General features: G+C 38.3%; 3 protein-coding genes and 1 non-coding gene across 10 annotated transcripts; 2 read left to right on the top strand and 2 right to left on the bottom strand.

Moving 5' to 3' along the window:
• Positions 1-238,654: 238,654 nt before the first annotated feature.
• Positions 238,655-548,418, bottom strand: Nalcn (sodium leak channel, non-selective). 5 transcript variants are annotated; one of them, XM_028868291.2, is made up of 45 exons: positions 547,798-548,417; positions 524,398-524,544; positions 520,909-521,091; positions 516,253-516,336; positions 514,626-514,765; positions 514,408-514,536; positions 498,674-498,828; positions 456,702-456,844; positions 456,457-456,561; positions 447,499-447,585; positions 429,155-429,286; positions 401,691-401,858; positions 389,902-390,093; positions 362,321-362,458; positions 345,979-346,053; positions 320,533-320,669; positions 319,055-319,196; positions 303,582-303,655; positions 289,406-289,507; positions 288,920-288,989; positions 287,440-287,531; positions 287,230-287,352; positions 282,742-282,798; positions 281,261-281,381; positions 281,035-281,166; positions 279,608-279,775; positions 277,913-278,017; positions 268,429-268,535; positions 263,270-263,390; positions 263,089-263,187; positions 260,143-260,236; positions 259,523-259,629; positions 259,255-259,329; positions 258,435-258,554; positions 255,705-255,773; positions 254,677-254,825; positions 253,645-253,738; positions 251,956-252,088; positions 251,190-251,305; positions 248,561-248,718; positions 245,930-246,080; positions 244,110-244,259; positions 241,810-241,927; positions 241,141-241,236; positions 238,655-239,419 (listed from the first exon to the last, which is right to left on the bottom strand). In XM_028868291.2, the coding sequence occupies exons 2-45, from the start codon at positions 524,503-524,505 to the stop codon at positions 239,226-239,228; spliced, it is 5,313 nt and encodes a 1,770-aa protein (XP_028724124.1). In that variant the 5' UTR covers positions 524,506-524,544; positions 547,798-548,417; the 3' UTR covers positions 238,655-239,225. The 5 variants fall into 5 exon arrangements, with proteins under 5 accessions (XP_028724124.1, XP_028724125.1, XP_028724126.1 ...); XM_028868292.1 differs by lacking the exon at positions 547,798-548,417 and adding an exon at positions 547,641-547,769; XM_028868293.2 differs by lacking the exon at positions 345,979-346,053 and having other exon boundaries at positions 547,798-548,418.
• On the top strand, positions 509,749-509,859 carry LOC114692516. Its single transcript, XR_003734435.1, has one exon. It is a non-coding gene; the product is annotated as a U6 spliceosomal RNA (small nuclear RNA).
• Positions 548,419-622,469: 74,051 nt separating the features above from the next.
• Positions 622,470-867,809, top strand: Itgbl1 (integrin subunit beta like 1). Its single transcript, XM_028868297.2, has 11 exons — positions 622,470-622,798; positions 623,689-623,906; positions 734,583-734,729; positions 741,585-741,707; positions 745,839-745,979; positions 748,503-748,643; positions 758,665-758,811; positions 842,583-842,699; positions 859,430-859,576; positions 864,566-864,679; positions 865,787-867,809. The coding sequence occupies exons 1-11, from the start codon at positions 622,701-622,703 to the stop codon at positions 865,876-865,878; spliced, it is 1,485 nt and encodes a 494-aa protein (XP_028724130.1). The 5' UTR covers positions 622,470-622,700; the 3' UTR covers positions 865,879-867,809.
• A 441-nt stretch (positions 867,810-868,250) lies between these two features.
• Fgf14 (fibroblast growth factor 14) lies at positions 868,251-1,100,265 on the bottom strand. 3 transcript variants are annotated; one of them, XM_028868301.1, is made up of 6 exons: positions 1,099,210-1,100,265; positions 1,095,869-1,096,038; positions 1,037,533-1,037,643; positions 1,033,893-1,033,996; positions 876,159-876,357; positions 868,251-872,901 (listed from the first exon to the last, which is right to left on the bottom strand). In XM_028868301.1, exons 2-6 carry the CDS (start codon positions 1,095,885-1,095,887, stop codon positions 872,765-872,767), a joined length of 570 nt encoding a protein of 189 aa, XP_028724134.1. In that variant the 5' UTR covers positions 1,095,888-1,096,038; positions 1,099,210-1,100,265; the 3' UTR covers positions 868,251-872,764. The 3 variants fall into 3 exon arrangements, with proteins under 3 accessions (XP_028724134.1, XP_028724135.1, XP_028724132.1); XM_028868302.2 differs by lacking the exon at positions 1,099,210-1,100,265 and having other exon boundaries at positions 1,095,894-1,096,493; XM_028868299.2 differs by lacking the exons at positions 1,095,869-1,096,038; positions 1,099,210-1,100,265 and adding an exon at positions 1,079,139-1,080,848.
• Positions 1,100,266-1,153,433: the final 53,168 nt, after the last annotated feature.

The raw sequence follows: 1,153,433 nt of genomic DNA, 5'->3' as shown, positions 1-1,153,433 counted from the left end.
GAGACACGGAGAGAGAGACACACATGGAGAGAGACACACATGGAGAGAGACACACACGGAGAGAGACACACACGGAGAGAGAGACACGGAGAGAGAGACACAGAGAGAGAGACACAGAGAGAGAGACACAGAGAGAGAGACACAGAGAGAGAGACACACACACAGAGAGAGAGACACACACACACACAGACACACACAGAGAGAGACACACAGAGAGAGACACACAGAGAGAGACACACAGAGAGACACACAGAGAGACACACAGAGAGACAGAGAGAAACACAGAGAGAGACACAGAGAGAGACACAGAGAGAGACACAGAGAGAGAGACACACACACAGAGACACACACACACAGAGACACACACACACAGAGACACACACACAGAGAGACACACACACACAGAGACACACACACACAGAGACACACACACAGAGACACACACACAGACACACACACACACACAGACACACACACACACAGACACACACACACAGACACAAACACAGACAGACACAAACACAGACAGACACACACACAGACAGACACACACACAGACAGACACACACACAGACAGACACACACACAGACACACACACACACACACACACACACAGACACACACACAGACACACACACACACACACACAGACACACACACAGACACACACACAGACACACACACAGACACACACACACAGACACACACACACACAGACACACACAGACACAGACACACACACAGACACAGACACACACAGACACACACAGACACAGACACACACAGACACAGACACACACAGACACAGACACACACAGACACAGACACACACAGACACACACAGACACACACAGACACACACAGACACAGACACACACAGACACAGACACACACAGACACAGACACAGACACACACACATACACAGACACACACATACACAGACACACACAGAGAGACACACACAGACACACAGAGAGAGACACACACAGACACACAGAGAGACACACACACACAGAGAGGGAGATGGGAGGAGAGAGAGAGAAAGAGACTGGGCCTGGCATGGGCATTTGAAACCTCAAAGCCTACCCCTGTAGGCAGAGTTTTCCTGTCCCAACTGCCTGTTCCCAAATAACCAGCACAGAGGTTTAATATTAATTATAAATGCTCAGTCGATAGCTCAACCTTGTTACTTCCTAATTCTTACATTTCAATTAACCCTTATTTCCTTTCTTCTTCTTTTTTCTTGGTTTTTTGAGACAGGGTTTCTCTGTGTAGCTTTGCGCCTTTGCTGGAACTCACTCTGTAGACCAGGCTGGCCTTGAGCTCATAGAGATCCACCTGTCTTTGCCTCCCGAGTGCTGGGATTAAAGGTGTGTGCCACCACCACCCAGCTTAACCATGGCTCATGGCTTGTTACCTCATTTTCAGCACGTCCTGCTTCATCCGCTGATGGCTGGCTGGCATCTCCTTTGACTCCTCCCTTCTTCCCATCATTCTCCTAGTTTGGCTACTAGCCAGTTGCTTTTTATTAAACCAATCAGAGTGACAAATCTTCACAGTGTACAAAAGGATTATTCCACAGCATACCCCATGACACAATTCCTCCAACAAGGCCACACCTCCTACCACTTCTCAAATAGTGCCACTCCCTGGTGACTATGAATTCAAATATATGAGCTTATTGGGGCCATTCTTATTCAAACCACTACACTTGGCCTACTACAATGTGAACCAGACACTACCATACACTCCCACCACCATAACTGAGTGTTTCTTCCCTGCCATGGCCAACTACCTTAGAGTTCTCTTTATATGAAGTGTGGTGATACTTTGTATATGCTCTAACAAATAAAGCTTGCCTGAAGACCAGAGGGCAAAGCCAGTCACTAGTTAACCATAGAGGCTAGGCAGTGGTGGCACACACCTTTAATCCCAGCACTTGGGAGGAGGAAGCAGGAAGATCAGGAGTTCAAGGCCACCCTGAGCTACACAAGATTGATTCAGTCTAAAAGAGAAACAGAGGCAGGCAGTAGTGGTGGTGGCAGTGCACATCTTTAATCCTAGCACTAGGGAGGTGGAGACAAGAATATAAGGTGGGTGGAGACAGGATCTCAGCCCTTTCAGTCTGAGGATTCCTAGAGGTAGGAAGTCTTTCCAGTGGCTGGCTGCTCTGTCTCTCTGTTCTTTAAGCTTTCACCCTGATATCTGACTCCAGGTTTTTATTATTTGTGCTACAGTGAAGAGACACCATGACCAAGGAAACCCTTATAAAAAAAGCATTTAATTGGGGACTTGCTTGTAGTTTCAGAGGTTTAGTCCTTTGTCATCATGGTAGGAAGCATGGTGGCATGCAGGAAGACATAGTGCTGGAGAAGGAGCTAAGAACTCTACATCTTGATTTGAAGGCAGCAAGAAGAGAATGATTAGGCCTGTTGTGGGCTTTTGAAACCTCAAAGCTCACCCCCAGTGACACACTTTTCTGTAGGATACTTTAACACTGCAATGTCAAAATAATTAACACATGCAATTTCTTCTAAATTAAAAGTCTACCTTGATGGGAGCTGCTTTAAAACTCAAGAAGTAAGCAAAATTTTGAAGACCCAGGCAGTAAACAGCTCACAAGTCTCAGAAAGTTTATGAAACTTATGGGATTCACAAAGCCCCTCCCCAAGGTTATTTAAGCACTAACAACCCCTGGAAAGAGGAGACGCTGGTCTGTGGATCTGCACAGGGAGCTCTAAAGATGCAGCTTGTGTGAGTCATCACTTACGCTTTTCAGTGATGTAGTTGCCTCTGAGTCACTCATGCTATTGTAAATAACATCAGTAAATTTTCAGGTTTTATATGTTAATCTTGAGTGGACTTGTTTCTTTGGACTCTTCTCAGTGTCCCATCTGGGGTGAACACACATTTGGTAACATGTCATCAGGAACTACCCAACAGGAGCCACCTTACTCCTCGCTGAAGCACCATGATAGCAGAGGACCACATGTCGTCTTGAAGGGAGCACCTCCAAGCATCCCTAGAGATCTTTCTCTTTGGTCTCGTTATAAGCCTCTAACTCCTCCTTTCCTGTGCTAGAACCTCAATCTTCCCAGAGGGGATGATATCTGAGCTCTGTTCTCTTCATGAACAATCATAGCTCCAGTCTAGAAGGATGTGGCCTAGTCCTGTGGTCTCAGCACACACACCAAATCATAGTACAGCTTCATGAAAGTGTAGACATGAGCAGAGGTGTTTCTTTACATCCTTCTAAACTTTACTACCCATCAGTATCTCTTCTATTGATTCTGAATAAAATCCAAGCTCCATGGCTTTCACATCTCTGCAAGAGGCTACTCAACACATGGTCCATTCTGTAGCCATGTAGAAACACTTGCTGTTTCTGCTTTTGTTCCTTACCCTTGCTGTTCTCTCTGCCTTGAATTTTGCTCACTTGGACAACTCTTAATTTTCCCTCATGGCACATCACAGGCATCTCGTCTCACCTCTATTAATCTGTTTCTGGCCTTCTTTCACCTCATTTCTTCAAAGGAATAAGCACTCCCTCCTTTCTGCTTTTTAATCTGTATGTAGATCTCTGTAGGGGAGGAAAAATGCTTTTCCTCTGCTTTCTCAGATTCCATGACTAGAAACCTGTGAACTATACTAACAGATGTAGCTGGAGAGCTTCTCTCTAGGTCCCACCAAGCCCCGGCAGTCTGACAGCCCACTTATAAAATAAACACTTACTTACAAACTGTATGGCTGTGGCAGGCTTCTTGCTAACTGTTCTTATAGCTTAAATTAATCCATTTCCATAAATCTATACCTTGCTACGTGGCTTGTGGCTTACTGGTGTCTTCACATGGTGCTTGTCATGGCAGCGGCTGGCAGTGTCTCCTTCCAACTTCCTGTTCTCTCCATTTTCCTGTTTGTCCCGCCTATACTTCCTGCCTGGCCACTGACCAATCAGTATTTTACTTATTGACCAATCAGAGCAATTTGACATACAGACCATCCCACAGCAAACAGATGACAAGTTAATAGGAGGAAAGGCATCTGCTTCCTCAATGATGTTTATATTTTTATGTGTATAGTGGCTTCACAGGTAAGAGGGGGATAATCCAAAGAAATAGTGACAGTGGAAGTTCATAAATCGTTTTAACAAAGGGTTGTAAATTCTGGAGCAGTGAGTAGACAAAGGAAGCAGGTGTTAAAGCCTTTCAGAGTGGTAAATTGTGGGGAGATAAGTATATGGGGAACTAATGGAAGGTGAGCGTTATTTTCATAGCGTTTGTTTCTGCAGCTCATCTCAGCCGGCCTTTCATCTCTGCGGCTGTAACTCCTGGGGAGAAGGAATTTATAGAAGTCTTCATTTCTCCCAAGTGTCTGCTGTCGGTCAGATAAGGAAATCTTTGGGAAGGCTTTTTTCCATATCTGTTGATTCTCTATGCTGTCAGGTAGAAACAAGAAAAGCCAACACAGCACATTTTGGGGCAGCGTATTCTCATCTTCTTCAAGAGGAGTGCCATCATATCATTAGCCTGCCTGTTCTGTGAATGTGCCTGGGACAGAGACTGCCAATCATTTATTGTTGCATCCAGATTTTGAGGCTTAGACTTCACATGCACAGATTGTTGTGACAATGAGGTAGGTGTTGCCTGGGCACAGGGTACTTAGAAGTACTTAAGTGATTCTGGCCTGCAAACAAGTTGGAGAACAATTGCTTTGGGCCAATGTTGAAATCACAATATTTTCCCAGGATTCTTCCAGACTCTTTGGGGGCAACTTTGTCAATGGGTGTCAGTGATGGCTCTTGCTTTTCTGTGGTGGGAGAGTATGTTTGAGGGAGAAGTTGGGGCAGCCTTCGGTAAGTCCTAAGATTTGGTAGGTGTCATAATGGACCAGTTCCACAATGAGAATGAATATGAAGCCCTAGATTAGACTGTCAGTATGAGAACGAAGTACTCTAGGGTGCTTTCCACTGAGAAATAATTAGATTATATATAAAATTACCTTTTTGATAAACTGCTTAGTATGAAGAACATGGATTTCTCCCAAGCCTCTTCAGTGAAGTTCCCTGTAAACAGACTCTGAGCAGTAAGACAGCCAGCGGAGGAGTGATCCTTGTAGCAGTGGCCAATAGCAACATTTTGACATTCAAGTAGGTGCTGAGGTGAGTGCCAGCAGCAAGAGGGCAGCTGGATCAGACTCACAGAGCCGGTGCTTTTTTTGATAAGACGCACACACAAGTGAATGACAGTAACAGACAGAATCAGATTCTACAAGGAAGACTTGGACTTTGGGTTTGAGAAAGGTTAGGATGTGGCAGAATTTTGACTCTAGTACTGCTGTGCAAACCAGGTTTCAGGGATGAGGCATGCAGCTCATGCCGGGCATGGCCACAGGGCTGTGGGACAAGCATCGCTGTCACAGCTTAAGTGGTATCCATCACCTTAAACTCTGAACCATGACTAGTTCCCATAAAGCTTTGAGGCTGGCTAAGACTTTTCTAGAAAGCCAACCTTCTGGGTTTCCATCTTGGAAAAGATTATGTTTACCACTCGGAGCAGGATGGAGTCATTTTGACAAGCAAGCATGGAAGCTATCAGACCTGGCTGAGAGAATTCAGACAAAAACAAAATGAAACTTCTAAAAATAAAACTACAGTTGTTGTAATTAAAATAAAAAAAATCCTCAGTACTGCTGATAAACAGCGAGTTAGACTGAGAGAATTATTAGATAGTGGATCTGAAATAAATACCTAGGAGGCAGACAGAGAAGAAAGACAAAAAACGTGCCACAAAATTTGAAAGCATAGAAAGAGAAGGTTTAAAGTTCTTGTCATATAGGTCCTTCACTTGCTTAGTTAGAGTTACCCCAAGGTATTTTATTTGTGGCTATTGTAAAGGGTTATGTTTCTCTGATTCCTTTCTCAGCCCATTTGTCATTTGTATATAGGAGGGCTACTGATTTTTTTGAGTTAATCTTGTATCTACCACTTTATTGAAGGTGTTTATCAGCTGTAAGAGTTCCTTGGTCAATTTTTTGGGGTCACTTTTATATCATATCATCTACAAATAGTTTGACTTCTTCCTTTCCAATTTGTATCTCCTTGATCTCCTTTTGTTGTCTTATTGTTTTAGCTAGAACTTCAAGTACTATATTGAATAAATATGGGGAGAGTGGACAATCTTGTCTTGTTCCTGATTTTAGTGGAATCGCTTTGAGTTTCTCTCCATTTAATTTGATGTTGGCTTTTGGTTTGCTGTAAATTGCCTTTATTATGTTTAGGTATGTTCCCTGTATTCCTGATCTCTCCAAGACCTTTATTATGAAGGGGTGTTAGATTTTGTCAAAGGCCTTTTCAGCATCTAATGAAATGATCATGTGTTTTTTTTTCCTTTGAGTTTGTTTATATGGTGTATTACATTGACAGACTTTTGCATGTTGAACCAACCTTGCATCTCTAGGATGAAGCCTACTTGATCATGGTGGATAATGTTTTTGATATGTTCTTAGAGTCTGTTTGCCATTTTTTTTTTTCTGGAGCTGAGGACTGAACCCAGGGCCTTGCGCTTGCCAAGCAAGTGTTCTACCACTGAGCTAATTCCCCAACCCAGCCAAAATTTTATTGAGTATTTTTACATCAATGTTCATGAGGGAGATTGGTCTGTAATTCTTTCTTTGTTGCATCTTTGTTTGGCTTAGGAATCAGAGTAACTGTAGCCTCATAAAAGGAGTTTGGTAATGTTCCTTCTGTTTCTATTGTGTGGAACAATTTAAAGAGTATTGGTATTACCTCTTTGAAGATCTGGTAGAATTCTGTGTTGAAACCATCTGGTCTTGGGCTTTTTTTGGTTGGGAGACTTTTAATGGCTGTTTCTATTTCCTTAGGAGTTATTGGTCTATTTAAACAGTTTATCTGGTCTTGATTTAACTTAGGTATGTGGTACCTATTCAGAAAATTGTCCTTTTTTTTTTTTTTTTTTTTAAAGATTTTCTACCATAGACTACTGGCAATGGTCGAGAGGGTGCCTGAGCTGACCTACTCTGGTGATTGGATGGCCGAACACCCTAACTGTCATCATAGAACCCTCATCCAGTGACTGATGGAAGCAGATGCAGAGATCCACAGTCAAGTCCCAGGCAGAGCTCCAGGAGTCCAATCGACAAGAGAGAGGAGGGATTCTATGAGCAAGAGATATTGAGACCATGATGGGAAAATGTACAGAGACGACCAGCCAAACTAGGAGAAATGCATGAACTGTGGACCAATAGCTGAGGAACCCCCATGGTACTGGACTAGGCCCTCTGGATAAGTGAGACAGTTATTTATCTTGAACTGTTTAGGGGGCCCCCAGGCAGTGGTACCGGGACCTGTCCCTAGTGCATGAGCCAACTTCTTGGAACCTAGTGCCTATGGTGAGATACTTTGCACAGCCTTGGTGCAGGGAGGAGGGGCTTGGACCTGCCTCAACTGAATGTACCAGGCTCTGCTGATTCCCCATGGGAGACTTTGCCTTGGAGGAAGTGGTAATGTGGGGTGGGTTGGGGGGGGAGGCTGTGAGGTTGGAGGAGGGAAGACAGGGGAATCTGAAGTTGATATATAAAATGAATAGAAAATCTCTTAATAAAAAGAAAAGAGGTTTGTGAAAGCATAAGCAATTTTCTAAAGGAGGGCCCAGTGAACCCGCAAGGCAATATTCAAAGAGATGATTGCTGAGAATTCTCCATCTCTCCATCACATTGGAAGAGACAAGTATATTTATTCTGTACCCAGATATAGTATACTGAAACTTCACAATACTAACGTGAGGCTTTAAAGTTGCCTCTGTGCGTGTGTGTGTGTGTGTGTGTGTGTGTGTGTGAGAGAGAGAGAGAGAGAGAGAGAGAGAGAGAGAGAGAGAGAGAGAGAGAGAGAGAGAGAAAGAGAAGCCAGATCATCTATGAAACAGGACAGGGAATAAACTTCTCAAAGGAACATAGAACATGGAAGACAGTAGAATAATATCTTCATGAGAGGAAAAAATGTCATCTTAGAATCTTACACCAATGACAGGGCTTTTAATAAAAGCTAGAAGAATAGACATTTTTAGATAAAATTTGTATAGGTGCCACCACCACCAAGCCACTTTAAAAAGCCCTCTGAAGGAGGAGGAAAAAAAACCAATTTTAGAAGGAAAATCTGAGTCGTACAAAAGGAAAGTCATGTGAAAAATGGGAAAAGATGAATACATAAAATTTAAACAAAGAATTTCTAGATAAGAGAATGTTTTATTTTTGTCTTTAAAAAGACCCAGGATTGGAACATTCAGCTGTCAATTGTATCAGAGGGATAATGGTTCTGTGAAAGGACCCAGAAGTCCTTGTATTTTTGGAAAAGAAATGAAACTATATTTTGTTAAGTTACATGTGCATAGTATAATTTCAAAGGCACTAAAATACTGCTTTAATTTCAAAGCCAGTAAAGGGAATAAATGGATCAGCAGTGTGAGAACAAACTAAAATTCTTGGTTAACTCCATAAAATCAAAAGAAAAGGTAGAATAAAGAATGAGGGATATAGAAGATGTGGGAAATTACATTAAAGGTCAGATGTGAACAAGTTCAAGTACACCATTAACATCCATGAGCTGAATTTATAGCATAAGAGATTATGGGAAAAATAGATTTAGGGGGAACTCTCCCAGAGACCTAATTCTGAGCTATTTCTGGGAAATACAATTTAAAGACAGAAAGGATGAAAGACAATAGAAAAATATCTGCCTATTAGATGAATTACTTTTCTTGATGCTGTAAGCAGATACATGACAAGACAGCTTAAGAAAGGAAGGGTGCATAGCCAAGGTGGGTGGAAGACATCACAGGCCCACCTGGGTCCTCATGACATAGGATGGCTCAAGATATCCATAGGCCTGCCTGGTGCTTTGCCATACTGCCCTGGGTATGTGCCATTATGATGAGCAAATATATGGTGGAGAAATGGGAGAGAAAGAGTAGCGGACCAGTCCATGTGTATGAAAAGAGGCAGAATTGAAGAAGCAAAGGTGGTGAGGAAGAGGCTGATGTGGGTGGCCTGTTTGCCACCCAGGACCATGATGACATCCAGGCCTGGGCTACTGCTGAGCTACTACTGTGTTGGTGTTTGTGGCCTGTGTTGCCAGTATAAAGCCACATGGATGCCTGAGGCTGGGCTGCCACCTGTGGCCATGTTGGTATCCGAGAGCTATGCTGCTGCTGGGGCTATGCTGATCTGAATGGCCTGGGCTGCCATCAGGGGTCATGGTGACAACCAGCTTGAGCTGCTGCTGAGGGCCGTGTCTGGTTCTGTGGCCCTACACCAGCCAGGGTCTGAGTTGGTGTCTATGGCTCCTATTTCCACCAAGGGCTGTGTGAATACCTGGAGTTCTGGTCTACCACCTGAGATCATGTTGCCGCCTGGGTAGCCGTCACTGCCATCAGAGCCATGGTGATGTCTGGGCCCATGCTGCTGCTGAGGGTCATGCCTGGGTCTGTGGTTCTACTGCAGCTGGGGTCTGTGTTGATCTCCATGGCCCATGTTCCCAGAGGGATCATGGGAATCATAAGTGTTGAAATCCAAGGGCTATGCTGACCCAGCATCACCCTTCATTGGCCTTGGGAAAGCTGGCGCTGACTCCTGCTGGCCACTGCAGCAGAAGAACTGGCCCCACCCCTTATGGGAGAACTGGCTCCACGCTTAGGGGAGGTACGAGCCCCTGCCTCATCACGGGCATAGGAGAGCTGCCTGATAGCATGGGTGTAGAAGAGCTGGCTCCACCCCTCACTTGAAGGGGATGGTCTCTGTGGCCCAGACTGACAAAATCAGGTACCACCCAGGCCCACAGCCAAGGCTTTGAGTTGGCCCACCCCAACATCTAACGCCATCTAAGATTTCTGGAGTGTGTGAAGGGAATGGTCCTGTGGAAACAACTGCAGGATCTCCATGACTCGGGCAACAGCAGGACATCTGAGAGTTGTTGTGGTGAGGCTCCTGTACTGATGGTGTGCCAGGGGCCAGAGGCCTTGAACCAGAGTAACAACTCATAGCGATGAACATTTGCAAGTAAGGCTGAGTGGACAAAAGGGTGTACTGTGTGACACACCGCAGCTCCCAATGCCATTAAGACAAATGAAGAGGTGATGGAGAGGCAGGAAAGACGGAGGAGTGAAGTGGTTTCTTTTTGTTTTGTTTTGGTTTAATTAATATATTTTTTTAAAATTTTCTTTTGGGGGAGACACATGTGGAAGGATTGGAAAGTGAGTGGGATTGGGGTGCATGATGTGAAATTCCCAGAGTCAATAAGAAAATTATGTTAAAAGGAAAGGAAGGGTGTTTATGGCTCACATTTTGAAGGTACAGCCCACCAGGCAGGGAAGGGATGGTGGTGAGAGCCTCCTCAGCCGTGGCAGCAAAAACATGAGGCAGCTTGTCATGTGTCTACAGACCTGAAGCAGGGAGAAGAGTCCAGGTCATCAGAAATCCTGGATTTCTCCTTTCATTCAGTCTAGGACCCCAGCACATGTGGTGGTTTGCTCACATTAAAGGTGGGTCTTCCCTGTGCAGTTCTCTGCAAATGCCCTCACAGATATGTTGAAAGGTGTGTCTCCTAGGCAATCCTAAATCGACAATGAAAAGTAACCATCACATCTGTGAAACATGAAATAGAAAGCTGGAGCAGCCAAATTATTATCAGACAAAAATAGTCTTTAAGAATAAAAGCATTATTAAGGAGAGTTTTTTTTTTAAATTTAAAATTCTTATGATCTTTATTCAGTAGATTTTCTTCTTTCAGTTTTGAGATTTTTTTCCCTTTTATTCAAAATAGATTCTGTAGTGGGTAGCCATTCCAACCTTGATCTGGAAGTTCCAGCCCCATTGAGGCTTCGGTAACTGTCATGCCTACAAGGTGGGGCCAAGAGAGGACCCTGACGACCCGAGATCAGGATGCACCATGCTCTCTTGGTTCCTGGGCCCTGGAACTGGAGGTAGACCAAGCAGAGTTCTCCAGAGAACACCACTGGACTGCGCTACGTCTTCCCCAGACCCTGCAACCTACCTATCCCTTCATTTGTAAGTTACGCCACTAAATAAACCTCCCTTTTAACTATGTGGAGTGGTCTTAATAATTTCACCAATAAGATTCTTTTCTCATATATTACATCCTGATTATGGTTTCCCCTCCCTCTACTCCTCTCAGTTTCTCCCACCTCCCTCACATCCAGATCTACTCCCTTTCTATCTCTCATTAGAAAAGAGTGGGTTTCTAAGAGTTAATGATAAAATATAACAAAATAAAATACAATAAAAGTTGGACAGGACAAACCAACAGAAGAAAAAGAGCCCCAAAGTGTCATTTTATCACCGCACTTTTTTCTGTACCAAAGACACTAGAACGTATGGAAAGAGGCTCTGTGTGGGCACCAGCTTGAATTATTCATGTTCAGTGGGCTATGTAGGTGTTGTCTTCAGCAATGAGGCCTTGCCATCTGTTTGTAAAGAGCAACCTAGAGTCTTGGCAACAGCCTGGCTTGTTTGGGGATTCCCACGGGACCCCTTTGACCAACAACTCCAATAGATATAACCTAATCCTGGTATTAGAAACTTCAGTAACAAGATATGGCCAGTTGGGACTCTGTCTCCACCATGATTTGGTGATTTCACTTAGATTGCCTTCATATACATAAATGTTTTAGAAGTTTTCACTGTACTGAATTTCTATACTACCCCTCAAATGCCCTTCAATTTTAGCTGTTTCTCTCCATATTCCCTTATTCAACTCCTTTCCTTCTCCCTCTCCCAACCTGATCCTCCCATTCCATGCCCCCAAATCCATCTATAATTGTCCATTCTATTTTCCTTTCCTAGTGAGATCTAGCTATCCCCTTTGATCCCTTACTCTACACCTACCCTTTGTGATTCTATAGATTATAGATTGGTTATCATTGACTTAACAGCTAATACCCACATATAAGTGAATACATATTATATTTTTCTTTCTGGGTCTGGAATACCTCACTCTGGATGATTTTTTTTTTCTAATTTCATCCATTTGTCTGCGAATTTTATGATGGCATTTGTTTTTAACATCTAAGTAATATACTCCATTGTGCAAATGTATCAGATTATAATATAATTATACTGTTTCCTTCTTCCCTTTCTTCCTTTTAAAACATTCTATATACCCCTTCTTGCTCTCTTTTAAATTCATTGGTTCCTTTTTCATTAATTTTTACATACACACACAGGCACACACACATGTATATCTATGTATATCTATTACATAGATACAACCTGCTCAGTCTGTATAATGTTACTTATATGTGAAAGTTTTCAGGGTTTTCCATTTTGTACTGGATAACCAATTGGTGTGCTCTTTCCTGGGGAAGACTATTTCTCCCCTCTCAGCATTCCTTAGTGTGGGGGTGGTGGATAACCCCACCCACCTTAATTGCCTGTGGTTCTTTATATAGGGTTGAGGCCATATGGGTTTTCCCCATCTGTGTTAGCATGCCTACTGCTGTGGTCCTTGTTCAGCTCAGCTGGTATTTAGACAGTAACGTTGGTGAGATTTTATGGGGATGGCTTCTGACATGACTAGAACACACAGTCTTACAGCAAACTCTCTGGTCTTCTGGCTCTTACACTGTTTCCCACCCTTCTTCTGCAGTTTCCTGAGCCTTGGGTGCATGGGTTGTGTTGTAGTTGTATCCACTAGCACAGGGCTCTGCATTTTGATTGGTTGTGGTTTTCTATAGTAGTCTCCATCTGTTGCAAAGAGAAGTGATTTAGTAAAGTGATGATTGTAGGTTCTTCTCCAAGATCCAAGACTTCACTAGCCCTCCAGTACCAGGGATGATTTCCCTCTTTTGACTGTTCTTAAGTCCAATTAGAGAGTTGTTGGTTACCACGGAGGTATTTGTACCACTACTTAGGGTTATTTTGGCATATTGGTTGTTCTTGTTGTGGTTCATAGGTATGGGTAGGACTATCAGTTTCTTCCTTCTTTGGAACTTTGCATGGTACTTGAAAGGGTTACTTCTTTATGATATAATTACAATTTGCCAGGAGGTTTAAGAAAATATATTTAAAACATATAAAAACAAAGTTGTTAAAAACTGAAGAACTGCCATGCGATGGTGGTGTGCTGTGGGATGGTCTGTACGTCAAATTGCTCTGATTGGTCAATAAATAAAACACTGATTGGCCAGTGGCCAGGCAGGAAGTATAGGCGGGACTAACAGAGAGGAGAATTGAGAGAATGGGAAGGCAGAAGGAGACACTGCCAGCTGTCGCCATGACAAGCAGCATGTGAAGATGCCGGTAAGCCACGAGCCATGTGGCAAGGTATAGATTTATGGAAATGGATTAATTTAAGCTATAACAACAGTTAGCAAGAAGCCTGCCACGGCCATACAGTTTGTAAGCAATATAGGTCTCTGTGTTTACTTGGTTGGGTCTGAGCAGCTGTGGGACTGGTGGGTGACAAATATTTGTCCTGACTGTGGGCAAGGCAGGAAAACTCTACCTACAGTGGTACACACCTTTAATCCCAGCACTCGGGAGGCAGAGACAGGCTGATCTCTGTGAGTTTGAGGCTGGCCTGGACTACAGAGTTCCAGGAAAGGTGCAAAGTTACACAGAGAAACCCTGTTTCAAAAAACCAAAACCAAAACCAAACCAAACCAAAACAAAAAAAACCCCAAACAACAACAACAACAACAACAAAATAAAAAAAAAAACCACAAAAAACAAACAAAACAAAACAAAACAAACATGAAGAACTAATGGAGTTCTATGGTTCACCACTGTAATGGAAGATTCTAATACATCTCTACCAATCATTTACTTATAAAAAGGACAAAATTGATGAAGAGAATTTGCATAATATGGTTATCATGTTTGATTTATTCAAGATACAGAGAACTCTGCCTCAGTGTCCATTCTTCACAGACATATTTACAAAAGGGGCCCAGAAAGGAAGACACAGGCAAGTATCAATTATCTTCAAAGAATTAGGGATATGCAGACCAAATTTTCTCACCATAATTCAGTTAAATTAGGATCAATAGGGTGGATATTAAATTGAAGAAAAAAATAAAAACATGCTTGAGGTTTGTAGAAATTAAAAACCACCAATCTCAAAGATGAAACTATAATGTAAAAACAAAAAAAAGATGATCAATGACCAGGAAGCATCCTATTCAGTGTTTATGTCCTTGGCTAAGGGACCTGGTGGGAGGGGGACCTTGAGGGCCTAGCAATGACTATAGGCAATTCAGCAGAAAGACTGATTATGAAGCAATTAAGGCAAAAAGCAACCAAATTTCTGACCCGAGGAGACTGCATTTCTCTATATTGATTAGTCCAGTGTTTTAAATTCCCTTGCTCAGGTCACTTATTCAGTGAAGGATACAAACATTTCTGTTGTGTTGGAAAGTGACAAGAAAAGTGACTTGTAGATGAATGCTCTGACCTGCTTTCAGAGATGCCTCCTGCATATGACTCCCAAGTAGCCACCATATTGTGTTATGAGGCTCCTACACATGCAGGCAAGGGCTCTGGGAACCACAGGGAAAGATATTTGATGTCCATAGGCATTGGCTGCAGTTTTATTTCCAGGTAGTTCATCTCAGCCAGGTGTGCAGACTCACCTGTGGCATCTAAGAACCAGGAGGGCTCAGGAGAGCCCATGCCCTAACTTCCCTTACTCCCCTTCCAAACATCACTGCATCCCTCTACTTCTGGATTTTTAGCACAGAGAGGACAAAATGGAAGGAGTCCACATTGTTCTCCTTCCTTAACAAGATTGCAAGGGACAAGGACATGTCTGTACCAAGTGGTGCACAGCCGCTTTCAGTATGTTGACCCAAAAGCTTTCTCATCTGAATTTTGAGGCACATCTGTATTTCCTTGCCCATTATGGAATGAATTTACAGGCAATCAAATTACATGTATTACCAAATCTTGCAACCACATTAAGGTAAATGTACCTCTCTAATCACTTCATGAAAAGTCTCAAGGGCAATCAAAGAGGCATCTTTCTCCTCTTAAGAAGCAGTTTCCAAAAATGAATTGATTTGAATAATATATCTGAACTGAAAATAAGGAAGTTGGATGTGTTGCCACACACCCAAAAAAGCAGTCTCTAGGAAACGGAGACAGGAGGATCCCTGGAGCTTGAGGTCAGCTTGAGTTACATGGTGAGTTTGAGGCCATCCTGAGATACACAATGAAACCTCGTTTGAAAATGAAGCAAACCTCAGAGCTGAATTAACATAAGGAAGAGCTACGGGAGCTGGAGAGGTGATTCAGTGGTTGAGAGGAAGCAGTTCCTAGCATGCATGTCAGGTGTCTTTAACTCCATTTTCAAGGGATCCTGCCTCCTACCCACAGGCTACTGCACTTGTGTTCATATACCCACACACAGGCACACAAGCACATTAAAAAATAAAAATAAATCTAAAAAATAAAAAAAAAAACCAACTACAGCTCATCTTAAAAGGTACTTTGTCTTATTCAAGAAGTATGAGGTTCTAGAATAAGGAGGGGAAAAAAGGAAAAAAAAAAGTATATTCCTTGAGGCAAGAAAGTTACCTGGACTGACTCTTACCCCTGGCAAAATTGATATTATTTCTCCTTCTGGCTCCCCACTTACTCCCAGCCAATACTATAATTAAAAGGCCTTTCTCCAAGGTTCTTAAAGCACTTTAGAGACATTGCCTAATTAATCCCTTTCACATGCCTGGATGTCTACAAGCTTAGGACCCTGCCTCTGCCTGGGAGTGCCAGGCAGCTCAGCTCGGGGTCTGTGGCAGCTCTTATGGATAGGACTATGGAAAGTGACACCAGCTGTTGGAACAGGCTTTGCCTTCCCAAAGCTGTGAACACAGCCTCTTCTCTGAGACAGGGCAGCACTCTGCCTGAGAGCCAGAAAAGCCTCCTGGTAGGCACAGTCTGCAGACATATTCTCCCACAGGAAGCCTCTTGCTTTGGTTATGGCCTGAGCTCAGCCTCAGAAGGGGAAGGAGAGGAGTTCAAATCCCTTTTCTTTGGCCTTTGACGCCCCTCCATTCTTCCTGTGACAGTCACTTGCTATTCTTTGCCTCTCTTCCAGTTTTGTCTTCTGTGAAGTGGGACACATATGTTTGTGTTGTCCGTATTGTGGAATATTTAGGGCTCTATCTTCTATGGATCTCTGATCCAGATAGAGCAGAACATCCTTTTAACCCAGACAACATGTTGTGCAAATAGCACTCAGTAGCATTATCCACTGGTAGTGCTGTCTGTCCATCTGCACATGTGTCTTGCCAGATGTGAGTCTCCCAGATGGTTATGCATCTCCTTAGGTACTCTCTACTCTCCACATGTCTCTATTTCCTCTGTGCATGTGATCATCCACATTCTAGGAGGGAAGTGAGACCTGGGGACATCCTTCCACTGAAAGGTTGTCCAGCCACTGTTTTAAAATTCCTTAAGAACACATTTAATTTATTTTTTCTTGTACCTGATAGCCACAAAGCACTTTGATATATCAGTATGATCATTAAAATAATATTCTGACTGAAATCTGATGGTGAGTGCTAGGCCTAGGTCAAGTCATGACACCTGGAGCTCAGAGACTGAATATAGTTTTCACTGTCATACAGACTAAAGTCAGACTCTGACTTAACAATATCGGTTTTCTTTCTACTGTCTTCTTCAGTATTCATTCTCTTTGCACCACTCTCTGTCACTTTTTTTTTTTTTTTAAACCAGACATTGTGCCAGGGCCCAGATATACAAAGATGATCAGGACACTGTTTTAACTGAACTACTCTGGGAGTGGGAGGTTTCTTTCTAACAGAGAAAAGATCATGGGAAAAGGTTGATGAAATAGTGTATGATTGAGATTCTAATCATGCGGTATGGACAAGGTAAAGGAAACTCCTGAATTAGAAACAGAATGATGTTCAGAGAAGGGAACAGTCCATGCAAAGACCCTGACCTATGGGCATGGAGTCAAATAGCTGAGAGTGTCTCAGTTTGCCTGGGGTGTGTTGAGAAGCAACAGCAGGGTAAGGTGGAGAGGCCATAAGTGCTGCATCTGTAGGAGCCCTTCTGTCTTTCCAGGGAGTCTGGGCTTTTCTCAACACCATGAGAAGTCATTACATTCTCCAGTGAGAGAAATAAAACCAGAGAGTTGCTTTTACAAAGCTCTATCTGTGTCTTCTTTGAGTATGTCAGACTGGCGAAGATAGAGGAAAAGAAAATATGCTTAATATTGGAGAGAATGTGCTGGTGTGGACATTAGTACCAAATATAGAACTTTGAAAATAGCTATTAAGAGATGTAAAAATATTGTTCTGTTTGACTTAGTGATTCTGCTATCATTGAAGATACATTTTAAGGAAGTGATCTCAAATAAAATGAATACTCCAGAGCAAAATTACTTTTCAGGTGACTATTTTTTAAAGTAGTAAGCTACTAGGAATAACCTAAACTGTCTAACCATGAAGTAACAGATAAGAAACTAATGTATCCAGGAGTTTATGGTGGAAGGTTTAAAATAAAGTGGGTGTAAGGGACCAACTCCACAAGGCTTTGCTGCTCAATGTCATTTTGATATTAGAATTTTGTCCCCTGTCTGGTTCCAAGGTGAGAATGTGTATTCTGGGTTTCAGCTTATCTACCCTGGCCTTAGGGATGGGATGGTCATGCAATCTAAGCCCACCCTCTCAAGAACAATTCTGAAAAATGCCAGGACAAAGATATCTTGATGGATGTAGACAAGTTGAAAATTTGTTAATGCTTATAACAGAAACCTAATTAAATAGAAAGGTGGGAGCAGTCTTCAGCCAGACTCCTAGAAGATACCATTTTATTGTGGAGTCCATCAGAATTTGGAAACACGTGATGAGACTTCAACTCTCTTTATACTTCTTTGCCTTTTGAAGAAATGTCAGCTCAGCACTCTCCATATGAATGGAAGGGACGAATACAGAAAATACTACATTGGGGTGTTTTCTTCTTGCCTTAAAAATAGCTTTACGGGCCAGGCAGTGGTGGCGCACGCCTTTAATCCCAGCACTTGGGAATCAGAGGCAGGTGGATCTCTGTGAGTTCGAGGCCAGCCTGGACTACCAAGTGAGTTCCAGCAAAGGCGCAAAGCTACACAGAGAAACCCTGTCTCGAAAAACCAAAAAAAAAAAAAAAAAAAAAAAAAAAGCTTTACAATATACAACAACATGATGATCCTAAAATAAAATATTAAAACATCCCCAAAGATTCAAAGTTAACCCACCTTCATACTATAGAGTACCTTTTGTTAATAAAACAGAAAAAAATTTTTCTCTGACACTTGCTGAGCTTCAATGACCAAAACCGCAGGAATGCAGCATGTGGAACAGACATCAAAAAGTGGCCTGAGAATACGGACTTGGAACTTTGGTGACTGTCAGCAAAGTCTTTGGGAGTTACATCCAAAGGCAAGGGTGGTTTCTAAACCAGAATCACCTTGCTTTGGGTGAATATTATAGGGGTTGGAGAGAGGGCTCAGTGGTTAAGAGTGCTCTCTGCTCTTGAAGATGCGGTCCAGGTTTCAACACCCCTCTGCTGGCTCACAACCATGTGCAACTCTAGTTCCAAGAGATCCCACATCCTCTTTGGGCCTCTGTGAGTACTTCCACTCATGTATACATACCCTTCTCCTTCCGCACAGGTGGACACATTGTTTAAAAGTTTTAAAAAAGAAAGGAGCACTCTAGAGCAATTTTTCTCCCTGAATGTGGGCTTTAATCTGTATTCGTGTTGGGAATATTTCAAGAAGCATTTCAGCCATTTGTGGATATTAAGGTTGAAGGTGACTGGTGTCACTCAAAGTCACTGCTGTTTCCTGCAAAACACAATAAAAGCTCAGAGACCGAAGGCTGTATGAGAAAATGAAGTATTGATTGAGTAGATACGAAGTTGTGCAATATCGTTATCAGACTCAATTCAGGGCTGTTAATTTGAGGTTTCACCCATTTGTGGAATATTACACCAGTTAGCAAAACATTATTGAAGTCTGGGGAGCTTACATCATTGGCACCCCTTTTTTTCTTAGCTGAAGACTACTATGCCCAATCAATAGGCTTTTATAGAATACAGCTTCTTAAAAGCACATGGCTTACAAATGATCACTTCCAGGGCTTTATGATACTTGGCGAAGCCAATGTTCCCCCATGTGCTCCCTCTTCCTGTATTTTTAGTTTAATCACCACCCCATTCCTACTTCCCACCAATTATCATGGGACTTATGAGATGCCCAAGGAAAGAAATTCCTCCTTGTGATTTTGGTGCTCCTCTCTAAACATAAAAGCACTCATGGCAGGCTCACATCCAGTGAGCCTAGAGCAGATAAGACCTTGATCTTGGGGAAGGGTTGGAAATATCTGTAACTCAAAACAGCAGAAGGGTGAAAAAAAAAATTCTCCATAAGACCTTAGAACTGGAAGGGGCCCTGAAAGCTACCTAGTCAAATCCTTCCATTTTATACATGAGAGGAAACCCAAGCTTGACACACCTGTGACATTCTCAGGCTTTAGAACTGTTTAGTGGCAGAACTGGGGAAGACTCTGAATGTCATTCCTCTTGCTGTGTATTTTATCTACATTGTTGCCGTAGCTATAGACCCAAGGAGTATCTGAGTCAGCAGTCCCTTTATGAACATTTATATTTATAAGGCTTTAAATCTTTACTGGATATCTTTCCTTTGGTCCTAAAATGTCATGTGCAGCTGTAATACAGAAAGCCTTGCCCATGACTTTATAGCCTTGTCTCATGATTCTGTATTATACAGTCAAAAGTTTTTAATTATATCCATTTTACTGGTAACAAAATTCAGAGTCTCAAAAACACAAAGCTTGTCTCAAATATCAAAGCCATCCACCCTGGCCATGCATCTACCTGAGTCTGTGCCTCTGCTCTTAGCATTCATTCTTTCTGTGATCCCCTTGCAGTCTCTTCTGTGCTCTCAACAAATTGTCTTTCTATACAACCAAGGCACCTAACATTTCACATGTCTTGCTGTTGCCTTCCCTTCAGGCCACATGCGCTGGCAGAGCCAGGTGCTCTCACTTCATGCCCAACTTTAAAAACAAGGAGACACTTCCAATACTACTTCTAGCTTCTCTGGCCATGGTAAACCATGCATCAATCACTTTCCTTATTGTCTGTGTTCTTTTTCATCATGGCTTACAAGGACAAACACAGTATGTCATATAGGAACCAGTCTCTCTGAATTTGCATTTGGCAGCATTCATCCCAAACTGCATAGGCAAGCATCTGTACCCATCTTGTTATCACAGGCATCTATCAAGATCTGGTCCCTCCTGAACCATCCACTGTAACCAGCTCTTTTCCTCAACTGACTTGCTCTGGTTGACAATGACATTTTCTGTTGATGCTTACTCCTAGGCGACTGTGGTTTTTCTTTCCTAATCAAAATAGGAACAATTTGTATCTCCTTGCACTTCCTGAGCTACCATAAATTGGATAATAGATTTGTCAACGCCTAATGAGATAATTGTGTTGGAGAAGAGTAAAGCGAACACTGGGGGTCATGGATGTAATGCCCTCGTTTCCCCACTCCTTGTACTTTTAGAACAACTTAGAAAGTGACTGGAGGAAGCAGCTTTGATCCCTCACGCTAAATTAGCTCTGAGGTGCTTCTGGGAAAAGACTGCCTTCCCAACTCTTTTCTGACAGTGGAAACATTTACGGTACAACATAACAAAGTGTAAGTCTCCAGTTGCCCCAACATGGAAGCACTAATATTGCAATTCCGGTTATAGTGGTATCTCCAATTACTGAAATGTGAAGTCATTCTCTTCAGAAAATGACTTCACTTTGAGGAAATGAATGCTGGCTAAGGGTTATAACAAACGCTCCAGGGGCTTTAAATCCTCTCTTTGGTGTTACTGCTGACCCTGAGCAGGCAAATTAGATCTCCCCTGATTTCTTCTCTGGAATCAACAGTGCTTACCAACAAGCCGTGTCCTGAGGTGAAAGTGACAGCTACAAAGCGCCACCAGTCAAGAGACTCTTCATGAAAGCATCAAGCATAGCTGGAGAATTTTTGCAGCAGGCAGTAGTTGGTAGTGTGTAGTTTTCAAACATCAGAACTGTCACCTGTATGTGGAAATGTCCTGGCTGCCTCTAATTCTTGAAGGAGCAAAGGGAACGGCTGTCATGGGCCTGCTGGATGCTTTGTTATTTAGTGGGTGGACTCATTCATTATTCATTGGGATGGATATTTATCTAGTACTTACTATGTTCTAGGTGCTAGACTAGGTATTGAGAATTCCATAGTAATGATGGATGATGAGGGCATTTCTCAATAGGATAGTAAAGTAATGGTTGAGTCTTGTTGTTTGAGGTGACTTATATCAAGTCATAGCCAACACTAATTAGTGAACACCAGGCCATTGGAAATACAGGGCTTGGTTCCTATCAATCTCTAGCCATATTTTCATCAGCTCATCAATATATAACTTTGTATTATGTGCATGTGTGTATATGTAGAGCAGGTACTTACTCATATGTAGCAGGAATCTTAAAAGTTCTTATTAATAAAATCAAACCCGAGGCCAGTTTTTGGGGTGAATACTGGAAGGTCAGAGAGACAGAACAAGCCACAGCTGTCTCGCCTCACCGGATCCTCAGCTGGTCTTGTCTCCTCAGACTGGAGGCCTCTGATCCTCATCCAGAATGAATCCCAGCTGAACTGCTGCTCGAAAGCCTGAACTTAATCAGCCAAATGCTTAACCAGCCACATGCTTAACCAGCCAAATGCTTCTAGTTTCTGGTCCTCATGCTTTATATACCTTTCTGCTTTCTACCATCACTCCCTAGGATTAAAGGCGCGTGTCACCATGATTGGCTGTTTCCAGTGTGGCCTTGAACTCACAGAGATCCAGAGAGATTTCTACCTCTGAAATGCTAGGATTAAAGGCATGTGCGATCACTGCCTAACTAGTGGCTTTTCTGTTCTCTGACCCCAGGTAAGTTTATTAAGGTACACAATATTTTGGGGAACACAATACCACCACACTCATGTGCCATGGTAGACATGTAGAAGCCATGAGGATAACAAGCACCCTCAACTGCTAAGCCATCTCATTGGCCCTTAAAGACACTATTTAAATAGATGTCTTTGCTTCATTAATATTGAGCTCAGAACCAAGCTATGACTGTGACAAGTTTTTTTTTTTTTTTTTTTTTGACAAATGGCATTTTGCTTACAACCATTCAGTTTGTATATAGTCATTTTCAAGAGTTTGTGACAATTAGCAAAGTCAACTTTTGTATCATAACCTTCCCACCTTTAGGCACACTGGACAGCATTTGAGCACTGGATTTGGAGGGCATTTCAACTAGGGAACTTACTAGAAAAAACACAAAATGTGTGAGGAGCACCACCAATCAGACCCACAAAGACATATGAACCAAGGTTGTTCAACCTCATCTGTGAATATTGGTGCAGAGAGACTCAGCTTTCGATGCTCTGTACAAGCATGAAGACAACCCAGGAAATGCTGCAACATTGCTAGCAAGCAGCTGTATTTGCAAATCTAGAATCTTTGAAAGATGTGAAGTAGCTTTAGTTGCTTGGCTATCAATGCTGTAAATTCCATGATCTTAAAGGTAGGACCACCCAGCCTTTACCTAGAGGTCCTGATTCACCCACCCAAGAAACTTCCTGTACATAAGGAGTAGAGGGGTTCTTGGTCAGAAGGTCACCGGCACTGCTTTTGAGGAAGTCTTAGAGGAGCTGAGGATTTAGTAAATAGTATCTCAGTATCAAGTAGTACAATGGCAATAAAGGAAATTAGTGTGATGGGAGTAGTTTGCATTTAGCTAAGGGTGTATTAGTTTTCTGTTGCTGTGATAGAATACCTCATCAGAAAGCAACTTACAGGAGAAAGGGGTTTATTTTAGCTTATAGTTCTAGACGGGATACAGTCCATCATAGTGGGCAAGGTATGGCAGTGGGAGAATGAGGCTGGCAGGCAGGGACAGAGAGGTCACATTTCATATGTACCCAGGAAGGAGAGGGAGAGAGGGCATGAAATGAATCAGGATATAAAACCTCAAAGTCTGTCCCCAATGACATATGTCTTCCAGCAAGGCCCCAAGTCCTGTAACCTTTCAAAAAGTATCACCAGCTAGAGATGCAGTGTATATATCTGCATACTTGGTATGCAGATACATGAGCCTATGGGGGACATTTCTCATTCAGATCACAGTGAAGAGTAACTTATCCAAGTGGAACATCATCAGTTTAAATTCTTAATATTTTGGGGCCATAGTATAACTTAAAAATTCAGAGACTTAAAAAATGGTTGTGATGGAAGTGTGCCTTTGCTTTTAAAGCTAAGGTACTGCAAGAATTGAAAACTGAACATCAAGTCTGGTCTGAGAAGTTGCTGAAATAAGCAACAACAAGACAAAGAACAGGCATCAGGTGCCAGGTGTGCTTTCAGATGATGTACAAGGCAGTAAAGAAAGTGAAAGCGCCACTTTTACTGAGTGCTGACCACAACAGCAGGACCAGAGTACAATGTGCTGGATGAAGTTTATCATGGGTCCAGTTGTGCACCCCACAGATTCTTATGTGGAAGTCATAACTAACCCAAGTGTCTGAGAATGTGATCTGGTGTGCAAAAGGAGTTGATGATCTAATAGGTTAAGAGAGGTCCTTGGGGCAGGACCCTATCCCATGTCACTGGGAATTTGGAGACAGACATATACTCAGAGGATAGCATTGTAAAGATAGAGGCAGAAGCGGGCATACTTCTATGCTAAGGAGATCAAGAGAGTCAGCCACCACCAGAAGTCAGTGGAGGTGCCTGGAATGATTGCTCCTTACAGCTATCAGAGGGAACCTATCCTGCTGGTACTCTGACCCCAGACTTCTAATCCTAAGAGCTGTGAGTCAGCACATCTGTCTTAAAACACCTTATTGGTGGCACTTTGGTAAGGCAGCTCAAGCAAATCAATACTGAGAATAAGTACAAGCCTTGGACAGATGCATAGACTTCTGTCTACACTTTGTGGCTCTCATCAGCAATTCCAGTGGTCTTTAAGAGGTTCATGCTTCACTTAGCTCTCACCAGTGACAAGTGTCCACCTTGCTGGCCCCAAGACTTTTGTGTATTCCATGTGCTGGGAAGAAGGTGAATAGTGCCTCTATAGCCAACTGGCTGCATTGTTCTTCCACCATGGACTGGGCAGTGATTCATCTTCGGTGTAATAAATTCTCATTCTGGATTTGTATTTGCTCTGTAGTCCTTCTGAATGGGTTCAAATACTCTGTCACTTACCATCTATGATATGCTGGGAAATTACACCATCTTTTCATGTCTGTCTTCTCATTTTTAGAATGAAGATAAAAATAATTGTGTTTCTCAGCATCATTGTAATACATTGCCATAAGTGAATGACTTACCACAAAATAAATTTATTTTTTTTCCGCTGTTGTAGAAAAATCTGAAATCAGGGATTGGCAGGGCCATAGTTCTTGCAAAGGATCTAGGGAAGAATCCTCCAAGGTCTTTCAGTTTCTAGAGGCTGCTGGCATCCCTAGGCTAGTGTCCTCATTCTACAGTCTCTGCCTTCTTTTCTTGTGTATAGGTATGTTAAATTTCTCTCAGCCCCTCTCTTTAAAAGTCTATGATTGGATTGAGGGTAATCCATTAGTCTTAGCTAGGACACTAGCCAAAAGTCTTAATTTTACCACATCTACACAAAAACTGCTTGATTCCTCTCAGAGGAAGATGTATAGGTTCTATGGATTAGGAGTTTTAGAGTGTATCTCTGGGTGGCCATTATTTATTCTTCATCATTTTACATAGTCATGAGAGTGCAATTAGTTTGTATAAAGCTTTGGGGGAGTAACATATGATAAGCAAAGAGGTCACTATGAAGAAGCATTTGACAATGGTCTTAGAGAAGTTCAGGATGGTGACCCCATGAGTTTGTGTCAGGGTTGTCTGGTGGTGCTGATCTTACACCAGAGATCACTTCTGCAACAAATATTTGCCTGTGACTAATAATCCAGACTGACACCAGCAACGTGGGCATTATCAAGGTGTTACAGCTATACAAACAACCTGCCACTGAGATGGAAATTTCCTTTTTAGTGTACCTGGCCAATGCCTTTAAAAATGAGAGGATGATGCCTATTCCTGAGAAATGACCAAGTCATTTTTAGATTGATTTTCCTCTAGGGAACCACACATACTTATTTTAAGTGGGAAACTGAATGCTCTCTGTGAAGCTGAAATTAAGGTATATATTCATTGATCAACAATACACTGCCTTTTCCATGTCACTTGGCACTTCAGTAAGATATTTAGCATTAATTACTTAGAAAATCTATAATACTTTATAAACTATTTATAAAAACCATTTCTTATATCCTTCTCACTGACACTTAATAAAGCCAATGCTGTTAGGACAAAATTTCAATAAACACTGCAAGAAAGAAAACAATGCTAGACAAGGTGAAAAATTAAAACTAAAGGAGAGAAGGTACAACATTGTAGAATTCTGAAAGGATGGGGGCATGTGCCTCTGAGGTCTTGATTTTATCTCTAATTCTTAGTCTCTGAAGTCAATGTCTTACTTGTCTGTTACATGCCCTACAGACACCGACCTTGCCATTACTGTGGTGCAGAGGAGAATTTGTATTTATTCATGTAGCATAAAAACATTATTTTGGTTGTCCTTATTATTTTACTATGCCCATTTTTGAACAGGATGAATCTTTATTTTCTCTAACCATTTGCAAATACCCTTCTCACATATTCTGAAAACAGCCTTATGCATGTATGATGTAATCCCAAGTCTTGCCTATGATGTGAAGGGGTATTCCCTGTGATTTCTACTGGGGTGGTGTAGAGAAATGTCTACTTAACACATGGAAAGCACTGACAAAACAGAAGTGATTCATCCAATGAGTTTATTGGGGTTACTTACAGAAGCATGCGTGAGGGGTACTCACATAAGCATGGGTGAAGGGTTACCCACAGGAGCATGGGTGAAGGATTGTTTACAGAACCGTGAGTGAGCAACTATTTATGAGATGATTCTTGTCAGTGCTATCACTGAAAAGTCCACCCTAGCCTAGATGAAAACTCCCAAAAGCTGCACCACTATAGCAATCTATCCATCACCCAATATTCCTCTTGTGTATCTAGTACCCTCAAGACTCAGTGCAGCTAGGGTTATTAGAATCTCAGGTGAAGGTTGGCTACTTCTAGGAGGAGGGAATATTGATATTCTCATTACTGCTAAAGACCTAGTTGTCCTTGTGTTCTGCATATTTCAGTATGATGACAGTAGGTCACCATATCAATTGCTTCATGATGGTCAACAATAACCTCTCAACTCAGGGTGTAGCCACTCTACAGCAGTGCAGTGCAGTGGGGAAGTTACTGTACAAATTATTCCTCCATTGCAGCTCTAGCCTTTTTGAAAAGCTAGCTCAAGCTAGAATCAAATTATAACGCGTAGTGTTCTTGTTTTAACACTTAATTTTCAGCACTAAAGCTACACTCTCATGTTTATATGATATGGATACTTTCATAATTAAGTCTAAGATTGAACCATTTAGAAACATTCTGCAATATTACATATGACTCTCAAAGGCCTCATCATGATGAGTAGAGTTTGAAGGAAGGGTCACTGTGTGGACTACTAGTGTTTAAATTTGTGTGCTTCTAGATATGAAGGTATTACTTGTCTTAAGGAAAACATTTAGGTTATAACTTGTAGAATATTATTTTAAGGTGTGTTGCTTTTGTTTATGTTGCATTTGTTTAACTCTGTGAAGTTGTGTTACTTTGCCTGTCTAGAACCCTTGATGGTCTAATAAGGAGATGAACGGCCAATAGCAAGGCAGGAGAAAGGATAGGTGGGGCTGGCAGGCAGAGAGAATAAATAGAAAGAGAAATCTGGGAGGGGAAGAAGAGCAAGAGAACAAGGAGAGGAGAATGCTAGGGGCCAGCTACACAGCCACCCAGCCACACAGCTACCCATGGAGTAAGAGTGAAAGTAAGATATACAGAAGTAAAAAAAAAAAAAAAAAAGGAAAAAGCCTAGGGCAAAAGATAGATGGGGATAATTTAAGTCAAGAAAAGCTGGCTAGCAACAAGCCAAGCTTAGGCTGGGCATTCATAAGAAAGAATAAGCCTCCATGTGTGATTTATTTGGTAGCTGGGTAGCAGCCCCCCCCCCCAAAAAAAAGAGAAAGACCAAAACCAATCAACAACAATAACTTTTACAGATTTTTTTCAAGAGATATTAGTAACTCCCAGAGATACCTTTCATATCTTAAGAAGTTTTTACTCTTTAGGATGATGGGGAAAAGTCTCAGAAAAAGAAAACAACCTATGACTTATAATATCTGATGTTATTTGGAGGGTTGGAATGTGGCAGGCCCAGAGCCAAAGCATCTTGGGATTTCTTTAGCCTCCTTAATTACTATTCATTGACCACCTCTTTGTATTATCTAACCTCTTCGTCACCATTTTGGGACATACTGACAAAACCCTAGCCTTCACCAACTCAAAGGCTAAGCATGTCCCTAGATAGCATCTGAGGTCAATAACAGAAATCTCCTCATTTGTTGCAGCCCACCTACCTGATATTTCCACCATAAATTTGAAGAGTGCCATGGTTTGCCCCTTTTCTCTGTAACTATAGAAGCTTCATGAAACTATCTCTAAACTGGAATATAACATTTAGGGCAACTCAAACCCGTGTTCCTGGAACATAACTATTCATGTTTGGCTCCAGAATTAACTATCTCTTATTCTCTTTGAGATGAGAGCTGTGGGTTTTTTTTTTTTTTTTTTTTTTTTTTTTTCCCCACGGACACCTTAACAGTGGCTGAGACTGGATTTCCATCTAGCACTCACAGGTTGTTCAAGTTGTATTCTACTTAAGGCTCCCCCCAATAAAAATGTAATGTCTTATACTTTGCTTTTATCATGTGTATTGTGGTATGTGTGCATGACTCTTCTCATGTGTAGATGCATGTATTTGGGTGGGTATGTGCATGTACATGTGTGTGGAGGTCCAAGACTGATGCTGGGAGTCTTTCTTGACCATTGTCTTTCTTCCTCACTCTTTGAGGCAGGGTCTCTCAATTGAATCCAGAGCTCACCCATTCAGCCAGTCTAATAGCCAGCGTCATGAGGACGTCCCTTGTCTCTATCTCCTGAGAGCTGGGGCTATAGGTGGACTTTTATCTGGCATTTATGTGGGTCCTAGGGATTTGAACTCTGGTCCTTAACACTTGTATGATAAGGGATTCTTTTTATTACCATATTTAAAATTTTTTTTCTATGTGTCTTTTACATCATGTATCTTATCTCGATCCCATTCATTTCCTTGTCCCTTCGCATTTGCCCTTTGCCCCTGCACTCCTGCAAAAGAAAATTTAAGAGAAAAAAGAAAAAATTAAAAAGGGAAAAAATTTAAAATCTCATTATGGAAGCTGCAGTGTGACACAGTGAGTCATGCAGTAAACCCTTTGTCCAAACACCTTTGCTTGCAAGTGTTCATTGCAGTCATTGGTCTGGTTCCAGGCCTCTGGTTCCTACTACACCATTGGGCCCTCACTAGGACTCCTCCTGGACATCCTGCTGTTGCCCTGTGTTGTGGAGATCCTGCAGCTTTGGGTCTATGGAGCAGGTTCCTTCATACAAGGGCTTTTGCCCACTGACCCATCTCCACACGCCCATTTCATGTACTTTGATGTAAAGCAAACTCATTCTGGCCCTTGAGTGAATTAAACAGCATCATGATTTCTTTCTTTGGATGATTGTTTGTAATTTTAGAACAAAGATCATTTCTTGTATCACATTCTTTGAGGAGAATAAGGAAATGACTAGCCTTATTTTTTTTTTTTTTTAATTTTTGGTTGTGAGCCTAGCCTGGACCCTAGGCTTTAGTGGCTTTCCTGTCAGCTAGCAGGGCCAGGACAGTGGCTCAGGGTGACTTTTCTTAGAGCCTAACACATAGTTTGTCAGCCCACATTGGCAGATGTGGTTTTGTTAATGCAACCAACTTACTTTCCAAAAAATAAAGAGATAATCAGTTCTGCTTTCCAAAAAAGAAAAAAAAAATTTTTAAATACACCTATTCATTCCCGTAAGAGGAAATTTTCAGTTGGTTGATAGTTTTGTTTTTTTAAGTTATAGGAAATTATATACAACTAATTAAGTATTTTAACCATTTTGAAGTTTATGATTTAGTGTGTTATATTCATCCTTACTGTAAAACTATCACCACTGTCCATTTCTATAATGTGTGTGTTCATCTTCCAGCACTGAACCTATATGCTTTATGATGTAATAACTTGACATCATTCTTCCCCTTTGGCTTTGGTGACCTCTATATCATGTTCTGTCTCTATTTAATTGCCTATTCTAGGTAGCTCACGAATATTTGTGCTTTTGTGTCTATTTTATTTCATTTACTGTAATGTTTGTATCCATGTTGTAGCATGTTTCAGAATTTTATTCCTTTTTTAAGGGTGGATAATATTTCACTGGTGGCATGCACTGTATTTTGGTTATTTGTCCCTGTTATATTTCCTTTTAGGTTATGACTTCTGGCTGGAAGAGGTCATGTATAGTATATCTTCATGCTCCCAATACCTAGTATGGGGAAAAGGAGAAAAGACAAGTAATCTATTGGAAACTTAATGACTCACAAGAAGTTACAATATGTCAGTGACTTAGGGGCTCATGAACTTCACCCTAGACCTGTTGTCTATCCCTGAAAAGTGAGGCCACCATTTCAGCTAGGAAAGTCCCCTGAGACACTCATCCTCACTCCTGCCTCTTGAAGAAAGCCCGCACAGATGGGCTTGATTCTGGGACCAAGGAGAGGAGGCTGAGTTGGACAGCATAGTTGGACAGCCTGAGACTTACTGCATCACTCTGTTGACAAAATGTAAGTGCAGCAATGTGTTCTGAAGGTGAATTTAATTGCTTCCTTATCTGGTATTTTGCAATACTTTCCTTTAGCTTGGATAATCAAAATAGCTTTTAAAGCAGATTCAATATCAAATGGAATTAAATAAAAGTTGATCCAGTCAACTTAGTCAAAGGCAGCCTAGTAAATGATCTGCCTCAGACTTTAAAAACAACCTAGGAAGTTTCTACAAATAGGGAAACAGCTAAGCTGTGGTGCCCCTGACAGCAGGAGATATCCTCTCTGTCCTATGATTGATTGACTTGGCATTTTTTTTCTGTCTGGGGCTCTTAGGTACATTTATTTCAGGTTTAACTCTAGTCAGATATAGCTTCATTAATTTCCAGAGAGAGGAGATCCAGCGCCGAGGATTAGAATGTATACAGATGGTCAGATAATTGCAATAGGTGAAGGCCGCAGTGAAAGGGCTCAGAGCCCTTCAGACGGCCGTGGGGCGAAGACAGAGAGATGACTTTAACATCTGCAGGTAGTCGGAACTAGGTTTGATTTCCTAATGTTCATGTTTTAGTTTGTTACAATTTTTTGCCCTGACAGTGATGGAATCCAGGGTCTGTGACTATTAGGCAAGTTCTCTACCACCAAGCTACAAACCCAGCCTTCAGTCTCCGCTTTGTTAGCTGAGTGACAATAGGCAAATTGTGCTCTGAGACTGACTTTCTTCTTGTGAAGATTCTTAGAGGATTAATATATATTCATGTAGAATTAATGTATTAGTGTCTGTGGTGGTTTGAAAGAAAATGCCCCCAAGGGGAGTGGCACTGTCAGGAGGTGTGGCTTTGTTGGAGTAGGTGTGGTCTTGTTGGAGGGTCACTGTGAAGGTGAAGGAGGTCTCATATATGCTCAAGATACTTCCCAGTGTCTGAGACCACTTCCTGTTGCCTATGCAAGATGAAGAACTCTCAGCTACTTTGCCAGTACCATGTCGTCCTGCACACCACCATATCCTGCCACATACTCAGTTCTCAGATTATTTTTTTTTAACCTTCAAGTACCAACAAATATATCACCTCATAATAAGTTGTCTTGCCATAGGGTTCCCTTACTTTTCATAGTACTACAACTGCTCATCCTCCAGACTGCTGGCCCTAAGCTACATACTCAGTGCAGTAAACTGTGACTTTGGGAGGACATGGAGGGTGTGGAGGGCAAAGAGACTTCTGTCTTGGCCTCAGTTTTGTCCCAGATAGGGCAGTTTGTATGCTTGAGATTATCTTGGGTAATCCCTCAAGCATTCCTGTCTGTAAAGTATGTGCGTATGCGTGTACGTGTACGTGTGCGCGTGCGCGTGCGCGTGCGCGTGCGCGTGTGTGTGTGTGTGTGTGTGTGTGTGTGTGTGTGTGTGTATTTTAATGAGATTCAGTCAGAAAATGTTTACAGAGTATTTAGTACAAGGTCTGGGATTCAGTATTCCATGAAATGGTGACTGTCACAAATTTCAAGGCCTTCCTCTGCCTAGCCCTCTGCTTCTATGTATGTCTACCTGAATTGGATACCGTGTCCTCCTTGTATCCGCCTCTGCTGTCACATTTATCTCACAGAGCTCACTGTTATTTACTTGAATGTCTCCCTGCTCTATCCTAAGCACCTTGGAGTCAGTCATCATGGCTTTTTGTGATTATGTTTCCTGGTATTATGTGTGGTACCTGCCTAAAAAATGCGACCACAAACAAAACGATAAAACAGGGCACTAGAGGGATGGCACAGAGGTCAAGAGCACTTAATTTCACTTTCAGAAGTCCTCAGTCCCATTCTCAGTGTCCCTGTGGATCACAGTGACCTGCAACTCCAGCTCCAGGGCATCGGATGCCCTCTGGGCCTCAGCAGGCACCTGTACCCATGTGCACAGATTCCCCCATAATTAAAGATTAAAAAACTTAAAGAAGAGGGGAAAAAGCTAATGTTTATTGTGTGCACTATGTGCCCCTGATTAGTGCATTCACACGAACTGTTTCATGTTATCCTAGTGGCATATCTAAGAACTATGAAGAAACACTTCCATTTCAAAAGTGGAAAAAGTTACCACGCTTCCAGAATTTTAATTTATTTTCTCCATTTGGTTTTCATCTAGTTGGCAGGTTGTTTTTCTCTTTTGGACAGATCATGCTTTGGCTGCAGAATTTTTAGGGAGAAATGTAAGGGTGAGGTGGGATGAGAGCAGAAGCCGGGGAGTCAAATATAAATGGTCTGGGGGCCCATATTGGGTTTTCTTTATTATCCTGTTACTTAAAACTGTCTGTTGAATGAATAAATGAATAACTTGCATACTGCATAGAAACAAACCAAGCCAAACAACTGAGCAAATAAAAGCAAATCATGGGCTTAGAATCCTTAAGCCTCAGGAAATAGCCTGTTTGAATAGGCCTCATTTGAAAATAAAGAACCGGTAGGGGAAGTTACCTAGTGTTCATTGTTTAAATTCAGCTTGGTCTTTCAAGCTCAGCTAACAGATGGTGACTGCTAACTCATTTCCTATTGACTTTGAGGGCTTTGTTTTCCAGGTAGGCAAAAATGATCCTCGGTGGGATAGGAAGGGACCATGCTTACTCCAATTTCCATAATCTCTCCAAAAGTCTCTTTCAGTATCAACAGCTTTACATTACAGGTAAATTTAACTGGAAATTTGTTGTCTTGCTTCTGTTTCTATTCTAGTCAAGATTAGGTATTTACTGTGCAAACATTCCTACAGATAGACGATATCTGAAGGTGGAGCTGACAGCTTCCAGGTTAGCCTGGAAATGATTATTACTCTGGAATTCCCTATCAGGCATGTACCATACTCATTTAAGAGGGATAGAGGGGCACCTACTGTAACTTAATGTGGGATTTGTTTTCAAATGAACACTGGGATTTGAAGCATTTATTACCCTCTGTTATCGACAGAGAATGAGGTCTTTATAGTTTCAAACATGGAGACAATTCTAGAAAGAGGCATAGTCCTTCCCAAGGGTACTGTTTCTACTGTTGTGAAGAGACACCACAACCATGGCAACTCTTATAAAGGGAAACATTTAATTGGTTTACAGTTCAGAGGTTTAGTCAATTATTGTCATGGTGGGAAGCATGGCAGCATGCAGGCAGACGTGGTAGCTGAGAGTCTTACGTTTGGATTGGCAGGCAGCAGGAAGAGAGACTGGGTCTGACTCAAGCATCTGAAACCTCATAGCCTTCCCCCAGTGACACATTTCCTCCCACAAGGCCACACCTTCCAATACTGCCACCCCCTATGAGCCTATGTGGGCCATTTTCATTCAAATCACCACATTCCACTCCCTGGCCCCCATAGGCTTGTACCCATAGCATAATGCAAGAAACATTCAAATGTCCCTATAACCTGTCACTTTCAACCATGTTTAAAAGTCCAAAGTTCAAAGTTCTTCTGAGACTTGTGGCAATCTCTTAATTGTAATCCCCGATAAAATAAAAAAGTAGATCACATATTCCCAACATATAATAGCACAGGATATACATTACTGTTCCAAAATGGAGGAAAGGGAGCTTAGTAAGGAAATACTGAGCCAAAACAAGAACAAAAACCAGCTGGACAAACTCAAAACTCTGCATCTCCATTTCTGATGTCAAAGTGCTCTTCACATCTCCAACTTGCTTCAGCTTTGTTGACTGCAACACACTTCTCTCTCTCTCTTGGGCTGGTTCCACTCACTGTTAGCAGCTTTCCTTGGCAGGTATCCCATGGCTCTGGCATCTCCAACATCTTGGAGTCTCCTAGGCAATCCAGGCTTCACCTTCACAGCTTCACACAATGGCCTCTCTGGGCCTCCATGCAGGGACACTGTGGTGATATTATGTCACCCAATATATTGTGCACCCTAATAAATTTATCTGGGGTCAGAGAACAGAACAGCCACTAGACAGACATAGAGGCAAGAGAATGGTAGCACACACCTTTAATCCTAGCCTTCTGGAGGCAGAGATCCATCGGGATCTATGTGAGTTCAAAGCCACACTGGAAACAGCCAGGCATGGTGATTCATGTCTTTAATCCCAGGGAGTGATGGCAGGAAGCAGGAAGGTATATAAGGCACGAGGACCAGGAATTAGAGTCTTGTTAATCTTTCAGGCTTTTGAGCAGCAGCAGTTCAGCTGAGATCCATTCGGATGAGGACACAGAGGCTTCCAGTTTGAGGAAACAAGATCAGCTGAGGAATTGGTGAGGTGAGGTTGGCCGTGGCTTGTTCTGCTTCTCTGATCTTTCAGCATTCACCCAAATACCTGGCTCCAGGTTTGTTTTTATTAATAAGACCTTTTAAGATTCATGTTACATTACACCTCTGACACATGCCTGGCCTCAGAGCCTTTCCTTAGTCATGAAGGGAGATTCCATACCTCCTTTCTTCTATTCTTGACTCTAAATCTAGAACCACGAGGCTGAAGATGCCAATTTCTGCTGCTTGCTGAGACTGGAACATGGCCTTTCATCCAAACACATTTTTACTAGCTTTCTGTTTTTGATTGTTTCCTTTACTGCCTAAGCATGACTATCCTGGAACTTGATCTATAGATCAGGCTGGCCTTGAACTCTGAGATTTGCCAGCCTCTGCCTTCTAAGTACAGGGATTAAAGGTGTGTACCCCCATACCTGCCCCTAAGCTTTTCTTTATTTCCTTTTCACAAGCTAGAGGCTTAGCTTACTGGGGTCTTGCCCTGAGGTCACCACTCCCTCTATTTCACTTAGCATCATCGTTTGCTTTAATCTTTTTACACTTCCTGGTGCTCCTTTTTTCCTCAAATTGTACATTTGGTAATTTTTTTCTTGCTTAACTTGCTCCTTTTCATTATAGATCTGCATAAGACTGGCCACTAATAATCACATGGCAGAGTCAACACTGGGCTGTTTTGAAATCTCCTCTGCAAATGCAATTAATGCAAAATTTCTCAATTTAGCTTCAAGGATGTAAAGGGAAGTTTCTCTGTGTCCCGCCTGGTCCAGTGTCAGGGCAAATCTCTCTCACCTTCCAGCCTGCAGCTGCTTATAAAATAATCACTCAGAGGCTTATATTAATTGCAAACTCTATGGCCTATGGCTTCAGCTTCTTGGTAGCTAGCTCTTTAATCTTAAATTAACCCATTTCTATAAATCTATACGTTGCCACATGGCTGTGGCTTATGGGTCTGCTGACATCTTGTTGCTCCTTCTGCAGGGAGCTGGTGTCTCCCCGACTCCGCCCTTCTTCTCTCTGTATCTCTGCCTGGATTTCCTGCCTGGATGTAAACTTCTTGCCATAGGCCAAAACAGCTTTATTTATTACCCAGTGGGAGCCACACATATTCACAGCATATAGAAAGTCACCACAAAGCACAGGGAAGCTTTTTGGACAAGGGCAAAAAGCAGTCACATTCTTCATCAAAATATCCCAAGGATGATCTCTGGGCCATATACCTAGAGATCATAATACCCTAATCCCCAGTACCAACTTCTGTCTTAGTTAGGGTTTCTATTGCTCTGAAAAGACACCATGACCATGGCAACTCTAATAAAAGAAAATTTTTAATTGGGGCTGACTTATAGTTCAGAGGTTCAGTCCAGTATTGTCATGGCAGGAAGCATGGTGTCATGTAGGTAGACACGGTATGGAAAGGTAGCTGAGAGTTCTATATTTAGATTGGCAGGCAGCAGGAAGAGAGAGAGATTGGGCCTGGCTAGAACATCTGAAACTTCAAAGCCCACCCCAATGACACATTTCCTCCAACAAGGCCACACCTTCCTACAGTACCACTCACTCCCTTTGAGACTATGGGGGCCATTTCACTGAAACCACCACAGGTACAAACTAGTTGATAGAAGCTAGCCAGGCTCTATAACTGGAGTTTTCTCTAGTCCTGCCCGGGCCCACAGCCGCTCAGACCCAAACAAACACACAGACGCTTATTTTAATTAAAACTGCTTGGCCATTAGCTCAGGCTTAATACTGACTAGCTCTTACACTTAAATTAACCCATAATTCTTATCTATATTTAGCCATGTATCTTGGTACCTTTTCTCAGTTCTGCCTTGTCGTCTTGCTTCCTCTGTGTCTGGCTGGCGACTCCTGACTCCCTTCCTCTTCCCAGTATTCTAGGCTGCTCTTCCTGCCTATACTTCCTGCCTCTACTGGCCAATCAGCATTTTATTTATCAACCAAATCAGAGCAACACATTAACAGCATACAGAGCGATATCTACAGCACCTCCCCTTTTCTTTTTTTCAAAAAGGAAGGTTTTAACTTTAATATAGTAAAATTACATATAACAAAACAATTATCAAGCAAGAATTATAGTTATAATATCTAGTCAATTTGTATTTGGCAAAATTAAAGAAGATATTCTATCTATCCTATATTTGTGAGTCTAAGTTTTTATATCTAACTTATCTTTTATCATAACTAAGGAAATTATAACTACCTAGTCTTCAACTACATCAAAGACCTCAGAAGGATATACTATTACCTAAGAAATGGGAGAAGGATGCAAGCAACTTTCGGGAGTCTTGCAGGGTAGACAGAGACAGCTTGCAGCCTGGACAGTCACCTAATGTTCCTTTGTAAAGTTGAGGCATCTGTCTTCAGCTCACAGGCCTAGAGTCTCTTGGTCACTTTTCTCAGTGTCTTATAGAATGTCTGGCATTTTCCTCTGCGAAGCAGGAACCTGAAGGACCATTGTGCCAAGCAAAGTTCAGTGGTCACCTTCCTATGGGTCCTGCATGTTCAGTTGATCAAGCAGTCCAGGCAAGAACAGTTTCTTGCCCAAATGGTTATTTTTGCCAAGAAGAAGATAAACTCCATGTGGAGTGTCTTCAATGCCCATCCTCCTCTCTGAAGTAAATTGGTGCTGCCAGAAGCAGACATGTCTCACTGTCCAGAAAGTCTAAATTTTTAAAACATTTTAAATGCCATATTCTATAGGTCTTTGAAGTGTTTGAAGATTACGTACCTAATTGACTTATATCTATATATACCTAGAAAACTTAACATGACTATAAGTTTGACTATCATAGTAGACTAATTATTAATCTGTATTTTTTAATATCCATTGCAATCTAAATGAGTTACATAAACATAACACCTCAAACAAGAGTAGAAATATATATAGTATAACAAAATTAAGTTTAAACTTGTATCAATAAAATAAAATCCATAGCAATGTAAAAGATTTCTAAACAAGTTGTTGCTCTTTAAAAGTAGATTCATTAATCTACCCTTTCATCATATTATATCTATAAGGCTCCCTTCAGTTTTCCTGTGACTAATGTCTGATACACAAGGGGAATTACACTTCATTTTCAAAGCAGGAGGAATGGACTATTTTAAATTGTTGCACTTGGTTTCAGATAGGAAATGCTGTATACTATTGACCTTACCCTTTCTCCCCTGGGTATCTCTTAGGTTCTAGTTAGAAGAATTTAATTGAGGCAGTGTATAGAGCTATGGTCATGCACTAAGCATGGGAACTCTGGCTCAGAGATGCCTGCAAAAGTTGGTTTTCAATTGGAGATAACACAATGAAAGGTATTTTTGAACACATATCTATAAACCTATGATGGGCTCAAAACAAGAATCACACAATGATTTAAATCTTCTGTAAGATGACTTGGTGCTGCACAGCTATATTCCCAGCATTCAGAGGCTGAGGCATGAGTTTAAAGCCAAGCTGAGCTAGGCAGTGAATTCCGAGCCAGCCTGTGAAATGAAAGAAAGGGACAAAGGAAGCAAGAAAGAAAGGAAAACAAAGAGAGAGAAAGAAAATAAAATCTTGGGCAAAGTATTTATAAATAAAAATTTACTATTATTTATAAGACAAGACCACAGGAGAAATTAACACTGAGAAAGTTAACTACAAGGTGTCTTGCCTATCACAGAAGACGTAGCAAAGGCAAGAACAGAGTTACCTTGAAAAGAACAAATGGTCAATTACCTTGAGGCAAGGAACGCATGCTTGTGTGTGAAAATCAAAATCATTTTTTTTCTGTACCTGACACTGGCTAAGATTTTAAAAATGTCGCACTACCCAGCATGCCACAGTGAGGGGAGGACCAGCCTAGCTGCCACCCATGGAGGCTGGTGTAGGCCTCCTCTGCTTGACTTTTGGGAAGAATTATCAGTAGGTACCAAAACCATAGCAAAGGAGCCACTGTGTCCCACAGGCCTAAGAGTGGATTCTCCTTTAATGTAAGCAATGGAAGTTTAAAAGAGCATTAAAAGGCATACATATCCACTGCAGTGGTGCTTCAATCAGAGAAATTTTTGAGAAACTGAGTAAATCCATTAATCTAGGATGATGTAAACAACTGATGATGTTATGCCTGCTAGTGTTCAGGGTGGTCCAAAGGGCTGGTTAAAATATTGTATGTTTGGGGTCAAGAGGCAAGATGCGATGTGATGTAGGCAATATGTAATTTAAAAATGCAGTGACTTAAACATGTAGAATTTGTGTTTGGAGAGATGGACCAGTGATTAAGAGCACTGGTTGCTCTTGCAAAGAATTCAGGTTCAGTTCCCAGCACTCACATGATAGCTTAGTTCCAGTTTCAGGGACTCTGATGCCCTCTTCTGACCTCCATAGATAACCAGGCATGCATGTATACATATATACATAAAATAAAATACATACATAAAATTAAATCTAAAAATATTTTTAAATATTTATAATTTAGTTTTAGCTTGTGAACCATCCAAATAAGCAGGGGGTCTTAAATTGTTAAGCAAGTCTGTCAATTACCCTCCTGTGTGGTGGAATAATGTAAAGCTGCTGTAGACCATGCCAAGATCTTTAATTACCAGTATAGATTAGTATAGTGAGCTGATAAGGGTAGAAAGGCAAGCTATAAAACTGCATGTACTAAATGACAATGACTTTTCTCTAAAAGTCAATTTTGTGTGTGATTATACAAGTATCCAATACCAAAAAGACCACACAAACCCCATACCAATTGTGCTTAACTTGGGGTTGTGGATTGAGCCAAACCTTATTTTCTTCTTTGAATAATTTTATAGTCTCTGATTTAGAGCAAGCAATGAGTCTTAACTCTTTTATATTCCTTAAAAAAATTTATATTTATTTATTTTTTATGTGGGGTGTGTGTGTGTGTATGGTGTGTGTATGGTGTGTGTGTGTGTGTGTGTGTGTGTGTGTGTGTGTGTGTGTATACCTACCATAGCTTGTAGACGAATTTCTAAATAGTCTTATTAAATAAGAAACACAGAGCCAAATACAGGGGTGAAAGCTGTGGAGATCAGAGTGATAGTGATAGCCACCAAACTAACCTTAGCTCACCACACTGCAGTACCTTCCCAAGAGAGCCTCTTCCTGTCTAACCTGTGCCTTTTTTGCCTTGCTGTCCTGCCTTCTCATTGGCTCTAAGCCCAGCCACCTCACTTCCTCATCACTGCCTGTCTATACAGACCTCCAGGTCTCTATGGTACTAGGATTAAAGGCCTGTGTCACCACGCTTGGCTGTGTCCTTGAACACACAGAGACTCTGCCTGCCATGTGATCGGATTAAGTACCACCACTGCCTGACTTCTGTTTATGGCTGGCTATGACCTCTGATCTTCAGGCAAACTTTTTTATTAACATACAAATAAAACACCACCACAATAGCTAATGTGTAAAAGTCAGAAGACAGTTTGTGTAAGTTGGTTCTCTCTTTTCAGCATGTGAATCCTAGGGATTGAACTCTGGTTTTTATGCTTGGCAGCTAGAACATTTAACAATTGAGTCATCTGTCTGGTTCCTACTTCCATGTTTCTAAAATAATGTAAAAAGTGAAAAACTGCACAAATACCTCTAAAATCAAAACATACATAACTAACAAAGCATTAATATACAGAATACTATGCATTGCTAAATGTAGCTTCGCCACTTGACATTTCCCATTATTTTTCAGATAAAAGATTTAAGATCATAGCTGACACTAAAGGTTGAGGTAGAATTCTTGAACACCGCAAGCACCTGTTTCCAAAACACTGTAAATGCAAACATGAAGACAGGAAATGGTCTAATAAAACCTTCAATGTTCTACCCGAACACCTATCATTACTGTTATGTGTGTATTAAATGTGTGTTAGACACACATTTTAGAATCCACATTAAAATAAAAATCTTGTTAGTCAACCTTGGTGGGAATAGAAAATACTGTTGATATTGTCTGCCATAATGAAAATGGAAAAAATGCAAGTTTAGTCACAGCTCTCAGCTTTAAAATAAGAACATTTTAAACTCAAGTAAGTATAGTCAGGAAGCCTGACCCAGACTGTGAATGGAAAGAAACACAGGAATGAAGCCGTTTCTCTAAAGTCAATAAATAACTAATTGTAAGTTCAAAAGAATTAGTTACTTAACACTTTCAAAATAGTCCTCTTGGTTGCATTCCATAAAACCAGCTATTTAGGTTTCTGTCACAACCATCAGTAGAAATTCTGGCTGTGAGTTGAATTTTCACATTGTCAATTATCCACAATGACAGCAACTTGCTTATGGCAGAGAATGTGGATGTGTAAACAGACCCTCTCAAAATTCTTTTACCAATACAAACATGTTGAATGAATAGTGATCTATAATTTGTAGATGTCTTAATGTGGAAGGGAAATGGATATTTAAATGTATTAACTGGAGTAGTTATGTTTATATATCGAGGCCAAAGTGTAAAAATAATGACACTGCTAAAAGTTTTTGTTTATTAATTATCTAGTAGGCTAGCACAATGCTAGATAACAGGCTGATAGGATGTAGGTATTACTATACCTATGTTAAGATATAGAGTTAAAGTTCAGAGAAATTGAATAATAATGATAATTATTATTATAGAGATGGGGATTGAACCCATAGCTTCTTGAATGCTAGCCAAGCACTATGCCAGCAAGCTTCACGTCTGATACTAAACAATTCTTTGGAGGGCTTTGGTTAATCTTCACTGTCAATTTGGCTGCATCTGGAATGCACCTGTGGTGTGTCTATGAGGGAATCTCTAAAGAGGTTTAAAAGAGAAGGGAAGACCCATACTAAATTTGGACTTGGATCTTTGACTTGTGAATGACAAGGAGAGCACTCTTATCTCTGTTTCCTGACTGCCAGTGCAGTGAGACCAGTTACTTCCAGCTGCCATGCCTTCTCCATCACGATGGACTATGTTCTCCAGTCATGAGCTACAATAAACCCCTTCTTTCTTTTGTCACAGCCATGAGAAAAAGAATGCAAGGTCTAATGACTTCTTGGTTGTAAGAGGTAAGATTCAAGCACAGATGTGTTTCATTTTTGGACTTTGGACTTTCACTATGGGAGACTGTTTGACAATGCAAATATAAATGACATTGGGGTTATCTATTAGTCTGTTCTCTCCATAATTATGAGTTGATTGCTTCTGCAAAACCATTCCTAACAGGAATAATACAAATCTTGACAAGTCCTTTGGTTTAGAGGCACACTCTCAAGGACAGCCACTGTAATCATTGACTTAGTGAGAATCTGCTTCTCTCTGTTTAGTTTTCTTTCTCATAGAAATAAGCTCTTGGCATCGTGCATCCTTGTTGATAGTGTCTCACTGTTTCTTACCATAGGTGACCTCTGTGATATATGCTGTGGTCTCTGGCCTCAGGGAGGTCATGTGCTTTCATTTCATGCATTTTTTTGTTGAAATCTATGTTGTTGCTTGATTAATGGATAATTTCTTTTGTAGAAAATAATGTACTGAAGAGAGACAGAAATTTGCACATGCAATTTCATAGTCGGAGGGCAGACAGAACTCCAAAAGCAAACAAGCAGACAGGAAGCCAAGGAAACCAGATAGTAGAATAACTTTTAATTCTTTGCACATAAGCTCTGAAACATATTCTAAATTTAATCCTCAAGTTTTCCCCTAAACCACTGTTTACCTTCCATATCTCCTTGATACATTTCTTAAAAAGAATTTTTTAAATTCATTTCACATACCAACCATGGTTCCCCCTCCCAACCCTCCTCCTGTCCTCCCTTCCCTAGCCCTGGTCTCCCCCCCCCACTCCCATCCACTCCTCCAAAAGGGTAAGGCCTCCCATGGGAAGTCAACAGAGCCTGGTACATTCAGTGGGCAGGACCAAGCTCCTCCCCGACTGCATCAAGGCTGAGCAAGGCATCCCACCATAGGAAATGGGCTCCAAAAAGCCAGCTCATGCACCAGGGATAGATCCTGGTCCCACTGTCAGGGGCTCCTCAAACAGACCAAGCTATACAACTGTCACCCACATGCAGAGGGCCTAGGTCAGTCCCATGCAGGTTCTAGAGCTGTCGGTCTAGAGTTCGTGAGTTCCCACGAGTTTGGTTCAGTTGTCTCTGTAGATTTCCCCATCATGACCTTGATCCCCCGCCTTACTCATATAATCTCTCCTACCTCTCTTCAACTGGGCTCCCAGAGCTCAACTGGAGCTCAGTCTGGTGTTTGGCTGTGGATCTCTGCATCTGCTTCCATCAGTTACTGGATGAAGACTCTATGATGATAGGGTATTCACCAGTCTGATTATAGGGGAAGGCCAGTTCAGGAATCCCCTCCACTATTGCTAGTAGTCTTAGCTGGGGTCATCCTTGTGGATTCCTGGGAATTTCCCTAGCACCAAGTTTCTCTCTAACCCCATAATGGCTCCTTCTGTCAAGATATCTCTTTCATTGCTCTCCCACTCTGTCCCTCCCCCAGCTTGACCATTCCATTTCCTCATGTTCTCATCCACTATCCCTTCCCCTCTACCACCCCTCAGCACCCCAATTTACCCAGGAGATCTCATCTATTTTCCATTCCCAGGATGATCCCTGTGTCCCTCTTAGGGTCCTCCTTGTTACCTAACTTCTCTGGAGTTGGGGGTTGTAGTCTAGTTATCCTTTGCTTTACATCTAGTATCCACTTATGAATGAGTACATACCATATTTGTCTTTCTGAGTCTGGGTTACCTCACTCAGGATGATTTTTTCTAGTTCCATCCATTTGCCTGCAAATTTCATGATGTCATTTTTTTTAACAGCAGAATAATACTCCATTGTGTAAATGTACCACATTTTCTTTATCCGTTCTTCAGTTGACAGGCATCTAGGTTGTTTCCAGGTTCTGGCTATTATGAAGAATGCTGCTATGAAAATAGTTGAACAAGTCTCCCTGTGGTATGATTAAGCATCCTTTGGGTATATGCCCAAGAGTGGTATCATTGAGTCTTGAGGTAGATTGATTCCCAATTTTCTGAGAAGTAGCTATACTAATTTCCAAAGTGGCTGTACCAGTTTGTACTCCCACCAACAGTGGAGGAGTGTTCCCCTTGCTCCACATCCTCTCTAACATAAGCTGTCTTCAGTATTTTTGATCTTAGTAATTCTGACAGGTGTAAGATGGTATCTCAGAATCGTTTTGATTTGCATTTCCCTGATGACTGAGGATGCTGAGTGATTCCTTAAATGTCTTTTGGCCATTTGAGATTCTTTTTAAAAGCAGTCTTTGCTCATTCCCTTGTACCTTTCTGTATTCCTTACTTGTTCATGCCTTCTATTATCACTTTAGTTCCTGCCAGATATCATCCTCAGTATAGGAGCTGTAGATCAATTTGGGTTATCAACTCGACTGACTAAATAAACACCAAGGGCATTACTGTGGCATTTATTGTGTCCATTAGGGTGTTTCCAGAAAGGATCAATGGAAGAAGACATGTGCATGTCAGTGACATTATCACATTGCCCAGGGTCCAGGCCTGAGTGCAGAAAAGAGAAAGTGAGCAGAATGCCAGCACTTCAGCTCTCTGCTCTTAGATCCTCCCAGATAGGAAGAGTCTCAGCTGTATGCTCTCACTGTCCTCAAATTCTCCATGCCTTTCCTGCTAACCTGGAGTGCACCCTCTTAAGTCATGAGCCTTTCTTCATTTAAATTGATTCTGGTAGGTATTTTGACATAAAAATAAAAAAATTAACTAATATAGGGCACAAAGCTAAAGGAAAAGGGGTCCCTGCCATCCAGGAGATTTTGACTTCTTCTTGTACAAACATGTCATTTACATTATGACCACAAGACAGCATACTGTGGGTGAAGAGTGGAAGTAAAAATAAAGGATAGCTCTCACTGCAGGGACACTGTGTAGAGTACCACTCCCAAACTCAGTGACTTCAAGCAATAGCCCTTTCCCAATCATCACACTGTGGGTTGAATAGTCAATTAGTCTGTCAGGGAGAATAAAATACTATAGACTAGGTTGCTTTAAGCAAAACAACAAGCTGTTTTATTGCAGTTGGGGGGCGGTTAGAAGTCCCAGATGAGCTGTTGTGTTCTTGGAGGGTGTCTCTCCATGACTTGCAGATGGCTGTCTTCTTTCTGTGTCTTCATGGAGTTTTTCTCTCGTGTACAGACACTTCCACACTTCAATCCCCTCTTCTAGGCTACTAGTCATACTGCAGCCTGTCTAGGCTATATGGGCTCATTTGATCTTAATTACTTTAAGGCCATAACTCCAACCACTGTCACTTGGAGCAATCATGAGGACTTAGGGCCTAGGGGTTAGCACTTAAGCATATGAAGTTTTTTTGAGGAGCATAATTGAATCCATATCGGAGGGCTTGGTTAAGCTGGTCTTTAGCAGCTATGGCAGTCTCACATATCACAGTCTGCTGGGATGTGGGGTGTATTCTTTTCATGGCAAAAGTTGGAAGTTTCCAGAAAGGTGAGCAGAAATAAAATGTTTCTTAAAGCCTTGCCTCAGAATTTTTATACTTATGCCTAAATTTCATGGACCCAAACAATTCCAATGTACAAACCAACTTTAATAGAACAAGGAGTAAACCTAGGCTTTAGTAAGAGGACATACAGAGTCATAGACAAGTCATGTAGACACAGGGAGGGGTGGCATACTAGGATTAATAGTGTCCTCACCCCCCAGTTGAAACACATTGCTTTAGGATAGATTTCTCCTACTGGAAATGAGCTGCATATGTAGTTTGATTCTGAAAATTTAGTATTGGATAGTTTCAATCAAATTATAAAATGTATGGCTAGCATGTGCTTTGGTCTATGTTTGTAATCCCTGAAATTCATATGTTGAAAATTGTTACCAATGAACAGTATTACAGATTGCTTTAGGGGATAATTAAGTCATGAGGGAAGGCCACTCATGAGTGGATCATGAAAGAACCCAAAGCTTGATTGTCTTTACTACTATCTGAAGAAACAGCAAGGAGGTACCATGTATGAAGCAAAGATTAAGCCTTTATCAGATAGTGACTATGTGGGTACCTCAATCTTAGACTTTCTGTCCCTCAGAACTTGGGCAATAAATTAATATTATTTGTAGTTGCCTTAGTCTAAGATATTTTGTTATTGTAGTCCAATGGATTAAGGCCATATGCTTGTACAATAGCATAAAAATTATTTCCTGTAATAACTACATCAACTGTCACAGTAGTTGAATACAAGGAATTCCAATTTAGTGTCTAGTTGAACCCAGTATCAGCAGAAGGGGCTCAATACAATGCAGCTTCCCACCTACAGAGCCTCTCAGAAGATTCTATCTGGAGTGGGAGATGAGGAAGGCCCAGCAGTCACCACTGTATTGTTGGGGAGAAAATTTCAAAGCATATGTCTCCCAATAAGGGGTGAGTATATTTAGAAAAATATGATTTGGTAATAATGTAGTATAAGTCATTTAAATGACTTGTAAGCAACTGAAGTGGAAGGGGCACTGGGCAGAAAGGAAGCACTGTCAGCGCATTTGCTGAGAGAGAAAATTGGAACGGTGCCCCTCTGGTTACTTGGTAGGCAGCCCTTGGCTCAATCCACACCTGTCTCATCCAGGTGGCCAGGTTCCACCAGAGATAAGGAGGACAGGATCCGTATGTGGGAGATGAATATCTGTGGGATTTGCTCTCAGATAAGAAAGGGGAGAGAAACAGATCAGACACCTTAGGGGGAGGAAGGAAATTTACGGGAACAAAATAATTACAGCAATTGAAGTAGAGGAAAAAAGAAAGCAGAAAAATGAGCAAAAGCCAGATGAAAATTTCCCCAGTTGGATTTTCTGCCTCCTGTAGGCTGTATCTATATTCCCCAAGGTCCATAAACTTTATGAGACTTTGCCATTTTTGTATTTTCACTTCTCTTTATGTGATGACCAGCTAAAGAAAAATTAATCAAAGGATATGCAGTGTGATTCAGATGACCAACTTTTAACTGGATACTGTTAGGCAATTGTAAACTATGTATTCACTTGGATGTTACACTGTATTTGGGCAGACTAGAAACCTAAGGACATTCTTTAGCACTCTGTGAAAAATGGTTCATTATAGTTCAAATATGATAAACATGGAGGTTAAGTAACATATAGCATATAGCTAGACAGTTAACACGAAAGAGCCTGAATTGGTGGAGGCTATTCTTGAACTCATTGTGTACGTCTATCTGTCTGTCTGTCTATCTCTACCTATCATATATACATATACACATACATACATACATACATACATACATATATATGTACAGAGAGATGGGAGGATCTCATGTAGCCCATAATGACCTTGAACTCCTTGACCCTCCTACCTGTTTTTCTTGTGCTGGGGACTGAACTCAGAGCTTCAGGCATGCTAGGCAAGCATTCTACTAACTGAGTCACATTCTAAGGCCCTTTATAATACTTTAATAGATTCATAGTATTAAATAAGAAATTACAAGTTTTTCATTTTGATTTTATAAAATATTTTGGAATTTTGTTTTTGAACAGACAACTGTGTTGTGTGGTCCATTAGTGAAATGAATCAGAGCTAAATTTCAGGTTAAGATTGAAAGGGAAAATACAAGCAGAGATCATGGGAGCTTCCTGGGTGATGTGTCTTGCTTAAAAATCAATGGTAGAAAGTGAACAAGCAAAACCAGAAGATGTGTATAACCCTCTCTTCAATCAAACTCAATGAGAATGATTTGCTCTCTGTAAAAGCAAACACATCCATGATTTAAAAAACTCTTTTTGGGTTGAAGTTGCAGCTCAATTGGTAGAGTACTTGCCTAACATGAATGAGGTCCTGGGTTCAATCCCCATCACTTCATAAAAAGGAAAATGTGATGTGATGGCATATGATTGAAATCTCAGAACTTTGGCAATGAGGTCAGGAGGGTCAGGAGTTCAAGGTCATCTTTGGCTACCTAGCAAGTTTGAGGTCAGCCTAGACTATAAGAAACTCCGTGTTAGCTGGGCATGGAGGCACACACCTTTAATGCCAGCACTCAGGAGGCAGAGCCAGGCAGATCTCTGTAACTTTGAGACCAGCTAGGGCTACATAGTGAGACCTTGTTTTGAAACAAGCAAAGAAATGAACAAACAGAAACCCTGTCTCAAAAAAAAAAAAAAAAAAAAAGTGAAAGACAATATGGCACTATGATTATACCTTTGTTTTTGTTTCCTTTTTAAATTTTTTTAAATTTTTTTTAAAATTTTATAATTTAATTTAATTTTATATATCAGCCACGGATTCCTTGTTCTCCCCCTCCCGCCCCCACCCTCATCTTCCCCCAGCCCATCCCCCATTCCCATCTCCTCCAGGGCAAAGACTCCCCAGAGGATTGAGTTCAACCTGATAGACTCAGTCCAGGCAGGTCCAGTCCCCTCCTCTCAGGTTGAGCCAAGTGTCCCTGTATAAGCCCCAGGTTTCAAACAGCCAACTCATGTACTGAGTACAGGACCTGGTCCCACTGCCTGGATGCCTCCCAAACAGATCAAGCTAATCAACTGTCTCACCCATTCAGAGGGCCTGATCTAGTTGGGGGCTCCTCAGCTATTGGTTCATAGTTCATGTGTTTCCATTCATTTAGCTATTTGTCCCTGTGCTTTATCCAACCTTGGTCTCAACAATTCTTGCTCATATAAACCCTCCTCTTTCTCGCCAATGGGACTCCTGGAGCTCCACCTGGGGACAGTTGCTGTAGGGTTAGAGAACTGCCTCAGCACTATGCATTAAGAGGTTTTTGTTTAGTTAAATGTTTTTGTTTTATAGATGTCATAATAGAAATGAGAATTTCTTTTCTCTATAGAAATAGAGTAGAATCAGAGCCATGGGCTCTGCATCCTTGAATTCAGCCAATCACAGACTAAGGGTATTTTCTCAAAATTCATCTATATGGAACATGTACAGCAATACAATACAAAACAGAACAACACCGATTTACACAGCACTTGCTTTGCATGTTAGGTATACATGATCAGGAGATGATTTTTCAGTGTATAGAGGGATGCCTGTAGGTTGTAAGCAAATACTGTGACATTTATATAAGAGACTTGAGCATCATTTGGTTTTTGTATTGGCAGGTGGTCCAGGAGTTGGTCTCCCATGGATACCGAGGGATGGCTATAAATTGTTCATAGGGTTGATGAAAACAGGAGGTGCTGGGAGGGAGGTGGTAAAGATTTTCTGGAAGGACAGCTTCTGATGGCTACTCTAACAAATTAACATAAATGGAGCATCCTCAAAACAGCTCAGCTCTCTTCCTTTACAGGGATGGGAGCCAGAAAAACCAGATCTGTCTTACTAACTGCACATAAGACTGGCTCTTTCTGGATGCCTTGTGGAAGAATCTGTTGCCTTATTGTTGCACCCCAACCCCTATAATCTTCTGGAGGCCCCTGCACTCTGGGGCGTGTGACCCTTTACTGCTACCCCTCTAACCTCCATGTGCCATTGTCACTGTTAACCTCTTAAAAATACCACTGGGGCTATGTTTAGAGCCCATTTATTAATCCAAGATAACCTTCCAATTTCCAGATCCTTAAGCATACCTGCAAAATCTTGTTTGCTATGCAAGGTAATATCAAAATGGTTCAGGTGTTAGGGTATAGAAATCTTAGGAATCAATATTCAGTTTACTTCTGAGGGACAAAGCTGTGTTATGGTCCAGGTTTGAAGAAAGGATATGAAGTAGAGTTGGGGCAGGAACAGTGAGTAATTCTACATAAGAAAATGCATTCATTTGGAGATGTGATTGCTTGGTATACACTTGTTAGAAAGAAATAATGAACATAAGAGAAACTCAGGACATGAAATTTTTGAAAAAGGAAAAATGAGGACATTGTTATTCTCTTAAATGTAGAAAGGGATGTGAATGCTGATAATCAGTCATTCTTGTAGCCACAGTGGGATGTTAGTAACCAGCTATTGTTCACATAATGACAGCCACATTGATTTAAATCTCATAGAAAGCCTCTCTGGGTTCTTGATTGAAGTCATTAACTACTGGGAAAGTGTTGTATGTGGAAAGCTTGCATTGTTCCCAAAAAACATTTAAAGCCCCAGTGGTCTTATGAGGTAGGGCCTTAGGTCATGAGGATGGGTCCTCAAGAATAGGATTAGTACATCATAGGGTCTGGAGAAGCCAGAATTCTCTTGTTCCACCAAGAGAGATGATAATCTTACGTTGGTGGAAAGAAGTTAGTCCTTACCAGGCAGTGGGTCTCTTGGCTCTTCTTGAGTTCCCAGGCTCCAGAAATGTAAACAGTTATTTCTATTATCTATAAGATACAGATGTGTGCTCTTTGGTTACAGCAACCCAAATAATAGAGACAAAAGATTTTAGCAAACATTTTGGAATCTTCTGAAAAGATTAAAGAGTTAGTACATTACCTCTGAATATAGTGGTAGAGCCTTAGGAGAGGCATGCTCACTGTAGATATTAGAAGTTGACCACACACACACATACAATGAGTCATAATTGGTCAATTTTGTGGGTTTGTTCTTGGGCTTTTATCTCATTCGGCTGACTTTCAAAACATTTCTGGTCAGAGAAGAGTGGTCTTGTGTGGTATTGTGTTCCCCCAAATATTGTGCATGCTAATAAATTTATCTGGGGTCAGAGAACAGACAGCCACTAGATACAAAGGCTAGAAAATGGTGGCACTCACACCTTTAATCCTAGCACTTCAGAGGTAGAAATCCCTCTGGATCTCTGTGAGTTCAAGGCCACATTGGAAAGAGCCAGGCATGGTGACACACGCCTTTAATCCCAGGGAGTGAGCCTTTAATCCTAGGGAGTGATGGTAGAAAGCATAAATGTATATAAGGCGTGAGGACCAGAAACTAGAAGCATTTGGCTGGTCAAGCATTTGGCTGGTTAAGCTTTCAGGCTTCTAGCAGCACAGTTCAGCTGAGAGCCATTCAGATATGAGGACACAGAGGCTTCCAGTCTGAGGAAACAAGACCAGCTGAGAAGTTGGCCAGGTTAGGTTAGCTGTGGCTTGTTCTGTCTCTCTGACCTTCCAGTGTTCACCCCAATAACTGGCCCCGGATTTGATTTTATTAATAAGAACTTTTAAGATTCATGCTACATGTGGTGCCCAACGTTCGTGGTATGAATTCATGAAAAAGCTGTTTGCCTGTGGCCTTGAGGGCCCCAGCCTCAGACCTGAGCTACACTCGGCCAGTAGGATTTACTGAAGGAGGCAGAGGCAGGAGGATCCCAAGTTTGAGGCCAGCCTAGGAGGCTTGGAAGAAGCTTCGGCCCGGACTGAACCACAAACAGTGGCAGTGGAACTATGGAGGCAGCGGCTGCTGCTCTGAGTTGCCAGGTTCTTCTCATCGTGTTGGTGACTGCAGTGATGCTGCTACCTGGGATGAAGGGTTTACTACTCCTTGTTCAGAGAAGAATTGCCAGGACCATCGTGTTACAAGAAAGCAATGGCAAAGGTCAGTTTGGAAAAGTTTGGCAAGACAAATGGTGGGGAAAAACTGCTATGAAGATTTTCTCTTCTAGGGAAGAATGTTCATGGTTCCGAGAGACAGACATTTATCAGATTGTGATTACTCTGAATCACAGAGGAGGCAAAAAAAAAAAAAAAAATTCTGCAGTGAACCAAGACCACGTGTAACAGCAACTTTGAAATCTTCAAAAGGAAGATGGGACTGGACTATGGTAAAGCCATTAAGCTGATTAACATCACCAAAATATCGACTTTGGACTACAAACTACTCAGGACAATTTCAAGATGACTAGCTGAGATGATCCAGCCTGACAGACTACTCGAGCAAGGACTTGTGACAAGCCCTGAACTTTCCTATTATTCAGTGACTGGACAAATGATACAGGACTTGACAATTAACTCAAAAATTTTCTTTTCAAGATGCCCTAAAGATATCTTCACCCCTAGAAAGCAAAAAAAAAAAAAAAATAGATCATTGAATCTACTCTGAGAAAAAAGAAAGAAATAATAGGATAAATAGGTAGATCACTGAATCTATACTGAAGAAAAAGGGGAAGATATAAAAATGGCAAAAGGTAGACTACTGAATCTATTATGAAAAGAAAAAAGAGAATATGGATATGATAAGATAAAAAGGGAGATTATGGAATCTACTTTTAAAAAGGAACTACTTGTTTTAAATAAGATAAATAATGAAATTTTTTTGGTCTGAGTTTATCAGATGTTACTGGACTGGACATTGTTAATATATATAATGGAGTTTTTATCTGAATCTGTCAAATGTTAATGGACTAGACATCGTTAATGTAATCTTGACTGTGTATATTGTATATACTTACTGGATATAATTTTTCTTGTATTAATTATAAGCTTTTTTAAATTTTAGAAAAAAGAGAGGAAATGTGGTATTGTATTCCCCAAAATATTGTGCACGCTAATAAATTTATCTGGGGTCAGAGAACAGACAGCCACTAGATACAAAGGCTAGAAAATGGTGGCACTCACACCTTTAATCCTAGCACTCCAGAGGTAGAAATCCCTCTGGATCTCTGTGAGTTCAAGGCCACATTAGAAAGAGCCAGGCATGGTGACATTAATCCCAGGGAGTGAGCCTTTAATCCTAGGGAGTGATGGTAGAAGGCAGAAAGATATATAAGGCGTGAGGACCAAGAACTGGAAGCATTTGGCCTGGTTAAGCATTTGGCTGGTTAAGCTTTCAGGCTTTGGAGCAACACAATTCAGCTGAGATTCATTCTGGATGAGGACTCAGAGGCTTCCAGTCTGAGGAAACAGGATCAGCTGAGGAATTGGCAAGGTGAGATAGCTATAGCTTGTTCTGTCTCTCTGACCTACCAGCATTGACCCAATAACTGGCCTCAGGCTTGATTTTATTAATAAGAACTTTTAAGATTCCTGCTACAGTCATGTGCTCTAGGAGGCTGAGTGATGCAGCATTGCCGAGGCAGGCAACACAGGGAGGAACTTAGTAGCCAAGACTATTTGGTTTGTGTTGTGAACACCTCCCCCTTCTAATAAGTCACTTAATAATAATAATAATAATAATAATAATAACAACAACAACAATTTATTATTAAGGTGTCCTGGCTTGCACATCCTATGCCCACATACCCCTCTCACAACAATGAATCCAGCAAACTTCAGACCCCCTCCTCCACTGGGCTACTCACAAATCCATCTCTGAACAATGAAATAGGTTTCTCCTCCACTGACAAAAATCAAACTTGGGCAGTTTCTATTCAAGTATATTCCCAATGTATTTGTGTATGAAGAATGGAAAGGCCAATCTAGCCTAAACTGGCTTTGGGTGCATGGAAAGAAAAGCAAAATTGTATACTTAGGTAAAGTTTTAGGGAGAATCTTCCGTTTACTATCTTATACCTATGCATAAATAACATGAATGTGATTAAAATCAGATGCATTATGGGGTGGGTCATGCACAGTAGAGAAATGATTGTATGACCTAATCTATCATTTAAAATAGAGAATTGCCTATCTATTCCCTTTAGTAACCAAATTCCTTCCTCTCTTTAACCCCACAAGAGGAAGTTCCAAACAGTAATGGGGACCCTTGAGTGCTTGAATCTAAGGAGTTCCAGTTCTCATTTACAATCACATAGCAAGGTGGGGGTGCTGAACTCCTTTTTTACCCTCAGTGGTTGCAAACCTATGCACAACCATGTAGTTTCCAGACAAGATGAATTTCCCCTTGGCAATGAAACAACACCTTCTGTATTGTGTTTCACGCTCTGCTCTTGTCATCCTGAAATTCTTCATTGTAAACAAGGCAACTGCATTCTCATTTTGCATTGGACCATCAAAATTTTGTAACTTATCCTGTCCACATAATCTTAAGGAGCGCCCCTGCCACTTGCTTCAGTTTGGTCAAGCCTGTCTGAACTTAAAAACAATGCATGCCTCTGCAAATTATTTCATAAGAGTGGTAGAATAATCACAATGTGCTGAAGAGCAACAATCTTCTTCTACTGAATTATGGCAGGCTTGTGTAGGCATCACTTTCCTTTCTACTGTAGCAACCTGATACAGTCCATGTTGTGCTATAGAACTGGAAATCAAGCCTTTGCTAGAGGAAGCTTGCTCAGATTGTTATTGAGCAGGTAGATGGCAGAACCAGAAATCACTCTGTGCTTCAAAGCTCATGGTTCACCGAACTTCAGTGCACTCTCCCCACATCCCTGACAAGTACTGTATTTTAGGAAGAATAATTGCTTTCTTGGCCATTTTTACACACAAAAATCTTGGTTTCGTTTTAAGCATGTGCAACTGCAATAAGGTTAGTACTCATCCTGGAACATAAAGAAAGTTTTGTTTATAGCTACATTTGTCAAGTCACTGTTTAAATACCTATATACAAAATGTTTGGCAGCAGTCTAAATAGCCTCCAGTATGTGAGTGATTAGTGAAATGAATGTACATGTACAAAGTAGACTGATACAGAACTGTGAAAATCATATGTGTGAAGATCTACAATATAGAAAATAATTGTTATAATGTAAATTAACTATGACATAAAGTTATTTCACCATGGGAAAACACACAGAAAAAAAGACTTGAAGGAAGTTTTTTTTTTTTTTTTAATGTTTTTCTATGTTTTCCAAATTTTATACATTTTCTATTCTTAGGGTAGAGATGAAAAATACAGCATCTGTTCAATAAGTATTTACTGAGCATATATTATATGTTAGTCACTGTTCCTTATTTTGTTTTATGTAGGGGTAGTGGTCATAGTGTTATTGTGATAACATGGGCCAAATCTAGGGTTTTTCATATGCTAGACAAGTGCTCTACACTGAGCCATAGTCCCAGTCCTACAGACACTGTTTTGACACTGGTAGTAGTTTAAAGCTTTTGCCCTTTGTTTATATTGTATTGTTTTTATTTTAATGAATTTTTTTTTTATTCTTTAGTCTTCATGCCAAGCTGAAGGGTACCACCATCAGACTCACAGACAACAACTTAAAAACAAACAAAAACCCAATATATAAGAAAGTCCATCTTCTTGAAGAACTGAGTTTTTCACTTAATAGGCTCGGTCTTTAGGATGTTTTTTTTTAGGAGTTTTACTTCTGGAAGTGTGTAGGAGTTGTTTCTTTACATCTGAGATGTTTGTAAATTATCCAAGCACATTTCCTCCAGTTCCATTAAGACTGATGATAGACACATTGCCAGAGCAAGACTATGCTTGGGGCTTCAGGCTCTACCTTGAAGCCTTTCATTCAAGTACCTGATGTTTATTTTTCTTTTAAAGATTTATTTATGTGTATGTGTGTTCAGCTACATGAGTTTATGTATACCATATGCATGTAGTGTTCATGGAGGCCCAAAGTGGGCGATGGATCCCCTGGAACTGGAGTTACAAGCAGTTGTGAGCCATCATGTGGGTGCTAGGAAGTGAGCCTGATTCCTTTGCAAGAACTACAAGTGCTCTTAACCACTGATATTTGAATGAACTCAGTATTACTAATCAAAGAGCAATTTCACCAATTGTATTATCTCAACTGCTTTTCTTGTCACTTGGATCAAATACCTGACAAGGAACGATTAAGGCAGAAAGGATTTATTTTGGCTCAAGGTTTGAGGGACCATTGTGGGGGAAATGTATGACAGCAGGATAAGCTTCAGCTATAGTGTTAAATATATGAGGCTGCCTGTTCACACCTGAGCAGGTCAGGAAGCAGAGAGAAGTCTGGGAGTGGGATGAGGTCAGACTCTAAACCTCAAGATCTGCTCCTGAGTGGTCTACTTCTTCCCAGTTATTCTTCACTTCCTAAAGTTTCTCAAATCTCCCCAAACAGCACCAACAGCTGGACAAGTTTGGACAAGTGTCCAAACACATGATGAACCTTGGGGAACATTTTACATCCAAAACATGCATGAAAGATTTATCCCCAAACTTTATTGGTATGTTTTTTATACTTGTCAATATTTATCGTTAAAGGCTGAGACAGATTCTGATCATCATTATTGACTCAGTTCAGCAATTCTATCAAAGCAGATTAAGTCAGGTGGCATGCCTATGTCTGACATATCACTTCTTGGGCATATCCCACTCACTGCTAGTTCTCAGAGTTCAGTGCCTGCATGCAAAGCAGTTTCTGAATGCCTACATGCCGTCTGTGAAATAATGCCTTCTTGCATTTCCCTGGCGAATAATATCAAGATCATGTGGCTAGGGACAGCAATTTGCTTTTCTGTAAATCAGAACAATATTTCCCCATAATGCTTGCTGTACTGAATAGAGAATCACAAATACCTTGATAGGTGGTCCTTGATATGGAAAAATAGTCTCTAATCCTGGCCAGCCTAAAGACCATGGACATGCATTGGCCTTGTCTCTGTTGTCCTGAGGGCCCTTAGAGAGAGGTGAACTCTGTTAATTAAACACCATCCATCTAAAATAAAGCTTACCAGCCCAGAGAGATCTCAGAAGCACCATAAATGTGAATTTTATTTTGCATTTAAAAAGCCATGCTTTACACAATTGACATGCTGGAGAAAAGATTGATGGGGGGAGAACTGTTTAAGAATAGGAGAAGGGCTGGAAATTTGCATATTAATTTATGTACCCAAAATGAATGCAGACAGCCATAAAATGCACTTGTAATAATTATACTACCATTGAACTGTGGGCTTTTAATTAAATGGAATGTTTTTATCTTGTGTTTTTCACGTTAGCCACGTTGCTATGGATGTCAAGCTGTTCCTGCAAATCAAAGCATTGGAGATGCCTGAGCTGGGCTTTCATCACTGTGGCAGGCAGTGGCCTGCATTCCAGGAGTGTGGCAGCTGAGTCTTGGTGCCCTGGGCCAGCTTTGGGCGCCTCAGCTTTATGCATGCTTTAAAGGAGAGTGTTGGAGATACAGCTCAGTCAGGGGACAGGCATGCCAAACCCGGGCTTTGGAAATAAAGGAATGATGTGTATAAGCCATCAGCCTTTTCAGTAAACCAGAAAACCAACTCTGGCTTTTTCTTCTTGAGACATGCTTGCAGCATTTATTTTGATCATTTTCTGCATAGTGGACCTCAGTGTTCCAGACAGAAATCGTGCCATAGAAACGACCATTGTCACACTTTCCAGTGTAGCAACAAGAACACCCTCCCTTTCCTTCCATTTTATTTCTTCTTCAAAAAGCTGTTAAACAGCATCACTTGTGATTGATATAAATGATTGCTATTATATTTTGATGGTCTGGTTTGGACATGCTGAGCCTGTTGTTTTTCATATGAATTCTACAGTCTGTTCTCCAGCTGTTATTTTCAAGGACTGGGCATATCCAAGTAAGTCAATGGGAACCAGCCCCAACAGAGGCTTAAGGCACTAAGATTGTGGTTGGGAAGTATTTTTGTTGATATCAAATGATTAACATTTAATTACTGTTTGTATATCCAAGGGAGTTAATAGATAGACTGATATCACAGACAGGCAAGGTAGTATTAGTCATTTAGTCTTTGCTACCACACAGGTGCCTAGTTACTTTTACGATGGCTCTGTAGTAGACGATTTTTATTTTGGTTATGAGTAATATGAATAACTTAATAAAAAGGGAGGATTTATCATAGAGACTCAAGTAGGCAAGTCTCACAGGTATCCAGAGCTAGAAGGGTGGAGTAAATTCTGTAAAAATTGAGAACTTGGCAAAAATCAAAGGAAGGGTCTGTCCATCTATTAGTCTCTGTTTATCTTTTATTGTTGCTGTTGTTTGTTCTTGAGCTTCATTCTTTGTTTTTGGCAGCCTGGCTTTCCTTGCAGTTCTGCCTACAGCGCAGGCAGAACTAGTCATTAAGACCCCCTTAGTACTGTCCTAGCCTCAAAGCAGGTCTCTGTCTGTCACTTTTATTCAATTCTGGGTGCCCAGGGAAAGGATCCTGGCCTGGTTTAGCTCTATTGCCAAAATCCATTAATCAGTTGTATGGTGGTGTGCTCGTGTGCATGTGTTAGAGAGGGTGCATGTGAGCAGGTCATGCTGACCAATGTGACTGTGGACTGGAGAGGACAGTTACTATCAAACCAGGCATCCTTATGTCCTTGTCTCTATGTTCTGTTCTTTGTGGCATGTTCACTGATTTGTCTAGGAGTTTTTCTAATGAGAAGACCATGAAAACAGGATTCCTGGCGGTATGATCTTGGCAGTTCTTATCCTTTTATAGCTAGGGGAATTCTAAACATATCATTGTTCTTCACACAGGTCACTTGGGAGATTGCTGGTGTGACCACAGGTTAGTGACTAGAATTGACAAGCTGGAAGGTAGTAGAACACAGTGATCTCTCCAGCTGAGTTCTAGGTGTTTCTGAGAGAACAATGCCAGCTCACCATTTCTCCCTACAAGAAAGAAGACTCCTATTGTGAACATGCTGAAATCATATCCATTGCACATTGAGTGGCCCATACAGACAGTCCTGAGTGTAGCTATGCAAAGATTCTGGAAGCAGGACTGATGTTTTATTGATGACTCTCCAACCTCCTAAATTCTAGTTTGTCTTGCCATTTCAACAATTCCCTTTCCTTGTTGACAGCCCCAATTTATTGCAATAAAGTTCCATGTTCTGTAGCTTTTACATCTTTTTCTGAACTTCTCAAAGGATATAAACATTTTTAAAATAAAAAATTAAAAGCTAAAGAATAGAAAGGCTGCAACTGTAAAATTCTAATTTCCTAAAACGACAATCCTTTGACAATAAAAAACACACATACATGCACATGTCTGTGAACAGCACACACACACACACACACACACACACACACACACACACACACACACACACACACACAGTTGTTGCTATTATGGCATGAACTATCAGCAAACAGTCAAAACACATATTTCTGTCTATTCTGAGAAACAAGGCAAAATGAGAAGCCATAGTGGTGCCAGATTCAACCAAAGAACTTGAAGTTTTCTTATCACAATGTGTTATAAATCCTGAGTGACATCATAGTGGGAGGTATAGAGACCTCACCAAGGGAATGCATATGGCATTTGACTTCTTTGTAAAATTGTGGCTTCCCCTCAGTCTAACAGTCCCGTGGGCTTTCTACATCTTGAAGCAACAAAGTGTGGTGTGTTAACAGCTGTAGACTTATGCCGTACTTTCCTTGATAGAGTGTATAAGGTCTTGAAGGCAAGGAATTCAAAGAATGGTTTAATTTGTTGCTATATAATCAGATGTTGGTTCTTGTCTCTATTTAGACTGTGTTGGAATCTTTCAGAGGATACCACTATATATTCTCTTCTGCATCTAACTTTCATTTGTGTAAAACAGAAACAGTTTGCAACAGAAAAATTGACCCTCTCCCTACTACCTGCCCTTGTCACTGATAAAGGCTGATGTGGCTTGAATCAGAAATGTCCTTAAGAGGCTCATATTTTGAAGTCTTGTTTCCTGGGTCAGGGAGCTATTTTTGGAGACTTTGGAATCCTTAGGAGACAAGGCCTCACTGGGGGAAAATTGGTCATCTAGGGCTGGCTTTTGAAGGTTATACCTGGTCTGACTTCCAGCTTCATCTCTCTACTTCCTGGTCTGCTGTGATGTAAACAGCCTCTGCTACATGCTTCTCCCATTATACACTGAACCACTCTGTCATACCTTTCCTGGAATTATAGACTGAAACTTTGAGGCCAAGAACTAAAACACACCTTTCTCCCTTTAAATTGTCTACATCAAGTAAGTTGGTCACAGTGACATGAAGATAACGTAAGTGGATTGGAGGACTTCAAAATGCAGATGGATGTATGAGTCAGTTAGTGTTTATGTGTAGCCTCTTTCTTTTCCTTAGCAGACATGAAAAAGGACTCTCTGGAAGCGTGCCCAGATAAGCAGGTGTCTATACTTAACCAAAGGGCCATTTCCCTGCTCTAAGCACAGATGAGGAAGATGGAGTTGAGAGTATGTGATTAGTTCTACACAATGGAGTCTTGGGCCAAACCAATTGGGGAAATAATTCCACCTGCATAAGCAAAAGTCAATTATGAGGAGGCCAGAGGGGCTTGGGTTGCATTTTTTTTTTTTTTTAAGATACCAGAAGCAGAAAACACGAATCCCTATAGAGTGTGAGCTCCACAGTACAAACCTTTAGCATTTGGTCCTCATTTGCAGTTAGCACAGGTCCCAGTGCTGAGACTCAGGTAGATCCAATAGACCCTGTGAAAAGGATGGAGCAGCCCTCAAGTCCCAGACTCAACGAACAACAGAGACATACACTTTGAATCATTGTGTGCTTTAAGCGACAACTGAATGCTAAAGAGAAGGGATTGTAAAGGATCATAATTAATAATATAATATGACTTGGGGCACATTCTATATTATTTCACAACTTTGAAGAATGATGACCTACAGAATCTTTCAGCCAGGCAGGGGAACATATATTTGGATCTGTAAGATTTTGAATCTGATTGTAGCTTGCAAGAGCCAGGTAGTTTGTGGGTCCTGAGGTCTGTGTGGGTCTGTCTGGTGACTGTCTGCCATCACAGGATCCAATGTTGCTGAAATGTAAGAACTAGTAATAGTGAAAGAGTTTTCTGGGCTTCCTGACATTCTTCTCCAGTCCCCAACTCTTCCTTAATAACAGATAAACTTGCCCTCATTGGCTATTGCTGTTGGTGCAGGGAGATAATGAACCTTGCCCTGAGTACCCAAAGTATATTGTATATTCTCAGGTTATTTTGAATAGGACAGGGATTTACTACATTTAGTTGGCTTCAGTTTGGTACTTGGTGGTATGATTAAAGATCACTTGGGTTTTTAATGCAGGTTATTTGACTATATAATAGCTTTTCTTTGTGTATAATAGCAAGTCAGTGTACTGGTTAGACTTCCACATTTGTAAAAGTTATACATGCATATGGATCTACACATGATATTTCTAGAAATGTAAATTTTGGCAGATCACATTGTCTTCCATTCTCAGCCCATGGACAAATGAGCTCTATTGGTCAAATGAGGTGATGTAGCAGCTTAGATTAAGGTCCAGTTTGCTGTAGTCAGGGCTGGCGCTGATCATCCAAGTCCTGTTTGTTTTGGGCCTCTGCCATGTATTTGAGAGTTGGGACCACAGTGGCTGTCCTATTGATAGGGCAGTTTGTTGCTTGCTGCTCTACTTCATCTTACTGAGGATGTTTACAGTCATCAGTTGTGGACTGAATTGTGTCCCCCAAAGGCACACTAAAGCCCTATTCCCTGATATCTTAGAATGTAACCTTACTTGAACCTGGGGTAGTTGAAGATGTAATTGGTTAAGAAGAGATCATCTTGGGTGGGAATGTCTTAATCCTTATGAGACGATTACCATAGGAACACACACACAAATTCTACCCCAGTGGACAGTGTAGGCAGAGATGCAGGTGATGTAGCTTCAAACCAAAGGCTACCAGGGGTTATCAGTTGCCACCAAAAGCAAGGAGGAGGTAAGGAAGGGCTCGGCCCAGAGTTACAGAGGAGGTTCAGTCTTTCTGGCCTCTTGTTTTTTGACTTTCCATCCCAAAGTGATGAGAGAATGAATTTTCATGGCTGTTAGCCACACTATTTGTTATAGCAGCAACCTTTGGAAAGGAATAGAGAAATGGTCAAACTGAAAAACTACTTCAACAGCCTTTCCCTTGAGGTTCTGATGAGTCTAGATTGTGAGAGCCACAGGATCTCATGGAAGAGGCTGTAGAGTTCCTGCTATGGCTTGGAGGTTTCAGTATAGGTTGGACAAGGTTGTCTGAAGTGTGAACCTAGAGTCTTATCAATAAAAACCAGGAGTCAAATATTGGGCAATAACCTGAAAGATCAGAGAAGCAGAGAAGCAGCTATTAGTGACTTGTTACCTCTCCAGATCATCAGACTGAAAAGACGAGATCCTGTCTCTGCCCTGCCTTATCACTTCCTCTCTCTGCCTCCCAAGTGCTGGGATTAAAGGCATGAGCCTCCAAAGTGCTGGGATTAAAGGCATGAGCCTCCAAAGTGCTGGGATTAAAGGCATGAGCCACCACTGCCTGGTCTCTATGGTTAACTAGTGGCTAGCTCCACTCTCTCTCTGATTTCCAGGCAAGCTTTATTTATCAGAACACAAACAAAATATCACATAACAGTTGTCAGAACTATTGATTAAGCAAGGTGGATAGTATACCAGAAGGTGCTTATCATTCTTGTGGTGGGAAGTTGAAGACCAAGGTGTGAGAAGTGCCCCCACCCCCACCCCAGACTCTTTTCTTGTCATGGAGATCACAGGCTTCTTGTGTGATCCCTCTCTATGAGGGTCTGAGTTGTAATTTCTCCTTAAGAGAACTCTGATCTTATTGGACCAGGGTCAGTCCACATGGTCTCATTTTATCTTAGTTACCTCTTTAATACTCCTATCTGAAAATATAGTCACATTCTTAGGAGTAACATAGAGTTAGAGTGTTCACATACGAATCAGAAAAATATTCAGGTACTAGTTTCACCAACCTGGCTGGATTTCTTTATTAGAGCACTCAGAATCCTTCCTTTATGCAGTGTGATACCTCCAGAGCCTAAGATGGAAACTGGCCCAAAGTCATCACTTGAAATGTCAAATAAATGAATGTGCTCAAAATGAAACAAAACCAAAACATTAAGAACTCAGGCTTTTGCTTCTGTATTTTGCTGCATGTAGTCAACAACCTCCCATTGAAATCCAGTCCATGATGAAGATGAGTGTGCAGGAAGAGGTTAAACAGGCAGACATGCCAGATGGGAAAAGGTACATTGGTGTGGAGCAGAACTAGCAATGCCATATGGCTTTTGTTGTTATGCTCAGTATAGTTCTCTTAACTATATTAGAGGTGCAAAATGGAAATATGCCCATGTATGTATTAAGATTCTTGTTTCATAATCAAGACTATGAGGTGTTAGAAAACAAAGGGAGAAGACACTGCCCCCACATGTGAGCTCCCAGCATCACCAGGTGCCCAGAGGTGCTGATTGACTCAGAGTAGGGCCTGAGCACAGCTCTCTTGCTCTCTTCTGCATATCCCGATGGCTGACCGTCCCCTGCTGTACTGAAATGGTGATCCTGTATGTGGCTATTCCTCTCTTAAAATAGCAAGGTACTTGACATTTAAATTCACTTTCCCTCAATGGTAAGAAGTAGGTGTTCTAGCATAATTTATGAAAATATGTCCATGCTTACACGAAAGAGGTTAATATTTTTTTCTTTCATTTGTACATGCAACACACTAAGAGTCCGTTCCATGACAGATCTGGAGTTAGACACTTGTACAGCTAGATTTGTCCTTCTCCTGGCCTTTACTGAAGTATTACATCCCAAAGCAGGTCTTTTAAATGCTAAGTCAATGCTGCTCAAGCTTTTCTCTGATTTGCTTTGGTCGTTTATTAAAATGTAGAGTGTTTATTATTCCCAGAGGGCCTGAGTTAATAGTTTGTTGTGGAACTTTGAAGTCTGAATTTTTATTTTTAAAAATATTTATTTATTTATTTAGTATATGCATATGTGTTGCATGTACATGGATGCACAGGTGTGTGAACCTACAACTGTGCACATGGAGACCAGAACAAGACATTGGGTGATTTCTATTGCTCTTTGCTGTGTTTCCTTGAGGCTAAGACTCTCACTGAGTCAGAAGCACATCATTTGGGTTAGGCCAGCTGGCAGATGAGTTCTCAGCATCCACCTGTCTCTGCCTTCCAAATGCATAACCATGCCTGGTTTTTCATGTAGGTGCTGGGGAATAAGGGCATCTCCCCAGACCCAGGAATCTGAGTTTTCCAGGAGATTCCCATGCAGCTGGTCCCTGGGTGATGAGATGAGGAGGTGGTCCTCACTGCAGCTTTCAAACTTAGGCAAAGTGTGTTTGTGTGGGATCTCTGGGGTGTGTCCCTGGGGTGATATATGCTTGCAAGGGCCTTCCATGCTTTTGTTCTACCTGAGAAGTTTGGCTTCCAACAGCCATGCGGTAAGAGGTAAGATTCGTTCTTCCCTGGTTTTACTTGAGTCACCCTGGCTCACCAGAGTTCAGATGTAAATCGTTTTCTTTAGTAATGACATGTGATTTCAGCTTGTGAAAATATAATCATGTTGCATGGCCTTTTGACTTGGGCTCTACGGCGGCTCCTTGCACGTTTAGACTAACCTGTCAGTGCTGAGATTCAAGCTGCACCTGGAATTCCCAGGAAGGGTGTTCCTTTGCTGCTCCGAGAAGCAGTCATTTTCACACCCATTATTTCCAGCTTAATTTCAAATGTTTGTTGCTGAGGGAAATAGTCTTATGCTGGGGAGGCCTTTTGCTGAGACCTGAGATGTCTACGTTTACAGAATGAATATTCTAGCTTAGAAAAACAGTTATTTTCCCCATAGTCTTATGTTGAAGACTAAATGAGAAAGAGACCACGAAAACCAATAGGCACCCACACCACCTATGGCAGTTCATTTCAGCATATACATTTGTTTTTCTTTTACCTTCAACATAAACATTCTTTGCAAGTCTCTCTTGGTATTATCCAAAATTGCACATCTGATCTTTTATGCACCAATCACTCCTGAAGACACCCCTGCAATTTCAGTGCTACTGGGAGCAGTTGCTGTCCACATTCTGGGTAAAGGACTAATGGAAGAAGAGGAATAAATATTATGAAAATTATGACTACATACTCTCATTTTAAGTAGCAAAGCCCAAGATTTCTGTGGAGAGAGGAGTACATCAAACTGTATTTTTTATGGTCACATCTAAACTGGGCAATAACAGCATATCAATAAACTTCAATTACACTCAAGAAAATACTGAAAGTGAACCTCTGGCGATGCTCAATAAAATCCACCGACACATTAGAGTTATAGAGAGCAGTGACATCCATCTGGTATTTTTCAGTGACTTCTAGTCAATTACTGCATTTCATCCCGTGTAATCCTCTTTTATCTGCAGTTCCTGCTGGTGTGGTAATTCTCACTCTGCTACATCTGTGGCTTTACTGTGAATTTTTATCGCCTATGAGTCAGGGCATCCCTTCTTGCCCCTGGATGTTGCTGAACTGTATCTGTTGAAGATTTAATTGCATTGTGGTATAAAATATGGATTTAGAGATGCACAGAAAACAAGAAAAGTGGTGGGCAACATACTAAAATGTGGGCATGCTCAGAAATAAAATATAAAACTTCCAATATGGATTCCTTGTGAACATTGGATGTAGACTTCACAATGTTAGTTTTAGAGAATGAAACATGAAAAAGAGAAAACCAAGTCAAAGAAATGAAAGCAACTTCATTTGATGGTGATCTTCTAGACAGTAAATGTTATACATATTCCCTGCAGAGAATTGCATTTGCACAAGTGTTCAGTTTATATGAAAATGTATATGTATGCATGTTATATGTGGAGCTTGTATATTTGTATAATGCTATAAAATGTATTTTGTGTTTTGAAGAGTTGTATAGACATTTTAAGAACAGTTTTAGATTCACAGCAAAATTGGAAGGAGGATATAGAGATTTTTCATATATCTTCTGCCCTTACTTGCCTCACAAACTCTCCAACTATTCATCATCTCCCCAACTCCAGAGTGGTCCTTTTGTTACAATTGGCATTTCCTCACTAACACATCATCATCATCCAAAGTCCATAATTTCTATGAGGGTTCATTCTTGGTCCTGTACATTCTGCAGACTGGAAAATGTGTAACGATATGTGTCTGCCCTTATAGTGTCCTAATGAGATCCTCTGTGTTCCATCTACCCATCCCTGCCTCCCCCAAACCCTGCAGCACTGATCATTTTGCAGTCACCAAACCCCTCTCTTCTCTCTCTTTCAGAATGACATACAGTGGGAATCAGAGAATTTGTAGCATTTTTTCCAGCTCAACTTTGTTTATTTAGTGAAGTGATATATCCTCCATCTTTTCATGCTAGTTATTGGCTGTACTTACAGGATAACTAGTGAGTGGTAAAACTGAATGCACTAGATTGGTTTTGGTGAAGCCTTTAATTAATCAAGCAGAAGTGGCTGGCAACTGTGAGGCAGACACAGCTGCATGCACCTGCACCCTTCTTACTCCTCTACCGTAAACAAACACAGCAATCCCTTACAAGTCTCCTTTCCCTCTCTCTTGGTTCCCTCAGTTCCACACTACGTTTGTCTGCTATGCTCACATTATTCATCCCCAGGCACATCCATTTTTAACAGTACTGGTCATTCATTCATTCATCCCTCAGATCTGTTTTACAGAGTGGCTTTGGTGGAAGGTGGGATGGAAGAATTTAGAATGACCATTGCTATCATCCTTACAATGTGTGGACCTTCCCTTAATGTGAATATCTTTCCATAGACTTGGCCAGATGGGACTTACTACCAAGTGTTCCAGAGTCCCTGGAGTTCTGGTATCAGGCATGCACTCATAGTCTTAGATCTAAGCAGGTTGAAGAGATTGCACATGTATTCTAAAATGTTGTAAGTAAAGAGAAACAGTTTAGTTCCATTGGTTGCTCCTGTAGCTCAAACTGCTCTACAGAAAAGAATATGCTATTCTTCTTCAAGGATGTGGGTACCAGGGTGGACCAGGAGAGGTTTGGGTGGTCCTGCCCCATCATACCTGTGTCTGCAGACCCCAAGTTGCAGGTCATTGCTTCCTCTTCCACGTGTGTGTCTCTGACTGTAGTACTCAGACTCTAGTCTTTCCAGAGCACTTTCCTCCATGGAACTGAGGTTTTTTACACCCTCCATGTTCATGTTGAGGTTTCCTCTGTTCAGATTATAACCTAGACCACTTTCTTCCCTAGGCAGACTGACCAGCAGGGGACCACTGAGAATGAGCACGTGCTCTTAACTTATTGCCCAAGCCCTCTGACACTGCCTCTACTGCTGTCTCAGCTCTGCACCCACCTTCCCGATGTCATCACTACCAGTTACTAACTCAGCCCGGCGTACTAAAATTTGTGACGAAAAGATCCCTAGAGAGAAGTGTTTTCTTGGACTTAATGCTGCAACACCAGCAGGGCAGCACAGGGAGAAAGGATTTCCCAGACAGCTCTTAAGTGAGCCAAATAGCCCAGCTAGTCTGTTTGGCCTGAAAAGGGGTATTTGTGCCAATCACAGGAGATCCTCATGTAAAGAAAGGACTGCATTTACACCAATCATGGAATTGTCTTTCTATATCACTCACAGCAATGTCTTGGCTAGATCACTGGGGAAAATGCTTCCCTTTGGCCTGGATGGGAATGGTTGCATGGAAAGATCTGTTTATTGCAGCTGTAATAGAGGCTGTACCTCCAGGAACTGGTATTGTGTGAAGGCAGCAAGCAGTTGTAATTGTCATGTAGCTTCCTCAAGGAATATGTGTAGTGCTCAAAATGGCTTGGTTTGTCATAAATATAGTCCATCTGGCTGCCTGACTGGTAATCCTCCCCTAAAGGCAGCCAGACCACAGACAAAGCCACGATAGCTGTCAGTTAGGGAGTCATATCACTCTGTATTCTAACATCTTACATAATTTACAGGACATATATACACTAGACAAAGTGCTTGTAATAAAGGCTTATATATCATTATTCATGACTGTGACAGTGGTCAACAGTGTTTTAACAATTCCCAATAACTTCACAGTACCAGGGAGGGGGGATCCTCCTCAGTGATTTCACAAACTTCTTAGAGTTCTGGATTCTGCTATGTCATTGGCTTCTGGCTATCTTTAGTTGGTGGTTCACACTATGTGGAAAAAGGTACACAGAGGGTTTTCATGAGTATTTATGAGTCAACCTTACAAGTGGCCACCTCACTTTTACCTATGGTGACCAACCCATTACTAAGCCAAGAAAGACAGCCATTCTTGGCAAAAACAAATCAGTATAACATGGTATAGTTATTGCATTAGTTTTTTTTGTCACTTTGATACATTACTATGGTCAGAAAAAGAAAAAAAAAACCTGAGGGAGAAGAGTTTATTTTGTCTTATGGTTCCAGAGGTCTAGAGTCCATATGGTGGAGAACGTATTGCCACACCAGCTGCCAAGAGAAGCAGGAAAATGTCTGGCCACATTTCATCTGCACATAGGAAGCAACAGAGAGAAAATGGGAAGCAAAGGAAGGTATAAACCTTTAAAACCCTTCACCAGTAATGTACTAAATACATAGGATTTCATTTGCTTTGATTGGTTGGTTGCGAGATTCAGAATTAGTTTTCAGCTCTCCTCAAATGTCCTTCCCATTGAGTCTATAAGGTAACTACCTTGTAGGACATTGTGGCTGCAACTCAGAATCAGGAAATTAGACTGTGTATGATTTCATAGAGTATAAGAGAACTGTGCAGTGAGGTGTCCCTTCCTCTAGTATGGCCCAGTGGATGCAGTGGCTTCAATTTTCAACTGTGCACTGGTGAATTTGGAGAGGTGAGGAAACTTAAGATTGATTTAGAATGCACTCTGGTTTGGTTTTTATTGAGATTCAGTTTCCAAATATGTGCTACTGCCTTCTCCTTCCAGGTTCAGTCTCAAAGTGTTTCTGGTCTATGACTGTGATGCTGTCTCCTTATTGGATGCACTAATCATGCATGAGTATTTGCAGCTGCTGTGAAAATTTAGTCACTCTGGCCTTCTGTTTTAATGATGCATAGATCTTGTTGAAGTTTGTAATCAGTTTATTACCCCAATTCTTAGGAAACGTGGTTTCCAGCAACAAGACTAGTAAATTCTAATTAAATGTTGCATTTAATATTAACACAGTGTTAAAAATTAAACTAGTACCATTTTGATACAGATCCAATATAATATCTAGGCAAAAACTCATAGTAACCACCCAGTTCATGTTATTTGAAATCATGTGAAGACTGATAATGTTACTGTGAACCATACTGTCAATGAGTCAGGACAAAAAAAGTGAAAAAGCTGTTGAAGGCTGATAACCCTCATCATTTTGATTTGATGCTTAAAAACTGTATTTCTTTCAGCCCCAGTTTTTATCATCTAAAGTTTGTAATATTCTTCCCAAACTCTGCACTCATTACTAAAGCGTAGGACTTTTTAGGTACTACAGAGATTTCCTGGAAATGGGATTTTGGTATGAAAAGCAGAAAAATCCCTGAGCAAACCAGGGTGGCAATGCATCCTTCTACCTACTATCCTTTGCATCTAAACTCAGTCACCGTGTCTATCTGCAAGCGAGCTGGAAACAACGGAGGGCTCAGAAGAGTACCTAGGCTGACCACTGTGTTTGCCGTAGCTTACTCGTTTTTTCCAAATCATCTCAGACTCTGAACCTGGGCAGTTGGATCCTATTTATCCTGTGACAGTTATCGTATTACAAAGCATATTCTCTCCTTTCTTTATCTACTCCTTTCTTGCCACTGTCCATCTCTTCTTTTCCTCTCTACATGGCTTTCCTCTCACCTCCTTCCCTTTGTCCTTTCCATCAACTGTGCATCAGCCATGTAATAAATTCATTGTCAAACTGCCAGATTGTCTCCCCAAATGGCTATATCATTTTGGATGTGTACCAGCAATTGGCAAGGGTTTCTGTTGTTCCACATCTTTACCAGGTTTAGGCATGGTCAGGGGTTTATATGTCAGCTATTCTGCTAGAGGAACAAGGGTGGCCTCAAAAGCTTTAATGATCTTTGTAGTCTCAGTGACTAGCACAGGGCATTCCATTGTTGCAAGAGATAACCAACCAACAAAACAAAACACAAATATGAAATTTTATCACTTAATTTTTGAAGTGTCTTTACCTGTGAAATTACATTTGGGATGTGATCACAAACTCATTTGCTCTACAGAGTGGAACAGGCTGAGTGGAAAGAGAGTGGCAAGAGTGGTGGTGATGTGGAAACCCAGTTTTCTGAAAGGTTCTAAAGTTTTAAGTTGACCAACCACTTTATAGATACCTCTCAGTTTGTGAATGTTAGCAAGATACTGAAAGATGTGGAACTCTGTATGGGAAAGTCAATATTCGTTTGTGTGTTATTTGGAGCACTGGGGTACTGGTAGTAAAACATCATGTCTTTCTCAATCTCTTAGGGTATATAGCCAGGTGGTACATCCTTTATGATAAGGATGCCATTAATTATTTGATTATAGTTTCTTACTTGAGTTAATTTTGATTATTTTGGACAATCAAAATGAGTGGAGCATGAGATGGAAGATGTGAAGATTTCCACATCAGAGGAGAAGCTAGCAAATGTGGCTCTTTGCTCACTTCAAAGCTTCCCTCAAAACAACATTTAATAAAGGCTGATTATCGGAATGTTTGTCAGTATGAAATCCCCAAGCCAGGACACATCAGATTAACTCACAATGGGCTGTGGATATGTAAGTGATTGTTTTTCAGAGCCTGGAGAGGCTAGATGGGGAAAATGAGTCATAGGACCACCAAAGTGGGGCCTGTCATTTCAATTATGATTTTTTGTTTGTTGTCTTCCTACATTTTTCTCTTCTGGTGATGTATCACACATGTTCATAATTTATGGAGAGAGAAGAAATTACATGCCACATACAAGAATCTGGTAAATATTTATGAATATTCTGCTTCTTAATGTGAGAGTGTGAAAATAACAACTCCTGATTGCATATTAGCAATTAATATAAGCCTGGAGAAGTAGACAAAAGATCCATAGTCCTAAAAAACAGTCTTTGCTTTTGCACAGGGTGTTCTTGTTAAATTGTCTTTCTCTTTTTTCTGACACGCTTGACTCCCTTTGGTTTCATTACTCTCCTAATAAACCCCGAAGCTGTGCTCCCACTGAACCCATACACTCTCATCAGGGATGCAGTGAAATGCTTTCTATATCCAACGTGGAATAGACATCAAGAAAGAAAAGCAGCCCCTTTACAATTTTAATTAGAATTTTGGGCTCTGCAGGCTGGTTAGCCAAGTTAGAGTTAGACAGAGCTGTCTGAAGAGGCCATGTCTGACCCTCCCATGGTCCAGGCAGTTTAGTTTAGACTGGTGGCCACAGCTTGTGTCTCTAGCTCTGCACAGTCATATGGAGCACACAGCACTTTAATTATTAAGGAAACTGAATGCTGAGTGCAGGAACATCCCACTCTTAGCCAAAGGGTTTTTAAAGTGCACTGATGTCTGTGGTTAGTGTCATTACCTGAATAGCCAAGAACATTACATAGAGAATATTCCACTTATCATCATGGTAGCAAATTGCCCTTTGGATGACCTTCAGAGCTCTAGAGTCCTTACCAGGAGGTTAGTAATTAGGACTGATAGCATTTTATCAAAGCTCACTATAAAAGAAAACTCGTTTCTTTACTGTTTTTTTCCAGTTTAGAGTCATTAAATGCAAGGACCCACAGATATGTTTTACCCTCTGGTTCTTGTTCTTGTTTAGGCTTTCATAATTGGTCCCATTTCAATGCATTTTCTGAGCTTCATCTATTTTGCTTTCATACAGCTTTTTTTTTTTTGAGAAAGAGCTTTCCTATTAAACATTATATTTAGGCAAGATTCTATACCATACTATGGATATGCAATGGGAGATATCCAGACCATGAGAACTTTGCACTATAGATGATCTGTTTCTCCACCAAAGACATTGGAAGTAGGGAAATAATATGCTCAAGTGGTCCAGTTCTTTCATCATGAGTTCTTTCTGTTCTCTTCGGCAAAAGCTGGTTATTTCTTTTCAAATGGATCTTTGTCATCGACATGTAAAGGTGTTATTATTTTTTTATCTTAAAAATATTTTCCCCTGATTGAACAAAGGCTACTAAAGATTGCCCTTCTTTGCCTTTGTTTGCAGCAAAACTCTTTCAAAGTATTGTCTGTAGTCACATCTAACTTCTCTCTCTCTCCTCCCCCTCCTTTTCTCCTTCTTCCTCCCTTCCTTCTTTCTCTTCTCTTTGGCTCCAATTCCAAATAGGTTTTTGTGTCCATTGAAACTACTCTTATGAGGCATGTTTGTCATAATAGAAAATCTAGTGGTCAATTACTAACCTTATTCTAGTTGACTTGCAAGCAGAACTTGGCATTCCTTCCTAGAAACCTGGTCAAGTTCACCTATATTGTAGGACACAGTTTCAACCTGATTTCCCCACTATTCTGATTCTTTTTCTCTCATTCTTGAAGATTATTCTTTGTTTTTCTTCTTCTTCCTGACATGTTTTCTGTCCCAACATTTCCTTTCTCCTCATCTCTTCGCTGTCTGTACTACCTTTGTGAATTCATTCAGATCCCTATCTTTGGAAACTATACCTATTCTGAGGACCCATAAATGTTTATCTCTAGTCCTCTACAGCTCATATATGACAGGCCTTTATGTATCACACTTTTCATATCTCTAATGTGTAATGACCACTTCAAATTTGAACATGTCCTAAACCAAATTCAGTATTTTCCACCCTGCCTTCTCATAACCTACTCTTTTTCAAGCTTCTGGCAATTCCGGTCCTCTGATTGTTCAAATGTTACAATCTACTATGTCCTTTTCTCTTTCTTCTCTTTTGCTCATGACACAATATGGTTTTCTCAAAGAATATTATTTTGGGCTCTACCTTAAAAGGACTTCTAGAATAGGACTACTTTCTACTACCTGCTCCCTCTTCTCTGGTCCATGTGAACATTCTATTTCCTCTGGGTCTTTGCAGTAGTATCCTGCTTTTGATTTTGTTTCCTGCTATTAGATTCTCAAGTCTGCAGCCATATAATCTCATATAAACTAAGACAGGTTATTTTTCTCCTTTGATGGAAACATTCCATTAATTCCCAACTTACTGAGTGCAGAAACTAGGCTCCTCACTCTTAAGTAATCATTACCTCCTGGTGATGTCAGTGGCCCTTCTTATATCCCCGATCTCATGATCTATCCTCTTATTCGCTGGGATGCTTACCGCGTTCTGAGCACCTGCAGATATACTTCTTGCCTTTACCATAGTATATCTTCTACTATAATGGAAATTCCATGATGTTTTTGAGTTTTTCACTCTATGGAATCCTCACTCTAGGAAAACCTCTCACACAGGGTAGGCAGGCATGGAGTAATTTTTGAATAAACATGCAAATTAACTTTCACCCTAAAAATACATCTTTAAGGGGACATGTTAAAATTACAAAGAAAATTATTTAAATAATAGAAATAACAATGTAATTTCCAGGTAACTAGAGAATAAAAATAGAATAAAAAATTAATAGTAGCAGACAAGAAAAAAAGAAATGAAAGGGTGAATAGTACACTGAAAATTAAACAAAACAGTGGAAAGTAGAAGACATGCCAGTAATCACATTATATGTGAAGGATACCGTTCTCAGATTGAATTTTTACACATACAGTCATGAGCTCTTTACAAGACACAAATAAATACAAAACCAAATGATGCAGAGAGGTTGAAAATAAAGGAAATTACAAGGAAATAGGAACAATAAATGCTCAACTGACAAGATGAAACTCAAGGCTAAAAACATTAAGGGAGGAAAAAGGAAAGGTGTGTTGTATTAATAGAAGACCTACTCAGAAGATAGAGGAATCAAAGCAATTTTCATCATAACTTTGATATAAAAATGCAAGGATAAACTGAAAATCTACATCATAGTGAGAGATTTCAACACTTCTTTCTCAGAAACTGACAGATCAGGTTAAAAAAAATGAGGACACTGAGTACCAGAACAGATTTTTCTTGGGCATTGGGAAAAATTGTGCTCTGAAAATGTATTTAGAAGATGGATTATGTGGGTATAACAACAGGACACAGACCTGAGGACTAAGAAAATAACCACACATTGAAACACTGTACTGTGCGAGCATAGCAGTGACTTTAGAATCCAAGTCCTTTTTCTGATCTTTGCAAACATCTGGATCCTGGACATTGTTTCAAGCAACAGTTCTGAGTGAGAACCAGGCTTAGTTGCATCAGAATTATAATCACATGGGAGTTTGTTAGGCATGCAGCTCTAGGTACCCAGCATGGGGATGTGTCAGGCTGTCACATGCCCTTTCAAGGAGTTCTGGTTCATGAGGACATGTGAATAGTTCAGGTTAAACCTCAGAAGCATACTGACTTCTCTTTGTTTGGATGTCCTTGAGGTATAAGAAAAAAAAGTAAACTTTACATGCTATTTACATTTCTATTCCATAATTTCCATCATAGTTGGCTTCGTGGGAAAGCTCTGGCCTCAGTCCTGGGGTATGAGAATATCATTCTGGTAGTTTTCATGCATATTTATGACCTCAGTCTTTAGAGTTGAATTTTATTTAGGTAAAAAAGGTAAGAGTATAAGTAGTGTGAATGCTGTATATATTAGAAGTGTATATAACAAATGAAAAAAGAAATGTTGTACAGAACAAAGTTACTATGACAAGTCCTCATGTTGACTTATGTGCTTGGATTATAGGTAGATTTTTCACTGTGGCCATCTCCAGTACTTCACTATCTGCCCTGGTGTTCATTATTCTAGGTCTTAGTAAAGCCTTCTACAAGTAAAGACACCAAGGACCAGGCAAACTGGGTAGAGTACAGTTTATACCTTTCGCTTTACTCTACTCTTCTCTTTTGAAATGGATACAACTTGCCTGGAGTACGGAAATACCAAGTGGAGCATCTTCCTTGGAGAGTGTTTGGGTAAAAATAGAACAGAATAATTCATGAAATGAAAATTTGCATATATCCATAAATTATCCAAAGATATATATCTAATACATAGCAATGGAAGCCTGTGGAGAGGAGGGAAGTAGTGATGTGGGTTGGGGACAGGAAAACAAAAGCAATCAAGAGCATGCCCCTACCCAAAATGATAGTTATATCTCAAGCCCAGAGGTATAATTAGTTCTAATCTCTGTAAATAAGGTCCTAAAGAAAGTAAAAGTGTGGTGGTATTGTGTTCCCCAAAATATTGTGCACCCTAATAAACTTATCTGGGGTCAGAGAATGGAACAACCACTAGATACAGAGGCTAGAAAGTGGTGGCACTTACGCCTTTAATCCTAGCATTCCAGAGGCAGAAATCCATCTGTATCTCTGTGAGTTCAAGGCCACATTGGAAACAGCCAAGCATGGTGACTCATGCCTTTAATCCCAGAAACCAAGCCTTTAATCCCAGGGATTGATGGCAGGAAGCAGAAATGTATATAAGGCGTGAAGACCAGAAACTAGCAGCATTTGGCTGGTTAAGCTTTTAGGTTTTGAGCAGAACAGTTCAGCTGAGAGTCATTCGGATATGAGGACACAGAGGCATCCAGTCTGAGGAAACAAGATCAGCTGAGAAGTTGGCCAGGTGAAGTTAGCTGTGGCTTTTTCTGTCTCTCTGATCTTCCAGCATTCACTCCAATACTTGGCTCCGGGTTTATTTTATTAATAAAGACTCTTTAAGATTCATGCAACATAAAAGTTCTCTATTTTCTTCCTTTGATAGTAGGGATTGAACCTAAAGCATCTTGAATGCTTGGCAAGTGCTCTACCACATAGCCACATTCTCAGACCTAGATGGGAAAGTGAATGAGTGATTTCCAGTGAGCCTCTTTTTTCCTAATGCTCTTTAAAGACCCAGCCTGACCAGAGATGGGAGTTCTGACCTCATGGGGCTTCCTTCATGCACAGGCCATGACTGCTCAGGGAAATTCAGCTGGAGTCTACTTGGTACTTTCACTGAAAATGTTGGCAGTTAAGACATTTGTCTCTGTGGATTATTTTGCACCAAAACAATCCATTTGTGTTACTTAATCCAAGCTAACATATATCTACCTCCATCCAGTAAATACCCCCATCCCATTGTAGAAGCTGCCCACCAATTTTCTCTAATATGAAGATCCTGGTTTTTTTTTAATACATGCCATTACATACTTTCTACATATTACTCACTTATCTTAGTCAGTGGCTTTTTAAAAAATTGTTTTAGTCATCATATATTTCCCTAATGGTGGTTCTTGGTGAGTTAATAATTTTCCAGCTATCACATTTACCCAGTTAAGTGTGAGGTACTTTTATGGGCCAAAGGATTTTTAAAGGTGGAATTTGGCTATTTCTTACCCTTTTAAAATTCTGTAGAGCTAATATAAGCCAAGACAGGAAATATATTTTAGAAATAAGCCTGACATTCAAGAATAGAGCACATGTAAATTTGAGGATTAATAACAGTCAACTTTAACTGAAGATCTGATGTGATTTTAGACTGAAAAACAAAGAAGTTGTTTATGTTTTGGGGTCAGCATCCCTCACAGGAATGCCTAGAGGCTGGTCTCCTAGGTGATTTTAGATTCCATCTAGCTGGCAATCAATATTAACCATTACACACTTAAAAAACCAAAACAAACAATCCCCACACAATTCACTTATACTTGTTTGAATGAAACTTACTGTCTTACCTGAGCCACTAACTCAATATATGACCATGGGCTTGTCATCAAATCAGTTTCCAATTCACATTCTCATGTAAGAAATGGGGATAACTCAGCCCAATCACTCCACTTAAAGATTTGTTTTAAGTATTGAATATAATTCTATACACAGAGAAAATAGCCCTGTACCAGGTAAAAAGCACATGCCATTCAAACTCTGTCTTTCATATTTGGTGGGGAAAAGCATTGCTAGAAATATGGGAAATCCTCTGTGGATTGATTAATTTTGATTAGAACCTCATATTATTTACTTTCCTTATTTCTATGACAAAATATTGACAAAAGCAACTTAAGAAAGGGTTTCTTTGCCTCATAAAGGCACAGAAATCACAGTGAGGAAATCATAGCAGCAGCTGGAGGAAGTCAGTCACAATGTGTACAGTCATTATGGTGGGAAAAGCATGAGGCGGCCAGAACACTGTGTGCAGTCATCACGGTGGGAAAGCATGGTGACAGGAGCATGAGGCGGCTGGTCACACTGTGTGCAGTCATCACGGTGGGAAAGCATGGTGACAGGAGCATGAGGCGGCTGGTCACACTGTGTGCAGTCATCACGGTGGGAAAGCATGGTGACAGGAGCATGAGGCGGCTGGTCACACTGTGTGCAGTCATCACGGTGGGAAAGCATGGTGACAGGAGCGTGAGGCAGCTGGTCACACTGTGTGCAGTCATCACGGTGGGAAAGCATGGTGGCAGGAGCATGAGGCGGCTGGTCACACTGTGTGCAGTCATCACGGTGGGAGAGCATGGTGGCAGGAGCGTGAGGCAGCCAGCCACATGTGTGGAGTCCAAGCAGAGAGGCGTGCATTCTAGTACTTACCTTGCTTTCTCCTTTTTATTCAGTCCAGGATCCCAACCCATAGAATGGTGTCACCCATAGGTGGAGTGGGTCTTCCTATCTCAATAAACGCAGTCTGGAAACTCCCTCACAGATACTCCCAGAGACCTGTCTCCTAGGAAATTCTAGATGCTGCAGAGTTGACACTATTACCATCACATTGTGAACCCTGAAACGCTTTTGAATGGGTTCTGGAGTCCCAGTTGGTGTTTTTTGTCTAATGCTGTTATACAGGTATGTGAGAAACAAACTGCCTTCTCTCCATTCCTTACTTCTCCCTGCTGTGTGAGATTTGAAGGACATGCTCTGCTGGCTGTGGAAAGGAAGCCAGATGCAGAAACTGCCACTGCTCTGTGTCTGATTGCGGGTAAGGTGCCAAACATTCTGAGGTGGAGGTAATTATTCTGATTATCTTTTGGGTCTGGTATCACTCTAACATTAGACATTTCTTCATCCAAAGAACAGCTTCTGTTGGTTCTAAGCCCAAAGACCATTCTTTGTCCACGGAGCTTCAACCTGTCACTAGCTTTGATACTCACAGTGTTGTCCACACAACAGCAGCGTCACCAACATTTGGGAACTGTGCAGAAGTGCAGAATCTCACATGCTACCTGGGCCTTCCAAATCCAAGTTTTGTCAGGAATACTTAAAGTATTAGAAGCACTGTGAATTAGGTATTTGCATCCTTGCTGTAATAAATCATGTGATAAAACCAACTTAACTAAGGAGAGATTTGGGACTCACAGTTTAGGGATACAGTCTGTCCAAGTGGGGAAGTCAGAGTAGGAGCTTTGAGGCAGCTGATCCATTGTGCCTGAAGTCTGGAAGCAGAGAGATGAATGCTAGTGCTCAGCTCATGTTTTCCTTTTTCACTCAGTTTAGGACCCCAATGTGTGGAGCAGTGCCACCCACAGTTAAGCTAGTCTTCTTACTACAATTAACCTAACCGAGATAGCTTCTCACAGTCATGCTCAGAACCTGGTCTCCTAGGTGGTTCTAGATCCTGTAGTTGACAATCAATATTAACAACATATAGTGTTTAAATACACACACACACACACACACACACACACACATGTTACTTGTAGTTGTTTGAGAAAAGCTCACTGCCTTCATCTTCAAAATGTGTCTCCAGAAATTTCATCAAATCTCATCAAGCTCCTGCAAGGATGCTTTCATTTTTATGAAAGGGAAACAGATCTGGAGAATGAAAGGAGCCTGCAGAGGGTGGGGTGGGTGGCTGCTGCACAGTGAGTGGGGCCATGGTCACGTGCAGGCAGCTGTCTCCGTGTGAGATACCAGGACTCCCGCTGGAGCCACATCTGCCTTTTGATACCAGAGTTAATTAAACAGTTATAATACAACACACCATTTGCATGAGATGATGCCTTTTGGAAGTTGTCAAAGTTTCTTTGAAATGAGAAAGATTGATTTGTACACTGGCATTTTAAAGACTTGATTAATGTCATGCTATTTATTGTGGCCACCCCTGATCTTTAATTATGAAATTATGCAGCCTGGAATGAGGCTGTTGGCCCCCTCTGTGCTAAGTTTAACTGAGCACCACTTCTCTTTGATCTCTTGGTGTGGGCTTCAAAAATCAATATGCAAACTGCCTTTCTCTTAGACTCTTGATCCCCACTTCTCTTGGGGGCAGTCACTGATTTTTGAAGGTATAAGTGTATATCACTTCTGCTGTGGCCAGCTGCTTCTGTATTTACATTCTGTTGGCTTCTGGGGACTCTTGGTGAATCTGAACTGTTTCTCTCAGGCTTTTGTTCTCTCTCTTTTCTTGGGATGTGCATTCTCCAGGCAAAAAAGAGCTGTAGGTGAACATTACATTTGCATAGGAATTTCTTTGAATCAAATGAAAAAGCAAAAAATGTCATGATACTATTTTCTCATAACAGTCCAATCTTTCTTACAACAAGGAAGTTGTTCTGAGCTATTTAAGTGGGCTCAATGGAATTCAAGGATTTTAAAATTGGATGACAAGGCAGAACTGAGAAAAGATACCAAGACACATGATTAAATATAGATAAGAATTATGGGTTAATTTAAGTGTAAGAGATAGTCAATACTAAGCCTGAGCTATTGGCCAAGCAGTTATAATTAATATAAGCATCTGAGCGATTATTTTATAAGTGGGCCACAGGACTTCAGGGGGCCTGGCAGGACCAGAGAAACTTTCCAACTACAAATGGTACCAAGACATGGTGGCAAGAGTTTCCACCTAAAACCTGAGAAAACTTAATAAGAGATTCTAAAATGGAGCTAAAAACAGCTTCCTAGTTCTGTTTCAGCCATGAGATATAGTATGCGGGTTTGAACCTGCATATGGGCTTGAGCTACAGCATGGCGGATTCCTGCCAAGTTACACACTGGTTTCGCTAAGCTGTGCAGTGCACTGCGTGGCGGATTTAGCTTTTGCTAGTACAGACATTTAAAAAAAAAAAAAAAAAAAAAAAGAGGTTCTGCTTTTGTTTCCACAGAAGATGAGAACCTGTGGATTACTTCTAAGCTAATATGGTATGATCAGCTAAGACCCCCTGAAAGGTCTCCAGTGACACTAGGGCCTAGATGATCCAACATCTAAAAACAGCTTCAAGGCAGCTGGCTCAGACACTGTAGCCTCACAGACTATTCCAGCCAGGACTTGACCATAATTTTTTTTCTTTCTTTTTTTTTTTTTTTTGGTTTTTCTTGATAGGCTTTCTCTGTGTAGTTTTGGTGCCTGTCATGGATCTTTCTCTGTAGACCAGGCTGGCCTCAAACTCACAGACCTGGCTCTGCCTTCTGAATGCTGGGATTAAAGGCGTGTGCCACTGCCGCCCGGCATTGACCATAATTCTTAAATTTTTCAGGATCCCCATAAGATCACCAGCACCCCTATCAACAGGAAGTAGTATGAGAAGCTATGCCCAAATTTCCAAAATATTGTTTATGAATGTTTATTTTTATTTAAAGCAGGTTGATTATAAAGGCAATTTCCTTCTAAAGAATGAAAGGGAATATTATAGATATGATAGGATGAAAGGGTAGATTATTGAATCTACTTTTGAAGAGCATCAACTTGTTTAAAATATGTTATGTTGCTATGGATTTTAGTTTATTGATACAAATTTAAAGTTAATTTTGTTATACTATATGTATATTTCTACTCTTGTTTAAGGTATTATGTTTTTGCAGCTCATTTAAAATTGTAATGGATATATAAGAAATACAGATTAATAATTAGTATTCTCAGTTGTTTGGTCGAACTGTTTTGGGGGCACCCAGGAAGGGGGATTGGGATCCATCCCTGGTGCATGGGCAGGCTTTAGGGAATCCGGTGCCTGTGGTGTGGCACCTTGCACACAGCCTTGGTACAGTGGGAAGGGGCTTGGACCTGCATAGGCTCAGGGTGCCCGGCTCTGCTGATTCCCCATGGGAGACCTTGCTTTAGGGTATGTGGGGATGTGGGGATGTGGGGATGTGGGGATGTGGGGATGTGGGGTGTGGGGTGGTTTAGGAGAGAGGGCTGGGAGATGGGAGGAGGGAGGAGGTGGGATCTGTGGGTGTTATATAGAGTGAGTAGAAAATTTCTTAATAAAGAAAAATGGAAAAAAATTAGTCTTCTATCATAGTCAAACTTATAGTCATGTTAGTTAAGTTTTCTAGGTATACATAGATATATTTCAATTAGGTGGGTAATCTTCACACACTTCAAAGACCTACAGAATATGGCATTTAAAATGTTTTAAAAACTTAGACTTTCTGGACAGTGAGACACGTCTGCTCCTGGCAGCACCAATTTACTTCAAAGAGGAAGATGGTCATTGAAGACACTATATATGGAGTTTACCTTCTGCTTGGCACAAAATGGCCATTTGGGCAAGAAACTACTTTTGCCTGGACTGCTTGAAGGATGTTGTAGTGTCTGGATATGCAGGACCCATAGGAAGGTGACCACTGAACTTTGCAAGATGAGATGGTCCTTCAGGTTCCTGCTTCACAGAGGAGACTTCCAAATATTCTATAGGACACAGGGAGAAGTGACTAAAAAACTCTAGACCTATAGGCTGAAGATGGATGCCGCAATGTTACAGAGGAACTTTGGATGACTGTCCAAGCAGATAGCTATCTCTGTCTTTTCCAGAATTTTGGAAATTGCTTACAATACCCTTCCTGTTTACTTAGGTAATATCAAATCTTTCTGGGGTCTTTGATATAGTTGAAGACTAGATAGTTATAATTATAATTTTCCTTGGTTCTGATAAAAGATAAATTAGATATGAAACCCTAGACTCATAGAGGATAAATAAAATATTTTCTTTGAATTTGCCCAAAATAAATAGACTAGATATTGTAACTGTAATTCTTGCTTGATAACTGTTTTGTTATATATGATTTTACTGTGTTAAAGTTAAAATCTTCCTTTTTGATTAGTCAGAAAGGGGAAATACTGTGGGATAGTGTTCTTGAACACTGGTTTAATAAAATGCTGATTTGCCAGTAGCCAGGCAGGAAGTGTAGGCAGGAAGAGCAGCCTAGGAGAATACTGGGAAGAGGAAGGGAGTCAGGAGTCGCCAGCCAGACACAGCGGAAGCAAGATGACAAGGCAGAACTGGGAAAAGGTACCAAGATACATGGCTAAACACAGATAAGAATTATGGGTTAATTTAAGTGTAAGAGCTAGTCAGTATTAAGCCTGAGCTAATGGCCAAGCAGTTATAATTAATATAAGCTTCTGAGCAATTATAAGTGGGCTACGGGACTGCGCGGGGGTGGGGGGGAAGGGGGGAGGGCCTGGCAGGACTGGAGAAACTTTCTAAGTACAAAAACTTACTCCCACCCCCTTCATGTCTGCAACAATATTCAAAGTAGATTGGAATAATCTTGAAACCTAACAAGATTTAAGACTAAATACTTTAGTTCTGGGCAAGGTAATGAAATACTCATATGCCTTATAGATCATTTAATTGATTGATGTCAGTACAGGAGAAAGTTTTGATATTGTGAAAGAATCTTGCTAGGCTGTTTGGTCAGGAGGGGCCATAGTACATAGCCTACTTGGTCAGGAGGCCACAGTATGTCATGGTCTTTGGCAATTTCATTGTCATCAATAATTCTCCTTAAATCTTCCACCACAGTTTTATGCACGTGAGCCTGTTTTCTGATTGTGATGTCATGCTTGTAATTTCTATTATTGGCATGTCTGATTTTTTGTTACATCAGGGTTCAAAGTCCAGGAACTCATGACTGAACTTGCATTTGTTGTGACCCACACAGTAACAGAGGTCCAGGTTCTTCTCCATGGCTCTCAAGAAACTCAAGACCACAGTTTAGGGGCAGATCATACTGTTTCTGCCTGCACCTTCTACTGGGAAGTAGTATTTGGATAAGCTCTCTTTCAGATGGTTCTGTTACTAGACGGTAGTTCTGAATGGCACATCCAGATGTGGTGAGTTAGTGATATTTCTACCCTGCTCATTCTTGTTGCTTTAGACATATTTAAAACAGATTTGTTTTGAACTTTAGTCTCATGGGTGTGTTTTTACAAAGGTAAGTCAAAACCAACCAACTTCTTACTCTTTAGTGTGTGGATAGCTTTGGCTTGCCATTTGCAAGTCTTCTACATTACATTTTCACATGCTTTTTAACACTTCATCTCTGGTGAAAGTGAAAATGTTGCTTAAAATCACACCAATGGTAACTTTGTGCAGAATATGAAAACTTTCACACTACTCAATGTTTTTTTTTTTCATTTATAAAATTTATTTATTAAATTTAATTTTACATATCAGCCACAGATTCCCTTGTTCTCCCCCTCCCCCCTGCCCTCCCCCCAGCCCACCCCCGATTTCCATCTCCTCCAGGGCAAAGACTCCCCCAACGATTGATTTCAACCTGGTAGATTCAGTCCAGGCAGGTCCAGTCCCCTCCTTCCAGGCTGAGCCAAGTGTCCCTGTATAAGCCCCAGGCTCCAAACTGCCAGTTCATACGCTGAGGACAGGACCCGGTCCCATTGTCTGGATGCCTCCCAAGCAGATCAAGCTAATCAACTGTCTTATTTATCTGGAGGGCCTAATCCAGTTGGGGGCCCCTTAGCCTTTGGTTCATAGTTCATGTGTTTCCATTCGTTTGGCTATTTGTCCCTGTGCTTTATCCAACCTTGGTTTCAACAATTCTCACTCATATAAACCCTTCTCTTTCTCGCTAATTGGACTCCTGGAGCTCCACCCAGGGCCTAGCCATGGATCTCTTCATCCAGATTCCTCAATGTTTTAATAAATCATTCACTTTGAGTAAGTGTTAAGAATGACTAGAATGTAGAAGCTTAAGAAATAAAATGCTATCCCCACTCTTATGCAAAGAGTTTTAATGCAGTTTAAAGATGTTGAGGGTTGAGTTTTCTGTGTAGGCATGATAGGAATGTTTTTTTCAATACGGTAGCCACTGGCCATGTATGGTGTGGTCATTCTTCACTTGAAGTATGGCTAGTACAACTGAAAGACTGGATTTACAATTCCATTTATCTGAATTAAAGACAAAATGCCATATTGGTAACAAGGCTATTGTAACACAAATCTTAAAAGATCTTAAAATAAAAAACAGAGAGCCAGAAATTGGGGTTAAAGTTGAGAGATCAGAGGAATGGGACAAGCAACAAATCAACCTCACCTCACAGACACTTCAGTCTCCAAAGAGACATACTTCCTGTGTATTCATGCCTATATTCCTTTCTGTTCTGCTAACTCATTTCCTCTCTCCACCTACCTACATCACTTCTTCCTGCCCAGCTCTGTCACTTCCTGTCTGTCTGTACAGATTTCCAGACCTTTATGGTTAACTAGTGTTGGAATTTAAGGCATGTGCCACAATGCCTGGCTCTGTTCCCAGTGCAGCCTTGAACTCCTAGAGATCCAGACAGATCCCTGCCTTCTTAGTGATAGGATTAAAGGTATGTGCTACCATTGCCTAACTTTAATGTCTAATATAGAGGCTGGCTTTTCCCTCTGATCCTCAGATAAACTTTATTGGGGGACACAGATAAAATTTCACCACAGGCTATAATATTCAATTTGGGATTATCAGTTATGGTCCAGGGTCCAAATTTGGTCTATTGACTTGTTAAACAATTATTACTATTTTTGTTTTGTTTTTGTAAAGAAAGTTTATTGGAACCTCAATTATATTATTTTGTTTTCATATTTTTAAAAAACGTATTTATTTATGTGTATATATGTGTACCTGTGACTGAAGGTATGCACATGTGTGTGAGGGTACCCATGGAGGCTGGAAGAAGAATTCAGATTCCCTGGATCTGGGGTTATTGGTGAGTGTAAACCTCCCAGTGTAGATGTAGGTACTCCCCAGTCCTCTGGAAGAACAACCAGTAGTCTTAACCACTGAATCATCTCTCCAGCCCCATCATGTTTTTTAAAATTATCATGTTGGAGTTGAATAGATACAATGCAAGTAGTCTTCAAAGTCTGAAATATATAAGCTCTAATGTAGAAGTAACCATCTTGTTAAATAAGAAACACAGAACCAATGCAAAGAAGAAATCCAAGAGGTCAGAGCTAAGAGCTAAAAACCTTACCCTTCCTCTCTCGGTGGTCCCACCTCTCCGAAAGAGACCTACTTCCTGTGTTTCTGTCTTTATAAAGACTTTCTGTTCTGCCTTCTCATTGGTTGTAAACCCAACCACATGACTACCTCATCACGGCCTGTCTGTACAGACCTCCAGGTCTTCTATGGTTGGCATTGAGATTAAAGGTGTGTGTCTCCAATGCTGGCTGTATCCTTGAACACACAGAGATCTACCTAGCTTTGCCTACCAAGTGCTGGGATTAAAGGTGTGCACCATCACTGCCCAGCTTTCGCTATGGCTTGCTAATAGCTCTGACCCCCAGGCAACTTTATTTATTAACATATAAATAAAATCACATTTCAGTACAAATAAAATATCACCATACTCTAACCCTCATTATTAAGAGGTATAGCTTTGTTGGAGTAGGCATGGCCTTGTTGGAGGAAGTGTGTCACTGTAGAGTAGAGCTTTGAGGTCTCATATATGCTCAAGTCATGTTCAGTGTTTCAGATCACTTCCTGTTAGCTGTGGATCAAGATGTAGGACTCTCAGCCCCTTCTCCAGCACCATGTCTGCCTGCACACCACCATGTTGCACCGTGATGATAATGGACTAAACCTCTAAAAAATATAAGCCACCTCAATTAAATTTTTTCCTTTATAAGAGTTGTGGTGGTTATGGTGTCTCTTCACAGCAATAGAAACCATACTAAGATAGAAGTTAGCACCAGGAGTAGGGTATTACTGTGATGGGCCTGACCGTATTTTTGTTTGAGGGAATATGAACCTTGGGACAGCAGTTTAGAAAAAGAGTTGAACACTTTAAGTGCTGCTTAATGGGCCATAATAGTAGGAACATGGGAGGCAGTGGTGCTGAGTGATTTGATGAACTGTGGGGTCTGGCTCAAGAGGTTTCAAGGGAGAAGAATATCAATATGTGGCCTAGAGATCATTCTTGTGATATTGAAGAATATGGCTGTTTTTTGTTCTTGTATGAAGAGTCTTGCTGAGGCTAAAGTGAAGAGTTTTGGTTTAATTCTGTTGGCAGAGGAAATCTCAAAACAGCCTACTGTAGACTCTGCCATGTGGTTATTAGTGTTAACTCTAGTGAAGATTTATAATGAAAAAGAACACGATGAGCAAGGAAAAATATAAAATGTACAAACTGAGACAAAAGGGAGCACCAGGAAGTGGAATGGAGCTAACTCTTGTGTTCAAGGAGATGAACAGATTAAGAAATGAAATAAAGAAAGTGGTGAGTTCAGGAGAAGATCCCACACAGCTAAGTTTCCAACTTGTGACAAGGAATTAAAGAAGAGCTTAGAGTCAGGTATGGTAGTGCATCCTTTTAATCCCAGCACTCCAGAGGCAAAGGCTGATAGATCTCTGAGTTTGAGGCCAGCCTGGTCTACAGAGCAAATTCAAGGACAGCCAAGCTTAGGCAGTTAAGGAAAGCACTGAAAACAGAAATCTGGTGAAGATGCAACAGGAATGAGGCGGGCCACCTTTCAGCAGTAGTAAGCAACAGAACTTGGCAGCTTCAGCCATGTGGGTCTGGCTTTAAGGATTAAGAAAGAAGTTATGGAGTATTCCTCCATGACTAAGGAAAGCCACTGAAGCCAGGCATGTGTCAGAGGTGTCCCTGAATGGAAACCTAGAGAGGCTATTGTGTGAAGCTGTGAAGGTGAAGTCTAGATTGCCTTTGAAACCGCAAGATGTTCGAGATGCCAGAGCTGTGGGATGTCTGCCAAAGAAAGCTGCTAACAAGGAGTGGAACAAGCCCAAGAGAGAGAAGTGTGTTGCAGTCAACAAAGCTGAAAGGAGTTGGAGATCTGAAGAGCATTTTGACATCAGACATGGAGATGCAGAGTTTGGAGTTTGCCAAGCTGGTTTTTGGTCTTGCTTTGGTCCAGTACTTCCTCATTATGCTCTCTTCCTTATGTTTTTGAATAGTAATGCATATCCTGTACCATTATATGTTGGAAGTATGTTATCTGTTTTTTGATTTTGATTTTGTAGGGGATTACAGTTAAGAGATTTCATGAATCTCAGAAGAGACTTTGAATTTTGGACTTTTAAATATTGCTGAGACTGTGATAGACTATGGAGACTTTTGAAGATAGACTAAATGCATTTTGAATTATGATATTGTTACAAGGTTCTGTGGGTCAGGGAGTGGAATGTGGTAGTTTGAATGTAATTGCCCCCATAAGCTCATAGGGCATGGCACTATTAGGAGGTATGGCTTTGTTGGAGTGGGTATGGCCTTGTTGGAGAAAATATGTCACTATGGAGGCAGATTTTGAGTTCTCATATATGCTCAAGCCATGCCCAGTGTTTCAGACCACTTCCTGTTACCTGCGAGTCAAGAGGTATGACTCTCAGCTCCTTCTCCAGCATTATGTCTGCCTGCACACCACCATGTCACACCATGATGAAAATGGACTAAACCTCTGAAAATGTAAGCCACCCCAATTATATGTTTTTCCTTTATAAGAGTTGCTGTGGTCATGGTGTCTCTTCAGAGCAATAGAAACTCTAAGACAGCCTGTTTAGAAATATTTGTAAACTCTGGTCTAGATCAGCAATTAATGGACTAAATCCCTAAAGCATAACAAAAGGTAATCAATCATGCCAGCTCAGAGTTAACTTTGGATACGCCTATAAAATTGTATTCTCAGATATTTTGTTATGAGATGAGTAGATCTTCATTAGTATAGTGTTTTCCTTTTAAAATGTTCATTGTCAAGGTGAAATTTCAAAAGCAAACTAAGGGGCAGATTCAAAGTTGTTTTTTTGAAATAGAAAATCTGTAAGTAATGAATGTTATGGCTCAAATGATGTCAATGATATATACTAGAACAAAGAATGGCAGATATATTTGTTAAATCATTATAAGTCGATTAGCAGTTTAAAATGAGGGCATAGGGATGATACAACTTGCATAATCATTAAATTGACTAAGAATTATGAATGGAAGCACTCATAATAATAAAAATTTATGAAACTTAAAAAAGTTGTTTTTTTGTATGTATTTGTATTTGTGTATGTATGTTTATATATGCTTTATAGAACAAATACTGTCATTGCCCAAACAATATCCTAAACACTGTACCTAAGCATTATCCTAGACATTTCAGGCAACTCACATTTGACACTTTTTGAAGCTTTTTTTTGTCTGTGTATGGAGTGTGTGTGTGTGTGTGTGTGTGTGTGTGTGTATGTGTGTGTGTATGTGTGTGTGTGTACATTCATATGTGTGTGGTTGGACATGTATGTGTGTATGTGCGTGTATGTATCTCTCTCTCTCTCTCTCTCTCTCTCTCTCTCTCTCTCTCTCTCGTGTGTGTGTGTGTGTGTGTGTGTGTGTGTGTGTGTGTGTGTGTGTGTAGGGTGTAGGCCAGGAGTTAACATTGTGTATATTCTGTAATCTCTTTCCACCATACATGTTTTTGCATGAGCTCTCATTTGAACCCAAAGCTGACTGATTGGGTTGGGCTACTTAACCAGCTTGCCAGCGATTCCTTGTCTCTGCCTTCCATGTTTTGGGGTTATAGGTAGGCACCAAACCACCCACCATTTATCTGGGTGCTAGAGGTCCAATCTCAGTTCTCAAACTTGTGTGGAAAGTTATTTATTCAACAAATCATTTTCTTAGCCCCAGTGTTTTTTAAAATTGTGATGTTTTTAAGACTTTATATATTAACATCTTCCACCTCTCTAACCACCAACTTTATGATCACCAAGGTAAATTCACACTTGAAAGGTCAATTCTTTAAAAATTTTTTTGACAGAAGGCAGTCTTTGTTGATGAGTCATTTTCTGTAGTGTTTGTGCTACAAATGTGCAAAGGGTATGCTTAGCTCTTTGCACATACATATATGAGCAAACAAGCAATTTCAACAATAAGTTGATCATTTTACTAATGAGAGGTAAATGTGGGAGATTTAAACTATTTATTATTCTACCCGGGAATAAAGTAAATAAAAATGTAGATATGTATATAATAAGAGAATTGTGGAAACTTTTTGAGAAAACCATCAAGTTTATTTTTAATGTAATGAAAAGTGTGTTATATAAGAAATTCAGAGGAGGAAGAGACAGGTAAATGTGGGAACCACAAGCCAGTCTTACTGTCTTAGTTTGGGTTTCTATTGCTGATGAAACACCATGACCAAAGCAACCTGGGGAAGGAAAAGCTTTCTTTGGCTCACACTTCTACATTGCTGTTCATCATCAGAGGAAGTCAGGACAGGTTAGGAACCTGGAGGCAGGAGCTGATGCAGAGGCTATGGAGGGGTGCTGCTTAGTGGCTTGCAACTCATGACTTGTTTAGTCTGTTTTCTTATAGAACCCAGGACCACAGCCCAGGAATAGCATCACACACAATGGGATGGGCCCTACCCTATCCATCACTAAGTAAGGTAAATGTCCTACAAATTTGCCTGCAGCCCAGTCTCATGGAGGTATTTTATTAATTGAGTCTTCCTTCTCTCAGATGACTTTAGCTTGTATCAAGTTGACTGTAGTTGCATTTTCTTGTCCCACCAGCCCCTAAATAAAGGGAAACTTCTCAATATTATGAAAGCTTGGCCTTAGATTAGGCTTGTTCCCAGCTAGCTCTTATAACTTAAATAACCTGCTTCTATTAATTTACATTCTGCCATATGGCTTGCTACCTTTCCTCCATAATGTGTGTCTGCCTACCTCCATGTCTTAGTGGCATCTCTTATGCACCTAGATTCATCTTGTGTTCTCTTTCCCCAGAAGTCCTGTCTATCCTCTCCTGCCTCACTATTGGCCATTCAGCTCTTTATTAAGCCAATTACAGTGGCACATCTTCACACAGTGTAAACAAATATTCCACCACAATTGACATAAAGCTATCCAGGACACTTGCATGGGGACAAACCTCCCTGCAAAAGGCATACTGGGGAAGCTGCAGAAGAAAAAGGCAGAAAAGCTCCACCTGTTGCTATAGTTTTCTACTCATGAATCAATTCACAGAGAAGCATGGCTCCTCTTTCTGCCTCTGAGCTCTGTGATTAACCATATTTTCTTGTAATAAATTTTTCCTTTTGGCACACAAAAAAAGTAAATTGTAGTGGCACATACCCATAGGAGGTTAGTTAGCCTGAGCTACATCTTAAAAAAAGAAAGAAAGAGAGAAAGAGAGGAAGAAAGAGAGAAAGAAAGAGAGAAAGAAAGAAAGGGAAAAAACACATTGGTAAAATTACGTTTTTTTGAGCACCAATCTGGCAAGTATTCTACTGTAAATGGAAGCTATGGTAATGTCTTAGTTTACGATCTTTTGGATGTATGGAACATTTAAAAGTAGAAAGGCAAAATATGAAGCACTATATAATTAGTACTCACCTAAGAAGTATAATAAATACCTTTTGTTATTACTTGATTTTTACATGTGCTGTAGTACTTAAACCACTATACATTTTGGTGTGAACATCAAGAACAAGACTGGAGTCTCACCAAAGCTCAATATGACCCACAACAAAAGTGAGACTTGGAAAGTTGAGTGGAGGCTCCAGTACATGGGAAACGGGGAGTCTAGAGCTGAGTGGTAATGACGTGAATGCAGACAGGTGCAGGTGAGAAAAATAAACAGGGTCCCTGAGCTGATGGAAGTCCTGCAGATTCTTTACATCTCTCCCTGAATTCATCATTTGCCAAGAAGGCACAAGATTGATTGACAGTAGACTAAAAGGTGACTTCTATGAGGTTGTGTGTTGGGGATAATCTAAGAAATCTGGCTGCATTAGGTCAGAAGGGGTATATGGGTGAGACAATTGTGTATCCTTGGTGATCTTCTAAAAGGGTATTGGTGGTGATTAGCTTGCTACTTCTCCTGTGCTTAAGGAAGGCATTTATGCAGATTGCTATAAATAACACCATGCTTTAGCTGGAGTCAGCAGTGTTCTTTCTCAACTCCACTGCATCAGCAAGAGGCTGGGAAAGAAATGAATTCCAAACTTCCAAGGTAAGCAGATAAGCATGACAGAGAATATCTTTCCTTTGGAACAAACCATCACTGAGAGGTAGGCTGTGTCTTAGTCCTGCTCCCCACTCTCTTCTGATAGAACTAAATGTTGATAAAATGTAAAGAAGAAAGACTGACTCTGGGCCATAGTTCTGGTGGCTGGAGAGTACAAACAGCATGGTGGCTGCATCTCACAATGGCCTCACAGCATATAGAATCACATAGTGAGAGGGTTTGAGAGAGGAGGGGGCCATTCTTACGACCAACACTTGCTTTGGAACAAATCCAGTCCTGTGAGACCTAATGTATTCCACATGACCAGCATTTACCTTCTCACAAGGGTAATCACAATCTATGTCTCCCTTCCTAAAGGTCTTACCACCTTTCAATACCAGTAAATTTGGGTTCATATTTTAGTATGTGAACTTTGGGAGACAAATCATATCTAGACTACAGTAGTTGGCAAAGTGTTAACTTTGATATCCTATGATCCTACCTTTCAGGATACTAGAATATTGTGTTGGACAGTCAGGTCATGGTCATGTGATTATCACCAAACCTTTCTGTAGCTCAAATTTCTTTTTATTTCTCTGTCCCACTTGCCTCACACTCAACAAGAATATATGATAATAAACAAGAAAAATAAAATAGAAAAAGTTATGAAATCCTTATAGAAGGCTTTTAGGACATTGGAGGCACACTCTCAGAAGTTATGGGATCTCTTGTATAACTTCCTGTGTTCTGTCCAGAGCATTGTTTTGAAAACAAAACAAAACAAAGCCATGCCCTTATTTGAAGGGTGATCACTTGTTCTTGGATGCAACCCACCATGATATGCCAGCATATGTCATACTCACCAGAGGCTAAAACAATATGGCTGCCCATAGGCTCTTGGACCTTGAAATTCCCAAATATAATGCTAAGTCAGTTACTCTTTATATGTTAGCTGCCTCTAGTATTTCATTGTGACAATGTGAAACTAACTAATTAATAATAACAGAGATATAGAAAGTTGTCTGGGAAACTTCTATTCCAGGCTCACTGAAAAAGGCATCATCATTTTGGTGCATGAGCATGACTGTGTTTATAGGGTTTAACTCTGAGCAGTACTCATTGCTGCTGGAGCCATGAAGTATGAGTCTGTAATGGGAACCATGGAAGTAAATGAAGACAATCCAAAGGAGAAAAACAAAGCCTATTTATTCTGGCCATGTAGCAAGGGAGTCAGCCAGGTTCATTTGCTTTTATGTAGAAAATGAAAAGCAGGCAGAAAAATGGGGAAGAAGCTTTGTAATGGAAATAAGAGACAGAGGCATGCATGTTCTGACTGGAAGCTCAACTGGCATGGAGAAGCTGGTGCAGCTAACAGCAGTGTGGCACTGTATGGTTGAATAGCAGAGCAGATAATGTCTTTCTCCTGGATGGTCCTTACTTAGATGGAGGGAGGAAAATTTAAAAAGTAGATAGTTACTAAGTTATGGTTGATCACTTTTAAAAAGTTGTTATTTAGCTTTGTAGAGTGTTCCTAGAGTTAACACACTCTAGGATAGTTCAATGAATGCATAGCAGGCAGCTGAGAAAAATAGATCCCAGTGTACTGCATAGATCCAGGGCCAATGATACAGACTAGTATGATGTTCTTCCTTTCTTTCTCCCTATACTGAAACATTGAAGATTTATGGATAACTATTACAAAAAGTTAGTGCATATTACTTCAATGCCTCTGGCACTTGTGTGCCTTTCATGTTAAAGCCTCCCATTTACTAAGTAGGAGGAAACATACACTTTCTATTAAGGGTTCATGATATAGTTACATTGGCTAACACAACCACTTGAGAATTTGATGAGAGCTATGGGTTCCTTCCCAGAATGTATACTCAAGATTACATAAAATTTTAAAGTTGTTTTAAATGTGCCGCTCACTTAAGCCCAAGTGAGAACCTGGGCTGCATATTAAAAATATTGGTGGTATTTTGTAAAGCTCCCATTTGGCAGGTGTACTCACCAAGACAAGACCTAGACATTGATACTTTTGAATGTGACTCAGGGTTTAACTTTTTGCTCAGAGTTACGTGGAGGGCCCACGAATCTTGGATGGTTGGACCCATGCCTAGATTTTCTTTTTCTGTAGGTTGATGTTGGTTGACAGCCCTGGAGAAATAAAGATCCATTTGAAGATGTGTCTCTCACACACAGAGATCAAATGGAAGTGACTTGCCCTGTCCAATTCCTTTCTGCCAAGGTGAGCTCCAACTGCATCCTCTTTCTCTGACTAGTGGAAAAAAAATGCCCTTGTTCTGTAAGCTGGCTTTACCAACCTAGAGGCTTTACCAACCTATATAATCTTATACAATAAGCAGACAGAAGACTTGTCAAAAGATCAGAGATTGAAACCTTTGTTGGATTCAAGCAAGAGTTTATTGAACCACATGAGTTGTTTTGTTGTTTGGTCTAGTGTTCTCCACCTGAGCATTCAGTGAGTTCATTCATGCATGTTGAGCTGTGGAGCTACCTCTGCCAACCTCTGTCTTCACCTGGCTCCAGGTCTCTCCCAATTAAAGAAGTCAGACAGTTGTCTACCAAGGTTGTAAAACATCACTGGAAACTGCTTGTCTGTCTTCTTTCTTATCCACATTGTACTAGAGACTAGAAGCATAGGAACAGTTGGGCCAAGAAGTTAGAACAACTTTATCTACAAACACTGGTGCGCTTGAGACTATACATAGATGGTGCTCTCCTTGCTGGGGGACAACACACTTCCAAGGTAAGGTAAGAATTAATATGTAACCTCATACTGAATATAGTTTCTGTGAAGAAAGTCTGCCTTTGAAGTTTCTTTTCTGTAGCAATTGGTATGCTTGTGTTTCAAGCATCCCGTGAGTTGTATTGGACTGTGCAGGGCTAGAAAGCATGTAAGATAAAGAAAAAAAAATCTTATACAAGAACTTCTCCCTTTTCTAAGTTAAAAAAAGTCATTTTTGGTAGAGGGAGGTGAAGAGAAATCTGATTTTATCAATTAAACCTTGAGCCATGATTGAAGAACACTTGTCTGCTAGACCTAACTGGATTTGTAATTAAAGAGCTGAGCTTCTGTCTTTAACCTCTTGGAAGAATTGTAAACAGTTCCTGGGCCCATCAAGTTAATCTACATGTGAAATGATAATATTTAACTTGAGTCTGTCATGGGAAACAGACAAGGTAATCAAGATTCCTTCAGACCTTGATGCCCAATGCTCTTGTGATGTTGAACAACTCATGAACTACTAAATTGACACTTATAGCATTCAGAGAAAGTATTTTCTTGTGCCCTTGCTGTTTAAACTCATGCTCTATCAAGGTCAAAGGCTTATAATAACATGAAGGCTGAGTCACACATTGTCCTAGTTTGTTTTCTATTACTGCCATAAACACCAGGACCAAAAACAGCTTGGAGATGAAAGGGTTTATTTGGCTTACACATCCCAATCACAGTCCATCATCGGGGGAAGCCAAGGTAGAAACTCAAGCAGAGCAGGAACTCAAGTAGGGCAGGCCCTGGTTTCAAGATGAAGTATTTGGCCCATGTTCACACCATAATGATGTAGTAGAGCTATAACTCCACCCACTCTTTGTCTGATTTTGGATACTTGGCTCTAACCACTGAGACATGGTGCCTTCCTAATGTTCAGTGGATGTGCTGTGCATTTTTGTTTTTCTGGAGAGTCATAGCATTGTCTCCTTTAGATACAAGGACTTCATTTGATTGATTCTGGTTGGGAGTTGCAGTAACCAGTTTGGAGCTGGTGTTACATCTGCTTTAAATAAGTGTGACAGGGCTTCTGAATGGTAAAGCTGTGGCACAGGCCTTGGGATAATATACATGCCTTCTGAGTTAATGTGAAGGTATATACAAATGTAGATTAAAAAAGACTAAGGATATTTTATCTACTGTCTGAGACACCAGCTGCTTCCTGTCTCAAAAGACTATTTAGATGTTAATTAAATAAAAATTGTAACATGATTGGGTGATTGGGAATTGAAGTCAGTGATTCTTATGCTTCACAGTGCCTGGTATACATGAGAAGTGGAATTTGATTATGGACATTTTAGTGTCACCAGCTATGCTAAGGCCACAGTTAATGAATAAATTAGCTAAAAAATTAATTATTTTTCTAGTGCAGGGGGGTGAATCTAGAACCATTGGCATTCTATCATCAAGCTACCTTCCCAGCCATGACTCATTTAATTTTAAATGGAACAAATAAAGGATATGGAACAGGTTTTGGGGTCAGTTAGGATGTGCCCATGAGAATGTCAGAATGCTTGTTGAGAGAACTTCTGGATTATGCAGAAAGTGTGGCAAAGGCAGACATTGGACTAATGAATATAGATCAACAAGAGACAGACAAGGTAATCCTTTGCCTTTGCCATTGGGAAACTCCCTGAATCTAATGCCTAGTGTACAAAACATTACTGCTCTGGATGATAGAACAGCTATAGAAAAGAAAACAAAAATTCAGGAGGAATCATAAAGCAAATATTATAAAGATTCAATTTGAACAAGAGAGATCTCTTAATTAGAAGAGGTGATAGTTCATCAACCAGTGTGACCATTCAATTTAAATTAACTTATTTGACTAACAAAAGTTTTTCATTTGATCAGATATAACTTGCCAAAAGGGAACCTCCCCAAAGTTAGGGATGGGGAAGGGTTTTGTTTTTGTCTTTTGGGAGAATGAAGGTTAAAGATTCTGAAAAACACTGGATAAATGAAACATCTGAAGAAAAAGGACAAATCATCCAGAAAAAATGTCCCATGGAAAAGATTTTCTGCAGTGAACCATGACCACACCTAATAGCGACCTTTGAAGTCTCTAAGAAGGTGATGGGATCCCACAATGAAACCTCCACATGGACTATGATAATACCACCAAGCTGACAAACACCACCCAAAGTTCAGCTTTGGACTACAAACTGCTCAGGACAATATTGAGATGGCTAGATAAGATGATACAAACTCACAGACTACTCCAGTCATGACTTGACATAATCCTAAATTTTCTTTATGTCCCTATAATGCTATCAGTGCCCTCAATCAGCAGGATGTAGCCTAGAAAACTCTGCCCACATTCCCCCAAAATGGATTATGGATGTTTGTCTTTGTTTGAGGGTTGGTTAAAAATTATTATTTGTCATAGTCAATCTCTGTCTAAAAGAAGAAAGGGGATATGATAAATAAAGGTATTATATAGAAATGATAGGATAAAAGGATAGAGTATTGAATCTACTCTGAAAAGAAAAAAGAGAGACTATGGATATGATAAGATAGAAAGGTATATTATTGAATCTACTCTGAAGAAAGATACAGATATGATAGGATAAAAGGGTAGATTATTAAATCTACTCTGAAAAGAAAAAAACAGGAATATAGATGTAAGATAAAAAGGTAGATTTTTAAATCTACTTTTAAAAAGCAACTACTGGTTTTAAATATTTTTTGTATATTGTGTACAAATTTTTTATATTGATACAAATTTGAGATTATTTTTGTTGGAACATACTGAACATACATTTCTAATCTTGTTCAAGGTATTGTACCTATGCAGCTCATTTAACAAGGTTATTACCAACTAATTAGGATATAAAGAAATGCAAGTTAGTAGTTAGTCACCTATTACAATCAAACTTGTAGTCATATCAGGTATGTTTTCAAGGTCAAACAGAAATATATTTTAGATAGGTCATTTTCAAACACTTCAGAGATCTACAGAATATGGCATTTTAATAACAGTGATTTTTCTTTCTTTCTTTCTTTTTTTTAATGACAATGTGTAGTTAGAGTTTTTCTCTCTAGGTCCCGCCAAGCCCCAGCAGTCCCGTAGCCCACTTATAAAATAAACATACAGATGCTTATATTATTTAAACTGCTCGGCCATTAGCTCAGGCCTACCATTGTCTAGCTCTTACACTTACACTCAGCCCATTTCTGTTAATCTATATGTCGCCATGTGTTCCGTGGCTTTACCTGCTGCCTTTACATGATGCTCCCTGGACAGCAGGCTGGCATCTCCTCCTCTCTGCCTTCCTGTTCTCTCAATTCTCCTCTCTGCTAGTCCTGCCTATACTTCCTGCCTAGCTACTGACCAATCAGTGTTTTATTTATCAATCAATCATCCACAGCAACAATGTGACATGTCTGATCCTGGCAGTACCAATCTACTTCAGAGAAGATGATGTGCATCAAAGAAACTCCTTATAAAGTTTACTTTCTTTGTGGCAAAAGTTAGCCACTGGGCAAGAAAGTGTCCTTGCCTTGACTGCTGACAGTATGCTGTCCAAAGTGGAAAAGCAGAACATAAATGAAAGGGCTCCCAGCCAGGTGGCAGTGGCGCACGCCTTTAATCCCAACATTCAGGAGGCAGAGCCAGGTGGATCTCTGCAAGTTAAAGGCTAGCCTGGTCTACAGAGCAAGGTCAAGGACAGGCACCAAAACTACACAGAGAAACCCTATCTCGACACCCGCCCCCCCCCCCAAAAAAATAAAGGACTGCCGAACTTTGCCAAGACAAAGTAGGTCAGCCCTTCAGAAAATCCTGCTTCACAGATAGGTCTGTCAGATATGCTAGGCCTGTAGGCTGAAGATGGATGCCCCAATGCTGTAGAGGAACCTCGGGTGACTGTCCAGGTAACCAGCTGTTTCTGTCATTTCTCACACATTTTGAAAGTCACTTGTTTGCACTCCCTGCTTACTCAGTTAATATTTCCTTCTTGGGTCTCTGAAGAAGACCCAAGATAGTAAAAGATTAGATAGTTATAGTTTTTTGTAGATGTAGCGGTCATATTAAATAAGAAACACAGAGCCAAATGCAGAGTTAAAAGTCCAAGAGGTCAGGGCAGTAGCTAAGAGCTGAGACTAAAACCTTTTCTTACCACCCGCTGCTGCTGCCGTCCTTACCCTCAGAAAGAGACCTACTTCCTGTGTATCTGTCTTTTTATTGACTTTCTGTTCTACCTTCTCATTGGTTGTAAACCCAACCATATGACCTCCTCGTCACTGCCCATCTATACAGACCTCTAGGTCTCTATGGTTGGTATTGAGATTAAAGGCGTGTGTCTCCAAGCTGGCTATGTCCTTGAACACACAGACTCTGCCTGCCATGTGATTGGATTAAAGGCGTGTGCTACCACCGCCTGGCTTCTGCTATGGCTTGCTACTAGCTATGACCCCCAGGCAACTTTATTTATTAACATACAAATAAAATCACATTTCAGCACAAATAAAATATCACCATAGTTTTCCTTGTTAACAAATTCAGAACAGAACTCACTAAAGAGGTGTAAAGTGTATAAGTTTGAAAGACATAAAATGATAGTTTTGGGCTGGTAATACTAGTTAGGATAGAACGTAACTTAGGTACAACATTTTGGACTCACCAAAATAGGATAGATAATGGAGTATTTTTTCTGAATTTGTCAAATGTTTATGGACTGGACATTGTTAATGTAGTTCTTGACTGTATATATTATATATAGTTATTGTACTTATTGTATATAGTTTTTCTTATATTAGTTATAACCTTCTTTTATTACTTTAGACAAAAAAGGGGAAATGTGGTGATATATTGTGTACCCTAATAAAATTTGCCTGAAGATCAGAGAACAGAACAAGCCACTAGATTAAACATAGATGTCAGCCGGTGGTGGCACACACCTTTAATACTAGCACTCGGGAGGCAGAGGTCCATCTGGATCTCTGTGAGTTTAAAGCCACCCTGGACTACATGAGGTTGACTCAGTCTAGGAGAGAAACAGAGCCAGGCAGGGGGGGGCACACACCTTTAATCCCAATACTTGGGAGTCACAGGCCTTTAATCCCAGCACTTGAGATCTCACACTTTTAATCCCAGTATTTGGGAAGCACACTCACACATACAGATTAAGCAAACACCCCTGCTGATCCAGCTGTCCTGCCCAAGGGTGATGGGGACCAACCACAAGCTGCTCTTTTCGCTTGATCCCGCTCAGACCACCAAGAGAGTGCACAGTCCTTCCTCCTCAGCTCTTAGGAGGTCAAGTGGGCAGATGAGACCACGCCCAAAGCCACTGGCTGAACAGATCGAATTCCCCTAACACAGAGGGAAGCATTAATGGATGCCAAACCACCCAGTGTTGGAGAACTGTTCTCATAAGAAGGCAAAGTGCAGCATTCACCATTGAAGTCAGTCTGGCTTTTGGCATGAAACCGCCAACATCGAAGTTCAATACTGTGTAACACCCGCACCTTCTGGTGTTCCTTCAAGCTCACTGTTTCTGTCTTGTCTTGTAGGCCCTTGAATATTAACCCTTGGATGGGAACAAAGAGATCTATGAATGTGCTTGGTTTTGTATTTCTCACATTGCCATAGAAATGTGCTAGGAAGAACAGAGAAGGTGGATTTAAGATCCACCTCTTCCAAAGAATGAAATATGGAGAAGTCAATCTAGGTACTTGCTAACTGGTTCTGCTGTCTCCAAAGACTCAGCTGGGCCCAGGACCTAGTATCAGACTCTTGAGACTACAAGAAACAAAGTATGGCCACCAGTGGGCTGGGCAACAGACATTCCCTTGGCTGTCTTCGGTCTTTGTGAAGTACAGGGTAGTGGCAGAGTTGCCTGTCAAGGTTTGCCAACCTGCGTTGAAGGCTTCCCTCATGCTAGGGCAAGGGTGCATGAGCAGCCTGTGCATAGTGTGAGACTGGACAAGACTCAAAAGTATTAGTTATCTGCTCTGCATAAAGTTATCTCAAAACTTAATGCCTTAAACACCAACTATTTATTATCTCATCGATTCTGTGGATAGAGAGTCTGTGTGCAGCTTAGCTGAGCATCTTTGTCTTACTGTTCCCCAAAACACTGCAATTTAGATGTCTTTAATTCCTTAATCCCCTGCCATATGGGTCTCCAAATAGTCTGCTGTTGTCTCCAAGAGAAAGCAAACAGGAGAAAGAAAGGGCATCCGATGGAAGCTAGAGTTTACGATCTAATTCCCCAATTTCTGTCCCATAATCTCTGCCATATTTTTCTTGGAAATGAATTGGTAATCTCAACAAGTACTCAAAGAGGGTTTTTCAGGATTGTGAACACAGGAGACAAGGCCCATCCATGGTCACTGAAGGTGTCCAAATATATTAAGGTGGAACAAGACAGTAACATCAGAGATCAGGGAGAATTCAAAGCCTGAGAAGGAAAAACAAGCTCTCAAGACTGGAACTCTGAGTAGTCAGGAACGACAAATTGAGGCAATGCTAGACATAGCTGTGAGAGCGGCCCCATGAGAGGAGTGACACACACTGCCCTGCCCAGTGCCCTTTTATGGGTTAGGACTTAAGAGCAAGAACAAGTTTTGCTGAGCTCATAGAAAGGACAGGGATATATTTGACCCTACGATTAAATATTCAGCCCCATAAATATTTGTTAAGTGTATGAAGCAGAACATTTTGCATTTTTCTTTGTTATAATGAATGACCTTCCATTTTCCTTAGAATTTGAATCTCTGATGGTGTATTCCCAGAGGAATTAGTGTCTCTCTAATTACAGAATATATTTTCCAAATATTTAGTCAATATTCTCTTTGGGGGTAAAAGGAGTACTATTCATTACAACTTAAGGTCAAGAGATGTGAAGGAAGACTCTGTTGTAATGTATATGTAAATACATACACTTATGTGTGTTATATGTAGTTTTAGGCAAATAAAAAATAATAAGATTCCTTATAGCTTTTTCAAACATCCTTAATGTTATTTTATCCTCCTCCCTCCCTCTCCTCCTGAATTTATCTCCCTTCCATTTCCTAATTAAGTCTCTCCACATTTTCCCCTCATTTCACAGGAATGCTGGGTCATCTGGTTATCTAAGCTGTGAGCCAGTCCTGCAGCTGAGACAGGACTTTAGGGCTCCTTAGACAGTAAGGGTGGGGCCCATGATGGATCCTGAGGCAGTCACACATGACCACTGGATTACATCTTCAGCCCAGGTGAGGGAGTGTGCATCAGGCAGGTGGAATCCTCAATGGTTCAATCCTCAAAAGTGACCAGTCCCAATAAAAATGACATCACTCCTCATTCAACGCCAGTCCTTTAACCCATAAAAGAGCCCTGGATAGGGAGCAGGTGCTCTTCCTCCCTTGGCACCTCTCTTACACTCTGAGATTCTTTCTCATGTTTCCCTTACAGATCTACAATTTTTCTGCTCAGTCCTTGTTTTTTTCCTTATTTTTCTTGTGTGAGACAATAAACTTAGAAGCCTCTGCCAGTTAAGCTTACCAAGAGTGGAGAAAGGCTGTATTGCTCTCAAAGTATCCATGTGGCGGTGATTCCAGATGATCCCTGATGTAAGAAAGGGTGCCTCTGTGATTATACAAGTGGAAACAGGCTGAGTAAGAACTTTCTGGTCAAAAGTTTTAACTGGAAAGAAGAGGACCTTGGAAAAGGAGAGAGGACTGGCTTTGGGATACTAATGGTGTCTATGGCAGAAAAAAGAGCAGTTTTTTTTTTAATTGGGTTGTTGTAGGGGTCACGAGTGTGTTAATGATGAGGATTTATTTTTTTTAATGTAAGAGATTCCATCTCATGATTTAAGGATATTTCCCATATAAACACAGGCAGTTTGTCCCAGAGACATCCTGACATCTGGTGGTTTCTCATTTGTGATTAGGAGAAACATTCTCTACAGAGTACAGGGACAGATGCTTTATCGATGAAGAATGTGAGAGCTTATGCCCTAACTAAGGTGGGTATTTTCAGAAACCTCTGCTTTGGCAGAAATCACAGGAACCCTGGGGCAGAGAAGCTACAAAAACTATGGGAAAAAACCCAATATTTTAATCCAAATAAGCTTCTTTTCTCCATTTTGAGTTCAAGGCAGATAAGAAGGGACTGAGAAGAACATCTCCCTGTTCTCTGGCATGTCTGTTTAGTGAAAACTCCTTACCAGATAACTTTGGACTCCTTTAAAATTCCTATTTTTATTTATTCAATGTGTGTGTGTGTGTGTGTGTGTGTGTGTGTGTGTGTGTGTGTGTGTAGACCAAAGTCCAACTTCCACTACCATTTTTTTTTTTTTACACAGCAAGTTCTCTTATGGGAAGAGAATTAGGCTAGGCAGAGACCTCCAGAGATCTACTTGTCTCTTGCTCTCTAGTGGTACATTACATGCATACACTACCGTCGGGCTTTTTACTTGGCTGTTGGGGATTGACTCAGGTCCACATGCTTGTACGATGAGTAATTTATTGACTGAGCCATCCTCTTAGCTCCTACAACTCTAGACTCCTACCAGAGGCACCCGAAAACACAAAACTGTTGTGATATATTGTGTACCCTAATACATTTGCCTGGAGATCAGAGAAGCAGAACAGCCAGCCATTAGTTCTTACCTCTATGAAATCCTCAGCCTAAAGAGAGTGAGTTCCTGTTTCCTCACACCTTATATACCTTTCTCTGCCCTGTCATATTACTTCCTGGGATTTAAGGCGTGTGTGCTTCCCAAGCAAAGGCATGAGATCTCTCCTATACTGGATCAATCTCATGTAGCCCAGGGTAGCCTTGAACTCATAGAGATCCAGACAGATCTCTGCCTCCCCAGTGATAGGATTAAGGATGTGTGCCACCACTGCCTGACCTCTATGTCTAATCTAGTGGCTGGCTCTGTCTCTGATCCTCAGGCAAGTTAATTAGGGTACACAATATATCACCACACAAAATCCTCACCCAGTCAGCTTTCTCCTATTGATTTATCTCCTCCACTTTCTCACCCCTGGGAGCCAATAATGCTTTATCTTTTCATTTCCCCATCTATCCATTACTCCTTGCTCAATATCTTTATATGCCAGAGTTCTAACCTACTGCTTTCAGTTACTTTCCACTGGAGTTTTTTTTTTTTAACCTGATGTGCTAATGGGCTGCTTGTGTTAGTGAAATTATTTGCTTTATTCATGTTAGTCTGTCCTTACAGGCCCCTAACTGTAAAACAAAATAGGTGGAGGTGGTATTTAGCTTTCTCTGCAACTTCCTTCCAGCCTAGCCTTGGATGCCTTGGAGCAGGGATCAAGAGTGGATGAGGTGATGCCCCCCTTTCACTGAAGAAAGCTTTTGGGAACACTAGGTAAAGAGAGTATTGGTCAACAAATGATCGTGTGGAGAGTGACTATGTCTTAATCTAAGCTGCAGTCTTGACTCAGAAAACCCCTTCTCCCTGCTGGGTTTCCATTTTCCTTTCCCTGTGAGATTTAAAGGAAATTTCCTTTTCCTGCAAATGAAAGCAAAGAACTCATGTCTTATGGTGATGGGAATAAAGATTCCATTTGGTCTCAAGCTATTTTGTAAATAAAAGATATGGCAGAAATGAGGAGCTACCATGAGCATTATCACGCCAGTGACAGAGATACTCGAGTTCTCATCTTACAATCAATACCTTTGGGTAACCAATCATGGGGGGCTGTAGGGTTACTTTTCAATCTCAGATCGGTGTCTGGTATCCAGTCTGCTCCTGATAAACATTGTGTGTAAGTAGCCCTTCATAACAAAGGGTAGCTGTGGTTGTAAGAGTGCACCAAGAACCAATTATTTTCAGCAACATAAAGGATGGTGCTCTGAACCATTTAGTTTTCACTGGCCTGTGGCTTTTCAAAGTTTTCTGGGAACTCTCAGGACAAATCTTCTATTTTATGTATCTCATTCCCTCACCTCAAGCTAACCTACCTCAACGGCTAGAGAAATATCTTCATGTTCCCATTTTAGATCCGTCTTCTTTTCTTCCCTAAAGGTTTGGAATTTTGCTTGTGCTTCTGCTCTAACCCCACTGAAACAGTAGCCACAAAGTGTGGTATTTCCATGAAAGGACATTTGAAGGTACAAGCATGATGCAGCCATAGTAGCTATAATTATTGGAGTATTCAAGGATGTAACTTCCAGATGGTCTTTGAGTTGTTCTTTGGAAGTATTAATATTCTCATTGTGATAATATTTCTATCTTTGTTTCCAGTCTTGAATTATATCAGGATTTGAAACATTTTCATAAGTACTTCTGAAGTTTTGGGGGCTGCATGTAGAGACAGGAAAGATGGAAAGAGCCAGCAGTGTTGTGCACTGTTGTAGGTGTTTCTGGACATTCATATGGTTCTAACAGCAATGTTTACTTAGCAGTTAATGTCACGTTCTCCTGTAAGTGTAGACTGCTGGGGTCTACCATGGGTTGGGAGAAGGTTTCCGTTTCTTCCCGTGCTCAGGAGGGAGGGTATTAAAGACACCCAAAGGCCTATACCACTGACTTTGGAAGAGTTTACTTGACCCTCGATCTACCTCAAGACTCAGCCATACCACTCTTGGGCATATACCCAAGGAATGCCCAATCATACCACAAAGATACATGCTCAACTATGTTCATAGCAGCATTATTCATAATAGCCAGAACCTGGAAACAACCTAGATGCCCCTCAACCAAAGAATGGATTAAGACAATGTGGTACATATACACAATGGAGTACTACTCAGCAGAGAAAAACAATGGCATCACGAAGTTTGTAGGCAAATGGATGGAACTTGAAAAAAATCATCCTGAGTGAGTTAACCCAGACTCAGAAGGACAAACATGGTATGTACACACTCATAAGTCAATACTAGATATAGAGAAAAGGATAATCAGACTGCAACCCATAGATCCAGGGAGACTATTTAGCAGGGGGGACCCCAGGATGACTGTGGCTTATAAGTTTTGGTTTTGCCCAATCACTGGGCAAGTTATAGTGAAATATTTCACTATTAGGATAACAATTTGTACCATATCAAGCTGACAAAAGAGTTTAAAATACTTTCTTTTTTTTAAAAAAAATATTTTAAACTAAAGCAGTATTAACCCATCTATGTCCATCAAAGGGCATCTGACTGTTAGCTTTCCTCGGCTCCTGGTTCAAATAATGGCCACACTTCAGCTGCAGTTTAGTCCACCTGACTTCCAGAGCCAGCTCTGACCAAAGAAATGAGCATCAACCTCAGTTGACAGTCAGGGTCTGCCTGGACAGTTTTATGTCAACTTGACATAAGCTGTGGTCATCTGAGAGAACCTCAATTAAGAAGATGCCCCCATAAGACTAGGCTGCAGGAAGGGTCAACTTGACATAAGCTGTGGTCATCTGAGAGAACCTCAATTAAGAAGATGCCCCCATAAGACTAGGCTGCAGGAAGGTAGTGCCTTTTCTTAACTAGTGATTGATGTGGGAGGGCCCAGTCCATTGTGTGTGGGGCCATCCCTGAGATGGTGATCCTGGGTTCTATATGGAAGTGGACTGATTATGGGGAGTACTCAGTAAGAAGCCAGTAAGCTGTACCCCTCCATGGCCTCTGCATCAGCTCCTGCTCCACCCCCTTTCCTGCTCTATTTGAGTTATCGTCTTAACTACCTTCAGTGATGGACTATGATGTGAAAGTGTAAGACAAATAAACCCTCTCCTCTCTAACTTGCCTTAGGTCATGATGTTTCCTCACAGCAACAGTAACCCTAACTAACAGGGCCAAATACCCTTTGAGAGACTCTTGCAAATCAGACCACCCTGTAGCTAGAGTTTTCCTGCCTTGCCCACAGTCAGGACAAATCTTTGTCACCTGCCAGTCCCACAGCCCCTCAGACCCAACCAAGTAAACAAAGAGACTTATATTGCTTACAAACTGTATGGCCGTGGCAGGCTTCTTGCTAACTATTCTTATATCTTAAATTAATCCATTTCTATAAATCTATACCTTGCCACGTGGCTTGTGGCTTACCGGAGCCTTCACATGCTGCTTGTCATGGCTGGCAGTGTCTCTCTGTCTCAGCCTTATGCTTCCCAGAATTCTCCTCTCTCCTTGTCCCACCTACTTTCTGCCTGGCCACTGGCCAATCAGTGTTTTATTTATTGACCAATCAGAGCGATTTGACATACAGACCATCCCACAGTACCACCCATAGGACTAGGATCCTCTATTTTTCTCCTTAATTCTCCAGTTTCTATTTGGCACTATTTTGGGATTGGTCCATCATGACCTTGGGTTTCCCTCCATTAGGTCAGGTCATAATTCAGAAGTCTTAGCTAGCATGCCTCATGTCTGGGAAAGCCCTCACGGCAGTGGAAACGAAGAATGAAGGCAGAGTACAGTTTATACACTGGAGCATCTATAACTGAACAGCATCATGGTGGCCAGAATATCATGGAAGACATTCAAACTTTGGGTCATACAGACCCAGGTTTAAATCCTGACTCAATTCTGTATCATTGAGCAAGTCACTCAGCCTCCCCTAGACATTGTGTCCATATCTCCAGGTGTATATAAGATTGTTAAAATTGCAGGAGTGTTGTAAAGAGTAAAGAAACAGGGAGGTGAGTCAGCTGGTACACGGCAAATACACAACAAATGTTAGATATCATTATCATGATTATTATCACCATGCTTGCAATTAATTACTACCTAAGAAAAGCCAACACCACTTCCTAAGTAGAGTTTTAAAACAGGGTTTCTAAATAACCCCACTCGGTAACAGAGACTCATGAGAAGTTTTCAAAAAGAATAGAAGTGTTAAAGCAGCAAATTTTAAAATTGTTTTGAAAGAAGAATGGCTTTTTATTTCACAGGGGGAAAGAATTCTTTTGGGATTCCCTAGTTGAAGCATGTCAACAAGTTCTGATGAAAACACCAGGAAAGATTACAGGCTACACCAGGACATCAAATGATGAATTCTGACCAAAAGTCAACAGATGTTCAGCAAATCTGTGAGTCATTTAAAAGACTGCCATATTGTGTTATCACTATACATCTTCTTGACTCAATACACTAGTCAAGAAACAAAACACTAATGTGCCCAATTTATCTTTGAGACACCTTTGTGCCTAATAAGTACACAGTATCTGAGTGTCTTAATGATGAAGATTTTTTTTTTCTTCAAAGAGTAGATAGTACAATGTAATGATTGCTAGGGAACCACAAGACAGAAAGAGGGCAGACTTGTCAGCAGGGAGAGATCATGCAAGGGCATGGACAGCAGCAGGGTGGTTAAATGCTGCCTGCCACATTACCTGCATTAGGAGGAGAGTAGCCATCCATGGCAAAATGAAGTCATTGATATTTGGGAGTGTCTACAATTCAACAAAATCAGTAGAAACTTAAAAAATTTTAAAATTTTTATAGTGTGTGTGTGTGTGTGTGTATGAGTGTATGTGTGTGTGAGTAAGTGTGAATGTGAGTGAGAGTGTGTGAGTGAATGTGTGAGTGAGTGTGTGTGTGTGTGTTGGACAAACACCTGCCATGTGCATTTGTATGAGTGTCAGTCCTCAATTTTCACCTTGTTTGAATCAGGATATTTTTGTTTTTCTGCTGCACACTCCAGGAGAGCTGGCCTGTGAGCTTCCAGAGATTCGCCTGTATCCACCTCACATTTTGCCATAGAGGTGCTGGGATTACAAGTGTGTGCTGAGATGCTGAGATGTCTGTTTTTTATGTTGGATCTGGGCATCTAAACTTAGGTCTTCATACTTGTGTAGCAAGCACCTTACCTGCTGAACCATCTTCTTAGCCATGGTAATCCTAAATTGTCTTTGTGAAGACAGTTTTGTTATATGATCAGTATACATCAGTGTGAGGGTATAATGAAACATTTATATACAGATTTTTAAAAGCTAATAAATAACCACTCACACCTTAGAACTTTCTCATTTTTTTCAGTTTATTGCTATTGCAAAGTATTGAAGCTGGGTTAATTTTATAAAGAAAAGAGGGTTGGTACTGCTGCAATCACATAGGAATTCTTTTTTTTTTTTTCTAGCATAATATTTTTACTAATTATTTGGGAATTTCATACAATGCACCCAGATCACACTCGATTCTTATTCCTCCCAGGTCTACCTTCCCACCCTTGCACCCTCCCCTAAAAAAGAAAAGAAAAGAAACACATCAAGTCCAATTTATATTGCCTATATACTCATTGGAGCGTGGTTAAACTCCTAGTGGCCAGCCCCTTAAAGATAATTGAGTCCTTCTACACTCCCCTGCCAGAAGCCATCAACTGTGAAGAGCTACACTTCAGTATCTTTATCACAGTTTTAAGGGCTCTTTTCAATAGCTTCCTGTCTGGACTGTTTCTTTTTGGGGGGTAGAGTGGGGCTAGAGTTTGTCACAGAAGCCTTCCTGTCTCTCATTCTCAATTGTAAGTTTGCAGCCATTGATACCATGGCAAAAGAAGCTTCTCTGGTCATAACAGCCAGTTGGCAGCATGGATCATGGACTTACACATGGTTTCCAGTGGCAGCATGACTATAGACATTCACATGACCATGGACATTCACATGACCATGGACATTCACATGGCCTCGGCAGCATCACGGACCACAAACACCATAGTCTCCTGTGGCAGACAGCCCTGATCACAGACATCAACATAGTCTCCAGTGGCAGTGTGGGTCACAACTATCAACATGTCCCCCAGCAGCAGCACAGACCTTGGACATCAAGGTGGCCCCCAGCAGCAGCACAGACTATGAAAGTCAACATGGCCTGGAATGGCAGCACTGACCAGGGTTTCTGATGGCAGTGTGGATCATGGACACCAACATGGCTTCTGGCAGAAACACAGACCACAGACATCTACTTGGTCTCTGGCCTGGACCACTGGCATCAACACAGCCTGTGGCAAAAGCACCACAGACCATGGACACTGACATGGCTTGTGGAGGAGCTTTAATCCAGAATATTAACCATTTTTCATCTCAGATATCTTGTTGTTGTCAGAGCCAGGGTGATTGTTTGGCTGGGCAGTACATTTGGGGGCAGAACCTGCTTGAGTGCTGGGTCCTTGCTCACCACACTGCTGGCCCCACTTGGAATGACACGTTCCTTTGTATGGCTGGACTCTCATACCTGTTGCCACATCTCTAGTGCCATGTGCCACTCTGTTCCACCAGGTTTCCCATCTTTCTATTGCATATTCATTAAAGTGGATTTTAAACTGCTGTGTGCCACATATAAACAGCTTTCCATGAAAATACTTATTGCAATGAATTGTTGGTCTGGTTCAAGGTTTCTGGTTTCCGAAGCACCATAAATACTGAACTGTCACTGAGACTCATCTCCAATAGCCTGTTGTTGCCCAGAGTTAGGGTGATCTTATGGCTGGGCAGCACATCCAGGGATAGGATCCACGTAAGCCCCAGGCTGCTACACACCTCCCTGCCCTCAGGTGCCAGCTGCCCTGCAGGGTCATCAACATGACCATCATGTTTGCGGCCTGCCTTGAGCTGCTGCTGCACCAGCTCCATGTTGAGGGCTGGGCCTGTGGGCTCATTGGCATCACTGGCCTAGTGGGTGGCAACAGGGTGAGGTAGGCTGGTAGTGGCCTCAGCTTCCTGCATCTGGGCTCCTGTACAAGTTGCCGCCATGCGACCATGTCTTTAGTTCATTTCTCTCCACAGCTCGTGTCCAGCTCCACTTTGATATCTTTTCCCCCCAGTTCCCCATGGAAATTCTATAGGTCACTTTTTCAGAATCTGCCAACCATTTTTATGGGTGTTCTACTATTTTGTAATTCCACAAGCAACACATTTTTCTTCACTTTGTTGATTAATCTCACTAAATATAGACTACATTCTTGGTTGATGAGTTTTTTTTTCTCTTTCAACGTTGTAAACATTTTATTTTAACCTCTTCTTGTGTATAACTGCAGATAAAGTGTTTTTGTTTTGTCCCTTTTCATTGTTTTCTTTGTGATTTTTGAGTAAGATTGGTGTAAGTATAGACATTTTAAGAATTTATACTATTTAGTCATCTGACAACTTCTTAGATCTGTAGTTTAGGACCTATCATTAATTTTGGAAAGTTCCCAGACATATTATTTAAAATAATATCTTTAAAATATTTTAAAAGATATTATTTTTAAATTATGTGCACATGTGCACTTCTGTGTGAGGTATGTGCATATGAGTCCAGAAGAGGGCACCAGATCTCCTGGGGCAGGAGTTGCGAATGGTTGTAAGATAGTGATGTAGTTTTATATTCTTTCATTTGTTCACATATTATAGTTATATATCTATTAGAGATCTCTCTGTCCCTCTCCCTTTTGCTACCAATTCTCTCTCCTCCTCTCTTCCACTCAGTCTCCTTTTGATAAAAATTTGAATGTTTATATTGACATATCTCTAAATTCACTGATTCTGCCCTTGGGCAGGTCAGATCTACACTGAGGTCACTGTGGGTACTCACCATTCTTCTTACTTTATGATATGTAGCATCTCATTTTGATACCTTAGAGTTTCCACATTTCTGCATTATTTCCTTTTCTTTCCCTTGCAACCTATCTATTTAAAAAAATCTCCATTTGACATGTCAAGATTTCCCTCTCTTGTAATTATAGCATCTGTGTAACATTGGAGTGTGTTTCTAATGAGCATTTTGGGTATTTTCAAAGACCCTATGAGCATATTATGTTCAAGGAACCAAGAGAGGCCTGAACAAGGATAGTGAGGAACAAAGCTAGAGTGGTAAGCAGGACTCCTGAGCTAAGTTCTATATGTGAGGAGTGATCTTGAAACTGTCCAGAAAGGAGGTGGCTGGAGAAGTTTAGAGTCCAACATGGCACTTGGAGGTGAACTAATGAAGACTAGATCAGGGTTGGCACACTGAACTGAATATAACAAATCTAAGTTATACAAAGGAAGACTGTGGGGCAGCAGTAAAGGGAGCATGCCTCAGGATGGGTGACACCGACCATGGACTCTTTAAATCAGTTGAAGACCAGGCAGACAGAGCTTTGCCTTTATAGGGAGGAGTATACAAGACTGGACAGAATGGGTGCCAGCAAACTGGATGAACTGGAGTGTCAGAGTGATCAGGCATTGAATGAGGTATGTTTTCCTTTGAGGCAAGGGTGGTCTTGTGCTACACAGGGTGAGGTTGGATGCACAGTTTGGAGCTTGGAGGAGGGGAAAAAGTTAGCCAAATTTTGATCATATCAGACTGATTACCATGGAGTTTGCCTAACCATTTGTGAAGCCACGAATGAGAATTGGGATGTCGGTAGCTGGTCTGGTCATGCCATAGGTGAACAAGCTAGGCAGCCATCAGTGGTAAGAGTTAATCGTGAAGGGAGTTCTTTATAATAAGCTGATTCCCAGACCACCAAAGAGTGGGTATTTTTTAGTCACTCCAGTTTTCTAGCAGCTTAGAATCAAGTAAAACTCAAAATGGCCCAGAGGCTGGAAAGAGCAGGAGGTCTAAGAGATGCTCATTAGGGGGCATCAGAGATTTTCCTGAGAGTGAATGTCAGGGCAAGAAGATTTAAGACTATCTCCTGAGTCCCTGGCTGGGTCATCATAAAGCCATTAACGACATGCAAATAAAGATAGAGAGAGAAAGAGGGGAGAGAGGTAGGGCGTGGTGATATATTGTATCCCCCAATATATTGTGTCCTCCAATATATTGTGCACCCTAATAAAACTTATCTGGGGTCAGAGAATAGAACAGCCACTGCATTAGACATAGAGGCCATACAGTGGTGGCACACGCATTTAATCCTATCACTCGGAAGGCAGAGATCTCTCTAGATCTCTGTGAGTTCAAGGCCACACTGGAAACAGAACCAGGAAGTGGTGGCACACACCTTTAATCTCAGGACGCATGTCTTAGTTTGGGAAAGACACACACCTTTAATCCCAGGAAGTGATGGCAGGAAGCAGAAAGGTATATAAGGCACGAGGACCAGGAACTAGAAGCTTTTTAGCAGCAGTTCAGCGGAGATCCATTTGGGTGAGGACTCAGAGGCTTTCAGTCTGAGGAAACAAGGTCACCTGATGAGTTGGTGAGGTGAGGTTGGCTGTGGCTTGTTCTGTTTCTCTATTCTTTCAGTTTTCACCCCAATACCTGGCTTTGGGTTTTTTGTTAATAACACCTTTTAAGATTCATGCTATAACCAGTAGCACAGACACTGGTAACAACAATTAATAAATGAGACCTCTTGAAACTGAGAAGCTTTTGTAGGGCAAACAACACAGTCAATAAAACAACAGCCTACACAATGGGAAAAGATCTTAACCAACCCCACATCTGACAGAGGGCTTATCCCCAGAATATATAAAGAACTCAAGAAACTTGACATCAAAATACCTAACAGTCCAATTAAAAAATGGGTCATAGAGCTAAACAGATAATTCTCAATAGAAGAATATCAGATGGCTGAAAGACATTTAAGGAATTGCTCAACATCCTTAGTCATCAAGGAAATGCAAATCAAAATGACTCTGAGATACGACCTTACACCTGTCAGAATGGCTAAGATCAAAATACACTGAAGACAGCTTATGTTGGAGATGATGTGGAGCAAGAGGAACACTCCTCCACTGTTGGTGGGAGTGAAAACTTGTACAACCACTGTGGAAATCAGTATGGCCACTTCTCAGAAAATTGGGAACCAATCTTCCTCAAGACCCAGCTATACCACTCTTGGGCATATACCCAAGGAATGCTCAATCATACCACAAGAACACATGCTCAACTATGTTCATATCAGCATTATTTGTAATAGCCAGAACTGGAAGCAACCCAGATGCCCTTCAACTGAAGAATGGATAAATAAAATGTGGTACATATACACAATGGAGTACTACTCAGCAGAGAAAAACAATGACATCATGAGTTTTGCAGGCAAATGGATGGAACTAGAAAAAATCTTCCTGAGTGAGGTAACCCAGACTCAGAAAGACAAACATGGTATATACTCACTCATAAGTGGATACTAGATGTAAAGCAAAGGATAACCAGACTGCAACTCACAACTCCAGGAAGACTACCTAGTAAAGAGGACCCTAAGAAAGACATAGGGATCACCCAGTGACAGAGAAATGGATGAGATCTACATGAGCAAACTGGTCATGGGGGGGTAATGGAGGGCAAGGGTCAGGGGAAAGTGAGCTTAGGGGAGTGGGAGGTCCCAGCTGGATCAGGAACAGAGTGGGAGAACAAGGAAAGAGACACCATGATAAATGAAGACCCCATGGGAACAGGAAGAAGCAGAGTGCTAGAGAGGTCCCCAGAAATCTACAAAGATACTTCCACTATAGACTACTAGCAATGGTCAAGAGTGCTTGAGCTGATCTACTCTGGTGGCTGAACACCCTAACTGTCATAATAGAACTCTCATCCAGTGACTGGTGGATGCAGATGCAGAGATCCACAACCAAACCCCAGGTGGAGCTCCAGGAGTCCAACAGGCAAGAGAGAGATATCTGAGCAAGAGATATCGAGACCATGATTGGAAAATGTACAGAGACAACTAGCCAAACTAGTGGAAACACATGAACTATGGACCAATAGCCGAGGAGTCCCCATGGTACTGGACTAGGCCCTCCAGATAAGTGAGACAGTTTTTATCTTGAACTGTTTAGGGGGCCCCCTGGCAGTGGGACTGGGACCTGTCCCTAGTGCATGAGCTGGCTTTTTGGAACCTAATGCCTATGGTGGGACACTTTGTACAGCCTTGGTTCAGGGAGGAGGGGCTTGGACCTGCCTCAACTGAATGTACCAGGCTCTGCTGACTCCCCATGGGAGACCTTGCCTTGCAGGGGTTGGGAATGGAGGTTGGGTTGGGGGGAAGGCTGGGTGGCAGGAGGAGGTAGGACAGGGGAATCTGTGGTTGATATGTAAAATGAATAGAAAATTTCTTAATAAAAAAAGGAGAAAAAAAAGATTCATGTTACAGTGGGGAGATTTTCAATGTGATGTGAAGATGGAGATGCATGGGACATTTCCTGTTTTTCTTCTATCCATTCCTCTTGGCCATCTCTTTCCATCCCATCTCCTAATTTGTCTGTAATCCATCTCTTTGCAATGTCTCTAGCTCAGGCTACCATCCTGTGTTGCCTATACTAAATATTAGCTTCCTATAGGCTGAATGCAACCAGAACTGGTCTTCATGCCTGAAATCATCTACCTTCTACTGTAACTATAGCTATATGAATTATGGCATGCCTCTTAGACTTTCCAAAGTTTATACCCAAACTAAACATCTTTCCTTGTCAGCAGGCCACGCTCAACTTTTCATTCCACATTCTCTTTAAACACTGCTCCTCTGGGATGCTGTATCTCACTTACCCCTGCCCAACTGAATTTGTTTGTCTTCCTTAGAAATAAAGTCTCACTTCTCTGCAATGTACTCACTAGCTCTTTCAGTGGCATTTTGAGTACCTTTAGTGAAGGGCTCTGTATCCTCACTTCTGTCTCTTCCATGCTGGTAGGGTGCTTTGTATTTGGTAGATAGATTCTCTACCGATGTTGATTAAACTGTTGATAAAATTGGAGGTGTGGCTAGTCTGTTGGCTACTCCTAGCTACTTAGAAGGCTGAGGAAAAAAAATTAAACAGCCCTTTTTGAGATCTTGAGCATTTATTGAAAAGGTATTTGAGACATCCTTGAATGTGTTGAGACAATGTTGCACCTGTGATCTAATTACTGGGACTTTGTAACTATTTCACTTGGAGGTAGAGAGTTTGACACCATGGATCTGGACAATTATTAAAAGCTCTTTAAGTGGACCAGTGACCATGATCTTCCTTATGAGGCAGTTGACGTGAAAACCATTATATTCTTTTCATTGCATGGGTCATGAACTGGATCATGAAGCACAGAAGGTTGAGTTCTGGATGACTTGGCCTTAGAATAGAAGCCATGAATGAGGAAGAAGAATGCTGTTGGTAGGAGTGTGGGTGTACACCGTTCTATGAGTATGCATTTTAATGCTAGTGTCAGAGCAAACTTCCACAAGCTGTCTAAACATTTATAGACCCAAATAATAGCATGTAAGATCTGTGGTTTCTGATATTTGCCCTCTTAAAACAGCACTTAGTCATTAACTTAATCACAGCTAGTATATGCCAACCAGTATATTCTATTTGTAAATGTGACATCTGCTCCATGCAGCATTGGGTTGTAGTGGTGATGGTATTGTATGGAAAGCTGATTAATGCAGACATGGTCAGGGTTAATAACCTGAGCCATCTCTCAGGCCAGCCTGTTGGCTGAAGTGGAGGGAAAGAAAATGGATTTATTCTAGCCCAAAGATGGCCACTATGTTTTTTCTTGCAATGGAATTCAATGTTCTATGTGGAGAAATATCTTGGTTTTAGTGATTCATTTGTAATAAGACAGAGCTTTTTAAATAGTCTATCAATTACCATTTATAATGGACTAAATGTTTGCATCTCTCACAAATTTATATACTGAAGTTCTAATGCCCAATATGACTGTGTATGGCCTTGAGGAGATCACCAAGGTGATGTAAAACCAGGGGAGCAATCCAGAAGGTAGCTATCTTCCAGCCAGGAAGAAGTTCCTAACAAGAACTATATCAGCATTGCCTTGGGTTTCCCATATCCCATACCTGGGAAATAAAGTTCTTATCTTTAGGCTGCCCAAAGCATGGTATGCCAGTATCAGCTCAATCTAACACAAAAAGAAATCAGACTTAAACTCCTCTGAACCCTCCTTCCAACCAGACCCTGACTGTGGAGATTGGTGTTCACATCTGCACTGGCCAATTTCATTAAAAATGTCATTAGGGCAGCTTAGCTAGAATTCTTCACTTTGTTTAGCTAATGTCCTTGATATCTGACAGAGCTTACATCCTTCACCATTGCCAAGTGATGGCTGGTCACCCTGGCTAATCTTCAGCAAATAATTTATTAGCTTGGTTTAGTCAGACTCTCCTTTATCCCCAGTGCTTCCTCTTAGTAATGCTAGCTACTGACCCTTCCTTCACTCCCCACCTCCCTGGCTACAAACTACTTTCCCTTATATCCAGAGTTAAGCTCAATATTTCTCCCACCTTTTTCAATGCAAGGATCCTCCTGTCATGATTGCCTTGAGTGAAGTTCACCTTGCCTTTACTAAGTGAAATGAGTATCTTTGTTTATCATTTTGATGGCTGATGTCCCTTCCTACTGCCTGTGATATTTATTGCCTGCATCCTTGTATGGTAGTACCATTAGTCCCACTGCTTGGATTATCGCTCCATCTCTGTGGTATTTGTATCACTACACACCCAGAGACTTAGCTCCTGAGAAGAGGGGGATAAGCCTTATTTTGTAGTATGAGAGCATCACTGTGTAGCTGTAGTCAGAGCCCTATATGCTCAAAGATTTTAGCCTACACATCTTCTAACACAAAGCCTTAGGAAAGACAGACCCCATTTCAACCTCTTAGTCTAATACAGTTGGCTGTTCTATGTCTTTCTTTCATTTTAGGTGAGAAATTGGGCTAATCTTATATATTTGAGAAGCACCCTGACCCCCATCAGTCCATGAAGACTTTTTAAATTATAGTTCCAGATTGTTCACTAACAATGCATAGAAATGGGAGCATAGGTTGTCTCTTATGAGAACATTATTCCATAATACCCTGGCTTCAGGGAATTGAACAAACTGCATGCTTTCAAAATCAGTTTCCAGAATATCACTATAATAAATTTTGGGGGAATAATGAGAAGAAAAAAAAAAGACTTTCTATGTTCATCTTTTAGTTATGAAGAGGACTAAAGGTGCTGGGTCAGATTCCTGAAGGCCACATGGATTCCTCCTGTCAATCAGCCAGGCAGCAACATTTTGAGGAAAACATTACTATTTCTTTGAAGAACAGAAACAGCTAAGAGAAAGACAAAAAGCTGGTTCCTTCTTCAATAAGACCAGGGTTTCCTTTGACTCATTTTTCACAGCAACTGTGATAACAAAGACCTCCAATAAAGTAACCTGTTCCTGTGTGTCTCTTTGGGCTGCACATCCTGCATAGCCATGCTTGGAATTTAAGGTACCAGGGATGTGAGAAAGAATGAAGAGTGGCCTGGCATGGTGGTGCATGTCTTTGATTGAAATGGGAGGCAGAGGCAGGTGGATTTCTGAATTTGAGGTCAGCCTGGTCTACAGGGTGAGTTCTAGGACAGTCAAAGATACACAAAGAAACCCTGTCTTGAAAAGCCGAAAAAAAATAAATGAAAAGAATGTGTGATGGTTAATTTCAATTGCCAATTTGATGAGATTTAGAATCACTTGGAAGACAAATCTGTGGAAAATATTTTTTTGTCCTCATGAGACAGGGTTTCTCTGTATAGCCTTGGATGTCCTGGAACTCACTCTGTAAATCAGGCTAGCCTCATACTCAGAGATCTACCTGGGATTAAAGGCATGCACCACCACTGCCTGGAAATACCTTAATTAGATTAATTGAGGTGGAAAGACCTGCCCCCTGTGGGTGGCACCATTCCCTGGCCTTGGATCCTAGATTGTTAAAAAAAAAAGGAAAAAGTAAGTCAAGCACAAGCATTCATCACTCTCTACTTCCTGACAGTGGATTCAATCCAACAAATTCCTTTAGGCTCCTGCTGGTATGCCTTCCCTACCTATCATTGACTGAACCCACAAACTGAATTATACCCTTAAAATGGTAAATTCATGCTTTATGTACATTTTATTATAACACACTCCCACTACATGTCAAAAATGGAAAGCAGGAATCTGCAGATGAGTAGCTGGGAGACAGTGAAGGCAGATATAGACCCGTACATGGTAGGGAGTGGTTGCAGCCTCCCCACATACTGCAATCCATTGGAGAACTTTCTCAAGCATGCTGTCCATGGAGACTCTCGTTTAATTAGTTTGAGGGTGACCTTAGCTATCTCTGTAAGTGTTGGTGTGATTTCTGGGGTAAGACATTTCCTCCAAGTCCCTGGGGTATATGTCCATGCCAGAATTGTGAATTACAAGGGGAGAGAAGAGACAGTGTGTCAGGAGACAGGGCGTTATCAGGCCCAAACTAAAGAAAAAGGAAAAGAGCAGCACGAGGGGTAACTTAAAAGGTTTTTCTTGTCAATGGTGTGGACTGAACCCGGGGCCTCCTGCACACTGGGCAAGTGCCGTGTCACTAAGCAAAGTCATCAGCAGTGTCTTTCCAATGCTCAGAGGCTTAAAGGGAAGAATGAAGACATGGTTAGAACCTGATTCTGTGGTAAGAAAAGGCCAAGTTTTAATAATTAAATACAAATTCTACAAAGTCAATGGAAACAGACCCAAGGTAGAGACTTGGAGAACACTCATAAAGCTCAAGATAGACGTTTGGATGACAGACACCATGTATGTAGAGTAATCTATATTAAGGAGAGTTACAAATGCTCAAAGTAATATCTGTCTCCCAAAATGTAAAAGAAATAAAACAATACCCTCAAGTGTTTTTAAGATAAAATCAATCAATCAATCAATCAAAGTCAAATAGGTGTTTCCCATTATACTAGAGACCAAAGACTGATGATGAAGGCAGTCACACTGCCCCCAGTCATGAGAGGTGTTAAAGGCAGCTCAGTGCATGTCACAATTATTGCCCAAGAGTCAAGGCCAAACTTATGTTCAGATCCACAGAGGAAAAGGAATCATACTGCCTGGGTTCCTGCAAAAGGAACAGGCAGAGGATAGAACTGAGCTGCAGGGGCATAGCACAGTCTTCTTTCCTCTCTCTCTTTTGCGTAATCATTTAAAGTAAAACACAGCTGGCGAGAGCCTAAGGGGGTGGACTAAAGCATTTACTTAGGGGAAAGGTCATGGTCTCCCAGTATTTAAGCTAGAAATTAGGAAAAATTAGAGTAAGAAAGTGGACAAAGAAAAAGGGTTAACCAGATCCTGCCCCGACTTCCCTTCTGGACCAGAGATAAGAGCTTCCATCCTGCCCCGGAGTTCCCATTTGGACAAGAGAGCTCCCATCTGGACAAGAGAGAGACTTCCTGAATCTGTCAGCTCTGTCTGAACCAAGTGTGCCGATAAGACCAAGAACGAACCACGAGGAGATGGGCAGACGTCAAGGCAGAAGTACATACAACAAAATGAAGAGCAATACAGCATCACCAGAACCTAGCCTGCCTCCAACATCTAGACCTGAACATCAAAAACTGGAAGAAGCAGAAGAAAGTAGCCTTATGAATAACATCATGAAGAAGGTAGAGGCTTGTGCAGAGGAAAAGACAAAAGAAAAAATGGGAAGAATGCTATAAACAACTAGAGGAAAGGGCAAACAAATTAGAAGAAAACAATAAAGTCCTGGAAGAAAACAATAAAGTCCTGGAAGAAAACAATAAAGTACTGGAAGAAAACAATAAAGTACTGAAAGAAAATCATGAAAAAGCAATGAAACAAATAAAGGAAACAGTCCAAGACCTGAAAAGGGAAATATAAAAAATGAAGAAGACACAAACAGAGGGAATGCTGGAAATAGAAAATCTGAGTAAATTATCGGGAACTTCAGATGCAAGTATAACCAACAGAATGCAAGAGATGGAAGAGAGGATCTCATGCGTTGAAGATACAGTAGAAGAAATAGATTAATCAGTCAAGAAAACATGAAAGCCAACAAAGTCATGAACCAAAATGTCCAAGAAATTTGGGACACCATGAAAAGACCAAACCTACAAATAATAGGGATAGATAAAGGAGAAGAATACCAACTCAAAGGCACAGAAAATATATTCAACACAATCATAGAAGAAAACTTTCTCAACTTAAGAAAGGAAATGCCTATGAAGATACAAGAAGCCCATAGAACACCAAACAGACTAGACCCCCCCCAAAAGTCCCCTCACCACATAATAATTGAAGAACTAAACGTACAGGATAAAGAAAGAATATTAAGAGCAGTGAAGGAAAAAGGCCAAGTGACCTATAAAGGCAAACCCATCAAAATAACACCCAATTTCTCAATGGAGACTTTGAAAGCCAGAAGGACCTGGACAGAGGTAATGCAGACACTAAGAGACCATGGATGTCAGCCCAGACTAATATGCCCAGCAAAACTTTCAATCATCATAGATGCAATGAACAAGACATTCCAAGACAAAGCCAGATTTAAACAATACTTATCCACAAACCCAGCCTTACAGAAATCACTAGAAGGAAAATTCTAACCGAAGGAAGTCAGATACACCCTTGAAAACACAGGCAATAGATAAAGCCACAGCAGTAGACCCCAAAGAAGAGAAGCACACACACACTATCACCAAAAATAACAGTCAAGAGCAATCACTGGTCATTAATATCCCTTAATATCAATGGACTTAATTCACCTATAAAAAGACATAGGCTTACAGAATGGATATGAAAGCAGGACCCATCTTTCTGCTGCATACAAGAAACACATCTCAAATTCAAAGACAGACACTACCTAAGAATAAAAGGCTGGGAACAGACTTTCCAATCAAACGGTCTTAAGAAACAAGTGGGTGTAGCCATCCTGATATCCAACAAAATAGACTTCAAACATTTTAGTCAATCAAAAGAGATCAAGAAGGGCATTACATACTCATCACAGGAAAGATCCACCAAGATGAAGTTTCAATTCTGAACATTTATGCCCCAACCACAAGGGCACCCACATATGTAAAAGAAACATTACTAAAGCTTAAACCACATATAAAACCCCACACATTAATAGTGGGAGATCTCAACACCCCACTTTCACCACTGGACAGATCTCCCAAATCAAAACTTAACAGAGAAATAAAGGACTTAACTGATGTCATGACCCAAATGGACCTAATAGATATCTACAGAACATTCCATCCTAACAAAAAAGAATATACTTTCTTCTCAGCACCCCATGGAACTTTCTCTAAAATTGACCACATACTTGGCCACAAAGCAAATCTCAACAGATACAAAACAATTGGAATAACCTTCTGTGTTCTATCAGACCACCATGGTTTAAAGTTAGATTTCAACAACAACAAAAACTACAGAAAACCTACAATCTCATGGAAACTGAATAATGCTCAACTGAATCACCAATGGGTTAAGGAAGAAATAAAGAAAATAATTAAAGACATCCTAAAATTCAACAAAAATGAAGACACCACATACCCAAACTTATGGGACACTGTGAAAGCAGTGCTAAGAGGGAAATTCATAGCACTAAATGCCCACATAAAGAAGTTGGAGAAATCTCACACTAGTGACTTAACAGCACACCTGAAAGCCCTAGAACAAGAAGAAGCCAAGTCTCCCAGGAAGAATAGACGCCAGGAAATTATCAAAGTGAGAGATGAAATCAATAAAATAGAAACTAAGAGAACAATACAAAAAATTAATGAAACAAAGAGTTGGTTCTTTGAGAAAATCAACAAAATAGACAAGCCCTTATCCAAACTAACCAAAAGACACAGAGAGAGAATACAAATCAACAAAATCAGAAATGAAAAGGGGGACATAACAACAGACATTGAGGAAATCCAGAGAATTATAAGGTCATATTTCAAAAACCTCTACTCCACAAAACTGGAAAACCTAAAAGAAATGGACATTTTTCTGGATAGGTACCACATACCTAAGTTAAGTCAAGACCAGATAAACTATTTAAATAGTCCAATAACCCCTAAGGAAATAGAAACAGTCATTAAAAGTCTCCCAACCAAAAAAAGTCCAGAACCAGATGGTTTCAGCACAGAATTCTACCAGATCTTCAAAGAAGAGTTAATACCAATACTCTCTAAATTGTTTCACACAATAGAAACAGAAGGAACATTACCAAACTCCTTCTATGAGGCTACAATTACCCTGATTTCTAAACCAAACAAGGATACAACAAAGAAAGAGAACTACAGACCAATCTCCCTCATGAATATTGATGCAAAAATACTCAATAAAATACTGGCAAACAGACTCCAAGAACACATCAAAACAATTATCCACCATGATCAAGTAGGCTTCATCCCAGGGATGCAAGGGTGGTTCAACATACAGAAGTCCATCAATGTAATACATCATATAAACAAACTCAAAGAAAAAAAACCACATGATCATCTCTCTAGATGCAGAAAAAGCATTTGACAAAATCCAACACCCCTTCATGATAAAAGTCTTGGAGCGATCAGGAATTCAGGGAACATACCTAAACATAGTAAAGGCAATTTACAGCAAGCCAACAGCCAACATCAAATTAAATGGAGAAAAACTCAAAGCAATTTCACTAAAATTAGGAACGAGGCAAGGCTGTCTGTTCTCCCCATACTTATTCAATATAGTACTTGAAGTTCTAGCCAGAGCAATACAACATAAGGAGATTAAGGGGATTCAAATTGGAAAGAAAGAAGTCAAGCTTTCCCTATTTGCAGATGACATGATAGTATACCTGAGTGATCCCAAAGATTCCACCCAGGAACTGATAAAGCTTATAAAGACCTTCAGCAACATAGCAGGATACAAGATCAACTAAAAAAAAATCAGTAGCCCTCCTATATACAATGGACAAAGAAGCTGAGAAGAAAATCAAAGATACATCACCCTTTACAATAGCCACAAATGACATAAAATACCTTGGGGTAACACTAACCAAGCAAGTGAAGGACCTATATGACAAGAACTTTAAGTCCCTGAAAAAAGAAATTGAAGAAGATGTCAGAAAATGGAAAGATCTCCCATGCTCATGGATAGGCAGGACCAACATAGTAAAAATGGCAATTTTACCAAAAGCAATCCACAGATTCAATGCAATCCCCATCAAAATACCAACACAATTCTTCACAGACCTGGAAAGAATAATACTCAACTTCATATGGAAAAACAAAAAACCCAGGATAGCCAAAAGAATTCTGTACAATAAAACAACCTCTGGAGGCATCATGATCCCTGATTTCAAGCTCTACTATAGAGCTACAGTAATAAAAACAGCTTGGTATTGGCATAAAAACCGACATGTGGACCAATGGAATCGAATTGAAGACCCTGACATTAACCCACACACCTATGAACATATAATTTTTGACAAAGAAGCCAAAAGTGTACAAAGGAAAAAAGAAAGCATCTTCAACAAATGGTGCTGGCATAACTGGATATCAACATGTAGAAGGCTGCAAATAGACCCATATCTGTCACCGTGCACAAAACTTAAGTCCAAGTGGATCAAGGACCTCAACATAAATCCATCTACTCTGAACTTGCTAGAAGAGAAATAGGAAGTAGTCTTGAACGCATTGGTATAGGAGATCACTTCCTAAATATAACACCAGTAGCACAGACACTGAGACAAACAATCAATCAATGGGACCTCTTGAAACTGAGAAGCTTTTGTAGAGCAAAGGATACGGTCAACAAGGCAAAGCGACAGCCTACAGAATGGGAAAAGGTCTTCCCCAACCCCACATCTGACAGAGGACTGATATCCAGAATATATAAGGAACTCAAAAAATTAGACATCAAAACGACCAACAGTCCAATTAAGAAATGGGCTATAGAACTAAACAGAGAATTCTCAACAGAGGAAACTCAAATGGCTGAAAGACATTTAAGGAATTGCTCAACATCCCTAATCATCAGGGAAATGCAAATCAAAACAACTCTGAGATACCACCTTACGCCTGTCAGAATGGCTAAGGTCAAAAACACTGAAGACACTTTATGTTGGAGAGGATGTGGAACTAGGGGAACTCTCCTCCACTGCGGGTGGGAATGCAAGCTTGTACAACCACTTTGGAAATCAATATGGCGCTTTCTTAGAAAATTGGGAATCAATCTCCCCCAAGATCCAGCTATACCACTCTTGGGCATATACCCAAGAAATGCTCAATCATACCACAAGAGCACTTGCTCAGCTATGTTCACATCAGTATTGTTTGTAATAGCCAAAACCTGGAAACAACCTAGATGCCCTTCAACTGAAGAATGGATGAATAAATTGTGGCACATATACACAATGGAATACTACTCAGTAGAAAAAAAACAATGACATCATGAGGTTTGCAGGCGAATGGATGGATCTAGAAAAAATCATCCTGAGTGAGGTAACCCAGACTCAGAAAGACAAATATGGTATGTACTCACTCATAGGAGGATACTAGAAGTGGAACAAAGATGACTGGACTGCTACTCACATCACCAGAGAGGCTACCTGGAAAACAGGACCCCAAGAAAGACACGAGGATCACTCAGTGATGGAGAAATGGCTGAGATCTACATGAACAACCTGGACATGAGTGGGAGTAATGAAGGGCGAGGGTCAAGGGAAAGAGAGCCTGTGGGAGCGTGAGATCCCAGCTGGATCAAGAACAGAGAGGGAGAACAAGGAATAAAAGACCATGGTAAATGAAGACCACATGAGAAAAGGAAGAAACAAAGTGCTAGAGAGGCCCACAGAAATCCACAGGGATGCCCCCACAATAGACTGCTGGCAATGGTCGAGAGACAGCTGGAACTGACCTACTCTGGTGATGGGATGGCCAAACACCCTAATAGTCGTGCCAGAAACCCCATCCACTGACTGAGGGATCTGGATGAAGAGATCCATGGCTAGGCCTTGGGTGGAGCGCCGGGAGTCTAATTAGCGAGCAAGAGGAGGGTTTATATGAACGAAAATTGTTGAAACCAAGGTTGGATAAAGCGCAGGGACAAATAGCCAAATGAATGGAAACACATGAGCTATGAACCAAAGGCTGAGGGACCCCCAATTGGATCAGGCTCTCCGAATAGTTGAGACAGTCGATTGACTTGATCTGTTTGGACGGCATCTAGGCAGTGGTACCAGGTCCTGTGCTCATTGCATGAGGTAGCTGTTTGAAACCTGGGGCTTATGCAGGGACGATTGGCTCAGTCTGGAAGGAGGGGTCTGAACCTGCCTGGACTGAGTCTACCAGATCGATCTCAGTCCTCGGGAGAGGCTTTGCCCTGGAGGAGGTGGGAATAGGGGATGGGCTGGGGGGAAGGGGAGGGGGGCAGGAGGGGGGAAAACAAGGGAATCCGTGGCTGATATGTAGAACTGAATGGTATTGTAAAATAAAAAAAAAGAAAAGAAAAAAAGAAAAAGGGTAAACCAGATAGAAGGGAGGAAAATACAAGATGGATCATGGGAGAAATGAATGGAGCAGAAAAACAAAGATTCATTAGAGATGATTATCAAGACATTTGAAATATACCTGCTAAATGATTATTCTCAGAAGGTCTGCCTGTGTACCTATTTGTTTCCTATGATACCAAAAGGTTTGGAACATAAAAGTGAATGAAGGCTTTGAGCAGGTACTTCATAAGAGAAGAAGCATAGTGGTTAGGAAGCATGCAAAGATGCTTGGAGCCCGAGTACTCATTAGGGAAAGGAAGAAAAGCAACATTTCACACCCGTCAAGCTGTCAAAGATCAAATATTAAAGTCTGTCAGTACAAGCAAGGAATGGGAGAAGCAGGACGCCTGAGTTACTGCTGGTCAGAATATGAATGAGCAGGGCGATGCTGCAGCTTATCAGCTGACTTCAGAGGCAGAGAAGCCAGCAGTCCCACCTTCAGGTGGGTGCCCCTCTGTTCACTGGAAACCTGTTTTTATTATGTCATAATATTAGAATTGTGGATAGATTTTTTTATAGAGTTATGGATACAATGTGCTAAAATTCTATATAATATTTAAGATGAGTGACTTAAGCCAGTATGCATGGAAATAAGTTAATACACTAAATGAAACAAACCCAGCATTTATGTGATTACACGTACGCAAGATACCTAGAATGACCACACTTACAGAGATAAAACTTAGTAACAGTTGCCAAGGGCATAGAACAGGAAGAAATACATGTATCATTTAATGGGGACAGGGTTTCTGTTTAAAACAAAGGGAAAGTTCTGTAAATAGTGGGTGATGGCTTCCTGATGTTGTGGATATATTTAATGTCACTGAGTCACACAAATGAAAATAGTTAAAATGGCACATCTTAAGTGTAGCTACAATGAGAAATTTTAAAATTAGTAATGTTGAATGAAGAAATCAACTTATAGAAAGGCAGGTGTGAAAGCTATTTAAAATATTTAAAATTATCCAGGCTTCACTCATGTAAACTGAGAGCCTAGCTGTAGGATAGGTGCGCGTTTCTATGATAGTGGCTTCCCCTGACCAGGGAGGAATCTGATACTTTTCAAAAGGTAAACCATCTGGGGGAACCTAACAAAACACAGACATTTTGTTTTTAGTGGTGATTCTGTGTGCTTTTGAAATATTTACATAATATTTTCACTAGGACCATTATTAGGGGAAATATTCTGATTGTTTTATCAACCATTTCCAAGATTTGCAGAACAGAATGGTGATAAACTGTTAGAACACTATGGCTTTCAAACGTTTGTATACACCTTTCTCTCAGGGACTTAATTACTAGGCATTTCCACATATTGTGGCAAACCAGGTACCACACGAGTGGTCCTAGGATTTCAGCAAATGAAGGCGAGCCAGTCTTTTAGCAGAAGGCCTTCCAATCCCACAAGGTCTTCGAAGAAAGATCATTTGGAGCTGTCTGCCTGGCTGGATTGTACACGGATTCTAGCTAACTGTAAATAACCATGAACAAAGAATATCTCAGTAGCCAATATTTTTCTCTGCTGGTATCAAATGAAATTCATTTGGTATCAGCTGGAGTTTTTATAGTGCTAATGGAAGTTATTTTCAGTTATCACGTCAGTCTGTAAGTATACAAAGGCGGCAATTTCGCTGGAAATCTGGAGATCAGTTTGTATGTAGGGGGCATGCTTTGGCGGTTTCAGCAGCGTAAGCGTCTATCGTAGGAAATGTGGGGAATCATAAATAAAGAGGGAATGATAAGACAGAACATCCACCAAGGGTGAAGGCTGGGCTTGGAAGCAGCTCAGAGCATGAACATCTGCACACTAAGATGCAGTGATGTCCACAGCACCCTGAGCACAATAGGGAGCCCTCGCATCTGAAAGCTCATCCCCTCCAAACGTTAGCCAGCCCTGCCCTCCCCTCACTGATGACTGCTGCTTCTGTGCAGCTGCTGTTTGAGTTCATTCCACGGGGTAGAGGAACGGAACTGGAACCATCCATTTTTTTTTTTTTTTTAATAAACTCGTGTAATTTTGCAGTGCTCCCACCAGGTAAAGAACGACAATGGAGCCCTGTAAGTAAAAATATGTTCCTGCAGGATTTTAATTATTTATATCCAGCAAACCAAACCAACTCCCATCTGTAGCTGATAGCTTGTGTGAAGACTGTAGGTTCAAAATGTGGTGCCAAGGCTGTGCATCCAGAGAGAAGTGTTTTAATGTGTTTCCCCATGAACATGGGAATGCTAAAGGACGGAGATAGCTGTACCAAATGTCAGACCTAGGGGCACTGCAGAAAGTTTATTCTGTAGTGAGGACTCAGATTGTAAGGAGATTTCCTCCTAATGGTGAAAGGCGGGGGTCGCTCCCATTTTGTGTTGTAACATCCACTTCCTGGTAGAAGAGAATGTTGCATACGTAAAAGAGCCCAGGAAGATGGCTTGGTTGGTAAAGGACCTGGTGGTCAAGCACAAGGACCTGAGTTCAGATCCCCAGTTTGCAACGGCGCACACTTGTAAACCTAGCAGTGTGGTAAGGGGTAGTGGTGATAGGAGCAGTCAGATCCTTGGAGCTCATTGGTTAAGTCAGCCTGTTTAAACTAATGAGCTTCCAGTCAGTGCCTCAACAAATAAGGCAGCAAGAGACTGAGGAAAACACCAGAGTTGACCTCTGCCTCCACTAATTGTACACCTAAAATGGTTAAAGTTATGCTATCCATTTATGTCACAACGTATTTACCATGTTATATATAGATAGAAAAAATAATGAGGAAGAAAATAAGGGTTAACCCACATTGGTCAGGCCTTGTTAGGTGTTATGGGAGAGCACTAAATCTTGCAGAATCATAAAGATTGTGCCTCATTTCCTTTTACACTTCTTTCCTTTATGGTCTTAACTTAGTTCTGAGTAACCAGGTAATAGCGGGTGCACAAATGTTTGCTAATGATGGAATGCTGTGCTTCCAGCCTTTGCACTGTACTATCTTTTAAACATGGCTGTCCTTTGCTCAGATGCACATGGAAGGCACAGACATGTGCATGCATGGGGTGCAGTTCCTTCTTTTGAGCTAGTGCACCTGTCCCAGTTGCTGGGCAATGTGGTGCTCACAGCTAAAAGTTAGACATGGCCTGCAGAAAGACTTCCAATCCTCTCAGTGGGCTGAACTCTTGCTGTGTTCTGCTCTTCTATCAAACCAGTCCCTTCACGTTCTCCTGACATCTGTCATTCAACAGACAAGTACAAGTTCTTGTCTCGGGCTTTGTTTCTAGGGTATCTGTTCATAGATGGTGCATGAAAGTATTCCATTGATTTTGAATGAATAGATTAAACAATGTATTCAGGAGCCACAAGGGGATGCAACATCCAGGGGGTATAGCAGAATGTACATTAAGTGCAGAACACTAGGAGCCCAGTGGGGCTTTAAGGCAAGGACACAGGAAAGAAGACCATGAAGAAAAAATAAATTCACACCAGTCCCAGACCCTCGAAATATTGACATATCTTCCCTTCTCACACCAAAATTTAAGGTTTCCTGAAGAAAAAAAAATGGTTTTGAAATAAATTTGCAAAAGATTAGATGTATTGCTGGGATATAAATTCTTCCAAACTACACATTGTGTACCTCATTCTGTCTGGGAAAGCATAGAGAAGGTCTCCCTACCTTCCAATAACCAGTAAGAGTGTCAGATGTATTTTATGATTAAAATTTGAGGATAAAAAATACATCAACCTGCTGTGAAGTATTTAGTTCTCACATAATTGGAGCTACCTCAGCAAATTCTTTTTCCTATTAACATCAGCAGATGGGGTCCAGAGAAGTAGAGCTCGCAATCCAGTTCTTGCTACTGTCTCCCGAGTGTCCTCAAAGCAGTACCAGATGTGCCCCACCCTACACTGCAGACAGATCTCAGGAGAGGAGAGTGGAGAGTGACTCTACAATCTGGGTTTTGGGTTTTTTTTTTTTTTTTAAACAAACATCTTTCTAGAACTTTGCAGGAAGCCCTGAGGTTTGTCTTTCCTGGGTGCTGCAAATGACTGGCTCTGGAGGCCGATCAGTGTTTACATACTGCCTGCCTCTGGAGGCCGATCAGCGTTCACACACTGCTGAAACCAACATGGAGGTGTGGCACAAATTGTTCGTAGGTTTTATCAATAAAAACAAACCTGGAGCTGGGTATCGGGGTGAGTGCTGGAAGATCAGAGAAGCAGAACAAGCCACAGCCACCTCACCTTGCCAATTCTTCAGCTGATCCTGTTTCCCCAGACTGGAAGTTTCTGAGTCCTCATCCAGAATGAATCTCAGCTGAACTGCTGCTCAAAAGCCTAAAAGCTTAACCAGCTCTAGTTCACAGTTTTCACATCTTAAATACCTTTCTGCTTCCTGCCATCACTTCCTGGGATTAAAGGCGTGTGTCGCCATGTCTGGCTGTTTCCAGTGTGGCTTTAAACTCACAGAGATCCAGGTGGATCTCTGCCTCTGGAATGCTAGGATTAAAGGCGTGTGTGCCACCATTTTCTGGCTTCTATATCTAGTGGCTTTTCTGTCCTCTGACCCCAGATAAGTTTATTAGGATGTACAATATATTGGGGAACACAGTATCACCACATGGAGGCACTTGACCTTCCATGTGTTTAAGTAAAGGTTAAGTCGATGAGCTCAGCATAACCAAACTCATGATTTCTCTCCATGCCAGTGTGGATGCTCTGCTGAAATCTACTTAATAGCCACCATCTTGGTTGCCTAAATAGCAAAGTTACTCCTGGTTATGCTGGCATTTTAATTTTTAGGGGACTTACAGAGTTAGGGTTATCATGCAGCTATAGACAAATGCTGTACATAAAACATGAACATGTGAGATTACTAATTGTGAATAACAAACTGAATGAAGAGAAAAACGCCGAGAAAAATCTCTCAATGAAATAATTTCTCCAAACTTTGGAGCCTCACAAATCTCATATAAGCTTTTACTATCTTTTAAAAAATACCACATTTTACCTATCCCCAACTTATCATTCCCTAATTTTTTTAAAAAGAGTTTCATGTCTCCTTTAAAATTATTTGTTTGAAATCAAACAATGCATAAGTACCTTCTCATGCGATATGTAGATATATGTCCTTGATGAATTCCCAACTGTAGTGTCTACCTCAGAGTATTTTCTTTCTTTTTTTGCATATATTCTTCTAGAATCTTCTTTGTATTTGTAGGTGCAATTTTCAATGGTATGTGACTGCTTGTCAAGAATTCTCTATGAATTGCTTCACATTTTGCTTTTATAAACAGATAATTTTGCAGGCAAGATGGCTCAGTGGGTCGACATTTCTTACTGAGACTCATGGCATAAGCTTGATCCCTGGGACCCACGTGGTAGAAGAAGAACCAATTCCTGCAAGTTGTCCTTTGACCTACATATGCACATGTACATATATGCATGCACACATAATAAATGCAAAAAAATTAGGGAGTTTAACATGCTTAGAAGTTGAATAACATACTCAGCTGCCAAAACACTAGAGTTCCCACTTTAAAGAGTTTATACTGAAATCACTACATTGTCTCTCCGTGTTACTAAATAAAATGGCCTCAAAGTGAAAAAAAAAAGGATAGAAGGTGCGTGACAAGGAAGAGGAGCTCCACCTTGGTGGATCTCAGTGTGGTTTGCAATAGTTTTAGCTGTGTTCACTTTTTCTGGGGGTGGGGCAGGACAAGGGATACTTCAAAGGGACTAGCTTTTGGATCCAGAGTTTTCATAGGTCTTCTTTCTTAGCACTCATTCCTGGAGAACTTGACTGAGGTTGGACTGATTCCCCCTCCAGTGGTAAGCCCAAAGCAGACCTCTAACCCATTCCAAATCTTACCCAGGGGTCAATGGTATGATAGCCTCATGGTCTTCCACCAAAGGTGTGGGCTTCATTTAAAAGGAGTAAATGTATGCACAGGGATTCCTGTGTTTCCCTGTCATAATCACTATTCTACTTAGGGTGGATTTGGTGTTGGAAGCCAGAGCTGAAATGTTTTGGCTCAGATACAGAAATAGTAAGAGTCCATTACTTCTGCCTCTTTGAATAATATTACAGCAGGTTAATGCTGCAGAATCCTTTAAATGTAACTGCAGCATTCCCAGAGCTATCCAAAATTTTATCTCCTATTATAGAGCCTTTGATTAAAATTTGTGTGTGGTTTCTCATAGAGTTAGGATGTGCTATTTGATTAAATAGTTAGAATTATTATCACACCATTTAGCAGAATATTTAGTTAAATATGTATTTTTGAGATAGTGTATCACTATGTAGCTCTGGCTCAACTGGAACTCATGGAGACCAGGCTAGCCCTGAACTCATAGAGAGCTGCCTGCCTCCGTCTCCCGAGTGCTGGGATTAATGCCATGCACTACTATACCTAGCTTAAGTAGATTGGCCTTAATGTTCTTAATAAAATGTGTAATGCTTTCAGTTTGTTAACATAAAATTATATGAATACATGTAAAATAAATACATTATTCAGAAGTGTTGAGTAGAGATGGTGAATTTCCAGTTATTTTTTTCTTTTAATGTTTATTATTTATTTAGAATTGAAAAATATGTGAGCTGTTTTTTCTTGTGCTTATAGTGCTAAGGTCAAACCCAGGGCCTTAAACATACTAGACAAACAGGTACTTTGCCTATGAAACTATATGCTTAGCCCAGGAAACATATTTCAAATTTACTGTTGACCAATAATATTCTAATGATTATATAACATGGAATACTTTTTTTTCTTGTCTAGAACATTATCATCATAGAACAGGAAGCAAATTTAAATGTTTTAACTTTGTAAACATATCTTATTTAGTAAAGAGTGATGAGTAATAATCAATTCCCAAATATTAAAGTGGATTATATGAAGTTATATCTGAAGAAAGAACAATAACAGAAATAAAAGGAAGACATAAAAAGCAAATGATTCTAAAGTTAATAAAGAGCTCCGCATATTGCTGACTTGGCTGTGTTGGCTGTTCTGAACTACAAGGAGCTCACCCTCTTTGCTTAGCAAATTGTCCTGCAAGAATTTCATGGATGCTGGTAGAAGACACTGCTGGGTCAGAAACAAAAGGCTTTGTTTTTCAGGGTACAGCGGACAGTACCAACTATGTGTTTGGATCAATTGCTCATGCCTGGAAAGGTCCGTAGTATGATGACTGTGTTTCCTTGCTGAGGCTGAGCGGTGTTTCTTAGAGGTGCCACACAGTGTGGAGGAGAAGCAGTAACTGTTGTGTAGCTCACACACAGTGTTCCTGACGTACTGATGTGAGTGGCATCAGAGTTGAACTGAACTGTAGAAAACCCAACTGGTGTCTGCTAAAGAATACTTGGGTTTTTTTTTTTTTTTTTTTTTTTTTTTTTTGTGTGTGTGTGTGTGTGTAACTTCAATACAATTTGGTCACTGAAAATTCTGTGTTACATTGGGTGTGAAAATAGAAAAACAAACAGTTTGATTTTTCATATCTTCACAAATGACTCCATTTTTTTGTGATCAGAGAGGGTTAGAATGTCAGCAAACCTGTATAGGAAACCAACTCAACAGAAATCACTAAATCTAAATGCAAAATATTTGTTCAACAGTCTCTCAACAGAAATGTCTCCAAACAGCCATGTCACAGATCTAGAGTCAGACATCATTGTTTCCAACAGAGGCCTTTTAAAAACTTTATTTATTCTTTGTGTCTTTTCACATCATGCATCTCCATCCCTTTCATTTCCCTGTCCCTTTGTGTCCACTGTCTGCCCTTGCTACCTCCTCCCCCCAAAAATAAAATAAAATTTAATAGAAAAAGAGAAGGAAAAATCAGTCTTGTTGTGGAAGCTGCAAAGTGACACAGTGAGTCATGCAGTAAACCTTTTACCCATATGTCTTTACTTGCAAGTGTTCATTGCAAAGAGTCATTGGCCTGCTACACTATTGATGCTGGGCCCCCACTGGGACTCCTCTTGGTTATCCTGCTGTTGTTCTGTGTTGTGGAAATTCTGCAGCTTTGGGTTTGCAGGTCAGGCCCCTTCACATGCTCCAGCAGATCACAGATGGGGTGGATGTTGGGGTGGGCCAACACATAAGCCTGGTTCTGGGCCTGGGTAGTTGCAGGGTTGGTCATTCCTCCAGCTCTCCCTTGTCCTCACCACCAGGGTGAGCTCTCCTGCACTGTCCTGGCGAGTTCACCCCTTGAAGCAGTGAGCAAGGGGTGGGGTCAGTTCTCCTGCTTCCATGTCTTCAGAGTTGGTTCCCTCACACCTACACCTTCAGAGCCAGCTCTCCCGTGAGGCCCAGGTGTGGTGTAGCGGCTACTCTCCCGAGTGCTGTAGTGGATGAAGAGCAGGGTCGGTTTTCACACCTGCCTCAGGCATTGATGGGTGGGGTGGGGAGGGCAGGAGGGCATCTCTCTCCTGCCCATGCTGCCACATGACAGATGAGTAATGGGGACAGCTCTCCCAAGCAGCTGGTGGTGGGAAGGAGAAGCTCTCCTGCTCTTAGACTTTTAATTCTATAGTGCCCTTGTTTTGGGGATTTTCTTAGCAAGATAAATTAGAACAAGTTTCTCAATAAAGGTTAGAAAATGGATATTGAATTTGACCACCAGTTTTACATGCAGAGGAGAAAGTCCTGACCATGCCATAAGCTTCTAGTTACTGGTGTTCTGTATAAAAAGGAAGATTTGAGGGTTTAAAGCTCAGTAGTCACAGCTGTAGGGGATGTAATTGTCCCCTGTTAATTTGTTTTCACTGGTGATGTATCCTCTCTAAGAACTTAATAAGACATACAGTTCATTCTGACCCCCTTCCCTAGATTACCTTTTAAAGACAATGTGTTTTTTTTTTTTTAAATCATCAGTACTGGGATACTCATTTTTAAAAATGTGACTGTTGATATCAAAGATATTTTATTTCAAGGTGTATGAATATTGGATTTTACATCTGCAGACTGAATTTCTTGTGGGAAACAATTCAAAGACAAATTCTTCATAGTTTCTGTTGATTCATCATGGAAGAGATGAACATTAACACAACCTTTTAGCTATAATTATAAATACATCAAACATGATGCAGATTTAATGATACAAGGCCAACTGAAAATGCAAAACATGAATATGTGATTTTAATTAAGACACATGCATAATTACAAGAATACCCCTCACAGGAAAAAGCACAAAAAGTTAAATTTTGCTCTTCTTTCATCCTCATTCCTTAAACACTATTCTTGTTCATTAAATCCCCTAATAACCTTGAAGATGTTATGGTGTAGTTTCCTTTATTGCTCTAGAGTTAAGGCCTGCATCCATCTAAAATTCAGAGAGAGAGAGCTTATCTGAAGATTTCACTTTGCATTTTTAGGCTCACGTGGCTCTGACTTCTACTGTCGCTGTTCAAACAACCCAACAAAAGGATCTCTGACCCATCAGTAATCTGCGGGAGATATTTGACAATCATATTAACAAATAGGAACTCTATTATGAGAGACTTTTGCTTACTTTAAATAGTGAAGTCTCTTGTTTGTCTCTCTCTTTCATGCCTATATTAGCTTTACAGATACATAGTGAAGCACACTAAGATTCCATAAGACCCAAATACCAATACCGTTTTACTTAAACTCATTTTTATCACCTTCAAATTCAATATAATTAAACATCTATTTACTTCCTTATTAAGTAACATAGTAGGTGTGGATTTCTTTTAGATTCAGCTCTCAGTCAAATGATTAACCTTGAACAAATATACTAGACTACAATTGAATGACTTGGGAAGTGCAGGATAATATTGCAGTACTTGAATGGAAGCTGTTCTGGAGATGATTCTGAGAACATCTACCTGCTCCTTTTTCCTGCTGGAGCCCCTTCTCTCTATAGTCAACACAACGCCAAGTGCAATCCCTGCCTGGACTTTATGTCATATTGGATAGCTGTGTGCTACAGCAAAAATTATGCCTAGCATTAAGTGTTAGCATCAGGGAAAGATTTATTTATTATCATATAGCATTGAATTCACATACAATAATGCCATGTATTTTTGTTGCTTAAGCAAAAAAAAAAAAAAAAATGTGTTCCAGTTGGGGAAAAAATAAAGTAAGGGGAACACTTTTATCAATCTGGTAAAACCTGACTTGGGATGATTCATAGAATTGCCTAGCAACAATGTATTTTGATTTTACAATTCTGGGTGCAATTTCACTACTCAAAATACAATAAGAAGGAAATTTTCATTTGTCTGCTTAAAGATCTTCCACTGTTATTGTGAATTTCTCAAAAACATGGAATTAAAAACAACATTAACAGCAACCTTTTAAATCCATGCTTTATCTTTTAGAGCCATTGTGGGGAGATTTTATTATTCACACACCATTTTAACCAACAACACAATGATCATTATGAAGATTGTTACCCAGAACATTTATTAGAGGCATTTCCCTGATTTGTTTAGGAGATTTCATATCTGTAGGAAAGAAGTATTTTGCTAAAGAGAATCCTAGCCATACAAAGCAGCTACTCAGCCTCACATGCTGCTCCTGAGAGTTTTAGGTGTCATTTTAACAAACAATCATCAGGGATTGGAGTCAGTGAAGTGTTTTGTCCCACCAAAGTTAACTTCCAAACATTCCCAAATTTTCTGTAGCTCTGATCCACTAAGATGATTCTCCAGATCAGTTTGCCAAGCAGAAGTCTCTGGTCTCTTTGTATGTGTATGTCCTTTCAAAGTAGTCACAATATGAATTGTCTTGGTGCCCATACGGTGGATCAACTTCTGGACTATTCCAGAAAGCCCATTTTCTCACTTACTGTTGTGACTGGGATGTTTCCAGTGCACTTGCTTTGAGAACTGTAAGCTTCCAGTAAGTCATGCACTTTAAATCCAGAGACAATACATTTGGGTTTAAATCGAGTGAAGGGGGCAATAACTATCCTATCTGACATTTATCTTTAGCAGAAACTTACTAAAATGCTAATCCTGCACTACTAGTCTTTCTGTTGTCTAAAGTCCAAGCCACCCTCATTTGAATCCCTCCCCATTAGATATCATACAAAGATAGCAGGACCATTTGTTCCACTAGCTTCTAGAAGATCAGCTCTATGGGTTCCTGGGAACTATGCTTGCTTTGCCCACTCCTGCATGGCTAGTAGCCAAATCAGGTGTCAGCAGATAGTCAAGGCTTGCTAATAAGTGCCTTGTAACATCATAGTCAGTGATAGATCACATATATGATGAAGTCTATTCAATAGCCTAGTAGTCTAGTAGGTTACCATATAGAATTGTGAACCTGTATTGCAGCATGTTCACACACCAATGACAGTAGATCAATGACTCATTTCTTAGAATGTATCTTTTTATTAAGTGACAGGACTATTGGAGGAATAAATTCAGTATTCTTAAGGTCAGTGCCAACTGTGTTTTCCAAATTGTTGTCATGTAAGACTATTTCCATAGTTTTAAAAAGTAAAGAAGATTCTGTGGTTCAATATCTATGAGGAATGATGAGATAAAGAAAGCTGAACAGACCCTTCATTCCCCCAAGTCCAATCCCCCAGTCTCATCCACAGCTCTGTATCAGACCACCTGGCTTAGCCTCCCCTCTGCCCTGTCTCTAGTGGATAACACAGATCTTTCCTTCCAACATTTCTTTCCCCTACTAATTGCTTTATCCCAGTTTCCAACTCCAGCAGGCATTCCTTGGGAACCTGCAGGCCACTCCGCCCAGAGAAGCAGATAGCCTAACTACAGATCTTCACCTTTTCATCTTCTCCTCCAAATCCAACCCCCAGTCTCATTCCCATCTCTGTAGCAGACCACCTGCTGCAGCTTCCCTCTGTGATAGTTTGAATGTAATTGACCCCATAAGTTCAGAGGGAGTGATATTTTTAGGAGGTGGGTGTGGCTTTGTTGGAATAGGTATGGCCTTGTTGGAGAAAGAATGTCACTGTGGGGTGGGCATTGAGGTCTCATATATGCGCAAGCTGCAGCCAGTGCCACAGCCCACTTCCTGTTGCCTTCTGATCAAGATGTAGCCAGCACCATGTCTACCTGCATGTCTGCTGCTGTGCTCCCCATCATGATGATAATGGACTGAACTGATGAACTGTAAGCTGCCACCTCCATGAAATGTTTTCCTTTCTCAGAGCTGCCTTGGTCATGATGTCTCTTCACAGCAATAGAAACCCTAACTAAGATACCCTTCTTTGTGACCCCCATCTCTAGCTGATCATGCAGATCTTCTCTAATGTTCCTTCTCACTCATCAGCAGGCTTTCTCTGGGAACCTGCCAGCCAAGACTGCCAGAGAAGCAAGCAGACCAGCAAAACAGGTAGGTGAGCTTCAGTCTTTGCACTTCCTTCTCTTCTCTCATCCTTAGCACTGTAGCAGACTATCAGTTGTGGCCTCTCCTTATTCTTTGCCCCTATTCATAGGGGACTGAGAAGTTTCTAGTGGAACACTGTTTCCATTCCTCCTGTGAACCTCTCAGGTCCTCTCCTAGCCAATCCTCATACTAAGTGTCGGCTCCTAATACCTAGAAACACCTTTTACCCGGAACCCCCAGGAGCCATGCCTACTTCAGGGTCCCAGAAGAACTTCCCAACTCCCAAGAACAAGAGAAAGTAATAGAAATCAAAGGACAAAATACCCACCCAACAAAGACAAGACCAGCACCTAGAATTACATTCTTCCCAAACCCAGATGCTTAGACACCAGAATAAAAACACAATCAATAGGAGCTAAGACAATATATCCTCCCTAGAGTCCAACAATGTAGCTGAAAGTTTTCCTATGTTCCGCCTGGTCCTTGGTCAGGACAAATCTTGCTTCTCATGGTGATGGCTGGCAGTGTCTTCTTTGCTCTGTCTTCTTCCTCTTTATCTGTTTGGATTTTCTGCCTGCCTCTAAGCTGCCTTGCCATAGGCCAAATGGTTTTATTTATCAACCAAATCAGAGCAACACATATTCACAGCATCCAGAAAGACATTCCCCCATCACAGCAACCCTACTGCATCAGACTCAGAATATTGCAATACAGCTGAAGCACGAGACAAAGAACTTAAAATAGCCCTTATGATTGTGATAGAAGTCCTTAAAGATGAGATGAACAATCCCTTAGCCCTTATAATTGTGATAGAAGTCCTTAAAGATGAGATGAACAATCCCTTAAAGACACCTATGAAAGCACAAACCAAAAGCAGGAGGAAATGAATCAAACAGTTCAAGACCTAAAAGTGGAAATAGAATCAATAAAGAAAATCCTAACTGAGGGAAATCTGGAAATTATCATTTAGGAACTTAAATAAGTTTAAGAGGCAAGCTTCATCAACAGAACAAGAGATGGAAGAGGGAATCTTAGACGTTACAGATATGATAGAAAAAATGAATACCTCAGTCAAATAAAATGTTATATCTAAAAAATCATGATAAAAACATAGAGGAAATTTAAGACATCATGAAAAGGCCAAATCTAAGAAAAATAGGAAGACAGGAAGGAGAAGAAACCCAGGTCAAAGGCACAGAAAAATATTTTCAATGAAATCATAGCAGAAAATTTCCCTAACCTAAAGAAGAAGATGCCTATCAGGCACAAGAAGCATGTAGAATGTCAAATAGACTATACCAGAAAAGAAATTCCCTGCAGCACATAATAATCAAAACACTAAATGTACAGAACAAAGAAAGAAAAGCCACAAGGGGAAAAGATCAAGTAACATGTTGTGGAATATTATTTTAAGGTGTGTTGCTTTTGTTTATGTTGCATTTGTTTAACTCTGTGAAGCTGTGTTACTGTGCCTGTCTAAAACTCCTCATGGTCTAATAAGGAACTGAACAGTCAATAACAAGGCAGGAGAAAGGATAAGTGGGGCTAGCAGGTAGAGAGAAAATATAGAAGGAAAAAATCTGGGAAGAGGGAGGAGAAAAAAGGTAGCCAGAGAAGGAGGAGGACTGCAGGGGCCAGCCACCCAATTACACAGCAAGCCACAGAGTAAGAGTAATAAGAAGAAAGAGAATAAGAAAGCTGAGAGGCAAAAGGTAGATGGAATAATTTAAGGAAAGCTGGCTAAAAATAAGCCAAGCTTAGGTGGGACATTTTATAATTAAGAATAAGCCTCCATGTGTGATTTATTTGGGAGCTGGGTGGCACCGCCCCCAAAAGACCAAAACCCCCCAACAATAGTAACATAAAAAGGCAGACATATTAGAATAACATCTGATTTCTCAATGTAGACTCTAAAAGCCAGAAGAGCCTGGACAGGTGTGTTATAGACTCTAAGAAACCATAGATGGCAACCAAACCAACTATAACCAGCAAAACTTTCAATCACAATAGATGGAGAAATTAAGAAATTCCATGATAAAACCAAATTTAGCAAGATCTGTTTATAAATCCAGCTTTATAGAAGGCACTAAAAGGGAAACTTCAACCTAAAGAGGTTAACTACACCTAAGAAAACATAAAGAATAAGTAATTTCAGACTAGCAAATCAAGAGGGAAAACACACACACACACACACACACACACACACACACACACACACATACACACACACCAAAAAAAAAAAATCCCACACTCCTACAACAGCAAAATAACAGGAATCAATAAACACCACTCATTGATATCTCTCAATATCAATGTTCTCAATTCCCCAATAAAAAGACACAGGCTAACAGAGTGATGTGAAATTAGGATCCATCTTTCTGCTGCATCCAAGAAACATACCTTAGACATCACTTCAGGATAAAGGGATGGAAAATGATATTCCAGGAAAATGGACCAAAGGAGCAAGTTGGTATAGTCATTTTAATATCTGACAAAGTAACTTCAAACCAGAACTAATCAAAAGAGATAGGGAAGAGTGCTATAAACTCATTAACGAAAAAGTCCACCAAGATGACATTGCAATTTTTAACATCAATGCGCCAAACATAAGGGTATCCAAGTTCACAAAAGAAATACTACTATAGCTTAAATCACATGTTGACTGTCACACGCTAGTGTGTGTGTGAGACTTCAATACTCCACTCTCACCATTAGGCCATACTGTCAAAATATAAACAGAAATGGTGGTGCTAACTGATGTTGTAAACCAATGAACGTAACAGAAATTTACAGAACATTTCACCCAAACACAAAAGAATATACTTTCTTCTCAGCACCTCATGGAGCTTTCTCCATGATTGACTACGTACTGGGATACAAAGCAAGTGTCAACAGATAGAAGGAAACAGAAATAACACCCTTCTGCCTATTGACCACCACAGATTATAGCTGCATATCAACAACAAAAACAACAGAAAGCCTACAAACTTATAGAAACTGAACTACTCACTACTGAATAAAAAATGAGTCAAGATAGAAATTAAAAAAGAAATTAAGAAAGATAAGACTTTATAAAATTGAATGAAAATGTTACAAAACATGCCCAAACTTACGGGATAAAATGAAGGGGGTTCTAAGAGGCAAGTTCATAGCACTAAGAACCTACATAAAAAATGTGAAAAATCTCATATTAGTAATGTAATAGCATGCCTGAAAGCTCTAGAACAAAAAGAAGAAATAACACACCAAAGGAGTAGGTAGAAAGAAACAATCAAACTCATGGCTGAAGTCAATGATAGAAACAAACAAACATAATACAAAGAGTCAATGAAACAAAGAATTGAGAAAAATCAATAAGATTGACAAACTCTTATCCAAATTAACTAAAAGGTAGAGAGAAAATATCAAAATTAACAAAATTAGAAATGAAAAGGGGGAAATAACAGACACCAAGGAAATACAGAGAATCATAAGGACATATTTAAAAAAAATCTATATTCCATGAAATTGGAAAAATCTAAAAGAAATGGGTAATTTTCCTAATAGGTACCGATTATCAAAGTGAAATCAAGATCAGATAAACAATTTAAACAGATCTGATCTGTAACACTCAGTGAAATAGAAGCACTAATTAAAAGTCTCCCAGCCAAAAACAGCCCAGGGCCAGATCTTTTTACCTCTCCTTTTTTAAATCACAGAATTCTACCAGACTAACTCTCAAAAAAGAGTTAATGCCAATATACAAATTATTCCACAAAAAAGAAGCAGAAGAAACATTGCCCAATTAGTTTTATGAGGCCTGGTTACCCTAATACCCAAACCACATAAAACCAACAAAGAAAGAGAATTACAGACCAATTTCCTGTGTGAACATAGATGCCACAATTATCAATAAAATACTTGTAAACTGAATTCATCAAAAAGTAATCTGCTGTGATCAAGTAGGCTTCATCTAAGAAAGGCAGGATGGTTCCACATACATAAAGCAATAAATGTAATCCACCACATAAATAAACTGAAAGACAAAAATCATAGTCATTTCAAAAATAACCAAAAATAACTCAGTAACCTTCCTACATACAAATGAAAAATAAGCTGGGCGGTGGTGGCACACGCCTTTAATCCCAGCACTCGGGAGGCAGAGGCAGGCAGATCTCTGTGAGTTCGAGGCCAGCCTGGTCTCCAAAGCGAGTTCCAGGAAAGGCGCAAAGCTACACAGAGAAACCCTGTCTCGAAAAAACCAAAAAAAAAAAAAAAAAAAAAAAAAAAAAAAAAAAGACAAAAAAACAAATGAAAAATAAACTGAGAAGGAAATCCGGGAAACAACACTTTTCACAACAGCCTCAGATCGTTTAAAATATCTTGTGGTAATTCTAAGCAAGTGAAAACTTGTATGATTAAAAACTCTAAGATTCTGAAGGAATAAGCTGAAGAAGCTATCAGAAGATGGAAGGATCTCCCATGCTTGTGGATTGGTAGGATTAATATAGTAAAAATACTATCTTCTTAAAATCAATCTACAGATTCAATGCAACACCCATCAAAATTCTAACATAATTCTCCAGAGGTCTTAAAAGGACAATTTTCAGTTTCATATGGAAGCACAAGAATCCAGGATAGCTAAAACAATCCAGAATCATAAAAGAACTGCTGGAAGTATTTCTAGCCCCAATTTCAAGTTTCACTACAGAGTTACAGTAACAAAAACAGCATAATATTGCCACAAAACAGACATGTCATCAATGGAATTGAATTAAAGACCCAGACATAAATACACACAACTATGGACACCCATTTTTTGACCAAGAAGACATAATACACAGTGGGAAAAAAACTTCAACAAATGGTTCTGATCAACCTGGATGGGTACATGTGGAAGAATGCAATTAGATCTGTACTTACCACCTTCTACAAAACTCAACTACAAATGGATCAAAGACCTCAATGTAAAACCAGATAGAAGAGAAAGTGGGGAATAGCCTTGAACTCATTCACACAGGAAAAGATTTTCTGAACAGAACACTGTTAGCAAAGGCACAGAGTTCAATGATTAATAAATGGGACCTCATGAAACTGAAAACGTTCTACAAAGCAAAAGACACTGTCATTCAAACAAAGCAGCACCTTCCTTTTTTAGGAACTACACATATGGTAGAGGGCTAATATCCAAAATATGTAAAAAAAAATCAAAGAATTAAATATCAAGAAAAAAGATGATTAAAAAAGTCAGGTACAAATATAAACAGAGAATTCTCAAAGGAGGAAACTCAAATCACCCAGAAACAGAAATGTTCAACATCTTTAGCCATCAGGGGAAACACAAATCAAAATTACTTCAAGGTTTCATCTTACATCTGTCAGAATGGCTAAGGTCAATTAACAAGTTACAGCTCCTGCTGGTGAGGATGTAGAGTAATGGGAACACTCATCCATTGCTAGTGAGAGTGAAATCTTGAAAGCCACCATGGGAATCACTGTGGCAATTCCTCAGAAAGTTGGGACTAGATCTACCTCAAGATCCAGCTATATCACTCTTGAACATATACTCAATGGATGTTTTATCCTACCACAAAGACACTTAATCAACTATGTACAGTCCACTTTTTTCATAATATCCAGAAATTGGAACAACCTAGATGTCCCCCAATAGAAGAATGGATAAAGAAAATATGGTATATTTTCACAATAGAGTATTACTCAACCATTAAAAAAAGATGAAATTCACAGGTAAATTGATGAAACTAGAAAAAAACATCCTGAGTGAGGTAACCCTGGCCCATAAAGACAAAAATGGTTTGCATTAGCTTATATGTGGATATTAGCTGTTACATCAATGACAACAAAGCTATAATCTGTAGAACTACAGAAGTATAGAGTAAAGGCCTAGTGGAAGGGGTAGGTAGATCTTCTTAGGAAAGAGAAATGGATGGATGGATTGTAGTGGGGACTGGAATGGGAGGATCAAATGGAGAGTAGGAGGAAAGGGGGGGATGAGAGAGGAAATATGAGGGAAATTTTAGACAGCTAAAATTAAGGATCAATTGAAGGGTAGTGTGGAAACCTAAAACAAAAGAAGCTTCCTAAAATATACACATATGTGGATGTGATTTAAATAAAATTGCCAAATAGTGGGGGAGAGAGAGTCCCAACTGGACATCTCTTGTCACAAAATGAAGCTTCCAGTACCAGGATTGTGTTACATCCATTTCAGTTGTTGGCCAAAGTCATCCTATAGGAACCCCCAATCAATCTAGGTTGTTGCCAAGACTATAGATTGTTCTCTACAAACTGACTATGGGGCCCCATTGCTGAAGCCAACACCTATACAACTCATTGAACATGGAGAATTCAAGTTGGTACCTACACAGATCTTTCACTCGTATGTGCTATTGGCTTTGGTACAAGAAGGTAGTCTGCACTCTACCAAAAGAGAAATATAAACACCAATCTAGGCACAAATGCTTTGATCTACAATAATATACTGTCTTCAAGATATGCTATTGCAATGGTGCCACAAAGCTTGTGGGAATAGCCAACTGATATCTGATTTGACTGAAGGCAAACTCCATGGGATGGAACCCCTCTCTGACACTGCTTTGGTGACCAAAACCCTGACACTACATAGCCCAAGGACCTAGGGCAAAACCAAATACTACTGTTCTAAAAAAATATAGCAATAAAATGATTGCTAATGACATTCTGCTGTACTCATAGATGAGTACCTTGGTCAGCTACCATCACAGTTGCTTCCTGTGCATCTACATTTATAAATGGGAACTATGCAGAGAGTGAGAGACCTTGAGACATTCAGCCACCAATGGGGTGTCTCCTTCAAAACCTCCCCTCTGGGCTCAGAAAACCCTGAGGAAGAGGAGGCAGAAAGAGTGTTAAGAGCCAGAGGGGATGGAGAACACCAAGAAAACAAAGCCCTCTAAATCAACATGGTTGATACACGTATGAAATCATAGAGACTGAGGCAGTATGCAGAGGGCCTGCATGGGTTTGCACCAGAGGTTAGCCTAGAGCTGAAAGGAGAAGGAGGCACATGCTCCCATCCTTAATCCAGGAGCAATCTTCAATTGACAGCCATTTGCAAATTAGAATTTAGTTTCCTCTAAAGGAGTCTTATTGGTGAAACAAACTGCTTTCAAGGGTAGGCTGCATGCCCAGTAAATGGCCAACAGAATATGAACTCAATGTCTTTCGAGGTTCCTTGTGTCATAATGTTGTACCAGAGCTTTTACAGTTAAATTTAAAAAAAATTATTTATATATTTTTCTTCTCTCTTTTTATCCTATGGGTCTTTTGTGTATATATGATGGCTTCTGGTTTAGTGTTTTTATGGGACTCATGAGTGTGTGAACAAGTGGGTCTGTTTCTTGAGCTTTCTCTTGGACTCTTTTCCTTCTGTTTGTTTTGTCCAATTCTGATGTATTAATTTTTGTTTTATCTTATTATATTATCTTATTATTTATTATGTTATGTTATATTTTATTATTATCCCTTATAAGCCTGTTTATTTTCTAATGAGAGACTGAGAGGGAGTGGATCTGGATGGGTGGTGGTGGGGAAGCTAGCAGGAGTAGAGGGAGGGAAGCTGTAATCTGGACATTTCATATGAGAAAAAAATCTATTTTTAATAAAAGGGAAAATTTTAAAAATGTTAAAGAGATTAGCTTGTATATCTGTTTCAGTGCTGGAGATGAGGCCCAGGACTCGTGCACACTGGGTAGGTGCTTTGCCACTGAGCCCCATCCTCAGCACTCCAGATGCAGGATCGCTCAGGCTTTTAAAGACAACAAAGGTTTAATCACACGCTCCTTTCTCTCTTTCTGTTGAAACGTAGAACAAACAATTGGTTTGAAAATGTTTTTAAATAATTTAAAATTTATCATAAAATTTATTATCTTAGATTGATAGACATAGGCCAATAATCCTAGCATATGGAAGGTAGAAGGAGGAAGACAAATAACTCAAGGTCATCCTGAACTTGACATCCAGTGTCTGACTTCACATGCAAGCAATAGATAAATAGAAAATTGGAAAACCCTTTTGGTTTGTTTTGTACAAATCTATACATAATATTTACCCAACATTTCTTTCCACACCTTAAAAAAATCATACAGAGTGAGTTTAGGATAGCCAGGGGTACACAGAGAAACACTGTCTCAACGCCACTCCCCCCCAAAAAAACCCTAAAACCAAACCAAAACAATCAAACAAAAAAAAAACCTCAAAATTGTATTTTGTATTTTGAGATTAGAATATAATTACACCATTTCCCCCTTCCCTTTCATCTATCCAGACCCTCACATATACCCCTCCTTGCTTTTTTTCAAATTCATAGTCTCTTTTTTAATCAATTGTTGTTGTATACACATTGTATACATGTGTGCACATGTTTCATACATATGTATATGTGGCGTTTGGAATTTATTTCCAGTATTCTTTTTAAGATATGCTACTCATTTAAAATATTTATTCGTTTGATCATTTTTATATATTATGCAACATATATACAGCTCATGCTGAGTGGGTCTCCTTTATACTTATATATAAGAGTTGCCAGTGGAGTTTATGACCAACCATGACTGCTTCCCAGTGCCTCTATTGAATGGGCATCTCTGGGGCAGAAAAGATAATTTGGCACCTTTATCTGAAAAGAGTACCTTGGGGATTCAAATGCAGGGCAAGTGTAAGGAATCACCTGCTTGTTGAGGGTCAGGCTTGAGGTTTGGTACCCAGCTCCACAATAGGAAAAAAAAATTAGACTTGGGAACCACATCCTTTAAGATCCCCCTGGGAACTCTACAGCAACTTCTCTTTCAGTTCAGTCAGCTTATCACCAAATACACTGTTTCCCAAGACCCCAAAATTATTGCATAAAATGTTTCTCTTAATTAGAAAATGCCAGACGTAAGCATTTGATTCTTGGCCTTAAAGCCTCAGCCACCAGACTGTCTGGCTCTCCCCTGCATGCCTGGCAAAATGAGCGCACAGTGTCTGGCACACAGACATGAATCAGGAGATGTTTTTGCTGAATGAACAATTGAACAAAGGAGCAATGCTTGCTGGAAAGCAATTGTTTGCTAACTTCAGACTTTCAATTATCAATGATGGAAAAAACAAGCCAGAGGCAAAATTCCTAATTCATCGAAAATCCCTCAGAAGGAAAGCTGTTATTACAATTCCTAAGTCGATTACATTGCAAACATATTAGAGCCTTCATTGCCAAATAGCACAACATTTTCTTAATACCAAGAAGAATAAATTAGATTTCTTCCTGTTTCACAGGCTTTGCTATATTTCCGGTTTTTCCTTCCTTGTTTTCTTCCCTCATCTCTCTTTCAGAAGAGATCATCAATTTTGACACCACAAGAGAGAAGGAAGGTTGAATTTAGTTAGCACCAGGTCATGGTGTCCAGAGTGGAGCTAGGTCAGACAGCAGATGAAGGTAGAGAGTGTGTGATACCATGTTTCACAGTAATTTTTTCTCATCATGGAAGATAATTTGTTCACTAGCTGTGGGGTATTGGGAACAGAATTCAGTCCTTTAGAGAAGGGAATGACCGGGGGGTGAGGTCTCATGGCTGTAGTAATCCATGTTCAAGTTCAAGGTTAGGCTCCTACAGAAGGGAAAGTGAGGAGGAAAGCAAAAGACTTCTTGAAAATGGAGAGGTAAAAGGCCAGGGATGGTCCAGCTGAGAAGGTCATCTCTAGCATATGATTTGGGCCCTAAAGTCCTTTTCATATTTGTGAAAAACCTGCACACAAATCAGTTCACTTGGTGTTTTTATGCCATAAGGCAGCCAGAACAAACACTGTCGTCTCAAGTTCTCAATAAGGCAGGGAAGGTTATGGAATGTTAGGTAACACATCCAAAGGCACTGAAGACAGGTGACGAGCTAAAGTCAGAATCATGCTCCATTCTCAGCCAGGTGCTCTCTGTACCAATACTACTCTTCAGGTGCTGGGATCTTCCCGGAGGATGAACCAGACGGTTCTTTCCCTCATATGGACATAGAAATGGCCCAGGGGGAGAGTGAAGTGCTGACAGGGGTCTTCACTTTTGCAAATGGCCCTGGGAGTTCATTCTAATGAAAGCAGACAGTTTGTTTTGCCTTGCATGCAAAAATTGGGGAGCCAAGGAAGAACGGCAGATTGCTCTACTAGACACACAATTATCAATGAGTGGGCCAAGGGAAAGGAAGTGATGGGAATGAAAGAAGAGCAGTTTTGAAAGGAAGATTGGAATGTTTCCTCCTTGCTTACCAGTGGACAAGTTAGCTCACCACCACAAACATATGTGCATGTGAGTGCGAGTGTGTGTGTGTGTGTGTGTGTGTGTGTGTGTGTGTGTGTACACATGTATATATATAATAACAAGTTGGTCAAGGATAGGCTTTGAACAGGATGGTGGTCAATCTGTTCATGTAGTTAGTTCATGTAACTACATTCTACAGTTCTACAGGGATGAAATTGCCTAACCAAGCATATCTCAGAATGTGTACCTATTATTAAACAAAGCATGACCATGTTATATTCACATGTGTATTATTAACATATACATATGTATATATGTATACTTGTCTTACGCGTTTAAATATGTTATAAATATGAAGTTTCTGAATTAGAAACTTTAATGTTCACCAAGCATCTTAGTGCCAGTTTCTAAGACCCAGTTATAGCAAGCTACCTGATGAGTCACCTAGAATACTATAATTAAATTACTGCACACCAAGACAAACCACTTTTTGGTGTGGTCAAAAAATGTGGGAGTACGAGTTATGGCACACTGGAGGAAAGCTGTGATAACTAGGGATACCAGGGATACACAAGGGTGGGCTAGAATCTCTATTGACATCTCATGATCTTTTAACTTTTAACTTGGAGGATGGGAGGGTAAACCCGGATGATGACACTTTTTGCTGAGGAGTTGAACACTTCTGGCTTCATAGTCACAGAGGTGAAGGAGTGGATTCAGCAGGAACTGAAGTTGGTGCTAACTAGCTAGGTGAACAGGCAGATAAACAGCTATCAAAGCCTAAAAATGTAGCTGCCTTTTGATTCCACCTTCTAAACTGGCACACAATTTCTCAGCATTATATAGGCAAAGAGATTCTGAGAAATGTAATTGGAGCTAAGCTGGGCTGACAGTCTGAGGTGCCATGCTCTGATCTGTTTTGGACCATTTGCTAGACTCATGAAATGCTTCTGATTAGTCCTTTCATGAGCAGAGACCTTTCACGTGGGCTTTTAGAATGTTCCTAGATCTTCCAGTTTCTCTTCCCTGCAGGAAGCCATTCTACCACTGCCTTCTGCCCCCGAGGCTTCTGTCCCCGAGGCTCACAAAACCTTCCCTCTCTCTTATTTGTATTCTCTCTGGCTCGCCCATCTCTCTTTAGCTGCCATGGCTGGGTTCCAGGCAGGACCCTGGCATAGACTCTGTCTGTCTTGGCTTTGAGAATGAGAACCTCATGGTTCAGATACTTGTCCGATTTCCTCATGAGTTTTAAACTGTGCTTCTGCAGAGCTTGACACATGCTGTGCTTCTGCAGTCAATTGTCCCTCATTAGGGAGCCTCTCTTGTACACATCTTTTTTTGAAGCGGGTGCTGACTGATGCCCCTGATTTTGAGTAGAGCAGAGCATTTTCCTAACAAAGAGGAGCAGTGTGCGTTGGCACAGCTGCTTGGTGTCTTTCCTAGAATGCTAGAAGGAAGCAGATATTCATTTAGTTTTGGCCAGTCTCTCTTTGTCTAAATCGCCCCATTTGGCTTGCCCTGCTGGCTCTAGTCTATTAGAAGGTGATAGAGAAAACTCCTCCTCTTGGTTCATGAGCATAAACCTAAGCACACCAGCATGTGCCTGCCTGGGACAGAGATTTACATAAATATCTCTAGGCCATCAGAACTCTAAGAGTATGCCTGTGTTCCAGATGTAGGACATGTGTGCACAAACCACACATGGAGATCACAGTCCACTGACTCGTGGATGGCTACCTGGAGAAAAGACATGATTCAGAATAATGACTCTGCAAATTGGAGACAAGAGACCCAGAAGCCCCCATTCTTCTGAAACTGCTCACAATTTGGGCAAGGAGCCACAAACATGTTTTTGAGGTGAGAAAAGCTACATATTTTTCACAATAAAAAAGATCCTTAGCATTTTCAGAATAAGTAATATCCATCTCTCAATTAGAGTTAACAGCTAATCAGTGTTCAGCAGGGTAGCACAGCCCTCATTGAACAGCAGGCAGCTTGTTTTATTTTTTTCAGTGCTGCTTAAAGATTATTTGAAAAATCTCCTTCTGAGACCAGTGTGCGGGAAGCCACCTACCCCCAGTCAGAATTTAAAGTGATCCAAAATACAATATTAATGATTGATGCTGCAGCTCACAGTTTGGCGCTGGGGTTTAATTAGATAAGCATTGCAGCTGTTTTTGGGTGTAGGCAACTTGATATGGCACAAAGCTCCTGTGTGACAGGGCATCTATTCAAGTGGAAACAGAAGCAAGCTACGAAGAATGATGATGATGTTTTTTTCTTTTTGGTGCTGAAATGAGTAAAATCTGGTTTCAGTGGGTGGGGGAGAAGCATTTTGTCATTAAGTGGGTTTGGCTCTTCTATTCATTCCATGCTGAACTTCGCACCACAAACATCTGCCAGTTGTTACCAAATCACATGGGAAGGAAAAGCTTACATTTGTGTCTGTGGGTGTATATGACTGAACTCACAATATCTTCCTGTGTAAAACTGGCCCTTCCTCATGCATCAGCATTGTGTCAGGCTAGTCCTCATCTTGCCCATGCAGATAATACCTGTAGCAGACTACTCCTGGCTTGCTCTGTCCTCCTGAAAGCTTGCAAAGGATTTAAACTGGACTGCAAAGAGCTTCACTTCATTTAGTCAAATGGATTTTTACTTTTAATTACCAAGGAGTTTGGAGTCTGGAGTTGGCTGTACCTCAAACTAGAAATAACTCAAATATACTTATAGCTTTTGTCTATAGCTAAGCTGTACATGTGTGCATGACTTCTAGTCACATGGTTTATCTAAATAATTTAATGAAGCTAGTTGCATATAAATATGCAAGATTTTGAGAAGGTATCCCTTCTCAAAGAAGGAGGCTTGGACTCTGCACATCAGAAGAGCTAATTGTTGAGCAGATCTTTAAACTGTGTCTATGAGGGACTCCGAGATGGCTCAGTCTATTAAAGTGCTTCACAAACGTGAGGACCCGAGTAAGAGTCTCAAGGGAAAACTGTGTGTGTGTCACTCCTGTAGTCCTAGTACTGTCCAGGGGCTTGATGGCCAACAAGTATAGTCAGCTGGGAGTTTCAGGTTCAGTGAGAGATCTATCTCAGAGTAAGGTGGAAGGTGATATAGGGAGGCACACTCATGGGCATACCCCCCCCCCTCACATTATATACACACATGTATACATATACCACACAGACATATACACATTACACACACATGCACAACACACACACACACACACACACACACACACACACACACACACACACCCCAAAACAAAAAGGAAACTAGCTTAGGTGTTTTATGTGGGGTAATCATTATTATTGCCACATAGTCATCTTGTGAAATTTTTATTTTATTATTGCTAATATTAACACTTTAAAAATATTGAGGTTGCTTGTGAATGCTGTGGATTGTTATTTTCATTGAATAATATACTTGTTGATATTGATTGCCAACTTGACATGGTTTAGAATCACCTAGGAAACTAGCCTCTGGGCATGCTTGTGAGGGATTTATCTAGATTTGGTTAGCTTTTGGGAATATCTGTGGGGCTTTATCTAGATTAGGTTAATTGATAAGGGAAGCTCATCCTAAGTGCCTCATAAATTAAAAGGGATGAGGTTTTTGGTTTTCCAAAGCCTTCCCTCATGGTAAGGTGCTAGCTACCTGCCTAGCTTAGGGAGTGATAAAAGGTATAGGGTTATTCATACAGATACAAGGGAAGTGAGATGTCCTGCATGACAGAATGAATTATAACCCAAAACTTTGACCCAGGATTTCTAGTTCCAAGGTGATAGCTACTCCAATCTGTAGTTGATTGTCTCTGTAGACAGTATGCAAAATAGATGGAAACTGGGAAGAAGACTACTCAGTTGTGATTGACTGTGTTATTGCAGAGTGCAGATGTCAACAGAGCAGGTAATTCACTGGGGCAGATCAATAAGCTGAACAGCAGGGATACCAACAGATACACCCCACATAACTGTTCTGTGCATACATGAGAGTTGGATATACTGCAGATTAAAGAAAAAAAGAGCATATTCCTTGCAATTCCATACAGAAAAGATTACTGACCACTTTCAAGTGATGCTTCTGCCCTTGCTCCACTGGTAAAATAATTGATAGACATGTTTCCTTTGTGTCTATCCAAATTGTTGCTGATAGAAAAGGTGTCAACAATGAGTAGTAGGATGATTACAATCCTGCATCAGGATCTTTGAGGATAGAGATGGGTCACAGTGCTTTAAACATTCCTACTCATCCTAAAAGCACTTGAAAAAAATTACAGATGATGGACTGACTTGATGAGCCAAAGCCTAGTAGTATATTGGGTAAAAGGTAGACATGGACATTTTGGATAAAAAGCTGGTGACAGAATATGGGAAATGCTCACGTAAAGTTAGTGTATTGATGCCAGAGAGCTCTGTAATGTACACAAACAAGCAATTACTTTGTAGAATCATGACTACTGTAATAAATTATGACAGCAGTTACTTTTAATATATTGGTGTCAATTCAACTTCAAGCCCAGTAGATAGTTTTTTGTTTTGTTTTGTTTTGTTTTTGAGTTCTAAACAGGAGTCTCTATACATTGTCTCCTTGGTCTTCATTTGCTGCCCTAAGTCTGTACTTCCTACTCCAGTAGCAATGACCCAGTTCAAGCATCCTACATACTTTATCACACCTTTTGGAATATGTCTGGACTTCTATTTACATGGTATGAGTATACTAAGTTGTAAAAGGATGGATTTTTGGAGGCCTCTGGGAGACAGGACACAAAGTAAGAAGGACAGAGGGCCTGCAATCAACAATTAGGACCCAAAACACTGAAAAGCTACCCACATACACAATTTAGACAGAACAGATGGGTAGAGTGGGAGGAACACAACAAGATGATTGCTTTGCTAAGGACACCTCAAAGCAGGAGATTGCTAATGGAGAAAGACATGGCCAGTGAACCAAGATATCCCTTAAGATAAGGGCTGAGACCTGACAGTTGGATCCAGCAATACAGAGGCCAATGGTGAACTTGTTAAGACCCACTTTGGTGAGATGGAGGGACAGAAACCTTATCTATGTAGGTTGAAAAATGAGTAGGAATTAAGTAAAGGGAAATGGAAATTACATATTACTTTCATCTAAAGTTATTTTTACACCAATGATGCCATTTCCATTTATTTCCTTGGAGTTGCAGTGAAGACAAGCTGTGAAGGATGTTGTCCACAGTGGCCTCCCATCCATCTGGAGTGAATGTTATTTCCAGTCCTAACTGTGGCTTCTGGGAACCAACCAATCCTGGGTGGCAGTCCACCTGGAGTAGAGCTTCTATGAGCATCTGGCTTCTTCCAGAGAGGCCTATACTCTCTAATCCATCAGAGACTGTTGGGTTTAATTCTGTGGAAATTTCTAGGCCGGTTATTTTTTCCTATAACTAGTCTGTGTTTTTCTTTTTCTTTTTTTTTTTTTTTTGGTTTTTCGAGACAGGGTTTCTCTGTGTAGCTTTGCGCCTTTCCTGGAGCTCACTTGGTAGCCCAGGCTGGCCTCGAACTCACAGAGATCCACCTGGCTCTGCCTCCCGAGTGCTGGGATTAAAGGCGTGCGCCACCACCGCCCGGCCCTGTGTTTTTCATATGATTTAACCAGAGTTTATCTGGCTATGCACTTCATTCTTCGGCAGATATGACTGGTCCCTTCCTGAGTTCCTCCTCTGTGCTCCTTAGCACTACTTCTTAATTACAAATGGCTTTACACACCCTTAACATAGACACAGAGGTCTCCCCCTATGTCTTAGGGGGTCACTGGAGACTTCCCCATCAAATGGATGTTCATTTGCTTTGGGGTGCTTCTCATTCCCAATGTCATCCGTAATCTTTGCTCCTTAGTAATATGCTCTGGTTACCCACTTTTGTCGGATAGTCACTGGCTTCACTCTACTTAGTCTTAGTCAGTTAGTCAATCTCTACTTAGGAGTGTTTAATGCACCTTCCGTTCCAGGCTCTCAGTTTCTCTTCTTCCTCAACAGACCACTTTTTGTCAAAGTAAAGCAAATTGACTAACCCACTATGCTTTGCCACAAATGAAATCACATTGAGACTGAAATCAAAGCCTCATCACTTGGAGAATTCCTTTTAGGGTTGGCCTTGTGTTTCTTACTGATATCTTCTTCATGTACACCTTGCTCTGGTTGCTCCAGCTACTTCAGAATCTGATAGCTCAGCCCATAGCCTTTGTCTGAGAAGTTTCCTTCCAGATATGCATGTGGCCTGTCCCCCAATACTATCCCCTTCCTGTGCAGATGTTAGCTGCCCTGTCAGAGTCCCTGAACACTTTATCTGAAAATGTTCTTTTGTTCCCACTTCAAATCATGATCAGGTCCAACACTGCTCACACTGTAGGACCAGAGTGTCACCTCCACTAGAGGCATTGTGTTCTCCTCACTGTAACCTTCTCTGGGTTATCAGAGAATAGAGTCAACCTGAGGACATTCAGCATGCTGGGTGATGGAAAGTACGAGTCCCCCAATTCACTCTTTTTCAATCACTCTGTCTTAAACCCATAAGAAAGATTTTGTGGTGTTTCAACTTACAGAAGAGACATGAAACAGCATTCTTGCATTTCCAAAGCATGACCTTTAAAGGCCCCTAAGGCTTCCTTTTAGCTGGCCTCTCATAACCTGCAGATACTCTCAGGTCTTAGAACAAACTCATTCCCATACTGTCATTTCTGCAGTTTTGTCTCTGATGTAAAGGCCTCCTTTTTACCTTACACAGGTCAGCTCATGAGTGTCATTTTGGTTTAGAACACAGAGTATATGGTCCTTTTGTCTGTGTTTTCAGTTTTCTCTTCAGAGCAGGGACAAGTGTATCTTTCATGTGCAGGTAAAAAGGGACACAAATGCCCAGATCCTCTTGGATTGACAGTGGGTGTCAAGGTTGTGAAGGTCAAAATATCTATGCTTTGCTGTTCTTCTGTGGACAAGGACATCTCTGCAAGTCTCATGGGGTCAGATGGCCAATAGCTGCAAGCTTCTCTGGACTTCAAATGTGGGGCTCTTAGGACAGTGGAACTCTATTCCAGACCTTAGTTGAAGTTCTGAGAGGAGCAGGAAAAGCTCATGGAGTCCACCACCATCCTTTCAACCCACAAGAGGTCAGGAACTGCTCACCCCAGAAGCCATGTGAGCACCATGCTGCTCTGGCTACAGTGTTCCAACCCACCAGGACTCTCACTGTTCTGACCCCTTCTGGACTTTCAGAATCCTTCCCTAATAGCCTCTGGAGTCTCCTCTCATTCCCCACCTTGCCTTGATCACAGGGATGATCGCATCAGTCTTTTCAGAGAGGTCTTCCACCCCAAACAGAGCAGCTCCTCTTTGTGATACAATGTAACTGACATTGCATTCCATTTATCCCTGTGTTCTTTCCTTGCCTCTACTGTATATTAACAATTGTATCCCTGTCTGTCTGACTTATCTCTGTCTCTAATTCTTAGAATGTTTGGCATATGTGAGGTACACAGCAAACATAGCCTGAATGGATACATTCTGGTGTATTGAATTAATGAAAGAATAAACGACCTTGCCAATCTAACACCCTTTACTTTTTAAATCCTTTCTTATTATTTCACAAAACGGCCATTCTTGGTCAATCTTTTCCTGCCCCCCTTGGTTCTAACATACCCTGTTGAATGTTGTTGGGGACTGTGCAATGCTCAGATTGTGGCTACCACCCCATGATCCCTAACTTTAGCTGAGGGTGAAAACTCTTCCACCACCCTGGGTCATCACTCCTTCACTTGCCAGAGTATTTTTAAAAAACATTTCCTTACCTTTGTCACTCCTTAAGCCACCTGAGGAAATAGAAGATGTCAGGTGGGAATTATCTCAACTATCTTGTTTCTCAAATACTTCCTTCATTTTACATTAAAAAAAATTCAATATGGCATCAGTTTTTCCTATGTGAGCACATTCCTCACATTGCTCCCTATCTAAGGTACCACCCATTAGTCTCCCTTCTGTGTCTTGAGCACCTCCTTTCATGATGATTCTTTACCAGTATTTAAACCTGATTGAATCTCTCTGTTATTAAAAAAAAAATAAGCAAAACCAGTCTCTGAATCTATCCTCTTACTTTGTTCCTTTTAGCCTGTCTTATTCTTTTCAAATCTCTGTATGCTCTTTCTTGAATGCTTCCCTCCTGTTCATATGGCAACCTTCACAATCTCCTCATACCGCTTCTACTATTCAAATAATCTCCAAGCTCCCAGGTCCTAGTAATATCATATGTAGATGGACAACTTTTGCTCTAGGTTGGGGTCAAGGTGGGTCCTTCCTCACTCCAATTTTCTGTGATGGATGGGTTGGACCACCGCTTCTATATTCATTTCTCCTAATAATCAGGTGATACAAAGACCTCAAATTCTCACAGAACATCAAGTGGCTCCTAATCCCCCCTGTTCTCACTCTATTTTTAAGCCAATATTATTTTCAAGAGTTGCCTTTCCATTTCTTTCCAACTTCCCCCGTTTCTACTTACTGTTAAATCTTGACAGCACAACATGACTGGTTGAAATCCTTCCCCAGAACTATCTAGACCACGGTAGAGGCCTGGAGAGGTTGTGGTTAGGCATTTCCCTGTCAGTGGATTCCTATTAAGTTATGTTCCAGGGTGGGTACTTTCTCTTCCACCTGTATCCTTGTGTTCCATGAACCTATAAAGTCAACTCCTGATCCTTGCTCTTGGGTGAGTTTCACTGGCTCTCTTGGTTCTGTGTGCATCTCATGAAAACTGGAGAAGCTCATTATTTTGTCCTAAGCTGCTGTTTCAGGGGTTTGGAGAGACAGGCAGCTGTTTCCAGGTAGCCTCTTGACAAAATGCTGTGTGACATCAACTGAATTCTCAATGGTTTTTGGTTTTTCACATTTCATTAAATGAGCCTGAAATAGGAAGAAAGATAAGAATCAAAGGTTTGTGGAAGAGGAAGGGAAGAACTTATGATGTAAGGAGCTAGAAGAGATATGTGATTCAAGGATGGGCATGCCTGACTGCTTGTGTAAAAAACAGTATAATTTTTATAATTTCTCCTTCCACTCTTCATATTCCTTATATTCTAAACCTCACCACAGTGAATGCTAACTTACCCACCTCAGGCCACTTCTGAGATACTTTTTCTCATGAATTCCCTGCTGAATTGAGACTCAAGTCTGAATGCCACCCACTGTCTCATACCTGTAACAGCAGGTCCACTGAGCTAGATTTTGCTTTTTTGCTTAGTTACCTCCATGTTCTTTTTAATAATGCTTACTGATTAATAACAAGGTTATATTAAGAGAATTTGGGCTGTGTTGGGTTAAGCAAGCACACCGAGTCTTATGCAAATTGGATAGGTTAGTTAGTCTGTGCCCTTGGCTATGTCAACCAGTCTGAACCCCAATTTCTTTATCTTTGGAACAGCAATGATCTCCATCTCAGAGGACCGTGGGGAGGACTGAGTTAAGAGAATCAGGCTCCTACACAGTTCAAGGCTCTGAAGTTGAAACTGACTTCTCTCCTAGTAGATATTGGAGCTGATCGTTTATCTCCACATTAGGTGAGATGCTTTAGAGAGTTTAGAGTGATATTTGTACCAGTGTAAAGTGCTCCTGCAGAACCCATCACAGTACTTAGCAAGCACTCATAAAGGTCTAACAGGTTAAATTCAACATCCTACTCCATCACCTCCCAAGTATGTCGCTTTCTAGTATCATTATCACAGCGATATTTGCATAGGACATTGGGATTGCCCGAAAGTTAAAGGAGGGTGTTGATGTAGGGCTTAGTTAATTAAGTTAAGAATATGCCTTTTATCTTACATAATCATGATATAGAAACCATAATGTGATAAAATCTATAAGACATTTTACCTGCATAGTACTTGAAATTCTGTCTGTTTAAATTAATGAATCAGTAAGTACATGGAAGAAGCTATAAAAAGTAGAACTGGAGGCTTTTTTTAAAAAAATCTGAGACAGGGTTTCTCTGTATATCAGACTTGGCTGTCCAGGAACTCACTCTGTAGACCAGGCTGGCCTGGAACTCACAGAGACCCACCTGCCTCTGCCTCCCAAGTGCTGGGATTAAAGGCATGCACCACCATCTCCCAGCAAGGCAAGTTTAAATGGTTTTAAAACACCCTGTCTTACACTTTCTGAAGCATTACAAAACATTAGCAAGCAAGATCCTGAAGGTCTCTCCTAGGGAGCACTAATTAGGAAGGTCAGTTTTAGTCAATGTTTATCCCAAGTTCAGATCATCTTCTTGGTGAGGGAACTGTTGGGCCCACAGGTGATGCCACACACAGATGGAGGTCAACCATGAGTAGCCCAGTAGCTCTAATTAGTGCTCCATGGCCCTCTGAGCCCAGTGACTCAGCTGGCAGACTGCACATTGCCTAATGATCTTGTGATTCTCCACTGAGTCCAGTTTCCTCTGTCAATCTTTTGAAAGGGGCCTTGATCATCAGTGAATATAATTTTGATTAAATGAAGGGGTATTCTTACAAGGTCACAGACTTGCTTTGGACATTCTCGTGTTTATAACTCAGAGTTTCTGATTTGCATAACACATAGGTTGGCCCTGCTTGCTGTACTGTTTTGGAATGACTTTGAAGGATATTGACTGATTCCAAGGGACTCACTGTCTGCCAAAACTTATGTTTTAGAAGAAGATGGAAGGGAAGCAGAGAAATACAACCTCAGGGATTGGGAAATTAGGCAGACATGACCATCTGTTACCTCTTCCACATAGTGCATGGGCGGCTGCTATTATAAGACTATTTTCACAGGTGCATATTGTGTTGTTTGTCCTCCACTTGACTTTCTGGGCCCATTTTGAAGCCCCTGGGTATTCCAGGGCGTCCTGTGGTTCTGTAACACCTCCAGGATGATTCAGTGCCTGGCATGGCAGGTGATCTGTTCTGACATTCTGGTGTTTATCCATGTTCAAGGATGGTAAGGTCATTTCATGGCAGTGTTGGGAACAGGGACTCACCAGTGTGGCCAGACGATAGATGTTGAGCAGACACACTGGGTACTTGACTAACTTCAGTTTCTCAGATATTCTAAACCAAAATACTTGAGGACCACATCAACCCCAACTATACAGATATGATCAAAATAAAGCCAATTTACATATGGGTGTGGGCACATCAGTACTTCCACCCTTAACACCTGATCCTAATGGTAGTTCTGGACAATGTGCCTAGTCTTCTAATTGGCAGACTGTTGGGATAGGTGGTAGCTTGATTATATGTGAATTTGAGACCAGGCAGCTTAGAAATAGCTCAGATAATAAACAGAAGGGCATCAAAATGAAAGTGTGAGTGCCTGAATCACAGCACTTAAAAATTAATTGTTTTTATGTGTGTATGTGCATGGGTGTGTCATGGCACAAGCGTGGAGTTCAGAGGACAACTTCCTGGGGTCAATTCTCTCTTTCAACCATGTGGGTTCTGAGGCTCAAACTTAGGCTATCAGGCTTGGTAGCACATGAGCTGACTGAGCCACCTCGCCAGCCACAGTAGTGGTGATAAGCACAGTTGAGAGGGTGTGACACAAATTTTTTGATGGTCTGCACAGGTGGATGAGGGCCATTGTTAAGAGGAATGAAGGATGATCCCTGAGAGGTAGATAAAAGGAGCTGGTAGAGTCAGTGGCCTCAAGTAGATATGGATTCAGGAAGAGAAGGGTCTTATGTGATGGAAGACAAGAATAAATCACTGGGATACCATGAGTCAGAATTGCCATATAAATTTTCCTCATATTCTACTTTCTTCATGAAATTGTACATCTCTCCACACAACCCCCATCCTTTACAGAGGAAGCCTCAAGTTTCTCTCTGAGAATTCTCTACTGACCTGCTCTTCTAGTCTCCCCCACCCTTCCACATGACCTGGGGCTTCCTGTGTCCTCTCCACTCTCTCTTTTGACCTTTAGAATTTTATAAATCTCCCCTTTCTTCTATGACTTACCATGATATCCATTTCTTACTAGTACCCTTAGTATATTGTATGGTATTATGTGTTGTTCAATGTACATTTTCTACTTTCTTTGGCAATGGAGGTTCATTGGACAAGAGGGAGGTAGATGTGAAAATGGCTGGCTGATTGAGAAATGGTCCATGTGAGAGGCTGTATGTATGAGATAAGAGATCAGAGTGTCAGTGTTAGAGGTTGTGTTGATTTTTCACACCCATCCTCCTTCTGCTAAGAGCTCCCTGTAGGTTTAGGATGTGGTATTACTGCCAAGAAAGACCCAGCAGTTGTCCTTCCTATAGGTGGTGTGGTCACCCTTGATCTCATCTAATGACACACCCATCCATAGTACTCTTCTCTTTTCTACTTTCTGAAGCATTTGAAGCATTGAAGCTGTACAATCTGAGTGAGGGAATGTCTGTGACTCTGGAAACACTTCCTCGTTTGTCTTTAAGTCCTCCATCTACTAGGGAGCACTGTTACTCTTCTGTAGGATTCCTGGCTCCCTGACTTGGACATTGTGATGGTCTGAACGAGAAATGGTCTCTTATAGGCTCATATATTAGAACATTTGGTCACTCTTGTTAGTGTTACCAGAGATGGTTATGAAACATTTAGGAAGTGGCTCCTTGCTGGCAAATGTCGTCACGGGGGCAGTCTCACCCCACTTCCTGTTCACACACACTGCTTCCTGTGTGTGTAGACAAAAATGTGATGTCAGTTTCCTGCTCCTGCTGTTATGCCATAACATGCCTTTTCTACCACAATGGACTGCCCCTATGTAACCATAAGCCCAGATAAGCTTCTTCTTCCTTAAGTTGCTTTTGGTCATGGTATTTTATTACAGCTTCAGAAAAATGCCTAATACAGAAAACAGGGTACCCCCTTCTTCTCTCAACTGAGATCTCCACCTGTGCACTTTGACCTTGATATCAGCAAGGGAGGCCGTGGGGAGGCCGTTCACTAATATATGTAGAAACACGTAAGCTCACTTAAAGGCAGAGACACTTTTGGGTCACTTTAGAACCCATGCTTGTTATAAAGCAGGTGCTCAATAAATTCACATTATCCTGAATGCATGTGATTAGGCAAATTTCTTTGAAGCAATTAATCACAGTAACATCTATGCACATAGAAATAGTACAATTTTATTTTTTATCACAGTTATTTGAATTTGCTGAATATCTGTTTGGTATCAGGTGCTATTTCAGGTCCCACATACATTATTTTTAATCCATCCACACTTGCATTAAGAATGCATCTCATTTTAATTTGCATGTTTATTTGTTAAGACTCATGAAAGTATCAATGATCTCCAGAGGAACACCCAAAATGTCCAAAACTTGGCTTTAATAATACATTTAATATTTAGGTCCATCTATGCTCTTCTATGTTCTCTCATTCAGAGAAGAAAGGCTACATGTAAATCGGTAGCTAAGCCGTCTCTTTTTTTTTATGTTTAGATCTGTCCTATCATTTCCTCCATTTGTATGTGTTGACCTTTGTGTTCACACAAGCATACATACATGTGTGTTCACACAAGCACATATACATGTGCATTCACACAAGCATACATACATGTACAAACAGCTACCAATTCTTGATGCATTTCCTCATTCTTATCACATTGTCTAAGGGAACGGGACATTTACTGTCCTATCAGAAGTTTGATGTTTTCTTTGTGCATACATACATGCACCTAAGTGTGTGTGTGTGTGTGTGTGTGTGAGAGAGAGAGAGAGAGAGAGAGAGAGAGAGCATGCATGCACACACACACACACACACACACACACACACACACACACACTTCTCTTATTATAGATAAGATTAAGCACATTTCAGATGGATAGTATAGCCATATAATCTTACTGAATTTTTGATTGTTTGATAGTCTTAAGAAATACTTACCAATGTGTGAAATACTAAGTCAATGACCCTTGCCTAGTGTTACACGGTCCAGCCATTTTTTGAAGAAAGAAATGCTGGTTCTCTGACATAAATCAGTCAGCTTAGCAATTTATTTCCCTAGTGTGTTTCCCTCTGTATCTTCCCCTTTTGGTGAGTTTATACTTTAAAAAGTTGAATTTATTCTTCTCTCTTAAATACAGCCCAGCCGTAGCTTCCCTCGCTCCTCTCTTTCCCCTCTTATCGTTTTCCTTCAGTCTTCTCTGTGTATCTGTTAGAAGTTTCCTTCCTGTCGCGTTTCCTTGGAGACTTGTTACTGTAAAACACCGAGCCTGTTTAATACAGGGCTGGGTAAACACTGTGACGTTCTGCGGCAGGATCAATTTCACAGCAAGGTCAATGATCAGAACCTGATCCAGCCTCCCTGTTTCCAGCATGGCTCCCTCGCAGCAATCGCTAAGTTGGTTTTCATCACCCGTTGCTCTGATGCTGTCGCTTCTCATCACACATATGGTGGACCGCTACCCAGACTCAAAGCCTAGTCCCTTAGCTCAAGATCTTCACTAAGCGCCTTTCACTGTCTAGTCTAACCCAATACTCGGTCACAAAACTTAAACCTCATGTCGTTGGCCCTGCAGACATTCTGCGCTCCATACTGTCCATTTGCAGAATGCTAGCTGATTTCAGATGGGCTTCGGAATAGTGTTCTCTTTGCCTCTAAGTCCTCATCCCGTGTTCCCAGTTCTGCAGTCCATTCTTTGTCAAAGATTGCCCATTGAATTGTCACTTTATTCCTAAAGCCTTCTTAATTAACTAGGAGGGTAGGCTTTCTATTGTAGAGTCATTTATATCCATGTCCTTGTAAAATGAACATACAAAGTACAAGTTTTCTTCAGGCATTTTCACTCTTACTTGGTTTGTATTAACCCTCTCTTTCATCTCTTTGCTCCCTTTTCTCACTGTACCTTTACCCAGTATTTATTTTTAATGGTAGTTGTTGGTGTGTTGCTGGAGGGCTTCTCTCCAGGTTCCCCAAGCCCCGCAGTCCCACAATCCACTTATAAAATAATCACTCAGACGCTTATATCACTTATAAACTGTATGGCTGTGGCAGGCTTCTTGCTAACTGTTCTTATATCTTAAATTAACCCATTTTTATAAATCTATACCTTGCCACGTGGCTGGTGGCTTACCGGCATCTTTACATGCTGCTTCTCCTGGCGGTGGCTGCAGTGTCTCTCCCCTCAGCCTTCCGCTTCCCAGAATTCTCCTCTCTCCTTGTCCCACCTACTTCCTGCCTGGCAACCTACTTCCTGCCTGGTCACATGCCATCAGTGTTTTATTTATATAGAGCAATATCCACAGCACTGGTGGCTATGTCAGAAGAGCAGCAGGTGGCAACTGAAGTTCAAGGTGTCAGCCCACCAGGAGGCAACTCCCTGATGGAGAATCTTGGATAGGCAAGGCCCCAAGACCCCAGACTCCAGAATGTCTTTTGCTTTAGCTGTGCCTTTACATATTTGCTGCTGCTATCTTTCTCTGGTATCTGGCATGGTGTGAATGCATGTGGGGAGATCCCCACTGCCCATAATGTGCTGTGTGATGGCCTTTCTGTATGCTGTGAATATGTGATGCTACCATTGGTTAATAAAGAAGCTGCCTTGGCCTATGGCAAGACAGGCTATAGCCATGTAGGAAATCCAAGAGAGATACAGGGAGAAGAAAGGCAGAGTCAGGAAGACACTGTGGCTGCCACAGGGCGGGGGTAAGGGGAGGAGCCAAATGTGATGGAACACAGGTAAAGCCACAAGACACATGGCAATACACAGATTAATAGAAATGGGTTAATTTAAGATGTAATAGCTAGCTAACAATAAGCCTGAGCCATAGACCAAACAGTTTGTAATTAATATTAAGCCTCTGAATGATTATTTTATAAAAATGGCTGCTGCCTGGGTGGGACCTGGTGGGACCAAGAAACTTCAGTCTACAGTAATGTAGTGTGTTTATCTCATGGAAACATCCCATTCTATTGGGCATCTTTACCTGTGGCTTATTATAAAGATGATTCCTTCCTAAGCTGTACTGTCTAATTGATAATAAAAATGTTAGTTTAAATAAATTTTTGATGATAAAAATATAAACAAGGGAGTGTCACACTGTTATAACACACGAGTGTCTATTGAGGAGCTGTATAGACTGTGACTTAGGTTAATGATTAAGAAAAGCAATTGGGTCCCAGTAGCCCAGCTAGTTTAAATTCTTTTAACCTTAATGTTGGGAGATGTGTTCACAGGTTTCAGAGGGCACCATAGATGAAATAAAGCTTTGAAAATAAAGTTAGACTAAAATGTTTTTGTCAAATAGCTTTGAGGTGAGAAACCCAAGAAGACAATGTAAAGTTTTAGAAAGGCACATAGTTGACTGCGGAACTCTTTAAGGTCAGAGAATAAGAACAAAGCAGCCCAGTTATTGCTAGCTGATGCATTTTTCTTGCTAGAATTGGTTGATGACCAAAAGTGATGATTAATTCCTTGTACCCATTTTTGCCCTCAATCTTCTGATATAAAAAAACCATTGATGAGTTGATATATACCCTAAAGATTTAAAGTAGAGCTGACTGATTCTTTTTCATATATAAAAGTTTAGGTTTGTGATTCATTTAAGATTCTTTATAAGGTTACCTTTCAAGATAAGTAATAAAGTAATTGGCCCTTTCTTTGTAACTGCAAAATGCAACCTACCAGTAAAAGACCCAACTGAGAAGAATATCTTGCTTGCCTACATGGTTAATCTATAACAAGTTGCTTGGGTATGAATATACGTGGGTTCTTGGGATAATTTTTTTTCCTGTGATACGTAAAATGTTTAATTATGTGAAGGCTATGAAAACCATGGTGTTTAACTATTCATTTTGTATTTGCTGTAATCATTCACTGAAGAACAGAACGTAACCATATTATAATTTTTATATTGCCAGAAAGATTATACTGGGATGTATAAGCTGTAAGAGAAAGGAAAAAGAGAGAGTTAAAATGAGTTAGAAGGAAAACTAGGGACTAGACCCTCTGCATACAGGAGATGGTTGTGTAGCTGTGTCTGTTTGAGGGGCTCCTGGCAGTGTGATCAGGATCTATCCTTGTTGCATGAGCTGGCTTTCTGAATCCCATTACCTATGATCGGACACCTTGCTCATCCTTGATGCAGAGGGGAGGGACTTGATCCTGCCTCAACTGAATGTACCAGGCTTTGCTGTTTCTCCATGGGAGGCCTTACCCTTTTGAAGGAGGGGATGGAGAGTGGGGTGAGGAGGGGGGGCAGGAGGAGGGATGAGAGGGGGATCTGTGGTTGGTATGTAAAATGAATAAAAAATTTTAAATAAATAAAAATAGTACATTAAAAAAAGAATTGAGAATAGAGAATGGTGATATAAAGGAAGAATAAAGAAAAGGTCTGAAGGAAATCATCAAGGGAGAGCATTAGTGTCTTTTTCCCTAACCTCCTCAGATAAAAAAAGTCTAGTGTGTGCCGACTCTGTGGATTTCCCTTTGAGCATTGTGCTGCTGGGGGCTGGCCCCCCAGGCAGCAATAGCACATTTTTTTTTCAGTCATTCAATTCAGTAGTGTTAAATATGTCATATTATTGTGCAATCAACCCCTAAACTGAAACTGCATTTTATATAAAACTCCTGATATTCTTGCATGCTCTCAGTCCCTGGTAATCACCATTCTGTCTTCTACCCCATTAATTTGACTTAGTCTTTTTTTACATTAGTGTAACGCACTTAAAGTTAGATATTTATTGTTAAGAAGGTTTATTTGGCTCCCAGTCCTGAAGATCTGTAAGTGCAGAGTGTATGTCTCCTTGGTTCTGGTAATGTCTTGTGACTGATAACATAATGGTGGTGGGATAAGGGTGGAGGAGGTCACATGGTGAGTCTCTGTCTGTAAGCAAGATAGATGCTGGTGGGAATCCATCGCACCCTAAACATCTTCCTCTCTTGGGAAACAAGCCACTCTTACCATATCTGCCCATTCCTCCAGTGCAGCATTAGTCTACTCCTGAGCATGACATCCATGGCTTGCTTATTTTTAAACAGGCCCTGCCTCTTAAAGGCTATATCATTTCACACTGCCACAGTGGGGCCAGCTTTCCAGCATACAAACTATGGGGAACAAATCACATCCAAACCACAATGCCTCATGTGAAGGACTCATGTTCTTGCCTTTATGGGACTACCTTTTTCCAATGCACAGGTGATCATGGGCTATCCACGTGGCAGCCTGTGTCAGAATTCATTCCTTTTAAAGCTTAATATTTTATGTTGTACACACAGACACACACACAGACACACACACACACACACACACACACACACACACACACAATTTATTCATTGATGGACTCTTGAATTGTTTCAACATTTTGGCTGTTATCAATAATACTGTTATGAACATGGTACACATATCTGCTTCTAGAGACTTTGGCTATATAACCATTGGACCTATGCTTACTTAAAAAACATTACAATGGTATTTGATATTTGCTTACCAAATGTCTAAGTAGCATGGATCAAAGCAGCTTTGTAGAGCTTTACAACTGATCCACAGTATAAAATGTATTAAGATAAATTGTGTTCATTCCAGAATCTAATGGTAACAGATGAATATTTCACAATGAACTGTGAGCCACATTTATTGAACTATTCAGTTCAAACCTCAGGAGCAGGGAGAGGTGTTCACATGAAAAATTGTGGCATACAGTTAGTTGAATACCTACACTTTAAATCTAAATGTTTGCAGTCTTAGTCTTCATTTTAAGACACTATCGTTTTATGATGTCAAAATTATGTGTTTGGTAGAAAAGAAGGGAATCACAGAAACCGTATTTGTATGTCTGTTCTAGTAGTCATCTTGCTAGAAATACACATGCTGTCTTTGCTGGGGGAAGTCCTTTTATGACTGGATGACTTCCTCCATCCCCTTTTCCCACTCCTCTGTCCACCCTGATTTGTTCCATGTGAGTTGATTCCACATAAGCCATAAGGTATGGATGGGACTTCAAATAAATATCTTTTCTTTCAGCTTGGTTGTACATGATTTTATCAAGAACTCAACCCTCTGACTTAGAAAACATTGAACCCATAGAAAAAGCTGGTTTAAGCTTCTTTCCCTGTCCTAGACAGGAGGCAGCTGGAGATTGGAGCAGCAGAGGCTTTTTCCACACACGGAAAGCTTGGGACACCGTCTTTGGTCATGTTTTATAATTCTTTACCTTTGTCCTTGCTTACTGCTTGCTCCTGCCCTCGGGCATGCCTACCCCAGGATTTGCACCCTCATGATGTTCAGCATACGCCACTGCACAGGCCAAGGTGAAGGTTTTCTGGTCCTTCATGCTTTGTCTCAATTTCATCTTGGGCAGCTCAGAATTTCAAAATGAAAGCATTTCCTGTTCAGAAAATGGACTGTAATTTTGCATCATGGATTCCTTTTGCAGTTTCTCTCCAAACAGATGCTGTTTCATGAAATAGTTTTGTTATGCCAGAGAAGGTTAGTATAAAAATCCTGTCGTATCAGAGTCACCTTCCTCTCCCTATTTGTTATTATTTATGTCTTCATCTGGCTCAGTGGCAAAATCAATTGAAAAGGGCTGATCTAGCTACACTTGATTTTAACAGAGCGGTAAGAAACATCCACTTAAGGGCCAATTTGAAACACCAGATCGATATTTGCTGAAAGGGCAAGGTAGAGGTTCCGTTCTCATGGGAAAGTTAAGGGCAGGATCTGGAAATGGTGCTCCACCACTGCCATGTCGGGCCACCTCCCTTCTGTACTTGGCAGGTTTTTGGTCTCCTTGCCATCTGCCTTATTTGGTCTCTGGCCTCCATTAGTCTTTCAGAACTTAATGCCTATGACCCGGGCCTTGGGATTTTGCCCTTCATCTTTACTGTTTGTTATTGGCAGAAGATCGACGAACATCAAAATACCAAGGAGTTCCAGCATATCAAATTTCACTTTTCTTTTAGGACCTACACGAGGGGCGCTTCAGAATGGGTTGTGATGGGACCGTACTGGGGGTTTTTAAAAGGTTCCTTATGCCTTGTATTTCCAAACAACCAAGAAGGGTTTCACTACTATATTTTATTTTCTATTGCAGCTTCTTTAGGAAAATTCTTCTGACAAGTTCACAACCTTTGAGATAAACTCATTAAAACGAATAAGGCTGGGCCCTGGTATGGTTGCTGTGATGCGCTGGACAAGAGGACACAGGGAGCTGTGGTATAGTCATCATGCCCAGGGGCTAAGCTGCTGAACCGGGACTCTGTGGCACCTTAGCCAAAGTGACCAGTATTCTCCCTTCTGTATTGTATTATTGATTTTTCTCAGTTCTGTGACCTGAAGCAGCTGAAGGGAGGAAGGGCTTATTCTGGCCGACACTCCAGAGAATACACTCCATCACGAAGGGCAAGGTATGGGGCCAGGAGGAGGCTGCTAACAGTCGGAAACTGCACACCTGTAGTTAGGAAACAAACAGAACAAGAACTGGCTGGCCTGTAGGCCTTAAGCCTGTCCCAGTGACCCACATTCTTCCACAAGGCTCTGCTCCTGAAGATCCCACAACCATGCCAAATATGCCAACAACTGGTGACCAAGTGTTCAAAAACATAGGCTTGTGGGGGACAGTTAACTCTCAAACCACAGTTGTCATAATTGTGGGGAGTGCTTGGCAGTTGTAGTGTGTGGGTGTGTGGGTGTATGTGTGTGTGTGTGTGGTGTGAATGTAGTTTAGTGTGTGGGCTGAGTGGTTTAGATATCTTGTATCATATGAGAAGTTTTAAAATACAGTGTGTGTAATTGAGTGGAATTAGGAAAATGCCACTCCCATCCTGTGTGACTGTGTATGGTATGTGTGTGTGTGTGTGTGTGTGTGTGTGTGTGTGTGTGTGTGTGTGGTGATGGTGCTGCATGGTGTATATGTGTGTGTTATATGTGTGTATGTATGTGGTATGTGTGTGTATTTATGCATACTTGTGTGTGGTTTGTATGTGTGATGTGTGTGTATGGTGCATGTGTATAATATGTGTGGTGTATGTGATATGGGTATGTGGTGTGTACATATGTACTTGTGGTGTGAATATGTTTGTGGTGTATGTGTGATATGTGTGTGATGTAAATGGTGTGGCTATGTTTGGGGTGTGTGTGTGATATGTGTGTGATGTGAATGGTGTGGCTATGTTTGTGGTGTGTGTGTGTGTGTGTGTGTGTGTGTGTGTGTGTGATATGTGTGTGGTGTGAATGGTGTGGCTATGTGTGTGTGTGTGGTGTGAATGTGGTATATGTGTGTACAAATATAAATCCTCCTTCACTTCTTACAGCTTTTTATCATCTTTTCCTTTTTGAAGACATAAAAGCCAAAAGACCCTCAAAGTAAAATAATTCATTGGATCCCTCTGGCCAGTGACAGCTGGGATTGGTGCAGAGAGGCACACTTGCAAACCCTGCTTTCCCATCTCTGCCATTGCTGTTCCTTTCATGGTGAAAACAACTATTATCAATCAGTCCCTTGCTCCTCCATTTTCTCCCAGACAATGCCTGGCTGATAATAGTTATCCAACAGTTGTTAATTCCATTCCTTCCCTTTCCTTCTGTTCCTATCAGGGCAATTGTCTTGGCTGCAAGCATTCACAGACTACAAGAATTCCCCAAGCAGTTCAAACAAGCTCTGTGTATGAGCAGAATCTAGAATCTGTCATAATGTTGGCCACCCTGAAATTATGTTTTTATGCACTGTGCTTTTCGAATTGGGGCCAATCAACTTGTCATTCAGTGAACTGTTTTCAGCTGAGACGGCTGACACATGGGGATGCATATGCGCATTTATAGGAATAGCTTTAAAATAGGATCATTCTCTTGGCATCAATCCAAAGCAGAATTATTTAGCTGCACCGAGTATGGTTCTTCAGGATCAGTTTAGCTGCTTATGATCTTCCCAAGGATTTAAAAAACTTCTTTCCTACAAGGAAATAAGAACAAAATCAAATTCACCTGACTAACTGGGGGAAAGAATTATGGAAACTGTAGATCCTGGAGACATGTGTCTTATTAATCAGTTCCAGCCCCAGGTGCACTGTCTGAGTTCTATGGTAGGGCTTCCACAGAATGAAGTTGGGCACAGAAGCCCTTCAGCTGAGGACACTGTTAAGTACAATGCAGGGAGATTGGTTATAGATCCACATGGATTGGGCATACTTTTGCCTCTGTATATCACAGTCTGGAAATGTCTGAGCTATGGCTGTGAAGAAGGACTGTAAGCTGGATGAGCATTGTGCTGGGAACTGATATCTCAGCTGAAGAATGACTGCAGAAACCCGGATTTGGATATCCAACAATGTCATTGACATGTCCTCTTAGGCAATTTAAATTTGACTTTCTGGTCCTTGCCCACCCAATCTGATTCTCTGGTTCTTAGGACTTGATACTGTGATTCCAATGGCTTTAAACAAAGACTTGAGGGGGCTGTCCTCAACTGCTCCCTCTCTCAGACTACATACTCAGCCATCAGCATGTTCTATTCATTCTGATCACATAAAACACATCCAAATTGTTCACTTCTCACTGCCTCTAACATGGTAGTTCTGGGCTACCATTACTTCAAGGTGGATTTTTGTGGCAGCCTTCAACAGGAGTTCTACTTCTGTCTATGTGCTAGTCAGTGTCATCAACCTCCCAATGTTGACTAGAGCCCAAGGCCGATCATGCCTCTCCTGTCTGAATGTTCTTTTCAATTTCCTTGGAATGAAAGCCACAGTTCTTCTAATGATCTACCGGTCTCCACAGCCTCCTGCTCTGGTCTCCCGTTCTTCCTCTCTTCTTCTACACCGACACAATGTTTTCCCCAATCTTCTTCTGGGACACCAAACAACTCAATGTTGATCTGAATCTGGATTCATTAGTGGTGATGTGTTCCCAGCTGGTGTCTTTTGATCCCGTTTCAAAAATCCTGTCAACACCTTCTGGAGAAATCATGAGACACTCATCCAATTAATCAATGAGACAAGTCTTTTCTGCTTCCAAAATTCTGTGTTCCCAATGCTTTTTTCTTTACCATTATCACTGTCCGCCATTCATACCTTCTCCAGTTACTTATTTCTGAACTGAGTGAGGCATAGTGTACCTCTAAGAGGCACCCATAGGGTCACCTTTCATCTTCTACTCAAATCTCTTCCTTTCAAGAGACTCATCTTGATAATCCTATTCAAAATTATAAGATGTGTGCTTTTTTTCCTTGTATAATATGAGTTATATGAAATAAGTAAGGATTGCCTTATTTCTTTAATAAACAGAGCCCCCAAGAACTTAGAACAGTACCCAGAAATAGTCAGCACTAATTTTATAATAATTTAGTGAATAAATAAAATGAGAAGTCCTGGTTCTACAACTGGAATAAGCCTTTTCACACAATTTAACAACCTGAAGTCAAGTGTCTTTGTATATTTGGAAGGCAGATGTCTTCAACTTCTATATCCTGACTTTGGGGGGACTCTCAGATCATTATGACAACCTGCCAGGTATAATATGGCCTTGGAGTCATGCATGACTGAAGGGGTGGATAGTTCCATGGGTTAATGACCAGTGCTGGAATTGTCCTTGTTTCTAGCCCACACACTTACTATTCTTCCTTAGCAAAACTTTCATTGTGTAGCTGGTATGCTTTTAGTCTAGAATGTCCCAATATGCTCAGGTTTTGAACACGCGGTCTCCAACCAATGGCACTGGTTTGAAGGCCATGTCTCCTGTTTGTCAGAGTATGTCCCTAAAGACTGGCCTTCAAAGGCGACACTTACCATTTCCAGCTTGTTCTTTCTGCTTTCTGGTCCTGTGAAGAGTCTCTGTTGCATGAATGAATTCCCCCATGCAGTTCCTTCCTCAATGGACTGAAGTCTCTGAAATTGTGAATGGAATAAACTTTTTTTCTCCTTATCAATTAGATTTTTCATTATTCTGATCAAATACCTGACAAAAACAATGTAAAGACTGAAGGGCTTATTTCGGACCACAGTTTGAGGTCACAGCCATCACGGTGGGTAAATCATGGTTGCAGGAGCTTGAGGCAGCTGGTCCCATTGTATTATCTGCAGCTGGGAAGCAGAGAAAGACAGCTGCTTGTGTTTGCTGTGTTTCTCCTTTTCATTCAATTTGATATCCTATCCCATAGATAGGATGGTACTGGCCACATGTAGGGTGGGTTGTCCCTCCTCAGTAAACCCAGTCCTTGTAATCTTTTCTAGATATGCACACAGAGTTTCTTGGTATTCTAAATCTTGAGTTGACAATCAGGGATAACCACCATACTTCTATAGGTTGTTTTTGTTAGATGTTTTGGTCACAACAAAGTAAAAGCAAGTAATACAATAACCATTTAAATTCTAGCTTAAGGAAAGGATGTAACTGCAGTCTGGCTAAGCCAGGAGCAATACAGGCCAGAAAGACTGTTTGCACTTCAATTTTCAGGTGCAGTGTCCAGGTGGGAACAGAGCAGAATGTAGCTAGGTCCTTGCATTACCTAAGATCAAGTTCACATTACCTTTGGCTTTGTGATTCACTCTTATGTTAATGATGTGACTGAGTTCTGACACTCAAAAATATTGTAACCTCTGTTTTTGAAGTATTTTAACTTTTGTTGTTGTTGTTGTTGATTGGGAAGACTCACATTGCAAATGCTGTTTCTTAAGCTGGTGATTTGTAGTTGGAGTAGATGCACCTATGCGTGGAATCCTGAGAATTCTCAAGTATTCTTTCCCCTTTTTAATGCCTTTTCTACTTACTGTCCTACTTAGAGTTACTATTGCTGTGATGAAACACCATGACCAAAAACAAATTTGGGAGGAAAGTTTATTTGGCTTACACTTCCACATCATAGTTCACCATTGAAGGAAGTCAGGACAGGAACTCAATCAGAGCAGGAACTTGTAGGCAGGAGCTGATGCAGAGGCCATAAAGGGTGCTGCTTATTGGCTTGCTCATCACAGCTCGCTCAGCCTGTTTTCTTATAGAACCTAGGACTACCAGCCCAGGAATGGTACCACCCATAAAAGGCTCTGCCCTCCCTCATTAATCACTAATTAAGAGAATGCCCTGCAGCTGGCTCTTATTGAGGAATTTTCTCAATTGAGTTTTCCTCTTTTCAGATGACTCTATCTTGTATCAAGTTGACATAAAACTAGCCAGTACATCTATCTTTAGACATTGTAACATATGTGTAGATAGAGTTTTCTTTTTCCTGCCTGGCCCACAGTCAGGACAAACCTTTCTCACTCGCCAGTCCCACAGCTGCTCAGACCCAACCAAGTAAACACACAGAGACTTACATTGCTTACAAACTGTATGGCCATGGCAGGCTTCTTGCTAGCTGTTCTTATATCTTAAATTAACCCTATCTATTAGTCTATAAGTTGCCACATGGCTCGCGGCTTACCAGTACCTTACATCTTGCTTTTCATGGCAGCGGCTGGCAGTGGCTCTCTGCCTCAGCCTTCCACTTTCCAGAATTCTCTTCTCCGCTTGTCCCGCCTATACTTCCTGCCTGGCTACTGGCCAATCAGTGTTTTATTTATTAACCAACTAGAGCAACACATTTAACATACAGAACACCCCACAGCACATCTTAATTAAGATTTTGAAGGAGAATAGAGGTAACAAAATTAATCTTGATTGGGGAAGTGTAGACCTTCAGCTGTAGAACTAAGCTTTCCTTTTTTCTTGGAGAAATGGGAGAACTGGTTCTTATTCATTCAACAGCAACCCATGGCACAATTATTATATGTGGAACTTGTGTTGAGGGATGATAAGCAGTAGTTTACAAATGCTGTTCTTATTCATGGAGTGTGTGAGTGTAGGGAGAGAGTTCAACCAGAGTAGCATTAAAATCAAGCTAAATGGTATATGTTTTAGTTTCGTCCCTGTTGCTGTGATAAAATATCCTGACAGAAAACAATCTGGGGGAGTTTCTTTTTTTAATCTTAAGTTTTTAGGCTATAAAATAGTACATCATTGTGGGAAAGTCAAGGCAGGAGCCTGAAGCAGCTAGTCACACCCAGGCTGCTTGTAGAAGACTACTGCCCACATCTGGATACAGCCTGTCAGTTGGTGATGGTGGTGGGGTTATTGGTAGCAAAGCTGGAAAACAAGCATTCACTGAATGCATATTTTAGAAGGAGAACTGACTGACTGGCTAAACTTGGTGATGGGTTGGAAGCATGGCTGATTATCTAGAGGCTGAAAAGGTGGTATAGGGAACAACTTTAAAGACAGGAGCCTCAGAGACCTGGTTCTAGCTAGCCTTTACCACAAAGCTCACAAATGTTGTGTTCACACCCCACTTGCCTATACTTTTATTCCAGAGAATAATTATCCTATGTGAGTTTAAAAATGGGCTCAAATTCCTCTCGGTTCCCTAAGAGTCCACTGAGGTGGTTTTGTGTTCCCCAAAATATTGTGCACCCTAATAAACTTACCTGGGGTCAGAGACAGAGCAGCCACAATATTAAACATAGAGGATAGGCAGTGGTAGCACATGCCTTTAATCCTAGTATTCCAGAGGCAGAAATCCATGTGTTCAAGGATACAGCCAAGCATGGTGACTCATACCTTTAATCCCAGAAAGCAAGCCTTTAATTCCAGGGAGTGAGGCAGAAAGCAGAAAGGTATATAAGGCGTGAGAACCAGAAACTAGAAGCATTTGGCCTGGTTAAGCATTTGGCTGGTTAAGCTTTCAGGCTTCTAGCAGCAGTTCAGCTAAGAACCATTCTGGAAGAGGACTTAGAGGCCTCCAGTCTGAGGAAACAAGACCAGCTGAGGATCCAGCGAGGTGAGGTAGCTGTGGCTTGTTCTGGTTCTCTGATCTTCCAGTTCAACCCAATACCTGGCTCAGGTTTGATTTTATTAATAAGAACTTTTAAGATTCCTGCTACAGTCCACAACAGCATTCAACAAATGTCTTTTAAAAAACAACTAACAGTTTTCATCAGAGGGATGCATGCACATAGGTAAACCACCACCACTGGATGGAAGATAAAATAAGACTATCTATTTTCTCTTCATACATTCCTCCTCCCTTCCAGACTTCATCTCCAGAGGCTGCCAGTCTTTCACTCTGTTGCCCTCATTTAGCCTCCATGGGTACAGTCATATGCACATACACACACACTCATACCTATGCTTGTAATTATTAATCTAAAAACTGCAAAAATAGGCAATGTGACTATTCTACCATTGTTTCATATTTGTGGGTCACAATTTCTGTTTCTGAAAGACAGGCTGTTGTATGTTAGAGCTGGTTATTACACAGAATATGCAGATTCCTTTGGGGGGGGATATTGCTATTTTAACAATATGAAACCTTCCAAGAAAAAAACATGGGATGCCTTTAATAAAGTTGAGTTTCTTTAAAAAAATGTGAACAAGTCTTTCATCTCATTGATTAAATATATTCACTGGTTTTGAATTCTTTGGATGTTTTTTTATAAACCTAATTGTTATCTTATATTTTTCATTTGATATATAGAGATAAAACTAGCCTTGTGTGCTTCTTGTGTGTGTGTGTGTGTGTGTGTGTGTGTAGATTTCTTTGCATTTTATGTATATAGAATTGTGTCATTTACAAATACAGATTATTTTGCTTCTTTATTTTCAGTTTCAGTGGGATTCACTTCTTTCTCTGACCCAAATGCTCTTGCTAAAATATGTATCCAGTGCTGAAGAAGTAAAAGAAATAGGCACCCTGGTCTTGTTTCTTATCTGAAGTGGAAGATTTTTAATGTTCAGGTTTTTCATAGATTCCCTTTATTATGCTAAGGAAGCTCTATTTCCCCCCCAAATTTGCACACACACACACACACACACACACACACACACACACACACACACACACAGCTGTTTAATTTTGTCCAGTGTGTTCTTTTGTGTCTACTGAAATGACTATGTGCTTTTTTATTATTTTTAAGGTCTGTTAACAAGTAATATGCAATTTTGTATGTTGAATTTCCTTTTTATTCCAGAGATAACTCCCTTGACCATAGTGTATAATCCTTTCTGTGGGTATTTTTTTTTTTTTTTGTACCAGTGCAATGCTGGCTTCATAGAAGGTATTTGGAAGTATTCCTTCTTAATCTACTATTTTGGAAGGGCTTGGGCAGTATTGGGGTCAATTCCTCTTCAGATTTTCAGTAGAGTATACCAGTGAGATATCTGGTCCTGAACTTAGCTTTCTTGGGAAGTTTTGGATGGAGGATTCAAAATCTTTACATGTTTTAGGTCTATTGACACTCTCTACTTCTTCCCAAATAATGACACAGAGACTTTTTATTAATTATGGAAGCTTGGCCTTAGCTTAGACTTGTTCCCAACTAGCTCTAAAAACTTAAATTAACCCATTTATATTAATCTGCATTTTTTCCACATGACTCATTACTTCTCTGACTTCCTCCTCATCTGGATGCAAATCCCCCTGCCTCATATTCTTTCCCAGAGTTCCAATCTCTGTCCCGAAGTCCTACCCCCCCTTTCCTGCCTAGCTACTGTCTTTATTAGACCATTCAGAAGGTGCCTTAGGCAAGTTAGAAAGGACAGAAACATATCTTCACATAGTTTACCAAAAGATTATCCCAACAAGTCAGGTTTTGGAAAATTTACATTCTTTCTTCTTAAAGATTTATTTAATTTTGCGCATGTTTTTCTCTGGGTATGTGTGTGAATACAGGTGCCCTTGGAGAACACAGATTCCCTGGAACTGAGGTTCCAGGTAATGTGAGTCACTTAACATGGGAACTGAACTTGGGCCTTCTGCAAGAGCAGTTCTCTTAACCACTGACTTGGTTAATCACTCCAGTCCTTCTTGAAGCTGTGTTCCAATTCCATCATTTTTACTTGTAAGTGACATTATCTTAGTCTCTCTCTCCAAATGTGAGCAGCCTATAATAAAAGATAAAATATTTGTCTTAGTTAGGGTTTCTGTTGCTCTGAAGAGACATCATGACCATGGCAACTCTTATAAAGGAAAACATTTAATTGGGCCTGGCTTACAGTTCAGAGGTTTAGTCCATTATCAGAAAGCATGGTGACATGCAGGCAGACATGGTGCTGGAGAAGGAGCTGAGAATTCTACAGCTGGATCCACAGGCAGCAGGAAGAGACTGACACACTGGCTAGGCCTGAGTATCTGAGACCTCAAAGCCCACCACCAGTGACACACTTTCCCCCCAAAAAACTACACCTACTCCAACAAGACCACAGCTCCTAATAATGCCTCTCCCTGTGAGCCTATGGGGGCTGTTTTCTTTTTAATCACCACAAATATCAACAACTCTTTAAGATATAAATGTCAGAAGTCAGAAATCACAGGCCAGCAGCAGTATTACAAGCAAAATGCTTTAGAGTTATCCATCGTAGGAAAACTGAGCTCTTACAGCCCAGTCTATCATACATAAACTAGAAATTAAAATCCTACCTAGATCTTTAGAGTAAGGAATTAGCATATGTAGCTTGAGTTTTTCTGCCTTGCCCACAGTCAGGACAAATCTCTGTCACCTGCCAGTCCCACAGCCGCTCAGACCCAACCAAGTAAACACAGAGACTTATATTGCTTACAAACTGTATGGCCGTGGCAGGCTTCTTGTTAACTATTCTTATATCTTAAAGTAACGCATTTCTACAAATCTATACCTCGCCACATGGCTGGTGGCTTATCGGCGTCTTCACATGCTGCTGGTCATGGCGGCGGCTGCAGTGTCTCTGGTCATGGCGGCGGCTGCAGCCAGTCCTTCTGCCTTCCTGTCCTTTTATTTCTCCTCTCTGTTAGTCCCGCCTATCCTTCCTGCCTAGCCACAGCCAGTCAGGTTTTATTTATTGATCAATCAGAACAACTTGACATACAGACCATCCCCCAGCACAGCCAAGTGCAGACCATCTCAAACACCTGCACTCAGGCCCATGGTCCTAATCATCCTCTATACGGACCTGCTGGGTAACACCACAAAGAACCCAAGAAGGGCTCCCACAGGACATACAGATCATCCCACAGCAAGCATAATGTAGGAATATTGGCAACATTTAAAAAATATCACTCTTTAGAGTAGCTAAGTTATAGAACCAGCCTGGCTGTCCACCACTGGATATGGATGGAATTTTATTCATTTATAAGAATTAAATTATGCTGTTTATGGGAAGGATGTTGTCAACTGGAGATTGGCCTATTAAGAGAATGAAATTTAAACAGATATCACGCTTTCTCTTGTTTGTGGATCCTAGCTTTTAAACAGATTCACAAAATTACACATGTGACACAAAACCTTCACAGGAATATAGAGGACTAATGCAGGGATGGGGAAAGGTGGTGTAGAGGGTTTGGGGGAAGGAATTTTCTCTAAGCATATTGTATACCTGTATGGCAATGTAGTGCTGTGTACAGCGAATACGTCTTAACAAAGGAATTCTCAAGTAGTACAAAAATAGAAGCTAATATTACATGGTTAGAAGGAAAATTGGGCAGAATCAAATCTCAGGTATCTCTATTTCCCATGACTTTACTATTTATAAGTTTCTTCAAAGACAAAGAAAATTTGTTTGCCATAAGTTAGATATTCCCCAAAGTTTTATGAAATGTGGCTCTTGTTGATGAAACATTCTTGTTAAAATACAACCTCAAGAATGCATGACGGTGGGCTGGGCGGGAGTGGCACACACCTTTAATCCCAGCACTCGGGAGGCAGAGGCAGGCGGATCTCTGTGAGTTCGAGGCCAGCCTGGGCTACCAAGTGAGTCCCAGGAAAGGCACAAAGCTACACAGAGAAACCCTGTCTCAAAAAACCAAAAAAACAAACAAACAAACAAACAAACAAACAAACAAAAAAAGAATGCATGACGGTATTGCTAAATATTATTCTTCGTAAAGGCAAGTGGAGCTGGGGTTGAGGAAGGACTTCTGTATGATGAACATCTATTTTGTGATGAGATCTATTGAAGGAAATTAGCATATTTGGCTTCATTTAATACTCTCAGTTGTCTTAATAATGATGGGAATATTATTTGGCTACTACTTATAGATATCTAAATTTAATTTGAGAAACTTAATTAAACTTACAGAATCATTACTCACTTAGGACCAGAATTATAATCTAGGTCTGTCTAATGCCAAAGAGAGTTGTCTTCCCAGGCCAATGTCCACCTCCCTTGCCTACACAAGGCATTAATTGAATAGACAGTCTGATAGAATAAGAAATGCCTAGTTAAGCCCAACAATATTGGGTCTCTCTCTCTCTCTTTCTCTCTCTCTCTCTCATCTATCTATCTATCTATCTATCTATCTATCTATCTATCTATCTATCTATCTATCTATCTCTTTCTCTCTCTATCATCTATCTATCTATCTATCATCTATCTATCTATCTATCTATCTATCTATCTATCTATCTATCTATCTCATATCTTGTCTTTGTTTACCTTGCCTTAAGAAGTGAAGAGATTTGCTGGTAGTTTTATCTTTCCATAGTGTTTTCATCTTGAATATCTGGCTTTCTTGGAATTCAAAAGAAGCATAAGCATTTTTACATATAGTATATTGAACCACCAGAAAAAATACCCACAGGATTTTAGTAGGAATAAAGAGCAGTTTGCAGTTAATTTCTCCTTGCACTTCTACTCCGTGTGTGTGTGTGTGTGTGTGTGTGTGTGTGTGTGTGTGTGTGTGTTTGTACATGTGTGCGATTAGCAGTTAGACCCCATCTTCTAACTATGGCTCTTTTAGTTGTTGTCATTTTATTTTCTTTCTTTCTGATTAAATTTCTGATTTATTTGCCTTTTGAAAAGTCTCTCTCATAAATCTGTCAACATACCTTCACCTTCCACCCACCACAGTTACCTCTTCACAGTGTCCCCCACACAATGACAACAGCTGAGTTAAAACCATCTGCTGGGTCTTTCATGTCTACCAACATGTTCAATAGCACAATATCACTATTATCTGAAAAAAGATAAGTTATCATAGCCTAGTAGAAAATGTTCTTTATAACAATATTTCCACTAACTCTCCAGAAAGTGTATGTTGGTCATGTCATGTAGTGGAGATGCTGGTTAGACCTGGGCAATCTGAAGCTCTACACAAGCTGATAAAAGGATCTACATTCTCTGTATTTTCAAGGGATCATTCTAAGTATTAATCTGCTTGAATGACTCAAGGAAAAAAAGTTTACTGATCCCAGAGGAATAGCCAACCTACAAGTCTAGGAGAAAATATTTGTAAGGTACATGCTGTGAGATGGTCTGTATGTCAAATTACTCTGATTGGTCAATAAATAAAACACTGATTGGCCAGTGGCTAGGCAGGAAGTATAGGCAGGACTAACAGAGAGGAGAAAAGAAAGAACAGGAAGGCAGAAGGAGTCACTGCCAGCTGTCGCCATGACAAGCAGCATGTGAAGATACCGGTAAGCCATGAGCCACGTGGCAAGGCATAGATTTATGGAAATGGATTAATTTAAGCTATAAGAACAGTTAGCAAGAAGCCTGCCACAGCCATACAGTTTGTAAGCAATATAAGTCTCTGTGTTTACTTGGTTGGGCCTGAGTGGCTGTGAGACTGGCGGGTGACAGAGATTTGTCCTGACTGTGGGCAAGGCGGAAAACTCTAGCTACAGGTATATGCCGAGTAATAGATGTATGACTAGAATATACAAATCAACTTACAATGAAAAATAAACTGGGCAGATCAGAAGCATATGAAGAAGGGTAAAAATCCAAATAGGGTTTTCAATAATGGAGACATAGGAATGACTAATAAGCACATAAAAAGGTGTTCAGCATAGATAATCATCAGACACACCCACATTAAAACAACATACTTGTACATGCCATAAAATATACTTAACAATAGTACCAGGATGTCAAAAAATTATAATGTTCCTCCAGGGTTGGCGGGAATATAAAGTATAAAAGATATACCTTTTCCAAGTTTGCTGGTTTCTCAAAATATAAATACATATTAACATATAACTTAACCCCACTCCTCTACTCAAGAGAGATGTAAGTCATGCTCACACAGACACTTGTATATGAATGCTGGAAGGGACTTCATTTGTAACAGTGCCAGGCTAACAAGCTGCATGTTGACAGGTAAACAGCTGAACTGGATGTGGTAGATCCATGTAAGCGGGTATTAGTAATTAATAATAATAATAATAAATAATAATAATAATAATAATAATAATAATAATAATAATAAAACTACATACAACCACATGGACAAACCCTAAAATCCTCATGCAAAGTACATTCTATGTAGTCCCATTTTTTTTTTCCAATTGTAGAAAATCAAAACACTCAGGCAGTGGCTCATCAATTGTCTGAGGCTTGTGGAGAAGGAGAGAGAAGAACTGATTGAGAATTATCAATGGAAGCTTCCCATGGTGGCTGGGGGTACTGGAAATATACAGCAACCTACTTGCATAATTTCTTGGGTGTACATGTCAAAGTGAACCAACTATATTTAAGTAGATATAGTTCATGTTATCTAAATGTGTTTGGAAGTTAAAGTTAATAAAAAATACATTAAAATTAGCAAAAAATATTAGCAAAGAACAAATATGGTAACCAATGGAGTTACCACAAGTAACGTATGAAGAAATTTAAACTAGGCAGTGATGCTTGAGAGAAATGAGCTATAGCTAAGGACTACTTTCTGACCACTGTTGTCAGGACTTTTTCAGTTGGCCAATAGAGGTATCCACAAAATAAAAAAAAAAAGTAAACTGTGTTCTTAGTTATATTTAGTATTTCAGTTTTTAAAGCTTCATTTGTTTTCTTTCTATAGTCTCTTAACTATGCTTATTCATCTCTTCAGTTTGAAGTATTGCTTCTGGTATTTTCTATAGGTCTGGTTTGGTGGACATGCATTTTTTGTTTATTATTTATTTTTGTTTTTACAACTGACCAAAGTTTCCCCTTCTTCCTCTCCTCCCAGTCCCTCCCCTACTTCTCCCTCCATCTCCCCTCCCCTCACCCCATCTACTCCTCCTCCTCTGTTTCTCTTCAGAAAAGGGTGAGTTTCCCATGGATATCAGCCAGACATGATATATTGTTTCAGTAAGACCAGGCACCTCCTCTCCTATTAAGGCTGGAGGAGGCAATACAGTAGGAGAAAAGGGTCCTAAAAGCCAGCAACAGAGTCAGAGGCAGCTCCTGCTCCCACTGTTAGGAGTCCCACAAGAAGACCAATTACACAACTGTAGCATATATGCAGAGAGCCTAAGTCGGTCCCATGCAGGCTTCCTGGTGGTTGTTTCAGTCTCCGTGAGCCTCTATAAGCACCGGTTAGTTGGTTCTGTGTTTCTTTTCTTTTTCTTTTTTTGTGGTGCCCATGATTGCACTGGCTCCTACAATCATTTTCCCCGTCTTCTGCAGCATTCTCCAAGCTCTGCCTAATGTTTGTTTGGCTGTGGGTCTCTGCATCTGTCCCTATCAGTAACTGGGTGAAGTCTCTCTGACGGTGATTGAACTAGGTACCAATCTATGAGTGTAGCAGAATAGTATTAGGAGTCATTTCATTGACTTTTTTTTTTGCCAGTGTGTTTGGTTCTATGCCAGGTCTCTGGGCTATCCTGCCTTCAGGTCCTGGCCCTCAAGGGGGAGCTCTTTCTCACTCTTGAGGTCCAGGTAGGGGTCTTAAGCTGAGCCAGTCATTGCTTGGTCACTCCCATAATTTCTGTGCCACCTTTACCCCAGCACATCTTGTAGGCAGACAAATTGTAGATTGAAGGTTTTGTGACTGGGTTGATGTCCCGTCCCTCCTCTGGAAGTCTTGCCTGGTTACAGGAGATGGCCAGTTTAGGCTCCATTTTCCCCATTGCTAGGAGTCTCAGTTAGGGTCACCCTCATGGGTTGCTGAGGATTTCCATTGCACTAGGTTTCTAGCTCATCCAAGAGATGCCCCAAGATTCCATTTGTCTCTGTAGTGACCCACAGAGACTTCCTAGTGAGACCTTCCTCAAGGTCAGAGAATCTGGACTTGCTTTACCCAGCAGGGCTGCATAATGGAATGATTTGGCCAGGGGCAAGGTTACCAGGTGTTTGGAAGGGTCTACACTTGTTGGTACTTTGTGCTTTGATCTTACAAGGGGGAGGTCTTTTGCCTTTCCCTTGGCATATTATAAAAAGCTCTTTTGAATAAACCTCAGGGTGACTGAACATTGACCCAGGGCCCTCCTGAAGCTATCCTGTGTCTCTGTTTTTATCTGTCTCTGTCTTTATCTCTGTCTCTGCCTATATTTCTATCTAATACTTCCTCATTCCCCTCTCTTTCACCCAAGAACCCTTTGACAGGTTGGAGCTGGCAGACCGACAGACTCCCCAGTACTCTCTCCCTACATATTCTCCTGACCTGATCCCTCCTATTCCCATCCCTTTCTCCGGACCCCTCCCCCCATCCAATGACTATGTCTATTCTATTTCCCTTTTACAGTGAGATTCAGGACATAGAAATTTTTTATGCTATTTGCATCATGGGAAGTTTCTTTATTCTTCAACTGTGGCAGATAGTTTTGCTGGGTATATTAGTATAGATCGGCCATCATGGTCTTTTAGGACTTGGAATTCATTGCTCCAAGCTTTTCTGGCTTTCAAAGTTTCCACTTTTCCTTATATATGATTTATGTTTTTTTTTTCTCTTGAAGCTTTTAATAGTCTATATTTTACATATTTAGTATTTTAACTGTGATGTGGAATGTGAGCTTTTTTATGGTACTATTTGGTGTTTGTGTGCTTCTTGTATTTGTATGAGTATGCCTTTCCTTAGTTTGGGGGAGTTTTTTTTTTTTTTTTATTTTGTTGAAGATCTTGTCTATGCCAGTGACTTGGGATTCTTTTTTTCACCTGTGCCTATAATTTGAAGATTTGATTTTTATCACGATGTTCCACAGTTCCTACAGGTTCCTTTCATGTGATTTAAAGGTTTTAAATATTCATTGCTTATGCTGTCTAATTCCTCTACTTTATCTTCAAGTACTGATATTCTTTCTACTTCTTAGTCCATTCTACTTATAAGGCTTTCCCCAGAGTCTCCTAATTGGGTTTTGAATTTTTTCAATTCCATTTTCACTTTTGCTTGAGTTTCTTTAATGTTTTTATTTTGGCTAAATACAATTTTCAAATCCTGAATTGTTTTCACACTTCATTCAGCCATATGTTTGTGTTTTTCAGGCATTGACTGCTATTCTTCTTAAATTCACTGAGGTTAGGGTTCTGGAGAACTTCCTAGAGTTCTTTGATGAAGTTTATCATTGTTCTTTTTAAGTTCTGTGTTCTGGAGATCATTTAGGTAATTCTGGATCCATGACATGTGTGGTGGTTACAAGGTCTGTGGTAGTAAAGAAGGACATGGGATTAGGAAAGTATAGCATGCATTTTAATATGTTTCAGTATTTTTACATTGTAGAAATAATAGATCATAAGTGAATTAGTAAATTGAAAGCTCTGAAATTTTAGATTTGACACGTCTGATAAAGTAAGGGGAGAAGTCTGTAAACCTCAAATTGATAAGCATCAAATAATAATTATCCAAAAAAAGGCTTTATCTTTTATTGCTTGGAATACACACACACACACACACACACACACACACACACACACACACAAAATGTGTTTTGACCCTTCTCTCTCTCCCAACTACTTGTCTCTCCAATGTCATATGTTTTTTTTTTTTTTTTTTAACCCACTGAATTTATTTAGTCCTGCCTGTATGTGCATGGGTGTAGGATCATCTGGCGCATAGGTAGCAATTGGGACACACATACCAAGTTCTATCCTAGGAGAATGAGTAGAAAAATGCTAGCAGCGAAGTAGAAAAGGATCTTTGGAAATCAATATGGCGCTTTCTTAGAAAATTGGGAACCAATCTTCCCCAAGACCCAGCTATACCACTTTTGGGCATATACCCAAGGAATGCTCAATCATACCACAAGGGCACTTGCTCAGCTATGTTCATATCAGCATTGTTTGTAATAGCCAGAACCTGGAAACAACCTAGATGCCCTTCAACTGAAGAATGGATAAATAAAATGTGGTACATATACACAATGGAATACTATTCAGCAGAGAAAAACATGACATCATGAGGTGTCATGAGCAGGCAAATGGATGGATCTAGAAAAAATCATTCTGAGTGAGGTAACCCAGACTCAGAAAGACAAACATGGTATGTACTCACTCATAGGAGGATACTAGATGTAAAACAAAGTTGACTAGACTGCTACTCACAACTCCAGGGAGGTTACCTAGAAAACAGAACCCCAAGAAAGACACAGGGATTGCCCAATGACAGAGAAATGGATGAGATCTACATGAACAACATAGACGTGAGTGGGAGTAATAAAGGGCAAGGGTCGAGGGAAAGAGAGCTTAGGGAGCGGGAGATCCCAGCTGGATCAAGAACAGAGAGGGAGAACACGGAATAGGAGACCATGGTAAATGAAGACCACATGAGAATATGAAGAAGCAAAATGCTAGAGAGGCCCACAGAAATCCACAAAGATACCCCCACAATAGACTGCTGACAATGGTCAAGAGACAACCGGAACTGACCTACTCTGATGATGGGATGACCAGACATCCTAATTGTCATGCTAGAAACCCCATCCAATGACTGAGGGAACCAGATGCAGAGATCCACGGCCAGGCCCCAGGTGGAGCTCTAGGAGTCCCATTGGCGAGAAAGAGGAGGGTTTGTATGAGCGAGAATTGTTGAGACCAAGGTTGGAAAAAGCACAGGGACAAATATCCAAACTAAAGGAAACACATGCACTATGAACCAATAGCTGAGGAGCCCCCAACTGGATCAGGCCCTCTGGATAAGTGAGACAGTGATTAGCTTGAACTGTTTGGGCGGCATCCAGGCAGTGGGACCAGGTCCTGTCCTCAGTGCATGAGCTGGCTGTTTGGAACCTGGGGCTTATACAGGGACACTTGGCTCAGCCTGGGAGGAGGGGACTGGACCTGCCTGGACTGAATCTACCAGGATGAACTCAATCCTCAGGGGAGTCTTTGCCCTGGAGGAGATGGGAATGGGGGTGGGCTGGATGGAAGGCGGGGGGGGGGGCCCCGCTGGAGGAGGGAGAACAAGGGAATCTGTGGCTGATATGTAAAATTAAATTTAATAAATATATTTTAAAAAAATGCTAGCAGCGAAGTAGAAAAGGATCTTACTTACATAGTGCAACTCTGAGTTCTTGCTGTGGTCCAGAATTCATGTAACAGTAAAGACACTTATAAACAAAGCTAAGCCATATAGTTATCTCAAGAATAAATAGCTAGGGTGGGGCGGAGGGAAGGGGATTGACAAAGAGCCTCCTTGGAGCAGTGTAGTGTGCAAAGCATAGAGGTAGGAGATTTTTAGAAGTTACTGCAGTTGGTTTGGTGTTTCGTGCCTATGGCCCCAGCTATTCTACTCTGGAGACTGACTCAGGAGAATTGGAAGTTCAACGTCTGCCTGAGTTGCAGAGTAAGTGAAAGGTTAGCTGGGACAAGGTTAGACTTGTCTCAAAATAAAAAGAAAAGTGAGATGGTGGATTGTCTTCATTAGGGTTTCTCTGGCTGCAATGAAAAGCCATGACCAAAAACAACTTGGAGAGAAAAGAGTTTATTTCACTCACAGTTCCAGATAAGAGTTTGTCATCCAAAGCAGTGTGGGCAGGAACTCACACAGGGCGGGAGCCTGAAGGCATGAGCTGATACAGAAGCTGTGGAGTGGTGCTATTTACTGGCTGGTCAGCTTGCTTTTTTTTTTTTTTTTTTTTTTTTTTAATAGAACCCAGGACAACCACCCCAGTGATGGCATTACCCATAATAGCCTGGGCGCCCTTCCTCATCAATCACTAATTAAGAAACTGCCCTACAGGCTTGCCTACAGCCTGGTCTTATGGAGGCATTTTCTCAAAACGAGACTCCCTCCTCTCTAATGACTCTAGCTTGTGTCAAATTGGCATAAAATTAGCCAGTACAGGGATTTAGATCAGCATTAGAGTGCTTGCCTAGTATGTGTTATTCTCAATCCTTAGTATCACCACCACCACCACCACCACCAATGATGTCGCTTCTGTGGGTTGTGGACTGGACTTGCTGATTGTTCTTGAGTAAACCAAGTTTGGGATGTCCCTTAAATTCCTCTTAATTTGCCTTGGCTTTCTGGCATTTGTCTCCCTGTAGAGATTGAGCCATACAAAACCCCTGGACTGGCCAAAGTAGTTACAGCTTCTACTGATATATTAGCCACGTTCATGGCACTTTAGGAAATGCAAAACAAATTCAAATGTGCTTCATTAGAGTTAGTATAACAAGGTAAGAACAAAATATTGTTTTCCCCCTCAGGCCTTCAGGCTACAACCTGTTGTTAGTAAAGCAAATGTAGCTATGAAAAGAGTATTTTTCTTGCCTGTAGCACAGACTTTCAGCTCTTATTTTAATTGGAGCTGTGCATTTGAATATTCATAAGCATACATCACAAGCTCACAAACCAAGATGGTTTTCTGTGTAGGATGCCCACCAGAAACAAGGTCACCATTTATTTGAAAAAGACAATATGGCATGTAGGATGAGATGAGGTTATGGCAACACAATTTTCCTGACCCTAAATGGGCTGTGTTCTGACACATAGCCTGCTAAGACAAAATATTTTAAATCAGCAGAGTTCTGGAAAATCCAGGACATATGGCTGCCTTAGCTTTAGAACTAAAATATGATCTTTTCAGTGAATTAAACAGTATTATCCCAGTATATTTGTAGATTCCTTGACTTATGAATTCAGCTACTTCCTGGCAAAATATAGAAGCCCTTCAGTGTTTTTTCAGCCTCCCAAGGATTCCATTCTCTCTGGTAGCCATCTTTAACATTTCTAAACAGCGTTACTACTGTATGTGAGGAGTTCGCCACACTTTTTCCTATGTGTGTTCCTCTTGGTCAAGCAGTCTTTCCTCTTTGATAATTCCCTCAGGCTCACATTATATACTTAGTATCTTAGGGTAGATAGAGCACTTACATTACTTACTGCCCTTGTTTTGTCCCATGCTTCCTCTGTCCCTAAAGCTGACTCTGTATCACTGCAAACCTCTAGCAGGGTATATTTAAGCACTGTGATTGATTTTGTTGTTGTTTGGTGTGGAGACAGTAAGCTGTTTGAGGTAAGGGTTTTTTCTCCTTCCCTCTCTCTTTTGTTTTTTAGTTCATTTGTTCATTCATTCATTCTTTGAGAATAGGGTCTCATTTAGTCCAGTGCCTGGCTTCAGAACTTCCTATGTAACCAAACATGACCTTCAATTGCTGATCCCACTGCCTCCACCTCCCAAGTGCTGGAATTTTAGGTAGGCACCAGAACTAACCCACCAGGACTGCTTCTTAAAAAGAGTTCCTCTCTGCTTCTTGTCAAGGTGCTTGATGCCCTACACAGTCACAAATTTATTAAAGAATCAAGGAACAGTTGGGTGAGTAAGTGAATAAGATGATGGAAGACTGTTGTGACTGTTGTAATTATATTGTCTTAAAGGAACTAAGACTTAAGAACATGTTTGTGTGTATGTGTGCCTGTGTGCATGCACATACACCCATTGAAGCTATAGCAGACAATGGGATCATTAATGAGAGTTTGTAAAGGAAAAGAAGAAAAGTTTCACAGGCTTGGAGGATTAGAAGGGAAAGATACATAAAAAGAGATGCTGAAGACCAACAGGTACTACAGTGAGGAATGTGTTTGTGGTATAAAGGAGGTAGTCTCCAGTGGGACATCTGGAGGGGTTGGAGGTACTGGATACACTGAATTAAAAAGTATTAATGTACACTCACTACAACAGCAAAGTGGGAAGATCAGAAAAACACCAAGTGCTGGTGAGGATACAGTAGTTAGAGCTCTCATACCCCACCAGTGTGAGTGGAGCTGTTAGTGTCTTTAATATTGAAGCTGTCCTCAGATTCCACCTCCATTATAAACCCAGCAGAAACACACACACACACACACACACACACACACACACACACACACACACACATTTATTGAAAGATCACACTCTCACATAGTGAGATATTTGTAGCACCACTATAAAAAATACCACTGGGTGGGGAGTTGCCCAAATGTTTATCATAGCATATACATATGATAATAAATAAATCATAGCATATACAGGTAATAGAAAACAGGAGCAAGAATGAGTGAACTACACATATAGGCATCATGAATCAACAGGTCCAACATCTGATAAAAGCAGGGAAACACAAAAAGGTACATTCTGTACATTTATTTTAGAGTACTTCTAAATGGCAACGTCAAGTGGTGGTTTCAGAAGCCAGGGTGGCAGTTAGTGAATGGTGGGGGGGGGGTACTCCAGGGAGTAGGAAGGAACAATGGAATCTGGAAGTCTGGTAATGTTCTGTTCTTAGTCTTTGTGCTAGTACATAGGTATGCTCAGTTTGTATGTGTTCTTTTGACTCTTCATTAATTTCTTATTTTGCTACTGCATAATTTTTTAGTACATTTAAGAAAGCAGTAAGAGTGCAGTAAGTAATGTAGTAAAATAATATCCTAATGATCTGACTTAAGGATATTTTTTTACTAGTGATTAATTATTTCTGCAGAAAAGAAAACCATTAATGGGATGGGAGAGGTTATGTAAAGATTTGTGTCTAATCTGGAGGACATATTAAAAGGAGCCATTAAAGGCACAGTTGGGTGGGGGAAGAGAAGTGTCTTGTTTCACATTTTTCCCTTTGGGCTCTGGGGTTAAGCCAAGGGATATTTGCAAGGTGTCAGGAGGCAGAAGTTTGTTAAGAGAGAAGAGGAATGAAGAAATAAAGTCCAAGAGAAGGTGTGAAGAAGGGATCAGGGACAGAGGCAGGATATATGGGCTTTATAAGGGGATCAAGTCCACCTACCTGAAAGTACAGGAGTAGGGAGGACATTGAGACTCTTGAGGGTGTCTCAGTCTCAGCTAGATGGTTAAAGCATGAGAGGTAGGCATAAAGAAAAAAGAGCGAAAAGCAATATGGTCCCCAACCTATTTTGGGACCTAGAGAAGAATGTTTTTTGCCCGACACAATGGAGAATGCCATCAGTGTGTTGCTGTGCTTTGTAGTGCAGGGCACTGGTGTTTGGGGTGAAGTGCACAGCAGATGATCAGACGGGTTGTTTAGATAAGGGTGGGGTTAGGTAACGCTTAGAGAACGGAGTGGTTCCAAGTGTGGAGAAGGATGTTTGCATAATAACTTACAGCATACCGAGAAGTGTGGCAGAATTAACTGAAGTGTCTATGTAAAACTGGAGACTAGAGAGAGTCCAAAGGCGTAAGGGTTTGGAACCAGTGGGGTGTATGCAATGTGTTGGGAGATGACAGATCAAGCTCCTGTTGCTCTTGGTGTATATCTCAGGACCCTCCTAAATTTCAGCTTACTCTTCCCATCCCAGAGGGAGCTTTTCACTGTGGTAATCACCCCTCTATCTAAAGCTCCTCAAGAAACAAAAGCTTGGAGGTAAATGGAGTTTCAAAAGTGTTGAACATCTCATGCTCTGTAGCAGTAGTCCTTATGGTTAGGTACAGACGGAGTTACATCCAGATGTCCTCATTGCCCTAAGGGGCTTATAAAATGCTAATGAATCCAGTGAATGTAAAGCTTCAGATAGATGTCCCTTACACACACACACACACACACACACACACACACACACACTTTCTCTGTATTTATTTTTGTGGTGATAAGAATTAAACCCTGGATCCCCAGCCCTATAATGATTTTCTTAGTCCAGAATCTGTTTTATTATTATTATGATTATTTCTAAATTGCCTGTCAGAGATTTTTCCTTCTATTATCCTAAAGATAAGCATCAAAACCTATTAATGTTAAGATAGGACCACATAATCAGGACTTATTTGAGCCCTTGTGTGGTTAGCCCTTAGCAGCCTTTTACACTGAGCTGCATTTTATCCACCCACAACCTTTCTGCCACCACCATCACCATCATCTGAGACTTTTACCCCCAAATTCTCACATTATACACTTTCAGCATCATTATCCCAAATTGAAGAATTTCAGATGGAATCATCTGTGAAAATATCAGAGGTAAGAGTAAGCTATTACAGGATGTTGATGTCACCCCAAGGCCTTGTTTGCTATTTTTCTGCTCATTTTACTGCACTTAACCCAGTATAGAAGGGACTGAACTATAATCAACTGTAATTTATTGGGGCTAATGGAGGGACAAAGAGGTACTGGTAGAATAAGATGGTGGATAATAACGGTTAAGAATGGGGAAACATATGCATGCATGTTTTCTAGATAGTACAGACACAAAAATATCCATCCTATTAATTTGCAACTCAACTAGAATGTTCTGTGACCTGGAGTAACAAGAGTAATGGATCAAGATTACTTGGGGATGGTAAACGTTTTAGTCACTAGCAGATGAAAAAATACCTGTGTTAAGAAACACAAAAAGCAGAAAATGGGGAGTTGGTATATAGCTGATTGCTGCTGAAAGGAGAGGCGTCTATTGGAGCCACATTCACTTGCCCATTCATTACTCATTTAAAAAATTGCCACATTATTATTTTTAATTCTACAACTTTTTCCTCTGTGAATTATCCAAAGCAGCCTGATGTTTTACTAATCTGGGGAGAACTCAAATTCCGTATGACTTGCTATTTCCACCTCTATAGATGGGATAAGGAGCTTGGAATGTGTCAGTCTCTTGAAGGGCTCAGATGGTGCTTGCTGTTAAGATGCCCTCTGCTGTTCCTGGGAGACAAACAGCAGCCTGTTGATGGGATGTGATGTTCTTTGCATCTTGAAATCTTATTTCTATAGAAAGGGTTGGATCATTTTGCTAGAGACTGACAGTAGGTCAAAATAAATCAAGATCTACATTAACCCCAAATTTGCCATCATCTTTTCTACCAGATTTGAGTTATATATGTGCGCGCGCACACACACACACACACTGAAAATGGGTAAAATAATCCCCTCATTTTTGCAGTTACATAGTGAGATATGTAAGAATTTATAAGTCTGAGGGCATGACAAATTTATGCACCCCAAAAGACCCTTTCTCTTTATCAACCATCATTTTCTCTTTTGTCCTTAACTGTTGCATGAGGGATCATGCATGTGGGACCAGGACACCCACCAACTTCTCCTTTGAAGGCTGTAGCATCAGTTTCTTGATATTTGTTTGGTTGAGTGGTTATTGTAGGCAATTAGCTGTTTCCTGGCTCATGAACACTTCCAGATGGGATGTAGTGGATGCACAGTGCTCTGTGAAAAGGGCAGACACAGTTAGTGGGGATTGCTGTTGTTGCTACTGTCCTTGTTAGCAGACTTTCATGTTTGAGAGCTGGGGCTCTCAGAAGCTTTCCTGTACCTTTCTTTCAATGTATGATGTTTGTGCATTTTGCACATTTTACAGAGATCAATCTAGGCATTTGGGGGAGGGGGTGTTATTTTCAGGAAATCTTCATAGTGTACATACACATACACACACATATATGAAACTTGATAAGTGTGACAGAAACCAGGTAATCAATTCTAAAATTAGCTCTGCTTCTTCACTTCCTTTATAAGAAGGAGCCACAGATGACAGGAACCTGTGTCTCTGAGTTGGCCATCTAACTTGAAATAACCTTTAGGTGAACAGCATTAACATCTATTCTCTGAAGGTTCTGAGAGTCACCATCTTATCTTTTATATCCTTATTAAGTTTTTCTTAATGAAAACACTGCATCAGCATGTGCCCCAATCCAGTGCATATTGCAATTATTTTGTTTCACTGCAGTGAGTTTAGATCTTGTTAAAACAAAAGAAGGCCCATGAATTTGCAAAGGTTCTAAAATTCAGTAAGTGTCAGTCATTGGAAGACTTTCATTTGCAAAGCCCTTTCCCAAGCACCAAGTAGAATGATGGCCCTAGATGAAAACTGATGGGGTCTCTAATACAGGGGAAAATAAGCCTGCAAGACCAGGACACTGATGGGGTATGTTTAAACAAGGGCCATCAAGTAAAGTGTGTGTACCATGTAATTGAAAGGATTGTCATACTAGGGCTTAGTTGTTTGGAGGCTGGTGGAGGACGAATCTGAGCCAGGAGTTTCACACAAAGGAGTCAGACCTTGAGCTCATGGAGGTGAGCTGAGTTTAGTTTTCTTTGGGGACCTGTCTCATTTTTGGGAAATGCAGACAAGGACAAGGTTACAGCAATGAGGGTGACAATATTTTTCACCCAAGGTCTTACTCAGAGGTTCTTTACACGGAGATATCTCTCAGGCTGCTTGTGTGCAAATGATCACTCAAATGAGAGAAGGCAAGGCTGTTGAGGTGGAGTTTGCTTGCTTAAGCCTGAGAACCTGTTATCATCACCTGCACTGGGCAGACTCCGGGCAGCAGTGGAGGGCGAGAGGATTTGCAGTTAGGTACTCATGCTCCTTGTGGCAAGTCATCTCTCTAGCTCTCATAGGATTTCTGTTTTAATAAAAGACTCCCTTCAGTATCACATTTAAAAAGCCACTTTCCTTGGTTTGACCCGTAGCTAAAGAAGGGTGTGAGAAAATTCTGTCTTCCCTTTCTCAGGGTGAGGGGAGCGTCCTGCCCTCCTCAGATATTTCTCCTAGACATTTTGCAGTGAGTTCCTCTATATTACCATTATCTTGAAAACCTTTATTCTACCAGGCCTCAATTATTTATCCTCATTTCTTTTTTATCAGTGGCTGTGGTATCTATGCCTCATGCATGCATGTGGTGTCTGTCTATCATTTTTGCTGGTGGCTGCCCTTGTGACCTGCTTCTGGGTGGTGAGAATGTAGAGATTTTCCATTGTGTTGCACTCGACACTTTTTTAAAAAGACAAACTAAAGCTCTGCAAACTAAAGAGAACTACGAAGTGTTAATATAAACATATTTTCCTCTAAACGTGATGATTTATTTTGCTTTAAAATTGAAAATGGCTCTGTCCCTAAGGTGAATATACAGTATTTTAAAATTCCTTCTCAGGTTCTCTTCTCAGCTGCTCTAATGACAGAAAATCTCCATCCTGTTTAGTATTCTAGCATTTAAAGGACACTCAAGGATCAGCTCCTTGGAAGCTCCCTATTCTTAAATTTGCAAAATAGGCAGGCAGTGCAGAATGCCATGCTCCTAGCTCCCTGGCATTCCTTTCAGGGGTTTGATTAACTCTTTGGTTCATCTCAGCATAGGGGAAGTTCAAGTGTCTGCTTAGCAGGAGAGGCAGGGGGCATTCAAATGAGGGCTGCTGCAAGCCAAGATTGGATCAGCAAAGCCCATTTCAGAGCTTCACTAGAGACCCTCCATTACTGGAGCACCGTCTTGAAGCCCCTTTGGTTAGAAGTGGCCATTTGAACAGTCTCAGGCCTGGGCTAGGGCTTGTTTCTGAAAATGTTTCCTATTGGGAGAAAGGGAATGTGAAGTAAGGGAGCCCCCTTTTGGAGGAGGAAGCTAAGGAGAAATTTAAGGGAGCTGGAAGGAAGGACAGCAGGTCAAGAAGATGCAAGTGGAAGGAATTTGGGGAGGTAGTCAGGAGAAAGACAAGCTTCAGATCTGAACTCAGATTAAGCAAATCAACACATGATTTTAAAATAAAAGGTACTTGTATGAGACACATGGGAGCGGGGAAGATCTTTTCAAAAGGATGTATATACAAGAGACAGGGCCAGACTGGTTCTCTTGTTGCTAAGATAAGTAATTCTGAAGGTGGGCGTGGAGAGGGTAAAGTGGACTAGGTGTGTGTCCTCGGGAGGTAGGAAGAGCATTCCAGTCAATTCCCACCATGGCCTTAGGTACACTTCCTTTGTTTTCTATAGTATATCCCAAGACCAGCAGCAGAGATACAATAAGTGGGTTTAATCCTTGAATGTCTGCATCACTCTGAGTGTAGTAGGCAGCTGGGACAGGTTGCCATCTCCTGGCATTCACATCTTGGCTTAATTCTTTCACCTCCAGTGTAGGCTGGACCTAGGGACTTGCTTCTTATGAACAGAATCCAGTAGATGACACTTCTGGGGGATGATGTAGAGACTGGGATTTCTGGCTGGCTCGTGTCCCTCCTCACTTGCCTGCTCTCAGAGTGGCTGCTATATAGAGTGGCCCTCTTTTCAATGACTAACAGTAACAACCAGCAAATAGTCAGGGAAGACAAGAGGTGCCACCACCCATAGGCTGCTAAACGAGGTGCCCTAAGTGAGCTTGAAGCAACTCTCTTTTCTGCTGAGCCCTGAGAAGTGCTACAGCCCACTCTCACCTTGACTTTAGCTTGTGCAAGGACTACAGCAGAGGACCCAGAGAAGCCTTGTCTTTTGATTGACAGATGTGTGGTGAGAGATTTGTACCGCAGTGATAGATAGTCGATACGCAGAGGCGTTATCACAGGACACCTCTTGCTTTGTCCCACACATCCAGGTGGCTTCCAAGTTCAGCAGGAATGAATGTCAGTGTTGTGAAATGGCTCACGAGATGCTTTGGTGGGTTTGAACCAAGGTCCAGTGGATAGTGGCATGGCACGGTGAAATCTTCTTTGGAGATTTTGGGTCACTGCTAGGATCTGGGAGTCTGTCTGATACAATAAGCTTTTTAGTCAATATTTTAAATGGCATATTCTGCAGATCTCTGAAGTATTTTAGGATTGTCCAGGTATATCTGAATAGACAAACTTTGTTTCTAATTACTTGTTTTAAGCTCAACCCTGAAAACATATATGAGGGACTGAGTAAAGCTTATCCCTGTGACCCTAATTTTTTTTAATTTTATTTATTTTATTTTACAATACCATTCAGTTCTACATATCAGCCACGGTTCCCCTATTCTCCCCCTCCCACCCCCTCCCCTTACCCCCAGCCTACCCCCCATTCCCACCTCCTCCAGGGCAAATCCTCCCCTGAAGACTGCGATCAACCTGGTGGACTCAGTCCAGGGAGGTCCAGTCCCTTCCTCACAGACTGAGCCAAGTGTCCCTGCATAAGCTCCAGGTTTCAAACAGCCAACTCATGCAATGAGCACAGGACTTGGTCCCACTGCCTAGTTGCCTCCCAAACTGATCAAGCCAATCAACTGTCACACCTATTCAGAGGGCCTGATCCAGCTGGGGGCCCCTCAGCCTTTGGTTCATAGTTCATGTGTTTCCATTCATTTGGCTATTTTTTTCAATAATTGAGTAAAACAGAAATTTATTATAAGCCACAGTCGTCCTAGGGACCTCCATGATATATATATATATAGCCTCTATGGTTCTATGGGTTGTGGTCTGATTGTTCTTTATTTTATATCTAGAATCCACTTATGAGTGAGTACATACTGTCTTTCTGGGTTTGGGTTACCTCACTCAGGATGATTTTTTCTAGTTCCATCCATTTGCCTGCAAATTTCATGCTTTCATTGTTTTTCTCTGCTGAATAGTACTCCATAGTGTACCACATTATTTTCATCCATTCTTCCGTTGACGGGCATCTAGGTTGTTTCCAGGTTTTGGCTATTACAAATAGTGCTGCTATGAACATAGCTGAGCATGTATCTTTATGGTATGAATCAGCATTCCTTGGGTATATGCCCAAGAGTGGGATGGCTGGGTCTTGAGGTAGTTCAATTCCTAATTTTCTGAGAAACCGCCATACTGATTTCCACAGTGATTGTACAAGTTTACATTCCCACCAACAGTGGAGGAGTGTTCCCTTTGCTCCACATCCTCTCCAACATTGACTGTCATTGGTGTTTTTTGATCGTAGCCATTCTGACAGGTGTAAGGTGGTATCTCAGAGTCGTTTTGATTTGCATTTCTCTGATGATTAAGGATGTTGAGCAATTCTTTAAATGTCTTTCAGCCATTTGTGATTCTTGTTTTGTGAATTCTCTGTTTAGCTCTTTAGCCCATTTTTTAATTGGACTGTTCAGTATTTTGATGTCTAGTTTCTTGAGTTCTTTATATACTGTGGAGATCAATCCTCTGTCAGATGTGGGGTTGGTGAAGATCTTTTCCCATTCTGTTGGCTGTCTTTTTGTCTTATTGACTGTGTCTTTTGCCATGCAAAAGCTTCTCAGTTTCGAGAGGTCCCATTTGTTAATTGTTGTGCTCAGGGTCTGTGCTGTTGGTGTTTTATTTAGGAAATGGTCTCCAGTGCCAATGTGTTCAAGGGTGCTTCCTACTTTCTTTTCTATTAAGTTTAGTGTAACTGGATTTATGTTCAGGTCTTTGATCCACTTAGACTTGAGTTTTGTGCATGGTGACAGATATGGATCTATTTGTAATCTTTTACATATTGAGATCAAGTTATGCCAGCACCATTTGTTGAAGATACTTTCTTTTTTCCATTGTATAGTTTTGGCTCCTTTGTCAAAAACTAGGTGTTCATATGTGCAGGGATTAATGTCAGGGTCTTCAATTTGATTCCATTGGTCTGTATGTCGGTTTTTATACCAGTACCAAGCTGTTTTTATTACTATAGCTCTATAGTAGAGTTTGAGGTCAGGGATGGTGATGCCTCCAAAGATTGCTTTATCGTATAGGATTCTTTTAGCTATCCTGGGTCTTTTGTTTTTCCATATGAAGTTGAGTATTTTTCTTTCCAAGTCTGTGAAGAATTGTGTTGGGATTTTGATGGGGATTGCATTGAATCTGTAGATTGCTTTTGGTAAGATTGCCATTTTTACTATGTTAATCCTACCTATCCATGAGCATGGGAGATCCTTCTATTTTCTGATATCTTCTTCAATTTCTTTCTTTAGAGATTTAAAGTTCCTGTCAAAAAGGTCCTTCACTTGTTTAGTTAGTGTTATCCCAAGGTATTTTATATTATTTGTGGCTATTGTAAAGGGTGATGTTTCTCTGACTTCTTTCTCAGCCCTTTTATCATTTGTGTATAGGAGGGCTATTGATTTTTTTGAGTTAATCTTGTATCCTGCCACTTTACTGAAGGAGTTTAACAGCTGTAGGAGTTCCCTGGTAGAGTTTTTGGCGTCACTTATGTATACTATCATATCATCTGCAAATAGTGAAAGTTTGACTTCTTCCTTGCCAATTTGTATCCCTTTGATCTCCTTTTGTTGTCTTATTGCTCTAGCTAGAACTTCTAGTACTATATTGAATAAATATGGGGAGAGTGGACAGCCTTGTCTTGTTCCTGAATTTAGTGGTATCACTTTGAGTTTCTCTCCGTTTAATTTGATGTTTGCTGTTGGCTTGCTATAAATTGCTTTTATTATGTTTAGAAATGTTCTTTGTATTCCTGATCTTTCTAAGACCTTTATCATGAAGGGGTGTTGGATTTTGTCAAAGGCTTTTTCAGCATCTAAGGAGATGATCATGTGGTTTTTTTCTTTCAGTTTGTTTATATGGTGTATGACATTGACTGATTTTCGTATGTTGAACCATCCTTGCGTCCCTGGGATGAATCCTACTTGGTTGTGATGGATAATTGTTTTGATGTATTCTTGGATTCGGTTTGCCAATATTTGTTTGTTGAGTATTTTTGCATCAGTGTTCATGAGGGAGATTGGTCTATAGTTCTCTTTCTTTGTTGAATCTTTGTGTGGTTTGGGTATCAGGGTAATTGTAGCCTCATAAAAAGAGTTTGGTAGTGTTCCTTCTGTTTCTATTGTGTGGAACACTGAAGAGTATTGGTATTAGTTCTTCTTTGAGAGTCTGGTAGAATTCCGCACTGAAACCATCTGGTCCTGGCCTTTTTTGCTTGGGAGACTTTTGATAACTGTTTCTATTTCTTTAGGGGTTATTGGTCTATTTAAATGGTTTGTCTGGTCTTGATTTAATTTTGGTATGTGGTATTTATCCAGAAAATTGTCCATTTCTTCCTGGTTTTCCATTTTTGTGGAGTACAGGTTTTTGAAGTATGATCTGATGATTCTCTGGATTTCCTCATTGTCTGTTGTTATGTCTCCCTTTTAATTTCTGATTTTGTTAATTTGGGTGCTCTCTCTTTGTCTTTTGGTTAATTTGGCTAGGGGTTTGTCTATCTTGTTGATTTTTTCAAAGAACCAACTCTTTGTTTCATTGATTTTTTGTATTGTTCTCTTGTTTTCTGTTTCGTTGATTTCAGCCCTCAATTTGATTATTTCCTGGCATCTATTTCTCCTGGGTGAGTTTGTTTCTTTTTGTTCTAGAGCTTTCAGTTGTGCTGTTAATTCATTGGTATGGGATTGCTCCATCTTCTTTATGTGTGCATTTAGAGCTATGAATTTTCCTCTTAGCACTGCTTTCATAATGTCCCATAAGTTTGGGTATGTTGTACTTTCATTTTCATTGAATTCTAGGAAATCTTTAATTTCTTTCTTGACCCATTGATGTTTCAGGTGGGCATTATTCAGTTTCCATGAGTTTGTGGGTTTTCTATAATTTTTGTTGTTGTTGAGGTCTAACTTTAAGGCATGGTGGTCTGATAAGATACAGGAGGTTATTCCAATTTTTTTGTATTTGTTGAGATTTGTTTTGTGGCCAAGCATGTGGTCAATTTTTGAGAAGGTTCCATGGGGTGCTGAGAAGAAGGTATATTCTTTTGGGTTAGGATGGAATGTTCTGTAGATATCTATTAAGTCCATTTGAGTCATAACATCTGTTAGGTCCTTTATTTCTTTGCTAAGTTTCAGTCTGGTAGATCTGTCTTTTGGTGAGAGTGGTGTGTTAAAATCTCCCACTACTAATGTGTGGGGTTTGATGTGCGTTTTAAACTTTAGTAGTGTTTCTTTTATGAATGTGGGTGCTTTTGTATTTGGAGCATAAATGTTTAGAATCAAGACTTCATCTTGGTGGATTTTTCCTGTGATAAATATGTAATGTCCATCCTGATCTCTTTTGATTGCTTTTAGTTTGAAGTCTATTTTATTAGATATTAGGATAGCTACACAGCTTGTTTCTTAAGTCCATTTGCTTGGAAAGCCTTTTCCCAGCCCTTTACTCTTAGGTAGTGTCTGTCTTTGAAGTTAAGGTGTGTTTCTTGTATGCAGCAGATGGATGGGTCCTGTTTTCTTATCCATTCTGTTAGCCTATGTCTTTTTATAGGTGAGTTGAGACCATTGATATTGATGGATATTAATGACCAGTGATTGTTAATTCCTGTTATTTTTTGTGGATGTGTTGTGTTGTCCTTCTTTGGTGTATGTTGGTGTGGGATTATCTATTGCTTGATTTTTCATGAATGTGTTTAGCTTCTTTGGGTTGGATTTTCCCTTCTAGTGCTTTCTGCAGGGTTGGGTTTGTGGACAGGTATTGATTAAATCTGGTTTTATCCTGGAATATTTTGTTTACTCCGCCTATGGTGATTGAGAGTTTTGCTGGGTATAATAGTCTGGGTTTGCATCCATGGTCTCTTAGTGTCTGCATGAGATTTGTCCATGATCTTCTAGCTTTCATAGTCTCTATTGAGAAGTCTGGTGTTATTCTGATGGGTTTGCCTTTATATGTTACTTGTTCTTTTTCCTTTGCAGCTCTTAATATTTTTTCTTTGTTCTGTGTGTTTAGTGTTTTGATTATTATGTGGCAAGGGGATTTTTTTTTTTTTTTAATCCAGCCTATTCGGTGTTCTGTAAGCTTCTTGTATCTTAATAGGTATTTCTTTCTTTAGGTTAGAAAAGTTTTCTTCTATGATTTTGTTGAATATATTTTCTGTGCCTTTGAGTTGGTATTCTTCTTCTTCTATCCCTATTATTCTTAGGTTTGGTCTTTTCATGGACGTTTTGTGTTATGACTTTTTTGTCTTTAATGTTTTCTTTGACTGACGAATCTATTTTCTCTGTTGTGTCTTCAGTGTCAGAGATTCTCTGTTCCATCTCTCACAATCAGTTGGTTATGCTTGTTTCTGTAGTTCCTGTTCGTTTAGTCAGGATTTCTATTTCCAGCATTCCCTCAGCATGTGTTTTCTTTATTGTCTCAAATTCATTTTTCAGATCTTGGAATGTTTCATCTGTTTAATTGCTTTTTCTTGGCTTTCTTTGATTTTTTCCCATTTTTTGTTCATTTTTTCTTTCATTTCTTTAAGGGAGTTTTTTTAATTTCCTCTCTAATGGAGTTTTTCATTACCTCTTTAAGGGAATTTTTTATTTCTTCTTTAAGGGAATGTTTTATTTCTTCTTTAAGGGCCTCTATCATCTTCTTAAAGTCGTTTTTAGGGTTGATTTCTTCTGTTTCTTCTGTCTTGGTATGTTCAGGTCTTGCAGGTGTAGAATCACTAGGTTCTGATATTGCCATATAGGTCTTTATGTTGTTGCCTGTATTTTTGCACTGGCGTCTACTCATCTCTTCCTCTGCTCGGTGCAGGTGGTGTCTGTGTCTGAAAGTGCCTCCCTTGTTCTAATTTTTAGTCTTGGTTCAGTAGGAGTTCTTGGTTAAATTGGTGCTATTGGGCTGTTTCTTCAGGGGCAGCTGATCTCAGTCGGTGAAGTATATACTTATGATTCTGGTGATCTGGTTTGGTGGCTGGGCAGCGCCTTCTTCTGTGTTCCCAGGTCACGTTTTGTTCATTCGTCAACTCCTCAGCTGATTCTGTTTCTTCAGACTTCAAACTGTAGGGATCTGAATCCTCTCCCAGGTGGATTTCAGCTGAGTGGGGTAGTCTCACCAACACCTCCAAGTTGTTGGGTTTTGCAGGATCAGCACCTGGGCCCTGGATTGTCCTCAGATGGAGTGTTCAGATTCGTTCTGGTTCCGTCCCACGGAGATAGCTTCTTCCCCGGGTGTTGGGGTTAGAGGCGTCCCTGCCCCTGCTTGTCGCTGCTGCAGGGCCCGTCTACCTCTGCATGCTGCTGCTGGGCCTGTATGTCCCTGTTGGCCACCGCTGCTGGGCCAGTCTACCTCTGCGGGCCACTGGGCCTGTATGTGTCTCCCGGCTGCCGCCAGGCCTGTATGACCCTGTCGGCCGCTGCTGCCAGGCCAGTCTACCTCTGTGGGCCGGCCGCCGGGCCTGTATGCAATCTATATTTTTAATCTTCTGAATTAGTTTCCATTTCAACCTTAACACTCATTTCTAGTATGCAGTTTGGTCTTCATGAATACACTTGTCTGATGTTATTCCAGTCGCTTGCTGTATTGGCATTTCCAGAAAAAAAGAAAGATAAAGGAGAAAAAAGTGGTGCTTATATCACATCAGCTTTGGCACACTGTACTATATCTCATATCCAGAAAAAAACATCAATTTTAAGAACATTCAGATCATTGTAAAATTATTAGGACTTAAGCTTCTCAGAGAGAACAGAAAGAGTGGATATGGGGAGACAAATAGGGTGTTCTGGAGCTAAGTGCATCCTCTGCCCTCAGTCTTGGTTAGTTTTCACTGTCAGTTTGACAAAGTTTGGAGTCACTTGAGAGAGGAATTCTAATTGAGGGATTTCCAGCACAGGCTTGTCTGTGAGGGACTGTGTGATTGTTAGCTGACATGGGAGTCCCAGGTCTCTGTGGGCAGCATCGTTCCATGGGCTCTATAAGAAAGCTAGCTATGCAGTTGGGAAAAGTCATTAGTTTCTCTAGATGTGTGTTGTTTTCTCCTTCTTAAGGCAGGTTACTCTTAGATTTTGTGAAGTAGTGGGAAAAACATAGGACTTTGGAATCAGATTGCCTTGATTTTACAGCTGCTTCTACCGTTCTCAGACCAAGCAAACATGGACAAGTTGCTTGGTCCTCATAAATACACATTCTTCTTACTGTAAAATGGAATTGGAACAATTTGTTTTCTGTTTTATTTCCAGTATAAAATGGTATGATCTATGTGGTGCCTTAAGCATAGGATTTATCATGGACTCAAAAAAAAGTTTCTAGGAGAAATATCCTATCATGATTCTATTTGTGAATCCATGAATTTTTTCTAAAGATTTATTAATTTCTCTCTCTCTCTCTCTCTCTCTCTCCCCTTCCCTCTCAGTCTGTCTCCCCCCTCCCTGTGTGTGTTTTACTCATGTCTCATAAGTAGAGGCCAGGGGGGTTGCTAATTATCTTGTAAGATTGAGTTAGCCACTTACAGTAAAAACAACTTTTAGAGTGCTGATTGGGTAAAGTGCTTACTGGGCAAGCACACAGATCTGAGGTTGATGCTCATCATCCATGTAAAAAGCTGCACGTGGCAGCACATAACTGTAATCACAGTGCTGGGAGGTGGAAACAGGAGACTTTTGGTGGCTTGCTTGACAACCAGTTGTGGGGGTTTAAATGAAAATGGCCCCCATAGGCCCATAGGGAGTGGCACTATTAGGAGATGTGGTGATATTTTATTTGTACTGAAATGTGATTTTATTTGTATGTTAATAAATAAAGTTGCCTGGGGGTCAGAGCTAATAGCAAGCCATAGCAGAGCTGGGTGTTCGTGGCACATGCCTTTAATCCTAGCACTTGGTAGGCAGAGCTAGGTAGATCTCTGTGTGTTCAAGGATACAGCCAGCATTGGAGACACACACCTTTAATCTCAATACCAACCATAGAAGACCTGGAAGTCTGTACATACAGGCAGTGACGAGGTGGTCATGTGGTTGGGTTTACAACCAATGAGAAGGCAGAACAGAAAGTGTATATAAAGACAAACAGACAGGAAGTAGGTCTCTTTCGGAGAGGTCTCGGCTTAAGAGGCTAGCTGCAGCAGGCAGGTAAGGCTCTTAGCTCTGATCTCTTGGCTTTCTTCTTTGCATTGGTTCTGTGTTTCTTATTTAATAAGATGTTTGGTTACATCTACAAGGAGACGTGGCTTGTTGGAGTAGGTGCAGCCTTGTTGGAGGAAGTGTGTCACTAGGGGTGGGCTTTGAGTTTTCAGAAGCTCAAGCCAGGCCCCTAGTCAACTTCTCTTCCTGCTGTAGAGATCTTCAGATCCAGCTGTAGGACTCTCAGCTACCTCTCCAGCACCATGTCTGTCTGTATGCCACCACACTTCTGCCATGATGACAATGGGCTAGACCTCTGAACTGTAAACTAGCCCCAGTTAAATGATTTCCTTTGTAAGGTTTGTTGTGGTCTTGGTGTCTTCACAGCAATAAAACCCTAACTAAGACTAGTCTGTCAGTTGTTCTGTGTTGTGTGGGCCCTTCAAAGAAGGAGAGTCACCCTAGAATGTAATTTAGTCTCTCTGGCAGCAGGGAGGAACAGTTTCTGAGAACTGACCCAGAACCTCTGTTCAGAAGCACATTTATTGACTGTACACAAAGGTTGTGTTTGGGATACGACAAGTTTCTTATGTCAAAACCCCTTTGATTTATTCTATATGTTATCTGAAGAAAATCACCAAACCCCCACAACCTTTAGTTCTATTGTGTACTGTCTGCAGCATCCAATAATACAAGACCTCCAAGTGTGCCTGGATAGACTTGTGACCAAAGATATGCAATGGAATGATAACCCCTTCAGAAAAATAACTCTATAAATCATAGAAAACAACCACTGTTCCTTACATGAATTCTTCAAGGTCCAGGTACCTTCAACAAACACTAATACATGAAACTGTTACTCTAGATATATGAGAAATAACTGTTACACATTATGTTTACCCTAGATATAGCAACTCTACTAGATTCCAAGTATACTAGTCCAGTTTATCATTGAGGTTCAGGTTCAGTGAGAACCCTATCTCAAAAAAATAAGGTGGTGGTGGGTAGGGTGCATACCTTTAATCCCAGCATATGGGAGACAGAGACAGATAGATCATTGAGTTCAAGGCCAGCCTGGTTCAGGAGGGAGTTCCTGGACAGCCAGGGCTACACAGAGAAATTGTCTTGGAAAATCCAAGGCAGGTGGCGTGGTGGTGGTGGTGGTTAGAGATTGGGGAAGAACACCTAATACTAGACTTTTGACTGTTCTCTCTCTCCCCACCATACAGAGGGGAAGAGGTATACACACAGACACAGTCTCTCTCTCTCTCTCTCTCTCTCTCTCTCTCTCTCTCTCTCACACACACACACACACACACACACACACACACACACTTGATTGTCCAGCACAAAGTCCAAGGTACTGGGCTTTCCGAGGAATGTGTGTCCCCTGAGCTCACATTCTCAAAGCTCCTGTATCCAGTTACCATGTGTTTTCTACCAGTCAGACAGAGATAATTTTAAGGCAACTTTACAGACTTCTTTATGTCTTGCATGCCGCCCTGTCGTAACATTAGAAATAAGTAACAAATATGGGAATTGCTCACTATCTGGGGTTTTAAAGAAGCTGACGATAGACTGGATACCATATAAAGTCCAAATGTGATACACGACCAGAGCAACCCCAAACATCCCCTCCTTTGGCCCAGAAATAACACGTTCTGTGAGTGCTAGCCGAACTTGCCAGGGAATGATAAAGTAGTTCTTCAGTGAAAGTGTTCATCCACAGGGAGGTGGCCTCCATGGGTGGTAACAGTGTCAAGAAAGAGAAGACACCAAGGAGGTACTCCCTGGTTTTCCTGAACTAGGCAGCATGTAAAATAATTAGCAACATCCTGGGAAAAAATCTCAGACAAAAGAAGAGTGTCCTGTTTGGCCGGGCGTGGTAGACAGCATCCATTCTCTCATGCTCCAGACTCAGTGATGGCTGTGCATGGAAGAAGTAAGACCCAGTCTTCACTGGGCTTCTGCTTTAGGATGAGAACAGAGAGATATGCAAATTGATATTAGATAAGACAAGCTGGGGCAGGGAGGCTAGCAGAGCAAGGTGTCACAGAATACCAGAGCTGACACTGGCCTAGAAAGGGTCTCTGTGAAGTCTTTCTGAGATTATGACATCAGAAGGCAAATCTAAACTCAGGGAGAAGGTGAGCCGACCACTGATATAGGGCAGGTGCTTCAAAGGAGAGTAAATCATGGGAACAGAAATGTCTGTCCTCTTTCCCTCCAAGAGAAGCATGGAGACCAGAGTGACACGAATAGACTGTATGAGCTGAGCATGAAAAGAGGGTAGCTGAGCTGTGGCAGCAGCCGGGTAGACAGGGCCCTGCAGGTTATGGTCATGAACTGCAGCTTCCTTGTGCAGGAAACTGGAAGCTGCTGGGGGAGTGATTAGTCTGGAAGTGATATATATCTGACTTTAACTAGATCGCTGCTCCACTATGTGAGGGCCAGCAGCAGGGTGAGACATGACAGAAGTACAATGGCTGCTACGAGGAGAAGTTCCTGCCATCATAGGGTTTTTTCCCCTTCTTTTATTTGAAGGGAAAGGCATGAAGATGATGTTCTTTGGTGTCCTTCAGTTTGGGGTTTGATTAGAGCTTTGTCAATTGCTATGTGTGTGGCCTTACCTATAATCACTGAGACATTTCCCTCATGAGAGGATACGAGGAGCTGACTGTTGTGAGCATTGACTGGGATTCTCAATTATATGGCAAGCACCTGCTAGGCTCCTGGCATTAAGTATCACAGGTATTTCATCAATGATCTTTGCATTCCTGTGGACATGAAATCTTTGTGTGTGAGAATAATTAGCACAAATTAACAGAGATACAAATAAGGTAAGGCTCATTTGTTCTCCAGTCATACCACCGATGTGGTCAGTAGCAAAAGCTGTCTTCTTGTGAAAGGGGCGTCTGTTCTATAGTCACACAGACTCTTCATATATCCTGAAGCTCATTCCACAGGTTCTGGAATTTGTCCCTCCTTAGCTGTAGGCATACAATCATGATCCAGCTATTTCCTGCTGTCAGAACTAAACTGAATATGAGAATCTTCTAAGGGTAAGACCCTTATAGGTTTGTCCACACATGGAGCTGGCCCTAGGGTCAGATCATGATTTTTGTGGGTTGTAGAAAATTTGGGACTCATAGCCCCATTCCTCTATAAAAATATGAAAAGTGTACTTTACTACTGCACTTGTATAAAGACAGATATATTAACTTTATATTAGTGAAAACATGCATTTGAAAAACAAAACAGTTTTCAGATTAAAGTTTCATTGTTAAAAGAATTATCTGATGTTAAAAGAAATTAAAGCAGCTTTTGGCCCCCAAAAGTGTCATGGATCATTATCCCACTTCCATTACTTAAGGGTATCATGGGATTCTGAACATGGCTATCTAGTCTGTCCGGCAGACTGACACCTGTTTCTGTGCTTCAGGGAAAGCACAAAGAAAATCCAAAAAGTTTTCATGACTCACTGTGGCTTATAACCGTACCCCATCTCTCACTAAACCTTCCCTTTGCAATGCTGCAGAGTCAGTGAACTCATTTGGACTGTAGCAGTAACACGCCTTCAGACCCTAACATAACCAATGCCATGATGGAGGTACCATCCAGGCCTTGGAGCTTAGCAAACAGGTAGCACCACCTGCCAAAATGAAAACAAAGACCTAATCCATCCCAGCTCTGGGAAAGTCTTTAAATGTTCTAACCTGGTTTTTTGACTTCTGTAGTCCTGCTTCTGGCTGTTCTTGCTCACTGAGGTGTGTCAGCCTAGGATGTGTTTTTGTGCTTAAAAGCCCACTCCAAGAAAAGCTTGACATTGCACTCGGGTTCCAAACACTCAGTGTAATTGCAGACTAGCTAATAAAGACTTTCTAGGGGTTTGAACCCATGTCTCAGTGGCCTTCTCTGGTGGATACCTAACAACACAGGTCTTGAGGGCTAAGACTGCCACCTAAGCTATGTTCTTTCTCTGTGTCTGATGATGAAGTGACAGAGAGATGAGAAATGGTACAAGTCAGCTGATTGTGTTCCAAAAGCTAAAAGTTTATGTCACTGAAGGAAAATGGTAATTATTTCTGTTTCACTTCTGTTTTTATACAAAAATGTGATAAATATGTGACAGAAAATTTGATTTTAAAGGCTCTAAATTCATTATCTATACAGCTAACTCTCACATTTCCTTTAGGTGTTTACTGAAATATCATCTTACCAGCTATGACAATAATGATCATCACATAAAAAATGGCAGTATCTTCCCACACTAAGGTACCTCAGAACTCCTCACTCCTTTTCATCTCTCTCTCTCCCCGTCAGAAGTAGGACCCTCATGTTGACTGGACAACGGTTTGCTTTTTTTCACTGCCGCTTACCTCTGATAGCTGTGTCATAAAATATTTATGTCTTGCTTGGTAGTCGGTGAATGGAAATAAAAACATATTTCAGTATTTATTGAAGTGGATTCCTTGGACATAAGCTTCTGGCAGTTTCAGCTGTTGTTGACCACAGTGGAAGGATTAATGGTCAGGACTGGCTAATATGCAGGACTCAACAGGGGCTGATGCCATACATTGCCCTCATTACTCAGAAGTCTACGAGGTCGACTATCACATGGCTGAAGATTGGTTTTCAGATTAAAGTAGACAAAACTGTTTGCTCTTTCTTTATAGTTTCTGAAAACATTTTGACATTTGTAGATGAAGAAAACCAACCCCCCCCCACCCTTCATTCTGTTATGTGTCTTCGTCCTCAGAAATCAATGCCTATAGAGATTATTACTGACCAATCTGAGAAGAACAAGTTTTAAGAAGAAAAATACAAGAAGTTATTGGAAGTGAGGTCATTCTGCAGGACTTTATGATATCAAGTCTCCCTGGATACTGCAGTTAGTAATGGAAAAGTAATATTTCTTGGGGTGAATTGACAAATAAATAGCACTAGCCTGAGTGAAAAATGGAGTCATAATGACCCTGAAGGACTGAGGTTGTTGTGTAGTTAAAGGTGAAACTCTTTATCCCCTATCTCGGCTGATGGGTCATCTTTGCCATTAGCAAATGGAACAAGAGTTAAAACGCATGTGGCATTTCTAAAATGCCATTTCTTGTTGAAAGGTTAGCACCATAATAAAATTTCAGAGAATGTAGGAGGCCATCTTTTTTGTTTGCTTGTATGTATGTGTAGTTGTGAGGTTCATTGTCTACCATGCTGAGATTATAGGTCTGCAATCCAGTGAGGGTGTCTCTCACGCATGCAGTAACCCTTCTGGTTGTGGTGCAGGATGGATGAATTATTCGTTTCTGACTGTTTGGAGCCCCTTACATAAGTTGTGTGCAGAGAAATTTCATGATAATTGAAGTGGTTTCCTTTGAATTTCAACTACGTGTCAAAATATCATGTTATGAAGTCCTTTACACAATGCAATGAAAACAAAGTCATTTTCAGAATAATAATGTTGCATGGAATAAAGATAACACTTTTTTAATTATTTCATTTTGTGATATTATAATATAATTACATCATTTCCCTCTTTCCTCCCTCTAAACTATATATATATATATATATATATATATATATATATATATATATATATATATATACCTCTGAGCTTTCTTTCAAGTTCATTGTTACATACATATATGTATATACATATATATTTCTAAGCCTGACCCCAATCTGTTTAAAGTCACTTGTATGTATGGTTTTAGAGCTGAACAAGGAAATAGACATGCTAAATGGACAGGGGAAAGCCCATAAGACCTCAAGCATATACAAAGAATCACAGGTAGCTAAGGAATTCTGAGATAGGGAGAAATAGTCTTATCCAGGTGTGGTAGTTTAAAAGAAAATGACCCAAAATTACTAATATCAAGGATGAGTGAGGTGGACAGAATTTAAAAAGCACTGTGCAATGTTAAGCACCATATGGAACATTAAATATAACAGCAAAGATGTGCTAAGTGCATTTATATGCAGTGTCCCACATCTCTTGGATTATCAAATTCTCCAAACAGCTTTCACTTTTAGTGTTTACCTTACTTTGTGCCCACTTTTCCAGTACTCAGAAACATTTGGGCAGGTGTTCTTGTAACACAAATCTTAAAAGGTCTTATTAATAAAAAAAAAAAAAAAAAAAAAAAAAAAAAAAAAAAAAAAAAAAAAAAAAAAAAAAAAAACCAGGGCCAGATATTGGGTAAAAGCTGAAAGATCAGAGAGGCAGAAAGCAAGCCACTAGTTCTTACCCCTATGAAATCCTCCGCTGAAATAGAGTTCCTGTATCTTCACGCCTTATATGCCTTTCCTCACACTTTTCTGTGTCCTGCCACCTTACTTCCTGGGATTAAAGGTGTGTGTGCTTCCCAAGCAAAGGCATGAGACTTCAAATGTTAGGATTAAAAGTGTGTGCCACTATGCCTGGCTCTGTTCACAGTGTGGCTTTGAATTTACAGAGATACAGATTACAGATCTCTGTCTCCCGAGTGATAGGATTAAGGGTGTGTATGCCATCACTGTCTGGCCTCTATGTCTAATCTAGTGGCTGGCTCTGTCCTCTGATCCCCAGATAAGTTTTATTGGTGTACACAATATATCACCACATGTTCTTGCACATGAGTTTCTTAAGTGGCAACACCTAGAGCCTGTGTGTTTGCTTCCATATCACACTATATTTTGAAGTCTGACCAGCTCTTTGCTTTGCACCACAACACCAGCTGTTTAGTACTGCTATTGTAGATGTATAGACAAAGGTGGCAGAAGATAGTCCTGCATCTGCAAGAAGACGAGAAGACAAATGTCTTAAAACCCATTGAAAATCTACTGCAGGGAATGTGTTGTGTCCCAGCAGCTAAAAGGAACAATTTGACTATAGTTGATGCAGCATTTCTTGACCAAATTTTGACATTCCTATGTCAATTTGACATTCCTATGTCAAAGCTGACACATTTTGCAAATACCCATATATGTGAGTTAAAAGCAGAGAGGATAAAAGGCATTGTAATGAAAAGCTATGCTGATACCTAACCCCTGCTGTATGTTAAATATGAGGTACCCTTCCACAAAGATTCATATGATGAATTTGTTTTACTGACAGGTGATTGGAATTTGAAAGGCACCAGATTAGTCAATGGAAAAAACTCATTGATGAGTTTGTAGTTGAACAAACTGTTAGAACAAACCCAAGTGACCTACTTCTTCCAATTAGACCAAGGATGGAGACATCTGGGTTCAGGCCTCTATGCTTGCTAGGCAAGCATTATGCCATGAAGCTATTTTCCTAGACCCAAAGTAGCAATGTTTTAAGGCAATTTTGAAGGTTTTTTTTCTTTTTCTTTCTTTTTTTTTTTGGTAAAATACCTTTCTTCTTTTTCCTTCTCCTCTGGATGTGCTATGTTCTCAAACCTATGCATAATGCTAATACATTGCCTAGACGTTTTTGTTTTTGTAAGATGATCATTTTTGGTAACTCTCCCATCACATTTAGAGGGAGGCCAGAGAAAGTGCCTAGTACCTTCTTGCTCTTGCCATTTGACTGTGGAGCTTCCTGAAGGACCCACAAAGAGGCTGGCTCCCCCTTTAATCATAGTCTGCTCTGCTCTTGCTTGTTCCCTTTTAGAAACTTGTTCATAGTCTTGAATTATACTTTCTTCACCTCCCATTGTTGTTTATTTTGTGAGATATGCTGAAAAAACCATAATACGTTCTTACCATCTTAATGGAGCCTTGGAAAGAAGGGGACAGAAATGTCTATAGTCAGTCTGCTATCTTGAGTTGAACCCCCTCTAAAGCTACAGGGGTAGTCTTCACACCTGTAGCATGGGCATGCTGTTTTTAAGTGTGGATTATTTTGTTTACTAAGAATCATGAAGTGGATGACATGGAATTTTGCCCTTTTTGCTCTGTACCCATTGTATTACACTTTATTCTTGACCTATCCCCATAATATTACACTTCATTTACATTAACTATATTATGCATGTACCCGTTATGTACTGGGGTTTCCTACACACCAAGAAAGTCTATAAGTATTTTACTTGCTACCCTTCTCAAATTTCTTGTTAGTCTCTGAAGTTTGGGGCTATCCTTTATTCACTTTGAAGTCCTACCCATACCACTGATGCAAAATTTTTCAGCAAATACATTTGTGAAAGAGGAAAGTCTATGTAACAGTCTGGATACGCTTTTGTTTTACCTTCTAGCTATCACTGCTATTTGAGTTATCTTTGTTTGTCCCCAAACTCATTAGAACACCCTTCTTAACAGATATAGACAGATTTTTCCCCCTATTTCTTTATGTATATTCTGAAACTTAGGCAAACTTGATGAAAAGGCCAGACCCCATTCGTCTAGGTAAGAGCCTATCGATCAGAAGTGTTCTTTTTCTCATCTGCAGACTCATCAAAAGATATGCCTTTCTAAATTCTAGGTCAGCTTGAAGATCTATGTATGATTCTATGTCATGTGCAGTAAAATTCATGATTATTGATTATTATGATAACAGATCTTGCTATTTATAATATAGTATTATAACTAAAATTATCTAAGGACCCATAAAATAGTGATTACAATAATAATTTTTATTGCAATAATTAGCTAGTAAGGGGCTTAGCTGATTAATGAGGGAAAACATTACAACTAATCTTTCAGAATTCCTGTAGAAGGCACTTGAATGGTCATGAAGAATTTCATGAGACTGGCTGATCCTGCGTGGTGTGTGTGTGTGTGTGTGTGTGTGTGTGTGTGTGTGTGTGTGTGCGCACACGCGCGCGCGCGTGCATGTGTCTTGCTGTTTTGAGACAGGGTCTTGCTATGTAGACTGGATTAAACTGTTCTGTGCAGCCTAGGCTGGTCACAAACTAGCTTACCTGTTTCTATCTCTCATGATGTGGAGATTGCCAATAGTACCACACCCAGCCTGTTGATTCTTCACAAAGAGGGGGATCAAATTTGTATGATGGAGCTTCACTAAGTTGAGTGAAGGAAATTGTGAGTGTGGAAACAGCCTCCAAGTGGTTGAAGAAATGCCATGTTGATTGTTCATGGAACATCTTGGTGTTAAAAAGGGATAATACCTCTGTGTCTAGAGAAGCCACGTATGTGGCAGGCTGCACAGCCTCCCCATTTATTGCTATAGTCACCTTTAGAGCTGATGCTCCTTGCTTGGATGGCACTTCTGTTACATCACACCCTGGATGGCCTTATCTCAACTATGTCAACCTTTTGCTTCTGAATCATAAAGTGTCATCATGATCTTGCCACTACTTAGCTCTGCCATCCATTGCTTTGGCCAGCTCTGCTGTCTTGTAGACTTCATCTAAACATTGTAGAGTGCCATTCATCAGGTTTGTTCCTCAGGCTCACTCCATTCATTCAGCACATTCCACACCTATGTCACCCTCCTCACTCTGTGCCAATGGCCTTGGTTCATTTGATGAACCCTTTCCTTCCCACAATACTGAGCTAGATATGGAATAGAGGCTTCTGTTTGTATGGATGAAATTTGGTGATTTAGTCAATCTGTTTAAAATTCTAGTTTTATGCTGGCAACATGTCTTAAATTTTCTTCCCTCAATACTTTCACATAGCAAAATACACTAGATGGGTCATGTGACACTCACAGCCTCATCAAAGGAGAATAAGACAGAAAACAAGGTACATACTGCATGTTCATGGTGACGTGATTCTCCACCACTCTCACAGTCTGTGGCTAAATATTTCGAAACCCTCCCCAGCCTTCACCTGCATTTTCTTTGACAAAATCACCTAAATTTTTTTGAAGTCAGTACTTCAGCACTAATGCTCATTTTTCAAACAGTGTATTTCTTTGGTTCTAAACTGTGCCTAATTGAATCTCCACTGCAATGCTCCACCAGTCACTTATCTTTTCTTTTGCAAGAAAGACAAGGCTGAGTTCAGGAGATCCTTAGTCCCTCCAATCTAAGGCACTCAACAGCCCTGATTCCTTCCTGGTAGTTTCATCTCACAAAGCCTGTCTGCTGTTTCATGTGATATCACATTTCTATTTTATTATTTTAAAACTCATAAAAAAGATGTAGAGAGTGCAGTATGGTGGTATTTTATTTGTACTGAAATGTGATTTTAATTGTATGTTAATAAATAAAGTTGCCTGGGGGTCAGAGCTATTAGAGCCATAGAAAGAGCGTGGCGGTGGTGGCACACGCCTTTAATCCCACAGATCTCTGTGTGTTCAGGGATACAGCCAGCATTGGAGACACACGCCTTTAAGACATGGAGGGCTGTACATACAGGCAGTGACGAGGCAGTCACGTGTTTGGGTTTGCCTCCTCAACCAATGAGGAGGCAGAACAGAAACACTATGTAAAGACAGACACACAGGAAGTAGCTCTCATTTGGGAAGCTAGGAGCACTGCAGGAGGTAAGATTTTAGCTCTGAGCTCTGACCTCTCGGCTTTCTCTTTTACATTGGTTCTGTGTTTCTTATTTAATAAGACAGTTAGTTACATCTACAGTGCAGAGCATATATTCTGATTCTGTTGTCTCTACTTCTGAAGTATGTTTTGCTTTTTGGAACAGGGTCTTGCTACATAGACCATGCTGGCCTTGAACTTACCATTCTCCTGACTCTTATTTTAACTATTGGGCCATGTAAATTGTTAAATGAATTTTTTTCTGTGTGTGATGTCATCAATACAGTCAAATGCAGTATATCTTGTTGCATACAAACAACACAATTTTGAAATCCAGTGTGATCAAATGGGCTTGCTGCTTATCACTGCACATGTGCACAGCTTTCTTCTGAGCATGCTCCTAGAAGTGTAATTTCTGGACCATAGAAATATACATGTTTAACATTTAACCTTGATACATACTATCCATGAGTTTTCCAGAGAATCCATAGTATAAATCCCACATTATGGGATAGTTCTGTACTCTAAGTTTTTGCCAACACTTTACATTCTTAATGGTTCAGAATTTTGACCTTTCAATTATGCATATATTGCTGATACTATTAAAGTTGATTTTAATTTTCCCAAAGACTAATGAGATTGAATATTTTTTCATGTTTGTTGCCAATTTGGATACTCTGTATTGAGAAGTGCCCACTTAAATCTTTTACCTAATTTCCCACTTGTTTTCTCCCTTTGTAATACTACTTCAGCTGGGACTTACATGATTTAACAGTTAGATATGTTGTACATGTCCTACTTTTATCTGTTTGTCTACTTATTTACTTATTGTTTAGTTTTGATACACAAGAATCTCTCATTTTGATATATTTGAGTTTGTTGTTACTTTTTATTTATGAGTAATTGTGTAATCACCTGTTTGAAAAATCTCAGTATTCTCATCACCTTGTATGTTCCATTATATTTTCTGGAACATTAAATGTTTTCCCCTCCACACATGGATATATAACTTAACAGGATTGATTTTTGCTTATGGTATGATGTAGGAGTTAAGAATGATTTTCTTTCTTCTGTACAGATAACCAAACTGATCTGGCACATAGTGTAACTTGCTTTCCACAGTGGATTGATAATAACAATGATGATATTGAGAACTTAAAGGTTAATATTTAGTGGAAATTACCACAGTCAAAGCAAACAATGCAAAACTAAACTTAACAAAGCAAATGTTAGGTGGCTGGCTATGTTTGGAAGTCATTTTGGAACAAATATTAATATTCTTTACAAAATAAGTCCTGTGAAGCTGGGAAGAGAACACAGTACCTCTTTCTGAGAATGTGACTATTTGACTTATACTATTAAGCATCCTTGTGATCATGACCTGAGGTAGAATACTTAGCTAGGTATCATTCACTCCTCAACTATGGTGTGCTCCATTGCCTTCTATAATATCCTTTCTAGTACTCAAAATTAACACTCCTTCTCATGCTACGTGCAAACTCAGTTTAGTATTCTTTGTACTCTGCTGTGCAAAATAAAACATTTTCTTTTGTATAAAACTGAACTAAAAAATTTAAATTCTATTTTGCTTGTTAGTTCAAGAGAGTGTATCCATTTTTCCTTTATTATTCAATTTTGAATTGCTATTGAGTAACACATATAAATTCTCCAGTATATTATTAGAACAGTCTATTAAATTATAAATTTATGAGCAATGTATTCATCTTTTGCATATGGATATTATGTAAAACTGTGGTCATGCATTTCATTTGCTCAGCACAGTGTGACCTGCAGGGGTACAGTTTGTCTATAAGCATCTTAAAATTAGTTACAAGCTAGTGGGTCAAAGCAGACACCGAAACAACAGATAAATTATTGCTTTTCATTATGGATAATAAATTGAAATGCATACACCAAACATTACATTAAAAATAGTTATCTCTATTGCTTCTATATGTTCAGGTGCCTGTGGAGGCTTACATAGAATTTAAAGTGAGAAATATTTGCTGTTTATGAGCATTATGTCTCAGGATAAGAAGGTGGTATATGGGGTATGGCATTTTGTCACAGAGAGGTATCAAGAAAACCTCTTTGTGTGGTCATGGAAATTTAGAGCTACTTAAGCCAAACTCAATGATGCACAATGAGAACAAGTGGGCTGTGGCTCTTCCCATCCAAGTGACTCTTTAGTTACCTCAGGAGACTGGCTCGTTTGGGCAAATCAGTACATGAATTGCAAAAAGACCAACTAAAAGCTCAAATCAAAAGATGAATTGGAAGGTTTCCATCTCTTAGCAGCTATAAGGAGCTATGTTATAGCTGAATGCATGTGTAGAGGTTAATTTGATCCACATCTTCTGCTCTATCTGCAGGAATAGACACCTGCTTGGAATGGAAAACATGGCATGACTTAATCTTGAGCTTATCTCATTTACACACACACTCGCTTCTCTACTTCAGAAATCTCCCAAACTAAATTTAACCAAAACTTAGCTGTGCTCAACAAGTGTTAGCTAATCTCTGTAGTTTTGTTTTATCTGGCCAAAGGATATCTAACTTTCTGATTCCTTTAAAGTCTTTTTTTTTTTGTTATCTAACATTCCTTTTATTTTTACCTCCTTAAAATTCTGATCTTGATAACATTTCTTTTTGAATCTGTAGTTTTTTCCTTAACTGACTTTCCAATAATTAAAAATAAATAAATAAACTATTACCACTATCACTATCAACAAAACTGCTCATAATGGGTATATTTCTCAAATGTATCTTTGCTTTTCCTTTTGCTTAATTTAAATGTTTTATGCATCTCCATGCAAAATATGGGTGTGTTCTTTTCACATAGAATTGCTATCTGAAGGGAGATATCCTGTTAAGTTTTGAAATTTCTGTTTTAAGCACTCTTTGCTCTGTAGCACTTTGATTTGGTGTCTTGGATTCTTCTAGCATTTCTTTTTTTTATTTTTATTTTTTAGTAAATTTATTTTACAACATCATTTAGTCCAACATAATAGCCACAGATTCCCCTGTTCTCCCACTCTCGCCCCCCTCCCCCTCCCCCTACCCCACCCCTCATTCCCACCTCCTCCAGATCAAGGTCTCCCCCGAGGACTGGGATCGACCTGGTAGACTCAGTCTAGCCAGGTCCAGTCCCCCCCTCCCAGACCGAGCCAAGGCAAAGTGACAGCCTACAGAATGGGAAAAGATCTTCACCAACCCCACAGGTGACAGAGGACTGATATCCAGAATATATAAGGAACTCAAGAAATTAGACATCAAAACGACCAACAGTCCAATTGAGAAATGGGCTTTAGAACTAAACAGAGAATTCTCAACAGAGGAAACCCAAATGGCTGAAAGACATTTAAGGAATTGCTCAACATCCCTAATCATCAGGGAAATGCAAATCAAAACAACTCTGACATACCACCTTACGCCTGTCAGAGTGGCTAAGATCAAAAACACTGAAGACACTTTATGCTGGAGAGGATGTGGAACTAGGAGAACTCTCCTCCACTGCTGGTGGGAATGCAAGCTTGTACAACCACTTTGGAAATCAATATGGTGCTTTCTTAGAAAATTGGGAATCAATCTCCCCCAAGATCCAGCTATACCACTCCTGGGCATATACCCAAGAAATGCTCAATCATACCACAAGAGCACTTGCTCAGCTATGTTCATATCAGCATTGTTTGTAATAGCCAAAACCTGGAAACAACCTAGATGCCCTTCAACTGAAGAATGGATAAATAAATTGTGGCACATATACACAATGGAATACTACTCAGCAGAGAAAAACAATGACATCATACAGTTTGCAGACAAATGGATGGATCTAGAAAAAATCATCCTGAGTGAGGTGACCCAGACTCAGAAAGACAAATATGGTATGTACTCACTCTTCTAGCATTTCAATGTAATTATTTTATATGTCACTAAAATATTATGGTTTCAGTGAATATTCTGAAAAATACATAATTTTTGTGACCTATGCATAATGAAATTGTAGCCTTCTCTCTGTTGGAGGGAAAGAGTGCATTATAGTTGTATATGATGTAGCAGTAGGTATACATTCTGAAAAATGTCGTTAGGTGATTTGATTAATGTCTGAATATCAACTCTACCAGCATAGATTTACTATATAGTATTACTATAATATAAAGCACACTGTGAGTCCCAGGGCTGTGATAAATAAAGGGAATTTAAATAAAGCACATGAGGGCTGGAGTGGTAGAGTTCTTTCTTGTCTTGAATGCACAAGACCCTGGGTCTGATATACTGTACCACATCGAAACCTCTTCTAGTACAGAAGAGAATAACACAATCAAGAGACATGATGAGGGATGACAAGGGTTCAGGAGATGGTTCAGTTGGTAAAGTGCTTGCACTGTGAGCATGAGGACCAGAGTTAAATTCCTAGCACTCACATCCAGAAGCTTGGTGTGTTAACACATAAGCTTGTAATTACAGTGCCATGGAGGAAAATACAAATGGTGTCTCTGGGGCTCATTGGCCAGTCATTCTGGCCTAATCAGTGTGTTTTAGGCTAGGGAGAGACCCTGTCTGAAAAATCAATTTAGATAATGCCTGAGGAATGAAATCTGAGGTTGACCTCAGGCCTCTATATGTACATCGACGCATATGCACACAATGACTACATTCACACAAACATACTCTCACACACAAAGAGACATGGTAAGTAAGGGGTAGTTAAAACTATTGCTAATGAAACATGAGAGATTTGTAGCTTTTTGTGTTAGTAGAAGGATGTGCATCAGTGATAAAGATTAGCATAGGAAGTTCGCTAATCAATATCATGGTCACCTTTCATGATCAAGTATGATGTGCACATACTTGCATAGCCATCCTTTTATGCCATTGTCAGCACAGCAGCTTTGTTGACACCACAAAGACTGTTGTGCCATGTCACTAGGCGATAGGAATTTTCCAGCTCTACTTTAATTATTTTTGAAGGGTGCACCTTCTTATGAGCCGTGCATTGTTGTCAGCAACAGTCGTGTGCGACATGTGATTATACTGCTCTTGAGTAAGAAAAACGTAATAGAAATGTGTTTCCAAGGAGTAAATGAGAAGCAGGTGCAGAATTTTCCAGCGTTTGTGTTGTTTCCTGGGTTGAAATGCTGTCATGCTGACAGGACCTTCAGATACTGCTCTTAAGACAAAGAATCTCTGTTCGCAAGAATCATGGAGGAAAAAAATCAGGAAGCTTTTGGCTTTCTATTGCTCTCTTCTCAGAAAATATATCTGATTACATAGATGCATTTTGCAAAACCACGAATTCTGCCTGTGCATTTCACTGAAGGATGGCTAAAGCAAATGCTGACAGGAGCGTGTTTAGTCACAATCACAAATCTACGAAAGAAGCAATTATAATTGAGCAATAAAAGCAATATCCAACCCAGAAATGTTCAAATGACACAGAAGCAGGGCTCCTGCAAATGTTTTTATGTTCTTCTCTCACAGAAAAGGAACAATAATGTTCTTTCATTAAATTTGTTGGTACTGAGACCAAAATTATCCTCCCACTTTGGTTGATGTCCATTTTTTTGTAACATGGTCCAGCTGCAGCCAAAATACATTACGGTTTCCAAGCAGACTTCCTGTGGTCTGTTCAGTAGCAACTAAATAGCAGGAAGCTAGTTTGCTTGTGGACATCATGGAATATTTGAAGCCCTGATTCTCAGAGGCAAAGGAAGTTAAACAATGACAAAAGCTACTGACCCTTAACTTCACTGCTTAGTTACTACCTTTACAAGCTTGGAAAGCACTGGCCATACCTTATATGAAATTAAGCTGTTGGCCCTGCCTTCAGCCTTCCCAGAGCCAGTGCACCACTCATCTTGCTGACCAGCTGGCTATTAGCAACTGGGGACTTTGATAGTCTTCTTTTCTTGGGATGGCGAGAATTTATGAAAATGTTAGGTCCTGGGGAGTAGGAGAGGAAATGATGCCTAAACATACAAAGTAGAGAAGGAAATGGCTGGTGAAATAGAGCAATGATATCTAATCTTGATAGTTAGTCATTAGCATCATGGGGGATCCCAGGTGAGGGCTCAGAAATTGCAACCCAGGGTAGAAATGTTGGTAATGCTGCACTCTCCAGGGAAGAGTCCAGGGTCCAACAGGGACAAACAGTGGCTGCAGAAAACAGAATGATTGAGATTGGTTTGGAATGAAGTAGCATGTCAACCTGCCCAAGGAGCCCTGTTGCCTCTGGTATTCTGGAATAGCACACAAAGCACCCAGATAAATGATTAGTGAAGCTGTCTGAAAATAGCAATGCAAACAGGCATCCTCTGTATGGCTACCTTGATGCTTCCTTTGGGACACTGCAAAGCTCTTTCTCCCTCAAAACCCTTATGTACTTCTTTCTCAGGGTTAGTTGGGGTTCCATGGAGGAGGAGATAGGATGAATATTGCTTCTAGTAATCTACTGGTGCTGATGGACTGGAGAGTTGGCAATTGGTTACTCGCTATTTGCTTTGAGATTCCCTCCTCACTCTTCTCTGTCCTTCATATTCTCAAAGCATCCTGCAGGTTGACAGCTTTGCCTGAAATGGCTAATGAGGTTATTAGTAGGATGTAAGAGTGGGAGACAGGGAAAAGCCAGGGATATTGTCCTCAAGTTTCCATCTTGGGTGACCACCCCAACAACAGCCATGCCTTCTCTGTGGCTCTAGCAGGCTCTGGCATTTATTATGGTTCTGAAAAGTCCCCGACAGTCCCAGCACAATCCAGACAAAGTAGTTTCTAAGATACAGCTTCTGAGGTTGAAGTAGAAGAGGCTCCCTGCTGCTGAGTTTCTGGCTTGCCTAGCAGGCCCCCTTTTATCTGAAAATATAGTTTCTCAATTTGCCTTACCTAGAGGGCTATTCATCCCAACTAAATCATCAGTACTTGTTTTTCACAGGTGTATCCTGGCATTACTCTAAAACATATTCTCTTTGGAGTAGTATGATGAAGGTGGGGTGGAAAGATAACAAATGCTCAAAGATATTCTATTGAGAGAGGCAGGTATGATTTTCTGGATAAAGAATATGTCAGATATTAGAATTCCACTGGGGTTCATAGACATTGTATCATCCAAAGAAGGAGAATTTTGACAGGGGAGACTGAGGGGAAGAAATGCTGAAGATGATACTTTGTAGAATAGCTGTACAGGTGAAGGAAGGGCTGAAGGATGTGGTCTTCTGTGTCTGGGGACTCTAGATTGAGTCTGGAGCACAAGTCAGGTGTTGGGAGTTGTAAGAAGAGCTGGGGATGATTGGTATGGTTTCTACTGAAGGATCTTCAAGTTACATATGTAGCTATCATCTTTTCAGTAAGCTCTCAGTCCATTATTTCGCCTTCTGGAAGTTTACATTTCAAACCCAACCTGCACGATAGGGAATTCATTACAGCCTCTCATATGAAGATGGCATATGGCCCAGCTAAGCGCTAACATCAGAAATTTGGATGACATTCTTTCTCTTGGTTACACAAAAATCTGTACCAAAATCTTCCTCCTCCTTGTGCTTCTCAAATTTGGATGACTTTAACCACTTAACTCTGACATCTGGCCACCCTGATCAAGTACTTTTTAAGATGTGCACATGCCTCCCAGTCACATGCTCCTTTAGGCCATGGTACTCCTTTCAGAATGCAGAAAGAGTGTGTCCTTCTGGGGACCCTTCTGGATCCTACTACACTTAGATGAGTTAACTCTGCTTAGCAGGAGTCACAAGGCCTTCTGGGAATGGCAGCCTGACTGCCTTTCTAGTGTTAGGTCTTGGATTTTATCTTACAATCTTACTAAATCCTTTATAGTTACTGAAAAGGCTCTTGACCTTTATTTATGCCATTCTTTCTGTTTTGAACTGTCTTTTGTGAAGGTTTCCATAATCAAAATGCGATTACTTCTGTCAAATTCTAGTGAAAACAGAGATATTAGGGCATATAGGATGGTTCTTCTGCAAAAATTTTCTGATCATAAGTATAGAGGTGCTATAGCTACTAAATGATTTTCTGTTGTAAAAGTTCAAGAATTCTTTGAATATGGAAATGAGTAAGCTAGTAGGCCCTGACTTTCATCAAAGAAAGATACTCAGGGACTTGGCAGTTGGAGTTCCCAAGAAACTGGTAGATGTCAAGGGTGAACCACATATCAAGGTCATCCCATAAGCACAGATAAGTCAACATTCACATTCAGATGTTGCTGGCTCCCATTTTCACCCCCAGCAGTGTAGGGGGACCCTTTCAGGAAATGGACCTCTTTCAGTCTGCCTCAGAGCACTGATCTTCTTCTATAAACACTATGTTGATTGGAGTCCCCACTGTCTGTCAATTGGTATCATCCTGAAATAACAAGCAAGGGTTTCCTGTGAGTCAACCCAGTCACTTCACTTCAGATGATGCCTGAAGGGTCTAAATTCAGAACCACTAATTAATTCATTCCCAGTGTCAGGGCAAAGGAACCCAAGCCCTCCCATTTCCTCTCTTTGATGCTGGCGGGGTGATATCACATGGGTTTCCTTAATTTAGCAATGTCATATTTGACAAGCATCTACCGCACCCTCACCCAACTCTGTTTCCTTGAACAGAAGAGAGAAAACAAGAGATCAAGGCATGGATGCATCAGCCTGGCGGGTAAATGACAAAGGTTGCAATGTTATATTTAGATCTGTAATTTGCCCAGGAAAGATAATTGGGAAATTAAGTTGCCTGGTTAGGAAGTCAGCAGTCCTTCTGTTCTTGTCTAGTCCTATAGTCTTGTAGAAGTTCGGGGCTTCAATACCTTCAGGCACTAATAATTAATTTAGAAAGAGTTGGAAGATGCTGCACATCAACTGGCTTTTTTAATGAGATAAGTCAAAGGGGCGAAGAGAAGGGAGTTTCTTGTGGTAATTGGTTGTTAGAATCGCACATTGCCTTTTTAACACATTCCTTTGAAAAGAGTTAGCTTTCAGATTATGTAAGAATTCCTGGCAATAACTGCTATTTAGTATGTTCAATAGGGTTAAAAAAAAAAGCACATGAAGTTGAGAGGAAAAAAAGAATTGGGGGAACAGGGTGGGGTGGATTTGGTCAAATCATATTATATGCAAGAACAAAATACTCAAACAATTAAAAAACCATTTAAAAAGATGAAGAGAAAACCATGTTCAGTTGTATCCAGAGAAATCACAGAAAATCAGCACCCTCTGTGTTCTGCTGTTTCTGGGATGATTTTGCTTTTGAATTCCTGTAGGGAGATGAGAGTTGAGTAAGTAGGAGATAGGAGTTCACTACGGTGTGACTGAAATCGCTGTGTTGAGGACTAGGAGTGTGGCTGAGAGTTTTACTGGAAAATTTTCCGTATGTGATTTCTCTGGGAACTTCATTCAGCCAAAAGTGAGTTGGGATTTGCATTTCTCACATGCTCCCCAATGAACTCTCTGCTGCTGGTTCAGGACCACATTGAGACTCCCATCCCTGGCTGCAGAGAAAGTTCACTGTAAGAACTGGTAAAAAATACTGTTGCTTCTGTTCCACCTGAGACCAATTACATAAGAAAGTGCACATAGGCTTCTGGGTGTTTGAGAAGTTCACCAAAGGCAGTTCCTGCACAATCAGGGTTCAAACCCACTGGAAGAAGTGACCTCCAAGCCCTGCACTCCAGGTATGATTTCCAGTACAGCAGCATCATGGCTTGGGAGCCTCTTAGAGACAGAACCTCAGGCTCCACCTTGCTCACTGAATCAGGACCCTCATTGTAAGTAGACCCTCAGGTGATCCAAGAACTCATTAAAGATCCATGGAAGGGGACTATTTAAGGAGGCCCATAGGGAGGGACAGAATTAAAACTCGTAAGTTCTCATTTTTTTTCCCACAAAATGTATCCTGATTATTCTTCTCTCTCTCTACTCCTCCCAGTTCTTCTCCAACCCTTCTCCCATCCAGATTCACTTACTTTATGTCTCTCATAAGGAAACAAACAAGGTTCTAAGGGATAATAATAGAATAAGTAAAATATAAGATAAGACAAAAACTAATACATTGGAATTGGGTAAAACAAAGAGAAGGAAAAGAGCTCAAGAGAGGGTACAAGAAACAGGCTACTCCTTTGTACACTCAGGAATCCCATAAAAACAATAACCTGAAAGCCATAATAAATATGCAGAGGACCTAGTATGGGACCTGTGCATGCTGCTTCAGCCTCTGTGGGGTCACATGAGCTTTGTTCATGTTGATTTAGAGGACCTTGTTTTCTTGATGTTTTCCATCCCTTCTGGCTCTTACATTCTTTCTGCCTCCTTTTCCACAGGGTTCCCTGAGTCCCAAGGGGAGGGATTTGGTGGACACATCCCATTTAGGGCTGAGTATTCCAAGGTCTCTCACTCTCTGCATAGTATCTGACCATTTCTTTGATGATGGCTGAGCAAGGCACTGACCTATGAGTGTAACAGAATGTTATTAGGAGTCATTTTATTGCTATGTTTTTTTTTTTTTTTTTTAAAAAAGAACAGTAGTATTTGGTTTTACACTAGGTCTCTGGGCCATCTAGTCTCAAGTTTTTGGTCACCCAAGCCATGTCGGATGTTGCATGAATCCTAAATGGTCTTAAAATAAAAGCCTGGAGACAGATATTGGGGTAAATGCTGAAAGATCAGAGAGACAAAGGAACAAGCCACGAGAAACTTCTCACCACTACCAAATCCTCAGGCTGAATGGAAGACAAGATTCTATCTTCACGATTCCTCAGACTGCAAACCTCTGAGTCCTCAGCTGAAAGGGAGCTAGTTCCTGTCTCTTCACACCGTATATGCCTTTCTCTGTCTAGTCATTTCACTTCCTTCCTAGTGCTGGAATTAATGGCATGTGTGCTTTCAAAATACTGGTAGCAAAGGCATGAGATCTAAAGTGCTGAGATTAAAGGTGTGTGGCTCCTAAGTACTGGGATTAAAGGTGTGTGCCACCACTGCCTGACTCTGTTTCTCTCCTAGACTGGATCAATCTCATGAAGTCCAGGGTGCTTTGAAGTCACAGAAATCCAGAGAGATCTCTGCCTCCTGAGTGCTAAGATTAAAGATGTGTGCCACCACTCCTGGCCTCTATATTTAATCTAGTAGCTGGCTCTGTCCTCTGATCCTCAGGTAAGCTCAATTTGATACACAATATATCACCACAGTCAGATATAGGTTCCATGTTGTGGAGTGGTTCTTAAGTCAAATCAGATATTGATTGGTTATTCCTACAAGCTTTATGCCACCATTGCCCTAGCATATCTTGCAGGCAGGATACCATTGTAGATCAAGGGGTTTGGTTTTGAGTGGAGGTTTTTGGTAACTGGCAGAATACCTTCATGTATCAAAGACTTTAGAACATAGGGGTATAGATTTTATGTAGGAACCAGCTCAATTTTTCCATTCAATGGTTTGTGTGGATGCTGTCTTCAGCAATGAGGCCTTGCTGACAGTTTGGGGAGAGCCACCTAAATAGGCTTGACAACAGCCTGCATTGTTTGTGGATTCCCATGTGATTCCTTTGGCCAACAACTCAATTAGATGCAACCCAATCCTGGAATTAGAAGCTGCAATTGGTGACTAGAGGTGGTAGACTGTCTTCCCCATTATTTGGCAATTTCATTTAGATTACCTTCATATATGTGTATGTTTTAGGAAACTTTTACCGTATTAGGCTTCCATACTACCCCTCAAATGGCTTATAATTTTAGCTGTCCCTCCACATCCATCCACAACTAGTTACCTTTCCTGGGGAGATCTATCTGTTCCTCCTTACTCCCTTATGGACTATAGCTTTGTTATCACTGACTTAACAGCTAATATTCAGTATTTTTCTGGGTCTGGGATATCTCAGGAAGATTTTTTTTTCTAGTTCCATTAATTTACCTGCAAATTTAATTATTTTATTTTATTTTTTTAAACTGGTAGAGTAATATACCATTGTGTAAATATACAGCATTTTCTTTATCCATTCTTCTATTGAGGGGTATCTGTTTTTCCCCCCCAATTTTTAGCTATTATGAATAGAGCAACAATGAATATAATTGAGCAAGTGTCTCTGTGATAGGATGAAACATCATTTGGGTATATGCCCAACAGCTGAATAGCTGGATCTTGAGGTAGATCAATTTCCATATTCCTGAGGGACTAACACATTGATTTCCATAGTGACTGTACACGTTTGCACTTCCACCAGTGTATCCCTTACTCTACATCCTTACCAGTATGAGCTACCACTTCTTTTTATTGATTTTAGCTGTCCTGACAAATGTAAGATGAAATCTCAAAGTAGTTTTGATTTGCATTTCTCTAATGGCTAAGGATGCCATTTGAAGTTCCCTCTTTTAAGACTCTCTATTTCAACCTGTACCCCATTTGTTAATTGGGTTATTTATTTCCTTGATATCTAGTTTTTTGAGCTTTTTGTATATTTTGGATATTAGCCTTTTATCAGATATGTAGTTGGTAAAAGTCTTTCCCCATTCTGTGGGCTGCCATTTTGTCCAAAAGAGTGTCCTTTGCTGTGCAGAAAGTTTTCTGTTTTATGAGGTATCATTTATTTATTGTTGATCTTAGTGCCTGTGCTGTGTTCTGTATAGAAAGTCGTTTTCTACGCCAATGAGTTCAAGGCTATTCCCCACTTTCTCTTCTATTGGTTCAGTGCATCTGGTTTTATGTTGAGGTCTTTGATCCATTTGGAGTTGAGTTTTATGCTCAAGTATGGATCTATTTGGATTCTTCTACATACTGACATCCAGTTAGACTAACACCATTTGTTGAGGATGCTGTCTTTTTTTTCCAGTGTATGTTTATTATTTCTTTATCAAAAATCGGGTGTCCGTAACTGGATGGATTTATGTCAGGGCCTTCAGTTTGATTCCATTGACCGATGTGTCTGTTTTCATGCCAATGGAATGCTGTTTTTTAATTACCATAGCTCTGTAGTACAATTTGAAATCAGGGATGGTGATACCTTCAGCAGTTCTTTTATTGTTCAGGATTGGTTTAGCTATCCTGGATTTTTTTGTGCTTCCCTATAAAGTTGAAAATTGTTCTTTAAGGTCTGTGAAGAATTGTATTGGGATTTTGATAGATATTTCACTGAATCTATAGATTACTTTTGGTAGGATGGCCATTTTTATTATTTAATCTCCGGTTGACTCTTGGTGGCTGCAACATGAAAAGCTTGATTGAGTGTGTATAATGACTTACCAAAGTTACAACATTGGAGTTTCTTGAGCATCCTGCAGGCAGCTCTATCACTGAAGAGTCTCCTTTTTCTCAGTGGATGTTTGCTGTTGATGTAACCTCAAGAAAAGGACTTGTGAATCTTCACATTTCCAGAGACTTGTTACCTGTGTTCTACAAGTCTCTTGCCCTCCTCCCTCCCCCTGTCTTTCTAATGCCCTCCTTCCACAAAGAAACATCTCAGTCTAGAAGAAATAACACACAACATCTTTTTCATTTTGGGTATGTTGTCCTATCATACTCCAAGCCAAAGGAATTAGGGCTAAACATCTTGTTTGGCACTTAAAGATCCCATCTTCCCCACTGCCTCAGACTTCACAGTGTAGTGGGAGTCTTAGAACGTGATTCTGCAACTAGATTTGTCTGACAATAAGAACTTATTAACATATTTTACCCCATGATGTATTACAGAGCTTTGTAATTAGCAACAAACTTTCACATTTATTGTAGCCTCATTAAAAATACTTTACAGGGATCTATTTTTTTTTTTCTGATGGGCAATTACACTGGGATTGAAACTATTTAACTATTTGTTCAGATATTATAGACAAAACTCCAGCAATTCAGGATTGAAAGGCTGTTCTTTTAATTTTACATCCCTCAGCAACACGACAATTTCCTTCCTTCCTTCTTTCCTTTTCTTTTATTTCTTTTATATCTGTTTAGCTCATTCATTAAGAAGCTCACTGACCAGGAAAGAGTAAAAAAATCAGAAAGTCATTTTAGGTGGAAGGTGAAAATTTGAATGCTACCGTGGGCACTGTGTGGAATAGACATGGTGTGCTGATTGACAGATGAGTTCTCCTCCTGTGCAGAGAAGCTTCTCTAACTTCTACCAACCTCTGTTCTTTGTGAAGATTATTGAATTTTTTTTCTCTTTTGGTTTTTCGAGACAGGGTTTCTCTGTGTAGTTTTGGTGCCTGTCCTGGATCTCGCTCTGTAGACCAGGCTGGCCTCGAACTCACAGAGATTCCCTTGGGTCTGCCTCCTGAATGCTAGGATTAAAGGTGTGCACCACCACTGCCTAGTCCTATTACTGAATTCTTAAACACAGTTCAGAAAGCAACCAGTTCACAAAAGAAACAGTTTTTTTTTAAACTAAATAATAAGTCAATGTTGTAATGATTTTTGAGAAATACTGGGAATGTAGGGATGCACTCATTTTTGTAATTTGGGAATTAGAATGTATCTATTTTAAATAAATAAATTTAAAATAAAATTTAAGCAGAGATTCTAGAGATTATTCCTATTGCCAGGGCAATCCACATTTTATTTTCTTCTTGTTTCTAGTGTAAAACTACCAGTCTGTCTTGACAGAATGTATTTAAAATTGAGAAGTTTGGATTCTTTTAGAAGCAGAATTCTCCTGGTGTGGTCAGAGAAGAGGCCACATATGAAGCCCTTCTCACCTCACCTGAGTCCTCTACCATTAATCATATCCGCTCTTACTGGGGCAAAAGTCAGAGCTAGTGAGCAACTCAGAAGGTACTTTATGCTTAAAAAATAGCCCAGTCATTTGTTCAAATACAAAACAATAAGAAATTCAATATTGAATTGCATTTCTTTCCTTGTCATCATTTATAGATATCTATATGGGGTTCTTTAACAATCTAAGATGTAGTCTATGCTTAATAAAGTTATATAAAAATTAGACCTGAGCTTGGCAAATTGTATTAGTAGTCTTCAGATCTAGAGGATCAGTAGATGCCAGAGAAAGGTTAACTCATAGGGTTATCAAAGTGAAACCAGAGTTGAAAGCCAAGTTCCCTTGGCCAGCTTTGGATGTGGCTTGACTCAGTGGATCTGAGGATATGTGAGGTAAGAATCATGACAAGTTAGGAGTTGGTAACTTCCTTCCACTGCAGCCATTTAGCTAGCCAACTGTCCTCTGTTGTTATGGGGTGAGTTATTGTGAGAGCAAGTGTTCTAACAACAGTCAGCATTCAATTTGTAATTTTTGGTTTAGACTTTCTGCATCTGAAGGAGGAGATTTTTCAGTAGGCTGGATGGCAAGTGCTATTTGTACATTGTTTACACAGACTACTGTGACCTCATAGGCAGAAAAGTGAGGCAGATGTGAGGAAGATCTAGAGAGCTTAGTGTTGCTGGAGGGCTTCTCTCCAGGTTCCCCAAGCCCCGCAGTCCCACAATCCACGTATAAAATAATCACTCAGATGTTTATATCACTTATAAACTGTATGGCCGTGGCAGGCTTCTTGCTAACTGTTCTTTTATCTTACATTAACCCATTTTTATAAATCTATACCTTGCCACATGGCTGGTGGCTTCCCAGCGTCTTCACATGCTGCTTGTCCTGGCGGTGGCTGCAGTGTTTTTCCTCCTTCTTCCTGTTTCCCCAATTCTCCTCTCTCTTTGTCCCGCCTATACTTCCTGCCTGGTCACTGGCCATCAGTGTTTTATTTATATAGAGTGATATCCACAGCACTTCCCCTTTCTTCTTTTTTTAAAAAGGAAGGTTTTAACTTTAACATGGTAAAATTACATATAACAAAACAATTACCGAGCAAGAATTATAGTTACAATATTAAAGAAGATGTCCTATCTATCTTATATTTGTGAGTTTAAGGTTTTATAGCTAACTTATCTTTTATCATAACTGAGGAAATTACAACTATCTAGTCTTCAATCTACCATTTCTCAGGGTCCATTATGTTCCTTCTCAGGTCTTTGATGGGATTGAAGACTAGCAGTTATAGTTACAACTTAGTATATATAATATCTTAGATAGAACATATTAAGTATTAGGTTCAGGTTCTTTAGGATAGGACACCTTTGAATGATCTTTATAACATGCTGTTTACCTATGCTCTATACTTCTCTGGATTTTAGTATGTGTTTCTTGCTTGATATTGTTTGCATTGGTTGTAGTTACATCTTATCTAGGTCATTATCTCTCATTATTTCTGGACAATATTTGATAACCATTCCTTTGTATATAGTCTTGTATTAGTTTAGAACCTTCTTATTTAGACAAAAAGGGGGAGATGTAGTGGGTAGCCATTCCAGCTTGGTTCTGGAAGTTCCAACCCCCATTGAGACTCTGGCAACTGTTACGCCTACGAGGCGGGGCGAGGGGAGGCGCCTGGGGACCCGAGAGCTGGATGGGCCAGCGCTCACTCTGGGCGCTCTCTCGGTGCCGGAACGCTGACTGGTGCAGATTGACTGTGCAGAGCTCCGGAGGACACCGCTGGACTGCATTACACCTTCCCCAGACCCTGCGACCTACCCATTACTTAATTTGTGAGTTACGCCATTAAATAAATATCCTTTTAACCACGTGGAGTGGCCAAAATAATTTCTCCAATAGCTTAGTAATTTTGTGCCTTTTATCTGGGTTGAACATCTTTAATCCAAAGATCAGAAATTTCAAATGTTTGGAAATCTAACCCATATTGAGTGCTAGTAGTCATGAATGGAAAATCCCACATCTGACTTCATGAAACAGATTGCATTTAAAATACAGGTCCACTAAAGCTATTGTATTAAGTTATTTTTAGGTTGTATGTATAGAGTATATGTGAAGCAGGTAAATTAGTATATATAGACTAGTGTTTCGTCCTCATAATTGCTTACTATGCATATGCAAGGATTCTAAAATCTTAGCAACTGCAAAATGCTGTCACTGAAAAGCATTTTGGATAAAAGATACTAGATCTGTGCACAACATGGATTTTTTCTTGTTTGCTTATTTGAGGCAAGAGCTCCTATAACACAGGATTTGACCTTACTACAAGGTTGAGGATGATCTTGAACTTCTGATTCTCCTGCTTCTACCTCCCCAGTGCTGGGATTACAGGTTTGCACCATCACACCAAGTTTTATGCATTGCTAAGAGTCAAATACAAAAGGTAAGCACACTACAGACTAAGCTAAATATCCAGTCCCTCCAGGTATATATGATCTATTTCAGTCATCTATTTGATGGACAGTTAGTTATAGAAACAATGTGGGTGTTGGTGGGAACCAGAATGGTCAGTAGTCAGTATGAGGATGGCAATGCTTATTTCCTTGTCTGAAAATATTAATATATCCATTCTAAGTAGATGGTATACAGAAATAAGACAATATAATATCTAGTATAACAATATAATAATTGTCTGTTAATATCATAGCTCTGTTCATTTAGGTAAAGCTATATATACATTATGGGGGAAAATTTGCACAAACAAAAAACTTCCATCTTCAGCAGAATGTTTCTACAGAAAATTGGGTCCTAATGTAAATATTGCTCATATTGACCCTTTTGAAAAAGTTGCTCGCATTCACTTGTGAATTCAGGGGCAAAACTATCCTAATTTTTATAGCAGAGAGAAGAATTGAAAAATTGACATAGAAGTCTTTCCAACTCTGAAATTGATGTCCCATTTTTGGAATATACACTGTTTTTATAAATCAGAAAAAAAACCCCACAAAGCAATGAAAATACAAGCTTGGACACCAGCAGTGGCCCTGTGAACCAAGCAATCAGTCGATTGAGAGCCAGCTGGTTCCTTCCAGTTAAGCCTTCACCTTCCAACAAGCAGTTTTTAGATTTTACTTTCTATTAGGTCAACTGCATGGGGGAGGGGGAAAAACCTCCAAATTGCATTACACAGCACTCACTTCGCTTCCTATAGATTCCCCCTCTCATCCTTCCAGGAACATTGATTTTCTACCTGGGTTTCAGAAAGAGCTCTTCTCCCCAGGCATCTTCATTTAGGTTGCTGACCAAAGCATTATTTATACTTTTTCAGTGACCATGCTGATGTCACACCTGCTGCTAGGTGCTCCATTCTCTGAGTGACATAAGCATGAAAACCTTTGGAGGAGAAGTGATTTCAGAATGACGCTTTCCAAGAACAGAGAGCCTTCCACTGATGCTAGCTTCTTTTATCACTACGTGGTGGTAGATAGTGCTGTCTTGGAGGTCTGAAATCCTGTATTAACAGGTAGGTAGCTCCTCACACTGACAAAGTACTTTTCTGCAGCTCTATCAATATCCAGTCAATATCCTTATTCTTATCCTTATTCTGAATATGGGGAAATGGGCTCAGAGAGGACATGGAATCATGAGTGTCCCTGCTACTGCTTCAATGGAATTGACTCTTGCCATCTAGAAATATGGAGATTTTTATGAAGATCCAGATCCATATCTGAAACATTGTGGACAAGAGAGACAAACATCCATGGTTAGAAACAAGAAGAATAGTTGGCATTATTAATATGGTCCTTTACAAACTGTATCCACTGAATTGTGAGCCAAAAAATTAATTCTTCCTCTCTTTAATTGTGTCTTCCCAGTGTTTGGTTACACAGAGGAGAAAAGCAACTAATACAATCATGCAGTCTCTTTATTTAACTTGGGTTTACTTTTTCTTTTTTAAATCTGACATAAGGCATAGGATGGGATCAAAGGAAGTCTCCTATTACCCAGCTGTGACCGTCCTGTGGCTTAATAGCTACATCTGCCAGAGGTGAGTCTTTGAACTATGGTCCCAACTCCAGGACTTACTCATTCCCCTCCTGCTTCCTTATTTGCTCTCTGTGAGTTCCCACAAGTATTGTGTCCTGTTGGAGGGTTTGGAATAAAGCTCTTTGATCAGAACCATAGTTCAGGTCCAAATGTGTCCCAGGAAAGTGTATGCTGCTGTCTTTACTTTGGTGTTTTACCTTAGCCTGAAATCAAGTAGTCTGTGGTCCTCAAGATGTAAAACAAAAGGAGAATGGATCAGGTTCAGAATGAATAAAAAAGAAATCTCCCCAATCATTATCATTTTGTTTTAGACAAATGTGAGTGTTACTATCTATTTGTATTCAAGAATGACTTAAAAACATTTCCACTGAAATATTTCCACTCTTCGACTTGAAGAGCAGCTCTGAGAGCCACACATGCAGGTTGTGGTAGAGGGTCCAGACATGTACCATAGGGTAGATAACTGCAAGCCTCAGTACCATCTGCAAGTTGGGGAGTCAGCTCCTTAGGACTTTCACAGAGGTGTCAGGATCCACACAGCATGATGGCCCACCTTATACACATGTCCTTTGTTCATTGCTTACTACAGTGGATAGATTTCTGCTAGAAATTCTGATTTTTTTTCACACACTGTTATGTTGATGACAGTGTATGAACTTTGCAGCCAATGTGGCTGTAGTTTGTTGATTTGTGTGTGGGGGCCACAGGTCAACTTCATCATGCATTCACAAGTTTGGAGAAACCTTCTCTGAAGACCACTTACAACATCATCTGATTTTGTAACTGGCTTTCTTAAAATCCAATATATTCTGAAGGATGTGATCAATAAGCAGATGGCCCAAGCCCATACACATGCCAAGAAATGAGGCGTCTAATTAACAGTTAGACAAGGGTGTGAGGCGATTACAGAAGGGAAATAGAGACCCTGCCTGGGCTGGGAAACCCCTGGATAGGGGAACCAGGGCTGCTGGTGTGACATGTTGTTGAATGGTGGCTCTTGGAAGAGAGAATGCAGCGAAACCCTTCAGGCATACTCATTAGGACTTTATAAAATTCCCAATTATCTTTTGACCTGGTCTGGAGCAGGCATCTTTCCAGTGCCTTGAGGAAAGAACCAATAGGAAAAGAAAAAAAAAATACAAAAGAGTTTGGTGTTAATAGGAAGGTGGTAGAAATCATAAATGATGCATTCTTGGTAGTGAGTGATGGCTACAGGAAGGGTGAGTGTCTGTCATTATGGCAGCAAAGGAAGCTTTTCCTTATATGCAATGTGGTGCCCCCAACAAAGGTCAGGAAGAGAAAGTTTCTGGGAAGAGGCCAACACATTTCACAATGAGTCCCTAAGGTACTTCAGTTAATCTTCAAACTCCATGAATGGGATCAATTACAAGACCCCTTCCTGCATATACATCTCTTGGCCCAAATAGGTATTGAGATGGATTCTCTCCTCTGCGCCTAGGAAAGCCTCCAAAGAACATTTCTTGCATCGAAGAAGAGGACTGGCCTCCATGTGACAGTTTTCCTTGCCATGCAGTAAATGACCCACTTCTCTGCCTGGCCCTCCTGAGTTGATTGTTTTGTGTTATATTTCTAGTATGTCTAGAATTGGGCTTTATATGACATTTCTTATGTAAACTGCAGGCTGTAAAACAGAAGACAGTGCCTTGAGTTTGATGCAAGCTGGGATGACTGTGCTAATGTTTTTGGAGGCCAATATGACTGAAAAGGTTAAGAATGTAGCTTGATGGAGGTGATACATCTCTGAAATCATTTCAGTGCCACCCTGAAATCATGCTTCCACATCTTTTTATTTTCTATATAGTACCAATTCCCCCTGATTTAAACTCTGTATTTTAATGGGCTGACTAAAGAGATGCTTTCTGTCATCTAAAACATCAATGGTCTTTTATAATTTTGCCCCATTGTTGTATGTAACCAATTCAAGCAAAGAACTATACTACAGTATTACTAAATTACTAAATTACATTTGAACACTAGAGGGCTGGCAGTCCTATTCTTTGATTTAATCATAAACAAGACAGCAATCTGTTATTCATCAGACCTGTTGTGTGTATGTGGGGGGGGGAGTTTAATATGTTATATTTAGATCACAATTTTCCTAGTAAAGATGATGGGAAATTAAATTATGTTCCTGAGAAGTAAGCAGGCCTGCTTTTTCTTGGTCCTGGACTGTGGCTCCTCCTATGTGAGGCACATGAGTGTGTGAAGACATTCTTGGAGAACAAGCACAAGCAGTGATGTCAGGACATTGACTCTGGATACATGGAGAGATTGTCAGTTTGAGGGACATATGAGAATGCCTATCCTTATCCATTCACTCATATAGCTCAGCAAGTTTTTGTCAAGTACCCACTATGTGCCAGAACTGATAGACAAAATAAGCATAGTACCTTGCACATGCTGTGTTTTAATTTCTCTTGACAATTAATCTCGTTTGCCACCTTCATGAGATCTAGAACAGCCTGGGAGATGGGTCTCTGAGCATGTGTTTGGGGGAGTATCTTGATTAGGCTAAGAGAGCTAAGTAGAAGCATCCATTGCTCATGTGCCTCACAGAGGAGGAGCTGTAGTCCAGGACCAGGAGAAAGCAGGACTTCTTACTTCCCAGCAAGGCAATGTGGCCTGCTGCCATGACTTTCCCACTACAAAGGGCTGTAACTTCAAACTATGAGCTCAAATAAACCCTTTCTCCCTTAAGTTGTATTTGTAGGGGTATTTTATTACCATAACAGCCAAAGTAATGGAGAAAATGCCCTATGAAGGCAATTGCTAATGAGGACAACTCATACAAGCAATTGTGTAAGACAGGCAAATACTACAAAGACGTATGGGCTGATGAGGATGCTTCTCTCTGGAAATGAAATACAGTTGAGTGATGAAGGGTGGAGGAGATATTCTAATCAGGATATGGAGAAGTGAGAAAGATAATCCACATAAGAGAAGGCCCCCAGAGTAAGAAATAACTTGCCATTGTAGAAAAATCAAAGGCAGCCAGTAGGGCTGGAGTGGGATGGATAAGAAGAGCATACATCCAGGATCTATCAGATACCAGGTCTGTGTGAGGGAGTTGCTCTGGAGGAAGATGGCTAGTAAGAAAATCCCAAGGAGGGAGGGTCTATGTGGAGGCAGTTTCCTCGGTGAGGTGGGAATGGTTACTTCCTCACATGGCAGGTAGAAGGCTTATGAGAAGAGACATCGTCTTCTCTAATATATCCTCCAACTCACTCTTTTTTTTCCACACATGGCTCACATTACCATATGCCCTAAGAAATTCAGTCTGAAAATCACCAGTTTAGTTCAAATGTGGAGATATGTTGGGAAGGTGAGAGAAAGCAGGATAGCTCATCCTGAGCAATGCTGTTTGGTTATTTGGTGTTCTCCTTTCCAGCTCTAACAGCCTCCATGACATGGAATCTTGCAAAGTACCTCATTAGGTTACTTTCCAACTTGAACAAAGAACTAGGAAAGAAGTAAGCACAAAACCTGAATCCATGTGTCTCTCATGGCCTCCCCAGGCCAGAAGGACCCTGAACATTTTCTAGCCCAGCCCAGCTGAGAGGGAAAGGCAATGGGAAGGGTAAAATGGCTTCTGCAGCTGCATCCTGGCCCAGGCTGATGCAGCATCCAACTTGTCATCTGCATTGTTGTTTCTCCCATCCCTGGGGCGATCAATGTAGGGGTTTTTGCAACTTGGATTTTCTAGTGGGGACTTGAAAGACTCACACAGTAAATTGAATGCTAAGGTTTCATGACACTTCCTTTTATAAAATCTGCCTCTTTGCTCAGAGTCACCCTGCAGAGGAGTGGAATGAAAAAGAGGTAATAAGAGAAGGAAGCCTTGCCAATAATTTTTGGGTATATTTTGAGAGTGGTGCCAGAGAATCATTTCATAGAAGTGCTCTTTTTGGGTTTAAACTGTAAGAAAGAGAAGAGTGGTCTTTCAAATCCACTCTTACCCTGAGGTAGTTGCTAAACTTGACAGTAATCTTAGCTGGGGAAATGAAATGCTAATTATTGGCCCACTGAGGATCCTGGAAGGGAGAATAGCTAGTTGGTTAATGATTCAGAGGATGCTTCAAGTCAGCCAGACTAAGTCCATCTAACAGACTTGTCAACCACTTAGGGAAATGATGTGAAGGAATTTCTTCTACTGCCCTCTTTAAAAAAAAGATAAGATATTAAATTGCAGCTTAGAGTGGGTCTAAAATTCACCCAAGATTCCATAGAGGTGAACCAGTAAATGTGGGACTTGAAAAATCAGTCTACTCCAAGACTTATGATCTTTGGTTGGCCCTGATGACACAAGCATGCAATTTTAGCATTCGAGAGGTGGAGGCAGGAAGATCAGTAGTTTAAGGTCATCCTCAGCTACACGTAAACTTTAAGGCCATCCTGGGTTATATAAGACCCTGAAAAATATATCAATAAACAACAATAACAAATCTTTGATCTATACTGGTATTTTCAAATCTGGGTTCCTTGGCATACTAGGATAATGTTGGCAATCTTTGGGGTCTGGGGTGAGTTGGGGTCGTGTATTAATGTTCTAGGGTGACTGTCACAAAGCATTATAAACTAGGTGGCTACAAACACCGAAAGTTGGTTCTCTTAAATTCTGCTACCTACAAGTTGAAAATGCAAAGTTAGGCTCCTCTTGAAATCCATTTAGGAGCGGCTTCTCTTGAATCTTGCAGTGTCTCATGGCTTCAAATGTCCCTGGCTGATGGCAGCATCCCTCCAGTCTCTGCCTCCATTTTTACATGGCCTCCTTCTCTGTATGTCTATGTCTTCATATCAAATTTTGCTCCCTCTGTGTTTCTTCTTACTAAGAGACAAATCTTACTAAATTAAGGTACCCTATTCAAGTACGAGGTCCTAACTAATTATCTCTGTAAACACTGTGCTTCCAAAAGAGATCTCATTCACAGGTGCCAAAGGCTCAGACTTCTACCATTTTTTTTTCTTGTTTGGTGGGAAACTCCAGCTTTTAATAGTAGGTAAGAAAAGTGTTCCCCTTATCTTCACTCCAACTTCAATTAGTGATATGCTGCTTTTGCTTAGCTCAAATTTTAGGATTCATTGAATGCTTTGTGAGAAAGACCACCAATGACACATAAAATATTGAACCCACCAACCTCTAGTTAGCCACATCCAACAATGAAAGACAGGCAGGAATGTCTGGCTTAGAAACTGCATTTATGGAAGGCTTTTTATTTATTTTATTTTTATTTATTTATTTATTTATTTATTTATTTATTTATTTATTTATTTTTTAAGATACTAGATTTCTTTTTTTTCTTTTTTTTCCCTTTTTTTTATTTTACAGTACTATTCAGTTCTACATAACAGCCACAGATTCCCTTGTTCTCTCCCTTCCTGCCTCCCTCCCCTTCCCCCCAGCACACCCCCATTCCCATCTCCTCCAGATCAAGGTCTCCCCCGAGGACTGAGATTGACCTGATAGACTCAGTCCAGGCAGGTCCAGTCCTCTCCTCCCAGACTGAGCCAAGCGTCCCTGCATAAGTCCCAGGTTTCAAACAGCCAACTCATGCAATGAGCCCAGGATCTGGTACCACTACCTAGATGCCTCCCAAACATATCAAGCCAATCGACTATCTCACCTATTCAGAGGGCCTGATCCAGTTGGGGGCCCCTCAGCCTTTGGTTCATAGTTCATGTGTTTATGGAAGGCTTTTTAATAGTCACTTTCTTTCTATGTGCCCTTATCATATTCACCATCTCAGGGTATAATCAGAGAGCTACTACCAATCATGGGCATTGGTCTGGAAACATAACTAGGAATATCTGAATGTCATCATACAGCTTTTTTGTCCCATCCTATTCCCATTGAGCCCCCTTGAGTTGCCATATGGACCTTGTCTGTGTGGTCTGTTCTCTCTCAGGGGCTCTGCATAAAGTATTGCACCCCTCAAGAGTTCCTGTGTCCTTGGACCTGACAGCTCCCTTAATTAAAGGCAGTGGGTGGTATGCTGACAGGGTTGTCACTGATGATTCCCTCAGGACCAGAGAACATGGGTGGCTCTAGTTTTCCATCTGCATCACTCAACCTGCATATTTCATTGGTTAAATCCTTAAAGAGGTAGTGCCTGTTTTTACTGACCTGTCCTCTGTCTGCTTCAGGTAAGTCACAGGCTTCAATTATCCAGGAGGCATTGCTGGCTTAACTAAGTGTAGGGATGCCACAGCTTTGAATGCATTGCTATTTTGTCTTTGCTTCACTACAGAATGAGTGACAATGATGTTTTTCCCAAGTATTCATTCCAGACTTTCCAGGAAGGGCTCAATGTTTAGTGGGAATGAAGCTCTATTACTCAATGTAATGAGCAAAAAAAAAAAAAAAATAGTTTATTTCCTTCTTTCAGCCCTAATGCCAACCCATGCTCTGGCCACGATTGCCTTCTCTGCCTCATCATGAGTTTGGGAGGCATGTGATAGTCACCTAGCCTTGTTAGCACAACCCTAAAGAGGAACATTCTGGCTCTGGGAGTTGACCTTAAATGATTACCAGGGACAGAGTTTTTGCCAACCAAGTATGGATTAAATATTCCATAGAGGGTTTATAAAATGCCAGCTACAGAGTGCTGCATCCCATACATGTACAAGGAAAGGGTTTAAAAATGATAACCAGATCATTGTAAATTCTTTTACAAATCCAATATTTATTTTGTTTTTATATACAAAACTCAAATTCCAAATGAACATAAAACAAAATAAAATTCCCCCCCTAGATGCATAAACTTGAATTGCCTATTATCTCATAGGTACAAGTACCCATGTAAGCAATAGATGGCCACATTATATAACATCTTTTATACAGAAAGTATATGATGTTTGGCTATTTGAAGAATGTTAAATGGAGAAAGGGATATCATAAAGCAACCCAGGAGTCAGAGAATTTCTACATACTCAATCTCTTAAAATAACCTGAACATCAAATCTGCATTTGATGATGACAACTTGGGGAGGCCCAGTCCAGGGTCTACCAGTACTTCCCAGTCATTTTGTATTTCTAATTTTCCCTGAGGACATGGACCATTGATGTGTGGGAAAAACACAAGTAAGTGTGGTACTCCAAAATTGGGTTCAGAGTGATGTTCTTTCACCCTTCTATCATTTCTATACATGATTCTGGTAGCAAGAAAATTATTTTGAAACTAGCACAGCAACCATATATTCGAGCCAACCCATAATGCCCGGTTGATTCATAGCTAAATGGCTGCAGCAAAGATAAACCATGGAGTTGATGATAACCTTTCAAATGTAAACCTTTTAACTAAATTGAGTCTAACACTTTTATTCTGTTTTCTAAACTCAGTTATTCAAAGGATTTTTCAAGATTTCGAATAATTTTTATCTCCCCATGTCCCTGAAGTGATCTGCCTACTGGTTTGTTTTACACCAGTTAGTGTTTGGGGCCAGATCCTTTACTTGGGACCTGAACACACAACTTTCTTGGAATCAGGCAACACTTTCATTAGAGTACTCAAAGACAGAAATCAAATTTCTCTGATTTCTGAATACTTCATGCATATTTTTGAAAATAACATGAGAAAAAATATGCTTTTAAAAATTCGGAATCTGTAGTTTTAAAGCTGTTATCATTTTAGCATGAGCTCAGTGCTGACCTTTTCAGATCAATCATAAATAATTTCTCCCAAGGGAAATACTTCTATTGGAAATGGGGAAAAATGAACTAGACTATAACTTGTGTACTATGAATATGGGCCACTTTGGGCTTAGGACTCTCTGGGAGAGGTCATGATAACATATAAGAGAGCAGATGAATACATCTTAGCTTACACAGACAGAATATATATGAATGTTTGATATATAGCTGCTACTGATGCAGCTTCTAATATGCGCAATAGTGACATTATATACATTTTCTTTTCTTGTGTTTCTATGATTCAAACACAGGGCTTTGCACATGTTGGACAAGTGATCTTTCACTGACCTATATCCCTACCCCCAAATAGTCTTTAATACATGACAGTAATCCACAATACATACTGCTTTGATAGACCATTCCTACAAATGGACAAAAATCTATTTAGAAAATCCCATACCAAAGTGAAATTCAGTTTATAGCAATTACAGATTGCTCTCTGGATGATGCAGGAAACCATTAGGCAACAGTTTTCACCCTGTGACTTCCTTTGTCTCGGTTCCTGTCTAAATGTCCAGAAGGTCATCTCCGCTCTCATCACTCTCCACAGTCAGCTGTCTGGTCCACCACTTCTTAACCTCAGAGCCACAGGAAGCTGTGTCTGGCATGGGGTTCATCTTGCACACCACAGACTTCATGGCTGTCCTTCCTCCAAACCGTAGGTTAACTGAAGATACCGAATGGCTTATTGGTTTGGGAGCTGTGGAATTAAGAAGAGTCCCATTATCAGTTGGTTCTGTTTCAGCATGCTTTAGCAATTCCTGGAAAATCATGATACTCTGAGCAGTGGTGCTTTTGGCTCCCAATTCCTATCTCCAGGTATTAAATAAGAAACCTTTTCAGTGTTTGATTCTTCCAATAAACTTATGCCTATAGGCAGCTAATAATAACTCTTGGGAAAGCATACTTCTGGTTCTTTTTACTTTAAGCAAGGTAGAAACCACAAACAGCCCCAATTTGTGCAAAGTAGAAGTGTTACAGTGGTATGTTTAAGCTGGGGAAACAAAAGAGTGATAGTGTAGTTCAAAAGGAGAGATGGGGTAGGGAGCAGGTATGGAAAGAAGCAGCTTTGGGTTTCCATTGCCTTGGTCTTGTGTCCCATGTGTAATCTACAGATGTGAAGTCCCTGGCAAGTACCTATCTCTAAACCTAAATTTTCTCCATTGTAAAATGAAGAGAATGCAAATGTGCTCACTGTAGGGCTGGGAGGCTGAAGATGGGTTATTGAGATGACCTGACAAAGTGTGATGCTTGGTGCCTCCTTAAAATGTTCTTCATATTTCTCTTTGCCCCCTCATACTTTGTATGCCCCTGCTTGTCTCTGTGGTTATCGCCATTTTTCACCTTGAGGCTACATAGACAAGCACTACTGTTGATACTTTGATAGCATTCCTATCACCCATTTAAGTGAATACCAAGGAGGGACATTCTCCCCAGGTCATCTCTCATATCTGCCCTGTAGTGTTGGATTAGCAGTGTGGACTATGCCCTTATCACTTGTGTCCAGACTGCTGTAATATCCTGTAGCCTGTCACCTGCTTCCAGGTCACTGCCTGTCGCTGGCAGAGGCAAGTGAACTCTCGGCTGTTTTGTCTCATCAGTCTTTCTAAAGTATAGGTGGCCAATGTCATCTCTTTCTCAGAAGTCTTTAATGTCTCCCTTCTAACTGCTCATAGTATGAAATTGAAACTGCCTAGTCTGTATTTTAAGGGTTTTCACATTGTGGCCCCTTAGCCTACTCAATCTTACTTCCTGCCTCTCCTATCTTTACTTAGACCAGACAAAAATTATGTCCTCTCTGATCCCTCATCAGGTCCTTCCTTACTGGTGGCATTAAGACCCATGGCACACCTGTAGCTTCAGAATGTAAACTGTACTGCCATCTGCTTTGTGAATAGACATGTGGCAGAAGACGTTTCAGGGTCACTTATTGTCACTTGGTTGGGGCTGAAGCTTAGCATGGTTAGAGGAGAGAATGAAGCCCTATTTCACCATAGGCTTAGATCTTAATAGAGAGGAGACTGGGATGTGTGCAGAATTGCTCCTCCCCAATTCCTGAGTGTCCCTTCCTGAGATCATTCTGGCTTTCTGGCACCTCACATTTCTTTGGAAGAGAACTCTTACTAAGCCAGTAAAATGTGGGGAATAATAGAACTGTGAGGATTGAATGATCCAGGTAATGCCCAGGGAGTAGTGACTGGCACACAGTGGTCAGTGCTACATGAAGGTTTGTCATTGTTACTGCTGTCATTGAGATAAAGAAGCTCATGCCAGGGGGTGATAAGCTCAGCTACACAGCATGTGTTGGGTTAAAGTGGGACCTGAGCCTTTTCTGAGAACTCCGTGGCATTTTCTGAAGATCATATCTACCCATTCCTTCTTAGATAAGTTTTGCCCATATTTGAGATGCCTTGACTGTACCCAGGAAGCCCTTGGAAACCTCTTCCTCCTCTCTTTCTGGATCTTGGCTGTAACATCTCATTTTGTTAACAGGTGCCGTCTTCTCAGGGATGGCAGCTGAAAATGAGGGCCAATATAGTTACGTTTAGAGAAGTTACTTTGAGGAGAATGTTTCTGATAAGGGAATACATTTCATTGTTTCACTGTCTATGATAATCAGATAAACACCCTGTTTGGGTCTGAAATGTCCCCAGAGGCCCTGGGTGTTGGAGGCTTGGTCCCAACTTGTGCTATTGGGAAGTGGTAGAACTTTTAAAAGATGGTACCTAGTAGGTCTTGGTTCATTGGGCTCATGCCCTGGAAGAATATTGTGGGATGCCAATCTTTTCCTCTTTGTCCTGGTTGTGATGAGGTGAGCAACTTCCTCATCATGCATTCCCACTCTACTATGCAGCGTTATTACAGGCCCAATAGCAACAGATAAACTGACTGTGGGCTGAAACCTCCAACAAAGTGAGCCAATAAACCTTTCTTCTCTTTAAGTGGATTTTCTCCCATATAAGTTATGGTAACAGAAGGTGAAGTAATAGAGATCTGCATATTAAATAAAATCTAAGACCCAAAATTTAAAAAGAGAGCAAATGCCTCTTAAATGTCCCCAATAGGTAGAGAAATGACTGATGTACCTACCCGAGGGCAGACGCCATTGCCCAAACTTCCTTTGGGGTTTTCCAGGATCTGCGGCATCCTGTCGACTTCCTCCTCTGTCTGACAGAGTAGGGCTCAAGAGTTGCTGCTGACTGCTTGTCTACGTGGGAGAAGAGTTAGTCAGTTGTGGGTCTTTCTCTTAAAAAAACACATATTTAATTTATCACAAATATTTATATAGCTTTATGAGGTATAGTATGGTAATTATCACATGTTTATAACATGCAGTGGTGAAGTCAGGGTAATTCTCACTTTTGGCTCCTCAAATGTCTACCATTTCTGTGTATTTGGAACTTTGTGACTTTTCTAGTTATTTTGAAATATATCAGAGATGTTTGAAGACCACATGTGACAGTTATCTTCACTGTCAATTTGATGGCCCCAGGAAAGCCCAAACTGAGGACTACTTGATGCTGAGGACTTGTAGGCCCTTTACCTCTATCTCTGGCACTGTGTTCTTTCCTAACCACTCTCATCTTTTTTTTAGATTTACTTATCTATCTATCTATCTATCTATCTATCTATCTATCTATCTATCTATCTATCTATCTATCTATTATCTATCTATCTATCTATCTATCTATCTATCTATCTATCTACCTATCATCTCTCTGTGTGTGTGTATTTGTATGTGTGCATCTACAAAAGTGTATGCCACACATGTACAGGTACCCACAGAGGCCAGAAGAGGGCATTGGATGCCCTGGAGCTAGAGCTATGAGTGGTTGTGAGCTGTCAGATGTAGGTGTAGGAAATTGTCCTTGGGTCCTCTGGAATAGCAACTGTCTCTCCAGTCCCTCACTGTCTTGGTTTTCACAACACTTTAAACCTTTAAACACTCTCCCCACACCCTTGGCTTTTAGGATACCTCTTTGGGAGCTCTGAAATCATTACTTCCCCTCTATCATTTGTCCTGTCTCAACCTGATCTGGTTCCTCCTCATAAAGCATTGCCAAATGTCTTTGGGCCAGACCTGTAGATCTTTCTATTTACCTCTTTTGCTGACTGCTCTCATAGATTCTGTGGAAAAGGAGACAAGCGATTCCTGGTTACTTGTAGAGAGCCACGAAACTCACACAAAACTGTACCAGGATATAACATGTCTGTTTGGAGCTTCTGCTGGCCCATGGAGCCTTATGCTTCAATTTGTCCCTCACCCCGACTGTATTGCTGTTCATCACGAGCTCAGCAAAACTGGAGGCACTGCACAATGTGCTGGATGGACTCCATGTGATTAGCATCAAATCATTATTGCAGCCACATAAATGGGTGGGATCTCCCTGCAAGCTGCTTTTCATAGCACAGAGCTCTCCCAGATGCTGGTAATTTTTGTTTTTGTTGTTTTGTTTTTGAATACACATGTAGAACAGTTTTGAAAATGAAACTAGCTGTGTTTTAATAGACAGAAGCTACTTAAATATTTTTTCTTAATTCTAAATGCTTCTCTGATGCCCAAATAAGAAAGGATAAATCCCCAAATGAATTTGATTATTGAAGAGGGTCAAAAGCCAAGTACATCCATTTTGCTAGCTTTACTGAAAATTTCCAAGATGTGCTAAGGGGAAGAAAATATTTATGGCAAGGCTTCATGTAAATCATAATCTTTTTAAGCACATATTTCTATGCTCAAGTTTAGCTATTATGAAAATATTAATCTTTTAGACAAAAGAAGCAAGCAAACAACATTCAGGATGTTAACCATTTTTAGTATATGTATTCTATAGTTTGGATCTTGAATGGCCCATAAGTTGAAGGCTTGGTCTCCAGCCTAAGACACTAATGGGAGGTGGCAAAATGTTTAGAAGATGGAGCCTAATGAGAGGAAGTTGGGTTGTTATGGGCGTTGGGGGGGGGGGCTGTCCTTGAAGAGGATTTTGGAGTCCCATCTCCTTCCTATCTCTCTTGCTCCCTGGCCACCACACTTTCCCACACATTTTCATCATGATGTACTAATTCACTATAGCCCTGTACAGTGAGCCAACCACCCCTGGACTGAGTATCTCAAACTGAGAGCCAAGTAAACCTTCCCTGCTTCTAAGCTGATTATCTCAGGTATTTTGTTTAGTAACATAAAGTTGACTAACACATCATACAAACCATAATTTTACCAAGAAAATATCAACTGAATTCTAAGTGACAAAATAAAAGTGTCTGGATGTACATATTTTTGTTTCTTTTGCAACAAAAGGTCACCTGAAAAATACTGTCACTTTGTCTGAAATGTCTGTGGTCAGGATCAACTCCCACAGAACATCGTGGATGAAGAATACCTGATCTCCTACCTCAGGTTGCGTATTGTGGTCCTGGCTGTTGGCATTAGTGTCCTCGCTTGGCTGGGTGGTCTCAATGCTGGGAGGATTCAGGAAGCGACTCAGCTCTTGCTGCTGGCTCTCTCTCAGGCTGTGGATGATGCTGCATGACTGCTGCTGTTTCTATAGGAAGATGCTGTGCTTTCATAAGGGGGAAAGATACCTAGCTACTTTGTCCCATTCCCACCAAGCCACAGTTTCTTCTTCCCTCTTTGAAGACCTATGGGTTTGCCAACTTCTTAGGAAATTTCAAGTAAGAATCTTGAACTAGTTTTGAGGCTGTCAGATTGATATATGTCTTGGAGATTAGAAGTATCTCCCACGTTTTCCATTTGTTTAACAATTGGACTTGTTCTACTCATCCATGTTAGTTATTTAAAATAACTAATGCGGGTGTTTTATTTTTCTTTATTATTTAATTCTATCCTCATTTAACCAAATGCCAGTCCCCTCCCTCCACTTTCCTGAAGGTTGTAAGCACCAAAGAGTTTTTAGTAGATGAGGAGGAAACTTACTCCTGTCTTGGTTCTGGACTTTGTAGGGCAGCCTGGTAGGCCAATCCAGCAGCCTCCTCAGGGTCTGAGCAGGACATTTGTAATCTCTGGAACAAGCAGAGCTATGGTAGCCTTGCTGTGATTGGGTTGCAGTGGGCAGCTGGCCTTGCTCTAGGAGGCTGTGCTAGAGTGATTATTTTCTTTGGGGATTTTTTTCTCTGTTTCTATAGTGGGTGTTGTTCTGAAGGGCAGGATCAAACAATCTTACATAACATTAATTGTATTGCATGAAGTATTAACTGATTGGTTTGCCTTTCTTCTCTGTATGTGAAGCATAAGTCAAAACATTCCTAAACATTAAATGCCCAATAGAAGTACTCACTGAGAATACAGTATATGCTAATGGAGTATATATTCATTAATAAGTGAGAGTCTCACACAAACTTACAGTTTAGGAGGCAGCAAGCACATCATTAAAATTCTATGAGAGATGGTCTTTGGAGACCAAACAACATGATAAACCATATGTTGGAACGTTTTGCAGCAATTTAAAAGTAGTTTTGTAAATTCAATCTCATTAGATATTTTTGGGATTTTGTACAGTTGAGTTTAATAAATGGAGATCATAAATATTTTAATACCAGTAAATTGTTTTTTAAACCTTCATGTTATACAAATTTGATTCGATTGAAATGTGTGGTGGAGCCTGCTGAGGAGAATGAGGCTGAAGCTGGAGCAGAGTTAAGGCTGTAGTAGCATCAGACACCCTGAGCAGATGAAGATGATTCATTTTAAGGGATATCAGGCCAGTCGCTGAAGGGTTGTGTTGTACTATTGAGGACATTCTTCTCTTTTGCTCCTCTTTCTTTGTGTGTGTGTGTGTGTGTGTGTGTGTGTGTGTGTGTGTGTGTGTGTAATGGTGTTAATTGTCAACTGGACAGAATCCAGAATCACTTGAGAGATGGGCCTCTGAGCATGCTTGTGGGGAATTGTCTTGATTACTGGTGTGGAAAGACTTATTATAATTGTGAATGAGCAACAGATTATATAAAATGTGGAAAGTGGGCTGAACACTGGCATATATCTACTCTCTCATTTCTTGATTGTGGATGGGATGTGATTACACAACGCCTGTCATGTGATTAAATTCCTACCATCTTGACTACCCCTCCACAATGGACTGTGCCCTTGAACCAGGATAAGTCCTTCTCTTTTAAGTTGCTTTTGTCAGAGTATTTTATCACAAGAACATGAAAAAAAAAAAAAAAAAGCCAGCCATGGTGCTTGTGGTTCACTCACAGCCCTGATGCGTTTTAAGCACTTCTTCAGCCACATGCGAATGGTCTGCTTAGCCACCTCCTCCTCTATGGTATACTCCAGCTGCTCCCTTGCCAGCAGCTCCTCCAGTTGCAGGCTCTTCCTGATGTCCACAGAGCGGTAGGAGAGCATGCTAGAAGACAGGAACAGTAGCACCACTGGTCAGATTCATCTGGTGTTTAGAGCCTGAGATGTTCAAAATGCAGAGAATACATCTTTCCAGGCAATCAGGGTAACATTTGATGCGTCTCACAGCTGGGTGAGTGGCTGGTTATGTCACCTCTGTGTCTCCCTTCCATTGTGTAAATGCTGAGGATAGTCTTGGCACCTACCTTATTGAATAACCTGGCAAGTTAATTAGAACAGTGAATTAATGCCAATAACACTAATACTTAGTGCCTATACTACAGAAGACCCAGGTTAGGTGGTATCCACAGCTCTAGCTGTCAAATGCGTACTCTGGAATGTTCTTTGCAGAAAGATTATTCTATCCACTCTTTTCTCATGGTTAGCACTAATTGGTGATGGTAAATATCCTTGCCTATGAATTATGCATGCCACACTCCTCTTCCCTCTCTATTCATTTATCACTCTGCATCTTCCTTATTAATTTCAGAATATGCAAGCTAGAGCTGAGTAATCTCTCTCATTTAGTCCTTGGCTCAACAGGTCCAGACAATGGTAAGTAAAACTAACATTTTTGTGAAGAGAGGCAGTCAGATAATTCCTAGCAGGGACTGGCCAAAGGGTAATATAAACCTATCTGGTAGTACTGTACACTTTAGTGTAGCTTCAGTACTCTGGACTCTCATACAACCTCTATTGTGAGCTTGGGGCCACCATCAGAGCTCAAGTCACAGCATAATAACTTTAGTAGTACTCGGTTATTCTATTTCTCTTCTTTGATAAATGTGCTCCCATTGTGGAAGAAAATACTGCATTGTGTTTTATAAAATGTTTCTAAGTTCTCCAGACTTATCAGAAATTTTATTATTATTTAACTTCCATAGAGCATGGAGGGTCAACATCACCACCATTAGCTTTGCTTGGGTCCCTTGTGTTCAGATGCACTGCAATGCTCTAGAGAGGCCAAATGCTAATTATTCATAACAACAGTAGGTCTGGGTGCTTTGTAGCTAACCTAAAAACACTCTACCACCACAAGGAAAGATCAGCATTCTGAAGGGCATGTCATTCTTTCTTACATATAATCCTGTCACATCTTTTTCTGTGCTCCTTAGCTTTTTCATGGACAAAATGATAGTAAGAGGCAAAATTAGTAACTTCAGGGAACTTTCCCTAGTCCCTTCCTTTGCTGGTCTGACATTTTTTTCTTCTTTTATTTACAAGTGGAGTTTTATCTACCTGAATGACCCCCAAATTTGTGACAATATCCAACATTTAACATGCCAGGTATATGCAACATGAGTAACACAGCTACAGTCAATCAAATGTTCAAGCCAGTTTCTGTGTCACAGATAACTGGCAGGGAAGTTTGTGAAAGGTTTCTTACAATGATGTTTCACACGAAGGAAATCACCTATATTGAATTAGATTTCATTTAGTTTCCTTGATATGGGACATAAGTTCTTTTTGGCTCATTAAATAATATGCATTTGAGGTCAAACGACACTGTAACTTGAAAGGACTTGTAGAACATAAAGATATTTTAAGATTTCTGTCAAGAGCTTCAGTGTGACCTTATGTGTAGAGTTCACTGCAGAACTAGTTAAGATGTGGCCAGACTAGAGTATCTGGGGATTTATTCCAAAATGACTGCTGTCCTCACAAGTGGGATAATACGTGTGTGTGTGTGTGTGTGTGTGTGTGTGTGTGTGTGTGTGTGTGTGTGTGTGCTGACAATGGCCTGTGAAGATGAAGACAGAGATCACAGTGTAGATCACACTGCTAGTTAAACATTGCAAGAAGCAGATCTAGGGGAGGGTTATAACAAATTCTTCCTCACAACCTTACAAGGAACCAACCCTGCCTTTGACCAGGTTTTTTTTTTCTTCTGGAACCATGAACAACAAATTTCTGTTGTTGGGACTTGAGCACAGTGGCGATAGTAAGATAACACAGATGCTCCTAAGAGAGACTAAAAGGTAGAGCCGAGTTTGAGCCTTTGTCCCATCTGGTGCTCATAAAACATGCAGAAAATGTTTTAAGCAACAGGGGCAATTGTGAAAGAGTAGGTGGGGCAGATTCTGGCCAGACTCACCTGAGTAGGAAGATATGGATTTCAGTCCACATTTGTCAAGGAACCAGGTGACCCCGACAAATCACTTAATTCTTGCAGGACCATCCCCTCATCCCAAAATAAAGAGACAGAACCATTCCCTCCAGGTCTTTTCTTTCTTTCATTCTGGGATGACAGGTCACTGCTTCCTATCCTCCTTGTGTGAGGCATTGATCAGACATGATCATTATGAAGCAGTGAGAAAGACTACTTCATGCGTAGAAAGTGTGCCCTTGCCTAATCACAACGGCATTATGGCAACTCAGGTTTCAAATATCCTTGGTAATTGAATTTGTGGGCCTCTGTGTGTCACAGCTTTCATTTCTAGCCTTAGTAAATCTCTGTGATATTGGGCTGTGGAACCAGCTTCATACCTCAAGACATCATGGAAAGTGACATCACCACCATTGTGTAGCCTCTCCATCTCATAGCACATGTGCTTAAATAGGAGCTTGTCTTTGTCAAGATCCACTTCCAGCCTTCCACGTAGCAATCTTAACAGGAACTTCACTCGGAAGGTAGGGATCACACCCTAGGTGAGACAGTACAAGGGCCAGCAAAGTGAGTCATTAGGAAGCCCCAGGTATTCACTGGGAAGGGATCTCTTTTTACAGGGAAACCCAGACAACAAAATGAATCTATGAGCCAAGACTGGTGGCTCAAACTTATAACCCAAATACTGAGGAGGCTGAAGCAGAGGGATCACCAGCATAAATAGTGCCAGACAGGAAGAAAGTCATTGGTTTCTTTGGAAGCTAGGCAGAATGATGTGTGCTAAACATGTGATGTGAGGTACTGAGCAATAGCTTTCTGCTCCTCTGGTCCAGAGGTTTTCATAGCATTGACTTCAGAGCCAGGGAGGGTAAAGAACATATATGTAGCTCTCCCTGGAGTCACCCCTTAGTGCTTATGCCCAGCACATGCATCTCTGATGAATATCTTCCTAAGAGTAGGCAGTACACATGTACACAACCCTCCCCACTTAATTAGTGTCTTAGGACTTTTAACATTTGTTATTTTGCTTCCATTGAACACCTTCTTTGTAAGTCTTCTCAATGATTAAATGACCCTGGTGACCTAGGGCTTCATGCTAGTCATTAGGATGTCAGTGTGAATTGGGGTGTGGTCTTTCCTGCACATATCAGGTGAGATCCAGTTCCTGTGGGTAACAGTAACAGAGAAAAATGCAGAGCTAGATGAGACAAAAGAACCAGACTAAGTATCCTTGTCTTCCACAAGTTCACAAGAGACTGGAGCCCAATTGGGGGACAGGGAGTACTAGTGTAGGCAGAAAATAAAGCAGGGTGAAGAGGCCATACCCTGTCCTGCAGACCCTGGAGTGTGACCAGACCTTGTCTTCTAGAGTCTTACTTATGACAACTATGCTAGCTCCTTGCCTTTGTACTCTCAACTCTTCCTGAACTATGTTTAGGTCTTCCCAGGATAGATCATCCCATGGTTGAACTTTCCTCATTTCTTTATGTGAGCTCAACTATCAGCTTCTCAGCTAAAGGATCTACCCCAAGCCCATCCACTTTCTGCCTTCTTCAACACAATCTTAACTTCTGGAACCAATATGAGTTGAATATCTCCTACCAAAATGTTAGACCCAAAGGTGTTTCACATTTTGGGTTTTATGGGCTTTGGAATATTTGCATCTATAGAATGAATTATATTGAGGATAAGATTCAAGTCTAAGCATAAAATTCATTCATGTATTTTTTTTATTTTTAATCTTTTCAAAAAAGTTCTTATATATCCCAGGCTGACCTTAAACTTAAGGCTTTCAAACTCCTGATCCTCCTGCTTCTGTCTCCCGTGTACTAGGATTACAGGCACAAGTGCCATTTGTTTATGTTTCACCATGCCTTATATACATATCCTGGTAGTGATTTTATACAATATTATTAGTGTGCCTGAGTTTTGACTGTGAGTTGTCATGTGAACTCAGGTGTGAGTTCTTTCATTTGTGGTCTTGTAGTGATACTACAAAGAATTCAAAGTCTGAAGCATTATTTTGGACTAGCGATAATAACCTGTGCCATGAGGACCATTTCACCTTCATGGGTTGCCCCTCCTTTAGGACATAAGCTCTACCGGCACAGAAACCTTGCCATTTGGGAATTGTTTTACCTCAGTGCCTAGACCTGTGCTTTGCTTTTGGAAAGTAAAGATTAAAAAGATGTCAAAGAGGAGAGGAAGAAGAAGAGAAGAACATGCAGGATGCTGTGGAGGAGAAAGGGGAAAGAAGGGAAAGGAAAGGAAGTAAGTGAAAATAAGTAAGTTGTTTCTGCTTTAGGTAATTCTCTTGAAATACTAGTTGAGATATTTACATACTAACTAGTTCAAAATAACCAGGTATCCATGCACCTAATTAATTTTTGGTAGTACTGGGGATTGAAGCCTGGGCTTCTTCCATGTTCAGCAAACACTCAAACCTGAGCTACGCCTTCAGACATCACTTGTAACTCATATGTGTGTTTCATCTAGATGACTGCTTAAGGTTGAGGTGATGGTAAGTCTGTAGTAGGTTTTTCCTCTGGGACCTGCAATTCCCTTTCTTTTGCTCAAGCCCAGGGCAGATGCCCTTTAGTTTTCTTCCTTTGTTGACCTTCTGAAAGTCTAAAGACCAGGCTGTTCACAGTTGGAAAGAACACGAGGAGAGGCCATTCTACACCCTGTCCTTTCACACACTTCTGACTCAATGACAGGTTTCTGCATTGCAGTAGTGACAGTTCCAAATTTAGTCTATGTCAATTTTTAGTCTGAAGACTCTTAAAATATGTAATTTGTTTTCTTTGAGATAGAGCAGGAAACAATGGCCCATTCCCCCACCCCTAGGTTGAGGAAGACCTTGAACATCTGACTCTCCTGCTTCCAGTTCCCAAGTGCTGGGAGTACAGTCATGAACCACCACACCCAGTTTTATGTGGTGCTGGGGATCAAATCCAGGATCCTGTGTGTGCTTGGTAAGCAAGTGAGCCACACCCACACAGTTCCTACCTCTCTTTTATCATCCACCATGTTCCATATGATTTGAAAATGGCGAAGATCATTGTAACTTAAAAGCTGGTCCTCTTCAGTGGAATAAAACAAGGAGAAATTCTCCACAATTATGGCTAAGAAAAAAATTCAGATGTTAGACAAGTAGACTAATGTGTCACTTTTTAGAAAAAGTAAAATATCTATTATAATAATAGATGTTATCATTCACATGGTAAAGCCAATTTTTCAAAGTGATTTCAGTACAGTTTCCAAGCTGACATGTCTCTCACTTGGACTAAGCTATTTATTCAGCACTTGCCTTTCCAAACATGAGGGTCATGGGCTCAAAAGCACTCTGTGTAGGCATTCATGCCAGCTGGCTCCTACTCTTACTTGAGAGTTCCAGGGCATTTTAAAGGATCATATTGGGTCTGGGTGGCCCCACAGCTGGGTGGACAAAATGCATCTTTTAAAACAAAAAATGTGATATTTTGAGGCTATAAAAGTAGCTTTCCCTGATTTGTGTTCAGTTCAATCTATGGGAAAAGCTCTTTGGGAATTAATGAGCATAATAAATAGGACAACTCTCGAAACTGCAATCAACTGCCATTTCCATGCTTTTCAAAGGTCTTTTCAGCTCCTGGGTTGAGAGGCAACAAATTATAATTAATGCCATGAAACACTCGCCCCAAGCAATCCAGGATAATTACTCGAAAATTGTACATAATTATCTAAGTACCTGAGTTTGAAGAGATGAATAAATAATTCCATGAACATATCTTACCTACAAGCAGATTCAGCATGATGTAGGCGATGATGACATAGAATGAGCAGAAGTACATAAGTGCCCCTGCGTAATTGCCACAGTCTGTTGCCCAGTATGTAAATTCATCTGGAGTACAAAATGGAGGCTGAACCTGTGAGGCAGTGGGGGACATAGAGGGGAGAGCGAAAGAACTGAAGGGCATGGGTACCTTGTGATGGTAGTGCTCAAGGAACATGTTCATGACAGTATGGTTGTAGTTGATTTAAAGCCATCATGCAAGAACCACACATGCCAGACACACACATCATTTGCAGCAGAACTCCACAAGAATATCTGATCTACGTTATGCTTTTGGTCTTGTAGATGCCCCAGTTCAGTGCCACTGATAGAAGTAGAATGCAGATGGACAGGTTTCCCGTGGGAGGTACCCTTCCCATCTTCACCAGTTGTCCCTAGCGTCAAACTTTTGAAAGTCAAATAAAGAGAAATTTATTTTTTTCTGACTTAAGCAATGAATTAATCTATACATAAGTAGAATACACATACCAAATTCACATTCAAGTTGCATAAGGACTAATCCACTATCCTGAGACACCAAAGTGAGATGCTACAGAAATATATAAGGTTCAGTAATGAAAAGCCATGTGTTCTGTAGGACCCACAAACCCTTCTGTGATACTGTCCTGGTTTCTCAACAGAACAACTAGCTCTTTCTCCTGCATCCCACACACTCTTTTGGGACTCCTATGTAGGATTTATTAGTGCTGCCTTTTGATGTACCTGATTTGATAAATTTTGTTTCCATTTTTCATGTTTAAAGTTCCCTATGCCCTACTATATGCTATACTTGTGCCAAGTGTTAGGGATAAGCTAATAACAAAGACACCCCTGTTACTTGAATGCTGACCACACTTTAACATCACAGTTGCCAGCATAAGGATAATTGCTCCATGTGGTAATTTAAATTTAATTTATATTGATTAACAAGCAAAAATAAATGGAATGTAAAACAGTTCTTCAGATGCAACTAGTCACACCAGTAGCTCAATACCGAGCCATACATGGCTAGCAGCTTCCTGCCTAAACAGCATAGGCTCCTTCACTGAATGTCTGTAGGACATCATTGGTGTCTATGAGGTGAGAGGGAGGGGAAAGAAAGAAGTTTAACTCTACAGTTCTCTAGAATTGTTATGCATGTCCAAACAAGAAATATATAGTTCTGTAAGAATATATAACACACCATTTTAAGTGTGGACAAAAATGCCTGAAGAAGCAAGTGTTAACACTATGATCAGAGGATAACACAGATGTATTGGAAAGAAAGCAGGACACCACAAACCACATGACATATGTGCCTTGAGGAACCTCTGGACCTGCAGAAGGCCTATGGACCTGGACAAGCCAGGGACTTGGTGAGTGTCTGATGTATGTGTTAAATAAATGTCCTTGTTTTGATTGCTAAGCTATGAAGGATAGGAAGGAAAGAACAATGCTCACTATTAAATATTATTATGAGTTATATTAAGTGGATATTTTGGATATTTTGCTTCTGCTATTCATATCTTGTAATGTTAAAAAGTGCAACTTATGGACTAGATGGTCAGATTATTCTTTTTTTTTTAACTCAAGGGCTTTATGCTAACAAGAATATTATTGCCATGCGCATGAGCATTTATGTTGAGGCACTGAAAATGAGGGGATATTTACCATACAATCATGCATAATCTTGTTCCAGTCTTCCCCTGTGACGATTCGGAATAATACAGTAATGGCTTTGCCAGCTGAAGAAAAATTAGCATGCCTAATTTAAGAAAAAAAATGAAAAGAATGGAGATTGCATGAATTGTCATTGTCATGAAGCAATATGGTGGTCACCACCAAAACGATGACTTTTTCAAGCTTGGTTGCCAGGTTACTATTACCAAAGCTTAGAGCCTCTTAATGGCAGTAGGGCTGCCTCACAAGCCAGCTCTCACAGAGTCACCAACGTACTAACTTTCATCTTGAATGACTGGGTGAGCTTTGGCTACTAAGAAGTGATTTCTTCCTTTGCCTGGTCATAAAAGAAAACTCAACCATTACCAAATAAATCACCTGCCAGTGAGGCATTTGTACCTGTTTTATTGTATTAGAACCTTTAAGATAACAGAGCAGATGCTTCCATAATGTGGAAGATGAACTTTCAGAAATGCTTTTCTCATAGCAGAGTGATTTTGTAGGTTCTATCTTTCTACACTTTGCTAAAAAAGAAAGTCACCAAAAACCTGTTTTATTCCCAGAGCATTTCAGAGAAATATATGGATAGAAAAACTACTGAACTACTGAATTAGAAGTTGTTATTCCCAACAATGGGTAGAATTAAAAAACCTTTATTTTTTATTTTTTTGGTTTTTTGAGACAGGGTTTCTCTGTGTAGCTTTGTGCCTTTCCTGGAATTCACTCTGTAGCCTAGGCTGGCCTTGAATTCACAGAGCTCCACCTGCCTCTGCCTCCTGAGTGCTGGAATTAAAGGGTGCGCCACCACCGCCTGGCCTTTGTTCTTGCATTTTCTAAGGATTCTAAAATAAACATGCTTATCTTTGTCAATTGGAAAATGTCATTTAAAATATGTATGTTTATTTTATTTTTCAACAGATTATTTTTTACACAACCCCTAAGTCTTTAGTAATCAAGAAACTTAGTTGTTATTCATGATTTTATTATGTAAAGGATTGCATAGGAAGACAAATGCACGCTGACCTGTTTATGTTCTCTCCATATTTCACGGTACCAAACAGAACAACCCCAGCAAAGGCATAGCACAGCAGCAAGAGGAACATCCCTACGATTATAAAGAAGCTCTTGTACATGCTGACAACCACGGTCAGAAGGAGCATCTTTAATGTCACCTGTGAGTGAGGGCGGGTGCGGTGTCAGGGCAGATGGAGAGAGGAGGAGAGAAGGAGGGAGAGTCAGTTCTAGCTGTGGAGAGGCTGGTGAATAATCTATAAGCAGGTTGGCTGCATAGCGATTCCCAAGTACATCATTTGAAAGTTGTTTCCCGTTAGATATTAAATCTAAATATTATTCAAAAACCATCTGGCATTGAGAAACCTTATTCATACTTCAAACAGTTCAGTCACTCAAGAGAAATTAATTGAATTAAAAACACAAACTTCTTATCCTTTCACTTCCTCTTCTTTTGCTAACCAGACCTTTATAAGGTCAGCATATTATTGACCTATAGCAAGTAAATTTATTTATCCCCCACAGACATCCTAAAAAACTGAATATAAGAATGGTTTAATGTTAAATAACCACCAATTATTAAACCTACCAATCACATGGATATATAGAATCCATGTGTGAAACAATATCCCATAAAAAGGAGAACACAGGTAGTGTGTGGTGTACATAAATGCTAACAAGGAGTCTAGAGTAATGGAAACATTATCATTAAATATAAATTTCCTTTGCAATTAAGTTAATTTAAATAAACATAAATTAAGGCACATTAGGAATGACACTGGCTTTTGGTTTCAGAGCTAACATGTTTTCTTTCATTTATGACTGAATTTATTCAGCAAATATGATAAACATAATAACAACAGGAAATATAGTCTAAGCTAATTAAGCTACTTATTCAACATGATATTTAATATTTATTAATCTTGACTTATGATGTTTAGTATTTTGTTGACTATAACAACCAGGCTGGCTGAGGTCAGTTGGCACCAGTGATTCAATGCTTACATGACCTTTGAAAGGACTGTGCATGACAGACTTACATGCTTTCCACAGATAGAGAAAAATCTAAAGACAATCACACAGGCTCCCATCATGTAGGTGTATGCATTCTGAAATTTAAACAGAAGACAGGTTTTTACAATTTGCACAAAAGATCCTGCTATGGTTCCATTTTTCATTTTGTCTTCTGTGAAGTCTAGTGAATAATTAGTTTAATAAAATGTGAAACTTCCTATAAGAAATTTATCTAAAATAAAGGTGCTGAAAAGGTCACTGCAAAAACTCATGAATAAATATTAGATTTAAAATCAAATCTCAGACAAAAACTTTGGGTTTTGTTTTGCTCAACTGAATTCTGTATTTTGAAATTCATTTCACATTAAGCAGTGACCAGCCCTTTTGAGGACAGGGAAAGAAAAGCACAGGGTAGCCATGCAATGGGAGGGAGCAGAATGAGACAGGAAATAAAGGCATCATGACAAAGAGTGGTCAGATGTTGAAAAGAAGTGCTTGAAGGAGTTGGGAATACAGCTTAGCTGATAGAAGTCTTGCCTAGCATGTGTGTAAGACCCTGGGTTCAATATCCCATTCCCAGAGTAGTAGTGATGTGTATAATCCTAGCACTTGGAAAGTGGAGGCAGAAAGATCAGAATTTTAAGGTCATCTTTGACTACTTGAAGGCACTTTTTCTGAGATCAGTCCCCTGTTAACAAATCAGTCCATTTTAGAAAAAGACCCCTGTCCCCACCCCCAGCTCAAGAGGACTGCATCTGCTTGCTCTTCAAGTGTGTGCTGAGGGCCAGAGATCACTCTGTGACTTATGATTCACAAGGCTTCTTCTGAGAAACAAAGATGCCACTGGCCACAGCATAACAACAGTGACATTCAGCTGATGCCAAAGCATGAGCATTCTCCAGGAGCTACCTAGCCAAATGACAACAGTTCCAGATGGGTTCCTGGGAAGGGGGTCCACTGAGCTCCTTGGTGAGGCAAAAGGACAGGAATGTGGGCACATAGTATTGTTGGATGGAATACAAGGACTGTGCCTTCCTTCCCAGTAGTCCACTGCAAAATATGGCAAAGAATGATTGTTTTTCTCAGACCAGAGGTTCTTCTCAGGGGAGGAACAAAAGCAGTCAAGCAGAATAGAAAAGATTTTTTTTTTTTGGTGGCTTAGAATTTCCTCGTGGGGGACATTTGAGATTAGGAAGCCTACTGCATTCTTCCATTTTGAGTGAGTAGCATTTAGTCAAAAGTTTGTCTAGATAGAGTAAATACAATCAGGACATGTTTTTCTGCCTCTTCTTTCCATATCAGATTAGGATTTATTGTAGACATGTTAAAGTCTTTATATTCTAGAAGTCATGGCAACCACAGTCCCTGGGATAATGACTGGATGATTTTTTTCACATGGACTCCAAAGTCCTAAAAAGACTTATGTCTCCATTTGTCCAAACCTTGTGCTGTATTATATGCCCCGGCTCTTTCTACTTCAGCCACAAGACCTTGCCTTTGTTCAGTCCCTGCACCCTCTCATCCTAGCCAAGGGCATCTGAAATATTCTGTAGATGGAGTCCAGTTCCTTAGGGAAATGCCTTCCAGGACCCTACTCCTCATGGTTGTCGTGGGAACATGGGATCTCCTTCATCTTTCCCAGAACACCCTTGGCCCTCACTGGTTTGTCTCTCTAGCTTTTCAGGCGATGACGTTTATGAGAGCAGTGAATGTCTTTGTTTTGTACATTGCTTTCTTCTTAATTCTCCTACAGTGCTTTTCTCATTGTTATATTCAAAGCCATTTATTATTTGAGAGGGTGAATACAGGTGCTTGAGAACCTAAGCAGCTTCTAATGCTGAAGGCAACCACTGGTTTGAGAAGGCCACTCTACGGCAGATTCAAACTAGAGCAAGACCCTTCTGACAAGCAAATGGGCTCTAGGAGTACTGGATACTTCCTGTCAGTCCTCTAATATTAAAGAAGATGGGAAAATGTGGAACACTGATAACACTGGGCCTATAGAAGACTAATGAAAACATGGTTCTTATGATTTATGCCTTATAGGCTGCTATAATGCTTAGAGCAGTGGCTCTCAATCTGTGGGCCACAACCCCTTTGACAAACCTCTGTCTCCAAAACATATTTCCATTACGATTCATAACAGTAGCAAAATTACAATTATGAAGTAGCAAATGGGAATAATTTTATGGTTGGAGTCACTGCAACATGAAGAACTGTATTAAAGGGCACAGCATTAGGAATGTTGAGAACCACTGGCTTAGAGTATACAGTGTGAGCCAGCATCACATCAGTGACCATATTTTATTTCCATTGGGCAACACCACTGTAGACTATCCAAATTTTCCCATGGCTGTAGATTTGGGGCTGGATCTCAGACATATAGAGATTGATGGGTTCAGATAATTGGTATGAGATGTGTGGGAGAGAAGAGTGCCTTGAGTACATAGGGATTACATTATAAATCTTGCTTGTGATGGGGTGAAGTGGACGCTGCTCTGTCTCAGAGTGTAAGGTCTGAGTCTTCTGATTCTAGCCTTTTTTGAGTTCTGCACACTATAGGCCTTTGAGGACCCAGATTTGCCTGTGTGAGAAGTGTAAGTGTGTGCATATATACACATATATGTATGCATATACAATTTGCAAGCTTGTCCCAGGGCTTTCATGATCAAAGCTGGGATTTGGGGATTTGATATAATGCCCAAGAGGAGCTAAACAGAACTATCAGCTAAAATAAAGTTTAAAGATGTGCCTACCAGCAGAGCAAAGTGAAGCACCACCCACACAACACCAAGAGATGTCACCAAGAGATCGTATCTGTTTCTTCTGCTTTGCCAGAACCCAGCTGGTGACATTGCTATGATCTTCATTGTAACCTAAAGAAAACAAGAAAGGAAGACACAGGGCAAGTGCTTAGGTATGTTTAAATCAATCAACTAAGTCATGTTATATATAATTAATAAAATATATAGGATATAACTATAGGATATAGTTAATAAAAGAGTTAATCACAAAGATACATTTTTTAACAGGCAACTAGGCTGCATATTTCTATTTTCTACACTCTTTCCCCTAGATTGATGGATAAGTACTCATTGCAGGCTATTTTTCTACCTTGAGTGAAAAACCGTATTTTGGGAAATGAGCCAGTTTACAGAAAAATGATAATCCACTTGAAATTCAAAGAAGATTGAATGGTAAATAGATGTGACAAAGGGAAAACATTTTAGATAATCTTGGCTGCACTGCTGGCGTGTTTACATCTGTGCTGTAATCTGAATCCCTGAGTAACAGTGGCTTGTGTCCTGTGCTCCAAACATGCAAACCCTGTTACTAGGCAGGCCAATGCTCAGACACAACAATTAGCAGGAATGTTTCAACAGTTAGCAAATTTAGAAATATAAAGTGAAGTCTTTGTTGAAGTTAAGCAGAACAGCCCAAAAGGAGACGACCATGAAATCCACCTTTTCACAAACAAGAGAACACAGAGCTGGAAGTAGGTGCCATCAAAGTGGGGTACTGTTTTCCTTTTAACTGTTCTTAGCTTCCACCAGAGCAACAGACTCATTACTGTACCTCTAAGACAAAGATGAAGGTGAAGACAACTGACATTGTTGCCAAAGGAACGGTCACAGGGTCCTCGACGTCCCACTGCAACCAGAGCAAAAGTCACTGTAACATCGGCTAGACAGACTTTTTCCTCTCGGCCACTCATCTTAGCATATGCACCAATTTTTACTTTTACTAAAGATCAGAGGCTACAAATGACAATACCCAATTGCAATGCTCCTGGATACACCAGAGATGTGAAATTCACTCCAAAAGTCTCAGGATGAAACAATACCTTGACAGATAGCAACACAGACTGTGCCAGAACCAGCAATGCGATGGTCCTCTTAAAAAACGGGTGCTGGGTTATGTCATACATTTTAGCTCTAAAACCATCATTATCTGAAAAAGAAAGGTGTAGGCAAGGGCACTTTAGACATGGGCCAGATTTACTTTCTTGTCTTTCATATTCTTTAATGTTCATCTTGAAACCTATTACAGCCTTCCCCCCGCCCCCAGTTCTGTCTATTGTGAAGTGCTTTGCAGGAATGGCTGGCACTCGATATTAAAACGACAGCACACAGCACCATCCGCATTGGAAGGAGAAGTGTATCATTCAATTTCTGGCAGCTTAATACATTTCCCTAATATTTCTAAAAGGCAAGCACAAATATATTTTATTTAAAAATTCAGTTTTTTTCATTAAGGCTTATTCAAGAGCACTGGAGCACAGCCTTTAGGTGACTGATTTTAATAGCCTTACAGAGAGATCAGCAGTTTAGAGTCTGTTTCCATATTAACTTATGCACAACCCCCTAGTGGCTTCACGATTATTATTTTAATTTAAATCTGAGGCTCTTAGGGAGTCAGGAATACTAGTGCCCAACATGAATAAAATCAGAGTATCTTTGATACCAGGCCGAGGTGGGAGATGAAGAGGCTGTGCGATCTTCAGTCTGCTCTTGAGATCTTCCCATCTTCTCTGATCTACAGTCAGCAAAGCCGTCCCCTTGGAAACAAAGGAAACAGTGCAGGAAAAGAAAAGGACCAATATGGAGACTTGACAGAAAGACAGTCTGCAAGCACTGTAGGTTGGATAGACAGGATCAGAACTAGCAGTACATTGAGAGGCATTCCCAACATGGAGGGTGCATGTCTGGGGCATTCAGCAGCCTCCACTGTGTGTCACTGAAGACCTATAACCTTTAGGCTTGAGAAACTTTCGAATGTTTTCTACATAATTACATTCTCCAGAAAGGATAGTAACAAATGCGGCTAGTTTAGTTTTATAGTAGCCAATGACACCTTGTCTGTAGAGCTGCTGCTGAATGAGGGCATTTGTTCTTTACACATTTTTTTAAACACTCTAAAATGTGCAATCATAAGACTATTTTAGGAGATAAGTCACAGAATTTTTCTATTTCAGAAATGAATGCTATGATAGTTTGCTAGATGGGATCAGATATTCTGTGTTATAAAGTGGAATACTTGATAAAAATGCACATAAACTATATTGCATTGTATTATTCTACATTCAATTTTATTATACTACATTACAGAGGCATACATATAATCCAAGAAACTAGGGTTGGGGGGAATGTCACTCTTTTTCTCCACTTCCTTCTGTAAAGGTAAGTGGAATACCCTCCTGGCTTGGTTTTCAGAAATGTATGCTTTCTGACTGTAGAAGTACACAAGAACAAATTTGTTTAGAATTTTTAAATTGGTATAAATTGTATCCAATCTGTATTTATTTATGAAGCTTTTCTTTGTATTTAAAACAAGTCTTATTATTACATTTGTTATTTATTTACTTGTATGTGTATGTATGTATGGACACATATGCACATGCCACAGCACACATTTAGAGGTCAGAAACATTGCAATGGTCTCTTTTCATCATGTGGATTCTGGGATTTAACTCAGATCATCAGTTGTTGGGAAGTACCTTCACTAAAGTCATCTTTCCTGCCCACTTTTCCCCCTAAGATTTATTTATTTTATTTTATGTGTTTTGCCTTTATGTTGCATTTATGTAAAGCATGTGTGTGCATTTCCCATGAGATTTAGAAGACTTGAATCCCCTGAAACTAGAGTTATAGGCAGGCAGGCGCGCGCGCGCACACACACACACACACACACACACACACACACACACACACACACACACACAAGAGCTAACAAATTAAGTTTGTGACATCTGGTAAAGTGGCTGCTGACTTCTGCCACCCTCTTGGCATCTGTTTGGACTGACACACCATGCTCCCAAACAAGCTGTCACTTCCTGACTGGTTTAGGACATAACTATGGTGTTGGAGGCAAACAATCCTCAGCAATTCACAGCTGTTTCAAGACTGACAGTTAATTATGCAGTTTCCTCCTGTTACTGAGCATTGTATGCTGGGTCACTTATGTGGTGGACTTGTGAGCTGCCCTGGAGCCCAGTCCTCTTGCATCCAGGCACCTGCACAGGGACCTGTGTACTATCCTGGACTGGCAGTGCCTCATCTCTCTAGTAATGGGCTGATTAGCCTCTTCCTATATTCTGGAATTCCCAGTGTCTGCTACACCACATGTCTCAAAGGCATCTGAAAAGATACATCTTTCTCTTTCTGCCCGGTATTAAACTGAACACACTGAAGGGTTAGAGTGTCTCGTTTATGAACGTGTTAGGAAGTAAAATAGAGGGGCTGGGTGACATGATTGCTATTGCTCTAAGAGTCCATGATTCTGAGGATTGGAGTAGTATTGGGGTCCAAAGGGGGATTTTTAAGTTGTAGTCTTTGAAAAGCTGAATGAAGTGAAATGCTCATTAGGCACACATCAAAGGTGGCAATTGACTGAGTCAGTGGTACCACACACGTTGAGCCTGGGGACAGTGAATGATATAGTCTCACATGTAGCTACACAAACCAAAGAGCTCTGGCTCGGATGCATGAGAATCAGTCATCACTGTGCACAACTGAACAGCAGGTGCTTCACAGGCAAATGGAACTTTGCCGTTTAGAGGTTTTAATGCTCTTGCATTCGAAGAATCACAGACCCTGCAGTTGTAGGAAAAGAGTCTGAATCTGAGCCCAAGTGTTATTCCTTATAGTAGTGGCTTTCTCATCCAGACATTGCAGTGTTTTGAGATCTGGCAGAAGCTTTTTCTGTCTAGTGAGTGTTTAAAACTTCTGTGCATTTCAGTGTGATTCCTGCAGACAGAACCTCTCCCAAGAGAGTTTAACCAGCCTCTCCCAGAAAAACAATAGCCAAGGGACACTAATAGAATGTTCTTCCTTAAACGTGTGCTCCCTAGGAAACCACATTGCTGTCTTCCTATCCATGATTCTGTATCCATCATGAGAGCTGTTAAGACTGAGGGTGCTTCCTGAGTTCAGGAAGTATATATAAAGTTTTTGTAGATGTAGAAAAATATTTTTATTCTATGAACTGACCTTTGCATTTTATGTGGCTTCTACCTACCTTATTAAAATTCTGAGTTCACTCACTGAGTAACAAAGAAGCACACAGTTTGCATTTTTGTAAAGGCAGTACAGACTGCAATCAGAGCATAACTTCAAGCTATCACATTTTAGTAGCCCACTGTATATCCATCTCATCTGAACAACAGGAGATGTGCTTCTCAGCTGTAGGTGAATTACTGTTACCATAGGGTAAATTTAGCAAGAGAATTATATTCCTAAGTAATGAACCAAAACTGCAGCAGTGATGTGGCTTGTAAAAGACTTATACAGGTTGGTTACATGAGTAACATTTTAATTTAACGTGGCTCCATGCTGTGTATGGAAAAAAATTAGCTTAAAGCAAGGGCAAGAACAAAAATTAAGTCTGTGCTATTAATCTGAGAAGACTTACCTTGTTTTCATTGAAGTTAGCAATAACTACACCAACAAAAAGGGTCAGTCCAATCATGCAACCCAGGAACACAAAAACATGGATATAGATGCCATGGATCTGTGTAAATGAAAGATGTTGTTTATTAGAGCCAATGGTAACCGCCCTGGATATATGTAGAAAATTCCACGTGCTTGCTTACCGGCCCCACACGATGAATAATGACATCTCTCACTTCTACCCAGCCTTTCAAGGACAGAACTTCAAACAAGGCCAGCATGGCATTTCCCACATTGTCAAAGTTAAAGTTCCGAGGATTTGCCCTGCAATTAGGAAGAAGAGATGCTGGATGAGGGTCCAGTGCACACCCAGTGGCCAGTACCTATAAGCTGTTATAATTTTGGGTGAAGCGTCCTCAACTGGGGGAAGTTAGGCCATACAGCACTCCTTTGATAAGATAGCATTGTGTTTGTATGCTATCAGTAGCCATTACTGACTCATGATTCTTTAAACACTTGGCCCATCATTCTTTATTTTCTTTGTGGGGAAGGGATGCACAAATCTATGTTTTCTAATAATTAATACTTTTTGTTTCTCAATTGTGAAAGTGTTTCTTTTTATTACCTTATGGGTCTTAGCTAACATATTCTCATTGTTAGTAGAATACATTTTCAGTGTTTTCATCCTGTTTTCTTTATGAGAGGCTATTTTAAATAATTAAAAGATTTAAGTGATTTTAATGAATTCAATGAATTTAAAGACTGTTTCCCATTCTGAGGTTGATGAAGAATATAGCCTTGAGCTGTTGAATATGGTCATCCCACTGCCTCCTTCTGTATTATGCTTTCATCAGTTTTTTCCATACTACCTCATCTATCAAAATTTAACCTTCATGAAGTCAGCACTCTAGAGAGACATTTGGTTCAATATTTTTCAATCTTTTATGCTTTCTTAACTACAGAAACAGTCATTAGCTTTGTCTTTATAATACATGGGGATCTAATGAGAAAGCCTAAGACTTGCAGCTGACTTGGTCCTCAGGGCTTAAGGCCGATTGTCAGACACATTTGGTATCAATGTAGAGGCTCCACTCAGATATTCATATTTTAGAATTCTGATTTATATTTTTGTATGAAAGTACAAATATACCATCTTGGATTTTTGCAATAATCTTTCCTTGGGGAGGGTATCAATTACATTTCCCATCTTTTAGAGTAGACAGTGGTTATAGGGACTATGCATACCCAATATTTGCTTGCATAAGGACTGAAAAAAAAAAAAAACAAAACCAAGGGAGCTAGCTCTCAGATCCAATGTCAATCTTTCTTACTCATCTGTTTTCTTTATGCAAAAGTGCTTTTGCAGCTAAATTTGCAGCAACTTAAACTGCTTTCATGTCTCACATATTTTAGAGGTTAGAAAATGCTAAGAAAAAATTTTTAGGCTAAATCAAGAAAAACAAGGCACGCAGTTGAAAGAATATAACGCATTTTGAAAAATAAGACTTTCCAGTTTAATCATATGAAGTATTTGTTTATGCTGTGCTATCAAAATGGTCAAGTTTGAAATTTGATCTGTAACTCCAGAGGGCTTCAGTAAGTCCCAAATATAAACCATTATCATCATTTCACATACAGCCCCCATTTGAATTGTAAGGCTGTTTAAAACATCTTTTCTGGTTAATTTTTTTTAATTTGCAATCTTGTCTATCCAAGCCATAAAACTAAGACTGGTTTTGACCTCAGAATTTGGTCATTCTTTTGCCTCCTGAAGAACATGAACCAGAGCCCCTGAGATTACAATAAAGCTAATGGATCCTTCTCTGAGGTAGATGGGCACTATGGAAAATGTGATCTTGCCTGTCTCTATCTGTCCCAGTTCTTCCATACTTACCTGCATCAGGCCCTTCCTTCTTTCCTACAAACCTACCCCTGGACCTTCCCCTTTCCCTGGCCACCTGTCCCTAGTAACACCCCTCCTTCTTACCCTTCTTCTCCTTGCCACTCCCTTTTTCCTACTCACCTGCCGGCTCCTTCCCTTTCCTCACGTATTTCCTACCCTCTGTCCTTTAAAATACCAGTGTGTTTCTCCTCTGACCCTTCGGTGGCATGAGGCATTTTGGGCTAGGGTCTCCTGTGTGCCGTTCTTTGCACTTCTGCCATTTGTAGAAAACAGAGATGGATATTGAAGAAAACAAAAGAACCTTGATGATGAGACGTCTTCTTTGCACTGCTCACTTCTCAGACTCTTGTATCTTTTTAGATTGTTTGAGCCTGAGCCCCCATAAGACCCAATGTACCTTTGCCTAGAAATATTGATCATTACTTAAAATGACCTGGAGAGTGAACTTTTGGTAAGCCGGGGGACAGGTTAGGGGCTGGTTGATGCATATCAAAACTCTGAGCATGTTATATGAAATTGTTTGTAATTTGTTTTCTGTTTTCCACTTCAGGTTACAGCTGAGTAAATGCCAAGCATTCCTAGTGACTGTAAGCACTGTGTAAGCACAATTAGTAAAAAGCAGAATACTTTGTTTTTTTTTTCCCACTTGTTCAAGCTACTTCCTATATTCTGTTTAAAATAAAACACACGATATTCATGATATAATGTATGCTTAGTCCTTTTTGCTAAGGTAATTTTTAATCTCTTCAAGTCTGGATGATTCAGAGGAAAATGAATGTATTTTTATCTGAAGAAAGACTATGGAGCTACTCTGTTTCCTGAATTAGACAGTGTATATTTATATCTTAATTTTAATTATCAAAACATTTCTTCAGGCATACTTCCGTATATAAGTTATTTTGTTTTTGTTTTTCTTGAGACAGGGTTTCTCTGTGTAGCTTTGTGCCTTTCCTGGGACTCACTTGGTAGCCCAGGCTGGCCTCGAACTCACAGAGATCCGCCTGCCTCTGCCTCCCGAGTGCTGGGATTAAAGGTGTGTGCCACCACCGCCCAGCCAAGTTATTTTCTTAATTACATTTAGCTAATATGAAATTAAAAATTTCAGCTTTTAACTCTAACTAGATTAAAGAAAGAAAGTTTAAAAAGTGTCAAAACTACTGTTGGCATTTACTAGACTGAAGATTTTTGTTTCACAGTGAACCCAGGCTACAATCCAGGACAAACAGGCAAAGACCTGTGTGTTGATGTCCAAGTGACACCCTTATGTTTTTTTGGGATTTAAAAATGTTAAACTTGACCCCTACTCCTCAATAATAATGCAACATTATACTTAAAGTTGCATATAACAGGTTTTATGGACAAGTTGAATGCTACATAGGTCTGGAGCAGGTTTGTTTGTCTCAATACATGGCTTTGCAGTGAGTTATGGCTCCTGTCCTGACATCTTCAGAGGCTGCAAAGCTTTTTGATCACATTTTCATAAGGTTAGAATCTTTTTCATGGGTATGTGGTCTTCATATAGGAAGCATTCAACCTAGACTTCACATCTCAACCACCTATCACCAGTATGGGAACACTAGGGGTTCTATATCTCTATGTTCTAATGTCTATGTTCCAGAGTCTGGTGGAATCATCATTAGTTTGTCCTGTCTTCCTGTGCCTTTCCAGGAACCAGGAAATCCAACATACAGCATTTCCCTACAGCTTTCTTCTGCCTGTGACTAACCTTGGTGTTTCCCTGTGTGTACCCCCATATGATGTGGCGCACACTCCTTTTGACTGTTAGCAACAAGCTAGCTTTTCAATAGTGGTTATCAACTGATCAACTGGCTTTTTTTATATTTCAAATTCTCTATTAATCCCCTGCAATGCTCAACTGCACCATTCCTGATATGAGTTTCAGCTCCTGCACCTAAAAACACACCAGGGTTTTCTTCAATGGAGCCTTCCTCTTCCCTGCACATAGCCCTTTGCAATAGAATTCCAACCAAGATGGTCCAGACAGGAGGCTCTAAGAAAGGACCATATCACCCATCAGGTATATGAGGTAGTTGGCTTTGGCAGGTGGAAAAGCAGCTTTGCCCTGAAGCCTCTTGCTGCTCTGCCAAGCTCTAATAGTAAGGTTTCTCCTATGGGGCTCATTTAACTTGGATGGGGAGCACCTTGGCCTCTCCGACAGTGAGAAGGGAGGACACCATAGCACTTTCCCCTGAATCATTTACTCTCATGTTCTGCTTGTCTTGGATGATGGAGGGTGATAAGGTCTTAGTAAGTTCTGGTGAGTTGCTGTCTTTAGAATTAAGATCAGCTTTGAGGTTTTAGCCCAAATCCCAGAACAGCAGATGGAAAACCCCATTTGATGTCTTCATATAAATAAGTTATTTATAGTACAATGAATATTCACCTCACCAAAATAAACCTTTTATTCTTCTTCAAATTTTTATTTCAATGTAAATTAGACCAGTTTTTAAGTGAGTATTGGATAAGAATTTCCCCATGAGTCATATTCCTCTTCTCCATGCTCAAGCCCTGTGTCCTAAATTAACTGTTTTCCACAGTTGTTAGATGTTAAAAAAAAAAAAACCCAATAGCAATCATATTGAATTGTTCATTAAAGTGAATTTTATATTAGAGAAGTGCCAAAACAAGATAAAAATGAGTCAGGGCTATAGCTTGGAGAAATGTGATTCCTTTGAAAAAAGTTTTGATGAGTAGAAAAGAAAGTCAGTTGTGACAAAAACAGGGTTTCTGTGGCTCACTCATTAGTCTTAAATGTAAAAAGAAAATTTAAAGGGTAATTAAAAGGTCAAGGGAAGTTGGTAGGACACTGAGATTATTAATGAAGTGTAAAAATTCTATTCATAATCATTGATAAAGCAGATGAGAAAGAAGTCACTGAGCAGGTCCTACTTTTGGTGGAAATACTTTGAAAACTCATTTCCCAGCAAAATGGATTTTAAGGAAAGAATTGGGTCTAATCATCTACACTAGCAATTATTCTTCTCTAGTGTTTCAGCAATGGAGATCTGTCAGTGTACATGGATTTTGTAACTGAAGTAGCTTTATAATTTAGAGTTCTCAGTCACTATTATAAGGACATCAGCCCCTCTTAAAGATATAAGCCCAGAATGAGTTCAGCTTTAATGTGATTATATATATTTGGTTTTAAGGCTTCATTAATTTTAAAAGCTAATTGCATCCAGATATGTACTTTAATTCATTAGAAAAACACTAAAGTATCATTTTATTAGTTTCACAAAGAAACATGGGATTCAATGTACCACTTGGTTCTTACTGTTTTTTTTTTAATGCTACAACATAATGCTTTTCCATATATTGTTTTAAAAAACTCAGTATTTTTAAAGAGAATTATTTTAATCTCATGCCAAATTATCATGATTTAAATTCCAATATGAATAAGTGTAGTATTGCTTTAGGATATATTTCTGATGAGCTTACCAAACACGGGGCACCCAAAATCCAGGCTTTTTCTCTCCCGGTCTTAATTTCAAATTTAAGTTCTTGGACACACTTACATTAATTCTGAAGATTCCATTACAGTCTTCCTAAAGTAGGAGAAAGAAAGGAAGGAGGGAACCTGGTCAGAAGTGAACTCTGAGAAGAAAGGATTCATTTCTTATGCATGTATCCTAGTGGAGGCTTTGACCTAATGCTGCAAAGTCTCTAAACGAATGATTCCTCCAAAGAAGTCACAGCGTGACCAAGAAAGATGCTCACTAACATAAGACACCAGGAAAATGCAACTCAAAGCCACTGTGAAATATTATTTTATACTCACTGAGAACTCTGTGATGAAAAGGTTAAAAAGGCTGTGGAGAACAGAGATCTTCATACTTGGAACCAACACACACCATAAAGCTAGGAATGGGTAGTGTGGTCCAGCCACTGTTGGAAATGGTCTAGCCTTCCCTTCAGTGATTGAACAGACCAGTGGGTGCTATGCTTTGGGCATGGTTTGAGTACATAGTCTGAGGATCCTATGCAGGAAGCTTAGTTCACAGAGTGTGCCATGAGAAAAAGGGGATCTTATAAGAGCAGAGACCCGGTGAAGGTCATTAGATCAGTGGGGTGCTGTCCTCACAGACATGCATGATAATTCCTGACTTGTAGTTCTCACAACAAAAACAATAAGTTGTTACAAAAGAGCAAGGCTAGTCATTTCCTAGTCTTTGGCTTGCAGTCTCACACTCTCGCTGTGTCATTTGCCATTGTGTAACTAGCCAAGAGGGCCTTCACCAAGGTCAAACGGATAGAGCTACCCAACCGCAGACTCCTAGTTTCCACATCTGTTAGTTAAGTAAACCCTTTTCCTTTAAAAAAAATTCTAACATCACGTATTTTGTTACGGCCATGGGATATTATTATACCAAATCCAGAAAACATGTCTATAAATAAAAATAAAATAAAATAAAATAAAACTGTTACAGAAATGTCTATGCTGACAATGTTCATAATAGCCAGAAGGTGGAAACACAAATGACCATAACTGGACACACAAAAACAAATTATCATATATTCATTTGCACAGTGGACTAGCCATAAAAAAGGATGGAGTACTGATAAATGATATACATAGATGACAACTGTAAACACAGATATGCTAGGTTTAAAAAGACAGTCCCAAAAGACAGTATACTATATGACAAGTGGTCAGTTAGACTGGAGGTAGAGTCGGGGGTAAAGCGATGGAGGCAGCCAGCATATACAGGAAGTCTTTGTGTGCTATAAAAGTGACCACATTCTCCAACTGTAGAACCTTCAACATGTCAAGAGTCATTCAATAGCATACTCCAATGGGGTGAATTATGCAACATTTGAATTATGTCTCAATAAAGAGCTGTTAAAAGGGTTTACAGAGGGGAAAAAAACATGTTTTGTTTCATTTTCTGTCCAATCTCCCTTTGGTTATTTTTGGCTAGGGTTATATTTTGAGCCCAAACCTGGGTTTGGCAAAATTTTTGATCCTCATCTCTTCCTGGCTCCCCATTTCTGTCCATGGGTTAGCATGCCATTCTTCTCTGTATCATAACCTTGGAATTGTCACAATTTTCCTTGTCCCTGGTGGATCATCTCTCCACTGTTTGTACGTGTGTGTTCCTGTGTGTGTAGAGGCCAGAGGGTGACATCTGTGTCTTCTTCAATCATTATGTTTTGAGATAAGATCTCTCACAGAACAAGTAGGCTACTCTGGCTGGCCAGCAAACTCTAGGCATCCTCCTATCTGTCTCCCACACACTGGGGTTATCAGTGCAGGCTTTCTGTGCCTAGCATTTAACAGAGTGTTAGGGTTTGAACTCAGGTCCATATTTTACATGCCAAGCACCTTACCAATCAATCCATTTCCCTAACCCCCCATATCTCTATTTTTGTCTCAGTTGATTTAGTAATGGCAAGATTACTTCTTTCTAGATTGTCAGTAAAATTCTTTAAAATAAAAACGGACTACTTTTGACCTAAGTAACAAAAGTATGAAAATTACCGGAAGGAAAATTTACTTGTAATTCCCCAGAGACATGCACAGTTGATTTTCTGCTGTATATTCTAGTCTTTTTCTTATGCATACATGAGGTCTTACAGTTTATTTTATCTTTTCATTCTTTTAAGCTAAAAATATACTGAAGTTATTTTTTCATAATCTTATCCATTCATCTACATCATTATCTTTAAGGGATGTATTGTCATATATTATATTATATAGAGGCCCCACAATGCATTTGTCCTTGCTGCCCCTTCCAGTTTTGTCTTTCTGAGCCCACCTTTCATCACACAAGGCATCCTGGTAGCCTAGTTAGAAGTACAGTATGTGGGGCCAGGATGCTTGCAAGTGAATCACAGTTTTCCTACCTATTACATGGATGACCTTCTGTTGTATGACAGTTTTTTTTTTTTCCAAATTGAAACGTTCCCTTGAGGAGGGAGAAGGAGTCCCATGAGACTCAGGAGATAAACAATGGAAGAACAGAAACTTGGAATGTTCTACAAGGCCCATCCCCTGCAGTACAAAAAGGAGTAAACTGTAGTGGAAAGAGACTGGCTATCTGAGCTGCAGAATGAAGACTTAGCTGAGAGATTTCTCAGACTGTTGAACTGCCTGAAAGCTATGCGGAAAGCTTGAGGGTTGTGACTTTGTTGAGCTTTTGCTGATGTGGGCTTTGTGGTGATGTAGCTGCTTGTGAATCATCTCTGCTTCTTGTAAATAACCCTTTACCCATACTCCAAATAAAAACTCCATGGTGCACCAAGTTGGACACTGGTGCAAACATTACTTTGGTGTGTCATGAGTTCCCTTTCTAGGGTGAATAGATGTGTGTGTGTGTGTGTGTGTGTGTGTGTGTGTGTGTGTGTGTGTGTGTGACAGAGAGATAGATAGATAGAGAGAGAGAATGAGAGAGAGAGAGAGAGAGAGAGAGAGAGAGAGAGAGAGAGAGAGAGAGACTACAGCTTTCACAAATTATTTAATTACTCTGTACTTGCTTTCCTCATTAATACTATATAGGTAACAAAAACAGTCTGAGGGATGGTACTCTGTGCTTTGTGAGTCCTAAGAAGCTAAGAAGTGCCTGTTTCCTCTCCCAAACCTTTTAGGTTTCTTCTTTCTCATCGAAAAACTTTTCATCTCATCATCACTGTCTGCCATCAGAACCTTGTGAATCTCCAACTTAAACTTCTGGCCTTATTTTTTAGTCTCATCAACATGGAAGGGAAATGAAGCTTAATAGTGACTACCTGTGGTGATATATTGTGTACTCTAATCAACTTGCTTGAGGATCAAAGGACAGAGCCAGCCACTAGATTAGACATAGAGGTCAGACAGTGGTGGCACACACCTTTAATCCTATCACTCAGGAGGCAGAGATCAGTTTGGATCTCTGTGAGTTCAAGGCCACACTGGAAACAGAGCCAGGCAGTGGTGGCACACATCTTTAATCCCAGTACTGGGAAGCACATACACCTTTAATCCCTGGAAGTGATGTCTGGGCAGAGAATGGTCTATAAGATGTGAGGAGACAGGAACTACCTCTCTTTAGGCTGAGGATTTCATTGAGGTAAAAACCAGTGGCTGGCTGCTCTGCTTCTCTGATCTTTCAGCTTTCACCCTGACATCAGGATTTTTATTAAAAGACCGTCTGAGATTCGAACAACAACTACCTGAGACTACTATGGGCACTTTATATAAGGAAGCAAATTTCTTCTTCTTTTTTAAAAATTTCCTAATTAATTTAATTTTACATATCAGCCATGGATTTCCCTGTCCTTCCTCCACCCACCATCCCCCCAATCCACCCCCAATTCCCACCCCTCCAAGGCAAGGACTCCCCTAGGGATTCAGCTCAGCCTGGTAGATTCAGTGGAGGCAGGTCCAGTCTTCTCCTCCCTTCACCTAGGCTGAGCAAAGTGTCCCAGCATAGGCATAGGTTCCAAACAGTCAGCTCATGCACTAAGGACAGGTCCCAGTCCTACTGCCTGGGGGCCTCCTAAACAGTTCAAGCTAATCGACTGTCTCACTTGTCCAGAGGGCCTGGTCCAGTTCCATGGGGGCTTCTCAGCTATTGGTTCATAGTTCATGTGTTTCCACTAGTTTGGCTATTTGTTCCTGTGCTTTTTCCAATCATAGTCTCAGTATCTCTTGCTCATATAATCCCCCTTCTCTCTTGCCGATTGGACTCCTGGAACTCCACCTGGGGCCTGGCCATGGATCTCTGCATCTGCTTCCATCAGTCATTGGATGAGAGTTCTATCATGACAGTTAGGGTGTTCTGCCATCTGATCACCAGAGTAGGTCAGTTTGGGCTGTCTCTCGACTATTGCCAGTAGTCTATTGTGGAGGTATCTTTGGATTTCTGGGGATCTCTCTAGCACTTTGCTTCTTCCTATTCCCCTGGGATCTTCATTTATCATGGTATCTCTTTCCTTGTTTTCCCTCTCTGTTCTTAATAGATACCTCTGTGTAGAAGTGCTCTAGAGGAGGAAACAGATTGGGAAGGAAGAACTGACTAGACAAAGCCATTGCATATGGGGGCCCTGATCTCAAGCCTCATGCTCCTGTTTTGACCTGGCTCTATTCAGTGACCTCTGGGTAGGCTTGGCATCTTTCTTCACTCTACTTGGTCTGCCTGGGAAGGTCTTTCCCTTTTGGCTTAGATCCTTCCCACTTCCCAAGCCTTGCTGGTGTGGTTGCTTTCAATTGGAAGCAGAGCTTTCCACACTGAAATAAGATGGCACATGACTTCCACTGCTCACATGCTGCATGACTGCTGGCTTTATATCACAGTCTCTTGAACATGAAGCACATGTTCTGATCAAATAGAACTGCTACAAAACCAGTGATTGATTCGGCTCTCCAATCCTATGTCATTTGACTTGTAATAAGATCTTAGATATAACCAATATTAGAAACCATTTGTCCAAAGCTTTCCTCAGATTTTGTTTACTGAGCTTTGGTGACTAAACTCTGGGTTCTACTTCTGTCTGCACTGATCTCAAGACATTTGCTGTCAAATTCCCAGAACAGGAGCAGAGGAGGTAGTGTTTACCTAACTATGAGAAAAACAGTTTTCCGTAACTAGAAACCATGGCCTGAACAACCCAAGCCAGATTCCCTCTAAGTGCCCTTTAAAAGAGCTATAAACTCCAAATATTTGTGTATCCAGCTTCTCTTTGCTATTTTAGAAAGATGGGCTAGGCTAGTAAGATGGTTCAATACATAAAAACACTTGCCTGAAGACCTGAGTTCTACAATTCACTATGCAAGGAGAAAATTGACTCCTGTAGAGTATCCTCTGATCTCCATATGAAGCCATGGCACATGTTTACCAGCATATCTCTCTCTCTCTCTCTCTCTCTCTCTCTCTCTCTCTCTCTCTCTCTCTCTCTCTCACACACACACACACACACACACACAGAGAGAGAGAGAGAGAGAGAGAGAGAGAGAGAGAGAGAGAGAGAAATTCAATAACAAAACCAAAGCTAATTAATACAATTTTTTTTAACAAGATGAACTGATGGTCCCTTTGCCCACACGGTATTCTTGGATTTGGTCACTGTCTTAGGGTTTCTATTGCTGTGAAGAGACACCATGAACACATCAACTCCAATAAGGCTATGCCTTCTAATAGTGCCACTCCCTATGACCAAGCACTAAAACACATGAGCCTATGGGGGCTATTCCTATTCAAACAACCACATTCTATCCCCTGACTGTTGTAGGCTTGTAGTCATAACATAATGCAGGAATACATTCAGTCCAACTTCAAAAGTCCCCATAGTCTGTAACAGCCTCAAAGTTGTTTAAAAGTTCAATTAAGTCTGTTCTGAGACTCATGCAATCTCTTAACTGTAATCCCCTGTAAAATCAAAATGAAAAAGCACATGATATACTTACAACATACAATAACACAGGATATACATTGCTGTTCCAAAAGGGAGGAAAGAGAGCATAGTGAGGAAATACTGGACCAAAGCAAGACCTAAAACCAGCTGGCCAAACTCCAAACTCTGCATCTCCATGTGTGATACCAAAGTGCTCTTCAGATCTCCAACTCCTTTCAACGTTGTTGACTGTAACACCTCTCTCTCTCTCTCTCTCTCTCTCTCTCTCTCTCTCTCTCTCTCTCTCTCTCTCTCTCTCTCTCTCGGGCTGGTTCCACTCCCCATTAGCAGCTCTCCTCAGCAGGTATCCTATGGCTCTGGCATCTCTAACATTTTGGAATCTCCAAGACAATCCAGGCTTCACCTTTACAGCTTCACACAGTGGCCTCTCTAGGCCTCCATACAGGGACACCCTTGACACATGCCTGGCCTCAGCAGCTTTCCTTACTCACAGAGGGAAATACCACAATCCCTTTCTTCTATCCTTGACTCTAAAGCCAGAACCATGTGGCTAAAGCTCCCAAGTTCTACTGCTTGCTGGGTTTGGAACATGACTCCTTCATTCAATTACATCTTCACCAGCTTTCTGTTCTTGATGGTTTACTTTACTGCCTAAGCTTGGTTGTCCTGAAACTTGATCTGTAGACCAGGCTGGCTTCAAACTCAGAGCTCCACCTGCCTATGCTTCCTGAGTGCTGGGATTAAAGGCGTGCGCCACAATACCTGACTCTAAGCTTTTCTTTAATTCCTTTTTATAAGTTGGAAGCTTATCTTTCCTGAGGTCACCACTCCCTTTATTCCATTTAACATCGGGGATTGTCTTTAATCTGTTTATCTCCTTGAACACTGAACTTAGCACCATTCCATTTCCTGGTGCTACTTTCTCCTCATATTGTACACTTTGTAACTTTCCTTTCTTAGCTTGCTCCTTTTCATTGTAGATCTGCATAAGCATGGCCACTAATAACCACATAACACAGTCTACACTAGGCTGTTTTAAAATCTCCTCTGTAAAAGCAATTAATCCCAAACTCTTTAATTTAGCCTCAGGCATATTTTTTGGACAAAGGCAGAGAGCAGCTACATTCTTCACCAAAATATCAGAACAATAGTCTCTAGGCCACATACTAACATTCCTCTCGTCTGGAACCTCTTGAGCCAGGCCCCCATAGTTCAAATCACTCAGCCCCACTGTCTTCCATGTTCCTACTAGGATGACCCATTAAGCCCCACTTAAAGCATTCAACTGCTTTTCTAATGCAAAGTCCCAAAGTCCACATTCCTCCAAACAAAAGCACAGTCAGGCCTATCACAGCAATATCTCACTCCTGGTACCAACTTCTGTCTTAGGGTTTCTATTGCTGTGAAGAGATACCATAGCCATGGCAACTCTTATAAAGGAAAACATTTAGTTAGGGCTGGCTTCAGTTCAGAGGTCTAGCCCATTGTCATAACAGGAAGCATGGTGGCATGCAGACAGAAATAATGCTGAAGAGGTAGCTGAGAGTTCTACTTCTGTATCATCAGGCAACAGGAAGAGAGTGAGACACACTAGGCATGGCTTGAGCTTCTGAGACTTCAAAGCCTGCCCCCTAATGCCACACTTCCTCCAACAAGGCCACACCACCTCACCATGCCACTCTCCGTGACCAGACATTCAAACACATAAGTCTATATGGGACATTCCTATTCAAACCACCACAGCCATTTACTCTAGAATCAGTTAACATGTAAGGAGAGAACACTTCTCATGATGTCAGTTCCTTCTGGATGTTGCTGCCCTGTTCAATGGCTGTATCATGAAGCTTTCCTTTAGAGTTTCCCACAGACCTCATTGCTTCCATCAAGAGGACAAAAGCATCTCTGCTATGTTTGCTCATCTACAGAGTGCTTTCTATCCCCCCACAAGTCAGAGGTCCTGGTTTGAGCTGGTTATGAGTACATAATAGAACACCATGGTGCTCTGAGGCCATCATTAATACAGCAAGTCACCCAGGATTCCTACAAGGCTTCAACTTGAAATGTTGTTATTATCTTTCTGGATTTTGTTCAGTGTGAGGCTAAAATAACTCTTGATCCTTACATAAGCCCGTGGATGAATGCATGAGCTCTTTATTAATTCCTTCATTTGCTGATATGGTACATCATGACATTTGTACCAATACCATGTACCAATACCATATTCCTTGTGATGTTTTCTCAGGGTAATGGAAGTTCTAGAATGTCTCTCTCCCTCTGGAATGTCTGAAATTCTCTTATATTAGTGTATTTTATAATATTTTGCCTGGACAAGATTCCTGTTATGCTTGATAATAACTACAGAACTCAGAGTTTTTATCATATTGAATCCATATTGGTCCATTTGCTAAAATGTATATGCCAAATTTAGTCTTACTAGGTCTTTGAGAGACACATATATTAATGGAATGAAAACATCATTTTACTTGGATGAGAGAGAAAATAATTTTGTTAGTTTGTACGCCATTCACATTTGACTTGCTTTATTCATATACTTGTAATATTAAATAAATCTCAAGAAAATGGACATGGGAAGGCAGAGCAGAGATGAGCTAACATTAACCAAACTATGTACCTTTATTTTCTATTAGAGAACACAAGACTACATTTCCTAGCTTTCTTTCATGCATGGTAAGGATGTGCTGTTTCTGTGAGAATATAGGTTGTAATGATATGGGCCCAAAGCCCTTTATGACAGAGCTGGTATCCTGCTCTTATCTACTACCTGGGAAGACTTAATGAAGGGTAAATTCACCAGGCAGAAGGAACTCAAATACTCATTTGGTATTTGAAGAACTGAGTAGCTTTTCCAAAATATAATACATACATGACATTATATAATGTTACCAGGATAGGAGGCTATTACAGCTAATTTTCACTTATTGGCACTGACTGAAGAAAGATAAAACAATGTTGCTGTGAGGTTATGAATGATCAGATCTTTGTTGGGAACCTTGTAGGCTGTCATAATGGGGATACCTCTGGGCAGTTACAAGTGAAAATATATACATTGATTTTCTTATGGATAGGATGCTCAGAATGGAAAAGAAATAAAAGGGGTGTGGGTGTGTCTCTTTCTCTCCCTCTTTCTTTTTCTTTCTCTCTGTGTCTCTATCTCTTTCTCTGCCTCTCTGCCTGTCTGTCTGTATGTCTCTCTCTCTCTCTCTTTCTGTCTCTCTGTATCTTGGGTGGGGTAAGTGTTATTTGCTAGTGAGTTTCACATGACCAGAGAGAAAGATCAAGTTAAAGAAAAGTTTCAGAGGCTCTTAACTGTAAATCTTGGGTGGGCACACTCATTGTCAGAAGTGGAATGGTGGTTAGTTCTGGGACAGAAAGGAGGAGGAATCTCTGAGATGTGTTTAGAATCTCACAGATTTACCGGGAAAAGACATACTACATGCTTACAGCAAAAAAGGAACTTGTGCGAATAGAATTCTTAGAGTTTGTGAGGCCTGGTGACCACTGGTACACACATATTACAAGGAATGGCAAAACTACCTTGGTTATAATTTCAAGACAGTTGAGAAGGTCTTACCCTTCTGATAATGTTGGGATCATTGCACTTGGCTAGCTTTCCAGCAAAGAGTTGAACCCCAAAGCTTGCAAAAACAAGCATCAGTGTCAACAACAGAATGGAGACCTGAAAGAAATTAATGAAAAAGTAAATCTCTTGGTGAAAGTTAAGTATTAGGTTTAAATAGTGATTTTTTTTAAAAAAAGACTTTTTTTAAAATAACATATTATGTATAATTCATGTTTGTTTGCTTTTTAGTGATATCTTCTGATTTCTCCACCATGGGTCATTCATTCATCTTCTTGAAATGAGAAAAGAAAAAAAAATTAACAACAGTTTTTAAATTTTTAAAATAAAATCATACGGCTTCCATGCTAGAGAATGAAACAAGGCATTTTATATGATTTTTGAAATCAATACTTTTTATTTCAAAGAACAAGAGAAAATGTTAAAATAATTCTGTTGTTATCCATTTTCCCCAATGGAGTCACTTCTTTACTAGCTGAGCATAAATTAGAGGGATGGTGGCTTTTCTTTCTTGTAAGCAAGGGCGCTTGTGGGGAGCACACTGTGTACCATGACTCTCTATTAGCTATCTTGGGCTCCCTCTGCTGGCTGCTGCTTTTGTCTCAGCAGAAAAAAAAAAAGAGGTAAAAGTTAATTCTGTGGCAACCTCAGAACTGTACTGGATGGATAATCTAAACAGATGTCTTAAGTAATCTAAAGTTGTACAAAGGCCTCCTCAGGAGAAAGACACAGTGAGATTCCCTTCAAAACCCTATTAGTGGTCCAAAAACTCATGTATGTGAACTGCCTGGTGTGGTGACAGTGTCTTTTCCTTCTCACGAATCCATGTGTTACAGCTTTGTACAAAAGAAACTTGGTCTTTTAAACAAACACATCTTTAAAAACATGAGCAACTATGAACCTCTGGGGACATCACAACATACTTGTCAAATGTTTTATTCTCAACTCAAACTGCAGCTGAGCTAACACTACTGTTTTTAGAAAGCAAGCATCTGTCCATCATTCCCCTTTCCTTACACACAAGCAGGAGTCATCCATAATAAAAGAATTTTGTGATATTCTTCTGGAAGATGAAGACTGTTCTGAAACAGACTGTGAGCAATGAACCTTTTACTTCTTGTTTTATCTCCAGCCCTGCTCTTAGAAGACACTAATATGATGCGTGCCCATCTGAAGATCACGTTTCCCCTTGAATCGTATTTGTATGTGTTATATGATGTTTATTGAGGATGCTCAAAGTAAGGTACATCTATATGATGCAATTTAAAATCTTGTTAACAGTTATAAAGGGACAAAATCTGTTTTCCATGCTCAATGGGACACACTGAACCCAAATACATCAATTCTCAATCACATTTATGAAGTAGACGGGATTGTATTTTGTTATCATCAATGTTTAGAGAAAGGAAATCCCAGAGTAGAAACTGGGGTCAAATGTGGAATGAAATAGTGGATCCTAGCTCTCTGGTTTGCCATACATTGTGCCTACAGGTGTTCTTAGAATAAAATAAGTCAGAGCATTAGTGGGTGAAGTTTCTAAGTTTCCTTGTCTCCTTTCTAATCCTCTGGCAATGAACAAAACTATGTAGACTTGCTCTTGCTTTCCAAGTCTCCCTTTATCCCCAGTGACATGACAGGACTAGATTGTAGTGAAGAAAAAGCAGAGGAGCAGATGGGAGTTTCACATACCAAAAAAATTTCCTTGAAGCCACTGAAAAGTTCTCGAACAACTTTTCTCATTTGGGGCACCAATTTGAATATTCGCAGAGGTCTTAGGCACCGAAGAACCATCAGAAGTTGGGCTCCTGATTCAGCAGGCACATTTTGAGGCATCCAACAAAGAAATATCAGACTCACCTAGATGGAAAGATAATCTCTGGAATTTATGCTGTCTCTTCTGCTGTGCACATTTCCTTCCATTCATGGAGCAGAGACTCCATGAGTTATATGTGGGACAGACACTTGCTGTGGGATGGTCTGTATGTCAAATGCTCTGATTGGTCAATAAATAAAACACTGATTTGCCAGTGGCCAGGCAGGAAGTATAGGCGGGACTAAGAGAGAGGAGAAAGGAAGGAACAGGAAGACAGAGGGAGACACTGCTAGCCACTGCCATGACAAGAAGCACGTGGAGACGCTGGTAAGCCACAAGCCACATGGCAAGGTATAGATTTATGGAAATGGATTAATTTAAGCTATAAGAACACTTAGCAAGAAGCCTGCACGGTCATACAGTTTGTATGCAATATAAGTCTCTGTGTTTACTTGGTTGGATCTGAGCGGCTGTGGGACTGGCGGGTGACAGAGATTTGTCCTGACTGTGGGCAAGGCAGGAAAACTGTAGCTACAGACACTCATAGGTGCACACACCATCTGCCAACATTAAACAGTGAGTTTATCCTATGCCTGCAGAGGGCTCTGGAGAAAGGCTTCTGGTGTATGGGGTAGTGGGTCCTCCCCACATTCCACCTTGTGTTTTATCTTACTGCTCTTTGATCTTTGTCCCACTCATATTCTGCGATGGGATTCCTTTCATCAAGGACACTGCTACTTTATTGGTGATTGACAATATGTAACCTGCCACTCAAAGAAATTCTCCTTTTTCATATTGAATTTATGAACTTTCCAAGTCCATTTCTATAATTCCCCAATTAAATTGAACAGAACACTTGAATGGCTACCAATGATAGCCAGAATTTGATATCAAGAGGTTCAATAATTACTAACATGATTTATTTGACACAAATATTTTTGTATTATAAGAGCTGTAAGAATTATGGGATGCAAACTGGTTTGATGCTTTAGATTTTTACTAATGTAGCATCCACACATAAAACTGCAATTGCTATATTTAACTATATTTGTAGATATTATAATATCTCTTATATAGATTATTTGTTTAGATTTGATGTTCATAGCCTTTATTTACATATAATAGGTCATTGTAATTTATTAAATAATTAAGTTATGACAACTAGACCTCAGACATCCCACTCTTTTATCAGGGGTTGCAGAAAACTATATTTACATATTTAGGAAAGAATAAAAACTTATAAGATAGATAAATATGTCCATGATGCCACCAGTTTTATATTTAGGAAAGAATAAAAACTTACAAGATAGATAAATATGTCCATGACACCACCAAAGTCCCTGATGACAGCAGTTGGAGTGAAAAACAAGCCATCTGCCATAATCTTCAGATTAAGCTCAATGCTCATGAATATCACAAACACATACTCAGCAATCTGAAATGGGCAATGACACTTTGGTTGTGACAAAACAGCAAAAACATGGTAGTATTTTTCTACTGAGCTGGAAGCTAAGATTTCTCCACAGTACCTGTAAAGTGGGTGCATGCATGACTCTCCGGAAGGGGGATTCAAACATCATGGAAATGCAAGAACAGATGGTTACGGTGATCATGACCCAGTCCAGGTAAGTGACCAGTCCCAGCAAATCACTGCCAAAGAACAAACATAATTGAGAAATAGAAATGCTCCATCCATGTCTGCAAGGCAGAGACCATGGGTTTGGTGACTGTGGTGGTACTGTGTTCCCCAAAATATTGTGTACCCTAATAAACTTATCTGGGGTCAGAGAACACAAAAGCCACTAGATACTTAGGATAGGCAGTGGTAGCACATGCCTTTAATCCTAGCATTCCAGAGGCAGAAATCCATGTGTTCAAGGATACAGCCAAGCATGGTGACTCATGCCTTTAATCCCAGAAAGTGAGCCTTTAATCCCAGGGAGTGGTGGTAGAAAGCAGAAAGGTATATAAGGCGTGAGGACCAGAAACTAGAAGCTTTTAGCTGGTTAAGTTTTTAGGTTTTGAGCAGCACAGTTCAGCTGAGAGCCATTTGGATATGAGGACACAGAGGCTTCCAGTCTGAGGAAACAAGATCAGATGAGAAGTTGGCCAGGTGAGGTTAACAGTGGCTTGTTCTGTCTCTCTGATCTTCCAGTGTTCACCCCAATAACTGGCCTTAGTTTTGATGTTATTAATAAGACCTCTAAGATTCCTGCTACAGGTGACTCTATCATAACTGGTGTTTCTAAAAAGTTTTCAATGGTATATTTCATCTATATATTGTTTGTATGTGATGTGTGTTTGTGTTACATGCTTATGTGTTCATGTGTGTGTGAAGTATGTGCACACATGCCTGCATATGTAAAGGTCTGAGGTAGATAGTGGGTTCTTTTCCATCTTGTCTTTAATCTGGTGCTATGGAATAATGCTTTTGTATACTGGCTTAATAAAATGCTGATTGGCCAGTAGCCAGGCAGAAAGTATAAGTGGGATAAGCAGACAAGGAGAATTCTGGGATGAGGAAGGCTGAGTCAGGAGATGCCAGCCTGCTGTCCAGGGAGCAGCATGTAATGGCACACAGGTAAAGTCATGGAACATGTGGTAACATATAGATGAACAGAAATGGGCTGAGTTTAAGCGTAAGAACTAGTCCGTAGTAAGCCTGAGCTAATGGCCATGCAGTTATAATTAATATAAGCCTTTGTGTGTTTACTGGTGGGGGAAACGTGAGTGGGAGAGATTTGTCCTGGCCACTAGCAGGCTGGGACACAGGAAATCTTCAGACTATAGCCTGGGTTTCTCACTGAACCTTTATCTGCCCTCCAAGTCTGTGGTTATCAGCACGTGGGGCCATATCTTGTTTTTTCATAAGGGTGCTTGGGATTTAAACTCAGGCCCTCATGTTTGCATTACCCACTGAGCAAACTCCCCAACCTAAAATTTTATATGAGGCAGAAAAGAGCACATGTGAAATCAAAAGCACAGGGAAGAGAGAATTTATCATGCTTACTAAAGTTGGTGGTACTTTGTGTTTTTCACAGCTCCCGTGACAGGATCCGTTTTCGATCTGTAAGAGAGAACAGCACATAAAATTCTTCAACACAACAAGCATGTTAGTAATCATAAGCTTCTCTCCATCTGAACTTCTTTTTATAACTTCTATAAAATGACCATTATGAAATATACTGACTGTTCATCTCTGTGGAAGGCAGAGAACACTGGATAAAAGAAAAACAAAAAAAGAATTCAAATTCCTGGTTTTAGATTTGAGACTCCATTCAAAGATTTCTGGCATGGCTTATTACAAAGTTATTCTGAGTTTGTTAAATGCAAATGGACTGCACAATGTTAATGTAATTCTTGCCTGATTGTGTTTGTATTGGTTATTGCACTTATTGTATATGGTTTTACTATGTTAGCTAAATCTTTTGCTTTTTATTTAGACAAATATGGAGAAATGTGTGATATTTTGATTGTGTTCTGACAAATAAAGCTTTCTTGGAGTCAGAGGACAAAGCTAGCCACTAGCTGACCACAGAGGAGACAGGAAGTGGTAAGGCAGGGCTGAGTGAGAATCTCAGGTCTTTTGGACAGAGAAATGGAAGAAGTAGGAAACAACTGTTGGCTGCTCCCTGTTCTCTCATCTTTTAGGTTCTTACCCCAATATTTGGCTCCCAAGTTTTTATTGATAAAGTTAATTAGATAATGCTTCATCTGGCGCCCAATGTGTGTGTGTGGGGTAGATTATTGAATCTACTTTTAAGCCAAAAAAAGCAACTACTAATCTTAAATATTTTACAGGTATGGATTTTGGTATATTGATACAAATTTAAAGTTAATTTTGTTATACTGTATGTATATTTCTACTCTTGTTTAAGGCGTTATGTTTATGCATATCATTTAAAAATGTAATGTACAATTTAGAAATACAGATTAATAGTCATTTATAATAGTCAAACTTATAGTCATGTTAGGTATGTTTTCAAGGTCATACAGATATATTTAAATAGATGGTCTTTAAACACTTCAAAGACATATAGAACATGACATTTAATATGTTTAATAACCTAAGACTTTTCATGACAGTGAGATATGTCTGCTCCTAGCACCACCAATCTACTTCAGAGAAGTTGATGGGCATTGAAAAGACTCCATATGGAGTTTGCCTTCTTTCTGGCATAAGCCAGCCATTAGGGCAAGAAAATGCCTTTGCTTCAGTACTGTATCCAAACTGGATGAGCAGGATAAAAAACAGATGATTGCTGAACTTTTCCAAGACAAGGTAGGACAGTCCTTCAAAATTCCCCGCTTCACAGAAAAATCTGTCAGATATTCTAGACCTGTAGGCCAAAGATGGATGCCCCAACATTGCAGCAGAACTTTGGGTGAATACTTAAGACAGCCTGATGTCCCTGTCATTAGGTAACATTTTATCCTTTTGGGGTCTTTAATGGAGTTGAAGACTAAATAGTTATAATTATAGTTTTTCTTAGTTATAATAAAAAGTAAATTTGGACTCACAAAGATAGGATAGATAATGAAATATTTTCTCTGATTTTGCCAATTACAAATGGATATTGTAACTGTGATTCTTACTTGATAACTGATTTTGTTATATATAATCTTACTATGTTAAAGTTAAAACCTTCCTTTTTAATTAGACAAAAAGGGGGAAATTCTGTGGAAACCCCTTTTGTACACTGTAAAGACTTGTTACTATGACTGGCCAAAAGCTGAATAAGATGAAGTTAGGTGGGAAAGCCAAACCGAGAATTATGGGATGAAGAAGGGTGGAGTCAGAGGAGTTGCCAGTGAGATGGAGAATGAGTTGGACATACAAAATGGGATAGAGGTAAAAGCCATGATTCTTGGGGCAGTACCTGGATTAATAGACATGGGTTAAGTTGTAAGAGATAGTTAGTAATAAGCCTGAGCTTTTGGCTGATCATTTACAATTCATATTCAGCTTCTGAGACAGTTATTTGGGACCTGGCAGTCGGGACAGGAAATGTCTGATTACAGTTAAACCTTGGCTTTTGTTTAAAGACACTAATTTGAGATGCATGTGTTACTAGTTTGAGGATTTTTTAATAATTATTTAGCTAGACACTTCATCAATTAAAGACAGTTCTTCACTCCCCTCTTCACTGTTGTCCTGTGGGAGAATTAATATGGCGTTTCACTGGAGGTAGATTCCTAAGGCTTAGTTTTAGGGATCCTGTGAGCGGTTGTCAGTGAGGCCCCAGTAATCTTTTTATGTGTGTTTCCAATTACAACAAAATCTTCATCAGGCCATTCAGTTTTGTTGCTGACAAAAGGAGAATTACACCATACTAAATGAAGTGAAGAATTAGTAATTAGATGTTAACATGTAGGCAGCCAACAGGGTAATTCAATATGAAAACTTCACTTGAGCACTGATTAACTTCCACTATCTTTCTTCACTTGGCCAAATCTCAGGGAAGCTTTAAAATTATTATTCCCTGCTTTTAATAGTGAAGACCTTCCTGGAACAGCAGAGGGACAATTGAATGGTGATCACGAGTGAGTCACACATTAGCTGGTATCCTTGAGTAAAACCCTCAGCCTCCTCAGACCTAAGTGTCTTCCTTGGTTGGTGGGGAGGTCTATTAGTTACTTCCTTATTGCTGTGAAAAAAATGACTGACCAAAGCAACTTAAGACATGAGGGTTCTTTCTGGCTCACAGTTCAAAGGTATAGTCTATCACAGAGGGAAGGTCATGGTAGCAAGAGCTTGGGGTAGCTGGTCACATTGTACGTGCAAGAAGCAGAGAATGAGGAATGCAAATGCTCTCTTTACTGTCCCCTTTTAATTCTGATGGGGACTTCAGACCACAGAATGATGTCAACTCACAGTTAGAGTGGATCTCTACATTAATTTACCAAACTAGAAACCATCTCATAGACATGCCCAAGGTTTGTTTCCATGTGACTCTGAATCCCAGCTGACCACCAATATTAATCATTGCAGGAGAGCATATACAGTGATGCAGTCTCCTGTGATGCTGGGACAGTTCATGCTGGTTTCATAGAGATGCTTTAATTATACACAGAGGTGGTGTAAGCAAGGGGGATTATTTTGTTATGTGGTTATGAAGTACTGGAGGTCCAAATTAAAGATGTCAGTAGTGTTATGTCCTTCTGAGTCCTGTGGCATACAGATCCACTCCAGGCCTCCCTCCTTGCAGTGCCGAGTATATTTCAGGTTACATATCTTGACGTGGGCTTTCTCTTTGCAGGTTTGTGTCCAAACTCCCTCTTCTTAGAAGGAAGTGAGATGCTGGATTAGTACCATCTTGAGAACCTTGTTTTAATTTAGCTATGTCTTTAAAGTTCCTGTTCCCAAACAATGCCACATTATGAGACACTGGAGGTTAAGACTTCAACATATAGATTTTTTTTGGTAGAAACAGCTGAGCATTCAACAAGTAATATATTATATGATATAAATTGTTAACAAAGAATATCCTAGTACTTGAATGAGGGCACAAGCAAAGACTAGAAAGTTTTACACCCCCCCCCAGGACTCTCGTGTGTGTGTGTGTGTGTGTGTGTGTGTGTGTGTGTGTGTGGTGCAGGGCATGCTCTTGTGTTTATGCAGGTGAAAGCCACAGATCAACTTCAAGTGCCATCTACTTTGTAGTTTGATACAGAACCTTTAGCTGGGACCTGAGGCTCACTGAACAAGACTGCTAGCCAGTGAGCCCCAGGGAGCTACATAGCCAATCTCCACCTCTAGTGCTGGTGTTACAAGGGCCGGTGCCTTCATGCTTAGCTTTACATGATGCTGGGTATCAAATGTAGGTTTTCAGGCTCAGACTACAAATACTTTATACACTGAGCTATCTTCCCAGTCCTGTGTCAGGACTTAATATCTGTGATATGTACTTAAAGTAACACTAGACAAAAATTCCTTTCACCGATTGACTATAATAGCTGGCTTAGGTCTCCCTAGAGCTACACAACCAGAGGTTCTTACTCATTTCTTCCACACTGGTGAGGTTGAGACATTGGCTAGTGGGTCTTCTCATAACAGCTGGTAATACAAACACTAGATAACATTCTCTTTCCACTTAGTTCTAGAATAAAGGTTTTCATCAGAAAGCTTAAGTCTGACAGAGACCTTGGACAATATCCTTCATCATGTCATTGGTTTTCCTTCTGTTTAATCCTTTCAAGGGAAAATTGAGACTTAACAACACTGACATACACAACTGTCAAAAATGTGTTAATACACAGGGCTGTTAAACGCCTTATCAATGGGAGCCTCCTACAAATGCTACCTGCTTGAAACCTTCCTTTTCTACCTGGTCAGGCACTCAGCAAAGAGGAGCAAGATGATTAATTAGCCCACAGTTTATTTTGTGACCCCATTAGGCCTACACAGTCCTTTTTTTCTTCCTGTGACAAACTCCCTGCTGTTCCCAGGACTCAGGCCAAATACTGGGTCCAAGTGTAGTAAGTGGCCCGTACTTACGCATTGAAGCGTGCTCGGACCACCACGCGGCAGAAGTTTCTGAATCTGTGCTCCCGCCCCACAATGAAGAGTGGCTTGTCGAAGTATGGGTGGTTTTCTCGAAGTTCCTCTTCTTGCACTTTCCTTCAAGGAAACATTTATGGGATGAGACATAGGCCCAGAGAAAAATCCACTCCCAAATGAGAGCCTTGGGACACAGCCACATGGTACCTTTTCATCTCTGCTTGCTCCTTCTTCTCCTGGATCATCTTTATTTCACTGTCTTCTCTTTGTGCATTTCTGTACCGCACTGTATTTGAGTGCTACAAATAAAAGGTATATGTACAGTGGAGGACTTTTGAAGGCCTAAAAGACTATTTTCTAAATTAAAATCAACACTCCTGTTTATATATGCACACTATATGCAGACTATAACATACATGATAGCTATACTGATTTATACACACACATATGTATAATTATCATGCCATATGCATATTGTTTAATGGCCATGAGCATCTTGACAACTGAATTTTCCCTCTAAAATACAAAATGCTTAGCATATTCATATTGAAATTTCATGGTGTGCTAGGCCTTATCATACTGCTGAAGTTATAACAAAAGATTAAAAAATTAAATCAGAATAAATAAGTTAGGGGATGTGTAGTGTTGTATTTAGAAAAAATGTGGGACTGAGATTGTAACTGGAAATCTTTCTTAGCATGCACAAAGCCCTGGGTTCCATCCACAGAAGTGTATAAGTTCGGTATGGTCGTTAACACTGTGTCAGAGGATCAGAAATTCAAGGTAATCCTTGGTGACATAGTGAGTTTTAGATCAACCTGGGCTACAGGAGTCCCTTTGTGGAATGTGTGCCAACACACATTTCCAAAACCATGATCTTACTGAACTCTTAAATAGACTGTACATTTCTACTGAACCACTTAAACAAAAGAACTAGGAATCAATAAATATTGCTCATTATTAGCTCTTGGTATTAATGGTCTCAATTCCCACAACAAAAAGACATGGAATAACAGACAAGAGTATATAAATACAACCCACAGGACCCATTCAGTGTTAAGTATATGTTTATGCTTTAGGGATGACCACTTAGCACTGGATAAGTAGTTAGGGCATAATCCCTGGAGAAGATAGACTCTCCCTCTTTCAGCAGCCATTAATTGCATGTAGTTTCTTCATCTATGGGTGAGGCCTTATGAGATTTCCCCCACCCACAATGGCATGTTGACTGGTATTGTGTTCAGCTCTTGTTAATGCTACCTCATTGGTGAGATTCCATTGGTGCGGTTTCACTGTCCTAGAAGACAGTCTCACAGGAGATGCCTATTCCTCCGTCTCACAATCTTTCTGCTTTTCCTTCTGCGCTCTTCCCTGCACCTTAGCTGCAGGAGCTGAGCTGTAGATGTATCAGGTGGGCCCAGGAACTCATAGCCAGGTGCTCTCTGCATTTTGTGTTATTCTTTTTAACTGAGGCATGTGCTCTGCATGGGATGTCTGTATTTTTTCAGATAATGGTTTATTTTTAGTACTTGGCCATGTAATTTGCTTTCTAAATTTCCTGATTCCCTCTGATAGGAAAATATTTAAAGATGATAGGAAAACTCAGGCATGACAACTGTCTAAGCAATCATTTAAATACACATTCATAATCAAGTTTCCAAAATCCAAGGCATAGCTTAGAACTCACGTCTTGAGTTAAAGTTTCAAGAGATTTGCCCCTGCTGATCCTCTGGCTGTTGGATCCATGTCTTAGTGACCTAGAACAACCACAGTCATGTCAAAACATCTCAAGAACAACTTTTGACTTGTAGTCAATAATCATGAGTAAAGATTAATTTTCCTGATATATCAGAAATGACTCATTTCTTTGTAAAGCATAAGCTTGTGGTCTACCCACCAGTCTTTGATCCCATCTAACAAGTTTTCAGATTTTTGTTCTTTCTGATCTTAAAAGTGAGACTTTGGCTATCACCAAGGAAAGAATCTTTGAAGTAAAGATTTTTAAATCTTTGAATCAGTTAGGGAATTTCTTTATTGTTACCACCAGCAGCTAGAACCAGGTCGTCACCACGCCTGCCTGACAACCAGAGCAGAGGGCTGGGCTTTGTACTGAGACACACTTGTAAAGTCCTTTCCTGAATGTCTCTGGAGTTCATCTTCCTGGAGTATTTACCTGCGCTCCTGGCGGATGTGATGCTGCACACTAAGGATTGACCTCTCCTTTGCTGGCTGCCCCTCGAATGATCCACTCAGCATGCGCTGTCGAGTGCAAGCTCTTGCAAAAGAAAGAAACCCTAGATAAATGCATGGTTTGGCTACTCAGGATGAATAATACATCACTGCTTGTGGCTCTTATTAATTTTAAGGAAACACCAATGATAAGGCAAAATACAGCCAATCACAAACATAGAGGAAAATGACCTTTAGGCTTTGAATCTGAAACACAAAGCCGAAGTTCCATGGCCAAAAGAAGCAAAAAGATAAACAGAAAGCAGCCCCTCCTCCTTGTCCTCGTCTTTCAAATTCCCAGTACAAAACCAGAGCAAGCTTCCTATAAGGGTCACATCAGCATCAGGGCCAGTCATGATATTGATTTCAAGCTTAAACATGGAGGTCTCTTCGAGCCCTTAGGAAAGGTTTATATTTTTTTTTCCAAGCTGGGCCCCTGGAATGATGACATACATCTTTTTTTTCTTTCATTTTTCTTTATTAAGAAATTTTCTACTCACTCCACATACTATCCACATACTATCCCTCTTCCCTCCTCCGACCCCCAGCCCTCTTTCCCAAGCCACCCCACATCTCCACATCCCTCAAATCAAAGTCCCCTATGGGAAGTCAGCAGAGCCCAGCACACTGAGCCTAGGCAGGTCCAAGCCCCTTTCCACTGCACTAAGGCTGTGCAAGGAGTCACACCACAGGCACCGGGTTCCAGAAGCCTGCCTATAGACCAGGGACAGATCCCGATCCCCCTGCCTGGGTGCCCCCTAAACAGTATGAGCCAGACAACCATCTTCTGTATCCAGAGGGCCTAGTCTAGTCCCATGGGAATCTCCACGGGCTTTCACTAGTGTGGCCAGTCATCTCTGCATGTCCTCTCATCATGATCTTGATGGATGACATACATCTTAAAAAGATGTTTGAATCCACTTAGTGCTGCCTATATGTACAATGGGTGTAGGATCATCTACTGGAGCATGTGCAATTTTTTTTGGAGGGGGGGTGTTCATCTCTGAACAAAGTCTACTGCCCTTCTCCCAGCAGCCCTCAATTGCCAATAGCATCTCAGGTAGGGTAGGACTTCATGAAGCCCTTTCCCATCTATGCTGGGATTATGGTTGACTTGCTATTATATATGTCTTACACATGTATTACCTAGCTGCTGTGAGTTCATGTGTACAATGGCCTTGTTATATCCTGAAAATACTGTTTTTGCTGATGACATATACTATTTCTGGCTCTTACATTCTGCTCCCCAACTTTTACAATGCTTCCTGAGCCTTTGGGGGAATTTCATGGGGTTGGCAAGATGGCTGAGTGATTAAAGCAATTGCTGTGTAAACTGGAGGATGGGAATTCAGACACCCACATAAATGCCAGCCAGGTGGGCGTGGCAGCTCAACTCTCATTCCAGGTCTCAGAAAGTAGAGACGTGGAGTCTCCTACATGCAGGTGCACACATATACACATGCATCTGTACTTACATATTCACCCATACCTCAATGCACATACACACAACCACATACATACAATAAAAGTGCTTTTGACACAGAGAAAGATAATCATAGTATATATTCTTGAAAAAAGTGTTACAAATCCAATGAATATAAATGCATTACCAGAGAAAACATCCAAAGATTCCTGCTGTTACTTTAGTAAGGAGCAGGGACCACTTTGGGGATACACCCACATTTTACCACATAGGAGGATCTGTTTACTGGTAGAGGGAAACTGTACTTATTTCTAGAACTACAATGATACTACACAAAAAGATGTGTTTCTAGGTTCAGTTCAGCTAACAAAAGCCAAGCAAAGTCTCCAGTATCGAGGATGGGTGTTTGGAAAATGGACTGAAAAACATAAAGTCATTTTGAGAATGCCTATTTGGAGTGTTATTGTCCTTTAGATGTCTAGACCCCCATCAATCTGTGTAAACCACTAGGATTTAACTTTCAGCCACTGTCGTAACTTTTACTCTTTTATTATAATACTCATCCCCTAAGTCATTGAGACCTATGGGTCTTAAATACAAAACACATCCAATCTAATTAGAACATGTATGTTTGAATGTGAGGGCCCTTCCTATAGTGGAAACAGAAGAAAGCAATAGTCTCAGGCTTAATATTGTAAATATTACGGGGTTATATGTTCAATAACCCAGGCTAAAAATGGTTGACATACTTGCTAGGATGTGTGTTACTACTGTGCCTATTGACTCCAGGCTCTGGTGGCCTCTGTGAAGCATTCTGTGCCCTCCCTGAATGAACAGAGCAGCCAAGTCTCCATAAGTCCCTGGTGCCCTTTCATTATGGCTCCCTTTTCTCTCTTTCCCCAACAATATGGCCAAAAGAGTGAGGAGAAAGTTAGACTCCTACTTCCTTTTTGTCTTTTGACTAATGTTTTTCTCTTTGGATCTAAGAAATTCAGAAAATTATATAAGAGGAGGCTGGAGTTTCATCACACATGGAAATTATGGTCTCTGGATGATTCATACACTGAGCATGGGTGTTGGTTTTCAGTTCCATATTGTAGTCAGAAAACCTTTGCTCAAATGGGTTAGAGTAGCCAAACATTTGCTTTAATTTTCTTTCCATAATTTTTTCTTATATTCACAGCAATATTTATTAAGTAATAATTAAATGCCCAGTAACTATGAGTTTCTTATTAACAAGCAGCTTAACTTATAACACAGGAAGCCAAGAGATCATTTGGAGCCCAGCACAGGCCTGGTTGGCTTCTGGCTCTTCAGTTGTAAGTCTCCATCTGAAACTTCCTGTTCCCTGAGTAGAGCTCTTGCTCACCTTCTTCCTGACTCCAAGGCTCCCACATAATCTGAGCACAATGAAACCAAGCTCATAGACCCCACCTCCCTGTGTTGAGAGGTCAGCTTCAGCACTTTATTGTCTGTGTATTGTTGTCCCTAATTCTCTTTCTGGTTGCTCTCCCTGACTGTGCCTTCTCTACACCTGTGTAAAATTAAAATTAATGCCTCTCCAGCATCACTCTTGTTTAGTCTATTGTTGATTAAATGCTCTGACATCACATTCTTTTCATTGGGCAAGCCTATAACATTTGAAATAAAAAACAATAGGTAAAAGCCAGTCTTTCTAAGCTGAAAGTCAAGAGCTAATATTCTTTTAGCAAACTGTAAAATATACATTTCAGTCAAGACACTAGTTGGGGGAGATTACAGGAAGTGTGTTTGAAGGTTTCTGAAGGAATATTCTTCCACCCAAGTATAATGGCAGGATTCTATTAAAACTAAAAAGTGAAACTCTCCTCAAGGCATGCTCTTCTGTGGCTTTTAAAGTCTATTTATTTTTCAGCATTGTCTCATAGGAAACAGGTAGGGATATAGATGAAACAATTTCTTGTACATACAATAATTCATCTAAAAGAATGTAGAAACTTCTAATTCCACTGTACAATAAGAATAGAAGCCAAATTAATAAATGAAGGAAGACCCTCAGATAGGAGGTGAGTCTGGAGCAGGAGATGGAGTAGGAACACAGGGTTGGAAAGAAAACATGAGGAACAACACTTTGGCTCTGGGACCACTTAACTAAAGAAACAGGCTGAAAACATGCCATGTTAGCATGTTTCTTTATACATCAAACAGATTCAGGCTTAAACTGTGCCACATTTGTTGGCCATGTAAAGGGTCTTGCTATTTTGGAAAGCAGTAATAATGGGGGGAAACATGTTTTTGTCAATTGGGTATGGAAAAATGAAGGATGTTGTCCTACTCTCCTTCCATCTTTTTGTTTAGTCTTAGTTCCTGGCCCATGGTGAGTAATATTCCCAGTCAGGGTGGATCTTCCCACTTTTGTTAATGCTCTCTAAAATTCTAAAATTTTCCCTTACAGATAAAACCAAAAGTTTGCTTTCTAAGTGATTCTAAGTCTCATCGAGTTGACAATAAATCAAGATAAACCATCACCTAACGGCTCTGGAAGAATCTCAATTTATCTAGCACCTTGTGAGGATGTGTAATCACGCGAATGACCCTGGAAGAGAATGCTCCATCAGTCCAAGTGCATGCAGGGTTGTCAGAGGCCCAAGGCTAGGGAATCAGCTATGTGCTATGCCCAGATTTTTCACCAAAAATGTAAGACATAAAATATAGTGTCTAAATCTCCAAGTTTGGAATTATTTGTTATGCAGTTAACTGGTATCTAACAGTTATTTCCACTGCTGTAAACCCTTCAACTTACTATTGTTCTTCAGAGAAAGATTAACTCAGAACCTCAGTGTGACTTCCAAAGTCTTGTTGGCCTTCTCCTAATCTTACCATTTCTGATCTCTTCTTTTACCAAAAGGGAATTCCATTCTTTCATGCCATTCTCTTTGGTCATTCAGCTTTACACATAGACCAGATTCTCAAAGCTCCAAGAGAACATGGTTGTATTTAAAGCTGTTGAGTACTGTTTTTCAGTTCTTGAACAAAGAAAGTGCTCCATAAATACTTGATGAATGAACCTTGAAATGCTTCAAAGATCAAATATTTTAACTTGTTTGACCCATTCACACTTGTGATGAATGAAAGTCACAAGTAAAATAGATGCCTTTATAGGCACTTTTGATGGAGTTATAATATTAACTTTATTTCAAGTTGGAATACTGCATCACTGAAGATGAATAGGCTACAATACTGTATAACTTAAGATGAATAGCTGCATACCTAGAGTAGATAAGACATGGAGATAGTAATAAGAAAAAGGACACCTCAGATGTTGCTGTTCATAAGTAGAAAATTTGTTTTTATCTATGTTGTCTATGCAAATTGGTGGAGGAGCATAAAAGCAGATATGGAGTTGAGATTCTAACAGCTCTCAGTTCATTTCATTCTCTCAACCTAAGAGTAGGTCCATCACTGGAAACTGGATCCCCATGTATCTCATCTTACAGGACTCTGTTGACAAGCGAAGGAAGGACTCAGGCATGCAGGACATTTACCCCCAACTTGACAAATGAATGTGCATGTATTTCTAGGTGAGGGATAGATATCCTTAAAGGGCAAGCTGTAATTTGCCAGTATAAATTTTCACTAGTCTTTGTGTGTGTGTTGGCCTCATTGAAGGATACAAGGAGAACACTCTTGTGGAGAAAATATCCATTGGCAAGATGCTCAGAGAAAAAAACAGCTGATCATATCGAGATAGCACTTTGGTCTTCAGGCATGGTCTCTCCTTTGAGGAAACACTAGACAGAGTGGAGATGTCAAGGTCTCTGTATCTTCCCTGCATCTTGTTCTAATGGAAAGTCTGAGAAGGCTGTGTAAGTTTCTGTGCAAACTGGTGGAACATTGTGCAAACAAGGGCTTTCTTAGGAAGTCTATCTAGTGGCTTACTATTAAAACAACAACAAAAAGCCCAAGTCTGCCTGCCTGGCTTCTGGAAGTGAGAGGCACAAGGCACTGGCTAGTGAAAAATAATGAAGTCTTTTGTTTTGTGTGAGTGAGGAGACCCTCCATTATGCAGGCATATGTAATCTCTTTATTCTTGTTCCCTGGAGGAGAATTACAGAGAGGCATTTTCCTTTTCCCAGTTGGGGTTAATGTTATGCCCTCTCTACCTTTGAAAGTAAAACAAGATGAGGACCCCTGATGATGACTCAAATGTGGGAATATTCCTCAGCAAACACACATTCCCAGTTGCAAAAATATTACCCCTGGTTTCTTGCCAAGCCTTTGAAAAAAACATATGAAAGATTGATTCTTTTCCCCCACCTCCCTGCATTGCCTTTGTGGTGTGGAATTTCAATTGCTCCTTATATGACAGCCACATATATAATCTTTTCTAGGAGCTAGGAGCAGAGAATTGTGTCTTAAGAAATTGTCTCTATTTTTCTTGACATTCTTCCATCAAAAATATTTTTAAATTGGCCCAAAGATGATGGGTATAAGAGCGATCTTTGGAGTTTTATTAGCCTTTAAACACCACTGGTTGTTTATAGACACAGTAGCAGGGGGTCCTCTGTTCCTTTCTTTGTTTTCATGTCTTCTTTCTTAATGTTCCAGAACAAGGGTGTGGGAAAAGCCCGCACATTCTGTAATGAAAGAGAGGCCTAGGAGTCTTCAATTTTTTTTTAACTCATTATAGAAAAGTTAGATTACATGAGACCATCTGTAGTAAATATAATTACCACCCAAAGGAATTTCAATGTGACTTTGCAGAGCATTGAAGTTGAAGGGTTTTACTAAAATTCTGGGCTTCACAAGGTAATATGCTTTAAAGTATTATCAGATGTTGGTTAATGTGATGTAACCACATCACCAGACAATGGGAAAACAGTCCTCTAGTGGCAATTATGTAAAATCACAAGTGGATAAGAGCCAAGAGAAGAGAAAATGGGTATTTCCTAGTATTGGCTCCTACCTAACAGCATTGGGGTGACAGTGTGATCATCTAAGGTGGGGGCAACAGCATATAAAATGGGTAAGCCCCTGGTGATGGGCTCTTGCTGAGATGAGGAGAAGTTGCCTTTTTATTGGAGAGAGTACCCCACTATTTAATTCAGCCCCATCCTGGGTGGAAGGATGTCATTTTTAAACAGCAGTCACAGGTTAGGTTTTCCCATTTCTGCATTATTTACAAAAATGTTCTTACAGATAGATAAAAGTAAATGCATGGACGACTAATGTCTCATTGTAGATTGAAAAGAAACCTTCAGTGTCTTTATCTTACAAATGTGTCACAAACAAACAAACAAAAAATCAACTCATGGGATATCCATGTGTTTGGTGGACCTATTGAAATTCAACAAGTAAAATATATAACCCCCAAACTATTTATTGGGGTTCAAATTTTGTAACCCAGCTACAACCTTGGAAACATATATATTACAAGGTAATGATGTAACTTTATTTTTTTGGTGTGTGTGTGTGTGTGTGTGTGTGTGTGGTGAATGTGGGTGCATATGTATGTGTGCTGCATACATGTAAGTGTGCTGGTGACTTCCTCTATCACTGTTTGCTTTATTGCCTTGAGATAAGGTCTTTCACTAAACCAGTAGATGCTCATTTGGGCTATACTATTTGACCAGTGAGCTCTTGGGATATGCCTGTCTCTATATCTCCAATACTTGGATTATGAGCATGCACAGCCATGACTGGATAGTTATATGGGTGCTGAGGATTTGAACTTATGTCTTCATGTTTGCAAGCAAGCATTATTATTTTTTTTTCCGAGACAGGGTTTCTCTGTGTAGCTTTGGTGCCTGTCCTGGATCTCTCTCTGTAGACCAGGCTGGTCTTGAACTCACAGAGATCTACCTGGCTCTGCCTCCCGAGTGCTGGGATTGAAAGTGTGCACCACCACCACCTGGCTACAAGCCAGCATTCTTACTCACTGAGCCAACCCCCTGAACTTTTTATAATTTAATACAAATAAAAACATGAAAATGTTATATAACCTAGTAGATTCTTGATATACAAAACCCCACAGATAGTCTGTTTCTTCTACATGCTCAGCAGTCATGTTGCCACAGTCCCAAATTCAACCTGCTTCTCTGCTTTACGCCCCAGTGCCTCCTTTGTATCACACATGACCCTTATGGTTTGGGGCTAATAGTAAATATGATAAGCACAGTGATACTGCGATCATCAGTCTGGTAACCAGCTGAGACATCTATGAAGTGACTGATGGGCAGGTGGCATTTACAGCATGGAGATACCAGGCAAAAAGAACAGTCATGCCCCAGGCAGGATGGTGCAGGGCAGCAAGAAAGCCCATCATGTTACTCAGAACGGCAGAGGAGTAAAAAGAAGTTGTAATTTAAAAATTGCTTATTTTTAGAGTTTTCCACTTTATTTTTGACTGATAATCCAAATGAAAGCCATGTGACTGTGGAAGGGATAAACTATATTTACATTTTATCACTTTGAAACATTTGCTATTTTTGTTTTATACAAATATACATACATACTTCACATTTTATCCTTTTATTTTATAGCTTCTGAATAAACTTAATTAGTATCTATGCCCTCAGTTTCTTTATCCATAAATAGTGTCTTAGGATTAGTTTGCAAGACTAGTGTCATGAAATGCTAAGGCAAAGCCAGAAGTAGGCAGTCTTAATAGGACCCTATTTATGTCTTTAATTCCCAATACTGTTTTCTTAAAAAATTGGCTCATTCTTGCCAAATGTTGGTTATAAAATAATTATTACTATCTCAGGAGACTGAACAAAACTGAGTGCCTTAGGATTTCTGTCCCTTTCCTCTCATTTCCAGGGTCTTTAAGGTTTCTTCTCTCTCTCCCTCAGTGGGAGCTCACTGCCAAGGAGTGATTGAAGCTACAGAGGGTGAGGGTGGGTGGCTGGGGTGGGTGGCTGGGGTGGGTGGGATGCAGACACACACTCAGTTCTCTCTGTAGTGCTGTACACACTGCCTGTAGACATGTCCAGAATGTGCTGAGAGCTGTAGAAAGAAAAGCATGACTTCACCCAGTGCCGAATGGGAGGGCTAACCAACAAGACGGTTCTTTGAGAAGCAGAAATTGCTGAATGGAGGAAAAAGTAAAAAGACTACAATACCTGACATGTAGGAGATACCACAAAAGTTCTCGATGGATGGGTGACTAAGGGGCACTCTCAGGAAAAATAATCTATCTCAGAGGGCTGGAGAGGTGGCTCAGTTGTTAGGAAAACTGGCTGCTCTTGCATAGGGTCCTGGGTTCAATAAACAGCATCCACATGGCGGCTCACAACTTGTTCCAAGGGATCCCAAACCCTCTTCTGGCCTCCACAGGCACCACACACACACACAATGCACAAACTTATATGCAGGAAAAAATGCACATATACATAAAATAAAATAATTAAAAATGTAAATGATGCCTATAAATTGATATCCAGGAACATAGGCAGTACTCCATATTATCTTTTGCACACTTCATCTTAGTTCTAATTAAAGAAACTAGAGTATTATTTAGACTTTCAATAATAATTATTATAAGTGCATAGTGCTATTTATCAAATATCAGGATACAAATATTCAAGCTGATCATTTGCCAAGGTTATAAAGATACTGTTTGGCTAATGAGACATTCATGGAAAAATCACAAAACAGACCTTTTTGGAATACTGTACAATGTTTAATTGCTTTTTCTCTGTGGTATTTCTCTATTCATTGATGCTTATGAGAATAAGATTGCATTTTTGCTTGATTTTGGGGCCTTGAATTAGAGCAAGCCTCTGCAGAGGTACCAGTGCTTTGAAAACATGTATCCATTATTTTTTCTCTGATGCTGAGGAAAGGTCACTGGAATTTGGAAGAAAGTGATCTTCAATGGAGCTGAATAGCAGCATCCAAGTCAGAACAGCTGTGGAGTCAGGTGTGAGCAGCAACCTTGGATTCTATGATTGAGGTGAAGGGTTGCTCCTTTCCTCTCCCAACCCTCTCTATATATTTAGGGAAGAGTGTGGGTGCTATTTGGTTACCTGACTTGGAGCTGCACAGACATGACACACCTTCTTCACATCAAAACAGCCAGAAATACATTTCTACTACCCAAAGTGTTAATTAAATTTGTAAAAATATCCAGTAAAAGGACATGAGTTAAAGATGATTTGGGGTGAAAATAGGTGACTTCACTGAAGAGTGGCATCCTTGGCCTCTAGGGGTCTTAGATGTTTTCTCTAGTGGGTGGAATTTCCTTTTAGTAGCAATAGGTATGGCAGAATGGTCTGTTGTTTGGTAGAAGGTGGTTATCTTGAAATGTAAGTCTAATGAGAACTGTGGCCACAGTAGCCCCTTTGATTACCAGGGCTCCAAATCCAGACCCTCCAACAAGAAGACTTAACATGTCTATGAAAGGGAGGCTACTACACTTAGTCAGACTCTTCATTCCTAGCTCTAGTTCTTTCCTTCAACTCATTTATCTGTTATAGACTGCAGAATCAGCCTCTCTGGTCATGAGATCACAACACAACATAGCCTCTGGGACACATTAAAAGCAGTCATATAAGGGAGATTTACAGCTCTAAGTGCCTACACTTAACATTTAGAAAGAGCACAAACAAATGACTTAATAATGCCACTCAAAATTTTAGAAAAACAAGAGCAAGCCAAATCCAAATCCCATAGATGGCAAGAAATAATAAAAATCAGAGATGAAACTAAGAAACAAAGAAAACAATACAAAGAATCAGTAAGTCTAAGAGCTGGCTCTTTCAGATTAACAAGAATGACAGCCCCTTCCCAATAAACCAAAAGAAAGAGCAGGGACCCAAATTAATAAAATCAGAAACAGACAGGGAAACATCACAATAGACATCAAAAAATTCAGAATATTATAAGGTAATACTGTACTCCATTAAGTAAGAAAACCTACAAGAAATGGACACATTTCATCCAAACAACCCAAATTAAACCAAGAAGAGATCAACAACCTAAATAGACATAACTAAGGAGGAGTTTGAAATAAAGAGCCTTCCAACTAAAAGATGATCAGCTCAGATAGATTCATAGCAGAATTCTACCAGAATTTCAAAGACTATCTGCAGCCAACCTTTCTTAAATTGTTAAAAGAAAAGAAAAGAAACAGAATGGGCAGTCCCAAACTCCTTTTAGGAGGCCAGTATCACTCTAATTCCCAAATTATGTAAAAGTACTACAAAAAAGAAAATTACTGGAAAATATTCCTGACAAACATAGATTCAAAATTCCTCAACAAAATACTTGCAAACTGAATAAAGACATACATCAAAAAGATTATCTACCATGACCAAATTGGCTTTACTACGGGGTGTGTGTGTGTGGGAAGGTTTATTCAACATACACAAGTCAACAAATGTTATAAACCACATAAATGGACTTTAAGATAAAAATCACATGATCATTTCAATAGATGCAGAAAAAAGCCTTTGATAAAAATCTACTGGGCTATGGTACATGTGCATGTGTATGAACACACATGCACATATGGGTTATGTGCAATTGGAGGACAGAGACTGATGTCTGGTATCTTCCTGTCATTCTCCACTGTACTTTTTGAGACATAGTCTCTGTTTAAACCCGGAGTTTGCTGACCGGGCTTGGCAGGCTAGCCGGAAAGTTCTAGAGATCAGTGTGTTTATGCAGCACTTGGATTACAGATGGATGCTGCCAAGGCTGGCTTCTTATAAGGATCTGATTTTAAGAGTCAGAGGGCGGCAGGGACTGGAGCCAAACAGTGTCTTCTGGACATGATGGGACCTCTGCTCTCGTACTCAGAGAAGCAAGGAGATTTTTATGGAACAAAAAAAGAGAAATGTTTTTTTTAAAGATCAAATTTACACTAAAAATCCTACTATTTCCAAACGGTAGCCATTTATTTCCTGTAATTCACAAGGTAACATATAGCCAAGGTCTTTTAATTTTGTGCTTTTCTGTAATGTAGTGAAATCCCCAGATTATACAATAGTTGGGAAAGGTCGAGGAGGGCCCATATTTTCTGACAGTTTAAAGATTTTTTTCTCATGTCATATATCTTTTGAAATAAAAGCCCCAAACTTCTATATAGTTTAAAAAATGTTAAATTCCCCCTTGCAGCATTGCCTGGATATGTGAATTTTATGAAAGCATAGTCTATTCCATCCATCTAATTCATTCAATTTTGTGACAGTGTGTACCCATTAAGTCACTTTTCATTGTTAAACTGATCAGCTCTCAGGAAAAGTGTGACTTTTTTCGACTCAGATGACATGTTCTCATATACCTTATGACATGATGTTTTGCAAGACCTAACTGTAAATGAACTGATTTCCTGGGAGGCTTTGAAAAATTTGTCACCTAAATAAATAATAGAGTACTGGCCCACAGGAGTCTCTTGGAAAAGCCATGTTCCTTTGTTTGGCTGCCTCAAGACTGAATACCGGAAAAATGTACACCATGGTTCCCAGATGAGTGAGTTCTTTCCAGCCTCATCAAGTGGGAGAGGAAAAAAAAAAAGAAGAGAATAGATGGAAGGAGGAGGCGGTGGATCTCTTATAATAGTACACATTAGTTGCTTTTCTCATTGCTGTGACACAAGTGTTTGAGGATGGAAGAGTGTGTTTTGACTCACATTTAGAGGTTATAGTCTATCATTACAAATTAAACCATGGTGGCCAAACCTTGAGGCAGCTGGTCACAATGCATCTGCAGCCAGTAAGTAGAGAGAGAGAGATGAATGATGGTGTTCAACTAGCTTCCTCCATTTATATATTCTAGGACCAGCCCATTGATGTGTACTGCTCATACATAGGGAGGGGATTCCTATCTCAGTTATTCCAGTCTTGGCACTTCCTCACAGATGTGCCCTCACAGACATGTCTCCTAGGTGATTCTAGATCCTGTCAAGTTGACAACCAACATTAACCATTACAGAATATAAAGAAGGTGAGGCGTATGCCTCCGTCCTTATAACTCCATCCCCTTTTAATTCTCAAAATATTGAAATATTCTTGGAACAGAGTCATTCACTAGGTACTCTGGCCAGGGCTTGCTTGCTGGGTACCAAGGGCAGTCATTCACGGAGAACCTTGGTCTTGGCTCTGGTGAGTACCTGGGGCACAGAGTCATTAATTGGACATAGTTGGCTCACAGTGTAGCTCCAGCAAAGAAATTGAGTATCTGTGTACAAGCATGTTCACTCTGTACCCCAAGCACAGCAGATTTGCTGAAGGGCAATTGTAACAGGGGAGAAACAGTAGGAAGATTCTGAATTAGACTCAGAGTAGGATGTTTACCATGTGGATAATTCTTTGTGATGGATGTTTCTCTTCCTAGTAAGTGTGTCAGCACTTCTTTAGAGCCCTGTTATGAACTTGCTGGTGTAATTACAGCTTGGCCAAGTATCTTGGAGATTATGAGCTGCCCAACCAGCCTCATGGCATACCCCAAGGCTGACACTGAGATGAATGGCCACCTAGTTAGAGCACGACCACAATGAGACTCGTCTCTTTCCATGAGCCCTTTCATGTTTATCTAATCATACTAAGAATACTGAAGCCCCAGCAAAATTTATTTTCAACTTAAAAAGCTACTTCAACACATTCATGACTTTCTGCCTGAATGTCATTCACAGAGAAAGAGAACACAGTGGAATGTGTCTTCATGATATAGGACATTTTTTTCCCTCACAAGTTTCAGGTATTAAGTTGTGGTAAGGTTAAATAGTTTCTCACCTCATATATACCTAGTTGTATTTCCTCATCATGACTTCTCAAGCTACAGTAATACACATTTTGGAAAGATGCTTTCATGAACATTCCTAGCAATGGACTTGGTAGTGAAGTCTGATTCCTTACATTTACCACGAATTTGTATACTACTTTGCCATATGAAGGTACATGTTGGCTTTGTCAGCCATGACACTTTTATCATTTACAACAATGTATGCAACAATCTTGATGTCCCAAATGCTTACACACTTTTGAATCCTATCACTCTCTGTTATATTGTATAGTCTGATATGCTTAAGTGGTCAGATTGATTTTCATTATTGGTACTTGATTTCAAGGCATATTTTAGAAAATAACACTAAAATTATGATTTTGTGATCAATCAAAGGTGGCTATGTGAGACTGGCTGAGCAGTTAAGAACTCTTGCTATTCCTGCAAGGACCCAGGTTCAGTTTCCACCACCCATATGGAGGTTCACAAACAGCTGTAACACTAGTCCCAGAAGATGATGCCCTCTTCTTGCTTCCATGGGCAATGCATGCACATGATGTTTACACATTTCCAGCCTGGCTTTCAAATATTAACAGATCTTTAGTCATAGATGAAGAGATCATAATTATTTTTTTAGACTTACTCTTTTGCTATGTTTCCTTCAGGTTATTTTTGTTTAGATACCACAAAAGATGTAGATGGTCAAGAATAATGGAAATTTCTTTTCACCTTTTTTTTTGGTAAATGCTTCTAGGTATAGTTTATTTAAATATATTAAATAATAAACATGTCATATTATGATAATAAAATGCTACTTTTCTAGACAAACATTACTCATGTCTTTGGCATTATCTGTAAGCATGAAGATCCTGAAATTGAGCAGAAAGTAAATATTACTGTCCAGAAAATAAATTCATTGAGAAAAAGTTCTGCTTTCTTCTTAATGTAATCCCACTTAGATTAAAGTATGCCTTGAGGTTATTGGTATTACCTTAAGATTTTTGTGACTGCTGTCTCCTTTTCCAGAAGGTTCCTCGCCCTGATGCTGAAAACAGACTTGCAGAGCTGAAAAGTGTAAGAACCACTTTAGTTTGGGGATGGAAAAGAATGATATATTCACAACCCATGAAACACCAGTTCTCTTTCTCCATTTGACGTTTATGTCACATGTCACATTTTTCATCCTCTCTCTTCTTCCCATCTTATGATCCCCCACATACATATATCATTTTACACCTAGGCTGCACATATAACAAAACTGGCATTTGTTTTCTGAGTCTGGCTTATTTCATGTAACATAATGATTAAGGCCCTTTCCTGGTGTTACATTTTATATGTGCAGAGATTCTAACTAACTGTGTGGCTGCATGTCACAGCTATGGTATGGTGTATGATGTGTACATTGCTGGCCATGACCCTGCCAATCATCTGAATAAGTAAGTGCTCCAGTCTCTAAAGAATTTGATGTTGAAATTAACACTGGGAACCTGTATTCATCATTGTTTAGTGAAACGTTTTCCAAGCCACTGTATACTACTGCAAGTTCCTGGCCTGTAATCTGAACCTGAGGTGTTTTATCTTCAGGGACAGGAAAAGATGACAGGAAGGAAAGGTCAAAGTTTGCCTGTGGGTGATGATGATAAAAGGATTAAGAAAAATATCCTGGATGGCATTGGTTGCCTGTTAGATTAGTGAACTACTTTATAGGTGACTAAGTGGTCCAAAGAAGGAGTGAGAGGAGGGAGAGAGATGAAGAGAGCAAGAGAGAAGGGAGTATGTACCATCCGAGCTAGATTCCCAAGAACTAAGAGTGGGACACTTTTAGTTGTCAGCATTGGGAGCCAATGATGGGGGAGTGAGCCACTGTCTGCCACCAGTAGATTATCTTTTCTAACCACTTGGCACAATATTGGTAACCACTGATAACAAAAAATAGATAGGAGCCAGGTTCTTGAATTCCGGAACTGAATAGTTCAGTAAGGCAGGCAAGGATAGGACACAAGAACTCCCATTTACAAACCAATCTGCAAACAAGCACTGTAATGTGAACCAAGATATCTAAATGGTCAGTCCTGGGAAAGGACAAAGTTACAAACTCATCGTTTCTTGTGTGTGTGTTCATGTGGAGGTCATAGGTCAATATGTATAAAATGTCTTCCTCTATCACTATTCACCTTAGGTGAACCTGGAACTCAGTGATTGGCTAGAGTGATGGCCAATGAGACCCAGGGATCCTCCTATTTCTGTTTCCCAGCACTGGGCTTATAGATTCTTACTGTCACACCCAGCTTTTCTGTGTGGGTAGTAAGGATCTGAATTCAGGTTCCCATTGTGAAACTTTCATTGTGAGCACTTTACAATCTCTTTGAGCTTTTAGCATATCTCAAGGGAGCACTGCTCAGGAGTCATAGATGAAGTTCCTATCAGGGGAGGGCTTCTGCTCTGACTACTAGAAACACGCAGTCAGGAGTCAGAAGTCAGGCCCAGAGTACAGGAGGGCCAACAGTGAACAGCAAATACTACAATGCTCAAAACCAACAATATGCCTTAATCGTCCTTTGCACAAGGCAGCAACTGGAATTCAGTCACGTGTCCACTGCCCTGGGATGGAGCAGCTATCAAACACACATTCTGCATATTTGGAGTGCTATCTAGTACAACAAACTTGAATCAATTAAAGCAAATGTAGTGGCCATGTGTTCAAGGATGTCTTTGAGAGTGGTATTGCAATTTGCAGAGGAAATAGTGTGTTTTCTGTTTTAATACAAAACCTTCAGATTAAGCTTTACTTTGTTCTGAAAGAAATGTGTATTTGATATGCTAGATATTTTCTGTATATATTTACACTGTTTTTTCATAATTAAAAAAATGTTTGTAGATATCAACCGTTCTTTCTTTGGTCCTTGGCTGTGGCAGTAAAACTTTTTTTCGTTTAGTACAGAGGTTCTTTGATTGTGTTTCTCACAAAGAGCTCAGACTACACTGCTCTGCAGTGCCCTCTTCTGGCCTCAAAAGATACTGCTAGTCACCTGAAATAAGCACCACCCAGAGCCATTTCAAAATATGTAATTTCAACCATAAATTGAAAGTTTCAGCAATGAAAGGAGTCAGTAAAAGCTCATAGTGAATCTAAGTGAATAAAATATGTAGAAAATAAGAAGAAAGGGAAGGACCCATTAGATAATGCTTTCACTGGAAACAAATGATTAGTTGAAAAGATTTTGAAGTTTTACAGTTTTATTTGCAAACCTAATGCATTCAATTCATCAAATGGCAATTTTTTGACTGAATTAGTGAACAAAAACAAATACACTAAATTTCCATTTAAGTGTTAAAGTAAAATGTAGATTTTTAATACCATCTTAAATTTTTGATTTCAAAGATTTGTCCACCTTTTGAGGCAAGTAGAACTCTTGTAGCTTGTGTGAGATCTTAGGTTCAGCCACAGTAACACACGCGTACGCACGCACGCACGCGCGCGCGCGCACACACACACACACACACACACACACACACACACACACACACACACACACACTGCTGATATTCCCTAAATTGTACACTTTAGCACAGAGCTCAAAAGTTAAGAATTTCATCTCAATTTCTTCACAGTTACTACAGTTTGGGTTGGAACAACACAGCAATGGATGGGCGACTCTCGCTTATTTTTAGAAAGGTCTTTTAGTCAAAGGATGGTGGCGTTTCTCCTCCAGTTTCTGGTAGAATGAGCTCTGCTGAGGGCACAGGGCAGGACGGTTCACAGGGTCTTCTGCCGTCTCTATTTCCTGTGAATCCGTGGTTGATCCACACGTCTCCACAGTTATGCTCCGGTTTGATCTTTCTGGCAGGGCCACCTTTGGTGTCATGCTCTGTCACCAGAAAACACATACTGCCCTGTGTCTTTTTATGATATCAATAGCATTATTATGTTCATTGTATAGACTCATCCATCCCACTTGCAAAATTGCTATTTCTTTGCATTTCATTAAAATGATTCTTTAATAGGAAGCTGTTCCTCCTATATTAATTTCTATCTGCCAGTATAGTCCACAGGGAAAACATTCAAGGTAAGTTAATGATTCTTGATATCCTCATACCAGTTTTTAATAGATTAATATATAATGCATCAATATTTAATAGATTTTTATATAATCTTTAAAAGTGACTAATTATTTAAAGTATCACTATAAATTCAAGGTTAAGACATTCAATTCATTTTAGTCCATTATAATTGCTATTTTTAATGTTAACTATTCCTTGATAATTTAACACAATATATTTTGATCATTTACTTTCCCCTCCTCCAACTCTTTCCAGATTCCCCCTCTTCCTCCCTACCCACCCAGCTCTATGTGCTTTTTCTCACCATAGGTTGACTGGTCCATCAGTTCTTTTGCCGTGATGCTAGCAGCTGTTGGGACAGTTTCTTCTCTGTCAGGAATGACAAGATGCTGCACAATTATGTGTCCTTCTTATTTAAAACCAACAGTACTTTGCATTTATTGAGAGAAAAGTTTGGGAGCACATAATCTAGATTTCGGCATTGTTCATCCCTACCAAGATGGTCACTATTCTGAGACTTCACCTGCGCTGACTCTGAGAGTTTCAATTTAGATTCAGGAAATTTTACTCACTTTTTCAATATTACATTTATATTTATTTTCTCTTGACTTCAAGACTTGATATTCCATACAAGGAATGACAGATTTGACTGTCTCATAATTACTCATTAATTTTATCTCACAGTTCGCAGATAATCTTAGAAGAATGATAGACCCACAGACCCACAGCCAGGATGACTAGGAGACATTGAAGGAGTCCTGCCTGCATTCTTTTTCCTGTTGTCCAATATCATCAAAGCACAGGGCTGTGGTGTATTACTTCTTTAGTTCCACCCTCCCATTGTCTCAGCTCTTCCGTTTCAGTGCCTCGCACTGCCACCTGGTGCTTCCTTTGGTGTCTGAGTCACTTTTGCAGGTGATGTGTCTGTCAGAGGTATGGCTTTCAGGAGCTTCTTTGGCACATGGGAACACTATTACATAGTGCTTTGTGTGTACAATGACATCTTTAAAACAGCTTTCTCTCTCTTTAATCAAGAAGTTCAGTTTTCCTGGGTGTAAAAAAAGCGCCTGTCTTTCCTGTGTGTTGCTCCAGTTTCTTTTGATCTAAAGGATTATTGCTAAAACATCTGATGATCATCTGATGTTCATTAACTTAAAAGTCACTGGCTGCTTGGGGACACAAATACAAAAACACTTTTAAAGTTTAAAGTCTTAGGACATATGTGGTATAGATTTTATTTCTGGTCCTTCTTGAGCAATATTTCCAGGACATGACATATGTTTTCCATATTTGTTTCAAATGTTCTGTTTGTCACTTGCTCTAGTATCTTGCTGTGGTATTCTCCACTAGAAATGCATAGAACAATAATGTGGACCTTATTTTTATTTCTTTTTTAAGTTTCCCCAGGGACTGGGAAGATGGCTCAGCACGTAAACTGCTTGCTATGTAGGCATGAAGGCAGACACCCACACAAAAGCCAGGTAGGTGTGACAGATAGTCTGTTACCCCAGCACTCCAGAGGCAGAGACAGGGCATCTCAGAGCAAGCTGCCTACCTGCATTAGACAAATCAGTAAGTTCTAAGTTTGTGAGACTCTGCCTCAAAATATAAGGTGGAGTATGTTCAGGTGAGACACCCAGTATCAGTCTCTCGCCTCCAGGCACATGTGTATACACATGAATATGCACGTGCACACACACATAAACACACACCACAACCACATACACACAAGATAAATTTAAGAAGTTTTCTCTTTATTATGATTTTTTGGGTATAATCTAACACATCTAATTCTTTTATATTATTGACTTTACTTATGATTTTTTCTTGAGTTCAGTACCTCACTTCTGACTTCTTTTTAAAACTTATTTGTGCTGCTAGTTTATCCTCATGTGGTTTTCAGATCTTTTAACTCAGTTTGCAATAGAGTGCCCCAGGTACACATTTTTATGGATGTGGCTTTATGGCATGCGTTTTGCTCATTATTTTTTCTTTTGATTTTGATGATTAGCTCTTGCTCGTTCTTATGCAGCACTGGGTTCACCAGACAGTTCAGTGTTTCTCTCTCAACTCCAGAGCTTCCATTTCTCCTGCTGGTGTTTCAGCGCAGTGATCAAACATGGACTCTTTCTTCCTAGGACTTCCTGACTCTGTACCCCACTCTCCATCTGTCCTTGTACTTCTCAAAGTTTACCTGGATCTGCTGTTTTCCTCATCACTCCTGCTCTGGATTGTTCCATTTTCATTCAGTTCCTGTGGCTTTTTTTTTTTTCTTCAGAGAACACTGGAAGATATGCTCCTTTTTCCATAAACACTGATGGTGGGTGGATGACCTTGGTTTGGGTTCTAAAAGATGTCAATACCATGGGAGTCATGGGGCTGTTGGTTTGTCCCCACCCACTTTCATTTGTTTCTGTTTTGAAACATGGTCTCCTGTATCCCAGGCTGGCCTCCACCTAGCTAGGCAGCAGCAGATGACCTTGGACACCTGCTGATCTTCTTGAGTGCTTGGATTACAGATGTGTACCACCATCCCTGGCTTTCCCTACTTTTATTTGGGGTCTGCAAATGACCTAGTTTTAACTTTTTTAATGTCGTGTTAGGAGATATTGCTTGAAAGTTTTATTTTTATTTTCTGTACGTGTGTGTTTGCCTGTAATATGTGTGCAGGTACCTGTGAAGGCCAGAAGAGAGTTCCTATCCCCTGGAGCTGGAGTTACACGTGGTTGTGAGGCACCAGATTTGCTGGGAACCAAACTGAGGTCCTCCAGAAAACCAGCGAGTTCTCTGAACTGCTAAGCTCCCTCAGTCTAGGTATTCTGCTTTGTTCCTATGACACTTCACAAAGATTCAGATATAGATACTTTTGTTATCTTCCAGAAGATTTCTTACTTTCCTCATGTTGAATTATAATGCAGATTTATCACTCTTACTATTCTTTACTTAGTATTCATTGATTCTTTCATACTAATTTGATTAATGTCCATTTGAATTTTTATTATTACTTTTTGCTACCTTTGTGTTTTCTTGATGATATATTTTCAAAGTAAATTCTTGAATTGAATGTTTAGAAGGTTAATTTAAATATTTATTCCATTACTAGATATGTTCCCATATATAGTTTTCTTTCCTAAAATTCTGCTAATACAAAACTTCCTCAAGAATAGCTATTAATAAATTCCTATATCATAGATAAGAAAGGGTCGAAGATGATACTTTCGTAATAAGCATCAAGCCAGATTGAGCAAGAAAAGAAAGCAAAGCCGTAAGACACAAGAATGAAGACTGGGCCTTATTATAAACCTCACAGATCTAAGATTAATGTCATGCTCATAATCTTAAAAACTCATGTGAATGGAAATTTTTCTTCAAATAAAATGTCAAAAGATTCATTACCACAAGCTTGATATATATTATGCCCATAAATTTCCACTTATGGATTCTATTTCCATTGTTTTCTTTAACAGAGAATTATTTGAAGTGAGTTATCAACATCAAAATATGTAGTGTTTTTTCTTTATGGAATTGATATTTTTTGTTACTTTTTTGCATACAATATATTTTGATCATATTCTTTTTTTCTACCCAAATTCCTCTCAGATCTTCTCCACCCACATAACTACACTACTCATGTTCTTTCTCTCTCAAAAGCTCCCAAAACTTTAAAACAAAACAAAATAAATAAATAAATAAATAAATAAATAAATAAATAAATAAAATGAAGGCACAAACAAACAAAAATCCACTAAGACAAAAAATACCAACACACACACACACACACACACACACACACACACACACACACACACGCATGTTGTGTTGGCCAACTACTCTGAGGCATGGGGCCCTGGAGTGTGGTTGATACACCCAGCGATACATCACTGAAGAAAACTGACTTGCCCTTTGGCAGCATATGTAACTCTGGTTAGGGGTGGGACTCTGTGTTCACTTCCCCTTGTCTGGTTTGAACTCGTGCAGATTTTTTGCTTGTGTTACTGGATTATTAATTTCACTATATTTTTGTTAAATCATGTCTTCTGTGAGGTATTTATTTGGCATGTATTTAGAATTTATGAGAAACTAAATATTCAACTTGTATGAATCATCCTCCTTTTTTGAATAAGAATGTTATTCTCCCTTAACAGAAGAGGTGGTGCCTGGTCTCACTGTAACTTGATTTACCATGGCTGGCTGATATCCACAGGATGACCACCTGTATCTGAAGAGAAACAGTGGAGGAATGGATGGGGTGGGGGGGGGAAGACATCGAGGGGAAGTGGGAGAGACTGAGAAGAGGGGAAAGAGGGGAAACTTTGGTTGTGATGTAAAAACAACAAAACAGAACAAACAAAAAGAATGTTGTTCTCTAGTCATTAAATGAAAGATTACATCAATGCCTATTATATATGCATTTCAAAAATCTCTGTATCATTATTTTTTGTGCCTTGATCTGTGCTGAGTTATTTTATGCATATTTTAAGCTTTATTTGCAAATTAATTCTCATGGGTAAGAATTACTATTTCCTTTTTAAATGAGAAATTTAAGAGTAATAAAAATTAAGTTGTTTGCCATCATGAACAATGCACAATTTACAATTGTCATTAGAACTCTGGGTGGCACAGATGGGGAGTTCAATCTTTTCAGTGAATTATGACATCTTCGTCAATGTCCTTAGAAAATAAAATGAGCTTCCTAAACTATGCTGAAAAAAGAACAATATGTCTGCTTGCTTTTTGTGAAAGATGAGGCTAGCACACCTATGACAGATTTTTACTTGTCTTAAATCTTACTGAAAACATATAAGAGCCAATATTTTTGCTTTTCTACATGTGCATCATGAATGATCAGCATAAGAACCCCGAAACACTGAAAAGGATCTTTTCTAACTAAAAAGGATGACTTTCTAACTCATTAGAGCCACCATGATCATAGCACTTACATTTTACCCTTACTGGTTCCTCAAAATCAAAGCTCCACCATGGCTTTCATTAATCAGAAGATTAATTCAAGTAATTAAGTCACTTGGGAACAGCTACTGACATATTAGGGAATGTTAGGTTCCCCTGTTGCAATGAAGAGGCCCCATGGTCACTTCACTCTTGGGTTGATTGACTGCAGAATGAAGGGACTGACATGAGAAGGAAACATCACCATGGACCCTAACTTTCTTGTTGTGAACTGTTAATTTAAGAAGTGTTATGTCTATTCATGCTGTGGAATATGTGTTTAATGATGCCAAGATGTGTTTAACTCAGTAAAGCTGTGTTACTTTGCCTGTCTAAAACACCTGATTGGTCTAATACAGAGCTGAACAGCCAATAACTAGGCAGGAAAGAGAAATAAGCAGGACTAGTGGGCAGGGAGAATAAATAGGAGGAGAAATCTAGGCTGGGAGAAGAGTGGGTAGGGAGGAGTGAGAAAAGGAGAAAGAGAGGAGGACACCAGGGGCCAGCCACCTAGCCACAAAGCCAGACATGGAGTTAAAGGAAAGAAAGATATACAGAATAAAGAGAGGTAAAAAGCCCAGAGGCAAAACGTAGTTAAAGAGAAACAGGATAATTTAAGTTAGAAAAGCTAGCTAGAAACCAGAGAGCTAGTGATTATTTGAAAGCTGGGTAGTGGGCCTCCCAAAAGAAAAAAACAAACGAACAAACAAACAAACAAAAAAAAAACTACACTTTGCGACTAAAATTTTTCTCTCTTCTTTTTATTTGATGTGTTAATAATAAATTTGTTTCTAATTGGAAAGTTTGGAAGGTCTTATTTTTTCTTTCATTTTGAAGGTATTAACAGAGCAGTAAGGAACGAGAAAGTGGGTGCATGAACATCTGATCATGAAACAAAACCATGGTCCGATGAATAGGGCTTGATGAGCATCATTTCTGCAGGGAAGGCATGGTGCAATTATTGTAATGAGGCACGCTATTGAATGGCACCCACATAAAACATAGTAATTGGATATAAGCAATTACTTAAAATTACATAGGTGGAAGGTGGTGCCTCATTTGACTAGATTTGAATTTATCATGCACCCATGAGCTGCAAATTAATATTGGAGTAAGTGTGACAGATCGTGTGTACAGCAAGAGGTTTCTCTAAAGTAAACTTTTTATGGAGTTGACATTATGGTTGGAAAGAAAAAATTCTAAAAGGTGACGAATGTAGGTGGCAGTAAGACTAAAATAGTCATGTTACAATGCATATAAAGGTGAGTTCCATTATAATGTCACATTGTGAAGCTTTGAAATGTGTCTTAGAATGTGGAAAGGGAACTTTAGGTGATAGGTCAAGAGGATCCTGCATGGGACTACCCTAGATCCTCTGCATATGTTATGGTTGTGTAGCTTGGTGTTCTTGTGGGACTACTAACAATGGGAGTGGGGAGTGTCTCAGACTCTTTCACCTGCTCTTGAGACCATTTTCCCCTTACTGGATCACCAAGTGGTGATCACCAGCCTTGATTTGAGAGCATGTCCCTAGTCTTATTGTAGCTTGTTATGCTGTGTTGGGTTGATATCCCTGGGAGGCCTGCTCTTTTCTGAAGGGGAACCAAGGAGGCGTGAATCTGGGGGAGAGAAGAGGTAGAAGGGAACAGGAAGGAGTTCAGGGAAGGGAAACTGTGTTTGGGATGTAATGTATGAGAGAAGAATAGATTTTAAAAAAGAGAGATTTGATCTTAGTTATTTCCATATTATACATTCTGAATCCTTTATAAACACCAAGCATAAAATTAAAATAATTATAACACACACACACACACACACACACAGAGCAAGAGAGTGAGAGAGAGAGAGAGAGAGGAGAGAGAGAGAGAGAGAGAGAGAGAGAGAGAGAGAGAGAGAGAGAGAGAGAGAATGGGACTCTAGGAAGTCCCATGTAAGTTGATTCTTATCTGGTGTGAAACTCTATTTTCTGTGAGTTTCATGTAAGTTGTAAAAAATGAAGATGGTAGATTTTATATCTATGTATTTTCAGTGTGTATAGCTGCTGTCTGAACTGCATTTTGAGAATGAATTAACATTATACTAAAAGATTACTTTTAATCTTTAAGCCTTCTCTGGTTTATGTTTTTCTTATGTAATTAATCTATGAAATACCTGTAAATGAGGTAAATGTTGTGAAGGACTGTTTATCTGGAAGTGAGTCATATCAATGGACATGTGCATGTCTTACAGAGCTGGGAACTAAATGACTGGAAAGTTAGTTTACTTGAATTTCATGACAGTGCTTTAATCACTCAAGCAATGGCTGAGAGTCACCAAAGATTTGGACGAATCAGTACCCACCGCCTTAGCTACAACCATATAGCAGTGATTTGCAATGCGGAGCATGAAGTACCTACCCCAGTGAAAACAAATGGAAATGTTTAATGCATTGTGTTAACTGGTGAGCCACTAATACATGCTGGGAGCTGGAGAAATGGCACAGCAGTTAAGACACTGGCTGCTCTTCCAGAAGACCCAGGTTCAATCCCCTGCACACTCATGGCAGCTCACAACCATCTGTGACTCTAGTCCCAGGGATCCAACTTCCTCTTCTGACCTCCATGAGCACTGCATGCACGTGGACCACATGCATGCAGGCAAAACACCCGTACACAAAAAATAAAAACAAAGCAATAAACAAACATATGCTAGGAAGTTTTAAACTACAGCTGTAAGGACACAGTGACTTCACATTTATATTTCATATAAACAGACGGAGACTGAGAGACAGACGTGTGACTTTGACTCTCACCATGAGTTTGGGAATTTAAACCCTCAGTCCAAGCAGCCCTAGGAGCCTAAATTTCAATTGCATTTGAACTTCACTTGCAAATAACAAGAGTGTGACCATTAGCAACAACCATGACACAAGATGTTTGGCCTAGTAACTACTGAAAGATAAGGTCTACAGGTGAAACTACACCCAAAAGAGGGGAAAAATAGGTTGATGCCAGCACAGTACATATTTTAGCAGCAGCCTTAGTTCCTTGAAGTCTGTCGTAGAAATCGTCCAGAATGTCTAAAGCCTGTATTAGCTACAAAAGGTTTTCTTTGAGAATTTCACACATGACAATGCATTTTGATCATATACACTCTCCACTCCCTGCTCTAACTCTTCTGGGTCCTCCTGCCCCTCTCTCAATTTTATGTGATCTTCTGTTTTCTTTCCTAAAACATATATAAGGTACTGAGTTCAAGTAGTGTTGTCCATATGTTTATGGTATAGGGCTGCCCACTGGAGCATGGATGACCTACTAGAGCATGGGCCATATTTCTGAGGAAAACTAACTCTTCAGATAGGGAACAACTGCCTATAGCTCCCTTTTGCCCCTCCGTGGACATATATCCAAGAAACATAAATAGATTGCATATAACCCCCAAATAAAAAATACATTTTGAAAGAATATTGGTTAGAAATTTCCTTTCTTACTAGTCGAAGACAGAAAACCATTTTCACACTGCCTCCAGAACACTCGGAGTATAATAGTCCTCAAAATGGATCTATTGAATAAAAGAGTGTGCACCCAAACACAGCAGCCACCTCTTACTCTGAGGCCAATAACTTACAAAGATGAATAAAAATGAGAAATAATGCTTTGCTTTTTATATTGTACATCTTTTTGTTTCCTTTTCATTATTATGACTAAGTGGTCAGTTAGTTACCTATAGAGGCAGGTTTAAGTTATCAGACACCTACAAGTGATTTTTGTATTTGGTGTTGTGAATACCAGCCCTGCAGTCCCTCCTTGACCACTCTGTCTGGTGTCTTTGAGATACAGCACATGGTTATGGGTTAGCATCCTGTTATCTCTCCCCCGCCCACCTCCTGGAGATACACTTGTAAATAGTTTTATTTTTAGAGCTGCCAAGCTATTATTTGGGAGAATTATTTCAAAAGATCAACATCCTGAAAGACCAAAGCAGCTTGTTCCCCACATCCTCTGCCTTTATTTATTTAGTTTTTGAGTGCGTAAATGCTCACTCTGAAAATTATAGATCAGGTCGAGTAACTTGCTACATACAGAGTTACTAGAACAAATCATATGACAGTCTATAATCATAGAGAAAATTGCCGAAATGCTGCATGGGAATCAACAAGGTTTTATGAAGAGGAAATCTTCAAGAAGACTTTAATTCATTCCATGAAAATGTAAGATACAGGGTAGGTAGACAACGGGGGTAGCTTTCTGTAGGGCCCTATTTGCCAGAGGCCCCATTCTATGCTTTTTAACTGTGCTGGAAGGAGGACTCAGGAGAGTCCGTCTAGTGCATGGCTAGTATCCACAATGGTCAAAAGAAGGCATTGGATCTGGAATTCCAGATAGTTTGAGGTACTGTGTAGGTACTGGGAACTGAACTGGAGGCCTCTGAAGGAGAAACAAGTGCTCTAAATAACCGAGCTGTCTCTCTAGTTCCTACAGTAGCTTTAACCTCTTTGTTTGTGTTTCTTCACAGTGTTGTCAGCTTCTAAAGTTCACATCTTGCTTTCTTTTGGATTCTCACATCTACGGAAATGGCAGACAAACAAATAGCAGGTGCTCCACACATTTTTGTAGAATTATTGAACAAATGCTGAAGACTTATGGAAATGGAAAGGATAAACAATACATAAAATTAATATTTATCATTTTTACTCTCATTTTGTACTTGAGTTATAGCTTTTGGGGCTCTGCAAGGCTCACTTATGTTTCTAGATCATGGGCAGATTCTGACCCAGGAAGTAGCATGCTACCTGAGAGCATGGCGGACACATCAAGGTGACACAGATTGCAGATTAGTGATCAAGGATTTGGACTGAGGGTTCATTGTCTCAGTCTGAGTGAACCGGTTCTATCACTGGGCTACTAGGAAGTCAAGTTCCCACCTTGTGTTGTTAGGAAGCACTCTGCATAATAAGCCCTAGACTTTCATTTCAATAATGTGGAGAAACATATGAGTAGACACTTGCATGATTAAAATATCAACACTAAACCACCTTTCCTTCCCTTTCTGTTTCCTGGAAGTCCTCACCATGGAGACTCACTCACATGGGAGTTTCTATGTCTCATATTGCCCTGGCCAAAGACTCTCAGAGATGAGAAATTCTAAGTGTTTACAAACAGCTCCAGAAAAAGGTGGAAGCTGATGCTGCAAACAAAGGATTTAGAAAGGAAGAAGTCTAACTTTCTATCATTGAAATAAAGCCAAAGGCTGAATGCTGGTTGCATGGTATCCAGATCTTTTGTCAACTTGACACAAACCTAGACACACCTGGGAAGAAGGAACTTTAGCTGAGGAGTTGCTCCTATCAAATTGGCCTGTGAGCATGTCTGTGAGTTATTTTATTGATTACTAATTGATGTAGAAGTGTCCAGCCCACCATGGGCAGTGCCACCCTTGGGCAGGTGGGCCTGGACAGTATAAGAAAGCTACCCAGAGGGAGCAAGCCAGTAAGCAGTGTTCTTCCCTGGTTTCTGCTTCAAGCTCCTGCCTCAATTTCCTGCCTGACTTCTCTCTATATATTATAGCCTATAATATGAAATAAGTCCCTTACTCCCCATATTGTTTTTGGTGACGGTGTTTACCACAGCAACAGAAAGCTAACTAGTACGCATGGCAATATAGGTAGCTCTCTCTCCTAGGATCAGCTGATGAGACCTGGAGGCAGATGTGCATTCCACCTCCCAATCTGAGCTTTTGCCCAGGTGAGAATAAATGCCATGAGAGAAGCACAACACCTTTCCAACTACAGTTCAGTGGCATAAGGTCCACCAGGCAGATATGAGACTAAGAGAGACACACTGTCATCTATGATGGTCTTTGTTTAACAGACAGGATGGGTTTCAATCAGCTCCATAGGCTGGGGACTAGCTACCACCTTCAAAGTCCTGCAGCTTCTCCAAGCTAAACAACATGGATGGCACCTGGGGTGCAACATCTTTCTGCTAAGCTAGAAAGAAGCCACACTCAAAAAAAGGCTATGAAGAGAATGAGAAGCGTCATTTTCAGCCCTATTGATCTAAAGCAATAGATGGTGGAGGGCTCAGGTGCATCGAGGTTCACCTCTGCCAACCTCTCTCCCACCCAGGCCACACCTACCAAGCATTTTCTTTCCTCATCAAGTGATGAATAGTCTATCCAGGAATTGTGAGAAATTCATGTTCTCTTTTAAGGAAGTTGCTGATTTGCAGTTTTCTGTGGGTCATTGTTCCTAATGATTAGAAAATGTGTCCTGGTTTTACCACACTGAGCACTTTGGGGACATCATCTTTTTGGTCTTTATCCTGGCAGCAGGTGGTCACAACCACAGCAGCCAGGGTGTACAGAAGGCCACTTCACCTCTGGCTTATAGTCAGGTTTGGAAACATAATGAGACAAATCTAATACACAAAGACAATGCCAATCTGCTTTCTAGTATGCAAAATGAGACCAGACTGGCCTGGGCCATGTTGTCCTCTCTCCACAGGTCTTTGCCCACTTTCTCTTAACCTGTTTATGGTAGTGACTTGGAAGTATAGACACCACAAGCTCTCAGTTCAAATGAACAAAATCATGACCAAACTAAAAGTTTAAAGTACCATACACATGGCATGATTTTCACTACATAAGTGAAAGCCACAAATGGTATCATCTGAAGTCAAATTTGTGACTTTCACTTATCATCAGGAAGACCAAACTGGGGTGGGGGAGGAAATCATTACTTCATAGGACAAAAGTAGAGACAATAATTGAGAGGCAAGAAGGCAGTCCTAACATGGATATGTCTTCCTTGAGCAAGTCATAGGTTGACATATCCCTGTGCAAGAGTCTTGTTCTGCAAACATCCCCCTCCCCAGTTTGGGCAATTCTGGTGAGAAAAGACAGAGAAGGTACAAACTGGTAAAGTTTCTGAATGCCAAGAATGTAGATAATATCTCAAGGCTTCTCCAGAGATAATGAAATCCAACCAGCCTGACACAAACCTAATTATTTTCTGACAAAAATAAATGAAAAAGAAGATATTGGCACCAGAGTGTTCTCTACAATTCTGGGTTCTATAAGAATGAGGAATGAGATCTGCAGATGATGAAAAGAAAATAAATGAGTGAAAATTCTTTAAAAAGAAGAGATGCCCTGTAAAGGCAATAGTCACTTTCATAACCTAGGCTAGGGCAAGATGACTAAGCAAGAGACACAATACATTCAGCTCTGTAAGGATGAACAGGACAGCCTGAGCACTACAGAAAGCCGGCATTCCATTAAAAAAATATAATAGAAGTACATATTGTATCGCAAACAATATATATGTATATACGCATATATACAAATATCTTTATATTATTTGCAAATAAAACTGTTTTCTTCAAACCTAGGAATCCAGCACCCTAAATATTTGTCCCATGTTTTTCTCTAATGCATGTTTTACAGAAGTTTGGTAACAGAGACAACAATTCTTACTTTTTGATCAATGTATTTGTTGTCTTCAGCTGTGGGCCGCTTGGGATTATCAGATGATGAGGAAGAAGTAGAAGGGAGGATTCTGAAGAGACAGCAGGTGTCCTGTTGCTGGCGGTCAATGAACTGCTTCATGAAGCTTTCCCTTTGTAAATGAAGTACACACATCATGTGTTATTCAGGAAATGGAGCCAGAGGTGGTATTTCACAGAGACCATGAAGCAGTGCAGAAGATCACAAAAAACAAGATGTATCATACCAAGGGAGGTGGTTAGATTTAATTATCAAAATATTTAACTTAGAGAAAGCTTCCCGAATCCTTGAAAACTCCTGCTTAAAAGTATAATGTCCCTGAAATAGCTTAAAAGCAAGGGTATCCAATAATTGATGGTGTGACTTGAATCCTACTATGGTAATGAGATACTTTATCTTTCTCCTAAGACTTGAAAGAATTAATTCATCTTTACAAACTTCTATTCATTATAAAGTCCTTGAGAGATAATTTTACATTTAAAGACTCAAAAGGAAAAGACTTCATCTGATCTCCAAAAGTTGGTGAAAAAAAATTAAATAACATCAATGCAAGTAAGCAAAGTCAATTAACTTTAAAAAAGATTAGAAACACAAATACATCGCATACTACATAAAGACACTTGGTCACCAATAGGCTGGATGCAAATGGTAGTTCCATAAGATTGCATTATACCACTCAATGGTGTAATAACCACCATAATTTGCATCAATATATCTTCTGATGTTGACAGAATGGTGAAAACGTGTAAAGAGTCATTGCTCAGAACATATGTCAGTCATTAAGTGACCGGATGGTCTTTTTTCATTTGCATTTAAAGTGTTTGGCATAATTTCATACTTCCATAATCCCTCACCAAGACATTTAAAGATAAATAAATAGAAAGTTTTACATGATTCTGATTGTTTTGGAGCTATCCATTGGAAGACTAGCATTTAATTATTAGAAGCAGGTTCTTCAAAGCACCTCTGCATGCATTTGTTTAGTAGGAAGGCGAAGCTGGTACAGACTGAATCAGTTGGGTATAAATGTTATGCTTCTTTTAACCAGTAGGAGGCAGATTACACTGTGACCAGACTGCTATCCACACAAAGGCTGGTGTCACACAGACACCTCTCATCCGGCGTTTGCCGGATGAAGGCAAAGTGCTTGGACCCCAGTCCACCCTCTTACACACTCTGAGCAATGTTCATCCTGTCTATACCTGTAATCATTGAGGAGTACCTAGAAGGAGGCAGGGACGGAAGCTTGTGCCTCACCTGCCTCTCCTCTTAAGAGATTGCACACAAGACGCAGGCTTTGTATGACAAAGGCAGGGAGGAGAGCAGGAGACAACAAATTCAAACACAACCCCAAACCCACCACACGCCAGCCTGAAAGAAGGACTGAGGTAGGCTTCTGAAGGTAAGCCATGTAGTCGAAATACGTAATCAAAGAAACAATTCAATACCTGATCTTAGGAACTGTAAAATCTGAAGGAAGTTTTGAGATTTTCACCATTTGTGGTCTGTTTGGGAATTTTTCAAAGATTCTCAAGCGCAAAGGGAGTTTTTCTTTGGTGTCCGCATTTGCTTCGCTTTGCTTTAACTAAAGGGTGTGGGAGGGAGAGAAAAGAGAATTCCATTGAAATGAGCAGTTCAGACTTGAGAGAATAACATGTAATTACATATACAACCGGTAGATGGCAGCAAAGTCCCACCAACACAACACAATAATCCCTCAGATTGTTCTCTGCATCAGGGAAATGACAAGTTAACACCAAATTAAACCAGTCTAATAGATAGATAGATAGATAGATAGATAGATAGATAGATAGATAGATAGATAGATAGATAGGTAGATAGATAGATGATAGATAGATAGGTAGGTAGGTAGATAGATAGATAGATAAATAAATACACAAACAAACAGAAAACAAAAAACAAAAAAACCCCAGAAGGCTTTGTTATTGTGCTCCCAAACATAAATCTCCTTTTATCCCACACCATACATTACCTTTTGCTTTTTACTTCTGATTAAACATTCAATTTATTTTATATGCAGACATGGTAGAAGTAGTATGAACTTGCAAGTAAGCTAAAGTTTGTGTGGAGCCAGTACAGAACTACAAACAAAATTTTGGCTAGAATTCAATCCATGCTTTCTTATCCTTTCCCTCTCTTTCCAATGCTAGTTTATCTTGTGAATTCTCCTCACTTCTCTTGGCTTCTTAAGAAGACCATTCTGAATTGCAGTTAATCTCTCAATATCTTCTCTGATTTCTGTCCCTCTCCAAACTGTAAAATTGGTCCTACCAATTCACAAATGAGATAAGAGGGCATCAAAGCTATTTGCTTATGGCCCCCTTTTGAAATGTCTTTTTACTTTAGAATGACAAAGTTTTGATCAGGATTGTGGAAATTAGCAGTAGAAGTCAAGAGAGCTGTGATAAACAGAAAGGATGGGCAGGGTACCTCTTACAGAGATGTGAATTGGTCAGAAGGAACAGAAATGCTGCATTTGGACACTAGGCTTCAGTTCCAATGATAGATGGCTCAGCTTCCATCTGATCTGGAGTGAATAGCAAGGTCTTGGGTCCTCATTTCTAGTTTTCTCACCTTTCGCTGTATATGATTATTTCATTTTAATTTTGTAAAATATGTATTACCTTAACTACGCAGACATGTATTAGATTTTGTGAATAGCCTTTGATCTGAGGTGGAAATCTTATTCAGGGAGAGGGCTACTGCTGTTTGCTGTCCTTCAGTGTGGTGATGTATGCAGAAAACATTCATATAACATGGTGGCTTTTTGATAATGTTGAAGATGTTAAGGCCATAGTACCCAGGGCCACAAAATAAAAAGCACAGGCATTTCCATGTCATGAGAGTAATACGAAAAATGAAGGCTTATGAAAAAGTAACTGATTTCTAACTGGTTACTGATATAGAACTGGTGAAAATTTGCCAGTGTAAGTTGGGTCCACAGAGAAAGAAAAAGCTGCTGACTTATTAAGGCAGACCAGACAGCAGGGCGGTCAGTGATAGCATACCAACGCCTGGTAAGATTGATGGCACTGAGAGGCGCTTGCTCAGTTGCATTTGCTGACTCATTTGTTTAGATTCTCCTGCTGTCACTTGTAGAACCAATCCCATGAGCCAGATTTTATGAAAAACACTGGGGCTATACAAACAAAAGGGGGTCTGCCTTTCCCCTCACCCAGCCCACATCATAACCCATAACCCAAATAGCTAAATAAACAGTTATCCATAAAAGATAACGGTTACCCTGGAAGAGAAAAGACCAGAGTGCTTGGGAACACAAAGCAAGAGTGAAGACAGAAATAAGCAAAATAAGTCAAGGTATAATTTCCCAAACTCTGATAGTCATTTTAGGTAGGAGCATGACTGTGCGTGACTAAGTTGGCTGCCAAGGAGGGTCTGAATTGTATATTATGCTAGTAAGAGACACCAAGGCAAAGGTTACGTTGGTCAGAACATCTCACCAAAATGAAAATTCTAAGACCTTCCCTAAAACCCTCTTCGTCTGCCAGCTCCTTCCGTCCTCACCAGAACCTCCCTGACTGGGCTTTTACTCCCAAGTCAGCCCCTGGTCATACATTTCTCCATTCCACGGTTACAGAAATCTCAATTTTTGCCTTAAAACCTTTCTGTTGTTACTCTTATACTTTTAAAGCAAAGATGATCAAAGCCTTACATTTGGACTCAGAGTCTTACTTCCCTCCTGTCCTACCTCTGTAGTTTTAGTTTACTCGATGTTCTCATTGTATCCTCTTTTAGACCCCATGAATTTACAACCCTTCATTCCTTCGGGGCCTTCTGCTGGTCCCCTTTCCCTCTTTCTTTCTTGAACTTCACTGTGGTGGTATTGTGTTCCCCAAAATATTGTGCACCCTAATAAACTTATCTGGGGTCAGAGACAGAACAGCCACTAGATACAAGTGGCACTCAAACTTTTAATCCTAGCATTCCAGAGGCAGAAATCCATCTGGGATCTCTGTGAGTTCAAAGTCACATTGGAAAGAGCCAGGCATGGTGACACACGCCTTTAATCCCAGAAAGCAAGCCTTTAATCCCAGGGAGTGATGGTAGAAGGCAGAAAGACATATAAGGCGTGAGGACCAGAAACTAGAAGCATTTGGCTGGTTAAGCTTTTAGGTTTTGAGCAGCACAGTTCAGCTGAGAGCCATTCGGATATGAGGACACAGAAGCTTCCAGTCTGAGGAAACAAGACCAGATGAGAAGTTGGCCAGGTGAGGTTAGCTGTGGCTTGTTCTGTCTCTCTGATCTTCCAGTGTTCACCCCAGTACCTGGCTCCAGGATTGTTTTTTATTAATAAGACCTTCTAAGATTCATTCTACACTTCACGAAATTCTACTTGATTTCAGGATTTTAGTTCCTCAGGTAGTTCTTCAGAGAATCTTTCTCTGACCACCACATTCTGCCCCTTAGGAGATCATAGCGTGTAGGGCTCGGCCACAGAATGATGCTGTTTACGTGTGTCAAAACAGTGAGAAATTTTCAGTTTCTTCAGGTTCATTCTAACACACATTTTTAGCAGTTCTCTAGGCTGCTATAGCAGTTATCAAAAGATTTGTAACTCCATGAATCAGAAGCTACCAACTCCCAGTATCAATGAATTAATTTCCCAATTGAGGAAATTCCTCTGAGGGCTCCAGGGAAAGTTCACCTTCACTATTTCCTAACTTCCTACAATTCTCTGCAGGCTTGTGGCTCATTCCTCCACCTCTATTTCCAGTGCCACATGTTTTCTTCCCAGTGCCTGTCCCTGAACCTCCCTCCTGTTTCTCTAATAAGGAAAGCAGACATCAGATTCAGGACTCACTCTCATCCAGAATGACTGTTTTCTTCTGCAAAGGCCCAATTTCCAAGTCAAGTCTCTTTCTGAAGCTCAGTTTTGGGAGATACTTAGACCCATCATACATAGCATCATTTCAAATAGTTTTGTCTCACATAAGCCTGGCAAGGTCTTTTTCCAAAAGAACGAGGCCCAGAGGGCTGGGAAGCTGGTGGTGTTTCTTTCCTCACATTCATCCTGTCTGGGTCCTGGCATAGTGGTTAACGTGAAGTCAGCTAAGAAAATAGCCACTGAATAAATGGCACTAAGTGGGTGACAGAGAAACTCTCACATACAACGTAGAAGAAAAAGAAAGCCTGGTAGGGCAGGCAGAGATGTAGATGGTATCTATTTGTTAATTGTGCGGGGTAACTTTTCTGGTGTAGTGTGTAGGAACTTTCTATTGAATAAATAATTGATATATAATAATATAATAATATAATAAATAATAAATAATTGAATAAAGTTAGACTCTTGTGGCATTTAACTGGTCATGATGTTTGTAACTGACAAGCTGATAAATGGATCATGTTTAGGTTGACACATTTTTGTCAGCAGCATGATGGGGATATGTCAAACTATAACTAATCATTCTCTAGGACACAGTGATCAGTACAGTAGGCTAATAATATTTTTAAAAATCTTGCTTCCATGTTTTAAAAATGAATCTTATGGAATTCTAACTTGCATTAGGGATATTACTATTCCCAAGAGCATTTAAGCTCCTTAGGGGCTAGATTCCACTTTTAAATTTCCTTTTCATAGCACCCACCCAGAGAGTGAAAATAGAATATGGTTGGAAATAAATTAAAGCTCAACAGGAATTGGTCATTGAGCTACAAAACTACAAAGAGCAGTGGCAAAGCTCCTGTGAATGACTCAACATTCTCCCTGGTCTTGCAAAGCTTCCTCTTGAATGGTGAGAACCAAGGCTGCTCAGACATGCAGCCAGGTCTGGAGAAGAGAGCAAGGGTGGGGGGGGGTGGCTGCTTGCACAGGTGCTGTGAAATTGCCTCCTATGAGCAGGAACAGCACCTTTCCAGAAATTCCATGAGCCCCCTCTTTTCCTGTGCACCTCCATGAGCCTGTATACTACAGGAGCATGTATGCTACAGCCATGCCCTCATGTCTACGGCAATGGCATTTGTGAGTCCTGCCTGTAAACCACCCAAACGCCCATCAATAGACTAGAAAAACAAACCTTATCTATTTAAACACTTGAAATGAATGAGACACAGCCTAATATAAAATGTGGTTAAATTTTATAGTGCAGTATTGATGGCAAGAAGCCAGACATAACAAAAGAGGATATATTGGGAGACAAGGTCAGCAAATAGACAACAATATTCTATATTGCTAATTTTCAGTGAGGTCAATGTTCTAGGGGCAAGTAGAAAACAATGGCCAGATAGTTGTAAGGTCAAATGGTTTCCAAGGTACAGTTGTCTTGATCTGTTCAGTTTGGGTGCATTATTTTTGGAAAACATCAGCAAATGTCCTCATCCTATGTTTATTTCAGTTCAATGAAAAGCTTAAAAGTAGACAGATGATACATTTGAACAAAATCATGTAACTTCTATTTCATCGCTATTACAACCTGACCATTCTGACTTCCCTAATCCACAAGCTTGACCAAGACACAAACACAAAGAACAAGATGGGAAGTGGAGCCAAGCTGGGGGCGGGGTGTGCTGGTGGTAGAGTGTGCTGGGGGCGGGGTGTGCTGGGGGCGGGGTGTGCTGGTGGTGGGGTGTGCTGAGGGTGGGGTTGCTGGGGCGGGTAGTGCTGGGGGCGGGGTGTGCTGGTGGCGGGGTGTGCTGAGGGCGGGGTGTGCTGGGGGCGGGGTGTGTTGGGGGCGGGGTGTGCTGGGGGCGGGGAGTGCTGGGGGCGGGGTGTGCTGGGGCGGGGTGTGCTGGGGGCGGGGTGTGTTGGGGGCGGGGAGTGCTGGGGGCGGGGTGTGTTGGGGGTGGGATATGCTGGGGGTCAGGAAGATCAAGGTCATCAGATCAGATAAAAGTACTTTATGATACTTTGAAACCTCTCACAAAGTTAATTAACATTCTGTAAAATGATATTCTACCTCTTATCCTAACTTTTCATTCTTTCTTGTCCACACACATTTTCTAAAAACAGGTACACTTTGATGTAGATGAATGACTAATATCAGTAAAAGGACTAAATATGAATTTAAGATTGTTAAACTATCCTCTCTCCAATGCAAGGTTTTTAAAAATAAAGTAATTATAATTGTAAATGATTGATAAAATTTAAAATATCTGAAGCCTTGAGGGGAAGACACAGTGCAGAGGACTCTGAGACTTTCCTCTTCATGTTGAAAAACCTAATGTAAAGAATGGCACTCCGGAAGGAGTTGATAATGGTTTCCACTGAGCGAGAAGTCTGCCTGCAGTCCACAGAGCATATGACTGCTTTGTGACAGGCTCACACAGCAAAGGAGAAGAAAGTGCATTTGCAAAAGAGAAATTACAACCAAAGAAAGAAAAAAGTTTCAAACCTTGAGCTTTAAAAAAAATATAAATCTAAGCTTTCGCTCTTCCACAGCTCGGCATCTGTTAAGCTGAGATATCATTGCACACGTTGGGTGGTTGAGAGTCTCTGCTTTCCCAGCCCTCTCAAGAGAGTTCGGGCATAATTGTGCTGCATGACACATACCCTGTCTGCCTCATTGCTCCCATCTCCCTGTTTCAGCCTGTGCTTTCTTCTGCCCAGGGAGTCAGACACTACCCCGCCACATCCCGTTTCAGAACGCCATGACAAATGACTGAGCGGGAGGAGCACATTCATGTTGGTTGTAATTTTTTGGTGTGATTTTTCTAAAAGAAAATAATTTAGAAAATACCTAGACTTGTGAAATATTCTTATTTTTCAAATCAAATCCTTGCTGGATGAAGGGGGTTGTGCACAGATATGTGAGTTAGTACAACTGAAAAGTGGCCATTAGCTGTTCAGAATATGAAAAATCGTCACACTGTGTTCACACAGGAATCCCTCCTCTAAGTTATGGAATTAAAGTACGGCTGGATTCTCCATGCATCTTTACCTGGTGGTGGTGTCTGGCTTTTTTGCATCTACACTGACAGCAATTCGGAATGCAGGATCTTTGTGAACTACACATCATCATTTTTCAAGGGGGCTTCTCTAACTAATTTGTTTGCACAAATTTTACAACCCAAACGAAATGGCTTCTGGATTAAAACAGATGGTTTAGGTGGGGTAAAGAGCAAACATGTTGGCTTTTAATAATGTGTGTAACCATAAATACTTGATGTAAAGTGTGAGGACTACCTTGCTTTCCCTGCTCTGTGAAGTAAGGAGCACCTACAGGGAGGAGCTTTTATTTTTACACAGGCAAGGGGCAATGAATTCATACACACAAAGGGCAATGAATTCATACACACAAAGGGCAATGAATTCATACACACAAAGTGGCAATACTGTACATGTCACAAATGTTTACTTAAAATATTTTCTGCTAATTTCCTTCCTTTTACAAAATCTTTAGCAAGTTCAATACTCCCAAAGTCAAATGGATTTTTATTACCTTGGTGCATAAATTCAAGCCATCCATATTAAATTGGAAGGTTCATTTCTCAGTTGGTCTATGGCTACATTTCTATATGATAGCTGTTACCTAAGAACATTCATAATAATTTTAAAATACAGATGAATTAATTGTATGATATGTATTTAAATTAATATTGTTTTTATTTTTATTTATATGTATGTGGTGTGTGTGTGTGTGTGTGTGTGTGTGTGTGTGTGTGAGCACTTATGCATGTGGTTATTCTCAAAGACCAGAAGGTGACATCAGATTCCTTGGAGCTGGAGTTACAGGTGTTTCTCAGTCACAAGGGTGCTGGGAGCTGAACTAAGGGTCTCCTACAAGAGTAGCAAGTGCTCTTAACTGCAGAGCCATCTCTGCAGCTTGTTTATATGAAAGCCAACACCCCAAAATCCTCACAGTAATTTCATAATGTGAACTAATTAGTTGAATTAGTGATTGTTTGCTTTTCTGTCTCCCTAGAGGTTCTGCTCTGTTGCCCATGCATCCATATGGTGGGCCTGGCAAGGCGGTGGGGAAGAGCTGGGTCACCAGGGACTGCAGTGTGGTTTTGCACTTGCGGATTTAAGAGCTCAGCAGAGCACTTAGGAAGGACAGTGGCATTAATATTACCTCATGACATGTCTGAAATGTTTACTTTCATGCTCTTTACACTGAACTTCATATCTTACAAGCTTTAAATGTCTTTCAGAAGGTGTGAAAAATATTTCTAGCAGCTTTTACTGGTTGGTAAGAGGAAAAAGGAACTTTAAGAGTAGACTGCCTTGTTGAACTGACCACATGAATTGTTCTTAGATTATCATTCATTAAAAACCCATTTATGCAACTAGTTAACTGTTAGAGAATTGCTGATAAGTCAAGATTGCTTTTGTCTGCTTTTTTCTTAGAAATCTCAACACCTCCATTTTACATTAGATTTCTTTTGTGTTAGTCAACTGAGACATAGTTGTTTCCATTTAGGAACTGACTGAGTCATAGAAATATACTCATTATGATAAAAATGCACTGTTTTCCTCTACTTCAGATGAAATCACATTAGAATTTCATGTAATCTAGATACTTGGTAAGAGGGGAGAGCCAAGGTAAAGTCTTTATATGTATACTACACACACACAACCACACACACAATCACATACACATGCATGCACACAAACACAGCATATGTTAAAGTGTTTGTACAATTGCCATCTCATTTTTTGATATAAAATATATAGCATAGTTTTTTGTCAACTTGATACAACCCCAGACACACTCACACACCTTGGAAGAAGGAATCTGAACTGAGGAGTTGCCTTTGTTCGACTGACCTGTGGGCATGTTTGTGGGGACATTTTAAAAATTGTGTAAGTTAAAATTGGTGTAGAAGGCCCCATTCCACTGTGTGGAGTACCATGTCTGGGTTGTATCAGAATGGCAGCTGAGCAGGCCAGAGAAAGCAAGCCAATAGGCAGCATTCCTCTCTGTTTTTTGCTTTGACTTCCTGCCTTGTCTTCCTTCAATGGTCGACTGTAACCTCTAAGATGAAATAGACCCTTTCTTCTTTGAGTTGGTTTTGGTTGTGTTTATGCAGCAGCAGCAGGGACATTAACTAGGTCACACAGGCAATAGCATATCTTAGTAAATGGTGAAAGATGAAGATGTGGAATTGAGCTTCAGTTCAGTTTTTAAACTCTTAGGCATTTTGGATTTCAGTGCTCTCAAATGAAAAATGAGGATTATCATTCTTTTATATAAATGCCAGATATTTAAGTGAGACAGCCTATTTATTGCTTGTAATCTGAATCACTCTGGAAATGTACTATAGAAACCAAGCTATCACTGTGCCAAGTAGTTGTGGACTTTACCAGAAGTTGAATTCATCTGAAAGGGGGCCGTATAAAGAAGACTGAATGTGTGCTCTCCTACTCTCTCCCATGTCCTCCTCTCTGTCCCATTTCTTCCTCTTTGCTGAGGTGAATGATTTCTTTTTTAAGATTCCTAATTGTAAACATGAAATCAAAGATGGAAATAAAAAACACTTTTTTCCTGATCATGTCTCCTTTACTGTTCTAACCACGCCAAACTGACTTCTTTGAGAAGAAGCTGTCTGCTTTGCTCTGCACTCTGATCTCACCATAACCCTCAGGAGGGTTCCTCCAGGCTCTTTCTTTGTGGTTAACTTCAGGGGTCACATGATTATGAAGTAGAGACACCCAAATGAAGCTCCCTAAGCACACTCACTGGCTTTTGTCTTAGTCTTCCTTTAAATCCCTCCTTCAGGAGCTCGCACCCCCCACCCCACCCCCAAATCAAAAGAAACAACATTGTGCTTCTCTGGTCCTTAAAGTAATTCTGGGACTGACACTTATATGCAGAAGTGCCAGTCCTCTGAGCATGACCTTGAATGTCCTCCAATGCCGCACCCTCTGTGCCCCAACCTTGTTGGCTATATCTTCCGTTGTTGCACTTGTTTCTCGAAACCCCGAGACCACCAAGGAGCCAGTTTCTAGTGCAAGCACATAAGGGTCCTTTTACTGTCAGGTTCAACCTGGGCCACGACCAGACAGATGGAGGGAAGTGCAGCAGCAGCGGCAGACCCGGGGGTAGAGGGTTTTATAGGGAAAAACTGCAAGCCAGGGATCACATGCTTTGGCAATTCGGGACTGGGTAGAAGGAGTATGGGGCAAAGTGATTTTTCGAAACTATTGGTCTAGACTTCTGGTGGGAAACCACATTTGAAACTATTGGGTTGTACTTTTGGTGGGGAACCACAACTTGCTCAGCAGGATTATCTGGGTATCTTCAAGGGCCATAAACCTCAGACAGAATGTCTGCAGGAGCATACTGCTCCGAATCTGTTGAGTTGTCAAGGCACATTCCTGAAGTCCTTCCTGTAACTGAGTACAGCAGGTGGTCTAAGATGGTCGCCCTACCCTAACATAGGTTCTGTATTGCTTCCATACCATTCAGTTCTGTCCGTGTGACTTCATAGGATGTCACTTGCTCACAGCAGCTATTCCTTCCTTAATGTAAGTCTCAAAATTCCTTCCTAAACCATCTGCTACAGGAATATTCCTCAGAGAAGCAATTAATTGGGAGGTTGGGCAGTAAACATGGGGGCTGGATATCGCCCTCAGCACTTTGCATGCTAATATTATTTAATCCTTACAGTAGCTCCCAGGAGTAGGATTCACAACCAGTGCTATTGTCATATCATTCTGTGGGTGAGGGCACAGGTCCAAGGAGATCAAATCAGTTCTGCTGAGTCACCCACAAATCTTCTGATTTCTGAACACGAACTTCCCCAAACTATCTTGCTCCCTCCAAATCTTGTTTCTACATAACAGACAGACTGCTGTTTCTGCTATTCCATGCCTGACAGTCTCTTTATATAGAATTCTCCTTTCTACTTTACTAACAAAATTAATCATTTCTGACATTTCTTCAAGCTTGTGAAGTCTAATCTGAATTGGGCACATCTTAAATTCCATCTTGCTGGCCTGGGCTCTGCACTATACCTTTCTAATCATGCACACTTTTCTCCTATTGAGATAATAACTTTTTAATGAGTGAAGAACTATTTGCGGCCCATGGCTTCACATTAGCCTATCATGCTGAAGGGGAGAAGAACATAATGGTGATGGGATGAGCAGAGAATGAAACAGCAGTGATGACCATGAACTGGCTGAGGTGGGCCATTGTGCTATTTCTCATCACTTTGTTACTCTTCCCTGGATTTCCTTATAATGGAAAATCAATTATACTGACCTATGCCATCAATCTCTCTAAAAGTTCGGAAGAAAAAAGGCAAATCATTGGATTTTCTTCAAGAAACAAGAAACAAAGCATTGGCTCTCAATAGAGTATGTGTTCCTACTGTTTAAGACTAAAAATGCATTAAAATAAGCTAAACAGGACCTATATACAAAATAAATCTCCTTATATGAAGCTTTATATGCTATCATTGAACAAGGTAACATTATTTTGACTTTGACATGTCATGTTATATTATTTACCATAGAAAATTCTTACTCTATTTTTGAAAGTCCACTATATTTTTGAAATGATTATTTTAATTTTTTTTAATTTTTATTTTTTGTTTTTTTTGAGACAGGGTTTCTCTGTGTAGCTTTGTGCCTTTCCTGGATCTCACTCTGTAGCCCAGGATGGCCTCGAACTCACAAAGACCTGCCTGCCGTTGCCTCCTGAGTGCTGGGATTAAAGGCATGTGCCACCACCACCCAGCTTGAAATGATTTTTAAACTTATTTAACAATTGCAAAAAGCACAAAACATTTCTGTATGTCCTTGATCCATATTCTTCTTAAACTTGCATCTTATGTAACCATGGAACATTTCCCAAATCCAGAAGTTAGCCTTAGTTGTGTACCCCTAATTACAGTGAAGGGATTATTTGGAATTGCCATGCTTTTGCACAAAGGCCTCTTTCTTGTTCTAGAATTCCATCTATGACACAGCACTCTCTTCCATGGCCATGTCTTTTGTTCTCCTCACTGCTGTATCAATTACTCCATTTTTCCCTGTGTTATTGATGTTGATGGCCTTGAAGATAACCACTTGGGTAGTTTTCTAATTACCTCTTAATTTCAGGATGTCTGATGTTTCTCATGGCAATGCTGATGTTTTGAAAGTTTTTGGCAGAATGCTATGGAAATGTTATACCATTTTTACCACACTTGGAGGAATATGAAACCAACATGCCTTACTATAGATGGTATAAACTGCTGTCACCTGGGTAAGCTGATGTCAGCTAGCTTCATTCACACTGTAAGGTTACATTAACTAAGTGCCAGTTACTAACTCCAGCTGTCCCTTGGAATAGATCAATTTAGCTTTGTGTTTTTGAAGGTAGGGACAGCATAGAATTTGCAGACACTTGTGAAGATTGCTGTAATAATTTAAAAATATGTCTGAGTGGTGTTTCTTTTAGGTCATGCAAATATGGCTTCTCAGAGTTTTTGCTCTGATTTTTGCACCCACCAGCCGAGCAGGTCTTGCCTGTAGCAACAGCTGGAGTATCCTCCTGGGGACTTCTGCTTCTTGTTTGGTTATTTCTGTTTCTCCACACTTCTGAGAAAAAAGAAGGCCATCTCTTCCATTTATTTATTTAGTTATAGACTTGTAGCTTTTTCATTCTTTCAGTGTTTTTGAAACTGGGTCTAACTATGAACATGAACTCTTAGGTCAATCCTTAGGGGATAAATCAGTATGAGTCTATTTATTTTAATGCTCAAAGCACTCATCCTTCTGGCACTGGCAGGGTGTGTGTGACCCTTCAGAAGTATTATCTACTCTTCATACATATTTTCTTACCCACATTCATATTCCCCCCCCCCCTTTCTCATTTTTTATATCACACAATGCTGGGGCCAGACCTTAGCATTAAGTTTCCTCCTTTGTTACTAGTATACACAGTTCCCTCTCATTTAAGGAGAAATATGTTTCAAGACCTTCAGTCAAGTTTGAAAGCACAGATAGTAAGCTACCCCTAATATATTGTGTTCTCCTACATATAAACATCTGTGTAAAAGTTTAATTTAGAAATTAAGTACAGTAAGAGACAAATTATAGAAACTAGTAATGAAATATAACAATTATAATAATACTATAATAATACAACTTGTATAAATTATGTAATAATATAATTGTATAAATGGTGTCACTTAAAATATCTTACTACATTTTACCTTTTCAGTTAAAGGAAGCACTTTACAGATCATCTTGGATGTCTGAAATGACAACATCATTCATTACTTGTGCTTTGAGCCTGTGATTAAATAAGGTTTACTTGAACACAGGCACTGCAGTTCCTTAACAGTCTATATGGCCTGTGTGAAGACTGAATTGGCTGCTAAATGATTGATGAGTGGGTGATGTACACAGACTGGGAACACTGGACTAACGGATGACCCATATCTGTAGTGTATTGGGGGCAGGACAGAGTGGGATGGCCAGAGACTTTACCACATTGCTTAGAGTATCAAGTACTTCAGAACTTATGAGTTGTTAATTTTAGAATTTTTCATTTAATACTTTCGGTGTGCAGTTGACTTTGAATAACTCAAATTAAGGGAAGAGAAACTACTGAAAGTGGACTACTGTATTCTTGCTATTAAGTTTTCTTGTTCTCAGGAGAACTAGTATGCATGTGTGTAATAAGCCTCATGCATATGTGTCTATATTTAGTTTTGTTTATGTTTACTTACCTGTGTGCATGTACCTTGTAGAACTGTAGAACCATATACATGTATATATCCACTTTATCTATCTATCTATCTATCTATCTATCTATCTATCTATCTATCTATCTATCTATCTTTATATTTCTGTTCATCTATCATCTATAATCTCTCTTAAAACAAACTGAGCTCATACCATTCTCTACTCCAGTCTAGCTTCACATTCACTTTTTGAACTCTCCTCTTTGCTTATTTGTAACTTCTTTTTCTGTCTTCTTGATCTTCAGGAAGTTACCTGATTTGTTTCATCTTAGCATTCCTATAAAGTTGTATAAATTATGCTATAACAAACAAACAAAGCACATTAAATTTGACTGTGCCTGGACCCTAGCAGTGCTCTTTCCCTTTAAGTGGTTCCTTTTCAGGTATCAATCACACATTTCTAAATATTATTCCTTAGAGTGCCTGCTGTCAATAGCAGAGTTGTTGAAAAGTTTTGCATCCTTTGATAAAAGAGTTTATTAGATTCACTCTGAAAATTTACATTAATCAACATATTTTATGCAAAACAGAATGAAAATAGAGCTAACACTGAGCAAAACAATATGCATATTTCTCTTTTCTGAGAAACATTGTAAGACTTTTTTTATTAATATCAGAGTACACAATATTCATGCATGAGAAAGTCAGGGATCAGTTTGCCTTACTATGTTTAATAATGAGCAAGTTTAACCTAGAATATGAGGAAAGGTCAACAATGAAGTCATCCATCCTCTAGTACAGGAAAGCTGAATGACAGTAAAGGGGAAATAAAAGACAGATTCTGTAGCTTCTGGTTCAGCCTTGGTTATCATTAATTAGGGACCTTTTGTCTCAGATCTGACCCAATGCTTGTCTATACCCTTCCCTCCTGTTAGCCACTTCTCTGAACTAGGCTGGTTATACGGAAGCTTGCTGAGCTGTCTGACTGCCTGGTATAGTCACTGGATTTGAGTACAATATGTTTGCTGTTTGAAGACATTGACATCTTCCTTCTGGAGAACAGTAAGGATGGAGGCATAGTAATCCTACCATGTGTAGCCTGGATATGACTAGGGATAAGATCTTACCCAGAGCGTTAGCAACTGCTGGAGAATTAAGAAATATTCTGAGACTAGTCCTGGGAGTACCATATCTTCTAGTTCTCTCCTATCTTGGATGGTTCAGAGGAGTTCTCAGTGGCTACCATGAGAAATGCTAAATGGATGTGGGAAGCCAAAGGGCTTCCATATAACCAGCCTTTTATTTTCACAGGAATCTATGAAGTGATTTTTCTCTAAGCTCTTCTGTTGCTTGCCTCTGCTAAGAAGCATCTCTCCATGTTTACATTGAACTCCCAATGCTTGTCTATACCCTTCCCTCCTGATAGCCACTTCTCTCAACTACGATGGTCATCCAGGTGTGTGAAGTGAATGAGAGCCTGTTGGTCATTTCAGCAAGGTCAAGTCTACACCTAAAGTAGGTCATCCAAGAGACTAAGGCACTTAATTCTAAACTTTCCTGTCATAGGAGAGCAAGATAAAAATGACCTGATCAAAAATACACTGAGCCACTTGAGCATTCAATAGTCATGAAATTCATTTCCAGGACTTTTAGAGTAAAAAATCACAGGAAGGTAGTGAATTTTGAGAGCAAATTATGTAAATGGGAAGGAATGGGTGCCTTTGCTGAATTTCATGTTCATTTTCACCCACACTCAAATGGAAAGCAAGCTGTCTCATAGCATCTATTAATACAATCTAGGTTTTCATTAAGGAGAAAATTAAACATTGGCAAACTCATGCTGTTCTGAGAAACTGCTGCTCACACAGAACTCAGTCACAGCAGCTCCTATGCCAGTGCTTGGCATGCAAACCAGGAACATCCAAGGTCCAGCTTTTCATCCAAAATTGGCTGTCAAACCCTCCCTGATGATGATGATTATCTTGTTGTCTGCACTGGGTGCTGAGGTTTGATAGAGTGGAGAGGTGTTAGCATATACCCAGTAATGAATAGGAGAGATGCTAAAGGTATTTATTTTTTCAAAAGTCTCGTACAGTATAAACAACAGCAAAAGAGAACAGACATTTGGCATAAAGGATAGAGCTGGAACCAGTGAGTACAGCTAAATCCAGCTTCTAATGCCTTCCCAGAGGACATATCAGATCTCCCAAGACCTTGTGAGAGGCTGGATCTAAAGTCCTATGGGACCATAAAGATAGCATAGATACCAGTCCAGAAGGAGGAAACAATCATACTAGACAATACCCAGGAGTTAAGACCGACATCATCAAATTGAAAATGTCACATCACATCTATAGATACAGGCTGAGAAAATTAGGGATACTCAGGTAGTAAAGTCTATGTGAATATTTCAAAATCCCAGCAACTTCAAAGTGTGAAATGTTTCTGGCTTCATGCATTTTCACAAGGGATATTCAGCCTGCATTCAAATTAGACTCCAGAGTGGTAAAGTTATTTGCATATTCTTGTCTCCATTGAGCCTGATGAAGCATTTTGTTTATAGCAAGGACTCAAATATTTGATGAATAAATGAACAATCAGAAACTAGGAAGGCTTTGGGAAAAATGGGAATATATTTGAACTATTCGGAAGAAAGAAGCATATGGCATGCATGAAGCTTGAGTCCACAGAGGCAATCACATCTCACTAATATGCATGCTTGGTTAGTACTCAGGTCTGTGTAGGATAAAACTCATTCTAATGCCTCGGAACAGGTAACACAGCCATGGATGTGTGTGCTTATGATTAAACAGCTGTCAGACACTTCATAAGACTAACAATTTTGCTTTTGTCCTCAGAACCAGGACAATCTATTTTCCTATTGTCTATGACAGGAGCTGGAAAACAAAAGAATGCTGTTAGATTTCACTTTATTACTGCCCTTGTTGTGTTCAGTGGTTGGGGGCAAAAAGCTCTTAGATATGTTCTGCTCTTGATTAAAGAGAGGAAAAAGAAAGAACATCTGTGGGGATCAGGAAGGAACACTGCTGGGCAGAGTTGAAGAATAATGTCCCCCAGTTTGGGCAAATTTTTACTTCACTCTTTACAAAACAAACAAACAAACAACAGAACCATAATAAACAAAACAAAACACTGAGATAATCTTGATTTAATAATCTTTTAGAATACTGTGAAAGTCTGTATTAAATGTCATTTTTGAGGGGTGGAGAAATGGCTAAGTTAGAAAATTGCCTTCTACACAAGCAAGAAGGTCTGAGTTTAGATTTCCAGAACCCATGGGAAAAACTGGGGGGGGGGCAGCATACTCCTATACTCCCAGATGTGGAGGGTATGTGCATGGAGATAGGGTGACCTCCAAAGTCGATTGGCCAGCCAGCCTATCCAAGTTCAGTGAGAGACTCTGTCTGAAAAACTAAGGATAGAAAGCAACTGAGAAATGACAACCAGCATCAATCTTGGGCCTCCACATGCACACACACAGAAACATCTACTCTAACAAGTAAAGCACACACATACACACACACACACACACACACACACACACACACACACACACACACATACACACATCATTTTGAACCAGCACAATTAAAGACTGACATGATCATCACTTTGCTATTATAAACTTGAAAACATAGTCTACAGTCTTAGGGGTAGAGTTCATTATCAAGAGACTTTACTAACCAAGAACAGAGGTCCTGGAATGTCAGGGCATGAGACATAGGTAAGGATTACACAACAGTATCATTTGAAGGTAATCTGGTTTCATCAAAAAACCATCTGAAATGGAATTTTGGAACAATTTATAGGAATCTTCTTCCATGGAAATCTCACATTGATAAACTTTTAGGGATTAATTCAAAGCAAAGAAATGGCCCTAATGCTCACCACCCTGCCCCCAGTTGGTCTAGACTTCTCTTGCTTCCAATATTCAGGCATGGATCTTCCAAGTTTTTGAAAGTTTCATCTTCAAGTTGGAGAAGGAAGTTTTGAAAATGTTCACTTCCCAGGGCTGAAGTTATAAAGTTCCCAAACCTGGGTAGTTTAGTGGTGCAGATATTTACTGTCTTCCATTTCAGAGGTTGAGAATTTGAGACCAAGATGTCCCCAGGGTAAGTTCTTTCTGGATGTTCTGGGGAGGGCCCATCTTGTGAGTTTCTCTAAGCTTTGAGTGACTTGGTCAATACTTGTTCCCTGTGGATGCTTGACTCCCAGATCTGTCTTCGTGTATGTCTGTGTCCCTTCACTTCCTACAGGGACTCCAGTCAAGCTGGGTTTGGGTTCACTTTTGCAGTCTCATCATAACTTAATGATATTTACAAAGATGCTATTTCCAGTTAAATCACATCATAGGAACTTAGGTAGGATTAGAATACATTCTAATACAATATATTCTGTAGAAGAACTTTCTGAGGCCACAACTGAACACATATCAGGAAGAGACAATTCTGACAGCTTTATCTCCTGCTTTGATGAGACTTCTTGAATACACACTTAAAAATACCCTTTTTGTACAGACTTTGTGTTTTTCCCCTTCATTCCTTTCTTCCTTTCTTCCCTCCTTCCTTTCTTTCTTTCCCCTTCCTTTCTTTATGTGGGGTATCATATATCTACTGAGTGCTGGGATTACAGCCTTGTGCCGCAATGCATAGTTTTGACCTCTATATTTCCAGTTACCTTGATGTTGATGATTGACACCTCCAAATTCCTAGTTTCTTCTGTTACTTCTTGGCTTGAACTTTGGTCTAAATAGTTCACAGTCTTAATGATTTCTTTAAGCCAATTTTATTGCTGTTCATGTTTCAATATGTCAGAACTTATTAGAAAAATATCTAACACTGGTGATGGTATTTTAAACATATCAGATTAAATGTAATATATAAGATTATTTTGGGAGATTATGTAAAGTTCTGGGCTATGATATGTAAACTGACAAAGAAGAGTCTCTTCAGTCAAAAGACTGAGAGTGGTCTCAAGAGGACTTTGGTAACATTAATAGCTTTGAGTAAAATGTGGTGCCTCCAAACTCTCAGCTATTAATAATTTCTAGGTTCTTTAGAGTATTGATCCTCTACCTCCTGAACAGCTGAGTGCTTCCTAGAGCAGCAGGAATCTAGCTACCAATCCTTCCTCCAGCTGTGTATGTTCCCAGTATGTTGTACAAATATCATTCTTGGTGCACGTTCCACTGAGGGAAGGTTGGGGGCACTGTTGTAAATACATTAATATTGTTAAGAACACGTCGATAACTAGGTGACCCTGTAGTATGAATCTTAGAAGGTCTTATTAATAAAATCAAACCTGAGCCAGGTATTGGGGTGAACACTGAATGACCAGAGAAGCAGAACAAGCCACAGCTACCTCACCTTGCCAGTTCCTCAACTGATCCTGTTTCCTCAGACTGGAAGCCTCTGAGTCCTTATCCAAATGGATCTCAGCTGAATTGCTTCTCAAAAGCCTGAAAGCTTACCCAGCTCTAGTTCCTTGTCCTCATGCCTTAATTAAATACCTTTCTGTTTTCTGCCATCACTCTCTGGGATTAAAGGCTCTTGTTACCATGCCTGTCTGTTTCCAGTGTGGCCTTGAACTCACAAGAGATCCAGGCAGATCTCTGCCTCTGGAATGCTAGGATTAAAGGCAGATGTGCCACCATTGGCCTCTGTTCTGTTCTCTTACCCCAGATAAGTTTATTATGGTTCATAATATTTTGGGGAACACAATATCACCACATGACCGCCTCAGAAATGTAGAGTGTGAGGAAGATGAGATATGGGAGCTGGCAATTCTGATTCACTTCCTCAGGTGTCATTCACGCCTCCTTTTCTGTAACCCAACTATACCATCCAAGTCCTGAAACTGCCATCTTAACCACCTTCTTATTACTATGATGGTTGCTCATTTTAAATAAAAACATGAATTGTGGTAAACATACTTAAAAGAATTTACATCTTACCAGCTTTTAACCTATAATTCAGTTGGCTCACACTGCTATCCCACAGACTTCTAGAACTTTCTCTTTTTGCAAAGCTGGAACTTTGTCCCCATTGAACAACAGCCCCTTTATCCATCCCCAATTTCTGGCAAGCAACTTCATATAGTGTGTCTATGGACTTGATTGCATAGATGCTCATTTAACGCATGTAAGTGAAACGGCACAGAGTGTTGTAGTGGGTAGCCATTCCAACTTGGTTCTGGAAGTTCCAACCCCCATTGAGACTCTGGCAACTGTCACGCCTACGAGGCGGGGCGAGGGGAGGCGCCTGGGGACCCGAGAGCTGGATGGGCCAGCGCTCGCTCTGGGCGCTCTCTCGTGCCGGGACGCTGACCAGTGCAGATTGACTGTGTAGAGCTCCGGAGAACACCGTTGGACTGCATTACACCTTCCCCAGACCCTGCGACCTACCCATTACTTAATTTGTGAGTTTCGCCATTAAATAAATATCCTTTTAACTACGTGGAGTGGCCAAAATAATTTCTCCAATAGAGTGTGACATTTTTTATGACAGGTTGCTACAGGAATTGTGATGACATCAGGGTAGGTGTTGGAACCTCTATTCTTTTAGGCTGTTCTCCTTCATGCCCTCTTATGCCAACATGTTTTATTACTTCCTCTGCCTTCAGATCCTGTCATATCCTATGCTTGTGATGAATGTCCCGGATTTCACCAGTGATGTCTCCTGTCTGCTGCCCAAACCCCTTATTCATCATCACTACTAACTCCAGTTTGATTACTTGTCAACTTTCCCACTATCTCATAAGCTATTTAAAGGTAGAGACAGCTTCCTGTTGACCATACACATGTACACGTGTGTGTGTGTGTGTGTGTGTGTGTGTGTGTGTGTGTGTCCCTGTTGCTAACAGGTTGAAGAGTTAATGTCTGCTCAACAACATCTCAATCATACCACCCTCTTCCATACCCACCCTCAACAGTGAAGGCTGGATCATGAGTCTGATTATTATCTGGTTTTCTGTCTATACACCTGCAGGATGAGAATATGCTGATATCTAAATTTCCTACATATCTTAATCATCCCACTGTCTAGATGTTTCTCATCACTAATGAAAGAACTGGTCCTCTGTGATGGCAGAAGGATACTGGATTAGAGCCATACATTCTGTGTTGTCCCAACTTTGGTACTTAGAAATAACATGAACTAGGTGAAAAGTTCACTTCTCTGAATGTATTTTTAATATTCAGGATGAAATTTGGTAGGTTGGTATGAAATGCCTGCTCCAGGAATTTTCAGTAGGTAAAATTTTACCTACTGAAACCAACACCACTCAAGCAACACCACTCATTTTAAAGTCACATTATCTTGAATTCACTCATGAGAGAGAGACAAAATAGTGAGTATGGGAAGACCTTAATGCAGCTCTTAAGATGTAACAAGTGGTTAGCTAAATTGTGTTCAAAGCAACACTACTTGCTACTACCCTGAATTTGGAATGTATGGGAGGCAACAGAGATATGAATTAAAGCTTCAAGGTATAAAAGCATACTACTAAGAATTCCAATAGGATGTGTGTGGGGGGAGAAAAAGGGGGGGGGGAGAGAGAGAGAGAGAGAGAGAGAGAGAGAGAGAGAGAGAGAGAGAGAGCCCGCTCTATTGGCTTATGAATTACAGAAGCAGAGAAATTCCACAGTCTTCCCTGTTTAAGCTGTAGATACAAAGAAGCAATGTCGCTCCCACAAAGAGCTGATAATGTAGGTTCCAGTCTTGTTATAAATCAGTTGTTTACCTTAAGTTATCTGGCAAAGAGTAAATTCAACTTTCACTATCTTTTTGTTCTTTGAGGCCCTCAGAAGATTTAATGATGCTGCCCATCTTGGAGAATATATGCATTCTTAGGCTATGAATGAAAATTCTAAGCGTTATCAGAAATACTCCTGTAGATCCACCCAGAACACTGCTTACTAACTATGTGGTCTTTTGTTAACTCAGGTAACATGATGCACAAATCAATCATTATGCAAGATAAGGCTAAATAAAAGTACTAATTTGTAACACACATCATAGAGTTTATGTTGTTTCTGTTTTTTTTTAATACCAGTCAAATGAATGCGAAGCAAGTGTGATCAGGGTACATTATATGAAATTCCCAAATACTCAACAAAAATATTTTGTTGGGAAAAAAAATCCTAGTGAACAATAGTGAGAAATTATGTGTCCACTTGCCTCTGTGCTGTGGACTCTGTCAAACCTTGAACCAGGATTTTATGAGATAGAATGTGGAGCTGAAGAACATTTTTTAAAAATTTATAGCTTTGAATTTAATCTAAACAGACTATCTACTTCTGTTTCCCATGGTTCTTTCCCCGAGGCTTCTCTGGATTTTTTCCTCATAGTTTAATGAATTTTTATATTGCTTAAAAGAACATCCTTCATATCTCTCTTGCTCTGACTTTGTGTAAAATCATTAAAGCTGTAGGACTTCTTTGTAATTTTCAAAGTTTCTACTCCACCACAACCCCCTTTTATCCCTCTTATTACTACACCACTGAGCTTCAAGGTCACCCTCTTTTAACTGATGCCAGAGAACAGTTTGGCCAAGGTCTTTTTCTTTATGTTTCTATGTAATGTGACTTGTCCTCTTTCTTTCTTTCTTTCTTTCTTTCTTTCTTTCTTTCTTTCTTTCTTTCTTTCTTTCTTTCTTTCTTTCTTTCTTTCTTTCTTTCTTCCTTCCTTCCTTCCTTCCTTCCTTCCTTCCTTCCTTCCTTCCTTCCTTCCTTTCTTTCTTCTCTCTCTCTCTCTCACACACATACACACAGACAAATACATACTTGTCTTTTTCACAGATCACCATAATCACTTTTATACTTCATTTTAAAATTTCATGTGGAAAATTAATATACATATACTATAAAATTATGTAGTTACATGAAGTAATTATATTTGTGATTATCAATAATACCACATAGAAAATTTAAAAGTCTTATAAGTAGATTCATTAAATGTCTGACTCACATTTGACATTTATATGGATTCAGCTTGAGTCAATATAGTTTAGATCTTTAGAGTATAGGCTTTTGGTTATAAAATTGCATCAGTTCCAATCTTAGCTTTAACATTTGTTGATTGTCCAACCTTCAGCTCCTTGTGTCCCTTTCCCTTATCTGTTTGATGGATATAATAATATCTGTACTAAATGGCTATTTTGAGCAGTAATTGAAGTTATTTGGCATTTGGCAGTGAGTAGACAGTCAACAACTATTACCATATTAACAAGAATCTACAGACTGGTTATAAACAGTAAACAATTAAAACAAAATTTGAACTGAGCAAAGATTTAGGAATGTGTAATGCTTTCTGTAACTTGAAATGTTAGGAGAGTAAACTTTTAACATATCTTTTCTATTCTACTCTCTATATGGGGATAGCAGTAAAAATAGATGGTAAGAGTCAGATCTCTGTATATGGAAACCTAGTAAATACTTCATGGGGTAATTTTATTGGCAAGTCCAAGAAATCTGTCAGAGACTGGAGATTTTCAGGTACTCTCCCTGTGATTATAAACGTGTATGAAAGTACATGCTCGCATATGCATAACTATGTGTGTAGTATTTTCTGCAAATGATCCAACCTCAAAGGTTAAGATCACCAAAAAAGGGAAAACAATGAATATTTTAAAAATGATACAATTTTAAAAATATTCATTATTTATAATTTTATAATTTTAAGTATGTGTGTGTGTGTGTGTGTGTGTGTGTGTGTGTGTGTGTGTGTGAACCTTTGTGAGGTTGTACACCATGAATTTTCAAGAGTCCTCAAAGAAGAAAGGAATAGGTTGAACCCCTTGGAGCTGGAGGTGCAGGTGGTTGTGAGCTGCTACATTGAACTTGAGTTCTCTGTAAGAGAAGCAACCTCTCTAGTCCCATCCAAAGGATACGGTTTTCAAAACTAGTGAAAGTACAAAATAATCTTGTGCAAAAAGGGAAGAAAGAGAACCAGGTACATTTTAATTTAGAATGATACTTTTTGCTCCAGTGGATTTCAAATATGAAATTGAAGGGATTTGGGGTATGAAATTAATAGATGAATTAATTAAATATGTAGTTTCAGTCCAGTCATGAGTAAATAATAGCCTAAAAGGACTACTGAAAATGGGATCACTACTTTATTTTCCTTGGAGTTTTTAGAGTTGAAAACGCCTTTAAATCTTCAAAGAAAATGCCCCAAAATCTGACATAAAGAATTTTTAAAAACAAAAACAGATTAAAAAGTGAGGAAAGTAAGATAGTAAGCAGGTGTGTGTGTGTGTGTGTGTGTGTGTGTGTGTGTGTGTGTGTGTGCATGCAAGAGCATGTATGTGTGCATATGTGTTGGGTATATGTGCACACATGGGGGCATTCATATGAAGGCCAGAGGTCAATGTCAGATGTTTTCCTCCTTTGTTCTCTACCTTATTTTTGATGTAAGATCTCTAACTAAACCCCAAGTTTACTAAGTTAGCTGGATTGGCTGGCCATCCAGAACTATTATTTTCCCTGCCATGTTGGAATTACAGATGCACACCGCACGCAGTCCTTTACACGAGTGCCTGGGATATGACCTCATGGCTCACACTTGCACAAGAAGTAGTTTACCAACTGAGCCCTCTTCCAAGACTCATGATTTTTTAAATTGTTGGTTTTTCATTTTTGGTTAGATAAAATAAATGAAAAGCCCAAAGTTATTGACTGTTGAATATACAAATGTTAAAAAGAAAATTAAATAGATTGTACATATATGTACAAATTAAAACACTCAAAATATAATCACTATAAAATTTATTTAGGTTCCAAAAGTTTGCTACATATAATTTTTTATTGCCTTCTAGCAGAAACAGTATTTTGCAAATGTAGGCTGAATTACTTAGTATTTTACTTATTCAGTGGTTGCTTAATCCCACACTAAATCTTGTAGTAGGATCAGCTAGAGAAAACTTAATGTTTTTCATTTTTATGTATTCTATTTTAATGGGAGTATATAGATTTATTCAAGATCTATGAGTGATAAATATGACACACAGGAAAATCCATCTATAAATGCCAGATTTGGAAAGCAGCAGATTTTTATTGGTCTTGTCAAATTATGCAGTTGATCAGTTTTGATGCTGAGCTCACACATATATTTTCTACAAAGGAGTCACATACAGCATTTCATATCACTAGCATAGAATAACATCTCTCACTTGAAGAACCCTCTCCCTAAGCCACAAAGTGGAAAAAGCAAAATGAAATGACTCTGACCAGAGTCATTTGCCTTCAGAGCTCAGGACACTATGGAGCTTTAGGCCTTCCTGGGTATGCTCAGAGCAGAGGTCTTGATGTCAAACATGTTTTTTAACCCATATGGATACCCTTGGTGAAATCATTGGCTTTGAAGATGAGAGTAATGCAATGTTAAATTTTAAAAGGACCATTCAAAGAAATTAAAAAGTACAAACTTAAAAGGTTATGTTGCTTTATATTTTGCAGAATAGACAAGTTTTAAAAATTCTGAATATGTAAGAGCCTTCACATCATTCTGAAGGTTTAGAGTCAAATAGTTGCTTTAGAGTCTTGGGTCTTCTTGTTAACATTTTAACTCATTGTACAATGTGTGAGTATGTCCAAGGAAATCTTCAAATCTCCAAACGTCTCCCATCCCCTTACTTCTTAATAAAGCTGAACACTCCAGTAAAGTGCAAACACTTCACCATAGAAGAGAACTATGGAGCTAGTTAGCTGATTGAACTTGCACTTGTCTTCCATGGATAACATAACTTTTATAAACTCCCGTTGCCTTTTTCTGATACCATTCCCCATACCCTGATAGAGTCTGGTTTCAAGTGTAACAAGACACATATTTGATCATTTATCTTATTTAATTTTGAATAGTCACTTTGGGCACTCATACTAGATACTCTTCTAGTGTCTAGAAGTCAGAAAGTTGCTTTTTTAATACTTTATGATGAAGACCAAGAGCATTGCATATACTTTGGCAATGCAGCAATGTGGCCCTGGGGAGTTAGTTTCCAAACAGCCTTCATTTAATAGAAAAATGATCTCAAAATCCAGTTTATTAAACTATGACCATCTTACTTTTACTCAAAATAATATGAAACTAGCCTTAAGATATTTGTAAAGTAATAGGAAAACACCCCCTGATATTAGATAGGAGATAAATTTAAAAAATACATCAGTTTATTAACTCACACTGCCTCAAAATTTTCAATTAATTTTTTGCTTTGAAGGTCCGAGCATCAACGTTACTATAAATGCCCTTACTTCTTAACTCCCCCATGCCACTTACTTGTTTGAGCTTCTTTAGATCTTCATCAAGTTCTAAGTTGTCCAAAATAACAGCAACAAACAAACTCAGGAGGATCTATAAAACGGTTAAATAACAATGAAAACACCCACACTCTATAGGTATCAAAATTTCATATATAATAAAGAATATCTATCTAAAAGATATTTGATAAAGAATTCATCAGTTGAAAATTATAAATATGCACTATGAATCATTGCATAGACACTTTGAGGTGTTTGTCACAAACACAGGACAGAAAATACAAAAATTCACATAAATAATAAAAATATAAATTTACTTCAGGAAGGAAATTTAATAAGGAAATTACAATTATTTTAATTTAAAAACATATTTGAAACTAACCTAAGAAAAATATATGAACTAATGATTAAAAGCTTAATATGTAAAGGTGCTAAAATGATGTAATCCTGGAAATGACATCTAAATTTTTATAAGTAGCTAATACAATTACAGAGAACTCAATGATCAGATTCATATTGATGTTAGAGATTTCCATGGTGGAAAGTAGTCTTAAAGGTGTCCCATAGTGTTGCTGTTAGCTGAAAATGATGTGTGCTGTAGCCTCACACATTGAACATGGAACCAGAAGGTTACAGAAAAGAGGCAATAAAAGGCCATGTCATTTTTCCCTACTCTTTCTTGGTTCAGTGGTTCAGGGGGAAGTCAAATGCCAAGATGTGAGGGAAGCATCATGATAAATCCCTTCTGTTGATTAACTTAGACATGTTGCCTGCAGACAACAAGAAACCTTCCAACACTCCTGTGAGAGACTGTCTTGGAGGCAGATGCTCAAGTCTTCTAGGTGACCACAGCCCCAAACATCTTGATTGTAACCTAAGGAGACACTGAACCAGATCCAAGCAAACCTGTTCCAGTTCCCAATTGAGAGGCACTGTTCAAGACAATAAAGGTTTCTTTGTTAGTAAGTTCCCAGCATGTGGATAATTTGTGATATAGCATTGGGTAACAACAACTCATGAGATTATTATGCAGAATTTAGTAGCTCACTCTGTTCTAGGTTTAATGAATAGAAAGCAGGGTGGGTGGTGAGGCTGTGATAGATGATTGGCTTGGACTAGTGCCACCATGCTTCCTTACTGTAGGAGATGATTGGCTTAGGATTGGTACCACCATGCTGCTTTACTGTAGGAGATAATTAGCTTAGTAGTAGTGCCACCATGCTTCCTTACTGTAGGAGATGATTGGCTTAGGATTGGTACCACCATGCTGCTTTACTGTAGGAGATAATTAGCTTAGTAGTAGTGCCACCATGCTTTCTTACTCTAGCCTCATTTTTGAGAACCCCAACAGAACTTGAACACAGTTCAGAGTGGTCCAGACCAGAGGCTTTTCCTGATGTCACCATGTCTGGCCCACCCATGTCAGGCTCGCTTGTGAGTCAGCATTATTCTAAACTGGGCATCCCATAGTTGACTCCAAGCTTAGTTCCTTTCCTGTGATCTTGGTGATGAAAAGCCATGTCTGAGAGGAATCAACATTTCACTGTATCCTCATGCCAAGATCTGAGATATCTCCCGAAGCCTCCCAATAGTAAGATATGCTGCACAGTTATGGCGGTAGGTACTTTAACAGGCCTTATTCCATATCTTGATTCAGCTGGGTTTCCTGTCTCCCCAGGAAACCTATAAACACATATCTAAAAGGAAAAAAAAAAGCCCTTGATGGTGTTGTTGTTGTTGGGGTCTATTCCTCTCATTTTCTTAAACAATTCCTTTAGAAAACAAATTCTGCTTTAAAAAAAATTTAAACAGAATTCTTTATTGATGCTTTGGAAATTTCACATCTTGCAATCCAATCCCGTTTACCTCTCTGTCCCTCTATATCCACCTCTAAACTGAAGTATCCCCCCCCCCAATTAATTAAAAACAAAATGAACAAACAAAACCCCCCTCACTCCTCTTATCTTTCAAACACCTCTTCATTCATCCTAGGGGCCTTGCACGCTATCAAGCAGTATACCCCTTCTGACCAATCAGCTTCACCTGAAAAATGTGCATTGCTACGAGTCCTTGGTTTGGTTCAAGGCCTCTGAATTCTGATACAGGATCATTACTAGGTTCTCATGGAAACTCCTCTTGGATATCCTGTTGTTGCCCCAAGTCATGGAGATCCTGTGGTTTTCATTCTTCGGGACCAGCCTCTGCACTCACTCCAGCAGGGGCAGCTGTTAGGGTGGGCCAACCGAAGGTCCAGGATGTGGGTCTGGGTGGTAGCTGAGTTGGTCGGTCCTGGCCACTGAGACTGCCTCCCTCAAGCTAGGGGGAGAGTCTGGAATCTACATAGGAATCCTGTTCCTATGGAGAGGTTGGCAGCTTAGCAGATTTTACTTTTAATTATTTCTCTAGCACTAGCCAGATGGAGGGCTATTGAAGGACAGTGAGGTTACTCCATTAGATTAATTTTGATAAACAGTTTCAAGGATTCCAGGCATGTATCAGGCACAGTCTAATTGGGACTTGGATTCAATATTGCTCTTACAGTGGAGTTTACAATTGAATGGAGCAGGCATAGAGAGTACCTCCATAGGCAAGAGCACTGTGGTTCAGGTGAGACCTGGGCTTAGAAACAGGTGCTCTTATTCTGGGTCAATCACTGCCCATGAAGGTTACTGTGCCATTATTTGTAAGATGTTATAGCTATAATAGTAAGCTATTTATTATTATTATTATTATTATTATTATTATTATTATTATTATCACAGCTACCATTTTCCTCTAATTAACTCTCTACCAAGAAATTAGATGAGTGATCTAGACTAAAAATATATAGATATGTGAAAATAAACTATCTTGGTTTTTCTATAAGTAAATTTAATGAGATAATAGTGTCTTGATTTCTGTTAATGGCTGAAAATGTAGTATTGTTCTATCAATGCACTCAATTCTTGGGGTCTGTTATATTAGAATATATGCTTAATTTCTTCAGGAGTAGTCTAAGGTCAAACATAGGTGAATCTCCTGGCATCTGATACATTATGAAATAGATAAGGCATTCTTCATCTCCCATGTGGAGTGTTGGTGATGCTTTTTTGCAGAGGTGGGGGATCTGGGCTTTTGATCTGCCAATGTGGCCACCACCTCAGCTCCAGAAGCTTAGGTTGAGTTTTGATTCCCAGTGACATCTTCTGTGTGGCTTCTCAGAGGTGCTGAGGCAAAATACATACATCTGGTGCCTTCCACTTGGACATTTATTCTATCATCATCCTAGAGGCCAGGGCTCTAAAAGCTAGCTGTCAGCAGGACCATAAGTTCTCCAGTACCTCTAGGAAAGAATTCTTTGCCTCTTGCAGCTTCTGATGCCCCCAGGTAGTCAGTCACTGGTTTTTCTTAGAGCAGAGTATCAATCTTCAACTCCATCTCATCATGGCCTCTCTTTCTTCTCATGTGTTATCCTCTTTAGTTTCCCATAAAAATATTTTTAGTGGATTTGGGATCCATCCAGATAACTCAGGATGATTTTATCTAACATTATTAACTTAGTTATACCTGTAAAGTCTCCTTTTCCAAAAATTTGAGTGTGTTTGTTTTTATTTCTTATTTTTTAGGGAATATAATTTATATACTTCAGACCAGCTCATCAGAGTATGAATTAGACAGTAGAAAGTGCAGGTTGACAAGAAGTGATCATGGGCCATACTGACTCTTAACTCTCAGGATAGTTCAGAAGTTCTGCCATTCTTGGGGAATCTACATGGACTTGTTCTTTGAGGGTATCTCAGAAATTGTCTCTATCTAGACCTCCTAAGATTCTAATGCTGCCCAGCTGGTGATGACCCATGTGTGACCCTTAACAATCTTTCCTCTTAAGTTTAGGCAAAATGTGCTAGGTCTTGGCTATCCAAACACGCTGATGCCAACACTGTTATTGCCTTTGGTTGGGTGTACAGATTTCCAAGGCAACACTTCTCTTCTTTCCTCTGTCCCAGAGGAAATCCTTTTTTCCCTAAAATAATTCAGGCTGAAATCTGTAACTGTAACAGAAGTGGAGTATGTGGCTGCACAAGGCTGAAGACTGACACCAGAGACTAACGGTTGGTTATTTGCATATCATAAATTTAGTGCTGTACCAGCTGAACATGTTGGTTTCTGAGAGCCTATTGGGATGGATGAGTCAAGGACATCTTAGCTAATGTGAGGCAATGATGAGGGCCCCAAGGATGCACTCAAAGTCACTGAGATACCAACCTGACTTTGACAGGAAAAGAAATATGAGAAAGCCATTCCTTGAGGCTGGAGAGCATATGGCTTACTCTGGAGGAGTTGAGTGGGTAAGTCCAGCCAGAACCCACCTTCCAAGGATGCTGGTGAGGAGTGAATAGAATCTGGGATGTGGCTGGCAATCCCATCAGTGCCACATGCTGAGGTTAGGGAATGCAAAAGGAGGTTATTAACACCACGAAGTGATGCCCATAGTTTCTTCTGTATTGGGTTTTTCAAAAGCTTGGGAATCTTGTTGTGAGTTGTTCCTGTGTTTAATGCATCTAATGCAGCTGCTTCAGATGGAAAGTCTGAATGAAGTTTGAGAGACTAGATGAGTCTGGAGATTAGATACAGAATGTTCCTTTGTTTAAAAAATACACTATATTTCATATGTTCTTTTTTAAAAATATTTTTATTTTATAATTAATTTAATTTTACATATCAGCCACAGATTTCCAAATCCTCCCTCCTCCCACCCCCCAGGCTTTCCCCCCAATGCACCCCACATTCCCACCTCTTTCAAGGCAAGGTCTCCCCTGGGGATTCAGCCCAGCCTGGTAGATTCAGTTGAGGCAGGTCCAGTCCCCTCTTCCCTGCATCAAGGCTGAGCAGAGTGTCTCAGCATAGGCCCTAGGTTCAAAAAAGCCAGCTTATGCACCAAGGACAGGTCCTGGTCCCACTGCATGGGAGCCTCCTAAACAGTTCAAGCTCACCAACTTCCATGGGGGATCCTCAGCTATTGGTTCACAGTTCATGTGTTTCTGCTAGTTTGACTATTTGTCCCTGTGCTTTTTCCATCATGGTCTCAATATCTCTTGCTCATATAACCCATCCTCTCTCTTGCTGGTTGGACTCCTGGAGCTCCACCTGGGGTTTGGTCATGGATCTCTGCATCTGCATCCACCAGTCACAGGATGAGGGTTCTATTATGACAGTTAGGGTGTTCGGCCATCTGATCACTAGAGTAGGTCATCTCAGGTACTCTCTCAACCATTGCTAGTAGTCTGTAGTGGAGGTATCTTTGTGGATTTCTGGGGACCTCTCTAGCACTCTGTTTCTTATTCCCATGGATTCTTCATTTATCATGGTGTCTCTTTCCTTGTTCTCCCACTCTGTTCCTGATCCAGCTGGGATCTCCCACTCCTCTAAGCTCACTTTCCCCCGACCCTTGCCCTCCATTACCTGCCCCCTCACAACCAGTTTGCTCATGTAGATCTCATTCATTTCTCTGTCACTGGGTGATCCCTATGTCTTTTTTAGGGTCCTATTTACTAGGTAGCCTCCCTGGAGTTATGAGTTGCAGTCTGGTTGTCCTTTGCTTTACATCTATTATCCACTTATGAATGAGTACATACCATGTTTGTCCTTCTGAGTTTGGGTTACCTCACTCAGGATGATTTTTTCTAGTTCCATCCATTTGCCTGCAAACCTCATGATATCATTGTTTTTCCTCTGCTGAGTAGTACTCCATTGTGTGTATGTACCACATTTTATTTATCCATTCTTCAGTTGAAGGGCATCTAGGTTGTTTCCAGTTCTGGCTATTACAAATAATGCTGCTATGAACATAGTTGAGCATGTGTCCTTGTGGTATGATTGAGCATTCCTTGGGCATATGCCCAAGAGTGGTAGAGCTGGGTCTTGAGGGAGGTTGATTCCCAATTTTCTAAGAAAGTGCCATCTTGATTTCCAAAGTGGCTATACAAGCTTGCATTCCCACCAACAGTATAAGAGTGTTCCCCTTGCTCCACATCCTCTCCAACATAAGCTGTCTTCAATGATTTTGATCTAAGCCATCCTAACAGGTAAAAGATGGTATATCAGAGTCATTCTGATTTGCATTTCCCTGATGATTAAGGATGCTGAGCAATTCCTTAAATGTCTTTCAGGCCTTTGAGCTTCTTCTGTTGAGAATTCTCTTTTTAGCTCTATAGCCCATTTTTTAATTGGACTGTTGGGTATTTTGATGTCTAATTTCTTGAGTGTTTTATATATTCTGGATATCAGCCCTCTGTCAGATGTGGGGTTGGTGAAGATCTTTTCCCATTGTGTAGGCTGTTATTTTGTCTTGTTGACTGTGTCCTTTGCCCTACAAAAGCTTCTCAGTTTCAAGAGGTCCCACTTATCAATTGTTTCTTTCAGTGTCTATGCTACTGGTGTTATATTTAGGAAGTGCTCTCCAGTGCCAATGCGTTCGAGACTACTTCCGACTTTCTCTTCTATCAGGTTCAGTGTAACTGGATTTATGTTGAGGTCTTTCATCCACTTGGACTTAAGTTTTGTGCACGGTGACAAATAGGGATCTATTTGCAGCCCTCTGCATGTTGACATCCAGTTATGCCAGCACCATTTGTTTTTTCCATATGTTCTTAAAATACATTATATTTCATATGTTCTTCTTAGAGGAAAAGGTTGTCCTCAGAACAGAAAGAGCTGAGATAGATGGGGGCTATGTACTTTCTCCTTGCAGACCCAAGGCTGATTTTAGTTTAGATGAAAGGAGGCAAGACCCACCTCACAAAAGCTTTGAGTTTCCCAGGGAAATAAAGGACAGACAAGACTTGGCAGTAGGAAGCCCCACGAATACAGGATTGAAAATAGTGTTGGAGAAGACTGTTAGCAACAAAGTTAAGACTAGTCACAGAGAAAGTCAAAGTTTGCTTCAAGTTAGCATGAAGATCAATTTCATTCATCAAGGATCTTGGAACATTTAGATGTGAGTTCAATTAGCATAACACTCTGGTGGCAAAGAAAAAACCAGAGGATATCAGAAAGGAAATCAAGTATCATGTGAGGCCTAGGCTTCCTCTAAAGCTCAGTTTCATTTTGACATGGGTTCTTGTTCCCAGTGTAAGGGTCTGTGATAAGATGATGACTTGTCACTCAGGATGAGAGATGAAGAAAGTCTGGGCTGAGAATAGTCTCTTTGGAAGAAAGATGGAAATTCCAGGAAACCAAGGTGAGCCCGCAGCTGATTGTAAGGAAGTGAGAATTACTTTGTGGTTCTTTTCTCAGACTCTAATAAGGTGACAATAACTACTGGGATGAAGAAATTGAAGTGAGGAGAGGCTGACAGCTTACTTTTTGTCATGTCTAATTTACCTTGTCAACAATACATCATCTTCCTACAAGCCCAGGGTGGAATTGGAAGGAGCGAACAGGCTGGCCTGGGTATCAGCCACTTACTAACACAAGGAAGTGGAAGTCATGGAAATGCACGACATGTCCTAATTCTGAAAACAAAAGCATTTCTATGTTCTTGGGCATTTCTGTTTGCTTTATCTTTACAGAAAGCTGAGGTAATGCTCATTAACCAGGACCCATCACATCCACATCTCTGCTGACTTTGAGTCAATGTCCACTTACTAAGTATGAATACACATACTGTGTCAAAATCTTTTACACAGATATTAGATGTGGCACATACGACTGTATGAAACTGCTTATCGATAAAATAAGAATTTTTATGGGGACTTACTACTCTGAGCCTCAAGATATTCTTCTTCTTTTACATAAAATACTATATGTTTCCAAGTCCAAATTATCCAATCAATCAGCTTTGTTACTTACATTCATATAATACTTCAGTTTAGAACATGGCTTATAAATTTAGATCACTTTAAAAATTATTGCTGTAATAGCAGGGTACAAAGGATTTTTATTCAATATCATTTTCTTTCTCTTTGTTAAAATACCCATATATTTTCAGCAGAATGCTGTTTGTTTACCTGGTCCCTTATAATCAAGGAGTTCACATACATACAAGTTTTCTTTGATGGCTGCTTGCATGTCTAAACATGTCTATAGTGCTTGACTGTAGCAATATACACCATAGTGTTCACTCTGCTGTAGAACAGTCGACTGGCTTAACATATACACACCTTTATTTTATGTCTACTATAAACGGTACAAATCAGAATTTTTTTTTATGGTATCATAGACATTTGTGAGCTATCATGTGGGTGCTGGAAACTGAACCTGAGTTCTTTGCAAGAGCAGCTAGTGCTTTTAGCCACCAAATCATTATTTCTCTGGTCTTGCATATCCAATTCTATAGCTCCTTAACTTAAAATGCCCATTCCCAAGGTAATTTTTGCAGTGACAATAGCTTCAGTGCAGAGAATGGTGCATATTAGGTCTCAAAGCCAGGGAAGACTCTGGGTTTCAAGGAAGTAGAGGCAAGGAGTCAGGTTGCTGATGGACGCACTCTAGCAAGGGGCCACAGCTAGATACAGACGGCAAACTTCCCGCTTCTTCCTCACCTTCCTGACATGAGACAAAGGCCTGGCAGGTCTTTTCTCCTACCTGTAACTCCCCTTCCCCCAAGTTCAAGGATATATTTGTCCAAAGATATCGGCCTATCAGCATCCCTGTTTTTCTTTAAACCGACTAATCCTAAACTAGAGGAAGGAGATCCCTATTCTAAAATCTTCTAAGAGCCTTAAGACCCCAGCTCTTTAGTAGAGGCCAGAACTCCATCTTCTCTGCTTTGCAAAGGGTCTTTCTCTGTGTGTGCACTGGTGTGTGTGTGTGTGTGTGTGTGTGTGTGTGTGTGTGTGTGTGTGTTCTTACCCTAGTTAAAACCTTGATTCACTAGCTGATTGTATCTGGTCTGTCTAGAATATTCCTTGTTGAGACTTATTTGGCTTGAAATTTTTCCTGTCTTTCAATTATTTGACTGGCAAAAGAAACTTGATCAAAACCCTAAAACAGTAACAGAAGGGCACAACAAAATACTGGTGGAATTTTGAGCTTCCTGTTTAGTAGATATTTAAAGCTGTTTTTCTAGGTTTAGTGTTGCTTCTGCCCAAGTGTCTCCCAGATGTTTGGCCACTGTCCAATCCCTTAGCATTCTTTTTTCTCTGCCTCTTCCTTCTACTTCTTAGTGTCCAGATTTGCTCTGAGCTAGACATTTTCTGAGGAATCACCTAAGCCAATAGTTTGTTACATTTGTTTATATATTTATTTTATAAATTTATATACTTGTTAAATTTTATACTTTTACAGCAGATAAACTTGTTTTTCATACATTTACCCACACTAAATTTCAGGCAAATCCAAATAAATGATGAGAGTAGCCTTGCTAACAAGCATTACTTCCTCAATCACTCTGTCCATCACTCCAGTCTGTTCATCAGACTCACTTTTGAGGTACCATGATACAGATACCAAAGTTTAAAGCTTCTTTTTAAAGGAGACCAGATACATAATTGAGGATGGATTGACTTGGTGAGAATTCTGTCACTGTAGCAACATACCCCGTATTGCTTTAGTTCTATATGTTGTGACACTCTAAACACATTTCCCTTTCTCTTTTTACTTCTTCCATGTAATGTAAAGGTGGCCTTTTGGCTGAAATGTCACCATTAGTCTTAATTTTTTTTTCCATGGTAAAGTTTGTTGGTGTTCCTCCTCATTTTCTGTATATAACAGAAGCACAGCAGGAAACAGAGACATGCCTCACACTTTGTGTTTGCTTTATCCATTAAGCATTTATAACCACACTACCCTGAGCTTTCTTGTCATTTGCAGTATAAAACAATTTCACTTTTTATATGGGTCAAAAAAACAACAGTCAAATTTAATCAAAGCGGTATAAAATGGGATATGTTCAACACAGACTCACTTTTAAATCATTTAATTTACACGTTCAAATGCACATCTCTGTGAGCAAAACATGACTATTCACAGCAAGCTGCCGCCACCGAGGCAAAATCAGGAGATCGCTGTGTTAATTTTGGCACTTCAAAGGTAATGAAAAGACCATCCACAATGAAGGCTTAATTATGTTTTCTCTCCTTTCAGTATTCACATCACATGGCTTTCTTTTGAGACAATAATAAAGGAGAAAAAAATCTTCAAAGGTGTAGAAAAAGAAAGTCTTTTCAACTGTTTAAACCTTCCATGGTTCTTATCCCCAAATCACCAGCAAAAATGGGTAAAATGATAAATTCAACAAGCAGATGACAAACTGCAACCACTTTGGTCAGAAATACTGAAGACATAACCTGCCAGAAGAGAGCATTTAAAGGAACAATAGATAATAGTGATGCATATGTTTTTTTCTGTACACTGGAGCTTGGTTGTCATTGTGAGCAGACAAATTGGTGCCCCCAGGAATATGCAATGTCCTGGCCTGGTACTGTTCCAGAACTGGCTGTAGCCAAATCTTGTTTTCTTTCTACCTTACACATGTCTGTCCCTGAGAAAGCTGGTTCAGGAACTCTCCAGGTTTGTGGCACCAAACTAATCACATGGAGTAAAAGACTAATTACTCATTAGAGTTTGCACATTTCTGTCAACTTTTCTCCCAAATTGAGCTCGTTGCTTTTTGTAATACTTACTAGAGAAAAAAAATAATTTACCAAAAATTCTCATTTTAACATAAATTCAAGTTCACAGACAGAACTGTGAAATACAGAGTTTAACTAATAATACATTTCTCTGTTATATAGGCCCATTACCCCATGTACATGTTGATAGGTTGATCTCAAAACTGTCTGTGAAAGTAATAAATGAATCAATAAGCATCGTCGGATTTTTGAGTGATTACATTTAAAAGTTCTCACATGAGGCTGATATGGAAGAACCAGGAAGCACAGCTGACCATGTGAGCACTGATCAAACAGCAAGGAACTTGGTACCATGTCTTTAAACTAGTCCTTGAATGACTGGTCTTAAATGTTTGTTGATGAGTTTGTGTTGACTAGTGATAATTTCTGAGTAGTTGGGAGACCTAACTAGTTTTGGTGAAACCAGAACCTATCCCAGGTACATGAACTGGCTTTTTAGAGCCCATTCCCTATGGTGGGATGCCTGACTCAGCCTTCCTGCCCCAACTTGGTGTGGCAGCCTGTGTTGATTAACCAAGGGAAGCCTTACCCCTTATGAGGAGTGAATGGGGGGAGGGGAGGGAGGAGGTGAGAGGGAATGGGAGAAGACAAGGGAGGGGAAACAGTTGTTGGTATGTAAAATGGGAAAAAAATGAATTAAAAAAATCTTCCCCATTTTGACCCTTTTACATATAATTGTAACTCAGTAAATGTAAACATAACTCAGTAATGCCATGCTAAGTGAGTCAGGACTAACCTGATAATAACCTAACACTTTAGTGTCACCCTAAGAGTATTCAGATAAGGAAAAACAGTGGCTGATCATGTCTTAAGCAAAGTCTCTGTAAGATGGAGGAAGAGACTAGACTATTTAGAATTTTGAGATATTATATAAATGTTACTTTTGTTTATAATTTAGTGACAGTGTTTTACTTCATTAAGCTAATTATCTCATTAAAACATTATTTATAAAATTAAAAGCCTAAATATTTAATCTTTTGCCATATATTTAATAACCAGAGAAACCCAAAATTCTCACATAAATCTGGTAAGAGTAAATATGGCTTGAGTTTTATATAACCATTTAATGTAACATTTACTACATGTAAATTTTAAGTCAAGATGAGTTAAAGATCTAAGGAAGAAAAGTAAAAACTTAAATCATGAGAAGAATTTCATGATTCAAGAACAGTCCTTATGATCTCAGGAAGAGAATGTTTTAAGCAGGCATTAAATATAAATATAGACTATGTTCAGAAATGATTGTTTTAGCCACATTAAAATGTATCAAGAGAAATCATAGGCAAATTGGAGTAACAAAATATCAAAGAAGAGAGACTTGTAACAACTGCTACAAATAAAGTTGAAAAGAACAACCTAGTCCTTAAAAACACCTGTAAAGCAAATGATTGGGTGAGTCACTGAGAAGATGGCCAATGGGCACATAGGGAATTTTTTCCCTCAATACTCACAAAAGTGTAAAAGTGCAAATTAAGGTAAAACAATGTACCATTCACTCACAAAAGTATCAAAACATTAAAAAAGCATATGCTATCAAGCATAAATGAGTGTGAAAGAGCACAAGAATTCTAAATTCCTACACTTTGAAGGGTAAATAATGTGGTCTTCTTTTAGAACAGGGTCCTGTCACTTTTCTCTTGCAGTAAACGCTTCAGGTTTTGAGGGCTATAAAACAACCATGTAAAGATGCAGAAACCATTTGTGACTCACAGGCTGTACAAATCTGGGTGGTGAACCAGATTTGGTATTTAGATCGGGAGATTCCTGGTCTAGAGCTATTGGGACAAGATCCAAACCTGGGCATAGATCCTAGAGAAAGTCTCATGAGAATGCACATAGTGTGTGGATGTATTGTGGCACTGAAGCCTCAGCCTTTGGAAAACTGCAAGAATCCTTAGGGAAGAAGACTAATAAACCAATGGACTAGCATCTGCTGTATATTCTAATGTCCTAGGAATTAGTTTCATGTATGTTAAGATGAAGAGAATAATAGCAATAAATATAATTGCAGAATCCATAATGATCTTAATACATTTATTCTGAGAATCATTTCTATTAATCATGTCAGGAGAAGAACACATGACCACATATAGCTTGCTTTCAGTATGGTGATGGCATAAGACAGCTGCCAGCACATGTGGAGCAGGGCCTTGCAAACTAAAATATACTAATAATAATCTTTTAACTTTACAGTACAAAACATATTTAAGATTATAACTTTAAATTTAAGACAGTATGTATATATATATATATATATATATATATATATATATATATGTGTGTGTGTGTGTTTTATGGATGCATATGTGTGGTAAATCTCTGCATTTCATTGATTTGAAGACATATTTACTTCTGCATTTCAACCATTCTAAAATAAGAATGAGCCTTGTCATTGGTAAAAGAATCTTCAAGAGTGCAAGGATAGCTAACATACACATGGAACTTTGGGATTTACTTGCATTAGGCATTATTATTCTTACTTTCAGGTTTGACTCAGTAGAATCATGAAGGAAGCTAACTGGTGCATTCAAAGTCCCATTTTTAGTGACCAGTAAAACTAATACAGGTTTCTGGACTCCCACTTCTTGCTCTTGTCTGCACCACATTTACCAAACAGCTTTTTGTTGACATAAAGACTTTTCAATTCTTGATTGCTTTATAGATTTCAAAAAATTGTCAATAAAATAACAAATGATTTCAATGCTTAGTTTTGAAGGTAAAAATTTAAAAATTATAATGAAAAATGGCAATATGCATTTCAGACACACATAAATCAGCACAAGAAAGGATGGAATATAATGTAGATTTTCAGGTTGATTTCCGTACATTCTGAAGCTCATGCATTTTTGAGTATGCTTAAGTAATAATTAATAATTAATGCCATATTTGGTTGCCCAAATTTTAGGTTGCCCAAAAAGGCTGTGTGGAAGTTTTAACACCATCATTCATTCTATAAGTGATCATTGTAGAATTTTATTTAAAAATTACTTTCCTAGATATGTACCAGAGTAGATATAGTTTCTTCTGACTTTTACAACTTCATGACTCTGAGTTACTCAAATCTATGTCTGAGTGTGATAATCTGCAATGAGGATAACACACAGTTATATTATCTTAGTGGAACAAATAATTATATTGATTATCAGAAGGCAGCTAGATTAATTATTCATGTGCATTAAATCTCTCCTACATTTATCTTATGGTCACTAGTCTTCAAGCTACTCCTGTGCCAGAATTATTTAAAAACATAGTAGGTGCTTACTGAACATTAGTAAAATGCATTAGTGAGTGAATGAGTGAATAATTTATAAGTGAACAAGTGAATCAGACTTAAACATGCTGGAAGGGAGGGTGCAAAAGTCATAGAAACAAGGCACACATACCAGCACAGCCATACACTAACTCTGGAAGCCAGGCCCATCCCCACTGTCCATCATTCTTAGCTTTCACGCATAAATATAAAGTCAACTCCATGTAAACAATGTCCATGCTATTTCTAGACTCTACCATTTGAACCCCTGACTTTGTGCTACTTAACCAAGTATCTTTGTTTTGGTGGGCATATGTTAGTCTGAAAGACTTTGTCTACAGTAGAGGCCATTCCTAAATTATCACACATATCTCAAGTACTTACTAATTCCTAAATATTTAGAATTGGAGGACATTATAGTTGGTAAGTAGTTTGTTTTACTTGAGTGAGTCTTTTTTCAAGGTCAGACTTGATTTTGACATGCTTAATGACAACTTTCAACTTCATTATCTAAGGGAGCAGCAAGTAGGCCTAAAACTCTAGCTTTTAAGATCAGCCAGAGGGTGAGAATATTCTGACAACCATTTAAACTTAGAGTGATATTAGGCAAAATCCTAAACTTCTCTAAGCCTCAATTTCATCATCAACTACTGTGGTGGTAATCTAATTGTACTGAAATGTGATTTTGATTGTATGTTAATAAATAAAGTTGCCCGGGGGTCAGAGCTATTAGAGCCATAGCAAGAGTGTGGCGGTGGTGGCACACGCCTTTAATCCCATAGATCTTTGTGTGTTCAGGGATACAGCCAGCATTGGAGACATATGCCTTTAAGACCTAGGGGGCTGTACATTCAGACAGTGGCAAGGCAGTCACGTGTTTGTGTTTACAACCAATGAGAAGGCAGAACAAAATACTATAAAAAGATGAGCAGACAGGATATAGCTCTTTTTCGGGAAGCTGGGACACCGCAGGAGGAAGGGTGAAATTTTAGCTCTGAGCTCTGACCTCTCGGCTTTCTCTTTTACATTGTTTTTGTGTTTCTTATTTAATAAGACTGTTGGATACATCTACAAACTACTTTATAAGATTTTGTTATCTGACTGTCCAAAATATCAAAACTAGCATTATAAAGCGTTTTGCCACACAATAAGTAGTGGCAGTGGGTTTTATTTCATTTCATCCATTCTTGAAAAAGGATAACATATGGGCCCATGATTTATAACTGTTATTATAATATTATATAATAAAATTAAATAGAAACAAATACATGATTTATAGATGCACATTTGGTAATAGGAAGGCATGGGAATTACTTCTTTAGTGTACTAGAGGCAGTATTTCATAGGTATCTTTCCCTATTTTTAATTCAGTGAAAATTATTTGTCTTCTGTGATTGAAGAGAACAATCTATATGAGTGACAGAATCCAATTTTTCCTGAATTTTGGCATTCTGTTTTCTTGTGCTCTCATAATAGTTTCAGCTATGCTTTTATTTTCTCTCCTGTGCTTTACTGCATTGAACACAGTACAGAAACACCATGGATTTCTAATTAACTAACTGTACCCTGAGGTCTCCAGCTGCTGTTCCAGTTTAATTACAGCTGTGAAGAGGATGTGGTAAAACTGATGAGACCATTGCTATGTGATAAAACAATATAGCAATAATGTAGTTCAATTTTGATCTGTAGATGTGACTATGTATGAATAGGAAAGTAGTTAAATTGACATGTGACTATGAGGTTTCCATTTGTTTTGTTTTGTATTCCCCCATCCAAGCATATGTACCTGATGGAAACTATGATGGTCCCATTTAACCAGACTGAAATATAATCCTGTGGTGGTATTGTGTTCCCCAAAATATTGTGCACCCTAATAGACTTATCTGGGGTCAGAGACAGAACAGCCACAACATTAAACATAGCGGATAGGCAGTGGTAGCACATGCCTTTAATCCTAGCATTCAAGAGGCAGAAATCCATGTGTTCAAGGATACAACCAAGCATGGTGACTCATGCCTTTAATCCCAGAAAGCAAGCCTTTAATCCCAGGGAGTGATGGTAGAAAGCAGAAAGGTATATAAGGTGTGAGAACCAGAAACTAGAAGCATTTGGCTGGTTAAGCTTTTAGGCTTTGAGCAGCACAGTTCAGCTGAGATTCATTTGGATGAGGATTGAGAAGCTTCCAGTCTGAGGAAACAAGACCAGCTAAAGAAGTTGACCAGGTGAGGTAGGCTGTGGCTTGTTCTGTCTCTCTGATCTTCCAGTGTTCACCCCAATAACTGGCCTCAGGTTTGATTTTATTAAGAACTTTTAAGATTCCTGCTACATAAACCTCAAGTTTTTTGATTTGTAGCATTTAGAATGGAAGGAATCTCATCCAATGGGATGGCTTTGTAGTTTTCTACTGACTCTTTGAAATTGACAATACAACAAATATCTGGTGATGCTCATCCTATTAGGTGTTTTAAGAGATAACTTAAAAGAAATGATAAACTCACCAGAGTTGCAAAGAGATGATAGAGTATAAAATAGATGGCAACCACTGGTGCCCACATATGTCCTACAGCATTCAGAGTCTGATCCATCACGTCCACCCATCCTTCCTGGGTCAGGATCTGGAACATGGACATAAATGCCTATGCAGGAAGAAGAAATGGAGGGTTACACACTCCACTGACTCACAATGTAAGTTACACCTGAATGCAATTAAAGTTAGCCCATGAGGAGATGGGGAGATATCTTTGTGGTTAAGAGAACTGGCTATTCTTGCAGAGGACCCAGATTCAATTACCTGCACCCACATGGCAGCTCACACCTTCTGTAACTGCAGTACTGGCGGGGTGCATTGCCCTCTTTTGGCCCCTGGTGGCACTGCACACATGTGCACAGACAAAAACAAAGACAGCACCCCCCCCCCCCGCCAAAGAAGCAAAAAATAAAATCAAAAAAGGGAAATAAAATAAAATTAAATTATCCTATGATGATCAGCTGAGGACTTTGTTGTTGGCATTATATATCCTCTTCTAATCAATCAAGGGAAAGCAATTCATGTAACATGGGAAAAAAGCTGAGAACAAAGGATTAATTGTTACATCAAACTCTTCACCTTCAGAAACTAATTATTTTGAATTAAAAATTTTTTTTTAGGGTAAATACCATTGGGAAATGAAATCTTCTCTATCTTTGCTTACACATTGTTTTCTCCCTTTTCAGAAAGTTATTTTAATATTCCCAACAGATTTTTATTTAGGTTTCCTGATGTTGGTTGTAGATATGTATTATTTTAAAAGTGAATTACGTGTTTTAAGCATATAAGAGAATAATAACCTTAATTTTGTTTGCATGGTATCCATCTATGAAATGATTTCAGCTACCATATTATAGGAACATGTGATGTCTTAAGAAAAAGAAATATTTCCAAGGTATTCTGAGAGGCTGAGGAACTTAACAAAGATACATTTTTCATGATACTTTTAAGGAATTTAAGGCACAGAGTCAAGATTGCAGAAGAAGCCAAGACTAAAATACCAGGACATTCCAAGAAAGCCAGTCATGCTGAAAGACTTATCCTCTTCCTGCACAGAGCTTTGGTTGTTCAGTTTGGAAACATCTTTCTAATTAAGTATATGACTATGTGTCCTGCACATATCGGTGGTCAGTAGATACTTCTTAATGAGACTTTATGATCATGTCTGGAAAAAGTTTACTCTTTACAATTGTTTTTATAGTCTTTAGTAGAAGAAACCATAAATAGGGTATTAAGGTTCCAAGAAATGAAGTCCAGGAATAGACAGCCTGAAACAATGATAAAAACCTATGACTGACAAGATCCCATGGGTGAAAGGATTCTAAAGGCAATTTAATCTTCTTGAAGAGCCAGGCTCAAAGATGATACCAAATTGGGTCAAACTCATTTTAATAATTGTTATGCTAGTAGAAGTAGTGGCCAGGTATGATGATTCAGTAATGTCTGGGATCTGCCACCTTCAGGCCTAAGCACAGGGTTTCTCTTAGACTATTTCCTTCTTGAGGGCAAAAGAACTTTTTCCAAAGTGTAACTTTCAATGTTAAGAAGACAGTGGGCATATTTGAATAAGAAATAATTAATCCTTAAATATTTTTTAAAAGCAAAATTACACTTATTTATTGTGTTGATGTATAGGGTGCATGTGCCATGGTGTGCATCTGGAGGTCAGAGAATAACATGAGGGGAGTCAGTCTCTCCTTCCACCATGTGGGTCAAAGGGATCAAACACAGGTCTTCAGGTTTGCCAGTCCATACTAAATGAGTCTTGAAGTGGTTGGCTCAAGACCATTTCCCATTTATCTTCTGTCCAATTGTGGAGTACTTCCCCTGAGATAGTCTTGCCTAAATTCTTTTGTCTTATAGAGGTTTTCTTTTTTTGTTGCTCATGGAAATGTGAATTATGTTGCTATTGATAATTGATTCCTAGTATTGCCAGCAGCACTGTAATGTTCTCCTTGCTGGGCTGCACAAGAGGACGCCATCCTTTTCAAATCTTAGCTTTAACCCACTCTAAAATACTCTATCACTTAACTTTATAAATGTGTCAGCCTTATCACTGAGGGCAATTATTTTTTCCCCATTTCTTCTTCTTTTTCTCTGTTGAATATTTATTACATATAAGCAACACACATTCCAAAGATGATTCACATGAAAATATCAGATTGCTGTATTTTCCCTACAAAGTTGCTATCAGTGAGAAAACCTATGTACATTTCAGATCCAACAGCAAAAGGTGTCACAGTTGAGCAGCATGATTATATTGGTTGTAGCTTTCTTTCTCCCAAAGTAACAAAAAACCTTGTAATTAAGCCTGACAGATACCATTCCTGGAATTTTGAGACCAAGAATCTAGATTTACTTTTCAAGTGTTTTCATATAAATCAACCTATATGTTTACTAAAATAACTTATGTCAACATCTAGCTTTTATATGTGCATTATATACCCAGGAATATGGAACTGTGGGATTGCAACCTGCTGCTGTGAGACAAACAGTGAGGGCAGGAGACTGAGGTAGGTTATCTGCTAAGTTTTTCAAGGTCTTGAAAAACAACAACAACACAAACAAGCAAACAAAACTTGGTTTCTGCACAGCTCACCTGGAAGCACAAATATTATATCTGAGAGCAAAGCTTTTAGTTAAAGTGGGATTTGTGTGTACATTGTTGCATATAAACTGAAGAAAATGGTAGCATCCCTAAATGCTTCTACTATAGCCTGAAATTAATTTTTTTGTGTGTAAAGGCTCCTTTAGTTTTCTTGAGTTTTGTACCTAGATGTTCCAATTCAGTGACAGTTTGAGACAGAGTCAAATATGCTCACTGACATTTTGTGGTTAAGGCTCATGCACCTGGAGGAACCTGCAGCTTGTGTGTTCCAACAGAGATCATTAATGGTGCATGAAGGTTTGATGCATTGGGATTGAGATGAGTAAGATATGGTGCCGACTCCTAAAACAATTATAAACAGAAGGGAAGAAAATGAGCATGACTAAGCAGAGAATGAAAACATGGTGTATGGAGAAATACAACAGAGGAATGTGAAGGTTGCATGGTGGAAAAGTACATGCTCTACATGCATGAAAAATACGACAAAGCTATCACGGTATTTTTGCAAATGTAAGTTTAAAATTTCTATATGCCATAACTTGGCATTCCTTTCTTTGTTCACTACAACATTAGCTATATATTCACTCAAGGCTTTATGCAATAGTTTACAGTTTATTATATTGAATGTATAAAATCTGAAACAGCTTTTGGACCTGTTTAAAACCTAAATTTATTATGAAATATGTAATAAGACAGGGATTCATTTAAATTATTTCTTTACAGTAGGTAATCAGTTGATTGGGAACAATGTAATTGAGTAAATCAGTCTTTTCACTAATTTGAAATATCTTTTATCATATATTGTCTACTCATATAGTCATAGTTCTATTACTTTTCTATTCTTTTCCTTTGTTCTATTTCATTTCTAAATTGATTAATAATTGAATATTTTAATAACTAGTAAGGTTATTAGTCCCTCTTATAAGACTTTATTATAGAAAATTCATTTATGTGTATTTTCCTAAAATATCCTGGTATTTATTCACTATGGTCACATTAGATTGTCTAATAAAATTCGAAAATGTTTTCAAATTATTTTCAGTGTAAGAAAAGATATTTATTTCTAGTTATTAATCCTCCATATATGATTCTGAAAAAAGATCTTGGGTAATTCCTGCTCATTTCTAGTGAGTTTGTTTTAATATTATTTTTCAAAAATGTAATCAAGGTGATAGCATAGAATTTAAACTGTAAGTAACAAAAATATTATGATGTGTTTCTTAACAAAAACCAGGTGACAATATCATGTGTGAATAATATAATTCCCTTGTTTTCCCACAGGTCATCATTCTTAAATCAAGTTCACACTTCTTTTGATGTTACCTAGGTCCCTATTCAGTATTTCTTACTTCACACATAGAGATCTATTATGAAACAGGAACATTTAGTTCACACAAGACAACTCCCACTTCCCTTGACATTTTCTTAATTTTGTACCTTACCACCTTTACCACTCCACTTTTTACGTCTTTTTTCATTCATACATTCACATCCTTGAATTTAATAATATTTATGTTTTGTCTTTGTTTTTAGTAAGCTGGTAAACAATAGATCATTATTAATATGTTGACTAGGAAGATACTGTTCATTCACTATTGTGCAGGTGATGTGCTAAGATTTCATTTTCCCCTTTGGAGCTCAGATATCATTTAAATTGTAAGTAACCTTTTATGCAATAACAAAAGGTTAATGTTCAGAGTTAAATTGGGCTCCTTTCTTACAGCAATTAATTAAGATCTGGCCCAACTTATTCACATCACTTAACTGTCATTTTTTTGGTGCTGTTTATGCTGAGATTATTCGTATGCCTCAATGGGAAAAGAAATACATTCTTCTACCTAAGATAAGATGACTGCCAGATTCTCACACATTTTATCCACTACTTGGAATAGATCCTATTTCTACTATGCTATAGCTGTTCATTTTAGAATCTCCAGTTACCTGGAAGCCATCTGAGTCCTTCTCTTGAAGATTTGTTTTCTAGAGTTGTCTCACTGCCTGTTCTAATTTGGGCTAATTGCTTTTGAGACCTGTTCCATAGCTGGTATGATTTGCATTTCAAGTTCCTTATTTTGGTCTCTTATTCTCTCCATTGTAACATCAAAAACAAAAACAAAAAAAATACTGCCAACATCTCGCCCATGGATTTAAAGCCCTGCTTCTGTGTGTCAGCTGGATTTCTTCTCTCTGCACTGCTCCCCCAGTATGAGGAAAGGGCTTGTATAATGAAGATTTTTTTCTGAAGCTGTGGGTAATAATACTGGAAATATCAGACTGTAGGAACTTCTTCAATCTAGGTGCATCTAGGGAACCTTTACTGCAGCCAGAGCCAATCAGCCCTTACGTTCCCTTCTTCAAGTTCCCTGAACTATCTTCAGTCATCATTCTTGGTCCATGAGTCTAGTTGAGGGCTCAGGTAATGGACTTCCTTGGCCTTGGTTCTCTGTATGTAGGGAAAAGGTCATCTCTGCAGCTCCCCTTCTCCATCTATCCTGAGATTCCTATTTCCTCATAACTTCTGTTTTACTTTTCACACTCTCATGATGCAGCATTTTTGTTTATTATGATAGAAAATTAGCTTATTATGAGGAAGTATTCATTTTGAAAGTTATAATTTTTTATCTTTAGTTTCTTAAAAATTAAAAAGTGGATATTTATACATCTATCTGTCTGTCTGTCTATATTCCTGCTCTAAATGAAGGACTTTTACAGTTCAGGGGTTCTTGTCTTTTTTCAGAGTTCTACATAACCTCCTTTTGGAGTCTCCACAGATTGAGGGACTTGAGATGAGTATATATTTTAGGATTTTTCTTTCCAGTGTTTTTCTTCTTACCTTTTCCAGAAGACAAGTCTGGGAGATGAGATAAGTCTAGTTATCTTTCCCATTATCTCTCAGTATCTCAACTACTATCTTTTTTCCATGTTGACTGTTACTCAAATAAAATGTTATGAATGTGTAGACTTTCCTGTATGTAATTTCTGGTGCTACTTTTTAAGTCAATTATTAATTGGTTTGCTAATTTTCTGATGCTTTGGAAGATACTATCTGTGATTTTTCTTTCTCTTGTTTTACCTCTTTACTCCACATACATAGTCGAGATCTCAAATTAAAGAAGACTGTACAGGCCAATTATTATATAGTTCAGGTGCTCACATGTTGCTAAGTGAACCAGGAACAAGCAGTTCACTGAAGACTTGCCCAATTTGTTTATGAAGTGAACTATAAAGGTGGGTCCAGCAGCATTACCCCTTCATAGAAAAACCAAATCAAGCAAAAAAAAAATGTCTTAAATGAATTTCAAATGGAAATCACAGAGACAAATCACATTGTTATCAGAATATGGAGGAGGATGAAGAAATGATATTTTTTCCATGTAGGCACGGAGGTGCAATGGGGGGAAATTGCATAGTCACTTAGAGATGTGTTGATGCTCCAAGGAAGCAAAGTTTTTGAATAAACAGAGGTCAAGAAAGTATATTGAATATCGAGATTGCACTTAACTGGACCTCATCTGATGGAAAATAAATATTTTAAAAATATTAGCTTTGTGATTTTTATCAGATATTTTATTCTTTGGGTATATGGGAACAAACCAAGGATAAGAACCAGAGAGCAGAGGGTAAGTAGTAGTTGCTTGCAAAAGGAATCAAACAGGAGAAAACACATATAAAAGCAACAAATGAGGTCCAGGAGTCACTGACTAAGCAAAGACACCATTGTCCATGGTCACAAAGTCCAGACCATCCTTCCTCTGGCTCTTTGCTGGGTCTCTATTTCCTCATCTGTAATGGAACAGAGATTCCACCTGAACCTTGGCCCTATCTCTTGCTTATTAATACTTACTATCTTGTTCAACTTCTCCATTCTAATGTTTCGAAAGATCATCAGTAACAGACTCATCCCACATTGATATTTTCAGTCTCACATCTAGATTCAATTCCATAGCTTCACTTGGATGCCTAGCAGGAATCTCAAGCCTTTGATATCTCAAATTCTGTTCATGGCTGCCCTTCCTATACTTCTGTCTCAGACAACAGCATCCATTCTTCAGATCATTCATACCATTGGCCTTTAGGAGAGCTCTATTCCTTTTCATCTCCTCATATTCCAATTGCTCAATTCCAATTCCTCATAACCTGATTGTCCATTTTGGAAATATGCCTTGGTTTTTCATCTCAGTATTCCTTGACATTTCTATTACAATAGCTAATATTAGTTTCCCCAAAGGATCCTACATTTTAATACTAAACTTTCTGTTTATTAACAGAGGTTAGAAGACTTAGATGAAAATAAGATCACCAGAGAAGGATGGAAGGGAAATACATGAGAATTTTCATTTCTTTTTCCTCATAACATTTGAACACTGAAGATGGCTAGGCTGGGTAATGACTCTTAGCCATGGTTCCATTTCAGTACCACTGGCTCTTTCCATAGTGGTAGTATTGGTGTGTGTGTGTGTGTGTGTGTGTGTGTGTGTGTGTGTGTGTGTGTACATTTGTGATAAATGGTGCTGGATCATCACTTTCTACATCAAGCTAAAAAAATCAACTTCTGACCCCAAGTATTTTTTTTACATTATTAGAAATGAAGCAAGCATACTATCTAATGGTGAAATAAACAGCCTAAAAAATCTACTCAGACCTGGCAAAGTAGTTACTAACCTCCTTAAAAGATAATGGATGATATTTGAACTTTGATGACCTGTTGCATATTTGGGAAATTTAGTATAGGTGGAGATCAACTTGAGTTAAATATTGACAAAAGTAAGTAGTATGGGGAAGCACTTCAGATTGTGTTTAATTTGTGCCAGGTAGAAAAACCCACCTTGTAAAGTATATAATTAGATACTTCTTTACTTTACAACATTTATTTATAACATTTCACAATCATTATCATCATCTAACCTAAAAACATTCATATGAAAGCAAAAGGAAAATAAATACTTCCTATTCCTCCTGACTGCATCCTTCAGCAGCCACCAGTTTGCTTCCTATTTCTGAAGATTTGTTTGCTCTGGACATTGTCTATAAACGTAATAACATGTCACAAATGCAGTGTCCATCTACAGTGGTACACTTTAGCACCCAATTGCCTTTTAAAATTTTTTTTGCCAAATAAAATCTCAAATACACATCACAATTTATATATTTATCAATTTTGAATATTTGGGGTGCTTCTGCTTTTGGAGGCTATCATGAATAACGATGCCACTATGAACATTTATGTGGACATGTATTTTTATGAATTTTTACCTTTTACTTAATTGTTTATTTCTTATATTGAAGTACATGTATGTATACCTGTATATATTTTTTTCTCTTAAAATATGCACATTAAAAATTTAAAATGTAGAAAGAAATATAACTCACATTTTCCTTGGGCAGCTTACAATTTACAATAGACCTTGCACCAATTTTCTTTATTCTTAGCCAGTTTCAAGAACTCTCTCTATGAGAGATTTGCTTTCAAAATGAAATCTACTTGACAGCTTCTATAGTAGGGCAACCATTTACTGAGAGCTTCCCTGCTGTGTCTTACTACCAGACAGTCCTAAAATAGACCTGCTTTGACGGGATTCTCTGAGTGCTCAAGTGACATCTCCTTTGGGTATAATTGCCTTAATTATTCACCTACTCAATTTCATGGCTTCTTTCTTTCTTCCCAAACAGTGGTAATTTACAGAAGAGTTTATCTTCTGAGAAACCCAAAGAGCTTATACCTTTAATATTTTGCTAGCATCTGGTGTATTTTGTTATTTATGACCTTTTTGTTTCAGACTTACTTGATTATCCAAAACTAACAATATTTAAAATGACATTATTTTATAGAAAAGCTGGACTTATCTGATGTTGGTTAATGTTCAAAAAATTATGCTGCTTGTTAAAATTGTAAGTGAAAAAAACAAAGGACTATAAGATAAAGAGGTTAGGAAATCATTAAAAGGGTATTTAGCATATTTAAAATCTCACAGCAGATGAAAGCTGAGAGAGCAGTCTCTAATTGGCAGAACTGACTTGTACATATATGTTTATAAATACTATATGTATTTGAAATATGAATTAGAACTGAAGTATTAAATTCCTGGCTTAACTTTTTCTTTATTTCAAATCCCTCCTCTGGGTTAGGGAGAATTCCATGATCTATCTATCTTTTTAATAGTGCTCTCCTTCCCCAAATCCCATCTCTCTTATTTTCCCTTTCCCTTCAAGTTCTCAGGAAAAATGCTAACTCTAAGTGAATCTAACCCTATCTGTCTGTCCTTGGACACCCAGGGCACAATGGATTAAATCACACCATAGAAAAACATGCTCTCATCAGCCTCTCTCTCAAAAGATATCCTTCCAAGAAAGAACAGAGGAAGGACTGAAGTCAAAAGACAGGGTAGGCTGAGAGTGGAAACCATGATGCTCTGGGAGTTTGCAGAGAAAAAAGCTGAAAGCCATGGGTCAGCTCTGGCATTTATGAGAATGGAGGAGATTCAGTTGCCAATGGCCTAGTGTCTGGAGGCCAGCTTCAACAAATATGCAATCATACTGTCATCCTGTGATGTTAGCTTTGAAAAGAAAAGGAAACACTTATGAATATTTTATGAACATTAAAGCATAATCCGGATAATGTTTTATATATTAACTTAGAAATCTGTCTCAAGGATATTGTTCCCCACGGGGAAAGACCTGTCTGTTGCATTGGTTTAAATAGCAGTATTCCTATATATTATTATGATTTAAATTTTTTATGTTCATGAAATTTGATTACACTTCTATAAAGCTCAAAAATGATGTAAGCTAAATTATAGTTTTGAGGAAATGCTACTTCTCGATGTAACTCAGATTGCTAAATGGTCTTTTTATAAAAACAAACAAACAGAGCCTGATATTGGGGTGAGTGCTGAAAGATCAGAGAGACAAAGGAACAAGTCACCTCCTATCCCTAGGACTCCTCAACCTGAAAAGCTTTTATCAGCCGAAAGATGTTAGTTACGGTCTCCTCACACCTTATATACCTTTCTCCACCCACCCATATCATCTCCTGTCTCAACTTTCCTAGTGCTGAGATTTAAGGCATGTGACTCAAGTATTGGGATTAAAGGTGTGTGCCACCACTGCCTTGCTCTGTTTCTCTCCTAGACTGTGTCAATCTTATGGAGCCCAGGGTGGCTTTGGACTCACATACGGATCTCTGCCTCCTAGTGCTAGGATTAAAGGTGTGTACCACCATTGCCTGGCTTCTGTGTTTAATCTAGTGGCTTGTTCTGTTCTCTGATCTTCAGGCAAATTTATTAGGGTACACAATATATCATCACATCTAGATGCATGGTTTTGAAAGTTTGATATTATGAATGATGATGGCATTTTATTTCACCTTAAGTCGTCTTTTAACTACAATTGTCTACTATTTTGTGACCTACTAAAGGTGATAATGGCATTAATTTGGAAAATTAATTTTGTGTAACACACATTTCAGTCTATTTTTGGATTGAATCTTTCCTATGAAAATTACAGAGAAAGGTTACAGTAAGCATTTTAGAATTTATAGATACTACAAACTGTCTTTTGGTGCAGTTGGCTCCTCTGAGGATTTTATTGAATAGTGTAAGTCACGGGGTTGGCAGGTAGACAGAAGGCAAGCAGCCCAGTAAAACAGGTGCTTTGCTTTGGGCCTTCTGTTGTTACTTCAATTTGAGTTTTGTACCTCTGTTCCAGGGGTTTGTTCTGAGTGACTGTCTTACGAACAATGTCTCAGAGCCATGAATTGCTTTCTTTGTATATGAAATCTTTTGCAATTAGATATTTGTTGAAATTCATTACCATTTATATGGACAGAGGTGAAATATTTAAAATATTAATATCTTTTAAAAGTAATTCCTCTGTATTTTATCCCTACTGACTTAGAAAATAAAGTTGAGGCAAGTGGTTTCAATTAATCCTGTCACTGCCTTTAATGCAAGAAGGACTACAAAGTTTTTTTTGCTTTTCCCCCTCCCAAATGAACCCACATTATTTACTCTGCTTTTATAAATCTCTCTATAAATTCATTGCCAAGCATTCCATTTAGGGAATAAAGGGGAGAGCAGAGGGAAAAATGCTTATTGGTCAGATTAGAGATGACTATGGAAAAGTTTGAAACTGGACCCGCATTGTTTACCCGAAATGTCAAAATAAGCTTGAACATAATTAGAGGCAAAACATATATCATAATGTCAGGCTTCTCCCAGCAGCAAATTGCTTGAAGTAGAGTTTACACTTATATATAATTTCAAGAGTAAGAGAAAAAAAAGGTTGTCTCACTTCTAAAACTATGAATAAATAAATAAATAAATAAATAAATAAATAAATAAATAAATAAACCACATTTATTTTCCAGCTACAAAAACACATGTAGGTGTAGCTATGCATGGGGTGACTTTACATGACATTATATACAAGGTCATTGGTTTATATAATTTTCTAGAATTTCTTTATCAACAAAGAGTAAATGATATGCATGAAAAGAGACTCTAAACCAGGAATAGCATTCATGGGGGCCTTTGCAGCTTCAGAGCAATAACTGTCCATCATTAAATATAATCTCTGCAATTACTCTGTAAAGAAGTGTCTGTAGGTGTGATTGCCCCTGCTGCTGATGGAGAGATGAAGATTGTGGGAATCCAGTGGTTAATGCAATCCCACAGGTAGAGTGGTGGTGGTATGTATTTTGTTTCTGCATGTCCTTTTAGACATTGTAAGATCTAAAACTGCTGATCTCTTTCCATCATCTAGGTTATGAAAACAAATAATATCCATTTCAATTTTAAACAATATTTAAACAGCATGTGAACCTGAGGAGTGCAAAAATCACTTATCTTATTCCACTTAGTGGGACCCCAGAAACTGACTTAATTGTTAGACAAACAGCAAGTGCTTTTTCCCATCGAGCACTGTGCTAGCCCTTAAACAATTTTTTTTAAATCACCTTTGTCTAGCACAGCACGGAGCATTTATGTGAAATTCCTTATGTCTCAACTAACTAATGGTATATAGCTATCTTCATTATTTTTTCTTATTTGTTCATAAAAGACATAACTCCATAATTTTTATAGGCATCTAAAATTGCAAAATATTTTAGTAAACATATTTTAGTAATTTGAAACTTAAATGATAAACTCCCTGCATTAGAGATACTCACTTGAAGGAACAATATTAAGATGAGTTGAATGAAATTCTATTTTTTGCCCCAGCAATCTTTCTGTTAGAGCATGGTATTTTTAGTTGAAAGGTGTACTTCCCACCGATTATGTTAAAATCATTTTGAAATGCAGCCATCTAGCTGACAGAACAAACAGCTGTGAAAATGAGACCTGGAGATTTATGCAAAGAGGGGAGTTCTGAATTAATTTTCTTCATGGAGCAGACTGTCAAGCTTCTTGGAGTATTTATGCTCCATCTCTTAATTAGTAATTTTGCTAATGTTAGTCATATTAAATTTTCATAATGTAAATGATGCGTTTCATTGGCAAATATGTGCTGTGAGATTACAGACAAAAGCAGAGATTCTACATCTGATGCAGTTAAATTGAGTAATGCACAGACAGTGCGTTTGAGACACAGGTGTATGTTTCATTGTTAAACAAACTGAGAATTTCATAAGGCTTCTTTGAGTGAGAAACAGTGACTCCATAAGAAATTTTATTGTGTTCTTTTATATGTGCAGGAATAAGATTTCCTTTCTGTTTAGCTTTAAACAGAAAGCAGCTTTGATCAAGGGAATGCTAACATTTCTGTACATTAAAGTAGACTGTTTTAGAGGTGAGGTTCTCCTGTCTGTGTTAGTTCTATCAATATGAACAGGGACTGTTATTTGGTCTGTTCACTGGCTCTTTTCCAGCAAAAGTGTGATCAGTTTTGGGAAGCATTGCATGTGAGGTTTGATAAAGTCACCCAAATCCTGCATTGTTTGTGTATTTTTGATCATATGAAAAACACTTATTTCCTATTTGTTTAGGTTAGTACTTTTATCAGCATAATTTATACCACTTTTCTCAATTATTCTGTAAAAATATATTGTAGATAATTATAATGCTACTGCTCTAAAATTTAGACATTTCCATATATATGGACATCAAAAGTTTCTTCAACTTTTTAAAGTGGTTGAGAATATAAGAAAGATCATGTGTGTGTGTGTGTGTGTGTGTGTGTGTGTGTGTGTGTGTGTGCGCGCACGTGCGCGCGCGAATGAATACACTGGGCTGAATGTGCACATTGTGTACATGCATGTGGAAGCCATCAGCGTGTATCAAGTATAGCTCCTTCATTGCTTCTCCATTTTATTTTTTGAGAAAGCGTCTCTTACTGAGTCTGGAGCTCAGAGATTGGCTAGACTGGCTGGCCATCATGGCCTTTTCTGGGCTTCATTGGTGTTGGAGTTATTGACATGCATCATCATGCCTGGCTTTTTGTGTGGTTTCTAGGGAACTGAATTCAGGTTCTCATCTTTGTGAGATAAGTACTTTACTTACTGAGCCACGTTCTAGACCCAACAAAAAAATTTGTAAGGAGAAACCTTTGTATACATTTCTAGTTATTTTCTTATAATTCTAAACAAAAATATGACTTTTCATGCATGAATGCAATGCAACTTGAGCACATTTCACCCCATCTGGTTATTTTGCTGATAATAAGTGTTTAGAAATATATTACTTCAAGGGCTAAAAATGCTTCCATGTTTTGACATTTAATGAATAATATTTCCCAGAGAAGTCATATACATTCGTGATATCAAGGTCTATGGCTTGCTGGCAGCTGTGTGCATCATTATTTACTTAAAACAAAAATGACAAACAAGTCTTCTTCTCTTGACATTTCCTTCCTGGCACAGACATTAAATTTAAGCCTTATTATTATAGTTTTCTTTGTTTTGAAAAAGATTGATGCTGGTTATTTTGACTTATTTTAAAGTTTAAATTTATTTTTTCTTCATAATTTATTATATTGTTTTAGTTCTAGACAATCCTTGGCCTTCTGAAATCTAATGTTATATATAATTTTTATCTCTGTACTTGCACAGTCTAACTATTTTTGTTCTAATTTATTAGGAAGATATTCTGGTATACAGTATGAGGGACTCTTGCAGGTTCAATATAGGTTATTCAATAATACTAATCTAACTTGTCTTTAAACCATTCATTCTGATACCCTCTGTCATTATTTGTGGCTCTGGGGATTAGATCCAGGGCCTGGAATATCCTGGGCAAACACTTCACTACTGAGGCTCATCCCAACTCTCTTTTCACTTTTTTTTTCAGACAGGGTCTCACTAAGATGTCTAGGCTTTCCTTGAACTCACTCTGTGATCTTCAGCCCAGGCAGGCCTTAACTTGAGAGCCTTTTGCCTCAGACTCTTTACATGGTTGTTATGGGTCTATTGCTCCCCCTCCTCCCATGTGCGTGCGTGCGTGCGTGCGTGCGTGTGCGTGTGCGTGTGCGTGTGCGTGTGTGTGTTATGCCTATGTATGAAAATGTGTAGGCTGGTTTGTTGCAGAGACCAGAGGAGGAGAGTGGGTATCTTTTTCTATTATTCTGTGCCTTGTTCCCTTGAGGAAAGACCTCTCGCTGAACCTGGATCTTGGTGCTTTTTAGGCAGACTGGTGGCCAGCAGGCTTTGGTTGATTTTCTTGTCTCTGTCCCCCAGCACCGGAGTCACAGGTGCTTATGGATATGTCCACCATTTAAGTGCTGGGTCCTCATGCTTGTGCAAGACCTCTTTCTGAGTCATCTCCTCAAGCCCCTGCATCATATTATTTATCTGCTGTAGGTGTACACTCTTCCTTGCTGGTAGTGATCTCTCAATGGGGATGTCCCTTACTCTTCTTCCTTCTTAATTTTTTTTTAATGAGAGCATCTTGCTGTGTAGCTCAGACTAGCCAGCAACTCTTCACTCTTATGCCTCAAACTCTCAAGTACTAGAATATAACAGATGTACACACACCATCCCCATACTTGTATTCCTTTTGATATTTTTTGTGGATTATATTTTATGGATGTAGTTTATGTATACTTGTGAACCACACTCTATATTTCTGTAAAAAGTTCTTATTATTGGACCTCACATACAGAATGGGTTTATACACAGTAGCTGTTACTATCAAAAATATTACTACTGGAGGAATGTCTTTCTGGATTTCATTAAGACTGCTTTCACTTCTCTAGGAGCTGCTTGGTACTTCATAGTCATTGTTGAATATGTGTGGTCATGCTGACCTGAGTGTATCTTTTCTAGGGAATCTTCCATCTGAGTATGAATTGCAGGGGAAAAGGATGTCCTTGTTTTTGTTTTGTCTAATTTTTTAATTATTAATTTCATTATTTTTAATTCTGTGTAAGTGTGTGGTATGTAAACATGAGTGAACATACTCACAAAGGCCTACAATACTGAATCTCCCAGAAGGTGGAGGTGCACATGGCTGTAAGCTGCCCAGTGTGGATGCTAAGAAGTGAATTTGGGTCCTCTGCAAGGACAGCATGTGCTCTTTACCACGGAACCATCTCTCTAGGCCCCGAGTTTTGTTTTAATTTTCCCTTAATTAATTATTTTGAATTTGTTCAAACTTATTTGGCTCGGCTATCATCCTTGTTAGATACTTGCATTTTGCTCTGAATGAGGAAAAATAATGAATCCTCCCTTTATTGTAGAATTGGCAGCAAGTATCACATAAACATGTTTGTCTAGTGGTATAATATACAATATGTCCTTCTCCTTTCTCTCCAAGATGACAAATATCCTATGCTTCTTCATAATCCCCCTGTTTTTTCATTGTGCTCAACCTGAAATGTCTTGCTCAATTCCAAGAGATGAGGAATCTGATATTTGTCTAATTTGTTAGCAAAATGCTTTTTGTGGTGTTTCATCTCACTATACCCACTTTGTGAAGGAACTCTATCTAGCTCAAGCATGGCAAATATGGCTCTAGTGTGCTTGCCCCTCCCCTATTTCCTCTGCCTTGCTAAAACACATTAGATCACATTCCTAAAGCTAGCCAAAGTCTGTTACCTTATTTGTCCAATTCCTCCTCCTGAGGCTATCTACTAAGGTCCATCTATCAAAGTATTGAAGTCCAGTAATCAAAATCCCCCTTTTGGCTGCCATAATTAACATGACCAATCAAAATTAAACACCTCATTCTAAAATTGGGTGTCCCCTTTTACCTTTATAAACTGCCATTTGCCTATGGGTCATGTCTGTTTCCTCTCTATCCAGGCCAGATATTTGCCCTGGATATCCTTCTCCCTCATCCTCTATCTCCTGTCTTTGTCTTTTATTCCCTGTTCTTTGTCCCTCTGGGGCAAATAAATCCCCTTTGTGCTGAGAACTTGCTCTTGGAGTATCTTCTACCAAATACTGGTCCTTTTAATTTGTTGCCAAATTTCTAGAGCTTTCTTACAGAAACTATTAAGTACATTTCTTTTAGCATGAAGTAGGACTAGAGACTTTGTCTATTGCCTTTTTTCAGTGATTCTGAGTTGATGGCATGTAGAAAACTAAAACAACAACAAAACTCTGAAAACAAAAGAAAACAACAAATATTAATGAACAATAAAACCCAACCAGTCACACTACAGGCCTGGGTCTGAACTGGACATGTTTTTTCTCTGGCTAAACCCCTATGTACTGTTTCTTTTTTCTCCCTTTTTTATTGTGTTAAATGAGAATATAGAATACGTCTTGTAAGTCTCCATTTCCCTAGGGATCTCCTACCCCCACATACATATGTGGTCAGCCACAGGGATACTCAGCCAAATACACACATGCACACATAACCTATCCCATTGTGTTTCCTGGAAATTGGGGTTTTATTATTTATTGACACAGAAGGTATAGAGACAGTCATGTGTAAGAAGCTTAGCATTTTGACTCATTATGGATTTTGGTATTCTATACAAGAAGTGCATAGGAGGGAATGGATGGATCTATATATCAGTCATTAAAAGGTCCTTCCTTTAGATCTATATGTGAAATCGGTAATGATATGCTTTTTTTGATTCAGGTAGTGATTTGGCAACTGGTCTTGTTTTTCTGATATCTATCACCCATCTTTCTATCTCTCTGTCTATCACCTATCTATCTATCTATCTATCTATCTATCTATCTATCTATCTATCTATCTATCTATCATGTCTATCTACTATCTGTCTATCTCTATCTATCTATCATCTATCTATCTATCTATCTATCTATCATCTATCTATCTATCTATCTATCTATCTATCTATCTATCTATCAATCATCTATCTATCATCTCTATCATCTATCTATCTCATTTTTTTAGTCTTCAAAGGACTAATTAAGATGAATATTTTATTTTATTATTATTTTTTAATTTTATAATTTAATTTAATTTTACATATCAGCCACGGATTCCCTTGTCCCCCCCCCGACTTCTCCCAGCCCACCCCCATTCCCATCTCCTCCAGGGCAAAGACTTCCCTGAGGATTGAGTTTAACCTGGTAGATTCAGTCCAGGCAGGTCCAGTCCCTACTCACTAAGTTAATTTCTATTTCTATTTTTTCTGAACTACCATCCATAATTTTTCATTATTCCAAAATGTTTAATGCAAAATGACGTTTCATTTTTCCTAACTAAAAGATACATGAACATGTATTTGCTATAAAACTGTCTCCCTTAATAAACTACAGAATGGCCAAAAAAAGATGAATATTTTAAACTATAATTTGGGACTATTTTTAAAGTTTTAAACTTTTTATATAATAGGAAACTTAATAGCCACTGCTCAGTCTTATTTACAGAGTGACCTTTATGAGCTAGCTAGGTCTCTGACTATTGCTTAGAATTTAGTGTATGGTGCTAAGAATGTTCTCCGTGTTGTTTAGGAGTGACACTACCAGCTACTATCTGGACACAATGCTAACCAGTTTGTCATTATCTTGTCCCTCCAGCCTTCTCAACAATGCATTACCCATTTGCTTTATTTTATGGGTAACTGTAGACAAACATGAGAGAGACGTCAAAGAGCACAAATTTTTCTGCATGAAAGACTCAGCAACATATTTAATAACAGGTTCACCTTTGTATAATGGAAAATATGCTTAAAGAAGTCACCCAAAATTAATAAAATATTAGTAAATCTAACTAAAGGCTCACATTTGTTTTAAAGTTGGTTGAATAAGAAGACTGTTATCAGTGATTGTAGTGATTGTAGTGTGCTGGTAAATAACAGCTGGGGAACAGCAAATAAATTTACCAAACTAAAGTGAAATGAAAAATGCTAGGGCATGAGTATGAATATGTCATCAAGGGAAGTAATAATTCCTACAATGTTCACCCACATGACCATCAGTGACAATATAAAACAGGTAGAGTTGGCCAGCTCCACATTTGTCAGGAAGCATTAAAATCATTGCTAAAAGTATGTTCACAGGATATTATTACTGTGGAGGTAGTGATGAATCATCACAAAAATAAATCCAATTGGACCCAAACAGGACCAACAAAAATGTCTAAAGTCATATTGAAAAGGAAATAAAGTATTTTTAAAGGATTTGGGGGAGGGACAACAATGTCTAAAGTTATACTGAAAAGGAAATAAAGTATTTTTAAAGGATTGGACGGGGGAAAGACAATTGCATTAGGTTTGTCATTTCATTACTTTAAATTTTGAGCCAAGTTGCCACTTTCTGTTGGGGAGTCATGTCCAGGCGTGAGTAGCAATATGGTCTAGAGCTTTGGATGGGACTTACTTTATGGGCCTGTGGAGAATTTGACATAATAATGGCCTCACAGAAAGAATAAAATAAAATTACTTCCAAAGATGCCTGTTATTATTCAACTGGTCATAAACTTTTGTCTTTGGTCAATAAAAATGAATTTTATATAATGAATACACAGCCCAGAGAAATAATATGACTGACAGTATGATCTTTGGTGGCTCCCTGCATCCCAAATTCTTCATGGACTGGTTCCAGCCAACTACTCAGCCCTTCTCAGATGGTCCTTCCATGCCTTCAAGGTCTAAGTTTCTGATTTACTCATCATATTGTCCTTGTCCAGCTCCATTTCAGGCCCATTCCAAATCTTTACAACACACTCATGGATATGTTATTTGTCTCAGAAGCTTTGCAGACCTACTTTTCTTGGAAGCAATCTCTTCTTGCTATTAAAATAAGATTACATTTGGAGGCATGGCAGATGTGAACATAATACAGTCCTAGAATTTTCAAATGCCCACCAGTACATGATCAATATTACTTATAAATGAATATATGTATTGTAAGATATTGCACCTTTTAGACTAGTTGCTTTCTACTAAGAGATAAGTTATTATAATTCTTCCTTAAAGCCTTGACTATAGTAAACAGAAGGAGCTAATGAATGTGTCCTTGTCCACATGCCTCTCACCTCTATTACATAAGGAAAAGTAATAAATTTATGAAAGATAACAGACACATGATTGACTTAGACTTTATTACCAAACAGTTGCGTAAAATATTTTATGAAAAAAGACTTTCAGTGATTTAGAAGCTAGAGGGTGGAGACATGAGGATCTGAAGCTCAAAGAGGAGACAGCAATATAGAGATGTGAGCTCAAGCATTGAGACAATCAGGTTGTTCCCATAAGAATCCATCTTTCTTTCAGAAAAAAATAGTTAATGGAATGCTTTAAATCCTATTTAAAATTTATTAGGGAGCTTTTGTTTCTGATCACAAGTAGGAAAAAATTAGTTAAAAAAAGTAGTTAAAAAATTCCAGGGCTCAATTGCTACTACCCCCTCCAAAGAAGAGTAAATGTAGTTGGAAAGGGGATGGAGAGTGACTGAAGAAATTAAAAGGGAAAAGAGTGGATGTGTGAATATGATCTAAGTATATTGTATACATGTGTGAAATTACCAAAGCAAACATTATAAAATCCCAGGAAAATTTTAGCTAGGATGTTACAAATGTTTGTTTAAAGGCTTAGTTATGATCCTAAGAAAATAATGGAAAGTTCAGAGACCCAAAACTAGGAAGTGCTGGTTGAATTCCCCACCCTGAGGAGTTCATGATGTCTGAAGACTTTTTTGAGTGCTATGTCAGGCACAAGGAACATACCACAGATCCTACAGAGCTGAAATACTTGGGTCAAGCTGGATACTTGCTGGGTTCCTCTCTTGGTGTAGACTAGCTGGAAGAGAAGATGAGAAAGCAGCCTGTGTGCCTCACTGGACAGGGACAGCCTGTGTGCCTCACTGGACAGGGACAGTCTGTGTGCCTCACTGGACAGGGACAGTCTGTGTGCCTCACTGGACAGGGACAGTCTGTGTGCCTCACTGGACAGGGACAGTCTGTGTGCCTCACTGGACAGGGACAGTCTGTGTGCCCCACTGGACAGGGACAGTTTGTGCCTCACTGGACAGGGATAGCCTGTGCCTCACTGGACAGAGATAGCCTGTGTGCCTCACTGGACAGGGACAGTCTGTGTGCCTCACTGGACAGGGATAGCCTGTGTGCCCCACAGGCACCGCACCATGGGCAGAACACTGCAACTAACTGAAATAAAACAAAATGAAGAGCTTAGTGTTCACAGTAAGATGAAGCATCAACAGATGTAACCTGTTCTGGCCAAACCTAGTGCTGTGGGGTTTGAAGTTCAGAATTAGCTCATCCACTACTGACAGATTAACCACTAAATCTACTATGGAATTCAAGTCATTCATAATCTGCCATAATTGAAGATACATTTATTCTAAGACCAAGTAATTCTATTCCTAGATAAAAATTTATGTTCTGTGTGCACAAATAGATGTGTGATGATGCTTAGACCAGTACCATTTGGATTCACAAAGTTTATAAACAAACATCCAGCACTATTTGCATTGATTTTCTACTAAGGGGACAGACAAATGGGCCAGTTAGCAGTTTCACACAGCATCTAATCATTGGCTCCTGGTTTCTGTAATCTGAATGGCAGGACAGACATCATTCTGCTCATGGCCAGAGATTGAAATCATGATGTTACATGGGCTTTGCTCACATCTGGAGTTCAACCTCATTTGTGTTTGTATCAGAATCTATTTCTCAGAATGTGGGGAGAGAGATCAGATGGAGGCACCTAAGGACATCATATCTACCTCAACTTACCTAAGGATATTATATCTACTTCAATTTACCCAAGGACATCATATCTACCTCAGTTTACCTAAGAATATCATATCTATTTCAATTTACCTAAGAACATCAAATCTACCTCAATTTGTACATGTTAAACTCTGCACAGTTACAGATGTATTTTGATTTAATATTTTGTTGTAGTTATACAGGGGATTGCACGTAGTGTCTAAAACTTGAGCTATATAATTCAGCCTCTGTTAGATTATGTTATTTTTTTCCAGTACTTGGGTATCTATACCCTGTGTGTGCTAGGCAAACATTCTATACTGAGCTCTACCCTTAGTTTTATTTTTACTTTTGTTTCAAGACAAGATCTTATTGAGTTGCCCAGGTTGGCTTTAAACTCATCCTATAGCTGAGACAAGATTTGAATTTGTGATCCTCCTCACTCAGCTCCCAAGTAGTTGCCATTATAGATGTGAGCCAACAGTCTTGCTTATTTTTGAGATATTTCACAACAAAATTAAAAATATGATAAAAGGCAAAAGAGTGAATTAAAAATCAATAAATATATCAGCAGTAATAGTTGAACTAATATTGCTGAAGGTAAAATTAACCTTGAAGTTATTAGAAATGTACTCATATTCTCTCACTAAACATGGGAAATAGAGCAAAAAAAGAAGAGCACATTGTTTCTTCAAAATGTTCAGTAATTCTTTCAAGACAAGTAAAAGGATGATTAGTCACTTTAATAGTTGAAAGGAAACATGGACATTAATTTGTAATTAAGAGTTTTATAGAATTTATTGCATTTACAGTATAATAATTCTCTTGGACATAATTTTATAACTGAAAACTTAATAGATCAAGTAATTAGCATTTAGACTTTGCAAATTAAGGGAGTTTCTATCAAATAACTAATATTAATATTTAAATACTTCCTGATTTGGAGTGTGGTATATTACTTATGAATAAAAACTATCTATACTTGGATACAAGATAAAGAAATGAGGCCTATTGTAGTGTTAGTAGGGAGTTAGAATGGATAAAGATTAGTGTAGTAAATGTTTAGTGTATCCATTTTAGTAACATGTAGGCAGTTTCTTTATGTAGTAAGTATAGGGAAAAACTGAGCAAAACCTTAGAACAATGATGCTTATCAACATTTCTTTAAAAAGTATTAAAAAACACGATTTATTCCTTATATGTCAACCTCATGATTTCATTTTGCTGTAGGATGTTTATACCTTCTGTGTATCTTTGGTGGTCCAACTAAGGGTCACTGCCATAGCCTCTTCCTGAGTCTATTGGACTGCCTCTTTCTGCATGGTGAGTGCTGTTTCTAACTTGAAAGTCTTCCATAATTTATTTCATGCATCCTTCCATGGCCCTATAATTGTTGCTGGTAGTCACCTTCTAAGACAGCCAGGACTTATATCAAGTCAATATGAGCAGTTTACAATTTACTCAGGAGTATATCACATGACCTTTATTTTTTCTTTTGTATGTATTTGTACATGTGTGATGCTATGAGTATGTGTTTGTGTATATCCATATATGTGCAGGTGCACATATACATGTATGTATAAGACAGAGGTCAACATTGTGTTTCTTTCTCAATAATTTTCTATCTTAAACTTTAAGATGGTATTTCACTGGGCCTGGAGCTCACTGCCACAGATAGACTAGATGGCCAGTGAGCTCCAGGGAACCACCTGTCTCTCCATCCTCAGTGCTGGTATTACAGACACAGAATGCCCATGGACTTTTACACTGGTTCTTGGAATCCAAACATAAATCCTCATACTTCTGTGGAAATCACTTTACTCATCAAAATGTCTCTCCTGTCTCCATCATGGGATTTTTCTTATAGAACTGTTAACAATTATACTATGCTTTGACTAATACTATGAAAAACCCAACCTACCCCAAGTACCTAACCAACAGATAAGATACAAAGGGGAGAGGAAACTGGAAATATAGCTCAACCAGTAAAGTACTTGCCATCAATGCCAAGAACCTGAGTTTTATTTCTAGAGCTCTTGTAAGAGAAAGCCAAGAGACATGGACGTGAGCTCAGGGTGTGAAGTCCTTGCTACATTAGGACTCCCAGCACGCATATAAATACCAGGTGCAGTCACACTACTCTAACCACAGAGCTGGGAGAGTAGCTGAGACACTTATCACAGGATTTGCTGGCCAGCCAATGTAGCAAAAACTTCAAATTCAAGGTTCAGTGAGAGATCACATATGAATGGAGTGTAGAGTGTTAGAGGAAGATACCTAGCATAAATTGAATTCAAATGTGTACACATGGGCAACAGTACCATCATAAACATGTGCACACACTAAATATACAAATATTTGAACTTACACTTGCCCACTTCACCAAAATAAAAGGTGTTGTGGGATGTGCTTGCAATTCCAGCCCATGGGATCAGGAGGTAGAGAGAGTGGCCCCCTGGGGTTGACTGGCCTAGCTAATTTAATTAGTTATAGGTCTATAAAAAAGCGAGTTGGATATTCTTTGAGGAATGATACCCAAACTTGTCATCTCACTTTCACATGATTGCCTTACATGTGTGCACTGCACCTGTATGAACACATACCTACATACACATACATGTGGGGGAGAGAGGAAGGGAGGGAGGAAGGAAGAGAGGGAGGAAAAGATGGAGAGAGGGAGGGAGGAAAGGAGAGAGAGAGAGAGAGAGAGAACTTCCATGTGTTTTTAATCATCTTCCCTGATGCTTTATCATCAGCCAATAACTACCCACAGTTTGTGCTTTGTTTGAATGGGAAGGATCATGTCTTCCTCTTGTAGTTGCAATACTTTGAATGTTTCTTGTGAAATTTAATTATGTTCCCAGGAGCTTAACTTCTGATTGTGCTCATGTGCAGGGATATACCCCACCCTCCTCTTGTTATCACTGTTCTGGATGTCAGCACTGCCATTAGCTCAGTGACTGAGAAGGGACAGAGGGTAACCTGATTTCCTTGGGATATTGGAGTGATCTGGGAGAAAGGAATGGTGGGGTTACTAGACATCTGAACATTTAATGCCAGTTTATGACTGGAAAATAGAGCTAAGCTGAAGGGGCAAGTCAGGGAAAGGTTTAGAAAGCAGAGTAGCCTTTAATACAGGCACCAATCTCAAACACACCATGCAAGGTGTATTAGAACCTCTTAGAATGCTGTCTAATCCCAGGTGTGTTATTTTTGTATATTTTTCAGTATGTATAATGGAGGAAAACCCAGCACTTTTACTTATATGTTGGTTATGAAGAAAACCTTAGAGAATAATTTGCCCAGCACCACACGGCTACAAATATGATGTGCCAGAAGGTAAAACTGGAACCTGTGGCAGAATTTCAAGTTCTTGAATGCAGTAATTATCACATGGGTCCATGGCCCAACTCATATCCCCTGAGTCTAAACACTGCCGGAAACCCCAAAAACATGTCTTTCAAAAAAATGTTCACTTAGTAGCAAAATCTGATCTGGCATGAGACTTAACTAATTGTCTTTATTTGTTTGTTTAAATGCACTACAGAAATATTAATGCATTGGTTACAAGGTGCCTCTTGCGATGGCCCTGCTGGTAACATTACCCTTCTAACAGCTGGAACTTCTGTACTCAAAAAGCTTTTGGGTAAGGGAAATAAACATTGAGGCAAATTAGAGGAAATGGTAAAAGATGAAGGTATACAATTAAAATAAGGTAATTTGTAAAGGACAGAACTGCCTTTTGTTCTTTTATTTTGCCTGTGCCAAGAAAAATGGTTGACACAGTGTCCTTCAACAGTGTTCTGAATCAGATTAGAGGGATGTATGGATGAAGACAGTATCAGTTCCGGTGGTATGGAGTGGAAGATGGACATGCACTGAAGAGGAGCTACAGGAAGAAAAGGTGGGCTTTCTGAAGCAGCTTTAATCCTTGCCTACATCTACTAATCACAGGAAGCAGAGCAGACCCATTTATGGAGAAACCTATGTGCCATTCTTCATAATACATCCCAGGCAAACTCCTCTGCCTGACAATGTTGGTATACATCCAGGACATTACAGTTCCCTGGAGGGAGCTGCAGTCACAGAATCAGTCCCTCCACTGGGAAGCCATGCTCTAGGGCATAGCCATTCTCCTTGGCTCAGGTGCCTCTCCTAGAGGCTTTGTTAGGGACCCCACTAGAGTGCTCTTCTTTGTGGTGATATTTTATTTGTGCTTTGATAAATAAAGCTTGCTTGGGGCCGGGCGGTGGTGGCGCACGCCTTTAATTCCAGCACTTGGGAGGCCAAGCCAGGCAGATCTTTGTGAGTTTGAGGCCAGCCTGGTCTACAGAGTGAGATCCAGGAAAGGCACAAAGCTACACAGAGAAACCCTGTCTCGAAAAACCAAAAAAAAAAATAAAAATAATAAATAAATAAATAAATAAATAAATAAATAAATAAATAAATAAATCTTGTAGATCAGGGGGAAAAGGCCAGGCATTCTAAGTAAACAAAGTCTATCAGCACACGTCCTTAATCTGATCACTTATCAGTCAGGATCTCTGTGTGTTCCAGGTCATGCTTGGGAACAGAGCCAAGCATGGTGACACATGCCTTTAATCCCAGTACCAACCATAGAGACCAGGAGGTCTGTACAGACAGGCAGTGACCAGAAAGTGAGGTATCTGGGCTAAGAGCCAATGAGAGGGCAGAAAAGCAAGGCATATAACGGCATGGGTAGACAGGAAGTAGCTTGCATTTGGAAGCTGCAGAGTTGGTGAGGTAAGGTTAACTGGTGGTTTTTCCTATTTCCCTGATCTCTAAGGTGTTCACCCTTATATTTGACTCGGTGTTTTTTATTTAGTGAGACCATTTAAAAATTTGTCTATACTTTTTTTTTATTCTAGATAAGTGCATTTCCATGCCTGGATCCTCACTCTTTTTGGTAACCATCTTGGCTTATGAAAGACAGGAACTTTCATTTCATGACTTCTCAGAAGTAAAAGATCCATCTACCATGTACTACCTTGCAGTCTCACCTGCTCTCAGCTTATGCTGTTCTTTGGGGACAAGAGCTATGAGGATGAGGGCTGCTTTTGACGTGCTCAGTGCTTCTGTTTGAATAGCACATTGAGTGAATAGCATGCCTGCAAATTTCATTGGTTCCTAGTCCTTGTTGACAACGCTGTGCTCTAGATCTTAATACTTGTCTAAGGCTAACCTTTGTGCTCATGTTCGGGATCTTGCCTTCTCCCTCACTAGGAACCTATTGCCTTTGTCCTTCTTATGGCACATGTTTTAAACCTCACCCTCCTGTAGAGCCCTGTCTTACATCTTCCTCTCACCACTGGCTACTCTGATGGTTGGGTTTTGTTAACTTGACACAAACTTAGATATATCTGGGGATAAGGAATCTTAATGGAGAAAATGCCTCCATAAAATTGGCCTGTAGGCAAGTCTCCAGGGTTTTGTCTTGAATAACGATTGATGTGGGAGGACTCAGCTCACATGTGGGCAGTGCCACCCCTGGGCTTGTGGTTCTGAGTGCTATAAGAACAGACTGAGCAAGCCATGGGGAATAAGCTAGTGTGAAGCGTTCCTTCACAGCTTTTGCTTCAATTCCTGCCTTGAGTCCCTTCCTGGGCTTCCCTCAATGGACTGTGAACTGAAATATGTAAATCCTTTCCCCTCTGAGTTGCTTTTGGTCACAGTGTTTAACAAAGCAGTAGAACACAGTTATCAACTACTCTTTATCTTTCCTCTGAAAACATGCTTATCTTAGACCTTTTGCACTTTCTATACCAACAACCCTATGGCTACATCATTTGCTCACCAGGGGTCACCTATTCCAACAAGTCTTTCTGAACTTTTCCATCCTGGTCATGGGTCTCCCTCTAGGGTTCTAGGGTACCTTGTGCCTGCATAGCTATGTGTTTATTTGCTGGCCCCTCCCCTCAACTGAGAGGTTAGAAGGACCTAAAGTTTAGTTCCATCTATATACTTAGTATAATTAACATTTCCTGATTTGTTGTAAGTATGAAGCAAATGGATGTATGGATGAAAAATTTGTATCATAAAAGGATAAATTCTAACACTGATAGCTGTTACAAATTTAGAATAAAAATTAATTAAAATATACCTTATTAATACCTCCATTAAAAAAAACCTTTCTACTACCAAAGCTGTTAAAAACACATTTTATCTTGTTTTAATCCATGATTATTTTCCCACAAACATAGGTCTTATTATTGCAACTTTTGGTGAGAACACATATTGTCTTGTCTCAGTCACTAGACTGTTATGTTAGGTTTAATCAGTCTACATGGGTCCTTTTAGTCAGGGACTAAATGCTAAATCCTGTTTATAGAGTCATTTGTTCCTTACCCCTTGTGAATTTTAACACAAATGAAGAAGTCAGATCATCTACTAAAGTCATCTGAAATTTGATTATAATAACTAGACAATCCAAAGTTTGCTTTTAGGTTAGATGCAACATAAAAAGATGAACTATAAAATAAGCCTAAAATATGTTACATCTCACAAAAATGGACATTTTAGTTAAAATTTCTGCTTCATTGTAAGTCACAGTCATGAAGGACCATTGCTCCCATTTTTTCTCTTACTGATGTTTTGTGGCATTCATAGTATTATTTCCAAAATTTTAGAATTAATGTGTACTCTGATGGTGCTGAAAATGTATTCAAGTAACTACACCCTGCAGAACAGACTATTCAAAATCCTAAAATTTAATGTTCTCAAGTTATCAAAGATATGGTAATGCTTTTGAACCAGGACTAAAATGAAATTCCTTTGGGGTTAATCACCATTGCTAAAATAAGAACAATGGATTAAACTGGCCATGTGTCAAGTTCTCACCCTTGGAAATGTGGTGAATCTGTCCAGTTCTTCAACGAAGCAGAACATCTGCAAGCTGATGGCTGACATAACAATCAAGAGGCTGGCAGTGAACACCACCAAGCTTCCAAGCTTTTTTCCAGGACCAAATATCTTGTATACAAAGTCTTCCAATGCAGGTGAAATCTTAATAAGCCGGACCACCCGAAGAACCTAGTTATGGAGAAAAAGATATACATGCTAGAAACAGAATTTTAAAGAAATCCATACTAACTATCATTTTTCATGGTACTGTGTAAAAAAGTCATAATTTTCCATTTCATCTGGAGACTAAAAATAGCAATATGGTAACTAAGACATCCCTAGCATATGGTCGGTCATATAGTGAGAACACAGCAAGTCTCAAATCAATGAGTAAGGACAAACATTGGCAAATGTTAGACATACAATATGATCATTCAAAATGGTATTAACTAGTACATACTGTTGACATGAAACTAATATTTTCCCAATGCTTAATACCTAAGTAAACATTTAATTCAGCATTAGTTATGTTTAATGTCTCTTGCAATAAGCCTTCCTAGGTATTACACACTCATAATGGGGAAAAATCAAACATCTATCAAGGTCTGGCTCAGACTCCTACTCCAACATCTATTTTCTCCTTCTTCCTTTAAATAGATTTTCCTGAGTTTTAGCCAAGTGCAACCCAGGGCAACAGCCTCTGTTCTCTAGCCTCTGCATCTGCACTCTCTAGCTGAGTGTGCCTAATGATCTAGGCTCAGGCTTAACAGATAATGTAAACAAGAGTCTTGTGCAACTATAGGCATGGCAAATCAAACTTGCCATAGATATTTATTTTCTGTTTCTCTGGACTAAAAATGGAAACAGATGGAATGGTACCCATGAACACAAACAGAAAGACTTGCAAAGACTATGAAAAGTCAGATATAACCTAACAGGCTGGATCCTTTGATGATCTTGTGGAACAAAAGCACCTGTTTTCCCTGGGTGATCACCAACTGCTGGAGAGAAACAAGCTTCACTCTGAGATAACCCCTGTGTTTTTAGAGCTTTTCTGTATTTGCTTAATTTGTCATCTCTACTCTACAGATGTTATGTATTATACCACATATTTATTAGGAAGGAATTTGCAAATCCAAACCCAAAGACAAACAATAAATTAGTTTTTAAATTTAAAATATTAATTATGTGCCAAACATGTTAGGGAAATAGTTTTATGGTACTATTATAAAAAAGCATAAAGCAGATATCAGCTCTGAAGGGAATATAATATGATTAAGAAATATAAGTTGAAGGATTGAAATATGGCTCCATAGTTAAGAGTATTGGCTGTTCCTGTGAAGAACTGGGCTCGGTTCACAGCACCCCCATCAGGTTGCTCACAGCCACTATAACTCCTGTTCTAGAGTATTTGACGCCCTTTCCTAGCCTCCACAGGCACAAGGCATGCATGTAGTACACATATATACATGCAGGCAAAGCACTCATGTACAAAAAATAAAAATAAATAAACCTTTAAAAAAAGTATAAATTGGCGTGTAATAAAAAGCTGAAATAAAGATGACATTTTCCACTAGGTGTAAGGTGTCATCATTTTTTTGATTACCTCCAAGGAATAAACAAAAATGTTAATTAATATATGACAGGCCACTGATAATAAGAGACATTCCAAGTTTAGAAATCCTAAATTCAAAAACTGTGTTATTAGCATAAACAAAACATCATACACAGAAGGGCAATCCTAGATGGTTCAGTATCCATAGGAGTCAAGGTTGCCTGGAAAAGATGAATATCTTATTTGGTATATTTTAAAAGTGAGTTCTTAGTGTTTTTCACATGTAAAATAGCTGCTGGCTTTTGCTTTTCCAGTGTTCTTCTTGTGTTTCCAAACTTTCATTTCTGCTGTTTGCTTAGACCCTGACTGAGGCTTAGGCAGAGCCTCCCAGCTTCCATATCCCAGGCCTGGCTAGAATATTCAGAGACCTCACTATCCTCAGGAATTTTGCAAGAACCATGTAAGGCCCAAATGTTTGGGAAGCCATCTTTGCCAACTACATGGAACAAGCCTGTTTAAGAAAGAAGTCAACAGAAAAGTAAAGAAATAGGTAGAGTCCCTATGAAACCAAATAACCTTCATCCTCTGAATTCCACCATATATGAAGCCTTATCTACTTCCCTAGACTTTTATTCAATAGGAAACACTGATGGGGAACGTTATTGCCCCTACTCTGAGAATGGATTCACAGCTTGCAGTATATCGAGTAAATTAACTGCACACATGACTGGATGAGTTGTGAGGATGCATACTTAGAACCTTAATGCTTCGTGGTCTAGCTGCTAGCTTTTCGTTCTATAATTCCTGACACATTCCAAGCCTGCCACTCAACTGTGGCCATCCTCCCACCTCTGGAATGCTGAGATCACATGCCTGGCTGATATTCTTCTTAACTGGATTGATAGGTTTGTAATCAAGATATTTCATTGTTTTCACTATCAGGCATATCATCCATAATTGTGTCCTAAGACATAGACACAAATTGTTCATGCTGATAGTTCAAATCCAGACAGCCCTGTCCAAGAACAACTAATGACAGGCATGTTTAGTGTGCTAGTTAATGTTCTCTTGTTATGACAAAAATTTCTCTGAACAAAGTAAGTTAAAGAGAGAAAAAATTTATTTTGGTGCTGTGGAATGTCGTTCTGTATGCTGTGATTGTGTGCTGCTCGGACTGATTGATAAATAAAATACTGATTGGCCAGAAGCCATGTAGGAAGTATAGGAAGGGTAAGCAGATGAGGAGAATTCTGGAAAGAGGAAGGCTGAGTCAAGAGTCACCAGCCAGATGACAGAGGAAGCAAGATGATAAGGCAGAACTGAGAAAAGGTACCAAGCCACGTGGCTAAACACAGATAAGAATTATGTGTTAATTTAAGTGTAAGAGCTAGTCAGTAATAAGCCTGAGCTGATGGCTGATCAGTTATAAATAATATTAAGCTTCTATGTGATTATTTTTAAAAAGGCTGCAGGACTGTGGATGGAGAGATTTGTAACAACTGCAGGCCAGGCAGGACACAGGAAATCTTCTGACTACATTTTGGCTCACAGTTTGAGAGGATTTACTCCATCATGGTGATTTGATCCGTTTGGGTCCTTAGACTACATGCTGTTACCACCTAGATAGCATTTTGTGTGCCTTACTAATATCCTGGTTGAATCTCACTCTAATCATGCTGATGGTCAAGATTAGCTATTATATTTAATATGCATGTTTATTCACGAGATTTTTAAGACACATTTAAAATTCTTAAGCAAACTACTTCACTATTGGCTTCTAAAAATCAAGACAGAATCCTATAAATGGTGAGGTGTTTATGTCCAAAGACATGATAGAACAGCCAGAGCTGTCAGAGCACTTTTGTGATTTTAACAGGCTCTTGTTCATAAAAGCCCAGTCGTAGGTCTGGGTTTGTGAGTACGTGTTTTTAATTTTTGTGGACTATGGTTTCATGTCTGTTTCTGCAATTTTATGTTGAGTTATAAGTTGTATTATGAAAGCTAGAGTTAGCATTGTTCTAAATGCGATGGATTTGTTATTACCAATAAGTAAAATCATGAAGTTGGAAAGCATTTTCCTCTAAGGCAGTGGTTCTCAACCTGTGGGTAATGACCCCCTAGCCAAATCTCTCTCTAAAAGTACCTACATCATCGTTCAAAACAGTAGCAAAATTACAGCTATGAAGTAGCAACAAAAATAATTTTATAGTTGGGAGTCACTACAACATGAGGAATTGTATTAAAGGGTTGAAGCTTTAAGAATGTTGATAATGACTGATCTAAGTAATTAAATCTTATTTCTCTAAGATAATTTTTAAAATTCTGCTGCCATTTTATTCCTCAACTATTTAAAAATATCCCTTCAGAGAGTATTAATGTATATTCTGATATTCCCATAATAAATTAAACAAATGCTAGTCAGAAATTTGACTGCATTTGAAATGTTTTCGATTAGACTACTGCATGTATTTTAATAATAATTTTATATTAATTTAATAGCACAATGAGCACATTATAATATCAAATGATTATGAAAATGTAATTAATAATTAACATTTATTAAGTAATTATAAAGCAAAGCTATCCAAAAATATCACATTTGAAAAAGATATATAATTGTTATAAAAGAATAATTACAAGTATCATTATTTAGCCACCATAAAACAAAAATTAAACATTTGTAAGTAATAATATAAGATGAATTAAAATATGTAAAGGTAAATTTTACAACCCTTAGTACATCCATTGTAAACTATTGTTCTGTAACAACATTTACAAGGAAGGTATACATTTGAAATAAATTCATATCTTCTCCTCTTCTTATTTTTATTTAAGTTATTTATAATATTTTACATTCCAGTCACAGTTTTCCCTCCCTCCTCGCCTTCCATTTCCTCTCCCCCTCCTCTCTGCCCCCCTCAATCTACTACTCTATTTCTGTTCAGAAAGTGGCAGGCCTCCCATGGGTATCAACAAAGCATGGCATGTCAAATTGTGGTTAGACTAAGCACCTCCCCTTGTATTTAGGCTGAGCAAGGCAAACCAGTTTGAGGAATAGGTTCCCAAGAGCCAGCCAAAGAATTAGGGACAGCCTCCTGCTCCCATTGTTAGGAGCCCCACAAACAGACCAAGCTATACAACTGTCACATATGTAGAGGTCTTAGGCTGGTCCCATGCAGACCCCTTGGTTGTTGGTTCAGACTCTGTGAGTTCCTGTGCACCAGACTAGCTGTTTCTGTGGGTTTTATTGTGATGTCCCTGACTGCTCTTGCTCCCATGATCCTTCTTCCCTCTCTTCAGCAGGATTCCCTGAGCTCAGCCTAATATTTGGCTGTGGGTCTCTGCATCTGTTTCCATCAGTTACTGGATGAAAGTTCTCTGATGACAATTGAGTTAGTCACCAATCTAATCACAAGAGATGGCAAGTTCAGGCTGTACATCCACTGCTGCCAGGAGTCTTAGCTGGGGTTGCTCTTATAGACTCATGGGAGTTTCCCTTGCATCTAGTTTCTATCTGTCCCTAAAAAGCCACACCCTCCAGTCATCTTTTTCAGTACTCTCCCCCTCCACCCACCCTCAATCTGATCCCTCAAGTTCCTATTCCTACCAGCCCCCAGTCCACCCAGGAGATCTTTTCTATTTCCCCTTCCCTGGGAGATCAATAATTCTCCACTTGATCCCTCCTTTCTACCTAGCCTCTTGGAGTCTGTGGATTGTAGCGTAGTTATCCCTTACTTTACAGTTAATATTCAGTTATGAGTGAGTTCATACCATGTTTTTCTTTCTGGGTTCATGTTACCTTATCAGGATTGCTGTGGATATCATTCTGTATAAATAAAACACTGACTGGCCAGTGGCCAGGCAGGAAGTATAGGTGGGACAAGGAGAGAGAAGAATTCTGGGAAGTGGAAGGCTGAGTGAGGGAGAGACTGCCAGTTGCCATCATGAAAAGAAACATGTGAACATGATGGTAGGCCACGAGCCACGTGGCAAGGTATAGATTTATAGAAGTGGATTAATTTAAGATATAAGAACAGTTAGCAAGAAGCCTGGCACGGCCATACAGTTTGTAAGCAATATAAGTCTCTGTGTTTATTTGGTTGGGTCTGAGCGGCTGTGGGACTAACGGGTGACAGAGATTTGTCCTGACTGTGGGCCAGGCAGGAAAACTCTAGCTACACAGGATATTCATTTTTTTCTCTAGTTCCATCCATTTGCCTTCAAATTTCCTGATGTCATTGGTTTTAACAGCTCAACAATACTCCATTGTGTAAATGTACTACCTTTTCTTTATTAATTCTTCAGTTTTGGGGCATCTAGGTTGTTCTCAGGTTCTAGCTACTACAAATAATGTTGCTAGGAATGTAGCTGAGCAAGTGTCCTTGTGGTATGATTGAGCATCCTTTGGGTATATGCCTAGGAGTAGTATCACTGGGTCTTGAGATAGACTGATTCCCAATTTTCTGAAAAATTGCCACATTGGTATCCAAAGAGATTGTACAAGTTTGTACTCCCACCAGAAATGGAGGAGTGTTCTGCTTGCTCCGCACCATCTCCAGCATAAGCTGTCATTTGTGGTTTTGATCTTAGTAATTCCAACAGGTGTAAGGTGGAATCTCAGAGTCATTTTGATTTGCATTTCTCTGATGGCTAAGGATTTTGAACATTCTGTTAAGTGTTTCTCTACCATTTGAGATTCTTCTGTTGAGAATTCTGTTTAGGACTGTGCTCCATTTCTTACTTATAGTGTTTGGGTTTTTGCTGCCTGGTTTCTTGAGTCTTTATATATTTTGGAGATAAGCTGTTGCAGGATATTTGATGTAAAAATGTGTTGCTGTTTTACCATGTCTGCGTAAGGTACCTGATTGGTTTAATAAAAAGCTGAATAGCCAACAGTTAGGCAGGAGAGGTTAGGTGAGACTTCCAGGTGGAGAGACGAATAAGGGGTATGAATCTAGGTGCAGAGGGAACTCCAGTGAGACACTGATGAAGCTGGATGTACATTATGGAGGATAAGTATCAAGCCATTTGGCAGAGCACAGATTAATATAAATGGGTTAATTCAAGTTATAAGAGCTAGTTGGGGACAAGTATAAGCTAACCCAAAGCTTTCATAATTAATAATAAGTCTCTGTGTCATTATTTGGGGGCTGACAGTCCAAAGAAAGTCTGACAACAAAGTACAACTACAATCCATACTCTGTTGGATGTGGGGTAGGTGAAGATCTTTTCCCATTCTGTAGGCTGCCGTTTTGTCGTGTTGACAGTGTCCTTTGCCTTAAGAAGCTTTTCAGTTTCATGAGATCCCATTTATTAATTGTTAATCTTAGTGTCTGTACTACTGGTGTTCTATTCAGGAAGTTGTTTTCTGTCCCAATGCATTCAAGGCTATTCTCTAGTTTCTCTATCAGGTTAAGTGTAACTGGATTTATGCTGAGGTCTTTGATCCACTTGGACTTGAGTTTTGTGCAAGGTGATAGATATGGATCTATTTACAGTTTTTTTTTTTTTTTACATGCCAACATCGAGTTATGACAGTCTCATTTTGTTGAAGATGCTTTCTTTTCCCCATTTGGCTTCTTTGTCAAAAATCAGTGTCTGTAAGTGTGTGAATTTATGTCTGGGTCTTTGATTTTATTCCATTGATCAATGTGTCTATTTTTATGCCAATACCATGCTATTTTTACTACTATAGCTCTGTAGTAGAGCTTGAGATCATGGATGGTGATATCTCCAGCTTTTATTTCATTATACAGGGTTGTTTTAGCTATCCTGGGTTTTTCGTTTTTCTATATGGATTTGAATATTGTTGTTTCAAAGTCTGTAAAGAATTGTGTTGGAATTTTGATGGGGACTGCATTGAATCTGTAGATTGCTTTTGTTAAGATCCATTTTTTTCTATGTTAATCTTACCAACCTTTGGGATATATTTCCATCTTCTGATATCTTCTCCAATTTATTTCTGCAAAGACTTGAAGTTTTTGTAGTATAGATCTTTCACTTGCTTGGTCACAGTCACACCAAGATATTATATATTATTTGTGGCTATTTATGGCTAGACACTGATTAAAATTGATTTTGTCATGAATTATCTTATTTTCTCTGTCTATGGTGATTGAATTTTGCTGGGAATAGCAGTCTGGGCTGACATCCATAGTCTTTTAGAGTCTGCAAGAGGTCTGTCCAAGCTCTTCTGGCTTTTAAAATCTCCATTGAGAAGCTGTCTATAATTCTGATAGGTCTGCTTTTAGATGTTACTTGGCCTTTTTTCTTTGCAGATTTTAATATTCTTTCTTTATTCTATATGCTTGGTGTTTTGATTATTGTAGTGGGTAGCCATTCCAGTTTGGATCTGGCAGTTCCAACCCCCATTGAGACTCTGGCAACAGGGGAGGCGCCTGGGGACCCGAGAGCTGGATGGGCCAGCGCTCTCTGTGCGCTGAACGGTGAAGGTGGACTGTGCAGAGCTCCGGAGAACACCGCTGGATTGCTACCCATTACTTAATTTGTGAGTTACGCCATTAAATAAATATCCTTTTAACTACGTGAAGTGGCCAAAATAATTTCTCTAATATCTGGCGCTCACGTGGGGCAAACTCCAAAGGCCTGGGCGGCTCCCGCCCTCTCCTCCCTAGCTGGCAGCTACCTAAACCCGCCTGCAAAGTTCCATATAACCAGGGAACACCTACATGGTTCCATTCCCGAAAAAGGGAGCAGCTAGTCCGATCTCAATTCCCTAGCTTAGCCCCAGACCAGCAAAAGAGGCAGGGGAGTGCTAGCTCCGATTTCTGCCATCTCCGCCATTCCCGCCCTCTGATATTGGAGAAATTATTTTGGCCACTCCACGTAGTTAAAAGGATATTTATTTAATGGCGTAACTCACAAATTAAGTAATGGGTAGCAATCCAGCGGTGTTCTCCGGAGCTCTGCACAGTCCACCCTCACCTTTCAGCGTCCCGGCACAGAGAGAGAGCGAGCAGAGAGAGCGCTGGCCCATCCAGCTCTTGGGTCCCCAGGCACCTCCCCTCGCCCCACCTCGTAGGCGTGACAGTTGCCAGAGTGTCAATGGGGGTTGGAACTTCCAGATCCAAACTGGAATGGCTACCCACTACAGATTATGTTGCAAGGGACTTTTTTTTCTGGTCCAGTCTATTTGTAAGCTTCTTGTACTTTTATAGGTATGTTCTTTTTTAGGTTAGGAAATTTTTCTTCTATGATTTTGTTGAATATATTTTCTAGGCCTTTGACCAGGGATTCTTCTCCTTCTTTTATTCCTATTATTTTTAGGTATAGTATTTTCATAGTGTCTCAGATTTCCTGGATGCTTTGTGCTAGGCAATTTTTAGGCTTAAATTTTCTTTGACCAATGAATCTATTTCCTTTACTGTATCTTCAATGTCTAAAATTGTCTTGTATTCTGTTGGTGAAGCTTGCATCTGTAGTACCAAGGTTTTCCATTTCCAGAATTCCCTCAGTTTGTGTTTTCTTTCTTGCTTCTATTTCCATTTTCAGGTCTTGAACAGTTTTATTTGTTCATCAACTGTTGCTCATTTTTTCTTGGGTTTCTTGACATTCTTTAAGAGATTTATTGATTTCTTCCAATTTTTCAGTTGTCTTCTCCTCTTTGTTTTTAAAGGGATTTTTTCATTTCTTCTTTAAGGACCTCTATTATATTCATAAAGTTATTTTTAAGGGCATTTCCTTGTACTTCAGTTGTGTTGGAATGTTCAGGTCTTGCTGTTGTAGGGTAGCTGTGTTCTGGTGGTGGCATACTGCCCTTTCTGTTATTGACTGTTTTTATACTGGCATCTAGGCATCTGGATATGGAATGATTATAGGTCTATGTGTTGATTCCTGTGTTTGTCTTTGTTAGTTGGGTGTTTTGTTCCTTGGTTTCTGTTTCTTCTTTGATCTTTTGGCCTAAGGGGCCAAGGATTCTAATGACTGGTAAGACTTCAAGGTCAGTAGGGTGTCTCTGCTGGGGCTTTTAGGGCCTTGCATTCCCTGATCTGGTCTGGCCTCTGGTAAAGCTGAAATCTTTTTGGGTCTCTAGATCTGGCCTGGCCTCCTGTAAAGCCTGAATATTCTTCTGGGGTGTGTAGCACCTGTCTGGCTCCTGGTAGAAGTGCTGGGCTGTTCTTCCAAGCGGTGTGGACTGTGTCTGGGCCTATGGAGTCTGCTGGGGTTCTGGGGAAGGACTGCTTATGGACTGCTTGGTGAAAGTGGTTGTGACTGGTGAGGTCTGTGCCTCAGTGGCAGAAGTTCACTGGCATTGGCAGCAGGGCCCAGCAGCAGTTGGGCCAGGAATTAGCTGAGATGACTGTGATACCTCAGTAAAACCCCCCACCCTATCCCTTACAGACAAAGAGAAGCTTAAACCAGGATTCCTAAGTGTAGATAAGAACTTAGACCCCTTTTCCCCAGGTGGCTGTATCTGCTACAGGGACTTTGGAAAACAGTCAGGATATTCGACCAAAAGACTAAAAAGGGAGGCGGGTTAAAATAAATTATATGGTCTGTGCCTTTAAGAACTAGCCTCACAAAGAAAGGGGAGTGCTCCTTCCAACCTCCCTGCTGTGAGTGAGAGATTTGGAAGAGCCTCCCTGGAGACTTGTAAACTTAGAAAACACCTTACTTTTGCATTCTGTACCTAAAGTCTCCAGTGGTGGCTTTGGGGACTGTGATCTGGGCCAGGCCAGTTTCAAGTCCCCAGAAATGATGGTGCCAGCCCCAGGAACAAAAGAACAGAGTCAGGATGTCTGATGGTAACCAATTAACCACGAGATGCCCCTCTCCAGAGATAACAAGACCAGACCCCAGAGATGAGTTGTAAAACTCCTGACAGGGCAAACAGATAAGATAAAATAAGATAAAGTCCAGGCCCGGGAAAAACTTGACCAATCAAGGATGGACCCATACTAACCCCCTCCCCTCTAAGAAATTTTATGGGTTTTGCCTATAAAAACTAACTTCCCCCAAGAGAGAGGCACTCCTCCCTGCCTCACTGTATTGGGTGTAGGAATGAGTCCCTGTCTAGACTTGTATCTGCAGAATAAACCTTGCTGCTGCATTCTGGACATCCAAGGTCTTCAGTGGTCTCTTTGGGGGGTCACAATCTGGGCATAACAATGACGTTGGCTTAAGGAAGCATCTCAGAGGACAGAATCCAGGAAGGGGTGCAGTCCTGCTGGCAGCTGGATCATTCACCCAGTCTGTTTTGTGTGGCCTAGTCCTGCTTGGCAGAAGTCTTCTGGGGTTGGGGGGAGGGCTCAGCAGTGGGGCTCAAGGATTAGCAGGGACAGCATGGGCCTGGGAAAGGGTCACCAGGGGCAGAATCCAGAGAGGGGTGCAGTTCTGCTGGCAGGTGAGTCACTCACCCTTTCCAGCTGGTGTGGTCTATGCCTCAGTGGCAGAAGTCTACTGGGACTTCCTCTAAAAGTTCTGCCAACATCTTATTTGGTTTAGAATTTTATATCTATGAATAGATGTGTGATAAATACATGTATATACGTGTGTATACTCGTATACAACTAAGTGGGAGCAGTGTAGCCACATATTTGATCACACACTGTGAACCCAGAGATTGTGTTATTTATTGAGAAAACCTGTTTATAGTTGTGGTATGGATTCAAACAAACCTTTGATCCAAGAGCTTTCTGCTCGAATATTATAAACAGGATTAAATAAAGTCAACCATAGGTCAAGAGGGAGAGCAAGCAACCAGTTGACAGGAAGTGAATAGAGGATGATTAGAAAAAAACATAGACAGTAAGAGGGAGTCAGGAATATGGATAGAGAGATGCATAGAAAGTAGAAGGGAGGGACATTTCAGTTTGAGGTGGGTTTTGAGATGGCACAGGAGGAGAGAGGCATCTGGGATATTGGCTGAGGAGGAAGGTCAGTTGGGTGCTTTCTCTGCCTCTGAGTTAGCAGTCTTTCACACAAGCATCTGGCTCCAGAGTCTTTGTTCATAAAATCAAATGACTGAGATTTTATTAACAACAGAGCAGTTTTTTTTTTTTTAAAGATTTGCACATATTACTATGAATTCTAAGGAATCTAAAAACAATGGTAATAATTTGTTAATGCACTATTTCTGGTAGTTAAGATGTCATTGAATCTCCCTCAAAGTCATATTACTATATATGTACAATATATATTATGTGGTTTTATGTAGTTTTTATAGTAAATGATTTCCATTTTCACGGGAAATAAGAATTAGTTCTATTACCTGGAAGTATGTGAACTGAGAATGATAAAGATCTGGGTACACATGGAGGGTGGTTCCAATAACAAGCAGTAGTTCAAACTTGTGGAGAGATGAGCTGATATAGCCAGTAAATCCCAAGCACCATATCTTCAGAAGTGCTTCCAGGTCAAAAAGGACTGTAAAAGCTACCTAGAGGAACAAGGAGACATCAAGATTGACATTTAAGACTATACATTCCCAATTTCCTTATATATTTATCAAAAGTGAGTTACAGCCACTGTATATAAACTAAAAAACCCCACAAGGTCAAGAATGACATTTAACATTTAAATATATATATATACACATGCATATGTGCATATGAGTGTGGTTGCCTGTAGAGGCCAGAGAGGGCATTATATCTCCCTGCAGCTAAGGGGGCTTTGAAATATAGATGTGAGTGCTAGGAACTGAACTCTGGTTGTCTGCAGCCAGAGTTCTTTTTATTATTTTATTTATTTTTTTTTTTTACATTTTACATACCAACCACAGTTCCCCCTCCCTGCCCTTCTCCCACTCCCTCCTCCACTTCCCCCCACTTCACCCCATCCACTCTTCATAGGGGGTAGGGCCTCCCTTGGGGAGTCAACACAGGCTAGCATACCAAGTCTGGGCAGGACCAAGCCCCTCCCCACCTGTATCAAGGTTGAGTAAGGCATCCCACTATAAGGAATGGACTCTGAAAAGCCAGTTCATGTACCCAGGATAAGTCCTGGTCTCACTGCTAGGGACCCCACAAATAGATCAAGCCACATAACTGTCACCCACATTCAGAGGACCTAGTTTGGTCCCATGCAACCCCAGAGAAGCTAGATAAAGAGGAGGATCCTAAGAGGGACATGCATGGATCACCCCAGGAAGGGGAAATGGTTAAGATCTCCTGGAAAAACTGAGAGGGGCCATGGAGGAGATAGAGATGGCACAGTTGGGGGAGGGACAGAGAGAGCAATGAAAGAGAGAGCTTGACAGAGGGAGCCATTATGGGGTTAGAGAGAAACCTAGTGCTAGGGAAATCACCAGGAACCCACAAAGATGACCCCAGCTAAGACTCCTAGCAGTGGTGGAGAGGGTGCTTGAACTAGCCTTCCCCTGTAGTCGTCAGATTGGTGATTACCCTAATTGTCATCATAGAACCTACATTCAGCGACTGATGGAAGCAGATGCATAGACCCACAGCCAAGTACTTGGCTGATTTCTGGAGTTCAGTTGAAGCAAGGGAAGTCAAGATCATGATGAGGAAAACCACAGAGACAGCTGACCCAGCGAGTGGGAGCTCAAGGACTCTGGACTGACAGCTGGGGAGCCTGCAGCCAGAGTTCTTAATCTCTGATTTATCTCTCCAATCCTAACAATTTTTTTAAAGCTGTGTTTGAATCACATCAGTTAAAACACAAGAGACCAAAGCTATATTAGATACTCAGAAATGCCATTGATTTATTTAGCTTTTGAGGTACATAACAAGCAGAGAAATTGAGACGCTATAACAAGTAAGAAATTTGTGTATATAAGTTGATATATTTTAAAATCTTTCACATAAATTCCAATAACTTAATATCAAAAACAGCAATACTATAAAGTGCATAAAAAAAGTAGCAGGTAATAACACTATTCTTTCCCTGCTCTGAGGGTGACACTTTTTATTTTGTTAAAATAGATTATAATTGTAATTAAAATAAGCAATACTATATTAACTTCTAACTAAAGGACATGAGAATGAATGTTGGGATTAGTCATAATTTTACAATGTCTCAGCACACACTGTAAATTATTGGAAATTAAATTCTCTTTTTTCTGGGCCATTATTGAATATCAAAAAAGATTTTATTCCACTCATATTTGGAAAATGTAGAGAATATAGAGTAATTTAATTATAGTAATAACATATCAAGAGATGGAATACTAGAAGCAATGCAGATTGTTAATTTAGATATGCTGAAGGATTTAGTTATTTTTGAAGGCTACCATGTCTGTAGATTCTAACACAACACATCTTAATTTCTAACTGCATTCTAAATACTATCTATATTCCCACAGATAAGCCTAGTTCTCATCTCTCATCAAAGATGCTTCTATTTGTAGCAGACAGAGACCATTCTAGGAATCTACAACTAGTCAAAATGCAAAAAAAAAAAAAAAAATAGTGGAAGAGACGCTACATCTACAATATAACTCCATTCTGATGGTTCAGAGAACATTGCAGAAGAGAAGACAGAAAGACTGTAAGAGCCAGAGGACCAGAAAGTCTACTTGGAGGTAGGATCTTCTATATATGATAGAAAACTGCACCCATGTAAGACCAGCACAATGACAATACCAGTTGACATGCCAACATGGATGAGGAAAATCTCACAAGACCCCATGTTTAAGAACTACAGGCAATTAATGGCTGAGAGAGGGAGAGTAGAACTGCAGTGGTCCTCTGATAGCTTATCCAGCCTAAATGCATACACACATATGAGCAACATTAAATAGACTAAGTTACACACCACACCACACACACACACACACACACACACACACACACACACACGCACACACACACACGCACACACACACACACACACTTGTAACAATAATAACTATGAGATGTAGACAAATTTCTTTTTTTTTTTTTTTTTTTTTATTTTTTTTTATTTTTCGAGACAGGGTTTCTCTGTGCAGCTTTGCGCCTTTTCCTGGAGCTCACTTGGTAGCCCAGGCTGGCCTCGAACTCACAGAGATCCGCCTGGCTCTGCCTCCCGAGTGCTGGGATTAAAGGCGTGCGCCACCAACGCCCGGCGAGATGTAGACAAATTTCTAAACAGTCTTATTAAATAAAAAACACAGAGCCAAATACAGCGATAATAATAGCTGAAGAGATCAGAGAAACAGCAAATAGCCACGACTAGCCTTGTCTTATCACCTCACCATCTTTTCCCCAGAGGGCTTCTTCCTGAATAAACTGCACTTGTATTGCCTTCCTGCTCTAAGCCCAGCCACATCACTTCCTCGTCACTGCCTGTCTATACAGACCTCCAGGACTCTATGGTTGGTACTGGGATTAAAGGTGTGTGTCACCACACTTGGCTGTGTCCTTGACCACACAGAGACTCTGCTTGCTATGTGATCAGATTAAAGGTGTGTGCTACCACTGCCTGACTTCTGTTTATGGATCGCTATGTGACCTCTGATCCCAGGCAAACTTTATTTATTAACATACAAATAAAATCACATTTCAGCACAAATAAAATATCACCACATTGAGAGAATGTTAAGACTACAAGAAAATGTAATTAAGCTTCTTATTTCACCTTTGTCTGTTAACATACTGTGTTCTCTCCTCATACATACAGGGCTGGTACTTTAAATGTCACTGTGAATGTTGCTTTTCTCTTTCACATGCATCTTATCCCTCTAAATTAAAGGAAAAAGACCCTACTCACTTTGGACCATCTACATATTTCCTGTGGTGTTTATAACTTATTCCACTTAATATTCTCCATTTTAATTCGCTGACTGGTAGCACTTGAAAAAATCATTAGGCATACACAGTCAAACACTTCTATCTATTCTCCTATACATCAGCAAGTGACTAACATTTTGTTTAGCTTTAAAGAACTGTAGAATAGCCTGGTCTCTCTCACACCATTATGCCTTAAACTTCAGCTTGCTGGCATTACGTGTGTGTGTGCAATCTTGCCTGTTTTATTGAGGACTTTATACATATAAATAGACTTCCACCCTTGGCATTATGAGAGTGGGTGCAAAAACAAGACTTGTGTGTTTTAAAGTTTGGAAAATAAATGATCACTTCTAAAACATTTATAATAAACTATCTGCCTCTCAGGAATGTCAAAAGTTATTCTTGTCCCTAAATTTTGATCAGCAATAGCACAGTCAGATGCAATGCTTCTCATGTATTAATGTGTGTATTGATCTCTTAGAGTTAATTTCTTTTTAAAATAATTATATTTTGCTGTTCATAGCTTTGTCAATGTTATGTGGTGTTATGAGAGGTTTTTTATATTAAAGTCATAAATCTTTGCCTACTAAATGTACTGGATGTATTTATCCCTTGGTTAATAGTTTACTTTACAACTTTGCATTTTACACTTTCATATCCTTCTGTCTTCAGATGCTGTTTTAAAAAATTACCTTTTGAAGTGGTGTTGTGGCTTGAACCTGTAATACCAGCACTGGGCAGGCAGAGGCAGGAGTAAGTTGAGACCCTGTCTTAAAATGATAAATAAAGTATGCAGAATGGGGCTTGAAAACTAGTATTTAGTCACCACAGCCAGAAAAGTATGATGTTGCCCTATTTATTTGGGCCACATTACATATTCTTTAGTAAAACTTTCACATATATTTGTGTATATATATTTCCCATAGGCATACAATATATATGAGTGTGTATGTGCATGGTGTGTGTGTGTGTGTGTGTGTGTGTATGTGTGTGTGTGTGTGTGTGTGTGTGTGTGTGTGTGTGTGTGTGTTTCTACATAGTTCCAAAAGACAGAAAAGCAAATGATTTTTCTGTTTGGTTTTATATGCCTACATAACTCAGATATTTTTAGTAAAGTCTCCTGGGTCTCATTAGAAATGTGTATATACCATCTGTAAATGAAATATTTCTTTTTTAAGATTTGCTTGGGAGTTAATTATACTAGTTGCCCAGTTGTAGAGATCTAGCTGTAAGGTTGTTACTGCACAGTACAGTGATAATAACTGGAGTTCTTCATCTTCAGTGAGAATACCATCAGTATTAGTATGCAATGTTCCAAATGAGGCTTGATAATTAAGGGCTTCAGATTTCTATTTTCTTACCATTCATCAAAGCAATAGCATATATCACAAAGACTTCCAATAGGCATTATTTGTTTATTTGAGCAATACATTCTAAATAATAAGAATCACCTGTGGACATTTAATGGCAAACATATATGTAAAGAAATTCTAATTTACTTGAGATTATAGATTAACCTCTCACTGGGAAAACTGTACCACAATGTACAGGAGAGGATTAGCTGAAATAGTTAATTATTTTGGTATGTGTTGTGAGGTTTGGCAGAGAATTTAAATTCAGAGGAATATTAAATAGTTCTTAGAAGTATCCAGGAGGCAAGCTTGAGAGCCCCTTGCCATGGGAGATTCAAAAATATTTCTGTAATCTCAACTTTCATGATTGTTAAGACATGGTAGAACTTTCTAGATTATTGCTATTGGTCACATAATTTGAAGAAGGTAGATAGTCTGTCTGTAGAGCCAAACTACCTGAAAACCCTCTCACAAAGCTACCCAAACAAATGTTCAATCTTAAAGCTTTCTGAAAAACCCAGTGAGAAAGTAGTTAGTGTGTATGGAGTAGATATTCACTGTCACTCTTAGCTCCCAGCCCTTCAGTATGGTAGCCCCTCAAAGGACTGATGGGATGATGGGTTTTCATCAGAGGGCTCTGCTATCAAGTCTGTATTAGATCTCTTGTGCCCTTCATCTTTCTCTCCATCTCATGCCCACTACCTTGGAACTCTTTCCATCAAGTCCATATGATGTGGCTTATTGTTCCTGGGCGAGGATCACAAGCCCACATGAATTTTTTCACTGTAATTTATTCAGTCTGTGGTATTGTGAACTAAGACAACATCCTTGTAGACTCTCTCTCTTTGTGATTATTTTTTAAATAGAAGTTTACCTTCTTAAATACTAAGATGGTTTTGTAATAACTTCCCAATAATATCTTATTGCATTTTTGGAAAATACTTAATAAATATATGGGAAATATTTCCTTTTTCTTTAAAAAAAAGTATTTATTCAGAAACATCTAAGTATGTGGGTGTTTTGCCTGAATGTATGTTTTTGCACTAAATCCATGCCTTGTGTACATGGATGTCAGAAAGGGTATTGGATTTCCTGGAACTGGAGTTACAGAAGGCTGTGAGCCACCATGTAGGTGCTGGTAATTGAACCCAGGTCCCTTGAAGAGCAGCCAGTGCTCTTAACCACTGAGCCACCTCATCAATCCCTACCTTTCTGTGGTGGTATTGTGTTCCCCAAAATACTGTGTACCCTAATAAACTTATCTGGGGTCAGAGAACAGAAAAGCCACTAGATACTTAGGATAGGCAGTGGTAGCACACACCTTTAATCCTAGCATTTCAGAGGCAGAAATCCATGTGTTCAAGGATACAGCCAAGCATGGTGGCTCATGTCTTTAATCCCAGGGAGTGATGATAGAAAGCAGAAAGGTATATAAGGTGTGAGGACCAGAAACTAGAAGCTTTTAGCTGGTTAAGTTTTCAGGCTTTGGAGCAGCAAGCAGTTCAGCTGAGATTCATTCTGGATGAGGACACACGCTTCCAGTCTGAGGAAACAGGACCAACTGAGGAACTGGCGAGGTGAGGTGGCTGTGGCTTGTTCTGGTTCTCTGACCTTCCAGCATTTACCCCAATACCCGGCTTCAGATTTGTTTCTGCTAATAAGAACTTTAAAGATTCCTGCTACACCTTTCTTTTTACTCTTACTTTGAAGCAGCACTGCCCACAGTTTCTATGTATGAGTGTAGGTGTACAAATGTTTTAGACAGCATGTGGAGGTCACTCAGAGGACAACTTTGATGTCAGTGTTGGCTTTCCACCTTGTTTGAGACATTGTCCTTTGTTTTCTGCCACTGTGCATGCCAGACTCCTAAGCCCATCAACTTCTGGAGATTCTACAGCTGGTAGTGGCCATGTTGAAGGGGCTGCAGTCAGCAATGAAGCTTATGGAATTCAACCACCAAATCACAAAGCTATGATGGGTACATCCTGGAGAGGCAAAATACCAGGAGGGTTGTCTCTAGAATGACCCTTGCTTCTGCTGTACCTTCTGCTTGCTGCTGCAGTGTTCCTATTGTATTTGGCATAGTGTGATTATTATGTGAATGAATCCCACTGTATCTAGTACACGTGACTGTCTCATGGGAAAATCCTACTCCTCACTGGGCAATTTACATGCAGATCATAATGAAGATGATTTTTATAAGAGCAATAATACTTAGTTGGATTAATGATTTAATTGAACTTTCCTAGTCAGCCTAAAAGACACAGGTGGTTAAGACAGTGAAGATGACTAGGGAAATGGTTTGGGCTGCTCTGCCAATCGCTCCAATGAGAGATTAAAAAAAAAGACAGAAATAAGAGTAGACCTCCCCCCCTCCCCTTGCTAGATGTGAGACTTCGTGAGGATGGAAAATAAGAACAAGGAAGTTTCATGTATTATAGTCCCATGAATTCTGGCTGTGAAAAAACAGGCTGACAATTAAAGAAAGCAACTATGTCCCAACACCCAAGGCTAGGCCTGAGTTTGTTGGTCATGTAGCTTACAGAATTAATCACAGGTTTTGGTGTGCACCTTGAAAAAAAAAAAACAAAGTTGTGAAAGGAAATTAAATGACCCTCTTGGGTGTAAAGAAAAATAGATGGTTAGCTAGGCCACTTGAATAATGTTTTGTAGAGTAGAAATGGGATAGGAATCTGATACATTGAAATTGCAAACAGCTGCCCATCAGCACAAAGGAACTGGCTCAAATATACTTGGATTGCTTAGAAACGTTTTAATAATAAAAGAATAATTTCTTTGGGGTGAAGATGTTAGGGTGGGAAAAGTAATACAAAGGAAAACATTTAACTACTTGTGGGATTCTATGAAAGACATCATGTAACTTGTGATCACGTGATTTCTTCCTGTGAAAATATTTTAATTTGCTTTTGAAAAAGATGTAACTTGTGGTTGTGGGATAATCTTTCCTTATGTAGAAATTTTTGTCTTAGGTAGAACAAAAGGGATGAGAGAAAACAGAGCAGAGAAGAATGAGAAAAATAAAATGAGGAATTAAGCTTTGACCTCTGTGGTGGTATTGTGTTCCCCAAAATATTGTGCACCCTAATAAACTTATCTGGGGTCAGAGACAGAACAACCACAATATTAAACATAGAGGATAGGCAGTGGTAGCATGTAGTGGGTAACCATTCCAGCTTTGATCTGAAAGTTCCAACCCCCATTGAGGCTTCGTCAACTGTCACCTACAAGGTGGGGCCAAGGGAGGCACCTGGAGACCCAAGATCTGGATGGGCCAGTGCTCTCTCTGTTCTGGGACCCTTGATGGTGGAGGTGGACGGAGCAGAGCTCTAGAGAACACTGCTAGACTGCAATACACCTTTCCCAGACCCCACGACCTACCTATTCCTTCATTTGTAAGTTACCCACTAAATAAATCTATCATTCAGTACTATCTCTTAGTAATTGTTTATGAATACATATTTTATTCAGATTTTGAATCCTTTGAAGTTACCTAATCTTGTATTCATATATATTGTTGTATCTTATTCTTTTTTTTTATCTAGAAGGCTATTCAATTAGTATTTATTTAATAAATTAAGTAAACATTGATTAGTTCAAAACTTCAATTGTTTAAGACTAAGATTTAAACACTTTGCATGAAACATTACATCCTTTTGAGACAATGGACATTTTTAGTGAGGCAAACAAATATTTTTATATTGGGAACTGAAAATTTTAAGATTCCTGCTACAGCCCTCTCATATAAGCCTTTTGTGTATTTAGTCACCAACTCCCCGTCTCCTGTCTGGTTTCTCTGAGCTGCTGTAGCTGGACTTTGACACTCAGCTCTACACGAGTTGTGGAGCTCTGAACCATAAGGTTCTCACATTTGTACAGAGCCCTTTACTCACTGAAGTATCTCTCCAACCCTCCTCTTTCTTTTATCTCTTTTTCCAATGAATCTTTGGTAATTTTGTTTCTAATTGCTACTTACTTTGGAATTCAAAAATCACAGATATGTGTACATTTATATGTTCTGAATATCAGTGTCAGCTTCCTTCATAAAGAGTAATTTCTTTCTTTTTGCATTTCCCAAAACCAAGAGTGAATTTCTAGCCCTCTAGAGGTGATTCCATTTCTTTTGGAGAATGCATGATCTGCTGGGTTGTCTCAAGCTGCAAATAACATAATTCCACAAAAGGGGGGAGGTGAAGATAAACATAGAGAGGTTTATTTGGGCTCACAGTTCTGTTTCAAAGTCTAGGGGCTGCACCTACTGATGACCTTTCTGGCAGTGCCTGGAAGTGGTACAATATTACTTGGCAAGAAATGAGTATCATGCATGAATATGTATTCTTCAATTTCCCTCCCTCTTATAAAGTCAGCAATATTCAATCATGAAGACTCCATCCTGGTGACCTTAGACCCTTTCCCCCAAAGATCCTATCTCCAAAGTCTGTATTTAGGTTAGGCTTTCATTCTCTTTATGAAAAAGATATATGTTTTTCTAATGTTTTTGGTGTGTACATATACATATGCAGAAGCCAATGGGATTCAGAAAAGGTCACCCTGGAGCTGCAGTTGCAGGAGGTTTTGACTCTCTTGATGTGGGTGCTGGGTACTGAACTCTGATCTTTTGGAATAGCAATGAGTACACTGAGTACTGTAGGTGGACTTTTCTTTACTGCCCACCAGTTTCCAAATAGCTGACATGGAAACTAAATATTAATTATAAATCCTTGGCTGATAGCTTAGGCTTACTACTCACTAGTTCTTACAACTTAAATTAACCAATTTCTCTTCAACTATGTGCTGCCCCAAGGCTCATGTACCTCATCTGTGAACTTCATGTTGCTTCTTTCACATCTGGCTCATGACTGCTCTGATTCCACCCTTCTTCCCAGAATTCTCAGTTTGGCTCTCCTGCCTAACTTTATCCTCTCCGGCTACTGGCCAATCAGTTTCTTTATTAAACCAATCACAGTGACATATATTCACAAAGTGTAAAGGAATATTCCACATTTCCCTTTTTTTTGTCTAATTAAAAATGAAGTTTTTTGCCGGGCGGTGGTGGTGCACGCCTTTAATCCCAGCACTCCGGAGGCAGAGGCAGGTGGATCTTTATGAGTTCAAGGCCAGCCTGGGCTACCAAGTGAGTTCCAGGAAAGGCACAAAGCTACACAGAGAAACCCTGTCTCGAAAAACCAAAAAAAAAAAAAAAAAAAATGAAGGTTTTAAATTTAACATAGTAAAATTGTATACAACAAAATAGTTATTAAGTAAGAATTATAGTTACAATATCCAGTTCATTTGTATTTGGCAAAATTAGTGAAAATACTCCATTATTTACTCTATCTTGATGAGTCCAAAGCTCTGTACCTAATTTACCTTCTATCACAACTAAGGGAAACTATAATTATGACTGTCTCGTCTTCAACTCTATCAAAGACCACAGAAGGATATAATTTTACCTGAGTATATAGGAAGTGTAGTGCAAGTCACTTCAAAAACGACAGAGACATCTGGCTGTCTGGACAGTCACTAAGTTCTGTAGTGTTGGGGCATCTAATCTGGCCTACAGGCCTGGTATATTTGATAGATATTTCTGCGAAGCAGGGAATTCTGAAGAACTGTCCTACCTTGTTTTGGCAAAGTTTGGCAGTTGCTTTCTTTTGTATCCTGTTTGTACAGTTTGGACAATATACTATCAGCAATTGAGGCAAGGGCAGTTTATTTGCCTAAATGACTAGCTCTTGCCTAAAGAAAACAAACTCCATATGGAGATTCTTTGATGCCCATTTATCCTCTCTGACGTAGATTGGTACTGTCAGGAGCAGACGTGTCTCACTGTCATGAAAAGCTTTAGATTATTAAAAATATTAAATGCCATATTCTGTAGGTCTTTGAAGTGTTTGAAGACCATCTATCTCAATATGCCTGTTTATGACCTTGAAAACATACCTAATATGACTATGAGTTTAGCTATTATAGATGACTATTAATCTATTTTCTTAACTATATATTACATTTTTAAATGAGCTGTATAAACATAGTACCTAAACAAGAGGTGAAACATGAGATAACTCATTGAATCTACTCTGAGAAAAAAGATAAAGAAATAATAGGATAGTAGACTACTGAATGTATTATTGTTGTCAAGGGTTAGGAAAAAGGCCAAGCAAAGGAGATTAGATTTAAGGTTCTTGATTAAAAAAAAAAAGTCTGCAGGGAACCATGACCACACCTAACAGCAACTTTGAAATCTTCAAAGGTGATGGCACCCCACAAAGATGATTCCACATGGACTATGATAAAGCCATTAAGCTGATTAACACCATGGAAAAATTGATTTTGGACTACAAATTGGTCAGGACAATTTCAAAATGACTAGCTGAGATGATCCAGCCTGACAGACTACTTGAGCAAGGACTTGACAAGCCCTGAACTTTCCTATTATGCAGAGACTGGACAAATGATACAGGACTTGACAATTAACCCCAAAATTTTCTTTTCCAGATTCCCTAAAGATATCTTTACCCCTAGAAAACAAAAAGAAAAAGAGAATATAGATATGAGATAGATCATTGAATCTACTCTGAGAAAAAAAGATAAAGAAATAATAGGATAAATAGGTAGATCACTGAATCTACACTGAAGAAAAGGGGGAAGATATAAAAATGACAAAAGGTAGACTACTGACTCTATTATGAAAAGAAAAAAGAGAGAATATGGATATGATAAGATAAAAAGGGAGATTATGGAATCTACTTTTAAAAAGGAACTACTTGTTTTAAATAAGATAAGTAATGAAAATTTTTTGGTCTGAGTTTATCAGATGTTACTGGACTGGACATTTTATATATATATATATGAGTTTTTATCTGAATCTGTCAAATGTTAATGGACTAGACATCATTAATGTAATCTTGACTGTGTATATTGTATATACTTACTGGATATAATTTTTCTTGTATTAGTTATAAGCTTTTTAAAATTTTAGACAAAAAGAGAGGAAATGTGGTATTGTATTCCCCCAAATATTGTGTATGCTAATAAACTTATCTGGGGTCAGAGACAGAGCAGCGATAATATTAAACATAGAGTATAGGCAGTGGTACTACACACCTTTAATCCTAGCATTCCAGAGGCAGAAATCCATGTGTTCAAGGATACAGCTAAGCATGGTGACTCATGCCTTTAATCTCAGAAAGCGAGCCTTTAATCCCAGGGAGTGGTGGTAGAAAGCAGAAAGGTATATAAGGCATGAGGACCAGAAACTAGAAGCATTTGGCTGGTTAAGCTTTCAGGCTTCTAGCAGGACAGTTAAGCTGAGAGCCATTTGAATATGAGAACACAGAGGCTTCCAGTCTGAGGAAACAAGACCAGCTGAGAAGATGGCCAGAACTTTTAAGATTCCTGCTACAGAAACATACATATAGTATAACAAAATTAACTTTAAATTTGTATCAAAAACCAAAATCATATCATTATAAAATAATTTGAAATTAATACATTTTTGATTAAAGTAGATTCAGTAATCTACCCTTTTATCTCATCATTTCTACATTATATCCCCCTTTTCCCCTTTAGAAATAGATTTTTGAATTTAACTTTTTTCTTAGTCTTTTTTTTTTTTTACTAAGAACCAATAACAATTTGTAACCACCTTCCCCTTAAATAATAATAAACATTCATAATCCATCTTTTGGGAATATGGGCCTTGTTCTCTAGACTATTTCCTGTTCTTTGAAGGCATAGGAATCTTTGGGGAAACCTTGAGAAAATCAGGATAAGTGTTAAGTCTTGTCTGGAGTATTCTGTGAGGCTGGATCATCTCAGTCAGCATCCTTGAAGCTGTTCTGGATGCTGGATCACCTGGGCTGTTTTTATTGGTGTCTGGTTCCCTTGCTCTGAACATGCATAAACTTTTAAAGGTAGCATATATATCTGCATTAATACAAGTATGGACTGTGTGTTGTACACAAGTCAACCAAAGACAATTTTTTGTTTTATGTTTGAGTAGGTAAAATATACATCATGTGTCTTGTAGTTCTTTTAGGTTTATTTCTTTATGTTTATATCCAGGATTTTCAGGGTGTCTTCCTTGATCAAACCTGATCTTCTTTAACCTTGAATGAATCCACACTCTTATATCCTGTGGAAATAAAAGCATATCATCTTCCCCAAAGTGACATATCTTTTTACTTCCATTTTTGAAGTTAAGACATTTTTTAAAATACATAGTTTGGTTTAATTTAGCAGTCTTTATAATCCAATGTATCTTAGCAGCTATCACTTGCTCATTAACAATAAAAAAAATTCAAAGACAACATAATAATATACAGAACCCAGACTCTCTGTGTATTTCCCATCTTTACATGGCTTATTATATTTTCTAATTATTCTATTCCTTTTTAAGGACATTACTATTTTTTAAACTATTTTTTTAATCTATGAGTATCTCTACCCTTTCTCTTTTCTCTCTCAAGCCTATATATGTTTTTAAATACACTGTAACCTGATCTGAGTTTTTTTCATCTGGATATGTTTTTACTAAGCATCAGCACTGTTTTTTTGATGTCATGAGGTGAATCTTTTTTTTTTTTTTTTTTTTTTTTTTTTTTTTTTTTTTTTTTTTTTTTTTTTTTTTGAGCCAGGGTTTCTCTCTGTAGCTTTGCGCCTTTCCTGGAACTCACTCTGTAGCCCCTGCTGGCCTTGAACTCACAGAGATCCACCTGCCTCTGCCTCCCGAGTGCTGGTATTAAAGACGTGTGCCACCACCGTCTGATATGAGGTGAATCATAAGCTGCTACGTCAGCTACTCACACTGCTCAGTTTAGCACATGTTGGTAGCTATTATTGGTTGACAGCTGGCTCTCTCCCAAAGACAGCTGCCAGGAGATGCTTTTCTATACTGCAGCTGTCATGTGAGACTGCAGGACATGGCTTATCTCATGAGCTCAAGCTCACAGGCAGTGGCCAGGAGATGCATCCCTGTACTGAGGCTAGCATGAGAAACACGAGACTAGGAAGCTGCTCTTGGGTCCATTTCTGTGTACCTAGGATTCTTTTCCAAGTTCTCTCAGGTTTTATATGGATGTGGGTGCCAAACATTTAGGCACCATTTGTAGGTGGGCTTTTCTTTCCTGCCTGCCAGTTTCCAAATAACCAACATGGAAACTAAATATTAATTAAAATCCTTGGCAGATAGCTCAGGCTTATTACTAACTAGCTCTTACAACTTAAATGAACCCATTTCTATTAATCTATGTGCTTCCCTAAGGTTAGTTTACCTAATCTATGAACATCATGTTGCTTCTTTTATATCTGGCTCATGAATTCCTCAGACTTCATCATTTTTCTTCATAGCATTCTCAGTTTGGCTCTATGGTGATACATTGTGTATCTTAATAAACTTTGCCTGAAGATCAGAGGATAGAACAAACCACTGGATTAAGCGTTGATGTCAGGCAGTGGTGGCACACACCTTTAATCCTACCACTTAGGAGGGCAGAGATCTATCTGTGTGGTGGTATTGTGTTCCCCAAAATATTGTGCACCCTAATAAACTTATCTGGGGTCAGAGACAGAACAGCCACTAGATACAAAGGCTAGAAAATGGTGGCACTCACACCTTTAATCCTAGCACTCTAGAGGTAGAAATCCCTCTGGATCTCTGTGAGTTCAAGGCCACATTGGAAATGGCCAGGCATGGTGACACACACTTTTAATCCCAGAAAGCGAGCCTTTAATCCCAGGGAGTGGTAGTAGAAAGCAGAAAGGTATGTAAGGCGTGAGGACCAGGCACTAGAATCATTTGGCTGGTTAAGCATTTGGCTGGTTAAGCTTTTAGGTTTTGAGCACCACAGTTCAGCTGAGAGCCATTCGGATGTGAAGTCACAGAGACTTTCAGTCTGAGGAAACAAGATCAGCTGAGAAGTTGGCCAGGTGAGGTTAGCAGTGGCTTCTTCTGTCTCTCTGATCTTCCAGTGTTCATCCCAATACTTGGCTCCGGGTTTGTTTTATTAATAAGGACTCTTTAAGATTCCTGCTACATGTCTGTATCTCACTGAGTTCAAAGCCACCCTGGACTATGTGAGATTGACTTAGTCTAGGAGAGAAACAGAGCCAGGCAGTGGTGGCACACGACTTTAATCCCAGCACTTGAGATCTCATGTCTCTGCTTGGGAAGCACATATGCCTTTAATCAAAAGAAGCGATAGCTGGGTGGAGAAAGGATTATAAGGTATGTGACAGGAACTGGAGGCTTTTTCAGGCTGAGAAGTTGGTGAGGTAAGAGGTAGTGGCTGTGGCTTGTTCCTTTGTTTCTCTGATCTTTCAGCATTTACCCTAATATTCTGGTGCAGAGTTTTTAATTATAAGAGCATTTAGCAATTCATATTACAGCTCTGCTGCCTAACCTTATCTTGTCCAGCTATTGGCCAGTCGGCTTCTTATTTAAACCAATCATGGAGACATATTCACATAGTGTAAAGGAATATTCCACAGAATACCCTCTGGACACAAGCTTTTATCCTCTTAATACCTTATGTGATGGTTAAATTTCAAGAGAACAGGAAAGGCTAAATATTAGGGGCTAAATATTAGGTCATAGGTTAAATATTAGGTGATGAGGAAGAACTGAATACTGGTAACATACATGAGTTCTGAGAGAAGCTATAACACTATTTTTTCTAATGCTGTCATGATTTTGATGTTGTTGTTGTTTTTGGTGTTGGATAAGTGTCTTAGTTAGGGTTTCTGTTGCTGCAATGAAACACCATGACTTAAAGCAAGTTGGGGAAGAAAGTTTATTTGGCTTATACTTCAGCATTGCTGTTCATTACTGAAGGAAGTCAGCACAGGAACTCAAATAGGGCAGGATCCCAGAGGTATGAGCTGATACAGAAGCCATGGAGGGGAGCTGCTTAATGACTTGCTTCTCATGGCTTGCTCAGCTCACCTTCTTTTGAAGCTCAGGACGAACAGCCCAGGGATGGCACCACCTACCACAGGCTGGACGCTTCCCTGTTCATCATTAATTGAGAAAATGCCTTAAACTTGAATCTTTTTTTTTTTTTTTAAGAATATTTATTTATGTATACAGTGTTCTGCCTGCATGTATGCCTGCAGGTCAGAAGAGGGCACCAGATCTCATTACAGATGGTTGTGAGCCACCATGTAGTTGCTGGGAATTGAACTCAGGACCTCTGGAAGAGCAGCTGATGCTCTTAACCTCTGAGCCATCTCTCCAGCCCCTTTAAACTTGAATCTTAATGAGACATTTCCTCAACGGAGGCTCCTTCCTCTCTCATGACTCTAGATTGTGTCAAGTTGACACACAAAACCAGCCAGTACAATAAGTACATAAAGTATATCTGAGAGTAAAAGTATAAAACACAATGTGAAAGTTCACAGCTTCAGAATGGCTATTCTAACTGTTCATTGAGGTATGCTGAGTTTGGGCTTAGAAAATTAAAAATAAGAACAAAAGAAGGAAGAAGTAGAGAGAAGAAATGAATGAATGAAGGAAGGAAGGAAGGGATGGAAGGGAGGGAGGAAGGAAGGAAGAGAAAGGGAAAGAAAATTGAAGAAGTTATGGAGAACAAGCTATAGGTAGCATTCCTCCATATTCTCTGCTTTGGTTCCTGCCTCTTCTCTTCCTTGAGTTCCTGCTGTAGCTTCCCTAGATGATGGACTATAACCAGAATGAATAAGATTAAATAGCCCCACCCCAGGAAAGAAAGGTATACCTTGTTTGCTATTATTATCATAGAATTTACTTAATAATCTTAGTAATGAACATTCTACGATTTAAAGCTTGTATGTCATTATTAAAATTTATTTTTATTTTATAATAAGACATATGGCATCTAATAGATACTACAATAAACCTTCTTTTCTTCAATAAAATTACCAATAATGGGTCCAGATTTAAAAATTAAATGATGTATACATGTGATACACAGACACACATACAGGTAAACACACACACATAAAACAAAAATAAATAAATCTGAAAAAAACATTTTAATAATTAAATGAGTTATTGTCAAAAAGATAGCATTGTGTTTGTTCTCAAGATAGTATATATTTTGCACCAAATAATGTATAATTGAACTCAGGTGGCTAGCAAGTTGAATAGCCAGATGAATGACAAATTTTGGAAGGAAGGATGAAAATTAACTGATTAGAAAATGATACACTTAACATGAAAAGAACAATAGAAACTGTACCACTCTTTTAATTCAAAGATAATGCCTGAGCATTCATGGGTGACAAATTATAAATGAGTGCATCTTACCATGCACCTGAGGAGATGAACCAGGATTAGACTGTCTTTTTCAATATCATTTGGTGGCTACTGGCCCTTTTTACTGTTTACATCCTCCCCTGTCAACAGTCCATAAGAGAGCTTGGTCTGATCCTTCATGTGGGCTGATTATCTGTTCTTACTTCTTGAGGCCTACAGCTTTCTGTATGTCATAGGCCCCAAGCAATGGAACTTACTGTTCATTCTATAACAATGGAAAGGTTTCCCAGTCTCTGTCTTCTAGCCATGAGGTTTAGTGCTTCTACTTGCCCCTGACACAGAATGCATTGCCATTATATTTCTGGTCAACAAGAGGTGAACGTTTTTTAGAGCTCCATAATGTTCCTCAGACCTTCTGTTTTATCTGTGAGTGAGACGTTCTGGAAGCAGAAGAACTTTCATAAAGTGTGGACTTGTTTTATCACCTTGTAGAAAGCCTTCTTTTATGGAGTAATTTCTGTGTTCCTCCAAAGCCATCTGCTCTTAACAATAATTGTTAAAATGAAAATAAGTAAAACAAACCATTTATTTTAGTTCCAACAATTTCTGACAACTATATTGGAGTAAATTAATCAGAAGAAATGATCAAATTATAAAAATAAACCATCCTGCCATAGCAGCAATCTTTGACATTATTGTTAAGTTTAATCTCATTTTTTAGGAAAACTTTCATTAGGTAAATTTCTTCTGATAATTATTTTTATATATTTCTAAAATATTTGAACATTATTATGAATTTTATCAGTGTTAGGAACATTATCAGTGCTAGATGAAATAACACCACTATAATGATAAGCTGAACTATTTAGCTATTCATTTCAGAAGTTTTCTCTTGAACTATCTAGTGCACTAGAGACCTGTGGGCTGTAATTGGTTGTCTGTGACAATGAGATGATTCATGGGGTTGACTGTGTCAGAAACTCCAACTTTAAACACTGGTTGATTTTCCAGTCCTAAACACTAAGAACTATGAGGTCCAAACTCAGGTGAGATTCTGTTATGGTTTGCATCTAGAATGACCCCCATAGACTCATGTTTTGAATTCTAGGTTCCCAGCATATGGCACTAGTTTTAGGTTATGGAGCCTTTAGTGGGAGCCTTGTTCGAGTATATAGGTTACTAGGAATGGGCCTTTGGAGGTTATACTGCCCATGAATCTGACCTATGGACTCTGTTTTCTGGTTATATGGAGAACTGAATGGACTACTCCCACAGCCACATTTTCACCCTCACCAAAACCTGATTTTTTTTTGAGCTGTGAGCCAACATAAATATATCTTTATACAGAAGTTTAATTGTTCCTAAAGATATATTTATTGAGTTTTTAAAATTTTTTATTGTTTTTTGCATGTTTCAATAATGCTTTTTAATTTTTCCCAAAGGCCTTGACTATCTTTTGTATCTTGTATATCAGAAGCAGTGACAGTAGACACACATAGCTCACTTCTATCTTGACATGAATGCTCACCATTCATGCCAGTTGTTTGTAGGTTTTCATAGATGCCTTTATCATGTTAATAAAGTTCACTTCTCTTGGTAGTTTGTTAAGGGCTTTTCTCAGAAATATCTTTTATCTGATGTTCTTTATGTCCTTAGCTAACTACATAGGTTTTCTTTCATTCTTAGTGAATAGTATTAGAAAAACAGATTTCCTGACACTTAAGCAAATTTAAATATCCAAGACACTTGACTTTATATAAAAAATTAAAGATTACTAAGTCTTACATTATTAAAACTTATAACTTTCATGGAAACCAAGGCAACCAATAAAAGCAAAGCTAAGAGATAAGCTGCACTCATGGGGAGGATCTGCAGTTCCCTTCACCAGATAACTGTAAAGCAACCAGGTCCACTTATTGGGGAGGCAAGAAAATAGAAGATGAAAAAGTTAATTCTCTACAGCAATCAAGACCAGGCATATTATTTTATAATGATAAAATTGAAAATCTGAAAGACTATAAATTTAATATGAAATGAAGTTGTTCATACAATCTTGTAGAAATACAAATTGGCAGAATATTGGCAGAATAAGTGTCTTTAAGTATTCCATCCTCTAGCAATTTTTAGTCAAGATATGCTCTGAGAAAAAGAAACAAAAATTCCTCAAATCTCTCTTCAATGTGGCATGAAATCAGAAAGGAAAGTGTTGACAGAAGCATTGTATCTTATGGCAAAAGATCAAAAGCAAAGCCACTGAAACTATAAGCCATTATCCATGGAACAAATAAGCAAACAGTACTGGGATCAACAGGAGTATTTTCAAAAGGTCATATGCATGAGAGAGAAAACCGAACTGTTTGTAGATATTTGATACTCTTATAAGACATACATTGGAATGATGAATATTCTTCTCAGAAGAATAAGATCAAAGGAGTTTCTTACTCTGTCTATACATTGTTTCTGAGTGAAAACTGAAGCAAACAGCAAAAAATGTACTTTTGAAGAACCAAGTTGTGAGCACAAATATTTATTATGCAATATTATCTATGTGATGGGTTTATAAAATGACTGATAATTAAGAATAAGGTTAAAAGTTGCAGATTTTTCAAAGGCTGGACATTTCACATAGCAGAAATGATAGACAAACATGAAAAGGAATTCAGAAGAATAGCCTTACATAATGAATGAAGGTTAGTGGCTATATTTGACGACCTAGGTATCTACCGTGGAGAAGTCCAGTCTTTCCCAAATCTTACTAGTGCACTGGAAGTTTAGTATTAGGGTGGTGTTGCTTGAGCAATATTCTAAGGATAATATCCATTCTCTTGAGCTATAGAAACTAAAAACAATTAGCATCTTGGCTAGATTATGACTCATTACCTCTGAAAAATCAGCTTAATAAATATTTTAGTTTCCTACTGCAGTAGAGAATTATTTTAGAACTGTTGGAGAGATGGATCGGTACTTGAACTGTTCACATAGATGTGAGTTTGAGATACACAGACCTGAGAACCATTCCATCTAGCTTCTTATCCTGATTCACTGAAGATTATTTGATAGGTCACTTAATTTCTATAAATTTTAACAGCTAAAACTCTCATTTAGGATTGTGTCAAATACTCTCAAGGTTATCAGAAAACTAGTACTAACAAAAATTGATATAATTGCATAGAATTATCCATGCACAACTTTTTCAGTTTATTTCCTGTGGATTTCCCATCACCAAGCAGAACTGCTTTAGTTAAAGGTTCTTAAGCGTCTCTGTCCTCCCTCTGTAACCAGCATGAGAGGAAGAATCACATTCATTTGAATTTATCACAGGGAACCTGAATGTGTTTAGAAGGAATTCTGAGGGCTATCAGTTAGTGAGGACCACATTACTTTCTGAAGCCTTCAGCTTGTTTAAATCAATGGCCAACTCACTTGAACAGACATATAGGTGAAGAGGGGAGGAGACAGAGGCAGAAGTGGAAGAGACACCTCTTGGTGGGAAATTTTAGCTAATTTACTCTGAAGAACTCAGCCTATGATCCTCTTTCTCTCTCCTGATTTTACTTCTAAGAATGTTTTTAAATCTTAATAGGTGTGAAAGAGGGCTGAGCTCTGCATTCAGGCAGGTCCAGAGGAATCCTGAGTGTAGGGATAATGGTAGGATGTCAAACAGAAGGACTTTGTATAATAAAGAAGGTAGCTTCTCTCTCACCACTTCCTGCTTCCTTATTTCTCTTCCATCAGTTTGTAAGTTCCTATTATTTTTAATTGAAGAATGAAATTTATCTATATCACTAGTAGATTCCAACTCTTCTAGTCACCTCAAGACAGAATTATTTTAGCAATGGCAGCATAAACTACCTCCCAGTATTTGTTTAAATGATTGAAATTAAACTGCTTAATAATGGTATAGGTTAAGAAGCACTTCATAAATCTTGGAAATAGATGTATATACATTGCTCCAATGTCTAAGCCAAAATACAGCTAACAACAATTTTTCTATTTGTTTCTTTTATTTCTATTACTCATAAAAATGGAATATTTTTCAATTATGTTTACTTATACAATTTTAGGTAGAAAACAATAGTTTAATAAAGACAATATAGTGTACTGGCAGGGAGTCAAGAGACATAATCTAAGCTTGAGAGACAAAATACATCAGAAAAGCTGAATATCTGTTTCAAGGGCACTTTTTTTTTTTTTACAGGCCACAGTTAAGGTTTTTGTCTAATGTTCAGGAAAAAGACAGAGCACTAAGTTATGACTCCTTTTTGTTTGAAAAATGTAGTTTCTTAAGTGAGAAATTCTGTTAAAATTGCTCACTTCCTGTGATAGGACTTCACTTAGCACATATATTTTTAATAAATGGACAGCCTACTGGATACACAAATATCCAAATTACCATACAGCAGAAAATAACACTGTCAATAGTAATATTTGTGATTAAAACATAAAATTATATTAAAGTGCATATGTGTGTAATAATAAGCAAATATTATCTTAGATGAAAATGAAAAGTAAATTTTTTTAACTAAATTATTGGTTTCTACTTTTCATGTTAATGCATAGTCCGCGAAATAAAAATATCCTTTTCCTGTTTCTTAGCTAATTCTAAATTTAGATTAATTAATCCAAAGTAACAGAGTAAGTCTCTGGCTCCACAACAGAAGCTAAGCAGCTTAATTTGTTCTTAAAGGAAGCTGGTTTAGACTATGAGTTGACTCCTAATGGGTAGAGTGGTTTATTTTGAATTTTTCAAAACAATTTATTCTGTAATGTGTAGAAATCTAACAAAGAAATTGCTTCTTTCAAACCTCATGGCCTTTTGTGATTTAATGTGAAAGTTAAGCTTTCAAAGCTCTTACATAATGCTGTTTCCTAAATATAGAGCCATTACAATTCCCATCAACTGCTGTCAATATAGCTGTTTGGGGGGATTAAATGAGATAATGAATTTCTTTAAAGTACTTAGCACATAATGGGCTTTTCAAAAAGTGGTAGCTATGAGAAGCCTAGTTGGAAAACTCTGTGCTCCTATAGCTCATACAACTTCCAGCATATTGCTTACTTTTGTAAACAGACTTTTATTGAAGTCCATCTGTCTTAAGACCACATTCACTTTTACACAAGGATGGCTGAGTTGAGGACGTGACAGAGTGGATGGTCTACAGAGCCTAACATGCTTATTTGGGTCTTCAAGAAAGTTTGGTGGTTCTCAACTTGAACTGAAAGGCAGTATTTAGCTAAAAAAAATTATCTATACTCAAAATAAGACATTATGACTCACATACAACATTTTTTTTTTATTCAAAAAGGCAGGAAACTCTAATTTGAAGGAAGTCCAAACATATTCTGAGAAACTCAAACACTGGAAGTCAATCCATCTACTAGAACAGATTTTGATTGCTTAAGTAGTACAATAATAAACTGATGTCTATGATTATTTAAGTTAATAAAATCCTATGCCTAGCTTATTTATTCCTTTTCTTTCCAGGATTTCAAAGAGTTTATTAGTTTTATTTAGTTTATTTAGTTACTTATCTATCTTTTTATTAAGAAACAATAAAAAGACATATAGAAAGGCGTATTTATATAATGTATTAACTTGCTGAGTTGGGTATAAATATATGCTTATAAAACCCTCAATTGTCCTCCTGCCATCTTCGTTGTTCTTGATGTTAATGTTCGATGCTTAATAATACTTCATACACTGTCTGTGCTCCTAACATTTTTTTTGTTTTTTATAGTTGTTTTATTTTATTTTAAATATTATTATACTTAAATATAATAATATTTTTTTTCTATTGGTTATTTGTATTTTTTTTATTTTACGACACCATTCAGTTCAACATAATAGCTACAGATTCCCCTGTTCTCCCCCTCTCGCCCCCCTCCCCCTCCCCCCAGCCCATAATATTTTTACATGTTCAATGTCATATGGTTGGCAATGGGTACTTATATACAGAGGATTTACCTCAACACCAGGCTTGTTTTTAAAATCAAATCTGTGTTAATGGTTTGGGAAGGTATATATTTCAGTAGTAGGTATGTATAACAAGTAGGAGGTATATATTTCAGGTTTTGCTATATCATCTTAGCTCTGTGGTTGTTATTTTTAATATTATCAATAAAATTATCAAAATTAACAAGAAGTAATCACCTGCCCCAAGACTCTACCAGCAATTAAGCATCAATTAATGAACTCCACAATAGAAATTCTTTGATATTTTGTTGCAATTTTTCATAGTATAATGAAAGACTATCTAACATTCTTAAGCACAGGCTAGTAAAGAGGTAGGCTTTGTATAAGAAGAAATCAGGGAAAGTTTCCTGAAGGAGTCAAGTTACTGTGTTTCCAGGGTATGTGGCCACTTTATTTATTACAAAGGACACGGTATAACAAACGTCTACTGTGGGAAGGCCACAGAAGTGATGCCCATGCAATCTCTAACATCAGCACCCAGGCAGGAGAGACTGGTCCTCCTAGAGAGAATGGCAATATCCCACCGCCATGCTCATCTCTGTTTATTCTCTGGAATGTTGGTTATTGCTCCTTAAGCCTCTGATGTAACTCCTTTGTGCAGCTGGAACCTTTCGTCTCACCTACGTGACAGGGCCTACTAAGCATGTCATCTCTACCTCTACTTTAAACACTTTCTTCCACTTTATCCAGTTCCATGTGTAGATTATGCCTCCTGCACATGTCTTTGCCTCCAGTGTTTCTCTCTCAAGTATATTACATAATAGTCTACTACACAATGCCTTTTGTGGAAGAAGGAGTCCATGCTGCTATGTTCTGTGGAGTACAATAAATGAATAAGGAAAAGATGTTCCATCCATTCCTCCTAAAAAACCCTTGATAGAATTCTATCAGGATAGAACAACCCCTGACTCCATCTACACACTCTCTACTCATCTCTCCATCAACCACTCATGCACCTTGACTTTGCCCAAACCACATTGTCCTTTCTAAGAATTGAAAGTACTCTTCACTATCCACTCGACACTCAGCAACTCTCAGGCTATAGTGGTTCCTTACACTCTTGTCACAACCCCATTCTTATATTTAAGCCACCCATCTCCACACAACACCCTAAGTTTTACATTTTATTACCAAAATCATGGTGCAGTTGGAAATCTTGGATTCTTTTTTCTGGCCACAATAACTTTCTTATTCTCTCACTTCAACCAAACATGTATTTTGATCATATAGAGATCTTGAATGTTTTCTTTTTCCCCTTAATTCTTCTCTATTTTCATCTGTTTCCATAGCCAACCTAGGCTACCTGGCCTTTATTTCATCTTCTTTGTTAGTCACTCCTATTTCCTCATCCCTTTGTCTCTCTGTTCTCCTGCTCCAAATAAATAAAGCTCTAAAGCTGGGTCAGTTTCAATCTTGCCTTTCTCCTTTCTTATGTAAGACCCAGGACAATTATTATTTTTCATGTTGATGTCACTGTTAAGTCCATACTGTGAAAATTTGGTTGGATCTTTAACATTATATTTGAAGTGTCATTATTATCATATTATTATTATTATTATTAGTTGTAGACAAATTTCTAAACGGTCTCATTATGCTAGCTCAGTCGGTAGAGCATGAGACTCTTAATCCCAGAGTTGGGGGTTCGTGCCCCACATTGGGTGCAAATTGTAGACGAATTTCTAAAGAGCCTTATTAAATAAAAAACAAAGAGCCAAATATAGGGGTGAAAGCCTTAGAAATCAGGGAAATAGTCATAGCCACCAACCTTACCTCTCCAGCTCTGCAGCTACCTAAAGTGAGCTACTTCCTGTCTAACCTGTGCTTTTATTGCCTTAGCCCAGCCACCTCACTTCCTTGTCACTGCCTGTCTGTAAAGACCTCCAGGTCTCTATGGTTGGTGCTGGGATTAAAGATGTGTGTCACCACACTTGGCTCTATTCTCTAGTGTGTCCTTGAACACACAGAGACCCTGTCTGCCACATGATCAGATTAAGGGCATGTGCTACCACTGCCTGACTTCTATGTTTACTTAAAAATGGCTGGCCTTTCCCCCCTTGATCTCCAGGCATATTTTATTTATTAACATACGAATAAAATATAACCACATTTCAACACAAATAAAATACCACCACAGTTAGTAGTAGTAGTATATTTGGCTTAATTTCCCTGTTTTACTTAAACTTCCTATTTCATTGTGTCATTTTCTCGGATGTTCATCCATTTCTCACTATGTAAGAGAAACAGAAATCAGTGAGGACCCACCTCTCCCATCCACATGCTGTCTCTATGTTAAAACTTTATTATAAAACATCACTATCAGTCTATGTTTTTGTTTATGCTATAAAAATGTTTACATTCATTTACTCATTTTGATTGTGCATCTATATGACTGAATTCTCTGTATATGTGCAAATTTGTGCAATGACATATGAGTATAGCCTGTATTGATTCTCTGCTTTTCAACATGTGGACTGAAGACTGAAGGCAGGTCATCAGGCTTGGATGGAAGTACCTTTAGCAACTGAACCACCTTGTCAGCCCATTTCTACTTCTTTGCTTTCATTGTATCAAAATTATTGCCCTTTTGGTATTGATTTAGATATAATTTCCTCATAAGGCTCTCCATTCTTTCTCCACTGTTATTGTTTACCATCTGTTTTTCTTGCTACCTGTAAGTACCATGTAACCTGATTAGACCAATGCCATATCACAGCTGTTCCTAGGCAGTCGAAGTTTAGGATTAAGTGAATTTTGTTACAGGAAATAGAGCTCCACCAAGGAGGATGGGATTTATAAATGACTCCATAGAAGTTTCTTGACATCCACATAGATGTTTATATTAATATCTGCATGTGATTGATTCTTTTACAGAAAAGTTTATGTGTGTGTGGTCTGAATTTTTATCAACCCCTTCTATTTTTAATGTTGGGTGAGTTTTGAGTAACTAACAGAACTCAATTACAGAACAAATTGTTTTCTCTCTGAAAATGTTTTTGTAATGGTTTTTTGGTTTTAAGTTTGTTTTATTCATATATGGGATTTCTTGAAGTGTAGTACTGTTAAATTTATATATCTCCTTTATACGATGAATGGCTTTCTATATGTCAATCAATTTTTCCATAAATATATGGAATTATGATATTTGCTTTCAGAATGATTAAAAACAGTGGTCTTGAAAATGATTAAAACTATTTAAGAATTAGACCTTCAGCTCCTTTACTAGAGGCTAGGTTGATTATAGGGACCCCAGATCATTGCCTAGACCAATTGTCATGAGAGAGGCTTCACCAGACAACTGATGGAATCATGCCGAGACCCATAGCCAAACATTAGGCAGCCTTGGGAAATCCTGTGAAAGAGGGGGAGGAAGCATTCTGGGAGCCAGAGGGCCAAGGAAACCATGGAAAAATATACAGACTCAACTCACTTGGGCTCCTGGGGTTTCACAGAGACTGAACCACTTACCAGAGAACTTGCATGGGATCTGTGCCCTTTGTACATGTGTTGCTGTTGTGTGGCTTTGTCTTCTTGTGGGACTCCTGGCTGAGGGAGTAGGGGCTATCTCTGACTCTGTTGCCTGCTCTTGGGACCCTTTCCTCCTACCAGATTGCCTCCTCCAGCCTTAAGAGGAGAAGAGGTGCCTAGTCTTGCTGCAACTTGATATATATGTGAAAGGCTTGTACTTTTCTGAAGGGAAAGGGCAGGAAGTAGATGGGGTGAGGGACTGGGGGTAGGGGAGTGGGGGTGAGGAAACTGTGATCAGGCTGGGAAAAATTAATTAATTGATTAATTTAAAAAATTAAGAATTAGGTCTAGCAAGATGCCACATTAGGAAGTACTTGCTGCACAAGCTAATGACTTCAGGTTAATTTGATGTGGTGCATGTACAGATGTGTAATGACCAAATCAGGGCAATTAGTATATCCATCATTTTAACATTCATCTTCTGTGTGATTTGGCATCCTTAGCCCAGGTGTTAACCCCTTAACCTCTGGTGTAGCGATTATTGTACTGGAACTTTCAGTTTACTTCCAGCCTCTCCTCCCCCTACTGCCCCTACTTTGTTGAGCTGACTAGTCTGTTTCTGAGCTTCTGAACATGGGATCACTTACAGAAGGAGAAGCACATTACCACAGCATGAAAAAGGGAGAGAAAATGAGGGGTTGGTAGGAAAACAGAAAGATCTAGAGTAAGACTTAGAAGGGAAAAAAAAGGTTACTGTGGCAACATGACTCCTGTGGGGAAGACTGCCCAGGCTCACGGTGACAGGAAATGAGTCAAACAACACAGTGACCAGAGGAATCGCTTAAGAGGCAGATGATGAGTCAGCTTAGGAGCCCGCCAAGTAATTGAGTTAATTTTCAAAAGGCCTTCTATGAGACTCTCCTACCTTGAGCACTGCTGCACACCCCTCCAGTGACTTACCTCCGCAAGATAGAATTCATCATACTGCCTTCTGAAGTTCTCTCCCTTGTAGTAGTTGCTGGCTGCGACTATCACATCCACAGTCACCATGCTCAGGATAAACATGTGGAAAACAGATGACCGCATCATTTTCTGAGGAGGCAAAATGGATAGATAAACTCTTCATGACGATACGAACCTCACCATTAACTGCCATGTGAATGCTGATATGTTTTGAAGGACAACAGGTCTATGGGACAATATGGCAGAGAAAAACAGCTTTTCAAAGACCACTGATCAATGTCTTTCTTGCTCAATAGTGGGATCAAAGGAAGCCATTTCTTTTAGTGAGTTAAAGATGTATAGGAACATAGGTTCAGAAATCTGTCAGTTAGAAATGGAAAATATATTTATTGAACTTATATATACTTGAATCTTGTACAATAGGTTGTTTTGATCCTGAGTTCTGACTATATGGAAAACTAGTTTCCAAACGGTTACCCTGAAAAACAAGCATGACCATTTGGTATCAAGTGAGAAAATAAAAACATTTTGCACTCACTCATAGGAGGATGCTAGATGTGGAACAAGGATGACTGGACTGCTACTCACATCACCAGTGAGGCTACCTGGAAAACGGGACCCCAAGAAAGACACGGAGAAATGGATGAGATCTACATAAACAGCCTGGACATGAGTGGGAGCAATGAAGGGCGAGGGTCGAGGGAAAGAGAGCAGGAGATCCTAGCTGGATCAAGAAAAGAGAGGGAGAACAAGGAATAGGAGACCACGGTAAATGAAGACCACATGAGAAAAGGAAGAAACAAAGAGCTAAAGAGGCCCACAGAAATCCACAAAGATACTCCCACAAAAGACTGCTGGCAATGGTCGAGAGACAGCCAGGACTGACCTACTCTGGTGATGGGATGGCCAAACACCCTAATAGTTGTGCCATAAACCCCATCCAAGGACTGAGGAATCTGGATGCAGACATCCAAGGCTAGGCCCCGGGTGGAGTGCTGGGAGTCTAATTAGTGAGAAAGAGGAGGGTTTATATGAGCGAGAATTGTTGAAACCAAGGTTGGATAAAGCACAGGGACAAATAACCAAATGAATGGAAACACATGAACTATGAACCAAAGGCTGAGGGGCTCCCAACTGGATCAGGCCCTCTGAATAGGTGACACAGTCGATTGGCTTGATCTGTTTGGGAGGCATCTAGGCAGTGGTACCAGGTCCTGGGCTCGTTGCATGAGTTAGCTGTTTGAAACCTGGGACTTATGCAGGGATGCTTGACTCAGTCTGGGAGGAGGGGACTGGACCTGCCTGGACTGAATCCATCAGGTCGATCCCAGTCCTCGAGGGAGACCTTGATCTGGAGGAGGTGGGAATGATGGGTGTGCTGGGGGGAAGGGGAGGGGGCAGGAAGGGAGAGAGCAAGGGAATCTGTGGCTATTATGTAGAACTGAATAGTACTGTAAAATAAAATAAAATAAAATAAAAACATTTTGCAGATGGTTACAAAGTTGGAAAGAGGGAGAAACAGAAGACTTATTTTCCATTATTGCTTCCATAAATATTTCTGAAAATAATCCTATAGTGAATAATGACTGTCTGTTAAGCTTATTATATGTCTTGGGCTGTTCTAGAATTTTACATAGATTAACTCAGTTAAAATCCATGCTAATTCTAGGATGTTATTCTAATTTGATGGATAAGAAAACTGAGACTCTAAGAGGTTAAACAATTTTCTTCACTGTCACTTAAGAATCAAGGCTAGACTCAGGATTGGGAATTAAATCTGGTCCAAGTCCATTGCCTATGCTGGAGTGGAGTTAACTAAGCATTAAAAACAAGTATTATGGTAGCTGCCACATATTGAATGCTTACTGTGTGCCAAGTAATTTATGTATCTGTTATTCATGTTGTATCTGTTAATGCCTGAGCTCAAAACAGTAGGATATATATGACATGCATTATACAGAGTTCAGAGAGTTTAGGTTGTTTGTTCAAAACCACACAGCAAGAATGCATCAGAACTGAGCTCTGCCATTAAATCTATTTGAAGTCCATTCTGTGATTTTACTCCCTTGTCGGGAAGAGATTATCTAAGTGGAGAAAACAGAGGGTGAAGGCTCTGGACACGGAGAGCCAACTGCTCAGGACCAATGCCACCACATGGTCTTTTCTTGTTTTTTGAGTTTTAGAGAGAAATTTATTATAGATTCATAAGTAGGGGAGAGTGAGTAAGAGAAAGATAGAGGAAGAGAGAGAATATGAATTTGAATGAGGCATTGAGAGAGAACCATGTGATTTAATTTAGACATGGAGATTAGTCGCATGGCAGATAAGCAGATGTATAGTATAAAGTGGAGGCAGGTGTGGAGTAAGGCTTCAGAGAAAAGATTTCATAGGCTCTGCCAACATCCAAAAATCAAAACCTTTCTGAGTCGGGACATAGAAAGGCAGTCACATCTCTTCTTGAGGCTTTTCTTCCCCATACTATGGACACTGTTTGCCCTTACCTTATGATCTGACTGAAGAGCTCAATATTGCAACTAAAAGAGCCTACGTGAAGCTCAGGTTGAGACTAAGATAAAGTGTACCTGAAAGATGTCCAAAGCATCATCTTACGAAGCCTTCTCTAGCAAAATGGGGTGGAGCCAAGTAGTCTGGAGCTTGAGACTCCACCACTTCCTGATGCTGTATCCCTAACAAGCCACTGCACCTCTATTTTCTCCTCAGTAAAGTGGACACAGTGTATCTGCTCAAAAGGTACATTATTGTAGATGTAACGGTCTTATTAAATAAGAAACACAGAGCCAAGTGCAGTTAAAAGCCCAAGAGGTCAGAGCAATAGCTAAGAGCTGAGACTAAAACCGTCTTCTTATCCCTTGCTGCCGCTTTGTCCTTCCCCTGAGCAAGAGACCTACTTCCTTTGTGTCTGTCTTTTTATTGACTTTCTATTCTGCCTTCTCATTGGTTGTAAACCCAACCACGTGACTTCCTCATCACTGCCTGTCTATACAGACCTCCAGGTCTGTATATGTCTATGGTTGGTATTGAGATTAAAGGCGTATGTCTCCAAGCTGGCTATGTCCTTGAACACACTCTGCCTGCCATATGATTGGATTAAGGGTGTGCGCCACCACCTGGTTTTCTGCTATGGCTTGCTATTAGCTCTGACCCCCAGGCAACTTTATTTATTAACATACAAATAAAACCACATTTCAGCACGAATGAAATATCACCATATATTTTCATTTTAAAATAAGTCAACATCTATGAAGATGTGTTATACAAAGACCTCTAGTACAAACAAATGCCATTTCACGAACCAGATACGTTTCTGTTAGGAATGAGAAATTAGTCACACAGGGGCAAAGAATTAATTATATTGAACATCTTTGAGCCCAGAACCAAGGGAGATAAACCAAAATGATGAAAACCTAATAACTAGAGATATCTGAACCAAGGGAAAAGCAGATTTCCCACGAAGCTTCATGTACTTCCTGGGGATTGAAACATTTTTATAACCATTTCTCTTTGACTTTATTTCATTGGTAATACAAAAATCAAATTCCAGAACTGCCAATCAACCTGTTTGTATGGCCATCAATTTACTTGCAAGAACTACTGATCTTTATAACACAGATAAGTAAATCAGTTGTCAAGTTTCTATTCTTGTTAGAACTTGCATTGTTACTTTCTCTTTCTTTGCATTGTTAGAGTTAAATTCCACGCCCATCATTTCCTTTCTATACTCTTTTCAGCATAATGTTCTATTAAAAACATATCAACTGATTTCTATTTTATTAGCATGACAGAAAAGTCACAACTTTTTCTTTCTGTTTTCCTTCACTATGGATTTAGGTCTTAAGTAAACTATTATTACAGAAAAGTCCGAACAAAGCTTTCAGCCATGGCTGTCAAAAAACTTTGAAATTGGCTTTGTAACTGTCACAGCTTGGCTTTGGTGCTGTCATTATAATTAGGTTTTTTTTTTTTTTTTGTCTGAATGTCTATGTATCTTTATTGGTACAGAGTTATTAAAATAATCACTTACAATGGAGTTTGATATGCTATAATCACTGTGCCTTAGTTGACTTGCTCCAAAGTAATAACTTTCAAACATTAAATAAGAAAGAATGTGATAAGTATGTGTAGGAGCCAAATTTAAATATTAAGACCAGTAACTCCAGCTTTAATATGAAAGCTGGTGGCAGAAGCCACTGGAACAGAATTCAATCAACCAGTGTTAAGAAACTGTCCTCAGCTTCCATGATGCAAAATGGCTGATAATATCTCATCTGCATTCATTCTTACATTTGCAGAAGTCTAAGTCTGCACCTTCAATTTTTACTTTCTTATGCAAATTAACAGAAAGAAAATTGTTCAAGTTGAAGAGGTATCACAAAACACTATAAAACTTGAGGTTTCCACAGTTCTATCACTTAACATAAATCTAGGTTCTACTTATCATCTATTTATCTATATAGAGACATGCACACACATACTTGTCCATGAACACCTACATGCACAAATTTAAATGTATGTATATATGTGATATATTTTTATATGTAGTATGACAACATCTGTATTCACACTTTTTTAAGTTCCTTCATTTAAAATGTCATTTTAGTTCACTTTTTTTAAAATCAAGGGACAGAAGAGATGGTTCAGTGTTTAAGAATGATTGTTGCTCTTCTATATGATCCAAGTTCTGTTCCTACTACCCACATAGGGCATCTCACAATCTCCTATAATTCCAGCTCCAGGATTTCTGACACCATCTTCTGGTCTCAGTGGGTATATGCACCTACTCACATAGATATACATACACAGACATAAATAAAAATGAAAATAGAATCCCATTTTAAAGTGCTTTGAAAAAACATCAGAATAACTTTTAGTTTTTCTTTGCTCCAAAATCCACTTATTTGTATAAATGGAAATTTCAATTACCAAGGTGTGAAGAGACTATAATAGAATCTTTGCCAAGGCATCAAAATCTGTTAGAAACACTGGAGACTTTGAACTCAAAAGGTCTCTGGGTCAGCTGCACCCTTGTAGGTGCTTAGAAATGCAAGAACTAAGGCCTCTTCCCCTCCACAAAGAATTCAAATCTATAACTTTAACAAGGTCCCTGGGTGGTTTCCTGTGTCATGTTCAAGTTAAAGAATAAGTGCTGTAGATAATACTCATTGATTGATAGGGTAAACTGGGTGACGTATAAAATTATCAGATTCTTCAAACTTCTTTTATTTATTTATTTATTTATTTATTTATTTATTTCTTTATTTATTTATTTATTTTTGGTTTTTCGAGACAGGGTTTCTCTGTGTAGCTTTGCGCCTTTCCTGGAACTCACTTGGTAGCCCAGGCTGGCCTCGAACTCACAGAGATCCTCCTGCCTCTGCCTCCCAAGTGCTGGGATTAAAGGTGTGCGCCACCACCGCCCGGCTAAACTTCTTGATTCTAGAAGCTTACAATGATTGAAGTAGAATCTATCAAAGACTGGATGAATATCATTGTTATATTAGGATCACTAGAGCCCCAAATGGATGGCAATTCCTTCCCATGCAATTCCAAGGCAAAGAACCAGTTAGACAAAAGAGTTTGCATCATGAGGGGGCTTTTTGAAGCCACAGTTACAGACTCTTTAAAAATGGCAGGGGATGGGGTAGTGTCAAGAGCTAGAAAAAAAAAAAAGGAATAGCATTTGATTAGTTTCCAAAAATAATTTAGTCTCACTAACGTCTCATATTTTTCTCCAATGAAAATGAATTTTGACTTCTGACTTGCTGCACATGATAAATTTGTTTTGTTTTAAGTAACTAAGTTTGTGGACATTTGCTTCAGTTGTAATAGGAAACCATAGAGCACTGTCTATGATTCTGATGGACAACAGCTCAAATTATCTTCCAGGGAAACGATTGAACACACCTGCCCAGTACTGTGAAGTGATACTTGAACTACGGTCTCCACACAGGGTGATTCATCAGTAGGATGCTGTAAATACTGTTGCTTCAAATGCAAACAACATTATAGTAACTATCTCTTTCATCTTGTTTTGTACTAGGAAGTGCCATGAGAAAATGAGTGTGAAGCAATGGTGCAAAGGCCAAGAACAAGAAATATCACTTTTATACTAGTTTGAGGGCTGAGGATGTAGCTCAATGGTTAAGCGCCTGTCTAACTAGCATGCATGGAGCCTGTGTTCATGCAAAAAGGAAAGAGAGAGAAAAACACTACTTTTGAGTCCCTAGACTGTAAGTGAAGTCACAAGGGGACTGAGCTCCTTGTTCAATTAAAATCGCTATTAACAAGAAATTATATCATGAGATGAGGCAATCTGTACTAGAGCGCTTGGTCTGTGCCAAGCTTCATTTCAAGTACACTGCATACTGATGTAATGACACCATTTGGTCTTCAATAGTCTCAAGTATTTGGTGTTCATGTCATCCCCCTTCATCGGGAAGAAACAGATTTCTTAGAAAGGATAAGTAGTGTTCCAATCACATCAAGTTGGAAAGCATTCCCAAATGTTTTAGGAACAAAGCAGATGTTCTTCTACCTTCTCTTGAGCAGTCAAGAAGCCCTTGACATGGCTCTGGATGCTAAAATTGATGTGAAGCAGTATCCTTACTGAGGGTTTGTCTGGGAATAGAAGGCAGAAGTACATGAAGCTTGTGTTTGAAACCTTAAGACAGTTTGTTCTGTACAGAAGGATGTAAGATCATTATGATATAATGGAATGTTGAAGACTGGTTGAGCTCTGTGCCTGACTTGACAACATTTGCTCTTTATGACATTTTCTCTTCTAAGAAATGTAAATGCTGTAATATTTACATATTTTTTTGAAATATAAATATAAACAGGACTATTTAATGTAGTGTGTAGCCTAGTAGTCATCTTGAATATTGTATTGGAAAACTGGAGGGCTTTAAAAAATAGAGATATGATCAGTTGCTTATGGAAGAAGGTAAGAGAGATAAAACATGAGGGATTAATTAAAAGAAATAACAAATCTTGAGACAGACTATGAAGATTCATTCATTTTAAAAATGTCTAAAGTGATTTTGTTTTGGGTAGTTTATATGTAAGTATTTTGTTGGACCTGCTTCTATTAATTTTTCAGCTAATATTTTTATATGAAGTTGTACCTTTGAGAGCCTTAAGATTCTGCAGATAGAATATCCAAAATAGAACACTTGTGGCCTTAGAGTACACAAGGCATATAAATTATGATACAATAATGAATACCACAGTTCAGAAGTTGAATATTTCATTTGCTTTTTGAGTGAACAAAATATACTACCTTAGTTAAAAATAAAGTTCCACCTACTGAACATTGCATCATTTGGATACCAAATTTTGAATTTCATTTGGATTTCAAAATAAATAATTTAGAGAACAATGCATTTATAAGATAAATTTTTCAAAAACCATCTTGCATATGATCTGTGAGCCTAAGAAATAGAACATAATGATGAGCAGCTTCACAAAACCTAAAATAAATCTCCCATTCACAAGTCCTTATTGAGAAGACATCTGCATGTCAATGCTTCTATAATTGATATACAAAATGGTTCCACCTAATTAAAATAATTTTTGTTAGGTAGGTAATATGTTTATATCAATACTGAAAACAGATCAGTGAATGTTCTTCTATACTGTGTCTTTTGACATCATCTGTCCTTAGAGAGGCAAGACAGAAAGGGCTCCACAAATAACTCTGTGCAAGGGTACTAGGAGTCCATGAAACCATGAATACCCTTCCAAAGGCCATGCTTGCTCTTTTCTTAGGTAAAAGTGAACATCTGGAAATCAAATTGCAGGAAGAAGACTCTCATAAGACCCTTTAATCTCTTGTCCAGTAGCAGTAAGTTTTCCACTGTTATGTCATTAAATCACATATTGGTAGTCATACTATTATCATCAATAGACTTCAGCCATCAGCTCCTGGTCCTACAACACAAGTTAGATTTTATTAAGAAGAAACTCCACAGAGAAACCCCATCTCGAAAAATCAAAGAAGAAGAAGAAGAAGAAGAAGAAGAGAAGAAGAAGAAGAAGAAGAAGAAGAAGAAGAAACTCATGTGTGCTAGGATGGGAAAAGTTGCTAATCTGGGTTGAATGTTATTCTTAGCTATTGATTTTAATGTTTCTTTTAGTCTATGTGGAAAAGTGTGGTGGCCTCTCACTGAACTCACCCCACAGGTGTCCATTCCCTTGGCAGTATCTTCTATAGCAACTCTCAATCCATTCATGTGATTTTCTCTGGTTAGTTTATAATAACAGAGGAGTCATGAGCAAAGAATTGGGAAATACTTGTTTGTTAGGATTTACTCTCCTTATTCTAGGGTTCCTGTGACACCACACTGACATGCTGACCTAGCTATGGATTCTAACATCCTTTTCACTCCATTGTCAGTCAGCAAAGCCCAGAGCATAAATATGAGCTGAAGAGTATCTGATCATAGATGCCCAAGCTATTAGCTGAGATTTGACATGGACTGCCAGAACTTTTCAGGCAAATCATAGATTCACAAACAAAAATTAGTACTTTCTTTATAAACCAGCATGGCTTAAACCAGTCAGTTTCACTTGATTGCTAACCACCAGGCTATCCCAGGCATTCTGTTACTTTCATGGATCATTGATCTGATCTATGGATTTGAAAATTAATGATCTAATAATGAATGTTGATCCTTGGGGAAGGGAAGAGAATTTATGGGTGTCCTAAAGGTATTCAACATCATTATCCAAGGCCTAACCACATACATAAAGTTCTGTTTTTTCTATTCAGAGACTCATCATGACCCACAATACCACAGCACTCACATTAATACAATGCCTTGCTCAGCACTAGAGACCCACAGAAGATACTTTGGGACACTGTGAGACTGTATTGAAGACCACACTCATCTGCATTGCATTGGTAAAAGCAAGTGACACTTAAAATAGGCCATTTCCTAAAACTTAACAAAATCATCTGTCCTGAATTGATTTTAGCTATGGTCTATATTGCTTACAAAGGCTTTAATTTAGGACAGCATGTATTTTCCAGATTGCAATGTCATAATGGGCATTCACACTTTGAACCATATTACTGAACAGTGCGTAATATGCCCCTGTTTCCTCACACTTTGTGGCCACAAATTTATGGATTAGTAGGAGAAAGGAGAAGTAAATGAAGATCTGTACCAAACACTTCCAATTAGTTCAACTATAATTTAAGGATTAAGAACTCAGTGTCCCTACATGAATTCATTATTGACATTTGAAAAAAAAAATCAGGAAGTAGAATGTAAAATCTTGGCTTGTAAGCAATAACATGTTGACCTTGTTAATATGCTAGCCTCAGATAATAATAATGATCAGAACATTAGAATTTTTACCATATCTTTCTCTCATGCTAGAAAAAAGAATAACAGAAGAAAGACACTCAAACACTATTATTTGGTTCCTCTCCTCAAGTTTTCCTCTAAGCCTATTAATTTAGCTTTGATATAAGAAATGGAGCATGTCATCGTGCCTATGTATGTGTATATAAGTATACATATTAAGTAGCTCCTTTTAGTCACTACATAATGTAAACCTGTTTCAAGGCAATATATTTTTTAATCTACAAACTGGAATAAAGAAACAAATGGATTTAGAAACAAGGACAAAGAAACAGGCTTTCAAGCCCTAGGGTTGGGAGTTGAGGGTGGGAAAAAATGGCTGAGCCTGGAGGCTCAGTCGGTTGACCATGGAATGTACAGGAACTAACTTCCTAGAAGTAAGCATTGACCCTTAAGTGGTGAGTGGGGCTGTGAATGTGCTCAGGACAAGGATGGTCCTTTCTCCAGGTTGAGTGACCAACTATCTCCCACAGCCTATGCTGGGAATTTGAGGAGCATCAATCCTGATACTTACATATAGAAGGATCTTATTATTCCTTTATTCCTGTTTGTCAGATAAGGAAACTTAAAAAAAAAAAGCTTTGGAAAGTTGTCCCAAGTGGTCCTTGGATTCATTGTCTTAGCTAGACCTCCTTATCTTCTCACACTGGTCCAGGAGGACAGAGAATACTAGCTGATAAAATAAGCTTAACTTCTCACAGGCCCCACCAATTCTAAAATTATCTATCAGCTATGGGATGATTCATTAAGAAAATAGATATTATAAGAACTATCTAGGCTGTCACTTCATCATTCAAAATACATGTATCACACTGTTCACCCCTTCTCAATCTTCACCTTCAATGGAAAATTTCTCAAAATGCATTAAAACACTACCATAATAATCTTGTCATAATTTGACCTATTTATCACAAAGAAACCTTTTACCTCCTTCCCTTGCAGAAGAGGGAACAACATGGGATGTTACCAGAGAGAAATTGAGTGGGAGTACTCCATGTCTCATGCATACCTTCATTTTCCTGTCAGATATTCTTTACTGATAATAGACCACTGGTTATGCATGTGTTGGAAGAGAGTGCCAAGAATGTAGCCACATCTGTCAAATTGACAAGGATGAAAACTCCTACCTGAGAGGCAGGGGGATGGCTTGTCACAGCAGCAGCTGAGGAACGACTTTCCCATTTAATTTGATTCTATTCACCATGCATTATAGTGACCCCCTCACACTTAAAAAAAAAAGCAGCACTTAAATGGCTACCTAATGGTGGGTTAGATGCTAAAAGAGTCAATTGTACCTCTTCAATTTTCTGAGATCCACACTTAAGCATACATTCAAGAAACTTTCTAAATCATTTCATAATACTGCATGGGAGATATCCCTCACTGCCTAAATAACAGAAGAGTGTAGACAAATTTTTTCTTTGGGCTGCCAGCTCACAAATAACAACACAGAGACATTATTAATTATGAAAGCTCAGCTTTATCTTAGAACTGTTCCTAACTAGTTCTTATAACTTAAATTAACCCATATTCTACAGTCTACATTCTGTTGGGTGGCTCAACACCTCATCTATTTGTACTGCTCATCTTCCTTCCTCCACACTGTCTGGCAACTCTGTCTTTCCTCTTCCCAGAGATCTTTCTCTTTCTGGAAGTCCCACCTATCTCTCCTGTCTAGCTATTAGCCATTCAGCTTTTATTATACCAATCACAGCAGCAATCTTCACATAGTGTACAAATATCTTACAGCAGGAGAATGTGCAGTTTACATCCATGAATCTAGTATCCACACTTTGGATTTGTCTCCAAATTTGAATTTTTATTGCTTTATATTGACATATCCTTGAGAAATATATGGGATTTCTGAAAATCATTTATAATAAGTGAACAAGTGACATGTTAGCAATCTGAAGATTGCTTATGAATCTGCAAAAATTCATAAGTGGCCAACAAATGTATAAAAAGATGGTTGCATTAACTGGTATATTCAGAAGGGAAGAAATTTACTGCTGTGTGATGCCATTGGTCTGCCTGCCCCAATCTACAGGTCCCCTGAGCGATATTCCAGTCTCTCCATCTAAACACGTCCTGCACACCTTTCATCAGAGCCTAGCCAGGCAAGTCTGCCTAATTCTCTAACCACCAAACACACGTCTCAAACCCAAGGTTTAGCCCACACCCTATATCAAGTATTCCATTTGGCCATCCTTGCTTGCTCCTACCAACAGGCTTCAGCCAGGACATGCTCTGTCCACTCCCAGACCTCTCATGTGCCAAATTCAACATCTCCACATAGCCAAGTCCTGCACATGTTGCCTCAGGGCCTGCCTTGGTGAGTTCAACTGATCCCTCCTTCCATGAAACACCCTCAACCCTCTCAGATCTACCTCCAAACTTTAGGATTGAATCAGGACACACATTCTGCATATGATCCCAGCTCCCTCTAACTTACTTCATTCTACTTAAGTAATATTCACCATTTATGACTAACACAGCCTACACATTCTGTGTTTTTCCACAATCTACTCTGTCTGCATCAAACATAGAACAAAAGAAGACCACATGCACAGATGTCATTGCAAAAATGCAGACAACATGAAAGTTCAAGGCAGTATCCTCCACAACTCCCAAAGCCAACCAATCCTATGAAAGTTTTCTCCCATGAGAATTACCTTAATAAATCTTAGGACACAAAGTGTAAAATAACAATCATAAATTTCTTTAAAAATTCAAGGAATTAAAAGAGGACACAAAGAAATAATGAACTTAAAGAGAATAAAGGCTTGAGTGATGCCCAAAAAACCACAAACATAAGCCTGATGGAAATGATGAAGATAATCCAGAATTTGAAAATGGAATTCAATAAAACATTAGAAATATCAAAAAGAACTCAAGCAGAAATGAAGATGGAATTGAATAACTCAATAAACCAACTATCCAATTCAAGGTAAAGCCTTGAAAATAGAGTTAATTAAGAAGATGATTAAATATCAGGCCTCAACGATAGTTTTTAAAACTATAGCTTTTTTATTCTTTCTACAGTCCCTTGGTGGTTTATTCATCTCTTTAGTTTAAAATACGGCTTCTTGTATTTAAGTTTGGTCTGTTGGATATAAAATTTTTTAGGTTGTTTATATCTTGAATTTTTTTTCTTCTTTAACTATGGCAAATATGTACTGATGGGTCCATTAGTCTAGTTTGCCGGTTGTGGTCTTTCAGGACTTGTAATACGTTGTTTTAGGCTGTTCTGGATTCCATTGAGGAATCAGCCATTATTCTTATGGGTTTTCCTTTATATATGACTTGAATATTTAAAATAGACCACATCTTGGGACAGAAAATAAATCTTAATAAATTCAGAAAGATTGAAATAACTTTGTTGCTATGGGATGTTCTGTATGGCAAATGTGTTGCTCTGATTGGTCAATAAATAAAACACTGATTGGCCAGTGGCTAGGCAGGAAGTATAGGCGGGACTAACAGAGAAGAGAAAAGAAAGAACAGGAAGGCAGAAGGAGACACTGCCAGCCGCCACCATGACAAGCCACATGTGAAGATGCCGGTAAGCCTCGAGCTATGTGGCAAGGTATAGATTTATAGAAATGGGTTAATTTAAGATATAAGAACAGTTAGCAAGAAGCCTGCCACAGCCATACAGTTTGTAAGCAATATAAGTCTCTGTGTTTACTTGGTTGGGTCTGAGCGGCTGTGGGACTGGTGGGTGACATAGATTTGTCCTAACTGTGGGCAAGGCAGGAAAACTCTAGCTACACTTTGTGTATCTTATTGCATCATAATACAATAAAATGAAATTGAGAACAAACAGATTTCTAGTAAGTACACAAATTCAAGGAGATTAAAATCCATTTACTTAAGAAATTAAGAAACAAAAAATATCTGCTGGCTGGTGCAGTACATGCCTTTGATCCCAGCATTTGAGATACAGAAGCAGGCAGATCTCTGTGAGTTTGAGGCCAGCCTGGGCTACAGAGTGAGTTCCAGAAAAGGCTCCAAAGCTACAAGAGAAATCCTGTCTCAAAGAACCAAAACAAAAAATATTCTGGAATTAAATGAAAATGAAAATATAAACAACAAAACTCTAGGGACATGTTAAAAGAGCCCTATAGATTTATAGCTTTAAATGCTTACATTAAAAGTAAACATAAATAAAATGCCTTAATGATGTAACTAAAAAAATTGAAATAAAGAAACAAACAACAAATACAAAACCCAAACAAACAAACAAGCAAACAGAAAACCCAGAACAAACAAAAAAGAAAAACAAGAACAAAACCAAGTAGTTGGCAAGAAATAATAAAAACCAGAGCAGAAATTAATGAGATAGAAGAAAAAAGAAAAATACAAGAGCTGGTTCTTTGAGAAGGTAAACCAGATTGACAGACTATTGACACAACCAATCATAAGAAATAAAGAGATGACCAAATTAACAGAATCAGAATTGATGAGGGAAACATTACAAAGGGCACCAAAAACATTAAGGATATTGTAAAGGATCTGAGTATTTACATACTTGAAAATCCATATCCATGTTAGCTTGTCTTGTACCAAATCCCCACAGGCACTAACAAGTAATTGTTATTGTATTTTGTTTAAGTGGAGCAGCTGCTTCTGCTTCAATTCCCATGATGAAATTCTTGAACTCAATACCTCTCATATTTTGTGAACTATTCTTAAATCACATTTCCTCTTAGTTCACCCTAATTTTGCAAGTTTTCTGGTGATTTTCTTCTGAGAACTTGTGTGGGAGGTCACAGGCTCAGAGTCATAGTTAGCCACTGTGTTTAATGTATAAGAACCCAAATAAAGCTATAGTGATTAGGTAAAAGAATGGAGACAGGTACACAGGGAGAAATAAAAATGGAAAATTACGTGGCTCAGAAGAAGGGAAGATACAGGATGTACAGTGACCTGACATACCAGATTATACCTGCAATGAGCACACTCTTTGAACATCATGACAAAACATTTCTCAACTGAAAACACAAATGTCCATGTAATTTTCTCAAATTATATAGTGATAATGGGAGAAAAATATTAGAGTCAGATTTAGAACAAATAAAAGATAATCCAGTTGTGAGGATTGGTTTAGTAAGGCACTCACAACAGCAGTTTCAGCACATGGGCCCCTTGGGCCGAATGATCTTTTCACAGAGATTGCCTAAGACTGCATGTAAACAGATATTTACATTATGACTCATAGCAGTACTAAAACTACAGTTATGAAGTAGCAACAAAGATATTTTTATGGTTGGGGGTCACCACAGTATGAGGGAGTCTATTAAAGGGTCTCAGCACTAGCAAGGCTGAGAACCCCTGCCTTAGACTGTGCCCCTTTTCTCTAACCATTCTACTCTCATAGTACAAAGTAGGAAGGGGGACTCTAGATAGACAGCAAATGAGTAGCTCCAGGGAAGGGAAGGCAGAACAAGGAAGCTAATTCAGGTTGGAGAATGAAGGTGCTTCATGGGACATAGGACTTTCACTTATTTCTTTGTAACTTAAGAGTGAATCTGTCAGGAATTTTTATATATATATTAGATATATTACTAAACTTAGCCTATGAAACTGATATGAAATCATTAAATGGATCAATAGGAGTACTGTCATTGCAAAATGAATACAATTAATATTAAATTGATGAAAACTTTTAACAAGTACATTAGAGATCTTAAGAATCCTGTCAGGTCAAATAGGACTGTTTGGTCTATCTATTCTTCTGTTCTGACTTCAAGACTTTATAATTAAATGGAGAAGCACATTTATTTTCATTTATCATAAACAGAAAAGACCATAATAAGGACATAAACCTAAATCTTTTCTCAGCATGCCTGCATATGATTCCCATTATACTTATTATGCCTGTGATTATAACTATAAATTGAGTCTCATAACGGTAAATGAATTTTCATAGTTTCTAATTGCAGATCAGAGGTGGCTAGTCCACTAATGACATTATAATCTCTATTATTCAGCAGAAGAGTTGTATCATCATGTATCATAATTCATTTGAGTAATTCTGCAACCCATAAATATAATGAGAAGGGAGGAAGACCAATAGAGTTGGAACATTTGGCATAAGGTAGAGAAGATTAAGGCACATCAATTAACATCACTAAATTGTCTGAGCTGGGAAACTGAGGCAAAATGGAGTCTCTCTAATTAACATCAATTATTGAACACCATTTCTCCAGCAAGGAAAAGCTCTGTATCAGTAGAAGTCACACCAATCATGATTTCTACAAAAAACTATGTTCAATACTTTAATAGCTCCAAATGCATTTATTAAGTGAAAAAGTGTGAGTGGAAGAGCAATACAGCATTAGAACGTCTAAAGTGTTTGGCTTCTCCTGAAACTCTGTTCTATTTGTCTTCATGAGACTTACTTCCAGGAACTAAAAATTGAACCAATTATGGCCAAAACAACCACTCTGATAAAAGGCATTTCCTTCTATGTTCATATTACCATGGCCTAAAAAAAAAGCAGTGCATTGGCAGTTTATATCAAGAAAATACTTCCTGAAAGTAATATGGCTTTAGATAACTGGATGGTTTATATGTCTCTTGATTGGTACTCTGTTAGTTTATTTTCATAACAAGTCTGTGATCCCTTGAATATTTTTCAATTGGATAAAACTTGGAACAACTGCAAGCAAGTTGCTCTAATTGTGTATTAGTGATGTTGGTACAGTCAAAATAGGTCAGAAGAAAACCACAAGATAATATTTAATATTATCACTATTAATTTGGGAATAATTAACTTAGCCTGCATTATTTAAATGATAGAAACAAGTAAATGTTCAACAAAATAAAGTTGCAACTTAGAAAACAGGGGAAAAGGTGGTTGGTCAAAATGCAAAACATTGTTACTCTGTTACTCAACAATTCTACCCTTAGGAATATATCCTCAAACTACTGAAAATGTGCACCTATGAAACATGTACATGAAGGTTTACAGCAGTGTGTTGCTAATAGTAAAAATGTTAAAACAACTCAAATAGCTATCAAATACTGGAGAGAAATAAAATGTGGCTTATTCATACAATAGATATTATTAAGACATAAAAATGAATGAGAAACTGACAGATTAAATGACTTGGGTGAACCTTCATAATTTCATTTGTAGATATTTCCATTTCTAATTTATAAATACATTTGGGGTTATAAATTAAAAATGTACTGCCTCCTGTCAACATTGTATATTTCTATTTGATGATTTCTGTGTCAAACATTATATGGAAATGTTTCCAAGTATTTTCTGTATTAACTGTGAATGAATAGAACAAAATAAATTGCCTGTGATGGAAAAAAAAAGAAAACAGGGGAAAATATTTGTGTACCTTATATCGGAAAGGAAAATAAAATATTAAATATAAATTGTAAATATTGAAGACAGTTATACATCTGAAGAGGGAAAAAAGGTAAACAAATCTGAGTGAATCTAGAAGTTTCATAGGTAGGAACCCCAGGCCTCATCTTCTAACCATTTGAGTCTTGTCCTGATCTCAGATGCCCCTGCAATCATTCCATGCTTACTTTTGGCCTTGTTTGTTAAGAAAACACCTTGATATCACCTTGCTCTGGAGACTGGACATGTAGAACAACAGATCATGTGCTAATATATTTCCTTCCCCGTTACACATGGAGGTATTGCAGAGCCCTAAATAACTCAAACATTTTAGAAAATATTTTGACAAGAATTAACATGGCAACAAAACTTTCTGTTGATTTGGTACTGTTGAAATGTTTGTGTGCCATTATTCATCATTTATCAAATCCCCACTTGCTGATTAGTTTTAGTTTTTTGTCAAGTTGTCACAGGTTAGAGTCATCTTGGAAGAAGGACTCTCACCTGAGAAAATGCCTCCATCATATTGGCCAAAAGAAAAGCCTTTGGGTGCATTTCTTGATTAACAGTTGTTGTGGGAAGGACCACATCCACTGTAGGTGGTGCTGCCCATTAGTAGGGTGTCCTGGAATATTACTTTAATAATAGGCAAAGATGTGTTACATTTGTTTATGCTGCAGAATATTACTTTAACTGTGTAAAGGTGTGTTACTTTTGTTTATACTGCATTTGTTTAATGATGTAAGGATGTGTGTTTAATTATGTAAAGATATGCTGCATTTGTTTCACCTTGCCTGCCTAAGGCACCTGATTGGTCTAATAGAGTTCAATGGCCAATAGTTAGTCAGGAGAAAGGATAGGTAGTGCTAGGAGGCAGAGAGAATATATAGGAAGAGACAGTTGGGCTCAAAGAGAATGGAAAAATGAGAGGATGAGAGAAAGAGGGTCACACTTGGGGCAAGAAGCTGGGCAGCCGCTAGCCAGCCAGATATGAGAAAGAGTGAAATTAAGATATACAGAAGAAAGAAAAGTAAAAATTACCAAGGCAAAAGGTAGATAAAGAGAAACAGGTTGATTTGAGTTAGAAGGGCTAGACAGAAATGAGCCTAAGGTAGGCCAAGCATTCACAGCTAATAATAAGTCTCTGTGTCATGATTTGGGGGTTGGTTGATGGGCCCAAATCAAAAGCCTGGTACAGTAGGTGGTCTTGGATGGTTTAACAAAACATACTGACTGAGACATGGGCAGAAAGGCAGAAAATAGCATATTTCCATGGCTTCTGCTTAAGTTTCTGCCTTGACTTATCTCAATAGACTGTGACCTGGATATTTAAGCCAAATAAACCATTTTCTATGCAATCTGCTTTTTGTCAAGGTCTTTAGTCACAGCAACAGAAAACAAAGTAGGTTATCTACTATACATCTAAATGAATACTAACTAGATCCTGAATACAGGATAGAATTAAACATTGCCCCAACTACTTGATAAATCTGGGCAATTCTGGAGCTTGGAGTCTATGGATTTATTTGTATAAAATAAAAGTCAAAGATCCATGCTTAATGATTTTTAAAAATGGTATTATGCTGTACCTGTAGGCAGGCTGGGGCACGTCCCTGGGGCTTGTTGACATCCACAGCTACCAGCTGCCAACCACCAGCAGCGTCTTCATGGAACATCTTTAAGACAAAGAGAGAGATGATTCAGAGATGTTGAACATGGAATATTGAGAACTCTACTACTCCCTGCAGTATTCTGTGTTTAAATATTACTGAAAATCTGTTTTCATCTTCTTAAAGACTTATATTTAGATCATGAATCATTTTAGCTATGTTCATTTTAAATACTGAAAACAAGTGAATAATAATAATACTCTGATGAGCAATAGTAATAGCTTACATTTATCGAGCACTTGTTATATGGCGTGCAATTTCTGCCTTACACAGATTTTTGCATGCTCAGTCTTTTAAATACTCTTCTATTCAGGAAAAATATTTTAGTATCTTAGCTGGTTATAATCATTATTATTTTTTAGCTCTGCAAGAAAAGTGTAGTTAGAATTCTAAAGTATTATGTTTCATCTATTGAATATATGTAAAAATATTTTTAAAAATCTTAATTGATATTTCTCAGTGAATTAATTAAAAACATTCTCATGTCAAATAATAGGCATTCATCTTCAACATGTGGCATGAGTATGGTAGTATTTCAATGTTGGTAGACTGAGAGGGTGCTCAACTGACTTTGTGTAATTATTTTAACTAGGTCACAATTAATTTACTCAACAGGAATTTAATGCATATGTTTACAAATGTACATGTCATTTATATTGGCTTAGAAGACTTAGAAGAGATAAAATTCAAGATGCTATTGACCAACCTGGGACTCCTTCACTCAGGTGTCTAGGTGATAACCTTATGACACAGTCCACTCCCACTTAGGTTCTCATCTGTCGACATTATATCCAGCTGGAAGACACTTCCCACATACCCTGTTCCTCAGTAGTAGTAGTAGTAGTAGTAGTAGTAGTAGTAGTAGTAGTAGTAGTAGTAGTAGTATGTGTGTGTGTGTGTGTGTGTTGTGTGTGTGTGTTGTGTGTGTGTGTATTGTGTGTGTGCATTGGTTGGTTTTAATGGGATACATTTTTTAAATAAAGACATTAATCATAATAATTCACTATTTTGTTTCTGCCCTAACAAAGTTTCTTTTTTGCACACATAAACATTTTCATTGCTACCATTGTTTGTGGCTTTATGTTGACCCGATACCCTGTTATAAAGGGGAATTGTTAATAGAAATCTGAGTGACATAGCACGTGAATCATTACCTTGGCGCCATAATCATACTTTCAAACACTAGCCAGAGAGATTGTAGTTCATTTTCAGGAAGAAAAGTTTTCTTTGTATCATGATTGCAACAATGGGAAACAAGTGCCTAACCTCACAGGTCAAATATCTAGATTTTAAATGAAACAATTGAGGTACATTTACACAAAGATTCTTTGACCAAAGATGTCATCACAATTTGTCAGTCCCAGCTGTCTATTACAGAACTCACATTCTCTTTAGAGTAAAATAAAACTTAAAAGCTTTTTTTTTGGTGGTAGAACGAAGCACATCATTCATGAATGGGCTCATTCTGAGAATATAGACTAGTTGGGAAAACAAACCAGTTAAAGTAAACTTTAAAGACTCTGTTCAAGATTCTGGGATTCTCTTTTTAAGGGCAAATGTCAAAACCTATGCTGTCAGTCACCAGCTAAGAATACTCTGCCAATGCCTCCTGTACTGTCTTGTCAAGGCACAAAGCACTCCTGGGGCTAATATTTCCTTTCATTGGTGGCAGACTAATTTTCTATGCTAAATTATTTTTCTCCAGCAGACCAAACTCAAATGAATCAATTTAACTGTCAGCAAAAGTGTTCTCTGAAGGTCACCCCTGTGTTTGAAATAAAGTAACAGAAATGAAAAAGTGTCTCATTTTCTTTGGAACCCAAATCATACAACATTTAAATTGGTTAATATGACTATAGTTCTTTGAGATAGAAAGTGGGCTAGCCAACAGAGACAGGAAATATCTGGGGAGGATGTTGGGTATGACTGTGGTCATTCTTTGTGTTCCAAGTCAGGACATTTTTATGAGGACCAGTTCCTACCCGTTCCTGGAAGCTCATTTTGACCAGGTGACTACATACTAGGCCCCAGGATGTGAGCAGAGCCTTCTTATTCTTCCTGTATTTCTTTTCTGCTTGCTGGAATATAGATGTGAAAGTTACAGCTGTAAAAGGCATCGTAGTCTTCTATGGAACCATGGGAGGGAGACTGGAGCAGAAAGGTAAGGGTGGTTGGGTGGGGAATGGCTCATTGGCAACCTGGACCAGTGAGCCAAACGCAACTGATCTCCTTCAACTTTACCCAGAAAGGACACAAATCTATGTTACCTAAAGACTTATATTCAGCATTTGACCTGTATAGTAGAATATAACGTAGATGGTTTTAGTTAAAATGTTGAGTGGTTCCTATGTTTTAATCATGTGACTTTTTTTTTAGATTTTTTTAAATTTATTTTACAATACTATTCACTTCTAAATAATAGCCACAGATTCCCTTGTTCTCTCCCTTCCTGCCCCCCTCCCCTTCCCCCCAGCACAACCCCCATTCCCACTTCCTCCAGGACAAGTCCTCCCCTGAGGACTGGGATCAACCTGGTAAACTCAGTCCAGGCAGGTCCAGTCCCCTCCTCCCAGATTGAGCCAAGCGTCCCTGCATAAGTCCCAGGTTTCAAACAGCTAACTCATGCAATGAGCCCAGGACCTGGTACCACTGCCCAAACCTGGAAACAACCTAGATGCCCTTCAACTGAAGGATGGATAAATAAATTGTGGCACATATACACAATGGAATACTACTCAGCAGAGGAAAAACAATGACATCATGAGGTTTGCAGACAAATGGATGGATCTAGAAAAAAAATCATCCTGAGTGAGGTAACCCAGACTCAGAAAGACAAATATGGTATGTACTCACTCATAGGAAGATGCTAGATGTGAAACGAGGGTGACTGGATTGCTACTCACATCACCAGTGAGGCTACCTGGAAAACGGGACCCCAAGAAAGACACGGAGAAATGGATGAGATCTACATAAACAGCCTGGACATGAGTGGGAGCAATGAAGGGCGAGGGTCGAGGGAAAGAGAGCGGGAGATCCTAGCTGGATCAAGAACAGAGAGGGAGAACAAGGAATAGGAGACCACGGTAAATGAAGTCCACATGAGAAAAGGAAGAAACAAAGAGCTAAAGAGGCCCACAGAAATCCACAAAGATACCCCCACAAAAGACTGCTAACAATGGTTGAGAGACAGCCGGGACTGACCTACTCTGGTGATGGGATGGCCAAACACCCTAATAGTTGTGCCATAAACCCCATCCAAGGACTGAGGAATCTGGATGCAGACATCCACAGCTAGGCCCCCAGGTGGAGCGCTGGGAGTCTAATTAGCAAGAAAGAGGAGGGTTTATATGAGTGAGAATTGTTGAAACCAAGGTTGGATAAAACACAGGGACAAATAACCAAATGAATGGAAACACATGAACTATGAACCAAAGGCTGAGAGGCCCCCAACTGGATCAGGCCCTCTGAATAGGTGAGATAGTTGATTGGCTTGATCTGTTTGGGAGGCATCTAATCATGTGACTTTTGTCTTCTGATTATATCACTAAAGTGTTTATTATGTTTACTTTTAAACACCTAGAAATATGGATGAGAAAAACATTAATACATATCCCAAGAGATAGCCATTACTGATATTTTAAACTTTCAAGAATTTAACACATGTGTGCATGCATGCATATGTGCACACAAACACATATGTATATACACACATACACACACTTACACATATGCAGTCCCCACATGAGATCTTTTTTTGTACTAGTGGTTGTCCATAGATTTTCATGCCAATAAAGTTCAAATATTAGTTTACCACTTTCTATTTATTCCAAGTTAGTACATTATCATCAATAACAAAATGTCAGAGTTTCAGAATTTGTTTTGCAGTCGTGAAGATTGAACTCAGGGTTTTCCCCAAGCAGACATGTACTTCACCACAGAGTTACACCCTAGCCATATCCTTATTTCTTTCTATACCGTCCAAAGCATCTTCAAATATAATTCTTTGATTATTGTCCAACAATCTGAGGACAAATTCATAGAACTTGATCTCCTTAATTAAATAGTATGCATGCTTTAAAGACTTTGGTAACTATTGCTTGACTGTCGTGGTGGTTTGAATGAAAATGGCCCCCATAGGCCCATATGGAGAGGCACTATTAGGAGATATGGCCTCGTTGGAGAATGTGTCACTGGGGAAGGGCTTTGAGATTTCAGTGTCACCTTCTCTTTCTGCTGCCTGCAGATCCAGATGTAGAACTCTAAGCTCCTTCTCCAGAACCATGTCTGTCTGTGGGTTACCATGCTTCCTGTCATGATGACAATGGACTAAACTCTGACTGAAGCTGTAAGCCAGCCCCAGTTAAATGTTTTACTTTATAAGAGTTGCTATGGTCACAGTGTCTCTTCACAGCAATGGAAACCCTAACTAATACACTGTCTTCTAGGAAAGATGTTCCAGTTACTATTGAAAGCCGCTGGTAGCAAAAGTCCATGAGAGTATACAGCAGTGACAACTAGAGTTCAGAAAGTCAACCTATCAGAACCAAGGGTTCTGTTAGAGGAAATATCTGATAAAGACCTTGCCAGCCAGCAGAAGGTGTTGTCTTCTTAAGAACAGAATTTCACATGGAACTAGAACAGAGAGAACACATTGGCGATGGCCTGCAATAGCTAAAACAAAAGGAGGAAGCATCTCATAGCGAGTGAAAAATGAAGGCTGGGCAACCTGAATGGAGTCTCATGTTATCTACAATCAAACAAGATAATTAAACCGTCCATCTTTGCCGTTTTTTAATCTGCAATGTGGAAACAATAATAGTACCCACTTCATAATATTACTATAGGAATTAAGTAAGGCAGGTTGTAGTGTCAGTATACTATGCTCAATGCCACTGTTGATATAATGGAGTGATTGCAAGAAGATGCTATCAATTAGTGGGAGGGACATTATCTATCACAATATAATGGACATCCATGAACATGCCCCTCTTAGTACAAGCATTTGGGAAAGCATGAAGATTTCAGTCCTGTGAGTTAGCTCAGGCTTGTTCATTTGAAAATGATAGACTTTTGTAATGGGCAGCTTGATTTACAAATTAGTTAAGAATAATCTTGATGTCTGTGGACAAGATATCATTCCAGCCATCAGGTTATCTATTGAGGTAAGGTAAAAGAAATAATACTAGGAGCAGGGGAAATCTTGAAAAATGAATTAAAATCCCAAATCTAAGATATGTATATGCATGTATGTACACACATACTGTGGAAAAAAAACTATTTTGAAATTGTTCTGCTCCTTTTTTAATTAAATATTTTAAAAAGTAGATTATTTATTAAAATCATGAGCATGGACATCTGGCTCGATTTCATTAACAAATATGTTTGGTCCATGAATGTCAGTACACACGATACCAGCACTCAGGAAGCTGAAGTAGGATTGCTGTATGATCAAGCCAGTCTGGGCTATGGAGTGAGACCCAATCTCAAAATGAATTAGAAAAAAAATCAGCAAAAGAATACATTTAGTGAGTCAGTCTCACAAAGCTTAATTTTCACTCCTTACTTCCCATGGTGAATGCTTCATCCATCCCATGGCTTCTCAGTGGAAAGAGCTCAATATTACACCACTCTGGGACAGCCCTTCTCTGAGCTGCATCCATTAACTGCTTCTCACACATCTGAGTGATATCTATTCATGTGGAAATTGCTGGATTTGGGACACTAAGCAATTTTTTCTCAAGTTGAGCATTAGGTTATATGTAGTGTTTCTTTTCTTTTGGGTGAGCCAATTCTTCCCATTTTTTGCTCATGTGTCTTTCATTTATGTCTCTCTGCTTTTCTTGCTGAGTACTGCACATCTTTACAGAAGTTGATTTCGGCATATTCCAAGGATGCTGACAGGAAGGCAAAGAAGAAACAACTCAAAATCACCCCTTTACTTGCATCAACTCTACCTTATCTCTCTTGTAGCTTAGCTAGAGAATAATAATTGAGACAACATCTGTCGGCAACAGCGCTCAGTCACAGATGAAAGTCTCAGGAACACTGTTCTCTTCACAAAGCACAGTGCTTATTTGCCAGAACTCCAACAGGATGCCATCGGACCATGGATTCTTTATGAAATTTAGGTATGCATGGTCTGCCTTCTTTGTGTTCTCTCTTGGTACACAGAGTACAAAAGTCGTCAGCACGGCCCTGGGCTTTGATGGATCCTTAAGGTTTATTCTGGACAAAGTGAAACCAGTTTATCCTTAGCATGAGCCAATCTAGGTGAAGAGATGACAGCTGTCTAACTGAAGTGAGGTGTTCAGTATAGGATGTGAAGGTCTGAATTAAGGAGCTGCTGCATGTAAAGCTTTCCTAGCTCACATCAGCACATATTAACATCCAGTGTTAGGGCCACACCTCTAAAAATGATGAAATGAGAAATTATATTGTGGACTAACAGAAGGTACATTTTGTAACAGGAATGTGAACCTTTTGTCCTATATACCAGTCCACCTCTGAGTATGTGACAATATTTATCCACACCAAGAACTATGCAGGTGGAGTCACTGGTCCCAGCACAGCTCAGGCAGATCCATGATTAGGAATCTGAAATGATCCCTTCCAGTTTCCCTTCATTTTGCTGTTGTACACCATAGCATACTAGGCACAAAAGCTTTTAAATCTGTATTTCCTTAATTTGCTTCTATGTGGCTACTCAGAGACATTTGGTAGTGACCATTCAAATGAAAAAAATAATACTTTAATAGTTTAAAGAAAATTTTTTATCATGGATTCTACTTTTCCTCTGAAATATCAGTGCCAATTCTTAGTGAACTGTCTATGTCCAAAGGTCTACTATATCCTCATCAGGTACACATGTGTCTAAGTGTATATGCATATGTACATTTCTACTGTCATGATTATCATAGGAAGTTCACATATTTAGTGACATTGCCAAGTCTAATATTCCTAGTCTTCTTTAACTCTTTGGTGAGAAAAACACATTGAACATAAGTTTCCCACATCATAGATAAAAGAAACGACTTTATGTCCAAAAACCTGTGTGCCATATCGTAATCATCATGATTTTACCACTTTATAGCCTATTTTGTCAGAATTAGCCCCTTGCGATTTAGTGCCTTAAACCAATAAAAGAGAAGTCCAGGCTCTGAATCTGGTCAGATTTTACAAATCTAACAGTCACAGCAAATGTTCTGTCTCCCTTCTGTACACATAAAAAGCATCTGGGACCTCTTAGAAGTGGTGACTGAGAGGTGGGTGGAGCCTCAGGCCAGTTGCTAGGCTACCTAAGTGGTATTTTACCAAGAGGCAGCCTGCAGGAGCTTTGGTTGCTTAGCAACCAGGTCCTCAGCCATAGCATTTTTCTTAATGAAGGTTTTTTCACAGTTCTCTGTGTGATTACCTCTGCTGAACATTCAGGCGCATTCCCTCTTGATTCCTGACTTATGCCTCCACATTAAGTGCAATTTTGCATCAAAATAATTTTGTATGACTTTGTTCAAAATTTTCACATTTTGTCTTCTATTATAACTGCTAGCTGGTTTGGCGCTTTACTTTTCCAGCTGTGATTTTTATCTGTCAGAGTTACTTAATAAGCAAAATATGGTTTTAGGGACATTTTAGGCCATCGCTTGTGAACACTGCATGTAAGAGCTGCATTCACAGTTTTATGTTCCATTTACATCTCAAAGTCTGTCACAGAAAACATGCCTACGAAGAGGCTGTCACCTCAGAGAAGACCTGAAACTGTTACACTTCCTAGTAAGCTAACAGGGACCAGACAAGGAATAAAAGCTTCCTGGGTTGATTCCTTGAAAGTACCATGACATGGCATCTATGACTTAACCTATGTAGCATATTAATTTCTTTTCATAGAAATTTGAATTATTTTTGTCAAACTCAAATAACAGCGACATAATTTCACTTGTAACAAAGGTTGAGTAATTTTGATATCTAAGGTATCATAAATGTCAGCTTCCTGTTCAATGACACTTGAACATAGGATTGCTGAAAATTCAATCAAAATGTCTTCAATATAAAATGTTCACTTTGACCTTTCCACCAATAGATCTATATAATCATTTGCAAACAGATATTTTTCATAATTTAATCTCGAAATAATTGCTAAAATCATTACATTGTTTCATTATTAATTCTGGATTTTTTCTTTTTCTCTCCTTCTATTCATTCTAGAAGATATGCAAGCCTGCCTTTCCTGTTTCTAAACAACAAAATGTGAAAACAAAAATAAATAAGTAAATAACAGGATATCAGAACACCTCATATATAGTTGAATGTTCTGTTGCTTTTATGATGTTTCATGTTATCTCTAACATTTTGGGAGAAGGAAACCATACTGAATATATGATGACTTCTCAACAACCATAGTCATGCAGTGGGGACTGAGGAGTCTTCTTTATACTTTATTTGTACCTTGATTGGTTTGTTCTGAATTAAATACATCTACAGCACCAACACTTCTAATCCTCCATATAAGGACCACTGTACAGACTTGCGGTTATGCTAAAAATGGGAACTTTCCATTGTTATATTTACTCGGTAAGCCTTTAAGGACTTGTGGTCTTGGAATCAAATCAAAGATCTATAATAAACATGGTTGGCAATTTTGGTTTTGTGTTGAAGCCACCCATGGAACATTTAAGGAACTAGATGACCTTCCTCACACCACAGCAAAAGTCTAGGATGACTATTCTGGCTTTGGACCTCTTCATCTGTATTTTCAAACCACTCTCCCACTGTACCATATTGCAGCATCCCATCCCAGGAGCATTCTCCAAGGCTTCACTGTTATGAGGATAGGGTGTGCCTAAGGCTGAACGGACTATGATCATTGTGTCGGAAAGATACCTGTGTGGTTGCAGTGGAAGTTGTGCTGCTCCGAGTTCCCCACATTTGTTGAAATTGTACTCTGATTTCTGCAAATGTCTCAATTATGACAGCAATAAACACATTCTGAAAGAAAATGACAAACCACATTCATCAAACATTGGAGATGGAGAAGCCTAGTGATGAATAAAACCAAATAAAAACAAAAAAACACATGTTAAACATCACAAAATATACACATTGTGAGCACATTTCTTTTCTAGTACCTTAACAAGCCAGGCAAGGAAGAAAATCAGTGTGATGAAGTAGAAGTAGGAACGCCAGCGGGGGAAGCTGTCGATTGCTCTGTACATGAGGAACACCCAGCCTTCCTGAGATGAAGCCTCATAGACTGTGAATATACTCGTGCCTGTCAAGATAGGACAGCAGATTAAATCACCATTGGCTTTTGAAATGAGAAAATATATTTCTCAGATAATCAATAGTTATCCACACTCATTGTCTCCATAACACAAGCTCCTCTAAAAGGGATTAAAATTATGTGTGGCATTTTGCAGTTCTTAGAATTTTGATAAAGTTGTGTCTGACTTTAAGCCAGGGTAATTTCAGTATCACCAACAATAGAGCAGCTTTGTATTATATCTTTAAAGATTTAAGGCATTTGGCACAGGGAAAATGAAATAAACATTGAAACTAGATAGAGGAACACTACAAAAATTGTGTGGCACAGAGACTCAGTACTTGGGACTTGGCACTTTGAAGGTGCTCCACTTTTAACCAAAATGGAGTAAGTCTGAAAATTTGGTTGGATTTGGAGTCATTTTCTCACTGGGGAACTTAACTACTTCAGGCTCTAGAAATTAACTTGGTAGAACTCGCCTCAAGCTTCATGACACTTAGGTGTGGGACTGTAAATTGTCCTCTAATGCTTTGCTTTGTTAGGAACTAGCATCTCATTGAACACACTTGTGGTAATGACAATGAAGTTTAAAATATCTGGCTAGCTTTAGAACACCTAGTTTAAGAGAACCTGAGATACTGAACAGGAAAAGACACATTTTGTCCTGTCAACACAATGAGATGTTTTACGGAGACTAAAGCATATTGATATTAAAAGACTTATTCAAGGATTCATAATGATACTTTGGACAATATGAATTAACACAGTCACATTAGAACAAGTTTCTAGATATTTAACTGACAACACCATTCCTTTAACTCAATGACCTTTGTGTACACATCTCCTGTTGCAGTGAGATTTAACTGGCAATTTCTGTAAGACTTTGACGATGATATATGATGAGTTCTCAGTACATTTCAGGCACCACCATCATATAGAATAGAAATACCCAGTTCAATAATGCATTGTAACAAAACATAAAATCTACTATGTACTTAAAGCTATCTATAAAATGTGATGTGTGTTGTTCATAAAACTGATAGATATATGGCTCCAGTAAGTTCAATCACCATGAAGGACTTAAATTATTATGAAATATAACCAATATCCACAAATGAACATTCTAATCATAAGAAACAATTCAATTATGATATTTATGTGTCTGAATAACCAAACTAAGAAGGCTTGGAAGAGTCTGATGGGCCTCATCATGTCTGTTTTTGGCAGAAGAAGGGTGACCATGAATGAACACAAAAGCATTCAGAGCCAATGTATGTATTTCCATTGTACAAAGGGAAGTATGATGGAAAATCACTGAAAATGCAGACAGTGAGAAATAGAGGCATGAAAAAAAGCAGAGAGAACGAAAATAGAGTCCTATTTGGTGAATTTTTACTACAAAATCATTTTATGTAGATTTTTTTGTGTGCAGAATGCAACTTGCTTTATGCGGTGCTTCTATTTTTAAATGCAGTTTTTTAGATTTATGTTTAACATATATTTAATTGGCTTGCATATTTATGGGGTATGGTAGAGCATTTTAATACATACATGTATGTAATGATAAATGAAGGTAATTGGCATTGACCTTGCTTTTATCTATTTCTGATAGAAAAATTAACCATTGACTGGGGAGATGGCTCAGCTGATAAGGATGCTAGAGGCAGAAACCTGATGATCTGAGTCCCATTCCTGGAATCAATGTGGGCAGTTCCATTGTAAGGGTAAAAAAATTTAAAAGATCATGAGCCTTAAAGCAAGGAAAATCATGTAAAAAAATTCAACCCAAGGCCAGTAAGATGTCTCACAAGTAAAGACTCATCCTGTCAACTTTGGCAATCTGAATACAATCACTGGTACCCAATGGGTGGAAGGAAAGAATTAACTTCTGCAAGTTCTTCTGAACTGGAATTCTTGTTTTAAGGTGGTAGGAAGAGACAGGAGAACTGCCCAGAAGCTCAGGGACCAGCTAGCCTTAGTTCATTGATAGAAACAAGAGAGTCCCTGTCTCAAAACAAGGTGGAAAGAGAAAACTGCCTCCCAAGTGTTGTCCTTTGATCTCCACATGTGGATTGTGTTATGTATCATCATTATCACCACACACACACACACACACACACACAAACATTCACTCACTCTTGTTTCCAGCCATAGTTATCGTATGCCATTGAACATTAGAAGTTACTTCTAGTGGGCTACATACATCTGTTACTGCCCAACAACTTTTACAGGTTATTTTATTCTCTACTTCTATGAGACTGACTTTGTAGTGTCCATGTACAATTAAGAATATGAGGTATACAAGCTTCCATTTTAAGACTCTTATTTTTACTTTGGTAAGTTATTGCCATAAGAGTTGGCTTTTAGCTAAGGAGGTCTCTGTCTCTGTGTTATTAGGTAGAGATATGGGAAAATAGTGACAAGGTCAAATATTATCAACTATTAATTACCTTATGGAGAGAAGGAAACCGAAGATTGTTAGTTATCAAATATCTTGAGCTGAAACAGTGATAGGACCAGAAATTGAACTCACTTATCAGGTCACACACCTGAAACTTTTTTTCTAATGTCATGCTCTATTTTTTCTTGCTTGAGATTAGACTGGAAGAATAAATTGTTTTCTATTGTTATCTTTATTTGAACAAAGTCTATTCTTTTATGGATGATAATGGGTTAGTTTATAATATATCAAAGAACTTGTACAAGATGACTTTCACACACACACACACACACACACACACACACACACACATACACATGGCTGAGATCTGAGCAGCACAGACAAATAACAAAATGCTAGCAGAAAACAGTAACTACACTGCCGGTGAATGTTCTGAACATGTGCAGCACTTTTTTTACCCTTGTAGACTTAATAAAAGGACAATTTTAATACAAACAATTTATATTACCTTATTTTCTTCTGGCTATTGAAGGGAAACAGAGAAATAGCTACGGAAATCCATTATGAACCACTATTAAAGTATAACAGCTTCACCTACGGTGCGTTTCCTGTTAAAATGGGGATTGTCAATGTAAGATTAACTCCCCAATCTCTCTGCTGAAGTCTATCTGTATTACATCTACAGTGAAGATGCTATTTGGAACTAAGGGCAAAATAGTATTTGCAACATGTAATCTTGATGCCTTCCCTCCACTTTTCCTCATTCAGCAAAGGGAAAAGCTAAAGTCAGTAATAACCCTCAGCGCAGTTCAAAAAGCAGGTGTATTGATAAAATAGAAAACTGAAAAATATCACAAAAAAACCTGCAGGACCATGGTGACTGCTTAAAGAAATGTTCCCAGCCACATGTAGACTTCACCAGGTCAGATGGCTTTGAGGATGTCACATAAGGTCGTGGGGTCAAAGCCGAGAAAGTGCAACACTCCTCCTTAACCTTCTGCATCTGGCTTTGCAAAACACAGGAAGGAAAAACACCTTTGAAAAGGTTTTCAAAGGTTGACTAGGATCTAAAGTAGACACAAGTGGAATGCATGGACTCGTTTTCCATGGCTACTACTGGCCCTGGGCAAGGAGGCTATTGCTGTTCACTGGGGTGCTGTGGGATGATCTGTATGTCCTGTGGGAGCCCTTCTTGGGTTCTTTGTGGTGTTACCCAGCAGGTCCGCATAGAGGATGATTAGGACCATGGGCCTGAGTGCAGGTGTTTGAGATGGTCTGCACTTGGCTGTGCTGGGGGATGGTCTGTATGTCAAGTTGTTCTGATTGGTCAATAAATAAAACCTGATCGGCTGTGGCTAGGCAGGAAGGATAGGCGGGACTAACAGAGAGGAGAAATAAAAGGACAGGAAGGCAGAAGGGCTGGCTGCAGCCGCCGCCATGACCAGAGACACTGCAGCCGCCGCCATGACCAGCAGCATGTGAAGACGCCGATAAGCCACCAGCCACGTGGCGAGGTATAGATTTGTAGAAATGGACTAATTTAAGCTATAAGCACAGTTAACAAGAAGCCTGCCACGGCCATACAGTTTGTAAGCCATATAAGTCTCTGTGTTTACTTGGTTGGGTCTGAGCGGCTGTGGGACTGGCGGGTGACAGAGATTTGTTTTGACTGTGGGCAAGGCAGAAAAACTCAAGCTACACTGGGGCCTCTGTGTTCTGCTGTCTATCTGTCCCAAGTTGCTTTCCTGTGCCTTCTCCTCAATCTCCTCTTCTATTATCCAGGGGACTCAGCCACTTTGCCTCCAAGGAACATAAAGTGACAGTCCCCAGAACTCCCAAAGAGACATAAACTCTGTCAGCTCACTACTATGACCACCTTAATCTTAAAACTCATTTGTTTCTGTTCTGGGCACTAAGAAGTACTGAAGAAATATCAATAAATTAAACAATGATCGTATTATCTGTGATTGTGTATGTATATGTGTATGTGTGTGTACATATGTATTTGTGTTTACACATATATGCATGCCTATGGAGGCCAGAGGTCAAGCCTGAGGGCTTTTTCTCAGTAGCCATCCTCCTTGATTTTTGTGGTTTTGTTTGTTTGTTTGTTTGTTTATTTATTTATTTATTTATTTATTTATTTATTTATTTTGAGACAGCCACTCACTGGACCAATTCTCCTGTGTAGGCTAGGCTGGTTGTCCAGTGAGCCCAAGAGATCAGCTTGTCTCTACCTCCCAGGACTACCATGCCTGACTTTTTGCATGGGAGCTGGGTATCAAACCCAGGTCCTTGTGCCTATGCCTCACACACTTTACTGATGGAGCTATCTCCACAGCCTCTTGATCATGTAGATCTTAAGAGATATAAACTGTTTCTCAAATATTTGCTTTCTGAAAGAAAAATCAGTTCTTGCTTAATGTGATTATTTCCCAGATAATTTGGAAGCAAATGGAATGATCTTATAGTGAGTGTGTTCCCTGATCTTCAAATATAATTTAAAATATGTGCATACATACATACATAATCTTCAAAGCCCATGCTCCACTAAAAGAGGAAACATGGGGAAACATTGATACTTAGAAAGTGTTTTATTTAGATATGCTTCATTGTAATTTTAGTCAATTTTCATTATGAAAGTATAATTTCTTGCTAAAACAGCCACATTTTTGTTAAATGAATAATGTTTCTATGATAGTACCTGGGAATATAATGCATTCTATTGTGGAAATAATAAAGCATGTTCCTAAAACACTCTGGTATTCCAAATCCTTCAGGCACATATTAAGGTTGTATAAGAAACAAAATTATATTAATCACCCTTGGCTGATTATCTCTAATTCCATTCACTCTTTTTTGATCTCTTCCACCTATGCTTTGAATTTATCATAAAAGAATCCAAATCTACATGTAGATGGTAAATACTGACCTTGGAATTTTCTGTAGAGGATCTCTGCATAAAGATTTAGTACAGCATGTTTTTATAGCCTGAATATAGGTATATTTCCATCTGTTTTGATTATCTTTAGGATTGTATGTGTTGCTTTCCTGTCTTAATTATTTATTTTTACATATTATTTATTCATTTGTGTGTGTGTGTGTGTGTGTGTGTGTACATGTGTTTTGTGTTTGGGTGGTATATGTGTGCACCATTGTGCACTCAAACAGAGACCAGATGAAGATGCCTGGTTTCTTTGGCTATCATCACACTGCCTGATTTTTTGAGACATGTGGTCTTTAACTGAATTGGAATCTCGCCTCTTTGGCTAGACTGTCTGGCAAAGGAACTCTGGGGATCCAGTTTCTCTACCCTACAACACTGGAATCATAGGCATGCTAGACTGTACCTGCTTTTATGTGGGTGCTGAGGATCTGAACTCAGGTCCTCTTGCTTTTATAGCAAGTGGTCTTAGCAACTGAACCAACTTCCTACCCCAACCTATTTCTATTGATTCTTTTCTTCATGAAAAAGGGGTAAGAAACTGTGTTTGGGAAATATTCTTCTTTGTTTTTCATAATTATGAGATACAAAAGCACATTAAGTCATTTTTAAATGATATACATACAAAATTGTGGTAATGACTAATCAAACAAAAGCAAACAAAAAACTATATGCCCTGGGGCTACCACTAATCCATATTCAAACACAAAGTATCTGTGGTTTTGTTCTATAGTGGAAAACATGGTTTTTAATATTGTTTCTTGCTGTGGGACGGTCTGTATGTCAAATTGCTCTGATTGGTCAATAAATAAAACACTGGTTGGCCAGTGGCCAGGCAGGAAGTAGGTGGGACAAGGAAAGAGGAGAATTCTGGGAAGTAGAAGGCTGATGCGGAGAGACACTGCAGCCACCGCCATGACCAGCAGCATGTGAAGACGCCAGCAAGCCACCAGCCACGTGGCAAGGTATAGATTTATGGAAATGGATTAATTTAAGCTGTAAGAACAGTTAGTAAGAAGCCTGCCACGGCCATACAGTTTGTATGCAATATAAGTCTCTGTGTCTACTTGATTGGGTCTGAGCGGCTGTGGGACTGGCAGGTGACAAAATTTGTCCTGACCGTGGGCAAGGCAGGAAAACTCTAGCTACAGTTTCTACTCTAAAGGTTCATGCTCTGGAAGCTTGGTCCTCAATGTACTGTATTAAGAAGAGGAGGAATCTTTAAGAAGTCAGGGTCAATGCATGGTAACTAGGCCTTTGAGGCCCTCGAAGGGATTAAGGTAGTTCTCCAGGAACTCTGCTCATTTTCAGTATACTAATTTTCATAAAGAGCACTTCTGACTCCTGTATTTCTCCAGCTTTCTGTCTCATCACATGGGCTTTCTCTCTCAGAAGAGCTCCCTCCATTATGTTGTTGCCAAGGGAACACTCACCAAGTCCAACCAGATGAATCCACTTTATCTATTATGCTATTGAAGGAATGTGGGAAGTTGGAGTTGAGGAAAGCTTGAGATAACACAATGAAGTCTTGGTCTGCATAATTACTTTCACCTTCACACTCAGATTTCCTAGAGGAGCCAAGAGATCTCATTTTCATCCATATGTCTCAGCTTCTCAGCATTTAGACACTCACTTACCAAGTCTTAACTCCTCAAATGGCATGCCACTTCCTGCTGCAGCCCAGTCTTTGGGCAGGCAATACCCTATTCCACTGTGTGTCAGTTAGAAATCTCCTGTCAGCTTGGGGAAGCACAGCAAGCTATGGACATCTGGAGAACCCCGCTCCCTCAGCTCTGCCTGTGACTCACCCTTCAGTTACTAGGTCAGGGTACTGTGGGTACTTGTTTTTCTCTTTGGTTTTTGACCCTTCTAATCTACATTCCATGAAATAGATCTGACTGTGTTTCCCTTCCCATCTGTGAGGAGAAATTCGTCTCTGTAGGGGAGTAAGATGGGGTGGGGGGCGGGGGGGGGGGGAATGAAAACATTCTTGTCCTTCAAGCATCAGCTTCCCTAAAACCTTTCTAAACTGTTTTTATTTGTTTGTGTTTGTTCTGTCTGTGCCTCCTGTTCTTACCATTTTCATAGATGAGCTGATTGACTTTGAATCTTGAAATTCAGGGTTTCAGTAAACTCCTTAGTTGGAAATGAGAAACGGTTACCATTACACATTCCCTTCTCACTGCCCATAGATGGATCAGCCCCTTCATAAGCTGCATGAAATCCATAGACAAGAAGAAGGAGCATAGATAATCTCAGTCCTGGCCTTCAAATACATGCTTATTTTCTCAACCGCATCTTCAAGGACTAAATAAATCTTTAAATGTGATCAGATTAGAGAGTATAGGTGAAGCCTCTGACATTTGAACATTTTTGTTTTGTTCCAGATAGGGTAAGCCAGGCTTGGTCTGGCTTTCATTCCCTTTGATACATTTATGTATAAATAAGACCTGTTTCAATCTCCAAGGAATTTCTATTGTTAAATTCCAGAATGGTTCAACAGAGCAAGGTTTCCATTAAACTACAGAATCAATAGACAAAGTAGTTTGAAGGAGCACTTATCAAAGCCATACAGAAGGTAAGTTCTACTGTAAGCTTGGACTTAGATCTAATTCCACAAGGTGTCTATGGGAAATAACAACATCCATGAAAGTAGGGCCATGGATCATTTTGTTTGGTTCTCTAATGCAGAGCTCTTCAGCTTTAGTGTGAGAGGCTTTGGGAAAGGATGATGTTCTCTGAGCAGGCCTGACCTAAGCATTGTGTAGTAAGTGAGGTATGCTATCTTTGATCTCTCACCCACTAGATTCCAGCAATACCCAGCCTCAAAATTATAACCAAAAATATCTTAATGCGTGATCATTTATTAAAAAAAGCTAGGAGAAAATGATTTTTAATTTCTTGCAATTTATTATTATTAAATTTTATTTAGTGTGTGTGTGTGTGTGTATGTGTGTGTGTGTGTGTGTGTGTACACACAAGTGGAGGTCAGAGGAAAACCTACAGAAGTTATTTTTCTCTTCCTCTACCACATGTGTCTTGGGGATCAAACTCAGGTTGCCAGGCTTGTTGGCAAGCATCCTAACCCACTGAGCCATCTCACCAGCCCAGCTCTTGTAAGTCAATAATGACTGTTCACATATTTTACTCAAGATGTAGTTCAGTAAAAGAATGTTTGTGCAGGATACACAAGGCCCTGGTTTTGATCTCCAACATTGGGGGTGATTTAATTAAAAATTTAAAAGAAAATTTCTATTATTTGAATAATATAAGTGGCATAAATATTTATATAACTCAATTATAATAATGCTGTTTTTTCTGTGACTCAATATCATGCATTGATATTTTCATGGGCAAACACAGAACACACTAACTCTGAACCCACATTCCTGGGAGCATGAACAGCGTCCTGATTAAAAGCCCTCAGCACAGGGGCATGCTGCTCTCTACATAACCCAAACAGCCACAAACAGATGTGTAGCAAAGTGGCTGCTTCCCTAATTCCACTTTAACTGGATTATAACTTGGAACTCGAGGCCACTTGGTTTCAAAAATCTATACTTGAATTTATTTTTCTAGTTTGGTGACTTTTCAGTGTCTTATCCTCTAGTCATCTGCCTAGGTGTGATGTCAATTCACTCATCCAGATTCAGCCATAGACTTAAATAACATGCAAGGCCAGTGGTCATGGTATGAATTACTTTCTATTATGTTGTTTTCTCCCTAGCAAACTGTCCCCTCCTCACTTCAATATTTGTTGTGTGTGTGTGTGTGTTATTATTGTTGTTGATGATGATATATGCATGTATGCACATATGTTTATGTGGAGGTTCATGTATCTTTGCATGGGTGTGTGCATGCCAGATATGGATACTGTAAATATTCTTATATTGCTCTCCTCTCTACCTTATTCTTTAAGTCTGAACTTGATACTCATTGATTGACTGGACTAGCTAGTCAGTGATCTCTGGAGTCCACCTGTCTCTGCCTGCCTCCAGCTCTGGGGTTGCAGACACACACACTGCCATGCCCAGCATTAACTGAGGTTCTGGGGATCTGAACTTAAGCTTGGCCACCATCTCCCAGACTCCAACATTTATTTCCTCACATGAATTCACAGTACATACTCAGGTTAATAGGATCCCTGGTGATGATAAATCCTTCTATTGTGAGATATTGTAAAAGAGAGAGAGAGAGGTGTCTATTCCCTTTGTTTGTTTGATTTTTGTTGTTTTTGAGATTGTGTCTTCTACAGCCCAGGCTTGCCTCAAATTCCTTATCCTCTTGCCTGAGTGCTCAGATTATTGACATGTACTATCATGCCTTGAGGTCAAGACATGTGTATTCTTAAGGCTGGCATCTTTACTAAATATAATAAAACTTTCCAACTAATGCTGACTGTATTCACTTTCAGGAAATGAGAATGTTAATGCAGGGTATTATCACAATGAGCCATACTAAATTGCATAAATTTATTGAACAGTGTATCAGCTAAAATTAGATTATTTGGAATGATGTCACCTTTTGAATTTTTTCTAATGAATAATTTATCCTAACAAAGGAAACCTTCATGAACAATGTGTTCTATTTCTTGAAATCATGTTTAATTTCACCAACTCAAGTATTTTCCCTGTGATATAACCTATAATAGACTTATATAACCTCATAATGATAATTATCATTAACATAACTGTTCTGCATTCTCAACTACCAAGTACTATGCACTCAGCTTGGAAATTGTCACTTAGCCATCAAAAACAGTAAAGCAAGCTGAAGCAAAACAAGATACTTTTAAAATCTATTACTCTTGATTGTGTAACAAACACAAAAGGATTTAGTTTATCCTAGACACTTAAAATGTATATAGAGGGGGTAGTTAGGAGCACTTACTGCTCCTCCAGAGTACCTGGGATTGGTTCCAAGCACCAACATGATGGCTCACAACTATCTGTAACTCTAGTTCTAGGTGTCCAAAATCCTCTTCTGGCCTTTGTGGGTACCTGCACTCATGTAGTACACATATGCACACTCAGGAACATCCACATAAAATCAATCAGTCTTTAAAATATAAATCTAGTGTTTCTGAGCTATGCTTAGTTTTTTGATGATGGCACAACTGTGTCTCACTGTTGAAATAAATAAGTCACCTGAAACTTCTCAGTCTACAGCCCTAAAATTTTGCAATAAAATCAGACTATTTAGAAAAATGAATGTGTATGTTTACATATACTTTCTAAGTTAAAAATCTTATAGTTAATAAAATTTATTAGTTGGAAAATATTGCTTTAGACTTAGAAACCGACTAGACTTCCCCATTGTGAATAGAAAATCTCTTTAGAAAGGAGTGAGATCTTTAGTCGTTTTATTCACACATGGAAAAGAAGTGTTGACATAGCTGCATGCTGACATTGGCAGGGAAGTTTGGGTATTAAATTAACACCATTCCAGAGATGTCAAAGCCATATGCCAATGCAAATACTTCCTGCTTTCAGTGCCTGGGTACTTTCCAGGTAGATGGAGAGTTTCCTTGGGGTACAGAGTAGTACTTCTAGGCACCCTTCTGTTTGCCTTTGAGCAGCAGTGGCTTCAGATCAAAAGTGCTTCTTGGTACTTGTTTTCCACTATTTGACCTAATGAACCCACACTTACCACAACTCAAGTTCTTTTCCCTTCTCTAACACTCCAAGTGTCCATGATTTCATATCCATATAATGTTGGATCAACCAGGTCACCATGCTGGCCTTGGAGTTCTCTTAGATTCTCCAGGGAAATCTTGATACTTGCTTGCTACCACTACAGCACTAAATCACTATTAATTAGAGACTTCTATGTTTTCTCAAAGATCAAGCAGGACAATTACTTGAAATACTCTAGCTTTGCCACCAATTTTTGAAAGGTTTATTAGGAACTAGTTAAAAGAAACCCAGACAAAGAAGCCAGGGCATGATTGTTACAATTTAAGAATTTCACTGCAACTCAAAAATTAAGACCAGATATTTGAACACCTTTGATTAAAATGAATACTTTAAAAAAAAAGTGTGTAAAGTCTGGTTACATTTAGTCTAGTCAGCTTGGCCACAATGCTAAGAATAGCAACAACACAGGAATTGAAAAAGACCTCAGTAGCACCAAGACGGAACTGTGATAAGATTCTACTGGCTGACCCCAAGATGCAGAGTTACAAGCTTTAGAGAGCCATTTGTTGTTTCTCTAGACTAATAACTTTTATTCTGTGTACCTCAACATCTATTTGTGTTTCTTCTAGATTTTTTTAAACTAACTGTTTGGCAACACTGTACAAAAAAATGTAACAGTAGTGAAAGAGAATGAAGACTTAACTCATTCACGGAATTTGGTTCAAGTACCTATTATATTATATCACAGCAAATAAAATCTGAGCCAAAGAGCTCTGTGTAACTGTAGTCTTACCTCTTTTTCTTAGAATGAAGTGTCTTTCTATGCTTTCATTAGGCATGTTAGCAAGACTGTTGTACCACACCAGAAACAATCTAACCAGCAATGCTACCTTCTTATCAAGTGTTTGCAGAATGGCTAATGAGATGACATGAACTTATTATTACCTCTCAAGAAGACAATAGAATATCATAAAAACTACTCTTAGAAATGCTAGTTAAGTCCAACACAGAGAAAAATGTGTCCAACAGATGAATCATTTACTTAAAGCTTTAACAATCTTTTATTTAATTAGTTATTCAGCAGGTATAGGTCATTATTATTCTTCATCAATCAATGTAGGCTATTTCCATGTCTTTTGTAGTGTGTGTGTGTGTGTGTGTGTGTGTGTGTGTGTGTGCGCACGCACCTTACAAATCAGTTTTAAATAAGTTGCTTAAGCTGTAACAACCACTATTTAAAAATACAAGAAAATTTTTGTAGTGATTTAAAGAGAAAGATTACTAATATTAATTTCTGATGTACTCACAGAAGGGTTTTAATGAGCCCACATAACAAATTCATTCAATAAAATTAGCAAGGAAAGCACCTCAGCTTTATCTCTTTCTGAGGAAATGGATCCAAATGTTTGTGCAAACCTATTGTTTGCTCATCATGTTCCTTTTCTGTTTTCTTAATACTGATGGATATTTAGCAATTACAAATAAGTTCCTAATGTGACAGGTGTATGTCCAAATGCTCTCAAATTTGGAAGTGTTTGCTACTGCTCTATGGGCACATAGAAAATACCCAGCACAAATTAGTAAAGTTTAAAAGGACACAGGAATATTTTATCTTTTCTGTGCACATTGTGGGAAAGCTCTTTCATATGGCATTTACAATTTCTAGGGAGCAGCTTGTTTGGGGGCCATCCTTGCTTGAACTTCATAGCCAGAAAATCACCTCAGTTTTTGTCTTGAGTCATTACAGAGGTATACACACACACACACACACACACACACACACACACACACACACACACACACGTACATATGTATACGTATACATACGTGTGTGTGTGTGTGTGTGTGTGTGTGTGTGTGTGTGTGTGTGTGAACAAACAACCAATAATAGACCAATAGAAGACCAATAGTAGTCTGGGTTTCCTTCAATGGTATCAAACCAGGATAATTCCTGGCAGTGAGTCTGAGTTTCCCAGTACTTTCTGAAGGACACCAAGAGAAGAACCATCCTATAAAGTGTAGGTGCTTTCTATGCTTTGATACTGTATCAACACCCTGGAAGTTCATTCTCACCAGTCTCTTATAAAACTGGCTTAAGACTGTGGCTTAATGAAGCTGAAATATATCTGTAAGTTGGACCAGGAGAACAAGCCTGCAGCTGTGCTGCAGTGATTCATGCTTGCTACCACAGACATTCCCGTCTCACTCTGCCATGCATGCCTGAAACGTCTGAACTTTTCCTGGCTTGGTTTTAAGGAATTTGAAAAAATTCCTGTCTGGTACATTTTGGGAAAGCAAAATTCTGCTTTTAAAAGTAGACAGTCCAGGCCAATGAGAGGCAAAGGGAGAGAGAGGAAATTCCTCTTTGTGTGTTTTAATCAGTTACTTAGTGTTTGTGCTAAGGGAACATTTATCTGTCCCCTATTCTTTCTGTGTTCCTTTGATTACTAACAAGGCAGTGGAAGAGATTTCAGTTACCCTCTGAATTTTCATCAACTGTCAAGATTTAAAACCTAAAAACAGCAAGTCTTTTCTTTTATTAATCTTTTAGACAAGTCAAAACAATATAAAATTCAAAACTAGTTATTATTTAGTTTTTGGATAGAACTTTTGGGGATTCAGTAGCAACAATTAGTCAGATTATTGTATCATGTAACAAGTACAGTTACTCAGGATGTAGGATATTAAATAAAGAAAATATTTTATAAAAGTAAGTTGGCTGTGATTATAATAAAATAGCTACTTTTGGAACACATTTGTAACTGATTTTGTCATGTCTTAAAAATTTAAAGCTTTGACTGACATTTGCTTGTGTATCCCCCCCTCAAGACTTGTTTAGCTGTTATTCCTTGGCATATGGCTGCTCAGGTTGCTATTAAATATTTTTTTGACATTTCCTATATAGAGGTAGCCTTGAGACAAACTTTTTCCTCAAGTGAACAATTTCAGAGCCATATATAGAAATGATTTTCCATAACCCATTTACCTTGTAGCAGCTGGAGAGAGCAACACCACAGAGACTTGGAAAGTATGCCAAAGAATGGTACAACTGTCACACTAGTTGAGTTTCTGGGGCCAAGCTCAGGTATCTATTTTGTCCAGGTCAGTGAATCCTTACTACTGCATAGACTGATAGTCAAAGTAGCTTAGGTCTTGGCTTAGTTCTCTGCAGTGGCTGATCCTCATAGAAATGTCAGTTGGGGGAAGAAGGGAGAGTACTAGCTAAAAACTAGTATATGCTGTGGGATGGTCTGTATGTCAAATTGCTCTGATTGGTCAATAAATAAAACACTGATTGGCCAGTAGCCAGGCAGGAAGTATAGGCGGGACTAACGGAGAAGAGAAAAGAAAGAACAGGAAGGCAGAAGGAGACACTGCCAGCTGCCTCCATGACAAGCAGCATGTGAAGATGCCGGTAAGCCACGAACCACATGGCAAGGTATAGATTTATGGAAATGGATTAATGTAAGCTATAAGAACAGTTAGCAAGAAGCCTGCCATGGCCATACAGTTTGTAAACAATATAAGTCTCTGTGTTTACTTGGTTGGGTCTGAGCAGCTGTGGGACTGGCGGGTGACAAAGATTTGTCCTGACTGTGGGCAAGGCAGGAAAACTCTAGCTGTAAGTATACTGTTATTTTAAAAGCTCATATAAATACATGGATCTGAATTAATAGTTCTGGGAAAGACGACAGGCAAAATTCACAATGGCTTTCCACAAACAGCTCCTCTTTCATACAAAAATCATACTATTAATCTTGTTGTAAGTTACTGGCAAGCTTAAATACAGAAATTCATATTTCATATAACCCCTTAACCCAAAAATGAATTCCCACCTTAGATCTAAAATAACAATGTAATATTTACAACTTAATGTCATATAAAGACCCATTTAAAATTTCTTGCAATGTTAAAAAAGACACTTTAAACATGGTTCATCAGTTTTTATAGATAACATTTGGTTTCTTAACTAATGGCAAGATTCAGAAAATGAAGTGGTAAATTATTTTTCAAAGAGTTAGACTCACTTCAAGGCTCTAAAAAGCTTGCCCAAAAAGTTTTATTTCTTACTGAAAGAATGTTAACATAAATAAAGTAGTGAGATTAATACATCTGCAGACAAACAGGCATTCAGACACACATATACACACACCTACTTTTACACACAAAATCCAAAAGTACCAAAGTAAAGCAAAGCCGCAGGAATTTACATATTTGGAAGGACCCTCAAGCCTGCATTTTTTTTTACTCTAGGCCAGGAAATGTGAGAGATATTTATTACAGGAACAGGAAGATTTTGACAAACCACTGCACGTACTTTGACTCACACTATTGATCATAAAGATGGAGGGAGGCCTTCAGGAGTTAACCCCAGCTGATCACATTCTCACTGGCCACTGCAGCTGACCAACCACCTGTGCGTCCCTATTTATTTTCAGAAGATTCCTGAAGGGTTGATCTTGATTTTAAGTAATACTACTTGGTTTAAGAGGAATTCAGAATCTGAAGCTTGGGAAATCTGAGTACTTTGTTCTTCTAGGAAATATGCTCTTCTCAGCTGTTGTAGGTTTTGTATTTTTGACTAAAGTGTCACTGACCCATTGCTGCATCAAAATCAATAACTTTCAAAGATTAAAACATGTGCCCCTCTCATTATTCAATGCTGATTTTTTTAAAAAAATAAGCCTTGAAATCATATACATACAAGTAACTTTATACATACTGAGCAGGTTATATTCATATATTTGGAATACATATACATACATATAATTAAAGAAACATAGGTCATGAATTTAAGAGAGAGGGTTCATGGGAAGGAGTGGAGGAAATGATGTAATTACATTTCAATTAAAAAATTAAAAAGTAAATGAGGGAAAAAATTCTGTGGCAGCATTTTCAATGTAAACATGTTGCTATAACTTAACATTTTCTCACCAGGTGGTGGTGGCGCACACCTTTAATCCCAGCACTCGGGAGGCAGAGGCAGGCGGAACTCTGTGAGTTTGAGGCCAGTCTGGGCTACAGAGTGAGTTTCAGGAAAGGTGCAAAGCTACACAGAGAAACCCTGTCTCAAAAAACAAAACAAAGAAGAAGAAGAAGAAGAAGAAGAAGAAGAAGAAGAAGAAGAAGAAGAAGAAGAAGAAGAAGAAGAAGAAGAAGAAGAAGAAGAAGAAGAAAAGCAATAACAACATTTTCTCAACATGCTCTTCAGCGAACAACCAGTAACTTGATCATTCAGGCCCAACACTTGTAATTCTTGTCTTTACACACACACCATTATTTATCTCTCAAAAGGAGTAGGCACAACCATTCACAGCTCCTGCTCTGAGCTCCTCCTTCACCTTCTGTCTGAGCCACTGTTATTTCTCTCATAGTAGTATAATGACAGCATCTTCTACTTGGTGGCTTCAGCTATCATTTTTCTTGAGAGTGTTCTTTATTTGACATGCAGATGGATTCTGACCAACATTCTCTCACCTCCACTGGAAATGGCTTTTATGCCATCCACTTATCTAAAGGACAAGGCCAGGCCTTACACTAACCTATAAGGGACCTTGGTAGGTCCCTTGCTGCCTTTCTGACTTCATGTTCTATCTTCCCTTCCTTGTTTCATTCAAGGTCCTCCTCTCTCATATTAGGAGCAGAACATGCTTTCTAACCCAGAACCTTTGCACTAGATGTTCCTTTGCTTTGCACACTCTTCCTTCAGAGACACTGCCGGTTTGCTCCTCCACAATCACTGCACTTTTAATTAAAGGAAGAATTCACGGCTATTTTTTATTGCAAAATTTCCTGGATTTAGAATCACCTGGGAGATGCAGAGCCTGTTAGGGAGTTTCCAGAGAGCTATACTTCATGAAAGCAAGGATATTTGCCTATATATTTTGTTAGTGTGAACAAATGTACAACACATAATAGAATGTGTCCAATAATGAATTATTATTGAAAGGGAATTAAAAATTTCCTTACATAGTTGATTGGCCTAGAAGGAAACTGACAGAAAGTTAGTAAAGAAATACATTCCCACATACTGTTGTGGTGATATTTTATTTGTGCACCCCAAAAAAGCTTATCTGGAGATCAGAAGAAAAAGCCAGCCACTGTATTAAATATAGAAGTCAGGCAATGGTAGCACACGCCTTTAATCCTACCACTCGGGAAGCAGAGATCTGTCTAGATCTCTGTAAATTCAAGGCCACACTGGGAACAGAGCAAGGCGTGGTGGCACACACCTCTAATCCCAGCACTCGAGATCTCATATCTTTGCTTGGGAAGGACACACATTTTTTAATCCCAGGAAGTGATGGCAGGAAGCAGAAAGGTATATGAGGTGTGAGGACCAGGAACTAGAAGCTTTTGAGCAGTTCAGCTGAGATCCATTCTAGTGAGGACTCAGAGGCTTTTAGTCTGAGGAAAAAAGATCAGCTGAGGAGTTGGCAAGGTGAGGTTGGCTATTGCTTGTTCTGTCTCTCTGATCTTTCAGCATTTACCCCAATACCTGGCTCTGGGTTTTTGTTTTTGTTTTTTAAATAAGACCTTTTAAGATTCGTGTTACATACTGTAAATGAAATTAAGTCACAAGCCCATCAGAATACAGAATATTAATATTAGAGTGTGCCCAAAAAAAGGCCCATTATTCACTAGATAGTGTCATGACTCAGAAACTGCAAACAAAAATAAGAGCAAATGTGAAATTTTGGGGCAAGGGCAAGACAATGTAGGAACAGGTGGCCTTTGCTAATGTGTTTTCTCTGTGACAGATGGTGTCTGCATTTTACAGCCTGCATAGTTCTATCACCTCAAATGCTCCAGTCTCTTGTAAAACTCAACTATGCTATCCTATTGCATGCTGGTACCTCTCATTCCCAGTGTGTGGGGGCTACAGAAACCCAGAGACCACAGCGGTCTCTGGTCTCTCGAATCCGATAAATCAAAGGTAGCAGGATCCTGAAAGAAGAGACATAAACAATATTTTCATTTGGATGCCTGTAAGATCACACAGCTTATCTGTACTTAAATTCCTAGCTAAGAGTACACCCACTAGTCCCATAGGTGTTTGAAGGACAAAATAAAGAGATGCAAAACTAATGCTTCATTGAAGCTCCCTTATTAAAACCCTAAGGATAGACTTTACTGATGGGAAGAAAAACTTACAAATGAAAAGAGAAAGGTCATATTTTTGAGGGTTAGAGCTTAATACAAAACAAAGTAATAATTTCTCTAATGCATTTGTTTAAATTACTTCATCACCATTAAATAAATTATAATTCTAATACTCAAAAATTGATGAAAATAAGAAATTGATTCACACAATTTTAAACTAGCAAGAAGACAATGTGGCTTTGGCTTTGAGAAAGAAAAAAAGTCAAAATATAACATAATCCCAAATAGAGAGCCCAGATTCTATGCAAATTTGAAAAAAGTTGAAATTGCCAAAGGCTGGCCAGTCTTCCTTGAGAGGGCTCCAGTTCCAATCTGATTATTCTCCTTCTGATGATGCTTACAAAAGAATATTTGGATGGATGGATGACTAGACAGACTATTGATAATGTTGCTAGGAGAGGGCATCTTGTAGAATTTATATAATTTCAACAAGATATATCATATTGTATCCTCTAGAAAACACGAGAATCTTTCCTGAGTGATAATAGGCCAAGATGGATGTACAGCTGGCTTCACAGTCGTAGCTGGATAGATTTCTATGTGGAAACTGAAGGAGATTTTCTATATTAATTTAAGATAACAAAGGAAAAGTGTTCTAATCTGAATGTGCATACCACTCATAAGCATAAACTCAAAAATCTAAACATTAACTTACTCTTAAAATTGATATTATTGGCGATAAATTATCAACTATAATTATTAGCATTAATTAATAACAACTATCCAAATGATGGTGATTCTTTTTTTTTTTTTTTTTTTTTTTTTTTTTTTTTTTTTTTTTTTTTTTTTTTTTTTTTTTGAGACAGGGTTTCTCTGTGTAGCTTTGCGCCTTTCCTGGAACTCGCTTTGGAGACCAGGCTGGCCTCGAACTCACAGAGATCCGCCTGCCTCTGCCTCCCGAGTGCTGGGATTAAAGGCGTGCGCCACCACCGCCCGGCAATGGTGATTCTTAAATATAGTAAGTACAGAGACAGGGCAGCATAAATAGAAAAACCAGATGCTGCATCTGAAAGGAAACTGAATGAACCCTTCCCAGGTGGGTGCTCAGAGTCAGGTGCCTATCCTGGTTTTGTTCTTACTTAACACGTTCCTGGTCTGTTCCAAGTCCCCAATTCTCCCATGAAATTAATGAGAGTGGAATCAGGCTTCTGCTTTCCTTCTTCCCTTTTTCCATGCTGTGCTGTATGTGTGAATAAATGCAGAATTGATGCTACCCAACACTCAAGTCATAGTTGCTCTGCTACTTCCTAAAAGGAATGAAAGGAACTGTCTAGTTAGGGGGTTGGGTGGGTCAGGGATCTTGCGACTGAAAATGACTCTTAAGGTGCAAACTGCTATTAGTCAATGCTCTTCCAATAAAAATCAAATATGCTTCTCTTCTTTGTCTCTTACACACTAGTAGATAATAGTCAAGTTTATCATAGTGATTAGAAAGCAGATTAAATTCTGTATTATACTATTCCTCTAAATTCAAATGATTCTTAATCTAACTGAATTGAATTCATTACCTTATTAGAAGCCAAAAGGAGGTACTGAGATATTTCATTTAAATCTTCAAGAGAAATATCCTGTTCATCAAAACCTTCTATTATTCCAGATTTATTCTCTATCTGCAGACAATATTGACACCGGCTACTGCATTTAGTTCAACAGAAATATTGGTGATTTCTAAAAATTGCATATTTATGTTCATGCTTTCAAGTAACATTTTATTTCCATATTTACCTTCTTTGACTTCAATCAGTGCTGAAAATATTACCTGAGGTCCAGCAAAGAAACATGTTCATTTTTCATTAAGTTCAAACACCAAATTTTTCTTGGATGAAACCATTAGCAATCTGTTAGTTCTGGGATTTCCAGGAAAGAATATACCCGTGCCCTTGAGACTCTTTTTTAAATGTTTTGCATACATTGCAAGAGAGAAAATATGTTCAAACTACATTTCCCTGTTTTTTTTTTTTAATATCTTAAAAGGACTGAGTGAGTGATTCTAAAATGATGCCCTCATGTATATTGCCATAGAATAAATTGAAAAAAATTGATTCATAGTTAGATGCTCACAATTAAGTTAACTTTGGATACTAAATATAATGTTTTTATGGTATCCTCGGATTTTAAATGTCTTTTCACCTTTTAAAAAAATAAGCTAAAACTAGTTTGAGTATTTAGCTTTAATTTTACTAGACATTTGTGAATACTTTATTGACTCACAACTATTCAAGACATTTCCTCCTTTTAGCCTTCTAAAAATGCCTCCTTTTGGGCTTTCTCAATATCAGCCAAAGTAATATTTTTTGAGAGGATGTCAAATTGTTTTCTATTATAGACTGAAAGTGTTTCACCTAATATTTAGAATTTTTCTGGATTGTAAAGTTTATCTCCATTTTTATTATGCAAACAAAAACATTTCAAAAGAAACATTATTTTATTATAAATAACAGTGTTTGATATGGGTAACTTGTGTATATGAGGATCCACAGGATGACTTATGAGCCTCAGACAAGCAAATTTAATTTGGAGATGATATGGAGGGGAGAAATTCAGCATTGTTTCCATAGTCTACACATCAGAAGTGACCACAATTACACTGTTGCAGGACAGACATCTCCTTCTTTAAGTCATGACATACTCACAAAATATATTACCTTCTGAATTAAAAAGATTTAATAATGTAAAAGGACTATGCTACAGTTAACTTCACTTTTTTAAAAATCATGAAACCTATAATTTTATGTTTCCTGTTTTGTTGTTCTTGTTATATACTATTTGAATTCCTGGAGCGTGTGTGTTTTACTCGTGCATTGAAACAAAGCATATTAAATAATAAGGCAAATGTTTGTACAAATTCATTTACTCCATAGAATAAGATCTGAGTATATATACAAATTCAGTTATTCCATGAAATAAGATCTATGCATACATAACACACAAGTGTTAAGAAACAAGGCTGAATTTTGGTGGCTTTGAGAATGTGGACTTGAACATAAAGAAATATGTCAAATTATTTTTTTCATCTGAAATTTAGAGTTTGAAATTTAGGAAGATAAACTTTGCACTTTCTTCCTTTTTTAATAATTAAAAATTAACAAAAATGAGTATATGAGTGGTTTGCCTGTAACTATGTTTGGGCACCATGCCTGGTGCCCACTGAAGCCAGAAGAGGACATCAGATCCCCAGAATTGGAGTACAGACTGCTGTAAACTACCTTGTGGGTGCTGAGAGTCAAAGCCTTTTGAAGAGCAACACCTACTCTTAACAACTGAGCCATCTCTCCAGCCCTCAGTAATGTTGCTTATTTATAAGATCAGGTCTAATTGGATGAATATTCAGTTCATCCCATTCAAAAGTATTTGGTTTTCTCAAATGTGAAGAAAATGAAATATCTAAGTATTTGCAATGCCACATGTTCACTATGCGCACTGCTGAGATTTATAAGGACATTTTCATACAAATAAGTAGTACATTTTGCCCATGTTCATCTCATATCCCTCTCTAGTCCTTTTTCTCCCATCCTGTTACCCCCATGTGTTCAAGACAGCTCAGCTTCTGCTCTGCTGTATTATATGCATTCATGATTTTATGTACCTACATCAACTCTAGGATTCACAAATGAGAGAAAATGTGCAATGTTGGTCTTTCTGTGTCTGGCTTAGTTAGCTGAGTAGTTCTTAAACACACGTTTCTGTTCTCTAAGCATCTGTAGATTTGAAGACTAAAGTTTGTGTTTGAAATTGATCTCAAAAACAAAGTTCCTAAAGCCAAATTCTTAATTTCTCCACAACAGTCACTGACTCCTGTTCTTTCTGCTCATCCCTGTTCTTGGCATTCTAATAGGTTCCATCTTCTCCATCCTGTTAGTACAGTGTATACACTATGATTAAATCCTACCTTCAGGCCATCAGTGTCCAACAATAAAGTGAATCTGTTTTATGTGTGTGAATGTGATTTGAAAAACCCATTAAAAGTACTAGGTTCTTGAAATTATAACGACTAAAATTAATTTAAATATGAGAAAATTACAAATTCTTTGGATTCTGGAGTAAAATCCACTCTGGGAAAGTTCTCCTTGTTAATATTTGATTTTGGTTTAAGCCAGCATTCTCCCTTGCATTGCTCTTTTGAAGAAAATCACAAATTCTGGAACATTTCCCATCTAAATAATTTGGATTTTTTTTGGCTTTTTACTTTTTAGAAGCCTGAGGTAGCAGATAATGCTGCACAGGAGAGGCCTTGCTGTATGTTATTATTTCCAGCAAAAAAAAAAAAATCAGTTCCTATAATTATAGAAAAATGTTAGGGTCGGGATGAATAATGATCCCATTTTTATATCTACTAGATGGCTTACTGTCCTTCAAGACGTTGATTACCAGGATGGACCATTACCGGTCCTTTCTGGTTCCTGGAATCTGTCTCAGGAGGACTTAAGTGATTGACAGAAGTTCATTTCCAGAGCTCGCATTCTTTTTTCCTATTGGATGCCCAGGATGAGCTTGCTCATTATTACTTTTGTTTTCACAGGGAATAAAGTTGTCAGAACTTCTTTTCTTAATATAACTCTCCCTTTTATAGTTTGACTCTAATGCTTTCTTAATAACAATCCCTTGGCACATATCTTCTCCACTTTGATAGTACTCTCCCCGTGTTAAGGGAAAGCGCATCTGAAAATTTCCAGTGAATAGAGCAAAGCTGCTAATTTGTCAGTCACATGTGAGTTCTTGCATTCTTTGATTATTTATCATCTTTCATCCTATACTACATTCTTTTGTTCATTGGTTGAATTCTTATCTAGACCATGGCTCATGCTTAGAGTACTATGTACCATCTAAGTTCTGGAAACACTCTGATTTTAGGAAAAATCAAAGCAAAATAGACAAGCACCTCAGGTATGATGAAGAGAGAGATGAATAAGACAAAGAACTTGAGAAGGAAATGGGCCAATTGTATGAACTGGCAATTAACAGGGAAATTATCAATTGATTTTGCATGTTTTGATGTTTAATTTCTTATAACATCAATAGTTACTAGAAATGTATAAAAATTCCCTTCATATCCATTTTGGTTAGAAATTAAAATTAGTTAATTTCCAATATTGACACAGTAAAGTTATAACACATATGTTAGTTAGTAGAAGGGAGTATGTGGAAGCAATATGAAAATGCCTCTTAAAAGTAAAAAAATAGATAAAAAGATGTGCCATGTGGTGGTGCCATATGCTTTTAATCCCAGCACTCAGGAGGTGGATGCACATGAATCTCTGTGAATTCAAGGCCAGCCTAGTCTACAGAGTGAGTTCCAGGACAATCAAGGCTACACAGAGAAACCCTGTCTTGAAAAACAAAACCTAAATAAATAAAAATAAAAAGATGTGCATACATAACATGTCTATTTCTGAAGATGTGTTATAGAGAACTACTCACACATTGCCCAAGGAGACTTTTTTATATATACACAAAAGCAACAGAGATATCTATCCAATTATAGAATAAATTAAAAATGTGTGATAGTCCTATCTATACCAAATAAAGTCATATTTATTCATGTGAACAAGATATAAACAACACTAAATATATCATACACACATACCCATATTTAATTGAGTTTGAAACTAAAAGGATGTACATTAAATTTATGAAAATGTTTTAGAAATAAAATTGGAGGTAGTCATCAAAAAGATGTTGCTGCTTTTGTAGTTTAAAGAAGAAAAAAATCTAATTTTTATCTAATTCTATTTTTAAAGTTTAATTACTTACTTGTGTATGTTTGTTTTGTCTGATATACATGCACCATGTACATGCCAGGCACCCACAGAGGCCAGGAGAGGGTGTCAGATACCCTTAAAATGAGGTTACAGATGGTAGTGAGCCTCCATGTGGGTATTAGGAATCCAACCCTGGTCTTCTGTAAGAGCAGCCAGTCCTATTAAGCACTAAGACATATCTCCAGCCCTGCCTGATTCCACTTTGTAAGTTCAAGAAACTTGTAGATTGTTGGAAGGCTCTCTCATTACTAGCATTCTACTTTACATGTCAACATACCTAAAATGTAATAGCTATTATTAGATTATAATTATCAAGAAAAATTACAAGCTTATAAACTGTCAATAAATTTTTCATTTATTTGCATTTTGTTGTTTGTTTTAATTTGTTTTGAGACAAGATGTCATTCTGTGAGCCAAACTTACTTTGAATTTACTATATAGTCAAAGCTGACCTCCAACTCATGGTCCTCCCATTTTAACTTTCTCAGTGTTTGGAAAATGCCATTATCTTTTAATTAAATACTTGGATATAGTTTTATGGAGCATGTTTGTATGTTATAAAAAATATACACATGAATGTGGAATATGCAGATTTCTCAGAAGTATGTGACATTTGTTTTCAGAGTAACAAATATATTTTATACAAAGTAAAGCACAGGACATGATATAAATGAGTGAATGTTCACCTGAAAATTATTTGACACTGTACAATGAATGTTTTCAAGTATGTAATAAATAAATAATGGTATATGATATCAAAATCAGGGTGAAATTTTTTAGTTAGAGTATATACTTTATACTAATCCTCAAATATCAATTATTGAAAAATGATTTTCAGTTTATTGATTCTCTGATTGAAAAGCTCTAAGGAAGTCATCTTGTTTGATTGTTTCAAGCCTAATATGTCTTAGCAGAAAGGTATGGATAATGATCTTGGATATTTAACTTCATCTCTAACTTGTATCATTTATAATTTGCAGTGAAGCAATTTCTTTAAACTGTGATAAAATTAGCATAGATAATTTAGTTTAAAATTTCTATATGTATTTTTATGGATATTTTCAGATCTTTGAGATTTAATACAATGCATTTTGATCATGTTTACCCCTCTCCAAACCCTTTCCAGATCCATCCCATCTCCTTACCCATCCAACTTTGTGACATTTAAAAAACCCATCCAGTCCAAATGTGCTGCCAATATACTCTTGGATGTGTGGCCATCCATTGGAGCCTGAACAACTTAATAAGGACTACACCCTTAAAGTGATTTGTCTTTCCTTCTTCCAGAAGCTATCAATTGCCAATAGTTCTTCTGCTATGCGTGGAACTTTGTGTCTATTTCCTCTTCCATGTTGAGATTATTGTCTGGCTTAGGCTTGCATAGGCCTTATGGATGTTGTCACAATCTCTATGAGTTTATATGTTCAACTGCTCAGTTGTACCTGGAATACACTGTTTCCTTGCAGTCATCTATCACCTCTGGCCCTTAAAATCTCTCCACTCCCTCTTCTACAATGATTCCTGAGTCTTGAGAGGAGGGACTGTGATATCTAGTGCTCAGCATTCTGCAGTCTCTTATCCTCTGCACCTTGATCAGTTGTATGTCTCTGTGTTAATTGCCATTTACTGCTAAAAGAAGTTCCTTTAAGGAGTGTTGAGAGATACACTAATCTATAGAGAGAATGGTAAATTATTAGGAGTCAGTTTAGTGCTATGTTCTTTACCTGAATGATGGTAGTATATTCTTCACCAGGGCCAATGACTGATCTAGACATAGGTTTTGGGATCCAGTAATGGTGCCATGTATGGATTACATCTTGTGCACAGGGACTTAAATCCATTTAAAAAGTGCCTGGTCATTCCCAGGTCACGCATGCCACTATTGCATGAATGAAGGTGTCTTGCCAGACCAGTTGTTATTTTGCGGGGTAGGGGTTGCAGTTGTTATTATTATACTATAGATTAAATATTACTCTTTCAGCCAGTAGTAAAAATAGTACCTTCCAACACTATGAAAGTTGTTCACCAGGGAGGAAGCATCTAGGTAAATACCAGCTTGGTTTCTCCATGTATAATAACTCAAGTATGCTTTCTCTTCAGCAACCACCATCAAGTTTTGGAGGGTAGCACGATCATTGACAATAATCTACACTGTTTGAGGGTCTATAAGACCTCACTATCCAATGACTCCAAATATATTGTTAAAACATTTAAAGATTTGGTCAACAAAACAAAAGTTTTACCTAACTTAAAAACATACATGTAATATAACATTGTATTTTTCTAATTATTTTTAGTTCTTTGGGAATTTTCTACAGTGCATTTTGATCATATTCATGTCCCTCACTTACCCCATATGCATTACCACGTCCCCACCCACCCAACTTTGTGCCCACCATTTTTAACATCCATCAAGTACAGTTGTGTTGCTCATACACCCTTGCATGCATGGCCTTCACTGGAAGGTGATCAACTCACCAATGATTACACCCTAAAAGAAAACTTCATGTTTTGAAGTAAGATAATTTTGTTTTGTTGGATAAATCTTTAAAAATTCTAAAATCTAGTCTATAAATAAATAGCAATCATGGCTCACTGTCCTTTAGATTTTTAGAATCTAAATGTTATGATTTTGTTTCATCTATGCTTAATTAATACAGTTTGTTCTTAATTATATTAATATATTAAACAATCAACTTGAAATTAATGGAATAGTAGTCAGTGACATAAATAATAAGATATTTATAATTCTTCAAAGATCACAAGACTTAAATGTCTAATTATTACATACCTTGGCTATTTGTGTTAGCTAGGATAAAAGTCATAGTGTCAAACTTTTCTGAAGAAATTATGAGATGAATAGCAAAATTTGTTGACATTACCAACAAATCTGTTCTCAATTCTTCACATGAACAGTACAACACAAATGTGATAATTCAATAAAAATATAATATGCTCTTAGTTTCTAATTTCATAGTTCCCCTGTTGTTATTACTACTTCTTCAAATTTGTTTTTAAAATTGTCTTTCCTCAGATTAAACCAATTATTTCAAGAAACTTAGCTTAATCTGAAGAATAAAATTTGAAGTCTCTCATATGAATCAGCCTTCACTCAGTTATCACCATCAGCTCAATTATAAGTTAAACCCTTAACTTGTGCCTTTATAATGGAATCTTGCAGGAAAGATAATTAGCTCTCTAGTTTATCCCCAAGTACAAGAGGGATAAGACTGAACTGTTCTCTATGCAATGACATTTATGTGCATATGCCATTTCTTTCTTGCAATTCTGTTGGTGTGGATGTTTTGAAGACTGAGCTGCCTGGCCTTATGTCTATACAAGCTAGAGTTATCTAAAATGAGGGAACTTCAATTGAAAAAATGGCTCCATGAGATCTGACTATAAGGCATTTTCTTAATAAGTGATTGATGGGGGAGGAGGGCCCAGCCTACTGTGGGTGGTGCCATCCCTGGGATGGTAGTCCTGGATTCTATAAGAAAGCAGACTGTGCAAGCCAAGCCATAGGGAGCAAGCCAGTAAGCAGCACTCCTACATGGCCTCTGTATCAGTTCCTGCCTCCAGGTTCCTGTCCTGCTTGAGTTCCTGTCCTGACTTCCTTTGATGATGACAAACAGTGATGTGGAGGTATAAGCTGAATAAACCCTTTCCTCCCAAAGTTGCTTTGGTTATGGTGTTTCATCAAAGCAATAGTAACCCTGACTAAGATAAAGTCTTGTGTGTTGTAAGTATGATGTTTCCTATCCTGATTTCATTTCTGTTACTATGATAAAATACCCTAAGAAAAAACAATTTAGGGAAGAAAGGGTTTAGTTTAGTTCACAATACTACATTACAATCTCTCACCATAAGGAAGTCAAAGCAGGAATTTGAAGCATCTATCTACACCTACAGTGAAGACCCAGAGAGAATGAATGTGATGCTTACTTCTCACTTCAGTTTCTCCTCTTTTATATAGTTCAGAATCCAGACCAAGGGAATGATGTCCACTGTGGGCTGAATCTTCTCACAGCAATATACATGAGACAATTCCCCACAGACATGTCCATAGCTCAACCTTATAGATATCTGTTTGTTACTAAGACTCTCTTCCCAAGTGACTATAGATTTGATTGTAAGCTGATAATCAAAATTAACCAGGACATGGTGCTTTCTCAAGTATCTAAGCTTATGTTCTCCCAGTTTGTCATAGACTGATAAAGTTGTTGCTGAGGCTCATATATATATTGAATAAAGAGAATAACTAGTTGGCCAAACTTTTACTATCAAGCAAAAATACTTACTTGCAGGCCTTATAATTATACAACTTTTGCTCACCATTAATTTAATTTGAATATTCTTTTTAAAGACTTTTATTACATTGATTGAATAATTGGGGTGTGTGTGTGTGTGTGTGTGTGTGTGTGTGTGTGTGTGTGTGTGTGTTTCACAGCACATGTGTGGAGGTCAAAGACAATTTATGGGAATTGGTTCTCTCCTCCCACCATGTTAGTCTGGGAGTCAAACTCAGCTCATCAGGCTTTGCAGCAAGCACTGTTGCACATTGAGCCATCTTGCTGGTCTGTATTCTGAGCATTCTGAATGTATAGCAACTGTTAAGTAGATCAGTAAATTATATATACACAACTTACTATTGTGCTGCAAGTATTCACATCTAATGCAAGTGAGAAAAACCAATATGAGTGAAAAACATTCTAATGGACTCCTTTTTGACATAAGGAACAAAGAGGTACTACAGTAGTAATACTAGAATATTTTACATAGTTTATCATGTTACAATCCTTATATTATAGGATATATTTTGTTCTTTAACAACTTATTTATTTTAGCCATAATTTCAATTTTAAATTATATTTTACAATAATCACTGTTTTTATTATCCGTTTCCTTGAAGGATTAACATTCTATAAACCTCAGTTACTGGCTACCCAAAATGTTCCCTGTCCATCCGTTCATTGTTTTATGATGGCATAAATCTCTACAGGAGAGATCAACTATCAAAAGGCATAAAACTTCCTCATGTAAGAGTACAGACTATGGATAAATTATTAAATTTATTGATTTCACAATGTATGTCAAATATATGTGTACATGCAGATGATCTGCAGCTCTAATTTTCAGGCTTGGGTTTTGTGAACCCACCTATGCAACCTTTCCTTTCCTATGCTTGGCACGGTGCAGGCCATGTAGTCATATTTATTCTCCACCCACCATGCCATGGAGTAAGCACTGCACTTACAGCTATTCATAATTCTTTGCACAGGTTGCACACAGTCTGCTGATGCCTTGGCTTTCTCATTTCCTCTCAAATTCTCAGAGGCCCTGGGTCTTCCCATACGCTGTGCAAAGAACTCAGTTCTTATTTCCCCCTGCTAGCTGCTCTTGTCCTTCCCTCACCATCAAGCTAGTGCTCGCCACTTTCTGACAGTGATTTTCTTCTCAGCTTTTGCAGACTAATCACAGACAGCTGCAAGGTAATTATCCCCTCCATGTGTCTTCCTATAGGTTAAAATGAAGTGTGGCTAGGACACAGGATGGTAATATGAAAGAGGTCTCATCCATTACTTTGACACAATTTGTGTTCCTTCTGGCGTCATCTGTTCTAATCCTAAAAATCTTTATAAAAGTCAGCTACCACCACCACCAAAAATTAACTCATGGCATTCCTTTTAATCCAAGAAGAAGAAAACATTTTTTTCTTACCAGAAGTACCTTTAATATATCTAAATAATCTAAATAGTTAATGGAGAAGACAATGAGGCATAGGAATGAGAGATGAGAGGCAGCAGGATACATATATGATGAAATGTGAACTGTCATAATCCAGCAGAAGAGAGGCAAATAGACAAATGTAATAGAGTTTTGAGAGATCAGTGGGAAGCCTGTGTGAAGGTTGTCCTTGACTGTCAACTTGACGGGGTTGAGAGATGTATGGAGAGACTGCCTTGCCTGCGGACAACTCTATGCAGTATGCAGGAGGCCTAGGTGAAGTAAAGGCAGAGGCACAGATGATCTCTTTCTTCTTCCAGGCCATCATGAAGAAATATGCTCGGCTATGACCTCCCTATGGGATGGGCTGAAACCCCAAACCTACCTCTAAGCCAAATTAATCCTTTCCTCTTCTCTGTGTGATCATGCCAGTTATTTTGTCAGATAGATGAAAACAAACCATCAAACCCTGACTAACACTTTGAAAGGTAAATAATACCTTCTGGGGGCAGTAGAGAGAGGCCTTCCTGCACTGAAGAGAGTAGTCTTCTTGGTCTTCAGTAAAGTTCAGAATACATACAGAATATGTTGGTATTTCCTTCAATAATTACAGATATTTAAAACTCAGGCTCTATACATGTACATTGGTACTGGGATTGAACTCAAGATCTTGAGCATCCTAAGCAAGTGCACTGACTTATACCTCTGCCCACTCTCATAATGGCAGGGTGAAAGCCCTCTAATCATTAAAAAAAAAATAAATGTTATTTGTTCTATTAAATGTGTACATTTCCCTTGACCTACTTGTTTTCACAGAGAAACCCTGTCTCAAAAAACAAACAAACAAACAACAACAACAACGAAAAGCAACTAGAGAAGGAGGAAAGGATTCATTTCATCTTACACTTCTGGGTAACAGTCACCACTGATGAAAGTCATGGTAGGAACTCAAGGCAGGAACCTGAAGGTAGGAACTGAATCAGAGATCATGAGAGAGTGCTTCTCACTGGCTTGTTCCTCATTGTTTGCTTAGTTTGGTTTTTTTATACAACCCAGGGCTATCTGCTCCTGGATGACATAGCCTCTAGTGAGCTGGACCCTGCTGCATCAATGATTAATGAAGACAATGTCTCCATAGACTTATCCCCAAGCTGGTCTTATGAGACATTTTTGTGGTTAAGGTTCTCAGATGATTCTAGCTTGTATCAAATTGACAAAATCTAACTAGGAGAGCCTCTGACTGTGGGTTCTTTCATCTGCACTCAGTTCACAGCCTGTGGGCCTCATGTAGCCAGGGATAGCTATGAATGCATCCCAACACAAAATTATTAACTTAATACATTATGAGATGTGCATATGTGTGCGTGAGAAAGCAATTTATTCTTCTAAATTGATTGCATGATTCTTGAGCATGAACTTTATAGGTGACAATGTTATATGTCAATGTTTGGAGCCCATGGAGGCATCTGTTTTAAACAGTGCATCTGCATGTACATAAGAGTATTATATATGCCCAGTCCAGATTTATTTAGTGTAGTCAGTATTGAAAGACACTTAAATGTCTCTCAGTGGGGAGGGAGATTAACAGCATTTTTTTAAAAAAGTATGAAATTTACAAAAAAATAAAGAAGGAAGGAAGATGAAAGGGATGAGGAAGGGAATTATATTTACTATAAATTCTATTTGAAATATTTATATTTTAAAAAGATATAAAATGACTATAAAATGTTAATTTTCAACCACTAGATACCGCCAATATGTATTATAATATGAAAAGCACATTATCACCTTTCTACCTTGTATTCACTTTGCATATGCCCTTCATTATCTGCTAAAAACTCCTTCCAGTAGCTGGATTTTCTAAGCCATTCAATAGGAACTCCTGAACAGATGCTAGACAGCAGACAGTGGCTTTCCCCTCTTCGGTTACATTTGCAACATCTATCTGCCAACATCTTTTTTAAGATTTAGAATGGTACCTGAATATCTACCTTCAGTTAAGAAAGTCTGTGATGTCATTTGCAAATCTAATAGAACCTAGACTTCTTGTCTTTAAAAACCCTTATTCCTGCAACCAATCTCAAACAGGATAATAACCTGAAGCTCATGCTTCCTAAGGGTTTTTCACAACTATTGTTCTTGTGACTTTCATGATCAATCTTGTCCTATATTCAACAGAAATATGTTGGGTTTTCCTTGTCCCATGAGAAGAGAACTCCTTAGCAATTTCAGAGTTGTCAGATTAAAGTAAGCACAAATGCTTTGGATTCTTAGATTTGATCATCCTAGCTCTTTCTTCCATTGTATCCTTTATAAAAATCAATAATTAATTGCAGTGGTAACACTAAGCATCATGACAAATACAGGAAAATTGCATTTTTGGTACACTTTTTGAAAGCAATATAAATCAAAATTACATGTTTTACAAATTAGTCTTGGGTGAGGCTTTTTATATAAATGCAGTAGAAATATATAGAAAAAACATAGATATATAATCAATTCCTAATTTTCTATACACTTATAGAGTTCATATCTGGTATCATGCAGAGCATAATGAAATATAGTTTAACAACATTGAAATCTGAGAATCAGTCTTTTAGCAGCAGCATCAAGAAAGTTCAATTTATAGTCTATTATGATATGATTCAAGATAATTTGTTTTACCATATTTTATATTCATATTTAATATCAGATGTACTATGAGATAGATTACCATAATAATAGAATGTCAATCACATCATACATCAGAACTGAAGCATTAGTCCTGTGTGTGAGAATTCATTGTCCTTATTTTGTGAGATATACAGGTGTTTCCAAGCACAGAACACTCCTGTTATGGAAGCAATCACTGGTGATTCTCACTGGCATTTAATATAATTGATTTATGACTTTTATGAGGATCTGAGTTCATCTTATGGCCAATAATCCTAAAGTCAAAGAAGGAAGACATCGTAAAGTAAATAACAGTAAAAATATGAAGTATTTCTCCTTGGGAGGGAACCCAGTTCCCTCAGTTCTCATAGCCACCTTCTTCAGAAGTGGCTTGAGAATCAGAAAATCTGGTACACTTAGTGATGCTTTAATTTCTTCCATTTTCTTGATTGCCCAATTTAGTTGCTGATGGCACAAAAAACATACAAAAAATGAAAAGTCCTCACTATATATAAACAGTTGTGTGGCTTGGTTCTCTTGTAGGACTATTAACAGTGGGAACAGGGGCTGTCTCTGACTCTTTTACTAACTTTTGGGACCTTATTCCTCATACTGGGTTGCCTTGCCCAGCCTTAATACATAGGAGTTACTTAGTCTTACCACAACTTGATATGCCATGTTTTGCTGATACTCATGGGAGACCGGCTCTTTACTAAATAAAAACAGAGGAGGAGTGGATTGGGGGAGTGGGAACAGAGGTGGGGGAGTGGGAACAGAGGGAGGAGAGCATGGAGGAAAACTGCGGCTGGGATGTAAAAAAAAAAAATAAAGATAAGTCTATTTTTAAAAAAAAGAAAGAAAACAAAATTATGTATCTGAAAAAGGAAGAAAGTACATTCAAATACACAGGGGGAGTTAAAACATTCTTCTATAAAATTACTCATTTTTATATACCTATTATTTTTGCACTATCAGTTTGAAACCTAGGCCTTTCAAATGTTAGGCAGGTGCTCTACTGTTGAACTACATTCTCATATCTATCTGCCATTGATCTGTCATCTATCTATCTATCTATCTATCTATCTATCTATCTATCTATCTTCTATTTATCATCAATCATCTACCTAGCTACCTTCTATCTTTCTTTCTATCACCTGTCATGTTATCATCTATCTATCATCTACCTATCTATCTATCTATCATCTATCTAACTATCATCTATCTATCTATCTATCATCTATATCTATCAATCATCTATCTACCTATCTACCATCTATCTATTTTTCTATCATCTATCTGTCATGTTATCATGTACCTATCATCTACCTGTCTATCATTTGTCTATTTTCTATCACCAATCAAACTTTCCATCTATTTATTATCAGTCATCTATCTATGATATATCTAATATCTATTATCTATCTATCTATCTATCTATCTATCTATCTATCTAATCTTTCATCTATATCTATCATCTATCTATATTTCTATCTTTTTGTCCATTCATGTCATAATTTTGAATTAAATTTAACAAATAATATACTTGATCAAATATGCCATCTAAAATATTTTTCTTATTTTTTACACTGTCTTATACATCCCTGCCCAATGTGCTTACCATCTCATTTTCTATCAGAGTGGAATATACTCACTTTTGTTACCAGTGCTTCTAGTCCTTGTCCAAATGCTCTCAGCCTCAATAGATTATTTTATAAAAACCACAGTACCTCCCAAGAACATGTTTCTCATCTTTAGATTCTAACATCCAATTCTGACACATACTACAAGAGCCTGCCATATCACATATATCATAGCCATGAATTTGGTCAATTATGTATCAAATAAATGGACCCATACAAAGAATATGTAGACTAGACATACGCACACTTTTGGTCTAATCATTATTTCCTAGAAAATGTGGTGTACAACCACTTACATGACATTTAGATGTGTTAGACACAATAGGTAATAAAGGTAATGTAGACATGATGTAAAATGCACTGAGGATGTAGGCAGTTTATGTACAAATATACAACTTAAATACTTGAGGATTTTGGTCTTTTGGCGGCTCCTGAAACTAATCCATAATGATATTGAGAGGTGACTGTATATAAGAACTCTCTGATACACAGGGCACACAAATAAGCCAGAGACCATCAACCCCACCACACAGAAATCATTGGTTTTCAATGGATATAGTTATTATTAACATACATCTCTTGACCTAAAGACTTCAGACAAGAGAATAAGGCACAGATATCTAGAGACCACTGTATTGGAGGACACATCTTGTCCATTATCAAGATAAGATTTTGTCATAAATTGGCTGTCTCAACAAGCAACAGGTACAGAACTCTTTATGACCAAGTTCATAGTTTATTAGTTTGTAGACTCAAAGCAGTGCTTTTACCTGAGCACCCAGAACACCAACCTTGACTCTTGTTAATTTTTGTCTCATTCTCTTCATTTGTGGAATAGGAATAGCCATATCTTATAGGGTTGTTTTGAGAATTGAAACATAATGAATGGATGACCCTTCTCCAGCTGTCAGTTATGTAATAAACAATCAATGAATGATAGCAGTGGTTGTAGTAAATAATGATAGTAATTACAAAAATAAGCTCTGTCTGTTAGACAATTAGTCACTGACACAACACAGTGTTTATTGTTATTTATCTTGATTATTATATTTAAAGAACACAGAAATAGTCTACTACACACAGTGCACATGGTACAAAGCACATTTTATTTAAATGCCCTTTTAGAATCTCCTAATTTGTAGTTTTCCCTTGCTTATGGGCTTCCTTTCATATGAATTGTTTTAATCAGATTTTACTTATTTTGGATATTTTAAAATTGGGCTTTTCTCTATTATGCTTATGGTTCTAAAGATGAGTATAAAACATACCCCTGTCTATCTACTCCCTAGGTGACTTTCTAGGGTGAGTTTTATCATCCAAACCCAAAATGCTGTTTTTTTTTTTTTACCTGAGTATGCAATTAACTGGGAGTTAAAGCCACCCCCAGGGTAGCTTTGTACTGCTGTGCTGTATCAAATGTTGTACTTTTTCCCTGAAAGATCATGACAAGTAAATTGCTCGTTAAATGGTATTTGCTGTGATTTCCTACCCAAAGATGACAGAGTTAGTACTGCTGTTTTCTAATTGCATGTCACATCTGTTTGGGCAGTGGTCATTTGCATCAAATTACTCATCAAAAGTGAGTAATGCTGAAGGTCTACTACAAAACTAAGAATAAAACTCAGCCTTGCAAGTTGTCTTTTGAATTTTCTTCTTTAGTAAATAGGGGCATGAATAGAAATGAGACTTTAGGAAACAGAAAGTTATAGTGAGAGCCTACAAGCCCAGAGAAGTTAATCTGCAAATATTTTCACTATGTTATTACAGCCCTCACTCAATGTCTGCTAACCAGATTTGGGGTACTTCAGATGTATTCTTTCAATAATGTATGGCTTTCAGCAGGATAGGAACATGGAGACTCTGATACCTTAAATTGCATAGGTTAATATCTTGGAGGAAAGCATTCCAGTTAAGGGTCCTTAAGAATGAGACACAAGGGAAGTGTTTAGCTAGAAGGGAGAGAATCAGAAACATCTACACATCATCCACCATGTGGCTGATGGATGTAAGGAGTCCAGAAAACAAACCACTTATGGTTGGAGACCAAGCCTGTCTTGGCTGTGCTTTGGCTCAGTGTCCTATCAAGTCAGTGTTTCTCAGCCTGTGGGTCACAACCCCTTTCACAGGTATCACATAGCAGATATCTTGCATATCAGATATTTCTATTATGATTCAAAACCATAGCAAAGTTACAGTTACAAAGTAATGAAAATAATTTTGTGGTTGGGGTCACCACAACATGAAGAATTGTATTAAATGGTCCCAGCATTAGGAAGGTTGAGAACCACTGCATCCAGTGTTCTTGAGCTTTGTGCAACGAGAGCCTTGAGAAGTTAAGGAGAGACAGGGTCACAGGTTAAAATGTTTTGGATAGATGAAATTAAATATGTGTGAGGATTGATGAAATTGTAAAATATTCAGTGGTACAAGAAAGAATTAACATGACTCTCAAGAGTCAGAAAAAAATCACAGATGAAAATGTTTCGAGTGACAGATCAAGAATAATGGACACTTGGAGACAAAAGTACATTCAGAATATTCTTTCTTGAATGCAGTCCATAGATCATGAGTATGTGAAGTTTGAGATATTAATTAATCAAATAATTAGTTAACACAAACACATGAATGTTAAGAATATTTTAACCTCTTCCTTCTCTACCCTTTTCTTTGCTTCAAGATGCTAAATGATAACAATGAACAGCTATAGGCCAAAGGGAATAAAGATAAAACTCAAATGTGTCCCCCTGAAGTTCCCTACAGGAACTTCCTCCTGAAGGTGCCACTTACCCATTAAACAACACACAGATGCCTTTAGATTTTAGCACCGCTGCTCAAGTCTCTGGCTGTGGTAGGCCATTTGTATTAGGCACTATTTTAAGTGTACTTCCCTAGTTACTTCTCCTAGTGACCCTATAAGACAGATCTGTCACAAATTCATGACAGAGATAGAAAACTGAGGCAATTTATTTCTGACTGTCACAAATTCACGACAGAGATAAAAAACTGAGGCAATTCATTTCTGAAAATAACCTCCCTGATATACAATAGGACAACAATTCAAATTGTAGTGCCATCTATTTTAACTACCGTGCTTTATGTAGCCTTTTCTGCAAAGAAGTCACTTATTCATGTCATTTTCAAGTATACAAAGTAGACAGCATGCATAAACTCAGATAATTGTTCAGGTTCCTTTCTTTCTTGAGAAGTGTAATCAAGATTTCATGAGTTGATGTCAATATTATTACTCACACAGAAATGATTTTCTAAGTCATGGCTGTAGCTAACACTATTTTGAGTTTCAAGTTATTTCCAAAGCATGTAATTATGGCTTTGTGATACAGACTCATACCAGTAGACATATAATTGTATGATATATGTAATATATTATACAAATGATGCATTGGGTTTTACTTTCCAAGACATGGACATACTTATGGTGTACCCTCCATTTTCTTTTTTTAATGTACATAATCATACTTTGTAATATTTACTTTATATTTTATAAATCCTTAAAGTGATAGATGAGGCTCATCACTAGTCACTGTTAGTTGGCTGAATGCCTTCTGGAATGTTACATATAAGATATATTCTGCTAAAACATCCCCCACTCACCTCTGTATAAAAAAGAGTTCAAAATATAATTTAATTCCTAATAAAATATACTACCTGATGAAATTTAATTTCTAAGATGAATAATAAAAGGATCAAGACCATGAATATAAACTGTGTTGGAAAAGTATTTAAGACATATAATTCATTTAAAAATAGTTGCAGTTAAAAGGGGGGATGCAACTAATCTGGGTGAGTACAGATAAGTGTCTATGGATTAGTTTGTCTTTCTGTTGTAATAAAACACCTTGACAACTCCAACTTAAGGAAAAAGACTTGTTTGTATGTATGTATGTACTTATTTTTGGTCACAGTTCCAGGTTACAGTGTGAGCTGAGGTAAGGGAGCTGGTCACATCTCATCAGTGAGTCTCATTGCCAATATTGTAAGATTGAGAGGTTCTCCTTCCTGATGTCATATAGATCCCAGAAGGTTCTACATTCATCTACATACTAATTCCTTTATTTAAATAGAGAATCATTCTTGCCCTTGGTGTCACAACATCCATTATTTGAAGATTTATTTCTATTTTTTGTGTGTATGTGTGGGTGTCCATGTGCATGTTATTTGAATGTGGGTGCTCAGAAAAAATGGTTGGATCCTCTGGAACTAGAGTACATAAGGTCATGAGCTTCTCAACACTGATGCTTCTGGATCCTCTGGAAGAACAGCAAGTGCTCTTTAAAAAGACAAAACAAAACAAAAAACAACCTTTTTTTTATGTGTATGGGTGTGAAGGTGTCAGATCCCTTGGAACTGGAGTTACAGAGAGTTGTGAGCTGCCATGTGGGTGCTGGGAACTGAACCGGGGTTCTCTGGAAGAGCAGCCAGTGCTCCTCACCATTGAGCCATCTCCCCAGCCCCTAGCAAGTGCTTGTAACTGCTGAGCTGTCTTGCCCAGCCCAGCATCCATCTCTCCATATAAGATAGATATCCTGTTGCGTCTGTCTCAGCTTAAGAGACACCAGGATATTTTCCAGAAATTTCCTGTTAGACACTTTACCTTCTGAATTGTGGCATACAGTAGAGGTATTTCAAAGTTCTTATAGATGGAAACTCTTTTGTGTTTGTTCCATTTTTGATGGTCTCAGAGGATTGAACTAGGGTCTCATGCATGCTCAGCAACTTCTCTGCCACTGAATTATATATATCTTATTTTTGTTTTGAAACAGGGTCTAAACTGTCCACTTTGGCTCTAACTTCAGATAGACTTGAACTTGCAGTCCTCCTGCCTCAGACTTCTGGATAACTGTGATTATAGGCCAGCACCACAGAGTTCGGCTTGAAAACTGAATTTTGTTCCTCAATCTCTCTGGAGTCTGGGTGATTTTAGGAATACAGGGTTTTCTTTGCTTTTTGCAATTTTCTACTTAGTGCTTTTGGATTCTTTATGTATTTCAAATTTGAGTTTCTCAACATCATCAATATTAACTTAATAATTAAGTTACTTATGAGAGAAATGTACATATGAATCAAAATAAATGCTTTATATGATAATCTGATTAGAACAAAGGGGAACTATGCTCCTTTTAAAATAATCATGATTACTTACATATGTACATATGTAAGTTTGTTGGCCAAACTCTAAGCATGTCTAGGCACTTAACTATGTCTTAAATCCAGATGAGTACATAAAGAGATCGTTATACATTTCTAAAAATCCCACACTTCATTAGTAGAAAACACTGTCCCTTTAAAAAAGAAATTTATCATTAATTTCTTAAAACACTGCAGTGTGTATATCTCTACAGAGATGCCTTATATCAGGAAGAAGTTTTCCATTTCAGTCTAAACTGGGATGGACATATAATTTTTTAAATTAATTAATGTATTGGGTTTTTTTTGTCTTTGATTTATACATGTATGGATGCCTGTGTGTGAAAGCCAGAGTTGGACCTTGGGTATCTTCTTGTATCATTGTCCACTAGATTGTTTGAGAAAGGGTCTCTCAGTAAACCAGAAGCTTGCAATTTACAGCTGGGATGGCTGGCCAGGAGCTCTCAAGATCTGTCAGTCTCATAGCCATGCTGAGCTACTTGTGAGTCTTGTGGATTTGAACTCAGGTCTTTCTGCTTTCACAGAAAGCACTCTTGTCTACTGAGCCATTTCTCAGAGCTAAAATATTATGATTATCATACAAAGTCAACATTTTGTCATCTAACCAATAATACAAGAATGACAATGATTTCAATCACCCTTTATCGAAAGAAGCAAATAGATCCAATTAAGCTTGCAAAAAAATCAAAGTCATGAGGGCTATCATTAATACAGACATGTTCAAGGAAAGGAACAATCAGACAACAACCTAATTTTCTACAGTGTCTCTCCATAAAATTTTTTATACCATTAATTAGTATTTATGAAGGACTCACATGAGCCAGGCATTGCAAAAGCCCTGGAGATAGGAAAATGAAAGTACACTCTTTTTTCAAAGAGCTTAAATCCTACTGCCCAAAACAAGAGCAAAAGGATTAGTTTAACAGGAGACTACTGCCCCCCAGGGAAATTCCATGCTAGAACTGATCCTTTCAAGCTCCCTTCCTTCTGCCACACCCAGAATTCTTTATAAAGAGACATTCTCTTGCAAAAAGAGATTGCACCTTTTATTCATTGAGTTTTTTGTATGACACAGTACAGAAAGGTGAACCAACTTGAACATAGCTGCACTTTGAGTTTGGCAACAACTGCTGCATTTAAAATAATGATATATTTTAGCAATATGATGTAGAAATTGGAGGTATTAGTCAGTCGTGTGATGGTGGTGCATACCTTTAATCCCAGTACTCAGAAGGCAGAGGCAAGCAGATTTCTTTGAGTTTGAGGCTAGCTAGCCTGGTCTACAGAGTGAATTCCAGGACAGCCAAGGCTACACAGAGAAATCCTGTCCAAAAAAAAAAAAAAAGGAAGAAAGAAAGAAAGAAGTTGGAGGTATTTTTGTGCAAAGGTGGGTGAACCTTTGAATGTTGGTCACTCTGTGTAAGAGATATAAGCTCACCTATTAAAGGCATGAACTACAGTCCAGGATCCTAGTCTGGCCGATGGGTCACTAGACCTTATCCCATGCAGCCTACCCAAATTTATGAATCTCATCTCTCACACAATATCTGCAGATTCTTGCTCATTATTGAAAGTCAATATTGCCCTAAGAGGCCTCTATGCTTGTGAAATACAAGAATAGTCAGTTTTAAGATTACTTGTAAAGATGAATGACAATTGTTGGCTTCTAGATTTTTGTGAAATAGGAAACTATATGATTTGGACAAATGAAATGAATGATGAATGCCATATAGCTACAATGTCAGAAATCAAGTTGAGGGCATATTAAAATATAAAAATGAAATTTAGAAGACATACCATAATGTGTTTTTCAGTCCCACTTGTGCATTATACTGTCAGAGAGTTATATGGTGTCACTAGTTAAATAGCTTAATAATGCTAAGACCTTCACAGATCTTTCCTGAAGTTCATAGTCTAGAGTTCATTACATCATCCTGGAACTTCTACAGACTGATGCATGCCCCTCCCTAACTGTGGAATCTCCCATTGCAGTTTTGCACATCAAAGTCAAGAAATAAACTTGACTTCCAAAAGAACATAACTCTCATTCATTATTAAAAATGACTCCAATAACAATTCCCAAATTATATAAAAAGTATAAAATGGGTTCTTGCGTAGAACCCATTTTGGATTTAATAACTAAATATGTGCACCTGGAATGGAGTTATAATAAACAGAGTGATGCTACTAAGTGGAAGATATTAATTGGTAATGGCATATTTCAGCACTTAACAGAGAAGATGAGAAAAAATATTCATGTTAGTACTTTATGTTCATGGATTAGCATTTCCCATCTATGGGTTACACAGACTGGACATATCCATAGGTATTTAATTAGCAGTTTTCTGTTCCATTTACCTTTTAGCTCCTATAGTCACCAATGCCTAATGTTACATGCTTTGAGACTTACCTTGGCTGCTATGGTTAGGTACTAGTAGAAGAAAGTAAAACCTTACTTGTCTTAGAATTAGCAACCCTGAATCTTACCCATCAAGGAAATACTTTAAATGCTACAAATAAAGAATAGCCTAAACTGACTCTATATAGATATATAATTGACTACACAGAGTCTGTATGTTACAGCCTGTAGAGCAAAATAGATCATAATATATGCATAGAATTAAAATTTGCATTTGTGTTTCCTTTGTACTATTACTAGTCATAAAATGAAACACTACACAATTATACTTTCTATTTCATAAACATCATAAAATAGAAACTGAAAATATATTTTACTAGTAAGACAGACCTATCTCATTAAAGCCACTGTAGCCCAGCTCTTGCCTGCTAAGTCCCAGGTCTTCCAGGTCCATGCATTTAAATCCTGGGGGGCACTGGTAGCCTTCTTCTAGCTCTGGGGAGCAGTGTGTATCTGGGATAGCTAAGCTATTCCAGGTTACGTTCCTGTGGACAGCACATGAAAGTGTTAGATATTTTGACAGTTGTAAGTATTGATTGGAATAATCAATCATTTAATTATTCTTTACCAATAACTGCTATATATGGACACAAATTGAAATTTGCAATTTGTAAGTGGCATTCACAAGACGTAAACATTCTCAAATGATAACTGATTCATTCTCCTAGAGCATCTTAAAAGAATATTACCATATTCTTTCTGTTTTTTGTTTGTTTACCTGTTTGGTTTTTGTTTGGTTTTGTTCTAATAAAAGAGAGAGAGAGAAAAGGCAGTTGGGCAGTTGAGGAGGTTGAGAGGATCTGGGAGGAATTGGGGGAGGAAAAACTGTGGTCATAATACATTGTATAAAAAAATTATTTTTAATAAAAATATATGTATTTAAATTTTTATTTAAAAAGAAGATTGCAACAAACTAGTAGAGATGTGAATGGATGCTAATTTGTATGGGACTTTGTCATTCAGAAAGCTCCTGTACTACTAAGCAAACATTTTATTACTCCTCTATTTTCAGTCAACATTAAGAGATAAAAGGCTGGGTTTTTTTGTATATTACAAATGGGGAATCTTATAAATGATACTAGACCTTCTGGTATGTTGATTCTTGTGAAATTTAGAAAGAGAACCAGACAAATAAGGAGAAGTTGAAGGAAGAAAGTCTATCATTTTGGCAAGAGAAACCTTAGGAGGTAGTTTATGGATAGCTCTAGGAAAACTAAAGTCTTTAAGATGGATTGATACATCTTTTTTCATCTTCTTATGGACCTTCTGAAAATTAAGTGGCATATGGATTTGCCTATGTGATTTTGGATTTTTTCAGAGATTCTAAACTTATTAACAAAATGGGATTGAAATTCTCATGCTAAGCCTTCAAAAACGAGCCAGTGTACTAGGTGAGGTAGGTGAGGTTTGTAGATGTAACCAACCGTCTTATTAAAATAAGAAACACAGAACCAATGTAAAAGAGAAAGCCGAGAGGTCAGAGCTCAGAGCTAAAATCTTACCTCCTGCAGCGCTCCTAGCTTCCCCGAAAGAGAGCTACTTCCTGTATGTCTGTCTTTAAATAGTTTTTCTGTTCTGCCTTCTCATTGGTTGTAAACCCAAACACATGACTGCCTCATCACTGCCTGTAAGTACAGCCCTCCAGGTCTTTTTTTTTTCTTCTTTTTTTTTTTTTTTTCTTTTTTGGTTTTTCGAGACAGGGTTTCTCTGTGTAGCTTTGCGCCTTTTCTTGGAACTCACTTGGTAGCCCAGGCTGGCCTCGAACTCACAGAGATCTGCCTGCCTCTGCCTTCCGAGTGCTAGAATTAAAGGCGTGTGCCACCACTGCCCGGCAGCCCTCCAGGTCTTAAAGGCATATGTCTCTAATGCTGGCTATATCCCTGGACACACAGAGATCTACCTAGCTCTTCTACCAAGTGCTGGGATTAAAGGCGTGCGTTATCACCACCACGCTCTTGCTATGGCTCTAATAGCTCTGACCCCTGGGCAACTTTATTTATTAACATACAATTAAAATCACATTTCAGTACAAATAAAATACCACCATAGAGGTCACTTAAGTTTACTGTGAAGAGGGCATAGTGTGGGCTCTGTGACTCTACAAAGCCTCCAAACTAGGATTTTACTGTGGACATTGTCCACTGTGTTAATGCTTCTAGGAATATCCTGAGTCCCTTAAGCTTACCTTAAGCTTATGACAAACTTGAGAAAGCCATTTCTTTTTGAATAACATATTTTTTCTTTAACAAGTTCTCCATCATCTCTCTATTTTTCTGTCTATCCATCTATCATCTATCTATCTATTGATCTATCTATCTATCATCTGTCATCTAACATTATCTATGTATCATCTATCATCTATCTATCTATCATCTATCTGTCTATCTATCTATCAATCAACTATCTATCTATCATCTATCTATCTATCATCTATTTATCTACCATCTATCACTTATCTATCAATCTATCATCTATCAGCTATCTATCAATCATCTATCTGTATGTTTATCTCATCTATCTATCTCTCATCAGCTTTCATCATTTGCATGTATGTTTTTTGTGTGCATGTGCACATGTGTGTATAAGTGCCCATGCACATATGTTTGCAGGTGGATGGAGGCTAGCAGTCAATGCCAGTTATCATCCTCAATTATTCTCTATATAATTTTTTATGACAGGCTCTCTCATTGACTGTAGAGCTCAATGATTTGGACTGGCTATTCAGCAAGCTCCAAGAATCTCATATCTTTGCCTCCCCAAACCTGAGCTTAAGGCATTCTCCTCAATGCCTAGCTGTTTACAAAAATCCTGTGAATCCAAACTCAGTTCCTCAAACATCAAGCAGTTTATTAATTGACTTATCTTCCCAACACCTCTTTAATAAATGCTTCCAAGTATTGCTTCTTTCTTCTTATATGACACAGTTCTCTAGAATTTAATGGATAAGTGTAATCTCTGAACTGTTTGACACACATATGTACATTGTTTTACACACACACACACACACACACACACACACACACACCCCTAATGCCTGTCCCAATACTCAGTTATACTAAAAGCCTTACTGTCCTCACAGAGAATTCAGATACCACATCTTTACTCCTGTAGACTTTGTGCTTACCTGAAAACCTGCTGTTTTGTTTACACTTCTCAGTGAATAAATGGTTAAACAATCATTCAGTCTCTAGTCACATTTTAAAAATATCCTTTGGATCACATTTGGAAAAAAAGAAAAGCAAGGCTCTAACTGAAAATTACTACTTGATTGAGTCAGAAAATATGGTTTTATACAGAAACATTACTTATTTCTTTCACATCACATTCTCATTTGTAGACAAATGATTCATCCTTCTATAAGTCTAATCTGATGTTATTTTAGACTTGACACCTACAAAGTCAGTGCAGAATGGGAAATGGCCCTCAGGGTTTCAGAGTGAGGGTTTTTTTTAGGCTTTATCACAGTTTTCCATTCACTAGTCATGTGAAAAAAAAAGGGTTCTAAGGATCTCTAAATTCAGTTTCTTCATTTGAGAGACAGGAAAGCAATCCTAATGGAAAAGCCTGTGTGAAAGGTACATAGAGTAACTAGGAGCCTAGCAATTCATATTATAGGTACTTAATTAACTGTGTCTTTAAAATGATTGTATTAATTACGATAAAATATAACATAAATTTCATCATATAAACACATTACAATAAAGATTTGGGTACATGGTCCTGGAAGCATTTTGTTCATAGAACTGAGCAGCTGAAAGCCACTGTGTATATGACCTAGTTTGCCATTATTTGTATTCAAGAAAGTCAGGTTGAAGGCCAGAGATGGAAAATGGACTAGCTGACCAAAACTTTTCTAATTTTAGATTTAAAAATTTAACAGCAATGTTAGAGAATGCTTTCTGTCTATATAGAAAGTTTCTATAAACATCACTTTTCAGCCATTTGGAAAAGAAACTGGACTTGAGCAGGCCTACGTGTGTATTCTGGATCAGCTATTTGGCATGTGTAAAACCTCTCTGTGCTCCATTTCTTCACCTGGAAGATGGTATTATCTTCCAGAATAAGGGTGAAAATATATGGGCTCAGTTATATGATTCAGGTTATAAAACGGGCACTGGTTTAGTTGTCAATGACTGTCATTGTTAGCTGTTTGGCATATATAGACTACAGATAATAACTGTAGCTATGATGCATTTTTTTCTAGCTGCCTAATTTCAGGAATGGGGCATAGAATTCACCTCCTTTGCAGAGCATTTGCATTTATATTTGATAATCTACATTTCAGAAAAGCATTGGGAACATATTTATCACTCAATAATAGTTAGCTATTATGCTATTATGATTAAGTTTTCAAAATATTGCAGTTTGTTCCTTTCTGGTTTCCTTTCTTTTCTGGCATATTTCATTGCTTCCCAATTTAAGCAGAGCACTCATAGCACAGAATTATGATAGACACTTATTTAGCTCTAGAAGCAGTAGATTTGAATCACTTCATTTTTTCCTAAGAACACCATATTGCTATTTGTGCAATATTTTTGGTGCATTAAAACATGTAGGTAGTATGTAGATTATTTAAAATATACAAGAGGCTATGTATACATTCTGTCATTTTATGTGAAGGACTATGTATTTTTTAACCTATATATAGGGCAACCTGGAGCCAAATAATTATAATTATCAAGTAAAGACTACATTGTGTTGCATAGTTAGAGATAATTAAAGCTGTAAATATGATTAAGGTAAAACCTTGACCTTGGATGATTATTCTGGATTGTGTAGGTGACCCATCCTAATCACATTAGCCATTAAATGTGGGCAGAAAGAGATGTGACTATGGAAGAAGGGTCCAGAGATCAGTGTAGCTCTGTTGATTACAGCAGGTTTGTCCACATATCTTAGATCATCCTCCTGTAATTGGCTTCAACTACTGGACTATTCTCTGAGCTTGGAATGTGGCTTTCCTTTCTTTCTGAGTGATTTTCCCAGTTCAGTGTCAACCTGTCTTTCATTGTTCTTTCATCTTAGATGTCTTCTTAGAGTCTCAGAACCACATGTCCATCTGTGTATTAGACCTCTCTACTTAGCTGCACCACAAAGGCCTTCAGCCCAATAGGATCCAATGAGATCTCTGTTTCCTTCCCCAGAATACTCTTTCCTAGCAAATAAATGCACTGTCTGAACAAATAAAGAAGCTGGACAGCTTGGAAACAGCCCTGAACACTACTTGTACTTCAAGTCTCTAAGTTACCACCATGATCTCCAAAAACACCCCCTAAATAGCTGTGGTGATGTATTGTGTATCCTAATAAAATTTGCCTGAAGATGAGAGTACAGAACAAGCCATTAGATTAAACATAAAGGCCAGGCAGTGGTGGCACACAACTTTAATCCTAGCACTCAGGTGGATTTCCGTGAGTTCAAAGCCACCCTAGAATGAGATTGACTCAGTCTAGGAGAGAAACAGGCCAGGCAGTGGTGTCACACACCTTTAATTCCAGTACTTGGGAATCACATGCCATTAATCCCAGCACTAGGAAGGAAGTGATGCCTGGAGAAAAGTATATAAGGCATGAGGATACAGGAACTGAAGCTTTTTCAAGCTTGAGGAATCCTAGAAGTAAGATGTGGCAGTGACTTGTTCCTTTGTCTCTCTGATATTTCAGCATTTATCCCAGAATCTGGCTCCAGGTTTTTTGTTTTTATTAAAAGTCCATTTATCAATTTGTGTTACAAATATCTTAGGGACTAGGCCAGTTCTTCCTACCTCTGCATAGATAGGAATCAGCACCTACGTCCTCCCTGACTACCCTGCATCCTACTCTTGGTTCTTTCCTTCCACTTGGTACCCAGCAGACAGATGTCATTACAATTCTTTTAAGAGTTGAAAACTTGAACATGATCAATAAGATCTAGGGCTTCCTGAGCAACAGAGAAGACAAGGAAGTTATGGAGTTATGAGAACAGAGGAACCCAGAAATCTGATTGAAGCTATTCACCAACAGAAAAGAACTCCAACACAATTAACAACTGCTTAAGGCCTTCTCCCTTCCCAAACATAATCCTACAGTTTTCTAGAAACCTCACCAGAAATTCCATTTGGAGGGAAAGAACATGTACTAACCCCCTGAGTAGCCCCAGTGGCTCTTGATTTTACTGTATCAAATATAATTCCATTCGTGGTATTTCCACAGACACGCTGCCAGACCACTTTCAAAAGAGTGAGAAAAGAAAAAGAAAGTCTTAGTAACTTTTTAAGATATAACTAGAGAGCAACCAAATAAATAATATGTATCTAATGCAAAAATATTTAATTGTGCCTCTCACTTAAGAAGCACACTCTCACAGTTATTAGCTTATGGCTTACTTTCTGCTACTGTCCTTTGGAAAGTCAGTATCTCCACTTGGACACATCTTTCCTCCTGAGTACCTCTCCTTCCCCTAACTCTCCTGCTTAAAGGCTACATCAAAACATCTTTTTATAAAATCTCCAAGTCTGCTTCATACTGGCTAGTCTTGAAATTCTTTTCTGCATCAAAAACACAAATCCTGGGTTTGCCTGATCAAGGTCACAGGAAGATAAGAGAACTCTTAAGGCTATTGAGAGTGATAGTATAGAGCTATCTGTAGTCTCTATCTCATTGCCATTAAAAGCCCCAGACTTCAGCATCCTTCTGCCTAATTTATACTAATGGACCAGGAGGTCCAGCCATGGCCTTGCAGCATATTTTGACTTTCAGGCCATAGCCTGAGTGTTCCTTTCTCAGTGATGCCACTCCTAGAATCTTGCAGATTGGGGTAAAATTCCCTGCTGCAATTTCTTAAAAGTGCCTCACTTTTCACATTTAATCTAAGGGCAATTCATGTTTATATGGCCATTACTTTGTTGTATCTCTTCAAAGTTCAGCTGTTCTCAAGTGTAACCTTATTTCCATATAGTGCTGGGCACACAGTGGGTAATGGGCAAATTTCCCTTTCAAATTATAGTATCAGGTTGTTTGGTCAAACTCCACTCTAGATGCTGGGTTTAAAGTGTAATTTTTAGGTGTGATTCACTAGACTTTGAATAAAACATGTCAACCTCCACTACATGAGTGGACTTCATCTTACGAGCCTGAAAGAGAAAACATTAAGGGCCTCCCAAGTGGAAGATTTTATATGTGCAAATGCCTGCAACATCAGCACCTGCCCAGTTTGCCAACCTAACAGTCTGCTCATATGTTGGTCTGCAAATCTCCATGAAAAGAAATCTCATTTATATTCATATCACTTCAGCCAATAATTTTTTTATTTCTTGAGTAACCAATACACAATACATGTTTATAATTATTTTCTGAATAGATGAATGAATGTGTCTTTCAACCACTATTCAAATTTTTGGTGAATTTATTTATTCATTTGCAAAATAACTATAGAAGGAAATTCTTCAGTAAGTGCCTTTGTGTTTGTGTGCATTTTACTTCATTGCTATACCTACACATTGGCATGGATTTTCAGTGTTTTAAGTTTCTGGATTTAATAGGGCCCATGTTTCAAAATAAGTGCTGGAATACCTCTGAGTATTTAATTATTTTTCCAAAGGCTTTAATTATCCTCCTGGCATATGCTTTTTTTTCTGAGTTCTTAACAAAATATCCTATTTTCAAATAACACTATGTAGGAATTTAAGATCTAAGAACATTTTTTCTGAGACTATTGCTAAAATAATTTATAACAGCAACCCCAAATAATTGATCAGAACTTTCAGCTCTATGCTTTTAACTTAAGCATTAATCTTAGTGGCACAGAACATTTAGGGGTATATAAGAAAACAAGAATTATGCAGTGACTAGCTGACTTAACTACTTTGAGCAATGACACTAAGCCTTTGAGCTTAGGTTTCCTCATCTGTCAAATGAGAAACTTCACAGTTATTAAAAAGTGGGATGTCTTTATCCCACTTCCACATAATAGAGAAGAGGGCTATGAAGAGGCAGAGTGAAACTGCATGCCCTGTTGTAGTTTCATTTCTGCTGCTGTGATGAAACACCCTGACAAAAAGGAACTTGGGATTTATTTGGCTAAAAACTCTAGATTACATTCTATCATCAAGGGGAAATTCAGGCAAGAACTCAAAACTGCTAGTCATCTAACATCCACATTAAAGAGCAGAGAGAGAATAAATACATCCTTGATGCCTGCTTGTTTAAATAAAATAAAATAAATAAATAAATAAATAATAAATAATATAATAAATAATATAATAAATAATAATAAATAAATAAATAATAATAAATAAATAATAATAAATAAATAATAATAAATAATAAAATAATAAATAAATAAATAAAATAGTTTCCTTCATTCTTTTGTATTCCAGAGCCCCCTGCCTAGGGAATGGTGCTACCTACAGTAGGTTGGGTCAATCACACCCAAGATAATCCCCCAGAGACACGCTACAGCCCAACCTAATCTAGATAATTCCTTATTGGAATTTTCTCTTCCTAGGTGACTGTAGGTCATGTTGATTCAGCAATAAAAACTAACTACCATGGGTGTCAACTGGTGTGATTTAACAACCTCAAATGTGAAAGACTCCCCAATGCCAAATGCATAGTTGAAGGCTTTAAAATTTCACATTATTTATTGACTTTAGTTGGAGGAATATGCACTTGCCATAATGTGCAATTGAAGGTGAGAGATAGTTAATTCACTCCTGCCACCATGTAGGGCATATGGATGGAATTCAAGTCATCAGGCTCAGTGTCAAGCAGACAAGTACCATTAATTACCCATTTAGCAATCTGTTCAAATTTTTCCCTCTCTGACTTTCATTGCCATCTTTCTCCGCTGATTTCTCCTACTACCACAGCTAATTATAATATGTTTCGTGTTGGCCTTCTGTCACCACTGTCACAAATGAGCAAATGTGTTCAGCATTATTCAGCCCTATTCAGAAACTGTTCATCTTTGGTTCTTAGTGGGGCCACTTTATTTGAGTGTAATGATCATTTGTTAAAGGTCTACTCCTGTACCACACTGCTTGTGAGGGATGGAGTATCTGGGCAACTTTTCCTCTCTTAAGGACTTTGATGCTCAGTGTGAATGATAGAATAGAAAAAGAGGGGCCACAGGGCAGCATGCAGCTGCTTTCATAGCCATGGAGGTCTCAAGGAGGTTCTGAAGCACAGCTTAGAACTCCTACATGTAAGAATGAGGCCGGGCATGGTGGGTAATGGGAAAACCTGGATGTGACTTCCATGAAAATGACAATAGGCAGTAGACCTGGCACTAAATGTGTGATCTGTGATATGGGAATAGAAAGCCACTATGTGCATAGGAGAGGGAAAAGGGGAATTAGAGGAAGGGGGTAGAGAAGGAGAAATTTATCACCCATTCACTGACATCTGTAGTTCTTCAGTGGTTTCTCAACTCAAGAAGTTATTTAAATACAATTTCTTGTATTCAAGCAGTTGTTATCATTCCAGGCCATGTTCAATCACATACTCAGACATTTATAGTGTGAGGAACAGAGAAGGAAACATACTATCCTCAAGCTGGCACAGTGGGACTAGTACACTAATAATTGCATTGTAACTTCTCCCTAATTTGTAAAAAAAAAAAAAAAAGGCCCAGAAGGTCACTGTTGTACATGTCAGGCTGTCATAGTATTTACTTACTAGGTTTTCAAAACATACACCATGATGATCCTTTACTATTTAGTTTACATTGTTAGCACTTTGGCTCCCTGAAGACCTAAAGGTACACAGGAAAATGTTAACTGCTTTAATTTAATTTAATTTTATTATTATTTTATATGCACAGGTGTTTGGCTTCCATGTATATCTGTGTACCAAGTATGTGCCTGTTGCCCTCCAAAGCCAGAAGATGGTGTCAGATTTCCTGAAACTAGAGTTGCAGATGGTTTCAAACTACAACATGGGTGCTGGGAATTGAACCTGGTTCCTCTGGAGGAGCAGCCAGTGCTCTTAACAGCTGAGCTTATCTCTCCAGCCCTAATGTTGACTTCTTAATTTCTCATATTCAACTTATTTTTAAAGTCATTCACAGAGGCCAAACTGCATGTATTTCAGAAGTTGGAAATTCCCGAGAAGTTGTTAAAGTTGCAAAGGAAATATCTAATACAATGAATTCATAAGCAACAAAGATACTATACAACTTAGAGGATTTTTGTTATTTATTGTATCAGTAAGCTTTCTTTTATCTCATATATTTTATCAGTATACTTACATTGTGGGTTCTAAGAAGAAAAAAAGCAGAACATAATTATAATAAGTCCATGTGAAACAACTATACAGGTGTGCATGTCCATGTTCATAGACACATACATACACACACACTTTTGCACCAAAGACAATTGTAAATATGTACGCTGATGAATCATGTCATATTTGTCATGTTCTTAGGGGCAGGAAGAAAATAATATTCATGTCTTGATGACAGCTGAGCACTGAATATGAAGGTGGTCCCTGTCATTTACATGGGCCTACCTAGAATAGTTACCTGACTTTCCAGGTGATTTCAGAGAATCATTTGGCTTCCTGTTCACCTCTACTTTGTCTCCCCATTGGGGAAACAATTTAAAAGCCATCTCTAAACTAGCTTGGCTTGTTCTCATGCTAGAAGCTTTGGAAAACTAATCCCACCCTGGAAAGTAAGGTTCTAATTTGCAGAGATAAATTATTTATTGATTATGACTTTTGGACTTTTAATGGAGCTGTCTAGACACAGTGGGACTGCAAAACAAGGTAAGTCATATGAGTAGGAAATAATAGTGACATAATTTCTTCTTAATAAACAAGCAGATGTGGCATGTTTTGTAGGAAACAGTTAAACTGAATGTTTTGACATGATTTTTTCAATTTCTTTGTTCATTCCTAAATAGTCCAGTAAGTAAAGCTATGGAAAAAGTTGATTGTTTTCTCAAGTATTTTTACTATGAAATATAATTTACAATACATTATCTAAAGACATATATTAGTCATCTTATTACTTTGTTACATCTGAAGTCTTAAACAATTCTGCCATTTCCTATGTTTGCTCCCCTACTACATTGTTGGCTGCTATGCTGATTTAGAAGACAGAGTGTATGACAGGAGCCAGGAGGCTGCAGCTGAGTCATGACCATGTAAGGAGAAGTCATGAACAAATCAAAGTAGAAGCAGAGAAGGAAAGCATCAGGATGCAGTTCCTAAGCAGGCCAGCTTCACGCTGGCCACATACGTCTGCTCTGCAGTCACAAGACAGTCTGCCCTTTCTGGATCTGGTTAAACAGCAGCTCTTCTGCTTCTGCTTTGCAAACTAGATCCAGGGTGAGTCTTGATAAAAGACACAAAGCCTGTGGAAAAGATACTCTAGCTTTATTATTTTCCTATTTTTACTCTTCTGTCCATTAAAGATCATCTTTTGTGCTTGCTTCAGCAGCACACATACTAAAGCTGGAACGATTCAGGAAGATTAACATGGCCTCTGCAAAAGGATGCCATGTGAGTTTATGACATGAAGCATTCCATGTGTTTAAAAGAAGTCATGTTTTGTTAGCAGAATTTGTAAAACAAATTTAATTTTTTTCTCTAGTGTGCTTAAATTCTATTTGGATCAGCAATATCAAATTTCCTCAAATCCAACTTTACATTTTTTTCCAGCACATCTCTTTAATGATAATTTATAAAACACTGCCAGGTTCTATAAGCTTCCCCAAGGAAAGATGACCCTTCCAGAAGCTTCTTAGGATAAAACATGAAGCCATTCATAATTTCCCTGAAACAGCAGAGATAAAGGAGAATTACCCTGGGTATCTGTGGTGCATGCCACTTTACCTCCTCCAGCAAATGGTCCAGCCAGCACAAAGAAGCACCTAAACTTTTGGTTGAATTCTGCCCTCTCTATGAAAAATTTTATATATTTAACATTTACATTTACTTGCCCTAAAGCTACTCTAATTGCCTCATTCCTGGGAATAAGATTTCATTATTTTATATGAAAGCATGAATACATTTTTCCTTTCTCAGGGATAATAATAAGGTGTCAGGTAAGTGTTCATCTTTTCTGTTTCACCTGCTGCTTCACATTTGCAGGTTCCCCTTTCAGCTTGCGGCAGATGTCTGCCACACTGGCATTTGCAGTACCTGTTTCTGCTGCAGGCCATTGCCCTTTTCAACTTTCTTCAGGAAATGAGCTGTTTTGCTTAGTCAAATCTCATTACTCTTTCCATAATTGCCTTAGATTGCAGTTCATTATCAGAGAAGAATCTCAGCTTTGACTGGTAATGCTGCTGAGGACATGACTAACGTGTCCTTCTATATGCTTTAAAGAAATACATATCATTTAAAAGTAAAAGTACGTGCAACTAATTACCTCACTCTTTATCCTTTTTGCCTCACAGATTAAACAAGATACATTCCAGAGTTCAGTGGTGAGACCTAAGATACACAGCCTTCTGTTTGAAAGCTTTCTCATTATCAAGAAGATAGTATGTGCAAGTTAATTAGTCTAAAGTCAGAAAAATTGTGGAAAAATAATGAGTATGAATCTAGAGATCCTCACAGCACTTAGCAACACTGATTCCTTAAGCATAACCATAGCTATTGCTGGACTGAGATGTGTTTTACTAGATAAAATGAATTGATATTACTTTTATCAATTTGTACCTGTGTGTATGCATGTCCACATGTGTGGGGGTAAAGTGTGTGTGTGTGTGTGTGTGTGTGTGTGTGTGTGTGTGTGTGTGTGTGTGTGTGTAACAGTGAAATTCAAGCTGTTGATTAGGGTCTCTGGCCAACTGTGCCAAACTCACTTATTTCCAGATTCCTTCTTAATTTTAGCTCTTCTCAATGAGCTTAATCACATTCTTACCAATCTGGCCTTATAGTTAAGTGGCTCATAATACTTGGGGGTGGGATTGACATTTGCTTCCTTTTATTTCCAGTCTAGGAAAGAAATGAAGCACATCTAATTTTAAATAGCTTCAGGAAAATATCTATTGTTAATAAGACAAAAGCTAGCTAAACAAAAATAGATTATTTTAGACTTTAAAATCTAATTGTTATTATGAAAGGAAACTTTAAAAGGTCATTTTCTTGATTCACTACATACCTGGCCTTCACCAAACTTAACTCAGAAACAGTTAGAAATGTGTAACTATAGAAAGTCAGTTCATCAGAAAGACAAGGACTCTTTGTGTTCATTCACTTAATTAGAGCTTCAAGTTAGAGAAAGAAAAAAAACTGACAGAGCTAAAAGAGAAAAAGAAAATTCCTGTCGTGTTAAGAAAACATGGTGATGCTATTTCATAGTTTGATGAAAAGACTGGAACGTCACCAGCTAACTTGACCAAAGCATCAATAAAATTACATGCAAAAATTGAGAATTCTCTAATTTTCATGTAATGTCACCTATTCAGACTGTATATCACTCCTCAAAATGATCCTCAATGAAACTCTTGTAGAGATTTTTATCTGATTTTAATAGAATAAAATTACATAGCAACATAAATTATTGTTTTTGAAAATTCTCTCACTCAAAACATACTTCTCACACAACCTTCAGGTCAAGAAAGACGGCACAAGAAAAATGAAAAAAAAAACATTTGGATTAAACAATTAATAAAATGCAAAATATCAAATTTTGAATATGTACTTAGAGAGGAACTCTGAAGGAAGGGTGTGTCTTTAAGGCCTTGTATTTAAAAAGAGAAATTCTTAAAGTCAGTGACATGTTTCATCTGAAGAAACAAGAGAAAGAAAAGTCTAGAAAAACCAACTGTGGCAAGAAAGAGTAGGAAGATAAGAGAATTAAAGAACTGGGAAAGCAAAAAATAGCAGGGAGCATTAAAGAAGTCACACAGCTTCTCGTGTGTGAGAGAAAAGGTGCATAAACTAGAAAGCGGGCCCTAAAGGAAATAAAAATAAAATCACTAATATGGGGATTGAGACATGGCTAGTTCCAACAGATACAACAACTATTAGAAGGATACCCAGGAAGTATTTTATAAACATTAGTCCAGTGTTGCAAGCTACAAAAATAAGTAGGTTTGTGGAAAACAAAATTTGGTACACCCTACAGAAAAATCAAATATTAATATGTTGGTTATATTTAACTCATAATATGGAAGTCTCCTCACCACTGTCCACACCACCACAATAAACCAAACTTCAGACTCAGTGAATTTCATTCATGAATTTTACAAAAAAGAAAGGAAAGAGTCTATCAATCTCATATTCATCATACTGTATGGGCCACACTAATTTGATTCCATGGGTTATAAGTGAATAGAGTATGGGAAGTTGGGAGGGTGATGAGTTTAGAGGGGCAGCTGTCAGGCAAGAATGGGGGTGGATATGTATAAAATTTTCAAAGAATAAATAAAAGTATTTAAAAATAAAGTAGGAAGAAATATTTTCCATTTTATATGTGAAGACAGTATTTCCTGAAATCTAGTAATGTTTCTCATGAGCAAAAATAAAATGATTTCCATAAGTATATATTATATATAATATGATATATATATATATATATAATTACATACAAGCTTTTCCATGTCAACAAAGACTCCATAAAGTGGTTAAATAAAAGATGAATAGAATTGAGATAGTGGAGAAAATAATGTATTCAAAGACCAAACTTTAATTATAAAATGGGAGGGAGAACTGAGTAGAACTAATTACCACAGGTTGTCGTCCAACATCCACAGGCATGCTATGTATACATAGCCCCACACTCACACATGTGAATAAGAAATAAGAATAAGAACATGAGCATATTTGCTAAGAGGTTTTTTATATTTAACACATAATGAGTGAAAATACACTGAAGTTTTTGCAAATAACTGTGTCCGTTTTAATTTTGAAAGCTCTGTATATGCTTTCAGAAGACAATCTATATACAAGTCACAGAGGAATGACCTGAGCAATTTACATAAGCTTAGAGAAAACACTGAAATTGAATCAATTCTATCATTATTTATATAATATAATTATATACATATGTAAATATTCACATGGATTCATTTAGCTGTTCATCTTCTTTTCACTTATACAAACACATATCTTTTATGAAAAATACTCTCCAAATAATAAAAAAATCACAAGTATTATAAAAGCTGCAATATTTTTAAAATCCTAGCTATTTGCAAATAGATTTTTTAACACAAATAAAATGAGTCTCCTTTAAAGTTTAAAAGAGTGCTGTAAATTCATATTCTATGATTCCAACTGAGATTTTTCTTAAATATAATTTGTGAGTCTTTTGTTTGTAAACAGATCAATCCCCACTTAAAGATATGAATAGGAGGTATAAAATCAATTTCTGCCCTACATTGTACAGTTACAACTATTGAACATCTGTGGACTGAACTTGGAATCACAAGCTCTGATGACCAGCCCACACCCAAGGGATGCCAGGGGTCATGTATGTCCAGGGGCTGGCAATCAGCTCTGCTCTTCCCTCCAGTCGCTGTGTATCAGGGCTGGTCCTAGTGACGGTTGCTATGCATGAGATCCTGACACCACCGGTGGCTATGTCACTCACATGTCTTACCTGAATCACCAGTCTTACAATACATGGATGCAACAGGTAACTATCCTTTATCTAGAAATTTGCTAAGATCAGCCAGGAAACTGTTTTTAGGAATAGATGACCACTGGTATTAATTATAGGAATGAGGGTTTTATTTTCCCTAACAATCTAACACCATGGATATCTTCCAAAGTTTTGTAATCCCACTCCCCATGTCGCTACTCTCAAGAAGGTTTGTCTTTGTTTAATATTCCTTCCCACCAGGTTATACTTTTTCAATCAAGCTTGTTGTAAACTTTTGGCTCAAATTTGGACAAAACAATGCTAATTTGGCAGAGAATAAAGAATACAAAATTCCAAAAGTTCTGGTTTTAAAGCATTTGACAATTTAACATACACACACACACACACACACACACACACACACACACACACACACGCATGCATGCATGCACGCACGCACAGTGCAGAAATGTCCTTGTTAATCACCTAGATTTAAAGTGTGGCTAAGTATGGTGATTTAAGATTTGTGTTACAGCTAAGAAACTTACCCCGGCTTTGTGTCATTCACAACACAGTGGTAGGTAAATGTTCCAAACATTTGAACTCCTAAAATTCCATACAGAAGAAGGAAAAAAAGGAGGAAAATTGAAACACTCCAAATTTGTTCTCCTGACCGCCTAGGGAAAAGAGAAAAGTTAGATAAGATATATTAAATACTGCCCCCAAGTTCCATAAATGCTCCTCTTAATGTATGCACCAAGCTTACTTTAAAATATTTGTAATTCTGGTCCTTGGCAGTTCAAATCGGAAATAAATCCTGAAAGCCCGGATCATAATGAGTGGCCGTGGGATCCGCAGCATGCCCCAAGGTGACATCTGATCAACTATGTCAGCTATTTCAAATACCTACAGATGAAAAGATGCACAAGCTTAGACTCCCCTTAGTGTTGCTTATTGCAGTGGAATGGGTAGTAATACAAGAATGTGCATCCTGTACCTACACTGTATTTCACCAAGAATCACATCCAAGCCACTATAGCTATCCTAAGAGAAATAAATCCATAAACTAGTGAAAGTGCCCTAAATCTCCACTTTCTAGTTCTTCAAGCCATGTTTTTTTTTTAAATCATAAAATAAAATGCCAACCTTTGAGCTGTTTCTCACTTATAGTATCTTTGACTATCTAGAAAACAAAAGAATAGGGAAAATGTTAAAATATTATTAAAATATGGAAAATGACCACCTACTTCCTAGCAGAAGCAAAATAATCACAAAAATCTGTTCACCTAACATACAATAGTTTATTAAATGGAAAAGACACATGATTATGAGAGGTGAAATCAGGCCACAGAAGAGGTACACTTCATAAAAATGAAAAAGGACAGCTAATCAACAGCCACCATCAAGAGTTGGAAAGATGAAATGCACATTTGTATTCTGAATTTTTATTATTAATTAATTAATTGTGTGTATGTAGTGTGTGTGTGTGTGTGTGTGTGTGTGTGTGTGTGTGTGTGTGCATACACATGTGTGACAGTTCACAGGTAAGTGCCAGACACAAACTGAAGGAGTCAGTTCTCTCCTTCTACCATGTAAATATCAGGGATCTAACTCAGGAAGTCAAGCTTGGTGGAAAGTGCCTTTAGCTGATGAACCATCTCATCAATGCCTGTTCTGAATTTTTTAAACAAAGACTGGAAGAATAGGGATCTGACTTACAATATTCCACTAAAAGCTAACAATAATGCATTGATCGTTTAATTTTTTGTTTGAAAGGTAAATCTCGTGTTGGTTTCTTAGTAAAACCAAACTAAAAAAATCAAATCAGAACTAGAGAACATAGTGACTGTACTTAAATGTAAAATCATGCCTGAAAGAATCTGAGACTGAATTATACTATTTCCCAGTAAAATGTTCTGTAAAAGCTTCTTATACACAATTTCTATTTATTAAAATAAAGCATTTATATTTGTAATTTGCTTGGTGTTGTCTAATATCTATCTCAATATTAATAGTTTCATCTGTTTTTAGTGAGAATTTAGTTCAGAACTTAGGATTTCTTAGATTTAACTTTTGATTATAAAAATTAGATATCTCACTCCAAATCTTTCATTATATTTCATTGACAATATGTTTAAAGTTGTTTCATGAGGAAAAACTACCTTTAATATTGATTTTAATTTTTGTGAAAAACTCACAATTGTAATCAACAATAATTTAAATGTTACAAGTAGAATTTTCTATCCATAAACATGTAAAATAAACAATATATGAAATATAAGAAACACAACCACATTTGAAATATATTCTTCAATATTTCTAGATAAATTTTGAATGAAAAATAATACCCACTTTTAAAAACATCTCTTTGCGATTTAAACATATTTAATTACCTGTAACACAAGGGAAACCCAAAGGCAAAAGACCATGAATCCATCAAAAACACACCAACGATCCTTCACATAGGAGCTATCACCCTGAAAATAAATTCCACAGGGGTTGTCAGGCAAAATGAATTTATATATGTATATTAATTCTATGATGGGAATAGTCTAAGTTAATTCAGTACAGACCATTTACAATTTTCATATCACAATAAAACAGAACTTCTAAAAGAGTATTTTTAGCACTTTAAAATGGCAATTTTTTAAAGCAAATAATTGACGAGGTGGGAATTTGCAGAATCCTGAATTCAGGATGTTAAAAGGAAAGTATCTATTTGTTCTCTTAGCCTCACAAACCTAACATGTAGTAACAGAGGGCAACTAATCATATCAAGTTCTAAGGCAGCTTGCCCCCTAAGGCCCAGAGCACGCTATAGGCAATGAGGCCTTTAAAACTGGTTGACCACCCACTGCTAGTAGGAAAGATAACCAGGAAGTAATAGTGAAGGAGAAAATTTCCTTAATTTGCAAAGAAAAGATATGTTGACTTTAATTGGGAAGATATGGTCAAAGAAAATGAAGATTTATTGCTTTCATTATTAACAGGGACTGTATCCTGAGGTCAGAATGTGTATTTCAATGAAATGGGATTTGAATGAGAATTTCTTTCTGAAATAACAGTGTCAATAAAAATGGAGGGCAGACAATATCTGGGCTTTGGGCAGAAATCATCATGCTTGTCAAGGAGGATATGAGTTATTTAAGACCTGTCTGTCAGTTTGTATAAAGGTAAACAGTTGAAGGCTGCCAATCAATTATTCGGTGTAAGAAAGTATCTAAAAGTGCCTTGCAAATACTTAACAAAGAGAGATACTAAATACATTTAGAGGGATATATTTTGCAGTCAGAAATGATAAGCAATGGTAGCTTCATGAGCATGTGGTTTGTTGTACTAGCTTCCCAGGGTCATTCTGTTACTATATCTTAGCATTGTTAATTATTATTCCAACAGTGTTCAGTAGATGCATGCTTATTATTATTATTATTATTATTATTATTATTATTATTATTATATTTTTATTTATTTTGTTTTTGGAGACAGGTTTACTCTGTGTGTAGCCCTGGCTGTCCTGGAACTCACTCTGTAAACCCCTCTGGCCTCAAACCCACAGAGATTCACCTGCCTATGCCCCCCAAGTGCCAGGATTATAGAAATGCCACCACCTGTCTGATGCATTCTACTTTTATCTAGATCTATTGCCAGATAAGAAACAGACAACTGAGATTCATTTGAAGAATTCAGATTACAATACATGGGATGATCTTCAGTACCTCAGATATACATCATTTCAATCGGTTAGCTGTTCCTTTAGAGATTTAGTCAATAAGAATACTTCTGAAGAGAGGCAATTAAAAACCTTCTCAGGTACAAATTAGACCCTGTTATTCATGGATGAAAATACTTCACTGGTCTTCACTGACCATAGCAGGAACTCTTGGGTCATGCTGGTCCCTACCAGAGGCCATCTGACTCTACAAATCTGCCAACTTCTGTTTGAGCACAGCCTAGCTATCACTTCCAACTCCTCAGGCCTCTCCTAAGTACTAGCTGCTCCATGTATGTGTGTGTGTGTGCGTGTGCGTGTGTGTGTGTGTGTGTGTGTGTGTGTGTGTTCCTTTTCTCCCTCCGCTATGCCCTCTAAATACCACACTTCCTTATCTTTCAATTTTCCTTTTCTTTCTCCAAGAACTTTTTGATATCCTACAAGGATATTTTTCAATTTCTATCTCTGTGTGTATGTTTCTAAATATGTAAATACATCTTGCTCAGTCTATATAATGTTACTTGTATGTATCTGTTTTTAGGGCTGGCCATTTAAAAAAGAGCAAGGAGGGGTTTATGGGAGGGTTTGGAGGGAGGGAATGGAAGGGGAAATGTTATAATTACAGTATAATCTCAAAAGTAAAATAAATAATAAAAAATTAAAAATGAAACAAATATTCATAACATCACTCTACATGTGTAGACAAACACAAGCTTCAGCCCTGTAAGTGAACAAAGGCAGCATCCTTTTGCAAGTTGCGAGTGAGAAATGAGAGGCAATGGCATACTGCTGGCAAGTGAATTAAATAGGAAAAGTTTTTAGCAGACAGCTACTAATTAACATTTTTAAAACTTTCACAATTTAATTGAAGACAGCAAAGCAATTCACTTGAGAAATATGGGGTCTTCCAAAACATCTCTGTGGACAGATATATTTTTATCTTGATGTTTTTATTTCTAAAAATGTCTGTATTGTCATGCAACTGTAAAAACAAGACAAATTCACAAACATAAAACTACAAAACAATAAAATTTAAATTAGTAACATAAATTTATTGTGACAGGTAACCTTTTTGATAAATTGAACTTCATTAAAACTTTCATTTTACAATCAAGAATGGAATGTCAAACCCAACTTGCTGTTTTTGATGACATCCATGCTGAAGAATTGTGTGGTACCAAATAATGAAGCTATAGTTTGGAATTAACATCAGAAAATCAGCAATTAGCATCACTCACTTAACTGCTGCACTCTAATGATCACGAATCAAGATAATGAAAAATACTCAAACTTTGGTTCAGGACAATCAGATCTCAGATTTAACAGTAACTTCAGCTAGCATTTAAACACAAGTTTTAATGAGCTGTGATGTTCTGACTACTTCAAGATAATATTAGCAATACAGAATAATTAAAGTTGACACTACATGTGCATCTACTCTAATTATTCCTAATTAAAAGCAGAAATACACTTATCTGGTTTTCATTTTTAATTTGTCATTTCTTATAGATTGAAATCAGAAAAATAGTTTTTGAGTTTAGCAAACAGTTAAATCAAGTATAATATATGAATCTGTGTGAGTCCTGATTCTGAGAAAGCAACTTAAAGATATTTATAACAATCAAGGGAATATGAACATCAACTGGTAGTTAACCTATTTTACAAATTATTGTTAATTTTGCCTTATACAATGATGATGTTTTGGGGAAGCAAATGAAAAAATTATCAGCAATGCAAAGGAAGTTATTTCTGAAGTGAGTTAGTAGCTCAGATTTTCTTTAAAATGAAATATAGCTGTTCAATTATTGATCTTTATGCAGGCTGTGATTCATAATTTTATAATAAAACATTAGAAATGCACACCACAATGCATTGACTATCATGATTCTCCATTAAGGACAGTACCACAATGCATGATGGATAAAGAGAAGTGAAGAGAAGAGAGTGATAGCTAACTCTGTGTCAAGAATCATTTTATTAAGACTCCCAGTCCTGGCACAGGGTCTCACATGCCCCGGAACCTCCCCAGTGTGTAGGAGACAGACTTTGAGTCAATATGTCGTCAAGCCTTAAAGCCCACACTATACCACTCTCTCCAAATGGGACAATGTAAGCTACTCCTGGAACAGCATCTTTTCATATTCCTAATCTCTGAACAGGTTAGTGCTATAGAACCAGGCAAAAGTCTCTCTCTTTTTTTCTTTTTTTTTTAAAAAAAATTTTTCTTAAAAGTGTAATTTATTTGTATTTCCCAAGGGTACCAATCAGATGTACATATTATTTTCCTTGTAGTTCCCAGGATTCTGTATCTCTCCTTTCCTCTTTTTATTCTTTTATATGTTCAAAACATCCAGGTTTATGAAAGCCAGCAAATGCCATCATGCTCTGATTTTATCATGTGACATTTATCTTGTGTTCAGTACATCAACAAATACTAAATTGCCTCCTTGAGGGTCCATAACCATTATAGGCCATGGCTTTAGGTCTAGATGGCACAATACACTCAACCCTAGACTCATGAAACATATACTTAAAGCAACTAGCTGTGTGGTGGTATTCTAATTGTACTGAAATGTGATTTTGGTTGTATGTTAATAAATAAAGTTGCCCGGGGGTCAGAGCTATTAGAGCCATAGACAGAGTGTGGCGGTGGTGGCACACGCCTTTAATCCCATAGATCTCTGTGTGTTCAGGGATACAGCCAGCATTGGAGACATATGCCTTTAAGACCTGGGGGGCTGCACATACAGTGACGAGGCAGTCACGTGTTTGGGTTTACAACCAATGGGAAGGCAGAATGACTATGAAACGACTTACTCACAGGGAAATAGCTCTCTTTCGGGAAGCCAGGACCACCACAGGAGGAAGGGTAAGATTTTAGCTCTGAGCTCTGACCTCTCGGCTTTCTCTTTTACATTGGTTCTGTTTTTCTTATTTAGTAAGACGGTTGGTTACATCTACAGATATCCTAAGGCTTTGTATCTTATAAAATGCAATTAACTTTAAAAATATTTTTTCTTTATTAAGATTTTTTAATTCATTTTACATACCAACCACAGATCCCCCTCATCTCTCCTCCCACTTCCCCTCTAGCCTTCTCCCCCAAGCACTCCCCCCATCCCCTACTCTGAAAAAGTAAGGCCTCCTATGGCTAGTCAGCAAAGCCTGGTACATTCAGTTAAGTATTTCTACCAATTTTTGGAGTCATGCTCTTTAAAAATTTCAATCTCAATAATATAAAAATGCACTGTATTTGGACATTCATACAAAAATACTACCGAGTTGATTAAAATATTCAATGTTCTTTGTTCATTAACTCAAATGAAAAGAAAACACTCACCTTGACAATACCCCGGATGTGCATTTTTGCTATCATCTCTGCAGTGTAGAGAAACATCAATAAAGTGTCCAAGGTGAAGGTCACATACTGCAGAGGAGGATAGTGCTCGAAGGTCATGGGTGTGTTCATGCACACTGAGATGACGCTGATGATGGCACAGATGCGAAGCAAAGAGTGTACCCACTGCAACAAAGGCCAAAGCTACTTTGTGACACTATGAACTGAGACCTTTGACTTGTCTTAGAAAGCACACTATTTGAAAGACATAACACTTTGGTTCAAATAGATCACTAGTGCAGAGGGGAAAAAGAAGGGAACATCTACTGAGTTCATAAGGCACACTCAATATTTTCACACATTTTATAATGCTTATTTCTCAAAGCAGCTCATTTTCCACATGAACTTACCAAGGTTCTGAAAAGATTATGAAACATTCCTGTTTTTATACATTAATAGATGCTAAACCAAAGGTTAATTTAAAGGCAATCAGACCACTCTGTGGGAAATTCTTGTTCTCTACATAATATAGCAACCCACCCTCAATGAACTTGGGTGTGACTTTTCTTTCTTTTGTCTCCATGAAGCTCCCAGAATTAGCAGCCATGTCCTAGTTACTATAACTTCTTCAGCATCTTAAACAATGGTCTATCATAGCAGATCACAAATGATTTTTAAAATGGATTTGATATAGAACACTCCTATACACAGGTTTTTAAAAAATACATCACATATAATCTCCCTACATAAAAGATATTTCTGGGCCAATGAGATCTCTTTTGCCATACAAGCCTGGTGATTTATGTTTAATCCCTGGACCCTATTGTTGAAGGATATAATAAACTTCAAAAAGCTGTTTTCTGATACCCCCACACACACTACACATGCACACACACAAATAAAAATAAATTTTAAAAATTCAAAAATCATTTATAAAATTATCATTGTAGAAAAAAGATAATGAATGAGGCTGTCTCTTTTCAGAGAAAACACTTTGTACATTTAGCCTACAATCTCTTTTAAAATTAAATTTCTGCAGTTCTAGACACACATTGATGTACTGTCTAAAGATTTTAATCAACCCTAAAATAAGAAGAAAGAAATAAAAACAAATGGGTATATATTTAGTGTACTCACATACAATCTTTCATTTTAAAAGTAATGCCTAGGATGAAAGGGGTTAGTTGTATATACATGCTAAACTCACAGAGTGAATATTGCTACTGGATTACTCAGTACACAATTTTTTAAACATAATTAGTGTCATTTATTAACTACATTTTGGATATACATATGAGTGTATCTCTGTGTGTGTCATTATGTTAATCACTAATTCTATTTTCTTGTTTCAGGGGTATAGTTTGATCATAGATGGATCATGCATCTCTATAAACTAGCAAGCCTTAAGCTGAAAATTAAGAATGACTGACAGAACTTTGAGAAGACTGAAACTCTTGTACGTTGATGAGTAGAGTCTAATATTTTCCCAAGCATAACAATATTTACATAAAAGCATAGTGAAAACAGAAGACACATATATTTCATTGTGTTTTAAGAGTTGATATACTGATGTACTGTCAGACTTCAAATATGAAGTTTGACAAACTCTCCAATAAATGTCAGAATGTAAATTCAACCCTATCTGGACTCCTCCAATATAAATAATCTAATTACCAGGAGATTTGAAAGATGGGCTATTTTACAACAAATAGGCTTTGATCTTGAAGAATTATAATTAATCATTAGTAATTTTAGTCAAAGACTCTGGGGTTACACTTATAATTCCACCTTTCAAAGTTCTTAGAAAGTTTTTAATGGACTAGACATCAAGAGAATGTTAGTGAGAGGTTTATTTTCTAGTCACTTTAGTTATCTATATATGAACAGAAGACTTACTATGAATCTATAAATGCTCATCTCTTGGTATATATATATATATATATATATATATATATATATATATATATATGGTATAGCCAATACATCACTACTTTGTAGTATAGTAAGCAAGATATTATACAGTTGCCTCTCAATATCTGTCCCCACATCAGAAGCTCAAATATGAGGGGGCCTGGGTACCTTCTACAAATGGATAATGTTTATGCATTACTTACATATATTCTCTGATATAGTTTAAATCATTTTAGGATGGTTCACAATACTTAAAATTATTTAAAATCCTATATACCAATCTGTTTCTGAAAGAATAAGGAAGAAAAATACATACATGTTCATTACAGATGCAAGTTTCATTCAAATATTTTGACTCTGTGGTTGGTCAAAATTGGGTATAGAACAGAGGAACAAATGTGTCTGTGTGTCTATTTATATTTATAGACAAATCTAAAATTGGATAAGTGAAGAGAAGTTCATTCGATCTATTTGAGGAAGTGGCAAATGAAGAAGATGTAAAATCCAGATAGCCCTAATGGAAAAGGAGAATTTAACTTACCAACAGAAATGAGATGGGACCTTGAAGACCAGAGCACATGAACAAAAGATACCAATACTGATAAGCTAGATAGTATAGGAAAGTAGAAGACTCTAGTAGATAATGTAGAGACACAGGAAAGGGGTGGTCACTGGCCAGGAGAGAGCCTGGTCACAAAGAGGTGTCCATGTAATGCCAACACATTTTAATTTATAGTGGGAGTCCTAAGGATGTTTCAACAGTTATAAAGCACAAGGATAATATCATCAGAGAGTGCAATATACAAAGACCTGTGAGCAGGCTATGGAAGTCTTCCAGGAGCAGGCTAGTAAAACTCAGGGGAAAGCCAGCCTGACTAACTTTGTCCTGCTTAGGGGAGGAGCAAGCACTGAGAGTGCCTTGGCTCAATTTGTTTCATTACTTCAGCACTTATAACTATGAGTTTAAGAAGGAAGTCTCTCCTACTTTGCTGTATGGAGCTGAATTCCCAAGACTTAAGAGTGAGCTTCCTGGCTCAGTCCCAACCACTATACCTTCTAACAAGCAGTGATGTATGGTATAATAGTTCTTCCTCTCATGCTCAACATTCATGAACTTGTGAGATACTAGGCAGATGTTCTGTCACAAGATTTGAATCAACATAAAGACTATTCAGAAATGGACGGTGTCTTGCAACCTTTTCCACCTAAGTAAATTACTGTTGAACATGGTTTTAAAAACAAAAGCATATTGATAAGAGTAGTAGCTCATCTTGGGTCAGCCTGGGAGTGGAATTATCTCTACACTGTGCGATTTGAGGACAGTGTATCCAGAGCAGGGAAGGACCAGAAGGCACAGTACAGACCTCTTACACTGTCTGTATCTTCCTATGTGAGGAATTCATAGCAACACCTCATCCTTTCAGAATCATTTCCAACTCAACCACCAGACTCCAAGACTCATTCACTTTCCATTGTAGCTCAACCATAGTTCAAACTTAAAAGTACATGAGTTTTGAATTTATTAATGAAATTTCTCTTATATCAGCATGTGCTTTTCCAAAATTCAGAAAGATGACTTACTGGCTTATTAATCCAAAGTATGTCAGCGTTGTCTGACAGAGATTCATCAGGACCAAAGTCAGTAACTGGCTGAGCTTCCACCCTGGAGCTTTGTTTCCTTTTGAGCATGTTGAAGTTAGTTTTGGTAGGCAAGTACAAAACCAAAGTCTGGAAAAAGGAAAAGAGAAAGCTTTATTAGCCACCTAACCTACCTCCTTTCCTATCAAAAGCATTGAGTCCTTCATACATGAGTAGTACACTGGGAGATCATAAATGTGCCCTATGGTACTGTATATAACAAATGCACATATCTAGACACAGAAAAAGAATGAGATAAAATTGATATTGATAAAATCCAATTTTTCTTCCAATCTAAAAGATTACCTTATTAATTTCAAAAACAGTTTAGAGACAACTTGTGTAAAACAGCTGGCACAAATTTACTTATCTCATAGGGAAAGTAGATTATTAGAAAATTCTTTGCTCTGTGGAGCTGCTACCATGGTCCTGACAACAGGAATTTCTTCTATCATTTTAATACATCATTCACATGCAAGTCCTGTTCCAAGCATAATCCTAAAATGATTTCTCAAATTGTCCTCCTCAGAAATGATGAAGGGCACAGAGAATAGGGAAAGAAGCTCCAGCAGCTGGAGGCCTTTTCTGTTATTTTCAATCAGTAACCATCTAAAGTTTTCTTGCTCTTCTAAAGTCAGTTCTTCATCAATTGCACCTGAAGATGAGATGCTGGATTGTCACTTGTTTCCACAATTCCACATTATCTATAACCTATTATATATGTCACCTCTTTATGGCCATTACTGCTAATTTTTTAGGTTAGCAGCCATTGAAGAAGGGACTACTATATATCAAATGACAAGTAAATGTAGCATGATTAAAGAATTGTCAAGACAGATGCTTGACCACCCTTCATTCCAAAGTAATTCCCCATTTGAATACCAGGATACTGAGCCTTGTTTATCTGTTTCAGTTTTTCAGACAGGGTCTCACTCTATAGATCTGGCTTGTCTGGAACTCATGTAGATCTGGCCAACTTTAAAATTGTGGCCTCCTGCTTCTGTGTTTTCAATTCTTTGCAAAACAGTATAACCAGCACATTGGGTTCAACATTTTACAAATGTGGCCACACAGTAAGATGTAAACACATTCTATACTTAAACAGGGAAGAAGTATCAGATGTGATTGAGTCTTAGGTTGACCTCAAAGAATCAATGATCCTGTTGCCTCTGTTTCTCAAGTACTGGATCCACAGAGTTCATGTTTTGTGCATGCATAAGAAATCTCAGCTTTGAGGCCAGTGACAACTTGATAAATAATATTTAAGCAAACTTGAGATTGAAAACAAGTCCATGATTACAAAGCCTCGTGTTGAGAGTTGGCCATGGGTGTGCTTAGCATCCTTAGGCGGACAACTGAAGACACATGACAGAGGGCAGTACTCTGCAGACAAGAGAAAGTGATGAGAATTTCAAGTAAGGAAAATGTAGCTATTTCAATACCAGGAATATCCACTCACTTTCTCTCTTGCCTGGTGCTCCAAAGTGCTCTTGGTGCTTAAAAAAAATTCATCAAGGACAGTAACATTTAGCTCCTCTTAGACAGAAGAGGAACAAAATGTGTTTGCAAGAGTGTAAATATATGCACTTGTGATTTTCACTGTGAAAGAAAATAAAATACAGTTCAGAACAAAGAAATTTTGAATATGCTTCTCTGTTTTTGAGGGTCTACTTCTCTTTGCTCTTTGCTATATGCTCCCCAATCCATCTGAGTAGTTGACTTTCCCTAACCTTCCTATTCCCAGAGAAATTCAGGCTATTTGTCTTTAAAATGTGCAGTGTGTTTCCAAGCTGTTGTTACTTTGAACACAGAATTTAAATATGGGCTTTGCAGTAGGTATCACTAATTAATTTTATTTTACATAATTGGAGTTAGGGACTCTTGACATCCTATGTAAATGCATGCAAAATATTCAAATGATACTTATTCTCTGATTTACTTTGGGTTGGAGAACACATCTGGTAGCCTAAATTTGAGATGTCTCTTAAATGACAGGCTCCTTCTTATCTGGAGAATGGTTGCAAAATATTTTTGAAATTCTTTAACAAGACAAAGAAAGACAAGAGTGGTTCCATATGGCATTCAAAGATTAGACAAAGAATTTTAGAGACCTAACCCTTATCACTTTTCCACAGAGACAGGGGAGATTGATGGACATGTGAATTGCATGTACCTTTTCTTACCAATATTCCACCTGAATAAAAACTGACTTTTGACTGATTTATCTACAGAAATATACATAATTTATTTTTTTAAGAATCCAGTTGGCTATATTTGATATATCACAACAGTTAGACTATAATGGAATGACACCAGCTGTCAGTCACTCTCATTGATGTTCTCTTCAACTGCTGCCAACATGTTACAAAGTATGACAGTGCCCATAAAATGGTCTGTCCAAACTCCAAAGAATCCACACATACATTAAAACCTACCAAGCAGTTCCAGAATCACTGGAAGTTTGACTATTTCAATAATATTGGGCAGTACATAAAATATTCAAGCAATAAATCATGACCCATGCATATATGGACTCAGAGACTGAGGCAGCATGCAAAGGGCCTGCACAGGTCTATACCAGATGGGAGTTCTAGAGCTAAAAGGAGAAGTGGACATATGCCTCATCCCTAACCCAGAAGCTATTCTTGTTTTTGCTCTTTTGGGGGGCCCACCACTGTAGCTGGAGTTTTCTCCAGTCCTGCCCAGGCCTGCAGCCACTCAGACCCAAGTAAACACACAGAGACTTTTATTACTTATAAACTGTATGGCCATGGCAGGCTTCTTGTTATCTGGTTCTTATATCTTAAATTAACCAATTTCTATTAATCTATAAATTGCCACATGGCTTGTGGCTTGCTGGTACTTTTACATCTTGCTTCCTTTGTGTCTGGCTGGTGACTCCTGACCAGCCTTCCTGTTCCCAGAATTATCCTCTCTCTTTGTCCCTCCTATACACCACCTAGCTCCCAAATAAATCTCATACAGAGGTTTATGCTTAATTATAAATGCCCAGTCTTAGCTTGGTTTGTTTTTAGCCAGCTTTTCTTAACTTTAAATTATCCCTTTTACCTTTTGCCTGTGGGCTTTTTCCTTTTCTATTCCTGTATACCTTTCTTTGTTTCTTACTCTGTGGCTTGCTGTGTGGCTGGATGGCTGGCCCTGATGTCCTCCTCCTTCCTTTCTTGTTCCTTGATTTTTCTTCCTTCTCCCAGATTTCTCCCTTTATTAATTCTCTCTGCCTGCCAGCCCCACTTATCCTTTCCCCTGCTTCACTATTGGCCATTCAACTCTTTATTAGACCATCAGGTGTTTTAGATAGGCAAAGTAACACAGTTTCATAGAGTTAAACAAATGCAGCATAAACAAAAGTAACACACTTTAAAATAATATTCCCCAACAAGAAACAATCTCTAATTGATAACCACTTGCAAATAAAAGTTTAATTTCTCCAAGGCAGTCTCACTGGGGAAACAAACTACTCTCAAGGGCAGGCTGCATGCCCAGCAGTAGATGGCCAACAGAAAACAAACTCAGTGGTATTTTTGGAGATTCCTTGTCTCATAATGTTGTTTCAAGGCTTTTCTATTTAAAAAAATATTTTATTATTATACCTTAGATGCCTGTTTGTTTTATTTTTTATTTTATAATTTAATTTTACATATTAGCCAGGGATTCCCTTGCTCTCCCCCTCCCGCCCCCCCTACTTCCCCCCAGCCCACCCCCATTCCCATCTCCTCCAGGGCAAAGACTCTCATGAGGATTGAGTTCAACCTGGTAGATTCAGTCCAGGCAGGTCCAGTCCCCTCCTTCCAGGCTGAGCCAAGTGTCCCTGTATGAGCCCCAGGTTCCAAACAGCCAGCTCATGAACTGAGGACAGGACTTGGTCCCACTGCCTGGATGCTTCCCAAACAGATCAAGCTAATCAACTGTCTCACTTATCCAGAGGGCCTGATCCAGTTGGGGGCTCCTCAACTATTGGTTCATAGTTCATGTGTTTCCATTCGTTTGGCTATTTGTCCCTGTGCTTTATCCAACCTTGGTCTCAACAATTCTCGCTCATACAAACCCTCCTCTTTCTCGCCAATTGGATTCCTGGAGTTCCACCTGGGGCCTGACTGTGGATCTCTGCATCTGGTTCCCTCAGTCATTGGATGGGGTTTCTAGCACGATAATTAGGATGTTTGGCCTTCCTATCACCAGAGTAGGTCAGTTCGGGCTTTCTCTCGACTATTGCCAGTAGTCTACTGCTAGAGATGGGCCTCTCTAGAACTTTGCTTCTTCCTATTCTCATGTGGTCTTCATTTATCATGGTCTTTTATTCCTTGTTCTCCCTCTCAGTTCTTGATCTAGCTGGGATCTCCCACTCCCCTAAGCTCTCTTTCCCTCTTGTTTTCTAATGAGAGACAGAAAAGGATGGATCCAGATTGTGGGGTGGGGTGGGTGGAGGTGGGGAGGAACTGGGAGAAGTAAAGGGATGGGAAAACCATAATCAGGGTACTTTATATCAAGAAAACAATCTATTTTCAATAAAAGGAAAAAATTCAATCAGTAAAATAAATTCAAGTCATAAATGTACAAATAATCTCAGATTAATTTAGAGCAGTTAGTCAAAGCAATTTTCCTTTGCACTGGGTGTTGCTTGATGCCTTTGTTCATGTTTAGTCAATATAACAGAGTACAAACAACTATTATCCCCTGATAAAGAAAGAATGGTGTGGATATTTAAGTATCCTAGGTGAGCTTCCTATTTTGATGGAAATTGCTTCTGTGTATTTTTTCCTTATCAGTATTATGCACTAATAAGTCAATAAATCATTTTTGTTTCCAGAAGTGTCCTTGATAAGGCAGTGTACTAGGTTTGAAAAAACATGGCTTTCAAAAGCCTTTTCACACTTATTAAAAGTTGATATTTAAATAATTCAATATGGAGAGGCTGCATAGTTACAGTATGTTCATTGATAAATCTTTTACTCAGAAATAGCTAACAGAAACTCAGAAAGAAAACATATTCTGCTTCCTTGTTCTCATTAAATAGTCAATTAATCCTTGGAAGCAAAAGCCATACATTTTCCTCTTTTGATTTCTACCCTCTTGTCAAAATTAAAATGGAATTTATCAGTTTTGTTTTTAACTGTAAGGTGTTTGCAACATTGCTATTCATTTTTCCTTCCAGGAGCTAATGGACATATGATTTTAAATTTTCTGTCTTCTGCATCATGTTTTACAAGATTGTCTTCCTCTACCTATCCCAGTTGCCATATTTAATGCCTTCAATGTCCATTACCCTCAGCTAATGTCCCACTAACACTGAGTCTTGTGCCTATGCTGTTTCTCAGATACAGGGCAACAACATAGTTCAACTTGATATAATTGACTGTGATGGAATATCTCTCTCATTCTTTCTGCTCTTGTTCCAAATTCTAGCACCCTAAATACTCCAGGTCCCAACATGTAACTAGAAGGACCACACAGATTCATGTTACAACTCAACAGTGCCATATTTTTTAAAATATTTATTTATTTTAATTTGATTTGTACATATGTTTTATTTGCACATATTCTGTATCCTACGTTCATACTTGGTACCCCCAGAAAACAGAAGACAGTGTTAGATATCCTGAGACTATAGTTACAGATGGTTGTAACCCAGTTGAACCCAAGTCCTCTGAAAGAGCAGCCAAGGCTCCTAACTGCTGAGCTATCTTTCTAGACACAGTATTGTCTTTCTTATTTCTTTATTCTTTATATGAACAAAGGCCCCTTTCATTTAATTACTGTTACTAATTCCCTTTCAAGTCATAGTATCTCAAATCTGAGATTCCTTCTTCTTTTTTTTTCTTGTTGTGATGCCAGGGATCACACACACATTCACTTACAGGTGTGGCAAGGGCTCTACCATTGAATGTACTATTCAAGTCCTTGAAAAACCATTTTATTATGTCTATATAAAAAATAAAAATCACATGATCAGATCATTATATTAAATGCAAAATAGTTAACAAAAATTAACTTCCTTTCATGATGAAAGCTCTAAAATTAGGTATGAAAGAAATGTACTTTACATAATGAAGTCCCCATTTGACAAATCCACACCTAACATCATGCTGAATGAGTAAAAGCTTAACACTTTCTCTGGAAGGAGACAAGCATGCCCACTCTCCAAACTGACATTAAGCAAAGTATTGGGAGTGCTGGACAGATAAAGAAAGAAAATGCCTCCGAATTGGAAAGGAAGAATGTATATGGTCCCTGTTTGCAGTTGATATGATTCCCTATGTAGAAAACTCTAATGATGTCACAAAACCTCATTAGAACTCATTTATTAAATGAATTATAAAGTTATATGATACAAAAAAAATCAACAAGAAGTTCAGTAGCATTGCTGTATACATATCAGTCAAGAAGATAATTTCTTTTCCAGTAGCTACAATGAAATAAAATACCTAAGGACAATTTAGTCAAGAAGATTTATAATCTCTACAGTGAAACACTAAACATTTGTTCAAGAAATTAAAGAAGACAGCAATAAATGAAAAGATTGCCCATGTTCATGGATTCTTCTTTTTTATGTTTTATTTTTATTACTCCTTTTATTTTTTTGAGATTATAATGTAATTATATCATTTTCCTCCTTCCCTTTCCTCTCTCCAAGCCCTCTCATATGCCATTCTTTTCTTTCTTTCAAATTCACAGCCCTTTTATTCATTAATTGTTCTTATATGCATATATGTATATGTACATACATATATATTCCTAAATCTAACTTTTTCAGTCTGTATAATGTTACTTCTATGTATGTTTTCAGGGTTGACAATTTGGTATTGACTAACCAACTGATATATTTTTCCCTGGGGAAGATGATTTCTCTCACTGATAGCATTCCCTAGTTGCCTGAACTAAAAATTGTGATATGAACACTTCTACAGCTCATGGAATTTCGGCTTATCTTGTTTCTCTGTTATCCATTCATTCACTATCCACTCTTCATTCATTCACACAGCAAATACTATGTGTCCACTCTGTGTCAGGAACGACAGCCTGTGCTGCATGCACAGCAGAAAACAACACAGTCACTTGGAGCTCAGAAATCACCTGCTTCATCTGGACTCATATTTCATGGAGAATCCCACTGATTCACCTGCAGTTTCTTTTGTTCTTGCCCTCACATGCTCCACTCTAACTGGCTAACGGGGCCATTATTTCTCATCCTCCAGTCTTTCTTGCCCACTTCAAGTCCTTTATCCAGCTGTGTCCTCTTTGCCTGCTGCAGTCCCCTATTCCTAATTACCTTTTTTAACTCAAAAACATTTTCTTTAGTTCTATGTGTGATTTGTTATAACTGAAAGACTTACTATTTAAACAGATAGCAGTTTGGTAAATTCATAGCACATATTTTATATAAGAATGCCTAAAGAAGGCAGCAACCATGATTTCTTTCTCTCCATTAGGTGGCACTACATCTGTTAATACAAGATCATGAACCACATTTTGGTTTACTCATATACTCAAATTCTGCAGTCTTCATGAGTACTTGTGAAATTACGTGTCTATCTTATTCGACACATACCACTTAACTGGGTGCTGTTGTTGACTTGCTCTGTAGCTCTGCTACAGTTTGGTCAGAAAATTTTAGAAAATAAATGTTTAATAACATCCCTCTAATTCCAAACCTACCTTAATGCCTTTGGGAGAACAATCATCATTGCTTACAAAAGCTGTTCATCTAGTCTTGCTGCATAATTGTATTGACAAGAAAACAAACAAAAGCAGAGTTCCAACCATTGGTGAGTGGTATGAATTCAGCATTAGAAAAAAAAATACTTAGTCTTCTTCTTTCCAGAATACCTGATTGTTCCATGTTCCTGACACAACAGATAGCATAGTTGATTTAAAGGTTAGGTAAGTGGGAAGGCAGAGCTGCTGATTAATTAATTAATTAACTCTCACTGTGTATGTACTCCTCAGTCTCCCACCCCCACCTGGTGCTTCTTTCATTCTTTTACAGTTTACTGCTAACTCTATCCCCAGACTCCTGGACGGGAGACACAGGGAAGCAGATGCTCAGGACGCCTCTGTAATCTCAGGTGAGAGGAGACTTGTAAAGCATGCCTGGACATTCACTGTCTAGGCCCTTCCTACTTTCAAATACTTAAACTTCAAGTTAAATTATTAAATACATCAATGTTTATTTTATTTTAATTTATTTTATTTTCATCAACCAAACAGTACTAGGTTGCTATAGGAAAATTAGGAAAAATGTGTAAATAAAATAAGAGACAAATATTAAAGTCATTAGGAATTCCAATTCTAGGGACTCTATCATTTTTCTAAATGTTGGCTAAGCATATAGTGTGTCAGCCACTGTGCTTTGGGGACAGCACTTATCAGGCATGTTCTTCTTTGGTGCATTGTCTTTACTGAGGTCCTTATTCTCCAATAGGATTGAATTATATCTTTGAGAACTTTATTTTTCACATGTATTTTATATGCATACAGTGAAGTTACTATGGCTATTTTCATATACTTCTATTACACTTTTCTTCTTTTTATCTTGTGAAAATCTTTCTCTACCAATAAATATGAATGTATACAAAATCCTAACTAAATAAATCCTACCCTCAAACATCTATATTCCTTCAGTGTCTTTCTTGTCTCCCAAGCTCATTTATATCAATCCATACCAAGGCACACAAGCACAAGCATAACTATATATTCCTAGATTTGGGTTCTGATGATAAACTTGTAGATGAGAAAGGTGTCACCCCATATTTTGGGAGGTAATTGAATTTGATGTCATGAATATTTTGGTTTGGGCATTGCAACTTCAACTCCTGTTTCAAGGCTCTCATTCTTATCTCCCCCTTTTTTTCTCAATATGGCCACAGAACTCCAGACAGAAAGCCATTAATATTTATTACTCAGTGGCTGGATAGATTGTTCAATAATTAAAAGCATTTGCTGTTCTTGTAGAGGACCCAGTTTTGGTTTCCAGAACCCACATAGTAGTTCACTATTGTCTGTAACACCAGTTTTAGAGAATCGCACACCACCCTCATTGGCCTCTGCAGGCACTGCACACACATAGTGCACATGTATATGTGCAGGAAAACACTCATACACAAATAAATAAGGATAGCTTTTATAAAAAGATTTATGTTTGAGCAAGATCTTCTACCAACCTTTCTCCTATTTTCACATTTGAATCTACAGTGTACTTTAATACACTATGAAAATACTCAAATATAAACAGGGACATGAATTCCAGGTACTGGGTCCAGGGACAACAATTATTTCTGTAGTATTCGGTTTTTCTATTTGCCAACTTCCTTCTCAGACAGAGGACATCTCCACTTAGAACAAATGCATACAACATTCTATGTTTTTGTATGTTATGCCATTTTTAAATTAGGGGGAAATATCCCACTACTTTTGTCTTATTGTCTGTTATCTATAAATGGATTTTTCTTTGGGCTACCAGTTCACAAAAAAATTACATTGAGACTTATTATTCATTATGAAAATTAGGTTAATAGGTTAGGCTTGTCCCACTAGTTCTTATAACTTAAATTAACCCATTTCTATTCATCTACATGTTGACATATGATTTGTGGCTTTTACCTCTTCTCCTGCATGTCTGTTCCCTCTGAGTCTGGCTGTGACTCCTCCTTTCTTCTTCTCAGAGCTCTCTGTCCCCAGAAGTTCCAACTACACCTCCTGCCTAGCTATTGACCATTCAGCTTTTTATTGAACCAATCACAGTGACACATCTTCACACAGTGTAAAGGAATATTCCACAACAGTTATCCAGCATCCATTGCCCTGTATTTTTCTTCATTCTTTCTGCCCACTTGGCTTTCCTTCTACCCTCAAGGCACAGCTGAGCCCTACAGCCTCTGATCTCACACCTCTATCTGCTCTGGCAGGGGTCCCATCACTGTGTCCAATGGCCAACAGTCCTCTCCCTCTCCTACACCAGATCATTTGCATAGCCTGCCACAGTACCAATAACTGAGTCTAGCATGTTTTCTCTAGAGTCCTCTACCTTACCTCCAGATATCACACCTTAGAGTCTTCATAGCCTAGTACGCGGGTCATGGCATTTCCCTAAACTCAAACCCAGCAATCCCACTGTTGTCTGTTTAATTACTGCTTAATTGCTGATTTTATTTTACCTTCTTTTGATAGTCAAAACCATTTTAAAGAAGGGACAAAATTTGACATGAAACCTAATGTTATTCCTCAGCCAATATATTTAACTATAGATAAATAGCTTCAGAACCACAAATGAACCCACTTATGAGCAGAGAAACCTAAAAACATCTCTCTCTCTCTCTCTCTCTCTCTCTCTCTCTCTCTCTCTCTCTCTCTCTCTCTCTCTCTCACACACACACACACACACACACACACACACACACACACACACACGCATGCCATGTGAAACATGAAAGTTTCCAGAATAAAATAATGAGCTCATTTGGTTCATTTCTGCCCAGATTGTGTTTACTTCTATGCAAAAACAGACTCCTTCCAATAAAAAATGTTTGCTGGGGACTCATTATGTATCATGCACTGTCTTAAGCGTGTCATACATTAGCTCATTCAGTTCTTACAAGAATCAGTTTACAGACAAAGGAGCCTTAATGATAAAATTGACCTAGTGCATGAACCAAGACAATGCCGCTCACAGAACTACTAAATTAAAAACCAAGTATTTTGTTCAACAAACAGCAAAGTGAAGATATATTTTAACAAACTTGGGGTTGCAAATTCATCACCTCTTACTATCTGTGAAATTGTACAAACATATCTCAGCTCCTAATATTGAATTTGTTTTTACTATTTGATTTACTTTATAGTTTTTTTTTTTAACCACTGGGCTTATTTTTAATATCTATTACTTAAAAGAAAGGTCAAATTTCTCATCAAATTAATCAAACACTATTTTTGGTTTCCTAAATCATTACCCACTTATCACATAGCTTTTACTTTAAAGTAAATCCTAGAAATGGTCTAGTGTATTTCAATCACATTTTCTCTAAATTTAAAAGATGAGAGGAAAGCATTGTTCCCTTCTGATAATTCCACTTCTTAAGGTGGCAGATTTCTTCATTTCCTAGAGTTAGCTTTTTTTCTCATAAATTCTTGACTGAATAGATTATGAGTATGTGGACTGGAAAAATGATTCTTATGACATGAGGTATAAGGAATGTGTGTCTGTCTGCAAATGTTGTACTCAGACATTGAAATGAAATTTATTGAGAGAAACCCATTAGTCAGACCCCAAATCCACAGCCAAGCACACAGCCACTATATTTCACTTTGCAATGCCCCTGCTTCTCTGTTCTTTGATATGAGGTGATCAGATGAATATGTGACTAAATGATTTTGCTCCTGTTTATTGTTCAAAGTTTAGGGAAAATACAAGGAAACAGAATTTACTAGAGAAATTCTAGAATTTATCTTCAAGGGAAATATAGCTTAATAGAAGATATCTATTAGAAGTTACTAAGTGAACTTGATGCATTTAAGAAAAGTGAGGACACAAAGTTTTATAAGTAAGAAGTTGTGAAAATGGAAACAATTGGGAAAGAAGAATTAATATAATCAAAATATATTGTACAAAATTCTTAAATAATCAATGAAATATACTAATAATCATAATAATAAGTTACTGATTTGGGGCTGTTCATTCCGTAAAAGGGCTATCTTGTATAGAAGTTTCTGCTAAGAAGTGTTGGGCTATCTCCAGAGGTGGCAGGTTCCTCTAGACACTCCAAGAGCGAACGACTACACATTGAAAAGTCTGAAGGTGCCGGGCAGTGGTGGCTCATGCCTTTAATCCCAGCACTCGGGAGGCAGAGCCAGGCGGATCTCTGTGAGTTCGAGGCCAGCCTGGGCTACCAAGTGAGCTCCAGGAAAGGAGCAAAGCTATACAGAGAAAACCCTGTCTCAAAAAACAAAAAACAAAAAACAAAAAAAAGAAAAAAAGAAAAGAAAAGAAAAAAAAAGAAAAGAAAAGTCTGAAGGAGCAGCTCTGGGGTCTAGAGATGTCTGTAATACATTTGCCCAAAGTGACCTGGAGGGAAAAAATGGATTAATGCTCCCAAGGCTGTTCATATGTTTATACATTTGATGTTTCCTAAGAGAGAGAAATGGTTCATAAACTGTTTAATATTTTGAAGAGAAACAAGCTTGGGCATTTATAGATCCTTCCTTCCTTCCTTCCTTCCTTCCTTCCTTCCTTCCTTCCTTCCTTCCTTCCTTCCTTCCTTTATTCCTCCCTCCCTCCATACATACATACATACATACATACATACATACATACATACATACATCCCTCACTCCCTCCATCCCTCCCCTCCTTCTTTCCCTGCTTCCCTCACCCTGACCCTCCCTCCCTTCTGTCCTTTCTTTCTTTCACTTGAAAGTTGAGAACAAAGTTCTGTTGAGACCTTGCTCTATGCCAAGCAATGCCCTCTACCCCTAGCTTCTGCTGTCTCTCTAGAGTAGTTCTTAGTGTTATCCCCACTGCATAGAATAAAATCCTGAGGCAAATGTCCAGATCCCCAAGAGTTGGGATCAAGTCGAGTCCAAGTAATATTTTATATTGGAAAGAATGAAGGTTGAGGAAAGAAGAGAATAGGCAGAAGATCTGACTTGTATATATTCCTCGTGTGTGTGTGTGTGTGTGTGTGTGTGTGTGTGTGTGTGTGTGTGTGTGTTGTGCACCATGCATATGGAGGTCAGAGGAAAACTTTCTGGAGTCAATTTTCTCCTTTTGCTGTGAGATCCTGGGAAGGAATTCATGTCATGAGCTTTGTTTGACAAGCACCTTTACCCCAGAACTATTTTGCTAGTGCAAATTTTACTTTTGAATCTTAAGAATGTTTGAATGTGTTTAGAATGGTGCTGTTTAAATGATGTTTACTTACAATTAAATCTGTGCTTTTTAAAATTTAAACATGGGCCTGAAGAGATGGCTCAGTGGTTAAGAGCATCGAAAGATCTTCCCGAGGACCTGGATTCAATTCCCAGCACCTACATCATAGCTCACAACTACCTGTAACACCAGTTTCAATGCATATAAAATAAAAATAAACAAATCATTTATAAAATTAAAACAAATAAAACTTTAAACCATTACATTTGGTAAGGTTTTTTTTTTTCATGAATTATGTGCAGAATTTTGCATAGATCACTTCAGCTCCTAATCATACCTGAATGAGGCAGGTATCTGTCACTATTACCAAGAAACTAGGACTTAGAGAGGGCACACACAGATAAAGTTAGTGTGCTAAGTTGGCAAAGAGCCAGTTCCTGGTTTTCCCCCTGTGAGTCTGCCCCCTACAGCTTGCTTCTGTCAGACCCCTTGGAGGCTTTATGAATGGAACTAGTTTCCTGTTCCAGAGAACAGAGGTAGAAGTCCCTGAGTCCTGCCTCTGGACTTTTTCTAAGAGGAGAGATTAAAATAGAGAATGCCTGCCTTTAGGCGTGCAATCCCAGGTTCTTTGGCTCTCTTAGGAAGCTTCCTTCGCACCTCTGGAGATCATCTGTTCAGAATTTGATTGAGCTGACCCTACCTTTCCCTCTCACTTGGCCTCTGCTCAGAGGGAAGATAGGTGGGTGACTGGTGTTCTCTGAACCGCAGCAGCCTAAGGCCCTGTGTTCTCAGGCCATATCACAGAAGGGAAGACGGCATCCTGTTAGCAGAACTAAGAAGGGCTGGAAATTTTGATCCCTAGGGGTCACAGCAGAGCCACTGTCCTCTCTACTTCTGTTTCCCTGTAGTTACAAATTCCTTGTAAGTGTAAAAATCCCTTATTTTTTTCACCTCAAAGTTAAGAACGCTGTTGAGACATTCCCGTGTGTCACACACAGTCCCTAGTTTCTGCTCTCCAAAGAAATTCTTATCTTCAATGTGTTATTCAAAATGCTGAGGCAAACAAGTTTGCAGTTTAGTTTTGTATGAAAATATTTGCTTTGATTTTTGGTTGTATGATATTTTTTTGTCTCCTTATCTCCCTTCCTTTCTTCCCTTTTACTCTGTCTCTCTTTATCTCTTTTCTCCTTTCTCCCTCTTCCAAATGCAGTTTTTCTCTTGGGGGTACTTGTTCTTCTGTGGCCTGACCATCACTAACTCAGATGTAGTTCTGTGAACACAGACCGCTGCATTCTTCTCTGATTCCAACAGGATGCCAGGCCACCCAAGGTGAGTGACCACACAGAAGCAGTCAAACTCATCTAAGCTCCATCTTCAAAGACAGACACTTCCTTTTCTTTGTCTTTTTCCAACATAGTGATTTGAAACAGAAAATGAATCCTTGATTTTTTTAATGCTGAATCTACTTCCTAAAATCCAAGGAACAACAGCATACTATTTTCCTCTGGTTCTTTCTAAAATGATGGTAAAAGCAATGCAATCACTTTACCGAGGTTCTGAGGAAGTTTTTGTCATTGTTGTTTAAACTACAAAAGTTAAACTTAATTTGACCTTTGAAATTATTGGGCTTAGTAAAAGAATTTAGAATTAACTACAGTGTTCCAGTCTCCTTTTGTCTTGTAACCTACATGTCCAAACTAGAATAGTATGGCAGGGGAAGAGGGAACAAGTCTGCATTTGTGTTACACATGTCATTGCAGTTAAAACAAATCAAAGAAGACAACAACAGCAACAACAAAAAAATCTATTAATTGGACCTGGTGGTATAGGGATGTAATCCTAGTTACTAAGGAGTCTGAGCTAGGCAGACCACAAATTCAAGGCATCAGGTCTATAGAGTGAGTTGAAGGCCAACAAGGGCAACTTAGTGAGACCGTGTCTCAAAACAAACCCTGAAAACAGGACTGAGAGTACAGTTCGGTGGTGGTAGAGTACTTGCCTAGTGTATGTCAGGCCCTGGCTTCATTCTTCAGTAATGCAATACTTAGATAGGTGTGTGTATACAATTATCCTTTGTTATAAGAATACTTTAATATAAGCTATATCTTCTGAACAAAGCTTTAGGTAATCAATGTAATTCATCATAGGAACAACATCATGGAACAGATGCCTAAGATTTGCTTATTTTGCAAAAATGATCTTTATGCCCAGCAGTTAGCAGCCCCCGATTCCTTCCTACTCTAGGTCCTGAAATGCAACATCTTACTTTATACTTCTATACATTTGATGATTTTAGATTCCAAATTGACCACAACATGAGGAATCAGGAAGTCATGAAGATTAAGTATCCTCTCTCTGCCTTTACTCATACAATCCAGTCAACATGTCAGACTAGTTCTTGCTATCTCCTCTAGGACATACTTTTCTAACTTTTTGAACCACCCTGAATAAAACACAGGTATATAAAATTTTTAAGAAAAGAGTATCAAAATTAAAAATTACCCCAAACTGATCATGTAATTAGTCTCTTAAGCCCCTTTTATCTTACAAGGAGAGGACTGACTCCTGAGAAATGTCCTTTAACATCCACCCACATACCATAGCAAGCATGTGCCTGGGTGTGGTCTTGTCAGCAACAGGGTATTACTATCAAGTTCTGGTATGAAAGTAGAAGCAATGTGATAGACAGCATGTATTGTTTTGTAGGTCTTCAGGACATGTCAAACCAATATCTCAAGGGGAGGTCATAGCACATAGTGCTGACCAGGATGATTTTTCCCTGCTGGCTCCCTTTCATAGTACTAGAAGGTGAGTGCTACCTATGCAGCCTGCTGAGGGGAAAGAAAAGGTCATCAAAGCCTCACTGAGCTGTGAACCCAGTGAACTACAGTAATGACAAGATATACCATGGGGGCAATAGAGGCACAAAAGTTATGGGGGTGACCAACCACTTTCTGATTGGATTGAAGGCCTCTGCTCTATATGAGGAACAAATCTGGTCAAGAATCCATGGCTGAGGAGTTCACAGTCCCCAGAGGTGGACCCTACGATTGTTACTCTGATAAATCAATGCAGTATCAGACTGCTCTCTAAATGTGTGTCTACCATTGTTTAGTGAAGCTCTCAGACCTCATCAGAAAAGTTTCTTTGTGCACTGGATGGTGGTTAATGCTGAAACTCACAACTTGTTAAAGTGCAGAAGTAAGTGTCAGTAGAATATCCAGAAACAAAGGGTGTATCTATATCATAGACACACCCACAAGGCTCAGAGATCACTGTAGAAGAGAAGGAAAGACTGGAGGCTGAGGAGAGCCAGAGTGAAACTGTCTTCTGGACACGACAGGGTCAACCACTGTACCCCTAAACTCACACAGCCCTTGTTGCCTGCACAAGATCAATAGAGTTGACATTCTAGCTTGGTGGGGAAGAGAGTCACAAGCCTCTTTACCAATCAAGGAGCCATGGACAGGTGATGGCTTGTAGGAAAGAGAGTCAGTTTTCTTTAAGGCTGTGATGCTTGGAAAGCTGACTTTACTTCAGTGGATGACTCCTTGCTGAAGAATATCTGGGCAGCACAAATCTGACTGGTTGTTTTTTTTTTTTTTTGGACAGGAAGTTGGGGGTAGAGAAGTGGTTGTGGATCTGGACATTGTTAGAGGACTTATAGGAGTGAATATGATCAAAATCCATTGCATGAAATTCTCAAAACACAAAAATAGTTTAAGTGAAAGAAATATTTTGAATGGAAAATTGTTTAACAGATCACTAGATGACATTATTTTTCTCCATTAAATATCAATTATATCTCTATTATCTATCTATCATCTATCTATCATCTATCTATATTGAGCTAAGAAAATATAATATATATATATATATATATATAGAGAGAGAGAGAGAGAGCTAAGGAAAATGAAAATGATTTGAGAAAATTTCTTTCCAAATCAGCAAGTTCTATTATTCTTTAGTCTCTTATTTATAACATACATTTTAATATCTTTACTTCAGCCCACAGAAAGGCTACATTTCCATGTTTCATGCTTAGAAGGTTCCTAGCTGTTCAAGTTTTATATTTTCTAGTTTTTAAAGTCAATAAAATTTAATAACTAATGTCTACTGGTTGTAGAACATCAGAGACTTATCTTGTCTCACACAAATTTATATCTTAGGTGCTATAGACTTCCATAATTTGTACTTTTAGAAAGTATTTGTTTCCTAGAGAGAGAAAGAACATGAATTTGGTGGGTGGGAGGTGAGAAGGATCTGGGAAGAGTTGAGAGAGGGGAAACCATGATCAGAATATATTGTAGGAATTTTTTTTTCAATAAAAAGGCATTAAGGAACTATTTTATAAAAAATACTTCTTCTACTCAAGGAGTGATATTCAAAATTAATCATATGTGGGTTTCATAATAACATTTAAGAAGTAAACAAATCAAACAATTTAGCTTATGCTTTGAAAGATAAATAATTGGTTTCTGTAGACATGATAAAATACTAAAAAAAATTCAGACTCTTACAGTCTTGGAGAGAGAGTTTATTTTCTATTTCAGTCTCTTTGTTTGGTTACCAAGATCCGTTTGCATTTTGTTTCTGCTGGTAAAACATTCACCTCTGTCCTCATTACCACCAAGAGATTATCCAATTTCTCAAATAACAGTCTTATTTCCAGACAGAGGATTAGTTTTTAGAATATATTAAAGAACTAAAATAAAGAAAAGAAAAAACCTAAGTAGCAAGAAATCAAACAACCTACCAATAAATATACTGATGAAATAAAGAGACAGTTCTCAAACTATGAGATACAAATTGTCAGTAAATAGAGAAACATATTCAACATCCTTTGCTATCAAGAAAATGAAAATCAAAACTACAGTGGGATTCCATCTTACCTCAGACAATAGAAATAGTTAGGAAAGCAAACCATAAGTGCTAGCAAAGGTGGAAGAGGGAAACCCACGATACATTGCTGGTGGAAATGAAAAGTGGTCAGGTTATTATGAAACTCAGTATGACAACTCCTCAGCAGAGTAAAACTAGAATTACCTACAACTCAATCATAGTGTTCCTGGGAATATAAACAAAGGACTCTAAACGAACATACCACAGTGACATCTGCACATCATGTTTATTGCAGCATGTAACACAATAGCCAAGACTATGGAATCAGTCTAGGTGTCGGTCAAATGTCCAATGGCTAAAGAAAATGTGTTGGGTACGTATTGGGTTTTATTCTGCCATAAAGATGAATGAAACACACTTGCTGGATAATTAATGCAACTGGAGATCATCATATAAGTAAAGTAAGCTAGATCCATAGACCATTATCATATTTTTCCCATTTGTGAACCCTAGACTGTTTATAGATACATAAACTATATGTAAGTACAAAATATGTTCATATGTATATATATGACATGAAAGTAAAAGACAAAGAGAAGGAAGGATGCCAGTTTGGGGGAAGAAAATGTATGTGGAGATGAGTATGGTCAGAGAATACAATATACTAGAAACTATCCTTAAGAAACTTGCCACTACACACAATAAATATATGCAACAGAAATATTAATATTTCCTAGAGACTAGAAATAGCATAGCTCTTTTCTGTCTGTTATAGAGCTTTGTACTTTACAATTAACTCATTCATGTTTTCATTTTCAGTTTTTAATCTTCTCTTTCTCTGCATAGTTCTCATTTTTCCATTCTCTTTAATTCTTAACCTGGAGTGTTTATTCCTAAGGTCCTTTTAGGACCCAGAACTCTGAGAAGATACTAAATCTTCAAGCCATGTCTTCTCCCATTCATTGTAACAATACTTTTAGCCATGCATTCTATAATGATAAGATTATATATATGTGTGTGTGTGTGTGTGTGTGTGTGTGTGTGTGTGTGTGTGTGTGTATGTGTATGGTGTCTGTCTTTACTCAGAACTGTATTGAAGATAACAACTATGACAGCCTTAATGTCATTATTCTCTTTATTTTTTTTTCATTTTGAGCCTATAAGAGAACTATCCTGTGATATTTTTCTAAATTATTCATTTAAAGGCTATTATTTTATTGTTTATTGATAATTTTTGTGAGAGGAAATCAATTCAGTTTGAATTGTCCATTTGTACACATGTAACTAAAAAAAGCAAACACTTGGCCAGAATGCTGATGAGCTATTTTCTTTTTCATTTTCAAATTCAGTATTCACCAGGATATATGTAGGTGTTGGCTCTGCTTTATTTATCTTTCCTGGCACATGATAGCCTATTTTGATATGTGTATTTCAATACTTTTTAATCTAAAAGGGGGGGATGATCTTATTTCACTCTAAAACATGGCTATGTTCCATTTGTGTTGTTTTCTTGGTCATGAAGAACATGTGTGTATGTCTCTGTTGGCTATCTTCCAGAGAGGCCATCCTCTCTACAGAGAAAGTCTTCCTTTCATCTCTTTCCTTTGCATAATTGGATATAATTTTCCCTCTTGATCTTCCCATAAATGAATCCTTTAGCTACAGAGTTTGGGCCTTTTGTATTTCTAATCCTCCTTTGCTACCTCCCTGGAGCCCTGCACCTGCTCCCCCTCTGGACTCACTGGTTCAGTCCCTGACAGATGAGCATATTCCTTTGGGTCTAGCTCTACTTGCCCTGGGACCTGCTGGGGAAACTGCTTCAGAAGAGAAACATTTGTCTCACCAATACCCAGTGCCCAGGATTAGCTACCACCATGCTAACATTAGGAGATCATTCTGGAATTTCTCTTGCTTAGCATTCGAGCAACCCTCCTAGAGAGAGCTGAAACTGCAACATCTCTATGGACTCAAACAAAAATATTTTGGTTTCTGATGTCCAGGAGTTATGTTCATCTTCTTTCTCAATTTGTGGGTGCAGCTTTCACTAAAAATTCCTTTCATCATTTCTTTGAAGTCTAAGTAAAAAAAAGAAAGCAAAACAAAATTAAACTGAAACCCACCCCACATTTTACCTAAAAATGAGTGCATTTATTTACTTTTTTCAACTTTCAGTTTTTACTGTTTTTCAATTTTAGTTTTACTACAGAAGTTCAATTTTATTATTTGGTTTTCAGAAGAATTTCTTACAAGTCTTTAAATTACACAAAAGTCATAAAGTCAAATTATTAATTTTTCTTCTTTCATTAAGACAGAAGGTCACTCACACATGCTTTAAAAGTGGCAGGTCTACTTCTAAAGCATGGAATATAATCTGAATATATTTATATTTTACGGGGTTGAAATAACGACTCAGTTAAGAGCACTTACAGTTCTTGTAATGGATCTGGGTTCAGTTCCCAACACCCATTTGGTGGCTCAATATCTTTTCTAACTCCTATTTTAGGGTATCTAATATTCTCTGACCTCCACAAACACTTGCATACATGCGGGACACATGAATTCATGAAGGCAATACACATCACTATAGAGTAAATCTTTTTAAAAGGCAATTAAATTTTACATGTGCTTTTAAATAAATATTCATATATCTGTAAAGTGCACTGCTTCATCTGAGGAGCATAATTGTTGAGAGTTTTTCAGGAAAAAAGCTTAAGATAGAAATTGATTAATGTAGCATTATGACGTATCAATACATTTTTTTTACAGTGGTGAAAAATTAGAAGCCACAAGTATCCAATGACAGATGTAACAGTTTAGCAAGTGAGGTTATGCTTGTGGTAGTGTTACAAAGTTTTAAATTAAGCAAACTCTACAGAAACATTTCAAATGTTTACAATAAATAGTACATAGAACAAATAGCATAAAGACTGATTAACGTTATGATTACAGCTATATAACATTCTGAATTTACCAAGACTACTGAGAACAAGGACATTGTAATCATTTGTATTAGCTTGTTTAAAAGGCGGATGGATATTTCTTTTCCCCATCCTTTAGCTGTCTCTATCCCCCTTAATTATTTAAAATAAGAAAACTACTTAGTTTCACCAGCACATTGCCTAAACATAAGCTGAACAAGGACAACAGCAATAAACATGCTAATGCAGACAAGGGAAAGCACAAGCCCTCAACCCTACACAAAGAACGACAGGCAACTGAGGAATGCGAAGAGCAGGAAAAATAGTCTGCCATAGTGAAGAGCACACCAACTGATTATCCAATACCAAGTGGTCAGACCTGACCTGAAGACATACACACAAGTCACATTATACAAACTGAGTAGATTATAGTTAGATATGTATATATGAGTATACATATGTATATAAACAATTGAAAAACGGGCCATGAATTTTAAAGATTGCAAGGAGGAGTATATGGGAGGGATTGGAGGGAGGAAAGGGAAAGGAGAAATTATGTAATTATAATCTCAAAACTTACAAGAAATATTTTAGGAGATAACAAATATTAAAAAAAAATTAAAATGTCTGTACAGGGAAAAGTTTTGAAGTCACAAAGCTTCCCAGGAAAGTCCTTGACACAGATAAGACTTATATGACAGGACAGGCTTTCAAATTCTGAAACACTGTTACCATTTGGGAAGAAGAGTAATTTACAATATCTTGACGCTCCAGAGCATTGTTTCCAGACCCAAACTAGAATGGAGTTCCTCTCACTTTGTGATGACCTGCATGAATATTTTCCTGATAGATTCTTGGGAAGTGAGTCCATCTCTTTTCCTCAAAGAATACCCACACCCCTAGTTCAATATTTTCCTTATATTACAATATTAAAGCTGAAATGTGAAGTTTTTCTTACAACTTGAGATCTACATGTGACTAGTTTCCTATGCAAACATACAAGTCTAAAATTATCTTAGCACCATTGATGAATGGTGAAATAAATATGTTCTTCCACAGAACCTACAGACAGACACATACAGTCACACTTAGTGCTGGTAAGAGGGAAAAAAGCAACTGGAACACACTGCCATCCTCAAAAAAAAAATAAAGAAAGAAAAGAAAAGAAAACACTATATAGCCTTCAGCGCACTGAGCTGTGAGAAAATGATGCTATTATGAGCAGATTTTCTTCTTTCAAATCTACATGTTTCCTATTGAATTTCCTTGCAAGTCACACCCAAAGCTATAACTATACTGTTACCATCACAAGTCATGGTTTCATTTTTATTACTTCTAGCACCATCGTTATCAATGACAGCATACTACTCAGACAGGTAATCCCTTCTACTTCTAATCCCCAATGGCCCTTCACACATTTTTAGCTATTTGGCAAAGCTTGAGTTTTCCTCTTTCCTTTATATAGTTTTATCAAGGGCTGGGCCAAAATTATGTCAGAGAAGACTGAAATGCTCAACATAGAATGGCACAGAATGGACGCCAAACAATTCAGATATAAATTTCTGAATTTGTGGAGATTTGAGAAGCCACAATTCTTATTTGGGTTTTTGGACAATCTGGATGTAAAAAGCCACTCCTGCTGTTTAGAAATTGCCACAGTCCCTGCTCCTCTCCCAGGTAACACAAAGTCACAGCAAAAGCTGTAAAAAGAGGAACCATAAATTTAAAAACAAAAACAGAAACAGCCACCTGTTATTTTTCCATCCCATGTGAAAGACTAACAACTACAGAAATAAAAGCCACAAGGGGCCTTACTTCTTATTTCCCACCCAGGGAAATTGGGTCCAGAGTGCAATCTTCCTAAGGTTGAGTGGTGTGTGTGTGTGTGTGTGTGTGTGTGTGTGTGTGTGTGTGTGTGTGTTCACATATCCTTCACAGTATAGTCTTTGAAAATGTGGGCCCAAAGCTAAAATATTTATTTTTCTATGATAAGAAACACGGTCCAGGTTCAGAAGCATTATGTTGTCTTAAAGCAACATTTAAGTCAGAGAAACAACTAGCCCACTGGACCCACTTCCTAATTCCAGCCAGGTCCTCTAAGCTGGGCTCTTAAGGATTCAAAGACAAAATGGAGTTGCTTTGGCAAGACAAGACTTTACTGGTTGGTGTGGGCTACCCTAAAGACAGTTGCTCAACCAGGTCAACTAATAAAATAGAGCAATTTAACAAACATCAGTCTGCAGGATTACTGAGTGGGGCAAGGCCAGGAAGGCCTTCCCAAAAGCTAATGGAGCAGAGGTAACCCCAAACCCTTGTCTAGGTTCTGGGTTGACCCTGGTGAAGGCCAGAGTCAGCCAAGGACAGCACAGTGATGGTCACGATGCGCATCAGCCCCACCCCCAGCCACCTGCTTCTTCCACCTCCCAGCACCTGCTGGATTCCCAGGCTGGGAAGGCCCCATCCAGAGGCCCATGGCTTCCCAAGACTGACCCTGGAGCAGTTTGCCCCGGGGCCGGGGAGTGCACAGTGGCTCCAAGGGTCCCTACCCTGCGCGCCCCAGGCTGAGCTGTGGGCGGTCTCCCGGTCCCCAGCCCCTGCCCGGGCCAGGCCCCAGCGAAGGGCAAACCCGGAGCCTCCCGGCCTCCTGAGCAGGACTCTGTGCCCGCTGCGCCGCAGTCTCTGGGGCCAGCGGCGGTGACCAACCTGTAACCGCCGCGTTGAGCAGTCACGGTGCTGGGGCTGGAGCGGTGGCGGCAGCGGCAGCGGGTGGCATCATGCGGATCGCGCCGGTCTGGGCCAGCGGGGACGCGGCCCCTCACCTACGGAGGCTCAGTCAGCTCCGTGCTAGTCCTGCACTAGCATCCGCTGCAAAGGCGAGGGGCTCGAGGAGAGCTGCGGGGGTCCTGGCCTTGTGTTTATTCGCTTGCCTTTGCGGTTGGCTTTGCTGCGCAAGCTACGGAGGATGCTCAAGGCGGCGCCGCAGCTGGTTGCCAGTGCCAGGGTCCGTATTTGCAGGTGGCTTCCCTCTCTCTGCGGACAGCCAGTCTCTCAGCAACAGCTGGGCGATCTTCTCAGGCTGCTGCGGGGGCTCCCGCTTCTAGGCCTGCAAGCCCAGTGTGTGCTCTTGTAGTCCTACTTTATCCAATAGTGTCTTAAGGGTACTAACCAGGACCACACCTGAGTATGAAATTGCTAAACAATAAATACACTATTAACGTCTTCAGTCTGTTAAATATTCTGTCATGTAGATTGAGGCTAAAGTCTGTTCTTACACGGTTAACCCCATACTCTGCAGCACCAGGGTAGCCTGAGACTGGTGTCTTTTAGGGAACCCAGCAGAACAGGTGTAGGGACACCTTGCATCTCAAGCACCATGTGCATGCCCAGGGGACACCTTCCGTTGCACTCTCGCTCCCCCAAAGGTTTGTTTAAATGTTTTAATCTTGCCAGGCAGTCAGCCATAGCAATCATGCAGGCGTTCCTGGCCTGCATAAAAGCCAGTAGGGATAGGGAAAGAAGATGAAGCTTCCTCTATAAGGAAGGTTAACTGAAGAACAACTGCCTATCACAAAATATTTTATCCCTATCAACGAAAGTAAAATTATACACACATTTTAAACATGCATTTTCTGACTTTGTTTATTTAAATTACCACCTTTACAAACCAATCTTCTCAATCCTATTAGGTTGTTTGTGGACTTTTGGCTTGTTTGTTTGTTTTTGTTGTTGTTTGTTGGGTTTTGTTTGTGTTTGTTTAAAGAGAAATGTTCATAATTAGTGTTTCACAATTTAATAGAAATGTGAGGTTTTTTTCAATAAAATTTCAGAAGATTTCAGAATTGCCAACTTTATAAAAAGCTGTATTTTAGGCAAAGGATTGAGACATTTTCATAATAAAATTAAAAATAATTTCAATAATGGTAAATCATAACTAATTTACTTTAAAATTTTTACTGGTTCATTTCATCACCATCCCCCTCTCTGCTTACATTTTATTTTAACCTACATACTACTTTATTGCTGATGTTAAAATACATAATGGCATAGCACTCTTGGGGTTATTTTTATAAATCAGAATTATCACATAGAAAAAAATATAATCATGAGATATTTTAACACCAAGATTTTTTATAAAAGTTGAATGTCATGTTTCAGCAATATTTTCACCTATCCCAGCAATACTCTACATCAAAAGACAGGCGCTTTTGACCTTCCCTGTCAGTAACTGACATACCTTGACTGACAAATCTGATTCCTACTCAGGAGCCACTCCCAATACTATGGGTGATTCAAAGTCTTAAAGAGTCTATGGAACTGAAGTAAAGTCCATGGGATTTAGGGATGTGTGGAAAAGTTCAACACATCCATTCTAGAATCTAGAAATTCTCCGTATACAGACAGAGATCATCAAAAGAGATAAAAGAGAATACTTATATTTAAAATACCATACTAACCCTCTCTATCTGCTCACTATCCCTCCCATTTTCTTTCAGTCAATGGGAAAACGTGGACAAATGTATCCTCCAGAATTGTTGTCCTGTGAGTTCATATGATTCACAGATCTTTTTTCCCTTGTCTTGCAACATATTTTTGACAAACTAACATCAATTTCCAGCATTTGAATACCATGAGATTTTCAGTTTATTATACAATGTCGGACAATCTGGTCAGGACACATCTATAACCTCACATATTAATAAGTAAGTGGGTATACCCTGTGTCTCCATTTTAGCACATATTGTCTCTATTTGCCTCTTCTTGCTTTAGTTCCTGGGCCTGGAAAGAAAAGTTTGTATGTGTGAGATAGGGGTTGAATCTGTATTAAATAGTATGAAATGGAAGAGGAGGAAGAGTAGATTCATAGATCTGTGCAGTACAGCAAGAGCCAGGGTAATGTGCAACTAATATTGGAATCTGTGGCTTCCAAGTAGTTGTATTCAGACCATAATCAGTGCTTAGGAAACACAAGATAGAAAGAATTTGATGAAAACAGGATACTTGCTTCTTACTAACTCTTGTATTCCTACTGTTTATATTCACCAAACACTATTATCCCCTTTGTCTCCTCATAGTGAATTACCAAGAAAACAATAACCATGATAAAAGAGAAAGTTTTGAATCCTTGGGAAGGATGCTGTGTGAGCTATGGAAATATAGCCACTTAATTCTACTGGAGGAGAATTCTACACCAATTTGACTTGATTATAGATATAGAGATATCTTACGCTTAGATAATTGTCATATTTCACTGTAGACAGACTTCCCCCTTCTTTGTCTAATTAAAAAGGAAGGTTTTAACTTTAAAATAGTAAATTTATATACAGCAAAACAGTTATCAAGTAAGAATTACAGTTACAATATCAAGTCCAGTTGCATTTGACAACTTTAGAGAAAATACTCTATTATTTAGCTTATCTTTGTGAGTCTGACGTTTTATACCTCATTTTTTTTTGTCATAGCTAAGTCTAACTATTTAGTCTTTAACTCCATTAAAGACCCCAAAAGATGTAATATTACTTAATGACAGGGTCATTTAGCCGCCTGGAGAGTCACCCAAAATTCCTCTACAATGCTGGGGCTTCCATCTTTGGCCTATAGGCCTAGTATATCTGAGAGACATTTCTGAGAATCAGGGAATTTTGAAGGATTGTCACATCTTGTCTTGGCAAAGTTTGGCAGTAACTTTCTTTTCCATCTTGCTGGTTCAGCAATTGAAGCGAGGGCAGTTTCTTGACCAAATTGCTAGCTTTTACCATAAAGAAAGCAAACTCCATATAGGGGTTCTTCAGTGCCCATTATTTTCTTTTGAAGTAAATTGGTGCTGCCAGGAGTAGATGTGTCTCACTGTCATGAAAAAAATCTCAGATTATTAAACATCTTCAATGCCTTTGAGATGTCTGAAGACCATCTATTTATCTAAATGTATCTATTTAACCTTGAAAACATACCTAATATGACTACAAGTTTGATTGTTATAGATGATTAACTATTAACCTTTATTTCTTAATTATATATTACATTTTTAAATGAGCTGCATAAGCACAATACCCCAACAAAAGTAGAAACATATGTGGTAGTATTGTGTTCCCCAAAATATTGTGTACCCTAATAAACTTATCTGGGTTCAGAGAACAGAAAAGCCACTAGATACTTAGGATAGGCAGTGGTAGCACATGCTTTTAATCCTAGCATTCCAGAGGCAGAAATCCATGTGTTCAAGGATACAGCCAAGCATGGTGACTCACGCATTTAATCCCAGAAAGCGAGCCTTTAATCCCAGGGAGTGAGGCAGAAAGCAGAAAGATATATAAGGCGTGAGAACCAGAAACTAGAAGCATTTGGCCTGGTTAAGCATTTGGCTGGTTAAGCTTTTAGGTTTTGAGCAGCACAGTTCAGCTGACACCCATTTGGATATGAGGACACAGAAGCTTTCAGTCTGAGGAAACAAGATCAGCTGAGAAGTTGGCCAGGTGAGGTTAGCTGTGGCTAGTTCTGTCTCTCTGATCTTCCAGTGTTCACTCCAATACCTGGCTCCGAGTTTGATTTTATTAATAAGAACTTTAAAGATTCCTGCTACATCTGGCGCCCAACGTCCATGGTTTATAATTCATGAAAAATCTGCTTGCCTGTGGCCTTGTGGGCCCCAGCTCAGGCCTGAGGTACACTTGGCCAGTTGTGGTGGAGCACGCTGGTGGAACTTACTGAAGAAGGCAGAGGCAGGAGGATCCTGAGTTTGAGGCCAACCTAGGAGAAGCTTCGGCCCAGACTGAACCATAAACAGTGGTGGGACAATGGAGGCAGCAGCAGCTACTCCGAGTTGCTGGCTCCTTCTCTTCATGTTGGTGACTTCGGTGAATCTGCTACCTGGGACAAAGGATTTACTGCTGCTTGTTCAGAGAGGAATTGCCAGGACCATCGTGTTACAAGAAAGCATTGGCAAAGGTCAGTCTGGAAAAGTTTGGCAAGACAAATGTTGGGGAGAAATTGCTGTGAAGAGTTTCTCTTCTAGGGAAGAACATTCATGGTTCCAAGAGATAGACATTTATCAGACTGTGATTGCTCTAAACCACAGAGGAGGCACAAAAAAAAAAAAAAAAATTCTAAAGGGAACCATGACCACGCCTAACAGAGACTTTGGAATCTTCAAAAGGATGACAGGAGCCCACAATGATGATTCCACAAGGATTATGGTAAAGTCATTAAGCTAATTAACACCACCAAAAGATTGACTTTGGACTACAAACTATTCAGGACAAATTTGAGATGGCTAGCTGAGATGATCCAGCCTGACAGACTACTTGAACAAGGACTTGAAACAAGCCCTGCATTTTCTCATTATGCAGTTACTGGACAAATGATACAGGACTTGACAATCAACCCCCAAAATTTTCTTTTTAGGATCCCCTAAAGATATCTTTACCCCTAGAAAGCAAAAAGAAAAACAGAATATAGATATGAGAAAAAAAGATAAAGAAACAATAGGATAAATGGATAGGTCACTGAACCTACACTGAAAAGAAAAAGGGGAAGATATAAAAATGACAAAAGGTAGATTATTGAAAACTTTTATGAAAATAAGAATATGGTAAGATAAAAGGTCAATTTTTGAATCTACTTTTAAAAAGAAACTACTTGTTTTAAATAGGATAAGTAATGAAAATTTTTTTGTCTGAGTTTATCAAATGTTACTGGACTGGACATTGTTAATATATATAATGGAGTTTTTTGTCTGAATCTGTCAAACGTTAATGGACTAGACATTGTTAATGTAATCTTGACTGTGTATATTGTATATACTTATTTGATATAATTTTTCTTGAATTAGTTATAAGCTTATTTTAATTTTAGACAAAAGAGAGGAAATGTGGTGGTATTGTGTTCCCCAAAATATTGTGTACCATAATAAACTTATCTGGGTTCAGAGAACAGAAAAGCCACTAGATACTTAGGATAGGCAGTGGTAGCACATGCCTTTAATCCTAGCATTCCAGAGGCAGAAATCCATGTGTTGATTTTATTAATAAGAACTTTTAAGATTCCTTGCTGTGGGATGTTCTGTATGTCCTGTGGGAGCCCGTTCTCAGGTTCCTCATGGCTTTATTCCAGCAGGTCCGCATAGAGGATGATTAGGACCATGGGCCTGAGTGCAGGTGTCTGAGATGGTCTGCACTTGGCTGTGCTGTGGGATGGTCTGTATGTCAATTTGCTCTGATTGGTCAATAAATAAAACACTGATTGGCCTGTGGCTAGGCAGGAAGTATAGGTGGGACTAACAGAGAGGAGAAATAAAAGAACAGGAAGGCAGAAGGAGTCACTACCAGCCACCACCCTGACAAGCAGCATGAAAAGATGCTGGTAAGCCACAAGCCACATGGCAGGGTATAGATTTGTGGAAATGGATTAATTTAAGCTATAAGAACAGTTAGCAAGAAGCCTGCCACAGCCATACAGTTTGTATGCAATATAAGTCTCTGTGTTTACTTGGTTGGGTTTGAGCGTCTGTGGGACTGGTGGGTGACAAAGATTTGTCCTGACTGCGGGTAAGGCAGGAAAACTCTAGCTACAAATGGCACCCAATGAGTTGGCAAGAGTTTCTACGTAAAACCTGAGAAAAGATTCTAAAACGGAGCTAAAAACAGCTTCCTAATTATCTCTCTCAAATGAGCGGCAGCTGCCGGTTTGAGCTACTTGTGCATTCCTAGTGTGTGCGCTCGACCTGCAGTATTGTGGGATGAGGTCTCTGCAAGTGGCACATTAAGCTGCATGGTGGATTTAGCCTTTGCTAGTACAAAACAAAACAAAACAAAAAACCCAAAACAACAACAAAAAGAGCTTTCTGGGCTACATGCTGCTTGGATAAAAGCAGAGACCCACACTAGCTCCCAGAGCTGGCTGTAAACGTACCACCACCATGTTGGGAAACTGAGGTGGGCAGAGTCAGCAGTCATAGCACCATTTCAGTCTTACAAATACTGCAGTTTAAAGCAATAGATTCACAATAAGACAGATTCAGATGGAACAAGATTTTAAATGCTTTACAATGTGTGTAAAAATGTACGTAGGCTTGGAAGAGAGAGAAAAAGGAATATATTTATATATAGTTATATAAAGAAATAGTTTTTAAAAATAAAGTCTTTAAAGAGACAGTAAAATTAATATAAAAAATAAGCCACATAAAGATGAATATTACACAGAGAATCTGGATTGTGTTGTCTTTGGGATTTTTAACTGCAGAAAAACATTTGATCATAAAAGATGTTGAGTTAAACCAATATGAATATTTTAAAGATTCCTTCACTTTAAAATTTGGATGTAAAGATGTGTTGCTTTGGAAAGGGTGCTCTGCTTTTGTTCCCACAGAAAGCCAGAGGCTATGGATTTATTCCAGATTAAGATACATCAGGTTTGACCAGCCAAGACCCCCTGAAAGGTTTCTGATGATACCATGGCCCAGATGATCCAACATCCAGAATGGTTTGAAGGCAACTGGCTCAGACAATACAGCCTCATGGACTATTCCATAATCCTAAAATTATCTTTGTTTCCCCATAAGATACAACGCCCCCCTTCAACAGGAAGTAGTAAGAGAAGCTACACCCAAATTCCCAAATTATATGTAATTTTACTTTGTTAAGGTTAAAACCTTCCTCTTTAAAAAAAAAAAAAAAGAAAGAAAGAAAAGAAAGAAAGAAAAGGGAAGTGCTGTGGGATGTTTTGTGTTTTGTTTGTCCTGTGGGAGCCCGTTCTCGGGTTCCTCGTGGCTTTACCCAGCAGGTCCACATAGAGGATTATTAGGACCATAGGCCTGAGTGCATGTGTCTAAGATGGTCTGCACTTGGCTGTGCTGTGGGATGGTCTGTATGTCAATTTGCTCTGATTGGTCAATAAATAAATCACTGATTGGCCTGTGGCTAGGCAGGAAGTATAGGTGGGACTAACAGAGAGGAGAAATAAAAGAACAGGAAGGCAGAAGGAGTCACTGCCAGCCACTACCCTGATTAGTAGCATGAAAAGATGCTGGTAAGTCATGAGCTGTGAGACAGGGTATAGATTTGTAGAAGTGGATTAATTTAAGCGTCTGTGGGACTGGTGGGTGACAAAGATTTGTCCTGACTGTGGGCAAGGCAAGGCAGGAAAACTCTAGCTACAATTCCTGCTACAAATATACATACCATATAACAAAAATAACTTTGTTTGTATCCATAACCCAAACTCCATAACAATGTAAAATATTTTGAGATTATCAGTTGCTTTTTGGATTAAAGTAGATTAAAAAAAATCTATCCTTTTATCTCATCATTTCTATATTATATATCCTTTTTTCCTTTAGAGAGAGATCTTTACATTTCTTTGTTTCATTTTTTCCCTAACCATGACCAATAACAACTTGTAACCAACCCCCTTAATGATGACAAACATCTATAACCCATCTTTTGGAAATGTGGGCATTATTTTCTCTAGAGTACTTCCTGTTGTCTCAGGGTGCTGGAATCTTTGGGTGACCCTGAGAAAAATTAGGACTGTGGTCAAGTTCTGGAAAGAGGAATCTTTGAGGCTAAACCATCTCAGCCAGCAGCCTTTAAGCTACTTTGGATGTAGATCTCTGAGGAAAGTGTTTAGAGATTTTTTTTTTCCATCTGGATCTGTCTTTACAGCATATCTGTAACCTTTTCTGTCTGCATGAGCAAAATTTTAAACTTCCTGGCAGCCTAGCTCATGGCATGCTGGTGGGTGGCTCCTCCCCACTTGGTTCCCTCAGAGCCTAACCATATGGTGGAGGAACTGGTAGGAGCTGTATTTACTGCCCCAGCTTTGGGAAGTTTTTGGTTCCACACTGCTGTAGGCCTTTTTACCTAGTCTCAAGCCATCAGGTAGTGTGTCACCCTGTGCTCATAAATCCCATACTAGTACTCAGTACCAAGGTCTCTTAAAAGAGCCATGCCTCTGTTTGCTGCTAGCACCGAGCCTACCTGAGAGCAGATAGTCACTAGGAAGCCACATTTGATTCTGTGTTCCAAACATTTAAAAAAATTTCTTAGCTTTTATATGGATATGTTGGACACCATTTGTGGGTGGACTTTCTCTGACACACCAGCCAGCTCCCAAATAACCATACAGAGACTTATTATAAATGATCAGCCAATAGCTGAGGTTTGTTACTAACTAGCTCTTTCAAATTAACCCTTATTTCTTATCTACACTCTTACCATGTGGCAGTATCTTTTTTTTAGCATGGCATGTTCATCTCCTGTTTCCTTTGTGTCTGGATGGGGACTATCCTCCTTCTCCCCATTGTTCAATCAGTCTGGCTATCCTGCCTAACTTCTTTCTGCCTAGCTATTTGGTTCTTTATTAAATAAAATAAATGAGAGCAAAACATCTTCACAGTATATAAAAGAATTATTCCACAGCAGTTCACTATTATGGAGAGTCCACCAGAGAGGACCACTTAGACACAGATTATAGCTAATTGAAAAGTCTGTTCCAGCCTGCTAAGACTATATTCAGGTATTTGGAACCCATGTGTAGCACCAAGTGTTAAGGGTAAGTAGCTTTTAAAGGCAAAAACCACATGCTCTTATCTCACTCAGTAGATGTAGGGGGGCTATGCAAGCAAGCAGTTTAACAGAAGCTAAAATAAACTTCTTTATCTTAGGGAGAGATTTTGCACAAGTAGGCAGTTTAACAAAGCAAAGATAAGTTAGCTGGAGCATCTTGACCTCAGGTTTCTAGAATAGAGTTGGATAATTATATATAGGACTTTCCATCAAGGAGATCAAATTCTATTCAAACTTAAAATGACCTCAGCTAGAATATAAGATGTTATAACTATGGTGATATTTTTATTTGTGCTGAAATGTGACTTTATTTGTATGTCAATAAAGTTGCCTGGAGATCAGAGCTAAGAGCAAGCCATTTAGCAGAAGTCCAGCAGTGGTGGCAAACACCCTTAATTCTATCACATGGCAGACAGAATCTCTGTGTGTTCAAGGATGCAGCCAAGCAGTGACCCAAACCTTTAGTCTCAGTACAAACTATAGAGACCTGGAGGTCTATATAGACAGGCAGTGATGAGGAAGTCATGTGCTTGGGTTTACAGCCAATGAGAAGGCAGAACAGAAAGGCAATAAAAAGACAGGACACAGGAAGAAGGTATGTCTCTCAGGGGAAGGATATCAGAGAGTGATAAGATAAGGTGGTCTTAGCTCTTGGCTACTGCTTGATGTTTGGGCTTTTAACTCCTTTTTTGGCTCTGTGTTTCTTATTAATAAGACCGTCTAGAGTTACATCTACATATAACTTCTGTGCTGTCTTGTGGAACCCATTACTCCAGCTAACCACTTAACTTAGTTTCTGTTAAACTGCTTGCTTCAAATTGGTTATTCTATGAAGCCCCTTCCCCCCACCAATACACACCACAGCTGCCTGAATGAAATGCCAAGATGTGGTTTCTACCTTTAAAAAACCCGTGTTCTGAATACTTTGTACCATACATAGGTCCCCAAACACTTGGGTGTGGTCCCAGCTAGAATAAAGACTTTTATTTAGCTATACACTGAGTGGTCATCTCTGGTGAGCTCCCTGTAACACTATCATGTTACCAGTTCACAAAAATCAAAAAACAAAACAAAAAAACAAAAACATCATTTTGTTTCATTTTAGGATTGTATTTTCAGAAGAAAGTAGGTTTTAGATAAAAAAAAAAGTTGCCTGCAAAATTATAAATAAATAAATAAATAAATAAATAAATAAATAAATAAATAAATAGTTATATCAAGTACATTCTCATGAGGGGAGCAAAATAGAAGTTTCTCTGTCCTGAGCACCCTCAGAAGCCACCACGCAAAGAACCCATGCATTCTGAAAACAAAATTCACATTTTCAATGTATCATTGAGAAATTAAAGAGTGCATGTTTTGACTATTTAATAGAAGATGCTACCAGATAGAAGCAAAACTTTGATGTCCTCAAATAGCTTTAGACATCCAACTTAATGTATAGGGTATCTAAGTAAGTATATGATAACTATGTTCTTATATGCTTTTAGACAGAAGATGATAACACTCTAAGGCCACACTCTAAAGGTAGGGATCTAGAACAGGTAACAGGGAACAGTGAGGATGGCTACTTGTTAATTATAGTATTATAAATTTCCAAGTAATGAGAACCAACAAAAATGACAGCTAAACTGCTTTTTCTGTTAAAATTAACCAACTTTAAAAAATTATTTCTTTCATTTTTTTGAGATTATAATATGATTACATTATTTCTTTTTCCTGTTTACTCCCCTAAAATCCTCCCGTATACTCCTCTTGCTCTCTTTCAAATTCATGGCCTCTGTTTTTCATTAATTGTATATAATATAATATATATACATATATAATTAATGTTGATGTAGATCATATATATATATATATACATATATATATATATATATATACACACACCTAAATACATAAGTGCAATCTGCTTAGTCTATATAATATTTGATGTATGTTTTTCACATATATGACTATTTGATATTGGATAATCACTTAGTCTGCTTTTGCCTAGGAGACTATTTCTCCTGCTCTCAGTATTCCTTAGTTGTCTGTAGCTCTTTGTGTAGGGTAGAGGCCTAACAACCTTTCCCCTGACCACTTTAATATGTTCATTAGTATCATCCTTGTTCAGCTCATGTTCAGGGAGTCATGTTGGTGAGACTTTATGAGTGTTGCTTCTGATTTTACTAGGAGACACAATCTCAGAGCAAACTTCCATCCTCTGGCTTTAATAATCTTTTTACCCCTCTCTTTGCCAAGTTTTCTTATCTTTTTTTCTGATTGTTTTAAGACACATATCTTCAAGTCAGTTACTGTTAACATGGGTAGACCTTAGGAATTTATAAACTTTATTTATCAAATATAGCCTGAAGCCTGGTGTTGAGAAGTTAACAAAGACATAATAGTTAGACAAAAGTCAGTGTATGTAAATCTGAATATACTTTGTAATCACAGGAATTTAGCATCACATAAAAATCTAATCTAATCCAAAATATTTTGGAGATTTGTTGTTGCCTTAGTCTAAAAGGAGATATAATGATGAGCAGAGAGCTCAGATTTGACAAGGGAGACCTCCTGAAGATCTTGACTTCAGACATGTGGGAAAAAGTCCAGAAAAAACTACAAGACAGATGACATACAAGCTGATCCCTTGACATGGGAACAGCTCTGAGACAGGATAAGACATGATAAATCTTGTTGGCTACAGAGTCCTCATGACTTATTATTACATGCCCTACTTTCATATGGCATGAATAGAGATTTATATTACAGTTTGGTTGTACAGTCCAAATGTACTTATAAAGTAGATAGATGCCTTTTACCTGCTCAAACGTAGAACAAAAAATCATCTTTGGCTGACTTATGCACATCACACATTCCATACTCATATTAATGCAGATATATATGCTACCTTTAAAAGTTCATGTGTTTTCAGAAAGAAAAAAAGGACCAAACACAAATAAAGACAAGTTGCCCAGGTGACTCAGCCTCTCAAAATGCCTCTGTCACTGTTTCCTAAAAATTCTGCATTGAGTAGCAGTCCAGTCATCCTTGTTCCATGTCTAGTATCCTCCTATGAGTGAGTACATACCATATTTGTCTTTCTGAGTCTGGGTTACCTCACTCAGGATGATTTTTTTCTAGATCCATCCATTTGCCTGCAAACCTCATGATGTCATTGTTTTTCTCTGCTGAGTAGTATTCCATTGTGTATATGTGCCACAATTTATTTATCCATTCTTCATTTTGAAGGGCATCTAGGTTGTTTCCAGGTTTTGGCTATTACAAACAATGCTGATATAAACATAGCTGAGCACATCACCAGTGAGGCTACCTGTAAAACAGGACCCCAAGAAAGACACAGGGATCACCCAGTGACAGAGAAATGGATGAGATCTACATGAACAGCCTGGACATGAGTGGGAGCAATGAATGGCAAGGGCCAAGGGAAAGAGAGCGCGGGAGATCCCACCTGGATCAAGAACAGAGAGGGAGAACAAAGAATAGGAGACCATGCTAAATGAAGACCACATGAGAAAAGGAAGAAACAAAGTGCTAAAGAGGCCCACAGAAATCCACAAAGATACCCCCACAAAAGACTGCTGGCAATGGCCGAGAGACAGCCGGGACTGACCTACTCTGGTGATGGGATGGCCAAACTCCCTAGTAGTTGTGCCATAAACCCCATCCAAGGACTGAGAAATTTGGATGCAGACATCCACAGCTAGGCCCCGGGTGGAGTGCTGGGAGTCTAATTAGTGAGAAAGAGGAGGGTTTATATGAGTGAGAATTGTTGAAACCAAGGTTGGATAAAGCACAGGGACAAATAGCCAAACGAATGGAAACACATGAACACTCTGAATAGGTGAGACAGTCAATTGGCGTGATCTGTTTGGGAGGCATCTAGGCAGTGGTACCAGGTCCTGGGCTCATTGCATGAGTTGGCTGTTTCAAACCTGGGACTTATACAGGGACTCTTGGCTCAGTCTGGGAGGAGAGGACTGGACCTGCCTGGACTGAGTCTATCAGGTCGATCTCAGTCCTCGGGGATGGCCTTGATCTAGAGGTGGTGGGAATGGGGGGTGAGCTGGGGGGAAGAGGAGGGGGACAGGAAGGGGGAGAACAAGAGAATCTGTGGTTGTTATGTAGAACTGAATAGTATTGTAAAATAAAATTAAAAAATTAAAAAAAAAATTCTGCATTGAGAACAACTTCAAAGCTACTAGCTGAGATGGTCCAGCCTTTTGCACACTACTCCAGTCAAGACTTCAGGAAGGCCCCGCACTTTCCCATTACACAGAGACTGGACAACAAATGATAGTCAGCTTTCCCAGGGCTTGATTCCAATTTTCTTAGGCTCCCCTAAGTATGTCATTGCACCCAGACAACAGGAAGAAGTCTAGAGAACACAATGCCCACATTCTCAAGAGGTGCGGTGGTGGGTTTTGGTCATTCAGTGGGTTACGAATGTTTTTCATTTTTTTTAAGTAAATCTTTATTTATTTATTTATTTATTTATTTATTTATTTATTTATTTATTTATTATGTATACAGTGCACATATCCCTGCAGGCCAGAAGAGGGCACCAGATCTCATTACAGATGGTAGTGAGCCACCATGTGGTTGCTGGGAATTGAATTTAGGACCTTTGGAAGAGCAAGCAGTGCTCTCAACCTCTGAGCCATCTCTCCAGCCCCCTGTTTTTCATTTTTTAAGGGGGTTGGTTACAATTTGTTATTGGTCATTGTCAGGGAGGAAACTAAGCAAAAGAAATTTGATTCTAGGATCTCATTCTGAAATGAAAAAAAGGTGGATATATGTGGTCGATATATTATGCACTCCAAAAAACGTATCTGGGGTCAGAGAACAGAACAACCACTATATTAAACATAGAGGTTAGGCAGTGGTAGCACACGCCTTTAATCCTAACATTCCAGAGGAGAAATCCATCCGGATTTCTGTGAGTTTAAGACCACATTGGAAACAGAGCCAGGCATGGTGGCATACACCTTTAATCCCAGGAAGTAATGGCAGAAAGTAAAATGGTACATAAGGAGTGAGGACCAGGACCTAGAGGCTTTTAGGCTTTTAAGCTTTTAGAAGCAGTTCAGCTTAGATTCAAAAAAAAAAAAAAAAAAAAAAAAAAATCAGATGAGAACTCATAGGCTTTCATTTTGAGAAAACAAGATCAGCTGAGAAGTTGGTGAGGTGAGGTTAGCTGTGGCTTGTTCTTCTCTGACCTTTCAAAATTCACCCCAACACATGGCTCCCCTGAGTTTTTTATTTAATCAGACTGTTTAGAAATTCATGTTACAGATATAGGATTGATAGACTAAAAGGGTAGATTATTTAATCTATTTTCAAACTCAAAAGGTAAATACTACTCTCAAACAGTGTACATTGGTATGGATTTTTGTATATGGATATGAAGCTAAGGTTATTTTTGTTATACTGTATATGTGTTTCTACTCTTAAGATATTTTTGTGTATTGATACAAATATAAGGTCATTTTTATTATACTGTATTATATGTTTCTATTTCTTAAGTTTAAGATATTGTACTTATACAACTCATTTAAACATATAATGTAAAGTTCTAGTCTTTGGAAGCTATTTAGGATAATAAAGAAATACAGGTTAGTAGTTAGTGATTTATAAAAATCAAACTTATAGTCATGTTAGGTCTATTTTCAAGGTCAGCCAGAGACAGATTTTGAATAGACAGATGGTCTTCAAATACTTCAGATACCTAAAGAATATGGCATTTTAATGTTTTAATAACATAGGGCTTTTCATGACATTAAAACACATCTATTCTTGGCAGCAACAATCTATTTCAGAGAGGATGATTGGCATCAAAGAACCTTCATATGGAGTTTGCTTTCTTTGTGGCAAAAGTTAGCCATTGGGCAAGAAATCTCCCTTGCCTCAACTGCTGACAGTATGTTGTCCAAATTGGACAAGCAGGACACAAATGAGAGGGACTGCTGAACTTTGCCAAGACAAGGTGGGACAGTCCTTCAAAATTCCTGCTTCACAGAAATGTCTGTCAGATATTCTAGGCTGAAAATGGATGCCCTAAGATTACAGAGGAATCTTGGGGTGATTGTTCAGGCAACCAGCTGTTTCTGTCATTTGTAAAGTTTTGGAAGTTGTTTGCTCAGCATTAATTGCGTACTAAGTAATATTTATTCTTCTTGGTTCTCTGATGGATACTGAAGACTAGATAATTATTGTTATACAGTTTCCCTTGTTACCAAATTCAGAAAAAAAACCCTTACATATGAGATGCAAATTTTATAAGGTTGAGAGATGTAAAAGCTTAAAATGTTTATTTAAAAAATGTTTTGAGGTCTAAAAAGACAGTTTCAAGATGGCAATTATTAAATGGTTTAGGTATAAAACTTTAAATTCATCAAGATAAGAGATAATATTTTCTCTCAATACTCTAAATAAAATGGATTAGATATTGTGAATGTAGTTCTTACTTGATAATTGTTCTTATTGTATATAGTTACATTTGTTAAATTAATACCTTTCTTTTCTATTTAGATAGTACCTGATAATTGTTCTTGTAGATGTAACCAACCGTCTTATTAAATAAGAAACACAGAAACAATGTAAAAAGAGAAAGCCGAGAGGTCAGAGCTCAGAGCTAAAATCTCACCCTTCCTCCTGCTGTCCCAGCTTCGCGAAAAGAGACCTACTTCCTGTCGGTTCGTTTTTTTATAGTATGTCGTTCTGCCTTCTCATTGGTTGTAAACCCAAACACATGACTGCCTCGTCACTGTCTGAATGTACAGCCCCCTAGGTCTTAAAGGCATATGTCTCCAATGCTGACTGTATCCCTGAACACACAGAGATCTTATGGGATTAAAGGCGTGTGCCACCACCGCCACACTCTTGCTATGGCTCTAATAGCTCTGACCCTGAACACACAGATATCTATGGGATTAAAGGCGTGTGCCACCACCGCCACACTCTTGCTATGGCTCTAATAGCTCTGACCCCCAGACAACTTTATTTATTAACATACAATCAAAATAATAATTCTGTACAATTAGATTACCACCACATTTCCCCTTTTCTATTTTAATAAAAAGAAAAAGAAAGCAAAAGGTTATAACTAACAAAAGAAAAACTATATACAAAAGTACAATAACTATATACAATATATACAAGTAATAAATACCTAAACAGGTATTTGACAAATTAGAGAAAATAATTCCATTATCTATCCTATTTTGGTAATTCCAAGATGTATCTAATGTACTTTCTATCCTTGTTCATTTTCAACTATAACTAACTAATCTTCAACCATAACTAACTAATCTTCAACTCCCTCAGAGATCCAAGAAGGGAATAATATTAGCTAACAAAAATAAAAACAGGAAGTGCATGCAAGCAACTTCCAAAAATTTTTGTGAGTTGACAGAAACAGCCAGCTGCCTGGGCAGTCACCTGAGATTTCTCCGCAGTGTTGGGGCATCATCTTCAGCCTATAGGCTTAGTGTATCTGACAGACTCATTTGTGATGTAGGATGTACACAAGGTCAACAGTTCAACCTCACATTGGGTGAGAGCAGTCCACGTACCAGAAACACCTGAATTCCACTAGTGTCCTGTCATGATTCAGGATTTTAAATTCTGGAAATTGTTGACAGTTTTTTAATTCAGCTGTCCATTCTTCTTGGCTGTGTATATATGGCTTCATCTCAGCATCCCCTTCTTCTCCACATCCCTCTATTAAATGCCTGTCTACTTTTGAGAGGCATGAGCTTTCAGCTGCTGTTCCATTGTACAACAGAATCCATCGGCCATCTGCCTGTTAAGCTGCCTTTGAAGAAAAGGGCACTGTACCTTTTCCAGATGCGAAGGCCACTTCAGGGATGGGGCCATATTGTCCTGGCCTCAGAAGATGCCTTTTGATAAAGCCATAACCACACTTGTTTTGGCAAGAATCAGTAGTCCCTTGTTTCGTGATCTGTCTGTCCATTTTGTCCTGTTGATTCGAGGATACTTTGTTGTCCAGTGGCTAACTTTTGCCAGAATGAAAGTTGACTCCATATGCAGTTTCTTCAATGCCCATATTTTCTCTAAAGTAGATTGGTACTGCCAGGAGCCGACATGTCTCAAAAAAGAAAAATTTTCTAAGTTATTAAAACATTTTAAATGCCATATTCTGTAGATCTCTGAAGGGTTTGAAGATGACCTGTCTAAAACATCTCTGCTCAATTTTAAAACATATCTAATATGACTACAAGTTCTATGATAATGTCTAACTACTAGCTTTCATTTCTTTATATCCTAATAGTTGATAATAATAACATTCAAGGATCAGAAATTTGCATTACATTGTTAAATGGATGGAATAAATACAATTAGAAATATACATATAGCATTTTCTAACAATATCAATTTCAAATTTGTATACAATATAAAACAATCCAATCCAATGTAAAGTATTTAAAATTAGTAATTGTCTTTTTCTTTTCTTTCTTTCTTTTTTTTTAAACAAGAACCTTAAATCTAATCTCCTTTGCTTAGCCTTTTTCCTAACCCTTGACAATAACTTGTAACCAACCCCCTAAACACTGAAAATTATCCCAGACCCAAAACCCATTAAAAAGACCAAAAAACCACCCGCCCCACACCACCTCTTTGGGAATGTGGGCGTCCTATTCTTAAAATTGCTTCCTGCTGGGTATGGGCGAAGTTTTCTTTATCCTGAAAGAAAAATTTTAGGTTAATTGTCAAATTCTAGGAGAGGTAACTATATCCTTCATTATCCAGTCTGTGTATAATGCCAAAGTTCAGGGTTTATCTCAAGTCCTTATTCAAGTAGTCTTTGAGACTGGATCATCTCAGCTAGTCATCTCAAAATTGCTCTGAGCACCTTGTAGTTCAAAGCTGATCTGTGGATGATGTTTGTCAGCTTAATGATATTATTATTGTCCACGTGGAATTGTTGTTGTTGTGGGGCCCCATCTTCTTTCTGGAGACTTCAGTTGATGTTAGGCCTGGCCGTGATTTCCTGCAGAAAACTGATAAGAGACTCGAACACAAAAACATATATATGCATCTAGCCTTTTTTCTAGAATTAGTTAGTACTCTATGTGACCATTCATATCTTAACAAAGTTTAAAATGTATATATATATATTAATCTTGTAAATTTTGATATAAAATTTATACTTTAAGAAAAGTTTAAAGAATCAGAATAGAATCAAAAGAGTTGAGATTAGTAATAGAATAGTCCCTTAATTAATTTTGCTTTTGTCCTGTACCATAGCAGAAGATGGCTCTTATTCTGGCATGATACAGGGTGTTTGCATTTTCCTTTTAACAACATGCTTGATTTTAAAGAAGGAGAGAGCCATTCTCCAACTCCAAAGTCAGCTTTAAATTTTAATTGAACTGGGACTGTTAGAAGACCAATAGTGTTAAATCTTTAGAGAAAAGCAGAAACAAACATTTAGGAAGACATAAAATTTTTTTAGATAATATATATACCCATACACCCTTTCACTCTGTTTCTTGGGATAGATGATTTGTCACTTTTCTTCAGTTGTCTCATTTGTCCAGTGTTCTTCAGATTCCTTAACCTTCATTCTCCTAAAAGACAAAAACAAAAACCTTTCCCCAAGACTAATTTTGGGGATGTTTCCTTTTGACAAGTTATTATCTGATTAAATGAAAAGGCATGTGTTATTGATACAAGTTAGTTTAAATTGGATGTTCATGTTGGTTGATGAACTATCACCTCCTCTAATTAAGAGGTCTCTCTTGTTCAAATCGAACCTTTATCAATTTTGATGGTACCCACAGCTTATCTTCTCCTGTAGAAACAAAAGCAAAACCTCGTCCCCAATGTAATACATACCCTGGTTTTCATTCTGAGGTCAGCATATCCTTAAAGTATATAGGCTGATTTAATTCTGTAGTTTTTTCTATTATCCAATGTCTCTCTGCAGCTGTTGTTCCTTTCTCATTGGCATTCAGAAAATTCAAAGTTAGAAGAGCATTATGCAGTCTATTTCTGGGGGTTTTTGTTACCCATTTCTGTTTATTTAGCATATCCTTTAGAGTTCTGTTTGATCTTTCTATAACTGCTTGACCTGTAGGATTATGTGGTATGCCTGTAATATGCTTTATATTGTAATAAGCAAAAAACTGTTTCATTTTAACAGAGACATATGATGGAGCATTGTCAGTTTTGATTTGTGCAGGTATACCCATGATGGCCATAACTTCTAGCAAATGAGTGATTACAGAATCAGCTTTTTCAGAACTCAAAGCAGTTGCCCATTGAAATCCTGAATAAGTATCGATAGTGTGGTGTACATATTTCAATTTTCCAAATTCTGCAAAGTGAAACACGTCCATCTGCCAGATCTCATTTCTCTGAGTACCCTTTGGGTTACATCCTGCTGGTAATGGCGTCTGATTGTAGAAGGAACAAGTAGGACATTTCTTTACTATTTCTTTGGCTTGTTGCCAGGTTATGGAAAAATCCTTTTTTAAACCTTTACTATTGACGTGGTGTTTTTTATGAAATTCTGAGGCCTCCAGCACATTTCCTATCAATAATTTATCAGTCTCATCATTGCCTTGTGCTAGAGGGCCTGGCAGACCAGTATGGGATCGAATGTGAGTTATATATAAAGGATGATTCCTTTTCCTGATTGTATCTTGTAATTGAATAAAGAGTGAAGTTAATTCTGAAGCATCAGGGATAAATTCTGCAGTCTCAATATGTAACACCACTCTTTCAGCATACTGAGAGTCAGTTACTATGTTGAGAGGTTCTGAAAAATCCATTAATACCAACAGAATAGCATACAATTCTGATTTTTGAACTGAATTATACGGACTTTGAACCACTTTACTTAAATTTTCTGATTTGTAACCTGCCTTTCCTTCTTTGTTGGCATCTGTATAAAATGTACGAACTCCAGATATGGGTTTTTGCCGTACAATTCGAGGCAAGATCCAATCAGCTCTCTTTATAAGATCAATTCTATTGCTTTTGGGATATTTGCTGTTAATTTCTCCCAAAAAATTACTGCAAGCTCTTTGCCAAGGTTCACTTTCTGTCCATAATTTTTCAATGTCCTCCTTAGTTAATGGTACGACAATTTCTGCTGGGTCTATGCCTGCTAATTGACGAAGTCTCAGTTTTCCTTTGTAAATCAAGTCAGAGATTTTTTCCACATAAGTTTTTAATTTTTTATTTGGTTTATTTGGTAAAAATATCCATTCCAATATAATATCTTCCCTCTGCATTAATATTCCAGTAGGAGAACGCCTAGAAGGTAAAATAACCAAAATGCAATCCAGCTTTGGATCAATACGATCCACGTGTCCTTCATGCACTTTCTTTTCTACCAAGGCCAATTCTTTCTCAGCTTCAGGTGATAATTCTCTTGGACTATTTAAGTCCTTGTCACCTTCTAAGGTTCTGAACAAATTAGTCAGTTCATCATTTTTTACCCCAACAATAGTTCGTAGATGACAAATATCTCCAAATAATCTTTGAAAGTCATTAAGAGTCTGTAGTCTATCTCTCCGAATTTGCACCTTTTGGGATCTAATTTTTTGTAGCTCTATTTTATATCCTAAATAATTAATAGAATCTCCTCTTTGTATCTTTTCAGGAGCAATTTGTAATCCCCAGCAAGGCAAAATTTTCTTTACTTCTTCAAATATTATTTCTAAAGTATCTGCATTTGAGTCAGCTAGTAAAATATCGTCCATATAATGATAAATTATAGATTTAGGAAATTTTTTACGTATCACTTCCAATGGCTGTTGTACAAAATATTGGCACAGAGTTGGGCTATTCAACATTCCCTGTGGGAGGACCCTCCATTGAAATCTTGTAACCGGTTGAGAATTATTATAAGTAGGCACTGTAAAAGCAAATCTTTCTTTGTCTTTTTCTTGTAAGGGTATTGAAAAGAAACAGTCTTTTAAATCAATAACTATGAGAGGCCATCCTTTTGGTAACAGAGTAGGCAAAGGCATCCCAGATTGTAGAGAGCCCATTGGCTGAATTACTTTGTTAATTGCTCTAAGGTCTGTTACCATTCTCCATTTACCAGATTTCTTTTTAATAACAAATACAGGAGAATTCCAAGGGCTGGTTGATTCTTCAATATGCTGAGCATTTAACTGTTCTTCTACCAGCTCTTCTAAAGCCTGGAGTTTCTCTGTTGTTAAAGGCCATTGCTGGACCCATACAGGCTTGTCTGTTAACCATTTTAAAGGTAGAGCTGTTGGTGTCTTTGGAAGATCATCAGTTATTGTGCCCTGTTCTTGTATAATATGGATGGCTGGTGACCACTCATTAGAACAATATCTTCTAATATTTCTCTCAGTAACATGTGCTAGTTTATGATTTGTTTCTGAGATTGGAGGGATGTTAATCTGAGTATTCCATTGTTGCAACAAGTCTCGACCCCACAGGTTCATAGTTATGTTAGCCACATATGGTTTTAATTTTCCTCTCTGTCCTTCTGGACCTATACATTCGAGCCATCTTGCACTCTGTTTCACCTGAGATAATGTCCCAATTCCTAACAGTTGAACGTTTACCTCCTGAAGAGGCCAAGTTGGATGCCAAAATTCTGGTGCAATTATGGTAACGTCCGCACCTGTGTCTACCAGACCAGACAACAAAACACCATTTATTTTTATTGTTAATTTTGGTCTTTGTTCATTAATAGAAGTTTGCCAAAAAATTTTCTTTATGTTTTCTCCTGAATTTTCTATTCTCTCTGTTTCATCATCCTGACCAGCATGATTTATTCCAATAGGCATTTGGTTATTTAATCGCTCTCCAGAGCAGGCATTTCCTCTATGGCTGCAGGAAAGGTTTGAACTGGATTTGCACTGGGGGCCTGCGCGAGGCCCCTCTGGGAGTTTCCCGAAGACTGAGGCAAAGGATTACCCTGTCTGTCCTTTGTTGATCTACATTCGTTGGTCCAGTGTTTTCCCTTACCACACCTTCTGCATACTCCAGAAGGAAGGGGCCTTCTGTTGCCATTGTTCCTTGAAGAAACATTGTGTCTGGGAATGACCTGTCTACAGTCCCTTTTCAAATGTCCTTGCTTTCCACATCCAAAACATCTAACACTCCTCAAACCTTTTGAAATTACTTCTCCTACCCATGTATCATCATGCTCATCAGCTTCAACATTAATTGTTTCTCTAATCCAATCTTCCATAGGTGCAGATCTTGCCCTTAATGGCCTGATTATTCTTTTGCATGCTGCATTCGCATTCTCAAAGGCCAAAGATTCAATTATTGCCTTACTAGCTTCTGAATCCGAGACCATCCTCTTTACTGCTGAAGCCAGTCTTTGTAAAAAATCTGTAAAAGACTCTTTTGGGCCTTGCTTCACCTTTGTAAATGACTCAGATTTTTTTCCTGGTTCCTCAACTTTGTCCCATGCATTCAAGGCTGCCATTCGACATAAAATTAGGGTTTGGACATCATATAAACATTGTGTTTGTGCTGAAGCATATTGGCCTTCGCCCATAAGCTGATCCTGGCAAACTTGTATTCCTTTATCCCTCCATTGTTTTTCTATGTTTTTAGCCTCCTCCTTAAACCAAGTCAGAAATTGAAGTCTCTGGCTGGGTTCCAAAACACCTTGTGCAAGGTCCCGCCAGTCCTGTGGTACTATCCTATTATATGTTGACCAAGAGTTTAACATTTGCTTTACATATGGGGAATGCATGCCATAAGATACTATTGCCTCCTTAAACCTTTTTAAATCCAACATTTCAATTGGAGCCCAATTATTTTGTGTAGCCATTTGATCAGGCATCTGCTGTACGGTTACAGGATAAATTAAGGGTGACTGTGTGAAAACAGGCTTTCTTTCTGCAACCTTATGATCCCGACTTGAAACAACTTCACTGTTAATTTCTTCTGTCTGAATTTTTACAGGTTTAACAAGTTCTTCTAAAGCTGTTATCCTGGCACTTAAATTGACTATCTTTTTAAATATTAAAATGTGGATTATTATAGTGATAAGGTGCATAATTCCACCAATACTAATATTATATAGTTGTTCCATTGCCAGACTGCCTAAAATTTCAAACAAAAACCAATTTTCTTCCAATGTACACATAAAACCCATTTGTTTTTTAATGTGGAAAAAATTCTCTTTTAGATAGTTTCCTTTAAAATATCTGATATGTTATGACTTACCAAATCTGCGTAGAACAGTAGAAATCCGAGGGGATTTTCAAAGCAGCCACCCTTCTGTCCCAGGTGTAAATCCAAAGAGAAAGAGAGAGAGAGAGAGAGAGAGAGAGAGAGAGAGAGAGAGACAGAGAGAGAGAGAGAGAACAAGAAAGCGTAGCTGGCTAAAGTTTAAATGCAGCCACGTGTTCCCTCTTGTGCCGAGTCAAGGCTTGGGTCTGGCTTCCTTAAGCTCCGACCACGTGCGTTGGCTTTACAGGCAGGGTCCTGTTCGGCAGGGCAGGTCTGAGTTGTTTGTAGCACCGGCTTTAAGCAAGCAGGATTTAAGCAAGCAGCTCACCGATAGTCCAGCCTGCTAAGAAGCCGATCGCTGCCAGCCGCCGCGGGCTGCCACCGCCGCGGGCCGCCTGCCGCCCTTGTGGGAAAGCGGACCTGCCGCCAAGCCAAGCAGTTTTTAATGGATTCTTGTCACGTTGGGCGCCAGATGTAGATGTAACCAACCGTCTTATTAAATAAGAAACACAGAAACAATGTAAAAAGAGAAAGCCCAGAGATCAGAGCTCAGAGCTAAAATCTTATTGCATATAGTTTTACTATGTTAAAGTTAAAACCTTTCCTTTCTACTTAGAAAAAAGGGAGGATATGTTGTAGGATAATCTCTTTGTACACTGTGAAGATGTGTCACTCTCATTGGCTTAGTAAAAGGCTGAGTGACCAATAGCTAGGCAGGATTTCTCGGCACAGAGGATGCTGGGAAGAATAAGGGCAGAGACATAAGGAGGTGTGGAGGAAGCAGCATGGGCAGTAGAGAGTAAAGGTAATTGATCCACATAAAAAATATGGGTTAATTTAAGTTAAAAGAGCTAGTTAGAAACAAGCCTAAGCTACTGGCTAAGCTTTCATAATTAGTAAGTCTCTGTGTCATTAGTGGGGAACTGACAGTCCTTACAAAAATGTCTGAATACAATAGACACCTCTGAATTTATTGTTATATATTTCCTTCCTCCAATGATGTGCCATGTCTCTCAACTCTCTTATCTTCCCCATCATCAGTTCTTATAATAATCTTTTCAGTTCTTAATTTCAGTTATGTTCTTTGGACTGCTATTTGATTTTTTTTAATATGATTACTAAGCTGTTACTATTTCCTAATGTTTACAGAAATTTTAGCTTGCTTTTCATTTTGTATGCTCTAAATATAATAAGTGTTAATTTATAATATATTTGGTGAATGAAAAAATAAAAAAGAAAGGAAAGGACACAATTGCTTGTAGTGGGCAGCCATTCCAGCTTTGATCTGGAAGTTCCAACCCCCATTGAGACTTTGGCAACTGTCACGCCTACAAGGCGGAGCCAAGGGAGGCACCTGGAGACCCGAGATCTGGATGGGCGAGTGCTCTCTCTGTTCTGGGACCCTGAACGGTGGAGGTGGACAGAGCAGAGCTCCAGAGAACACCACTGGACTGTGATACACCTTCTCCAGACACCGCGACCTACCTATCCCTTCATTTGTAAGTTACGCCATTAAATAAACATCCTTTTAACTACTGGAGTGGCCTTAATAATTTCACCAATATCTGGCGCCCAACGTGGGGCAAATTCCAAAGGCCTGGGTGGCTCCCACCCTCTCCTCCCTGGCTGGCAATTACCTAAACTCGCCTGCAAAGTTCCATATAACCAGGAAACACCTATATGATTCCATTCCTGAAAAAGAGAGCAGCTAGCCTGGTCTCAGTTCCCTAGCTTAGCCCCGAGACCAGCGAAAGAGGCACTCCCCTGCTCCCTGAGTGCTGGCTCCGGCTTCTACCATCTCGACTCTGGCAGTCAGCCAAGATCGCCAGCAGGCCCTGCTTTGGAGCTGTACCAACGCCACCTGCTGGCTGAAAAGTGCTACTACACCCCCTCCTCCAAACCACGAAAGGTAAGCATATTGTTTCAAGTAAAGGTACTTAATAATTTTACACCTTAAAATTGACTAACAAATTTTGAGTAATTCTTTTAATATGGCCGACAACATTACCTCACAAGAATTTAAAACTTTTTGCCTGTATGATGAATGACATCTTCCTGGAAATATACCACATTCCTAAGGCATATCTGGCCTGTACCATTTTGGCATTCATCGTAATTATTCACACAGTGTTCAAACATTGGTTTAATAACAAAAACAAAGATGAGTCATTATTGGGACTGATACAGGCTTTAAAAGATAACAATAAAGGCTTACAGAAAAAGATTCTCTCTCTAGAATCTGCTTTAAAAGATAGCAATGAAGGCTTAAAAAAAAGATTCTTTCTCTGGAATCTGCTGATCAGGATTTACAAAACAGGCTTGTACCGAAAATTGATCTTATTGATAATAAATGTGAATATTTAATGGACAGAACTCTAACTCTCCAGACACTATATAAGAAAAAAAGATTATCATTAATTGATAAGGTCCATGGAATCATATGTTTCTGAGGAACATAAAAACTATGATTCCATAAGAAATCTGGAGTCCCTTGCCAGAGAGGAGGTTCACTCCCTAGAACAGACCCTAGGTGCTCGTTTACAAACCCTAGAAGAAACTCTCAATAAACATAACAAGGGACCTAATAAACAAAAGGACAAGACCATAGAGGTTGTAACATCTCCAAGTGGCTCTCATACAATGGCTTATCCTGTTATCATCCATGAGAAGCCAACAGATGACACACACCCCGAGCCATATAATACATATACATTACAACCAATTTCAGCAAGGGACTTTAAAATATAAAGGAAACAGTAGTTACGTATGGGATACACTCCACATATGTAAAACAGATGTTAAATTCGTGGTCTACCTCACATAAAATCATTCCAGATGACTGGCATCAGTTAATTTCAGCTGTTCTAGAATATAGCCAGCAGTTACAATAGAAAAGCTGGTTGAGAGAAGAGACAAAAAATTTAAAACAACAAGGTAAACTCAGAGGTTTTGTGATCTCCCAAGATCAAATACTTGGTGAGAGATGTTTTGCTGATAGGAATATACAAGCCACTTATAATGAGCATACAATATCCCTATGCCGTACAGCACCTCTAAATGCTTGGGAAAAAATTCCAGAACCTGGAAAACCAACTGAGATATACACAAAGATATTTCAGGGACAACACCAACCCTTCACTGATATTTTACAAAGACTGAACGCAGCTATAATAAGAGCTGTGTCAGATAAAAAATTAAAAAAAAATATTAACTGAGTCCTTGGCATTCGACAATGCTAATACAAAATACAAAAGAATACTTACACCATTAAAGATCAGATCAGCTCCTTTGGAAAAATTGATTCAATATACTAATGGTGTTCAGTCTCTTAACTACAGTAATGAGGCTTGGATAGGAGAGACAAATCCCAGAGGTAAAAGAAGGCCCCGTAGTACCAAATGTTTTAAATGTGGTACACCAGGTCATATAAGTAAAAACTGTACATGGGGTACTCCTAGAGGTAATACTCCTTCTAGGAACAGCCTAAACAAGAGACCCCAACCACCTCCTAGATTATGTAAAAGATGTGGCAAAGGCCGACATTGGACCAGTGAATACAGATCAAAAATAGATATACAAGACAACCCTTTACTGGAGGGAAACACCTCAGAGGGTCTCTTGCAGGCCCCCAAATCAAACTTAGTATGAACATTCCCAGCCACTGTGGAAAAATTCCTCTCCAGGACAACTAAATAAACCAATGCCTAATGTAAAAACCGATACTACAATGGATGATAAAAAACAGCTTTGATAGATAGAGCACAGTTTACAAAGAACACTATATAAACCCAAGCATATTGCTAAAATAAAAGTTTGAGAGATTCTTCAGTCCCATATCAGAAGAGCCCTCTGCTGTGGGACAGAGGGAAACCAATAAAAAGGGACCATTGTCTTTTAAATTCTAATTCTCTCCATGCTTACTCTTGATTTCTCAGAATCCTTTCTTACATGCTATGTCCTCTCTAAATCCAAACCTTCCATCTTTGATAACAAATAAGTTTTTCCAATAGCAATCTTGGAAGTCTCCAGAAGGAAGATGGGGCCCCAAAAACAACAACTCTACCCAATCCAGAATGATGCCATGGTAATCATCATCATACTACACTTCTTGCCAGAATTTCAGACAATCTTACTCATTACTCTAAGACTCTCTGCATAACCTACAGTTAGTCTAACTGAGATTTAACTATTTGAACTTTCTCACAGTACCCAATAGAGATAACATCACCCCCTAAACGGCAGGAAACAATTCTAAGAAAATGACGCCCCTTCTCCCTTAGGTTTCATAATTCTCAGGGTTATGGATGATGGTTATAGGGTTGGGGGTGTAAGAAAATATTAGACTTAATATTCTAACAAAAAGGAAAAAGAAGAAATGGAATGGATAGGTATAAGATATTATGGTAGATCATTGTATATACTAGTAAACAAATTTAGTAAAATAGCAACCTTAGATAATTTGCACTATAATTTGTACTGTTATGGATTCTTATATGTTGATACAAATGTAAACTATTTTTATATTCCTGTTTAAGATAATTTGTATATTGATACAAATACAGAACTATATTTGTTATAATGTACATATATTTCTACTCTTATTTGAAATATTTTTATATTGATACAAATGTAAATTTATATATGTCATACTTTATGTATGTTCTACTTCTGTTTAGGATATTCGGTATATTGATATATATTTAAGATTATTGTCATATTGCATATCGCACTATATATTCCTACCTCTGTTATAAATATCTTGTGCATTATCACAATTTTGAAGTCATCGTTCTTTACCATACATTTGCTTATAGACTGTTTACCTTGTTTATGTGAAGCCTTAGTCCTTAGGTTATTTCAGTAGATAAGACTTATAGATTTATAGTCACCTATGCCTGTCATCTCTATAGTTACATTAGTTAGGTTATCCAGATTTACAGATACATAGGTCAGATGGACAGTTAATCTTCAAACACTTCATAGACCTAGAGAATATGGCATTGAAATAACTTAGAATTCTGTTGACATGAGACACAATTGCTCCTGGCTACACCAATTTGATCCCGAGTGAACGTTGGGCTTCTACGACATTTCCATTTGGAAGTTTGTCTTCTTGGCACATAATGGCATACTGGGCAAAGAACTGCCCTTGCCTTGACAGCTGACAGTACAAATGCAATGCTGTCCTTTCTGGACAAGCAGGACATAAAGACAGTGACCACTGTACTCTGCCAAGACAGGGTAAGATGGTCTTTCAGAATTCCTGCTTCTGAAAATGATCTGTCAGATACTCTAGGCCTATAGCCAATTTGAATGCACCAACAATGCTGAGAAACATTAGGAGATGGTCCAGACTGCCAGCTGTCTTGGTCTATTCTTGAAAGATTCCTGAAAGTTGCTTACATCCATCTTCCATTTCTCAGGTACCATTATGTTCCTTCTCAGGTTTTTGATGGGATAGAAGACTAACAGTTTTAGTTACAACTTAGTATATATAATAATATCTTAGATAGAACATATTAAGTATTAGATTCAGGGTCCTTGAACTTGAGGCAGTGTTAGGTGTGGGCTTACACTGCTGGTATGGGTTTTAGGTTGGACCAGTCATTGGTTGGCCACTTCGTCAATCTCTAGACCACCTTTACCTCAGCACATCACATAGGCTGGAGAGGCTGTAGGTCAAACATTAAGTGGCTGGGTTGTTTTCCCATTTCCTCCTCTTGAAGTCCTACCTGGTCATAGGAACTGGCCAGTTCAAGCTATGTATCCATTGTTGCTAGAAGTCTTAGCTGGGGTCACCCTTGTAGATTACTAAATAAAATATTTATCTCAATTATTATATTACCAATACAAACTCAGGAATCAGATATTGGGATAAAAACCTGATAGATCAAGAGCATGGTGGAGGAACAATCAGCTGACCCTCTCTCTCCATGATTTTCAGATCAAAGGGGCCATGGATCTCTCCAAGCCCCTCCCTCATCCTTCCTGTGACTCTCTATTATATATTGCTTTCTCCAAAATCTCTATGACTAATTCTAGATCAGCTTGTACTTGACTCCACCCCCTGATTCAAGGTTAACTTCATTAGCACTCATAGTGTGATCAAATATCCCACAGTGTTTCTTTTTTTTTGTCTAAATAAAAAGGAAAGGTTTCAAGTATAATACAGTAAAACTATATACAATAAAAACAACCACCAGGTAAGAATTATATTTACAATGTCCCGTCCATTGTATTTGCCAATTTCGAAAAATTACTCTATTATCTATTCTACTTGATGAGTCCAAAGTTTTATACTTAAACCACTTTCTATCATAACTTGTATTATCATCCTAAACATATATTTTTAGATCTTAAAACATTTTCTTAGATAAACAACTTAAGCTTTTATGTCTCTCAATGGTATAAAATTTACATTTCTTTTTGTAAGTTTCTTTTCTGAATTTAGCAACAAAGAAACTGATATAACTATAGTCTTTAACTCCATTAGAGACCCAAGATGGTTAAAAATATTAGCTGAGTAAACAGGAAGTGCAGAGCAAGCAACTTCTAAAACTGTAGAAATGACAGAGACATCTGGCTGCCTGGACAGTCACCTGAGGTTCCTCTGCAATGTTGGGTATTCATCTTTGGCCTATAGGCCTAAAATATCTGACAGACTGTTGTGTGAAACAGGAATTTTGAAGGACTGTCCCACTTGTTTTGGCAAAGTTTGGCAGTTGCCTTCTTTTGTGTCCTGCTTGTCCAGTTTGGACAACATACTGTCATCAGTTGAGGCAAGGATAGTTTCTTGTCCAATGGCTAAATTTGCCACAAATAAAAGCAAATTCCATATGGAGGTTGTTTGATGCCCATCATAAAGTAGTTTTGTGCTGACAGGAGCAGACATATCTCACTGTAATGACAAGCCTTATGTTACTAAAACATCTTAAATACCATATTCTCTATATCTTGAAAGTGTTTGAAGACCATCTATCTAAAATATATCTCTGTTTGACCTTGAAAACACACCTAACATAACTCTAACCTTTATTGTTATAGCTGACTAACTACTAACCTGCATTTCTTTATTATCCTAAATAGTTTGTAATAACAGTTTTTATGGACTAGAGATTTACATTACATTTTCAAATGAGCTGCATAGGTACAATCCCTTAAACAACAGTAGAAACATATATACAGCATATGTGAATAAAAATAACCTTAAATTTGTATCAATATAAAAAATCTATACCAATGTAAAATATTTGAGACTAGTAGTTGCTTTTCATTTTAAAAGTATATTCAGTAACCTAACCTTTTATCTTATCATTCCTATATCCTCTCTTTTTTCTTTTCAGAATGAGATCCCTGAATCTACTCTCATTTGCTTAGTTTCCTCCCTGACCATGACCAATAGCAGCTTTCAACCAATCCCCCTAAATAATGATAAACACCCATAAACCTCCAAATGATCAAAACCACTCATCCTACCTCTTGGGAATGTGGGCATTATGGTCTTAAGATTACTTCCTGTCATCTGGGGGTGATGGCATCTTTAGGGGATCCTGAAAAAAATGAGATAATGGTCAAGTCTTGGGAGAGGTAGCTGTTATCCAGTCTGGTGTGAGGGGTAAGCGCAGAGCTTATCCGAAGTCCCAACTGGAGTAGTCTATGATACTGGACCATCTTAACCAACCACTTTGAAATTGTCCTGAGCAGTTTGTATTCCAAAGTTGATCTTTAGGTGGTATTTGTCAGCTTAGTGGTATTACCACAATCTAAATGTATTCATTAGTGCAGGGCTCCACTATCATCTTGGAGACCTCAAAGATGATAAAAAAAATTCACTGCCAGGAATAATCATAATTCATTGCAGAAAACAAATGTTTTAATTGCCATATGCATTGGATCTCTGAGAGGTTAAAGGACCACATTCTGTTAAATACATCTAAGGTACAGAAAGTTACTTCCTAGTTACCTGCTTCAGAATCAAGTCCTAAATCACATACAAGAAGCTAGATGAAGCTTATTTATAAAATTAGTTAGTACACTATATGACCATTAATATCATGACAAAATGTTTAAATATATATATATATATATATATATATATATATATATATATCTTATAAATTTGGAGAAAATATTTATACCTTAAGAAAAGTATTAAAGAATCAAATGAAAATAAAAGCATGATGAGATTACTGGCAATAGAAAAGTACCTTAATTTTTTTCTTTTGTCCCATACAAGGTGGCTCTTCTGACATGAGACCGAAGTCTTGGATTTTCCTTTAGCAATCATGCTTGTGTTTAGAGAAGGAGAGAGCCATGTTCCAACTCCAAAATAGCTTTAATTTTTAATTGAATTGAGACTACAAAAAGACCATTTGCCTTATATGTCCATAGAGAAAAGCAGGAAGAAACATTTGAGATTTATGAAATTCTAGCCTGCTAGAAGTATACTATATAATTAGGCTAATTTATTCTTTTTCTTGGGACATTTTCTCTTGATGATTCATCCTTCTTCTGGTGTCTCATTTGTCCAGCAGTCAGATTCTTAGATGGATGCTTTTATTCTCCTGGAAAGACAAAACAATATCCTGTCCCAACCTTGTCTTTGGGGAGTTCCCCTTTTTGGCAGGTTATATCTAAATAAATGAAACTTGCTTTGTGGCTGAGTATATGGTTAATTTTTGAGAAAGTTCCATGAGGTGCCAAGAAGAAGTTATATTCTTTAATGTTTGGGTGAAATGTTCTATAGATAAATGTTAGTCCACTTGACTCACATCTTCTGTTAGTTCTGTTATTTCACCATTTAGTTTCTGTCTGAATGACCTGTCCTCTGGTGAGAATGGTGTCTTGAAGTTTCCCACTATCGTTATGTGGGGTTTGATCTGTGATTTAAGCTTTAGTAATGTTTCTTTTACAAACATAGATGCCCTTACATTAGGGGCATAGATGTTCAGAATTGAGACATCACCTTGGTGGATTTGTCATTTGATGAGTATAAAATATCCCTCTCCATCATCTATTTTTATTAATTTTGGTTGGAAGTCTATTTTGTTAGATATTAGAATTGCTTGTTTCTTAGGTCCTTTTGATCAGAAAATCTTTTTCCAACCATTTACTCTGAGGTAATGTCTATCTTTGATGTCAAGGTGTGTTTCTTGTATACAACAGAGTGATAGATCCCGTTTTTGTATCCATTCTGTTAGTTTGTGTCATTTTATTGGCAAATTGAGTCCATTGATATTGAGGGGTATTAATGACCAATTATTGTTAATTTCTGTTATTTTGTTGTTGTTGGCACTGTGTGTGTGTTTCCCTTCTTTGGATTTTGCTAGTGTGAGATTATTTCCTATGTTTTCATGGGTGTAGTTAACTTTCTTGGGTTAATCCATTTGGTGTTCTGTAAACTTCATGTACCTTTATAGGCATGTCTTTCTTTAAGTGTGGAAAATTTTCTTCTATGATTTTGTTAAATATATTCTCTGGGTTTTTGAGCTGGGTTTCTTCTCCTTCTATTCCTATTATTCTTGGGTTTGGTATTTTCATAGTGTCTCAGATTTCCTGGAGGTTTTGTGTTAAGAATTTTTAGATTCAGCATTTTCTTTGACTGATGAATCTATTCCCTCAATCATGCTTTTAGTGCCTGAGATTCTATCTTCCATCTCTTATATTCTGTTAGTGATGCTTGTATCTGTAGTACCTGTTCACCTTTCCATTTCCAGGAGTCCCTCATTTGTGTTTTCTTTATTGCTTCTATTTCTATTTTCAGGTCTTTAACAGTTTCCCGTGTTTGTCTTTGTTGTATGGGTGTTTTTTTTTTTTTTTTTTTTTTTTTTTTTTTTTTTTTTTTTTTTTTTTTTTTTTTTTTGTTCCTTGGTTTCTTTTTCCTCTCTGGTCTTCTGGCCTAAAAGGTCAAGGATTCTGGTGACTAGCAAGTCTTCAGGTGCAGTAGTGTGTCTCCTTTGGTGATTTTGGAGCCTGGGCTCCCTAGATTTGGCCTGGCCTCCTGTAATGCCTAAGTCGTCTTCTGAAATTGTAGACCAGTGTATGGAGCCCAGAGGAGGAGGTCAAATCTGGGGGTGTTGGATGAGCTTAAAGGGGTTTAGTGGGTGGTGGGTGATGTCTTATCTGGAATCCCTAGGACCAGCCTGGCCTCCAGAAAAGCTGTCAGGATTGTGAGGGATAGTATGTAGAGCCCAGGAGAGGGGATGCAGTCTGGGGTTGTTGGGCAGGACTTAAGGAGGGTTAGTGGGCAGTGGACCATGACTTACCTGGGATCCCTAGATTTAGCCTAGCCTCTGATAAAGCTGAAATCTTCTTCTGAAGTTGTAGGCAGGGACATGGAGCCCAGGGAAGGGGGCTGTCTTAGTTAGGGTTTTTATTGCTGTGAAAAGACACCACAACCACAGTAACTCTCACAAAACATTCAATTGAGGTGGTAGCCTACAGTTTCAGAGATTCAGTCCATTATCATCACAATGGGGAGCATGACAGCATGCAGGCAGACATGGAGCTGGCTTTTTGATCAGAAGGCATCAGGAAGTCAACTGACTGTCATATTGAATGAAGCTTGAAGAAAGAAACCTCAAAACCTACCCCTACAGGATACCCTTCCTCCAACAAGAACACACCTCCTAATAGTGCTACTCCCTAGGGAATGTCTTTGACTCTTTTGCCTGCTTTTGGGACCCTTTTCTTCTTACTGGGTTGCCTCATCCAGCCTTGATATGAGGGTTTGTGCATAGTCTTATTGCATCTTGTTAGACTGTATTTGGTTTATATTCCTTGGAGGTCTGCTCTTTTCTGAAGGGAAATAGAGGAGGAGTGGATCCAGCGGGGGGAGGGACAGGAGGTGAGGGAGGATTGGGAGGAGTGGAAGGAGGGGAAATGGTGTTTGGTGGGGATGTAATGTATGATAGAAGGAGAATAAGAAATAAATACATCTTAAAAACAGCAAAAAAAAATAGTGCTACTCCCTTTGGGGGCCATTTTCTTTCAAACCACCATAGGGGCAAAGCCTGGGGTTGTTGGGCAGGCTTAAAGGGGTTTAGTAGATCATAGGCCATGTCTTATCTGTAGTCCCTAGATCTGGCCTGGCCTCTGGTAAAGCAGAAATCTTCTGAAGTTGTAGGCCAGGATATAGAGCCCAAGGGAGGGAGTGAAGTTTGGGTGTGTTGGGTAGGCTGGGGTCCCTAAATTGGCTTGGCCTCTGTGGACACTAGTGTGAATGTTCTGACTTACCCCCTTGAAATCCTGCCCTTGAGGCCTCCATATGTCCTGATGCAAAAGCATCTTTTTAAGGAAAAACTCTGCCCCTTTCTCTCTCTTTTTCAATTTTCTTTCCACAAGGTGTGCACCCCTCAGACCCCCCTCTTTCTCTTTCTCTGCCTCTCTCTTTCCTATCTTTCTCTTCATCGATTACAATAAACTCTTCACGTGGATGCAGTACCTGGGGTGTGAATTACTGGCCGCTGCCGCTGCCATGCCCTCATAGTGTGCATCTGCCCAGCTTGCGGCTGCATTGCTGCCCCTGCCCAGCATGCCAGCATGGGTCCCCGCATGAGTGGGGTACCCTGGTCTTGCCATGAGGTGCCAAGAAGAAGTTATATTCTTTTTTTCACGTGTGCATCATTCATAACAACTAGGACCAGTCTAGCCTCCAGTACTTTATATAGGTTTTAATTATAAGATTTTGATATAAGTTTTAAGCCAAATTTTGTTACAGTTTCTGCAGATTCTATAATCATACCCAGTGAACTTACTAATCAATTTGGAGATAAAGACTGTTTAAAAGATTTCTTTAACAGAGCACAGACATATCATAGAGGTAAAAGATTTAGGAGTAGGAAGTTGTAAAACCTTTGAGATAAGAGACTTTAGGGTCATCTGCTTGTGCAGTGGCAGAAGGTGTTATAATCTGAGAATTTCCAACTTTGAGTCTGTTGTCTTTGGCCATCAAGATTTGCTGAGGGCAAGCAGTTTTCAGGAGGAGATCATCTGTGAGTCTGAGAAAGGAATTGAGTCTAAGGAGAAAAGGAGGAAGGGCCACAAAAGAAAAAGAACTCTGCCATAGAGAGGATTAGGCAGCTAAGAGACAGGGAAGAGTGTAGCCATAAAGGACATGGAGGAACAAGCAGGAATTCCACCTGAGGGAGGGTTCCAATACTGCAGAAGCCACTAGAGCACAGAGAAGCTTTGGAACTTAGCAGGCAGTTCCCATGAGGAGGCAAAGACACTCCCAAACTGTAGGCCTAGAAGGGCACTAGAAGAGATAGAACAGACAGCTCTGAGGGGAAAGGGGTCAAGGAAAAGGTCATAGAACCTGGAGTTTGTAGTCAGCTCCTAGGGGGAGGTGAGGAAGTTCCAGGAAGGAGCTGAGAGGAGACATCAGGAAGTGAAGAGGAAGTGTCATGGTAACAAGAATTTCCCCAAGGGCATCCCCAAGTGGACTGAGAGACTTGTCAGAGAGAAATGTCCCAAATCACAGAGGAGAGGCGTCCTTTTCCACATGATGGGGGCCCCAGAGGGCTAGAGGAAGCTTCTTGCCATACCAGTGTGGCTTTCTTAGTAAAAGCAGACAAAGCAGGGAACTGTATAGTGACATTTACCCAGTAGAAAGGGAGAGGCAAGTGGTTAGAGCAGGTAGAGGAGAAAACAGCTTGAGAAGTCCAAGTGTCTTAGTAAATAGACTTTCCCATGTGGGGGGCTCCAAAGGATGTTGCAGGGCATATGCCCATGTAGTGAGGATCCCAAAGGACATAGCAAGGGTATGCCCATCTGGAGGGAGGCCTACAAGGGTGTAGAAGTATTTGCCCATGTGTTGGGGAGCCCAAGAGGGTGTAGCTGAGAGAGAAGACACTTACTGAGTAGGAGAGGAGAGATGGATGGTTAGTTAAGGTGGGTGGGGGCGGAGTGGCTCAAGAGGGGGATTCTAGAGTCAAATGTGGTGCGTGGCAAAAGCCAGCAGAAGCCAATGACCCATATAATGAACGGCAGTTTGGTTCAGAGGAGCCATGTGGGAGGCTTTGGCTGGTAGAGCCAAGGTGCCCCACAGGGGGTGAGAGACAGAGACACCACTCAGGCAGGGCTCAATGAGTAGTTTTATTTTGGTAGGGGGAAGAAAGGGGGAGAGGGAAAGAGAGAAGAGGGGAGAGAGGGGACGAGGGTGCACAGCTTGTGGAAATGGAGGGGGTTAGTTTTCTTTTTTAAAGGGGACTTTATGGGTGGGTCTCCAAGGGGCGGGTCAGAATACTAACAGAGGGAACTCATTTAAGCCACTCTGGTGGTTTTGGAACCAGATGAATGAAAAAAAAAAAGAAATAAGAAAGAAAGGAAAGGACATGACTGCTGCTAGGGATGGTGGAGGAGAAAACTTACTGTAGATATATGGGAAAGCATGGAGTGTTCATGACCGGGCTGAGCTGGGGGCCATGTGGAGAGAAGGAAGGAGAGGGAAGAGAGGGAAGAGCAGTCAGGTCCAAAAATGGGGTAGGTAACCAAAATGTCTGGATTATGTAGGGAAGAGCCTCTGGGCGAAGGGCAACCCATCCCCTGGGCTGGAGAATTCAGGGTAGAGGGCAGGGTATTCAAGCCATACCCAGTAGCAGGTAGGGACTCAGGGATGCTGGGAGAACCTAGCAGTCAGGTCCAGCTTTGATATGTCAAATAGGCACTTCAGCCTTTTGTCCAGGGTTTGAATATTAACATTTGGCATCTCCAATATCTGAAGACTTTGTTTTTGTTATCTTTTATTGTTATCCTTCCTGTATATTGTCACAAAAAGTGTCTTTTTATTTTTCTTGGACTGTTTTTTTTTTCCCCTTCTCCTTTCTTTAGGAAATCTCTAAAAAAATTCTTCACAAAATTGTTGTGGGCTTAAGATCAAAATGATTTTTCTAGATAGGATGCAACATCTAAAGACAGTAAAAATTTATAGTTCAAGTCTGACTAATTAATGGTTTCCATTTTTTTCTGACTTCCTGAGAGAGTTTTGTCTAGAAGCCTTTATCAGTGCAGGCTCAGGGTATAAGCTCTCTCACCCAGCTCCTGGGCAGATTTCCCTACAGCCTCTGACTCCCCAGGTTGTGGACTTTAATGGAACCATGGCAGCGCTTCTGCTTCCTTCCCAAGCTGTGAAAGCACAGTTTACACTCACCAGGATTTGACAGATGCCTTCCATGGGTGTTCAAATCTCTGAGTTCTTTCTTGTCCTTTATTTGCTTGCTATCTTGTAAGCTTTTTGAGACTTTTAGGAGGAATTTACTCTAATTAAAAATTACTGAGTTGTACTGTGTGTTTTGTGTGTCAACTTGACACAAGCTAGAGTCCATCCTGAACTTTCCTTTTATGCAGAGAATGGACAAATGATACAGGACTTGACAATTAACCCCAAAATTTTCTTTTCAAGATTCCCTAAAGATATCTTCACCCCTAGAAAGCAAAAAGAAAAAGAGAATAAGATATGAGATAGATCATTGAATCTACTCTGAGAAAGAAGATAAATTATAGGATAAATAGGTAGATCATTGAATCTACACTGAAGAAAAGGGGAAGATATAAAAATGACAAAAGGTAGACTACTGAATGTATTATGAAAGAAAAAAGAATATGGGTATGATAAGATAAAAAGGGAGATTATGGAATCTACTTTTAAAAAGAACTACTTGTTTTAAATAAGATAAGTAATGAAAATTTTTTGGTCTGAGTTTATCAGATGTTACTGGACTGGACATTGTTAATATATATAATGGAGTTTTTATCTGAATCTGTCAAATGTTAATGGACTAGACATCATTAATGTAATTTTGTCTGTATATATTGTATATACTTATTAGATAGTTTTTCTTGTATTAGTTATAAGCTTTTTTAATTTTAGACAAAAAGAGGGGAAATGTGGTGGTATTGTGTTCGCCAAAATATTGTGTACTCTAATAAATTTATCTGGGGTCAGAGAACAGACAGCCACTAGATACAAAGGCTAGAAAATGGTGGCACTCACACCTTTAATCCTAGCATTCCAGAGATAGAAATCCCTCTAGATCTCTGTGAGTTCAAGGCCACATTGGAAACAGCCAAGCATGGTGACACGCCTTTAATCCCTGAAAGCCAGCCTTTAATCCCAGGGAGTGGTGGTAGAAAGCAGGAAGATATATAAGGCGTGAGGACCAGAAACTAGAAGCATTTGGCTGGCTAAGGTTTGGGCTGGTTAAGCATTTGGCTGGTTAAGCATGTGGCTGGTTAAGCATTCAGGCTTTGGAGCAACACAGTTCAGCTGGGACCCATTCGGATGAGGACTCAGAGGCCTCCAGTCTGAGGAGACAAGACCAGATGAGGATCCGGTGAGGTGAGATAGCTATGGCTTGTTCTGTCTCTCTGATCTACCAGCATGGACCCCAATAACTCGCCTCAGGTTTGATTTTATTAATAACTACTTTTAAGATTCCTGCTACAGAAGTGCAAATAGACAGCTAGAGAAAACAAGCTTAAAAAGAATTTTCTTCACAATGACCAGCAAATACTTATTTGGATCAAAACATGATATTATGCCTCTTATTTTAAAGATAAAATCATCTGATTAGTTTATTAAGAGTAATTATCAGGCATAGTGATGTACACAAAGTCATCTGAAGTAAAGTGTTTGTGCTCAGGAAAAAGAAATCAATCTGGGGACACTAGAAGACAGTTTTTAGAATAGGCTGTTCCTTATGTATCACTTTTCAACTTGTCTATGTACTAACTGCTTCTCTGTAGACATTAGAATCTTCATCATAGAACCTGAAATTGGGACATCTTGACTTTGTTCTTTGTTTATTCTGATTCCCTGAAATGTATTCAAAGAACACCCAGACCTAGAGAAAGGGGCAAGCCTTGGCACAGTCATGTCCTAATACTGAGGTAACCTTCTGAATGCAAGTGTTAATTCCTTATAATTTTCAAGTATTTGCAGTCAAAAGTTTGTTAAACAATTCATTATCTTTCAAACTGAAGAGCTAGAGAAGGTCAATCAAAAAGAAGCCTTTTTATATCAGTCCCTGCAGTTACTTAGAATGGGGAAACTCACTGGAAAATGGGACCCAATCCTTGCTGTCAAGAGGCTCCTAAACTTTGTGCTGTTTTCAAGAGTGCATCTACTTTTTCCTCTCTTCCTCTTCTTTTAAGAAAAATAAGATAGATTGGAGAGGCTAGTGAGAGGGCTTAAAGAATAAAGCACTTGTTGCTCAAATATGAGGACTAGAGTTTGTATTTCCAAAATTGATGTAATTCCAGTGCTCAGGAAGCAGAGATAGAGGGTTCCTGGGAAAAGCTGGCTGGTTAAACCTAGCTCTGGGTTCAAGTGGGAGACCTTGCTTCAATATATAAAAGTAGAAAGTGACCAATGAAGATACTCCCAAAGCCAACCTTGGGCCTCTGAGATACATACATATACATGTCTACATCCACCTTCACATTTATGCATAGACTCATATGCAAACACATACATAACACATACATACACATGCAAAACAAAAAAGAATACTAGAAATAAAATAGTCAATAAAACAATGAAGATAATGCTCAGCAGGGTGACAAACTAGAGCTATGGTTTAGTAAATGCTATGTGCTCTTTGTTAAGATATCAGAAGGATATAAATTAATGCTGTAAAACCTGAGGTATAATTTCATAAGTGATGACTAATCCAAATCTCCACTCTAAGTTTTTTGTTTTTAGAAAACAATGAACAACTTCACATATGCCAACTAGTTGTACCAAATCTGCTTGGGAAATAAGAATTCTCTACTAAATGAGTTAGTCTAGTCTAAGAAATTGGAGATGTACTTAAAACAGTTAATTATTGGTATATGCAACATATCTGAATCTTCCCAAGATGCTGAAAAGCCTTATCCAAAAACATTGGTATTATATGATTTATTTATGTTGTTCGACTCTTAGATGATCTTTTTTTTAATGCCCCATGTATTTCTTTCTTTTTTTAAAAAAATTTTATATAAGAGATTTTCTAGTCATTTTACATATCAGCCACAGATTCCCCTGTCCTTCCTCCTCCCACCCCACAGTCTTCCCCCACAAATCCACCCCCATTCCTACCTCCTCCAAGGCAAGGTCTTGCCTGGGGAGTCAGGAATGCTTGGTACATTCAGCTGAGGCAAGTCCAATCCCCTCCTCCCTGAACCAAGGCTAAGCAAAGTGTCTTAACATAGGCACTAGGTTTCAAAAAGCCAGCTCATGTACCAAGGACAGGTCCTGGTTCCACTGACTGGGGGCCTCCTAAACAGTTCAAGCTAATCAACTATCTCTCTTATCCAGAGGGCCTAGTCAAGTTCCATGGGGGCTCCTCAGCTATTGGTTCACAGTTCATGAGTTTCTGCTAGTTTGGCTATTTGTCCCTGTGCTTTTTCTAATCATGGTCTTGATATCTCTTGCTCATATAATCCCTCCTCTCTCTCATCGATTGGACTCCTGGAGCTCCACCTGGGGCTTGGTCATGGATCTCTGTATCTGCTTCCATCAGTCACTGGATAAAAGTTCTATCATGACAGTTAGGGTGTTCGGCCATCCGATCACCAGAGTGGGTCATCTCAGGCACTCTCTTGACCATTGCCAGTAGTCTATGGTAGAGGCATCTTTGTGGATTTCTGGGGACCTGTCTAGCACTCTGCTTCTTCCTATTCCCATGGAGTCTTCATTTATCATGGTACCTCTTCCCTTATTTTCTCACTCTGTTCCTGATCCAGCTGGGATCTCCTGCTCCCCTAAGCTCTCTTTTCCCCGACCCTTGCCCTCCATTACCCACCCCCCCTCACCCCCAGTTTGCTCATGTAGATCTCATCCATTCCTCTATCACTGAGTGATCCCTGTGTCTCTCTTAGGGTCCTCTTTACTAGGTAGCCTCCCTGGAGTTGTCAGTTGCAGTCTGGTTATCCTTTGCTTTATATCTAGTATCTACTTATGAGTGAGTCCATACCATGTTTGTCTTTCTGAGTCTGGGTTACCTCACTCAGGATGATATTTTCTATTCAATCCATTTGCCTGCAAACCTCATGATGCCATTGTTTTTCTCTGCTGAGTAGTACTCCATTGTGTATATGTACCACATTTTATTTATCCATTCTTCAGTTGAAGGACAACTAAGCAAGCGAAGGACCTGTATGACAAGAACTTTAAGTCCCTGAAGAAAGAAATTGAAGAAGATGTCAGAAAATGGAAAGATCTCCCATGTTCATGGATAGGTAGGATTAACATAGTAAAAATGGCAATCTTACCAAAAACAATCTACAGATTCAATGCAATTCCCATCAAAATCCCAACACAATTCTTCACAGACCTCAAAAGAACAATACTCAACTTCATATGGAAAAACAAAAAACCTCAGATAGCCAAAAGAATCCTGTTCAGTAAAACAACCTCTGGAGGCATCATGATCCAAGACTTCTGTAGCTGGGGAGCCTCTCTCCAGCTCCCGCCAAGTCCCGGTAGTCCCACAGCCCACTTATAAAATAAACACACAGACTTTTATATTATTTAAACACTTTGGCCTAATAGCTCAGGCTTTTAGCTATCTAGTTCTTACATCTTAAATTAACCCATTTTTATAAATCTATACCTTATCTTACATGTTGGTACTCATGGTGGTGGCTGGCAGTGTCTCCCTGACTTAGCCTTCCTGTTCTCAGAATTTTTTTCTTTGCTTGTCTTGCCTATACTTCCTGTCTGGCTACTGGCCAATCAACATTTTATTTATACAGAGCAATATCCACAGAAGACTTCAAGCTCTACAATAATAAAAACAGCCTGGTACTGGTATAAAAACTGACATGTGGACCAATGAAACCAAACTGAAGATCCTGACATTAATCCACACACTGATGAATGTATGATTTTTGACAAAGAAGCCAAAACTCTACAATGAAAAAAAGAAAGCATCTTCAACAAATGGTGCTGGCATAACTGGATGTCAACATGTAGAAGATAGTCTTTTAATAAAAAACCCAGAGCCAGATATCAGGGTGAAAGCTGAAAGATCAGAGTTGGAGTCAGTAAGATATATGGGTGATGGAGTGCTTTCTCTGAATTTGCTAAATGTAAATGGACTGAATATTATAAATTAGTTCTTACTTGATAATTGTTTTTGTTGTATGAAGTTATAAGATACCATAGTTAAACTTTTCTTTTTAGACATAAAGAGGGAAATGTTATAGAATATTATTTTAAGGTGTATTATTTTTGTTTATGTTTTATTTGTTTAACTCTGTGAAGCTGTGTTACTATGCCTGTCTAAAATACCTTATGGTCTAATGAAGAACTGAATGGCCAATAACAGGGCAGAAGAAAGGATAGGTAGGGCTGAGAGGCAGAGAGAATGAATAGAAAGTGAGATCTAAGAGAAAAGAAATAGCCAGGGAAGGAGGAGGACACCATGGGTCAGCCACTCAGCTACACAGCAAGCCACAGAGTAAGAGTAAGATTTACAGAAGAGGACTGGAAACAACTAAAGTCAAAGATAGATGGGATAATTTTAGTTAAGGAACGCTGGCAATTAAGAATAAGCCCCCAGCCGGGTGGTGGTGCCACGTGGTGAATCTCTGTGAGTTTGAGGCCAGCCTGATCTACAGAGCTAGATCCAGGACAGGCATAAACACAACACAGAGAAACCCAGTCTTGAAGAAAAAAAAAAAAAAAGCTTCATGTGTGACTGTGTAATTTATTTGCAATCTGGGTGGCAGGCCTCCCAAAAAGAACAAGAGCAAACAACAACACATTTATCCTCTACTTCTTAGTTTTTTTTTTTTAATACAAAATGTATTTGAAATCACAATTTCTCCCTTCTTAGTTCATTGTTGTATACCTTGTCTCCAAATAGAGCCTGTTACTGTTATATTAAATATTTATATTTTTAATAAATAATATGGTAAATATGACAGTGCTACTGTTGTTGAATTAGATGATGGATATGGTTATGGTATCAATAAAAGCATGGTTTACTCAGCAAAATATTTTTGTGAGCTAGTCAGCAGAAATCTGTGATCTAGCTGGATATCCCATAGGTTGCTAAAATTAACCATCAATGAACAGCACATATAGAAAAACTGATTTGGGTGTCAGTGTAAAGGCTGCTGCTGATATAAGCATCCTTGAGACTTTGTGTCTCTGTCATAATTTGGAAAAAGTCCCCGCATATCACACAATGTGGCAAAAGGATATTTGATATGTGTTTGGATAGAGCCACTCTTAGCTTAAATTTTCTGTGAGGAATATAACATCCTTTTTATAGAATTATGACTTAGTACTCCTCAGGGATGCTTCTGAGAGTGAGGTCTGAATGTCAGTCAGCTCCACGACTCTGTCAGCCAGGAGCCTTGTGCAGAAAGAACACAGTGTGCACTATCACACATGGGGTCATGGGTGTGGGCTGCTTCCAAGAATTTTAGAGTGTGTACTCACTAATAGTGTACAGATGCACCTGCCCCATCCCATCACTGTCTACAGAGTTTACCAAACCAAATGATGGGAAGTCATGCCACTTTGTTTAGCTTCTTACCTTACTTAGCAGTCTTATACCCATAAGCTATCTTTGTACATAGTTCTTATTAAATGTCTTAAGACTTTTATCTTACTAAAATTTGTACAATTTTATTGGATATTAGCATTTGTTTATTGATTTGTAAAGCTTGATGAGATGTATGCTGCTACAGTATATGATGGTTTTGAGGAGTTGAATATAATGAACATAAGAATACATAACTTTTGTCTTTAATGATTTTAACACTTGTAGGTTCTTATAATGGAACTATTTCCAAAATTTAAAAATCTTAAGAGATTACTAATAATTTTTTCATAAATTATATGTATTTCCCAGTACTCTATTGTTAGTGATGTATCAAAATGAAATGAAACCAGGCCTAGTGACATTTATCTATAATCCCTACACTGGGAGGCTGAGGATGAGGCAGGAGAATAATAAATTCAGTGTCACTCTACATAGCAGACCCTATCTCAAGGGAAAAAAGGTTAAATGAATCCTATCCAATCAGCCTTCCTCTTGTGAATTTTCTCACATTAGCCATCTTTATAAATTTAGATCTGTCTTTGTCCCAGCTAGAATTTAGTTAGTTATCAAGTGAAGAATTTACTGACTTGATTTTAGTTTTTTGAAATGATGTAAGGTCATTTTCTCTTATTTTTAGAAATAGTTGACAAAATATTCAGCTTTACACTAGAATGGATTAAAATTTGAATGGAAGTTCTCATTTGGTGCTATCATTTCTTTGGTGTGACAAAAATGTCTACTCTTGGATAAAATCCATCCTATTTTAACTATTTTCCTTATAAAACATGCCAAATAGTTGGAAGAAAAAGTCCATCTGCTAACTTCAATTATTAATGCCCTTTTCTATTTTTTGAAAATTAATTTTAGAACCATTTTATGTTGTCCAAAAATGTAGCACATGAAGATTTTGAGTGGCATTCCATTAAGCTTTAGTGTTACTCTGTGAGCAGCTGACATCTTTGTGATATTTCATCTTTTTATCCAGGAGTGTGACACAGGCTTTTTCATTGATGTCTAATTTAATAGTTAGCAATAAATTTATGGATTCTTTTCTGAAATAGCTTTCATGCCATTTCATGCAGAGTCCATTCTTAAGAATTTTAAATTTATTGGATAATATTGGTTTTATGAGTGTTCCTATTATTTATGTCCAAGTTCATTATCATCATTCATAGGAAAAATTGCCTGGTTTTGAAAGGCTCCCTCATATATAGCTGTATTTCTGAATTTTCATTGATTACATTAACATTTAATTCTTTAAATATTAATGCCTTCAAATATGTTATTATTTTTACAAACTTAATTTGATGCACAAAAGAACAATTATTTGTTCCTTTAAGTGATTCTAACTCAATGTAATTCATGTAAAAAAGTATTCCACATTAGTTTTTCCTAGACTTCCATGTACCTCGAATTTGGAATGATTGACAGAAACTATGTTACCATCTTCTTGTCTGTTATAAATTACTCAACTGAGGAGTATCAAAATGGAAGTTTTAAACCAGGCGGTGGTGGTGCACACCTTTAATCCCAGCACTCAGGAGGCAGAGGCTGGTGGATCTCTGTGAGTTTGATGCCAGCCTGGTCTTCAGAGCAAGCTCCAGGACAGGCACCAAAACTACACTGAGAAACCTTGTTTTGAAAAGCAAGCAAAACAAAAACAAAAAAAGGAAGTTTTAGTGAACTGTTTCCACTGAAGAAATTGTGTAAGATTTCAGTTTTCTAACCTAGAAAGGTTATCAGAAATAAACTGAACTTTAGAAAAAACAAGTTTTCAATTTATTTTGTGTCAGTTTCTTAGGGGAAGACATTAAGGATGTTTTGTTCATTTTTGTATGCTCAGAACCTAAAATAAGATTGCCAAATGGCAACACCTAGCAAATATGTTTGATTGCTATTAAATAAAACAAAAACTGCAGATATATATATCTGTGAGAGAAAAATAAACTAATGTCAAAGCAAACAAATCTGTAGACCTTAGACTTATCCAAATTTCTCTATTAGTAAATGCCAATAATGCCTACTTTTTCATTGTGCATGTTCTCTCTCATCTTGGGCATATATTACTCCACATGAGAGCCAATCACACACTCCAGCTGGCAAAGGACTAATTCCATTCCCTTGTCTAGTAGTTGCCCAGGCAAAGGCATGGACAGCTTCCTGCCTAACAATACACTTGTAAACAAGGTTGTTGCAGTTCGCACTTGACATAGGGCAAGTCTATAGCCAACATCATGAGGATTATGAAGTAAAAACAAAGGAAGATTTGTGGATTCAAGATGCCACTAGTGAGTTCTGAAATGACCTTAAATTTCCCAACCTAGAGTGTTAGCGTGCTGTGCATTAATATTTATATGACCTATTATTATATTTCCAGTTACTAACTGTGGGATGTATGCATACTGTGAGTCCATTGCTGCAAAGGAGTTTTAGAAGTTCATGTTAACCTAAATTAAGTAAATAGTCTGGTGCACTATATAAAATAATTTTATATGTTTTATATTCTTTTAAAATAACATGTGGCAGAAGAATATACTGGATGGTAAGAGCTTAGCATGCCCAGGAATTTAAGTGAATTACACATGGCAACCTTATGGAAGAACAAAGAGTTCAATGTGTCTGGAAATGAGAGCGAGCAGATGAGAGAAGAGAAAAGGATGAGGCACATAAGCAGGTGCATGTGGATCATGTAAGAGCTTGTGGGTTATTGAAATAAGAAATTTGTCAGCAGCAGAGTGAAATAAACCATTTGTGCCTTAATGATTGCTCTGGCCAAGGTGTTGGCTAAGGTGCATTAAATAAGGGAAGAACCAAGGAAGCCTGACTTACTGCCTTTTGCAGTTCTGGCAAGAGAACAGGTTGATGTGACGAGTGACAACAGCAGAAATGGTGAAATGTATTCAGAATCTTCTAGGATTTGTTGAGAGATATGTCTGTGAGAAAAAACAGTAAAGATTAAATGTATTATAAAAGAGGAAAAGCAAGCAGACTGTTTGAAGGACTGTTCAGCCTCTTTGTGGATTCCTCAAGAAATACAGTGTGTGTGTGTGTGTGTTTTACACAGCTCTTTAACTCTAGTAATATGAATGGTAATATGCACAACTGGTTTTGTGATGCACAATTGGATTATAGGTAGAATCAAGCATAAACAAAAACTAAAACTATTGGAGAATACTAATATCTGAGAAGAAACTTCTAGAAGATATGAAAACTATTCACCTCAGATATTATTTCACATTAACATTTTCTTTCCTATGGGGAAAATCTGGCTTTTTCATTTAGCACTATCTCTTAGTAATTGTTTATGAATACATATTTTATTCAGATTTTGAATCCTTTGAAGTTACCTAATCTTGTATTCATATACATTGTTGTATCTTATTCGTTTTTTATCTAGAAGGCTATTCAATTAGTATTTATTTAATAAATTAAGTAAACATTGATTAGTTCAAAACTTCAATTGTTTAAGACTAAGATTTAAACACTTTGCATGAACATTACATCCTTTTGAGACAATGGACATTTTTAGTGAGGCAAACAAATATTTTTATATTGGGAACTGAAAATTTTCCATTTCCAGGCCAAAACTCAGTTTCAAAACACAGCTATGATAATGTCTAATTACTAAACCACCAGGAGACTAAGGATTCCAATTTTAGTGTGAAAATGAAATGGAAGGTGATGTTGAATAAGAATGTCCTTGTTAGTCTTCAAAACATTCTCACATAGTCTCAAGAGAACACTGGATTGACTTCCAAGAAATATCCTGAATTAGCCAGAAATAGTTGTCTTTTTTTAAAATAAAATTATTCCTAAGATGATTTATCTGTAAACTTTTATGATGCTCTATAACAAAATAAAAACATATACATGATTTGTCTTTTGTTTGTTATTTTTGTAAAACACTTGATTCAGTGAATCTTTATAACTATATTTTTGGAAACAGGTAATAGTTTTCTTATTTGATATGCTCTCATAGTTTAGAATTCCCAGAATCAAACGCAGAGATAAATATCTCTCTTTATCTTTGCAATTAATATTAAAATATGTGTTTCCAAGAAAGACTAACACAGAAGCCGCGAAATGACAGAGGTGAAGAGGATAAGCAATTATGCAATTTCAGATGGCACATGATTCCAAGCAGGTTTAGGACAACACGTAGGGGACTTTTGGATTACAATTTATATTATGGAGTTCTGTAAGTCTCAGACAAGTTGCTGGATTTTATCAATTTATTACCCTTGCTTAGCAGATCAAGTGAACGGGGAGGGAAGGTAAGGGTCTAAGAATAGGCGTAATATCTAGGATGCCAAAGCAGCCCCACAAGTCTGAGGACAGTGTCCTGGAGACTGGAGATTTTCAGGAGATGGCTTTTGAAAGTACATTGAAGGCCATTGCTTCATTTATGCTAAGGGAAACTATGAATTTGAAGAAACTGGATTAGGGTTACACCGATGTCTACTCACTATGGGACATGCCTTCAAATCACGGGAAAGCATAGCCAACAGCAATAAAGCAGTTACAGCAGAATACAATGAAAGTGTTGCCATTTTAAGAGCAGAGTAAGTTGAGATTGTTGGACTGAAGGTCACTGAAGAGATCTATGGAAGCCATTAAACTTAACTTGGTCTTTAAAGATGTGAAGGCTTAACTATGAGAAGAAGTTATGCCATTTTAAGCAGATTAAAAAGAAAGATTTTGCAGGGCACACACACACAAATAGTTGGGATAGATTGAAAAGCGCTGTGGGGTAATGGTCTTGTACACTGTAAAGATTTGTCACTCAAATTGGTTTAATAAAATATTAATTGATCAATAGACAGGCAGGAAATATAAGTAGGACAAGCAAGCTAGGAATGCTAGAAAGAAGAAGGACAGAGTCAGGAAATACTGTGAGCCACCACCAGGAGAAGCAAGATGTACAAGTACTGGTAAGACATGAAGCTACATGGTAATGCATAGATTAATAGAAATGGATTGAATTAAGTTGTAAGAGCTAGCTAGCAAGAAACCTGAGTCAATAGCTCATAGAATTTGAAGTTAATATTAAGCCTCTGAGTGATTATTTGATAAGTGGCTATGGGACTGTGGGACCAGGCAGGACCAGTGAAACATGGGACTGTGGGGCTGGTTGGGACCAGAGAAATTTATGACTACATTTTGGCACCAGTCATGGTAGCAAGAATTTCTACCCAAAACCTGAGAAAGATTTAAAAAAGGTTCTAAAATGGAGCTAAAAAGAGCTTTCTAGTTGTGTCTCTCAGGGAAGCTGTGACACAGAGATGCTATGGCATGCAGGCTTGAGCTACAGTATGGCAGGTTCACGGCATGTGAGCTTGATCTACAGCATGGTGGATTCCCACCAAGGTACACAGAAGTGTTTCCAAGCCATGCAGAAAGCTGTATTGCAGATTTAGCTTTTACTAGAACAGGAAAAAAAGTTTCTGGGTTACACACTGCTAGTTGGAGGCATAGACCCACTGCTTCCGGGAGTTGGCAACAGCCATACCTCCACCATGTTGGGAAGCTGGGCAGAGTCAGCAGCCATGGATACCATGTTGGTCCTAGTCATGCAGCTTAGCAGTTTAAAAACTCTCCTGGTCAGAGAAGGATTATAGATTCACAATAAGACAGATTCAGATGGAGTAAAACTCTATACGGTTTACAGTGTGTGTAAAAATGAACGTAGATTTGGAAGAGAGAGAAAAAGGAGCATATGCAGTTATATAAAGAAATAGTTTTAAAAAAATAAAGTCTCTAAAGAGACAGTAAAAGTAAAATAAAAATTGAGCCATGTAAAGATGGAAATCACACAGAGTCTGGAATATACTGTTTTGGGGATTTTTAACTGGAGAGAGACATTTGATTGTAAAGGCTACTCAGTTAAACCAATATGCATATGTTAAAGGTATCTTGACTTCAAAATTTGTGTCTAAGGGTACAGTGCTTTGGAAAAGAGGTTATACTTTTGTTTCCACAGAAGATGAGAACCTGTGGATTGCTTCCAGCTAATATGGTTTGATCAGCCAAGGCCCTCTGAAAGATCAATACAACCTCACAGACTACTACAGCCAAGATTTAACTATAATTCTTAATTTTCTCAAGATCCCCATAAAATTGCCAGTGCCCCCAATGAGTAGGAAGTAGTAGGAGAAGCTACACCCAAATTCCAAAAATATTGTTTATAAATGTTTACTTTCATTTAAAGGAGGTTGATTATAAATGCAATCTCTTTCTGAAGAAGAAAAGGGGGATATAGATACTATAGGGAAAAAGGGTAGATTAGTGAATCTACTTTTAAAGAGCAACAACTTGGTTGAAATGTTTTACTCTGTTATAGATTTTGGCTTATTGATACAAATTTAATTTTGTTATATTATATGTATATATTTACTCTTGTTTAAGGTATTATGTTTATGTAATTAATTTAAAAATGTAATGTATAGTTAAGAAGTACAAATTAATATTCAAATTTATAGTCATGTTAAGTTTTTAGGTATACAAAGATATATTTCAATTAAGGAGATAATCTTCAAACACTCAAAGGCTTACAGAATATGGCACTTAAAATGTTTTAAGAACTTAGACTTTTCTGGACAATGAGACTCATTTGCTCCTGGCAGCACCAATTACTACAAAGAAGATGATGGGCATTGAAGAAACTCCATATGCAGTTTGCTTTCTTTATGGCAAAAATAGACATTTGGGCAAGAAATTGCTCTTGCCTGGACTGCTTGATAATATGTTGCATATACTGGACATACAGAACCCATAGGAAAATGACCACTGAATTTTGCCAAAGCAAGGCAAGAAGCTCCTTCAGGTTCCTGCTTCACAAAGGAGACTGCCAGACATTCTACCGGACACAGGGAAAAGTGACTAAGAGACTCTAGGCCTATAGGCTGAAGGAACACATCATCTGAGCATTTCAGTCAAAGCTTGAAAGGTGAATGTGATTTGTGGTGTTGCTCATCTTAGAGAAGCAGAAGGAGAAAGAAGAGGCAATAATCTTGTTACATTAAGTGAAAACCTGTGTTTTGCTAGCAATCTTTGTGAAGAGACAATGTGTAAGGCAATGTTGTCTAGTCAAACCCATTCCATCCAAGCTCAGAAAATACCTCTGAACTGGGATTTTTTTTTTCAGTTTATAGCACATGTATTTTATGTAGTATTGTTTGGTTTTGAAGCAAACTGTAAGATGAATTGCTAAATGGTCTTATTAATTAAAAAATCCCTGGAGTCAGATATTATGGTAAAAACAGAGGGATCAGAGAAGCAGAAAGAAGCCAGCTACATTCTTACTGCTAAGAAGTCCTCAGCCAATAAGAAAGCTACTTCCTGTATACTCATGCTTATATCCTTTCTGTGCCCTGCCATCTCACTTCCCCTCTCTACTCAGCTACATCACTTCACCTTTCTGCCTAGCTCTATCACTTCCTGTCTGTCTGTACAGACCTCCAGACCTCTATGGTTAACTAGTTAGTGCTGGGAATTAATGTCATGTGCGACCATGCCTGGCTCTTTTCCCAGTGTGGCCTTGAACTAACAGAGATCCAGATGAATCTCTGCCTCCTGAATGCTAGGATTAAAGGCATGTGCTGCCATTGCCTCACTTCTACATTTAATATAATGGCTGGTTCTTTTCTCTGATCTCCAGATAAGTTTTATTAGGGTGCACAAATAATATATCACCACAGTAGTAAACTCTTACATATGCTTAATATTCCTAACTTGGACTTGTGTCTCAGACAGACTATATAATTTAGGACAAAGCAGCCAAGTAGCAATGATACACAACCTGCCTGGCTTCTGTTCCACAATATAACCTGTCTTTATACTCTGTTTCACAGCCTGATTTGATAGAGTGGATCTTATTCATAACTGGGATGATAGTAGAAACCACCAAAATAACAATGAATGGAAAGTGTTAACCATGGCAGTGTGTGGTGCACTGTATAAAACCTCCCAGAAAAGCTACGAAGTGGAGGGAGTTGAGGGCTGCAATTCCTGAGTGTAGCTTTCGTGGATAAGGCTCCATAGTGTGGAAAGCCTTGGCTCAGAGTTTAAAGAGAAATAGACATGAATGGGTAACTGTTTCACTTCTGGGAATTTATAAAAGGGCTCTATATGATGCCTACAGCCAGTAGACTAAATACTACTTCTACCATTTAAACCTCTAATATGTTTCCATTACTCATATTTATCTGTACCACCCCCACTCATTTTAACTGAACATTGTAATCATAGAAGTTTAGAATTATAATGAACTAAGACTCCTTTCATTCTGCTATTGTGAAAGCTCAGATTCAGGGAAGGAAGGAGACTTGACAAGGTCATAAAGGTAAATATCCTGAACCAGCCTCCATCACTGCATCACTGGATAAACAGTCCTCTGTCTACTGTTTGCCTGCTCTGGGTTGGCCAACTTTTATCAGCTAAGAAATAAAAATCTATTATTTGGAATAAAAATCATATTTCGTGATATGCCATATGAAATTAGAGAAAATGACTTCTAATTTTTTTTTAATATCGCCCTTCAGTATTAAGTAGAACTGCAAAAGTACTCACAAGAGTAAAAGAATATTTCTTATCCCAGAGTATACTAATATTTCCAGGTGTTTTTCCCATGTGGGAGGGAAAAATTACCCTCCAGTCTTGGGCTTACATCTGGAAAAGATATTAACCACACACCTTTTTTTATTCCACAGTTCTGGCCTGGTACAAAGTTCTATTTTTTTCTTGGAATTACAAGCTTATTTTTATTGCTGCTTTGGGAATATTTAGCCTTTTTGAATGCTCCTGTATATAATCCACTGCTTGAAATTTTGAAAGTTGCCTTCAGTTAAAAATATTATCCAAGTGGGCTTTGAATAAAATCAAAATTCTTTTCATCAATTTTGAACTTTACATTAAGTGATGGAAATGGTTCTTTGGGCTGTACATGCACAGGAAGTTCAATCAGTGCTGTTAAAATTTTAGACTTGATTATAAGGAATCACAGAGACTGAAGCAACAATCACAGACCCTGTATGGGTCTGAGTAAGGTCCTCTGCATATATGTGACAGTTGTGATGTTTGATGTTCTTGTGTGACTCTTAACAGTGGGACTGGGCATGTCTCTGACTCTTCCCTTTACTTCCTGCAGGATTGCCTCATCATGTCTTGAAAAGAGGGTTTGTATCTAGTCTTATTGTAACATGTTATGCCATGATCAGTTGATATCCCTGGTAGGTCTGCTCTTTTTTTAAAAAAAGGGAAATGGAGGAGGCATGGATTTGGGGGAGAGGGGAGGTGGTGGGGAGGGTGGAGTGGAGGGAGAGAAGACTGCCACCAGGATGCAATGTATGAGAGAAGAATAAAAGGGGGGAAAAGAAAAGAAGTTTTACACACACACACACACACACACACACACACACACGCACGCACATACACATGCACACACACATATACACACATACACACACACGCACACATACACACATGCATACACACAAACATACACACACACACTCACACATACACACACATACACACACACACATAATTAAACTTGAGATGGGCTTTCTTGATGTTTGCATGGTAGAATTTTCTTACTTTTTCTTTAAATTATAGTTATCTGAATTCGTCTTGTGTGTGTGTGTGTGTGTGTGTGTGTGTGTATGAGTATGTCTTTCTTCTACTAACTATGCTTTAGTTTAAACTGCTGATTTTTATCAAGGTACATTAAAAATTTAGAACTCATTTTCTGAGCAAATCTTTTTTTGGATTCTCTAGTCAAGATCCTGGGTTTCAGCATAGGATAAGAAAGAAAAAATTCCTCAAATCTCATGAAACCTGTATTGAAATAGAGGGCGGTGAACTACATTGAAGCAGATAAAGAAACACAAATAATAATGTTAGATCTTAGGCAAGTGCTTCTAAAAACTGAATAGGATAAAGGATGCTAGGATGGCTATGTTTTTAGACTCTGGTCAGCAAAGGCCTCTCTATACAGGGCTTTATAGGACTTCGAAATTACGGAGTTAAAAGAAATTTGTGAAGAAATGCAATAGCAGGAGGAAGGAGAGGGGGAAGGATGGAGAAATAAGAGGAGAGGGAAGAAGGAGTCTAGGAACAGGCATTAGAATGACACAGATTCAGATTTTGAAGGGAAGTTTCAGGGCAGTTCCTAGAACTGAACTAGACTACGATATCACACTTTTTCTAAGTATGAGCTTAATCAGAGCATGTCGTGCCCTGATTGGTCCAGAACCATGGTGGTAATATTATGGTCAGCAGCGGGAAAGTAATTCAGTTATACTCAGGATGACCCACCCTAGCATGTGTAACAGGTTCGTGTGTAAATCAGTTCGAATTTCACTGCATCATGGCTTGGCTATGCTTTATTAATATAACAATACTAGTTGCTGTTTCTAATTGGTGGGATGTAATGGTGTTTCAGATGAGAGTTTTGTAGCTTGAGTTTTCCGCCTTGCCCACAGTCAGGACAAATCTTTGTCACCCGCCAGTCCCACAGCCGCTCAGACCCAACCAAGTAAACACAGAGACTTATATAGCTTACAAACTGTATGGCCGTGGCAGGCTTCTTGCTAACTGTGATATAGCTTAAATTAATCCATTTCCATAAATCTATACCTTGCCATGTGGCTGGTGGCTTACCAGCGTCTTCACATGCTGCTGGTCATGGTGGCAGCTGGCAGTGTCTCCCTGCCTCAGCCTGTTCTTTTATTTCTCCTCTCTGTTAGTCCCTCCTATACTTCCTGCCTGGCCACTGACCAATCAGGTTTTATTTATTGACCAATCAGAGCAACTTGACATACAGACCATCCCCCAGTACAGCCAAGTGCAGACCATCTCAGACACCTGCACTCAGGCCCATGGTCCTAATCATCCTCTATGCAGACCTGCTGGGTAAAGCCACGAGGAACCTGAGAATGGGCTCCCACAGGACATACAGAACATCCCACAGCACTTCCCCTTTCTTTTTTTTTTAAAAGGAAGGTTTTAACTTTCACACATCTCCAAAGTCAGCTTGGTATATTTGGGAATTTGGGCGTAGCTTCTCTTACTACTTCCTGCTGGAGGGGGGCGCTGTATCTTATGGGGACACAAAGAATATTTTAGGATCATGGAGTAGTCCGTGAGACTGTATCATCTGAGCCAGTTGCCTTGAAACGATTTTGGATGTTGGATCATCTGGGCCATGGTGTCATCAGAGACCTTTCAGGTGGTCTTGGCTGGTCAAACCTGATGTATCTTAATCTGGAAAAAATCCATAGCCTCTGGCTTTCTGTAGAAACAAAAGCAGAGTCTCCTTTCCAAAGCAAAACATCCTTAGACATAAATTTCAAAATTGAAATACCTTTAAAATATACACATTTATTTGACTGAGCAGTCTTTACAATCAAATGTCTTTCTGCAGTTAAAAATCCCAAAGACAATATAAACCAGACTCTCTGTGTGATATCCATCTTTACATGCCTTATTTTTTATATTACTTTTTTTCTAGGGCAGTGAAAACTGTATCTACTACCATTCTTAAGGCCCTGTAGCTCTAATCTTTGAGTATAATTAGATTATAATCTTATATAACACTTGTTTGGTTCTGCACAAAGAAGGTCAAGTGTCTTATCTTACTGCAGAGCCATTTTAGTTTATCAATTGACAATTCTGAACCTATTTTCCTGGTATGTCAATGGGCATTATACTTGACCATCTTGCCCCTATGCCAGGGAGCTTCCCTTTGACCCAGGGTTTCAACCTATTTTGGGCAGGGAACATGGGATGAAAGTTCTGGAACTGCTTCAAGCTGACATTTGGGTGCTGTTGTCAGGGTCCCAAAAAGGATGAAAGGCTAGTCAAAGGCTGGGCAATGGGGCATCTGTCAGAAATATATAGCTATCTGACCCAGCTGTAGAGACAGGGAACATATCATATTGGCTGTGCTGGTCCATGTCAGCTTTTACTAAGTCCAGAGCTCATAGTCATCCAGAGCAGTGTAGTCAGCAACCAAAGCTTAGAGATGTCTGCCAAGTGGAAACCTGTTGAGACAAGTTTAAACTAGAAACAGAAGTTAAATTTATAAACTTATTTGGAATTCTTAGGCACATATTTTTAGTAATTGGGAAAAGCAGGAGTCCCAAGACCAGAAGAGAAAAAAATACCACCCTTAGGAATAGACAAATGGGGAAAACTTAAGCTGTACTTATCTGGAGTTCTTCTGAGCCCTGTGAAGTAGATCCAGGTTTTTTGACTCTTTTAATCCTCTGAGGCCTACACAAACTATTTTTAAAAATAACATAGAAGTTTTAGATAAATTAGTATTACCAATTTGTAATAAAATATGCATCATAGACAAAGCAGGTGATGGGTATCTGTAAAACAGCAGAAGTTGACTCATACTTTCAATACCTAGCAAGAACTACAGATTTTTGGCTAAAAGCATGTGCATTTTTCTTTTGTCCAGAGAGCTAGGTATAAATTGGACAGAGTTTTTTTTAGCCTGATGAGAAGCACTTTTAAGTTTATATTTAGATGACAACCAAAATAAATCTAAAATGTTGAGCTTGAGCTTGTTATTGAACAGTAAGTAGTCATTGCTCTACCAGCTTATCAGAACTCTACTAAATGTTAAGCTCTGAACTGTTATATCATAGAAGGGGAGAGAAATCTGAAACATTTCTCATAATCTAAATCATTTATTTAACTCTTTATAACTTGCATTTATATCTTAAATCATTTTCTGATATCCTCAAAGCTTATAAGCTTTCATATCCTCAGCCCTTTATATATCTTAAAACATTTTCTTAAAAATAAGCTAACAAGCTAGCTATATAGCCTTGTGAAAGAAACTGGTTGTCTGATGCTGCCAAGCTGATGAAGTTATAGCTAGCCTAGCTGTCAGTACTATCAGAGATCTGAAAAGGATAAATTATATCTGAGTACAGACCAAGCAGATTCCAATTCTATGAATGACAAGGACCAGTCCATACCCAGGTCTCCATTGCATTGGAGGCACAATCAGAACAGCATCAGTCTTCTTTGGCCATCAGGCACAAGAGAGAGGGGCACAGGAAAGACTGATATTACTTTGTCTAAGTAAAAGGGAGCAATCAATTTGCCTTGTGTCCTGCTGCTTGTCCACAGTCTGGCTAGGTCCTTGCAGCAGGCCTCACATTGGGGGCATCTTGCCCTGTGGTTAGCTTTGCCATAACCCAGGCAGAGATATTGTGGTGCCCATATGTAATCTTCTTTGGAGACTGTGGGTCACTGCTATATATGTGAGTCTGTCTGATATAATAAGCTTTTAGATCAAAATTTAAATGTCATAGTCTGCAGATTTCTGAAGTATGAGGGCTATCCAGGTATATCTGAATAAACAAAACTTTGTTTCTAGTTACTTGTTTTAAGCTCAACCCTAAAAACATATTCAAGGGACTGAGTAAAGCTTATTCCTGTAATTAATTACATCAGTACTTAGCATGACTACAATTAAAAAACTTGATTATTTATAAAATTACTGACTATTTACTATGCTCTCTAACATAAGAAGTCTTAAAATCATTGATTTTAAATTGAGGCTGTTCCAGTATCAAATATGGGTTTTGTAAAGAAACAAAAAAGTCAATATAAAACATTTATATGGTGGCGCACGCCTTTAATCCCAGCACTCAGGAGGCAGAGCCAGGCGGATCTCTGTGAGTTCGAGGCCAGCCTGGGCTACCAAGTGAGCTCCAGGAAAGGCGCAAAGCTACACAGAGAAACCCTGTCTCGAAAAAACCAAAAAAAAAAAAAAAATTTATATGACTCATGCCCCTGTCACACAGGCAATACACAGCTAAACTCCCCTTCCTTAAGAAGTCTGAACCTATGCCCTAACTGTACACTGCCATCCTTTTCTTAATAAACTTCAATTTAATTTTAACCTGATTCATGTTGAAATTCTTTTCTGCTGCATAAGTCAAGATCCCATCTGTCTTTGAGAGAGAAATTGTTCTCTAATTTTCTTCCTCCCTCCTTCTCCTCCCTCTTTATTTCTTCCCTCTTCCTTCTTCCCTCTTCCTTCTTCCTTCCTTCCTTCCTTCCTTCCTTCCTTCCTTCCTTCCTTTCTTTCTTTCTTTCTTTCTTTCTTTCTTTCTTTCTTTCTTTCTTTCTTTCTTTCTTTCTTGTCTTTGATATTAGGTTAATACTGGATTCCTGAAAAGAATTAGGTACTGTTCCTTCCAGTTTGTATTTTGTGGAATAATCTGAGAAATGTTAGTGTTAATTCTGCTTTGGATGTCTAGTAGAATTCTGTACTGAATATGTCTTCCTTGGACTTTTTTTGGTGGGGAGACTTTTAATTATTGCTTCTATTTCACTAAGAGTTATGGGTTTGTTTAAATTGCTAATTTTATCTTGAATTTACTTTGGTAGGTCAGATGTGCAGATTTTAGACCCCCTTCATGAGATCAAACCCATATCTGACACTGTTAATCTGAGACTAGATAGGTCATTAGCCTAGGAGGAAATCAAATACTGTTATTTTGCTAAGTGAATATAGCAATAAAATGACTCCTAATGACATTTTGGTATACCTATATATCAGTGCTTCACTCAACTCTCATCAGAGAAGCTTCTTCTTGGAACAGATAGGAATTAGCACAGAGATCCATAACTGGACAATGTTACAGAGTGAGAGAATTTAGAACACTTTGTCCTAAATGGATTGTCTTCATCAAAGCCTTCCCCTCAAGAATCAGAGATATTTGAGGAGGAGGAGAGACTGTAAGAGCCAGAGGTAATGGATGTCTCTAAGAAAACTGTCTTCCAGACACATCAGAACAAATGTACATATGAATGCATAGAGACTGGCAGCATGCACAAGACCTGCATAGATCCAAGTCAGAATGGATCCCATCACTGAGAGGGGAAGTAGACATGGCTTTACACCACTAACACAGAAGCTACCTTAAAATGATATCTGGTGGCAAAAGGAAAGATAAGTTTTCTTCAGTGGAGTCTCACTAGGTATATTAACCACACATTCAGGCAGTCTCCAAACCCAGAAGCAGTTGGCCAACACAAAATAAGTTCAACAGTAGTTTCATAGACATTTTGCCTCATTTTCTTTGTTTGGGATTATTTTGTCTCATCAGTCTTCTGCTTGTTATAATTTTTACTGGTGTTGGAATTTGCGTCTCCTGTTTTTATTGTTATCATGTTGTCTTGTTATTTGTGTTGCTTTGTCTATTTTTAGGAGAGTGAAAGAGACAAGGTGAAGGTGGGTGGGGAGGGCAGGAGAATCTGGAAGGAACTGGGGGGAGGGAGAACATGATCAAAATAGAATATGAAAAAAATTCTTTCAGTAATATTTTTAAAAAATGTATTAAGAAATTTATTCATTTCTTTTAGGTTTCCCAGTTGGGTGGAATATAGATTCTTAAAGTATGTCCTTCTAATTCCCTGAATTTCTGAATTTCCTCTGTGTCTGTTGTAATCCCCCCTTCCTCTCTAATGTTATTTACTTGAATCCTTTCTTTCCATCTTTTGTTTAATTTGGCTAAGATTTGTAAATTTGATGATTATTTCAAAGAATCAATTTTTCATTTTATTGAATTTTTTAAAAGAAAATTTTGTTTTTATTTCATTGATTTTATTCCCTAGTTTTATTATTTCTTTCTATATACTCTTTTTGGATATTACTTTTTCTTGTTGTTCTAGAGCTTTCAAGTGTGTTGTTAATTTCATCAACTGATGATGAATGGATAATGAAAATGAGGTACATTTACATGATGGACTATTATCCAGCTGTTAAAAAATGAGATTTGCAGGTAAATGTATGGAACTAGAAAAAAATCACCCTAAGTGAAATAGCTCACTTCTCAAAAGATAAATACTGCACTTCTTCTCTTATCTGTGGATATTAGCTTTTAAACTTTTGATATGTACCTATAATCCAAATAACCTTAGAGGTTAGGTATCTAGTCAGGGACAGGTGGGAAGTGGATGTCCCTAGAAAGTAGAAATAGAATGTAATGTTATGGTGAGATAAAGTGAGAATTATAATAGAAGAATTAATAAGGCGGTGTGTGATCAAAGGGTAAATGAAGGAATGTGGCAAGAGACCATTAACACTAACGACTATCTGAAAAACCATTTGGAAATCTACTAATATAGAAGGTTCACAAATTATATATGTGCACTCATAAATATATGTATCTATATGAAAGGAAAATACATATATGGTCTAAATGGTGTCACAAAATAATAAGGGATACAACGTTTGTGGTGATATTTTATTTGTGCTGAAATGTGATTTTATTTATATGTTAATAAGCAAAAGTGCCTGGGGGTCAGAGCTAATAGCAAGCCATAGCAGAAGTCTGGCAGTGGTAGCATACACCCTTAATCCTGATCACATGACAGGCAGATCTCTGTGTGTTCAAGGACACTACCAGCATGTAGTGTGGTGGTATTGTGTTCCCAAAATATTGCACCCTAATAAACTTAGCCGGGGTCAGAGACAGAACAGCCACTAGATACAAAGGCTAGAAAATGGTGGCACTCACACCTTTAATCCTAGCACTTCAGAGGTAGAAATCCCTCTGGATCTCTGTGAGTTCAAGGCCACATTGGAAATGTCCAGGCATGGTGACACATGCCTTTAATCCCAGAAAGCGAGTCTTTAATCCCAGGGAGTGGTGGTAGAAAGCAGAAAGGTATACTAGGCATGAAGACCAGAAACTAAAAGCATTTGGCTGGTTAAGCTTTCAGGCTTCAAGCAGCAGTTCAGCTGAGAGCCATTGGGATGAGGACACAAAAGCTTCCAGTCTGAGGAAGCAGGATCAGCTGAGAAGTTGGCCAGGTGAGGTTAGCTGTGGCTTGTTCTGTCTCTCTGACCTTTCAGCATCCACCCCAATAACTGGCCTCAGGCTTGATTTTATTAATAAGAACTTTTAAGATTCCTACTACAATGGAGACCCATGCCTTCAATCTCAATACCAACCATAGAAGGCCTGGAGGTCTGCATAGATAGGCAGCGATGAGGAGGTCATGTGGTTGGGTTTATAACCAATGAGAAAGCAGAACAGAAAGTCAATAAAAAGACAGATACACAGGAAGAAGGTCTCTTTCTCAGGGGAAGGACAGCAACAGCAGTAAAGGATAAGAAAGGGTTTTTAGTCTCAGCTCTTAGCTATTGCTCTGACCTCTTGGGCTTTTAACTTTGCATTTGGCTCTGTGTTTCTTATTTAATAAGACCATTACATCTACAAACGTTCCAGTTAGAAATCTTATGCCACAAATAAAATGCCCAGTGACAGGAAAGGGTTGGATCTTATTGAGTTGTTTGCCTAAAGGGTCCTGTGGAGGGTCCAAAACATCACAGGATATTGCTGAAGCTATTGTTAGCTTTCCACAACCTAAAGACAACATTTATTTATGTCACTGAACACAGAGAATTTGAGCTGATGCCTAAATACAAGCTTCACTCCCTTTTGACTAGCATTCATGATTCTAAAAGGTACTCTGCACACTGGAAGAGAAAGATAATCATTACTATCACCCAGCTACAAACCCTGCAACTTACAACAGTGAACTGCCTACAAGATATTCTGGTGCAATAGTGTCCTAACTTCTTTTTTGGTTGGACTTAAGGCCTACTCCATGAGATGGAACCCATACCTGGCACTGCTAACATGGTCAAGAACCCCAGACTAGATAGGTCATTGATCTAGGAGAAAACTTAATAATCCTCTTCTGCTAAAGGAACATAAAAATAAAATGACTCATAACCATATACTGCTATATCCATATATCAGTGCCTCATTCAATCCTCATCAGAGAAGCTTCTTACAGTAGATAGAAGTTAACACAAGCCCAGCCACTGGACAATGTACAGAGAGTGAAAGACTTTGAATCACTTATTCCTAAATGGGATGTCTCCCTCAAAGCCCACCCCTCAAGACTCAAGAATCTGTAGGGAAAAGGAAGAGGAAAAACCAGGAGCTAGAGGTACTGGATAACTCCAAGAAAACAGTGTTTTCCAAACACATCAGAAGTACTGCACATATGAGCTCACAGAGATTGCAGCATTTTACACAAAAGCTAGATGGAGTCCCAGCACTGAAATGGAGCAGTGGACATATGACCCTACTCCTAGTCAAGAAGCTATCTGCAAGCTGGACAGAGGTGGTGAATACCTTTAATACCAGACTTGGGAGGCAGAGGCAGTTTCTGAGTTCAAGGCCAGCTTGGTCTATAAAGTGAGTTCCAGGACAACAAGATGGAGCTACACATAGAGACCTTGTTTCAGAAAACAAACAAAAAGGAGGAGGTAGTAGTGGTGCTGGTGGTATCTGGAATTGATACCTGCAGTCAAAGGGAATATCTGTTTTTCTGTAATGGAATAATTAGATAATATCTACTCCAAGGGCAGGTACCATACTCTGGAGTGGTTGGTTAACACAAAACAAACTCTGTCACATTGTGGACTTTTGTTTTGTTTTGACATCTTTTGTCTTATTGGTCTTCTGCATGTTTGTTTGATGTTAATTTTTGTAATGTTACAATTTTTTACTTGTTTTTGTTAAGGAGAGTGAGGGGAGAGAGCGAGAGAGAAGAGTACATGGGGTTGGGTGAGTACAGAGGTAAGAGGATCTGAGAGGAGGTGGGGAGGGGAAAACATGATCAAGCATATTGTACAAAATAGTTTTAATTAAAACCAAACATGCCCAAAACAAAGCAACCAACCAAACAAAAATTTCCATCTATACCTGGGTGCAGGTCCCTAGAGGAATTCTAGGATACACAGCCCTAAGTTGTATGCTCTCTGCTTATGGCATTCCCACTCTTCATGTCATGAGCCAGAATCAACACTATTGCCTCATCCTAAATTCTCAAATCTACTAGTCAAGTCATGTATATTTAATGTATTTGTGCATTAATTGTATATTGGATAGGTAATGCATATTGGGAAATTGTTTTTATGGTGGTAATAAAAGTGTGGAAAAACAAGTTTCATCTGCTAAAATAAAAATGGCATGATAAGTAACAGATTTTAAAGAAAATTCTCATTAAAAGAAATTGATCAAAATTAAGTCAGTATGCCAGTAACTGGAGAGACTCTCATTTAATGTATGCTATTTGAAGGCCACTGTTGATTTGAAAGAAGAGATCATCTAAGTGTGGCCTTCCCACCAACTTCTCCAACTATTTTATGTAGTCAGAAGTTTCTACAGTCCTGCCCAGCCCTATGGTCCCATAGCTGCTCATAAAATAACCATTCAGAGGCTTATTATGACTTACAAACTGTATGGCCTATGGCAGGCTTCTTGCTAGCTAGATCTTATAGTTTAACTCAACATACATTAATGTATGTATCACCACATGTCCCATGCCTTTACCTGCATTCCATTACATGTTGTTCCTAGGATGGCAGTCTGGTGTCTCCCCATTCTGCCTTTCTTTTTTGCTGTTTCTCTCCTTGGATTTCCCACCTGCCTCTAAGCTGCCTTGCCAAGGGCCAAAGCAGCTTATTTATTAAACAATGGGAACAACATATGTTCACAGCATACAGAAAGACATCCCCCATCTATCTAATAAAAAGGAAGGTTTTAGCTTTAATATAGTAAAAAAAATTATATAATAGAACAGTGATCAAGCAAGAATTACAGTTACAATATGTAGTCTATTTGTATTTGGCAAAATTAAAGAAAATATTTTATCATCTATCCAGTATTTGTGAGTCGAAGGTTTTATCTCTAATTTACCTTTTGTCATAACCAAGAAAAATTATGATTATAGCTATTTAGTCTTCAACTACATCAAAGACTCCAGAAGGATATAATATTACCTAAGTAAACAAGAAGTGTATTGTAAGCAGCTTCCAAAAATCTAGAATGACAGAGACAGCTGGCTGCCTGGACAGTCACCCAAAATTCCTCTGCAATGTTGGAGCATTCATCTTCAGCCTATAGGCCTAGAGTTTTTTAGTTACTTCTCTGTAGCTTGAGTTTTCCAGCCTTGCCCACAGTCAGGACAAATCTTTGTCACCCGCCAGTCCCACAGCCGCTCAGACCCAAACAAGTAAACACAGAGACTTCTATTGCTTACAAACTGTATGGTTGTGGCAGGCTTCTTGCTAACTGTTCTTATAGCTTAAATTAACCCATTTCTATAAATCTATACCTTGCCACGTGGCTGGTGGCTTTACTGGCGTCTTTACATGTTGCTTATCCTGGTGGTGGCTGCAGTGTCTCTCCTCAGCCTTCCGCTTCCCAGAAATCTCCTCTCTCCTTGCCCCACCTACTTCCTGCCTGGCCACTGGCCAATCAGTGATTTATTTATTGACCAATCAGAGCAATTTGACATACAGACCATCCCACAGCACTTCTCTCTGTGTCTGGCAGTCTCCTTTGTGAAACAGGAACCTGAAGGACCATCTCACCTTGTTTTGGCAAAATTTAGTGGTCATTTTTCCATGCAGATGTCCAGTCTATATAACATACTGTCAAGCAGTCCAGGCAAAACAGGTATTTGCTCAGCAGGCCATTTTGTGCCAAGAAGACAATAAACTCCATATGGAGTGTCTTTGATGCCCATCTTCCTCTTTGAAGCAAATTGGTGCTGCCAGGAGCAGACATGTCTCCTTGTCTATAAAGTCAGTTTTTAAAACATTTTAAATGCCATATTCTGTAGGTCTTTGAAGTGTTTGAAGATTACTTACCTAATTGAAATGTATCTTTGTATACCTAAAAAACTTAACTAACATGACTAAAATTTGACAATTAATTTGTATTTCTTAACTATACATTATATTTTTAAATGAGTTGCATAAACATAATACCTTAAAGAGTAAAAATAAACATACAGCTTAAGAAAATTAACTTTAAATTTGTATCAATAAACTGAAATCCATAGCAATGTAAAATATTTTAACCAAGTTTTTGCTCTTTAAAAGTAGATTCAATAATATATCCTCTTATCCTATCATATCTATAATATCCCTCACCAAGTATTTGATCTTGGGAGATCACAAAACCTCTGATTTTACCTTGTTGTTTTAAATTTTTTGCCTCTTCTCTCAACCAGCTTTTCCACTGTAACTGCTGACTATATTCTAGAACAGCTGAAATTAACTGATGCCAGTCATCTGGAATGATTCTATGTGAGGTAGACCACGAATTTAACATCTGTTTTATATATGTGGATTGTATCCCATACGTAACTACTGCTTCCTTTATATTTTTAAAGTCCCTTGTTGAAATTGGTTGTAATGTATATGTCATATATGGCTCGGGGTGTGTGTCATCTGCTGGCTTCTCATGGACAATAACAGGATAAGCCATTGTATGAGAGCCATTTGGAGATGTTACAACCTCTATGGTCTTGACCTTCTGCTTATTAGTTCCCTTGTCATGTTTACTGAGAGTTTCTTCTAGGGCTTGCAAACGAGCACCTAGGGTCTGTTCTAGGGAGTGAACCTCCTCTCTTGTAAGGGACTCCATATTTCTCATGGAATCATAGAAGTTTTTATGTTCCTCAGAAACACATGATTCCATGGACCTTATCCTATCAATTAACGATAATCTTTCTTCCTTATATACTGTCTGAGTAGCCACAACTTCACTCTGGAGAGTTAGTGTTCTATCCATTAAATATTCATATTTATTATCAATAAAATCAATTTTGGGTACAAGCCTGTTTTGTACATCCTGATTAGCAGATTCTAGAGAAAGAATCTTTTTCTCTAAGCCTTCATTGCTATCTTTGAAAGCAGATTCCAGAGAGAGAATCTTTTTCTCTAAGCCTTCATTGCTATCTTTGAAAGCAGATTCCAGAGAGAGAATCTTTTTCTCTAAGCCTTCATTGCTATCTTTGAAAGCAGATTCCAGAGAGAGAATCTTTTTCTCTAAGCCTTCATTGCTATCTTTGAAAGCAGATTCCAGAGAGAGAATCTTTTTCTCTAAGCCTTCATTGCTATCTTTGAAAGCAGATTCCAGAGAGAGAATCTTTTTCTCTAAGCCTTCATTGCTATCTTTGAAAGCAGATTCCAGAGAGAGAATCTTTTTCTCTAAGCCTTCATTGCTATCTTTTAAAGCCTGTATCAGTCCCAATAATGACTCATCTTTGTTCTTAAACCAGTGTTTGAACACTGTGTGAATTATTATGATGAATGCCAAAATGGTATAGCCCAGATATGCCTTAGGAATGTCGTATATTTCCAGGAAGATGTCATTCATCATACAGGCAAAAAGTTTTTTAAATTCTTGTGAGGTAATGTTGTCGGCCATATTACACGAATTACTCAAAATTTGTTAGTCAATTTTAAGGTGTAAAATTATCAAGTACCTTTACTTGAAACAATATGCTTACCTTTCGTGTAGTAGCCCTTTTCAGCCAGCAGGTGGCGTTGGTACAGCTCCGAAACAGGGCCTGCTGGCGATCTTGGCTGGGGTCGGAGGGAGATGGCGGAATGGCGGAGATGGCGGAAATCGGAGCTAGCACTCTCCTGCCTCTTTCGCTGGTCTGGGGCTAAGCTAGGGAATTGAGATAGGACTAGCTGCTCCCTTTTTCGGGAATGGAACCGTGTAGGTGTTCCCTGGTTATATGGAACTTTGCAGGCGGGTTTAGGTACCCGCCAGCTAGGGAGGAGACGGCGGGAGCCGCCCAGGCCTTTGGAGTTTGCCCCACGTTGGGCGCCAGATATTGGAGAAATTATTTTGGCCACACCACGTAGTTAAAAGGATATTTATTTAATGGCGAAACTCACAAATTAAGTAATGGGTAGGTCGCAGGGTCTGGGGAAGGTGTAACGCAGTCCAACGGTGTTCTCCGGAGCTCTACACAGTCAATCTGCACTGGTCAGCGTCCCGGCACGAGAGAGCGCCCAGAGCGAGCGCTGGCCCATCCAGCTCTCGGGTCCCCAGGCGCCTCCCCTCGCCCCGCCTCGTAGGCGTGACAGTTGCCAGAGTCTCAATGGGGGTTGGAACTTCCAGAACCAAGTTGGAATGGCTACCCACTACAGTTGGTGGCACTGGCAATCTTATGGGGATCCTGAGAAAATTATGAATTATAGTTAAATCTTGACTGTAGTAGTCTGCGAGTTGGATTGTTTCAGCCAGTTGCTTTGAAGCTGATTTTGGATGTTGGCTCATCTGGGGCATGGTGTCATTGGAGACCTTTCAGGGTGTCTTGGTTGATCAAACCGTACTAGCCTGGAAGCAATCCACAGTTTCTCATCTTCTGTGAAAACAACAGCAGAACTTCTTTTCCAAAGCAATGTACCATTAGATAAAAATTTTGAAGTCAAGTACCTTTAATATATGTTGGTTTAATTCATCAGTCTTTACAATCAAATGTCTCCAGTGAAAAATGTTGAAGACAATATAATAATATGCAGTATCCAGATTCTTTGTGTAATTTCCATCCTTATGTGGCTTAACTTTTATATTATTCTTGTTGGCTCTTTAAAGACTTCATTTTTTAAAACTATTTATTTCTTTATATAACTGTCTATATTCATTTTTCTCTCTCTTCCAAGCCTATGTATATTTTTACACACATTGTAAATCATTTAAAGTTTTAGTCCATATGAATGTGCCTTATTGTGAAAATACAATTCTTTTCTGGCCAGGAGAGATTTTTTTTAAACCATTAAGCTGCATGGCTAAGATGAAAGCCACAGCCCTGGCTGTTGACTCCACCCCTGCTTAGCTTCTCAGCATGGCAGAGGTACATTTACTGCCAGCTCTGGGAGCCCTGCTCATTGCTGACTCTGGGAAGCAGTGGGTCTATGCCTCCATCAGGGAACATGTAGCCCAGAAATCTTATTATTTATTTATTTATTTATATTTATTTATTTATTTATTTATTTATTTATTTATTTATTTATTTATTTATTTATTTATCTGTACTAGCAAAAGCTAATTTCACCTTGCAGTGCACATCGTGGCTTGGAAATACCTCTGTTTACTATGGCAGAAATATGCCATGGTGTAGGTCAAGCCCACACTGTGTCATTTCTATATCACTGCTTGCCTAAGAGACACAACTAGGAAATGGTTTTTAGCTCCACTTTAGAATCTTCTTTTAAAGTTTTCTCAGGTTTTGGGTGGAAATTCTTGCTACCATGTATGGGCACCAAAATGTAGTCAGTTTCTCCAGTCATGCCTAGCCCCATGGTCCCACAGCCACTTATAAAATAATCATTCAGAAGTTTAATGATTTACAAACTGTATAGTCTACGGCAGGCTTCTTGCTAGCTAGATCTTATAGTTTAACTCAACTCATAACTATTAATCTATGTATCACCACGTGTTCCATGACTTTACCTGAATCCCATTACATGTTATTCCTAGGATGGCAATCTGGCATCTCCCCACTCTGTCTTTCTCTTTGCTGTCTCTTTTCCACCTGCCTCTAAGCTGCCTTGCCAAGGGCGAAAGCAGCTTATTTATTAACCAACAAGAACAACATATATTCACAGTGTGCAGAAAGACATCCCCCAGCAATTTTATCAATTATTTGTAAAGTGATGCACAGGTGAGTTCTTTATACTTCAGGAAAGGTGAGAAAAATATTAAACTAATGTCTACAGTGATTTTTACTGTTTGGGTAAAGAACTGAGACTAGTGAAATTTTTTATAAAGTAAGTGTGTTTGTGGAATATACTGTACCCATGCAAAAGTAGAAGGATTGTGACTATCAAAAGAATTGGGTGGTCTTCAGTTTTATTTATAGAAGTTAGAGTATTAATGCCCTGAAGCTGTAATATGCAAGAAATATATGAAAGAAATGGGAATACTTGTTTTCAAGAAGTGTATAACTATTGGGGAAATAAATGTGTAGGCAGTGGCCCAGGGAAAGACACCTTCATAAGTTCAAATATTTGAACCCAGCCTGTCAGTCAGGGCATTGTTTTGATGATCTCTTCAAATAACCTAGAGTTAAAGGGTAAAGGCCCAGGAGCAGCTTTCAGTCAAAGGCATGCTCTGCTAGCTCTTTGTCTTCTTGCCAATTCAGCTTAATTGTTTGGCAAATAGGTTGTCAGCACATTTAATTTTGAAGCAAATAGTCTTAAGAAAATTATAGATTCCTTAAATTCTATAGAATTTAAGAAATTCTAAAGTCTATAGTTTTATGGCCCAAGGATTTAAGAGCAACAGGCAAGCACTGAGAAGCTTTCAACTTCTTTGAATGTGGTTGCACATGAGTGAGTATATTTTCCATCTTTATTGTTTTGTCCCCTAGCTAACTCAGGGTCTTTCTTCATGTCTCAAAAAATTGAGAAACACAGAACATTTGTACAAAATAAAAAGGGCAAGGAAGTGGGCATTTAATACTTGAGTAGGAAAAAGGAAAAGTAAATTTGCTTAAAACCAAAAGCAAACTTAAACTTAGTTTTATTTTGACCAAGTTTCTGTGGTTCTAAGACGTTTTGCTGAGTCACCTAGTCAACCATAAAATAGCTTTTCAACTTAGAGGTAATAAAATTTTTGAAGCCCAGTTATGTGATGATCCAAGTTTAAATCTTCTCAGTCACCTAGTACATACTGTCTTTGCTACACAGCTGTACACTCTGAAAAACTGGTTAGGTCCAATGACGCTGGCCTGTATTCCAGCTACATAGGAGCTAATGCAGAAGCATCACATGCAAGTCCTGTTGTTTGGTATTTTGGGTGGCCCTATATGGACACCCCTTGGGGCAGGGGGCAAGGAGCTCAGAGTCAATGACACAGACTCTGTGAGTCAGGTGAGTAGCACAGCATGCTGCAGACTCCTTTATTGCAGAAATCAGACTTGCTTTTATGTCCCCCTCCCTGCACCCCATTTATCCTCTAAGCCTCTATAGATGTGTTGTCCTTTCTCCATTGGCTCTGTCAATCAAGCCACCATGGCAGACTCCTGATTGGCCCAAGGGGGAAGTTACTATAGCACATGCTCAATGGAGCTTGAATGGCTACAGCCCAGTTGGGCCTATCAGCTATCTTTCTCCTATAACCTGTCAGGGTTGTAAAATGAATTCAGCCAGGACAATTTCTTGTGAACCTGTCTCAAAACAAGAGGGCTGGAAATGTAACCCAGGAGCAGAGCTTTTGCATAGTATGTTTAAGGCTCTAAGTTCAATCATATGTATTCTCAGTATTAGGTGCAAGTAAATTTCTTGGGATATCATTTAAATTTACTTAATGGCTTCACTGCTCCGGGAGAAGAACCTGGAAATTTGTATTTATAATAATTCACACACACACACACACACACACACACACACACACACACACACACACACTCTTGAATTTTACACCAAATGAGAGTGAGAAAACTATAGCCTCAAAACACCTTTTTATCCACAAAATAAATATTCAAAATGTTCAGGCATCAGTTCTCTATTCTAGAGCAAGTCTTTTCCCTCAGGAAAAAAAATGCATAAAAGGTAAATAATACATGATTAATATTAAAGTTTCATGTTTCACTGCTATTTCCTACTTGGGCTTTGAGATAGAGGCTTATCTTCTACTATTTTCATCTTCCCTTCATCACCAAGGTTCTTTGATGTTTGCTGGAAAGCCTATCCACATGTCTCCATTGCTATGGGAAGGAATGCAATGCTAGAGCTTGTACTAGGAGCATATCCAGACACCCTTAGAATGAAGGGATAAGTAGATCATGGGGTCTGGGGAAGGTGTATTGCAGTCCAGCGGTGTTCTCTGGAGCTCTGCTCAGTCAATCTCTACCGTCTAGGGTCCAGGAACAGAGAGAACGCTCACCCATCCAGGTCTCACGTCTCCAGATGCCTCCCCTGGCCCCACCTCGTAGGCGTGACAGTTGCCAGAGTCTCAGTGGGGGTTGGAACTTCCAGATCCAAGCTGTAATGGCTACCCACTACATCTCCCCCTTTTTGTCTAAATAAGAAGGTTCTAAACTAGTACAAGACTATATACAAAGGAATGGTTATCAAATATTGCCTAGGAATAATGAGGGATAATGACCTAGATAAGATGGAACTACAACCAATGCAGACAATATCAAGCAAGAAACACATACTAAAATCCAGAGAAGTATAGAGCATAGGTAAATGGCATGTTATAAAGATCATTCCAAAAGGTGTCCTATCCTAAAGAACCTGAATCTAATACTTTATATGTTTTATATATACTAAGTTGTAACTATAACTACTTGTCTTCAGTCCCATCAAAGACCTGAGAAGGAACATAATGGTACCTGAGAAATGGAAGATGGATTCAAGCAACTATTGGGAGTCTTGCAAGAGTAGACAGAGACAGCTGGCAGCCTGGACAGTCACCTTATGTTTCTCAGCATTGTTGGTGCATTCAAATTGGCTACAGGCCTAGAGTATCTGACAGACCATTTTCAGAAGCAGGAATTCTGAAAGACCATCTTACCCTGTCTTGGCAGAGTACAGTGGTCGCTTTCCTTGTGTCCCGCTTGTCCAGGAAGGACAGCATTGCATTCGTACTGTCAGCCATCAAGGCAAGGGCAGTTCTTTGCCCAGTAGGCCATTTTGTGCCAAGAAGACAAACTTCCAAATGGAAATGTCTTAAAAGCCCAACGTTCACTCGGGATCAAATTGGTGTAGCCAGGAGCAATTGTGTCTCATGTCAACAGAATTCTAAGTTATTTCAATGCCATATTCTCTAGGTCTATGAAGTGTTTGAAGATTACCTGTCCATCTGACCTATGTATCTGTAAATCTGGATAACCTAACTAATGTAACTATAGAGATGACAGGCATAGGTGACTATAAATCTGTAAGTCTTATCTGCCGAAATAACCTAAGGACTAAGGCTTCATGTAAACAAGGTAAACAGTCTATAAGCAAATGTATGGTGAAGAATGATGACTTCAAAATTGTGACAATACACAAGATATTTATAACAGAGGTAGGAATATATAGTGTGATATGCAATATGACAATAATCTTAAATATATATCAATATACCGAATATCCTAAACAGAAGTAGAACATACATAAGGTATGACAGATATAAATTTACATTTGTATCAATATAAAAATATTTCAAATAAGAGTAGAAGTATATGTACATTATAACAAATATGGTTCTGTATTTGTATCAATATACAAATTATCTTAAACAGGAATATAAAAATAGTTTACATTTGTATCAACATATAAGAATCCATAACAGTACAAGTTACAGTGCAAATTATCTAAGGTTGCTATTTTACTAAATTTGTTTACTAGTATATACAATGATCTACCATAATATCTTATACCTATCCATTCCATTTCTTCTTTTTCCTTTTTTTTAAAGGAGAATACTGAGTTTAATATTTTCTTCCACCCCCAACCCTATAACTATTATCCATAACCCCGAGAAATATGAAACCTAAGGGGGAGACGGTACTGTGAGAAAGCTCAGATAGTTAAATCTCAGTTAGACTAACTGTAGGTTATGCAGCAAGTCTTAGAGTAATTGGTAAGATTGTCTGAAATTCTGGCAAGAAGTGTAGTATAATGTTGATTACCATGGCATCATTCTGGATTGGGTAGAGTTGTTGTCGTTGGGGCCCCATCTTCGCCAGATATTGGTGAAATTATTAAGGCCACTCCACGTAGTTAAAAGGAAGATTTATTTAGTGGGTAACTTACAAATGAAGGGGTAGGTAGGTCTCGGGGTCTGGGGAAGGTGTATCGCAGTCCAGCGGTGTTCTCTGGAGCTCTGCTCAGTCAACCTCCACCATCTAGGGTCCAGGAACAGAGAGAGCGCTCACCCATCCAGGTCTTGGATCTCCAGATGCCTCCCCTGGCCCCGCCTCATAGGTGTGACAGTTGCCAGAGTCTCAATGGGGGTTGGAACTTCCAGATCCAAGCTGGAATGGCTACCCACTACACCTTAGCCTCAGCTTTGGGTCCAATGCATTGCAAGGCTTCTCTACTCATTTTGTGAAAGTAGATTTCTTGGGGGTACCACTGAAACATACTCTGTGATTCAGCAGGTTTGATGAAGAAGTCTGAAGACGCACATTTCTAGTAAGTTCCCCAGTGGTGCTGATGCTTCTGGTCTATGAACCACACACTTCAGAACCAGATTCTCATTCTGTCTCTCAACCACTGAACTCACATGAGCCTCTGTTTCAAACAAACCGCTCTCTACAGGATGAGCAGTTATCCAGGAAACCTACCAACTTGGAACCCAGGCTCTTCTTCCTGTGTCACACTCTGGTACCAATATCTCAGAATTCTCTCCTCAGAAAGCCTCCAATACCACTCCCTGTGGTGCACACCTATTCCAAGTCTGTCCCTCAATGGACCTAAGGACTGACAAAGGTCAGCTATTTGCAGACATCCATGCAAAGCTCCTCTTCATACAGATAGAAGCAGAGGGGGAAATAGGCAAGGGATTAAAGAACATTTCTATTCTTTCTTGCTCCAGCAGGCAGGATATGCTGTGGAATAATGCTCTTGTACACTGGTTTAATAAAACGCTGATTGGCCAGTAGCCAGGCAGGAAGTGTAGGTGGGATAAGCAGACAAAGAGCATTCTGAGAAGAGGAAGGTTGAGTCAGGAGACGTCAGCCTGCCATCCAGGGAGCAGCATGTAATGGCACACAGATAAAGTCATGGAACATGTGGCAACATACAGATTAACAGAAATGGACTGAGTTTAAGTGTAAGAGCTAGTCAGTGGTAGGCCTGAGCTAATGGCTGAGCAGTTTTAATTAATATAAGCCTCTGTATGTTTACTTGGGTCTGAGCCGCTGTGAACTGAGCAGTACACAAGAAAACTTTCAGCTACAAGGGTTGCAATGTATTGTCCTTTTACCCACCTGTATAGATGCCAGGGGAAATTCTAACCTGCAGGAGCTTGTGCCTAACTTTAAGGTTTACAAAGCCATGGATGCTCCTAGGGATCATCAGTATCAGGAGGAGCCATTATACACAAAGTGCTCTTTATAGGGTGAATGAAGACTTTCTTCTATCTACATACTCTTCCAGCTGGCCATACAACATAGATGACCATGTGTGAACCACTGAGGGGTCCCACAGTTTTCACCTGAAATCCCACTGTAACTTCCCTGTGAATTTCAGTGAGTCAGTTTATTTCTTTCATCTCATCTTTATATTTTAAAGTAGGAATAAAATAAAATTACATCTTTAGTCTCTTCCACCCCAATGTTATTATCGAGGTTAATTCTTTTTTCTTCAGACTTCAGCTCAACTCCTGCCCTCTTTCTTTGTTGTCATTGGCACCTGTATCTAATCAGGAAGTAACTTTTCATGGCAATCTCTGGTCCTTTGGAATTGGTGTTTTTGTTTTGATTGACAACTTACTAGTCCTCTGCCTTCCCAGAAAGGAGTATGCCCCTTTGCCCTTTGCATGTTTCTTCCATCTGGCACAGAGACTGGTGCCTGGTAGAAGTGTAATTAGCAAACAATGTGTGATCATTCTCACAATCAGAATTAATATTAGAGGCTGGCACTGAGTAGGTGACTAAGAAATGTCACTGATTGTTTTCTTTTTAGTGCAAATCACATTGTAGTCAGATATTTTATTTTGTTTCTGCATACTGATATCACAGGAGAAAATGGAGTGGATTTGGAACGACCTTAATTTGGACTGTCCAAGTTAGGAAAAAAAAATGTGGCTAGGATAAGAAACTGGCTTGAATAACTGGAAGAAAAATGTACTTTTTTTTTTTTAGATACTTAAGGAACAAAATACCCATGGTTAAAAACAAAGCTTAATAAATACACAGAACTGTGTTTGCTAGCTTTGTTTGCCTGAATCACTCACACTGCCATTGGGCATCTTTTATAAAGCTGGTGAAAGCAGTTCCCTGCTGTGTTCACCCATAGCCCGTCCTCCCCCTCCTTCATTTTCACAATTCAGAAATTATTTTAACGGTGACTTTTTTTTTTTTTTTTTTTAAATCAGCTAACCCAAATATCTTCTTGTTAAATATTTCTGGGCCCTGTACTTGCAGAAAGAAGTGATTTTTTTTTTTTCAAATCTGTGAACAGGATACTTTTTTAAAATGTCAAAATAAACCATCTGCTTGTACAACTGTTTCTAATTACTTCCCTCCTAGACTCTCCACTGGAGGAGTTTGGCACTTGCACCCCGCCCAGAGCACTTCCACTGCCCAAGTCCTCGCAGGCAACTGAGCCTCCAGGAGGAGCCCAGAGCCTGCAAGTTCGGGTGTCCCAAGTCCTTCTGCTGGACATCTGCTGGTGACACTTCCCCCTCCCGTTGCCTCCTGTGAAAGCCCCACCTTGCGGCAGGCCAAGCAGCTGGCCTGCCCACCTGCCTGCACAGCCCTGCAGCTCAGCATGCATCCCCCAGGCTTCAGGAACTTCTTGTTGCTGGTGTCCTCCCTTCTAGTCCTTGGGCTGTCAGCTGGTCCTCAAAGCTTCTCACCGTCTCTGAGGTAAGTCTGGTTTATTATGCTTTGAGACAGACCTGCTGTGCTGTACGTGGCATAACTCAAGCTTGCGGATGACTGACTGTCTAAGCCAAGAGCAGTTACCAAGTTGGACCCAGGATAAACTCTTTTCAACCTGTTCTGCATTTTCTCCCCTTCTATCTTGCCTTGGTGTTGCTTCATATCTGTTCTTTCACTTTTTCTTTGGAAAAATACTCATTGAATCAAATATCATTTCCCCCTTTGCAAAAATGTGTAGGGGGGGGATTTTTTACCTCGAGTCAAAGATGTACTTATGCACACCTGTGTTCCCCCCAGTCTGTAAAGCAGCTTTATTTCCAATTTCTAATATAGCACTTTCTAACATGCTGCATGGCCCTGCCGCATCTTGTACTGCATTTTGAAAGAGACAATGAATTCCATTTCAACTTTTGAAAAGTAGAATTCTTAAGGCCTGTTTCATACACAATTTAAAAGCATTTCTCCCTATCTTATACTTGATACATAAAACTTTTTCTAAACATTCACCCGTCATTTCTTCTTTTTCACGAAATAATCTCCATCTAGCTATCAGATAATAACGGGGCATTTTTAAAAAGAAGGAACAAAAAGCCAGCCAAGTATCATACTTCAGACTAATTTGCATTTAATCAAAATGTGCATTTAAGATTAAGTGGCATTCCACCAAGGAGCAAGGGGCCTTCACCTCTGTCTACTTGGAAGGTCCTGTTTCGAGTCATGGTTAAAACCCAGCTCTTCAGAGGCGTGCTTGGCCCACAAAACAATGAGGCTGGAGGTCTCTTCTCAGGCGTTGAGGGGGAGAGTGGGCTGGGAGAAGAAGGGGCGGGGCCTGTGTCTGACCTTGGCCTGCCTGGGGCCTTTCTTATCTCATGCAGAAGCTTGTCCGGCGCCCCCTGCAGGCTGTCTAGGGCCGAGTCCGAGCGCAGATGTCGTGCACCTGGGCAGCCCCCAGGGGGCGCCCTGTGTCATGACCGTGGCCGGTGCGAGTGCGGGGTCTGCATCTGTCAAGTGACGGAACCTGGCACCTATTTCGGGCCGCTGTGTGAGTGCCACGACTGGGTGTGTGAGACCTACGACGGGAAAACTTGCGCAGGTAAGGCACAGGCGCTGTCTCCCTTGTGGGGTCACCTGCCTCCAGACAGGCACTGGGTTAAGTTGCTGCAGTCAGAGAAGGCCATGCTTCTCTGCAGTTTTGGCATTATTTATTACAATATTTCTCCTCCTCTTTGGTCCTCACTTAAGTGGAAATTATAAATATATATGTATGTTTGTGTATACAGATATTTCATTGACCTCATTATAAATTTCACTTCCTCTCTTGTGGCTCTTTATCATGAACTAGATTCTTCAGAGCCTCACAAATGGAGATACCCTGAGGGTCTCCCTGCCCCCATTATCTGAAGATTGTGATCCTCATTTTATAGGTAATATGGAGGGGTGCTGTTTTCTGCAAAATCAAGGAGGCAGTATTTTTGAGCTTGAAATTACCTTTTTACTCTTAGGGTGTTTTTCACAGAGAGAGGTACATATCTAAAATCATGGTAGGGAAAGGAATAAAAAAAAGCACATATTTACTTGGATGCATTTTGTTTCAACTGCTTGAAATTCTGAGCTCCAGTAAAATGTACTATCTTGTAAGGGGGGAGTGAAAGTATATTTGTTTCCCTTGCACACTTGAAAGTATAATTCAAGTTCTAATATTGGAAAAAGTCAGAACCTTTAACTTCTTTAACAACTTCAAGTAACTGTGTCTTTTCCTAGGAGCCTCAGTTAATTTTCCCCGACCAGCGCAGGAACTCCACCAGCAAAAGCCAGCACAGTGTATGCCAAGCAGGGTTTGGCCGATTAGCAGGAAAACAAAGCAAGTTATTTTACCCTCGAGGCTGCTAAGACTAAGATGTCCAACAATAACATCAAGAGATCAAAACCAAACTTACAATAACAATGTTTTTCCTTAGTGCCTGGGCCCAAGAGTCCACTAGGACAGCTCTAATATTTAGGTTGTGTGATATGGAAAAAAATAGTCCTAGAGGTAACTCAGAGGGGCACAGGTGCTTCTAGGTGGTTTGTCTGTGAAGCCTGTGAGGACTATGACTCAACCCTTGTTATTTTAACTACATTAGTTTCAAACTTGAATTATTGGAGTAGCTGCTTGGAATGAAAGCAATCTTTTATCTGCTATTTCATTCCAAATTCAGCTATCACCCAGTCCCTTTGGTTTTACTGTCTCTGGCAAGATCTCCACAAAGGTATGAGTTTTGAGCAATATTTTTAGGGCTTTTAGTGTTCTTATTTGATTAGAAAATAAAGTGGTGAGATATAGCCTTTAGCTAGTAAAACTAGCAGCGATGGCTGAGTGCCATCCCATAAGCTTTCCTGCTAAGGGCCTTGGTTGGTCCCTTGCTGTGAATCTGGCTTTGTGATGCTGTGGGCTTTGGAGTCCTTTCTCCTTCCTTGGGGGGAACTGGCTGTTTACTTAAAACATGTTAGTCACTGAATTCCTTCCTTCTTGATACTAAATGCAGGACCAAGTCACATTTTTTTGTTGTTGTTGTTGTTTTTGCCTTTCTATATGTTTGTTCACAACTGAGCAGAATATTTGTGCTCATCTGACACTTTTACTTGAAGCATGTACATTGACCGGTGGCCACTGAGATTTCCCTTTCGAGTCTTCTTTGGTATCTGCCCCTGACACTACTGTGAGCACGTTTGCCAGCCTCAGGAGTCCTCCTCACAGGGAGCACAGAGCGGCCTTGCCAGCTCATCCTCCTGTTCTGTGTTTCAGATTTAGCTTTTCCATCCTATTTTCAATTTCACAACTACTAGGAAAATATAGCAAGATGATTTTTTTTTGTTCTTTTTTGTTTGTTTTGTGAATCATCTGACATTTGCCTTGATAAATCCCAGTAAGTCTTTTGTGGAAACACAGTAATTGCCAGAGACTTCCTTTCCATTTTGAAGAAAACAAATCCTGCCCTCCTATACCACAAACTAGTTAGGGCATAGAACCTGTCAGAAAATTTCAGACTTCAAATCCTAGTCCATCTGGCTATTTGAACTGGCACAGTTACTTAAACTTCTAAGCATTTCTTCATCTGAAAAATATAAATCTTTAAACAATTATTATTTATTTTATTTTATGTATATAATTTTTTTTCCTGCATGTATTATTTGTACTACATGTGTGCCTGGTTCCTGTACATCTCAGAGGAAGGAGTCCAGTCCCTTGGAACTACAGTTATAGATGGTTGTGAGCTACCATATGTGGTGCTGGGAATCAATCCAGGTCATCTGCAAGAGTAACAATTGCTTTCAACTGTACAGCCATCTCTTCAGCTCCCCCAAATGGACATCTTAACTGTAACAGCCTTATAGAATTGTTGTGAGGTTTAATATGTGTAAAATATGTCATGTGGTATCTGACATGAAGTGAGTACTCAATGTGTACTAATGTATTGATGTGTCTAACATTATTATGTATGGACGGATGTATGTATGGGTGCACAGGTAGAAAGATAAGTAAGAGGCCTGGCCTTATGTTGTGACTGTGAGATCAGTTTAATTTTCTTCATGTATTTGGGGCCTGTTACTGATTTGAGGCTCAAAATGTCAAGCAAGGACAGCAATTTTGGCCTAGCCTCAAAACATCTGCATTATGCACACTGTGCCCTTTTAAAGTGTAGTCATTTAGGATTTTTACACTGTGACTCATAAGAACTGTACTTATTTTAATTTGAGCTGGTTGAAAATGTCCACACTATCACAAGTATGTTTCTTCTAGTGGTACCTGAATCTATCTCTCACTTTTGCAGGCTACAGATCTGGCCAGTAACTATTCCTGGGGGTGTGATGTGGTGGTTTATTGTGGGACAAACTAATTTTGGTAAATTCTATCTGTGAGAACAGCAGCATGTTTCTTTGCATGAAAACAAACTTTAGATTGATATTTCTAAAGCATCCCTGGATAAAACCCATAAACAGCAATGATGCACTTAAAAGAAAACATTGGTTTCCTAAAAAGATTTTAGAGTTGATTTTGAAATGTGTCCCTTAAAATTAATCAGTGTTAGCCAGGTGGTTGTGCCATGTGCCTTTAATCCTAGCACTCAGGAGGTAGAGACAGGTAGATCTCTGTGAGCTGGAGGCCAGCCTAATCTACAGACTTGAGATCCAGGATAACCAGAGCTACACAGAGAAAGCCTGTCTTGAAAAAGGCACCAAAAAAAAAAAAAAGTTCAGTGTTGGTCTCATGGGCACAGAACCCCTGCCCCACATAAATATAATAAAAATAAAATAGGGGGCTAGAGAGGTGGTTCATGGGTAAGAGCACTTGTTGTTCTTATAGAGGACCCAAATTCAATCCCCAGAACCCATGGCAAATGGCTCACATCATCTTGTAACTCAAGCTCCAGGTTTTGTTTTTTAAGTAGTATTCATAATTGGGAACAACTACTGATTTCAATTTAGGTAACACAAAGTACTGTGTGTTTGGTAGTCTCTCTGCTGTTGAAGTGCTTGGGAAGCTAGGGCTGTGTGGTGGCCAACTATGGGATACGAGGTTACCAGAACTGCCAAGTACCTATAATGCAGTGTGGGTATAATTCCAGTGGGGATTCCATTGAGCCAGGTATTAAACATTATGGTTAAAATTTTGTTAAAAAGACTTGGAATTATAAAAACTCGGGCCTTCCCAAATCTCAGATGGTGCCTGAGTTCTTGTAATTCCAAGTCTTTATTTTTTTTTTTTAACTAGCAATTCCCTATCCTTGAAGTTTTGCTCAATTGTTTCTTCTTTCTAACAAATTTTTTCCTCTCTTAGTCCTTTTCTATTCTCCATTTCCTTTCTTCAAGCCTTATTTTGTCTTTGTCTAGCCCCATTTGTGTAGATGAATTTCTAAATGGTCTTTTTAAATTAAAAACACAAAGCCAAATATGGGGTGAAAGCCTTAAATCAGGGAAATAGGGAAAGCCACCAGCCAACCTCACCTCACCAACTCTGCAGCTTCCAAATGAGAGCTACTTCCTGTCTACCCACGCCGTTATTGCCTTGCTGTTCTGCCCTCTCACTGGCTGTCTTAGCCCAGCTACCTCACTTCCTCTTCCTACACAGCTCTGTCACTGTCTGTCTGTCTATACAGACCACCAGGTCTCTATGGTTGGTACTGGGATTAAAGGCATGTGTCACCATGCTTGGCTCTGTTCCCTAGTGTGGCCTTGAACACAGAGAAAAATGATCTGCCTGCCTGCTAAGGGATTAAGGGCATGTGCTGCCTGACTTCGTTTTTTACTAAAAATGGCTGGCCTTCCCACCCTGATCTCCAGGCAAGATTTATTTATTAATGCACAAGTAAAATATCACCACACATTTGTGTTTAACTTCCTCTTCCCCTCTCTGTGAATTCAAGTCAAAGGCATGGAGGACCTAAGATCGCTGCCAGTCTTTAATCTTCCTCTCCACTGAAGCACCATACTAGCCAGTCTCTGTACATTGCTACCCTTTATGCCTTTCCTTCATGGTCTTGGAATTGCTTGTAATTTTGGATTAGGAGTCACCAGTACTAGCTTGCTTATTTTACATGAGCATCTGGGAGAATTCTCTTAGACTTATCTGTTTTAGGCAAATGCACTGCATATTACCCCAAGTGATATATAAAAGTTAAAGGTTTTTCTCTTATACAAAGTACCAGTCACTCAGATCATTTTACTCAGTTTTACCAGGTGAGGTGGGTAGCACTCTGAAGTTCTACCATGGAGACCCCAACACATTGGCTGTACCTATTACTTGCTCTTGAAAACTTAGAAGATTATATTTATAATCTAAATCAAATAATATAAATTATGACAAGGTCTGCTTTTTTTTTACATGATTTCCCCCAAAACAAGGAAAGAAAACTGCACTTATGTGATACCTCTTAAATTTGCAAAGAATATACATTCTGCACAGATTTCCAAAAGTCTTCAATGCATTTTGAGATGTAAAGCTAAATCCAACCCCCCATGTCTACTGTGCTGTAACTCAACCCCTACCCCAAACTTTCCTGCTCTCTTGGTCTCAGTCACATGCTGTCTTATCGGATCTTGAGCCACAATGTTCACGGTCTTGAGATGAGTGACCAGTACCAATACCATAGGAGCAGAGTCCCCTGTGCCCCTCATTTGTATGCCTTCTTTTCCTAGAAGATTCTTTCTGAGGATTTATAATGGAAAACAGGACATATTTCTACATCCCATGTCATCTCCTTGTATCTGTTTTCTCTTGTGGTCATAACAAATTTCAAAAGTCTCATGGTTTTAACAACATAAGTGAATTTTCTCATAGTTCTGCATGTTAGAGGGCTGGCCAGGACCTGCCAGGGATGAGTTATGGACAGACTCTCACTTTATGGAGGCTCTGTAGATAATCTGCTTCTTGGTTATTTGGTGTTGAGAGAATTTAGTTCCCTGTGCTTTTGTGACTAAGATGCCTGTTTTTCTGCAACTAGTCCACTTTGTGTATGAGTGTCTGTTTTCTAGTCTTTATGCTTACTCCTGGCAATGTCTGAGAATCATCAAAAGGACACCTAGTCCTTCTCATGCTGCCATTTCTGAATGTCTTCTGTTGTCACTCTTCTTTCCTCTTTATACTGAGCCAGTTCTCTGCTTTTAAGGACCATTAGGCCAGACCCACTTTAATAACCCAAGGTGAATTTTTCATCTCCAGATCCATTCCCTTAACCAAACCACAGGAGTTCCTTTTGTCATGTATGGTAATCTAAAGTCCCAGTAACAAGGAAGTGGATACTTCTAAGGACTTTCTGGTCTACAGTAGGTGATTACCCTGCTGTAAATTGCTGTGCATGTAAATGGCAGTGAAGAGGTCCCATGTCTATCAACACCTACTGCTATTCAGTTCAGTCCTGTGTATCACTGTTGAGCCTCTATTTCTTTCCTAGAGCTAGCAACATGATTCAATTTCTCTAACCTCTATAGAATAGCACAAAGCTTCTAGTACAGATCTGAAGAAAACTAGAAGTTTGTGTTTTTAATGCTGTTGCTGTTTTCAATATTTAGTATCTTCACTTGGCCATTGCAACTTAGTCATAATTTTTGTTTCCTTATCTGTGCAAAGGAGTCAATGATGGTACAAAGTGAGTATAATAGTAGGAAACAAGTGCTGATGGATATTCCTCTACTATTCTGGCTGAAGATATGTAGGGAGAGGTGTGAGTAGATCAACAGGGGACGATGCAGAGGGGGCTGTTTTGTACTGTGCATCTCTTATATTGCCTGGAATATACACTTTGAATCAAGAGATGCACAAGGTGACCACATGTGGCAATGTGATACCTATAAGACACAGGATCTAGTATCTCAGAGGCTCCATTGATCAGCCCCTCTGTTCCTGGGCGGTATGACTCAGGACTGCTTTTGTTTATATGACGAAGGAAATTCTTTCTTTTCTTTTAATTTCTTTTCTTTTCTTTTTTTTTTTTGAGAGGCAGTTCCTTTTTATTCATTTATTTTTCATTTTACATACCAACCACAGTTCCTCCTCCCATTCCTCCTTCTGCCCTCCCTTCACCCCCCATCAACTCCTCCAAAAGGGTATGGCTTCCCATGGGGAGTCAACAAAGCCTGGTACATTCAGTTGAGACAGGTCCAAGCCCCTTCCCATTGCATCAAGGCTGATCAAGGCCTCCCACCACATCTGCCCTATACTTTCTCCTATTCTGACAAACTTGTGCTTTTTTTATACAAGCATCATTTAATAAGGGTATAAATAAGATTAACTTTTATTCCTTGGGCTAGAGATATGGCTAAGAGATTAAGAACACTTTTTTGTAGATAATCCAGTTCAATTACTAGTACCCTCGTGGTGGCTCACAACCACCTGAAACTCCAGTTCTAGGGGGTTGTAGTTTCCATGGACACCAGGAACACATATGGTACAAAGACCTATGTGCAAGCAAAACACTCACACACATAATATAAAAATAAATAAATCTTAACCATTTAGCTGTATCTCTAGCCCTAGAAATAAAGTTTTATCTTATTTATACCCTTTTTAAATGATGGTTGTATTAAAAATGTTTGTCAGAATAGGAGAAAGTATAGGACAGATGCAATGATGACCTTAATCTCAGGAGACCTGGAAGATCCATTTCCATATTAGTTCACATGATTTATAGCCATTATCAGCTTGGACAAGCCCTGGAAGAACCAGTTTGATTATTTCTGAAACAGACATAATTTTCACTTTGGGGAAGATTACTGAAAACTTAGTTAAATCTTAAAAATCCTCAATTTATCTGATTACCAAAGTTTTATTAAAACAATGCATATTTGTTATGAGAGGATCAGTGCAGACAGTGTGTGTAAGTGTTGTGTTCTCACCACAGAAATGATAACCATGTAAAGTATAATATGATAACTATTACCTATAATATAGTATATACATATATATGTATATTATATGTATAACAAAATATAATATATAATGTTATATACAGTGAAACATGCCATGTATCTGTAAATTTAAACAGATAAAGGAGCAATCAATAGAGGTTATTATATTTCATGTAGAGAACAGGTTCCAACTGAGGTTCAGACCTTTTGAAGTTCAACATCATTCTGTTATGTCTCTAGGAAAAACTTAATGCTGAAATTTATTAAATCAACTCAATCCTAAGTGTTCTTCCCATGGCACAAAGACAAGTTTGATGATTTTGTTTGTTTGCTTGTTGCTGATATTAGTTTTTTTTTTAAATTTCTGAGCTTGAGATGAATTTTGTTTGGATTATTCTTGGTAGTCACTCAGGCTAGTGACTTGCTTGCACTAGGAAACATATGCGAGGAATCTCATAAAAGCATGGGTCTTCTCTACCCACATCCCACCTAGGACCTCTGTCTACTGAATGCAATGACAAACTCTCCATGTTATTTATGTTACAATTTACATTCCTTTCCCTTTGTCATTGCAAACACACACACATAAGTCTCTTTCCCTCCTTCTTAATTTCTTAATAATCTTATTATGACCCTCACTTTATACTAGTAAAATAATTTCACTGAATAGTAGCTTGGCTTATTTATCAGACTATTAGAGGGTTTACATCATGGTGATATTATTTTATCTTCTTGTGTGTTTTGTTTTCATATATAACTCTGCATTCTGGGCTCCAGTAAAAATTATCCACACCTCCAAGTGCAAACTTCCCTACACAGAAGTGCACACAGCTTTCTGGCACACTGGCTTTTGCACATCCATGCCTGACATTTCCACTAGCATGAATTAGTTTTGCAGATATGCACAAGGGAATTCCAAGCTACGAGGAAGTGATAGCAAAGCTGCCTTCCTAGTTTTCTGATCTTGGCAAGAAGGATCTTCAGATCAGTGGAACTAGCAGAGCAATAGCCTTTGTCCTTTTAGGAAATTCAGCTCCTGAGGTTAGTGTGAGATTCAAGTGCTCAGATCACACCTGAGAGAATAAAGTTTTGTACTTTTAGGACTGGGTGTGCCAAAAGGGTTTTCTGTGATGATTTTAGGCCTCTGCACAGGTGAATTCTCAAGCTATTTTCCATTAACTCTTAAATTGATAAAAATAGAGAGCTGGAAGAAGGTTGCAAATCTCATTTTCTCTGGAAAAAGAGTACTTTGTCTTTTCAAGAATCACATTTCCTGGCAAATAAGAAACTGTATCTTGTAATAGAGCTCACTCTTCCGTCTATTCCAAATCATCTTACTTAGGGTTGGATAGAAGAATGACGGCTTTATAAAAGGAAGAGAAGAATAAGGACTTTATAAGAGCAGTGGCCTGACCTTGCTCTACCCCAGTTTTCGCTCATGCTGTAAAATAAGTGTCACTGCTCCAAGCCCTATCATAGTAAGTGTCTATGAACAGTTTCTAGTCCAAATGCCAAATTATTTTAAGTAGATAGTTACCCACCTGAATTTCCTGATCCATTATTTTATCAGGAAATTTCTTAGGGAAAGATAGGCTAAAAAAATTAAGAAATTGATGAGTCTGGCTATTACTTCACATTTCTCTTATGTCAAAGTGGTAATGAAACATTTGTTACTAAGTTCATGGGGAAGAGTGAGAAGCCAAAATCAGAAAATTGAAACACAGTAAGTGTATTTCCTAATTGATCATTAATGTGCCCTCAAAGCTACCATTATCTGCTGGGCAGAACAGTTACACAGAACCAGTTATTTTTCCAAGGAAAATGACTTGGACAGTGAAGTCTTTTACTCCACAAAATACAAAGCACAAGTTATAGACTTTTATTTTCTCAGTCAACACCAGTAGTTACATAAGCTCTAACACCTGTTTTGACCTGAAAATAATTAATTTGTTTCAAGAAAGAAAATATTTGATTTAGTGGAGAAAGTTCTCTCAATTGCCTGGTTGGATGGATTGGAGCCTTAGATTTAATGCTTAGTTACTAACACAAAAGAATAGTGAGAATAATGAACTTACATTTCCACATGCTTTGTTGGAAATATTTTCATATATATGAATTCAATTTTCATGAGTTTTAAGAATTAATGGATATAATTCTCTGTCAGTCACACCGAGAAATCCAGAGTAGAAATTGGCCCTTCTTAAAGTCAATATGAGAATTATCTTGAAGCACAATATGAAAGTGAAATTACATTTTTTGGGAAAATATTTTCATAGATTTTTGAAGAACTGAAATAGATAATTTTCAAGGGGCCTCATTTTTCATTTTAAGATAAAATGTTTCTTTTTTGCTTAGAAAATCAAATGTTGATTTTCATTTCTGCCCGTAGTTAGTCAATGTACATGAAAGCTTAAATATTGGAGAAGTAATACCTTCTGGAAATAATGTTCAAAGAAGTCTCAATTACAGAAATTACTGGTACACAATTATGTGGCATATCAAGACAGACTGCTTTGTTCTTAGTTATAATTGAAGTCCCTCAAGGGAATGCATTCTGCATTAACTGTTATCCAAATAAGAAAAATCTCTTGAGTCATCAATGGAAAAAACCTTGCAATCTGCAGTTCTTCTTGTCTATAAAAGTAAAATGAAAAATTAAAATAAAATAAAATGTAGACAGGGTGTTCTCATGAACATTTTTCCTCATTTTGTCAGTGATGGGTTTTTGGATGTCACAATAGAAAACCTGTCTTTTTTTTTCTCTTATAATATTAAAACAATCATAAAGGGAACTCTAAAAATCTAATTACACCATTTTAAATATATGTATGGTCCTTTTGAGATGAAAGCAATTTGAACCCAGAGAAATGCAGAGTGAGGGACATCCGCAGAAAACTGAACACTGACTCTTCATGGGGGTTTGATTTATCCCTTAGATGGACGTAAAGGACTTTGGGTCTTGATATGAAGGCTATGGGGACATTCACTTATCAGCCTGCCATGGATTCCTGAAATTATATTCCTGCATTTCAGATTGTTCTACTGATAGGTGACATAATATTTTAAGACATGAGTGGCAGAATACTGACCTAGCATAGCACAAACTTCACTGAATTGAGTAAGATCCCCCTCCTTTGGGAAGCTGAAGGGCTGGTTTGGATGGGACAGAAATGTCAAAGCAGACTGCACTGGCTAAGGCACAGGAACAGGAAATAAACACACTCTCTCTTTCCACCACATTTGTTCCTTACTGTGGGTCTTTAAGAAGTCACTTAACTTCTTTGAGTCTCAGTTGAGTTAAAATCATGAAGCAGTTTTTAAATGTTTATCATGGGTTATCTAGAGAAGGACAGGAGTAGCTTAGGTTTGGACTGAGCATTGTTGGAAACAGAGGAGCTATTTGAGGATGGCTGATTCCAGTGACCCTGGGTTCCACAGAGTAGTGCAAAGTGCTCACTCTTCTGCAGCTGAGTGTTGAAGAGGGAGATCCTGTGAACTTCAGCTTATATTGAAAGCTCTACTTTCCTTGAGGGTTTTAAGAACTTTTCTTCCATAAATAATTACTACTTTCTGTGTCTTTCAGTTTTCTCTCTGTGAATCTAGCCAACCAAGGATCCAAAAAATATTCAGGAAAAAGGCATGCCAATACTGAATTTTGTTATTGTTCTCTGAACAATACAGTACAATCACTATTTATGTATCATTTGTATTTGTTTTATTGTATAATGATATATACAATATAGAAAGATTCTAAAGTTTATGAAAGGATATGTATATTATGTATATGTTATCCTATATATATATATGTATATATGTTATGATAAGTTTATTAAGGTACACAATATTTTGGGGAACACAATACCACCACATTTCCTCTCTTTTTGCCTAAAATTAAAGAAAGCTTATAACTAATACAAGAAAAACTATCCAATAAGTATATATAATATATACAGCTAAAAATTACACTAATGATGTCTAGTCCATTAACATTTGTCAGATTCAGATAAAAACTCCATTATATATATTAACAATGTCCAGTCCAGTAACATCTGATAAACTCAGACCAAAAAATTTTCATTACTTATCTTATTTAGAACAAGTAGTTCCTTTTTAAAAGTAGATTTCATAATCTCCCTTTTTATCTTATCATATCCATATTCACTCTTTTTTCATCATGTGTAGATTTGAGCATTCAGTTGTGTCCACAGAAGCTCTTGGAACAACTGACAGATGCCAAGGAAGACTATATTTAATTACTTCCCAGTGCCTACATTTTATTGAACAGAAGCAACACTGTTTTATAAGATTGGGTCCTTAATTTCCCAACAACTCACAGATGGCCCATTGGCAACACAACAAAATTTACCTTGTAGCCATGTGGTTTTCAAAAACCAAATAGCCTGCATTCCTTATTGCATGGAAGGGACAACTAAGGGTAAGAACATGTGAATCCTGAACTTGAAGAGCAAGAGATAAAGGGTACTGTATGCCAGCATTTGTTAAAAGACAGCCTCATATGGAGTGTGGTAGTTTGAATAAGAATGGACTTGTATGTTTGAATATTTGTTCCCAAGTTGGTGGAATTATTTGGGAAGGATTAGGAGATGTGGCACAGGTATCTGCATTTCCCTGAAGATATTAAATCTTTTTTCTGTAATTTGAATGACAAAATGTAGCATTAAGCTACAATTATTAAATACTCTTTCATGTGTGAAAGTTTAAGAGGCAGAATAGTGAAGAAATGGAAAGAGAACTGTCTGGGTTGAAAAGTTGGTTCTTTTTATTTTGGACTGTGTGATTTGAGGAAGTAAACTGGCTTTCTTGTGCATCTATTTCCTCCTCATATTGTTATTGTGATTATAAGGACATAGGAAAAAATCCTTGGCATGAAATGAGGGCTCAACAGAAGCTACTTTTACTGTCAGTTTTATCAGCTTATTCTCATATCCAATTATGTTGTATATTCCTTGAGCAGTGTAATATTTTCTATAGTATTGTGCTTGAGGACTATAGCTTTATTGCTGAAAGAATGCTGTGTTACAAACCACTCCCAATTCAGTGGCTTCTAATAAACATTTATTTCTCAGTGTTGAAAAGCAGTGCAACTATAATGAAGCCAGAGTCCAGGCTTCAGGCTGGTTCGGGTTTGCACTATGTGATTTCCGTATTCTGCACAGCTTGCTTTTGTCATGCCAGATAACTGAAAGGCCAAAGTAGGAAGAAATATGTGTGGTGTCTCAGACCTTTGACTCTGAACTCCTAACCTTCACTGTACAACGTCATATCCATGGACAAAGATAAATCCAGATACCTGTCCTCTGTCTAGGAGCATGGCTCAAGTAAGTATTACATCATTCACTTAGATAAAGTGATGCTGGCAATTGATAGCTATTTAGAAAGGGAGAAATAGTCTTTATCCAGCAACAGGCCCCCTGATAGGTTTATCCAATCCTAAGTGGTCAGCAACATTAAATGGACTCTGTAGTGTGTGTGTGTGTGTGTGTGTGTGTGTGTGTGTGTGTGTGTGTGTGTAAAACAATATTAATTATAGATGAGGTCATGTGTTTGACATGGAGATGGGGATAGGCAAGACAGAAGTTGGAGGAGGAAAAAGGTTTTGTAATTCAACAGAACTATGCTTAGATACACCCAGTCTCTCATTTATGTACCTTCTAAATAATCCTTCTACAAATGTGCTGAAGATCCCACCAAGTAGAGCAGCAAATCATGCCAATTACTGGCACACGTCAGACACAGGTTCAATATTTGCCTATTTCCAGATGCCATTTAGTAAATCATGTATTCCTTCTTAATGAAGTGTTGAATTTTCACATATTTTCTGCCTTAAGTGAATATTTTATGGGGAAAATGTGTTTAGTTCTTTGAATAAGTTATTTTTAAGCTTTCTTCTGAAGGCTTCAAAAAAAAAAAACCACAGGAATCAGTTATTCTATGAAGTAATATGTAGATTTCTGTCTTTCAGAGTTTTGAACAACATATTCATATTCCTTAAAAAAATGTCATCAAACCATTGGTTGGCTGGTTAATCCTTATAAAAACTCTTTGGTATCATAGCTTTCACTCACATAAAATAAGCTCTTTCTGTTTTTGCAAAGAGCAAGAAGATTCTTTGGTGATTAGTTTTTCCATACATTTTGATTGATTTTGAACTTTTAAATACATTTTGATTGGAAGTCCATATGAGTATTAATACACACACTACACACACTACACACACACATACACACACACACACACACACACATTCATGTTTGTCTTTGCTTATCATCTTAAGGCTCAAGCAGTACCAGGATCCAAGCTGTACTAAATATTGGGATAGCTTCATTTCTGGCTCTCACCTGTTGACTAATACAGCTTTAGATATTAATACCTTGTTCAGTTGATGGCAAAATGATCTTCATTAGAACCATCTGATTGCCCTTAAGTAGTCTTATTCAAAGACCATCTCTTTTCTGAGCCAGTCACAATATTGAATAAATAAAATGTTCTAATTTTATTTCATATCATCAACATATAGATCCCAAGACTGAAGTCTTTTAATATAGGCACATTGTCAAGATAAGGACAAGACCTAGGAGCAAAGTGGGTAATGTTCAGGTAGAGGGTCACAAATATAACATAATTGTCTCTTATTCCAAGAGAGAAGCTCAAGGCTGGATTCTTTATTTGAAAATGTTGAAGAGACAAAAATTTGAAGATGATATAGGAGCCAATTACTTGCCAAAAGAATAAGAAAATGCTCACTTTCACATAAAGCATATACCTTACCTCAGAGGCCCCTACCACCCAGAAAGAAATCTTAGTTTCATAGTTTCAACTATTTCAATACTGTGACAACACAAACTAGAAAGGAGGAGAGGCTTGATGGTGAAAATGAGAAATGAATTTGTGTATTTTTCTATTATTATTTTCCTTCTTTAAAGATGACATTTTTTGCTTTTTTATAATATTTTTATTTTATAATTAACTTAATTTCACATATCAGCAACAGATTCCCCCATCCTCCCTCCTCCCACCCCTCCAGCCCTCTCCCCCAATTCACTCCCCACTGCTACCTCCTCCAAGGCAAGGTCTCCTCTGGGGAGTCAGTCCAGCCTGGCAGACTCAGCCAAGGCAGGTCCAGTCCCCTCCTCCCTACACTAAGGCTGAGCAAAGTGTCCCAGCATAGGCTCCAGGCTCCAAAAAGTCAGCTCATGCACCAAGGTCAGGTCCTGGCTCCACTGCCTGGGGGCCTCAAAAACAGTTCAAGCTAATCTACTGTCTCACTTATCCAGAGGGTCTGGTCCAGTGTTTGTGCTCTGTGGTGATATATTGTGTCCCCTAATATATTGTGTACCCTAATAAAGTTTATCTGAGGATCAGAGGAAAAAGATAGCCACTATATTAAACATAGAAGTAAGGCAATGGTAGCACATGCCTTTAATCCTAACATTTGGGAGGCAGAGATCCATCTGGATCTTTGTGAGTTCAAGGCCACACTGGGGAACAGAGCCAGGTATGGTGACACACGCCCTTAATCCCAGCACTAACCATAAAAGTCTGGAGGTCTGTAGAGACAGACAGGATGTGACAGAGCTGGGCAGAAAGAGGAAGTGATGTAGCTGGGTGGGGAGAGGAAGTGAGATGGCAGGGACAGAAAGGCATATAGGCATGGATATACAGGAAGTAGGTCTTTTTGGAGGCTGAGGGCTGGTAAGGTGAGGTTGGCTGTGGCTTGTCTTATTCCTCTGATCTCTTGGTTTTAACCCCAATATCTGGCTTTAAATTTTTTATTTATAAGACTGTTTAGCAATTCATCTTACAGTGTTCTCACAAATAAAGCTTGCCTGAAGATCAGAGTGTGGAGCTAGCCACTAGAGGCTAGGCTATGGTGGCATGCACCTTTAATCCCAGCACTTGGGAATCTCATGCCTTTAATGCCTTGGGAGGAGGAAACAGGAAGTGATATGGCTGGGCAGAGAGAGGAAGTGATAAGGAGGGGTGGAGACAGTAGCTCAGCCTCTTTCAGTCGGAGGATTCCTAGAGGTAAGAAGTCTTTCTAGTGGCTGGCTGTTCTGCTTTTCTGATATTTCAGCTTTCACTCTGATATCTGACTCTGGGTTTTTATTATTAAGACCAATTAGAATTCACACAACACTTATTAATATTACATATTTTGAAAACCAAAGTCATTCCTCTTACATATTCCTTTAAGTAGAATGATGCTGATATTCTTAAGATAGTAAGTGATCATTTTACCCAGATGATTTCTTGAAGAAGTGGGAAATTAGAAATGCAGGTAAATGAGAAAATGAGAAGGTCCTTGTGTTAACTGTCCACTTTATCATAATTCCATTTCCTCATCACCTCCTTTTCAAAAGAGAGCTGGGATAAATGAGAAACTCTATGTCCTCCATAGCCCAGCCTCACCTGGCAAGACTTTCTGAATGGACAGTGGATTGCAGTTCTGAGGAGATTCCCTGTGATTGTCTTCATCAATCACTATTCTTTTCTAAAATGGCACATTTGTGTTTATTGTTACCTTCTTTTTGTCTAGCTATGTGCCACTTATGGATATTTTTGGAAGTGTAAAAGCAAATAAACAAAGAAATTTGCAGGATTTCCTAAGGAACATTTCAACTAATTTGCTTCAAGTATTTTTCTGAACTTTATTTTTCTTTTTTATGGCAAAGTAGATAAGTAAAAATACATACACATTAAATTGTCTTCTTTAATGTTCAAGGAAAACATGAAAAGAATCAGAAAATATCCACAGTCAAAAGACAATAATCTCTTGTTTCACATATCCCATGCTACAGGCTTAGTATTTGTAGGGGTAGGTTTTATTTTTTGTTTTGTTTCGTTTTGTTTTTAACTGAAGAGTCATGTTTTCTTTAATTTCTAAAAAATTTTAGTCGTTTTGGTTTGCTAATGCTGCCAGTTGGCTCAAGTTGCATTTCTAGACATGAAAACCAAAACATGTCATAAATAAAAAAAAAAATAGATCAAGAAATTAATAGCAGATTAAATCACAGAAGAACAAAGTTAGTGAATTTTAAGTTAGAGCATCAGAAACAGTCTGAATTAAAAATTGTACTTTTTAAAAAGAAAAATTAAAACAATAGTTATCTGTAAGGCAATTTTAAATTACCTCATAGGCTTACAAGTGTCTGATTTAGTGGGCAGTAGATGAAGTATTTGAATAAATAATGGCTGAAAACATTTCAAACTTGATGAAAACAGCATGCACACAAACATAAATCACAATAAATCTAAAAGCAAAGCAAATCTGAAGAAAACTCCATGGATACACACCATAACCAAATCACAAGAGATCAATAATAAGGAGTAAGTCTTAACATTATTCAGAGCAAAAGTGTGTTTCACATACAGAGGACAGAGATGAGATAACAGAAGATTTCTTTGTCAGAAGACAGTTGCAGTGTACTTCAAAGTGTCAAAAGATACAATAAATAGACAAAGTAGCACAGACCTGTGGTTTATACTCAGTGAAGCAGTAATGTCTTTATTTTTAAAATTAAATAGAATTTTATTATTATTATTATTATTATTATTATTATTATCATTATCATTATTATCATTGTCATTAGTATATTGTGTGTGTATGCGTGTGTGTTTATGATGTTTTTAATGTAGGTAAGAATGCATGTTCCATAACACCCATGTAGAATTCAGAGCACAACTTTCAGGAATTTGTTCTTTCCTTCCATGTGATGTTCTTGAGATCAAACTCAGGTTGTCAGAGTTGCAGAACAAATATTTGGAAGTGCTAAGATATCATTACTGGTCCTTAGTGAAGTATCTTTCAAAAAATGTGAATTAAAATGTTTTTCAGGCTTAACAAAGGCTAAAAATTCACTGTTTGACTTAAGATTGGTTTACACAGGCAACATAAAGGAGTAGATGTAATAACTATATGGGTAGGTATGTGGGATACAAACTATCTTGTAGATGTAACCAACCGTCTTATTAAATAAGAAACACAGAACCAATGCAAAGAAGAAAGCCAAGAGATCAGAGCTAAGAGCCTTACTGCTTGCTGCAGCTAGCCTCTTAAGCCAAGAGACCTCTCTGAAAGGGACCTACTTCCTGTGTGTTTGTCTTTATATAGTCTTTCTGTTCTGCCTTCTATTTGGTTGTAAACCCAAACCCATGACTGCCTCACCACTGCCTGTATGTACAGCCCTCCAGGTCTTCTATGGTATTGAGATTAAAGGCATGTGTCTCCAATGCTGGCTGTATCCTTGACCACACAGAGATCTATCTAGCTCTTCTACCAAGTGCTGGGATTAAAAGCATATGCCACAAACGCCCAGCTCTGCTATGGCTTGCTATTAGCTCTGACCCCCAAGCAACTTTATTTATTAACATACAAATAAAATCACATTTCAGTACAAATAAAATGTCACCATATTTCCCCTTTTCTATTTTAATAAAAAGAAAAAAAGCAAAAGGTTATAACTAACAAAAGAAAAACTATATACTAAAGTACAATAACTGTATACAATATATACAAGTAATAAATACCAAACAATGTCTAGCCCATTTGTATTTGACAAATTCAGAGAAGATAATTTCATTATCTATCCTATTTTGGTAAGTCCAAAATGTATCTAATTCACTTTTTATCCTAATTAATCTTCAACTATAACTAATTAACCTTCAACTATAACTAACTAATCTTCAACTCCCTCAGAGACCCAAGAAGGAAATAATATTAGCTAACAAAAATAAAAACAGGAAGTGCATGCAAGCAACTTCCAAAAAATTTGTGAGTTGACAGAAACAGCCAGCTGCCTGGATAGTCCCCCGAGGTTTCTCCGCAGTGCTGGGGCATCATCTTCAGCCTATAGGCTTAGCGTATCTGACAGACTCATTTGTGAAGTAGGATGTTGTAGCTTGAGTTTTTCTGCCTTGCCCACAGTCAGGACAAATCTCTGTCACCCGCCAGTCCCACAGCCGCTCAGACCCAACCAAGTAAACACAGAGACTTATATTGCTTACAAACTGTATGGCCGTGGCAGGCTTCTTGTTAACTATTCTTATATCTTAAAGTAACGCATTTCTACAAATCTATACCTCGCCACGTGGCTGGTGGCTTATCGGCGTCTTCACATGCTGCTGGTCATGGCGGTGGCTGCAGCCAGTCCTTCTGCCTTCCTGTCCTTTTATTTCTCCTCTCTGTTAGTCCCGCCTATCCTTCCTGCCTAGCCACAGCCGATCAGGTTTTATTTATTGACCAATCAGAACAACTTGACATACAGACCATCCCCCAGCACAGCCAAGTGCAGACCATCTCAAACACCTGCACTCAGGCCCATGGTCCTAATCATCCTCTATAAGGACCTGCTGGGTAACGCCACAAAGAACCCAAGAAGGGTTCCCACAGGACATACAGATCATCCCACAGCAGGATGTACACAAGGTCAACAGTTCAACCTCACATTGGGTGAGAGCAGTCCAAGTACCAGAAACACCTGAATTCCACTAGTGTCACGTCATGATTCAGGATTTTAAATTCTGGAAATTGTTGGTTTTTTAATTCAACTGTCCATTCTTCTTGGCTGTGTATATATGGCTTCATCTCAGCATCCTGTTCTTCTCCACATCCCTCTATCAAATGCCAGTCTACTATTGAGAGGCATGAGCTTAGTTACTCTTCAAGAATAACTGTTTCAGCTGCTGTTCCATTGCACATCAGAAGCCATCGGCCCACTGCCTGTTCAACTGCCTTCGAAGAATTGTGAAGGCCACTTCAGAGATGGTGCCATATTGTCCTGGCCTCAGAAGATGCCTTTTGATAAAGCCATAGCCACACTTGTTTTGGCAGGAATCGGTAGTCCTTTGTTTCGTGTTCTGTCTGTCCATTTTGTCCTGTTGAGTTGAGGATACTTTGTTGTCCAGTGGCTAACTTTTGCCACAATGAAAGTTAAATCCATATGCAGTTTCTTCAATGCCCATATTTTCTCCGAAGTAGATTGGTACTGCCAGGAGCCGACATGTCTCAAAAAAGAAAAATTTTCTGAGTTATTAAAACATTTTAAATGCCATATTCTGTAGATCTCTGAAGGGTTTGAAGATGACCTGTCTATCTAAAATGTATCTGCTTAATTTTAAAAACATATCTAATATGACTACAATTTCTATTGTAATGTCTAACTACTAACTTTCATTTCTTCATATCCTAATAGTTGGTATTAATAACATTCAAGGATCAGAAAATTGCATTACATTGTTAAATGAACAATATAAGTACAATTAGAAATATACATATAGCATTTTCTAACAATATCAATTTCAATATGTATAATTTGTATACAATATAAAACAATCCAATCCAATGTAAAGTATTTAAAACTAGTAATTGTCTTTTTCTTCTTTTCATTTTTTTTAAAACAAGAACCTTAAATCTTATCTCCTTTGCTTAGCCTTTTTCCTAACCCTTGACAACAACTTGTAACCAACCCCCCTATACAATAAAAATTATCCCAGACCCGAAACCCATTTAAAAGACCAAAAAACCACCCGCCCCATACCACCTCTTTGGGAATGTGGGCATCGTTTCTTAAAATTGCTTCCTGCTGGGTATGGGCAAAGTTATCTTTATCCTGAAAGAAAAATTTTAGGTTAATTGTCAAATTCTAGGAAAGGTAACTATATCCTTCATTATCCAGTCTGTGTATAATGCCAAAGTTCAGGGTTTATCTCAAGTCCTTATTCAAGTAGTCTTTGAGACTGGATCATCTCAGCTAGTCATCTCAAAATTGCTCTGAGCACCTTGTAGTTCAAAGCTGATCTGTAGATGATGTTTGTCAGCTTAGTGATATTATTATTGACCACATGGAATTGTTGTTGTTGTGGGGCTTCATCTTCTTCCTGGAGACTTCAGTTGATGTTAGGCCTGGCCGTGATTTCCTGCAGAAAACTGATAAGAGACTTGAACACAAAGCTGGCTTTGGAGATGTGTAAAAGTTAAAACCTTCCTCTTAAAAAAAAAAAAAAAGAAAGAAAGAAAGAAAAGGGGGAAACTCTAGCTACAAATGGCATCCAATGAGTTGGCAAGAGTTTCTACCTAAAGCCTGAGAAAAGATTCTAAAACAGAGCTAAAAACAGCTTCCTAATTGTCTCTCTCAAATGAGCGGCAGCTGCAGGTTTAGGTTACTTGTGGGTTCCTAGTGTGCGTGCTCGGATCTGCCATATGGCGGGAATGAGACCTCTGCAAGTGGCACATTAAGCAGCATGGTGGATTTAGCCTTTGCTAGTACAAAACAAACAAAAAAATAAAAACAAACAAACAAAAGAGGTTTCTGGGCTACATGCTGCTTGGATAAAAGTATAGACCCACGATAGCTCCCAGAGCTGGTGGTAAACGTATCACCACCATGTTGGGAAGCTGAGGTGGGTGGAGCCAGCAGCCATAGCACCCTTTCAGTCTTACAAATGCTGCAGTTTAAAGCAATAGATTCACAACAAGACAGATTCAGATGTAATAGTTTACAATGTATGTAAAATATACATAGGCTTGAAAGAGACAAAAAAGGTGATATATACAGTTATATAAATAAATACATAGTTTTAAAAAATAAAGTCTTTAAAGAGACAGTAAAATTAATATAAAAAATAAGCCACATAAAGATGAATATTACACAGAGAATCTGGATTGTGTTGTCTTTGGGATTTTTAACTGCAGCAAAACATTTGATTGTAAAAGATGTTGAGTTAAACAAATATGTATATTTTAAAGATACCTTGACTTCAAAATTTGGATATAAGGATGTGTTGCTTTGGAAAGGAAACTCTGCTTTTGTTCCCACAGAAAGCCAGAGGCTATGGATCTGTTCCAGATTAAGATACATCAGGTTTGACCAGCCAAGACCCCCTGAAAGGTCTCTGATGATACCATGGCTCAGATGATCCAACATCCAGAATGGTTTGAAGGCAACTGGCTCAGACAATACAGCCTCATGGACTATTCTATAATCTTAAAATTTTCTTTGTGTCCCCATAAGATACAGCACCCCCCCCCTCCAGCAGGAAGTAGTAAGAGAAGCTACTCCCAAATTCCCAAATTATATGTAATTTTACTTTGTTAAGGTTAAAACCTTCCTTTTTGAAAAAAAACGAAAAGGAGAAGTGCTGTGGGATGTTCTGTATGGCAAATATGTTGCTCTGATTAGTTAGTAAATAAAACACTGATTGGCCAGTAGTTAGGCGCGAGGAAGTATAGGTGGGACAAGGAGGAGAAGAATTCTGGGAAGTGAAAGGTTGAGTCAGAGACACTGCCAGCCACCACCAGGACAAGCAGCATGTAAAGATGCCGGTAAGCCACCAGCCATGTGGCAAGGTATAGATTTATAAAAATGGGTTAATTTAAGATATAAGAACAGTTAGCAAGAAGCCTGCCACGGCCATACAGTTTGTAAGCAATATAAGTCTCTGTGTTTACTTGGTTGGGTCTGAGCGGCTGTGGGACTGGCAGGTGACAAAGATTTGTCCTGACTGTGGGCAAGGTAGGAAAACTCTAGTTACACAATCTTTCAGGTCACATCTGTTTCAAACAGGTCAGAGGGGAAGAACAGGATTTAAACGTGACTAAAAATGTAGATATATTGGGGAAAATTCAGGACAGGCAGTCACTAGGAGAATAGACTGAGAGCAGAGGTGGTAAGTTGTGCAAACATGCAATGAAGCTATCATACTTTAAATCTGGAACTCTTAACAACACTAAAGTTTATGAAGCTATTTGAATGTCATATTTAGCATTGTAAATCACAGCAATTTTAATCATTAGTGTTAATTGTTATTCTTGTGGCTGTCATTCATTTATTTAGTAAGTGCATGTGTGTTTAATAATACTTCAAGCGATATAAAGGTAGGTCTAAATAGTACCCATTTTAGTTGGTTTATATAGAAAATACTATCTTATAACTATTATCCATGAGACTTTTTAAAAATTTATTCTTAGCAGCATCACTAAAATGAGAAAAATATTCTGAAAGTATGTGAAGGAATAACAAATACATTCCCCAGATTTCTGATAGTTAATCTCAGATGTCAACTTGATTGGATCTGTGATTAGCTCAGAACCTAGACTAATACAGCTCACTATTCTGTAACAGATTCTTCTTACTATACCTTGAACCTTGAAAGCAGTTTATTGCCTGTATATTCTCACAGTGGTCTCGATAACCTGTATTATTCTCATTGCTACATGTTTAGGTATACATGCCTATGCTTGGTGGATTAGCTGAGTATCTGACATTTCACAAGAGAGAGCTATTATGATTTTACCTGATTGTTTTTAAGTCACATCAGGTCAGTTGCTGAAACAGACATAGATACAGGAAGTATATATATGGAGACTGCTGTTAACTCATCCTTGATGGTGACATAAAATAAACCTATTTGACCAATTACCATCCCTGATATAAGAATGTATGAATTACATTGGAGACTTACATTGATATCACCAAGAAGGGAAAGTTATAATTAAAGACAATGGTTGTTTTGTTGATATACTGGCAGCATAAAGTGAGATGCAATTGGAATTGAAATTGTATCCCCAAAATACAATTTAAAAAATAAGCCTATTTGGTGTATAATAAATTGTATCAGGGAGAGAGATTCTGCAGTGATGGTCTAGAACATAGTATTCCAAGATTAAGTGATCTTAGTAAATGTCTTGGATTTCCTGGACTGTGGAGAAGTGCATCTGCAGATGCATACGTATAACTAGGGTCCCCAGTACTTCCCATGTACAGGTATATGTCAACATACTGGCCTCAAGTAAGGAATTCTTGCAGTTTCAGGAACTGGATATGGGGCTATCATTTGATTATACCCAGTCTTATCATGTAGGTTTTAGTACCATAGTTTCTTAAAGTCAGAAGGAAGATTAACTTCCCTAATAGGAAAATAGGTGAAGAATTTAACTTTAACTAGATTTGGTGCTAGCATGAAATTGGTACAGAGTGTCTTGCTGCACACAATTATGCAGGAGCAAAGATAACAAGGCATTGGTAATAAAAATCCTAGGGTTCTCAGGAGGAAGAGAGCAGTGATTCTCTCTTGTGATGGGAACAGAGACATGGTTGGGTATCCATACTAGATACATGTATATTTTCTAGAGAATGTCCAGGTTAAACAATGCGTGAATTTCTGGCCATGAATCCAGCCTTAGTCTGACATCTGGGAACATATACACAGTATCAAATGAAGCTGGAGTCAAATGGGAATGTTCTTTTTGTTTCAGGGACATGCCTGCTTCAGAGCATGGCCCATATTTTATATTTTTTTTTAGCATTTGTTTATTTGGGAACATGCATGTGTGCTACAGAGTACATGTGGAGGTCAGAGGACAACGTGCAGTAGTCTGTTCTCTTTACCATGTGGGTCCTAAGGAATGAACATCACATTTGGAGGCAAGTGTTTTTACCTTCTGAGCCACTTTTCTGGCCCAAACTGCATTTTTTATTGTAAATTTAAAGGGAATATAATTTTTAGTTTGGCATATACATTTAACTGGCTTCTAACAGTGGCCCAGAGGATGTGTCGCTCTCAGGGTTCATGACTTTCCTTTTATTTCAGATAAGTCACTGCTTATTTTACCCATGCTCATCGTTCTGATGGGAATAATGCTGGCACTAAAAGGGTTTGGAGGTCACAGACTTTGGAACCAGCATGGGTTTCACTAACACTTAACTTTGTCTTTTAGAGACATTCAGGGTATAAAACTGTTCAAGTTGACCAAGCCTATGTTACTTTGACTCAGCTGAAAAGCATTTTAAGAGAAAATTCTACTTGAATGACAATGTACTAACTAATTCTTTGTAAATGTAGTTTATTGTCATAGAATTTGTAGCAAAGAAAGTTAATTTTCTGTAGTATGTGAATGTTAGGGCTGCATGCTTTTTTTCCTGTTAAGACACATTCTAAAAGCCACTAGTAGTAGAACTTTAAAAATTCTCACACTTGAGGAGAAACATCTAATGTCCTGCTAGGGATGAGGTCACTGATATCAAAGAACATTGTAATACTGATGCACAGGGAAAACACAGCCTACAGTCTGTCTGATTCATGCTGAAAAAAAAATAGAAATGATTGAGAAGTAGACTAAAGTCTTGGTGGGATGACTGCTAACTTTCAGAACAAGTAAAAAACAAAATGTTTTCGTTTTAACTTTGTCTCAGAAGCTTAGTTGTAGGGATGGAACCACTTAAGGAGCAGCAGCCTTAGTATTCAATTCAGCCAGCACTCTGTAACTGCTGAGTTCTGTCCTCTCAAGATTCCTGTGCAGAAGCCCTCACCTCTTCTGGATGGTATTTGTAGATGAAGCTTTTGAAAGATGATTAGATTCAGATGAGGTAAGGTCATGATTGTGAAATGGAGAAAAGAAGGAGGAGGAAAAGAAGGAAGTAGAGGAGGAGAAGAAGGATGGGGACAGGGAGGAGGGATGCAGAAATGCCTCTTTGCCATGTAAAAACATCAAAATAGTAGCTTTTGGCAGGATAGGAAGCAGTTTCTTTTTTCAAGACAGAGTTTCTCTATATAGCTCTGGATGTCCTGGGATTTCCTCTGCACGCCAGGCTGGCCACTGAACTCACCAAAGTCACCTGCCTCTGCCTTCAGCATGCTGGGATTAAAGGTGTGCACCACCACTACCTAGCTAGGAAGCAATTCTTTACCCAGAACCCAATCCACTGATTTCCCAGTCTTCAAAACCCGAAGAAAGAAGTATCCTTCATTTTAGTCATCAGAGCTATGGCATTCTTCCCCTAGCAGTCTATGCTGTGTGTTTTATTATTGTGTGCCATTCAGTACATCTTTCTTGGATGATATCAAATATTTCATTTTTTTATTAGGCTGATTTATCAGAACAAAAATCTGCAATCCAAATGGACATCGTTTTTCACAGAAAAGAAATTGAATATGTATTGTTCCTTCTTTTGGGATTTTAGGTGCTTCAGATAAAAACATGTCTGTGTTTATGACATGCTCAATAGTTACCCACTTAGGAGCTGATGTTGCTATTTTTGAGAGGGAAATGGAGTAAGAGAATATCCTTTTAGAATACAGGAAGCCATTTGGCTCCATGGAGCTGACACATTATTGCAGTTTTTAGGGCCTCTTTATATTTCAATGGATGTGAATTTCCTGCTTAGTTTTCTTATGGTAACTAGTAGTGAATTTGAAATGAGACAGACTGGGCAGCATCCTGTGGGGTCCCAGAGAGGACGTTTAGTCTCCCTTCTGTGGGTCTCTGCCCTGCCCTATCTTAGCCCCTCTATCCTTGGTTTTTCTTCTTCCCCAACTCTCCAGTGTTTGAAATGGTATAATGCCATTTTGTTTCTTCTCCTGATTCTCCTAAGAATTCAATTAGATGACTCATTGGGATGTAATTCATCACCCTTGGCTGTTATTGCGTTAACTGGTGGCTATGAGAGGAATTTAGAATGTTTTTACCCTTTGAACAATGCCTGACACTTCAATATGTTCAGTTTCTTCCATTGTAGTCCTATTTTGAATTTTAGAAGCTGAGTATCAGCTCTTTCTTTCCCTTTGCCTTGTATCTATAATAATTATAGCCTTCTATGCTGTCTTCTTCCAAGTTCGAGAGAAGATGCCTCAAGCTTCTGGTAGACAAACATTTTTATGAAGAGTTTATGAAGAATCTTCTAAGGCAGCATAAATATATTATAAATTAAAAAGTACATTTATACAGATAGGTATATGATAGATAGATAGATAGATAGATAGATAGATAGATAGATAGATGATAGATAGATAGATATAAATGATAGGTAGATAAATAGATAATAGTTAGATAGATGATGATAAACAGGTAGCTAGCTAGATGATAGATTAGATAGATAGATAGATAGATAGATAGATAGATAGATAGATAGATAGAGGCAAACAAACAAGTGTATGGTTGGAACAGCATATATCAATTGTAGATTTTTGTGATATGGGATATTTCAGTGGTATTGACAGGATTATATTAATTGGAGTTGATGTAAGAGGTGGTGAGAAACTTCTAGGAATTCAGCTGTAAGTGCAGCCAAGCAGGAAGACTTCCTTCCTTGGCAGAACAGAGTGATTTGCTTTCTATCTTTTACTTTTGGCCCAAAGATTTATTTAAGGACAATGAACTACAGAAAAGCAGAAGAAACTCTTGTGAGATATCATCAGTGTTACTTCCTGTAGGAAATAAAGCTATTTCATCATACATTTAAAATATATTTTATTTAGTAGGGCATAGTGGGGCACAAGACTTTAATCCAAGCACTTGGGACACAGAGGCAGATGAATTTCTGTGAGTTTGAGGGAGTTGCAGTCAGCCAGGGCTGCATAGTGAGACGCTGTTGCTGTGGGATGTTCTGTATGTCCTGTGGGAGCCTGTTCTTGGGTTCCTCGTGGCTTTACCCAGCAGGTCCGCATAGAAGATGATTAGGACCATGGGCCTGAGTGCAGGTGTCTAAGATGGTCTGCACTTGGCTGTGCTGAGGGATGGTCTGTATGTCAAATTGTTCTGATTGGTCAATAAATAAAACCTGATTGGCCGTGGCTAGGCAGGACGTATAGGCGGGACTAACAGAGAGGAGAAATAAAAGAACAGGGAAAAGGAGTCACTGCCTGCAGCAGCCGCCAGGACAAGGAAGATGTAAAGTACCGGTAAGCCATGAACCACGTGGCAGGGTATAGATTTGTAGAAATTGATTAATTTAAGATATAAAAACAGTTAGCAATAAGCCTGCCACGGCCATACAGTTTGTAACTAATAGAAGTCTCTGTGTTTACTTGGTTGGGTCTCAGCGGCTGTGGGACTGGCAGGTGACAAAGATTTGTCCTGACTGTGGGCAAGGCAGGAAAACTCTAGCTACACACTGTCTCAGAACAAAGAAACAATAAAGCCCCCATTTTATTATTTATTTATTATGAGTATACATGTGTTTGTATATACATATGTGCGTATACTTATACCATGATGTGAGATCCATTTGGATGAAGACTCAGAGGCTTCCAGTCTGAGGAAACAGGATCAGCTGAGAAGTTGGCTGTAGCTGGAGTTTTCTCCAGTCCTGCCTGGCTCATGGTCAGGACAAATCTCTCTCACCCACCAGTCCTGCAGCCACTTAGATCCAACCGAGTAAACACACAGAGACCTATATTATTTAAACTGTTTGGCCTAATGGCTCAGGCTTCTTGCTAGCTGTTCTTATATCTTAAATTAACCCATTTCTTTTAGTTTATAAGTTGCCATGTGGCTTGTGGCTTACCAGTACCTTGTCATGGGGGTGGCTGGCAGTGTCTCTCTGCCTCAGCCTTTTACTTCCCAGAATTCTCCTCTCTCCTTGTACCACCTATACTTCCTACCTGGCTATTGGCCAATCCATATTTTATTTATTAACCAATCAGAGCAACACATTTAACATACAGAACATTCTACAGCAGCTGGCGAAGTGAGGTGAGGTCAGCTGTGGCTAGTTCTGTCTCTCTGATCATTCAGAATTTACCCCAATACTTGGCTCCCAGGTTTGTTTTTATTAATAAGATCTTTTAAGATTCATGTTACACCAGGATATATATGTGGAGGTCAGAGGACAACTTGTAAAGTCAATTCTTCCATCAACCACATGGAATCCTGGGATTGAATTTAAGCCATCAGATCTGGCAGAAGGCATTTTTACCCATTGAGTTAATTTCACAGCCTCATTAAACATTTCCAATCATCTTCATGTCCCATACTCGTTTTGATCCTTAGTATTGTAGTCAATCCTATTTGAGAGTGTGATTCAGGTAGCATTTGGCATTCTCTGTCATAATCTGGAGTGAGTGATCTGTGGCGGGAAAATCGTACCTGTCAAGAACTACCTTGTCCTTGGCATGCTTCAGCTGCACCATGCTCTATTCCTGAGTGATGTGCCCTGTACCCATATTACCCGTGCTTCTGGCCCAGACACTCTCCACATCTGCCATTCTTTGTCTGAAGATTTATTCCACAGACCTGATGGCAAAATGTCCTTCCCCTGGGGACCCAAGCCTGTAAACATCGATCTCATTTTCTATCTTTTGACACAAGTCCATTAGTTTCATCTGTCTTGAGGACAATCCAGGCTAAAAGCCTATCTTATTTTTCTTCTTTGGAGACCTTTCAGAATTTCAAGGTTATGAGAAACTTGGCCTTGAGCAAAGAGTGTTGCCATCTGTTGCTTAGTTTCTAATCTCCGAACCATTTACTAGATTTTCCAGGTTCATTTATATAGACATTAAAACTAATTGCATTTCTTTGAACTTGACCCAAGAATACATATTTAAATTTGATCTTCCATTTTTTCTTACACAAATATCTCTCTAATCAGCCATTTTGAAGGGACATGCTGTTCACATGGCCTTTATTGTGATGCCACAATATCCAACATGTCTTTATTAGATGCTGTGAAATCATATCACATGATTGAGATAGAGTGCCGGCAGCCGTTTAGAGACCCCCTTTGTTTTATTGAAATCTAAAGGAGGTGTGTTTTTTTCTTAAAAAAATTCTCAAAATTGCCTAAAATTTCAGGTGAAATTTTCTTTCAATTTTTAGATCAATTATAGCACTAAACTTTTTATGGTAATTTATTCTCTAAATACTCTATAACTTCTGTGTTCATTAATGATTCTTTTAAAAGGATAAATTAATTTCTAGTAATATAATCTCAAAATAATTCCTATAAAATATTTAAAATTTAAGAATTTGAAAAGAATTAAAAATATAACACTGAAATCAGAATGTGTAACCACACAGAACTGTGTACATGCACATCTCCATAAAGTGAATCTGTATTGAATGTATAATATATTATTTCATATTCATATACATTTTTATATACAGCTTTATTCTCAAATCATTCTTGTTGTAAATAATTTAAGAGGAGAAAAATACTGCACATGTAAGGGATTTTTTAAGACTTTAAATAAATGCTGTATGTGTGTGTGTATCTGTGCATGTGAGTGCAGTTGCCTATGGAGACCAGTAGAAGATGTTGCACCTTCTGAAATTGGAGTTACAGATTGCTATAAATTGCCCAATGTAGGTTCTGGGAACTGAAGTCTGATCCTTTTGAAGAACAGCAAATACTCTTAACCATGTGCCATTTCCCCAAAACCCATATGGCATTTTTTTTAAAGAGAAAAATGTTGTAGGCAAATTATTTGTGCAGCAGAATAAATAATTATAATACATTAACTTGAAACATCATTTGTAGTTGTTAAGACAACATGCACAATGATTTAGTATATGGAAATATATATAATCAAGTTTTAAAATCGCCAAACCCTGCTGTATACCCACTCTATACTATAAAATAGCATATAACAGAGTACAGTGAAAGCCTCTGTGAAATGCTGTAACACTGGTGAAATTATGAGTGATTTTTGTACTCAATTCCTTTTGTAAATTAATATCAGTTTTGCGATACACCATGACTGTAGCAGTGTGATCTGGACTGTGAGGAAGCAGGGGTACATTAGCTGAAGTGGGGTGGTGATTACATAACTCAGGGGGTCCTTCTCTGCTTCTCATTATGGGAATTCATAACCAGTCAGAGAGGGTTTTCAATATTTCTCTTCTGACCCTTCAGGTCAGTAAGTTGACCAGTAACAGCATAAGAAGTGCTTACCATTTTCAGTTCTTATGGTAAATTTATTTATAAAGTCCAAATTAATTTCTCTTAGGTACATCTGTGGAAAGAATGATGACTGATAGAAAATTCTAGTATGTGTCACTGAGAAACCTGTGAGATGGAAGTGGTGGGGATGTTGGCAGTAGTTTGCTGCTGTCACTGAGAAGGTCACTTCTGTTTACCAGTTCCTAGATGAATGATGTTCAATCTCCATCTGTTTCAGTTAGGAAACACTATTCACTATTGCTGTGAGGAAACTCCATGACTAAAGCAACTTGGGGAGGAAAGGGTTTATTTGGCTTACACTTCCACATCACTATTCAATGTCAAAGGAAGTCAGGACAAGAACTCACACAGATCAGGAGCCTGGAGGCTTTATTATAGAACCCAGCACCAGCATCCCATGGATGGTACCACCCACAGTAGGTTGGACCCTCCCCATCAATCTAATTAAGAAAATGCCCTACAGGCTTGCCTACAGCCCAGTCTTGTGGAGGCATTTTCTCAGTTGAGGTTCCCTTTTCTCAGATGACTTCAGCTTGTATCAAGTTGACACAAAACTAGCCAGCACACCATCCCAGAGACATAAACACAAGCATGCTTTCTGTTGCCATCCTAGAGTTCATCTTAGAGCTGGAACATCCTGTCCTCATCTCATCCTCTCAAGAGAGAACTAACTCTCAGGCCTGAGTCTCTGCCTGGGTACTGCTTCTCCACAGTGAGATTTCAGTGTGTATAACAATATTTCACAGAACCACTCTTTGTCACAAGGCAGAAGTAGCAGTGTGAAGAGTTTTTTTCAATCTTGATTTGTGGTTGTCTCAAACCATACATTAAGTGTACAGTGCCTAACCTTATATGAGAGCACTTGGATAAAAGATAGGAGAGGATCATGAAGTGCTTTTCTGGGAGATGCCAAGAAGATATATACAAGTTCATGTTGTCTGAATGGCACATGGTTAGTCTTTCTCATTTTAGCTGGTGAACTCAGAGTTCGTGTGATCAGCATAGTTTCTCTTTATCATGACAGGTCTTTGTATTGAGATACCATGACAACCTCACCATGCTTTTTGCCATACAATAGAAGGAATGCAGTGATTCTAGGTAACAATAACTCACTGAGATAAACGTTACTGTCATGTATCTTGCACTATATATTACATAATAAATGTGACTGCTATTTTCATACCTTTGTCTTATGTTAGCTTTTTAAAAACCATTTTATTTACTCACCCATCTCAATTTCCGTGATTGACTTACACACAGACACCTTCTTACTTCCTTGGTCTTCTCCATTTCTCTCAGCTCACATTTATTTTCCAATCTACATTATACAGAGTTTACATTTCTCAGAGTGTGTTTACTTGAGGGAATCTGCTAACATCTGAAAATTCATGAGCACGTGCACACACACACACACACACACACACACACACACACACAGAGAGAGAGAGAGAGAGAGAAAGAGAGAGAGAAAGAGAGAGAGAGAGAGAGAGAGAGAGAGAGAGAGAGAGAGAGAGAGAGGATTAAAGCTTATTTATGCTTCAAAAGAGCAAGCATTGTTCAGAGTATAATTTAACTCACAGGTGGAATAGCATGTCCATAGGGACTTCCCTCTGGGATGGCAGTCAGGAGGCCTGGGCTGGCATTCCTTCTGTTAGAGCATCAGTAACAGGAGTGCCCTAATTGATATGTTCTCTGAAGTCTCTTCTGGTTCTGTGATTTTGATGTTTAACAATATGCATAATTGTGCTTTTCTGCATGATAATTAAGTGTGAATGACAAGTGGCTTGATATGAATGTCTGTACTTGATTTTACTTCTACAAAGAAAATGTATATTTTAAGGTTTTTTTATAATTTACTTATTATATCCATAATTGGTATAAATGGCCTTTGATTTTCCCTTGAAAGCTTAAATTCTTTTATTGACAGCATCTTTTACTTTCTTCTTGTCATTGTTCTCTCTTATTGCAGGGCCATATGAACAAATCCACAAAGTAAATACTATAATATTGAATCTTAATCCCCACTCATCTGAACATTCCTTGTTTTGACATGAGGATGGACTACTGCATTAGGCAGCTTTTCATTAGTGTATCAAATATCTGATGTTATATAAGTTGGTATTGCTTGTATTCTTGAATTTTCAATCCCTGATTGGTTGATGTCACTGTTTTATGTCCACAGTAGACAGCATATAGACAGAACGTGTGACTGGATGAAGCCACACACTTCATAGCCAGGAAGCCACAAAAAATGAGAAGCAGAAACTATATTCCTACAATCCCCTTCAAGTGTATATTTAGAGTGCTTAAGGACCTACCACTAGTACAAATTTGTAATGCACAGACCTTTGAGAGACACTTACTCTATTATAGCAATTGCCTTATTAGTGAGGGTGCACTATTATATCCTGAACAAAGGTATACTTAAAAAAATCCAAAGACAAGAATTGGGGTATCTAAAAACCAGGAGTTTGAAGGCAGGTAGGTATGGTTATAATATCAGTACCTAGCTCATAGTTAAGGGAAGTCTAGGACAGGCAGATTAGGGACCACAGCTGAGGGAAAATTCCACAGTGAGAAAGGCTATGGGGATACCTTGCCAACAGTGGTGATTGTGTGAGACAGAAGAGAAAAAGACCATAAGTTTATGGGTGGGAGAAGCTAGATTAGCACCCTACTGGCTCTGTAGGGATCTAACCTGACAATACAGTCAACACATTTCTTATTTATGCTAATACCAAATGGCCATTGGATTGTTTTACTCCTTACTTGATTCCTCAGAGGCAAATGCTTTATATGTCCATATATCTTACACCTAAAATTAGAGACTTGGTCCCAATGATGTAGGTATCAGGGTTCATGCCAGCTTTAAGTACAAAGAGATAAAAATTTTCTTTCCCCTTATACTTACTTCTTCCCTAAAAATATGCGATCACATGCAATATTTTCCTGTGCTAGTGGGCCCAGACACTTCACATAGGAAGGCACTAAGCCTCTGAAAGTCCTTTCTAGTTGGGCAAGCTAATGAAAAAGTGAAGCCAAAAAGACAAACTGATTTCACTTGATGTGTATGAACTTAAAATAGTCATGTGGAATTTCTGTAAACAAGAGATCAGTTTCTGGAGAGGCCTGATACTTTTCCTCAGGAGTTAGAGCCTCATTGTGTCTCTACTTCCTGAGTGGCCATGCAGCTCTCCTTCAGGGAAATCCATCTGTGGTAACAAAGTGGTCTCTAGAAATCGCCTGTGAATTGATTCTAAGGATGAGGAGCCATTGAAACAAATAGCATCTCCTTTTTTTCCCCTAGGGAATTCAGCTGAAATCGTTTTTTTTCTTCTGGGTAAGCACAAAATCCCCTGTTGTCAGGTTCAAACACAAGTCTTCCTTCTCTGAGATTTAATACCTTGACATTTTCCAAGGGAGTGGAGAGAGGTTTTGATGCCAGCTTCTGGTCAGCAATTGTCCAACAGCAGGGAGGTCCTGAGATTCTTCCAAGGTTACAGTTTGTAAGGTTTTCCAGTCTGGTCAGTCTGATGAGTGGGGGCTCTGGGAATGCAGGAATTCAACACATCCGACACTTCAGATTTTTGTTGCACTTCTTTTTTCCCTTTTCGTAAAAGAAAAAGCCTCTCTACTGGGACCGCACAGTTTCCTTGGGAGCTGTCTTCACTGTCAACTTATATTTCCCTGGAAATCTCAGTAGCCAGCCCAAGTTTCCATGAGGGATAATGGGAATGGCCTTGCTTCATGCCTAATTATTGCTTTTCCTTGACAAATGTGAATGAGCTTTTTATTTTTAATGTCTCAAGAAGGGTGCATATCTGAAACTATTAGAATAATCTTATATATTATGTCATGTTTTAGGGTAGAAATTTTGACATATTTTCCCATAGAAACGTGAATTACAATGATTTGTTTGAATATAGGTGTGGAACACCTTCCACAGATAGATTTGCCTACTTAGGAATTTTGGGAAGCAGTACCACTTGTATATGGCATATGCCTAGAAATCTATAATGGGATTTCTTTAGTTTTAAAAAAAATGGTTCATTAAGGCTTTCAGATTATATAACAAATGAAAGAATCAGTTAATACATTGTAAAGTATCACTTAGTGTTAAAAATACAGAGGCAGTTAGGTATGTACTGGTGTATAAGAGTGTGTTCTAAAAGTTAGCTTATTGAACCTCTAATCTTGCCTTGTTGAACCAGTAGCAAGAAAAGCCAAAGGTAGGGGTCTCTCCGTGGTTTCTAGTTGTTCTCCAATACCACCTTACTTTTGTTATCTTTGTAATTTCATGTAAGTTGTTCCCTGGTGTTGTAGTTTGAATGAGAAATGTCTCCTGTAGGCTTAGGCATATGAACATTTAGTTCCTAGTTGGTGGCACTGTTTAGAGAATTGATGCAGCTCTTTTGGAGGAAGCGTATTACTGGAAGTTGGCTTTGGGATGTTATAGGTTTACCCCACTTTCTGCTTCATGCTTATGGTTAAAGATGTGATCTCTCAGCTTCCTGTTCCTGTCATCATGCCTGCATGCCATGTGCTACCCCACCATGATGGACTCTTCATCCTCTGGAACCTTAAGCGGTAACAAACTGTCTCTTTCTGAAGGTGCCTTTGTCACAGTGTTTTATCACAGCACCAGGAAACTCACAAATACAAATATATCTGTTACAAGGAGCTTCATACATTGGCCATATATTGCTTTTGTGAATGAGAACTTTTTCTCAGCCATGGGGAAAGGATATTTCTTAGATTCCCACTTTTCTGTTTAACACTGTCAAGTCTTGTCTCATATCTAAATATGCATAATTAGAAAAATGTATTTTGTGTAAAATATATTGTGCCAGCATCTTAGATTGGTGCAATTCTGATTGTCTTACTATGGAAAACATTACAGAAATTTTGCTTACTCTCAGAAAAAGGAGACTATGTGGTAGCATTCAATTATTTCTTATTATGTTAATTTTCCCTGTCTAACTTCCACTGTGAAATTGCCTGGGCTCAATTTTGGAATAGGATCAAAGTAACAAGAAAAGTATGGAGTTGCCAGTTTTGGCTAGGGCAAGACATTCCTCATGTTTTCCCTGTCCCCTCTATGTGGGTCACTTAGAAATGAATAGACTTTGACACTTTACTTTCACTAGCAATCAGATAACTCCATAGAGAGCAAAGCTTGATGACTCTTTTAAATGGAAAAATATTCCTATATCTGAATTATTAAAATAATAATGGAGGAAAGAGTGAAAAATAAAATAAAAAAGGAACAAGATGTGTGGGAGCCCACAGAGGTTTCCTAGTGAGATCTGAGCTTGCTTTACCCAGCAAGGCTGTATAAGGGGATGGATTGACCAAGTGCACGGTTAGTAGGTATTTGGAAGGTTTGGAAGGGTCTGCACTTGGATATGCAGTATGCTTTGATCTAGCAAGGGGGAGGTATTTTGCACCACCCCTTGGCATTCTCTAAAAAGCCCTTTAGAAGAGACAGAATGGATTTTGATCCAGGTGCTCCTGAAGCTGTCCTGTGTTTCTGTCCTTTTTTTCTTCTCAACTAGGCCTATCATTCTATCTACAAGTTCCTTATTCCTCTCCCCTCCTCATAGGAACCCTGTAAAAGGTGGGGGCACACCCCAAAGATGTAGGTCATGGCTTGGATTACTGTGTCTCCTTATTTGCTCCTGAGAATGAGCTGGAAGTCTGGAACACACTCCCAATTCTGCAGCTTCAATTTCTTTCACTTGACACTTCATCCCCATTCCTCTCAGTTTGGTTTCTTGGGCTGGTCACCACTTGGTTCAAAGTCCTATCATCCTGTCACAGCTGTCACCCTCCAGTCCCATCTCTCCCTGCCTCTATAGTCTGCAGTGTTGCACAAGTGTGGCTTAGAAAAACTGTTTCTTACATTCTCTCTGTCCTCAGAATTGTGCAGTACAGCCAACCCTCCATATCCATTGGTTAAATACCTGTGGATCCAACCAAGATAGAAAAAATTTGAAAAAATACTAACTTTGTACTGAATATACATATTCCCCTTCCCTTGTCATTAATCTCTATGCAATACTACACATGTAGCATCAACATTGTATTACTATTGTACATAATCTGGAGATGATTGAAAGTATACAGGAGGATACTCACACATTATATACAAACACTATGCCATTTCACATAAGGGACTAGTATCTGTGTGTCTTCATATTCTCAGGTGGGGAGGTCTTGAAACCAATCCCCTGCATATTCAAAATAACCTTTATTTTATGTCTTACAGTTAGGAGTATTTTTGATAGTTGCCTATTTCAGTAAGTTAGCAAAAAGTCCAATAAGGTGTGTCACAAAGTATTTTTAAACAGTATTCCTCAATAGTTATGAGCAGCCTCCACTGGGTTCCTTTTTATAATATTGGAATTAATGTAGTAGAAATCCTGCTGAACAATGTTGGAAATAAAAGCATCTTTTATAGGGATGCAATTAAAGTCTGCTATGTTAAAAATGTCATGTTGCTCTTTGTCAGGGAGGCTTATTTTGCTCTATCCTTATATTTATGTGGATCTTTTCTTCTAAGGAACTTGGTGTTCCTTTTGAATATTAACCAACTGCTATAAAATATTTATGAGGTTATGATTTTTTTAAATTACATCAAATTTAACAATCAATTGTTAATTGAACCTCTTAATTTCTTAGAAGTAGGGATAACCTGAACTATTTGGCCACTGGTAAAGAATACATCTCCTTTCCAACAGTAGGTTGGTTATTAACCACACAATTACATTTTCTCATACTAATTGGTATGTAAATAGGTCATGGGTGCACAAAGACATTGTATTAGTTTCTTTTCTCATTTCTGTGACCAAATTACCAAAGAAAAGCAATGTAAGGAACACAGGTTTATTTTTGTTTGGTTTGAGGGCACAATCCATCATTATTAGATGGCATTATAGCAGTAGTATGAGGCTGATCACATTGCATCTGTAGTCAAGAAGTGGATGTTGATGCTCAGTTGATTTTCTCTTTTTAATTCACTCTGTAAATCTAGTTCTTGGAATGGTACCATCCATATCTAAGGTGGGTTATCATATATAATTTAAATATCTATGCAGTGACCTACACAAATATGCCCAGAGGTTTGTCTTGTAGGTGATTTCTAAATTCTGTCAAGTTGACAATCAAGGTTAACCACTTAAGGCATCTTAACAGGAAATAACATTTTATAGGCTTCAAGCAGGTTTTTCCTGTTGAGTAATAATGAAAACTCTTGGGGTACACATGCTAAGTCCTTTGTGTATAGCATCTAGCAGAAATATCAGAGTCATCTTGAGTATCTAGTTGAAATGCCTTAAAACCTTCTAGGGCAAAAAGGCATCATACTTGGAATCCTACTCCAATTTTATTACCCATTGGAGTAACAAGCAATGTATCTAACTTCATTATTTTTCCAAATTTCTCTTGACAATAAATAAAGTGACATTGAAAAGTTATTTCTTAACAATAAAACCTTAAGTTTCTGGAATGGGGAGATTGCTCTGTAGGTAGAGTACTTGTGCATTAATGAGGACATGAGTTCAGATTCCCAGCTGTGCATGGCTGTTGTTTTTAACTAAGTCTCTATCATTCAATTTTATCAATAAAGACTCAGGAGTCAGAACCTGAAGTGAAAGCCTGCTAGCTCAGAGAGGCAGAGAAAGCACCCAGCTGCTTCCTCTTCTGCTGTTATCCCAGAAAAAGCACTCACTCCTATGCCATCTCAAAACAAATCTCTTCCAACTGGATGCCCCTCCTTTCTACTTGCTGTGTGTGTCTCTCTCCATCCTCTGACTTCCTCTTACTCTCTATGGTTATTTCCTGTCAACTCATTGCTTGCTCTAACTCTTGATGTAGGGTTGATTTTATTTAATCCTGTTTACAATATTCAAGCAGAAAACTCTTGGATTAAAGGTGTGTGCTAGGGCTGAGCCACACCATAGTTAGAAGCATTTTTTTTTCCAGTAAATAATGCAATCTCATGGTTCACAGTGTGATCAAATATCCTGCAACACAGCAGCATACAATTGTATTCTTGTTGCTGGAGGGATGAGATAGGGAGATATTTGGAGCTTCCTAGCTATCTAGTCCAACTGAATCAGTGAGTTTTAAGTTCACTGAGAAAACATCTCAAAGACCAAGGTGGAGAGCTATTGAAGAAGAAATTTGACATCAATCATTTAATCTGTTTATGTAAACATGCGGAGTACATAAAAAAACACATATACAGCACAAGTACATACATATAAATACTTATTTCTTAGTGATTGCCATTCTCGTACTGTATTATTATTATTATTATTATTATTATTATTATTATTATTATTATTTTGCTGTGAGGAGACATCATGACCATATTAACTCTTATAAAGAAAACATTTAATTGGGGTGGCTTACTTACAGTTTCAGTTCATCATTATCATGATGGGGAGCATGGTGGCATTCAGGCAGACATGGTGCTGGAGTAGTAGCTGAGAGTCCTATATCTTGCAGGCAACAAGAAGTTGACTGAGACACTGGGTGGTATCCTGAGCATAGGAATCCTCAAAGTTGACTCTCACAGTGACACACTTCCTCCAATAAGGCCATACCTTCTAATAGTGCCACTTCCTATGAGATTATGGGTGTCAATTACATTCAAACTACCACATCCCACTCCCTGGCCCTCATAAACTTGTAACATTATCACAATGCAAAATTCATTTATTCCAACTTCAAATGTTCCCATAGTCTATCACAATCTCAACAATGTTTAAAAGTCCAAAGTTCAAAGTCTCTTCTGATAGTCATGCAATCTCTTGACTGTAATTATCAGTAAAAATCAAAAAAAAAAAAAAAAAAACACATCACATACTTCCAACATGTAATAGCACAGGATATGCATTACCATTCCAAAATGCAGGGAAGGGAACATAGCAGGGAAATTCTATATCTCATATCAAAATGCTCCATAAATCTCCAACTCAATTCAGCTTTATTGAGTACAACACACTCCTTTCTCTTGGGCTGTTTCCACTCCTTGTTAGCATCTCTCCTTGGCAGGTATCTCAGGATTCTAGCATCATGTTAATCTTGGTTTCTCCAATGAAATTCAGGCTTCAACTTCACAGCTTCACTCAATGACCTCTCTACTAGACCTCCATTCAGGGATACATGCCGGGCCTTGGTGGCTTTCTTTAGGCTTGAAGGCAAATTCAGTAACCTGCTTCTTCTATCCTTAACTCTAAAGCCAGAACCACGTGGCCAAAGCTGCCAAGTTCTTCTGCTTACCAGGGCTGGAGCATGCCTGTCTTGTTCAATTACATCTTCACCAGCTTTCATTGCCTATGCTTGGCTGCCCTAAAACTTGCTCTGTGGAGCAGACTGGCCTCAAACTCAGAGATATGATAAACTCTGTCTTCCCAGTGCTGGTATTAAACACGTACACTACCACACTATGATCTAAGATTTTCTTTAGTTCCTTTCCAAAAATTGGAAACTTAACCAGGTGGGATCGTATCCTGAGATCACTACTCCCTTGATTCCATTTCCTAATCTGTCATCTCCTTAAACAGAGGATTTAGCTCCTGGTGCTCTTTTTCTCCTTAAATTTTACATCTTGTAATTTACCCACATCAGTTTGCTCTTTTTTATTATAAGTCATTATTAGAGTTACCACTAATAACCACAAACAGATTCTATATAAGACTGTTTTGAGATTTCCTCTGCCAATGGAATTAATCCAAAAATCTTCATTTTAGCCTCAGGCAGACTCTTCAAACAATGGCAAAAAGCAGCCACATTCTTCACTAAAATATCACAAGAAATGAAAATGATCTCTAGGCAACACACTAAAATTCTTCTCCTCTGTAACCTCTTGAGCAAGCCCCCATAGATCATCAAATCCCATTCAGCACAACTGTCTTCCATATTCCCACTAGTATGGCCCAATGGGCAGAGCTTAAAGCATTCCACTGCTTTCCTAAACCAAACTCCCAAAATCTATGACCAGCCTATCAGAGCAACACCCCAGTCCCTGGTACCAACTTCCGTCTTAGGGTTTTTATTGCTGTGAAGAGACACCATGACCATGGGAAGTCTTATAAATAAAATATTTAATTGGGTGGCTTGCTTACAGTTTCAGAGGTTCAGTCGATTATCATCATGACTGAGCATGGTGGTGTGCAAGAAGATGTGGTGCTGGAATAGCAGCTAAGAGTCTTAGATCTCATAGGCAACAGAAAGTCGACTGAGACATTTGTTGGTATTCTGAGCATAGGAAACCTCACACTTCCTCTCACAAGGCCATACCAATTCCAACAAGGCCGCACCTCCTAGTAGTGCCACTTTCTATGAGCTTATGAAGGCCAATTACATTTAAATTACCACACATGCCAACTCTTATGTCATATCTTTTGCTATGTTGAACAGTGGGTAGAGGGTTCTGCTTGCTTGTTTGGGAATATTTGTTTGTTTTTGACTTGATGTTTAATTCCTGACTGTTAATTCCTGACTTGATTTGGTGTCTGATGTCCTAGGCTTGACCCTATATGGCCAAAAGTTCTATTATTTGTTCCTGAGAATCTGAATAATTTAAAGTGTCTCTTCTTCTGGAGAAAGGAAGGACAAAATGAGCAAATGGTAGAGAATTTCCCCATGACTTCTGGTCTTTGTGTGGTGGACCAACCATTGGAGATCTCCTGAATCACAGCTCCCTACAGCATGCTTATAGAGTGGCATGCTGCTGTCAGACAGTGATCTGTCTCCACTGCTGTTGATTTATTCTGCCAGCTTATCCCTTAGCTCTTGGTGGCCTGAGGTGCACAGTCATGGCATGCTGTACCCTTCACTCTTCAAATGGTTCTATTTCTAGGGAGAGCTTTTCCACTAAGGGTTCAGCTGTCTGATGATAACATTCTTGCTTGAAATATATTGGTTTCAGTGGACCAAAATGAAATCATATAAAAATGTATCCTTGATATTACCCAGAGGACAAACCATATTAGATTATGATTCCAGAGAGTCACAATGTACCACAATAGCTTTTAAAGTTCCTCAGCCATAGATGTTTCTGGTTAACATATCCTCAAAGTTTCCCTGTGCCAGTGAAGTAAGCTTCTTTCAAACATTATACATTGTGTTGTCATTATGTTCCCATAAAGTCCAGATTTCTCCAAAGTCTGTCCTGATGGATAAACATTTGGACCAGTAGTGAACAAACCATAGCTGATGAGACATTTGGTGCCCAATCAGCTTCCTCACATATATTGTTATTAATATTTGTAATTCTCATGTCATAAAGATGAAAAACCTGAGGGCCAGATGTTCAAATATGAGCCAGTACATTCATACTCTAAATATATTCCTTTTCACCAAAACAGCCAGAAAGGGGTACCTGGGTTAGCTTCATCAGTGTTATCCATTATTTATTTTATATACCAACCAGTTTCCCCTTCTTCTGCTCTGGCTCTCTTCCCCCCATCTCCTTTCTACCCCTGCCCATCCACTCCTCAGAAAGGGTAAGGCCTCCCATGGGAGTCAATAAAACATGGAATGTCAAGTTGAGGCAGGACCAAGCTCCTCTCCCCTGCATCAAGGCTGCACAAGGCATCCCATCATAGGGAATAGGTTCCAAAAAGTCAGCTCATGTGCCAGGGATGAATGCTGTTCCCACTGTTAGGGGCCCCACAAACAGATCAAGCTACACAACTGTCACCCACATGTAGAGGACCTAGGTCAGTCCCTTGGAGGCTTTACAGCTGTCAGTCTAAAGTCCACGAGCTCCCATGAGCTTGGGTCAGCTGTCTCTGTAGGTTTCCCCACCATGATCTTGAGCCCCCTTGCTCATATAATCCCTCCTCCCTCTCTTCAACTGGACTCCTGGAACTTGAGCCAGTGCTTGGCTGTGGATGTCTGCATCTGCTTCCATCAGTTACAGGATGAAGGTTTTATTATGACAATTAGGGTAGTCACAAATATGATTACAAGAGAAGGCCAGTTCATGCAACCTCTTCACTACTGTTGGAGTCTTAGCTGGGGCCATCCTTGTGGATTTCTGGGAATTTCCTTAGCACCAGGTTTCTTCCTAACCCCATAATGCCCCTCTATCAAGATTTCTTTTGTTGTTTTCTCTCTCCATCCCTCCCCTAACTTAACCATACCAATCCTCCATGTTCTTATCACTCAGCCCCTCCCCTCACCCAAGTTTACCCAGGAGATATCATTTATTTCTCCTTCCCAGAGCAATCAATGTATCCCTCTTAGGGTCCTCCTTATGACCTAGTTTCTGTAGGGCTGTGGATTATAGCATGATTAGCCCTTACTTTACATCTACTATCCACTTATGAGTGAGTACATACCATGTTCCTCTTTCTGGATCTGGGTTACCTCACTCAGGATGATTTTTTCCTAGTTCCACCCATTTGCCTGCAAATTTCATGATGTCATTTTTTTAATTGCTGAGTAATACTCTATTGTGTAAATGTACCACATTTTCTTTATCCATTTTTCACTTGAGGGTCATCTAGGTTGTTCCCAGGTTCTGGCTATTACAAATAATGCCACTATGAACATAGTTGAGCAAGTGTCCTTGTAGTATGATTGAGCATCCTTTGGGTATATGCCTAAGAGTATTATCACTGGGCCTTGTTGTATATTAATTCCCAATATTCTGAGGAACTGCCATACTGATTTCCAATGTGGCTGTATAAAATTGCATTTCCACCCACAATGGAGGAGTGTTCCCCTTACTCCACATCCTCTCCAACATAAGCTATCATCAGTATTTTTTATCTTAGCCATTATGACAGGTGTAAAATTATATATCAGAGTCACTTTGATTTACATTTGTGTGATGACTAAGGATGATGAGCAATTCCTTAAATGTCTTCTGGTCATTTGAGATTCTTTTGAGAATGCTCTGTTTAGATCTGTACCCCATTTTTAATTTTATTATTTGTTATTTTGCTGTCTAGTTTCTTGAATTCTTTTTATATTTTGGAGATCAACCCTCTGTCAGATGTGGGGTTGGTGAAGATCTTTTCCCATTCTGTAGGCTGCTGTTTTGTCTTATTGACAGCATCCTTTGCCTTACAGAAGCATTTCAGTTTCAGAAAGTCCAATTTATTAATTGCCAATCTCAGTGTCTGTGTTTCTGGTGTTAAATACTCTCCTGTGCCAATGCATTCAAGGTTACTTTCCACTTTCTCTTCTATCAGGTTCAGTGTAACTGGATTTACATTGAGGTCTTTGATCCACTTGGACTTGAGTTTTGTGCATGGCGATAGATATGGATCTCTTTGAATTCTTCTACAAGCCATGAAACAGTTATGCTAGCATCATTTGTTGAAGACGCTTTCTTTTTTCCATTGTATAATTTTGGCTTCTTTGTCAAAAATCAGGTGTTCATAGGTGTGTGGATTTATGTCAGTGTCTTCAGTTCAGTTCCATTGATCCACATGTCTGTTTTTAGGCCAATACCAAGTTATTTTTATTACTATAGCTCTATAGTAGAGCTTGAAGTTAGGGATGGTGATGCCTCTGGAAGTTCATTATTTGTATAGAATTGTTTTAGCTACCCTGGGTTTTTTGTTTTTCCATATGAAGTTGAGTATTGTTCTTTTGAGGTCTATGAAGAATTGTGTTGGGATTTTAATGGGGATTACATTGAATCTGTAGATTGCCTTTGGTAAGATTACATTTTTACTATGTTAATTCTACCTATCCAAGAGCATGGGAGATCTTTCCATTTTCTGATATCTTTTTCAATTTCTTTCTTCAAAGACTTAATGTTCTTGTCATACAAGTTTTTCACTTGTTTGGTTAGAGTTACCCCAAGATATTTTATCCTATTTGTGGCTATTGTAAATAGTGTTGTTTTTCTGATTTCTTTCTCAGTCTATTTGTTATTTGTATACAGGAGGGCTAATGATTGTTTTTTAGTTAATCTTGTATCCTGCCACATTACTGAAGGTGTTTATCAGCTATAGGAGTTCCCTGATAGAATTTTTGTGGTCACTTATATATACTATCACATCATTTGCAAATAGTGAAAGTTTGACTTCTTCCTTTCCAATTTGTATCCCCTTAATCTCCTTATGTTGTCTTATTGCTTTGGCTAGAACTTCAAGTACTATATTGAATAGATATAGAGAGAGTGGACAGCCTTGTCTCATTCCTGATTTTAGTGGAATTGCTTTGAGTTTCTCTCCATTTAATTTGGTGTTGGCTGTTGGCTAGCTGTATATTGCTTTTTATCATGTTTAGGTATGTGCCTTGTATCCCTGATCTCTCCAAGAACTTTATATGAAGGGGTATTGGATTTTGTCAAAGGTGTATTCAGCATCTAATGAGATGGTCATGTGGGTTTTTTTATTTCAGTTTGTTTATATGGTGGATTACATTGACAGATTTTCATATATTGAACCACCTCTACATCTCTGGGATGAAGCCTACTTGATCATGGTGGATGATTTTTTTGATGTGTTCTTAGATTCATATTGCCAGTATATTATTGAGTATTTTTGCATCAATATTCATGAGAGAGCTTTGGCTGTAATTCTCTCTTTTGTTGTTGTTGAGTCTTCATGTGATTTGAGTATCAGGGTAACTGTAGCTTCATAAAAAGAATTTGACAATGTTCCTTCAGTTTCTATTGTGTGACACAATTTTAGGAGTATTGGTATTAGCTCTTTTTTGAAATTCTGGTAGATTCTGTGCTGAAACCATTTGGGTTTGGGCTTTCTTTGGTTGTGGGACTTTTAATGATTGCTTCTATTTCCTTAGGGATAATATGCCTATTTAAATTGTTTTTAAACCTAGTGTTTATGTATGAAACATTTTAAAGGTAGCAATAGTTATTAGTGTAGGTACATTTATATTTTATCCTCTAAAATTTTGTGTTGTTAAATCAAATATATATTGGGGTTGGGTTTATAATAATAGACTCATTATTCTATAAACAGTAAAAATATTTAACTCTTTCTTGTGTCCATTTTTCAGGACCAAGAAATTGAATTCTGTGCCAAGCCATTCCAGAAGTCACATGTTCCTTCTCAAATCTGACCCTAACCTTTCCCATCAAAAGTACTTGTCTTTTTATTCACTAACTCACTTACTTGGCATGCATTCTAGAATGATTAGGCTAGACCAGTCTTTTCTCTTGCATCTGATATATTTATGATTGGATCTTAATTAACAAGGCATCATTCTAAATAACTTTGAATCTTGTCATTGACAAATTCATTCTCTAAAACTTCTGTTCCATGGATGTTCTGATTGTCATGACCCAGATAGGCCTCATTCATGTATTTGCCAAATAAATAGTTTATTATTGAGAATTTGTAATGTTTTATGTTGGTAATTAGGAAAGACACAGATGTAAACAAGTCAGTCTTTGTTTCTACAATGTTTGTATTTTGTGAAGACATGATGCAGTTGAAATGTTATTAGTTAACAATTTCAAAGGCTATGTTTCCCTCAGTTATTTTATGTCTGGTTATATGTTATTTGTGGTTGAGATAAGAGAGGAAATGATCTGGATATTTCTTTTCCTCAGAGAAAAGAAAGAATGCAACAAGATGAATTGAATTTCTACAGTATTTTCCCATTATACCTTGAATCTACAGCTGTGCCTTCTAATTAATTCAAATGTAGTGCTCCTAGGAACTTATCTTGTATGTACCCAATAAAACAACCATAACATGATGGTGTTGTTTTTAAAATGCACAAAATTTGAAGTAAGTTACGTTTCTCCTCAGCCAGAGGTAATAAAAAAAGTGAGATGATTGATTTAAAAGCCCTCTAAGTCTTTCTGTTCTGTGAAAAGTTAAGATTAGTATGTAGGCAGAATAATATGGGATACCTGAAGAAATCTGATGTTCTGGTTTCATTTCTGTTGCTGTAATAAATATCCTGATATAAAACAACTTAAGAGGGAAAGAGTTTGCTCTAGCTCACAATTCCAGGTTACAGTCCATCATTGTGAGGAAGTCAAGGGTAGAACCTGAAACAACTAGTCATATCACATCCACAGACAAGATCAGAGAGAAGTGAATGCATGCATGTCTTCTTAGCTTGCTTTCTCCATTCTGACAGAGTTCAGAACTAAAGCCCAAGGAATGATGCAGCCCACTTTTTGGCTGTGTCTTTCCACATCCACTAATATAATCAAGACAGTTGCTCAAAGACATGCCCACAAGCCAACATCATCTAGGCAGCCCTCCCTCCAGGTTCTCTTCTTAGGTGATTTTAGATTGTGTCAAAATGACAAATAAAACCAACCAACACATCTAGTTGCATGTATTACCAAATATCTAAATATTTATATGAATAGTGGACATAGTCAGCTTTCTTAAGGCTATTTGAAATACAGTTACAGCAGAGGAGCTTATCTCTGGGACCACATCAAACACCCTGGGGCACCTGTACCTGTAGAAGAAATGGTGACAAAAATAAGAGCTGAGAATCCAGCTTAGGAGGACAGGGCATAGCATTCTGAATTAACAAGGAAAACATAGCACATTCCTACCTTTAGGCTAAGAACAAAGAAATATGGCTGGGTGAGTCAGGACCTCACCCTTGGGCTAGATCTGTGCTATGTTCATCTTGGTTAGCACCATGTTTGTCTTTGAGTATGATGCTGATGGACAGCTCTGAAATGACCTCCAACACAGCCCCTGGAGCAGGCAATCCAGAATTCTAAAAATTAAATAACCACTAAAATTGAGAGCATTAGTTTTTTAGGGCATGTGTAGTCCCTGGAAGGAAAGAATTTTTCCTCAGTCTCAGCAACTAAAGCTAGTGAAGTGATCAACAGTAGAGCTGAGATTCCCTTCTTTAAAATGATGGAACAGCCTCTATTGGTGCCAGGGAATCTAGCCAATAAAAAGCAGTACATGATAAGTTGGAGTCTATGGTCACTGGAAGAGGAATTAGACTGGAGTATATGAATCTGTAAATCTCATGCTAACATAATCTGATAAAGGATGGATTACTTGAACCATCTATATCCCTGATGAAATATGGGAACTCCCATTACCTGTAAATGATAGGTGAAATTACAAAATATACTATGAAAGAAAATATAATTTTGCTAGGTACTATAATAATTTTTAAATCTTCACAGCACCTATATGCCTAGGAGGTATCAGACACATCATGGTTAGGATAGATACATTTTAGAAATCCCACCTTTATGATTGCACTTCATACTTCCCATTTCATACATAGTTTTAGACACACAAAGTAGATGGAAAAGAGTTGTATCTTCTTACTGAGTCATAATCCAGTGAGAGGTTGGAAAGTAATTTGACTCTCTACATCTTGCAACTCACATTTGCTTTGCAGATTAAATAAGGTAATGTGTGTGCTGTCACTTTACACACAGGTAGAACAGCATTACCTAATACTAAAACAAATGTTCTATGAATTTTCTTAAATATCTTTGTTAAAGTACTCATCAAGATCCCAAAATGTGCTTGGTGGTGGTGCATACCTTTAATACCAGCACTGGAGAAGCAGAGGCCACCCTGGTCTACAGAGTGAGTTCTAGAATAGCCAGGGTTACCCAGAGGAACTCTGTCTCAAAAAAAACTAAAAAACAAAAACAAACAAAGAATGCAAGGTGCTATTACCTTACAAAACTAATGTGTGCATGTGAGTGCATGTATGTGTGGGTATGTACATGTCTGTGTGTGAGTTTTATGTAAGTGTAACACACGTATTACATTAAATGGAAGCATTAACATAAACAATGAAGCAGCAGTATTATATGAGAATCCTATATTATCTGGAAGCCTTTTATACTGTACTTGAAAGAAGCTGAAATAGTACCTGGCAAATGATGACTGGCTGACTCATTTGCCTTGGTTCTTGCTCTTTCTTGTTTGTTTTATCAAGAAAACAGACCTGACAGATTCTTCTAATATATATTGTACTGTACTCAGAGAAAATGATACACTCATGTCAAAGCAAAAAAAAAAAAAAAAAAAAAAAAAAAAAAGAAACCTCCCATCTCACAGTTGTTTTGCACAATTAGAGATAATTCTGCCTAAGAGGAAGAAGGGCAAAAGAGAGTGTTCAGTGAGTCATCTCTCCATGAAGTATTTAATGCTGAGGCATTTGGGGGTACCCACGCTGTGTTCTAAGCTGTTATCCACTCTCTAGTTTGCTGACTTATTTATTATAAACATTTAAAGCTGAGACTGTAGCATGAATCTTAAAAGTTCTTATTAATAAAATCAAACCCGAGGCGAGTTATTGGGGTCAATGCTGGTAGATCAGAGAGACAGAACAAGCCACAGCTATCTCACCTTGCCAATTCCTCAGCTGGTCCTGTTTCCTCAGACTGGAAGCCTCTGAATCCTCATCCAGAATGAATCTCAGCTGAACTGTGTTGCTCCATAGCCTGAAAGCTTAACCAGGCCAAATGCTTAACCAGCCAAATGCCTCTAGTTTCTGGTCCTCACGCCTTATATATCTTCCTGCTTTCTACCACCACTCCCTGGGATTAAAGGCTGGCTTTCTGGGATTAAAGGCGTGTCACCATGCTTGGCTATTTCCAATGTGGCCTTGAACTCACAGAGATCCAGAGGGATTTCTGTCTCTGGAATGCTAGGATTAAAGGTATGAGTGCCACCATTTTCTAGCCTTTGTATCTAGTGGCTGTCTGTTCTCTGACCCCAGATAAATTTATTAAGGTACACAATATTTTGGGGAACACAATACCACCACATGAGACCTTCACAAAAGGCCAAAATTAAGAGTGAATGCATTCACACAAAGAAAATATATTTGAATGGGGTTTCTGTACCATGAGATGGACTCAGTAGAATTGTCTGAAAGGATCTTTGTGCCTCCATGAAAGGCATTTGGCCTTGGCACTCATGAACAGGAAGACCCCTGTAGTAGAACTGTGCACTTATATGACTTTTTTCCCCCATTTTATTATAATTCCTTAAGTACCATTGTGTACTCAGTATCTATGTCTTGAAGAGTTCATGGTCTAACAGGATATAAAAATAACCAAATGTGTATCTACTATAGGATGCAATGAAATATTTGGAAGAAGGGTGATGTGTTTTCCCTGGGCACTAAAAGCAGGTTGTAGCTAGTTCTGCAAAGGAGATGAGAGGATTAACAAGAGCAATAAAGTCAATAAACAAATTCTCCAAGTGTTTTAATATTTGCCAGGCACTTGGCATTGGGCGTGCATTGATGAAGCACAACAGTGTCAAGAAATGAGAAAGGTTTAAGAATTTCCCCTTAATCAGCTCTGGGTTTCCCTGGATCTGCAAAAGAAAGGTCAGCATTTGAACGTAATTGTTCTTATGCCTGTAAATGCTCACAAGCAAAGACAGCATGACTTAAGTGGACCCCCAAACAACTGGATGAGTAGCTTTGGGGAATAGGTTTTCTATTTTTTGGAAGTAATTCAACTAACAACAGAAGAAAACAGGGGCTTGTGGATTAGAGACCTACTCAGGTGACTGAACAACAGCATCTGTCAGGCATGACAGTACTGCAGTGGCATGAGAAAGAGATCTATTAACAAGGGACTCTGAAGGTGAGGTTTCCCACCAAGCGAATTTCCTTTGATGCTTGGCCTACTACAATGTGCTCAATGTTGAACTATCCTAAGGACATTTGAATACACTTCAGTTGTCCTAAAGTGTGACAGAGCACTGCTGAGCTAAACAAGAAGCCCTAAAGTGCTGAATTTTAGACTTTGGTTTCTTTCAGGACAAAATACCAGGAGGCATAGCTTTCTACTTTTTCATTGTATGTGTGGCATTGAAGAGAAGGGACATGATAAATAAGATGATTAAAGATAAAATGTCAATCACTATGAACTAATTTTTTCATTTTCTTCATTATAGGATGAATTTCTAGATGTGTGTGTGTGTGGCAATAGGGTTTTGAATGTAAGTTCTTTTCTTCTCATAGCAACTCCCCATCACCACCACTTCAATGTTGGGGATGAAACCTTGAACCTTGAGGATGTTAGACAAATGATTTATCACTGAGCTATAGCCCCAGCCCTTCCATTGTAATTGTGAAAGATCACTCATAACAAGGTACTGAAATATGTGGAAGATGTTTTATTTTTATTTTTTCTTTTCATTTTTGTTTAAGAAATTTTCTACTCATTCTACATACAACCCACAGATTCCCCCCTCCTCCCTCCTCAGACCCTCCAGTCCTCCCTCCCAAGTCACCCCACATCCCCACATCCCCCAAATCAAGGTCTCCCATTGGGGAGTCAGCAGATTTCAGCACACTGAGCCTAGGCAGGTCCAAGCCCCTCCCCACTGCACCAAGGCTGTACAAGGCGTCACACCACAGGCACAGGGCTCCCCAAAGCCTGCCCATGCACCATGGACAATTCTGGTGCCCTTGCCTGGGTGCCCCCCAAACAGTTCGAGCCAAACAACCATCTGTGGAAGATGTTTTAAATATTCAGGGTGAAATAGGATATGAATAAATGCACAAAACGGACATGCTCAGACAGTGCCAGAATGTGACCCTGGCTGGCTTTCACACCCTTCACTCAATCTTGACCTTAAGGCTATACAGAACATTTCTAAGGCAGAAGTAGTTCCTGACCTTGGAGGATGTGTTTGGGAGACATTAACTGAGATCAAATTTGCTTCAGCATAAAGGTGTCTTTTTCTTGTTTCTTATGTCTTGCATTTGATTTCCTTTGACTTTTATAACATACAAGATTCTTGTCTCCTGAGGCTCTGACTCTGAACTGCCTACCCAGTACAACATGAAAAAGTGAAATGCTTCCAATTTCTAAGGACTGCGGATTCTAACAAGTTATTAGTAAAGTAGAGACAGTGGGTTTAAAGATGTAAATGTAAGACAAGATTTCCTCCAGAGGAAGGGCAAGTGCAAGGACAGTGGGAAGGTCTTTCCACACTGCCAAGGGTATAAAAGAAGAAGCAAAGATTACTGGTGAAGAGAGAATATATTAAAGAACATTTTTTTTCTCCATGTCTCTTCACAGTAAAGTATTTCTATATAACAGAGTGAAATCTTCAGACAATCTTCTCTTTTGTCTATTGTGAAATTAGACCTACTTAAATTTGTGAACAGATAACTTACTTTCAAATAAGTGGTTTTAGTTTTATGATTCTACTGAGCATAGAATTTCTTGTCCCACCTCAAATATAATCTATTTTGGATACCTTTTACTTTTAATAATTATAAAAAATAAAATTCACTCATAGATATATTTAAAAGTAGCGAAATTTGTGGCAGAAAAATAACTATAATTATTATCATTGCCTCTAGCTAATGTTTCAAGACAGGACAGACATACTGAATTTACAAAGTCACTGGTACAGCTAAAAGAAAGGGTTTTGGGGATGAACTTTTGGGATAACTTCACATTGATCCTGCTCTGGTTCCAAACTTGTTTTATCTAATACACATTGCCTGGAGTGTTGCTTGCAAAGGAATGTGGGACGAGGCATTTGGCATCTAGAACTTTTTCCTGTGTATTTTCTGAATTTTTATTTCCTCTCCTTGAGAAGACTCTTCCTAAAGTTGGCCATAAAACTGACCTACTGACATGCTTCAAGTTAAGTACAAAAGTCATTTCTGGGGCTTGAGAAATGGATGAATGATTAAGAATTCTTGCTGCTCTCGCAGAGGTCTCAGCTATTGTTCCCAATACCCACATCGTGTGATTTACAGAATTAACTGCCACCAAAGAATATGATGTTCTTTTCTTTTGTTTGTATTTCTGACAATTTTCCCAGGAAAGATGACAAGCGAGGAGTTCCTAGGTGAATAGGAATGGGCTCTCTTCTGTCCTGAATTTTCTAAACTGCCTTATAAGAACACTGCTCTTGTTCATTTTCCTGCCTGAGGTTTGTGAGAACTCTGATCTTATCACTAGCACATGTTTAAATCTGTTGATTTTCCCATGGACGTTTAGAGGTGTTTTTTTTTCTGTCATAAATACTTAACAGGTTTATATGTAAACTTGGTTATCGTTTTCAGATTGTTGGAGGAGAGAAGGCACCAAGCAGGGCATTTCTAAGCAGGTGATTCCTTTAGAGAAATGCTCCCATACCTTTCCTGAAATTAGGCTTCAAAGCAGATGAGACCTTTTCCCTCTTTTCCTGTATTTGAAGACATGAGTTCCATGAACTTTGCAGCCACAAGGAAGTGAGGCAAAGGCTTGGCCAGGACTCCATCTCTGTATGAACATCCCGGTGAGAATATAGTCAGGTGTTAGCACCGAGCAAAGAGCCCAGCTGGGCTGTGTCCTGTCTTCTGATTCATAAGACTGTGAGATACACAATGAATGCTATTTTAAGCATTAGCATTTTAAATGATTTGTTTTGCTACAATAGAAAACAAATCAAGCTGTTTCCTTGAAGGCCTCAGTGGTGAAAAGGCAGATTCCTTCTCTCAGACATGCCCAAATAATAGTTCCCATCTCAGCCTGCCATCAATATGTATATTGCCTTTCTAATTTACACTGTATTCATTCTGAAGAACTGCTATATTTCCTTTACTTCTTTCTTTGTAAATTTTGGAAATATTTATTATCTATCATCATCTAATCTCTATCTCTCTATCATCTATCTATCTATCTATTATCTATCTATCTATCATCTATCTATCATCTATCTATCTGTACACACACATACATATATAATATGTTTTTATTAAATCCATACCCTGTTCCTTGTCCCCCAATTCTTTCCCTATCTCACAATCTCACAATCTCACACCACTTTTCCCTTCCAAATTGTGTTCTTCTTTTGAATCCATTTTGGGCTGCTTATATGTCCATGAGTGTAGGACCATTTTCTGGAGGCTGGGAAGCATCTCAGGGCCCTCGTTACTACCCCAGCAGCAACTGATTGCAGATACATCTTCAGATAAGTTTGAGACGTCATTAGCCTCTCCCCTAGTATTTGGGCTGTTTTTAATGTTGTACAAGTCTTGTGCATGCAGTAACAGCTGCTGTGAGTTCATGTGTACAACTGTGTGTCATGTCTGGAAAATACTGTTTTGTTGTAGACATTCACTCCCTCTGGTCCTTACCTTTTTGCCCCCACTTCCTTGATGATGCCCAAAGTTTGGAGGAAATGGTATGATATGAATGTCTGATTTAGAGCTGAATAATATGCTGTCACTTATTCTTTGCTTATTTATCAATTAATATAGAAGCTACATATATTAATTATCATATACTGCAGAAAGAAGCATCTCTGATGAGGGTTGAGAGATTCACCGATCTATGAGGATATGATGAGAACTTAATGGACAATTTACTGCTGTGGCTCTCCTCTAGGGTCTATGACCTAGCACGATGTGGATATTTGGCCCAGTTTATGGTACCACTTATGAGTTCTGTCACCTGGATCATGCTTTACAACCATTCAGAGAGTGGTTAGTTCCATAATATTCATTCACTATTGCATTTTTAAATCTTAGGATGCTGATAAAAATACTAAAGGAATTTAGCAATAAGATGCCTCCTGATGACATACTGCTATTTATAGATTGATGCCTTACTCATCCCTCATCCAAGAAGCTTCTTCTTGCAGTATATGAGGATTTAATACAGAAACCTACAACTGGACAACATGCAGAGAGTGAGAGACCTGGGAGCACCTATTCCTAAATGGGATGACTTCATAAAAACCTTCCCCTCAAGGCTCAGACAGCTATGTGGTAGAGGATCTAGAAAGATTGTAAGAGCCAGAGGAGATGGATAAGCCCAAGGAAGCAGTCTATCAGATATAACAGAATTGATGCACATATGAACTCAAAGAGTCTGTGGTAGCACACACAAGACCTGCACAGATTTAAGCCAGATGGAGTCCCAGCCTTGAAAGGGGGATGTGGACATGTGATCCATCCCATAACTAAACAAACTCGATGGCTTTTGGGGGGCTTTTTTGTTTGTTTGTTTCTTTGTTTGTTTCTTTGTTTCTTTCTTTCTGTTTGTTTTGTTTTGGCATCTTTTGTTTCACTGTTTTGTTTTTGTTTTTTTATTTTTTTTTAAAGAGCTAGAGAAAATGTGGAGTTGGGTGGGTAGGAAGGTGGTAAGAGGAACTAGGAGGAGTTGGGGGTAGGGAAAGCATGTTTAAGTATATTATATAAGAATTGTAAATATAATTGAGCATTCTTTGGGTATATGCCTAAAAGTGGTATAGCTGGATCTTGGGGGAGATTGATTCCCAATTTTCTAAGAAAGTGCCATATTGATTTCCAGAGTGGTTGTACAAGCTTGCATTCCCTCCAGCAGTGGAGGAGAGTTCCCCTAGTTCCACATCCTCTCCAGCATAAGGTGTCTTCAGTGTTTTTGATCTTAGCCATTCTGGCAGGCCTAAGGTGATATCTCAGAGTTGTTTTAATTTGCATTTCCCCGATGATTAGGGATGTTGAGCAATTCCTTAAATGTCTTTCAGCCATTTGAGTTTCCTCTGTTGAGAATTCTCTGTTTAGTTCTAAAGCCCACTTCTCAATTGGACTGTTGGTTGTTTTGATGTCTAAATTCTTGAGTTCCTTATATATTCTGGATATCAGTCCTCTGTCAGATGTGGGGTTGGTAAAGACCTTTTCCCATTCTGTAGGTTGTCGCTTTGCCTTGTTGACTGTATCATTTGCTCTACAAAAGCTTCTCAGTTTCAAGAGGTCCCATTGATTGATTGTTTCTCTCAGTGTCTGTGCTACTGGTGTTATACTTAGGAAGTGATCTCCTATGCGAATTCGTTCAAGACTACTTCCTACACTTGCTCAGCTATGTTTATATCAGCATTGTTTGTAATAGCCAAAACCTGGAAACAACCTAGATGCCCTTCAACTGAAGAATGGGTAAATAAAATGTGGCACATATATATAATGGAATACTACTCAGCAGAGAAAAACAATGACATCATGAGGTTTGCAGGCAAATGGATGGATCTAGAAAAAATCATCCTGAGTGAGGTAACCCAGACTCAGAAAGACAAATATGGTATGTACTCACTCATAGGAGGGTACTAGATGTGGAACAAGGATGACTGGACTGCTACTCACATCACCAGTGAGGCTACCTGGAAAACAGGACCCCAAGAAAGACACGAGGATCACCCAATGACGGAGAAATGGCTGAGATCTACATGAACAGCCTGGACATGAGTGGGAATAATGAAGGGCGAGGGTTGAGGGAAAGAGAGCCTGTGGGAGCGGGAGATCCCAGCTGGATCAAGAACAGAGAGGGAGAACAAGGAATATGAGACCATGGTAAATGAAGACCACATGAGAAAAGGAAGAAACAAAGTGCTAGAGAGGCCCACAGAAATCCACAGGGATGCCCCCACAATAGACTGTTGGCAATGGTTGAGAGGCAGCCGGAACTGACCTACTCTGGTGATGGGATGGCCAGGCACCCTAGTGGTCGTGGTAGAAACCTCATCCAATGACTGAGGGATCTGGATGCAGAGATCCATGGGCCCTGCAGGTGGAGCTCCGGGAGCCTAATTAGCAAGAAAGAGGAGGGTTTATATGAGCTAGAATTGTTGAAACCAAGGTTGGATAAGGCACAGGGACAAATGGCCAGACAAGTGGAAACACATGAACTATGAACCAAGGGCTGAGGGGCCCCCAACTGGATCAGGCCCTTTGAATAGGTGAGACAGTTGATTGGCTTGTTCTGTTTGGGAGGCATCTAGGCAGTGGTACCAGGTCCTGTGCTCATTGCATGAGCTCACTGTTTGAAACCTGGAGCTTATGCAGGGACACTTGGCTCAGTCTGGGAGGAGGGGACTGGACCTGCCTCCACTGAGTCTACCAGGTTGGTCTCTGTCCTTGGGGGAGGCTTTGCCTTGGAGGAGGTGGGAATGGGGAGTAGGCTGGGGGGAGGGGAAGGGGGGCGGGAGGGGGGAGAACAAGGGAATCCATGGCTGATATGTAGAACTGAATGGTATTGTAAAATAAAATAAAAGGGAAAAAAAAAAGAATTGTAAATAAAAAGAAAATTTAAAATAATATTCTTTTTGATTAATATTAGTATGTACTCTTACAAATCTTATATTCCTTGTGATTCTATTTTTCTTCTTATTTTAATCATAGTCATTTTACAACCACACTCTTCCACTTGAATTGCACACAATGTCTGATCTGTCCTTTGTGCTGTTTGCTCCTGGTCTTTGCCTGGCCTATTCTGTACTTGTCCACTTCTTGCTTATTTCAGCTTGTACTTCCCCATTCATTCCCGTTCAGGATCACTTTTGATCATCCATTGCTGCATCTTCCCCCTTTAACTCAGCATCCAAGTAACTACTTTAATTTCCCTTAAGAGAAAATTCTTAAAAAGTTCCATGTTATGTTTTTCAAGTTTCAAATGAAACAAACAAACAAACAAACAAACAAAAAACGGGTTTTGTTTTCTTCCTTTGTGGGGTTCCTGTTTGTTTTGCTTGAGTGAACAAATTGATTTGTAACTTTGGAGGAAAATGAAATGTTCATGACTGAATACAGATCACATATAATTGTGTCATCCAAGTCAGAGGATTGTGGCGCTAGTTCTTAAAGGCTGTGAATAACCATGAGGGCCCCTCCTGGAAAATGAGCAATGCTTTGTTTTGAGCAAGGCTATTGCATGAAAAGAATCTAATGTTCTTGGCCAATGGACATCTTCTCTACTATGCTGTAGAATACATGGCTACTAATCCATGAGGACCTTTCTTCAAGCAGATCTTTGTGCCAGGGCATCAAACAGACTCTAACATCTGTGCCATCTCTCCAAAGCTTTGGATTCAGAATATGTTACATGAGACCACAGAGTAAAAAGATTCTTGAGTATTTCCTGAACCAGGGTGTAGAAATGGTTTGGTGTTCTGCCCACTTATGTGGAAATAAGTGGAAATACTTTTATTTGTTCTGGTGAAATTGTTTTGTCTAAGACTTCTTTCATTAAAGCTCTTGCGTTCTTTTACTTAATACATATTTGGTGAATAATTATGATATCGCAGATGATGTACAGAAGGATATGGGTGGGTACAAAGACAAAAAGTAGAGTTTCCTTCACAGTGTGTACCAGAGCCACCCAGATAGCAAAGAGAGGCTTGCTGTGAAGGTGAAGCTGTTGAGTTGGGTGGGTTCACAACTGCTTGAGAAGTAAGAACTCAATTAGAATCATGTGTATATAACATAGAAATTCAGTAAGCCTCTCCAGTCATTTTTGTGCACGCCAAAATTTGAGGATATTATTACCTGGTTTCAAGATAACATTGTTCACAAAAAGATACTAAACATTTCTTCCAAGCTTCTTATAATTTGAAAAGAAAAACATATTTTAAAAATAGAAAACATAGGCATCTCAAAATTGTTTTTATTATCAAAATTAGCATGCAGAGAGTAATTAGAATCCCTCTGCCTTTATAATTCTCTTGTAAGTCTAAACCTTTTAATATGGTCATTCATAATTATACTTCAAATTAATGAAGAACCACTGACCCTGTGAAATCAAGTTCTCAAATTGACCTACAGTAATGAGTTCTTAATAAGGATATATTACTCATGTCTGTGGTCATTATTTTGGGCTAATAATATTCTATGTTAGATGATGTTGGAAAATATCTTATATATAATAAATAGTTCTGTTCTTGGAGCACAATGTATTAATGAATAATGTAGAAATAATTGATTTTTCTACTACAACTAAGGATGATATATAAAAACATACCACACACATTTTTAATATAATATATAATGCTATATATAGTATTCATCTTTTCAATGTGAATTTAAACACATGAAATTAATGCTTTAACTTGGAACTTTTACATTATTTGTTAATGCTTTGTGTGGTGAGATTCAAGAATTTTTAATATTTAGCAGAAACTCTGTATTTTCATATGATAATATATAATTAGAGACAAAATGATTTATAACTTAAGTGTTCCATCATCTATGTCATCATCACTTGAGGAGATGGTTGGTTGTTTACAAGCTTAGTAATTATATTCATTGCTGGAGTGAAGGTGGAAGAACTTGGATTTGAAGATGTTCCAAATGTCAGCATCTGTTCAAATTCTGTTAGATTTCATCCTTAAAATGCTGCTACTTAATAACCCAGGGCATGTAAATATCTTCCATGGACAAAATAATCACTTCTAAAAGTGCATGAAATTGTCCAGGTCAGGAAGGTGTTATTTAATGAAGTACATCTAATTATTATAGTTTTATTTGAAAATCACTTTTTGAGTTTATTGTTTTCTAAGGTCTTTTATTTTCCTTTATGCTTTTTTGTGTCATGTGTTATTTTATCTTTTAAATTCTATTTTTATTCTATTTGCATATGTTGATCATACAAATAATGGATTTTATAATGATGTTCTCACACACGTATATGTGTGGGGTAGGACTCTATTCACCCTCGTTACCCTTTGAAAGAAAATAAAAATATTCAAAAATTATGATGGCACAGCTGGGTATGATGGAGCACACCTTTAATCCCAGCACTTGGGTATGAGGTAGAGACAGAGATAGGCAAATCTTTGTGAGTTCCATGCCAGCCAGGACTCCACAGTGAGACCCTGTCACAAAAGATTTATGGTACAAATAAAAACTACTATATTTATTGATAATTAAGTCTGCTATTGCTGTGAAAGTTCTATTTTTACATCCTTATTCTTGCTTAAAACTCACCCTATTTAGTACCTAAATTTCAATTCTTTTGCTATCTCTTTTTAACATCTTATTTAATATATGAATTTAAATTACTTTGATCTTGACCTAAGTGCTGAGTAAATTTACTGAGATATGGAAGAAGGAGGTATGGTATATACACTCCCTTGCCTGTCTCAGAAGACATCCATTCTTTCCACCCATCTTTGCTCCTAGGCTCCCAGGTTAGGAAAATTTGGCCTGTGCTAACGAGCAAATTAATACTGGCCACCAGAGGGCTCTCATAACCCTTCCATCTAAGTATCAAACTACAGGTACAGCTATTACAAAGTTCTCCATTGAATTGGAATTATTGTAATTTATGGTATAGATCTAATAGTGGGGAATTTTCTAAAACCACTCTGTCCTTATGCAAAAACACTTTTAGATAACAAGCTTAAGAAACTACACTATTTTATTAAAATAAAGCAATTAAATTGTGTGGCTGATTTTATCTTGTTTCCGTGAGCTATTGTAGCTACTATACTTAATAGCTTATTCCATATTTTAATTATTGATGTAAGTAAAAGTTAATCTGCATCCATATTCTATAACTTATGAACAAATGATGTGAAGTAGAACTGATTGTGGTTAGCAGAATGTAGTTGCATTTATTTTTCAGTCAAGTATGGAGGAAATCCTTCATTATAATGCTAGGTGTTTCTGCAATCCCCAGCCTATTCTGGGGGAGAGGAGGTATGGCGTACAACTTCATAGAACAAGATTTTAAACTTTTCTTTTGTGGGCATATTGGTCATAAGAGGAGTGATGCCACAAACTAAGATCTACTCTAGAGATCAACAGCAACTTTGCTTTTGTGGTTCTTCTCACTAGTTCTTGATGAGTTAATACAGTCCCAGTTACAAGAAAAACTCTAGAAGCAGCAAGGGCACTTGCCGTTTGTTTTTTTAATGGGTGGAATTTTGTCTGATCTTGACAACCCAGATATCTTCTGTAGTGTTTCATACATGGTGCAATTCTGCCACAATGAAGAGAGTAGGCATCACAACAAAGAGAAATGTGCATTTCTCAGACCAAATTTTGAAAAGAAGATTCTTTAGGAACATTTAAAATCCAGTGAAGTTCCTCAAAGGAGCATCAGATTGATCTCTGAGATGAGCTTTAAGCTGTATTCATTTGTTACTGCAATTGAAGATAATTATTTAGCTGTTCTACCTTTTCAAATTATCATTCTTCTAAAATATATTATTATTTCTGCACTTAAATGTGTATCAAGGAGAGTAGCAACATGGAGGACTCTATTAACTCAATTATACACCCACACCTAGATGTTGCCTTCTTGACTATAAGACTGAGATATTGTATTTTAGGTGAAAATAAAACACCCTGTTCTCCCTTTTATCCATTAGGCTCTCCTGGTCTGAAAATTACGACTGTGCTTTTCTTTTGACAAAGACAATAGAGTTAGAGTAGATTACCATGCATCTTGTATTCATCTAAATCATTTTAAAGCAATATTTTAATTCTATTTTAAACCGGGTTTTTCAAGTGGTGTTTCTCCTGAAGGCTTTCTCTGTTTAAAATTCTCTTGTTGCCCAACTTTTACTTTCATAGACAATAGCAATTAAGACATACTCCAGTCCTTCATTTCACATTGCCATACTTGATGTAAACATGAATTTAAAATCATACTGTTAAGTTGGTTTTTGTACTCAAATTGTTTGTTTATCCATAGTCACACAGGCACATGGGAAAAAGCTTAGTACACCTGTCTCTGTGATTCTCTGGGATTTTGATTTAAAAATGTTCACCAAGAAATGAATTCCATTTCTTCTCAAAGGAAACACAAAGCATTTCAATTATCAACTAAGTACTTTTAAAGATGCCTAATGTCCAGTTCAAAACATGTACAGTGACATAAATGACTAAAAAAAAACAATTTTAGTAGTGCTCAGATTATATACCATATCACAAGTTGCATTTTATTTTATGCTTCTTGTAGAAGTCTTCACAATCTATGGATAGAGTTATAGTTTACAGTTAAGAGTGCATACTGTTCTTGCAGAGGACACAAGTTGGGTTCCTAGAGTCCATATGCCCACACAAACCTTTGTAACTCCAACTCCAGGGGAGCCCTCTTCTGGTCTCTATGCATATATACACAGAGACATATACACATACCCATAATTTAAAAATAAAAGTAAATTAAAAAGAAGTCTTCAAAAGAAACATTTCTGGAGTGGATAATTTTCATTCAGGGAAAATTTTTCTGATTTTCACACTATTTTAAAACTTATATTACTTAGGACCAACACTCTAAAATGTTTAAACTGATATTTATAAACAATTTCATGCAAAGTTACATAAGACTCGAAGCTTTCTGGTTCAACCCTGGACCTATGTATGGCATGGATAATGTATGAAAGTCTTTGTGTATAAGATATTATGTGTTCATTCAGTTCTTATTAGTTATTATCAGTTGTTATTAGTTATATGTTCCAATATCTAAAAGACTTTCCCTAATATCACAAATTCCAAGAAGTTATAGGGTCTAGTATTTTGGATTCAGCCAGAGATTGGAGAAGACTGTCTCAGGCAGGTCTCTATGTTTTATGTCAGCCAATCTTGTTAAGCAACACATGGGTTCCATGGTGGGGCACTGCTCCTCTTGTCTCCCTACAGCTCTTCCCTTCTACTGACCTGACCTTGAAGAATCTTTTCACTAAATATTTTCTTGTCTCTCATTGTCTCCACTTTTGGAAAACATATGGATACATGTTTGCTGTTCTGAGATACCTAGTGTGACCTCAGTATTCAGAAACAGATCTGGTCCTTTGACAGAGGCTGGAAATCAGCAAAATTGGTGCTTGCTCTTCTTTGTTAGAAACTTTTCACATTCCCTTTAAATTTGTAAAGAACCATGGAGTAATGTCTTTGGTCTTGAATCAACTTTTCTTCAGCATGAAGTGGCTTGTGTAGCTGGAGGGCTTCTCTCCAGGTTCCACCAAGCCCCGCAGTCCCACAATCCACATATAAAATAATCACTCAGATGCTTATATTACTTATAAACTGTATGGCCATGGCAGGCTTCTTGCTAACTGTTCTTATATCTTAAATTAACCCATTTCTATAAATCTATACCTTGCCACGTGGCTGGTGGCTTACTGTCGTCTTTACATGTTGCTTGTCCAGGCGGTAGCTGCAGTGTCTCCCTGCCTCAGCCTTCTGCTTCCCAGAATTCTCCTCTCTCCTTGTCCCACCTACTTCCTGCCTGGCCACTGGCCAATCAGTGTTTTATTTATTGACCAATCAGAGCAATTTGACATACAGACCATCCCACAGCAGGCTTGATTACACATTTATCACTAAAAAGTATATTAATCTAATTGTTCAGGCCCAATTGTTTTGCTGGCTAAATGTAATTTGTCTCTGTCTTCTCCAGGTGCTTTTGTCATCTGTCTAAGCAGTATGAATCACACACAAAATTGTACCCACTGATGCCACCTCCAATGTGTCACTTTAATCCTGTTACTGCTATCATTCTTGCCATTCTGAATCTCTCCTTAATTATTGGTTTGAATTAATTACTTCATTTTAGTGAACATGTGAAGCCAATTCAAGGGAAGAAAAAGTTTGCATTTATGGTGCTGTTTGCACAGTTATTATATGTTATGCAATGTACTAGGTGCAAGTATTGTCTACTATCTTTTGGCTTTTAAATTTTTTTTCCAGTACTATGGATTGAACCTAGAACTTTATACATGTTAGACAAGCATTTTAACACCAAGCTATATCCCCAGTCTTAACACTGGCTTTTGTAAACCAATAATCTTATAGGAGTTTTGCTATTTCATTTCCATTTTACTAATAGGAGAAGCTACTCAAATAACTTGCCCCAATTTATTTAGCTTGTAATCTGCAGTTAAGATTTGCATGAAATGCTTGATCACTATAATAAGCCTTGTGAGTTGAAAGCAGTTATTAGTTCTCAGTGGTTGAAACTGGTGATTGTGAATATACACATACACACTCACACACACACTCTCTCTCACACACACACATGCACACATGCTCACATGTGGTACAATATCCCATTGCCTAATGGGCATTAAACTGATGAAATAAAATGAGTGTTATGCACTCAAAATAAGTGTTCAGATTCATAATGGAAAAGTAGAAGAAACTTGAAAACATTTTGGAAGCAAATAACTTGAGAGGGATATGAAAAGAAGTTGCCAGGTCTCTATACAAAAGTTTTGATACCTGAGTTAGAAGTAGGACACTGTGCTAATCTGATCATATTCTAACCTAGGTCTGCTTGCTAGAACTAAGGAATATTCTTAATTTTAATGTATAGGATGGAAGCTTTGGGAGCACTCAGAATGAAGACACAGCAAATAAGTAATTGAAGTTTTGATTTTTATTATATCAATTAATTTAAACTCAACTAGCAAAATATGAAGAGTTGTTGTTTTATTATACATTATAGACTGCCCTCTCTTTCTCTTTGAATTAAAAAAATACAAATTTTGGAATTAGACACATGAAAGTTCAATTCTTGATAATATCAATCTAGAAATACATTGAGTTTTCTCATTCTAAATGCAAAGAGTACATGATATCAGCTCCTTTATTTGGTTGCTTATTTTAGGATTGATGGGACATGTGTGAGTAGGTACTTTTGGATATTTTTAGGACTAATGAGACAATCTGTGAAAAGCATCTAGCAGAGTACCTGCTTTAAGTGATGATCTGTTGATGAGGATAATGGTTATGATGATGGTGAACTGATTTAGCAAATGGGATGCAAGGGAGACTTCATTTCCACATCAGTGTTGCATGTGCCCTATCTCTGTTTACTCACTGCTGTAGTAACACTTCACATGCTGTTACTAAAGTCACAAGTGTAGACCATAGTCTATGAACACAAGCAATGGCTTGAGCATTTGTGTGTGCATATGATTATTGTGGACAGAACTTAAGTATTAAGCTTATATTGCTAATGATGAAATCAAAACCCAGTGAAAAAAGGATTTGCTAAAGACTGCCCAGAATTTACACCCCAAATCTAACTTTCATTTAATGTCTACTTCTTTTTCTGCATAAATTCTACATTAATAATATGAAAAACCTGAATACAATAATTTAAGGACTTTGTGATAGAACTCCATTATAACATTTTCTTATTAAATAAGCCAATAATATGTTAGATTCATATATGTTTGACTAATATAAGAATTCCAGAAGCAATTATTGCTTTCTTTTTTTACACTCCTGTGAGAAGCATTTTTAACAGAGCATTTTTTGTGTGTGTAATTGTGCAGTTGGAAAAGTTCAGACCAAGCCCTTGAAATTTGTGCAATAATAGTGAGTTATAGAAAAACCCAGTGCTCATTGTAGATAAAAAAAATGGAAGAAATAATCTTTCATTAAATGAAGGAATAATAATGTATGATAGAATGGAATATTATGTAGTATATTTATAAACTTCAAGTAGACTCTAAAATACAGAACTTTGATCCAATAAGGGTAGTCTCTGGCAGGTTGGAGATATTATTGCAAAGCTGTTCCTCATTTATCTACTCTTTAATTCTTCCATTCATTCATTCCAAGGCACTATTCTAGGAAAAGAGGTAGTAGCAAAACAACTGTTAAAATCCTTTCCTCATCTGGAAAGCTTTCATTACAAGTGGCAAGCAGCTAATAAATTAAAAAGAAGCCAAAAGTAATGTTTGTTTTAGATGGTTACAAACAAAACAGGAAAGTTACATTGCAAGGAGAACAGGGATTGCTGTCATGGGAGCTACACTGTAAGCTGGTGGGCAGAAGATGCCTGCAGACTTGCAGATGCTAAGGACCTTGCTTTTGTCATAGGAAAAAACAAAACAAAGAGTGCTGGTACTGGGCTGGGGGGAGAAGGAGAGACCAGATGAAGTCAAGTTAGCAGTGTGTAGGGTTACAGAGGTAGCAGAGTCTCACAGAAGTCAATCAGAAGACTTCACATCTCTGCAGATAGTATTCAGAAGTCTTCTTTTTGTCACCCCACAGGGACAAGTAGGAGCTTCTTTCCCAGATTTTATTCATCTGTGATGAGCTTTCAAATATAATCCCCAAATCAGATGCCGTGTTCATGGCAGTTGCCCTCCCACACTTGTTATGATGTGACTTAACATAAAATCATTTCTTTGGCTCTGGGGCTTGATTTGAAGACTATAGTGCTGTCTGAGTTGGTTTCTGGTGAGGTTTCACTCATTGTCTTGCAGATGGTACTTTTTCTCTGCATCCTCACCTGCTCACTTCTGTATGATGTGAAGAGAAAAAGAACTCTGATGTCTTCCTTATCTTTTAAGGACACCAGTTCTTTCAGATCAGAATCCCACTTGTGACCTCATTCAATCTTACTTTCCATAAGAAAGCCTGTCTTCAGAGACAGCCATACTGAGGGGTAGTCTTCCACAAACAGATAGTAGGGATACTCAGTGCAGTCCATGGCAACCAAATTTGTAGTATAAAAACATCTGTATTATGCTGATAAAGACCTCACAGACTAGGTATTTTCCAGGGAAGAAATAGCATAAGAGGAAGAGGCAGTGGGGGAGGGTAGCATAAGGGAGAAGAGGAAGAGTATTTGTACTGTTTTGTCTGATTTGGTTCCATCATCCTCACTCTGGAGATTATGATTTCTGTACTTCCAACAGGAATTATGGAAGAATTTGAGTTTAGCTGCAAGAAGCAACTGGATCCTTTTGTGAAGACATGCATTTCATCATGATTTAAGAAAACTAAACAGAGGCAATTGCTTTGTGAGAAGCAGGAAGATTTGTAGCAGAGGGACCAATCATCTGGGTTTTAGAGAATTCTGCAAATGATGATTCTCTCCAGTGGGACATAGATAGAGCTGTATTAAATGAGCAATAGTTCCCCTTGAACATCTGTTATATGCCAGCATTTGCTGTGCCTTATCTATGTAGTTGTGTAGTTGTGAAAGTCAGGAGCAAATAAGGGTTCTTTCACTCATGATGTTTGTATTAAACAAAAATTATGTAAAATCAGATTGGAGAAGCCATAGCTACAGACACAGGAAGATTTATCTGTTATTGATGCAGGGTAAGTGGAAAAGAGGAGCAACAAAGAATGGTGGTGTCTAGAGTGAGGGGAAAGCGAAATATTAAAAGGAGAGGAGTCTTGTTTATATAGTTACAGATGAAACTGTGGGGTGACCGTCATCTCTCTGTGCATTTTCTTCCATTTTCTTCAGCAATTTTATCTCAGGTCATCCAGGAATGTTTTCCCTTTTGTGCAAGCTAAAAATGTGCACTCAGTGGAAATGATACTGTTCTCTGCATACTCACTCTAGCTCCCTTGCTTAGAACACACCTGTCCTATGAAACAAAACTCATGGCCTATCCTGCCTCCCCTTTTCTTGAAATAAATAGGTGGTGCTGTATCTAAGATTTCTTGGTGAAATGATTTTACAGCTGAAGAGTTTTCAGCCATCTGTCAGTTCTCCTAAGTCACCTATTTCTAAGTGAGAAAGCTAGGCATGGGTGACAAAGTAGCATTTTCATTATCCCCAAGACTTCCTCTTCTCCTTGGCTCAACAGCCAAATCCTCTTATAAAGAACTCAGCTTCGTGTTGGCTCAGATGATGTCCTGAAGTGTAGCTTACCACCCACAGTATTGGAAGCTGAAAATGTTTTTGCTAAGTGAATGTCACATTAATGAGCTTTTAGTCTCTAGGTGACATATTGTGACTAAAATACTATGTACCTTTAGTGACAGTGAGTCTTCTACTCTGGAGTCATGCTAATCCAACACTGCTTGTTTTTCATGTTAGAAAATCACTGGCTTCCTATTAATTAATGCAGGTGACCTCTAAAATGTCAAAATAAGACTGCTTATTCACTAGTGGATTATGTGTTCGTCACATTTAAGATTGCTTAATTTATTCTCTTGACAATACTTGGAACTTAAAACAGAGCATCAGACAATTTCTAGAAGGTTTGTAACTGTCAGAAGAAAATAACATCATGTGTTCACACATTGCTTCATTATAGAAATCCCCAATTTTGTTGCAGAATCACTGTGTCACTTCCAGTGATTCAGGACCAGCTGGTAGGAAGGACAGGCTGCCCTTAGCAACTATTGCGTGGACCACAATGGTTCTTCTATCAGATTCACTGGCTGCTCCTCAGACCAAGTCTGTTGTGGCAGGGCAGAACGATGGCTGTGAGGGCTATGGAGGATAGCCAGATGAGCTGTCATTCCCTGGTCTAGTGTGGGCGAAAGAGAGAAGGTGGCAGAACCGTTTTCACTGCTGCTAAGTGTGATTAATACATGCCTTCCCAATAAGATTAAGGGGAAAACAGTTTTCATCTTAAAACTAGCTCTCTTCTGCACTGCAAGTTAAATGACCTGTCCTACATATGCTTTAAAGTTGGGAACAACTGTGGTCTGCCTCTGATGAAAATTCTTCCTAAGGCTAGCCTTCAAAGTACAATTAATGTCATTGATATGTCTCATTTTATATGCAATTAGATTACATTGCCCTATTAAGAATTATTTTATAAAGGAAATAATTTACTCCTTTTGTGTGTATGTGTGTGTTCATTTTATGAACACGTGTGTTTATGAACATATGTGCAGGTGTGAGGACCAGAGATTGACTCCTGGTATCTTCTTTAATTGCTGTCCGCCTTCTGTTTTTTTAGACAGGGTTTTCCCTGAATCTGGAACTTATATGTGATATATATATGCTAGACCAGCTGACCAGTGAGTTTCTGGGTCTATCAGTCTCTGCTATCAGTCTCTGCTCCCTCAGCACCAGATTACCAATGTATAGAAGTGTTACATTGCCTAGCTCTCAGGCCAGTGCTGGGGATCCAATATCATAATTCATGTTTGTGTAGCAGGTACTTAATCAAGTGAGCCATCTCCTTAGCACCATTTCAGTTCTTTTTATTGATGAGAGATAGATTACATAACTCAATGCAGCCTCTTTTTTTTTAGGGGGCAAAGGGGAGACAGGGTTTCTCTGTGTAGCCCTGGCTGTCTTGGAACTTGCTCTGTAGACCAGGCTGGCTTTGAACTCATAGAGATCCACTTGTCTCTGCCTCCCAAGTGCTGGAATTAAAGGTGTGAGCCACCACTGCCTAGCATTCACCCTTATTTATTAAGCAAAAATTATTAAAGTATCTGACACATGATTCCAAGGCTAGATACTTAGAATAGACTCTGTCAAACTTTCAGAAAAAATATTATTAAACAGATTGATTTTTTTAATAGCTACTACAACTCATATAAATATACTTTGTTTAAGATGACTCTTAAATGGTGTTATTAATAAAAAAACAGAAGTCAGATATTGAGGTGAAAACTGAGAGATCAGAGAAGCAGAAAGAATCCAGCCACATTCTTACCACTAGAAAATTCTCATTCAAAGAGAGAGCTACTTCCTGTATACTATATCCTTTCTGTCCCCTGCCATCTCACTTCCTCTCTCCACCCAGCTATATCATATCCTCTCTCTGCCCAGCTCTCTCACTTCCTGTCTGTCTGTACAGCCCTCCACACCTCTTGGCCTTCCCATTATTAAAAACACGACTGGCATTTTCACATTGGTTTTGGGAACTGAAATCAGGCCCTAATGCTCATGAGGCAAGCACTTTACTAGCTCAGTCATCTCCTCTGCCAACACCTAATATTTTTTCCCAGAACCGTAAATGTATAAAGACTAGTTGTCATTGGTTCTATGAACAGGGACAGTAGCATGTCTTTAAGATTCTCAGAGATGATTTAATTCCTCATAATTTTCATAGAGCCTTACAAAAACATTTTTTTTCATGTGAGTTCTTGATTCAAATGCCTTCTTCATAATCAACCTACTAAAAGTTCCAGGTGAATATTTTCAGTTGGTTTGGGAATTATAAGCCAAATATTGACAGTTGACTTTGTCAGTATTAATATAGGGTTTCAAAAGATTTTTCTCATGGTTAAATCTGCACTTTAGCATTTTGTATTTGATTTTTTACTTGTCATATTATATATACATGGGGATATTGGTGGTTCTTGATCTAAAAGGATTGTCTAGCAAATAATCAGAAGACTGGACTATATTTGTTTCTTCAAAAACAGTATCAACTGCATATCTTCACCAAAGTCAGACTTTGTCAGAAAAAGAATGCTTTTTCAAATTCTAGAGGCATTAAGGTTCCAGAAGAGGACAAAAAGGGAACGACATCTAGATTTTTTAGGATAATAATTTAGGAAAGAGTATTTAACATCACATCCAAACAGATACAAATCTAAGATAACTAACTAGACAGCCATGTACTTTCTTGAAAATTATGTCAGAAAGAAGTAAAATTGAGAGAGGCTGCTAATACTGAGATGTGTGCCAGAAGAGATGTCATGAATGTTAAAATTCAATCCAAACTATACAACTTGAGAGAATTCAATTTGTCTCTCTAGTCTAAATGTTGCTTTGTCTTTTACAACACACAATGTTGTAGTTAACAATTAGTTGTGATAACGAATGCCATGGCCCTAATAGGCACTAACTGAATGTCAATGTCCTCCTTTCTTAATGTAATTGTTTTAAACCCTTATTTGCTTTACATAAACTTTTCCATAAATTGATACAAATCCTTCATTATTCTAGTATGGATATCCCATTGACTAATAACTTGAACTTAGTTGATGGATTCTAGTTGGATTATTTTATCATAATCTCCTAGTAATATAGTAACTGTTCCATAGAAAATATAGAGGACAAATGATATTTGTATGCATTTAAGAACCCCAAAAATGACATTTGGCTATTTAATTTTAATCACTCATATTTACTACACTGTACTTTTAAAATTAAGTATGTTTTAACTGGTACAAAAACATTGAAATTTATATAATATATGTTATTAATACATAGATATTCTTCATTTATCTTCATTTAAAGGAGGATGCTTCTGTGTACCATGATGACTTTATTTTAAAATAATTTATGTGGTAGAAAACTAATGAGAATAAACTATAATACATTTATTTGAAAATATCATAACAATACCCATTCCTTTGAATGCCAACCTGAAAAAATTATTAAGAATATGATTTCTAAAGGGAGATATGGTAGTGGTTTCTTACTACTTTGTTAGTATATCTTTGTACCAGCACTGTTGAGCTGGTACATATAGAAAAACATAATAACTTATTTTGTAAACCTACCTTGACACTTAACGTTTATCTCAGTTTAATAAGTAGAAGGATTTAGAAGTAACAATGTAAGACAAGGATGATTTCATTCATTCTCTGATTAGACTGCTGAGGTATATGAAATTCATAATATTCTTGTCAAATTGTGCATGGTCCAACCTGAAACATGAAAATGAAATCACTTTGGACTACCCCAAGACACATCTTGGCTATCAGACATGAACATTTTGGTCCATTCTGACATTTGTGTGGAAGATCAAGAACTGAAAAGAACTTTGGCCAGAGATTTCAGACAATATTTATAACATGATGTATGTCTCCAGTGAAAGAAACACATGAAATGAAAATAGTTTTAAATAAAGTTTAGTCTTTAGAGAAACAACATTTCAAATTAACTCTCTGGACCCAGTTGTTAAGCCTGGTGATACACAGCAGTCTGGGATGCTTCTGTTCTGTGTAGTTGGCAAGAGTTGAGTTGATAGGTATGCCAGTTGAATGACATGTTCTCCATAGGCTCATGCATTTAAGCATTCAACCTCCAGTTGGTGGCTGTTTCCAGAAGCTTAGGAAGTGCAGCCTTGCTGGAGGAACTAAGTCACTGGGGGCAGGTTTTGAGAGTATGTAGCCCTGCCTTACTTCTGGTTCACTCTCTCTCTCTGTAATCCATGCTTGTGATTGAGATGCAATTATCAGCTATTTGATCCTGGCACCATGCCTCCCCATCATGATGGACTCTATTCCTCTTTAACGATAAGCCCAAATAAACTTGTCCATAAGTCATTTTGTCTAGGTGTTTTTCATGACAACAGAAAAATAACTAATACAACAGGAAAATATAAACTCTGTGGACCAGAGATTTATTTTCCTTAGCCTACAGAACAGTCTAAAATCACTAAATTTTCTACAAGCAAGGTTGATTTAGTAATCTCAATTAAGATAAATTATTAACTTTTAAACATATGTATTTTTCACATAAAGTAGAAACTGCCCTCTTCTTTCCTAGAGAATGAAAGTTTTCATGTATACCCCATGAAATTACTGTAATCAATTCTCAGTCACCTTCACCTTCACCTCCAAAGACTGCCTATTTCTCCATTTGAGGGCAAAACCAATGAGTTATTTGCATAAAGAGTGATTGGATTTTAGTCCTAATCATTTATAATTGGTAAGATGCAGCTTAATCAACTAGTCAGAGAATTATGCAATACTTTGAAGAGAATTTATTAATCCTGTGTCAAATTTTGGTTACATAGATATATACTGTATTTGAGTCAAGCTTTAAAATTTCACACGAATTAAACCTTATTATTAATGTCTATGTAAACCCTACACTGCAATTTTCCCAGTACTAAGATGAATAAGAGTTATTTGCAAAAGTAATTTGTAGGATAATTATAATTTAAAGTATGTAAAACAGATTTTTGACCTAGACTTGACTCTTTCAGTTTATATTGCTGTAACTAAGTATTGCGAAAGTATGATTTGTTGATAGAAAAAAAATGGATTTTGATTCTACTTTGACCACTTGTCATCAGCACAGCCATAGGCAAGCAATTTTAAGTTGCTTTCTTATTCCTATATTTGTCAAATGTATTTCTTCTTGTTAATTACCATGTTCTAAAATATAGACAGATACTAAGGATATAATATAAGAAGACACAGTCTCCAACTTAAAGAGGTTATCAGGTTAATGAGGGGGGAGCCAGGCAAAGACATGATTGTGGATGAATAGAGATGAATTTGCATGGGATGTACTGAGAATCTAGGATGTTCATATAGATTGGAAGTAAGCAGAAGAGAGTCAGGAAGCAGATGTGGTTGTTGGTAGAAAGGAAAATTTCTCACAGACATTTTAGTCTATTACAGTCAAATCTAGTAAACTTACAAATGACATTTAAGAAATCAGATCAACTTTACAAACTGGAGGGATAATATTTGCACATATGTGAAAAATAAAATTCAGAAGAGGTTAGCTCATCTGGTCATACACCACATTATAATTTCAGAAATAATCGTTCCAGGAAAAATCATGGCCACTTAGTGATAAATACTAATTATAAAATTAGAAAAATTACTGTAACAATGTAATACAAGAAAGAATCTAGAACATGAATCCAACAAGCTAAACTCAGATAAATTCAAAGCCCCATATCATAGTGAGGAGGCAATTAAAATTATGTACCAATTTTTGATGTGAAAATTTTTTTTAAAGTTCTTTCATGTAAAACTCATGGATATACTGCTTCCAGAAGATAAGAGATTAGATGAGTGATGTCAAGTAGCCAACAAAGAAATTGCAATAATTCAGAAAAAAATTATCTACATGTATTTTTCTTTCTGTGTGTATTATTCATATGGATATAGGTACATGTGTATGGCTACATGTGTGTGAGCATGCATATGAAGGCTAAATGTCAACCTTGGTTAATTGTTCTTTTGGGATCATCTACCTTATTTTTAGATATAGAATCTCTCACTGGGTCCAAGAACTAGCTGTTTAGGCTATGCTGGTGCCAGGAGAGAACTTACTGGAATCAGTTCTCTCCTTTTGCCATGTGGGTTCTGTGGTCAAATCTGGGCATCAAGCTTGGCAGTAAGTCCTTTACTAATTTAGCCACCTTGTCAGCCAAAAATTACATTTTAATAAAATGATTGACTGAACATGTGCATCATTGTTATCATGTGGCAGATAACTTCAAACACCATACATTTATAACCTGACTTAATTCTTACAAAAGACTCATAATGCAAAAATATTCCTTGTATTAAGCACAAGAGCATTCTGAGGTCGACAGGTTAAAGTAACTGCCTACTTTCCCATTCCAAAGCCACATGGTGGGCATATGCACAACAATAGTAGTTGCAGAAACCAGGCAATAATGACCTTTTAATATTTGGGATGAGGGATACAGGAGAATAAAATTAGTACAAATGATATAGAAAAGTAGATTTTCTAACGTCAATTAGAAATATAGAACAGAGGTTTGAAAATAATTAGAATAAAAGAAAATGGAATTATTTAACGAACTAGAACTTGTAGGAGTGGTCAATCAATGACTAGTCCAAATTGAAACCCATGCTATGAGAGAAAGCCCACACCTGACACTGCCTGGAGGGCCACAAACAAGAGTTTGGACAGCCCATAGACCTAGGATAGAATAAAACACACCTGGCTGTTGTAGAATATTTGTTTATACTGTAAAGATGTGTCTTTGTCAAGTTGCCTTCTGATTGGTTTAATAAAGAGTTGAATTGCCAATAACTAGGCAGGAGATATAGGCAGGATTTCCAGGGAAAAAAGGGAAGAGGATGATGAATCTAAGAGCAAGAGAGAGATGCCAACAGACACAGAACAAGCAGGACATACAGGAGGAGACGGTACAGCCATGTGGTAGAATGTAGATTAATATAATTGGGTTGCTTTAAGTTAAAAGAGCTAGTTGGAAACAAGTTTAAGCTAAGGCCAAGCTTTCATAATTAATAAGAAATCTTTATGTCATTATTTGAGAACTGTTGGGTGTAGCTAGAGTTTTCCTGCCTGGCCCACAGTCAGGACAAATCTTTGTCACCCGCCAGTCCCACAACTGCTCAGACCCAACCAAGTAAACACAGAGACTTATATTGCTTACAAACTGCATGGCCGTGACAGGCTTCTTGCTAACTGTTCTTATATCTTAAATTAACCCATTTTTATAAATCTATACCTTGCCACATGGCTGGTGGCTTACCGGTGTCTTTACATGTTGCTTGTCCTGGCAGTGGCTGCAGTGTCTCCCCCCTTCTTCCTGTTTTCCCAATTCTCCTCTCTCCTTGTCCCACCTTTACTTCCTGTCTGGTCACTGGTCATCAGTGTTTTATTTATATAGAATGATATCCACAGCAGTTGGGACAGAGAAAGACTCATTACACCTGACCCCCCCCCACACCAGAAAAAAGAAAAAATAAAAGTCAATGAAATGATTCCTAATGATATTCTGTTATACTCGTATACTGGAGCCTAGCATAATCCTCACCAGAGGCTTCATCCATCAAATGATGGGCGTAGCTGTAGAGTCCCACAGCCAAATATTAACATAGTTTGGGGAATCATGCAGAAGAGGGTGAAGAAGGATTATGAGAGCCAGAGAGGTAAAGGACACCACAAGAAAACCCATAGAATCAACTATCCAGGGCTCACAGGGTCTCACTGAGACTGAACTGACAACCTATATAGGTCTTCTGCATCTATGTTATGGTTGTGTAACTGGGTATTTGTAGCTAGAGTTTTCCTGCCTTGCCCACAGTTAGGACAAGTCACCCACCAGTCCCACAGCCACTCAGACCCAACCAAGTAAACACAGAGACTTATATTGCTTACAAACTGTATGGCCGTGACAGGCTTCTTGTTAACTGTTCTTATAGCTTAAATTAACCCATTTTTATAAATCTATACCTTGCCATGTGGCTCGTGGCTTACTGGCATCTTCACATGCTGCTTGTCATGGCAGTGGCTGGCAGTGACTCCCTTTCCCTTCCTGTTCCCTTAATTCTCCTCTCTGTTAGTCCCACCTATACTTCCTGCCTGGCCATCAGTGTTTTATTTATTGACCAATCAGAGCAACAGATTTGACATACAGACTATCCCACAGCAGGTATTCTTGTGAGGACTCCTAACAGTGGAAGCAGGAGCTGTCTCTAACTCTTTTGTGTGCTTTTGTGAGCCTTTTCCTTGTGCTGGGCTGCTTCACACAGGCTTAATATGAGGGGGTGTGCCTAGTCTTATTATAAATTAATACGCTATGTTTGGTTGATATACCTAAGAGGATTTCTCATTTGTGAAGGGAAAGGAGGAGTGAATGCAAGAGAAGAGAAATACTGGGGAGGGACTGAGAAGAGAAGATGGAGGAGAAATTATGGTCCAGATGTAATATATGAGAAAAGAATTTAAAAAAAGAATGATATCTGGAGAAAAATGTTAAAGTAAACGTAACTGGTATGCTTATAGTATAAACAAGAAAACATGGGACATAATGATTTCTGGAGATGTTTGTTTTAATTACTTTGTTTAAAATATATGCAGTTTAATCTATTGAAAGCAAAAAACCATTTGTCACCCAAATGCAGATCAACCAGTAGTAAAATCGAATGTGCTAAAAAGTTGGTGAGCTTGAAAGAGAGGATCAACTTACTTAGGGAGATCCTTACCTCTTACTAGATACTTTCACAAAGGAGGTGTTTTCACATGTAAAAGATTGTTTGTTATGTTATTTGAAGCATTCCTTGGAGAAACTATTAGAGAGGTTACATAACATGGGTATGTTTAACAAGCATCTAGGTGCAGTTAATAGGGCACAACTGTCTTGGTTCTAATTGCATTGGAACTTTAGCTAGAATGCTTTATAGAAAAGTAAATCAGCAATAAACTCTAGAAAGCATTCAAAATCATGTATTGCCTGGGTCATATCCAGCTGGCATATGCTGACTGAATTATATCAGCTGTTAACATTGGAAGACTTCCCAAATGACTGGTATAAGATTTGCCTCAAGTTTTCCAAGATTATCAAACCTTTCTATTCTTGAGCCTAGGGATCTGTCTAATAACTAAAATGTGAGGACACAGAACATCAGTGAGAGTGTAGTCCACCATATGTTCTGATAGATTGTTTCAATTTCATAAATATTTCTAATTGTACCTCTGTCTAATATTCATATTTTTTATATTCACAACCACTAGATATGTCCCCAAATTCTACCATCAGAAGAAACAAACTTTTATTCCATTTTTTGATATGTCATCTCAGTTTGTGGCCTAAGCTGGTCTGTACCTCACAGCAATCAGCCTCCCAAATGCAGGGCATATAGGTGTGAGCTACCATGCTTGGCCTATATTTTAAGATGAGTATACAAGACATACTAAAATGAAAATGATTGAGAAGCATTGAAAAGCAGCAGGCTACATGGATTTTATCAAGTTAACACTGTATGAAATGTGATGATGAAGTAAGCATTGGTTTTTAGTATAGTGGCAGAGGGTATTCTATACAACATGTTTGAAAAGTTCAGAATCATATGTGAAGTTAAACTGTTTATTGTGCATTAAAAAATGTGATGTGATATGACCCATGTAAATGAGTCAGGACTCAATGTAGTTGATGCAATTGCATGAGGATCAAAGGTTATCAGCTGTTTAAATATTTTACCAAAGATGCTACCAAGGGAAGCTAAAATATTATAAAAATTTGATAAAAATTGATTATCTAATAATACAATATTGTATTATAGTTTTCTGTTGTTTCAAAGATAAGAGATGTCTATTAGATAGAATAGAACCAAAACAATATCCTACATATGATAAGCTTTGAAATTTTCTCAGAACTCTGACAGAAACAGGAAATTCAAACTATAGGACACCAAGAGCATGGAGATTACTAGTATCAGATATCTGTATGTGCATATGTAACTCATTTAGTAATGTACCATTCATCTAGCTAATGATTTTCTTTAATTATTGAATTTTTTTTTCTTGTAAACATCTATCTTCATTTATCTTCAGGTAGTATGATAGCTAATGTCACCCATTTTATTAGGTATATTTTTTAGGCTCACATTTTTGTGTAACTGCTTTCCAGTTATTAATTTTTTAGATTTGTCTAAAATGTATCTTTACTATTTACTAAGAAATATTATTTTATGCTTTGTTCATTTTAAAACATATTTAATAAGACATACTTTCCCTTTACTGCCATTAGCATCTGATAATATTGAACAAAATAATATTTATTCACATAAACTTTAAATCCTGGTTAAAATGGAAGATTTATAAAAATACAAGAAGAGATGAAGCAAACTGCATTAGCTATACTTAAAATCTAAATGTTTTAATGTTTTATCATTTTTGAGTACTTAAAAAAGACAAAATCTTTCACAGAGAAAAATAGAACTTTTAAAGATAGGTCCATCTCCTTATTTTAAACTGTAGAAAGCAAACAAAAATTCAAAATTCAAAATTTATTCTTAAAAGCTGAAAAACTTTAACATTGTACCAAATTATGGCACTTAAAACTAGGTATCACACTCACTGGATTACAAAATTGTTAAATAATATCATAGTATTGGAATGAAGGCCATGCAGAAGAGTATGATTCATGATTCCTGGTGTCTGCAGAATAGGACAGTGACTTAACCTTAGTGTACTCTAATATCCTTTATCATATCGAAAGGCTAATTAGGAAAAGTATGCAATGAGCTCTAAGAGACATTTGAAAATAATTTATGATCATTTCTGCCTGAAATAGTAATAAGATAAATGTAGTAAGATATGATAGTGAACACAAGCCAGTGAGAATGTCCAGTATCTTGTTCAGTACTCAGGTCAATGCAAATATTAAGATAATAGAAACACAGGCATGAAATGAGCAGAAAATTTCAAGAATATAAAATGAAAATTATTTGTCTTATTATTCAAGATGATTGCTATGAAAAGATGTTGAGTCTTCTTCACATGCCATAGAGACCATCCAGTATTGTTTTCAGTACGCAGAAGGACTCAGGTTGTTTGATAAGGTTCTGCTCTGTATTGGCAAGCATGTCCTTATACATTGTTCAGCAAAGTGTATTTAATGCAACTTTGCCAACGAATTTGCCTATGGCAATGAGTTTGCATTGCTACACATTCTTTTAATCTGTACATTTCATTAACTGACCATACAGATCCATTCACATTTTTGCAATGCACTTGTAAAGAATGATGCTTGCTAAGTCTGGTGGTACAGACCTGTAGTCTCAACCATGCAGAGGCTGAGACAGGGAGAATGAGATTTCAAGGCCTGCCTGAGCTGCAGAGTTAGTTCAAGGTCAACTTGGCAACTTATTAAAATTCTGTCTCAAAGGAAAAGTAAAAAGGCTCGGGATTGTAGCTCAGTGGTAAAATACTAGCCTATCAGGTTCAAGTTCTCATTTCAATCCCCAGTGATGAAAGCAAAGAAGCAAACAGATAAACTAATGTCAGCATCATTTGTAGCTATAAGTAATCTGAACCTAGATAAGTGCACATCAATGAAGGACAGCTCATGTATGGCAGCTTTGTATTGTGGAGCATCATCAATGTGTAATAGCATGAAGCAGATCTTCATGGCTTGCGACATTGCTATGAGCCCGTAATAGGATAAAATTCTCCATGGATCTCTTAGGTTTCCATAATGATTGGCAACACAGGCTCTGATCTTCTGTTCCCATGCTGTCTTATGCATGTAGCAACCTTGGAACATTAAAAGTTCTTCCCTTGAAAAAAAGCATGCATGTCGCCTAACGTAACAAAATACTGTTTCCTTCTGTGTCAAGATTCAGAGTACTCCTTGCCCAATGAGGAGGGGTTGGGACCCCTGATCTGGGGTTCCTGTCCTGTAACACAACCAAGTCCTTGTACAAGTGTAGCCTGGCTCTGATTCTTGCTGAGTGTAATTAGTACCTTTGTTAGTACCTTTGACTTTGGTCCCAGATTCTCTTGCTCTCCGTGACCATCTCTTGTTCTCTGTGATGAATATGGATCAGGTGAAATTTGTTAGCTTAAAAGTAGGATAAAAATATAACTTCAGTCTTCCTTTACAGTTCTTGGCAAAATCTTCTAAAAATGTCTTTTAAGGGGGAAAACAAACCATGGCTAAAAATGGAGTGCATGGTATATTAGTAAAATTATGAAAAATAGCATATATGTGTATGTGACAGACTAAATATTGTTTTTCTTGAAACTGTGTATAGACAAAGGAAATAGGCTTTTAATTTAAAAAAAATCCCTGGATATGCATGAGCTTTCTATGCTTCAGTTGCTGGTACATACCTAGTGAACAAACAAACAAACAAACAAACAAACAAATAGAACTTAAGTTCTGGCTGTTTGTAGTCTAATGTGGTACAGTAGTGTAAAGGCTATCATTTGATTTAATAAACTCCCAAATGATTTTCATAGTCTGTCTTACTGCTTTGATTGACTTCACCCTTTCTGAGATGCAGTGGGATGTCTGAGTCTGCTGTACTCTTTTTGTAGGCATGATGGAGGAGGGTGAGGATACAGAGAAGGGTGGGAGGGGTGGGATAAACAGGAGGGGATGTCAGAGTAAGAAGCAGCCTATCAGGTAAGGATCTAAATATCAATGGAATCAAGTGATAAAAAGTGTGGCACGAATCTTAAAGAGTCTTATTAATAAAAACAAACCTGGAGGCAGGTATTGGGGTGAATGCTGGAAGATTAGAGAAGAAGAACAAGCCAAAGCCACCTCACCTTGCCAATTCCTCAGCTGATCCTATTGCCTCAGACTGGAATCCTCTGTGTTCTCATCCAAATGGATCTCAGCTGAACTGCTGCTAAGAGCCGAAAAGCTTAACCAGCTCTAGTTCCTGGTCCTCAGGCCTTATATACCTTTCTGTTTCTGCCATCACTTCCTGGGATTAAAGGCATGAGTCACCATGCCTGGCTATTTCCAGTGTGGCTTTAAACTCACAGAGATCCTGTTGAATCTCTGCCTCCTAAATGATAGGATTAAAGGTGTGTGCTACCACTGCCTAACCCCTATGTTTAATATTGTGGCTGTTCTGTCTCTGACCCCAGATAAGTTTATTAGAGTGCACAATATTTTGGAGAACACAATACCACCACAAAAAAAGCATATTAGTCATTTCAGAAGAACATCAGTGGAAAGGCAATGTTCAATCTTGATTGTAATTAATAGGCAAAATTCAGAGTCAAAACTGAACAGAAAAGTTAGGACTAAATTGAGATAGAGACTAAAAGCAAGGATCGTGTTTACAGAGAGGCTTTTGATCACATTGAGGGAAGAACAGGAGACTTTTGCTTAGCTTCATGTTGTAAAGGAAGACACTAATAAAAACACTAGGGTTGATGTAGAGGGCGAGGTAGGAATTGGGACTCTCTAAGAACCAGAGACAAAGAAATCTAGATCTTTCCAAAAGAAAAGGCCTGGGCATGAGATGAGAAGAAGGAAACAGGAAAGAATAGTGGTGAAGGACTTCACTCCTCACCCTCCTCCATTTGTTGAGTGACAGCAATGAGCTCAAGCATTTGCTTGAGTCACTTCTAGACTGTCTCGAAGCATTTCCTCTTCTGTTAAGTGGGTTTTCATTTTGCACACCACTTCAAGAATCCAAGTTATTTGTAGCTTGGAATGTATTTGTGTTATTTCACACATTATAAACTTGGTACAGCTATTTTCCAAAGAAAATATCAGTATGCTGGGGTAAAGTGGAAGTTATAAATCTATCATCTAGCATATAAAAAAAATGAGATTTATTGCTGGGCGGTGGTGGTGCATGCCTTTAATCTCAACACTTGGGAGGCAGAGCCAGGCAGATCTCTGTGAGTTCGAGGCCAGCCTGGACTACCAAGTGAGTTCCAGGAAAGGCTCAAAGCTACACAGAGAAACCCTGTCTCGAAAAAACAACAACAACAAAGAGAGAGAGAGAGAGAGAGAGAGAGAGAGAGAGAGAGAGAGAGAGAGAGAGAGAGAGAGAGATTGAAATGGAAAAATAGGGCAAAGTTCTCTAACATAAACTATAAGTATTATAGGTATGGGCTGTCAGAAAAGTAAATCACAGCTCAGGAGTCGAGCAAGATTGGAGGAATCTTAGATAGGGCTGGGGTGGTTGAAAACTGATCATATTGCCACTTGTCCATATTATTGGAGCATCATCTCCAATTCTCCTATGTACTTTCTTCAATATCCAAGAGTCCTGGCTTTCAATAATTTCTACAGAGTGTCCCAGTTACTATGGCAACCTGTGCCTTCCTTTTCCATCACCTGAATACACACGTGACTACTCCTCTTATTGCCACTCCATGTGATTTCTAGAACTCTACTTGTTGAGTGACCTATATCCCGATTTTACTTTTCAAGAAAGTAGGTGGATGTATCAGAACAGGGGGAATGTTGTATCCTAAAACACATTGCTTGCCATGTGGCTTTATTTCTAATTTAATTTTTCTGTCTACTGACCTGGAAGTCTTATCTTTTCAAAAAGAAAATCAAAAGTGACAATTTATTTTTAATATGTTTTATCTCATCCATGAGTTGCTTCTTAAATTCTGTGAAATATTTTTTAAGTGATTAACAAGTTTTAAGAATGAATGAGAACCAGCTCAAATTAGTTTCCATGACAACTGCACACATATATTTTCCTGATGACTGATTTTGTACTGCAGAAACAGTATTCCTTCAAGTCTTCTTACCAACATGGAAGGAATGATTTTTCCTTTTTTTTTTAAAGTCAAGGCATCCAAGCTGTTGATTGCTTTCATTAGCTGCCAAATTCATGCAGGCTTATAGTAGACATCACTTAGGGAGCTAGAGTTAGCAAAAATGACATTAGAATTAGAGGATTAACAATACATTTAATGCAAGATGTATAAATGCTTAATTTTTAACTGAAGAGGAAAAGGAAAAGGAATTGTTGTCATATGCTCTTTTGTAGTTGTGGATGGAGAAAATATCATTATAAAGAGTTGACGGATCATTTTAAGATAATGATGGTATTTGATTTTTTCCTAAGAGAGTCATAATTTAAGCAGCAATAAGAAAGCTGTATTGCATGCCTACCTCATAGGCCCAGTTTGTAGGCTCTGTTTGTAGAATGGAACGGCCAAAACTCCATTGAAAGCAGAAGTGTTATAGAATTGGTGGGACAGACTTGGCTTGATTTTCAAGCCAAACAAAGATCTTGTTTTCTATTAAAAAAAAACAAAAAACAAACAAACAAACAAACAAAAAATAAAACAACAACAAGGTTTGAGGATTGGAGGAATCTTAATTAGAATGATTAGAAAGATGTACCAGAGTCAATATCCACTTATGAATGAATACATACCATGTTTGTACTTCTGGGTCTGGGTTACCTCACTCAGAATGATTTTTTTCTCATTCTATCCATTTGTCTACAAATTTCATGATGTCATTTTTTTAACCACTGCATAATATTCCATTGTGTAAATGTACCACATTTTCTTTATCCATTCTTCAGTTTAGGGGCATCTAGGTTGTTTCCAGGTCCTGGTCCTGACTATGACAAATTATGCTGCTATGAACACAGTTGAGCAAGTGTCCTTGTGATGTGGTTGAGCATCTTTTGGGTATATGCCCAAGAGTGGTATCAATGGGTCTTGAGGTAGGTTAATTCCTAATTTTCTAAGATACTGATTTCCAAAGTGGCTGTACAAAATTGTATTCCCACCCACAGTGGAGGAGTGTTCCCCTTGCTCCACATATTCTCCAGCATAAGCTGTCATCAGTGTTTGTGAACTTACCCATTTTGACAGGCATAAGACAGTATCTCAGAGTCCTTTTTATTTGCATTTCCCTGATGGCTAAGGATGTTGAGCACTTCCTTAAAAGTCTTTTGGCCATTTGAGATTCTTCTGTTGAGAATTCTCTGTTTAGATCTGCACCACATTTTTTTTTAATTGGATTATTTGATGTTTTGATGTCTAGTTTCTTGAGTTCTTTATATATTTTTGAATCAACCCTCTGTCAGATGTGTGGTTGTTGAAGATCTTTTCCCATTCTGTAGGCTGCCATTTTTGTCTTCTTTACCATGTCCTTTGCCTTACAGAAGCTTCTCAGTTTCAGAAAGTCCCATTTATTAAGTGTTGCTCTCAGTGTCTGTGATTCTGATGTTATATTTAGGAAGTGGTCTCCTGTGCCAATGCGTTCACGGCTACTTCCCACTTTCTCTTCTATCAGGTTCAGAGTAACTGGATTTATGTTGAGGTCTTTGATCTTTTTGAACTTGAATTTTGTGCATGGTGATAGATAAAGATCTTTGCATTTTCTGCATGTTGGCATCCAGTTATGCCAACACCATTTGTTGAAGATGCTTTCTTTTTTCCATTGTACAACTTTGGCTTCTTTGTCAAAAATCAGATGTTCTTAGGTATGTAGATTAATGTCAGGTTCTTCAATTTGATTCTATTGACCCATATGTCTGTTTTTATGCCAATACTAAGCTGTTTTTATTACTATAGCTTTATAGTAGTGCTTGAAGTCAGGGATGGTGATGCCTTCAGAAGTTTCTTTATTGTATAGGATTGTTTTGGCTATCTTATATTTTTGGATTTTAAAAGGCAGTTGATTTTAAGGCTGATTATGAATAAAGAAGAATTTTAAGTAGCTCTGGAAACAAACCTCAAACAATACACAAACATGCATACATGATTTGACATGGTTATATATTTGTTGGCATACTGGCTACCACTATACCAGTATATTTAAGTGGTTACCCAGATTGAATTGGTTAATGGCTCAATTATTTTGTAGGCTGTCCCATTAGTTTTGTGGAATATAAACATCTTCTAGAAAAATTGCCTACCACATACACTATTACCAATTGGATAGGTACACTTTTGTGTGTGCCCTAATACAAAGAGGAAAAATTGACAGTGAATATGTTTATACTTTATTTCATTTAAAAAAGGTCTATAAAAGTACTTATTCTCGCCGGGCAGTGGTGGCACATGCCTTTAATCTCAGCACTGGGAGGCAGAGCTAGGAGAATCTCTGTGAGTTCAAGGCCAGCCTGGGCTACAGAGTGAGTTTCAGGAAAGGCGCAAAGCTACACAGAGAAAGCCTGTCTTGAAAAACAAAACAAAACAAAACAAAACAAAACAAAACAAAACAAAAAAAAGTACTTATTTAGGCTTAGAATCATGTTTATCAGGTCAGCTGTGTTAGAATGCCTACTTTTTAAAGTATTGGGTATAGGTAGATGCTGTATACTATTGCATCACCCAGAGTGTCTTACTAGCCTTACAAGCTCTCATACATGTGAATACAGATGTGCATTTAAAATACATATATGATTACATAAACACAGGCATCATACAGATACATTTCACTTTACCTAGGTTCCTCGGCACATCTGTTTATGTAAAGTGGAAAGGGAACTAGGCATACTTACAGGGCTTCATCAGTTCCATTAAATTTCATTTCATTTCTTTCAAGTTCAACATTCTGAGATATGTATTTGTATTGATATATACATATTTATGCATTCACGTCATGGCACCTGCATTCTTTTAGGATCAGAGAACAACCTCAGGTACCTTTCTCATCTTCCATTTGGCTTAAAAGGGTCGCTTTTGTACCACGGTACACACCAGGCTAGGTAGCTCATAAATTTCGAAAGAGTCTCCTATCTCTGCCTTCTGTCATGTGGTGGGAGTGTTGAAATTACAGACGCATGCTTCAATGTCTTGCTTTGTGTGGATTCTGGGGACCTAAACTCAGGTTTTCATGCTTGTGTGACTTTCACTTTACCCACTGATCCATCTCTCCAGACAATTCTGGGAATTTTAGATTAGTTTGACAAGGTTACTCCCCACAAAATACATTATACAAATGTGTTTTCTGATGTCAACCACTGCTTGGTTTTTTGTTTGTTTTTGTTTAGTTCTTGCTTTGAAGAGTCTGCTTTGCTTTGTTATGAGGAAAAGAAAATTATCTTATCTATAGCGTCAGATTTTCCAAATGCATTGAATCCTAGATTTTTCTGATGAAGTTAGAAGGGTCAGAGATCTGTGACTTCCAGATCCCTGGGTCTTCCTCTCTCTGTCTCCTACCTTTAATACTGAGGCACAGGCCACTTTCTTATTGCAATGGATTCCCAGGTAGGAAAAGGGCCACACACTTCTTGGGGTTTAGAAGGATTAAGCAGAGCCAGGGGATAATTCTAACAGTCACAAATATACATTCCCTGCATGTTGTAATAAACAAGGAACACATACATTATTTTTATTTTACCAGACTCTTCCCCCAATGACATGAAAAGTGGGTTAATTATATAACCCACTGAAGTTCACCATTAACTGTAACAGAATTTGTACCAATACCTGGAGGTTTTCTGAATCCTTATTAAAGTAATGCTCATGAATTTGTGTTTTATAAATGAATTTAATGTATAAATATGTTTGACTTTGTGAAATATTACCTAAGCTCTGCCCAAATATTCTCTTTACTATAACACATATTTATCTTTCAATCTCAAATTACCAAAATTCCCATTTTAAGCCCCAAATTTATCAGGATTAATACAAATCCACTGTAAATACAAGTTGATTGGCATATTTAATATTTAATATGTGCTTTAACTACAAAATAGAATTTTAACCTTTTCATAATTGTTTGAGTATCAAACATGACTTAATAACAATTATTTGTTATTTCAATGTCAACTACTGCATGATTTTTGTTTGTTTGTTTTTGTTTAGTTTTTGCTTTGAAGAGTCTGATTTGCTTTGTTATGAGGAAAAGAAAATTATATTATCTATAGAGTCAGATTTTCCAAATGCATTGAGTTATTAAGTCTAATCTCTTATTTTTGCAGATGAGCCTAACAAGATCTAGAGAAGTTGTACGACTAGCCTCCTAAATTTCTACCCGTTTTAGTGTAGCCTAGTTGTAAATAGTATACTCTGAATAGTTGTTGTTTTTTTTCTTTCAGAAAGATTATGCGTGATGCCAGGGAAAGCAGAGCCTGTGGTGTTCAGCCTCAACTGACAGCCATTCCTCACACCACCTTTCCAGGAACAATGGCTCACTTCAGCCCACTTACTTCTGCTTTCTAAGCAGAGGGTATTGACTGCAGTGAGAAGAAAGGCATTTTGAGCTCAGGAGCTACATTAAAACTGGCTTTTGGTCCCCTCACTTGTAAAACCGAGTAATGAAATCTATCTAATTGGCTCATTATGACAATTAAATGGACTACCCTGCATAAAGTACTTGCCACAGTGTCAGAAGGCAATAATTATTGCTTTCATTTTCCTTGGCTATTCCGTTTTCCTCATCAAGATTATGCAGCTTATTAATGTCACGGCAAGACTAAAACTACGACCATTTAATTTTGAGACAAAAACTTTTTATATGGAGTTTTTCCATTGTTTCATTGAAATGTTCTCAGAAATGAAAAGCAAAAATATCTAAAAGGTCATCTTTTGTTAGCCTGAGAAGCTTACCATGGCTGGTGACCCTATGCTGAAAACAGTGAAAACAGCCAAGTTTCTCTTTCAAATTATGAAATAATTGTTATATTAGAAAATGAACCTTTTGTAGTGTTAGTTAATTCTTGAAGTTTTTAAAGCACAGAAAGCCAGGGAAGCAACAGTGTCTCAAAAACACTAGGAAGAAATTGAGCATGTTTGAATCTGCTGCAAAGTAGGGCACAATGTAGATCTTGGGAATTTACATATTTGAACAAAAAGCAAATGAGTTTTATTGGGAAGGTCCAACTAAGCATTCATATTAAAACATCTCCTTCAAGGTTGCTCTGAGGCTGTAGCAATACCTCATTTATTCAACACTTAAGGAGCATCTGGTTTATAGCTAGTCTTATGATAAGATCATTTTTAATAGAAATCATAGAAAGTGTTTTACAAATTTAAGTAAACAGATATTTTAGTTTTTTAAATTTATTCCAGTTAAAAAAAACGTACACATGAACAAATACTTTCAAATTACTCATTATATACATGTTGTGTGATTTTTCAAATTTAAAACAAGCAAGTATTACCAACAATGGTTAAGAATGACTGAATTGAATAAAAAATTTTTCTTAAAATAAGAAAAAGAAAAAAGAATGACTGAATTACTGAAGTGACTCATGTTATCTTTGTTCATATGTATAATCTCTGTTTAAACATGAGCTACAGAGCCTTGTTGGAGTTGGGAAAGCAAGCTCCAATTACTAGGTTCTTTTGATGAGCTTACCTTCAAAGCAAATTATGATTTTAGTTTCCATCTGAGATTCAGAGAGCTAGAAAGTGTAGTTTACACCCTGGCACTGGAGAAAAGTGGACAAACTGCTGATTCCTATGTGTTCTCAAATTCCTCTGGAATCACAAGACAAGCAGCTAGGTCCAATTATGGGAAGAGATGAGCAGCTGGGAGGAGACAAGGAGTGCGCACTAATGTTCCTGGGGGTCACAACCAGGCTTTCATGGGACATCAGTGGAAGGCAGGTGTGCCCTGAAAATATGTAGGAAGGCCTAAGATTTGATGCTGTGGTGGTGTGTATGTGTATGTGTGTGGGGCAGGGGATCATACTATCCTCTCACTTTTTTTTCCAATAAAATCACAGTGAGTGCTTACAGAAGAGATTGGAAATTGCTTTTCAAGGTGATTTATGAACTAGAGACTTCAGGAAGACCTATGATTATGAGAACTTCCATATGCATGGTCCTGATTTCCCTATAGAACAAAAGCCTTCATCTCTCTTTGGTGAAAGACAAATAAATGCTATTTTCTAGGGCACCCATGGAACCTGAGGGAAAGTATGGAAAAAAAAAATAAAGAACACACTCTTAAAAGGAAGCTCTATCATACTCAATTTGCTCAAAGTAGAGACAGAAAAACTTGGAATGACAGGGAAATACAGATACATTAAATGCAGAAGAACAAAGACGATAATCATTGGAGACTTTTTGTCAGAAATCATGTGAGCCAGAGCAGAATGGAGTGACATTTTTTAAAGCACTGAAAGGAATGAAAAGGCAACATTGACTGAATCTAGCATAAATATTTTTTAATCAAAATGAAGAATTTTACATATAAGGATATTTATCATAGCTGCTTTACTCTAAGGACATATAAAGTTCATCGGGCAAAAAGATATGACACTGGAAATTACCTGGGCTACCAAAGAGAAGAAGATGGCTAGAAATTAAATAAATTACCATGAAACAGCACTCTCACATTCACCTCATTTTACTTGATCTAAATGGAAGTCAGCTGTCTAATGCAAAGCTAAGGAACAGCATACTCTATTTCACAGTTAATGTGAATTATGTTTATGAAAAGCAAAATAGCATAGAGAAGGAGAAGGAGGAATTAAGTAATTGCCCTATTATGTTCCTAAAGTATTTGAAAGTAAACTCTGATTAATTAAAGGATTATAGTGTACATCTAGGGAATCCACTATAAACTACAATGAAGAATTAGTTAATAGAGGAAAACTTAGAATCATAAATAATGCTCAACTAACAAAAGAGAAGGGAGTGGAAATGGGAAATACGAACAGAGAATGTTAATGGAAACTATGAAAAGATATAAATATGAATACAACAATATAAAACTACTCTGAACTGTGATCAGAGAATGCTAATTAAAAGATGGAGACTGTCAGTTAAGAAGTAAGATCCAAGTACATGCCACATGTAAGAAATGAGTTAAAATGTAAGATATGGATAGGTCAAAAGTAAATGGATGAAAATAATATATTTTATTTAAATATTTGTGTAGTCAAAGATTGAACAGCCTTACTGATTTGGAGAATGTGGGCTCTAAGGCAGGACTTAACATTCAGGTAAGGACATCACATAATGAACCAGTTATGATTCTGTAGCACGTCGAGCAAGCCAAAGTGTGTGCACTTAGGGTGGTGCTTAAAAGACATTAAGAATAAAATGACACAACCGAAATGGAGATCGGGAATCAATAATCACAGTTGGAGATGTGAACACTCCCTGCTCAGCAATCGACAGAGCAAACAGACTGAAGATTGATGGACAAATAAAAAGCCTAAATGAAACCCTTACCAATTTGATCTAGTTTACATCATAGGATGAAGCGCATAAGAGAAATTGAATATAATGGGAACTCGGAGCCATAAAATAAGCCCCTAGAAACTTAATAGAGATACTATAGTATTGTATCGTACTGGAATGAATAAAAATCACAGAAACATTTCTGAAAAATCTCTTAAAAAATCTGCAGCATACATAGTACATTTTTATGTCACCCATAGGTCAAAGAGGAATCCTCATAGGGTGTTAAAATCTTAACCTAAGTGAAAATAAAAATACCATATGGCAAATTTTGTGAGGTACAGGAAGAATACTTATAGAAAAAATTGCAGCATGGAAATTTTATTTTGAAATATTTAAAATTAATTGTTACAAATGTGAGCACAAAGAAAGGATGATCTAATTAAGATCAGAGTGGAGAACTGATGAGATGATAATACATTCATGGAGAAATTAATGAAATTAAAAGAGGAAAAATTTCAAAAATATTAAAAGGTAATTCTTTGAAAATATCAATAAGATTGATAGAATTCTTGACAGAGCAAATAAGTCCAAGAAGACAGTCAATGTGAGCATCCCATAAAATAAGGTGGTTAATAGCTAGTATTACTAGTGTTAAGAGGGTGATCTACTTTGTTATAAACCAGATTCAACAGCTTAAATGAAATGGGCTGATTTGATGAAAGGTGCAATCTACAAAGTGATAAAAAAATGAAAAAGATGCCCTTATTGCCCCATTACAGAATAAAGATATTAAATAATAATTAAACATTTTTGGGAAAAAGATATTTGCATGGTGGTGCTGGTGCAGGCCTATAGTCCCAGCACTTGGGAAGCAGAGGCAGGCAGATCTCTGATTTTGAGGAGAGCCTGGCCTACAGAGATAGCTCCAGGACAGCCAGGGCAACACAGAGAAACTCTGGAAAAAAACATCAACAACACCTACCACCAAAAGACAGTATAAACAAATGGTTTCATTAGAAAAGTCTATCATAACTATGTGGATAATATAATACTGATTATCCATACAACCTCTATCCCCCAAATGGAAAATTGAAAAATACATCTCAAATCATTTTGTCAAGATTTCCTGTAAACTAAAAGTAGACAGCATTGTTATATCAAAAAGAACTTCATACCAATGTAATTTTTTTAAAAATTAACTTTTTTTAATAAGAATTTTTTTCATGCATTTTACACATAATCAAAGATCCCCCTCTTCCCTCCTCCCACCCCCAACCTACCCCCCAACCCACCCCTGACTCCCACCCACAAAAAGGCAAAGCCTCCCATGCTGAGGCAAGTCCAGCCCCTTCCTCCTGCCTCAAGGCTGCACAAGGTGTCCCATCATAGATTGTGGGCTCCACAAAGGCCGCTCATGTACCAGAGATGGATTCTGATCCCACCGCCAGGAGGCCCCCCAAGCAGATCAAAGTACACAACTGTCTTGCCATGCAAAGGGCCTAGTCCTGTCCCATGCAGGCTCCACAGCCATTGATCCAACTTTCATGAGTTCCCTCTAGTTTGGTTTGGTCATCCCTGCATGTTTCCCCATCATGGTCCTGATGCACTTGCTCATAGAATCCCTCTTCTCTCTCTTTGACTGGACTCCTGGAGCTCTGTCTAGTGATTAGCTGTGGATCTCTGCATCTGCTTCCATCAGTCATTGGAGAAAAGTTCTGTGATGACAGTTAGGGTATTCACCAGTCTGGTCTCTGGGGTGAGACAGTTCAGGAATCCTCTCCACTATTGCTAGTAGCCCAGGCTGGGATCATCCTTGGGGATTCCTGGCAACGTCCCTAGCACCAGGTTTCTCTCTATCTCCATGATGTCTCTCTCTATCATGGTGTCTCTTTCATTGCATTCCCCCTCCCTCCCTGTTCCAACTCAAGCATTCCATTCCCTTATGCTCTCATCCCCTATCCCTCACCCTCCATTGCCCACCCCTCATCTCCAGTTTACTCATGGAGATCACATTGCTTTCCCCTTCCCAGGGCAGTCCATGCATCTCTCTTTGGGTCTTCCCTGTTAGTTAGCTTCTCTGGAGTTGTGGATTGTTGCCTGGTTACCCTTTGCTTTATATCTAGTATCCACTAATGAGTGCATACAGACCATGTTTGTCTTTCTGAATCTGGGTTACCTCACTCAGAATGATATTTTCTAGTTCCATTCATTTGCCTGCAAATTTCATGATGTCATTGTTTTTCTCTGCTGAGTAGTACTCCATTGTGTATATGTACCACATTTTCTACCCAAGGATTACTCAATCATACCACAAGGACACATGCTCAGCTATGTTCATAGCAGCGTTATATGTAATATCCAGAACCTGGAAACTACCTAGATGCCTCTCAACTGAAGAATACCAATGCAATTGGAAAGCAGAGGCAGGCTGATCTTTGTGAGTTCGAGGCCAGCCATGTCTAAAAAGCAAGTTCCAGGACACTAGAGCTCTTACATAGAGACACCCTGTCTTAAAAAAACAAAGTAAATATGTAGCAGGAATCTTAAAAGTTCTTATTAATAAAATCAAACCTGAGACAAGTTATTGGGGTTCATGCTGGTAGATCAGAGAGACAGAACAAGCCACAGCTATCTATGTCCTCCTTAGTTAATGGTACGACAATTTCTGTTGGGTCTATTTCTGCTAATTGACGAAGTCTCAATTTTCCTTTGTAAATCAAGTCAGAGATTTTTTCCACATAAGTTTTTAATTTTTTATTTGGTTTATTTGGTAAAAATATCCATTCCAATATAATATCTTTTCTCTGCATTAATATTTCAGTAGGAGAACGCCTAGAATGTAAAATAACCAAAATGCAATCCAGCTTTGGATCAATACGATCCACGTGTCCTTCATGCACTTTTTTTTTTTTTTTTTTTTTTTTTTTTTTTTTTTTTTTTTTTTTTTTTTACCAAGGCCAATTCTTTCTCAGCTTCAGGTGATAATTCTCTTGGACTATTTAAGTCTTTGTCACCTTCTAAGGTTTTGAACAAATTAGTCAGTTCATCATTTTTTACCCCAACAATAGTTCGTAGATGAGAAATATCTCCAAATAATCTTTGAAAGTCATTAAGAGTCTGTAGTTTATCTCTCCAAATTTGCACCTTTTGGGGTCTAATTTTTTGTAGCTCTATTTTATATCCTAAATAATTAATAGAATCTCCTCTTTGTATCTTTTCAGGAGCAATTTGTAATCCCCAGCAAGACAAAATTTTCTTTACTTCTTCAAACATTATTTCTAAAGTATCTGCATTTGAGTCAGCTAGTAAAATATCGTCCATATAATGATAAATTATAGATTTAGGAAATTTTTTACGTATCACTTCCAATGGCTGTTGTACAAAATATTGGCACAGAGTTGTGCTATTCAACATTCCCTGTGGGAGGAACCTCCATTGAAATCTTTTAACTGGTTGAGAATTATTATAAGTAGGCACTGTAAAAGCAAATCTTTCTCTGTCTTTTTCTTGTAAGGGTATTGAAAAAAAAAAACAGTCTTTTAAATCAATAACTATGAGAAGCTATCCTTTTGGTAATAGAGTAGGCAAAGGAATTCCAGATTGTAGAGAGCCCATTGGCTGAATTACTTTGTTAATTGCTCTAAGGTCTGTTACCATTCTCCATTTACCAGATTTCTTTTTAATAACAAATGCAAGAGAATTCCAAGGGCTGGTTGATTTTTTAATATGCTGAGCATTTAACTGTTCTTCTACCAGCTCTTCTAAAGCCTGGAGTTTCTCTGTTGTTAAAGGCCATTGTTGGACCCATACAGGCTTGTCTGTTAACCATTTTAAAGGTAGAGCTGTTGGTGTCCTTGGAAGATCATCAGTTAATGTGCACTGTTCTTATATAATATGGATGGCTGGTGACCACTCATTAGAACAATATCTTCTAATATTTCTCTCAGAAGCTTGTGCTAGTTTATGATTTGTTTCTGAGATTGGAGGGATGTTAATCTGAGTATTCCATTGTTGCAACAAATCTCGACCCCACAGGTTCATAGTTATGTTAGTCACATATGGTTTTAATTTTCCTCTCTGTCCTTCTGGACCTATACATTCGAGCCATCTTGCACTCTGTTTTGCCTGAGATAATGTCCCAATTCCTAACAGTTGAACGATAACCTCCTGAAGAGGCCAAGTTGGATGCCAAAATTCTGGTGCAATTATGGTAACGTCCGCACCTGTGTCTACCAGACCAGACAACAAAACACCATTTATTTTTATTGTTAATTTTGGTCTTTGTTCATTAAAAGAAGTTTGCCAAAAATTTTTCTTTATGTTTTCTCCTGAATTTTCTATTCTCTCTGTTTCATCATCCTGACCAGCATGATTTATTCCAATAGGCATTTGGTTATTTAATCGCTCAGAGCAGGGATTTCCTCTATGGCTGCAGGAAAGGTTTGAACTGGATTTGCACTGGGGGCCTGCGCGAGGCCCCTCTGGGAGTTTCCCGAAGACTGAGGCAAGGGATTACCCTGTCTGTCCTTTGTTGATCTACATTCATTGGTCCAGTGTTTTCCCTTACCACACCTTCTGCATACTCCAGAAGGAAGGGGCATTCTGTTGCCATTGTTCCTTGAAGAAACATTGTTTCTCGGAATGACATGTCTACAGTCCCTTTTCAAATGTCCTTGCTTTCCACATCCAAAACATCTAACACTCCTCAAACCTTTTGAAATTACTTCTCCTACCCATGTATCATCACGCTCATCGGCCTCAACATTAATTGTTTCTCTAATCCAATCTTCCATAGGTGCAGATCTTGTCCTTAATGGCCTGATTATTCTTTTGCATGCTGCATTCGCATTCTCAAAGGCCAAAGATTCAATTATTGCCTTACCAGCTTCTGAATCCGAGACCATTCTCTTTACTGCTGAAGCCAGTCTTTGTAAAAAATCTGTAAAAGACTCTTTTGGGCCTTGGATCACCTTTGTAAATGACTCAGATATTTTTCCTGGTTCCTCAACTCTGTCCCATGCATTCAAGGCTGCCGTTCGACATAAAATTAGGGTTTGGACATCATAAAAACATTGTGTTTGTACTGAAGCATATTGGCCTTCTCCAATAAGCTGATCCTGGCAAACTTGTATTCCTTTATCCCTCCATTGTTTTTCTATGTTTTTAGCCTCCTCCTTAAACCAGGTCAGAAATTGAAGTCTCTGGCTGGGTTCCAGAACATCTTGTGCAAGGTCCCACCAGTCCTGTGGTACTATTCTATTATATGTTGACCAAGAGTTTAACATTTGCTTTACATATGGGGAATGCATGCCATAAGATACTATTGCCTCCTTAAACCTTTTTAAATCCAACATTTCAATTGGAGCCCAAATATTTTGTGTAGCCATTTGATCAGGCATCTGCTGTACGGTTACAGGATAAATTAAGGGTGACTGTGTGAAAACAGGCTTTCTTTCTGTAACCTATATTTTTTTTAATGTGGAAAAAAATTCTCTTTTAGATAGTTTCCTTTAAAATATCTGATATGTTATGACTTACCAAATCTGTATAGAACAGTAGAAATCCGAGGGGATTTTCAAAACAGCCACCTAGTGTCCCAGGTGTCAATCCAGAGAGAGAGAGAGAGAGAGAGAGAGAGAGAGAGAGAGAGAGAGAGAAGAGAGAGAGAGAGAACGCACAAGAAAGCGTAGCTGGCTAAAGCTTAAATCCAGCCACGTGTTCCCTCTTGTGCCAAGTCAAGGCTAGGGTCTGGCTTCCTTAAGCTCCGACCACGTGCGTTGGCTTTACAGGCAGGGCCCTGTTCGGCAGAGCAGGTCTGAGTTGTTTGTAGCACCGGCTTTAAGCAAGCTGCTCACAGACCTAGGCCCTGGCTAAGAAGCCGCCTGACGCCACCTGCCTCCCTTGCAGGAAAGCGGACCTGCCGCCAAGCCAAGCGGTTTTTAATGGATTCTTGTCACATTGGGCGCCAGATGTAGATGTAACCAACTGTCTTATTAAATAAGAAACACAGAAACAATGTAAAAGAGAAAGCCAAGAGGTCAGAGCTCTGAGCTAAAATCTCACCCTTCCTCCTGCTGTCCCAGCTTCCCGAAAGAGAGCTATTTCCTGTGTGTAAGTCAGTTTTCCAGTCATCCTGCCTTCTCATTGGTTGTAAACCCAAACACGTGACTGCCTCGTCACTGTCTGAATGTACAGCCCCCTAGGTCTTAAAGGCATATGTCTCCAATGCTGGCTGTATCCTTGAACACACAGAGATCTATGGGATTAAAGGCGTGTGCCACCACTGCCACACTCTTGCTATGGCTCTAATAGCTCTGACCACCGGGCAACTTTATTTTATTTTATTTTTTTTTATAATTTATAACCCCAAATGTATTTATAAATTAGAAATGGAAAGATCTACAAATGAAATTATGAAGGTTCACCAAAGTCATTTAATCTGTCAGTTTCTCATTCATTTTTATGTCTTAATAATATTCTATTGTATGAATAAGCCACATTTTATTTCTCTCCAGTATTCGATAGCTATTTGAGTTGTTTTAACTTTTTTACTATTAACAACACACTGCTGTAAACTTTCATGTACATGTTTCATAGGTGCACATTTTCAGTAGTTTGAGGATTTATTCCTAAGGGTAGAATTGTTGAGTAACAGAGTAACAATGTTTTGCATTTTGACCAACCACCAAACTGTTTTGCCAAAGTGGCACACCATTTTACAATCTCACCAAATCCTTGTTTTTAAGGCTCTGATTTTTGTACAAAAGCATTCAATCATTCTGTCAGACCAAACCATGAAAAGCAAGCAATAGTTCAGAGCTGTTCTATTCCATTTATTATGCAAAGCCATTCTTGGCGTTTGCAACTCTCAGCCCTTTTGAGTATTCTTGCAATGTTCACCTTTTCCTCCACCACTTTTTTTTCTTCTTTCTTTCTGGTTTATTTCTATCTATTACAAATGTATAAAAAATCCTCCATCAACGCTGCTGTTAGCAGCAGAACTTTGAGAAATATACCTTTGGTTTGCCTCAGAAAAGGAACACATATTGCACTGTAAAGTTTATAAAATTGGCGCAAAACATTGTGATAATGTTACAATACCAGTTTTAAGAGTTCAGTGACTAATGGGGAGCCGATGGGATACATGCAGAACTGTGAAAGCGATCTCACTTAGCCAGCTGTACACGTAGACTGTAAATCTACATTCAGATCATTTCTGAACTAAGACTATCATCTCAGTTTATCTGTTGAGGTCAACCAGGAAACCCTAGAATATACCTTGATTTTTGCAAAAAACAAAATAGGGGGAGGGGTTTCTTCAGCATTTCAGTCCACGACTGAAAAAAAAAAAAACTTTATTTATTAACATACAATCAAAATCACATTTCAGTACAATTAGAATACCACCACATAAATAAAATAAAATAAAAAAGAATATAGACACAGAAATCATCAGTGAATATTACCAGATATGTGTAAGCTATAAGAGAATATGCCAAAATATGATTTCTGAGAACAAAATGTGTCTCAAAATGGAATGTGTCTCAAAATACAGACTGGTACAATATTCAAAACTGAAAAGTATTTTATTATATTTCTATGCTGGATAATAGTAAGATATTTCATGTCCATAAGTTCTGTGAAATTCCAGTAACATCTCTGAAAGCATTTTTTTTATGTATCAACAGTGCAATTCTATATTTTACATAGAAAATCAAAGCAATTATGTTCTGCAGCCAAAACATTTTTAAGAACATAGATGGAAGTCTCATAAAATCAATTATTTTATAATTCTGCAGGTTCTGGGGCCTGTTGTTTGAATCTTACATGGTCTTTTAATGAAAACCCTAGAGCCAGATATTAGGATAAAAGCTGAAAGATCAGAAAAAAAGAATATCCAGCCACTAGTTCTTACCTGTATGAAATCTTCAGTCTAAATAGAGTGAGTTCCTGTTTCCTCATACCTTATATACCTTTCTCTGCCCAGACATCATTTCCTGGGATTAAAGACATGTGTGCTTTCCAGTACTGGTATTAAAGATGTGTGCCACCACTGCCTGGGTCTGTTTCCAGTGTGGCCTTGAACTCACAGAGATACAGGTGGATTTCTGCCTCCGAGTGATAGGATTAAAGGTGTGTGTCACCACTGCCTGACTTCTATGTCTAATCTAATGGCTGGCTCTGTCCTCTGGTCCTCATGTAAGTTTATTAGGGTACACCACAAGGGCCCAAGATTTTTTTATGGATAATAAGAGAATAAACTTTGTATTAGGCAGAATTTGTAGACAGATTCTAAGTAGTTGTTAAAGAGAAAACTTGATAAAATGCATTTAAATGAAATCAAATCCATTTTGTGTTTATTTGAATCTGTTAAGGAGAATGAAAATAAGCTAAAAATTGGGGAAATATTTGCAAATCACATTTATGACAGAAAATTTGTGGCTAAGATCTGAAAATTTCAAATTTTAATACCAAAGAAAAACAACCCAAAAGTGAACAAAAGAAGATATATGCATTACAAATAAAGCACGTTTAAAAATACCCAATATCAGAATAATTGGAGAAATGCAAATTAAACTACAATGATGTTTTACTACAAATCTATTAGAATTATTGAAATCTAAAAGAAAATGGAAGAGAGGTAAGAGCAGAAGAATAGAAGGACTATTCCAAGTACTTTGTGGTTGTGGGATAGGGACAAATTAGGTCACATACTCTTGATAAATGCATGATTTAAGAAGGTGGTAGATGTAACTCCATAGTTAAGATTTTGGCTAAAATTCAAGAAGCCTTAGATTCAAACCACACAATACATACACATACTTGAAAGAAATGTTATAGTCACATTGGAAAACAGTTTTATGACTTTTAAAATGCAATTATGTTTCTATTTGTTATTGAATATTGCAGTCCTATTCCAAAAAAATGTGTAGCCAAAAAAAAGGACTCAAATATATAAATCAGTTTAATTGACAACTGTTATGAATTTCAAGCCAATACACATGCCCTTCAACCTGTAAATGGACAAACTCTTTTAAATCCATACATTGTGTTTCCATTCGTTTGGCTATTTGTCCCTGTGCTTTATCCAACCTTGGTTTCAACAATTCTCGCTCATCTAAACCCTTCTCTTTCTCGCTAACTGGACTCCAGGAGCCGTGGATCTCTGCATCCAGATTCCTCAGTCCTTGGATGGGGTTTCTGGCATGACTATTAGGGTGTTTGACCAGAGTAGGTCAGTTCTGGCTGTCTCTCAACCCTTGCCAGCCGTCTATTGTGGGGGTATCTTTGTGGATTTCTGTGGGCCTCTCTAGCACTTTGTTTCTTCCTTTTCTCATGTGGTTTTCATTTACCATGGTCTCCTATTCCTTGTTCTCCCTCTCTGTTCTTGATCCAGTTGGAATCTCCTGCTCCCACAGGTTCTCTTTCCTTCGACCCTCGCCCTTCATTACTCCCACTCATATCCAGGTTGTTCATGTAGATCTCAGCCATTTCTCCGTCATTGGGCGATCCTCGTGGTGTCTTTCTTGGCGTCCTGTTTTCCAGGTAGCCTCCCTGGTGATGTGAGAAGCAGTCCAGTCATCCTTGTTCCACCTCTAGTATCCTCCTATGAGTGAGTACATACCATATTTGTCTTTCTGAGTCTGGGTTGCCTCACTCAAGATGATTTTTTCTAGATCCATCCATTTGCCTACAAACCTCATGATATGGAAACACGTGAACTATGAACCAAAGGCTGAGGGGCCCCCAACTGGATCAGGCCCTCTGAATAGATCTCTGAAGTATTCGAAGGCCACCTGGCCAAACATCCTAATTGTCATGCTAGAAACCCCATCCAATAACTGAGGGAACCAGATGCAGAGATCCATGGTCAGGCCCCAGGTGGAGGTCCAGGAGTCCAATTGGTTTGTATGAGCGAGAATTGTTGAGACCAAGGTTGGAAAAAGCACAGGGACAAATATACAAACGAAAGGACACACATGAACTATGAACCAATAGTTGAGGAGCCCCCAACTGGATCAGGCCCTCCGGATAAATAAGACAGTTGATTAGCTTGATCTGCTTGGGAGGCATCCAGACAGTGGGACTGGGTCCTGTCCTCAGTGCATGAACTGGCAGTTTGGAACTTGGGGCTTATACAGGGACACTTTGCTCAGCCTGGGAGGAGGGGACTGGACCTGCCTGGATTGAATCTACCAGGTTGAACTCAATCCTCAGGGGAGTCTTTGCCTTGGAGGAGATGGGAATGGGGGTGGGATGGGGGGAAGGTGGGGGCGTGGGGAGGTGGGGGGAGAACAAGGGAATCCGTGGCTGATACGTAAAATTAAATTTAATAAATAAATTTAAAAAATGAAAAAAATCCATACATTGGAATATTAGTCAGCAATTTAAAAAGAAAAAAATAAGCTCTGATGAATACTGATTTATACTTATACAAGATTAGCTTAAATGCATCTTGCTAAGCACAAGAATCCCAACTTAGAAATATATTTAGGAAGCAATTCTACTCATCTAGTGCTGAAAAGCAGGCTTGGCCTGGAGGACAGAAATGCAGACTTGCCTAGCCATTGCCAAGGGATAGAAAGAGGGCTCTTTAGCAGGAACTATGAAGCACTCTATGGAGTGTTGGTATTGCTATATAGGAACTGTGTTTATGAATCTCTATTCTTTGTCAAAATCCACTGAGCTGTAACCCACAAAAAGTAAGTTTGCTGTAAGTGAAATTAAAACAAATCACCCAGGATGTAGGTAGAATTCAAGAAGAGTTTAAAGTGTGACAAATGAATCTAGTTGTAGTTCCATGACCACACTGAGGGAGGAGGAGAGAGAGACAGCCTGTTTAAGGGGGCATCGAAACAGCATTTTACAGAGGGGAAAAACAGATTTGTGTACAAGCATTTGTTCTAGATGATCTGTTTGAAGGCAAATCTGAAAATATTTGAAATGTAGAATGGACAAATCTGTAAGTATTTTGGAGATAAATATAACAAAGGTTCTCACTACTGTAGAAGTAATTGATGCCTCATGGGAAATAGTGTGAACTGTTTGTAGCTAGAGTTTTCCTGCCTTGCCCACAGTCAGGACAAATCTCTGTCACCCGCCAGTTCCACAGCAGCTCAGACCCAACCAAGTAAACACAGAGACTTATTTTGATTACAAACTGTATGGCTGTGGCAGGATTCTTGCTAACTGTTCTTGTTTCTTAAATTAATCCATTTCCATAAATCTCTACCTTGCCACATGGCTCGTGGCTTACTGGCATCTTTTCATGCTGCTTGTCAGGGTGGTGGCCTGCAGTGACTCTTTCTGCCATCCTGTTCTTTTATTTCTCCTCTCTTAGTCCTGCCTATACTTCCTGCCTAGCCACTGGCCAATCCGGTTTTATTTATTGACCAATCAGAGCAACTTGACATACAGACCATCCCACAGCACAGCCAAGTGCAGACCATCTCAGACACCTGCACTCAGGCTCGTGGTCCTAATCATCCTCTATGCGGACCTGCTGGGTAACGCCTTGAGGAACCCAAGAACGGGCTCCCACAGGACACACAGAACATGCCACAGCAACTGTTTGTTGATGCTTGTGAGTATTTGTATGTGTTAAATAATCATACACACAGAAAATGCATATTCATACATGTGTATTAATATATAAGCATGTATTCTTTTGCTACATTTATTGAGAGGGATGAAGTGTGGTCCTAATTAGTCTTATCAGTAAAAACCATGTGTCAAATATCAGTGTAATAGTCTGAGAGATCAGAGAAACAAAAGAGCAGCCACTAATGACTTTTTACATCTCTAGATACTCAGACCAAAAGGGGGCAAGATCCTGTCTCCATCTGCCTTATATTCTTGTCCCCACCTCCAGAGTGTGCTGGGATTAAAGGCTTGAGCCTTCTAAGTGCTGGGATCAAAGGTGTGAGCCTCCCAAGTGTTGGTATTAAAGGTGTAAGCCACCATTGCCCATCCTCTATTATTAACTAGTGGCTAACTCCACCCTCTGATCTCCAGGCAAGCTTTATTTGTCAGAACACAAACAAAATATCATACAACAGAGGGTTGAGTAGTGGTACCTGAAGAAAAGTCAGCACACTTAGTGTTCATATCTTGATGTTAAATGTATTTGCTAGTGACTTCTGGGAAGACATGAAACAAGCACTGAATGGCAGATATCAAAAACTATTCTACTCACGTCTAGCTTAGTTCTTAATAAAGTCAAACCTGAGGCCAGTTATTGGGGTGAACATTGGAAGACCAGAGAGACAGAACAAGCCACAGCTATCTCACCTTGCCAGTTCCTCAGCTGGTCCTGTTTCCTCAGGTTGGAAGCCTCTGAGTCCTCATCCAGAATGAATCTCAGCTGAACCGTGTTGCTCTAAAGCCTGAAAGCTTAACCAGTCAAATGCTCAACCAGGCCAAAATGCTTCTAGTTTCTGGTCCTCACGCCTTATATACCTTTCTGCTTTTTACCATCACTCCCTAGGATTAAAGGATTGCTTCCTGGCATGAGTCACCATGCCTGGCTGTTTCCAATGTGGCCTTGAACTCACAGAGATCCCAGATGGATTTCTGCCTCTGGAATGCTAGGATTAAAGGCGAGTGCTATCACTGCCTAACTAGTGGCTTTTCTGTTCTCTGACCCCAGATAAGTTTATTAAGGTACACAATATTTTGGGGAACACAATACTACCACAGTGGGTCAATGAGTTTATGGGTTATTTAGAAGAGCATTAGTAAGTGGTCATGTCCAGGAGCATGGCTGACTCAAAGGTACTAGAAAGTCTTTCCCAGCATAATTAATAGCTCACAAAAGCTGTGTCACCAAAATTCCCTTCACATCTTTCAAGCAGGTTCCTCTTCTCTAGCATCTGCTTACTATGCATATGATTCTAGAAATGTGCCTTGTGAATCTTGGGATCTTCATGAGCTTCTTTGGCCTTATATGTTTCATTAGATTCCTCAGTCTGGCTTCCTCAGTCTGATGAGCCTCCCTTCCCCCTTGAGGAGTAAATACCATCTCTTGAAACAAGTCCTTTGTTGGCTTAATTTTTAAATATGTGTAGCAGCTACTATTCAATGCCCTTTAATAAAGTATATAAACTTCTCTGAAGAAGAAATAGCTGCACAATAAGCTCTGCTTAGATGAAAAGAGACAGAGATCCTTAGAAATTCCATAAAATGTTAATTTCAGGATACAAGAAGCAAAAATGTGAATATTATATATATATATATATATATATATATATATATATATATATACACCAAATAAGCAATATGAAACATGAAAATTTGTTCATGTTCAAAGATAGCTGAATTTTAACAGTAATATTATTAGATCTGCTATGGAAAGTGAAATAATATACAAAGTACACACAGAAATGAAAACTCTTATAAATAAATGAAGGGAAGGAACAATTCAGTGGTTAAAGAATTGAATGTTGAGAATAAACAAAATAGAAAATTGCCACTAAATTGCACAAAATGTTGTGAGCAACATAAAAGCTGAAGATAATGGTGAGAACATTAGATAGAAGCAGGACACTTGCAAGACCTCCAAATGTTCTTTCAATCTTTATTATATGCAAGGAGGTGAATGGAAACTTGACCACTGAGGTGCTTGTGAATTACCACAAAATCCAGGATAATAGTGCAAGAAACTCAGCCCTGTCACATGAGCTGCACCTGTGAACATAGGTGTCTATATGTGTGTCCTTTTGGTAACATGTAGTCTTGAAGTACTCATGAGAACCTGTTTGAAAATCACGAATTAAAACTCATTGTATAAAAACAGCAACAGTGAAAGTATTGCTACATTTCAGAACTCTGAATGTTCTCAATACAAGGAGAGTTTAGGAATTATCACTGATTAGAGGATACCAGAACAACCAGCCCTTTATCATTAGGCAATTGTTCACAGTGACAATAAAATACCTCCTCTTGAAACAAGTCTTTTGTTGGCTTACTCTTTAAATATGTGTAGCAGCTACTGTTCAATGTCCTTTGATATAGTATGTATCAATATGCTCCAAACTCACACAAATGTAATATATAATACCTAATAAACCTTGCATTTTAGTTGAAGTTAGTTCTAAGAGTTGCAGCCAGGAAATAGGCTCCATCACATAGGAAGTGTTTATGTTTTTATACATTGAATTCTGAGATAATATTTGATTCCTAGAAGAGCTAAAAACTTTACTTCTTTAGGGCCTTCTTTGTGGCACTTTAGCCCAATTGCTGCATGGGTTCTAAGCCACAGAGTCATTGTTCATAATCCTGGGCCTATGTGTGGTATACTTGCTTATCAGTAGACATGAACCTTGTGATATGTATCTTGGGATTCAATTTCTCTACAAGATAAGAGATTTGAAAGAAAGAAAAGTGCTATCTTTCCTCATTTTCCCTCCTTTTGTTAAGCAGAGGAAAGTATAATAATTTTTCATTGATATACACAAATGCCTAATTGATTTAGAAATATTTTCAATACTGAAAACATTTTTATTTTCAGTTGGAAATAGTTACCGTACATATAAATGCATCCAATTTCTGAATTGCTCTAGGATGCCTTCTGTCTTAGGGTTTCTATTGCTGCGAAGAGACATCATGACCACGGCAATTTTTTTTTTTCCTGAGACAGGGTTTCTCTGTGTAGTTTTTGGTACCTGTCCTGGATCTCGCTGTGTAGACTCACAGAGATCTGCCTGGCTCTGCCTCCAAAGTGCTGGGAATAAGGTGTGTGCCACCACTGCCTGGCCCTTCCATGGCAACTCTTATAAAGGAAAAAATTAATTGGATGGCTTGCAATTTTGGAGATTTAATCCATCATTGTCATGGTGGGACATGGCAGCATGCAGGCAGACATAGTGCTGGAGAAGGAGCTGAGAGTGGAGAAGGAGCTACATCTTGATCCTGAAAGCAACAGGAAGTGGCCTGAGACACAAGGTGTGGCTTGAACATATATGAAACCTCAAAGCCCATCCCCATAGTGCTTCCTTCAACAAGGCCATACCTACTCCAACAAAGCCATGCCTCCTAATAGTATCACTGCCCATGAGCTTATGGGGGCCAATTATATTCAAACTACCACATTCCACTCCCTGGCCTACAATAAGCTTGTAACTATATCATAATGCAAAATGTATTTAGTCCAACTTCAAAAGTCTCCGTAGTTTATAACAGTCTCAACAATGTTTTAAAGTCCAGAGTTCAAAGTCTCTTCTGAGATTCATGCAATCTTTAAACTGTAATCCCCTAGAAAATCAAAATAATAATAAAAAACAGATCACATACTTCCAACATAGAATGGCATAGAATATACATTACCACATTACCATTCAAAAATGTAGGGAAGAGAGCTTAGTGAGGAAATACTGGACCAAAGCAAGACCAAAAACCATCTGGGCAAATTCCAAACTCTATGCATTGTAGATGAATTTCTAAATGGTCTTATTGAATAAAAAACACAGAGCCAAATAAAGGGGTGAAAGCCTTAGAGACTTGGGAAATAGGGAAAGCCACCAGCCAACCTTACCTCACCAACTCTGCAGCTTCCAAATGTGAGCTACTTCCTGTCTATTCACTCCTTTATATGCCTTGTTTTTCTGCCCTCTCATTGGCTTTTAGCCCAGCTACCTCACTTCCGTGTCACTGCCTGTCTGTAAAGACCTCCAGGTCTCTATGGTTGGTACTGGTAATAAAGGCATGCATCTCCTTTATTTTACTTTATACTTTATTTTATTTATTTATACTTTATTTTACTTGTATCTGTTTCCTAGTATGGCCTTCAACACACAGAGAGACCCTGTCTGATAAGTGATCAGATTAGGGGCATGTACTGCCTGTCTTTGTTTACTTAAAGTGGCTGGCCTTTTCCCCTGATCTCCAGGCAAAATTTATTTATTAAAGCACAAATAAAATATCACCACAATGCATCTCCATGTCTGATGTTAAAATGCTCTTCAAAACTCCAACTCCTTTCAGCTTTCCCTCTCTTGGGCTGTTTCCATTTCCTGTTAGCAGCTTTCCTGTGAAGGTATCCTAGCTCCATCCATCTCTGTCATCTCCATTATCTTGGCGTCTCCAATGAAATCCAGTCTTCACATTCACAGCTTCAAACATTGGCATCTCTAGGTCTCAATTAATAGACACCCCTGACACATGGCTGAACTTAGGAGTTTTCTTTAGTCACTGAGAGAGATTCTATAGCCTCTTTCTTCTATCCTTAAATCCAGAACCATGTGGCTAAAGTTGCCAAGTTCTGGTGCTTACTGGAGCTGGAACATGCTCCCCTCATTCAATTACATCTTCACCAGCTTTTTGTTCTCAATAGTTACCTTCACTGCCTAAGCTTGGCTGTCCTGGACCTTGCTCTACAAACCAGGCTGGCCTCAAACTCAGAGATCTACCAGCCTGTGTCTTCTGAGTTCTGGAACTAAAGGTGTACACCACCACACCAGGCTCTAAGTGTCTCTTTAATTCCTTAGCTAGGTTCGATTTTGACCTGAAGTCACTACTTCCTTTATTCTACCTCTTAATCTGTTTATCTCCTTGAATACAGGACTTAGCTCCATTCCACTTCCTGGTGCTCCTTTTCTCCTCATTTTTAAAAAATTATAATTGTTTGGCTGATGGCTCAGGCTTATTACTAACTCTTACAACTGAAATTAATCCATTTCTATTAATTTATGTATTGCCAAGTGGCTGTGGTGTTACCGGTCTGCTGGCATTTGCTCCTTGAGTGGCTGGATGGAGTCTCTCTGGACTCTGTCCTTCTTTCTTCCTGTATTCAGTTTGACTTTCCTGCCTAGCTATAGTCTGCCTTGCCATAGACCAAAGCAGCTTTTTTTATTAACCGATGGGAGCAACACATACTCATAGCATACAGAAAGATGTCCCATATCATTTCCCCTTTCCTGTCTAATCAAAAAGGAAGGTTTTAACTTTAACATAGTAAAATTACATATAACAAAACAGTTATCAAGCAAAAATTACACATTTGATATTTTTCCTTGCTCAGCTTGTTCCTTTTCATTATAAATCCCCATTAGAGTTGACACTAATAACCACACCACAGAGTCTATATACTACTGTGCTGTTTTGAAATTTCCTCTGTCAAAAGAATTAATCCAAAGCTCTTCACTTTAACCTAGGCAGACTCTTTGGACAAGGGCAAAAAGCAGCCACTTTCTTCACCAAAATATCATAAGAATAATCTCTAGGTAACATACTAAAATTCTTCTCTTCTGAAACTCTTGAGTCATCTCCTCACAGTTCAAATCACTCTTAGCACCACTGTCGTCCACGCTTTTACTGGTATTTCTCAATAAGCAGAGTACTTTACTGCTTTCCCAACACAAACTCCCAAAATCCAAATTCCTCAAAACAAAAACATGGTCAGGCCTATCACAGCAATACCACAGTCCTTAGTACCAACTTCTATCTTAGTGAGGGATTTTATTGCTGTGAACAGACACCATGACCATGGCAACTTTTATAAGGAGATATTTAACTGGGTGGCTTATTTACAGTTTCAAAGGTTCAGTTCATTATCATCACGGCATGGAGCATGGTGGTATGAAGGCAAACATGGTGCTGGAGTAGCTGAGAGTCCTACATCTTACATGCAACAGGAAGTCAACTGACAGTCACACTGAGGAAAGCTGGAGCAAGAGATCTCAAAGCCTACCCTCACAGTGATATACTTCGTCCAAGAAGACCACACCTCCTAACAGTGCCATTCCCTTTGGGGGGGGCATTTTCTTTCAAACCACCACACAGGATGTGTTTTGGACATATATGAGACCTCAACCCACCCCACAACAGTCACATACTTCCTCCAACAAGGCCATAGCTACTCCAACAATCAACACCTCCAAATAGTACCACTCCCTATGAGCTTATGGGGGTCAATTATGTTCAAACTATCATACTTTCTAAGGAACTCACCAGCAGTTCAGGGAGAGGATAATCCCTTCACATTGCCCTCCTAAAATCCATCAGGAAGTGATGAGCCAGAGACAGTGGCTTGATTACTCTTTCATAAAATCCTTTCTGTATCACCATAGGAGTAAAGAGTTAACTCACCCAGGAGACTAGGTCTCAGAGTTCTTCCTCGGGACAGAAGTATTGATTTCATATTTCACTGCAGGCTGTCTTCTTTCTCTGTAACTGACATCACCATGGCTGAGCCTGCAAATAATGAAAGGAACTTTGCACATGTTGTTCCCACTGCATTAGCTGGGTCTTATTTTGCTCTTCTCTGACATTTTTGTTTCGTGTGTTTGTTTTCTCTTGACTCCTTAGAACTTATTTGAAGGTCAATGGACTTGTTCTCAAATATGCTGAATTATTTATTTAAATATTGAATTTCAGAGTTATGGAAATTTAAGTTTTAGAAAAGAAACAACAGAACTGTCTATTCCGTAGAGTCAGGCTTGAAGGCTACTTTTCTGGCTAGGACTTGATGTAGCCATGGACTATCTAAAATCACCTTTAGACCTGAGAAATGTGAACCTGGTTCTAGGTCACATGGATTAGGGGTCACACTCTGACTCACAGAAATGTGTTATCATGATGGGAAAGAAGTTTGGAGGTGATTCTCTGAACAATGTAATACATGAAGTCCTAACATTTGCTTCTATAAACATGACATGCTCTTGCCTGGAAATAATGTCTTCAAGGTGGAATTTGGTAAGAAGAAATCATGCTGTAATAGAACTTGGGTCTCCCAGGGCCACTGTGAGGAATAAACTCCTTAGAACTTTGCTTCCACTGATGACACTTGGAGTCAGTTTGGCATAGATTATATCTTCCTATTCTGTATGTTTCCTTTATTTCTCTCTGTTTTTAATATCCTTCTTTAAAATTTTGTATTTTTAACTCACAAAAACTATCAAATGTTGGCTATCTCTAACACACATACACATCTTTAAATTAGGATATAAGGTGTTCCATGCAACGTAAAAGAATCATGGGTTAATCATTTTATTCTTGAATCAATCACTAATGCCATAGTTATTTAGCTTAGCTTCTGAGTAAATTCTACATCCTTTGCTGTTGATATGCACCATTTTTTTTATTGTGATTAACCATCAGAAATGTCTCAAATGAAACTGGAAAAGTAGCAATACATAAAGTTCACCTAACACATTAGTACCATTAAAAAGTCAATATAATGATAAGATTCTTTACCAAATGAAAAAAGCTTTCCACTTCAAGAATTTAGCTTAACAGTGAATGAGAAAAGAAAATAAAAGAAAAGGAAAGAGCATGATTGGTTCTGGGTTTCAGCACTTGAATGAAAAAAAATAAAAAGGAAAGGAATGTGATTGTTCCTAGATATTGTGGAGGAGAAAGATTATTTATAGATAGAAGGGCATAGACAGAATCAGGGACATCTGGGAGAGTCCCTAGATGTGTCCTTGAGCCCTGTGAGGAGATGGGGAGGTGAGGTGAGAGAGAAAAGGGGAAATCAGTTGTAGCAGCTAGGAGGCCTAAAGAGAGTAGGTGAAAGGGACCAGGAAACCAAAATAGTTGGATTGTACAGGGCAGGGCAGCTGGTGGAAGGGCAGCCCAGGTCCTGGGTTGGAGAAGGTTAGGGTAGGGTTGTATGCTAGCCAGGAGGACCCTGTAACAGGTAGGGACTGAGGGATGTAGGGAGGACCAGCAGCCAGTTCCACTTTGATATGTTAAATAGCCACCTCAGCATTTTGTCCCAGATTTAAAACCTAACAAACAGTTTTATAAGTAGACTGGATGTTGGACAGGCATAATCTCTTATGCAAGAACACACACACACAAATAAATGAATAATAAATAAATAAATAAATACTATCTTAAATATAGATACAAGTTAGATTTTCTTAAATAAAACTAAAATGTTCAACTAAAATCCAAAGGCAATATGAAAGCAATTCTTATTCTAAACAGAAAAAACACACAAGCTCTGAGCACCAATAGCAGAGGAAATGACTCTGCTAGGAACCACTCTGAGTTGGAAAGATGATTCATTACAATTTTCCCCAACATAATACTTCTGTTAGTTATTTGGGAATTTTGTACAATGCACATCAATCACATTTGATTTCCACTCCTCCCAGGTCTACCCTCCCACCCTTGCATACCACCCCCACCCCACCCCACCCAAAAAAAGAAAAAGAAAAATACAAAAAAAAAAAGAACACAAAGTGATACATGTGAATAAAATGAACTTAATTAGAGTTCTTCTGAAGATTATTTTGGATAAGTTCGATAGAAACAGAAACATGTACATAGACTGGATCCCATGAAGAGGAATTTTAATCTTCAGCCAGTCATAGGTTCACAGTCTGATGAACACAATGGGCAGCCCCTGATCAATGCATTCTGAATGACCTTCTGGATGCTCTCCTACCACATCAAAAGATTGCTGATATGAGGTTATATAATTTCAGACATTAAGACATAGTGCTATTATTATCTTGAGTATGTAGGAATGTGCTCCCTACAACCCATCAAAACTACTCAACTTCCCAGGCCCAGTTAAAGGTCAAGGGAGGTCAGAAAGTGTCATAATTTATTCCCAGAAGTTATAAACTATAGTCCTCCACACAAGGTGACAAACATTGATGGATGACTACCTCAGTAATTTCCATCATATCCACTTGAGTTTGAAATCTGTAAATCCTTGGACAAAGAATTTTATGTGATTTGAATTTAGGGCTGTCTGATGAACAGACAACAGAAACATTAATATGCTTTCTCAAATAGGACTTAATAAAGCCTGTATTCATAACCATTTAAATATCACAGCCTAAAAGCAAAATGATTGAGAACAGAGAGGACTGAGACAAACTAATGAGGATGTGGCTCTTCTCTTTTTGACTATGGATCCAAATGTCTTCATTAAGAAACACAATGCATTGCAGCCTACTACCTGTGGTGGGATGCCTCACACAGCCTTGATGCAGGGGGAGAAGCTTGGACTTGCCTCAGTTGAATATACCAGTCTCTGCTGACTCCCCATGGGAGGCCTTACCTTGTCTGAGGAGGGAATGGGCAGTAGGTTGGGGGGAGGATATGCTGGGGGGTGTGAGGAGGGAAGAGAGGGGGATCTGTGGTTGGTATGTAGAAATGAATAAAAAATTTGTAATTAAAATAAGAATCACAATGCACACTTTAATGTCTATGCCATTCCATGTGATAATTAATATATGCATAAAAGAAATATCAGGATTAGAACTAGGTGAGTGAAGGACACACGCATGCTTGCCTGGGGCAACTTGCCCTGGGTGGGTAGAAGAAACCATGGGTCTTCCCAATGCCTTCTGGTGCCAATAGGTTGGGTGCCATTATGGTGTGCAAATATATGGTGGGGTGTGGGAGAGAGAGGGGGCAGAATGGTTCATGTCCTGTGGAGAGGGGTAGATCTGAAGAGGTGAAGGTGGCAAGGAAAGGGATGATAAGGCCTGCCTATCACCTGGGACCATGATGATGTCTGGGCCTGGGCTGCTGCCAAGGGCCATGTCTGGTTGATGTCCATGACTCCTGTTATCACCAAAGACTATTTTTAGAATAGGGCTGCACAGAATTGGCCCACCCTTCACTGGCTGAAGTATTCTGTAAAGCAGGCCCTGCACCTTGTCTGGTCAGCACAATAGAGCTGACCCTGTGGACAGGAGTGGTGGTGGTGGTGGTGAACTGACCCCAAGAATGTCAACATAAGAGAGCTGAGCTGGTCTTGCTCTCATCTGCCTTGTGGTGGCATGGGTGAGGGAGAGATACCTTACCCACCTCCTCTTACCAATGTGGCAAGTGGAAGAGCTGGCCTTATGGACATGAGGATGGGAGACCTGGTCCTGCCTCTTATCAGCTGCCACACTCAGGAGAGTGGGTCCTGCACCTTGCCTGGGTAAAACAGTAGAGCTGCTGGGTGTGGGTGCAGGTAAGCTAACGGAGGGTGTGAGAGCAGAACTGGCCCCACCCCTTGCTGAGGGCAGCACTGGGTAACCTAGCCAGGAGCAGTGCTGGAGAGCTTGCACTGGTGTTAAGGATGGTGGAGAGCTGGTGAGGTGACCAACCCAGCTACCATCCAGGCCCAGAAACAGGGCTATGAGTTGACTCACCTCAACATCTATCCCATCTATGACCTGATGAAGTATATGAAGGGGCTGGTCCTGCAGATCCAAAGCTACAAAATTTCCATGATGTAGGGCAACAGTAGGATATCCAAGAGGAGTCCTAGCGAGGGCCTAATATATAGTATAGCAGAAGCAACACCACCCTTAAAAGTTCTTGGTTAAAAAAAAAATCTGAGTCTCACCAGATGTTGTTGATTTCTCAGGCCATGGTACTTGTGACTGCGGCAAGTGCAAGTGTGACGTGGGTTGGTCTGGGGAAGCTTGCCAGTACCCAGCCAAGTGTGACCTGACAAAAAAAATCAGCAACCAAATGTGCAAGAACTCTCAAGATGTTATCTGCTCCAATGCAGGTAAGAGCTAAATCCCTCTACAGTTCTTCATTAAAGTAATCAAATTTTGGATTTTAATGGAATTTTATAGATGTAGAAATGGTACACATCTGAATGAGACTACTTTTCAGTATGCATTTTAAAAGTGAAATTTAGATAAATTGATACAGAAAAGGATGTCATCTTGCTTGCTGAGTCTCACTAGTTTGATACTTTCCAGCTGTTTATGATACATCCTTCAAGCAAGGTATTCACCAGAAATGAAGCTGGGTGATGTTTTGTGTGAATGGAAAGCAGTGATGTTGAGTGCTGGATTAAAGTGTTGATTAACACTTACATGACTGACTTAATTATTTTATATTAGAGATTAAGAGTGCTTTGAATTTACACCTTAGTAGCAATGGAGCTAGAATTTTCAATTTGATGGAAGTTTCAGATACTGAGTATGAACCTCCTTGAGGATATAATGATAGCAAAGTTTTTTGTTTGTTTTGATTTTAGTTTTTTGTTTTGCTAAATATTTGTGTATTTCATAGGAGTTACATAGAAATATTGCTTAGGAGTTAGAGAGAAGCTGTTAAAATATTAGCAAAACCTCATAAAACAGAACAGTTGCAGTTTAGAGTGAAGTGGTAGTTAGATGCTGTAATTGTAACTAAATTGCCTTAGCACATGTGCACATGGAACCTCAAAGTCACTTTTTCTCAACTATATTGAACCTGAACATCCAAAGGAAAGTACTAAAATTTCAGTGCTCATGTGCTGCCCTGGAGGTTCAGCTTCAACTGTTTTGATATAGTGTGAGCTTTGGTTGCTGTTGTTTTGTTTTGTTTTTTCAGAGCTAGAAGATTTATTTTTCAGTGACTGTGAATGTGTGAATCATCTTCATTCAGTTAGTGGAGAGTTGTTTGCTGTCAGTTTGTTTGATATTCTGTTCTGATGGCTTTTTCTTGTTTCTACACCAGCAAGAGAGGTATTGCAAATCAGAAAGCTTTTTCAGCAACTCCACAGCAAGCAAATATGCATAACCAGCTATGAAGTGCAGCTATTTGCCTATCATCCTTACTTTAATTGTTGGTTTGGGTTTTGAGGCCATCTGTGTGATCAGATCCAGAGGTACAAGATTTGTTCCACATGGTAAAGGCAAGCCTTTGACTATTTAGACATACATCCCACCCCTGAAGCTTGCATTATTGTAAGCAGAGCGGGGACTTTTCCACAGTTTGATTGTGACAAATTGCTTAGTGTAGACTAAGCTCAGTAAGGTTATTTTGATAATGGAATCAGTGCTGTATGCAGAGCCAGGGGTGTTAGCATCTATTAGGCCAGAATGAGCAAACTGAGCAGTTAGATCAGACTGTGTTCAAGACAGTCTCTTCAGCTCTCTGCCTACTGCAGTCTTTTCTTTGCTCATAGTAATTCTTTGACTCATAGTCACCCACCAACACACACACACACACACACACACACACACACACACACACGTACAGACATACAAATAAAATATACATACAAACACACACACATACATAAATACACACACAAACACATATACACAAACACACACAAATGAATGTTATTGAATCTGAAGATATTTGAGGAAATATGACTTGGCACACTAATATTACATGAAAGAGAAAATATGCAGAATTGTCCCCCCCACTGGCTTAAGCCAAAGTCTTATTCTTTGGGTGGTCTGGAACTCACTATACAGACGAAGCTAATTTCAGTTAGCCTAAGATCAGCCTGCTTTTGCTTTGCAAGTGCTGGGATTAAAGGTGTGCATTAACATTCCTGGCACATTCCTATACTACAGCCATCCTCTTATTCTTTTTCTTTTTGAGGTGTATGTGGTTAATGTTGTTGTTGCTGTTTTGAATTTTTTGAGGCAAGGTGTCATTGTGTAGCTCAGGCTGGCTTAACTCTCTCTAGAGTCCTGATTAGATTCAAACTTAGTGTGGTCTTCCTGCCTCTGTCCCTAGTACTGGGGTCACATAATGGGCCATTATGCTCACTGTCTTAGTTAGAGTTTCTATTGCTGTGAAAACACACGGTGATCACAGCAGCTCTTATAAAGGAAAGCATTTAATTGGGGTGCTTGGTATTAGTTCATTATCTTCATGGCAGGGAGCATGGTGACATGCAGGCAGACATGGTGCTGGCTACATCTTGATCAGAAGGCAACAGGAAGTGGACTGTCCCATTGGGTGTGACTTGAGCATATAGGAGAACTCAAGCCTGCCTCCACAGTAATATACTTTCTCCAACAAGACCACACCCACTCCCAAAGACCATACCTCCTAATAGTGCCTCTTCTTTTGGGGGCCATTTTCTTTCAAACCACCACACCTACTGTCCATTTATCTATTTTCTTTAATGAAATGTTGCCCAATTTGACCTTTGTGGTGCCTTCTCACAACATAAATATATTTATTTATTTGCCCAATTCTATACTACCTACATCTAAAATTATTTTTTAAGAATTGTTCATAGACATAACTATACAAAATAAATGTACAAAAACAAAAAACAAAAATGGACTTGGTTAAACTTCACATCCACCCACCCTAACTCCCCCTGACCATGCCTCAGGTTAGGGGTCTAGTCAAAGCTATATTCATGTTACATGGCTTCCTTTTAATCTTGTTTTAGGATGCTCATGTCACTTACTTGAAATACAATTGAGATTATTCATTTGTTTACTTTTATTTTAGGACTTTTTTGTTAGCCTCTCTTCCATTTATTATTATTAAGTTTATAATATAGAGGATGAAGAGGGTCCAACGTCAACACTATGTAGAGGGTATACTCAGAGATTCATCACAGTCTTTAGCAAAAGAGAATCTCTCGCACCTGGGAAGTGTTAGCTTTGTAAGAAACTAATTGCTACTTTGGGCTTTCTCCCCCTTCCATCCCTTGTGCCACCCTCCCTCTTTAAGCATTATTTTTTGATGTTGAGTTTTGTGCAGGCAGTGTATGCACAGGAGTATGCAAGTGTATGTGCCTATGCAGGTATATAGAGCCCAGAACAATATGCTGGATATTTTGCCTTAGTGCCTTAACAGGATCTTTCACTGACTGGGAAGATTATCAATAAAACCATGCTGTCTGTCCAGTAAGCTCCTAGGACCACCTTTTTCTCTCTCCCAGTGCTGAAGTGATAAACACACAAAACTTTGTCTGGGGATTTGAACTCAAGCCCTCATCCTGTAGAGCAAGCACACTTACCCACTGAGCTATCTCTCCAGAACCAGGATTTTTCTTTTATCCTTCACATACAAGGCAGCAAGACCACTGCTATTTAGCAGTCAGCCTCTGCCACTCAACTCCACATGAGAGTTGAGTATTTGAGTCTTTTCTATTCTTTTCTCAACAGCTTAGTACTGAGTTTTTCTGTGCAATGCTATTTACTCAGTTTGCCTCCTATACTTAGGCATTTAGAGCTTCTATTATTTGGAAGTTATAAATAATAATCCATGGCATTATTTGGCTTATCTGCATTTTCTTCCTTTTGGAGATCTTACTATCAGGATAAATATCAGGAGCGAGATTCATAGGCCAAAAGGAAAAGTTGTACTCAAATTTACATTTAATGCTTGCCTTCACATTTTGTCTTGGTTTCCTTTGCCAATCTTGTTCTCACCCACTTCTCCTTTAACAATAATTTTCACCAGCCTATTTCATTACCAGCAACTCCAGATTGTATACTTCCCTGTGCTGGCTAGTTTTGACATGCTGGAACAGAGGGAACTTCAATTGAGAAAATTCTTCCATAAGATCTGGCTGTAAGGCATTTTCTTAATTAGTGATTGATGAGGGAGGTTCCTGCTTATTGCAGGCAGTGCCTTCCCTGGGCTGGTGACATTGCATTCTATAAGAAGGCAGGGTGAGCAAGCCATGAGGAGCAAGCCAGTAAGCAGCAGTCCTCCATACCTCTGCATGACCTTCTGTATCCAGGTTCCTGCCTTGCTTAAGTTCCTGTCCTGACCTCCTTGTGATGATGAACTATGATGTGGAAGTATAAGACAAATAAACCCTTTTCTCCCCAACTTTTGGTCATGGTGCTTCATCACACAGATAGAAAACTAAGACATCTCCTTTAGTAATTCTGTCTTTTCTTATAATTTGGTTCTCTGGAAGCAGCTTGGGTATAGAAGAGGAAGGGGAGATAACTCTTGTGGGGCATAAACTGAAAGGCATGTTTAGAAGGAACCAAGAACAAAACTTCCAGAAGCTTTCTCTTTATCAGAACCAGAAAGGTGACAATGTTCAGAGCAAGGTGAAGCCTCAGCACCTTAGAACAGAGGGAAGATTGGTATTCAACTCTGGTAAGTCATCATAGAGAGAACCAGCTTTGTTAGGCAGCAGGAAAAACTAGAGCTAAAATAATCAAGTACAAATCTACCAGTCCTAGCGTGTGATTGACTGGCAACCAAGAGTGAGATGTAGGATGACACAGCAGGAACACAGGAGTCTGGCACTTCTGCTTGGGCTCCCATCTGCCATGTCTTGGAGGCTCAGATGTGATTTCTGCTGGATGGTGAGACAGGAAGTCTCTAAGCTGTTGGAGACTTCCCACTCTGGTGAAGAATGGTTCACATGTGTGGATGGGAATGAGCCTGCCAGTAAAAGACATCAGTGAGGAGTCATGAAACTTGGAGGCAGTATCAGTTCCTGCCCATCTTTCTGGACGGAAAATGAGTTGTGTGTTTGCATCTCTCACCAAGCTATTCTCTGCTGCCAAACCATGGCAGGCTCCTGGTATTCTAGGACAATCTAAAATCCTTAGCCAATATTCAATTCTTTATCTCTGCCACATGTACTCATTATACCCTTACATCCAAACCCATAAGACTCTTACCTATTCTTTTATTTTTCACCATAATTATCTACTAATTTTTCTTATCATCACAAATCTTCTTGGCCTTTCAATTCACTTATTGGAATTTTTTCCATTTATCAGCAATAACTTAAGAATTGACTTCTTCCTAATGCCTTTCTCCTCTTGCGGAATCAATCATTTTTGTATAACACTTACTTTGAAACTGTTATGAATGTGTTTCTGTTGTGTAGTTTCTGGCTTCATATGTTTGTATTGTATATTTATAAAATATGGAGGTGTACATTTATATCATCTGCATTTTCTTTCTGCAAATCTTTGATTTATGTAATTTTCTTTATCTTATTATCTCCTATAGTACTTTGACAGAAGCATAATAGGTCACAAGAAAGCTTAATGACTAAATATGTAGGTGGCAGAGAAACAGAAAGGGGAGATGTGAAAGTAAAAGAGAAAGGTGATAATGAGGGAAAAAACAAATGAAGCAGTACCAAAAATTATAACACTATATTTTAAGTAATATTTATAAATTAAAATAAGTTTCAGGAAAAAATAGTACAAGAGAATTGAGTTTAATATATGTCAGATTCATAGGCGTTCCCTCAAGGTACAAAACAACAAAGTCAGATTCTGCAAAATTGCTATTTGTGATTTTATGAGAGGGGGCCTTACAGATAATAGCAAATTACAGGTGATTTGGTTAGCAGAAACATGAAGAAGGCATGAAAATAAGAATTCTGTCATTTGCTTCTCAGCACCCATTTTTCCCAGTTTCAGTTCATGTTCCATGTGACAACAAGAATTAACTAATCCAGATGTATGTCTTTTCTTGTGGCCCTTGTGAAAACACAGGTGTTGGAGATCCTTAGCATCAGCTACATAGTTTCTAGAAGTTTCTATCTAGCAATTTTGTTCATTTGATGCTACTTTTGAGTCCTATTGTATTTGTTCTTTAACCACTGAAGCTTTGCTTTTGTGTCTTATTTATTTATTTATTTATTATTCATCTATTTATCTATTTGACTTAGCTTAGCTCTCAGTTCTCTGCTACTTCCTCAGGACCCTCTCTCTGACCTCCAGGTCTCAGCTGAATTTCCTTGCTACGTGCTTTTGCAGCTTTGCACTTCTCTATTTATTTTGCCACACTTATTTCCTATGGAGGACTTGATTGTCAGTTGAATTTCCAGAGATTAGAGCCATCCTGATAACTCACAAATTCTTAGCTTTCATATGTCAGTTGTTGTGAGGCTCAATTCAAAATGGAAAACTATTTATTAGAACGGTTAGACATCTGACTTGTTAATATTGTTTCATTAAAATGTTACTTTCAGTAAAATCAATCTTGTGGGATGTAGTTAAATACTCTGGTAGGGTGAGTATGTGGCTTGTGGTAGATATAATGTTTCCAGGACCTCTAACATTCTCTGAACTGCTTTGAGATTCTGTTGAAGTCCCAAGAATCTGTGCCTAAGAAAACCCACTGTGGTCCTGTCATCCTCAGAACAAAAATGTCAGCTAATGCTGAGATGTGACATTATCAGGGTACATAATTTTTTCATTTGCACATTTATTAATATTTGCTATTTACTATTTATCTAAGTATTTATTATATAAACACTATGCTCCAATATAAGGTAAAACATTGAACAAATACTGGTGGAGAAGATGAGAAAGATTCCTTCAGTCAGAAGCTTAAAGTATTTTAGTTCCCTTGGGTACAGGTGATTAGAAAATATTCATTCACTACTTGTTTCAAAAGACACATATAAGAACCTCCATGTTTTGAGGGGGTCACACTGATGCTCATTAAACTACTAGAGGTCAACAGTAATAACTGTGAAGTACAAATTATAATTTCTGTGCCACAATAATCTAAAAATAAGTAGCTTGCCCTCTACCTCACCGTAGCCACAGATATGTTTAATTGCAACATTAAATTGGTTTGAGTTCTTTATCTCCTTGAAAGAAATATGGGAAAGCATCATTACTTGTCACTTCTAGTGTGTGACATTCTTCTCATTGTTTTATGGCTTTAGGTACATGTCACTGTGGTAGGTGCAAGTGTGATAATTCAGATGGAAATGGACTCATCTATGGTCAATTTTGTGAGTGTGATGATAGAGAATGCATAGATGATGAAACGGAAGAAGTATGTGGAGGTATGTATGTTAAGTATGTGCAATGTAAAAGCCCCTGTTTTTCACCCATTTCATTGTATACTTTCCTTTATATAAACTTCTCCTCCAATTTGGTTTGAACCTGTGTTTGGAAAACCTGTCATGTAAGAAGAGTTAAATGAAGGCCTTCAGAGTATTCTAGAACTATTTAAATGCAAAACTAGATTGCCTCCAGAGGTGAACATTAGTGATGCAACAAGCCAGCAGCACAACTCTGAAGTAGTTCTATTAGAACAGCATTTCTTTTGCTCACATTAGCTACTGTTGTTTTGTGTCTTATTTTTTCCTTATCTCTTAACTGTATTAACTTTATTCTCTTTCTAAATCAAAAGTCTTTAGACAGTTCCATGCCCTATTTTATCTCCTCTCTTAGCACCCACTACATGTAGATAATACTCTCCTGACATTTTCTGTGTCACCATCATTCAGTAATTTTTTTCTCTTGAATTAATTCTTTCCCATTCCTTATTGTTAAGGGATGTAACATATACTTTATATGCAATATATTATGTCTTATGATACACAAAAGAATCACTCTGCAATTGTATCTACTCAAACAGTGGGAACAGAGACATAGGTAACATGATCAACATGTCCAGGGCTATCCCACCTCTACGATACCCTCCTGATTGGTGTCTGTCAACACTAGAACTGTGTTTCTGACCCTTCACCATTCACACCATATGCCTGCCCTAGAGTTTCCAGCTCCCTGAGAAGAGTTACTTCTCACCACCTATCTTTTAGTTTCCTTTCTGCTCCTCTCATGGCAAACTCTTGCTCAGAATGTCCATCTGCAATTTTGGCTGGCACAATGAAATGGTAGTAGACAGCAGTGAGTGAGAGTCACTAACTAAATTAACTCTTCTCTGCTGTTTCCAAAAGGATTTATCCTACTTAATCTGGTCTGGCATATCCTAGCAAGATCAGGGATACTAGAAACCAGAGGTATCAGAGAGCTTTGGGAAGCCATCACAATCATAAGACAGGTTGCCAATTTCTTAACACCATTGTGGCTTCCAGATAGTCTTGTAGTGTTATCCAAATGGCCTTATTTTAAACTGGAATGACCTTTGTCTCTGGTTACCTGCATTCATAACCAGGCTAAAACAAATGCAAGGGAAACTCTTCTGAGCCACTGTTCTAGGCCAGACTGTATTTAAAACATTTTTGAAAAGGTTTTGGAGTTAAATTATCCACAGAAATGATGTATTTACAATCTGGATGTTTTATTTTCAGCTGATTATCAGAAAAGTAAAAGAGAAAATGTTTGGGGACCAATGAGTTTTGATATACATCTCTGAGGCAAAGCTTATTTATGGTTGTATTCTATTTGTACTGAAATGTGATTTTAATTGTATATTAATAAATAAAGTTGCCCAGGGGTCAGAGCTATTAGAGCCATAGCAAGAGTGTGGCGGTGGTGGCACATGCCTTTAATCCCATAGATCTCTGTGTGTTCAGGGATACAGCCAGCATTGGAGACATACGCCTTTAAGACCTGGAGGGCTGTACTTATAAGCAGTGACAAGGTAGTCATGTGTTTGGGTTTACAACCAATGAGAAGGCAGAACAGAAAGACTATTTAAAGACATACACACAGGAAGTAGCTCTCTTTCAGAGAGGTAGGAGCACCGCAGGAGGTAAGATTTTAGCTCTGAGCTCTGACCTCTTGGCTTTCTCTTTTACATTGGTTCTGTGTTTCTTATTTTAATAAGACAGTTGGTTACATCCACAGACATGATGTATTTACAATCTGGATGTTTTATTTTCAGCTGATTATCATAAAAGTATAAGAGAAAATGTTTGGGGACCAATGAGTTTTGATATACATCTCTGAGGCAAAGCTTATTTGTATAGTCAAATTAAAAAATAATTTGAATCAATAAAATAGGATATGTTTAACTTTCAGCTTTGTTACTTGGTGTTTCCATTTGTTTGGAACTTCATCATGCAGCATCTCTAACCACAGTTGCCAGCATCCAGTAACACTCTGTGGGAGTGATGCTGCTCAGAATCCTGGAGTTTTCCATGTGTCATTCACATAAAAACAATCTGTTGAGAAAGGATTTTATAGTCTATCATTGATACTACATAGAAAAAAGAGATTTTCCTCTATCCGTTTATATATACATTATATTTTTTGCCTAGGATATGTGTTATCCTGAAGCTTACATTTTATTTTAAGATTCTTCTGTTGTCTTAAAGTCTTTTCTCACCCTTCATTTGAATTATTTTCCGTATCTTCATTAAAGTGTAGATTTACATGAGTTTTCTTTCCTACTTAACCTCCTGTCCTTTTTTTTGACAATAGATTCTTCTCTCATACAATGCATCCTGACCACAGTTTCCTCTCTCTCCACTCTTCCAGCTCCCTTCCCTTCCCCTCTTCCCTAGGCCTACCCCCACTCTGTTTCTTTTCACAATTAACCCCTTATCTTAATGATTATTTTTATACAAACCCTTTTTGAATATTGAATTTCATAAATATTCTAAGAACCTCCATATGGACGTTTATTTTAATAATAAATCATTAATAAAGGATACCATAATATTACAGTAAAAAAAAACACCAGTAAGCAATTAAAAAGTAGCCAAGTAGACATGTTTCCATGGCCATCCCAGAATTATGGCCCTGGAAGAAGGAAAATGAAGAATAAATGCTTTAGTGAGAGTCTCACAAAATATAAACTTTTATGATTAAAAAAGTCTATAATAGAAAATAAAGAGGACATTCATCCATGTTTGAGTGGGATAATTATAAAGAGAAGAGCACATAGAAAATGAACTGGAAGGTAAGTAAATATTTTGGAGCCGTTTGGAGAGGGTCAGCTAGACATTCAGGATGGAAATGTAGTGATCGCAGTTCGTTGCAGATGGCTTGGTGGGATGTACAAGAGAACACGTAAGATTATAGCAAGGTGGCCATTGTAGTGTGGCATTTTGGCACATTCTTAGCTCTCATTTGTATTCTCTTGACACCAGAGTGGGAGTTTGATTGTGAAGCCAAGAATGCATTGTATTTTATTGATTTACTTTGGAAGTTTCTACATGGTGGAACACAATAATGTGTGTACCAGGCTTTTCCTTTTGGGGTGTCAAACAGCTCCCAAATCATGACACGGAGACTTTTTTTTTTTTCTTTTTTTCTGAATGCTTGGCTTAGCTTAGGCTCATTTCTGGCTAGCTCTTTTACCTTAACCTCTTTCTGTTTATCTATATGTTGTTGCCTTGGGGCTTTTTGCCTTTCTTTATTCTATATGTCTTTCCTTCTTACTCCATGGCTGTATGAGTGGCAGGGTGGCTGACCCCTAGTATCTCCCTCTCTCTCCGCCTTCTCTCATTCTTCCTGAACCTAGATTTCTCTTCCTCTCTATTCTCTCTTCCTGCCAGCCCTGCCTATCCTTTCTCCTGCCATTTGCTATTTGCTATTCAGCTTTTTATTAGATCAATATGTGCCTTAGGCAGGCAAGGTGAAACAAATGCAACACATCTTTACGTAATTAAACAAATGCAGCATAAACAAAAGTAACACGCTTTTACACAGATAAAGTAATATTCTGCAGCATGAACAAATTAAACACATCTTTCCCTAGTTAAATAATATTCCACAACACAACAGCTGTGGGACACTGTAGAATGAAAAGATGAAATATTTCCTCTAGTTTGAGAATGCTTCAGCCATGAAAAAAGAATATCTAAGTAAATATGCACTACTACTTTCTTAATGGCTGATTTCAAATGAACAATTTTAATGACTGTTTCAAGAAACATCCATACAATGAGGCTAACATACATTCAAGTAATGCATATACTTCAAATGGTAGAGTAAGGGACTTCAAGAGTCGTTCTTGTCATTTCTTTACAAATGCTTTTTTTCTTAAATCACTTTCCTTGTAGGCTAAGGCAAAGATACATTGGCTGCCTTTATTTGTATAATTATACATATAAAAGCTCAACTGGGAGAGAAAAATACATAAATTGATTATTTTCAGTAAGGATCTGGGAGCCCTTGATATTTTCAAAGGCAAAAAATGATTTTGAAGAGATAGAAAGTTAATGCTGCTTTGAAAAGTTGCTTTTTTCCTCACTGTATAAAATTCTTTTTGGGTAAAGGCCATGGGAAGTGTTACTGTGGAAACTGTTACTGCGAGGCTGGTTGGCATGGAGATAAATGTGAATTCCAGTGTGACATCACCCCCTGGGAAAGCAAGCGAAGATGCACATCTCCAGATGGCAAAATCTGCAGCAACAGAGGTGTGTCACTCATACATGTTACTACGTGACTGGGTGGTGAACAAAGTTCATCACTGTTAAGACCTCATCTCAATGTATATCCTTCAGTGTGGGAGCATCATTATTCATAATCACTTTCTTTGCTAGAAATCCACATTGACACCAACAGTCTTTTTGTTCTTCTTTACTGAATAGATAAGGAAAAATAAATTTGCTGTCATGCTTTAAGCTTTTCTGAGAAAATAGTCAGCATGAGGACTGGAATTTCTTTGGCATCTGTCCAAAACTGGTACAGCACAGCTAAAAGGCAATTCCTGGAGATGCTGTGTTAATGTTTCTTGACTAACAGAACTATCTACAGCATGAGTGTTTGATTATCCAGAGGGTTGTCAGACAATCCTCCTGTCTTAATTATTGGTAATGGAAGGCTTGACTGAAATGCAGAATTCGTATAAATGAACTTAACTTCTGAGTGCAATACTAAAAATGTATTGAAAACAATAGATAATAGAAACCTTGTAACAAATAGCTCCATGAATTGTAGACTGACATAAAGCAGAAATTTTAAATACTTATGCATATCAAATATAATTTATAGTTATTAATTGCTGGCATAAAATCAAAATAAAAACATTTTATTAATGTATTTTGTGTGCTCGTGTATATATGTGTGTGGGTGTACGTTTGTCATGGCATGCCTCTGAAGGCCAGAGAACAACATGTTTTCTCCTACCATGTGGGCCCTGCAATCAGACTCAGGTGCCACACCTGGCTGTATATGCCTTTACTCACTGAACCTTCTCATCAGCACAGTTTAAGTGGGGTCATTTGTTTGTTTATTGCAAATACCTGATTTTTTCCTTCACTGTGGAGGTTGATAAAAGAGAGCCATGCTAGTTTTTCATTGTCTACCTAGTGATAAACAAGTGGCTTTTTTTGCTTTCTTTAAAACCATTAAAATAGAAAGCTATAAGCTTTCTTTTCAATTTCTATAAAGGTGCAAGTCATTTTAATAGACTATGTTCATATGTTCACAGGGAAATCATTGACACAGTGTCTTAAATATTGATAAATAGAGAAAGAGTTAAGAGTCTATAGAAGATGGAAGTCAAAAATCCTGGGCTTACCACAAACAAGAAAGAAAAAAAACAAGTGAAACACTGTTTACGTGAATGAATTGCTTCCCACTACAAATCTCAATAACTTACTTTGTGTTCATAAGCATGTCTCTTCTGCCTAAATTCTTTGTATCTGATTGGCTTCATATCCAACATTTGTAGTATATACCCACATCGTCAAAGCCTCCAGATCATACTTTATTGTCAGTGATAATCTAACATCTAAAATAATTTTAACTCACTTTTATGGTCTCACCCCCAGCTCTTAGTAATATTTGTTTGCGTGGTCAGCCCTTGTCATGTTTATCACTAATTCTCTGTCTTTACCTATCTTATGTTAGGTATATTTACACTTTACGAGTTAATACCTAAGAACTGATTATATGTTTTTGCTTTCTTTTTTTTTTATTTTACTTTGCTTACTTTTGCTTTCTACGTGCATACATATGGATAACTCCCTTCTACTCATTTAGTCTTTTGGGCATTTCTAGGCTGTTTTGGTTCCAATACAAATTTCAGACTTGAATGTATTTAAATATATTTCATTTTTTTCTTTTAATAATTGTGTTTCAGATATTTTGGATAAGAACAAATTTGTTCATATCTTAGGACTTTATTTTGTAATTTAAAGTTTTAGTCAAATTGCTACTTATTTTTATTTAAAGAAGCAATGAAGAAATTTATTTCTTTTAGTTCCAAATAATTTGCCTGTTACCTACCTAAAGATTGACACTAACAATCTATGCAAAGAAAATATTATTGGCAATTAAATGCTTTCTAACACAAAATCTCCCACCTGCACGGTGACACTTCTCAGTTCTGTCTCAAGCTACTTCTCTAATCCAGCCTCATCTGACTTAACAAACTTGAATAGTCTTCCTTCATAGGTGTCCAGGACCCTACCATCCTGACTTGTCATCATACTCAGTTTCCTTAGATTCTAACTCTAGGGCTGGCTAAAGCATTTCCCCTTCCGGGTATATCCACACTTCCTACTCCTAACACTTCATTCATATACCACTTCTCCAACTCTTAAGTCATTTATATCTTACTGCACAAAATGTTGGTAATAATGATTTTTGAGTTTGCTAGTTCTTCTGTTACTTTTACCTTCACTTTTTGTCAAATTATTTCTAAGTTTCTTGCAGACAAAAATATGAATTGTTTTAATATTAACTTTGAGAGAAATTAACACAATGCTAATGGCCTATCAAATAATTTCACATAATTATAGATAACTTTTACTTATTAAGAAACCTCTGCAATGAACTTTAGATGGTTTTCCCCTTCTTAGAATATTTTTATCTAAATATATTTATTTTGAAATATAAAAGAATCAACATTTTAAATAATAATTATGGAAGATGCTTTCTTTATACTTTTTGTTTTGTCTGGATTGCCATAACATTAATTTCTTCTCATCTAGGAACATGTGTTTGTGGTGAATGTTCTTGCCATGATGTTGATCCAACTGGGGACTGGGGAGACATTCATGGGGACACGTGCGAGTGCGATGAAAGGGACTGCAGAGCCGTTTATGATCGGTATTCTGATGATTTCTGTTCAGGTAAGGTCGCTCCTGATTCTCCTTATCTCGCAGAATCATTCTGAATCTCACCTATACAGAGAAGCTGAACTTGGATCTCTAGGCTTTCTGTATTTTGCCGTGCTCCTTTCAGTGATGCATGCAACTGTGGCAGGGTCCTTGCTGTTGTTCCCTTTAGGGGAGGGGGCCAAGTAGGCGCAGAATCAAACCACACAGACTTTGCGAGAATGTCAAACAACAAGCTCAGTTTACTCAGGAAGAGGCAAGCCTTATATACCCTCCACCCCACGCTGGGGGGGGGGGGGAGGTCTGATGAATATGCATCAGCTGATGTGACAGCTGCCTCTCATTGGTCCAGGTCATCTCCAGATCATGTTTCAGCTGCTGTTGCTAAGACCATCAGGCAGACCCAAGCTGGCTCTCAGAAAGTATCTTTTTTACTTGTTTGGGGGGTCTGGCCTTCAAGCCCCTTAGGGATGAGTCATCCCACATGCAACCTCTAGAGATTTCAGACATTCTGCAAAGGCTCAAGATGAAACCCACCTACATTCTTAAAATTAGCCTGATCCCTTGCTGAGGAGATCCATTAGCTCCAAATATTTGTTCCATTAAACTCTGAGACTGCAGAACTAGCAGACATGCTGGCCATCAGCAAGAGACAGCAAGAGAAACACATGCCAGAAGTTAGGACAATCCAGTCTTGGGGATGATATATTCATAAACTGATGGAATTTTACTAAAATTGCTCTATTGTGAAATGTAGAATTGAATATGTGTTAATGACCCAAACATTTTATATTTTAAACATTTATGGACCAAATACTGTATGCCAGTTTGTGAGTTGTGTCTTGGGTACTGAGTCCAGCAGTGAAGGAAGTAAACATGTCTTGGGACTTCACAGAGTTCACAAAATACAGACCAAGAGGAAGAAAATATCTGGGGACTAGAGAGATGACTCAGTGGGTAGCAGCACTTACCATATAAACAAGAGACCCTGAGTTTAGTTCTCAGAACCCCCCCCCCAAAAAAAAAAAGCTAGACATGGCTGTCTGCCTGCCTGTAACTCCAGCCTAGTTCCAGGTTCGAGAGACCCTATCTCAAAGAATAAGACAGAGAGCTATAGAGGATAATTGATGTCCTCTTCTGGTCACCATGCATACAAGAAAAGGAGTGTGCACCTATACACATGTATGCACTCTTCCAGAGTGAAGTTGAAGATTTCAAGCTCTTTTGCTTAATAATCTGGAAGACAGAGTTATTTTATATATGTGTGCTTCTTTAATCTGACTGCTTGGTTGGTACATGCAGGTAAAAAAAAAAAAAAAGCACTCCTCTGGTTTCTGGAACATTTGCCAGCAAAGGGAGATAAAAAAGCTGTCCTACATAATCATGACTGTGTAACTTCACAGGCTGGGGAAAGCCTGCTTCCAGAACATTCTCCTGCAGGACTCCCTCCTCTGAAAACCCCTCAAGCATCAGAGCACATTTTACTCATAGTCTTTTGAGAATTTTTCTGTTATTTATTATATAATCTGAGTGCTTTCCTGTATCATCAGTGTCACTATATTGGTTATTTTTAAAAGCTTACAGTTACTGAGTGCTTTTTATATGCTAAGCATACATGGAGGCTGTGGGGACAAGAGCTTGTTTAGCAGTCTAATTATGGAGATATGTCTATTCACAGAGGTAGGCATGCATGGCAAGGTGCTACTGGATCACAGATGTGGAATTCTGTCTTAAATGTAGGCCTTCAGATAATGAAATATAAAGAGGGCATCCTAGACAGGAGGGGGGAATATAATACTCACTTGGGACAAAAGTGAAATGACGAGAATGTAGGGAGAAGGAAGTAGATCACCAAGGGGAAAGCTGGCTTGCTGTAGAACAATAATGTTATATGGTCAATGGGGAGCTTGTGATGTATGTAGACAGAAGGCTGCCACCATCATCGCATTTCTAGCTTGGTTATCCGAGCAAATGCTGGTGCCATCTACAATGGTTGGTTATAGAAGGAAATTTTCACATTTGTTTTGGGACATTGTGAGACTAACGGCAAGCCAAAGGTGTTAACTTTTTAAATCCTACTGAATGTGGAAGAGGCTAAAATTGAGAATTTAAGGTTGTGAACATTGAGTTGGAAGTTAAATTATAATGGGGTTCATGAAACACCATTGAGTTTTTAATGGTTTCTAGAGGCAAACACGAATTATAGACTATATAAAATGAGAAGACAAATTAAACGATTAAATAAGGTGTGTGTGTGTGTGTGTGTGTGTGAGAGAGAGAGAGAGAGAGAGAGAGAGAGAGAGAGAGAGAGAGAGAGAGAGAGAGTTTATGACATGCTGATATGATGGCCACTCTTCTTTTTTCATGATTTCATTCTCCCTTGTTAGATCCATATGATCTTGATCCTGATATCTGAATGGGCTTGGTCATTCATAATTACTGCATTGTAGTGATCATTCATTGTACTGTGAGCTGGTCCACTCCACACTCTGTGGAGATTGATCAATAGGTGAAGGTGAGAAATGATTCCATAGTTGACCCTTTTAGCCTTTCATAAACTCAGGTCCTGTGGTATGTTGCTCAGGCTTAGAGCTACCCTCCTAAGCTAAGCAGGTGGAGTGTCTCCAGAAATTCATTTTTTCTTAACTTAATCTCTTTACTCCCTTCTGCCTCATTTCCTTTTTCCTCCCATTTCACACTCTTTTCTAACCAGTAGATTCCAGGGAAAGGTGGTTGAGTAGTTATGGCTCCATGGCTGGTGGGATTGGAAGTGGGAGAGAGAGAATGATTCATCCTTCATATGTGGTTTCATGTTGTGGGTGCAGACAGAGGTAGGAAGAAGTGATAGTGGTCTACTGTGATGTGGCCCACAAGATATCAGTGTGTAATTGTGTTTGAACATGGCCAGTGTGGCTTCCACACTTAAGAAAAGAAATTTGAAAAGAAGAAACTCACATGAGCAGAGGTCCTTACTTGGTCAGACACAGAGTTCTGCAATTACAGCTCATTACATTTGATTTTTGCACCAACTCAGGAAGGGAGACATTACCTACATTTTAACAGAAAAGGAAATAATTTCATGGGAATTAAGCACTTTGACGGTATTCACCCTGACATTGTTATCTAAAAATACAGGTAGCCCAAGCACTCATGTGATTTTAGTCTGCAGCAGATGCAAATGCTGTCATTCAATTTTACTGGGTGAGAAGGAACTACACTATGGATGCCTAAGTTCTTACAAAGCTCAGTTTTTTTTTTCTGAACTTCATGATGACCTAGGGCAGGCATCAGTTGCTGGAGGATTTCTGAATTCTGTCTGTACCTGTTGAATTATTTGTATTATGTCGAGTACCATTAGATTGTGCAGATTTCCTAATTACCTCTTTCAACCATAGTATAGGAAAGATGGTATACATTTGATTTTCAAGTATGCCAATACCTTTGTGAGATGACACAGAAAGAACCCAACATCAATATGCTCCCGAGATTTCTTCAATGTAAGAATGTGAGAATATGACTGAGCTGACAAGGGTGTAACTGAATGTCAATACTAGTACTATCTACGCTAGTTGCTTTACTCAGTTTCTTTCCTGATTTTGAAATAGTTTTTTTTTTTAAACTTTTGTTTTATTCTGTCTCTCTGTCTATCTGCCTGTCTGTCTGTCTCTCTCTCTCATGTGTGTGTGTGTGTGTGTGTGTGTGTGTGTGTGTGTGTGTGATGTGTGTACAAGTGTCCTTGGAGGGCAAAATAGAGCATTGTATCCTCTGGGACTGGAGTTGCATGCAGTTATGATTTGCCCAACATGGGCACTACGAATTGAACTTGGGTCATTTCAAAACACAACAATTTCTCTGAACTACTGAGTCACCCCTCCACCTCCAAGATTCTGAATGACTCCCCACCATTCTATTTCCCAAACCTCTCAGTTAGAACAGTATACTCCAGGATGGCCTTAACCTTTATCCTTGTTCAATATACCAAATTGATGGAAGCATAAGGTGGGCTGCATTAGTTTAGAAAATGGGATAGTATGATAAAACTATATTATTTGGGAAATTTTGTAAAGGTAGATTACTACAGCATCAAAAAAAAACATAGAAGGAAATTACTAAATATAGCATTTTACCTTGTCTCGAATGGAAAAAAATAGAGAAATAGATTTAAAAAATAAAAATTATAGAAATAATTAGCTATATGTACCTTATTCCCTTAAATTTTTCCCTGTTGATGGCCTTTGTGTCAATTTTAAGCAGCTACTTGTAACCATCAAGGTTTACATCCATGTGTATTTGAGAGAGCTATCCCATTTCCCATGCGGCAGACCAACCCTACAGCTGCTCAGGCCCAGACCTGGGGTTCTGACTTGGCCTGCCCCAACATTCACCTCATCTATGATCTGCTGGAGCACACGAAGGGACCAGACCCACAGACCCAAAGCTGCAGGATCTCCTCAACACAGGGTAGCAGCAGGATGTCCAGGAAGAGTCCTAGTCAGGGCCCAGCAGCGAACATGTAGTGGAGGCCAGGGGCCTCAAACCAGACCGGTGACTCTTTGCGATGAACACTTGCAGTGGAAATGTATGGACAAGGGGTATATGAATCGACTTGGTTTGTACTGCAGCTTCCTTGACGAGATTTTTTAATTCCTTCCCTTTTTAAAATTTTTCTCATTTTATTTTCTTCATTTTTTTTCTCTTGAATTTTGTTTTATTTGGGGGAGAGGTATGCAGGGCAGAAGACAGATGTGAAGGGATGGGGAATGAATGGGATCAAGATACATGATGCACAAAACACATAGAATAAATAATTTTTTTTTAGATTAAAAAAAGAAAGAGGCCGAGCAGTGGTGGCACATGCCTTTAATCCCAGCACTCGGGAGGCAGAGGCAGGCAGATCTTTGTGAGTTCGAGGCCAGCCCGGTCTACAGAGAGAGAGAGATCCAGGAAAGGCACAAAGCTACACAGAGAAACCATGTCTTGAAAAACCAAAAAAAAAAAAAAAGTGGTGGTGGTGCATTCCTTTAATCCCAGCACTCCGGAGGCAGAGGCAGGCGTATCTTTGTGAGTTCGAGGCCAGCCTGGGCTACAGAGTGAGTTCCAGGACAGTCTCCAAAGCTACACAAGAGAAATCTTGTCTCGAAAAACCAAAAAAAAAAAAAAAAAAATAAAATAAAATTTTTTTTTCTCCAGGACAAAAAAATATTTAAAATATAGTTAGCTAAATTTATACTGATTTTTTTTTTTTAGAATTAAATGTTGTAACTCAAGAGAACATAATTCACAATTGAAATTTGTGTTTGTCTGTCACATTCATCCTAGAATAGCCTTTGTGGTGCCTTCTTTGAATGGCCATCATGCTACTGGATTAGGACTCATTCTGTGAACCTTCTTGACCATGCACAATAGCCTGGGCAGCAGTTACATTTGGAGTAGGTAGATTATACTCATACTCATCTCTGTGTGAACGTGTTTGCATACATGCATACATGTGTATTCATGTGTGTGTGTCCATTCATGTGTGTCCATATATATGTGTGCAGGTATGTGTGTGTTTATGTGTCCATGCACACATGTGTACAGGGTATCTGAGAATGATTTTCTTAATTTAATACTTTTGATGTTGAGATCAGGGATAAACAACAACATCCTACATCTTTCATCTCAATTTTGTTGATCTGCCTATGCAGTTTAAAGAACATTTGTTAGAAGAAATGAGACTAACTCCTACAGGCTTAAACATACACAGATTTGACAAACTAGCCTGGAAGCATTATGTTCTGATCAGTATGGTAAGAGTTCTTTTTGGTTCAGTCTACTTGAAAGACAGATTAAATTCTGATGAGGCCTAGGAAAGGACAGTGGCACATCTCAGTCAAGTGTAAAACACCTATTTTTATTTATGGTAAGCCTTTTCTCCCATATTTGCCTTAAAAAATTAATAGTATGTTGTAGTGTGTTAGACTAACTGATTCTCATGACAAATGATTTTTTACTTCAAATTCGTGTTTTTATGAAAACCAAACCTTTATATTCCTGAATTTATTTCTGCCCAATGATCCCTTTCTCTTTAGCTGGGCTTTTTGATTGGAATTGAGGAACTATTAACTCTAGAAAAGAGACCACAGTGTTATTTCTTAGTTTCCTCTTTAGGACTCAGTACCAATACTTTGTTCTTCCAAGTACTTTTCTGACTCAGCCACTTCCTGGCAATCTGGTGTCAATACTTTACACTTCTAAATGAGTTTCTGACTATATGGATTAAAAATCTTTTGTAGGAAATGCAGTTTTATTTAGAATGAAATCACTAACATTCTAAATTTATTTTGACAGCATAGAACATACTTCTTAAAATCAAGACATGAGAAGAGCTTTTACTACTGAGAAGTAAAAATCATGTTTGAAAATTACAACAGTTAATCTTAAATAAATGTTTAAATTAGTCAAGAGTACTCTTATTTCTTTATTTATTTTGAGATTTAGTCTTATTCCATAGGCAGGTCTGGCTTGGAGCTCATTGTGTAGCCCAGATTGACATTAAGCTAGAAAAAGTCATCTTGTGTCAGCCTCTGGAGTGCTGGGGTTACAGACCGAAGCAACACACCCAGTTTAGCATTGCCAGTGTTAACTCCATCTTTCATCAGTGTAGACTGGATTTACAAAAACTTCCCTATGATTCTGCATTTGCTTCTTGTGTGCTCCTCATTGGTATATTTGACTTAGGATATATTGCTTCCCCCACATTAATAAAAAAAGAAAATATGCCACTTTAAGATTTCATCATTTACACCAGCTGCTGTATGTTCACTAGCTCTGGAGAACTTCATACATCTTGTATGACTTAGGTACTGCTCTTCTGTTTTAATGTCTTCCAGATTAAACATTTTTGGCTAATATTGAATCCTTTTTGGGAAAATGAAAGAGAAAACACATATACTTACCCAGATGGTTCAGGAGAGTGAGCAGTCATCTTGAGCCAGAGAGTGTTCTCCCACCTTGGCACTTCCTGTTGAAGGGCAATGCCTGTGATCTCAGAGCCAGTCACACCCATGACACAGTCTTTTAACTCATATGGATGAGTAAATGACTGATTGTAGAGGCTTTTGAATAGCTAAAAGCTAGGGTTGACATGCCCGGGGTGAAATCTAAATTCACAGGAGTCATCCTCAAGAACTTCGTAATACCAAGTACTGCAGGCACACCAGAATATAGATCACAGTCTATATTCTCCTCTGCTTCTTTTTGTCCTCTCTGGGTTGGAAAGGAACTTCCTCTGTGTGTGATGGGAGAGGATTCTCCCTGACTGTGATTCCTGTGGGTCACAGCAGCAGGTGTTATCCTCTTGGGTAAGTTAGGGATATAATGACATTTTCATCTACTAGATGTTTTGCTCAGACTTTACCATTTTAAAAGTTCCAAGAATAAGTAAGACTTTTCTTCCAATCTAACCATTCCTTCAATTTTACTGCTAAGAATGTCAACTAGCCTAGGGATGGCAGTATGTCCTGTATTGTGTCAGTACAGATTTAACAGTCCCTGAGCTTAATCTCTTGCCTGTGTCCAAGTGCTTCAAAGACACTTGCTCCTATAAAGCAGCAGAATAAATTGTACTTTAAGTGTTAAAGCTTTTTATTTTAAAAGTAATTATTTATACATACATTTCTGATTGTTCTTATTTTTAGGAGGGCAGAGAAGAAGGATGCTATTCTAGTTTCATTAGATTGCTGTGACAAATTCCATGATCAAAGCATCTTAGGGGTGGGAAGGATTTGTTTGGCTTACATTTCCAGGTCATAGTCCACCATTGAGGGCAATCATGGTGGTAACTCAAGCAGGAACTTGAAATAGAAATCATAGAGGAAGGGTTCTTGCCAGCTCTCTCACAGACCCACTTAGCTATCTTTTTATTTGGCTCAGGGTCAAATTTGCCCAGGGAATGGTGCTGCCCACAGTGCGGTAGGACCTCCTATATCAATTAAAAATCAAGACAGTCCCCCCACAGACATGCCCACGAGACAATCTGTTTAGAGAATCCTTCAACTGAGACTTCTTTCGTAGGTGACCCTAGACTTAATAAAGTTGACAGTTAAAACTAAGAACTAAAACTAATTTCTTAAGCTGAGATAAACTGCAAAAATGCCACAGGACTAAATGATTTATGAAATGTAACTTTCAATAAGTACAAAAAATAAGTAAAATTCTTGTGTTGGAAGATCTAAATGATCAAAATACTAAATACTCACAAATCATAAGTATTTGTCAATAACATATCTTCTTCAATTATAGAGAATTAGTGATGAAAGCACATTGTTGAACAGATTATCATGTAACAGGGACTCAAGAAATGTTCATTGAGTTCAATTTATTATTTAAAATATTTACACTTAATGATTATTAACCATTAATTAATAAATTAATATTCACTATTATACCATTTCACTCTGACCCATAATATTATCATTGTAAAGAACCAGGCCAGTATATGGTTAAAAAACTTCTACAATGTGAATTTTATCATTTCTAAGGAAAGAAGAGGCCACGAATTCAAAAGAGAACAGAGACAGGTGGATGTGCAACTTTGGAGGGAGGAAACAGAAGGAAAAGATTTCTGAGTACATTTCCAAAAGAAATGGAATCATTATCTTGAAGTGGTATCTTCATTACCTGCTTATGTGCTGTTTTTCATAATAGCCAAGGTTTAGAAACAAGGGACTGTGGCTAGATGAATGGATGAAGGATATATGTATATGTAGACACAGGTGCATATGGTGGAATAGTGTTCTCCATGAAAGAAATTTGGCATTTGCAATAACATGGCTGAACCGTGAAGAAAGCAGACATAGAACATAACTGTACAGAATCTAAGAATGTTAGATTATATTTTATTACATTTGCACAATTTTTATTTTTGGTGTGAGTGTTTTGCCTGCCTGCATGTATTGTATTATTTGCATTTCTGGTACCGACAGAGGTCAGAAGAGGGCATTGGATCCCCTGAAACTGGAATTACAGATAGTTGTGAACCATCATGTTGTTGCTAAAACCCTAACCCAGGTCCTCTGGAAGACCAGCAAGTGCTCTTAACTGCTGAGACATTTTTTCCAGCTACCAAATATTAAGTTCTTAAAAACAGAGCAGAAGGGTGTTTACCAAGCACTGAAGGGTGGGAGGTATTGATCAAAGCATATAAACTTTCAAAGTTACAAATAAGTTCAGAAGTCATAACATTCAGCATGGTGAATATAATTACTGTCCTCTGTATACTTTAGATTTGTGGGGAAGATAGATCTAGAGTATTCATAGGCACCTGTGTGGAGTGAGAGATCTGGCCATTAGCTTGATTGTGGTAATCATTGCTCAGTCAGCATGTGAAGAACAGCATTATTCCTATGTACTTTTAATATGTACACTTTCATAGATTAAAAAAATAAATTACAATATAGTCACATCGTTTGACTCCTCTAATCACTTCCACCATATATATATATATATATATATATATATATGATATATATCATGAGCTTTACTAAGTAAAGCTCATGAATGGGGATCTCAACTTCTCCCTAATTCTCAATTTCATGGCTTGGTTGTCAGTTTGTGGCTCCTTATTTCTTTTAAGTAGATATAGATCAGTTGAGTGATTCAATAGAAAGAAAAAGAACTACTTCAAAAAATGATTGTGTTCTATTTCCTATAGTTCTCCTTCATATTAATTAACTGGCAAATCCATCAAATATACCACTTACTTCCCATTAGACCAATACAATCACACTTATCTAGAATCTTATAGACTCAAATTTAAAACCTTATTAAACCATTTATTTTATCCATACTTGTTGCTTTTCTTTGTTCTTTTTGATCTATTAATGCACATCAGTTGTTTTAATATTTTAGAAAAAATATTCCTTTGACTTAATGGTTAATGGTGTATAAATTAAGGTCCTGACTTACTTCTGAAAATCACTGCTAGAATGAAAGCTATAAACTATTTCTGGTTGCATAATCTTCATGTGGTCTCCTCCTCCCTATTACTGTGAAGGTCATGGACAGTGTAACTGTGGACGATGTGACTGCAGAGCAGGCTGGTATGGGAAGAATTGTGAGCACCCACGGTCCTGCCCATTGTCAGCTGAGGAGAGCACCAAGAAGTGCCAGAGTGGCTCTGACCTGCTTTGTTCTGGAAGGGGTAAGTGAAGCCAATTGTCTTGTCTTGTCATTACTTCCTAATAGTGTGAGGCAAATGAATGCCATCCACATGGACCTTACGAAGAAGGTGGCTGAGATAACTGAAAGAAGAAAGATTGTTGCTTTTTCAAAACTGGTAAACTCCACTCAGATCAGTGAAATTTCTGGACAAAGACAATCTGTCTCTCTCTTTCTGTCTCTTTCTTTCTCTTCACATACACACACACACACACACACACACACACACACACACACACACACACATTGTTTTCTGTTTTCTGTATTTCAGGTTGTTCAATTCCAATTTAGCTTTATTCAGTCTAATACATTAAAAACAACAAAAACACAGTTGAGATGTTTGCTTAAAGCTTTCTGAACTTGAGCATCTAATTGCCCAGTGACATTTATGAAATTCAATACAATTATTTGTTGGGTATTGTTCACTTGGAAAAACATTGTATAAACATGCATGACTAAGTTGCTCTTTTAGAAGATCTTTAGCCTCAGGTGTACTTTTGCTCTCAGATCAGGAAAAAAATCCAGGATAAGGAAAAACTCATCTGGAAGAGCATTCTTTTTAATCCGTCAAAATAAGAGCTATGAATTCATTCCTCACTTGAGAGTAACAAAGTCAATCTGACACATGCTTTTAGAGGAACTGGTTGTAGAGGCAACCAGAAATTTGGTTCAGTATAGAACATGGGAAGGGATTTTAATTTTAGAAGAAAAAAATGTGATTTTCTGTTATATTGTTCTTTTTTAATGTTATCTTTTATTAGTATATAATTCATTTAACATGAAGTTTAACTTTTTAGTATTTAAAGCCCTGGCATTTTATATAATCATGGAATGATGCAATTATGAATACTAATTCTACAATTTTATGCAGAGGCTATTGAGGTATGGGTAGGAGTATATTATCTCAGAGATACTTCCAAATATCCACATTTTCTAGCAATAACCCAGATAGGAGACTCTGCTCCATCCAATTTAAAATGTTGTCAGGTGCAGATGTGTACTCTGTCAGGCTTGTGGAGTCCCAAGGGTTGAAACTGTACTATCCCTTAGACAACTGTCACCCACATGTTCAGTCTGCAGCCAGGTACTTACATGACCTCACCATCTTCTTTTGTGAAAGTTTCATCATTGAAATCTGTGACAGGATTGAGTGTGGGAGGCTAACCCATGTAATGTTCCTGTTATTTATTTTTAAATGTTTATATTTGTATCACTTTATTATAATAATGGAGATGATTCCAAAGGTAAATCTTGACAGAAATAAAAAATAACTTTATATCAAAATAGATTTTATTTCTGAGAACCATTTTCCAGGTGTTTTCACTCTAGAAAATTAAGGTAAGTTTTACTATTGCCCTAAGGTCCCAAACAAGGGACGGGGTATGTATGTGTATTGAGAACTTAAAGAATTGTTTTAAGTCAAGAGTGTACATTATGTAAGGTCATCAAAATATCAAATAATTTTTTACTAGTAGAAGTAAATAGAACATGAACAAACAAATACCTGGATAATTATTAATATATCCATTTTTGATATTAAAACGACCAATTATATAATAGGAAAATAAGAAAACCTCCTGAATTATTTTTCACTCCCTAAAATTTACTTTATATTTATGCATGTGTTTTTTATTTGTCTAGACTCTAATACATAGGACAAGTACAAGAAAGTTATTCTGGAATTATATGTTAATCTTTAATAAACTTGAGTAGGTTTGGTTTCAAATACGTACTGACTTTCCGTCTTTCTTGAGCATCACTGCTTAGCTACAGTTTTAGAGGAACAGAATATAGTTAAAATAATTTGTATCAAAAGGATGTTGAATATGTAAGTATAATCTGACTAAACCATAAATTCACCTAAGCTTCTAGAAGTACCATATTAGTAAATAATACACATCACTAGTTTCCTTACCAGTGATGGAAGTATTGGTGAATGAACTCTTCCCCATGGGAGTTTGAGAACAAAAACTAAGAAGCAGCAGCCTGTGCAGTACTTGAATCGGTGGTCACTGTACTTTCCTGTCGGGCTACGTCTGTGAGCCATGTCACTGCTACTGGGATCTCTGAAGCAAACATCTAATATGAAAGCTTTTACAGGGTTGGCTTTGCAGTTTTGAATGAATACCCACCACAGCTGTGGTTACAAGAGTGAAGAAAACAATTACAAGCACCACCAGTTCTCAAGCTTGAGAGCCTCTTTGGCCCACCACCTGGGAGAAACTGCTCCCAGTAGAACATCGCACAGGGACAGATATTTCTTGCTTTTGATGGTGATTAATAAGCTGAGTCGTTCTGTCTAAGGATTGAATGTCTCACAAGATCTTCAAATTTTTATGCAGTTTGCAATTTCTTGATTTCTATTCTCCATTGCCTCTAGATGCCATTTCACTCAAGTAGACGTATTCCCTTAGTTGATGTATCCATAGGCTTATTCATCTTGGTTTGTGCATCTCGGGAGCAGTGAGGAGTCACTTTTCATTTATTTTATCTATATTCTTTATAAAAACTAAAAGCAGCTTAAGATACGGTACACATTAGTTTAAAATTTTTCTTTTGTTGAAAATGCATTTTTATCTTTATTGAGATCCTTGTGTGTGTGATTCTGACTTTATTCAAAAACTAAGAGGAAAATTAATGCTTGTTCCTTCCAAGCATAAGCTTTGAGAGATGTGGAAGGATTTGCCATTTCCACTCTCCCCTAAGAGGTGCTGGAGACAGGTGCTGGTCCCTCAGCTTGGGTCTCAGAGTGAGGGTGGTTATCAGTCAGCTCTGCTAATCCTCCCATGGTGTGTAACATGGATGAAAACTTGGGTTGTTTAAGTAACTGATATTTGGGGCATGTTTATTATTGTATCTAAACTCCTATCCATCATAGTTTTCCCCAATCAAACTTTAGGAAGTACAACTTGGCCAAAATAAATAAATAATCAGAACAAAATTTCACATAAACTTAAATGCATAGATATTCAAATGCTTAAGGTTTATAACTCTATGTGTTATCATCAATAGCAACTTTAAAATAAAATAAATACAATTATCATGTATGTATCTTAGAAATGAAATATTTATGGTATTCTATAAATAGTTATGTGAACTTCCTTAAACAAAGAAAGTGCTAAAAACTATTGAATACATTTTTCATTGTAATTTCCTGAAACACAAAGAAATAGGAAAAAAATATAGCTATTCTATTTCACAATGAGTGGAGTAAAACTATATAGTAAGTTCCAAGCTTGTGGGTGTCATATAACTTCTTTTTTTTTAAATCATGATGTATCTTTATTTCTTTTGCAAGACAATTTTATATTTTTCATAAGAAACTATGTTCTTTTTATATATTATATTATTTTATTTTTTTCATTTTACATACCAACCACACTTCTCCCTCCCTCTCCTCCTCCTCTCCCTCCCTCCCTCCCAGCCCTCCCATCCACTCCTCAGAGAAATTAAAGCCTCCCATGGGGTGTCAATAAGGTATGGTGCAGGGAGCCATTCCCAGTGGTGGGTGGGTCCTGTAGAGGGTTTAAGGAGTCAGCAGGAGAAGGAAGTGAGTCAGGCCATGGTGGTCGGGAGAATCTTGCAGCCTGACTGACTAGTAGCCAGAGTGTTTATTTATTTATACAGAATTTAGTTAGCAGAGATACATTCATGATGTTCCAAAACAAAGATCATATCATTTTTGTTTTTGGACATGTGTTTCACTTCCCTTTGCTCATCTTTTAGTCATCATTAATAAACTATGTAAGAACAGAGTTATCATTTCCAATCATTTCCCTCAAGTTTTGACATCATTAATAAACAGTTATCATTTTTACTCATAAACACCATAACCCAATTTTTGAGAATCTAAAGGCATATGACAGCCTGTGCTCAGGCTGGTTGCTTTGGTTGCTTCAAGCACACTAGACCAGAACAAAAATCTTCAACCACTCTGGGCATTTTGCCATGTCTCAAGCAATTTATTATTAACTCTTAGTGGTCAGAGTGCCCAGGAAAAATCCTCAGGCTAAAGCTGCTGCAGTTATTATTCAAATTCTGACATAATACAATCAATATTCATATTTATATCCTTATAGAATTTGTCTATATGTCTAATCCTGGCATTCTGTTGTTCCTTGGTCATATGATATTATAGTGGCTCTACATGAGCTAACTTCTAAGAGAGGGAGGTCCTGACACCTCATACTTTCATCATCTTTTCACTTCATACTTTACTTATCAATATTTTTCTATGTAGGGCAGAGTTGTATGCCACGTAATTGTCTGAGTGTACAGTGGGAAGAGGCTTGTAATCTGAACTGTGGACAATTCCTCTAGCTCGCCAAATCTTGTTGACCTTTTTGATTTTGCTTTATTTTTAATATCTTGTTCTTGTGTAAGTAGAGGGACAGATGTTTCAAGAATGTCTCATAGCCTCATAAAGAGACCTCTGGCTTCTTTATGTCCAAGGCGTAATGAAGACCTTCAAGTAGATAAGGATATCTCCCTCAAAGTGTGTGGGGGGAATAGTGTGTTCAGGACTTTCCTGGGTAAGCTTAGAAGCAGCATTCCTTGGAGAAGGCATAACTGATTCATAAGGAATTTTCCATTAGCCCAATATCCTCAAAATGTACAAATGTGAAAAGTGCCCCAAGTATGTAACAGATGGAGATAAAAACCAAAGGTGACATGGCAGCCATCATGTGCCTCAGCTTTGCTGGATCTTTGTCGAGCAGTTGTGCTGGCTTTATGACTTCTGCTATTCCATTCAGTTATGGCTGTGCCAGTCCGGCACATCAAGTTGAGGCAGGCCCAAGCCCCTTCCCACTGAATCAAGGCCAAGCAAGGTATCCGACCATAGGGAGTGGACTCCAAAAGGTCAGTTCATGCGCCAGGGATAAATCCAAGTCCCACTGCCAGAAACCCCACAAGCAGACCAAGCCAGTCAAATGTTACCCACATTCCTCTGGTTCAGTTCCCTGCAGGTTCCACATCCATCCATCCATCCATCCATCCATCCATCCATCCATCCATCCGAGTTCATGTGCTTCCCCTAGCCCTGGTCATCTCTCTCTGTGGGTTTCCTCATCATGATCTTGACTCCCCTGCTCATACAATCCATCTTCCCTCTCTTCAACTGGACTCCAGGTGCTAGGCCTAGCTGTGGACCTCTGCATCTGCTTCCATCAGTCACTGGATGAAGGTTCTATGATGACAATTAGAGTAGTCACCAATCTGATCACAGGGGAAGGCCCGCCTGTTCAGGAGCCCTCTCCACTATTGCTAGGAGTCTTAGCTGGGGTCATCCTTGTGGATTTTTTTGAATTTCCCTGGCACCAGGTTTCTCCCTAATCCCATAATGGTTTTTTCTACCAAGATATCGCTGTCATTGCTCTCCCCCTACTTGACCTTCCTGGTTCTCTCATGTTCTCATCCCTATCCCTGCTCCTCTAACAAACCCCCATATAAGATCTCCTGGGGAAAATGGGAAGTGAGGAGTGGGGAAGAGTCATGTAACTTCTTAATACAGTGCTCTGGACTCCAGAGCTGTTGTTTAAAATAGCTTAATCCCTTACCATGTTAATTTGTTAAACAATATGTTCTAAATGTGGTGGTTTGTTTGTTTGTTATAATGATAACCTTGAAAATTATGTCTGGTTATACAGTAGTATCCTTCTGGTTCTATACCAATTATGATTTTTAGTTGTAGCAAAATTAATCTTTTCTTAGAAATACATGTGGCTGTTTATTCTATCTTGTGCCATAAATTACACTCTTGGAGCAGAATGTGCATATAAATCTTTAGTTCTACTTCTTAACTATGGGATAAAGAAATATGAATGATTGAAAATAAATCCTTTGAGTAAAATCCCTTGAGTAAAAAAATGGCCAAATAATTTTTGTTCTCTAAAAAAATTGTACTACCAGGCCCTCCTAAGGGGAGCATAAGAAAGGCTCTTCTTCCCCACCAATTGTGGTTCTTTAGATAGCTCTTTCTTATATGTTTTGCTGTTTGTGTTATAAACTTCTGTCATTTATCAAATTCCTTGTATTGACTTCTATAACCATGAAAATACATTATCTATCTGTAGGCCTTATTATTCAGTGTGTATGCAGCGTCTGCTCTTTGATCATCAACAACACATCGTCCTTGGGTCTCAGTCCCCTCTGGTTCCTGCCTGACTTCCTTGCCCCTTCATTCTCTTTCATTAGAACTGTTAAAACTTTACCTACCTTGGCTACTTAAACACTCATAAACACATACCTCTATGTGAAATGGTGAAAAATATAAGAAAAATGGTACATTAAAAAGTAGTTATTTTATTTCATATTCTGTCATCTAGAAAATGGAAATGGTATCCTCATTTTTATCAATTAGTATGCTTTAATTAATGAATTAATCAAGTTTTCCCTACCCTAGGAACACACTTTCAAAGAATAATAACATGCCACATTCTCACCATCTGTAGATTTTTCTTCAACTGAAGTCATAATTTATCTTTTACCAGCAAACCACAGCTTCAAATTTTCTTACTTCATTTATCAGAGTTGCATCCATGCAACATTATTGTTTTGTTGTTGTTGCTGTTACTGTTTTCAAGACAGGGTCTCTCTATAGCCCTGGCTGTCCTGGAGACCAGGCTGGCCTCGATCTCAGAGATCCAACACTCTCTTCCTCCCTAATGCTGGGATTAAAGGTGTGTGCCACCACCACCTGGCATTTTTTTGTTTGTTTGTTTGTGTTTGTTTTCCTATGTGATTTGTATATTATGTTGTTTGGGGAGCATTGAATAATTCCTTTTGAAATTCATGTTTAGAGATGTGTTAATTATTTGGAACAGAAAGTTACAATATTAGAAGTCCTCCAAACGTTTTCAATTAAGCACCATACCACATGTAGTGACTTTGATTATATTTACTCTGTGGCTTAATTAACAGTAATGCTGTAAGTTAACAGCAGTAGGAAGTTTACTGAGTGGCCAAGTGACAAGGGCTTGTGTGTGTTCCTGCTAGAACACCTAGAGAGAGCAAATAGGATCCAGTTTACTCTATTTGAGTTCCCTGGAGGATTGATGTGCAATACAAGTAAGTGCTGAAGGACACTGGAATGGAAAACATACACTAAACTATGCCATTTCAAATCTAGTCTCTATGAACTGTAGTCAAAGATGAAGAAGAAACAATCTGGTAAACAAATTTCTTAGTTTTTTACCAGGAGAAATGGTTAACACTTTCAGTGTTCATTAGTAGATAAGAAAAGAAAAGGAAGTACTGACAGTGGTTAGAAGACAAAATCTGGATTCTGTTGTATCATAACAAACACAATAATGATAATAAATCAGTTTTGGACCACCTAGGAAGATTCTGCACAATGCTGAGTGCAGTGAACTCATAATATTATTTTGTGTTATATATGCTCTGTTACCATGCAGTGATCTATTTGGTGGTATCTAGGCAGAGAGAAGCCTATTTATTCTTTGTTTGTTTGTACCCAGAAGAACTCATTAGCAAGCTTTAAGCTATGCATGTGTCCTATATTTTATGAAACTCTGAGAATATAATTGTTATTTATTGTAACATTATCAGATAATTCAAAAAGGAAAAAAATTAAGACCTAACAAGAACTATAGAAGGTGTGTTCAGTCTCCTTCCTATGTTTTTATAAAGTACTTGGACTTCTCTTTTGAGATGTTGTATAATCTTGAAAAGATGGACAAAAGTAAGGACTCAGAACTGGTAGTCCACTTGCAAGATCTGATAAATCCACTATTGAAACTCTCAGTCATTTGATAAAGCATTATTTACTAAAGTGAAGGCATAATATATGTACCTGAACATGGAGTGCTAAAAAGATTAGAAAGGATTCATGTAAAATATATGGCAAAGTGTTTATCTAGTGACTCCCTTTCTCAGGTGATAATTATTTATTATTCTTTATTCTCTGTCTTTTCTTTTGCCCTGCTTTTTTCTCTATTTTAATACTAAACAACAGAGAGGAAAATAAGATATTAGAAAGCACATTTTCATGGTCTTAACTATAATGTAAAACACTGTATTAGGTCTCATTGCTATGACAAGAATGTCAGACAGAAAGAATTTAAGGGAGGAGTTTATTCTTAGAGCTCCATCCATCATAGATGCCATGGTGGATCCAAGCAGAGTACTGCATGGTGGCCAGGAAGTGGGAAGTGAATGCTGTGGCCAAGACAGCTTTTGTTCTTTCTCCCTTTTATTTGGACCTCAGCCCACAGAATAGTGATATTTGGGACGTCTTCTCTATTAGTTTTCCCTGGAAACACCCTCACAAACATATCTGTCACTGTGGATCATCAGCCTCCCAGATAATTCTAGGAGTCATCTGGATAATGAAGATTAACCATCTCAAATACTTTAGTAGTCAAATATCAAACCTAATAGTTTTAATTACCTGAGGTTTTCTTAATCCATAGATCCCAAAATTATACCACTATCAAGTAAAACAGTGTGAACATTTTTTGTAAGTGTTCTAGTCACTATCTTTGCTTAAATGTTTTATTTATGACAACAGAATATTTTGTATCGAAGACAGAAATTGATCCAAATAATTAGATTTTTATTACAATTCAAATCATTTTTATATGGTAAATTGAAAACCTGTGAAATTCTTTGGCTAATAAAATTTCTAGGAAAGATTGTAGCAAATAATGTCAAAACTTTATTGAAATGAAAATAGAAAATTGGACAGTAATTTAATTCCAATTTCTTTAAGCAAGCTTAAAATGAAATGTGTGACAACCACGACCACTCTTACTATATTTACATATTTATTTGTATGAAAACACTAAAATCATAGTGGGGGCTGGATTATAGTACTCTGACAGTTGTTTTTGATATCTTATTTAGTATAAATGGGCAAGTTAATTATTTTCAGTAGGTAAAAAAAATCATTTGATTATCATTCATGGTCTTGAGAACATCCCAGCCTCAGTAGATGTTATCTTTAATAGAAAGTCAATGAGGCAGTGTGTACCATCTCTTTGTCTAAGTTTTAGGTCAGCCTGCTGGTCAGGACCCTGTGATTCCCTTCCTTGGCTACCCACAATGTTATTAAAAATTAATAGCCCAGTCACTGTGTTGGGTTTGCAAAATGAATTCAGAAATTCAATAGACCATGTATTCTGTAGTACAGACAACGATGAATCATATGTTCACAGTTTTGCTGCTTGCCATGTCAAACCAAACTAGCATTTATTCATCATTTGACCTTTTATTTCTGTACTAAACCAGAAGTGAGGCATTGAGGCCTAGTAGGTTCATATTCTGTTTTGTAAAGTAAGTTTTATTGAAAAGAATCCTTGTCATGTAGCTGCTACCTCTTTGCTATAAGGTAGGGTTTCTCCGTAGGTGGAACAACCATTTCACGGGGGTCACCTAAGACTATCCTGTATATCAAATATTTACCTAACAATTTATAACTGTAGCAAAATTATAGTTATGAAGTAGCTAAGGAAATAATGTTATGATTGGGATCACTCTCTCTCTCTCTCCCTCTCTCTTCCCTCCCCCCTCTCTCTCCTTTGTGTGTGTGTGTGGAGTGTGTTAAGTGCTTTCACTCCCTCTGGTTAGTGTGTAAATCCAGGCTTGAAGCTAACTTCTAAGAAGAATCAGAAGTAATAAACATTGAATCTATTAGAACAGACGTACAATCTAGGGGTCTGGTAATTCTCTTAGGGCCTTGCCAGTAAGAAAAATGCCCATTGTGATTTTGGCCTAATGTTGTCATGGAAACACCAAGATTCCCAACCATTACACACACAAAAAAAACCCACAGGTACTTAGCTCCTCTTTCTTCTTCTTACATCTTAAATCATATCTGCCTTCCTGTTGACAGAATGTGTGAAAAAAAATACAAAATTATTTTCTTGAAAGTCATTCACCTAAGCAGTTTATTAATACAATGACTGTTATCTGGGTCTGGTGGTGCAGGTCTGTTAATCCCAGCTCCTTGACAGACTGAGGCAGGATCTTGTAAGATGAATTGTTAAATGGCCTTATTAATTAAAAAAACAAAACAACCTGGAGCCAGATATTGGGGTGAAAACTGAAAGATCAGAAGAATAGGACAAGCCACAGCCAACCTTGCCACGGACTGGCCCATCGAGGGTACCATGACCGTAGGGGAACCAGGGCTTGGGTAGTCAGGAAGGCAAGGATTCAGCAAATGACAGACAGACAACACACTCAGAAGTGGTTTGAATCTGCTGCAATTTTACTTCTGCAAATCAGTAGTTTATATACAGAAAAGAAAACTATCAAGTCATACAAGGAACAATGAGAGCTAGGCAATAATTCAATCACATCATCTTTTAAAAAAAGCAAGCGCACAGTTATTAATTGGCACTAGACATAACCCTTCACCCACAAGAACTTTATGACCCAAAAAGCAGTCTGTGTTATTTAAACTTAGTACGGTCCCTAGACTTGTGTAGGCTTCTTTGCGGTTGCAGCTGTGTCCTTCATCTTTATCTCAGCCGCTCTCTAGTTTATTATGTACTTCTACTTTTTTGGTTCTCATGACCCACTTAGCCAATTTGGATGCTGCAGATCCTCCCTAAGTCTTCCTTCAGTTCTTTTATCACGTCTCTTTTAATATGAAACCTTTTTACCTGCTGGAATATGGACTCATATTTTTACACCTGTAAGGGGAAGGGATTCTGCTGTAGTCCTTAAGTTTCCCATGCTGAACTTCCTCAACAGAGGGGCCCACCATCTGCCTCCTATGACATAATGTCTTTTGCCATAAATCACTTTAGTTGGGATTCCTCAAGGATTCCTCAAGTGGGTGAGTGTTCATTTCCTGGAAGTGCCTGAACCTTTATACTTTCTTTATCTAGCGGCTTGAGGTCTTAAAAAATAGCTCATTCTGCTATATTTGATTAAGATCCATGTCCAGCTTCCCCTTTCCTCCATAGTTCACCATTAGACCCCCAAATCTTGGGTCTCAAATGGGTGCACCAAGAACCCAGACTCCGGTCCAGTTGATGCAACAGCAAGAGTTGTTTATTAATGTGGCTGTACAGTCAGGCAAACTCAGCTCCAGAGAGCAAGAGTCACATCGTACTGTAGTCACATGGGTAATTTTAAAGGAAAAATCCACAAAAGCCATAAGATTACAATTCCCATACAATTTCATGGCCTGATCAAAGGGTGATCACAGAGTGAGTACAGTCACGTCCATATGCACATTTTTCCCAAAACCTCAAGGGGGGTATCAGGGCGGGAGTGGAGTTTACACAAAGGTCACAGTGGTCCTTCCTGGAACACTTGCAACTATCCCAGTCACAGTTGAGCACATCTCTTAACAGAAATCTTCTTACATTGTTACATTGTTGCAGGGGTGATTGAGTAATGATTGATTCAGTTTGCCCTTGGACCTAGTTTTCTTTTTAGCTCTTTATTTTCCTGGGGCTTGGGGGGGTGTAAGCCTGAAGGGTTAGGATCTTTCATTTACAACCCAAGCATTCATTAATGTTGCCTGTGTTTCATAGATTAATTAGAACATTATCAGAAAAGCAGTTATATAGAACCCATAGCCCAGGGAGCTCATGATCCATGAAGCATGTCTTCTTCAAGGAGGCATAACTCGGGTACTCTGCCAAGGACCTCCAGGGAACTTAGTCCTGTGGGACACGTATCTCCTGTCCACTATTATAGACATAATTGTTCATGTCACACAACCTCACCTTAACTTCTCAGCCTCCAGAGATCTACTTCCTGTATACTCTTACCTATATACTTTTCTGTGCCCTGCCACCTTATTTCCATCCAGCTTCATCACTTCCTCTTTCCACCCAGCTCTATCACTTCCTGTCTGTCTGTCCAGACCTCCAGACCTCTATGGTTACGTAGCACTAGGATTAAAGTCATGTGCCACCACACCTGGCTCTGTTCCCATTGTGGCCTTGAACTCACAGAGAGCCGGGATCTCTGTTTCCCGAATGCTAGGATTAAAAGCATGTGCTGCCAGTACCTGATCTCTATGCTTAATATAGTGGCTGGCTTTTTCCTCTGACCCCTAGATAAGCTTTACTGGAGTTCACAAATAAAATATCACCACAGGATCCCAAGTTCAAGACTCATCTGAACTGTAGAATAACTTGAAGGCCTTCCGGAGCAACTTGGTGAGAGCCTGATTTTAAAATATAAGTAAATTAAAAATAATTTTTAAGAAAGAAACTGGGAATGTGGTTCAGTGGAGAATACTTGCTTAGAACATACAAGGCCTTAAATTCAAACAATAATTATACACACACACACACACACACACACACACACACACACACACACACACACACATACAGAGGATGGAAAGGAGAAAGAACTCTTTTTATTAGAAGTCAGATTTGTATTTTGTGTATTAATCTCCGTATTGGAGATTAATATAGCATTTGTGTAAAATAATAGGGCACTAGTATGAGATTGATATGACTTTAATTCAATCTGGATCCTCCATGAGAGAAATGCAAACCCTGTCAGGCCTGAACTAAAGTAGCTAAAGTAGCTTATGTTGGCCCACATGCTGGCCTTCCTTCTCCTTTACCTCTCTACTCAGTGTGTGAGCTTGGCTCTGTGTTTGGGCCTTTAGACCCCTAGATTGTGTGCCTGCTCACCTTGAACCTCTGCTTGTTACTTCCTATTTATCTTCAGAGTCAGCTGCAAGCCTAGACTTGCATAGCTAGCCAGAGGGACTGAGAGCTCACAACCGCCCTCCCATCCTCCACCTCTCTGCCTTGGGATCATGTGTCTGAGCCACATGTGTGTCTGCTCTCTGCTTCTTACCAAGTATTTGGGGTTGAGAGTAATGAATTCTTTTGTGTGACACCCTTTTATTTGAAATATAACAATTAAGACAGATAAGACTTAGCTTTTCTATAAATATTTATTTCATTTGTGTCGCCTATTATTTGGAGGAAGGCAGGATTCTTTGGCTTCCTATCTAAGATTTTAAATAATTTTAGCTTTTTTTTTTTTTTTTTTGGTTTTTCGAGACAGGGTTTCTCTGTGTAGCTTTGTGCCTTTCCTGGAACTCGATCTGTAGACCAGGCTGGCCTGGAACTCACAGAGATCCACCTGCTTCTGCCTCCCAAGCACTGGGATTAAAGGTGTGTGCCACCACTGTCCGGCAATTTTAGCCTCTTTACCATTCAGAATATTCACGCCATGTAGGTTCTGGCAAATAATAGTAAATGGCCTGGCATAATGCATCAGCCAGACTTGTAAAGCTTGGATAGTTCCAGCAAATATCTCAAGGTCCCTTGCAGTTTGACAAGCACATTAACAGCTTTGCCAAGTTTTCTACTTAAAAGTCTCATTGTATGATAATTATCCAAAAGACATAGGGATATGAAATGAAAAAAAGTGTATTCTGCACTAGTACCTTGAAAAGCCTTTCAGGCTGCTGCCTCTATACAGAGGCAGGAAGACTGTATGTGGTTAATGTGAGTGAGCATTCCCATTGTGATGAGGAGACAGAATTTAAGGACTTATACTCTTGAGTGTAGTTTATTGTAATTATAGAAGAGACAGGCACAGACTCAAGTGACCTAATTTGTGCTCCTGCCCAGACACTTTCTTCCAGATAATTTTATTACCTAAAGAGAGAAGTCCAGAGGGATTGCAGTCTTAAGGTCATACTAGCAAATAAGATTTTGGAAGGATTATAGATCTGCATAGAGTGTGATGCAGTGCATGCTTACAGTGGCCTATTCTGCTCACTAGTGGTAGTGACTTCAGGTTCTCACTAGTGATCCCTGAAAACATTGTCTGTAGGTCTCAATTACCAGTTTAGGTAAAAAACAAGACAAGACAAAACAAACAAACAAAAAGGAACCTGCATCATATTGCCAGTACTACATCTTTGCCACATGAGTATTGTATAACCTAGTCAACCAACTTGCAGTTCTAATGGTGTTTACTTCAGAGGAGGCAGGAACAAAGGAGAAGGATTCTGGGCACTATGGTGCCCTCTGAGAGCACCACCTACTACGTGTGTGACCATAGACATTTTCTTTTCAATTTTTGATGTTTGGGGGAGGCCTCAATCTTGCTCTCTTCCAAAAGATTATTCTATGAACTGGTGTTTACTTTCCTTTAAGATGTTGTTACAACTACAATTTAAATAATGCCTATGGAATTTCTCTGCAAACTTCAAATCAGTACTGCAATTGTAAGGAATTACAAGGGTACAAGTACATGAAATACCCGTGATCTCAAGGACAGAATTCAACAGTGTAAGACGATAAATGTTCTTTCATTCACTCATTCACCTTTCTGCTATCATATGTTTATTAGTATCCTACTAGGTGATGAGGTTTTAGAAAAATATATATGGTAACTGATGTCATAGACCTTTAAGTGTGCGTTGTGCAAGGAAATTCTAATAGAAAACAAGTAATTGAAGGAAATCTAGATCACATGATAGAGTGGACATAGTAGAATTAGGAAATTGCTCTAGAAAGGGTTACCAGAGAACCCCTCTGCAGACCCTATCTGGAGGGAACCAAAGGAAGGTGGCCAGAGGATAAAACAAAACATGTTTTGCAAAAATTTCAGACTCAAGTAATAGAAACTTGCTGGAAGATTTCTAAGTGATGTGGACTTTGTCTGAAAAGAATTCATAAAGGATGTGAGGACTCAGTCTTTAGGAAATACTCTTAAGATATCAGGGCCAAGTCTTAACTGGTTTGCTAGGTCTGCTGTGCTGCCTTGACAGTGAGGACTTTTAAAGTTCCCTGGGTGATGGTACTATGCCCCTCTATTGATTGATGGTTCTGCAGGGATGGCGCTGACTTGTTTGCCCTACTTCCTATTGAGCCGGTAGGGATTAAGGGGTTGAGTAAATGTTGCATAGGATTTAATATCTTGTGGGGGTTGTGGGGACTTTTTCTCATGCTCCATTGAATATGTAGCAAAAATGCGTCAGGAGAATGGAGAGAGAGAGAGAGAGAGAGAGAGAGAGAGAGAGAGAGAGAGAGAGAGAGAGAGAGAACAGAGACAGAGCAACACAGAGAGAACTTTGAATGATGAACAGCCAGACATGTTCTAAATCTGACAACAAACATACAGAGTGATGATACTTTTCAATAGAGAAAATAATTGGGCTGATAGGTTTTGCTTTTGTTTTCCAGAAAGACACTTTGGATTTTTTTCCAGTGGTAATTTTAGAACTGAAGAAGTATGTGGAGGAATGTGTTTAATTGTTCCTTCTGTGGAATAGGCATGGTAATATTTATTAGTAATATTTTGTTTGCTTCTGTACACACTCACAAGCTCATGTCTGTTTCTGTATTGTTTTTCTTCCCTATTTATTTTCTCAAGCTATGAACAGGGACATGATTTCTCTTTGTTAATAAAAATAGGATTTTGTGGATAATTCTGAGTAAAGCCTTCTTTGAGCACATTTTCCATTATTTAATCAAAGATGTGACCAGCTGACCATAACAATCCACCTGGGGATATTCCCTGACCACCCTTTGTATTTAGTTAGCTGCTTGCTTCAGGGTATGTCAGCTTTTTAACTATGATGTGTGTGTGTGTGTGTGTGTGTGTGTGTGTGTGTGTGTGTGTGTGTGTGTGTGGTTTTTGTAGACACCATGAGACACTACTGCAAAGTGATCCTCATGCTTATGAGAGCAGTTAGCCTACTTAGGGATCACAGTGGTATCAGTGTACATTGTTCAAAGGCTATCTGGAACCAGTGCATGAAAGAAAATGTCCTAGAGGAGCCCTGCTTGTCCTCAAATGCCTTCCCAGAGTCCCTCTCCATGCTCATGGTCTCCTGGATTTGTCTATCTCCAAGTACCCTCTTGCTGTGGATATCCCTCTCTATATATAAAGCACTGATTGGCCAGTGACCAGGCAGGAAGTATAGGTGGAAGAAGGAGAGAGGAGAATTGAGGAAGGAGGAAGGAAAGAAGAGACCGCCTGGAGCCGCCGCCAGGACAAGGAAGATGTAAAGTACTGGTAAGCCACGAGCCACGTGGCAAAGTAAAGATTAATAAAAATGGGCTAAATATAAGAGTAAGAGTTAGACAATGATAGGCCTGAGCTAATGGCCAAGCAGTTTAAATAATGTAAGAGTCTGTGTGTTTATTTTATACATGGGTTGTGGGACTGCAGGACTTGGTGGCGGGAGCTGGAGAGAAATTCTCCAGCAACACCCTTTTCCCTCTTAGTTGTAGTGGACTGCTTCTGGTATACCCCAGCTCACCTATACATGAGATTCCTATGGATGCTGAAATTATTAGAAACAAATTTGATAGCAGTAATGAAATTTGTTTTCTCATAATTCTAGAGATTGTGAATTAAGAGATCACACTCCTTCCACAGAGTGGAAGGAAAATCCCTGCCTTTTTTTCTTTTCTTTTCTATTTTTTTTCTAGCTTTAATTGGTTCCTAGTGTTCCATGATGGATGGCAGAATTACTCCAATTTTGACTTTTGTTCTTACTGGGTTAGTTTCCATGACTATCTTATTAAAAACCCTTGTCCCAATCCCTTCTTATTATAAACACACTATCATAGGATTTAGGGCATCCTAAATCCATGTTTGTCAATCTTCAAGTCCTTAACTAATTACACCTTCAAACACAATTTCCAAATAAGATTGAAATTTGTATTGAGTGGGCATACAACTTTTGGGAAATATATTCAACAACCTACAATGGGGAAAGGTGTATTTTGGTTTGTAATTCTGGGGCAATACAGCCCATTATGATGGAGAAGGCATGGTGGCAAGAACATGAAGTTGGGATATCATATTGTGTGGCCAGTCTAGAAGTAGAGAGAGAACAGGAAGCAGGCTGGTGACATACTTCCTCCAGTCAGACCTTAATTTTTGAAGGTTTTTTACAACCTTATCAAACAGCATGATCCACTATGTACCAAGTATTCCAACACATGAATCTATGGGAGACATTTCACATTCAATTCTCAACACAAACTAAGGTGAGAGTAGAATTCTGCATTTTTAAACAAACCTCCAGTCCATGATGAAGGGAAATGTTTCACGAAATTGCCCTTTCATTGTCTTTAATTGCTCAAACCTTTATATATGATTTAAACCTTTATGGATATTTTCCTCACTGCTGATCTGTGATATGATTTCCTGACCCTAATAATTTGTATTGTAATAAAGAATTTTTATATCATATATCAAAGATTCTTAACTTGGAATTCATGAAACATTAGAGAATGTGCATCAGGAATGAAAAGTCCATTAAACATGCTACAAATATATCACACATGCTTTACAGTATTTTTATGGAAAAAGAACCCATGGTTCCTTTTTACTGATTCTGAAAGTACCCCATAATATCAGTCAAAGGTAGCAGTGATTTTGAGAGCACAACATGGACATAGAGATGCCTCTCTAACTCTGAGTATCATATCAAATTATGAAGGGACATATTTTGAGATAGGTAAGTTCTAATTATTCCTCATATAATTTATAGATTAAATTGGTAAATTGTACAAATAACAAGCAATTTTAGAAGTACCCTGTAAAATATAGCTTTGTATATATGTTTTGATCCTGTCTTTTAAAAATATCTGCACAAGATTCGATGTTAGATTGAAAACAGAGTAAGTCCCAGATCATTTAATTATATGTCCTGAGACTTTGTCACTAAGGTTTTTTCTTTATTCAGATAATTGTAAAAACTATAAAAGTTCAGTCAGAAGGAAAAAGTCCATTGCTGCTCTGTTTTTGGAGAAGGAAGTTCACTGTTTTCTATGGCTTTGGGTATTAATGTTACCTATGAGAAGGGCTGTGTTTTTCATTAATAAAAGTTTAAGTTCTGGATACTCATATGATTATAACCCTGATTTTTAAAGATGCTAAGAAAATAAGAACAAGAAGAGACTGAGATTAAATTTCTATGCTAAAAATAAAGCATTTTGTTAAAAATATACTCATTTAGTAATAAAATAATTACTGTTTTGATACATGTATATAACTGTAGAATTACCTAGTCTATAAATTCATTTCCAATCAAAACTAAGCCACATTATTAGTGTTTATCTTTGGCTCTTGAATGTTCAAAAGATCTTTGGAATAGGTGAGACATGACTAAATTAAATACAATTTCTGATAGGCACATCACCTCAGGAAATAGTGTAGATGGATTCGTGGGTTATGAACCTGCATTAGCAGTTGCATTAGCAGTTGTTATTTTCTGGGATTATACTTATTTCTTCAACATGTTTTCATTTACTTATTCATTCATTTGATACAATTAATCACAACAGCAATAAAGTCAAGAGAAACTCTTTGCAATTATCTTGGATATATAATTTGAGTGATTATTATTTTACCTCTTTGCATATAATGCTTATACGTTCTAGTTGAAGCCAAGGGTTTGGTTTCTATGCTATAAACTAGTTATAGCAAGAGAAATGATATTTTGTGCCTGATAGCTATAGAAAGCATCCAGGAGGTTAATACTAAAAGTAATAAAATGCTGAAGTTTTGATGGTACCAGATTATTCTATTAGGAAGCCCAGTTTTGGACATCTAAAGAATTGTTATTTTATTATGACCTAAAGGAACTACCTTCCTTGGTTGTATTTTTAATTGCCATTAATTACAATGCTCAGCACATACAAAATTACACAGCATCATTCAGAATGAAAGTGGCAGAATTCCAATTGATGTAACCATAAACAAGAGAATGATTTATGTTATTCATCAAACACATGAACAGAAAGGGATATAAATAACTTCCAATCATTTTCTCCAGTCCTTTCCATCATGCACATATGCCTACTCCATACACTCAGCAGTGCCTGGCACAGATGTTTCTACTCTGTCAGAAGTTTGATTTTACTATGGCCTGCTACATATGGACATTTCTCTAAGGACGAGGTGGAATTTAGCCAAGCTTCAGGTTATGTTTTCTAAGACAAATAGGTGTTTTTCCCTGGAAGCTCAAAAAAGGAAAACAAAAACTGAAATGAATTAGTAGAAAACACTGATTTGAAAAACTTGGACAAAACAATCAATTTTGAATTAATAAATGATGTCTAGACTGAGTAAAGTCCAAAACTCACTATTCCTGGCAATTAGGTAAGAGCACTGAGTTGTAAGATCATGTGATTTCAAAGATTTCTCTGAGCAGAAAAATGGTTTGTACTCGTGGTGAGTACATAGAAATTGTACTGTTCTTGAAAATCTTTGATCACATGAGGTACTCTACTTCCTTTGGTATAAGGACGATGATTTGTACCTTGTTATCAGATTTATAAGCAGAGGAGAATTTTAACCAATTAAGTAATCAAAGTTCAAACTTTAATGATTGTGGTAGACAGAATAATAGCCCTCCAAAGACATGTGTCCCACTCTCTATATCTGTAATATATTGGATTATATGACAAGTAACAACTGTGATTGTCATCAAGAGGTTATACTGGGTTAATAAATGGGTATAATACAATCACAAGGGTCTATGTATATGGAAAAGGAGAAGAGGTGAATCAATCAGAGTTACAACATGAAGAGATCTTAACCTTCTCTTGCTGACTTTAAAGACAGAAGGACTGGCAGAAATGTCAGTACGTTTTAAAAAGCAAGAACTCAAAGGCTAGAGAGATGGTTTGATGGGTAAGGATGCTTGCTGCTCCCTGCCACCATATGAAGAGCTGCAGGGGTGGGAGGACAGGAGAATAGTTGGGGTTTTTTTTGGCAGCTAGTCTTGTCATCCCAGATTCAGTAAGAGACCCTAAATTGAAGGAGTAAGGCAAGCCATAACAGAGGGAGACAGCAGCAAGACTCCTCTGACTTCTGCACATCCAGAGTCTATGGAACCCTACTCAACACACAATTAATTGATAAAATAAAAATAAGGAGTCAGATTCACCCCTTGATCTCTAGAGCAGATACAGGTCTCACTAGGTACTGGCATTGTCCACTGAGACCAGCTTAATCTTCCAATTTGGAGAACTTAAGACAATTAATTTGTATTGCTTTGTCACGAAGATTATAGTAACTTGTGATTGCAGTAGGAAACAAGTACAGCGAGCATTAGAACCCATCTTTGATACAATCATCAGACAGTGAACAGGATTTTTTCTAATAAATACTATGTTACATTTTTAAAAATTCTTTTACAGAAATGTGGAGAAGACTGGTGCTGAAAAGATGATTCATTTTACTATTAATATTAAACATTTAGGGATACATACAGAGATTAACTGGGGTGTAAATTTCATCTTGATTTTCTCCTTGAGTTATTTTATTATTATTTTTTTGTTTTTTTAACATGGCTTATATTTTTTTATTTATATTACAATAATATTCAGTTCTACATATATAGCCACAGATTGCCTTGTTCTCTCCCTTCCTGCCCCCCTCCCCTTCCCCCCAGCCCAGCTCCCATTCCCACCTCCTCCAGATCAAGGTCTCCCCTGAGGACTGGGATTGACCTGGTAGACTCAGTCCAGGCAGGTCCAGTCCCCTCCTCCCAGATTGAGCCAAGTGTCCCTGCATAAGTCCCAGGTTTCAAACAGCTAACTCATGCAGCGAGCCCAGGACCTGGTACCACTGCCTAGATGCCTCCCAAACAGATCAAGCCAATCGACTGTCTCACCTATTCAGAGGGCCTGATCCAGTTGGGGGCCCCTCAGCCTTTGGTTCATAGTTCATGTGTTTCCATTCATTTGGTTATTTGTCCCTGTGCTTTATCCAAACTTGGTTTCAACAATTCTCGCTCATATAAACCCTCCTCTTTCTCACTAATTAGACTCCCAGTGCTCCACCAGGGGCCTAGCCATGGATGTCTGCATCCAGATTCCTCAGTCCTTGGATGGGGTTTATGGCACAACTATTAGGGTGTTTGGCCATCCCATCACCAGAGTAGGTCAGTCCCAGCTGTCTCTCGACCATTGCCAGCAGTCTTTTGTGGGGGTATCTTTGTGGATTTCTGTGGGCCTCTTTAGCTCTTCGTTTCTTCCTTTTCTCATGTAGTCTTCATTTACTGTGGTCTCCTATTCCTTGTTCTCCCTCTCTTTTCTTGATCCAGCTAGGATCTCCCGCTCTCTTTCCCTCGACCCTCGCCCTTCATTGCTCCCACTCATGTCCAGGCTGTTCATGTAGATCTCATCCATTTCTCCGTGTCTTTCTTGGGGTCCCGTTTTCCAGGTAGCCTCACTGGTGATGTGAGTAGCAGTCCAGTCATCCTTGTTCCACATCTAGCATCTTCCTATGAGTGGGTACATACCATATTTGTCTTTCTGAGTCTGGGTTACCTCACTCAGGATGATTTTTTCTAGATCCATCCATTTGCCTGCAAACCTCATGATGTCATTGTTTTTCTCTGCTGAGTAGTATTCCATTGTGTATATATGCCACAATTTATTTATCCATTCTTCAGTTGAAGGGCATCTAGGTTGTTTCCAGGTTTTGGCTATTACAAACAATGCTGATATGAACATAGCTGAGCAAGTGCTCTTGTGGTATGATTGAGCATTTCTTGGGTATATGCCCAGGAGTGGTATAGCTGGATCTTGGGGGAGATTGATTCCCAATTTTCTAAGAAAGCACCATATTGATTTCCAAAGTGGTTGTACAAGCTTGCATTCCCACCAGCAGTGGAGGAGAGTTCCCCTAGTTCCACATCCTTTCCAGCATAAAGTGTCTTCAGTGTTTTTGATTTTAGCCATTCTGACAGGCGTAAGGTGGTATCTCAGAGTTGTTTTGATTTGCATTTCCCTGATGATTAGGGATGTTGAGCAATTCCTTAAATGTCTTTCAGCCATTTGAGTTTCCTCTGTTGAGAATTCTCTGTTTAGTTCTAAAGCCCATTTTTCAATTGGACTGTTGGTCGTTTTGATGTCTAATTTCTTGAGTTCCTTATATATTCTGGATATCAGTCCTCTGTCACATGTGGGGTTAGTGAAGATCTTTTCCCATTCTGTAGGCTGTCGCTCTGCCTTGTTGACCATATCCTTTGCTCTACAAAAGCTTCTCAGTTTCAAGAGGTCCCATTGATTGTTTGTCTCAGTGTCTGTGCTACTGGTGTTATATTTAGGAAGTGATCTCCTGTGCCAATGCGTTCAAGACTACTTCCTACTTTCTCTTCTAGCAGGTTCAGAGTAGCTGGATTTATGTTGAGGTCCTTGATCCACTTGGACTTAAGTTTTGTGCTCGGTGACAGATATGGATCTATTTGCAGCCTTCTACACGTTGATATCCAGTTATGCCAGCACCATTTGTTGAAGATGCTTTCTTTTTTCCATTGTTCCCCTTTGGCTTCTTTGTCAAAAATTATATGTTCATAGGTGTGTGGGCTAATATCAGGGTCTTCAATTCGATTCCATTGGTCCACATGCCGGATTTTATGTCAATATCAAGCTGTTTTTATTACTGTAGCTCTATAGTAGAGCTTGAAGTCAGGGACTGTGATGCCTCCAGAGGTTGTTTTATTGTACAGGATTCTTTTGGCTATCCTGGGTTTTTTGTTTTTCCATATGAAGTTGAGTATTATTCTTTCCAGGTCTGTGAAGAATTGTGTTGGTATTTTAATGGGGATTGCATTGAATCTGTAGATTGCTTTTGGTAAGATTGCCATTTTTACTATGTTAACCCTGCCTATCCATGAGCATGGGAGATCTTTCCATTTTCTGACATCTTCTTCAATTTCTTTTTTCAGGGACTTAAAGTTCTTGTCATATAGGTCCTTCACTTGCTTGGTTAGTGTTACCCCAAGGCATTTTATGTCATTTGTGGCTATTGTAAAGGGTGATGTATCTCTAATTGCCTTCTTAGCTTCTTTGTCCATTGTATATAGGAGGGCTACTGATTTTTCTGAGTTGATCTTGTATCCTGGTATGTTGCTGAAGGTGTTTATAAGCTTTATCAATTCCTGGGTGGAATCTTTGGGGTCACTCAAGTATACTATCATGTCATCTGCAAATAGGGAAAGCTTGACTTCTTTCTTTCCAATTTTTATCCCCTTAATCTCCTTATGTTGTCTTATTGCTCTGGCTAGAACTTCAAGTACTATATTGAATAAGTATGGGGAGAGTGGACAGCCTTGCCTTGTTCCTGATTTTAATGGAATTGCTTTGAATTTCTCTCCATTTAATTTGATGTTGGCTGTTGGCTTGCTGTAAATTGCCTTTATTATGTTTAGGTATGTTCCCTGTATTCCTGATCGCTCCAAGACTTTTATCATGAAGGGGTGCTGGATTTTGTCAAATGCCTTTTCTGCATCTAGTGAGATGATCATGTGTTTTTTTTTCTTTGAGTTTGTTTATATGGTATATTACATTGATGGACTTTCATATGTTGAACCCCCCTTGCATCCCTGGGATGAAGCCTACTTGATCATGGTGGATAATTGTTCTGATGTGTTCTTGGAGTCTGTTTGCCAGTATTTTATTAAGTATTTTTGCATCAATGTTCATGAGGGAGATCAGTCTGTAGTTCTCTTTCTTTGTTGCATCCTTGTTTGGTTTAGAAATCAGGGTAATTGTAGCCTCATAGAAGGAGTTTGGTAATGTTCCTTCTGTTTCTATTATGTGGAACAATTTAGAGAGTATTGGTATTAACTCTTCTTTGAAGATCTGGTAGAATTCTGTGCTGAAACCATCTGGTCCTGGGCTTTTTTTGGTTGGGAGACTTTTAATGACTGTTTCTATTTCCTTAGGGGTTATTGGACTATTTAAATAGTTTATCTGGTCTTGATTTAACTTAGGTATGTGGTACCTATCCAGAAAAATGTCCATTTCTTTTAGGTTTTCCAGTTTTGTGGAGTAGAGGTTTTTGAAATATGACCTTATAATTCTCAGGATTTCCTCAGTGTCTGTTGTTATGTTCCCCTTTTCACTTCTGATTTTGTTGATTTGGATTCTCTCTCTGTGTGTCTTTTGGTTAGTTTGGATAAGGGCTTGTCTATCTTGTTGATTTCTCAAAGAACCAACTCTTTGTTTCATTATTTTTTGTATTATTCTCTTAGTTTCTAATTTATTAATTTCACCTCTCACTTTGTTAATTTCCTGGTGTCTATTCTTCCTGGGAGACTTTGCTTCTTCTTGTTCTAGAGATTTCAGGTGTGCTGTTAACTAGTGTGGGATTTCTCCAACTTCTTTATGTGGGCATTTAGTGCTATGAATTTCCCTCAGCACTGCTTTCATAGTGTCCCATAAGTTTGGGTATGTGGTGTCTTCATTTTCATTGATCTCTAGGAAGTCTTTAATTTCTTTCTTTATTTCTTCCTTAACCCATTGGTGATTCAGTTGAGCATTATTCAGTTTCCATGAGATTGTAGGTTTTCTGTAGTTTTTGTTGTTGTTGAAATCTAACTTTAAACCATGGTGGTCTGATAGAACACAGGAGGTTATTCCAATTGTTTTGTATCTGTTGAGATTTGCTTTGTGGCCAAGTATGTGGTCGATTTTAGAGAAAGTTCCATGGGGTGCTGAGAAGAAGGTATATTCTTTCTTGTTAGGATGGAATGTTCTGTAGATATCTATTAGGTCCATTTGGGTCATGACATCAGTTAAGTCCTTTATTTCTCTGTTAAGTTTCGATTTGGGAGATCTGTCCAGTGGTGAAAGTGGGGTGTTGAGATCTCCCACTATTAATGTGTGGGGTTTTATATGTGGTTTAAGCTTTAGTAATGTTTCTTTTACATATGTGGGTGCCCTTGTGTTTGGGGCATAAATGTTCACAATTGAAACTTCATCTTGGTGGATCTTTCCTGTGATGAGGATGTAATGCCCTTCTTGATCTCTTTTGATTGATTTTAGTTTGAAGTCTATTTTGTTGGATATCAGGATGGCTATACCTGCTTGTTTCTTAAGACCATTTGATTGGAAAGTCTTTTCCCAGCCCTTTATTCTTAGGTAGTGTCTGTCTTTGAATTTGAGATGTGTTTCTTGTATGCAGCAGAAAGTTGGGTTCTGCTTTCGTATCCATTCTGTAAGTCTATGTCTTTTTATAGGTGAATTAAGTCCGTTGATATTAAGGGATATTAACGACCAGTGATTGTTCATCCCTGTTATTTTTGGTGGTAGTGTGTGTGTACTTCTCTTCTTTGGGGTTTACTGTTGTGGCTTTATCTATTGCCTGTGTTTTCGAGTGTGTATTTGATTTCCTTCGGTTAGAATTTTCCTTCTAGTGCTTTCTGTAGGGCTGGGTTTGTGGATAGGTATTGTTTAAATCTGGCTTTGTCTTCGAATGTCTTGTTCCTTCCGTCTATGATGATTGAAAGTTTTGCTGGGTATATTAGTCTGGGCTGACATCCATGGTCTCTTAGTGTCTGCATTACATCTGTCCAGGTCCTTCTGGCTTTCAAAGTCTCCATTGAGAAATCAGGTGTTATTCTGATGGGTTTACCTTTATAGGTCACTTGGCCTTTTTCCTTGGCTGCTCTTAATATTCTTTCTTTATTCTATACATTTAGTTGTTTAATTATTATGTGTCAAGGGGACTTTTTTGGGGCGTCTAGTCTGTTTGGTGTTCTATAGGCTTCTTGTATCTTCATAGGCATTTCCTTCTTTAAGTTGGGAAAGTTTTCTTCTATAATTTTGTTGAATATATTTTCTGTGCCTTTGAGTTGGTATTCTTCACCTTCTTCTATCCCTATAATTCGTAGGTTTGGTCTTTTCATGGTGTCCCAAATTTCTTAGACATTTTGGTTCATGACTTTGTTGGCTTTAGTGTTTCCTTCGACTGATGAAACTATTTCTTCTACTGTATCTTCAATGCCAGAGATCCTCTCTTCCATCTCTTGCATTCTGTTGGTTATACTTGCATTTGAAGTTCCCGATCTTTTACTCAGGTTTTCTATTTCCAGCATTCCCTCTGTTTGTGTCTTCTTTATTTTTTCAATTTCCCTTTTCATGTCTTGGACTGTTTCCTTTATTTGTTTCATTGCTTTTTCATGATTTTCTTTCAGTACTTTATTGTTTTCTTCCAGGACTTTATTGTTTTCTTCCAGGACTTTATTGTTTTCTTCTAATTTTTTTGCCCTTTCCTCTAGTTGTTTACAGCGTTCTTCCAATTTCTTTGTCTTTTCCTCTACACAAGCCTCTACCTTCCTCATGATGTTACTCTTAAGGCTACTTTCTTCTGCTTCTTCCAGTTTTTGATGTTCAGGTCTAGATGTTGGAGGCGGGCTAGGTTCTGGTGATGCTGTATTGCTCTTCATTTTGTTGTATGTACTTCTGCCTTGACATCTGCCCATCTCCTTGTGGTTCCTTCTTGGTCTTATCAGTGTACTTGGTTCAGAAAGAGCTGACAGATTCAGGAAGTCTCTCTCTCTTGTCCATATGGGAGTTCCCTTGTCCAAATGGGACCCCCAGGGCAGGATGAAAGCTCTTATCTGGACCGGAAGTCTGGGGAAGGATGGGAGCTTTTGTCCAGACAGGAAGTCCGGGGTAGGATGTGTGCTCTTGTCCAGAAGGGAAGTCCAGGTCAGGATGTGAGATCTTGTCCAGGAGGGAAGTCCAGGGCAAGATGGGAGCCCTGTCTCTCTGGTCCAGAAGGGAAGTCTGGGGCAGGATGGGAGCTGGGGGCCTCTGGTCCAGAAGGGAAGTCGGGGGCAGGATGGGAGCTGGGGGCCTGTCTCTAAGTCTCAGGAATTGGCTGGGGTCTTGGCAGATGGGTGTGGAGGCAGGGTGTGGAGATTGCAGGGGCTATGGGGGGGGGTTGGAAAAGGGAATCCCTCCCGGTGGGGCTAGAAGGGGACCTGCCCGGTGGCCAGAACCCGGGGCCAAGTTGGGCAGGTCTTCCCGGAGTGGCTGGTGCCCAGGGTTGGGGTCCGGGTTGGGCCCAGATACTCACCTCTGGTCCAGAAGGGAAACTGGGGGCAGGATGGGAGCTGGGGGCCGGTCTCTAAGTCTCAGGAAGTGGCTGGGGTCTCGGGCAGATGGGCGTGGGGGCAGGGCATGGAGATTGCAGGGGCTGCCAGGGGGGGCTTGGAAAAGGGAATCCCTCCAGGTGGGGCTAGAAGGGGACCTGCCCGGTGGCCAGAACCTGGGGCCAAGTTGGGCAGGTTTTCCCAGAGAGGCTGGTGCCCAGGGATGGGGTCCAGGTTGGGTCCGGATACTCACCTCTGGTTCAGAAGGGAAGTCGGGGGCAGGATGGGAGCTGGGGGCCTCCTTGAGTTATTTTAAAATACTGGAAACTAATTTTTAAACACTACTTTATATCCTACCTTTTCATTTATTGGATGTTGTAATATAATCATGATACTTTGTTTCTAATGGTTTCATATTCATTTTGACCAAGCACAATATACATTATTACCATCATTGGAACCATTTTTTTATTTAAATTACCCATGAACATAATTACAAGATTTCAGTACTGCCTGAGTTTTTCTTGTTTCTGTAAGTTTGTGCTGCACATAGCTGAGCGCATATCTTTCTCTCTACTATGTGTTATGGGTTGAATGAATGTGGAATTTATTCCACAGGCTCCTGTGCTTGAACACCAGTTTCAGACTGGTGATGCTGTTTGGTGTAGAACTTTGCTGGCATGATGCAGGCTGGCAAAGGCAGGTTTTTGGACAATTTTCTCCCTTTTATTCCTCCATACATTACATACTAATTGCAGTTTCCCCTCCCTCCACTTCTCTCAGTCCCTCTCACTACCTTTCCTCTCCTCCAGATCAATTCCTCTCGTAGTTCCCTTAAAATGATAGCAGGCCTCCCAGGGATATCCAGTGAACATGGCTTAACAAGTTACAGTAAAACTAGGCACAAACCCTCATATCCAGACTTGAGGAGGCAACCCACTAGGAAGAAAAGGCAGTAGTCAGAGACATGCCCTACTCCCACTGGACATGGTTTTAAGGGTTATAGCCCAGCCATACTTCCATTTGAACCTCTTTTCCTGATCTACTAAATTTGGGGGCTTCTACTATATACTCCAGCTGCTAAGAAACTCTCCACTAAGCTTTCTCCACAATGATGGTCTGAAACTATGTGTCAAAATAACTTGGCCCTCCTAAAATTTTCTACTGTTGGGTATTTGGTTACAGTGGTGAGAAGTCTACTTCACAGGCAAGACAAGTAGGTTCATATATTTTCTGGCCTACAATTCAGGAATCCTTTTAAATAAAGTACATTCAAAATCACATGCAAAGCTAAGGTAAATGGCAATGAAAAGGCAAGCAATAGTCTTTACAGTTTGTGAAGCAAACACTACCAGAGAGGTCACAGGAACCATAATATAGAATAACTTTGGTTTTATGCATTTGTTGTCAATGGCTCTATATAGTTCAAAAATTTGTTTCTTGTCAACTCTCCAAATGTGTGCTAGACATTGTACAGTGTAAATGGTATTTGATTTGATATGTAGTCTAACTTTCTCACAACTAAAAAAGGCTATGCAAATATTCCCAAAGTCATCCCCATGTCCTAAAAAGCTAAGGAAATTAGTCGAATTTACTAATCTTAGAAATATGCCCTCAATTCCATGTTCCTTTGATCCCAAACTACCCTGGTTGAAGAGAAATACAGTAAAGGGAAGTTGAAATAGTGTAGTGGAAAGAGACAGTGGTCATAATCAGCTTGGTAAAATATTCCTGTTTTTGAAAATATTTTTGACTTGTCAGGGTTCTCCAGTACCATGGGAGTGACCTCCATCACTGAAGAAATATAGATTTATTGTTATCAACCCCATGGTAAAAGTGAATTTGTCTTTTTAAATGCTGAACTATTCCTGGGGCTGTACCCAAAGTATAGAAGAGTGGCTTTCTCTAGCTTGACCATCACTGATCTCCCAACAGAACAGTGAGACAAACATCCAAACATCTGTCAGGGTGGGACAGGTTATGTGCGTCAAACTTTCTTTGTCTCTGTTCCAGCTGAGATACATCTATAGCCGTGAATACCTTACATAATGGTGATGTTATTATCAAGCACAAGGCTGAGCTTTTGACAGCAAATTATCTCTGATACCTCTGTCCAGGTGAGTATCTACAGCCCAGGCATCTTTCCACACCATGAACATGTATAGGAGTGGAGATATTTGTCACATTGTCAGTTTCCAAAAACATTTTTTAAAGCCCAGAAGTATTTAACCTTGGACTTCAGTATATCTGTTTTGTTGGTTATACAGAATGTTTCTTCTTAGCTGAATCCCTTGCAGATATCCAACAAAGATGAGGCCATAAATTTGAGTCCTAGATTCACAATCTACAAAAGCTAAACTTTTAGTTTAAAAATACAGTGCTAGGAACTCCCAAAGATTTTTTTTTCTCACTTAAAAAGGGATAAGGAAGCTGATCCAGCCAGGATCTTTGCTAAGCCTGAAGCAAGCCTTGCATACTCATTGAAATGAGTTCCCACATTTGAACATCTTCCTTCCAACTTTTAAAATGCTCTTGTCCATCTCTTCATAAGACCTTGGCAACAAGAGGCTTCCAGACTTCGTGCTCTGAAATAAAGATAATTCAAAAAAGAAAGCTGCTTCAATTCTTTAAAACTCTCTGAACTTCTCTTGGGAAAAGGTGGATCTTTATCTTAGCCAAAGGGAATGAGTGTGTCAGCAATGACAAATTAAAGTTTGAAGGGGATAATTGAAATAAGGAAGTAGGAAAGTTAGGTAGCTTATCCCCAAATCCTGGATCAGACAAAAATAAGACAGAGGCAGCATAGTCATCAGTGTAGATGTATGCCCTCAGGTCAAGGGCTGAGACTAGATGCAAGCAAAGATAGGACAAAGAAATGGGAGGGGATGTTTTCATTTGTTGACAACTGTGGCAAACAAACAGGCAGAGCTTGTGTTTTCTGCTTCTTGTATTCAATTTGCTTGTACAGTTCCTAGGTGTTTATTAGATGCTTATTGTTGATTGCGTTAGTCTTTCCTCATATACATTATAAGAAGTTATATGCTTAAATTTTTTTCTTGTATAATGCTTTTTCTATTTGATTTAAGATTTCATAAGTAATCATACTTAATATTTAATGAGTACTTATTTGGTGCTAGTCACTATGGTGGTATTTTATTTGTACTGAAATGTGACTTTATTTATATGTTAATAAATAAAGTTGCTTGGGGGTCAGAGCTAATAGCAAGCCATAGCAGAGATGGGTGTTCATGGTGCACACCTTTAATCCCAGCACTTGGTAGAAGAGCTAGGTAGATCTCTGTGTGGTCAAGGATACAGCCAGCATTAGAGACACACGCCTTTAATCTCAATGCCATAGAAGACTTGGAGGGCTGTACATTCAGGCAGTGATGAGGCAGTCACGTGTTTGGGTTTACAACCAATGAGAAGGTAGAACAGAAAGACTATATAAAGACAAGTACACAGGAAGTAGCTCTCTTTTGGAGAGATCTCTTGGCTTAAGAGGCTAGCAGCAGGTGGTAAGGCTCTTAGCTCTGATCTCTTGGCTTTCTTCTTTACATTGGTTCTGTGTTTCTTATTTCATAAGACGGTTGGTTACATCTACAAGTCACTGTGCTAAAGTCTCATTTAATACTTACCAATTTCATGATAGTGGTATCATGAACATCCCTCAACAACTAATTGTAACAATTATCTTATCTATCTTTCTATCTAAATCCAACCATTTATTTCTATTTTCATCAATACTAAGTTCATTAATTTACACTTCTTTCTACATAGAACATCCCCTGTAATCTTGTCGGTATTCATTGATATTAAATTTCACAAAGATAATGAGCTGGTTCAATCTGTAAAGTGCTTGCTAAGCAAGTATAAAGAACTCAGTCAGATCCATTATCTAATAGGCTGGCATGGTGGAGTGGGTCTGTAATCCCAGTGCTAAAGAGGTAGAGAGAAGAGGACTCCTAGGTTTGGCTAGCCAGACTATCTAGCCAATCAATAATCTCCAAGTTCAGTTTAAGACTCTGTCTCAGAAAACAGGGAGGTGTTGAGATGTATACATGTGAATATGTACACATACATACAAATAAATAACTTCACATGAATGTATAATCACATTCATGATGATGAATCATTGTGATTACTTTTGGTGTTAGGACACAAATTCATTATGCCACCAAACCTATGAACACTTAATTTTTGCATACACACACTACTTTACCACCATTACTTATATTTGTTCCTCTTGGGGTTCATCCCATTAATAGTTATGCTTCTGTTTGTAATTCTAGAATTAAGGATCTAGAAAACACTTCTCTCAGAGTCAAGAGTTTTAACCCTTCAACAGGTGCATGCATGTGCAGATAAATTATTTATTTGTTACTATTATTGAAATTATAATTTGATTATAACATTTCTCCCTTCCTTTTTGTTCCTTCAAACCCTCCCATATATCCTTGCTGGCTCTCCTACAAATTTATGGATGGCCTCTTTTTTTCACTGTTATTATACAGAAATACACACACATATACACACATATGTGTATGTATATTTGGGCGCAATGACCCATATTTATAATCCATGTATACTACATATAAATAACCAATACATAACATATATTTAATGTGTACACTTATAACCTGTTCAGAATGTACAGTGCTACCTATATGTATATTTTAAAGGCTGTTTGGCATTGAACAAAAAATTGGTGGGCTCTTTGTTGGAGAAGCCTAGCTTTCATGGAATTAGAAGATTCCATGCAAGACCAGTCACTTTTAACTAAAGATCACGTGCCTGGAATCCAAGACCTGGTTTATAGCACGGATTCTTAGCTGGTTCCAGATCTTTGAGTGGAAAATATTTCTTCATTCACTCTTGGGAGTCATCCCATGAGTTAAATTTTAGGTTCTGTGGCAGGAATCTGTAAAGGAAAAAGAAAATTGAATCTCAAATGAGACTGAGGTGTGTGTGTGTGTTCTCTGAATTTGTGGCTCAATGCCCAAAGTAACTACAGATAATATTGTAGCTAGAGTTTTCCTGCCTTGCCCACAGTCAGGACAAATCTCTCTCACCCACCAGTCCCACAGCCGTTCAGACCCAACCAAGTAAACACAGAGACTTATTTTGTTTACAAACTGTATGGCCATGGCAGGCTTCTTACTAACTGTTCTTATATCTTAAATTAGTCCATTTCTCTAAATCTATACCTTGTCATGTGGCTCGTGGCTTACCAGTACTTTACATCTTCCTTGTCCTGGCGGCTGCTGCAGGCAGTGACTCCTTCCTTCCTGTTCTTTTATTTCTCATCTCTGTTAGCCCCGCCCATACTTCCTACCTAGCCACAGCCAATCAGGTTTTACTTATTGACCAATCAGAGCAACTTGACATACAGACCATCCCCCAGCACAGCCAAGTGCAGACCATCTCAGACACCTGCACTCAGGCCTGTGGTCCTAATCATCCGCTATGCGGACCTGCTGGGTAAAGCCACGAGGAACCCAAGAACGGGCTCCCACAGGACATACAGAACATCCCACAGCATAATATGGACATTTTTATTATTTATACTACTTTCCTGTAATTGACAATATATTATACTCACATTTTTCAGACAAACGAAGGTTTCATTTATTAGTAATATGTAATTTTGTAAATCACCAATGGTTGTTACTATCATTAAAGTGGATATTATTCTCCATTTAAATTGTGTTTATTTTTTTCTCCAATATAATTCACCACAAATTCAGAAAAGAAATAAAAATGAAGATAGTAATGCAATCTATTGTTAATTATTTCTACTTGATCCTATGACAAAACAAGACAACCCTGAGTATATAATCAATAACTAATGAGAATATAGGAAGGTTACTTCTATATTATATATATATATATAGTTTTTTCTAGACTAATCATACCTTACATTTTAAAGTCTCTGATTTATAAATTTACTTAATTATTTATATTTATATAATTTTGGGACATGGTTCATAGCCTAGGCTAGCTTAAAACTCATTATTTTGGGGCTGGCCTTGAACTCTGTACTCCCATGCCTTCCCCATCCAAGCATTAGGGTTACAACCATACTACCACACACACCTTGTACTTTCTTATGCTCAAAAACTTTCTGTTCCTGGTAATACACATAGTGTTCAGTTACCTTTCTTTTCTCTCTACTTGTAGCAATATATTTTGTGGTTATTTTAAGAAAGGCAGGTAAATGAAGCTATACTTTTGTGATGGCTCACATATAGATACAGGGTAATTCTGTAAAATTATACATGTCATTGTGTTGTTGACTGTCATTTGAGGAGGGGTAATAAGGTCACCAAAAGATATCACTTACAGATTAACCTGATATCCACACATAAAGACTGAAAGGACAATGTATGATTTGGATGTGGATAACTAACATACAAACTTTCATTTTGTTAAGTATTTTGTTATCCTAGCACTGCAGTGAATATGCTGATTATAAATATTTTGAATGAGTTAAATATTAGTTGGAAGATATGTCCAAGTTTTCCTTATCTGTTTCAATCTTATTTTTAAGTAAAAAGAAATTCCCATGCCTATTTAAAATAACAAAGTGACAGTCCATTACACATCTGTTCATGGTAATGACTTTACAGGGTGATTCAGCCTTGAAAGCATCTTAGAGGTGGTTTTGCAGAGTGAAAACAAAATGGCCTTGTTAAAACCTATCTGCCCAGGTCTCTGCTTCCTACAAGCAGATTTCACTTAGCTATGTTTTAACTAGCAAGAATCTATGAATATTTCATTTTTAAATAAGAGATTTAGTTATTTCCTAATTATCCAGCTGTATCAACTTCCCTTGGTAAAGGCAGACACCATTACTTGCTGGATCACATCCTCTGGCTAACAACTCCTCCCTAGATGAGCATTTGTATTCTATGCTCCAGTAACTACAGTTCTATTTGTTTCCCCAGCTCTGAGCCTTAAAATGTTCACCTGAAAGCATTTTAAAAGCCCATAACTCTAAATGAAGTGAAATGATCATCCAAAGAAAGGGATGAAGGGGGCTTGTTTACAGATTTACCTGGTGATCTTTGGTTGAGTGTAAATTCGCTGAGTGTAAGAGGGAGTCAGTACACATCTGCGCTTTTCCCTAGCCCAATCCTCACTCACCACTCACAGTACCTCTGTATTTCACTTCTGTGGAATCAGTATTTTTACTCAGTTAATTGGGAGAGCCTAGTATCAGAGACTTTTTTCAGTTTCCAGTTTTGGTCTCCATAGTCAGCTGTTGTCGCCCACAGATTCCCTTTGAGAATATGTGTTTAGGAGGGAAGGAAGCTTCCTTATCAGAAGGCTTCAAGTGAACTGAATTGTGAGCTTAGATCAGGACAAGGCTGTTTGTCTGTATTTTTGCATGTGAATAAAGGTATTTTTACATTAATAATGTGCATATGTTAACCCTACATACCTTGCTAATGAAAGTTCTGCATGCACAGTATCCCCAGGAGAGAAGCAGCAACTAATTATTCAAAGATGATGCTTCTGAAACACAACATTATCAATGCCTAATCGGTCCCTGCTAGGAGATAAACACAAAGGGAAAGGGAGCATATTTATTATTAAAACAAGAAACCTCTTCTGGTGATGCCATCATAGACTGGTGGTGACTTTTCCTGTTTTACCAAAGAAAAGGTTGTAAATTTAATCATCATATCTGATAGAGGACTGTAATGTGGATTTCAAATGGTCTTATTAATAAAAAAAAAAAAAACTCGGGAGCCAGGTATTCGGGTAAACTCTGAAAAATCAGAGAGACAGAATAAGTCACAGCTAACCTCATCTCACCAATTTCTCAGCTGATCCTGTTTCCTCAAATTGGAAGCCTCTGAGTCCTCATCCAAATGGATCTCAGCTGAACTGCTGCTAAAAGCCTAAAAGCTTAAAAGAGCTTCTAGTATCTGATCCTCACGCCTTATATACCTTTCTGCTTCCTGCTAAATACATGTGATACAACTTAATGTTGACAAGTTCTGAAATGTTTTCTTAACATGAAATAATAAAGTTGGCATTTGTGTATTTGACAATTTAACATTTAAAAAGAAATTACCTTTTGTTTGTTTGAACAATTGTATTCATTATCACAGGGATCAGGACGTGTATTATAGACAACTTTCTGTCATTGGATACTATTTTGCATTGGTATTTATGACAGACCCTAGAAGTTACATAATGAGCTTGAAACAAATGTAGGTAACAAAAACTCAAATCCTGAAAATAGAACAAATTACTTTCATCATGCTTTATATATTACTTTAATTGTTAAATTATTTACTTATGAGTGTAAATGAAGCTGAATGATGTCTGTCAGCTTTAATGACACCAACCTAAAAAAAGTTAATTTGAACTAGAGTATTTGGCCAAGTAATGACAGACTTTGGAAAGAGGTAGACATGTAGTTAACTTCACATCACTATGATAGAAGCTTGTATTATTTTCTACTTCTGATGAGAAAAAGACCATTTTGGCTCATGTTTATGGGGTTCTTTAATAAGTTAATTCCATTGGGTTTAGGCCTCTGGTAGTACAACATCAAGGATAATTTGGCAAAAGAAAGCTTACCTTGTAGCATGGAAGTGAAAGATAATATCAAGAGGCAGATTCCACAGCCCTCCCTGAGGGTGCCTACCTATGATCTAATGACATCCCACTAGGCCCCACCTCCCAGTAGTGCTGCTTTGAGGACCAAATCTTCTACACATGGACCTCTGATACAGGCCCAGGGGGCTGAGATGGAAATCAGTGAGTTTCAATCCTACCTAGACAATGGACCTCATTTCAAAATAAAAAGTAAAAAGAAGACTGGGAAATGTAGTGCAGTGATAGGAGATACCTATTCTCAGTGCCACAAACAATAAGGAAAAAAAAAAACTGCAATAGAGACTAGTTTTTTTGTAGATAACAGTTGTATTGTAGTGAACCATAGTGAAGAATCACTCATGTAAAGCTCACCTATTTTTGAGAGCACCATGTCTGGAGGCATAACTCAGTGTGGCACATCATGTTCTTCACATACTTAAGACCCTGGCTTTAATTCCTATCTTTGCAAAAACAAGACAAAACAAGATCAAACAAAAAGCTCATGATGAATTAAATGGACCTCATATTCCAGGAAGCCTGGTCATTTCATTTATCTTCACCTCACCACTCTGCTTGGGACAATTATTTTTGTGGCAATGGCCCTGCAATATCACAATCATTGTGAGTTTCCATACTTTGTAAAAACATCTTAAATACAAAACAAGGTAATGAATTTAAATGAAAATCTAAATGCACACTATATGAATAAAGTCGAAACTTTAATTAAGTTCTGTGGTGTCTGGAATTTATGTGATCAATTCTTCTCCATGCTTCACCTCTGCCATACCTTTCACTTTACTGTTTCTTTGATATGTCACCTTTATTCTTCATTCTTCTGGGTGCAATTTATCTATTGAATATCATAGTTCAACTAATGATTTTGTTTTTTATCCTAATCTGACTTTTACAATGAGGTGGGATGGTAAGATTAATCTATTTAAGTTTACAATAACTGACACCATTAATTTTATTTCTGCCAACTTCTTTCATCCTTTCTTTATGCCAATTTTTCTGTACTTTTTGAAATTCTTATATAAAAGAATACTATGTAAATTTTTCTCCTAAACACTTTAAAAATAAACATATATTTTTTCTTAACACTAAGGTTTATCTTAAGTTATTTTATTTTGAAACAGGTCCTCACTATGTAGTCTGACTGGCATAGAACTTGCAGAGATCTTCTTGCCTCTGCTTCCAGAGTACAAGTATTTGAATTACAGCTATCTAATAAAAATAATTCATAGATTCAATGCAATATCCATAAAAATTCCACTAAAATTCCATACAGACCTTGAAAGGATAGCATTCAACTTCATATGAAAAACAAAAACCCAGGATAGCTAAAACAATCTTGTACAATAAAAGAACATCCAGAAGTATCACCATTCCTTATTTCGAGCTCTACTACAGAGCTATAGTATTAAAAACCACATGATATTGACATAAAAACAGACATGTTGATCAATGGAATTGAATTAAAGACACAGACATAAATCCATACACTTATGGACATCTGATCTCTGATTAAGAAAAGAAAAGCCAGAAATACACGATGGGGGAAAAAAAAAAGCATCTCTAGCAAATGGTGCTGGCCCAGATAGATGTCTGCTTGTAGAAGAATGCAAATAGATCCATATCTATCACCCTGAACAAAACTTAAGTCCAAGTGGATCAAAGACCTCAACATAAAGCCAGATGCATTAAACCCTATAGAAGAGATAGTGGGGAAAAGTCCTGAATGCATTGGACAGGAGACAACTTCCTGAGCAGAACACCAAAGCACAGACACTGAGACTGACAATTAATGAATGGGACCTCATGAAACTGAAAAGCATCTGTAAGGCAAAGGACACAGTCAGTAGGACAAAGCAGCAGCCTAGAAAATGGGAAAAGATTTTCACTAACTCCACAATTTGATAGAAAGCTAACATCCAAAATATATTAAAAACACAAGAAACTGGACATCAACAAACCAAATAATCCAATTTAAAAAAATGGAGTACAGATCTAAATATCTCTATTTAATATTCTGAACAGAAGAATCTCAAATGGCAAAGAGATACTTAAAGAAACGTTCAACACCCTTAGCCATCAGGGAAATGCAAATCAAAACTACTTTGACATTCCATTTTACACCTGTCACAATGACTCAGACAAAAAATACTAGTGACAGTTCATGCTGATGAGGATGTGGAGCAAGAGGAATACTCTTCCATTGCTGGTTAGAGTGCAAACTTGTACAATCACTATGGAAATCAATATGGCAGTTCCTCAGAAAACTGAGAATCTATCTAGATCTAATTCTATCACTCTTGGGCATATACCCAAAGGATGCTCCATCCTACCACAAGGACACTTGCTCAACTATGTTCATGCAAGCTTTATTCATACTAGGCAGAAACTGGAAAAAACCTAGATGTCATTAAACAAAAGAATGGATTTTTTTTAAATGTACATTTACACAATGGAGTATTATTCAGGTGTCAAAAAACTTGACATCATGAAATTTTCAGGCAGATGGATGGAACTAGAAAATAATTCTAAGTGAGGTAACCTAAACCCAGAAAGACAAACATGGTATATACTCACTTATTGGCAAATATTAACTGTTAAGTAAAGGATAATAATATTACAATCCACAGATCCAGAGAAAGAAACTAAGTAACAAGGAGGGATCAAGGGGGTTAGTGCATTGATCTCCTGTGAAGAGGAAATTGAATAGATTTTGCAGGTGGACTGCAAAGTAGGGATGGGAAAAGGAGAGATCAGGCAGGGGGAGTGAGTGAAAGGAGAGAGTATTGGGAGAGACTACTAGAACTGGGGGGAGGGCATGGAGGGGGTGGAAACCTAGTGCAGTGGAAACTCCCTGGAACCCATGAAATTGACCCTAGTGAAGACTCCTAGTAATGGGGGATATGGAGCCTGAACTGGCCATGTTGATAACCAGGCAAAGCTTCTAGCAGTGAGATTCAACCTACACTCTGTCCTGCCTGCAAGATGTGCTGGGGATTTGGTGGCACAGAACTTGTGGGAGTGGCCAACCAATGACTGCTCCAATTTGAGGCCCATGCCACCGCCACCGGGAGCCCACACCTGATGCTGAATATCCCAGAGACTAGGATAGAACAACAATAGCAACAACAACAAAAACCCTCAATGAAATGATTCCCAATGATATTCTGCTATACTCATAGATTGCTGCCTAGCCCAATTGTCATCAGAGAGGTGTTAGCTAGTAACTGATGTGAGCAGATGCATAGACTCACAACTTAACACTAGGTGGAGCTCAGGGAAGCCCACAAAAAGGGGGAAGACTGTAGGAGCCAGAGGGATCAAGGACACAAGGAGAAGAAAGTCCACAGAATCAATTAAGTGGGGCTCATAGGAGCTCACAGAGACTGAATTGGCAATCAGGGTCGCTAAATGTGTCAGAGCTAGATCCTCTGCATATATGTTATTGCTATGAGACTTCATATTCTTGTGGGATTCTTAAACACTGGGAGTGGAGAGGGACATCTCTGACGCTTTTGACTGCTTCTGGGACTATTTTACTCCTGTTGGATTGCCTCATCTAGCCTTGAAATGAGGATTTGTGTCTAGCCTAATTGTATGTAACTTGTTAGGCTGTGTTCAGTTGATATCCCTGAGAGGTCTGCTCTTTTTTGAAGGGAAATGGAGGAGTGGATCTGCGGAGAGGGGGACTGGGAGATGTGGAGGGAGGGGAAACTCTTGTCAGGATGTAATGTGTAAGAGAATTTTTAAAAGGATGTAATATTATATCTGGACTATGCTATTTTTAAAACTGTCTTTATATATATATGTATATATATATTATAACTTATCTATTTATTCTTTGTATCTTCCACATTTTGCATCTCAATCCCATTCATCTCTCCATCCCCTTGTATCCACCATTTGCTCTTGCAGCCTCCCCTCAAAATAAAACAAAATAAAATTTAAGAGAAAAGAAAAGGAGAACAAAAGAAAGAAAAATGTCATTGGGGAAGCTATAGTATGACACTGGAGCCACACAGTATACACTTTAGTTCATATATCTTTATTTGAAGGTGTTCATTGCAAAGAGTCATTGATTGGATTCGAGGCCTCTGGTTTCTGCTGTACTATCTATCCTGGGTCCTCACTGGGACTCCTCTTGGATATCTTGTTGTTGTCCTCTGTCATGGAGATCCTACAGCTTTGAATTTGTAGGACCTGCCCCTTCACGTGCTCCAGCAAATCAAAGATGGTGTGGACATTGGGGTGAGCCAACTCATAGCCCTGGTTCTGGCCCTGGTTAGTTGTAGGGTTGGTCAGCTCTCCCCATCCTCAACACCAGTGTGAGCACTCCGCATTGCCCTGACAAGTTGACCCTGTGCAGCTGCTTTCATGCCCTCAGGATAGGCTCCCACATACCTACTCCAGCAAGGCCAGCTCTACTGTTTCCCAGGAGAGGTGCAAGGGCCACTACTCTCCTGAGTGCTGCAGCTCGTGAGGAGCAGGGACAGTTCTACCACACTTATGACCTTAGGGCCAGCTCCCGACTCCTACAGGCAGCAAGGGACAGAGGTGTTGGGGGAGAGGTCATCTTTCCCTTGCCCAAGTTATCATATGGCAGATGAGGAGTCGGGCCAGATCTCTTATGCTCGTGTTCTGGGGGCTGGTGCCCCACCCCTCCCCACTGCAACAGGGTCAGCTTTACTGTACTGTCCAGGCAAGGTTCAGGGCACACTTTCCCAAAGGCTACATCTGGTATGGTCAGCTCACTCGCCCGTCCCGGGTAGCATCGGGGAGGGCATAAAAACCTAGGAAAGTGGAAAATGGGTGAATTATAAATACTGTAACCATTACCCAGAATGCATTTGATAAACACTATGAATACAGTTATTCAACTCAGTGAAAATGTCAAAAATATATGCTTGAGATAGCCTTATAAAGGGGCCATAATTTAATTTTATTTATCTATTTCCATATGCCAAAAATTCTGTTAGATTAGATTTGTGCATTTGTAGTGGTGTAGCCAATCAAACTGATCCTTCTATGGAGTATTTAAAAAAAAAAAAAAACAACTAAGATTGACATTAGACTTTAAGTAGAAAGTGGTTGGCCCAGAATTCTTTCTGGTACTGGTGACCTTGATTCTTCCTGAGGAAGACCCATGACTCTGGGTAAGTGTTTTCATATTTATCATTATCTCTTGTGGGTATTTTCTCTCTCTTTGCATTTTGGAAATATTACCAAATTGTTGTTCCACACAACTGGCTGTATTGTCATCTGTAAGTAAGTGCGGCTTATTGTTTTCAACACAAATTTTGATTTTAGAATCCTCACTTTATTTGTTCACTTCCTCACCTCCTGTCTTCTAATAGTCCCTTCTCTCTCTCTGGATGGTATGTTTTTGTTATTTAATTAAAGCAAAATATCTCCTACAATCACCAAGATAAAGTCTTTTTCTAGTGTTCCTGTGTTACATGTTTTCCCAAACTGCATTTGTCAAGTTGCCACTTCTACAGTTGCTCTAAATTTCCAAAGAATTCAAGTTTGGTCATTATTTGCTTAAAAATATGCATTTCCATTGTCTGATGAGTCTGATGTATAACATAGTGAGGAAACTCTTTAGCTCTGTCTAATTCAGGTTTTCCTAAGGTTAAATGACCCTAGCACACCTGTTCCAACCACACATCACAGAATTACTGTGTTATAAAATATTTGACAGCAAAAAGTTAAAAATATTATCTTATAATTGATGAGTAATAACAGAAATCATTTACTATAATTATCACCAAAAGCTCATTTACATTATAAAGCCAGGTTATTTTATTTCATTTTAATTACATGTCATATACATTGAAAAGAAAGTATGATTTCCAGTACCCATATTTTGCTGTAATGCAAAATTACATGTAGATATTTAACATATGTAATAGTTCTTTTAAATATGAAAGAACTTAATTAGCTAGTAGTAGTCATATACTCAGATTCAACAAAGATTCTGCAGAAGAAAAGTGCAAATAATTTCTGTGCTACACATACTAACATAAATCCTGGAAAAATATCTCAAACATCCTAGAAGATGTTAAAGTAACATTACAGGATGTGAGATCATACTATTTTTTACCCAAAACTCCAATTTTTAAAACTTCACAAGGGTTATTGCAGTGTCAATGAATAATTTTTTGTGTATTGTAAAACCTATGCTTTGTTTTTATAACCATGTGAAGTATAGAAAGATGTTTGCACTAAGTATACAGCAAAGTGAAAAGAGTCTCAGCAGCTGCTGTTGGTCCCCAGGGCACACCAACAGAAAAGGAAACCTTCAACAAATGATGCTGAGACAAGGAATAAACGTTTGAAGGAAGTATAGTCCTCTTGTACTCAGTATACATAGCTAAATGTAGTAGATAAATTTAAAAGTAATGTAGAGGAAATAATAATGTAGGAGCCCTCCTGTGTTTCTCAACCTTCTTTGTCTCTACCTCTTCCTAAGAATGGTATGTCACAGAACGCAACTGTTCTATAGCTCAATAACAAAAGAACATGGAGAACAGAGGCAACCAGCACATTGCCTGAGCAGGAAACAAACAATTACTAGTGTACTGGTGAGAGAGCATTGCAAAGGGCATTCCTCCTACATGATGTCGGTATTTATCCACATCGTGCATACTATTTGTTAGTCATAATGGTAACCCTATCCGCCATTACTATTTTTCTCAAAATGTACAGAAGAAAATAAGGTTGTTGTTGTTTTTTTCTAAACTATTAGCTGTTTACTAAATCTGGGAGAGTTTTCTTTCAGTTATGCCATGGAATGACAACTCATTAAATAATGAATATAAGTAAAAAAGATTATGTTAAAAAATAAAATCTATTAAAATATTATTAGCTTAACCTTTCTAATCTTAATGCCTTTCACAATAAGCAAAGTCATTTCACACACAGAGACTACTTTTTCACCATAATTGTTCTTTTTTTACACAAAGTTGAATGTATCTTTATTTTTTGTTATTATTTATTAAGTATTTTTTTATTCATTTTACATACCAACCACAGATCTGCCTCTCATCCCTCCTCCTGCTCCCTCCTCCAATCCATCCCCCCATCCCACTCCACATATCCTCCTCTGAAAATGTAAGTAAGACCTTCCATGGGGAGTCAGCATTCAACTGAGGCAAGTCCAAGCCCCTACCCCTTCATCAAGGCTGCACAAGGTGTCTCACCATAGGTAATAGGGTCCAAAAGTCAGACATAAACCAGGGATAGATCCTAATCCCACTGTCCAGGGCCCTTTAAACAGACCAAGCTACAAAACTGTCGTGCTTATGCAGATGGCTTAGTCTAGTCCCATGCAGGCTCCACAACTGTTGGTCTAAAATTCATGAGTTCCCACTAGCTTGGTTTGGTTGTATCTGTAAATTCCCTATCATGATCTTGATGCCCTTTGCTCATAGGCTTGATGCCCTCTTCTCTTGCTTTGATTGAACTTCTGGAGCCTGGCCTGCTCATTGGCTGTGGATCTCTACATCTGTTTCTATCAGTTACTGGATGAAGGGTCTATGATGACAGTTAGGTTATTCACCAATCTGATTATCAGGGTAGGCCAGCTCAGGCACCCTCTCTACTATTGCTAGTAGTCTAAGATGGGGTCATCTTTGTGGATTCCTGGGAACTTCCCTAGTACCAGGTTTCTCCCTATCCTCATGATGTCTCCTTCTGTCAAGATACCTCTTTCATTGCTCTCTCACTCTATACCTGTTCCAGCTTGACCATCCAGTTCTCTTATGTTTTCATGCCCCATCCCCTATACTCTGTTGCTCCCCTCACCCCCAGTTTACTCAGGAGATCTCATCTATTTCCCCTTTCCACAGCATTCCATGCATCCCTCTTAGTGTCCTTAATACCTAGCTTCCTTGCAGCTGTGGTTTGTAGTCTGGTTACCCTTTACTTTACATCTAGTATGAATAAAGAAAAACCTGGAGTGAATGCTAGAAGATTAGAGAGGCAGAACAAGCCACAGCCACCTCGCCTTGCCAATTCCTCAGCTGATCCTGTTTCCTCAGATTGGAAGCCTCTGAGTCCTCATCCGGAATGAATCTCAGTTGAACTGCTGCTAAAAGCCTAAAAGCTTAACCAGACTCTAGTTCCTGGTTTTCACACCTTATATACCTTTCTGCTTCCTGCCATCACTTCCTGGGATTAAAAGCATGTGTCACCGTGTATGGCTGTTTCTACTGTGGCTTTGAACTCATACAGATCCAGACAGATCTCTGCTTTTGGAATGCTAGGATTAAAGGTGTATGTGCCACCATTTTCTGGCCTCTATATCTAGTGGCTATTCTGTTCTCTGACCCCAAAAAAGTTTATTAGGGTGCACAATATATTGGGGAACACAATATCACCCCAGAGGGGCATCTAGGTTGTTTTCAGGTTCTGGCTATTATGAATAATGCTGCTATGAGCATAGTTGAGCAAGTATCCTTGTATCCTTGTGGTATGATTGAGCATTCCTTGGGTATATATATATATATCCAAGGGTGATATCATTGGGTCTTGAGGTAGATTATATCCCAGTTTTCTGAGAAACTACGATACTGATTTCCAAAGTGGCTGTACAAGTTTGCACTCCCACCAACAGTGGAAGAGGGTTCCCCTGATCCACATCCTCTCTAACATAAGTTTTCATCAGTGTTCTTGATCTTAGCCATTCTGAGAGGTGTAGGATGGTATCACAAAGTTGTTTTGATTTTCATTTCCCTGATGACTAAGGATGTTGAGCAATTCCTTAAATGTCTTTCAGCCATTTGAGATTCTTCTGTTAAGAATTCTCTGTTAAGCTCTGTAGTCCATTTTTTTAAAATTGGATTGTTTGGTATTTTGCTCTCCAGTTTCTTGAGTTCTTCATATATTTTGGAGACCAGCCCTCTGTCAGATGTGGGGTTGGTAAAGATCTTTTCCCATTCTGTAGTCTGTTGTTTTGTCTTTTTCACCTCATCCTTTGCCTTACAGAAGCTTCTCAGTTTCAGGAGGTCCCATTTATTAATTGTTGATTTCAGTGACTGAGTGACTGGTGTTATATTTAAGAAGTGGGCTCCTGTGCCAGTACATTCAAGGCTACTTTCTACTTTCTCTTCTATCAAGTTCAGTGTAACTGGACTTAAGATGAGGTCTTTGATCCACTTGGACTTGAGTTTTGTGCATGGTGATAGACATGGATCTATTTACAGTCTTCTACATGTTGACATCCAGTTTTGCCAGCGTCATTTGTTGAAGATGCTTTTTTTCCCCATTGTACAGTTTTGGCTTCTTTGTCAAAAATCATATATTCATAGGTGTGTAAATTAATGTTAGGTTCTTCAATTTGATTTCATTGGTTCACATGTCAGTTTTTATTCCAATTTTTTTTATTACTATAGCTCTATATTAGAGTTTGAGGTCTGGAATGGTGATGCCTCCAGAGGTTGCTTTATTGTACAGGATTATTTTACCTATCCTGAGTTTTATTTACCATCTAATGAGATGATCATGTGTTTTTTTTCTTCTTTCAGTTTGTTTATATGATGTATTACATTGACAGATTTTCATATGTTGAGGCATTCATGTATCTCTGGGATGAAGCCTACTTGATCATGGTGGATGATTTCTTTGATATGTTCTTGGATTTGGTTTGCCAGCATTTTATTGAGTACTTTTGCATCAATGTTCATGAGGGAGATTGGTCTATAATTCTGATTCTTTGTTGCATTTTTGTGTGGTTTGGGTATCAGGGTAACTGTAGCCTCATAAAAAGAGTTTGGCAGGGTTCCTTTTTTTTCTATTGTGTCAAATAGTTAGAATAGTATTAGCTCTTTGAAATTCTGGTAGAATTCTGTGCTGAAACCATCTGGTCCTGTGGGGGGGGTTTGTTGTTTGTTTGTTTGTTGTTTTTTTTGGGGGGTGGGTGACTTTTAATGATTGTTTCTATTTCCTTAGGGGTTATAGGTCTATTTAAACTGTTTATCTTTTCTTGGTTTATTTTTAGTATGTGGTACCTATCCAGAAAATTGTCCATTTCTTTTAGATTTTCCAATTTTGTGGAGTACAGGTTTTTGAAGTATAATCTGTTTGTTCTCAGAATTTCCTCATTATCTGTTGTTATGTCTCCCTTTTCATTTCTGATTTTGTTAATTTGAATGTTCTCTCTCTCCCTTTTGGTTAGTTTGGATAAGGGTTCGTCTATTTTGTTGATTTTCTCAAAGAACCAATTCTTTGTTTACTTGATTCTTTGTATTGTTCTCTTTGTTTCTATTTTATTGATTTCAGCCCTCAATTTCATTATTTCCTGCATCTATTCCTCCTGGGTGAGCTTGTTTCTTTTTTCTAGAGCTTTCAGGTATGCTGTTAAGTCACTAGGGTGAGATTTCCCCAACTTCTTTATATGGGCATTTAGTGCTATGAATTTTCCTCTTAGCATTGCTTTCATAGTGTCCCATAAGTTTGCATATGTTGTATATTCATTTTCATTGAATCTAGAACGTCCTTAATGTCTTTCTTTGTTTCTTCCTTGGCCCAGTAGTGATTTAGCTGAGCATTATTCAGTTTCCATGAGTTAGTAGGCTTTTTGTAATTTGTATTGTTGTTGAATTATAAGCCATGGTGGTCCAATAAAATACAGAAGGTTATTTCAATTTTTTTGGATATGTTGAGTTTTGCTTTGTAACCTATAAGTGGTCAGTTTTAGAGAAGGTTCCATGGGGTGCTGAGAAGGTATATTCGTTTGTTTTAGAGTTGAATGTTCTGTAGACATCTGTTAAGTCCATTTGAGTCATAAGTCTGTTAGATCCCGTATTTCTCTGTTAAATTTCTATCTGGCAGATGTGTCTATTGGTGAGAGTGGTGGTTGAAGTCTTCCACTATTAGTGTGTGGAGTTTGAGGTGTAATTTAAGCTTAGTAATGCTTCTTTTACTTATGTGGGTGCCCTTGTATTTGGGGGCATAAATGTTCAGAACTGACACTTCATCTTGATGGATTTTTTTCTGTGATAATTATGTAATGTCCTCCCTGATCTCTTTTGATTGATTTTAGTTTGAAGTCTATTTTGTTAGATATTAGGATAGCTACACCAGCTTGTTTCTTAGGTCCATTTGACTGGAAAAGTCTTTTCCCAACCTTTTACTCTGAGGTAGTATCTGTCTTCAGAGTTGAGGTGTGTTTCTTGTATGCAGCAGAAGGATGGATCATGTTTTCATATCCATTCTGTTAGCCTGTATCTTTGTATAGGTGAATGAGTCCATCTATGTGGAGAGATATTAATGACCAGTGACTGTTAATTCCTGTTTGTTTTTTTGTTTTGTTTTGTTTTTTGATGGTAGTGTGTATTTCCCTTCCTTGGGATTTGCTGCTGGAAGTTTATCTATTGCCTATATTTTCATGGGTGCATCTAACTTTCTTAGGTTGGAATTTTCCTTCTAGTGTTTTTTGTGGGGCTGGATTTGTGGATAGGTATTGTTTAAATCTGGTTTTGTTTTGGAATATTTTGTGCATTCTATCTGTAGTAATTGAAGTTTTGCTGGGTATGGTAGTCTGGGCTGGCATCCATGGTTTCTTAGTGTCTGCCTAATGTCTGTCCAGGACCTTTTGGCTTTCAGAGTCTCCATTGAGAAATTGGGTGTTATTCTGATGAGTCTGCCTTTATAAGTCACTTGGCCCTTTTTCTTTGCTGCTCTTAATACTCTTCTTTATTCTGTATGTTTAGTGTTTGATTATTATGTGGTATGGGGACTTTTGAGCAGATCTAGTCTATTTAGTGTTATGTAAGCTCCTTGTATCTTCATAGACATTTCCTTCTTTAGGTTGAGAAAGTTTTCTTCTATGATTTTGTTGAATATATTTTCTATACCTTTGAGTTGGTATTATTATCCTTCTTCTATCCCTATTATTCTTAGGTTTGGCCTTTTCATGGTGTCCCAGATTTCCTGGATGTTTTGTGTTATAACTTTTTTAGCTTTGGTGTTTTTTTGGCTGATGAATCCATTTCCTCTATTGTATTTTTCATGCTGGAAATTCTCTCTTCCATCTCTTGTATTCTGTTGCTTATTCTTGCATCTATAGTTACTATTTGTTTACGCAGATTTTCTATTTCTAGCATTCCCTCTTTTGTGTCTTCTTCACTGCTTCTGTTTCGATTTTTAGGTCTTGAACTGTTTCCTTTATCTATTTGATTGGTTTTTATTGGTTTTCTTTATTATTATTATTATTATTATTATTATTATTATTTGGTTTTTCGAGACAGGGTTTCTCTGTGTAGCTTTTTGCCTTTCCTGGAACTCACTTGGTAGCCCAGGTTGGCCTCAAACTCACAGAGATCCTCCTGCCTCTGCCTCCCAATTGCTGGGATTAAATGTGTGCGCCACCACCGCCCGGCTTTTATTGGTTTTCTTAAAGAGATTTTTTTTTTGTTTCTTCCATTTTTTGTTTGTCTTATTGTCATTAAACAATTGTCCCCCAATTTATTTAAGAGAATTTTTCGTTTCCTCTTTAATGGCCTCTATCAACTTCATAAAGTTATTTTCAAGGTCATTTTCTTCTGCTTCTGTGTTGTGATGTTCAGATGAATTTTTTTGTTTATCTAAATTATCTATGCTCCCACCACATTTAAGCATGTCTTAAGCTTTCATGACATACAATATTTTATGGAGGAAAATATTAGTCACCAGCTTATTTTCACCCCTGCTCCCCCTATCTACTAAAAAGACCCAAACAAAAGAAAATAAAACACGTTCACTATCTGGATACATTAAATAAGCAAATAAAACAATCAAAACAGCATCCATTTCAAGAGAATAAATAAACATATGGTCTCTTCAAAGTGGAACTCCAGCTTATTTATAAACAAATAGATCATGTGAATCCTAACAATAGTCCATATATGTTGAAAAATGGGATAAAAATCAGTCTCAAAGTGCATAAAATGGGATACAAATTTGTCATTTGTTCAAAGGGTTAGACTTATATATAATGTTACCCTGCTTCAGAAGAGACGTGTAGTAAATGTGGGGAAAGATGATAGTTTTAATTCTGAATGTGATTAAAAAAGGATAAGTACTCAGTTCCAGCAGCTAATGATATCCTTAACTATGTGTATATCTGTTTTAGTGTGCAGATTAAGTTGTTCCTGGAGGTAATTTTTCTCTCTTGTGTAGAACTGAAAATTCAGACTATATATCTACTATATGTCAATTATGGTATAACTCAACAAATGTCTAAAGAAAACACAGGGGAATGAAGGAAACAACAAAGATTATTTACCTTACCAGAACCACAAAATGTACCTATCTATGATTTAAATGACTTGTTTTCTAGTGTACTATTAGAAAACACAAACCGTGAAGAATTAAAATTGACAAAAACTCTCTGTGTTCAAGAGATGATCTTTGATGCATTCCTTCCACTTTATTCTTGTTCGCAATAGATTTTGAAAATGTCAGGATGTGTTCTGCTTTTTCAGTTTGTACTAAATGTCAGCCATGAAATTGACAATGGCCACCCAGAATAGAATAATGCTGGGATCTAGAAATATGATTTTGAGCAATCTTGCGAAGACAGTTTTTGGAGAGTAATGCTTCTTTCTAATTAGAGAGTGGCAAGAATCCAGGAGACTCACCTGTGCCTTTAGTCATCAGATACACAGCAAAGAGTGGGAACATATTATCAATTAATGTTATGATTCATTTCAAGCAGACTGCATCAGAAAATTACATGACTTATTCTTTCACCAGGTCTAATGGGGTATTTTACTAAGTATACAGTCTTTATATTTGTTAAAAGCCCTTTCAAATATCTACAAATTATTTACTTATAAGTTTGTTATTGATATTCTCTTGGAATTATTTTGTAAGACTGAACTATTTTAAATTAATTAGAATCTTTTAATGACTTTTTGAAGGTGCTGAGTTCTAGTCATAGATTAGGTTTCTTAAGGATCTTCCCTTACTTAAAAATAGCCTCAGCTTGTCCCGCACAGAAATGAAAAAATGTATGCCAGGGAAGATGATTGTCTCTTACTCTCAGGGTGTTACAAAGTGTTTACTATGCTTCTCAGTTCTGCAATGTGTACTTGGGACCTCTGAATTTTCCAATGTTGAATTGATATAACATATATTGAAAGTATGCCATGTTTTTAACTCCCCAAGACTTTGCCTATTGCTTTGATAATTTTTGTCCTAGATTATTATATCAAAAGTACTTTTGAGAGAATTTGATTACATAGTTTTCATGTTGCGATACAATCAGATAATCATATCCACCTAATTATAAGATTAACTCTTTGCTAAGACTTGTTTAACTCTACTAAATCTAGGGAATCTATGGCAGTATTTATTTAACTGCATCTTCATAGTCATAGTTTCTGTAGTTATCACCCAAAACAACAAAATAGAAGTTACATAAACACACTTTACTAAGTCTGAATTTTCAATATGTAGGCATTTCCAGTAATGTAAATAATATAAAATCATGTCAACCCAATGGGCACTGGATTTATACTTACAAGTGTATTTGCTTATAAGTACAGGTTCACTTGGCAAAACATTCATTTCTTTGAAATCAAATCAATTATGAGTCAGTGAAATGAAAGTAATCAGCACACCACCTCAAAGGTGATTGCTTTTGGTTACTGTGACTAAATCACACATGCAGAAAGAATACTTTCATCATTGTGTAAGCAAGTATCTCGTTATCCTTGGTGTACATAGAAGAATAATATCTGGCTATTTGGACATCTGGCTAGTTGTCATAGGTAACATGTTTCCAAGACTCAGTAGTGCACTTTTTACAACACTGCACACATTTTTTACTAATCTGATACCAATCAATGGTTCATGACTGACTTGATTTTAAGCAGAAAGCTGTAGATCTAAATCAAAATTAAATCTTTTCTTGTGTTGTCTTTATTTATTAGCATATTGTTTAAATGTAAATCATTTTTCATTTAACAATTTTTAAATTTGTTTTTTGAGAATTTCATATGTGAATATGTACTTGCATAATTTTCTCTCCCCTTCTCCTCCTACCAACTTTTCCCTACATTGGAGAAACCAGTATTGTCAACTGCACCAGCCTATTTTCTTCAACTAATGGCTGGATGATCTTGACTTCTATTTCTCTTTTGTGTTTGATAAATATTTTGAATTGTTGGGGACCACCTCAACCCTGCCTCTACAAGTGTCCTACCCTGCAGGGGGGGATGATCTGAGGAAGGTGTCAGAATGAAACTTAGGACAGTGCCATCTTTGCAGGCACTGAGTCATACTTCCAGAGTCTGACCTAGTAGTTTATTTCCTTACATATTTAATGTTAGGAAATAAATGACACCTAATCACCTAGAATGCCAGAGTGGAAAGTGGTCAATCAAACTGGTGATTTTTTTGCTATTCTACTAGAAGCTAGCCTCTACCTAAATTCACCCCAAGACCTTGAACATTGTTTAGGACCTTCAGTGGATAGAACACATTCCTATGAAAGAGGTCTCATGTGCTTCTCATCCTCCACCAACAGAATCTATTTTTATGTGTATCACAGGTCCTTCCTCTAGGTCCTAGCCCTGAGCTCTGTTTATTAGCCAATGGAATTTATTCTTATTGTAAAGATCATAGGTTACAAGTTCTACTACATTTAAATGTGTAAAAAAAAATTAAACTGCAAGGTCAGACTCTTAAAGTATGATCTAGTGCTTGCAAAGATGGCACTGGCCTGAGTTTCATTTTTCACCTCCCACAGATCAGCCCCCTGCAGGCTATGAATCTTGAGGGGGTTAAGGTTGAGAGTGGTCCCCAACAATTTGGGATATTTATCATCAAACACAAAAGAGAAGTAGAAGTCAAGATCACTTATCCATTTGCATTGAAGAAGTAGTATTATTTTTCTTTTCATAATCAACTGAGATTCTAATATTGCCTAATTTAGATAAGTGATTTGTATTTTTTGTCTCTTTTTACTGAGTGTGTGTGTGTACATGCCACAGCATATGTGTAGAGATAAGAAGACAATCTGCAGGATTCATTATTTCTTCCCCAATGTGTGTTCCTGGCATTGAACTGATGTCCTTGTACTTTGATGCAAGAGATTTTACTCTCTGAGCCATCTCTTCAGCACCTGGTTCTCAGTCCTCATTAGTCCATTGGAACATTGAAAAATATTAATAAATATGAAAAAGGAGAAAGTGCCTAAACACCATGTTCTTTGCAAGCTGGTGGTCTGTTTCTAGGAAAGGGTTGCCTCTAAACTCCCTGGACTCCATTTACATCCCTCCCAGGGGGACATATATAAGCATCGTCCTTCCTCTAGTCAAGACTTCAAATGGGTGTTTACATTAGAAAGATAATATTTTAAGTATTCACTTTAAAGATGATATAAAATGGAAAGGATATACATTTTAAATGAATTTTGACATCTCATAGATTTTTATATTCTATATTTTCTACATGTATTCAACAGAACCTTAACAGCAAATGTTTTTGTTCTGAAATTTATGAGATAAAGTGAATTGAGCAAATACTATTTGAATATATAATAAATGTTTCAAAAGAAGCAAAAATACACAAATGTCATTGTCATTTGGAGTTGGTGAATCATCTCTAAATGATTTCATTTGAAATAAATTCTAGTCAGTTATTTAAATTACAGCCTACAAAAATTCCTGAAATCACTATACATTCAAATATTTTAAAAGGAATCAATATTTACTTTTAAGGGTTTTTTTTTCTCTAAAACAAACTGTTTTACTATAGATGCAAGATTTCAATTGGGGTTTTTAAGTATAAGAAAGCCTTCTCTCTCTTTCATGATAAATGTATTTTAGCATGCCTTAGTCTTCATTGTCATGCTCAAAGCCCATGTTTCTAATTACATGGTGTCATTTTTTTCATTCTTCAGCCTTTTGCAGCATTTTGTTTTCATTTCTGAAATGTTCTGTGGTTGCCTTTTCTCTAAAATGCATTAATGCATTTTCCTTTAAACTTCAGATCATCCAATTACCAGAATAGCACTATGTAGACAACACATGAAAAAATGAGTCATCTGTCCGTTTACTGTCTTTTGTTTCCTTTCCTGATTGAAGGGTTCAATAAATTGCCTCAGCTCATAACGACTATAAAAGTTAAATACTATTTTTATCCATTCAGCTGGGTTTTAAATACAGCATGTGGACCCGTCATTCTGTCATGGGCAGGAACTCTGAAAATTCTTGACAGCTTATAATCTTCTCGCTCATATTCACAAGTGAAAATGAGTATACTTGCAGGCAGGAACTTTACACACTAATTTTTGAATCAGCTTTCAGAAAGACAACAAATCTGAGAGAATCAATGCATTCTATTCCTTAAAAAAATCTTAGAGAAGAAAGCTTTCAGAATGTAAGGATAACACTCATTGCTTGTCAATACCTAAAGAAGGATAATCAGACAACAACTTACAACTCCAGATAAACTAGCTAACAAGGGAAACCCAAAGAGGGATGCATGGATTGCCATGGAAAGGGGAAATAGATGAGATCTCCACGAGTAAACTGGGCATGAGGGGAGGGCAATGGAGGGTAGGGGATAGGAGATGAGAACATAAGGGACTAGGATGGTTGAGCTGGAACAGGGATGGAGTGGGAAAGCAATGAAAGAGATACCATGATAGAGAAGGACATCATGGAGATAGAGAGAAACCTGGTGCTAGGGAAGTTGCCAGGAATCCCCAAGGATGACCCCAGCCTGGGCTACTAGCAATAGTGGAGAGGGTGCTTGAACTGAATTGGCTTACCTCAGAGATCAGACTGGTGAATACCCTAACTGTCATCACAGAGCTTTTCTCCAATGATTGATAGAAGCAGATGCAGAGATCCACAGTCAATCACTAGACAGAGCTCCAGGAGTCCAGTCAAAGAGAGAGAAGAGGGATTCTATGAGCAAATACATCAGGATAATGATGGGGAAACCTGCAGAGATGACCAAACCAAACTAGTGGGAACTCATGGAAGTTGGATCAATGGCTGTGGAGCCTACATGGGACTGGACTAGGCCCTCAGCATGGCTGGACAATTGTGTAGCTTGATCTGCTTGGGGGCCCCCTGGCGGTAAGATCAGAATCCATCCCTGGTGCATGAGCAGCCTTTTCGGAGCCCACTACCTGTGATGGGACACCTCATGCAGCCTTGAGGCAGGGGGAAGTGCTGAGACTTGCCTCTACTAGATGTGCCTCATCATGGGAGGCCTTGCTTTATTGTGGGGGGAGTGGGGGTGGTTTGGGAGAGGGATTCTGGGGTTCAGGAGGAGGGAAGAGGGGATCTTTGGTGTGTAAAATGAATGAAAACATTTTCTTAATAAAAAAGAATAAACTATATAGCTTCAAACATTTGTGCAAAGACGTTTTACTCACTGAAGTTTTCTCAGGTGTATCTTAAAGTGTTAGGGAATCTATTTTAAATCTGACTTAAATCTATTGAGGGAAAAACCATAGGAGAAGAATGTAAATTACCACATGCTCCATTTGATTGCATCAAGCCCTCTCTCAATTTATTGCTTGGCCTGTTATATTAGTGTTGGCTGCATTTTTATTTCCTAAAATTTATGTTTTAACTTCTAGATACCTGTTTCATCTCTTAAATAAAAACTGTAGAATAAAGTGCAATTTTACTATTTGTCTCTATGAGCTTATGCCCTATTGTGTATGAAATACTATGATATCATAATGAATAGTTGATGATTGGCTGATTGAAAGAAATAAATTTACTTTGTTTAGTTTCACACTTATGTTACTACCAAACACATTTCATGTGTGGTGTTTCTTATCAAAAGTTTGGAAATCACTACAAGACTTTCCACTATAAATCTTTTTGTCAGTGAAGGTATTTTCTTTTCCTTTTAATTTTTTAACCTTTTATTGGATATAAATTTCTTTTTTACATAGTATATCTTGATTATGGTTTCTTCTCTCTCCACTCCTCCCAGTCCTCCCCCAACCAATCTGGGGGATTTCTGTATCAAATTAGAAAATAAACAGACTTCTGAGGGATAATAAAATAAATTGTAGACAAAATTCTAAATGGTGTTTTAAAATAAAAAACACAGAGCCAAATATAGAGTTAAAAGCCCAAGAAATCAGAACACTAGCAAATAGCCTTTTGCTTACCACTTGCTGCCATTACTTCCCCAGAGAGAGAGACCTTCTTCCTGTGTGAGTATCTTTTTATTGCCTTTCTGTTCTGCCTTCAAACCCAACCACATGACTTCCTTGTCACTGCCTATCTATACAGACCTCCAAGTCTCTATGGTTGGTACTGGTATTAAAAGTTCGGATCACCATGCTTGGCTATGTCCTTGACCACACAGAGACTCTGCCTGCCATGTGATTGGATTAAGGGCATATGCCACCACTGCCAGACTTCTGCTAAATGGCTCGCTTTTAGCTCTGATCCCCAGGCAACTTTATTTATTAACATACAAATAAAATCACATTTCAGCACAAATAAAATGTCACCATAACAAATCTAACATATTGGAATAAGACAAAACAAACAATCATAAGGAAATTACCCAAGAACAGAGATACACTCATTCACACCTTCAGGAATCCCATAAAAACACTAAAGTAGAAGCCATAAAATACTCAAAAGACCTATAAAGTAAAAAGAGAAATATATGTATGTTTTAAATATAATATATACAAATATATATCATATAAATATACAAACATAATATATTAAAAAATTACAAAATAATATATTAAGATAAAATTGATTTTAAAAAGGCAGAGAAAGCTCTGACAGGACATTATGAGACAAGGGACCTCTGAAGATGCCCTTGAGTTCCTTTTCTGTTGACCATCTACTGCTAGGCATGCAGCCTACCCTTGAGAGTAGTTTGTTTTCCCAGTGAGACTCCCATGGAGTAAACTAAATTTTTATTTGCAAGTGGTTAGCAATTGGAGATTGCTTCTGGACTAGGAGTAAGGGCACACGTACAGTTCTCCACTTTGGCTCCAGGACATCTGGTGCAAACCTGTACAGGTCCTGTGCAAGCTGCTTCAGTCTGTATGAGTTTATAGGTGCTTTGATTATGCTGGTTTAGAGGGCCTTGTTTTCTTGGTGTCTTCCATCTCCTCTGGCTCTTACACTCCTTCCACAACCTCTTCTGTAGGGTTCCAGGAGCTCGAAGGGGAGAGATTTGATGGAGACAGCCACTTCCAGGGTCTCACACTCTTTGTATAATGTCTGGCTATGGGTCTCTTTATCTGTTCCCATATTCTTCAATAAGAAGCTTCTTTGATGATGACTTCACAAGGCACTTTTGTTAGAATCTAGACAGTCTTTTAATAAAAAAAAACCCAGAGCCAGATACTGGGGTGAAAGCTGAAATATCAGAAAAGCAGAGCAAACCACAGCCAACCTCACTTTGCCAACTCCTCAGCAAATCCGATTTCCTCAGACTGAAAGCCTCTGAGTCCTCACCCAAAAGGATCTCAGCTGAACGGCCTCAGTTCCTGTTTCCTCACACCTTACATACCTTTCTCCACCCAGCCATGTCACTTCCTGGGATTAAAGGACTGTGTGCTTCCCAGTACTGGGATTAAAGGCATGTGCCACCACTGCCTGGCTCTATTTCCTCTATGGCTTTGAACTCACAGAGATCCAGATGGATCTCTGCCTCTTGAGTGATAGGATTAAGGGTGTGTGTGCCACCACAGTCTGGCCTCTATGTCTAATCTAGTGGCTAGTACTGTCCTCTGGTCCACAGGCAAGTTTATTAGGGTGCACAATATATCACTACAAGGCACTGATCTATGAGTATAAAAAATGTCATTAGGAGTGATTTTATTGCTACTTATTTTTTTTAAGAGAACAGTAGTATTTGGTTTCATACTACACACCTGGGCTCTTTAGTCTCAGGTTGGTGGTCACCCAAGGAGTGTCCGGCTTGTTTTCCATCTCGTGGAAGGGGACTTAGGTCAGTCAGATGCTGGTTGGTTACTACCACAAGCTTTGTGTCACTATTGCACTAACATATACTGCAGGGGGTATTTATTCCCTGTGTTTTCTTGGGTGTGGTTAACTTCTTAAGGTTGGAGTTTTCCTCCTAGCACAGTGGTTCTCAGCCTTCCTAATCCTGTAACCCTTTAAAACAGTTCCTCATGTTTTAGTGCCCCTAACCATAAAGTTATTTTCATTGCTACTTCATAATTGTAATTTTGTTACTGTTATGAATAGTAGTATAAATATCTGATATGCAGGTTATCTGATATCTGATCCTTGTGAAATGGGTCATTTGACCCCAAAGGGGTTGTGACCCATAAGTTGAGAAATACTGTTCTAGTGGCTTCTGTAGGGCTTGGTCTGTAGACAGATATTGCTTAAATTTAGTTTTTATCATGGAATGTCTTATCTTCTTCACCCATTGTGACTGAAAGTTTTGATCAGTATAGGAGTCTTGCTTCATGACAGTGGTCTCTTAGAGTCTATAGAACATCTATCTAGGCCTTGTTTTTTAGAGTTTTTGTTAAGATCAGGAGTTATTCTAGTATTTCTGCTTTTATGTTACTTGGTCTTTTCCCCTTGATTTCATTATTATTTCTTTGTTCTGTACATTTAGTGTTTCTTTTACAATAGTCTGTTTGGTGTTCTTCATGTTTCTTGCATCTTCATAGACAACTCACATTGGGAAAATTTTCTTCTACAATTTTATTAAAAATATTTTCCGTTTCTTTGACCTAGGTTTCTTCTCCTTCATCTATTCCTATTATTCTTAGATTTGTTCTTTTCATAGTGTACCAGATTTTCTAGATGTTTTATACCAGTATTATGATTTAATACTTAGATTTAACATTTTCTTTGATCAAGATATCCATTTCTTTTATCACGTCTTCAATGTCTGATATCCTCTCTTCCATCTCTTGTATTATGTTGGTGAGGCTTTCCGCTGAGTTTCCTATTTTTCTAGATTTCCCTCAGTTTGTATTTTCTTTATTGACTCTATTTCCACTTTCGGGTCTTGAACTGTTTTATTGGTTTCCTTTCACTATTTGTTTTTGTTTTCATTAATTTCTTTTAGGGATTTATGAATTTCCTCTTTAAGGACCTCTGTCATACCCATAAAGGCTATTTTAAGGTTTTGTCTTAGTCTTCAACTATGTTTCAATACTCAGGACCAGCTGTGGTTGGGTTGCCGGGCTCTGGTGGAGCTATAATCTCTTGGCAGTTATTGATTATGCTTTTTCACTAGTGTCTAGGCATCTGAATTTGGAACAATTGTAATTCTATGTGCTAATATCTGGTCTTATCTTTGTTGGGTTTGTGTTTTGTTCTTTCGTTTCTATTGAACTCTCTGGTTTTTTGGAGAGTGTGGTGACTGTGTCTTGCTGGGTAGGAAATTCTTCTGGGATCCTCATATGTGTACACAGGAAGTTACAGGTAAACTATCTGTCTATGTGTGGGAAAGCTGACACTTAAGAATGGGGATGGGCAAGAATGGGAGAGCTGAAGGGGTTCATAGGAAGGAGGAAAGCATGATGTTCTACCAAGGTCTGCTTTGCCCCATGGAAATGGTGAAAGAGAGTGAGGAGAGGTCAAATGGTGCATTGGAGATGGGCTCATAGAGGAAGAGTAGATCCCAGAAGGTGTTCTGCTATAGAGCTGAAGATGAGACTGGGGTATTGGATTTGGAGAAGAGGAGGGGTAGGTTAAGATCTGCAGTCAGCTTACCTGCTCATTTGAATTAAGAGGCTTGTAGGTTCCCACAGAACACCTGCTAGAATTGTGGATTGGGTTAAAGCGATGAATCAGGGAAAGAAGTTTGAAGGGGACCATCTTTGTGACTCTTTAAAGATAGAGGCAGGCCGGGCGTTGGTGGCGCACGCCTTTAATCCCAGCACTCGGGAGGCAGAGCCAGGCGGATCTCTGTGAGTTCGAGGCCAGCCTGGGCTACCAAGTGAGCTCCAGGAAAGGCGCAAAGCTACACAGAGAAACCCTGTCTCGAAAAACCAAAAAAAAAAAAAAAAAAAAAGATAGAGGCAGGATAGGAGAGGCTGAAGCAGATTGTCTGCTACAGATCTGGGGGTGACACTCGGGGATTAGATTTGTAGGAGTGGAGGGTTAAGTGAAAAATCAGCAGTTAGCTTACCTGCTTTCTTGACTAGAGCCATATTTTCTTGTTCTTATTTTCTGAGTATAATCATCACTTTGTTGTTTCACAGTCCCTCTCAAGTAGAGTGTAATCTTAATAGCAGGATGTCATAATGTCACCATCCTTTTAATTTTATGATGGCTGACACATATCAGAATTTTAGTACTTTTATACACAACAATGAAGTGATGAAAATATACTTGAGTTAATAAAAAACACCGAAAGATGGTTGTGAAATAAGTGCATTAGATTTGTAGTAACTGTAACAAATAAGGTGAAAAATTCACGTGTGTAGCAACATTTTTTTTTTAAAAGTGTTGTGTTTGTGTGTGTTGGTAAGGCATGTGTGTTCCATTGTGGCCCTGTGGAGAACAGAGGACACATTTACCCTCATATTCTCAGGATGTTACTGGGCCCCTAGATTCACATGCATGTCTTAGAGGAGAAAAAGTGAAATACTATGAGTAAGCAACATTTACTTGCCTTGTATGGAAAGAATTAGTTTCTTTAAAGAAAATTTACAGGTGCTACCTCAGTGTGCTCATTCTTCTCATTGACTTTTTCTGTGTTCAGTAACATAGTAATCCCCTCACCTGTGCACAAGGTTTGAAATACAGCTTTTATTTGTGTATATTTTGAGTTAGAATGAAACAGAAGTTTGGTCACTAAGAAATAAAGGGACTGACTATTTAGTTGTGCTAGAGACATTTTTCTCTCTCACAGACAGAATTATCTGCAACAATCCCTTGATGTTATAGGCTATTCTGTGAATTTCATCAGTATAGAGCCTGAAAGCCACTGTATAAGTGTAGCAGGAAATTTGGACCCAGGCACTTTGAGGTGAAGTAGAATAGGTCAATGATATACAATAGAATGCTCAATTCTTTTTTTTAAGGTGTTAATTAGTTAAAGTTATTGATCCTGCTAGCAGAACAGCAGTCTCTGAGCCAAATTAGAAACTGCCACATGAAGAGGGGTGAGGGAAGGATTTTTAAATGCAAAAAACACAAGAAGACCTTCACAAGCAAGCCGAGAGCTGTTCCGCTCTGTCAAGATTAGGTAGTCAAGATGAATTTCTGCACAAGCAGATTATAGAAGTCAAAAAAAAAGCACTTATTCATGTCCTAACAAGTAAATGGTCACAACTGTGCGTGTTTGGGAGGGGGCAGGAGTAGAACTTATCTTCCAGGAACTAGAGTCAGAGACAAATGGCTGTCGAGCATAAGATGGAGTTTCATTGGTCATCAAGATAGCAATACAGAAGTAAGACATCAGGTTTCCCCTCTCTCTCTACCTTTGGGAATTTTTATTTCTTTATATATAATGACTCCACCCCCCAAACCAAAGAAGTAGGGAAAAGTATAGCTTCTCTGGCTTTTGGGAACAAGTCCTCCCTCTTCTTGCTGAGTAAAGTTTCTGCCGAACTGTATACTCAGCAAGCAGAGGGAGGCTGGGTGAGGAGAGTGTATCATTGCCTCTCAGTATTTGTTTTCCCCATGCTTAGCACAAAGCTACTAGAAAAACAATGTAAGTATGGAAATAGTTTTGACACAGAATTTCCTTTCCCAGGATTTCAAATGGCAAAATAGTCTATGTGTAGTTTCATTTTAGAAGTTGTCTTCATGCTACTAGTTCTATGCAATATGTAAGAAATAAGTCTAAATCAAGTGCAGAACATCAGCATTGGAAGAGTCAAATCCTTCACTTTATAAATCGGATCTAGAGTTCAGCTTGAGAGAGCATGGCATCCACACTATTCCCAGAGCAGAAGTGTATCTGGACCCCAGTCCAGCCCCATTTAGTCAGCATATTTAGGCCAGACACCACGTCCTGCATCAGGACATAGAATGCTCAATTCTTGATGTATAGAGCACAACTGTTTTTCCTGACACAATGCCTAAAGACAATGAGTTCTGAAAAGTATAATAAATGAATCCTTTATTTCTCTTATTTTGTTTGCTGAGATACTTTCTTTTTATTGTAATATAATTAAGTAATTGAAACTGAGTGTGCATGATGAAGATGAACAGAGTTGGCTCCATAGTGGCCTCCACTGTCCATAAGACTGATGTGTCACCCCAGCATGGACCCTCTACTGTTTCTTTGTATTTGCCACAGTGTTAGCCATTGGCACTGTCATGAACAGAATGCTTTGTGGGGCAATGTACTGGGTTCCCTGCTTTCTTCCTTCTCACCGAGTTTCTCCACGAAGAAAGCTCTAAGGTGACATTCTTTTTAAGTATAATTGTTTTCCTTGGTGATTTTTCATTAAAATATTTTTAATATGAAAACATCTATAAATTGTATGGAAGATACACATTAGTAAGAATGGCTGGGGAACTTTAACAAATGACCAACTCAAAGTGAAAATTAATGTTTATATGAAAATCTCATTTATTTGAAATTTTAAAGGGTTGAAAATCAATGCTTGCTTGTTTGAGAAGTGGTCTTATTATGTAGCCTAGGCTAGCCTGAAACTAGTCATCCTCCTGCCTCAGTCTCAGGCATGGTCAGTTTAAACTTTCACATATTAATAGATGAATAACATTTATGATTGTTTAATGTTAACGAATATTCACCATGAAGAACACAATCTAGTTTATTATTTTATTTGAGTCAGTGTGAACTAAATATTTATTAAAAAAATCTAGATCATGCGAACCAGTAGATAAATCTCTTGTAACTAATCAAATATTAAAATGCAAATATTTTATACCTTGTCTTTTTGTTCCAATTCTAACAGTGGAAATATTATTGGATTACAAATAAAATTAGTGCTGAGCTACCTTAAAATGAAACAAAAGAACTTTCCAATGGACAGTGAAAGATATGAGCAATACTCATGCTAACATGTTCTACATTTTCAGTCCATCATTGTAAAACCCCAGACACTTTGCATAGCTTCTGTCCTTACTTCTAGATTCCCTATTAGATTTTTCACTCTCTTTCTCTCTTCAGAGTAAAGACCATCAAGGGAAAGGCTGCCTATACTACCAGTACTTGAGGTGGCATGTCCACAGACATGATAGGTGTGGAAAAGACTCAAATATCTTATCTCTTTTTTTCCAAGGGTAAAACATCATGGGGACTTGAAAGGGACTCCTCATAAGAAGTAACTAATATGTTCATTAGAACTTTATGGAAGCTGGTGAGCCTGGAAGCCAAAATTGACTATTAAATTTGAATTTTAAAGTGTGGAACCCATTGTTCACAGAAGTTGGAGATATGTTACTAATTAGAGATCAATCCTGGTGAAGACAACAGTCTAGCTACAGTTGTATGCATGTTGATGGCAGAGGGGAGATGTAGACTTAAATTTAGTGTTTACCATAGACTGGGGCCAATTATTACAAGAGAATCATAGGACCATCCAGAGTCTTTACAGTACCCTACCTTCAATAACAGTAAATGCAAGTTTGAAAACAACCCAATAAGGTGAAAACTGCTAAGACTGTTAAGATGTACAGATTGTAGAAACAGACACACGGGTGTCTAAAATGTTGTAATTATCAGATTTCACAGTTAATATTTGACCAAACAAATGGTCAGTTGTAGATTTTCAATAGATATTTACAATCAATGTGAAGAGGACAGGACTTGGGTGATTCACTGAGAACTCAAGGAGTAGATTTTATAGCAGATTAATCACATTGGGAAAGAACTCATAAAAAGTGATATATACCATATTTAATGATAAATACTAAAAAAGTTTCCTATAAGAAATGGAGCAAGACAAAAATTAGAAAAAATAGGCAAAGGTGCCTAATAGTTCCACCTCTGTTCCTTACTGTTTTGAATATAAAGGCAAGGAGATTTGAGAAGTCCCAAGGAATGCAAGGGGAAAAGTCATTATTATACATCTCTGGAACATCCAGGAAAGCCATTAAAATCACTAAACAATTCTAGAATATTCCTAGAAAAAGTACAAGTAAAAAATTTTTGTATAGCTTATTGTAGTAAGAATGCTAGTCCTCAGATAGTGTATTCTATAATTTCCATTTCCATGGAGTTAAAAAATGATTTATAGCAATAAAAGATAGCTTGGTGGTTGGTTACCTTTTGGAGTTTATGTGGAGTAGAATATGAACATTTGTTGAGTCTCTTAACCTCTCCTTTTTTTACTCAGGAGACACATAGCTCTGATTGCTTATGAAAGTTCACTGAGACCTAATTCATAATTTTCACATTTTTCATACCTTTATACAGTGAACTTAGCAACTTTCACCTCTCATTTTCCTCCCTCTGATACCCTTCCCACTGAGTCCTGCTCATACTTTCTTGTCTTATTTTTGTGTGTGGCCCACTAAATGTAGTTAGAATTATTTACCTGAGCATGTATTATAAATGTGTGTGTTCAGTTTAATATACTAGAAATGAGACAGCTACCTAAAATTTAAAGATTTTAAGATGAACCATGATTAAAATTGTAATTGATGTATTTTTCCTCTTAATAAAGAGGCACATACACACAGTCAAGCAGCTGATAATTTCAATGTTAGGATTCTATTGGCTTTTGAACAACTGCTCATTTCTTTTTTATAAGTTTTCTTTTTTTTTGTTGAAATTAAAAATGTGAAAACATCTATTTTTCTGATCCATGTTTTCATTGTGAACTGAGAGGCAATTCAGAACTCAAGGGAGGTTTCTTTGTTTCATTTATAGAAAGAGTTCATTAAAGTCCTGGAATCAGAATCATGTATTGGTGCTTGTATATGTCAGAAATTATATGAAATATTTAATTTTTTCCTTAATTTTTTTCAATTTATGTATGGAATTCATATAAGTAAAGTCTGTAAATAAATGATTGCAGAAATTTAAGAGTGACTATCTTGGTTACTGTTAGAATTAGAATTTTTAAAATGTATTTTCAAGGTTATGGCCTTGCAGATGATATTTCTCATGGGAACCTGCACTTGTTTAGATACTGTCTTTTGCAGTCGAATGAGGTAATGTCTGATCTGTTGCCCACCTCTGCCACATCCTCATTGAATATCATTGCTTCTCAGTCTCAAAGCTCTAAGAACCTCACCATTTGTCCTCAAGGTCAATCTTCCCACTGCACCTCCTGTCTGTTATGATCTATATGTTCTTCAAATTGCTTTCAAGATTATCTTTCCAATATCCAAATTCAGTTTTATAAACTTTCAGCTTAAGGTTTATGAACACTTAAGGATAATTGCATATTTCAGTCCTCTGCCATACACACTTTAATTATCTTCAACTTATTAAGGGATCTTTGTTAGAAGAAGCTGAGAGCTCAGTACTCAGAGGTCTGTTCTATACTTTCATTGATTTCCCTCTTATCAAATTGTGCCCTAACAGGAAGGATGATTTGTTTGCTGTGCTCAGTGAGTATTGGTTGCCCCAGGAAGAGGGAGACTACGAATGAGAGTGCTAGGGAGAGATTTTTGAGTGTTTTTCTAAAATTGCATGTCCTCTGATTTATAAACATAGCCAAGTATCAAATTTCTCATGATACTGTCAAGTGCCCAGATGTTTTTGGTTAAAGTAACTGTACCTTAAGCCCTGAATAACATTTTATGTCTTATTAGATATATACCAGTAACGTTTAGTGTGTCTAAATTTTAAAAGGTATAACATGGGCTACAAAGAGCCAATCCAGTGTATAGGTTAAGGAATCACATGGATCATAAAAGCTGAGGCCAAGGGATGGAGAAGCATAAGTTCAGATTTTGCTCTCAGACAGACTAAATGGGGAATGGAAGAACAAATTTTAGTTCATTTTATAAATTAAAGAAGGTTACTAGAAGGTTTAAAGTAGTGAGGGGATAAGGCTATTTTTCTTTCCTTTGAAAGACCACTGACTATAGTGGTGTATGATACAAAAGTGGGGAAGAGGACCAGAAGAGGAATATAATGAGGTTTCAGGGAGATGAGAAGATGGTGCCTTAGATGGGGAGCTGTACAAATGCTATACTTTTTTCCTGGGTTCTATTTTGATAAAAGTATGGCTTGACAATGTGAGTGAAAGAGAAGAATAGAGGTTGCTTGGTGTGAGTTTTTATGTTTGTATTTCTATAATTATAAAAGAAAGAAAGGCTATGAGGGCCAGTTTAAGTAGTAGAGTGAGTGAGTGCTAGTATTAAGGTTTAGTTCCTTGTGAAATAAATTGGTATGACAACTCATGCACAAGTCTGGAAGCAGGGAAATTTGAGTTTATGCAGTTTTTGCAGACAGATTGAAATTGCTGAGAATGGAAGAGATCAAAGAGTGTATAAGTTATAAGTAAACCTTTGTAAAAGGCAATAATTTGAGAGGACCAAGGACACTGGGGGTAGGGGGTAGAAGAGGAGGGGGTTGGGTAGAGGAGGTGATCACATGGATTCTGCAGAGCAACTGGATTGTATTTAGAACAAGAAGAAAAGCAAGGCTTAGAGAAGAGCATATGGCTAGATGTGAACGGGCAAACAAAGGTTTAATTCCAGAAGTGTCATGAGGGTTCCAGTAAGATGGAAGCATTATGCGCAGCGTAGAATATATATATATATATATATATATATATATATATATATATATATATATATATGGATTTTCCTTCATGTCATATGATCTTTGAACTTGAATTTCTTCAAATGACTGGTGAAAATGATGCGAGAATGATGGGCTTGTTCAAAAGCAAAGAAGTTGGGGTTCTTGGAAAAGAGGAGAAAGTTTACCAAAGCTCCCCTGCCTGTGAAATATGAGCACATTGCTGTATCCCAGCTGTACTGGTGGCATAAAACAGGTGTTTGCTTTCTTTTATTTGATTTCTTGTGTGGGAAAAGTGGATATAGTGCAAAAAACAGTTGCTAGACTTGCCTATGTAAATACAGCAACTATCTAGGTGGTAGACAAGATAAATTTAGTCAAATTAATGCACTAATAATTTCTCCTCAGGAGATGCAAATTCCTGTTGTAATTCTTTCTCACATATGTAAGCACATTGGTAATAGAGCAAAACCACAGGACTAAACCAAGAGCCACTTGGTATAAGCAAAAGAAGCATTATTGACTTCAAGATCCTCTTTCTTCTGCTTATTAATATTTCTATGTCTATAAATCCAACCTTCATTTTCCTTACTATAAGTAAGTTCAGATTATATCTTACCTATTTAATAACACTTAAGAGAGTAGTATATTATGAAATAAAAACAATCAACCAAATAACAACCATAACAACAACAAAAATAAGACATGTTGTTGGGATGGGGACATGTTAGGAAGTGCATTAGCTAGTTTTTTGTTATTGTGATAACCACCATGACCCATGGAAGAAAGTTTATTTTGATTTGAGGCTCCAAATGAACATTCCATAATGACAGGGTAGGTATGGCAGCAGGAAGCTGAGAAGCCACATCTTTTTCCATATGTAGGAAGCAGAGAGAGTAAACAGGAAGTTGGGCAAGGTTCAAACACTCAAAGTCACCCTTGGTGACATACTTCTTCCAGCAAGGTAACACCTCCTAAAGGTTTGATAACTTCCCCAAACAACCACCCAATAGAGACTAATGGTTCAAATATCTGGACCTATGGTAGACATTTTTCTTCAAACCACCACAGGGAGATAGAGGAAACTTGACCAGTGAAATAAGGGTGAATATGGTTTTGTTTCACATAAGATATTTTTAGTAGTAAAGAAGATACAATTAGGGAAAAAATCCTTATCATCAACAATCACCACATGGTGAAATTCTCTAATGTTACTTTCCTGAGTTTAAATTTTAGACATTCTTCCTTTGTGTTCTGAAATAACTAGAATGGATAGGTGAATACTGAGCTGCTGCAAATAACAAAATAAAGCAATGTTTCACTTTTATCTTAGAATTTATACCAGCCTGAGTGCAGGGGCAAAGCCAATATCCCCTGACCCATGAATGTTTCAGCCCTTGTATGGTACAAAAACATGATAGCAAGTTATGAGTCCATGGATGTTTTGATAGACTACTGTGGAATGATTTCTTTTTTACTCCCAGAGAAGAAACCCTTGATATAAGTGAATAAACCAGCATTCTTTCTCCACCGAGGAAGAATGGCCAATTAATCAAGCTTTAAGTAAATTAATGTGTACTCACAATTCTGTCGGCAGGCAGTACTGGGGCTGCCATTAGAATTACTTGCTCCTTTCATGAAACAATTCCATATGTGAAGGTGAACTTCAGCCACAATTCTAGTTATAAAAAGGAATAGTGGAAGAATTGATTAAACTTGATCTTCAAAGCTCTCCTAAAATAGTTTTTACAAGTTTAGGTAAAATTATGCTTCATTATTTACTAATAAATGATTATGTAGCTCTAGATAAAAAGACGAGAAAGAAATTTATTGACACATTAGCCATATTTTTGTCTGAAGTTGAATTTAATTGGGGCAATTTTCTGCATTGTCCTTTTTTTTTTATAGTGATCTTTTATTGCTTTAGTATTGTTTATATGTTGAGTTATAATAATTTGTAAACTGATCTGTCATCTGTATCTGCTGGAAGAGGGACAATCAGTTTTCTTCAACGGAGTGACACTCAGTTTATCAACTATTCCAGAGCAGGCCTCTTGGTCACAAGTAGTTAAACAACAAATAATGAACTCCACAGTTTTTGTTATTTTCTTTTTTATTTTTGTTTTGTTTTGTGTATGCTTTTATTTGTTATATATTACAACTTGGTGTTTGGGGTGTTTGGGGGGAGGATCTGGTTTTATTTTGTTTTCCTAGTTTTGGGTACTTTGTTGTTATATTGGAATTTCATTTTTTGAAAGGAACTTAAAGTTTAAATTTGGATGGGTAGGGAGGGGGAGAGGATCTGGAAGGACTTTCAGGAAGGTAATAACATGATCAAAATGTATTTAAATTTGCAGACGCAGGAACTGACCTACTCCGGTGATGGGATGGCCAGACACCCTGTTAGTTGTGCCATAAACCCCATCCAAGGAAAGTCTGAGGAATCTGGATGCAGACATCCACGGCTGGGCCCCTGGTGGAGCACTGGGAGTCTAATTAGTGAGAAAGAAGAGGGTTTATATGAGCGAGAATTGTTGAAGCCAGGGTTGGATAAAGCACAGGGACAAATAGCCAAACGAATGGAAGCACAGGATCTATGAACCAAAGGCTGAGGGGCCCCCAACTGCATCAGGCCCCCTGAACGGGTGAGACAGTCATTTGGCTTGATCTGTTTGGGAGGCAGCTGTGTGTTGGTGCCGGGTCCTGGGCTTGTTGCATGAGTTGGCTGTTTGAATCCTGGGACATATGCAGGGACACTTGGCTCGGTCCGGGAAGGGGGGACTGGTCCTGGCTGGACTGAGCCTACCAGGTCGATCCCGGTCCTCGGGGGAGACCTTGATCTGGAGGAGGTGGGAATGGGGGGTGGGATGGGGGGAGGGGGAGGGGGGCGAGAGTGGGAGAACAGGGGAATCTGTGGCTATTATGTTGAACTAAATGATGTTGTAAAATAAATTTACTTAATAAAAAAAAAAATAAAAAAAAAACAGAAAAAAAATGTATTTAAATTTGAAAGTTGTTTTAAATAACAAAAATATAATGAAAACAATAAAAATAATAACTTATGAAACTAAAAACATTCAGCAATTTTAGGGCACATATGTTTGTGTGTATAAATATATTTGGTAGATATTTTTAATTTTTATTTGACAAATAATGTTTTGTATAGTAGTAAGAAGATTGTGTGTGTGTGTGTGTGTGTGTGTGTGTGTGTGTGTGTGTATGAGAGAGAGAGAGAGAGAGAGAGAGAGAGAGAGAGAGAGAGAGAGAGTATAATGGATAGAACTCTTGGGGAATAGCATAAAATTGTTGATTACTGGTATAATCATTGATTTCAAACTACAAATGGGAAATCTAGGTTAATATATATATTTAACATGTGAGTATATATATGTGTGTATTTAACATGTGAGTATATAACAAATATTTTATATTAAATAAGCTTTTAAATCATGAAACACATTTTAGATATATCAATATTCATAGACTAGACTACCAAATTTCTACCTTAAACCACATAAATATGACTACCCTATCACTAAAGTGGTGATTTAGTAGAGGGATAGAGAATGTGCTTATTAGAGGCTGTGAAAATGATTGATCTCAAAGGACAAAGTGATTTGGTGAAGTAGTTTTTACATGAGCAAGTGCATGTTCACATTTCTCCTGTGTGGGGCCTCTGGGTAAGGGGTTAAAGAGAGGGTAAACATAATTCTGCCCTATTAAACACTTACTGGATGAATTAAGGCACTCTATGCTCACTTGTCTCAGGGTTTCTCAATAGCAGAATGGTTAATATTTGGGCCTGGTAGTTACTTCCGAATGAACTGCCCTGTTTAATGTTGTGTGGCATTCACCTATTGCATAGAAGTAGCATATTTCTCCCCATTGCTGTATCCAACAGTGTCTGCAGATGTTGACAAGGATTCCTAGACAGTGAGGCTTGTCTTTGATTCAGAAACACTGCTCTTCCTGCTTTTAATAAGAGAAACATTTTAGGGGAAAGATTATCATAAAAAGCCTGATGATTGTTTCTTGTACTATTTCTGAGATCAAATAAAGAAATAAGAAATAGGACTAAAGATACACCAGACAGATTCCTACTAGTTAGAAATGATCAAGATTTTGTTTATTAAGAATGCATAAATAGCTATAACAAACATTATCAAGAGAAATTTGACAAGATGGACTGTTAAACAATACCCTGTAATACTGGAGAGCTAAAAGGATGCTGTTTTTGCTGACTTCAACTCTCAGTGACATGTTTCCTTGTATGCATCTGTTAGTCTTCTACTTTACACCTGCATATGATTTCTACTCAATGCTAAATGCTCTTGGGGCAGAGAATCAGTCTTCTTTCTTCAATTATTATATTTAAAATTTGAGAGTAAAATTCCTGGTTTTAGGCCTCTTTCTCCTGGACTCAGGTTATCCAAGTAGAAATAGCTTCATCTTTTCCACTCTCAGGGCATGAAGTGCCCATACAGGCTTTTTCTTCAGGGAAACTTTTTCAAGAGTTTGCAGTTTCTTGCTCTTGCTCCAACTCACAGTTTTTGTATTTGGGTGTTCTGAAAAATTGCATTACTTCCCATAAGAATAGTAATGAAAGTATTTTAGATGTAACATATTATTTCAGTTTTATACTACTAGAAGCTAAAACATGAATATTGTATACTTTGTTATAATCTATCTTCATTATTATGCTATTTTAACAAGCAGCAATTATTAAAAGCTTACATATAAAGTCACAGTTCTTTGACTATGGTGGCCAAGGACTGGGAGGTTGAGTTATAAGAATTGTAAGTTAAAAGTCATCCTACATAGTCAAAAACAAACAACAAAAATTCACCTTCCTAGAGAAAAATAATAAACTGAATTAGAAGATAAGAAACTTATAAGAGAATATGTTTAGAATGTTTATTAATTATTCTTCCCATAAAGCAGTTGCAGTTTTGAGACAAAAAGAAGTGAATCTGCTAATTAAATTTCCCACCGGAGTTATTGCAGTGAGTCATTGCTAACATGTTGTGGGTAAGCAGTACATTCTGGGACTCTTAGGCAATCAGATGTGCTTAACTGAAATAAAAGTAATCACGTTTCACCCAGCACCGTGCTTTGTATGATACAGAGTTATCACTGTGTGAAGCATGTGAGCATTTAGCCCTTGTTCTCCTTTAATACTTTGATTTCATTTTCTGAATTCTTTTACAGGATGATGCTAATGTCATTGTTTAGAGTCATTGGTCTATTCCAGTCAATAAGCATCAGGTGAAAGCAAGTCTTTTCACCCAGGAGCCAACATCATAATTTTCTTCTGACTTGCTGTCACTTCGAAGAATATGTTATTCTTCAAACAACGACATAGGAGCTTTGGAGAAACTGTGTTTCCATGTAATTTGTTCTGTCTTCCTTTGTTTTTATTTTCTGATATTAAGTCCTGTGATTTTTAGAGGATGTGAATGAGGCACATAGTACAGTTAGTATCATAATATAGTGGGATCCTAACTAAGTTCCACTTGTATTTCCAGAAAATGGTCATATACTTTCTGTTATGAGGGACATGTTAAGGAGTGCAAGTCCCCCATCAGACACTGTGCCAACTCTGTTTGCCATCTGAAGTCCTGAAAACAAGTTGACCACATCCTTAAATTTAAGATTATCAGGTTTCTGACATTTCCAAGATCACAATTCCTGGGTTTGAGATGTGATTGATGGCATTTTTAAAAGAACAAGAATAATAACAAAAGTCAGCCTTCATCTTGGAGTTGATGCTAAGGGTAATTTCTCAAAAATAGACATAAACTACATATGTATGTTATGAACATAATTATTGATATGATCACATCTTAAATACTATTTAAATAATAGACAAAATATGTGTAAGACTTTACTTTTATACTTTTAATTTGTGATTTAAAAAATAAATTCTTAAAATAGGGGCCAAAGAAATGGTTCAGCAGATAAGAGCATTTGCTCTTCCAGGGGACCCAAGTTTAGGTCCTAGAACTGATGTCCTACGTCCCACAATGATCTGTAACTCCAGTCTCTGGCTTCTGCAGACATCAGCACACATACTAATACCTAGCTGCTGCCATACACACCTACACAGAATTAAAAATAATAAAAATAAATCTTTTGAAATATTTAAATTTAAAGCCCAAAAGATAGACCCTAAAATATAGCATAAGATTCTTCAAGCATGCTGCTTTATAATGTCTCATCTGTTAAAAAATAAAATGCTTGCTAGTCACCCCTGAGGTGGAAAGTCCACGCTTGCTCTGAATCTGATCATTTGAGCACTACAGAGAGACTCAGGCCTGAGTTCACTCCACTCCTTTTGCACAAATCAGTTGATATGAAAGAAACACTCTCCACGGAAGCATCTGTCTACCGTTTCTGTTGCTGCGACCTCTTCCACTAGGCAGCAGCATTTGTTCCTTGTGTCCTTCCTTTGGTATTCACCCTACAGACTTGTAGTTATGTGTAGCAGGAATCTTAAAGAGTCTTATTAATAAAATCAAACCTGAGCCAGTTATTGGGGTGAACACTGGAAGATCAGAGAGCCAGAACAAGCCACAGCTACCTCACCTCGCCGGATCCTCAGCTGGTCTTGTTTCCCCAGACTGGAGGCCTCTGAGTCCTCATCCAGAATGGGTCTCAGCTGAATTGCTGCTCAAAAGCCTGAATGCTTAACCAGGCCAAATGCTTAACCAGCCAAATTGTTGCTGGAGGGCTTCTCTCCAGGTTCCCCAAGCCCCGCAGTCCCACAATCCACTTATAAAATAATCACTCAGAAGCTTATATCACTTATAAACTGTATGGCCGTGGCAGGCTTCTTGCTAACTGTTCTTTTATCTTAAATTAACCCATTTTTATAAATCTATACCTTGCCACGTGGCTGGTGGCTTACCAGAGTCTTTACATGCTGCTTGTCCTGGCGGTGGCTGCAGTCTCTCTCCCTCCTTCTTCCTGTTTCCCCAATTCTCCTCTCTCCTTGTCCCGCCTATACTTCCTGTCTGGTCACTGGCCATCAGTGTTTTATTTATATAGAATGATATCCACAGCACTTCCCCTTTTCTTCTTTTTTTTAAAAAGGAAAGTTTTAACTTTAACATGGTAAAATTACATATAACAAAACAATTATCGAGCAAGAATTGCAGTTATAATATTAAAGAAGATGTCCTGTCTATCTTATATTTGTGAGTTTAAGGTTTTGTATCTAACATCTTTTATCATAACTGAGGAAATTACAACTATCTAGTCTTCAACCACATCAAAAACCTCAGAAGGATATAATATTATATAAGTAAACAGGAAGAGCATTGTAATAAGTTTCAAAAATCTAGATTTTAGTATGTGTTTCTTGCTTGATATTGTTTGCATTGGTTGTAGTTACATCTTATCTAGGTCATTATCCCTCATTATTTCTGGACAATATTTGATAACCATTCCTTTGTATATAGTCTTGTATTAGTTTAGAACCTTCTTATTTAGACAAAAAGGAGGAGATGTAGTGGGTAGCCATTCCAGCTTGGATCTGGAAGTTCCAACCCCCATTGAGACTCTGGCAACTGTCACGCCTACGAGGCAGGGCAAGGGGAGGCGCTGGAAACCCGAGAGCTGGATGGGCCAGCGCTCTCTCTGTGCGCTCTCTCTGTTCCTGGACCCTGGACGGTGGAGGTTGACCGAGCAGAGCTCCAGAGAACACAGCTGGATTGCGATACACCTTCCCCAGACCCCCCACAACCTATCTATTCCTTCATTTGTAAGTCATCCACTAAATAAATCTTCCTTTTAACTACGTGGAGTGGCCTTTATAATTTTCCCCAATACCAAATGCTTCTAGTTTCTGGTCCTCATGCCTTATATACCTTTCTGCTTTCTACTACCACTCCCTGGGATTAAAGGCTCGCTTTCTGGGATTAAAGGTGTGATGACTCACCATGCCTGGCTGTATCCTTGAACACATGGATTTCTGCCTCTAGAATGCTAGGATTAAAGGCGTGTGCTACCACTGCCTATCCTCTATGTTTAATATTGTGGCTGTTCTGTCTCTGACCCCAGATAAGTTTAATAGCATGCACAATATTTGGGGGAATACAATACCACAGTTATGCTAAACTACACTTGTGTGTGCTGAATCACTGGTGTCAAAGAGAAGTCAGGAATTGCAAACAACTCCTGTGTGTTGACACCTAAAACCTTAACCCTGAAAAGAGTCATTCTCCAAAGGTCTGTACCAACTAAGAAGAATATTCTGACCCTGAGCAATGATACAGACCAGACACTGTACATGACAATGATTTGCCTGCTTTGATTTATGCCTTTCATAATAAACGGCTGAGGCATGTTTTTTTTTTGTCTTATTAATTGTGCAATTTTCATTCTGATGAGTTTGGTAATCAGCAAAGGGTTCTCTGCAATCTGGAACCTGTCCATTCTTTAGTATGTGTAACTTGTCAGATATCACACATGGGCAAACTATGTTCTAGAAATTAACAAAACTGAGGAACATCTCATGGCTTTGTGACTAGGATCATATACTTATCATTTGGTTACACACCACCACCTGTGAGATATCCTCCTCCAACCGGCATTGGCATTCATCCATCTTTTGCATAAACAACCCTTAAATTCTAGCTGTCTTCCACACAGCTAGACTATTGTGAAAAGGCTCTTCTCTACCACTGCCTTGCCTCTCGACTGACAAAGTGGCATCTGTCCTGTGGTGAGCAGAGCACTACTTCTGGGCATTAACAGTTCTAATTTTAATTTTATGGGTTACATCATTGTGAGCTATACTTCCTGATTAAATATTTCCTGACTTAATCATTCCCTGACATTTTAACCTTGCATTTGCAGATTTTGAGGTACCTTTGTATGAGTGAGAAATTTCTATCCAATAGCTAAGGTTTGTATTAGAAAGAAAATGAGGTTTGAATAATATTTTATTTTAGTTTTAGAAATTATGAAAGGTTGAAATAATGATATAAAATCCTTTGGGGGGCTAGATGATACTCCTGTGATGTTTTTCTTGATGCCTTGGAAAACCATTAGACATGAGTAAGGCTTGTTACTCCTTTCCACTTTTGAATTTTAGAGACTGTAGGGAAGACAGAGAATATCCTATTAGTACAGCATTTATTCAGATATCTAATTTCTTCCCACGATTCCATGGCAACTTCATTATCTTATTCTAAGAATGAATGTTCAAATAGAAGGATTGCCATTATTTGTACTTTAAAATCAGGAGTAATCTTCCTTGTGTAAAAATTGATGTGTGATGTCAATGTGGGTGGTATTCAAAGAGTTTTTTCTTCTTGTTTTGAAATGGAAGGCAAAGGTACTGTTTCATCTTCAAATCTCTGAGGCAGGACTATTTTATTCTCCCAGAAAAAAAATTATGCTTAGATGAAACAGTACAGAATATTATAGTTCTCAAATGCTTAATTTCTTCCCATAGAAATTTCAAGGGAACTTAGGATGCATTTGGCAGGCACTTTTTTTTCTAGTGCAATCAGGTTGCTATGGTAAACCTATTATTTTAGGCAAAGCAGGACTGTGTTAGTAAACTGCTAATCTCTTCTCTGTTTTATGTGAGTCTCTAATTACTCTCCAACCATTGAACATGTACTGCAAGCACAGTTTACACAATTTTATAAAAGGAGAAAAATAAGGTCATAGACAGTGTGCCTGCTGTGACCATCGTGGCAGGTACAGTTAGTATAAAGGGGCTCTTCTTAAATAATCTCATTCTAGAGCAGGAAGTACACATTTTGGTTGGTTTAATTGAAGAATTAAGTGAGAAAGGAAGTGAACAAATTTTATTCAACTAATTGAAATATATAATATATGCCCCAAAATGTTTTATTATTAAAGATATATGCAATGGTAATGATATTGTAATATAATGATAATGTGTGATGTTTGTGTAACATCTATTGGACACAGATACTTGGAAATGCTCTTTGTTTCCATTATACCCTTTTAGCTTTTACAATATTTCTGGGCAATGTGCATTAGTATTATCCCCATTATGGAAATGATAATGAATGAGGTTTACCTTATTCTTCTATACAACTATATTTCCTGGCAGATATGCCAAGATCAAAATTCAGCCCTACTTAAAAGTTAAGAGTGTGACTGTTCTTCCAGAGGACCTAAGTTCCAGTTCCCATGTTGAGGGACTCACAAGTGCCCGTAAACTCCCATTGTAGGGAACACTGTAAAGCTCAACACTATAAAGCTCAACCCTGCATTACTAGAACCTTTTGCTATCTCTGTAGATTATGCTTATTCATATATTTTTATCTTTATTCTCTGGTTATTAATGGCATTTAAACATCCTTCTTAATATTGTGTCTTCAGTAGCCGACATGATAATTAATATTTCTATTGTGTGTTGACCGAACAACAGAGCAATGTAGCTGAAATTTTTCTAGTCCTGCCTGACTCTCATGGCCCCATGGTCAGGACAAATCTCTCTCATCTGCCAGTCCTGCAACTGCTGGGACCCAAGTAAACACACACAGCCTTATATTAATTAAAACTTCTCAGTCATTAGCTCAGTCCTACAACTGACTAGCTCCTATATTTAAACTCAGCCCATGTCCGTTAATCTATATGTTGCCACATTTTTTGTGGCTTTACCTCTGTGCCATTAACATGCTGCTCCTTGGATGGTGGGCTGGTGTCTGCTCACTCAGCCTTCCTCTTCCCAGAATTCTCCTTCTCTGCTTATCCCACCTATACTTCCTGCCTGGCTACTGGCCAATCAACACTTTATTTATTAACCAATCAGAGCAACACATTTACTTCATAAGGAGAGATATCCACAGCACTTCTCCTTTTCTTTTTTTTTTCAAAAAGGAAGGTTTTAACTTTAATGTAGTAAAATTACATATAGCAAACAGTTATCCAGCAAGAATTACAGTTACAATATCTAGTCTATTTGTAATTGTCAAAATTAAAGAAGATATTCTATCTATCCTGTATTTGTGAGTCTAAGGTTTTATATCTATCTTATCCCTTATCATAAAGAAAAACTTTCAGCTACAGAGCTGATTACATACATACTGATATTCAAGAGTGTTGAGTCTTGTTGAGCCTATTGTTAAATAAGAATATGCATGCCATAGTGTTTTAAGGAAGTTACTGTTCATCATACAAACATTGCCATGTGAAATGTGGAGTAGATGTTGCATGGGCTTTGAATGCACAGGTGTGTGGGTGCAGGGGACAATTGCTACAAGAGCAAGGAAGGAACAGAAAATTAAAGGGAGTCACAGAGAAGGAAGAAAAGATGAGGGACATATAGACCAAGAAACAAAAATTGCCTTCATAATTTCACATAGCGTTATGAAAGTTTTAGACTATTAACTTCTACCAGAGATGAACTTTTCAACAACAATATTTCCAGACAGCCCTCTATTCTCCATTTTAATCAGTGTGACTTGTATCTGCTGTGAATGTTCCTTTTTGTTAACCATCATTTATATTTGGTCATATATATATATATATATACATATATATATATATATATTCATGAAATCACATACTGTATATATATATATGCACACATGCACACACACATATATGTACATTTATATAAGTAATATACTTAATGTTTACCTAGAAGGGTGTTTATTTAGTGTGTGCTTTAACAACTTATTTGCTTATGCTATGTTTTGCTTTACAAAAATTAAGTAGTGACTTTTTCTTTCTTTGTTTGTTTGTTTGTTTTGAAACAGGATTTCTCTGCATAGCCTTAGCTGTCCTGGAACTCTCTTCGTAGACCAGGATGGCCTTGAACTCATAGGGATCCACTTGCCTCTGTCTCCCAAGCACTAGGATTAAAGGTGTGCACCAGGACTGCCTAGCTTTTAAAAAAAATCAAATTTATTAGTACTTTACATATCTGTTTTGGGCATCATGTTTGGAACAGCCTTTTTCATCTAATATTTAGGCAAACTCCATCATATTTTTCTTTCAATATTTTGTGATTCAAACTTTTGAATTTAAATTCTGAATCTACTGGATTAATTGATTTAGTTAAAGGATGTTCAATAAAGATAATCAGGCTACAATACACAGCACCAGAAAAGCTAAGTAACAAGGAGGACTCTAAGAAGGACGCATGGATTTCCCTGGGAAGGGTAAATAGATGATATCTACTGAGTAAACTTAAGGTAGAATAGAGGAGAGTGGATGGAGGGATGGGAACATAAAGGATCCCAATGGTTGAGGTGGGGGTGGGACAGAGTGGGAGAGTAATAAGAGAGATAACTTGAGAGAGGGGACCTTTTGGGGGTTAGGGAGAAACCTGGTACCAGGTAAATTTAGTGGAAAGGGTGCTTGAACTGATCTTCTCCTGTAATCAGATTGGTGACTACTCATTGTCACCAGAGAGCCTTCATCCAGTAACTGATGGAATCAGGTGCAGATATCCATGGCCAAGCACTGGGCTGAGCTCTGAGAGTCCTGTTGAAGAGAGGGAGAAGGGATTGTAAGAGCAAAAGGGGTCAAGATCATGATGGGGGAATCCACAGATACAGCTGACCTGAGCTAGTAGGAGCTCATGGACTCTGGAGCAACAGATAGGGAGCCTGCATGCCACCAACCTAGGCCCTCTGCATGTGGGTAACAGTTGTGTAGCTTGATCTGCTTGTGGAGCCCCTAGCAGTGGGATCAGGACCTGTGCCTCATCTATGAGTTGGCTTTTTGGAACCTGTTCCCCATGCTGGGATGCCTCCCCTAGCCTTGATGCAGGGGAGGAGCTTGGTCTTGCCTCAACTTTATATCCATGCTTTGTTGACTCCCATGGGAGGCCTACCCTTTCTGAATAGAGGAGGAGTAGATGGGGGTGGGTAAATGAGACATAGAAGGAGGGAATGGGGAGAGAGGGAGAGGGGAAACTGTGGTTGGTATGTAAAATAAATTTTAAAAATTTAATAAAAAATGATAAATTTAAAAAAAGAAACAATTTTTGGTGACTCATGTTATATCAAACTTACTTTTAAATAACATACTAAGGGCTAGAGAAATGGATCTATGGTTAATGGTTAATATCACTTGTTATTTATACAGAGGATCTGTGTTTGGTTCTGAGCTCCCACATGGCAGATCACAACCATCTATATATCTAGCTCCAGAAGATCTGATGGCATTTTCTGGCATTCATAGGCACCAAGTCCACATGTTTTAAACATACATACATGCAGGCAAACAGTCATATGCATAAAATAAAAGTAAATATTTTGAATTTTAAAATGACATCTTAAGCCCATCATATATATATATATATATATATATATATATATATATATATACATATATATATATGATATTTACTTAAGGCATTGCGAGTTATTATAATTATATACTTAGGTCTAGAAATAAATAGTGCCTCCATTCTAGTGAGTCTCTTCCCTCTGTTCCCTAGGAGCATAATTCTTCCCCTGTGAAAATGATATTCTTTCCTTTACAGTAATCACATGTGTGGTTTCCTTCAAGTTTTCCTCCTAAGTCTATGTTCTTAAGTACTGCAGTGTTCAGACTTGTTTGTTTGGAAAAGATAACATCAAACTGTATGTGTGATTTTACAGGTGACTTCTTGCTTTGAAGGTTTTTATGGTACTGTACGCTAGAAAGACAGCTTAGCAATTATGATGCCTGCTGGTGACCATGTCAGAGGAGCAGCAGATGGCAATGAAAGTTGGAGGTGTTTTTGGTTTTGGTTTTGTTTTTCGAGACAGGGTTTCTCTGTGTAGCTTTGTGCCTTTCCTGGAACTTACTTGGTAGCCCAGGCTGGCCTTGAACTCACAGAGATCCGTCTGGCTCGGCCTCCCGTGTGCTGGGATTAAAGGTGGACTGCTACTCACATCACCAGGGAGGCTACCTGGAAAACAGGACCCCAAGAAAGACACGAGGATCGCCCAATGACAGAGAAATGGATGAGATCTACATGAACAGCCTGGACATGAGTGGGGGTAATGAAAGGCGAGGGTCAAGGGAAAGAGAGCTTGGGGAGTGGGAGATCCCAGCTGGATCAAGAACAGAGAGGGAGAACAAGGAATAGGAGACCATGGTAAATGAAGACCACATGAGAATAGGAAGAAGCAAAGTGCTAGAGAGGCCCATAGAAATCCACAAAGATACCCCCACAATAGACTGCTGGCAATGGTCGAGAGACAGCCCAAACTGACCTACTCTGGTGATGGGATGGCCAAACACCCTAATTGTCATGCTAGAAACCCCATCTAATGACTGAGGGATCTGGATGCAGAGATCCACGACTAGGCCCTGGGTGGAGCTCCGGGAGTCCAATTAGTGAGAAAGAGGAGGGTTTATATGAACGAGAATTTTTGAGACCAAGGTTGAATAAAGCACAGGGACAAATAGCCAAACGAATGGAAACACATGAACTATGAACCAATGGCTGAGGGGCCCCCAACTGGATCAGGCCCTCTGAATGGGTGAGACAGTTAATTGGCTTGATCTGTTTGGGAGGCATCCAGGCAGTGGGACCGGGTCCTGTGGTCATTGCATGAGTTGGCTGTTTGAAACCTGGGGCTTATGCAGGGTTGTTTGGCTGGCTCGGCCTGGGAGGAGGGGACTGGACCTGCCTGGACTGAGTCTATCAGGTCAATCTCAGTCCTCGGGGGTGGCCTTGATCTGGAGGTGGTGGGAATGGGGGTGGGCTGGGGGGAAGGGGAGAGGGTGGGAGGGGGAGAACAAGGGAATCCGTGGCTGATATGTAGAACTGAATTGAAAAATATTTGGAGGTGTCAGCCCACCACGAGGAAAATCCCTGATGGGTGATTCTCAGACAGGCAAGGACCTGAGACCACACACTCCAGAATGTCTTTTGCTTCTGCTATGCCTTCACATGTTTGCTGCTGCCATCTTTCTCTAGTATCTGGCATGGTATGAATAGGTGTGAAGAGATCCCCATTGCCTGTAATGTAGTGTGTTTATCTCATGGAAATATCCTGTTCCACTGAACATTTTTACTCATGGATTATTATGAAGATGATTTCCTTCTCAGCTGTACTGGTTAACTGAAGCAACGATTTTATACAATAATAGTGTTAGTTTAAACAGGATTTTGATGATTGGGTGATTTTAATAAACATAGTAATGGATTATGATAGAGGTTAGTTTAGTGGAAAAATTAGCATAGGTAAAGATAGAATAAAATGTTGCCCCTACCTGAAAAAGTAGAGGATAAATATAAACAAAGAAGTGTCACACAGATAGAACACATGAGTTTCTATTGAGGAGCCGTATAATCTGTGGCTTAGGTTAATGATTAAGAAAAACAACTGACTTCCAGTAGCCTAGCTAGCTTAAATTCTTTTAATCAATGTTGGGAGATATATTCACAGGTTTCGGAGTGCATCATAGCTGAAACAAAGCCTTAAAATAACTACAGGGTAGATCAGATATTTTGATAATAGCTTTGAAATGAAAAACCCTAAAAAATGATCTAAAGTTCACAAGAATGAGTTATAGATTAATTAGGTTATGGTAAAAAATACAAAGCAGCCCATTTGTTACTAGTTAACATACTTTCCTTGGTAGAATTGGCTAGTGATCAAAGAAAATTATTAATTGCTTGTATCCATTTCTGTCCTCAATCTCCTGATATGTAATACTATTGATTAGTGAGTATGCACACTAAAGATTTAAAGTAAAGCCCACTGATTGTTTTTCCTGTATAGAAGTTTAGGTTTGTGAACCCAGCCTTTAATGACTGAGTCATCTCTCCAGCTCGTTTCGGTTTTTGATTCCTTTAAGATTCCTTATAAGATTACCTTTCAAGATAAGTAATAAAGTGATTGATTCTTTATTTGTAACGGCAGTATGCAGCCTGCCAGTAAAAGAACTGACTGAGAAAAATAACTTGCTTGCTTACACTCTTTTAATCTATAACAAGTTGCTTGGGTCGGAATGTATGTGGGCTCTTGGGGATAATTTGTTTTTCACCTGCAATACGTAAAATATTTAATCATATAAGGGATATGGATAGCATGCTGTTTTTTACTTGTATTCATTGTAATCATTCACTTGAAAAATAGAATGTAACCACATATTGTAATTTTTATATTGCTTGAAAGATTTTGCTGGGTATATAGCTATAAGGGAAAAAAGACAGAGAAGAAAGAAAATATCAAGAATGAGAGAATAAGAAAGAATAAAGATAAAAGTAGAAGAAAATACCAAGAATAAAGAGAGAGTTAGAATGAAAACATCAAGAAAGACAGAAGGGACATTTCTGGATAGAGATAAGAAACGAGAATTGATTTTCATTGACCATATATCACAAAATAGAATGTATTAGCACTATACATATATGCTATCATTCTCCTTTTCTAGTAATTTGTGAAACCACATTCATATCTTCAAAAATTTAGAACAATGCATAAAATTATATAATTTCTTAAATAAAAGAAGTAGATTAAATTCAACTTTTTTTTCAATTAAGACAATAAATTGACATATTGTCTTTCTACTTCAGTAGCTGAGACCATTTCTAACTCCCAACAGGATCAAAAACTCACTGGTAGTTTGGACTGGGAAGATCTCGCTGTTTTGATAGGATTTAGGCACTAATGATCTAGTATAAAATTCTACTTGGTGCTTTAGTAGTGAAGAGTTAATAGATGAGAGACAAGAAGCAATTCTGCCGTGTAACCAAGCATGAGTAAAAAGATGGTTTCGGCCAGGCAGTGGTGGAGCACGCCTTTAATCCCACTACTCGGGCAGGGAGGCAGAGGCAGGAGGATCTCTGTGAGTTCAAGGCCAGCCTGGGTTAGAGAATGAGTTCCAGGAAAGGCTCAAAGCTACACAGAAAAACCCTGCCTCAAACAAACAAACAAACAAGCAAACAAACAAACAATAAAAAAAAGGAAAGATGGTTTCACAGAGCTCAGATTTCCACTGACTTCTTGCCATTGGTGGAATTCTGCAGAGGCAATGGCAGAAAGTACAAGAGTAGGAAAAAGCAAGGTACACTAGTGGTTTCTGTGTCTTCAGGGCACAGCCTCCATTGATTATGTGCTTCATTAATGGGACAAAAGATTTTATAAAGAGTTCTGGTTCAGAACTTACTTGAATCATCAGTCTCTGCAACAGCCTGGGAAGGCAGTAACAGCCAGGATAGAAGTTGCTGGTGCTGTGATCTGTGCTGAGCTCTGTTTCTTCTAGGAGCCTAAACCTTTGCATTCATCCTTGAGAATCAGAACTCTAGCAAGAGGTTTTCTGCATTTCCATTCTCCATTCTGGCCACAAGGGCCAAGAGGAAGGACTGTCATTCAGGAAGAGACCCTTCTCTGTTGCTGAAGTTGGAGCTATCCTCAAGCAGAAAGAGTTGTTCGAAAGCCAGAAAAACAAAAACAAAAACAAAAACAAAACACTGGATTGAAAGTATCTCATTATTCAGAGTATTCTAAGGGGACACTGGTCTCATCCTTCCTGCCAGAGAGACTGAATCACTGCATTAGATCATCTGTAATTTCAGCTCTGAGACTGTATGACTCTAAATACTATTTTTCATCCCTCCATCATCACCAATGCCAAATTTCTTTAACAAGATACAAGTGCAGTAACAGCATTTGCAGGGCCAGCTCTGAAGCATCATAGGATCATGTCAGTGGGAGTGTAATTATGATGGTTGGGCTAATGACTGGGAGTAACAGATGTCTTGAAGCACTGTCACTCAGATGAATTTCTGGCAAACTGTTTCAATTTTTCAGACAAAAGGAAATTTCTTCCCATGTGGTCTCATGATGCTATATTAAGATATAATATAACTTAATAGATAGGTGAATAAGCTTTAAGGTTAGTGAGAATGGATGTAAATTTGATTCTAATCTTAACTAGTTGGTTCACCATGAGCAACTACTTAACTTCAATGATTTTTCTTGTCTAGTCAAAAAGGTATAATGTACTAGTAAATGTGTGGTACTATAAAACAAAAAACAAACAAACAAACAAACAAAAAAACCCGGGACAATGCAAGGAATAGGTGTTTGGCATCTAGGTACAACTGAAAAAAAACAATGATAGCAAATATCATCTCACTAGCTGAGATCTTCCCTAAACATGAGCCAAACTCATTCTGTAATGTTTGTGCTTTGAGGTTTTTAGGCTAAATATAATACAACTTTGGAGGTAATGGGTTTTAATGTTTGTTCCATTTTAAAAGAATTTTATGAACTAGGGAATTGGCCACAAATAATCACTAAGTTACCAAACGAAAATATAAACATGATTTTTTTTCTCATGAGAAGCTCCACATCCAATTAAAAGAATTTTTAAATAACCAAATTATGTTAAATTAAGTGAAATATATACTGATCATATATGAATATTTTATGTAAATTATATATACTTTGTTGCAATCATTTTAATTTAAAGTACATTCAAACTCAATTATTAAGTAGTTTCATCATGGAATTATCCCTCCTGATTAATTGAAACAAAAGTAGCCTAACAAGTGTAGCCAGCTTCTGAGCCAGCCACTGTCCTTTGCACTTCCAGGTTTCTTAGCATTTGTGTGTTGACCTTCAGCGTGTTGTAGAGAAGATGGGAAAAGCATTCATTGGACACTTCAGGAGATCTGAGTTTTGAACATGCTTGTTTCTCTGAAGGCCCTTCTGAGACTGACACTCCTAACCCTGCTCTCTTTGGATATCTTGTAGGCAAATGTGAATGTGGCAGATGTACTTGTTACCCTCCAGGAGACAGCAGGGTGTATGGAAAGACCTGCGAGTGTGATGACCGCCGCTGTGAAGACCTGGAGGGCGTGGTCTGCGGAGGTGGTAACCAATCTGTCAGCCTTATATCTTCTGCATGCAGATTATTTTGCCTGTCCTTTTTCATTGTTTATCCCATTTAAAATTTCTGTTCAAAAGAAGTTAAGAAATATACCATTACACCTTAAAGCAATATAGCTTTATTAGCACTTTTATAAGCAAGAAATCTTACCTTGGGGATATGTGAAAAGACTGTCTAATCTAAATCAGTTTCTAAGTTCTATGCTAGTTGGTGGTAATTAAAATGTTTCCATGCAATCTGACATTTGGTCATATTTCTATTATTTCATTCAGAAATACTGATGGAAGAAAGAAGTGTCACCCAAAAACCTTGGGAAGAAACTGTAAAATTATAGTCCGAGTTGAACTACAGAGTTAGAAGAGATAGAAACTCAGTATTTCTGCCTTGCTTTTGGATCCCAAAAGCTACCCCCCCAAAAATAATCAATTATCCAAATAAAGAATAAGGCAACACAAGGGTAATTTGCAAAGTAAAATGAGAAGATGAAAGTCTGAGATATGAAATGCTGACATGAGCTTTATCCAGGAGAAGGAATATATATCTGAATTATTCTAGTTCTGTCAATCTTGAAATACATTATATTAACAAGACTGATGTTGCTTGTATCTTTTGACCTTCATCTGGTAGCTCTCTTCTCAGAATGTCTATCTTTATAAGTTTGTATTTACCTTCTTGTGTATGTTGCTCTGTAGCATACTCCGAATCACTTACAATTTGAACCATGGAGGAAAGTTCTTTGAAGTAACCACTGTTTCTGGTGGTTTCTTGTGCTGTAATCATGGAAGTTACCCTAAAAAAGAATTTCTGCTTTCTTCATTTTAATGGTGGAAATTGGAGGGAGGTTGACAGTTAGCATCCAATAACTCACAAGTGACAGACCAGGACTTGAGCCTCCACACTCAATTCACAGATCTTTCTTTACACTGTGGAGCTCCTTGAGTATCATCAAATTGTTTCCATATTGCCATATTGCTTTTAGGTTGGGTTAATATTAGTTCATTAATATTAGTTGCTAGTTGCCAGAGTTATCCAAGGAGATTATTGTTATTGTGTTACCATTTAATTGTGATAACGGTATATAGATGAAGCTTAGTGGGGATCTGAAAAGTCCAATATGTACCTTTCTATTTTTATTACCTTAGTCTTGTTGCTCAATTAGAGATGGTGTCTGCAGTGAGGGATCTTCTCATAATGGCCTGGTATTATTTGCTGTTCTTTTCCTCTCTGGCATCCAGTGTTTATCTAACATGAGCTTCCTTGCCCAGCATAATTGAGTGTCTTATTTGAAGTGTTTAATTTGGTAGAAATCTATTAAATCTCTATGGATATTAAATTGTATATTTTTCCTCCATAAACATCTTTATCGAAATTGAAAATAGACTGCTTACCTATGAGATATCTCATGGAAGGATTTTTCTTGAAAGGTTCTCAGAATTAGATATGAACACCCTTCTGTATTGTCCATCTGCATGAAGCTTTGTCCCTGAGAGAACAGACTTCCATGACCCAAATTAGAAAATTCCCATGTATAAACTTGAGCAGCAATCCTTCCATATGCAAAGAGAAACTGAGTTGGCCCAAAGCTTAGAACTTTTTGTAAGAGAACCATGTATAGGAGTGTTTAACCATGTATAGGAATCATGTTCTGAGACATAGATTGGGCTGTCGTTTATTGGAAAAGGCAGTGAGAAGTGGAAGATGTATTAGGAAAGGAAAGGCATTTGTTAAAAGAACTGTGTGATTAGAAGTACATGTAAGTTAAATTACAACTTCATTCCAGCACAAGAGATGAAGTTCTAAAATCATGCAAAACAAAATTCTCATCTATCCATCAATCGTTCCCTAATGCCCACTTTTAGGCATTTATTTCCTTGCTACATCAGAATGACTCGCAGGTGTGTGATCAGCTCCCATGTCTGACAGAAACCTTCAAGTAGTGGAACTCAACAAAAGCAACAAGGATGAAAGAATATCAGTGGATACCTATTATAGCTACCATAATATTCTTCAAAAGAACTCAACTCTTAATGTCCGATAGTGCAGATTTCTTCTCTCAGGACTACAAAAGATACCTCAGCATGTTTTTATTCTTTGAATACTCTCTAGATTTGCTAACTATTCAGTCCATCATTCCTTGTCCAGTGTTTAACAATCAAATAGACAATAGCCCTATCCTGTTACAACTGTGATTCCCTCTAGGAGACCCTTATACACACTTAGATTTCATATTTGTTCCTCTACTCAGTGTAGGTAATGCCAAGTGTGGTGGTTTGAATGAAAATGGCCCCTACAGGCTCATAAATCTACATGTTCAGTCCCCTATTTGGAAAGGATTGGGAGGTGTGGACTTCTTAGAGGAAGTGTGGCCTTATTGGTAGTTGGAAGTAGGCTTTGAGGTTAGACTTATGGTCACTCTGCTTGCTACCTGTGAATCAGAATGCAAGCTTTCAGTCCCATGTTAGCCCTCCTGCCTTCCACCAAGCTTCATACCATGATGGAAATGTATTAACCCTCTGAAAATGTAAGCAAGTCCCCAATGAAATGCTTTCTTTTATTTGAGTTCCTTGGTCATGTTGTTTATTCATAACAGCAGAACAGTAACTAAGACACCAAGGAACTTAGTGATCAGCTTAGTGATCAGAAGATTGTATTTTTCATGCATTTTCAAGTTTGGCCAAGACTTTGCTAATATCTAAATATACCATGATACACTTCCTGCCAGTGTTGAAGAAACCATAAGCAGATAGCAAGAGCATATTTAATCATTATCATCAAATTTAATTCCTAGTCCATTTTTCTAGAACTTTATTAACTAAGAAATTGCATACTCATCTAATTTCCTATTTTGATACTTATTATAAGCATTGTATTGATCAAATAATCTCTGAGTGCTCACCAGGTTTGTACATAAAATCAGTCTTAGAAGTTCCTCTTGAAAATATTATGTTTTTATTTATTAAAATTTACTTTGATGTTTAAATGATGTCTTGTGAAATTTAAATGTGGTTTAAACAGGTAACAACACCTGCTTCTTCATCTCTTACCTATGAGCAGCCCAGCTCACAGTTCAGAGCCTGATTCTCTGCCACAATCTTGCCTCCAGGGCAAATATATCCCACATCTATATACATATCACTGAGTTTTATTACTCAGTTAGGGACAGTTCCTGCTGGGAGGGAATCTTCTTACCATGCCCTGGTCATATTATAAGTAAGAATAAAAAGTCAGAAACACTGCCTATAACTTACTAGTCATCCATGGTGTTCTGTCTAATAATATTCCCCAATAATAAAGGCCAGTATATACTCAATCCTTTGTATTTGTGTTACTTATGTTCTAGAAGACCATTTTCAACACTAAATTAATAAGTGCAGAATCACTAGACCCAAGAGAAATGCGAGTTAGATTCTTGCTTTTGGTCACAATATTTTGAATGACTGCTTAATGCATATTTTTGTTTTATTTTGTTCAAACATACTTCATTTAAATATAATTGATAAATTGATATTGAACTCAAGACCTGATCATGTCTGATCAAACCTCACCTAACATATGTATTTTTGTATAAGACATATCATGGCCTTCTTGTACTCATGAAAACAAGAATGCTTTTCAGTACTGTACCAAACACTCTTTGAGTCATCAAAATGGGAATAAAAAAAGAACAAAATGTGGCATTGAAGTGACCAGGTAAGAAATACTTGTTCAGGATTTGAAAGCTAAAAATGAAGGAAAACATGATTTTTTTTACCCTAGCCAGGAATATGAATCTGAACCACAGTGTTTTCCATTGTTCCACATATATGCTCTCATTCTGTGAGTAGTGAGATTGGAGCTGCAAATAAATTTAGAAATAAGTGAATCTGCAAATACAAATCTAGGATTAATGACAATCAGCTATAGTTCATTTTAAATGCCACTGGAAAGGTGAACGGTACTGACATTATTAAGGTGGTGAGTAAAAATGCTGCTGTTTTAATTTCTCTATTTTCTAATTATTGCTTTATGGATGAAACTATATGAGCCTTAGCTGTCTTAATATCATGATTTTCTTCTATTTCTCAGCTATTCTTAAAATGCAAGAGAACTTCCATTGTGGAAGATGTTTAAACCTGAAGCAATTTTGGTAATAAAGCAAACAGTTCAAATTCTCATGATTTTTATAACTAACAATATGCATATTCTGCGTGAGGGATACCTAAACCTATGTTTGAGGAATCATAGAATGAGACTTGGGCTCCTACAGAGGTGGAATTCGTCTTCTGAGATAGAAGCGTCAATATTGGTGCACTGAAGAGCTCTTCTTAAAAGGAGACTGGTTTGAAACAAGAATCTGAATATTTAATTGAACCTGAAGAGAGATGTAATTCCAGAGGATAAGCAGTATTTACAAATGTTCCTGGTTCAATGGTATCAGTGAGAGCCAGGGTAAACCCCATTGACTCCTGGGTTCTTTGCCATGTTAGATGAGGAGGAGCTTATGCTTTACATTACACTTGCCAGTTGTCTCTTTATTGAAAAGATGGGTTCTTCATTTGAGGTTAACTGGGATGGAGAAATTGGGATATATCATGATTCTGCCCTTTTATCTAACATTCTGCTCCTTATCCTTTTGAATTCTTCTGAATAATGGCACCAGTCCTGCTTCTAAACAACCTCCTTCAGGAAACTATTTTACTTTTGTTCTGTGTGCAATGCCTCCACAAGACACATAACTCAGTGGAGTGTTGTGAGTATGGATATAGTCAAACTTCTTTCCTGTCTTCTGCCCTTCCCCTTCATCTCTCCACCAATTCAAGTTATTTTCAAACTAAGCATAAAAGAATATTCTTCAAATAAATTAGAAGTTCAGGGAAACACAGATACACTAAAGAGAAAATGAAAGCTTCTACTAATTTTGGAGCATAGAATTCTCTTAGTTGCAGCAGACTTGGATTGGATTTACAACAGCTAATATCTGGATTGTGGTGTTTTATGTGAAAGCATCTAGGTTTGAGAAGGCTAAGAAAAATCATGGAGATTAAAACATATTTGTTATTTTGAGGAAACATATTTCATTTTCTGGTGTCTTCTAAAAAATATTTATTCATTTTATTTTATGCATGGCGAGTATGCCTAAGGATATGTATTTGTACCAAGTGCATGCAGGTACCCACAGCTACCAGAAGAGAGCATCAGATTCCTTGGGGCCAGAGTAGCAGGTTATTATGAGCTGCTTGAGATGGGTGCTGTGAACCAAACCTACGGCCTCTGCAAGAGCAGTGAGTGCTCTTAACTGCTGAGCCGTCCTTCCAGCCACATTTTCTTGAAACTTTAACTCATTCTTAGTTGACTTTGAACTTGTCCTTGGAAATGCTTTGTTAGGTGCTCTCTAGTCAGTTATTATTTACAATAAAAAGTATTTTGCCTCTATTTGTTATACATTGTCTTAGATACTGCTTTTTTTTTAACAGATTAAAGGATGTTTTTATTTTTTTGATTCATTTTTTAATCAGCATGCAAAGTAACAAAATTCTTTAAACATTTTCATACATACTTTGTTTTGATCCATTCTGTTTCATCCTTTCACCCTCAGTATTCCTACTTCTTTTTTTCTTATTTTCTTACTCCATATGTGTTATTTTATTATTTCCAAATCTTCCCCTAAATAACATCTTCCCCCTCTTGTGGATGCCTCTCTAGTTATTTCTGAGCCTATACCCACACTCAATCTCACAAAAATACACTTACATAAAAGTTAAAAGCTAACAGCATAAAAGAAAAAATAAACCATAGTATTTATCTTTCTGATCCTGGGTTACCTCACTTTATATCATATTTTAGTTCCATCTGTTGCCTGTACATTTCATGATCCATTTTTCCAACAAATAGTGGAATATGAAAAATTATTTTTAAATGAGTATTTTCCTTTGAAACAATTAACTACAGAACACAGCAAAGATCAAAATGAAATTCATTAATAACCATATCACTCAAAATAATATCTGATGACATTTTATTGTATTTCTTTCTAAGTGTCCTTTAAGAGGGAGAACTCTTTTCAAATCTAAGTCCATTAGCCCTATTGAAATATTTTGGCAATATGATTAGTGAAAGTCCAAATTCTCCAGTACATTAAATTGCATTGATTATACAGCTGGTACCCCTTACATCAGTTAGCAATCAAGACAATCCCCACAGACATGCCCATGGGACAGTCTGATGGAGACAATCACTTATTTGAGATTCCCTTCTCAGATGATTGTAGGCTGTGTCCAGTTGAAAGTTAAAGTTAACTAGGAAGGTAGTGTTCTTCCTGTTAGAGCCAGCCAGTGGTGGGTATACCATTACTAAGTGTTAGGGTCTGAGAGAAGCCCCCCCCCAAAAAAAAAGACCATCAGTCATATATGCAATCAACAAGAGCATTTATTATTTCCAACATGTTGGAGTGGCAAATGGTGACCCCAAAGGGAGATATGAAAGCTCCTCTTAAGTGGAGTTAAGGAAATTCCAGGGAGGAGGGATTAATCTGGTGCTGATTGGTGGAGGAAAGATTAGTCTGGGGGCTGATTGGTGGGAGGCTCTAATGGTTAGGGACCTTCCAGCTGCAGGGTAGGAAAAGCTTTTCTTACCTAGCAGAAGCCTTGGAGGGGTGGGGGGGATGGAGTTCTGCTGAGTCAGCAGAAGGCTGTGGGGTGCCTGTTGATTGGTTACCCCTGAGCTGTGACTTCCTCAGCTCCAGCCAGTTCCAGCAAACTGAAACTAAGGCCTGGTCCCTAGCAGGGCTATTAGAAACCTGTCATGGCTCTGGTCTGGCTCCCTGGCCCTCTCACTTAAGTATGAAACATTTGGACACTATTCTTCTAGGTTGGACTCATAGAATAAATTGAAATTTTTGAGTTTGGACCATTTGATCAATTTACCACTAGACTGATCCATGGGTTAACTTTGACATTTTTTTCTAGAACTCTGCATACTCAGGATTTGGCCATAAAACTAAATATAGCTTCTAACTCAAAGCAGGGACTATTTGAGAATATTAACTAACAAATATGTTAATCTCAAACAACCACATGTCTACTTAGTCAGCAAGCATGTAAAAACCAAGAAACATTGTTAATCCACCCTCCTAACAATAAAACTAAAGATGACTAAACCCACTCTGGCAGGTTAAGATAATTTATCAATTGTACTCAAAGGTGAATGCAACTAATTTCATAATTTTCAATGGTTCAGTTTCAATTAAACTAAAATTGAAACCTCACAAAGAGTCATAATAATGGCAAAAAGAAAATCAGTGTGAAGTAGGAATTTTCTTCATTTATTTAGCTTGTGTGTGGATCATGTTTCATCACCATACAGGGATGTAGATTTTCTCTAAATATTTTTTAACAAATAAAATGGATATAATTGGCATGGATTTCTTTTCAAATAAGTCACTCTTTAAAAATGCTTTGTCTGACTGATAGTTCCTAAGATGTTCATTTTCAGCAATGCATAATTTCAGATTCCATAAAGAGAACATATTCTGATGCTGGTTCACATGTGTGTGTAATTATTTTAGTGAGTATAAGCTTAATCAGAGGCTTCTCTCCTGCATGTCCTATACGCAGGGTGAGAATGAGAAATAGACTGCTTTTTTTTTTTTTTATCACCCCTTGCTCCTAGAATAGCTGCCCAGGGGTCCAATTTAAGAAGCAAGAAAAGATAATGAACAGCCACCTCTTAATTACACAATCAGTTCCCATTTCTTCTGGGACTTCTCCAGCTCATGGATGCAATTTGAAGGAAATCATACTGTCTGCAATTACAAATTCAGCAATACCAGGAACTGCTGGGTTCTGATTCTGAAGAAGAGGAAGGCTTCCTAAGATGAACAGCATAACAGTTATGGGAGTGACACCAGTTACATCTTAAAATCACATATCACTGGGGACTGTGCTTAAGCAAAGATGTTGACACTATAATTCTGTATGGTGGCACTCCACAAATAGATGAGAGGTGGGTGTCAGAGTCCCACCCATATCCTAAACCTTTTCTGTATTTACTTGTGCTCTGTTCTCAAAGCATGAGTTTTATTCTCATTCTCATAGACAGCCTTTAATGTGTCCATCATCCGGAGAAAAAGAAAAGAGAAGGAAAAGATACAAAAAAGAAAAAAAGAAAAGAAAAGGAAAAAAAAGGATGCATGCTGCCTATTTATCTCATTCCCCTTAAGGAACAAGTTTCCTGGAAACTTCACCAAGAGACTTTCTTTTATGTCTCATTTATTAGAGCCAAATCATATGACCATTGTAGATCAGGTAATATCTAAGTTGGGCAGATTTCACCTCTCTGAAACAAACAAAAGTATTGAGGGTTCTCTTAATATTAAGAAAGGGAGGATGATATTGGACAAGTGGTGTGTAGTGTTTAATCTAATCATTAAAAGATAAAATGGGTTATTAGAACATAATCACAATGGTTTAAGGAACAGTCTAACAGAGTTAGCAAACTGAGTTGCATTGGGAAAGGTCATTATCTACAGTCAACACATTCAATAGATCTTACACAGTATGCAGAAGTTTCCTATATCTGAATTATTTATAATACCAACCTACCTATGTGGCTATTGAGAAATTGTCCTATGTTTAACAACATTAAGAATCTAATTTTTAGAAATATTATCTAGGTTAACTAAATGTAAATACGCACCTATGGTGAGTACTACACTACACAATGAAGTGTCAAACATTCTTAGTGGATATTTTTGTGTAAGGGAAGGGAAGACAATGAGACAAGGTAACCTTGTCAGACAAGAGGAATGGGGTTTTGCCTGTGAAAAGTTGGTCATCTGTACAAAGACTTATTGATAAATCTGTACAAAGTTCTTATTGATAAAATCAAACCTGAGGCCAGTTATTGGGGTCAATGCTGGTAGATCAGAGAGACAGAACAAGCCACAGCTATGCCAATCTCACCTTGCCAATTCCTCAGGTGGTCTTGTTTCCTCAGACTGGAAGCTTCTGTGTCCTCATTCCAATGGCTCTCACCTGAACTGCTGCTTAAAAGCCTGAATGCTTAACCAGCCAAATGCTTCTAGTTTCTGGTCCTCACGCCTTATATACCTTTCTGCTTTCTACCATCACTCCCTAGGATTAAAGGCTCGCTTGCTTTCTGGGATTAAAGGCATGTGTCACCATGCCTGGCTCTTTCCAATGTGGCCTTGAACTCACAGAGATCCCAGATGGATTTCTGCCTCTGGAATGCTAGGATTAAAGGCGTGTGCTATCACTGCCTAACTAGTGGCTTTTCTGTTCTCTGACACAATATTTGGGGGAACACAATACCACCACAAAGGAAGCCAGGCAAAGGCAGGATCACGGTCTTGGAAATAGTTCATTAAACTCAAACTCTAGAGATAATCCCATAATGCGCATCACTGTTATTTCTACCACTAGCAGTGAGGTTGTTCTCAGTACAGGTTATTTCTTATTTCAGAGTTCTGCTGGCCCTGTCTGTTTTACTCTATAACTTTCAGTGGTGATGCAGTAATGCTTGTTAGAGAAAAAGCTGACTTAAAACTAATTGCCTGCTTGTATGCTTTCCTTTTTTTTTTTTTTAACTCAAATTTTCAGTAACATTGTGCTCAGTAGGTTTCATTTCTAAGACACTCTTTTTGTTATGGTATTTTCCTCCTTTGCTGAATTTTACTCCTTGTCTGGCTTTTTTTTTTTTTTTTTTTTTTATCCTTGCCTTAAAACTTAGAGTTTGTCAGAACTTATTCCCCTGGGTAGGCTCACTCACTTCTAAAACTCATATTGTAAACTTCAGCATGTGTTTGCCAGGCACCAGCCCCAGTCTGTTCTCTGAGCTCCAAGCTGAATGCAGTTAGTTATCTGATTTTGTATTTCAGTGTCCTTAAACTCAGGAAATTCAACAAAGAGCCAATCTTCTTCCTTAAACCTCCTATAACTTTATTTGATAAAGTGCGTTTTTATTCTGGTTTTGTTTTTCCCATACACATTACCTCCAGTCTCACAGTTTATCCCATAAGACCACGTTCTACCATCAAGACAGAAATCAAACATTTCCACTTAGACCTGATCATCAGCAGACTTCCACATTCTCCAAACTCACATGCCCCAACACACCCAACCCCACTCTGTTACTTAAGTGAAGTTGCAAGTTGTTAATTATGCCACATCATCTGGCCTAATGTCTTCTGTCATTTTTCCATTCCTCTCAGGACAGATTTGAATTCTTTACCAAAAATAAAAAACTTGCTATGAACTTCACTCCCATTTGACTAATCGTTTAGTCATTTTTCTTCAAACGGTTGGCCTTCACTGCCTGAAACGTTCCCAGCTCTTTCTTGTCCCAAGGATTTCTAGGCTCTGTTCCTAGAACATTGACTGCCTGGCTCCTTCTCATGCCTGGTTTTGCTGAATATTTCTCTGAGTACGTTTGTTTGCCCTGTTCTCACTCTTGAGTAGTAATAGCTTTCTTAAGATCTAGTAACCCAAGTGTATATTTTGCTATGACTTGTGTTTACCCCTAGCAGACTGTAAATGCCATGAAAAAGGGCCAAAGTCTGCTTTATTCTACTATATTTCTCACTGTTATTAAAATGCCCAGTGCATACATTTCTTGAATTGATGACTGAATTATAGTCACATAAAGAATATGCTTTCAAAATTGATTAATATTTTAACTAAGGGAAGTTGCATATAAATGACAAACCAAAATTTAAATGCTGATGCATTTTGATGACTGTCTGATATAGTTGCTAATTTTATTTTGTGAAAGGATGTGACAAAAGAGCTAATAAATGGCAAATATGGTCCTTTTTCCTAACATAAAATTTTATATTATATTTTTGTCTATGAGGAGTGATATATCTTTTTTCAAAGATATCCTAGTTAATAGCACAATGCCTCATTCAATACTAGAGATTTCCATGCAAAGTGAGAAACAAAATTTGTATTGAAGTTTCAAAGTGAGACTCAAGATGTAGCTCAGAGTAGAGTAAAATGCTGAAAATATGCACAGGCTTTGGATGTGAACTCAAGTAAACACACACACACACACACACACACACACACACACACATATGTTCAAATAGAAAATAATCTTAGAGGGCATTAAATGAGATCTACTTGCAGATTTCAGAGAATTCTTTATGAAAGTGTAGTCAATCATTTGCTGAGATTTTTAGATAAGGCAATATATATTGAGAGAGGAAGGCATTCCTACTCCAAGTGTGAGAAATGCATAGGAAACTTGGGTCAGTGAGTTAAAAGGAGGAGAGACAGAGTAAGATTAGAAAAGTAGCTTAGAGCTCTGATTTTTAGGAATCTAAAGCACACAAAGGACCTCTTGGTTGAACAACAGGGAATCCTACAGCACTCGTAGGAAAGCTGTGATGTGAGAAGTATGGGCTAGGGCATTCGGAGCAAGAATGTGAAACCTGGTAGGGAGTTATCTCAGAGTTTTAGGATATTCTGTTGTAGGTACTACTAACAGGCTTGACAGCTCCATTTATGAAGGGAATTAAAGATATTCAATCATATTCAAAACATTTTGAACTGTGTGATTAGAACAGTTGTGCATTTAACAGGAATGGAAAATACTGAAGGATCACTTTTGGAAAGAAAATTATGTAGGGAGAGTAAGAAGGTTCTAATTACCATGGTAACAGAAAAGCAAGTAGGGAATCACAGAAATAGGGCCTCAGGAGATTTTTGTGCCTAAAGGCACATTCCTGAAATCTCTATAGTCAACAGAAATCTCATGATTTGGGTTGGGGACATGGCTCTGTTGGTCAAGCACTTGCAGCAGAAACATGATAACCTGTGTCTGATCTCTAAATCCCATGTCAAAGGCAGAATAGTGGTGGCATGTATCACTTCTTGAAAAGTAAAGAAAGAAGGATCCCTATGGCATCCAGGCCAGCAGACTATCCAAGTCAATATTCTCCTGGGTCCGAGGGAAATTCTGTCTCAAAAAGTAACGTGCAGTATAGGTGATAGAGCAATGGCTCACCAGTTTAAAGTACTTGTTACTCTTCTAGGGGACCAGATTCTGTTTTCAACACTTCATAAATAAATAACTTTTCCAGCTTTTTCAGGCACAGCACACACATACACACACACACACACACACACACACACACACACACACACACACAAAGAGAGAGAGAGAGAGAGAGAGAGAGAGAGAGAGAGAGAGAGAGAGAGAGAGAAGGGGGGAGGAGAGGAGAAAGAAACAGAGACAAAGAGACAGAAACAGAGAAATTCCATAGTTTGGTTAATTGTCAAGGAAGACTATAAACAGATAAGTAAAGATGATTAAAGAAAGGCAGTGGGGCGTAGTAAGCGTTCTCATCGGGACTGCCAGCCTGCAAATAATGACATGGAGATTTCTAAGTAGTTCTTGTAACTTAATTATCTCATATATTAATTTACGTTCTGCACCGTGGCTTGATTGCCTCTCTTCAATACAGCATGTCTGACATCTGTATTGAGTCTGCTGGCATCCCCACCTTTCTTCTTTGCAGAGTTCTCTGCATCCCCAGAAGTCCCACCTAACCTCTTCCTGCCTAGCTGTTGGCCATTCAGCTCTTTATTAAAGCAAAGTAACACATCTTCACTCAGTGTAAAGAAATATTCTGTAACATTTCCCCCTTTTTGTTTAAACAAAAAGGAAAGGTTTTAACTTTAATACAATAAAACTTTCTATAATAAGAACAATTATCAAGTAAGGATTACATTCACAATGTCATGTCCATACATATTTGGCAAATGCAGAGAAAACACTGTATTATGCATCCTATTTTAGTGAGTCCAAAGTTTTATACCTAAACCAATCTCTATCATAACTTGTATTACCATCCTAAAATATCTTTTTAGACCTTAAAACATCTTAGATAAACAACTTAAGCTTTTGTGTCTCTCAACCTTATACACTTTACACCTTTATGTAAGTTTTTTTTTTTTAATTTGGTAACAAGCAAAACTGCATAACTATGTAGTCTTCAATCCCGATCAGAGACTCAAAAAGGATAAAATATTACTTGAGTAAACAGGAAGTACAGAGCAAACTACTTCCAAAACTACAGAAATGATAGTGACTCCTGACTGCTTGTACAGTCACCTCAGGGTTCCTCTGCAACATTGGGGCATAGATCTTTGGCCTACAGGCCTAGAATATCTGACAGACTTTTCTGTGAAGCAGGAATTTTTGAAGAATTGTCCCACTTGTCTTGGCAAAGTTTGACAGTCACCTTTTTTGTGTACTGTTTGTTCAGTTTGGACAACATTCTGTCATCAATTGAGGAAAGGGTAGTCTCTTGCCCAGTGACTTACTCTGCCATATTAAAAGTAAACTATATATGGAAGTTCTTTGATGCTCATCATCCTTTTTTGAAGTATTGGTCCTGCCAGGAGCATCCATGTCTCACTGTTATGAACAGCATTATTTTTTTTCTTATATTCACAGTTAATAGTTTATTACAACAAAATGACACAGCCTAAATTGAAATGTAAACAGCTCCAAATGTCTGCCCTACTGAATACAGCAGATGTAGGTTGAACATATTTTAAGTAAATTCAAATGACAGTGTAAAATGATAAAGGCTGGAAGGATGGGTTAGTGGTTAAGAGTACTGACTGTTCTTCCAGAGGACCCAATTGAATTGAAAAGCCTTATGTTATTAAAATATCTAAAATACCATATTCTGTAGGTCTCTGAAGTGTTTGAAGACAGACCTTCTATTTATTTAAAATATATATCTGTTTAACCTTGAAAACATACATAACCTGACTACAAGTTTGATTATTATAGATGAATAACTGCTAACCTGTATTTCTTAATTATGCATTACATTTTTAAATGAGTTGTATACCTTAAACAAGAGTAGAAACATATATAGAGTATGTTCTAACAAAAATAACCCTAAATTTGTATCAATATACAAAAATCCATACCAATGTAAAATATTTGAGATTAATAGTTGCTTTTTAGTTTTAAAGTAGATTTAATAATCTACCCTTTTATCTTATCATTTATGTATCCTCCCTTTTCTTTTCAGAACAAGATCCCTGAATCTAATCTCCTTAGCTTAGTTTCATCCATGACCATGACCAATAATAACTTATAACCAAACTCTTCAAAATTGATAAACATCCATTGAGTGACCAGAAACCACTCATCCCACCTCTTTAGAATGTGGATGTCATGATCTCTAGACTGCTTCCTGTCGTCTGGTGGTGACAACATATTTAGGGGACTCTGAAAAAATTGAGATAATGATCAAGTCCTGGGAAAGCTCGCTGTATTATGTTTTGTTTAATCTCTACAAATGATGGGAAAGTGCAAGGCTTATCTAAAGTCTTGGCTGAATAGCCTGTGAGACTGGACCATCTTAACTAGCAGCTTTGAAATTGTTCTGAATACAGACATTTGAGGAAACTACAACAGAGGCTTTCTGGGAAGCTGGATCACCTGGGCTACTTATCTTTATTGGTGTCTGGTCCTTTTGCTCTAAAAATACACAAACTTTTAAAGGTAACATATATCTTGCATTAACTCAAGTATAGAATGTGAAGTGTACACACATCAGATAAAGATGATTTTCTGTTTTTTGTTTGGGCAGGCAAAAGGCATCTGTCAACTTTATAAGTCTATTTGGACTGTATGACCAAACCTCTATCCATGCCATATGAAATGATGGCATGTAATAATAAGTCATGAGAATTCTATAGCCAACAAGATTTATGATGTCTCATCCAGTCTCAGAGCTGTTTCCATGCAGAGGGATCAGCATACACATCACCCGTCTTGTGGTATTTCCTGGCTTTGTCCCTCATACCTGTACCTAAGATCCTCAGGAAGTCTCCCTTTGTCAAATTTGATCTCAATTAACTTTGAAGGAATCCGTAGATTTTTGTTTCCTGTGGAAACAACCTCTCCCCCAAAATAACACAATGTCCAACTTCCATTTTGAAGCCAAGACATCCCTAAAGTATATAGGATGGTTTAATTCAGTGGTCCCTTCCACAATCCACTGTCTCTCAGCACCTGTCTTTCTCTTCTCATTAGCATTCAAAAATTCAAAATTAACAAAGCACCATGTAAGGTCTAAACTTCCTGTATTATAATACTTTCTATCCTCAGATGGCTTATTTTTTTTTTCAAATTACTTTTCTATCTCTTTAAAGATTTTATTATTTTTAAACTTTTTTATGATTGTATGAGTATATACTCATTTTCTTTCTTTCTTTTTTCTTTTTTTCTTAGCACGTACGCCCCTTTTAAGCATACTATACCTTTTTAAAGGATTTTTTTGTCTCTGGACCTGGCTTTCTGTGTGTCTGCAATGTTCTCTGACCACCTGAGCCAAGCCTTAAAGGACCAGTGTGTCCACTGTGTGGTTTTGCTTAGCACATGGCGTTGGCTGTTGCCTCAAGCCCACAGGCAGGGAGCCACACCTTTGTATGCTGGGAGTATCAGCTTGGGCTTGCTTGAGAGACCACGGGACTAAAAAGCTACATCTGGCTCCTTGTCCAGAACTGTTTTTTTAGCTTTCTCAGGCCCTATGTTTGGATATTTGAGCCTCCATGTTGGATGCCATATATAATAAGCTTTCTCATTGGGACTGCCAGCCTGCAAATAATGACATGGGGACTTATTAATTAAGAAAGCTTGGCCTTAGCTTAGACTTTTTTCTAACTAGTTCTTATAACTTAATTAACTCATGATTTTTATCTATGTTTTGCAACATGACTCAATTACCACTTCAGTATATCATGTCTGACCTGGTCTGAGTCTTCTGACGTCTCTTCTTCTATTCTTCTTCCCAGAGTTCTTTGTGTGCCTGGAAGTCCTGCCTAGTTATTGGCCATTCAGCTTTTTATTACAACAATCACACCAATACCTGTTCATATTACAAATACCCCACAACACCATGGGGTGACTGTCCAGAGAGTATCTGGCTGTAAGAAAGTGTGACTATCAGGAAAGAAACAAAGCACTAGAAATAAATAAACTAAATTGAAAAATTCAGAAGTCTAGTAGATGGCTGTTTGCACACAAGTGAACAGGACTATATACCCCTGTATAACTGTCACAAACACAGTGTTTCATAGTAAAGGATAAACATCTCAAAAAACAGGAATAGATATCAGAAACAAAAAGACCAAAACCAAAAGTCAAATATGAACACAAACCTTGTGCAATTTTTAACTTATATACATCAATAAAAGTCGTGAGTATTTATGCTTTATCTGCTCTTGTTCATGAAGAGAAATGTAAAAAAAAAATCATTAGGAATACCTTTTGTTTTTATTAGTAAGCCACAGGAGGACAATTAATAAATGCTGCAAGCAGTGGTGACGTGACTAGCCTTCAAAATTGAACTGGGTGCTGTGGTGTGCACAATGAAGAATGACACCAACACAACCTGCTGATAGAAATGCAAATGAGAAAGGACCAATATCCAGAAAGGACTCATAAATCCATTTTAAAACATTTCAAGATTTCTGTTTCAAAAACTTGTCTCCTATACCACATCCAAATGTGCCATGCTAAGCTAGATCTCTATTGGGACACTGTTTTAAACAATGATGTGTCAGAATAACTGTGTATGTCTGATGGGAGATGATACCCTACAATTTACATTGTCTTACAAACTGATTTTTCTGCCTATTTAGTCACATCTTCCCCTCATCCTCATCCTCTGGTTGTTTCACAGGCCATGGCACATGCTCCTGTGGTCGTTGTGTTTGTGAGAAAGGATGGTTTGGCAAGCTCTGCCAGCACCCACGGAAGTGTAACATGACAGAAGAGCAAAGCAAGAGTTTGTGTGAGTCAGCAGATGGCACATTGTGCTCAGGGAAGGGTGAGTACCACTGCTGGAGCCGGATCTCTGCTGAGACACATGGTCCCTCAGAACAGCAGGTAGCAACCAGTCCCTCAAGAATGAACTTTGCCTGAGAAAAACCATTCAGCCCAGCCATCAGCAACAGGAGGTGTGGGAAAGGTGCTAATGTCCTTTTTGTCTATGCAAAAGATGGAAAACTTCCTAAGTTTTCACACATGCTTTACCAAAAGAAGACTTCACTTATATTAAAACATAGATATGATTTTTTATATTTATGTTTAGAACCTTATCATAAATAGTCTTTTGCTGAGTCATGTCCAGTTGCAAATTCCATATCGACTCAGAGAGCTATACTCACCAATGCAATGAGTTACAGTCCATGTACTCCCTAACCTGACTTTTATGCAAAATTATTCCCTAAAATATATAAGCAGTTGTATTGAGTCCTCATTAGCGTTTCAGAATTTTCATCTAGGCAATTTGCATATAGGAAACACAAAAAGCTGAGGAATGTTGGGGAGAGGGCTCAGCAGTTAAGAGCACCTGCTGCTCTTGCAGACAACCAGAGTTTGGTTCCTAATACCCACACTGGGTCTCTCTCAACTGCCTGTAACACTCCATCCAGGGGATCAGACACCCTCCTCTGATCTTCATGGCACTTGATCTCATGCTCGCTGAACCTACACATACATATTTTTTAATGAAATAACTCCTTTTAAAAAGAAAAAGATTCAAAATTTGATTAGATATTGACCTAAAGGTATTTCCTCACAACTGAACCAAACACAAAGTCCTACGTAATGCTTTTCCAGTTATTTGCTTTGGGTGGTGGGCGTACAATCACAGGTCACTGACAACTGAGAGCCTAGATGTTCACATATTTATCCTCCACTGGATAGGATGCCTTGTCATGGATAAATTAAAAAAGGAATGTAAAATCTGCCCAAGGCTTTCCATTTTGAGTTTCATGGTTCACATTAATGATGGGAGTAAGTGGTTGAAATCCTTTCTGGAGGCATCATGATGGGTATAGAAGAAAGGAGCTGAGGCTGAGCTCTTGCAACTGTAATTAATCTTTGTTACAAAGGAGAACAAGGATGTTATTCCTGTTCTCCATGGAGAAATTGTCCCATACCCTGCCTCCAAGAACCACAGTAAAAGTACAGCATGTGACAGACTGGGAGATTTCAACATGATGAATGAGAAAGGAAATTTTCTCACATCCTTTTACTCTATATCTCCTTGACTTGTATAATTTTCCAAAATTCATGTAGGAAAAACCTCATTCTGGAGATCTCAAAGTATATAGACACCTTTTTTCCTTTTATGGGACAGATGTGAGCCAGGAACTGGCCTGTGGCTGCATGCCATGGTACTTTGTAACCCACCCCCACCAAAATGACAAGCTTGAACTATGCATTTGCTAGGAACTGTGAATAAAGCCTTCACTTCAGGAGACGATGAAGAAATAGCATTTTATTTCTTACAAATTTATAGCCAAGACAATAAATCACTCCATAGAAAAATTTAAAACAAGATACATTGTTGTGACCTTCATAACAGATGGTGTCATTAGTACAATAGTGAAAACTGCCTGCTGGGGTGTCAGGTTGCAGCATTTTGTCAGGCTTGATGTATGAAAAAGAAAGTTAGTAATGGAATGGGGCCTTGCCCCCAGACTGAAATTGTTTTTGTAAATGACCAAGAGAGATGTGCTTAGTGGCCATGTCGCCCCTAAGTTTAGCTACCTTTGCAGAATATATGTTGAGATTTATAGGGCTTTTTGTTGTTGTTTAGCTTGGGGATTTATTTATTTATTTGGTTCCATGGTGGCACAATAATGTTTGTCTTAATAACATTACCTTAGATTCAAGTATTCACTCCAATAGTCAGAGGTACCATTATGGGACAAGTCTTTAAATATATACTTAAACTGTCACAGTGATATTGCTGCACCCACATCATTAATAAGTTCAGGTACCCTCATTCATCCATCTGTTTCTCAGCTACCCCTGTTCTGTATCCTCAGAAAAGAGAATGGAAAAAAGTTATACTTCCAAGAGCAAGCTTATCCTAGTTGTCATGCCCAGTATGGCTGCTAGTCATATCTGTAGGCAAGAACTGCTCATTTATTAAATTACATGGATGTCTTTGCTGTGACAATCATCACAGATAGATGGCTAACTGGTGGGTTGAATCGTATTGAGATAGTCTGTTAACTGTTTTCAGAATGGTTCTGAGGTAATTTCCCCATCCTTTCTGCTATTCCATTATCTTCTTCAAAGGAAGTTAGTTTCTTTTTCCTCCTTAGGTCTTTGAAATGTTCTACTGATAGCTGAAATTTTTCCCAATAATGAAAGTCAGAAAAAAGCATAAAGAAAAATGGGAACATTGTTAAGAGTCATTTTGGAGAATGAAAACAAATGGGTTAGTGGTGTTGTGGTTGCAAGTTTATCACTCTATGGTTCCAGACAGGATGGGCCAGCTGCAGCCTATGGCTGGGCTGAGTCTCTTGTGGGAGTGGGTCCTAGCCTGCTGAGTTGAGCAGTTGCTCACTTTGAGGTGTTCAGTAAGCTTATACTTGTTAGACAGAATCTTCTCATGCTTTCCCATTTCTAGATATTGATAATCCACCCCTATTATTGGTTATTTATGAGAACAGCCAGAGCTCTCTATAATAAAAGTCTATAATAGGTTCTAAGGACTATGTACACTGTGTTAATACTACATACTATGCTGTTCCTATTTTTGGAGGAAGTAGAAGAATTTCCTCTCAATCATCAACAGAGAAACAACAAACCTTGGATTATGGTGCCCACGGATTACTTCCATAGCATAGACAAAATCAAATCCCAGTTTTATTCTAAACATTTTATGACATCTACTATATTTGGAGCTATAATTTACTTGTCAAATATTCAGTCTACATATACCACATTGACTTTAGCTGAGCGTGCTCATTTCAGGAAAATACTTTGCTATACTTTGCAGCTAAGCATTTCAGAAACAAAGGAAGTAATAAGAATCAGTTCCAGGCAAGAGATAAGTTCAAAGATGAAGTGTAAACTCTTTGTAGGAATTATGATACACATGAAAAGGCATCCTAGGTGTGACTATATTAATATCTTAAGTGTATAAAATCATTTATTTCTATTGTGTAAATAACTTCCTGCTGTAAGAGATACTATATAAGAATCAAAAAATACTTAATTCCTCAAATAGTTAATCTTCTTCTCTGGTGGAAATAAGCCACTAAACATGATGTTCCTTTGGGGGACATCTCTGTGATAGACAATAGAGTGCCCATGTAGATATTTCACTAGCATTTGTTAAATAAGCAATTGATTGTTCAACATTTCCATGTCTATAAATTTTAAAGAAAATATTTAAATTAAAGAAAAAGTTAATTCTAAAATGAGGATACCCTCTGCCTAGGTGAGAATTTGAGGGGAGCCTTATGTCTTTCCCACTAAACTAGCAGGTAAGATCTGAGGCAACCACCACACTGTCAATCACTTCACAAAAATAGAAGATCTCCACATATTGCCCTAAATAGTCTGCAAGTCAACCCAGACTCTCAGTCAAACAAGTCAAGACTAAGTGACATTGTGCTGCACTTAACAAAAAAGTAAAAAATAAATATAAATACAATTTTCACATTACAACTGGTTCTGACTTGCCTTGAGATGTGTGATGAGAAAGGCCAAAATGAAATTTGGTTGTGGGAGATCCTTCCACCCAAAATGCATATACCCTTTCCATGTCATGAACTAACATAGCACTTAATGCTTGGGACACGTTAACTATAATTCTTTCATGATATGCATGACAGTATCATGTCAGTCCATTTCCCCAAATCTAGGTTTTCTCCTCTCTGCCCCTAGGTTGTTAATCATTAGTCAGTCACTCTATTTCAGGAGAAGAACTCAGAACACTCCCAAGTCTCCTCTGTGAATTTAGAGCTTAATGAGTTTGGAGTTTTGCTAACCACATTGAAAACTTTTACTTTTCACATTTTCTTAAAGGGATTGGTGACTTGAGTAACTTTGTGATAACTATCAGTATCTTTCAGTAAAAGGAAATTGTGTCCAGAAAGAAAGGCCAAGCAAGGAAATGGAAAAGGTCCTTTTGAATTCTGCAGTTGTCCTTCTAGCTGTGGCAAAAGCAGCTTTCCCCATGATTTTCAAGCCTGTCTTGAAAGACATTTGCACAAAGAGAAATTTCTTCTCTTTGACATAACATAAAATTTATTTTTATCTTAAATATTCCATTAGTAAGATTCTCAGTTACCCAAAATATTTTAATAACTAATTTTTTGTTGTTTTAAAATTAGATTGAAATAACCAGAAAGAATGTTGATAAGGGGTAGCAAAATTGACTGGACCTCATTTGGGGTTCATTAAGACTCTTCCTGATTATAGATAAAATCCTGAAGGGCAGGTCTGAGACATCAATCAGACATGAGAGATTGTATCTGCATTTTTAACACTTCACTTTGCCACTCAGTATGAAGTTTGTGTGTTCCTATTTCAAAAAAATCATATAAATAAAATTCTAAGATGATGAGCTCAATAATTTAGTTGTTACTAAATTACAAAATGAATCTTCATTTAATATAATTTAGTATTGGATTCCTTTAGATAACAAGGACTTAAAATGCAATTCAATTAAAAAAGAAACAAACAAAACATCTATTTTGAATACCTTTTGGGGAGAGTATCTCTAAGGATGAGCCACATCCTGTTCCATTGACATTTCAGCCAGACTGGACCAAAGAACATTTGCTCCAGGCTAATTGCAACTGTCTAGATCTATAATGAAGGCTTTCCTGAATGACCTTTATGTATTTGAGTACGTAAAGCTCTCCTCTGAGAAAGCAGCTATTCAATAAACTTTTACCTTTAGAAGATAGGTTGTTACAAGCCTATTGTCAGTGTGTCAGTGATACTCTCTTCTTGATGGAAATCTTTATTTCTCTGGTGACAGTAATATCCATTGTGATTTCAGGTTCTTGCCATTGTGGAAAGTGCATTTGTTCTGCAGAAGAGTGGTATATTTCAGGGGAGTTTTGTGACTGCGATGACAGAGACTGTGACAAACACGATGGTCTCATTTGCACAGGTATTAAACTACACTAATTGTTTTGTGCCACAGATGACAATAGAGCCAAATGGCATCTACTACATGCTGCTTTAGATAGCCAGAGAAGGCAGCTCCCATATAATCCAGTGAACAATGAACATGTGTAGTAATTCTAAAAGGATGAGTGATTACCTATAATACTCACTAGCGTTTTCCCTAGAAAAATGCGAAAGGATGCAGCCAGATTATATGATTGTTTGGAAACTTCTACAAGATAATCTGCTTTATGAATTTGTACAAGGGCAATTATACAAATGCAGAATTCTCTTAAAAATAATTTAATTTTAACATGTTCCAGGGGAGGGCTGTTGTTTTAAGCAGCACTCAGATGCCACAAGTTGGTATATTGGCTGTTTTTAGGGAGTATATACGTATAGATATGTGTGTGGTGTGAACAATAGCAAAAGCATATACAAAAGGTTTGACTGTGTGATAGCCATCACAAACTTAATTAATTGAGTTATAATAATTAGGTATAAAAAAACTGAACCAAGTCAAATAATAACATGTGTATGTGTTCTCCTGAAGGTATTGTTTTAATTATAAAATGTACTTACACTTCATAGAGTTCTAGCTGATTCAATATACCATTAATAAAATTCTTTCTCAGTAACTCAAAATATTTTTGTAATCAAACATTTTAATAAGGTTAAAGATAACTATTTTGACATGACATTAAATCAGAAAATCACTTTTTCTGTTCACCTTACCACACAAGGATATTTTTTTCCAGCTCTCTGGCCTGCCTAATTTCCTCTCAAGGGGCTTTATGCTTTTCAATGCTTATTTGTAAGTCAGACATGGTTTTGCCCACTAACAGAAAATAGAATTGTGATATGAGAGCCCAGCTGAGTGATACAAGGTGGGTACTTTTTGATTAATAGATTATGGAATCAAAGAGATGTTAATTATCTTAAATGTGGATTTCTCTCAGGTATTTAATAACATAATAACATCATTTTATTATAAGACACTCTAGAGAGGATAAATGGAATGGTTTTCTCATTAACAGTTATGATTCACAGTCACATATTCTAGTAGTGCTTTCTGATCATAACTACAATTCCCATGTTTATTTTATTGCAGGGAATGGAATCTGTAGCTGTGGAAGCTGTGAATGCTGGGATGGATGGAACGGAAACGCATGTGAAATCTGGCTTGGCACTGAATATCCTTAATGATTCCATGGGCGACAACTGGATTCACATTTCTAGGCCATTTTAGAAATTTAGAGGAATGCATGTGTAGACAGTACTAGGACAGACTCTTGTGTGTTTTTCTATTTCTGACTGCCTGAGTGAAACATGGGTCTTCATTAGAAATGACTTCAGCAAACTGATGTAAATTACACCACAAAGAATTGTTTTCCCATAATTAACATCAGTGTTTTACAATCAAGGAGGGCAATTTTGCACCCACAAGACATTTGTCAATGTCTACAGAGAATTTCATTGTCACACTGGTTAGGGTGCTTGTGCTATGGGCATTTTAGAGGTAGTGGTCACAGACAATATATAGAACACTGAAGGGCCCTCACAGCAAAGTATTTTCTGACATCCAATGTTTGCCAATATGTAGTAGAAAAAATGCTAAATCACATGGTATTTAGGACTCCACATTCCGACACCAGAAACACTATCAGAATATAAGGATGATATTTATTCTCACATAAACTGATCAGTTGGGTTTTTCCAGGATTCCATATGAATCTGAATTTGCATATTGGGACAATGATGATAGACACATATGACGTGTGATGATGGGCGTGGGTTTATCAGATCAAAAGGGCTTTAAGTTCACAAGGATCTCTTACAGGAAGAAATGAAAAATGTACAATTTGACAATTTAATAAATAGTGACATAAGTTGTTTATATTCTGTGTCAATATCTATCTAACCACTGAAAACAAACACAACAGAAAAAAATGAATTGGAATACCCACTTTAGATCACAAGAACTAACAGACCATGTTTATGAGACTAGGCATGGGTTACATGTACAAGAAATCTGACTTTTTATTTAAATCAGTTCATGTAATGTGTCCTCTGAAGATAGTGTCTAGTTGGAAACACAAGGATCCTCATACTGCACTCATCGCTCTTAAAAGATGTTTTTTCAAAGAAATGGTAGGGTCAACATGAACGACACCTATTTCAGAAGCTCAGAAGTGGACCCCAAAATATAGAAATAACTTAAATCAAAATTACAAATATTCACTCAGTGATAGGAACAAAATGTTTATTTTCTTGGTGAAATTTTGCTGTTTATGAAACTCACATTAAATTATGAAAATGTACAATATTTGGGGTTTCCTTGCATATATACAGTTAGATCTACTTATACACATAGTTGAAGCAACCATTATTTATAGCTAAAAAAATACCTTTTTCCTAAATGTGAATTATTTGTAAAATCCTAAAATAACATAGCAAAATCATTTCTGTATTGTTTTAAGATGAAATTTTTACTTGCAAATTTTATATTAATAATGTAAATATTCTAAAGTCATGGCTTGGACTTTATCAGTCAAGTCACCAAAAGTAAAGAAAACATGCCTCCACTGTATTACTTAAAAAAACTAAATACTGAAAAGTATTTGAAGAGTCAATTTCACTGGTGCTGGTTTTATAGTAACGATAAGGTTCTGAGAATTTAACCTATTTATAAAATTGTTGCCTCTATCCTGAGATTAGGGGACCCAGCCATATAGGTTGTATTTCTATTACTGAGCTGGCAATTAACATCAGTTTTATAAAATGAGGGCAATATAAGGAGTTAAGGTATAGTATTGATGATAGCTTTCTTTCCTCTTCTCTGTATTTTCCTCTTCTCTATATACATCTTAAGCCAGAAACAAAGCAATTATAATAATTCAGTAGCAGTTCTGATAATATGTTTGGTGATATCCAAACATTGAGAGTCAGTGACCTTCCCATCATAGTACAATGACCTTCATATTTCCCTACTGCAGGACTCAGCCTTCTATATAAAGGTGTGAACAATGTGTATTAGACAAACTACTGTAGAATTTTCTTCTTTAATTGTTTAATATTTTAAAATTGTAATAAATAAATTAAAGTCCATCCTGAGCTCTCAGGCCATACATAAAGAGGTTGTGGGCTGGCTTTAATCATAACTGTGTGGTAATTTGCCAGACTTTTCTCCCCTGGAACCTTCAGTTCCCTTTCATTCCCTCAGGTGTGTCTTTTTTAATTATTATGATCCTCTCTTTAGTTTTTATCATTTCTATCAGTAGTATCTACAAAAGAATGTGTTGCTTTTCTTATATCTTTACAAGAAAAAGTGTTGAAATATCCTTAGTATATAAGTTTTCTCAGAATAGAGTTATGACATTGGAGAAATGATTATTCCATGGAGATCAAAATGTGATCTCTCTTAAATTTTGGACAACATGAAAATATGTTGTAGTTCACCATGTTCTGGAGTGCCTTGTTACAGACTATGAAAAGAAAATGTAGTGTATGTCTCTAGTCAGATTTTTTTTCTTGGAAAACAGACTTTAAAAAAAGCTTCAATCGATTTACTAGTGTGTGTGTGTGTGTGTGTGTGTGTGTGTGTGTGTGTGTGTGTGTGTGTGTGTCTGGCTGTCTGGCTGTGTTTGGCTCTTGTCATGCCAACATCAGTATATAAATATGTGTGTGAAAATTCCACATACTTTTGTTTAAAAAGAAAAATAAAAAAATAGTGACAGGCAAAGACATAATCTATCTCCTAACTAAATACGATTCTATACTTTGACTCCAAAATAGAAACTACCTCATTGAAAGTGCTGAGCAAGGACAAATTTGTAATGAATAAGAGAAAATAAGCAAATCTCTTTGGCTTGCTTGTGGCTTTCAAAAATTACACTGGGACCCATGATAATTGAATGGTTGGCATTAAGTTCACCAGTGGTGATGATCCTCACCCTACTTGTTTAACAAACCATGATTGAAGATCCCTCCAGGGGAGTTATAAAAGTCAACAAAAGTCCTCAAGATATGAAGAGAACCATTGTTCCTACTGCCTTTAAGGAATCCTGAGTTCATCTGGATTCCAGCAGCACCAGGGAAGGAATGACTTACCTCTATCAGCTCAAGTACAAACTCAACCTCACCAGTAGATATCAAAATTAGACTGAATGAGAACCACAAACAAAGGGAAACAAAAATACAACAGTCTTAATTTGCAAACTCAACTGTCACAACTTTGAAACCAACACAGTATTCTAGATACTCACATAGCATATAGCACTGTGTGTCACTTTTTAAGCCTAACCCTTAACTACCGATGTCCTTTATTTTAGAACAACACAATTTACATTCTGTATTTGACTAAGTTTATAATTCAGAGAATAATTGGGCATTTAGCCTAATTGTTTCCCTATGGTATAGCTGTTTCCTAAAATAAAATTAAAGTAATTTCTCACTATTTTAAGTTTATTCTAAATTGAAACTTGACCACTCTAGTCTCACACTCCTTCTTTGAGGGATATCAAACATCTATTATCCTTGAAATATTTGGAAGAAATTTTTAACAAAATAATACATATTCACTTTAAGGAGCAACAAAGGAATTTTTGTTGTTTTAGTTTTTGCTTAAAATACCAAATCTGATATTGGTCACTCTAGATAGAAAAAAGATGGTTTAGTAGTTTAATAATTAATTAAGTGGTTATGTATGATACATTCTGTTTACTTGCTAGAAAGTCAATAAGTAGAAAGACTAGAGCAAAAGTCGTGGGATCCTTTATGGAGCTAGTCCTCACCCCCAAAGCACTCAGGACAAGCAAACACTTAAAACAAGATTCCAAATTCTCCAAAATACATCAAGAAAGTGTACCCAATTCCCTGTTACTCTTCACACAGGACAGACTGTTTGAGTGTCTTCCATAATTATTTCCTGGGAAAATAGTAAGAAATTTCAGGAAGTAAACTTATTGGAAACAAAAATTGTGTCACTTGAGTTATGTAAAGGACTAATATTAATGAGCACGGTTGATGGATAGGCAAAGCAATCAGCTACCATCACAAGATGGTAGAACTATCTCTCCCCCACCAGATATGCATGCAGAAGAAATGGGTCTTCTAGAGATGTGATACAATGGATATACATACAGGGAGATATAAAACACACAGTCTATAAATACAAATGTGTTCCATCAGATTTACTATATAGAACATCAGTGATGACAGACTGTACTTAATAATAGCAAACTTAATTTCTGAGGGAAGGAATGATGATCTTATTCCAAAAAATTAGCAAGAGAGGTATCATCAAAGAGCTAAAATTTTCTTTGGCATGGTAAGGGGAAAACTGAGTTTATCATCTTATTTACAGAGAATATATTTGGGGTGATAAAATGCCATTTTGTTACATAAAGTTATTTGATGGTTTCCATATGCTTTCATATGAGTATTTTATTTGATATGTTGTATCTGTAAATACAACAAAGGGTAAGAAACACAAATTGTACAATACAGACAAGCTCTCTGTATGTAAATCAAAAAATACATATCAGTGTTTCTGGATACATGGGTCCTAGTACATGCAGTTCATTTGATGCTTTCCTCTTCCCATGCAACAAGTGAGACCAGACACAAAGGAAATGGCCTAACTAAATCAAGAATATAACAAGGACCCCTCTGTGATATATCTAAACATATATTATAAGAAGCCACTTGGATACCTACTTACAATAATACATTCTGTCATAGACAACTGACAACTCTTGGAAAACAAAACAGAGGGAAGCAATAACATAAATTTTAATCGTTTACAAAAATAAATCTTGCCTTAATTTTAAGCACTAGCCAGGTCTTGAGAACAGAAATCTCAAGTAATGTTGATTACCAAAACCAGAAAGGTAGGCTAGTTTAGCGTGTGTGTACATGTGGATGGGTATAACCTGTGTCTATAAGGCCAACTAATAGGAATTACAAGTTATTCACATTTTACCACATATTATGGTATGTAAGTCTTCCCTAAATAATCAGTTAATGGGTTTTGTCTAATTATGCACAACACCAAATCAGTGGTGGTCAAAGGAGTCATTTTTTGTATTTGCAATTTAGCATTATTGACAATAAATCTAGTCAAACATTATGCTAATGGTTATTTACTAAAATGGAATCCAATATGAAAATGAAATAAGCATAAACAGTTAAATTTATACTGAATCTTTAATCAGCTAAGCAGACCAAAATTTTTCTATGTTGGGCAAGGGCTGTCATGGAGATTCATGAAATCAGTGAGAAAATAATTTCCCAGTAAGCACAGTGCAGATGGGGGCAAATGGCATCTAGGTCATTCTGCCACATGGAAATAATAACAAGAGGCCAGTACATTGATACCACATAGATTGTTTTCTATAAAAGAGGTTCAATTTGGTCTCAATGAGCTTTTCTGAGAAGAAAACATAGAATTTTATTGTGTACACACAGTTAACAAATATACTTTCAAACAGTTCAGTATTAAACATTTTGAAGCTCTTTATATCCGGTATTGAATGTTTTGTATGGAGTCTTCAAACTGTTTCTCCATCAATTCACAGCCTTTCTTAGTACCCCTAAACTTGGAGTTCAACAAAATTCAATTCAAAATGAAATTACAAAAGCAAAAGAAAACAAAATCAAATAAATTAATGGCCCGAATCCCAATGCTGGAGTGTGTTGGTTTGTCTTTAGCTTTATTTATGGTACTCAACAGACCACATTCTGATATCTTGGCAAGTCACCTCAAACCCAGCCTGTTGGACCCCACAGAGCTGAGTTAGAGGTATATACTGGTGACACACAGTACCAGACCCAGCATGCTAAGCTGTAAAAAAAAAAGGAATTTTCCTTAGTATGTCCAGTTTAAAAATTTGTCATTAAACAACAAAAATATTAAAGTCTAATTTATACTAACGTGTGCATTGCTGCTGCAGAAAGAACACAACAGCCGCCTTGCCCATGCTCTGCTGAGGATAACTGGAATGCAGCCCAAATCAGGGGCGGCATTGAGTTATCTTCATTAAAAACAGGAAGGAGTGGGTCAGAAATGGATTTAGGTAGCATATTTCTTATAGGTTGTGATGATTTGTTTTTTTATTTTTCCTTTTTCCCAATAACCAGGATTAGTAGATGAAAAAAAATGAACCTTAATCAGGCCTACAAGGCCTACAAAATACTTTGGACCCACTTTCTCAAAAACCAAGTGGGTCTTGCTCGCTGGGCAAGGCAAATGTTACCATTACCAGTAAGCTTGTGATATGTATAAAACACACACACACATACACACAGAAAGAAACTTAGAGGGGATGCCAAACACCTGTCATAGAGAGCTTCCCATGGATTGTGTTTGACCCTTGCTCCACCCAGGCATGTCCACCTTGGGAGCATAGTGTCTCCTACCGGACAGAGCATATATGTGTGTTTAATCGGTAATGTGAGCCAAAGACAACCTTAATCTTTATAGATACAATTTGTATTAATAGGTTTAGAAGGCTTCCTGATTCCCTGATTGTTCTCCAAACTAAACCAACTGCAACACTGAAGATTCAGAGGAACACAATCCTGCTAAAGGTCACAGACAGTGGAGCGAGCAGCCCTGTAAAAATGGGAAGAATAGAAATCCATGATAGCACAGGTTTACAGCATCTAACTAGAAATTACTCAATATTATTTGTGTGCTACAAAATTGAACTTAAACACATGGATTTCGCTGAAACAGAACTCAAAAAGGATTATGGGTAGCTGTCAGCAGGCAAGGTATTGAGTGTACTTGTGAAGTATGTCATTCACATGAAGTGTCACAGTCACAGAAAAGATATTAAAAAGGCATTCCATATCTGGTAGGGCATTCCATGGTCTGAGTTTAGCTGGTTTGTCCAGGTGTCTTCTTGGTGTGGGGGGAACCACAGGTTGAGATTTATCCACTTGCGATAAAGGAGGTCTGAGAGAGCATAGAACAAGCATCAGCTTGCTTGCTGGGGCTCTTCAACCACAGGAGCAGGAATGTCTAGTAAGGATAAATCTCTCCACTGTGCTCTGGACAAGTAAGTCAGGACACCTGAGGATCTGGCTATGTGGTCTTGCACTTGTTGACTGGTTTGCCTCCATTCATTATTGCAGATGCACTTGTACTTTTGCTTGGCGTCACCCCAGCTTTCGGAACCGTTTCTCCAACATCATGCAAAGATGGTTCTCGGTACATGGCAACTAGAGATGTGAAGAAAGGGAGAAGAAAGAAAGAGGCTATCTGGTTATCATGCAAGAATGGCATACCACTTTTTGCACAGACCTCAGCCAGTCTGTATCTATTTTTAGTGGATGAACCCAATCCCATTAATAATGAGCACAGAATTTTTAAGGAAGTCATTTCTAATTCATAAATTAAGACATAACTTTCAATGTATTTTCTAATTTATATACTAAAACATGTGCATGCATATGTACATAGATTTTTTTCTAATAAAGTTTAAATGAGAACTATGGACTCTATGTAAACCTGTAAAGAAAAGCATACATAACTACTCAAGAATGTGTGGTGCATTAGCACTCACACATACACACAGACCCCCCCCCCAAGAAAAGCATTTGATCTAATTCTATTTTCACCTGAGATCACTAAGCTATTTTTCTCTTTAGTGGTTTAAAAGCCACACAGTCACACTGGGTTCCACTTGAAAGCTACACACAGTGTTAGTAATAAAGGCTTCCTTTTGCTTAAACCAGAGCTTTCTGTGAATAATTACTTCTATTTCCTTTCCCACTATCATAGGAAGGGCCTTTACACAACTGGAGGAAACTGTATGACATTTATATTTTTGTATCCATTTTTTCTGATGCATTATTTTAAAAATCAAATAACTGGTGTTGGTAGGACAGAGGCATAGACCAGCAACAGCAGCTGAGACTAATGCAGCAAGAAAATTGAGGATTTTCTGAGTTGTGCTTTGTGACATGAGCACCATAGTTCATGTCACGTTTTAGAAAATGCTTTTACCGAGTCTCAGGAAAGGATATTTAAAAGTATCTGACATGTGGGAAAATTAGTTGACTTAAACTCATCTGCCAGCAGCAATATAATTACAGTCAATCTTCCCAGCATGCCACTTGGATTTTGAAAGCTTAGGTGTTTCAGAAGAGAGACCCTAGGTGGAGTCAGGATCAGTGCCAGGAGTACAGTGGAGGTATCTTACATTTGCAACAATGTATCATATGTTTTTTCTTAGCACACTTACAAAGGTAAATATATGCTGAGCTAAATTACTTGAAAATCATGTAGAAGCCAGTCTCTAACCCAGGAGCTGTCTCTAAATGATAACCTCTCACAAATGAGAAATTAGTTTTTTCCAGGGGAGTCTAACTGGGTATACAAACCGCTCTTAAGGCTTAACCCCATGCTCAGCTGTTGATGGCCAACACAAAATGAACTTAATAGCTTTTTTGGAGGTTCTTTGTCTCATAATGCTTTGTCAGTACTTTAGGCTTTTTGTTGTTTTGTTTTCTTACAGATTATTCGTATATGTTATGTTTTCCCATTTTACGTTTTCATGGGATTTCTATTTGTGTTAATCTGTGTATCTCTGCATCTGTATATGTTTCTCGAGCTTTTTCTTTGGCCTCTTTTTTTGTTTATTTGTTTTCTCCTATTTTGGTTTATTTATTTTTATTTTATCTAATTTATTTTTTAGATGCCAGTTACTATTCTAATGACAGGGAGAAAGAAAGAGTGTGGACTTGGTTGGATGGGGAAGTAGAGAGGATCTGGAAAGATCCTTAGGGGATGGGAAAATAATCAGAATATGTTGTACTAAAAATCTATTTTTAATTTTTAAAAAAAAATAAGAAAAAGAAAGAAAGCTGTCTTCATTCTTGAAGCATCTCCAATTTCTCACTTGTACTTTAATTAAGTTAGGACTCAATAGTATAAAAGTTTTCACTTATACCATCTATGAAGTAAAGTTAGGTGGGAGATCTGACTTGCCCTAGAACATCCAGAAACAATCAGATCCCAGTGGAAATTGTCCTAAATTTTTAATTATACAATCTATACCATATTTGGGCTTATAAATGAAATTGATATCCTTCTAGTAATCTCCACTGTTAAATCTTGTATTTCAGAAGTAATATTTTAAAGGAATAGTAGAGCAGCATACTCCCTTGTTTTGGTTAGAATACCTCAGTCCAGAAATTATTTTAAAACATGATAGAATAGTATTTTTCTCTCCTCATATGTACATACCATGCTCATACAACAGTTCAACTTAAGGCTAGAATGCCAAGTAATAGGATTATTTGTGATAATACTGTTATGCCACAGCAGGAGCGACTCTGATATTTTCTGTGACCCTCATGCTTTTATTATACATCTCAACCATGACCTTTATAGGAGAAGGGCTAGGTCAGCTCAGTGGTTAGAGGTAATACTGGGGAACTTCAAAGCATCAAGCATGAAGAGTCCTACAGGCTTAGAAATTCTATAGATTTCAGGACTACAACCTACAAGATGTCATTATCAATGCCACGTCATCCTCTAGAGGGGCCTGGTGGCTTTTTCTTTTATCCCAAGAAGCTGGGCCACCTGTGTAAGCTTGATTTGTTATTTTCCTCATTTTTGATTCTTAAGAAAACTTTGGAATAGCCTCAAGGTCACTTTTTTCAGTTCTAAAATTTAACATAAATAACAGTAAATGGTCCTCCTGGCAGAATAATTAATGAAAAAAGTACATATATTTCTAATTAATTAATAGAGCATGGTAGCTTGAGCCTTGGGATTTGATAAAAATAAATGTGAAGGCGCTGCTATTTAGAGTTGAAGGTAGGTAATTTCCTTTACCATAAGGGAATTAATTTATGTGGCATGGAAGGAGATATGGAACTTCACAGAATTCTTTCAGGATCATTTTCAAGAATTATAATAATTCAAAAGAAATTTTACCCAGATAATCTGAAAATAGGCAAATACTTAAAATTCCATGTGAAAACATTTTTCTTGTATACTTATCATTGTAAGAACATAGTTCATTTTTATTTTTTAAAAATTGACTAAAAATAATGAAGTACTTAGAACATTCGGGATAGTGAGGATTTGCAAAATTAAAAGAAGTTTTCTGCTGCACACACACGGGGGGGGGGAGAGAGAGAGAGAGAGAGAGAGAGAGAGAGAGAGAGAGAGAGAGAGAGAGAGAGAGAGGACATTTTTATTTTTCCTTTTCTTTTACCCCAGCTTTGGTGTTCAGAACTGAAAACCCTGTCTCTGGCAAATGTTAAGCTCCTGTTCTACCCTAAACCTACACTTGGAGCCCATAAAGCTGAGCCAAGGACACAAGGAGAAATCTGTGCAAACAGCACTCCAACATAGGACATTTCTATCAGCCTGTGGAAGGTTCCTGTGGCCATGTCAGATGCATCCCTGTAAAAATTAATGTATACAACAGCTTCCAAGAGGATAATGCATGTGATATACTTACCTTCCAATGGCTTGGGTAGAAAATGAGCTGCTGGTTTGGTTTTCTTTACTCTGTTCCCTTTCATAACTTGCCCTTCCTTATTTAATCCCAAAAACCAGGCTCTGCCAGACTCCTGTTGCCTGTACAGCATGGATGAGTAGATTACATAATAGTTTTCAAAAACAGACTCTTTAAACTTGCATTCAGGGGTAAAAAGTTCCTATTAGGAGAAAGAAGAGAAGAAAGTTAAAGTAGCAAGCAGAAGCTCCTGGTGTTTACTCATTCTGCATGAACTCCTCTGACCCAGTGGCCATGCCTAGGGGTGACTGGATTGAGTGTGCCTGCATGCAGGAGCTCTCTCTATATAATTTTCATACCAAAGGAATTTGGAGAGTCTGCAATTGGTGGGCATATATATGCAAGGACAGACCTCCTTTAATAAGGAAATAAAATGTAAGACAGGTATAGTAGCTCACGCCTGTAATTTGAACATTCAGAAGGATGAGGGGTGAGAGAGATGGATTGCTATGACTTTGAGGACAGCTTGAACACAGTAAGTTCCAGGACAGCCCCACCTATGTAGCAAGATTCTGTATCAAATCATGAAAACAAAAATAAAAATGAACCATACAGTATTTTCACTTCACCAAAGCCCAATTCAGTGTCTAACCACTTACCACATTAGTGTACCATCACCTATTCCTGATAAAGTTTACAACAATATTTAAAATATTACATATTTTACATAATTTCCATAGAAATAACTTTGCAAAACTGTAATAGTAAGCAGACAGTTGTCACTTGGATCACTAGTGTTACAGAGTAACAAATTTATACCACTGAGGAATAGACTGAAACCACAACCTGAATTCATGACAATCAGATGGCATAGAAGTTAGCCACCAGAACTATTGATGTGTGAAAAGCTGATATCATGCTAGGTATCATGCTAACTGATGGAAGCTAGAAATAATTACCTAATTTTATGGTTTGGAGCCCTATTGAAACTCTTGATGATGAATAGCAAAACCCTGACTAAAACCACCCAACAATTTTGGAAAGAGTACAGTGTGTTAAACAGATTTAGGCTCAATGCTACCATCCTCATTCATTAGTGAGCAGCACAAAGCTTTAGTACTATTATAAATATCACAAATATTCACAGATGATTTTATATCTTTGTGAAACTCTTATTTTGAAATAAATAACAATGAATATAATTTGCATGCTTATTTATAAAAAATGCATAATAATGCAACTTATAAGTATTTTTTGACAGCACCCAATTAAATAAAACTTTAAACTCTAACCTCCCAGTGGCACACTATGGAAGACACTTAAGTCATTTTTGTAGGAGTTATAAATAGGCTATGTGCTATTTTGTACAATATGGAAAACAAATATTCAAAAACATATATACTGCCACATATTTTTGCAACATCACTGTACTAAATAAAATGCACTCAATTTTCATTTCACCTGAACAGATTTTGCTTTTAAAGAAAATAACTTTTGTTTATTTTTTAGAAATAAAGATATTTTAGAAATAAATAAATACACATTCTTTGAGAAGTAAAAGAGAAAATCTCTAAGAGTTGAATATATGTTACTTATCACAAGAAGTGTGTCATAATTGTATATGGAAATGCTTCTCTATATTTCCCAAAAGAGTGTGAGTGATCCACACTGGTGGTGAGGGCAGGGCAGAACTGGCAGGCTGACCAACCTGTAGTTGCCCACACCCAGAACCAGGGTAATGACTTAGCCTACCTCAACATCCACACCATCTATGATCTGCTGGAGCATGTGAAGGGGCCTGCCATGCAGAACCCATAGCTGCAAGATCTCAACAACACAGGGCAACAGGATATCCAGGAAGAGTCCTAGTGAGGGCCCAGCATCAATAGTGTAGTAGGAACCAGAGGCCTCGAACCAGACCAATGACTGCAATGAACACTTGAAAGCAAAGGTGTATGGACAAAGGGGTTTACTGCGTGATTCACTGTGTCACACTGCAACTTCCATGGTGAGAATTTTTAATTTTTCCCTTTTTTTTTCTTTTTTCCTCAAATTATGTTTTATTTGTGTGTGTGTGTGTTGGGGGGGGTGGTCAAGAGGCAGAAGATGGATGAGATGGGACAGAGAAATGAAAGGGATCAAGGTGCATAATGTGAAAGACACATTGAAGAAAAAAAGTAAAAAAAAGTGTGAGTTATCAAGCAATAGCTTCTGCAGTATAAGTTTATTTGGTATGCTCCATAAATTTGTTTCACCAGAAGTTAATTTTCCAAGGAGAAATGAATTTCATTATTTCAGATGCTTTTCATGACAAAGATGACAGATGCAGTGATCAACAGAAGATATCAGCAAGACAAAAGGCAGGATGAGCCCCTCCCATGGGGATGTCTGCAGATCTCCAACATGATACTACCTCAGATTTTAATAAGATCTTTCCCAAATAGATGTCCAGGCTTTGTACTAAATTTCTGTTCTCTAAATGCCCTCCTTTTAGTTCTGTCATTAATAAGCTGAGCCTCACTGAGTCAGGGTCTCAGAGGTGTCACAGAGGAAAGTGGGTGAAGCAGTAAGGAAAGCAAAATGGAGTGTTCTAAACCATCCCCTGCGACGGTTAGCTTTCATTGACTGCATTAAGCAACTGCAGTTTATTTAGGAAGACAGCTCTTGACATTTAGGAAGACAGCCATATCCTGTGGGCATGTCTGTGAGCATGATTGTGTTAATTAAGTTAATTGATGTGTATAGGCCCAGCCCACTGTGGGTGGCAACATTCCTTAATGTTGTCCAGAACTGTATTAGGTTGGAGAAATTAGAGAAATGAAGCTGAGCACAAGCAAGTGAACTTGCATGTGCTCATTTCGCTCTGGTCTTGACTTTGTGTGTGATATGACTAGTTATTCAAAGCTCCTGTTTTGACTTCTCCACTTTAACCTGGAACTGTAAGATGAAGCCTTCATTTCTCTAAGTTGCTTTTTAGCTTTTTTCATCACAGCAATGCGGGGGTACCCAAAACAGTTTGACCACACAGTGACCATGACAGGCTTAGGGGCCCAGACACAGCTGCTGTGACAGGCTTGCTGACAGGCAACACGCAGATCCACAGATCCAGGAAAAGCCATAAGCTAATACCACCCAGGGATCCACCCAGGGATGAGCCAGCCTCTTAGGGGAGGTACCTGACATCTCAAACATTTCAACCATTAGATAAGATTAGATAAGATCAATAGATATCCCTGAGCACACACCCATTTTCCTTTTACTGATATCCCTAGACAAATGTCAGTCAATCAGGGTCCTGAACCCTAGGAATCCCCTCACCTCAAACTCTGCTATGATAAAAACCCTACCCTGCCTGGGCTCTGGGTTCTCTACTCTCACCACTGCTGTTTGGACAGAGTCCAAGCTCTGAGCTCGAAAATAAAGGCTCTCTGCTTTTATGTATGGGATTCGGTCTTCGTGGTGATCTTTTGGGGATGCCTGTGATCTGGGTATAAGAGCAACACAATAAAACTTGAAGGGCTCCCCATAAAACAGTAAATCTGTCATATTGGTTGAAATTAATTTTTCTAGGATAAAGAGATTAGACTTTTGCATGTCACTTGTATTATTAAGATAATCCATGGCACCAAAGCATGTTATCTGCTAGCAAAAGCCTACCTCAAATCCATCAAGGAATAGAATTTGAATAGCTATTTTCTAGGGTACCCAGTGTGGGTTAAAGTAGCTGATGCTTGCCTTTGGGGACATTGGATCTTTAGCCAGAACATGGCTCACTGATGTCTGTATTTATGTACAGTATCTCTGTCTCCTGAACTGAGAATGTAGGTCATTCCTCATTCCTATTTCATTACGTCTGCCAAAATATCCAAAATATGGCACAGGATGCCTACACACCATTAGTAAGGAGGGTCTCTACTGTCACTGCTCTAAATTGATGGACATAAACATGAAAGAAAATGACATTTCAACGTGGAAAAAGTAACTTATTCAGTGGACACCTTATGGCTTCATGCACTACGTATTAGGTGTGTTAGAAACTTTTGTGTGTGTGTGTGTGTGTGTGTGTGTGTGTGTGTGTGTGTGTGTGTGCAAGATCTCCCTATCTCTGTCCCTACCTAGCAATAAAGTAACAGGCCCACATCACCATGGCTGGCTTTTTACATGGGTACCAGGGATCTGAATTCAGATCCTCACACTTGCATGGTTAGTACTTTGGGCATTAAACTTTTTCTGTAGCCCCTGTTTATATTATTTTTGTGAGCTTTGCCTGTGACTTCAGAGACACAAATATCTTCTGCCTTTAATCTCAGCACTTGGGAGGCAAAGGCAGGTGGATCTCTCTGAGTTCAAGGTCAGCTTGGTCTACATTGTGAGTTCCAGGAGTGCCAGGCAGACCCTGTCTCAAAAAAGCAAAGAAAAACCAACAAACAAAAACAAGAGTGAAATTTATAATGCTGTTAACACAGGTTGGTACATTTTTGGTCATTTTATTCCTGGTTAAATAATAAAAGTGAATACACACACAAATAACATTCCAAGACTTTTTTTTTAATCTTATATAGTTTTCTTAAGAGTTTTTGAAGAACTTAACCTATTCTTCAAATGTTACAGTCCAAGCAATGTCAGCATTCTCAGAAGAACTGCTGGAACTACACACAGGTGGGGCTATTTATTATGTAATAGTTTCATTTGTTATAAATATACTTTTAATATGTAAATAGAAGACAATGGAACAGATCACGATCTGTGTAACCAGACAGCCAAGGTTCAATCAGTGCTTGATTTTTGTTTAGCTGAGTGTTCTTAGGAAGATATTTTATCTTCCTGAGTTTCAGCATACATTTCTAAAATGGAGTTGAAGTTACACAAAGGTATAAAAAACAGCCTGGGAGAACTGGTGTGAATTAACTCATTTTAGAACATTCAGAATGTATGTAATAAGCACTCACTAACTGTTATGAAATATTCATTGTATATAGTAAAACTTTTATGTATTGATTATTTCAATTCTATCAAATTCCACTTACAAATTCAAATTAAATTACACTATTAGTCAATAAACATGGATTTACATCAAGTATTGAACTCACTGCCAGATATGACAAAATGAATAAAATTAGTCATTCATTTTACTTTTTAAAAGACCATATAAGTATATACTATTTATGGTATACTGGTATCTTAGATGATAGAGGGATTATAGGTGGAGTGAATAGCACTATGACAGACTAGAGACAGGAAATACCATGGTACATTTGGAGAACCATGAGCAGTTTGCACAGAGAGATATGCATTTCTGGGAACAGTGAGTGATGTAGATGGAAAAGCAGGCTGAAGAAATGTGATAAAGAGTTTTATATGCTGTCAGAGTGATGAAACCTATTGTGAGTAACATGACACTCTTGGATAAGCAAGAGAATAATTATAAAAATACAAAGTGACCGTCAGTGTGCAAGACAATTTTAGAACATAAGTTACATTCTAACACTAGAGTGTTGATTCCTAATCTTTGGTGGAATGTACTTGAAAGTGTTAAGCATTTGGTGAAGCTCCTTCATTTTTCCTAAAATTATAATTCTAGAAACTAAGGCACTTTTGTTTCTAGAACTAAATCAATTGTTTCTCTAGGTTCTTGTTTTTCCTACCCAATCAGCCTCAAGTCATCCAGCCAGGAAAGCTGTTTATCTATTAACCTAACATTCTTTACCTAACTACTCACTGGTTACCTGCTAACTGCAGACCACAAACAAAACTTTACAATCGACTTGCCCTCTCCATTCCTCTAAAATGCATTAAAACGGACTCTCACTTGTCGTGTGAGCCTGAACTGTATGCACTATCCCTACCATGCTGCCATCTGTTGATGGATTTAATAACTCTTAATAGCACTCTTAAGTCTTTCTCAGTGTTGCACTTGGCACTTGAACCTAACAGGTAAAACATTTCAGGAAACTGCCTGTCAAAGATATATATTTGTACTCATTTTAGTAGTGAATATTAGTGTAATGTATGGAGAATTGACAAATGCTATCAGAATTACAAGCAACAAAATTGAATTCTGAACTTTGTGATATCTAAGAATAAGAAAGAAAACATGTTATGCAAATTATTCAGGAGAGAAAATCTTTTCCTTGATTCTAACTTGTAAAGAGATCTATAAAAGTGACACCCATCTGTAGATGTACCAAACGTCTTATAAATAAGAAACACAGAACCAATGTAAAAGAGAAAGCCAAGAGGTCAGATCTCAGAGTTAAAATCTTACCCTTCCTCCTGCAGTGCTCCTAGCTTCCCGAAAGAGAGCTACTTCCTGTGTGTATGCCTTTAAATAGTCTTTCTGTTCTGCATTCTCATTGTTTGTAAACCCAAACACATGACTGCATCGTCATTGCCTGTAAATACAGCCCTCCAAGTCTTAAAAGCGTGTGTCTCCAATGCTGGCTGTATCCCTGAACACACAGAGATCTGTGGGATTAAAGGCATGTACCACCACCACCACCACCACCACCACCACCACCACCACCACCACGCTCTTTCTATGGCTCTAATAGCTCTGACCCCAGGGCAACTTTATTTATTAACATACAATTAAAATCACATTTCAGTACAAATAGAATACCACCATAGCCATCAACACAGACACAAAATGTTCTTGATCATAGACACAACTATAGTTTAGTATTTGAGTTCTCTGGATGCTTTAGAGAGACAGATGTATTGGGAAATTCAGTAATTTAAGTAAGTAAGTAGAACATGAAATAATTGTAATTGATGAGATCAGGGGTCATGTGGGCATCTGAGACTGTAGTGAGCACGAGTGAAGCAATCTGTCAAACAAAGCTTGCTGATGAGAATAAATCTCTAATCCAGGCCCTGCATGGGGAAACAGTGGCGGGAACAAACTGAAGAAGCTGTGCATTTGCATGGGAAATGAAAAACTTACCTCTTGAGAAGACTGGAGTTTTCAAATGAAAGAAATAGAACAACGTTTTTTTTTGTTTGTTTATTTGTTTTTTTTTTTTTTTTTTTTTTTTTTGGTTTTTCGAGACAGGGTTTCTCTGTGTAGCTTTGCGCCTTTCCTGGAACTCCCTTTGTAGCCCAGGCTGGCCTCGAACTCATAGAGATCTGCCTGGCTCTGCTGGGATTAAACGTGTGTGCCACCAACAGCTGAACAACAGTTTTGCTCTTTTTGTTTGACATAAGACCTCTTCATTGTGACTGGTTCCTCAATATATATCTCAACATGGAGTAGGCAAAGGGCTGGGAGAGACCCTGTGTACATCCACTTTGATATCTTCAACGGACTGAAAAAGCAGGGACTCTAGACTGTCTCTGAAGCTCTAATTTACGTTTCTTATTCAGTCAACTAAAAGGACTACTGTGACAGAATGCTGGCAGTGATAATACAAGAATGCTTATTTAAATTTAAACTTAAATATAAACTCTTTGAAAGTGCCAAAATGAGATAGATAAGGAATTTGATGTGTCTTTTTCTCCTCTCACTTACCTATATTTAGAACCACCACCTTGACAACAAGCCCAGCAGTTGAGTTCCAGCAGAAGCTAAAGTATTAATTTGTGCCAATGCCAAACTAAACTGTCAAATTACAGACTAGGAAAAAACACACCACAGTGGAGACAGAAGTTTCATATCTCCTTTTCTGTTGTGGTTGTTCTGGAATAAAAGCACCATCTGCAGTATGCTTATTATCTTGACAGTAGCAGCAGAATCCCTCTCTTTATTCAGGAAAACACCCTGATAGGCTATTTGCATGTACAAAGATAGTCTTCTGGACTGTGGATGAAAGCGGAGGATGCAGGGAAGAGATGGGCCATGTTCTACAACTCAGGAGGAATGAATTATCTACCATCTCAAAGATTTGGCATAAACAAAGAAACATAATGTCAGCAATGAAGTGACCTTGAGATGTAATCTGTAGGCTACTGTCTTCAGACTGCCAACTCAAAAAAAGGTGAATTTCACCTCAAATTGGAAAGAGATAGTTTACTTTAAGTCCATGAGTGACCACAGCCTGGGAACTCACATTTAGGTTACCCCAAATTCCATATCCTAGTACACTAACAATTTTATGAAGATTTTATAGTAACAGAAGAAAGTCATAAATTGAGACAGATTTCAAATACATTGGTGGTGACAACCGGTGCAGGTGGTTTACAGCAAAGTAAAGGAATCCTCAGCTTCGGCCCAGGATGCTAGCTGATGACATTTTTAGTCTTTTGATTGGTGGAAACAAGTTCTATTAAGTTAATACTGTTAATATTCTGACCCACCCCTTGAAATCCCACCTGTTGGCATTGCCCAGCATCCTGACATAAAAGCCTCATTTTAAGGAAAAACCCCTCCCCTACTTCTCTCTCTTCTGCCTTTACCTCCCACGAAGTGTGCACCCTCTATCAGGTGTGCATCCTCTCTCTTTCTCTCTCTTCTCTCCCTCTTTCCTATCTTTCTCTTTGTCTCTCTATAATAATAAACCATTTCCACTCAGATGCAGCGTCTGCGTCGTGAATGACTGTCTATATTAACAAATACTTTCCAAAAGGTTTTATCCGTTAGTCGCAAGGATGTTAGTACAGACACAGAGGTGAATAAGGAATGGCTAGTTATGTGCCTAAAGACAGCCCAAGATAAATTATAATTATTCTCTGGACCTATACCATTCCAATATCTCCACCTTCTTGGAAGTTCTTATCAATTAATCAGTCTTGTAGAAAGTTCTATGCAAGGTGTTTTTTCCAGAAAATTTTTTTCATAAGATCAAATCCAACTCTTGTGAAGCAAATATAGCTTCATAGCCAAAGAAAATAAAAACATTTATTTTGAACCAAATGTTATCAATCATGGTTGGATTGAATGAAATGAAACATGGATTCAGGTTGCCCTGAAAGAAAAGTTATAGCATGAAATCAGTTAAATGAACTTCTGGAGCCACAGAATAAAAAACAGGCATAAACAACATGTTCTGAAACTATTCAGGAATGAGCAGAGTACCTCTGGCCCTGGGGACTTAACACTTTAAACACATGAAAAGATCATAAGTCAGCAGAAAGAGTAAAGATGTATTATACCAGAGAAATTCAGGGATTCCCATATAGGGTGCCATATTTTATTTACAAAAATCTAGGACACCTTTTGCTAATCAGTAAGAAAATTTTAAAGCAGACATAAAAGGAGTGTTGAGAAAAAAATTGCTAATGTTTGAGAGAAAAACAAGCCAGCTAAACTTTAAACCTTGTTAGCTACATGCTCAGGGATGATGAAGAGAGGAAAAAGAAAGCCATGATATTTTAAGTTAGGGTCTGAGAAAGACGGTATGTTCAGCAACGGAGTTCAGCAAGATGCTGTATGGCAGAAAGAGTAGGGAACTGATCTTAGAGAAGCAAAGTGAGAAGCCCAGATCATCAGAAAAATTCTACTACAAAAGAAAAAGAGAGGTAGAAGGTCCACAAAGTGTTTTTTTTTTTTTTTGTTTGTTTGTTTTTTTTTTTGTGTTAGGACTCGGCAAGTAGATTGACCAGCACCACTGTGTTTTCTGTGTCTGCACTAGAAGGGGAAGGGCTTCAGGAAAAAGAAAAACATGTTATCTAATCAGAATAATAAATGTCCTTGCCCCTATTGTAGCTTGGAATATCACATCTCCATCCAGGGCTAGACGATAGCTCATGTTCTAGTCTTTTCATCTTAATGGGTCTCAAAAAGCCTACTTAGGCACTCATTTCCTGGAAAGAAAAAGAGGTGGGGTTCACTGTCTGTGAGGGAGAGGACTGTTCCCTAGGACCTCCGGGGCAGCTTGCTAATATCTACCTAGTCACCAGCATTGTCTCTCCATTAGTTCATGCAAATCATCTTTTCTATCCCCCCAACCTGTCTACTGTAAAGAGAATCATCCCTAAGCTTTCATGTCAGACAATGGTGTCTCTGGCACTGGTCACTGCCCTTGTGAAAGTGTGCTCCTTCTTAGTGGTCCCTTAGCCCATGGCCCACTATCATCCTGCGAAGCTGCTGCATTCTACTCGGCAATATATCTGTCTTTTGTACTGCATTCCACATATCTCCTCTGCTTTCTATCCATAGAGATTACAGGAACCAGGGACCAAAGAGGAAGCCAGCACTTCCAGTAATAAATGCATTTGTCAAAAATATTGGTAGAGACATCGTGTAGGTAGGTACAGGAAAAAAAGGTGGGGGTCCCTGTTACAGATTTTACATGCTATCTGGTGAAGCTGTTCTTAGAGTCTGAGTTTTTAGAAACTGATAGTCTAGCATGTAAATATATTCTGAGGTGAGAGCTTCATCCCTACTAATAGAGCTAAAGGTAACCCAGGTTTGTTTGGCTCAATATTTGTGACATTTTGACTTTCCACAAAGTTATAAATTGTTTAGTCTTTAGAAACTCTATCATAGGTGTGACTTTTTCAAGAAATTTCAAATTTCAAATCTGGGGAGCTGAGATAAAGATTGCTTGTTCCACAGACCCTAAAGTGTTTACTATGCAGTCTTTTTACCAAAATAAATTTGCCAACTCTGGTTTAAAGTAAAATTTGAAGATTTTTACAATCTAGATAACTGAGGGATGAACTGTTTAATATCAAACTCCTAAGGGATTAGTGTTCCCAAGTTAAATTTCGATTGCATGTATTTTCATTTTATATTATACATATTCATGTATGTAAATGTATATGATTTGAATATTTTTTTTTTATCAAAGTTTGATTTTAGGAAAACCTAAATGTCTTCCCTCATGAGTGTGGGCTTCCTATAAGAATGCTCCACAGCCCACAGATTCCACATGCTGAATAGCATGGTAGAAGCTAACATTTTACTCATGTAGGATGTTAGGTCTCAGCAACCCAAAACAAATGTATAACTGAGGTGCCTATTAGCATATTAACATGGCTGCTGGCCAGCTCTCCCACTTAGTACCTGTGGCTCCTCCCAGCACTTCTCATCTCACTCCACCCCCCCCCCCAAAAAAACTCTCCCTCCCAGGGGATTCCACTTCCCTTCCCACATCTTGGTCTCTATATAATAGCCATTTTGGCTACTCTAGTTTCTTGGCCTCTTGGCCCTGGCGACCTCTTTTCCTGTTCTCCCTCCCCCTCTCTCCTCTCATGGTCTGGTATATTCTGCTGGCCATGTTCAGCTTAGATTCTTCCCTCTGCCTGCTTTCTCCCTTATATCCACAGTGAAAATCTTCTCCATACTTTAGGAGTAGTCATGATTTCCTCCTTTTATTTCATTTCTTTATTCATAGCAATTTTGTCTACCACCACCATTTCAAGGGGAAAAATAAAAATAGAAGTATTCTGATAAATTTGCATTTCTTAAAATAAAAGAGAATTCTAAAATCAATTAAAAAAGAGAGAATAAATGGATTATACTAGGTATACAGTACCAAAGAGCATATCATACAGTCATGATAAATATTATTACCAGATATTTTAAGGAGCCACACCTGAGACAGTACATGTTACAGGGGAAATCTGGGTTTCCTATTTTACAGTTCTTAGTTTCATTAGTAAAATAATTTAAAAAAGGACTCAAAAAATGCTTGAAGACAGTTTTATTTGGTATTAAAAGAAAAATCACAGAGCAATCGGCTATAAATCTTGATAGCTGCCTGGAAGAGGGAGACAAAGGAGAGTAACAAAGAGAGGCAGGGCCCTCTGTAGGTGGTCACACTGTAGATAGGAGGGTGGTAAAGAAAGTGAAGATCCCAGAAGACTGGAGGGGGATTATGACCAGCATCCAAAAGGAGGATACAAGAGTGGAGAAAGGACCTCATTGAGTCACTCTGCAGTGTCTGCACAGAGGACAGGATTCCTAGCAGAAAAGGAAGCTATCTCATTAAAGGGATAATTATTCCTTTCATTTATTCAGCATGGTTTAGGGTGGATCTGCCTTCTTGAGCTATGGTCCCTTTACCAGGAGACTGACCTCCTCAGCTGGAACATTTATTTCCACAAAGACCAGAGATTCCAGAAGGAAATAGTTTTCCCTTCACTGTTATGATAACAATACCAGCTATTAATGCATTACATCCATTTCCAGAGTCATCAAAACACATAACCCCTTCCCTCCCAGAGCCCAGTAATGACCCTGACCCTGGATTTTTTTTTTTTTTTTTTAGAAATTTTATCCCTGAGGATTAATCATAAACAGGAATGAACCTAGTTTGTCTTTATTATAAGATGACTTTCAAGCCTAAGATGGAGTTAGGCTGATTCATCACTTTAAGTATATGAATATAAAGTGGTACATTTTGAAATTTTCAAAATGGAGTATTTGGGGGGAAAGGGTTGAAAATCACAGCTCCATGACTTTGGCTGCCAGATTCTTGGAATGAATGTGGGCTGTTCTCATCCACATTTCCCCCCCCTCCCCTCCCAGATTCATATTTTCATCTAATCCCTATCTACTGCTCTAACATTTGTTTCTGTGTATATCCACAGGTGTAGCTAGAGGGCTTCTCTCCAGGTTCCCCAAGCCCCCACAGTCCCACAACCCACGTATAAAATAATCACTCAGATGCTTATATTACTTATAAACTGTATGTCCATGGCAAGTTTCTTGTTATCTACTTCTTCTATCTTAAATTAACCCATTTCTATTAATCTATAAGTTGCCATGTGGCTCATGGCTTACCGGTACCATATATCTCGCTTGTCATGGCGGCAGCTGGCAGGTCTCTCTGCCTCAGCCTTCCACTTCCCCCCCCAATTCTCTTCTCTTTGTCCTGCCTATACTTCCTGCCTGGCTCCTGGCTAATCAGTGTTTTATTTATTACCCAATCAGAGCAACACACGTAACATACAGAACATCCCACAGAACACAGGTTATTTCTTTTCTACCTTTCTTTTTCTAAACCTCATTTTCAATTAAATTTCTACATGAGACTTTGTTGTATGTAGATGTTTTATGGATTTTTTCCTATGAAAATCACACCCAGACAAAACAAAGTATGTGTACAAATAATAAATAAAGTCATACAAGTAAATGGATCAAAAATACTTGCTTTACAACTAAAATTTTCATGTAAAGGGGGAAGGGTACATAGGTTCTGCAATACTCCTAAAATTCAATATTCATTAAATAGTAGTAATTTCTATTTAAGTGTTAGATTCTTAAAGTCTATTCACATTCATTTCATTCTAGCCAACAATGCTGTTAGGATCATGTAGGAAGCAAAGCACTGTTCAATGCCCTAGGTGGTGATTTGCATCCCAGAGGGCAATAGTGAATTAAGCAGTAGATGGAGACACTTCTATTTCTATTCATATGATATTGTGCCTGCATCATTCTATTACTTAAAGATTTATTTTTATTTTTGTTTATGTGAATGTCTGTGTATGTCTGAGAGTATGCCATGTGTGTGCAGTTGCCCATAGAGGTCAGAAGTTCGTGCCAGATTCCCCTGGAGTTATGGGACATTTTGAACTATCCAATGTGGGTGCTGGGAACTGAACTCTGGTCATCTGCAATAGCAGCAAAACTTTTAACAGTTGATCTATTTCTCCATCTCTCATTGGCTGTACTATTTAGTAAATATTTATTTGTAATGACAACATTAGATCCATAAAGGAAATAAAAGGGATTAATTTTGCTCAATGTCAAATAAAGCATCTCACTCATGACTAGAGCTCTGAGCGTCTAATGATAAGTGCCAACCTGAGGGTATGGAAAACAGATGAGGTCTATCTACTGCAGGAAAGAAAAAAATGCTGAGGGTTGTTTTTCCCTCTCATTTTGCTTTATTAACCAGGAACACCTTGGCCATAATCTTTCAAATACTAGTAACAATTTGATCATTTCAAAAGTTAACACAAAAGGCAAACATCAAACACTGAAGAGTGAAATCAGGAAATTAGGGAGACAATACCCCCTGAGGAAATCTAGCCCTGAGGAGGAATGTTGAATCCTTGGTTAAAGCAATCTACTCAGAGTGAGAAAAACCTGGGTCTCGCTTGATTCAGTTCCCTCTAAATCAGTGTGGCACAGTGTGATATTTTAAAAGAATAGACAGTTTTATTTTCTTATTTTCCAGGTTGTGGTTGAAACTGTGAGACTTCTAGAAAGGTAGAGATACTCCCAAACTTCCCATTCCTTTTAGCCTCAAATATTAGATAACAAATTGGAAAAATCTGAATAAGTGAACCGGAGTAGGCAGATTTCCATTATTTTATATTTAATGACATAAAATCCATGCATTTATTTATCCAATAAATATTTAGAAAACTTCTGGCATGTACCACTTCCTGCATTCCACCTGGAGATACCTCAGTAAGCATAAACTAATGTAGTCTATCTTCTCTTAGAGAATACAGAATATAGAGGGGTGGGGCAAATGTTTACAATATGGATCTTACTGTCACAAGGTCTTCCTAAAATGTAATGATTTCAGTGACATCTGTTAAACTCAACCCAACATGGATTGGTAAACAAACCATTAAACTCTGAGGGGCAATTTAAAACAAAATTGTGTTTTAACTAGATTAAGAGCAGGGTGAAGAATATTGCTGGAAAAGGTAACAGTTTGTGCAAAGATCCTGAGGTAGAGCAAAACATTTGAAATACAAAAAACAAAGAGTGAAAACAGAAAGCAAAAGCAAGAAGCTGGGGATCTTGAAGCTGGGATTTAGGTGTTAGTCATGAGCTAAACAAGGTGGTTATTTTTAAAGAGTTTGGGTTATTTTCCTAGTAATGAGAAAAAGATGTTAAAAGTTTTAGGATATGTGGTGATATTGTGTTCCCCAATATATTGTGTACCCTGATAAACTTATCTGGAGTCAAAGAACAGAGCAGCCACTAGATATAGAGGCCAAAAAAATGGTGGCACACACACCTTTAATCCTAGCATTCCGAAGGCAGATATTCATCTGGATCTCCGAGAGTTCAAAGCCACTCTGGAAACAGCCAGGCATGGTGATACATGCCTTTAATCCCAGGAAGTGATGGCAGGAAGCAGAAAGGTATATAAGGCATGAGGATTAGGAACTAGGGCCTGGTTAAGCTTTTAGGCTTTTAGTAGCAGTTCAGCTGAGATCCATTTGGATGAGGACTCAGAGGCTTCCAGTCTGAGGAAACAGGATCATTCGAGGAATTGGCAAGGTGAGGTGGCTGTGGCTTGTTCTGCTTCTCTGATTTTCCTGCATTCACCCCAATACCTGGCTCTCGAGGGTTTTTTTTTTTTAAATTTTTTATTAATAAGGCCTTTTATAATAAGACCTTTTAAGATTCGTGCTACAAGGATAGGAGCATTCAAAAAATCAAATGCAAGTTTCGAAAGCTGCTTCTTACTATCCATGAAGAACAGGAAATACAGACTACAAGGATCTGGGCGTGGCTTGTGCAACCCCAGGCAGGAAATACTGTTGTGTGAGTCAGGCATCATCAGTGGAGACAGGGAAGAGACAGAGAGAAATGAATGCTGGACTGGCAAAAATGTTTCCAAGGTTGCAGAAAGATCTGAGATGCCAGTCAGTGCTATGAATGCATGTTGCATGCTGCTGCAGTGGGTTGGAGGTCGGACTGGGGCTTCAGGCACTGTGCACAGGGTCCTTGCTTTGGGGACTGGATGACATTTGAAATGTCTGTACTCACCACTGTTTCTGTAAGGTCAAATACTCAAGCATTTTATTTGTGGGCAAAATAAGGCTGACACATATAACACAAATTTTATCTGGTGCATTCTATCCTTCTATAAAATATGTGTATATATAATTATTTATGTGAAAATTACTTTTTGCTCTCAACAGCAATGAAGCATACTTTGGAGGCTGAAAGCTATGGCCATGGACTAGATGAGAAATAATTCTACACAAATGGACTTGTCAGTATTCTGGAGAGAGTGTCTGTTATCTCAAGAGCTCCACAACAAAGTTTCTAGAGAGACACTCATTCAGCCACATAATTAATTTTTATTCTTCTTTATAAATAGTTCTCTGGTACATATTTCTAATAAACTATTTATGTATTTGGAGTGCTTTTGTATCAATAGCCATTGGGATAGAATGATACCATGTAATGCACAGAAGTCTTTAGGAGAGTCATTATGTTTAACCTGAGAAGTGAGAGACAAATAAAAAAAGAGGAAAAGTTAAGGGAGTCATGTAGGTTTATTGTCTATCTTCCTATCCTTTCTGGACCAGAAAGGGTATTTTAAGCTTTGTGTGCCACATGATATCTGCTAGAGTAATTCAGCTGTGCCATGGCAGGAAAAGACAAACCTTCCATGAATAGGCAGGCTATGTTCTAATAAGCCCATATTTAGCCTCACTGAAATGTGCCACTTAGCATTCTTATGTGACACAAAGCATTACTTTTTAAATTTTTTGCAGCAATTCCAAACTTTAAGAGTAGTATTAGCTCTTAAGATGTGTGCAGGCAAACAGTGGGCCATAGTTTACTGGCCCCCCTCATCCAACTAAGTATTTCACATAGAAGGAATTAACATGTCAGTAATTTGGGTTTGCAGTGTATATGGATGTATACATATACTATAGTTTTCTACTTCAGAGAAAGTTTATGTTTTTTATTTTAATATTTTTTTGTTTGTTTTTCAAGACAGGGTTTCTCTATGTAGTTTTGGTGCCTGTCCTGGATCTCACTCTGTAGACCAGGCTGGGCTTGAACTCACAGAGATGGACCTGGCTCTGTCTCCCAAGTTCCGGGATTAAAGGTGTAAACCACCACTGCCTGGCTTTATGGTTTTTTAATTAGTTTCTGATATTTGATTTTATTTTATCCTTTACCCTTAACTAGACAAGAATTTTTCTCAAAGTCATATCACTAAAGAGAATGTGAGTTGAGTCTCAGTGTACAACTTAGGAGACAGAGGTGGCAGTTCAGAAGAGGTAACAGTTAGTAAAATGGAAATATCACTCTAAAGCACAAGACTGAGCAAAATTAACTATTTCAAGTGAGGGGTGGAAATGAAGCCAAACTAAGTATGATGTCTATTCTTAGTTGTCAGTTTGACTACATCTGAAATGAACTACAATCCATAAATGGAGGGCACACCCGTAAGAGGAATTTTTTTCTTGGTTTCATGTGGATGAATTCACTTCTAGTCCAGACCTTCAAGACATGAAGAGAAACATCTTTGATTCAGATCTTAAGGTTAGAAGACACCCCTTTAATCTGGGCCACACCTTCTTGAAGTCTGTATAAGGACAGAAGGAAGCTTTTGCTCTTTGCCTATTTGTCCTTACCTTGCTAGCACATCCATTCCTCCAATGGCATTAAACCTACTTCTTCAGGACTCCAGTATATACTGAAGTCGAGCTGAGACATCCAGCTTTGGGGACTGAGCAACAATTGGATTCTTGGACTTTGTGTTCCTAGCCACTGTTAGATTGGCTGGACTGAGGCCTATAAGTCATTCCAGTAAATCCCCTCTATATAATACCATTCTTTAAGCTCTGTTTCTCTGGAGAACCCTGACTAATACACCACAGGCATATTAAAAATGTTTTGTTATGTACAACAACAACAATAAACAGAGAGGTTTTTCTACTGTTTTTCTATTCTGCTTATTCTCTGCCTTCTTTTAACATAGTTATCCAAGCACTCTTCCAACACACCTCAAACCCTCACCCTGCTCTCTTTTTTATTTATTTTATAGTAAGATGTAGGAGTTATTGTATATAAAGTTTCCTACTGTCATGAAATCTCCATATGGGTAGCAGCTTTGTTTTTGCCCTTGATGTATTATAAGTGTGCAGAGGAGTTCTAGGCATTCCTCTCAATATCAGGCAGGGAACCACGCTTGGAAAAAGAGTGGAAGCTTGTGACCATATATATCAGATCACCTGAAAAAGCTAGATTTATAATGCCATTAAAAATGACTCCATTGAGCCGGGCGGTGGTGGCGCACACCTTTAATCCCAGCACTCGGGAGGCAGAGGCAGGCGGATCTCTGTGAGTTCGAGGCCAGCCTGGACTACCAAGTGAGTCCCAGGAAAGGCGCAAAGCTACACAGAGAAACCCTGTCTCGAAAAACCAAAAAAAAAAAAAAAAAAAAAAAAATGACTCCATTGAAGGACAAATGCCATATTCTGATTGGCTTAGAGATGGGTTAAGTATCTCCTGGGTAATTCTCTACTTCCCTGAGCATAAAGTCTTTATAGACAGAGAAAACCTCAGCTCTCAGGGGCTGGTCCAGGAGCTGTAGGATCAGTGTTTCAGTTCAAATAACTGGTGACCAAGGTCAATTGGCATGTATGTGTACTTCTTCCTGTGGTGATATACTGTGTACCCTAATAAAGCTTGCCTGAGGATCAGAAGACAGAGCCAGCCACTAGATTAGACATAGAGGCCAGACAGTGGTGGCACACACCTTTAATCCTATCACTCAGGAGGCAGAGATCTGTCTGGATCTCTGTTAGTTTAGGGCCACACTGGAAACAGTCAGGCAGAGGTGTCACATACCTTTAATCCCAGTACTCAGAAGCACACATGCCTTTAATCCCAGGAAGTGAAAGCAGGATGGAGAAAGATATATAAGGCAGGTCAGCTGAGACCCTTTTGTGTGAAGACTCAAAGGATTTCAGTCTGAGGATTTGTAGAAACAAATCAGCTGAGGAGTTGGTGAAGTAAGGTTGGCTGTGGTTTGCTCTGCTTCTCTGATCTTTCAGCTTTCACCCCATTATGTGACTCTGTTTTTTTTTTTTAAATTATAATACCATTTAAGATTTGAGCAACATCTCCCTGCTTAATGCTGGCCATTTGTAAGGTAAAACACATAAGCAAAGAAGAACTTGATTCTTCTCTATGGCAAAGAATCAAATAGTGTCCTCCCAGAGGGTTCCTTGACTAGCTGTCTTCTCTGTTTCAGTGTATCCAAGCCTAGTACACTATAGAAAATTTTATCCCTATATTTTTAAAGTTGTTTTTCTTATTACAAAAATAATATGACATGGCCTGGAATTTGCATTTTACAAATTGAGAAACTAAAAACTCCAAAATATTATTAACCATAATGGAAAGTCATAGCTCTTAAACTTTGAGAAAAATGAACAGCCAATTTAACCATAAACTAATGCTGAAATAATAAGTAGAATACATTTCCCAAAAGAAACAGAAGTGAAATGAAATGGTGTTCTCCTACCTAAGACTATGTATAAGCCATATGGTCTCTGTTGGAAGAAAAGAAAGGACAAAAACTTCTACCTATGTGCATGTTACCCTACATCAACAAACACTACAAAAGCGTTATCAAATATCAATATAGAATTCATTACAGTTCCTGGGAATATAAATGGTTAGATTAACAATACTTTTAGTTTGTTTTAGGATGCTTTTGATAAACATGAAGGAAAACATTCTTGTGATAGTTAAATATAAAATTTAAATATAAATAAATAATAATAAACTGAAATTATCTCCCTTTTCTCATGAAGATGAATGGAGTTGGCATAAAAATATTTGGCAGTTCTCACCCCTTGAGACCCAGGGCCCTTCTAATCTTGTACATTCTCTTTTATCTCCCTTGATGCCTGCTATTTTCCACTTAAACTCATCTTGGAAATAAGTGTCAGAACTATTGGGTAATGGAAAGTAAAGGAGACTACAACGTTAGAGGAATCCAGGAAAACTGAGGCACATTTATCCTTAATTTTGGAAGAGAGTTGAAGACACTGTGTTGGGGGTATTTTATATGTGCACAGTTCTCCCACCCCTGAGTAGAGATGACAGTTAGAAATTTTAGTCCTATGTGTAGTTTAAATTTGAGTGAAAGTATGAGTGGCTGCCTCAGGAAATAATTAAAGTGTGCCTTCTCTCTTGACTCTAATTTACAAAAGGGAGTTTAGCTCAATATTACCCATGTGTTGGTATGATTATGAATACATGGCTGCTTACATAGAACTCACCATTTAAAAAACTGTCTTCTGTTACTTTAAAATGGATATCTCATGAAAAGAAAAAAAAAGCTAATCTTAAACATAAATGTTCTTGCTTAAATAATGAATGAATTACAAATGAAAGAGTAGCATCTGTCGTGGTTATGACCAAACATGCAAAAACACATGCAGTTCATCCACAGAGACTGTTATCCAAAAGCAGAGAGTTAGCTTTTGGGGGAAAAAAGGCCTCAATCCAGGCTGGGATCTGAACCTATGAGAATATGATGATAAAACCATCACTCCTTCCCAAAGGCAATCTCTCTTCATGAACTTGGAGACAACTTCAAAACTAAGTTAGACTAAACTATGCCAAAATTAGACTAAGTTAAACCTTTCTTTGCATGTTAATATAAATGTATTTTACAATGTAAATTTCCCTGATTTAAAGTCATCAATATAAAAGGAAATCATTTGTATGTAAGAACTCAAATTTAATTACTGAAGTTTTACTTTGCTTGAGGTTAATTGGTTTTCTTCTTAGTGGGATAGCTACTCCATGCTCCAGAAACATCTTTTAAATAGGGTCAGAAAAGAATCACAAATCAGCAGAGTCTACATTTATTTTTATAAAGACACTAGCATATGTTATGATTATTTTTCTTAAAAATAGTATTTGGCCAATTCCTTTTCTTTTTTTTTTTTTTTTTTTTTTTTTTTTTTTTTTTTTTTTTTTTTTTTTTTTTTTGATTTTTGAGACAGGGTTTCTCTGTGTAGCTTTGCGCCTTTCCTGGAGCTCACTTGGTAGCCCAGGCTGGCCTCGAACTCACAGAGATCCGCCTGGCTCTGCCTCCCAAGTGCTGGGATTAAAAGCGTGCGCCACCACCGCCCGGCTTCTTTTTTTTTTATAAATAAAATTCAGTTGTGTAAGCTTCTTGTGTAGTTGGTTGTTTTATGAGAGGAAAATAAAATACAGTTGAGAATTAAAACATAATAATTTCTATAATTCAGATTTGCATTTAATTATCAATGGTTTTACCCCAAAGAGATGATGCCATATAGAAGTGGTCCTACAAGACAACCAAGTTATTTGAAAGTAGGAAGGTGTTCAGGTGTGAATCACTCCACAGCTCCCCCACACCTTTAATAAATACAACATAATCCTATCCTGAGATGGCTGTGGGGATGTTTTTAGTTATCTACAATCCTAAGATGGACGTGAAGATGCCTTTAGTTTTCTGCACTTAGACTTAGATATAGTTCACCCTGTAGTGGGGTGATACATACTTCAGACTCAACTCAGTCTGCTGGAGAAGAATTAGGCCTTTGAGTGGCAGAGAGAGAGAGAGAGAGAGAGAGAGAGAGAGAGAGGGAGGGAGGGAGGGAGGGAGGGAGGGAGGGAGGGAGAGAGAGAGAGAGAGAGAGAGAGAGAGAGAGAGAGAGAGAGAGAGATGATTTTTAAAAACCAAATACAAGACCCACATTCAGTGATTAAAAAAAAAAATCTGAGTGTAGAAGATTAAGAGGTCCAGATTATTCTACTCAGTCCCCAAAAACCTAGATGATGAAATTTAAAGATCCACTAAGCTTATTAATGTCATGTTAAGGTCATCTAAGACACTAGAAAATTAGATAACCTGGCTCTACCTGTAAGAACAGAACATAAAAAGAAGCTGTCTTTCCCTGGTCAGTCATCACAATTTTACAGTTGAATCCCTTCTAGAACCTTCAAATAAAACTTTTAACATGATTTCTTGTATTATAGACAACCCATTTAGTCACTGACATTAAGCAATTAGAAAGTCAGCAGCCTTTAAAATCAAACAGAGATTCATTTACATTCTTAACATCTGCTGAACACTTACCTCGGTCAATGTATATTCTTGTATAAACTCTCAGTTTTGTAATGAGGGTGGAAAAGAGCGTTAAAGAATTAATGTGAGGTAGAAATTATTATTACATGATAGACAAGGAAATGGATGCTCATAATGACAGTTTTTAAACTTCACTAGGCACCAGACACCTATGAAATGGAAGCCTAAGCTTGTATCTATGAATGGAGTAAGGTGAATGAATTCCTAGGCAATGCTACACTTTGAAAGCCACTGCATCAAGTTTGAATGCACACACTTGCCCAGCAGAAACTCCTTTAGAACACATCTGATAGGGACATAGACTCAGTTTAGCATATTGATCTTTTCTGCTTTCATAGTCATGACAGAGCAATACACAGAGAAATCAGTATCACAAATACACAGTGACTATAAAGACATGACAGCTAAAGAAAGCAGAGGATTTGAGCCCAGGATCTAACACTACTTCTCTGTGTGACAAGAATTAAGGTGGAGGATTTGTTAAGAAAGATGCAATGCCCTACAGAGATGTGTCATGACAATAGTTCCTAAAATTCAGTGTGCATCTCTGTTCAGGCCCCAAGGATATTCGCCAGGCAGTTCTGGGCTGGGGGGTCAGAGGTAGGCACTTCTACCACCACACATCACAACTCTGATACAGGGGTGCTCCCATGTGCCTTGGGAGGCTCTGACTTAAGGCTTCAACATTTTCAGTTGCTTCTTGATTTACAAAAATGGAAATACTGAAATCACAACAAAAGGTCCTTTTCTATTAAGGGCCTGATTTCTAGCTAACACATTCAAAATGTATCAGAGCAAAACAGAGAGAAAGTGTATAGAACTATACTGGGTACTTGTCATCCAAACTTACTATTGACTCAGAGAATTTCAAGGAAGGTGAGATTCAGGACAGTATCCTTATCACCCTGTCCACTTCCACCATATCTCAGCCACTATAGCACTCATGATGTGATGTGGCCACTAGGTGCTTCCACTGAGAGTCTGAATTTTAAGAAAGAGAAGCACACACAATGGATTGTAGGTCATGGGCTGGGCTGATTACTTAAAATATGAATTTAAGAGCAATAGGCATGGTGAAGGACAGCAATGGTAACAGTGGACTACAATTAGCAGAAATGACACACACACTGCATCTGGATGGATCAGGCTTGTCTTGTCTCTGTATATAACATGCTACTCAAGTCTTTGTACAGGTTCTCTCAATGCCCACTAACCTCCATAGCACACCCTATAACTAAAAACAAAACACTGTTTTAATCTGTGTGAGCATTTTGTTGGCATGTTTGTGCACCGTGTGTGTGTGTGTGTGTGTGTGTGTGTGTGTGTGTGTGTTGTGCAGATAAAGGCCACATGAGAGCACCAGATCTCCTGGAACTGGAGTTCTAAATGTTTGTGAGCTGTGTGGTGGGAACTGAATCTGAGTCCCCTGCAAGAGCAGTAAGTGTTCTTAATAGCTGAGCCAACTCTCTAGACCCCCATCTTATAAGGATGGTTCCCATCAGTCAATGAAAAAGTGTTTCAACTTTATATATGGCTTTCTTCTGGGTTTACCTCTGAAAAAATTGTTTAATTTGGTAGAGGGCATCTCAGTGTGCTTAGATGTAAAATTAAGAGGGAAGATGCAACTATTTATTCTGTACCCCGAGTCTTAACCTATTTAACTGTAGATTTGGCCTTGGGGAAGAGCTGTAACTGTGGAGGAAAGGGGACTGGATTTATCACTTATCCTTCTCTACAGGAGCAGAAATGAAATTTAGATAAATAAAGGGACCAGCCTAGAAGTTTCAGGAGCTTTGTGTTTCTCTTTTTGTAGCATGAATCTTAAAGGTACTTATTAACAAAATCAAATCTGAGGCCAGTTATTGGGGTTAATGCTGGAAGATCAGAGAAGCAGAACAAGCCACAGCTACCTCATCTGGCCAATTTCTCAGCTGATCTTGTTTCCTCAGACCAAAAGCCTCTGTGTCCTCATATCCAAATGGCTCTCAGCTGAACTGCTTCTCGAAAGCCTGAAAGCTTAACCAGCTAACAGGTTCTAGTTTCTGGTCTTCACACCTTATATACCTTTCTACTTTCTGCTATCACTCCCTGTGATTAAAGGCTCACTTTCTGGGATTAAAGATGTGAATCACCATGTTTGGCTGTATCCTTGAACACACAGAGATCCAGGTAGATCTCTGCCTCTGGAATGCTAGGATTAAAGGCATGTGCCACTATTTTCTGGCCTCTATATCTAGTGGTTGTTCTGTTCTCTGACCCAAGATAAGTTTATTAGGGTGCTCACTCAATATTTTGGGGAACACAATACTACCACATCTTTTCTCTAAGCTAAATTTATCAGCAGCTAAATAACTTAATAAACTTCTACAGAAAAAAGGATTTCCAAGCTGACCTAAAAATCGCATGTTTCTTCATTCAGTATAAACCCCTTAGCCTAAAACTTAGGGTGCCTCCATTTTTTCCTTTAAATCCAGTACTAGTGCCTAAAAAGAAAATCTGCATTTTGAGACCATGATGACTAATAATGTGTCCTCACAGGGAACTGCTTTTGACAGAAATAAAATTAGGTGAAATATGAACCAGTGACTGAATATGAATGTGACACCATTCCTATTAAATTCTTCAGAAGTTTTTTATCCTCCTAGAGTCTGGAAAATTAAGTATACATATTTGAGGCAATGTGTTCACTGCTTCTTGTTTGGCTTCCACTCTTTTTTAATTTTTAAAAAATATTGTATTTTCATATGTTATGCTCCAGCCACAGTTTCCCTTCCCTTCACTCCTCCCAGTTCTTCCCCTTTTCCCCAGATCCACTCCTCCTCTGTTTCCCTTCAAAAAAGAGCATGCCTCCCAGGGATATGAACCAAACATGACATAACAAGTTACAAAAAAGACTAGGCACATGCTCTTATATCATATATACCCATACGGGCTCCCTGTTAGTCACTTCAGTCTTTGTGAGCCCCTATGAGCCTTGCTTAGTTGATTATGGGCCATGTTCTCCTGGTGTCCTTGACTGCTCTAGCTCCTATAGTCTTTCTGAAGCCCCTTCTGGAAGGCTCCCTCCACCTAATGTTTGGCTAGGGGTCTCTGCATCTGCTCCCATCAGTTGCTGGATGAAGCCTCTCTGATGACTATTGGGATAAACTCAGATCTTTGAATATAGCAAAATACCATTAGGAATCACTTCATTGACTTTTTTTTTTTTTTAAAACTAGTCTTTTGTGAGTTTATCCCAGGTCTCTGGGCTATCCAGCCTCTGGTTCCTGACAATTTACGCAGTGTCAGGCATGGGCTCACTCTCATGACATGGGCCTCAAGTTGGACCAGTCATTGATTGGCCCACTCCCACAATTTCCCATAAACCACCTTTATCCCAGCACATCTCACAAGCAGGACAAATTGTAGATTGAAGGCTTTGTGGCTAGGTTGATGACTCAGTTTCACCACTGGAAACCTTGTCTGGTTACAGAAGATGGGTAGTTCAGACTCTGTATCTCTTCACCGGGGTCACCTTTGTAGATTTCAGGGAGTCACCATTGCACTAGGTTTCCATATTGCCCCCAAAATTTGGCCTCCACTCTTTATCAAAAGGCCTTTGTCTTTGACTTTTATTTATTTGATGAATTAATGGTGACCAACTTACCAATGCCTATGGTTGGATGTTGCCTAATCACATGACAATTTCCAAAGTCACAGGCTGTCATGGGGAGAGCTAAATAAAACGGATGAAACATAAGCAGGAAGTGGAGTTTTAGAATGCTTTTCAGTGTTTCAGCTGATTAGCACATTATGTATGCTGGTCCCTTGACCAAAAGCCATTAGTGATTCAAAGACACTTTAAACGTCTTTTGATATGTATGGCATGTAATACGTTGAAATTGCCTTAATCGACCACTGCATCCATCCAGTTGTTCATCTAAATTCCAGGAAGAACTTATTGATTATCTATTGTAGGTGACTTTTCAGGTACTATTTATTATGTTGTAAATTCTTCCAAATTTATATGTACTCTACAGCACAAGTGCTTTCTCATTACCATCTTTCCCCTCACTGAAAACATGATCTCATTCTTTTTATCTTTAATGTCACTGATTCCATGAACCTCCCTATAATGTCTTAACCATCATGAACACTTGTTTTGAAATGTAGATGTTTATGGCTACACTATAATAAAATTGCCTGTATTATGAATGGTGTCATATTTGCTACATACATTTTTTAAAATCTCTGAATCATTATCAGCTTTTAATTTGCAAAGAGAATGTCTAGACTTTGCACAGTACTTGCAAATTCTATTTCATTGTCAGTACCTTTAAACAATCATGTCCCTTGAGACAAGAGTTACATAAGCTGCAGAGTCAAATATGTAATTTCTTGGCACCCTAATTCTCTCTATGCTCTCAATATAGCCTTTTCTCCTGATATTTCTTCATTCATTAATATAAATGTAATAAAGGGAATTATAAACCCAATTCCTATAAATTTATTTCAGAAAAGTCATAACTGCCATTCAAGCATGCTATTTTAGAAAATAAAGACACAAAAATAAGAAGCCAAAGATACATGTATATATAGTGATATTTTATTTGTATTGAAATGTGATTTTATTTGTATGTTAATAAATAAAGTTGCCTGGGGGGTCAGAGCTAATAGCAAGCCATAGCAGAGCTGGGCGTTCATGGCGCATGCCTTTAATCCCAGCACTTGGTAGGCAGAGCTAGGTAGATCTCTGTGGTTCAAGGATACAGCCAGCATTGGAGACACATGCCTTTAATCTCAATACCATAGAAGACCTGGAGGGCTGTACATACAGGCAGTGATGAGGCAGTCATGTGTTTGGGTTTACAACCAATGAGAAGGCAGAACAGAAAGTCTATATAAAGACAAACAGACAGGAAGTAGATCTCTTTTTCAGAGAGGTCTCTTGGCTTAAGAGGCTAGATGCAGCAGGTGGGTAAGGCTATTAGCTCTGATCTCTTGGCTTTCATCTTTGCATTGGCTCTGTGTTTCTTATTTAATAAGACGGTTGGTTACATCTACATGTATACACTGCTGTTTTAATTTACTTTTAGCGTAACAACTGACTGAAGAAAAGTTATAAGTCTTCAAAATCTTACCCCTAATAGTAACAACTGACAAGATTATGTTTAATCTCACATTGTATCTTAAGGATATAACCCTTTCTCTCCACACTATTATATTCTTTTAAAGTTTCTGGAAGGGTTAAAATCTACCAAATCTAAGTGTTTAATGTCAACAGTTTCTTGTTTCACAGGAACATAGATACTGAGAGACTTTTGTAGATTTGTGGAAGTTGATGACGGTTTTGGAAAACTGAGATAACTATTTTCCTCATTCAGGAGAAAGCTCAGAATGTTGAACACTCTTGCACATGAGCCTAGACAGCAAATGTTAAAATTCCAATGCCTGTGTGAAGCCTGAACACAGATAAATGCTTATCAATGTTTTTCTGGTCAAGTTCACAGAAGTGAAAAAGCTCCTGTGTGTCTCACTCTCATCAAATAGGTAGGCATTCCTTTCTCAGTACTCAGTTCATATTCTCAAGCCTTGAAATTAGTCAGAAACTCCCATCTCTGGAAAAATAAACCCACAGAAGATCCAATGAGAGAAAGATTGCTCAGGAGTGAAAACTGAGGGTAAATCAAACCAATGCTTCTGGATTCTGCTGACTTCAACTGACATTCTGAACAACAACAACAACAACAACAAAAAAAAAAAAAAAAAAAAAAAAAAAAAAAAAAAAAAAAAAAAAAAAAAAAAAACCAGCATGGGTGGATGACCTGTGTAGAAAAGACTACCAGGCATGATGGTGTATATTATTTCAGCTATTCCCTAGGAAAAGGATTTAAACAAACTTGGAGAAGTCAAAACTCAACTGATAACACTGTTTGACATGCCTTGAGAAACCTTTACAAGGTTGTGTGCTTATGAGAAAGAAGACTAAGTCACAGAGACTCACATTAAATCTTACCCAGTAATACAACATTATGAAGTAACATGCCTGAAATTCTAAAGCAGTGTCATTTCTTGCACATAGAACATTTTCCCCAGTGTACTCTTCTAACTATGTTGTATAAAATACACACACATTTAGGTTAAGTTTGTTATGCCAATAACAAAAGCTCACAAATTTAGAATAGCAAAACAAATTTTGTTAGGGTCATTTTGTTCAAGTAAAGCAAGTATCACTGTAAGTGTCCCTTCTTTTGTCTCTACTTTTGGTTATCCTTTGAAAACCTACTAGAAAGATAATCTTGGGAAACAGAAAATATAAGCAAAGTTCAGGCCATTCTGGTCTTCTGTGTGATTACACAACACTGGCAAAAAATAAACAATAACCAAAGGTAAAACAATATAGCAAAATAGAACCAGTAGACCAAAGAGAGACTGTTATTTATGTTCCTCTAGTTAAACACAGGAAGCATAGCATAGTAAGTATAGTTTCAAAGCCATGACTACCCTGTATATGTGTGTGTGTGTGTGTGTGTGTGTGTGTGTGTGTGTGTGTGTGTGTGTGTGTGTGTGTGTGTGTGTGTGTGTGTGTGTGTGTGTGTATAAGGTCAGAGGTAGCCAGTAGTTGAATTATCACCCCTCTACACAGGTCACTATTAAATACCTGTTGTAAACTTGAAGTATAGTCATTTTCACTGAACTGAATGGTCTCAGCAATTGTCACATTTTGTTTTTACAAAATCAGTCTCATATCAACCCTGCCTACTGCCAGGTCATGTTTTTCCTCTGGCTCTGAGCTATGCTGTCATACGAGTCACCAAGTCATTCTCTAGCATTCTCTGACACAGCCATAGGTAATATCTTTTAGTTCTGTACCAAACACACACTGAGCCCCAGCCTCAAGCCATCAATCCCATCACAGAAAGGTCATGGGCCTCTTTCAGACTACCAACTGTCATTTCTACTTTTCATTATATGGAAAGTCAAAATAAGGATATGCAGAAGCCTGTAATGTACAGGAAATAAGAACTGTGAACTGAGGCTCCTGGCAGGATGGTATTGGTGGAAAAGGCCGATTGCAGAGAGCTGGAATGTTTGTTATATGTTAGAAGCCAAAATTATCTTGTTACCTTGGCCCTCTAAATAGTCACTTATTGACTAACATTGGTTATTGCCTAACATCCTTCTGACTATAAGGTAAAACCTTTTGGAATGCATAAACAGACATCTATCTTCCAACGACCCAAAAGCTAACACTGTCATCTGATAGCTTCTGAAGCCTACAGCAGAGCTTTCCCAACAATACTGTAACCTACCTATAGGTTATTTCCACCAATGTGCTGGAAAAGTATCTTGGTTTATGATTGTCTTCATTTTGTTACCATAAAAACTCCATGAAATTGTTGTCAAAATGGAATGTGGAATTGAGGGTAACCCAAATCTGTGTTCTAAGGCCATGTTTGCTCATGGATTCAGAATAAACTATGCCTTATTCATTTTGACTTGGAAGCTATGGCTTCTGTGTTAATAGAACATCCATCCTAATGGATCTGGTAGGTTTCAGACTAGAATCAAGAGTGAAGTAGACAATACCTGTGATTATGGTGTGAACATCTTACCTCTCATAAAATCAAAGGCATGTAAAGGTCTCCAGCTCATTCTCCCCACCAGTGCTCAAGACAGCAGGAAAACCTTTTTATGTTATTTGATGGGTCAAGATAGTAACCTCAGCTGGCGGGATGAAGCATTGTGAGTATGGAGTCTGCCAAAATTATCAGGATTTAAGAGCATTTTAAGGACCTATTTCTTTTCTGTAAATGGCACAATATTTAAATGGTAACATTGGGACTGGAACTGGAAAAGAACTTTGTATAGAGACCCATAAAAGGAAGCTCAGTCTACACCTGTGATCTTTCTTCTCTCATTTTAATTTGAAGGCAAGACTGTGTCCCAGACATGTGACCAACCAGGGTGGGAAGAGTTAGTGTGAAGTTTATCCCTGGTAGCATAGTGTTTCAACATTGACATTGTTTAGTATTGGCAGAAAGAAGGAAAAAGAAACACAGTATCTTTTAGTCAATATGGTATCGTTATTATGTAACATTTCATAGTCAACACATCCTTTCCTTTTGTTACCAGAACCTGACCACCCCTGCCAACACCCTTCCCAATCCACTTTAGGTCTCTAACCTATCTGATTCTTAACTTCATCACCCTATTTTGCATATGACAATTTCATCACTGTTCCATTCAACTTTACACAATTGTGAAGTTCAAAGATGATAATGGGTAAGAAAGTGTCTATGATTGTCAAGCAAACTTTGGCAGTTAAACCGCTGATTGTCTTGAACATGAGTCTACAAATGTGGGGGATATTTGAAAGTCTCTCGCATTTCCTAACTTCTTTGGCTTAAAATAGTTTTCCCCAAGTCTGAAGACCTGGGAGTTTGGTAATGGCCAACCAATAACTGGTCCAACTTGAGACCCATGCCACGAGAGAGGGTCCATACCTGACACTGCCTGGATTGCCAGAAAGTAGTATTGATAGCTCAGAGACTGAGAATAGAAACAAGGACCACCAGCAAAAAATAAAAAAAAAAAAAGTCAATGAAATGATTCCTAATGATGGCCAGAGCCTAGCATAACCATCATCAGAGAGGTAAGTTATTTCTTTAAGTGAAGTTTAAGAATTGGCCTAAGGTACAACTTTCTACTTTTCTCCTTATAAAATCTCTATCTGTCATATAAATATTTCAGCATTCAGAACCATATCTTGTGGAATTGAAGATCACACAGGTGAATCGACACATAAAACAAATATTTCTGTTCATATATAGAAGCCTTTTATTTCTTGAACAAACTTATAGAGATTTCAAGATTTCATTTTCAAACATTGAGACTCAATAATTTTGAAACAATGACCCTGTAATCAATGATTTGAACCATAGTTTCAGAAATAGAAACTATACTAGCTGGCACAGTATTTTCATGTGAGGTGTTCAATAATGAATAAGGAGTAGCAATATTTGAAAAGTGAGTTGTAGAAGTCTACCAAGCTCAGGTTTGTATATTCCTAAAGATGTTCAGGGAGATTTTGTTGCAGTGTACAAATGGGTATCCATGCATTTTTTCACCCTTCCCCTCTTCTTCCTCCCTTTTTACAGTGCTTAATGAAGGCTTACATGAGTTAGAAACCATTCTAGGTGATCACACAACCTGGCAAAGTCAATCTTCTGCCCTCTAGAATTTCTTAGGTTATATCAGGAAACAGCAGAATAACAGACTTTTGTAATATATGCTTAGAGACATAAAGACAGAAGTAAGCAAAGCCTATAAAGTATACACCAAATACAGCAAATAATATATACATGCAGATCATCTACTGAATAAAATTCAAAGCTGCGGAGAAATCCAGTGATTCAGTGATATATCTGAGGTACTGGTATTAAATGGCAAAAAATCCCATTAAGAGAAACTCCTAATCAAGGGGATAAAATCTCTGGTTTTTGAGAACCTAACATTCCAGTTGAATCAAGTCAATCACCTGGCCAAGGGACGACCCCTAGAAAGGCAGGCTCGCAGTAGGCCATGCTAAAAAGACAGAAAGAATAATTAGTCTTTTAGTGAAATAATGTAATTTCCTTCCTTTTATCCAAGCAGTGTGTAGCTCAAAAACCTCTTTTTGTTTTGTACTAGCAAAGGCTAAATCCACCACACAGCTTAATGTGCCACTTACAGAGGCCTCATTCCCACCATACTGCAGGTTGAGCATGCAAACCAGGAACCCGCCATAGTAGCTCAAACACACAGACTGCTGCTAACATGACAGAGACAACCAGGAACTGTTTATAGCTCCATTTTATAATCTTTTTACTCAGGTTTTAGGTGGAAACTCTTGCCAACACGATGGGCACCATTTGTAGCTAGAGTTTTCCAGACTTGCCCACAGTCAGGACAAATCTTTGTCACCCACCAGTCCCAGAGCCGCTCAGACCCAACCAAGTAAACACAGAGACTTATATTGCTTACAAACTATATGGCCGTGGCAGCCTTCTTGCTAACTGTTCTTATAGCTTAAATTAATCCATTTCCATAAACCTATACCATGTGGCTCATGGCTTACCAGCATCTTCACATGCTGCTTGTCATGGCGGCAGCTGGCAGTGACTCCTTCCATCTTCCTGTTCTTTCTTTTCTCCTCTCTGTTAGTCCTGCCTATACTTCCTGCCTAGCCACTGGCTAATCGGTGTTTTATTTATTGACCAATCAGAGTAATTTGACATACAGACCATCCCACAGCAAACCCCAAGATGGGAATCTGATTTTCTACATATCTTCTGGTGACTGTAGCAGGAATGCCCAAATTTCTAGTAACATTGGATTCAATAGTGTGCTCCTGAAATCCATGTCTACATGGAACTCAGAATATGTCTTTTTTTAGTAGTGTGTTTTGCAGATGTAATTAGTGAAGTTAAAATATCATCTTTGTTAGGATAGTTCCTAAATTTCAAGACTGGTGTCTGTATGGAAAGAAAAGGTGAATGGAGTTACAGAAACACAGAAGAGAACCCAGAGGCAGGATCTAGATCATTTATCTACAAACCATAGACTGCCAGCAACAACCAACTGGGACCTGGGAGAAATACAGGATAGATTCTTCCTGAGAACCTTCCAGGAGAATTGCTGATAAGACACCAAGATTGTAGTAATTTCTCTGTAACAGTGCAGGAGAACTGATGTAAGGACTACTAAGGACTCATCAGAATATCAGTCTAGTCATCCTACACAAGCACATCATCCATAAAAGGATAATTTTCCTGTGCATGACAATGCTTAACAAGGCTATCAATAAAATTTATTATTCTACTATAATTATCAAGCATTTATTCTCTCTATATGTATTATTGAGATAAAATAACAGTAAATATACAATTATAACTCTCCTCTAGTAGTCTAAGTTATTGCAGGCATTTTACCCACTTATTCCAAGATTTCTTTGACTCACATATATGATTTTCAATTAATATTCACTGTGATTAATATTCATAATGGAGCAGTCCCCTCTGCTGTATTAAGATTCAGCTTGCAACCTTTGGTGCCTTTGAGAATCCCCCAGGGAGCTGTTTCAAGTAATGATGCCAGAACACCAACCTCTAGAGATCTCTATTTAATTGGTCTGGATTGACCTTAGACCATATTTCCCTTAAAAAAAAAAAAAAAAAAAAAAAAAAAAAAAAAAAAAAAAAAAAAAAAAAAACTCTCTAGAGATGCACAAATGTAGCCCAGATTGAAATTTACTGATACAGAGCAAAGCTTTACAGAAAGCAGAGTGTGAAGTACCTTCTAAAGGCATGATAGAACAAATAAGGACAGACAAAACAGATAAAATCTGAAAGTCAGCTCTAAATTTGTGCTTCTGTCTTATAAAGGTATGCAATATTTTGCCGTGTTATGATTATAATGGAAATTGGGGAATATTGGCAAAGATGAAATGGACCTATAACAGAGCAAGAACAGGATCTTACTGATCTGGGACAGGGCAGAGCAATGTTAGGTGACAGAGTGGCCCAGTTGAAATGGTCTAAGTGAGGCGGTAAGAATTTAAAGGCAAAAGAAAAATAGGAATTGACATTCTATTCTTTTGAGCAAAATTCTGTAGAATACAAAATTAATCATGAAGGGCAAACTGGTAATTTTAATCATATGTGTCTGCCAGAAGCATGTTGCTTTTCCCACAATCTTAATAGTGTATTTAAATTAAATTGCTTTCTAAACAAATGAGATACCATTGAATACAGAGCATAAACTATAATCTGAACAGCCTAAAATAACTTTAATGTTCATATTTCAATTTCATTGTTTACATAATTTAAACAAAGTATAGGTTTTTTAATTGGCTTAAAAAGAAATTGTACAAGTCAACACAGCATGTGAATATTTTGATAATAAAATTTCTAAATTCACATAGGATGAAATAGTTGTTATGATTAAAAATCATACATCCTTAAAGATTTTATGATCTAGAAAGACTAATACAAGAATGTTTAAAATGTATATATTCAAAATCTATATGAAATAAATTCTGAAACTCTAAAGAAAAAAAAATTAAGAAGAACAAAATTAAATGGAAAGTTACTCCATGTTCATGGATAAGAGGAGACATTTTATCAGTATGTCCATTTGTCTCAGCTTTATCAACTTTATGAACTCTAAAAATTCTAGCAAGTCATTAGTAAATATTAAAAATACTGATTTTAATGTTTATGTGGGAGAGAAAAATTTCACAATACATAACATAATGTTAAAGAAAACAAATCAACATTTTTTTCTGTTTGCTTATCATGCAGTATTAATCAACATTGTGTGGTATTAAAAAATATACCAGTGGGACAGAGTGAAGAAGAAAGGAATAAATCCAACAAATATAGTTATCCTTGTTAAACAAATAAAGGCAATTCCATAAAGATATGTAATTTTCAAATATGCTGTTAGAAAATTGGATATATACATGTAAAATATTATACAGAAAATAAAATAAAAAGAAGACACTGTAGCTAGAGTTTTCCTGCCTGGTCCACAGTCAGGACAAATCTCTGTCACCCACCAGTCCTACAGCCGCTCAGACCCAACCAAGTAAACACAGAGACTTATATTGCTTACAAACTATATGGCCATGGCAGGCTTCTTGCTAACTGTTCTTATATGTTAAATTAACCCATTTCTATTAATCTATACCTTGCCACATGGCTCATGGCTTACCAGCATCTTCACATGCTGCTTGTCATGATGGCGGCTGGCAGTGACTCCCCCCACCTTCCTATTCTCTCTATTCTCCTCTCTGTTAGTCCCGCCTATACTTCCTGCCTGGCCACTGGCCAATCAGTGTTTTATTTATTGACCAATAAGAGCAATTTGACATACAGACCATCCCACAGCAAGACACAAATTCAGCAAAAATTGAAATGAGAATGGATCAAAGACTTAAATGTAAAATTTAAATTCACAAACCTGGAAGGTAACAAGTAGAGAATACAGATGATCTGAAATTTGTCTATTATTTTTTACATGACAGTAAAGGAATTATTCATGAAAGATGTAATTGACAGAGTCCTTTCTAGGATCTGGGGAGATGACTCAGTGAGAAGTGTATGCTGTTCAAGAAGGAGGACAGGAGTTGGGGTGCACAGCATCCCCTAAAAAGCCAGGCCTGGCCATGTCTGTCTAACTGTGGGCATAAGATGTGTGTGGTGGGGGTGGTGATGTTATGGAGACAGAACTCACTGGCCATCCAGCCTATCCTAAATGGTTCAAATTCAATGAGACATCCTGTTTCAAGAGAATAAGACAGATTCATAGAGGAAGACACTTGATATCCTCCCTTATCCCTGAAACAGACACAGACATTCACACATGCACACACTTTTATAAACATTTCTCTCTGTAAAAGTTATCAAGAGAATGTAAAGAAAGTCATCAGATTGGGAGTGAAATATTTGCCAAAATTATGTCATTTAAAATACACATAGAATTCTTGAAGCTCAGAAACAAGAAAACAACATGATCCATTCCTGGTGTATGAGCTGGCTTTTTGGAGTCCACTACCTATGGTGGGACACCTTGCACAGCCTTGGTGCAGGTGAGGGGCTTGGACTTGCCTCTACTGAATGTACCAGGCTCTGCTGACTCCTCATGTAGGCCTTACCTCATGTAGGAGAGAATGGGAGATGGGTTGGTGGGAAGCTGGAAGTGTGGAGGAGGGAAGAGGGGAATCTCTCATTGGTATGTAAAATGAATAAAAAATAATTCTTAATAAAAAACAGTCTAGTGATTTTAAGTGTTCATAACAAATATTTTACCAGAGAAGATCTACATATGAGAAATACAAGTTTAAAAACATTGTATTAGATTTCCTTGGGAAAATATAAATTAAAATAGATACTGTTAAATATCAATTAAAAAGTCCAGACTCAAGACTATAAATCTATCAAAAGTTTACCAGCATTTGATGCAATAGCAGCCTGCATTCCCTGCTATTAGGAATGTAGAATTGTTGCCCCTTTACAAGATGATCTGGTGGTTTCTTACAAATCTAATATCTTTCCATGCTTAGTTAAGTTTCTTGGTATTTACCCGAAGGAATTGAAAACTTATAACCAAACAATATGGAGATATTTATTACAGTGAAATTTATAATGTTCTAAACTTGGAAACAATGAAAGTATATTTTAAGTGAATGAACAGATACAATATGGAATACCCACACACGATAATATTATTCATCATTAAATGGTAATGAATTATCAAGATATGTAAAGACATGGAGGGATGCACATTAAATGAAAAGTCAATCTGAAAGATGAATTACTGTGTGATTCAAACTATAGGACACTGAGGAAAAAGATAAGGCTATGGAGAGAACAAAAAGAACAATGGCCATTTAGGATTAATGGGGGCTGAGTAGGCAGAGCATAGAGAGTTTTAGAACAGTGGAGATTCTGTAGATGATACTATAGCAGTGATACATTATTATATATCTGTTTAGGTAGATATGAAAGCACCCTAATGTGAATTATGGATTCCGAGTGATGATGTGTCAACATAAGTTTACCATCATAATAATGGTACCACTCCGGTGAGGAACACTGAAAATGAAGATGAGTATGCACATACATGGGCATGGAGTGTATAGGAGATCTCCATGATTTCCATTTTACTGTGAACCTTAAAGTATTCTGAAAATAATCTTTCTTTGAGAATTTTATGGATGCATATAGATAATTTTTTGCTCAAATCCATACATTTTACCTTCCAATTTGCATCTCTCTCTCTCTCTCTCTCTCTCTCTCTCTCTCTCTCTCTCTCTCTCTCTCTTTCTCTCTCTCTTGTTTCCTGCCTCCCTCTTTCTCCCTATCTCTCCATGACTGAATCCACTTAGTGTTACCATATGTGTGTGCTGAAGATGAAGAACCATCCAGTGGAGCATGAGTGTCCTTTTAGGGGCCATGTTCCTGAAGAAAATATTTTATCTTTCTCATTTAGCAACCATCAGTTGCCAATAGCTTTCAGTTAAGGATGAGTTAAGGCTTCATAAGTTCTTACCCTGTCTAAGAGATGATAGTATGTTTAACTCTAAATGGGACATCTATAGTATGCCTTTTCCCCACAGTGATCAGAGACCATCATGGAAGAAAAGATGGGAAGGTTATAAGATTCAGAAGTAGTGCATGGCTGCAGTAAGACATTATTTCCTGGACATAACATGGCCATTGAATACATATATTTGCTAATATAATTGTGTACATAAGACGTGCACAAGATCAAGCCAGACAAAATCCCAGCATGAACCTTTTTTCACAGAACACTCACATTGAGGATTTTATTTTCATAGGTTAAGCAAAGGCAATTCAAGTAAGAGAATTGATTTTCATTGGAATTTAATTTTAATTTAAAATTGATTCTATTAAGATTTTTATCACCATAGGTTTTTTTGCAATAATGGTAGGATCACTCACAGATTACATAGATCTAAATATAATTTGGTTTTTGTACAAACTATTTGTTTTCAGATAATGTATGCTGACATTTTCAGAAGAAGCAATATTAATAATTTCCTAATCTTTTAGTTTTAAAATTTTCATCTCATCTCAAAATAATGTGTTACACAGTAGTAACACAAAAAATACACTTAAATATATGAACTAGTAAGTTTTTTTCCAAAAAGACTTAAAATTACTAAGGAACTAAAATATATATGGGTAATTTATGACCAATTACACTTTATTCAATGATTAGTATATATATGTATGTATTTAAAATCCAAATTCCTATTTTATTTTCTGATTATTCTTGTTTAGAATTTGTTCTCTTCTCATATGTTACATCCTGAAAAGTATATCCTATAGTCATTTTCTTATCCATACTATCAAATCTCAGAGTTGAGAGTTATTAATTATTAAGTTATTAATAATTTAAATAAAATCAAATTATTAATAAGATAAAGTATACTCCTATATGTTTTCATTATGGGGTTTCTAAAAGAACAGAACATGGGAGAATATTAATCACGTATTGACAAATTAATTAATACTGTGAAATTAGGGACAGCTGTATTTAGTTGAATAATATGTATCATGATTAAAAACAGCTCATGCCTCTCATCAGCTTGTAAATGAGAGTATCATCATTTTTATTGACTTTTTCCTATATCCTAAGAGTTTGCTTTGCACCTATTGTCTAATAATTCCTGGATGAATAAGTCCAAGATCATGTGACTTATCTTGCCTGAGCCTCAGTTTCTTCATTTAGAAAATCAAATACCCACAGTTGTTATTGTGTAAGTACATGGAAATTGCAGCAATGAAGACCTGAGTTTGAATTTCCCTAAATCATGGAAATCAAGACATAGTAGTGTACATCTGAAATCCCAGCACTCCTATTGTGTGGGAGGCAGAGAAAGGAGAATACCTATATTCTTATGGCAAGGTAACCTGACAGACAGAGCAGCCAACTGCTGTGGGATGGTCTGTATGTCAAATTACTCTGATTGGTCAATAAATAAAACACTGACTGACCAGTGGCTAGGCAGGAAGTATAGGCAGGACTAACAGAGAGGAGAATGGAGAGAACAGGAAGGTGGAAGGAGTCACTGCCAGCTGCCACCATGACAAGCAGCATGTGAAGATGCTGGTAAGCCACGAGCCACATGGCAAGGTATAGATTTATGGAAGTGGATTAATTTAAGCTACACACACACACACACACACACTTAAGAAAAAAAGAAACTGCCAGGCTTGTAATTCCCATTCCAAGGAATCCTACTGAAGAGCAGTGTGGGAGTTCAGAAGAAATGGCTCTAATAGGAAGTGGCACTATCAGCACTGTCAGGAGGAGAGGCCTTGGAATAGGTGTGGCCTTGTTAGAGGAAGCTTGTCATGGTGTGTGTGTGGTGGGGTGGTGGTAAAGTCTCCTATGCCCAGGCTACATCCAGAGTGATACAGAGTTGCTTCCTGTTGCTTGCATATCAAGATATAGAACTCTCAGCTCCTTTTCTAGCACCAGGTCTGCCTGCATGCTGCCATGCTTCTCATAATGATGATAATGGACTACACTTCTGAAACTGTAAGCCACCCCCAATTAAATGTTTTCCTTTATAAGAGTTGCTGTGGCCACTGTGGTTCTTCACAGCAGTAGAAACCCTAAGACAGGTGGCATGGATCACAATGCTATGAGGCTAGCGTCGACAGCAGTGAGACTGCCTCAATAATAAAAAGTGAGGTTCTAGAAAGAGGGCTCAGTAGTTAGGAGTACACACTGCATTTACAGAGGAATTGAGTTTTTATTTCTACCACCCACATTAGACAGCTCACAACAGCTTATAATTTCAGTTCCAGGGGATCCTATGCCTTTGGCTTCCATGGGCACTTGTACTCATGTGTACATACACAGACACATGCACATACATGTTCTTAAAAAATAATAAAGCATGAAAAAGCCAAAAATGTAGTTCATATCAGTGGAAAATGCTTGCCCAAGGTTCAATCCTAGCACTGCAAAACAGGAAACAACGATAACAACAACCAAAGGAAAGAAACAATGACATACACAGAAATGCATTAGAAATGCCAAAGTACTATAGATTCATATAAATTCATATAGTTAATCAATATAAATTCATACAGATTCATATAGTGACATATTGCCACTGTCAATAATAAAGCATGCAATAATAAATAAATAGAAGCAACTCAGCCTGGGAAATTAAAATTAGTGAAATATTATAGCTATCTATAAATATTTGAAAAAAAATATTCTATTTAAAGAGTAATGACTACCATTGTGTTCCAAAGGAGCAGACTAGGAAACAGTCTTATTGTGAGGACAGTTTTGTTGGCATTGGAGCACATTCTGTATTTCTCTAATTTTAGAAAGCAGTTGAAACTGGAATTTCTCATCAGAGGGGTTAGGAAGTTGTGGCAGCTTGGTTAGAAAGTCAGGAAAGCACTAAAAGATTCGACATTCATCACATACATAGCAAGCTCAGTGCTGTTCCTTAAGTTTGTATTTAGCACAGCTGACAGGGCTGAAGAAGAATATTCTGGTTCTAAAGCTCTGCCTGCTACAACCCTACTCCTTCCCACAATGGAATTGTTATTGATGAAAATGTCTATTCACAGCAACAATGATAACAGAGGGGTATTGTATCACATAGCCCTGGATCTTTAAACATCAAGGTAACATCCAAATACAAGTCTATAATTATCAAATGGGTAGACTAAGACCTTTAAAGATTCTAATAAATAAAGAAATCTTAAATAGGACTAGTATGTACATAACTGAATGACAGACCGAGGAGGAGTTTTTAAAGAAGAAAGGGGAACATGGGAGGCAAAAATGAGCTCTTATGGAATTGCCAAAAGATTTTTTAAGAGAGTGATAAAATACATGTGATAAGAAAGTGAACAAGGGAAAAGGTGCAAGTGAGGAAGAAGATGGAGAGAAGAGTGGGAGATGAAAATCAATGAAAAACACACATGAAAAAGCTATAATGAAGTCTATTACTACATATACAGCCATTTTTTTTTAGTTTGAAAAAGGATTGGAAAGATGAGTGTTTGATTCTCCTTTCACATCTAAAAATCAGAAAACAGAATTGAAGCAACAATTCATATTGTCTACACATCCCACCTTCCTCAAATGTCATGTATAAAATTCTGAATAGGAAACAGGTACAGCAGTGAATGTATCACCAGTTTGCATATACAGTTTATGCATGGAGAAAAATTGTTGTAGAGGGGATTCCCAAGGCAGTTCTTAATTCATTTATTTTCATTTCGGCACTTGAATGAACTTACTGCTATAACTCAAATATAACTTTCAGAGATTCTGTGAACTTTAAATTCATTTGGAATCTGACTTCTGTGCTGGGGGAAAAAAGTGAATGTTTTTAGAAAAACATTTGGCTCCAAGATGATGTAGGGAAAGCTTTTCCCATTTAAATAGCTGCTCTTTTTATAAATGGACTCATATCAAATTCTACATAAGGTGAAAATATACTCCCCCGAAGAGCTGAGAAATTCAGAGATTCTGAGCCATATGCATGTTGCCATGTAATTTTACTCTTGTTTTTAAGCAATGAATCTTAGGAACATACACAAACGCTTTCAGAGTCATATCTCTGTCTCTGTGTGCACAAGGAGATCAAAGAGTGAATGCCTTAGGGAATGATGGGGCTCCTTGACAAAGTACAATTGTGCCTCAAGCTTTACAAAGAAGACAGTGGGTAATGTGGAAAGAAACTGGAAATGCAAGGATGCTGAAGTTCCCTTGATGCAAATATGCTTTCATTTGATAGGATCAGTTACTTAGCCAAGAGTTAAATGCAAATTTACTCTTCTAATTTATTACTACCAATTATTTATGTGAGTTAGAAAATCCAAGGAAATATCCACATAATACTTATAAATTATCTCAATTTGAAACCCTTCCTTCCTCCCTCCCTCCCTTCTACCCTCCCTCCTTCCTTCCTTCCTTCCTTCCTTCCTTCCCTCCTCTTTCCCTCTCTCTCCCCTCCCTCCGTCCTTCCTTCTTCCCTTCCTTCCTTCCTTCCTTCCTTCCTTCCTTCCTTCTTCCTTCCTCCTTCCTTCCTTCCTTCCTTCCTTCCTTCCTTCCTTCCTTCCTTCCTTCCTTCCTTCCTTCCTTCCTTTCTTTCTTTCTTTCTTTCTTTCTTTCTTTCTTTCTTTCTCTCCTTCTAATACAGGGCTTCTTTGTGTAGCTTTGGCTATCGTAGAAATTGCTCTGTAGACCAGGCTGGCCTGAAATTCACAGAGATCCATCTGCATCTGCCTCATGAGTGCTGGGATTAAGATGTGTGCCATCACCACTTTGCTGAAACACTGTATTTCTAATAGAAATTATGAAATATGTTTCATGCCAATGGTTTTCCAAGAGGAATGAACATTCAGGAAGGCATTACACAACTTCCTAAAATCAATATATAGCAGAGTCTACAGGAACTACCTTCTGGAATTCTATTTTCAGATTCAAAGGACACTTTTAATGGTTCTGTTTATGTTGATGAAAATTATACATCATAAATCCACCTGGAGAAGGTGATTTGGGCCTTTTGGCCCTTCCTTTATCACCGCATGAATATCCAAGGGCAGCATCTCTTTATTGCTTTTTTCTCCCTCTCCATCTCTGAGTGAAAGTTTATTATTATCTAACTACATTTGTAGTGAATCATCCAGGATGTAAGAATATTAAAGCTTAGAATAGGTATCTGGAGAGGCACTTGTTTCTAAGACAGCAAGATGAAAGTTGGTCAGTGTTATGATCATAGTGTTCTTAGACCTTAAGTCAAGGGTAATCTCAAGAGAACCCTGGGGAATAACAAGACTCAATTTATCCCAATGTCTGTCATTCTGGGTATCAGTTTCCTATTCCAGAATAGTAAATGAATCCTCTACCATTTCTTTTGAAAATCTGTTGTGGGATATTTTATTGCACTGTGAAACTCTGAGACTGTTAATATAACTAAACCTAGAAACAAGGAGTGAAATCAATGACTAGCTGATCAGAATTTGATGGGGCAATGTCTTTCTGTATGCTGTGAATATTTGTTGCTCTGATTGGTTGATATATAAAGCTGTTTGGCATATGGCAAGACAGCTTAGAGGCAGGAGGAAAATTCAAAGAGAGAGACAGAAATAAGTCAGGGAAAGATGCCAGCCAGCTGCCCAAGGAGCAACATGTGATAGGACACAGGTAAAGCCATGGAACATGTGGCAATACATAGATTAATAGTTATGGACAAATTTAAGACATAAGAGCTAGCTAGCAAAAAGCTTGAGCCATGGCCATGCAGTTATAATTAATATAAACCTCTGTGTGTTTACTTGGGGGATGCGAGTGGGAGAGATTTGTCCTGACCACTGGCAGGCCAGGACACAGCAAATCATCTGACTACAGAATTAGCCATAGATATTTTGGAGGATCCAGATAGAGAGGCACAGGAAGAAACAGGGAGGAGCTTGGAGAGATTCGAGGCCTTTTTGATCTGGGAAGGTAGAGAAAGAGGGTCAGCTATTCATTCCTCCACCGCTTTATTGATCTATCAGGTTTATATCCCAATATCTGACTCCTGAGTTTTTATTAATAATAGAACAATTTAGGTAAACACTTCATTTGGTGTCCAACATGTGATACAAGAAAGCTGCCACTTCTCTGTGCCACTATGGGTCTCTGACTTTTACCACCACGGGCTTTTCCTACCTTGGTCTCTCTTTTCTCCTCAGGCTGACACCACAGGCACCCACTACAGAAAACCCATTTGTACTACAATGCCCACCTCTAACAGCCCCAGTATCAAATTTGATTCAATCATTCCCTGTCAACATTGGAGAAACTCATCCACAGAGCAATTAAAAGGCATAATGCCTATAGCTAAAAAACATACTTCTCTGGATGACACAACAGCTTCAGTAGATAAAACAAAATTTTCAAGAGAGAATATAAAACAAGCATTTTTGCAAATTTCTATAAATGATCAAACACCAAAGCTAAAAGTATGGAAAAATGGCATTATTATTGAAGGTTTACTGGACACAGGCATGGGTGCAACAATAATTTCACCAAGATCTTGGTGTCTAGATTGGCCTTTTCAGGAGGAAAATATTCAGCTTCTAGGGATTGGAATTTTATCTCAGGTAAAACAAAGTACAAGGTGGGTTGAGTGTATAGGGCCAAAGGACAGATGGGAAAATTAAAGCCATATAGGGCTAACATAGCAATGGATTTACAGGGACAAGATTTGTTATAGCAATGGAAAACACAGATTAACATTCCTCCTATCTCAGAAACAGACTATAATATGAGAGAAATATTCAAAGGTGTTATCAAGAACAGTCACAGACTGTTCAGGTTGTACATAAGCAGGGCATATCAGCTGTTGATCTTTCAAAGATACCAAGAGCCCTAGCTTTGAAAGGGTTAACTGACAAGACTGTGTTGGTAGAACATGAGAAAAATTACAGGCACTAGAACAGCTGGTACAGGGACAGCTAAATGCTCAACATATTTAAAAATTGACCAGTCCTTGTAAATCTCCTATATTTGTCATTAAAAAGAAATTTAGAAAATGGAGAATAGTAAAAGATTTGAGAGTTATTAATAAGATGATTCCCACCAATGGGCTCTTTATAGCCTGGAATTCTGTTGCCTTTTTTATTACCAAGGATGATCTATTATAGTGATTGATTTAAAAGACTACTTTTTATTACCTTTACAAGAACAAGATAGAGGAAAATTTGCCTTCACAGTACCTACTTATAATAATTCCCAGCCTGTTAAAAGTATCAGTGGAAAATTCTTCCACAGGGAATGTTGAATAGTCCCACCTTGTGTCAATATTTTGTACAACAGGTATTAGAAATAATTTGTAAACAGTTTCCCCAATCTCCAATTTACCATTTTCTGGATGATATCTTACTAACTGATCCAGACGCAGATACTTTAGTAAAAAAGTTTGATGACATAAACAGAATTTTGCCTTGTTGAGAATTACAAGTTTTTCCTAAAATTTTTTTAAAGAGGAGATTCTATCAATTATCTAGGATATAGGAGAGTTTTACAGAAAATTCAACCACAGATAGTACAAGTCAGGTGAGAATAATCACCAACTCCTAATGATTTTTTAATTTTTAAAATGCTGGAAGATATTAGCTGGTTAATGCCTACAATTAGAGTAACAACTCAAGAGCTAAGTAATTTATTTCAAACCTTACAAGGTGATAAGTATTTAAATAGTTCAAGAAAATTATCAGCTGAATCTGAGAGAGAATTGGCTCTGGTAGAAAAGAAATTACAAGATGCACATGTACATCACTTAGATCCAGGGCTTGTTTGTATTCTGTTTATTTCATATTCTATATATTCTCCCACAGGAATTCATATGCAGAATGAAGATAATATTTTATTGATATTTTTTCACAGAAATGAAATAAAAAGTTAAAGACCTATATAGAAAAGCTTTCTTAATTGACTCTGAAAGGAAAAGTGAGAATTCATCAATTAATAAGAGTAGACCCAGCCGGGCGGTGGTGGCGCACGCCTTTAATCCCAGCACTCGGGAGGCAGAGCCAGGCAGATCTCTGTGAGTTCGAGGCCAACCTGGGCTACCAAGTGAGTTCCAGGAAAGGCGCAAAGCTACACAGAGAAACCCTGTCTCGAAAAACCAAAAAAAAAAAAAAAAAAAAAAAAAAAAAAAGAGTAGACCCAACAGAAATTGTAGTACCTTTTACTAATGCTGAAATTTTCTCATTTTGGGCAGAAAATGAACATTGGAAAAGAGCTTGCAGTAATTTTTTGGGAGAGATTATCAACAAAATCCCAAATGCAAGAGATTTCAGTTTATAAGAAGAACTAATTGAACTTTTTCTCACATGGTATATGGAACACCAATTTCTGCAGCACTTATGTTTTATACTGATGCAAATAAAATCAGAAAAGGTAGGTTATTTTAGTTCTACAGGCTAAAGATATTGCAGAGTAACCTTAGGTAATTGTCCAGGCAACCAGATGTCTCTGCTATTTCCATAGCTTGGAAAGTCATTTGCTTTATACTTCCTGTTTACTCAGGTAATATTTTATCCTTCTTGGATCTCTGATGGAGTTGAAGACTAGATAGTGATACCATTTTGTTGTTGTTGTTGTTACTAAATTCAGAAAAGAAACTTTCAAAACAGATGTAAAGTTTATAAGGTTGATAGACATAAAAGCTTAAGTTGTTTATCTAAGAAAATATTTTAAGGTCTAAAAAGATATATTTAGGATGGTAATACAAGTTATTATATAAAGTAGTTTAGGTATAAAATATTGGACTCATCAAGATAGGCTAGATAATCAATAATTTCTCTGAACTTGCCAAATACAAATGGATTGGAAATTGTAAATGTCATTCTTATTCGATAATTATTCTCATTTTATATATATAAAATTTACTATGCTCTAGTTAAAACCTTTCTTTTTTATTTAGACAAAAGAGGGAAAATGTTGGAGGATATTTGATTGCACTGCACTGTGACACTTTGAGGCTGTTAATAAAGTTAAGCCTTTAATCAAGGGGCAGAGTCCATGACTAGCTGACTAGATTTAGCCATAGAGAGTTTGAACCATCCAGATAGAGAGGTACGGGAAGAGATAGGAAAGGGCTTGGAAAAATTTGCAGCCTTTTTGATCTGGAAAGGTAAAGAGGGTCAACTATTTGTTCCTCAACTGCTTTCTTGATCTATCAGGTTTGTACCTACATATCTGATTCCTGAGTTTTTATTAATAATAGAAAATTTTAGGTAAATGTTTAAAAGCTGGTAACATAAGCTGAGCTAATCTCTTCAGCCTGGGATGGAGTTATGGGAAAATTTCTGCCACTGAACAAAATCCATACCTCCAACAATACTGTTCTGTGTGCGATCTGCTCACATATAATTTTTTTTATAAATTAATTTCATTTATTTTATATCCTAACTACAGCTTCCTTCTCCATTTCCTCCCCCCCACTTCCTCTCTGCCCCTCTCCCTAATCTACCTCTCCTCCACCTGTTTTCAGAAAGGGGCAGGCCTCCCTTGGATGCCAACAAAGCACAGCATATCAAGTTGAGGTAGGCCTAAGCTCCCCTCCTTGTATTAAGGCTTGGCAAGACAACCCATCATTAGGAATAGATTCCCCAAAGTCAGTCAAAGCATTAGGGACAGGCCCTGCTCCCACTGCCAGGAGTCCCACAAGTAGACCAAGTCAAACACCTGTCGTACATATGCAGAGGGTCTAGGCTGGTCCCATGTAGGATCTTTAACTATTGGTCCATAGTCTGTGAGCTCCTATGAGTAGAGTAGGCTTATTGCTTTTGTGACTTCCCTTGTGATAACCCTGGCCCCCTGGCTTGTATAATCCTCCCCCCCCCTTTCTGCAACCGGATTCCCTGGGCTCACCCAGTACTTGGCTATGGATCTCTTCATTTGTTTCAATCATTACTGGATGAAGGCTCTCAGATGACAATTGGGGTAGTTAACTAACATGATTATAGAAGATGGCCAGTTCTGGCCACCTATCCACTAATGCTAGGAGTCTTAGCTGGCATCATCCTTGTAGACTCCTGGGAGTTTCTCTTGTATCAGGTTTCTACCTGGCCCTGAAATGCCCCCTCTAACAAGTCATCCCTTTCTTTACCCTCCCCCTCCATTCACCCCTCAACATGATGCCTCATGTTCCCTTCCCTACCCACCCCCAGTCTATCAGGAGACCTCTTCTATTTCCCCTTCCCAGGGAAATCCATGCATCCCTCTTTGGGCTCTCCTTGTTATGTAGTTTCTTTGGGGCTATGTATTGTAGCATGGTTATCCTTTACTTTACAGCTAGTATCCTCCACTTATGAGTGAGTATATATTATGTTTATCTTTCTGGGTCTGGTTTACCTCACTCAGGATGATTTTTTCTAGTTCTATCCATTTGCCTGCAAATTTCATGATGTTATTGTTTTTAACAGCTGAGTAATATTCCATTGTGTAAGTATACCACATTTTCTTTATCCATTCTTTGGTTGAGGAGTATCTATGTTATTTCCAGGTTCTAGCTACATGAATAACACTGCTATGAACATAGTTAAGTAAGTGTCCTTGTGGTATAATTGAGCTTCCTTTGGACATTATGTCCAAGAGTATAATAGCTGGGACTTGAGGTAGATTCCCAATGTTCTGAGAAACCACCATATTGAATTTTTAAAGTGGTTATACAAGTTTGAACTCCCACCAGCAATGGAGAAGTGTTCCCCTTACTCCATATCCTTTTCAGCATAAGCTGTCATTAGGGTTTTTGATCTTACAACATTCTGACTGGTGTAAGATGGTATCTTTGTGTGTGTGTGTGTGTGTGTGTGTGTGTGTGTGTGTGTGTGTGTGTGTGTGTCATTTCTCTATGGCTAAGGATGATGAACAACTCTTTTAGTGTATCTCTGCCTTTTGAGATTCTTCTGTTGAGAATTCTCTGTTTAGATCTGTACCCCACTTATTAATTGGGTTATTTGCTTTTGGATGACTAGTTTCTTAAGTTCTTAATATATTTTGGAGATTATTCCTATGTCAGAGGTGGGCTTAGTGAAGATCTTTTCCCTTTCTGTAGGCTACCATTTTGTCTTATTGACAGTGCCCTTTGTCTTTAAGGAGATGTTCAGTTTCATGAGGTCCTATTTACTAATTGTCAATCTTAGTGTCTGTGCTACTGGTGTTTTGTTCAGGAAGTTGTCTCCTGTGCCAATGTGTTCAAGGCTATTTCCCACTTTCTCTTCTATCAGGTTCAGTGTAACTTGATTTATGTTGAGGGCTTTGATCCATTTGAACTTCCATAAAAACAGAGAAATGAATCAATGGAATCAAAATGAAGACCCTGATGTAAATCCACACACCTAAGAACACCTGGTTTTTGACAAAGAAGCCAAAATTATACAATGGAAAAAAGAGAACATCTTCAACAAATGGTGCTGGCATAACTGGATGTCAGCATGTAGAGGAATACAAATAGATCTTTATCTATTGCCCTGTACAAAACACATACAATAGTTCTAAAGATACTAATAGTTCTAAAGATGCTATTTTGGGGATCTTTTGATCACTCCTGATATGCTGTCTGTTCTATACAACTATAAAAAAGTACATTAGGTTAGTAGCTTCTAACAACAGAAATAATTTCTTACAAGTCTTGGGGCTGAGAAGTCTAAGATCAAAGCACTTGAAGGGCTCAGTTTTGGGTGGCAGTTTCTGGTTCATAGACCATCATGAAAGGAGATACAAGAGATATTTCTCAAGCCTCCATTGTAAGATCATTAATATTTATGAAGACTCCACCTTCACTACCTAAACCCATACTAAAGACCTTAATTCTGTAGCTTCTGTTTACACACATTTCCAAAGGAGGAGATATGTGCATTACCAGGTTTTGTTAAATACTGTGGTCTGAATGTCTTTGTCCTCCTAAAATTAATTTGTGGAAGTCTTCATTCCTCATGATGATGGCATTAGGAGTTGAGACACTAACAACATATTTAGTGTTTGTCCTACCCCTTTCTTTAACTTCCAAATTTATGGTTCAGTATCCTTATTTAGCATCCTGCTTCTACCTAAGCTTCCCTATACTGCAGATAATGGAAATTCCCTTTGTTATAATAAAAATGTTTTGTTCTGCCACCACTGAAAAGGTAAGGAAAGTCATTAAGATTGGCTATTCATTAAAATGCCAGCCTTTGTAAGACAGTCTTTGTAACATCATAATTAGCAAAACTGAGAAATTGATGTGAGACATAGTGTAACCATGTTATACTCCAGCGCTGTTACCAAAAAGCCTGGATTGACATCTGAATTTAAGTGACATTGTTTGCTTGCTCTGAGGCTGCCTTTCCATTGTGTCTCTAACTGCAAATGAGAATGGCTCCCCCAGGGATGCCTTCGGAATCACAAATGTATAAACATCTATAAACATCTGGGACTCAAATCTCTTTCAATTACATTAATTATCTTATTTGTGCAGGAGAAAGTTTTGAATCTAAAACAACTTTAGATAATCTCAAGGTGAAAGGAGGAGAGAGAGAGACAGAGACACGGAGACACAGAGAGAGAATTTTAAATTTCCTTCTGTCCTCAAACACCTTTTAAGCCACCAGAGGGTAAATTTCATCATGTCTGATGCATGAAATATTATGATTAGACATGTGGAGGGAAGCATGTCCTTAAGCTACATGTTGAGAGTAGCAGATAAATCATGAAGCTATGATTCTTGTTTTGGTAAATGAAGCAAAGTCCAGGCTGGATTTTCAGAGAAGTGTTTATCATGTTTTCTATCTAATTGAAATTGTCTACCTGTATCAGTGCTCAGATAGAGTTCAGTTCTGTTGAACCTCCCTTTGAAATGTTACTTTTCCTTTTCTCATCTAATCATGTCATCACCCAATCGCTCTTCTCTTGCTCAGACTACCCATACCATGGGAACATCGTAGTGTCACTTTCATGATGATATCCCCGTGAGGATGGCTTCAGAGAGTGAGTCTAGTCCAGCAGCTTGCCTTACTTCCTTGCCTGCACTCTCCTGTACTCTTATCATGAAACCTCTTGTCCTCTTTGTGTGTGTGTGTGTGTGTGTGTGTGTGTGTGTGTGTGTGTGTGTGTGCTTTTTACCTAGGATCAGGCTTTCTTGCTTGTACAGATTTCTCAGCCCTCATGTAGCCTCTTTCTGTCACAGTGGCCTTTCTAGGGGCCAGCACATATAACTGACTCCTATGTTATTGTTTATCCCCAGGCTACGATCCTATGTGAAACAACCTTTTTGTTCTAATATGAAATGCTTATCTTCCTAAAGGTCCTGTTAATTTCTTCTCCATCAATGAATCCTAGCTTTCACAGACCCATGGTTTCAGGGACCCTTTCAAGGTTTGGGAATACAGTGATGTACATTTGCATTATGTGACAACATGTGTGTTATACACAGATGGTGATTTTAATTTATAAAATAAATAGCTTCTACTGTTCTTAAATATCGAGAAAGTTTTGTGAATTTCTGTCTTCACAAAATATGTTCAACAACTACAGATTAACTATATTCTATTTTGTTTCTAGTGATGTCTAGTGACATCAAAATAGATGATTTAAAATTCCATAGATGTAAAAGCATCTTCAGACCTAAAGCCCCTTACCTCTTCCTGTTTTTGTATGTATATATATACATATATACATGTAAATATATTATATATAAAATGCATGTATATACACATATGTACTTACACACATGTAGAGGCCAGATGATGACATCAGGTGTCATCCTCAGTTGTTCTCGTTTTAGTTTTTGAGGTAGAGTCTGTCCCTAAACCTTGACCTCACTGGGTCAGCTATGCTGTCTGACCAGTAGGCTCCTAGGACCCATCTCTAGGGTTACGTATGTGTACTACCACATCACATTTTTTGTAAGGAGGGTGGGGCTACAAATTTGGAATTGCACAATTACTTGTATAGTGAACACTGTATCTATTGAGTATCTCTCTAGGCTTTCTTCCCTGTCCCTTAAATCTGAATTAGCTCCCCTGATTACCTCATTTTCTCTTTATATCATATTTAAAAGATTGTTGGAAAGTACAAAGGCTGTAGGTGAGACTGAAACTCGAGGTTCAGATAGACAAATATGCCATTTGTATGTATTAATAGTAACAAAGCTCCTTTCTCATTTAGAGATCAGAACATAGTTTTGCTACAGTAACAAACATGCAAACACAGAGATTTAGGAGGCCACACAGTCTTCCTCTGTCAGTCTATCTCAGGGACTAAGAACCATCTTAGAGAAAACAAAATTAATGGTAAAATATGCCTCTGAGATACTTTGAGAAAAAAATGCCTAAATTAATATAAATTCCATTTAGAAATACTTCTGTTGTTTCTTAGAATTAAAAAAAATCCTCACTCAATATAAAAGACATATAAATTAGTGAATTTGTGAGTTTCTAGTCTGAAAGTAAATCCTTTGTGTTTAAAGAGATAATCTTAACACCATACCAAAAGCATGTTTAATGTGCTCATATTTATTGTCCACAGGTAATTTGGTTTATCTGATGTATTCCTATGGCAGTTAATTTGGCTGCTATATTTAGGAAAGAAGAATCAACACCTTGTCTCCCAGTAATGCTTGGCCTGTGAATAGTAATAAGATAAACTATAAGAGCTAAACTTCTAAAAATATTTTAGAGGAATCTAAAGTAATATTTCTGTAAGTAAAGTATCTTGGTTGTATGTGTTTCTGTGCTCTGTTTCTGTATGGTAAGAAATCAAGGGCATAGTCTGTGGAAGCCAGTGCATCTGTCTTTGAATTTTTATCCTGGCACTTGTCCCTGAGTGGTGATGGGCAAGTCAATTGCGTCTCTTTGATGTAGTTTCTACATCTGTAATAGATGGGGAATGATGTTACCATACTTGTTTTTTGATGCTCAGGTAGGGCCAATTATATCACTTTCCCAACTTCCTGATAGAAAGGGCTCCATAGTAAGATATGATCACGGGTGAATAGGGTAAACTATGTGGACTTACAGGCTTTCCCAGTGCCTTTGCTTCCCTCTACCTACAGGTGATTGCTCACAGTGCCTCAGCAGCTGGAAATATTGCTGCCAAGTTTATGATTTTCCTGTCAGAGCTTGTGAAGTCCCTGAGTTTTGTGCAAGCAAGTCAATGGCTTTTAAAATGGGTATATTATACCAAGGCCTATGTGCCACATAAAGTCTTCACTGCTTTTCTGCTTAACAGAAAGGCAGAGTCTCAGTCCCAGACTTGCAGTGGTCATGGCTGTATCCAAATAATGGAGTACATATAGCACATTTTCCTTTTGTGTCTGTTGGAGGAGTCTAGCATGTGTGCTGTGCTAGGCTTATAGATTTCAATTTACTTTATTATTTAAGCAAAACAACTTCCTAAACCCTTTGAGATAGTACCTCCATCTCTATCATTCTTCCTTTTATTGTTGTTTGTTTTTGTTTTCCTCCCCTTAGACACTGAAGAGTTCTTACTGCAGTTCATCATAGCACAGGATGAGGAGGAATGCACCATGTAGAGGTCTCTCTATTTCTCCCCTTACCATAAAGGTTCCTTCAGAGCAGGGATGCTATCCTATGCTTTGAACTTCCCAGGGACTTCCCTTTTCTGGAACCAGTGTGGTTGGCCTACCACCACAGCCCTCTCCTGCGCATTCTCTGACTCCTGCCTACATTCGCTTCTCCAACTCCTCTTCTTCCAACACCACCTTAAGTGTCTGTGTAAAATATCACCGTTCCTATGGAATCTTATTTGATCTCTTTGCTTTTCTTGAAATTGTGTGTGCCAATTATGGTGGAATTGTGTTCCCCCAAATATTGTGCACCCTAATAAACTTATCTGGGGTCAAAGAACAGAATAACCACTAAATACAGAGGCTAGAAAATGGTGGCACTCACACCTTTAATCCTAGCATTCCAGAGGCAGAGAACTGCCTGGATCTCTGAGTTCAAGGCCACACTGGAAACAGCTAGGCATGGTGACTCACGCCTTTAATCCCAGGAAGTGAGTCTTTAATCCCAGGCAGTGATGGCAGAAAGCAGAAAGATATATAAGGTGTGAGGACCAAAAACTAGAAGCTTTTGACTGGTTAAACATTCAGGCTTTCAAGCAGCAGTTCAGTTGAGAGCCACTGGGATGAGGACACAGAAGCCTCCAGTCTGAGGAAACAGGATCAGCTGAGGAACTGGTGAGGTGAGGTGGCTGTGACTTGTTCTGCTTCTCTGATCTTCTAGCATTCATGCCAATAACTAGCCTCAGGTTTGATTTTATTAATAAGACCTTCTAAGATTTCTGCTTCAGCCAATTCCCAAAGATACACATTTCACACCCTCCCCTTCTCTCTACTAGCCAGTGGCTTCAAGACAAGACTGATTCTTTTACTGCCATGTCCTAGGCATCAGGAACTGTGTCTGAACAACTTCTAAGACTTCATGAATGTACAAGTATATATGTCAATACTTAGTCAGTTTTCAGTAGACAAAGTAGAGAAGCATCAGAGACAAACATTTCCTGAAATGTCAGGGACCTGACATGGACATTTTATCTGTATTTTCATATTACATTATCAAAACAAAACACAATGGAGGATCGTCTACCTTCTTATCTCAGAGCCCTCTCACATTAGAATCTAAAGAACTCATTACATTTAAAGTCCAGTGTCTAACAAGTGATTCCCAGGAGTTAAGTCTGCTTTTAAACTCCAAATCTGCTGTGGTTTAACTGCAGTTGTGGTCTGTGATGATATCCATAGTCTGTGTTGCCACCAAGGGCCACAGGAATGACAGGTGTCTGGGCTGTCACCTAGGTCTATATTCATGTCTAAGGGCTGTGCCACTGCTACACTGCCACAAGGGTCATGTTGTCATTTGGGCCTGGGCTCCTGCCAAGGGACATGTCTGGGTCCTGGGCCCTGGCACAGCCTCAGTCTGTAGTGATGTCCATTGCTCATGTTAGCACTGAAAGCAGTGAGAATAGACTGCAGAGTTGGCTCCACCCTCACTGGCTGCAACACTAGGGAGAACTGGCCCTGAACTCCACCAACTGCAGCACTCAGGAAGCAAGCTCTCCTGGAGAGCTAGGCCTGGTGGTGTCAATGAAGGAAAATAAGCATGCTGGCCCATCCAGCATCCACCCCTTATGAACTGCTGGAGCACGTGTAGAGGCAGAACCTGCAGACCCAAAGCTGCAGTATCTCCATGACACAAGGCAACAACAGGATATTCAGAGGAGTCCCAGTGAGAGCCCAGTATTGAGAGTGTAGCAGAAGTCAGAGGCCTCAAACTAGACCAATAACTCATTACATAAACACTTACAAGTAAAGATGTATGGACTGAGGGGTATACTGTGTGACTCACTGTGTCACACTAAAGGTTCCACAATGAGAATTTTTTTGTTAGTTTTTTTTTTGTTTTTGCTTTTCTTTAAAATTTTATTTCATTTGGGGAGGGGAAATTGCAGAGGGTGGATATGAAGGAAAGGGAAGATGAATGGGATAGGGATGCATGATATGAAATCAAAAAGAATCAATTAAAAAAAGTCCAAAAAAAACCCTCCAAATTTGATGTTATTTTATCTGTAGCTGATATACATATGAAATGTTATAAAGAAACTTAGAGATATTTAAATTTTCTTAAATTTTATTTAAGCATTTCATATTAGAAAGTACCTGAATGAAAAACAGTGATATGATAGCTAATAAAATGGGTATCTATGTTAAAAAAAACAAAACAACAACAACAACAAAAAAACTAGCCATCAAATCACCTAACCTTTCTTCCTGCTCTCCTTCATTCCCCATCCATTTTATTCTGCCCTGCCATGCCCTCATTTACTTAGAAAAGAACTCACTCTGTAGGTCAGACTTGTTTCCTGGAGCTTACTAGGCAGCCCAGCCTGTTCTCAATTCAAACTTCAGCTAGGATTATAAGCATGAGCTACCACTTTCAGAAACATAATACTTTCATTCTACTCTAGCTTTCCTGGTTGTTTTTGTTTGTTTGTTTGTTTGTTGTTTATTTTTATGGCTTGCCTGGAATGTAGGTACCCCCAAGGGTTCGTGCAATATTCCTTTGTGTCATAGAGCATCAATTTCTTCACATGGCTTTGCACCCTTTATTCTGTTTCTGTGATGGTGCTTCCAATTGAAGCCCTGTCTTGTTTTTCAATATGTAGTGAACACCTTCATTTTTGGTTCTTGTCATTTTGTCTCCACATAAAGTCAGCATTTCTCTGTGTTCTCAGCTGGCTTTTTGTCCTGAATTTTCTCTTTGTTCTGAATTTTGGAATGACAGCCTTAGTTTAGACACTAAGGATTAGCAATGTTTTACCACGTATTTAGAAAGTCATTTTGTGCTATTAATTCTTACTTAAATTATGTATATATTGTACTCTTCTTGTCTTTTCTATTCTCACTGCCAATCTCATATTTCAAATCCATGTCAACTTAAACATGGATATTTTGCAATTTGTCTTAGTTTTTGGTTTCTTCCATCAATTGATATTAAACCAAATAACAATTATATAAGCTTTCTGGAAGGCTGATGATGGTGTTAATTTCTTTTAGAAATCTCAAAACCAAAAAGATCAACTGTCCTTTCATGGATTTCATGAACACAGAAGTTAGGGAGGTCAATAATCATATATCATATGATGCTTATTATCCTTACTATAAGACAATCTGTTCTGTCTTTTCAATTATACCATGTTACATATTATCTAAAGAATCTAAGTGTAATCTTTTTTTTTTTTCTGAGACAGGGTTTCTCTGTGTAGTTTTGGTGCTTGTCGTAGATCTTGCTCTGTAAAGCAGGCAGGCCTCAAACTCACAGAGATCCGCCTCCAGAGTGTTGGGATTAAAGGTGTGCACTACCACCGCCTGGCTTTAAGGGTAATTTTAATCACTATTTCACATGATTACTTAAAATGCAGAACAAGAATTCTGGAAGTAGCATGGAACCAAATCCAGGAAAATCATGATTCTAGATGTTATATTCTTCAACCTACCATCTGTGAGTATACAGCAAACCTATATAAGTGATATTTCAACTTTCTAAGACCGTTCATTAAAATAATTTAGCATCTCTATGAAGTTAACTCTGAAAAACATATAGTTCTATAGTCATCCATGTTTGTGATTATTAGCATATCAATGTATGACACACTGCTTATACCTAAGTGTCTTTCCCATGAACTGCTATAACTCTGTCCATTTACTTTGTTTACTGCATTCATTAAACTGCATTATTTTTTCACATTTGTTCATTTACTTAGCGGCAGAAGGGGGTATCTGTGCCACAGCATGCGTATAGAAGTCAGAAAATAACTGCAAATCATTTTTCTCCTTCCATCATGTGAATTTCAGGCATTGAATTCATGTTGTCAGGCTAGGTAGCAAGCACCTTACCCACAGAGCTATCTTCTGGCCCTGTATACTGTATTTTAATTGCAGATTTACTCATCTGCTTTCCTATTGAGTTATATCCCATGAAGAACAGAATGATATCTGTAAGCAGCTCCAGTTCCTGGATGTGGACCTCAGTAGAAACAAATTGTGCTTTCAGATGTTTGACTGCTTCTCAGAGTGTGTCAGTCTGCTTTTCAAACTGAGACACGATGCCCTTTCTTCTGTCTGCTGGCCCCAGATAGCTCACAGTGTCAATCCATGCAGACTTCCACTGCCCTTACACTGTAACCCCACACTGTGTGAGACTGTTAATGGGTTTTTTGTTTCTTTTTACTCTATTACTCACCTTTTTACACCAAGAAGTTTAAACACAGAAATAGATAGTTTTGACTAGTTGACTTTTCTTCTTTTCAGATCACTAGGGTGGCTCTGTTAGCCTGACAGAGTGTAGGCCCTGTGCTTCCCTGATTTCTGCAAACCAACCAACTAATTTGAAGTTGTTAAAATGTCTGCCTTCTGATTTACTGCCCTGAATGCCTCTGTCGGATTAGAGCAATTAGCCGGTAATTAGGACTCTGAATGGGAAAATTAATTGGGGAGAGGGCTATAATCATCATCCTCCCTTCTGTAAATTAATGCACATGTATAAAGAAACTCCAAGGAAAATTCTGAACTGTCTGATGGTGAAAGAAAAAGCAGCCAGCAGCCATCTTAAGAAGGGCTTGGACTTGCCTCTACTGTATGTGCCTCCACATGGGAGGCCTTGCCTTCTTGTGGGAGGGAGTGGGGGATGGGTTGGGGGGGAGACAGAAGGAGGGTAGAGGGGAATCTTTGATTGGTGTGTAAAATGAATGAAAAAATTTCTTAAAAAAAAAAAAAAAAGAAGACTGAACTCTGGACTAGTTTACTTATTAGGAACCCAAAGCATGTTATCAGAGAGACAAAATCAATTCCTTAAATGTGACTTGGACATTATTTACTTGCCTCCTTTCTTTACTTTGAATTTGATCAAGTTCAAAACCTAAAACCAAAATCAAATATAACAGTGTAAAGTAGCAGAGTTAGAAACCACAGAAATCTGTGACCTGTGGTAACTTATTAGAAACCTAAAGCATGTTGTTATCAGAGAAATAAGTAGAGGACAGGCAGGTACTTACTTTGATTTCTTTAAAGCATACTTCCTTGTAATTTTGCTGTGTGCTGGCCACACTGAGCAGAAGACTGTGTGCTCCAGCTCTGGAAGTACCAGCCACCCTACCCAGGCTATTCTGGGATACTGCCTTACTCTTTTTTGCTTAGGACACCTTCTGATATGAGGATGTCTGATTCTACTATTGTTGATGGTGTAGTTTAACCATAAGCATTTCTCTAGCTATTTATTATGATGTGCTCTTCTTTCCCCTACAGGAGGACTTATGTCTATTTTTTTTTTAATCTGACATATATAATCTACTGGGTTTACAGTCACCACAAATCAAAGATCTCTGTGGTTTCTAACTTTCCTACTTCACACGGTGTTATATTTGGTCATGTGCAGAACGTGAACAATTTTAGTTACAAGAACTAAGTGTCTGGAATATAAGTCTTTTCCTTAAGAAATCACTTTTCTTCCTTTAATCTTTCCATTATTGGCATTCTTTTCCAGATGAGCAATCATGAAACACACTGAGGTTCTCTATCTTATAGGCCATGTGGTGGTTTGAATGAGCAATGTCCTTTATAGACTTAAGTTTTTAAACACTTGGTCTCCAGTTGTTGGCACTGTTTGGGGAAATTATGGGAACTTCAGGAAGTGTAGCCTTGCTGGAGGATGTATGGCACTAGGGGTAGGCTTTGAGAGTTGAGAGCCTCACTCCACTTTGAGTTAACTCTCTCTTTGCTTCTTGCTTATGGACAGAAATATGCTATCTCAGCTCATGCTCTGGACACCTGCTGCTATGCATCCCCTCAGGAAATGTAAGCCACAACAAATTCTTTTTTCCATAAGTTGTTTTTGGTCACGGTATTGCGATGATATATTGTGTACCCTAATAAAATTTGCCTGAAGATCAGAGAACAGAACAAACCACTAGATTAAACATAGATGCCAGGCAGTGGTGGCACCATCCTTTAATCCCAGCACTGGGAAGCATACAAGTCCTTAATCCCAGGAAGTGATGGCTGGGTGGAGAAAGGCATATAAGGTGTGAGGAGACAGGGACTAAAGGCTTTCGGCAGAAGCTTCCCTTTCAGCTAGAGGCTTTTTCAGCTGAAGCCTTTTTGGCTGAGGTAGCTCATTTGGCTAGAGGCCTATCGGCTGAGGCTTTTGCAAGTTGAGGAGTTGGTGAGGTAAGAGGTGGTGGTTGTGGCTTGTTCCTTTGTTTCTCTCATCTTATAGTATTTACCCCAACATCTGGCTCTGAGAATTTGAGTTACATGCTATCTTATTACATCAACCAATATTTACTAATACAGATGCTAAGTAGCAAATATTATTCCCTTTTCAGGGCTTTCTCAGAGTTCTTAGCCACAGTATCTGGCCTGCAAAAACGTCTTGTCAGGTGTGATCCCCACTTCTCCCCTCAGACCTTAACTTGCTGCTTGCTGAATAAATCATTTTTTTCTCCATTGTTTAATAAGATTGTCTCTTTTTAAACTCTCTTAATGATCCCTCAACTATAACAGTGCATATTCATATTAGCATGGAAAACTTTGCTTTGGTCATCAGGATAATTGAAACTTTGAGTATTGCCTATCATGCACCTGGACTTCACAACCCCCTGAATTCTAGTAAGTTAAAAAAGCTTTCAGATACAAGCTTTTGCAGTAAACACTAGCAAGAAGACTAACTTGTTTGCAATTCATACATAACTGTCATTGGAAATACTATTAGTTTCCTAAAATGAAATGAAATGTTAAATGAAAATGACATCTCTGTGTATCTAGCATCTATTATCTAGCCATCCATCCATCCATCCATCCATCCATATGTAAGAACTATATGCTAAGATTTATCACTTTTTGAACACTGATTTTCAGAATCTTCTCAGCATTTCAATGAAATGCATTTACTTCTCTTTTCCTGTTTGTTTTTTGTGCATATGTGTGTACTTGTTTATGTATGGGCACATATCTTCCCTGGCTATGTGGTAAATGTAGATAGAGGCAAGATGTTGCTATCAGGTGTCTTTTTCAGTTCTGCTCCACCATAGGTTTTTTGTTTTTTTTTTTTTTTTTTTTTTTTTTTTGACAAGGGCTCTCATTGGACCTGGACTTCCTTCCTTATTTGCCTAAGTTGGCCAGCCAAGCCAGCTCTAAGCAGCAACTTGTCTCTGCCTTGGCAGCATTGGGATTACAGGCAGAGCACAGTGTCTAGCATTTCTATGTTGGTGTTAGGGAATCTAAACTCATATCCTCAAGCTTACATGACAAGTGTTCCATTAACTGAGCAATTGTCCCAAACACTGCTTTGCTTTTTCTTTATTGCAAATAGTGTAAATTCTTAAAACCAACACATTCTTCCTGTTTTTGGCTGTCAGCCAATTTTATGAAGCTTATTTTTTATTTCTGGAATCTGTCTTTATGATCAAGTCTTGTAATTATTTCAACTTGTTCCTAATGTAAAGGACTAATTTAAATATTCTATTTCCTTTAGTTTTCTCTAATGTTATTTTTACCAAGTTTTGTTTGTTTAATATTAACATTCTTTCACTCTGCTATTGTATTTAACTCTGTTCTTTTAAATTTATACCCATGACTTCCTTTAATTATAATTTTAATTATATTTAATAAGAATATAATTTTTAAAATTATATTCAATAAGAACCAGCACTCGGGAGGCAGAGCCAGGCGGATCTTTGTGAGTTCGAGGCCAGCCTGGTCTACAGAGCGAGATCCAGGAAAGACGCAAAGCTACACAGAGAAACCCTGTCTTGAAAAATGAAAAAAAAAAAAAAAAAGAATAACAGCAATAAACATGTAAGAATGGAGTTATTCCTAATTGCTGCACCACAGTCAACTGCATTTTTATGAAGGATATTCGGATATTCGAATTTGGGAGAGTTCTTATCTGGCTTTATTCACCTTCCTTTTATCTCTCACTTCTACTCCAGAATTAAACATAAAATTATAAAATATACACTATTCATTATCAAACCCTTATTTTCAGATGTATACTAGTAAATTCTACTGTATCTTTTGCAAAAATGTTAAAAGGGATATTTCAATGTCCTACTACAGAGACATTGGTTAAACAGTTTTGGGATCTAGAATTAGCATTTTTTATAAGGATCCAAGGTTGTTTTGATACAACTTAAACTTGAATCAGACTGTGATAAAAACTGTTAAAGGATTAGATAAGAGCAGTTAGTTCTAAATCTTTAGAGTGTCTACTTTGTTTTGATATGTACAAGTTATAATGTGCATATGGTATTAATATTTGTGCCAAAGTACATATACATGCTTGTGTTAGAAAGCATGTGAACATTTTTTCTTTGTTTAATTCATGAACCATTTTTTAAGAGGAGAAGTCAAGACAGTTCAGCAGTTAAAGGTACTTGCTGTCAAGCCTGAGAACCTGAGTTAGAGCACAGGATCCAAATGGCTAGTTGTTCTCTGCCTTCCACAATATGTGTCCTTATGCGTAATTACACATACACAAGGAAACAAACAAATAAATTCAAAAAAATGAAATCTTTAAAGTGTTGGTAAAAATATTTGCTAGGAGCAACATAGGGATATTTACTCCTGTATCTAGCTTGGAATATTCTAGAGATGTGCAAAGCAATTCTAAGGTTCATTTCTGGCTGTTCCTAGCTGGCACCATTTGATGAAGAAGAAACTTCTTGAAAATGTTCCCCATGAGTAAAATGTGGAAATGATACTACTTGAAGCAATTGTGAGGATCAAGTGAGAATGTTCTACTGGATGCTGTGAGGAACAGAAATTTGCTGGTATTCCTATTTTGGAAGGTGAAGCACTGAAACCTACCAGATTGAATCTGATGTTCAAGCACTAAGGCACTGTCAGTTTTACAGTCTTCTGTTTCTTACCAGCTCTGGCTGTCTTGGAACTCACTTTGTAGACCAGGCTGGTCTCAAACTCACAAAGATCTGACTGTCTCTGCCTCATGAGTGCTGGGATTAAAGGCATGTGCCACCATGGCCTGGACAGTCTTATGATTCTTAAGACCTTCCATTACCTCTAAATTGACATTTTTATTAAATTCAGAAACTTCTTACTTCTTTACAACTCCCTAAATTTAGCAGTCTAAGAAAAGTTGTCCAATAATTTAGGTGAGTGGTTTTACAAGCATATCTACACTTCTGTAACATTTCATGATTCTATTGTTACTGACCCCTTTCCTAATCTCTCCTAGATAGCAAGGGAGTCATTAAGTAGTGTGAGAGCCTTCTGTGGCCCTTAGGATAAGGTGATATAAGTGGCATGGGAAAATGTCAGAATTCTAAGACTAAGATTTGGCCAAAGACCTTAGACTTACTACCTCTCTTCTATTTCTTATCATCCATTTTCAACACTGTCATGGACAACTTCAAGTAAAGTTAAATATACACTAGACTCACACTGAATTTGAAATTTGTGTGAACTAAGAAAATGAGGTGACCGTCTCTCATTAGGAGATGCTGTTAGAGAAGCATACCAATTCTAGAAGATTATCAATTTCATGTTTTCATATATTTGTATTTAAACACAAAAATCAGGACAATACTGGCTTTCCCTAGAAAATGAATATATTAATTGTATTATTTAGCAAATGTGATAAATATAATAAAATAAAATATTAAAAATTTATTCTTTGGGACATGTAAGAAAATACAGCATAAAATGAAACAGTCTTAGTAAAAACACTTGACCCAGAGAGTAACATTCAGTCAGGAAACTATCTTAACAATGTTATAGAGTTAAGAAGAATTCTTCTAAGCCGAGCAGTGGTGGTGCACACCTTTAATCCCAGCACTCGGGAGGCAGAGGCAGGCAGATCTCTGTGAGTTCGAGGCCAGCCTGGGCTACCAAGTGAGTTCCAGGAAAGGCACAAAGCTACACAGAGAAACCCTGTCTCGAAAAAAACAAAACAAAACAAAACAAAACAAAAAAACAAAACAAAAAAACAAAAAACAAAAAAAAAAGAAGAATTCTTCTAGAGTAACTAAGAGAAGAAAAAAATTGAGTGTTGCATCAGGCTTAGAAATTCTGCTGAAGTGTAAAGATTTTTCCATTGTAAAATGAAATCCTCACATGTGAAGTAGAGCCCTGATTGCTGATCCATACTCAATTACCACCACCAACTCAGATTGTTAAAACAACAGGAAAGAAAAAAAACCAAAGAGGTTTGGGGTGGAAAGTGACAACTCTTCACTCAGGTTGACAGCTGATGGGCAGACTGCATATCAGAACTCATCACTGGCTACGTTACAGATTTAGGCCTTGGAAGTTTACAGAGAAGAAAAAAATAAAAGGCTAAATGACAATGAAATCTCATTACAAGTGATGAGCTAAAATCCAGGACAATTTTTGTGAAGGGAAAAATTGGTCATCTCCGAGAACATATACATAAATAATAAGTATATGGACTCAATAGGATATATTTGAAAATATCTATGTATAATAAATGCATATATATATATATATATATATACACACACACACACACACACACACACACACACACAATAACAAATGATGAGAAAAGAGGCCATGAATTTCAAGGAGATTGGGGAAAGGTAGATGGGAGAGTTTGAAGGGATGAAACAGAAAGTTGTAATTAAGTTACCATCTCAAAAATAAATTTTAAAAAAATCACTGAAAAGGATTAATGGTCTATGTCCCAAGGAAAGTGTCATTATGATAATAGGGCTATGAGAAATCAGCCTCTTGGGGTTGTAGAGGTGGCTCATTGAGTAAAAGCACTTGCTTTACAAGCATGATGACCTGAATTCAAATCCCTAGCAACTACTTGAAAAGTAAGGCATAGAGGTCATGCCCTTTCTGTTTATCATCACTTTCTATTGCAGTCCACGCTCAGACTCACATGTCATCCACTTGTCTGGCTTCAGACATGTGACAGCATTTGCAAAGCTATGAATAGCATGGTTTTGTGATTCATTGCCTTTGTTTTTTATTATTATACCCATCAATTTGTGTCTCTGTTGTGGGTAAGAAGTTTCCTTACAATGGTGTATGGGAACATATGAGAGATAGGTAGATGATTTCAGAAGAATTAACATATGCCTCAATGTCACTCAAGTGGTTAGTTACATCACTGGCAGTGAGTGAAAGGGAGTTCTTATTATAGGCACCCAATCATTGTTCTCAGTTTTTTTCCTTGCTTCTTGTTTCTACCAGATTTTTCCCTCCTTCCTTCTTCTCCTGCTCCCCTTCTCTTTCTTCTTTCCCATTTCTCCTTCCATCTCTCATGTCTCCTTTACAATATCTATATTTCCTCTTTTCCCCTGTCCTCTTCCATTATTTCTATTTCCTACTAACAACTCCCAAGCCCTGAGCACCTGTGCTCTCTTCCTATCTTTAGTAATTGACTCCTCTGCCTCTATGTAGTCTGTTCTCCCTCTTGTCCCAGTTCTTAAATCCACCACGTAAGGCTAGCAGTTCCCGAAAAGAGAATGCTCATGTGAGACACTGATGTGGAACACTGAGCTATAAGCTCAGCTACCAGGTCTTGGTCCCAAACAGAAGTGACAGAGATAAATACCTACAAAGTATAAACCGACCATGTCAAACAAGCACCTGTGGGTTGTTTCCCTGGTGCCCAGCAGCATTTTGACAATGAACAATGTTTCTAAGTTTTATCAACTGTGAAAATCCAGGAATTTCTATTCTGTTCCTCATCTTTTAGTCCACAGAAATTTAAGCAGAAAGAACTCAAGAAACAAAATAAAATATAAAACAAATTCACCTATGCTCACTTGACTATTCTAACTCCTTTTATTAATGTGTTTTACTAGTCCAGTACAACTGTCAAGATGAAGAGTTGTCTAACCCACAGTAGTATGTGTTAAAGATATGGCTTTATTACAGGAAATTTACTAAAAGAAAAACATGCTATTTTATAATCTTCAAAGCATTTACAACATTTTATACTACAAAAATAGTTATGTATTGAATGTGAAATATCTACCAGAGACTCAGAAAGTAAAAGTTTGCTCCTCATCTGGTAGTGTTATTTTGAGGACTAGGGAAAAAGGGCTCCCCTTTGCTCTGCTGTACTCACATAGCCATCTTGTCTACCTCACCAAAGGCTATAAACTATGAAGCAAGTTGACTATAGATTGAAACCGTAAGATGAAATAAATCTTTTTTTCCTTGAAGTTGCTTTTTCTAAGTACTTACCACAATGCTAAAAACCTAATAAAAATAGTGACTTCATTTATATAACAAATTAACTAAAAATCTGCAAGATGTGAAAGCGTTTAGAGTTAAAGTTATACTACTTTTTTAAATTGAAAAATTGTACATTATGATGCAGTAGAACCTCTAGAGGCATATGTTAGCTCATATACAATAATATGTACAGTTAAAACTATGTTATGTAATCAGGTACAGAGTATCAGTGATTGAAGGTCTGAAGTCAAGTAGCCTCCATGTATTCTTCACCATGGCTCCTACACTCCCAGAGGAGGCATGGGCAATAGGCAAAAATGTGAATGGTATGACTGCATTTCAGTTAACCTTCAATCAAGAGACTGGCCAGAGCTAGCCAGTAGCCAGAGTTTGCCCAAGGCTGCTTTATTATTTTAGCTGCTAGTGTTTTCATTTAATCAAGGTCATGTAGTATTCTGCTATTTTTAAATAAAAATGATGAGCATGTAAAATCTTTACATATTTATAGGATGCAATGTGATAGTTCAATTTATGCATACAAAATTCACGGTCAAATCAGGTACCTAGTGTTAGGTCTCTGAATTGTTATTGATGGTTGAACTATGAGGACAGAATACCTAGGACTCAATACAAGGAGTGCAGTGAAAATAAAAGGAAAATAAAAAAGAAACTTCTTTCTGTTAAAACCTTCACCATTTTAGAATTATGTATTTTATTTTACTTAGCTCATAACTAAGATTTCCAGGGTTGTGGTGGGTGGGAAAAGAAACTTTGTGAGTCTTTGGGGTTTGTTTTGCTGGCTTCCCCAACTCTGACTCCTTGTCCCCGAGGAATGCCACCAAGCCACCATAAGTAGAGATTGAAAATAGCCATTGCAGCTTAGATACCAGCCAATAGCTTCATGAAAATAAGCACAAAGCTGACTAGAGAGGCAAAGCCACCAGGATGCTCACTCAGCAATGTGGACCAACCAGGAATTATTTCTTAGGATGTACACACAATCACTTCAGGCAATGTGAGCTAGATAAAGCTCATGTAATACAGGGCAATAAATTTGTTCACATGTAATGTGTGATAAACAGGTAGCTCATAAAATTAGATTTTTCTATATACACAAATTGTTGGAAGGCATTTTTATAAACATAGAAGTAGTTTTACAATTCTTCAGTCAATGCAAATGTCTCTAGCATACTGATTACATTTCCTTTGGAAGTGAACTCAGGCATATGGTGGCTAGATCATATGATAGTATTACTTTCAGTGTTTTGAGGAAACTCCATACCAATTTCCATAGTGGATGCACTAATTTACATCTTTAGAAGTGTTTGTAAGGACTTGCTTTATCCACTTCCTTGTATCGCTTGTTAACTTTTGCTCATGACATGATTTTTGTTGTAAAGTATTACTAGACTTAGGAAAAAAAGTTATTTGATATACTTTACTTAAATAGCTTTCATATAGACATTGAATGCAAGTGTAAAGTCTCATTAAAAGTTTTCTAAGGGCAATAGGTGAGTAAAACTAATTACAATTCCTAGATAAATAATCATATTTTTAAAAATGGAAAAGTATAAAGTTACACTAAGTGGTGATTTAAAAAAATATGTAGCTTTAAATTAATGCTTTGAATATACAAAAACTCTTCTCCAAACTCATTTTAACTCTATTATCATTCCCAAGTGAAAGTCTAAGAATTTTGGGGATAAATGTTTTGCTAAAGCAGTAAGACCCTTTTTCTGGGATCCTTCCAAATCTTTTCTTCCTCAGTGATCACCTCCTAGTTGGTCTTGAGTTTTCTCTGCCCTAGATTTTAGAGTGTTCATGTGCCACACTGTGCTCCTGTGAACTTAACCATCAGTAATGAGCTTAGCTATTATTCCTTCCCATTCCATATTCTTTATTGATTCCTAATTTATAGTACCTCAGAATGTTATTACACTAGAATTATTAAAGAGCTCACTGTGGAGATAGGATAATATGTTGATGGACCTTAATCTTAAATGACTGTGTCATTCAAAAGAAAAATTAAGATACAGATACATACAGAGAAGGAAGGCCATGTGAGGAACATAGAGAAGTCAGCCATTTGTAAGCCAAGGAGTGAGGCCTGAGAGGAAATGAACCCTGCTAACACTTTAGACTTTCAGCCTATAAAATCCTGAGATATTCAAGTCACTTACCACAGGTGTTTCAGATTAATATATTCTTCTACCCATTCTCCTACTCCAAGAATATTGGAGATTTTGCTGCACCTTCTGGATCTAGCTTTACCAAAGTCTCTTTACTAAGTCTTCCTAAACCTTACTCTCATGGGACTTGAATGATTCCTCTCCTCTCAGTGATGCAGAGTTTGGATTTAGAATCATGAAAATTGGATATCATCACCAGTCCTGCTGCTTATCAGCCCAGTGACCTCTGGGAAATAGCTATCCTCCCAAGCCTTAGACTTTTCATCTATACAGTTAGAATAAGTATTCATATCTCATAACATGAAGCAGTTTCTTGTTGTTCATATATAAACCAATTGAATATATTTTCCTTAATTTGCAGCCTGCTTCCTACCAGCTTTTGTGTCAATGTTTACAGGACCATTTATTCTTCTAGTGTAAAGTACTGGAATGCAAATCTCATAGTTCCTTATCTTTCTGGGCTTCTAGAACAGCCTTTGTCCTAAAGGTTCTCAATGATTATTTGGCAGATGAGAAACCATGAAATGACCAATGCATTTGTCACATGGAATTTTCCCCTTTGTGAACTCATTTAGTGATTTGAATTACACACTTCAGTAAGTCAGGGTTCCTTCTACACTATAGCCACAGACCATAAATGGTGGGGCTGGGAGATGGGAAGGAACTACAACGATAGCTAACTGAACAAATATGTATTAGTAATTGATTAATCAGGAGAAAATGCATTACATTCACAGACAACCCAGCATTTATCCCAGCTTCTGCTCTTCAGTATCATATACTGTTTGGGGTGGGAGGAAAGCAGATATAGGAAATGCAAGAAGTAAGAGAATGGAGAGTTAACCAAAAATTAAAAAAAAAAAAAAAAGGTACAGGGAAAAGCCATTAGGAACCCTCCTACTTTGAAACTTAACTGAAAAATATGAGAGTTAGGAGGATGATAACATGCATGGCTGAATAATTCTGCACTCAACACCCATGGGTTAGTAAGCCAAATCCCAGGCTAGGGATGGGCTACCTCCCTATGACTTGTTGGTCAGGGAGGCCTCTAAAGGCTCCCCAAATAATATAGGTTCTTGTCATTCCTTTTGGCTACCCACCAGAACAAATTATTAGGATCCTATTCCTAGAGACAGATACACTTAGGATGCAAGATACAGAGAAATCAAGCTTGAACTGAACTGGAAACATCTCCCCCACTGGGAGAAATGGAATGTACAATGCCTGCTGCTGAGGGAATAAAGGCATCAGTGGTCTTACCAGTTGAGAGCCCTACAAACTAATATATCAACACTCCAGGCAAGATGAGCCCACTGGTGCAATAGTAGTATAACAATCATGGGTTTAATCAAGAGATCTCTGCGAGACACAATAAATAAGAGAATCCATATCTGGTACTGAAAACCCTGATTAAAAAGCCCATGGCTGAGGAGGTCTTAGGCCCTATTATAATTTACTGCTATTGTTCAGCTAAATTGACACAGTGCCAACTTATCTTATAAATACATTTATACCTATAAACAAATATTACTCTGAAACTTAATTAGAGAAAATTCTCTTCACAGTGAAAAGTATCAAATGCAGAGATGCATGACTGTTCACGATGCTGATGGTTGAGTGTTTAGCCCTAAACAAGACATTGAAGAACAACATGAACGTAGAGGTAGTGTGGTGGCTTAAATGAGAATGCTACCCCTATAGGATTGTATGTTTGAATACTTGGCCCCCACTTGATGGAACTGTTTGGGGAAAATTAAAAGGTATGGACTTCTTGCAGAAGGTATTTCACTGGGGTGAGCTTTGAGGTTTGAAAAGCCTATATCTCCTCCTGGTTAGCTTTCTCTCTGCCTGGTTCTTATGGGCCTGCCTGCCCACTGTATGTTCTCTGCTGTTATGGCATGGACAATAACTCAATAGACACTTTTTTTTTAATAAGTTCTCTTAGTTGTGGTATCTTATAGCAGTAGAAAAGGAATTAAGATGAGTATAAAGGATGTAAAAGATGAAAAAGAAGAGTTGTGAAGTGTTGTTATGTGGGGAATACATAGACATTACAATCATGATTTCACAAAAGTAGCAGCTGACAGCAACGAAAGCCTGCACAACATTGGGCCTGTCAATCATAGATTGGGGAGAGAACAATGTGGCTCTGTATCTCCCTGTTCAACTATGAGTTACTGGAAGATTCTAGAGTAAGGGCAGACATTCTATTCAGTTGTATAACCACTGAAAGCAAACCATGCTTCAATGAATAGTAGCAAATCTATGATACCACAGACAGCCATTGTTAAACTCAATAGTTCATGAAACAAAATATGAATGTGGAAAAGGGAATTATAAAAGGGATTAATAATGGTGGCATGCACCCAAAAGAAGGTGACAAAAATCATAATGGATTGTGTGTGTATATGAAATTATCAAACAGCAAACTTAATAAAAGAAAAAGAATGAAGCCATGTCAGTAAGTAAAACAAACAACAAACAAAAACAAAAAAATTATTTTTGAAAACTATGAGTCTTCAAAAAGTTAGTAATCTCCTCCTTGTTTTGAAGTCATTTTAAAAAACAGAGATTATTTTTATTCAAAAATAGAACTATTTAAAAAAGTAGGGTGAGAAAGAATCCTGATTGTCAGTAAATGGTAAGATACTTAAATAATGAAAATACTTTCTAACAGAATCGCTGCCCTTAGAAAAATTATGGTCTGAAATATTTTGCTTTTTATCTTTTCTCAGTGCTTCAAATAACACACCGCCCCATATTTAGTATTTAAGGAACTGTTTATAACAATGAAGAAAAAAGCATATCTTTTTCTATTGAAGAACAACAAAAAATTCCCAATCTTAACATATTTTCCACAGTTTCTCCTGGAGTGATAATGAGAATAAAACACACAAAAAAGCATACAGTGAACATTTTAATTTAGCACCAACACTAGGTTATTATAGAACACCAAGTAACAAGAGGTTAAGGATCTGGGTTTTTTTTTTTTTTTATTTAAATAATGATGTATGCTTCAGAAAAATTCCAGAAAAATTTGTTGGTTTTAATCTCAGCTCTTGATCTGAAAAACTATCCTATGATGAACTAATTTTACATTAAAATAATTCAGTTCTATTGACACATGAACACTGGCTTTATTGATATTATAGCTTCTATGACAATTGTGCCAGACAATAATAAGTGAGGAAAAAAACTAAGCTGAATTTTGATTACCTCTATTCCATATTTCACGTGTTTAATTGTTCTTATTCACACGCGCACACACACATATACATACACACATACACACACTCTCTCATACACACACACACACACACACACACACACACACACACACGGAGGGGGGCGGGAGATGGGGGTAGAATTGACTTGTTACTAAATGAAAACTCTTCCTAAGAACAGGTTAGTATAGTTTTTAAATTGTGTACTTCTTGTGAATTACAATTTTATTTTATTTTGGTTTTATCAAGATGTTTTTTTTTCTATGTAGCACTAGCTGTCCTGGAATTCTATCTGTAAATCAGGCTGGCCTTGAACTCATAGATACACCTGCTTCTGCCTCCAAAGTGCTGTGATTAAAGACTTGAGTCACTACCATCCAGCTGTGAATTACAATTTTAAATATTGTGTGGGAACATAGATTCTTTTAGTCTAAAGGAGGATTACGCATATGTGTGCCTATATAAGTTACTGAAATATGGGTCTATATAGAAATATGTGTGTGTCTGAATTAGGACTGTGGGTTGTAGAAGACAGAAAGAAAGCATCATGAACTATGGTTTGATAACTGCAAAATGATGAATCAACTTCAATTTTAAAGTATGTTTCCTAAAACTGTATTCAGTATTCTTTAGAGAGGTTCCCAATAGAACATTAGTCATAGACATTGGATTGACCCAAAAGGACAATTGTCTTGAACAAACACAGTCCAAATAAAATAACTATTTGATATACACAATCAATTTGTGAGGATGTTTAGTGAAACTTGAGAGTACAGAATTTGTCTTCACTTCTTCAAATCCCAGTCATCTGGCTTTTTGTTTAACTTGAGTCCACTTGAAGAAAAACTGGGGAGAATTTTTACTGTCTGATCATTCTCATTTCAAATTGATGCTGTTCTCTCTGATACTATTTTGGCTTTCAAATATGAAATTTTATAGTATCTAGGAGCCCCAAGGATTGAGAAATCACATCAATGCATTCCTGTGACACTGATGTGATGTCTCAGAGGCTTTCCTCTCTTCTCAATAGACTCTGTAGCTGTTCTCCTGATAAGTAAAGGGTGCCTTCAAGCATAGAAGACAGCTGCACTGCTGGGAGATTTTTCCCATAAAGGAACTAGCTGTATAGTCTAGTACTAGGAAAAGAAAAGAATTCAAATCAGAAAAACCTGGCTTTAGGCCAACTTAAATAATGTATGTCACTGTTAGAAACACAGGACAGTAGCCTGCTGGCAGAAAATTTATAAATAGGTCTATTCTACAATAATCACTGTTTTTTGTCTAATGTCTGGATCTAAGCATGTTGATTCTACTGAAACTAGCAGATTGCTTCCCATACTCTTCACTAGGTGAACTATTAGAATAATTCTAACTATTCTTAGGATGACTACTAAAAGTCAAAAGAAAAAAAAAGTCAGTGAGAGGACAGTGACATAATTAAGCATGAAGAGATAAACTTATATAAAAATGCTTTATAAAGAATAACTGAAAGGGAAGTAGATGCCTAAGAGTGGTCTTCAGCATGGCCCACAGGCATGGTTTCATGGAAAGTGCAGTGGTGTCATAATGGTAGCATACAGAAGGCTGCACACAGTCTATCAGTCTGAAACCTGTTGCAGGGAAGCAGATGGCCTTCCAGATAAATTTGACATAAAAGTAATGTTTTCTTTGAATGAATTAATATTTGAAAACTCTTAGGCTCAAAGAATGTCTTGAATTAAAAGGCCAATTATCTGAAAAACTACCATGTGTTGATTATTCATTTTTTTCCTTCCTATAAGACTTTTTTCCCTAGGTGAGGTAATCAGTTTCAAAGCAAATCATTAGCAGATAATTTCTATTTGAAATATTTCATCATCTCAAAAATTATTCAGCAATAGAAAATATGATAATTTATATCTATTCCATAAGCTTAACAGCTAACTATGATGTACATGTATAATAACACATTCATCAAATAACAACAACAACACATGTTAAAAACATCACAAAATATACCAAACCAAAAGAGAGTTAGCCTTCTGCTGTTTGTTTTCATCTGAACATTGGCCCTCAGTTATCCAAAAACAGCAACTGACAATCTTATTTCCTCTGACCATAATAGAAAAACATGTTCCATCTAAAAATAAGTATCTGCTTTCAAAATATAATCAGATCAATGCACAGTCTCTGCATTCTGAATGTCTGTATTGCTGACTGGCAGATATGGTGAAGTTGACAGCACAGCAACTCGACCAGATGCAGCTTCACTGCATGGATGGGGTTTTCTCTGCCTTCTAGAGAGCTTTGGGTGATCCTGAGTAGAACATATTGCTCAACCACAACCAGACACAACATCTCAAATATTCAGGAATATAAATCAATAATGAAGACTGAATTACTACATTGTTCTTGAAATTCTGAGACAAACCTTGGCATCTTTATGAAAAGAATGTCAAAGTTGGAAGGCAGTAAGTGAGCGACCTAGTGAGGGACAGTTAGAAGTTGGCTCTCAAAGACAATACACTTGAAAGCTTCCTTAAATATCTCTTTTTAGGGGTTTTCTTTTATCATTGATATTAAATGCAAAATTCTTTTCTTCAGACCACTGAAGTCTGAACATACCATAATGTCTGAGTGAAGCAATAGGTCTTTGTCACCAAGGAAACTTATGAAAGGTCATATACAATCACAGAATCCATATAGCATATAGGGACACGCATTACTTAGAGAAGATAATATAAAGCAATGCATTGCACATCCATTCAATATTTAATATGTGCTCAATTCCAGAAGGCATAGACTTTTCCTTTAATATGGCAGACAGCATCTTAGGCTTTTTTTTTTTTTTTTTTTTTTTTAAGATTGATTTATTTATTTTGTATACAGCATGTATGACCAGAAGAGGGCACCAGATCTCATCACAGATGGTTGTGAGCCACCATGTGGTTGCTGGGAATTGAACTCAGGACCTCTGGAAGAGCAGTCAGTGCCCTTAACCTCTGAGCCATCTCTCCAGCCCCCATCTTAGGCTTTAGAAGAATTAAAATACCTTTTGTAGCTACTCGGTTCTGACACTGTAAGTTGGAAGTAGACACAGACAAAACATGAACCACTGAGTGTGGCTGTGTTCCAGAAGAAATTTATTTACAAAGCTATGGTGATGTCCAGATTTGGGATCAGGATCATAACATGCAGACTTTTGTTGTAATGGATCAAAGAGATGGGAACCTGACAAGATTTGGGTGTTTATTGCAAAACTGAGTGATCTATTTATGGTGAGTAATTAAAAACATGTCAAGTTGACTGCTCAGGCAATAATAATGGATTATGAGTTTTAAAGACTACTACTATGCTGCTTATGGAATAGACAGTGGTGGATGGGTGAGGGTGGGGAAACTACTACAGGGTGGATGTGCTCTGGGTTAACACTCATGCTTCAGACACAAGGATATAGGAAAATGTTGCTGCATTTCTAAAAACCAGGATATATGACAAAAGGCCAAATTGGGGGAGAAAGACAGGGAATCAGTCTCAGATTTACTGTATTTTGGATACACATGGTACATGGATATAGATTTTTTGAATAGGAAATCAAATAATATTCAAGTTTGGAGCTCAGAGGAGAGATCTAAGCTACAATTACAAATACAGAAGTGATTTTCATTTAAGTTGCAAATTTTAACTATGGGCACAGGTGAATAAGATTAGACTAAGTCTCAAGAACTACAATATTTAAAGATGCCTTAAAGGAGGCCTCAGCAAAAGGGATAGAGAGTATGGAGAAACATCAGAAGGATGTGTTAGGAAGGTGCTTTTTTTTTTTCAAGACAGGGTTTCTCTGTGTAGTTTTGGTGCCTCTCCTGGATCTCACTGTGTAGACCAGACTGGCCTCGAACTCACAGAGATCCGCCTGGCTCTGCTTCCCGAGTGCTGGGATTAAAGGTGTATGCCACCACCGCACGGCTAAGGTGCCCTTATAATTGTATGAGTGGGTAATGTATGTCTAAGGCTGCTTTAAAAATCAGATATGGTGAGCATTTAATAACTTGTAGTCCTTAAAAGGCTTTGTAAGAATGATTTCAATAGTTTCTTTTCAAGCTCTTATCAAGTGGTGATGGAAGAGTTGAAGCCAGGTAAAAGTAAATTTTAGATTATACAGAAAGTGACAGGAGGAAATAGAGTCATAAATAACAGCAGCAATGAGCACTGAGAGGAACAACAGTGATTTCTAGAGGCATTTTGAATATTTGTTTGCATATAAGTATAGATGCTATTGGTATTTGCTGCAGAAATCATAGAATATTGTGCTCCAAAGTAACTGAGTTCTGACACATAAGAAAAGACAACTTTGCACCCTAGGCAGTTTCAGTGGATGGGGTGTACATGTAGGAGAGAAAATTGTTTATGCCAATCTTTACATAAAAGAAAATTCCATTTGATACCTATGAGTATTATATATTAATATTATATACGTATATAGTATCATACATTATACTATAATGTGCTGTGCAATAAGCACATTAAATAGTCAAGACTTGACTTGCAACTGTATTTTATACATACATATATGTTAGATAATACACATACATGCTTTAGACATCTCACATTAACATATACTATACATACAAATTCTTGTAGAGTGCAATTACTGTTCAAAGTAAAGAACTGTAGGCTGGGCGGTGGTGGCGCACGCCTTTAATCCCAGCACTCGGGAGGCAGAGGCAGGCGGATCTCTGTGAGTTCGAGGCCAGCCTGGGCTACCAAGTGAGTTCCAGGAAAGGTGCAAAGCTACACAAGAGAAACCCTGTCTCGGAAAAAAAAAAAAAGAACTGTCATCTCTTTTCTTATTCAACTGTTATCAAACATTATTCAGTATTTAAGAAAATCTTATCTTTGATAGTATTTACACTAATGGACCTGCATACTCACATGAGCATGCCTACTTCAATCTGTATTCACAAGAGTGACATTAATAGTGATTTTACCTTTGATAGAAACATCCAGTATATCTTTTCTGTGGGTACTCCTGAGGAGTTACACCTTAAAATAAATATATTTTTGGTTGTGAGCCTAGACTTTAATGACTGAGCCATCTCTCCTGAGTGAGGTAACCCAAACCCAGAAAAACAGTCATGGTATGTACTCACTCATAGGTGGATTCTAGATAGAAAATAAAGAACAATCAGACCACAACCCATAGAACCATAGAGGCTATATATATAGCATGGAGGTCCCTAGGACAACTGTGGCTTATAATAAATTTCAGTTTTACTCGATTATTGAAAATAAAATAGCCAAATGAATGGAAACACATGAACTATGAACCAAAGGCTAAGGGGCCCCCAGCTGGATCAGGCCCTCTGAATAGGTGAGACAGTTGATTGGCTTGATCAGTTTGGGAGGCAACTAGGCAATGGGACCAAGTCCTGTGCTCATTGCATGAGTTGGCTGTTTGAAACCTGGAGCTTATGCAGGGACACTTGGCTCAGTCTGGGAGGAAGGGACTGGACCTGCCTGGACTGAGTCTACCAGGTTGATCGCAGTCCTCGGGGGAGGACTTGTCCTGGAGGAGGTGGGAATGGGGGGTAGGCTGGGGGTAAGGGGAGGGTGTGGGAGGGGGAGAATAGGGGAACCTATGGCTGATATGTAGAACTGAATGGTATTGTAAAATTTTATATATATATATATATATATATATATATATATATATATATATATATATTAAAATCAAAATCACTCTTCTTTAATCCTTTCTCCGTGGAAGAATATCATCAAATTACTTGGGAAAATCTTAACCATTTGCTGTCTCAGGGGATATGAACCTGGGAGGGCTGAGATCTATTCACAGCAGAGAGCAATCAGTTCTCAGTGGTGGTTTCAGCAGAGGTCCTTGAGTGCTAGACTATGTCAACTACACTTTTTATCATCAGGAAGCTGTATGTCTAATAAATTATAGATACATTTTCTAATAGTGATTGTTATAGTAAAAAAACAAATGTTTAAGTTATGAAAAGCTGTGGGTTGTACTTCAAGGCCAGGAACATAGTTTAACTGTTGTATTTCTGATTTCCCCCCAAAGTTGTCAGCTTCATGTAAATGCAATGTATGCTTTGATCATTTTTTTTTCTATAATATCTACAGCTTCGTGACCTCTAGTCACTGTACATAATTGTACTAAGTCATGATTTCAAAATCCCCATTTGGCCCAGGGAAATGACTCACTAGATAAGGGTGTTTGCTGCCAAGCCTGACTACCTGGGTTTATTGCTGGAAAGTCCATGGTGGAAGAAAAGAACTGACTCAATAAGCTTTTCTCTGAATTCCACACATGTGCCATTGCATACTCATTGTATAAATATGCAAATGTAATAAAATTTTAAAAATCTTATTTTGTCATTAACAACCAATATATGTACAAGGGTGACAAATGATGTGCTTGATACTATATTGGTTAGGGTTTTATTGCTGTGAAGCGACACCATGACCGTGGCAATTCTGTTAAATGAAAACATTTAATTGGGACTGGCTTATAGTTCAGAAGTTTAGTCCATTGTCATCATGGCAGGAAGCATGGTGGTATGTAGGCAGACATGGTGTTGGAGAGGTAGCTGAAAGTTCTATATCTGGAACCATAGGAAGTGAACTGGCTTGAGCTTCTGAGACCTCAAAGACTACTGTTTAGTGACATACCTCCTCCAGCAAAGCCATACCTACTTCAACAAGGAGTAGGCCACACTTCCTAATAGTGTCACTCCCTATGTGTTGATGGCGCCCATTTTTATTCAAACTAGCACATTCTTTCCCTGGTCATTATAGGCTTGTAGCCATATCATAATGCATTTAGTTCAACTTCCAAATTCCCCATAGTCTCTAGCAGTCTCAAACCTGTTTAAAAGTCCAAATTTCAGATCCCCATCCACCGTCCAAGACTACAACTGCCCCCTGAGACAGACCCCGCCAGTGCTAATTGGACTAAGAGGTGAGTCTTTGTCCTCATAGCCAAACACCCCAGCCTCTAGGCTTTGGGCCCAGGGGCACAAACCTGCATCTCCACACTACCACTCATTGAAGTCCCAGTTTTAGGCCAGCAGGTAGGCCTCCTGCAGACAGGTTGGACTACCATCAGCCCCCACCAGACCCTGTAACCCATAAGCCCCACCTCCTCCCAACCCCATCTACCTTCTGAGACTGCAACTGTCCCCTGAGACAGACTCTGCCAATGCTAATTGGACTAAGAGGTCCAATTAGCAGGACACCTCAGCCTCATAGCAGAACACCCAGAGGGACAACCCCGAGTCTCCATACCACCACCCACTGCAGTACTAGTTTCAGCCTCCTACAGACAGGTCGGAGCTATGACCAGCCCCCACTAGACCCTGTAACCCACAAGCCCCACCCTTCCCAAACCCACCCAACCTCTGAGACTGTAGTTGCTCTCTGAGACAGAGCCCACCAGCACCCATTGCACTAAGAGCTGCTCCCTGAGACAGAGTCCATCAGCACTGATAAGACCAAGAGTCCCGACCAGACCAAGTGCTCCCACTGGACCAAAGAGTATCAATTAGACCAAGAGAGGCTCCCTCAGACACAGACACCACTTCCACCAAGTGGAGAAAGAGATGGCTAGACACCAGTGCAAAAATACAGTCCATAACATAAAGACCAATATGGCTCCATCAGAACCTAGCAGTTCTACATCAGCAAGACCTAAACATTCCAACAGAGAAGAAACAGAAGAAACTGACCTTAAAATGACTTTTAAAAAGGTGATAGAGGCCTTTAAAGAGGAAATGAAAAATACACAAACTGAGTGAATGCTGGAAATGGAAAATCTGAGTAAATGAACAGGAACTACAGATGCAAGCATAATGAAACCAACAGAATGCACGAGATGGAAGAGAGACTCTCTGGCTTTGAAGATACGATAGAGGAAATAGATTTATCAGTCACAGAAAACACTAAAGCCAACAAAGTCATAACACAAAACATCCAGGAAATTTGAGACACCATGAAAAGACCAAACCTAAGAATAATAGGGATAGAAGAAGAAGAATATCAACTCAAAGGCACAGAAAATATATTCAACAAAATCATAGAAGAAAACTTTTCCAACCTAAAAAAGGAAATGCCTGTAAAGATACATGAAGATTACAGAACACCAAATACACTGGATCAAATAATAAACAAAGTCCTCTCGCCACATAATAATCAAACCACTAAACATACAAAATAAAGAAACCAAAGGAAAAAGGCCAAGTAACATATAAAGACAAACTCATCAGAATAATACATGACTTCTCAGTGGAGACTCTAAAAGCCAGAAGGTCTTGGACAGACCTTATGCAAACACTAAAAGACCATGGATGTCAACCCAGACTCTTATACCCAGCAAAACTCTCAGTCACCATAGATGGACTAAACAAAATATTCTGTGATAAAACCAGATTTAAACAACATCTTTCCATAAATCCATCCCTACAAAAAGCACTAGAAGGAAAAAAAATCCAACCTAAGCAAGTTAGATACACCCATGAAAACACAGACAATAGATAATTTCCCACACCAACAAATACCAAAGAAGGGAAACACACAACACTACCACCAAAAAAAATTAATAATTAACAATCACTGGTCATTAATATCTATTAATATCAATAGTCTCAATTCGCCTATAAAAAGATGCAGGCTAACAGAATAGATACAAAAACAAGATCCATCCTTTTGCTACATACAAGAAACATACCTCAACTTCAAAGACAGATGCTACCTGAGAGTAAAAGGCTGGGAAAAGACTTTCCAATCAAATGGACTTAAGAAGCAAGCTGATGTACCTATCCTAATATCTAATAAAATAGACTTCAAACTAAAATCAATTGAAAGAGATTAGTAAGGACATTACATATTTATCACAGGGAAAATCCATCAAGATGAAGTCTCAATTCCGAACATTTTATGCCCCAAATACAAGGGCACCCACATTTGTAAAAGAAACACTGCTAAAGCTTAAATCGCACACCAAACCCCATACACTAGTAGTGAGAAACTTCAACACTCCATTTGCACCAATGGACAGGTCTGCCAGACAGAAACTTAACAGAGAAATAAGGGAACTAACAGATGTTATAACTCAAATGGACTTAATAGATATCTACAGAATATTCCACTCTAACACAAAAGAAAATACCTTCTTCTCAACACCCCATAGAACCTTCTCTAAAATCAACCACATGCTTGGTCACAAAGCAAATCTCAACAGATACAAAAAATTGGAATAACCTCCTGTATCTTATCAGATCACCATGGCTTAAAGTTAGATTTCAGCAACAACAAAAATTACAGAAAGCCTACAATCTCATAGAAACCGAATAATGCCCAACTGATTCACCAATGGGTCAAGGAAGAAATAAAGAAATTAAAGATTTCCTAGAATTCAATGAAAACAAATGTACAACATACCCAAACTTATGGGACACTATGAAAGCAGTGCTAAAAGTAAAATTCATAGAACTAAATGACCACATAAAGAAGATGGAGAAATCTCACACTAGTGACTTAACAGCACACATGAAAACTCTAGGGAAAAAAATAAGCAAATTCACCCAGGAAAAATAAGAGGGCTGAAAGCAATAAACTAGAAACAAAGAGAACAATACAAAGAATCAATGAAACAAAGTGTAGTGGTATTGTGTTCCCCAAAATATTGTGTACCTTAATAAACTTATCTGGGGTCAGAAAACAGAAAAGCCACTAGTTAGGCAGTGATAGCACACGCTTTTAATCCTAGCATTCCAGAGGCAGAAATCCATCTGGGAACTCTGTGAGTTCAAGGCCACATTGGAAACAGCCAGGAATGGTGACTCATGCCTTTAATCCCAGAAAACGAGCCTTTAATCTTAGGGAGTGATGGTAGAAAGCAGAAAGGTATATAAGGCGTGAGGACCAGAAACTAGCAGCATTTGGCTGGTTAAGCATTCAGGCTTTTAAGCAGCAGTTCAGGTGAGAGCCACTGGGATGAGGACACAGAAGTTTCCAGTCTGAGGAAGCAAGCTGAGGAATTGGCAAGGTGAGATAGTTGTGGCTTGTTCTGGCTCTGATCTTCCAGGGTTCACCCCAATAACTGGCCTCAGGTTTGATTTTATTAGTAAGAACCTTTAAGATTCATGCTACAACAAAGAGTTTATTCTTTGAGAAAATCAACAAGATAGACAAGCTCTTACCCAAACTAACCAAAAGACAGAGAGAGAGCATCCAAATCAACAAAATCAGAAATGTAAAGAGGGAAATAACAACAGACATTGAGGAAATCCAGAGAATCATCAGGTCATACTTCAAAAACCTTTACTCCACCAAACTGGAAAATCTGAAAGACATGAATAATTTTCTGGATAGGTACCACATACCTAAGTTAAATCAACCAGATAAACTATTTAAATAGACCAATAACCCCAAAGGAAATAGAAAGAGTCATTAAAAGTCTCCCAATCAAAGAAAGCCCAGGACCAGATGATTTAAGCACAGAATTCTAGATTTTCAAAGAAGAGCTAATACCAACACTCTTCAAATTGTTCCACACAATAGAAACAGAAGGAACATTCCCAAACTCTTTTTATGAGACTATAGAGCTAAACCACACAAAGATGTAACAAAGAAATAGAATTACAGACCAAACTCCCTCATGAGCATTGATGCAGAAAAACTCAATAAAATACTGGCAAACCAAATGCAAGAACACATAAAAAAATTATCCACCATGGCCAAGCAGGCTTCATCCATGCAAGGATGGTTCAACATATGAAAATCTGTCAATGTAATATACCATATAAACAAACAGAAAGGAAGAAAAAAAGATCATCTCTTTAGATACTGAAAAAGCCTTTGACAAAATCCAACATCCCTTCATGATAAAGATTCTAGAGATATCAGGAATACAAGGAACATACCTAAACATAATAAAGGCAAGTTAGAGCAAGCCAACAGCCAACATCAAATTTAATGGAGAGAAACTCACAGGAATTCCACTAAAATCAGGAACAAGACAAGGTTGTCTACTTTCCCCGTACTTATTCAATATAGTACTCGAAGTTCTAGCTAGAGCAGTAAGACAACAAAAGGAGATCAAGGGGATACAAATTGGAAAGGAAGAAGTCAAACTTTTCCTATTTGCAAACGATATTGTAGTATATATAAGTGATCCCAAAAGGTCTACCAGGGAACTCCTACAGATGATAATGTAGGCAATGTGGCAGGATACAAGATTAACTAAAAAAAAATCAGTAGCCAGTAATACAAATGATTAATGGGCTGAGAAAGAAATCAGACAAACATCACCCTTCACAATAGCCACAAATAATATAAAATACCTTGGGGTAACTCTAACTAAGTAAATAAAAGACCTATATTGTGGTGGTATTGTGTTCCCCAAAATATTGTGCATGCTAATAAACTTATCTGGGGTCAGAGAACAGGACAGCCACAATATTAACCATAGAGGATAGGCAGTGGTAGCACATGCCTTTAATCCTAGCATTCCAGAGGCAGAAATCCCTCTGGATCTCTGTGAGTTCAAGGCCACATTGGAAACAGCCAGGAATGGTGACACACGCCTTTAATCCCAGAAACTGAGCCTTTAATCCCAGGGAGTGAGGCAAAAAGCAGAAAGATATATAAGGCGTGAGGACCAGAACCTAGAAGCTTTTAGCTGGTTATGCTTCAGGCTTTTGAGCAGCAATTCAGCTGAGTGCCATTGTGATGAGGACACAGAAGCTTCCAGTCTAAAGAAACAGGTTCAGCGGAGGAACTGTCGAGGTGAGGAAGCTGTGGCTTGTTCTGCTTCTCTGGTCTTCTAGCATTCACCCTAATAACAGGCTCCAGGTTTGTTTTTATCAACAAGACCTTCTAACAATTCCTGCTACGCTATATGACAAAAATTTTAAGTCTCTGAAGAAAGAAATTGAAGAAGATATCAGGAAATGGAAAGATCTCCCATGCTCATGGATAGGTAGAATTAACATACTAAAAATGGCAATCTTACCAAAAGCAATCTACAGATTCAATGCAATCCCCATAAAAATCCCAACACAATTCTTCACAGACCTGGAAAGAATAATATTTAACTTCATATGGAAAAACATAAAACCCAGGACAGCTAAAAAGAATCCTGTATAATAAATCAGCCTCTGGAGGCATCATGATCCCTGACCTCAAGCTCTACTATAGAGTTATAGTAATCAAAACAGCTTGGTACTGGCATAAAAACCAACAAGTGGACCAATGGAATTGAATTGAAGACCCTGACATTAATCCACACACCTATGGACATCTGATTTTTGACAAGAAGCCAAAACTGTACCATGGAAAAAAGAAAGCATCTTCAACAAATAGTGCTGGCATAATTGGATGTCAACATGTAGAAGATTGCAAATAGATTTATATCTGTTGCCATGCACAAAACTCAAATTCAAGTGGATCAAAGACTTCAATATAAATCCAGTTACAATGAACTTGATAAAAGAGAAAGTAGGAAGTACTCTTGAATGCATGGGCACAGGAGATCAGTTCTTAAATATAATACCAGTAGCACAGACACTGAGAGCAACAATTAATAAATGGGACCTCCTGAAACTGAGAAGCTTTTGTAGGGCAAAGGACACAGTCAATAAGACAAAACAACAGCCTATAGAATGGAAAAAGATCTTCACCAACCCCACATCTGACAGAAGGCTAATCTCCAAACTATATAAAGAATTAAAAAAACTAGATATCAAAATACCAAACAATCCAATTAAAAAATGGGCTACAGAGCTTAACAGAAAATTCTCAACAGAAGAACCTCAAATGGCTGAAAGACATTTAAGGAACTGCACAACATCCTTAGTCATAAAGGAAATGAAAATCAAAATGACTCTGAGATATCATCTTACACCTGTTAGAATGTCTATGATCAAAAACACTGAAGACAGCTTATGTTGGAGAGGATGTGGAACAAGGAGGACACTCCTCCACTGTTGATGGGAGTGCAAACTTGTATAGCCACTTTGGAAATCAGTATGGTATTGGCAAAATTATTAAGGCCACTCCATGTAGTTAAAAGGGAGGTTTATTTAGTGTCGTGACTTACAACTGAAGGGATAGGTAGGTCGCAGGGTCTGAGAAAGATGTAGCACAGTCTGGCGGTGTTCTCTGGAGAACTCCAGTGTCCAGGGTCCAGGAACCAATAGAGACAGTGCATCTGGATCTCAGGTCTTCAGGGTCCTCTCTTGGCCCCGCCTTGTAGGCATGGCAGTTACTGAAGCCTCAATGGGGGTTGGAACTTCCAGATCAAGGTTGGAATGGCTACCCACTACAGTATGGCAGTTTCTCAGAAAATTGGGAATCAATCAACCTCAGGAATCAGCTATACCACTCTTGGGCACATACCTAAGGAATGCTCAATCTTACCACAAGGACACATGCTCAACTATGTTCATTGCAGCATTATTCATAATAGCCAGAACCTGGAAACAACCCAGATGCCCCTCAACTGAAAAATGGATAAAGAAAATGTGGCACATATACACAATGGAGTACTACTCAGCAGAGAAAAACAATGATATCATGAAATTTGCAGACAAATGGGTGGAAAACATCATCCTGAGTGAGGTAACCCAGACTCAGAAGGACAAACATGGTATGTACTTGCTCATAAGTAGATACTAGATGTAAGTCAAAGGATAACCAGTCTACAACCCACAGCTCCAGAGAAGCTAGCTAACAAGGAGGACCCTAAGAGGGACACGTAGATAGCCCAGCAAAGGAGAAATAGATGAGATCTATATGAGCAGACTGGGTGTGGGGGTAGGTAATGGAGGGCAAAAAATGGAGGATGAGAACATAAGGAAATGGGAGGTTTGAGCTGGAACAGGGACAGAGTGAGAGAGCAAGGAAAGAGATACCATGATAAATGAAGACATCATGGGAATAGGAAGAGGCAGGGTGCTGGAGAAGTTTCCAGGAATCCACAAGGATAACCCCACCTTGGACTACTGGAAATTGTTGAGAGGGTGCCTGGACTGGTTTACTTTGGTGACCTCATTAGTGAACACCCTCACTGTCATCATAGAGCCTTTCATCCAGTTACTGATGGAAGGGGATGCAAAGACAGGAAGGATTCTGTGAGTAGGGATGTTGTTATCTTGTGTTATGGAGATCCTTCCATTTTGGAACTGTAGGTCTGGCCCCTTCACATGATCCTTCAGTTCATAGAGGAGGGGGATATTGAGTGGGCTAACTCATAGTCCTGGTTCTGGGCCTGGATGGTAGCTGGGTTGGTCAGCCTGTCAGCTTTCACTCGTCCTTACCACCCAGGCAGGTGCTCCAGTACTACCCTGGCTAGCTCACCCAATATGCAGGCTGCAAGGAGTGGGGCCATTTGTGCTCTCAAGCTGTATCTACACCATCAGGGCCAGCTCTGCTTTTCTGACTAGGCAAGGAACAGGGCCCACTCTTCTGATTGCTCTATGGGTTTACAAGGGTTGGGGGGGCGTGAGATTAGTTCTCCTTATCACATCTTCAGTGCCAGCTCACCTGTGTCCCTACCAACAGGATCATCTCTAGTGCACTGCCCAGGTGAGGTGTAGGGCCTTCTCTCCCATGCACTACAGCCTGTAATGGGCAAGATTAGCTCTCCCACTCCCCTGGGGCCATCTCTCCTGCATGCTGCAGGTGGCAAGAGGTAAGGGGAGCATCTTTCCCTTACCCCTGCCACCATGCCACATGACAGGTGAGGGGGGTAGGGTCAGCTCTCCTGTTCTTGTGCCCTCAGAGCCTGCTCACCTGCATCCTTACCAACAGGGTCAGCTCTATTGTGCTGCTCTGTTGAGTTATAGGGCCTGTTCTCCTGCAGTCTCTTAACTGTAATCTTCTGTGGTTGATATATTGTGCACCCAAATAAACTTATCTGGGGGTCAGAGAACAGAACAGCCATAATATTAAACATAGAGGTTAGGCAGTGGTAGCACACGCCTTTAATCCTAGCATTCCAGAGGCAGAGATCCAGCTGGGTCTCTGTGAGTTCAAAGCCACACTGGAAACAGCCAGGCATGGTGACTCATGCTTTTAATCCCAGGAAGTGATGGCAGGAAGCAGAAAGGTATATAAGGCGTGAGGACCAGGAACTAGAGCTGGTTAAGCTTTTAGGCTTTTGGCAGCAGTTCAGCTGAAATTCATTTGGATGAAGACTCAGAAGCTTCTAGTCTGAGGAAACAGGATCAGCTGAGGAATTGTTGAGGTGAGGAAGCTGTGGCTTGTTCTGCTTCTCTGATCTTCCAGCATTGATCCCAATACCTGGCTCCACATTTGTTTTTATTAATAAGAACTTTTAAGATTCATTCTACAATCTTCTATAAAATTAAAATGAAAATGCATATCACATACTTCCAACATATAATGCCACAGGATATATATTACAATTCCAAAAGATAGCACAATAAGAAAACACTGGACCAAACAAGACTAAAAACTAACTGGGCAAACTCTAAACTCTACATCTCCTTGTCTGGTATCAAAGTGCCTTTCAAATATCCAACTCCTTTGAGCTACAACATACTTCTTTCTCTTTAGCTAGCTCCACTCCTTATTAGCAGCTCTCCTGGGCAAGTATCCTACTGCTCTAGCATCTCCAACATTTTGGGATCTCAGAGGCAATCCAGGCTTCACATTCACAGCTTCACACAGTGACCTCTCTAGGCCTCCAAGAAGAAGCACTCCTGACATGTGCCTGGCCTCAGTGACTTTCCTTAGTTGTGGAGGGAGATTCCATAATCCCATTCTTCTATCCTTGACTCTCAACCCAGAATCACGTGGCTGAAGCTGCCAAGTTCTGCTGTTTTTGATGGTTTCCTCCACTGCCTAAGGCTGGTTGTCCTGAAACTTGATCTGTAGACCAGGCTGGCCTCGAACTCAGAGATCTACCTGCCTTTGCTTCCAGAGTGCTAGAGTTAGAGGTGTGCACAACCACACCTGGCTCTAAGATTTTCTTTAATTCCTTGTCACAAGTTGGAAGCTTAGCTGAGTGGGATCTTGCCCTGAAGTCACCACTCCTTTTATTCCATTTAACATCATGATTTTCTTTAATCTGTTTATCTCCTTGAACACAGGACTTAGCTCCATTCCACTCCCTGGTGCCCCTTTTCTCCTCAAATTGTACATTTTGTAACTTTCTTTGCTCAACTTGCTCCTTTTCATTATAGATTATAAAAAGAGTGAACACTAATAACCACATGACAGAGTTCACACTTATGAAATTTCCTCTGCCAACGCAGTTAATCCAAAACTCTTCAATTTAGCCTCAGGCAGACTTTCTGGACAATGGCAAAAGCAGCCACATTCTTAAGCAAAATATAGTAAGAATAGTCTTTAGGCCACATACTGTCTTTCCCCCTGAAAATCTCTTGAGCCAGGCCCCCAAAGTTCTAACTATCCTCTGTGCCACTGTCTTTCATGTTCCTACTAGGCTGGCCCATTAAGCCCTGCTTAAAGCATTCAAGATCTTTTCTAATCCAAACTCCCAAAATTCACATTCCTCCAAACAAATGCATGGTTAGGCTTCACAGCAATACCCCACCCAATACCTGGTACCAACTTCTGTCTTGGTTAGGGTTCTATTACTGTGAAGAGAAATCATGACCATGGCAACTCTGATAAAGGAAAACATTTAATTGGGATTGTCTTACAGTTCAGAGGTTTAATTCATTGTCATCATGACAGGAAGCATGGTGGTATGCAGGCAGAAATGGTACTGGAGAGGTAGCTGAAAGTTCTACATCTGGGTCCACAGGCAGCAGGAAGTGAACTGGCTTGAGCTTCTGAGACCTCAAAGTTTACTCCCTAGTGACACACCTCCTCCAAATAAGCCATACCTACTCCAACAAGGAATAGGACATACCTCCTAATAGTGCCAGTCCTTATGTGCCTATGGTAGCCATTTTTATTCAAACCACCATAGGTACTTTTACTCATAACTGAGGGAAAGGTGCAGAGATTTCCATTTCTCTCTCTGTCTCTCTCTCTGTCTCTCTCTCTGTCTCTCTCTCTGTCTCTCTCTCTCTGTCTCTCTCTCTCTCTCTCTCTCTCTCTCTCTCTCTGTGTGTGTGTGTGTGTGTGTGTGTGTGTGTGTGTGTGTGTGTGTGTTGATGATGGTGTTGTTGTTGCTGGTGCTGCTGTTCCTACTATCAAAATCATCCACAACCTATATTGACACATCATTGTCATCCAGAATATAAAGTTACATAAGGGTTCACTCTTGGTCTTGGACATTCTTTGGGTTTGTACAGGTGTATGAAGATGTCTGTCACTATTACTGCACCATACAGAATTGTCCCTATCTATAAATCCTCCATGTTTCATCTGCTCATCTTTTTCTTTAATAATTCTGGTTACCACTAACAGTGATGCCTTTTCTGTCCCAATAGTTTTGTCTTTTCTAGAATGTCATATGGTTGGAGTTGAGTAGTTTTTCAAAATGGCTTCTTTAACTTAATAGTGGCCACTTAAAGTTCCTCCATGTTTTTTGAGGATTCAGTAACCCAGTCTCTTTTAGCAATGAATCATATCCATTATCTGGATATACCACATTCATTTGCTCATCTACTCTCACTGAAGAATATATAGGTGCTATCATGTTTTATGTAATTATTAATAAAGGTACCAGATATATCTTTGTACAGATTTTACAGACACATGTTTTCAACCCCTTTGGGTTAATATGAAGACACATTCTCATACACTTGTTGAAACCCAAAGAATGTCCAACACCAAGGTCACTGGATCAAATGGGAAGTATCTATACTTAGTTTCATAAGAAACTGTCACATTGTCTTCCTGTGGTTATAACATTTCTGCACTTTCATCAGCAGTGAATGAGAGATCCCATTGTTGCACAATGGTACCAACACATGAGGCTTCCTGTATTCTAGATTTTGATGTCCTAAGAGTATGTGCTGAAATCTTGTCATGTTAATGTTACTCACTCTTTACAGATCAGTGCTCTCCACCATTCATCCCTCTGTCCCTCCTCTTTTCTACTCCCTTTTCTTTTCTGGTCACCAAGAGGAGAGCTATTCCACTGTATCACACCCTCACCACCTTGATGGACCAAAACCTCTGCAACTTTGAGCCAAACATTTGTTTTCTTTCTTTAAAGAATCTGTATAAGGAAACAATTGGTTAAAACATTGAAGCTCATCTTTCTGGACTTAGGTTTAAATAAATCTCAAGCAAGTAATTTTGTTAATATTTGACTTATGTAGAAAAGATGGATAAGCAAATTTCAGTATTTATTTTCCTAAATTGGGGGATAATATGAACAGGAGTCTCAGAAACCATCATGACTGGTTCTAAGCATTTATCAATAATCAATTATCTAACTTCTGTTGAACCATTTCAATTTTAAGTTCCCTCTTCTATGATAAAAGAGAATAAAAGACACTGTTCTTCACTAGTTGGGTAATATGAGGTAGTATGCCATACTCACTAATTACTTAAAGACTTCATAGGCTTGGGAACTCAAGATTATTACTGCAATCATTGCCACTTAGCTGCTCAAATTTTCATCTTGGGGAGATTCTGGAGAAGCTGATCTTAATCTAGAGGCTAGTGACTCTTAAGCTGTCAATCAGTGGGATCCAGAGCATCAGCAAACTCAAAAGGAAGTAAATATTTTGTCAATATCCTACTGAACTCCCACAGGTCCTTCAGTTATGAAAATGAGCATCAAACTGCAATGGCATCGTGACTATATAATATTTTGCTCTCATTTGAATTACATATATCTTTGCATTATATTTGATTGTTACAAACATCCCAAAGTATTTATGCATATCAATATTAAGCATTTTAGATTTGATGCATCTTATTTAATGTGTTACTTAAAAAACACACAAACCCATATAAGTATCTCTCTCTCTCTCTCTCTCTCTCTCTCTCTCTGTGTGTGTGTGTGTGTGTGTGTGTGTGTGTGTGTGTGTGTGTGTGGTATATGAGTACTTGTGTGTGGAGGTATGTACATCTGTTCATTTTTGCAGAGGCAAAATGAAGATATCACAAAGGAAGACAATATGTGTCCTGCTCTATCATGTCCCACCTTATTCCCTTGAGACAATGTCTCTCACTTAATTTGGAACTAGGATGGTGGCCAAAAAGCTCCAGCAATCCCCCTGTCACAGTTCCTCACAGCACTGGGATTATAGTTACATGTGACAATACCCAGCTCTTTGTGGTTCTGGGCATGTGAATTTGAGTCATCATGCTCTGATATCAAGTGCCTTTATCTATTGAGCTACTTCTCTGATTTCACTACATATTTTTTTAAAATTGCTTTTTGAAAACTGTATTTCAAAATAATCTCTTTCCTTAGTAGCAAAAATTAATCCTTTTTTATGTGCCTTTTTTTCCTACAAATGCTGAAGTCAGAGACTTCATCATATTGCAAGAAGTAAGGTTCAAGTCAAAATGATTCTAGCAAAATCTAGCAAAAGAGATGGCAGCATCCTGACAATTTTTCTGTGCAGGGAGCAACAAAATCCTTTTTTACAACCAGATCTTTTAAACTTCAGGCCAGTGTTCTTTCTACACTATTTCTGGGTTGCTCTTACTGTCATCATGCTTCTGAATTACTGGGTTATAAATTAATTATTGTAAAATGCTATTGAGTAGGGCTTTTAGGGTATGGCCAAAGTATAAGGGATTAAGCCATTCTATAGAGACCAAGTGTTCACAGCCTTGGCCTTTGGATTTTAATCCTCCATAATTGTAGTTAATGGATTTTTGTTCATTATATATGACCCAGATTTAGGTATTTTGTTTTAGCACTATAAGCTAGCAAAGATGGGTATTTGAGCTTAAAATAGTATTAGAGCAAGAAAAAGCAAGCAAATTAACAATAACAACAAGAACAAATAAATAAAAACAAATAACTACTACTGTATATACTTGATAAAAATAAATATATACCTATATAAAGAGTTTAAATGGAGTTCTTTATGATGGGGAAACAATCCCTCTATAAGATACCACACACTAACAAAGTGTGCTGGTTAGCTTTTCTTTTCTTTCTTTCTTTCCTTCCTTCCTTCTTTTCTTCCTTCTTCTTGTGTTAGCATGCATGCATGTATGTGTGTGCATGTGCATTTATGTGTGTGTGTGCTTGTGTGTGTGTGTGTGTTTGTGTGTGTGTGTGTGAGAGAGAGAGAGAGAGACAGAGACAGAGACAGAGACAGAGACAGAGACAGAGAGAGAAAGAGATGTGTGTGTCAACTTGACACCAGTTAGGGTCATCTGTGAACAAAATTTCAATAGACAATATGCCTACATAAGACTGGTCTATAGACAAGACTATGGGGCATTGGCATTTTCTTGATTAATGATTGATGTGGAAGGACCCAGTACACTGTTGTGGTTTCATTCCTGGGCATGTGAGCTTGAGTTGTATAGGAAAGCAGTCTAGCAAGCCATGGGAACTAGTCATCAAATTGTATTTCTCTGCAGTCTCTGTTTTAGTTCCTGCCCTTTATGATGGGATATTAGCTGTATAATGAAATAAATCTCTTTTTCTCCTGATCCCCAAGTTGCAAACCCTCCCCTATGCAAATTGCTTTTGGACATGGTGTTTTCATTACAGCAACAGAAAGGAAATTAAAATACAAAGAAAAAGAAACATTAGGAATGGGTTACCTCTACTGGAGTTGTTGGTCAGTTATTTTCCATAAATCCCAAATATTATAGATATTGCTGTTACTTGTGGTGACCCTCCAGAACTTGACAGTGGAACCTTATTGTGTAACATCACATACTTGAGTCATTGACAAGAAAAATTCAAGTTGATACTAACCTAAAACTTTCATTGCTACTAACTGTTTCATAATGATTGAAGGTGTAAAGCATGCTACTAGAGGAAAAAAATAATCATCAGTATTTCTAACTTGAATCCTAAGAGCTCCAATAAGTCACCTGCCTGGCAAGGTATGCCTATTGGTTAAATAGTAGCACAAATGGCATGGGAGTAAACAAGCACTTTCAGATTAGACTTAAGGCCTGTTCCACAACATGGAATCCATACCTGGCATAGTTAATGGATCAATAATAAGCTCTAGGGGAGAACCTACTACTAGCACTCTTCTGATGGGACATAGTATTAAACTGACTCCTCAAGACTTCTCATTACAGCCATAGGTAAGTGTATACCTCAACCCTGACCAGAGGAGTTTCTTTTAATAGAGATTATAATTAACACAGAGACCCACAACTGGTCAAGGCATAGAGAATAAATGACTACAGAGTATTCACCCCTAAATGTGACATCTGTATCTATTCTCCTCCTCCCAAAGCTCATGGATCGCTGGGGAAGAGGAAGGGGAAAGAGTGTAAGAGCCAGAGGCTGACTGGAGGCAAAAGTATTTTCAGGACACAACAGGGAGGTTGCACTTATAAACTCAGAGTGGTTGTGACAGCATGAAGTAGCCCTGCATAAGTTCAAACAGGACAAAATCTGAGCAAGAAAAGGTGAGGTGGACACAAATTCCATAGCTGAGGACTTATTGATAATTTACAGTTGACAGGGGAGAAAGAGTTGAATTGACTTTTGTTATTGTTGTTTTCCTCCAATCTTCTTTTCTTCTTTTATTTTTCTCATATATTACATCCTGACCACAGTTTCCTCTCCCTCCATTCTTCTCAGTCCTCCCTCATACTTTCTCTCTCCCCCAGATCTACAACTCCTCTGTTTTCCCTTTTAAAAAAAGGTCAGGCCTTCCAGGGATATCATAACATGTTCCAATAAGGCTAGGTACAATCCCTCATATCAAGGCTGGATGAAGCAATCCAGTAGGAGGAAAAAGGGGTCCCAAGAGCAGACAGTAGAGTCAGAGTCACCCCCACTCCAACTGTTAGGAGTCCCACCAGAACAGTCAGTTACATAACCACAATGTGTATGCAGAGGACCTATCTCAAACCCTTACAAGGTCTGTGATTGTCACTCCAGTCTTTGTGAAACCCTATAAGCCCTGCTTAGTTGATTCTGTGGGGCTTGTTCTTGTGGCATCCTTAATCCCTTTAGCTCCCACAATCCTTCCCACATTCTTCTGTGGGATCCCCCTACCTCTGCCTAATGTTTGGCTGTGGGTCTCTGCATCAGCTCCTATCAGTTGTTGGATGAAGCCCGTCAATGACAATTGCACTAGGCATTGATCTCTGAGTATAGCAGAATATCATTAGGAACCATTTCATTGATTTTCTCCCCAGTCTTGTTGATTTTATCCTGTGTTTCCCTTTTGTGGACCTCAAGTTACACCAATCATTTGGTTGGCCTCTTCCACAAGTTTTGTGCCACCATTTTCTTAGCCCATCTTGGAGGGAGGACAGATTGTAGTTAGAAGGTTTTGTTGATGAGTTGGTGTCCCAGTACCACTGCTAGGAACCTTGACTGGTTATAGAAGATGGTTTGTTCAGGCTCTGTGTCCCCATTGCTAGGAGTCTTTGCTAGGATTACTCTTGAAGATTCTAGGGAGTTTACACTGCACTAAGTTTCCACATTGGCTCCCTCCCCCTTAAATTCCAGTTGTCTCTCCCAGTACTCTCTCCCTCTACCACCCCACCTGATCCTTACTATTCCCATCCCCACCTGCCCCCAGTCCACTTGCAAAATCTAGTCTCTTTTCTCTTGCCAGGGAGATTCATGCATCCTTCCTTGAGCTGTCCTTGTTACTTAGACTCTCTGAGTCTGGTGACTGTATTATGCCGAGTTGGCTTTTTTATAAGGTGTGTCTTTTGGAGGTCCAATGCACTGAAGTGGCTTGTTACATATCTAAGAATATATAGGCAGTGTTAATGGGATCCTATGAATTTAAGAAAAGTGTTAAGGACACAAATTTTGGTGGGTCTGGAATGAGGTGAGGTGAATTTGGAAAGAGATGACGATTAATGCATTAAAGTCTCAAATAATTAATGAAAGAGATTTCCAAATTGAGATAATATAAGTCTTCTAGAAATAGACATATTTTAAAAACAAAGCATTGGGTATTTGAATTACATTACCCCTAAGGGGAAAGTTTATGAAAGTGAGCTGCTTCTTTGGAGTCTTGTATACTTAGACATGTATGCTTAAAACCATATTGCCAAGTGGCGTTTGATGAGGGGATCACATACACAGAAACTACTGGTAGACTGAATTTGAAGGGCCACTGAACAAAAACAATTATTTCAAAGGGAAAAACAACAATAGAATCAATTCATCTGTAGTGCCTTTTCATGTTATAATCACTGGCTGGGACTATAACTATTTCTTTTTTAATTTATCTCCTTCATCTCTATAAATCCTAGGATTAAGCCCAAGATACTCTGGTATACTAGGCAAGCACTCTACAGATGGACTATGTTCTCAGCTCCATTTTCTACTTACTTATAATGGAAGTCAAGCAACTCTTCTGGCAAAGCCTGTGAGAAATTGTCTTGATGGTTGATGGGTGCTCAGCTCACTGAAAGTGGGTCTGGGTTATATAAGAAAGCTACCCATAGGTCTAGAGAGCTACAGCAGTTAATAGTCTTGGCTGTTCTTCCAGGAGACCCAGGTTCAATTCCCAGTACCTATATGGTAGCTCTCAACTGTCTGTAGCCCCAGTTCCATGGGATCAAATGCCATCTTCTGGCCTTTGTGGGCACTTAGCATACTACACAGACACCATACCAGCAAAACACTGATATACATAAATTAAAACAATAATAGAAAATAAAGTTGGCTGAGTCCAAGGTTGTAAGTGAGTCAGTAAGCAGTGTTTCTTAAAGTTATTGCTCAGGGTTCCTGCATAGGTTCCTTCCTTGAACTGATTCAGTGATGGACTATACTTTGGAAATGTAGCATGAAAAACCTTCTCCTCATGTTGAAGAATATTTTTTAAGGTGTGTTACTTTTGTTTATGTTGCATTTGCTGAACTCTGTGAAGCTGTGTTACTGTGCCTGTCTAAAACACCTGATTACTGTGGATATTGCTCTGTATAAATAAAATGCTGATTGGCCAGTAGCCAGGCAGGAAGTATAGGAAGGACAAGCAGAGAAGAGAACAGGAAGGCTGAGTCAGTAGACGCTGCCAGCTGCTACCATGACAAGCAACAAGTAAGACACCTTTAAGCCATGAGCCATGTAGCAAGGTATAGATTTATAGAAATGGGTTAATTTAAGATAGAAGAACTAGATAACAAGAAGCCTGCCACGGCCATAAAGTTTGTAAGCAATATAAGTCTCTGTGTGTTTACTCGGTTGGGTCTGAGCAGCTGCGGGACTGGCGGGTGAGAGAGATTTGTCCTGACCATAGGCCAGGCAGGACTGGAGAAAACTTCAGCTACATCTGATGGTCTAATAAAGAGTGAATGGCCAATAGCAAGGCAGGAGAAAGTATAGATGGGGCTGGCAGACAGAGAAAGAATAAATAGAGGGAGAAATCTGAGAGAAGAAGAAAATAGCTAGAAGAGGAGGAAGAAATCAGGAACTAGCCACCCAGCTACACAGCAAGCCACAGAGTAAGAAATAGTGAAAGGTATACAGAAATAGGGAAAGGTAAAAGCCCAAAAGCAAAAGCAAGATGGGATTATTTAAAGTTAATTAAAGCTGGCTAGAAACAAGCCAAGCTAAGGCTGGGTATTCATAATTCAGACTAAGCCTCCATGTGTAATTTATTTGGGAGCTGGGTGATGGGCCCACCAAAAGAGCAAAAACAAACAGCATCCCTTCAAATTGTTTTTGTTCATGGTGTTTATCACAGCAAGAGGAAAGTAAACTAGAGCATTTGTATAGACTCAGACTTTGTAGAAAACTGAATTGCTACCACAAAAGTATGATTCTCATATCAAAATCATGGATAGCACCTACAAGTTGCTTAGACATGCAGAGTATCAGTTCTACCAAAGACAACTGAATCAGAATCTCACTTTATCTACAATCACAAAGAACTTCTGTGTATTGATGTTTAAGAGATATTGTACAAAGCTTGGGATGTGGTGAGGGGAGTAGAGAGAAGGTAGTTTGATTTGGAGACTATAGTGAGTTCTATTTATGTCCTGTTGGTTACAGAAAATGTGCTTCCCAGGAGTGATCAAATACTACCCTGAGCATGCCAGATCTCACCTGATCTCTGAATCCAAGAAGGGTTGGGCTGGGTTAGTACTCAGGAGAAAGTATTAGATCTTTAAAGAGTGATCATGGAGTAAATTTTGTGGTAGCTCCAGGGAGTCAATCATACAGATTATCTACCAGAACATTGATACCTGAGATTTCTTCATGACTCTGCAAGCATCAGACACTTGAGAGTGCTATTAGCTCATATTGTAAGGACTCAAAGTAAAAGTTTAGATTGGAGATACTACAGCAGCAAGCCTGAAGCTATGTTGGAGACATGCCAATGATGTTTGTTTCTTTCCAATAACTGAAAAGGGCATTGTTCATTTACTAATCAGCTCACTGGAGATGCTAACAAGTAGCCCTTTGAGGAAAATGAGGGCTAACTTCGGGGGAAATTTTTTCTTATTCAGGTTTCACTTAAGTGCTCTACTTAAAAGAACCAGAGTGGCTCTGAGTGCTTCTGTGCAACTATCATGGATGACGGAATACAACTGATAATTAAATAGGGTGTCATGAGTAAGAGGAAGAATAAATCCTGCTAGTCACATACAAGAAGACTTTCATTCACATAAACATGGCTCAGTTAGTATCATGATTAATCTGGTACCATTATAAAGGCAATGAACATTGTATCCTAAATATAAAGGGAGGTTTAAGGTTTAGAAGTTTTGTTTAGCATTTACTTTGTTGACTCATAAATTCTTGTTTCCCCTCCTTTACCAAACTAGGTAAAAGAAAGGAAATAAAAATTCACTTAAAGTTATATGATAGGCTCACGAATAAAGGGATATATAAATTCCTTACATTAAAATTAATTATGTCAATTTTAATGTAAGCCATTTAATAAAACAAAGTTGTGTAATGTTACCCATGGCAAGAAATCAAAAAGAAGTTATAGATAACAAACAGTATTTTACTTTGTATGAAAACTATTCAATTATCTCTATTTTTTTTACATATTTTAGTAAAGAAAAATATTCAATATTTGTACTTCATTAACTTTCTTATACTGTTAAAGATAAGCATTAATCTATTAAATAGAGACCTGATCATAAAACTTGGTTAAAACAGAAAAATTCATCATAAATGGAACATAGAAGTTGTATATATGCACATATAGAAAACATTTCTAGGAAACAAATATAATCAGTGATAACCATGGTAAAATATTCTCTATTGTCATGTTAAATGTAATTGTTACTTTACTAAATGCAGAAGAACCAGCCTTCTGCAGGTCACAGAGATGGGAACTAGATGCAGAGTCAGTATGGAAAATATGCAGACTACTTTTCTGGGGGATGAAAGGCTTCTTTATCTTATTATTCTTTCGGTCCTAGTTCTACTCTGATCTTCTGTTGTTGTTCTGTTCTTACCCTGATGTTTCCCTTCTCTTGTGTTCCTTATGGCTTTCTTCTATTTCACTATCTGAGTCTTCCTTCTATATCTTTCCTTGTGCTCTCCTCATCTCCTCTTTATTTTTTCTGTTGTAACTTATATACCCAAGAACAATCTTTCAATCAATATAAACATTATAATATGGTTACATTCTACTTGAAGTGAATGATTACAATGAATACAAGCAAAAAACAACATGTTTTCCATATCCCTTACATGATTAAACATTTTATATATTACAGGTGAAAAACAAATTATTCCCAAGAACCCATGTACAGTTAAACATTTATCATTTAGACTTCTCATCGATCAGGAGTCTTTCACCCATAGCCATTTACACAGGCAGTAGTTTTTATAATTGCCAGAAAATCAGACTACTAGTTTCACTTTTCATAATTTAGGGTCCTGTCCAATTATCTTAACTAATCATCCACTTATTTATTTTCTAATTACATGAAGTCAATTGTTTAAAGCTTTGTTTTAGCCATGGTACACAATGAAACCCATGAACATATTTCCCAATATTAAAAAGAACTTTAGCTAGCTCCTGAGACTCAATTATTTGTCTTAAACATCAACCTAAACCACAGTCTAATGGACTCTTCAAGTGAACCTCTTATAAGTCCTAGCTATGTGACACTTCCTTGTTCCTATTTTCTCTGCAGCCCCTGCTTTATCAGGGGCAGGGGCAACACTTTAAATAGTATAGTTTAAGAGGAAATCATCTTCGTAATAATCCACAGCTAAAAATGCCCAATAAAATGGGATATTTGCATGAAACAATCACATTACATTAAAGGCAGTGGGGATCCCCTCACACCCCATTCACACCATGCCAGATAACAGAGAAATATGGCAGCAGCAAACATGTAAAGACACAGCAGTAGCAAGAGACATTCTGGAGCCAAAGCACTCAGGGCCTTGCCTATCCGAGATTCACCTGTCAGTGCTTTGCTTCCTAGAGGACCAATCTCTCCAAGCTCATTTGCCACCTGCTGTTCCTCTGGCACAGCCACTGGCAACTAAACCTACTTTTTTTTTCTCATTTCAAAAGAAGCATTTCAGACCATATCTTACTTGCCTCTTTCTCCTCTTCCACCCTTAAAAATTTGTGAGAAGTTAGCTGTTGTCATCTTCACAAGACCTGCAGGAGATCATGCAGTTGTACTCAACATTCCAATATGGATGCAGAGGAAGCACCTGGGCCCCCACTGGAAAGAGGAATCCAATTTCTTCAAGGTTGTCATCCTTGCAGTTTGACCATACTCCAGTGAATTGCCCCACATCCATGTACATATGGGCAGCTCTAATTGGACTCAGTAGGTAATAAAAAAGAGAAGAAGACATGAAATTGGGAGAGGGATCTTTCGGGTATCTAGGAGGAATTGGAGGCAGGTAGTTGGGGGTGAGTATGATCAGAATAAATTATATGCATGCATGAAATTCATGAACAATAAAAATGTTATTTAAAATTTTGAGAGAAGACAAAGAACATTTTTTCCACAGGGTTTTGGGAACTTGTTTATGTAATTACTTCCAAAAAGTAACATGAACTGACCTTGGGATTCAAAGCCTAGTTTCTGAGAGAGCCACTGCAATAGTGGCATTCATGGGCTTCTTTCCTCACTACCTTTCTTGTCCTCATGTCTCATCACTCCAAAAATTAGATGTGAAACTTTTAACTAATTAATAAAAGAAAACTTGAATGGCTTCAAACAGAAAGAAAGGAAGGAAGAAATGAAGAAAAAAGAAAGGGAACCCCAAATAAGCCTTAAATACAAAATCTGGTGTACAATGCAAATGCTATTTATTTCTTTGGAACTTCTCTTTAAATAAAAAATAGTCTATATTATCAACAAAACAAAGTATGATAGTATGGTTATAGACTTTCTATAACAACTCGCTCAGGCTTCTATTGCTCTAAGCAGAAGCAGTCAGCCTCACATCTGTATCATCATTGTCAGCAAATTTTGTGAGTCAATTAAGATTTCTTAAAGGGAGGAACTAGTTCAAAAAGAACTTTTTCGAACATTAAAAAGAGGAAAACATTTTTACAATGGATGAAATGTGGTCTCTGTTTGAAAACACATTAGGCAGTCTGAAAATGGAACAATTTAATGAGAGGATAATTAATGATGGGATTTACAAAATGTCAATTACAAATATTATTTGTTGATCATTTTTGTTTTATCATTAAAAAAAGTAGGTTAATGTGAGTGCCAAGATAACAAATTTTAGAAAACTTGTTAAAATAAATCATAGAGAAATTCAGACCCAGATAGAAGAATTTAAAGGCAAACCAATCTCAGCAGTGTATTATATGGTTATAGAGAAACAACCTAAGGCTTTCAAACAGCCAAGTTTAATCTATCCAGTAACCTTACAGAAACTGCCAAAAATTCAAGGCTGTGGATGAGCTGATTAGACTGCTTTGCAGATGTTAGATTTGAGGAGATTCAAGGAAGCTATGATCCCATATGATATGAATTCTCCATTTGTAAAGAAGATGGTAAAGTCATGGTCAACTTGTAATAGAATTATCTCACAAGACTAGAAATAGTTGCTTACCACTGTCCTAGAAGCTGGTCCACAGTTACAATGGAAGACCTGGTAGAAAGATGAGGCTAAGATAATTGAACAACAATGTAGGGCTAGAGGTATGGAAATTTCCCAAGATCAACTTCTTTGAGAAGGTGATAATGCTGATATACAAAAACAATCTTTATATGATGACCACTCCCTAATTTTATGCCAAATGGCAGCCTTGAATGCTTGGGACAGAATTGAAGAAATAGGAAAGAAAATTGAGTCATTTACAAAAGTTATACAGGGCTCAAAAGAAATCTTCATGGATTTCTTACAAAGGCTGTCTTCAGCAGTGAATAGAATGATACTGAATTCAAAAGCTAGACAAATACTCTCTCATTCTTGAAAATGCTAATGCACAATGCAAAAGGATAATCAGGCCATTAAAGGCAAGATCAGCACCCTTGAAGGAATGAGTATGAGATACAAGTAATATTGAATCTCATGACCATGATAATATTTGGATAGGAGAGGTGATTTCCAGAGGTTTGATGAAAAATGCTAATGTCAAATGTTTCAATTGTGGTAAACATGGTCACCTAAAAAGGGTCTGTAAACAGGGAGTTCCTAGAACTATGTTTTTTGAAGGAACAATGGCAGATTGCCCCTCCCTTGTGAATTATACCGAAGGGGTGGTAGAGGAAGACATTGGCCTAAGGAATGTAGATCAACAAGGGCTAGTCAAGGTAATCCTTTGCCATCAGGAAACTCCCTGAGGGGCCGCTTGCAGGCCCCCATGACAATTTTGATTCATTCCTTTCTGCAATCATGGAAGAAACCCATTCTCAGAGCAATTAAAAAACCTAATGTGAATTGTAAAAAACATACTGCTTGGGGTGATAGAACAGCTATAGAAGAGAGAACAAAAATTCAGGAGAAACATAAATCAAAATTGACAAAAATTAGATTCGTAAATCCCCCAAAGTTAGGGTTGGAGAGGGTTTTGTTTTTGTCATTCCCGGGAAATAAAAACAACCATCTTGAGGAATTTAAAGACATTTGGACAAGTAAACCTTCAAAGAAGAAGAGAGAACTACCCAGAAAACAATTACCAAGGAAAGGTTACATAATACAGACTTTGAAGTTTCCAAAAGGATGATGGAACCCCACAATGACAATTCCATCAGTGCTGTGGGATGGTCTGTATATCAAGTTGCTCTGATTGGTCAATAAATAAAACACTGACTGGCCAGTGGCCAGGCAGGAAGTATAGGCGGGACTAACGGAGAGGAGAAAAGAAAGAACAGGAAGGCAGAAGGAGTCACTGCAGCCACCACCATGACAAGCAGTATGTGAAGATGTCTGTAAGCCACGAGCCACATGGTAATGTATAGATTTATGAAAATGGATTAATTTAAGCTATAAGAACAGTTAGCAAGAAGCCTGCCATGGCCATGCAGTTTGTAAGCAATATAAGTCTCTGTGTTTACTTGGTTAGGTCTGAGCAGCTATGGGACTGGCAGGTGACAGAGATTTGTCCTGACTGTGGGCAAGGCAAGACAAAAAAACTCTAGCTACACATCAGGATGATGATAATACCAGTAGGCTGACAAACACTACCCAAAGATTGGCTTTGGACTACAAACTGCTCAGGACAACTTCAAGATGGCTAGCTGAGATGATCCAGCCTCACAGACTACTGGAGCAAGGACTTGAGACAAGCTCTGCACTTTCCCATTATGCAGAGACTAGACAAGTGATACAGCTAACTCTCCCAGGATTTGACAATTAACCCATTTTTTTTTTTTTTTTTGGAATCCCCTAAAGATAACTTTACCTCAAGACAGCAGGAAGTAACTTTAAGAACACAATGCCCATATTCCCAAGAGGTAGAATGGGTGGTTTTGGTCTCTCAATGGGTTATGCATAATTGTCATTGTTTAGGATGGTTGGTTACAAGTTGTTAATTAACAATGATCAGAAAAAAGAGTTAAACGAGGAGATTAGTTTTGGGGTTCTTGTTTGAAAAAAAGGAAAGAAAAAAAAAGGATATAGATAAGAGGTAGATTATTGAATCTAATCTGAAAAGAAAAAAGAGAGGAAATAGATATGATGAGATAAAAAAGTAGATTATTGAATCTACTTTTTAAAAGGAACTACTAGTTTTAAATTTTTATATTGGATTGGATTTTTGTATATTGTATACAAATTATGTATATTGATACAAATTTGAGATTGATCTTGTCAGAAAATACTGTATATATTTTTCTAATCTTTTCAAGGTATTGTACCTATACAGCTCATTTAACAATGTAATGCAAATTGCTAGTTTTTAGAAATTATTACCAACTAATTAGGATATAAAGAAATGAAAGTTAGTATTTAGTCACCTATTACAATCAAACTTATAGTCATATTAAGTATGCTTTCAAGGTTAAATAGAAATATATTTTAGATAGACAGGTCATCTTCAAACACTTCAGAGATCTACAGAATATGGCATTTAAGATGTTTTAATAGCATATTTTTCCCTGTTTTATCACTATAAAACATGTCTGCTCCTGGCAGCACCAATCTATTGCAAAGAAGAATATGGGCATTGAAGAAACTTCATATGGAGTTTACCATCTTTGTTGCAAAAGTTAGCCACTGGGCAAGAAAGTGCCCTTACATCTACTGCTGACAGTATGCTATCCAAAATGGACAAGCAGGAAACAAAAGAAAGGACTGCTGATCCTTTCTAAGACAAAATAGGAAGGCCCTTTAGAAAATCCTGCTTCACAGATGAGTCTGTCAGACATGATAGGCCTGTAGGGTAAAGATGGATGCCCAACATTGCAGAGCAACCTCGAGAGACTGTCCAGGCAGCCAGCTGTTTTTTATCATTTTTTTCTCAATTTTTTGGAAGTCTCTTGTTTGCACTTCCTGTTTAACTAGGTAATATTATTTCCTTCTGAGGTCTCTGAGGGACTTGAAGATTATTTAAAGTTATAGTTTTCCTTGTTAACAAATTCAGAAAAGAAACTCACTAAGAGGTGTAAAGTGTATAAGTTTGAAAGACATCAAAGAATAGTTTGTACCTCAATATCTGGCTCAGGTTTTTTTTATAAGACCATTTAGCAATTTGTGTTACATCCAAGGGGAATTCTAAACCTCACTGACAGTTTGTGATCCTAAGTTGGGCAAGTGCAGTCAATTCATGATGGACATATAAGAATAAAAGTTAAATCTGAAATGGGAAAACACTGGGATTTACATACAATGTTTCTCAAAACATGTCATGCCATCTAGTTCTTACAAAGAAAGTGTGAAAATGTAAATGTGATTGTGGAAAAGAATATAGAGGGTGCTTTTCAATGGTTGTCTCCACCACTTCTGTTCTATTGAGGTATAACTTGGCACATATTAACATTTATTTATTCATGTTAAGTTTACAGCTATGACTACTGTGCACACACCAATATATCAATAAAACCATTTTAGCATTTTATCCACTTGTACCCACTTCCTAAAACAGTGGTTCTTAATCTGAGGGTGGGGTCACATGCTGTGTGATAATGCTCTCGCACACTGGTTTAATAAAACACTGATTGGCCAGTAGCCAGGCAGGAAGTATAGAAGGGGAGAGCAGATTAGTAAAATGCTGGGAAGAGGAAGGGTGGACTGAGGAGTCACCAGCCAGACACAGAGGAAGGAAGGTGACGAGGCAGAACTGAGAAAAGGTACCAAGCCATGTGGCTAAATATAGATAAGAATTATGAGTTAATTTAATTGTAAGAGATAGTTAGTAATAAGCCTAAGCTAATGTCTGAGCAGTTATAAATAATATTAAGGCTCTGAGTGATTATTTTATAAGCAGCTGCAGGACCTTGGGGCTGAGTGGGACCCAAGAAACTTCTGGCTACATTTGGCACTCACTGTTGGGCATTGATCCACATAGACCTAAGAAAGCTTAAAGATTATGAATGCACAGAAACGGAGCCACACTAGTCTTCCTAGTCTCACAGTCTCATGCTAGTAGCAGCATAGACAATTGTCTCCCAGCAGCTGCCTGTGAGATGGAACTGGCCACCAGCTGTTATAAGCTAAGCAGCATGGTGGATTCCCGCCATGGTACACAGTGGTTGTCTCCAAGCCACACAGCACACTGCATGATGGATTTAGGTTTTGCTATTAAAAAATAGAAGAAGAGGAGGAAGAGAAGGAGGAGGAGGCTGTTTCTGGGCTACATGCTGCTGGATGGAGTCTGCAGTGAGCATGGCTCCCCCAGAGCTAACAGTAATCATACCTCCACCATGTTGGGAAGCTGAGATGGGCGGAGTCAGCAGCCAAAGCTGCTGTTTTTCATCCTAGCCACAGTTTAACAATTTAAAATCTCTCCTGGTCAAAGAAGGATTACAGATTCACAATAAGACAAATTCAGATGTAATGAAACTCTAAATGGTTTGCAATGTATGTAAAAATATATGTAGGTTTGGAACAGAGAGAAAAAGGAGTATATGCAGTTAAATAAAGAAATAGTTTTAAATATAAAGTCTTTAAAGAGACAGTAAAAGTAATATAAAAGGTAAGCCACATAAAGATGGAAATCACACAGAGTCTGGATTGTGTTGTCTTTGGGATTTTTAACTGGAGAGAGATAATTAATTGTAAAGGCTGCTGAATTAAATTAATAGGCATATTTTAAATGTATCTTGAATTCAAAAGTTGTGTCTAAGGATATGTTGCTTTGGGAAAGAAGTTCTGCTTTTGTTTCCATGGAAGATGAGAACCTGTGGATTGCTTCTAGATTAATATGGTTCCATCAAGGAAGACCCCCTGAAAAGTCTCTGATGATCTCCTGCATATCAGATATGTACATTACCATTCATAATAGTAGCAAAATATATAGTTCTGAAGTAGCAATGAAGTAATTTTATGGTTGGGGGTTCCACAACATGAGAAACTGTATTAAATGGTAGCAGCATTAGGAAGGTTGAGAACTACCACTAAAGGAATCAAATGTTTGACCTCTATCATCAAGGGTTATATTCGTCTATTTTCTAGCTTTTGCTCACACAGACTATTCAGCACATACTCTCCAGGCTCTGGCTTCTTTTGTCCCATACCATGGCTGATATATATATATATATATATATATATATCTATATCTATATATATATATATAGATATAGATATATATATATATATATAGTCTGTTCCTGTGTATATCAACAATAAGGCTGGTTCTACTATCAAGTACTATGTGCAGATGTATGAGCATATTATAACATATTTGGACTAGTCCCTCTGGATAGAGAGACAGTTGTTTAGCTTGAACTGTTTGGGGGACCCCCAGGCAGGGGGATTGGGATCCATCCCTGGTGCATGGGCAGGCTTTTGGGAGTGCAGTGCCTAGGGTGTGACACCTTGCACAGCCTTAGTGCAGGGGGGAGGGGCTTGGACCAGCCTCAGCTGAGTGTGCCAGGCTCTGCTGACTCCCCATGGGAAACCTTGACTTGGGAAATGTGGAGATGGGGGTGGGTTGCGGGGAAAGGCTGGGGGATGGGAGGAGGGAAGACGGAGGAATCTGTGGTTGGTATGTAAAGTGAATAGAAAATTTCTTAATAATAAAAAAGGAAAAATATATATATTTATCTATCTGATTATTGATGGGTATTTGAGGTGTTCCAGTTTGGTGTCATTATTTGCAATGAAGTTATTAACAATCATGAATGTGTCCTTTTTTGGTAGAAACTGATATTCATTTCTCCTGTTTATCTACTCATGATTGGACATGCTATGCTTTAATGTGCTTGCTTGTAGCTGTAGCATTAGAAATCTTGAAAAAAAGTATTCCTGATCCACGTCTGAGTCATCCCTACATCTTTTTCTTGTGCTTTGTTGAACTTCACTTCTAACAGTGGTGATGCCCTGTCACTTGAAAGCCAGCAGTCAATCAAAGTTCACTAGGATATTTCCTTATGGTGGCTTTTGGTAATGTTTTGCTTTTAAAAAACTTCATGCCATTTAATATATTTTAGGGTATATATGTGTAAGCTAGGAAGATCATGTGGAAATTAGAAGACAACACATAGAAATCAATTCTCTCATTTCCCTGCATGGGTATCAGGAATAAACTTAGGTTTTCAGGTTTGGTGGCAGTCACCTTTACCCTCTGAGACATCATCTTGGACCCATGTATTGTTTTGTGCTTTACATTTTGCTTTCAGTTGCATGATTCCATGCCACATTAGAACTTACATGTTGGTGTTTATGTTTGTATGTGCATATCACAAACCACCAACAGGATCATGATCCCTTCCCCATAGGGATAGGACTGTTGATCATCTTTGCATTGAAGATGGTTCCACTCCTGCAGAACTGGTGGTGCCTTTATCCTGATGCCAGAAACCATGTATTTGTCACATATTTGTTTTAAATGTCAATAGTCTTATTGCACTATTAAATTAGTCTGTCTAATACTAAAAGCACAAACTTTCTGTAGCTTAGGCAGGTCTTTTACTTACACCTGGGTCAGTTTCTGAGCTAGGGTAACAGGCTTCAACAGTAACCTCAATTCAAAAGCACAGATATTGAGAGTCCAGGATGTTCATATGCAGTCTTCAAATCTCATTTATTTCATATCCTTCAAATTTCTTCTTTTATATAGTTGATTTCAAATAAATTTTAGAATGAGCTTGTGAATTCCTAATGAAAAACCCCACTAGAATTTCAACATAGCTTCTAATGGGTCTTTGGGTCATCTTGAGGAAGTGTCCCATCTCACAGCGTTGAGCCTTCCATTAGTGGCCACAGTATATCCTTCCACTCATTTGGAACTTTATCAAGTATTTTCTCTGACAGGCTTTAAATATTTGGTATTAAGGTTTTAACAATTATAATTATAATTAAATCTAGTCCCATATATTTGAGGCAGTTTGTTAATATTGGATTGACGTTTTAAAATGTCCAGTATTTATTCTTTCAATGCTTTAAAATAAGAAATAAATTAGTTTGTGTCATGATATCCAATTAGCAACTTTCTTTGATTTACTTATTAATTCTAGTGAAATGTTTTTAAAATCTTTAATTTTCTATGTTAAAAATAATATCATCTGCAAGCAAGAGCAACCTTATTTCTGGTGACCAATCTATATAATCTTAATTTGTTTTTTATTTCTTTCACACACAGTATAGAACTGAATAAAATTGATAGCATTAGGAAAATTTGTCTTTTTCCTATCTCAAAATAAAGCATTGAGTTCATTATTCATAGGATATTAGTAGTTATGTTTCAGCATGTAGATTTTTATCATATGAAAATAATTAGTTTTAGTTCTCTTGTAACTTTTGTTATAAATGTGTCTTGGTTATTATTTTGTCCTATATTTATTTTTCATTCCTTTAACTTTTTCAAACAGCTTTGAGATAAATGCATGTTCCATACAACTCCCCCACTTAGAATTCAGGTGGATTTTTATTGTTTTAAGATATGCATAATCATTGTAGCAATAAATTTTAGACTCAGATTGAAAATCTTACACTTTTCAGCTAGCATCCCTATTCCCTCCTTCCACCCTTAAGCAACCACAGTCCATTTCCTTTCTATCTGAACTCCCAGCTCTGGGATTTAATATGGATAGAATAATATAATGAGTAAGCTTTACAATTTGCTGCTTAATGTTTCACTTAGCTTAATGTTTCCAGGTTTCATTGTTGCAGCTTGCCTCAGTATTCCAATTCTTCTTGATTGCTCAATAATATTCCATTGTATATAAATCTAACATTATACTTACCCATTCTTCTCTTTATGGACATTTGGGTGGTTTCCACCTTTGGTGATTAGAAATAAAGCTGTTTATAAATACTCATATCCAATTATTTTGTGTGTAGATATATGTATGAGGTTCTCTTGGGAAAATGCCTAGGGAGTAGAATAACTGCATCATATAGTAATTTTACATTTAATTATTTGAGGAACTGACAGATTGTTTGAAAGCAGCTGTTCATGTTATTGCTCACTTCTCTGTCTCTCCCCTCTCTAACAAATATCCACATATTATTTATATCAAAATTTCTACAAAGTATTGCTCCTTACAAACTTTACAAAAAGCTGCTACTTTTCTCTGTTAAGAGTGTGGTTTTGTAGAAATTTATAAGTAGGTTCTAAAATTTATGCTTATTTTATTAATGAATAAATTTGAATGTATAGATGTAAATCACAAATTCCAGGAGGCATTATTACTCTTAGATTTACATATTCTGTATTACATTACACTCATATTTGTCATACATTGTCCCCCATAACTTTTTCTGTATACCTTGCTCCTATTTTTTACTTCATTTGTTGGTAATTTTCTTTAACCTTGAAGAATTTTTATACTATCCTTTCAGTACAAATTTGCTGGTAAATTTTTTTATGGATTATTTATACAAGATTTTTAAAACTTAATTTTTGAGAGTTTTTTTTCTCATTTTGGAATTTTAGGTTAATCTTTTCACACTTCATCACTTTATCATCAGGAATCACCCGAAGAATCACCTTTATCCTTTGGAATCATCTTGTCTCCTTTCTAACTCTCTCTTTTCCAGGTTCCCTTAAGTTCATCTTTACTCTGCTTTTGACAGTCTGTACGTGTCACTGGATTTATGTTTCTTGTTTTTCTCTGAGCTTCTTAGAGGAATCCTTTCTAATCTCATGTCTGAGTTTCCTTAGCCAATCTCCTTCCTGGTGAGTCTATCATCCTTTCTCTACTTTGACCTCATATCATTAATGCCACATTATTTTACAGTAAATGAATGCTTGATATAAAAATCATATAAATAATTTTAGTACTGTGATTTACAATAAGAAATATATTTGGTTTAGTTTCAATTGCTTGGCACACAGTTCCTAAATGCTTTAAGTCCCCAAAGTGATGTGTCTAATTTTGTGTATGTAACTAAAATGACTGATTTGGGGAGAAAATTAACAATCTCTGAACATGGTTGGTTGCTATGGGAATGAACTCTGGGATAAATAGTTATAGCTTCAGCCTTATCCCAATCTCTAAGGAGAGGAGAGAGGAGAGAGGAGAGAGGAGAGAGGAGAAGGTTATGTTGATCACGGCTCATTGATTTTTTAAGTCATGCCTATATTCAGAAGGACACACACACACACACACACACACACACACACACACACACACACACCACTCAACTCCACAGAGACAGAACCTCCTACTTAGGACTGCCTATAGATGCATTTGTTTATGTATATATCTTCGTCTTGATGCTCATTTGTATTTTTTGAATTTTCTAATACTAAATCATCAGTAATAAATAAAATGCTTATCTGAATTCTGTCAGTACTCAAGCATAGTGCTGAAATCCAGGAGAAGCGTGTGGACCCACATTTATTAGGCAGTTGGTCAAAAGCTCTGGAGACCTTTAACACTTGAATTGGGAGCAATCCTGTGTGACTAAGCCCTGAATCTGTAGAATCTGACACAAGAGCCTCAGGTATGGATGGTTGTGAGCTACTATGTGGGTTCTAGGAACCAAACCCGAGTCCTTTGTGAGAGCAATAATGCTCTAAACCACTGAGCCAAATCTCCAGCCCCATTTCAAGATACATTTGTAATACATGTGCTGTTTTCCAGTCATAATTCAGTTATACACATATATGCAAATTAAACCTGTCATTTTTAGGTGCTTCTACTCTTTTTCAGAAAAATACACAATTATATCTGTATATGAGACAGAAATTTTTCTTGTTCACAGTTAAGACATGCAGTCATGAAAATACTCATCTCTCAGTGCACATTTTTCATTCTTTCAGAGTTCTAATAATTTAATATTTCATAATCTCTAAATTCTCCCTATCTTCTGGGAATACCCAATGAAGAAGTTTTATCCTGAAAATCACCCTTTAAGAATTGAGTAGGCTAGTTCCAATTAGCTTCATTTGTCCCATTTGAACTACTAAATATTCACATTGACAGGAACCAAAATTTGCTTGGCCAAACCATAAGCAGATAATCAGTGAACTATGTTTCCAACCTATCTCCAAAGCTTTCACTAGTTAATTGATATTTAAGATACCTCAAGATTCCCATATGCTATATGAAAGGTTTTTATTTTTTCATAAAAGGTAATATATACAATACTGAAATAACACCAAAAATGTTATATTTATTTCAAAAGAAAATTAATAGGATTGTCTCATTTTCTTATATACCACTTCTATTCATTGGTAGCTTGAGCTATAAAAGTGTGCATAATTTGTTGCAAGTAAGTACACTTGGCAATTTAAATAATTCTTATTTAATTATTGTAGATTTAGTCTACATGTAAAAATACATATGAAAATTTAAGGTATCAGAAATATCTGAAAATATTCCTACAATATATAGGAGTTTAACTTAGTGAGAGTCTCATTGGCAGGTACAGAGCAAAATTCATGTCCCAGATTTTCTAACATGTAGCATCTCAAAAGTACTTAGCTTTGTAATAACCAATTTTCTCTATTGCTGTCACAGATGCAGAGGTAGTTTAGTATTATGAATATCTATTAAACAATAAATCTTATTAGAAAAAGCAAAATAACATATTTATATGTTATATGGTCATTCCCATTCTTAATAAAATAACAACCTCTAGTTAAAGGCAATGAAATTTCAAGCTTTGTGTCTGTACATAATAAAATCAAAATAAGAATCCATATTTTAAACATTAACTTTTAGAGAGTTGCTGGTTAAAATATAGGTGTTAATTTATTTAATTTTTAAAGATGATTTTACTTTTTATCTTATGCTCACATGTGTGTCTGTGTGAGGGTTTTAGATGCCCTAGAACTGGAGTTGCAGACAGTTGTGAAATGCCATGTGGGAGCTTTGAATTGAACCCAGGTTCTCTAGAAGAACAGTTAGTGTTCTTCAGAAGCTGTCTATGATTTATTTTCTATAAATTCTCTTTCAAGTACTTTAAAAATGAATCTATTCATAGAATATATGTGAAAAATACATATGAAGTCTGGCGGTGGTAGCACACGCCTTTAATCCCAGCACTCGGGAGGCAAAGGCAGGCGATCTCTGGGAGTTCGAGGCTAGCGTGGGCTACAGAGTGAGTTTTAGGAAAGGCACAAAGCTACACAGAGAAACCCTGTTTCAGAAAACAAAAAACATAAGAATGCATGTACTAACATTCATCTTTCAAAATACTTTTCTGGTTTGAGTGTGAAGAAACATTTAACAAGAAAACTATTGAGTTTTTTGGGGGTCATGGCACATGCCTGCAACACAAGCATGCAGGAAGTAGAGTCAGGAGGATGAGGAATTCAAGATCATTCTCAGCTATACAGTGAGATGGAGGCTAGCCTAGGCTGAAGGAGATTCTGTCTCAAACAAAACAAATAAGCAAAACCTAGTGTTTTTCCACATAGACTTTTCCACAAAGCTCTAACTTTATATGAGCCTAGAACCATCTATAGGAAAAAACCTTAACCATAAAAGGTGAACTAGAAAACATGATTCTTCATAGACTCGCTGAATCTAAAATATTTATTTTATATATGTGACCAAGAAGAGAAGGCAAAGAGACTCATTCAACTCCTTTCAACTCTTGCTTTAGTGACATTGAAGGAAACACGCCAATATAGAGCTGTATATAATACCTTCAACTACTGAATTTAAGATAATACGATACACATAATATTCTAGATATTATTTACAGAGAATGTTGGAAATACTTTAAAAATTTCAACACATCAGGAGAACATGGCTACTCAATCAACTAATCAGGCTCATAGAGACCTAAACAGCAAACAAAGGGTCTGCATTAGGTCCTCTAAGCAGATATTATGACTTGTAGCTTAGTGTTTTTGTGGGACTCCTAACAGTGAAAGTAGGTATTTCTTTTGATTCTTTTGCCTGCTCTTGAGACTCTTTTCTTCCTGCTGTGGATATAACTCTATATAAATAAAACACTGGCCAGTGACCAGGCAGGAAGTATAGGCGGGACAAGGAGAGAGGAGAATTGAAGGAACAGGAAGAAGTGGGGAGAGACACTGTAGCCACCGCCAGGACAAGCAACATGTAAAGATGCCGGTAAGCCACAAGCAACGTGGCAAGGTATAGACTTATAGAAATGGGTTAATTTAAGATATAAGAACAGTTAGCAAGAAGCCTGCCACGGCCATACAGTTTATAAGTAATATAAACGTCTGAGTGATTATTTTATACGTGGATTGTGGGACTGCAGGGCTTGGTGGAACCTGAAGAGAAGCCCTCCAGCAACACTTCCTATTGGGTTGCCTTGTCCAGCCTCAATATGAGGGCTTTCCCCTTGTCTTATTTTATATTGTTTTGTCCTATTTGGCTGTCTTCTCTTGGAGGCTTGCTCTTTTCTGAAGAGGAAATGGGAGTGTATCTAGCGAGGAGGAGTGGTGTGTGGGGGAGATAGGATGAATAGAGGGAAGAGAATCTGTGGTTGGGATTCATTGTAGGAGGGAAGAATCTATTTTCAATTAGAAAAATAGAAAAGAAAATCAACATTCAGATTGTATTTGTATTTCAAAATTATAAAATCGACCATCTCTTTCTTGCATCATAAAAATAACTCATTCAAATTCATAGCTTATATATGACAATTAAAACACATATCTTTCTCATATACATATATTTTATATGTACATATACTTCTTATATATACATACAATTCTGACACTTTAAAATGACGTATATGCATGTAAGAATAATTAATAAAAAAAGAGGCCATTAATTTGAGACAGAAAAAGGAGAGGTAATATGGGAGGGTTTGGAGGGAGATGAAGGGGGAAATTATACAATAACATTATAATCTCAAATAATAAAAGAAAGTAATAAAAAATAAAATAATGGGGCCATAGCTGATTATGATTCAGTTCAAAGAATCAGTTGTGTACACCTGCTCATTAAATATTGACTTTATTTGGTGTATCCTGCCTCCATGACTTTCAAAAGGCATCTTTGGCAACTGTTCCTATTCCCCTGGGTTACTGATGTCAAATATTTCATGAGGCCACTTTAAAGGTTTTAATAATAAGATGTATTTATTATTATTATTACTATTATTGTTAGTACTACTACTACTACTACTACTGCTACTACTAGGCAAGGAGATAAGGGAAAATATGGCTCATGGTAACTTTTTTAGTTAATCTTTTAATCAATTTATCAGGAAGATGTTTCCAAATTGAGAGCCCAAAGGGCATCCTGCATCATTAATATTCATGTAGTATGAATTCCATAAATGACCCTGGCCAACACTGATGTTTAGAGTAGACCCACAATAGCCATTCTATTATGAGACCACAGTAACCAGTCTATTATGGGCTTAATCCATGAATTAATTAAATTATTTACACACTCTAATTTTATTCTAATTATTCTTACTGTGTTGTGACAAAAATATCTCTGGATTTTAGAAGAAACTATAATCAGGATACATGGTATCAGGAAAGAATCTATTTTTAATAAAAAGGAAAATATCTCTGGATTTAAAACAGAATGTATTAAAATAAATCTTCCTGCTTTCTGCTTTTCTTGCATTCAATTTTAAAAATGTATGTATTTAAGAAGAGAAAGCAGAGAGAACAGTTTAGTTCTTCTCACTATTCTTTTTATGTATGCTCATTAGAAACTCATTACAGGAGTCTCACTAGGTAATAGGAGCTCCTGGTGGCCATCTACACCTCAAGGTCAGGGAACATATTTGTGAGCTCTGTCTCTCACTGTCTGCATGCTGGGTTACTGTTGCTTCCAATTCTGAGTTTTTCTATTTATCTTCAGGCTGGGAGATGAATTTCATGCTTATGTGCATTGACATCCAGGGAAGCAAATCTAGAATTGAGGAATGATACTATGACTATCCTAGAGTCCTTTTGGAAGTACAAATAAAACAAAATGGAAAAGAAACTAGCTAGTTCATAGCCAGCCTTGTGCTCTCATGTCTCAAAGAAGAAAGTACAGGTGTCAGAATGATAGCCAGGAATAAATTGGTGAAACCAGTCCTATGCAGGATCCTAAAGTGTCATACAGGTTTTGGATGTCTAATTTACAAAGAAGCACCAACTACCACACAAGAAAGACAGAAAAACACTAGGTAATTACAATCAAGAGTACCTGAAAGGAATTTTAACCGTGACTAAAGGGGGGTAATTAGATTTCCTTTGTTTCATCGAAGAATGTGCAAGCCATTCAGCAACAGTAAAATCTTCAAAACATTTGCTTTCCAGCTGAAGAACAAATAAGAATCCACCCCACTTAAAATCTATTTTCAGCATCATCTTTAAAATAATTCCATGGTTTATTAGAGAAATTGATGACCCAGATCTAAATTAAATACCACTGTGTTCCTACTTACCCATAGTGAATTTATTTTGAAATCCACAGTGGATGTTTGAACCTTCTAACAGTACCAGATTCTATAATGCAAAATCTTTCCTGTTTAAATTGACATCACCCTCAGTGGCCACATCTTCCACATCGAGGCCAGCATGAATTTCTTTGTACTTATTCATACTTTTGCCAACAGAAGATTCATTCTGCTATACATCTTAGCAATTTCAACATACAATAGTATCTTTTATTCTTACTCTTTTCATTCAATAAAGAACTTTATGGCTTCCCTCTGGCATATCTGAATTCCTACCATTACTACTTTGTGTTTTGTCATAATTAAGTAAAAAGAGGACTACATGAACACAAGTTCTGTGGTAGCTCAGTGGTAGACCTGATATCTAAATGACTTCTAATTGACTGACAGACAGGTAGCATATGTAGGGTGAACCATTGCACAAAGGATGATCTTATACACCCTTGAAGGGTTGGCATGACCTCTTGTCAGGCTTCTCAGAATGCTGTACCATTTAAACCTTATGCTTGTTAGGTCTGGAAATTTCCACTTAATTTCAGCAATGATTGAACATAGTAACTGAAACTAAAGAAAAATAAAGCCACAATTTCTGGGTCAATTGGGGATGGAAGGATTTCAAAAATAACGTCCTTGGCAGAATATGGCACTCTCTGCAATGCAAAGTAAACCAACTGTACCCAAATTCAACAGTGATGGCAATAGTTATTAGCATTCATTTAACTTCTATCGAGAGACAAATATTTAACCCACCATCGTTTTTAATTCTTGAAACAAATAAATGAGATGAGCACTTTGCCCATCTCTAGATGTTCTTTTAAATGAAGTTCATATGATGAATAGAAGTTTCTGGGATTTGGAAGGGCCCCGACCGGGCCCTTATATGGGGACGAGGTTCGGCCTGCATTCTTGACCAGATACACTCTGCTCCCAGATGTTTACCAGAACATCTGGTTAGAGCTGTAAATATACCTGATCTGCCCAGGAGAGATAACCCCTCTCCTGAGGAAACTTCTTCTGTTTCAAATGCTGTCCCTTCAGCAAACAATCCAGGTTCATTACCACTGCTTTGATATGCAGGACTCCAGGGTTGAAATTTCCCAATGAGAGATGCCCCACACAGACCCCTTCACTCAGGGGAGGCTGCACCTGTGTGTGGGAAAAGGGCTCACTTAAGGCATGATTGGAGTGCAGCTGGACTGCACAGGCTGGGGACCATGGTACCCCCAAATCCTGAGAGCCTGGATTATATGCCCTGTTGCATAGCAGTTGTGCAGTAGCAGCCTTGCGCTTACCCATTTCTGCTCCCTCAAAAAACTGCACAGTCCATTGATTCCCACACTATGGGGATGCCTGTGGTGCTTGAGTCTGGAGAGACATTCCCTCTCAGACCTTTTTTCACAACCTTTAGAGGGATAGGGCCTCTGTAATCCTCCATGCAAAGCCTCTTTCAGAGCCCTCCTTTTAGACCATTCGAACCTCGTTTATGTTGGCCCTTAGATTTATTACTAAGAAGGGGGAGATGTCAGGGACAAGGACAGCATCTCTAGTTAGTGGAAAAATACAGACCCCCGATAAGACAGGGAACTAGATCATCTTACAGTCAGGTTGCCTAGCAACAGGACATTGAGTCAGAGCCCTTGACCCTTTCACCCTGTAAACATCCTATACAAACATCCTGTTAGCTTGCCCCACCTTATCCAGATGACAGCTTCTTGCTCCCCCCACCTTGCAGGAACTATATAAACCCTTCTGGAGAAAATAAAGTTCCACCTTGATCAGAATCTAGACTTGGTGTATTTTCCTTTGTATCTCCTATCCCTACTTTCCCTCCTTAGGGTGGTTGAGAACCCGTCGTAGCTCTGCAGGTGGGGCAGGATTTTTAAACTAATAAACACTATGCTTTAGTCAAACAAAGGTAACTTTATAACCCTGTTCATCCTCATGCCACAGTGACACTGGACATAGACCAGCCATTGCTCCCACATTTTCTCCTTAGGAGATATTAGGCAAGCTTGTGAGCCTCCTTAGTCAATAATTCTCTTTCATAAACTTTATATCACAGAGAACATTATCTACTTTCTGTATAGAGTTGCTGCATTTGAAATGAAGCAAGGGCTATCACAGAAACCCAAGACATCACAAATGTAACTACCCAGAACTATAGCATCCTGGTGTTGTTTCTTTCTGTACTTTTGCCATCATCTACAAGAGGCTCTGAGGTTATCCAAGGATTGGAGGAAGCGGAGGCAGCAGTGAGAATCATTATGGTGAATGATGAAAAGAAGCAGAAAATCTGGTCAGCAGCTTCAACTAGTGGGGAATTTCTATTATCTACCAAGTACAGTGAGATTACAGGTTCCCAGTGAACCAAGATTTCACAGGTGTGGTAAATACTTACATCTAGAGACATTTGATTATTGTTTATAGGTAGGTAAGGAGGTTTAAAAAATATCTCTATAAATAAACTGCCTTAATTACATGCCTAGTCTACCACTTGACTGTTTCACCTCAGGCAAGTCACTAATACCATGTGACACTTCTAACCCTTATTTTCACTCAGGTGAAAGCGTCATCATCTATACCCATCTCTTGTTTGTTGTGTGAAACAACATGTGCCTCTTTTTCACCTTTGAAATCCTGAAGTCTAATGAGGGACCCTCTGGGTAAAACCAGGATGTTGGCACATATATATTTCCTTCTGGAGACTTGAGGGAAAGAATGAAGCTTATCAGTTTTCCAGCTTAACTAGACTGTCTGCACTTAGGTACTCCAGTGCCAGCCATGGCAGTTGAACCCTAGCACATTACATCATTCTGACTTCATACTCTGGTTCTTTATTGTTAATAATTCTCATGATTACATTTGGTCTACTGAAAAATTCAAAATGAACTCATCTCAGCATCCTTAGCCTAATGATGCCTTCTGTGTAATTTCTCTTATGATATAAGGTGATTTAGTCACAGACCTTGGAAATCACAGCGTAGATATCTTGAGGATACATTATTATGCTTCATAGAATTTGTGACAATTGAATTAAATGATATATTTCAGAGACTTAAAGAGGTGTTAGATGTATAATATATATACATATATATGTATTCACATACACATATTTGTGTATGTTACGAGTCACTCTATCTGGACACTCCTTGCGGGAGGGGTTGAGAAGGCACGGCATTAACAACACAGACACCAAGAGTCAGGTGAGAAGCAAGCAGTGGTCTTCTTTATTGCTGAAATGAGAACCTATATAATCCCTCCCTATTTCTCATTGGCAGCTGGAGACTCTCTTAGCTGTGTTGTCTCTTTCTCATTGGCTCCAGACATTCTGATGGTCATGTGTCACCACCAATCACCAGGTGCAGAGGCAGACTCTAAGTTGGCTCAGTGGAAAGTAGCTAGCATGCATGCCTATGCACAATACCAAGAACAGGGCAGCTGCAGTTTTATCAGGCTAGCTGGCTGTGCTCCTTCAATATATATAGTTACTAATGAGTTCTCTTTAGAGGGAGTTAGAAAATATGAGAATATTATATGAATTGTAACTTCTACAGGGTTCCTTATGGATATTTAATGTTGCAGAAATGTAGGCTAATATAGTGCCATGCAGTTTGAAGACTTCTATACACATATAAGAAGTTTTTGTAAGTCTGAGATAAGACTGGTACATTAGGCCATTGAGGTTTTATTTCTCCCAGAGAAAGAAAAAGTATTTTACATTCAGAGAATTTTCTGCATTTGAGGATTCTTTTTATCTGTTCACTCCTTTAAAAAAATATTCCCATATTTTATGGGTTAGACCCCTCTGTATCTTTGGTTTAATTCACTTGTTTAATGAGCTAGCAGAATTAATAGTTCTGGATTCAAACAAGGTCATGCATCAACTCATTCTACTGCTGAACTCCAATAAGAACTGGTCTGCACTGGAGAAAATTTGTAAGATTACAGAGGAATTGGGGACAATTCTGTGATGTCAGAGAAAGCTTGCTTAGGATTAAATATTCAATGGTAAACATGACAGTGTTTCGTTGAACCATATGGTAAGATGTTTCAATGGACACAAAAAAATATGTCTCAATATATGACATCTAAAAATGTTACTTTATAAGAAAAAGAGTGGGTTTGAAGATGAGATTACATAAGGAAGATGGTCACAAATTCTGGTCAGGTCTGTATAAGTGGATTGAGTATAACTTTGCCAAATCTTTTGAACAGTGCTCCTAGAAGAAACTACAGACACTGAAGACTGAATTCTACTGCCATGGGAAGCCCACACGTAAGACTGCTTTCCAGTATTTGTATTCACTCCAACCAATGTGGAAAATGGATATAAACAATCCACAGGCCCCCTTCATATTTTTCTAAAAGGGCATGGAATTATAAGGTTGTTTTTCAAAGTACCAGTGCAGGAACAATGCTAAAATACTTTGATACAAAGCCTTCCAAATGGGAAGTTTTTGTCTGATCATGATAGATGCTTATTGAGAGAGGTCCTTATGAACTTCATGACTTTTTCATTATATATATATACTTTTGTTTTTAAGTTTCAAGGGAAATTTAAATTTAAGAGACACTCTGAAGACTATTGTTGGAGCAATTAACTTCTCTTTGATTAGATTTCAACAGGAAGGAATTTATGACTGGGAATATCTCAGAAGAGGTGCAAAGAATGTTAAGGGTAGAAGACAGGGAGAAAGGCTACTGAATGCTGTCTTCTGGACATAATACAGTCACTGTATCATGAACACACAGCATTTATGGCTTTTGAACTGGGCCTTCATGAGACTGGACCTATAAAATTATATGAAAAGGAGGCACTCCTGGCACTCACACTTTTCTGCTCAACTACTAATGAAGGATTCTAGGAGAAGGGGAATCATTATCTTTAGATATTAAACAGGATATGAACATAGGAAAGGACCCACCTGTACATAGGATTAACATTGATGGAAGGGAAATAAAACAGGGCGAGAGTAATTAGAATACATTTGTACATGTATTAAATGATCAAAATAACAATTTCAATTAATAAAGAAAGAAACATTTGTATCACTGTTGACAGAAATAGATGTTGTCTACCAACATTATCAAGAAAGATACAATACAGAAAGTGTATGCTTTATGGTCAGGGAACAACAAAGAAGAGGAGGGGCTGAAGTCCCAGTATTCCAACCAAAGTTCACTCCTAATAACCAGAAGATATTACTCTAGAACTAATCTGCTAAATATTCTATTAATTCCCAATAGTAACACTCCAGGAGCAAGCCTTTGTTTCATGGAACTTTGGATACACAATTTAAAGTATAGCACAAGATAGGGCTCTCATTCTCCAAGGAGAAAAATGACTGCCATGTTTAGTCATTTTATCAGTAGGAGATTGGAAGATAATTTCTTACAAATTGTTCAGGGCTTGAGATACCTGTATTTAAGAAATGCTTATATAGAAATATTTCTAAATTACATATAGATATATATGTATATGCATGTGTATAACTATATACATATATGAGTGTGTACATACATGTATACATATGTATACACATCATCATATACACAAGCACAAACATGTACATAGAGCCATCCATGCCTAGCTGCTTGATGTTGGCTAGCCTACGAAAAATTTAAATCTATAATTCTTCACTTTTAATCACAATCCATTACATTGCCAATTTCCATTAAAATCCCAAAACCTGTCATCTTGTTACTTAGTTGTAGAAGTGGAGTAAGTTATGCTGAATTCTGAAGCTCAGTAAAGTTTCCAAGCTGGTGAATGTACTTTGTTATATTCTGACACAAATTAAGGAAATCTAATGGAATGTTCCATCCAAACAAGATCATTGTCCTGCTTCATACCTTGTGCCATTCATAAGAGAATATCACAGCTGTTTCTGTTCTCAAACCAACACTATTACATTCTCTGAGAGATCAGACAGTTGCCTCTATGTGACAGTACAATATATGCTGAAAACCTTAAAATAAAAAGCTAAAATGTTCCTTGTGGATTTGATCTTAGAGAATATCTTAATCTGATATAGACTCGTTTCTTGAACTCCATTGATTCCTCGTTACAACAGAGTTTTGTATGTCATATCAAACCAGTGATTTCTGGAAATCTCCCACATTTACAACCAAGGGTCACTAGAGTCTGAGTACTGGGGAATGTGGGTAACACAAGGATATTTCCTTTTACACATAAAATGAGAATTTCTATGTGAAACCATAAGCTTGAGGATTGTTACTATATAAAAGTCAAAAGTTAACTACTGGCAAAAAGGAAGCTTCTCAACCATTCACCATTGTTTCGTCAAGTAATATCAAAAGAGTGTTCCACTTTAATTTTTTTACACTTATTTATTATTATTGTATCATCTGCCTGAGTCTCTCACTTTTATCTTCTATGTGGCAGGTTATGTGAACCACTACATTCAACATAATAATAACAAAACTGCTGGACGGTGTTGGCACATGCCTTTAATCCCAGCACTTGGGAAGCAGAGGAAGGTGGATCTTTGTTAGTTTGAGGTCAGCCTGGTTTACAGAGCTAGTTTCAGACAGTTACACAGAGAAACATTTTCTCTTAAAATAAAAACAAAAACAAAAACAAAAAAACATAGGGTGGCTATTGTTTATAAAATATGGGACTTTCAAGATAAAAAACAGAGACCTTTCATTCTCAACAGAATAATTCCATATCTGACAACTCAGGAGAAAACCAAACAGGAAATATATTGCTGATGGGACTTGGTCACTTAGCATTTCCTAGATGCCTGTGATGGTTAGTCTCAATTATCAACCCAAGGAAGTCTAGAAGATGGGAGATGGGCTTCTGAGCATGCCTGTGGGAGATTACTATAATTAGATTGATTAAGGTAGGAAAACCTGCCCATTGTGGGTGGTACAACTCCCTGAGATGGAACCCTGCACTGTGCAAGAAGGAGAAAATGAGCCTACTACAAACATTCATTCCTTTGTGCTTCTTTCTACATGTGTAATGTGGCCAGCTGCTTTCTCAAACTCTTAATACTTTAATTTTCTTGACATGATGGGATGTACCTTGAACTGCAGAACAAAATAAACCATTTCATCCTTAAGTTATTTTGTCAGAGTATTTTATCAAAGCAGCAGTAATTCAGCACCCCCCCCCCCAAAAAAAATGATACTGAGATTGGGGCCATTATTGTGATGAACCTGAGAATGTGGTTGTAGGCATTTTGGAACTGAGAAATATGGATGAGTTTGGAATGTTAGACTAGAAAAGTCCTGAAGTGCTATAAGTAATAGGCCATTCTTGTGAAAGCTTGATATACTAGAAGGCACAGAGAAGTGTGGACAGTGGAAAAAACAACTTCTGTAGTTATAGAGTTGAAAAAAATACTGTCAGAAACTGGAATAAGACCAATCTGACATTTTGGTTAAGAATCTGTTTTTATTCTACTCATGTCCTAAGAAACTGAGTGAAGTTGAATTTAAAGGTAATGGACTAGTTTGTCTGCAGAGGGAATTTCAGGAGAGCATTCACACTGATGCTGAGAAATCAGCTTAATTGTCAATGTTATCAGCACCACTGAAGAGAAACCTCATGCATGTCACTGGGACAATAGGAAACTGCAATCATTAAAGGTTCCATCTTATGAAGATCCATTTGGAAAAAGAAAGTTTAAATTGAGGGAGTTCATGTTTCTTAAAGGAACTTCCTAGATAAGAGTTTCTCCAGCACCAACAAAGAAACTGATGCTGTTATGATCCAACTGGGCCAGACTACATCCTAAACTGGCAGCAGAATTTGGTGTTGGTGTACATATGGTACTGGCACTGCAACATGGAAGATACAAGATAGAAGGGGTCATGCAGTCCTGTTTTACAGTTTCAAAAAGCAGTCAAGTATCTTAGTTGTAATGAAAACCAAAGGATACTGAAGATGGCAGGATCGTGAGATAAAATCTTAAGGCATGGAGTGGAGCAGACTTAAGAGATAGGCTACCCCAGCTGAAGATGGCAGAGCTGGAGAGTGGGGCTACCTAAGTCCTTCGTATCCTAGTTACTTTCATCAGGAATTCCAGATGCTAGACATGGACATGGACCTCAGGACCTGCTGGATTTTGATCTCACTTTGATTTGATCCTTCCTTGCTATGTCTTGGTTTTTCCATTTTAGAATAGGAGTCTTTATGCTGTGTTGGGAATATGTAACTTATTTTTTATTTTTAGGAGCTCACAGATAAGAGATCACTTTGAGTCTCAGAGGACATGTGAAATTTGGACGTTTAAACTGTTAAGATTGTTAAAGACCACTGGGACATTTGAAACTAGAATTTATTTTGAATTATAAACTGAACATGAAATTTTTAGGGATAAAAGGTAGAAGGTGACAATTTAAAGTAATGTGCTGGGTGTTAAGCTGACAAGGGGTGGAGCTGTGATGACTAATCTCAGCTGTCAATTTGGTGAGTCTAAAATAACCTGGGAGTCAGGCCTCTGGCATTGCCTCTAGTTAATCTGATTAGGTTAATTGAGGAAATTAATCCTGTCCATTCTGTGTAGATTGGAATACCATCCTCTAAACTGGTATCCTGCACTGTATAAAAAAGACAAAGTGAGTCATTGTTCTCTGTTTCTTGAATGCAGATGTAATGCGACTCACTGCCTCAGTCATGACTACCTAAGGTCATGACTACCACACCTTGATAAACTATACATTTGAACTGAGTCAGAATAGGTCCATTCTTCTTTAAGTTTCCATGGCACTGAATTCTGTCACAATAGAAAAAAATTGAGACAATGCCATTTGTGGTAAGTGAGTGGATGTGACATTTCACAGATTAAAACCAAAACTATACATATTAGATTCCCAAGAGCCCTTTACTTGCTGGTTACCATAGGTTCATTACTTTTCTTGATCAAGACAAAATAAATATGCATCATTTCAAAGAAAGTATTCATATTAATTTACAAAGGCATGCATGAATTAGAAAGAAAATATTTTAAAATATTTAAGGATAATTTGATGGGGAGAAAGAATATCTATGAAGAACATAGAAATCTAGAAGCAAAAAATCTTTGTAAATTGTTACAAAATTTTATTTCACTCAAAATAATTTATGATAAATCATATTAAGACTCTTATCATTTCAATGCAAGAAAGCCTCAGTTTTTTTATTGGTGTGTGTTTCATTTTGTGATTGGTAATAAACATTTCTGAAAATGACTGTTGCCTCCTTTTGAATTTTTGGGAGTGTGTGTGTGTGTGTGTGTGTGTGTGTGTGTGTGTGTACATTAGCATTAGCAAGAGAGACAGAGACAGAGAGACAAAAAGAGGGTTGGAGACACACAAAATTTCTTTTTCAGTGTCTTCAATATTTAAAGAAATTTCTTCTTAACCAAGTCAGATCAATTTTAGACAACAAATATTTCTGCCCAAGATAACCATAAAGTATTTCACCTCTCCCCAACATTGCATGCATTAGACTATTAGCAATGTAAAGAAAATAAACACCATTTTCCTTTTTCTAATGCTAATTGTATTGCTGTGAAAACTGATTCCATTCAAATCTTCCTTTGTTCCTTTGTATTTACATCTACCCTTTCTTTCAGTGTGCACTGATAAGCCATTACTAATGCTTAAGGGCTATAAGAACAATGACATGTACACATGTTCCCTCATATATCTCTAGTGTCATCAACAGTGCTAGACATAAGGCAAACCCTAAATGTTCAATGTATTAATGAATGCAGGAACTTATAGGTTTAAAATGCAAATTATATGATTTACTTTCAGAAATATATATTCTATTAATATAATTTATCCTGCCTTGCTTAAATTCCCATGAATAGGACATAAAAGAAGTCTGAATTTTTTTTATTTTATGTAGTTAATGAAATTTTTTTTAAATTATATTTATGGCTGGTGAGATGGTTCAATGGAGAAGGTTGCTTGAATCCCAGTGACGTATGTTTGATTCCAAGAACCAACATAATGGAAGGAGAGAACTGACTTCCATAAGATATCCTTTGATTTCCATATATGTGCTGTGACATGCCTGTGCCCATACATACATACATATATAATTCATGCATGTGCACAAAGAGAAACACATAAGATAAATAAATGCAAAAAATTTTGAAACTATATTTAAATGAATGTTACCCACTTAGTCATTTACAAAGACACATAATTTAAATCTTGATTCTGTTGATCTATTTTAATCTCTCCCCCTCCTCCATTTCTTTCTTCCTCCTTCCCTCCTTATTTCTTTATTTTCTCTCTCAGCAGATACTCTTCAATTCTATCTTCTTATTCATCTTTTATTTTACGTTCTCATTACTTTGTACAAGTATATGCTGCTACTTTCTAACTACAATATTTGCTACTAAACACATTTGGAAATCCTATGGATATTTTGGTTACTCAAATATTTTGGTTATATTCTCCCTGTTATCTTAACTCAGTCTTAATTACTAACTAAATTAAATGTTCTCTAACATGCACACACACACACTCAATCTCTTTATTCTACTTACCTATTCATTCACATTGAATCCATCTGGCACACATCTCACACAGTTCTCCTGTGAAATACTGGTAGGCTGCATTTGCAAGGACTGTGTGAACTTTAATGTGCTTTATAACAAAGGTTTATTTTATTTTGGAAATACTAGTCCATAAACTTCCAGTAAAGTTTGTAACATTTTTTTTCTATATTTCTTTTATTGAAAATAGATTTTTTTCATACAATATATTCTGATTATGGTTTTCTCTTTTCCAAGACCTCCAAGATCCCCCTTCCCACCTGAACCCACACCCCTTCTGTCTCTTCTTAGAAAACAAACAGACATGTAAAAGCATTAATAAAATAAAACAAAACAAAAACAAACAAATTGGATTAAGACAAAACAAATGGAAGAAAAATAGCAAGAAACACATCAAGATGTAGAGACATGCATGTTCATTCTCATAGTAATTGCATAAAAAAACCGTGAAGCCATAATATATATGTAAAGATGTAAAGACATCTAAGCATAGATTCTTTATCAAAAAAAAATCACAGTGTGTATTTAAAACATGTAGAGGATGTCAACACAAACTTTGAGTATATAAAACACAAGAATAATGTGAGACCTAAGGGGTCATCTGTGACTGTCAACTGAGTGATTGCTTGCAGGTTCTAAACATGGTTCAATCTCACATTTTGGAGAAGTTTATAGCAAATTTTCAGCCTTATAAAGCTTGCCAATGTTCTTTGTGAAAGTCAATATTATTGATCTTTAACACATTTTACAAGAAAACCAGATCATTTCACCAGTGCATGCTCTGAAGTAAAAATTGATTGATGATATTATGTAAAACATACATTGGTACAAACTCTCCCTTTTAGCCAACCAGTTTAAAAAAATACCCATTATAATAAGAACTGGTTTCAAAGTACCCAGTGCTTTCAAAATAGGTTTTTTTCTTTAGCAGATGTAACAGCCTAACTAATAGGAAGGCGAACAAAAAAAAATAATAAACAGTTTTATTATCTTCATAAAAACAATAATGAAATAAATAAGACAACACATTATGCACACAAAAATAAGGAAGTACAAAAGGATTATAAAATCGCTAACATTGAAACAACAATCTACATCAAATCATTCTCTTGATTTCAAATTTCTTTGTTTTCCTGAAGTATTTAGTCATTTTCAATTATAGAATCAAGAAAGGACACAGGTATAAATCACTTGGGGTTTATGAGTATGCTGGACACATCCTGACATAGATCCAGAGATTTCTGGGTAGCAACCTTCCTCATTCTGCAAATCCATATGCAATGGCACATGGAAGCTAGACAGCATTTCAGTTTGCAGGGTAGTAGTTTATGCCACTGCTGCATTCAAAACACATCTTAGAGACAGCTATGAAAACCATTTAGCCAGGCATGGTTGTGGTGATATTTTGAACAAATAAAATTTGCCTGAAGATCAGAGGACAGAACAAGCCACTAGATTAAACATAGAGGCCATGCAGTGGTGGTACACACCTTTAATCCTAGCATTGGGAGGCAGAGGCAGAAATCCCTCTGGATCTCAGTGAGTTCAAGGCCATGAGGGGCTACACAAGATTAATGCAGTCTAAAAGAGAGACAAAGCCAGGCAGTGGTGGCTCACACCTTAAATTCCAGCACTTGGGATCACACGCCTTTAAACCCAGCACTAGGACGGTTGAGATGGGAAGTGATATGGCTGGACAGAGAAAGGAATATAAGGCACAAGGAAACAGGAACTCGAGCTCTTTCAAGCTGAGGAGTTGGTGAGGTAAGGGGTGGTGGCTGTGGCCTGCTCTGTTTCTCTAATCTTTTAGCTTTCACCCTGATATCTGGCTCTGGGTTTTTAATACCAATTAGGATTCATGATGCATATGGAGATACATAACTGTAACCACCTATAAGTCTAGCATTGTAGAGGCTGAGGCAAGGGAATCAAAGCTCAAGGCCAGAATGGTATGCTTATCTAGACTGTAAAAAAGCAAATTCTCCTTTTAACATACAAATAAAACTTAGTTGGAAAAGCTACCCAAGGCTACTTCATAAGGAACCTCTGAGACAAACTTTCTTGTCAAATCCAAGAGACTCACCACAGCTTCTCAGTAAATAACTAAGCCCTGCCATGCTATTTAAAAGCAGGTGAAAAAGACAAAGCACTGTGCTCTGTCATGTTGTCTTTATCCAATGGTGGAATCACAGTCAACAAGCATACCTAGTATATGTCAGACTAACACATGGAGGCTACAGGCAGATGTTGTTTAAATATGAAAAAAAAACCCAGCTTCAGATATATGAATTTACTGCAAACAAAAACTGTGAAAATTCGAACAGTGTTGTCTAATAAAAGAATCAAATGCTCTTAGAAGAAAAATGCCACACAGCAAATCTAGTGGTTGCCTAAGGTTGGTGCAAAGATCACCTAGCATACTAATTAAAATGCAAGATTCATATCTATTTAAAGGTCTCAATTCAAGAGGCTGAGGTAAAACATAAATCCACCAAATATTTTTATATGTAAGCATTATCCGGTGATTTTCATTTTTACCCTCATTTCAGCATAATGGAATGTACTTATGGAACAAATTTAATTAAAATTCAAATTTAAAAATCCAAATGATTAGACTATACCACAAAGTAGCTATATCAGAATGTTGAAGTGTAGGAAGCAAGCAACAATATTTTTTAAAGTATTGACCCAGAACTGATATATAAATGTCTTGTTTTAAATAAAAAATAAAGAGAATTTCAGGGATGATTACTATGTAGTTAATTTTATGTTTTTGACTTTTCCAAGTCAAATACAATCTATGTAACATTGTGTATATGGACATTAACCATTGCTTTACTGAAACTCAGACATAGACAAGTCAGTGTTGTAATAACTAGTACATTTGTTTTCAGTTTTGTTCTTTGCGATTAATTCAAGAATTGAGCTTTCTGGGGCGGGCAAGATGGCTCCACAGGTAAAGATGGCTCCACAGCTTGCCACCAAGCCTAACAACTCGGAAAAAGTGCCTGGAGCCACACAGAAGTAGAAAACCAACTCCTGACCTCCACATGCACAGTAGCATGCATGTATCTCCCATTTCTTTCACATGCAATCACTCACCTACTCATTCATTCATTCACTCATTCACTCACTCAATCAATCAATGTAAAAGAAAAAAAGAGAGGTTAAGTGAAAGATAGCTATATTTTAAATGAAATTGTCAAACTGCTTTCCAAATATCAATTTACATTTTAAGAAAAATTGTGTGAAACAGATCCATAAACTGTGGTCACTGCATGGCTGTAAATTATTTTTCAAATATTTAATTTTAATATTGCTGTAGATAAGTGTCATGTTATCATGTCTGTATCTTAACCTTAATTTTTCACTTTTGATTAATTAAATCTGTTGCTTATATACATGTACATTTTACATTTACATTACTCTCCCCTACCTTTTCCCATCTCACTGCTACCCCTATCCTCCATTTTTCTACAAAACTCTCTTTCATAGTGTGTGTGTGTGTGTGTGTGTGTGTGTCTCGCACTGAGTTTAACCAGGACCATCTGTGTCACTGTGGGTTTGAAGCTATCTATTGCACCACTGGACTCAGCACTGGGCACAACTGAAGACAATGACTGCCTCTCCCCCAGAACCTATCAACAGCTAGGAGTTTAGCAGCTCTGTAAGCCATCTGCTGTCCATAGAGATTATACACAAGGCCAGTCTTTTCCATGATTGCAATGGTTGTGTGAAGTCTTGAGGATGGTATGTCACCTATGGTTTTTATGCTGAATAATGGCTGACATTTGTTAGACATACTCATTTAGTAACATGTTGTTTGAATCTTAGATGGTCTTATAATAAAACAAAACAAACAAACAAAAACCAGAGTTAGGGCTGGAGAGATGGCTCAGAGGTTAAGAGCACTGCTTGCTCTTCCAAAGGTCCTGAGTTCAATTCCCAGCAACCACATGGTGGCTCACAACCATATGTAATGAGATCTGGCACCCTCTTCTGGCCTGCAGGGATATGTGCAGACAGAACATTGTATACATAATAAATAAATCTTTAAACAAACAAACAAACAAAAACAACTAATTATTAAAAAAACCAAAAAACCCAGAGTTAGATATCAGGGTAAAAGCTGAAAGATCAGAGAAGCAGGGCAGCCAGCCACTAGTTCTTACCTCTATGAAATCCTAGGTCTAAGGACAGTGAGTTCCTGTTTCCTCACACCTTATATACCTTTCTCTGCCCTGTCATATTAATTCCTGGGATTAAAAATGTGTGTGCTTCCCAAGCAAAGGCATGAGATCTCAAGTGATAGAATTAAAAGTGTGTGCCACCACTGTCTGACTTCTACGTCTAATCTAGTGGCTGGTTCTGTCTGATTCTCAGGCAAGTTCATTAGGGTACAAAATATATCACCACATTTCCTCTTTTTGTCTGAAATAATAAAAGGTTATAACTAATGCAAGAAAGAGTATATACAATAAGTACAATAAGTATATATAATATATGCAGTCAAGAATTATATTAACAATGGCCAGTCCATTAACATTTGACAGATTCAGAGAAAATATTCTATTATTTATCCTATTTTGGTGAGTCCAAATGTTGTACCTAATTCACTTTCTATCTTATCTTGTATTACCAACTGAAAACTATCTTTTGATGTCTTTCAAACTTATATACTTTACACACTTAGATACTTTACACATCTTTAGTGAGTTTCTTTTTTGAATTTGTTAACAAAGAAAAGTATAACTATCTAATCCTCAACTCCCTCAGAGACCCAAGAAGGAAATACCATTAACTGAGTAAGCAGGAAGTGCAAACAAGTTACTTCCAAAAAAATGTGAGAAATGACAGAAACAGCTGACTTCCTGGATAGTCGTCCTAGGTTTCTCTGCAACATTGGGGCATCCGTCTTTGGCCTACAGGCCTAGCATATCTGACAGACTCGTCTGTGAAGCAGGATTTCCTAAAGGGCCTTCCTACCTGTCTTGGCAAGGTTTGGCAGTCCTTTCTTTTGTCTCCTGCTAGTCCATCTTGGATAGTTTACTGTCAGAAGTCAGAGCAAGGGCATTTTCTTGCCTAGTGGCTAACTTGCCACAACCAAAGTAAGCTCCATATGGTGTTTCTTCAATGCCCATCATTTTCTATGAAGTATATTGGTGCTGCCAGGAGCAGACATGTCTCATAGTCATTAAAAAAAATAAGAATCTATGTCATTAAAACATCTTAAATGCCATATTCTGTAGATCTCTGAAGTATTTGAAGATGGCCTGTTTATCTAAAATATATTTCTGTTTGACCTTGAAAACATACCTAATATGACTATAAGTTTGATTACAATAGGTGACTAAATACTAACTTGCATTTCCTTATATCCTAAATAGTTGACATGATGGACCTTTATTCTTTATGTTTTAAAATATAATGTTGAACTACTAAGTGGAAATAAATCCCACCTTACAGATGCTATTTTAACTATTCAATAAATTACTAGAGCTAATTGATGTGGTAAGTGTAGCCTGTCTGGTGTGTGTGTGTGTGTGTGTGTGTGTGTATATGTGTGTGTGTGTGTGTGCATGCACACCATTTTGGACATGATTTAGTATAAATATGCCTATTTTTAACAGTTTTTCAGTTATTTTCTAACCATCTATACAATTTCTTAGTTGAATAAAAAACTGGCTCTGATCTACCACTTATTGTTTATACATGAATGTGGGGAAAGGCCACACTCCTGCAAGTTCCAGATTCATGTATGGTGAGAACAAGTGGGAAAATGCATATAGAGCCACAGTGAGAGTGCTATGTGCATTACAGCTGCTGTCTATTGAAGCCACTGTTAATTATTTCAACAGAAGGATGAAAGAATGCATAGCATCTGTTGATAAAACACCTTTATATTAATCTTTGAATGATCCCTCTTCCAAAAATGGTGGCTTTATAAACTCCAAAATTCCTTGCGTAGAGCTCCAAGTTTATGAACAAGAAGCTCTCAAGTCAAACATTTTTTTTACGAAAGTAAAACACAAAATTGGAGCCCCATAACTTTCACAATCTTCAGTTTTTTCTGAAATAAATTGTTATCATATTCAACAGAATTTGCCTCCTGACTGTTCAATTTAAGATATTAAGATGAAATGAAAATGGTGTTGTGGGAAAAGAAGGGTCATCTTTGACTCTTACTTCTTGCAGCTCTTAGAGTTCTCTTCTCTGTTGTATTATCCTTTCCCTAAGACCTGACCTAGGGACAGAGAGCTGTGATAACTGCTGCTCCTTTGGATTCTCATTTCCATGCTTGACAATGCTCTTGCTCCAGGCAGAGCTATTCATCCTAAAGCCTGAAGCCAAAACATGCATGAAAATTTCTATTCAAAGATTAAAATTTATATTTGAAGGAGAACTTCTGGTAGAAATAATGAGTGCTTATGCAAAGAATTATGGTCACCTGGCAATAAATTGCATAAGAACTGTTTTGAGAAAGATGTACTTTTTGTCCTTCTCTTCTTAAAACAATTTAAAGTAAACAAGCAAGAAAAGTTTTGGTACTGTGCAAAATAGATACAAAATAAAATCACTACATAAATAAACTTTGGTAGAACATGAACTTGACCTAAAAAGATAGTTTTCAAGAGAAGCAGCAAAAGCACACTTGACTTTTCCTAGTTAGTGCTTTCAAATTACAAGAAAATCAATGAACAAAGCCCAAATGATATTTACAAGAGGTAATACTGATTAACAAGGCACAAATTTGTATTTTCCACTCATTTACAAAAAAAATTTCCCCTTTTAATTGAAGCCACTGAAACACAATTGCCTAGGTAATTTTCAAAATATTTGATACAGGCATCTATTCCTCATTTCAGACCATTATGTCAGAATCAGAGACATCAACATATCAGAGACAATGCCTATAACATACTTCAGGTTCAAATTCACTGTTTTAAAATAATATGACAGATATGATACTACTGTGCACTGTGAATATCTTTTAATTACTAAAAGCCAATAATTTCAAGACTGGCCCATTTCACTACAAGGCTTCATAGCTGATGAAACATATAATGTACTTATGGTCTACTCAAAGATCCTGTGCTTTTAACTGAAATGAAAAGTTAGCTTCCTTGATCCCTTTTCTCAATAATTGTCATGAAATAGCATGCAAAATTAAATCTAAGGACTGTCTATAAAGGATGAACCCGAGAAACACTTTAGACTTTCAGCTTTTGTTTGCCCATGCATGTGTATAACATGGAGATTGCTGATTTCCAGAGCTCCATATTCTGCTGTGCTACCTAGCCAGCTTCCCCAGGGGATCCCCAGTCTCCACCTCCCAAACACTGGGATTACATGTGGCTGCCATGTCTGTCTGGCATTTATGTGGGTGCTGGAGTTCTTAACTCTGGTCGTCAGGCTTGAATGACAGGCACTTTATTCACTGAGCCATCTCCCAACCCCAGACTTTGACTCTAAAGAAACAGAAAAATCCACTATTTGAATATAGCATTAACTGGCCAATTATGACTTTTATCAAAGAATAAAATTGAGCTATTGTTGCTGCCAGCTTTTTAAAGGCACAGAAAACAGGAAGAAGGGTGGGGTGAATTTCCAAAACCTAATTTGCATATACAGTTTGCCACAGGGTTTGTCTACTGCATTGCCCAAATTTCTTTGTCTGTCTCTTTCTCTCTCTCTCTCTCTCTGTCACATGTCTATGCACTCTCTGTTTATATTCTTAACATTGGCAGTTTAACAATTTCTTATAATTCACTGTCCAGTGAAGTCATTATTGGAGAAAAGCCAGGCCCCAATCTTCCTTGTCAAATGAGAAGAAATGGCTTAAAGCTTAAATGCCAGTTCAATTAATTCCAGTGTAAAGTGGATCCCTGCTGCTGTTTCAATTTGCTCATCCAGAAGAAGTGCTATTTCTATTTTAAAAGGAATCTAGTTTTGTTTGAGATTATGAAATGATGTACAGTTCTCCTCATCCAGTCTATTCTGTTCACTGTGAATTAACATCATCTTATTAAATGTCATTTGTCCCTTCATGCTTGTGTGTACTATAAAAAAGCAATTTTTTTGCACAATCTATTATTTGAAGACAACTTGTTCTTATTCTTCAATTATGTTAAATATTCATCTTAAGCATCAATTATTCTATTTCCTTTATTATTCTAATATATTTATGAATGCCATTAATAATGTAATAGTATATTTTTACTAATGTACTGACCTTCATGCTGGGGATGCTGTGAATGTGTTGCTCTGATTGATTGATAAATAAAACTCTGATTGGCCAGTAGACAGGCAGGAGGTATAGTATAGGTGGGATAAGCAGAGGAGAGAATTCTGGGAACAGGAAGGCTAGGTCAGGAGTCACTAGCCAGATGCAGAGGAAGTGAGATGTAAAAGTACCGGTAAGCCACAAAACATATGGCAACTTTTAGATTGATAGAAATGGGTTAATTTAAGATATAAGAACTTGATAGTAAGGAGCCTGCCATGGCCAAACAGTTTATAAGTAATATAAGTCTCTATGTATTTACTTGATTTGAGCAGCTACAGGCTTGGGTATAATTGGAGAAAACTCTAGCTACAAATGGTGCCCAACGGATTTAGGAGTTTCCACCTAAAACCTGAGAATACTTAATAAGCAATTCTAAATGGAGCCAAAACCAGATTCCTACTTCATGTCTCATGAGAGTAGTTAGATGCTGCAACATGCACGTTTGAACTACTCTATGGTGGGTTCAAAGCATGCAGACTTGACCTGGATGCAACATGGCAGACTCCATGCTGCACAGTATGCTGTGGGGTAGCTTTTGCTAGTAAAAAAAAAAAAAAAAAAAAAAAGAGGTTTCTGGGCTACATGCTGCTTTGATAGAAGGATAGACACACTGCTTCAGAGAATTGATGGTATACACGACTTTCAGACCCAGAGCTAGCAAAAAATGTACAACTGCCATGTTGGGAAGCTGAGGTGGGTGAAATGCTTCAGTTTAAAGGAATAGATTCACAATAAGACAGATTCAGATGGGATAAACCTCTAAATGGTTTACAATGTGTGTAAAAATGTATGTAGGCTTGGAAGAGAAAAGAAAAGGAATATAGACAGTTATATAAAGAAATAGAAAGTTTTAAAAAAATACAGTCTTAAAAAAAGGAAAAGTAATATAAAAATAAGCCATGTAAAGATGGATATCATACAGAGAATCTGGACTGTGTTGTCCTTGGGATTTTTAACTGCAGAAGGACATTTGATTGTAAAAGATGCTCAGTTAAACCAATATGTATATTTTAAAGATATTTTGACTTCAAAATTTGGATCTAAGGATATGTTACTTTGGAAATGAGGCTCTGCTTTTATTTCTGCAGAAAGTCAGAGGCTATAGATTCGTTCCAGATTAAGATACATTAGATTTCATGATGTCATTGTTTTTCTCTGCTGAGTAGTATTCCATTGTGTATATGTGCCACAATTTATCCATTCTTCAGTTGAAGGGCATCTAGGTTGGAAAAACAATGACATCATGAGGTTTACAGGCAAATGGATGGATCTTGAAAAAATCATCCTGAGTGAGGTAACCCAGACTCAGAAAGACAAATATGGCATGGACTCACTCATAGGAGGATACTAGATGTGGAACAAGGATGACTGGACTGCTACTCACATCACCAGGGAGGCTACCTGGAAAACAGGACCCCAAGAAAGACACGAGGATCGCCCAATGACAGAGAAATGGCTGAGATCTACATAAACAACCGGGACATGAGTGGGAGCAATGAAGGGCGAGGGTCGAGGGAAAGAGAGCAGGAGATCCTAGCTGGATCAAGAACAGAGAGGGAGAACAAGGAATAGGAGACCATGGTAAATGAAGACCACATGAGAAAAGGAAGAAACAAAGTGCTAAAGAGGCCCATAGAAATCCACAAAGATACCCCCACAAAAGACTGCTGGCAATGGCCGAGAGACAGCCAAGACTGACCTACTCTGGTGATGGGATGGCCAAACACCCTAATAGTTGTGCCATAAACCCCATCCAAGGACTGAGGAATCTGGATGCAGACATCCACGGCTAGGCCCCTGGTGTAGCACTGGGAGTCTAATTAGTGAGAAAGAGGAGGGTTTATATGAGCGAGAATTGTTGAAACCAAGGTTGGATAAAGCACAGGGACAAATAGCTAAATGAATGGAAACACATGAACTATGAACCAATGTCTGAGGGGCCCCCAACTAGATCAGGCCCTCTGAATAGGTGAGACAGTTAATTGGCTTGATCTGTTTGGGAGGCATCTAGGCAGTGGTACCAGGTCCTGGGCTCATTGCATGAGTTAACTGTTTGAAACCTGGGACTTATGCAGGGACGCTTGGCTCAATCTGGGAGGAAGGGACTGGACCTGCCTGGACTGAGTCTATCAGGTAGATCTCAGTCCTCAGGGGAGGCCTTGCTCTGGAGGAAGTAGGAATGGGGGGTTGGCTGGGGGGAAGGGGAGGGGGGCAGGAAGGGGGAGAACAAGGGAATATGTGGCTGTTATGTAGAACTGAATAGTATTATAAAATAAAATAGTAATAAAAAATTATGGTGAAAGGAAAAAAAAGATACATCAGATTTGACCAGCCAAGACCCCCTGAAAGGTCTCCAATGACACCATGGGCCAGATGATCCAACATCCAGAACAGTTTCAAGGCAACTGGCTCAGACAATACAGCCTCACAGACTACTCCATAATCCTAAAATTTTCTTTATGTCCCCATAAGAGTATAGTGCCCTCATCCAGCAGGAAGTAGTATGAGAAGCTATGCCCAAATTCCCAAATATACCAAGCTGGCTTTGGAGATGGAATTGGCTCACTTCTTCTCTAAACCCAAGTATATTGCTTTAAAAAAAAAAAAAGGTTGAGAGATTATTCTGTCCCATATCAGAAGAGCCCTCTGGTATAGGACAGAGAAAAATCAATATTTTTATTAAAGCAGGTTGATTATAAATACAATCTCTTTCTTGAAGAAAAGGGGATAGTATAGATAATGATGGGATGAAAGAGTAGATTAATGAACCTACTTTTAAAGAGCAACAACTTGTTTAAAAATGTTTTATATTGCTATGGATTTTAGTTTATTGATACAAGTTTAAACTTAATTTTGTTATAATATATATATATATATTTCTACTCTTGTTTAAGGTATTATGTTTATGTAACTCATTTAGATTGCAATGGATAATTAAGAAATACAGATTAATAACTAGTCTTCTATGATAGTCAAACTTATAGTCATGTTAAGTTTTCTAGGTATATATAGATATATTTCAGTTAGGTAGGTAATCTTCAAACACTTGAAAGACCTACAGAATATGGCATTTAAAATGTTTTAAAAATTTAGACTTTTTGGATGGTGGAACATGTCTGCTTCTGGCAGCACTGATTTACTTCAGAGAGGAGGATGAGCACTGAAGATACTCTATATGGAGTTTATCTTCTTCTTGGCAAAAATAGCCATTTGAGCAAGAAACCGTTCTTGCCTGGACTGCTTGATTGACTGGACATGCAGGACTCATAGGAAGGTGACCACTGAACTTTGCTTGGCAAAATGGTCCTTCAGTTTCCTTCTTCAGAGAGGAAACTGCCAGACATTCTACAGGACACAGAGAGAAGTGGCTGAGAGACTCTAGGCCTGTGGGCTGAAGACAGATGCCCCAACTTTACAGAGGAACTTTGGATCACTGTCCAGGCTGCCAGATGACTCTCTCTACTCTTGAAAGACTCCCAAAAGTTGCTTGCATCCTTCTCCTGTTTCTCAGGTAATATTATATCCTTCTGAGGTCTTTGATGTAGTTGAAGACTAGATAGTTATAATTTCCTTAGTTATGATAAAAGATAAGTTAGATATAAAACATTAGACTCACAAATATAGGATAGATAGGATATCTTCTCTAATTTTGCCAAATACAAATAGACTAGATATTATAAATAGACTGGATATTGTAACTGTAATTCTTGCTTGATAATTGTTTTGTTATATGTAATTTTACTGTGTTAAAGTTAAAACCTTCCCCTTTGAAAAAAAAAAAAGGGGGAAGTGCTGGAGATGCTGTGAATGTATTGCTCTGATTGATTGATAAATAAAACACTGATTGACCAGTAGCCAGACAAGGCATATAGTATATGTGAGATAAGCAGAGAAGAAAATTCTGGGAACAGGAAGGCTGGGTCGGGAGTCACTAGCTAGACACAAAGGAAGTGAGATGTAAAAGTACTGGTAAGCCACAAGCCACGTGGCAACTTATAGATTGATAGAAATGTGTTAATTTTAAGATATAAGAACTGGATAGTAAGGAGCCTGCCATGGCCAAACAGTTTATAAGTAATATAAATCTCTGTGTGTTTACTTGGGTCTGAGTGGCTATGGGCCTGGATGGGACTGGAGAAACACAGCAGAGCATTTGTTTTGGCTAAAATGGCTTAAGTATTTCTCTTATACCTTAATGATTGAAATCGGTCATTAGTGTCCAATAAAATCAAGAAGATAAGGCTTGGGAGTTTAGCTCATTTGGTAAGAGTGCTTGCCTAGCACATTGGAGGCCCTAGGTTCAATGCCCAGTATTGCATAAACTGGGTGTGATACTGCATGACTCTATTTCAAGCACTCAGAAGGTAGAGACAAGAGGATAAGGAGTTCCAGGTCATCCTCATCTATATAGCAAGTTCAAGGATAGCCTGGACTACATGAAACCCTGACTCAAAAACAAAATGCAAATAAACTCCCAAAGAACATGTACTTTTACAATGTTTTAATGTGTATTCTAAGAAGAATAGTTTTAATTTCCTTCCTTATATAAAATATAGGCTTGAAAAATAACATGATTACTGAGACAATCATCTTGTTGGTTTTCTTACAAGAAAAATCTCAACTGTTAACTAGGGTTTTTTTTTTTTTTAATTCAATTCAGAGTTAATGAGAAAAGTTCCCTTGAATTAACATAATGGTTAATCATATTCATTGTATGAACCAACCCTCTTAAATGAGAGAAGTCCAGACAATATGTGGAGATATGTAAGCCCACTACACCAAGAATGAAAATTGGGGTCTCTGCTATTGGTGGTAGTTTGGTTTAAAAATTATTGTATGTGCACATCATATACAACATGGAGACAATGATTAAAAGACTATTTAAATTTTTCATTACATAATTTTTCAATATTCACTGAAAATACACTGTAAACATGACATCTAGGAATAGTTGTTAACCAAGAGACAACCTAAGGAGCCACTGATTTTACTGAGGTCATGGGCCTTAGGGGTAAACATATCACTATTATTTTGATAAATGGAAATAGCAATAAAATAAATTTAAATGACATAATGCTAAACTTATAGATTAGTACATCACTGAACTCCTATTGGAAAAACCTTTTTCTTGCAATAAATGGTAATTAACACAGGGACGCACAACTAGACAATATTCGGCGGGGGGCGGGTGGGGGGGAGACTTTGGAGCACTCAGCCCTAAGTTATAAGCCTTTATGTAGAAAATGAGGCAGAAAGGTTTTAAGAGCCAGAGGTGGTAGATTACTCCAAGGAAATCGAATCATCCAGATACAACAAGGCTGCTGCACATATGAACTCACAGAGACTGTGATAGCACATAAAACTTGTACAAGCTCATTGGAGAAAAAAAAAATCTTAGCAAAAAGAAAGGAAAGTGCACACAAAGCCTCACCCATATCTAAGAAGCTATTTGCAGTTAATGGCTGTTGGGAAAGGGAAAATCAGTTCTTCAATAGAGTGATACTGCTTCATCTATCTACCACAATCTTGGGCAGATTTCACATTCAAGAGTAGTTGACCAGCACAAAATGGAGTCCATGACTTTTTTTATATGTTTTTTGTTTGTTTGTTTTGTTTTGTTTTGTTTTTGAGTGAGAGTAAAAATATTGGGTTCTTAGGTGGGAGGCAGTAACTGGAAGGAGTTGGGGGAGGGGAATGAGTATTATGAAAGTATAGTAAAGTATCGTGTATGAAAATATGTGTGTGTGTGTGTGTGTGTGTGTGTGTGTGTGTGTGTGTGTGTGATATCTCTGCATTTCATTAACAAAACTGAAACTCCCTTCTAAGGGAGATAGAACCTTCACTAAAGAAATTTCTTTTTGCAGTAGATGAAGATCATTACAGAAATCTCACCTGATCAAAATGCAAAGATCAACTAACCATGTGGTGTCTATCCCCAATTAATGCATCTAAAACACAACTACCATACTTAAGGCTCAGGGGACATTGCAGAAGAAGTGCAGAAAGACTGTAGGAGCTAGAGGACCAAGACAGTTCTTGTGAGATAGTGTCTTCTAAAACAATAACAACAACAAAAAGAAGGCATGTAATGGAGGTGAAGAAGAAGGGAAGGTTTTTAAGGAGAAGGCATGGTCAGGAATGAAGACAGAAAAATGGATGGATTCCAGAGAGAAGAGAATCAAGGAAACTTTTAATCACATGTAAAATGGGCTCTCTCAAACTCCATGTGGTCTATAAACATACATAATGCAAGAATAAGACAAAAACAAGTTACTGATTCCTTTCAGTTTTTAGTTATTATAAAATCTACATCCTTAATATGAGCAATAAGACTTGCATACAGCATCATATTATAAAAATATGTTACTCATACTGCAAGAAAATAATTTAAATTAAATGAATACTAAGGGACATGGTAAATTACAAAGATGGACTTTTTCAACTATAAAAGAGCTCTGTTTGTTTTTTATTACTAAAATTATCAGAATCCAAACTGAATTCCTTAAAGTAAACAGTTCAAATCGCAGTGAGACACAGAAAGTGATGTCTGCATTGCTGGCAGTTTTAGAAGTATGTTAACATGCAGAGAAGCAGGCATGATAAAACTAGTATTCTCAGTGATTTTTCTCACACTTATCACTTATCAATAGGTTTTGTGTCCTCAAATATTAATGTCTTGCACTTCTGTCTCTTTTAAAAAACATCAATGCTTGAAATTGGATTCAAGACCACATATAAGAATATCAGCTTCCATAGAGACCATAGATTTTTAGAGTCCCACTAAATAAATTAAGCAGTTCAAAATCTATTTATCATAACTGACAAATATTAAAAGCTTTGTAATTTTTATTTAATTATATGTTTAATCATAATTCACGTATCTCTTTGGTATGGTTAAGCTTCACCTGAGTTTTAATTATTTGTTTTATGACAGAATCTAACCACTAGTGTTATAAAATAGAGTATTTCTGGCTTAACATAGGCACCAGTTGTGCTTTCTGAATCTTATAATTACTAGATATTGGTATGGGACGATGGCCTAACAATTAAAGTGCTTGCCATGCAAACATGTGAACCTGTGTTTGCAGTTTCAGCACTAACAGCTGGATGAGACAGAACACATGACTTTAACCCTAGTGCTGATGAGGTGAACCTCTGGGGCTCACTGATTAGTTAACTTACCCAAACAGTAATTACCAGGGTCAGTGAGAAATCTTGTCTCATAAATTAAGGTGGGTAGTGATTAAGGAAGACACCAGACATTGACTCCTAGGTCCCACATGCACATGTGCATTCATATATATGCACATGTGCACATACATATACATGCAGATACAACATGAAAATGATTTCTAAATATTGATATCAAATCTAATAATTAAAACCTTATTAGTGTCTATTCTTAATGACATTTGTTTTAAGGACCTAATTCCCCTATATTATATATAGCTATTTGCTTCAGAAATATTTTTGTGGTGAGACATAATCTGGTCAACCCAAAATTACTAACCAGAGATATACACTACAGAACAGTACTGTGTCAGTGTCCAATACTCTCACATCTTCTGGCATTATAAAAACTTTCAGGGACAGATTTAGACCCAATTGGATTTGGACTGATTCTCTCCGGTCCTCAGTAAAATCATTGAAAATCCTCATGACCTACTTGAAATTAATGTAGCTTGGAAGGAAGGAATTTTCCTACAAGATATTCAATCTACCATGAGTACATTATATATAATTTCATATCATAGCAAAATTACAGAAAACTATGAAAGAGTGTGCAATGCATTAAAGGAAAATTCTTATTTAATAATACATATGATCACATTGAGTTTAGGAATATTGATGACTACCAAGGCTAAGAAAGATGATAGCAGCCTCTTAACAGATTTTAAATTAGATGAAATCTAAATATTTGTTGGATATTTCAACAATCATCACAAACTGCCACAGTCTTTGTCTACGTGTTGTAAACATATCCAGTCACAGACCATGGATTGTTTTCTGAATATATCTTCTTATCTTCTTTTACATAGAACTGGAAAAACAAGCAACAGTTCTGATCTGATATGAAAACAATTCCCTTGGTTGCAAAAGCTGGGTGAAGAAAACCTTTCTTGGTATGTGCAAAAGCCAAGTTCTAAAATGTACTTGCATATCTTGATTAAGAGTATTACTAAAATGCATTTGGTTATTTGTCTCTGTGCTTTATCCAACCTTGGCTTCAACAATTCTCGCTCATATAAACCCTCTTCTTTCTCACTAATTAGACTCCCAGTGCTCCATCAGGGGCCCAGCGGTGGATGTCTGCATCCAGATTCCTCAGTCCTTGGATGGGGTTTATGGCACAACTATCAGGGTGTCTGGCCATCTCATCACCAGAGTAGGTCAGTTCTTGCCGTCTCTCGACCGTTGTCAGCAGTCTTTTGTGGGGGTATCATTGTGGATCTCCGTGGGCCTCCCTAGCTCTCTGCTTCCTCCCCTTCTCATGTGGTCTTCATTTACCATGGTCTCCTATTCCTTGTTCTCCCTCTCTTTTCTTGATCCAGCTAGGATCTCCCACTCTCTTTCCCTCGACCGTCACTCTTCATTGTTCCCACTCATGACCAGGCTGTTCATGTAGATCTCATCCAATTCTCCGTGTCTTATTTGGGGTCCCATTTTCCAGAAAGCTTCACTGGTGATGTGAGTAGCAGTCCAGTCATCCTTGTTCCACATCTAGCATCTTCCTATGAGTGAGTACATATCATATTTGTCTTTCTGAGTCTGGGTTACCTAACTCAGGATGATTATTTCTAGATCCATCCATTTGCCTGCAAACCTCATGATGTCATTGTTTTTCTCTGCTGAGTAGTATTCCATTGTGTATATGTGCCACAATTTATTTATCCATTCTTCAGTTGAAGGGCATCTAGGTTGTTTCCAGATTTTGGCTATTACAAACAATGTTGATATGAACATAGCTGAGCAAGTGCTCTTGTGGTATGATTGAGCATTTCTTGGGTATATGCCCAGGAGTGGTATAGCTGGATCTTGGGGGAGATTGATTCCCAATTATGAACCAAAGGCTGAGGGGCCCCCAACTGAATCAGGCCCCCTGAATGAGTGAGACAGTCATTTGGCTTGATCTGTTTGGGAGGCAGCTGGGCGTTGGTGCCGGGTCCTGGGCTCATTGCATGAGTTGGCTGTTTGAATCCTGGGACTTATGCAGGGACGCTTGGCTCGGTCTGGGAGGGGGGGACTGGACCTGCCTGGACTGAGTCTACCAGGTCGACCCCGGTCCTCGGGGGAGACCTTGATCTGGAGGAGGTGGGAATGGGGGATGGGCTGGGGGGAGGGGGGGGGCGAGAGGGGGAGAACAGGGGAATCTGTGACTATTATGTTGAACTGAATGGTGTTGTAAAATAAATTAAAAAAATAAATTAAAAAAAAGAGTATTACTAAAATGCTAATGAGAATCTTGGCCTCTAGGAAGTTATGATCCTTCTGCCAGTACAACATCTTGTCTTGACATTGATGGCTCCTACTGATATAGGTGGTTTTCCTGAGGTTTTCTTAAAATTAAGAAAAGTATGAGGCTTTCTTTATCTACCAAATCTTCCTTTCATAATAGATGATTTTTTTCTTTATCACAAGATACTATTTGATAACACCTTATCCAAATTCTGTCTTTCCAAGTTGGAGTCAGTGTTCCCAGTCTCTGATGCTGCCTTATCAACTGAGTTTATGTAGTTTCTATATTCTTCATTATCATCTAATCACATTCACAGCATCCTTACCATGAGTAGATTAACGCAGAAAACAATTTTCAAAAAGCTCATCCATAGAAGTAACTCCTCACCCATAATTTTTACTGTAACTGTTCAGCACACCTTCACAACCCACTTTTGATTCTCAGTCACTTGCTGATGCCACCACATCTGCAGGTACTTTCGTCACTGAAATATTGGAATCCTCAACATCATCTAGGGAGGTTGGAAGAATCCAATTCTTTAATGTTCCTATTCCTGTTGGTATCTTGACCCTCTCCCAGAAATCACAGGTGTTCTTCTTACTGGCATCTGCAGCAATATATCTTTTACAAAAAGTTTTCAGTTTATGTTACCATGAGTCACAGTCTATGGTAGCCTATGATAGCTTTAATTGTCAACTTAGTACAACCTAAAATCACATGGAAAGAGAGTCGCAATGAATGATTGTCTGCATTAGGTTATCCAGTAGACATGCCTATGGGGGATTCTCTTAATTAAGCTAATTGATGTGAGAAGACCCATCCCACTGTGGGTAGTACGATTCCTTAGGCAGATGAGTTTGAACTATATTAGAATGGCAAAATCAAGCTGAGCAAAACAAGCAAGTATGTATGCATTCATTTCTTTCTGCTTTTTATCCAGGTATTTCATCACAGCAACAGAAAGTAAGCTAGACACAGCTGCAGTTTTGCAAAGTACATTTCTGAAGTAGTAAAACTTAAAAGTCAAAATCATTCTATAATTCTTGGCCTGCTTAATAGATATTATGATAACAGACATGAAAACATCATTAATTTTTTTTTAGGTTTTTCGAAACAGGGTTTCTCTGTGTAGTTTTGGTGCCTGTTTTGGAGCTGACTCTGTAGACCAGGCTGGTCTTGAAGTCACAGAGATCCTCCTGGCTCTGCCTCCCGAGTGCTGGGATTAAAGGTGTGCGCCACCACTGCCCGGTGCAATTAATCTTATATCTCTTCATCACAGCCTCTAGATGACTGGAGGCATTACCAATAAACAGTAATATGTTGAAAAATATTATTTTCTGAATCATGGTTTAAAATAGTCACTAATGTTGTAAGCAGATGTGTTGCCGCCCAGGATTGTTGATCCACATACAGAGCACCAGCAGTGTCGGTTTAGTAAAATTCTCAATATCTCCCTGATATTCAGAAGAGAAAGTAAGCATTGGCATCAACTGTAGTCACCAGCTTCATTAGTCTTGAACAAGAGTGAATCTGTCCTTGGAAGCTAGGAAACAGGTTCCATTAAAACTCACATTTTCAGTGTTCTAAAACTGGATTATCTTAGTTCAACTTGAAGTAACATGCTTCCTTGACAAGAATACTAGACTTCAGCTTAGAAATTAAGAGGAAAAATGTGAAATGGAAAAGTTAAAGAAAGGTTTGAAAATCTCTACAAAGCAGTAGCCCCTTCATAAAGCTGGGATACTTATTGGGTTATCCGATTTAAGGTAGATGGTTGACTTCAATCTTTTTCACCTTTTTTCTTGCAAAGATTAATTTATTAAATCAGTTTAGGCATTAAAATTAAGTATAAATACTCTTTTTTTCAGAATCAGAGCTATTTATGTTATGGAATCAGATACAGAAGATTTTAAACTACTGAATTTTAAAATGAGATAACCAAGTCAGTCTTATTTTTGATATTCATGTGGCTTTTTGACAAGAACAAAATATACAGAAGCTCATTTTCTAGTAAAGGGGGGACCTATAGGGCCCTGGCCCCATTTTGGGTAACTGTTACCTTGCTTGCTGACCTTGACCTTGATATCCTCCCTATGCTAATTCCCTGCCAGGTTCCACCCTCCTGAATGCTTAAGGGAAATTCCTTGTCTGTGTATCCTGGATAATGGGCATTAACAGCTTAGATGCAAGATTGTAAAACATTGATAGTGAACTTCTGCCCTCTGGGATTCTAGCATTGTGCTGTAAGCCTGTATTTAAGACCTCCTCCCTCCTTCAATAAACAGCATTCTGCAAAATAAATAAATAAATAAATAAATAAATAAATAAATAAATAAATGGCAACATATGGATAAATAGGATCAAATTTAACTGTTGTACAAAACATAGACATTTCAATTTCTTTTCTATTGCTCTGAAGGAACACTATTACCCAGACAACTTACAAAAGAGTTGATTTCAGGACTCATAGTTTCAGAGGACTAGAATCCATGGCTGTCATGGCCAAAAGTATGGCAGTAGGTAGGCAGGCATGACACTGAAGCAGTATCTGAGATCTTATATATTGATCCATAAGCATGAAGCAGAGAGAGCTAAGTGGTACTGGCATGGGCTTTTGAAACCTCAAAGCCAACCCCCAGTGACAAAACTGCTCCAACAAGACCTCACCTCCTAATCCACAATTGTGTAATTTGGATTACAAGTTTTTAGATCATTGTTCAAATATTTCTATATGTACTTTAATCCTTTATCAAAAGAAAATGACCCTTCTATAATTCTCTTTCAAACTCATCAGGCTACTTCAAATGGTCCCAGGGTTTGTACACTGATGACTCAAAATTCAGTATCAATCATCTCTGCACTATGTGTGTTGTTTTAAAATAATGTGTGTTGTTTTCAAAGAATAACCAGAATCACTGTTTCATGATATAAGACAAATTCCAGTATTTAAACCATTGCAGTTCACTAATTTGAGGAGAGTTTAGGAAAACAAATGTAATATTAGAAATTATTGCACTTGGCTACACTGGCAGTTCTCTAGCGAATATTTTAATTGGGTGAACACTTTTTATTAAAATCATGTATATGAATATAATTTTTATTTAATATTATAAACCATGTTCCCACACTCATGCTTCAGTGTAAGTGCTGGTACAGTTATCATCATTGCAATTTCCCTAAAATTTCCTTCTAGTGGTACTGGAATATAATACAAGGAAAGTAAGAACACCCTCCATTCATCTCCACTAAACCAGTGTTTCTTCACTAAAGTCTCTCTATGACAAAGAAAAAAACTGCTTCAATGAAGCAACAGGCAGGCCGCTCACCAGACTAAATGTACAACTGGGGAGCATTTGAGAAGTTTTTCTCGTGGATGCAACAGACATGACAATGTTTGCTGACCTAATGAAACACATTGTTACCATTTTGCCAGAACATAATCACAGTATTTGAAGATTATACAAAACTAGCAAATGTTATGGTCGTGTTGTAAAAAGGCCATTCAAAATTCTTAGGATCATTCAAAAATCCTACATAATTAATTCAATGCTAGTAGCACTGCCAACCATCATTCAGCCTGTTGAGTTGCTTGTTTTAAAATAAATTTGCATATTTCCTAATCATTTGTCATTCTAATTGAAATATATTAACATAAAAATTACATCTACTAATGAGGCATCATATGGTGTTTCCATACATGAATTCTGCTCATGTTTAAATAAGTTTAAATGTGTCTGCCTCCTTGAATTTTGATCTATTCTTTAGGAACAAATATTCAAAATTAGTCTTTCTAGTTATTTTTAAAGTATGTAGCACATTATCATAACCTGTGGTCATCTTACTATCCAAAAAATGCTAGAACTTTATGCTACCAGGACACATTCATTGGCTAGGGTTTTCAATCTTTATCTTGCCCTTGCCTCTGATAATCACTAGTCTATTCTCAGCTTCTATGAAGTCACCTTTCTGAGGTTCCATTGAGTGAAATCATATTTTATTTCTCTGTTCTCTGTCTCTGTCACTGTCTCTCTCATGTGTGTGTGCCATGTTGTGTGTGTGCCATGTTGTGTGTATTAGAAAGTTAGCAGACAATCTTTGATGTAAGTCCTTGTCTTTCACCTTATTTGAGACAGACTTTCTTGCTGTTTGCTACTCCGAAATCAGGCTAGATGGCCCAGGAGCTTCTGGGAATTTTCTTCTCTGCTTCCTAGCTCATCACAGGGTACTGGGATTCCAGACATATGATACTATCCCCGTCTCTATGTGGATTCTGAGGCTATAAACTCAGGTTCTCACATTTGTGTAGCAAACATTTTGCCCATGAGTCACCTCCTACATTTGTGGTTTGATGCCTGCCTCATTTTATTTAATATAATTATGTTTAATAACATCCATGTTTTCTCAAATGACAGTATTTAATCTTTTGTAATAGATGAATAATTACTGTGTTCATGCACTGTATTTGCTTTTCCCATTTGTCTCTAGGAGATCACTTTAGTTGTTTCTATTTCTTGGCTATTGTGAACAGTGTTGCAGCAAACATTAGGCTAGAGATGTCTTCGTCAGACTATTTCATTTCTCTGCATATAAATCCAGTAGTGAGACAGTTAAATCATACTATAGTTGTATTTTTAGTTTTTGAGGTTAACTCCACATTGTTTTCCATAATGACTTTCCTAATTTTCATTCTTAACAGAAGTGTGCATGAATTCTTTTCCACCACATCCTCTGTGGTACTTGTCATCTTTTTGTTGTTTTCAAAACAGGGTTTCACTATGTAGCTCTGGCTGTCCTAGAACTCACTATGTAGACCAGGATGGCCTCAAACTCACAGATTCCTGAGTGATAGGATAAAAGGCATGTGCCACTGACTATGGTACTTGTTATCTTTGTTATTTATAATAATCATTCTTACTAGAGTGAACTGTTGTCTCAATGTGATTTTGATTTGCATTAACCAACATTTTTTTGGCTGATAATTTTTCATGTACCTATTGGGTATTATCATCTCTTCTAAAAGATGTATATTGCTCATTTTTATTTTAGTAATTTATTTTTTAATATTTTTGTGTATGTGTTGAGGCAAGAAGTAAATTTGATGGAATCAGTCTTTTCCTTCAGAAGGGTTCAAGGGGATCAAACTCAGGTCACTCGGTTAGCAAAAGCAAGCCTGTTTACCCACTGATTTATCTTTCTGACCCTGTTCCTCATATTTCAGTAGTTATTTGGCCTTGTACTACTGAATTTCTTTATGTATTAAAGATATTAACCCTTGTCAACATGATAGCTTGTGAAAATATTTTATATTCTACAGGCTGCCACTTTTATGTGCTGTTGGCTTTGCTGTGCAGCTTTTTAAAAACACACAATCTCATTTCTTTATTTTTCCTGATACTGTGTTTTGAAGATACTGTCTAAAATAACCTTGTCAATTCCAATGTTGTTAGCAACCTAAGTGAAACTATTTCAGATAACTTGAAAATAATTTTGTGTGACTTGAAATAATGTAATGCCTGAAAGATAGGAACCATCCATAAGGCAGCTCCAATATGAGCCAAGCCAAAGGCAGGCTTTGATATGCTAATAACAAACCCTGACATGGCATTGATATGTTTGTGAACCAGTACTAAACTGTGAACTCTGATAGAATCAAACTAATGCACACTGGACAACTTAAAAAACTAGAAATTTGGAGGTGACCCTAGGACCTATTGCCTTGCTCCTGAGGCAAAGCATCTCTAGTCTTTGCTGATTTTTTTTTGACAAGGTGACTTTGAGGCTGGCCACTGTGTGGCTCTGGCTACAGAGATTGGCAGTTGCCAGCATCTTTTCTGAGTTCACATATGACCATCAGTCATGACTTTGACCATTGTTCTCAGGGGGCCTTTTGTAGCTTGCACAACAACGGTGCCACACTCCCAGCCTGCTACAGCTGAAGGACCTCATGATGGGCATAAATTGTGCTTTCTCCCAAAGTGTTTTCACCAAAGCAGATTTCCCAGTGGAAAACTGTAGCTGCCTGTTGGAGCTTCCCTGCTGTGTGAGATGTCTGTTTACATGAGATTTCCATAACATTTATAATAGTATGGTATTGTAAGGAATGTTTGTGTGAATAAAGCAAACATATTTGAAAGACAAATGTGTTGTGGACATCCTGATTGCTGAGCACCACACAGCCCAACAACCAGCCATGCTTTCTGTAAATGTCTTAGAATTTCTCTATCATGTTTTTTTTTTTTCTTGTAGTTTCATAGTTTTAGGTTTTACATTTGAGACTTTAATCCATTTTGGGTAGATTTTTGTAACTGGTGAAAAACAAAAGTCTATCTCCTGCATGTGGATATCCAGTCTTCCTTGTATCAGTTACTGGAAACCATCCTCTCTTCAATTCTTAACCTTCACACCATTTCTGGAAGGAACTTGGCAGTAGATGTGTGAAGTTACTTCTGGGATAACTCTATAAGGTTCCTTAAGTCTTCCTATTTATTTTATGCTAGTTTATGCTGGTTGGAAGGTTACAGGTTGATAGTATGTTTTAAAGTTAAGTAACATAATGCTTCTTACTCTGGTTTTGTTGTTGTTATTTTCATTTTTTCATTTGTTTCTAAGATTGCTTCAGCTGTGAAAGGTTTTCTATGACTCCATATAAATTTTAAGATTTTTTTCTATTTATGCCCTAAGTATTTTGATTAGGATGTACTGGATCTGTAGATCACTTTAAGGAGTAAGGCAATTAACAATATCAATTCTAATCTATGACAGCAACAATTCTAATCTATGAGCATAAGGTGTCTTTCTATTTGGGGGTCATCTTCAATTCTTTCTATCAATATTTTATTGCTTTCTTTGGAGAATTCTTTTGCATCTTCAGTTAAATTTCCTCCTAGCCATCTTATTTTTTCTATAGCCATTGTCAATGTAATTATTTTCTTGGTATCTGATTCATATATTTTCTTATAGGCACAAAATTACAACACTGACTTTTACATGATGAATTGAAGCTCTGAAACTTCTTTGTTTGTTTATCAATTATCATGCAGTTTTGGAAGAATTTTGTGGTTTAATCATTTCTTTGTTCACTTAGTCATTTGTTTCTTATTTTAAGACAGGATCTTATCTTGACTAGACTGGACTGAAACTTACTAGGGGGCCAAGAATGACATTTACCTTCTGATATTTCTGTCTTTACTTCTCAAGTATAGGAATTGCAGGTGTGCAAGGTCACACCAGGTTGTATGTGGTGCTAGGGATAGATCTCAGAGCATAACACAAATGCCAGGCATCATTCTACTGGCTTAAGCTGTGTTCCTAGCCCTTCATGGGGAAACTTCTGGCATTACGGTGAACAAACTTATTGATGTGGGCAAGCTTGACTTTTTTTTGTGGGCAAACTTTGAGCTTTTCCTCTGTTGTATAATATCAGCTGTTGTCTTATTATTTTTGGTTCCTATTGTATTGATGGTATCTCTTCTGCACTTAATTTGTGTAGCATTTTTTTTAAAATCACAAAATGGGTTGCATTCTACCAAATGTCTCTGCAACTATTGCAAATATCTTAGGTATTTGGTCTTCATCCTATTTATACAACACATCATGCTTATTATTCAGTCATCTGAATTGGGCCTTCTCTCCATTATACTTCTTCCCCAACCAATTCCACTATTCAAGCTCCAGAAAATTAATTCTGCATCCTTTGCATTTGAGGAACTACAAATAGCATGACCTGTGAGGTACAAGTATTACTCCATACTGCTGAAAGTGGATTTTATTTTCACAGCAATTCACATATGAGAAAAGGAAAAATACCTTCATATATCTGTGAGAAACTTGTGTTTAGTGTATCTTTTTTCACTCTGAAGAAAAAATATGTCTTACTAGCATGTGATTATAAAACTGATACACATAAACACAAACATATGTAATAAAATGATTAGACATTTCCCTCTTTAAGTTATGGAACTATGATTAACAAGTTCACTTTGGAGGTTAATTAACAAGAATAATCCAACAATATATTAAAAATGATTTGAAGGCTTTAGATTGTATGTATTTGCAATTCAGGCATATTTTATTTACATTTATGTAGCTGTTCTTACCATTGCTCCAACGTAAAATCACCTTAAGTAGCCAATATCAGTCTATCACTTCTAATATCACTTCTAACAAACTCAAAAATTATTTGGAAGCAGCCAATGTTTTTTAGGTGAAATGTAAAACCAACAGAAAATGTGACAGAATAGTTAGTTTGTGGTTATCATAATAATTATCACACAGGAATCTAGATATCCAGGGTTACAACAGTTTCTTATGTAAGTGACTTGTAAAGGAAATGACTGGAATATCTGACCATTAAAATTAAGTTTGATATTGTATTCCATTTTATATTTCCTTTAACCACTATCAGGAACATATTGTCTTATGAAGTTATTATTCTTAAATACCTTCAGGAGTGGCTTTGGTGGCTCAGAAAACCAAAGTGTGATGGTACATCCTGTGAACTACACAACTGTCACCCATTTAGTACCATTTTCTTTTCTATTTTTTTCTGATTGATATTTTTTGGATAAACAATGCATTAAATTAATATGAACTTTGTCTTCATCCCAAATACTACATGGCATTTGAGTATTTGAAGTAAATACATAAGAGCTTTTGTTCAAGGTGATTCTTCTGTCAATCTCAATGTTCAAACCTTCTTTTGTAGTGTAATCTTAAATTAAATAAAGGGTTTACTGGTATTTCTTCCAGATAGCCATTTGGCTCTGCTAATTCTATAAAACTATCTTTCAAGTGGCTCAAATTTCACTAGGAAAATAGCTAAACCATTTATGGCACCTGTGAAATAATTTCTTAGATATTTCCTCTTTAAGTTTAATAATATTTTACTTTACCACTTATTTCTCTATGAATATTTTTTAAGTCTCTTTCTTATTTCCCAGCTAACCTTTGTCTTTAAGACTTCTGAGCAATTTAAAAGTTGATTTGTTCTACTATTCTTATTATAAAATATACAGATATCTAGCTTGATACTGGAAGAAAAAACCAAGAATTATGTTATCTAATTTGTAGTATATCTATTTGTTACCATACATTGAGAAATTATTTTATAATAATAACAGGTGATAATTCTTAATATCAAACTTTGCAGCCAAGTATGAGGCACACACCTGTAATCCCAGTTTGTAGGATGTTTGGGCAGGAATATCAGGAGCTCAATCTAGTCTTTTTACATAGTGAGTTCTCTGCCAGCCTGTTTCCAAAAATATTAAAACCAAAAGAATTTCCTTTTTTCTAAATTCTTAATAACATGTGGTCTTAAAATAGAAAACATATTAAATATCAATATTTAAACAGTAATATAGTAGTAGATATGAAGGTATCATCTTAGAGTTACATATTTCAGCCATCATTTTATAATTTAATATGGTGTTATAATTTAACATGGTAAAGTTAGTATAAGCATAAATCTTAATTACAGGGAAAATACTTGCAAATTAAATTGAGTGTTTGCAGTGTGAGCACTTTATGTGGCTTCTAATATAATATAGTGTTCCTCAGGCTATAATAATATGCAATTCTCAAGGGATATATCAACATGTGCCTAATTTATTCTTTATTATCTCTTAGCAAGGGACACATTGTTTTACTAAGATCTGTGAGTAATTTGCAGCCCAGGAAGCTGACACCCTTAAATTATAAGAGAAAAAAATCTATTACAAGAGAAAACTTGGTGTGAAGAGAGCTGTCTAGGGTAGAGGAGGTTGATACCATGTTATAATGAATCTACAGGTGAAAGGCAGATGAATTAATTGTAGAAATTTATATTAGTGAAAGAGCAATCCATTTTTAAACCTGTGCTATTATACCCTCATTGATGGCATGTACAGTTTAATTTATTACACAGTATCAGTAAATGCTTTTCTCAGTGTATAAACTAAAACTCATCATTTGTCAGGTTGGTACCATTAGGTACTAGATGTACCAGCTTAAAAGTAAAGTCAAATAATATTTCTGATTTGCTCACAGGGAAATTTCTGCTAAATAATGGCCAGGAGCCAAGATAAATGATCAAATAAAATACTTCTATCTTCTCAGAGGACAAGAACAGTGATTCCAAGTCTACATGAGAATATCTTGTTCCCATCTGGTCTCTACTGTTATTGGAACAACAAATAGCCACCAATTATGAGGCCTTAACATGGGTTGGGGAATGCCTAATAACTGTGACTCATCTCTCTTTGTTTATACAGTGGTTGGGTCTTAAGGCCAGTATCTAACCTCAGATAATACTCTTTCTTACAGGCTCCAAAACAGCCTGATCAGAAGTGCAATGTGTACCATCCCATGAAATTGCATTTCTTATTGAGTAAATTATTTTACAACCAACAATGAACATTTAGTGCAACCCTAAATAGTTCAGGGCACTGCACAAACTTCTGTACTCTAGATAAATAATTCTGTTAATTTGTACAGTACATATAATTCATGTCTATAGAAACTGAAGGTTCCATGAGGCTACATTTTTATCATTTCTCTGTATCCAACTGTGTTCTGGGTTCATGCTAGTTAACAGGTAATGTTCCAGTAAAGTAAATGGTCACTGTTCTTCCAAGAAAATTATAATTTAAAGATCAGAGAGAAGAGACAGAAAAGCACACAGATGGATAACTTGAAATTATCAAAGGGATGATTTTGCCTGTGTTTAGCATAAAATGCAGAGCACAGCAGCCAATTTGGTTATTTCCCTTTCCTTAGACTAATGGTTTGTTTGATATGTTTGAAAACTATTATATTTTCATTTATCCTTATAGTTTCAGTACATGTTCAATGGTATGAATACAGTAAATATTTGGTGAATGAGCCAGTAAATGAATTAAACAATCCACATCAAGAATGTGGAATTAGCCTATATTTTAAGTGATTATTAAAATATTTTTGTATGTATTTTGTGTCTAACCTATCTCAAGTAGATATTTTGGCTTGAGGTATGGGTAAGAAATTTGTAAAGGTAGTATATTAGTTTTCTTCTGCTGTGGTAAAATACTATGGCAAAGGCAACTTATAGAAGGAACTTATTTGGGTTCAGAGAGATGATTCTACAGGGCAGGAAAGTATGGCAGGAAATGACAGTATGGCAACTGGAGCAGGATACTGAGAGATGACATCCTTAACCACAAGCAGGAAGCAGAGAGCAAGCAAGTTGGAAGTGGATCAAGGCTATAAGTTCTCAAAGCCCACCCACAGTGATACACTCTACTTTCTCTAGCAAGGATACACTACCTCCCCAAGCACTGGCACCAACAGAAGCCTTCTTAATAAGTAAGATGGTTTATTAAGGTTCTATCTACTTTCTTTCTTTAGCATTATAAGGCTATATGATTTCATTTCTAAATCTTTGTCACATGAGTATAAATAAAAGGAAAAGAAACACTATCCATCACATAACAGTTCTATCTTCGCATGCTTCTATTAGGAAATTTATTATTTGACAATTTCATAAATGTATATAATGTGTTATGATTATATTCACCCACATCACTATCTTTTACACACCCCCAACTCTGGAAGACCCACTTCTTCCCAAGTGGTCTTCCCCTACTACTTTCATATTTTTATGTGAAAAAACCCACTGATTTTCATTAGGGTTACCTGTATGAGCCCGTGTATTACCAGTGTACACACTACTGAATAAAATTAATCTCTCTCCTCCATCAGTCACTAACCACCAATAATTCCCAGTTAGGGATGGGGCCCCATAAGTCCCTGCTCTATCCATAATGAAATGTTGATGGGCTGTAGATCTCACTTCTCCCTATCCTTTCACTCTTACATTTTTGATATTACTTCTTCCACAATGTTCCCTGAGCCTTGGATAGAGAGCAGGATGATACAGATGTACTATTTAAGGACATGTATGTAGTGCCCACAGGGCCCAGAAAAGGGTGTCAGAAGTCCTGGAACTGTAGTCACAGATGCTTATGAACTCCATGTGGGTCCTTGGAATAAAACCCAGGTCCTCTTCAAAAGCAGTAAGTGCTTTTAACTGCTGAGCCATCTCTCCAACCCCACAGGAGATTGCTTAGTCTTTCAAGAGTAAGTTGTTTGGTAAAGCAAAACAAAACACCTAATTGTTTCTCTTAGTACAATAGGTAGTTTTTATAAGCTTAAACAGACATTTTTCTTAAGCAGTATTTTAACCTGTTTAATTCTTATATAAAATATTTGATGGTTTTGTTCTCTGACCTGAGAGCTTGTATTATAACTCCAAGCAAACCATTCATATGACATTAAATCTCTTGAGACACATAGCAAGTGACATACTATAATCATTATAATCATGAAAATAGCTGTTGTCATGTGGAAGAAAATTTTCCACAGGCAACAACTGCCTCCAATACTGGGGATATTCATATCTTAGTCAAGAAACATTTTTATCCCCACAAGGTAGAACTATCATTATTGAACACATTGAATATCTTTAGATAACAAGGGATGGCAAGAGTTTTCCTGAAATAGAGAAATACATGCCTAGAGACCACCACCAGTGTAAGGTCGAGGAACATAATTCACTTGAAATGACCTATTTTATTACCTACACCCCCCACAAAAATAGATCCTTGATAAAATAGGTCTCATATAATACATTGATGGTATTAAGTTAAATTTCCTTTTTATAAGATTATTTGTGTGTGCATGTGCAGTAGCATGCACGCCATGTGCATGTGCATGTGCGTGTGCGTGTGTGCATGTGTGTGTGTGTGTGTGTGTGTGTGTGTGTGTGTGTGTGTGTGCACGCGCACGCGTGTGTGCCTCTGAGGCCATATCTCTAGGAGCTAGAGTTAGAGGTGATCATGAGCCAAATAAAGTGTGTTATAATAACTGAGCTAGGTCCTCTGGAAGAGCAGTCAGTTTTAACCACTGAGCCAACTTGTCAGCTCCTCAAGTTTTTCCTACTGAGTGTCTCAAATGAAGTTTTTCCTTCCCAAGGTTTTAGTTGCATCATCATGCATTTTTAGGTTCTTGTTGTAACAGATGCCAGGCCATATAATAAAAAAATATCTGAAATGGAGACAGGATCGTGAACTATCTAGAGTGTAAAGAAGTAAATCAGACTTTTGTTGCTTGTGTCTACTACAGGGATTTACAGCAAACTTTTATGCAGTTTGAATATCAGTGCCTATTTTATTTATATTATATTGTGATACATTAGTTATGCTTATTATATTAAAGGTTGCTAATAAGATAAGGTAAATTAATTCATGATTGGAGTACTTCACAGTGAACAAATACTACTACAATTATTATAATTTCAGTTTTATTATAAAGTAAAATAATTTGAACATCATTTCTATGTCACTCTCTTAGTAGGTGCTTGGTGACTTATGCAATTAGTAATTATGGAAAAAACATTATTTCCACTAAAATATTTAATGTTCAAACTGTATTTAGTTGAAATCAGTGAAGTATTTTAACTATGGAATACGAGCAAAGACTTGAAATTGCATTGAGTTTCTCTCAAAGTCTGTTTCTCAGAAGATGGAAATGAGGAAAGGCTCTCCTCCAACAACTAGGCTAGGGAGAGTTTCAGCTCAGACATAGCCTGGGTTCATGGTACCAAAAGACGGGAAGAAACGAAACCAAAATCTATAAGTCAGAGACTCAAGTCATGACAGGGGATGTCTAGAAGCCAACCACCCACACAACCTGTAGAAGACAATGCATCAAGATCCTTCAATACTTAGAAGTACAAATACTGTTCCCCATAGCAACTTCATAAGTTCTGAATCCTGAACAAGGAAGCCATGTTTAAGATGCTTGTGGTTGGACTTGAGGTAACTGCCTTGCTTTTATGGTTACTGTACTGCTATATTTCTCTAAACATACTAGAATTTGTTCTAGACCAAAACTCATATCCAAGAGGACATAATCTATCTTTAGAGGAGAATATATTACAATTATAATCTGACTCAAAATAAGCAATAATTAAAAGCATCACCCATAGTAGCAAAAAGATAAAACAAACACAAATGTCTGATAATAGCATATTATGATGAGAGAACAATCATGAGGTAAAATTTGCAACAGAAAGGAAGAATTAGATGCTGTGGTTGGCAGTACATCTAGCGATATTTAGATTATTCAAAGACATTACTTGGGGAAAAATAAACAAAAATAACAGAACAAATGTCAAATCAGTAAAATTGAGTTGTATCTGAAATGAGTCATCTCTAGAAATGATCTCTTTTTTATGTTTTCCTAGACAAGCTGTAAGGTATTCTGTCTTGATCTTGCTCACAGCATGCTGCATATTCATCTCCTGCAGCAGTACATAATTTGCATAATATAATACTCAGTTCTGTGCTTTGGAATACTCTTGAGTGAGATTAGATAAGAGGGACTCTGGTGCTACATTGCAGTTCCCTTTGACAGAGGTTCCAGATTTGCCAGAAAAATAGATTACCTGTTGTGGAAGGCTGAAAAGAGTGTTTATTATATATAATATGTGCATAAAGTCATATATTATTGGTACATAAATATAAGATAATATCATAACTGAATATTACAGTTGTTTGGTGGTAAGATTGAATGACAAACATTCTAAGAATTTACATGAAAATGGAATGCAAACTCAAAGGAGAATGTATTTTACGGTATTTACATTTTAATCTATTGATTTATTCTAAAGGATTAGTGGAAGAAAACACCTGTGATCAAATATGTATTTCTCCAGCCATCAATAGGAAGAGATTCTAGCTGTATTATAGTGCATAAGCACAGCATACGTGGTGGAAACTAAGTTAATGAAAAAAAATTCAGTGGAGGCTACACAGTAGAAAAACTTGTCAGTTTCTAGTAAATATCAACAAAAAAACTAGAAACTTGTGCTTAGATTTGTGTGAGATACATACTTCATTATTAGAAATATTTTTCTACTAAAATATTTTCATTATTGGAATTCCTATTAAAATAAATATAGTTGTCCTTCTTTAGCCACTGGTTTAGTATTTATACCTTCAAACTAGCCAATCAAAGCATTATAAAAACTTGTGTCTGTGCTGAACATATATATATATATATATATATATATATATATATATATATCTTTTTCATGTGATTATTCCCTAAGCAATATATAAAACAGCCATCTCTTTATTATTCATATCATATAAATATCATCAAAAATGTAGATATGGTATACATGAGGAAATGTAGTCAACACACAAATGCTGCACCATTTCATAAAGATGATTTTGTGTTCCCAGATTGTAGTATCCACAGAGGATCTTGGAAGCACTGCCTACAGAGACTGAGCGGTGACTGTGCTTCTTTCTCTTTCAAATCTCATATTGTTTCCTTTTTAGAAACACAAGCTTTTGGATTCCAAGTGTAAAGTGTAAAGTGATTATATACCATATTTGGAAATGAAAAAAATCTCATTGAAACAGAAACCACGCCACTGTTTTCCAACAGAGTGATGGGAAAAGAGGAGACACTGATCAAATAGAAGTAAGTCCTAGTGGTCACTGCATGTATGATGAGTACAGTTAATATTTTGTATATTCCAAAATTGAAAACACATTTAAACATTTTAAATAAAAAAAAACTATGCTGGTGAGGTGACAGGCATATTAATAACCTTGACTGAGTCTCCAGATAAAAAAAGATTGACACAGCATATTGACCCAGGTAAACATTCAGTTATTAAACTGAGTAAAAATAAATTAGGAAGAGAAAATGTGTGCCAATGGCACTTCTTTGAAAGTCTCCAAACCGAGTGCATTTATAAACAGAAATAAAAAGATCATACTAAAGAGAAATTTTTTGATTCTTTCTATGAACTAGGTCATCTTTTAAAATGTGGCAAACACATTTTAAGATGAAGATTACTGTTCCTTCAGATGTGCTCCTGTCACCAAACACCGATGAATAATTAATAAGCAGCTCCTGCAACAGCCCTATAATGACCAAGTTCCAAAGTCAACATGGCAGAGTCCATGCACACACATCTTTGGCCCCTATTACTGTTTTTCCTATTTTACTAACAACACACTGAGGGCCAATTGTCATTGGCATGTCACTTACTGATGGGTAGAGGTAACCTTCTCCATTCATGGCTATATACAACCCTGTCTTCACTCCCTGGATGGCAACGACGCGCAGTCCCACAGGGATGAGGTTGAACAGAGCTGTTGAAGAGAAAGGTGATCTGTCACCAAGCAATAGACAAAGCATTTCCATAGCACTTCCCCTTCTCTTTCTGTTAAGAAGCATCATATGTATTTCTATTTTTCCAAGTTTCAACTAACGAAGTTTTGTTTCTCTTTATGGTGATGAAGCTACTGCCATATAGAAAAATGAGCATCTCAGCTTTGGTTTCTCTTTAGCAAGCTCACCTATACCATTCTGAAGGGTTTGGGAGACAGAACAGAATCAAACCTGTAATCATGATTCTACTGTCAAAGTTTCTGAACCTACTAGATTCCAGAAAAAAAAAAAATCATCTATGGGTATTCTCAGGAAGCAGAATTTAAAAAGTGCAACTTGAAAGATGACTGTCATTTTCTGTACTCTGTGACTGAGCATTGCAGTGCAGTGTAGGCCAGAAGTTCAGAAGTAATTCCCAAACTAAATTGCTTTGGCAGGAGCAACATCATATGCCAGAAAAAAGAAAAGAAAAAAAAAGAAAAGATGTGCAGCTGCCCATGGAATAAAATTAGAAGGTACTAATAAAATAAAATGGCATGCAAATTTTCAAGAAATAATTTTATTTATTGATGTTTTATAAAGTTATATATAAAACTAAAAGTGGACCATGTTCATTTTTATATATCTAGTAATTTAAAAACCATTCAGGTTTCTATTCTTCTTCACTTCTCATGTAGTATATTTTCACAAAGTGTACTTTTCAACATTATCTTGAATATTGTCAACCATAATATCTCTGCTATTTATAGACTGTTTAGTGGATCTCCAGCAATATTTTTAGTACAAGTGGTATTAACAAGAAAGCTATTAATTAATTATCTGCTCTCATTCAACTCCTTAACTTGAATTTATTTTTGAGCAATGGGAATCGACATGGGAAGCATTCAGCTCTTGACATCAATGTGTAAGTAAAATGTCTTAACTTTAGGCTTTCAACTCTTTTACAGAATACACGCCACTTGAAATTGGTGAGCAATTTGATTTCATTCTAGGGCTACTCAGTACATAATTACAAACTAAAACTGCAGCAAGTGTTGTTCTGCTTTTCTTCTCGGGGGATGCGATGCAGGATGGAGAAAACTACATCCTCTTTTGCAATAATTACAAATACCTGTTCCCCAGGTCATAACATATCTGCACCAATTTAATGATGAAAGGAAAAACAGCAGCCCATGGTCTTGATAACTACACAGAGATTAATTTGGGGGCTAATATGGGAACAGTTGAGTATTGTCTTCACTATGCAAAGTAACACTGAGCTGTCCTTGGCAGGACTCTGTAGGGTTATGGCATATAGAAAAGGAAAAGGTTTTGCTACTTATCATTTCTATTACCTAATACTGAGTACGATGTGGTGTCGTTGGGTACTAAGCTTTGTCCTGACATTTCTCTGTGTCTCTTCTTTGTGTGTGAAAGCTATGGTCACTCGTATCTTTATTATCTCTCTAAACTTTGAAAGGATGGGCACTGTAGGATAAGCCTGAACTTCTGTGCATAATTTTAAGGTAAGATATAAGTTTATGTCTATGTAACTATCTAACCCAATGACTTCAAATCTATTTATTTTAATTTCTGTATTCTGCTTTTTAAAAAAGTATTGTAGCTTCTGAATATATCATGTCAACTAGATAGTATAATTCCCAAAGGCGAGAGTAATATGAATATTATAAATAATATAATATGGGAAGTAAAAAAAAGTTCTAAAATAGAGCCTAAATAACCATAATAAAATTACACTGTCTTTCTTTCCTTGGGATTTTGGCAGGAAAAATGAAAGCAATTATCATTTACAAATTAACAATGTGGAGCTGACCATAGATGATGCGTGGTTCTAGTTAAAAACACAGATAAATTATTTTCCACTCTTCTTGAATTTTATGTAATTACAAAGCAATGAAGCAAAGCCTAGGGGAATAAAAAATAAAGATGTCACTGTGTTTGTGTTTCTGTTGTGGAATACTCTGGTCTACAGGTAGCAGGGGATTTCAACCCTTGTTTTATGTGAAAATGGATGTGTTTATGAAATAAGATGACCATACTCAGCCCCAGACCAACCAAGTCAGAATCCCTAGAACTGGGTTAAGAACATAAGGAAAATTTCTAAAGAGCTCCTCAAATGAGTCGAGACTGTGGTTCACATAAGAACTGCCATCCTAAACCCTCTGAGGTAATGTGACAACTTTTACATATTTCAGACAACCAGATATAACTACACATGTACATACTGTATACCTCACACCCCCACACCTTGCAAAAGAAAGGAGAAAGCAGTCCAAAGAGGCAACTTTTTCCTTCTGTTACAGCTTTTCTTTATATTTCCTTGAAAATTTTTGTCATGATGGATTATTTTTCTCTCTCTTTTCCCAAACAATAAGAAAGATATGAATAAATTAAGGAGCAATACTCTAGGGCACATTTTCAAGGTAAAAATGGAAGATAAAATAGAGAATAAAGATTCACTATTTCAAGAAAAGGAAGATTAACAAGGGAAAATACACACACACACACACACACACACACACACACACACACATATATATATATATATATATATATATATATACCCATATATGTATATATATATGTACACACACATAACTTGAAAGAATTGAAGAGACTACCTCCAAACTAGTAATATAAACCACTATTTATATACTTCAGTTCACTTCAGATAAAAAACACAGAAAAATACTAATATTTCATATAGAAGCATCATTGTTAAACAACTTATTCCACATCATTAATTGTTCTAAGAGTCTGTACCTGAGAACTTGATGAGTCAATCTAAAATAAGAAGAGCTGATGATTCTATCATATGTATCAAGTCTTTTCCTTTTAATGGAATATAATATTTTATGAACAGAAATGGTAACTGGACAGACAATCATCCTTGCTCATAACCTAAGAGTTGTATGACCTGTACAGTTTTTGCATTTTACTAAGCCCAGCAGTAAATGAAGTGTGTGTGTGTGTTAGAATTCATGTGAAATTAGAGAAAATCAGAGGTCAGAGTATAAAAGAAAGAGAAAACAGTCAAAAAACAAAAAGGGAAGGTTTCAGACAAACCCCATGAAAAATGTAAACAAGTTCAATATAAAAAATAGCAAATGGAAGAGAAATATCAATATCACAAAAGATACACAGATTTTAAATTAATAATCACAGACTGTATTGAATAAGGTAATTAAATGTTTTGTACAGCATATTTATATGTACATAGCCTGACTATCCTCTCTATGAGAAGGACATTAACTTTTATACCAGTGCATTTGTGTCTAACTGTTATGATCAGGAGATGAAAAGTAATGATCTGGACATAACCATTGTATGAGCAAAAGAAAACACACTCAGTTTAATACCATAGGTACCGCCTTCTGCATTAGTACCTTCATGCATGTGGTCTCAGTGAAATGATAAATGCATTTTAGTAGGCAACTAGAAACAAACCAGCAGAACCAATCATATACAAATGTATTTCACAAGGCCATTTGAGTAGCGAACTCAGTCAATCACTTACTGGAATTGGTGCTGTCATCCTTGGTTCCATCGAGAGCTCCATCGGGGTGCATCTGCAAGTAGTAGCCTTGCCTGCAATATAACCTGGTCACTATGCCCTTGAGCTGGGGATCTGAAAGGCAAACACAGGGGTCATCAGCTTTACAATGCTGAAAGGGAGAGATGTCCCCCCCTTTTTTAAAAAAAAAAAAACTTATGTTTCTTCTTCAGAAGAAGACCTTTTGTAGAGTTAGTACATTTATCTCTCAGACTTACCTGTGTCATGGTATTCAGACCACAGTTAAAGGAGGTATCATAACAAGCTTCAGAAAATAGGCTATTTTATGAAACTAGTATGTGTGTTTACATTATTTATTAGACTATCAAACTAATTAAATCACTAGTTTAATTATGACTATAGCTTATAATTATAATTAATTCTGTCATTCAGGGTGACAGTTCAAGAGTTTTGACTCAGAAATTTCTTTAAAGATTTTAAATAGGGCTTTCATTCTTAAATTGATAGTCCTTAAATGTGAGAAAACTGTATTTTAAAAATTTTCTTAAAATGTGATTATACATCTTTAGTAAAATCCCCAGTTTGTATCCCTAATCTCATATGATACACATGAGAGTCCAACATTTCACTTCTGAACTCAGTGAAGTTTGGGATCAAAAGATACAGGATGGGTAGACTGGACTCAGAGCTGTGGTGAGTGCTTTGTCTATGCAGCACTCAGCACCAAAACCAAACAAAACACTGATCTACATAAGACAACAGCTTGCTTAAGATACAAATGAAATAAGCAAGCTTTTCATTTACACAACTGGAAAGGACAGCCAATGGCATCTGATCCTTGCACTTCAGGCATGGAAGCAGAGGGAGGTGGGAATTTACTGTAACAAAAATGGGAAACCATGTATTGTGGATTTCTCATTTAATGACTGAGAAAAGATAATTCAGTGCTTTCCCAGAAGCTAGCTGTATCTAAAGTAATAAATATTTGCATGTGGCTTTGCAAAGGCCATCTTCATTTTGGGAATTTATCTGATATGGGACATCATAATTCTCACCATGGCAACAGGCTTCTCTCTACAACAGCTGAATGGGATATGCAAATTTGATTGTGCTGTCCAAATTATAGAATGCTACTGAACAATCCAACACATAGTCTTTAATAACTACAGACTAGTCAACAGACAAACAGAATAGCACACAAGCCAAACAGGCAGATTTGTCCACAAACAGAAACTCTGAGCTTTTGTTTAGCTTTTTTTTTTTTTTTTTGATTAGCTTTTAAGAAATGAAAAAACAAATCCTGATGACTGTTTCTATGAATACAGCTGCACTGAGCACTTTGGCTTCATAGATGAGAAAATGAATTGGACATAAATAACATTCTGGAAAGTGAGCCAACTTTGAAGTATCATAACATCAGGATGACAAGCATGTCAGGAGACAGGTGTGTTTAAAGGGGTAAGATTTTAAAAAGAGATATCTAAGTAATTATTAAGGCAATATTATGTATGTACCCTCTTCCATAGCAAATAATTTCTAAATTACATAATTCTCTCTCTGTCTCTCTCTGTCTCTGTCTCTGTCTCTCTCTCTCTGTGTCTCATCTTTTTCATCATTTTATTCTGTCAGAACTCCAACCCATGGGATGATATTGCCTATATCCAAAGTATGTCTTCCATTACAGTTAATTTTTTTCTGGAAATCCACTCACAGATACAACCAGAAACATGCCCTCCACACCACGTTTCTAAATAAGTCAATCCAGTCATGTTGAAAATTAAGATAAACATTGCTTGAGTATTAGTTTTTTAATGTATTTTTTCATATAATATATTCTAATCATATATTGTCTAGTGTTCTTATAATAATAAAAGGCAATCTAATTTAAATTTACCTGGTTTCATAATTCTTGGTATTTTTATTTTTAAAAACTGATAATTACATGTGTTCTCAGGTGTCAGGCATTGTTCTAAGAAAACTCTGATTCATTCATTGAATCTTCACTGTGCGTGAAGGAAAGCAATTCAAAAATGAGGAAATTAAGAAAGAGAACAATTGAGTAATTTTACAAAAGACACAGAATTTACAAGGCTGGAGGTTGAGTATGAACACTCAGTCTGCTCATTAACAGCTAGGCAATGTGCCCTCTACAAATGGAACAATTAAATTAAATTGCCTTACAAATCCTAGTGTAGGTCAAACTGCTTAATAAAAAAAAAAAGAAAATAAAAGTAATACCATTTTTATGATCATCACCAGCTGTGTCTCAATCCTACATATTCACAGGTGAATGTGAAAGGCAAAGCCAGAATAGAGTTGTGAGGGTATCAATGTCCTTAGAAGTTTATACTCATCCCACTCTGTAGTTGGACAAGTTCCCAAATTCCCAGTTTCTGCCCCACCCCGAATTCCTCACCAGAGTTGTAATCCCTCATCAGGTTTGCTGTAATTGGACCATTTTCCACTCCAGTCAAAAAGAATTTCTAACCGTGACTTGACTGTAATGTGAACAGCATCAGCCGACCCCATCAGCTTTGTTCCCATAGTCCACCCACTGAGCTGCCTGCCTCCTAAGGGTGCTTCTCCACTGCACACCCTTTCTTCCCCTAGAACTCAAAAGCACGAGATTTCTCAGGCTTTTTCAGCAAGTACAGCACCAGTAAAGACATCTCTTGAGTTTTTTATCATTATTTTTTAGGCATTTGTAAATAGAAATTTTAAAAACTTCTTAATAAAATTTTCAATTGGAAATATTTTTAAATAGAAATTACTCACTTTTGAACATTTAAAATACATTAAAATATGCAGAAACAGTTCAAGCCACATCTATGTATCAAACAGTGCTTAAAACATATGCTGATAATTTGTCTTGTAATTTATGATCATAATTCCACATTTATTGATAGAATTGTATGGTAGTATCTACCTCACCAAGTTGACTATATGTGACATAAAGAAAGTTGAAGTGTGTGACATTGTTCATGGGATCTAAAGTGAGTGTTTATTGATTAAATACTTACAAGGGGCTAGTAAAACATCCAACAATTTCATAGATGGCTAACAGGAGTCAAAATTTGAACAGTATGAAAATCCACAATAACAATGGCTAGCAAATTTTTAGATAGGTCCTCACCCATTGTTCATGTAGTTAATAGATCTCTAAATTCAAGATACACACTAATATAAATGCTTAAAAAGGAACATGGCAAAATAAAACTTAGCACCTACTAGAGAGAAAATTATAGGAAAGAAAACATACCAAAATATTAAATATACTGAATTTTGAGGGTATTTATCAACATTCTTATTTTTGCTAAATTTTGTACAATGAAGGCATGCCAATTTTATAATGGAAATGTAGAAATTGTAGTAACATCTATAAATGGCTGATGAATACAAGTAAGAATAATATTTTCAATCCATATTATATCTGTGTATTTCCCCCATAAATTATCCAAATGTTAGTTAAAATACATGCTATAATATATACATCTGCTTCACTAGGAATACATAAATTTTAAGACATGGTGGAGTATTCATTGGAAACAATCAAAAGCTAGTATCCCTAGGACAGCCCCTCAGGATCACAGGATGTGATTAAAATTGCAATCACATATACCCAAAAAATATAAATACTACTGTTGGGTGCTAAATGGTCCAAATCTTTAAAGGTAGCATTTGTTAGCTGATTTTGTACAGTGAAAGGTGGGCATAATGTTCCTTTTGACGTTGTTCCTTTTATTACTTATAAAATTATCCATAACTGATATGGTTGCTTAAAGTTTAATGTAATGTCCATCTTTCACCCACTCACAAACCAAACCAAAACACAACATTCCCTCTAAGGCCAAAATATACCATTAATGATGATAGCAAGGCAAGGAAAGATGACGAAAACAGCCACATCAGTCATGTCTGGTGAAGCAAAGAGAGTCTGAGTTCCTAGACTATGAAAATGAAAATAAGGACCTTCACTCTAAGTGGAACGAGTCTTAGTCTAGCGTTCCCTGAACCACTCACCTATGTGATTCTTCATGTCACGAAAAGAAGAACGATTGTTAAAGACAGATCAAGAAAACCTTACACAGGTTCCAGCAGGGACAGGACCTATCAGGCAGCCATATAAAAGCATACCTCTATGAAGTAATGGTGCACAAAGCAAGGTATTTAGGAGTGTACAAAGCCACAATGGCAAGCCCTTTGCATTTTTATCACCTCCAAAAATGAAAAGTAAATTCATAATTTAATGTACAGATTTATATTAATATTTCCAGACAGCTACATGTTACATCAGGTCTTTAAGTAACTTAAAGCAGTTGGACAGACACATCCTGAGATTCTGAGGGGCTGTCCTAGGGATACTAGCTTTCGATTGTTTCCAATGAATACTCCACCATGTCTTAAAATTTATGTATTCCTAGTGAAGCAGATGTATATATTATAGCATGTATTTTAACTAACATTTGGATAATTTATGGGGGAAATACACAGATATAATATGGATTGAAAATAGAAACAAAATTAGTAATGTCACATATTAAACATTTAGCTAAGATTAAATTCCTCATCTAGGGATTATAGGTTTAAAATAAAAATAAAAAATAAGCTTTCTATTCAAATCTATCATGCACTTAGCCAAGGGTTTGAAAATGTTAAGGCAATTGACATAAATTTTTATGATAACAAATGCTTACCCTAAATAAATATTATGTCCTGACATACAAAACAATGGAAATGTCATTAGTGTGAAACAAACAGTTGTACAGGTGCTCACATTTTTATTAAACTGATGAGGTAAGCAGTTGTGTGACATTTCTCTAGCATTTTAAGTTTAAACTTTATTAACAAAGACTTTGTTTTCAATGCCTGTGTACCCCAAACTCTCACACCTCAGAACCACAATTAATAACTAAATACAAGTAAATGTTTGAGGTCTAACACCTATATATTTTAGCTATTCATGTAAAAAAGAAACTCAAAATATTTTCAGTTCACTAAATTGTTAGAGTTTTGTCCTCTAAAAAACTATATCCTCGCCGGATGGTGGTGGTGGCGGCGGCGGCGGCGGCGGCGGCGGCGGCGCACGCCTTTAATCCCAGCACTCGGGAGGCAGAGCCAGGTGGATCTCTGTGAGTTCGAGGCCAGCCTGGGCTACCAAGTGAGCTCCAGGAAAGGCGCAAAGCTAACAGAGAAACCCTGTCTCGAAAAACCAAAAAAAAAAAAAACAAAAAAAAAACTATATCCTCAGAATATCTAGTCTGTTTAAGAAGATATAAATAATTTAGTTTCTTCCTTTTGTCTCAATTCTTCTTTTCTTCTTTTTTCCTTAATTTTCTGCATACTCTGCTAATTCAGAAGAAGACTCAGAGACATTCAATCAGAGGATTTGTGGAGTTTGCAAGGTAAGAAGGAGTTGTGACACATTCATTTGTCTCTCGATCTTTCAGCATTTACCCCAATATCTGGCTCCTGTTATTTATTAAAAGACCTATTAGATTTCATGTTGCAAGTTGGGGTGAGGCAAACCCCAGTCTCTGAGTGAGGGTGGTGATGGGATTATCATTTGGAGGTTGCTGGTCACAAGTCTAGCAAAATATATGAAGCTCCAGGCTCAGTGAGAGACTCTGATTTAAAGGAAGAAGGTGAAGAGTGACAGAGCAGAACACCTGCTTTTAATCTTTCACCTCAGCAAGCAAGGGAACTCATACCTGCACTCACGTTTGCATACCTACCTGCACACACTTGTACACACCTGCAAAAAATACTTTCATATACACACCAAGACATTAGGAAATCCTGCTCAACACCTGTTTCATATTTCCAAGAGACAACCCAAATTATTTCAAGGAGAGAGCTGTCCAAATATCGAGTACCTGATAGCTCGAAAGAGAAATAAATCTTTATATCTCTGCTGCTAGAAAAACCCTTTTCCAGCACTATGTCCTACCAAGATTCTATAATTGCAATAATCTAACATTCTAGAGACATAATAAAACTCTAACAGCCCTTAGCATCCTCTAGCTTAGACTACGTAATGTCCATAATGAGAGATTTTTTTTCTCACAACTTTGTTCACCCTTATAAACATGCAATAAAAAATGTGTTAAAGTATTTTGTGCTTTGACCCAGTAATTTATTTCTTGTGAATTACAGTTGCAAATTTGAAGGCATTAAATTATAAATATTGATTATCTAAGTGAAAATAACCAGCATTCTTTTTTTAGGTGTTTTCAATTGGTTTATTTTATTTTTTATGGTATATCTGTCACTGGTACCCACTTTTGCAGGAAGAAGACATTTGCTCATGTTCTCCAAGAAATTTTACAGAACAGGATGAGCTGAAGTCCTTAGACTGGTGTTTGTTTGTTTTTTTTTATTTTATTTTATTTTATTTTTTATTTTACAATACTATTCAGTTCTACATAACAGCCACAGATTCTCTTGTTCTCTCCCTCCCTGCCCTCCTCCCCTTCCCCTCAGCACACCCCCCATTCCCACCTCCTCCAGATCAAGGTTTCCCCCGAGGACTGGGATCGACTTGATAGACTCAGTCCAGGCAGGTCCAGTCCCCTCCTCCCAGACTGAGCCAAGCGTCCCTGCATAAGTCCCAGGTTTCAAACAGCCAACTCATGCAAAGAGCACAGGACCTGGTACCACTGCCTAGATGCCTCCCAAACAGATCAAGCCAATCGACTGTCTCACCTATTCAGAGGGCCTGATCCAGTTGGGGGCCCCTCAGCCTTTGGTTCATAGTTCATGTGTTTCCATTCATTTGGCTATTTGTCCCTGTGCTTTATCCAACCTTGGTTTCAACAATTCTCGCTCATATAAACCCTCCTCTTTCTCACTAATTAGACTCCCAGCGCTACACCAGGGGCCTAGCTGTGGATGTCTGCATCCAGATTCCTCAGTCCTTGGATGGGGTTTATGGCACAACTATTAGGGTGTTTGGCCATCCCATCACCAGAGTAGGTCAGTCCCGGCTGTCTCTCGACCATTGCCAGCAGTCTTTCGTGGGGGTATCTTTGTGGATTTCTGTGGGCCTCTTTAGCACTTTGTTTCTTCCTTTTCTCATGTGGTCTTCATTTACCATGGTCTCCTATTCCTTGTTCTCCCTCTCTTTTCTTGATCCAGCTAGGATCTCCTGCTCTCTTTCCCTCGACCCTCGCCCTTCATTGCTCCCATTCATGTCCAGGCTGTTCATGTAGATCTCATCCATTTCTCCGTGTCTTTCTTGGGATCCCGTTTTCCAGGTAGCCTCACTGGTGATGTGAGTAGCAGTCCAGTCATCCTTGTTCCACATCTAGCATCTTTCTATGAGTGAGTACATACCATATTTGTCTTTCTGAGTCTGGGTTACCTCACTCAGGATGATTTTTTCTAGATCCATCCATTTGCCTGCAAACCTCATGATGTCATTGTTTTTCTCTGCTGAGTAGTATTCCATTGTGTATATGTGCCACATTTTATTTATCCATTCTTCAGTTGAAGGGCATCTAGGTTGTTTCCAGGTTTTGGCTATTACAAACAATGCTGATATGAACATAACTGAGCAAGTGCTCTTGTGATATGATTGAGCATTTCTTGGGTATATGCCAGGAGTGGTATAGCTGGATCTTGGGGGAGATTGATTCCCAATTTTCTAAGAAAGCGCCATATTGATTTCTAAAGCGGTTGTACAAGCTTGCATTCCCACCAGCAGTGGAGGAGAATTCCCCTAGTTCCACATCCTCTCCAGCACAAAGTGTCTTCAGTGTTTTTTATCTTATCCATTCTGACAGGAGTAAGGTGGTATCTCAGAGTTGTTTTGATTTGCATTTCCCTGATGATTAGGGATGTTGAGCAATTCCTTAAATGTCTTTCAGCCATTTGAGTTTCCTCTGTTAAGAATTCTCTGTTTAGTTCTAAAGCCCATTTCTCAATTGGACTGTTGGTCGTTTTGATGTCTAATTTCTTGAGTTCCTTATATATTCTGGATATCAGTCCTCTGTCAGATGTGGGGTTGGTGAAGATCTTTTCCCATTCTGTAGGCTGTCGCTTTGCCTTGTTGACTGTATCCTTTGCTCTACAAAAGCTTCTCAGTTTCAAGAGGTCCCATTGATTGATTGTTTCTCTCAGTGTCTGTGCTACTGGTGTTATATTTAGGAAGTGATCTCCTATGCCAATGCGTTCAAGACTACTTCCTACTTCCTCTTCTAGCAGCTTCAGAGTAGCTGGATTTATGTTGAGGTCCTTGATCCACTTGGACTTAAGTTTTGTGCATGGTGACAGATATGGATCTATTTGCAGCCTTCTGCACGTTGATATCCAGTTATGCCAGCACCATTTTTTGAAGATGCTTTCTTTTTTCCATTGTACACTTTTGGCTTCTTTGTCAAAAATTATGTGTTCATAGGTGTGTGGGTTAATGTCAGGGTCTTCAATTCAATTCCATTGGTCCACATGTCAGTTTTTATGCCAATACCAAGCTGTTTTTATTACTGTAGCCCTATAGTAGAGCTTGAAGTCAGGGATTGTGATGCCTCCAGAGGTTGAAAAATAACCAGCATTCTTGTGGCACAGTTAAGTAAATGATAACTTATTCCTTAGTGACAACACTGGAAAACCAGGTGATCCCATGAAGATGAGTGCATCTCAAGGGTGCTTTCTAGGTGTTGCACTGTGCCAGGAATTCCCAGTTTTTGAGTGATTCTATTAATGTCTTTCCTACACACTGGAGTGCACAAGCAGAGCAGAGCAGTGATACACTCTGCCTTTTTTAATGTGCTGATGTTTCACTCAGATGAACTGCAACACTCACAGGCAGGAGCATAATCATTCACCCTAAGAGTCCATATTAGTGTATCAACAACACCACATCCTAAAAGACTCAAGATTATTGTAGGAAACATTTATATTGGCTCATTCTAGCATAAGAATTAAGGACTATGTTATAGTTAATTAAAAGTATAAATATCTCCCAGATGGTTAAGCAAATAACTAGACATTTTTACTTGAATTTCCTGATGATTCTATCATGAAAAATAAATAGAACACAAGACATTGTAGTTGCTATTTACCTGCTATATTAAAATTCTAGGTGTAGCAGGAATCTTAAAGAGTCTTATTAATAGAATCAAACCTGAGGCCAGTTATTGAGGTGAATTCTGGAAGATCAGAGAATCAGAACAAGTCACAGCTACCTCACCTCACCAGTTCCTCAGCTGGTCCTGTTTCCTCAGACTGGAAGCTTCTGTGTTCTCATCCTAATGGCTCTCAGCTGAACTGCTCGAAAAGCTCGAAAGTCTGAAGCTTAACCAGCTAAAAGCTTAACCAGCCAAATGCTGCTAGTTTCTGAACTTCGCGCCTTATATATCTTTCTGTTTTTGCCATCACTCCCTGGGATTAAAGGCTCACTTCTTGGGATTAAAGTCATGAGTCACCATGCGTGACTGTTTCCAATGTGGCCTTGAACTCACAGAGATCCAGAGGGATTTCTACCTCTGGAATGGTAGGATTAAAGGTATGAGTGCCACCATTTTCTAGCCTTTGTATCTAGTAGCTGTTCTGTCTCTGACCCCAGATAAATTTATTAGGGTACACAATATTTTGTGGAACACAATACTACCACATCTAGGTATACCCTTTAGTATGTGTGCCTGTATTGTCCTTTTCAGGTAAAAATTTGGATGAAGTATTCAACAGTGCCTCAAAAACATTGGTACCAACCCTTTTTCTACATTATAATTATAGGTGCTGTATTAGGAAAGTCATCAGGTATCCTAGATTTTATGGAGATATACTAAATAATGGATGTGTATATGACATAAAGTATAAGACAAACTGTCTAGAGGAACAAAGAGACTAAGTGATACAAGAGATGAGAAAAGGGAGAGCAGAGGAGTTGGAACAGAAATGTGGGGATGTGCTTAAAGTATATTATATATGTGTATTAAAATTTGCCCATGAAATTCAATACCATGTATAATAAATATATGCAGGCAGGAGGAAGGAAGAGAAAGGGGAGGAGGGAGAGAGATGGCAGGGTGGGAGGGAGGGAGGTAGAAAGAGGAGGAGGAAGTGAAAGAGGAAGAGGTAAGAAAGGAGAATAGGCAGAGGATAGGACGGGGTAGAGGGTAAAGAACAGCAGTGCTATCCCACAACAAACATATAAAGTCAACAGGTTGACTGATACAACACATTGATCATTAGGAATAAAAGTCAGTGGTCTTGAAGAAGTGGAGAAACAGTGCAGGGGAGCCCTCTCTCCAGAATGTAACATTTTTTTAAGATTCCAGTACATGCTGGATAGAAGCACACCCATAAAGGCTTGGCTCCCCTTTTAAGGTGAGCAGGTGAAGATGAGCATCTGTGGAGACTGGAGGAGCTCACAAAGTACTAGAGAGGAGAAAACTTCCAAGACACAGAGCATCCCCTCAAACACTCAGCTGAAGACTGGTAAGTGATTAGAGGAACATAAGGCTGGAAAAGAAGCTATCCAAATGCATGAAAAGTATTGGTGACATAGATGCACAGGACTGAGAATCATGGCCACACTGAAAATTATCACAATTCACAGGACTCTGAGCAAAGAACAAATACTTGTCTTTCCTCAGTTTTATGAGGAAAAAAAAAAGCTTCAGCCTTGATTCTGTCTCAAGTTACAAAACTTGAAAACAAGATCTAAAGAGTATGTATTGCTGAGAATAGCAGGGCAACTTACTAAAATACTCCAAATGATTGCATCAGGACAGAATGTGATTCCCTGAACCCATGTTTAAAAACAAATAAAGGAGTGAAAGGGGATATAGCAGGCAGTATTTGTAATCCCTGCACTGGGCAGGTGGAGACAGGTGGATACCAAGGCTTGCTGGCTTGCTAGCTGGCCTACTTGGCAAGTAGGATTAATAAAGACCAAGAGACCATATCTCAATAAAACAAAGGTAGACACTACCTGAGAACAACAACTAAGATTGTCCTCTGGCTTCCATACCTTCATGTGCACACTTATACACACTCAATTGCTGTGGGATGGTCTGTATGTCAAATTATTTTGATTGGTGAATAAATAAAACACTGATTGGCCAGTGGCTAGGCAGGAAGTATAGGTGGGACTAACAGAGAGGAGAAAAGAAAGAACAGGAAGGTGGAAGAAGACACTACCAGCCACCACCATGACAAGAAGCATGTGAAGATGCCAGTAAGCCACAAGCCATGTGACAAGGTACAGATTTATGGAAATGGATTAATTTGAGCTATAAGAACAGTTAGCAAGAAGCCTGCCACAGCCATACAGTTTGTAAGCAATATAAGTCTCTGTGTTTACTTGATTGGGTCTGAGTGGCTGTGGGACTGGCGGATGACAGGGATTTGTCCTGACTGTGGGCAAGGCAAGAAAACTCTAGCTATACTCATTTGTATATACATGTATACTCACACATATAAACACACATATGTACTGTATCTAAGTGACTCAACCAGTCTCAGAATAAGTTCAAACATAAAATACATTCAGCACACAAAAAGATAAGGTCAACATATTTAGAATCCTATAAAACATCAGCAACAAAACAAAAACAACTATTAATGGAAAGCAGCATACATATGATCAATAACACCGAGAAATTAGTTAATTTAAAATTACTTAGAACCAATTAAGTTGTTAAATTTAGAATGTTAAGCTATGTGTACAAAGAGTTATAACTATAACTTATATTGAAAAGTTCTGCATATATTTATTAGAAATACAACTAGCTGTTGTGGGATATTTGATCACACTATGAGTCCAGAGATTGCATTATTTACTGAAAAAAAAAAAAACCTGTTTCTAGTTGTGGTATGGCTCATCCATATCACATACCTTTAATACAGGAACGTTCTGCTTGAATACTATAAACAAGATTAAATAAAGGTCAAAAGGCAGAGCAAGCAACCAGTTGACAGGTCAACAAGAAAAAATGTAGGGTAAGAGGGAGTCAGGAGGAATAGGAGAGAGAGATGCACAGGAAGTAGAATGGAGGGACAATGAGTTGGAAGAGTCTTATTTGAGATAGTGTAGGACAAAGTGCCCTCTAGGATGTCAGCAGAGGAGGAAGGTCAGCTGGGTGCTTTCTCTGCCTTTGTGAACTAGCAGGTTTTCACCCCAACATTTGTCTCCCAAATGTTTATTGGTAAAATTAAATGATTGAGATTTAGTAAAGCAACAACAACCCCAAACAAACAAACAAAAAATAACTAACCTTAAAGGAGATTCTAGGGATAAAATCTACAATGTGTCTGGGAGTGGAGTGATGGCTCAGTGGTTAAGGACACTGGATGCTCTTCCAGAGGATACAAGCAATATCTCAGCACCCACATGGTGGCTTACAAACAAGTTTAAGTTTAGTCCCAGAGGATCCTATGTCCTCTTCTGGTGTCCACATGCACCAGGCATGTGTGTAGTGCACACACATACATGAGACAAAACATCCACACACATAAATAAATAATTTTTAAACATCTACAATACATTAAATAAAAATGTATGTATTGAGATTAAAAACTAGTTGATAATTGAATAATAAAAAATAATGAACCCTAAGGCACAGCAGAAGCAATTGTTCAGAATGAAATTCAGAGGGAAAAAGTTTAGAAAATTAAAAATTACAAGAGCTTAAGGGAACTTTGGCAACAACTTCAAGAAAATTGATATGTTTAATTAGGATCTCAGTATGACTGCAAGGTAGAAAGAAAGGAAAGAAGAAAGGAAGGAAGGAAGGAAGGAAGGAAGGAAGGAAGGAAGGAAGGAAGGAAGGAAGGAAGGAAGGAAAGAAGGAAGGGATGAAGAAGGAAAGAAGGAAGGAAGGGAGGAGGAAGGAAGGACAGGAGGACAGGAGGGAGGAAGAGAAGGAGAATAATAGCTTGAAAAATTCCAAACTAATGAAAAGTATCAGCAGAAAGATTTGAATAACTGTATGAATCCAAAGATAAGACAAGAGAGGAAAACAGCCAAACACAAAATTAAGTAGTTGAAACCATCTGATGAAGAGGCAATCTGTTGGGTTTTTTGTTCTTATTACTTCCTGGGGTACCTGGAGGGTACTGCCTTACAAAAGAACAAAAAAGATGAAAAAGTCAGGAGTTTTCTTGTTTATAACAATTTAAACAAGATGACAATGGAACAACCTTTAGTTGAAAGAAAAAAAATGTCATAAGATTTTAAGCCCAATGAAAATGTCACTTAAAAATCAAAGGTAAAGAGAATGTTTCCACACAGCTGAATCTGTTCAGCAGACCTTCAGTATAAGAAATTTTGCAGGCGCTCCCTTAGGACAAGGAAAGGGACAACTGGATAGCAACAGGGATCTGAAGGAGCCCAGAAGATGACAAATGTGCAGGACAATATAGAGCTGCTATTTTTATCGTTGCTCACATGTCTTTAACTGTTGACCATTTAAGCCAAAATAATAATTATGTGAACTCAGATTTTTAAGATGTAATGGCCAATCATGATTGACAGTTTGATGGGACTTAAAAATCACAAGAGAACACCACCTCTGGCTGTGTCTGTATGGACATTTCCAGTTTTAACTGATAATGAGGGATCCACCTTGCACCACTCCACAGGCTGGAATTCGAGACTATGTAAAAAGGTGAAAACAAGCCCAGCAGCTGTTGTGGAATGTCATTCTGTATGCTGTGAATGTGTTTTGCTCTGGTTGATTGATTAAACTCTGATTGGCCAGTAGTCAGGTATGAAGTATAGGCGGGATAAGCAGACTAGTAGAATGCTGGAAAGAGGAAGACTGTGTTAGGAGTCGCCACCCAGACACAGAGGAAGCAAGCTGACAAGGCAGAACTGAGAAAAGGTACCAAGCCACATGGCTAAACATAGATAAGAACTATGGGTTAATTTAACTAGTAAGAGCTAGTCAGTAGTTAGCCTGAGCTAATGACTGAGCAGTTGTAATTAATATAAGCCTCTGTGTGTTTACTTGGGGGATGTGAGTGGGAGAGATTTTCAGATATATTCAAAGGTGGAGAATTTAAATTTATTCTCATTTTATTTTTTATTATGTGTGTATGTTGGGGGTTGGGGGTTTATGTGCTAAACGTGTGGAAGTGTCAGCAAGAACTAGAAGATGGTGTTGGATTTCTTGGAGCCCAAGTAAAAGGTTGTTGGGAGTAACTCCTTGGAATTCATGGTGAGAACCAAACTTGGAGCATCCACAATAGCTAGTACTCTTAACTTCTGAGACCCAATGCTTTTCAAGTGATCCTAATGAACAGTAACATTCCATAGAAGATATTAATTTTTTACTTCTATGTGATGAGGTGAACCTCAAATGGAAACTTTATTGTGTGACCACTCAAATCCCACACCACAGTACTTAGCCAACAATATTTCATCATGTGACTGCATTTGGAAACACAACATTTAAATATCTCATTTATATGTGAGAACCTTAGGAAAGGCTTGATTACAGTAGGACTGATGTTCTTATAAGATGAGATAAAGACACAAAGTATCACAGAGGGAAGCTGTGTGAGAACACATGGAGAAGCAACCTTATACAAGCAATGGGAAGATGCTCAGGAGTAACTAACCCAGTCAAGATCATGGCATCAGCCTTTCAGCTGCTACAACTGTGAGAAAATGCATTTCTGTGTAAGTCCCAGGCTGTGACATTCCATTAAGATATCTCTAGCATACCTATATAAACAGTGCCAATGAAAAATAAGGCTTAACTATAATGGTTGGCAACTTAGAGATATTGAAAAACTATGGGCCAGGTGGTGGTGGCACATGCCTTTAATCCTAGCACTCGGGAGGCAAAGCCAGGTGGATCTCTGTGAGTTAGAGGCCATCCTGGTCTACAGAGCAAGATCCAGGAAAGACTCCAAGGCTACACAGAGAAACCCTGTCTCAAAAAAAAAAAAAAAAAAAAAAAAAAAAAAAAAAAAAAAAAAAAAAAAAAAAAAAAAAAAAAAAACTATGTAAGGCTGGCAAGATAGGCCTGTAGGTAAAAGTGCTTGCTGACAACCTGAGTTCAATCCCCCAGGACCCACATGGTAGAAGGAGAAAACTACCTTCAACTAGTTGTCTTCTGACCCTTACACACACACTAATAATGAGTAAAATAAAGGTGAACATAAATAAATAATTTTAAGCTATGTAGCTGAAGAGGAGTTTTTTTTTTCTTCTGTACCTCCCATTTCCCAATGTTTCTTTTATGTTATAATGTTTGTAGAACCAAATTTAGCCCTGACTTTCTGTCTCAACATTAGCACAATGCATTCTGTAGAATTTTTTAGTGTTAGGGAATTATACAATGTCTTTTTCATGTTCAGTTTCTTTCATTATATAAAGACCTTGCTGATGTTTCTGAAGACATATATTCTTCCCACATTGGGTAATAGGTTGCAAACCACTAATCAAATGCTAAATATCAAGTGATGTTTCATTAGAAAAAGAAAAAGAAGAGTGGCTTTCCTGTGTGCTCATTTGACCCAGAATTTCCGATGAATGATATCTATCTGCATCTGCAGCTCTCATCAGGTGAAACATAAAGACAATCTGAATCTGAGAACAGATAGGATTTGCCTGGGATTACCCAGGTAGAAAGTAGTGGGTGTGTTCTAATTTCCAGATGTTTATAGCTCTGGAATTACCCAGCTTTACCATGCTGATGTGTGTTTGTGAACATGCCTTTAGAGTTGTTAGACACTTCTTTATTCAAATTATCAATTAATTCTCCACACCTGCCAAAACATGACTTTGCATCAAAGGTCTGTTTCAGTATCTTCTTCTTATGCAATGGTCACTTGTCATCCTTGTTAGGGAAAAAGGTATCATTTGGAGTGTTTTCTTTTTTCATTTTCTATGCATGTGTTTATGTGTATATACAATATTAACGTACACTTGTTCATGTGTGTGCATATGTGCCATTTTTTAATGTGAGAGTTAAGGATTCAACTCATGCCCTTGTAATTTCAAGGCAAACAAATAACCAACTGAGCCTTCTTCTCAGACCCTCATTTGTATATTTGAAAAACCATCATTAATATTCTAGCATTAAATTATTTTTAGGCAATAAAATATACAAGCAAAAACAGGAAATAAAGGCATTGTTCCTCCAGGTGTAAAATACCATGTTGAAGTTCTGATACATAATTTGATTCATGTCAGGAAGACGTTGATGTGCCAATTCCAGAGCTTTTCTGAGAGATTTGGGGTTCTATGATGATTTTGTTACTGTCCTGCCAAAGGATAGATATCAGATAAGGAAAATCCCCTTCTTAAACAGTAGCACTGAGAAAAAAAACACAAAATCAGACAAAGAAAATCATAAACAGGAATAAGGTGAGAGATGGGAGATTAATGTGTGAGATCAGTGGACTCTGTGTCAGAAGTAAGGAGACTGGGACATAGTATTAAAAAAAATTATTTGACAGAATTATAAAAAAGAGGATCAGTGACTAAGGTTAAAAACATATGGAGCTTGAATAACAAGAAAACAATAAGGAATGGACAACTCAAAACCAAACTTAAAAAGAAGTACCTTTGCCAGGAGTCAGTGGTGCACACCTTTAATCCCAGCACTCGGGAGGCAGAGCCAGGTGGATCTCTGTGAGTTCAAGGCCAGCCTGGTCTATAGACTGAGATCCAGGACAGGCACCAAAAGTACATGGAGAAACCCTGTCTCAAAAAACCAAAAAAAAAAAAAAAAAAAGTACATTTATTTTTGTGCACACGATATTTGTCTTAAAAAAGTGTACCCCTCATGTAAACTCTTAGTTTTCTCCTAAAGCAAAGTATCATATATTACAGCAAGACACTTAACATGGAGTTTTCTTTGTAAGTCCTTTAGCATGTTTTGGAAACAAAAGAAAATGTTCTTTTCCACTTTATTTACCGTTTAACCACATTTGGCTATTAGAAAGGCCTAGTAAAACATAATTAAGATAAAGACCTTCTTAACATGGTAATTCTCTTACAAGTAGAGAGGAAATCTCTGTACTTTATAATTACATAGGCCATTGAACATGTGAAGCACAAGGAATTAGGCTTCTTATGACTCACTACCATGCCTCAGAAAACCCCCACTTCAGTGTTAACTGGCTGAAGGGAAAATGAATTTGCAGAAAACTAGGAGGCAGGCTGTCCCCAGACCCATCCTATAGTCTCCAGGAACAAAACCTAACATTTGGCTGTGGCCTCCTCCCTGAGGTACAGTGGAAAAAACACTTCAATTGAATCATTCAGCTGGGTGGTTTGAGGTAAGTCATAGATTCCAAGAGTCCTCTGTAAAGTGGACATAAAATGCCTGCCAACCAATATCACAGGATGCTATGGAAATCTCACCCAATACTTTAAGAAGTGAGGAGCATTGTCAAGGAATGAGTCTAAAAACAATGGGCAAGTATCCAAACCTTGGGAGTCTGGTTTGTTCTAGTAGAACAGCATCTAAAAATATGCTGAGAACATAGTATTGCAATAAATTCAAGAAGGCAAGAGGCAGGGTCCTATGTAGTTGGCTTATGTTGGTTTTCCAGTTGCTGCACTGTTGGATATTATGAATGTCATTAAAATGTGTGACCATATTGTAGGTAGTACAGCCTCTCCCTGAAGTGGGGACAGTGGGCCAGTAGCAAATACATAGCTCTGAGCTGTGTAGGAACTAGACATTATGGGATGGAGTTTTACAGAGGCTAGCTGACCACATTAGTTACCCACTGGGCACAAATGGTTGTTTCCTCTTCAGCCTTAAATCATCTTTGTATTTGTTATTTTATCATGGAGCTTTCCTGTCTCCTGCATCTGGAGCTGTATGAAACCAGTCAGTCCACCTTATTTCAATGTCACTGCAGCATTAAGTGAGTCCTCTTACATTGTGATTACCTCTCTCTGTGATTGTCTTGTTATAAGTGGTCAAAATAATGGTCCTCTAAAACTGCCTATATCCTTATTCCCAATATTAGTAAACATGAGACATTACAAGGCCCAGGAGTCTCACCAGATAAATTGGAGGACCAGGCTAGTGAAATTATCATGGGCTATTGAGTCTCCCCAAGGATAATTATAGGATATTTGACAGACGGTAAAACAGAGTATACTAGCTTCATTTCTGTTGCTGTGATAAAATAACCTACAAAAAAGCAACTTAAGCGAATGGGTTAATTTTAGCTCACAATTCCAAGTTACAGCCTATTATATAACAGGGAAATCGAGGTAGCAAGAACAGGTGGCTAGTCATATCATATACACAGTCAAGAGCAAAGAGAAGGGCTAGGGAGATAGCTCAGTGGTTAAAGCATTCATTACCTTGCAGGTTCAGATACCCAGAACCCAAATGAAAAACAATGGGTGGATGTCATGATCAGCTGTAATTCCAGCCTCATAAGTGATTCTCTCAGAGCAAGCAGGATAGGAAGACTAGCCATATTGAAGGGTTCTGGGATTGACTGAGAGACCCTACCTCACTAAATAACATGACAGTGATGGAAGATGATTCTAAACAACCTTGGGCCTCCACTTGTATGCATGTGCATATATCCACAGGTGTGACCACATTCATATAAGCATGCACACACAATCCTCTCCATACATACACACTCCATATACATACTAATGAACACAGGGTGAGCAAAGACAAGGCAGAGGCAGATGAACACATACATCTTGCTATTCAGCTAACCTTCCTCACTTTAAGCAGTTCATACTGAAACCAGTGTCTAAGTAACTTCCTCTTGTAGTATTTTTGTTGTGATTATATGCATCACAGATCTTATACAAAATTAATCATCTAATGCTTAAGAAATATATTAACTTTACAAATCCGTTGTCCAATTTGTAAGAAAATCCTTGAGATTTCAGTTCTTTTTGAAGCCAATGTGATCCTTTAATTTCTCTAAAATGTCTTACATTCTTTACAAATATAAAATAAGGGCATCCACTCCAACATGCAGTCCTATCAATTGTATCTCTTTACCTATTGCTTCTTTCTTTGCTCCTATATTTCACACTATAGTTCACTAGTTCCAAGTTGATTTTATACAGGAAAAAAGTTTTCTTTTTTCCTTGATAAATCATGTTTTCTCATGTTATCCAAAGACTTGTTCAAAAAGACAAAATATTTTAATAACAGATGAAAAATAATGGCTCTCAATCACTTAACAGTGAGGCACATATGCAACTTTACAAGATAAACAACTAGCAATTTTAAGTGTACAGGATAGAAATGCATTAATTCACAGAAGCAAGTTCCTATATTTTACACTAAGAAGTAAAAAAAAAAATCTGATCAAAGACGTGGGAAGGCTGATCCCACAATGAGTAGCACCATCCCTAGACAGGTAGTTCCTGGCTATTAAAGAAAGTCAGTTGACTATGAGCCAGAGAATGAACCAGCAAGCAGTGTCCCATCATAGTTTCTGCTTCAGGTTCTGTTTGTTGTAAGACACATTCCTCTGAATTGTAGTATTCTCTTTTGATTGAAACATTTGCTCCAAGAAGAAAAGAGATGGTCACCAGACTCAGTTGGTAAACAGCACATGAGTAAAAGCTAACAGTCTGGGAGAGCAAAATATTGCAAGGTTCTTAAAGGCCCTTACTAACAGAGTAAAATGGAGTAGACAGTTGCTGAAGGTGGAGACTGACCAGGCGAAGAGAAGGAAGAAAGACACTGGGAATATGGATCTGTCTATGAGCTGTCTAGAGGGCTTCTGGGTTACAGTTTTTAAGTTATCAACCATGTTGGTGTGGGATTTCTGGTAATGTAGCTGCTTTTGAAGGATCCCTGCTACTTCTACATAACTCCTCACCCGTACTCCTGCTGGTAACCCATTAAAAATATTAGTTCAACAAATGGAATGTTGATGCAATCATTGCTTTGATCTGTCTTGGGCTATCTTTCTGGAATGAGATGTGTATGTGTGTGTGTGTCTGTGCGTATGTTTGTGTTTTGTCTATACCTAGAGAAAGTCTGTCATACAACACTGTTTAAGTTCTTGCCTTGGCTTCCTTTGTTGACATATTGTGATCTAGAAGTGTAAGTGGAATATATCCTTTCCTCCACTAATTTGCTTTTGTTTTGAGTGTTTTATCACAGCAACATTAAGAAAACTAGGACAACTCCTTAGTGCAAATTTTATGACTATCAAAATTATACTTAGGTCTTGTCTGTTTCAAAACTGTATTTGCCAAAATTTCAGTTCAACTGGTGTGACCCCTTAGCTGCTAAACCATTCCTTGAGAGATCTATGAATTTTATTCTATAGTGTAGAAAACTGTGCTCACCAAAGAGAGCTAAACACCACAGTCAAAGGCAGGAGATCTCAGTGGCAAAGAAATGTGTTTATTTCCTTTTGAGATGAAGAGATGAAAAATGATGTTTTGTTAGAAACCCAAGGAAAGCTCTCTTTATTCTTGTTTGTCTAGGAATGTGTGAGGGTTGACACACTGGCATATCTCTCTCTCTGTGTGTGTGTGTGTGTGTGTGTGTGTTATTTGAAATGGCATCTGCCATACCATATCACTGTAAATCAAGTCATCAAAAGAAGTAAGAATTCTTTCTTACCTGGACTCTAAATTACCAATAATGAGTGCATAATAGGGAGTTGATATTTTTGTCATCTCATCGATATTTTGGGATTAAAGTATGCTTAAAATAAATTGATAATAGATGATTTTTGAAATTTTATCAAGGGATGATATAATAAATTATATTATAGTTCAAATAAAGTTAAGAAACATAAAGGTAAATATCCCACAGTCTTTACCTTTTTCTTCCAACCTATATTTTCAAACTGAATTATATTAATATTTGTGGGAGAGAAAATTTGATGTGAAGGGATTATATTGTTGTCTGTGTAATTCATTTTTCAATACAGTGTATATTTTTGTCCCATTCTGTGGTTGCTCCTCACTTGACATGAACATGGATTCTGATAGTTTATAAAACCCACTCATATTTTTTATTCCATTTGAGTCCTACTTCCTTCAGGGATAAGTTTAATACAGAGATGCAAATTAAATTACTTGAAAAATAACGAGTCATATATGTAAGATAACACAGCCCTAATAAGAAAACACTCTGCAATATGCAGGTCATTGGGGTGGGACTTAAACCAGTATTCATATAAAAATGTACTGAAAATGTTTAGGTTTCTTGTTAGGACTATTGCAGTTTCTCATGATTGCTTGGACTTAGAAAACGGTGTTGCCCTGACAGATAGCAGATCTTTTATTCCCTCTTCTTTGTAAACATTAAGAGCTAAAACTAAATTAGATTATACACAAATCTTTACACTGATTTTTTCAGGTGAATTCACAGACTTTCAATGTTCTGGAAAGTGGTTTGATAATTTACAACATGGTTGCTCTTAGCAACTGCCAAGAATTGAGCTGAAGTATAACCTAATTTTTGCAACAGAACACAAAAAACTTAAAATAATCTCATTTGGCAATGTCAGCAGCATAATAGCATGAAACATACAACACATAAAAGACGTATACTCAGAAACAATTGACAAAAATATCCCTCTTTGCTCCAGATTTCACCAGAAATTACAACTGAATGTAGATTCAATAGGCGTATTAAGAAAGATTGTGTTTAATCAAAACCTGGCCAAGATCTTTCTTCCTAAAATTTCAAATGCTCTGGAAATTTGATCTGAAGTCTTGATCCTAACTGACATAACACAAAATTCTCAATTTTTGCCACTATAATGATTTCCTTTATGTATCCAGGGAATCAGGAACAAAAAGGAACAGATCTCCTGAGGAGAGTGGGCAGACACAAAGGACTTGAAGGACCAATGCTCAGAAGGAGAAGTAAGCAGGCAGAAGGAGAAGTCCCAGTGCCCTGTGTTGGACATCACTCTCTTCAGAATGTCCTATAGGAGGAGCAGGAGCAGGAAGAGCAGGAGGAGCAAAAGGAGGAGGAGGTGTAGGAGGAGGAAAAGAGGAAGAAGAGGAGGAGGAGATGGAGGAAGAGGAAGAAGAAGAGGAGGAGGAGGAGGAACAAGAAATGTTAGAAAAGGTCCAAGAACATGTGGAACTTGGAACAATGTGTTTATGACTTACATGTAAACAGGCAGAGGTGAGAGATGGTGAGATCAAGAGTTCCAAAGCTGTCACCTGACCTTTATCAGATGCTGAGACCCATGTGTAAGACATACTAAAACAAAATCCTAGCCCATAGGATAAAATGCTTGAAATAAAGATAAAAGAAATCTGAAAAATAATCAGAGGATAAAGAAACATATCAACTTCAAATAAGCAGAAATGAGATTACAGCTGAAATATCTAGACAAACTAATGGAAGTGAGAAAAAAATAAAATGACATCATTAAGGTGGTGAGAGAAAACAGCTTCTAGCCTGGAATTGTGAACCTAGTGCAAAGTCCTCAAAAAAAAAAAGCATAAAAGACACATCTTCATACACACACACACACACACACACACACACACACACACACACACACACACCATACACTACTGACAGAATTTATAACAAGTGGACTTTATTGAAATAACTAAAGGCTTAATGTGGTAAACAAAAAATATTTCTAAGGTTTCAAGATAGAAATAAAGCATGATAAGAAATAAAAGTTAAAGAGATTAAGATTAACTGTATTAAGTTGCAAGTGTATTAAAAGTGAAATGTATTCACATTTAGGTAGACTATAAGTGAGTATTTGGTGGGGTGACACATAAGATAATTTTGAGAATAGTTTATATTGACTTAAGCATGTGCTAGTAATGGTAGAAAATGGAAAGATAAAACAATATTCTCATAAATAAAAATATAGAAAAACAAAGCAAAGAGAAGAGTTGAAGACAGAGAAAATGAATTATTAAGACAGCAGGATTAAAATTCAAGTACACTAGTAAATTGGTGAAGTGGTAAGTAGACTATTGTAATTAGATTTTCAGAGTTTATTTCATATATGAAAATACAGAAAGTTGAAAATTTGAAAGATGAATTCATAAAAACACCAAATCAAAGGAAATTAGTATTATGCAAATAGCAATGTGCACCTTAAAACAAAAAGCAAGTTCATTAAAATAAGGTGTGCCTACTGGTAACTCAATGATATTACAATTTAGAAAATGTGCAGTCAAATGCTCTACCACTGAGCTATACCCCCCAATTTAGAAAATGTGAAAGCAAAAACTGTCAGAGCTAAATGAGACACAGAAAATATCCTAATTTCATTGATATTTCTTAATACATCACTATTTCTAAGTCCCCATGTTATTTAAATATACTTAAGAATTATTTAGTCATACTTGAAAAAAAAATAAGTCACTATATTTCTTATTTTTATACTTATCTCAAAACTGACAAAATTGGACATAAGAAAATAATTTAGGTCTTTATTATGCAAGAGTACTTTGTTGTGCGAACTTGAGGACCTAAGTTAGAAATCCCATCATCTAGGTTAAAATCCAGGCATGGCTGCAGATGCCCACAACCCTGGTGCTGGGTAGTAGAGGAGGGTATAACTTGAGAACAAACAAACTAGGCAGCTTAGCTGAAATGACTAGCTTCTGTCAGAGACCCTACACAAGGGTCATAAGTAGGATAAGAACAGAGGAAGACATTAATGCCCCATTCTGGCCTCCAAATGCGCACAGACACACACACACACACACACACACACACACACACACACACACACACACGCATGCAAAAAATAAGTTTTAAAAATAGAAAATATTGTTAAGATAATTAACAAAATTGATGTAATTAATAAAGAAAACCTTTTCCCAGTCACTGAAAAGTAAACATGTTTTTCATTGTCACATTTCATTTGTTCACTGATATTAGAATTTACTTTGAAATTTAGTAATTTACTGTAATGAAAAGATAACTAGAAAGTTCCTTGATAGATTTAAAATAAACAAGCACTTCTAAATAATCATGGTTAAAAAAAGGAATCACAATGGGAAATAAAAATAATTTATATAGCTGATTAAACGATAACCCAGCAGTGCTACACAATTTGACCAAAGCCATAATTACAGCTGAACTGCATACATACTTAAATTCCTCAAAACCCTAAAGCCAGTGAACATAACTTGATAGTATGAGTTCTGCCTATACAAAAGGCAGAGTTTTCTCTAAAGAAAATAGTAGGGAATACGATGACAATGAGGGTAGACACCAATCTGAATGCAGGGGAAGGCTAGCTCAAGAACCCTCTCCACCACTGCTATGAGTCTTAGCTGAGGACAATCTTGTGAGTTCCTGGGGTTTTTCCTAGCTTCAGATTTTTCCCAGTCACCTTAATGGTACACTCTGTCAAGATGTCTCTTTTATTTATTTATTTATTTTATTTATTAAGAATTTTTTCATTCATTTTACACACAATCAAAGATGCCCCTCTTCCCTTCTCCCACCCCCTCAACCTCCCCCTCCCAACCCCCTCCTACTCACCCCCTACAAGAAGGCATGGCATCCAGTAGAAGCAAGTCCAAGCACTTCCCCCTGCCTCAAGGCTGTATGAGGTGTCCAATCATAGGTAGTGGACTCCAAATAGCCAGCTCATGCACCAAGAATGGATTCTGATCCTACCGCCAGGGGGCCCCCCAAGTAGATCAAGCTACACAACTATCTCAACAAGCAGAGGACCTAGTCCAGTCCAATGAAGGCTCCACAGCCATTGATCCAACTTTCATGAGTTCCCACTAGTTTGGCTTGGTCATCTCTGCCGGTTTCCCCATCATGATCTTGATGCACTTGCTTATAGAATCCCTTTTCTCTCTCTTTGACTGGACTCCTGGAGCTCTGCCTGGTGTTTGGCTGTGGATCACTGCATCTGCTTCCATCAGTCATTGGAGAAAAGCTCTGTGATAACAGGGTATTCACCAATCTGATCACTGGGGTAATCCAGTTCAGTTTAGGTGCCCTCTCCACTATTGCTAGTAGTCTAAGCTGGGGTCATCCTTGGGGATTCCTGGCTACTTCCCTAGCACCGGGTTTCTCTCTATCCCCATGAAGTCTCCCTCTATCATGGTATCTCTTTCATTGCTTTCCCACTCCCTCCCTGTTCCAACTTGACCATCCAATTCCCTTATGTTCTTATCCCCTATCCCCTACCCTCCATTGCCCACCCTTCATCCCCAGTTTACTCATGGAGATCTCATCTATTTCCCCTTCCCAGGGAAATCCATGCATCCTCCTTTGGGTATTCCTTGTTAGCTAGTTTATCTGGAGTTGTGGGTTGTTGTCTGGTTATCCTTTGCTTTACATCTAGTATCCACTTATGAGTGGGTGCATACTATGTTTGTCCTTCTGAGTCTGGGTTACCTCACTCAGGATGATATTTTCTAGTTTCATCCATTTGCCTGCAAACCTCATGATGTCATTGTTTTTCTTTGCTGAGTAGTATTCCATTGTGTATATGTACCACATTTTCTTAATCCATTTTTTCAGTTGAAGGGCATCTAGGTTGTTTCCAGGTTCTGGCTATTATGAATAATGCTGATATGAACATAGTTGAGCATGTGTCTCTGTGGCATGATTAAGTATTCCTTGGTTATATGCACAAGAGTGGTACAGCTTGGTCTTGAGGAAGATTGATTCCCAATTTTCTGAGAAACTGTCACACTGATTTCCAAAGTGGTTGTACAAGTTTGCACTCCCACCAACAGGGGAGGAGTGTTCCCTTTACTCCATCCTCTCCAACATAAGCTGTCTGCAGTGTTTTTGATCTTAGTCATTCTGACAGGTGTAAGATGGTATCTCAGAGTCATTTTGATTTGCACCTCCCTGATAACTAAGAATGCTGAGCAAATAGTCTTTCAGCCATTTGAAATTCTTCCTTTGAGAATTCTCTGATTAGCTCTGTAGCCCATTTTTAAAATTGGATTGTTGAAAATAAATATATCTCTTTCCTTGCTCTCCCTCCCTGTCTATCCCCTATGTTCCCATTTTCCCTCCTCTTTCATCCCCTCCCCTCAATCCCCATCTCTCAGTTTGCCCAAGAGATCTTAACCCCTTCCCCTTCCTGGGGTGATCCATGTGTGTCCCTCTTAGTGTCCTCCTCTTTACCTAGCTTTTCTGGGGTTGTGGATTGCAGCCTGGTTATTCTTTGCTGTGATTCTAACATTCACTTTTGAGTGAGTACATACTGTGTTTGTCTTTCTGGGTCTGGGTTACCTCACTCAGGATGAGTTTTTTCTAGTTCCATCCATATGCCTACAAATTTCATGATGACATTGCTTTTGACCGCTGCATAATACTCCATTGTGTAAATGTATCACATTTTCTTTATCCATACTTCTGTCGAAGGGCATCTAGATTGTTTCTAGGTTCTAGCTATTACAATTAATGCTGCTATGAACATGTTTGAGCAAATGTCCAGTGACTGATGGAAGCAGATGCAGAGACCCACAGCCAAGCACTTGGCCAAGATCCTGGAGTTCATTTGAAGAGAGGGAGGAAGGATTATAAGAGCAAGGGGGATCACAATCATGATGGGAAAAACCACAGAAATAGCTAACCCAAGCTAATGGAAGGTCATGGACTCTGGACTGACCACTGGAGAGCCTGCATGGGACTAAATTAAGCCCTCTGAATGTGGGTGAAAGTTGTGTGAATTGATGTGTTTGTGGGTCCCCTGGCAAAGGGATCAGTACTTATCCTGGGTACACAAAGTGGCTTTTTAAACCTCATTCCCTATGGTGCAATGCCTTACTCAGCCTTGATGCAGGAAGCAGAGCCTAGGTCTGGCCCCAACATGGTATAACTGCCTGTGTTGACTACCCAAGGGAGGCCTTACTCTCTATGAGGAAGGGATGGGGTGGGATAGGGAAAAGTGGGGGAAGTGGGAGAAGAGAAGGGAGGGAGAACAGGGGTTGATATGTAAAAAAGAAAAAAATATCTTTTTTACTAAAAAATTATACACACACACATATATGTGTAGCTAGAGTTTTCCTGCCTTGCTCACAGTCAGGACAAATCTTTGTCACCTGCCAGTCCCACAGCCGCTCAGACCCAACCAAGTAAACACAGAGGCTTATATTGCTTACAATCTGTATGGCTGTGGCAGACTTCTTGCTAACTGTTCTTATATCTTAAATTAACCCATTTTTATAAATCTATACCTTGCCACATGGCTTGTGGCTTACTGGCATCTTTACATGCTGCTTGTCCTGGCGGTGGCTGGCAGTGTCTCTGACTCAGCCTTCCACTTCCCAGAATTCTTCTCCTCCTTGTCCCTCCTATACTTCCTCCCGCCTAACTACTGGCCAATCAGTGTTTTATTTACTAACCAATCAGAGCAACACATTTGCCATACAGAACATCCCACAGCATATATGAGTAGGGAATGATAAAATTAAAGAATAGAAACTTATACAGCATAAAAACCCAAGAAAAAATAAATCAACTAAGCTGAAAGTAGCTTTAAAAAAAGACTAATAACATTTAATACATCTCCACAGAATTGTGCAAGAGAGAAGCTGAAATTATGAAAATAAGGAAAAACAGGGGCATCACTTCAAATCTAATGAAATATAACCAGAGATAACATGGCTGAATCCCTAAATATAACCCCAAGAAAGCCAGGCAAAATATATATATACTATGAGTTGCTTTATAAAATCTACAAACAGAAGAAACTCATCTGCTATGTTAGATATCAAGAGGGTGCTTGCCTTTAGGATTTAGTGACTGTAGGTGAGGTTTCTGAGAGCCTAATAGTCATCTTGGTGGTATTTACATAATTGTATCTGTGTACTTTGTAAATGTTTGTACTGGCTAATCTTAATGCCAACCTGACATACAAACTAGAGCTATTTGAAAGGAGATAACTTCAATTGATAAAATGCCTCCATAAGATCTGACTCTTCAGGTTCCTGTCCTGTTTGAGTTCCTGTCTGTTGGTGGTGAACCACAATATGGAAGTGTGAGACAAATAAACTCTTTCCTCCCCAACTTCCTTTTTGGTCATGGTGTTTTGTTGCAGAAATAGAAACCCTAACTAAGACAACATTCATTCGGTTGTATGTGGTTAGCTCTGCTCTTATGAGAGGGCATTACACTTCAATCATACATAATTTTTTCTCGGAGGGGGGGGGGAGGTTGAGACAGGGTTTCTCCGTGTAGTTTTGGTGCCTGTCCTGGATCTCCCTCTGTAGCCCAGGCTGGCCTCAAACTCACAGAAATCTGCCTGGCTCTGCCTCCTGAGTGCTGGGATTAAAGGTGTGTGCCACCACCACCCAGCCAATCATACGTAATTTTAAGCAGAGAGTTTTTAATATAGAAATTGCCATAATATTTATGAAATAATATTAGGTAGAATTAGCATCTTCTTCAATACACAGCACAACAGAGGAGAAGAAAGACAAAAGATGACCTAACAAAGCAATTTACTTTTTTTGTTGTTGTTGTTGGTATTTTGTTTTGGTTTTGTACACAGAGAGGTTCCTACATTTTTCAAGAACAATAAATAAATACCTCAAATTCATTTGTAAACATTGTCAGGGTATTTAATATGTTGCCCATCCATATGTTTCCTCATGAAACAATATCTTTGCAGCCAATATGGCTACAGCTAGTTAATAAGGAGCTTTAACAAACATAGATATGTAATGCACTCCAAATGGAATCACCTTGGATACAAGTGCCAATACAGATGAATTCCCCAGAGCCATAAAAGACTCCTCTTGACATAATTATTTTCTTCACTAGGAAAATTACCATTTCTTGAGACTTTTATCAAGGGATATTTTCCAAGCCTATCATGGTTTTGAGAATGTGAAGTTTTGACTGGCTGATTGCTAATCAGAAGTGCATTAGTCTGGCCTCGGTTCTAAAGCATCACTTTTAATAAAACAATAAAAAAAAACCATAGCTGGAATCCTCTGCTTGCTTAATATGACTTATTAAATTGAGAACCTCACATACTGATTTCCCTGTCTTCTAGGAGAAGCTAGTTGCTGTAGCCAGATCCAACTGGATATCATCCAATGGTCCTGGCTTTCAGGTTCATCTACTGCTGCCATATAGATAACATTTTGCCTGTTTTCTACACCATTCTTTTTCTCTAACATCCCCCTTCAAATGCTTTCAGTAGATATTTAGGAGCTTTCTGTGCTGCTCTTGAGGATACATTAAATATAATTAACGAGAATAAAACCTGAAGATTAATTTCCTAGGAGACAACCTGCACTTATGGAAGTCACACATTACATTTTTAGGAATGTGTGTGTGTGTGTGTGTGTGTGTGTGTGTGTGTGTGCCCTTGTGTGTGCCCTTGTGTGTGTCTGTGTGTATATGAGATGAGGCAGGGGTATGTAGATTTGTGGTAATGGCTAATATTTATTGTCAACTTAATAGAATATGGATTTAACTAGGTGACAAGCTATGGAATTAACTAAGAGCACATGGCAGCTAAAGGGGAAAAGGCTAACTTTGGTGCAGCAAACTCACCATATATATGGAGCTGAACATTTTAGGACTTGGTTGGCTTTCATGGCTCATGTTTTATCTTAACCACACAGTATGATTCACTTTTTTATTCACATACACAGCACACATGCTGATAAGTAAAGCATTAATTACAAATGTCTCACATGATAGATTGTAGTAGATGATACCCTAAGTGTTTTGATTATAAAAACTGAAAAACACATTGTAAATTTCTCTCTCTCTCTCTCTCTCTCTCTCTCTCTCTCTCTCTCTCTCTCTCTCTCTCTCTCTCTCTCTGTGTGTGTGTGTGTATGTGTGTGTGTCTCTGTCTCTGTCTCTCTCTGTCTATCTCTCTGTCTCTGTCTCTCTCTGTCTGTCTCTCTGTCTCTGTCTCTGTCTCTCTCTCTCGAATAAATGACTTCCAGGTTGCATTTGTTCAGCAGCCAACAGGATGTACAGTCCTACCTAATCCCAATTATGGGGAATAGGCAAGTGTGAGCAGGTAGGGTCTTGTTCTGGTGCAAGAGTCAGACACTGAGCACTGATGAGGAATACTTCTACCCTGTAAACAGCCTTTTAATGCAAATTTTCTTGTTTGTGGCAAATAAACAGTTCTATGTCAACTTTCTAGGGCTAAGGGTAAGAAACATTCTAAAGAAGGACACAAAATAACTGGATTATCTTCCATATCATCTTGATTAGCCTACTCACTGACTATACTCTGCACATTAGTAAGTTTTTGGCCAGCTCGTAGTTGTGTGAGATCCAGAATCTCTCAATTTGTAACCAGAACTCTAACCAGGACCCACAACATTGTGGAGAGTTGTCAGCCCTGTAGATTGCTGGATTATCAAAGGAGAACATTAATGTGGTAGAAGACCATGAGCAAAAAAAAGCAGAGGAGAGTTGGACATTCTCTTTCTAAGAAGAAAATCAATAAGCCTGCATAGGTTGGTGACAATAAGAATTCTCTAGGAAATTCAAAACTTCAAAAGGAGCAGTAGTGAATAGTCTAGAGGATGCACTTTGTGAACTAACTTCCTAGGTGCTAGGTAGTAACCATGATCAGTAGCATATTCCATGTCCTTGTAGATTCACAATTGATTTGGGCTAGAATATAAACCACAATGTCATCTACTCATTATTACAGACTAATGGTAGTGATACTTCTGTTAGTATTTAAAAATTGTGATGTTTAATGTAAATAATCAGGGATATTTATGCTGCAAGCTAATAATATTACACCACTCAGAAAATAAAAAGTCTAACTAATATGAAAGTGTTTGGACACTAGAGACATTTCTAATGATGGAATTGCACTGGCTCAGCAACATCGGTGAGAGAACAAGAAACTTTTGCTCATTAGTGTTGTATTTTGAAATTTCAACAGCTTTTTATAACTTCTGTAATTTTCAAAAAATACAAAGGACATAGAATGCATTTTAAAAAGTTTAATGAATATAAAATACTATGCACCTTACAGGCAAACTCCAATATTTCCCACATGCTATCTGATGGTGCACTCAAAAAATGAATCAGAGAGATGCCAGAACATCTATGTGAGACTCTGCTGCCCTGTTTATGTGTTGACTTGGTGTTCCAAGTGTTGGAAAGAAATGGAAACCTCAGTAGAGAGTTGCAGACATTGCTCTTCTGTACAGTGTTTAGGTGTGTGCCAGCACTCTACTGGGTACAGCTTCCACACTAGCACCCATGTTTTCTCATAGTGAACTTGTAATAATAAACAGATAGCATTCTAGTTGCCATTCAAGCCCAAGCCAAGAGTAAATCTATAAAGACATGGAATACATTGCCTGCCACTGATACCATCTAACATCCACAAGCTAATTCTCAAACTTCATCTTTTATGGGGCAGAGCTACTTTCCACTACTGCCTCTGTCAAGTGAGTCCTTGAGAAAAGTACTTTGCTTCCCCTCATCCAGGAAAATGAAAATAACATATTTTCTGAAGTAGGAGACATTAGCAAGTAGCACCTGTAATCCTGGCAGATGTAGCAAAGATGTTTCAGTTACTTTCCCTACATTTTCTTTACATTTATCAGGTGCAAAGCCATATCAAGCACTACTGCCTTGCACAAATGTGCCTGATTTCCTTTTCCTTCTATTGAAGTCAGCCTCACCTTAAAGAGAAAGGAGAAAACATCTGCCTTCATACTTCTCCCACCAAGTCAGGACTCTACATGAAATTCTGCTCATGAAAACAGCAGTCATCTCGTTTGCTAGAATAAAGATGAGGTAATTATTGAACACGCTGAGCTGCAGAAATGATTAAGGTGCTGGTGGCATTTACTTATGCAGAAAGATAAGTAGAGTTAAACAGTTGTAACTTGACCAAATGGTAAGAAGGATAAAAAAAATCATGAACAAATATTTAAAGGGCAAAATGTATCCAAGGATGGGCAGGAATTATTTACAGAAATTTAGAGAGATGAAATGAGACATGTGGTGGAATAAAAAGATGTTAAGCAATGGGATTCTGTTTTAAAGAACTTTTTAAGGAGGAGAGAATTGTTGGTTCTGGGGAAATTAAATGAGTAAACAACTGCTTATCCAATATTCAAAGTACTCAGAGAAAAGACGTTATATTTGTCTAGTAGCAATGGAGCACAATGGCCCCCTATCACTCTTGGTGGATCTAGCAAGAATACATAACAGAACAGTGCCAGCAGATTCATTCCTATACTCCAAGGGCAGCTTTGTGCCATCTCTCATACCTGAAGAGTCCTTTGTCATTCTGACAGGAAGTAAAATAAAAATGGAAAACACAAGCAAACCTATCACCATAACTTTCTTACCAGAGCTCATAAATGTACATCTGTATGTATTAATTGGGTCCAGGAGAAACTGTACGCACTTGAAAACTTTGGATGCAAAAGGTAACAGATGTGTCCTTGAAAACAATCCATAGAAAGATTACCCTTCCTCTGCTCCTTTTCCTTCTACATGAAATTTGAGTCTGAGTGATAGTTTCAGTAAACATATAAAACAGCATTTTAACTTGCAAATTATTTTCTTTTTTGGTAATTAAGGAGTTTTAAAAATAGTTACTGCTAAATACAAAACTTTTATATTTGAAAATAAAAACAAATAATTTGGGCTAATTCTTAAAAAGACCCATTCAGAATTTTCTTTATGTTATGGAGACAAGTCATTCAATGTACACATAAATATGATATGCAAAATAGTTTTCCCACATTAGGAAGTAACATTGTCTTTTAATGGCACAAGTAAAGTAGCAATAGTGTTTGACAGAAATCCATCCACATGCTGGCAATAGCTAACTTATTAACACACTCAGTTAGAAAGCCACCTATAGTCAGGTTTGATGGTGTATATCTGTAATCCCAGCACACCAGAGGATTAGGCAGGAGGGTTGCCATGAGTTTGAGAGTAGCATGGGCTACACACAGAGTACTATGTAGCTAAAGCTACATAGCAAGACATTGCCTTTAAAAAAACACTTATATCATAGTTATGAAAAGACAATCATATGAAAGCTTAAGATAGTATAAGTGATATGTTCTATTTTGGTGCTAATGTTAGATACTTTACAATAAAAAATTTGTTGTGAAAATCTAAATGTTCAAGGATGTGAAGGTGGGATAAGATCAGAAAACAGGTCCTCAGAGCATCTGTAGCTCATAAGTGATGCTGACAAAAGCAGCTTCACTATGAGGGAAACTAATATAAAATCTATTAGAAAGACTAAAAAATAATCTGAGGAGAGGGCTAGGAGGTTTCTCTTCAACCAGTTTTCAACAAAAGACAATTGCATAGAAACACATGGTTGAGGGAGGACTCCTTTTCAGATTGGGTCATATCATCACATACTTTCATGCCAATGAGATCATGTGCTGATAAATGCATTGTGGTTCAGAAAAGAGATAAAAAATTATCCGAATAATAAGCCTATATAAGAAGGAGATATGTGATTCAATTTAAGGTCTTCATATAAGATGTAGCACGAAGGCTCATCCCTAGTAAGGTATAAAAAGAAGGGAGCAAATGGGTGAATCCATAGACTGGCTTCTCAAAGCCATGGGACTCTGTGAAAACATATTATTGCTATGTTTTTTTTTTTTCTCAGAGAAACAGAAGCTAAGCTATTACTGAGGGTGAATAAAGGGAGTAGTTTGAAGATATCTGAAGAGAAACAAGATAAAAATATTATTTAGCTAAATAGGAATAGAATTTTAAAAATATGAATAGGTGTTTGCTTGAGGTTATTGACTACTAACTTGAAATAGGACCAATTCATATGGATGTACATTTTTCTCTCCAGCCTAAATCATCCATGTCAATGAAAGCATAAAGAGGATTGGCCATTGGCTTAAGCAGTTAATTTTACCATATCAGGGAGGTAACAAGAAGAGGCAGAGAATATTTCAATCAAATATATAATTAGAATCATAAGCAGTTGCAGGCTTAAATGTTCACTTATTTGCAATGTCTATAAAGTGTATAATACAATTTTCAAGTAAGCTGACTTGACTACATCATATTTTCTAAAATCAGCATTAAGAATAAAATACAAAATTTGTTTGAAAAGGACTATGAGCCAAGGAGCTGATTAATAACCAGCAAAATATAGTAAATTTCTAACCATCTGTAATTTTCATGATTCATTTGTGATCCTCTAACCTCAAAGGCTTAACTTTATTTTATCATGTAAAATAAGGCCAATGAAGAATATAATCAATAACATGTCTTAATGAATATGAGATATTTAGAATATGCTTTTCATGATAGGTAATAAAACATTTAACATATTGTTCATTACATGATAATGGAAAATCTTCAGTTTATTAAGGAGACCACACCTCTATTAGTTATTTGTCTTGTTGCTACAACAAAATACCTGACACAAACAATGTAAGGAAGGATAGGTTTATTTAGGCTCACTGTCTAAAGGTATAGTCACCATTGTGGGGAATCACGGTAGAAGAGCTAAAGCAGAGAGCAGGAAGCGTGATAGATGCTCATGCTCGGCTCACTTTCTCATTTGTATTCAGTCAAGAACCCCAGACCACAGTTAAGATGGGTCTCTCCGCTTCAGCCAACCTATTCTAGCAACACCTCACAGACATGCTCAGAAGCTAACCTAAATTAGGTAACCCCTCATGGGCATGGCCAGAGGATTGATCGCTAGGTAATTCTAGATGTGTGAAGTTAACAATTATTAACTATCACAGCATCATTGAATGTAATATCCAGCTATGCAAAAAACTAAGTTGCATTCCTATGGCAAAAATGGCTTGGTTAAATCACAGAACTTTCTTCTCTCTATTCTTTTTACAAAGCTCACAATGTAATCTTTACTTTGAGGTAAGTTTGCTTCTGGCCTCAGTCTTAAAGGTAATAATACAGTGTTAGAATGATTTGTGATTCCTATGGCAGTAACAGCAACTGGATTACAGTTAAACTCATTCACAGATGTACATATTGTGTCTCCTGTTATTATTGCAGTAATGTCACTTCCATTAATAAAGAACTTAAAATGTCATAAATAAATACAAGACTGTAAGTAGTTAGGGAAGGTAGAAGAGTCAGGAAGATGTATGGTGGTCACAATTGAAGTCCTGACTCCTGACTGACTGTCTCCTATGCTTATAGCAGTATTTATCAACATGAAAGAAATATGAAGCATAGGGTGAAACACATCCTGCAAAAAGCATTCCTCAAAATTGAATGACCTTATGAATGGAGATATTTTCCCCCAACCAGAAATAAGTAACTCTGATAAAAATAGCTTGGAAATGCTATCTAATATTTTATCATTTCCTACAAGGAGCAGTAAATGAAGACATAGTCATGGGACCTGAGTTTCTTAATGAAGATAGGAGTCATTGCAGATACTGCCACTCAATTAGTGGCTTTCTGGTCCAGATATCATTGTGATTACTTTTATATTAATCTGTTTAAAATGTTTTCTTACATATTTAAACTTATCGTTATTGTATTTTTCTAGCTTCTGAGTGTTAAAATAACAGTATTGAGACTAGCATATGCAGTTTAGATTATGCAACTATCATAGTACTTTTAGCTGAAAGTTTTTCATCATTTGTGAAGAAGTACATAAAGAGTATAGCCAACGGAAAAACAATTTCAAAACTAAATAGATAAATCATAATGAAAAAAGTCCACTTTTAATTTATGCCATTTTAAGAATTAAGCAAATGAAATATAATATTGTTATTTTGCATGGAGAAAGTGAAGGTTTCTGATTGGTTTGAAAAAAACCAATATTCTCAAAATGAGATTAGGAAGAGTGGAAGACATCTATTTTCCCATATGTGTTGTAGCTCTATCTACAGAAACCAGGAACTAAACAACCCATGTCCATTACCTGATATGGATAAATAAAATGTAAATGTAATATGTATACTAAATGGAAAACTATTCACACATAAATGGAGGATGCTTTCTCATTTGTGACATCTTATAACTGTGTGTGTGTGTGTGTGTGTGTGTGTTATCATTTCTCATAGGATCTTAGCATATGAGCAACATGAAAACCTTATTTCCTAAAGGCTGAGAAGATAAGGAGTGGGGATAGAGATGGGCTGATCACTGAGTACCAAGCTGCAGTCAGACAAAGGAACTCAGGTGAACTATTGCACAGTAGGATGACTGTAGATTATATGATAAAGTACTGCAGAAAGGATTTTTAAGAATTTCACCATAAAGAAGAATACATGTTTGAGGCGTTCAATATTTTAATATAACTTAAACAGTTACACAATGCTTATATTATGGAAATATCAAATAAGCTAAACATGGCTTCACTGCCCTATAATCCTAGTTCTTGGTCAGCTGAAATAGGAAATGGAAAGGCCAAAATGATCCAGATATAAAGAATGAGTTCAAAGACAATCTGAGAAGCTTAGGGAGAACTTCTCTCAAATTAAAAACACAGATGAAGTTAGGCATAGATTCCTTGCCCAGCATGTCCCTGTTTTAACAACTGGTACCACACTGCCTCCAAGAAAAATATGGTTTCACATTAGTCTGAACATTTTATTTTGTATATCAGTTATAAAAATCAAATATTTTGAAAAATATATAAGTATGAAAGTAGAATTATTAACAAAAAAAACCCACAGAAATCTGCAGCTTCATTTAACATCATCCTGAAATTTCCACCCCTGGAAGTGCAGGCGGAGGAGTTCTGCTAATTTTTGCATGGACTTTATGTTAAAAAAAAAAAAAAAAGTCAAAAGATATGGCCATGACAAACTAATTACTTAAGTATATAGAAGCTCAACTCTATGAATATAATTCATCCCAGAACAAACCATATTCCCATTAGTTATATCTATCTTAATCTAGTAAATAATTTTACTTCATTAGACTACACTTTAATTTATTGTACCACTGAAGCAATGATTACTCCTAGAAACCTTCAGTAAACACGAATTGTTGAAACCAAAACAAGAAAGTCACTGGGGAAACGTAATTCACTAATATTCCTACAAGATCTTTAAATGATAAAACTAAACATTTAAATTAAGAAACAGCATGGGTTTTGTAATCATAATACAACTAACAAGATAGATGTACTTTGGTTATCAAAAGAGCAACAAGCCTTATCAAAATATGTGTAGGAAGATTCCTGTGGTCTCAGAAAAAAAAAATAAACAGCAACAAATACTTTTTAAACATTTCCAAAAAGAAAGAAATACACTTAACAGGGAAAGGTTCTGTGACTTTACCTTCATAAGCCTGTGCTCTGTGTCCCACAGCACACGACGGCTGTTCTGAGATAGTAGCATAAACTATGAGGTCTTATGTTATTGTCTGCTGTTGATTATTTTCTGAGAGGATAATTTGTAAGGAAGAAGACCTCTTCTCATTTCTTAAGAGATTGAGGGTTTTCACTATCACACTGGAGGCTACTAGTTTTGTTTCTATAGATATCCATACACTTCTGATTTTTAGATCACAGATTAACTTGAAAACATGAACATAATTTAAGTAGCATACTTTTCATTTCTAAATTTTTAGGATATCCTGAAATTTATTTTAGGCAAGATGGGTTGTTAGCAAACCCACATCCACTAACTAAACACCAACAGTGTATAGTTCAATGGCTTCTGTGATCCTAGGTAAAAGTGCAAATAAAAAAATAACCTGAAAGAAACAATTATACAGCTCTCACAAAGATTTTTGAAAGGCTATTATTCTACAAACAGACAAATTCTTGCTTATTTTAACATTTAAAAGCAAAAGTGTAATGCTTTTAGAATAAGGTCATCATCTTCATTTTCTGTTTTACTTTTTCTGTAAAGATTCCAAAAGGTAAAACTATTTGTCAACTGTTGTTTCCTGAATATTCCTTTCTTTATATAAAGTTAACCTATGTTTTAAATGTATTCTCATGTAGGCATTAAAACAAAGTAATTGATATCCTTGATTTCTTGTGAATAACTCACTAAAAGCTCATTGACAAGAAATGGATTATTCATGCATTTAAGGAAAAGTAGAAAAACATGAAGATTTGAGAGGAGCTTTGATTTTAGTATGATCTAGTTAGAACATTGAGGTTCAGGGACATTTCTTCACTTTGGACCTCTTGGAATTCCATGTTTTCCCTCAAGTTAAATAGCAGAGATGAGGACCCAGGGCCCAGGTAACACTCTATCAAAATTTGAGAGCTGAAGAAAATGGACTTTTCTTCTTAAGCACAATAAACTGAAGATGTGTGCTAAGCAATTATTATCAGGTATGTACAGTAATGAATAATTATAAAATTCCACTGAGGGTTATTTTAATAGGATATAGAGAGTAGAGACTTCTCAGAAAGTATTTCCTCTGAGCTTTCAAGAATAAGATTAATTTTAGCATGTAAGTCTAGAAGTAGAGAGAAGATTCAGGCACAGACGAAAGTGAACACAAACAAGCACACAGAAATACATACATACACATAAATATACATATATACATGAAACACATACAAGTGGTTAATTTGTAGGATTATAACTTCTGTTTAAGTCAAAGGAGGTGAGGAAAAAGAGCAAAAGTAGAGAAATCTGGACAGGTGGAATAGTCACAGCAACAATCATTCTACAGCCATTCTGCAGACTATTCAGGAGCAAATCAAAACATCTGATGAGTGTTTGGGAGCTGGAGTTCTAGCTTAATACATTTGACAATACAGAAATGACTACCTTTAAAGTGTTGGCTTTTTGCTTTTGAGAGAAGATTTCATATAGTTAGGGTTGGCCTTGAACACTTGATCTTCCTGACCCAACCTCTCAAGTTTTGTCATTAAAGGTATGCGTTACCATAACCAGCTTAAAAATATTAAATGGGAGAAAATGAAATCCCCAAGCTTAAGAAATGTTTATTGCCATTCTGCCAAACCAGAAAGGTAGAGCTATTGTTTTATCTTGTTTAAAGAGTTAATGCATATTCTACTTGAGGTTGTACTTCAAGTTTCTATACCTCTTTGGTTTTTCCCTATGGATTAAGGATTTTCCCTACATGGCTTTTTTTTTCTCTTTTACTGGCTCTTGAGCCTCATCAGCAGTCAGTCCTCATCCTGGAGGTTTCAATGTGTGAGCATCATCCTCCCTCATCTTCACTAAATTCAGCTCTCATCTAGCCTCCCCCTTAGTCCTGCATTCTTCTTCTCTATTCTACTATCTTCTAGAACTCTGGATTTATTTCTCATTCATTTGTTCTTCCTATGTATAGCAACTGTGTAGCCTGTGTGTGTGAGCTCTATGTGGGAAAACTCGCCTAGTTATCAAACAGAATATATAAGACCTGTAGCAGGGCTTATCACGTTGTAAACGTCCAATACTCATTTGTCAGATTACTGATTTTCAAGTATTAAGAACATAAGAAACCTAAAGGTTATACCTATCTATTAGCAAATCAGATTTTAAGTTTCCTAGGGGGTAATTTCTATGTTAAGAATAGAAAAATAGAGGTATATGTATATATTTCCCCAAATAGTATTTAAGCAATAAATTGATAATACACACTACACTTAATCATAGCCATTATATATATATACAAAATTTAATGTTTCTTTTGTTTAAAATAATACTTGTAAATTTATTTTTACTTGATATTCAATATCTGTGTCTATGGTTTTCTCCCCTAAATAACATATTTCTTAGGTAATGAAACAGGAACAAAAGAAAATATTCTGTCTAAATTAATCTTATTTTTTCTTACACTGTCTCAGCAAAAATAAGGTGACAACATGGCCCTGAATGTATTTTCTTGTGGATCATTGAGGTGTGTGTGTGTGTGTGTGTGTGTGTGTGTGTGTGTGTGTACTTAGACTTTTGAATATTAAAGAAACAATCAACATTGAAAATAGAGAAATTGACTATTAGAGAGCCCAGGTATCTTTCTAAACTAGAAAAAAGTAGATTTTATCTTTGAAATTCATCACATGTCAAGTAACACCTCTCTCATCACTCAATACAATACAAATACAAAAGACATGCTAACTGTGTTTATAAAATAGTCTAATTGTTACATATTTCAAGAATATACATTGTAACTTTTTAGCCTTGTTCAGTAGTAGTGTTTGTACTAAGATAATCTTACTCAGGAGAGAATATATTCATTGCAGTTTAACTGGAATGGCAAGTTCAGAGCTCTCTGTTCTGAAAGCTGTGTTCCAATGGATAATCTGCCTGAGAAGTGAGAAGCAGACCCTGGCAATAATGGGCACTGGTGTGGACAGTGGCCAGAACTTAACAGTATCCTGGATTATGTTCCTCCGTAAAGTATAAATGACAAATTAATTATTCTTCATAGCTGCCACTCTGCTCTGAAAACTCCTTGTGCCATTGTCTACATAAGGAAGTTTCTCCTGTTACATGTATACAACTGCATTTCTCTTAGAATGTGCATGAGGTATATCTTACATGTGTTCTTTTCAGCTTGATGACAACAAACAGCCATTACCTGCAATTTATTATCGCTGCAATCAATTATTGACCGTTTACATATTTAGCATTAGTCTAAAAATGCATTAAAATTTTGGGTCGTGGATTGGTAAAGGTATGGACACACAAATCCACACAGAAACCCAGGCTTTTCAAATGCTTCTCTTCCTCATCTTGAGAACAACAGGACACTGAAAGCAAACACAGCTGGACTGGGAGAATGTATTGTGCTGGGCAAACAACCAACAACCATGAATGTACATATGTTCTGTTTCCTGTCCACCTGGTAAGGTAGAGTAAGCAATCCCCATGTTGCCGTTTTAACACCCCACATGCTCCTAAAACAGCCTCCCTTTGTAACTGGGTGTAGAGAGGGGGCAGATGGCCAGGCTCTATCTCTTGAGTAAAGACTGGCATGTTACAGGAAGCAGAAAGGTAATGAGGGGCACTAGTTGTTTCTTAAAATACAATAGTAATTAATATCACACATAGTAAGGGCTCTTTTCTGGCCATCTTTGTGTAGTAACTGTTCGTACTTCACATAATTTGCTAGCTTATCCGTTTAAACAGACAGAACAGGAATACATACTTCCGTAGCAGGCTCAATAAGATTCATTCTGAGGGTGACCCTGTACCCATTCAAAATTTGACTACAGGTGTGGGGGTGGGTACAGCCCCTCCCCCCGCTTTCTGTTAGGTCTCTACTGAGCTAACCCTTAGTTCACATGCCGCCCCACCCCCACCCCCATTGCTCACTTCTTTCTCATTAGTCCCAGCTGAGGGGCCCTTTCACTAAAGAATGTGAACCAAGGGATTTGCAGGAAACTAAAGAGACCATGTGAAGCCGGGCACACACCAATTCCTGACATCTCCTATCTGACTGGGGGGACAATGCGCGTGACCTGAGGCACTATGGAAGAGCAGATTCCTGCATTCTAGAAAGGATGCTGTGCTCTGGGGAGCCCCAACGTCTGGAGGAAGAATGCAGACAGAATTTCTGAAGTCCAGCTTGTAGGAGAATCAGAAAGCAAGAGCCAGCCAGAAGATGGCAAATTTGAGGGTTCTGGGCGGGCTGAGTTACCAGTGACTGGCTACAGGTTGCCTGAGAGCAATCTACCAGTAGATTCACAGCTACCCGGGGAAGGCGCTCTGGCAAGCTGGAGGGAGATCAGAGGGTTAGAGAAGGGTGGACAGAAACATGAGGGAAGGAAGAAGCAAGGGGAACCCTAAGCGCTTCTATCCAGGCAGTAAAATACCAGCCGAGGCACACCTCCCCACAGTGACCCACACAGACCTTGGCGCCGTAACCTGCGCTTCTTGAGGCCGAAGATGCGCACTTTGGAGAAGATATCCACCAGGTTGCCATTGCAAAGCCCGCGGTTCTTGCTGGGGCTGCTCCGCCTCCTGCTGGCAGAGGGCCGGTCCCAGTGCTGCTCCCGCGCCTGCCGCTTCTGGCGGATCAAGCCGCTGGCGATGGCCGCGGCCATGGTGGCCCAGGGAATGGGTCCCAGGAAGGGAGGGACAGAAGCTAGGGGAGCCTAGGGCACTGGAGAGGAAAGGGGCGGTGCAGACAGCTGCTCGCCCTGAGGGAAGCGGAGGGAGGGGCAGTCTGGAGGGACTGGGGACAGAGGTGAGGCTGCTCAGTGCCCACTAGGACCCATCGCCCAGTCTGCTGAGCTTGGACTAGGCGCGTAGATATTCCCGGGACACAGCAGGGCCAGCCTGGGAACTGGAGGTCTCGGCTGCTTCGGAATCCAGAGGGCTGTGGCTGTAGGTCACCTCGTGTCGCTGGAGCCCTCTCGGGGTCGCCACCACCACTAGCTCAGCTTCCTTGCCCTGCCCGCCTCCTGGGTGAGATGTTGGCAGATCGGAGGGCTTCCTTCCTGGCCACAGGATGGGGGGGGGGGGGGGGCGGAGGACAGGTCGCGGCAATGCCTCAGCGCATTTGTGGGTCTCCGGGCGCGTTGGGCAGGTCTCAGTGCCCAGCTCGAGCTGCCCTCGGGCAGGTGCGGCCACAGCCGTCTTCTCTCGGCTTCTGCCTGTGATTGTCAAGTGCTTTGGAAATCAGCATCTGGAGAGAGCAATCTTCTCCCCTGTGCTCTCTAATCAAAGCGCTCCATTCTTACCCCACTAATCCCCTCCCAACTATGTGGTCCCCCTCCGATGTGTCAGAAAGAAAATAAAAACTATATGCAGTAATGACTTAAAATAATTATAAAGAGAAAGTTAAATGAACGGCAAAGGGTGGGATGCCAAGACGTTGACGAGTCTGAGGAGGTGGAATTGAAGGAATATCGGTGCGCTTTGGTTCAGATGAAACTCGAATGTTTCCGAGGCTGCCACAGCTAAGCTAGGGGCTTCTAGAGTCCACAGAAAACTCTCAGCAGCAGTTGAAGGCTGAGATGATTTCTGCTCTCTGATTAATCCCTCCAGCACCAAGGCATCCCCACCCCTTGGAGGAGGTGAGGGGAGAGTGAGCCCTGGGGAAAGAAGCACCTCTACTTTTCACCTAGTCATCCAAACTTGCTATCCTCTCCCTTTTGCTGCTGTGAAGTATAGGTTTATCATTTGGAACCAGCAACAATGAGCAAAAAGAAGGACCAGAGGAGAGGAGACAGATAATCTCTTCTAATGAAGAATGGAGGAAACGGCTTCTAGTTCTGTTCCCCAGCGGATGGAAGAGGAGCTGCCAGCTGCTGCAGAGGTCCTACACAGTGGCTGGATTAGGATAACCGCCTGGGGCAATACTGAAGAAGTTTTAGCACAAAGATTAGCGTGAGGTTGAGAGATGTCTGTAGCAGCACTCTGGATAACAAAAAAACAGCCAGACTGAGGACACTCCACCATGAGCTGCCTTCCTTTGGTTTGCCTGCATGGAACAGCACTGTCAGAGAGCAAAGCCTTTTGAGCTGGATCGGAAATTCAAATATAATATTTGATATCTCCTCCCTTCAGTGTCTTGCCTGTAACCTGACAGCATTTTGTTTTAGATGATTAAACATGGGAAGGGTGAAGAAAGGAAAGGAAGGCTGGGGAGAAGCTCTTCATGCTTTGGACAGTTTGTGGATGTAGTTTCGAGGATAAATTCCAGTGACAGATCCAAGCACTGGAGCTAGACTTCCCCCTCCATGCATGCATCCTTTGTCTTGCTATCATCCCAGGAAGGTAAGAAGAAGAGAATGCAAAAAACCAAACTTCTCACCATCCAGTGTGGACACAGAGGAAAAATGTTTCAGCAGTCATTGGTAGGCTTATACAAATATCTAGGGACTACTTGAGAACCGGAAAGAAAGGGTGCAGAACACAGGCAGTATCTGGAGCAGTTTTTAACAAAAATGTACCTTTTCTTTGTCTGGGGAGTTGTCAGAAAGTACTACAAAGACTCACCAACAGGCAAAGGAGGGAAGTGCAGCCTAGGATGTATTCCAGGGAAGCTGGACTTATGCTCTCCACAACTCACACATATCCTTTCCTTGTAAGGAGTCCTATTCCCTCAGCTGATGTGGGGAGGAACATTTGCTGTAGTGAGAGTGTGTAGATTTGGATCCAGTGAAGGTAATATCAAGTTTAGCATGATCTCATTTTTTAATATTAAGAGGCATGCCAAAAGCTTATTTCCATCACTTGGCTGTTACATCTACAAACACCACAATTATTAAGAGGAATATTTTAGAGATGCTTTATAAGAAATTTGCATTGCTTTGTCATCCATGAGTTTAAAGGGGGAACCGAGGAAAAGGGGAATACCAATTTAATTTGTGTGTGTATTTGTGAAGCAATGTAATTTCTCATAAAGACAGAAGGTGGTCTGCAGCTTGATGAACAACCCTGATAAAATGTGGATGGAAGTATGGCTTTTCTTTTGGCTAAATCACAGTGGCAGGGGTGGGTGGAGGGATCCAACTGAAAGCCATTACTGTAAAGAAGCCATTTGGACATTTGAAAAGTTCTAGCTTGGAATTTCTGAATGACTTCATAATTAAAACAGATTTACCTAAAGATTCTTGTAGGGTTATCTTTTTCAGAGAGTGAGATGAAATGTAAGATATAATGACCTTTTAAACTGACTACAACTCCACCAACCATCATGTTTGTTTATTAATTTGAATGGGGTTAAACTTCTTGTCATTGCAGCTGTGTTCACTGCTTTCTTTGTAAGGTTGCAATGATTTCTCCCAAATCTTTGACTGGGGCCTTTCCCAGAGAAGTAGGATTTGGGGCTTCCTAGGTCACCCCCTTTAGTTCTTGACCTTTCCACAAGGTCCAGAGAGTTTGCCCTTCAGTACCGCAGATAGGAACTCTGCCAGCCCTTCTTGAAAAAGCAGCACTTTAGAAGAGCAACCTGTAAGGGTCTCTGAAAAGCTCCTCCCTTCAAAGCAGTTCTCTCTCTCTCTCTCTCTCTCTCTCTCTCTCTCTCTCTCTCTCTCTCTTCTTCTTCTTCTTCTTCTCTCTCTCCCTCTTCTCTCCTTCTCTCCCTCCCTCCCTGTTTCCTTCTTTTTTCCTTCTTTTCTTTCTTCCTTTCTCTCTTTCAAATGGAAAGGAAATTAATCATCACAGCTTCCACTGACAGTAATAACACACCTCAAGGCCAAGCCTTTCAGCTGTTTGATACCGGAGAAGCACCCTGCTTGCTCGATTTTTCAATCCCGACCCCTGGCGAAGTGCCTGGAGCAGTGACTTGAGTCTCAGGGTCTATTCAGACAGAGAAATTTATCGAAACTCCAGCAGTTCTTTCTATTCTATGTTGCTTTCTATTTTAAAGTAGCTTGAAGCAAGATTGGGTAATCAAGGTCTTTTAGCTCAATCCTGGTGTTTGCCTCTTCCCTCTCCCAAAGGCTGCTTGACTGTTTACAGATAGAGATAAGTGAAAGAAAACGCAAGAGAGCCATCTGCTGTCTTAAGCTGTGATAAAAGGCAGCACAGAGCTGGAGAGAAACCTGGTTTAGGGCAGGTGCACAGGAAACCAAACCTAAGGACCGTACAGACAAGGTCGGACCTCAGAGTCACTTCAGGGTTATTGATTTCACCTTTGACTTTATATAAAGCAAAGAGAAAAATGGGAGGGAGGGAGGGATAAGGAACAGAAAAGAGGAGAGGAGAGGACAGGGGAGGAGAGAGGAGAGAGGTGATTTAGGAAGGGGATTTTCTGACTAAGCTCTTAGGAGTGTGAACCCCAATTTCAAGTGCTCTTGGTTCTTTATTTTGTCTGCAACTTCTTAAGTTTATGGTGACTTTCAAAGTCATTTTAGTTTCTGCTTCAGGTTTTGCATCTTTTAAACAGATAGCAGAGTCTGTTCTGTTCTGGTCAAGGTGCAGACTCTATCACAGTGCCTGGCTCTCTTAAAGTACAAGACAAATGCCATCTATTTAGTACCATCCTCTAGAACATGAACCCATACTTTGTGCATTCTTTTTTCTATTTCAATATTTTTAATACCACAACATATATGTGGTGTACTTTCACTTTCCATTAGTCAATATTGAGTGGTCTTGTGAACTTACCCCTGGGTTTCTGTGCCTCCAAACTGCTGTTCAAAAATGTTATCCTATCTCTCAGAAGGCAATGAATTGTTCCATCATTTGCTGTCCTTTAAGTTTCTAGAAGATGCATGTTTCCCATTTGCCTACACTCCCATCAGTCTATATTTGTTCTTTTCTCTGCCTTGCAATGTAAAATATTGGCTAAAATCACAAACCGACTATTTGAATCCTTAAGCATTTCATTTAGACTCAGCATGGTTTTATCCCCACAATTGTCATTACCGATAAGGTTATTGTGGGAATTCAATGATGACCCATATGTTAAACTTATAGTAGTGTCTATCACACAACTGGGATTGAATAAATAGTAACTATTTATGACCACTTAACCATTAGTTAACCATTAGTTATTCACTTATTTAATTGATTCAGTCCTGATTGAGAGCCAACAAATTTTTAAATGATAAAGAGAAACAAAGAGAGACTTGGGCTTTGCCCTCAAAACCTTACAGTCTGGCATAGGTCTCAACATAGACCTCTTTTCTGAAAAACAAAACAGAAAACAAACAAACCAAAAATTCCTCATTATTTATCCTATGATGATTTCCAATTAATGCACCAATGCATGCCTTTGTAAATACTTCTACAATGTTGACATTAACATGTAACTTCTATTAGCTGAAGAGCAAGCTAGATTGCTATCTCTACAAAGATGTGCAATTGGTATCTCATTAGTATGGCCAGCACTGAACTGCTATTTTATTCTAATTAAAGCTAATCTTCATTTAATCTTTTCCATCTCTAGAAAAACAACTCCTTTGTTGTTTTTCTGACCAACTCTTTAGAATATAAGACTCATTCTTTCTGTAAACCCCATTTATACTGGTGCTGGAACTACTCAACTTATTTTTAAAATATACACCCAATATGGTCACACTCAGAATTATCACTTCAACTCACTCACCATTTCACCAAGTAGACTACTGATATAGTACTCTAATGGGTTCCTGGAGATTCGCTGTGCTCTACTTTGCATACCTCAACACTGTAGCCATAACACTGGAGGTGAAATTTACATTATATTACAATCTTGTTCAAAATCTTAACTTGTGCTTCACCTCTGCCTTCATTTGTTTCCAGATATCCTATTTTCCTTTGCTCATCACTTGTGCTCATGGCACAACTATTATAACTCATTCAATCTGATGCTCATCTCCATAGATTTATATGTTTCTTCACAATGTTATCTATAATCATAGTTCTTAAATACAAACAACCTCTTCTTGTTTTATGGGTCCATAGAGTATGCACCACTTAAAAAAATCTCTACAGAGTCCTTTGTTTATTTGGCCCATTTACCCCTTTTAAATATAAGCTTGGAAGGATACAGATTCTATGTCTCTACTTATTGTCACATGCATACTGTCTCAGCAATTAACAAGTAAAGATGAAGAGGTTGGACATGTATGTAGATAGATAGTTGAAACCAAATGAGATGGACAATGTGGTAGTTTGAATGTAATTGACCCCTACAATCTCATAGAAATGGCACTATTAGGAGGTGTGGCTTTGTTGGAGTGGGCATGGCCTTGTTGGAGGAAGTATGTCACTGTGGGGGTGGGCTTTGAGGTTTCCTATGCTCAGGATACTGCCCAGTGTCTGAGTCCACTTCCTGTTGCCTGTTAGAGCTGGAATTCTCAGCTACTCCAGCAACATGTCTGCCTCCACACAGCCATGCTCCCAGTCATGATGATAATGGACTGAACCTCTGAAACTGTAAGTGAGCCACCCCAATTTAATGTTTTCTTTATAAGAGTTGCCATGGTTATGGTGTCTCTTTACAGCATCAGAAACCCTAAGACAGAAGTTGGTAACAAAGACTGGGGTATTCCTATGATAGGACTGACTATGCTTTTCTTTGGAGGAATATGGACTTTGGGAGCTTAGATTAGAAAAAAAATTGAATACTTTAAGCACTGCTTAATGGGCCATACTAGTAGGAGCGTGGAAGTTAATGATGTAGAAAGTGATTTGATGAGCTGTGGGGGGGGGGGGCTTGCTCAAGAGGTTACAGAGAAGAAGAATTTTAGTATGTTGCCTAGAGATCATTCTTGTGATATTTTGGTGAAGGAAGTGGCTGCTTTTTGCCCTTGTCTGAAAAGTCTGCCTAAGGCTAAAGTGGAAAGTTTTGAATTAATTCCATTGGCAGAGAAAGTCTCAAAACAATCTAGTAAGATTCTCTTTTGTGGTTATTCATGGCAGCTGTAATGAAGTTAGATTTATAATGAAAAGAGGAGTAAATTGAGCAGAGTAAATTACAAAATACAAATTTTAAGAAGAAAAAGAGCACCAGGAAGTGGAAAGCTAAATCCTCTGTTCAAGGAGATAAACAGATTAAGAAATGTAATAAGGAAAGTGATGACCTCAGAGCAAGATCCTATCCAGCCATGTTTCCAACTTGTGAAAAGAAACTAAAGAAAATCTTAGAGCTGGGTAGTGTGGTACATGCCTTTAATGCCAGCACCAGGAAGGCAGAGGCTGGCAGATCTCTGAGTTTGAGGCCAGCCTGGTATAGACAGGACAGCCAAGCTTGGACAGTAAAGGACAGAAAGCTGATGGAGATGTAAAGGAACAAGGGGGCCATGTTCCTACCCCAGTAAGCACAGAACTTTGCAACTAGCCATGCGATTCTGGCTTTAGAGTTAAGAATAGAAGAAAGAGAATTTGCCTACATGCCTAAAGAAAGGTGCTGAGGCCATGCATGTGTCAGGGCATCCCTGAATGGAGGCTTAGGGATACTATTGGATAAAGCTGTGAAGTTGAAGCCTGGATTGCCTTAAAGACCCCAAGATGTTAGAGATGCCAGATCCATAGAATACCTGCCCAGGAGAGCTGCTAACAGGGAATGGAACCAGCTCAAGAGAAAGAAATATGTTGCAATCAACAGAGCTGAATAGAGTTGGAGATCTGAATAGTTTTTTGACAACAGACATAGAGATGCAGAGTTTGGAGTTCGCCCACCTGGTTTTTGATCTTGCTTTGGTCCAGTATTTTGCTGCTATGCTCCCTTCCCTGTATTTTAGAACAGTAATGCATATCCTGTGCCATTATATGTTGGAAGTATATGATCTGCTTTTTGATTTTGATTTTATAGGGGATTAAAGTTAAGAGATTGCATGAATCACAGAAGAGACTTTGAACTTTGGACTTTTTAACACTGTTGAGACTGTGATAGACTATGGAGACTTTTGAAGTTGGACTAAATGTATTTTGCATTATGATGTTGTTACAAGTTTATGGGGGTCAGGGAATGGAATATGGTTGTTTGAATGCAATTGGCCCCCATAATCTCATAGGGAGTGGCACTATTAGTAGGTGTGGCTTTGTTAAAGTAGGACTATTAGGAGGCATGGCTTCGTTGGATTAGGTGTGGTCTTTTTAGAAGAAGCATATCACTGTGGGAGTGGGCTTTGAGGTCTCCTATGCCCAAACTACACCCAGTATCTCAGATTACTTTCTATTGCCTCTGACTCAAGATGTAGGACTCTGAGCTACTTCTCTAGGACTATATCTGCCTGCATACCACCATGCTACACCATGATGATAATGGACTAAAACTCTTAAAATGTAAGCCACCCCAATTAAATGGTTTTTTTTGTTTTGTTTTGTTTTGGTTTTGGGTTTTTTTTTTTTTGGTTTTTTGAGACAGGGTTTCTCTATGTAGCTTTGTGCCTTTCCTGGAACTCACTTGGTAGCCCAGGCTGGCCTCGAACTCACAGAGATCCGCCTGCCTCTGCCTCCCAAGTGCTGGGATCAAAGGCTTGCACCACCACCGCCCGGCAAATTAAATGTTTTTTGTTCCTTTTTCTTTAGAAGAGTTGTCATGGTCATAGTGTCTCTTCATAGTACTAGAAGCCCTAAGACAGAAGTTGGTACCAGGGACTGTAGTATCCTTGTGATAGGCCCGATCATGCTTTTGTGTGAAGGAATGTAGACCTTGGGACTGTGGATTAGAAAAACAGTTGAATGCTTTAATTGCTGTTTAATGGGTCATCCTAGTAGAAGCATGGAAGGCAGGGGTGCTGGGTGTGATTTTAACTGTGAGTGCCTGGATCAAGAGGTTTCAGAGCAAAAGAATGTTAGTATGTGGCCTAAAGACTTGTCTTGTGATATTCAGGTGGAGAATGTGGCTGCCTTTTGCCCTTGTCCAAATAGTCTGCCTGAGGCTAAAGTGAAGAGCCAAGCTTAGGCAGTGAAGGAAACCATCAAAGAAAGTTAGTGGCAATGTAGTTGAATGAGGAGATCATGTTCCAGTCCCAACAATCAGCAGAACTTGGCAGTTTCAGCCATGTGGTTTTGGCTTTAGAGTCAAGGATAGAAAAAAGAGGTTATGAAATATTTCTCTGTGACTAAAGAAAGCCACTGAGGCCAGGCATGTGTCAGGGGTTTCCTTTAATGGAGAGGTCCAGAGAGGTCATTGAGTGAAGCTGTGAAGTTGAGGCCTGGGTTGCCTTGGAGACCCCAAGATGTTGGAGATGCCAGAGTCATGGGATACCTGACAAGAAAAGATGCTAAGAGGGAGTGGAACAAGCCTAAGAGAGAGAAGTATATTGCAGTCAACAAAGCTGAAAGGAGATGAAGATCTAAGAACATTTTGACATCAGACATGGAAATGCAGAACTTCAAGTTTGCCCAGCTTGTTTTTGGTCTTATATTTCCTCACTAAATTCCCTTTCCTGTGTTTTGGAATGGTAATATATATCCTGTACCATTATATGTTGGAAGTATGTGATTTGCTTTTTGATTTTGATTTTACAGAGGCTTACAATTAAGAGATTGTATGACTCTCAGAAGAGAGGTTGAACTTTAGACTTTTAAATAAGTTGGAGACTGTGAATGACTATGGGGACTTTTGAAGTTGGACATAATTTTTGAATTATGATATGGCTACAAGCATTTGGGAGCCAGGGAGTGCAATGTGATTTGAACAAAAATGGCCCCCAAAGGGAGTGGCACTATTAGGATGTGGGGCTTTTTCAGAGTAGGTGTGGCCTTGTTGGAGGAAGTTCATCAACGTGGGTACAGGCTCTGATGTCTCCTATGCTCAAGCTACACCCAGTAGCTACATCTCTAACTACTTCCTATGTCCTTTGAGTCAAGATGTAGGACTCTGAGCTTCTTCTCCAGGACCATGTCTGCCTACACACTATGTTGCACCATGATGATAATGTACTAAACCTCTAAATATGTAAGCCACTGCAATTAATTTTTTTTCCTTTATAAGAGTTGCCATGGCCATGGTGTCTCTTTACAGCAATAGAAACTCTGACAGACACCATTACCCTCTTACTGAGTACTTTCCTGCTTTCAGGCTGCATATTGACAAAGTTGCTACATACAACTTGTTACAAAAATTTAAACCAGATGACCATACTTTTTAATGAAATCTATAGACACAAAAGTAAATGGATCTTAATGGAGAAGTGTATAGATATAAGGACAGCCCAGTCGATATTGACTGCATTGTTTAAGTAATTCTCAAAAGTCCTTTTAAGTTTTATGATGTTTGAGGTGACTTGGCATGGGTGACTTCAGTTTCAATTAAGGTTCTCTGTGGTTTATGAATAACTGAATAGTAGATAGTACTTTAAAAACCAAATGATCCAAAGAACTTATTTTTGCACTTATGCCTGACTTAGTAAGGGCTTTCCATTGATGTGAAGAAGAGACGCCATGACCAGGGCAACTCTTACAAAGACAACATTTAATTGGGGTGGATTGCTTACAGTTAATGATTTAGTTCATTATCATGATGGGAACATGGGGGTATACAGGCAGATGTGCAGCTGGATCTGAGAGTGCTACATCTTATAGGCAACAGGTAGTCAACTGACTGTCACACTAAGGAAAACTGAAGCAAAAGAGACCTCAAAGCCTATCCCCACAGTGACACACTTCCTCCCCCAAGGCCACACCTCCTAATAGTGCCACTCCTTTTGGGGGCCATTTTCTTTCAAACCACCAAAATGCCTATGTGAATTTTTTTTACTTGTTACCTTGTAGAAAGTAACAAAATGTCTAATACTCTTTTATTTTATAATTGCCACTAGTTAATGAGGTCCAAAACAATTAATATAAAAATTCATCATTATTTTGCATACCAAAAAGTCATTAAGCCATGTCATTCTATAAATTATAATACATCTGCTAATGTAACATAGGAAAGTGGTGTCAGATAAGCCATAAATAGTGCTCATACCCTTGATAATCCTTTTGTTCCATATATTTTGCTTAGATTTTGCAAAGTTTTCTGTGAAAAAAAAATGTTTTCAATCATTTATCTTTTTTGTGGCTTTTTTTTTATCTCCTATGGCTCAAAATTGAGAGATTCAAAGAGTTTCAATAAGCAAATATTCTCCAAATACTTCATGAGAACATATTTGGTCAACATGATGCTGTGAGTGACTCATTCTACTCTATGATAATTGACTTTGTGTTTATCACTTTTCAAATTCTTAAGCATTTCCTAAATTGTGAGCAAAATAGAATACAGTATTGCTTTTTCATGATCAAATTAAAGTCAACTAACTCAAGGTGAGGTGTACCAGGGTTATAAATGGTATATTAGAATTTTTTGTACATTCCAGATAAATGAATTCTATTTGAAAATGTTTGAGATAATTCTGGAAGTGTAGAGACTATAGATGTATGTTTTTATGCATTAGAAAACACATCAAGAAGTAGTATTAATATTCACTTGGGGCTACATTTGACTACTTAATCAAGAATGGATATTTATTTCCTTGTGACAAACTACAGTATCACATTGTTTATTTTTTTCCCCTGTGACAGCATATTTGTTTATTATTTTGGATTCAGAGAATAAAATGCAAAAACTGTCAAAGAATTTTTTTATTTTTAGTAATTAACTTGTAACATTAATAATGTAACAGTTGTATTTATTAAAATTGCTGGATGCATTTTTTCAAGTGGATAAGAAATTTCCTTCTATTAAAAAATCTGGAAGGAAGTTTTATTGTTGTTTAATATTTTGATTAAATAAAGAAAAAGGAAAACTATTGGTGCTCAAAATCTGTGAACATTTTCCCTATGGAAGCAATACCAGATTGATACTAGCAGATGGTTAATTTTACAATTCCATTGTGTTTTTAAAATCTTGTTAATAAGTTTGAAAAATCATCCACAGTATCTCCAATTTTTGTATTTAAAGTGACTTTGAAATGTGCATAGCATACATCTCAGAGCCAGGATTGCTGACTCTCCTATCCTTCTGAATCATTGGTGCAGATACTAATGTCACCAATTTTAAATGATAGATCACTGGATTTCAAAAAATGTTTAATATCTCAACAGAAAAAAAATTACTCAGTTTCACAAGAAATAAAAAGAAATATGTATGTATGTATATATATGTATGCATGTATGTATAACCTCAGTAATATGACTAATATGTTCATATGATATACTCTTCTTTACAGTCACTGTTATAACTAGCTTTTATTCATTAATAGTAGAATTAAAGCCACATTCATAGTAATTAACTGTTCTAGATCAACTTTGTTTCTGTTGTATTCATCGTGTTTTGGTGAAATAAACCAAACACCTTCTTAAGCATACATATCTGCACACTAAAGTATACAAGTAAAATTCTGATACTTTCAAGATAATTATGAAGTATTAGTGACTGCTGGAGAAAAATTATCTTCAAACTTTCTGTTCCACACTAATGAATATGTTTCTGTTACTACTTCAAGAATGGAGGCATTGTTTTTAAAACTGGAATATATAAGGAACTCAAAAAGTACAGCAGAAAAACTCCAAATAATTTGTTTTAAAATGAGAATATGATATGAATAGACATTTCTCAAAACAAAATACACAAATTAACAAACCTATATGAAACAATGGTCACCAGGGAAATGTAAATGAGAGCTACAATGATATATGATCTCAGCACAGACAGGATGGCTACTATCAAAACATCAAATAATAACCAATACTGGTAACAGTGGTGATAAATGGAACTTGGATGCACACAACACCAGTACACCCATTTTAGAAACATTATGGAAGCTACTAAAAGTGAGATATCAATGTCATCCAACTACCCAAATATTTGATTTATACAAAAAGGAAATCAAATAAACATATCAAGGACATAACTGCACTCCCATGTTTATTAGGCATTATTCATAATAATCACTTAACTGTGGAAAATTTACATTAAAAAGTGTCATATATTACTTTTATCAGGAGATGAATAGATAAGTCACATATATACACATACAATATAGGGTATTAATGCCATCTAAAATAAAATTTTGTCATTTGTGACACAATTGATGGAACTGGAAGACAATGTGTGAAGTGAAGTAATTCAAGCACAGAAAGAAATAATGTATGCTGTCAAACATCTCTGAAAGCTAAAACCCTGGACCTCAAAGAAGGAAGTGCTCTACAGCATGGTAGAGTAATTATAAGCTCCAGCAATCTGTTATGTTCTCTACAAAGAAATAAAGAGAGGTCAAGAGCTCCAAACACAGAGAAATCACAAGTGCAAAAAGGAGACAAAGATACTGATAATGCTGACTAGATCACAGCACCCTGTCTATGTATATTGTATTATCATTGTGCTCCACAAGTATGTAGAAATAGTCCAAATACTGAAAAGGAAAACATATCTTTTGAAGATAATGCTTAAATGAAAATTAGTAGTAAATTAGAGAATGCATACCAGCTACAATTCTTTTACTTTAAGACTATGCCTCTAGATTTATAAAACATCTAAATAATGCCTGTGCTGTAGTTTGTGAAGAGGATATCATGATCCCAGCTTAATAGTAGAGAGAATTCAGTGATGTTAAATGATCATCAAATCTGTTCTGTTGGAAAGTCACAGAGCAGAAGCATTTGTTTTCTCTCCTACAGTATCTGTCATCCAGAAGTCAGCTATTTGAAAATCAAACCATCTGTCATAGAATCAAGTACAGAATAGGGACTTACATCTAGAAGCTTACACTCCTGGCATCCTTATGACTGGCATTATAAATATGTGATCCCTTTTGAATCTTATATGAAAATGCTCATGTGTATTTTTATAGTATCAGATTTACATATTTCATTTATTAAAAGGATCTCTGACCAAAATAAGAATAAAAAAACTGTAAGGGCAGGTGGTAAAGAAAAATGAACATATAACATTTAATGCTATGCTTTCTTACTCTGAAAGTGAATCACATTCATTAAGAGAAAATGTATAATTCAAGGATAAATTCAAGATCCTCTAATCTCAACAATAAACATTTACTACAATTTCTCTAGTATTTGTAAAAGTGATTAGAAACTTATTATAACCTATTTTTGACACAATTTAACAACTAAAAATTTACAGTTGAGGTAAAACGTCACAGAGTGAAAGATTATACCCTTAAAGATATGATCTGGAAGTCCATGGAGGACTAGTGTGTTATACAGTCTCTAAAATCTCTATTACTCAAAGATCTCTTCCCCTAAGTAACATTCTGTCTGCTCTAATCTCTAGAACTATTCTTTACCTTAGTGTACAGAGCTTTAAAAATCTAGCTAAAAACCAGAAGCCTCAGGACTCTGGTAAAGTTGCTATTAATCTATCTTGATCTTATGAGCTTTTCTGAAAGATATGTGTGAAAGTAGCTTTCAAAGTATATGCACCCAGGATGTGTTCAAATCATGAGCTGATTAATCCCTTACTCCTAATTCTAGTTGCTACCTGCTTCAAGCACTCAAAAAACAAGGATCTATCCTTAAATACCATCCCCATATTTTTGTAAAAAGATTTTATTTTATTTTTATTTTTAAGTAAATGTGTATAAGCTTATGTCTGTTTGGGAGTATGAGCACATGAATGCAGTTGCCCATGAGGGCCTGAAGAGGTGATCTGATTCCCTGGAGCTGGATTTCCAAGAGATTGTGAGCTGTCTACCATAGCTGATGAGAACCAAAGAGCAGTATGTGCTCTTAACCATGGAGCTGCCTCTCTTTTTTAGTGATCTACAGTGTAAGTTTCCCATAGAATCTGTAAAAGGAGTCTCACAGTCTTAGCTGCTTATACAATAATGCAATTATTTTCTTAATGTCCTGGGAGGTCAGAGTGTTGATTCAGTTTCACTGGGCTAAATCAAGATATTGGCCTTGACTTTTGAAAACCGTGAGGGGAGATTGATGTGTTCTTGCTTTCTGAAAAATCCTCCCAAGAGCATCATTATTCTGTGTCTCATGGACCATTCTTTGTGTCACTCCAACATCTTGGTTCTGTTGTCACATGCCCTACTCTTGACTTTGATCCTATTGCCTCTTTCATTATAAGCACATTCATGGTTTCATTTGGCTCAGTTGCTCAATCCAGAATCCCTATCTTAAGACCTTTAACACAGTTACATTAATAAAGTTCATTTTACCAATAGTTATCATGCTCATAGGTTTCAGGGAAAAGGGTGTGTACAAATTTGAGAGATTGTTATTCAATCTCAGCTACCCTCTTCCTCTCATATGGGGACACATAACTTGGCTGAGCACTCTGCAGTCACTCATGCAAACCACTACCAAGAACAGCTCCAGAGTACCTCTTCCCTCAGTACCTTTAAAAATGAAGTCCTGTTTTGTACTACTCAATTATTTGTTTAAACAACAGCTGTTCATTTGATTCAGTCTCTAACTACTGCCTTTCCCTGTCTTTCGGTGTGATCTACTCCCTGCCCAGAATGTCTGGTGATAATTTGCTATAACCTCTTTGGTAATACCTGATTACTAGAACATCTTTGGATTTTTATTATTGAATATTTCAGGAGAAAAAGATGCAGGGAGAGGCAGAACACAGCAATTCTTTGTTGTCGTGGAAACATAAACATTATGCTCTCCTGTGGATTGTAAGAACACATTTTTTTCTGAGCTCCACAGAAGTCAATCCATGGAGAATTTAATTTCTTGAATTTATAACATGGTTTTCATGAGATTTAGGGGCATAGAATTGAGCTAAATAAAACTAAAGGTAAATGAGATGTTTTACAAAATGAGATTTGGGGCCTAAGGCTATCATCAGATGAAAGATATTGATTCTGAAAGTCCTTTCTCCCCTTTCCATTTTTTATATCTTTTTAATGTAGCTTTAGGGATGGTAGTAGATAGTTAGCCTTCCTTCTCAGAAATTTAGACTTCATCTTAGATAAGGATTTGCTTAACTAGTTTAGACTTGAAGACAAGTGAAAGTTATCATTTGAGAGAGTAATAAAGGAACAAGAGTTATTTCCTAAATTGTGCATGCATGTTTGTATACCTGTGTATGTGTATATGTGTGCATGTGTGTGTATTCATTCACACGTATGCATGTAAGTGTGTGCATGTGTGTGTGCGTGTGTGTGTGTGTGTGTGTGTGTGTGTGTGTGTGTGTGTGTATACAGAGTTGGGGGTAAGCTGTAGAAACCTTGTAATTTTATGCAGAGAACACCACAGGAGGCCTTAAATAAAATAAAAACAAAAGCAAAACATCCCTTCCAGTTCTGTAGTGGTTTGAAAGAAAATGGCCCAAAAGGGAGTGGCACTATCAGGAGGTGTGGCTTTGTTGGAGTAGGTGTGATCTTGTAGGAGGAAGTGTGTCACAGTGGGGATGGGGTTTGAGGTCTCCTATGCTCAAACTACTCTCAGTGTGGTAAACAGTTCACTTCATGTCACCTGTAGATCAAGATAAAGAACTCTCAACTCCTTCTCCAACACCATGTCTGTCTGCATGCTTCCATGTCCTGCCATGATGATAATGGATTAAACCTCTTAAACTATAAGTCACCCCAATCAAATTTTTAAGAGTTGCCATGGTCATGGTGTCCCTTCTCAGCAATAGAACCCCTACCTAAGACAGGTTCCTCAAAGAAGTCCAGCTTTAACATTTTTCTTGCTCACCTGTACCTATATTTCTGGCCCTTTGTGTGTTACTTTGTTCCTTCTTTTGAGGCCCACGGATATCTGAATCTGGCTTCCATAGATAACATTAGCAAATACTTCAAAAGAGGCCTTTGGCTGTGAGTTGGAAATAGCAGCCACCTTTTTCTGGCTCTTTCATATATAAATTTCATGCATACATAAAATGTTTGTAATTATAGACATTTCAGTCAATGGATCTCTCCCAGCCAGCAAGAATAAACTGTTCAGAGTTTTTCTTCAAGATGCCTCATGGATTCAGTCAGCTGTGCTAAGCCAGCTTGGCTACATCCAGCTTGTGTTCTCTTCTTCATGGAATAGGTGTAGTGATGCTCTCAAGACATTTAGTTCTGGCAGGACCAGTTTCAGACTAATTCATGTCAGAAATATTTTACTACAAACAGGAAACAGCAGCATAACATCCTTTTCACAGCAAAGTTTAGAAGTTAGTCATACTCAGCTAATAGTCAGGAAAGACATTTGGATACAAATATCTCAATTTCACAGCCCTCCAGGCCTAGCTTTTCATGACTATCTTGTGTCTTTTTAAACATTCCAAAAGTTTGTTCTTACCCTTTGTCACTACACTCATACCCACCAATGAGTGCTCAGCTCTTCTGTCTCTGAGGATATTTTTCTGGTCCCAACTGCTCCCAGCCTCTCCTGCTCAGAGCTCCCCACTGTAGTGCCTCTGCTTTCCTGGGCCTGGGACACCTTGTGCATAGTTCATTATTTTGCCACCACTGGAAGGAAGAAAATAATGCTAAGCTGAAGTGCTGGACTTAGATCCCTGTGAGTCTCCGTCTGCAAGTAAAACCTACAGGCTTTTAATTCCATTTCCCTCCTAACACCAGGAAATAGAATTCATTTTCAAAAACCCTATAAGGCAGTAGGCCTTTAAGAGATAGATATTTGATAAATAGGTCTTCTCTTAGATAAGGTGATCATACTATCCAGTTGTTAACAGAAACCCAAGAGGTAGTGGCTTGGGAGATTTTTAGCACCAAGCTGAGGTACTTTAATTAGAGACGTCACTATCCCAATTGAATTCCTAATATTTTTAATAAAATGAGTAATATGCAATGAACAGAGGAGTGGGAAATGTCACCCAAACATGAGCTTTCTGCTTCATTGATAATAATGAGGCTGAGTGTAAAATAAAATCTCATTACCTAATCACAAAAAATAATAATTGAGAGATATTTTTATATTAAAATTACTGAAAGCTAATAAAAGTTGCAAATAATATAAAAGCCAAAGCATCCTAAACTTAGGTACTCTTGTTTCAGTGCCCATGTGTTTACATACAATTTATGCTTTTAACAAATAGAAAAATTATCATCCATCTTCAGTCTGTTTTATTTTTCAAATTTAGTCATTTAAGGTTCTGAATTAAAATCTTAATCTGTTACATTATAGTATCCTTCCTTATTCAAAAATAAATACAGGAACTAACTTTAGGGATTATCTGACCCGACAGACTAATCTTACTGATCCACAAACCTGTGTGTACAGGGTGACTAATTTCCTAAGGTCACAAAACTAACTAGAAGCAGTCATAGGCCTAAATTCTACCGGACTGATATCCTGTGTATATACACGCTTCCCTGTCATAACTCTGTACTTCTCAGTAGACTTCAGCTATACTGAGGCAGAGTGACCATTGTAAGCTCCCCAGAGCACTTCTAAAATGTAGCTATCATGATACCCTACTTTTAAATCTTAAACAACTTCAGTTGGTGAATTACTGCATCTGATATTTGCAAAGCAACCCTCTTTCAATCAATATGAAAAGATAATTTTCAAATAAACAAACATCTTGTTTATGTATCTTCCTGTTGCTCATTCATTCATTAATTCACTCAGTTATACAATGTAGTGAGTATTGATTTCCCATCATTGGTGTGACTATTCAAAGAACAGTAAGAAAATAATGTAGAGGATAGCTATATAGCACAGTGAGACTAAGCAGCAGAAAGTCATCCTATAAAGAATGCCACTTCTGCCTGCTGCATCCCAGAAAATATCTCAAGGAAACAATACCAAATGAGAACTTCAAAGTATAAATCTAAAAAAAAAATGAAATTCCAAGTTATGACACACACAGCTTTCTAAAACAAAAACAAATGTAATAATTCATGAAATACCTTCCAATGTTCTCATGTCTCAGCAAAGAGATTCCCTTACTCGACTCCTATTTCCAGGCCTCCCACTGTTCTCAGAATGACTTTACACTATACATTTCTGTTAATATTTGAAATACATTTGTTGCATTTAAATGTACAAAATCTAATCCATGTTTATATATACATACATATTAAACATAATTATATATAGATATATAAACAAAATAAAGATGGATGAAAAGTATGAATAGTATTTTTCAGTGGATAGTAAACTGTAGCTTTCTCTGTTTTATTCTTTGTATGCTTTCCCTGATTCTTTAAAGGAATGTATGCTGCCTATATAATCATAAATATTGATCTTTTAGAACAAAGATGTTGATTTAAAAGAGTCTGAAGAGGGTAACTGATGCACAGAGGAGAAATCACCAGTGAGCTATGCATACTCATAGCTGATGAGAAATCTAAATTTTATATAATTTAATGTGAGACAGTATTCCACTTATGTGTTATCAAAAGTTTTGCATTGAAAATTCTTAAACATCAGAATCCTTCCTTTGACCTTTCTGCCTTCACAGATGTAAAAGTGACTGTTTCAACAAAATAGTTCTTCAAAATAAACTAAAGGAAAAAGAAGACAAGACAGCTTTTATCCTTAAAAAAATCACAATTATTTAAGAGAAAGTTCAGCCTAGCTGTGTATGAATATTATGAGTAATATAATTAATGGATTAGAGGTATTTACAAGGCAGGATTGGAGGTTTTTACAGAAAGTGCAAAATTAATTTCCTGTTATAAAATATTACTCTCCATATAATTGTACCTCATCTCCCAGGTAAACAAGTTCCATTTTATTTCTGTAGCACTTATATCACCAGAAATACAGAAATAAACTTATATCTCTGTGATGCCCAGCTTTGATAATATTCTTTGTGTGGTCAGAAAAACATTTGATGATTTTTTTTTTTTTTTCATTTTGGAAAGAGCCACTTGCTGAGTGTTTCTCCTCCTTCTTTGGTTAATGGCCACAACAATTTACTTACATCATAGAAACAAAATATTTTACACTATAGCGCTTTTTCTACATTCAGCATAAATTAAAATACACACAGAGAGAATTAAACCAATGAAGCTAAACCCTCTGATTCCGTCAAAGGCACAAAAGTGGCATCTACTGTTGAACGACACTGTTGTTAAAGTCACAGAAGTAGTTGTGCTTTGTTCCAGAAACCAAATGAAGATTGGCCAGATTGCCACTTGAACACTCCAGTGACTTAACACCAGACAGAATAACCCTCCCCCTTTTTCAGATTGAGTTATCCTTTTACAAAACAGGGCCCAATATTCAATTTTCCAAAAGGCCCTGTCATTTTTCTCATCTTACAATTCCCTTTAGAACATAATTTTTCCTTCATTCACATGAAAAGCTTTGAACATTTTTTTTTCCTGAAAACCATACTCTGTTAATTTCTGGCCTTCTGTTTTCTGAGCTTTTCAATGTCTGATATTGATCCACCCCTTAGAGCTGTCATCAAGTACATAATCTGCCAGTCTTTCATACTAGTCTCTGGCATCTAAATGATTTTCATTTTGTCCTCCAATCTCTGCCTTGTCTTTGACTACCCAGGTCTTTATGTGCATCCTCAAAATGTCCTTCACTTTTTCGCTAGGCTGTCTTCATAGACAATTCAATCAGTAGTTTACATTCTATGTCTTTGGCATTCCAGAATCCACATTTATATGTTCACTTAAATCACAAACACTAAGATATCAAAATGAAATTTCACTTACGATCATCTTGAAAACTCAGGACTCTGCTGCCTTCTCTCTTCTGTAGAATTGAAAGACAATGGAGATTTTCAGCTCCACTGACTCAGGTACCCTGCCAATTACAATATCCTCTCAGAGCATAGCATCATGCTCACCCTACAGAAGCAACATGATAAAGAGATACAGGGTGACTGTGAAAGGCTGAAGTCCTCTGGATGCCAAACACCTGAAACACTACTGAGCAAATCTAGACTTGCCTATTTCACCTCCAAGACTCTTTTGATCATTTACTATTATTAATTAGTTTATTTTTTGAGTCCAGAATACACCTATTTGTGCCTCTGTGTGTGTGTTTCTAGTATAAAAACCTCAAACAGATCACTGAGACCAGTTTCAAATTTTAAGATATCATATAAATAATTGAAGGTATCACATGACTATGAGAATTTTATGGGAATATACATCTTTCATGTGTTAATTTGTAACTTAGCTCTGCAGTTCTTGCCCCCAGAATGTGAAAAACAAAGTTCTTTAGTTGTAAACAGTCTTGCCCTTACCTTGAGCCTAATGAGAAAAGATGTGTGTAGCCCTTTTTCTTAAAAGGAAATCACAAGAACATAAAATAAGACTGAACTTACAGTTTTAGGGCCAAATGTGATAGGGCTGGAGGCAAGTATTCTAAAGAGAAATTGTTAGTCATTTGTTCCAACCCATGTTTACTATCTTTCCTTTACAACCATGAACCTGTGCAATATGGCTGCTGTACTTAGTTTCTATGATTTCTACAAAATCACAAAGTTACCTAATGATGCATTTCTCATCACTTGTTCTCATCTTTTATTGATGTATACAAATACTTCCAGGATAAGAGACATACTTTAATTTCACAATTTCTTTTTGCTTACACTCATTGGCAGAACACAATGATATAAATTCCCTATATAACTCTGCTAATGTTCTCCAGTGATAACTTTTCTAATTACCAGAAATAGTGGAAAGGCAGAATGAAGGAGACACTGCTAGCTGCTGCTGTGAGGAGCAAGATATAAAGATACCAGTAAGCTACGAGCTACATGACAAAGTATAGATTTATAGAAATGGGTTAACTTAAGATGTAAGATCTAGCTAGCAAGAAGCCTGAGTGAGTAGGCCATACAGTTTGCAATTAATATAAGCCACTGTGTGTCCATTTGGGTCTGAGCAGCTGCAGGACCAGGAAAACTTTCAGCTACAGATGGCACCCAGACATGGTGGCAAGAGTTCCCACCTAAAAACTGAGAGAGCTTAAGAAGAGATGATAAATGTAGCTAAAAGCACCTTCTTACTACATGTCGCTCATGACAGGCTGAGGTACAGTGATGTGTCCCCTGGTTGTGGTGGGTTCACAGTGGGTGGGTTGGAGCTACAGTGTGGTGGATTCTTGCCAAGTTACACAGAGATTTCTTCAAGCCATGCAGTGCATTACATGATAGAGTTAGCGTTTGCTAGTTTTTTTTTTTTTTTTTTTAAAAATGTGGTTTCTGGACTACATGCTGCTTTCATGGAGGCATAGACCCACTGTTGCCAAGAGTTGGTGGTGCACATGACTCCCAGAGCTGGTGGTAAATGTACCACGGCCATATTGAGAAGCTGAAGTGGGCAGAGTCAGCAGCTAAGGCTTCCACTTGAGTACTAGCCACTGCAGTTTAAAAGCAATAGATTCACAATAAGGCAGATTCAGATGGAATAAGACTTTAAATGGTTTACAGTGTGTGAAAAAATGTACGTAGGTTTGGAAGAGAGAAGAAAATGAATGCAGACAGTCATATAAAAATAGTTTTAAAAAATAAAGTCTTTAAAGAGACAGTAAAGGTAATATAAAAAAATAAGCCACATGGAGATGGACATTTTACAGAGAATCTGTATTGTGTTGCCTTTGGGATTTTTAACTGCAGAAAGACATTTGATTGTGAATCCTGCTGAGTTAAATCAATATGTATATTTTTAAAGGCATCCTGTTTTCAAAATTTGTGTCTAATTTGTGTTGCTTTGGAAAAGAGGTTCTGCTTTTGTTTCCACAAAAGATGAGAACCTGTGGATTGCTTCCAGGCTCATATGGTTTGATCAAGGAAGAACTCCTGAGAAGTCTCCAGATGTTCCAACACAAATCAGCTTCAAGGCAACTGGCTCAAACAATGCAGCTTCACAGATTATTCCAGTCAGGACTTGACCATAATTCTTAATTTTCTCAGGATCGCCAGAAGATTGCCAGCACCCTCATCCAGCAGAAAGTAGTATTAGAAACCACACCCAAATTCCCAAAATATTGTTTATGAATGTATATTTTTATTTAAAGGGGGTTGATTATAAATGCAACCTCTTTCTAAAGGAGAAAAGGGGATAGTATAGATATGATAGGATGGGTCGATTATTGAACCTGCTTTTAAAGAGCAACAACTTGTTTGAAAATGTTTTACATTGCTATAGATTTTAGTTTATCGATACAAATTTAAAGTTAATTTTGTTATACTGTGTGCATATTTCTACTCTTGTTTAGAGAATTTAGTTTGTGCAACTCATTTGAAATTGCAGTATATAATTGAGAAATACAGATTAATAATTACTCATCTATGATAATCAAACTTATAGTCAAGTTAGTTAAGTTTTCTAGGTATACATAGATATATTTCAATTAGGTAGATAATCTTCAAACACTTCAAAGACCTATATAATATGGCATTTAAAATGTTTCAAGAACTTAGACTTTTCTGGAAAATGAGACACATCTGTTCCTAGCAGCTCTGATTTACTTCAAAGAGGAAGATGGCCATCAAAGACACTCCATGTAGAGTTTATATTCCTCTTGGCAAAAATAACCATTTAGGCAAGAAACTGTTTTTGCCTGGACTGCTTGACAAAATGGTGTATCAACTGGACAGGCAGGACCCATAGGAAGGTGACCACTGAACTTTGCAAGGCGACATGGTCCTTCAGGTTTCTACTTTGCAGAGGAGACTGTCAGACATTCTACAATACAAATGGAAAAGCAACTAAAATACTCTAGGCATATAGGCTGAAGATGGATGCCCCAACATTGCAGAGGAAATTTGGATGACTGTCTAGGCAGGCCGCTGTCTCTGTCATTTTCAGAATTTTGGAAGTTGCTTACAATGCATTTCCTGTTTACTTAGGTAATAGTATATCCTTCTGAGGTCTTTGATGTAGTTGAAGACTAAATGGTTGTAATTTTCCTTGGCTATGATAAAAGATAAATTAGATATGAAACTTTAGACTCACAAATAAAGGATAGATAGAATATTTTCTTTAATTTTCCCAAGTACAAATAGTCTAGATATTACAACTGTAATTCTTGTTTGATAACTGTTTTGTTATATGTAATTTACTATGTTAAAGTTAATACCTTCCTTTTTGATTAGACAGAAAAGGGGAAGTACTGTGGAATGTTGTTCTATATGCTGTGAATGTGTGTTGCTCTGATTTGTTGATAAATAAAATGCTGATTGGCAAGTAGCCAGGCAGGAAGTATAAGCAGGATAAGCAAAGAGAATTAATGGGAAGAGGAAGGCTGAGTCAGGAATCACCAGCCAGAAACAGAGGAAGCAAGATGTCAAGGCAGAACTGAAAAAAGGTACCAAGCTACATGGCTAAACATAGATAAGAATGATGGGTTAATTTAAGTGTAAATGGTAGTCAGAAATAAGCCTAAGCTAATGGCCAAGCAGTTATAATTAATATAAGCTTCTGAGTGATTATTTTATAATGGGTCTGCAGGGGCCTGGTGGGATTGAAGAAATGTTACAATTACACATTTTAAGTATTTGTTAGTTTCAAAGTTATAGAGTCATCACTAAGAGCAAGAAGTAGACTTTAAACAAGCCAGAGATTCACAAGATAAAAAACCTTGGAGTAGTGAATCAATGTGGTTATTGTGACACCCTGGCACTTTTCAAAGTGACAGGGTCCCTCAAAATACAAAAGAATGAAATAACCTGTATGCCCATAAGTCAGTGAATGTATGGCATAACTATATGCAGTGGTACTATTTGTTTTTAAAGAAAAAAAAAACACTGTTATATAAAATACCAAGAATACACCTCATAAGAATTAATTTGAGCCGGGCGGTGGTGGCGCACGCCTTTAATCCCAGCACTTGGGAGGCAGAGGCAGGCGGATCTCTGTGAGTTCGAGGCCAGCCTGGGCTACCAAATGAGTTCCAGGAAAGGCGCAAAGCTACACAGAGAAACCCTGTCTCGAAAAACCAAAAAAAAAAAAAAGAATTAATTTGAACAGTTACAAAGGCAGGCACAGAGGTGAGGATACTAATCAGAGAGGAGCAAGATGGAAGTTTCTTGATGTTGGAAATAGTATTTGCTGACCTGAATAATTATCACAAGATATACACATTTGCTACAAATTAATTGAGACTAACATCTCAAGTTGCATTTTACTTTAACGTATCTAATACCACAAATTATAATTATAATGAAAAGAAATAAGATTGTGATCTCAAATAAACACCACGCCAAAAGCATCAACTCAAATGTCCTGGTCATCTTAAGAACAGCTTCAGCAAAGGATCTGGACGTTACAATGTCGATGTCCACTTTAAGAGCCACAATTTCTGCACAAAAGCCACTCTGATAGCTGATGGAATCTGGGGGAATGCAGTGTCCTGTCATTAAGAGCTCTGTGCTTGGGCATATTAAAAAGGAAGTTTGGTTCAGGTTGCTTGTTTTTTTTTAAATTAATTTTGATAGCTTTTAAAAAGACTTTATTGTTCAAGTAAAGAACATTTAATATGAGGCCTTTTTTAAAGTATATTTTCAAGTGAACAGTATAGTATTGTCACCTCTATGCATAACTGTGGACTGCTGATTTCTAGAATTTGCTCTTCTTATCTAGCTTTTTATGTTCACAAAAATCCAAATCAAGATTATGAAGCTATAGCTACAGCATCAAGTGAAAGTAAAAGATAAAAGAAGAGAGCAGTCCACAAGAGTATATTCAATAAAATATTTCCCATTAAAGTTGAAATGATCAAGGCAATCAGTTCATAAATATGGGTTAAAACAGTTACATGTGAGCTGATGAGAAACACCTTCAGGGACACATCTGAAACAGAAGGTCTTGGCCCCCTGTCACCCCCTGAGTAATGCTTAGCAGCCAACCAAGGCTCCTGTTCTACCACCAGTTCACCACCAGGTGCCTCTTGATACCCATTCTTTAACTGACTCCACACTCAACTCTAGCATGCATGTACAAAACAGAACAAAACACACAGAAGTGTCCTATTAACCCAGAAAACTATCCTTTTTCCACAAAGCTCATAAATCAGTGGTTTTCAACCTTACTAATGCTACAACTCTTTAATACTATTCCTCATGCTATGGTGACCTCCAACCATAAAATTATTTTTGTTGCTACTTCATTACTTTAATTTTGCTACTGTTACGAATTGTAATGTGAATATTTTTGGAGATAGAGGTTTTCTAAAGAGGCCATGATCCACAGGTTGAAAACCACTGTTCTATGTAGTTGTGCAGGGGCTGTGGCCAATTAGTCTACGGATATGTTCAATGTATTGTAGCTTTTCCTGTTCAGGTAAGATGTCTAATTTTTACTAAGATATTTGTAAACATAGTGTGAATCTCAGAAGAGGAATTATCAATGGTCCTGGTGCAGATTACCAAGGAAGAGAACATTGACAGTGGTAGTTTCAACCTCAAACACATACATAATCTACCATCTACTGAGTGTCTGTCACAGCAGTAGTCTTCCAGCATGTAACATCTCATTTAATCTTGGAGACCACACCTCAAGCAAAAGAAATTCTTCCTTCTGTTTCCAGGATAAGGGAAATGAACATGCTATAAGGTCATGATGTTTGAGACCAACTGAGGCCTGATTGAAATGCTTCTTAGTGCTCAAACCATGAAGACTTTAGGAATCAATGTGCTAAAGGAATGAGAAGAATTTCACAACAGATCTTTTAGATATCTCATGAGCAGAGTTGAGTTTTAGGGGTACTCAATCAAACACTGTTGCTAGTCTCCAGGATTCTAAAGGCCTAACCCACAAACTCCAAGACTCAAGTTAGTTATAAACCCTCTATCTCTGAGATATGGATGAATATACATTTTAAAGTATTGGTACCCCAGGGATATTCAAAAGTTTGTAGAGATCATGGGATAAAACATTTTTATTAGTGTCTTATCCAAAATTTTAAGAATGGAGAGGGAGGCTGCTTTGCAAGTCAAAACCTGAAATACACACTCTAGGGGCTCAGTATGCTATTGACAGCCCCCTGTCTTGTTTCTCCAGCTTTCCAGAGCAAGGTCAGCTGTTTTGTTTGTTCACTGTTACCTTTGCAATACTTAGCATGTGCTATAAATGTAAACAGCTGTTGAAAGAAGATGAAAGATTATATGAATGACAAAGAGTAATAGTAAAACAGGGCCCACAAAGCCCCAATTTACTCTCCACAATCTATCTATCTAGCTATCTTTCTACAGATACTATTTTTCTAGAAAGAAAAAAATATAGAGAATATATAGGGGCAAATCATTCCAAAGACATCAGATTGTAAGGAGTGGCTGAAACACAAGCAGAATGAAGTCTTGTGTTTTATAGAATTCATATCTCTGTGCAATGTGCGTAAATGGGTGGCACTTTAATTCTGTCACCACACTAAAATGCCTACCCAGCCATGAGAGGCATTTAAGAACTAGTCAAATCCACTGTCAATATGGATAGAATTCCCTCTCTATATCCATGATCTTATTTGGATTAATGGAGCCTACTTGAAGCAATAACTGTTAGCAGAGTTCCTCTGGTATTGTCATTAACATCCAGGCTACTTATTGAATTCTACAGGCTGAATTATATTCTCCTTCAAATCTTTTAAATTTACATGTTGACCTCCTACCTCTAGCACCTCAGAATATGTTCTAGCTGGAATCAGGGTAAGTTAAAATGAGGCTGTTTTGATGGCCCTAACCTAATCTGACTGGTATCTAGATCAGGAGAAACCAAGATACAAGAGAGATGTTAGAAATGTTTCCACATAAAGGAGACCACATGGAAAGAAAAGATGACAACAGTCACCCATAAAGGAGATGAGTTTTTGAAGAACCCAGCCCTGACAATACCTTGATCTTGGCCTTCTAGACACTAAACGTTTGAGAAAATTTATTTCTGTTGCTTAAGTTACTCAGTTTTTTATATGTTATCAAAGCAAGCTGACTAACGTATTATTTGAAAATGAACTTGTCTTTGTTCTAAAGCAGTGTCATTTAAAAAAAAATCCTGACTTCATACTTGAAACACTGTTTAGTTATGCCATTTCTTCCTACAGGAGCTCATAAAAGAAGCCACTGAGGCCAAATTCCCTGAAGGATTCTCCCCACAACATCCTACTGTGTGGATACTGGTGGGTAAACCAGAGTCAACTCTCCGAGCTTCTACTAGCAACTTCACAGTGTGGTCTTAGTGATAGAACTCACTTATAAATAAGAAGTAGACACCACTTGCAAGCAGAGAGTATCATTTGGTCATGGTATAGGAAAGAATTACACAGATACAGAGAGAAAGGCCTTGCATATATATGACTTCTCTTCTCCTCATGCTGGTAAAAGTAATTAAGATGAATATCTGACAAAAGAATCTTCATGAAATTAGTATTTATAATTATTTCACCTGCTTTTATCTCTAGGGTTCTAAGTAGAAAGGAATAGAGGAAGAATATTAATTTTATTACTAATGAAAATTGCTATTAAAACACCATGGTGCCACATTTGTCCTGATAAAAATCTAGGTCAAAGAGAAACTTTCAATCTTGTAAAACTGGTATTCAGGTCTAGGCAAGCAGCTCAGTGATAGAGTTTGCCTAACTTGCACAAAGCCCTGGCTTCTCTCCATTGAACAAAGAAAGAAAGACATATAATGTCATTTAAGCATTACTCAATTAATAAGAATAGGTAATTCATTTTCTTTTAAAACTGATCCCCTTGAAGTGCCAAAACTAAGTGTCTTCTTTAGATGCAATTGCTACCCTCAGCCTATCTGGTGTTTTTATCTCACTCACTATTATATTGTCTTTGTCTTTTAGAATATCAAATAGCATCTTTGTTCTCCTAAATCTTCTGTGAATCTGTCAATGGAACTTAGAAGACACAAATAATCAGTCTGATTCTTCAGGATAAAATGAAAACACCTTCAGCACAAGCAGCATTTCTCCAGTGTGGTGATCTATATCCCATGAGGAACTTTGGCATGCCTGGAGACCGATTTGTTATCAGAAATGGGAGCAGAGGGTGGATGGGTGCTACTGGCATCTAGTGGACAGAGGCCTGAGATGCCACTAAGCATTATACATACATTATACAAGCCTTCTACAAAAAATAAATTAATAAAGATATCTAACTAAAAGCAGAGAACCAAGCTAGAGAGGCCCTACCTTGGAGCAAGCACACTGCTTGAAGATGCAGTTGGGAAAATATTGTGTCATGAATGAATAAAAAAGTTTCAGGTTTTCTGTTGCTCTCTAACTCTTCTTATGGTCTACCTCTGTGAATTGTATATGTGTTCTGAGTTAAGCATCTTTGTGTGGTGGTATTGTGTTCCCCAAAATATTGTGCACCCTAATAAACTTATCTGGAGTCAGAGACAGAACAGCCACAATATTAAACATGAGGATAGGCAGTGGTAGCACATGCCTTTAATCCTAGCATTCCAGAGGCAGAAATCCATGTGTTCAAGGATACAGCCAAGCATGGTGACTCACGCCTTTAATCCCAGAAAGCGAGCCTTTAATCCCAAGGAGTGATGGTAGAAGGCAGAAAGATATATAAGGTGTGAGGACCAGAAACTAGAAGCATTTGGCCTGGTTAAGCATTTGGCCTGGTTAAGCATTCAGGCTTTTGAGCAGCAGTTCAGCTGAGACCCATTCTGGAGGCCTCCAGTCTGAGGAAACAAGACCAGCTGAGAAGTTGGCCAGGTGAGGTTAGCTGTGGCTTGTTCTGTCTCTCTGATCTTCCAGTGTTTACCCCAGTACCTGCCCCAGGTTTGATTTTTATTAATAAGAACTTTTAAGATTCATGCTACATCTTTGTCCCTGTTTATTAGTAGCAGGCTTTCTTTAGACTTTGGAAATTGATTTAAATGTATCAACAGTACCATTACATGCAATCATCTATATGATGATTAGAAACGGCTTTGGTTAGCTATAACATTTTTATTCCCTACTTAATTTTTGCCTGAATATTCTTGGTCCTAGCAGTCAAAGCAGACCCTTTATCCCTGATGATAAACACAACTGCCATCTTGAGTCAGCTTGAGAGATGAAGTTGCAATTAGACAGGAAGGGCCCTGGTTAAGTCAGAACTCTGAGATGTACCCTTGAGCATGCTTAGCTTTGCATCTTGAACACTAAGCCTTGTAATCATGGAATCATACAGGCTTCCCTCTTCTTCCTGTCCTCTGTTCACAGGATGCAAATGCCCATCTGCTTTGTATAATAGCATTACCCATGGAAAGCAGCCCTGCTATGTAGAGGATATAATGGATCTAGCTTCATATTTGTATTTTGTCTATCTTTTTATAAACAAAAATGGGGAGTCAAAGGCTATAAAATACTCCTCTTATGATAAAAAAACCAAAAAACAAAAAACATGCTCCAGAAAGAAGTTGGGCAAATGCAAGTGAAAGAATCAAGTAATCCATGGGAATAGGTGAGAAAATTGTCTTGCAGATAAAAATGGAACTGTACAGAGGAATTAGTACTGCAGGTAGAACAAGGTCATTCACATAACTCTAGAAGGTGTCATCATTTTTGCTTCTTATTCTTCAACTTAGCAAAGAAGCCTTGGTCAATCAGTGGACCTGCAAAGCAGACAACTTGAGTACCTCCATGAAAGTTCTTCGAATGGGAGGCACATGTATGCTCTAGGTGCCTAGTGAGAAACTACTACATGTAGTTTCTAAATAGACAGGCTTTGATAGTTAGGGTAAAGTGTAGGGGAAGATTTTTAAAGGGCAATTGGTCAGCCTTCCAAACAAGGTTACCTCTTCCTCTGGAAACATCTGAAAGGCAGTGGTGAAGGAACGAAAAGGTGGGAAGAGATGCTCAGTGTAGCCATGATTTTCCAGTAGGAGACAGAGGAGAAAAACATCCCCCAGCAACCTTTCCTTTTCAAGGTGAAATGGAAACAGCATAGGGAAACAGGGTGGCCTACTTTCCATTCTTCAGTCATGAAATACATGTGCAATCCTGAAGCAATTTTGTAAAAATTTCCTTGTAACTATCATCATACTCACAGGGCTGACTGCTTTCTGTCATTCAGGTTCCTCCTCCAATCCCACCTCTTCAGAGAGGCATTCCCTGCCAGGCCAATCTTAAGCAATTGTCAATCTAAAGTAATTGCCTTGAACATTTCAGATATGCTTTGTCTACACAGATCTTTTCTCCACATGACATTCTTTATTGATTTTTGTCTTTATATATCTAATGATTTATCTCCCCATATTATATAGCGAATTCCATAAGAGTAGAGGCCATATCACTTGGCACCCAGTAAAATTTAATAAACATTTGTTAAAAAGAAAAAGTGAGTACATAAGAAATCCTGCAAATGAAATGTGCATGTAGGGAGAACTGGATATCAGAGATATCAGAGAACTGGAAACAGGAAATGTTAAGGACAGATAAAGTCCTCGGGGACCCTACAGCTCCAGATCTCTAAATAAATAAGAAAGAAAAAGAAAGAAAGAAAGAAAGAAAGAAAGAAAGAAAGAAAGAAAGAAAGAAAGAAAGAAAGAAAGAAAGAAAGAGAAAGAGAGAGAGAGAGAGAGAGAGAGAGAGAAAGAAAGAAGAAAGAAAGAAAGAAAGAAAGAAAGAAAGGAAGGAAGGAAGGAAGGAAGGAAGGAAGGAAGGAAGGAAGGAAGGAAGGAAGGAAGGAAGGAAGGAAGGAAGAAAGAAAGAAAGAAAGAAAGAAAGAAAGAAAGAAAGAAAGGACATTTGTCAGATCACAAGAGCAAAAGAGCAAACTGATCAGACTGCCAAGGCATTTCCATATATTTACCACCTTCATCAGTATGCATAGACTTTGCTTATAGTGGATGCTCATGGCTGGAGCTGTAATTACCCAGTCTCAAAGCTAATGAACCCTGGAATGCCACACAAGTTCTTGACTTTCCCAGCTAGAAATCTATAATTGGAATAAATCCTTACATGTGGATTTCTCAAAAGTATACCAACACAATAAGACAGTTTCACCCATGTAGCTTTCTTTATTTCTTTTTCATTTCAGGGAAACTCTAGCCTTTGCCATTCACAAGCACAGATTTCAAGGTGAGATCACAAAACGTTTAAAGAAAACTGTTCTCAGTTTTATCAAGTCTCTGTACAGTTAAATTTGCAGGCCCTCTGCTGCCTGCTTTGGGCACTGAAAAACAGCTGTCTTTCCTAAGGGATAAGAAATCCTGGAGAAGACATTTCTAGTTAGGCTTCTGTCCAAAAGCCAATATAAAATAATCAATTCTTAGATAACAGAAATGTCCTCCTATGTTCTAATAAATTAAAATGTTCTCAAATATTTTGAATAAATCCAGGGAAAAAATCCTAACCCTATTCTAGTAGTCTGCTCTTCCTCTCTCAAACCTATGATGAATGTTTTTAGAACAATGAATCTAGGGAAATGTTGGCAGATTAATACTTGAAATGATAAAAAAACGAGTTATAACACTCTACATTGATCATTAATTTTACATGATATTACTAATTAAAAACTTATCTGTATAAAACTATATTTTCTATGCTTTTAATATTTTAAGCCTCAATTATTTTATAATATGAACGATTAGTATGTTATATTCTTGGTTTCTAGAGAAGTATTGGTTATTCATAAATAACAGATAGATTTATGGCTAATATAAAATGAGTACTCATTTAATCAATAGTAGTATTCATTCAGATGGCATATCTTAAAACTTCCAGAAAATGGTTCCAGGTGAATGTTAATGTTCCCACCACACAGAACAGCAAGAGGAGTGTGGTGCAATTATCTGACTTGACAGTAGTGGCCACTGTTACTCTAGTTATTAAAATGAAAAAGAAGAAAAAGCCTGCTTCAGGTCTCAAGAAATGCCTGTTCTTTATTACCTTAAATATAGCAGACAACGGTAATATACATGACTATTTTGGAGAAGCAAATTTTAGAAAAATGTCAATATGGCTGTTAGAGTGCCAAAGATTATTAACAGATTATATTAATAACTTAAGATGCATTGTTCTTTTGATTGTTTCCAGTATTTAGAAAATAGTGGATAAACTGTCAACTAGCCAGTCACCCTAAAACTCACATGTATCTCATGCATCTACAAAATTGTCTCCCCAGGAGAAGACTTATATACAGTTTCAGAAACACTCTAAGCTGTGGGTGAATGACTGAAGGCCTCAGCCCTGGTTTCCTGTGATGTGGTTCTGGGCAGACCATCCTCATGCCTAATATCAGCCTTCTTTGTAAGGATGGTACATAAACTAGTCAGTCTCAAGGCCCCCTCCTCAGTGAAAATATGCTTCTAGGACCCTCCCAGAACAGACAAAACCCAAGAGCTTAGGTTACCCATGTACAACCAGGTATGGTGTTATTTATTTAAATCTCATCTAGGAAACAACCTCATAGAAGAGCTCTTCCATACTTAATGAGGCCCATAACATACGCTCAAAACCTCAGGGCAAACATTAAGGAAGATATTCTGCAGAGCTAATGAAAATCAGGGAGTGGGCTCAAAATAAAATGCGACCCCCTCACCACTATTATCCTGCACACCAGGAGGGCTCAGCATGTCTAGTTATGACATTTACATTGTGCCCAGTAGGTGTTATTATTCTCATTTTACAGAAAGAAAAACTGAGGCATAGGACAGTACTATTGGGCCAATAAATGGCAGCTTGCGAGAGTTGCATTGGAATTTGAATCTAGATATTTTAGAGCAACAGTTCTTAACCTTCCTAATGCTGTGACCCCTAAATATAGTTCTTCATGCTGTGGTGACTCCAACCATAAAATTATTTCACTGCTACTTCATAACTGTAATTTTGCTACTGTTATAAATTCTAATGTAAATATCTGATATGCAAGATATCTGATATGTGAGCCCTGTGAAAGAGTCATTCAATTCTCCCCAAAGGGGCCATGACCCACAGGTTGACAATAGCTGTTTTAGAGAAAAGTCAACCCTTGTAAAATCATTCTGTTATCTCTTCAGGGTTTCTGTGGACTAGACTCTTGGTGCAATAACTTCCTGCTCTGAATTTGACCATATATGCCTGTTCTCACCCAGAAGACTTTGAACTCTAAATATGCCTGTTCTCACCCAGAAGACTTTGAACAGTGGTTCATGGCATTAAGTGCCTTCACCCTCCAAAGGAGTCATTTAGCAAGCTTCAGGAACATTTGAATTGGTCCAAGGGATATGGGTGCTCCCAGTCAGGGTTACTGCTCAACACAGCATAGCTACCTGGATGGCTTTTATCTTTTGGCTGTTGTGAATAATGCAATGGTAAAAATGGTTGTCAACAGCAACTTTCCATGTGGGAATTAGGTTAAAATTCCCAATGGATATTTAAAAGTCTAAGTCATGGCTTGGAAAACTATAATTTTCAGCTTAAGTCTTCTCTAGTGTTCATTTTAATAAAGTTTTATTAGAGCACAGCCTTGACCATTTATTAACTTGTAAAGCTTCATATATACCATAGTATAGGATGTGCAGATATGACCCATACCTCATGGACTATGAAGCCTGGAGTATTGATTCTCTGGCTTTTAAGACAAATATTTTTCTGAATTCTAGTTTTGATATATAATGGACAAATCTTTTAATCGGCCTTCTATGGCTCTTGCTGTTCACATACCCTTTCTACTTCTAATTCTCCAGCTACAATATGAGAGAGTAGATTCTCTAAATTATAGTTCACCATTCCATCATATGAACATTAATAGTTTCCAGGCTGCAAAGTAACACCAATGCTCTTTGGAATAGTCTTCTACCATTATTGATATCAGCCCTGCCACATTTCTTATCACTCCCTCAGTACATGGGCTTTCCCAAACTCCCCAGGACTTTTATTAACCCTCAAGATGGTCTTCTGTAATCAAATTGATGTTTATTTAAAAGATGATGGAATAAATGTCTTCTCTTTATTATATCACAGCTACCTCTAGAAAGGTATTGGGTTTGTTTGCTTGTTTGTTTGTTGTTTATCCTTTGTGCTACTTTAGTTTTTTGAATGATTGCCAGAGCTGGCTGGAGCTGCCAAATGGCACCTGCATGGAAGATTGACAGCTCCAGATTGGTTTTGCCTTTTTTAGAATCCTCCACATTCAGAATGGTTATTTGAAATCAATCTTCAGATATCATTGGACAATATATTCTTATATTATACCTTAATTTTTGTGCTTCACATTTTTATGGTTTTAAAAAAAATTCATTCGTTGAGTAAAATGTTTTAATTGACAGATTAAATTAATTGTACTTATAGTATAGGAAAAGATATATTGAAGAATATGAACATTGCAAAATGACTAATCTAGGCAATTAACATATACATTACCTCATATAGTCATTACTATTGCAATGAAGATATTTGATAGCCACCCTCATAGCATTCTTCAATGATGCAATATATTGTTGTTAACCAGTTACCCTGTTATTCAATAGAATTGTATTTCTTAAGAAAATCATGAGTGCTTGTTCTATTTTGATTTCCATTCATTGCCCCAAAGTTGCAATTTGTTGCAATGTTAGAGAATGGGAATCACTGCAGGTTAGGGCAATAATGCTGCACTACTGTGAAGTGCTCTATGGTAGAATTCTCTAGACAGACCACATTCAGTTGCCAGCAGATTCCATCATTTTATGATTGTTCAGATACAGCTAAACTGTCTGGAGGTTAACTTCACAAATATTTTCTTTGTTACAACACTTGAAGAATTATATATTATATCTGGGAAGAACTCGCTGGTGCCAGAGTGTTGAATCAATAAGTACGGAATTCTAAAATAAAACAATCCTAGAAATTATTCCTTATTTAAAATAAATTGCCTTTAAAATTCAAAATAGTAACGAAATGACAATAACAATAATTATAATATGTAAGAAGTAAATTAATAATAGAAATTTTTAAACAGGAAAATCCCTGAAGGGCAATTAAAGAAAATTATTTCAAATACATTAAGTTCATTTTAAAAGGAAAAAAAATAAAATATTTTTTGATGAAAGAAAGTGGTTTCCAAACAAAAACTATAGGCATTTCTACTACCATTTTGTCATTTATTAGCTTTTAGAGTTGTATCCAAGAGATTGTTTCACATATGCAAAACATTTAACAAGTATACCCAATAAAAGTGAAGATGAAGCATGGGCCATGTCGTTTCAAAGCATACCGTATATGTTATCACAGGAATTTATGCTTTATTAATTGTTAATCAGCAATGGAAGTGTATTGAAAAAATATCTCAGTTGTCATTGCTCAGCAGATACCATGCCAACTGCTCAACAGTTCTGTGGTGATATTGTGTTCCCCAAAATATTGTGCACCCTAATAAACTTATCTGGGGTCAGAGAACAAAACAGCCACTAGGTAAGAGGCCAGAAAATGGTGGCACACACACCTTTAATCCTAGCATTCCAAAGGCGGAGATCTGTCTGGATCTCTGTAAATTCAAGGCCACACTGGAAACAGCCAGGCATGGTAACAAGAGCGTTTAATCCCAGGAAGTGATGGCAGGAAGCAGAAAGGTATTTAAGGCATGAGGATGAGGAACTAGAGCCTGGCTAAGCTTTTAGGCTTTTGAGCAGCAGTTCAGCTGAGATCCATTTGGATGAGGACTCAGAGGCTTCCAGTCTGAGGAAACAAGATCAGCTGAGGAATTGGCCAGGTGAGGTTAGCTGTGGCTTGTTCTGCTTCTCTGATTTTCCAGCATTCACCCCAATACCTGGCTTCAGGTTTGATTTTATTAATAAGACCTGTTAAGATACATGCTCAACAGTTCTACAAGAACTACTGAAAAGAAAAAAGAAAAGAAAAGAAAAGAAAAGAAAAGAAAAGAAAAGGAAAGAAAAGAAAAGAAAAGAGGAGAGAAACAGATACAAAGATAGAGATGAGAGGAAAGAGCTGTGGAGAAAGCTGTCATATTTGAAATAGTTGCACGACACTTTTACTATAACAAGCAGGCTTTAGAGGTCTATCTAAGGAAACTGGCTTAATTACAAATGAACATATTAAAATGAACTCATTAACAACGATATTAAATAGGTTCCCAATGCACAAGCCTCATTAATGACAAAGAAGAAAAGGGAGAGCTATATTCCATTTTAAGGTGCAAATGGAAGAAGAGTTTAACACACTGCATTTGCATCAGTGAAGGTTTCAAAATTCATGCAGTCATCAAACATTCCTGGGGCAGGGTACTGGCTAGCTCTCATTCTCTCTTGAAGTTCTGAAATATAACTTTGCAGCAGTTCTGCATTCACGTTGCTTTCTAACCTGAGAGTTTTGTTCACCAAGTCTAGTTCAAGTATGTGTGTTGGTTTAGTTAGCAGGAATTTGAAGGGAGCCATGGCCCATGGCCCACAAAGCTATGGCACTACCTCTCCTTCCTTTTCCCCTGGTGAACAACATGTTCTAGGTGCATAATTTCTTTAATATTCTCCTTGGGAGCCAGGGACAGCTGCTTCTATGTGCTTGCTCATCTGTGGATTGCACAAATAATTCTTTTGGGGTGGGTACTATTTAGTAAACAGATGCTATTTACAAATACTATTGATATGATAAATACTCAAAATAAGCAGAAAATTGAGTCAAGGCACATTTGTGCTTAGAAATACATGCCCTTCACTGTGGTGTCATAAGAACTTAAAGAGAGAATAAGAGCAAATGCATTCTCTCAAACACTGACTGTTTTTTCCCCCAGAAATTTGTTAGCTTACTGAAAAGGGCCTGAAGAAGAATTAGAAAATAATTTTAAGTTTCTTGGAATAATTAACACCAAACTTTTATTAAAGAGAATGCCATTCATATTTGTCAAAAGAGTCCTAGTTTTATTCACTGTTATAATATGCTCAAATCAGATAAATGAATTTCAGTTGTTCTATGCCACCCTATGGCCCACCCACTTCTCTGCTTTAGAAACTCACATCTCTTGCTTCCAGTGCAGGTACTTGATGCTGTGAGATACAGTTCCTGCTATATGGTATATAATGGGGGAAAAGTGAACAAGAAGGATGCTAGATAATGTTTTTATTTTGCTCCATATAAAATGACAGTCCATTTCTACCCAACCTTTTCAGTTTTTTTTAGAACCTTTCTACAAACAAGAGATGTTTGGAGCTAAGTAAGTTTATCCTATATCTATGAGTATGTGCCTAATAAAAATAGGAAAAGCTCAAGTTTCTAAGTCATCACTGAGCAAGCATTATCCACACATCACAAACTAAAAATCAAACAAACTTAATGTATACTTATGATTAAATTATTAGTGCACAGCTACTGTATTACTTACAAATGACATTGTTTTTATTGACATACTTTCTAGTTGATTAAAAGATTGTCTGAGCTATGATTAGAGAAACTTAACGCAGGACCTCCTGGGACAAAATTACTACTGGTCCACTTTAGTTTGTTTGTCCCACTTTAGTTTTCTCCTTTCATTAGTAAAGTCCTCAGTGACTGAAAGCATGCCTTTCACTGTCTTTAATGGCTTATCTCTACACTTAGAGTGATGTGCTAGAGAAATACTCAAATAAATTTGGATAATTATTAAATGTTATATCATAGAATTTGGGATCACCAAACTTCAGAGATACCTTCCATGTAGTTACAATCAACCCATCTTTTAATCTAAAAGGAAACAAAGCAGTATCTTTTCTCACAGCAGGCTTTGCCATTGAATGTTAAATTCTACTTCGATACTTTAAGCTGATTATCAGGTTAAAAAAATTCTGATCATTTAGCTATTTTCTTTTAGGAGCCTGAAAACAGCAAAAAACAAACAGACCTGTGTAGTTGAAAAATAAATTATGAATAAAACAAAAAACACCTTTTAAACTGTCAGGAAGAGAAAGGGCTTACCACAATGTTCCTATACCCTTTAGAGAAAAAGATAAGAGCTTTACACCAAAAGATAATATATAAAATGTATCTGTGTTAAAATAAAATGAAGAATAAGGCATGTAATGAAAGTACATAGAACTGTGAATGGTTTTAATGCATTAAGTGCTATGAATGAATGTAGTAGGATATACAATTTGTTATGTTATACAACAGCCTATAGTTTAGGCTATGATTATTTCTTCTTTGTTGAGAAAAAAAATATAGAATTACTTGAAGTTAATCTGGTCTGATGCACATGTTAACTACACCACTAAGCTAACAAGAGGAATAATAAATCTGAATGGCAGAATGATGCAACTAGAAAAAGAATAGGGGATGAAAAAACATTTCTTTGGGACATGTGAAGAATGTGCCTCTATGCAGCTATCATTGTCTTTTCTCCCTGACATGTCAAGAATGACAGCGGGGGAATGCAGCCTTATGAGAATGCCAGTCTCAGAGACTAAAAGGCTGAAGCCAAAGATAATCTCTCACTGGAGAAGACATCTTTGTTATCACACACAAGAAACACTGAAAAAGTGATTGGTGGATATTAATTAGAATCCACCGACATCTTAATGTTTTACCTATTTTTATAATTTGGTTGTTAAATTTGGTTACATAAAATTGTAATTTTATAATATGTATCTAGCCTAAACGAAAGTATTTTAGGTTGGAGAAATAGATTAAAAAACTTGTCCCAAATGGACATCCCCTATTCTTAAAATTAAATAAGAAATGTAGTCTGCTTTCAAAATAAAAGTAAATGACAGACATTCTAATGTGACTGTGTGTTCTCAACCCCTTCACTTGAACAAAACCTACCCAGAGGCCTCTAGCTATAAATGATACTACTGGAGTATATCCCACTGGAGAATGGAGGTAAATCTGGCAAGTCAGAAATAACAATTTCAGAGTTCAGTGTAGTTGTCCACTTTCATTTAGGTGTCTAAGGATTATAGCAATATTTCAAAGCTATTTTCCACATGGGACTCACTTTTCAGGATCATTGTGAGCAGGAAGGCAATTGCCCAGAAACCATACTACACTGAAAATAGGTTTAGCTTCTAAATTGCAAATCTAAGGTATCTTCAATTATTCTCACACAGTGGGCCCACAGCCTTCTTCATAACCATAGTTGTGTTTTTTCTAGTTGCTTTGCTTTCTCAACCATGAATAACATGGCTTCTTGTGACACTACAAAGGCCCAGAAATAAGTACACAAAGTCAGGAGAAATCAATGTTCAAAGCAATCCACTCTTTTACTTCATTTCAATCATTTATAAAATAGCTTAACATATTATAAAATGCATTTTTATTTAGATGGGGGTATATGTGTGCTATGTTAGTGGGCAGTGTTGTATATTGTACTCTTACCTTCAAGTTCAAGATTTCTCAGTGAAGGATTGGACCTGAGTGCGTAACACTGAGCAGAAGTATGTAGACTACTCCTTTTACAGTACTCTTTATGGTTGATTTTAATTATATATACATTTCTCAAATTATTGCTGCAGAATCAGGACCCTTTGGTCCAATGTGACAGGAGAGATGAAGGTTCAAGAAACAGTTTCATAAGATTGCAAATAGATCCATATCTATCACCAGGCACAAAACTCAAGTCCAAGTGGATCAAAGACCTCAATATAAAACCAGTTCCATTGAACCTGATAGAAGAGAAAGTAGGAAATAGTCTTGAACACATTGGCACAGGAGACCACTTCCTAAATATAACACCAGTAGCACAGACATTGAGAACAACAATTAATAAATGGGACCTCCTGAAACTGAGAAGCTTCTGTAAGGCAAAGGACACAATCAATAAGACAAAAACGACAGCCTACAGAATAGGAAAAGATTATCAACTCCACATCTGGCAGAGGCTGATTTCCAAAATGTATAAAGAGCTAAAGAAACTAGACATCAAAATAACAAACAATTCAATTAAAAAATGGGCTATAGAGCTAAACAGAGAATTCTCAAAGGAAGAATTTCAAATGGCTGAAAGATATTTAAGGAATTGCTCAGCATCCTTAGTCATCAGGGAGATGCAAATCAAAACAACTCCGAGATACCATCTTACACCTGTCAGAATGGCTAAGATCAAAATCACTACAGATAGCTTATGTTGGAGAGGATGTGGAGAAATGGGCACACTCATCCACTGTTGGTGGGAATGCAAACTTGTACAGCCACTTTGGAAATCAGTATGGTGGTTTCTCAGAAAATTGGGAATAAGTCTTCCTCAAGACCCAGTTATACCACTCTTGGGAATACACACAAGGAATGCTCAATCTTACCACAAGGACACATGCTCAACTATGTTCATATCAGCATTATTGTAATAGACAGAACCTGGAAACAACCTAAATGCCCCTCAACTGAAGAATGGATAAAGAAAATATGGCACATATACACAATGGAGTACTACTCAGCAGTAAAAAACAATGATACCCTGAAATTTGCAGGCAAATGGATGGATCTATAAAGTATCATCTTTTTATCCTTTTTTTAATTAAGAAATTTGTTTCATTCATTTTACACACCAATCAAAGATCCCCCTCTTCCCTCCTCCTGCCCCACAAGAAGGCATTCAGTAGAGGCAAGTCCAAGCCCTTCCCCATGCCTCAAGGCTGCACAAGGTGTCCCATCACAGGTAGTGGGCTCCACAAAGCCACATGGATTCTGATCTTACTGCCAGGGGGCCTCCCAAGCAGATCAAGCTACACAACTGTCTCATCATGTAGAGGGCCTAATCCAGTCCCATGTGGGTTCCACAGCCATTGATCCAACTTTCATGAGTTCCCTCTAGTTTGGTTTGGTCGTCCCTGCATGTTTTCCTATCAAGATCCTAATGCACCTGCTCATAGAATCCCTCTTCTCTCTCTTTGACTAGACTCTTGGAGCTCTGGCTAGTGACTGGCTGTGGATCTCTGCATCTGCTTCCATCAGTCATTGGAGAAAAGTTGTGTGATGACAGTTTGGGTATTCACCAGTTAGTCACCTGTTAGTCAGCTTCTCTGGGAGTTGTGGGTTGTTGCCTGATTATCCTTTGCTTTATATCTAGTATCCACTTATGAGTGGATACATACCATGTTTGTCTTTCTGAGTCTGGGTTACCCCACTCAGGATGATATTTTCTAGTTCCATCCATTTGCCTGCAAATTTCATGATGTCATTGTTTTTCTCTGCTGAGTAATACTCCATTGTGTATCTGTACCATATTTTCTTAATCCATTCCTTAGTTGAGGGGCATCTAGGTTGTTTCCAGGTTCTGGCTATTACAAGTAATGCTTCTAAGAACATAGTTGAGTGTGTGTCTTTGTGGTATTCCTTGGATAAGAGTGGTATAGCTGGGTCTTGAGGTAGATTGATTCCCAATTTTCTGAGAAACTGGCAATTAAGGAAATTAAGCAATTCCTTAAATGCCTTTTAGCCATTTGAGATTCTTCTGTTGAGAACTCTCTGTTAAGCTCTGTAGCCCATTTTTTTAATTGGATTGTTCAGTATTTTGATGTCTAGCTTTTTGAGTTCTTTCATCAGTGGATACTAAATGGGAGGGAAGGGATGGCCAGAGTGCAACCCACAACTCCAGAGAGGCTAGCTAACAGGAAAAGACCCTAGGAGGGACACATGGATGATCCTGTGAAGGAGAAGTGGATGAGATCTATATGAGTGAACTGGGTGGGGGGGTGGCAGAGGGCGAGGAGTGGGGCAAGAGAACATAGGGAAATGGGAGGGTCAAGCTGGAACAGGGACAGAATGGGAGGGTAGGGAGGAAGATACCATGATAGATGAGGACATCATGGGAATAGGAAGAGGCAGGGTACTGGGGAGGCTCTCAGGAATCCACAAGGTTGACCCCACCTTGGTCTGCTGGCAGTGGTCCAGAGGGTGCCTGGACCGGTCTACTCTGGTGACCAGCCTAGCAAATAACCTAGCTGTCATCATAGGGCCTTTGTCCAGTGACAGATGGAGGCAGATGCAGAGATCCACAGCCAGACACCAGACTGAGCTCTGGGAATGCAATTGATGAGAGGAGAGATACTGCAGGTGAGAGATGTCGAGAACATGATGGGAGGTCATGCAGAGATGACCGGACACACTAGTGGAAACCCATGAACTGTGGACTAGTGGCTGTGGAGCCCCCATGGGACTGGACTAGGCTCTCTGGATACGGAAGACGGATGTTTGGCTCAAACTGTTTGGGAGGGCACCAAGGCAGGGAGATCTGGATCTGTCCCTGGTCTATGGGCAGGATTCTGGAATCTGGTGCCTGTGGTGTGACACCTTGCACAGTCTTGGTGCAGTGGGAAGGGGCTTGGACCTGCCTAGGCGCAGTGTGCTGGGCTCTGCTGACTCCCCATGAGAGACCTTGATTTAGGGGATGTGGGGTTGCCGGGTGGCTTGGGAAAGAGGGCTGGGGGATGAGAGGAGGGAGGAAGGGGGGTTTGTGGATAGTATGTGGAGTGAGTAGAAAATTTTTTAATAAAGAAAAAGGAAAAAAGCCAATAGATACAAACAAACAAAAAACAAAAACAAAAACAAATTGTTCCTACCACAGAAACAGAAGGAACATTACCACTCTTAAAAAAAGAAGAAGAAGAAGAAGAAGAAGAAGAAGAAGAAGAAGAAGAAGAAGAAGAAGAAGAAGAAGAAGCAAAGAAACATTTGCATAGGTAGGTACCAGAGATATGGCATTAACTCAACTTTCACAAAAATAAACCTCAGATGAAACTGAATTTTAGACACAAACCAACCTCAGATTGTCATTTAGATCAGCTACATTGCTGTTTTATACTACCCAGACAACGCAGTAGGCCAACAAGCATGTCTCAGATTTTCTTTTGCTTTTTCATTCAAGTGTTTGACAAATATGCTTGCTGATGAAGACTCAGAGGAAGACAGGACAAAATCAAGTAGTTTGTAATAGAATTGCAGCTTCATCAGCTGGGTGGTGATGGCTCACATCTTTAATCCCAGCATTTGGGAAGCAGAGGCAGGTGGATCTCTATGAGTTCAAAGCCAGCATGGTGCATAGAGTGAGTTCCAGGACCATCAGGGCTACATAAAGAAACCCTGTCTCAAAAAAACAAACAAAAAATTAGGTCCATCATCTCCTACATCTCCTAACACTTCACTTTTCATTTCTTTAGTCCCTGCAACTCCCCAAGAAAGCAAGCCAATTCTACTAACTACTGAAATATAAAAGAAATATTCATAAAACAAAAATATCTACCTTGGTAAACCAAATGACTCATTTCTTCATGAACTCATGTCACAAATTGTCTTGCTAATATGAACCTTGGATGTAATATTTACATATGTGTAGCCTTTCATATTGTTCTCTAATACCTTTCCAATTTTAGTTAATTGCTTTCTAATATAACTTGCTTTAGAAGCAAATAGAGGAAAGCCTATAGTTTTCCAGATTTTCCATAAGGAACTCATCATTCCATTCTCTGACAGTATTATGGCTACTGTCTGTTCTCATCTGCTATAGTCACAGAATGGTCTTCTATGAGTTCTCAGTTCCAATTCTCAATAATGTACATAAAACAAAGAAGCCCAACCTAAATGTCTATAGAGATGATCAGGCAAAGATGCAAACTCCCTTAGCTACTTAAATGGTGAAACATAATAAAGAGTAGCTCCTATAACCATTATTTGATTCACAAAAGGAGGCAAACTGTTTGGCAGTATTTAAATGGGAAGATCCTGAGTGAACTCCATCTATTATTTAGTGTACTAGGAGAAAAAGTAAATAAAAAGAGAAAAATACATTTAGTGGCAGCCTTGGTGACTAAAAAACAACATCCTGCTGGGTCTGTCATTTCATTATTTCATTTTAAATATAGAACATTGAGCCCTGGCTATGATAAGACAATTAATTAGAAGAGTAATGAGACCACAAATAAATGTAATTAGAATATTCAAGATCATCCAAAGAATGTATAGAAATAGAAATATAAGGAATAGAAATATAATCAAATGTAATAATATTGAAATAATAATATAAGACCCATGAATTCAAATGTGCTCCAAGCTATAAAGCAGACACCAAACTTAAAGGAGGACTTGTATTTCCAGGATCTTAAGTACAATGATTTACATTTACACAGAAGATGCTATTGCAAAGGACAATTTAAAACAAAGAGACACAGGCTCCTTTCACTTGAATGCTTCACCTTTATGGCTTCATTTCAAAACTTATGTACAGTTTTTAAAAGTAAAGGACACAAATAACTGAATTTACTAAGATTATTCTTTTTGGGAAAAAGAAGACAAAGTGAGAAAAGAATGAAGAGAGACTATGTATTGTGGTGGTATTGTGTTCCTCAAAATATTGTGTACTCTAATAAATTTATCTGGGGTCAGAGAACAGACAGCCACTAGATACAAAGGCTAGAAAATGGTGGCACTCACACCTTTAATCCTAGCATTCCAGAGATAGAAATCCCTCTGGATCTCTGTGAGTTCAAGGCCACATTGGAAATAGCCAAGCTTGGTGACACACGCCTTTAATCCCAGAAAGCCAGCCTTTAATCCCAGGGAGTGGTGGTAGAAAGCAAAAAGATATATAAGGCGTGAGGACCAGAAACTAGAAGATTTTGGCTGGTTAAGCATTCAGACTTTTGAGCAGTAATTCAGCTGAGACCCATTCTGGATGAGGACTCAGAGGCCTCCAGTCTGAGGAGACAAGACCAGCTGAGGAATTGGCAAGGTGAGATAGCTGTGGCTTGTTCTGTCTCTCTGATCTACCAGCATTAACCCCGATAACTGGCCTCAGGTTTGATTTTATTATTAAGAACTTTTAAGATTCCTGCTACAATGTATGTCAAACAAAACACAGAGAAGAGAACAACAAAACATAAAAAGGAATATCTGATAACATCTTATCTAGGTCACATTCCAATTTAGACCCTTGCTCAAATTGTGGGGTCGAATTTAAATCCCATTACTAGATCCCTTCTAGCCCTCATCTATGGCTATCGCATTAGTTCCCAGGTTCTATGTTCTCTTTCAATGCACTGCATACTACTGAGGGGTACTTCATGTTTGGTGTGTTCCTGGTGATCACTGGCTAAAAGACATTGACAATTTCTGTACAATGCTGAATGTTCTCCTTGACCCAAAGCTGCAGTTTTCAGCCTCCCACCCCCTCATTAAATGACTTACAGTCCTTTCAAGGGGCTCTGGGTTTTTTTTTTAGTACTGTAGGGGTTAACTGTTCACTCATTTTCTTTCAACTGCCAACTTATTTTTTAAAGTCAAGGTGAAACTAGTGAGTTTCATAGATTTATATACTCAGACCATAGCACTATCTCCTTAGTGATTTTCTTAGACATCGTTTTCAACATTTCTTCTATTTTATCTTTCATTTATCTCTTTCTTCATCAACTGGGGAGTTCATTGAGAATTCCAGTTATGTTTTATCTATCACTCTTTTCTATAGTAATTTCACTTTTTTCTATGGGAATTGTGTAGCTCCCTACCACATGTGATAAAATTTTAATTGAATTTTGGTTGCATTATATTTGGAACTTCAGTTCCAAATTTGTGTTTTAAAACTGAAAATTCCAAGAAGTAAATTCATTTATTAATCTCAGCTGAACCAGTTAAAACTTTTAAATCTGTGTTGTAGCATTGAAACGAAACTTCACTGGCCTTAAAATACCAAGGTATTGACTATTTATTGATTGACATAATTCAATTTCACTTGCCTCAACTCACAATATTTATTATTTCAATTCAAAAATATTAAAACTTATTACTTAATAAACATTTTATGGAACTGGAGAATTTCTTTTAAATTAATATTTGCTTTTTTACTTTACCAGAGTAAAACTTTTACAGAAACATGAGAAATAGATAATGTCCCAATATGTTATAAATTAAATAAACCAATGATGGAAATCAATAGTGCTTGAGAGTAAATTAAGAAAAAACTAAAACAACTGAAAACAGGGAAATTTAAGTACATTCATCAAAGGCTAATTTGGAAAACAATACAAGATTAATTTTCCCTAAATAGTGATATAAATTTTACAGGTCTATAATATGTTTCAAATGACTTCAGTTAAATTTTCCCTTATTTTGTGTGAGGTTTAAAATTTTTTTCTGTGTATACATGTGTGTGAGTATACATGTATGTGTATGTTTTCTGTGTGTGTGTGTCCACGCGCGCGCGCGTTCAAATAAACACATACACATGGGGGTTGGCAAATGACAACACTGGGTGTTATTATCCAGGCAGTATCAACCTCCATTTGACATGAGTGTTCACTAGTTTGGAGCTCACCAAGTAGGCTAGCCTGGCTAGGCAGAAAGCCCAGGGATCTGCCTGTTTCTGTTTCTCTAGCCCTAGCCTCACAAGTGCCCTTAGTTTTTCCATGTGAGTTCTAGGGATCAAACTCAGGTTCTCAGATTTGTAAGGCAAACATTTTATCAACTGAGTTATCTTCTTAGTCCCAAATCTGCCATATCATGAATACAACATTAATGATGACTTCATGATCACAGATCTGTGGCATTTTTGCCTCTTGCTGTATGGTTTTAGGAGAATAGATAGAACAGTTATTTATAGCGCTGGACTTGGGCTCCTTTGTTTGACTTGGGGGCTACCATCTTCTACTTGTATAATTTGGGGCAGAAATCTTAATCTCCCTGTGTTCCAGTTCCCTCATCTAAGACGTGGTGGTAAAAGCAGTACCTAATTATGTTATTTCCTATGAAGATTAACATATTCAAAGCACAATAGCAACCCACACACAAGAAATAAAGACACATTTGAACTATTGTTTCTAGAGTCTTTTCACAGCTTCCTTAACTTTTCTCCTGACTTGGTTACTTCAGATATGATGGTGCTTCTTGTATTTAAAATCATTCACCAAATACATGAAGGATTTAGTCTGGTGGTGTTCAAGCCATTTAATCCTGTTCATTATTAGCTGCTATATGATTTACTATGATTGATATTAGCTCCAACCAACTCAGACCTTGTGGCAGAGGTTCCACATGGCTATGTCTTTGTGCTTACACTTCTATGCTAGGATGTCAGTTCCTGCATTGCATTCATCCAGGTGCTGCCCTGTCTTCCCACCACTGTGTGTTGTGATTTAGGTTGTCCTTAACTGTGTCTCAGGCTTTGTTAGTTGCAGTAATTGCTCTATTCTCTTCTTTCTCCACCTTCATCTTTCCTTCAAGTTGTGCTTCTAGCACTGATGTTTCTGGGTCACTCATTTGCCTCTTTTATTTCTTTCTTATATTTTGTATTTATTCTTTGATAAATTTATACATTTATGCAATGTATTTTTACACATTTTATATTGTTGAGAATTTTGTATTATGTATTTTAATCATACTCACTCCCTCCCTCATCTCCTCCCAGAATATCCTTCCCTTTCTTACCTACCCAACTATGTGTCCTCTTTCGTTTCTAAACCCATCAAGTACAATTTTTAAACCCTGGATGTGTGACCTTCCTCTGGCATGTGATCAACTCAACAACAGCCGTATCCTTAAAGAAAATTGACTGTCCCTGTCATAGTATTGACTAATTTTTAATAACTCCTCAGCTAAGGGTTCAAATTTGTGTCTGTCTTCTCTTTCCATGCTGGGGTTTTGTCTTGCTTGAACTTACACAGGTCTTATGTATGCTGTTACTATTCTAAGTCCATTTGTGCAGCTGTCCTGTTGTCTGCCCATGAAAATAGTTTCCTTGTAGTCATCCACCATGTCTAGCTCTAACAATTTATCTAATTCCTCTTTTGGAATGATCCCTGAGCCTTGAGCAGACAGGGTATGATATACAAAACATATTTTGATCATGTCCATTTACCATTACCTCCCACTAATTCCCCTTCCCCATCATCCCCACAACTTCAGGTCTTTCTTTTTTGTTATTAATAATCCCTTATATTCTAATCTATGTTATAAACTCATTCTTCTACAATAGTTACCATAACTCCTTAAAACGTCACATAAGATACAATGAAATTTTTAAAAAGTACATATTTCTGCAACAAAATGTGTGAACTCACAACCATGGTATTCACAGATGCCCACAATATGAATTTGGTCATCTTCCATCACTGTGAATGAATCTGTTGTCAGCCATTTTGGCTTTTGTTGCATTGCCAAACTTATTTAATTTTCACCTATTATATTCCACATACTGTTTTAGTCACCAGGATGCACAAAAATTTCTAATTTTGAAAATAGTATCTGAGATTATATGGAACTTTTAACATAGCACATAGCAAAATTATTATAATTTCCATTATACAATAGGATAATGAGATGTGTTGGTCAAGAAGAATTAGCACAATTTGTATAATGCAAGAATGGGATATAATGACAATGCTTCAGGTATATCATGGCTGAGTGAATGTGATTTATTTTTAAATTTAAAAAAAAATTGCAAGGGAGTTTATTTACCAAAAATACTTAAATGGTTTAAAATCCACAATTTCAACAATAAGATAATTGGAGGTAAACAGTTAATAACTGATTTACAAGCCTCTGAGTGATAATTGATAACTATGAAAGAAGTATTTAGTTATTTGTTTGAAATATTAAATTATGACTTTCTCTTCTTGGATAAACTGTGCTGACTCAATGACTTTATCTTTAGGGATTTTTTGATTCTGCATAGATACTTGTCTTATTTGACCAAAACCATGTTGCTTCTACTCAAAAAAGTATGTCATACAACTAAATTTAAAACATAATCATGTTCCTAGCAAGGATGCCTAACAGCAGCATGGCTTCTGATATAATCTGCAATTCAGGAAACCAAGTCTATCAGCCCGTGTACAACTTGTTTTATAAGCAGCTTGGGATTTCAATTCAGCCTTGTAGCATTGCTTGCCACCTGTTCTCTGAGCAAAACACAAAAATGAATCAGAAACCAGCCTCATCCCAGAGAATACAGAAAACATGAGCAAAGAAACCCAATGCTCTAAGCCATGGTCCTCAGAATGTCTCCACTCACAGGAAACTATTCACAATTACTCATGGGCTTCAAGTCCCAGAAGTACCTTAATAACACAGTTATTACCCAGCAAACAGTGCTTTCTATTTTGTACTTTTCTTCTTTTCTCTTCTAGCAAGTAAAATATCTTTTTTGTTAATTTCTTTCCTACTTCTATGCTTTTCCTTCCCAAAGGTCTACTCTAGAAGTCAGTGTTTCCCCTCTGTTCAATAGATAATTGATCATTTCCCCTCTGATTTAGAGATCAATACTTTTTTTTTACATTTTATATAAAAATTCTTTTTCATTTTACATATCAATCACACTTCCCCCTCCTTCTCCTCCTCTGGCTCCCCCACCACCTCTCCACAATGCCAACCCCTATCCACTCGCCATAGGGGGTAAGGCATATTTTATTTTAATCCAAACATAGAAGGAGAGAATAAAGTATTTCCTACAATCTAATGTTAGAGTGAATGGAAAATCTTACAAAGAACTCTGTGTTGAACTTTTTATAGTAGTGTGAGAGAAAGAAACCAATACCAGAGAGATATAGAGAAGGAGAGAAATGTCAATTTTTTCAAGGAATAAAAGAATGCTCCATACATTAGCAATCTCAGAGGGTTGATTTTTGTCTCTAGAGTCTAAAAGGCCAGAAAAGATTCTCTTTTGCGGAATTTTGTAGGAACAGGGTTCTGTACCCACTTGATTTTGAAGTTCTCACTCTTCAAAACAAGACAATACATTTTTTTAAAGTACACATTTTACAATACTTTGAGAACAGACCTAAGAAGAGAATCCAGAAGTTTAAGCCAAGTCTTTTGAATTTAACATAGCCTGGTCCTAACACATTCTAAAAGTAGAGTTGAAAAGTCACATCTCAGAAAAAAAGTAATAGCTGTTTTCTTTTCTTTCTTTTTTTTTTAGTAGTAGTCGGAGTTATGCCTCCACAGTCATTAGAAGCATAACTAAATTCATTATTCTATCAATTTCCAAGTGTTACAATGTATTCACAACCTAATTAAGGGAAACAAAGGTGTTATAGATAAAGTTATCTTGCCCCCACCTCAAAAAAAAATAAAACCAGAAAAATATATTGAATTCTTGAAGCCCATTAATGAGAATTACCTTTATTGGTATTTTTTTAAATTATTATTCTCTCGTATATTAAATCTTGACTGCAGTTTCCCATCCCTCTATTCCTCCCAGGCCCTCTCCCACCTCTCCTCTTTCCCAGATTACTCCTCCTCTGTTTCCTTTCAAAAAATAGAAATAAAAATAGAAAAAGAGCATGCCTCCCAGGGATATCAACCAAACATAGCATGACAAGTTACATTAAGACTAAGCACAATTCCTCATATCAAGGCTGGATGGAGTAACCCAGTAAGAAGAAAATAATCCTAAGAGCAAGCAAAAGAGTCAGAGACACCATCAACTCACACTGTTTGGAGTCCTACAAGAACACCTAGCTACTCAACCATAAGTATATGAAGAAGATCTAGCTCAAATCTATACAGAGTCTGTGATCCCCTATGAACCAACCATGCTTAGTTGATTTTGTGGGCCTTGTTCTTGTAGTGTCCTCAATCCCTCTAGCTCCTACAATCCGATAACCAAATGGAAATGAAGTCACAAAAGTGGGTTCTAACCAATATAACTGTTTTCCTTATAAAAGTAGAAAGTTCAGATGCAAAGTGGCATGCATGCACAGAGAATACTGTGTGAAAATGAAGAGAGACATGGAAGTGATAATTTGTACAACAAGAAATGTGAAGAACTGCCAAGGATTAGCTAGGACCAACAGAAGCCTGGAACTGCTCAGGGAGGATTCTCCTCTGCCAACTTTTGCAGGATTGGGGTTCTATAGACACTTGACCTTGAAATTCTCACCAGACAAAATTGAGATACTATATTTTTGTTATTTAAAACACATGTTTTTTGACACTTTGAGAGCAGACATAAGAGGAAAACTCAGAAGGATCAAGTTGAGGCAGCATTTTGGATTAGATAAGAAAAAAAGACTTACAGGCATATTTGGAAAATTACTCAAGCAATGTAAGAGTTTTATTGGTTAGTTTAAAGCCAGACCAACAGCACTCTCACCCAGGCTTTAACTAATCAGGCCAAGCACTCACACAATGCTATATAAATTCCACCATACTGAAACAGTATTAGCCTAGTACTGCTGTGGCCATCAGTAGATTCCTCTCAAGCACAATACCTCAGTTTATGGTACTAGGCTTCCTGGGTATGAAATAACTAGAATGAACCTTAAATTCCAACTTCCCAGACCTAAAATAGACAAGATGTAGAAGAATGAATCCAAATATATAAAATCACTTTTAACTAATCTAAGATAATCTTTTCATACATTAAACATGAGAAAAAACATTTTTATATTTACTTGACTGTATTCACAATGTTTTCTTTTTTAACTGTGGTTAACTTAAACTGCTTACCTGTGTGTATGTCAGGATCAATTTCTTCTGTAGTATAGTTAATTTGAAGCTATTTCGAGGTCATAAGGTGAGAACATTTACATTGTGTGGGAAGAACCACTTATTCCTTTTCATGAGTAAGAAACATAAATATCAAGAAAAACAAGAGAAACACTGTAGGTCTTGGGTAGGAAATTTTACTCCTTAAATGCTTTGTTTTCATCACTTTTCTAAATTTAGACCTTGCACATTGAATCTTTTATGTTCTTGAGCTTTACCCCCTATAACACTAAGGTTCTTTGGGAATATGCTTTATATCATCTTCCTGCCTGCCTGCCTGTTTATATTATGCAGGTGTGGTGTGTGTGTGTGTGTGTGTGTGTGTGTGTGTGTGTGTGTGTGTGTGTGTGTGTGTGTGTTGATATGTGCATGCAACACAACACGCTTGTGGAAGTCAGAAGACAACTTGCAGGAGTTGATCCTCTTCTTCCACCATGTGGGTTCTAAGGACAGAGATCAGACTTATCCACAAGTATCTTTCACTCATGGAGCTCTCTTTGCCAGCTGGAGAATATGTTTATTTCTCTTGAAGTCTTTTTTTTCTTATTTAAATACTCCACACATTTCACCTTCTTAGACATGTTAAGAGCCTGATTAAACTCTTACTGCCTCATTAAAAGGAGGAAATTCTGATGTGTGGATACTCTACTCAAGATAAAAGTAGTGATAGTTTAGGCACACTGGTGATAGGAGACATTATTTTGCTGAGGTAGATGGTCACCTTCAACTGTAATGCAGCTGAGTTACTAAGTCCATAGTTATCTAGTGAAATTTTAGCTGCCTGATAATGCCTTAGTTTTTAAAACAACTGTCTTCATGTTCTTAACTAGATTTTATAGTTTTTAATTGATGACTTGGAAGGGAAACTATAATGGATTGTATTCTACAACCAATCTTTGTTCAAGTGAAATGACAGAAATAAAAAATAAGTCTTGTCTCCCAGATGAAGATGAATTAATGTAAATAAAAAAAGGTGAAATTGTGATGTAATGGTGATGTCTGATTTATTAAGCATGTCATCATAAACCTGACTAAAACCTGAAAAATATGTCTTTGTTTTTACTACTCATCAAACAATAAAATGTGTAGGTTATAGACTACATAAAATCGATTTCTGTCATAACAGTCATTGGACAATTTTTATTTGATCCTATATTTTCAGATTTCTAGTACTTTGCATTTAAACACTAGAAATACATTTAAATACAATGGCCGAAATGTTAGAACACACATAGTATGTTTTTCCCTACAGGCCTTTTATTCTTTTTTCATTTCAATTATTTATTCCTCCCACAGACTTCTTGATACTTGCATTGTTTGTGTTAGAAAGAACTAGGAGACTGGAAGTAAATAGAGTACTTTTAAAAATCCTCCTTTTTTTCTAGTAATTAATGTGAAAGATAGATTTCTATAGGCAGGTTTCTTTCCATCCACAATTTAACTTTAAGGGCCCATTGGTTTGGACAGAAAGGAAGGATGTGCTTAGAGCCAAAAGTTAACATAGAACTAGCCTGTTAGAAAGTGAGACTACAGATAGAAAGGACCATGGAAAAAGCATGGCCAGTGAGCTCCATGTCTTGGAAATAGTCCTATGTGCACTTCTGTGTGGTAAAGAACTAAGTCTTCCCTTTCTTCAATATTAGTTCATACAAAACATTAATATATGTTAATAGACAAACAATTTCATTGGGTCTTCTGACTCTGGATTGAGGCATAGAGATGGGCTAACACAGCGCTTCTATAGTTTTCTCATTTGAATGGATATGTGTAAATCCAAACCACTGCTGCCCTTGAAAATGCCTAGTGCCTTTTAAACATTGTTTCAATTTAGTGAAGAAATGGGGAAAGTCAAAAGAGTTATTTATTGAATCTTACACAAGGAGATCAGAATGTCCCCTCCTCATTTCCCACCTGGCTACAAACACTAGTTATATAATCAGTTTTATGACTATTTATTATTCCAAATTAAACTCAAAATTGGCAGACTTCTACTTATTTAAATTTGGTCTGGTGCTTTGTTTTATGTTACATGAAGTAGAAAAGTCATACTAAATATACAAGAAAAGATGAACCCTTTTTTAATAAACAATGCATTTGTGATGGTTCAAGATGAAAGTTAAGGGTTGGAGAGAAGGTTTTTCCATTATTCTAGTACAAAAATCACCCCCAAATCTTGACAAAGCATGCTCCCAGGAGTGCCCCCACACAGTCTTCATTATTCATGCTTGACTCATTGTTCATGCACTGGAACTTTTTAGAAGTCTTTTTTCCCCTTCCTCTGTTGCTACTTGGCCTCTCCTGATCATTTTTAATCTGTTCAAAATAAATAATGATGATGCTTATTAATTTTCTCTACTGATTGGATCCTGTAAGAGACCACTGTAGACTCACATATTGGAGATGATGAAGCTGAGGTGACAGAAGCTACATACTTGTGGATACCTGGCAGATAAAAACTGGAACTCCAAACCTATCCCTATCTTAGGCATAATCAGAAAATATATCTTCAGCTCACTTTTATCAATAGAGGTTTATGGTGATATTTTATTTGTACTAAAATGTGATTTGTATGTTAATAAATAGAGTTGCCTGGGGGTCAGAGCTATTAGCAAGCCATAGCGAAAGCTGGGCAGTGGTGGTGCATGCCTTTAATCCCAGCACTTGGTAGGCAGAGCCAGGTAGATCTCTGTGTGTTCAAGGATACAGTCAGCATTGGAGACACACGCCTTTAATCTCAATACCAACCATAGAAGACCTGGAGGTCTGTACAGACAGGCAGTGACTAGGAGGTCATGTGGTTGGGTTTACAACAATGAGAAGGCAGAACAGAAACTCTATAAGAAAAGACAGGCACAGGAAGTAGGTCTCTTTTGGAGAGGTAGGACCACTGCAACAGTGAAGGGTAAGGTTTTTTAGCTCTTATCTATTGCTCTGACCTCTTGGCTTTCATCTCTGTATTGGCTTTGTGTTTCTTATTTAGTAAGACGGTTGGTTACATCTACAGAGGTTCCCCTCTGTGAATATTTTATCTCTCCATTGGGGGATCAAAACCAGGGGCCTTGTCCAGGATAAGTATACACTCTATTGCTGATCTATATTCCAGGATTCAACATAATATATTTTACCATTTGGCCAAAAGTGTTCTTATCATATAGTTTGCTTTATCTATGAGATCCTTTGAGTGACATTTTAGATTAATGAATTTGTTATTTCTAGGAGTCTAGATAAGAAAATAGCACAGCATTGATTGTTCAGAGTTCATGGACTGAGTCCATAGCTGTCTAATGGGGCATTTAGAAATTCTCTATGGAAAATTGTTTTAATTCAGTTTATTTTTTCTTTTAAACTGCATATTACTTTTAGTCTCAGAATGAAAACGAGGGGATTTTGACAATGAAAGAGATATCAGAAGGTATGGTTCATTTATACTTTATGTCTGTGGGTTTGAAGTTCTTGAGAAACCATTTAACCAGCTGGTCTGGTACAGACAGGATACTGAATAATACACAAGAATGTTTAAAAAAAGTTAGCCCCTTCCTACAGGGGCCATAGCCATGGAAACCTTCTGGTACTTTTAAATAAAATATATTCATTTTGTCAGCACAGCACTGTGTACAAAGATAAATATTTTATGAAATAATGTAAGTTAGTTTGAAGATATTCTCCCACGTTACATTAAGTATGGTAAGTATTTCACTTTCTCCTTTGCATTTGATAAAGAAATCCCCATTAAGCACTGGAAGTTATTCAGTGCCCTTGCTGGTTATGTGAATATAATAAGATAAAAAGGACAATTTTTGAATCTACTTTTAAAAAGGAACTACTTGTTTTAAATAAGATAATTAATGAAATTTTTTGTCTGAGTTTATCAAATGTTCCTGGACTAGACATTGTTAATATATATAATGGAGTTTTTCATCTGAATCTGTCAAATGTTAATGGACTAGACGTTGTTAATGTAATCTTGACTGTGTATATTATAAATACTTATTGGATATAATTTGTCTTGTATTAGTTATAAGCTTTTTTTTAAATTTTAGACAAAATGAGGGGAAATGTGGTGGTATGGTGTTCCCCAAAATATTGTGCACCCTAATAAACTTGTCTGGGGTCAGAGACAGAACAGCCACTAGATACAAAGTCTAGAAAATGGTGCACTCACACCTTTAATTCTAGCATTCCAGAGGCAGAAATCCATCTGATCAAGGATACAGCCAAGCATGGTGACTCATGCCTTTAATCCCAGGGAGTGATGGTAGAAAGCAGAAAGGTATATAAGGTGTGAGGACCAGAAACTAGAAACATTTGGCTGGTTAAGCTTTTAGGTTTTGAGCAGCACAGTTCAGCTGAGAGCCATTTGGATATGAGGACACAGAGGCTTCCAATCTGAGGAAACAAGATCAGCTGAGAAGTTGGCCAGGTGAGGTTAGCTGTGGCTTGTTCTATCTCTCTGATCTTCCAGAGTTCACCCCAATAACTGGCCTCAGGTTTGATTTTATTAATAAGACTCTCTAAGATTTCTGCTACAGCTATGGTTTCACTTCCTTCCTTATACATTTTCTTAAAAGTCTGAATTTTTATTTTCACATGCTTGGATAAAAGATCAGCTTCAGGTTTATCCACTCCAGCCATGGAATGGTACATTATTGATAAATCCAAAGTTTAACTAAGAAATAATGTGTGTTTTTTTATAAGTTTTAATTTGATGTAGTGCTGTGGGATATCTTTCTGAATGCTGTGAATATGTATGTGTTCCTCTGATAGGTTGATAAATAAAGCTGCATTGGCCTATGGCAAGGCAGCTAGCTTAGAGGCAGGTCGGAAATCCAAGCAGATATACAGAGAGAAGAAAGAAGAGGAGAGAGTTGCCATCAGCCACTGCCAAAAGAACAGTAAGATGCCAGCACACCGGTAATGCTACGGCCACATGGCAACTTATAGATTAATAGAAATGGGTCAAGTTATAAGAGCTAGCTAGCAAGAAGCCTGCCATAGGCCATACAGTTTATAAATATTATTAAGCCTCTGAGTGATTATTTTATAAACAGCTATGGGACCGCGAGGCTGGGTGGAATGGGAGAAACCTTCCTGCTACAATGTAGCATCTCCTACTCAGGCAAATAACTTCTAAACTTACACACAGATAATATAGGATTAAACAATTCTAAAAGTTATAAAAGAATCATTATATGAAACTTCAGTGTCACATGACCGTTTTAATATAAAATACCCTATTATTATCTGTCCCTGCTATGTGAAGTAGAGCCAACTCATTGCATCACTCCAGGTGCAAAATTTTCACCAGATTCTGTAGGAATAGTTCTTTTTAGAGTCAGGTATTCTGGACCTTACTCAACCCTCAAGACAGTCTTGGGAATTAAGTATCCTTGACTCATCAGCTAAGAATTAATCCCACTGGAAGTGAAAATATAATGGTGAACAATGTACAGTAGCCTTCCAAATTTTCTTTGGATAATCCACAAGTTCATGGCCACATAGCTTCATATTAAATTCATATACAATGTGCATCTAGAAATAAAAGGTTGCTTGTTGACTAAGATGTATAAAGAACCACAAATTCTGAGGTGAAGGCTAAGAAATCTTTGTGTCAGAGAGGCAAGCCTATAGTGGCCTTCATTTCCTTTCTTTTTTCTGTTTTTCTGACAGAAGAAAAGAAAAGTCAGATGAACACATTGGAAACCTGCTAACATGACTCCAAAACATATTTATAACAGCTGCACCATAAAGCTACATGTTGTCCCTAAGGTCTGCCAAGTACAGTGGGCTGTTCAGTGAAGCACCTGGAAGTCTGAGCATCTCTGCTCAGAACTATGAAATTGAATAATGATAAAAATATTTCATCCATTAAACATGCTCTTTTAAAAGACAAAGAACTTCAAAGTACATCATTGATTTCTTTTAATCTTAAATTCTTAACTTCTGACCTGAATCAAATAATAGTACAAAACTGACCAATCAGAAAATAGTATAATGTAGTTATTTCCAAATTCTATTAGCTCATAGCATTCAGTATCTCACTAGCTTTTTCATTACATCTAAAACAAATGACTACATGGCAATTGCATGTAAGAAATAATTATGTCTAAGCAAGTGGATAATGCCCAACTTAGCAGTTCACTAACAAAATCAATCCAATAGCATTATTTACTTCCTTCTCAATAGGCATAACTGCCAGAAGATTTTAGTTCCTGGTGGGTCCTGCACAATTCCTTAAACCTTAGAGCCATGTTAGCTGTACCATCTGCACCTCTCATTCAGATTTTATTATAGCACTTACAGAAATATAAAATCGGGTTTTCAATTTTTATTTATTTTTGGTTTTTCGAGACAGGGTTTCTCTGTGTAGCTTTGTGCTTTTCCTGGAACTCACTTGGTAGTCCTGGCTGGCCTCGAACTCACAGAGATCTGCCTGGCTCTGCCTCCCGAGTGCTGGGATTAAAGGTGTGTGCCACCACCGCCTGGCTCAATTTTGAGATTCAAAATCACACAACATGAGGTCATATAAAAGTATGAACTACCCCAGCTGCAGTGTGCAAAAAACTGCAGTGATCAGCAGATGCTTCATATTCCTGTTTCCTTCAACATTTGAAGATATATTCTGGCCTCACTGTGAATGAGCTCTTGCTACACAGTCATGGGCACTGGAATTCAATCCCAGGGCCATCATAACAAGCCATGTTTCTCCCAAATGTCTGAAACTCTGAGGGAGCTGGGGTCTTCTTCTAGCCTCTGTGCTTGCACGTTCACACCACCACTCCCATACACAGAGATAAAACATATAAATTAATAAAATATAATTAAAAATAATAATTGGAGTTGAGATAATATATGAGTCTCACTTATGGAATGCTTTACATTATCTTCATATGTAGAAATTCAAAATAAGTAAATGGAAAAAGTGATAAAAATTTATACTGAAGGATCACGATTTTAGAAAAGTTTCTACTGGGAAGTAGTTAATAGAAATGATACTTCTGTGTGGATTTATGTTTATTTTTTCAAAAAGTTTCAGGATTTTGAAGAAATGGTAAACTCTACAAATATCTCACTGGAGCTCCAGAACATTCAGATACATTCGTTACAATAAGCAAGGCTATGGTCTGAATGGTGGCTTACAGCATTGATGCTAGTACCCTAGTGACAGAGGCTGGAGAATCATGAATTTGAGGCTTGGTCTACATAGTGAGTTCTAAGGTACCCATGGCTACATAGTAAGACCCTCTCTCAAATAAACAACAAACAAAAAATTCACATGTTGTAACATTACTTAGTAAGTTAGGAGGAAAGGCATTATGAAGTGATCAGGTCAGGGGTAGAGGACTCAAGCATGCTATCAGTGTTCTCACAGAATGGTCCCAGAAAACTGTCTTATCTCATCCAACTTGTAGGGGACACAGCAAGAAATATGCCTACTATGCTGAGCCAGAAGGGGGTTTGCCCAATATCCCAAATCTGCTGCAATCTTGGTGTTGGCTTTGGTCTTCTTAGTCTCAAGAAGAGTAGAAATAAATTTATGTTGTTACATGCTACCTAACCTGTGGTATTTTGTTGTAACAGTTCAAATGAAGTAAAATAACTTCATTTTATTTTATTCATGGGAGAGAGAGTGGAAACATTCATGAAGTAAAAGTCAATAAACAGTGTACAAAGACAAGCAGGTACTGGGAGGCTAGTATGTACATGGAGAAAAATCAGAAGATGATGATATCATAGGTGAACTTTGTAATGTGGTGCACACTTGTAATTTCAATATTGAGGGGCACAGGCAGGCAGAACAGAAGTTTAAGACAATCTCTATCTATATAGAGGACTGGGCCAAATGAGACTGTCTCAAAGCAACAGCAAAAAGAAAATCATAGGCTGGGCGGTGGTGGCACATGCCTTTAATCCCAGCACTCGGGAGGCAGAGCCAGGCGGATCTCTATGAGTTCAAGGCCAGCCTGGGCTATCAAGCGAGTTCCAGGAAAGGCGCAAAGCTACACAGAGAAACCCTGTCTTGAAAAACAAAAAAACAAAAAAAACAAAAAAAAAAAAAAGTAGAGAAAATTACCACATTTAAAAGGAAAAAATCTAAAATTATGAGGAAGTGGTAGAGGGCATATAACATGTTCATTATCAAGCTTTGTCCTAAGTAGAGTGTCACTGTAGGAAGCCTCCTCCAAGACCAAACTAACTCTCTCTCTCTCTCTCTCTCTCTCTCTCTCTCTCTCTCTCTCTCTCACACACACACACACACACACACACACACACACACACACACAGGTACACACACACACACAGGAGCAACACTAAGTGGACTCAGTAGGGTGTGTCTGTGTGTGTGTGTGTGTGTGTGTGTGTGTGTGTGTGTGTGTGTGTGTGTTTAAAGCTGACCACCTTGAATTGGACAATTTATCAGATCTTGGAGAAAACTGATTCTTCTTCCATTAGTAGCCATTGATTGCCTATAGTTCCTATGGAATACACGAAATTTGTATTTCTAATTAACACACTTTAAAATTATGATTCCTGCTATGTACAGCAGGGTTCAGATTAAAATGTTTCAATTCTCTAAGAATTCTCTAAGTATTCAGGCACTGTGGAATATTTTAGAATATCTAGGATTGTGAAAGTGTGCCACAGTATAAAATAGTATTGTGAAAAAGGACCACCAGCAGGGCTCTTAATATGCTAGAAGAAAGCAGTACTCACACTCCACTATTCTGAAAAGTGATGAATTAAATAGTGACATCCTTTGTACGCTTGTCTGGTTTGCAGAATATGTTTGAAAGTACATCACAATAATTCATAAATTATCTTAAAGTGCAAATTTGCATTTTAAGCATATTTGGGAGCTGTTCATGTGGATAGCAGGGGGAAAAATCTAAGGAGCTGTGTTATGAAGATGCAGAGTTCTTTATTCATTTTTTTGGAGTGTCCTATGATTATAGTTTCCTTGTCTGTATCTGAGAACACAAAGACAAACTGGAAAAAGTAATCCTTTAGTGTCAGATGGAGTAATTTTCCCTTGTACAAATATGCTCTAAAGTACTTGAATTATTTCTCATGAGTCAAGCTTCAGCAAGCATATGGGAAAACGGCAAAGAATGTCTTACTGTCCAGACTCATCAATCAGGTGCCTCTTAGGATCCCTGGGGGATGGTGTCATGAGTATTGTCTTGGCTGTTACATATAAGTTATATTCAGCCTCATTTTCTTTTTTTGGTGTAGAGTCTTGCAACATAGCCCTGAATGGCCTGGAACTTGCTATATAAATCACACTGGCCTAAAACTCACAGAGATTCAGATGCCTCTGACTCCTAAGTGCTGGGATTACAGGCCTGAGCCACCATGACTGGCCCTCACTTGTAATGCCTAATACTAAAATTACTACTAACACTAAATAACACTAATACTAAAATACCTAATATTAATAAACATTTCATAAGTAGATGATGTAGTATACTGTTTAGAGAAGAATAATAAGAAAAAGGTCAGCATACGTTTAATATAGATGCATCTAAAATATTTTCAGAGGTCAGTAAGAGGGCTCAGCAGGTAAAAGCACTTGTGCTGCCTCAGCCTAATGATCTGAACTTGACCCTGGAGCCCACATAAAAAAAAAAGAAGAATTACACATGTGTGTCTGATATCATTCTCAGAGTTCATTATGCTATCATGTTAGAAGACTTAAAAAAATAAAAATAAATTAACACACGTTAAACTATCCTATGGACCATATGTTGAGATGATAACATCTCTAATGTAGAGAAGTCTCATTATTTCAGTGTCTTGCTGTGTGTCACTAAGTCATCAGCATTAATCATAGTTGGCACATTCCTAATGCATTAGTGCTGTCCTTCGTGGAGTGAGAACCTACCAGCTGACTCACTGTTCTCTGTTGAATAAAAAAAGTCTGTGGTTCAGATGAAGAAACCTGAAAATACAGTGTTTTTGTCTTCATTTCTCACTGTTTTTGGAAGCACCAAATGACATACTGTATGTTGTGGTGGTATTGTGTTCCCCAAAATATTGTGCACGCTAATAAACTTATCTGAGGTCAGAGAACAGAACAGCCACTAGACATAGAGGCCAGAAAATGGTGGCACACACACCTTTAATCCTAGCATTCTGAAGGCAGACATCCATCTGGATCTCTGTGAGTTTAAAGTCACACTGGAAACAGCCAGGCATGGTGACTCACACTTTTAATCCCAGGAAGTGAGACTTTAATCCCAGGAAGTGATGGCAGAAAGCAGAAAGGTGTATAAGGCATGAGGACTAGGAACTAGAGCTGGTTAAGCTTTTAGGCTTTTGAGCAGCACAGTTCAGCTGAGAAGTATCCAGTCTAAGGAAAAATGATCACCTGAGGAATTGGCCAGGTGAGGAAGCTGTGACTTATTCTGCTTCTCTGATCTTCCAGCATTCACCCAAATATCTGGCTCTGGGTTTGATTTTATTAACAAGAACTTTTAAGATTCATGCTAGAGTATATTATGTATTAGGTTTTTTTTTTACAGTCCCTAATATTCAGTTGATAATAAAACTTACTCAAAATATAAGCTGAATAAGCACAGTGACTTTGATGTACCTTAGATATTTCAAATTAGAAGAAAAGTGAAATTGTAAGTTTTTTTCTTTTTAAATTTTTTTTTCCAAAGCAGATACTTAATAGACTGGACCAATTTCATCCCATGCCCCAAGTGGGTAAGAGTCATAAGACCTTCACATGCATAGAATGCTTTGGTTTACATCTCAATTCTTAGTGACTGACTTGTGTGAATGACAGATGAAATCAAGATAAACCCAATTTTAAGAGTATGACCTTAATTTTACCTGGAGGAAAAAACTGATTTTGATACTTAATGTTAACCATCATTTAGATCTATTAACTGAATAATGAGCTATAATTAACCAGAGAAAGCATAATCAGTGGTATACATCCTTCCTACTCTCCAGTTTTTCCTGAGGCATTTTCCTTGATGTGAGTAAGGTATTGTTTTTCAGTTGTATTTCTCTTATGAAAAAAACTGAAAGATTCCTTCTAATCTTTCTTTGATCTTTCCTACATCTTATCAACACCTACTCAAGATCTATGATGTAATAAAAACAAATATTTCTTCATTTCCTGAGTGTGCAGCAGTCCAGAACTGGAGTTACCATTTTCATGAATATTTTGACTCATTATATTCTTATTTTTGCCCCACAGAATGGTAGTATTTGATGAAATGCTTATGAATCCACAAAGGAAAGAAGTGTTCTGCCTCAGATAGGAAAGAGAATCGAGCAGAAATTAAAAATGTCTTTTCTTTCATTTTATTGTTTTTTAAAAACATTTAAGATGCAGCTTAGAAAACATTTTCATAAGGATTCTGAATTCTAGTTCAGAGCTCAGAAGTAAGTAGCATGTTGTAGATATTTTTAATGAATGTATCAAATATTAATCTGTGATCCATGAAGTCTTCACCAAATGTCTAACAGACAAGTTAAAACCTGTCTAAATCTAAGCTCTGGAAATTCACCCTCTGAAATTCATCTATATCTAAATCTCCCTCAGCTCAGTAGATACAAACATCTTTATTTTTGAAGATTCCAGGTAAATAGTTTAATAAATAGTTCATTTTGCCCATTTTGTCTCTTTCCCAATCAACATATATACACATGTGCACACACATATGGACATATATACATACATGCACACACACACACATTCCAATCTATTGTGAAATTCTGTTAGTTTTAGCTTCATCATGTGTAGAGCTTTGTAACTTTTAGTACTTCACCTGTTGCCAACTTAGCTCAGACATTCTCACCTCTGGCACACATCAAGAAGACCTCTAATTATTGTCTTCACTTCCTGTCCACTAAACTCTAATCTTCATAGGGCATATGCTTCCTTTTATGATATAATTCTAATAATATTACCCTCCAACTAAAAATCCCCCAAGTGTTTCTATTTCACCCTGGTTGAAAATTTCATATTTTTACCATGACTCTGATCACTTCTCCACAACTCTGTCTTCTATCCTTAGCACACTAGGCCCCCACTGTTCCTTACATACTTACCAACTCAACAAGTAGTTCTGCCTCAGTATCTGACTCTATGTGCTCTCTCACAAGATTTTAGATCCCTATTTTTATCACAATGAATTTTTGTTTAATTTTCTATTTTCATTTTAATTAGCTAATTTTCTTGTCCTTCCTCTAGATTACTGGCCTTGTGATAGTATGATGCCCTCTGCTTTTGTGTTTCAGTTATCTGGACCTAGAGTACAGCTTCATAATTGGATGTTCAATTAACTAATGTTTATACAAAATTTAATATATTTCAAGGGAAGTCCCTTAATCTGTGCATGGTAGTAATTTAAAGAACAGTGCATAGTGTACTTCACTGAATTCATTGGTAAAATGATCTCCCTCCAAGATAGCATAGGACCAGTAGAACGGAGCCAAGTTTCTCATGTTCCTAAATCTATTGCTGGTTCCTTCAAATGACTGTCACATTTGTCTAATGTTGAAAGAATACATTGGATTTACTTTCTTTCCTACTGTGATCCACACAGAAAGCAATATTTCTCTTCTTTTTTTTTTTGTTTTTTGTTTTTTGATTTTTTAGAACAGGGTTTCTCCATGTAGTTGCCTGTCCTGGAACTCACTCTGTAGCCCAGTCTGGCCTTGAACTCACAGCGATCCACCTGCCTCTGCCTCCCAAGTGCTGGGATTAAAGGCGTGCACCACCACTGCCTGGGTCAGAAAGCAATATTTCTTATATAATAAGCCAGAAGCAAATACCTCAGAGACATTAACATTTTACAGAGTAGGAAGGTGTAAAGGTTAGAGTTATTTGCAAAGTTAAATGAACCACAGTCTTAGATAATTATACCAACAGTAGTAAAGAATAGTAATCAAACTAACAGATTAGTCTTGGTGTTCACGAAAAAAATAACTAAGGTAAAACCAGAACTGCAGAGATGGTAACCACAGCCAGGAGGGCATATGTAGAAATTTATAACATGCATCCCATGGCTGCTGACCAGAATAGCTCAGACAATCGAGTGAAGAAAATGCTACTACCATGGACATAGCTGAAGAAAACACCACATTTGCTGCTAACACAAATGCAGTGCAAAACATACTTTTTAGCTCCTATATAATCAGCTCATACCTAAAAATGTCAGCCCTTGAGATAAGACATTGACCTTAACCTCCTGAATTTAAAACTCTGGGTCTGATTCCCTAGAGTCAGCCAAAGGTGACTGCTCCAACAATGTTCCTCATAAGACTTCCTCATTTTAGTCCTTCAACCCCCAGCATTAAGTGATTTACAACCTTGAAAGTAACTTGTTTCACTTATAAAGTACTTTTCTAAAGTTCTGTAAATGCCTGAGATAATTAAGAGTCTTTACAACAATTAATAAATATACTAGCTCCTCTGATGGAGATATCTTATTTATGATTAATTTTATATAGACATTCAGTATCTTAATAATTGTATAATGATCTACTTCACAAATAAATTGTCAAGTACATCTTTGTAATCTTCAACTTCCTATCTTGAATGTAAACTAATTATTTATGAGTTTTTCACTTTTCTGAAAGATTGTAAAGAATCCAAAATGATGATAATGGAGGATCATGTATATTTGGTTTTCTATAGCATGACATGAGCCTTCTATTGCACAAATATTGAATATTCTTATTCAATTATACAGTGGCTACTTCCTCAATCAATAGACAGAGCTAATAAATAAGTCATCTAGATTGTCATATAGGTATATGTATAGATTTTATATCCTTAAACAAAAAACTATATGAATATTCCAAACATATCAATTAATTTCATAAATTCTATAATTTTTAATTAACAAATGTTTTAGTCTTGTGGTTCTTGGTAAACAGGTAAGAAAACATGATTACTCCTATAATTATAATTGGTTCTCCTACATAAGTACCTTCTGTGTGACTAAATAAATATCTCTCTCTGCATACATTATTTACATTCTTTTGGACAACATCATGAAGTTATTACTGTGAGAACCTCTAACTATAAATTCTTGACAAATTTTCCTTATTATTTACATTAAATAAAAATTAGGTTTATTACCTTACCATATGCAAACCATGTCACAGTATCTTTATAACATTTTGTCTGCTTTTTATAAAAGGATGACTTTTCAAAATTATATGAGTCCTGAGAGTCACAAAAGTATTTTGAGTCAAAGCTCAGAACACTCCAATTAAAACTGTTCATTTTTCACAAAACATGGCCTTCATTTATATACAGCTGGAAAGCACAGGGCCTATGTGCTCTTACTTTCTGACCCCAAATGTGGCAATAAGAGTTCATCAATTACAAACCTCCTGTGGTCTTACAATCCTTCACACAGAATCACTACAAGCAACCACTAGAAACTGATAGACTGAATTCCACAAAGGTGAATGCTGCTTGCTGTCCCCAAGAGCATAGCAATACAGATCCATGTGATTAGGAAAGGCAGTTTTTAGTAATTTAGGATGAGTGGTAATCAAACTCTCATATATGTTTACTTTAAAATTAAATGCTCAATCATAATTGTGCATAATTTTGCTTATTAGCTGTTTCCTGACCACCTCATAGGTGTTGGATAATTGGTTTTGGCCTTCTTTTTCAGTGCAGTCATGTAGGGCTCTGGAGGGGGGTTATCTGAGGGAAAAGAATCTATGCACACCATGCTCTTCCATGCATTTACTTTATTTCCCTAAGTCAAAATTCTGTCTATACAGCTTCAGCTCTGTCCTCACATTCAGGTCCTCTGTGTACCTACCAGGCCTGCCCTGTCATAGTCCTAACTAAGCTCCTATCCTTTCGACCTCATCTTCATCCTCTGTTCCTTTGTCCTCCATCTTTCCTTCCTTGATCCTTACCTTTGCTCTGATAAACTGCCTTCTCTTCTCCCTGACCACATGGCTCTGTCTACCATCTACAGAAACTGCCTTGTTCTTTCTCTCCTGGTCATGCGACTCTCTGACCAGGAATTCTGTTCCAGTCTTTAATGCACCTGGATAAGAAAAAAAGCCCTATTGTCCTGAGTCAATAGCTCTGCAATACTACTAGGACTGAAGGCAAGGGATGGTTGGGGCTTCATTTGTGCAAGAAACAAAGGTATGCTGTGGTGGTAATCTAATTGTACTGAAATATTATTTTGATTGTATGTTAATAAATAAAGTTGTCCGGGGGTCAGAGCTATTAGAGCCATAGCAAGAGTGTGGCGGTGGTGGCACACACCTTTAATCCCATAAGATCTCTGTGTGTTCAGGGATATAGCCAGCATTGGAGACATATGCCTTTAAGACCTAGGGGGCTGTACATTCAGACAGTGACGAGGCAGTCATGTGTTTGGGTTTACAACCAATGAGAAGGCAGAACAACATACTATAAAAAAACAAACCGACAGGAAGTAGGTCTCTTTCTCGAAGCTGGGACAGCAGGAGGAAGGGTGAGATTTTAGATCTGAGCTCTGACCTCTCGGCTTTCTCTTTTACATTGTTTCTGTGTTTCTTATTTAATAAGACAGTTGGATACATCAAAATCTGGCGCCCAACGTGACAAGAATCCATTAAAAACTGCTTGGCTTGGCGGCAGGTCCGCTTTCCCGCAAGGGCAGCAGACCAGGCGGTTGGCGTCCTAGTCCGAGCGCCGGCTTCCTAGTCCGAGCAGCGGCCCCCTAGTCCTTGGCCTCAGGCCGGACTAACTGAGCTGCTTGCTTAAAGCCTGCTTGCTTAAAGCCGGTGCTACAAACAACTCAGACTTGCCCTGCCGAACAGGGCCCTGCCTGTAAAGCCAACGCACGTGGTCGGAGCTTAAGGAAGTCAGACCCAAGCCTTGACTCGGCACAAGAGGGAACACGTGGCTGCATTTAAACTTTAGCCAGCTATGCTTTCTTGTTCTCTCTCTCTCTCTCTCTCTCTCTCTCTCTCTCTCTCTCTCTCTTTGGATTTCTACCTGGGACACTAGGTGGCTGTTTTGAAAATCCCCTCAGATTTCTACTGTTCTACGCAGATTTGGTAAGTCATAATATATCAGATATTTTAAAGGAAACTATCTAAAAGAGAATTTTTTTCCACATTAAAAACAAAAATGGGTAACAAAAACCCCCAGAAATAGACTGCATAATGCTCTTCTAACTTTGAATTTTCTGAATGCCAATGAGAAAGGAACAACAGCTGCAGAGAGACATTGGATAATAGAAAAAACTACAGAATTAAATCAGCCTATATACTTTAAGGATGTGCTGACCTCAGAATGGAAACCAGGGTATGTATTACATTGGGGACGAGGTTTTGCTTTTGTTTCCACAGGAGAAGATAAGCTGTGGGTACCATCAAAATTGATAAAGGTTCGATTTGAACAAGAGAGACCTTTTAATTGAGGAGGTGATAGTTCATCAACCAGCATGAACATCCAATTTAAACTAACTTGTATCAATAACACATGCCTTTTCATTTAATCAGATAATAACTTGTCAAAAGGAAACATCCCCAAAATTAGTCTTGGGGAAAGGTTTTTGTTTTTGTCTTTTAGGAGAATGAAGGTTAAGGAATCTGAAGAACACTGGACAAATGAGACAACTGAAGAAAAGTGACAAATCATCTATCCCAAGAAACAGAGTGAAACGGTGTATGGGTATATATTATCTAAAAAATTTTTTATGTCTTCCTAAATGTTTGTTTCTGCTTTTCTCTAAAGATTTAACACTATTGGTTTTCTAATAGTCCCAGTTCAATTAAAATTTAAAGCTGACTTTGGAGTTGGAGAATGGCTCTCTCCTTCTTTAAACTCAAGCATGTTGTTAAAAGGAAAATGCAAACTCCCTGTATCATGCCAGAATAAGAGCCATCTTCTGCTATGGTACAGGACAAAAGCAAAATTAATTAAGGGACTATTCTATTACTAATCTCAACTCTTTGATTCTATTCTGATTCTTTAAACTTTTCTTAAAGTATAAATTTTATATCAAAATTTACAAGATTAATATATATATATATATTTTAAACTTTGTTAAGATATGAATGGTCACATAGAGTACTAACTAATTCTAGAAAAAAGGCTAGCTGCATATATATGTTTTGTGTTCGAGTCTCTTATCAGTTTTCTGCAGGAAATCACGGCCAGGCCTAACATCAACTGAAGTCTCCAGAAAGAAGATGGGGCCCCACAACAACAACAATTCCACGTGGACAATAATAATATCATTAAGCTGACAAACATCATCCATAGATCAGCTTTGAACTATAAGGTGCTCAGAGCAATTTTGAGATGACTAGCTGAGATGATCCAGTCTCAAAGACGACTTGAATAAGGACTTGAGATAAACCCTGAACTTTGGCATTATACACAGACTGGATAATGAAGGATATAGTTACCTCTCCTAGAATTTGACAATTAACCTAAAATTTTTCTTTCAGGATAAAGAAAACTTCTGCCCATACCCAGCAGGAAGCAATTTTAATAATACGACGCCCACATTCCCAAAGAGGTGGTGTGGGGCGGGTGGTTTTTTGGTCTTTTTAATGGGTTTTGAGTCTGGGATAATTTTCAGTATTTAGGGGGGTTGGTTACAAGTTATTGTCAAGGGTTAGGAAAAAGGCTAAGCAAAGGAGATTAGATTTAAGGTTCTTGTTTTTAAAAAAAAGGAAAGAAAGAAAGAAAAAAAAGACAATTACTAGTTTTAAATACTTTACATTGGATTGAATTGTTTTATATTGTATACAAATTTGAAATTGATATTGTTAGAAAATGCTATATGTATATTTCTAATTGTATTTATTCCATCCATTTAACAATGTAATGCAAATTTCTGATCCTTGAATGTTATTATTATCAACTATTAGGATATAAAGAAATGAAAGCTAGTAGTTAGACATTATCATAGAACTTGTAGTCATATTAGATATGTTTTAAAAATTGAGCAGAGATGTTTTAGACAGGTCATCTTCAAACCCTTCAGAGATCTACAGAATATGGCATTTAAAATGTTTTAATAACTTAGAAAATTTTTCTTTTTTGAGACATGTCGGCTCCTGGCAGTACCAATCTACTTTAGAGAAAATATGGGCATTGAAGAAACTGCATATGGAGTCAACTTTCATTCTGGCAAAAGTTAGCCACTGGACAACAAAGTATCCTCGAATCAACAGGACAAAATGGACAGACAGATCACGAATCAAGGACTACTGATTCATGCCAAAACAAGTGTGGTTATGGCTTTATCAAAAGGCATCTTCTGAGGCCAGGACAATATGGCCCCATCCCTGAAGTGGCCTTCCCATCCGGAAAAGGTACAGTGCCCTTTTCTTCGAAGGCAGCTTAACAGGCAGAGGGCCGATGGATTCTGTTGTACAATGGAACAGCAGCTGAAAGCTCATGCCTCTCAAAAGTAGACTGGCATTTAATAAAGGGATGTGGAGAAGAAGGGGATGCTGAGATGAAGCCATATATACACAGCCAAGAAGAATGGACAGCTGAATTAAAAAAACTGTCAACAATTTCCAGAATTTAAAATCCTGAATCATGACAGGACACTAGTGGAATTCAGGTGTTTCTGGTACATGGACTGCTCTCACCCAATGTGAGGTTGAACTGTTGACCTTGTGTACATCCTACTTCACAAATGAGTCTGTCAGATACACTAAGCCCATAGGCTGAAGATGATGCCCCAACACTGCGGAGAAACCTCAGGTGACTGCCCAGGCAGCTGGCTGTTTCTGTCAACTCACAAAATTTTTTGGAAGTTGCTTGCATGCACTTCCTGTTTTTATTTTTGTTAGCTAATATTATTTCCTTCTTGGGTCTCTGAGGGAGTTGAAGATTAGTTAGTTATGGTTGAAGATTAGTTAGTTATAGTTGAAAATTAATTAGGATAGAAAGTGCATTAGATACATCTTGGATTTACCAAAATAGGATAGATAATGGAATTATTTTCTCTGATTTGTCCAATACCTGTTTAGGTATTTATTATTTGTATATATTGTATATAGTTATTGTACTTTTGTATATAGTTTTTCTTTTGTTAGTTATAACCTTTTGCTTTTTTTCTTTTTATTAAAATAGAAAAGGGGAAATGTGGTGGTAATCTAATTGTACTGAAATATTATTTTGATTGTATGTTAATAAATAAAGTTGTCCGGGGGTCAGAGCTATTAGAGCCATAGCAAGAGTGTGGCGGTGGTGGCACACACCTTTAATCCCATAAGATCTCTGTGTGTTCAGGGATATAGCCAGCATTGGAGACATATGCCTTTAAGACCTAGGGGGCTGTACATTCAGACAGTGACGAGGCAGTCATGTGTTTGGGTTTACAACCAATGAGAAGGCAGAACAACATACTATAAAAAAACAAACCGACAGGAAGTAGGTCTCTTTCTCGAAGCTGGGACAGCAGGAGGAAGGGTGAGATTTTAGATCTGAGCTCTGACCTCTCGGCTTTCTCTTTTACATTGTTTCTGTGTTTCTTATTTAATAAGAAGGTTGGATACATCAACAGTATGCATCTACAGCCCACCTGTCTCCTATGCCCTGCAGGGGTGTTACTTAGTGGATAAGCAGTATATCTGAGGATCTAAACTGTTTGCCACATGACCTAGTAGTATATGGGTGCTGTGGATATCACTCTATATAAATAAAACACTGATGGCCAGTGACCAGGCAGGAAGAATAGGCGGGACAAAGAGAGAGGAGAATTGGGGAAACAGGAAGAAGTGGGGAGAGAGACTGCAGCCACCGCCAGGACAAGCAGCATATAATGATGCCGGTAAGCCACCAGCCATGTGGCAAGGTATAGATTTATAGAAATGGGTTAATTTAAGATATAAGAACAGTTAGCAAGAAGCCTGCCATGGCCATACAGTTTATAAGTAATATAAGCGTCTGAGTGATTATTTTATATGTGGATTGTGGGACTGTGGGGCTCGGTGGAACCTGGAGAGAAGCTCTCCAGCAACATATGGGCACACAAAAATTTCATAGCAGAAGACAGCTGATATATATTAAAATCTAAATAACACCAAATACTCCTTGATAAATGGCTTCCTCTTGAAGGACTCCTTGATCGGTCAAGGTACAGCTTATTGTATACAGCTGAATCTCAGTAACATATTCTTGTAGCCCCCTGCACTTTCTGTCACTTTCCAACTTGTTTTTTGAGACAGGGTTTCACTTTGAGCCTGAAGCTAGCACCCAGAAAGCTCTGGTGATCCCCCACATTTGTCTCTATCCCAAATATTGCTGGGATTGCAGGAGCACACAGCCATGCTTGGATTTTTATGCAGATGATAAGGATTTTCACATATGTCCTCTTGGTTGCACAACATGCATCATTACCTCTAAGCTATTTTCCTAGCTTCTATTTAGTGACTTATTTATAGTTTATCACAGTGTCATCATTTATCACTATCATCATTTGAAGATATAGTTTTGAATTTCTCTTGTAGAACCACAGAAGGACACCCCATTCACAGAAAAGCAGTTTGGCAAAATCATAATAACAAAAGTTTTCCATTAAAATAGGAATGATAATTTGGAAAAAATTCAGTTCAGTTGAATTCTTTAAGATGAAGGAGACCATAGGGGGCATAATGACCACAGAATTTCTTATAACCCTTGTTTGTTTCCTAGTTTAAAAACAGAAGCTCTATGGACTTCCAATTTCCAGTGTGATTTATAGAGAGTTTGGACATTGTTACATCCATATTCATCACAAGAAAAAATTAAACAAGCTAGAAGCAGCAACTCTATTAGGATCCACCAGTGAACTGGCATTGTTTTGCCAATTGTTTCTCCAAACACTGGGACATAAAAATAAGTGAGAAATTTCCAAAATTAATCTTAGAAAATGCCAGAAGGTAGGTTAAATACAAAAATGTAAATTTTCTAGCCCTTCACATGTCATAATCACACAACAGAAAGGCAAGTAAAGATAAAATATTGAAAGAAGTAACAGTGAAATCATACACACACACACACACACACACACACACACACACACACACACACGTATAGAGCAGGGAGCATTCAAGTTTATCAGAATTATCCTTAGACACCACACAAGCAAGAAAAGAGTAGAATCAAATATTTCCATTGGCCAAAACCAAACAACTACCAAGTAGATTTCTGAATCCTGTAAAATTATCCTTCATCAGTGAGGGCTAAAGAGACTAATAGATAACTATAATTATCAGAATTCCCTGACTATGAGCCTTCCTTTTGAGATACATTGTCAAAACAACAACTACCAATCCCTGTCAAGATAAAAGGAATATAATGCAACCAGAAAACTTGAATCTACAAAAAGGAAGGGACAGAAAGACACTGAAAGCAAAACAAGCTAGGTGGGTTTTTTTGTAACTTAATTGATCTAGAAGAGAGCAGTCTGTCCAAAATACATTAAAAAAACAAGTCAGGTGTTTACAACTTATGACTTGGTGACATGAATTATGGTAGTACAATAGGAACAGGAGGGGAAGAGTGTGAGCCCTCTGAATTAATTGCACATGAATCACATTTTACAATGCCACTTGAAATTGGATTTACCTTAACTATAAATATGTATAGCAGACTTCTAGACAACCAATACAGTTTTGTTTTTAGAAAACCAATATAATTGTAAATATAAAATAGAAGGGAAAATGGGATATTAACTAATTTTCCTTTAAAACCAGTGAAGACTGAGAAGTAATGGGGCCAGAAAGAGAGGTCTAAAATGCTCTTAGAGATGTTGGAAAACTAGAAATGTAAATAGAGGCTAGTTATTTAGGACATTATAAACTCATGTTACCTGTGATGAAAATGGTGTAACAGTGACACGAGAAATATCTTGTGAAACTGACCTTTATTTAGATTACTCATGTGTGTGTGTGTGTGTGTGTGTTTATATACAAAGAAAAATATACAGCAAGTGCAACAATATTCAAACAATTGTTGAATATAGATAGTGGCTGCATGCTACTTACCATGCAACTCCTCCAACTTCCTCCCATATCAAAAAGTAATATTGGAGAAGTGAATTCATTAACTACTAGCAACAATTATCCCACAGCAAAGATGTCAATGAAAATCCATATGCTGATATTGAAACTGTCCTTTGAAGAGTCTCAAGGCATTAAAGCAGAAGTTGCTGTTTATGAGCTAACTGGATGACATCTATCCATATGTCTGCTGTGTTCTGGGTTTTTAATACTGGAGATAGAGCTTGATGCATAGATGTGCTAAATAAACATGCTACCACTGAGTTACATACCCAGCCCTTTCTATTATTAAATTTAGTGTTTTATTTTAAGGTAGGGTCTTGCTAAGTTGCCAAGGAAGGTCTGAACTTACATTACTTTTGCCACATCCTCCTGAGTAGCTAGGTTGTCAAGCATGTGCCAACTAACAACCATTCTTTATTTAAATTTTGTGTTGGATACTGATTTTCACTCCCATTTCCTAGAAGTTATTATAAATGGATTTTGGTCTCAAGATACTGAAAAAACCATCAGCTGCTAGTATTAAACCTATAAATCATATATCATAATTGTCAAATTTTAATTTTACTTCCTAAGTTAATATAATTGAATATCAAGAAGTAATTTGAAATTGATGGGAACT

The sequence above is a fragment of the Peromyscus leucopus genome, chromosome 9, assembly GCF_004664715.2.
Source record: "Peromyscus leucopus breed LL Stock chromosome 9, UCI_PerLeu_2.1, whole genome shotgun sequence".
Lineage (NCBI taxonomy): Eukaryota > Metazoa > Chordata > Mammalia > Rodentia > Cricetidae > Peromyscus > Peromyscus leucopus.
This window is presented reverse-complemented; position numbering and strand designations above follow the sequence as displayed.

Excerpts from the sequence above, each read along its gene's own strand:
- Nalcn (XM_028868291.2), bottom strand. The coding sequence starts at position 524,505 with ATGCTCAAAAGGAAACAAAGCTCCAGGGTGGAAGCTCAGCCAGTTACT. Across the intron at positions 390,094-401,690 it reads CTCAGTTCACATACTTCCAG|GTTCTTCGGGTGGTCCGGCT; the intron begins GTAATAGAACTA and ends CTCCATAACTAG. Across the intron at positions 303,656-319,054 it reads ACAAATACATTGATCAAAAA|CTCTGCAAGTCTGTTTTCAG; the intron begins GTAAGAATTGTT and ends TACACTTTTCAG.
- Fgf14 (XM_028868299.2), bottom strand. The coding sequence starts at position 1,079,331 with ATGGCCGCGGCCATCGCCAGCGGCTTGATCCGCCAGAAGCGGCAGGCG. Across the intron at positions 1,037,644-1,079,138 it reads GCGCAGGTTACGGCGCCAAG|ATCCCCAGCTCAAGGGCATA; the intron begins GTCTGTGTGGGT and ends TTTGCCTTTCAG. Across the intron at positions 876,358-1,033,892 it reads AAGGTTACCTCTACCCATCA|GAACTTTTTACCCCTGAATG; the intron begins GTAAGTGACATG and ends TTCTCCTAATAG.
- Itgbl1 (XM_028868297.2), top strand. The coding sequence starts at position 622,701 with ATGCATCCCCCAGGCTTCAGGAACTTCTTGTTGCTGGTGTCCTCCCTT. Across the intron at positions 745,980-748,502 it reads CAAAATCTGCAGCAACAGAG|GAACATGTGTTTGTGGTGAA; the intron begins GTGTGTCACTCA and ends CTTCTCATCTAG. Across the intron at positions 748,644-758,664 it reads TTCTGATGATTTCTGTTCAG|GTCATGGACAGTGTAACTGT; the intron begins GTAAGGTCGCTC and ends ATTACTGTGAAG.